This window comes from Lissotriton helveticus, chromosome 5_1, assembly GCF_964261635.1.
Source record: "Lissotriton helveticus chromosome 5_1, aLisHel1.1, whole genome shotgun sequence".
Classification (NCBI taxonomy): Eukaryota; Metazoa; Chordata; class Amphibia; order Caudata; family Salamandridae; genus Lissotriton; species Lissotriton helveticus.
Window position 1 is genome coordinate 1,176,973,946 of NC_136065.1, and position 1,153,433 is coordinate 1,178,127,378.

The 1,153,433-nt window shown below is 45.5% G+C and overlaps 1 protein-coding gene across 16 annotated transcripts; it reads right to left on the minus strand.

The window, feature by feature from the left end:
- Positions 1 to 139,122: 139,122 nt before the first annotated feature.
- On the minus strand, positions 139,123 to 809,170 carry ABLIM1 (actin binding LIM protein 1). 16 transcript variants are annotated; one of them, XM_078643885.1, is made up of 23 exons: positions 809,048 to 809,170; positions 590,481 to 590,615; positions 510,549 to 510,732; positions 472,754 to 472,866; positions 413,140 to 413,266; positions 404,150 to 404,243; positions 263,834 to 263,921; positions 253,572 to 253,630; positions 242,727 to 242,804; positions 238,171 to 238,326; positions 208,144 to 208,179; positions 206,280 to 206,409; positions 187,243 to 187,347; positions 179,102 to 179,149; positions 174,250 to 174,393; positions 169,051 to 169,142; positions 154,469 to 154,574; positions 153,246 to 153,310; positions 150,633 to 150,690; positions 148,289 to 148,296; positions 147,206 to 147,280; positions 142,148 to 142,228; positions 139,123 to 140,093 (listed from the first exon to the last, which is right to left on the minus strand). In XM_078643885.1, exons 1-23 carry the CDS (start codon positions 809,133 to 809,135, stop codon positions 139,980 to 139,982), a joined length of 2,184 nt encoding a protein of 727 aa, XP_078500011.1. In that variant the 5' UTR covers positions 809,136 to 809,170; the 3' UTR covers positions 139,123 to 139,979. The 16 variants fall into 16 exon arrangements, with proteins under 16 accessions (XP_078500011.1, XP_078500001.1, XP_078499998.1 ...); XM_078643869.1 differs by lacking the exons at positions 139,123 to 140,093; positions 142,148 to 142,228; positions 147,206 to 147,280; positions 148,289 to 148,296 and adding exons at positions 196,232 to 196,246; positions 200,996 to 201,118; positions 215,559 to 215,603; positions 224,879 to 224,923 and having other exon boundaries at positions 150,300 to 150,690; positions 169,051 to 169,145; XM_078643874.1 differs by lacking the exons at positions 139,123 to 140,093; positions 142,148 to 142,228; positions 147,206 to 147,280; positions 148,289 to 148,296; positions 809,048 to 809,170 and adding exons at positions 196,232 to 196,246; positions 200,996 to 201,118; positions 215,559 to 215,603; positions 224,879 to 224,923; positions 643,007 to 643,487 and having other exon boundaries at positions 150,300 to 150,690; positions 169,051 to 169,145.
- Between the last annotated feature and the right edge of the window lie 344,263 nt (positions 809,171 to 1,153,433).

Consider the following 1,153,433-nt stretch of genomic DNA (forward strand, 5'->3'; position numbering starts at 1 on the left):
TCGTGGGCTAGTAATAGTGTACCAACACCATCCGTGCAGTCACAGATTGCCATGTAGCAACGTCCCATGCTTTCCCGATTTGCTGCCGGTGGACTGCCTGATGCCAACAACTTGACCAAAAAACAAACTGCTTGCGCAGACACCAGATAGCAGGCAGCCAGCTTAGGAAACGTGAGCTCCTTATCGCGTCTCTGGTCGACACGAAATAACATCCAAAACACCCTCCAAAATTGTTGAAGGAAGGAGCCACAAACAGGGACTGGTTCGAGGTTCTTTATTTGTGAGCAGATACAGCGTGATGCATTTCGGCGTGAGCCTTCCTCAGACGCCTCTGCCCGACTGAAAATCTGAGCGTCCAGCTGATGTGAGTCTCTGCAGCACTCTTAATTCATGAGTGCACGCCCCCTCCAAAACCATGTGGTCGTTAGTTGCAGCTTGGAACTACTGGCACTGCAAATCCCAGCATGCTCCAGAACTGGGTTTGAGTAACGTGGAGAAACCGAGGAAAAATCCTTGTGTTTATGGCATAAGCAGAGCTGGGCGAACTGGTTTCAGTCAATTAAAACATGAGAGCCTCTCGAGTCCCCGCATAACGCTTCAACCTTCAGCGCACGGGTCCGCCAGGTCGTGGGCTAGTAACAGTCTACCAACACCATCCGTGCAGTCACAGATTGCCATGTAGCAACGTCCCATGCTTTCCCGATTTGCTGCCGGTGGACTGCCTGATGCCCACAACTTGACCAAAAAACAAACTGCTTGCGCAGACACCAGATAGCAGGCAGCCAGCTTAGGAAACGTGAGCTCCTTATCGCGTCTCTGGTCGACACGAAATAACATCCAAAACACCCTCCAAAATTGTTGAAGGAAGGAGCCACAAACAGGGACTGGTGGGAGGTTCTTTATTTGTGAGCAGATACAGCGTGATGCATTTCGGCGTGAGCCTTCCTCAGACGCCTCTGCCCGACTGAAAATCTGAGCGTCCAGCTGATGTGAGTCTCTGCAGCACTCTTAATTCATGAGTGCACGCCCCCTCCAAAACCATGTGGTCGTTAGTTGCAGCTTGGAACTACTGGCACTGCAAATCCCAGCATGCTCCAGAACTGGGTTTGAGTAACGTGGAGAAACCGAGGAAAAATCCTTGTGTTTATGGCATAAGCAGAGCTGGGCGAACTGGTTTCAGTCAATTAAAACATGAGAGCCTCTCGAGTCCCCGCATAACGCTTCAACCTTCAGCGCACGGGTCCGCCAGGTCGTGGGCTAGTAACAGTGTACCAACACCATCCGTGCAGTCACAGATTGCCATGTAGCAACGTCCCATGCTTTCCCGATTTGCTGCCGGTGGACTGCCTTATGCCAACAACTTGACCAAAAAACAAACTGCTTGCGCAGACACCAGATAGCAGGCAGCCAGCTTAGGAAACGTGAGCTCCTTATCGCGTCTCTGGTCGACACGAAATAACATCCAAAACACCCTCCAAAATTGTTGAAGGAAGGAGCCACAAACAGGGACTGGTTCGAGGTTCTTTATTTGTGAGCAGATACAGCGTGATGCATTTCGGCGTGAGCCTTCCTCAGACGCCTCTGCCCGACTGAAAATCTGAGCGTCCAGCTGATGTGAGTCTCTGCAGCACTCTTAATTCATGAGTGCACGCCCCCTCCAAAACCATGTGGTCGTTATTTGCAGCTTGGAACTACTGGCACTGCAAATCCCAGCATGCTCCAGAACTGGGTTTGAGTAACGTGGAGAAACCGAGGAAAAATCCTTGTGTTTATGGCATAAGCAGAGCTGGGCGAACTGGTTTCAGTCAATTAAAACATGAGAGCCTCTCGAGTCCCCGCATAACGCTTCAACCTTCAGCGCACGGGTCCGCCAGGTCGTGGGCTAGTAACAGTCTACCAACACCATCCGTGCAGTCACAGATTGCCATGTAGCAACGTCCCATGCTTTCCCGATTTGCTGCCGGTGGACTGCCTGATGCCAACAACTTGACCAAAAAACAAACTGCTTGCGCAGACACCAGATAGCAGGCAGCCAGCTTAGGAAACGTGAGCTCCTTATCGCGTCTCTGGTCGACACGAAATAACATCCAAAACACCCTCCAAAATTGTTGAAGGAAGGAGCCACAAACAGGGACTGGTTCGAGGTTCTTTATTTGTGAGCAGATACAGCGTGATGCATTTCGGCGTGACCCTTCCTCAGACGCCTCTGCCCGACTGAAAATCTGAGCGTCCAGCTGATGTGAGTCTCTGCAGCACTCTTAATTCATGAGTGCACGCCCCCTCCAAAACCATGTGGTCGTTAGTTGCAGCTTGGAACTACTGGCACTCCAAATCCCAGCATGCTCCAGAACTGGGTTTGAGTAACGTGGAGAAACCGAGGAAAAATCCTTGTGTTTATGGCATAAGCAGAGCTGGGCGAACTGGTTTCAGTCAATTAAAACATGAGAGCCTCTCGAGTCCCCGCATAACGCTTCAACCTTCAGCGCACGGGTCCGCCAGGTCGTGGGCTAGTAACAGTGTACCAACACCATCCGTGCAGTCACAGATTGCCATGTAGCAACGTCCCATGCTTTCCCGATTTGCTGCCGGTGGACTGCCTGATGCCAACAACTTGACCAAAAAACAAACTGCTTGCGCAGACACCAGATAGAAGGCAGCCAGCTTAGGAAACGTGAGCTCCTTATCGCGTCTCTGGTCGACACGAAATAACATCCAAAACACCCTCCAAAATTGTTGAAGGAAGGAGCCACAAACAGGGACTGGTTCGAGGTTCTTTATTTGTGAGCAGATACAGCGTGATGCATTTCGGCGTGAGCCTTCCTCAGACGCCTCTGCCCGACTGAAAATCTGAGCGTCCAGCTGATGTGAGTCTCTGCAGCACTCTTAATTCATGAGTGCACGCCCCCTCCAAAACCATGTGGTCGTTAGTTGCAGCTTGGAACTACTGGCACTGCAAATCCCAGCATGCTCCAGAACTGGGTTTGAGTAACGTGGAGAAACCGAGGAAAAATCCTTGTGTTTATGGCATAAGCAGAGCTGGGCGAACTGGTTTCAGTCAATTAAAACATGAGAGCCTCTCGAGTCCCCGCATAACGCTTCAACCTTCAGCGCACGGGTCCGCCAGGTCGTGGGCTAGTAATAGTGTACCAACACCATCCGTGCAGTCACAGATTGCCATGTAGCAACGTCCCATGCTTTCCCGATTTGCTGCCGGTGGACTGCCTGATGCCAACAACTTGACCAAAAAACAAACTGCTTGCGCAGACACCAGATAGCAGGCAGCCAGCTTAGGAAACGTGAGCTCCTTATCGCGTCTCTGGTCGACACGAAATAACATCCAAAACACCCTCCAAAATTGTTGAAGGAAGGAGCCACAAACAGGGACTGGTTCGAGGTTCTTTATTTGTGAACAGATACAGCGTGATGCATTTCGGCGTGAGCCTTCCTCAGACGCCTCTGCCCGACTGAAAATCTGAGCGTCCAGCTGATGTGAGTCTCTGCAGCACTCTTAATTCATGAGTGCACGCCCCCTCCAAAACCATGTGGTCGTTAGTTGCAGCTTGGGACTACTGGCACTGCAAATCCCAGCATGCTCCAGAACTGGGTTTGAGTAACGTGGAGAAACCGAGGAAAAATCCTTGTGTTTATGGCATAAGCAGAGCTGGGCGAACTGGTTTCAGTCAATTAAAACATGAGAGCCTCTCGAGTCCCCGCATAACGCTTCAACCTTCAGCGCACGGGTCCGCCAGGTCGTGGGCTAGTAACAGTCTACCAACACCATCCGTGCAGTCACAGATTGCCATGTAGCAACGTCCCATGCTTTCCCGATTTGCTGCCGGTGGACTGCCTGATGCCCACAACTTGACCAAAAAACAAACTGCTTGCGCAGACACCAGATAGCAGGCAGCCAGCTTAGGAAACGTGAGCTCCTTATCGCGTCTCTGGTCGACACGAAATAACATCCAAAACACCCTCCAAAATTGTTGAAGGAAGGAGCCACAAACAGGGACTGGTTTGAGGTTCTTTATTTGTGAGCAGATACAGCGTGATGCATTTCGGCGTGAGCCTTCCTCAGACGCCTCTGCCCGACTGAAAATCTGAGCGTCCAGCTGATGTGAGTCTCTGCAGCACTCTTAATTCATGAGTGCACGCCCCCTCCAAAACCATGTGGTCGTTAGTTGCAGCTTGGAACTACTGGCACTGCAAATCCCAGCATGCTCCAGAACTGGGTTTGAGTAACGTGGAGAAACCGAGGAAAAATCCTTGTGTTTATGGCATAAGCAGAGCTGGGCGAACTGGTTTCAGTCAATTAAAACATGAGAGCCTCTCGAGTCCCCGCATAACGCTTCAACCTTCAGCGCACGGGTCCGCCAGGTCGTGGGCTAGTAACAGTGTACCAACACCATCCGTGCAGTCACAGATTGCCATGTAGCAACGTCCCATGCTTTCCCGATTTGCTGCCGGTGGACTGCCTGATGCCAACAACTTGACCAAAAAACAAACTGCTTGCGCAGACACCAGATAGCAGGCAGCCAGCTTAGGAAACGTGAGCTCCTTATCGCGTCTCTGGTCGACACGAAATAACATCCAAAACACCCTCCAAAATTGTTGAAGGAAGGAGCCACAAACAGGGACTGGTTCGAGGTTCTTTATTTGTGAGCAGATACAGCGTGATGCATTTCGGCGTGAGCCTTCCTCAGACGCCTCTGCCCGACTGAAAATCTGAGCGTCCAGCTGATGTGAGTCTCTGCAGCACTCTTAATTCATGAGTGCATGCCCCCTCCAAAACCATGTGGTCGTTAGTTGCAGCTTGGAACTACTGGCACTGCAAATCCCAGCATGCTCCAGAACTGGGTTTGAGTAACGTGGAGAAACCGAGAAAAATCCTTGTGTTTATGGCATAAGCAGAGCTGGGCGAACTGGTTTCAGTCAATTAAAACATGAGAGCCTCTCGAGTCCCCGCATAACGCTTCAACCTTCAGCGCACGGGTCCGCCAGGTCGTGGGCTAGTAACAGTGTACCAACACCATCCGTGCAGTCACAGATTGCCATGTAGCAACGTCCCATGCTTTCCCGATTTGCTGCCGGTGGACTGCCTGATGCCAACAACTTGACCAAAAAACAAACTGCTTGCGCAGACACCAGATAGCAGGCAGCCAGCTTAGGAAACGTGAGCTCCTTATCGCGTCTCTGGTCGACACGAAATAACATCCAAAACACCCTCCAAAATTGTTGAAGGAAGGAGCCACAAACAGGGACTGGTTCGAGGTTCTTTATTTGTGAGCAGATACAGCGTGATGCATTTCGGCGTGACCCTTCCTCAGACGCCTCTGCCCGACTGAAAATCTGAGCGTCCAGCTGATGTGAGTCTCTGCAGCACTCTTAATTCATGAGTGCACGCCCCCTCCAAAACCATGTGGTCGTTAGTTGCAGCTTGGAACTACTGGCACTCCAAATCCCAGCATGCTCCAGAACTGGGTTTGAGTAACGTGGAGAAACCGAGGAAAAATCCTTGTGTTTATGGCATAAGCAGAGCTGGGCGAACTGGTTTCAGTCAATTAAAACATGAGAGCCTCTCGAGTCCCCGCATAACGCTTCAACCTTCAGCGCACGGGTCCGCCAGGTCGTGGGCTAGTAACAGTGTACCAACACCATCCGTGCAGTCACAGATTGCCATGTAGCAACGTCCCATGCTTTCCCGATTTGCTGCCGGTGGACTGCCTGATGCCAACAACTTGACCAAAAAACAAACTGCTTGCGCAGACACCAGATAGCAGGCAGCCAGCTTAGGAAACTTGAGCTCCTTATCGCGTCTCTGGTCGACACGAAATAACATCCAAAACACCCTCCAAAATTGTTGAAGGAAGGAGCCACAAACAGGGACTGGTTCGAGGTTCTTTATTTGTGAGCAGATACAGCGTGATGCATTTCGGCGTGAGCCTTCCTCAGACGCCTCTGCCCGACTGAAAATCTGAGCGTCCAGCTGATGTGAGTCTCTGCAGCACTCTTAATTCATGAGTGCACGCCCCCTCCAAAACCATGTGGTCGTTAGTTGCAGCTTGGAACTACTGGCACTGCAAATCCCAGCATGCTCCAGAACTGGGTTTGAGTAACGTGGAGAAACCGAGGAAAAATCCTTGTGTTTATGGCATAAGCAGAGCTGGGCGAACTGGTTTCAGTCAATTAAAACATGAGAGCCTCTCGAGTCCCCGCATAACGCTTCAACCTTCAGCGCACGGGTCCGCCAGGTCGTGGGCTAGTAACAGTCTACCAACACCATCCGTGCAGTCACAGATTGCCATGTAGCAACGTCCCATGCTTTCCCGATTTGCTGCCGGTGGACTGCCTGATGCCCACAACTTGACCAAAAAACAAACTGCTTGCGCAGACACCAGATAGCAGGCAGCCAGCTTAGGAAACGTGAGCTCCTTATCGCGTCTCTGGTCGACACGAAATAACATCCAAAACACCCTCCAAAATTGTTGAAGGAAGGAGCCACAAACAGGGACTGGTTCGAGGTTCTTTATTTGTGAGCAGATACAGCGTGATGCATTTCGGCGTGAGCCTTCCTCAGACGCCTCTGCCCGACTGAAAATCTGAGCGTCCAGCTGATGTGAGTCTCTGCAGCACTCTTAATTCATGAGTGCATGCCCCCTCCAAAACCATGTGGTCGTTAGTTGCAGCTTGGAACTACTGGCACTGCAAATCCCAGCATGCTCCAGAACTGGGTTTGAGTAACGTGGAGAAACCGAGAAAAATCCTTGTGTTTATGGCATAAGCAGAGCTGGGCGAACTGGTTTCAGTCAATTAAAACATGAGAGCCTCTCGAGTCCCCGCATAACGCTTCAACCTTCAGCGCACGGGTCCGCCAGGTCGTGGGCTAGTAACAGTGTACCAACACCATCCGTGCAGTCACAGATTGCCATGTAGCAACGTCCCATGCTTTCCCGATTTGCTGCCGGTGGACTGCCTGATGCCAACAACTTGACCAAAAAACAAACTGCTTGCGCAGACACCAGATAGCAGGCAGCCAGCTTAGGAAACGTGAGCTCCTTATCGCGTCTCTGGTCGACACGAAATAACATCCAAAACACCCTCCAAAATTGTTGAAGGAAGGAGCCACAAACAGGGACTGGTTCGAGGTTCTTTATTTGTGAGCAGATACAGCGTGATGCATTTCGGCGTGAGCCTTCCTCAGACGCCTCTGCCCGACTGAAAATCTGAGCGTCCAGCTGATGTGAGTCTCTGCAGCACTCTTAATTCATGAGTGCATGCCCCCTCCAAAACCATGTGGTCGTTAGTTGCAGCTTGGAACTACTGGCACTGCAAATCCCAGCATGCTCCAGAACTGGGTTTGAGTAACGTGGAGAAACCGAGAAAAATCCTTGTGTTTATGGCATAAGCAGAGCTGGGCGAACTGGTTTCAGTCAATTAAAACATGAGAGCCTCTCGAGTCCCCGCATAACGCTTCAACCTTCAGCGCACGGGTCCGCCAGGTCGTGGGCTAGTAACAGTGTACCAACACCATCCGTGCAGTCACAGATTGCCATGTAGCAACGTCCCATGCTTTCCCGATTTGCTGCCGGTGGACTGCCTGATGCCAACAACTTGACCAAAAAACAAACTGCTTGCGCAGACACCAGATAGCAGGCAGCCAGCTTAGGAAACGTGAGCTCCTTATCGCGTCTCTGGTCGACACGAAATAACATCCAAAACACCCTCCAAAATTGTTGAAGGAAGGAGCCACAAACAGGGACTGGTTCGAGGTTCTTTATTTGTGAGCAGATACAGCGTGATGCATTTCGGCGTGACCCTTCCTCAGACGCCTCTGCCCGACTGAAAATCTGAGCGTCCAGCTGATGTGAGTCTCTGCAGCACTCTTAATTCATGAGTGCACGCCCCCTCCAAAACCATGTGGTCGTTAGTTGCAGCTTGGAACTACTGGCACTCCAAATCCCAGCATGCTCCAGAACTGGGTTTGAGTAACGTGGAGAAACCGAGGAAAAATCCTTGTGTTTATGGCATAAGCAGAGCTGGGCGAACTGGTTTCAGTCAATTAAAACATGAGAGCCTCTCGAGTCCCCGCATAACGCTTCAACCTTCAGCGCACGGGTCCGCCAGGTCGTGGGCTAGTAACAGTGTACCAACACCATCCGTGCAGTCACAGATTGCCATGTAGCAACGTCCCATGCTTTCCCGATTTGCTGCCGGTGGACTGCCTGATGCCAACAACTTGACCAAAAAACAAACTGCTTGCGCAGACACCAGATAGCAGGCAGCCAGCTTAGGAAACTTGAGCTCCTTATCGCGTCTCTGGTCGACACGAAATAACATCCAAAACACCCTCCAAAATTGTTGAAGGAAGGAGCCACAAACAGGGACTGGTTCGAGGTTCTTTATTTGTGAGCAGATACAGCGTGATGCATTTCGGCGTGAGCCTTCCTCAGACGCCTCTGCCCGACTGAAAATCTGAGCGTCCAGCTGATGTGAGTCTCTGCAGCACTCTTAATTCATGAGTGCACGCCCCCTCCAAAACCATGTGGTCGTTAGTTGCAGCTTGGAACTACTGGCACTGCAAATCCCAGCATGCTCCAGAACTGGGTTTGAGTAACGTGGAGAAACCGAGGAAAAATCCTTGTGTTTATGGCATAAGCAGAGCTGGGCGAACTGGTTTCAGTCAATTAAAACATGAGAGCCTCTCGAGTCCCCGCATAACGCTTCAACCTTCAGCGCACGGGTCCGCCAGGTCGTGGGCTAGTAACAGTCTACCAACACCATCCGTGCAGTCACAGATTGCCATGTAGCAACGTCCCATGCTTTCCCGATTTGCTGCCGGTGGACTGCCTGATGCCCACAACTTGACCAAAAAACAAACTGCTTGCGCAGACACCAGATAGCAGGCAGCCAGCTTAGGAAACGTGAGCTCCTTATCGCGTCTCTGGTCGACACGAAATAACATCCAAAACACCCTCCAAAATTGTTGAAGGAAGGAGCCACAAACAGGGACTGGTTTGAGGTTCTTTATTTGTGAGCAGATACAGCGTGATGCATTTCGGCGTGAGCCTTCCTCAGACGCCTCTGCCCGACTGAAAATCTGAGCGTCCAGCTGATGTGAGTCTCTGCAGCACTCTTAATTCATGAGTGCACGCCCCCTCCAAAACCATGTGGTCGTTAGTTGCAGCTTGGAACTACTGGCACTGCAAATCCCAGCATGCTCCAGAACTGGGTTTGAGTAACGTGGAGAAACCGAGGAAAAATCCTTGTGTTTATGGCATAAGCAGAGCTGGGCGAACTGGTTTCAGTCAATTAAAACATGAGAGCCTCTCGAGTCCCCGCATAACGCTTCAACCTTCAGCGCACGGGTCCGCCAGGTCGTGGGCTAGTAACAGTGTACCAACACCATCCGTGCAGTCACAGATTGCCATGTAGCAACGTCCCATGCTTTCCCGATTTGCTGCCGGTGGACTGCCTGATGCCAACAACTTGACCAAAAAACAAACTGCTTGCGCAGACACCAGATAGCAGGCAGCCAGCTTAGGAAACGTGAGCTCCTTATCGCGTCTCTGGTCGACACGAAATAACATCCAAAACACCCTCCAAAATTGTTGAAGGAAGGAGCCACAAACAGGGACTGGTTCGAGGTTCTTTATTTGTGAGCAGATACAGCGTGATGCATTTCGGCGTGAGCCTTCCTCAGACGCCTCTGCCCGACTGAAAATCTGAGCGTCCAGCTGATGTGAGTCTCTGCAGCACTCTTAATTCATGAGTGCATGCCCCCTCCAAAACCATGTGGTCGTTAGTTGCAGCTTGGAACTACTGGCACTGCAAATCCCAGCATGCTCCAGAACTGGGTTTGAGTAACGTGGAGAAACCGAGAAAAATCCTTGTGTTTATGGCATAAGCAGAGCTGGGCGAACTGGTTTCAGTCAATTAAAACATGAGAGCCTCTCGAGTCCCCGCATAACGCTTCAACCTTCAGCGCACGGGTCCGCCAGGTCGTGGGCTAGTAACAGTGTACCAACACCATCCGTGCAGTCACAGATTGCCATGTAGCAACGTCCCATGCTTTCCCGATTTGCTGCCGGTGGACTGCCTGATGCCAACAACTTGACCAAAAAACAAACTGCTTGCGCAGACACCAGATAGCAGGCAGCCAGCTTAGGAAACGTGAGCTCCTTATCGCGTCTCTGGTCGACACGAAATAACATCCAAAACACCCTCCAAAATTGTTGAAGGAAGGAGCCACAAACAGGGACTGGTTCGAGGTTCTTTATTTGTGAGCAGATACAGCGTGATGCATTTCGGCGTGACCCTTCCTCAGACGCCTCTGCCCGACTGAAAATCTGAGCGTCCAGCTGATGTGAGTCTCTGCAGCACTCTTAATTCATGAGTGCACGCCCCCTCCAAAACCATGTGGTCGTTAGTTGCAGCTTGGAACTACTGGCACTCCAAATCCCAGCATGCTCCAGAACTGGGTTTGAGTAACGTGGAGAAACCGAGGAAAAATCCTTGTGTTTATGGCATAAGCAGAGCTGGGCGAACTGGTTTCAGTCAATTAAAACATGAGAGCCTCTCGAGTCCCCGCATAACGCTTCAACCTTCAGCGCACGGGTCCGCCAGGTCGTGGGCTAGTAACAGTGTACCAACACCATCCGTGCAGTCACAGATTGCCATGTAGCAACATCCCATGCTTTCCCGATTTGCTGCCGGTGGACTGCCTGATGCCAACAACTTGACCAAAAAACAAACTGCTTGCGCAGACACCAGATAGCAGGCAGCCAGCTTAGGAAACTTGAGCTCCTTATCGCGTCTCTGGTCGACACGAAATAACATCCAAAACACCCTCCAAAATTGTTGAAGGAAGGAGCCACAAACAGGGACTGGTTCGAGGTTCTTTATTTGTGAGCAGATACAGCGTGATGCATTTCGGCGTGAGCCTTCCTCAGACGCCTCTGCCCGACTGAAAATCTGAGCGTCCAGCTGATGTGAGTCTCTGCAGCACTCTTAATTCATGAGTGCACGCCCCCTCCAAAACCATGTGGTCGTTAGTTGCAGCTTGGAACTACTGGCACTGCAAATCCCAGCATGCTCCAGAACTGGGTTTGAGTAACGTGGAGAAACCGAGGAAAAATCCTTGTGTTTATGGCATAAGCAGAGCTGGGCGAACTGGTTTCAGTCAATTAAAACATGAGAGCCTCTCGAGTCCCCGCATAACGCTTCAACCTTCAGCGCACGGGTCCGCCAGGTCGTGGGCTAGTAATAGTGTACCAACACCATCCGTGCAGTCACAGATTGCCATGTAGCAACGTCCCATGCTTTCCCGATTTGCTGCCGGTGGACTGCCTGATGCCAACAACTTGACCAAAAAACAAACTGCTTGCGCAGACACCAGATAGCAGGCAGCCAGCTTAGGAAACGTGAGCTCCTTATCGCGTCTCTGGTCGACACGAAATAACATCCAAAACACCCTCCAAAATTGTTGAAGGAAGGAGCCACAAACAGGGACTGGTTCGAGGTTCTTTATTTGTGAGCAGATACAGCGTGATGCATTTCGGCGTGAGCCTTCCTCAGACGCCTCTGCCCGACTGAAAATCTGAGCGTCCAGCTGATGTGAGTCTCTGCAGCACTCTTAATTCATGAGTGCACGCCCCCTCCAAAACCATGTGGTCGTTAGTTGCAGCTTGGAACTACTGGCACTGCAAATCCCAGCATGCTCCAGAACTGGGTTTGAGTAACGTGGAGAAACCGAGGAAAAATCCTTGTGTTTATGGCATAAGCAGAGCTGGGCGAACTGGTTTCAGTCAATTAAAACATGAGAGCCTCTCGAGTCCCCGCATAACGCTTCAACCTTCAGCGCACGGGTCCGCCAGGTCGTGGGCTAGTAACAGTCTACCAACACCATCCGTGCAGTCACAGATTGCCATGTAGCAACGTCCCATGCTTTCCCGATTTGCTGCCGGTGGACTGCCTGATGCCAACAACTTGACCAAAAAACAAACTGCTTGCGCAGACACCAGATAGCAGGCAGCCAGCTTAGGAAACGTGAGCTCCTTATCGCGTCTCTGGTCGACACGAAATAACATCCAAAACACCCTCCAAAATTGTTGAAGGAAGGAGCCACAAACAGGGACTGGTTCGAGGTTCTTTATTTGTGAGCAGATACAGCGTGATGCATTTCGGCGTGAGCCTTCCTCAGACGCCTCTGCCCGACTGAAAATCTGAGCGTCCAGCTGATGTGAGTCTCTGCAGCACTCTTAATTCATGAGTGCACGCCCCCTCCAAAACCATGTGGTCGTTAGTTGCAGCTTGGAACTACTGGCACTGCAAATCCCAGCATGCTCCAGAACTGGGTTTGAGTAACGTGGAGAAACCGAGGAAAAATCCTTGTGTTTATGGCATAAGCAGAGCTGGGCGAACTGGTTTCAGTCAATTAAAACATGAGAGCCTCTCGAGTCCCCGCATAACGCTTCAACCTTCAGCGCACGGGTCCGCCAGGTCGTGGGCTAGTAACAGTGTACCAACACCATCCGTGCAGTCACAGATTGCCATGTAGCAACGTCCCATGCTTTCCCGATTTGCTGCCGGTGGACTGCCTGATGCCAACAACTTGACCAAAAAACAAACTGCTTGCGCAGACACCAGATAGCAGGCAGCCAGCTTAGGAAACGTGAGCTCCTTATCGCGTCTCTGGTCGACACGAAATAACATCCAAAACACCCTCCAAAATTGTTGAAGGAAGGAGCCACAAACAGGGACTGGTTCGAGGTTCTTTATTTGTGAGCAGATACAGCGTGATGCATTTCGGCGTGAGCCTTCCTCAGACGCCTCTGCCCGACTGAAAATCTGAGCGTCCAGCTGATGTGAGTCTCTGCAGCACTCTTAATTCATGAGTGCACGCCCCCTCCAAAACCATGTGGTCGTTAGTTGCAGCTTGGAACTACTGGCACTGCAAATCCCAGCATGCTCCAGAACTGGGTTTGAGTAACGTGGAGAAACCGAGGAAAAATCCTTGTGTTTATGGCATAAGCAGAGCTGGGCGAACTGGTTTCAGTCAATTAAAACATGAGAGCCTCTCGAGTCCCCGCATAACGCTTCAACCTTCAGCGCACGGGTCCGCCAGGTCGTGGGCTAGTAATAGTGTACCAACACCATCCGTGCAGTCACAGATTGCCATGTAGCAACGTCCCATGCTTTCCCGATTTGCTGCCGGTGGACTGCCTGATGCCAACAACTTGACAAAAAAACAAACTGCTTGCGCAGACACCAGATAGCAGGCAGCCAGCTTAGGAAACGTGAGCTCCTTATCGCGTCTCTGGTCGACACGAAATAACATCCAAAACACCCTCCAAAATTGTTGAAGGAAGGAGCCACAAACAGGGACTGGTTCGAGGTTCTTTATTTGTGAGCAGATACAGCGTGATGCATTTCGGCGTGAGCCTTCCTCAGACGCCTCTGCCCGACTGAAAATCTGAGCGTCCAGCTGATGTGAGTCTCTGCAGCACTCTTAATTCATGAGTGCACGCCCCCTCCAAAACCATGTGGTCGTTAGTTGCAGCTTGGAACTACTGGCACTGCAAATCCCAGCATGCTCCAGAACTGGGTTTGAGTAACGTGGAGAAACCGAGGAAAAATCCTTGTGTTTATGGCATAAGCAGAGCTGGGCGAACTGGTTTCAGTCAATTAAAACATGAGAGCCTCTCGAGTCCCCGCATAACGCTTCAACCTTCAGCGCACGGGTCCGCCAGGTCGTGGGCTAGTAATAGTGTACCAACACCATCCGTGCAGTCACAGATTGCTATGTAGCAACGTCCCATGCTTTCCCGATTTGCTGCCGGTGGACTGCCTGATGCCAACAACTTGACCAAAAAACAAACTGCTTGCGCAGACACCAGATAGCAGGCAGCCAGCTTAGGAAACGTGAGCTCCTTATCGCGTCTCTGGTCGACACGAAATAACATCCAAAACACCCTCCAAAATTGTTGAAGGAAGGAGCCACAAACAGGGACTGGTTCGAGGTTCTTTATTTGTGAGCAGATACAGCGTGATGCATTTCGGCGTGAGCCTTCCTCAGACGCCTCTGCCCGACTGAAAATCTGAGCGTCCAGCTGATGTGAGTCTCTGCAGCACTCTTAATTCATGAGTGCACGCCCCCTCCAAAACCATGTGGTCGTTAGTTGCAGCTTGGAACTACTGGCACTGCAAATCCCAGCATGCTCCAGAACTGGGTTTGAGTAACGTGGAGAAACCGAGGAAAAATCCTTGTGTTTATGGCATAAGCAGAGCTGGGCGAACTGGTTTCAGTCAATTAAAACATGAGAGCCTCTCGAGTCCCCGCATAACGCTTCAACCTTCAGCGCACGGGTCCGCCAGGTCGTGGGCTAGTAACAGTCTACCAACACCATCCGTGCAGTCACAGATTGCCATGTAGCAACGTCCCATGCTTTCCCGATTTGCTGCCGGTGGACTGCCTGATGCCAACAACTTGACCAAAAAACAAACTGCTTGCGCAGACACCAGATAGCAGGCAGCCAGCTTAGGAAACGTGAGCTCCTTATCGCGTCTCTGGTCGACACGAAATAACATCCAAAACACCCTCCAAAATTGTTGAAGGAAGGAGCCACAAACAGGGACTGGTTCGAGGTTCTTTATTTGTGAGCAGATACAGCGTGATGCATTTCGGCGTGAGCCTTCCTCAGACGCCTCTGCCCGACTGAAAATCTGAGCGTCCAGCTGATGTGAGTCTCTGCAGCACTCTTAATTCATGAGTGCACGCCCCCTCCAAAACCATGTGGTCGTTAGTTGCAGCTTGGAACTACTGGCACTGCAAATCCCAGCATGCTCCAGAACTGGGTTTGAGTAACGTGGAGAAACCGAGGAAAAATCCTTGTGTTTATGGCATAAGCAGAGCTGGGCGAACTGGTTTCAGTCAATTAAAACATGAGAGCCTCTCGAGTCCCCGCATAACGCTTCAACCTTCAGCGCACGGGTCCGCCAGGTCGTGGGCTAGTAACAGTCTACCAACACCATCCGTGCAGTCACAGATTGCCATGTAGCAACGTCCCATGCTTTCCCGATTTGCTGCCGGTGGACTGCCTGATGCCAACAACTTGACCAAAAAACAAACTGCTTGCGCAGACACCAGATAGCAGGCAGCCAGCTTAGGAAACGTGAGCTCCTTATCGCGTCTCTGGTCGACACGAAATAACATCCAAAACACCCTCCAAAATTGTTGAAGGAAGGAGCCACAAACAGGGACTGGTTCGAGGTTCTTTATTTGTGAGCAGATACAGCGTGATGCATTTCGGCGTGAGCCTTCCTCAGACGCCTCTGCCCGACTGAAAATCTGAGCGTCCAGCTGATGTGAGTCTCTGCAGCACTCTTAATTCATGAGTGCACGCCCCCTCCAAAACCATGTGGTCGTTAGTTGCAGCTTGGAACTACTGGCACTGCAAATCCCAGCATGCTCCAGAACTGGGTTTGAGTAACGTGGAGAAACCGAGGAAAAATCCTTGTGTTTATGGCATAAGCAGAGCTGGGCGAACTGGTTTCAGTCAATTAAAACATGAGAGCCTCTCGAGTCCCCGCATAACGCTTCAACCTTCAGCGCACGGGTCCGCCAGGTCGTGGGCTAGTAACAGTGTACCAACACCATCCGTGCAGTCACAGATTGCCATGTAGCAACGTCCCATGCTTTCCCGATTTGCTGCCGGTGGACTGCCTGATGCCAACAACTTGACCAAAAAACAAACTGCTTGCGCAGACACCAGATAGCAGGCGGCCAGCTTAGGAAACGTGAGCTCCTTATCGCGTCTCTGGTCGACACGAAATAACATCCAAAACACCCTCCAAAATTGTTGAAGGAAGGAGCCACAAACAGGGACTGGTTCGAGGTTCTTTATTTGTGAGCAGATACAGCGTGATGCATTTCGGCGTGAGCCTTCCTCAGACGCCTCTGCCCGACTGAAAATCTGAGCGTCCAGCTGATGTGAGTCTCTGCAGCACTCTTAATTCATGAGTGCACGCCCCCTCCAAAACCATGTGGTCGTTAGTTGCAGCTTGGAACTACTGGCACTGCAAATCCCAGCAGGCTCCAGAACTGGGTTTGAGTAACGTGGAGAAACCGAGGAAAAATCTTTGTGTTTATGGCATAAGCAGAGCTGGGCGAACTGGTTTCAGTCAATTAAAACATGAGAGCCTCTCGAGTCCCCGCATAACGCTTCAACCTTCAGCGCACGGGGCCGCCAGGTCGTGGGCTAGTAACAGTCTACCAACACCATCCGTGCAGTCACAGATTGCCATGTAGCAACGTCCCATGCTTTCCCGATTTGCTGCCGGTGGACTGCCTGATGCCAACAACTTGACCAAAAAACAAACTGCTTGCGCAGACACCAGATAGCAGGCAGCCAGCTTAGGAAACGTGAGCTCCTTATCGCGTCTCTGGTCGACACGAAATAACATCCAAAACACCCTCCAAAATTGTTGAAGGAAGGAGCCACAAACAGGGACTGGTTCGAGGTTCTTTATTTGTGAGCAGATACAGCGTGATGCATTTCGGCGTGAGCCTTCCTCAGACGCCTCTGCCCGACTGAAAATCTGAGCGTCCAGCTGATGTGAGTCTCTGCAGCACTCTTAATTCATGAGTGCACGCCCCCTCCAAAACCATGTGGTCGTTAGTTGCAGCTTGGAACTACTGGCACTGCAAATCCCAGCATGCTCCAGAACTGGGTTTGAGTAACGTGGAGAAACCGAGGAAAAATCCTTGTGTTTATGGCATAAGCAGAGCTGGGCGAACTGGTTTCAGTCAATTAAAACATGAGAGCCTCTCGAGTCCCCGCATAACGCTTCAACCTTCAGCGCACGGGTCCGCCAGGTCGTGGGCTAGTAACAGTGTACCAACACCATCCGTGCAGTCACAGATTGCCATGTAGCAACGTCCCATGCTTTCCCGATTTGCTGCCGGTGGACTGCCTGATGCCAACAACTTGACCAAAAAACAAACTGCTTGCGCAGACACCAGATAGCAGGCAGCCAGCTTAGGAAACGTGAGCTCCTTATCGCGTCTCTGGTCGACACGAAATAACATCCAAAACACCCTCCAAAATTGTTGAAGGAAGGAGCCACAAACAGGGACTGGTTCGAGGTTCTTTATTTGTGAGCAGATACAGCGTGATGCATTTCGGCGTGAGCCTTCCTCAGACGCCTCTGCCCGACTGAAAATCTGAGCGTCCAGCTGATGTGAGTCTCTGCAGCACTCTTAATTCATGAGTGCACGCCCCCTCCAAAACCATGTGGTCGTTAGTTGCAGCTTGGAACTACTGGCACTGCAAATCCCAGCATGCTCCAGAACTGGGTTTGAGTAACGTGGAGAAACCGAGGAAAAATCCTTGTGTTTATGGCATAAGCAGAGCTGGGCGAACTGGTTTCAGTCAATTAAAACATGAGAGCCTCTCGAGTCCCCGCATAACGCTTCAACCTTCAGCGCACGGGTCCGCCAGGTCGTGGGCTAGTAACAGTGTACCAACACCATCCGTGCAGTCACAGATTGCCATGTAGCAACGTCCCATGCTTTCCCGATTTGCTGCCGGTGGACTGCCTGATGCCAACAACTTGACCAAAAAACAAACTGCTTGCGCAGACACCAGATAGCAGGCAGCCAGCTTAGGAAACGTGAGCTCCTTATCGCGTCTCTGGTCGACACGAAATAACATCCAAAACACCCTCCAAAATTGTTGAAGGAAGGAGCCACAAACAGGGACTGGTTCGAGGTTCTTTATTTGTGAGCAGATACAGCGTGATGCATTTCGGCGTGAGCCTTCCTCAGACGCCTCTGCCCGACTGAAAATCTGAGCGTCCAGCTGATGTGAGTCTCTGCAGCACTCTTAATTCATGAGTGCACGCCCCCTCCAAAACCATGTGGTCGTTAGTTGCAGCTTGGAACTACTGGCACTGCAAATCCCAGCATGCTCCAGAACTGGGTTTGAGTAACGTGGAGAAACCGAGGAAAAATCCTTGTGTTTATGGCATAAGCAGAGCTGGGCGAACTGGTTTCAGTCAATTAAAACATGAGAGCCTCTCGAGTCCCCGCATAACGCTTCAACCTTCAGCGCACGGGTCCGCCAGGTCGTGGGCTAGTAACAGTGTACCAACACCATCCGTGCAGTCACAGATTGCCATGTAGCAACGTCCCATGCTTTCCCGATTTGCTGCCGGTGGACTGCCTGATGCCAACAACTTGACCAAAAAACAAACTGCTTGCGCAGACACCAGATAGCAGGCGGCCAGCTTAGGAAACGTGAGCTCCTTATCGCGTCTCTGGTCGACACGAAATAACATCCAAAACACCCTCCAAAATTGTTGAAGGAAGGAGCCACAAACAGGGACTGGTTCGAGGTTCTTTATTTGTGAGCAGATACAGCGTGATGCATTTCGGCGTGAGCCTTCCTCAGACGCCTCTGCCCGACTGAAAATCTGAGCGTCCAGCTGATGTGAGTCTCTGCAGCACTCTTAATTCATGAGTGCACGCCCCCTCCAAAACCATGTGGTCGTTAGTTGCAGCTTGGAACTACTGGCACTGCAAATCCCAGCAGGCTCCAGAACTGGGTTTGAGTAACGTGGAGAAACCGAGGAAAAATCTTTGTGTTTATGGCATAAGCAGAGCTGGGCGAACTGGTTTCAGTCAATTAAAACATGAGAGCCTCTCGAGTCCCCGCATAACGCTTCAACCTTCAGCGCACGGGGCCGCCAGGTCGTGGGCTAGTAACAGTCTACCAACACCATCCGTGCAGTCACAGATTGCCATGTAGCAACGTCCCATGCTTTCCCGATTTGCTGCCGGTGGACTGCCTGATGCCAACAACTTGACCAAAAAACAAACTGCTTGCGCAGACACCAGATAGCAGGCAGCCAGCTTAGGAAACGTGAGCTCCTTATCGCGTCTCTGGTCGACACGAAATAACATCCAAAACACCCTCCAAAATTGTTGAAGGAAGGAGCCACAAACAGGGACTGGTTCGAGGTTCTTTATTTGTGAGCAGATACAGCGTGATGCATTTCGGCGTGAGCCTTCCTCAGACGCCTCTGCCCGACTGAAAATCTGAGCGTCCAGCTGATGTGAGTCTCTGCAGCACTCTTAATTCATGAGTGCACGCCCCCTCCAAAACCATGTGGTCGTTAGTTGCAGCTTGGAACTACTGGCACTGCAAATCCCAGCATGCTCCAGAACTGGGTTTGAGTAACGTGGAGAAACCGAGGAAAAATCCTTGTGTTTATGGCATAAGCAGAGCTGGGCGAACTGGTTTCAGTCAATTAAAACATGAGAGCCTCTCGAGTCCCCGCATAACGCTTCAACCTTCAGCGCACGGGTCCGCCAGGTCGTGGGCTAGTAACAGTGTACCAACACCATCCGTGCAGTCACAGATTGCCATGTAGCAACGTCCCATGCTTTCCCGATTTGCTGCCGGTGGACTGCCTGATGCCAACAACTTGACCAAAAAACAAACTGCTTGCGCAGACACCAGATAGCAGGCAGCCAGCTTAGGAAACGTGAGCTCCTTATCGCGTCTCTGGTCGACACGAAATAACATCCAAAACACCCTCCAAAATTGTTGAAGGAAGGAGCCACAAACAGGGACTGGTTCGAGGTTCTTTATTTGTGAGCAGATACAGCGTGATGCATTTCGGCGTGAGCCTTCCTCAGACGCCTCTGCCCGACTGAAAATCTGAGCGTCCAGCTGATGTGAGTCTCTGCAGCACTCTTAATTCATGAGTGCACGCCCCTTCCAAAACCATGTGGTCGTTAGTTGCAGCTTGGAACTACTGGCACTGCAAATCCCAGCATGCTCCAGAACTGGGTTTGAGTAACGTGGAGAAACCGAGGAAAAATCCTTGTGTTTATGGCATAAGCAGAGCTGGGCGAACTGGTTTCAGTCAATTAAAACATGAGAGCCTCTCGAGTCCCCGCATAACGCTTCAACCTTCAGCGCACGGGTCCGCCAGGTCGTGGGCTAGTAACAGTCTACCAACACCATCCGTGCAGTCACAGATTGCCATGTAGCAACGTCCCATGCTTTCCCGATTTGCTGCCGGTGGACTGCCTGATGCCAACAACTTGACCAAAAAACAAACTGCTTGCGCAGACACCAGATAGCAGGCAGCCAGCTTAGGAAACGTGAGCTCCTTATCGCGTCTCTGGTCGACACGAAATAACATCCAAAACACCCTCCAAAATTGTTGAAGGAAGGAGCCACAAACAGGGACTGGTTCGAGGTTCTTTATTTGTGAGCAGATACAGCGTGATGCATTTCGGCGTGAGCCTTCCTCAGACGCCTCTGCCCGACTGAAAATCTGAGCGTCCAGCTGATGTGAGTCTCTGCAGCACTCTTAATTCATGAGTGCACGCCCCCTCCAAAACCATGTGGTCGTTAGTTGCAGCTTGGAACTACTGGCACTGCAAATCCCAGCATGCTCCAGAACTGGGTTTGAGTAACGTGGAGAAACCGAGGAAAAATCCTTGTGTTTATGGCATAAGCAGAGCTGGGCGAACTGGTTTCAGTCAATTAAAACATGAGAGCCTCTCGAGTCCCCGCATAACGCTTCAACCTTCAGCGCACGGGTCCGCCAGGTCGTGGGCTAGTAACAGTGTACCAACACCATCCGTGCAGTCACAGATTGCCATGTAGCAACGTCCCATGCTTTCCCGATTTGCTGCCGGTGGACTGCCTGATGCCAACAACTTGACCAAAAAACAAACTGCTTGCGCAGACACCAGATAGCAGGCAGCCAGCTTAGGAAACGTGAGCTCCTTATCGCGTCTCTGGTTGACACGAAATAACATCCAAAACACCCTCCAAAAATGTTGAAGGAAGGAGCCACAAACAGGGACTGGTTCGAGGTTCTTTATTTGTGAGCAGATACAGCGTGATGCATTTCGGCGTGAGCCTTCCTCAGACGCCTCTGCCCGACTGAAAATCTGAGCGTCCAGCTGATGTGAGTCTCTGCAGCACTCTTAATTCATGAGTGCACGCCCCCTCCAAAACCATGTGGTCGTTAGTTGCAGCTTGGAACTACTGGCACTGCAAATCCCAACATGCTCCAGAACTATATATATAGAACAGAACTGACGAAGCTTGTTCCAAGCGAAACGCGTCTGTTAAGGGTGAGGGGGTCGCAATAAATATCTACAAACCGGAGACCTGTGTGCTAGCCTGTTTTTCAGCCCTACTGGAGTGAAACTGTGTTCGAGTGTATAGCGGTTCACCCCCGCTGGCTGAAGCACCCGGGAGGAGGAGGAGCGACGGCGGTGGAACGATACGGTGCAGAAAAAAAATATATATATATATATATAATTTATTTTTGTCATCATGCCTGTTATATATATAAGTGGATGTAATAATCCACTAGATATGTGTAAACTCATGCACAGTACTGGAAAAAATAATTCTGCATACTTTGGAGGCAAGGAAGTAATTTAAATGACTAATACACATTAACGTCCGTACACTAAACACTTGGGGCCTCATTTATGAGAAATGACGCATCGCTGCGTGAAAGCAGCGATGCGTCACTTCTCAGTGCGCACTCCTTGCGACATTCCTGATGCGTCATATTTAATGTATGACGCATCATGTCGCAAGGAGTTACAGATACGTCAGTATTTCTGACGTATATGTAAGCGCAAAAGTGACGCATTGCTGGAGTGTGTCACAAAAGTGACGCAACTCCAGCAATGCGGCCTTTCACATTGGGAAAGCCCCATGTGAAAGGGCTTGCGTCAGTCTTACGCCTGCTGTGAGGCAGGCGCAAGATTTTGACGCAACAGCGTCCTAAAAGTGACGCAGTGAAATCTCATAGATTTCACTGCGTCACTATTACGAGGCTTTTTGCGGGGGAACGCCCCCTCTGCATACATTATACCTGACGCAGGTATAATGTAGCGCAAGGGTTTACAAAGTGACGCATCTGCTTAGATGCGTCACTTTGCAAATAGTGCGCAACAGGAGGCATGTATTACGCCGCCGATGCGTCACAAAAAGTGACGCATCGGAAGTGCAAAACTGACGCAAGGTCTCATAAATGAGGCCCTTAGAGAGGAGAGGCTCGAAAAAATGGAAATTGGAGTGAATCTAAATTATCATAAACTACGCTGCACTTTCCTTATGAATTAAAGGAAAACAGTTAGCACTTCTTTCTGTGGATCAGTACAAAAGAATATAATATAAGAACTAGCCTTTAGCTTCAATGAATGCATGGAATAGAAATTAATTTTTTCTTACTTGAATTTGCTCACAACCGAATTTGTATTAACTTAGGAAAAACACTTTGCACTTTTCTTTATAAATTAAAGCAAAGCACTCAGCACTTTATTTGTGGATTCGTGCAATAAAATTTAAAAGTAAGCTTTGAGCTTCTTTAAATAGGTGCAATAGGAATTAATCCAAAAGGTGCAATAAGAGTAACACCACTCTCTTCTTTTTTTTATGAGAGCATGGGGCACCTTTTGTGCATTTTTTTTAACAGGTGCAATAGGATTTAATCGTTCTGCTTTAAAATGTTTCCGTTTTTCAATTCTAAATTGTGTTTCTGCTTTTCCTTAATGTAGTGCTATAATAGTAAATCACTCTCTAACCCTTTTAGGATAGCAAGGGGCACTTCAATTAAGGATGAAGGTCATCAAGTGGAATAAGGGTATATCTTTGTGCATTGTGGAGGTGACGTTGGAAAATGGATACCAAAAATTGCACAGTGGGAATGTGTTAAACGTTTTAGTTGTCATGGGGCTTACACACATTACAGTGATTGGGATGGAAAACGGATGCTAAAAAGTTCCCTAGCAGAAATAACGTTCACATTCTAGTAGCTGAGGGGCTGTGGAAAGCAAGAATGGACAGAAACTCAACATTAGTATATATGTATACAAAATTAATATAAGATAGGCCCAGTGGAAGGCATTCTGCCGAAACATGTCAGCCGTAATTTTTACCTTTGTTTGCATCTTTTTACACATTATCACTTACATGGAATACATTTCCCTTTTTTCATCATGTACTGGGTGTTCTGTATCTCAGTCCATGCATTCGTAGCCGCTGGAAGAAGGGAGTTGCATCGTGGAGTGATATATATATATATATATATATATATATATATATATATATATATATATATATATATATATATATATATATATATATATATATATATATATACATATATATATATATATATATATATTCACTGAAAAAACCATAGGTTAGAGACCATATATAGTTAGCTGGACATTTTATTGACATAAAACCAATGAAATTCCATATATAGTTAGTTGCACTAACTATATATCGCGCACCCGCAATCCACTGCTGATGATGTCACATATTACATCATTCATGACATGGTCAGTGACATCACTGATGACATCTCAAATGACATCACTGATGACATCATCTAGTGTCTGTGTGTTTTTGTAAAGTTTAAATATGTTTTACATATTGAAGAATGAGTGGATGTATGGAAGACTGAGTGTGTGTGTGGCTGGCTGGGAGGTGTGTGACTCTGTGCATATCAATGTGTACTTGTATCAGTGATTGTATAAGAGAGTAAGTATGTGTTAGTATATGTGTGAAAAAGTATGGTGTTCTGTGTTTAACTGTATAGATGAGGAAATCGAAGTGTGATTGATTCTTCACAGGACTGACTAGGTGTATGAGTGCATATGATAGTGTTGTAATAATGAGTGACTGTATGTATGAGTGATTGTATGGGTGAATGAGTGAATGTGTGTGTAGACGTAGGAATCAGTGAGTGCGTATGTAGTAACTGGTATTGGTGTGTCATGATGTCATCAGTGATGTCATTTGAGATGTCATCAGTGATGTCATTTGAGATGTCATCAGTGATGTCATCAGTGATGTCACTGAAGTATGGTGTTCTGTGTTTAACTGTATAGATGAGGAAATGGAAGTGTGATTGATTCTTTACAGGACTGACTAGGTGTGTGAGTAACTCCATGGATGAGTGGCAGTGTGTGAGTGTCTGCATAGGTGTATGAGTGCATATGATAGTGTTGTAATAATGAGTGACTGTATGTATGAGTGATTGTATGGGTGAATGAGTGAATGTGTGTGTAGACGTAGGAATCAGTGAGTGCGTATGTAGTAACTGGTATTGGTGTGTCATGATGTCATCAGTGATGTCATTTGAGATGTCATCAGTGATGTCATCAGTGATGTCATTTGAGATGTCATCAGTGATGTCATCAGTGATGTCACTGACCATGTCATGAATGATGTAATATGTGACATCATCAGCAGTGGATTGCGGGTGCGCGATATATAGTTAGTGCAACTAACTATATATGGAATTTCATTGGTTTTATGTCAATAAAATGTCCAGCTAACTATATATGGTCTCTAACCTATGGTTTTTTCAGTGAATTTTCAAGGTTTTGTAAATGCAAATTCCTAACTATATATGGTCTATAACCTATGGGTTTTTCAGTGAATTTCATTGGTTTTTTAAAAGCTAATATCTATAGCTGTAAAATATATTCTTTATTTATTTATTTATTTATTTATTTAGCGATTTATAAAGCGCCTGGTGACCCGGAGGCATCCCCGCGCTAATGATACAAGTGGAGACCAGAGGGGGAATCACGTAGCCACGTGAGACGCCTCATGACGCGTCGCATAACCGTGACGTATCGGCTCTGCAGCGCAAACAAAACCCGTAACGTAAGCGTGCCGGAGCACGCTTACAGATATATATATTTTTTTTAACCTTAATTAGACAAAATCCACACGTGCACATATCTTGAGGCCTTGCAAAGGCACATCAAACAAACAGTCCCTACAATTTTGCCAAGTTTGCTGGAAATCTATTCCCTTAATTTTTTTTTTACTGTTTCTCTTGGTTTTCCCCTTGTTACGGTTACCGGGACGCTACCCGGTAGGCGAACCGGACGCTCCAAAAACACAAGATGGCGGACTCCCGTTACGCTGCCGGTTAGCTGCCCGGTTCGCGTACCGGGAAGCGCCTCTACCGCGAAAAATCGCGAGGGACTTTAATATCCCCCTCATCAATCCTAGGGGGTCAGGAGGGGTTTACCTTGCCCCCTTTCCTTCATTTCCCCCTTCTTTTTTCACCACATCTTGTCTCTCGAACCTACCGAGAGACAAGATGGCGGCCGCTCCGGACTGTTTACAATGTTGACAGCTACGCTGCCGGTTAGCTGCCCGGTGAGCTGCCCGGTTCGCGTACCGGGACGCGCCTCTACGGCATAAAATCGCAAAAAAAAAAGTTTTTTTAATTTTTTGCCCCGCGGGGCACTTTAATATCCCCCTCATCAATCCTAGGGGGTCAGGAGGGGTCTACCTTGCCCCCTTTCCTTCATTTCCCCCTTCGTTTTTCACCACATCTTGTCTCTCGATCCTACCGAGAGACAAGATGGCGGCCGCTCCGGACTGTTTAGAATGTTGACAGACACCGGAGAGCCAATCAGCTTCGCTTCGCGAAGTTCCGTTACGCGTCAGGTACGCGAACCGGGGCGCTAACCGGAGCGCTGTCACAGATATATATATTTTTTTAAACGTTAATTTCTCAAAATCCACTGGAGCACATATATTGAGACATAGCAAAGGCACGTCGGGCAAACCATATCTACAATTTTGCCAAGTTTCATGTAAATCTATTCAGCCGTTCGAGCTAAAAGTGAGTCCAACCGCCCTATGGAAAAATGAATGTGAAAAACGCGTTTGGGACCCCCCTTTTTTCTCGGCCCCCCCTTGACGAAACCCCCCCCAAAATTTTCAGGGGCTGCTCAGAAACAAAATGTGCCATTTTCCTGAAAATTTCAGCCAATTCCGCCCACAAACGCCAAAGTTATTAGACATAGAATTTTCAGAAATCCCATAGAGAAAAAATCCTAACTATATATACCCACTGGCTATTGCCAGTAGGTAATATACATATATGAACATATATAATCTGCATATCTATATAAATATAAATGCATGCATACATATACATATATGCATACATATGCATGTTATTTACATGAAAGTTTTAAAAACACTAATAAAAGCAAAGCTAAAAAGCCACCTCATTACAAACAGAATGGCTTTAACCCCTTCAGTGCTGCGCGAATTTCGCTGCAGTGCTGAAGGGTAATAAATCATATTGACTCATGACGGAAATGTTCCGTCATCAGCACCGGAGCACCGACGCTGATGACGGAACCGTTCCGTCATGAGCATGGAAGGGGTTAACTTAAACGAGGGCGAGATCTATTGCATTTTCAATGCTTGTTTACTTTGGTTCTGTCAAGAAGGCATTCAGATGTGTCACACATTTGCCATAAATTCTGAATGTTAGCACTCTAGTTGCTCATTAGATCACTGTAGTAAAGCTAGTGCTCACCAGGGAAGTCTGCTGCTAATCATGGTTTGCAGCCATTTTCCCGCATTTTTTATCCCGCAGACTTTCAGTCCGCATACCATTATCCCGCAAGGTCATTGACCTCGCATACCATTATCCCGCATTTTTTCAAAACGCATGTGCATTTATCGCGCATGCCTTTACAAAGAATTACGTTTTAAAGGCATGTATGGTAAATGCATTTGCGTTGTGAAAACCACGATGACGAGAGAGGTAAGTGGGTTTGTGTTAATTTTTTCGTGGGTTAGTGATTGTGTAGTGTAGTGTAGTGTTGTGTAGTGTAGTGTTGTGTTAGTGTAGTGTAGAGTTGTGGTGGTTGTTTAGTGTAGGGTCATGCTGGCGGTAGTGTTTTAGGGTTTAGGGTTGTGTTGTAGTGTTTGCGTAGTGTAGGGTCATGCTGGGGGTAGTGTTTTAGGGTTTAGGGTAGTGTTGTAGTGTTTGCGTAGTGTAGGGTCATGCTGGGGGTAGTGTTTTAGGGTTTAGGGTTGTGTTGTAGTGTTTGCCTAGTGTAGGGTCATGCTGGGGCTAGTGTTTTAGGGTTTAGGGTAGTGTTGTAGTGTTTGCGTAGTGTAGGGTCATGCTGGGCGTAGTGTTTTAGGGTTTAGGATAGTGTTGTAGTGTTTGCATAGTGTAGGGTCATGCTGGGGGTAGTGTTTTAGGGTTTTGGGTAGTGTTGTAGTGTTTGCGTAGTGTAGGGTCATGCTGGGGTGTAGTATTTTAGGGTTTAGGGTAGTGTTGTAGTGTTTGCGTAGTGTAGGGTCATGCTGGGGGTAGTGTTTTAGGGTTTTGGGTAGTGTTGTAGTGTTTGCGTAGTGTAGGGTCATGCTGGGGGTAGTGTTTTAGGGTTTTGGGTAGTGTTGTAGTGTTTGCGTAGTATAGGGTCATGCTGGGGTGTAGTGTTTTAGGGTTTTGGGTAGTGTTGTAGTGTTTGCGTAGTGTAGGGTCATGCTGGGGTGTAGTGTTTTAGGGTTTTGGGTAGTGTTGTAGTGTTTGCGTAGTGTAGGGTCATGCTGGGGGTAGTGTTTTAGGGTTTTGGGTAGTGTTGTAGTGTTTGCGTAGTGTAGGGTCATGCTGGGGCTAGTGTTTTAGGGTTTAGGGTAGTGTTGTAGTGTTTGCGTAGTGTAGGGTCATGCTGGGGGTAGTGTTTTAGGGTGTAGGGTAGTGTTGTAGTGTTTGCGTAGTGTAGGGTCATGCTGGGGGTAGTGTTTTAGGGTTTTGGGTAGTGTTGTAGTGTTTGCATAGTGTAGGGTCATGCTGGGGGTAGTGTTTTAGGGTTTAGGGTAGTGTTGTAGTGTTTGCGTAGTGTAGGGTCATGCTGGGGGGTAGTGTTTTAGGGTTTAGGGTAGTGTTGTAGTGTTTGCGTAGTGTAGGGTCATGCTGGGTGTAGTGTTTTAGGGTTTAGGGTAGTGTTGTAGTGTTTGCGTAGTGTAGGGTCATGCTGGGGGTAGTGTTTTAGGGTTTAGGGTAGTGTTGTAGTGTTTGCGTAGTGTAGGGTCATGCTGGGGTGTAGTGTTTTAGGGTTTAGGGTAGTGTTGTAGTGTTTGCGTAGTGTAGGGTCATGCTGGGGGTAGTGTTTTAGGGTTTAGGGTAGTGTTGTAGTGTTTGCGTAGTGTAGGGTCATGCTGGGGGTAGTGTTTTAGGGTTTAGGGTAGTGTTGTAGTGTTTGCGTAGTGTAGGGTCATGCTGGGGGTAGTGTTTTAGGGTTTAGGGTAGTGTTGTAGTGTTTGCGTAGTGTAGGGTCATGCTGGGGGTTGTGTTTTAGGGTTTAGGGTAGTGTTGTAGTGTTTGCGTAGTGTAGGGTCATGCTGGGGGTAGTGTTTTAGGGTTTAGGGTAGTGTTGTAGTGTTCGCGTAGTGTAGGATCACGCTGGGGGTAGTGTTTTAGGGTTTAGGGTAGTGTTGTAGTGTTTGCGTAGTGTAGGGTCATGCTGGGGTGTAGTGTTTTAGGGTTTAGGGTAGTGTTGTACTGTTTGTGTAGTGTAGGGTCATGCTGGGGGTAGTGTTTTAGGGTTTAGGGTAGTTTAGTTGTTTAGTGTATGCTAAAGGCATATTCGTTCTAAAAGTTTTCGTTATTTTAATTTGCGGCCTAATAGTACATGCAGGATTTTTTTTGCGGACTGATGTTATGCGGGATTTCGTTATATATTCGCTAATCATACTTTCTATGGCAAAATGAACCCCCTCATTTTGTTCCTTTTTAAATTAAATGTTTTAAGAGTTACCACTTTATTCCAATCAAGATGGCTTCAGGTGTGCCATACCTTTGTAATAAGTAGGACTGTTAGCACTCTAGTTGTTCTTTAGAACACTCTGGGACATTCTGTCATTGGGCTATAGTTGGGCTACATCTGGCTGATATTTGGGCTACATTTGTTTTTTTTGTCTCTGGTGGCCATCTTTGGGCTACATTGGGCTACATTGGGCTACATTGGGCTACATTGGGCTACATTTGGGCTCCAACATATATATAGCCCAATGTAGCCCAATATATATTTTTCAAAGTTAATTTTCGTAAAAACCACTGGAGCCTATATCTTGAGACATAGCAAAGGCACATCGGGCTACCAGTCCCTACAATTTTGCCAAGTTTGGTGTAAATCCATTCAGCCGTTCGGGCTAAAAGTGAGGCCAACCGCCCTATGGAAAATTGCATGGGAAAAACACGTTTTGGGACCCCCCTTTTTTCTCGGCCCCCCCTTGACGAAACCCCCCCAAATTTTCAGGGGCTGCTCAGAAACAAAATGTTCCATTTTCCTGAAAATTTCAGCCGATTCTGTCCTCAAACGCCAAAGTTATTCGACATAGAATTTTCAAAAATCCCATAGGAAAAAAATCCTAACTATATATACCTACTGGCTATCGCCAGTAGGTAATATATATATATATATATATATATATATATATATATATATATATATTTCACCAGGGTCCCAGATCATAGAGACGCTACTCCGTGGGGAATGATTTTCACAAATCGTTATTGCCTGGAACCACGAGTGTAGCCCCAACTGGTTCCTGTCCCAGACGCGTTTCGGTGCGCATGCACCTTAATCATAGGTTGGGGGAGTGGCAAAGTCCGGTAATAACTCCGATTTAATTTACCCTTCAAAGTATGCTGCTCACCAGTGAGTTGCATGCTGGGAATCGAAGTCCAATTCTGCCCTTCCAGTAGGGTCCGTCAATTAAGCCACAATGTTTTTCTGTCCCCAATTTAATAACAATGTTCACAGCCCTCCAGTGGGCTTCAGGGCTGTTCTCTTGATCCCATTTGGTTGATTCCTCTCGCTGGCAGGCTGTGACGTTACTCAGCCTCGCAGACCTGTGTTTTTGCAGGCGGTGCATCTCCCGCGGCTTGGAGCCTGCCGCGTGCATTCATTTCACCAGGTGCCCAAGATCATAGAGACGCTACTCCGTGAGGAATGATTTTCACAAATCTTTATTGCCTGGAACCACGAGTGCAGCCCCAACTGGTTCCTGTCCCTGACGCGTTTCGGTGCGCATGCACCTTAATCAAAGGGTGGGGGAGTGGCAAAGTCCGGTAATAACTCCGATTTCATTTACCCTTCAAAGTATGCTGCTCACCAGTGAGTTGCATGCTGGGAATCGAAGTCAAATTCTGCCCTTCCAGTAGGGTCCGTCAATTATGCCACAATGTTTTTCTGTACCCAATTTAATAAAAATGTTCACAGCCCTCCAGTGAGCTTCAGGGCTGTCCTCTTGGTCCCATTTGGTTGATTCCTCTCGCTGGAAGGCTTTGGCATTACTCAGCCTTTCAGACCTGTGTTTTTGCAGGTGGTGCATCTCCCGCGGCTTGGAGCCTTCTGCGTGCATCCATTTCACCAGGTTCCCCAGATCATAGAGACGCTACTCCGTGAGGAATGATTTTCACAAATCTTTATTGCCTGGAACCACAAGTGCCGCTCCAACTAGTTCCTGTCCCTGACGCGTTTCGGTGCGCATGCACCTTAATCATAGGGTGGGGGAGTGGCAAAGTCCGGTAATAACTCCGATTTCATTTACCCTTCAAAGTATGCTGCTCACCAGTGAGTTGCATGCTGGGAATCGAAGTCCAATTCTGCCCTTCCAGTAGGGTCCGTCAATTATGCCACAATGTTTTTCTGTCCCCAATTTAATAAAAATTTTCACAGCCCTCCAGTGGGCTTCAGGGCTGTTCTCTTGGTGCCATTTGGTTGATTCCTCTCGCTGGCAGGCTGTGACGTTACTCAGCCTCGCAGACCTGTGTTTTTGCAGGCGGTGCATCTCCCGCGGCTTGGAGCCTGCCGCGTGCATCCATTTCACCAGGTGCCCCAGATCATAGAGACGCTATTCCGTGAGGAATGATTTTCACAAATCTTTATTGCCTGTAACCACGAGTGCAGCCCCAACTGGTTCCTGTCCCTGACGCGTTTCGGTGCGCATGCACCTTAATCATAGGGTGGGGGAGTGGCAAAGTCCGGTAATAACTCCGATTTCATTTACCCTTCAAAGTATGCTGCTCACCAGTGAGTTGCATGCTGGGAATCGAAGTCCAATTCTGCCCTTCCAGTAGGGTCCGTCAATTATGCCACAATGTTTTTCCGTCCCCAATTTAATAAAAAGTTCACAGCCCTCCAGTGGGCTTCAGGGCTGTTCTCTTGGTCCCATTTGGTTGATTCCTCTCGCTGGCAGGCTGTGACGTTACTCAGCCTCGCAGACCTGTTTTTTTGCATATATATATATATATATATAGATATATATATATATATATGTATATATATTAGGGCATGATATATATTTATAGGGTTTACCACCTCAGCTACTAATTGGAATGCTTCGGAGTGATCTGCCAACTGGGGGCTGAGAAAAAGGAGGGATCCCCCTGGCAGTTACACCAGAACTACACCAAATTTGGTAGAAAGCTAAAGCTTGATCTAGAATATGTGTTTTTGTGATTTGGGGTAAATCTATCTGTTCAGTGTTTTTTGAAAAATTAAGGTTCAAAATGTAAAGCTATTTAGTCCGCAGATCTTCACAGTAGTACCACGAAGTACTGCAAAGTCCCACAATCTCAACTTAAGCAATCTGATTGGCTGGTGACAACAAGAAGATAAAGTTACTGCCGCAATTTTACAACTCTGGGACAAGGTTCCATATGGTAGAAAACAAAACAAAAAGGTGAAAAGGCTGAAGGGTAGGGCTACCCTGAGCCCCTTGCCCTTGTGGGGGTCACAAAGGGCCTCCCTCCATACCCCCAACTCCCTGGTCAAATTCAAAAGAATTAAAAACAATTTGATCTTTGTTTTGAGTGATATAGACGATACTAGGCTGTACCTTCCCTGCAAGCACTCCTTCCTTTCCCCCCAATATTGATGATATTTTAGGTTTGATCTTACACTTTTATGTTTGCTTATATATGTATTATTATCAGACACTGCAATGATGCAATGGGCAAACAGGCCTAATTCTCATGCATCTGTCATGCACTATTGCTTTTATTTGATGCTTAATTATGCTGTGAAAATAAGTGTTGAACATTTTTTGTACCGCTCAGAATTTTAAAGGAAAAAAAGTTGCAAAAAACTGTGTTAAAGCAATTAAGTCAGGTTTGCATTTTGAGTACTGACTAAAACATTTTTAAAAACTTTGAAACAAGCCTGCAGCATTGAATAACAAAACGAAAACGATTGTTTTCGATATACAGTGCATCTTTGAAAACACGAATTTAACAAGTCAGAGTCAATTTGGAACATAAGATAGTCACTCGTGCATGGCAATGCAAGCTCTCCATAGGAGGTAGAATTATACACCAAGCATCCAATAGCATCTGGTGTTATTTTCTGTTGTGTTAAAGGGACTTTCAAGGATATTTCTTGGCACTAGATCCCATGAGAGTGCCATTTAGAAGAATCCTTTGCAGGCAGCACTTCATTGATGCGGCTGGCTATCCTGATGTGCCTCTTGTCACAAGGCAACATAAATGATAGGCTGGGGAGAAAGCAAGCATCAGTGGTTGCCATGGGAATGATATGGGAATGGAATGGAGAAGCAGGGCATAACTACTGATGTTGGGCGTGGTGTAGTGCAATTTGGCAGCAAGTCTAATTGGGGTCTGAACCTGGAGGAATTGCAGGGCAATTGCAGTCGCAGCTGTTATAAGCAGAGAAAAGCAAAAGTGTCCAGGATTATTGCTATCCACCTGGGTTTAAGACTCATACCCTGACAGAGAAATACTTTCTATGTGTAATCTGATCAACAGTGTATATTACAGCTGTCCCGCGCCATTTTGCAGCTCTATCTGCCTACCCTGAACACCACAGGTCCAGCCAAGTTGGTCTGCGGTCAGATTTGAGAGGAGGCTAGAAGGTACACGGGTGGGCCCCGCCGCTCTGCTCAGCAGGACTGCAGTAATTGGCCTCCCGTGGGTCAGCCGGGGACATGGCAGAGCAGTGTGAAAGTTGTTAGCAGGAGCCCCGCATGGCACTTAACTTACACGAGCGTTCGAACCCGTGAAATAAATCAATTAAACGGAAGCCTCATTAGGTCGGCGTGCCTCCCCGTAGGTATCTTTCTCTCGCTCACATTAATTAACACGCTCAGCCTTTCATCATTAGTGGAAGCTGACGACCATAAGAGCTTTATTAGCCCTTGTATGTCACAGCTGTGGATAACCTAAATATTTAAATGATGTGGCACTGGAACATTGTAAATTCACAATTTATTCTTACTCTGGTTAAATGCATCAAGACCCCTTTGTGAAGTGGATCGCTGAGGATAATTGTACACGTGGGTGATGTTGAGCAGTCGTGGCTGGCACCCTAAATATCGGGTGAGGCAACCACTGACATGCAATGCATGGTCAACACCAAAGCTGTCAGTCATGGCTCGTTATAATAAACAGAGGGGGATATTATCAAGAACGTGTGATGTGATAATTATAGCAAAATTAGCTTAACGCAACTCTTCATATTGCAGTCTATCGCGGGAAAACAACGCCGTGTTAACTCAGTATTCACAACACGGAGGTACCGTAAGATAGGCCCATGACAACGGGTCAAATGTCCGCGATAAAGACAATGCGATGCTGCAAAAATGCGAAACACCAACGCAAAAAAAGTTTCGATGAGGCCAATCGCGATAAAAAATGCAGCGAAAACCGGCGACAGGACTGCAAATCCCTCGCGTCAGGTGGGAAAATGCACTATAAAAGCAACAAAAAGAACACACCAATTCAACTGCGTAGCACCATGGATGCACCCGGACCTAGTGCAGAGGCCAACGCGACTGCCGCAAGCCCCACAGACCACCAGTAAGGAACCTCGGGACGGGGAAGGCCAAGGAGAAGAGGGAGAGAAAGACGGGGTGCAGTCCGCAGCAAAACTAGATTGGCGTCACGAAGGTGACAGTACACTACCATCAACTGACCCGCAATTAGAAGAACGTGAATGCAGTTGGAGTGTCGAGGAGGTCAATGGAGGAGGCCAAGAGGCGCTGGCATGATGTGAAAAGCCAAACCAAGCACAAACCCGCTGCCAACAGTAAGGCAGCAACTGCGACAGGAGGTGGTATTCCTGCGCCACAGGAGGAGCTGGATGAAATGGAGGCCACAGTCATAAGTGTGGAGATGGTGCAAGGAGTTGGGAGTATGGACACAGCTCGATAGGACCTGACACAACATCAATAGGTTGAGTAACGACCAGGGACTGGGGAGACGGGGGGACAAGGGCACAATGACACACATGCACAACGATGTGTAGTACACTGCACACCCACAATGACACAGGATCATGTCCCTGATCCCTGTGGCACACTGCATCGCACACACACATAGCAATCACAGCACATCCCACAACAGTGTGGTACAAAGTGCAACACCGACACTGCAAAAAGGGGGACAAAACTGGGTCCGCTCAAGCGCAGAAGCAGGCCAATCACATCTAACAGAGCAGGAAACTGTGAGATTGAAATGTACGAGTACAACCACAAATCCGTCACATAGTCCAAATGTCCACTGTCCCGCATCAAATTGCCAGCACCTCCCAAACAGTCACAATGTACATTGTCATACAGTCTGCATGTCAACAAGAACAATGCACCAACATACATGTCAACACAACGTCAACATGCATTTCTCCTTCACATTGCAATGGGACAAACAACACCTCCAGCAGAGCACACCAGACAACTCATCAGTGATGCTGGAGACGACCACTACACCTTCAACACCGACGCACTACAACAGCTCATGGACATCTTAGGCAACCCACCCCCAGGAGTGGGGCAGCCAAGCTACATAGAGGAGACCCCAGCCCCTGCACAGACCACACAGCAGGAAGCACCTGCTACCACAGCTGGCTCCCAGCAATCCACAGAGGCACACATCTAATTCAGAAGCCAGGCGTCAGAATGCCAAAAGGAGGTGGCCAAACAGGTGCGGGTGGGGTCAGAGCTCATGAAAGCCGAACTACATCACATACGGGGTGTCTAAGTCCCATCAGGGACCACCTACACCCCACAAAGGAGACCCACACTGTGACATACTGCGACAGAGACACATGCATTTGCACATTTCCTGTACTGAACCATGCCCAGAGCCCCTGAATTACCATTCACACACCCATGCTGGACCACCGTACGACAGCCCAGTCCACTCCTCTTACCTATTGAGTGACGGACGACAAAGCTACACGTCCAAGGTCATACCCGCTGCACGGTTGCGCCCGCTGTACACAGCACGGTAACACTTATATCGCTGGTTGGTGGGACTGCCTATGGGCATGTGTGCCCGGCTGCTTTATTGGCAGGGTCACATGTACAGTGACGCCTATGCTGGATGTGTGTGGGGTGAGTGTAAGCCAGCCCTCACTGAGTTGTTGGTGCTGGCAACAACTACAACAGTGAACACTATTAAAACGGAAACAGGAAACACAAGCATTACAGTGACAACAGTGGAGCATCGTGGTGGTAGCCAGAGCAAGTACAGAGGTCACCCAATGAGCAAACAGTCAGTGAATTGCAGTGCACTGAGGTTGGGGCACTAGAGCTGAGTGCGTTCATGTGAAGAAAATGTCTAGGAATGTGTCCCTTTGGGATATTCCTAATGCACCTGCAGTGGGGGGTGTCACATCTGCATCATCTTCCTCATCATCTTCCTCATCATCGTCCCAGGTCTCCCACACTGCCTGAGGTGACATTGCTGCGTAACCTCTCCACAGCACATAACCAAAACAGAAATGGATGATGACTCGTGTTGCACTGAGTTAGTGGCACCTGGAGTGCTGAGCAGGGTATCAGGCAGATGATGGCATCCATGACAGGTTTGAGAAACTCCGTTAGGCTGCTAGTATGGCTGTATCGACTCTGGCAGTTGGCGTTTGAAGGTGGTTCTGGCGCTGGTGGCGTGTGCCTCCTGCAGTGATGTGACGTCCGAGCCGGTCAGGACTCGATTTAATGTGTGAGCCCTGGTGGACCGCAGTGTAGGCCAGAGGCAGCGGACAGTGCAGGGCCACAGACACATGGCGTTGATGACCCAAGGCCATCGTCTCAGAGGCCATCCAATATCTCAGAAGACAGGGTCCCTGACTTGAGCTGCACAGAGTTAGTGGCCCCGGATGCACTGCGGCCTGCACAGGCTCACCGCCTCGGCACGGTGACTTGTGGTACACTGAGATAGGGCCACGGAGACTGAGCGGGTCCTCGTCGATGTCCATGGGGAATGTGGTGGAGGGCTGCGGGGTACAGTGGAAGGTGTCCTCCAGGGCATGATGCAGAGGGCAGAAGCCATCCAGAAGCGGCAAATTGAGCAGTGGAATTCTACTGCCTTATTACTACCACCAAGTCTGTATCAGCTACGTGAGGATGAAGACAACCCCCAGTCCAGAGACTCAGAAGCCACCAAAGTTCAACCAGAGAGTGTCCATAAATGTCGGGAAACAGACTTAGTGGCAACGGGGCTGAGAGGGGATGCAGACTGCGATGAGGCCGGTACAATGATATGGACTCTGCCATTGCTAAATCAAGACTCAGTTCCAAATGTGCGGCCTACTCGAGCTTAGGGTGGCCTGAGGGCAGTAGTCTGCCTGGGCCCACAGACACGTGTGGTTGTAATGCTATGCACAGACTTGGTGGCACCACATCAAAGGGAGTATAGTGAAATGAGATCAGCCATAAATAGTGTAATCAAGACCCAGTTCCAAATACGTGCCCTACTAGTCCGCTGTATATGCCTGTAGAGTACATCAACGAGAAAGGAATACTGCAGGCCTTGCTTGAGGAGGTCGTGATGGTCATAGCAGGTTGCCAGGGTCGCGGGCCTCGGGCTTGGAGATTGTACCGGCACGTTATGGGCCCTCTTCAACACACGCCGTGTCGGCAGGTGAGCAGTGAGTCCTGGGTGCACAGAAGCAGACAAGACTGGTTCGGGGACCAGTGGCCTGGGGTGCAGCAGGCGCACAGGATCGCAGGCAACACCGCTCACGGCGACGGCGGTGAAGGGCGCCACCCTGGCAGAGACGCTGGCATTCCGGAAGAGAACCATGCCCAGAGCTACTTGCTTTTTATTCACGCCCCTAAGCTGGCCTGGCGTACGCCGGGCCAGCCCACTCGGCTCATGCTTACAGGGGGGGTTGAACAAGCTACATTTCCACGAGCTTCCCCACTGGCTGGGGTGACATGGTTGCACCCACTGTCCACTACACTCCAAACATCAGCGGTGTATGTCGACATGGATATGTCTGTGGTCTGCATACTGCAGTCTGGCCAGCACATCCACGCCACACTTGGCATTGTGTACATTCTCATTCATGGGTCACTTGCCTCCTTCGCACGTGCCTGGTCATTAAATAACATTATTGGGGCTAATCCTCAGAGTTTGTATACGAGTTTGAGTAGGAGGGCTTAATAGGGGTATACCTATGTCTCCTGTTTCTTGAGGTCATATAATTTACCCCCACCGCACCCATCCTCCTGGAGCTGGTCTGACTTGCTTGTTATGCTCAAGGACAATATGGGGCGTGTACAATGCGTAGGTATATGTAAATAAAGAATGACAGAACTCTTTTCGTTCCCGATGGATTCCATTGACCTGTGGTGTAGGCATTGGCGTGAATTGAGTAAATGCAGGTTTCGAACACTGGGTTCTTGCTTACACTCTGAAGAATAAAGACGTGTATAACTACTCTCCGTGTGTGGTATTATCATTGAAGAGTGCCCGAGCTGGGTAGTAGGCTACACTATGGACGTATTTTTAGGCTTCCTTTCCCTTCCAAGTCCACCACTGCTCACAGCCGTCTTTCACTTTCTGAATGACTGCAGGCCAGAGTACAATTGGCGGAAGGGTTTGCCTTTGTGTTTCTAAGGTTAAAAATAACCCTGAAAAAAGTCATTAGCAAACTCAGCATTATGTATGATCCCAGAACACTTATTTATCCTCTTATTTAGGGATGGACGGAAGTTACAGAAAACTCCATGTGATTCCACTGAGCTCCACCCACACCTAATTAACACTTCAAAGCCATGTAATGTACTGCCACAAAAACTGGCAGCAACATATACTGCGTCCGTACTATTAGGAATGAGTACCCACACTTGTAAAAACTTTGCACATTCATTATGCACTCACGGTGCATCTTTCACAAAATGAAGTACACATTCAACATACGAGATGACCTCGGTTTTAGGAGGCACATTCAATGCTGACTCATTCCTACCTTACTCCGTGGTAAGTGCCACCCACTATCCACAACTCACACCAAAATCCAAACAGGAAACAGGCCAACCTTCCAGACTAGGCCCATTTAAATGCTCCGAAGGAAAGTATCCACCCTCAACCTGGCAAATGGACCCCCCATTTTACTGTGGTTCATTAACTCCTCTCAGGACCTGTCAATAGTGAGGAGAGAAAGAAAGGAAAAACCCGCTCCAACATCTATTCATACTTCCAGTATAGGCATGACCTTGCTCGCCCTGCAACTGGAGGAAAAGCCTGCTTGGCTTATAATATAAGTTAATCTGTCCCTCTCCTCACTGTTTGATAACAAAGTCTGACCTGTCCCTGGAAATGGATCTGCAGTCCTCACCTCACACCGGTCAGTATCAGCTGCCATTTGCTGTCCCGTAACCCGATTGAGCACAGGTCCATGTCACGGCGTGTGCCTGTTCTAGCAACATTGCATCCGCGCCTCCTCCTGTCTTGTTCCCTGGAAGTGAGGATGCTGCAGTGTGGTGCAAGGACAGAGGCAGTGTAGGGAGGACAGTGGCACTTTCGCTGGTGCACAGACTGCTAGTCAACTCCTTGAAGTGAATACCACGCTCGGAGACTTGTCTGTTGCAACTTGGGCTCTTTCTTTCAAATCCGGCCATTTGGGCCCAGACCGGGGAAATGCCCCATAAAATAAATGTTCAGTCCAGCCTTGTTGACTGTCTTAGTTCAGAAGCTGCAGTGTCCAGACATGGTTGTGCTCTGTGTTCCCTCATTGGGTGCGGTGCAATCCTTCATGTGCAATGCCGTACTCGGGCGAGCAGAGCTCAGGAGAAGGAGTCTGTCCCAAACCAAAGGCCACTGGGAGTAACTTGCCCGTACTCACTGACTAAAGTGAAGAGGGACTTAAAAAAAGAGTAAAAGACTAGACAGCATGGTGATGTTAGCGGAGGTTCAGAAGTGGCCATATTAAGAGGAGCAGATAAACTGGGATGGGCAGCGGTAAACTCCACAACGCCGTCGATGGCGGAGTGTTAGCCGAACTCCACGCTCCAAGCAGAGTGGCAAAAGTCTGCAAACTCAGCTGGCGTAGCGAAGTTTGCTGCCTACCCCTACTCTTAATATCAGCAGTGGCCCCTCCATTAGGGCAGAGGAACGTCGCCCCCGTCTGCCAGCACCGCAAAAGATGAAAAATAGAATGGTAATAAAAATAAATTATTACCATTTTATTTTTCCATTCCCCAGCCCATGCCGTGTTTGGGGCGGGCCACTGCTCCTGACTGGCAGCAGGGGAGTGGCGATCTCTCCACCAGTCTACGCTGCGCATGTCACTTTGGCCGGCTGTCTTGTGACGGCCAGCCTGATATGGGCAGTGCAAACCTCTCCACTCAGACTGCTGGGTGGAGAGCAGGCAAAGACCCTGGGGCCTAAAGGAGCGTTGAGGCATCCAACCCCAGTCAATCCTGGTGCTGCTCTTATGAGGGTAACATTATGCATCAGAATGAGAGCAGCAATCGGATTAGCGTAGAGAACTGCTGCAATCTGTAGACCAGACCAGTGCCGAGGTACAGAAGCAGGAGGACCAGAGGCGAGCCAGTGCATGCAGTGGGTGAGTACATTTTTTAATATTTTATTGGTAACCCACTGATACACGGTAAGACTCACACTGCCTTCAGCTTCAATACCAGAGTTCTCAGTCGTAGTTCATTATAAACTCTGGGACATATTCTCAAGGAACTATCGTTGCGTTATCATCACGTTATCACAGCCAAAGTTGCAATAAAACTAACGCCCCATTCACAAGCTGGTGATAACAGCTCATATCACCAGTTTACCTGTGATAGCAGCTGCAAAAAACATCGCCAGAGATGACTCTGGTAACTATTGCTAATGATATGCAGAGTAGGTGTTCCCATGCCAAAAGCCGCAATAACACCACTCCGCAACACTCTCAATGACCAGGCAGATCGGCAAGAAGATCCCAAAACAGGCGATAAGGCGCGTTAGCAGCAGGAATTTAACACCTGCTCTTATCTGGTGTAAAGTCAGACAATAGCCTGCACCAGAAGAGGGAGGCCAGCCCAGAGCCAAACCTGAAGAACAACAGATACCATGGAGCCACTGATCATGCAGCCCAGGCACCCAAGAGGGCCACAATACCCACCGCCACCACCCCCAGAAACCCCTCCACCCCTACGGACCCCCACCGCCCTCCCCAGACCAACACTGAGGCAGCACAGACAAAGACAGCGAACTTCAGAAAACGCACCAACCACACTGACCCAATACCATAGAATTTCATTGCCCACTACAGGCTGAAACGGACAACCATCCTCCACATCCTGACCACCATTGCCCACAGACTGACTGTACCAACACAGTAGACAACCAACATCCCACCTCAGACCAAGCTGCTGGCCGTGCTGCACCTGTTGGCCTCTGGTACCATCCAACCAACAACCGCCAGAGTCGGAGGAGTCTCACAGCCAGCCCAATCCAAGTTCCTCAAAACGGTTGTGGATGACATCATCAGCTTCGTACCCCACTATCTATACTCCCCCACACTGCACAGGAACAGCTGGAGACCAAACAAGGTGTCTACGTCATAGCTGGCTTCCCACACGTGTTGGGGGCAATTGACTGCACACATGTCCTATTTGTGCCCCCTGGCAACACTGCACACAATAACCGCAACAGAAAGCACACATATTCCATCAATGTGAAGGCAACAGTGGACCACCGGGGAATCTCCACCAACGGCGACGACAGCCACCCAGGCAGTGTGCAGGAATCCTACAGGTATCGACAGTCCATCATCAACCAGCGCTACCAGGATGGCACCTAAGGTAATGCACTGCTCGTTGGCAAGTACCAAATGAACACACTCCACAATCATGTAACTTACAACACTGGGAGTGCACACGTCGCAAACTCACATACAACATGCCAAACAACATGCCCAACCACCAGACACCACAGCATAACTTACTGTGGGAACCTGGGCCAGCCATGAACATAAGCCATCAACGGCATTGAACCTCAGCCACAGCCACTCAATAGCAGATTGTGGGAAGAGATGGGGACCAGGCACGTGGCTGGGATACCATTTTCTACAAGACAATTGGTGCTTTCCCACAGGCCTGTTTAGTGGATCATCCCTGTCTCTTACTACACCCATAGCAGCCAAGCTTACACACTACTCATGTGTGACATTTCAATGGCTCCAGTGTGTTATGAATGACTAAATATGTGACACTTAGACAGTGGAATTGTCTCAAGACTAAAACCAAGCATGAAATCCATGGAAAAGCAGAAATATGAGAAGTGAAACCATTTTGAGCAATGAGAAGCTCTAAAAAGAGTGTCATGTCGTTATGCCTGACCCTGATCCACAGAAAGAGCAGGCAGGAAAAGGGAAAAGGAAGGGCTAGGGTGGAAGCGGAAAGGGAGGGGTTAGTTGAGATGTAGAGGAGGGGAATAAAGAAGTGCTATGAAAGAGCTCCAGTGTTTAGTGTTGTCTGTAGCCTGAGGACAGGAAACTGGCAACGAAGGATGGGATCAGCTGACCCACCGCACCTGTTTCCCGCGACCACTGAGGCTTAAAAGGAGCACACGACGAGAACGCACTGCAGAGAATTCTGGCAGTGAGAGAAGGGCACGAGCATCGGGCCGACTCGCTGAAGTGACCTGCGATCCAGAAAGCGCGACCCCACTAAAGACTAACACGTGAAGACCAGGGTAAGCCAGATTAAATACCTACCCTGGTGAAGTAAAAGTTTAACTACTCTAGTGAGGGTGAGGCATCACATCCTTCCGGCGGCCATCTTAAAGTCAGGCACCGTGCATTCGCTAACCCCAGACCTCACCACGGCGGCCATCTTGGAGTCCGTCGATACATAGAGAAAAGTTCCCAGCACTCACAGATTGTGGTCTTGAAGCCCCCACAGTCTGCCTGAGTAACGTTTTCACTCACCATGTCCTTGGAGGCCGATTCCACAAAGCCAGCAGCGACTGGGTCCACACAAAATGCCCCGCAACTAGGACCGGTGCTCATGGGGGTACCCTTCTTACGCTCTCCCGAGTCTCTAACGGTAACATCTGGGAACAGCATGGGGCCTACATGGAAAAGCTGGGCTGAAGACTTTGAAGACTTCATGACAGGGTCGCAAGTTCGTGACCCCAATCAAAAACTTATAGCCCTACGAAACCTAGTGGGGAAAGACATCGGACAAATAATTACGGAACTACGCGCCGCCCAATACCGCATCCTACAAAAATGTGAAAGCTCTAGATAGGAAGTTTCTCCACAAACGGAACCTAGACTATAAACGTTACTCGTTCAATCTTGCATCCCAAGAGAAGAATGAATCCATGAGTGACTTCACCGCCCACATCAGGCGCCTAGCCCGATTCTGTGAATTCGACAAGTTCAGCACTGAAGACGCGCTTCGTCTGCGCATCATCGAGGGATGCCAATCGGAGTCACTGCATCGTCGACTACTAAAAAAGCACTACAATCTTGAAGAAATAGAAGAACTCACCTGTGTCAATGACCATGCCGAAGAGCACGCAAAAAAAGATGGAGGCCAGAAAAGCCGAGAAAAGAGAACAAGCTCTTCGAGTACAGTCTCACACCGACTCGAGGCATCGCCCCGACGGCCACAAATCTGGACTCACAAGAACACCTCGTGTGAAATCTCCTCGCAGCGGGATCCGAAATAGCCAACCCCGGAGAAAATCACCGCAGTGCTATCGGTGCGGCCAAGATTACCCCCACGCTGGCCAGTGCCCGGCAATGGGTCAACAATGTCACCGATACAGAAAGAGATTCACTTTGAAGCTGTTTGCCAAACCCGCCGCTCGGAGATGAAACAGACCAAACAGAACATAGGATCCCGTCACCACGCGAGAGCTGTACAGGGACGGAGAGACCGCTCCACCAGCTCATCAAGGTCAAGCGCCCAATCAGTCAGCTCATACAGATCCCAGCGCTCGACATCCAGAGAGTCATCTTCCCTCACTCCCATTTCACAAGACAGTGATGAAATCGTGTGTATGGTGGCGGACCCTGATAGATTAAAGAAGTACCCGTGACTAAACATTCAATTAGGAAGCCACTCCACCAAATTTGTACTAGACACTGGCTCAACCACATTTGCGCCACAGAATATTATAGCATGAATCCCAAAACGAGACTGGAACCAGCGGCGGATCAAGTTTACACGTGATGTCCAAAGAACCACTGCCATGTCTAGGACAATATAGCACTACTCTAACATACAAGGAGCCGGCACATCCAAGCACACATTCATGTAATTGAAGACCCCGAAGCAGCAGATTGCCTCCTCAGCCTGCCAACGGCAGAACACCTGAAGCTAATTGAAATCCTATACAAGATGGATTACTCGCCAGACATTGTCAACAAATTCCCAAAACTATTCAGTGGGCTAGGGAAACTAACTCACTTCAAAGTCAAGTTACATATCAACGAACAAATAACACCAATAGCGCAACATCACAGGAAAGTGCCATTCCACTTGCAACAGGCAGTAGATGACGAATTACAAGACCTACTGAGAGCGGACGTCATAGAGCGATCAAGGGGACCCACTCCATGGGTGTCGCCTGTCGTGGTGGTGCCCAAGAGAGGTCAAGACCACAAGGTACGCCTGTGCGTGGACATGCGAGCTCCGAACACAGCTATCAAAAGAGAGTGGCACCCAGGACCCCACATCAGCAAAATGATCACGCGCCTAAACGGAGTGACAGTCTTCTCGAAACTGGATCTCAACAAGGGATACCACCAACTAGAATTGCATGAGAAATCGAGCTACATTACCACATTCACCACTCACCAAGGCCTCGTCAGATACAAACGTCTCAATTTCGGAATTTTATCGGCGGCTGAGATTTTTCAGGAGGCCGTCCGGCGTGTGATTCAAAACATCCCGAACACATTTAACTACAGCGATGACATCTTGGTGTCCGGGGAGACTTGGAAAGAGCATGAGAAAGCACTTGACCGGGTATGTCACGCTTTGCTCAACGCAAACCTCACACTCAACCAAGACAAATGTGAGTTCCACAAATCAACACTCAAATTCTACGGTCACATCTTCTCAAAGGACGGCATGAGACCTGTCCCTGAGAAAGTATCTACACTCTTTGACACTCCACAGCCACGTGATGTCAGTCACCTCCGTTCATTACTAGGGATGGCCAGCTACTGTGCCCGTTACATCAAAGACTATGTCACCATCAATTACCCGTTAAGAGAACTGACACGTCAAGGGCAGCATTTCCAATGGTCAGCCAAATGTGAACAAACCTTCAGCAAGATCAGAGAGGCGGTGTGCACTGCCATCAACTTAGCCTTCTTCAACACCAAACGGAAGACCGAAATCACTGTGGACCCCAGCCCAGTGGGGCTAGGCGCAATTCTGGCACAATATGATGACGAAACCGACCAACGCCACATCGTTGCATACGTCAGTCGCAGCCTTACCGACACGGAAAAGGCCTACTCACAACTGGAAAAAGAGAGTCTTGCGGTTGTGTGGGCGTGTGAGCACTTTGATCTCTTCATATACGGAAAACACTTCACGCTTATCACTGATCACCAGGTGCTAACAACCATCTTTGGTATCCCACGGGCCAAGATGCCGCCCACAGATTGAACGCTGGGGAATTCGCCTACAAGACTACACCTATACCATTATCCACAAAGTAGGAAAGGCGGAAAACCCAGCAGACTATATGTCGCGGCATCCACAAACCCGGACGCAAGTGCAACACTCTGTGGTGGAAGAATACCTCCACTTCGTCATTGACCAAGCATGCTCACCAGCGGTCCCGCTAGAAGCCATCCGTGAAGCGTCTGCCCAAGATGCCACGATCCAAAACATCATGCACCGAATCCGCACCAACTAATGGAGACACTTAGAAAACACAAACATGAGTGACGCAGGAATCACTCAAGAACTTGTGGCGTTCAAACACGTCCAAGATGAACTTTCCATCAGTGCCGACGGGCTGTTACTAAGAGACCGAAGAATTGTGATCCCTCAGAAATTAAGACAAGGAACCATCAACCTGGCACACGAAGGACACAGAGGAGTGGTGGCCACAAAGAAAGCACTGCGAGAACGCGTATGGTTCCCGTCCCGATGGTGGAAGCCACACTCCAGGACTGCCCATCCTGTCAATTAGTGGGACGAGATGAACCACCTGCCCCACTGCAGATGTCGGACCTCCCGGACAGTGTATGGCAACAAGTGGCTGTCGATTTATTCGGCCCGCTGAAGTCAGGGAAATACATCATTGTCATCATGGACGAGTACTCACGTTTTCCCATTGCTCATCAAATTTCCTCCACCAAAGCGACTGCTGTCATACCTGTCATCAACGAAGCGTTCACGGCATGGGGAATCCCTACGGTGGTAAAGACAGACAACGGACCGCCGTTCAACGGACCAGAGTTTGCAGAGTTTGCAAAACACCTGAACTTAAAACATCGGAAAATTACCCCCCCTGTGGCCCCAGGCTAACGGGATGGTGGACCGCTTTATGGTAACGATCAAAAAGACCATACAACAAGCTGAACTGGCTCATCGTGTCATTCAACCGGCTCTAAATGAAGCGCCGCAAGCCTATCGGACCACGCCACACAGCACTACAAGCAAATGTCCCACCACTCTAATGCTCGGGCGAACCCCACATACCCGGCTCCTGACTACGGATGCTGTCACACAATCCCAAGTCGTAACCACCATGACACTCTAGTAGAACTTGATCGCACCAAGAAATCAAAAATGAAAGAGTATGCGGATCACCGCAGACACGCAAAGATGTCTGATATCCGTGAGAGTGATTGGGTGTTGGTGAAACAGGACAGGAGAACCAAAGCGGACAGCCGCTACCTTGCTCCCCCACCTGCAAGTGACAGGAAGGAAAGGGACCATGGTTACAGCCGAACCTGGAGGCAAGGGGATGACCTAAAACATATCACACTTCAAAAGGTGCAATCCTTCTGCCTATACCCGAGTGGGAGAGCCTGACTGGAACACGGACTCGTCAAGTGAAGAAGGAAACAGTGACCAGGAGTACAGACGAGCACTGGAAATTGGCAACGCAAGAGAAAGAAGCTCGCCTGACCAGATACAAGCCAGCCGACCACGAAGAACAATTCGAAGACCTGTTCAACTCATTCAAGAACTCTGAAATACAGTGAACACTTAAAATACAAAGGGAGGAGGTGTCGTGTCATTATGCCTGACCCTGATCCACAGACAGGGCAGGCAGGAAAAGGGAAAAGGAAGGGCTAGGGAGAAAGCGGAAAGGGAGGGGTTAGTTGGGATGTAGAGGAGGGGAATAAACAAGTGCTATGAAAGAGCTCCCGTGTCTAGTGTTTGGAACTTCAGCAAAGAACTTGAAATGAAACATACTACCTGTTTGTAAGCTGATCTCTTCTTGGTGTCATCTGACACTCAGAGCCATCCTCTGTCATAAATTCCAGCTCATGAGTAACTTAACCATTAAGATCAATCGGGTCACCCTGTATCCCTCGGAACCTGGGTTAATAGTTATAAGGCTACAAGTGATTCCATTGGGTAAGTACCACGGGGTACTGGTTCAGAACCTGTTTATTTCTTTCACATTCAATAGGGATTTTGTACTAGACTTTATATGTACCACACATCAGTAAGTTTTTTATCAAAAATACATATTTATTAAATAATTTGCTCTGTTTTTCTATTTTTCTCGCAACTGTGTAAACAATTTTTACAAAAAGATAATACAAATGGGGGCTGTATGACAAAGAAAACACAATAACAAATACACAGACAATTCAATGTGTGACTGTGGTGACATATAGTGCAAATGGGCGACCTTTCCAATTCAAACAATAAACAATACAATAACATAATTTCTCAGTTTTTTAATATCTTTCACTTTATCTAGTCCTATTTGATTGGTACTTGGAAGGGCTGGACACCTAGAGGTAACACCATGGATCCCACAAAATCCACAGCATTCTAATCTGTGAAGAAATTTACTGGAACTGTAAAATCAACAACCAGTTTGAGTGTTTTCTGTCAAGGAGGATATAGGCCATCTCCATAGATTACACCTGTACTCTCAATGCACCCCATGCTACTTTTCTAAAGTATCACAGGGGAGAACTGTATTGCCTCCCTAAGTCAGCATTTACATTAGCCTACCTGTCCAGTGTTATCCACTTATTCTGTCACTGTGGCTACAGCTACGCGGATGATACCCATATGAAAACAAATATAACACCAACCTCAACCCAGAAGAAATGAACAACTGCATAATCAACATAGTCCTGCATATGACAACAAAGATTTGAAGCTCAATCCAGATAGAAGTGAAATTAAACCAATCAGCAACCCCTCGCTCTCCCCTTTTCTGTAGCTAAGCCCTACTGCTCGAGCTGCCTTCGTCACCTCTTCCCAAACAGTAAAGAAGCTTGTCATTACTATGGGCACCAATCTCAATCAAATACCTGAGAGTAAAAACTTGATCATATCACGTGAGCATAATTAAAAGCATAGTACCTTTTCACTCATACCCCCAGAGAACAACTACAATACTAGCCATGGAGATGTCCAAATGAGGCAACTTCTGCATTTTCTGGGGGAGATGGGGAGGTGAGCTGAGCTGGTCAACATGACAGTAGACCTATCTGACTTCTCATCATGAGTGAAGGGTAACAAATGTGCTGACAGGGTGGAGGGCTGAAAGTGTTGTGAGAGACCAGGAAGAAGGCACTTCAAGAAAGGCTGAAAGGGACACTATCAGAGAGGGAAAGTTGAGAGCTGATCAAAGTTGGCTGATAATATTTGAAGATGGTGGGGGGTAGTCCCCTTCCCAAACTGCTGCTTCCAGCAAGCGGGTGAAGCAAACAAGCCTCAATACCTCAAGGGTGATATGCGGGTTTCTCCTCATGAGAAAGAAGTTGAAAAAGGAGGTAAAATAATGCATGTTACAACACATTCTTATGTAAATGTGCTAAAACTCAATAGGCTCTAAAAGGGCAATCCTGAAATTTTCCAGTAACTGCACAATGTGCCATGTTGTTGGTATAGCTCCTTCTTGAGCACTGCTGCCCTCAGACTTCCCTACACCTGTCATCCTCACCCAGCCAAATGAGGATGGCAGCACCACTACCTCCAAGTTCTAGGCTTTCCTTTTTTCCTTTTGTGCAGTTGTATCACTATACTGATGAACAGCAGCCCCCGAGAGAACCTCAATGAAAAGGAAAGCATCGAGTGTAGCCACCAACTCCATGTCTTTATCCTCTGCAGGTTATTCCAAAACTTGAATACTCTGAGCCCTGTTCTGGTTCTCCAATTGGTCGATCGGTCCACCTGATCTTTAAGATGGACAGCTGAGGTCAGAGCACAAAGGAGAAACATGGAGATCACAGAGGAGTCTCATTAGAGCTGCCGCACAGTTTTAACCACGTTGTCTACCATATCTTGTTTTCTGACTCCAACAGTCCTGATTTATTTATTTATAAAGTTTTATATAGCGCGAACTTGACCTAAGGGGGTATCAGAGCTCTTTACATTTAGGATCGTTGTGTTACAAGTTACATCAGATACAAGAGCATAGTATGGTACAGTGCAGATAAACAATGATTCAATACTTCGCAGGAGGGAGGGGAGGAAGGAGTAATAGCGGGGAGACGAGGAGGAACTATGCCTAATGTCCGGCTGGGTAGGTGACGGTCAAGGTGGAAACCAGGGCTAATCTCCTCATTAGCTGTCAAGCAGCTCCACCGGTCATCAGCCATGTTGCTCAGGTCTCAGCGTTTAGGAAAACCCGTTTTTAGTTTATTTGATTTGCGATGGTTATATACCGCTATCTAGACCCGCAGGTATCAGAGCACTTAACCAAGGTAACGATGCATTAAAAGGTACGTCAAAATGATTATAAAGCGCTGGCTAGACCCGTAGGTATCAGAGCGCTATAACAGAGCACTATTGCGTTACAAATTGCATCAGTTGCAATAACGTAATAATGTACAGTAAACAAACAACGAGGTTGAGAAAATTTATAGGAAAGGGGGAGTAAGGAGCCACAGCAGGGAGAGGAGGAAGAACTGTGTCCAATGTCCGGCTGGGTAGGTGACGGTCGAGGGGGAAACCAGGGCCAATCTTCTCATTTGTAGTCTTGCAACTCCATCGGACATCAGCCATGTTGCTCAGGTCTCAACATTCGGGAAAAACATTTCAGGATAGATGTATAGGCTACAAGGATAGAAGTAAAAGAAGAAGGTGGGGGGAGGGCATAGAAACAAGCCAGAGAGGGAGTTGGAACACAGCGGGGAGACAAGGTGAACTAAGCCCAATGTCCGGCTTGGTAGGTGATGGTCAAGGGGGTGAACCGGGACCAATCTCCTCTACAGCTATCTAACAGCTCCACCGGGCATCAGCCAAGTTGATCAGGTCTCACTGGTTGGGAAAAAAAGAATAAACAATTTTGAGTAGGTATATTAGCTACAGTTGCATAGTCAAACATAGAATAGTCCCCAATAGAGGATAGAGGAGAGGCCACCCTGCTGGGACTCCACGCTCAGGGAAACATCACCACTGGATGACGTTGCTGCTGAAATCACATGTAGGGGGAGATGGCGATGCTTGGTGTAGTCCAGCTCGCTATCTGAGAAGGAACTGGGGTCTGTCAAAGTGGCTGCCGGAGAAACAAAGGCAGCGGAGGCCGCCATTTTAAAGTCAGGCATGTCAGGACTAGGCCTATGTCATTCCTTGTGTAGGCGTAGATGAGGTGGATAAGTCTCCACCACGATGAAGCCCTGCTCGTGAGAGACCACAGACGGCCCAGATGCCAAGCTGGTGTCGAGAAGCGTGGGGCAGAAGCAGTGAGACTCAATATTTCTCAGGAGGACAAGGACAAAATCACGTAGAGCTGCAGGAAGGTGAACAGCAACTTCCCTGTGCCCTCCACCAAGTAGCCCCAGCCAAGAGCATAGAAAACCAAGCTGCATTGTGCATGGGTGAGCCCCGGGGTGCACCGCTGAGCCTCCCGATGCCGCCTCACAACGGGTGCCATTTTGAGGTCAGGCGTCTCTCCCAGGGCTCACCGAGAGCATTGCGAAAGTACCACTGAATTATGACCAAAGAAAGGGGGGCACAGGACACCAGAGCCCCTCCACCGCCCATACTGGTCACCAGGGTCGACAGAAGAGCCCGCTCACCGCTTGTTATCCCTCGGTAAATTAAATCAACGGTGGTCACCTTGGGCAGCCAGCGCAGTGTCCCCACTTCCCGGAGCGCATCTGCAGCAGGCACAAGCCTATTCACCGCACTCGTTCCATGTAGCAATGCTCACCCACGGGGTGCATCAGGGGCCTATATGGCTCTCCGGCTTCTCAGGTCAGATTCTCCGCAGCTTCTGTCGGGACTCCCCAGGGAACATGCAGAAGTACAGCCGTGCCTCTTTCACCCCAGGCGATTCAGAAAAGGGGGTGGTGATGAACAGAGTGTCTGAATTAAGCAGACCACTCTTACCCAGTCCAAAGATCAGGGCTTGATCCATCACCGTTATTTAGCTCACTGCCCCATACCAGCTCAGAACCTGGCTATATGCAAATTAGTCTGTCCCTGGCCCAGTGCATCATGGGAACAGGGCAGACCAAACTACCAAGCCAATTCTTCACCAGAAAGGAGACATGCTTCCGGGGACCGGTTTCTGGCATTTCAGCCGTCGTCGGCCCGGCTTGCTTGAATCCTGATGGAGCAGTGAGCAAAGGACTCATGTCTGAGTATACCCTGCCACACCTATAGTAGCCAAAAACGATTCAGAAAAGGGGGTGGTGATGAACAGAGTGTCTGAATTAAGCAGACCACTCTTACCCAGTCCAAAGATCAGGGCTTGATCCATCACCGTTATTTAGCTCACTGCCCCATCCCAGCTCAGAACCTGGCTATATGCAAATTAGTCTGTCCCTGGCCCAGTGCATCATGGGAACAGGGCAGACCAAACTACCAAGCCAATTCTTCACCAGAAAGGAGACTTTCACCCCAGGCTGCACCGTTCCGCTTCCGGCAGCCCTCGTTTGACCACTGTGCGGGAGCTTCTGTCTGCTCACGGCTCTCTTCTTGCTTGGGGACAGCTGGGTCTGCCTGTTAGTTGCCGCTTTCCCTGGTGCCGTATTAACAGCAGTCTGCCCACCAGCAGTGTACGATTGCAGCTTCCTGGGTAGAAACAGATGGGCCGGGGGTCAGCGCCATCACAGTGCACATCATTAGGCGCCGGGCGCGTACTCACAGCTCCCCGGGCACCATCTTAGTATGTTGACTGGAGGGACGTCACGGCGATATCTCAGCGATGCTCGGCCAATGAATGGCAAAATTGGTCTCCAGGTGAATCCTCGGCATTCCGCTTTCATAATCAATGTTTTTTGGTGGGAGAACAGTGCGGCGGAACGCTGTTTTGGAAGCTAGAGAGAGAGTTCACCACGGAGCATCAGCTCCGAGCGGCCATGATGGGTGCTACCAGTTCACAGGGTTCTATGTTCAACTATGCCACAGGGCATCAAGTGTATTGTTGTTCTTCTAGATTTAAATCATTAGGCATCTGTCATCTTTGGAAAGGGTGGCAATGTCTTCCTGCCCTCTCACCACAGGGTTCAAGTACTGAAGAGCCTCAAGTGCTTAAAACTGCTCTACAGTTACTGGATCTCCTACCACACCTTCCAGTGGCAGCCGTGGCAACGAAATGGTGCTCTTCTAGCCTTTTGCTCATATTTACTATATGGTGTTTTCTCCAGCTCCAATTGTGAGTCACTAATTCCTTCTCCGAGCACCACCTCACATCATCTAATCAAGAACAGGAAAAATAACCACACAACAGTACCTCAGGGGTCACTCCTCAAATTGCAGGGGTCACTCAAGGCTCACACCACATCCACAGCTCCATGTCGTCAGTCTACTGGGGATGGGAGGGGGCAGGGTTTAAGAGTCAATAATAAGGAAGTTCCCGGCCACCCCCCCTTTTCTCCGCTAGCCTGGAGATATTCCTATATGTGCAGATCGCAGAAAACAACCTCTGTCTTTCCTCGCTGCCTGTTACCTGAGGTCTCCAGCAGGCGCATAACTGCCATTGATTCAGCAAGTGCAGTAGCACCAGGGCCCAGAGACCTGAGGGACCCACTGACACACTGATTATTGCTATATTTTATCATCCAAACAGCAGCCTGGAGGCCTATTTCTTTCATTGCACGATGACCCACGTCCCACTGGCCATGATACTGGTCTCCAGCTCTCGCAGCTGGAGACCTTGGTCATTGTGCCTGCCAGCGATGGTCACTGCCATCTACTGTGAGTAGAAGGCTGCAGCTTCTCAACAGACGCAGCTTTCCATGCTCACCAAGATACCACAGCGCTGTAACTCTGGTAGACGATAGCAGTTTCGGGAATGCTTTGTGGAAGCTCCGCATTGGTGTCACAGTGGATGGTGGTGTCCCGTGGGCACGTGTTTCAAAGGATGTCTGTTTCCTCAGACTGTGGATAACTTGGAAACCCCAGTGGGTGGGTTTTCTCTATGCATGAAATTTTGAAGGTGGTTATGTTGTATAATAGAATAGAGAAGTAGTGATTTTGGGTTTGTGGTGTGTTGTGATTGCTTTGGCATTTCGTGATTGAGAATCACAGATTCATTGGTATGTTTGTGTTGTCTGCCGGCGTGGGCAGACAGATGCTCCACAGGGCATGGGTTGGCTTGGCTTTGACTGTTCAGACACTATTTTTATGACGAGTCATGCACGTTAATGAGGTGGATCACGAGATGTTGCTGTGTGGTCTGCAGAACTTTGACCACCCACCAGAAGAGTCCGGATATGCCAGAAGGAATGACATATACGGCTATACAGTAACTCTCAATACCAACCTCAGTTAGTTCACACACATACTCACATGGGGGTAGTGCTAAAGCCGAATTACCCTAAGCATTTTGCAAGACCTCCAGCTAAACCCATCAGATCTAACTATCAACTACCCTCCATCAAATATCTTAACCCTGCCTTCTACTTACTATGACTCACAAACAATACTGGAGTTTGGTCTGAAATTGAGCCCTCCAAGCAACGGCAAGAAGGTACCAAATCTAATTAGCACTAAGAGGCCACATTGAAAGCACAACACAATGCCTGCCACATTATTACATATAACATACCAAACGTGAGCAGATATAAAGAAACCTCATAAAGGACCAATAACCAGACGTGAATCCGAGCACGAAAGGTCAATAGATCATGTGGGGTTTTTCCTTTCGGCCAGCGCCTCTAAAATTCTAGCATTATCAGTGTTGAGTCTGGACCATGCGAATGACAGCCCTGAAGTGCACCAGTCCTCTCACTACTGGCTTTAAAAAGCACCAGTCTATGACACATTCCGCGTATATGCCCCAATAATATTACCTGTGGCACCCTCAAGTGCCGCTTGAATGTTGTGCCTGTATTTTGTGACAGTAGAGTAAAAGCAGGACTATTAAAATAACAAACAAACAAACTAACAGAAATGGAAAACCAAACCGAATTGTTTCAGCACACTGATTTCATTTTTAGATTCTACGCGGTCGGTCAATAAAATCCTTGGCACAAAAGGCAGACGCTAACCAAAAAGTGGTTGTCCGAGTGTGTATTATATCACTTGAATTAGCATTTAGCTGTCTATTTTTGTTAAATTTAGGCTGCTATCTCCATAGATTCCCCGAGTTGGAATTATGCCATTCAGCAGGTTTTCCACATCACGTTTTTATTACAAAACGAAAACATGCACGACGTCACCGGCACGTCTTCGCCCACCCACGCACACGTTTGTTCTTCTCAGCTTGCATTAAAGGATGACCAAGGCCTGTCAGTATCTCGCCCAATTCATTGTTTCCTGATCAGTCAAGAGGTGAAAAAAACTTTGAGAAGACCCTGTATTAAAAAGGTCACGCATACGTCTGACTCGCGCTCCGTCTCGGGACAACACACATGGAGAAAAAAACGGATTTCTTTGGGTCTTTTCTCCCTTCAGAGTTCAAGGCGTTTTGGTCTGCTGCGCTTCATTTTACCAAAGTTACAGTGCTAGCGAAGTGACATCAAAGGCCTTCCAACCCGCCATGACATCAAAAGAAATAAAACCACAAAACCTTAGTGATATGGAAGTCTATATTCAAAGAGTCACTACACCATCTTCATAACAAGCATTTTCAATTCAATAGGTCTCGCATTATTAAAGTTTGAGATATTATTATTATTATTATTATTATTTATTTTTATAGAGCGCGTAGTCACCCTGAGGTATCCCAGCGCTAGCAAATCCTATCTCTTCAGTTCAATGGGACAGGGGAAAGAAGAAGAGGGAAGGGGGACAGAAGATCAAGGTTACTGACGAGCATGATTCATTGGGGAAAAAGGTGAGTCTTGAGCCGCTTCCTGAAGCGAAGGTATTGTGGTTCGAGTCGGAGGTCGCGGGGGAGTGAGTTCCAGAGACGTGCAGTATGGACTGAAAAACGTCTTCCTCCTGAGCGGGCTTTCTTGAATCTGGGGGTAGTGATGAAGTTTTCCGTGTCCGAGCGGAAGAGTCTTGTGGATTTATAGGGTATGATGAATTTCCTGAGAACAGGGGGGCCTTGATTTTGTAGCAGTTTGTGGGCTAGGCACAGGGCCTTGAATTTGACCCGCTCCCTTATGGGAAGCCAGTGGAGAAGTTTTAGGGCAGGTTTAGCCGAAGCTCTGGCAGGGGTATTTGTGAGAATCCGGGCAGCAGTGTTCTGGATTCTCTGAAGCTTGGTAAGCGTCGCTTCGGGGGCGCCCAGGTAGATCGCATTGCTATAATCAAGCCTCGAGAGTATTAGGCCTTGGATTAGCAGTTTTTGGGAGTTGGAGGGCAGGAGGGGCAGGACTTTCCTCAACGATTTCAGGAGCCCGAAGCAGGTCCCGGCTACTTTCTTTGCCTGCACAGTGAACGAGAGGTCAGTATCGAGCCACATACCAAGGCTTTTTACTTCTTTTTTTGGGTCAGGGGGGGGGCCCAAACAGGCTGGCCAGATGTTCGGGGAGAGTGTGAGTCCTTTCGGGCCGAGGAGCAGAACCTCAGTTTTCGTCCTGTTTAGTTTTAAGGCTGAGTTGTTCATCCAGCAGTGAACCTGCGTAAGGCAGTTAAATAAATCTGCTGATTGTTGTCTGGGGTGAGATAGTGACACCACTAGTTGTGTGTCGTCAGCATAGCTGACGACGCTCACTCCGAACGGGGTGATGACCTCCTCCAATGTGGACATATAGATATTAAATAATGTGGGGCTCAGGGAGGAGCCCTGAGGCACACCACATTGGAGGGGAGTTTCGGAGGAGCAGGCGTTCTTCTCCCAGATCTGATAGGTCCGTTGAGCCAGAAAGGATGAGAGCCAGGATAGGGCCGGGCCTTCCACACCGACTCTCTTGAGTCTTTTGATGAGAAGTTGGTGGTTGACGGTATCAAAGGCCGCACTTAGGTCGAGGAGGATCACTGCCACTGATCCTCCTCCGTCCAATAGTGCTCTGGCCTCCTCTACCGCTGCCAGGAGGGCGATGTCAGTGCCCTGCCCTGGGCGAAAGCCCGTCTGGGAACTTTTTAGCTTGTTGTTGACCTCCAGGAACTGGGAGAGTTTTTTATTAACCAGTTTTTCAGCAATCTTGCTGATTCCTGGGAGTAGGGAAATGGGCCTGTAATTGACCAGATTTTCAGGGTTGAGGGAAGGTTTCTTTAATAGAGCTTTCACGACCGCCGTCTTCCAGCTCGGGGGTACAACTCCCTGTTGGAATGAGGCGTTGATCAGATGAGTCAGGGGGGGAATAATCGTGGAAGCTACCTCCTTGAGGATCCGAAGTGGGGCGGGGTCCCTGGGAGATCCGCTTTTTATGGATTTTAACGTGTTTCCTACTTCTTCGGTCGTGACTTGACCCCAAGAGGAGAGACAACTAGGTGTTAGGGAGTGCGGGAGATCATTTTCCTCGCACGGGTTCACGGGGGGAATTGAATCAAGAATTTTTTGAATTTTTTCATAAAGGAAATTAGCCAATTGTTGGCATTTTTCCTGGTCGGCTTTGGGGTCTGTGGGGTGTCTCGGTCCAGGTTCTGGGGTTTTCAGAAGTTCTTTTAGGATGGCGTAGGATTCCTTACTAGAGCATACCGCTTTCTCTATTCTTTCCTGAAAGAAAGCGCTTTTAGTTTTCCGAATAGTAGTTTTATAAATTAAGAGAGAGGTAGAATAGACATCTTTGTTTGTTTCCGATTAGTTTTTTCTCCAAGAGCGTTCCGTTCTCTTGCACTCTTGGCGCAGGGCTTTAAGCTCTGGAGTGTACCATAAGGCAGAGGATACTCTTTTGGGATGTTTAAAGGTAGCAGTTTTGGGGAGGAGTGTATCTAGAGAAGAGGTAATCCACTCATTAAACTGCTTATCGCCCGTGGCAGGATCGGCGGAGAGCTCAGGGATGGAATCTGCAAGGGCGACGGCCCATTCCCAAGATATGAGTTTATGCCACCGTCTATCGGTGACCTGAATTTTAGTAGTCTGGGGGTTCATGGTGGATATTTCCCAGGAGATAGGGACAAGAAAATGATCCATCCATGGAAGGGTCAAGGGTGGCCTGGTGGTGATGGTTGCCACATTAGTGAGGATGGGATCCAGTAGGTGTCCCTTCTCATGGGTAGGCTCATTGTTGACCAGTCGGATATTGAGTGACAATAGGTCTTGAAGGAGGTCAGAGGCTATCCGGTCCGTAGGGTCCGTGAAGTGGAGGTTCAGGTCGCCTAAAATAAGAAAGTTGGAGGCAGAAGATGCTAATTGCGAAACTGATTCAGTGACGGCATTAAGGAAATTCCCAGGGGCACCTGGGGGGCGGTAGATCAATAGCCCTGACAGGGAGTGAGCTGGGGAGGTTTGGATGGAGAATTGACAGCTTTCGCAATCCTCGATATGGGCGTTGGAAGTTCTACAAGTAAGTTGTTCCCTGAAGATTATGGCTACCCCCCTCCCCTCCCTTTGGGTCTGTGTAAGGCTTGACAGAGGTACCCTGGGGGAAGGGCCGTGACGATGTCCGAGTCGGAGCTATATGATAGCCACGTTTCCGTTAAAAACAGCAGATCGAAATCATGATCTTGGATTAACAGGTTTGTTTCGAGCGCATGTTTGGGAAGGGAGCGGCAGTTAAGAAGTCCTATCTTCAGTCCGGGTTTTGCTGAGCTCAGGGGAGTCGGATTGCAGCGCATACAATTAAAGAAGGGTTTCCCTTCAGTATGCGTGTGGTAGCAGGCCAGGATTTTCTTTGGTTGGAGTGCGCGGAGCATATCTCCAGTATACACCACGCGGTCATGAGGGACATCCGACGGAGTCCCTGGGCCTGGGTCCGTCTGGGCCCGGATGGGCCCAGACGGGCTTGCCTTTGGCACGCCTTCGGCGCGCAGACGGCGCTCCTGCTGCGCTCGTCCGCTGCGCTTCCTATGCATACACATATCTAGAGGAGGTGGGCGTGGCCTCAGGGGGCGTGGTCGGCAAGCACGCCTACGATGATGGCGGCCGCTGGAGAAGATGAAGAGCGTCACAGCGTTCAAATCGGCTGTGCGCAAAGAGGAATACTTCGTAGCAAGGAGTTTTAAAACACAAGAGTAAGTGACACAACACAAGTTAAAATTGTTACCAAAATGCTATTTTGCTCGTACCTCCAGTGCCCGGCTTTCCGCCTCAGGCCTGGGATTAGGATTTCTGCAGGACGCTTGAAGTCAGCGTTTTTTTATAGGTTGGGCGGAGGGGGCGTGGCCTCAGGGGGCATGGTCGGCAAGCACGCCTACGATGATGACGGCCGCTGGAGAAGATGAAGAGCGTCACAGCGTTCAAATCGGCTGTGCGCAAAGAGGAATACTTCGTAGCAAGGAGTTTTAAAACACAAGAGTAAGTGACACAACACAAGTTAAAATTGTTACCAAAATGCTATTTTGCTCGTACCTCCAGTGCCCGGCTTTCCGCCTCAGGCCTGGGATTAGGATTTCTGCAGGACGCTTGAAGTCAGCGGTTTTTTATAGGTTGGGCGAAGGGGGCGTGGCCTCAGGGGGCGTGGTCGGCAAGCACGCCTACGATGATGGCGGCCGCTGGAGAAGATGAAGAGCGTCACAGCGTTCAAATCGGCTGTGCGCAAAGAGGAATACTTCGTAGCAAGGAGTTTTAAAACACAAGAGTAAGTGACACAACACAAGTTAAAATTGTTACCAAAATGCTATTTTGCTCGTACCTCCAGTGCCCGGCTTTCCGCCTCAGGCCTGGGATTAGTATTGGTGTTGCATTATTTAGCAATGCCAATAGCTCAAACGTTAATAATGCAAGACCTATTGCATTGCAAATGCTTGTTTATATTGTTTTTCTTTTCTAAAAACTATATTGTTGTGTGTCTTTGTTATGCTATGCTATGTTTTGTTTTGTTATGCTATGCTGTTTTGTTATGCTATGCTGTTTTGTTATGCTATGCTGTGTTTTGTTATGCTATGCTATGCTCACACACTGCTGTCTCACACACTGCTTCTCTCTTACACACACTGCTTCTCTCTTACACACACTGCTGTCTCTCTTACACACACTGCTCTCTCACACTGCTGTCTCTCTTACACACACTCCTGTCTCTCACACTCCTCTCTCACACTGCTGTCTCTCTCACACACAGTGCTATCTCACACTGCTGTCTCTCTCACACACAGTGCTATCTCACACTGCTGTCTCTCACACTCCTCTCTCACACTGCTGTCTCTCTCACACACAGTGATATCTCACACTGCTGTCTCTCACACTGGTGTCTTTCACACACATCATGCTCTCCCTCGGACATACACACTGCTGTCTCTCTCACACACACTGCCAGGGCCGGACTGGGGACCACAACCGGCCCCGGCAAAGTGCTCGGCCGCCCCCCCCTCCCCACTCGGAGGGGGGGGAGGTTGGAGGTGCCGCCGAGCTCTATGCCGGAGCCGATTTTGGTACAGGGCCTATTTTGCAAAAACGGCCCAGTAACAAAATCGGCCCCCAGGGGCCCAAAACTGGCCACAAACCGGCCCCCACCCGTGAGACGCACCGGGGGATTGCCCGGTGCCTGCTGTGGCCAGTCCGGCCTTACACACTGCTGTCTGTCTCACACACACTGCTGTCTCTCACACAGTGCTGTCTCTCACACTGCTGTCTGTCTCACACACACTGCTGTCTCTCACACACTGCTGTCTCTCACACAGTGCTGTCTCTCACACTGCTGTCTCATTCACACTGCTGTCTCTCTCACACTACTGTCTCTCACACACTGCTGTCTCTCAAACTGCTGTCTCTGTTACACACCATGCTCTCTCTAAGACACACACTGCTGTCTCTCTCACACGGCTGTCTCTCTCACACGCCTGTCTCTCTCACACTGCTGTCTCTCTCACACGGCTGTCTCTCTCACACTGCTGTCTCTCTCACATGGCTGTCTCTCTCACACTGCTGTCTCTCTCACACGGCTGTCTCTCTCACACGGCTGTCTCTCTCACACGGCTGTCTCTCTCACACTGCTGTCTCTCTCACACGGCTGTCTCTCTCACACTGCTGTCTCTCTCACACGGCTGTCTCTCTCACACGACTGTCTCTCTCACACTGCTGTCTCTCTCACACGGCTGTCTCTCTCACACTGCTGTCTCTCTCACATGGCTGTCTCTCTCACACGGCTGTCTCTCTCACACTGCTGTCTCTCTCACACGGCTGTCTCTCTCACACTGCTGTCTCTCTCACACGGCTGTCTCTCTCACACTGCTGTCTCTCTCACACGGCTGTCTCTCTCACACGGCTGTCTCTCTCACACGGCTGTCTCTCTCACACTGCTGTCTCTCTCACACTGCTGTCTCTCTCACACGGCTGTCTCTCTCACACTGCTTTCTCTCACACACACACTGCTGACTCTCTCACACTGCTGTCTTTCTTACACAAACTGTGTCTCTCACACTGCTGCCTCACACTGCTATCTCACACACTGTTGCCTCACACTGCTGTCTCTCACACTGCTGTCTTTCTTACACAAACTGTGTCTCTCACACTGCTGCCTCACACTGCTATCTCACACACTGTTGCCTCACACTGCTATCTCACACACTGCTGTCTCTCTCAAATGAAATGTTAAAACTGATCTGGTATTTAGACAGTAGCATGCCATCACCACATTTTTTATCAGAGAGTTTGCACACCAATTATAGATCAAAGATATCCATTGTTAAGTGCTCTAAATAAGCCTTTACAGTTCTCTTCATTCCAACTATCCCCATCTCTTGGCCTAACTTGAGTGCCTTCATCTTCAATGTACATGCACTTTTAGTGTAAACTATTTATCCCTTCTTAGCAGTGCTTAATGTGCAAAATACTAAGTACTGGGGCTCCAAGGCCCCCTCAAAAGCTCTCCACCAGCGCCACCGAATGCGGGGCTGACACCCAAGTCAGCCACCACCAAATGCTGCCTGACCCCCCCCCCCCACTCTATCCCTGCAGGCTCCACTCCACACCTGCACCTCCCCAAACCCCCCCCCCCCACCCCCCTCCCCCGATTCAGTCAAAAAAAGGGTCCCGTAGCGGCAGCAAACACATCCAAGAAACAAACGTTTAAATAGTGACGCAGTTTCCATAAATTTTATTTCACATAATTATGTAAAAATATTTGCAAGTGACACAACCCACCAAGTAAACACAAAATACGCACACACCATGCACGTACCAATCCACAATATAATCAGTATGGCACGTCAGTCCTCTGCGTTAGAAGTGATTTTTCCACAGCTACAGCCCAACTGATACCTAGATCTAATCTCTGACCTCAATCCGGGGCAGGGCGCATCCTCTCGTACGCTCCAACCCCCGCTACACCCACCCTAGGATTCTGTATTCCCTCCTCCCGTGGACCGCCCGCCTAGTACCCACATTACCCTGGCAGTTCTAGAGGCCACTTATTCACACCCGCTGGGCCGATTTTCTGTCGTCCCAACAGTATTTTTAATAGATGGAGATATTGCCTACTTTCAATTAACTGCGGCCAGGTTGCACCCTAGCGCCCGCAGCACTAGCGAACCCCACCGAATCGTTTACCCAGTCAAAACGGACCTAATTTACTTTAATGCAGTTGAATCTTATTAAAACAACTGTGCCAAAAGTCTAAATCGGACAACCTGCCTCACCAGTTTATATCCGTTAACTGTTAGTTATGGTTTCATGTAAAATATATTAAGTGCATACATAAATTCTATATTAGCCACTGAGTAAATAAGTGTACAACGAAATGGTATGCTATAGGAATTTATATTATGAGGCTTATCTTGCACGTCTAAGGTAGGTAGGTGTATGGCATGTTTGGATTAAGACGTGCATTCACTACCGAGAGTGCCCTGCAGTATCTTAGTCTCTTTGGAAAGACCCCATCAGAGCGTGGTCTCGGCCAGACTCCTCAATAATACAGACACGGGGTAATTCAGGCACAACATGGAGGGGCTGCGGAATTAACCCAGGAGTATACCGATTACTCTCAAAGCGCCGCGCATGCGCTGGGGCGGGTGACTGGGCACCCTATCCGCGGATGTGCGAGGGGACTGTACCCCTCAACCTACGTCACAGGTGATGCTCGCCCCCTCCCCTCACCACCCTCCTTCCGCAGGTCCCCCATTTACACCCCACAGCCGTGGCTCCTGCCCATGCCTCCGGTGACAGATCATGGTGAAAGGAAGCACATAGGACCCCACACACACAGCCCCCCACCACACCCCTTTGGATAAAGTGCACGAGCCCTGCCCGAGCGCGCCCCTGACAGGTTCACCAAAAGCCGAGCTCGAGTACAAACGTTGGGGGTGGCACAGGCCCCGGTGAAGGAGCATGAAAGGAAGGAGCGCCATGGAGAGGGGAGGGGGGTGCTGTCACTGGTGTGCTCCTCCGGGCACTGAAGCCCTCCGCCTGTAATTAATTGCGGCCAGGTTGCACCCCGGCGCCCGCAGCACTGGCTGTGCAGCTCCGCTGACACACCTCGGCATTCTCGAAGTTCACGCCGAGGGTCTCCGATCTGTGCTGAGGAAACATAACAAGACTGCAGACAGAAGTCCTTGTAATTGTAAGCCCCTTCCCTGCAGACCTGCCCGAAAGTTGCTGGGCAACACAGGCTCCCAACAAAGTGCCTTCTTTAATCACACAGTGTTCACGCCGTATTAGCATGCGTCAGTCAGCAATTGAAAACACTATAAAACCATTAATCAAGACGTGAGCAAATAACCACCTCTCTTGCCTTCCTTCATTTAGTTGCGTCACTGTAAAATGGATTTTAAAAAAAGCAGAAGACCGCGAGTGGTGCGTGCGCCACAGCGAGCCTTGGTTTCAATTATCGCGCCCGTGTCTGAACACGATAATTAAAACCACATGGCCTATTGGTGTCTATTACGAGCTCCAAGCGCGTAATGGAGACCAATAGGCCGTGGGCGGAGCAACGCGCCCGCCTTTGGCCTATTGTGTGCGGTATTACTGAAAAACACACACGCAAAGGCCAATAGCAGGACACAACAGGAAAAGCACACGCGGTGAACAACCTTTACAACGAAACTATTACAACGCACTACCATTACAACGCGGTCATTACAACGCAAACCATTACAACGCATTGCGCTGGGGGGCGCTCTAGGATAGGGAATAAGTTTAATTTTCTATCCAACACCTTCCCTAGTGTCCACGGGGACTGGAGTTGGAATAGAAAATTATACTTACCACTATCCAGCACCTCTAAGCGCTATGCGTTGTAAAGGTTTGCGATGTAAAAACCGCGTTGTAAAGGCAGGCGTTGTAATAGCCTGTGTTGTAACGTCATACATCCGCACACGCACGAGCATGTGCTTTTCCTAGGTCACTCTCCTAAACCCCGTTTTTGCCTTCTAAATGTCTCGCGCTGTACGGGCAGTGCTGCGCACTGCACCGCTAAGTGCGAGACCTAAAAAATAATTGAAAGAAGCATAAAAAACCAGTGACAATTGGCGAAGGTGACCTTTTAGAAACTAAGCTTAGAGATTTCTTCAACACAAAGGTTGTGAAGCTACTCATCAGGGTTTCCCTTCTAGTACACAACCGATGCTTGACAGAACACATACACACATCGTGTACTATGGTGCAAAGGTGTATGTTTTGGCATAAGGCAGCCTAAGGTGCACCAGGTTTGGAAACAGAAACACAGACACAAAACTATTGTGATGCAGAAATATAGTTGTCAAAAAAGGGGTTTCAGGTAGTTAATACCATTATTATGAATAACATTATTTAAAATGGTTTTCAATAATATAGTTGTAAGTAATATTGTTTTTATTTTAATATATATATATATATATATATATATATATATATATATATATATATATATATATATATATATATATATATATATATATATATATATATATATATATATATATATGTCACTGCTACAATCCAGTACGCTCTCAGTAAATATCCACAGACCAGCTCAAATTCCAAGGGTTTTTAATCCACAAAACAACATGTTGTTTTGTGGATTAAAAACCCTTGGAATTTGAGCTGGTCTCTGGATATTTACTGAGAGCGTACTGGATTGTAGCAGTGACAAGGATTAATTACCGCACTGCCATATTCCCCAAGAAGAAAGTGCAGACAGCACTGAAACGCGTCGGGATTACAAAGAAAAATGACGGAACCTGAGCCACCCTGAAGATGCAATAAATTACGGTTAACAAACCTGCCTGCCTCCGAGTGATCCTTTCGCTGCAGAGCCTTTGTTCAAAAACATTACACACGACAGCTTCGTCGTGGAAAGGAGCACCACCTGTGAGCCGTTGGAGTAAGGGGCCGACATGCAGGGACTGTCCCTGACAAGTAACGGCGGAAGCAGACTGCTACAATGATCAGGATGACTTCAGTAACCGGGTGCTCCTTTCCACGACGAAGCTGTCGTGTGTAATGTTTTTGAACAAAGGCTCTGCAGCGAAAGGATCACTCGGAGGCAGGCAGGTTTGTTAACCGTAATTTATTGCATCTTCAGGGTGGCTCAGGTTCCGTCATTTTTCTTTTGTTTGTAACAATATTAGTGTAAAGCGATACTTTGTTTTTATATTTTTGTACTTACTATTAAAAAGGTATGAAAATTATATATTTGTAAACTATATTTATGACAGAATATTCATGTCAAATGATATTGTTGATTCTGATAATGTGTCAGTGATCCCCTTGGACACATGCCCTCCTCAAGAGTAGGATGTTGTCTCCTCCAAACATCCACCAGATTTTGATCAGCTATCACGGATATCAGAACTGCAGTATCCGATGGGTGTGAGCAGACTTGCTGGGGAGCTCTGTCGAGGGTAAGGCCCACAGCTAAATTAAAGTCACCCCTATAGCTATGCCAGGCTTTTTGGAAGAATGTGGGGTCTTCTATATTTGGCCATTAAACATTGATTAGGGTGATATATTTACCATAGTGGACAATGGAGAAACGGGCGTTAGGGTAATTCACCTCTTGGGTTAGGTGGAAGTGGGGTCATTGAAATTATTTACCAAAGGCTAGCACTTGAATAAACATTCTAAGATGAAAATGCTGACGAAATTGTCCCAGTAATGACAATTAAAGTACTACCAGTCATAAAACGTTGAAGAAAATAGCTTCATGGTTAGAGCCCTACTCCATATTCAGCAGAATGATTTGCAATTAGTTTTATTGTCCTTTTAGTAGAAATATCTCTCAAACTATTATGGCCCAACTTTATCCTGTCAGAGTTGAGCCCTACGGGTAGCTTGCTAGCTGTCCTTTGAACTAAAGATTTTTAATATTGGAGTCTATGGAGATACCTAAGGGCATAGCAGCAGCAGTTCATTACCATTGGTAGATAGTGATGGCATGCGCCACAATATCCAAGAACTCACAGTTAGGGGTCAGTTTGAGACAAATATCCTGTAATCTACTGGCTGTGATGCAAGTATCTAGGTGCTTCTAGGATTCCGGGGTGCCGATTATCTTTTAGTTTAGGTGACCTAAACCTGTAACTAAAAAAGTCCTTAGCAATTCAAAAGATTTTATGACGGAATTAGTGTTTGGAGGACTGGTTACTCAGTCATAAATGTGGCCAATATTCAGCCCACCATATTACGAGTCCCTTATATCTTATGGCTCTTGAATATGGCAGATATCTACCACATTTGTGATGGAGGAACCCATCTGCCAAATATAAATCAGACCTTAAATCTTTCGAATTGTGGTTGCAGCTGGGAACCTTCAAAACTATATTCTGTTTTAAGGCCTTGCTATTCTTTGTTTAGGGTTTGGAGTCCACTGTAACTTTGGAGCTTTTCAAATTCATATCAATAAAATATAGCCCTATGGATCAACCATCATGGTTTGAATGGGGTCCCTTTTGTTGGTGTTGAGGGTTATAGGTCTTCCTAAGCATCAGGATACAATCCTAAATTATTCAAGCAGTAATCCTGATTTGATTAGGTCAAAGTCATGTTGTGGAACTATTATGAAGGGTTCCAAGGGACTGTGTGTTGCTGAATCTCTGCATAGCATAGTACGATCAGAAAGTAACTACTAACATGTGGCTCTGGGCACTTCCCACAACAGGGGTAGTAATCCAGCTCATCTCCACACTACCTATGTAAAGCAGTGAATCCTAGAGAGAAGCTCCCCAGTCATGAAAATTGGTTCTTTTGAGGGTGTATGGAAGTGCGCTTGCTTAGCAATGCCACTGCTCTCTGGCTAGCTCATGGGCGCGGGGTCCAGTAGGTATCCTACATGGCTTACTGTGTCAGTAACTGTGGAGCAACGCAATTTAGGCTCACTCCTTACATGTCACAGCAATGCAATTATACGTGTATAACCAACATTATATTAACTGAGTGCCTTAACCTCATTAACATGTATGAAGCATTTAAATGTATTCATAGAGTAAAATTATTGTAGGGATTAAAGATCTGTAGATGTGGGCACTAATGTTCAGTTTAAATAAGTAATCATGCATTCTTTATTCACGTTGTTATGCTTATACCTCAAGTTATATTTGCATATATAAACATGCACTCTTTTACTAACGTTTTACATTTATTCTTCAAGTTACACTTGTTCATGTATAACCATGTATTCAAAGTGCATATTAAATTCTTACTTAAACTTAGCCTGACTCCAAGCCAGAATGAAATGCATTTTTATTTGCCAGCATGTTCTTTTTTTCTTTGTAGGTGTATTACCATGATTCCTGTTAGCTAAAGAAAGGCTTATTGTTTGTATTAGACTGCTGACAGAGAGGCCTGGAGAGAAGAGCTTAGCAGTGAATCAGGCCTGGGCGTAGTTCGTGGAGTTTTGCTACACAAAACTCTGCGAAGTTCCACAAAAACTCTGCGAAGTTCCGCAAGTGGCGGAGTGCAGTGTAAACTGCAGTTTGTGCTGGTATTCCCGCCGCTCAGGTAGAAATTCTACCCAAGCGGCAGCTCGCAAACTTACCGTTCGCGATCACAAACTTACTGTTCGCGATCGCGAGCGGGGAAAAAACTCTGCTGCACATTGCGAAGCGGAGTTTTCTGCACTCCGCGAACTCTGCGAAGTGCAAAAAACTCTGCAAACTCCACGAACGTAGCGAAGTTCACTGCCCGCCCAGGCCTACAGTGAATGTGGAGAATTAATAGGCAAAGGGGCCTTCTTTAATAATGTACCAGGACAGAGAGATGTTCAAGGTTGCGAACTACTGTCCCAGTTCGATGCGATGGGAAACTGAAGAGATGTTGCAAATGTACTCTAGGAATGATCCGATTAGTTCCTGGTCGACTAAAGGGAGATAAGAATGGTTCTGGATCTCCTGTTACTTTTAAATTGTGTTCTAAAAGTTAAAAGCAGTACAAATTCCCTTTATACTTCGAGAGTTACAGGCCTCTATGCTTGCCTTATTCTTGCAAGTGTGCAGTGTTATGCTAAACACTTTATTCCATTTTGCCAAGACTTCTACTGAAGTCTGATTATGCTGACACCATCTATGCTCCTGATTTAGAGACCCATGACTCTATATATCTGACTTATGTTTAGAAGAGAGAAGGAAACTTTCTTTATGGAACACCGGTTTGCTTTTATTTGTTCCTGTATTATTGTGGCTATCATAATTCTGTATCTCATTCTAATGCGCCTTAACCAACTGAGATATTATAGCTTGCCTATCGTATTGCTGTACTCATTGGACTTCGTTTTGGTATGCATACATACTGTATTGATTGGTAATCCGAATAAAACCCTGTAATACAATTTGGTGATTCCTGGTTATTATTGTGGAGTCACACTGGCTTCACGAGTAGGAGACTCTTTAATGACTTGACAAAGAGATTAAGTTGAAAGGCCCTGCACTCTTTCATTACCGTGTACCACTGTTTGCTGTGATCACTTGTTGCATGCCATTGCATCAATTATCAGTAAAATGAATGTGATTCTAAATTATTTTACTTCAGGGCATACTGTCCCATGTTGAAGTGTTATATATTGTCTTTGTCCTTTCTTATTTTACAGGTCATGTGGTACCAAGGACTCAAAAGTGAGATCTGCTATATGTTTTGTTTTGTCACACCCCTTGTTTTGCTATTTGCACAACTTAGGGCCACCTTCTTTACATTGTTGGTATCGAAAAGTAAACATTAGATTAGGTTTTCCTTTTTGCAGGTTCTCAAGAAATGCCTCTGACCCTTGCTGGGCGACTGTGGCATGACACATGTTAACAGAAAAGTGACATTATATTTTAATCTTGGCACAGATGGACATATCACAGGTATCAAATGAATAAACAGTGATTGCCCATAGCCAATTTTAACCACGTCATCACCCAACCTACCACTCCCTTCATTAACCTCAACTAAAGGCATTTTCCTTTGTCATGGCAATTACCGGGCAGGAATTATGGAAAAAGATTTCCAAAAAGAGCATCTCTGTGGGGCCTGCTGAGTACTGCAGCGCCCACCTATTGAGGAGAACAGCCCGATGATGAAGAAACGAGAAACCACTTCTGTGGGTAAGGCTGTTGCTCCGTCAGAGTATACCTTCCATGATCATACAATTATATTGACTTCATTGTCTTAAAATTGAGACATGCTGGTGTTGCGGAACAGCACACTTTGTGTAGTTGTGTATAGTTTATTTACTAGGGTGGATGTGTGCTGGACCGCGTTAAATATTCCTCTCCTCCTCCGACTCCCGGTTTTGAAGTGTTCCAAGTAGTATTCATGGAGTATGACCGGAGTACCACTTGGAATGTTGGTGAATGCCAAAAAAAAATAAAAATATGTTCTGACGAAGTCCTAAGTTGCAAACCATATTTATTTGGTGGATTGGGTCCTTTGTGTTTACAATGTATTTGCAAAGTTGCCATAAGTTTTTTTTGTACAAAAGGTCCACATTTTTACACTTGACAACATTTTCCAATGTTCACCATTGACACTGTATCACAAAAATGAACCCTGTGGCAATAGCAGGTGCATCCTGGGTAGCCTGAATGGATGTGCTATGTGAGACAGAGGCCACAGCCGCGTTGTGAGCCATGACTAAGCTATCACACTTGCCACATTAAAACAAATTCCAGAGTCAAAAAGGTTTCAGTGAATGCAACCTTACGATTCTTGTACTGAGCAATAAAGCCGTCCCTAAAGAAATGTGTGAAGGTATGGTGTGAAACAATCAAATACAAATAACCAACAATTACAGTGCCAACATATACAAACGGAAAGCCCATTTGTATTCCTGGATTTTATCGAAGTGATAATTATCCCATCTAAAACTGGGCCATTCATAATGAGGGCCTACGATTCCTCATCCTTGTTCCCTTCCTGATTTCTTTCTTGCTCTCCTTGGCAGTTAAGAAATGCTTTTTCTTGGAGATGTACATGATGATTCGTAGGAACTCCTGTAAGCATGGTTACTGGCAGGGTGAGGGCCAGGCCAAATTAAACTATGCACAGTCCAGGAAGTAAGGAGTCTCACTGGTGGCATCAGGCCTCCCTTTGTTGGGAAAGGAAAGGGCTGAGGAGGCAAACGGTAGGTGTAATGAGGGTTACCTCAGGCAATCTAAAATCCCAAGATAAATCAACGGAGAAAAAGTTAATAAAAAGAATGAAATGAAAATGGGAGAGTCAAATGATCAAATGTTCTTATGGGCAACAAACATGGTATTCATAGGGAAAAGGGGAGATAAACAAATGCGTGGTCACACTGGCAACTATCCAAAAAAGAGTCTCATATGAAAAGAGTACTATGGAGGGCATCAAAATACCAAGATCATAGACCGGGAGCAGCTCCAAGGTAATAATAATAATTCCTATATGTAAAGTGCGAACATATCACTCCTTTAAGGATTTTTAAGCACTGGGTGTGGGCCGTTGTGGAGATTAAGTGAGTTATTGTCCAGAGGCACATGATGCTGAGCTGAGCTGCCGTCGATGCTGGGTATCGAACCGTGAGCCCCGCGCTCTGGCCCTAGCCGCTGCACCACGCCTCTCCCATTAATCTTTAACTAATTCGTTTTGAACACATCTTTTTCTCCACGTTACTAAGCAACATCAGTGCAGTCCACTGAAGCTTTGTCTAGGGTCCCCATTATGTCCCCATTATGAGTGACCTGCTCTGCGCCATTCTTTGTTTGTCGATGTCTCCTCGCTCAGAGTTCATGGACCTGTGATTTCTGGCCCTGAAAATTCAAAGACACTAAACCCAGAGAGATCTGCACAACTTCAGGGGGGCAACTGGCAACTGCTGAGCCCAGCCACCCTCCATCAGCTACCTTTGGCAGAGGAAGCTCCCTGCCAGGTGAAGGGAAGAATTATTGGCAAAAGCAATGGATCTCACCTATGCCAAGGCTATTGGCTTTGCCAATATGTTTTGGCCATGTTGTACACCAGTGTGGCTGCTGTTCAGCATGGCTAAAAGTTAGTAGCATAGAGGAGAGTGGCATGGAATGGAGGGGAAAGGCATAGAGTGGAGTAGAGTGTTGTAGAGTGTGGTGGTATAGAGTGCCGTTGAGTGGTGCAAAGCAGAGTGGAGTGGTGTACAGTGGAGTACTGCAGAGTGGAGTAGAGAAGGAGAAGTGTGGCTCAATGGTTAGAGCGGCAGACCCTGATGCAAAGGTCTGTCCCGGACCAGGGTTCAATTCCTGCCTCGGCAGGTCTCGGGCTCAATTTCCCCGGACCTGATAATTCTCGCCTCAGTGCCTATTCTAATCATGGGTCCCACTTTCCAACTCTGGAATTGGTTGCTTAATCTCCCAATGGCCCCAACAGCGCTAGGATGCCTGGCTTCACCTTGGGGGTGCCCAGGAGTGGGCACTTCACAGGGAAAGGCCAGGAAGGGTTCCACAGCGGTATATGCACAGCGCCTGAGAGACCCCTTCGGGGGTGATTTGGGCGCTATATAAAAGCACTACATTTACATTTACATTCATAGAGTGGAATGGAGTGTCATAGAGTGTGGTGGAGTAGAGTGTCATAGAGGGTCATATAATGGGGTGGTATAGAGTAGAGTGGATTGGCACAGAGTAGAAAGGAGTGGCGTAGAGTGGGGTGGCGTGAAGTAGAGTACATAGAGCAGATTGGCATAGAGTGGAGTAGTGTCATGGAGTATTGTAGAGTGGAGTGGCATAGACTGGCATGGAGTGGTGTGGAGTAGAGTGGCGGAGTGCAGAGGGGAGGAGAGTTTCATGAAGTAGAAGTTGTGGTAACGAAAAGTGATCATGTACAACACATTTTCAAATGGAATGATCATTACATTTGCACAGACATACACCTTTACTGAGCAAACTATACAACGCACAAACAATAATGTGTGAAATTGGCATCACCAAGAGTATTGATTTTTCTTGATCGTATTAAAATACTTGTTTCCACCACACTTCAAAATTACCCAAAAATTGCTTCTTGAGTGCTTTCCTGATTCTGATACATACTGAAATATATGCACAGTTAATTTACAGACATTTACATTTTGTCGCGTGCTAGGAAAAAATACCATTGTACAGCCTTCCTCAAGCACACTCCCAGTACCCAGCATGACTGCCACATAAATACTCTCACTTTTGAAGTCATAGAAAGAAAAGCAAACATCAAGCTCCCTCGGATGACAGACCTGACATTTGAATGCACAGCAAATGTGACAAGATAAGGACAACATGTAAAGGCCTGTTTACAGAAGGTGAGCACTTGTGGAAGAATACGGTAAACAGGCTATACTCCATTGGAGGGACAAAGACATACTGGGCAGCCTAAAACAAATAAAGCCAGCAAATAGAAAAGAAGCACTGTGAGTTACAAAACACAAATCCAATGGTAAGTAATGGGTAGAATGCATTCCCAGAGAAGCTTTTCCAAATGTCCCCAAGATGTCCTTGCAAACCAGACAGCTGCACTGTCTGGTATGCTTCTACCTAAAAAAGAACCTGCCTTCCTGCTGCTCTCTGTCCCTCTTCCACTTACTCACTGACAAGTCCCTCTCCCTATTGCAAAACGGCTATAGATTTGGGCCTGTTAGTTCCCCAGGAAGGGAGAAAAATATTCAGAAACTGGACCCAGGATTCCTAGGTCCACCTAGTTTTCCTCACTGCGAAGGAAATAATTTATCATCTAGGTAATTTCACTATGAGAAACTGACTGGTATTTTATATTCTGTTCCCGGTATCTTGCTGGGGCTCTAAGCATGGTAACAACGCCACTTGTGCCTCATTACATTGGAGAATCTGCCTATATATACTTAGTTCTAAAATCTAAAAATTCGACCTTTGCTGAATGGACTTAATGTTGATGATAGAATTTTGATATATGTTTTGAAGTGTTTGCACCATAAAAGATCTGAATGTTTTTTACATTACTTATTTGATACCTTTTTTATAGCAGAGGCAAAGTCCTACTCTGTGAGCTCTGTAATGTGTATCATATCATGGCATATTTCTTTCTTTCTCCCGTCTTCCCTGCACATAATCACTGCTATACAAATTTTCATTAATTGTCAAAAGATTTTTTTCCATGAGTGATGTTATCACTTGTCATACCTTGCACACCAACATAAACCGCAAGCCAGCCCCATATTTGTAATCTCCAAGCCTGACTATGCCAACAGCCTGTATCTTGGTGCACCTACATTCATCACATGCAAAATGCAATTTATCCAAATTGCCGCTGCAAGACTTCTTCTCTGCCTTCACCCAGGAGAACGGATGACTTCAGTCCTTCAATCTTAACACTGGCTACCTATAGCTAGAAGGGTAATGTTCAAGGCACTCTGCTTTGTCCACAGAGACTTCCAAGGAAAAGTACTGCTATACCTGCAAGTCAAATTCAAGTAATAGAAGCCAAACAGAAAACTGTGCTCCAGGCTTGCACCACTTCTCATCATACCACCTTACCATAAGAATTTGATAGGCAGCATTGGTTTCTCAGTACAGGCTGCTAAGCTATGGAACTCACTAATAGCCTACATTAGAATCAATTAGAAACATATACACTTCTGAAGACAGTCAGAAACATAGTTATTTCCTATATAACTGCACATCCCAGCAACAGAGCCCAGAAAAAAGTTGTACCCTCAAATGCAATCCTCAGCTTACAACACATAAATTGCAAACGACTCAGCCAACAAACTGCTTTTGATATGCAGGTACACTAAGAAGGGCTGACCTATGGTTAGCCATGGCATTACATACTTGCTTATATAATAGTTATGGCAAGCAATACTACTAAGAACAAAATATGCAACAGTCAGAAGCAAATTATAATATATCTCTAAAATTTGCATACGACATATCTGATATGAGTGTTGTTCTTCACCAGCACTGTACAGCCAAAAAAACAGACCAGCAAATATACAGATTTGGAATAACTGAAGAGATCTGTCCCACCGCTGCAGTTCCCAAATTGCTATACAATCTGAGACCTTCTTTACATCTCACAAAGATACTCAGATATGGGATGATAATAAAAATACAATTCCCTACAGATCTGCCCCTCTCCCTTCAACCATGCCAGTGCTGGACTACAAACTCCCATACAGGACAATCCAGAGCAGTAATCAACTAAGCAGACTGTATCTTATGAAATACCATAAAGGGACCCGCAGAGGTGTTCAGAGCTACCAGTATACTGAAAGCCATACAATTGTGCATCTATCGCTCACATTTCATCATCCACCACAATGCTGTGCTCTGGGTCCCATAACACGACAATAGCACCTTGCTACTGATCCTACACAACACGTAAACTTCCCACTTGGGATAAAAAACATAAAAAGACAGCATCCTTCCAATCACACACCTTACATGGTATTGCATGCTACCCATGTAGGCAAGCGCTTCAGAGCCCCATGTAAGGGTAGTAAACACTTTATAAATGCTGCAATACAATACAATAACTGCTATGAGTGTTTCTTGAGAAGTTGAGTGCACTTTCGTTTACAATAATATAATTAAACTACTCAAATTGTGGCTTAGTTTCTCAAAGTACCTTTCTATCATTATGGCTGCAAAACCTTTTCTATCTTCTCTGAATTTGCTATTGCCCCTATTTCCCTCCCTTCCTCTTTCGTGCTCTTGAAAGATAAACATTTACAGTGGTTACTGCCTGTGTTTGGCTTCATTGATGACACATAAACATGTTAGCTCTAAACAGTGCACTATTGATGCTGTACTATTGAAAGAGGAAATCATAATTTATCATGGTCCAAGTACCTAAAATGCCTATTTTATTTACCTCATTCATTATAGATATCATATAGAATATGCTTGGTGGTGCCTTTCTATACAATATAGTCTTCTTAAGACTCATCTTTTTAATGTAGCCTATTAAAGTTGTTATGTTCTGCTGTTCAGCTCTCGACTTCTCTGTGGTTATACTTCGCGCCGGGATACTCACGAGTAACTGTGCGCGCAATAAATATCCATATAACATAACATATAACATAACATAGAATCTGGGGTATTTTGTTTTAACAATGCCAATGGGCCTGATTGCAAGTTGCTAATAATATTTTGGCCCATGCATAAACTCCTGTTTACACATCGGTCAGAATTATGAGTTTGAAGGTACTTAGCACGTCCGATAACATTCAGATGTGTTAAATAACTCAACCTTCCTTACATTTTGGCAGGTTAAACCTGCTGAAATTTAACAAGGGAAAACATGCGGTACTTACTGTACACATGTGGATTTCGCTGCATTAAACACCAAAATCTGCATGTTATTACCTATGAACTCATAAAAGTTGTTATTTATCACACCCAATAAATAACCTACCCCATTGTATCATTGTTGGACCCGGCCTCATGGTGTGGTCCTACCCCTCCCGCATGGCGGGCCCAGACCGACATCGGCCCTCCCCCGAGCCTCGGGCAGCCCCGTCTGCCCGACCCTGCACGCCCCAACACTGCCGGTCCGGTTACCACCCCGGACCACCACTACCGGCCTGGCTCCATCTTGGGCCCTTCATGTCCTGAGCACGAGGCCTCGACCGACTCCATCTTGGGCCCACCACGTCACGAACACGTGGCCTCGGCCCCGGCCCAGGCCCCCAACGAAGCCCGACATCGAGGCACCAAGATCCACCCAGGTGGTCGAGTGGCCACTCGACAGATCCCGGAGGAAGGGGAGTTTCGATGGCCCTCCAGCCGTCCCCGGACGCCTGGTATCGATCGCCCTCCGGCCTTCCTGGGCGCTGGCTCCACCCCCCTGCTGGGTGTCTGGACAACATCATCCCGGCCCCTCTGGCCCCCAGGCGCGAGGGTCCGGACATCAAAGGACCCCAGTCCTATATCTGGGCCAGCCCCGGAGTAGGACGCCAGTTGTATCCTGGACTGGAAAGCCCTGCTGACGCTGTCATGGCGACACCAGAAGAACTCATTTCCCTGTAAACCTGAAGATACCCTGAGAGCCTGCTGGCGCTGCCGCGGCCCACCTTTGCTGAACCATCTTGAGAGCCTGCTGGCGCTGCCGCGGCCCACCTTTGCTGAACCATCTTGAGAGCCTGCTGGCGCTGCCGCGGCCCACCTTTGCTGAACAATCTTGAGAGCCTGCTGGCGCTGCCGCGGCCCGCCCTTGCTGAACCATCTTGAGAGCCTGCTGGCGCTGCCGCGGCCCACCTTTGCTGAACCATCTTGAGAGCCTGCTGGCGCTGCCGCGGCCCACCTTTGCTGAACCATCTTGAGAGCCTGCTGGCGCTGCCGCGGCCCACCTTTGCTGAACCATCTTGAGAGCCTGCTGGCGCTGTCGCGGCCCATCCTCACCGAAACCACCTCGAGGCCTGCTGGCACGGCCGCGGCCTCCTCTCCATTACCGACCACCTGTCGAGTCCTGCTGGCGCTGCCGCGGCTCGGCCTCTCGGAACCCCGGGCTCGAGGATTGAGAGCTGTGCACAGGGTATCCCTTCCTGCACCCATATTGAGACTGTCCCGCTACCCCGCTCCTTTTACGAGACTCTACAGATCCCTCGATCTGCATGTACACCCCGCTGAGAACCAGCAACCTTTATTCCTGATAAAGCTTAAGAACTTAATCTCTTGTGTGGTGTCCGTGTGTAGTGTTGTGGTTACTCTGCTATATGATCCTAGGAGAGGACCCTCACCCAGGAGGCCTCTCGAAATCGCTCGCTGCTTCTCGACGGAGAGGTGGACCTAGGGGTGGTCAGTCAGACATCTTCTGCCTCCCCCGGGATCGCCTTTCTAACAGTGGTGGCAAGCGACGGGATCCGAGCCGACACAGATCGTACAGAGAGTGATTCACCCACGACCGAGAAAAACACACCGCGACCATGACTACGCAAGAAACGAGACCGACTACGGAATTCCAAAAAGAGAAAATGGAAGACTACAGTCACAAGGAATTAAAACAATTCTGCAAAGACCTGGGCATCGCTACCACGGGTCTAAGCACCAAGGAAGACTTTAAATCGGCCCTACAGGCATGGGTGGACGCCGGTGACACGCCACCCCAGAATGAGGACAACCCGGGTCCGAACGGAAGCCCGGAGACCGACACGACCCCAGTGGGGGAGAGACCCGCAAATCCAGGCACGGGCCCCCACGAAGACGCCCGAGAACGAGAGAGGAACCGGCTCCACGAATTGGAGCTCGCCCGACTCCGGCTGGATGGAGAACTGCAGCTGGCGGAAAGGAAAATAGCACTCGAGCAACTACGGCTAGAAGGAGACCTGGAGGAGAACCAAAGACAAAGAGACCTCGAGGAAAAGAGACTCATGCTCGAGCATGAGCGCGGCTTAAAGGAACTAGAAATCAAGGCCAAGACAAACGAGACCAGCACCTCCGGGGGCAAGACCTCGCCCCCGCCGGTGGACACGAAGGTGCACATACCCAAGGATGTCGTCAAAGAATACTACAAGAACGACGACATCCAACAGTGGTTCAAAGCCTATGAAGTAGCCATGACCGCCAATCGAGTACCCCTCAAGGACTGGGGCGCCGGCCTGTGGGGGAAGTTCGTCAACGAAGGGAGGGACGCCCTGCTAGAGCTTCCCGATGCCGAGATGACCTCATATGAACACATGAAAACCGCTCTCCTCACTCGCTACGGACTCACCCCCGAAATGTACCGGCAGCGATTCCGAGACTGTAAAAAAATCCCCGGTACCACTTGGGTGGAGTACGTGAACTTTTACAGCAGAGCCTTCGAGGGGTGGATCAAAGGCAGCCAGGTCACCACCTACCAGCAGTTGGTCGACCTCATTATATGGGAACATCTTTCCAACAACTGCTTCATCGAACTCCGGCAGCACCTCCTCGACAGCAAACTGACTGAGCCACGAAAACTCGCTGTCGAGGCGGATAGATGGGTGAGCACCCGAGTCCCACGGAGCCCGATGGGAGACTACGGCCGGGGATCCCCGGGGAACCACCGACCACGAGGCGGCCAGAACAGGGGCCGAGACGCCCCCACGGGGTCCTCCCGCACCTCCACTTCGCCATCCCTGGGCCGAAGGGGGGTTTCCCCAGCAAGACCGGGGCCCCACCCAAATGTTACGTGCCACCGATGCCAGCGACAGGGTCATTATGCGAATGACCCCCTCTGCCCGATGAACCAGCGACCCGGCACCACCGGCCCCCCGAACCGCCAGATCGCGGCCGCCATCCTGGGTACCGAAGGAGGCGAGGAAGAAGACAACGATCCCGAACAGGCCGAGTGGGAGCCCGCCGCTATGATCTTGGCATGCCTGGGTGATCGAGACCTGATCCCCCGAGACCCGATCCCAGGCAACACACAGAAATACCGCCAATGGGTCACCATCAATGGACGCCGGGCCAAAGCCCTCCGTGACACTGGAGCCAGCGTGACGGCGGTCCGCTGCCACTTGGTGACCCCAGAACAGATTCTCCCCAATGTCCTGTGCCCGGTGCGGACGGCGGACAAATCCGAGAGTTTATGCCAGATGGCCCGTATCCCCTTCGAATGGGGAGGTGTGTCGGGTATGCTGAAGGTGACCGTCCGGGACAATGCCCCCGTGGACTGCCTCCTCGGGAACGACCTGGAAAGTTCCCCCCGGGCTGGCGTTGAGCGGAGAGAGCATCTGGGGATGCTAGGCCTCCCAGAGTGGGTCTGTGCGACCACCCGCTCCATGTCCGCCCGAGCCTCCGCCCCAACGGAGGAGGCCCCGACCGAGGAACCAGAGTAGCCCGCACCTCCACCGCCCGCTGTCCCCGAGGATGCCGACCCTGAACCCGGCCCCCAGGCGCCCAGCCATGAAGACCTCACCGAGCTCGGCCACCTTCCAGAACTAGCTCAATGGCGCCAAGAAGGTGGCCCTACCCGCGAACAATTCCGGCAGGAACAGAAAACCTGTCCCTCCCTCGAAGGAATCCGACAACAAGCCGCCACTCAAGCAGCCGGAGATCCCTCGGGGTCCCACTGGGTCTATTGGGACCACGACCTTCTCTACAGCGAGCAGAAGATTGCCGAACTAGGGGCCAGCCGGTGCTGGTCGTTCCCTTCCGATTCAGAGACTTCCTCTTGAACTTGGCACATGACGTGCCCCTCGCCGGGCACCTGGGGCAGGACAAAACTTACAGCCGCCTGGTGACCCATTTCTACTGGCCGAAAATGCGCAACGATGTGCATAATCACTGCCGATCCTGTCCGACTTGTCAAGCCAGCGGGAAGAGCGGGGGAAAAGTCAAAGCTCCACTCCAGCCTTTCCCCGTGGTCACCATCTCCTTCGAGCGAGTAGGGATCGACATCGTGGGACCCTTGGACCCCCGCACCTCTCAGGGGCACCGCTTCATCCTCGTCCTGCTGGACCATGCCACCCGCTATCCTGAAGCCATCCCCCTCCGAACCATCACGGCCCCAGTAGTAGGCCGAGCCCTAATGGGGGCTCACCCCTTTTCTCCAAAATCGATTTTATCCACACTATGTGTGGGAGGGTATACTCAGACATGAGTCCCTTGCTCATTGCACCATCAGGATTCAAGCAAACCGGGCCGACGAAGGCTGTGATGCCAGAAACCGATCCCCGGGAGCTTGTTTCCTTCCCAGTATAAGAATTGGCTTAGTAGTTTGGTTTGCCCTGTTCCCATCATGCACTGGGACAGGAACAGACTAATTTGCATATAGCCAGGTTCTGAGCTGGGATGGTGCAATGAGCTAAAAAACAGGTGATGGATTTAAAACATGATCTCTTGACTTGGTAAGAGTATTCTGCATCATTCAGAAACTCTGTCCATCACCACCCCTTTTTTCCAAAATCGATTTTATCCACACTATGTGTGGGAGGGTATACTCAGACGTGAGTCCCTTGCTCATTGCACCATCAGGATTCAAGCAAACCGGGCCGACGAAGGCTGTGATGCCAGAAACCGGTCCCCGGGAGCTTGTTTCCTTCCCAGTATAAGAATTGGCTTGGTAGTTTGGTTTGCCCTGTTCCCATCATGCACTGGGACAGGAACAGACTAATTTGCATATAGCCAGGTTCGGAGCTGGGATGGTGCAATGAGCTAAAAAACAGGTGATGGATTTAAACCATGATCTCTTGACTTGGTAAGAGTATTCTGCATCATTCAGAAACTCTGTCCATCACCACCCCTTTTTTCTAAAATCGATTTTATCCACACTATGTGTGGGAGGGTATACTCAGACATGAGTCCCTTGCTCATTGCACCATCAGGATTCAAGCAAACCGGGCCGACGAAGGCTGTGATGTCAGAAACCGGTCCCCGGGAGCTTGTTTCCTTCCCAGTATAAGAATTGGCTTGGTAGTTTGGTTTGCCCTGTTCCCTTCATGCACTGGAACAGGAACAGACTAATTTGCATATAGCCAGGTTCTGAGCTGGGATGGTGCAATGAGCTAAAAAACAGGTGATGGATTTAAACCATGATCTCGTGACTTGTTAAGAGTATTCTGCATCATTCAGAAACTCTGTCCATCACCACCCCTTTTTTCCAAAATCGATTGTATCCACACTATGTGTGGGAGGGTATACTCAGACGTGAGTCCCTTGCTCATTGCACCATCAGGATTCAAGCAAACTGGGCCGACGAAGGCTGTGATGCCAGAAACCGGTCCCCGGGAGCTTGTTTCCTTCCCAGTATAAGAATTGGCTTGGTAGTTTGGTTTGCCCTGTTGCCATCATGCACTGGGACAGGAACAGACTAATTTGCATATAGCCAGGTTCTGAGCTGGGATGGTGCAATGAGCTAAAAAATAGGTGATGGATTTAAACCATGATCTCTTGACTTGGTAAGAGTATTCTGCATCATTCAGAAACTCTGTCCATCACCACCCCTTTTTTCCAAAATCGATTTTATCCACACTATGTGTGGGAGGGTATACTCAGACGTGAGTCCCTTGCTCATTGCACCATCAGGATTCAAGCAAACCGGGCCGACGAAGGCTGTGATGCCAGAAACCGGTCCCCGGGAGCTTGTTTCCTTCCCAGTATAAGAATTGGCTTGGTAGTTTGGTTTGCCCTGTTCCCATCATGCACTGGGACGGGAACAGACTCATTTGCATATAGCCAGGTTCTGAGCTGGGATGGTGCAATGAGCTAAAAAAACAGGTGATGGATTTAAACCATGATCTCTTGACTTGGTAAGAGTATTCTGCATCATTCAGAAACTCTGTCCATCACCACCCCTTTTTTTCAAAATCGATTTTATCCACACTATGTGTGGGAGGGTATACTCAGACGTGAGTCCCTTGCTCATTGCACCATCAGGATTCAAGCAAACCGGGCCGACGAAGGCTGTGATGCCAGAAACCGGTCCCCGGGAGCTTTTTTCTTTTCCAGTATAAGATTTGGCTTGGTAGTTTGGTTTGCCCTGTTCCCATCATGCACTGGGACAGGAACAGACTAATTTGCATATAGCCAGGTTCTGAGCTGGGATGGTGCAATGAGCTAAAAAAAAAAAAAAAACAGGTGATGGATTTAAACCATGATCTCTTGACTTGGTAAGAGTATTCTGCATCATTCATAAACTCTGTCCATCACCACCCCTTTTTTCCAAAATCGATTTTATCCACACTATGTGTGGGAGGGTATACTCAGACGTGAGTCCCTTGCTCATTGCACCATCAGGATTCAAGCAAACCGGGCCGACGAAGGCTGTGATGCCAGAAACCGGTCCCCGGGAGCTTGTTTCCTTCCCAGTATAAGAATTGGCTTGGTAGTTTGGTTTGCCCTGTTCCCATCATGCACTGGGACAGGAACAGACTAATTTGCATATAGCCAGGTTCTGAGCTGGGATGGTGCAATGAGCTAAAAAACAGGTGATGGATTTAAACCATGATATCTTGACTTGGTAAGAGTATTCTGCATCATTCAGAAACTCTGTCCATCACCACCCCTTTTTTCCAAAATCGATTTTATCCACACTATGTGTGGGAGGGTATACTCAGACGTGAGTCCCTTGCTCATTGCACCATCAGGATTCAAGCAAACCGGGCCGACGAAGGCTGTTATGCCAGAAACCGGTCCCCGGGAGCTTGTTTCCTTCCCAGTATAAGAATTGGCTTGGTAGTTTGGTTTGCCCTGTTGCCATCATGCACTGGGACAGGAACAGACTAATTTGCATATAGCCAGGTTCTGAGCTGGGATGGTGCAATGAGCTAAAAAATAGGTGATGGATTTAAACCATGATCTCTTGACTTGGTAAGAGTATTCTGCATCATTCAGAAACTCTGTCCATCACCACCCCTTTTTTCCAAAATCGATTTTATCCACACTATGTGTGGGAGGGTATACTCAGACGTGAGTCCCTTGCTCATTGCACCATCAGGATTCAAGCAAACCGGGCCGACGAAGGCTGTGATGCCAGAAACCGGTCCCCGGGAGCTTGTTTCCTTCCCAGTATAAGAATTGGCTTTGTAGTTTGGTTTGCCCTGTTCCCATCATGCACTGGGACAGGAACAGACTAATTTGCATATATCCAGGTTCTGAGCTGGGATGGTGCAATGAGCTAAAAAACAGGTGATGGATTTAAACCATGATCTCTTGACTTGGTAAGAGTATTCTGCATCATTCAGAAACTCTGTCCATCACCACCCCTTTTTTCCAAAATCGATGTTATCCACACTATGTGTGGGAGGGTATACTCAGACGTAAGTCCCTTGCTCATTGCACCATCAGGATTCAAGCAAACCGGGCCGACGAAGGCTGTGATGCCAGAAACCGGTCCCCGGGAGCTTGTTTCCTTCCCAGTATAAGAATTGGCTTGGTAGTTTGGTTTGCCCTGTTCCCATCATGCACTGGGACAGGAACAGACTAATTTGCATATAGCCAGGTTCTGAGCTGGGATGGTGCAATGAGCTAAAAAAACAGGTGATGGATTTAAACCATGATCTCTTGACTTGGTAAGAGTATTCTGCATCATTCAGAAACTCTGTCCATCACCACCCCTTTTTTTCAAAATCGATTTTATCCACACTATGTTTGGGAGGGTATACTCAGACGTGAGTCCCTTGCTCATTGCACCATCAGGATTCAAGCAAACCGGGCCGACGAAGGCTGTGATGCCAGAAACCGGTCCCCGGGAGCTTGTTTCCTTCCCAGTATAAGAAATGGCTTGGTAGTTTGGTTTGCCCTGTTCCCATCATGCACTGGGACAGGAACAGACTAATTTGCATATAGCCAGGTTCTGAGCTGGGATGGTGCAATGAGCTAAAAAACAGGTGATGGATTTAAACCATGATCTCTTGACTTGGTAAGAGTATTCTGCATCATTCAGAAACTCTGTCCATCACCACCCCTTTTTTCCAAAATCGATTTTATCCACACTATGTGTGGGAGGGTATACTCAGACGTGAGTCCCTTGCTCATTGCACCATCAGGATTCAAGCAAACCGGGCCGACGAAGGCTGTGATGCCAGAAACCGGTCCCCGGGAGCTTGTTTCCTTCCCAGTATAAGAATTGGCTTGGTAGTTTGGTTTGCCCTGTTGCCATCATGCACTGGGACAGGAACAGACTAATTTGCATATAGCCAGGTTCTGAGCTGGGATGGTGCAATGAGCTAAAAAACAGGTGATGGATTTAAACCATGATCTCTTGACTTGGTAAGAGTATTCTGCATCATTCAGAAACTCTGTCCATCACCACCCCTTTTTTCCAAAATCGATTTTATCCACACTATGTGTGGGAGGGTACACTCAGACGTGAGTCCCTTGCTCATTGCACCATCAGGATTCAAGCAAACCGGGCCGACGAAGGCTGTGATGCCAGAAACCGGTCCCCGGGAGCTTGTTTCCTTCCCAGTATAAGAATTGGCTTGGTAGTTTGGTTTGCCCTGTTGCCATCATGCACTGGGACAGGAACAGACTAATTTGCATATAGCCAGGTTCTGAGCTGGGATGGTGCAATGAGCTAAAAAATAGGTGATGGATTTAAACCATGATCTCTTGACTTGGTAAGAGTATTCTGCATCATTCAGAAACTCTGTCCATCACCACCCCTTTTTTCCAAAATCGATTTTATCCACACTATGTGTGGGAGGGTATACTCAGACGTGAGTCCCTTGCTCATTGCACCATCAGGATTCAAGCAAACCGGGCCGACGAAGGCTGTGATGCCAGAAACCGGTCCCCGGGAGCTTGTTTCCTTCCCAGTATAAGAATTGGCTTGGTAGTTTGGTTTGCCCTGTTCCCATCATGCACTGGGACAGGAACAGACTAATTTGCATATATCCAGGTTCTGAGCTGGGATGGTGCAATGAGCTAAAAAACAGGTGATGGATTTAAACCATGATCTCTTGACTTGGTAAGAGTATCCTGCATCATTCAGAAACTCTGTCCATCCCCACCCCTTTTTTCCAAAATCGATGTTATCCACACTATGTGTGGGAGGGTATACTCAGACGTGAGTCCCTTGCTCATTGCACCATCAGGATTCAAGCAAACCGGGCCGACGAAGGCTGTGATGCCAGAAACCGGTCCCCGGGAGCTTGTTTCCTTCCCAGTATAAGAATTGGCTTGGTAGTTTGGTTTGCCCTGTTCCCATCATGCACTGGGACAGGAACAGACTAATTTGCATATAGCCAGGTTCTGAGCTGGGATGGTGCAATGAGCTAAAAAAACAGGTGATGGATTTAAACCATGATCTCTTGACTTGGTAAGAGTATTCTGCATCATTCAGAAACTCTGTCCATCACCACCCCTTTTTTTCAAAATCGATTTTATCCACACTATGTTTGGGAGGGTATACTCAGACGTGAGTCCCTTGCTCATTGCACCATCAGGATTCAAGCAAACCGGGCTGACGAAGGCTGTGATGCCAGAAACCGGTCCCCGGGAGCTTGTTTCCTTCCCAGTATAAGAAATGGCTTGGTAGTTTGGTTTGCCCTGTTCCCATCATGCACTGGGACAGGAACAGACTAATTTGCATATAGCCAGGTTCTGAGCTGGGATGGTGCAATGAGCTAAAAAACAGGTGATGGATTTAAACCATGATCTCTTGACTTGGTAAGAGTATTCTGCATCATTCAGAAACTCTGTCCATCACCACCCCTTTTTTCCAAAATCGATTTTATCCACACTATGTGTGGGAGGGTATACTCAGACGTGAGTCCCTTGCTCATTGCACCATCAGGATTCAAGCAAACCGGGCCGACGAAGGCTGTGATGCCAGAAATTGGTCCCCGGGAGCTTGTTTCCTTCCCAGTATAAGAATTGGCTTGGTAGTTTGGTTTGCCCTGTTGCCATCATGCACTGGGACAGGAACAGACTAATTTGCATATAGCCAGGTTCTGAGCTGGGATGGTGCAATGAGCTAAAAAACAGGTGATGGATTTAAACCATGATCTCTTGACTTGGTAAGAGTATTCTGCATCATTCAGAAACTCTGTCCATCACCACCCCTTTTTTCCAAAATCGATTTTATCCACACTATGTGTGGGAGGGTACACTCAGACGTGAGTCCCTTGCTCATTGCACCATCAGGATTCAAGCAAACCGGGCCGACGAAGGCTGTGATGCCAGAAACCGGTCCCCGGGAGCTTGTTTCCTTCCCAGTATAAGAATTGGCTTGGTAGTTTGGTTTGCCCTGTTGCCATCATGCACTGGGACAGGAACAGACTAATTTGCATATAGCCAGGTTCTGAGCTGGGATGGTGCAATGAGCTAAAAAATAGGTGATGGATTTAAACCATGATCTCTTGACTTGGTAAGAGTATTCTGCATCATTCAGAAACTCTGTCCATCACCACCCCTTTTTTCCAAAATCGATTTTATCCACACTATGTGTGGGAGGGTATACTCAGACGTGAGTCCCTTGCTCATTGCACCATCAGGATTCAAGCAAACCGGGCCGACGAAGGCTGTGATGCCAGAAACCGGTCCCCGGGAGCTTGTTTCCTTCCCAGTATAAGAATTGGCTTTGTAGTTTGGTTTGCCCTGTTCCCATCATGCACTGGGACAGGAACAGACTAATTTGCATATATCCAGGTTCTGAGCTGGGATGGTGCAATGAGCTAAAAAAACAGGTGATGGATTTAAACCATGATCTCTTGACTTGGTAAGAGTATTCTGCATCATTCAGAAACTCTGTCCATCACCACCCCTTTTTTCCAAAATCGATGTTATCCACACTATGTGTGGGAGGGTATACTCAGACGTAAGTCCCTTGCTCATTGCACCATCAGGATTCAAGCAAACCGGGCGGACGAAGGCTGTGATGCCAGAAACCGGTCCCCGGGAGCTTGTTTCCTTCCCAGTATAAGAATTGGCTTGGTAGTTTGGTTTGCCCTGTTCCCATCATGCACTGGGACAGGAACAGACTAATTTGCATATAGCCAGGTTCTGAGCTGGGATGGTGCAATGAGCTAAAAAAACAGGTGATGGATTTAAACCATGATCTCTTGACTTGGTAAGAGTATTCTGCATCATTCAGAAACTCTGTCCATCACCACCCCTTTTTTTCAAAATCGATTTTATCCACACTATGTTTGGGAGGGTATACTCAGACGTGAGTCCCTTGCTCATTGCACCATCAGGATTCAAGCAAACCGGGCCGACGAAGGCTGTGATGCCAGAAACCGGTCCCCGGGAGCTTGTTTCCTTCCCAGTATAAGAATTGGCTTGGTAGTTTGGTTTGCCCTGTTCCCATCATGCACTGGGACAGGAACAGACTAATTTGCATATAGCCAGGTTCTGAGCTGGGATGGTGCAATGAGCTAAAAACAGGTGATGGATTTAAACCATGATCTCTTGACTTGGTAAGAGTATTCTGCATCATTCAGAAACTCTGTCCATCACCACCCCTTTTTTCCAAAATCGATTTTATCCACACTATGTGTGGGAGGGTATACTCAGACGTGAGTCCCTTGCTCATTGCACCATCAGGATTCAAGCAAACCGGGCCGACGAAGGCTGTGATGCCAGAAACCGGTCCCCGGGAGCTTGTTTCCTTCCCAGTATAAGAATTGGCTTGGTAGTTTGGTTTGCCCTGTTGCCATCATGCACTGGGACAGGAACAGACTAATTTGCATATAGCCAGGTTCTGAGCTGGGATGGTGCAATGAGCTAAAAAACAGGTGATGGATTTAAACCATGATCTCTTGACTTGGTAAGAGTATTCTGCATCATTCAGAAACTCTGTCCATCACCACCCCTTTTTTCCAAAATCGATTTTATCCACACTATGTGTGGGAGGGTACACTCAGACGTGAGTCCCTTGCTCATTGCACCATCAGGATTCAAGCAAACCGGGCCGACGAAGGCTGTGATGCCAGAAACCGGTCCCCGGGAGCTTGTTTCCTTCCCAGTATAAGAATTGGCTTGGTAGTTTGGTTTGCCCTGTTGCCATCATGCACTGGGACAGGAACAGACTAATTTGCATATAGCCAGGTTCTGAGCTGGGATGGTGCAATGAGCTAAAAAATAGGTGATGGATTTAAACCATGATCTCTTGACTTGGTAAGAGTATTCTGCATCATTCAGAAACTCTGTCCATCACCACCCCTTTTTTCCAAAATCGATTTTATCCACACTATGTGTGGGAGGGTATACTCAGACGTGAGTCCCTTGCTCATTGCACCATCAGGATTCAAGCAAACCGGGCCGACGAAGGCTGTGATGCCAGAAACCGGTCCCCGGGAGCTTGTTTCCTTCCCAGTATAAGAATTGGCTTGGTAGTTTGGTTTGCCCTGTTCCCATCATGCACTGGGACAGGAACAGACTAATTTGCATATATCCAGGTTCTGAGCTGGGATGGTGCAATGAGCTAAAAAACAGGTGATGGATTTAAACCATGATCTCTTGACTTGGTAAGAGTATCCTGCATCATTCAGAAACTCTGTCCATCCCCACCCCTTTTTTCCAAAATCGATGTTATCCACACTATGTGTGGGAGGGTATACTCAGACGTGAGTCCCTTGCTCATTGCACCATCAGGATTCAAGCAAACCGGGCCGACGAAGGCTGTGATGCCAGAAACCGGTCCCCGGGAGCTTGTTTCCTTCCCAGTATAAGAATTGGCTTGGTAGTTTGGTTTGCCCTGTTCCCATCATGCACTGGGACAGGAACAGACTAATTTGCATATAGCCAGGTTCTGAGCTGGGATGGTGCAATGAGCTAAAAAAACAGGTGATGGATTTAAACCATGATCTCTTGACTTGGTAAGAGTATTCTGCATCATTCAGAAACTCTGTCCATCACCACCCCTTTTTTTCAAAATCGATTTTATCCACACCATGTGTGGGAGGGTATACTCAGACGTGAGTCCCTTGCTCATTGCACCATCAGGATTCAAGCAAACCGGGCCGACGAAGGCTGTGATGCCAGAAACCGGTCCCCGGGAGCTTGTTTCCTTCCCAGTATAAGAATTGGCTTGGTAGTTTGGTTTGCCCTGTTGCAATCATGCACTGGGACAGGAACAGACTAATTTGCATATAGCCAGGTTCTGAGCTGGGATGGTGCAATGAGCTAAAAAATAGGTGATGGATTTAAACCATGATCTCTTGACTTGGTAAGAGTATTCTGCATCATTCAGAAACTCTGTCCATCACCACCCCTTTTTTCCAAAATCGATTTTATCCACACTATGGGGGTCATTATGATGGCGGATTTTCCGCATACTCCGGGCCGGCGGAAGCCACCGCCGGCCAGGAGTATGCGGGAAATCAGCCGAGGAGGCCTGAAAGACCCACCGCCAAATCAGGATGGCTGGTGGGTCTCACAATCTGTCCGCCGCTTTTCCGCCGCGGTCGGAAGCCGACCACGGCGGAAAAGCACTAACATGGCTGGGGGTGTCTATCAGACACCGCCAGCCATATTAGGATGTAGGGAAAGTCATGCTTTTACGCGGCGGCTTTTCCGCCGCGGAAAAGCATACGGACATTCACTTTGGGGGCCCGTTGCGGGCCCCCTGGGTGAAGGTTGCGTGGGGGGTGCACAAGGGGGGTACCTATGGTACCCCCCTGCCTTTGCGTGCACGAAGCGACAGGCACTGCACGGTGCCTGCCGCTTTGTGCATGCAAATGCACAGCTTTCGTTTTTTACATTGCGGCGGGTGCTACTTCAAGCAGCACCCGCCGCAATGTAAAACCTACAGGATGTGACCGCCAGGGTGGCGGTCACATCCTAATTGCCATGGAGGGACCGCCGCTGCCCATGCGGACGGTCCCTCCTACTCAGGGGTGGCGGACGGACGCAAGTCAGTCCACCATCCTAATCGGCCCCTATGTGTGGGAGGGTATACTTAGACGTGAGTCCCTTGCTCATTGCACCATCAGGATTCAAGCAAACCGGGCCGACGAAGGCTGTGATGCCAGAAACCGGTCCCCGGGAGCTTGTTTCCTTCCCAGTATAAGAATTGGCTTGGTAGTTTGGTTTGCCCTGTTCCCATCATGCACTGGGACAGGAACAGACTAATTTGCATATAGCCAGGTTCTGAGCTGGGATGGTGCAATGAGCTAAAAAAACAGGTGATGGATTTAAACCATGATCTCTTGACTTGGTAAGAGTATTCTGCATCATTCAGAAACTCTGTCCATCACCACCCCTTTTTTTCAAAATCTATTTTATCCACACTATGTGTGGGAGGGTATACTCAGACGTGAGTCCCTTGCTCATTGCACCATCAGGATTCAAGCAAACCGGGCCGACGAAGGCTGTGATGCCAGAAACCGGTCTCCGGGAGCTTGTTTCTTTCCCAGTATAAGATTTGGCTTGGTAGTTTGGTTTGCCCTGTTCCCATCATGCACTGGGACATGAACAGACTAATTTGCATATAGCCAGGTTCTCAGCTGGGATGGTGCAATGAGCTAAAAAACAGGTGATGTATTTAAACCATGATCTCTTGACTTGGTAAGAGTATTCTGCATCATTCAGAAACTCTGTCCATCACCACCCCTTTTTTCCAAAATCGATTTTATCCACACTATGTGTGGGAGGGTATACTCAGACGTGAGTCCCTTGCTCATTGCACCATCAGGATTCAAGCAAACCGGGCCGACGAAGGCTGTGATGCCAGAAACCGGTCCCCGGGAGCTTGTTTCCTTCCCAGTATAAGAATTGGCTTGGTAGTTTGGTTTGCCCTGTTCCCATCATGCACTGGGACAGGAACAGACTAATTTGCATATAGCCAGGTTCTGAGCTGGGATGGTGCAATGAGCTAAAAAACAGGTGATGGATTTAAACCATGATCTCTTGACTTGGTAAGAGTATTCTGCATCATTCAGAAACTCTGTCCATCACCACCCCTTTTTTCCAAAATCGATTTTATCCACACTATGTGTGGGAGGGTATACTAAGACGTGAGTCCCTTGCTCATTGCACCATCAGGATTCAAGCAAACCGGGCCGACGAAGGCTGTGATGCCAGAAACCGGTCCCCGGGAGCTTGTTTCCTTCCCAGTATAAGAATTGGCTTGGTAGTTTGGTTTGCCCTGTTCCCATCATGCACTGGGACAGGAACAGACTAATTTGCATATAGCCAGGTTCTGAGCTGGGATGGTGCAATGAGCTAAAAAAACAGGTGATGGATTTAAACCATGATCTCTTGACTTGGTAAGAGTATTCTGCATCATTCAGAAACTCTGTCCATCACCACCCCTTTTTTTCAAAATCTATTTTATCCACACTATGTGTGGGAGGGTATACTCAGACGTGAGTCCCTTGCTCATTGCACCATCAGGATTCAAGCAAACCGGGCCGACGAAGGCTGTGATGCCAGAAACCGGTCTCCGGGAGCTTGTTTCTTTCCCAGTATAAGATTTGGCTTGGTAGTTTGGTTTGCCCTGTTCCCATCATGCACTGGGACATGAACAGACTAATTTGCATATAGCCAGGTTCTCAGCTGGGATGGTGCAATGAGCTAAAAAACAGGTGATGTATTTAAACCATGATCTCTTGACTTGGTAAGAGTATTCTGCATCATTCAGAAACTCTGTCCATCACCACCCCTTTTTTCCAAAATCGATTTTATCCACACTATGTGTGGGAGGGTATACTCAGACGTGAGTCCCTTGCTCATTGCACCATCAGGATTCAAGCAAACCGGGCCGACGAAGGCTGTGATGCCAGAAACCGGTCCCCGGGAGCTTGTTTCCTTCCCAGTATAAGAATTGGCTTGGTAGTTTGGTTTGCCCTGTTCCCATCATGCACTGGGACAGGAACAGACTAATTTGCATATAGCCAGGTTCTGAGCTGGGATGGTGCAATGAGCTAAAAAACAGGTGATGGATTTAAACCATGATCTCTTGACTTGGTAAGAGTATTCTGCATCATTCAGAAACTCTGTCCATCACCACCCCTTTTTTCCAAAATCGATTTTATCCACACTATGTGTGGGAGGGTATACTAAGACGTGAGTCCCTTGCTCATTGCACCATCAGGATTCAAGCAAACCGGGCCGACGAAGGCTGTGATGCCAGAAACCGGTCCCCGGGAGCTTGTTTCCTTCCCAGTATAAGAATTGGCTTGGTAGTTTGGTTTGCCCTGTTGCCATCATGCACTGGGACAGGAACAGACTAATTTGCATATAGCCAGGTTCTGAGCTGGGATGGTGCAATGTGCTAAAAAATAGGTGATGGATTTAAACCATGATCTCTTGACTTGGTAAGAGTATTCTGCATCATTCAGAAACTCTGTCCATCACCACCCCTTTTTTCCAAAATCGATTTTATCCACACTATGGGGGTCATTATGATGGCGGATTTTCCGCAAACTCCGGGCCGGCGGAAGCCACCGCCGGCCCGGAGTATGCGGGAAATCCGCCGAGGAGGCCTGAAAGACCCACCGCCAAATCAGGATGGCTGGTGGGTCTCACAATCTGTCCGCCGCTTTTCCGCCGCGGTCGGAAGCCGACCACGGCGGAAAAGCACTAACATGGCTGGCGGTGTCTATCAGACACCGCCAGCCATATTAGGATGTAGGGAAAGTAATGATTTTCCGCTGCGGCTTTTCCGCCGTGGAAAAGCATACGGACATTCACTTTGGGGGCCCGTTGCGGGCCCCCTGGGTGAAGGTTGCGTGGGGGGTGCACTTGGGGGGTACCTATGGTACCCCCCTGCCTTTGCGTGCACGAAGCGGCAGGCACCGCGCGGTGCCTGCCGCTTTGTGCATGCAAATGCACAGCTTTCGTTTTTTACATTGCGGCGGGTGCTACTTCAAGCAGCACCCGCCGCAATGTAAAACATACAGGATGTGACCGCCAGGGTGGCGGTCACATCCTAATTGCCATGGAGGGACCGCCGCTGCCCATGCGGACGGTCCCTCCTACTCAGGGGTGGCGGACGGACGCAAGTCCGTCCGCCATCCTAATCGGCCCCTATGTGTGGGAGGGTATACTCAGACGTGAGTCCCTTGCTCATTGCACCATCAGGATTCAAGCAAACCGGGCCGACGAAGGCTTGGTAGTTTGGTTTGCCCTGTTCCCATCATGCACTGGGACAGGAACAGACTAATTTGCATATAGCCAGGTTCTGAGCTGGGATGGTGCAATGAGCTAAAAAAAGAGGTGATGGATTTAAACCATGATCTCTTGACTTGGTAAGAGTATTCTGCATCATTCAGAAACTCTGTCCATCACCACCCCTTTTTTTCAAAATCGATTTTATCCACACTATGTGTGGGAGGGTATACTCAGACGTGAGTCCCTTGCTCATTGCACCATCAGGATTCAAGCAAACCGGGCCGACGAAGGCTGTGATGCCAGAAACCGGTCCCCGGGAGCTTGTTTCCTTCCCAGTATAAGAATTGGCTTGGTAGTTTGGTTTGCCCTGTTCCCATCATGCACTGGGACAGGAACAGACTAATTTGCATATAGCCAGGTTCTGAGCTGGGATGGTGCAATGAGCTAAAAAAACAGGTGATGGATTTAAACCATGATCTCTTGACTTGGTAAGAGTATTCTGCATCATTCAGAAACTCTGTCCATCACCACCCCTTTTTTTCAAAATCGATTTTATCCACACTATGTGTGGGAGGGTATACTCAGACGTGAATCCCTTGCTCATTGCACCATCAGGATTCAAGCAAACCGGGCCGACGAAGGCTGTGATGCCAGAAACCGGTCCCCGGGAGCTTGTTTCTTTCCCAGTATAAGATTTGGCTTGGTAGTTTGGTTTGCCCTGTTCCCATCATGCACTGGGACAGGAACAGACTAATTTGCATATAGCCAGGTTCTGAGCTGGGATGGTGCAATGAGCTAAAAAACAGGTGATGGATTTAAACCATGATCTCTTGACTTGGTAAGAGTATTCTGCATCATTCAGAAACTCTGTCCATCACCACCCCTTTTTTCCAAAATCGATTTTATCCACACTATGTGTGGGAGGGTATACTCAGACGTGAGTCCCTTGCTCATTGCACCATCAGGATTCAAGCAAACCGGGCCGACGAATGCTGTGATGCCAGAAACCGGTCCCCGGGAGCTTGTTTCCTTCCCAGTATAAGAATTGGCTTGGTAGTTTGGTTTGCCCTGTTCCCATCATGCACTGGGACAGGAACAGACTAATTTGCATATAGCCAGGTTCTGAGCTGGGATGGTGCAATGAGCTAAAAAACAGGTGATGTATTTAAACCATGATCTCTTGACTTGGTAAGAGTATTCTGCATCATTCAGAAACTCTGTCCATCACCACCCCTTTTTTCCAAAATCGATTTTATCCACACTATGTGTGGGAGGGTATACTCAGACGTGAGTCCCTTGCTCATTGCACCATCAGGATTCAAGCAAACCGGGCCGACGAAGGCTGTGATGCCAGAAACCGGTCCCCGGGAGCTTGTTTCCTTCCCAGTATAAGAATTGGCTTGGTAGTTTGGTTTGCCCTGTTCCCATCATGCACTGGGACAGGAACAGACTAATTTGCATATAGCCAGGTTCTGAGCTGGGATGGTGCAATGAGCTAAAAAACAGGTGATGGATTTAAACCATGATCTCTTGACTTGGTAAGAGTATTCTGCATCATTCAGAAACTCTGTCCATCACCACCCCTTTTTTCCAAAATCGATTTTATCCACACTATGTGTGGGAGGGTATACTAAGACGTGAGTCCCTTGCTCATTGCACCATCAGGATTCAAGCAAACCGGGCCGACGAAGGCTGTGATGCCAGAAACCGGTCCCCGGAAGCTTGTTTCCTTCCCAGTATAAGAATTGGCTTGGTAGTTTGGTTTGCCCTGTTGCCATCATGCACTGGGACAGGAACAGACTAATTTGCATATAGCCAGGTTCTGAGCTGGGATGGTGCAATGTGCTAAAAAATAGGTGATGGATTTAAACCATGATCTCTTGACTTGGTAAGAGTATTCTGCATCATTCAGAAACTCTGTCCATCACCACCCCTTTTTTCCAAAATCGATTTTATCCACACTATGGGGGTCATTATGATGGCGGATTTTCTGCAAACTCCGGGCCGGCGGAAGCCACCGCCGGCCCGGAGTATGCGAGAAATCCGCCGAGGAGGCCTGAAAGACCCACCGCCAAATCAGGATGGCTGGTGGGTCTCACAATCTGTCCGCCGCTTTTCCGCCGCAGTCGGAAGCCGACCACGGCGGAAAAGCACTAACATGGCTGGCGGTGTCTATCAGACACCGCCAGCCATATTAGGATGTAGGGAAAGTAATGCTTTTCCGCTGCGGCTTTTCCGCCGTGGAAAAGCATACGGACATTCACTTTGGGGGCCCGTTGCGGGCCCCCTGGGTGAAGGTTGCGTGGGGGGTACACATGGGGGGTACCTATGGTACCCCCCTGCCTTTGTGTGCACGAAGCGGCAGGCACCGCGCGGTGCCTGCCGCTTTGTGCATGCAAATGCACAGCTTTCGTTTTTTACATTGCGGCGGGTGCTACTTCAAGCAGCACCCGCCGCAATGTAAAACATACAGGATGTGACCGCCAGGGTGGCGGTCACATCCTAATTGCCATGGAGGGACCGCCGCTGCCCATGCGGACGGTCCCTCCTACTCAGGGGGGGCGGACGGACGCAAGTCCATCCGCCATCCTAATCGGCCCCTATGTGTGGGAGGGTATACTCAGACGTGAGTCCCTTGCTCATTGCACCATCAGGATTCAAGCAAACCGGGCCGACGAAGGCTGTGATGCCAGAAACCGGTCCCCGGGAGCTTGTTTCCTTCCCAGTATAAGAATTGACTTGGTAGTTTGGTTTGCCCTGTTCCCATCATGCACTGGGACAGGAACAGACTAATTTGCATATAGCCAGGTTCTGAGCTGGGATGGTGCAATGAGCTAAAAAAACAGGTGATGGATTTAAACCATGATCTCTTGACTTGGTAAGAGTATTCTGCATCATTCAGAAACTCTGTCCATCACCACCCCTTTTTTTCAAAATCGATTTTATCCACACTATGTGTGGGAGGGTATACTCAGACGTGAGTCCCTTGCTCATTGCACCATCAGGATTCAAGCAAACCGGGCCGACGAAGGCTGTGATGCCAGAAACCGGTCCCCGGGAGCTTGTTTCTTTCCCAGTATAAGATTTGGCTTGGTAGTTTGGTTTGCCCTGTTCCCATCATGCACTGGGACAGGAACAGACTAATTTGCATATAGCCAGGTTCTGAGCTGGGATGGTGCAATGAGCTAAAAAACAGGTGATGGATTTAAACCATGATCTCTTGACTTGGTAAGAGTATTCTGCATCATTCAGAAACTCTGTCCATCACCACCCCTTTTTTCCAAAATCGATTTTATCCACACTATGTGTGGGAGGGTATACTCAGACGTGAGTCCCTCGCTCATTGCACCATCAGGATTCAAGCAAACCGGGCTGACGAAGGCTGTGATGCCAGAAACCGGTCCCCGGGAGCTTGTTTCCTTCCCAGTATAAGAATTGGCTTGGTAGTTTGGTTTGCCCTGTTCCCATCATGCACTGGGACAGGAACAGACTAATTTGCATATAGCCAGGTTCTGAGCTGGGATGGTGCAATGAGCTAAAAAACAGGTGATGTATTTAAACCATGATCTCTTGACTTGGTAAGAGTATTCTGCATAATTCAGAAACTCTGTCCATCACCACCCCTTTTTTCCAAAATCGATTTTATCCACACTATGTGTGGGAGGGTATACTCAGACGTGAGTCCCTTGCTCATTGCACCATCAGGATTCAAGCAAACCGGGCCGACGAAGGCTGTGATGCCAGAAACCGGTCCCCGGGAGCTTGTTTCCTTCCCAGTATAAGAATTGGCTTGGTAGTTTGGTTTGCCCTGTTCCCATCATGCACTGGGACAGGAACAGACTAATTTGCATATAGCCAGGTTCTGAGCTGGGATGGTGCAATGAGCTAAAAAACAGGTGATGGATTTAAACCATGATCTCTTGACTTGGTAAGAGTATTCTGCATCATTCAGAAACTCTGTCCATCACCACCCCTTTTTTCCAAAATCGATTTTATCCACACTATGTGTGGGAGGGTATACTAAGACGTGAGTCCCTTGCTCATTGCACCATCAGGATTCAAGCAAACAGGGCCGACGAAGGCTGTGATGCCAGAAACCGGTCCCCGGGAGCTTGTTTCCTTCCCAGTATAAGAATTGGCTTGGTAGTTTGGTTTGCCCTGTTGCCATCATGCACTGGGACAGGAACAGACTAATTTGCATATAGCCAGGTTCTGAGCTGGGATGGTGCAATGTGCTAAAAAATAGGTGATGGATTTAAACCATGATCTCTTGACTTGGTAAGAGTATTCTGCATCATTCAGAAACTCTGTCCATCACCACCCCTTTTTTCCAAAATCGATTTTATCCACACTATGGGGGTCATTATGATGGCGGATTTTCCGCAAACTCCGGGCCGGCGGAAGCCACCGCCGGCCCGGAGTATGCGGGAAATCCGCCGAGGAGGCCTGAAAGACCCACCGCCAAATCAGGATGGCTGGTGGGTCTCACAATCTGTCCGCCGCTTTTCCGCCGCGGTCGGAAGCCGACCACGGCGGAAAAGCACTAACATGGCTGGCGGTGTCTATCAGACACCGCCAGCCATATTAGGATGTAGGGAAAGTAATGCTTTTCCGCTGCGGCTTTTCCACCGTGGAAAAGCATACGGACATTCACTTTGGGGGCCCGTTGCGGGCCCCCTGGGTGAAGGTTGCGTGGGGGGTGCACATGGGGGGTACCTATGGTACCCCCCTGCCTTTGCGTGCACGAAGCGGCAGGCACCGCGCGGTGCCTGCCGCTTTGTGCATGCAAATGCACAGCTTTAGTTTTTAGGTCTCGCCTGTCGATGCGCATGCGCATCGAGCAAGGCGAGAGTATTGCGAGTTATCCACTCTTTATCCACACTGCAAGGAATCGTGGCGATTCCTTGCAGTGCCCGTGACTTTTAAGGTCAATGCGCATGCGCATTAAGCTTATGCGCATGCGCATTGACCTTAAAAGTCACGGGCGCGTGCATGTCCGTCTTTGTTTACCCGCTCCGCCCCCTCCCGCCGTGTCGCCTTGCCTACTCTCTTCCACAGCCTCCCCCAGCTCCGCCCCCTCACTACTTGATTGCACGGCCGCTAGGCCGTGCCTCCCCTACTCTCCTCCCCCCTCCTCCCCTGCCTGCCTGCCGCTAGCTGAGTCCTAGCGTTGGCTGAACATCCCGTGATTTTGGACAAATCCCTTAATCTTGCTGTGACCTTGTTTCTACTTTCAGCGCGGAGGCTTATTTCTAAACATGTTCACACTCTAGACGTCTGAAACGGGTGAAACAGGACTATGAGATTGCAAGATTTCTGCGAAAATTGGTAGTCTTAAAGAGCTCTGCCGCCCACTTTAAAACACATTCAAGACCTCACTAAGTGAGAGGAGACCCCACTGTTCCTCTACCACGAGGCATCAGACCTTTAAGACCGCAGCGTTCTTTCTGTTCGAGTGAACGCAGACCCTGTACAATACCACTCGTACGAGTCACAACCCAGCCTACTATAATCGCGCATCTTTGTGTGACACGTTCCGTGAATTCCATTCCCCGAATCTGTTGCGAAATACTACAGCCCACACTTTACCCGTGTTGTGACTGACTAGTTTTAATTTATTGCGGTGCCCATTTCATTTACACTATTTTTGTTCTGAAGTGTCTGCCATTTATTGCAGTATTGTACCTCTACCTGCACTTTGTACGCTTCTGAAACCTGCACACATATCACTTTTCCTCCTATAATGTACCGATTGCTACTTCATGTATTTTTGCTGCTCACCATTGTCACTATTCATTCACGCAACTCAACGTTGCCTTCCTTCACCTATAATTTTCTCCTCACGCATCCTTAATGCTCCCATCGAGACGCGCCCCGCCAACCCACTGCAAAGTCCGCGCTACCAAAACCAACAAACAAACTATCACCCCCGCATCGCTCTCCGTACTCTGGCCTCAGCAACCCCCTTCTCCACCCCCACCAGTCCCCTCGGCTAACTTGGTAGAGATGCGGCCCCGCCCGGGCTCCCCCCTCCCAGGACTTCCTCCTCGCATCCCTGCCCCCTCGCGCTGCTTCAACCCCTCCCCTGGCCACGGCACTTTATTAGGGGCCTAACCCGACGCACATGCCCTTGTGCGCACCGTGGCAGCCTCGATCTATCTCGCCCAATGTCCTATTCTTGCCCCATTGGGCATCCTCCTCTTCTCGCTTGCCTGGCCCCTTCACCCCGCCCCCATTTGGACATCCAACGACGTTGTGTTGCTCCTTGCCTCCCCCCCACCCCCTTATCTCTCGCTCCCTGCTGTGCCTGGTGGAGCAGCCTCAGCTCCCCCCCCCCAATCGCCAGCCCGTATATCGGCCGTCCTCCTTGTTCTCCTCCTAAACATTCCTTCCTGCTGATGCCCCCCTTTTCCTTGTTAAATCGCAGTCGATGTCCTTGCTACACATGGTCTCATCCGTCGTAAAGGCAGCAGCTGAACAGAAAGTAAACCAGTTTGGACCTTGCTCATTCCGGAGACCCCAACAGCAAGTATGTGGCTTTTTGAGGGGCTAAAGACGAGACAAGGAGTCAGCCTTACGATGTTATTCAGGGTCACATAACATGTGATGTCACTTGCGCTAACCCTGGCATGTTGGTAAATTGCTGTCCATGGCTGGGCACAAAGGAAACCCTCCCCAGTTCCGATACTCATGAGCATCCGAAGATATTTGAGATGGAGGTGTATCTGCAGGGTTTTATCCATTTGAATTTGTCAATTGTGCAAAATTTTAAATGTGATGGAACAAAATGGAGTTCCATGTGCATGCCGCCTGACGCCAGTATAAGAATGCTACCCAGTCACAGGTAATAATAACAATTCCTATTTATAAAGCACAAACATATCGCCCTTTTAAGGGTTTCAAAGCGCTGGGGGCGGTCAGGGAGATTTAGTGAGCTATTCCCAGAGTCACAAGATGCTGAGCTGCTGCTGGTGAACAAACCGTGAGCCCTGTGCTCCGGAGTCAGCCGCTCTGGCCGCTGCACCACACCTCTCCCATATATTCAGTACACATTTTACCTTAGCCCTGAGGAAACCAAGCATTGAATGACAAGGGGTGGGACATCCAACTTTCGACATGAACAGAAAAAAGTAAGCAAAACTCCAAACTTGACCATTTGTAGTATTGAAACGTAATGTATTAGAATACACAATGCGTGTATCTAATTTGCTCCCACCATTAGTATCCAATTCATTTTTACACCTAAAACTATTAAAATCATTATTTTTGAAGTACACCTTTTTTTATTTAACAAGTTAAAAACACAGGTAAATGTATACACCCAGAGTTGCACAATATAGCACACATCTGAAGTAGTGGGCAGAATGGCTCAGTGAGTTGAAAGTTCATGGCTGAACCAGTTGCTGTTCTGTTAGCCACAAGTACAAATCCAGGTCTGGGCAACTCAAGCTTCCGGGCTTTTGAGGGTTGGTAAAGTGAGTGCCATAACACTGGATAATAATTACAATAACTGTTAATTACAGTGGTTACAAGCATCATTTGTGTGGTACGAGGCGCTATACCAAAAGAAACTATTTATTGCAAGTATATAAACAATAGCATTTGACTGTCATTGTAAGTCTCTTGCTGGAGCTACAGTCCCAACAAAAAATAAGCCTTTCGGCAGTCCGATGTCCCAGCTGCGTCTAGCTTGCTTTCTGTGACCAGACACACGTTTTTTGGCTTTTATTGAGTTATCCCCTCTGCTCTTGAACATTGTAAATCGCACCCTCTCTTCTATGGGTGCTAAGTGCTATATCCTGTATTTTTCTTCTTCATATATGACTTTGTTTCTATCACTGTGCTGCTCTCTGCAAATTTATAAAGCGCTCTGATACCCGTCAAGTTTGCGCTATAAAAAACGATCAAATAAATAAATACTTGCATGAAGTCCGTGTTTTAAATCTAGCGACTGAGATGTATTTTCTATTTTGTTTAGTTCATTTCGTGACAAAAACGTTACGAGTCATTGCCTGTGCGACTTCTTTTAATCTTGCAGAAGCAAGGCTGCACCACGCCACATCTTGTTCCTCTTTTACCCACTCTGACACTGTCCCGGGACCGTCAAAACCAGTTTGCCCAGTTTGGAAAGCTTCACTTCAGTGCTTCTCTCCTCTACCTGCATATCAACACGGTGGTGTGAGGGGGTGTGGTGTCGGGAGAGGTAGGCTGGGGGGAGGAGAGGTGTGTTTGTGACAACTCCCAGGGCTGTGCACAAACGCCTTTCATTTGCTCGGTTACCAACAATCTCATAGCCAGCTACTTAAGTGTCCAGGGAAGGCAACACGCAGGGCCGAAAGCTGCCGTTATTATCCGTAACGACCTCAGAGGGGACCTCTCAACATTACTCACAGAAAGGCAACACGCTTTTATTCCACTAATTGATGCTGCCTTTTAATGAATACAAACTAACAAAAGTAATAGAAAAGGAACAACTGTGTGATGAAAAAAGGATGAAAAAAACAAGAACGAGACATGCTGCATTGTTTTAAAGCGAAATCATGTATTTGCTGAAATAAAAAAACAGAGCAAGTCCTTTTAAATGTTAACCTGGGCGAAGTTTGAAGTGTGCCAAGACTGATTCAACATTTCATGCTTCCCAGGTAAATAAAAACACAATTTAGGAGAATTAATTTCCACTATTCATAATTACACGCCACATAATTACACTGCACTCAATGCAACATACACTCCAAATACCACTCAGTGCCACATAATTACACGCCACATAATTACACTGCACTCAATGCAACATACACTCCAAATACCACTCAGTGCCACATAATTACAAGCCACATAATTACAATGCACTCAATGCAACATACACTCCAAATACCAGTCAGTGCCACATAATTACACACCACATAATTACACTCTACTGAATGCAACACACACTACACACAATACCACATAATTATATGCTACATAATCACACTGCACTCAATGCAACATACACTCCAAACAATACCACTCAGTGCCACATAATTACGCGCCACACAATTACACTCTACGGAATACAACATAACCTCCCCATAATACCACTCAGTGCCACATAATTATATGCAACATAATTACACTGCACACAATGCAACATACACTCCAAATACCACTCAGTGCCACATAATTACACACCACATAATTACACTCTACTGAATGCAACAGACACTCCACACAATAGCACTCAGTGCTACTTAATTATATGCTGCAGCTGCATAATTACACTGCACTCAATGCAACATACACTCCAAACAATACCTCTCAGTGCCACATAATTACACGCCACACAATTACACTCTACTGAATACAACATACACTCCCCACACAATACCACTCAGTGCCACATAATTATATGCTTCATAATTACACTGTGCTCAACGTAATATACACTCCAAATACCACTCAGTGCCACATAATTACATGCCACATAATTACACTGCACTCAATGCAACATACACTCCAAATACCACTCAGTGCCACATAGTTACACGCCACATAATTACACAGCACTCAATGCAACATACACTCCAAATACCACTCAGTGCCACATAATTAAACACCACATAATTACACTCTACTGAATGCAACACTCACGCCACACAATACCACTCAGTGCCACATAATTATATGCTACATAATTACACTGCGCTCAACACAACATACACTCCAAATACCACTCGGTGCCACATAATTACATGCTGGAAACACAGACAGAACTGAAGTGTCCACCCCGATTCAGTAAGACATTCACTAAGACATCTGGTTCTCCCGGCACCCAACCTGCCTGTCACGTGGCTGCACTCTGGCCAGCCCCGTCCCTGCATTGCCTTGCCAGTTTAATATTGATGAACCACTCCCTAGTTCAATCTCTGCATACCTTGTAATCCTGGCACTGACCACAAAACGTAAGAACAGCTGGCCACCCCTGAACCACTCCTAGGAAAACCAATATGACATCGTAGTGAATTGTAAATGCGCTGCCCTAATCACACCGATCCCCGATCAACAAGACCCACATAGCTGCGTCTTCTCGGGGCCCCCCCGGTACAGTTAAAGGTGGATTCACAATACACGGTCAATGGGAAAAACGCCGCCATAATGACACGATCCACCGTTCGGTCTACCAGAACCTACATAGCTGCGTCCCCTCAAGAGTGCTAAGGCTTTCTTCGTGGTATTGGCGCAACGCAAACAACTCAGAAGGTGGAGTCATTATACTAAAAGGAAACCGCACAGGCTTTCTGTATACTGTGACTGTGGGAGAATTAGTTAATGTTCCTGCGTTTGAGTTAGAGCTTTTAGATTTGTTTATGGCTTTTTTTCTTTGTAATTCTTTAGCATTGCCTACAGGAAACAAAAATGCTAAAGATTTAAAAAAAAAACCCATAAACAATTCTAAAAGCACTAACTCTAATGCTGCGAGACCTATTGCATTTCCAATGCTTGTTTACATTGCGGCGGGTGCTACTTCAAGCAGCACCCGCCGCAATGTAAAACATACAGGATGTGACCGCCAGGGTGGCGGTCACATCCTAATTGCCATGGAAGGACCGCCGCTGCCCATGCGGACGGTCCCTCCTACTCAGGGGTGGCGGACGGACGCAAGTCCGTCCGCCATCCTAATCGGCCCCTATGTGTGGGAGGGTATACTCAGACGTGAGTCCCTTGCTCATTGCACCATCAGGATTCAAGCAAACCGGGCCGACGAAGGCTGTGATGCCAGAAACCGGTCCCCGGGAGCTTGTTTCCTTCCCAGTATAAGAATTGGCTTGGTAGTTTGGTTTGCCCTGTTCCCATCATGCACTGGGACAGGAACAGACTAATTTGCATATAGCCAGGTTCTGAGCTGGGATGGTGCAATGAGCTAAAAAAACAGGTGATGGATTTAAACCATGATCTCTTGACTTGGTAAGAGTATTCTGCATCATTCAGAAACTCTGTCCATCACCACCCCTTTTTTTCAAAATCGATTTTATCCACACTATGTGTGGGAGGGTATACTCAGACGTGAGTCCCTTGCTCATTGCACCATCAGGATTCAAGCAAACCGGGCCGACGAAGGCTGTGATGCCAGAAACCGGTCCCCGGGAGCTTGTTTCTTTCCCAGTATAAGATTTGGCTTGGTAGTTTGGTTTGCCCTGTTCCCATCATGCACTGGGACAGGAACAGACTAATTTGCATATAGCCAGGTTCTGAGCTGGGATGGTGCAATGAGCTAAAAAAACAGGTGATGGATTTAAACCATGATCTCTTGACTTGGTAAGAGTATTCTACATAATTCTGAAACTCTGTCCATCACCACCCCTTTTTTCCAAAATCGATTTTATCCACACTATGTGTGGGAGGGTATACTCAGACGTGAGTCCCTTGCTCATTGCACCATCAGGATTCAAGCAAACCGGGCCGACGAAGGCTGTGATGCCAGAAACCGGTCCCCGGGAGCTTGTTTCCTTCCCAGTATAAGAATTGGCTTGGTAGTTTGGTTTGCCCTGTTCCCATCATGCACTGGGACAGGAACAGACTAATTTGCATATAGCCAGGTTCTGAGCTGGGATGGTGCAATGAGCTAAAAAATAGGTGATGGATTTAAACCATGATCTCTTGACTTGGTAAGAGTATTCTGCATCATTCAGAAACTCTGTCCATCACCACCCCTTTTTTCCAAAATCGATTTTATCCACACTGTGTGTGGGAGGGTATACTAAGACGTGAGTCCCTTGCTCATTGCACCATCAGGATTCAAGCAAACCGGGCCGACGAAGGCTGTGATGCCAGAAACCGGTCCCCGGGAGCTTGTTTCCTTCCCAGTAGAAGAATTGGCTTGGTAGTTTGGTTTGCCCTGTTCCCATCATGCACTGGGACAGGAACAGACTAATTTGCATATAGCCAGGTTCTGAGCTGGGATGGTGCAATGAGCTAAAAAAAACAGGTGATGGGTTTAAACCATGATCTCTTGACTTGGTAAGAGTATTCTGCATCATTCAGAAACTCTGTCCATCACCACCCCTTTTTTTCAAAATCGATTTTATCCACACTATGTGTGGGAGGGTATACTCAGACGTGAGTCCCTTGCTCATTGCACCATCAGGATTCAAGCAAACCGGGCCGACGAAGGCTGTGATGCCAGAAACCGGTCCCCGGGAGCTTGTTTCTTTCCCAGTATAAGATTTGGCTTGGTAGTTTGGTTTGCCCTGTTCCCATCATGCACTGGGACAGGAACAGACTAATTTGCATATAGCCAGGTTCTGAGCTGGGATGGTGCAATGAGCTAAAAAACAGGTGATGGATTTAAACCATGATCTCTTGACTTGGTAAGAGTATTCTGCATCATTCAGAAACTCTGTCCATCACCACCCCTTTTTTCCAAAATCAATTTTATCCACACTATGTGTTGGAGGGTATACTCAGACGTGAGTCCCTTGCTCATTGCACCATCAGGATTCAAGCAAACCGGGCCGACGAAGGCTGTGATGCCAGAAACCGGTCCCCGGGAGCTTGTTTCCTTCCCAGTATAAGAATTGGCTTGGTAGTTTGGTTTGCCCTGTTCCCATCATGCACTGGGACAGGAACAGACTAATTTGCATATAGCCAGGTTCTGAGCTGGGATGGTGCAATGAGCTAAAAAACAGGTGATGGATTTAAACCATGATCTCTTGACTTGGTAAGAGTATTCTGCATCATTCAGAAACTCTGTCCATCACCACCCCTTTTTTCCAAAATCGATTTTATCCACACTATGTGTGGGAGGGTATACTCAGACATGAGTCCCTTGTCATTGCACCATCAGGATTCAAGCAAACCGGGCCGACGAAGGCTGTGATGCCAGAAACCGGTCCCCGGGAGCTTGTTTCCTTCCCAGTATAAGAATTGGCTTGCTAGTTTGGTTTGCCCTGTTCCCATCATGCACTGGGACAGGAACAGACTAATTTGCATATAGCCATGTTCTGAGCTGGGATGGTGCAATGAGCTAAAAAACAGGTGATGGATTTTAACCATGATCTCTTGACTTGGTAAGAGTATTCTGCATCATTCAGAAACTCTGTCCATCATCACCCCTTTTTTCCAAAATCGAGCCCTAATGGGGATCTTCTCAAGAGTCGGCTTCCCCCGAGAAGTCGTGAGTGATCGGGGCACCAACTTTATATCAAAATATATGCGGTCCCTGTGGCAACAGTGCGGGGTCAAATATAAGTTCACCACCCCGTATCACCCCCAAGGAAATGGACTTGTTGAGCGGTTTAACCAAACACTGAAGGGAATGATCAAGGGCCTAGAGGAGCCGCTACGACGCACATGGGACGTCCTGCTGCCCTGCCTCCTGTTTGCATATCGCGAGGTACCCCAGAAGTCCCTGGGGTTCAGCCCCCTTTGAACTGTTGTATGGGCCCCCTCAGCCTGGTCAAGGAGGGCTGGGAGACGGCTGTCCGAGGTGCTCCACCCGATGTCTACCAGTACCTCCTGACACTCCGCAACCAGACTCGGAAGTTCCGGGAACTTGCCGAGGCCAACCTGGAGGCTAGTCAGGAGGAGATGAAACGCTGGTATGACCAGAACGCCTCGTCCATCGAATTCGAGCGGGGCCAGCAAGTCTGGGTCATGTCCCCGGTTGAACCTTGTGCCCTCCAGGACAAATGGACGGGGCCCTTCAAAGTGGTGGAGCGCAAGAGCCCCGTCACCTACCTGGTGGACATGGAGTCCCCCAGAAACCCTCTCCGGGTTCTACACGCTAACCGGCTCAAACCACACTTTGCCTGCACTGAACTAAGTCTGCTGCTAGCGACCGATGACGGGGCGGAAGACGACTCCGAGCCGCTACCAGATCTCATGAGCACCACCGAGAAAGACGGCTCCATCGAAGGGGTCACGCTCTCCTCTACCCTGACCCCAGAACAGCACCAAGACTGCCGACAGCTGCTGGGGCAATTTGCAGATCTATTTTCCCTCACTCCTGGAGTCACCCGGTGGTGTGTCCACGATGTGGACACCGGAGACAGCCCGCCTGTAAGACACCGAGCTTTCCGATTGCCCGACCGAGTTCGGGCCTGTATTCAATCCGAAGTGGCCAAGATGCTAGCTCTGGGGGTAGTCGAACCCTCCGACAGTCCCTGGGCCAGTCCCGTCGTCCTGGTCCCTAAAGCCGCCGCCCCCGGCACACCCCCAGAGCTCCGGTTCTGTGTTGACTACCGAGGGCTGAATGCAGTCACCAGGACCGACGCACATCCCATCCCCCGGGCGGATGAACTGATCGATCGCCTGGGGGCCGCAATGTATCTCAGCACCTTTGACCTCACGGCCGGGTATTGGCAGATCGGCCTCACCCCTGGAGCACAAGAGCGATCGGCCTTCTCGACCCCTGATGGCCACTACCATTTCAAGGTGATGCCCTTCGGCATGAAAAACGCCCCGGCCACCTTCCAGAGACTCGTGAATCGGGTGCTGGCCGGACTGGAGGAGTTCAGCGCCGCCTATCTAGACGACATTGCGGTGTACAGCCTCCACTGGGATGAGCACCTGACCCACCTCTGGGAGGTCCTCTCGGCCCTCCGACGGGCCGGACTGACAATAAAAGCCAGCAAGTGCCAGATAGGCCAAGGGTCCGTGACCTATCTGGGACACCAAGTGGGGAGCGGTCAGGTGGCTCCCCTCCAGCCAAAGATTGATGCCATCCGGGCCTGGGAGCCCCCGGTCACCCAAACCGCCGTCTGAGCCTTCCTGGGGCTCACAGGATATTATCGGCGCTTCATAAAGAACTATGGATGCATTGTGGGGCCCCTCACAGAACTAACCTCCAAGAGACTACCCCAAAAGGTGCGCTGGACCCCCGAGTGCCAGGTCGCCTTTGACACACTAAAGACCGCTATGTGCACCGCCCCTGTGCTCCAAGCCCCCGACTACAGCCGAGAGTTTGTGGTCCAAACCGACGCCTCGGAGCACTGCATTGGGGCGGTCCTCTCCCAAGTAAATCCTGAGGGAGCCGACCTTCCCGTTGCCTTCATCAGCCGGCGGCTGCTGGCCAGAGAACAACGGTGGAGCACCATCGAGAGGGAAGCCTTCGCCGTCGTGTGGGCCCTAAAGAAACTCCGGCCCTACCTCTTCGGCACCCACTTCCGGGTCCAGACCGACCACCGGCCCCTGCAGTGGCTGATGCAGATGCGGGGAGAAAACCCGAAACTGTTGCGATGGTCCATCTCCTTGCAGGGGATGGACTTCACTGTGGAGCATCGCCCCGGCAACGACCACGCCAATGCTGACGGCCTGTCCCGATTCTTCTGCCTCGGCGGGGAGGACCCCCAAGAAGATGGGTGACTCTCCCCTGCCTTCAGCTGGGGGGGACGCGTGTTGGACCCGGCCTCATGGCGTGGTCCTACCCCTCCCGCATGGCGGGCCCAGACCGACATCGGCCCTCCCCCGAGCCTCGGGCAGCCCCGTCTGCCCGACCCTGCACGCCCCAACACTGCCGGTCCGGTTACCACCCCGGACCACCACTACCGGCCTGGCTCCATCTTGGGCCCTTCATGTCCTGAGCACGAGGCCTCGACCGACTCCATCTTGGGCCCACCACGTCACGAACACGTGGCCTCGGCCCCAGCCCAGGCCCCCAGTGAAGCCCGACATCGAGGCACCAAGATCCACCCAGGTGGTCGAGTGGCCACTCGACAGATCCCGGAGGAAGGGGAGTTTCGATGGCCCTCTAGCCGTCCCCGGACGCCTGGTATCGATCGCCCTCCGGCCTCCCTGGGCGCTGGCTCCACCCCCCTGCTGGGTGTCTGGACACCATCATCCCGGCCCCTCTGGCCCCCAGGCGCGAGGGTCCGGACATCAAAGGACCCCAGTCCTATATCTGGGCCAGCCCCGGAGTAGGACGCCAGTTGTATCCTGGACTGGAAAGCCCTGCTGACGCTGTCACGGCCGACACCAGAAGAACTCATTTCCCTGTAAACCTGAAGATACCCTGAGAGCCTGCTGGCGCTGCCGCGGCCCACCTTTGCTGAACCATCTTGAGAGCCTGCTGGCGCTGCCGCGGCCCGCCCTTGCTGAACCATCTTGAGAGCCTGCTGGCGCTGCCGCGGCCCACCTTTGCTGAACCATCTTGAGAGCCTGCTGGCGCTGCCGCGGCCCATCCTCACCGGAACCACCTCGAGGCCTGCTGGCACGGCCGCGGCCTCCTCTCCGTTACCGACCACCTGTCGAGTCCTGCTGGCGCTGCCGCGGCTCGGCCTCTCGGAACCCCCGGCTCGAGGATTGAGAGCTGTGCGCAGGGTATCCCTTCCTGCACCCATATTGAGACTGTCCCGCTACCCCGCTCCTTTTACGAGACTCTACAGATCCCTCGATCTGCCTGTACACCCCGCTGAGAACCAGCAACCTTTATTCCTGATAAAGCTTAAGAACTTAACCTCTTGTGTGGTGTCCGTGTGTAGTGTTGTGGTTACTCTGCTATACGATCCTAGGAGGCCTCTCGATATCGCTCGGCTGCTTCTCGACGGAGAGGTGGACCTAGCGGTGGTCAGTCAGACATCTTCTGCCTCCCCCGGGATCGCCTTTCTAACAATCATTATTTATCTGGGGGCCATAAATAATGCCTAAGCTCATAATCAAGCCCTAAGTGTCTTGTTGGCCTGTGAATGTGATCACCCTTTTAACTATTGTCTTAGCATATAATGAGTCTTCAGACTTATCTGTCAAAACAATATCATTAAGTTACATAAGATAACCTGAACATTTGTTGCATTACATTTGTACTTTTAGCCCCAAGCCACCTCTGTCTTGTTATGAAACACCTATTGCAGGTTTACCACTAGCGATTTTTTTTTTGATTAGGCACTCCACGAGAGTGGTTGTTTTTTCCATTTGTCTTCGTTGTGTGCTTCGCCCCTGCCAAATACCCACCCCCATGCTCAGTGTTGCTCTTTCTCTTAAATGCTGCTCTCTATTTCTTCCACGTGTGTGTCTCACACTGACAAAACCCCAGGGCTCCATGTTACTCTCTCCCTCTTGTGCTGTTTTTCTTTCCTATCGCTCACCTGCCTATATTTTTTTTATTTAGCGATCCAAGTTGCATCCTTCATCTTGCACAGCTATATATAAAACAACAGAGAACACTGCATCAACATTGCATACACACACACACATCATCAAACATTCACATACATACACCACCTCGCATGCATGCGTCAGTGCAATGACACAGTCACATTAAGGCACCTAGGGGCATATTATCAACAACTAGCGATATTTATCGCTAAAGAAGCTTAGCGACATTTTGTTTATCTCCAAGCATTGCCGGATTTTATCGCAGAGATAACGTGCTATTAGCAAAGTTTATCTCCAATGCGATAAAATAACCGGCTATAGCGGCGAAATGCGTGAATATCGCTGGAAAACCAGCGATATTCACGCATCATCGCCAATAGGGTCTTAGCCAGAATATCCACCTCCCATTGGATATAATGGCTAAGAACTGGTCTGAGTAGGCGTTAGTTTTTAGCGATATTCGCGCTTAGTGCGAATTTTTTTAGCACTACGCCTGCCTTGCTAATAGGCGATAGCGACGTTAGCGACTGCTTACAGTCGCTAACTGGTTGGGTACGCCCACTTTGCATGTCATTAGCGATAAATATCGCTGACATGCAAAGCGGGCACCAAACCGGTCGCTATCGCCTATAAGCTGTCGCTAACTGATGTTAGTGACAGCTTGCTAATAGGGCGATGAAATTATCTCCGCTTTGCGGCCGAAAATGGCCACAGAAGCGGCAATAATTTCATCTCGCCTGGCTTGATAATATGCCCCCTATTTTTTTACTGTTTGCTGCCTGGTAGAGCCTAAATGATCCATTCAGAGAGGAAGGGTGACAAAAGACTAGCCCACTCTCTTCAGCCATTGATTGTGTAATAATTTACGTTTTGATCAGCCCAAGTTCCTCAACCATTGCTCGACTGTAAATCTTACTCATAACTAATGGGGTTTTGCCTATATATCAGCAAACAACCATCTCCTTTGTGCCGTAGCACCAAGAGTCCACACGTGTATGGTTGTATTCTTCAGTTTTACCATGAATCACCCAAAATGTCAAACGTCGTGGTAGCTGGAGTCCCTTAAAAACGTTATGTGCTTGCCTCTCACCCTTGGTGGTCACAGGCCAAGTAATGGCACAAACCCTACACATCACTGAGTGGAGCCAGGACCTGCATCTGCCAGGTACTCAAACGGACACAACACGGTGATGGAAGGAATGCTTGAATTAATCTTCGCATTCAAGCACTCCATCCATCACCTTGTTGTTTTTGCATTTGATGCCCTAAGTGCGCTGGGTATGCCCAGACGTGGGTCCCAGGCTCACTGTGCCACTGGAACCAAGCTACACTCGGTTGAAGAGCCCATAACAAAGGTGAAACCGGTCCTGGGTTGTTTGTGTTCTGGTTCAGGAAGGACCTGGCCAACAGTTCGGGCTTGACTGTGTCCATGAAGAACAGGGTCAAGACTGATTTGCATATGGCTGGGTCCAAACTGAGGTAGCATGGTGGGCAAAACAGCGATGCATTGGGTTGCAGTCATGAGCAATTGCCAGTAGCTGAGATGAATCCAAGCATTTGGACCATCAACTTGTTATTTTTGCAGTTACTGAAAGCAGGGCACCTCTCAGTTGGGCCGGGCAGAATCATTTTAATGGAGGGGCACAGTGGGCCCTTGTCGAGGGCCCTGCTTTTGTTAGGAGCCTCAATGACACACGTTTATCACACAGCTCTCTCTACCTTCGCTGGCAAATCCTAATATGTTGAGTGTATTCTAAATCTGAAGGACAGGTTTTCTGTCAGATGCCTGATCCTATATGATTTCTTTAATATAATGTTGCTCTAATCGAATTTCCTTATAAAACAGAAGATGAGAGGCATATGGCAAAACAGGAACAGTTTAGTTCATTAAACAGTTCGGCAGGGAGAACAGTTACAGGCACTAGTCTGAGGAATGTCTCAATTTACATCGAGCTTGAGGTTTCTTTATATACAATATTACAACAAGCAATAACAGGTTTCCGGCATACCATGTATGGTGAGGAATGTTGGCTGCTGTCTTTAGGGTCATAAATTAATGGTCAATGTTTACCACAGGAGGGTCTTGACCTTATTGGACACAATGTGGCCAGTGGTGAATTTGTCCATATGTCTGGCATGAAGAGTGCATGATGACTACGTGTGCTAGACCCTGATTGGCTATGTGTTTCTAACTCATGTGGCATCTGACTTTATGGTATTTGTAGGAGGACGTACTCCCACTAGCCATGAGTGCTTTATTGGGGAAATCCCCCTTGACCATTGTATTGTTGCTGTGCCTAACTGTGGAACGGATTAAGAGTTTCCTGCCCAAGTGCTTGACGGCCAGCTATGCACCTTCCCACCTGTGACCCATCAATCAGTAATCCCGGGCCGGAGTCGCAGAGCCTGCCTGACTACATACTCGCGTGCTGATGTAGGTGTGGATGGGTGATTCTTATAATAAGTTTGATTGTTCCTTTTTTTCAACACACATTGATATCCATATTACCAATAATAACTACATATGCTATCCAAACCCTATAAACTTGTGTGCTGATTTTATATCTGAGACATTAGCACGTGATATCTTTTTACACCAATGGATAGCTGTGCTGTTACTATCGTGAACCTGGTGAGCTCTGTGATTCACGGGATAGCTCTGCTGTCCAGGGAATGGTTACAGTACCAGAATATAATTGTCAGTAATTGTCTGACATAAATATTTTGCCTTAAATATTGTCAATTGCTGTTAATAACAGAAAAATTCCCCTTATTGGGACAATATTTTTTTAAAAGATGTTTATGACACAATATTTATGCCAGACAATATTTGTGGCAATTATATTCTTTTTTACAGCCCAGAGTACAATATTTCAGGATCTTTGGATTTTGAGTGATGGTTTGGAACACGAAGCATGTGCTCTTAATATGTATGTAATCGTCTGAATAGCTTTTACGATTGGTGCCTGTACCGGTAAAATGTCTGTCATTTTCAGAGAGATAGCTCTGCTTTTCCTAACCCTGAGTTTGCAAAATCCATATAAACTAAGGAATATATTTGCTGACGGGTGCCTGAACTGTGTAATCATAAAAATAGCTTTTCTTTCAAGATGCTTAGCCTCTGGGATCTGCTGTTAAATATTTGAAAGTACAAGCAACGGGTTCTGTTGTTGCAGGCCTGAACCTAGAATATTTCTGTAAGCTGAAGTAAAACTATACCAACAAAGGTCTTATGCTGTGAAATGTGCTTGACATAGGAAACAACGTTCCTGTCCATTACCCGTGTATGTAAGATTTGTTGGTTCTTTCAGCGATATGACTTAACTTAAAGCCCCTTGACCTATTACCTATAGCCCTCTATCCCTCTTTCTTGTCCCCTCCTTTTCTACTAGTTTTAACTCATAAATGCCTGTGAGAGATACTGGTCTATGTTTGTAGGACATCTTTGAGAGATGCATTTGTGATACTGTTGTAAGTGGTAAAACTTTCGAGAGATGTGGGTCTGTGATTTTAAACATGTTGAGGAGAGACCAGTCTGCGGCTGTTAAGCATGCACCCAGGTTATATAGATGTCAAAGCAATACTACCCAATGGTTGAGCGTACTCTTCACACAACCATAATTGTCAGATATTACAGTCCTTCCAACACCCTCAAGTGTGGAAAACAGCTACAAACAAAGCCATGACCTTGCACAGCCAGGCTCCTCAACAATGCAACACACTATACATACACATCAAAACTCATAGATACAACAGCAGTACTAGACGGCCTACTCTCACACACACAACACAGCATCAGAGTCAAACATTAGGCAATAGGATGCCTACAACAAAACTCAATATAACTCGCTGGGCAAGGGACACCTTTTTGGAACAAGACTAAAGCAATGTCCTATATCCCACTTTCTCAGACACAAAATACACCCCTTAACCTCTCCCAGCAAAAGTAGGCACAAAAGAGCCGCAGAAAGATCTCCAGTCAAAGCGATGGGACTCATCACTAGACGCTGTAATAAACAGGCCCTTTATCACACACCACAAAAAAGATACCCAACAACCATGACTCTGCTCAGTCAGAAAGCGCAGAACCACAACGAAATTCATCCCCAATCTGCAATAGTGTTACTAGGCCGAACAAATGGCAGAATTGTGCTACACAAATGGGATTTTAAAAATAAGCACTGGCAAAGCCAATAGATCTAGCCTTTGGGACGGATTGACTATGCCAACGGTGTTTAGCGATGCTGTACAGCATCCCCAATGTTGTGCAGTAGGGCTTACGAGAAAAAAAGACATTAAGATGCAGCTACAGTGCAGCTGTATCATTTTGTAGGCATGTAGACGTGTCACCACATGTGCACCTACACAATGATGCAGGTGCCTTTATTTTGTTGTCATTTACTGATCTGAGATGGACTCGTCATTTAAAAAAAAAAGTAGGTCTTGTGTTTTCAAAGATTGGAACATGGAGAGCTCAAGTGGTGGAAGTTACAGAGGAGTGGAAGCAACACAAAAGGCGGGAGAGAATCACATGGGGGCGAGAGGCCAAAGTAACGGGGAGAGAAGCACATGAACAAAAGTGAGAGCAGCAAAAATATGGGTGAGGAGAGAGAAACACATCAGGTAGACAGGTGGACAACACATGCACTCTTGTGAAGTGCTTAAGCAAAAATAAAAAGCAGTTCCTTAAAAGTGAGCAGTTTAAGGACACAAGTAAACAGGCTATGCTGCAGTTGAGGACAGACACAAGATGGACTAGGAAAACCATCAAATAAGAAACAGGCAAATGACAGAGACAATAAAGCCAACCAATAGTAAGCAATCCGCAGGTTTTAAGCAAGCTGGCAATAGGTCTTTTGCAACCAGACAGCTATGCTGTCTGGTTGGCTTGACCTAAAAACGAAAAATGCAGAACAGTCCCCAAGCACATTGAGAAAACTCTCTGCATGATGGGGTGATTTATTTTTTATAGAAAAATACTCCTTTGTAAGTTGGTTTTCTCTGAACTAAAAAGTGTCAGGCAGGGTGTTTAAACATGACATCCTCTCTGTGAACCTTCAGTACCACGAGGGGGCCTGCTGGGATAATGGCTCCATTTACAGCATAGACATCTCCACCGATCAGGTAGGGATCTCTAAATCTGGTGTACGCTTCTCAGACTGGGCATTAGAAGGCATGAACTCTATGCCCAGCAGACCGCAGACAGTCCTCCAGGGTCTAAGTAACCTCATAATTCTTTATGTTTCAAATAATGTGTCAATATCTCTGTTATCTACAGTTGGAGACTCTGATTTCTGTGCTGACCCCAGTTAAATACAACACTTAGGGCTTGATTTAGAGTGTGGTGGACGGGTTACTATGTCAGACGCGTGAAGGATATCCCGTGCGTCACATTACAAGTGTATTATATCCAATGGCACTTGCAATACGGCAGATGGGTTATCAATTTCATTTATGATGGAGTAAACCGTCCGCCAAACTCCAGATCAGCCACTAAATTCCCGGTCGCCATTACCAGATCACATTAAAAATGCAAAGCTGTCTTTACGAGCATTAACGGCAATTTAAAATCTGGGTCTCCACTTGACCCCTGCCCAGCTAAGCTTTTGGGCAAGCTGGCGGAGGTGGTCAATCCACTGGCGAACCCTCTTCTCAATCTTTCGTTGAGTCAGGGAGTGGTTCCGCCAGTGTGGAAGCAGGCAATGGTGACCCCGCTGCTTAAAAAACCGGGGCTTGACCCAAAGGTCCCAGCCAATCATAGACCGATTTCGCTGTTGCCGGCCCTCGTTAAAATCTTGGAGAAGCACGTTCAGTCGGTGCTCTCCAATTTTCTGGAGTCTCATGAGATCTTACATGACTCCCAGTCTGGCTTCCGTACAAATCGTAGCACCGAGACCGCGCTCCTTGAGGTTTCTGAAACCATCAAAGGGGTGTTGGATACCGGGGGCAAAGTCATGCTGGTGTTGTTGGACTTGTCGGCGGCTTTTGACACCGTCCCCCATGATGGCCTCCTCGCAAGACTCTTTGAGATTGGCCTTCGGGGGACGGTGCTCAAATGGTTTTCATCTTTTCTTGCCGGCCGCAGGCAAACGATCTGGACTCCGCCTGACACCGCTGTGATGCCGCCATTGGGAGTCGGGGTCCCTCAGGGCTCTATATTGAGCCCGACCCTCTTTAACATCTTTATGACCCCTTTGGCGGCGGTCGCGGAGTCTTTTGGTGTCCGGATCGTGTCGTATGCCGACGACACCCAGCTCCTTTTCTCTTGCGAGAGAGGGGCTGACTTTGACGGGGAGAGTATCCGGAATTGCCTTGGGGCGGTGTTCTCATGGTTCCAACTGAACAGCCTCAAGTGCAATTCCGATAAGTCCGAGGTACTCTTCTTCGGGTGCGATACGGAGCCTAGCTGGCAGGCCTGGTGGCCCATCGATATGTTCCCTCCGTCCGGCTCTTCCCCTATGGCTAAAAACTTGGGGGTTAAGATGGACAGGGGGCTGACGATGAAAGCCCAGATCCTTGGGGTGACCGGCACCTGCTTCGGCCTACTAAAAATGCTGCGGAGGTTCCTGCCTCTTTTGTCGGAGGAGCACAGGAGGCTGACAGTGCAGTCCCTGATAGGCTCCAGGTTGGATTATGCCAACATTCTTTACCTGGGCCTACCAGAGTACCTGCTGCAGCGGCTTCAAGTTGCGCAGAATGCGGCATCCAGGGCCATTTTTGGTCTTAATAGACGCGCCAGCGCCTCCGGGCTAATGCTGACTTTGCACTGGTTACCGATCCGTAAACGGATCGCTTTTAAGGCTATGATATTGGCCTACAAGGCACTCCACGCTGTGGGAGCAAAGCATCTCCAAAAGAGATTGGTCTTTTACCAGCCGGGCCGCTCTCTGCGGTCTGAATCTTTGCTTCTGGCGGTTGTCCCTCGTGTCAAGAGAGCTCACCTGGGCGGCCGCTCTTTTAGTCTGCTGGCCCCACAGATGTGGAATTTGCTTCCGCTTCCACTTCGGGGGGCTACTACTCTTCTGGATTTTAGGAGAGGTCTTAAAACTTGGTTGTTTACCCAGTAGGCCTCCCTAGCAGTCCCTCTTCATCTTTGTATGTGTTGTGTTCTCTTTTTTAACTGTGTTATGTTATTCTGAATTAGTTCCCCTTACCTAAAGCGCCGGGACACTCTTTTTGAGTAACCGTTGCGCTATACAAAAGAATAAATAACATAACATAACATAACATAACATTAACGAATTGCACACCTAACCAATACAACTATGCGGAGCCTCAAAACATCGCTCTGGCCAATAGACTTCCAAAGTTGTAGTTCCAAGAAGCAAGTTTCTTCATGGACTTTTAACAAACATATTTAGTAGCCAGAAACATTCAGATTATCCCTTATGCTTATAAAATATAAACCAACATAAAAGATTACTCAAAGAACTAGACCATAAACCACATTTATGCATCAATGAACAAGCACCCACTCCCCCGAAAGTATGCCTTTGCAGCCATTGTGTAAATGTAAGCTGATATTCTAGTCTGTTGTCTATGTCTGTGTGTATGTAACACTCACTTTTAACACTTTAGAGATCAATTGCAAACTGTTCACCTTGGGGTGCGTGGATGAAAATATTTCTGTGGCCGGAAGCCCAAGAGCCATTAAGTTCGCACTGAAGGAAAAGATGACTGATGCCTTTAGGTTGGGAGAAAGGAAGGCTGATGGATTGGACAGACTAAGCCCCTGCGCCATTGGTAAGTACCCCGAAATGTAAAGTTGATGGGCCTCTCAGCTCGTCACATTCTATGCTCTTGTTATCACCCAGGGAGCATGAAGAGCGGCCATGCCTTCTATTTTCCCAGAAACATGGACTCATTTCCTTCAAATAATTTTCCAAATGTAAAAGACAAAAGGGCTCTGGAATAGGAAGCAAGAACGTGGTGAATTACTGACTCCTGTGGCAACACCACCCTGGGAAAGGTATTACATGAGCATTAAACGTAGGGATGAACATGTTTCAGGTAAAACATTGAAAATGAGACATTGATAGGAAACTAATAACGGACTGTCCTTCCAAAAGATTTCAGGGCAGATGAACTAAGCTTTTTTGCTTTTGCAAACTGGCCATGACGGCAGAAAAGTATTTTGGTATGTATGAAACCCAAACATGTTACCAAATCTCAATTTGGGTTTGAGGCCAAGGGGCACCTTTAGGGCATCTTTTCCAATTACCGAACTGGAATGGCATGTACTAGAGTTTTGCAACCGAATTCTGGTTGCAAACAATTCAACTTTATTGACAAAAAACAGGTAGTGGTAGCCCATTCGCAAAGCCCCTTTGTGAATGTTTAAAAAAAGTTTGTTTAAGAGGAGGCAGATGCCCATTGGTACACTTATACAAAAAAAAAAAAAAAAAAAAGAAAATGTTCTTCTTAAATGCAGTTCAATTTCTTTTAAGGGAAACGGGCCTCATAAAAAAAAAAAAATATATATATATATATATATATATATATATATATATATACTTTATTAAAAAGCACTCAAAGACACTGTGGCCTTCTGATCCAGCTGGCCACCTATCTTGTGATGCCTGCGATTCACAGTGAATCCCACTTTGCGACCTACCTCCTTAGTATTCATGGGGTAGGTAGGATTGTCACACACTAAAAATAGGTAAATTGAGAACCTACCGATTAGTATATAGGTCTGTTCGTAAATTACCATACTAGTTGAAAAAAATACTGTTCGCATATTGCGACCAGTATTTTGCACTAGTTGTTCGTACTTCTGGCCCTTTGTTCTTTTCTTGTTGCACTATGGCATTAGTATGGAACCATCCATGTGAAAAAAAAAAACTGTTTCTTTGGCAATTTGTTGAATTTGTTGTTCTTGAAAATGTACTGTACAGCAGTGTTTCCCAAACTGTGGTCCGCGGACCCCCAGGGGTCCTTGACACATTCCCAGGGGGTCCGCAGGCAGCAGTTTTAAAAGCACTTCAAAGTTCCTTGCAGAATTTGCAGTTTTCGAGCAACAATAAAAGTGTCAAGATAACACCAGTGATTAATGTACCTGCTGGAGAGAGAGAGGAGAGTTTTGTCCAGTGGCAGCTTTAACTTATCTACTATAGCACAGAGGGTTAATATGCCTACTGCAAAGAACATGTACCATGCATTTAATTTCTTTTAAATTTCATGTGCATAGGTCAGTCGGTTCTTACTGCTTTTGTCAGTAGCTTATTTTTCTTCCCAGATTGTCGTATCCTGGTGCATAATAAGGTCTTCATTTATTATTCTTTAAAAGCTAATAAAATTCAATATGTAATGATAACTGTGTTGTAAAATGCACCATTGTTTCCCAAAAACTTTTGGAGGAGAGCATTCCAAATGCCCCTCAGTAGTGGTCAGGCTCACTCATTGCACTTGGTATGCACCGTATGGGGACTGGTCTGAAAACATTTTCTAGAGCTGCTTTTGGTTTCCAGGCTGGCCCTGGCAGGAGCAGGAGCCTCGTACTGCAAAATTAAACCAGCCATGTAAAAGTTTGTCACTGGAATTCAGCACCAATCTTCCCATTAAATTATTTAATTTTTTGAAAATTCTTTCAATATAAAATTTTAAGAGGGATATTTACAACAGAAGTGGAGGAGCGTGTCGTTAGCCTCCTTGGCTTAATGACACGGTCCACCACTTCGGAAACGTAGGGCTGCACCATAATTACAAGAATGTGGTGCAGCCCTGCGTTTCCCCCTGCGCTGGCGCTACACTTAGCATGGTAGCGCCAATGCAGGCACCCTTGCACCATGGTGCAAGTGTGACTGCGTGCAGGGGAAGATTGTTTATGTACAGGAAGATCCTCCTTCCTGAACGTAAAAAACCCAAGGCGTTTTGCTTTTTCCATGTGTACTGCATAAGGCAGCACACATGGAAAAAAGCAAAATCAAGTAGAAATAAAGCATTTCTCCTCGTTTTGTCAAGTTAAGTCCAGGTGTTTCCTGGTTTTACTTTTGGCGCAGCCTCCTATTTATGCTGCCCTTGTAAATACGAGGCTGCGCCAAAATTATGATTAAAAAATTATTAAAAAATCAATGGGTGTTGCAGTGGAATGCCCATCGCAACACCCACTACCCACCTCTTTCACGTTAAGTATTGCATGAAAGGGGGTCTTATTTGCAAAGCAGCGTTAAGCCACAGTAAGTGGCTCAACGCTGCCTTGTACATAAGGAGAAGCCCATATCGCCACGGGAACATCGCAAAAAGTGACGTTCCCATGGGGATAAAGGCTTGTAAATATGCCCCAAAAATTGTTAGTAATTAGAGTTTTTCTTTTGTGTACACCTGTGTTTATTTTGTTCGAATTACTGTTTTAATGTTTGAAATTTAAATCCTACAAATTGCTTGGGGGTCCCCGGCTTCCGGCGGTGACTTAATGGGGGTCCACAGGAGTGAAAAGTTTGGGAACCACTGCACTGTACAGGATAAACATGGAAGAAAATCGAATACTTCCTACAAGTAGATATTGCGGCGTAGTGAATGCATATATCATTCATGAGCAAAGTCTACCATCTAGTGGCTAAAGTAGAGAATACAGGTGCAAGTCATTGCTGTAAATAAATATCTGATATTGTGGTTTTTATTCTTTATTCTTTTTAGGTTTTCAAGCGCAACTATTTCCGGACTGCGGACTGCATGTGGCCTTCTTTGTTGGCGCTACATCTGTATCCGGAAGGTGTGTTATTCGTGTCTTCTAGGAGGAGGAGCTGCCTGTTAAAAGTAAAATGTGTTTCTACAGGTGAATAGAAGAAAAAAAATACAATTAAAATAAGCTGCTCTTTCCGTACAGCCACACACAAATGGTGAGTGTGTTTTCATGCCCATTTTGTACTCCTCCATGGCCTTAATTTTGGACTCTAAAGTTAAGAGTGCAAATTGGGGGCAAACACCATTGAAAATGCATGTGAACGATCTCAAAGATGCAACCACTTTCCTAATGGGCTCTCTACGCCGGGTCCTAGTGAACAATGTTTATATGGTCCAATGGGCTCTCTACGCCGGGTCCTAGTGAACAATGTTTATATGGTCCAATGGGCTCTCTCCGCCGGGTCCTAGTGAACAATGTTTATATGGTCCAATGGGCTCTCTACGCCGGGTCCCAGTGAACAATGTTTATATGGTCCAATGGGCTCTCTCCGCCGGGTCCCAGTGAACAATGTTTATATGGTCCAATAGGCTCTCTACGCCGGGTCCTAGTGAACAATGTTTATATGGTCCAATGGGCTCTCTCCGCCGGGTCCTAGTGAACAATGTTTATATGGTCCAATGCATAAACAAAAGAGAATCCACAAAGTTGGTCAGGGTGAACCCTACAATGGAGGGGAGCACCCAGTGTGGTTTAAATACCCCTCACACACCAAAAGGCCCCTTGGTGTCATGCTTCATCATCGGGGTCTTCGCAAACCTCTACGGAATGCGGCGTGCTACGACTCACGGCTACGCAGGAGCACTTTAAGGTGAGCTATGTGTAAACGTGTGTGAGGGTGGAAAATAGTGAGTAAAAAGGTGAAGAGAAAAGTTAAAAAATACCTGGCTCGTGGGCTAACACAAAAATATTTTATTTAAACCCCGGCTGGTATTGTTAAAAAGTGCAAGGGTGGCGGCCTTTACTAGTTAGGGTAAGGCAACCTCACAAGTGCGTCGTCAACATGTTTCGGAGTGAAGAACTCCTTCTTCAGGACAAGGATATGCACTAAGTATCCCCACCTTACTCACATGGATGTAGATTTAAAAGTGTGCTCTACAAAAATAAGTCTAGGTGTAATGTACCTATCAATTTGATACAAGTTCGTTGCGCCCAATTGGCGAGAATTAGGAACCTGTGAAGGAACAAAAAGGCAGAATAAACCAATTGTCACAGTGGGTGTGGAATCACACTACAGGGTAAAAAAGAACCCAGTGTCGGTCCAGGAACCCTGGAAAAAATGTAATAGGACGTATAAAAAACACAGACACACAAATGGACAGTGACACACATTGATAGTCTCTGGAAAAACATCAGGTATCACGCTGTGGGATATAAGGCATGCTGAAAGAAAAAGTATAGCTTACTTATGATCACAAGTTTAATAACCTCATGAGCCCGATGCGTGGTATTGGGGGTCAGCTGTCCTGCCTACTGTGGCGACCTAAAGGATGTTTAAGCATTAGGTAGTTAGGTTTGCTGATCTTAGACCCAGATCTAGGTAGGAAGAGACACCTTCTATCAACATTTGAACTCACGGTTACAGCATAGCCTGCTCGACTTCCTCCCCTCAACGTGGCTCCGACGAAGTTTCGGTTCAGTGGGAGATTTTGCGTTTATATAGTATCCTAGTAATTGAATATTTGCCCCTTAATAGAAAACGGGAGATGACCACACAAGGATATATATCCATAGTTTTCCCGGTGTTGCGCGTGAAAGCAGGGCGCGACCAGGACTGAACCGAGCCTGCGTGAAGACATGGACACTACCCGTCGATGCATGCGCACGGCGGTAGTGTCTCAGGCAGAGCTCGGCCCTGCGAGGGCCGTTTTTCAGCGCATGCGTAAGGGATGGGAATGCAAGAAGACACACGCGTGCAGTAGCAGTGTCTCTGACAGAAACCAGCCTGGTAGTTTAGCGCATGCGCAAGTCGGGGTTGTATTGTTGTTGCCACTGGGATGGATGATATCTCGGAACAGCCTAGGCCCTATGTGCCTGTTGTAAAGGCAGATAACCAACAGTTTGAGGGATTAACGCGCCTTACTTCTATCATCCACTGGGAGGGACATGAGATAAAAGTATAAAAAATGTTTTTGGTGGCGCTGCTTAGATGGAATAAATATCAGAATTGTGTAGGTCATTATAGCCTGATGTAAAGGCTAAAAACCCGTGGTTTGCAGATTAATGCGCCTCAGTTCTACCGTACATAGTAGAATGTGCGTGGGAGAAGAGGGCCATGAGATGAAAGTTAAATGGGCTGAAGTCTATTGTAGTAGGACATAAAGGTACATTTGGCTGGAGTCCTTGAGACCAATAGATTTCATTCCATTAACGTAACTGGCTCCATGGAATGGAGTCATTAAGCCCACTCACATCTGAGCCCAGACGGAAAACCCATCTCTGCTCTTTCTCGAACAGGCCCTTGTCAGAAGGAAGTTGCTCAATCACTGTCCAGTGTATTTCGTTCACACAGTGTTGTGCCTCAAGGAAATGTGATGCCATCTTGGTGGTCTGTTTTTTGCACCTCACGTTGCTTTTATGTTCATTGATCCTGGTTTTGACAGGGCGTGTAGTCATCCCTACATATTCCTTTCCACAGGGACATGTGATCAGATATATTACGTTTCTGCTATTGCAATTTGTGAAAGTGCGTTGATCCCATCTGGTGCCATTCCCAAATACAAGGCTGAGACTTTTTCCAGTAAGGTGACAGTTATTGCAGTTGCCACACGGGTGATGCCCGTGGAGATCTCGTAGTCTCGTCTGTTCGGTCACTTGGGTGCAAGGTCTAGTATGTACCAAGATATCCTTGAGGTTCCTTCCTCTCTTGTGGGCAAACAGCGGTTTCTCTAATTCCAGATTGCCACTCGTCAGGATACGCCAATGTTTATTAACAAGTTTGGAGACTTGGTTAGAGACCGAACTGTATGTTGTTACACAGACTGTTCTATTCCGTGTCGCTTCTTTTGGGGGATTGTCTTCCAACAGTGCTTCCCGGTTATTGTTGCGGGCCCTTTTCATTGCCTGTTGTATTATCCTTCCTGGATATTTCCGTTGTTGTAATTTCTTGCTTAGGTCTAGGGCCTGGGACTTATATTTTCCCACATCGCTACAGTTCCGTCGGAGGCGTAGGAACTGTCCGTAAGGCAGATTCTCTCTTAGATGGCGTGGATGGAAGCTATCGTACCTTAGGAGACAGTTCCTGGCTGTGGGTTTAAAGTGTGTCTCAGTTTTCAGAAAACCCGCCTCATGGTAAATGTTTAGATCTAGAAACACCATAGAGGCTTTGGACATCTGGTGCGTGAAGTTAAGAAAGTTGTTCTGGGTGTTGATCCATTGCATGAAATCAGTGACAGTTTTGCCATCCCCTGACCAGATAACCAAAACGTCATCGATGTAACGTCTCCAGGACAAGATCCTGTTCCTGAACGGGTTGCTGGGGTGCAGAATTTTAGTGGCCTCCAGGTGGTGTACATAAAGACCCGCCAGGCTCGGGGCAAAGGTGCTGCCCATACTGGTACCATGGCATTGTAGGTATAGGGTTCCTTCGTATTCAAAAAAGTTTTTAGTCAGGGCCATAGAGATACATTCCATCACTACCCCGCGGGGGGTGTGATAGTCCCATTGTGTGCTGTGTAACACTTCCTCAATGATGAGGAGGGTCTCGTCATGGGGGAGGCTCGTATATAAGCTCTCCACGTCCAGGCTCAGTAATATCTGGGAATTAGGATCGAAAGGGTGGTCTTGTAATATTTGGAGCACAGCTTTGGTGTCCTTCAGGTAAGTATCTGTGGCTTGAACCAGAGGTCTCAAGAATGCATCCGCAAACTTGGAAAGTGGTTCAAGTATTGAGGATATGCCGGACACAATAGGGCGACCAGGTTGGTTTTGCAGGTTCTTATGTACCTTAGGGATCGTGTAGAAATATGGTATTCGTGGATCTTTTTGTGTTAGAAATTCTGCTTCTTTTTTCGAAAGCCAGTCGTGGGCCAGGGCCTCCTCGGTCATTGCCCCAATTTGAACTCTTATGGACTCCGTAGGGTCCTCAGTCAGAATCTGATAGTTTCTCCTATCCGCGAGGAGTCTTCTGCATTCCTGGTCCTATGCAGCGGTTGTTTGGATTACAACCGCCCCGCCCTTGTCCGCGGGTTTTATCACTATTTGTTTGTTCTGAGAGAGTTCTTTTATTGCTTCATTCTCTTTTTTGCTTACGTTCTGGAACACTTTTGGGTTTGTATCCATTCTGCTCAATTCCAGCATTACTGCTTTTTCGAAGGCTAGAACTTCTACAGGGAGTTGGTGATCCAATGGTGTAAAGGATGATTTGGGTTTCAGGCCTGTGTCAGATGTCTCAACCGTGGGTTCCTGGTTGTAAAAGAAAGCTTTTAATTTAATAGTTCTGACAAAGTTCTGGACCTCTTGATGTAGGCGGAATATATCTGGTTTGTTTGTAGGGACATATCCTAGACCTTTATTGAGTACTTGTACCTGTACATCAGTTAGGGGCCAGGGGGATGTATTTATAACTAGGTCCCTCTCTTGCTCGTTGTCGCCCTGCTGGCTGTCATGCTCCTGGTGTTCATTCGGGGATCTGGTTCGGGCGTTTGCTGCCAGGTCACGTTGTTCCCTCTCTTGTTGCGGCCCCTGTTGGATCCCGGGCCCCAGGATATAAAAGAGGCTGCTGGTTTTGAGGTGGTGCATTGGTCGGACCTTCTATCCATTGTGGGTACATGGGTCCCATTTGTGGGGGGCCGTATTGGTATTGTGGCATTTGGTATTGGCCTTGGAAAGGGTTGAACGGTGGTGGTCCTTGGTAGCCTCTCCACCCTCTTTGGCAGGGGAACTGGGTTCTTTGTTGGCGGTAACCTCCCCTCTGTTGTCTTTTATTCCTGAAACCCCCTGAGTTGGTACTGCTTGTACTACCATCAGAATTCACGCTATCAGCATCACTTGTGTTGCCATTAGAAACGTAGTCCGCTTTTGTGTATGGGTAAGCCCATTCAGCTGTGAAGCAGTCTTTATCTTTTTTGAATTTATTCAACTTGCTTTGTTTTAAAGTGGCCTCAAATTCTGCCATCTGTTGATTAAGTTCATCCAGCCCTTTCTTAAGATCTGCTGGTGTGATATATGCTCTCAACTGGACCTCCAGTCTTTGTATCTCTGTTTTTAACTCCTGAGATTTACGACTAGCAGTTTGTACTATCAAAACTAGCCAGTCTCTGGTACAGTGCCAGGAGATCAGTGACCATGCTTTCTTGAAGGTCAGATCATCCTGGAAGATGAAGGGTTCATTTTTAACTAACAGGCCCTGAAGGGCCAGTTTGTTTCTTAAGTATTCCCTCATCAGTAGGCCGTGGAGGGCAGCTCTTATCTGTACCTTTCGTACATTGGTTAATTCATCCCAATCTCCTACCGTGGGGGCAGGGTCATTAGTACTTAGTCCTTCAAAAGGGTTGTCTGCGGCCAAAATTCTGTCAATATCATCCTCACTGAACATCAGCCCATGTTCATCCTCCATGTTAGTGTAGAGGGTTTTTTGGTGTGAAGTGTGATGTGTGTCGCCTGAACAAAAAGTGTGCTGTTATGTTGGGAGGGGCTCCCACAGCTGTGCGCTGTCTAAACTCTACAAATAACAAGGGAGGGAGGGAGAGGAGAAGTGGATTCTGTCTCTCCTAACGTTATGCATAAACAAAAGAGAATCCACAAAGTTGGTCAGGGTGAACCCTACAATGGAGGGGAGCACCCAGTGTGGTTTAAATACCCCTCACACACCAAAAGGCCCCTTGGTGTCATGCTTCATCATCGGGGTCTTCGCAAACCTCTATGGAATGCGGCGTGCTACGACTCACGGCTACGCAGGAGCACTTTAAGGTGAGCTATGTGTAAACGTGTGTGAGGGTGGAAAATAGTGAGTAAAAAGGTGAAGAGAAAAGTTAAAAAATACCTGGCTCGTGGACTAACACAAAAATATTTTATTTAAACCCCGGCTGGTATTGTTAAAAAGTGCAAGGGTGGCGGCCTTTAATAGTTAGGGTAAGGCAACCTCACAAGTGCGTCGTCAACATGTTTCGGAGTGAAGAACTCCTTCTTCAGGACAAGGATATGCACTAAGTATCCCCACCTTACTCACATGGATGTAGATTTAAAAGTGTGCTCTACAAAAATAAGTCTAGGTGTAATGTACCTATCAATTTGATACAAGTTCGTTGCGCCCAATTGGCGAGAATTAGGAACCTGTGAAGGAACAAAAAGGCAGAATAAACCAATTGTCACAGTGGGTGTGGAATCACACTTCAGGGTAAAAAAGAACCCAGTGTCGGTCCAGGAACCCTGGAAAAAATGTAATAGGACGTATAAAAAACACAGACACACAAACACACAAATGGACAGTGACACACATTGATAGTCTCTGGAAAAACATCAGGTATCACGCTGTGGGATATAAGGCATGCTGAAAGAAAAAGTATAGCTTACTTATGATCACAAGTTTAATAACCTCATGAGTACTCAATAAAGGTCTAGGATATGTCCCTACAAACAAACCAGATATATTCCGCCTACATCAAGAGGTCCAGAACTTTGTCAGAACTATTAAATTAAAAGCTTTCTTTTACAACCAGGAACCCACGGTTGAGACATCTGACACAGGCCTGAAACCCAAATCATCCTTTACACCATTGGATCACCAACTCCCTGTAGAAGTTCTAGCCTTCGAAAAAGCAGTAATGCTGGAATTGAGCAGAATGGATACAAACCCAAAAGTGTTCCAGAACGTAAGCAAAAAAGAGAATGAAGCAATAAAAGAACTCTCTCAGAACAAACAAATAGTGATAAAACCCGCGGACAAGGGCGGGGCGGTTGTAATCCAAACAACCGCTGCATACGACCAGGAATGCAGAAGACTCCTCGCGGATAGGAGAAACTATCAGATTCTGACTGAGGACCCTACGGAGTCCATAAGAGTTCAAATTGGGGCAATGACCGATGAGGCCCTGGCCCACGACTGGCTTTCGAAAAAAGAAGCAGAATTTCTAACACAAAAAGATCCACGAATACCATATTTCTACACGATCCCTAAGGTACATAAGAACCTGCAAAACCCACCTGGTCGCCCTATTGTGTCCGGCATATCCTCAATACTTGAACCACTTTCCAAGTTTGCGGATGCATTCTTGAGACCTCTGGTTCAAGCCACAGATACTTACCTGAAGGACACCAAAGCTGTGCTCCAAATATTACAAGACCACCCTTTCGATCCTAATTCCCAGATATTACTGAGCCTGGACGTGGAGAGCTTATATACGAGCCTCCCCCATGACGAGACCCTCCTCATCATTGAGGAAGTGTTACACAGCACACAATGGGACTATCACACCCCCTGCGGGGTAGTGATGGAATGTATCTCTATGGCCCTGACTAAAAACTTTTTTGAATACGAAGGAACCCTATACCTACAATGCCATGGTACCAGTATGGGCAGCACCTTTGCCCCGAGCCTGGCGGGTCTTTATGTACACCACCTGGAGGCCACTAAAATTCTGCACCCCAGCAACCCGTTCAGGAACAGGATCTTGTCCTGGAGACGTTACATCGATGACGTTTTGGTTATCTGGTCAGGGGATGGCAAAACTGTCACTGATTTCATGCAATGGATCAACACCCAGAACAACTTTCTTAACTTCACGCACCAGATGTCCAAAGCCTCTATGGTGTTTCTAGATCTAAACATTTACCATGAGGCGGGTTTTCTGAAAACTGAGACACACTTTAAACCCACAGCCAGGAACTGTCTCCTAAGGTACGATAGCTTCCATCCACGCCATCTAAGAGAGAATCTGCCTTACGGACAGTTCCTACGCCTCCGACGGAACTGTAGCGATGTGGGAAAATATAAGTCCCAGGCCCTAGACCTAAGCAAGAAATTACAACAACGGAAATATCCAGGAAGGATAATACAACAGGCAATGAAAAGGGCCCGCAACAATAACCGGGAAGCACTGTTGGAAGACAATCCCCCAAAAGAAGCGACACGGAATAGAACAGTCTGTGTAACAACATACAGTTCGGTCTCTAACCAAGTCTCCAAACTTGTTAATAAACATTGGCGTATCCTGACGAGTGGCAATCTGGAATTAGAGAAACCGCTGTTTGCCCACAAGAGAGGAAGGAACCTCAAGGATATCTTGGTACATACTAGACCTTGCACCCAAGTGACCGAACAGACGAGACTACGAGATCTCCACGGGCATCACCCGTGTGGCAACTGCAATAACTGTCACCTTACTGGAAAAAGTCTCAGCCTTGTATTTGGGAATGGCACCAGATGGGATCAACGCACTTTCACAAATTGCAATAGCAGAAACGTAATATATCTGATCACATGTCCCTGTCGAAAGGAATATGTAGGGATGACTACACGCCCTGTCAAAACCAGGATCAATGAACATAAAAGCAACGTGAGGTGCAAAAAACAGACCACCAAGATGGCATCACATTTCCTTGAGGCACAACACTGTGTGAACGAAATACACTGGACAGTGATTGAGCAACTTCCTTCTGACAAGGGCCTGTTCGAGAAAGAGCAGAGATGGGTTTTCCGTCTGGGCTCAGATGTGAGTGGGCTTAATGACTCCATTCCATGGAGCCAGTTACGTTAATGGAATGAAATCCATTGGTCTCAAGGACTCCAGCCAAATGTACCTTTATGTCCTACTACAATAGACTTTATGTCCTACTACAATAGACTTCAGCCCATTTAACTTTCATCTCCCACGCACATTCTACTATGTACGGTAGAACTGAGGCGCATTAATCTGCAAACCACAGGTTTTTAGCCTTTACATCAGGCTATAATGACCTACACAATTCTGATATTTATTCCATCTAAGCAGCGCCACCAAAAATAAATTTTATAAAAAAAAATGTTTTATACTTTTATCTCATGTCCCTCCCAGTGGATGATAGAAGTAAGGCGCGTTAATCTCTCAAACTGTTGGTTATCTGCCTTTACAACAGGCACATAGGGCCTAGGCTGTTCCGAGATATCATCCATCCCAGTGGCAACAACAATACAACCCCGACTTGCGCATGCGCTAAACTACCAGGCTGGTTTCTGCCAGAGACACTGCTACTGCACGCGTGTGTCTTCTTGCATTCCCATCCCTTACGCATGCGCTGAAAAACGTCCCTCGCATGGCCGAGCTCTGCCTGAGACATTACCGCCGTGCGCATGCATCGACGGGTAGTGTCCATGTCTTCACGCAGGCTCGGTTCAGTCCTGGTCGCGCTCTGCTTTCACGCGCAACACCGGGAAAACGATGGATATATATCCTTGTTTGGTCATCTCCCGTTTTCTATTAAGGGGCAATTATTCAATTACTAGGATACTATATAAACGCAAAATCTCCCACTGAACCGACACTTCGTCGGAGCCACGTTGAGGGGAGGAAGTCGAGCAGGCTATGCTGTAACCGTGAGTTCAAATGTTGATAGAAGGTGTCTCTTCCTACCTAGATCTGGGTCTAAGATCAGCAAACCTAACTACCTAATGCTTAAACATCCTTTAGGTCGCCACAGTAGGCAGGACAGCTGACCCCCAATACCACGCATCGGGCTCATGAGGTTATTAAACTTGTGATCATAAGTAAGCTATACTTTTTCTTTCAGCATGCCTTATATCCCACAGCGTGATACCTGATGTTTTTCCAGAGACTATCAATGTGTGTCACTGTCCATTTGTGTGTCTGTGTTTTTTATACGTCCTATTACATTTTTTCCAGGGTTCCTGGACCGACACTGGGTTCTTTTTTACCCTGTAGTGTGATTCCACACCCACTGTGACAATTGGTTTATTCTGCCTTTTTGTTCCTTCACAGGTTCCTAATTCTCGCCAATTGGGCGCAACAAACTTGTATCAAATTGATAGGTACATTACACCTAGACTTATTTTTGTAGAGCACACTTTTAAATCTACATCCATGTGAGTAAGGTGGGGATACTTAGTGCATACCCTTGTCCTGAAGAAGGAGTTCTTCACTCCGAAACATGTTGACGACGCACTTGTGAGGTTGCCTTACCCTAACTAGTAAAGGCCGCCACCCTTGCACTTTTTAACAATACCAGCCGGGGTTTAAATAAAATATTTTTGTGTTAGCCCACGAGCCAGGTATTTTTTTACTTTTCTCTTCACCTTTTTACTCACTATTTTCCACCCTCACACACGTTTACACATAGCTCACCTTAAAGTGCTCCTGCGTAGCCGTGAGTCGTAGCACGCCGCATTCCGTAGAGGTTTGCGAAGACCCCGATGATGAAGCATGACACCAAGGGGCCTTTTGGTGTGTGAGGGGTATTTAAACCACACTGGGTGCTCCCCTCCATTGTAGGGTTCACCCTGACCAACTTTGTGGATTCTCTTTTGTTTATGCATAACGTTAGGAGAGACAGAATCCACTTCTCCTCTCCCTCCCTCCCTTGTTATTTGTATATGGTCCAATGGCCTTTCTACGCCGGGTCCTAGTGAACAATGTTTATATGGTCCAATGGGCTCTCTCCGCCGGGTCCTAGTGAACAATGTTTATATGGTCCAATGGGCTCTCTCCGCCGGGTCCTAGTGAACAATGTTTATATGGTCCAATGGCTATCTACGCCCGGTCCTAGTGAACAATGTTTATATGGTCCAAAAAGCTCTCTACGCTGGGTCCTAGTGAACAATGTTTATATGGTCCAATGGGCTCTATCCGCCGGTTCCTAGTGAACAATGTTTATATGGTCCAAAAAGCTCTCTACGCTGGGTCCTAGTGAACAATGTTTATATGGTCCAATGGGCTCTATTCGCCGGGTCCTAGTGAACAATGTTTATATGGTCCAATGGCTCTCTACGCTGGGTCCTAGTGAACAATGTTTATATGGTCCAATGGCTCTATACGCCGGGTCCTAGTGAACAATGTTTATATGGTCCAATGGCTCTCTACGCTTGTTCATAGTGAACAATGTTTATATGGTCCAATGGCTCTCTACGCTGGTTCATAGTGAACAATGTTTATATGGTCCACAAACATGTTTCTTTCTAGTTCCACACCTCAGCTTTCCTCTGTACTCCTTGGTGGCATGCTTCATCGAGTTCTTCCCGTTCCACTGTGGAAGGGGGCATGCTGTTACTTGTGACTTACACAGGAGCACTATATAGTCTGCACAAAATGATAGGGGATAGGAGTTGGAGGGGTTAAAGATGTCTGGTAGGAAAACTTTATTATATTCCGTCCTCCTGAAGGTATGATTAAAACAGGGAATAACAGTGGAACGCGTGTTTGGATTTAATGATCGTTCAGGAAGGACCTCAAGACCTGGCTCTTCGACTGATCCAGAGCCGCTCCCACCAGCGAATGTGATCCTCACGGGTGAGGAGCGCGCTATATAGACCCCTGATTGATTGAATGATTGAATGATCCTACTTTCTAAACAGTCTATATGTTTCAAGCCACCCTTTCCTCTGGCTTTCATCAGAACCAACGAATACACTCCCTGAGACCACTCCTATATTCAGGCACCGGTGATGTGATCTCAGGTTACTAGACCAGAACAGACCTTCATGCAAGTGTAACTACAGGCTCACCTTGCCACCAGAGAACCTTTGAAGCAATAGTATTGCTTTTTATATATAACATTGAACGAAACACCAAGTAGGTGTTAAGTTTATTTGTGCAATGCAATGTGTGAAGTCAAAACACTTTACATTTTCTAATAAGTTTGAAGTAGGAGTGGTCTCAGTGAGTGTATTCCTTGGTTCTGACGAAAACCACAGGGAAGGGTAGCTCGAACCCTGTAGACTGTTTAGAAAGTAGGATCATTACATCCAAACACAGTTTCTGCTATTCTTCCCCGTTTTAATTATACCTTCTGGAGGATGGACTAAAACAAAATTTTCCTAGCAGATAGGTATCTTTAACCTCTAAAGAACTCCTTCAACTCCTATACCCCATCATTTTGTGTAGACTATTCAGCGCTCCTGTGTAAGTGACAGGAAGCAGCACATCCCATTTCACAGCGGAACGGGAAGAACCCAATGATGAAGCATACCACCGAGGGGTAACCCTGCTGGGTGAGGGTTACACAGGAAAAGTCTTGTGCTTTTTTCAGAATAGGAGAATTGGCCCACATGTCTGAGTAGGGCTTCAGTTTTTTTAAAAACTTGCAAATAAGGAAGAAGAGCCCTCCTCTGTAAAAACCTCTTGTCTCCCCCTTCTTCATATATATTCTTCTGTACTACTTCTGAAGGATGGGATGGGTGTCAGGAAGAATGACTTGCTTACGGCTCAAAAGTCACAGAGGTATGGGTGTGCAGTACTTGAAGTTAAGTCTGCCTGAGCTGAGTTTATTTTAGAGAAGGGAACTCTGTCAGTGTTACAGAGTGTTTGTGACAGCACCTGATAATGTGCCAAATTTCTAGTAGTCACTGAACCCTCACATTGTTTGGAGATGGCTGTGGCCGTCATGTTTCATTGGGTGTACATGTCCTCGTATTTCACAGCCTCCTTGCCTGGCAATCATGCTACAATATTGCTGCAGCCAGGACCTTGCTACTTGTATTGATGGTTTCATTTTGTGAAGAACAGTTTTTTCCTGAGAGCTTGTTGGGGACAGTTTGTAAACATAGAGAAGTAATATGAAAATCAAGTTGTGTTGAGAAACAAACTTTGCACTAGTTTTGAATATTTAACTTTAAACCTTGTTAAATACTTTAGGAATCATGGGCATTTAAATATGGGGTTTATCTTGTGAAAGAACTGGAAGAATTCTCATACCAACACAATGGTTACACATGATTGATAAATAAGATTATGCATAAGGCACATGACATTCTTAGCAAGTGACATATATAGTGCTATTGACAGGGACCCCTAAATATCAATGTCTTTTAATTTCTTTTTCAAAGGCACAAGCCTCGAGTAGAAATTAGGCTTATCATTATCAGAGAGTGCACAGTTACAAAGTAGGAGATAATTCTCATAAAAATAGAGAAGTGTTGATGACAGTACTTGTGTCTTGGAATGCTTCAGTTCCAAGTGAAACATCTTCCTTCATATCAGAACACAGAGAGCTGGATACAGACATACAGTTAAGAAGTAGCGTTTCCACTGCTAGGGAAATATGAAGATATTTGATGGCATGTTATGAAGATATCACCTGTTTCTTGAGATACCCATTTTGACCTGCAAATGTCAGTGCCCAGGTATGACAAGTCAGAGTGATGGTGTCCGGCGTCTCTGTCTTCTCTCTTACTTCATTCTCTTTTCCTTTTTTCTACTACTAGCATGCGTATTGTCAGTGTATGGAGTCACTAGTGGAGACGGTGAGTACATCAATCCTGTTGGATATAGAATACAAAGCCTTCTGACAAATTGCCTACCCCACGTTTGCATTCAATCTGAGCAATGGCCCCTGACCCAACTCTGTCTCAGGTATTAGCTGTTGTATCTAAGTTAGAGCAGGTGGTCAATTGAGCAAAGTCTTTCAATAAAGCTCTACAATCAGAAGTGATAGCACTTAAACAAGCAAAAGGCAGTATACTTAAAACTGAAGAATTTGCCCCCTTTCTTAAGTGACACTAAGTTTTGTGGCAGTTACACTTGTGGCTTTTCCAAATGGTCAAGCGAAAGTAGCTCTTAAACGGCTTGCACAGTTGTTCTGAAGTCACCATCTGGGAAAAACAGCTTAACTTTCTTCAAGAGGGAGAGTTGGAACAAAGGTGTCTTTATCTGCCTGACAATATTTTGCTTAAAGAGGTCTGTATTGATTGTCAAGTGTAAAGATTTTGAATGGTCTATCAGCTGGGGGTGGGATGGAGTGGGGGGGGGTGCGACGGGTGATTCATGGTAGGTTTAAGCTTGAGAGCTAGGCTTGAGTCTAGGGTTGTTTGGTGCTATTGGCAAGCAGAAGGAATTTTGCCTATGCAAGGTTTATCTTCAAAAATTTAGTTGACAGCCAAGAATGGATGAATTTGAGACAGTATTTGAGTCTCTGTATGTCATTGTTTGAGATTATTTGTAGGTACAGTTGGGTATGATTTATGTGTAAATGGATCTTGATACTGCACTCCGCAAGAATGGAGCTGTTTCATGCAGAGATTAAAGATGATGGTAGAACGCAGAGAGCCCTTGGGCATAACCCAGGAGATGGGGAGTCTCTGCGATATAGTCGAACCTACTTGTAGGAGCTGGTGCCGGTTGGTGAGGTAGGATGTGAACCATTTCAAGATAGTGCATGAAAATCCAATGCATTTTTTCCGTCCGTGGATCAGAGCTGGACGGTTGACTCAATGAAGAGAGGACAAGCTGGACCCGGAGATTGGGGTCATTCTGATCGCTGAGGAGAAGGGCTACTACTAGTTATTTTAAGGCACAACTGCACGAACATATTTAAGACTAACCTTTTAATTGTCATACATGGTATGTACATATTTGCAGGTCAATTTTGGACCTAAATATTCATGACTTCCAAAATTCTACATTTATTGCATTTATCAAAGAAATGCTGTTCAAGGAGGGCTGATTCCTGCAGGGCTTTTATGTGCCCACACTGCCCAACCTCACATACTCCACACTCACCAGTACTGTCCCTTTCCACTAGCACCACAAAGTCACCAATACTGCAAGGCTTAGTAAATAGAAGTGTAACCTACCTTATGTATTTCAGGAGATATTGGTGCATATTACCATGGCGGCGATATGAAATTATCGCCGCTTTTGCGGCCGTTTTCACCCGAAAAGCGACGATAATTTCATCACCTTTTCAGCAAAGACAAGCATAAGTTATTTTGCTGATTTAGCGCCCCTTTCAACAACGCCCAGCTTTGCATCTCTAATGAGATGCAAAGTGGGCGATCCGTGCCAAAATAACTGGAGAAATGTCGCTAACTGAGATTTCTCCAATTATCAAGCTGCACGCTAACAAGCAGAGCGTTAAGAAAATTAGCGCTAACCACAGTTAACGCTACTTTCCTAACGCCTGCTTGTGACCTGACTTAGCCATGTAATCCAATGGGAGGTGGATTACATGGCTAAGATCACCCTGCCCTATCAGCAAGGTTTCGCTGGTAGCAGTTTGATTATCGCTGGATTTACCAGCTAACGCATGGATTCCTATCGCTTCGAAGATAAGTGTTGCTGATGGCACGCTATCTCCGCGATGGAATCCAGCGTTAGCCTGCGATAATTATCCTCGCGCTAAAAGCGCTGAGCGATAATTATCGCAGGAGATTGCTAATATGCCCCATTGTTTTTTAAATGTCAATGGTTCGAATGACTCTTCAGCACCCTTATCACCTCCTACTCTACCCCACCCAATCTCCAACCATCTCTTTAATATTAAATTATAATCATATCTAACTGACTTCTTTCCCAAGTCACTTTTACTGCATCTTATCAATGCCCCATTCACCCCCTGATATTTCATATGCACAAGTCTTGCATCCTTCTTTGTATCCAATGGGTAGAAATGCATCTGTAATGTTGTCATTGCTACCTTGTTCTTTGGAGTCCTGTTTTTCAAACAACTACTGACGTGCCTGATCTATCTGTCTGAGCTAATTTCTTGAATATTTCAAATATATTCCTCAATGACTGGGATTACTACGTTTTTTCTTGAGTTTTTCTAGAGTAGGCAACACTTCAAATCATTAGCTGCTGTCTCATCTTTGTAGAATGTGTCCCGTTTCTCTAACATGTACATGAGTTACAGGGGCATTTGGTCCCTTGTAAGCAGCTGGCCAGATCGGCGGAGACCCTGGCCTCTACCCCACGGCAGATTATCACCCACATTATTTAGAGGTCCCGTCGCTCTGTGCTACAATGCATCTGTTAGTCTAACTTTTGGATTAGCTAACATGTTTTATTGCACACTCAGCATTTCAATTAGCTTCAACAAAAAACGAAAAAAACAATTAGGGGGTGTGTCTGAAAAATAAAATAGAAATGTCTCTATTTTGTAGGTAAACTTCTCCCTGCGCATCGGGCCTTTGTTTGCTTTCCTTCGCATGGTACACTCCAGGCGGAAAAATTTGTAATACTCATTAGCCCTAAATAAGGAGGAAGACTGCAACTCTGAAGCAGCACATCTTGTGTTGGATGGACCGCCGGGTCTAAGGTTTTTGACGGCACAGCCTGCTAACCACTTCCCAGAGTCTGCCTCTCCTCAAATAAGGTAGGCAGAGTGCAAGTTGAATGGGTTGGGAGTTCTACAGATTTATAGCAGATTTCTATTTTCCTGAACTCTGAATGACCACTTAGCCTGTATTCATCAACATTCACATGCCCTTGCATTGCAATTATTCTACATTTGTCATGCACCATGAAGTGCTTTTTTGTTTCACTCTGAAAACCAGGAATACAGTTAGCCTTAGTCTTTGGTGATCTTTTCACTGTTGGTGAGCAGTTGGATCTCTGCCCCTTCATTATCCTGAGTCTCATTGTTTTAAGGATTTTGAGCATCCCATTAATTTTCTCTATACCTTCCTCCATTACAACTTGCAGTTGATTTTGCTTCCCATTTAAGGCATTCAGAACTACTTAGAGGGAGTCCTTTGTTGTCATACAGCTTGCAAACCAAAGACCTCCTAATACTTGTTCCTGCATATCCCTCAATTTCTGCTCCACTTACACAATTTTCAATCTATAACATTCATTTTTAGGTCTTGCCTGAGACAGAGCATGCGTAATCACTTGTGAGACATTTTGAGAGCCTGCAGATTTGGCTGGCTTCTTCATCCTCATTTCTTTGCTTCTGTTTGGTCAATGCATGCCGGCTTCACTTCCTCTTTATGTGTTTGTCCCTCCCCTGGAGCATGGCCCAAGAACTGCTTCCTTTCCTAGTGAGTATTCTCTAACCGCTAGTGATTTTAGGCCGGGCTACTTTATTCTTTTACTTGCAGCACTCCATAAGAGTGCATGTGCTTTCAGGCCGTCTCCCTCCCATTCTTCTACAAGTCCCGCTCTGTCTTACTGCTTGCACCTGCTGCCTTCCTGTCCCGATCCATGTTGTTGCTTAGTCCCTCACACCCTCTCCCATTATAGCGTGCCAATTCCTACCTTCCCTTTTGTTGCTTGCCCCCACTCACCCGCTTTTGTTATTGCTTGCCCCTTCCCACTCTCCAGTCACAGCAGAAAAAAACAAAGCATTGTCAAAGCCAATAGGTCTCACTGACGCAAGAGCTATTGGCTTTGTCAATGTTTTGTTTAGCCATGTTGTACAGTAGCACGGCTGCTGTGCAGCATACCTGAATGTAAAGAAAAGAAAGCTCTAGGATTCGGCCAGCGCTGACCGGGTCATAGTACATTTAATTTTACTTTCAGTCATGCTGCACAGCAGCCAAAATGCTGTATAACACAGCTTGAAAAATATTGACAAAGCCAATAGCTTGCTTTCTGCTGCAGTTGCCATTTCACTTTCACTGGCAATATCTTGAGTGCCTTGTGTGCCCGTAAAGCTGCATATTTTTTACTGGACCAAGTGGCTACTCTCACTTAGAGAGTGGTTTAGAGAGTGATGGGTGACCAGCCAGATCACCAAGTAAGGAATCACCAACCATATTTATAGATCCCCGTCTGCCTGGCGGGATCTCCAAGCTTTCAGAGCAATAGCTGCAACATCCATTGCTCTGAAGGCTAAAGAGTTTACAAAGTATACACCATGCCCAAGGCATTCACTTCCAAAACGTTCGTTTTTCAAGAATAAACTTGTACATTAGAGTTTTTTTCTTGAAAAACAAATTAATCAATGGACCTAGCACTAGCTGAGTTATTTTCTTTGTCTCTTTGTGTAGGTACAATATAGTGATTTCCTTTCCAAGGACCAACATGCCTTGCATGATGGCTCCAGGCAGAGAAATCTAGTTACAGTCGTGGGGTGGCGAGACTGTGGCCTCGAAACCATGTGATGAGAAGGCCAACAGGTCAAGGGTTTCTGCCAGTGGAAACTCTACTGTGAAATGCCTGCAGTTCCACAACCTCAATTGGTAGGGAATCACCAATTTATGGTACTTAACCCACGTTTCCATCCTCTAAATGACCCCCCCCCCCAAGTCCATGAAAATGATGAAAATGTGGGTGAGTTTGAGGTCGTTATGGATGCTATTTTTGATCTCCTCTTCTAAAAGTGTTTGTACTTACGATTCCAGCCGTTTATTAACGGTTACCTCCTAGCTTTTCACTGAGTTGTGTTGTGCATTCATTTTTGTCTTGACAGATTACACTCACTATTAGTCTAGCATTAGCTTGTGCCCGCTGTTTCCGATGATCTCCTTGTTTGATACTATTTCTCTTGGGAGTATTCCATGGTACTGTTTCTCAGCTTTTCCTTCCTTTAGGTCTTCTCAATGTAAAGCATGTTGTAGCTGGTCTGTTATCCCAGTTTATACCTTCTCTGATATTTTATTTCATTTGCTTGCACATTGCAATTGACCACATTGTGGTAGTTGTTTTTGCACTTCTCTCTCTTAATCTACATCTGGTGCTTATGGCAACTCCCTCCTATCCCTGTTTTAAGAATTGTAGATTTAATTTCTCATAATAGCACTCAGTCTTTTATTTGCCTAATTGCTCACTGCATTCATGCGCAAAGCCTGCTGAACTATGCCATCATTTTTCAAGACATTTGTGTAACGGACCATCCTCAAAGTTGTGGGAGCCTATTTATTTGTTTGTTTTGTGAGTAGTTCTATGTTTTTCTTTACATCTTCATATTAATCTTTAGGGCTCCTCTCTTCCTTTACACTACCCTCCTAGCCTTCTTTCTTCTTCCTGTATGTGTTTTGGGAAGATATTTTCTTCAGTGTTTCATTTTATTGCATCAAGGTGTAGGAAACAGTTTTATGCACAAAAGGGTGCTTCATTCAATGTGCTGGAAATCAGGAACATTCTCCATTTTTACCTAAAGGCCTCTGCATTGCCTGCTTCTGAAAGGTTTTCAAGTGATCATCCGATGTTCCAGGCTGACCAGATCATAGGTCTCAAGCTGCATAGGAATCTGCGGCTACTGGCCTAGACTGAGTGCAGCCTAGCATTCTAGACCAGCCCCTAGCACAAGGTGGGATGGAGGATTCCACAATGTGGTCTTTGTGAGACCTCCGAATTCCTCACGGTCAACAGACCAAGTAACCTAGCAGCCGAATGATATCAATGAAATCAGAGCTCGAACTTCCATGCATAGATGGTCAGAGAGAGATTTCAAATTACCACTGCCACAGTGTCAATTGTAGTACCACCCTCTCCAAGATAGAATGGTGAACTTTGTAGGGCATGTTACAGTGACATAGTCATGCAAATAAGTTTGGTTCTAAAATATGTCTTTTGTAACTGGGAAATAAGATGCACCCCTAATTTTTGGGACGGAGAGATCACAGAGCATCTATCATACACATACACACAAGTTCTAATTTTCCTTTAGTACTGTAACAACAGCAGCTGAACAACAGCAGCTGATGGACAATATCCTAAAGTTTTTTTTAAGACAAAATCTGTTCCTCAATGTATATTTATATTACAATCATTACAGTGAGTTAAAAAAATCCTCCACTCTAGACAAGAAATCCTTTTGAATATAGGGCACACGCAGATATACTTTTCAGGAGGAGCCAATTTTCCAAGTCGTATATAAACATAAAAAGTATCATGAAAGTACCAACTAACAATTTCTTGTGCGGACTGACACAAAACAATACATAGGATGTGGATTTCTCCTACTTTTCACATGTTGACTTCCCTCATAAATGTAAAAAAAATTGGCTATTTACATCAACAAAGAAAAAGGCAACCAAGGAAAAAAATTACAATACAACAATGATTCCCAAAAAATAACATGGCATTTAATCTTTGAAGAGTTCTGGTCATGTGCAGATGAAAACAGTCTGGACTTTTTTGACTTGAAAAAAATAATAACATGCGAATGGCCTTTCATTTTGAGAGCACACAGCTGCAAAGCCTGGCGCCTGCTCCGAGCTGGAAAGTTCTAAATATCACCGCGTCCACTGGTCTCACACGGATCATGTCATGTTTAACATCTTCAGATTGTGACTGTGATCATCCAGCTGACACCAGAGGTTGACGCACATTCATCAGATGCACCCGGAGGCTTCTGGGTGGTGAGCGTCATAAAAAAAAACACAAATGAAAAAAAAAAACCAACTACAACAATACAGTTGTGCAAAAGGGTCTCCAAAAATAAAAGGGGGCGATGCTATGCTCTATGTATTATTACACGTTTGTGGATTTCTTCAAAACATTTCTACACGCTATATATAGTTTTCGTCCTTTGAGTGCTAACTACTTCGTCCTGTCAGGCGTTTCTAAGGGCACTTCCGGGCTCTCCCAGAGCAGCAGTCCATAAAGTCCTAGGCATGATGAGGAAGGGAATCCCTGGACTGCATATGGTGAAAAAATAATAAATCTGTTAAAGCCACAGTTGGGTGTTTAGGGGGTCATTATCTTATGCACCCAGGACCACCCCCCTTCTCATGTGTTTCCACGACCTAGGTATTGGGGGCGCAACATGATTTTTCCCTTTTGTGGTCCTTCTTTTGTAAGTTCGCTCCTGAAATAAAATGGAGTTGTGATTGTATATATATATATATATATTTATATATATGTTTATGAGGCATTATCCTATAAATCTTTTAAAGTCAGCACAAGCAGGCCAGCGGGTCAGAAGAGCATAGCTCGCTTCTTCATGTCGTTGCGTCTCCATAGAGGTAACCTGTCAAATTCCTGTATCGGCATTCCAAATATCTCGTGGAAGACTTCAGGGGCGAGGTGACGCTGCAGTTGGGGAGATGAGAAAAGATGAAAAAAATCAACCAGATATCAACTGATCATTCACAAACGTTTTATTCTTTGTCGTACAAAACAACAGAACTCAGATCAATACTTTCACCATCACAATGGAGAATGAAGAACAGAGCATGCTACAGGGCTCCAGATTCTCTCTGGCACTTGCAGGCTGAAACTGATTTTGGGCTGCATTTTGTCTTGTTCACATGGGATGTTACCAGGCAGTTCAGAAAGGACTTCCACTTCTGGAGCATGGCCAAGGCTGGTATGATTAGTTAATCATGGTATGAAGTGGCACAGTGAGTAAAAAATGATGAACTGGCATATGGCCAGTAAATGAGATGAACTCAAGAATTCTGCCAATGACATTTATGTTTTTCTCAGTGAGATGCCCTACCTGCCGAAAGTTATGCCCAGACATGGTCTTGTGATTTCTGTAGCACGCATGACTCAAGCTACACCTCAAGGATAAGCCTCAAGAAAGCTCTAACCAGTTTAGGATTCATTTTATGCAGAGGGATATGGCCGGCAGTTCAGGCTCTACAGTTCCTACTGGAGCAGGACCAAGGCTGACATCCGTACAATTAGTATGTTTCTCGAGTGGCACACTGAGTAAAATATTGGACTGTAAACAGTCTTAAGTAGTTACCAGTGGCACAGTTAATTCAAGCATCCCATCCATCAAGTTTTTGTTTTGCTCAAGAAGATAAGAAAAATATAAAATATCATCAGGACCCTTTGAAGAGCCTTTGTTGTTTATCCAAATCCAGCAAACATCAAAAGAACCCTCTTACTCAGTGTAATCAGATCATAAACTCTAAAGAGCAAAGAAGTGGGTCTTCTCCACTGATGAGTTAAGTCGAAGATACTGTCTCCTATAATTGCAAGCATTAGAAAGATACATTAACTGACATTTAATGTGGGACGCTGAAGGTCTCCTGAGAAGTCCACGGCATTAAAGGGGAAATCAATAATTTCTCTCCTGATTTCTTTAGTTATTCTGATTTCCCCCTGACTACATCTACAACTGGCAGGTGGAGTGTCTGGCTGAAAGACACCAGATTTATTGAGTTACCGTAGATTTCATATTCATTCCAATAGGGCAGCAAATATCTATTACCAGTCTCATCAGACTTACAGGGGACCTCGTAATCAGGCCCTTTTCAGCACATTCAGGATTTGCATTTTCAAAATTATAAATGTAAGAAAAAGAACCCCTCGGCCCCCAAATTTGCAACTGATTAATCCTACAACTTGTTGAAATGCATTACTGCTCTATTTTATTATACAGACCCTGAAGAGCAAATTTTTGGGACACTGGCATAGTCGTGGTTAACCTAAGACTATTTGCGCAGGACTACAACCAGAAAAACAGCTTGTGTTATCATTTAACCCCCTGGCTGCGGCCGGAATTCTGCGCCTATGCAGCACATTCCGAACGCGGGCGTGGTCATGACGGCTTCCGGCCGTCATCAGCACACACCCACCGTAACTGATGACGACCGGGAGCCGTCATCAGCACCGAAGGGGTTAATACACCACTTCTGAAGAGTCATGATGAACACTGGATCCCGTCATGAATGGCACATGTCTACTACGATGACGATATACTCAAGACAACCCATAACAGGATACAAAAATGGTGAGTGGTTTAAAGCACAAAGCATGAGAGAAGAATTTGAAATATTTATTTATTTACACATTGTTAGAAGGAGAGAAGGAATGTGTATAGGACATTTCCATTCCAATCCCTAAAGAAAATCAACATTGTCCAGATGGTGATATTTTTCAGTGCAAGAGTAAAATAAAAACCTAGAAAGTGAAGGATGGAGAGGTCGAGAAGTAACAGAAGAACATAATTGTTCAGAGAAAGAGTGACAACACGTAATAGCCGCTCAATATTAGGGAACCATACACAGCTATACAGCAGGACGTAACCCAGAGTACTGAATATACAGAAAACCAAGTGCATATACACTTTTGGAGTATGAATCTGTTTCCGTCACAAAGTAGCACACTGTGACACTGCTAGGTTCTCTCACCTCAAGCCTGGTTCTGTCCACATCTCGAAGATGTTTGTTGCGCCCCCTGTTGGTCACCATGAGCATCTGGTATGGATAAATCTGTCATAAATATAATCGGTAACAGTGAGAAATAGATCACCAAACAAACTGCAAGCGACTACAGATACTGCATAAGGAAGCTCCCTATTATCCTAGCAAGTTTTTGGAAAGGTTCACAACAAACATACGCCAATTCAGCTGACACAGCAGGCAAATATGCTATCTTTTAGAGCAACATGAGCGACAATGACAGCCATTATTCATAGGGGCTCCAATTTACAATCCTTTTTCACATCTAGGTGCATAAATAAGTAAAATAACAAGGGCAAAATCCAGTTCTGGGTTCACAAGATCTAGGATGGTGGAATTTTGTGTGTACGCAAAATTTTAAGTGTGAGTAAACCAGCTTATGTGAGTAGGTGTTCCATGGTGGGCACACCAACACAAATTCGTAGGTTAATGGATATCCACATACCTTTTGAATGCACAATCTAACCCTGAATTACTCCTGTTAGTGGTAGGAGTAAATCAGGTTGCAGGGTGGGAAAGTGGAGGAAATTCCATCAGACTTGGTGGGGGTGTAGTGGAAGGGGCTCTTCCACAATTAAATATATTGTATATTGGATAAGAATAAGCGAATCAGTACAAAAGCGTTTGACTATGGCATTTTCATAAGTGGAAAATCAGGCGTGTTACATTTATGCATATGAGATTCTTAAAAATGTGAGTACGCTTGGAATTCAGTGAATGTCTCATTTGATTAAGGCTGCTCTATGAAATATTTTAGACTACCTTTGTAAATTGAGCCCAACATGTGTTTGGTAATTCTTTTAGCCAAAACAGACGACTGCCTGAAGTATCCTCCCTGCCTTAAGTTACGATGCTTGCATCCATGGCCTCTGAATCACATCATGCATCAGAGGTGTCCGAAAGAGACCTAACCTGATCATATCACACTGTTGTTAGGGTGAGTGGGCAGCATACCCACATTTGATCCACAGATTTCATATAAGTCCCTTTACCTCCTTCCTTCTGAATGAATATGGCGGCTTTTGTCTACTCACTGTAGCAAATGCTCAAGGTCCTAGTCACTGAATCCTTTGTGCTTACAAAATAACACAAAGCATCATCTGTGCCTGCTAAAGATATACCTTCAGAGGATCACAATGAAGATCAGCTTGCCTGATAAGCGAATATTATGTAGTTGTAAGAATGTTAAAGGAGTTTGAACATATGTTTTCCCAGGCAAAGGATGGGGAAAGTGTTACATTTGAAATAAGAAGGCAGCAAACAGGATCCAGTGGTTTACTCTTTAGATGCAGATTTATAGCGCAAGAAAATAAACTACACAGCAGATACCACAATTACACCTCCACCTACCACACAGCCCTTTACCAGCATGAACATTTAATTGTTTCAGACTAGATCTCCATTGCAGTTAAGTTTTTCAACTTCTCCCTTTCTTCTTGTTCGTGTAATCCTTCTTTTTCACTTTGCGTTCTTCATCAAGCCGTCTTATTTTGTAGAAATTAATGCTGGTTGTATTTTCAAATGTATTTTTAACCCATTATGGGATCAGTTTAGAAGATCCTGGTCTGTGTTCCCTCAATAACTCATATGGTGAAACTCCACTAACGTTGTTGGGAATTGTATATATAAGCAAAGTAGCTTCCAAAGCCTTTTTCTGCTTCAGGTCACCTTTGACTGACAATTGTACACCTTCTTTCACAAGTCTACTAAACTTTCTCCAATTGTCCACAGATTTTGGATGGAGTACAGATATTTGTCTATGCTTAATATCACACTTCACAAGGAAGTCATTCATTTATTTGTATATGAACTGTGGTCCATTGTCTCATACAATTTCCTTAGGGAATCCCCCTTCTACAGAAATCAACATTCAGAAATTCAATTATAAAATCTGTGGTGACTTTACCCAAAGGTCTCCTGATGTGAAACTGCTGACAAAGGATCAATTACATCTATGCCCGACTTCCTCCAAGGACCTTTCAGAGGTTTGACAGGTTGAGTCTTCACAGCACAAGCTCTGCTTCTTCAAACTACGTTCCCGCACCCATTTATTGATAGTGCCATCCATCGAAGGCTGCCAGATATGCATTGGAGAACAGCCAGCAAAACTAATGGCAGCTGTCTGCCAAACGTTTTGTATCTTGAAGTAACAACAATGACGGCAATTTCTGTCAAGGTACAGAGATGGCTCATGGACCCGCAGTCATCTCTAAATCTGACAAACAGAGTACTCTCTGGATGGCAGATGCAATGTACTCCCTTATCCTAAAAGATGATATGCCATCCATCAAACTAAAAATCAGGTGATTAGTCTTGAATTTTTGGACATAGAGATTTAGCAAATCATTATCCATAAGTTCAATATTCACCATTAGTGTCACTGGAGTCACAATCTTTATTAAACACGTAAACAGGGTGGTGAGCCTTCGCGTCTATCTTAATTCCCATCTCTTCTTCGTGAGGCCAACTAGGATTGCGTCCACTTTATCTGCCATATACGCATTACTTGTAGTATTATCTCTCCTTAAAGTACATATCTGCCCAAGCTATACAATGAGATTGATTCTATGCACTGTGTACCCCGTATTTATCAGCCTTACATAATTTTCTGCAAGTTCATAGCTCATTCACTATGTTCTTATAATAATGCACTATGTACTAATATAAAAATATATTTCCCATCCATTTTAACTATGAATTTTGGAAGTTCATGAATTCCTGTCACACTTAAAATCACGTTGAGGATCAAACACTGAGAATCATCTTCAACCTCATCAGGTACCATATTAACATTCCTAAAATTCCTGCAGGCTTTCACAAAACGGCTTTCTTTCTGCACTTAGCACAAGTTTTATCTATTGCAGGGCAGTTCTTGAAAATTCCCACATGCAGTTGGCTGCCAGAACAATGGAAACAAAATGTTATCCTGTCAAAGTCCAACTCTTCCTGTTCTTTTCACCCTCATACTTCTTAGCAATCATATTAGCTGTGGAAACCACCTCTGGCACAAACGTTGCAGATCACAACACCCCTTTGGTAATGTGTATGGTGACTTTAAGAGTCAAATATGTATTAACACAAAAGTGTTCTTGGACTTTCTCTAACAGTTGGTCCTTGTGAGAATCTGATCCCTAAGTACTAGCTCATAGTTTATGTGCTTTAATTCACATGTGTAACGAAGGAGAATACCTCTTTACTGGAATAACGTGGTATTTCCATAAATGTATTAAGCTTTTTATCATGGTGTTCCTTAATTAGTTCAGTGGCATGGGGCAATACATCAACTCTGCCAGGATTCGCCCACACATGTAGGTTCTTAAATTTCTTTAACCCCTAACAAGCAAGCCGAAGTTTGAGTGCAATTGTCACCCTATAGCACGTCAATATAAGCTAAAAACAAATTGTATAATATTTTTCATCCCATATGTAGTTCCCTAGAGGGTTGCAAGAAATGAGGAGAGGAAGTATGCTTGAGATGGAGGCACAAAATAAATACAAATTAATGGAAGGGGAATTAAATACGATTCAGTGATAAAAAAATTGTATTACAGTTAAAAGAGGAGTACAAAAAATATTCAAAGTAATTAAAGTGTCAGCGAATAAGATAACAAGTTCCAAATTAATCCACGTAAAAACATTCCACAAAAATAGAAGGTAAACAAGTGGACTCTGTGGTGATGTATGTTGCAAAGGAAAGAAATAACGACTGGAAAATAAAGGTACAAGGAGAAAAGCTACATATGGTTGCCCCACCTAAACTAAAAGATTCTCCACCCAGAAACATATTTAGCATGTGGAAAAAACAATCTAGGAAAATGAACATTCCCACAAGTCCCTATAAATCAAATGATTGTGCAAAAGTGGCGTAAGGGAAAGCGATGCAAGTCTGGAAATCTATGACTTAATAGTTTTCTAAGAGCATGGTTTTCAATTGCTGAAAGTCTAGAAAAATCTAAGAAAACAAACACAGGTGGAAATCTATGATTCATGCATTTACATATGTCATTGAATCAGACTATAATGTTCACAGCTTTGAGCTTTATTGCCTCTTTGCCTGAAGTGGGAATGTGCTATTCACACAAAAAGTCAAATGTCCTGCCTGCACTCCCCTCTGTTTTCCTACCTCATTTAGAGGGCCAGAAAGCAGTGTTCCTTATGGCAGAGCCACCGCCGGCTGCTAGTGCAGCCACGCTTTTGGCAGTACCAGAACTGGTGAAAATGGGATTGGAGGGGCTACCCACTCATTCCCAGCAGCATTCCCCTGACCGCCATGGTAACAATGGCGGTCCTGCACAAAAAAGCTCCTGAAATGCCCCTATGTGCTGGAGCAAAATACCCAGTATGCTACATTTGTGACACTTCTGATGAAGGACGTCTATCTTCACAAAAAACACAAATGAAGGGAGGGTAGCCATGCTGGAATAGTGTGGCAGACCTGCCGTAACACATCGGTTCCCAATTCTGATCCCACCAAGTGCAGCCTATTACATTAAACCCCAACTCTTCTTTATCTTTGTCTGGACACACAGTTTGCTGGCATATGCCTGAGAAGCAGGTCACAATCCTTCATAAAAGGATGCCGCTCTCCCTACTACAGTGCCCGAAAAATCTTAAATTTTTGGCATGGTGGACTATCACTCTTGCCCTTTATACTTCATCTGAGGCAGGCAGGCAGGCTTCTGTACACTCATTCATTGTAGCTGGATGTACGTTGTTACAACGCATGCTTTTTCCACTCATGCTTTTACAACTCAGGTTTAACAACGCAAGTCGTTACAATGACTTGCGTTGGGGGCGCTGGATAGTGAATAGTTTAATTTACTATTCCAACTCCAGTCCCCGTGGATAGTAGGGAAGGTGTTGGATAGTAAATTAAACTATTACCTATCCTACAGCGCCCCCCAGCGCAATACGTTGTAACGAATTGCATTGTAAAAGTTGCTTGGTAAAGGTAGTGTGTGGTAAAAGTTGCGTTGTAAACGCTGTAGCTAGCTACAGAACACTTGCCTTTGGCTCCAACATATTTGGCATAGATACACCTCTGTCCATCTTCTTCATCGGAACCTGGCCGTCAGGAAGTGACTGAATGCAAGAAACAAACACAAATTAGTGCAAGAAACAAAATCTGCAAGAAGCAGTCAACAAGGTCTTGAATAAAAGGGGGAAATCAGCTGAAATGCTGAGCATGTACACTTATTTTTGTTTTGTAGGTTAGTAATTCGTGGAAACACAAAAACATGACATTAGGAGGAATTCCATACAAAATGCATATGGATATAAAGGATAATGACCATATATTAGGGTAGGGGATGGAATAGGGAGTAGAACTGGGCGTAGCATCAAAACAATATTAATATGTGCTTAACAGGTGGTCAATCACAATTACTGTTACATATTTGAACATGGCAGCAAGGCCTGACTATTGCACAAGCATGTCCTAACAATTAGTGAAGTGAAAGTGTAAAAACACATTTTCATATGGACGAATAAAGGTAAAGTGAGTTTGTGTCATGAAATAGCAGTACACTCCCCTTGGATCTGAGGATGGGTGAGGGGTATGTTATATCCTACATATAATGTTTCATTTTGGAAAGGTTATTCAGTGTGTTGAGTCTTGGCAGGTGCAACAACACTGTGTCCCACTGAGTCAGAGAGATAAGACCATTTTTCTGTATCTATAGGAAGGCAATACCATTTCCCTCAGCTACCGATTTATCCCATTTATATAATTCTCTGTCCCAAGTTTCACATGAATGTGAGCAGGAGCATTTCAAATATTGTTCAACGAGGTGCTTCCTCAATATCAGAGCAGGGCCCATAATCCGGGGTTTGTATGGGCACTTGTTGAAACAAGACATCACACTAGTAGAATGTGTTTAGGGCAACAATTTACATTAATATTATTTACTGTTGGGGATGTCCACTTTGCTTTGAGTTTTTGGTGAAAGAATCACAACCACTCTATGAGGTTACAAATAATGCAGGGATTTAGGACTTGTCGGTTTGTTATAATGAAGTTCCAGAAGGTGACATTTCCCGACAGTGAAATACTGGAACGATCAATCAGGAAAAAATATAAACACAACTCACCTGAAAATCTGGAGAAAAATAAAAACAAAAAATCAATTAGATTGATAAGTAGTGAAAATTCACAGAAATAACAGTGTTCAAGAAACAGGCCAATATTTTGGTTACCATTTTAGTTAATTATTCGCAGATGGATTAACACTCTAAGACAGAAAAAAGGGTGAGGGGCTCCCCGGTTCAATAGTAAGCAAATGAAAGGCACAAAGTATATATCACCATAGGCACCAACAAATTGAGAGCACTGGAAATCCTAGATGCTCACTGGCATTACTACACTAGATATCTACGTTTGTGATAAGAGAAATAATCAAACGATTATTCTGTGACCAATCAATGTGAAGTAGGTTAACCTACCCAAGACTATGCAAGTCAAAGCACAAGTAGGTATTGTATTACATAGGTACAGATTCAATGATTCAAATAAAAAATGCAGTGAGTGTTACATACTCACTGCACTACCAAAACAAGCATTTGCAATGCAATAGATCTCGTATTTGCAAGAGTTTAAGCCATTGCCATTGTAAATGACACCTTTAATTTACACGTAAATAAAAGGCATTGTCATTTACAAAGCCAATAGCTCAAACTCTTGTAAATGCAAGTCCAATTTCATTTCAAAGAAGCAGCCACCATTTTCTCAGGCTGCTTGGAAAGTGAAAGTGCACATGGCGCACTGAATGTTGCATGAAATTATGTCGTGCCTGCAGTAGGAGAAACACATTAAAGAAAATAGTTCTAACAGACTAAAAAAAACATACCGTGTAACAACAGAAGAAAGAGGGCCTGTCCGCATGGAAGGTTACAAATGAAGACAGGGTGGCACTAAGGAGGGACTAACAAGTCTATTAACAAACCAGAAGCCAGCATTTAGGAAGGACAATGATACAAGCCAATGACAAATATGGGTGGTGATTGGGCGGGGCTTCAAGTCTATAAACTCGAATACAGCATGCCTTCCAAAGCAGCACAACATAAACAGCACATATTTAGTTCCAATGTGGAAATAAAACTGCCACAAGTGTAGGTACAGTGATGATTTAGGTATCTGTGTACACTTCTCCCTTTATTTATTACAGCAGTTTCAGATTCCTTCACTGCAACTAATATGCTGTTATCACTGAATCACTCCTTTTGTTCAGGCATTCACTTTTCATCACAGAGCCTGGTGTTTCAATGACTGAGAAGCATGTGCAGGATATTGAGGGAAACATAGGAAGTAAACCCGTGGATCAAACACAGGACAAATGAGAGATGAGGAGTCTCAGAGGAGTTAGAACGTCATTAATGGGATTCACAACCCACTGGCACTCTTAGAATGTTAAAGTACTGATTACAAATGTTAGTTGATTAACTACCCATTTAAACATGTCATATCATTTCAATGTTTAACCCATTAACACTGCCCCATGTACTGTGACCGCCCTTAATGGGAGAAATACATCTCATATATAAACTTCCTGCCTGAATCACAGAGGTTAAAGCTGCAAGCAGAGGGAGAAAATGCACATCTGATGTGTGAATTACTGTCACTTGGGACGGATATGATACATTAGAAGAAAGACTTCAGTGGCCTGAAAATGCTGACTATTTAAACATTTCATATTTAGCATTTCACATCCATAAGTAGGAGTGACCTACGGCCGCTGGTTAATACCCATCTAAACATACAAAAAAGATCTCAATTCATCCCCTTTTTAGGAGCTTTTCTATTACGGTTTTGAGGTAATGGAGAGTATCTATTACGCGGGCACATTCAAACACTTAAGTTCCACCCTGTGACAGCTGCCATTGGGCAAGGCAGGGACCTTAGCCTTTGCCACTGACTCACACCTTTTCAATCCCATTCGCTACCTGCAAGAGAGACGAAGGAGCACAGTAAAGTGACAGCGACATTCCCTTCTTGGGATTTTATTATACATTTTAGAAGGGAGCACCCTTTCAGCCATGTAATGTTTCCTCTTTACAAGGCTCGATGGCTCAACCCCTGCCAGACCGGTAAGGCAATGGGCTCCTTTCTCAGAGTTATGAAGTCAGACTGGCAAGGAATAGTTTGACCTGGTCAATACTCATTTACTTCATTTGCTCTTGAGAGCTGACTAAGCATGTTACTCTCACGTTCTTTCCAGTTCCAGTTTCCTACAAATTATGCTCATCTCCTCTGAGATCCTAGGAACAGCTTGTGCTTGCCTTTCCCTTTTTAACAGGAAGTCCTTGTTGGAAAAGATCAGATCCATGCCAGTGGCAAATTCTCATTTTAATTGGTTTGAAATAATTCAAGCCCAGTATCAGGAGCAGTCATCACCAAAATATGGACAAACATTATCTCCCCTCCCTGCAGTACACTTACCCCGGACACCGCTGACATCGCCGTAACTGTTATACTGAGCAAAGTCTGTAGACACACCCTGTATCAAAGGGGGGAAAGAGAGAAGAAACGGCAAGTTCAGGAAACAGTGAACATACTGTGAAGAACAACACTAACAAATTTGAAGGATAATAGAGGTGAGGCACCCTGTTGCAAAATCAGAGCATGCGCAGTAGGTCGGTGCCTCTGGAAGGCTGGTAGATATGGGCCAGAGTCAAACACATGCCATGTTGCCTGCTCAGTTGTGCGGCTCTTCGGAAAGATTGGACAAAGTCCTATGTATGAGATTTTAAGAGGAGTAAACCATTGAGGAGTTTTACGGAGGAACAAATGAAGTATCAAAAGAACATCGTTATGGCACATGTTATGTTATGTGTATTGGTAAAACTTACTTTTACCTGTGAGTGTATCCTGGTGCTGAGCAGGTGTGTGTGCCTAGCTCTGCCTATGGTAGGCAGGTTAATTGAAAAGGCCAGGTCTTCAGCTTATTGTGGCATTCAAGAAGAGTGGAGGAGGCTCTGATGTGGAGTGGGAGCTTGTTTCATGCTCTATGAGAGATGTGAGAGCATGCGCATCCTCCTGATCTGTTTCTGAGTCTACGTGGGATGTGTGCGAGGAGGAGCCCTGTGGAGCAGAGGTGTCTGGGTGAGTGGAGGAAGGAGATGCAACTGTTCAGGTAGGTGAGGCCTGAGTTGTGTGGTGCATTGAATGTGTGCACAAGGAATTTGAATTGAGACAGTTTGTGCACTGGGAGCCAATATAGTTTCCTAGGGTGTGGTGTGATGTGAGATCTGTGTGGAAGGTTCAGGATGATTCTGGCTGCCAAATTCTGGATGGTCTGTAGTTGTCTAGTGAGTGGCTTGGTGATCACAGTGTGGAGGGTGTTCCCGTAGTCTAACTTTCTGGTGACTAGGGCGTGACTGACAGTTTTTCTAGCGTTGCTTGGGAGCCATTTGAAGACCTTCCTCAGCATATTCACGGTGTGGAAGCAGGATGCAGTGATCGCGAATACTTGTGCAATCATGTCTAGTTTGCTGTCAATTATTATTTCAAGGTTCCCTGGTGTAGGTTCTGGGTGTGGGTGTTGGTCTGAGTTTGGCCGGCCGCGAGTTGGAGTCCCATGGTGAGGAGTACTTGCTGAAGATCATTATTTCTCTCTAATAGGTGTTGAGCTTGAGACAGTGGCTTTCATCCAGTTAGTGACTTCGGCCAAGCAGGCAGTGAACTTGTTTCTTGTGCTGGGGGTCTTGTCTGAGAGGGAGAGTATGAGTCACGTGTATGTTTAGGAGATGATGTTGATGTCCTGTGGCCAGAGGGATCAAGTATACTTTGAAGAGGGTGATGCTGAGTAATTATCCAGGAGGCACTACATAGGTGAGTTTGCAGGCTTTTGAGGAGTACGGTGTCAGGCTGACAGCTTGTGTTCTGTCCATTAGGAAGGAGCAGATCCACCAGAGAGCAGGCCTTTGGATGCCAATCCCATGCAGCTGACTGATGAGGATAGGGTGTGAGACTATGTCAAATGCTACAGAGAGGTCCTAGAGAATGAGGAGGCTTTATAGACGTCCTATCTCAGACTCATGGGATGCCTGGCCCAGGTTCATAAAGATATGGTCCCCAGCAATACCCTCCAGCCACGAGATGGTGGCACTGCTGATAGTAGCAGGAGGGGCTGTGAAATCTTTGATGATGTCAAAGAGCATTCAGAGTGGAGCAACATTGTTGATACTGACCAAAGTCCTGTTCCATTACGATGCACACAAAAGTCCAAACAAAAACTGGGAGGTAGAGAATGGGGCTCTGAGGGTGCTTGATTGACAATATCTCCATGACGCAAATCTGCTACAATAATTATGAATAACGATATCCAGGTGGAGAAATTCAAATTTCGTTGAAGTGCAAAAAGGTGTTGATAAAAGATGTGGCATGCTTCCAGGGGATTTACAGCATGTTGTGAAACTAGTAAAGCAAAACTAAAGATGTCTATTGAGATTATTTCCTTCTGCATATTGAGTGTACTATCATGGCCAAATCCCCTACTGCATGAGGACAAGGACGTCAGCCGATTGCTTCAGAGTGAGGTTCAGCCTTTTTACTGATTTGCTCTGCTCCCTGAGCATTCACATAACTCAACATATGTATACCTCACACTTTTCAGGAAGAAGTTAACATTTTCAGTGGTCATCTACTCTCATGTCGATCCCTGAATGTGGAGGTGCTCCTCATGGTGCGCAGATTACTTCAGGTTTGGCCATTTCCTATCACACATGAGGACGGATGGACCAATGTTTTACTGAATATATTTTTGTCAACCTGCTTTTAGTGTTTTACACCTGTCTTTTCCTTTTTTAATTGTCTGTGGCAGATTCCATGTCAATGTTGGTTTTATAAATCCACACAAGGCTCACTATAGTTTTGAGAAATCCACACAAGGCTCACTATTTGTAATCAAACTTTTCAGTTTTAAAGTATTCAATAAATGCAACTTCCAAAGTATACATCACTAGCAGGCTACTTAGCACCAGTTTATTCCAATTAGACTGTCTGTAGATCGCCTACTGTGGGCCTTGTTCTAACCTGAAGCCCATCTCTTACCCTGTGAAGTCCATTTCTTCCATAACCAGGGAGGGATGATGTTTTGGATGCAGAGGCCTGCGGGGCTGAAATAAGAAAACAACAGAGCAATGGATGTCAGTGGACAGGGTGATAAGTAGAAAGAATCCAGATTTCTACAGAAGTGTTCAGCCAGAGGAGGTTCTGTCCAGTAGGCCTATTGCTGAAGCTTAATCAAGTCTAAAACCAAATATGCATATGGTTATTAGTGACACTGGGCATAACTATCCTTTGCAACTTGGGAGACTCAATTTGTATAAGATTGTGGTAATACATTCTTAATGGTAATCATATATGTGTGAAAGAATTGGTCCACATAAATCCTGAAAGGTATTACAAGGGCATCACAACTCAGTGAAGTCTCAGTCCAGACTCATATACCATGAAAGTACAATAACAGCACTGGCCACTGATATTCATATTGGATGGTGGAACAAAATAAAGAAAATGTGAAGATGGTGCTTGCAGGTGATAAACAAGCTTAGGCCCGATCACATAACTATTTTAGCCATTTCCAATGTATGTCACTTATATCCTGACATCAGGAAAGCTTTTAAAATAGTAGAACCTCATGCGTACAACATGATGTGAGATGTCTGTGTTTATTATACTTAGACAAACTTTACAAAGCAAATAGTAATATTCTCTGTTAAAGAACACAAACTTGTGGTTCGGGGTCAATTCACTATAAGATCCATCTGTACATCATCCAGAAAGCTAGCACCATTTCCTCAGACTGTTCAGCAGAATAATAAGGTACAGCAAAGGGGTCCAGCCCCTCCACCAAACTACGACAAAAGGTGAAGAAGAGAACGAACACAGGCCACACACATGCTACTCTACTAGTAAGCGTTCACACCAACACTGATCACTTAAAATGTCCCCCTTGTTCGTCAAGCTCTTTACAGGACTAAAAATAAACTCACTTTCAATCTCCAAAAGCATTAATTTAACTCACATTACTGTTGACTCACAACCAGTTCACTCACTTCCCAGACCCCAATTTTACACAGTTGTCTGGATGTAAGGACGGTGCTCAACTTAAGGAAATGTAGTCCAAAGCATCAGAAGGGAAGGCAATTTAACAGAACATAATGTAACAGAACACACTGAAATATTAAACATTGTTCCCAAGCCACAGAATGCAAACTGTCTCTGAAAGAGCCCTAGGACACCAACAAATGGCTGAACAAACATTCACTTACACGAATGAAGAGGAGAGTCATATCGGCTGGCAGGAAGAGGTGGACGTTCTCTGGTCTCTTTCTCCATTTCTTCTTTCAATATTAACTGCCCCAAACCTGAATTCAGCTGAAGATACATAAAGAAGGAAAATAGGCTGTTTATTCGAGGTGTTTCAAATGAGAAACTGTCTCCATGTTTACACTTGCAGATCACCATTGGTATGCAGAGTGGTAGCAATGTCTTGGCCAATTTACTTCAGTCTCACTGTTAGTCTCCCCTCCTTCGGTAAATGCTAGAGGAAGTTCAGCCCCGCATACACTGTGAGCACAACTGTGAGTTTTGACATAAGTCTTACCTAAAATCTCCCAATCTTTCTTTAATGTTAGGGCATAGGACCAAGACCACATGTACATCAACTGACGGGTGAGTTCAGCTTAGTTCACCAAGTCATGCAGGAGCTGACTGGGCCTTTCTTATCAAGATCTCTACTTCACTTATCTGATGGATAAGGATATTGTGGATTTGAATAGTTTTCAACATTTAACAGTCATACCAGCTTCAGGGCTAGAAGACATCTTGGAGGTAGGAATTATTAAAGGGCCAGGGAAGAGAGCAAAGATGTGGTATGGAGATCTAATAGTTTTGAGATAACATGACAAAGCTGCTACCTGTGCAGAAACACGTATCACCTACAAGAATCAGGTTGCCTCAGGATCCTAGCATTGTTGACCTGATATGGTCAGGTAGGGTTTAGTAACCTTGCAGGTCAATGGCCCAGTTTCCTCGATCATAGGGTGAAGAACAATTTGACATCTCCAGACGAGAAAGCAGCACACAGGACAACCAGCTGCCAGCAAATGTTAGGAGGCCTGAAAGCCCAGGCCAGTAGAGTATCAGAAGAGCGCAGCGTTCCTAAAATGCCCCATCATGGTTCAACCGCCCTTGATGAGCTACTAGGGTGTTATGTCTACCTTTAATCCCTCAGGTTTGGGCTGTAATCATAGAGTTCACAGGTTGAGCATCTCTGTCATGGCAAGCATAATCCCTGCAGTAGCAATAGTAAAAAGATAAATTTGTCTCAGTTTGCTTGAGGATTCGTACCCCCTCCCAAGACCACCTTCTTTGCAACAATAAAAGAAGCAGATACAGCTTAAAGGGTACCTTTGTGAAGGGTTCTGATTGAGGGAAGATCAATTGTCTGTGTTCATTTCAACTCTCTACTTTTTCTCTGCTTTCACCATTTAGCAGGCCAAGCAGGCTATGTCGGAGGAGAGATCTTTCTTCTGGGGGAAGTGGTCTTCATATATTTTCTTTTGTTTTAAAAAACATTTTAGAGTTTTATTCAGTAATTCCAACCAAACTGCCTGGCACCGGCCATCACATTGCAGATCTTTGCATTCCAATATAACATGCTTAGATAATAAAGAGAGCAATGTATACATGTGAAACAGGAGACATATGTTATCTGTATGCTGGGCACATGCTGTCAGGAACAAAACAAATTAAACTATCTTTGAGGCAGAGAAGGGGGACAGAATGGTAGGACAGTCAGGGTGGGTGGGATTACCAGTGGCACCTACTAGCAGGTATAGGCACGTACGGTCCAAAAATGGGGGTAATGTGGGAGAGTCTGGCACTGCAGTCTGCGGGGGCAGTCCTGACGCAGGGGCCTCCTGTGCGGGAAAGTTGTGAGAGGGTATTCCAGGTTCACAGGCTCAAACGATGGGGAGGACTGATAGTGGGAACATAGCATCTCTGAAGGTCGCGGCCCCTCACGACAGGGGGTCATCGTTGGAGACCATATCTTTATGAACCTGGACCAGGGCTTCCCATAGGTCTGAGATGGGTAATCCCCAAAGTCCCCCTTCTCTTCCCTGTGAAGGGATTTGCAAGTAGCCTGCACCCAATGTTGGTGTTCAATATGCCGGGAGGATATGATGGGGGGCTTCGCCATCTTCCATCGGCGAGTGATGGTGCGGTGCACCAGGAGGCTGACAAGGTAAAGGTACCTGGTAGTGAGCTTAGCTCCTTCTAGCCTGGGTTTACCTCCCACGAGAATTGATCGCGGAGTATGTCTGTCCATGAGGCTTTCCAGGACCTCAAGGACCCCGAATCAAAACGGTTGTCATTTCGTACATTCCCACATCATATGGGTTAGGTGTGCTGGAGACTGTTGGCAGGGGAGCAGTTTGTGGAGCCATGGGGAAGAGTGCCTGCAATTTCTGGGAAGTCAAGAAAGCTCTGTGAAAAAAACAGATTTGTATAAACTTAAATCAAGCATTCTAGGGAATCTACAAGGGGTTCTGGAGCCTGACTTGTCATTCTTTATCGCTGAAAACTATGCCGAGTTCATTCTCCCGGTTTGCTTTAAGTGGGCTTAGAGCAACATTCGTGTGTGTCTAGAACCCTTTTACCGCCAGGTCTGACTCTATGTGTGAATTATTGACTTTTAAATTAGTGCGGAGTTTAAAAGTATGTCTTTCCTTTGGAAAATATGTTAATTTAAGGAATATTCACAAAAAATATATATAAAATAATCATCTATTAATACTTTTTTTTTTTTTTTTTAAACAAGCACATGCTAAATTTCTATCAGCCTTAAAAAGTCTACTGTCCTTGATTGTGCTTGAGCAGAGGGGAACACTTTAATCCGATAAGCCTTTCATCTCACTCTGCTTGATGGTGCTCACTGATGGGCATAGCTTGAACATGTTTATTTAAAAGAACATACTGGCGTCAATTAGTAATGGGCAATTTAAAGTATTTTCGTGGTGAAGGGATTCGTTGTAAAAAAAGTCGTTGTTAAGCATTATTCGTTGTTTAGCTTTCGTGGATTAGGGAGTCGTGGTTCAGGCAGTAGTTGTTTAGTCATAGAATCCTCCCAAGGGTGTCCCCCAATGTCCTCTGCCAATATGTAACCTACTTGCAAGCGGTTCCATAGAAAGAAAAAATAAAAGGGGGGGGGGCAGGAGACAATCCTTCTTGGTTAAATGGGCAAATGGGTATGCCTCTGCGATTGAACAGGCGCCCCCCGCGCCCATGGGGAGGGGCACCCTTAGTTGCGCCACGTGACTGAGCCCCCTAAGGGCTGACAAAGAAGGGAGTGTATTGAGTAAGGAGAGACGGTGATGTCATCAGGCTGTTAAGGAATGTTGGGGAGGTTATTTAAGGCTACGCCCTGGAGTAGTCAGCCTCTTTGTCCCCTCAGAACTCTAACAAGCGGTAGAGGCACGTCGTTGACCACCCACCCACCCGGCAGAAGAACGAGGCTTTGCGGCGCACTGACAGTTAAAAACAAAGGCAGATGCACAACAAGGGTAGTTCAGCGTCTGGATGGAACCCAGGAGGGGGAAGGATTCACATCTGCTGAGGGTAGGCGGAAAAGGAGGATGACCTTCCGGTGGTCCTGGACTTTACTGCCCTCACCTGCAACGTATGGACTGAGTAGAACCTTGGGGAGGTTGCCTGTTTTCAGGCACCCCTTGGTGGGCCAGTGCGTTATGTGGTGCCCTGGATTTCAAGTAATGCAACTGTTTGCTGTGCGCGTTGGGGCCTGCCAGCACAATGTGCACAGCTGAGTGGAGAGCTTGGCGTGATGAGTCGGACAAGTTCCATTGTAAGGCTAAGCTCAAGTGCAGGTGTAATGTTGTGCCTAATTTTCTTACTGCCTTTGACATGTCGCCGCTAAAGTGTATAGCCAAAACTGAAGTTAAAGTAACGTCGTGCCTGATATACTTAATGCCTTTGACAGGTTGATGCGGCTAAAGCATGATGCTATGAATATTTGTATATATCCCAACAGAATGGTTTTCTCCTATTGGTCTGTGAAGAATTATCTGGTTTGATGTGAAATAAAAGGATTAGCCCTAGACAATATGTTCTGACTGAGAGTTCTTGGGCATAGCGGGAGAAGAATTTCGGAAATGGAGAAGGGTGAATGTGACGTTGTGAGCATACTAATGACGTCCTGTCCTGGCCCTAAGTGACCTTCATTTATATGGAAATACTGCCCTACCATTCAAACTGTTTTCTTCTTCCATTAAAATCATAAAGTTGCAATCCATTTAAAATAAAAGCTATAAAAGCAGTTTGTGCAACACATTTTAACCTGCGACTGTCTCTAAGTCTAAAGACGTGAAGAAGAGAGTAACTTTCAGCGGCACTGCAAGTCCCTTCATTCTTAGCTCTTAGGGTCCCTGGAGGCGGCCCTGTGCTCCAACCCACCATTGCCAGCAGCTGAGATGCCGAACAGCGATATAAAGTGCATTTCGTTGTCCTGCGGCACAGGAGGAACTTTCAGTGGGACTGCAAGTCCCATCATTCTTAGGGCCAATGGAGGCAGCCCTGTCCTTCAGCCCACGATTGTCAGAAGCTGAGATGCTGCATAGCGCTGTAAAACGCATTTCATTGTCCAGCGGCACATAAGGAACTTTCAGCTGGACTGAAAGTTCCATCATTCTTAGGGTCCCTGGAGGTGGCCTTTGCTCCAGTCCACGATTGCCAGCAGCTGAGACTTCGAACAGGGCTATAAAGTGCATTTCGTTGTCATGCAGCATGCAAGGCAACCGGGCCAAGCCTGAGCCCATCCTGCGCCCGTCAGTGCTAGGAACAGGTGGGGTGGGGCCAACCCCCTAAGATCACGTTTGAAAACTGATTGCTCTATCCACGGTAAGCGGATTTTTCTTAAAAAGACGAAAGGGGAAAGTCAGCCCTGCATTGAATTGTCTCTCCTTTCATATTCTACGCTGACTGACAAAAGATAGCTGCTCTGACTTTAGTCCCTTGGCCAAATTTACTCCGACTTTCTGTTTTCACGCAAACAGATGAGGAGAGGGGTATGCCTTAGTTTTTAAATCCTCCATTAAAGAAATGTTCGAGAGTGGCATTTCAGATCACATCTCTTACTTTAGCACAGGGAGTTTGTGCCTGTAATGGATGCACAAACTCAAATAGAGGAGTCAATTTCACTTACAAGATGGCCAATTCAAGGAGTCAAATCGATTATATTACTTGATTTAAATCTATGGCCCACTGTCCGGAATTGTAATTCAATGCTCTGCAGACAGCCTGCCTCAAGAGTCCTTATTCCACGCCGGTTAAAACATGGGCGTAAAAACTTTCTTCGAAGAGACACTAATAGTGTACATATGTACATAATATTTGATAAATACTTGGAATTATGGCCATATCTTCTACAACATGAGCAAGAGTGACAGGATTGCCATCATATAATTGTTTATAAAGGTATAAGGAGAAACCTCATGATCAAATGTAGATGTAAGATAGGTCTGCCACTGACATTCCTTTGATGAGTTCATTTGGGGATATTGCCTGTGCAATATGTGTTGCCAGTTTGCTGTTTTGCAGTTAGTGAGAACAAACACTTGGTTCAAATCTCTGCAAAGGTCACTCTTTGTGATGCTCAGAATGCTTTCTCTTGTGTCCTCAGTACCCAGCCTTGGCAGCTTGACCATCCAGATTCAACAGGCACCAGAAGTCATCAAAGATCTGTACCGCACCCAAGTCTTGTTCTGCCGCAGTGCCAAAGTCTTCCTGGAACCAGTCACCTTCCACCCTGGTCAGGGCTGTGAGCAACATCTTACAACTTGGAAGAAGACTTATTTTCTGCACAACATCATAAGTATGTGCCAATAAAGCACTTGGTGTCCTATGCAGAGCATAGTTCCTCACAATGAGCTTTGATGTGAGAACCTTTTCCCTCTCCACACCAGGATCATGTGTGCTCTTAATGCCCATAAGCTAACCATTACTTGAATTCCCATTCATGATGATTAATATGTATGTAGTTTGCTTCCAAATTCTTCTGAAGACAGAATTTATTTCTAGGGGTGGGCGGAACTCGCGGACTTACCTAAAACCTCCATGAGGTTCTAGAGACTTCTGTTTACGGCAGAATTCAGTATGTCACGCTGCTCGCACTGATTATTAGCGCTGGGAGTTTGTTTTGCGCTGTAAAATCAGTGCAAGCTGCACCAAGCAGCTCGGCAGAAGGCACTGTTTTCCTAATGAAGTACAAGTAGATTTTCTACTCGAGGAGCCGTTGTCCCAACGCGAGCGGTAGCGAACTGCCTTGACTGCCTGAATTTTTAACACTGGCGAGCTGCGCACAAGAAAAAATTCCACCACGCGGCGGTGGCAGAGTTTTTTCAGAACTCCACATTCCAAGCAGAGTGGGCAAAACTCCGCTAACTCGGCCAGAGGAACAGCGTTTATTACTCACCCCTATTTATTTCATGGGTAAACATTAAAGTAATTCGCCTTTCATTGGTAATTGTATTAAAGAGGTCTAAGACTCCAGGTTCAGGCTAGTTTGTGTTTCCCTTAAGGTTTGTACGTCCTAGTTGTCAATCCAATTATACCGCTCTGCTGTCTTGCAGAACAGGTGAACGTGCCTCGCTCACTTATTGTCACACCAAGGTGAAGAACAGCTAGAGAAGGGGAGAGCGGCACACTATCTTCTGAAAACACATGCACAATGTCATAAGATTAAGCAAACTGAAACAGTAGCAGGAGGCAAACAGGTTTTTGTTCCTCAGTAAATTCGTTTTTAAATCCTCCTGAGTATAGACCAAAGTTGCTGGTCAAATGTACTAAAAAAGGTGCCATTTGCCAAAAACATTTTCGAGTTAATTGTAGTAGGAGACCCCAATGTACCCTGTCTTGTAGTTCTATAAGCCTGATACACACAAGCTTTTCAGTCAAGTGTAAGCAATCAAAACCTGGCATTTTTTCTAGTACACTACCGAATAGAAGGTCACAAAACCAGGACCTGTAGAACCAGGAACTGTAGAATTCTGACTGTCGGAAAGTCTTCATATGGATACTCAGTATTCATTAGCAATTTCAAGTCACACTTGGTGGTCTAACCGTGGTGAAAACACACATGCCAAGCCTCTTGTCGGAATTCACATAATAAACAGTGCCTTTCCTACTCTCCTAAACTCATACCTCAGCGAACAATGTTAAAGTAGCATTATAAGTGTTTTGAAAGTGCATCTAATTTTCAAAGGGCAATAACTGAATTCCCACAGAAAATATTCCCATGAAATGAAAAGGAGCTTAAATGCATGTTTTTTACATTTCTCAACTTGCCAGGAAGGAGACCTAGGATTAAAATAGAGGAATTTAAAAATGTTTTTACCATGGTAATTTTCCACGAAAAGTAATCTCAGCATCCTATGAATATGTTGAATGTTGATGCACTTTCCAACACTTACTAAATCACATGATCCTGAATCATTCGGATGTTCCACAGTGCACAAAACAACCCAATTTCCAGGAAAATTGGGATAAAAGAAGCTTTTACAACCCAAAAAGGAAAACAATTTAAATAGGACAAATGTAGCACTATGCAACATATGTAAATATGTAGGTCTACGCCGATCACTTCTGTATGCTTACAATTGCCTAAATCTCAGTACGTTTGTATAATTAGCTCCATATGTTTTATCAATGTTACTGATGTACTGTGATTAGAAATTCACGCTGTTGTGCTACATTTGCCAGAAGCTACTCTTGCTTATGCCGACTAAGAGATCAGCCTTCTTTTACCCCATGACCAACAAGAGCTTTTATTGAACTTGACCCTCAAACTGCCCCTCCCCAAAAACTACAGCTATCCATGCACTGCACTAGTAGGGATACTTCTTAACCAAACATCACCAAGGGGTTGTGGCCACCTAACACGCAAGCCTAATATTTGCTTGTTTGCAAACATATACATCATACATTAAAGTGTAAAAGTAAAGGTGTTGTCATCTAAGGATGGTGTGCATATTTTTATAAAAATAAAAGAGTAGAGGGGGTGTGGCCAGCCATCATGGCCACGAGGACGTGACTCCGAAATGGCTTTGCGATGAGCCCCGTGAGCCGGACCGTTTTGCCTCGCAGCACCCAGTGGAAACACCCAGGAATGCTGATGCTGAGCGAGCGAACATAAGTGGACACTTCTGGAAGACTTTTATTGGGCAGAGAGGTGTGGCGTCAGTCTCCAGACTGCAACGGCGGACCCGCGGAGTGAAGCCAAGATGGCGGTAGTGCCAAGCGGCCGCTAGGAGCACGACCAAGTGACTTCGATGCAACTTGATCCTGCGGAAGACCGCGCCCTGAGTGAGGGATCGCTAACCCGAGGGGCGCCCCTGATCCCACTGGGAGAGCGAGAAGTATGGGACGAGGTCGCGGTGAGGATCAGTAAAGCGCATGGGGAGACGTGGGAGGATGGTAAGAGGGGCTCTTTTCACAGCACCTAAGACACGGGGGTATCTCACCAAGAAGAGGCAGAGGCGACCGCCATATGTGGACTCGGTAATGCAACCACAGCTGCCCAAGAAGGAGAGTGAGCAGGCCCCTACATCAAACTGAAAAACCCAAGGGCGAGCGCCTGATCTTGAGATAAAGGAGGTACAACATAAGCAGTATATTAAGACGAGAAGTAGTCCCCAGTCACTGAATCAGGCACCCTGGCAGTGGAGAGGGGCCCCCTAGATGAAGTGCCACTAGATCTGCTCTGAAGGCACCCAGGATCCTCCATGCTCCTGCTCAGCCGAGGGGAGAGTGGGTGCCCTCGGCGTCTGCACTACCACGCCCGATCTTATAGCTCCCACGTTGGGTGGCACGGCATAGACCGTAAGACCAGCCCCTATGCCACAGAAAAAAGCCCAAACCGACAAGGTCTCCAGCTACTTTGGCTCATCCAAGCCAGGTGGAGGTGAAGGGGAAGGAAACCCATTGACTGAGAAGATGGCGCTTACCGGGGAGGGCTTATTGGCAACCTTGAAGGAGTTCAAGAATGAACTACGAGACAATATCAAAGCAGACACAGGTTCCTCTTTTGACTCCTTCAAAGCAGAGATGGCAATACAAATGGTGGCACTCCAGGCGGATGTAGACTCCATTGGAACGCGCACACTGGACTTGGAGGCAAAATGTCAGGAGTGTGAGGGTCGACTTCAACCCTTAGAAGAGAATACGGAGTCCCTCACCGTCCAGCTGAACTCTGCCCTATTAAAATGTGAAGACTTGTAAAATTGCTCACTAAGAGACAATATTAGAATGAGGGGCCTTGAGGAAGGGAAAGAGGGATCAGATTTGGATTCCTTTATGGTAGGCCTCTTCTCTAGCGTGCTGGGGGAGGACACAGGAGAAGTGCGACTGGAGCGAGTCGCCAGGGTAGGCCCGACAACACAAGGCGAGAGCAGATGCCCGAGGGATATCCTAGCTAAATTCAGCTCCTTTAGAGTTAAAGAACTGGTCCTTCGAAAAGCTAAAAATAGAAACTCGATGAAATTCCAAGGAGCTACATACGCACTTTTCCAAGACAGGGCCCAGGTCACAATTGCTCGCCGTTAGCAATTGCACCTGATCACTGCGGCCCTACGGGAGCGCCAGATAAAATATCATTGGACATATACCTTCGGAATAGCCTTTTATCCCCAACGATAAGCAACATCACTTCACAGGGTTGGAGAGGGCCGTGGTCCTCCTCGCCCTCGCGAAATCAACACTGCAACAGGAAGCATCAATAGGGAACAGGAGAAAGGAGCAATCTTCAGGCCGAGGGTCACCTGGACACTGGCAGGCAGCCAAGAAAGGGGGCAGGTCAGTGCAACGTTAATTGCGAGGTCGCTTCCCTATACAGATGCCAAACAGAGCGGGCATACAGTTTCTGCTACTTCGTTGAGCAGCTTGTTACCAAATGAGGAACTACTCGTTAAGTGATCTCGGTTAATGGGATCCAGAGAAGGGGAAGGCCCCCTGTCCTGCCTTTACTGGAGGATCAGTTTGCTTTTGGACGCACTCTGCCTGCTCCGACATGGACTCTGACTATGGTCATTCCAGATTCAGTACCCTAAAAGGAATACTCACGGGGCTCTAGGAGCGGGAATGTCTTGCCCCAGAAGTCACCAAGAAACAAAGCCCTACGGGGGCTTTGCGGACTTCCGGTACCGCCTTTGTTTTTGGTTTAGTTCACTGGTACTGTTTTTTCTAGGATGTCTAGCATGGAGAATGTATAGGAGGATTAATGGGGGGGAGGGTTCGGAGAACGGGAAGATTTCTGTGACCCAGGCGCCCAGGTGGGACGGGACGCTATGCCACCATAAATGGTAGTGAACTTTATGTCCTGGAACGCTAGGGGCCTCGACTCCCCTAACAAAAGACAACGCGTGTGGACATTTTTTGGGGATCAGCTGGGACAATTAGTAGCCTTGCAGGAGACTAACCTCATGAAAGGGGAAGACCACAGGTTTAAGCATAGAAACGACCACATGATTTTTCGTTCCTTTAATGTGAAAAAGCAGAATGGGGTGGTCATGATGTTTCACTCTTCTTTACGAATTCCTTGACCGCGACACTAAAATAGATAAGGAGGGGAGGTTCCTGATGGTTTGGGGGGAGTTGAGGGGTCGCCCTTGCTCTATAGCTACAGTCTATGCTCCCAATACCAGACAGGCGGAATTTCTTCTCACATTCATTGCAACACTGGACGGTTTCACATCAGAGGACATCATCCTAATGGGGGACTTTATTCTTATCTGGGATCCCAAGACTGACACCACTTACCCACAGAGGGCCACGGGGGGAGTCTTTAGTAGGGCGCTGAAATCGTCCCTGCAGCTAATAGGGCTGCTCGATGTTTGGAGGGCCCTTAACACCTCAACACAGGATAACTCCTTCCTTTCCTCTCCTCTCCCACTTACACAGATCATATTCCAGGATTGACCATGTCTTTGTTAGCCAGTCACTTCTACAGGCATTCACGGGGTCCCATATCCACCCTATAAGCCTCTTGAACCATACGCCTTTGACTTGTTTACTCAATTGGCCGGCGCCAAGATTCCAAGCTGGTCAGATCGTATTCCCACAATATTTTATACCTAGATAGGCTTCACCGGGGATGACTTACATAAAGCAATTAAAGATTATTTCCTTACCCTGCTGATACATCCTACGGAAAGAATTGGGACACCTTCAATATGTTTATACGAGGGCAATGCATCGCACTCACCTCCACCCTGAAAAAACTTCACACTAAAGAAAGATTGACACTAGAGAAGGAATTGCTGGAGGCTGATCGGGCCCACAAGGACTCTCCGTCCACCCCCTCTTTGCGGAAAGTTACGGCTCTCAAAGGGAAGCTCAATGCTATTTACACTAATAGGGCTGAAAAACACAATCTTGAGGCTTCAGGCTCGAGGCTATGAAGGTAAGGACAAGATTGGCTCACTGCTTGCATGACAGCTTAGGGTAAAAAAGGAAAGGCAATATGTCAAACAAATTGTAGATGGAGATGGGGCCCTACAGGTGAGCAAGACAGATAAAGCAGGGGTGTTCTGTGCTTTCTGTCGAACCCTCTATAGGGCTGATCCCCTCTGGAATGAGACCAGACCCAATACTTGGACTCAGCGGTGCTCCCCCAAGCCACCACAGCAGCCAATGAGGAGCTCGGTCGCCCCATAACGCAAGAAGAGGTTCAAAGTGTAATAGACAGCCTTAAGCTACACAAGGCCCCGGGACCTGATAGTCTTACTTTTCAGTTCTACCGAACATTTGCTACTGAGTTAACTACCCGACTCACTGATCTCTTCAATGATATAGCGGCAAACTAGTCTGTGTCCTCTTCTATGGGGTAGGCCCTAATCAAGGCTATCCCAAAGGGGAAGGATCCCCAGGCCTGCGCCTCGTACAGGCCTATAGCCCTGTTAAATTTAGACACCAAGCTATATTCTAAAGTCCTAGCCAATAGATTAGAAGAGGTCTAGCCCACTCTCATACATCTCGACCAATCGGGCTTCAAGGGGTGACCAGACCAATGACAATTTGCGTAGGGTATTCGACCTCATAGATAAAGTTCAGAAGAAACATATTCCCCTGGCCCTACTTTCTTTGGATGCAGAGAAGGCCTTAGATCGGGTCGATTGGTCCTTCTTAATACATACCTTACGCCACTTTGGGTTCTGTGAGGCCTTTCTGGGAATAGTTGGTAAATGGGGTCACGTCAGAGTTCTTTGAGCTAGAACGGGGTGCCAGTTAGGGCTGCCCCTTGTCCCCAATGCTCTTTGCCCTTTGTATCGAACCGTTAGCGGCGAAGATTAGATCCAACTCCGAGATTAGTGGCATCAGTTTTGTCTCAGACGAGCACAAGATCTCACTTTTTGCAGATGATGTCCTGCCGATCACCAATGCTGCTGACTCCCTGGCGGCGATACAGCCTGAATTAGTGCATTTTGAATGAGTATCCAGGTTCAAGGTAAACTTTTTGACAATGCTTCTAGAGATGCAGAGGGACATCGAGGAAACATCCCCATTTAGATGTGTATGAAAGGGAATAACTTACCTAGGCATCAATATTACTCCGAAACTGGCAGACCTATGTAAGGCCAACTCCCCCCCTGCTGCGAGAACTCAAAGCCGATCTCAAGAGATGGAGCTCAGAATATCTGATGTGGATAGGACGACTTAATGCCACAAAAATGAATGTCCTTCCTTGCCTTCTTTATCTCTTACAGGGCCTTCCCATCACTCTAGATAACTACATATTTAAAGAATTACAAACTGTGTCTACGAAATTCATCTGGCAAGGCCAGAGGGCACGGTTGTCCCAACGTCTGCTAGCAAGACCATGATCGGAGGAGGGGCTTGCTGTCCCAGACTATCTTCAGTATAATAGAGCCGCACAGCTCCGAATCCTGGGTAAGTGGTTCCTTAAAGCCTCAGAGAAACTGTGGCTTCACATGGATAGACAGGTGGCAGGTCGAACTATCTAGGATTTTCCCTGGAAACAGAAGATGGAAAGACCGACTAACACCTACTTGAGTATCCCTACAGCAACCACCTTAAAGGTATGGGACACTGTAACTAAAGCCCTTTCGCTGACCACTTTTCCGTCCCCTTACCCCGCTATTCATTTCAACTCGGCCTTCCCCCTGCACTCGAAGAAGGGCTCTTTGATAAACGAAAAGAGGGGTGATGTCTCATGATATCCGACCTCTTCCATGGGGGAGAGGTGTGGATATTCGCAGATTGTGTAAACAAGTTTAAGCTCCCACCCACAGAAGAGTACCACTATGTTCAGTTAAAACACTGGGTACAGCAGCCTCAGCTACGACAGGCAGTGACCAGAGATCTGCTCCCGGTGGAAAGATTTGTTCAAACCGGTATCACAGCCAAGGCTTGCGTCTCTTTCTTATACACCCTCCTGCTCTCTCTCAGCCCACTCCAGGTGCCTTGACACAGAAGATTTTGGGATAGCACTTTACAGGCTCCATCTACAGAGAAGAAATTCGAGTCCCTCTATAGAGATATTACAAAATATAACCGATGTATGTTTTAGAGGGAAGCCCACTATAAAGTTATGTATGATTGGTATCTCCATTCCCAGAAATGACATGCTATCCTTCCGAACACATCTGATAGATGCTTGCGAGGATGGGGACTGTTGGGAGACTTCCGTCACATTTGGTGGGACTGTCCCTCTATCCAACCCTTTTGGAAGGAGATCCTCTCCCAAATCAAACAAATCCTGGGTTACCCGATCTCGGAGTCCCTGGAACACAGACTCTTAGGTTTCCGAGACCCCGGCCTCAAACACCAAACCCAGGGAGACCGTTCCATTATGTGGCTGTGCTTGGGGGCAGCCAAGATGGCCATAGCTGCGGCATGGAAGAAACCGAAGGCCCCCTCCCTTACTCAGTGGCACGTCCGACTGTGGCATGCCTTGGCCCTTGAACAGATGTCAGATGTCATAAAAGACTCTCGTAAACGTTTTGATTACCATTGTTGGCTTGTGGGCCTAGGCTGCGAGCGCTTCACCTTTTCATGATATAATGGTAGGAGCCCCCCGTGAGGTGCAGAGATCCTGGTTCTCCCCGGGCCTTCTCACGCTCGTTGTGGGAGCCAAATTATCCGCTCCCCACCCCTCAAGGTTGTAACTATGCACGCACCCCTGACACTTTGGAAATGTTTGTTTTTCTTCTTTTTCTGTTTCTTTTTACCTTAATTGATTAGGGGTTCTAAGTTAGATTTATTTTGTTAGCTCCTACAACAGGAAACAGAAATAATATGTGACATGTAAAGTTTTGTAAAGAGATATTGCAGAGACCAAGCCTCCAATTTTGGACAGCATTCCCCAGGCAAGCAGGGAACGTTCTTTTGCTATCTAATGCTCTTGCAATGCACCAGTGGAAATATTTGAGCTGGGGTGAGCTATAAAGGTTGTATCTTTGTGTAAACTCAATAAAAAGATTCTGACAAAAAAAATTAACCTTCACAGATTTTTTTTTAATGAAAGCGGAAATAAAAGCAACAGTTGGCCCGCAAACCCTGCCACTGAAGTGGCCTATGTTCTAGGTGCCTGTGCACATGTGCCCAAGCAAAATGCTGTCACTTACAGTGAACAGAGCCAATGGCTGAGGCGGGCTGATCCACTTGGCCATGCTGTGGTGGGTGTAAGCATAATATGTGTATTCAACTTGAACAGATCAATGGATAACTGGAGCAGACTGAAAACCCCAATATGTATGTTTATATGTTTGTATGTATCTATGTCTCTAAGCCAGAACAAAACATTTCTGTTGTCACCTACCTTCATCAACTGCTCCTCCTGAAGCTGTCTGCGTTTCTGTAGCTCCTCATCTTCCTCCTCTCGGCTGCTGGACCTGCGCCTTTTGTCGGAACCTGCTTTTTGAAAAACAAGGCTAACTAAGTTGTACAAGCAAAAACCACCTCAAAGAGACATCTCAATTCCATTCAGTGACATCAACTAGCATTCAAAGAAGAATGCCACACTCAGCAGGCACTTTTTGCTCAGTGCCTATGATCAGTTTAAGACTTTAAATGCAAAATTGCTCTGATTATTTGGTGAAAATCTGTAGTTTTCTATGTTTGTAATTGCAGGACCTACTATTACCTTGAATTTAAATGTATATATGTATTTAGGAAGCATCATTTGATTGACAAGAAGCAATTATTTAAATAAAGTAAGATTTCCTTAGAGGCTGGTGCTCTTGAATGCCTAGTAGAGGTGACATCTCTGATATGTCAGGCGAGTGTAGCCTCGCCAACAAAATGGATGCTAGGTATCTCCTGCAGCTTACAAACAGAGCATACATATTCCAAGAGGAAATATTGTCAACAACAAAGTACTGCATTGAACCAAAGCTGCTTCAGTGAATAGCAAACACCATAACGCAAGCATATCGCCCAATAGTACCTACCATTCGAGCACCAGCATATTGAATGATTGTTGGAAAAAACATATTCTGACCATGCTGGATTAGCGGTTCTGAAATATTATCTCTAGAGTTTATTTTTGGTGAGCTGTCTAATAAATGTAAGAGATGGAATATGTCTATGTAAGGCCTGTTGGTTTACTATTGTGCACCAGGAACAGATTGTTTCTGTTTTGCCACCAACTTCTAGAAGCCTATATTTGTCTATCAGCTTTCCTATGGGATGTATGAAATGTGACCTCAACACAACTTGGAGCAGAGAACAGAGGATCAATAAAGCTCTGATAAATGTTACAATATTACAATGGGCACTGCTGACTCTCAGTGACATTTAAACTCCAGCATCTGTCCAGGTTAAGAGTTTGAGAGTTAAGGTTCACCTACAGACCTCATGTGCGCCCTTTTGCAGATATTTTGAAAAATACAGCTGGTACAATAAGCTGCAAATTATTTTAGGAATATTTAGTAGAAATACCTGAAAGTTGCAAACCAGTGGGTTCATGCATATTTTCGCATTAGGATTTCACCTGGCATTGGAAGCACAATTCCGAAAGATGGCAGAATTAAAGCCTCAAAAATGAGCGCAATCCACACATCCCGACTTAGAAGTTGTGGATGTGTTGAACCTTTAAGTGAATTAGAACTTTCGTCATCTACCAGGAACGCTAGAGCTTATCCTCCTTTTACTGGTGTTTAGTCTTCAGTCTCTCTTTTATGCGCTTTGGACCTTCTGTTACATTTTGGAATTTTGGACCTTCTTCAACTCTTGTGGTACTTTAAAGGGTCCCTGTCCCTTCACCACTGTAAACTCTGGCACCTCTCATGGATTTAAGCCATCTTTGTATCTTAGTGACTTTGGCATTTTCTTAACTTTTAATGCCTGTTGACCTCCATCATCTCTTTGACTTTGATGCTCTTTCCTTTCTTAGTAACTATGAACTAACTGCATTATTTACTCTCGAGAACTCATTCACCTATTACAGACTTTGAAATGTTTTACTCTTTTAAGATACCCTAGACGGTCTCTCTCTGTTAATGGCTTTGGGACTTTTTAGTCACATTGGGCCCTCTTTATCCCTTGTGGGGTTGCAGGCCCTTTTTCATCTCCATCTCTTAGTATTATTAGAGAAATTATTTTCACAAGTCTTTGTCACTTTATAAAACAATCATCTCATGGCAACATGAGATAATGTTATAGCCTTATAGCCCGCCGTAGCGGGCTATACCGGCCATTAAAGGCCCGCTGCAGCGTTAAAGGCTTGAGCCGAAGGCGAGGGACTTTAACAAAGCAGAGGAACTTTAAAAGCCAGTATAGCCCTGCTACGAAGGGCTATTAGGCTATTAGAACAAATAACCAAAACAAAGACTTCAGGGCGCGCGAGGGGATTGAAATCCCTTCAGGCTCCCTGAAGCCTTTGTTCACAGACAGAGCTGTGAACAAAGAAACATTGGAATGTTGGAGCTCCGGGCTTATACCAGCCATTATAAGCCCAGAGCACTCCATTGTTTTCAATGGCGCTACCAACATTCCAATGTTCTAATATAGCCTTATAGCCCGCCATAGCGGGCTATAAGGCTATTAAAGGCCCGCTGAATCGTTAAAGGCCCGAGCCGAAGGCGAGGGACTTTAACAAAACAGCGGGACTTTAATAGCCGTATAGCCCTGCTACGAAGGGCTATAAGGCTATTAGAACATTCTGCCACTAGAGGGCAGAATGTTCTAACAAATTAAACAAAGGGTTCTCGAAGCTCGAGGGGATATAAATCCCCTCGAACTTCGAAAGGCCTTTTTAGAACATTGGAATGTTGCTCTGCGGGCCTTTACCGGCCCGTAGAAGCAGAGAGCACTCCATTGTCTGCAATGGAGCTCCCAACATTCCAATGTTCTTAGTGTCTTTGGACCTTCCATCATCTTAGTGACATTAGAACAGCTTCACCTCTTTTTGAATTTAGACCTTATTTGCTTTGTACAAACATTGGTGCTTCTTTGTTCTTCTGAAGCTTAATTTCTATCTTTAAGTTCCATCTTTCTGTGTCATTATTGCTGTTAAATGTTCTACTGTGCTTTGGGACTTACTGCCCCCTTCGTCTCTTTGGGACACTGGACATGTATTTCTCATTATTTAGTGACATTGGAAATACTACACCTCTATGTGCATTTGGGCATTGCTCATTGGTAAGTGGCTTTGGACCTTCTTTAACATTAATTGACTGGAGGCCTTTTAATCTTGTGACTTGTGACCTTTGGCATATCTTCATGGATTTGAATCTTCTGAAAGTGTTTCACAATTGCATGATTCACTAGTTACTGAATAATTATGCACAGACCTCAGTTAGTTTGATGGATGATGTCCATGCCAGATGTAATGGGCAACTTGTGCGCCCTTTGTCTACGTTGTTCACTCCTTTCTCTCCTGTAGTTCTGTTCCTTTCTATGGGTAGGTCATGCAAAGGTTACCTCGACTAATGCCAAGTCGCTAAATAGATCCCGCAATGCTATGCTCTGTCTGAATAAGGATGGCTTTGTAAGATACGATATGTCGCTTCAGAACAATGCTGGATTCATATGCTCTTACACAAGGCTTCATTCAGAATGTCATATAATACTATTTTGAAAATGTATCATCTTCACTTATATAAAACTTTCTCTATGGGTTTACTGAGTGCCTGAATTTAGTGTTTAGTACCTATAAAGCATATACAACAATTCTGCAATCTTTTTCCTGGGCTGTGTTGCAGTACTCCCGTAGGGGTGATGCTAGATGTTAATGAAATGTACATAAAACACAAAAATAGACACATAGCAAGAACTGAAAGAAGTCACGCTTCTACAACATGTTAAAATGATAAACAACACCCAGACCTTATCCAAAGCATCATTTATGTATTTCTTTTGTAGATTCTCATCAACACTTTCTTTTTGCCAGAAGTTACCTGAATACTTGGATAAGTGAAGGCCACATTGAGGATCTGATTTTAAATGTAATGATGCACTATGCTTTCGGTAGTGCTAGCTAGTCAGTACGTGCACCGAGAAAATACCATACTCCAGCATGTTTATTAGCCCAATTCCACATTCCGTATAATTAGAAAATTAAAAAACGATGTACTCAGATGGTGAGGAGTGAGCACTAGAAAGGGACTTTGTAGACAACAAAACCAATATAAGTACCAACATTGCAAATGAACCAACACTTACAGGGTAGCTTCACTAACAGCAGTGCAGCACCACATCTACTATCAACAGGCACTGTTTCTCCATACCCCTGCACCGGCGCTCTTCGAGCCTGCCTTACCCCACGCACACACTTTTGAACCACTGTGCAAGTGTGTGATGTATAGGACAGACTCTGTACTGAAAAGGTATCCTTCCAGTACAAAATATTACGCTTAGACATAGTATAAAACTTTTTTCACATTGGATGTGTGCTACACAGTACTGCTCTGACGCAATGTTGGAAAAGTTAGGAGAAATAAAAACATTTCTACTTTTTAATGCCTGCCCCAAAGAGGCATTGACTGCCATATTCAGTAGATTGGGCACTGTGTTAAAACCCACCCATGGGATGCCCCTTTGACACAAAGAAATAGAAAGCTGCATAGCATTAGATTGTGTTACTTTAGTTTAGAGCTAGTGTCCAGAGTAAATGAAGTTTTGCACTGGAAGTAAATCCCAACTCAATAGTTTTTTTCAAGTTTTCATCCATTTTATGATGTAACCCCACAAAACATCAGTAACATCACAGTAGGGAGAAAGATTCTGGCGACTCAGTCTTCAATTACAATTGGACCAAAAAGTGTAAAAGAATAGCTAGCATTGGCCCCAAAGTCTGTGTATCAACCGTTCAGATTCAAACAGGAACAGTGTTTTGAGCAAGATCACTATTTAAAAACTCTAGAAATAACATTGGAAAGTATTCATTCTATGAAACTATAAAGAGGGCCAATGACTGGCATTCACAACAAGAGAATTATGTGTCTAACACAAAATAAGAAGACAACTGCTGGATATATGAATCTTCAAGTGCAGTCAAGCTCCAAATTATCTGAATTGTGGGTAACTGTATACGATAAAAGGTTTTAAAATTCTTCACTATAAAACAAACTTTATAAAGTAAAGGAAAGTTAGTTAATACACTGGCTAGTAAAGTTGTTCTAGAAGGAGCCAATTATTTCTGTGACTAATGTCAGATTGTTCCTAATGGACTTCGCTGTTAAAATAGCTTCCTGGTCAGAGGATATCTGCTAATACAGGGCATTGATGGCCTATAAGGCATTGGTGTGTGGTGCTTGTGGTATCTGTGTAGCCCAAGGGAGCAAACATGAGTTGTGTGATTTTCAAAACAATTTTCCTATAAAATCTTAATCCAGATTCTCAACATGGCATTCATTTTTCCAAACAATGCGGAATTCTGTAGACAAAAGTGCACAAGAGAATGTAAGTATTTTGAGAGAGTTTGTTCTACTTTCACTTGCATCTAAACACTTCCAGACCCCACTTTTAATTTCTTTTTATACTGCTTCTCATAATTTGTTTGGTGTGATTCGCATACCTACGGCAGCAAGTGAGGGGGGGCCAGGCCAGTAGTCGGTCTCAATCTTTGGGATCGCGTTGGGTTCTGGAGCATGGGCTGCTGGGAACGTGGAGGACTTGATGATATCGTCGGAGTTGTTCTGGGCTGCCAAGGCAGCTGCATCTAAATAGCAATCAGGGATTGAACTTAGCTCTATTTTACAATTTTAGGCCAGGTTGTGTTAGCCTTCAAAGTATATAACCCCCTTGAGATGTCTCGATGGGTTATGCCCCTCCCCTTTGCTTCACATCAGATGGTGAGGAGAAGACAGAAACCTGCAACAGGAATACATATGGCTCCATGTGTACTATTTGGAAGAAAGTGTAACATTTTCGCTTAGGATTCACAGCCTTTGCATTAATGAAACATGTCATTTAACTAAGTACAAGCCAGTGTCTCCTCAGGTAACAGCTGTATTCTGCAGTGTGGCTTGGGGCATGCACCTTTAAAGGCCTGGCATCTATTGCAGAACACCCCAGAGAGAAATTCATTATGCTACTCCTCACAAGCTGTGGCATGTCATTACTGCAGCGTTCTGTTTATTGGCTGAGTTCTTCTGCTGCCATTCATTTTTGTAGCTACTTTGGCATTAAAAAAGAACATGCATCAGTGACAGCCCTAAAACAGCCCACACTGTACAATGGATAAACCAAGCCAGAGAACACAAATTAGTGACTGTATCTTTCCCATTATTTTGCCATCTGATTATCTTGAAACCTAATGAAGGGAAAAATAATGTGTTGATGAGCTCTGCACAGGCTTGGTGACATGCAGACCTTATAAAAGTTATGTTCCAGGAAGGGATGGGCAAAACTGTCATAAAACACGCTCTGTAGAATTCCATGGAATACTGCTGGTCCAAAAGATTACTCAGCTGAATGGTTTTGTCATGCAACTCTGCATGGCCAAAGTTCTCAGCATGTATAAAACGAGATTTAGCTGCTTTTTTGCATATTGAGAAGGACAGAATTGAGTAATTTGGTGGCAAGTAGGCCAGTGAAGTTAATTCCCTGCTTGCACTAATAAAAGTTCAGCTTTCCTTCTGGTTCCCAAAGAGTTCCACCCACCCGCAACTCTGATCACGCTGACATACATCACAAATAATGTCACATAGTGGTATTTACATCAGAGGGGCAGTCAGAGGAGCAGGCCTGTGGAATGTGCTCTGGTACACATGGAGCCATATTTACTATACCGTTCCAGTTTACTGAACCTTTGACTTTTTCAGGAGAACAAAGCATGCATCTTGCATTTATTAGAAAGATTAGTAATGAAAGCAAGCGTAAAAAGACAAAGATCAATCTGGATCCTGTCAAAGGGCCAAGTTCACGACTTACACTTATACAGAAAACGCATTTCCTTCGCATTTTTAGATTACCAAATGAGATTGTTTGGAAGACACCAGAAAGGAGGCGTTAGTGTAGAGCAGTTTTACTTATTAGCAGACCGCACCCTGCACGTGCCCAAAATGAAAGCTGCATGGGTACTAAGAGCCTATATTTATCACAGTAACGGCTACCCCCTATTATAGTGCACCAGGACCCCCTTGCCATGACCATCGGAATTACCAGGCTGTAAAACCACCCAGGGGAAAATTAATCTCCCCTCTTTGGAATTTAACCCCGTGGGCGATTTAACCAAACCAAAAACACACTTTATTCCCATTTGCCAACTTCTTTTGGATGCAAGAATTCCTCCAGTAATACCTGGAGAAGTCTGTGCAGGGGGAAACACTGGAATCTGAATTGCTACACAACTTCAACTTTGAATATATTGGCCCACTATTTATGTAAATGCTATATATCTGTAGACTACGCTGTTGCTTCATAGGGACCTCCCAATTATGACTAAGATCTACTCAGCGATGCATAAAATGAGATTATAAGCACTAGATCCTTGCCTAATTGCCAAGGCAACCACTGACCTAAAAAATGATTCCCATCTAGATTCATTGTACGTCAACTTATCTTATGTGGATAAGCAGGAAATCTGGTATGCAACTAAGCCACTGAGAACTATGCTGGACATCCGAGCCACACATTATCACACTTTTAAGAGAGTGTATTGCCTTTTTTCCAACTGAGGGTGCCCATGGTTCAGACTCCTCTGATTGGCTATGGTGTATGACCAGATTTTCAGCTGGGTGGCTCTACACCAACATGAACTGGAAACAGAACATGTTGGAAGATAATTAGATGCTTCTACAGTCGTGGCAAACAACTTAGACACCAGATGACTGCTTAGAAGCTATGAAGATTAGCCAACTGCTAATGTGAGTGTGGCTTCTTGCAGCAATTAAAATACCCAATGATTGCCTTGTTCACTACACCCAACCTTCCTCAGGATTCATTTGTAGCAGTATCTCCCATCATAACAGTCCCACTGACCTCTGAATAGAAGGTGGTGCACATGAAACAAGACGGGCATGGCAAGAGCTTGAACAATCATTTATACACCCGGAAGCTGTCAGGATTTGGAGGGAAGCAGAACCGGATATGAACTAGCTCACCCATGTCGTCATCCAACAGGCCTAACAGTATGAATTTGAGCTCAGTTACACTTGAATGTCTCCACTGTTTTGCTTGGAATAACTCCCTTTTATTGATATTTTACCTTCTACATACATAGGGCATTCTTTGCTAGTTATATTCTTTTATATACCCTCCTTAGCAGTGGAAATCAGCCCTGCTCCTATCCACACTGGGCACGTGAAAAGCAGCCAGTCTTGTCCGGAATGGAACCAGCGACCATGTGTTTTGTCACTCTACCGACTGGATGACACCTATTTGGCTCTGCAGTACCGGTGCTATGTCTAGAAGCAGCTCAAACAGAAAAGTTAACGGGCAGAAAGAGCGCTGCTAAGAAGAGGGTGGGAACAGACAGGCTAATTAATGCCATTGACAAACAGACTACAGTAGATGAACAAACTTATGAAAAGTTTACTCCAACTAAATATATTGAGCTTTTTCCTCGGCAAGCACAAAATATTTGGTATTATTAACTTAAATTGTAAAGTGTCACATCGCTTTGATTTAGAGATTATGATTCCTCTACATCGCCCAGTTGCGGAGGGCCTGCCGGCTGCACTGAAGTAGTAGTGGCAGACAAATGTTAATAGAATGGAAATTCTGAATGGAACTTTCTCAGATGGGCAGTGAAAAAGGTAGGGAGGATTGAGAGATGCAGATTTCTGTAAGACCTCTGTGCTTGAGCATATATGAGCACTGTCCAACTGTGCGCCGCTACTAAACTGTCTCCACATCACTTCTACCAAGTATGGCCCAGTTTACAATATTATAATATTTCTGCATAATGAGTAGATGTTTAGCGTTTGTTATATGTTGATTCATTTCTTTTTCTCACTTGTTGCTTTCTTGGGGCAATTTGATTTTGACTTTCTCCCACGTGTTTGTCGGTGTCTATACAAGACTATTCGTGAAGTTGTTCTTTTCGACTTGCATGGACCATGGGGATTTAGCATCAGGTGGAATTTGAAGCTGCAGCAAAGCAATAGCAGCGGAAAGCGCTTTCACATCACTGTATAAAAGCATGACTTCGAACAGTACTTACGGGTTAGAATGGAGGTCAGTAGATAAACACGCACATATTAATTGGATATTTAGACACAGACATACACAAATTTCACACAAAAAAGAAAAAAAAACAACAACAACACTATGTTATGGGGTGAACAAAAATAAACATCATGGTTGCAAATTAAAAGGATGCATGGCAAATCACAGCTACTTTCAAATAAAGGGTAATCAATCCCTTAATAGCCTCCGTCTGGCAGTATATGCTTTATTTGTCTGTGCCTTCAGAATTAATTCTGAGGGTCAGTGAATTAGCCCATTGATGCACATATTTTCACCTAATTTCTTTAATCAAACCAGATAACTGTTTCTTCGACTCACAGGTTACAAGCCAAAAGTCAGATGAAAATAAGAGAAACTACAAAAAAGTACTAAACGCAAATATATTGAAAATAAATTGCACAGATATTGGCTACACATAAAAACCACCTGTTTCTTGGCTATGATAGCACAGCAGAACCACTCAGTCCCTACCTCGGTCTTGTTGGTTAGTCTCAGTGCCTGTCCCAGGGCTTTAAGTTCTGATACTGATTTTGCCCCATCGTTCCCATTCACAAGGTAGATCAATGGACTTACTGTACTTTCTTTGAATTAACGTTTTCTGTTGTTGCTCTTGCACCCTCTTCACATGGGACAAGACTTATGATCTTTACTCAACATTTCGAGCTGGGAGACAGTATTCTTTTGGATGTATGACCTTACAACTCATACATTTACATCGTGGTTTTTACAACGCAAGTCGTTACAACGACTTGCGTTGGAGGTCGCTGGACTAGTAGTATAGGAGTAGTATAATTTACTATTCCAACTCCAGGCTATGGACAGTACGGAAGGTGTTGGATAGTAAATTATACTATTCCTTGTCCTAGAGCACCATCCAACGCAAGTCGTTGTAAAAACCGCAATGGAATAGCATCGCAATGTAATTCCCGCGTTGTAAACGATGTTTCCCATTCTTTTTGGTGAAGCTCGCACCATACACAATTAAGAGAAAGTCTATTGTGCATATGACTACCGGTGGACTATCAGTATAAAGTGGCGTAGTGTAAATTACATCACGTTACTTAGCCCTGTGTACTCTTCATTTTGTATCTTAAAATAAACAATACATTTGATCAGTGTGGTGCATCTCCAGTATCCTTGATATTTCTAGGAGCCTCAAAAGACACATGCGCCAGGCAGGCATGCAGCCTTGCACGATTGAGCATCTCAACAAATGTACTAGAATGCTACTTTACCATGCTGCTTGTAGATGGGTGGCTTCCTGTATATGTTCATGCCTTGATCTGTGGAAAGGAGGACGCATAATAAGGTAAGTCACAAGGTCAGGCTCAGTGGCAAGATGTCTACATATCCCAACACACGTGGGGGACATAGAAGGAATGCTGGATGTCAAACAAGTGGAAGGTCCACACACAAAAGACAAAGATTTGGTGACAAGTTACATACACGTAGTGGAGATGGGTGCCCCTTCTTGTTTACCCAGAGGACTGTGAAAATATGAAGAAGGTGAGAGGTGTTCATATGGCAGCAGGTAGAGACAAAAAAGTTGGAGACTCCTAATACAAGCCATAAACAATGGTTTGAAGGTTTGACTCTAAAAGTCATTTTGCGAGGGCGTGATTGAGCACCACTGTGGCACCATATATTAAAAATGATCTTAAGACATTCATGACCTCAAGTTCCTTTTCAGTTAAAACAATGAGACAGTGGAGTGCAAATATAGAATTATGGAGCGGTCGCAGGTTAAATCAATTTTTACCCTTCTAGAGGAAAATCAGCCACACCTGGAAGAAGTGTCTTAGGAGTCTCGGATCACTGAAGAGAAGCTGTCGGATCAGGAACGCAATGTTGGGAAAAAAAGATTTGCATTGTCTACTCAGCACCAATCTCAGTATAGATTTCCTTTTGGATTGGAACTGTTGATGCTAAATGTTAAAAATATACAAAGGTAAAATATTCTTCATTCTCTGGACTAGATACAGATGTGCCTTACAGAGGCACAAGCATATTATGAATTCACCCATTTTCCTTGATAGCAAGCCAGCATCGAACACGCTGTGGGTGGCTGCCATTAATATGAATTATTCCAAGGGCCATGAAAATGGCTCAAACCCTTTCAATAATGATCAACTATACTGAAAATAAAGTACTGTTTGTTAGTCTCCAGTCCGTTCATAAGGCTTTACCTTCCTGGACCGGGTATCTTGATCGAGTGGGGCAGGTTTCTGGATGCATTTGCCAATGAAATCAAACCAGGAGCATGATGTGCAACCTTCCTACACAGGTATAATTCAACCAAATTACCTAGATTTTATGGCTCATTGGACAATCAGGTTGTTCACGTACTACACTCACTGAAGTGTCTCTAGCGATCTTACTGGTACTCATTTCTGCGATCTACAATGGGTTACAGGAAAGGACGGCTCTGCCACGATTAAAATTGGCTTTCGTAAGATTTCACAAAGATCCTTGGCCAGGTGGTGAAAGGCAGGGAAACTATTTTTCGTCATGTGGCAGTGCCCATGCAGGAAACCATCCAGATTAGTAGTGTACTTCCGCAGGTGAGCATTGAAGCATTCCAACAGCATGGTTGCTGTAGACAAGAACATCACACAAGCCAAAGTAAATGTTTTGTTCAGCACTCATTTGAGAGGAGGATAGCCTCTGACAAAACAATTCATAATAAAGCCATAAATAAATAATTAAATCAATAAAGGATTATTGTGATATTTGATATTGATCTTCAAAACAAAAAATGAAGTTCAGCACATTTTCCAAACAAAATATCAGAACCAAAGAAATGCAGGTTCTCTTCGCAAATCATTTCTTAGTATGAAATGTATTATCATGTAATCTCTTTGCAAAGAATTTATGATTGGATATTTGAAAAGGTTAGCAAAGATTTTCTAGAAATAGAAGAAAAGCAAATCAATCAGTTTTTAAAATAGTTTAGAGGTAAAATCATGTTTTCTATCCCCTTAAGAATACATCAAAAAGGGTGAGAAGGGAGTCTTGCTTTAAGTTGTATCCACTACTATATGAATGACACCATTCCAGAACCCTCTTTTATAAATGAGATTCAACCAGAGATTTCTGCCATATTTGAACATTTTTATAAATAGATAATTTTGCAGGAATAACATTCTCATTGCCTTAGACTTCCACCTCACTTACAAGTAAGGATCTAATAATACTATTTCAGAGCTACTTTTATAATGTGATCAGTTTGGGTCACACAAAAAAATCCAGGTGCATTTCTTAATCTTAATGTTAATAGTATAAAGGGTTTACAACCATTACAACGCAACTTTTACCACGCAAAGCTGTTACAACGCAGGTTTTACTACGCATACCATTACAACGCATTACACTGGGGGGCGCTCTAGGATAGGGAATAAGTTTAATTTACTATCCAACACCTTCCCTACTATCCACGGGGACTGGAGTTGGAATAGTAAATTAAACTATTTACTATCCAGCACCCCCAAGTGTAATGCGTTGTAAAGGTATGCGTAGTAAAACCTGCGTTGTAACAGCATGCGTGGTAAAAGCATGCGTTGTAACGTCATACATTCGTATAAAGTGCTCAAAGGTAAGTAGTAAAAGTGTGGGGCACTTTTCCATATGGGCCAACATTTTCATACAGTGGCCTGGGAATAGCATGCCTACTTGCTTTGCCTGTCAGATTGCAAGTCAGGGGATTTTATCCCTCTGCTTTCTTTTTCTTCATAGAGATATGTTTATTTATTTAGTTATACACATACATTTATTTAGTAAAACATATGAAAGGGCTTGCAGCTTTCAGCTTTTAATTTGGTTACAAAAGGGTCCAAATAGAAGGGCTACACATTGATGCTACTTCCTTTTGCTTGAGATCCTAACTCTTTGATGGATCACAGAAAATGTTCTTAGAACTGTCATCCCTGCTCTACATCTCCAGGGAGAATGAAGACAGACAACATTGCAGGGAAGATGTTGTTCCAAACTCTCTTTTCTAAGGCACAGATTCAAGCCTCCATTTGTTCCCTATCAGAGATGATCTCTTATTGTGTGAATGAAAGCATCCTGAGAAGACGGAGATGCCAATGTTACTTTCTCACCTTCATTATTCGGCTGAAAGAGAACTAGACTTACCTTCAGCAATTGAACCTATTTTGGCCAATTTGCCTGAGTAAACTTTGGACAAGGTCTCGGTCTCAGGTGCTGATTACTAAAGAGTTGAAGCAGCTCTGAAGGAAAGCTTTGCTGCATTGCATTTGCCAGGGCTGATGTTAATACCATATATGCATCCCTTATTAAGGCCATTCAAAATGGGAATTGGGCAGAATTTAGATTATTTGCTCTCATAATTTCACTTTGGCTAGTCCAGACGTCCTAAAGATTTGCAAATGGTTCACAGTTCCTCAAGTGAATAGATATCCTGCCTTCTTCCTGCAATGCCCTTCTTCCTTGTCAAGTGTCAGGTATCAGGAGATAGAACCCCATGAATGGATTCTGTTTCCTACCTCTGACTCACTCCTCTTCTATACGCATTCCCTCTGATTCCTAGACTTCTACTTCATCTTTACATGGAACACCCAAAACTCATTCTAGTTTAGTTCCTTGTAGATGTGAGCCAAGATGGATTTGATAGAGTCTTCAAAGCAGCTTTGATCTGGTTCTAGCAGTTTGTTAGGGTCCAACGTGCAGCTATTAAATCTGTAAGCGCACCTAATAGCGGACATTCACATATGGAGATCTGAGGTTGTAGACTGATACATGTTTTGTCTCTTTGTCAACCTTCTATGGTTCCAGCTTTGAATCTTCCTTCAGTCCTCTAAGTTTTACAACTCCCTACTTTCAAGCCTTTGGTTGCTGTGGAGCTGAAATATTTGACTTTGAACGTTGTTTTTGCTACTGGCAATTACTTCTACCACCAGAGTAGCTTAGCTCACTTTCCCTATACAGCAGATTTTTCACTACAGGATGGGTTCACTTTAAGAGCCAGGATTCCATCCTCTTTCCCAAACTCTACTCCTCCTCTTTGCATTTGCTGGAGGTAGTTTGCGCTGTGAAGTTTATTCTCTCCAGATCTGCTGATTTCAGGCACAAAGGTTGAAGGCTTCTATCTCATGTTCAAGCTGGTTGATCAGAAGTGTAATTCACCAGGCGTATCCATCTCAGAATTATTACTTTATGTTATACAGTCCATGCCTGAATCAACTCGCGGCGTGCTGTTTCTTGGACAGATTCTGCAGCGGCCACCATTTAAAATACGTACAAAGCTGAATATTGGTGCACCCTCTACTTTAGATGACCACTATCGGTTGGATGTTTGAGTCTAATCATTGTTTGGAATTTGGTCCACAGGATTGGCAGCCTCGTTTTAAAAATAATTTCCAATGACACGAGAAAGCTTGAAATTAAATATAGTTTTGAACATCATTCTAGAATTTTGTGTCTTATGTTTTGATAATCAAGTCATAAATCAAAGCTCTGGTATATACTTATAAGAATAGGACAAGGGCAGGAGTGAGATAATGTTCAGATTAATTACAGATAATCTTCAATACTCAGATTATTCTTCCTTGTTCTGGTACTTCCATCGCTCCCACTGCTCTATGATCCTCGTGGTTGGGGATTACAGGACATGAGATGAGCCCTTCCTTTTTTTACGTTTACTGGTGAGAGGAAGCACATGAGAGAGCGGGTGGAGAGAGGGTTGAGAATCTAGTAAAGCTACGTCGTGTGATGCCTGATTTGAATTTGAAAAAAAAAAACATTTGATGCCTGAGGGAGTGGATTTATACCCATATATTTTAAGTACTGGGATGAGAAAGGGCAATCAGAGTAATGAAAGGAGCATTACATATTAACTGCAATTAAGGCACTGTATTTAAGCTTGAGATTCTCCCTCTCTAAAAGGGAAAACAAAAGTAGGGAATTTCACTGGCCCTAGCTGGCTACAAAAGCCTTTCTCCTGTTTTAAATAGTTCGCAACAGCTGGAAAGGTAACACAGTAAAAAGATACAAAAATATAAATTGTAAAACTTTTCACTTAAAAACACTGATTGCCAAATATATGCCAAATATAAATTTATCTCTACAAAAAAAAATTACAATACATCTGAACTTTGTATCAAGACTTTGCCCCCGAATATACCAAGATTGGAGGTGAAAAAATGAATTAACCTAAACCTACCGTTGGTTGCAAGTGAGTTTAGCTATATTTAGGAATTTATAAAAAAGGAATATAGACCAATCTCTTGGTAGAGAAAATGTATATATGTTAAAATGTTGAATCTTTGTTTTGCAGTTTGCCTTTTGTAGTCTCTTTTTTCACACGAATCTGCAAGCGCAGGTCGCTAAGTGGGGCTACATCAAATGTATATCCTCAGGACTATGTAGCAGAATCAGAAACTTGGAGTGCCATGTCATTTTAATATAACATAAAAAAGAGAGGTAATTTATTGAGAAACCCTTTTCACAATAATGAAACAGGCACTGAAAATAGAACACAAAACTGTAATATCATACCTGGGAAAATAACTTCATGAAACACAGAATAGCAAACATTCACCTCTCCAAAATCTGATTTATGAGACTATGTCTTAGACAGTGGCAAACAAATTAATCAGCGTCCTCCAATCCTCCAAAAATTTAAGATAAATATAGCCCCCTTTCCACATCAAAGAGGATGCGACCAGAAGAAGCTGTAAAACTGTTGTTACCAGAAATGTATGAGGTTCCGGTAAAATTACATTAAATAGTATCAAGGAGCAGCCTCAGTCATATTATAGTCAGTGTGGTGCACGTTTGGAAAAATGTATTTTTTATATTACAATTACTGCTTATGCAATCCATGTCTGGTTTCAAAATATGATGTGTTGCCTGAACCTCTGAAAATCAATTGATATTGCACTACATCCTGGCTGGGGCAGCTACATACACTGAACAGCAGGCATTGATTCCAGCGCGTAAACATCTGTTCTGATTGACTCTGTGCTGTACTTGGTCAGAAGGCAGCAGAGTTTGGGCAATTGAGGTGCTCTTGTTGACTGGCTGGAATGACATCAAAACGAGGTATAAAAAACTTCAATACATCAGTCCCTGATTGGAGGAGAAATAAAGGACACACTTTCCAGTGACTGTACCCTCACTCTTTCCAGCCAATGAAACACTCTCTCAGTCACTGCCTTGCTCCAGTGTGCAAAGACACACACTACTTTAAGGGAAGTAGGTACTCTTCAGCAAATTGACAATTAGCTCACCAATCAAATTCACCAGCACTAACTTTGTCTCATATCTATTATCAAGTGCTTCAGATGGCAACAGCATCCTCTTATGCAACCATAAGGGTCAGAACACTCTATGGTGTCTCTAGACAAGGTATTATCCAACCATGAGCCAAGCAAGCATATGGTTAATTACTGGTTAATATCGGCAAAGCTTCTTTTCTTCAATCCTTTAAAATGGATGGGGGGTGGGGCTGGTCCATGTAGAGTCCTCCTACAGTATTATAATTTGTGAAATAAAGGATAGATCGTGTTCTAGCGTTGTTCACTTTTTAAGGTGTACTGTTCAAACACATCAAGTAAGTTCTGTGGTCATGGAAGCAGAAAGAACACCTTTGCTGTTTTTAATTTATTACATTAGCAAATGAAAAGCTGTGTACTTGGTCTTAAGTGTCTACAAGCTTAAGAGTTCCATAGAAAGTAGGGAACACTAAGGTATTCTATGTTCCATTCTATGTTCCACGATCCCCTAGTCTTGTTACTTCAACAGGCCAGTCTGAACTTCTACTACTCATTTTAGGAAACAGAAAGTTCAAAGAGGTTACTGTTGGTCACAGTTTCACATCTTTTAAATAATATTTCGTGGTCTGCTGTGTTCATTGCTACCTAGTTATTTATTTGTTTGCATATGTATATGTTTTATATGGCACAAGCATATCCAGAGAGCAGTAGACCACTTCACAACACCAGTAACGATAGCAATACAATTAAACACTAAATCAATCTGGAAAAAAACAGACTGAAAACTAAACATGTATGCAGCAAAGCAGATGTTCTCAGAAGGCAGCAGTTCACTAGGAGTTCACAATATATAATTTGCGGAGGAATACAAAGTTCCAGCGTATGCCTACACCTCTGGATACGAGGACAGAGAAGCAAATAAGAATTATTGTAGGAATGTGAAATTCTACTTTCTCTATGTTGTGTGTGTTAGTTATTTCTTTGTCTTGAATCTGCCTGAAGCTACTGACGTGAACAGGGTATGACTTGCTTTTTTATTTTACCTTTTATGGTTTTACTCAGTGGTGTTTGCATCACATCTTACCAGTGGAATGCCAATATTTGTAGGAAGGGTGATGAAGGAAATCAACTCCAGGTGTTTATGAAAAATTTTGGGACTGATGTTACAAATCGTTTTTTTTTCCATATTGTGTCAGTGGAAAATGTATTATTAACGGGCCACTGACTGTACCAACAACTGAGACACTTCCTCTGCGGGATATGAGCCAAAAGTATTGTTTCCCTTACCTGCAGTTTGGATAAGCAGGGTAAGAATGCTAGCAAGGAATATTTTAGAGGTTAAATGCCTCTGATAAAAAAGGCATGTGGAATACCTTTGAGGAAAACACAACATGGAAGAATTCTGTGGGGAAAAGAGAACTAAATATCTTTAAGGAAATGAAAAATGCAAAACTGCCAATGAAAAAAGTGTGCTATACCTCAAAGTAAAACATCTGTGTGGAATACCGATCAGGAAGAAACAGTGTATAATATCTCTAAGGACGTATGGGATATCACTAAGCAAATATAACTTGGATGAAAACCTGAGAGAAAAAAATGTAATACCTTCAAGTAAAACAAAAAGTAAGATCAATGTGTAAAGGAAATCTCACACAATCAAGCAGCACTCCAGGAAGCGTTAAGGAAAGCATGGTTAACCTACACAAAGAAGGTCAAAAATAGTGTGGAATTTGTGTGAGGAGAACAGCTTTGCAGAGAATATATTTGTCAGATTTTGGGGTATGTTTTGAAAGCAAAATAAGTGTACAGAAATTCATGACAAAAGAGAGCAAAATGCCTTTGCCGAAGAAAACAAATTTAGAATACCTATAAGAACAAAAAAAGCACATAGAGTAGATTAACAGAATGTCGGACGCTAAGACACCCACAACTTGTGTGTAGTGCCATGCACATCTTGAAAATCACTTATTTCCAATACAGTACAGAGAGTGAAACAACAGTGTTCAACATCTTTACAGAAGAACAGGGTTAAGAGTTGCACTCCCCAGTGGAACAGCATGACGTGATGTGAGACAAGACGAGACAAGACACTACTACATTCTACACTGGGACACGGGGTCCGACATGGGACCAGCTCCTACCTGGTAAATGGAAATGCTTAGGGGCCTGGGCGTAAGTCGGAGTTACAGGGCGACTGTCTGACCGACAGGGGAGAGGGGAGTTGCGGCCGCTAGATGTCTCATTGCCTCCAATGAGAAGAGCGGATAAGGAGGAAAGGGAAGGGACAACATGAGAAATAGGAAAGCAAATCACAAAGCGAGCAGGAAAAAATAAACAGTAGAGAAGGAAAGCAAAATACATCAAGAAAGGAAAACGAGATTTAAGCCGCAAATGTTAATACGTTTGCAAGCATAGGTCGGTTTCCACTTCACCACACGCAAAGATACATGTAAGGAATAGATTATGGACAGGAGGTACAGCTTGGTAGTCAACAGTATATTTCAGAAGGCACATGCATGCAGTGCTGCCAGCATGGCAGGTTACATTGGAGGTACAATATCTCACAAGGTAAGTGGTGGTGCATTAGTGCAAGGGCCATCAATGCAGGGACTATTTTAGCTCAATAGAGATTAGCTTTTTCACATGTGAAGTTAAGATTTTTTCAATTCCTATACATTTAATTCTGGTCCTGACCAGCTAGAAATCTCCTGGGCATGGATCTGCTGCAACAATGTAAATTGAATTTAAGTATCTATAGCAGAAAAGGGCACCCAATAGATCAGTGAGAGAGGTATAGGTAATGCGGTGAGAAAAGTATGAGCTGTGGAAATGTATTTGCAATGTGTGACTATAAAGAATGTGTGGCTTCAATAGGCCCTGCATCAATAGCACTCTGAAACATTTGGCATGCCATCTTATACTATGCATGTGATGGGCACATCCAAACAAAATCATGGAGGAATGGAGACATGTCAGTGGGAGCGCTATTACTGAACATGCACTCCTACTGGAGATTGCAATGGGCTGCTCCACACCACTGCAGTAAGACCAACTTTGACTCATTTAGTCAGACTTGGCAGAAGCTGTAAATCTCTGCTGCAAAAACAGAAACGGCTCTGGCTCTACAACTTTACACTACTAGAGCCACGCGGGTTATTGTTTACCTCCTCCCCACTGAGCACAGGACTGCAATTCGCAACTATAATACTGAACACAATTCTGAAATATCAATCGGGAGTAGGAAGAGTCCATCGGATGTGCAACATGACTGGCTGACTCTGCTCCATCATTACGTCACTAAATCGCCACTTTTTCCAGTAGACCAGTCAGCCCCTCCAGTCAACAGCTTCTGTAGGACCGGCAGACTCGAGGTGACTCAACACTGGGATTCCTTACAAGAGCTTTCACAAGATCTACCAAAATGTCACGAAGCGAGTAGACCAACATGCCCTTTAAACTCTTTATTATATACAACAAGTCTTAAAATAAAAAAATTCAGATAAAAACCAGTGTTGGGTACTAGTAGACAAAGTGAATTCCTAAGCCAGCAAAGTTGAGTGTACTGGGGAATTTTGTACTTCGCAAAGTAGTGCTATTTCCTCAACTTCTCCAGAAGTGTACTTTTCCTTCCCACACCCATCACTATTCCATGGCTGAACCTCCCACCACACCTGATTGGGGCCTGTGGCTGTGGGGAATTATGTTTCATTGAGCAGCAGTATGGAAACACAATAGTCGCTGCTCAGCAGCTTGTTATCTCCATTGCATATTTTCACATGTACAGTCCCACAACTCCTGGCAGTGTGTAAAAGAAAGGTATGCATTCCACTTGGGACTACCACGTTAGCAGCTACCCAGTGGTGTGCTTGTAGCCTGGCTACAGCTCATCACTAGTGTTTGCCCTTTTAAAAATTTTGAGCCAGATGTACTGATACTGGTAACCAAAAGCAGTCACAAATTGTGCACTGACTTTTTTGCAGCCAGTAATTTTTTGGGCAAACAGACCAATGCATTTATAAGTCAGTTTGCAAAATATGGAGTCGAAGAGGGCACAGAATGAATAGTCTTATTAAAATTATGCAAATGCAAACTATGCCTCTTTTTGATTGGCTTCCTTCACAAATGATGCCCTGTAGTGGACAGCAGATCACCATCCCTGTGTAAGTACTTCAGTTAGAACCGACAGTGGTACCTTGGACCACAGCCTACTCTCCCTAAAGCTGCCACCATGAGTCCCAAACAGAAGAGGTCGACAAGGGCCCCTTCTGCTTTGCGCACCAGTTACCACTCCAAATTGGGAGTTGGTAATTGATAAATGCTTTGCGACAAAGAAATTATGGTCACCAACAATTGATACATACTTACTGATTCACAAATTGATGCCCTAACCTCGCCCCTACCAGATCGTGAATTGATAACCATTTCTATAGCAATGTGATGATTTGGAAAAACATTTCTGAATCACTAAATAGGTTTAATAAATTAGAAAAGGCCTTTTAACTGTCGCAACCCCTACTATTTGGTAAATCATAGGGTTTGCGACTGGTAAACAGCTTTGTGCATATGGCCTTTTTGAGCTGTCAGATTCACAAAGCTAGTAGAGTTTGCAAAATGTTTATGTGAGGTGCAACATCCAGGCCTTTGCATTTCTGCAGAACTGTAGTCTTGTATCACCCACTGCTATCATGGGAACAGGCAGGGCAGAGCCATATCATTACAAGCGAATAAGTGGGAGAGGCAAAGAATATTATAAAGCCTTTTTAGTTAGATCGTGGCATTTGCTAGTTTTACTGTATTTTCGGAGGTTACCTAGGGAGAATAGCCACCCTCCTCACTTCAACAGCCTTTTGTGATAAGTGTTTGTTTGTGGTCTATAAATGTATTTTTTTCTCACGCTATGTAATATCAGATGCAGATGTGTGTCTCAGGAATAACTACTATACCAATATTTACATCAATCATTTCTGCAACCCTAAAAGCATTCATGAAAATTCAGCAGTTTCTTTGAAATATGCCTGAGACCTACTTTTGGTATCCCTTCTGCCATATAGCACCACCTTCATATAAACAAATTGACTTGAGCATATTGGTGTTTTTTTAATCAATTGTTCGCATTTTTAACCAGTATCCTTTCACTGGGTCAGTTTCAATGAATGACTTATTTCTCTTCCATCTTAATGAGCATTTGGTAATTAAATAAAGACGGTCCAATTAGCAAAGCTTTTTAAAGCGTATGAAGAATGCCCTGTTCACGAAGGTACAGAGCACATGTCAAAGAATATTTTACACGTGTGCAAAGTATATGCATACCTTTCAAATGAGTTTGCAAAAGTGGGCAATTTGAGAGGAATGGTCAAGGACACAAAATTGCTAATTTTGGGGACAACCACAAAATAATAACTTTTAGTTGTTACACCTAAGTGAATACACCAAAATGGACTCTTCAAATTGCACAGATGTTCAGTAAAGTTCACCAATTGGTGCGGTATTTACTAAATGTATAAGGAAACCATGTGTGGAAATATTAAATATTATGACTTTGAGCCAAAGAACGGTGTGTATAAATTAATAATGAATCCTACTTTATGGATTAGTGTTAAGGGAATAAACGCCCAAAAACTCTATAACACAAGCACTTCCATAAGCATAACTTTAATATTAAGTAATACAAATGGCTTAGGGTCTGATTTATAGTTTGGAAGACGGGTGACGCATATCCGGTCTGCTGTACCACAATTGCCATAGGATATAATGGATTAGTAATACGGCAGACGGGATATCCGTCACATTTGTGACGGAATAACAAGGTCCGCCAAACTCTAAATCAGGCCCTAAATCTATACATTCTAAAAAAGGTACCAAAGTACATGGTAGACATAAATGTACATATAAAGGGTGGCTACAGAAGTCATGAAATATCTTTTAATGTCCTACCTTTAGAATTAACTTTGAAAAGTATATGATCAAGCGTGCTTGATCAAAGCAGCTTGATGTAATCCATGCACCAACCAATGGGGGGGCAGTGCAAGCAGGGGCAATGCTGACTTCCCCCATGGACACAATGCTCAATAGCTACCCCTTAATCATGCTCTAGAAGACCCCGCTTAAAGGCAGCAAGAGTGCATTCATATTCCATACCCTTCCAACCTTTGTAATATCTAGTAAGAATGGAAAGCAAAGCCCCAATAGAGTGAGACATCTCAAGGCTGGTCTTTTTTTGTCGTGTTACGTACACCACGAATGATCCCCACTGTCTCACACAGACACCTGCATCCTATGCAGCATCTGTACCATTAGGGTTCTGATACCGAACAGACATCACAGCAGCAGGCCAAGTGCAAAGCACTTTGTCACTAGTGTGATGAAATGTCGACCTTTTGTGCTTTCATCACATTCCTTTCATCTAAATCAAATTCCATAATGCAACTTTCATAATATCAACTAAAAGCACTCTTACAATATTCTGGCCAATTGCTAGATCCCACCATTTACTTATTTAAGAACATCACCAGTCTAACTTACTTTTCCAAACATGCTCTCTGCCATTAATTTTAAAATGCATAACTGATAACAGCTCATTTAAATTGTGCAACTTTTTTCTCAATTTCTCTTCAGATTTAGCATATATATATATATATATTCTTAACTGAGTCCCATCTATGTTTTCAAGCAATTCTTTCCACTTTAAGCGGGCCAAGTCACACAAAACACATGTGCTCTAATAACAACAGGCCATCGTACGCAGAGGTACACCACTGAATATTTTTTAATGCAATATCCAGCAAAGATTTTCGATTTATGACTTTAAAGACTATGTTAATGATTTAGATAATTTTCTTTTTAGATTAATCTGTCGTAGTGAATTTGTATTTAGGAGACTAAAGTAATTCAAGTTAGTGGCAGGCCAGTAACTGAAGTTTTAAAATATTTGATATAACTAAAAAAGGACGATCTGAGATGTATTCCACAAGGACTTTCCAGGAGACAGATGTCAGTGACACCTACAGAGAGATGGAGTAAGCAGGAAAGGAGAAAAGGGCCTCTGAATTTTCCCATAGTCCTCATTTAAAAGACCACATTGTGTTGGGAACATTTTACAGCTGGGTATAGAGAACATCCAATGGGAAGACTGCAGTGCAGATTGGTCAGAGACAGCTTGACTTGTCCAGTAAGAGTCATAGGACCGCCAACGGTCACTCAGAAGGCTAAGACTGGAACAACCCATATGTCTAAGACTGGAACAACCCATATGTCAACACTCACTTAGAGTGATATAAGAAGTAGGCTGTGTGGGACCTTAGAGGTAGGCCTAGGACTGTTACTGCTCTCTTTGCCCACCAATAAGAATTGCCCTTGGCATGGAAGTGGGTAAGCGGATATAATTTAGCAAGCTGTGGTGAGCAGCAGAACTGTGATCCAACACTGAAGGAGGATCTCTGCAATAAACACCAAGCAAGAGAAGCAGAGTCCCCTACTGTTTATCACTGATGTGCAGAAACTAGCACTGATAAACAGAAAATGGGAGTACTCTGTATTGCACTATAAGTCAGTGTTCACTAGGATACACTAGGATAAATGATCAACACACTGCAGGGCAAGGGTAAACTGTGGAATGCAGGGTCTCTAAACAGCACTGACTGACAGTGGAAGGCAGAGTCATTCAACAGCAGAACTATGATAGATAGTGACAAATATTGCTCCTGCGCTGCAGAGCATTGATAGACAGTGTACAACATGGTCAATGCACAGCAGAGCACTGGCAGATAACGGAAGACACTGCCATGGTTCAGGAGAGCACTGGCAGACAATAAAAGACGTGCCCAATGTACTGGAGAGCACTGGAAGACAATGGAAGTCATGGCCATAGTACTGGAGTGCACTGGCAGACAATGGAAGACATTGACAATGTACTGGAGAGCACTGGCAGACAATAGAAGGCATGGCCAAGGTACTGGAGAGCACTGGCAGACAATGGAAGACACGGCCAAGGTACTGAAGAGTACTGGCAGACAATGGAAGACATTGACAATGTACTGGAGAGCACTGGCAGACAATAGAAGGCATGGCCAAGGTACTGGAGAGCACTGGCAGACAATGGAAGACACGGCCAAGGTACTGGAGTTCACTGGCAGACAATGGAAGACAGGGCCAAGGTACTGGTGAGCACTGGAAGACAATGGTAGTCATGGCCATAGTACTGGAGTGCACTGGCAGACAATGGAAGACATAGACAATGTACTGGAGAGCACTGGCAGACAATAGAAGGCATGGCCAAGGTACTGGAGAGCACTGGCAGACAATGGAAGACAAGGCCAAGGTACTGGAGTCCAATGGCAGACAATGGTAGACATGGCCATATTACTGGAGTGCACTGGAAGACAATGGAAGACATGGCCATGGTACTGGTGAGCACTGGCAGACAATGGAAGATGTGCCCAAGGTACTGGAGAGCACTGGAAGACAATGGAAGTCATTGCCATAGTACTGGAGTGCACTGGCAGACAATGGAAGACATAGACGCACCCAACCACTGAACCAGCGCCCCCCACCACCACCCTCTGCACCTGGACCCCTGTCAGCACCGAAGACACCACCCGCCTGATGAACACCATCCACTCCGGCTCCCCTACCGACCCCTGCCCACACCACATCTTCAACAAAGCCAACTCCATCATCGCACCCCAACTCCGGAACATCATCAACAGCTCCTTCGCATCCGCCACCTTCCCGGAGAGCTGGAAACATGCCGAGCTGAGCGCCCTCCTAAAGAAACCCACCGCGGACCCCACGGACCTCAAGCACTTCCGCCCCATCTCGCTCCTCCCCTTTCCTGCCAAAGTCATCGAGAAGACTGTCAACAGACAACTCTCCGCCTTCCTCGAGACAAACGGATCCCTCGAACCCTCACAGTCCAGTGTCCGAGCAAACCACAGCACCGAGACCGCCCTCATCGCAGCCAACGACAACATCAGGTCCCTGCTCGACAACGGGGAAACTGCTGCCCTGATCCTCCTGGACCTCTCAGCAGCCTTCGACACCATATGCCACCGCACCCTGATACAGCGCCTCAGCAAATCCGGAATCCAAGGAGCGGCACTGGAGTGGATGATCTTGTTCCTCGCCGGAAGAACCCAGAGAGTCCGCCTCCCCCCGTTCCGATCCGCGGCCACCGAAGTCATCTGCGGCGTTCCGCAAGGATCCTCACTCAGCCCCACCCTCTTCAACGTCTACATGAGCCCTCTCGCAGCCACCGCTCGCCAACACAACCTCAACATCATCCCCTACGCCGACGACACCCAGTTGATCCTCTCCCTCACCAACGACCCCGTCACCGCCAAAGCCAGCCTCCAGGAAGGTATGAAAGACGTCGCGGAATGGATGAAGATCAGTCATCTGAAACTGAACTCAGACAAGATGGAAGTCCTCATCCTCGGACCCTCTGCCTGGGACGACTCCTGGTGGCCCCCTGCCCTGGGCACCGCACCCAAGCCAACGGACCACGCATGCAACCTGGGCTTCATCCTGGACTCCTCCCTCACGATGACCAAACAAGTCAACGCCGTCTCGTCATCATGCTTCAACACCCTGCGCATGCGCCGAAAGATCTTCCGATGGATTCCCAGCGAAACCAGGAGGACGGTCACCCAGGCCCTCGTCACCAGCCGCCTGGACTACGGGAACACCCTCTAGGCTGGCACCACTGCCAAAATCCAGAAAAGACTCCAGTGCATACAGAACGCCTCAGCACGACTCATCCTGGACATCCCTCGCCACAGCCACATCTCTGCCCACCTGAAAGACCTGCACTGGCTCCCTGTCAGCAAGAGGATCACGTTCAGACTCCTCACCCACGCACACAAGGCTCTCCACGACACGGGCCCAAAGTACCTCAACAGCCGCCTCACATTCTACACACCCACCCGTCAGCTCCGATCCGCCAGCCTCGCCCTCGCCTCCGTCCCACGAAGTCGCAAATCCACCGTCGGAGGAAGATCCTTCTCCTACCTGGCGGCCAAGACATGGAACTCCCTCCCCACTCACCTACAGCTGACCCGGGACCATCTCTCCTTCAGGAAACAACTCAAGACCTGGCTGTTCGATCAGTAGCGACCCCCCGACCCCTCAGCGCCTTGAGACCATTGCGGGTGAGTAGCGCGCTTTACAAACTTTGCTGATTGAATGGAAAACATGGCCAAGGTACTGGAGTTCACTGGCAGACAATGGAAGACATGGCCAAGATACTGGAGTTAACTAGCAGAAAAGGGAAAACATGACCAAGATACTGGTGAGCACTGGCAGACAATGGAAGACATGGCCATGGTACTGGAGTTCACTGGCAGACAATGGAAGACACGGCCAAGTCACTGGAGAGCATTGGCAGACAATGGAAGACATGGCCAAGGTACTGGAGTTTACTAGCAGAAAAGGGAAAACATGGCCAAGATACTGGTGAGCACTGGCAGACAATGGAAGACATGGCCAAGATACTGGAGTTAACTAGCAGACAATGGAAGACACGGCCAAGTCACTGGAGAGCATTGGCAGACAATGGAAGACATGGCCAAGGTACTGGAGTTTACTAGCAGACAATGGAAGACGTGGCCAAGGTACTGGAGTTCAGTAGCAGACAATGGAAGACATGGCCAAGGTACTGGTGAGCACTGGCAGACAATGGAAGACATGGCCAAGGTACTGGAGTTCACTGGCAGACAATGGAAGACATGGCCAAGGTACTGGAGTTCACTGGCAGACAATGGAAGACATGGCAAAAGTACCGGAAAGCACTGGCAGACAATGGGGCACATGGCCATGGTACTGGAGAGCACTTGCAGACAATGGAAGACATGGCCAAGGTACTGGAGTTCACTAGCAGACAATGGAAGACATGGGGTTCGCCTTTGCAGAGTACAGGAAAACCTGGACAAGCACATCAATCATTACACCTGGTGCAAACGTACATAAAGCTTCGGCACACATTTACCCGTAACATTTTAAAATAATTCTGCTCTCTTGAACAGCACCGACTAATGAAAGCCTGTCACCAGCACATGCAACCAGTGCATAAAATAATTGGAAACCAAAGAGCATGCCAAAGCAATGGAAGTGTAGGATGGGAGGGAAGTCACATACCTATGAAAAAGGATCCTGCAAGGAACAGCAAAAGAAGAAACGTAAAGATACGGAGTAGATCAGGGATGGAAGAGAAACAGGAGATGAAATGGTGGATGTCGCATGCAGGTTTGGCTAGCGTTACTGGTGTTGTGATGGGTTGACATGCAGCAGCCACGCAGATGCCATGGAAATAACCAGAACACTCATATGAGAGAAGTATACCACATTCTGGTAGGTATAGATCTTCCACTTGTAAGGCATTACCAGTAAATACACGTATTCAAGCAACATAAATACAGCAAGCAGTCTCTCAAATGACACTCGCATACACCAATATCACGCTACCTCCTGGAGGACATCCTGCTCAGGCCGCAGCCAACAAACAAGTAACATGCAACAGGTTCAACCTGAAACAGATCCACGTACAGCGCTACTAGATTTTAAGCGCAGCATGATTCTTGGTATGTCACTTATACACCAATCTGTTTTTCAATCAGAATAAGGAGTCTAAACTCATTGACCCACTTTCCAAGTTGTGTGCAGTAGTAATTGCACATGGTTATTCTCATTACTGCCCCAAATTTACCAAATACTGTTCCGCTTACATATATTAACTGATGGAAGCAGGTGAAAAACATGATTGGAAAAAGTGCCCAGAATCCAGGAAAATTTGCAGCAATTGACCCAGTAATTTGAATTTCCGCATGCGTAATGGCTGGCAGGAGAGACCACATTTTTGGACTATGAAGAATACTGCCGAGTTCAGATGTCCCGAAGAAATGATTGTTTTCTATAGTTTGTTACAGGGCACACAAAAAGTACTAGTTTTCATGTTTTGTAAATATCACTGCAGATCTGTTCATATTCACTTGTATTCATTTTCTGAAATTATTCGCTTGCTAGATGAAATATGGAAAACTTTAGGGAAATATTATAGTCTAAAATATATAATTTAATTAAACCCAGACTAAGGGCCTGATTTACAGTTTAGTGGAAGGATGCTCCATCACAAACGTGACAGGTTTCACATCTGCCTTTTTACAACTGCTTTAGGATATAATCCGTCCTTTGTGATGGAGTACCTGTCTGTTAAACTCTAAATCTGGGCTCTATATTTCTTAATCTTAATCTATCTAGTTCAATCAGTCTGGTGATATCAATAGATGTTAATGATAACTACTTTTTTGAAGCATTCCAGTCTTTATATCATTGCTGTCTTTAAACGCCCCTCCCCCTGTTTAGTGTCGGCTTATCTTTTGCTTTAGGAGGCTGATGAAGTTGGTCCTACATTATACGCATCAGGCCATGTTGCGGATGCCCTGTATGTGCATTTTTGAGCAGCTGAGGTTTTGCAACACCGATAGTGCACCTAGAATTATATGCCTGTTGCTCTTACACAATTATACCAAGACCTGTAAACCCAGGAACTCTCTCCTTGTAACCAGGAAGAGGGGGAGAGACATGGAGGAATGTCTGTTACATGTGCTGAACGTGATGCACCATTCACAGTGCTTTACTTTCGGTTCTTTAGAAAGGACTGACACACTTTTCTGTTGGCCATGCCTGCAGAATGCATCATTTTACTGCAGGGAGAAGGAAGCAAAGTGGAAAGTATTGACAAAAGGAGGCACTGAAAACACCAGACCTGCACTCTGGCACAGGGCAGTCTTTTTGATCTTGGTCTTGCAAGTTAACAAACACTAAGTTATTGGCACTCGCATTCCTAGCATGCAACACACAAGGACGCAAGACACAACATGGCACCAGTGTGTGCGTGTACAGATTTTGCAGGCTGAAAACTAGCAAAATGTTTGCACACTTCAAAAGCCTCATTGTTGTGACAAAACATGGCTGTGTTCCTAAAGGGATGGGGGTTCAGACTTTCTTCACAGTAACTTTACTACTCTGACATGTTGCCTCCTGTATTCAAACATCCCCTCGCCTGCATTCCAAATAACTTCCCAGGAGGAGCAGGAATGGTACAAGGTCTATCTCAGTTACCCTCCAAACTCCTGGGTGCCAATGGAAATTCTCAGTCAAGCAAAGAAAACTACAATATTCTTGTATTTTTCTTTGATCAGTGTTCAAATTCATATCATAAGACATTTGAGGCACCAATATGGTGTGGGCTGGAGGTGGCCGTCTCTGTATATTACATATTACACTGGAGGAGCATGATTATTTGTACTTTGTGACAAAGGTTTCAGTAATTCAGCTGTCCGCTTTTCAGAGGTAAAACCCAGGCCAAAAATGACAATATGTAAGTAATGTATGCATATTTAAAGAGTATGCAAAAGGTAAAGATGCAGCAAGGTCCTAAAATTTTATCAAGCGAACCTCAAGGCAAGAGCATAAATCACAAGGCAGCTATATGAGTAGTTTGACATGTCACTTAAAGCCCCGTGTGCCATTATGCTACTACTATTAGTCACATATTTCCTGATATGTGTATATACCTTGCGTTACCGGTTCAGTTTAATTAAAGTGTTGCAGATAGCAACCCTTTAGTTATGGCTAAATTGATTCCACATTGAAAAAACTACTAATAACCTTGGCACTGTTTGATAAAGCACTACGGACGTTTCCTAATGTTTGAATTAATCGAATATTTCTTTAAATATATATGTTTGCACATACTTTAATGTTTCTCGGTTTGTCTTATGGCAACTTGGGTATCATCCTATGTTTATATCCGTCACGTTGACACTGACCCACAATTGTATGTACCTCTTGCAGCAATGGCAGATTATATTTTTTGTCAAAACCCATGTGGTCTAAAGTTTGAGCCTGTTGCCAGCAATCAAGAGCATAACGCTCTTTGGGACCCAATGCTGGGCATTCCCATTTCCTTACAATTTCTTGGGTGACAGAGTTGCGTTGACCCACTCTTTATCCCACAGTATTGCAATAATATACCAAAAATATTTTCACAGGTGCTTCAACAAGAGGAGAGAACAGCCACCCATGCTCTCCAGAATCAGGACGAATCTCAACAGTACAAATAACAAGTAACAAGTCTTGTAAGCACACCAAAGAACCACCAAGTCTTTCTGATAAAGTTCACAGTAGTCTTTATGGTTTGTTGTTCTCTGTGTTCCAATAACACTAGCCACCACGTATTTGGTCTGGTGCTGTTTTGCCGCAACTTTATCAGGGCTTTCATTTAATCGAAGTTTTTGTGTATGAGGAATCTTCCAGGTGAGTTATTCAGTATTATAAAAAAAATGCTTTCTGTGTCATAAGTTATTAACTGTGCAGACACTGTATTTCATAACTGTTCAGGACTTTAGCAGTAAATATCTAAAAGGCTCTAGCGTGAGCTCAAGTGTTTGCGAGATAATGCCGAATTTCGAGCGTCTGTGTGGAAATGTGTTGGCTAGTTGGGTTGGAACGCGGAGAACAATAAAAAGAAAAGACTACTGTGAACTATAACAAGAAGAACTTGATGTAACTTTGCTGGGCTAGCGGGACTAGTTTTCCCCATTTGCTTGTTAGTGGCTGGATGCATTAGAGCCAGCTTGTATGGAATGCTATTGGCTGGGGTTCACCTTGATCCATTAAGCCAGCCTTTGTCAGCTTGAAGGTTACATCAGTAATACTGGGTTGAACCTGAAAGGTCACACAAAGGACCAGACTCATCAGAGTGTGCTTGTGTGCAGGTCCCCTATATATGGTTTGGCTTACATCTAGCTGGCGGTGACCTGCAGTGGCGTAGAATAAATTATTACAACCATCTGTACGATGCCAGAGATGGATATTTTGAGTCCATCACTGTTGTGAAAATTTGGGGAGCAGAGTTGTCATTACTGCTCAGGCCCTGTGCTTGTGCTGCAAACTGTATTTATAGATCTTACAGCAAACCTGCCCTATTTATTAGTGGCAAGGCAGTAAACAAGGCTAAAAGCACTAGACGGTGCCCAATGCAGGATCTGCAATGTATTCTCTTTATTTGGTAATATGTCCTTTCCCTATGAAGGCGTCTGCTTCAACATGTTGACCTAGACCCCAACAACTTTTGACATTCCTGCAAATGAGATAGAGAGGGTTTAGTTTGGAAGGCTGGAACCACAATGCAGATGTCACCACAGTCATTGCTTGTGCACAGGCGTGATGGCATTGGACACATATTTGGCTGAAGAAGATGACTGTCTCCAAACGCAGAGCGATTGTGCCTTTCTTTGTTGTGTGTGTGGGCTGGTCAATGAAGCTGGCAAGAGTTGAATCTGGAATCTGGAAGCGCTGTCACATATTTTTTTGTGTTGAGCTACATCCAAGCCCAAGACTCTTGGCCTATAATTTCTCTACTTGTTGTTTTTGCATAAATGAACTTGTTCAATGCATGGCGCTTCTATTTCTGCAATTTTTCCGAAAGAACTGCTGTGCTGTAAATTTGGAAAAATATGATATGTTTAAATGAAGAGAAATTCAAAAGAACAAATGGCAATTCGAAATGAAGGATTCTTTTTTTTTTATATGTGTGTTGTTCAACACTTGAAAGAAAGCAGAGTTTTATTTATCTCAGCAAGAGCATAGTGTCTGGGCCCATTGATAATATGTAATATACTGCCGGGTTCTCCAGAGAGGGCATCAGGAAATGACATAGCTCTTCTGGACAAAGATGTTACATCATTTCAAAAATGCCCACCAGTGTAATGGAACAGTGTGAAGACATGCTGACAGCTACAGGGCTACTTCTGGGAGATCTACCCAATTAGCCTTTCTGTAAACGCTAACAAATCTCCCTGTATTATGTGTGCTAGTTACAGAGGCCCGTCTCCTTACCTTTAACATGGGGGATGTAGTGGTGGTGTCGAAAGGGGGAGTTAGGGCGAGAATCACTGTGGGTGGAGCTGAAACTGCTAGTGCGCAGGTGTGATACCCGCTGCACACCAGGAGAGAGCAGCTCTGCGGCAGCGAGGAAACATGGAGGGGTGGGATGAGAGGGAAAGGGTAAAAACAGAAAGAAAAAGAAAAGAAAAAGAAATCAATGAAAAGAGAGAAAAATGAACCCAAAACATATGGGAGGTGGAAAAGGGGAGTCAAAGTAAAAGAGCATTGACAATTAGCAGGCTGAAAAGCAGGAAGAAAGAAAGGTTAAAAAAGTCCAGGGATACATTAACTTCAAGCAAAGCTCATGGACATTTCAAACATGTAGCAATGTTCAATATTCAGTCTGACGTAATCACAGTTAAAGTAAATAAGCATTTGAGCTTCATGTTATAATCCATTGCTTTTCATGCAAAGCAGAAATTTCAGAGGACGAGGGACAGCGTTAAGTGACACCGCTCAGTAATATGAGGATTACACTTCCCCTTCCCTTAAGAGATGTATGTTTGGATATTAAATAGGGTTTCACACATAATTTGCATGTTTCTTACCCATTGAAAGGAGGAGGGGAGTACCACTTGGAGAAATTGCTGAAAAAATGTGCACCAACATAGAGACATGTGGGAAAGGAAGGATCTTTTATATGCCGGATAAATGTTGCATGTGTGGGGTTCTCAGAGGATTCTAACAAGGGTACAGGAGTATGTGTATGGGCGAGGGTCCTCAGGCTGTAAAACAGGCAGGATTTCAGTGCACCTCCACATCTGTCAAAAGTAAGTTTTTAAGAAGCAAGGGAAATATCCTGTGATTGGATAAGTTTTGGGTTTACAATATACAGAAGATGGAAGTTGTGTCTGCCTATGATTGAAGTATTCAACTGCATATTTTTGTTTGCTAACTTTCTAATTGCACAGTACATTCACATTGGTATTCCATTTTACAATATGTATTTGTCTCAGTCAGACAACCACCATAAAAGTCTGAAAAATGTACTTGTTACCTTCCTGTAAAGGGTCTCCCCAAAGCTTCATACATCCATTGCACGTGGTGCAGACTTATCAGCTGAAGATCTGGAAAGAATAGTTTTCATTGTAGCATTCGTTCAGCGAGTACTCTTCTTTCCATGGGGCACCATGATGTTCAATTGTGCAAATACTTTTGGTGCAACTTTAAAAAGAACTGAAGTGGTCTATATGTGTCTCTCTGCACACTCTTTCCCCTGAGCCTCAATCATTAGGACAAAATATGGCAATGAGTAAACCTAAGAGCATCATCTGCAATCATCAAGAGAGGAAGCATTCGCAAAGCCAGTAGACTTGGTTTGGGCTGCTGACCTTTTGGCTTTGCCAAAGCTTTTTTTTTTTTTGTATAAAAGCACACATTGTAAGAAAACAAACATTGTCTAATAGTCAAAATAGACAAGTATATTTTGTGTAAAAGCACACAAAGCACCAGTGCTCTTTAGCACTGAAGGAGACCACCTTTGTGCAGCTATGAACAATGTGCAAGAGCAGAATGCTGTCACTCAGAATCAGGTAAGCCAATGACTGAAGGGGCCTGAGCCTGTCACCAATTCTGTATGCTGCAGAGGGCAGTGGCAAAGTGTAAATGACACTACAGCAGACCAATGGATGAAGAGGACATACTGAAAGCCTCTAAGTACTTATAGTATGTTTATTTGTATTAACAAGAGGTCTTGGCTAACGCCGTACCCAATAATGAGTGGATCAAAAGGTGAAGGAGACTAGATTGGCATGTCTCAAATATCTAACATAACAAGTTACTGTGACAATGCTGACGAGCTCCTGGAGACACACCTGCGCGCCGGAGAGGCATCAGGGCCTGTGACGGATACTTGGCGGCCTTCTCATCCACCCCAAATACTTCTCTACTGATGAGGGAAACTATCCCGAAACCCAGGCCATATCTCGGGTCTAGAGATCTTGGGGACAACGAGTACCTACTCGCACCAACTTTGGTGAACCACTTACAAACTTTGTTTCTACTCTTCGAACTACACGCACTTCAAATACCAGAGTGCTTAGGGGCGATCCGGAGGAGAGGCTAGCGGTGTGCGATCCATTGTGGTATTCTACTTATAGCGCTCCCATGAGCCCCGAGCTGACGAGCTCCTGGAGACGCACCTGCGCGCCAGTGAGGCATCAGGGCCTGTGACGGATACTTGGCGGCCTTCTCATCCACCCCAAATACTTCTCTACTAATGAGGGAAACTATCCCGAAAACCCGGGCCATGTCTCGGGTCTAGAGATCTTGGGGACAACGAGTACCTACTCGCACCAACTTTGGTGAACCACTTACAAACTTTGTTTCTACTCTTCGAACTACACGCACTTCAAATACCAGAGTGCTTAGGGGCGATCCAGAGGAGAGGCTAGTGGTGTGCGATCCATTGTGGTATTCTACTGTGACAATGGTGTTTCCCTTGTTCTTCCATAAACATGCAAATCAGGAGTATTTAAATTATAGCAAGGATATGACCTCGCGGAGGCGGTGGGGTAGGAACCAAGAGTTGGTCCCACCAAGGACAGACCATCTACAGCGAGGAGTCACACGCCCGGGGAATTCGTTGAAGTGGACACTTCTTGTGACTCGGGTTCCAGCAATGCGGGACCCGGCACACACTAACTAAAGACTAGGGCATGAACACCCAGTAGTGTAGATTGCTTTCATTTGGTCCTGAAGAAATGCGTAGTATCACTTTGAACATATCAGCATGAAACATGTCGACCACTATTTTATAGAGTAGGTTTTTGCTTTCCCGGACCCTTTAGCCTGAAAAGCAACCACTCTCCTTGTTTTTAGTGAGGTGGGTTACCACTTTATTAAAAGTACGTTGTGGACTACCAAACCTCTTTTAAATCACCAGCACACATCTACACCATTCACTATCTTCCCTAGGGCCCTCACACACACAGCACCATTCGGCAGGAACAAAAGATCCCCGCCAAAGAGCCCCTTTATGGGTGCCCGTCGGGTATTGCACCGCCGACCCAACGAGGGGCGAGCCCAAATGATGAAGCATGACACCTAGCTTGCTGGGTGTGTGAGGACTCTAGTTCCAACAAGGAGGATCCCCCTCCTGTGTGCCTTTACTCACTTTGTTTCCAACTGTCATAATAAGTTTTTTCCAGGGGAACTGCGTACTCTTTTTGTTTAACTGTTGTCAGGGCACGTACACTGGACCCCGTTAACAAAGCACACCCTGTCCCTCCCTTTGTTAGAAAGGATATGAACTTGTCAGAGAATAAATGACTGCCAGCCCTGGAGGTATTATCCACCCTGGGATGTATAGAGGTAGTGGGCAGAGGTGTGCATAGTTGTAGGTACCTGGAACTCCATGCACATGAGCAGCTGTGGTCGCTTCGAATAGGATTTGGGTGACTTTCTCTGCCCCAAAAATATGGACTGTGGTAACATGGATTTTGTTTGTGGGTGGCTGTCCTCATAGCTGATAATTGGTGTGAGTATATAGATAACAGTGAATATTAAACATGATTCTGACGATCGAATTGATGCATTTGTGAATCGGTATACATCAGTTACACCGAACCAAGGGGCATTGTTAACTTGGGATAACTTTGGGCTTTGCCGCAGTGGAACAAGAAACTAAGAAGGACTTTTGAGAAATCACCAGAACGCAGAAAGAAATACCTCAGGGAAGAGGGTGCGCAGCTCTTTTTGCAACATTGTAAGCAGTTTGTTGTTTTTGTGGTCAACTGATAATACATAAATCCAGGGGGGAAATCATGGCCATAATCTTCATGATTCGTTAGTGTTAAAATTGTGCAAAATCTATTTTGTGTCAAACAAAGTGCATATTGGTGCAGGTACTTCAGTGACAGGTCCTAAACATCCCCCACAGAGAATCACATCCCACATTCTTTTGTAGGCCAAACATAAAGCAATATTTAGTTTTGTATGGTGCAGGGAACAATAAAAGTACACTTCGTTCCTTCGTAAACTGAAAAGAAGAAAATGAATTTTGTGTAGTTTTGTGGCCCATGTACATGAGTTGTGGTAGTTCCACTGGTCCACGCACAGGCATGTTTGTGGGGCAATGTCCCCAGTCCAGGCATAGTGATATTGTGTATGGATCCCAGAAACATAAACAGTAGTAATACAGTTGATTGTTCACATTAATTGAGGTAGCCATACTGTGGCCAGTGTAGAGGAAGGGTGGCAGTGCAGTTTATAGGAATTGCGGTAATACCACGTTGGCCGATGTACAGAAATGGCAGTAATGATATAGTAACCTATATTTGTTAACAGTGATTTTGCTACAGGAGTGAATGTGCAGGAATTTTAGGAGTGGTGTAATAGATGAGAAACCTGCACGGAGACAGTGCCCTATGCATTTCCATGTCCAGGGATGATTGCAGTGTCAAAGGCTGAGGCACTGTAATGATGGTCTTGTACAGAATCGAGTTGCGTATGGAGTTACACGACATTGAAAAACCCCAGAAAAATGTATTTTTTCCTGGATAAGGGTCGCCCAATTTGCTAAATGCAGAGATACAAACAAACAATGTTGATATTGCAGTATGGTGGCATAAAGCAAATTCCTTGAGGCAACATTTTGGATCATAGATGTAGTTCCTTATGTTATTCTGCTAAAATATACTCTGCAGGGACAATGCCGATTGTGACCTAACTAAATCAATAACGGCGTAAGAAAGGTGGTTATTACTTGTTCGTTGAAGTCCTTTATCTACACTGTAATTAACAGACAGGAAATGCATTGCAATCATTAACATATTTAAAATGAGAGACAAGTACATTTGCAAATCGTTATTAAAAAGTAACGCTGCCACATTTTTATGCAGCTGTGTTGACCATAGTGAATTTATAACAACTGGCAGCATTGGCACTCTAGGCTTCTGGACAATTAACGTAGAAGTCTCTTCCCATTAGATTAAATGGAACAGAGTCTTAGGAAATGTGTACATTTCTCTGCTGTTCCTTGGTACCCCTAAAAGTCTGTCAGGCCTGGGTCAGTCACACATCAGTCCAAAATGCATGAAGACTTCTAAATTCATCATAGACCAGTCCCCCGCCCCCGCATCTCTTAGTCTTGCCCAATTTGTAACTTCATATTAAAACACGGTGACCAATGGAGATCAAGTTCATCCCTGTAAACCCCATTGAAAGTCTCTGGCACAAGATGGCTGTGCCAGCGATAAGAGTGAGCACTGTGGAAAGGAGGAGTACATGCTCTTACCAGGTCTGTGGAAGTGCTGCGGAGAGCGTGACACCGTAGGTGTGTAGTTGTGACGACTGTACCCTGGAGAACCGATGGAGCCCTGGCTGGTGGATCTGTGCAGCACACGGTCACGTAAATCTGGGTAACCCTGGAAAGGCAGAGAGCGGTCACAGTAAAGACACTCCAATCCAGTCGAAGTTAACAGAACTGGGGCATTCCAAGGAAAAGAAAGTACAACCTCAGTATGCAAGCAATCCATCTACACAACCACAATCATACAAGCCTCAGAGTCTAAGACATGTGCCAATCAATGGTTGCCAGCAAACCTACAGTTTCAAAGGAACACTGGGGGTCCAAGAGCACGTCAACATAACTACAGTGTTCAGAAGACACGTCAATACAACTTCAGCCAACACAACACCAGTGTCCAGAAGACACAGCGAGACAACCATGATCAAAAAATCTGTGGCATCCAAATGACTCTTACTCACATCCATGGAAAACATAGCAACATTTACCAGGAAATAAATCAGCACATCTGCAGTTCCACCAATCACGGTATGCAAGAGCCCTTAACCTCAGCCATAATCTCAAAGAAAGGGGTGAACACAACCACAGTCATCATATCTGCAGCATATCTGCAGCATATCAGCATATCAGCAACACAATAGCAAAAACTCAACATATGGAAGCAAGTATGTATATGCTACATGCCATGTATACGTGCCAATGAACAATATCAATAAAAATACGTGTAAATGGTCGACTATTTCATGTGTGACTCTTATCTGAGCGAAATAATTAATTTGTGACAGGAGATTTGCAATACTGATTCACAAAATCAGGAATCATAGAATTTTAAGCTCAAAATGATATCTGCATATTGAGTCAGTATAGCAGAATTTCCATAATCGCACATTTAGGGTTGGGGTGGGATTTGTGTTTCTGAATAGACCAACAGACAAAACTGGTTGAACACCCACAAACTCGTAAATATGTTGATAGTGGAATACCCTAGCAGACAGTTCTTGTAGATGAAACACTTACAAATGTACTGCTGTCAAGGACACGAATAAGTGTGTTTTGGTGAAGATGGGGAGGAAACACTCTCATATTTAATGGAGTTTTAGGGAAAAGGGAACCTTCACGGGGAAAATATGTTCTTCTTGGGCAAATGATAAAAGTTGTATTTTACAGCACTCTTGGAAATTTTTGAGACTACTATAAAAATCGGATATGTAGGAGTATATGCTAGATACTTTCCCCACGTCCTTCGTGAATCAGGCTTAGAGCACGTAATACTGAAATGGAGATTAGTTCTAGACAGATACAACGTTGTTAGATCAGGGAACTAACTAAAGCACGCATTGACAAACGGAGATGATCAGTATAACAGATATTTGGTTGAATGTGTGTAGTTGGTTCGGAAATATGCCCAGTCAGCAAAGGTTGGCTGCTAAGGGGTTTTCCCCTCCTGTGCTGCATATTTATGAATCCCATTATACATGACGAGTTGACCTTGTCATGAGCACAGCTCCAGTATGCTCTCATGACGAGTTCACCTTGTCATTAGCATGCAAGTGGTTAAATAATGTATTATTGATAGTGAAAGTCGTCTGAGGCTCTCCACAGCGCAAACTTCTAATACGTCACACGCCCAGGCATGTGCAAAGAAATACAACTCCGTGTTTATTTAGTCTAAGCCTCTGCGGGACTGTGTGCATCACTTCGGATTGTTCAACATCATTGATTTGTTATTACATAAAAACAATTACACTGGGATACAACCCGTCATTTTAATAATGAGCAGAATGAAAAAGCCAATTAAGTTGCAAAATTCTTTAGCCACAATAAAATTAGCCAGGCGACACAAAACACTTACCTCTGCAGACGGTGTGGGTGAGAGAGTCCTAGGAGACTGCAAGACACGAAAAGAAAGAATATGACGTGAGTACGTGCGTGTGCGGCTCAATGCGTGCGTGCTGTGCACCCATGATGATGAGCGCGAGCACAAGACTCTTGCGCTAAATAAAAAGACCTCAACTCTAAGGTAGTATGGCCCGATGGCGCTTTCGGGACATAAACAGGAAAAAAAGGGAGAGGCATCTTTTCTCGAAAATAAAGTGGTGAGTGTTATGATAATATACATACATCCCACACCGCCGCTGTATTATTTATTGGTCTGTAAATAGTAAGGTTTATTTCCACCTCAATGTTAGTAATTGTATTGGTTCCATTTAGCCCTATCAGGTTCTGAAGTATGTGATGTGCACCCTGATCTCCACAGTGTGAGCAATTAATTCGCTGGCCTTGCCCAGTGCGGCACATCATACGGTGCAATTCAGACAGCAGGACAAGTTCAGAGACAGACATCAGCGCATTTTTAGAATACACTTTGCTATAAGTGGCTAGACCTCTTGGCCAACAGGAACCACGAGAGTCTGTTTAGATGCAAGGGTGCCTGAAGCAACGCAAAAACCACAGGTTAGTACTGCACATTGCTAGTTTAAATTTCATGTTGCGGATTCCAGTTCATCGTGAGGAACTCAGGAGGTTGGTTGGCTTGATACACGGAGATCATTTTAGTACATTCCTGTACTCTCTGGAAGTAACTGAGAGCAAATATGGACTCTATTTTATGCAGCAAAGGACAGCCCTAACCAAACACCTCACCACCCCGCTGACAGGCCTCTGGCTCTGAAAGGCTGGCAGAGGAGAGCATATCTGGAAATTAAGAAACAACAACACCCTGAATTACACCTCAAGTACGTTATCATTCCAAATGGACCTGAAAATCTTGTACAATGGCAAGTCACACATCTTCACTGATACATCAGCAGCATGGAAATGGGCTGAAGCTCTGACAAACTCTGGGAGCCCTACCTACTGGTCATCCCAGAACAGATTGAGATATACACCGCAACAAAGGAGAAACACACAAAAGGTTGAATCATTGGGCTTGACTTCCACCAGTGACTTAGGAGGCAGCACATTGGTGATTAGTGGCAACACAGATGACCCGGAAACTTCTCTGATTATGGCACTTGTTGCTGAAGCTCAGGACGCATGCAAAATAATCTTAGTTAACCTGGGCTGCAGTATATTGCCTGCTAGCACACCCCCATGGAAACGTCAGGTGGAAGCGCTATCTGTGAGAGGCAGCCTTTTGGGGGTCTGTGAGTGATGCCAATGTGGACTATTGTAGGGAAAATGATGGTACATCAGAGAGCGTGCTGACTGAAGTGTTAAAGCTAGTGATTCGGGCTTGTGTATCAGGATAGTAATTTGGGCTCGAGTGCTGCTAGGGAAGGAAGTATGCAAGACAGAGACTGCCATGCGTACTCTTCTGAGGGATTCTGGGGGTGACATTCATTAAGAGCAATAATAGATTACTAGATTGTAGGGAAAGGTAAAAGATGATCAAACATAGATTGAACTGATTTCTATATAAGGAATTCATAGCCAAACAACTCTGAGAGGGCGCTGGATCAGGCAGGTTGTTAGCAAGCTTCCTCACCACGGAGGTGCCACAGAGTTCAGTGGCGATGCTGTGAGGAGATAACCAGTTGTGTGCACTATGCACAGACAACAACAATGACATTTTGTTAAACACAATACATCTTTGGATGTGCTACCAAGTGAGATATAGGGTGCATTTACTGAAGTTCTCAGGACATCAGGCTCTCCCCATTTCACCAGAAGATCAAAAATTGATCTGGATGCAACACTGGCCCTGGCTGAAACTAGGCAAGCTATAGAAGTGATAACTAGGGGTCAACACCCAGAGTTGGATGGCCTGCCAAACACATTTTACTCAATGTACAAAAGACTGGTGACTCCTCAACTCTTGGAGGTCTATGCCCAGACTAAAACTTTACTTATGCTTCCACAAATGACAGAGGTTCTAATAGTGAATCTGACATTTGGCCATGATCGTTTTGATAGGACTTTGAAGAGACCACTCTCTATGATGAATATACACTGTAAAATCCTGGGGAAGCTGCTAGCAAATCGATTGTTGCCCTTGCTCTCTGTCGGCTTCATTTTGGGCAGACGATTTTCCCTGAACTTTAAGATTGGTCTACTTGATGACAGCCCTCCTAGATGCTGAACACTTACAAGCAGTGGCATCTCTGCCCTGTTCAAAATAATACAATTTAATTTTCTTCATCAAAAGTATTTCACCTCAAAGTAGCTCAGTAAGATATGGAGACTAAAGGTTACTCTCTCAGACGTGAAGGTCTAAAGGCAGATCTGATCATATGGCGTAAGAGTGCTCAAAACTATTAGATTACTGGAAACATATGACTGCAACTATAGAAAATACATAGTGGATGGAAAAATAGACTACTCTGAGGGTGAACATGATGGGATTGATGCCCAGAGACAAATGAAGGAAGAATGAGCAGGTGTGCAGATTTGACCATAGTGGTATCAGCATGTTGCCTAGCCGTGCCGTGAAGATCAACAATAGCACTTGACATAACAAACTGTTTGAGGGAGATAAAGAAATGGATGGAGGTAGAATGTACAGCAGTGAGAAACTCAGTTATACACATACATGGGCTAGATAGGGGAACCAATAATGTTGGAAACTGAAGCGTTTTCTGATTATCGGCCACCCTGAATGACAAGCCCTCCCAACTGCATAACACTCTGTACTGGTTAACAATTAAATAGAGACTGTATAAGAGGGAGAAGAGAATCAAGGGATGAACACACACATCTCACCGGAAGAGCAGAAATAACATTGAGTTTAATACACTTACCACCAGTGAGAGACCCAGTTTACTCTTGGTCCAAGTCAGTATACAATGGTATTGCATAGTTGTAATCACTCACCAAAAAGAGGTTAAAGCTGACCCCCAACACAGTATGTTTGTATTGTTTATTGAGGTATACATCTATTGTCTGCACTTATGAAAGGATAGGCTATGTCAGTCAGACGATCAAAAGGAATGTTTATTTAGACCAATTGGTCCTTAAACACATAAAAACATCCATAAATACAATCCCTTATAAAAACTATATAAAAAGTAAATCCTTACATAAAATTCCATAAAATGCAGGATTCATTAATAACTATGCGTTTTTGTTCACTATACATTTTATCTTAAAGATATAAAAAAAAATTAAATTCCTTAAACTTTAAAAAACTTTTTTAACTTTGAGTATGTACTTCCAATAGCACATGCTGTATCCAAAAAGTGCATTTCGATTAACAGATCTACAGCTTGTGCACGATTTTCAATACCATACTTTTAGAAAATTGGGTGTAAGAAAATTTTTAGTGCATCAAGAACCTGTAGACAATCCAATATTATGTGCAAAGTATAACATGCTGTACCTAGAATACAGGTGCACTACCCTTTGGAATCGATCATAGATCCTTTTAACCTGTCGTTTTTAGCGCCGAGACACCATTTTAGCGCAGAGACACCATTTTTGGTATTTGAGCGATTTATAAATGTCACTATCATTATCATTATCATAGCAGGAGTTGATTCCAATCCTTAACCTTAGTAGTTCATTTTTAAGCCAATGATTGGGTTCTACATCTATTTACAGGTACTGGTGTTCATTTTGCAACAAGTTAACCATGAAACACACAGATTTGTTACCCTCAAGATACTGTCGGTCGTGGTCTTGAGATATTTCTTTTCCCCAAAGGCCTGAGTTCCCTCTTAGCAACCTCAATTTGTGATTCTGTGGGCACCACTTGACTCTCATGTCCCTGCAAGCCTTTGTTACAGTTTCACTCACCCCCTTTGCCCAGTTCAATTTGCTCTGCAGTGTCTCATTTCATCACCATTGTCATATTTTATGCTCCTCCCCACAGCCCAGGCGCTGCCAGAATCTTATTGTGATGTGTGCCAGTATGTACTGTGATACCATTCCAGTTTCCAATCTTATTGCCTGAATCATCGCAAACCTGTGTAGGGCCAGTACTTTTTTAAAGCATTTTCCCTCTTCAATGCCCCACCCATTTTTACCACTTACATATAACAATTCCGCTCCATATTGAAACTGAGGTGGTATCATAGCGATATAAGCTTCCAAAACGGCTTTATCTGACATGTCTCCAAAATCTTTATTAGATGTTTTCAGAACACTAACAGAAGCAAGGGCCCTTATTTTCAATGCGTCTTGATGGGTATGCCATTTAGGGATTTCTCAAACCACATACCTAAATGCTTGTATTTATTTACTATTTCCAACTTCGTAGAGCCCAAAAACCAGCTACATTTTGTAATTGTTTTACCAAAGCTCAGAACCTGATAGACTATGTCACAGCAAGAGTAAATATTGAAATAACAATGCATGTGCTTTAGGGTGATAGTCATATGCAGTGTAATAACATGATTGGTTTTTAACTTTATAAAAAGGTTTATTAAAATATCAATCATTTGGAACACTGTAGCATTGAAGGTACTGCCCTGGTGTTGCTTACCTTACAATCTACTACCCCCTATTTTAGTCATGTCCGAAACCTTTCATTTGCAGAATCCTTTAGGGCTTCTCAGTGAGCCCTACATTGTTTACTCTGTATCTTATTATGCTAGTTTCATTTATACAACCCTTTGGGAGAGGATGTGGTGCAGTGGCCAGGACTGTCAACTTGGGAGCTGGGGATCCAGGTTTGAGTCTCAGCATCGGTGCAACTTTGTATGATTCTGGGCAAATCCCTTATTCTCCCTCTGCCCATGGACAGCTCTTGGATACCCTCACGGGTGATAAACCACACTCTATAAATCTACAAACTTTTCTGTGATGTCCTGCGCAGATCATATCCGAAGGATCATTTTCTTCAGCAATGATCTCGGGTCTGCCCAAGAAAAATTATAAACTTTCTTTCTAGTAGTTGCCTCCTCGATCAAGTCTAATGAAAACTCAATAGCGACAACACAGGGGGCCTCATCTTTAGGGAATCTCATAGGATATGGTCTTCACTTTGGTGGTGGATCTGAACCCATTCCTCATTTTGGATTGACTCAGCACAAAATCCTGGACAAATTTTCAACGACTTTTTCTCAGTCTTTCAACAGATCAGGCATATTTTCTACTTGCTTTAACAACATCCTCGTGTTATGAAAAATCATCCTTTTCCTCCCCTCTCGCAATCATAGGACTGCTGTAAATGTAATTATCTTCACACAACTAGATAATGAAAGTCTGTCTTGGGTTTCCTGTCTTCAGATCATTCAAACTCCTCTTGCATGCCTCATCAGAGGACTGCCCCCTTGCTTCACCCTCTCGTCTCATTGTTCTACTGTCTACATTTTGCGACTCGCAATTTGCAGTTCGCAAACTGGAATGTACATCAGTGTCTGAGACACTGTTTGCCATTCCTAATGGGGTCGCAAATGACATGCCTCATTAATATTAATGAGGCAGGTCGCAATTTGCGACCCATTGGGAATGGTCTACAAACACAGAGATGGTGGCCTGCTAGGGACAGCAGCCACCATGTGTTTGCTTTTTCAAAAAAGCAATTTTGTTTTTCAAATGCAGCCCGTCTTCCTTAAAGGAAAACGGGATGCGTTTGAATTTAAAAAATGATACATTTTCTATCCATTTTTTGAGTGCAGGCATGGGACCACTCACTACCTACTCTTAAAAATATCCCCCCCCCATTCACAAAGGCCATTTGCAAAGTGGCTTACCACCTACTTGAAGAAAGTGGTAAACTGCGAGGTGGTAAACTGCCTGCTCTTAAAATATATTTTCACCCCCATTCGCAAATGGGAAGGGGTCCCCTGACCCCTTCTCATTTGCGAGTGGCTTATCATCTACTTGAAGTTGGTGGTAAACTGCGAGGTGGTAAACTGTAAATGCAGTCGCAAAACAGTGGTACATACCTTTCTGACTCGCTATTATGAAAGGAAGCCCTTGGCACGCCCCTTCCTAATAGCGACTCGCAAATGCTATTTTGCAAGTCACAGACTTGCACAATAGTGTTTATACATACTACCACCCTTTTTTGCGGTCGCAAACAGGCCGATTTTCCATTTACGACTGCAAAAAACAGTTGTACATCTGGCCCTAAACACTTTATGTTGTTTGCAAATTGAAAGGAAATATCACCAATGGTTTATTTACTCTTGTGCATGCCCATTACTGATAAATGCCTTGTACTTGGACACCATATTTGTTTATGTCTAAGGTTTCCGAAATAGCTGCTTGACTGGAACAGATTCATGGTAACTTGATATTTTGTTCCACCATGGTAAATAATTCAGGGCTCCTGCTCAGTATATTATACGGACACTTTAACTCAAAGATGCAGGTTTGTTTTGGGCAAACAGGGCTTCAGCAGTTTTTTACATTGTAACCTCAAGCAGTCGATGTTGCTCCCGCGAATTGGTAGTGGGGCAGGGACCTGGGGAGGGGGAGAAAATACAAAAAAAACAACACTTACCTGCCGGCCAGCTGGCCGACCACTGCCTCTCTTCCGTCCTCTTCCTGGTTTCTGATGAGGCAGGATAGGCTCCCCTAAACCAATCACAATGCTTCATTGCACCGTTGAGATCGGTGAGCACATTGTGATTGGTCTGAGCCCCATGGTACAGCGCTCAGATTGTGAATGGAAGCCTGGGCATGTTCTCCACCCAAGCTGTAATTCAGCCTCGGCTGAGAACATGTGAAGTGCGCATGAATGTTTGGCTGGCCGAACATTCATGCGCACTTAGGAGGGCGCCAACACTCCGTCCCCCTGTGTTGCCTAGCTCCACCCCACAAAACTGCCCCAGTACAGAAAAATAAAATAATAACATTTCGTTAACATTTTATTTTTCGTCCCTGTCCTCAAGTGGCTGCCCTGGATGCACCCAATGCAGGTCTCCATGGCCCTTATCAATTGTCTCCCATAGAAGGTACCACAGCTTTAGTGGAGGAATGGGTGGAGGTAAGAGTAACAGGAAGTGGAGGAGGCGGTACGCTTAAGGACACTGAAGTAAGAGCCTCAGGGTCACGGTCAAGCAAAGGCCTGCCAGCTACCAATCAGAGATTAAGTGCCCCCACTTACGCCATGCAGAATTCTGCTAAAACCACAGGGCAGAATAGTCTACAGAATTTTTAATGTTCTGTGCACGTGGTACCTATGAAAGGCTAGTGTGTGTAGGCTACAGTCATTTACTTGCCTGGCACCTGGATCTTTTTACTTGAACTCAAATCCGAGCTAGAGCTAAAGGCAACCATTATACCTGCCAGAAAAGTGGCTGTCTGACCTCTGAATCTGTTATAATCCTTTTTAGCACAACGGAACCACGTCTTGACTACATGTTTGCACCAACTTACTGTTTCATCGTGCACGGGTGAGAAGTCAAATCTGAAGCGCTGAGCCTGAGAAGGAAAGTTTGATTTCACTGTGAATTAGATTGTTTTAAACATGTTTTGGTTGCTTAATCACACAAGAGAAATTATCGTGGCATTTCTCTAGAAAAGTAGAATTTCATTGCTGTAGAAGATGGGAGAGTGCATGCCAGAGATCAATAAGCAGTTTTAGAAGAAGAAACGTGAAACCCAGCCATGCCAAGAAATTGTCATGCTTATTTTGTGTGCGGTGAAATTGGATACACAGGACCAAACCACATGCAGTGAAGGACTACAGTACGCTAAGGAGAAACTATTACGATGTGGCTAACCAAAGTATGTAGGCTAAATCCCAGTATGATGAACCAAAGCATTGTATGCTCTGCGAGAACTAAAATGTAGCAGACTAAACCACAAAACACTTCACTGAACACCATACTCTTGCAATACCCTGTGCAAAGCAGTCATATTTCTAAGCACATCAGTGCACGGCTAGGTAAGCCTGGGATGTGTGTGCCTGAGACCAGCAGGATTTCAAGGGCACCAGTCTTTTCTTGGGTCTTCTGTTTACCCCATATTGAGTGGGCTGACTCTGCCGTACTAGTCCCAGCCAATGAAAATGCCATTTAATATACGATTTGTGCATTTCACGTTTACAATAGACAGCTGGCCTTGCTGGAAAAGAAACAGCATAGCTTCACCAGAGTAGATGCACTGCTTTCTATTCTCACTTGATTAGATAACATTTGTCAGCATTGCCATTTGTTTTATAAATAGAACTCCTTGGACTCCTCCAGGCTGAGCAGGACTTTGCACTTCACCAATGAGCTGAAGACACAATTGTGACTCAATAAATCATCTGTAGTCAACATCCATTGCTTCATCCTCTTGCCTGTTCTTCAAATAATCATGAATGGCAGCAGCCTAACTAAAACTATCCTCCAAAGAGCTGGTTTTTGCGGTAAGCTCCAACCAGTGATTGTGGAATAACTCCATGTAATTCAGATTCAAGGCTTCTCCACCAACCTCGTCTTCATCACTAATTTGTTGGGTTTCAACATCAAGATCAAGAATCTCTTTCGATTAAAAGAAACACAAAATCCCAGCATGCATGGCTCCAAATCATGGTTCCCATTCAGCGTGATTTGATTAAAAACACTTTGCGTCATATGCAAAGCCATTCACACCCACAAAGCAGAGCACAAATGCTCCACCATTCCCTAAATGAACTGCCTGATGTCGCGGAGCCCAAAGGCAAGACAGTATATAAGAAAAGGACATATCCCCTCACGTCTTCCTGATCCCACCCTAACCTCTATCAGCGTACGCGTTTTACTCTGCTACAGTTGCATTATTTTATTCTCTAATTGCCTAGCGTGCCTCTGAAGTCCGGGTGTTATGTTCCATCGTGTGCTGATGTACAGTTTACTTTCGTGCTTTTGTAACCCACGTGTTGTTGCAAGGGACATCCCATCCTATGGGAAGCGATCCGCTGCACTAAGGGACAGGGTTCATACTATCCAAACACCCCTAATAAAGTAAATAAACAGAAATATGTTTTGTCTTCATTCTACTTTATTGAGATCTGCCAAGTTCCATCTGCGGACACCAGGTGGCGCAGTAATGCTTGTTCTGCGATATGAATTTATGGAAAATGGGCATCAAATACTACGACTAAGTCTTTCAATGTGAGGTGAGCAGTAACAGAAACTCTTCCGGAAATAGACAGTTTCATGATGTCCCCACCTCTCGATTCTCCAGACTCTTTTAGAGGCTGCGCAGCGAACCCCTTATGGTTTCCGATCATAGAGCTCTGCCATCAGACACCACCAGGTCTGCCATCAGACACCACCAGCTCTGCCATCAAACACCACCAGCTCTGCCAGCAGACACCACCAGCTCTACCATCAAACACCACCACCTCTACCATCAAACACCACCAGCTCTGTCAACAGACACGACCTGCTCTGCCATCAAACACTGTCGTGTATTTCCTACAAAACTATATAGGATCTGCTCGTTTGCCATACACTATAAACTAAGGGATTGGTGCTCAGATTAATTCCCGACCCCCCCCCCCCAAAGGATATGTTAGTCTGTAGGCCAGCAAGCTCAAAGTGCCACTATAAGCTACTCAACCTTATCAAGGAGCAAATAGTTTCTGGCAACTATCAAACAGGACAACCCTGACCCCTCAGGGATCATGGAAACAGTGTACTACCTTTGCTCAGTCATTGGCGCTCACTCATTCTCAGAGAGATACACAGAATGAACGGAAGGGAGGTTGCAATCAACATTTATTGAACCAGCGTCATTCTAGTATAAAATTAAGTGTGCTGCAACAACCATTAGACAGAAACAGATGTATACGATTATAAGCTCCAACAGAGTAAATCAAAGGTAGAATTCTACCATGGTGCTAAAACAGTGAATATATACAGGCATATAGAAACATGGCAGAAATCATGAGTACTCCTACGATGCAAACCCTAACATAAATGTACCTAGCATGTATGTAGGGGTATAGCAAAGAATCCCCCTAGGAAAGAGCCAACCTCATTACCTGATGGGAGAGAATGAAGGACCTTGTCTTGGACTCGAGGTGGACACCAAGCACAGGATGTCAGACCACTGAGTACTGGAGTATCTGCGTGCAGGGACCTGAGCATCTTGTGTCAGCATGGTAGCTTCTCTGGTTTTCCCTGGAAAGATGTGGTACTTATACCAAAAGGTGCCCATGGGGGTCTACCTAGAATGGTACTGTGGGCCTGTCATTCAAGAATGACGATAGCGGTGACTCTTGTACAGAGTTATTAGGAGACGATGGTAATCTTGCTGTGATACGAAGAATCCTCATGCATAATAAATTAGGCTAGTTTTCGAACAAAAGCACACAACATTTATTCGGCACATAACTAGGTAAAAGGTCCGCGCCAGAACCTTTATGTAGAGCAAGGTACGACAAATGTAGGTAAAAGGGTGTGTATCTACCTAGGCCTATATTGGGGTACATTGGGGCTCATAACAACACCACCAGCTCTGCCATCAAACACCACCAGCTCTACCATCCGACACCACCAGCTCTGCCTTCAGACACTACCTGCTCTGCCATCATACACCACTTACTCTGCCATCAGACACCACCACCACCTTGCCATCAGACACCACCAGCTCTGCCATCAGACACCACCAGCTCTGCCATCAGACACCACCAGCTCTGCCTTCAGACACCACCAGCTCTGCCATCATACACCACTTACTCTGCCATCAGACACCACCACCTTTGCCATCAGACACCGACAGCTCTGCCATCAGACACCAGCAGCTCTGCCATCAGACACTACCAGCTCTGCAATTTGACACCACCAGCTCTGCCAACAAACACCACCAGCTCTGCCAACAAACATCAGAAGCTCTGCCTTTAGGCACCACCAGCTCTGCCATCAGACACCACCACCTTTGCCATCACACACCTCCCCCTTTGCACTCATGGTGAAGTTTTCTGTGACCTATCCAGTATTTACTAACGAATTAATAAATGCACGACCATCGAGCATCCTCTTTACTATCCGGCTTCTCTTCAGTACTTCCCAAATGCACAACTTTACACTTAGCAGGAATGAAGCTTGACTACCATCTCCCTGTAACTCTTCAGGTATTCCCACACCCATTCTTAGTGTTTCCAATCATGCTTGTGTACTATCTATCTTGCGACCCTGAATGCACTCTACAGATTCATAACTCTTGGCTCCACAGGTCACTAATGAAGTCTGCACACAAGCACTGATCCTGGCTGGAAATCACTGGTCAGTAAAGTCTTCTTAGAAGTGAATATTGTGTGGATTAGTTCTACGCCTGTTATAATCTCACCATTGGGTTCCGCTGGTGTTGCTTAGCTTGAACCGGGCGGAAAAGGTTTAATATAGTGGCGGTGTCTATCAGACACCGCCAGCCATATTTGGATGGGTTGAAACAGATGCCTTTCCATGCGGGCCCCCGAAGTGAAGGCGAGGTAGGGGGTGCACATGGGGGATTCCTGTGGTACCCCCCAGTATTTGCATACACAATGCGGCAGGCTCCGCGCGGTGCCTGCCGCTTTGTGTATGCAAATGCATAAATGCATTTTTTGCATTGTGGCGGGCGGTGCTGAGAGCACCGCCCGCCACAATGTTAAAAATGCAGGATGCGCACGCTGCCTGCCGCATTGTGTATGCAAATACTGGTGGGTACCACAGGTACCCCCCATGTGCACCCCCTACCTCGCCTTCACTTCGGGGGCCCGCAGGGGACCCCGGAAGTGAAGACCGCCTGCCTTTCCGTGGCGGCATCGCCGCCATGGAAAGGCATCTGTTTCAACCCATCCAAATATGGCTGGCGGTGTCTGATAGACACCGCCACTATATTAAACCTTTTCCGTCCGGTCGCAAGGCGACCGGGGCGGAAAAGCGGCGGACGGTCTTTCCGTCCGCCGTGGTCCCCCACGCCATGGTGATATGGCGGGGGGGAAATGGGTGGCGGGCGGACCAGGATGTCGGGCGGATCGCCACCGCCCGCATGGCGGTGGCGATCCGCCCGACATCCTAATGAGCCCCCAAGTGTCTATCTCGATGTAGTCTGAGTCTATACTTTGGCAACACCAGACAGACATGTCTTACATGTAAAGTATGTTTCACTAATTTAGCAGAACTGCGTGTACATCATAAAGTTCCGTTCCTTACAAAGCCAGGAACAGGGAGACTGAAAAGGATCGCATCTGCTTGATTCGCATATAGGATGTTTTACTTTCTCACATTTGTGTCAGTCACAACGCCTCAATTCAACACACGCCTACTCATGAAGCACATCAACATTCTACATTCACAGATGATTTTTAATTCTGTTTCCATGGAGGAAAGGAGGAGCAACCAAGCTAATTCACGACCCCTCCAACCAAATGTGCCAGTGCAAGTAGCTGCTGCCCTCTCCCCTGCATAAGGTACCACTCGCCACAGCATGTGCAGCCCTAAAACATACAGCTCATACAGTCTTGTGATTGGCTAAACACTGTATAGTGCAGAAAGTGCTGCTGCAAACATTTCTTTTTGCAAAGACAACAAAGATGCTTTGTCAGGACAGGGGACAGACAGGTTTCAGGTCAGGAGATGCTGGAAATGGCCCATGGACACAGCCCTCGTCAGAGCACTGTTCAGACGGTGCATGTGCTGTCTGTCACCTGCCTCTCCACAAGGGAGAGAATACTCTGGTCTTTCTTTTGTAAAACTGACACAGGCGGACATCAGCAGCAGTGCAGTGATGTGTCAGTAGCTGACACCAGATTCTATGCCTGCACGATTTTTCAGGACTGAGTTAGAAATGGGAAATATCCTTTATTTACCACACAAGTGCAACCACGCAGTGCCTTTACCATGCAGCCTTTACAACGCAAATCTTTACCACGCACATGCTTTTACCACGCATGCCTTTACCTCACATGGTAAGTATAGTTAAGGCCAGTATATATATATATATATATATATATATATATATATATATATATATATATGTATATGTAGGTTTAGGGGTGGGTATGGGTGTAGAGTGATAAGGGTTGTTTTAGGGTTTAGGAGTGGATAAGAGTATTGGCTTGTAAGGGTGTTATTAGGGTTAACGGGCTGGTAGTTGTAGTTGTATAAGGGTATTTTAGGGCAGATGGCAGTGATTCTTTTAGGATTTTAGGAGGAGTAAGTTATAGAGTACAGGGGTATTTTTAGGGTTTAGGGGTCGGTAGGAGCATGGGTTATTTTTAGGGTTTATGGGTGGGTAAGGGTATTGTGTTGTAAGGGTGTTCTTAGGGGTAAGTGTTTTTGATAAGGGTATTTTTAGGGGTTAGGTGTAGTTATGGGGTTTAGGGTGCTGAAAGTGTTTTTTAGGGGTAGGTAGGGGCATGGGTGGTAAGGGTAATTAATAAAGGGAGGTTTGGGGGTACCACCCGACGCAAATCATTAAAATAATTTGTTTATAAAACCAAGTGGGTTGGGAGTCTCCCCCCAAACAAATTACAAGTTATATGTGTGTATATATGTATATATATATATATATATATATATATATATATATATATATATATATATATATATATATATATATATATATATCCCAAGTCAGTGGCCCTTATATATACACTACTATTATAGAGAGAGAGCCCAAACCTTCGAGGCGGGTAAGCTCCGGAATAACAGCGCCAACCGGAACACCCAATACAGCGTTGGAAAGGAGAGTAACAGCAGATGGACATAGGCTATACACCAGCCCAACATATACATGTGAAGAGCCCACTGCTGTTGTTAGCGGGTCCAAGGCTGCACCACGGAGTGTGGCTGTGATTTGGAGCGGACTCGAGCCGGCACCTTGCAGAGTGGTGTTTGGCTCGCGCAGATGGTAACAATAAAGCAGGACAGCAACCTTTGAAGAAGCATGCCTTTATTCATGACATTTGCGCTTGGGAAATAGCACCCACTGAGGTAAGATGGCACGGACTACATCTCCCATAAATGCTGTGAGCCACGCCCACTGGGGCGGGGAGGTGATTTAGAGCAAGGTGTGCCAGAGAACGCTTTTCCCCATTGCCTCAAAAGAAGCCACTGAAGAAAGGACACCCGTCCTGAAACGCGTCTGGCTCGGACTTTGGCAGATTTGTGGTGCCTCTCCGAAGTTGTTGTTGTCAGCATGCTGCCATAAAATGAATTTTGCCTACTAGAAAGTCTCCGTGGGGTTCTTCATAAAATTGGAAATCTGCAATTTTTGGAATATATATATATATATATATATATATATATATATATATATATATATATATATATATATATATATATATATATATATATATATCCCAAGTCAGTGGCCCTTATATATACACTACTATTATAAAGAGAGAGCCCAAACCTTCGAGGCGGGTAAGCTCCGGAATAACAGCGCCAACCGGAACTCCCAATACAGCGTTGGAAAGGAGAGTAACAGCAGATGAACATAGGCTACACACCAGCCCAACATATACATTAGAAGGGAAAAAGAACGTTTGGGAAAAAGTAGTCCGTTGTGGGCGTGTGCGTTGTGCTAGGGGCGTGTGCATAGAGCGATGGGCGCGGCATTCGTCAAAACCCAACCCTGCTGAATTATGCCGCTTGCGATGGGCGCCATTCGTCAAAACCCAACCCTGCCAAAAGCCAACCCTGCTGAATTATTCCGTTTGCGATGGGCGCGGCATTCGTCAAAACCCAACCATGCTGAATGATACCACTTGCGAGAAGCGTTGTGCTGAGGGCGTGTGCATAGAGCGATGGGGGGGCGTGTGCATACAGCGATGGGCGCGGCATTCCTCAAAGCAAACATGGATTCCCCCGCTTGCGAGAATCGGAGATTGCATTCTCCATTAGACGCGAGAGTTGCATTTGGCATTGTTGGTCATGTGGTGCGTCTAAGTGGCGCTACAGCGTACAAACTCGTTTGCGGCTGCCGCGCGCCTGGAGCGGACACACACGTTCGCATAATGTGGCAAGGACAACAAACAGAAGAGCACACGCTCACCTTCAGCGGTACCGAACGAGGACTTCTGAGCGGACGCACAGGCAAGTTTTGAAATAAATTTGCCTTGCCTATTACAACCATTGCAGAAATTCTATTCCATCCCTGGACAACGTCGGGGCGGGCAGCTAGTATATATATATATATATATAATATGTCCCAGAGCAAGCAGCACTATATATATCACTTATCGTATTTATACTTATCTGCGTGGTAAAGGCTTGCATAGTCAAGGCGTATGCGTGGTTAAGGCGTGCACAGTAAATAAATGTGTGGTAAAAGCATGCATTGTAATGTCATACAACCATTAGCAAGGACGGGAAGGCCCAGACTCACTACAGACGGTTGAAAAACTCGAAGGAACGTATGATGCCTTCAATATTATTGACTTGCAATACTGATTACAGATGCAGTGGTGAAATCACAGAAGAATAAAACCAGGGGTTCAATTCATGGTTGAGATCTGGCAGAGACTGATGACAGCTAGATTTCAGGTCTAAGTACCTAAATACTGGACTGGAAGAAACATATTAGGTCACTCTGCTATTGGTGGGAATGGGCCATGAGATTGGCTCCCTGGATGAAGTGGTGAAATCTCTGAAAGTATTGAAAGCTCTTTGCAAGCGTTGTTGCATTTGGACAGACAAGCCTGACAGTAAGAATTCTCTTCTCCGAGGAATGTATTGTGCATCAGGCTATATGGTATGTGGGTGACTGTGATTTTCTCATGAGTTCAGGGTACAACATCTTCATTTCAATGCTTCAACGTTATCAAAGAACTACTTGGTGCCCTGAACTATGCTGGATTTGGCAATATGTCAAGGGTTAGCTAACCTTTTCTCAAAGCTGTTGTTTTATACTGTAACACCGTCATGGTTGGAAAGTCGAAAATCTGTAAAAAGTCATCAGATTCTATCATTTTATCATTTCTGAGCGGAGAGTAGATTATTGTAAAGGCACTGGACCTGAACCTGAACTTACAGTGCGTGTCATAGGAACAAGGTTCTTACCTAACTACCAGAACGCTTGCAAGTCGGAGAAGGTCTTGTGCATGTGCAACGCAAACAAAGTTGAAGCTGTATCCAGCTTTGCTTTAGGGTTGCTTAAAGTGTTGTGTGAATCTGACTTATTTCTATGGTGATCCAACAACGCGCAGAACAGACGTGCACAGTGTGATCCAATCCTAGAACAAACTATGACTGAATGAAGACAGATTCTCCTGCGCATTACGTTGAGATAAGCACCTGAATTTGGTGGAATACTCGAAATAAGACGTCTCAAGGCATCACCCTTGAGAAACATACATACATTCCCACAAGCAACGCATGACGTTTTATTGGCAAATATAGAGAGAGAAAATGCAAAACATGTGTGCCACAAATCATCATCTGGAAGCACTGGCATTATTTGGATAGTAAATAGGGGTGCCATCATGATCTAACACTGTACAGTCAAGTGAAATGTGCCCTAAATTCCTTTTATCCGAGATCAGTTGAGGAAGCGCACTAAGAGGATCTTGTAATTGGTTATCTGGAATTAGTAACTTTGCAACACCATTAGACGAGAGAGTTAGTTAGCCTTCATAGCGCTCAGAAAACCCTGCAGAAATCAGCTTACAAAGAAGATCTCAAGCAAAATCACCCCAAAGCCCATCTCAAGAAGGTTAGTTCCCCAAGCTGAGACATTGCCTTGAAAGTGTTAGTCCACACTACAAGCCGAGCATGGGGAGTGCATTTCCGACTTACTCTGTCATTGTGCGTTGATGACCTGTCACTGCGAGGGCTCTGAATCTGTCAATAGAAGGTATGTTGCCATTAACACAATCATTCAATGACGCAGAGTGAACAAACCAGATCAGCTCCTATTCTTTACCGTCTCGTTCATGAGCATCGATCACCAAAGGACAAGGCCAGTGCCATCTTGGAATTATGTTGCCTCTCTCCTGCTATCAAAGAGGCAAACTGGCCTATAAAGACTTATTCGACTGGTCTCTTTGAAAGGCCATCAGGAATGGCACAGTATTTGGCACAACCATGGTGTAAAGATATCCACCAAGCAGAGACGTTTTAAGGTATGGACAAAGTGGGCAATTGTCCAGGGCCCCCACCTTCCAAGGGGCCCTCTTAGAACATGATCTTTCTCATTATTTGACCCCTCTCTGTGTTATTTCTCTGTCTAAGCCTCTGCCCCTTCCTCTTACTGACTTTACCTTTGAATCGTTCTCCCCACTGTCATCTGAAAGTCCCATGCACACATATTTCAACGGCTTTTGAAAGTTTCTCATTGTTTAACATATAATTCAGTACTTTTTGGTACCATGAGTGCTTGAGTTATAAGAAAATGGGTAATACAATGTTTAATTGTTCTGAAATGGGCCCTCAAAATAGGTCTTGACCAGGGCCCCCAAAGTCATTGAGATGACACTGCCACCAAGAACTGTGGAAGTAATGTGACCACCAATCTCACTCCATCGTCCTCGGCTCCACAGCACATTTCCCTCTATGCAGGGGGGGTTCTTTATGAGGATGGGGGAACATCCCCCCTTAACCCTGCTACAAGCCACACAAAGTATTACAAATGAAATGGCAATTACATTATTTTTAACTAAGATACGCCGCAGCCGCCAGCCTGCCTCTGAGCCAGGCGGTCATGTCCTCAGCTGCCAATTGGCAGGAGGAGGACTGGGGTAGTCATGGCTACATTCTTCAAAGTGTGCATGTCACGTTGGCCGTTGGTCTTGCGCCGCTCAAAGTGACATGCACACCCACCTGACAAGCACAGACCTCTAGGGCCTGAAGGAAAGTGAGGCCAAACCACTCCATCCAATCTTGGCGCTCCTCTCATGCAGCATGAGAGCAGGGTCTGGATTGGTTAGAGGGGGTTCTTCGTTCCACAGTCTTCGGAAGGACAGAAAGGAGGGTGCAGAGCACACAGGTATGTACAATTTACATTTATTTAATTCATATAAAATGTGTAATGCATGTACTTTAGTTTGTGTTTGTTTTATGTTGGAGGGAGGAGTTGTTTTTATTTGGGCTTTTGAGGGAGTTTTTTATGTTGGGCTTTTGTAAGGAGAGAAAATATGTTTTTGTTTTTGTGGAGGTGGAAGGGGAATTTGATCGTCCCACCACTTAGAAAGGTCACCAGTTGCTCCTGCCTCTACGAAATATCATTATTTTGCCAGAGATAAAACTAGCATTTCCCTAAGAGAGCTGAGACGGTTTTCAGGAGTGGAACAAGTTTAGACTAGTGGATGGCTAGAGGTGAACAGGCGAGGCCTGGGTTTGTCAGCGATAACTCGTGTTACCATAGCTCCTGAGGGAAAGGTAAGGCTGTCAGATGACTCTGTGTCACAGGGAAAACCATGTTCCGCTCCAGTTTTTTCCTGCTACAAATTATTGTCATCTAAAACGTTTGTCCTGCTAGTTGAAATGCGGTAACCCAGAACTACTGATCCCATAATGCATTAAGTTATAAAATGAAAGTGCATTATTGAAACATGGGTTTCTTCACAAGACAGAGGCATCTGGTGGATTTAAACAGGGGCTGCCACCTGTGTCTAGCCTCACTCTCATTTGAAGTGGGTTATGTCAGCTCTGTGACACGGCTGGTTTTAGAAAATTGGTCTCAGGCCAGTAACTTAGCTGTGTTTACAATGGATTTTGAGCTGTGAAGAAGGTTCACACAATCTAGAAGATAAGAGTGAAAATAATGTGCACGTAAAAGTAGTGAGCAGCACTCAAAATGAAGGTAGATGTAGATGAGATTAATCAGCAAAATATTTCTTAACACTAGTCCTAATATGTATTTAGGAAAAAAATAGAGGTGCCGTATTATATAGGGCAATCGGTTTAGCCCGGAGCTTAAGATTCTCAAATTACAGCTTAGACGCTCAGAGCGCCTGTGGCGCCGTGGCTACTGCCCGGACGATAAGGCCAAATACAAACTACTTCATAGGGAGTATAAGAAGGCCATCTTGACCGCCAAGACAAAATACTTCTCCGAACAAGTGGCGCTCGCGGCTAACAAATCCAAAGAAATTTTTTCTTTGGTTAAGAACTTGGCCACCTCTGATCGTGCCTGCCCTCACTTCATTCCCTCTCAGGCCCTCTGCTCTTCTCTTAACGATTTCTTTATTGAGAAGATTGTTAATATTAAATCTAACATCCTGGTCACTCCTTTTACCACTCTTCACTCTGTCCCCTCTGCGCCTAAATCTTCTTTTTCTTTTTTTCCTCCCCTCTCTTTTGACACCTTCCTAGCTCTGCTCTCTAAAATCAAGTCTGGCTCCCCCACTGATTGTGCTCCTGCCCGCATCCTCAAAACCCTTTTTTCCTCTTGCCCTGACACCCCTCTCTCTCTTCTCAATGCTTCTCTTTCCACCGGATTGGTCCCTTCTTCCTTTAAATTTGCTATTGTTTCTCCAATTCTTAAAAAACCTGGCCTCGACTCCTCTCTTCTTTCTAACTTCAGACCTATCTCTCTTCTCCCCTATCTTGCTAAAATTCTTGAATCTTATGTTACTTCTTGTCTTTCTGCTTATGTTGAACGGAACCAGCTTCTGGCATCCCACCAAGCTGGTTTCCGCTCAGGTCACTCGACCGAAACCGTGGTGTTAGCCGTCCTTGACGAGCTTAAAGCCAAGGCCGATGTCAACTCTCCCCAGGCTTTGATCCTCCTCGATTTGTCCGCTGCGTTTGACACGGTCGACTATAATATTCTTTTGGACCGTGTCAGCGCAGCGGGCATACGAGGTACTGTCCTCTCTTGGATTACCTCCTTTTTGACGGGTCGCTCTCAAGCTGTCCACCTTCCCGGCTCTTCTGCTTCTCCCCTCCCGGTGCCCTGTGGAGTCCCCCAAGGGTCCTCCCTCTCTCCCCTTCTTTTCCATCTCTACATTCACCCTCTTATCTCCTCCCTTCTTGAGCTAGGGGTCTCTGTGTATAACTACGCTGACGACCTCCAGCTCGTTTTTGACCTTTCCTCCTCTTCTCACGCTCTATCCTTTTTTCACTCCACCATGGCTTTTATCTCTGGGTGGATGAGCGCCAACCACCTCAAGCTCAATCCAGATAAGACTGAGCTTGTTCTGATTGGCGGCTCATCCAGCCCCTGGTCCTCTGCTTTCTGGCCCCCCATTCTTGGCCCTTCCCCCACCCCCGTTCCCTCTGTTAAAACCCTGGGCATCAAGGTCAGACAGGACCTGTCCATGCATGGCCAGGTCAGTGCCGTGGTGTCCTCCTGTTTTCTCTCCCTCCGGATGATCCGGAAAATCTCTCGCTTTTTCTCTCCTGACTCCCTTAAAATTATTATTTCTGCCCTCATCACTTCCCGCCTTGATTATGGCAATAGCTTGTTCGCTGGCATTCCTGCCTATGAAACCCGCCGCCTACAAGCTATCCAGAATCAGGCTGCCCGTCTCATCTTTCACTTGCCCAAAACCCATCACATCACCCCCGTCCTCAAATCCCTTCACTGGTTGCCCATCTTGCAGAGATCCCTGTTCAAATTGGGGTGCCTTGTTTACCGGGCCCTTGACCACTCTGGACCGGCTTTCATCAATTCTCTGATCTCCCTTCACACCCCTGCCCGCACTCTTCGTTCATCATCTTCTGCCCTTCTCACTGTTCCCCGCTTCCGCAAAACTCGCACTGGTGGAACCCACTTTTCTGTTCTTGCTCCCCGGTTCTGGAACTCCCTCCCTCTTTCTATGCGTTCGATTCCTATTTTTTCTCATTTCCGTAAAGCGCTAAAAACTTTCCTCTTTGCCCAGGCCTACCCCCGCTAAACCTCCTGGCCCTGTCTGTCCGGTTCTTTAGAGCTCTCAGCGCCAGGAAGCCGTTTGGCCATCGCGCGCTTTACAAATATTTTCATTCATTCATTCATTCATTCATTCATTCAATCGCGCTTGAACATGTCCAGATTAAATAAACGGCACAGGTGCTGATGACATTTTTCTCTAATGTTTCCAGATCACATTGCTTGCCCTGGTGCACTTTTCTGTCAACCTTTGTATGACTTCACAGGTGCAAACATTACATTCGCCCCTATTAACCAGTGCAAAAACCAGTTAAATCAGATGTCAATGCAAAACTGCACGGTTATCAATCGCTAACTTTATAATAAATACATTTAGCATGCACTTGCATGATACGCAATCATTTTTGCTGCACACGTAAGCTTTTAAAATGATTAATTAATTCACGCTGTGTATTGTGTTGTGTAGAACAAGCCAGTGTCTTAGCAGCATTTTAGTAAATAAGGAGAATGCAATCCAGAAATGTTGGTGCACTGTTGCATCAGCACCGGAACAATCAATTGAATCCGGTCTCAGGTCTCCAGGAATCTATGAATCTTTAGATGCGATTAATGCATGCACGTGTGGGATTTTGTTTCAAATAAGACTGACTCTTTGAAATCTTTGAGGGGCACTGGTGCGCATGTATGTATGTATACATTGGTAGCATAGAGCGTAAAAGTAGCTTCAAGGCAGTGTAGCGCTGTAGAAGAAGGGGCACAAGGAAGGTATATTAGGTGCTGGAGAGAGGCGCAAGGGACAGGGTGGAGATAAGATTGGGAAGGCTATCTATAGGATCCCACAGTGCAAAGTTCATCCTTGCAGAGTAAAGTGGATATATTCCTGGACCATGTTCTGTTAACCATTCCCTCACTCGCCTAATACCCTTAGAAACACTTAAGTGTTCAGCCATACACTCAGAAAATGTCTTTATTGTCGAAGTTGCCCATATTCATGTGATCTTATGATTACGATGACTTTTGGACTGTAAGCGCTTCAACGTAAATCTGTATTATACTGGGACCATGAATTTATTGAGATGCCAGTTGAAGGTGTGTAGTTACCTGATGCTATGAAATCTTCTCGATTACTTACCAATGTGATCTCTGGTACCACTCGCACAAATGTTATTATGGTTCCCCTCGCTGATTGACTCTAACCAACGACTCCTATGGATTAAAGCACTCTAACAGCCTGTGTCCAGGGTTTTGACACACTATATTTACAACTAATGTCAAAACACATAAATAAAGGATGCCAAACCCGGCAATCCAAGAAATATAGACCCAGATTCCAACTTTGTCAAAATCAGGGTGCTATGTATTGCGCCTTATAAATGACAATTCTGTAAGTTTCACTGTGTATTGGAAGGGATAAATACAACCTAGCACAAGTTTCTGGGCAACAACATGCAGCTTTTATTGCTTGTCACATTAAAATCCGCTCGGTACTGTATAATTTTCCCCTATTGAATTCCGGCAGGATTGACCTGCTGAAAGCTAACCAAGGGTGAGTTATTTAACACAGCCAGTGATTATTGGAGTTCGAGCAGGCGTCGGAAACCACTGACGCACTCTTAATCAGGGCCATGGGCTATTTGTATCCAAACACGGAGCATGAAAAGTTCCATATAATGCGCATGAATCGAGCAAACTCTGGGAAATGGCGCCTCAGCCTATAAGCACCAAATCACCAATGGCAATCTTAAAATAGCCCGCACGCGGAGTCATTGCTAAGATTCTTCCTCTTTTCTTATCCAAAGAGATAGTTACATATTATCATGTCTGCTAACTAAAATAGGGCGGATTAAAAGGCGCCAAGCTTATGCAAATAGCAGGGTTTCAAGAGAGATTTCACTGTGGTAGGTGTTGCAAAACGGCACATTTGCAAAATGCTGACAGGTCCTGTACGCGCACCGCAGTGGAGTAGTTCTAGCCTATGTGGTTGGGGATGGTGTGATGGATAATCAGCATAATAGTGGGGCCCCCCTACAAAATATGATGAAAGGCCCCAGCAACTCCAATATCTCACAGATATCCATGGGCTTTAGATTGAATGGTGGCCTCCTGAAAAGTGGGGACTCCATATGCCCCCTTGTGCAACGACGCTGCAGGGGCCTGCTTTTGATCCCTGTATATTGTGCAGAATCTCTTCCACTGCAATTGGCAGTAAGGATTTACAAGCAGGATTTGGCTGAGTATGTGATTAGCAGGCCTTGACAGGAATGCACAGCTACTTTCAGCCTCAATTCTTTTGAGGGCAGCACTGTGCCTCCTGAAGTATGGCTGCAACTGCCGAACTGGCCTGCTGGGAAATTTCCTCAGGTCCCTTTATGCCAGTCTGCCTCTGATTTGACCAGGCTCCAGTCAGTTACTCAGGGAGCTTCCTTCACAAGGCTATTTGCACACCTAAGTTTAATTTAGGTCCCTTATTGAATGCCTTTGTCGGGGGCAAAATCCCAATCCTCAATCATAGAATCAGTAATGGCAGAAATGTACCCGAACTAATGGGACCTGCAATTACGGAAACTGTCATCAAGGTGGATTTTAGGTTTAGGTGTGGGTTTGTGGGTGTTTCAAAGCGATCCTAACTTCAGAACAGGTGGACACTTACAAACTCACAGGTAGTGTTCCACCATGTGAATAATCACAGATTTACACCTGTTAAGGACATAGGTTTGTGTTCTTCCAGGGAGGAAGCAGAGAGGGAGCATCCATTCATTTATTTAATGGGGTGTAAAGAAAAGTGTTTCTGTCTGGGGAAAACATATTTTCACTGCAGAGCACCAAAAAAGACAAATGTGCAATAGCCTGCTTTTGTCAGATTCCGTAATCCAGATTTCTACTTGGTTAAAATTCTGCATGCATAAATTTTATACTTTTAGTTCTGTTGGAAAAAATTGACACTTGTGGTTTTCCAGGACTACTCCTGGAATTATTGGATAATTTGTAACGTATAAGTGATCTGCAAGAGCAAATATGTGACTCTTAATGCTTATCTTTTGCAAATTGGGCTGACAGTTGCTACTTGCTAACCACACTAATTTAGGGGGGGAGGCTATTGCTTTTTCAGCCAAACTACAGCCTTTAGATGTATTGTAGTCACGTCGCTGCTTTTGGGGAAGCTGCTTAGAGGTGAAATCTAGCTCCCTGAGAAACCCCGTGAAAGCTGCTTAGTTATTTGAAATACAGACCTTACAAATAGGTAAGTTGCTGACTGACAACACTGCTCTGCGTTTGCTGGTGAAGATATGTTTTAGTAAGTTAAGGCTGGCCACATTGCGCAAAAGGGTCCTATTTATATGATGTCATTTATTTCTCATAAAGTCATCTTGGCCCCCTGATTTGGACTCAAGTGATGTGATTTCCTGAGATGTTACCAATGGTTCCAAAAGCAATGTAAGGTCAGTATTATGATATGTGGTGGTTTTCAAACTTTGGAAATCGTACCTCTTTTGGGTGACTTGCAAAGAATGTTGCAAAAAGAACAATTGATGGACGAAATGCAGAACAATGTCATACATTCACCCCAGTACACAGATCTGGCCTTAAATCCATCGTTATTTGCTCACCATGCCATTCCAGTTTGGACCCAGCCATATGCAAATCAGTCTTGACCATGCGCCCAATGGGAACAGTCCAGCCCGAACTGCCAGGCCAGGTCCTCCCTGGACTGGAAACAAGCATCCTAGGACCGGTTTCGGGCTTTTACCCTCATCAACCAGGATACCTTGACTCCAGTGGCATGAAGAGCACAGGAGCCACGTCTGGGCATACCCGTCCCACTCGGGGTGAAAAATGCAAAAAGAACAATCGATTGACAGAATGCAGAACATTGTCTTACATTCACCCCAGTACAGAGATCTGGGCCTAAATCCATCATTTTTTTGCTCACCATCCCATTCCAGTTTGGACCCAGCCATATGCAAATCAGTCGTGAACCTGCGCCCAATGGGAACATTCCAGCCCGAACGGCCAGACCAGGTCCTCCCTGGACTGGAAACAAGCATCCTAGGACCGGTTTCGGGCTTTCAGCCCTCATCAGCCAGGATAGCTTGACTCCAGTGGTATGGAGAGCACGGGACCCACGCCTGGGCATACCCGTCCCACTCGGGGTGACAAATGCAAAAAGAACAATTGATGGACAGAATGCAGAACAATATCATACATTCACCCTAGTACCTTCACTCCAGTACAGAGATCTGGGCCGGTGGGTCCGGGCTCACTATGCCACTGGCATCAAGCTACCCTGGCTGAAGAGAGGTGAAAACCCCGAAACCGGTCCTAGGATGCTTGTTTCCGGTCCAGGGAGGACCTACCTTGCCAGTTCGGGCTGGACTGTTCCCATGAGGCACTGGGTCAAGACCGATTTGCATATGGCAGGTCTAAACTGGGGGTGGCATGGTGAGCAAAAGAATGATAGATTTTAATCAGATCTCTTGACTGGAGGTGAATGTTTTGGTTTGTTCTGCATGCAGTCCATCAATTGTGTGTCTTTTGCTTTCTCACCCTAAGTGCGCCAGGTATGCCCAGACGAGGGTACTGGGTTCACTGTGCCACTGAACCAAGCTATCCTGGCTAAAGAGGGGTGAAACCCCAAAACCGGTCCTAGGATGCTTATTTCCGGTCCAGGGAGGACCTGGCTTGGCAGTTCGTGCTGGACTGTTCCCATGAGGCACAGGGTCAAGACTGATTTGCATTTGGCCAGGTCTAAACTGGGGTGGCATGGTGAGCAAAAGAATGATGGATTTAACCCAGATCACTTGACTGGGTGTGAATGTTTTGATTATTTGTTCTGGATTCCGTCCATCAATTGTGTGTCTTTTGCTTTCTTGCCCTACGTGCACCAGGTATGCCCAGACATGAGTCCTGGGCTCACTGTGGCACTGGAATCAAGCTATCCTGGCTGAAGAGGGGTGAAACCCCGAAACCGGTCCTAGGATGCTTGTTTCCGGTCCAGGGAGGACCTGGCTTGGCAGTGTGGGCTGGACTGTTCCCATGAGGCATAGTGTCAAGACTGATTTGCATATGGCCAGGTCTAAACTGGGGTGGCATGGTGAGCAAAAGAATGATATATTTAACCCAGATCTCTTGACTGGGGGTGATTGTTTTGATTTGTTAGGCATTCCGTCCATCAATTGTGTGTCACTTGCTTTCTCGCTTTAAGTGCGCCAGGTATGCCCAGACGTGGATCCTGGGCTCACTGTGCCACTGAATCAAGCTATCCTGGCTGAAGAGGGGTGAAACCCCGAAACGGGTCCTAGGATGCTTGTTTACGGTCCAGGGAGGACCTGGCTTGGCAGTTCGGGCTGGACTGTTCCCATGAGGCACAGGGTCAAGACTGATTTGCATATGGCCATGTCCAAACTGGGGTGGCATGGTGAGCAAAAGAATGATGGATTTAACCCAGATCTCTTGACTGGGAGTGAATGTTTTGATTTGTTCTGAATTCCGTCCATCAATTGTGTTTTTTGCTTTCTTGCCCTAAGTGCACCTGGTATGCCCAGACGTGGGTCCTGGGCTCACTGTGCCACTGGAATCAAGCTATCCTGGCTGAAAAGAGGTGAATCCCCGAAACCGGTCTTAGGATTCTTTTTTCCAGTCCAGGGAGGGCCTGGCTTGGCAGTTCGGGCTGGACTGTTCCCATGAGGCACAGGGTCAAGACTGATTTGCATTTGTTCAGGTCTAGACTGGGGTTTCATGGTGAGCAAATGAATTATGGATTTAACCCAGATCTCTTAACTGGGGGTGAATGTTTTGATTTTTTCTGCATTCCGTTCATCAATTGTGTGTCTTTTGCAAAGAATGTTGGCAAGTATGATGTCTTATTGAGTTTCTATGGGGGAGCTGAGCATTCATCCTCTGTTGCCTGCACTAGCTTCCTTTCAAATTTGGATAGGACACAATGATCTAGATTAAACTCCTTGATTTAAAGAGCGAAGTGCCCAAACATTCTATTTCGTGGCAAGTTCAAGACTTCTTTTTTTAGGAAGCAATCCTTCTCTTTTAATACTTTGTATCATAAGAATGTATTCTCCTTGCTCTGCCTTGTGTCCTTGTCAACTTTTCAGGTGGCATCTCTGTGGTTCTGTGTAGTGACCACCTTGGACTCAAAACTTCACAGTATCCAGTCACGCGTTACCTTCACTTCAGCAAATGACTTTTGGGAGGAAAGGAACTGGCAGGGCTTCTCGATATGTGCACGGAAGCGTGAACTGTGCTATGGGAGATGAGAAATCGACTGGAGTGCCACCTCTCACCCTATCGCAGAAGGCTTACTGGAGATGGCAACCGTCACTGCCAACTTAGGCTAAACTGTATCCTCCAAGTTGAGAGAGACTGGCAGCTTAATTAGAGCTGGAGCCTCGAATGTGGCCCTAGAGAGAGAAGAGGACCGCACTGGACCAGAGGCTGCAAGCGAAGCATGGCTAGTAGCTGGGTCTACTTCAAAGTGGAAATAAGTGGGGGCTCTCGACAGTGTTCATGCAAGATAGAGGAGATAGGCTTTCGACCTCTGACCAGAGTTACAAAGGATGACTCCACTGGTTCGAATATAAAGGAGCTGCTCTTTGGGGCAACAAATGAATGGCATTATTTATAGTGCAAAGTTCACTCATACAGTCGATTGCACTACTGAATACTGACAGACAATATCGTGGCTTATTAATATCGAGGAATGAAATATCGAAAGGCATTTGCATACAACAAAGCCCCGATTTACTATTCCTAACCCCACCTCGGTGTACCTTGAAGATATATGTACTGCGTAGGGCCATATATGTTTGAGGTAGGTACGGAAAATCCAGATTTAGTTACCTGTTTTATTTACAATATTCTGTCCCATTGATATTGTTGATTCGATATTCAGGAAACACACCCACACATCTCACTGGTAGGAGAACTAGAGGTGAGCAAACTGCATGAATGCCAAATGATGGAGAAGATAAGACTGATGGAGCGCCACAGTTTTATTGTTTGGGCATTTCTATAGCGAATATCTGGTTCCAAGCACAGTGGAGCTTTACAGTAATATGATACAGTCATGATAAACAAGGGCATGGGCTTAAGTAAAAAAAAAATTGAACAACATTATAGTGATTAAGTAAAAGCAGCAATGTTATATTGGAAAAACGTGAGGTGAGAATATAATGTTTACATTTTTCAAGAATTTCTTTTCTTTTGCCTCTTGGGTCAGCTGCGATGACCTGCAATGGGGAGTTTACCACAGGGCAAAGCGCATGATGGAGATGTACGGCTTTATAGATGATGGTACAGACTTTACATGAAATCATGCCTGTAGGTGAAGCTGTTATAAGAAGTGCGAATGAAAGTGACCTGGCTGCATTACTCAATTGATGACTTGATTAATTTCGCAATGTTCCCCACTAAAGTGTTTGCAGGCTATCATCTTTTAAAATGTTTAAAAAAAAAATTGAAACTTTTAGAATCTTTACTCGTGGTGTAATGTATTTGGAAAACAGATATATAGTGCTGTATTATCGTATGTTGTTGATCTCAGTTGAGGTCTAAACCAAAAAACATGTATTGGGCTGCATTTCCATGACATTTCCATGGCTTTCACATGCGCATGTGTGGCCATTCGAAGGTCACAGAGAAGGACATTCACGTAGGCAGTATATAAGGCTAGGGCTGGTCTAATGTTCTGATGTCCAAGGAAGGAAGGAGGGGGTCAAGAGTTTCATTTTGGTCAATCATGATTTAATTGACAGTTTTTCTTTACTCATACATTTTGGAAAGTTGTGGAGAAGTACATTGTACAATCCATGAAAAGAGTAATATAAAAAAAAAATTTATTCAAAAGAACAAAACGAATATAGAACAAAGAAAACAAAGCCATAAAGATACAATAAAAATTAAGCATCACTTAAAAATTGGGCAACTGCTATAGTAAATGGTTAATAAAAAGAAGTTTTTTTAAAGCTACCCTATCACTAAAAAGCACCTGGGTTATATGTAGAGCACACTATACATTGATGTGGCTGCGTAATGATGTAATAATGATGTTAATATAACACTCTCAGTGGTACTCAATTTATCGGCATCTGACCCCCTGGTGTTCCCTGCCTGTGGCTAGCACACTGCAAGCTCTTCTGCAAAGGCTGTAACCCACAGAGCTATCTCATTAGGTGGTCGGAGTAGCTACTAGTTCCCAGATTATTTAAAGATGCTCGCATTCAATCTGCACATTGCCATCTTTCGTTCTGTTTACTAATCTTCTATCACCCACTTGAACTCATTAGGGCTTTTAATTATTTTCTAAGGCCAAAGAAAGGTTTAATCAATATTTCAAATGCAGCAAAATTACACTAGGGTGCCACCATCTTGACAGAGTGGATATTCCTTCATGGCAGCTTCTGAAAGAAGAGAATTCAGATCGGCGCTTGACTCAACACCCTCATGTCCTATCTGCTCCTAGTTTCCAAGGCGACATGTGACTCCCTACAAACTCTCTAGTAAATAAATATAATCGATAAACGGTGTGTCCTGGACTTTCAGTGTCCAGATGCGGCAAAGGTCCCTGTCTCACAAGCAACAACGATGTAGCGACATCCAACATTCATTCAACTCATTCAATGGGGTAACGTAAAATGATGGTGCCCCCTGCTAATTGTAAAGAGTGGCCCCCTAAGTCTCCCATATCCGGCAGATATTCAATGACTTTGGGCTGAATGGGGACCCCTTGAAAGTTTGGGGTGGGGGGGTGTCCCTGAGGAGTCAGGGGCCTACCTGCGCTGCAAGGCCTATGTTACACCCCTGTCCTTCTCTACAAATGCAGAGCAGTCACCCCATTAGATCTTTCTGTCAGCCAGCAGGATACATCAATGCCTTAATGCGTTTGGTCACTGCTGGGCTAATTCAGCCTTCTTCATTCGTCCTAAGTTAATAACTACGAGTATCATTGAGTTGGGTGCTGATATCGGACATGTATATTGCTTGAATACCCTGAATGGGGGTTAGGTGCTATCAAATAATATTTTTTGATAATATTTTTTCCGGTTATTTTTTTATTAATATTCGGGCTACTTACCAGTTAGCCCTTATGCTAACCCGAATATTACTCCTTTCACCTGTATGCAATCGTAATCAGGGTTTTCATGACAGCTGTACAGTAATGGAACACCTCAACAATTAACTATGGTTATCAGCTCTGAAATGGTAGTGTAAGTGGCTTTCGGCCGGGAGAAGGACTTGCAAGACATGGTGGCTCCTATACACTTACCTCGCCCACGCTCTGCCTCTCTTGTCGCTCCTCCAAGGTGGTGGTGTAGAAGGGCTCATAGGTGATCAAGTCAGGCCGCTCAATATCGTAGATGGCCTTGACTTTGGGGATGGCAGCCAAGTCCTTGTAATCAAGGATCTCATTGTCAACCTTTGCCTGAACAAGAAAAAAGGAAGATGGAGTGTAATTATAATCACTTATTTTTTAATATCTAACCTCCTTTATGGAAACTATGAGCTACTTTGCATTCCTCCACTGTCATTTAATAAGACTGGAGCACACAACATATGATCAGGAATCATTTCAAACTTTGAAGCAATCCCTTCTGGGAGCTGAAATCCCCCTGCTGCTAGGGAACATAAGTATCATAGTTATTTGCTGCAGTAGCCAGCAACTCCCAGCTCCAAGGTGGTTAGTGTTGAATTGTCTCACGTGACCCTGAGGAACATTGTGTTCTCCCACTGGGCGAGAGGCTTTTATAATAAACAGAAATCTTAGGTTAAACTAATGTTCAAAAATCTAATCTCGCTCTTATCCACATATTTTTGACTAGTTATATCAACTACAAATGGTTTCTATTAGATACAATTAAAACATATGGATTTCATGGCATGTATTGAATCAATATTGAGAAAATATTTTGATTTGTATTGCCCATTGGAACTAGTTATTGATTTATGTTCGGTTTAGATAACATTTCTGTTTAATTCATACAGTTTCATTATTATTTCCACTGCAAGTCTGATATATTTTGAAGGTGACCTTGAGGACTCTTCTGGGGGAATCTTTATCCCTGAGAGAGTGTGTGTGGCTAGGTAGCCTCCCGTTAAGTCACCTTTCTCAGTCCCCAGTGTCATGAAACTGTGTAAGACCCTTCATATTGAAGTCTTTTCTAAGGGTCATGAAACTGTGTAAGACCCTTCATATTGAAGTATTTTCTATTCAGTTCAAAATAAATGCCATTCCGTCCAGATGGCAGGGCTTAGCTTCAGTGGGCATTAGACCACATGAAAGCATGGGCTAGCAGATACATATGTGAGAAATTACTGGATGAGGTCTTAGAACCATTTGCAACTTGTAACTGAGGTTCAGGGACATGTCCAGTGGGGGATGGGACAGGAAAGATGTTTTCACAGGAGAGGTGACATCAGTTGTCTAGAGGATCTTGCTGGTTCTTTGCCAGTTTTGGGATGTGGCCAGGAACAATGTCCAGTGCATTATTCTCATATGAATAGACAATCTATCAGACGTAGGATACACAAAGCATCTCAGGAGAGTGGGATCCCCAGGGCCACTACACATGGCTACAGACTTCTGCCATTACTACATGGATCACACAGTTTCTATTCTAGTTTAGTATTTCCTTGGACCAAATAGCCTTTCAGCTCCTCACAAATGAGTGCAGTGTCTGTGTTATGGACCTATTTAAATTTTGCCTCAGTGCAGAAAGACTAAAGTTTTTCTATGACCAGTACTTTCATATAAAGTATTACATCATGGGTGAAATATGCTTTTCCTTTTTAGTGTGATGGCCGGGCTCAGTAAACAGGAAGTTTCCAATGTGTTGATCTCTAAGATCTAGATAGTGGAAGTGTGAGTTCCAGTGCGGCTGGTCATTTACTGGTTTCATTCTCTCTGAAGTCCATTTCTTCACAGAGATTGTCATGCCGAGCCTCAGCCTCTAGTAGCCAATATTGCACTACAGCTGGTAGCATGTAAGAATTTGGACCAATATGACCCATCCTGTGTGAAAAGCATTTAACACACTTGTCTGTATTTAAGCAACTATAAACTGCTTCAGCCATGTCTTCTTGCACATTGCCCACATCATGCGCCCATCTCTGAGGTTGAAGCATCTTGCATTTTGGCTCTCAAGGTGTGAAATAAGTGAATAGCTTGCTCAGCCGAAAACTGTTTACATTTTTGTTCCTAACAAAGGTTGTTCTCCCATTCTCATGTTCTCAGCCAGACACCGGGTCGTACTCCTATTGTGAAATCTCAATATGGGGCCAATACCATAGTCTTGTGTGTAGTAAACTATACATTTGAGTCCTGCTTGTATTTGGTGGGCCCCAAAATCCAGAAAGCACTACAGATTATCCTAGAGGGCTTGATCTAATAGGTGATTGGAATGGGGCTTGGATTCTCCTTTAGTAGATCTATTGTAAATCTTCAATTTTCTTTCTCAAGTAGCAGACTCAGGAACAGTCTACATTTACTTAGATCAGCAATTTCAAAGTGACACTGTATGGTCAATCGGTCTATGCTTAATGAATACACTAGGACTTACTGTCTATGGATTATACTAGGGATCACACCAGAGTTTAGATTGATGCATCCCTCTGAAGTCAGATGTGTGATGTTTTTAAGGGGTATGATCTGTTTAAGGCTTGTATTTAAAATGAAAACTCTTCCCTGGAGCACTCATCCAGCAAATCATGGTGAGAAGTTGGCCTGGTATATGATGTTCACTATTCTAGTGAGCACCTTGCACCTTGCACCAGTCCAAACAACCCTTATGGTGATGGTTGTAAAGTCAACCTTATAGACCAGCTATTCTAGGGGTAGCATGGACAAAAGCAGTCTTAGGCTAAACTCAAGATGGCATGTGAAGCCAGCTGTTTTACCATATGCAATCCTTTTAATACCAAATGAAAGGACACCACACAGGTTATATATTCAAAATATATATGTATTTATTTCTAAATCAATCCTCACATAAAACCAAGCACTCTGCCTTCAGGATTGTTAAGGCCTGCCATATGAGTAACGTATAGGTGTATATGTGTCTAGATATAAGGTTAGACATAGGAATACTATATCTAAGCAGGGGGGGATTACACGACCTTGCCCCAGCTGAGTGATCAGCCAGTTGTGTCAGTTTGGATGGCCAGCCAGGGGTGGCAAAAGATATGCTGCAGCCCCTGGTAGGCCTTGGGTGCACCTATGCCCTGGGTACCTATAGTACACTATACAGGGGCTCATAAGGTGACTCAATATCCAATTAGTTATGTACCTAGGGTACATGGAGTCCATTTTACAGAGAGAGCAGATAGCCTAGGGCCCTGATTAGCAGGATCCAGGCCAACTAAGTCGAAAAACAGCTAAACACAAGGCAAAAAATCTGGGGTAACCATAGTCAGGTATCCACCTTCCTACAATCATTACGTGTAAAAGGGTATGAGATGTTAGGGCTCTGAATGCAGAAGCTATGTCTTTCCCCCAGAATTGGCATATTGCACATCTTTGAACAAAGGAATTATAAAATACTGTGGTTTTGTATATCTCACATTTCGTGAGTTTTGATTTTTTGAGAAAACACTAAAGCACAAACAGGGAACAAGAGTAATCCTCCAGGAGCTAGGAGTTGATTTCATTTAGGAAAACTCATGTTCCAGTATCTTACCCCACTCTAGCTATATTGATGAAATTGGTTATGCAGAAAAGAACGCTGTAGTATTTTGGCCTAAGTAACATATTGAGACTCTATTGCAACTATGACCTTCAAATTAGGGGTTGGGGGTTCACTAAGAAATAACGAAGGTGATAGAATGATCAGGGAAGCCTGTATTTAGAACCTTTTCACCAGAACTAGTGGTATTGATGCAAAGAACCCAGGTTTGATGTGAGTGGTTGTTGCCTGTTTGTTGAGACGGATCTCACTATATAGATTTTATATGCCAACATGTTTGCATTATGTATGTTGGTACATTAGTTTTGTGGTTGTTTGGGTTCTGCTGCTGTCAACAGTTATGGAGACCCGTATACCCTGTGTAGTACTGATTCTGGTGACTTGGTATCTTTAATAAAAAATGGTCAACATAGAAAAAAGGATCAATAAAGAACAGTAAGTTAAAAAAATAGATGAAAGAGAAGGCCAAAGAGAGAGAAAGGAAAAGAAGGAAGACAAAAGAGGAAGGAGGAGGAGAAGTAGAAGGACTAAAGAGAAGGAGAATGAGAGGGAGAGAAGGAGACGGAAGAAGAAGGAGGATGAGAAAGGGAGAAGGGGTGGAGGGGTGGAGGGGTGGAGGACGAAGGAGAAAGGAGGATGGGAAAGAAAGGAGGTAGGGCGAGGTGAAGTAGGAGGAGGAAGCAATAAGGAGCACAATGAATGAAGGTGCAAAGAAGAAGGAGGAGGAGGAGAAGGAAGTAAGTAGGAAGAGAATGAAGAAGAGGGAGGGAGGGAAGCAGGTGGAGAAGAAAGGAAGGAAGTGAGAAAAGGAAGAGGAGGAAAAGGAAGGAAGAAGGAGAAGGAAGGAAAAGTAGAAGGAAGAAGGAGGAGTAGAAGAAAGGAGAGAAGGCTGAGGATGGGAATAAAGGGAGGAGGACAAAGAAGGGAAGAAGTGAAGAGGAGGAGGAATGGGGAGGGAGGACATAGAAGGAAATGGGATAGATAGGAGAGGAGTGATAGATGAGGAAGGTGAAGCAAAGTAAGAAAGGAAGATGGAGGAGGAGAAGTCAAAACAAAACTTTTATAAAAATGCCCTGCTTTCAGAAGAAGCCGGTCCACTCTGTCCCTGCCTGTGACCTGCATTTCAACACTCAATGGTACTCACATAAATGGTGTGTCCAGGTGATCCAGGGATACTGGAGCCAGGCCTTGAATAAATACTGTCACATGATGTCCGCGTCGGCTGTTAGATAACAAGATTTAGTTAGAATAGGACCTATGCTCACTCTGTCCCCCAAACAAACATAGTCCTCTCTAACATAAGCATTGTCTGTCAACCCATCACCATAATGAAACAAGTAACAGAAAAGCAGTATAAGGGACTAACTTGATCTTGTTAATTCGTTGTGACCATCTTTGCCGTTTCTAAATAAACAGTGACCAAAATAGTGTATGTAATCTAAGCCCTGGAGCCATTGTTTGAAATGTGTTCTTCAATCTTAAACATATGTATGTATACATAACGTTTACATGGTAGTTACCAAATATTCCTAAAGCTTTGTATCCCAGACTGGCTTGTAAGCAATTTGAATAAGAACAGTAGTTAGTATCAAGGATAATTTAAAAGCTGGTTTATTGCAGTTTGGGAGAAATATGTCTGAATAGGCATTTCCATTGAGCAAACGTGTGACTATGGAGAGAAAGCAGAGTAACAAAGGGATTACTGGCCTGCTCTTAAGACAAGTGATATTCCCTTTCTCATAAGCATACAGCAACACAGTGAAAACACTACAAAAGGACACCACACCAGTTTAGTGAAATAGCCAATCTGTATCTAAGTAAAACAAGACCACAATGGCAAAAATCCAACATAGATTCACAAAGCTATCACTTATAAAAGAATAATCTTCAAAATACAGTTCCTGAAGTCGATAGCATCAACCGGCGGTATCACAGCATCGTGACAAACAAAATCCACAGTTCAGTCTGATCTCGATGGAGTCGAGTACCGGTTAGGGCATTGGGATGGACCCGCAAACAGTACCTTGGAAATTGAATAGACCTCAGAGATCTTGCGGTGAAGTGAGGCGGTGAGTCATCACGGGCATTAGTGCCGCAGGTTGGTGTAGAAGGCATGAAGACCTTGAAGTCACAAGCGTTGCAGATCAATCTTCATGATGTCGGAGTCCAGAACGCCGGCGTCGGCAGGCGTTGGGGCAGCGATGTCATTGTGGTCAATGCGTTGTGCTATTCACAAGCGGTGACCATGGCTTCGGTGCAGGCAGCGGTGCAGCATCGATGCGGAAGCGCTGCTGTCAATAGACCCAGGGCTGCGATGTGAAGCGGTCCCTCAACCATAGTGCAGGCAGCGGTGTCGTTGGATGAGGTCAAAATTGATGGCCCCGGCATCAGGAAACCAGGAGCTGCGAGGTGGGTTGGAGCGATGCGTCGAGTGGTGCCCACAGACCACTGTGCAGGCAGCGGCATCCATGTCGGTGTGAAAGGTCATCGTCAGTGAGACCAGGGCTGCAATGGTGTTGCGGTCAATATGTTGTGCTTCTCAAGAGTGGGGACCACGGCTTCGGTGCAGGCAGTGGCATTGATGATGGCATCAGGGATTTTTTTCTTGAAGTTACAGCCCAGCAAACACTTCCAGTGGCCCAGAACTGGGATAGGCACCACAGGTTCAGGACTCCCAGCAATGGAGTCCAGGCACTGTAGGTGAATTCTTTGATGACCCTGGCACACACAAGCCCTTGGCGAAACCCGGCAAGCAGGCTCAAAAACAACAAAGTCCAATCTTTTCACTGTCCAAGACAGAAGCAGCAACTGCAGGACAAGACGTCAGTCTGGCAGTCCCTCCTCACAGTTGTTCCAGCTCTTCGTCTTGGCAGAGTCCTCAGTCCAAAAGCGCTCCAAAGATGTGGGGTTACAGGTCCAATACTTATACCCCTTTTGACCTTTGAAGGAGGTATACTTCAAAAATGTCTTTGTTGTCAACAAGGTCCTGTCTTGCTCTGCCTTGGCTCCAGACACACTCCAGGGGGGTACAGACAGCACTGTAAGTGGAGAGGCACAGCCCTATTCAGGTCTCAGTGACAATACCTCCCACCACTCTAGCTCAGGAAGACCCATCAGCTTGGTAATTGGCCATCAGGATAGGCAGGGCACACCTCAGCTCTCTTTGTGCGACTGTCTAGAGTGAATGCACAAACCAGCCCCTGTCAGTCTAACCAGACATTGATTCTACAAACCGGTAGAGACACAGAATGGTTAAAGCAAGAAATGCCCACTTTCTGAAAGTGCCATTTTCAAACATGGAATTTAAAAACCAACTACACTAAAATAAGTACTTTTAAACCCTTAATTCAGGGAGCACAGTCTTCAAATCGCTATATCTTCCCAATCGAAAGTTACCCTTGTAAGATGTTACAAGGCAGCTCCAATGATAACTTATGGGAGAGATAGTCCTTGCACTAGTGAAACACAAAATTTGCAGTATTTCACTATCAGGACATGTAAAGCACACCAACACATGTCTTACCTTTTACATACACTGCACCCTTTCCATAGGGGTACCTTACATGTAGTAAGAGGGAAGGTTTGGGCCTTGCAAATGGTTGCACTTGCCAGGTGTACATAGCAGTTTAAAACTACACACAGAGCAGTGGCAGGCCTGAGACATGGTTACAAGGCTACTCATGTGGGAGGCCCAATCAGTGCTGCAGACCCACTAGTAGCAGGCCCTGGGCACACACAGCACACTTTACTAGGGACTTACCAGTAAATCAAATATGCCAATCATGGACAACCATATACAGAGATAATTTACACTGGGATTACCTGTACTTTAGCACTGATCAGCAGTGGTAAAGTGCCCAGAGTTCTAAAACTAGCTTAAACGAAATGCAGCACAAAGTAAAAAACAGAAGGTCAAAAGCAAAAAGACAGGGGAAAACACGCCAAAAATCCCAGGTCTAACATAAACCATGGCATTTCCTATAGCTTACTCAAAAAGGGATGTGAATGAAAGCAACCTTCATCTAAAATGAGCATAACTGATGAGTGAAGGCCAAGATTTTGGACACCAACTCAAACTTGTCCCACAGTAAGTACTGGATAAGCCTAAAAAAGATTAGGTATTTGGCGTAATAAGCATGTCTTTTTTGGTATGGATAAATAGGGTGGAAAAGAAACTGTCTTGTCACCCCCTTTCAAATCTATGTCTATGTCATTGAGCCATCAGAATTTTCTGAGGATTCAGGTAGACATCTGCAAGTTCCTTTTGAAGCAGATGAGGGTCAGATAGGGGCATCAAAGAACAGTGCAATTGGACATCTTGTTTCACAAATTACAAGACTCCTGATGCTTGTATTAGGGTTCAAAGAGGTGAAAGGTACGGTGTGCGCCCTAATACTAAGGACAGCAGGGACCACCGGTATTCACGTGAAATTAAGCAAATCTTATGTGCATCCAACTAGCAGGAGTGATAGAGGTAGGGATGAAATATGGAAAATATGTTCAGGTCAAAAACAGCAAATGAAGCACAAATAGTCTACAGAGCCCAAAGACAAAACACTGAGGCGAAGTCGCAAGAGTCCAATAAAATGATACAGATGATTTAGACAGGTGAACACTAAGTCAGAAGTTTGGCAGAAAAAGTCAACAAAGAGAACCAAACTAATTAGTAAATAAGCATGTTTAGGGCGTTGACATATGGTGATTTTCTCTGGTTCCTTTGCTTGTGGGCAATGGCCTGAAAATTGTACTAGCCCAAGGTGGAAGGTTTGTTTCTTGAGTGCTATTAGGTGTGGATCATGGTTAGAAATTACAGATTTGCTAGCAAAAGTGGCAGTTGAATTCAGTCATTCAATTGTAGTGAACAACCTGTCCACCATGATCATGATCTTGCAGTGAATTAAAACCTTGTGTTGTTATTGTGAGCAAGACATTTCCTCTAATCATTTAGAATGCTGTTCATGCATCAAGCACAAGGTCTGAGCCAGACCGTATCTTGACACAGACTAAATGCCTTTAGCATCTGAGCTCATCACATTTATGTAGGGTATGCAAAGGACCAGTATCCTGCAAGTCTGACTCTAAGAATCTCCAAACCTTGAGAAAGCCCTAGGCAGACATGCCACATAGGATGAAGCACATGTTGGCTGAACCTTCTAACATTCCAGCTCAAAGCTCTTATCAGAGGAAAACAAATAGTGTACCTCAATACGAGCATTGTGTGCTATGTTTAAAATATATATATATATATTTGATTTATACTAATATACTGATAAACTCTATGGTGCACATACACTACAATCATATTCTGCATGCCCTAGGTGAGCCTGGAGGACACATTGGCTCCATGCCAACTAGGTCACAGACATCCTTTGGCAGAATAACCCTTTGTATTATGATCAAGTACTCTCTCAATGGACTTTTTAATAAAGGCCTTCTGGAATTCTAGCATCTTATCTTGTACGTCCTTATTTATTTATTTATTTTTTTTAAATATATTTTTATTGCAGATTCACAAACAAGCATTGAAATAAGTCGACCTTCCCACCTTTGATCATTATAGGGCACAGTTCAGTAACAAAATTGCACACAGCCATTCAGCCCACATCCCGGAGGCCGGGCGGCGTTCGTGCCCAATCTGTCAGAGATAGCAAGGAAACCACCTCAGAAAGGTATTCGGCCAACAACACAATTTAGTATCTGCTTTTTTATAACGCACTAACCCCCCTTCCCAATACAATCGGCCGAATACAGTGTTCCAGAAATAACGAATAATGTCAGAGCCAATGCGGCTCGCTCCAGCTACTCATACATCTGAGCTCCCCTGTTCTAGATCTCTGAATTCTCAACAGTTAACTAATCCACACGTTTGTGGAAGATCTGTTCCACGAGGGCTCCTGCAGTCGCCCATACCTGAGTCTAGCTGCTGCTTATATCCTGCCACTATCTGTATCAGAACCCCAATAACCCTCCCCTTATCCCTCCCCCCTCAACTACTGCTGATGTGGGCCATAACCATGTATTCTCAGTCAAGTCTGTACTACCTGAGGGATCCATACATGCATATCTTCGCGTCTCATGGAACCTCCAACACTGATCATCCCCTAGTCTTCCTCCACAGTCAGATAGTCCGTTAGTGCCTGCTCTATTGTCTGCCAGGCCCTCGCCATTTCCAGGGCCTTTTCATTTGCTGTACGAGTGGCTTGTCGCAACCTGACCACACCTTCACTCCGAGCCCATTTCTGCAATTCGTTCATCCATCTCCTGGCTGACGGACCTTCCCTTGTACGTCCTTATCATACATAGATTTGGATGCTTCCACCCCACTCCCAATACAGTCAACACCATTAATGAATTATGAGGTATGTACAGATTGGAAGGACTCACCTAGAAGAGACATGAACTTGTTGCCAAGCTTCTGAACATCTATTTCTATTGGAAAACCAGGTCTAGCTCTTCACTCTGATTCTCTCTTTACAGGGTTGTGGGTACCTTTGCGACCTAAGCATCTTGGAATTACGCCAGTGATACGAATGTGTGTGACATTATGTGACTTCCTCCTTGTCAGCATTGAATATCTCATTGTCCTATGGTCTCTTATGTGGGAATGGCATTAAGGCTCACTTAAGGATATGTGCAATCAGAGTACTGTGGTCTCATGCTTAACATCTTTAACATCTGAAGCCCTGATATTTTCCCATAATCATAATATATTCACATTTTGAGAGACGGAAAGAAAGGCATGGAATGCCCTTAAGGATAGAAATGTCTTCAGTTCCCATGCCTATGTGGGAGACCGAATAATCAATGTTTGAGAGTCTGGCACTACTCAGAAATGGGGAAACCACAATGAATGAAACACAGAAAATTGCAAGAGCAACTACACAGAAAAGGAAAGTCTAGGCATTCCTATAAGAGTAGCTGAACAAAGTTCGAAACCATCAGAGTTGATTTGTGTTAAAATGGAGAGGCCCTGAGTTGAGAAGTGAATTTGAGACGTATGCATCTTCTCTAGGTTCAGACAATAGAATCCATTGGATTAGCAATACCACACCCAACATCAAGCATGTGCATAGCTAACCAGATGGGTTTTCTGAGTTTGTTGCTATTGCCTCCTAAAGTGTCCTTCTGCGATGGACCTGCTCCTCCATTTAGTTAAGGATTTCAGTGATGCCAGAGAAGTCAGGACCCCCAGCCGCCAACAAAGGTTTTCCTTACTCCTCCACTTCGGAATGGTCTGCAACAGGAGTAAGGTCAATTAACTTACTTCCTACTTGAGCTCTTTCTGTAGTCATGTTTGTGAGAGAGAAAAGAGAGCAGAGATGCTCCTAGGGATGGGTGTTGGATTACTCCTCTGGAATGAGGTAAGCACCTGGCAGTTCCAACACACATTTCCTCAGCACCTGAGGAGGGGAAGAATGCTCCTGTTAAGTCTTTTCTGAGCCAAATAAATACATTCAAGTGTTCCACTTCAAACAAGGGGCTATAGTAGGACTTGTTGGAAGCCCTGTTCCGGTACACCTCTTGAACTTAGATGTACCTCTCTACTTATGAGATAAACATTAACAATGGCACCCTGGAGAGGAAGAAGTGAAACTTCAAAGCTTAAGTCAAGACAGAGCAGGAAAGTCTGGATCTTATAAAATACCCATATGTCTAGGTTCTTCCTGCACAGTGTTCAGATGTTTCCTGGCAGGAGAGCAGATAGTCTGGCCTCTGTCTACACAATAAATATGGTGTATTTTTCTTTGGTATCAAGTTTGCCAACTGAAAGGGGGAGGGACTTCCCAAAGACCCTGGTGCCTGGATCACACTAAATAAGACAGAATCTATTTTTCAGGTTTGGATGCTTGCATTTGCTATAGGCCATTTAGAGTTATTAATAATGAGTACTGTAGTTTGTGCATAACTGTGCAGGTATATAGATCAGACCATTTTTAGCAAAAGCCTTAGAAAGGACAATGGGAGCTGCAGAAGTTACAGAAGAAAAGGCATCCTTAGACAGGTTGATTAGAAATTGAAGATCCAGATGAACAGTATACAGTACTCTTGGACTAAACAACAACACAACTGAGTGCTTTTTTGGAAATAGTTAAAACATGGCTTTCCCTAAATAGTTTATCATGGATGGTTCTATAAGTCAGCACAGGGTGGTTATAATTAGTAAAGCACTATGCAAAATGGAGTAATGTAACATATTAGATCATCAAGATATCATGGATACACGGAAAAAGGGGGAAATTCGACAGTAGGTAAGGTTATAGGGAGTATACCAAGGTGGTGGCGTTTCAGCCCTTGCGATGGGCAGGGTGGGAGCCGCTTCTGGAATGTGCAATGTGCAGTAACTGAGACCTCTATAATGGACATAGTGGCCTACAGCACACAAGCAATGATGAAGATAGATCGGTATAGAATTATTGGCATTTAATTAAAAGGTTCTACCAGTGGCGAAACAAAACCATAGGGAGGCCTCTACAAGGAATGGGGAGGGCGCCTCTACAATACCCATAACCCTCATGGTTACCAACTACATTGTAGAAAAATGTCACCTTTGCTGCCTGCATCAACATGAGATCAGCAGGCCTTTCCGTGATGCATTTAGTCTCAGAAAAAAGTTATCCTTGTGTTTTGCTTTTACTTCCTTATTTATCAATTTTTTTTAATCAGGGGAAGGAGAGCAAACAGTTGTGTTCTGAGTAAATATTATCACTGCAGCACACAGCTATTCTTACTAACTTCAACAGGAATAAGTAAATATTAACCCTGACCGGAGCAGGAGGAGTGCCTCTACGCGAAGTACCACGGAGTTAGAAAGCTATTCTGTGGAACTTCGCTATGCTCCGCGCCCTCCCAAAATAATTAAAATTAATTAAAAGACACTTACTTGCCCCATGTCTACCTCCTCCTTTATATCGTGGCTCTCCTGTCTCCTCCTCGCCGTCCTGCTTCACTAATAACCCCTACCTTGTACGTCTTGCGCGCGCGCATACGCACTCACAAGACGTACAACATGGGGGTCATCTGTGAAGCAGGACGGTGAGGAGGAGGCAGGAGAGCAGGGATGTAAAGGAGGAGGTAGCCACGGGGCAGGTAAGTGCCTTTTAATTAGTTTTAATTCATTTGGGAAGGTAGAGGGTCTGGATAACTACGATCCACAAAGGAGTTGCAGTTTTGCCTGAACACCGCGTTTGCAACGGATCGCGGAGTAGGCAAAACTCCATAAACTCCGCTGGAGGAGCATAGTTACCCGCCCGGGGTTAGTAAATATATGCTTAGATGATAGACTCCTGAAATTATGTTATGCAGGTTATGGTGGCGTGGTAGACCATGTGGGCATTTAAAAGTAATATTTTTAAATATAATTTGAATATCTCCAACGTCCTGGCCTTTATGGTGATTCATTCATTTATCCTGCCTACTTTCAATGAACTTTTGGGATTCTAAAGTAATTAATTATGCACTTTTCGATGATGAAGTTATGTTGTGATTTGGTGAAGAGGAATAATTTAAGAGACTATAGTTACCAGCTGTCTGTAGACCTAGGATAGTGCTGGAGAACATGTTAGCAGGTTTTGTGGTCGCTTTCGTAAAGGCTTGGAAGAATGAGTGCGAAGCATGCCATTTCCGTTGATGGAGAGGTCTGGCTTATCTCGAAGTTTGGAGGTATGTGTGTTGTTTGCATTTTATTGAGCACTATCTTGTAGTGTTTCCCAGTAGGTTTCCAGACACTGGCAGAATTGGTGCCTCGAAAATGGTGTTAGGGCTGCGGCAGAATGGTGAGCAAAAAAATGATGGATTTAGGCCCAGATATCTGTACTGGGGTGAATGTATGACATTGTTCTGCATTCTGTCCATCAATTGTTCTTTTTGCATTTGTCACCCCGAGTGGGACGGGTATGCCCAGACATAGGTCCTGTGCTCTCCATACCACTGGAGTCAAGCTATCCTGGCTAATGAGAGCTGAAAGCCCTAAACCGGTCCACAGCTGCTGAACGTATCAGGAGATGACACAGAAAAAGCAAACACTGTACCTTGCCACACACTTTAGTTTGTAATACTACCTTTCACTGCAAAGCAATGTCAGTTGGTCAAAATGGTTGACTCTGACTTTGTATGTGTGCATTGATATCTAAATATGCATGTATAGATACATCTCTGTCTGAAATGATTGTAAAGATCTGCTGCCTGATAGATATATTTTTCACAATACTGCCCAGGTCAAGAAATTGAACGGATGGCCGAAAAGTGGGAGCCATGCACAATAATGATATTAATAAATATTCAAGTTCACAAAATCAGGGTATCTGCATTATTTCATGGTGAGTTTCAGGTTGGGATCTTTTGTGCCATTAATAAATGTTCCCAGTTTTCTTATATTGTTGATGAACAGGTGAGTGACTGCAGATACAACATTCTGCTTAAAAATAAGTGTACCACATTTCTGCCACATCATAACAATAGCTGTTTCATGGTCTTGGATAGTTCCTATTGCCCTTATGTATAATACTTAAAGATTACTTTTTTCAGACGAGTGTGTACTTTTCGATTCATTTTGCCATAATCGAGAGCTTTGTTGATAATACAGTCTATGAAGTGTCATAGTTTTAGTTTTGTGCTCAACATCCTTTTGTTGGCAATTTCTCTAGCCAGTTTCACCGGTTTCAGGAGAACAGTGGTTGCCCCTTTTTTTTTCAATGAGTTTCATCTCAATAGTCCAGTTTTTAGCAAGATAATTCAGGACTATTCTTTCCATTCCATTAAGATTACTTTGGGTCTGATCCTGTACTTCTCTATCCCTGTTATCTCATTTATTTATTTATAATTTCTTAGCTATAATTTCTTAGAGTGCTTTCAAGGTGTGTATATCTGCCATGTTATTACAGGTGTTGAGAGTAGGTAGTAAGTGGTTGATATACGTAGTGGGGATGGAGTTCTGCAGTTTTATTATGTAAAGATGTGCTATGTTATATATAGCTTGAGAAGGTCATGCGCTCGACCTGACGCCAGCTTATTGTATTTGGCTGGAAGTCCATCATTGACAGAAGAGGCCTCCTGGAGGTGAACGTCTTTCATCTACATGTATGTCTCATAATGAGTGAAGTGACCCCATATTGTTTCTATCTTATGCTGTGGTGTTTGGCCACAGGGTTTTCCATCTGTGTAGACCCTTATGAAACAAATCGAGCTCTGCTTACGTTGGTTTGATTGTTCTCAGAAGAAGATGGTTTGACTTGATAATCTTCATATAATAATACATTGCTATATATATTATTATATGAGTGGATATACTTTCTCGAATTTTTGGCATCATTAAGTGGTATTGGAGAATCATAGTATCCATAAAATATGTAGGGATCGAATTTCCTACAGTCATTGGTGTCTGTATTTAATGTATTAGCATTTTCAAGCAAATTGTGCCCTATTTTAACAGCTCTATGGATTGAACACATAGTTGCTCCTCACTCAAAAATTTGCTTCACAAGCTGTCCTTGTACTTTATTGTTCGTCATGTTCCATCGCCAAAATATCTTGAATTTTATCCCATGAGGTATATAATTATCTCACACTCTATGATTTTATATTTTTTTCACATCTTAAGTCGCTTCATGGATATTCAAGTCAACAAGTTTGGCATGAATACATATTTCACAGTAAGCTTAAATCACACAATGTATCTGCATGTAGCTAGCAATATATGAAAGTGGCAACACGTCCATTGAATGGTCCATGCTCATTAAGCTGTTTATTTATGAATGTCGGAAAACAGACCCTGATTGGATGCCCCTATATGTAAAAGACTGCTTGTACGGTTAGATACTGTTAATAATTTTAATGTAACAACATGCTAAATTAGACCCTTGTGCCTAATCACACATGTATTTCATCCTGCAATGCTATGCACATTAAGCTGCAAAACGTAATCTGATGTACAGTGTGTGCGCGTGTGCTTTTGGAATTAAGGTAGCTTCCCCCTTACAGTCTTTTTTCTTACCCGTAACTTTTCTTCGGCCTTGGTGGTCAGCTTGCAGTCAGGATGCCAGACTGTGGAACCTGCAAAAACATCCTTTATTACTTAAGGGAAGTGAAATCATGTAATCTGATAAAGAGCTGATGTATGTTCACGTCATTCTCCCCTCCCTAAGCGTCAGCAGTTCTATCATGATGTATGCCACGGTGCGCCATCTTGGCTCATGAGTCCAGACATCAAGCCAGATCCATTGCATCATTCCGACACAAACCATGCGCTTACACTATCCAGAGATACAAATCACTCCTGTGCTTATCAAGAACGACAGTTTAATACCCCACGTGCACGCCCTTTCTACTACACATTCTCCAGATGGACCTTGGGTTATTCCTACTTTGAATGCATGCTCTATGTATACAACAGCCTTTAATGATGCACCCCTCGTGTCCCCAAATACCCCTAACATTCACGAGCCATTCCAAACACTTTCAGGCACATATATCATTGAATGCCTAACGTAATTTCTCTCTCACAGGCTACTCACCCATTGACTAATCTAATCCATTGAAGGCCCAATGTAGGTCATAAGAAGAAACCCTGGTGAGGTCTTTACAGGTAGGGTAATTGTGCTACTTTGTTCTTGAGTTTGTGTTTGAAAGCCGAAATAGGCTGTAAAGCATGAACGTTAGGTACTATTGTAATAGAAATCAAAAACAAACTGTTTTCCAAGTAACTCTAGTGTAATTTACTGGCTGCCGCTGGCCTAATTGATGCTTTGTCATGATAGAGCACAGATCTTGTTCTGAAATGTGTAGGGGAGCATTATAATCATGAGTTGTTTGCACCCACATATAATCCTTTATTGTGTTAACATTGGGTCATTAGATCACGTAATGTAATTAAAAAGTGAAGTGCTAGGTATATTTCAGTGTAAACACGAAGAAATCAACATGGACTTACATCTGGTTGGATGAAAACATTAACATGTAAGGCTCACATGTGCAGTTAAATAATAATATAAGTTAATATTTTTAGGTAATGTGTTAACTGAACGTGCTCAGTAAAAATGTAAACGTATTTGTTAGCTTTATGAAAAATATGTCATTTCTTATGTTGGCTGAATTCTGTAGGCCTACATTGTATTTCCCTGGTTGCTCTCGTGTTAGGGTTGCTGGTAAAATTATATGTATGCTTTTCTTTGTTTTAGGAGTTAGGCTTAGGGAGGAGAAGATACATTGAGTGGCAATGCTGATAATGTGGTACGTGTTCTTTCTCATGGAGAGAGCCTGGGAATCAAGGTTATCGAGCCAAGGCCTGGGAGCATCGCTGCCGCATGGAACGTTACCTCGTTCGGTGGCTAGCTTGGATGGGGTGATGTTGCAGAGCATTATGAGATGGTTTTGTTACAGGTTCATCTACTGCGACTAGGGACAGAGTCCGAGGACTTCTGCCTTGCTATGAGAAAGGGAGCTTCTTAGAACGAGCTCCGCAGCTTTATGCTACTTGACCCATTCAATGTGAATGGTCTTCTTAGAAAGCCTTCACTTGCAGACACCTTTACAGAACTTGCCTTAGGGAAACACTAAGTAGGGATGTCACGTTAGTGGTAGTGTAGGGACAGACTAATGGTTTTTACCTACGAACCTCCAATGAAGGGGACTCTTAATATTGGAGCAGTCATTTTCTGTGTCCTTATTTTGGAACTGGTTATTCTGTGCATGCTGCACTGTCTTAACTTCACGCGTAGGTTTGGATTTGTTTTAGTTCCAATGTATTTTTACACCCTTGTCTTGTGGTGTTTGTATGTCCAACTGTTCTTGGCTTTGTAAAAAAAAATATTAAACTTTGCAACGGAGTCTGTGATTCTTCGAAGTCTTGGTTCATTGGAACTGGATTACGTAATTGGCTAACAATTTTCCTCCCCTCCACACTCTCAAGCAGACAAAAAGAGACATCGGCCTGGGGTTCCAGAGTAAATCTAGCCACTAAAGCCAAATAATGTTTAACTCCCACTGGCTGTATAGATCACTCCCTTGGAGGTTAAACATTACGTGGGTTGGGATTGCAGCAGGGCATCAAAATGTTATTTACCTACCTACTTCTGTGCTTCTTTGTGGCTTGTAAATGTGGGCAGATACCTTATTCAGGAGTAACTGCCATGGATGACAGAGCGATTGTGAGACTTGGTAAAGTGTCACATTGGAGACAAGATTTAGGGGTACTTTATCTTCAGGAATGCGGGTGAGGCTGCTTGGACATTTGGTGAAGACTGTATTACGAGTAATGGTCTGTGTATCAGTTCTGCTACTGAGCCTCCAAATCTCCATCAAGGAAGGCGCCAAACTTAGTGAAGAATCAAAGATGTTGAATTCTCAATCCTCATCTTCATGCCACATAAATTGGTGTCTCAAATGTTGTTATTCAATATGTCAAAGATGCAGTGTTTGCAGTGTCAAGTATATGGAATTTGTTGTTTGCTAGTGGTGATGGGACTGAAGTTTTGTCTGACCTGCCTTCACTCACAGGAACAATTAATGCTCACAAATGAGCTGAGCAGAGAGCAGGGAATCAGACAGCACTTCAGTGTAATTGTGCCTTTGCTTCTTTTTAGTTCTCGCATAGGTAGCGCATGCACTGTCTCTTCGGGACCTTTTATTTTCTGTCAGTGTGCTTAGAGGCCACCCATTGCTTACCATTTCTTGGCTTCATTGTCACTCATATGTGTTTGCTTCTTATTGGTCAGCTATTGGAAGCTTCCCTCCTCCTAGTGTGTTTGTCCCTCCCTTGGAGCATGGACACATTACTTGTTTCTTTCCACTGCTCATTTTTTAGGTGCTACTTTTTCCTATGTGTTTAAGCACTCTACCAGAGTATGTCGTTTTTAGCTGGCTCCCTCATTTACTTATCTCTACGTGTTTCTCCCTATCTACCTCGTCTGTTTTGCTTTCCCCCACTTAAGCACTCTCTCTCTTCGTTGTTGTCTGTGTTATTGCTTGCCTCTACCCGCCCTACCTCCTTCCACTCTGCGTGTTGTTCCTTGCCCCCACTCCTTCCAATATGTCCCTTGATCCAACTCCTTCCACCCTACATTGTCCGTCCTCTTCCTATAAACGTCCTTTCCAACCCTGTTGTATGTGTTGCCCCCTGACTCGTATGTTTTGCCTACTTCCCCGCAAGTAAACAAACGAAATTGCTATGATGTAGCCAATTCTGGAAACGTCATATCGCTTTTTCCCCACACCCTCTGTTGTCTGTGTAGCTCTTCCATTCGTGCTGCCTCCTGTCCCCAGGGCCGGACTGGCAACCAGGCAGTTGTGTGTGCTGCCGAGCTAGGGGCTAATTTCTCTGTGGTGGGGGCTTATTTCGTTGATGGGGACCTGCGTGCGATTTGAAATAAAAAAAGCAAAACGAATTTCGTTTTTTACACGCAGGTCCCCATCAACGAAATTATCCCCCAGCACGGCAGCACACACAACTGCCCAGTAGCCAGTCCGGTCCTGCCTGTCCCGCACTATGGCGCAGGCAGCACTGGCCACATCATAGCAGGGGTTCACTTTTTTACTTTCAGCCATGCTGCACAGCAGCTGTGATTCTGTACAACATTGCTAAAAGACATTGCCAAAGCCAACAGCTGTCTTTTACGCAAGACCTATTGGCTTTGCCAATGCTTGCTTTTCTTTTACTGGAAGAGGTGACTCATACCTTTGCTAAAGGCAGTACTCATCTTCTTTGAACATGCTGGTAGGGGCAGTGACGTAACAAGGGTGCAATGGGCCCTTTGGCAAGCTAAATAAATAAGCCTTTGTCCTTGGTCTGGTAATACAAAAAAAAACAGATAACACTGGTGTCTAGTCGACATCTCCAACTCATGACCCAGTGCCACTCCTTCTGCTGCACTATTGGTAGCTGAACCCTTAGGTACGAAAGCTACGTTCCTGGTTTCCCTGTGTATGTTGTTAGGGTTTCATTTACACAGTACACTTATTGGGTGTAACAGGAGCCACGTAAAAAGCCAACTAGCCCTCAGTGTGGCTCAGGTGACAGCAGTACTTCTGAGAGCCAACAAGCTCATTTTTCGCCCTAAATCCCTGAGTATGACTTTTTAAACAACAAGCTATGCAAATTATGCTGCATCAAATGAAAAAGGAAGGTTCTTGCTAAATTCCAATGGCAGCTCAAAATATTTGTGAATAGCACACATGAACAGAACTTCCCGGCAATATCCCCTCCAGAAGCTCAAGCAATTACAGATAGATTTCGGTCTTGCTAAGCATCTTCAGTAAGGTATAGATTGGATACTGTTACAGAGTGCCGCAAGGGACTCAAGTCTGGACATAGACTTTGCCACTCCAAGCAAAACATCAAACACAAAACAGTCAATGTGAGGAATGCTTACAATTAGTATAAACCAATAGCAGTAGCTCTGAGTAGCAGTACAACCCATTTATTTTTCACCCACTGTGCCACTCTGGACAGAGGCCTGTTCTATGCAGTCAAGTACTGACCCTGTTCCCCATGGTAACTGTCCATTCAGAACTGCCGTTCAAGCTCCTCTAGAATAGAACACAAGAAACCTGAGGCCGGTATGTCTATACGCCGAGAAGACAATCTAGGTATGTCCAGACATGAGTCCCCTGCTCGTTGTCACCCAGGATCCATCTGTACCTCACTGACGAGGCCTAACGCCCGAAACCAGTCTGGAGGTGCTTATGTTGCCTTCTGGGGGGGACCTCACTGGGCAGTTCCACGCAAATTGGAATAAGGCCCTCTAGATAGTTTGAAAAGAGGAGAAATTTTGAAGTAATATCAATCCTGACAATTTCAGCAGATACTTTAGATCTTTTACTTACAGTGTTAGATTCTGGAATTTATTTCAATTATATATTATTTCCTAACTGAGCATAATAATAGTAATATTATAGAAGTTAGATAAATGGCATAAGAGAGCTGATGAATGGGTGAATATTTGTTGCTATATACATACATTGCAATTCAGCTCCAAATTGAATTGTGTCCAGTGATATTCACACCCTTCACATGAAGTAGAGCAGCCTCTGACCTCCAGTGTAATTTCTACCAATACATAAGTACTGAGGGTACATAGGTGTTAACTTTTATACCATTTTTAGGTCTCGCAGAAGACAGCACACTTTCTGTTGTTTGCACTGGGGGATTAGAGCTTGACCATTGGTTGACGTCATCGTCACTCTCATTTCCATGCTTCTCTTTAGACAGCTCATGCCTGCTTCATTTCCTATTCATGGGTCTGTCCCGCCGTTGGGCCATGTCCCAGATGCTGCTTCATTGCCCAGCATCCTTCCTCTGCTAGTGTATTATCAAGATACTTTTTTCTTTTAGTTGCAGCACTCCATAATAGTGCATGTGTTGCAGGCCATCTCCCTCTCACCCCCATCCTGCGCTGTTGTTGCTTGCCTGTCCAACCAGCCCCCTGTTTTGTTGTTGCTTGCCCAGTCCTTTCTGTCCCACTGCCTTTGTTGTTGTTTCTTGCCCTATCCCTCCCCCATGCTGCTTGACCCTTCTACGTCAGCCCTTTCCCACTTTGTTGCTTCTTGCCTCCTTCCTACAGCGTTGTTGCATGCTCTCTCCTGTGCTATGAGGCAGCTTGGCCGACCTCGTCATAATGTTTGTTTTCTAACTTTTAAACATACTGCACAGCAGCCACACTCCAATCCAACATGGCTAAAAGACATCGACAAAGCCAATAGCTCTCTCATAGGCCAATGCTCGTCTAAAGAGAAAATGCCCACAAATATGTATCACGACAGTCTGGACACGGGTGGCTCCTCCACTAGGGCGGAGGAGCGTCGCCCCACTGCTTTCTCCAGTGTGAGAAGCAGAAACATAAAATGGCAATAACTTTCTGTTATTACCATTTTATGTTTGGTTTTGGGCGGGGCTGCTCTACGACCAGCCAGGGCAGGGGAGGAGTGGTGTGCCCACTCCTGAGGGCACAATGACTGTTTGGTCGGCCCTCTGGGGCCGCCCAAACCAGTCATGCGCACTCTGCCCTTTCTCAATGAGGGCTGAAATGCAGCCTGCATGGAGAACATGGCCTCCCCATAAGCCCCTGGCTGTGCGGCATCCCCACCAATCACAATGCTGCCATTGCGGCGTTGTGATTTGCTATGGGGAGGGTGCCTGGCTGCTTGCAAGACTGAGTCGGCAGAAAGGTAATTATTATTATTTTTTTATTTATTAAATTGTTGGGAGGAGAAGCAACAATAAAGAGAGCATCATAGAGCTGGCAGGGAAGAAAGATATGAGAGAGAAAGCAATAGAGGAAGTACTGAAGGGTGAGTACAACGTGAAGGGTGTCGGGAAGAAACACACAGGCAACAGTGAGCATCACGGAGTGCAGGGGGAGAAAAGTATATAAGTGGGATAGTGGGAAAACACATGGATGCTTATCCCAAAAGAAAGTTGTGCTTGAAAAGCAAGTAGTGTAAGCACAGAAGACAGCCAATCAAAAGTTATTGTTAGGAAGTTATGCTTCATGGGAGGGATAAACTCCAGATTGACAAGCAGGGACACAAATAATCAGTAGGCAAATGAGAGTGACGGGAAAGCTAATCGATGCTATGGACTAGGAGGACTCAAAGCCCCTATTAGTTCTTGGTAAACCCAAAATATGCAGTTCACAATCAGACAGCTTTGCTGTCTGATAGGATCAACCTAAGACGGAAATTGCTAACTCCTTAGGAGCAGCCAGCAGTAGACCAAAGAAGCCTCCCACGTCTTGAAATGTGTATCAAATCTGATTTCCCTAAGAATCTTGAAGAAGATTATAGAACAGAACTGTTTGATCAGAAAAGTATCTGCAAAATGGGTTAATATCAATATCTATATTATCCAGCTGATACTGGGTTAATTATTTTGACTCCACCTACAAAATGTAATGAAACCATTACTATTGGTAATAGAAATATTTAATATCTGGGCATGTGCTAATTTAAGAATTCAAACTACATCCCTCACACCCGTACAGGAGTGCACCCTCAATACAGAAGGGTAACAAATGGTAGAAGTGTGCTGTACAAGGGCTGATACCATATTAGTGACACTAAGGGGATTTTGGAAATGGTCGCTGTAACTATACGTGGCACTAGAATACAGATAATAAGAGGGAAACAATACTTAATCCTCCTGCGGGTAGTTAGGGGAGCTACAGGGTGGTCAAATGACTGCAAGTGACTGAGACACCATAGTTTCTGTATCGACTATTTCCTAAATTAATGAATGGATTCTGGTAGTGTACCTCCCTTTCAAAAGACCCACTAGTTTAATTTTACAGTGGTTTGTAAAAGGAAATCCCTGGACTGGAAACGCAGTGTTCTAGTGACATATAAGCATTTGGTCTCCCTATGTGTGGTGATGGATTACAATTCCATAGGGATGTTATATTGCTGGGCTCTATCAGCTTTAACAACTCCATTACACATCTGGATACAGTGGCAGTTGTACTGGTGAAGACGAGGCAGAAGCTGGGACTCTGGAGCCTCCGGAAGCTGACGATCGAAGGGAAGACTTTGGTCCTGCGGAATGAGACCCTGCCAGTACTCCAGTACGTCACTCAAGTGTGGCCTGTGGCAGACCCGAACACCTAAGGCCATCACGATAATGATGTTCTACTTCATCTGGAGCTTGAAGATGGACAGAGTGAAGAGGGTGGTAAAATTCAAGACCCACGACAAGGGAGGCAAGGGAGTGCCAGACATCGCCACCATCCTGAGGGGGATCTTCGTTTGCCACTGCGTGAGGATTGGAACACCCAGAGGACCGAATATGAGAGCCATGTTGGCTTTCTGATGGCACACTTCTTCCTGTTGCCAACGTGGAGGCGCCTCGGATGGGCAGAATGAGTCAGCGCCGTCCCATACAACTGGGAGATCCCGTGATTCTACAAGGAAGTGGCAGTTGGACTGTGCAACTGCACCCATGACCTATTGTTACCAATTTTATTTACAAAATACATATGGTGGGCTTTGGTTCTGCCCATAGCAGTATTTCTCTCTCGCCTTGTGCCGTTGGTAGTTTGGTGTATCATCCCGGCACCAAGCATTGCTTCCATTGGAAACATGGAGGACTATATTACACCTGAAACGTACACTCAATCATCCCACTGTTTTGTCATATTTAATAATTGACCTCCTTTATGCCTTCTATATAGAAATAAATCTATTATCGCTACCTTTTTCCCAGCATTGGAAAAGCCAATGTCTGGGAATAACGTGCTAAGCAGCATTTGTGCATGCCTGTGTCTGAATGTGCTTGTAAATTCAATCCAGACCTATTAGTTTTGGCAAAGCTGCTCAACATGCTGGTACCCCTGAAGGGCTGGTCTGGCTTGAGCAGAGCAGTCCATGTTAAATTCATTAGACCAGTGGCTCTCAGAGGCCCATGAGGCCTGCATTCTCTCATTCACATTTTATTCTTCCTCTGCTTGTGTTTCTGAAAAGATCTTATTGCTGGCGACTTGATCATTGCATACCAGGTTTCACATGTTCCCTTAGTGATGAACCCCAGCCCAACCTTTCTGAAACAGGGGTGAGGAGGCTTGGGGTGGAGAAGGAAAGTGCTGGCGGGCGAGGGGATATAGGGTTTGCCTCCTTTTCATTTCTGTGTTTAAATAATTAATCGTGCCTGCACATACCGCAAAACTAGAACGTTTAAAAGAGGTTTGGATTAAAAGTTTAGCGAACTCCGGTTGGCAATTGTCAGGAGCGAGTAGCTCATCTAGACGGATGCTTTAGCTTTCCATCCTGGAAAGCTACTGGACTGGATGAGCATCTCTCACCTCACACAGGACCACTCACAGGACCAGGGGTATAGGCATCATGTCAGAACTTGGGCACAAACTTCGGAAATCACACTGGTGCATTTGTATCCTGGGGTAGTATAACCAGGGACGGGAGGAGCTTGGAACCCTGTGCAGTTGTAAGCCCACCAGAACACTAATATTGATCTAAACGTTTTATTGTTTAGAGACTGTTTTAATTTAGGAGGATTTAGGAGAAATCTTAATTCTCGTCACAGAAAAACTCAAAATGTATTCATTAGTCGAGTTGCAAATGGTCATATTGTTACATTTGCACAAGTGTGAACATAGGATTTTAAAGTAATTTGCTGTCAAAGATATAGTATGGTTTAGAGCCAAACTTTAAGAAGCTGTTGCTAATCATCAAACGAGTGGTAAAATGGGCGCATATATCTTTAAAGCCTCATGTCTCCCCCTACAAAACATTCCCACAGGTAGACAACCCACCAAGCTCTGAATTTCAACAAAAGATCTAGCCAAGGAGACACAGAATTTACAGGCCAGGCATCACACCGTAGAGCCATCTACCAAAGATCTTACAGACCTTCACTCAGGTTTCCCAAACATTCCAGGCTGAGGTGTGGCAGTGCATGACCAAAGTATTGTTCAAAGAACACAGAACTGCAGGCTTTGGCTTTAGACCATAGTGTATGCTTTCCTATAGATGAGAGAAATTAACCTACCATGTCCTAAATTTAGTAAAAACTTCCAGAAGTTGGTGAAGCTACGTGATTTACTCCTGTACATTTCTGGGGGAAATTAGTGGAAAATCAGACTTTTTTAAACTGCCCTTTATTAGGTTTTCCTATGCAAAAAGGATAGCACAATGTAAAGGAATCATCAATCATTCTCTGTTAGTTGAAACACATTGCCATATTTTACATATACATTCTACAAAGTCGTATATTTTTTCTATTTCTCCGTATACTTTGTTTAACTGTTATTGATTATGTAAGGAGGTTTCGTATGTGCCCAGTTAGCCTCATCTTTGCAGACTTCATTTTCAAGGCATTACTTTCAACAAAACCTCAAAATATGAACGTGAACATTAATAACTTATACAAGTGGGAGGTCTACTTTGAACACAATGTATTCTTCTTTAGCTGGTGAAAAAGCAGAAACAACTGTCTGTTTTTTTCAACAAAGTAGTTCTTTGTTAGTGCAAGTTGAAACTTTTTTCACATTGAAGTGGTCCTGAATTCTCAGTAATATGATTTAACTAACTAGTCCCACTCTTTGAACTGGAAATGTTGAGAAAAGGCACCTCCATAAAGTAACACAGCCTTTCAATTACACAGAACGTCATCAGCATAGAGCAATCCACTATTTCACCATTTTATCCCCCAAGTTCACATGAACACAGGTCACCATAGCAGTGAACCAGATGTCCTGGCCATCAAACCCTAGTGGAAGTACAACCATGTACCTGAAGCGCTAAGAAAGGGCTTACCTTGCAGGTACATCTCTTCTCCTTCCGTGAACATCTGGTTGCACCTGCTGCATCGTGCACAGCTGGGATGGTAATGTTTGTCGCCCGCCTAGGAAAAAGACAAAGAAAGTAGAAGACAGTTTAAGTCCACCCTTGTTTGGTTGCTATGCAACTCTTTCTTGCACAAGTTCCTCCTTTGCCAAGCTACTCAGTAAATTACATAGAACAGCCCGCAGACAAGGAGGAGCAGCAGAATGATACATTTTAGTGCCACTTTCGCCTCATTCTGATGGTACTCTACTTCTGCCGTCGTCCATGTCCAACCTGGTGGGCATGCATGTAACTATAGAAATGTCAATGTTGTGTTGTGTGCATGGTTTGTCAATAGTACCTGGTGCATGTGTGTCTTGACATGTCTGGGATTCGAGTGTTTACTGTGTGTCGATCTCTGGTGACTGAGACGTCTGATATGTCATCACTTTGGGTAATACGTTTGAGCTGAGAAGGTTTAGCTCGTCATCGCTTGTTTCATGTGCAGTTTAGGGGTGTGGTGGTCAGAGAAAGCAAACCGGTGACAGACTCATAGACGTTGGGTGCGTCCAATAATTACATGACACGCATATGCGAAGAACTGGGCTATTTAGTGAGATCATCATCAGAGGCGGACTGCTAGATAATGGGAAACCAACAGAGTTCGACAAGTGACCTGAGACACCATGTGGACAAAGCACAGATGGACTGAAGACTGCACATCACCATGGGGCCAGGGGATATAAACAGCCAACTCTAGGAAATCTGCAGACACTGGGCCCTTGAAAATGGAAGTGAGTGACTGATGATAATTGAAAGCCGGACCCTATATTAGATGAGCCTGTGTGCTCAATGTATCCAACCCAAATGCATAAGAGGGAAGTGCCCCATCAATGAGGTAAAGGATAGAGATTAGACATCAGCATTGTGTTGAATGAAGCAGCTGGGGAATGCACCAGTACTGCGTGAAAGGCAGAAGAGCATCTTCCAATGAGGAATAACCTGAATTAAGGGTTTTGAAAGTCTTTGGAGCTACAGCTATCAGATCTCAGAAGACATCATTGATTGCAACAACAGTAATTTTATTAATGTTTTCACAGAACCCCTGTGCCATGCATTAGCGTCACAGCTTTGATGCTGTTCCCATGGGAACAGTCGAGCCCGAACTGCCAGGCCAGGACCTCCCTGGACTGGAAACAAGCATCCTGGGACCGGTTTCGGGGCATCACCCCATATCAGCCAGGATAGCTTGATTCCAGTGGCATGGAGAGCACGGAACCCAAGTCTGGGCATATCTGTCCCACTCGGGGTGACAAATGCAAAAAGAACAATTGATGGACAGACTGCTGCACAATGTCAAACATCCACCCCAGTACAGAGATCTGGACCTAAATGCATCATTATTTTGCTCCCCATGCCTTTCCAGTTCAGACCTAGACATATGCAAATCAGTCTTATACCCGTATAAGCCACTCCTATAACTAGCAATAGCTAAGCATTTAGCTTAGTAGACTTTGACCATTGTCTGTTTGACCCCTCAGGTGGCTGGCCCGTTACGCCATCCAGAAGATACCTTGGTGGTAAGTGACACTTCTCAAAGGATTAGGCTGATTGCAAACTTATAGGTGGTGCTTTAAGAGCACACTAATTGTGCTATTTGCAGATATTTCTGCAGTTTTGTACGGCATGTAAAAACATATAAAAGCACACAAATATGTGCTAAGAGAGTGAGAAATAGTAAGATAAAATAGTGCTCGAAGAGATACCATTATGATGGGAAATGTGCTCTTAAGTGGGGGTTTTCTTTACATTGCCTTGAACAGGGATTCAACAAGTGTATTTTCTGCCCCTGCTTGCACTGAATTTACAGTCGGAAATATATCATTGGGCGATGGAGCCCGCACTGAGCAGGGGACAGATTCCAAATAAAGGCACTGGCTTAGGCCTGCGGCGCCTGCACTGGCAAAACCCCAAACATGCACAGTCCACCTACACACAACCTGGGTGCAGTAAGGAACTGGAAGGGCGAATTCTGATGGTGACGCCTAAGCCTGTCCTGGAGCTCCCTCCAAACTTGGGAACACAGGATGGGCCTGCTGACTTCTGCAAATCTCTAGCAGATAAAAAGCAAAACTGAAGGAAGAAAAATGAAAGGATTTAAAAATTAGTAGTCTGGAAGAGAGGGGAGAGAGTGAGAGGATCTGCGATGTAGACATGTATGAGCTTTGAGGATATTGGTGAAGTACAGGATGTGAGCTTAATCTAATGACTGTGTACTTCTTGAACAAACAGAAAGGACATAAGACATATCGGGGAAGTTCTCCATTAACACTGGAGTTCTTCAAGAAAAGACTAGGGCCCTCATTGTGACTTGTGGTATCTCACACGGGGTGATAGATCCATACTTCTTACTTCCATGTTTCTCCAGACCAGAATTATCAGGTCCGCAAACTCGATAATACTGGACCAGGAGACACTGGAGCCTTAGCAATGCTTTGGAGGGCTGGGACTGCAGGAAGCAGTTTTGCTCAGCCCCCGCCCAATACCTGCAGCAGCCCAAGGGGCGCAAGCGATGTTTCATCCACACAGGCACAAGCCTACCCTGAACCCCAGTGCCCTCCACCCCAGAAAACCTATCACCCGTCATTCTGTTGACATTTTTTGCCTGATCAGAGCAGGCAGATCAGACCAGCAGTTTCCCCCCAGAATAGGAAAAAAACCTATACTAAATGACCTAGTATATATTGGCCCTCTGTTTACTCTGCATTCCATGACAAAAAGCCATAATCGATGGAATTTGTGCAGGAGTACTGTCTGGAACCGGAGACTTAGTTCTCACCCCCCCCCCCCCCCACCCCCAGTTACTACTACTAAAATCTGTGATACTCATTATGAGGGTCTATGTGGTGAGTGCAAGATCAATCAACATTAAACAATGGGAATGACACAATGGAGTGACAGGACTGTGGGAGCAAATATTGGTTTTGGGTCTACATAGGGTCATAAGTGTTACAACAAGCAGGGAAATGGGCAAACAGCTTTTGTTTTACAGTACTCTTCTCTCATCAACATGTATTTAAGTCCATCCTTGATGAGCCTGTGTCTGTGTCATGTTGAGGGAGTACAGGGTTCATTCTCTCACCCATGGACAAATCAATCTCACTCCCTGCTTTCATACAGCCATGGTGAGCTTCAAGTGCTCTCTCTCAGTTTGGTGCTTTTCCTAAAAGCATCTGGAGAGCTTGTGACCTGAGTAAGTGGGCTGAAGGAAGATTTATTCCACTGAAGAGCCAGTGAGTGGGAGTGCTCGGCTACTTGGTTTAGGGCCCACTCTGTACTATAACCATGGGCTTGGAAACACGCAACGGAATGAAATACTACATAATTTGGTCCTTCTCTCATACTTTATCCATCATCTGCTATATATCCTAAAGATTTCAGCAAAAAACAAGTTTGGTTCCAAACTAAACTGGATCAAATAAAATTACAAATACAGCGCCACATTCATGGTTGTTGTTTTAAGAGAATGACTGGCCATTGATTTCGTCAAGTGTTAATTTCTGCTTCAATTTTGTGATAGAAAAGTAAATACAATCCCTAGTTTCAGTCATTCTCTTAAAACAACAACCATGAATATGGCACAGTACTTGTAATTTTTGGTAGCAACTCAGTGCCCTAGAATCCAGAAGGGCAATAAGGGGGATATTCACACTGGGCTACCATGAATGTCACCAACCCTGTGGATGGGCCTGGACACCAGATGACCTAGATGGTCTGCTACTTAATTCCCAGCCCTAGTGGTGCTTAGTTTAGATGTCTCAGCATCCCAAGCCGGTTATAGATACCATAACAGGATGGTTACCGCCTCTCTATTCCAACAAGCCCTGCTCTGTTCACACAGCTTAATGACCTTCATCCCCCGAGACCCTGGAGGTGCTCCAGTTCAGGGAAACAGTGGGAACAAGGTAGTCTGAGGATCCCAGGGCGAGGAACAACTTGGGGAACATTATGTAATCCTGGTTCCATTTCTGTGTAACCGATTTACATGAGGAGTCCGTAATACTAGTATGGAGAATTTTCCCTGCTTATGTATATATGTATGTATTTAGATATGTACATTTGTATATATTTTCTAATATCTGCGACCGCCTTTATTGACAGTTTGAATAAGAATGTTGTGAACCTAGAATTTAGTGGCTCTGTAAGCTCTGAGACCGTTTATTTTTTGGATCTTAATGTCAGTGTAAACGGCAACTGCTTGAATGTATCACTTTATCGTAAGCCTACTGCGGGCAATGCTATATTGCACGCGACCAGCAATCATCTTCCAGGTCTGGTAAGAAGTATCCCCTATGGGGAATTGCTACGAATTAAACAGAATAGCACTTTGGAAAGTGATTTTGAAACAGCAGCCCAAGATAGTATCAAGAGGTTCATTGCCAGGGGCTACAATGAACAGCTCCTGGATATGACTTTGAATAAGGTCAAGGCTATACCCAGGGAGGGTTTGTTGAACAAACCGAGAATAGATAACCAGAAGAGTGAAACAGGTCAAAATAAATTCAGGATGGTAACGACATTTTCAAGTGACGCCATACAGCTATGTAGGATTATGAAGCAAAATTGGCATATCTTGAAAACCGATAATGTTATTGGATCTGATATTCCCAGTGCCCCAATAGTTACATTCAGGATGGCAAGGTCTTTAAGGGACACTCTAGTTCGAAGTCATTTTACACCCTGAAGTTAAAAACACTGGATCCCCGAAGGGAACTTAAGGGGTTCTTCCCTTGTGGTAAATGCAAGGCGTGCATGGGGAGTAAGAGGAGCCTTTCTTTTCAAGTCGATGGTTTATCCAAGCCCAAAGTAATCAATAAGTTTCTCACGTGTACCACAAGTTATGTGGTATATTGTCTGCAGTGCCCATGTGGCTTACGCTACGTGGGTAGTACAATTCATCCTGTTAAAATCAGAATTTTAGAACATATGCGGGCAATAGCAAGGGGTGATGTTACCTACCCTGTTGCTAGACATTTCTCCGAGAAGCATAACAGTAGTAGGGATCTATTACGTTATTATGGCCTGGATTCTGTTCCTATCAGTGTAAGAGGGGGTGATAGGATTAGAAAGCTCCGTAGGCTTGAATCTAGATATATTATAGACCTTGGAACCAAGACCCCGAAGGGGATGACTGCAGGTGAAGAACTGTCAGTGCATTTGGGGGATTGTATAGTCGGGGGCTCCTGACACTCAAATTGAGTTGGAATTCTGTGATAGTGCTGATGTAAATGTGAATGGTCTTTTGGCAAAAACTTTTTTTCTTTGAATTTGCGGACTGGTTTATCTATCTTTTGTCCTTGACATTAACTGTACAATATCATTGCCAGTTACCCGATACACGGCGTTATTCTTTTATAAGTAATTATATGTTAGTTAGCCGATATACGGCGGAAGTGACTTATAAATCACATTATGCCTCTGTTTACGAATGCTTAAACGTTGCATGAATTGTTTTGAAACAACTAACAACAATGCATTAATAATGTTGATATCGACGTGTATAATGATGAAATAACTGGTGCAGTAATAAGCTTGCTGTATTTAACGCAATGATTATGATAAGAATTGAATCATTACACAGTTTGCAAGGAATATAGAGTTTTAATGCACTTGATTAAGTTATATTGAGACTTTCTAAGATGGCGCCTAACATCGGCCCAACGTAGTCCGTTTTTGATGAATTATTGACCATGTGATTTGCATAACCCTGGTTTTAAAATGGCTGCTTCACGGTGTGTGTAATGTAAACATATGACTAAGGCATCGCCGAAACGCGTCATGTTACGCTTGTCCCTGTGAATCATGGATTAAAGTAATTTATGACTATTGGAGTCCCTGTGGAGTGCTTTCCTGAGACCTAGAAGGAGTAAGGAGTGAGCGCGCATATTCACGCGAATGCACCATCGCGTTACAAGCACCCGTCCGGGAGTGCACTGCATCGTGGTGCAATTGGAGCTTTCATATTTTTTAATAGTGCTAAATCCTTGGTCTGTATATGTTGTATTGGCGGACACCCGGATCTAGAAACTATGGACGTACCTTATCCCTCCTAAAGTGGAGTCTCTCTGTTGTCCAATAAAGGAATGTGGTACACTGAGGGAATCGGTCTTAACTGAGAGGGATGTTATTGACGGCAGTACCTGGACTGCCGAAATCCTAGGTGAAGGCACCGAGAGCCATCTTTAGAGATTGGAGGAAATTGAAAATCCAAACTTTAAATCCTCCAGTTTTTGGACGAATTTCTAAATAAGGAGTACTTTCCTCCTCAATAATATTTCTGCTGTGCAGTTAATTCAGCTGGTGGATTTTACACCATGTTTATAGTTTCCTCCAGAAACTGGAGAAGGTTTAGTTCCCTCGAAACTCTAAATGTGGGCATTGGGGGCCCACCTGTAGTGTCGACAGGCCTAGTCCTGTACATAATCATAAGTTCTTGTACTCTCCCACTACTGCGTGAAACTCATTCCATACATCAGTAGACACAGCATATGTATTAAAGGGGGAAAAAGAAGGTGCACAGGCACTCTTTAAATTCAATGGAAATTATATTGGGGTCTATATTTACTTACCGAGGGACATTGAAGCAGTGTACAGAATAACTTAGGTGGCAGGAACTTCCATAGCTGCAAGAGCTGACGATGTAGCACTACAGCCCTGCTCTAAAGTACAGCTGTGGATTGTGGGAGGACGGCGGGGAGTGTAGAACTTCACATGTCCCGAAAATTACTATAAATTAGTATCACGGATGGCAGGGCTGACAATAGCAAAACAGCAGAGCCTGACTCTTAGACGCGCATTGCAAAATGACACTGCCTGGAGAAATTAAAAAGTACCACTTTCTACTTGGCACAGAGGAGTTGTGGTTTGATGGTTACGCTCTTGACTGTACAACCTGGAAACTGGACTTCTAATCTTGGCTATCCAAACCACACTGTGTCGTTTTGAGCAAACTGCCCTTCTTCCCTTGTAATTCAATTCTAATTCAGACATTGAGAGTGCTTTAAAACATACTTAAGCTCAGTGTGAAGAACTATATATGAAGCATGACATTTAGGGCCATATGTAGGTAATCTACATTTATCGATTCTAAAATACCGAATTTTACCGATTCGGTATTTTAGAATCGGCAAATGCTTTGTAGGAAAAAAATTGGTAAATTTTACCGAATCGGTAAAATTTGGTAATTACCGATTGGGTATTTACAGATTCGGTAATTCCCATTCATTCCTATGAGCCTGGAGGCCCATAGGAATGAATGAGAACTACTGATTCGGTAAATACCGAATCGGTAATAGGGGGAAGACTTACAAGGGTGGCAGGGTGTCACATTGACACCCTGTTGAACCCCTGAATAGTACATGGGTGCACATGTGGCACACATACATGCCCTAAGGGCATGTATGTCTGCCACATGGCACTTTGGAAAAGCACAAATTTGCTTTTTCAAAGGTTTTCGATATTTACCACCATGGTAAATACCGAATTCTTAACTCAGAAATGCACTCACTTGAGTGCTCCCTACATTAAGGATTCGGTAATTTACCAAACCGGTATTTTAAGGAATCGGTATTTTACCGATTCCTTAAATTACCGATTTGGTAAATTACCGAATCCTTAAATTAGGCCCCTACATCTCAAATGCCCAATACCGGTCGGTAACGGCGAAATTCGGTAATTTCGGCCGTTACCGACCGGTATTGGGCTACCTACATCTGGCCCCTAATCACGTCAATACGACCAATACACACATTTTATGTAGCTGAGGATGTGTGTCTTCTTAAGGAGAGTTTGTTATTTTGCTGCACGTTATAATTTTGATATCATTTTTTTAAACACGTTTTATTGAATTTTATAACATATACATAGCCAAACGGGCCGACAAATGAAGAAAGGTAATGTCAAAACAAACATTAGCAATAGCCTGTGCATTTAACCCTACCCCACCTACTTTGTGATAAGATGATATTATTGCAAGCTTGAATTCCGCACCCTCCCATCTCCCTCCCCTCCTATAAACATCTGAATCTCATCATCTACCATTTGTCCCAGGGATCGGACAGGCTCCAGCATGATACCTCTGTTCACAACGGCCAATTTTTAGGGTGTTTTTGCAGACATCCCCTTCCCTTATTATATACTGCTACCTCCAGGTCCATACAGTGATATCGCAAGTGGGGTGCAACCCGTGTCCCATTTTGCTAGGGTCAGTCCCAAAAAAAGTAGCAATAGCTTATATCTATTGGGCCCCAGACTATCCGTGACATGGAGAATAATGAGTTTTAGGTCCATTGGGATCGACCAGGACAAGACCCTGCCAAGGTAAGACGTCCCCCCCCCACCACCACCACCACTACCAAGACCAGTCCGGCATAGAGCAATCCCACACTGTATGTAGAAATGTTCTGTCTTCTATGTGACAGCGAACTAGGTCGAGGAGGCAATCACCCCCATATGCCATAGACAATGGCACGTGTTGTACACTCTGTGGAGGTATTTAAGTTGGCTCAACCTATGGTGGGTTGAAATAGCGGCCTCCCGAGCCATCCCCAGAGCCACTGTCCAATCTTCGTTCTCCAAGACCCCGATATCTGCCTCCCTTGTCCCGCAAAATGTGAGGAATGTGTCCGGACAATTAGATATAAGGGTTCTGATAAATGTTGGCGATTTTGTGGTCCCCTAAGTCACACATAATGAGTTTACCCTCCGATGGGTGAAATTCAGGGAGATCAGAAAGGGCAGAGATATATGAGGTCAACACATGACAGAGCTGGAGGTAGTGATGGAATTGACCAGAGTGGAGTTGGGACTCTGTCTGCGTGATTTAAACGTACTTGAGAACTGTACCATCAATGACGTCACCCAGGGTGGAGATCCTGATGAAATCCCATTTTTGAAAACCTTCCGGCCTAGCCACCTGCTTAAGCAGGCAAGCTTGCCAGAGCGGTGTCCGCTCCGTCAATCATCCCCATCAATCCATCTGACAAAGGGATTGTTTCCACAGATTTAGGACTACCCTAGTCGCCAGAGGGAGAACAGTTGTAGTGCCCGCTGTACAAATACGAGACTAGGGGGGCGTCTTCCTTTGCCCACCTCTCGGACGCAAAGGCGGGGTCGCCCTGGACGTTGTACCACCAGTCATTAATAATCAGAAAGTGGGATGCACAGTAATAAGAGTCAATATCTGCAATACCTCCACAGTAGGTCGACTAAAGTCATCTCCAGAGGGCGATACGCAGAGCACCACAACCCCAAAGTAAGCTGCTGAGAATGGAGTTTAGCTTCCAAAAGCAGTTTTGCAGGATGTCAAATGGAAAGTTATGTAGCTTATAGAGAAACCGAGGCAAGGATACCATTTAAAAAATTGCCATCCTACCGGTCAGGGGCAAAAGCAGGACCGACCAAACCTAAACATCCTCCCTCAGGCATGTCAGGACAAGGTCCAGGTTACGAGACCAAACCAGCACCCCATCAAGGGACACAAAGACACCTAAGTACCTCAAACGCCTCCCACCCCCAGAGGCAATCGTTAGCCCTGTCGCCCAGGGGAAGCCCTGCGTGTAGTCTCCCACAGAAAACACTGTACATTTTGATACGTTTGAGTATAGACCCAATATTTCGCCAAAGATGCACATAATTTCTAGAATACATGATATCTCAGGGGCAGTAAGAAAGAATAGAACGTTGTCGGCATATAAGGATGATTTTGTCAGAAAGTCCCTCTTCTCCACTTGAAGCCGAAAACCTGAGCATCCATCTTCACCCACACTGCCAGGGGCTCGATTGCAATAGCAAACAATAGGGGGGACAGAAGACAACCCTGCCTCATCCCCTGCTGTATTGAAAAGGGAGTGGATTGGGCACCACCCACTCGCACCATTGCTGTCAAGCCAGTGTACAGTAACTTACGATATGATGAAAATGTGTGGCTGAAATTCAACCGGAGGAGTAATAGGGACAGATATTACCAACTCATGGAGTCAAATGCCTTGCCGGTATTCGCTAGTAGAACTGCCACGTGTCCCCTCAATCTATCCGTGAGGTATAAGGCATTGTACTAATATTGGATGTCATGACAAGTGGCTCGGTGAGGCATGAAGCCAGCCTGATCGGGATGAACCAGGTCAGTGATGAAGCGCACTAGTCTATTCACCAGTTTTTTCGCTAAAATCTTCATTTCCAAATTCAAGTGGAAGATTGGGCTGTATGATGAGTGGTCATCTGAAGATCAACCAGGCTTAGGGAAGACTACAATTTTGACATGGTGCCTATCGGGCGGCAGGGCAGCACCTGCAGTTGCGGAATGGATTACTCCCAATAGATGTTCCTTGAGACTGGGCATGTATGCCTTGTAACATTCACAAGGAAACCTGTTGGGACCTTGGGCCTATATGGATCTCAGCCCCACCAGGGCTGACGAGGGCTGTGACGCATCCTCCAGGTGGTCATGGTCTGTGAATGAAAGGGTTTGCAGGGGAAGCGCATTCACAAAGTCAGCTATTTGTTCCTGGGATAGGACCTCTCTCCGAGCATAGACCGCTTCAAATTGAGCAGCAAGCTGCGAGCCACAGCCCCAGCCCCAGGATTGGTAAGCAGGACTCTCAATGGATCTCAAATGAGTGGGACAGAGAAAAGCACTGAGCCGCCTGCCAAGATTGTTTGGCCTCCCCCAGCAGGGTCTGCTGGTACTGTTGCTGTACGAGTTATAGCTGCGGACGTGCCAAGTGCCCATCTCCTCAGCGGTCCTGTACCTCCAAATCAACTATTTGTGATTCAAGGTCCACTAAGTCTTGCGCATGACGTCTTGACTTCTCGGTACAATAACTAATATCTACCCCATGAAGTGTGGGCTTTAAAGTCTCCCACAACATTGCTTTAGATGACACGGTGCCAACAGTATGTGTAAAATAATCCTCTGTAGAGCATGTTATACGTATCCTGTAGGCGGGGTCCTGTACCTGGCATACAGACAGTGTTGTAGTGCATTGTATCAAAGCTGCATTTATATGGCTCTCCATGCCCTTCTGTAGGATGCCATAGTGCACCATGAGGGAGTGCCTGGCTGGAAGGATGCTGTGCTTTCTGTGAGCCCATGTGGGCAGCATGTTTGTTGTGTGTATGACCAGAATGATGCTCTTATCGTTTCTTAGATCACAGCTCTTTGCAGTGTGATGAGAGAAGGGATAAATGAGGCACAGGACTGTGGTTATAAATAGCTGACAGCTACAATTTACTCTAGAAGTTCAATGTGTAGAATATGGTGATTACAACCAATTTTCATTCAACCTACTCGCTGAGCACACCAAGTAAGTCTTCCGCACTCTTAAGCATGTATGTCTAGTAAAGAGAAAGAAAAGACAACACAGAAGAAAAAGATCTGCATGGTTAGTTTGCATTATGTTCATTTCCTATGAGTCAGCGATGACGGCGGAGGGGGGTGCTTCTGGTTGAAAGGAATATCCTAAAGTTTTCAAAGATGGCAGCCACTTATTGGAGATCTCTTCATGCATTGGACGCATGTCCTCTTTGGTACTGAGTAGTTTGGTTCAGGTGAATTGGTGGTGGTTTCCAGACAGTGTCCAATTGCAGTTCTGATCTGTTATTGGTAATACTTAGTTGGACTACAAGTGATTTATCAGCATGTTGAATCCGTATCATTGTCATTCAGCCTACAGCCGTCAGTGCAATGGTTATGGCTCCTGTGACATTTTGGCACCACTAAGAGGGTATAATTAGCATCCAGCCTGCAATCATTACACCCAGCAGTGATAGAATCAAATTGTGTTGACTCCAGTGTTACGTGATCAGTATTCTCATGCGTCCTGCACGGTTTGCAGCCACCCCTCGTGCAATCTGATGATGGTGTTTCTGTGACTTTCGGAATGCTTGACTGAAGTGTTCTTTTCTGTTCTGGTAATTGGTTTTGAGGTCAGGGGACCCATTTATTGTGGTTTTCATCTTTCGAAGAAAGAGGTTTTAATTCCTTCCTGAATTGAAGGTGGACTTGTAGATTTCGTATCTTGGCTGGCAAGGAGGTCGAATATGTTTCCACCTGTACTGAGAATGTAGCTCCAACAGTTGTCTTTTTTTAATTAGTAGATGCGATGAGTTGAGTGCTAGTTTCAACAGTGGTGTCCTTTTCTGTATCATTGGAATGTCGCTTGTTGCTACTGTGTGCCTTCCCCTTGAATGACTCTATGGAACTTTAAAGTGCCTTAGAGGCAAAGCATCTGACTATTGACACTTTTAGGGATTTCCAGTTTTATAATCTACATGTCATCTACATAGATGTAACAAGTGAGGTTGATTGATCTGATCAGGTGAGGTAGAGGTTGAACAAGACTAATGAAATGAGTGATGCTTGTGGGATGCCGCAGTGCAGGATGTGAGCAGCTGAGGTAAATATTGTTTTTTTTAACCACTTCGGCGCTGATGACGAGCTCAGCTTGTCATCAGTTGCGCCGCTCGCACGCTGATGACGAGCTGAGCTCGTCATGTTACGCGCATTTTTAAAAACCGCCGCGTACCGCGGGAAAAGCCGCAGCGCGCATGCGGATATAAAGCTTTGTCTGTCACTGATGTAGGAGGTGGTCATTTATTTATAGGTCCAGCTTCTCAAGTCACAGTAGAAGTGTCTGATGATGGACAGTATCAAAGGCTATTGAAAAGTGAAAAGGTACCAGAGACGTTACTACATTTTTGATCACTTTTCTGGTAGTCCCAGATGCATATCAATGTTAAATCTGTGCCCCTGCCTGAGCGGAGCCTGGACTCCTGATCTGTGAGAAGATTGTTTTCCTCTGCAAGGTTGGAGAACCAGGAGAAATAGCACCATCAGTTTCCACAGAAATGGGCCATTGGAGCTAGGTTTGTAGTTGGCAGGACTAGAAAGGCCCAAATGCTTTTTCCTGAAACATGCTCTGATGAAAAACAGCTTCAGTTCAAACAGGACTGATCCTGCATCTGGAGGACTATGCCTTGGACCAGTACATGTATTTAGAAGGATGCTTTGGGAGGTTTCTGATGGGACTGGATCCTCTAGAGATCTAATTGGACTGCTTGCTTTAATTAGGTAACTAAATTGAGTGCTTTCTTTTATTCATTTATTGTTAATTGTTAAACTTACAAATACCCTAAGCTATCCAGGCGCTAACAGAAGATCCCACAACAAAGATAGCACTGAGGGAACTACTAGAGGAGCCAAGCTTTTAGATGTTTCCTAAATTAAATCAGTTTGGTTTAGTTTTATGAAAATAAGTTCTGCTTGGTGGCAGACAGAGCTTAAGAACTTGAAGGAGGCAAGCAGAGGATACGCTTACCAGGTGAACATATAGTTAATGAAAGCAGGGCCAATATTATGCATAGTTTTAAAGTATTGCATAGTTTTTTTTATGCAGTTTTTTTAAAGGAATATGTTTCTCCACTGACATCAATTACTCAATTTGGGGAGACAGCGACAGGCTACCAGTATTGCATCCAACAGGGTGCGGAGTGGGACACCTAAAATCAGTACCTCGGATTCACCCGAGTTCAACTTCATACAATTAGGGGGCATCTCTCACTGCTTCAATTTTATTCACAAAATCAGCTTCTTAAAATTACCTGTCCCGTATATACTCAATATTATTTGACTATTATCTTCGTTAGACATACAGGACAGTTGATGATTCTTAATGCAGTTAGTCAGCGGAACAACACACAGATGCCGCAGAATTTATTGTAAACCACCAATGTTAGAGAAGAGTGTAAGCTGCCTAAACCTCAGGAGAAGCCCATCAATAAGCACATGGCCACGTTTGTTGTTTCTTCACCAAAAGAGTATTTCAATGTCTTTATTTTAGAGATAAGTTCATTCGAGATTGGGTCACAGAAGGCTTGTGATTGTGGTGTCACGGAGCTGGTGCATTCTGGGTTGCAGTAATCCACCAGGGTCCTCTGTAATACTTTTCAGGGGGCATTCTGCATTGTCTGTCTGTCTGTCTGGAGTAGTGCAATCTCCGTGCAGTTTTGCTTCCTGATTTGTATGCCCTATCATAACATTTGACATTCTCCATTTACATTGCAATACCCCAAATTTTATTTTCAGTTTTGTAATTGTTTCATTGATACAGGGAAATTGGGTATCATGCGTGGATAATACAAAGGTTGTGTGGCATACAGACAATGTGGAGTGCTTATTTATTTATTTATTTATTTTTTGCAATTTTTAAAGCGCACAAATACCCGTGCGGGTGTCTCGGCGCTAGCGTTACAGAACTCACTTATGAGATGAGGGGGAGATTAAGAGGAAAATAACCATGTTTTGAGGCTCTTTCTGAAATTGAGAAGCGTGGGGGCTGTTTTAATGTGGAATGGTAGAGTATTCCACAATTTGGCAGTGGCGATAGTAAAGCATCTATCTCCCCAGCTGGCCTTTCTTGTCCGAGGGACATTCAACAAGTAGGCTGAGGATGATCGTAAGGTCCTGCGTTGTTCCACTGGACGGAGCGCTTCTTTTAGAAACTGTGGTCCCCCGTTGTTCAGTGTCGAGGAAAGATAGTGGGGTTTAGAGATAGTGGAAGGGGCTTGGAACCAATCGGCAGGCAAAGTGCGGAGCCAGATCCTCATCAGGACCTGGCATGAAGTAAAGGGGGCAACCTCGTTGGACACTGCAACGTAGCTAGTGGAGCAACGATGGACATTGTGAGGAAGATGGAGTATATGATGAAGACTACAGTAGTAAGGCATATACAGAGTACAAATATCTACAGTAGGATATTCCTTATTTATGACAAGGAACCCTAACCCACTAAAGGTGGTATGCTTTATCATGGGCAGGCAGGAGACATATTTCTTTCTACCATGAATAGGGTGATCATACGAATCCATGTACCAAGCCAAGTTATTTGGCTTTTCTTTGGAAACTACTGAAATGTGGTGCTTGTCCTACAATTGGTGTACCTGAAGCATTGGTAAGTGAAAGGAAAGGGCAACTTTAAAAGTGGGGTTCCGGAGATAGTGGCAGACTAGTCACCCTAGCTGATAAAGAATTTAGCCTTCCTATGAAGTCTCTTATTTTGTTCCAGAATGTTTTGACTCTGTCTCTATAAATCTCTTCTAATAAAATCTTTTGAAATAAAAAAAAAATGAAAGACCATTTACTAGCCTTCCGCACATTCAATCCAGCCCCTTTTAGGAACACACACACACGAACACCCCCCCCCCACAAACACCCACACACACACGAAAATAAGAGGAAGTGGAAGACGGAAAAACGGTCACAAACGGAGAAAGCACGGGCCTGCAAGAGCGAGATAAAGAGACCGCGGTGTCTGGTAGTGGATTAAAGAGGCATGAGGTGGATTCAAGACTACGTAGCCTTTGGTATTCGGCGCACTGATTGTTCTGCTGCACACAGCGGGGAAGCCATTAGATGTAAATAGTACTATATGAAAAAGTTGAAAGAAATCCTTAACATATCTGGCAACGTGAAGGCACAAGAATGTACGCGCCTGGCCTGAAGTGCATTTAACTTCTAAGCAAGCAGATGCAAACACAGCGAAGATTAAAAAAAACAGCATCTAGTTCCTGCTGGAAGCGCCAAGTGCGATCAATAAAAGAGACGGGTTAAATGAAAAAACCAAGAACATCTGTCACATTCACATGTGTGTTTAATCAAAAGGCTCTCAGGTTTACTTCATGTAACTGCTGGAGCCAAAGTGTGCTGCCTTATGTAACGGCATATCCTGCAGAGTTCCCAGCAGCACCTCTCCTTGGCCCCTGGCAGCCATCTTTGGTTTGTCCCACAGGAGAGCTCATATACCTCATGCTGTAATCTGACGGGGTCAGGCTGAATTCTTCCACTGCCTTTAACACGCCTCCCTTAGAAAACTCGTTGTTTGCTAACTAGAAATATTGCAAAATTCTAACTTTTACAAAAACTAAAAGTATTTTCCCTGGCCGCCTGAGAGCATTTTGCTTTGTTTACCTGTGCCTCACTTTTATCAGAGACCACTCACTAATGGGGCTGTGGTCTGACAAGCACAGCAGTTAAGCACTGGAGAGAGGGTGGAGGTTTCACAACTGGGAGAGCTAACATTGGTTTATTGTCATATTTTTGTTATTCCATTCTGGACATACTAGTGTGCCAGTTGTAAACTGTTTGTACAGGAACAGTTTCTGCTACATGTTTGGTTATCTGCTTAACTACTGTGGATAAAATACAATTTAAGTAGCATAGATCTTACCAGTGCACTGTTGCATCAGTTGGAGCAGTGGGGTCGTGCGATGACGAATAAAGAGGTAGTCTGATGCTAGATAATTCAGGCTCATTTACTCAGTAAACCATTGTCTACTAGATCTCCCCTCAGATGACGGCTGCGCTTCTGGATTCAGAGGCTAGGAAACTTGGGACCATTGTTTTCAGAAGCTGTCACCATCACTAACTCCTCATCTTCTATTAACTAGACACATGGGGTTCTGCTTGGACAAACATTTGTAACAGGAATCCCAGGACTTGGGGGGAAAATAACTTGCCACAGATTAATATGTTCATGCAAAGCAAGCTGCACCACAGAAGAGTTGGTCAAAGCCCTATGATCCGAGGCAATTGAGCCGTAACTATTAATCAGGTATCTGCAAAAGTTCAACATTTCCAGCTTGGTACTGCACCTACGGCTATGGATGCCGGTGAGCTTTGGAAAAGCTGTTTGCATTCAAGGGCTTAAACTACTTAAGTAGCAAGCCTCATATCTTTTCATTAAATGGTACCATATAGTATTTCATGATCACCTCTGCTAATACACATGTTCCCATTGGTGGTGGATACATGTCTGTTCAGCTCTTTGCCTTGAAATTGTTTGACTGCTTAAAATTACCCATACAAGTTTGTACACCTACGTTTACAACTTTCTAAACTCTCCAAAGCTTAATAAGAAAAGGAGTAAAAAAAAAATAGCAAGTTAGCTTGGGTAATTTAGTGGACAAGCAGTAAATTCCTACTTTTTGCAGGAGACCTCTGATGCCAGGTAAAAGGATTTGCTGGAAACTTCTGCTTAAAACTCTTTCTTCATGGGAACCTTCTCTAGGGATCAAGTTGTGCAAGGTTCACACATTTCACAACATTGAGGTCTAGTGATCTTTGAGGATAGATTTGTATGCCTGGACAGCGCTCATTTAGAGTAATCACAGAAAAAAATCCTCAGACATTGGCTGAAGACATGAATGTTTCACTGATCACCTAGGCTTTGCATGTCGCGCTTCATAACTACCTAACCACATATTTATGAGGTTGTAAAAACTGATGCTGTTCTTGGAAACGTCCCACCCAGTCCCCAGTGCGTGTATAAATCCAAATGATTCAAATCAATCCTAAATTATAGCACAGATTGGCAAACTAAACCTGGGGAACGAGAACAATGCTAGTTTTTTTTGCAGCGCAAGGCAAAGTGGCATTTTGCCAACCTCTTCCCTCCCACAGGCACAGACAAAATTTCCAACTTGAGGCAGCTCTCTGTTAGCGATGCCTCAAACGACTGCCTTGCTGATGAGGTCTCCTTCATTCCCTCTTGTCTGCAGGGTTTACACCATTCACTGTACATGGCACATCAACTTGTTTCTTAAGTAGCACCACAGCATCTGTTATTCCGACACCCACAGAGAGCTATGAACATGTTGGTTCTGGATTCTATATCCTACCTTAGCCTGGGCATCATAAGGTTTAACAGCCACTAAAGGATGTCAAAATAAATCACCTTCTTGTAGATAGAAAAACTTTCACTCCTCTGAGGTTGAAAGCAACAACACACCATCCCATCTAATCAAATGATCTGTGGCTGTTTAGAGCATGTGTTATGCTATTAACTTTAGCAAGCACTTAGACATCAATATCAAGTATAAGACAATAAGAATAAGAAACTTTAGGAACAGGTCTGATGCAATTAGGACCCAAGGGCCATATCAAAAGGACTAATGCACCCAATCACAATGGGAAATTGAGTGAGGAAGACACCATAGAGTTCTCAGGGAACATGCAAAATAGAAATAGTATCCCAACAATAAATGTAAACATTATACAAAAGGAAACTGGAAACCGAAGGACAACAAACGGTGGAATCTGAATGGTAAAAGGAAGAGAAGATGTCATTGAGGAACTAGGGAAAATGGCATTGGGAATTTAGAAGCTAAGAAATGAAACCTGGAACTGAATAATCAGGAAAATGGAACAGGGAACCTAAGATCCCTGGAAATAAACCTAACAATCAAAAGACATTTGTAATTGGACCCTAGAACCTATGCAGTATGACTGTAGTGTTTGGGAACCCAGTGGCACGTGCCAAGGGGATCCTAAAGCTAAGGGAAGGACTAATAGGGAGCAGTTTTCTGCTGCAGTGCTGAATGTCAATTGGCCATGTGTGCTAGTCATAAGCATGCACCTTGTGAGAGGCAGTGGGACTGGACGATGGTTAGCTCTAAAATGCACTAGACTGAGCTGCTTCTCTTTACCAGAAGATGCCTCCATTTTCAGCCTCTTGTTTTTGAACCATTGTTTCAACTCCCAGTTTGCAGCGTAGCTTTCAGTCTTTTTAACCTCTTTCGAAAGTTGAGCAACAAGTACGATTTATTGTCCAGCATTATGAGCGCAACACATGTCAGATAAATATTTAGATAATGCTTGAATCGTGATGAAAAAGCAGGAAAGGAAAAGGTTGCCATGGCTGAGGATTTCACCCCGGTTCTTCCTTCCAAGACAGCAAGCTAAAGCCAGAATCACTCAACGAGGAGCCCTCAAGGGCCTCAAATTTGGCCGAGAGCACAGTCAGAGGAAGCACTGATGACCAGAACACCATGCGAGACAGGAACCACAACTGCAGAGAACTCTCCTTTCCCTACTACACCAGGCCCCCTTGCAAGACTGCCAAATGAGCTGCAGATTCCAGCTACAAAGGGCTTCCTTCAAAAACTCACTTATTCAGCGCGCACACCTCAAAAAAGAATACTAATATGGATAGTGATATATTGCTTTATAGTAACATTTATATAGTGCATGTACTACAGAGCTGAGGTGCTTTGTGCATGGGTAGAATGCTACTCTATAGGAAGCCGTTAACACTTCGAAAATAACATTAGCTTTGACAAAGCCAATTATTTTGCCATATGTTCAGTGAAAATATTCTTATCAAAGCTCCCTCACTGTATCCAATCAATCAATCAGAGTACTTGTAAAGCGTGCTACTTGCCCGTGAGAGTCTCAAGGCGCTGAGGGGAGGGTGGGGGGTGCTGCTACTGCTCGAAGAGCCAGGTCTTGAGGAGTCTTCTGAAGGCGAGTAGGTCTTGGGTCTGTCGTATGTGGGTAGGGATGGTGTTCCAGGTCCTGGCGGCGAGGTAGGAGAAGGATCTGCCGCCGGAGGTCGTTCGTTGAATGCGGGGGACAGGGGCGAGGGCGCTGGGCGCGGTCCAGGCAGAGACGGGCTTTCCGTAGGCGGGGCGCGGTCGTGCAGCTGCTGCCATTTTAGGGGGAGCTGGGAGGGAGGAGCAGCTGGGAGGCGGGAGGCAGGGGTTAACGAATGGGCGCGGGGGGGCGGGCCGCAGGGGCAGCAGCGTCGGAAACGGCAAGCAGGGGAGCAGGGCGGCGAGGAAAGACAGCGCCCAGGAATGGGCAGCAGAGACCGAGGGTGCAAGGCTCTGGTGGAGCTGAGCTACAGCGGGGGCAGGGGGCGACCTACCTGGCAAGGCCAAGGTGGGGTGCAGCGACAGCAGCACTGCAAGCTTCCCTTACATACAAAGCCAGCTGTGATTCAGACGCAGCGGATGCTCACACACACATATAGAACAGGTAGAGTTGAGAAGCAGCACTGCAAGCTTCCCTAACACACAAAGCCAGCTGTGATTCAGTCGCAGCGGATGCTCACACACACATATAGAACAGGTAGAGTTGAGAAGCAGCACTGCAAGCTTCCCTAACACACAAAGCCAGCTGTGATTCAGACGCAGCGGATGCTCACACACACACATATATAGAACAGGTAAAGTTGAGAAGCAGCACTGCAAGCTTCCCTAACACACAAAGCCAGCTGTGATTCAGACGCAGCGGATGTTCACATACACTAATAGAACAGGTAGAGTTGAGAAGCAGCACTACAAGCTTCCCTAACACACAAAGCCAGCTGTGATTCAGACGCAGCGGATGTTCACATACACTAATAGAACAGGTAGAGTTGAGAAGCAGCACTACAAGCTTCCCTAACACACAAAGCCAGCTGTGATACAGACGCAGCGGATGCTCACACACACATATCATATAGAACAGGTAGAGTTGAGAAGGAGCAGTGCAAGCTTCCCTAACACGCAGAGCCAGATGCAGTGCAGACACAACAGCAGTGAATGCTATCACATGAACAGTCCAATCACACCATACAAAGGCAGCAGTAGTGAAAGCTCCCTGCTTTCTTAAGAACCTTTGAGCTCTCAGATTGGCAGACCTCAGTGTGAGGAAACAATATATAAAGTTTGACGGGAGAGCTAAAGGTATGCAAGGTTAAAGTATTAGAGAGAATAAAAGCAGCTTGAAAGGGAGGTAGTGTTACAAATGTATAGTATACATATCACTGGAAATGCTTTATCAGTTGTACAGTGTCCTATATTAAAGGGCTCCTGTAGAAAAATGTGCCCAATTCTCAATGGCTCATATGGAGGGTTGCAACCATTTTCAAGGCCACATGTGGCATGTTATATGCCAGGCTGGTACACAGCTTTGGGTGCCATTTTGAGTTTGGCGGATACACTGTTGAGGGAAGGAGGAGAACATTGAGATAGGGTTAAACAAGGTAAATAATATTGCTGTGAGTTGCAGTTGGGGTAAGGTGGGGTAAGAGGTTCAACTGGGTATGTGGGTGAGTAAAGCTTTGGTAAGGGTAAGGTGAGGTGGTGGATGTTAAAGTGAGCTTGGTGGTGGCGTAATGTTAAGAATGGCTACAGTGAGAAAGATTGAGGTTTAAGTGAGTTTGAAACAGAGGTGAAGTTTAAGTTACATTGAGGAGGGAATCGGGACAGCGAGAGGAGACTGAGGTTAGGAAGAGTGAGATTGAGATGTGATTGAGAGAAGAGAGAGTTGAAAAGATTCATGTTGAGGGTGGCGTGTATGAAAAAGACAGGAGGTTGGGACGATTTTTAGGGAAGTTGAGATTAAGGTTAGTTTGAACTTGAGATGAGGAGGGGGTGAGGTTGAGGAAAGGCAATATTGAGCCGAAATATGATTGATTTGTGGTTTAGGTGGAATAAAATCTAAGTTCAGGTGAAGTTGAAGCAATGATTAGATTAGGGTGGGGATTTGTTGAGGGGGTGATCAGGCTCGATTTTGACAAATAAAAGGAAGCAAATCCTGATGGCTGAAGCAAGGTAGCACTGAGCCCTGTGACGTGCTGCTGCCCCTGCACTCAGGCTAACTGACTCTTTATTCTCTCAAGATCTGAGTTGGCACATCTCTTCATGAAAACCTTGCTTCCTTGGTGGGAAAAATAAAGTAATGTCGAGTAGAAGTGAAACTTTACAATTAATATTTTCATGGCTAATCTACATCTTTTATCATTTATTTCCAACCCCTGAGATCTAGCATTGCAAATTATTTGGAGGAACACCCATCATTGTGTTTCCATAGCACGTGTGTCTCTTCTTAGGTCCGGTTGGGCAGTTGACTCGTGTTTAACTCTACTGCTGCTCAGTATATGGAGGAGGAGGTTGAAAGCCCAAAGACTGTGATCTTGTTATGTTCATCTGCACAGTCTAGTGGCGAAGATGCTGAACCATGACTCAGCTTCGGGACCAGACCAAACTAGACCAACATGTTATTCTGTACAAATCACTTACAGCCAGATTCATCAAAGGAAATTCGGCTCGCAAAGGGCCAGATTCTGAGAATCTGGCCCTTTGCGAGCGCAATTTTTGCATTTGGGATTCATCATCCCAAATGCAAAAATCGCAAATTGCGAAATCGCTAAATTGCGAGGAATTGCATTTAAGGAATCTCTATTTGAGATTCCTTAAATGCAATTCATGAACCATTTTAGAATTGCGAAATCTCCATTTTTGGCCGCTATTTACCGCGAAGTCTGACTTCGTGGTAAATAGCGAAAACTTAGAAAAATGCACTTTAGTGAATTTTTTTAAGTTGTATGTTACACACACACATGTCCTTTGGACATGTGTGTGCGCAACACCAGTGTCAATCACCATTTCAGGGGTGCTACAGGGTGTCCTTTGGACACCCCTGGCACCCTTGAAATCGCATCCTTATTTGCGATTAGCAAATTGCTAATCGCAAATAAGGAATGACTCCCCATTCATTCCTATGGGCCTTTAGGCCCATAGGAATGAATGGGGAGTCATTCCTTATTTGCGATTACCAATTTGCTAATCGCAAATAAGGAAGCTGTAGAAATCGTAATTATTTTTGCGATTTCTACATGAATTACGTTTTGCGAGTCTTTAATAGCGATTCCTTAATAATCACTATTAAGGAGTCGCAAAACGGGACATTGATGAATCTGGCCGTTAGTGTCTCCATATCTCAGCATGTAAATATGTGTTTTTCACAGTGCAATGAAAATATGTAAACCCCTACTTGGTGTACATCCTCTTGAATTGTCTCCCAACCACCAGTGATGTACGCACCTTCATTTCTTCGAACTACGGATGCGCTAAATAAATACCAATATGTGCATTTTTTTAAAGACACTTAGGGCCTGATTTAGATCTTGGCAGACGGGTTACTCTGTCACAATGGGGACGGATATTTAGTCCGCCAATATATAAATCCGATAAGCTATACTGGAATTTCTATTTCAATGGACGCGATACCCGTCACCGTTGTGACGTAGTAACCCATCTGCCAGGATCTAAATCAGGCCCATCGTTTTTATTGGTCTTCAAGATAACAAGAAGCATATCAATGATCCCGTAACTCATTCGCCTCTTATGTTACAGTCATCAGTGGAATATACAAGGCTACAAACGTCAACGGCGAAGGTCAGTATACCACTAACATTAGTATTGTTCCAGTAACAGGCTTGAAAATCAAAGAAAGTGCAGGGGGGGTCACAGTCAGTGGGACAAACAAGTACCTGCTGGTCTGAGCAGTGGTGACCAAAACCAAATAAGAGACTAACAAAGACACATGCGCTTAGGAATATAAACGTAACTAGAACTGGGTGCATTCTGCTGGAAAGGGGTCAAATGTGCTAATAGTGGCAGCTATGTATGTAGCAAGAGCTGAGGGAGGCTAGCATGAGGATGGGAACTAGTATCAAGGGATATAGTTACCTACGCCGTAATGGGTTAACTAGGGTGCTAAACTCAACCCTGGGGGGGAGAGGATTTCTACTCAGCCCTCGCTATCAGCCCCACTCTCAGAGTGAGAATCTTGACCAGGTGATCAATCTGGGGGCAACCCTGCAGTACAGTGTGCCAGGCTTGCACATGATCGGCAGCCCTAATGCCCTCTGAAGGCTGTCTCTTCCCAGTCTGCACACTTTAGTAAGTCAACGCAGAAGGTAAGAGCCTCAGAAGTCCTTACAGGCAATTGCTACTTGGTAATGAGCCAGTAGAAATGCTAGCTCAAGGAACCTGGATGTGATGACTTACCCGTTGGGCCTGGGGAAAAACCCCAGAAGGCCAAAGGGCGGTGTTTTAAATATGTGGCTATCTGAGGCCATGGTAATGTATCGGGCAACAGTTTCCCAATATCAGGAGAGGATCAGGCAAGCCCAAACCATGTGATAAAAATCAGCTCCCACCACATTGCATCTTGGGTACGCTGCCTGAGCTGTAGGAAACAAAAGATGTATATGTTTAGGTGTGAAGTATAGTCTGAGCAAGAAGTAATATTGGATGAGATTAAATTTGGCATTTTTCAAGGTGCGTGGAGTGTGTTCCAGTATAGAGACCCAGTCTTTGTTGGAAATTGGGAATTCCATGTCAGCTGCCCATCTGTCTCGTAGATGCCCCAGGTCCGTCTTATCTTGTCGTAGAAGTGCATTGTAAAGTCTTGTGAGGGCTTTGACCTTGCTGGTTGTAGTGCATATGACTTGTAGGGAATCATGGGTCGATGGTTCTTCCGCCCGTGTGTCAATATGCCTGAATCGGGGCCCTCACGTCCCAAATAGTAGGAAATGGTGTGGAGGGATCTCAAAGTTGTCAAGAAGATCCTGGAAAGTTCTCAGTGTGTCATTCTCAAAGATGTCTCTGAAGTTCTTAGTCCTGCAACCCCGTACCAATATCTGCATATATATGGGGAGAGGATGTGGCCTCACGGCTAGAACTGACGACTTTGGAGCTGGGGTTTGAGCCTTGACGGCGCCTCAGCATCCTGGGCAAATAACTTAATCTCCCTGTGCCCACCGAAAAATGTATGTGTCCTTGTGTAATTTAACTGGTGCTCGTGTAAAGCGGTCCAATACCTTTGGGTCAAGTTCGCAGCAAAAATAACAGGCAATACAGTATATACATATATTTCGGGATGAAATGGAATTCCATTGGAGGAGGCTTCGCCATCGGCCACAAGAACACCATCCGCGTCTCAACCAGCTCAGAAGACAATCTCGCTATCGCCGAACACCTTCACTTCCAGATCCACACCGACCCCAAGACCACACTCAGAGGCACTCTCCTCTACAGGCCACCAGGACCCCGTACAAAATTCAGCGAAGACATCCCTGACTTCATCACCCCACACGCCCTCCCCTCGGAAGAATACATTCTACTGGGAGACCTCAATTTCCATCTGGAAAAGAGCAATGACAGTAACACTACCACCCTTCTGGACAGTCTCGCCAACCTCGGACTCAAACAACTTGTTAACACCCCCACACACTATGCAGGACACACACTCGACCCTATCTTCACTTCCAGCAAGCATATCTCCTTCACTCACACCACACCCCTCCACTGGACGGACCACAGTTGCATCCCCTTCATTTACAATAAGACCTCAATCCACAACCACCCTCAACCAACTCTGCGAAGAAATTGGAACAAAATCACCATCGACCAGATCTCAACATCGCTTATTCAAAAAAACCCTGCCTATTCAACGAACCCTAACCAAGCAGCCATCAACCTCACACAATGGTTAACCCAAACCGCCGACAAACTAGCACCCTTGAAAAAACATCAAATCAAGCAAGGAAGCAAGAACGCCCCCTGGTTCAACGACGACCTTAAAAAATCCAAGAAGCTCTGTCGTTCCCTTGAGAAAAATTGGAAATCAAACCCAAACACTATCACCCAAGCCGCCCTCAAAAACGCCACCCGCAAACACCACCAACTAATCCGGACAGCCAAGAAATCAGTACTCAAAGACCGACTCGAGAACAACGCCCACAACAGCAAGGAACTTTTCAACATCATCAAAGAATTCACCAACCCCACCGCCAGCTCTAACGACATCACCCCCTCTCAAGTCCTCTGCGACTCCCTCGCCTCATTCTTCCATGACAAAATCGCCGACATTCATAACAGCTTTGACAACCAACCCGTAAACAAGTCCACCCCACTCACCTCCGAACCTGTACCTCCTCCGAATAACCTTTCCGACTGGAACCCAATCACCACAGAAGACACCATTCGCCTGATGAACTCCATCCACTCAGGATCCCCTACAGACCCATGCCCACATCACATCTTCAACAAAGCAGACTCCATTATCGCACCCCATCTCCGAGATGTCATCAACTGCTCCCTTAACTCCGCCACATTCCCAGAAAGCTGGAAACACGCCGAACTCAGCGCCCTTCTGAAGAAACCCACAGCTGACCCCACCGAACTCAAAAACTACCGCCCCATCTCGCTCCTCCCATTCCCTGCCAAAGTCATTGAGAAAGCCATCAACAATCAGCTAGCCGCTTTCCTCAAAACCAACAAATCACTCGACTCCTCACAGTCTGGCTTCCGAGCCAAACACAGCACCGAGACCGCCCTCATCGCAGCAACAGACGACATTCGAACACTACTGGACAACGGAGACACAGTCGCCCTCATCCTCCTTGACCTCTCCGCAGCCTTCGACACAGTCTGCCATAGCACCCTGATACAACGCCTCAGAAACATCGGAATTCAAGGAAAAGCATTGGACTGGATCACTTCGTTCCTCGCTGGAAGAACTCAGAGAGTCCGCCTTCCCCCTTGTAAGTCAGAGGCCACCGAAGTCATCTGCGGCGTCCCGCAAGGATCATCACTCAGCCCCACCCTCTTCAACGTCTACATGAGCCCCCTCGCAACCATCGCACGTCAACACAACCTCAACATCATCTCCTACGCTGATGACACTCAGCTGATCCTCTCACTCACCAAAGACCCAACCACCGCCAAAACCAACCTACATGAAGGGATGAAAGAAGTAGCCGAGTGGATGAAGCACAGCCGTCTGAAACTGAACTCGGACAAAACGGAAGTCCTCATCTTAGGTTCATCCCCTTCCGCCTGGGACGACTCTTGGTGGCCTACGGCCCTAGGAAAAGCCCCCATACCGACGAACCACGCACGGAACCTGGGCATCATCCTGGACTCCTCACTCTCGATGACCAGACAAGTCAACGCCGTCTCATCATCATGCTTCAACATCCTACGCATGCTCAAAAAAACATTTCGCTGGATCCCCACCGAAACAAGAAAAACGGTCACCCACGCACTGGTTACAAGCCGTCTGGACTACGGAAACACCCTTTACGCCGGTTCCACCGCAAAACTGCAGAAAAAACTCCAACGCATCCAAAATACCTCAGCCAGACTCGTACTAGACATACCCCGCACAGACCACATTTCCGTTCACCTGAAAGACCTCCACTGGCTCCCCGTCAACAAGAGAATAACGTTCCGTCTCCTCACCCACGCACACAAAGCCCTATACGAACTTGGACCTGACTGTCTCAACACGCGCCTTTCCTTTTACACCCCCACCCGCCAGCTGCGTTCGTCCAACCAAGCTCTCGCCGCTGTTCCGCGCATCCACAAAGCCACCATGGGGGGAAGATCCTTCTCCTACTTAGCGGCCAAAACCTGGAATTCCCTTCCCATCCACGTCCGCCTTACTCAAAACCACCTAGCCTTCAGAAAACAACTTAAAACCTGGATATTCGATAAGTAAACCTCCCCCCTTCCCCAAGCGCCTTGAGACCCTTTGGGTATGTAGTGCGCTATATAAATTCTAACTTGACTTGACTTGAACTATGAATTTACCTCACATGCCATATAATTCGCCTTATACTGCATAATTATCAGATTTTAACAAAAAATATTTTCTAGCTTACATGCATAACCAGTTATTAAAACTGTGCTCACGCGCTGGCACGCTGTGCCTGCCACTCTGCGCCTGCCACTCTGCGCAAGGTAACTGGTCTCCTTTGAGCTGTTGAATGCCTTATTTGGACATTAACGCTGAGGGCATTTTGCACAGATAGTGCAAACAACCTAATTCATCACAGAAACGTCTCAAAACTACAGGTAAATCAAAAGGCTACTCACCCTTTAGAAGAATCTCAAACATATTGCATCTCTTCTAAAGGTCTTGTGAGACACATACGCAATCAATAAGAACGCACTATACTTTAGGCCTGTTTCTTAATCTAAAGGGGTGCTCGAAGAGGCACGGAAGATACATGTCCGCTTTTCCAGATATTCACAATAGAAACATTACATCCAATAAATATGTATTGCATTCATCTGAGTAGCTGGCGATTAGTCTCTGAATATGTCATGGTATGCCCCAAGAGCCTTCTCTACATGCCTGCTTCACCAGTGATAAAAGTCAAACTGTGTAAATGCGTTGCGGTTGCACCTATATTTTTCTATAACCCTCTTCTGTTATTACTAAACCCCGTTTACTGTGTTTGTTATTATTTTAGATATGACCTTGCAGGCCAAGGTCAATGGACTCCAGGGCGCCACTTTAATCCTGCCTCATCGTTTGGACATAACTCAGGGACGAGGTGTGGTTTGACATTCCAGATGTGCTTATTCCTCTCTGCACAACACACAGGCGTCCCGGGCTCTGCTCCATCCAACCAGCAAAACACAAATATTCCCCCGCTCCCCGAGCAGCAGGTGCGAGCAATCGTGGCGTACACATGCACGTGCACGTGCACGCACGCAGTTGCGTAGGCGCGCGCGCTCACGCGAGATACTTGGAACTATTTTGCACCGAGGAGCAACAGGCACGTAAAGTGAAAGAGAGGCTGCATGATAACACTGATCCCAAGTCGCACAGAAGGCTTCTTGTACAGTGAGAGTTGCACACATTGAGTAGATATATTGTTACCCTGATGGCGCAGACAACATCTCACCATGTACAAAAAGACAATAAAACAGGAAAAGGAAGTTAAAATAGTGCGAGCATGAAAAAAGCAACAAGAATCACAACTGGGAAAGCCAATAGGCCATGCTTTGTCTAAAATATATTTTTTGGATGCGTATATGATTTGAACTTATCATGACCCAACTACAGTCATGCCAATCAGTCTTTAAACACTGCACTGTTTTCAGTGTGCTAAGGAGGGACAGACGCTTGGACCTTAAATACTGCCCTACCTTTAGTATGCAGACAGTCACTAATACAGACTTTAAACACTTTGCTGGCGGTAATATGCTTAGTGAAACCAGACACACAGACTACTTTAAACACTACGCGCATTATTCACAAAACTCCTGAATTGAAAGTCAGACATGTATTCAATAAACTTACGCTTGCATGTTGACTAAACTGCAAACTTTTGTGGAATTTGCAACAAATTACTGGAGTAGTTTGATAATGCTCCTACTGTTGCAGATTTCCTGGAGTGGTGAACTGTGTTTTCAAGTTACACACATACAAATGTACATTTCTGCATGAAACAATGAAATGAGGGTGCGCTTTCAATTCATACAATTTTTATTTCTCCACATGGAAAACATTCTCCACATGAAGAAATCAATCACACTGGTACTCCATCAGCTGTGAGAGGGGTTCCCTCCTCACTTGCACCTTGGAAACAGATCTACCCTTTTCAAGGGTATTAAAACTCATGGAAGAGAGTTTTAATGCATTTTAAAAATAAAATAGTTACGCTCATACGTGCGATGTTAACGTGCAATTGACACAATATTTAAATGTGTAAAAAGCAGTATGAAACTATACCTCATATTACTAGGCCTCAAAATGTTTAAACACATTTCACTTTATGAGCAGCTAAAACAAATGTGCTGAGACATGCACAAAATGCCTAAAAGTTGACTTTACTCTGACATGTCTTTAATAAAAATCTTCACATCATATTGCAGAATGTTCCTGATTAATAATAACGTTTTAAAATATTTGCGAGAAATGCTTTTTTGTTATATAAAATGAATACAATGCATGAATAGAAAATGTAGAACTTTTAACTTATTTTTTCCGCATTTTATAATGAAGTGATGTAATAATATTCTGTGCAGCTGATGTTTCTAGTTCACATAGCCTATTATTTAGCTAACATACAATTTATTTTATTAGAAGGTAAAGATTGAGATCATATCCTTGGGAAAGAGGGTCTACGAATCAAGAAGGCCTCATACTTTGACACAGTTTTAATGACCTTTCATACTTCATAACAATTTATTATAAATTCCTGGTGTGAAACCATGAGAAAGGAAAAGGAGAGCCTGTTCTCAGAAGTTGATTCGATGAGAGGAGAAGAAGATACAAGTGGAACCGCAACATTTCCTTTCTACTGGTTATATTAGGGCGTGAGGCTAGAGTAGGTTAATGCCTTTTTCCCAGATCCTTGCTCCATACCTTTCATGCTGGATGCTAATGGCAGATTGCTGAAGGCTGAATGCTGATTTGTTACACCTTCCAGACCCTATGCGCAGGAATCACAGCCAAACTTCAGAAACGACTCCAGCACATACAGAATGTGCACTCATCCTCGACATCCCCCGCCACAGCCACATATCCGCCCAGCTGAGAAACCTGCACTGGCTCCCCGTCAGCAAGAGGATCACGTTCAGGCTCCTCACCCACGCACACAAAGCACTCCACGACAGTGGCCCCGAATACCTCAACAACATCCTCTCGTTCTACAGCCCCACCCGCCAGTTACGCTCTGCCAGCCTCGCCCTCGCCACCGTCCCACGGATCCAAAGAACCACCTACCTGGCAGCCAAAACATGGAAACTCCCTCCCCACACACCTACGACAGACCGAGGACCATCTCACATTCAGGAAACACCTCAAGACCTGGCTCTTCGAGCAGTAGTGACTCCCTCCCCCCCTCCCTCCAGCGCCTTGAGACCCTCACGGGTGAGTAGCGCGCTCTATACATTTACTGATTGATTGATTGATTGATTGATTGCTGAATGCAGTTGCTACTGCATGCCTATTCTGCTTCATTGCTGCTAGGCCTTTTTGAGTTTAGTGAACCTCTCTTTCTAGGAAATTCAGCCATTATTGACTGATGGATTTTGAGCTTTATGCTCTATCTCACTCTTGCCTCTTGACCTTGAAATCTTTATGCTAACACCATTTCACCCCATTGTTTAGAGTAGGTTTTCTTTCTTTTATGGAACGCACCAAAATGCCTTATTTGTTGTGATTTGTTGTAACCATATTTTTTATGATCAGTTCTGTAATTTAACATTTAATTAATTGAATAAAAAGAACGAGAACTTACTAAACTTTAAATGAAAATAAAACCCGTAAATCTTACACCTAAGTTGCGTTATTGACTGAACTTAGAAATAGTATTATGATTTAAATGTATGTGATGCATAGCTCCTGATCTCATGAACAACGGCAAATGTTTGTTGCAGATACGTTAGAGACAAAAACACCCCAAGTGGGGATCAACCCGGTTGGTGTGTGATAGACATGTCAAACCGTTTATATTTAAATTGATTCCTGCTCCAGCACTCATTAACTTGCAAGTTATCCATCCTAGAAACCGTAAAAAGACAGCCCCAAGGATAGATCTGTTCTCATTGAAAAGCGGACAGACTTTCTGTGACCTAATCTCCCTAATGACGACAAACCTCCCTCCCTGTAAATGAGGATCAAGGATTTCTGCCATGGATACAGCTATTTGCACAGATTAGTTGTACTTAGCATCTCAAATACCTTTTTGTGATTCGGGTTTGGTATTGTGTTCAGTGCAATCAGACAGACCCCATGACTCGTAAACACTGCATCATTAGTGTCATCGTTTTTGACAGCTTACCATAGAGACAGGGAGGAAAATGCTATATCCAAGGACTTCCTGTTATGCAAAATTCTGCCTTCGTGTGCTTCCTTTCATGCCTGGTTTGACCCTGTTTGCGTTACTCCTGGACTGAATGAAGATGTAGTTGCGCTGCCAAGTGGCTCCATGCCAAGTGTGCAGCTTGATCCACTACTTGCTTTCGAGGCATCAGCACTATGAGCAATCAGTCTGGGAGATGCAGGTGTAATAAGAGGAAAGCAAGACAATAAGTCCTAGAATGACAAAGGCTGTTATCTAGGTACCAACCCCAGCTCCTGGTATTATGCACGGCATGGGACCACTTGGTATATGCGTGACATCTTGGAGAGGATTATGCAAGGACTAATCCTAGTGAGAGACCTCTTTAAAATCAAATACACGTGGTAATAACAGAAAAGTCACTCAATCAAGGACTACCTGTGATCTTTCTCTATGATCCACAAAGGGACATTTTAGCCTATCCATTGAGCTAGAGATGTAGGCAAATGGCTAAAGGGGTACAAGAGCACTTCAAGACCATTAAAGCTAGATTGCCGCAGCACTTTGAGCTTCTAGGGGTTCTGTCATCCAAAAAACCTAAGAGAGGCAGCACGCACATGTGCATGACAAAGCAATGCAACATATCATCTGGAGCGATAAAAAGGTGCCTGTCAATGTTGAAAAAAAATTGAATCGAGAGATCATCCAGTATTTCATTTTATCCAGTGGAGCTTCTGGCCTGAGAGTTGGTGAACTGTGCAAGAATAGAGAATGTCCTGCTTGCAAATGCACAAGATGGTGAAGATTTACACTTTTGTACTACCCTACTTTTGACTTTCTTCATCATGTCTCATCCGACTTCTTTTAAACCCTAACCATACTTAATGATAACCTGGAAGAAATGCCATCCTTTCCTCCCTTTCTTATAGAACATGGTTGTTCCTTTCTTCAAAAACACCAATCTCAGTCGTCCTCGGACCTGGAGACGTCAATCTGTGGGTCTAAGCTACCACTGCCTGCATTGTGAAGTGTCATTATATTGCCAAGTTCGATATTCTGCACACAAAACAACTACCTACTGTTCAGAGATCTTCTAATCCAAAGTCTTGTTGGGTCACAAAGGCTTTACATGCAGAGCTGCACATTTTTCAAAATGTTGCGATCTAGAAAGCAGTACAACTGCAAAAAAAGAAATGTTTTACAAGGATTCTAAACAGTGATACACCAGTTACCAGTGAGACAGGAAGTCCGTTTGAAGCCCCCTCTGCGTAATGTGTAGGATGTAACATATTATTGACCACTCTTACCTATGGGAGCATTGCTGTCTGCATAGCAGTACTAGAGGCCTACGCCAAAGCTCCCTCCGGCTTCTACCGATGATGTGCTATAGATGATCTTGTCATGGAGGGCATTGTGAGATTCTTAGATCCTAAACTCTGAAATAAGCTTCAAGTTCGACTTAGGACCACTCTTAAAAAAATGGATTTAATGAATACAATCAAGATGTTATTCTGTTGATTGTCCATTTCTTGCTTACTCCTCGCTGATCTGTCTTTAGCCAGCTTTTTATGTTAACTAACTGTTGCAGCAATGCGGAGATGGACCTGGTCAAGAACATTGCACTCTACATGAAGGAAATCAATTCAAAATTGTCCCTTTTTGGCATCTTCCTGCCTCCCACCAGCCTAGGCCGATGCTCCTCTTCAAATAATGAAAACAGCACACCACCAGATTCTGTCTTTTATATTACCTATTTGCGTGCACCAGCGGCAATACCTCTTTATTGCACTACCATTATTTGCCATTTAAGAACCTCCATAATCAGCTTGATGTCCAACCTCGTTACCTTCCTGCCACCAAATCATCCTAATGCAAGAGTATAATGCACTCTCAAAGCCAAAGAATAGTTTTTGGGAGTCCTGCTAAGCCATGGACAAAGAGACATGGCCTATACGAAATTCGAATGCAATTCAGGCAAATGTAGTCTCTTTCTGACATGTTACTGATTTTTAACTGTTAGCCTTTGAAAGTACCACCTTCTAAAGATTTCCTTATATCCAGTCTTTTGGAAGTATTAACTTATTTCTTTACAAGGTAGTCGACCTTAGGTCTAGGAATATCTGTGAAAGCTGAAGAAAGCGATACAGGTGTTAAAGGAACTGTAAATGAAGAATTGTAGCTCTTAGGATCATGAATGTCCCTTTGTATTAGTTGCAGTGGCTGGTGCGAAACAAAAAGCGAACATAATCTGACACCTTTGTACTGCATTGTCTGGTCTAAGTCATGACACTAAACCCTACAGCATATAAAGCACTCAGAGGGAAAGAAACGCGTTGCACAAATAAATGCAAACAAAAAAACTCACGTTCAGCACTGAGGACACAGCTGTAATAGCTGAAACATGTACCAAAATAAGAAAGGAGGATGACACAAAAAAATGATAAATCAAATCCATCAGATGCGAATTCGTTTGAGCACGTATCAATATTGCAATCTATTTTAAGTTTCAGAGTGACCAGGTTCTTACATGAATCATGGCACCAAAGGAGATGAGAGTATTCGGTACTTCTCGGAGGAACAACCCATTTCTGTTTTTAAAAGCACCAGTAAACAAATTAGATAATTCATAGGAATTCATGTAGCGTCTTCAGCTGGAGAGACATTTTTTCCAAAGACAAGAAAAGTGACAGAGAGGTGTTGCGCTAGAATGATTATAGGGAACATTTATACCAATCACATGGCAGAAGGTGGAGTGTGCTCACCTTTCATAGTGCCCACACCGCCATGTGCTCCCCCCGCTTGACAGTTACACACTTACACTCCCCAAAAGTAAACTCAGGAGACATATTTGTGGGAAAGAACTGCTGCAGGTTTATTTCATACAACACAGGTATGACGTTATGGTGGGTCATCTTACAGGCGATCCAAAGCAGGCAGCCCCTCGCTGTCCCGCATGCCTAAGGAGCCATCTTGCAATGGAAATTAGTTGCATATCAAATAAGCACCATACATGGCTTTGTTGTATATAACCAAAAAACAGATAATCCGGAGAAACACTGAAAAGATACTCCTTGTTTGACGTTCTATTCACAAACCCTAAACACTTAGCCCTTCAAATGCGTCACGCGGGCGGTGTAAATTGCCATGTGCCCGGTAATGTCGCCCGAATATGGCGCCAACCCAGTCCCTTCGGCAGCTAGGCTACTACAGCGTAGAAGGTGCATCCTTTAAAATGGACGTGTAATGGCGGCCGAATATGGCGCCAACCAACCCAAGAATTAACCGAGCTGCCCGGAGCTGCCCGGTAATGTCGCCCAAATATGGCGCCAACCCAGTCCCTTCGGTAGCTAGGCTACTACAGCGTAGAAGGTGCATCCTTTAAAGTGGCGTGTAATGGCGGCCGAATATGGCGCCAACCAGCCCAAGAATTAACCGATGAGCTGTGCCATAAGACAGACCGTGCCTGTGTTCGTATCAGCTTTATTATTACAGGTACCACATGCTACGCAGGATAGCGGAGCTACTAAAGCCGCCTCGCAGTCCTCGCTGTCGAGTGCTCCGTCTCAATTACAAAATAGGGACATTTGGAGAAGGTCACCGTAAACGCCTTCAGTTGTTCACACGAGCCACTATTTACGAATCGGCCGTGCGTCACTGGCCTTTTGTGTCCGCCATCACCGGGTTCAACGGAAGTTACTGATAATTTTCTTGCCGTGCAACCCATCATATTTCACTAATACGTGTAGGCAGGGGAGTTTATTCATGTTCCTTTCTCATGCATTTGTAGTTAACTGAACTCGTCAGTTACTAAACTATTTATTTATGTCACCTCCTGCCAAACAGATGCGCATATTTATACTAAATCTCCAACGTCTGGCCGACACTTCTGTTAGCTGCGTGTATAGTGGTAACCTACTCTTATACTAACCAGTGCCCCAGTGCACCGCTCTACTCTGGACACACAACGTAACAGCGATATATGCTGGAAGAGGCTCGAAAAGCACAGAAGCGGTCCGATGCCGGTCAATTACGCAAATAACACTTCGGCCACCTAAAACTGGATTCTCACGCCAACACAAAACGGCTTATTGCCCCCACCCCGACCGTCTACCTAGCCCGCGACCCTATAGCTGGAAGAGGCTCGAAAAGCACAGAAGCGGTCCGATGCCGGTCAATTACGTAAATAACACTCCGGCCACCTAAGACTGGATTCTCCCTCCTAACCCGATCCAAATTAACTCAAACGGCTGATTGCCCCCACCCCAACCGTCTACCTAGCCCGCGACCCGCCACCACCAACCCCCCCCCGTGGTCGATACCACAGGGCCCCATACAACCTGGTCATGCCCAAGGACGGGGCCGGGGGGAGGCAAGTTGGAAGCCACATACCTCGATAAAAACGATCCGCCGACGCGACGCGAGCCTAGAAACAGCGCAGAGCCGAGGGAGAATCCGGCAGGGAGAGAGAGGCCGAGCTATGGCGCTGCAGCGCTAAATACCGGAGGGGGCGCCCCTCCTCCCAGGTGAGCCCACCCCATTGGCTCATGATAGGGAGGTGGGCGCAGGGAGGGGCGCAATAGGATGCTCTGCTCGCCAGTCGTGTGTGACTAGGGCGCTGCCCCGCCCATGCTCCCCTGCGGGTCGCGCGGTCAGCGGCAGACTCTCCATAACAGTATTTTAGTTTGGTTTTAGTCACAACGGGGCATATTAACAAGGTCTTTATCTCGGCTTTTTTGGCTTTAAAAGCCAAAAAAAGCAGAGATAAAACGAGCTCCCTATCAGCAACAGGGTGCTAACACGCAAATTTGCATGTTAGCACCCTTTTACTCTACGCTTCCCCTTGCCTCTCTAATGAGATGCAAGGGGGCGTTCCAGAGTAAAATATTAGGAGAAATGTCGCTAAGCGACATTTCTCCTATTATCAAGGATATCGCAAACCCTGTTAGCGATAAAAAAAGCAGCGCTAACCACAGTTAACGCTGCTTTTTTACGTCTGGTATTTTTCTGACTTAGCCATGATATTCTATGTAAGGTGGAGATCATGGCTAAGTATGTCTATCCCTATCAGCAAGCTATCGCCAAACCTTGTGAGATTATCGCTGTATTTCCAGCGATAATCTCACAATTGGCAGCTTGTGCTCTGAATTTTATCGCTTTGGAGATAAGCGTTGCTGATAGTACGCTATCTCTGCGATAAAATTCAGAGTTGGCCGGCGATAATTATCCTAGCGCTAAGTGCGCTTAGTGATAATTATCGCCTGGCCTTTTTAATATGTCCCAACATGAGGTATCTTGATTTTGAAGCATATTATTTAAATTGCATTGACAAACCATACATAATGAGATAAGAGTGTCTGGGTCCCCTGCTCACATTGCTGGAGGTTATAGCAGGTGACAGATTTATCATTTTGGTGGTTTAGCATTACTGAGCCCCAGTAGGGAGATCTACTAACCCCAACCAATGTAAACTCCAGTAAAACCAAAAGCAGTAATCTTATAGCTGGCCCACTACTTATTTGTTGGTTTTATTGTCATTTTCATTGCTCGTCTTTTATTTGATGGCCTGCCTTCCTCTGCTTGTGCGTATCCCTCCCTTGGAGCCAATGGAGGATAGCCTCTTTATGATCCATTTGATTGACTGACTTGTGTTCTTCCACTGCTCACATTTAAGGAATTACTGTTTTCGTTTTTCATTCAGCACTCCATAAGAGTGCATGTGTTTTCTAGCTACTGTCCTCTTGTACTGCTATCTCCCTCAAATGCCCCACCGCCCCACCACACTGTCTTGCTATTGCTCTCAGATTGCCTATAAAAGCACAGCAACAGGGAATGGCTGAAGAGCAGACTTCAAGGATTGTTTTTGTTTTATTTCCTTCATTTTCTCATATTGTTTGAAAACACAAGCTTTGGCACACAAAGGCTTTGTTAGAAGTGGGGGAGGGCCATATGTTGCTCTCACTCAGCTGGTGTCTGAGATAGAAGCAGGACACTTCTTCTGGAGGCCCATAGCAGTTTCGTATTCTTTTTAGATGCTCTTCAGTTTCCAGAGTGAAAACTATTTGAAAAATAAATCATCCTATTCATATAGAATTAAAACAGTGAATTAATGGATCTGAGATACCAAAACACATGTGTTTGGAATCACTCCAGTGTTTTGAAACGTTTTTATATGATACATACAATAGTTTACAGAAGAGCACTTTCAAAACCAACAGCTGGGCACTCATATTAGAAAGGCGCAACGTATTGACTTTGACAATGCTTCTATTATTTGGCTCAGAGTAGTGGGGTGCTTTTGTGTGCATGGCCATGATGTGTACAGTCAGGGCTGGATGCCAGAAATCAGTAGATGCAGGTTTACTTTTGGATTTGACACCTTGGTTTGGTTCCCCCTAACGTTTTGCCTTCAATCCTCTTATTTGTGCTTTGTTCTTGCTGGTCTTATGACTCTGCGCACTTTACCACTGCTAACCAATGCTCAACTGTAATAACATTGACTTACACAAAATTGGCACATGTATTTTACTTGTAAGTCCCTAGTAGAGTGGTACTACACATGCACAGGGACTGTAAATGAAATGCTGCTAGTGGGTCTGCAGCACTTATTGTGCCATCCACTTAAGTAGCACTTTAAACATGCCTCAGGTCTGCCATGGCGGCTTGTGTGTGTAGTTTTAAGCGGCCCTTTCGACCTGGCAAAATAGACCTGTTGGCAGGCCTAAACCTTCTTTTTTAATACATATTAATCACCCCTAGGGTAGGCTCTAAACAGTCCATAGGGCAGGGTGCAGTGTATTAAAAAAGTTGGATATGCACTTTTAACTTTTTCATGCATTGTTAATATGTTTTTCACTCCTTCAAGGTCCCCCTCTCCAGTGGGCTAACATCATGTTACCTTATTACATTTAATAAGAGATAACTTTCCATTGGGAGTAGGTAAAGGTGTTGAGTTTGGTGTCTAACCAATTGTAATTTAAAACCTTCTTTAATGGTAAAGTCGGATTTTGAGTGACAATTCTGAAAATGCCACTTTTAGAAAGTGTTCTTTTTCTAGTCATTTGGAGCCTGCAGCCTGTATCCTAGGTCACATGACTAGGTGTAGCTGGCAGTTAGTCTTTGTGTATTGCATCCAGGCAGTGAGACATAGAGGAAATAGGTGATGGTTGCATGTGCCAGCTCTGCCTTGATGGGGGAGGTGGGGCTAAGCTGTCACCGACCACACTTGCACATTTCATATCAAAGCCGCAAAACCGGCAACGCATGATCTGCACTTCACACCACAGCATTATCAACCCTCGGTGGCCGCCAACACAAACCTTTAGGAATGACGCCCGACAAGAGCTTTGCACTACAGTGATGTCTGTTCATGACAGCTGGCCCGCTCTTCGTGGCACAACGTCAACAATCCGGGACACTGTCCGTGCTCCATGCACCCCCCCTGCACCGCAAAGGGAACTCTTTGCACTGGACTTTAGAAGGTAATTTTCATCTGGACTAACCTGGTCCCTGTATTGAACCCACACGCCATCATGGTTGGTCAGACGATATGACTTTCACCTGTTCTCGCACGACCAGATAACTGCGAGTGGCTCTTTGTGCTCTTAGGCACTATACTTACCTTAAATCTTTGAAATTGTATATCTCCAGTTTTGTTGATTCGATTTTTTTCATTTTGGTGTCAAATAATGTATTACATTTTACTCTCTTTTTGAAATTGGTGTAGATTTTTATTGTGTTGTGTTTTTTAAATTATTTATGTTTGAAGTGCTGTATAAATACTTTACACATTGCCTCTATGTTACACCTGGACTGCTTTTGTGCCAAGCTACTAGAGGGTTGAGCACAGGTGGGGTTTGCTTGTGTTTCATCATGACAAGAATTGTGGTTGCTGCTTCAGTAGGGTTCAGCCCCCTCAACTAGTAACTCAATTTCCTACAGTTACCAACAAAATAATGTAACCCACCTTCATCCTTTTTTAGTAATTTAGGAAAATACGCAAAAAAAAATTCTCAGGCAGCTTCTTCAAGAAAGTATGGAAATTAGCTTTTGATATATGTTAAGTAAGAGAACCTCAATCAGTCCTTTGCAATGTTGGGTGAGGGCAAGTCCGGCAACCACATTTCTGACTTGGGATGTCTAGGATGTAGTTCCTTAACCCACATCTGATGCTCAAAGTTTTAACCCGTTGTGTGCGCGCGTCGGCCCATGGCTGCTGCGCACATCCATTGGCCGACGCGGCCCCACCCACTCAATAAAACTTCCGCACCACGGCGGAATCCGCGCCACGGTTAAGGAGTTAAAAGAAAGCATGAGAATATATAACTGACTGGGCCCGCTCTAGACAGACCTTTCAACAATGCAAATGACTTGACTGAATCCCATAAACTATCAATAAGAACTGGGGATCCCCTCTAGCAATGTCATGAGCTGCACTAAAATTAACCTGTTTGAACTGCTGATGTTCCCTGGACAAGGATCTGTTTTGTGTGCTTCCATTAGGCTGAGACAAAGCCTAATGTTGCTCATGTGGTCTTTCCACTGTATGCTGCCTGGAAATGCAGACAGAGAAGAGATGCACCTACCCAGCTAGCCCGAGAAGACCAGAATAACTGACCAGTGTCTTTTTTTGCAGGCCTACAGAGACCACTCACCAGAGAGCTGCTACATCAAGGGGGAAGACCAGCTGTAATTTTCGAAGGGAATGCTGATTCTAAGTGGCAAGCAGAATTCTGTGCAGCATTGAAAATCTACTCTTCAGTACTAGCCGTCTGTCATTTTCATCCCAGGTACATCCTAGCCTCTTTTTGGTGTGGTATGAACATGAGCCTCCCACAAGCATTGTCCAGTGGAACCAGAAATGGCTCACAAGCCACACTAGAGACATTATCTTACAATGCAGAAGTCTAGCAATTGCTGGCCCCTGTGACCTAGATCCAGAACTCGTGCTTCATTTGGTGAACTCCATAAGGTATTAAATGACAACCTGCAATGAGAAAACCAGCTGTCCCCAGAGGAGGCGTGTTAGACCTGACACCTTTGACGTGGTTCTTCCCCCATCTTTTTGCCTCTGACTCATGTGTTTTGATGCTGTGCTGGATTTCGTTTTTGCTGATTTAGATGCTTTGGACACTCTGCCACTGCTGATCAGTGTCAGAGTGTAAGTGCTCCCTCTGTAAATTGCCCTATTAATTGAATTTACCTGATTGGCATATTTGTATCACCATGGAGTCCCTAGTAAAGTGCACTGTGTGTGCCAGGGCTGGTGATGACAGATGATACTAGTGGGCCTGCAGCGCAGATTGCGCCACCCACATGAGTAGCCCTAAAAAGGACTGAGGCCTGCCAGTGCAGGGCCTGTGTGCAGTCAGTGGACTGCCCTGTCCCCCTGGCCAGTGTCTCCACTGGCTTGGTCTAACCCTTCCCTGTCTGTGCACCTCAGTCACCCCTATGGAAGGCTCAAGGTACCCCCCTGGGCAGGGTGCAGTGTATGGATAAGGTAGAGCATGTACTAGTGCAGGTCACATGCTCTGGTAGTGGGCAGCAGCCATTTTATGTGCTCACTGCTGTAAGGCTCTCTTGCTCCATAGAGTAACATGGAGGTGGCTGGCCCCATGTGATGCCAGCCTATCTCCCCATAGGAACAAGATGGGACATAAGTGAAAGATATCCCTGAACTCAGAATTTAATGACACATCTTTTAGTGAAGGGTGTTTTTGAATCCTGTGTTGGAGAATAGCACTTTTAGAAAGTGGCTGTTCTCTTGTCTAAAACCTTTCTGTGTGCCTGGGTTTGTGGAATGCCTGTCTGGTCTGGGTGTGACAGGGGGGGCTGCAGAGCCCCCGGAGGAGAGGGTCGGAGCCAGCCCGGGGATGAAAGGGCACATCTGCTGCCAGGGAGGTGGGAGAAAGAAAAGCCTGATAGTGCTGAGCTGTGCCTGCCTGCCCCCCCCATGCTAGCTCCCTCCTGCCGGCCAACTGACACCTCTGACCCTGGAGCTGACAGGAAGAAGAAAACGAGAAACACCTCAGTGCTTCAGCAACCCCCAGAACTGGTTTAGACTGGAGTCAGGGCCGCTTGCACAAAGACTTCAAAGGACTTCAAAGACATTGAGGGGTATAAGGAAAGGACCCCTGACTACAGAAGTTTAGATTCTAAGATCCTACAAGCAAGAAGGAACCTCTGCTGGAAGGAGGACGGCTGGAGAACTAAAGGAAGATTGCCTTGCTGTGTGCTCTAAGGGTTGACCTCTTCTGCTGTCTAACTGGAAGCTGAGGAGAAGAAAGGGACTTTGCTGTGTGCTGTGACCCTACCTACTTGAAACTGCCAAGACTCTGCTGTGTGCTGTGTCTACAACGGAATCTCCAAGGGCCTGAGAAGAGCTGGCCTCCTGTTGGGAACCCAGGGCTAAAGGTTCCTAAAGCTTTGCCAGAAGACTTACTGCAAGATCGTGTTGTTTTGGACCTGGAGCGTGTGGCGCTCAACTGCTGTGTATGAGAAGGGATCGTTGTGCTCATCGGCACATTCCCGGCGAGGGTCGGAGGTCTGTGGTGCCTCCCCTCGCGGAATTCACTCAAGAGCGGTTGTGAGGCTCAGAGGGCGGTCTGTCCGTGACCCGCGCCCTCTAAAATCATCTGCCGCCTGATTACCGCCGCTGCCCGGGGCCAGAAAAACCCCTTCCCGAAGTGCCGTCCTGATCGGAGCTGCGGGGCCGAAGAACGAAGCCGCCGCGCTCCTATTGGTGGAGGGAGCCGAGCCCCCTCACTAACGCCGCGACGGGATAGGCCCGTGCGGCGCAGCATCATCAGTGGTGTTGGGCCGTGATTGGCCGAAGGAGCGGAGCGTCATTGCTTGGCTGTCCCGGGAGCCGCTCTGCCATTGGCTGACTCCCGGGTGCACCAGAGGATCGCCCCAGACGCCGCGACCGGATTGGTCCCCGTCCCCGGGACCCCTGGGAGTGCTGCGCGATCACCGCCGGACCCGGGAAGAAGTGACCTGCCCTCGCCGAGGGATCCTCCCGAGTGTCCTCTGCCCCGGCCTGCCGTCCCAGCATCTGAGCGCCTGGTCCGCTCCCCGCCGCTCGTTGGATTGTCGAGAGCAGGCGGGGGAGCAGGAGGGACCGGCCGGGACCAGAAACCAAGGCGTTCTGTTGGGCGCAGGGCGCCTGGGACACACGAAGGAGTGAGGTGGAGCCGGGGGGAGGAAGGAGCCCCTGGGCCTCGCGATGAAGCGCACTTGCAGCGCTTAAAGCCTGAAAGTAAGACTACACGTGGCATTGTTTTCCTTGCTCATTTTTAAGAGCACATTTTTCCTGGAATAAATCAGTAGTGCTTATTTCTTTAAGACTGATTTTAAGAGATCTGAGACTGATCCTTTTTCGTACCTGAGAACTTCCTGAAATTAAATACAACCCTTAAGATTAAATGCAACAGCGTCCTACAGAAGTGTTTATCATGCAACTGCTTAATTACTTGCTGAAACTAGATAAAGTTATATATTTTTATAAAATATACTTACCTGTGTGGTCTCAGTTTGTGGTGGATTGGGGATTATTGTTGTGTTAAGTGCAAATGGTATCCACATTGCCTCTGTTTAGCCTAGACTGCTCGCGCCATGCTACCTAGAGGGTGAGCAGGGGTTATCTCAGAGGGTCATTCCTTCACCCTGACTAGAAGCAAGGGTCCCTACTTGGTCTAAGGTTCTTGCCTCTGCCAACTAGAGACCCCCGGTTCTAACAAGGCGGGAGAAGTAAAATATTTGACTACCTCCAGTAGAACCAGGGATAAATTGTCTTTATCCAACCTTAGCTCAGTGCTTATGTGGCTTAGCATCATTGTAAAACATAGCCCAACAAATATTTATAGTTTTGGGAGAAGCTCTATTGTGTGTCTTCAGGAGCACCTTTCGATATTGATACATGTGCCTTCTATCTCCTGGATCACCTCTATAGAGTTGGAACGCAAGTGGTGCTCATGTAAAGCGCTCCAATACCTTCGGGCAAATTCGCGCTATAGAAAATCTCCACAAAAAAAAGGATAAAGACTGTCAGCATTCTGGAGAGTCTCCAAAGCTAGGCATGGAGATTTCGCAGCCCAGCTTTCTTCTTCAGACCGAGTTCTCAGAGTCCCAGCCTATAGAGAACACAGTTACATTTGAATCTGATAGGTAACCTCAGGCATCCTCGGAAACTGAGAAAAAACTGCCAAGTGCCATCTTTTGACTCAAATGAAATGACGTTAATGCAGAAAATAAAAAGAGCTGCCACAGTGCAATAGGCTCTCCATCCACACTACCAAAATTTAGTACTGATACTGAATATGTTTCACCAACTCCTTCCACAGGCTTCCCCATTCTGAGCACTACTTTCATCATGAACCATCTCATCCAGCCCTCCACCATCAGGTCTGACTTTCCAATACGTTAAAGTGATATGAGTAGATGGGAAAAACTGTTCGTCTAAATAAATGCCATCGCTTGTCCATATGAATATTGGCTCACGTGTATTACATGGTTGCTCCAGATATATATTTTTTACGCAGCCATTTTTATGGCAAAATGCACCAATGGTATTAGTCTGCTTTGCATGGAGCCAGAGCAAATACATCACAATACAACATATAGCATAAGAAAAGCGTTGAAGATAGTGTTTGTTTAGGTCTGGGTGCTACAGAGTGAGCTGATGCTCTAGTCGGAAAGTTTGAGACTTGTGATGGTCTAAAGCGGCATTGTTTGCTCAAATAAGTGACATTATAGCATTCTTTCAAAGAGGGACATTGTTAGTTAAGTTGTTGGTCAAAGAGGTAACTTGGTTGTCAGTCTAAGCGAAGGACATTCCAATCAAGGATGCTATAAACTGGCCAATGAAAATCACAGGCCATCATACATTTTTTAGAGCAAATGTTAGGCTTCACTGCGGACCACAGGAAATCATTTGCACTGCCCGTATGAGAGTACCACTAGTCTAGATATGAGTAAGGCAGGCAGGGCTTGTAGGGTGTAATCTGAAGAAGAGTCAGTGACACTACACTGTCCCGTGTGAGATGCTCGTCTTTCCAGTTTTGGTCTCCCATAAAACAGAGGCTTCGATGACAGAGCCCTTTGCAGTCGAGTAATCCTTTAGATTTTGCTTCATTGTGCTTGTGAGCAGCACCCCATAAGCCCTTTGAAGAGATGGTATCAGGTTACACCGCAAACACAGCAAGAATTCAATTCCTTCCTCTCAAAAGGCAAAAGTTAGCCCAGTAGATTTCAAGAAGATCAGTCTGACCTCTCTTGGAACCAGAATGTCCCTCCTCAGACTGTCCAAGTAAAGCGGTTATTACCAAAGGGCCTCTGTGGTAGATACAGCTGCTGACGTCAGGGTTCCTTACATCAGGTGAAGGTGACGTTTTCTGACCTCGGTACCCCGCAGCAGACACCCGAGCCAGTGCTCTGAAAGCATCGTCAGGCCTCAGACAGGACCAACTCTGTCAAGTATTACCGGCCGTACGGAAGCCGTCAACGATCAAAAGACCTGTGTTGCCCAGTAGGCCCGTCAGCCGCTCTAGTGTCTGCTGCTGTCTTCACATTCCCTGTGACGGGCTCAGTTTCCTGTTTCTGAGCATGTCCGTTCCTGCCCCTGCTGAGACTTGTTTATCATCTGATGCTCGTCACTCGCCGAGGCCGGGATGCACGCCTTCAGCTGCTCCATTCCTGTTCACACGGGATTTGGATAAACCCGAGAGCCAGAGGACCGAAACCGCGCGCACAGCCGCCCGGCTAAAGAAGACGGCCTCCTCCATCGTCTGCCCCCGTTAACGACAAGGATAGTTTAAATGTCATCGGTGCTGAGAGGTTGCCTTGTTTTTAAATGCTCTCTATTTTAGCAGAAAAAGGCAGAGTCGTGAAGCAATGTGACAGGGATCATAAAATTGGAGATCATGGCCTCGCTCTTAGTGACCAGAATTTTAAAGCAAAAAACCGGGACATTTCCCAAAAATAGAAGGACTACAATTTTACTTCAACACAGTGCACAGAATGACAGTGCTTCTTAGCAGAAAATTCCAGAAAAGGCCGTATGAAAATACATAACATGCCATTAGTAAAGCCAGTTGAATGCCTGTTAATTAAATTGCTTTCCTATAACAGCTTCTAACTATCCCTGCTTTGCGAAACATAAAAAAATACCTCCCACACTTTTCAGCCGACCCTCTCAAAAAAACAGGATATGAGCTTAATTTCTTGAAATCTGCCGGGACAGCTGTCGAAAAACTGGGACTAGGCAAATCCGGGACGCCTGGTCACCCTATCTTATAGTCAATAACTTCACCTCCTCCCCATACCTCCCACCCCGCTCTGCACAGGTGTTATCTATCTCCAGAGGTGCCTGAACCTTACATAAACCTGGTGTCTGATTTTCACATACTAATATCTCAAAGAGGCTGGAGGGGATGGTGATGACTCATACATGTCAGCGGTACCACACACATGACCTGCTCAGTCTTAGATGGGTGGCTCTGGAAAACCGCAGCAACTAGAAGTGGAAGAAGAGCTCTGCCCGAGGAAATACAGGAAAGCTTCCTACTCGGAACTCATCTAACTCCACCTATCAATTTATCCTAAGCGTCCAGAAAAATGTACTTCGTTATATGTCGCACTTCCACTTGTTGTCAATAGTTATACACTGTTTATTTAAGTATTTACAAGTGTTCTGATCCTAAATAATCCTAATTTACAGGAGAGCAACATACAAGTCCTAAACAAAGAAGTGGGAGAGACTAACAAAGTTAGGTAGTATGCAAGTGACATCATGGCACGTGACATCACAGCATGTCACATCGCACGTGGCGTTACAGGAGGAGGCATCACAACCCATGACCGCACAGTAAATGACATCAGATCTTAAAACCTCACATATATTTAGCAGGTCTATCATGAGTACATTTGAGCAAAATCTGGGCCTCAATTTATACATTTATTTTTTAAAACCCTGCCACGAAGAAATTGGCACAACGAGAAATGTTGCAGTAAATCTGTTCAGCCTAATTGGGTGCATTTTAAAACATCTTATGTGGTTAATGCATCTGCTGCAAAGATCTTTGTGTGCCAGGTAAATCTCAGGGAATAATAATAATAATGGTAAAATAACTCTGGAGGATAACATATTTGCTGTAGAGATCCCAGTTTTGAGTAGCAGTAAGGGTTAATATGTCTCCTGCCAAGCACATTATGTAGCACGCAGATGACAGATTTTTATTTTATGTAAATAGGTATGTGGGTTACTACTTGTAACACAGATACTTTTGTTACTTGCAATTCATAGATTTTAATCCTTCTAATATAGCACAGTGAGCTATAAAGGACATGTGACTCCTGCACCTTGTAACCCTCACTGTTGTATGTAAAATATCCTGTACACTGATTTACACACACATGATTTGTTGTTCTTGTATTATGTGTATGTGTGATGTAACAGCTCTGACTCTCTGCATTGTGACAAATAGTGCTAAAGTGCTACAAAAGAAATAAAACAAAATAGTGGTATTTACATTGTTATTTGTGTAAATACTGGGGCGACCAACACAGCTGACATTCTTACAGTGCATGCATATCTCTTATATGCAGGGACTGAACAAAGTCAAAAGCATCCCTCTCTGAAGTACCTGTGAAGTGATAAGAAGCTGCAAGTCTTTGTTTCCCCTCCATTTCCATCTAGGTGTGTGGCTCCCAATAGCTCCAAGCCTGAATACTCCAACAAAAGGAGGCCTGATGGCCCTTTAACTCTGTCTTTTGTTCTGTGCACAGCTGAAATCTGATAGGTCCTTTTTTGGAGGCTCTCTCGGGAGAGCCAACAATATGGCGGGCGCTGGGGGCCAATCACAGGATTGGAGGGTTTTGCTTCAAGCACTGATGTGTGACGGAGTTTTGGATTGGGCCAGGTCTGGCGCTGTGCCGGAAGCACTGTAGTGCTTCTGAGGTAGCTCGGCCCACACTTCGCCCATATTTAAGGGATCACGCAACAACAAGCAGGTCTCTTTGCTCCTGCTCGCCGCCAAGGAAACAGCACACTTCACATGGCTAGATGACCCTGTCTCCCACTTCAAGATGGCGGTGCAGTCCCTGGTAGCCACCCAACCTCGATGCTCTACCGGGAGCCGCAACAGGCTTGAGAATTCTTCTCCACCCACCATCCCCAGAGAAAGGGGCCCAAAGGGGAGGGGGCATATAGCAGTGGGGTGTATGCGATATAGGGCATTTGAGTAACCCTTTTTCTATTGCAGGAGGGATTTTATGTAATTATTGGTAGCTAGCACAGGTCCTTGGGGAGTGGGGGGCGAAGATCTTGGGTGTAGGGGGTGCCCGCAGAAGGTATCCTAAGGGCAGCAGGGCCTCCTGCACAAGAGCTTCCGAGGTGGGAGAACACCCGGTATGGGAGAGGGAATGTGGGGTCCTCCCATAAGGAGGGACCCATCCCATTGACGGGTAGGTGTAATAGAAGGGGTCACAGAACCCGTCATGATCTCACTCCGAACAGTTATGTTTTTTATTGACTACACAGGAATGGACTAGCTATGGTTAGATGATTCCTATGTGCTAGGGCCTCTGTTAAGGCTAGGCCTCACTTGTAAACAAGATGCACATAATGTGGTTAATGCACAAAATTATGATGGCAAAAGTTTAATGTGTGTGTAAAATAAATACGTCCGGAGCCTAATGACTCCTAACCCGAAAAAATAATGGTCTCGGGGCATTGACATTGAAGTTTTGGGGAATGATAAGTACCCCATGGGAAATCGGTGACTCCCTCGCCATAACCCTGCCTGCACGTTGCTGCTCAGAACAACATCAGAAAACATGCAAGCGCTGCTGAAATGTTTCTGGTGTTACACTTGGACAGATTTAGCATATTTCTGTGGGGCCAAACCTCTTCTCAGGGCAGAAGGCGTCCAACTGTGAAAATAGCGGTTAGACGCCGTCTACCCGCATGTACACTCAACTTGTGCCTGATAATCAAAGGGGTTTAAAGAGAAAAAGGGGCCCATCCTTAGTGATGGCTGATGTCTAGAAGGACACATGGTATTTAGCTACCAACAGGTCTATAGTGAGAAAGACTCCCATTCTGCTGCCACTGTAACCAAGAGAATATATTGTGGTGCAAGGAATATAGACAAGCCTCTCTGCAACTGTCACTTTACTGTGGGTTACAGTCCCTTTATATTCAGAGGCATAAGGGAGTGCAATCTTCAATTCGTGTCTCAGAAGCAATATCTGTTGAGCAGGAAATCATAAGGGAATCACTCAGCACTACTGTGACCAAGACAGAAATGTGGTGGGGGCATACTGATGGCCTCTACAAGTATGTGCAGCCAGAGGTATTCAAATGAGATGGGCGCCCATCAGCAAGCCTGTCTGCACACATATGCATTTTTAGAACACATTATTTCACCCAGTGAAAAAAATGGATATTAATCATCACTTTATTTCAATGTACTGAGAAACACTGCAGCTCCCAAAGGGCGGGAGGGTGGACATTGTCATTATGAGGCCTACCAACAAAAAAGTAAAACCCTGGGCGGTGAACTCTGCTCCATTTGCAGAGTTTGCAGAGTTTTCCGGACTCCGCACACCTTGGAGCACGCGGAGTTCCCCGGGTGTAGCACGGTTACAACGATTTTTTTACAACGCACTACCATTACATCGCAACTTTTACCACGCAAACCATTACAACGCAATGCGCTGGGGGGCGCTCTAGGATAGGGAATGTATTTAATATACTATCCAACACCTTCCCTGCTATCCACGGGGACTGGAGTTGGAATAGTAAATTAAATAATTCACTATCCAGCGCCTAAAAGCATTATGCGTTGTAATGGACTGCGTGGTAAAAACCGCGTTGTAAAGGCATGCGTGGTAAAAGCATGCGTTGTAGTGACACCAATCCCCCCCCCGGAGCGGAGTTTTTTCCTCACTCACACTTGTCAAAGTCAAGTTGGTGAATGCGAGTGTTGAAAATCCACCTCCCAGGGAGATTTAAAGGGAACCAGGTTTTCATTTCAAGGCAGTCAAGTAGCAGAGAAGCGTTGCAAAATGATTTAGATGAGTTGCTTAGAGACAAACACACAATGGCTGAGTCATACAGCTAGCATTGCTACCCAACACCTTCAAGCTTTACGATGGAAATCCTCAAGATTTAAGATTTATGGTCAGAGACTCGGAAACAGACTTTCAAACAATGTTTTCTTGTTTATACCTGTGTAACTCGAAGGTGAGTTGTCTCACTCGCTTGCTAGGTTTAGATCCTGGTGGTGCACTTTGTGCTTAGTACACTTCAGAAGGAGTTTAGAGTTTGAGGTGAGGAAATCAAGGGTTAATTTCTACAGCAATGATCATCAATCTTCTCCCTCAACTCCTTCTTTCATGCTGAAGATTAGCAGAGTGTACTACATGTTCTGGTTTCTGAGATCCACACATAAAAAAGGTGTAAGGATAGCCAATGCTGCTCCTTTGTCTGGGGTCTCATTTAATCATACATCCTAAATCTTATGGTTATGCAAAGACAGAAATGTCAGGCTTCATTTGGTCTGTAGGGTCTTTCACGGGGTAAGTTCCCACTCAGTGTTTTACAATGAAGAGTTTCCTCCCAAGCCTGGTGGATGTGTGTCCTTCAGGGGATTGGCCTCTTGATGTTTCTTGTTAGGACCAGCAAAGCACTTCTGATTTTATCATCTGTCATTGCTCTTTTATCCTTACGAACAGTGAAAAGGCCATATCGGGATAGCGGTGGTGCAGTATCAATAAGATAGACCAGTAATAATGACAACAGTGATATTTAGACAATGCAGTGTGTGGGAAAGTCACCCAGCTATCATGCAGTGATGGCTGCGTAAGGACCCAAGCACTATGTCGAGAAAGTATGGTGTATAATTAGTGAGAAGTTTCAGATATCATGTACTGTAGTACAAGAACACAACTTGAAATGCTGTTGGATTAGAGAGATATTATGCTCCAGAGATACTGACGATCACAGCATACCTCAAGACTTATTGCTGTGGAGTATGATGTTCCTGTGTTATTCCACACCACTCCAAGATGGTCATCAGATGTACAGAAGATCCCTTTCTCTATGCCTAAATATTCAGAAGGATAGAGCAGCAGAGCTCTGACAAAAGGAGGGCCTTATGAGAGACTATGCAAAAGGTTGCTTATGCCTCTGGAGGAAGGGTACAAAGTCGTGCTTCCCTTCAAGGCGTGAGAGCATCCCCTGGTGCACAGCTCATTTATATTTCTGGTTCTCCCAGAATTCATCCAATGTTCACTCAACAAATGAATTTAAACTTATTTTTGAATTTATTTCATTCATAGGTTTTCGAAAAGTTCATTAGTTATCTCTGCTCATTTTCTTCACAAATATCATCATTTTGTGTCCAATGCATTTCGGTCATTCTAGACCTTCATCAGGGACCATCAGCTGAAACAAGGTATAGTGATATGTATATCAATTTTGACAAAAGTGGAACTAAAAAGATAAACTTTTAAAGGAACGGCAGTGCGCCCACACCTCATACTTTCACACGTATCTGGAGGAAGGGTGCCATAAACTGTGATCAAAATGAGACATTCCATCTATACACTTTGCTGGTTTTAGTTCACAGCTCGCCACACCAGGCACGGACCAGACTTTAGCCGTCAGTGTGTAGCATCGCTGTACTACAGTGGCATTCCAGAGGGTCTGGTGAAGAGCAACCCTCAGCGCTTTCAGCGAGGAGTGGTGGTGCAGCACAGGTGTGTGGTCTGGAAGCACTGAGCTGGGCTCCGGATCTTTTGAGGGAAGTCTAAGTACCATGAATGGCTTGAGATATTAGTCGGACCCCCAACAGAATGTGAGCTAGCTTCCAAGGACTCAATGAGCTGACCAGGGAAGTGGATATAGAGTAATAAAAAAAACATCTATTGGAGGGCAAGTTATAAGAATATGTTTTTACCCGGGGAAGGGAGACTAACACCAGGGCAAGAGTTCTTAGGCAGTGCCGTTACCTTGCATTTGGCCCCAAAACAGCCTCACCTTGAATGCAATTTATTACGAAAAAACTATTGCAAATAAGTAACCAGGGTGCACCAGACCATTTGATATTTACCAGCTCATCTCTCACTGTTCCCTTCGACTGACTCAGAACATTCCTTCTATGCCACTTGTTACACTAGGTGAACAACCTTTACAACAAAACTTTTACAACGAACTACCATTACAACGAAACTTTTATAACGCAAACTATTACAACGCATAGCACTTGGGGGCGCTCTAGGATAGGGAATAGGTTTAATGTACTATCCAACACCTTCCCTACTATCCACGGGGACTGGAGTTGGAATAGTAAATTAAACTGTTCACTATCCAGCGCCCAAAAGCATTATGCGTTGTAATGGTATGCGTTGTAAAACTTGCGATGTAAAGGTAGGCGTTGTAAAAGTATGCGTTGTAACGTCATACATCCGTTACACTACACCTGGCTTCGTAGTTCGGGCTGGACTGTTCCCATGAGGCACAGGGTCAAGCAGGGCCGGACTGGGATCAGCAACTAGCCCTGGCAGGTTGCTTCTCCACCGGCCCTGGGAACGGGAGGGGAGGGAGTTGTTAGCCCCTAAACACTGCTCCTGCTTTTCTTACAGAGTGCCGATTTTGCAGCAATGCTGCAAAATCGGCATCCTGTAAGAAAAACGCCCCCCTGTGGCCACAAAACCGGCCCCCACCCCTCCGGCCCACCGGGGAAATGCCCGGTGCCCGCTTCGGCCAGTCCGGCCCTGGGGTCAAGACTGATTTGCATATGGCTGGGTCTGAACTGGGGTTGCGAAGTGAGCTAAAAATGATGATGGATTCAACCTAGATCTGTGACTGGGGGTGAGTGTCTGAAAAGTTTCAGCACTCCGTCCATCATCTCCTTGTGTTTGCTTTGTTCGCCCTAAGTTGGCAGGATATGCCCAGATGTGAGTCCCTTGCTCACTTTTCCACTGGATTCAAGTTAGCCTGCTGATGAGGGGTGTTAGCCCGAAACCGGTCCCAGGATGCTTGTTTCCGGTCCAGGGAAGACCTGGCTTAGCAGTTCGGGCTGGACTGTTCCCATGGGGCACAGGGTCAAGACTGATTTGCATATGGCCTTGTCTGAACTGGGGTGGCAAAGTAAGCTAAAGAATGATGATGGATTCAACCCAGATCTGTGACTGGGGGTGTGTCTGAAATGTTTCAGCGCTCCATCCACCATCTCCTTGTATTTACACTACACTTCTGGACAGAGACCCACAGGTAAGACACTAACCTCAGGTTGCCACACTAGGCACATGGTATGATATACCCCCAGGCTTCATTTATTAATACCTGAACCATGCTGACAATCCTGCTGACTCTTCTGTCTCATCTCTGCAATGGCTGTGTAGTGGGCAGTCCAAAGAAAGAATGTGATCTGGCAGGACCGCTTAGACCTGTCACTTTCAGGAATGACCTTCACCCTGCAGTAAACTGGACAATGACCAGTCCATGATGACTCTCTCACAGCTGGAATGGTAGTGCTGACTTTTATCCATCCCTCTACTGCTTTCTAGCCCCACCTTTTGGTATGGAACGTGAGAGCATTGGTCAGCACTTCCTCTGGTACACCAGCATGCATGGCCTCTAACACAGGAGCCTGAAGTTCTGCGATCAGATAGGCTGCACACTACATACTGGTTCCCGAATAACTCACTGGCTCATAGCAGCTCACAATGGACACTGTGAGTGAAATCGTATCAAAACAGTGTGGAGTCAAAACACCACATTTTCATTAAAAAAGCACATGCCCAGCCACATGCACTCACACACCACAGACCCACCATTCATCAGCTATCAATTAACAAATCTTCATTCCTCATTTCACACCATTCATTTACAACAAAATCTCCCCCACCCACTCACTATCCATATATACATCTATGCTTCTGGTCTCTTGCTCACACATCCACTAGCAAATGTACAAAGTAGACTAGATGGTGTCTTAGAAGTGACACACACAGAGTTGACGCTTATGCTGCTGCTCCAGAGGCTGTATGTGAGAGAAGCTAGTGTGGCTTCTTACTCAGGCGGAGTGACAGTTTGATTATGCCGGCAACATTTGTGAAATTTCCGAATTAGGTGTTCCATGAAATGTATCTAAAATTCATGTTAGGCACTTTTGTGAAATTCTTGACAGTGGGGGTCTCGCTCACAAAGAAAATATTTTGCCAAGAGACATTTTCTAATAAACCAATCTATTGAGGATATCTTACATGATAGAAAAATAGTTGAAACTATTTCAAATCCGCAAAATAATTTCTATAATGTCAATGCATTAAGATACGTTGCTTAGAAATTATATGTATTTGAAAGAACGTTTGACTGGCATGGTAGTTGGCTGGATACATAAGGCTATAGGTAATTGAAAGAAGTTCTGGCACTCAGTTCTCGCTTCCATTGGCAAGGTTGTGTGCTGTGTTATATGTAAGAGAAACCACATTTAGGGGCAGATGCACTAACATTAGGAAAACTAATTGCTATTATCTCCATCCAAAATCACAATTAGGAAACCGCTATTCCTAATGAATGAAATGTTTTATTCCCAAATAATGATTCCAAGAAGATTACAAATCCACATACCTCATGAATATTAATGAGGTAGACAGCAATTTGTGACCTATTAGGAATCACAGACATCAAAGGGATGGTGGCCCGCTGGATTTCGTAGAACACCATATTGGTGATTGCTTTTAAATAAAGCAATCTTTTTTTTAGGCATTCCATTTTTTTAAAAGAATAAAAGGGGTGTGTTTAATGCATTTAAAAAAAGGAAATTACATTTTTAAATGTCATTTTTAAGAGCAGGCAGTGGTCCTTTGAACCACTGTCTGCTCCTAAAAAATATATTTTTTATCATTCCCAAAGGGGAAGGGGTCTTAAGGGGACACCTACCAGTTGGAGAATGGGTCACTACCTCCTTTGAGAAGGTGATAAAGTATTACTATTTTGCAACCGGACTTGGGTCTCAAAACAGTAATACATACCATATTGATTTGGTATTTGGAACAGACTCATATTCCAAATACCAAATCGGTGGGCCATATGCACAAAATATTGGGATTGGGATTTCCTAATTGCTATTCTTTTCAAATTATAATTAAGAAATCACAATTCCTAACGAGAGCGTACAAGTCTGAAATAGCATTTCCTAGTGTGTCGCAAATCGACCTATCTCATGAATATTAATGAGGTAGGTAGCAGTTTGCGACCCTTTAGGTACTGAGGCCATCACAGGAATGGTGGTCTGCTGGGGTCAGCAAACCACCATATCTGTGATTGCTATTTAATAAAGCAATTTTTATTTTGAAAGGTAGCCCATTTTCCTTAAAGGAAAACGGGATGCTTTAAAAAAAAATGTTTTAACTGTTTTGTTTCATTTTTTAAGAGCAGGCAATGGTCCCAGGGACCACTGCCTGCTCTAAAAAATATTTGTTTCAACATTCACCAACGGGAAGTGTTCCCAAAGGGACCCCTTCCCGTTAGCGAATGGTTACAATCAGAGGTCGAAGGGGGCGGGATTGAAGGGGCACAAAACGCCCATAAATTTTTTGATTTTTGGAAATCTGTTCCCCTACTTTTTGTAAAAAGACAACCATCCTTGCTGGTTAATTCCGATAGTTTAAATGCTTCAGATGAAGTGTCATTCAGTGAGCCTCTTGTGCTGTTAAACCAAAGCCGGCTAACCAGCTAAACTAGTCTTCCTGCCAGGGTAGGGTGCCTGTTTGCCTGAAAGAAATGGTAATATGTGCAACGAGCTAATCTGCAAATGTACAGGGTAAACTGCAAATGTAATGAATGCTTGGGAGCAGGTACTGACTTTAATTGATTGAATCACTGAAAGCTTTGTGATGGCAAAGATTTAGTGCAAAGAGTTAACAACTGAGCTGTGAAGATTGTATGTGTTTTATTGTAATTATATTTATATAGCTCTCACTACCCCTGACAAGGTGTTGAAGGGACAGTTATGCAAAACAAAATGCATTACGTACAGTCTGGGGATTACTAAAATTAATATTTTGGAAGCACCATTTTATCTTAAACATTTTTGCACATTGTGTATCAGTCTATATTATACTGTGTGTAATGAAAGTTTAAAATGCTGACTTACATATTAACAGTGCTTTCTGTCACAGACTGGGACATTTAAAGCACAAAAAATACTAAGTCACTATTCTCCATTGCACCAACCAAGATTCTATTCCCTAGCTCTCTGGTTACAAACAGACCTCTGCAATGCATTTATTAATAGAAGTTTCATAATGTACTATACTGCATTTCCCACTGAGTAAAACTTTTTTTTATGTATTTTTCATTTAAGCTGCACGTTATTTTACATGTAGCCACCTGATGGTAAAAGAACAAAAAAAAAAGACAGAATATTTTGGTTTTTTTTAGGCCACACCTTTGACCTTGCCCCCACACTCACTGACCCTGCGCCTACTGCATTCAGCATCACAGTTTCCATACTTTTTTTATACACTTCGACCACCTTCGAGGTATCAGTAAAAAATGAATGTTTTGCGACCGTATTCAGTTGCTGAACATTCATACATAGGTATTTGGTAGGAACGCCCTAAGCACACCCCTTCCAAATACCGAATCGCGAAACACAAATTGTGATTCAGTAATGTGTTATCGAATCACAATTTGTGCTTTGAACATATGAAAAGGCATTATTGCTGTCGGAAAAGGCCCCCCTCTGTGATTCAGGCAATTTCCGACCGCAAATATGCTTTTGTATATATGGCCCATGGCCTGGTATATGTTCTCAAACACAAATTGCGCTTTGGTAGCAAGGTACTGAATCACAATTGGATGTCTTTGCATTTCAGAAAGCATTTTTGCAGTCACAAATGGCTCGATTCTGAGAATCGGGCCGTTTGCGACAGAATAAATGCTTTTTACATCTGGCCCTTAATATTTTTGTATAACCCAGATATAATTAAAACAACTAAATTAAATGGTGTTATGGGGGGTCGAACTTCATAAAAAATCTGTTGCCAAAATATTAGAATACATAGAAAAACAGAGACATTTTGGATTAGGAACTTCAGCAAAGATATTTCTGAAAAAGATATTAACACAGGAACCGAAAGTAAACCACAGGGTGGTCACAGGGAGCCTGGTCAGTTCTCGATCCAATGTCAATAACCTGCCCACAATCACGAGGCTCACACCCAAAGTGGAGTGGTGTGGCTCACTGGTTAGAGGCGGCAGACCCGGAAGCAGAAGTCGGCCCGGGACCAGGGTTCGATTCCCGACACACCAGGGTCATGGACCAGGGTCAGCGGACTCAATAATTCTCGCCTCGGTGCCCACTCTAACCAGGGGTCCCACTCGGCAACTCTGGGCATTAGCTTGCCTAATCTCCACAACGGCCCCCCCCAATGCTGGGGATGCTTGGCACCACCTTGGGGATTCCCAGCAGGGACCATCCCACAGGGAAAGCCAGGACGGGTTCCCCAGCGGCATACAGCGCCGAGATGCCCCCCGGTGATTCGTGCGCTTTACAAAAATACATACATACAATGGCCAGTCCTTGCTTGGGGCATTACCCCGGCTGGTGCCTGGGCCGCCTTAGGAGCGTCTCCATTCAGGAACAGTTGTGAATGCGTGGGACGTAAACCCCTCTCCACCCTGGCCTCTCCCTGGAGAGGAGCAGCCGCCATATTTGAGTTTTTAATAGTTTCCACAATGGTCCTGCGCATGTCACCGAGTGATTTAAATTAGTAATTGCTAGTCCTATCTTATGGTATAAATGTACAGCGCACTTGTGTTTATTAGGTCCATGCTTTGTAAATATGTTCTATAATGAAATAAGGATTCAACGTGAAATATGCTATCTGAAAAAGAGTTGGGAAGCCAAGAAGCAATGCCCAGGACTGACTCTATATGGTACCTTCTGCTTGTTCTGCATTCTGTATTTCCAATAACCCTGAAGCAGCAGGAAGGCAGCACGTTGGTGCTATACACAAATCAACAACTATATGAAAAGTCCTGGACACCAAGAAGAGGCACAACGGACCGAAGTAGCAGGACTCCCATCTGCCCTTGAGTAGCTTTGAAACAGCCAGTCCTTGCCTGCCAAGCCCAGGGGCACCCGGATGTAGTTAATCAGTGAGCCTGGTCAGGTCACTGGTTAATAACGCCCAGGTGACGAAACACCAAATAATGGCAGCGTGCAGCCAGGCAGTCTGCACGGAGGAATGTAACATTAGAAGTAAAACGAGAGGAGCCCTTCCTGGTAGAGGGTATTGAAAATAAATCCTTAACATGCACACCTGTGCGCCCCCACCCCCAATGTTTTGCAGCAGTAACACTCATAATTAAAGCAACTCCAAAAGGGGAGGCGCTATGGCCTAGTGGCTAGAATCGCTGACTTTGTAACACAGAGAAACAGGTACGAATCCCGCTTCAAACCAACATTTTGTAATTCTGGGGAAATCACTTAGTCTCCCTGTGCCTACAGAGCATCATACTCTCGCAGCACACCATGCCTGCAGATGCATAAATCGTAGCTCAGATGTTCATGTTTGGGGATCCCTCAGGCCTACCCGTTGTAATGGGCCATGATTTCCAAAGATGGATTGCAATAACTGGCTATACACAACATAGCGTGTATTTGTAAAGCACACGTTTACCCAAGGGTATCGTGGCCCTAAATAACAGATGTTTATAGTTACCCAGCTCAATGGTACTCATTGTATCGACCTCAGAAGGATGAAAGGCTGAGAAGACCTGCCGGAATCTGAACTTGTGACCATGTGGTCGAACACAGGCCCCTACAGTGTGTGCATTAGTTCACTGAGCCACCAGACCTGGCGACCGTATGAACGCTGCCAAGAACGCTGTGGGGTTGGGGTGCTAAATGTGTGGGTGTATTCTCCTGTGCATCTTAAGGGACTAATATGGTCCACTTCTTTTAATCAAAATGTTCCTTGGATATCATGAATTTTTGCGCAATAAACTGAATTTAACTACTTGTCATAGCTGGGGGAGAAACCTTGAACCAGTAATCGCTGAGTGAGAACCTGACAACATCAGTGTTAAATGTTGCCATGTTGACGAAACACGTGTTGGCTACATCTGTGAATATTTCCATGTGTGAAGGTTACATATAAGAACATATCTATATGTGAAAACTTGTTTGGAACCGAATAAAAGAAAGAAATGATAACAGTGTATTGTGGATAAATAACATGACTGTACTGACGGGGCCTGTGTTACGCCCCTGCATTATTTAATTTTGGGTGAGCAGGAAAATTGTATAATTGTTCTCAGAAATTTTGTGGTTAAAAAAGGGAGCAGTGGCTACCTTATTTTCTTTGAGGAGTGTGGCTGAATGGTTAGAGCGGCAGACCCTGATGCAGAGTTCTGGCCCGGGACCAGGGTTTGATTCCCGCCTCGGCAGGGTCTCGGGCTCAATTTCCTCGGACCTGTTAATTCTCGCCTCGGTGCCGATTCTAATCACGGGCCCCACGCTGCAACTCTGGGCAATAGCTTGCTTAGCCTCCACACCGGCCCCAACAGCGCTAAGGATGCCTGGCTTCACCCTGGGGGTGCCCAGGAGCGGACACTTCACAGGGAAAGCCAGGAGGGGTTCCACAGCGGTATGAGTATCAGCGCCAGGAAGCTGAATAGGCGACACCGCAAGGTGACCGTCTGGTGACAGTGCGCTCTATAAGTACCATGACATTTACATTTACAGCCCCGGGTGTTGAACCTCAAAGTGGGCACGCACATGATCTGCATATATATACAATGAAGCCACAGTTCTGTACCAGGGGGTCCTGCAGCGGCTGGGATGTACTAGCTACCTACAAGCATTACAAATAGGCAAAGACTTTCTACATTACTGCTAATGCCCCTGCCTGATGCACTTAGGTGAAGACTACTGGTAATCTTACATATGGTGGCCAGTAATGTACTCTTTTCCCATGTGGTCACTATTACAACACCAATAATATTAGTAGCCGGTAATGATTTTCACTGAACATAAGTAGCTCTTATTACACAAAAGGTTGGAGCCCCCTGCTTTAGAATTCAGCTTAAAAAATCACCTGGGCCCGCACCAGCACACGTGATTTGTGGTTGGTGTAACATTCAGTTATATGCCCACCCCACACCTAGAACCGATAGCAATGTGGGAGTCTAGAACACACTATGAATAGAACTACCCCTTGGTACTTATTAAGCAATTGGACTTTGAAGAAGTAAAGGCTGAGTAAGCCCTCCCTGCGTTTGATTGTATTTGCGCCCTATCAATTTCACAAAAGTCTCAGTACCATGGACTTACATCCCCCTCCGGGCTATTTAGTCAACAGCACCTGGCATTATGGGAGCCGCATTTTCACTGTTCCAGGTAAATGCGTTGAGCTCCCTAATAACCTCCCCCAACCGCCCTCAGCATTCCAGGTGCCCCTAAGAAAAGAAGTCATAGCTGTATAAAATGCTCCTGCTGGCATGGGCCAGCTGAAGGCCTCGGTGCTACCACACTGATCTGCTCCTGTGCGTGCTGCCCTGAATAGGACGTCCTTGTGCACGCAGGACTGTATTCACAAGACCTACACAGCATTGTGACTGTAACTCTAGAAGTGTTTTGATGAGTAGAGCCGTTCGCAGGACAATGTTGCAATTGTTGCAGTAAGCGGTGTATTGAACCCAGTGACACATGATGACATGAGCCGCTTCCGAGAATGAATGGGTGTGGAGGGCCGCATCCTCGGGCATCCTCCGCGCCTCTACCTGCACTCATGGAGCCCGGGCGTGGAGAGCCTCCTCCTCGGGGCCTCTACCTGCACTCATGGGAGTGGAGGGCCTCATCCTCGGGGCCTCTACCTGCACTCAAGGGGACCGGGAGCAGAGGGCCGCGTCCTCAGGGCCTCTACCTGCACTCATGGGTGTGGAGGGCCCGTCCTCAGGGCATCTACCTGCACTCATGTGCATGGAGGGCCGCGTCCTCAGGGCATCTACCTGCACTCATGTGCATGGAGGGCCGCGTCCTCAGGGCATCTACCTGCATTCATGGGAGTGGAGGGCCTCATTCTCGGGGCCTCTACCTGCACTCAAGGGGACCGGGAGCAGAGGGCCGCATCCTCAGGGCCTCTACCTGCACTCATGGGTGTGGAGGACCCGTCCTCAGGGCCTCTACCTGCACTCATGGGAGTGGAGGGCTTGTCCTCAGGGCCTTTACCTGCACTCATGGGAGTGGAGGGCTTGTCCTCAGGGCCTCTACCTGCACTCATGGGGCCTGGGAGCAGAGGGCCGCAGCCTCAGGGCCTCTACCTGCACTCATGGGTGTGGAGGACCCGTGCTCAGGGCCTCTACCTGCACTCATGGGAGCAGAGGGCCGCGGCCTCAGGGCCTCTACCTGCACTCATGGGAGCAGAGGGCCGCGGCCTCAGGGCCTCTACCTGCACTCATGGGTGTGGAGGACCCGTTCTCAGGGCCTCTACCTGCACTCATGTGCATGGAGGGCCGCGTCCTCAGGGCATCTACCTGCATTCATGGGAGTGGAGGGCCTCATTCTCGGGGCCTCTACCTGCACTCATGGGTGTGGAGGACCTGTCCTCATGGCCTCTACCTGCACTCAAGGGAGTGGAGGGCCGCGTCCTCCGCGCCTCTACCTGCACTCATGGGTGTGGAGGACCTGTCCTCAGGGCCTCTACCTGCACTCATGGGTGTGGAGGACCCGTCCTCAGGGCCTCTACCTGCACTCATGGGTGTGGAGGACCCGTGCTCAGGGCCTCTACCTGCACTCATGGGAGTGGAGGGCCTGTCTCAGGGCCTCTACCTGCGCTCATGGGTGTGGAGGACCTGTCCTCAGGGCCTCTACCTGCACTCATGGGAGTGGAGGACCCATGCTCAGGGCTTCTACCTGCACTCATGGGTGTGGAGGACCCGTCCTCAGGGCCTCTACCTGCACTCATGGTTGTAGAGGACCCGTGCTCAGGGCTTCTACCTGCACTCTTGGGGCTGGAGGGCCCGTCCTCAGGGCCTCTACCTGCACTCATGGGTGTGGAAGACCCGTTCTCAGGGCCTCTACCTGCACTCATGGGTGTGGAGGACCCGTCCTCAGGACCTCTACCTGCACTCATGGGTGTGGAGGACCCGTGCTCAGGGCCTCTACCTGCACCCATGGGAGTGGAGGGCCTGTCTCAGGGCCTCTACCTGCACTCATGGGTGTGGAGGACCTGTCCTCAGGGCCTCTACCTGCACTCATGGGAGTGGAGGACCCGTGCTCAGGGCTTCTACCTGCACTCATGAGTGTGGAGGACCCTTCCTCAGGGCCTCTACCTGCACTCATGGTTGTAGAGGACCCGTGCTCAGGGCTTCTACCTGCACTCATGGGAGTGGAGGGCCGCATCCTCCGCGCCTCTACCTGCACTCATGGGGGTGGAGGGCCCGTCCTCAGGGCCTCTACCTGCACTCATGGGAGTGGAGGGCCCGTCCTCAGGGCCTCTACCTGCACTCATGGGTGTGGAGGACCTGTGCTCAGGGCCTCTACCTGCACTCATGGGAGTGGAGGGCCGCGGCCTCAGGGCCTCTACCTGCACTCATGGGTGTAGAGGACCTGTCCTCAGGGCCTTTACCTGCACTCATGGGTGTGGAGGACCCGTCCTCAGGGCCTCTACCTGCACTCATGGGTATGGAGGACCCGTCCTCAAGGCCTCCACCTGCACTCATGGGGGTGGAGGGCCCCGTCCTCAGCGCCTCTACCTGCACTCATGGGTGTAGAGGACCTGTCCTCAGGGCCTTTACCTGCACTCATGGGTGTGGAGGACCCGTCCTCAGGGCCTCTACCTGCACTCATGGGAGTGGAGGGCCCGTCCTCAGGGCCTCTACCTGCACTCCTGGGCGTGGAGGGCCCGTCTTCAGGGCCTCTACCTGCACTCATGGGAGTAGAGGGCCCGTCCTCAGGGCCTCTACCTGCACTCCTGGGCGTGGAGGGCCCATCCTCAGGGCCTCTACTTGCACTCATGGGTGTGGAGGACCCGTCCTCAGGGCCTCTACCTGCACTCATGGGTGTGGAGGACCCGTCCTCAAGGCCTCCACCTGCACTCATGGGGGTGGAGGGCCCCGTCCTCAGCGCCTCTACCTGCACTCATGGGGGTGGAGGGCCCGTCCTCAGGGCCTCTACCTGCACTCATGGGTGTGGAGGACCTGTCCTCCGCGCCTCTACCTGCACTCATGAGTGTAGAGGACCTGTCCTCAGGGCCTTTACCTGCACTCATGGGTGTGGAGGACCCGTCCTCAGGGCCTCTACCTGCACCCCTGGGCGTGAAGGGCCCGTCCTCAGGGCCTCTACCTGCACTCATGGGGGTGGAGGGCCCCGTCCTCAGCGCCTCTACCTGCACTCATGGGTGTGGAGGACCCGTCCTCAGGGCCTTTACCTGCACTCATGGGTGTAGAGGACCCGTCCTCAGGGCCTCTACCTGCACTCCTGGGCGTGGAGGGCCCGTCCTCAGGGCCTCTACCTGCACTCATGGGTGTGGAGGACCTGTCCTCAGGGCCTTTACCTGCACTCATGGGTGTGGAGGACCCGTCCTCAGGGCCTCTACCTGCACTCCTGGGCGTGGAGGGCCCGTCCTCAGGGCCTCTACCTGCACTCATGGGTGTGGAGGACCTGTCCTCCGCGCCTCTACCTGCACTCATGAGTGTAGAGGACCTGTCCTCAGGGCCTCTACCTGCACTCATGGGAGGGGAGGGCCCGTCCTCCGCGCCTCTACCTGCACTCATGGGTGTGGAGGACCTGTCCTCCGCGCCTCTACCTGCACTCATGGGTGTAGAGGACCTGTCCTCCGCGCCTCTACCTGCACTCATGGGTGTGGAGGACCCGTCCTCAAGGCCTCCACCTGCACTCATGGGGGTGGAGGGCCCCGTCCTCAGCGCCTCTACCTGCACTCATGGGTGTAGAGGACCTGTCCTCAGGGCCTCTACCTGCACTCATGGGTGTAGAGGACCTGTCCTCAGGGCCTTTACCTGCACTCATGGGTGTGGAGGACCCGTCCTCAGGGCCTCTACCTGCACTCATGGGAGTGGAGGGCCGCGTCCTCCGCGCCTCTACCTGCACTCATGGGTGTAGAGGACCTGTCCTCAGGGCCTTTACCTGCACTCATGGGTGTGGAGGACCCGTCCTCAGGGCCTCTACCTGCACTCATGGGAGTGGAGGGCCCGTCCTCCGCGCCTCTACCTGCACTCATGGGTGTAGAGGACCTGTCCTCAGGGCCTCTACCTGCACTCATGGGAGTGGAGGGCCCGTCCTCCGCGCCTCTACCTGCACTCATGGGTGTAGAGGACCTGTCCTCAGGGCCTCTACCTGCACTCCTGGGCGTGGAGGGCCCGTCCTCCGTGCCTCTACCTGCACTCATGGGTGTAGAGGACCTGTCCTCAGGGCCTCTACCTGCACTCCTGGGCGTGGAGGGCCCGTCCTCCGCGCCTCTACCTGCACTCATGGGTGTAGAGGACCTGTCCTCCGCACCTCTACCTGCACTCATGGGAGTGGAGGGCCCGTCCTCAGGGCCTCTACCTGCACTCATGGGTGTAGAGGACCCGTCCTCAGGGCCTCTACCTGCACTCCTGGGCGTGGAGGGCCCGTCCTCAGGGCCTCTACCTGCACTCATGGGTGTGGAGGACCTGTCCTCCGCGCCTCTACCTGCACTCATGGGTGTAGAGGACCTGTCCTCCGCGCCTCTACCTGCACTCATGGGTGTGGAGGACCCGTCCTCAAGGCCTCCACCTGCACTCATGGGGGTGGAGGGCCCCGTCCTCAGCGCCTCTACCTGCACTCATGGGTGTAGAGGACCTGTCCTCAGGGCCTCTACCTGCACTCATGGGAGGGGAGGGCCCGTCCTCCGCGCCTCTACCTGCACTCATGGGTGTAGAGGACCTGTCCTCAGGGCCTTTACCTGCACTCATGGGTGTAGAGGACCTGTCCTCAGGGCCTTTACCTGCACTCATGGGTGTGGAGGACCCGTCCTCAGGGCCTCTACCTGCACTCATGGGAGTGGAGGGCCGCGTCCTCCGCGCCTCTACCTGCACTCATGGGTGTAGAGGACCTGTCCTCAGGGCCTCTACCTGCACTCATGGGAGTGGAGGGCCCGTCCTCCGCGCCTCTACCTGCACTCATGGGTGTAGAGGACCTGTCCTCAGGGCCTCTACCTGCACTCCTGGGCGTGGAGGGCCCGTCCTCCGCGCCTCTACCTGCACTCATGGGTGTAGAGGACCTGTCCTCCGCACCTCTACCTGCACTCATGGGAGTGGAGGGCCCGTCCTCAGGGCCTCTACCTGCACTCATGGGTGTAGAGGACCTGTCCTCCGCGCCTCTACCTGCACTCATGGGTGTGGAGGACCTGTCCTCCGCGCCTCTACCTGCACTCATGGGTGTGGAGGACCTGTCCTCAGGGCCTTTACCTGCACTCATGGGTGTGGAGGACCCGTCCTCAGGACCTCTACCTGCACTCATGGGAGTGGAGGGCCCGTCCTCAGGGCCTCTGCCTGCACTCATGGGGTTTGAATGGAAGGACACGTTAAGATCTTGGAACAGAAAGAGGGCCCTAGGGCGGCCGAGTGACGGCCCCTTCAACAGACGGTGGAGCCGTGGGAGCGTCCGTCTCTACTCCAGGCGCGCCACCTGTCAGGCAAGTCAGGATATTTACGCTCAGTGTTCAGCAGGCCTGGCTGTAACGTGTTCTGTCAGCTCCCGGGTCTCTTGAGAGACTGTAGGGAAGGGGAAGAGTCAGTCTCCTTTCAGGGGCGAGTGTGACTATTCGCTGTTCTGCGAGCTCGAGAGAAACTTGAGCGGCTGGTGGGGCTGGGGCAGAGACACTCTTCTTCCAGGCCTCATTCTTTTCCCACCCGCCGGTCTGTCCGAGGGACAGGCAGCAGTCAAATCCAAGAGAAAGCGTGAAGTAGGCATGGCAGCTAACCGTGTTCCCTGGGCCGCGAGTCTCCACCCGACATCCAAAAGAAAGCCAGAAACGCAACAATTACTCCGCAGTAACCTCCTCCCCGACCTGCCGCAACCTGCCCGACGCCGGATCCGGCCCCCGCCCTCCATCCTCTGCTGTGCACGGGCGGAGGCCGCTGCTCGCTCGGCGCGCCTCCAGAGGTTGCAGAGCAGTCCTGTTTCCATCCTGCTGATGTGGTGTCCATGGCAACCGTACTCCCGCTTCCCTGGAGCACTGCCACGCTTTGAGACTTGCATATTTATTTTCCTGAAACCCTTATCTCTTCCCAGCTGGATACCCCTCTTGCCAGAAACGTCATTCAGAAAAACAATGTTTGCAATCTGTTTACATTAGTGATCGAGCCCAGCCCACTTTCACTTCATCCCTGTCCAAGAACAGATGGGACTCACATGACACCGGGCATTTAAACAGCACAGGATGCATTGTCTCTGGTTGAATTTACACGTGGACTGCATTGTTACACAAGCCAATAGTGTTCCTGGAGTCGTGATTCATTGGAGTGTCTGCTACTCACTGCCAATCCGATCCCACAACTAGCTATTACACAATTAATTCGATTTATAATTGTTGTGCCTCTTGTTAAATACTTCTACTTTTTTTTAAAACTATTTACAACCCCCCCTGTGGTTAGGTCTGTGCCATATAAATATAACATAAATCAGATACAGAAACATGGTCTGGCACACAGTGACCTAATAAAAGTTGTTATTTGGAACATGTGTACCAAGAAACATTAGAAGCACTTTTATTACTACAGTGAAAGTGAGAAATTCCTTGATATCCACCTAAGTAATGCGAGAACCTGCCTCAAAGATCGCATTGTTGCTCTTGGCTTTACAGGGAAACTAACCCATATAATACACACAGGGTTATTCAATGTGGTTGTATCTTGGTGCACAAATGTAACCCCATGTATCTCTGTTAAGTGCCTTTTTTACACTACTAAATATAAGAAACTGCACGACATAAACAATATAAGCAAATAGAGTGAACTGTGCTATTTATTACCATTGTTGAGGAAGGGAAGAGGAAGCTACTCTTCCCTACTCTCAACAAAGTAAATAAACAGCATATTACACTTGGTGTATCTGTGTACCAATTTGCATGGATGAGCTCAAAGTGGATGACCTAGTCCTTACTTGGCTCCTTCCACTCCAAGAAGATAATACAAACAGGCTTGGTGACTTGGTAAGTTCAGGAGGATTGCGGGATGGCCATTCCCTCAATGGGTCTCAGAAGGCACTCGTCAACTTTGCAGCTTCTGCAACCTTCTTCTAGAAATCCTTGTCTTAAACATTAACGGTACTCTGAACAAGTCTTTCTCGGGATATGCCCCAAAATCTGGAACTCTCTCCCGCCTTCTGTCCACTCAACCGCCTTTTTATTTGCTTTCCAACTAGAGTTAAAATATGTCTTCTTGATCACCGCTTCCCTCCATCCTCTGCTTAGCACCTGACATTTGTTCAGAAGTCTACAGAGTATCCGATGGAACGTTGTGTTGTATTGGCCTAGACGTTCAGTCAAGGATTGTGCTTTGCATAGAGGTCCTCTGCTTGGACCAATCAATTTTCGGATTGATCACTTACATTTTGTACATACTTGTAAAGCACTTTTCCTTTCCCTCGTATGTGTTTTCAGACTTTGGTCTTTTTACAGCTGGTCATGTCTATGGTATCTTGCTCTGTACAGTTTACATTTTGAAAAGCACTGTTAGGCCTGACAGGTTCCCATTAAATAAAATAAATCCATTTCGAGGTTTGGCTCCCATCAATTTCTTCTTTTTAATTATTATTATTATTTCCATTATCACGCAGCCATAGACAACAACATGTCAACACTTCATGAGCACGCAAATACAGAGAAAGAGGAGTGTTTCCGGTTAATGCATACAGTGTACATTATACTGAGCTGTTCCAATACACAGTGAGGAGGATGAATATAAATAATGGATACCCAAAGAGAGTGCAAGAAGCAAAATGTTGTACATAACTCTTGTGGGCAGATTCAAAACCATATGGATCAGCGCGCTGGGTCTCTGGTATGGGCACATCTGAGTACCAGGGGGGTCAGTGTCTTGGTCGAAGTTTTCTTGTGATTGTGCCGAACGGGCCTCAGCCTTTGTGTGGAGAAGATATGTGTGATACGGTACCTATATATACCATGGATGAGACGTGGGCGGCTGCAGCAGTTCATACCTTTCAAGTCTGTCATTGCAGACCACAGGGGGCCCCATTAAATAAAATAAATAAGAAAACAAGATCTATGGGTACTAAAAGAGTAAGTGAAAGGCTGTGCAATAGGGGAAGGGAGATGAGAACAGCAAGAGTAAAAAGTGTGAAGTACCAGAGTAAGACCACTGAGTACTAAGAGGGTAAGAGGGGAGTGCTACCAGAGTATGAGATGGGCACACTGACACTGTCAGTGAAGAGAAGCTAACACATTTATAGTTTGTGGCATTACCAGGTTGCGGCACCAGCTACCAGTTCTTTCATAAAATGTTGAGAATTCTCAAAAGAGGGTGGGAGTTGTACAAAGGTATTTGAACACCATGCAACATCATTTTAATAAGGGTGCATAAATCCTTTTTCAAGAGAATGGGCAGTAAAAAGCATAGAAATAAGTGTATATCATTTATAGCAAATAAATGCATTGTGCATGTACAATAATATACACAAGTGTTCATCACTCTGAAAAGTGAACAATACTCCTTGAAATAAATCACTGAGTTCTTTGAAAAACAGTGGAGATCCCTGCAAAAGTGCAGAACTATGAAAAAAGTGCTTAACTATTACAAATAGTGTACCTAAAAATAAATGTAAAAAAACGAACTTATATAGTAGGCAGAAATATATAAAGATGCACGAGCCACGAGAAAAGTATGCAAAATGATTTGAAACGTCTGCTGCTGAACTCTAAAAAGGTGCAGCAAAGAGGACAAATAACTCCTTGGTAGAGTGCATGAGGTATTTCAGCAGTTTCCAGAATGCTTTCAAGATGTCCTAAACTTTTTTTAAATAGTGTTCAGAGCTGCAATACTTGTCCATGACTTTATCAAAAGTCATGCAATTGCTGTGCAAACGTGCACTAAACTATTTGCAACTCTTAAAAATATTCTGTAGAATTTCTAGATAAAAAAAATCATAACTTTGAAAAGATACAGTAAACTGTTTTAAACATGATGCTAAACTATTTCAAATATTCATAGAATTATTTGTAAGTGTGCAGAACAGGTTGAAAAAAGTTCAAGAAAACATTTTGAAAAAGTTCAGCAAATGTTGATAGAAACATCTTGTGGTCTCAGTCTCATTAACTCCGGGGGAGGGGGGGGAAAATTAATAGTAAACTTTAAAAAATGAAGTGCACCCTCTGCAAAAATGATGCAGACCTTTTCCCAAAAGTGTAAATATGACGAAAAGTTGGGTAAAACATTTTGAAAAGGTGGGTAGAAATATCAAAGGTGCACATAACTCTTACAGAAAAATGCATTGAAATGTATAAAAAATAGTTCACAACTCTGTTTAAGTATGCTGAATTATTGTAAAATGACCTAACATTTTGAAAAAGTGTGCAGATCTCTTTTGAAATGTGTACAGAAGTCTTTTAAAAGTGAAAACGAGTCTCAGAAATGAGCAAATAATTGTTAGAAAAACCGACCTAAACAGTTTATGCCAACAGAACTCTTTGAATAAGAGCAAAAACATCACTTCAATAATGGTGCAGATATTTTGAAAACGTTTACTGAACTCTTTCTGAAGTTTGAAGAACTCACTGATAAGTGAGCCCTCCTTGTCAAAAGTGAGCAATCCTCAAGAAAGGTGCACACACTGCTTTATAGAAGGGACAGAACTGTGACACGAGTGCAGAGCGTTTTAAAAGTGTACAGGCTTTTCGAAGAAACGTGAACAGAATGGTTGACAGAGGCGTCTCACAGCCCGAGGTGTCCAGTAAACACCTGCCCTGTCATCTTCAGACAGCCACCGCACCTCCCAGACGCGGAATACCTCCTGTAAGCCTCACAAGCCCAGACAGCTGTTTCAGGGAGAGTTACGTAAGCAGGAAGGGCGCCAGGGCGCACTTGTCTGTGGCGAGCCATCACTGTGCATCTGACACTTGCTGGTGACAAGGCAGCGCCTGGGATTTGTGGGTTAGTGGTCACTCTGCTCGCTCGGTTCTAATCCAGGCTGCCCCAAGAACAGATTGTGTGACTCTGAACAACCCCCCTCTCCAAATCCCTCGGTGTTATAATCTGGCAGAAGTTTAGAAACAAGCTAACATACGACTAATAGACACGCATAAGCGCTATGTGTGCAGAACATGTATCAGTTTACCAGGCAGTGTGCGCAGTGCAGGCATCTCGGCGCTATGTTGGTGCCCTATCGTTGGTAGCGTTTAGAATGCACTAGTGCAGCAGCATATTGTACAGATTAAATGATGCGAAAGCAGACGGACTTGTTTCTAAGCACTACCTGTTTCAACATAAAAAGTCATTTTAAGGTAAAAAGGGTGCGAAAGGGATTTGCTGAAGATCACACAATTGGATCAACAGATGAAGATAGGATTCCAGACCTAGCCATATTATCACATGTTCTACCAGGATAAAGAGCAATGCGCATAAAAAGAATAACAAAACTCCCTAGTAACGCGCGATTATAGCCCTTACCTGGGACTGCGCTTCTTCCGGCACCTCTCGGAGCCCCCCCAGCGCTCCTCCGTTCAGCAGCCACCCCTCTTTAGAGTTTTCCATTCAAAGCACTGCCCGCACCATCCCTTCCAGCAAGCCCCAGCCACGCCTCTGCCCCAGCCCCCGGGGTACAGGAGGCACTGCACACAGCAACAACAGCACGCTTCTATCCGGCGCTTAGAAGGGAAATCATGAAAAAACACTTTTGTGTTCCTGTCGGTTCAGATCACACATTCTGGCAAGCCCCGGACCTGCCCATCGCTCCGCGAGGGAGGGGGAGGGCGTCGGGGAGGAAAGTACCAATTGCCTGCGCTGGAGCGTGGTAAGAGTCCAGCCCGTCCCCCGGGCGGGGGCGGGGCTTCCATCCAAACCCGGCTACTCTGGGCAGATAAGGAGCTGAAGATCACACAGCGTGATCGAGTGGAACAGCAGAGTTAATCAAAAACGGTCACGTTTTCTGGTTCCACAGTTAATGGATTCGCTTCAAGTTGCGAGTGGAGAGATGTCTTTCTGCTCTGGCAGGATTCCAAGGGCCCACCCTGCATCCACAGTACCAGGAGCAGGGGGAACAGTGTAAAGAACACATGGACGAGTTTGGATTCTTGAATTCACCGAGGTGGTGGAGAAGGGTATTTACTCACCGATGTTCGCAGAAAGGCAGGTGAACGTCTGATCTATTGGTGCAAAGATTTCCTAATCGAGGCGTGGGCAGCAGAGCGCACACACAATCCAGTCCTTACCTTCTTGAACCATGGGATCACAGGAATTTCGACTATGCCTAAGTAACCATAGTCAACTCAGGGCTACATAACATTCCCCCGCCCCACATACCCAAACCCGCAAAGGAAACACAGACAAATAGAGTTTGGGTACAAAATTGCTGCAGGATTTATTTACATACAACATATGTAAAGATGGTGGGTTAGCTTACGGGCGATCCAGGACAGGCCGCATTCTCGCCACCTGTCCGCCTGTTTGAGCCAAACAGCACAGTGGCGAACCACCCAACTGCTGTAGAATATAATTAAATACTGACACACCCATTTGCTGGGCGTGACTAGGCAAACCCCCGGCTGCACAGGCCCACAACCGCCCGAAGGACTACTGGGGTGCCGACACGGATTCCTGCACCTCCCATGAGGTTACAGGTTAGGCTCTGGCACCCTTATGTGCCCACTGAAGTACATCATTTGCACCTCTCTTCTTCCGGATCGCCCCGTAACTCCGCCTGCAACGAAAAACAAGACACATTAAAACACCCCCCCAGCCCCTACTCATGACACTCTGGGTAAGAGGACGGGAGGGAAAAGAGTGTCCCGCAAGATCGTACGGCGTCCGGGCGGCAAAGAGGCTTAGGATAGGGGCACCACAGCATAAGTACCCCTGAAGCCCCTCCCCGCCGCCCGGACGAGATTCTCGGCAAGCCGCCTCCTCCAACCGGTGAGGCGGATGTGCCGGACAGGCAAGTGGGGGCGGGACCGCCCTCCTTGACTAGGTACCCGCCCTCTTGATGGCCACTGCGTGGCCTCGGGCAGGCGCATAGTCAACTCAGGGCTACATAACATTCCCCCGCCCCACATACCCAAACCCGCAAAGGAAACACAGACAAATAGAGTTTGGGTACAAAATTGCTGCAGGATTTATTTACATACAACATATGTAAAGATGGTGGGTTAGCTTACGGGCGATCCAGGACAGGCCGCATTCTCGCCACCTGTCCGCCTGTTTGAGCCAAACAGCACAGTGGCGAACCACCCAACTGCTGTAGAATATAATTAAATACTGACACACCCATTTGCTGGGCGTGACTAGGCAAACCCCCGGCTGCACAGGCCCACAACCACCCGAAGGACTACTGGGGTGCCGACACGGATTCCTGCACCTCCCATGAGGTTACAGGTTAGGCTCTGGCACCCTTATGTGCCCACTGAAGTACATCATTTGCACCTCTCTTCTTCCGGATCGCCCCGTAACTCCGCCACAGCCTGTGCGGTGGTCACCGCTGCCGCACAGGCCCCCCACCATTGTTACTTATTCTACCTGCAACCTCTGCTCATGAGTTCTTATTTCAAGTCCAGAAGAAAGAGGTATAAGCCAACAGGCGAGAGGAGAACACCGTCTTCCTCAAAGTACCCCATGACCTTTTCCCGAATCACGTCATGGTAAGAGCAACAGCCCACTGTGCTGCGAAACTTTGTCATGGCCGCATATATGCGCCTTCCTGCTCTCACGATAGCCTCGCTGGACTTAGCGCCCCGCCAGTGTCTTCTAGGCACTGTTTCAGACCACCAGACTTCGCATTCGCGCAACATGCTGCCAACGATACCCAGGTCTGACAACAAGCAGCCGGTATCCCCTGCCCCCCTTGGGTTTTAGGCTGGGAGCGGCTACCGACAAGATATTGTTTAAGTTAGTTTGGCAGGGAGCCCCCAAGGCTGACCTGTGCAGGGGCTTGTATGGGAAGTAACAGCCACCACGACACCAATGTGCCTAACCACCCGGGAACAGTCCCACTGCCCCATGAGGGAAGACTATCCCAGGCCAGAGACCAGGTGATGGGAAGGGCCCCCCCTGCAGAGACTCTCCCCCGGAAAACAAGCGCAGTCACAGGAACTAATCAACTGCAAGATTACGCATAAGCGACTAATCCTCCCCAGGATACAGAGTCTATTGCAGTGCGCAAAGCATATTTTGGAATGCTAGCGAATAGGTCTTACAAGAGGCAAACTGGAAGCCACGGGGACAGCCGCGAACACTTGCCCCCCCGGATCATACCTGAAATCCTAAAAGACTTCTCGGGCCCACCCCAAACCATTATTGGCAGTCCGTACTCTGGCTGTGGAAGCCACAGCTATTCTCTGTATAACTGAATAGAGTGTTACACTGACGGCAGCAGACTGCGGATGAGCTGCCAGCGGGCCCCCGAGCCTCGGAAAAGAAGGCAGGAGATCCAAGAAGGGGGGGGAGACTAAACGAATGACCCTCCCAAGCATGGCAGACCACACATGTGCCTTAATCGAGGGTACCAAGTACTATTTCTCAGGTACGAGTTGTTTGCCACATGCAGTGCTCCCTATAAACCTGTGATTGGTACTCATTGTTGCATGCCGGGCCACATCTAAACACCCTTCTTTAGACCCTAGTTTAAGATTAAACACTCTGAAAACTCCATCCGTGTACAGGTCAGAAGTAGCCTGAGATATCCACCCCACTAAAATCGACTGGCCTAAAAGAACATGTGTAACAGACGCTTAGGTGGAAAGAGGAGTATTTCGCAGGAGAAGCCAAGGAGGGAGGAGTCTAATGTAGCTCCACTCAGCTATACGGGTGACACTAAATCTCAGCCTGGGCTATCAACAATTAAACCCCAGGACATTCAAATAATGACAATCCTCCCGCTTAACTTACTGTAGTAAACAAGAGGACCCATACATGGCATACGACGTCTGCGAATATGAAAGTGGCATAACCGGTCTATAGGTTTGAGACATGGCATAAGAATATTAGACTCCAGCACAACGCCCATGTTAGCAATGGACTAACCGAGACCGGCCGTTGTGCCTACCCATTAGGCTGAGGACCTCTTCGTGGTGAATGGGGGCAAGGAACGTGAGTGCTTTGAAAGTCATATACATAGAAGGATACTGGATTTTCTCTGAAGAATATCTGCGTGTTAGATACATGTCAAACCATCAAAATAAAGTAGACGTGCCATGCCTAGATGTCCGGATACTAAGTGACGGGTCCCGAAAAGCAGCACTATCACACGCTGCGTTTTCCCTTGGTTACTTTGGGCTGAACTCGCAAGGATTGGGTGCGAGTTATCTGAGAATAGGGCCAAGGGAGTGTCATAGGCAGCGCTAAGAGGAAGAATATGGGCCCCCAGGAAGGAGGTGGGATGATAAAATGCAGCCATGGTCACTACAGCAGAGGAGGAATCAAGTGTCCTAGGAACCCCTGCACCTGCTGCAACTACGCTCTCGATTACGCCCGTCTCAGGGAGGGAGCGTCTCCGACAATGAACAGGTGAGGGTCTCATTCCAAATACCTGTCCAGCATCCTGCTGTAATATTCTTGGACCAGTTCTATCACATGCTATGCCGATGACGAACTGCCACCCACAACGTAGAGATCACTACCTGCAATGCTGATCTATAGCTAGATCAGGGAGTGCCAATGCTAGAAGAGACCAGTGTCAGCACCACTTCCCGCATTTACAAGGGCCAAAAGCAGTCATAGGAACTCTATTGCTGGTACGGATGAGCAGGACAAACTAGGGTCTCATCTGCAACTCATGCTAAAACCCAAAGGAGAGTTCCAAACAAAATTGGACCGAAATTGGGACCAGTGACACCACCACCTCCCGAATTTACAAGGGGCAAAAGCAGTCGGTCAACCTCTATTGCTAGTAGGGATGAGCAGGACAAACTAGGGTCTCATCCGCAACTCACCTTATAACACGATACCCTTGGACAGGATGTTGCACATTCAAAGCCGACTTCCCACTGAGCCGTGCTCCAAGACATATGAACACACCGGTTAACAATTATCTGCCTAGTGAGGCTCCCGATAACACTAAAGTGTCTTTTGATATTCACGTATGAATATGTCCCAACCAGTGGATCTGCAATAATGCCAGAGAAGTGGCGTCTATAATATTGGCACCTGTGTTAATCAGCTAAATTAATAGCCACTGAATGCGGTTTACTTGGGGAATCATTGCATGAAGTGACCCGAAATCCGGCCACAGATTTACCGAATAAATACCCTACATAAATTTAAGGTAATTTAAACATCTACAGGCAAACATTCAGGGGTGAGAACCGCGTATTACAAACAGTAGAGGTACCTGCTGTGTAGTCATAATCATTTAAGAATCAACAGGTGTACGACAGTCCGGGAAATAGAACATGCCCGTTTGCAAAACAGCACTCGCGGGCAAGAACGATGATATCCTGCAGTGCTGAGAAATGACATTCTATGAGAAAACGTGGAAAGGACACACAAAATTCCAGCGTGTGCGGAGGAACTGAAACCGAGAGACTGTTCCCCCTGGTGGCCAACACGCCCCACTGCCCAAGCAAAAGGCCGAGCGAAACAATTGCTAACGCATCCAAGACCAAATTATGCCCAGCAATTGCCAAAGTGCGGTGTTGCTGTAAACGGCACGAGAACCAAAACCCCCGCAGGCAAAGGGGTGGCCAGGACATCCAGCGAAAACGTCTCTCCGCTCCCGTCGTTGCCCGGCCTAAAGGCATGTACAAGCACCCTTGTTCTGTGTACCATGGCCTGGAGGGCGGCTGTGTGGACCATGTGTACACTGCCCGACAGGGGGGGGATTAGGGGTGGTGGGTGGAAGGCCACTCCACCAGTCTGCCACTATAAAAACGTGCATGCCAAAACACAATCAAATGCCAACATGCCTGTGCCCCACAAATAATTAGCCCTGAAGCCAGATGGCGCATCCTTACGCGGACATCTCGCACATAATTGCCTTTAAAATGGCCGGACATGTACGCCATTACCCGCGTGCCCCGGACATGGTGAAGCGTACTTCCCATGCCAGTGGTGGCAAGTTGACGCCATTACCCACGTGCGCCGGACAAAGTAAGAGATACCGCCCAAGGAAATGGCCGGCTGCCCAGGAGCATGGAGTCTATCTTTCCAACAGACTGTAAAGATGTCTTTATCCTCTGATCGATATGTCACTGAGGCCTGCATGGAAAATAGTATAGTCGAGATCCGCCTACAACCTGTTTAGGACCAGCGCAAGGACCACACGAAATCATCGCATTTCAGAATGCCATCCTCTACCATACCGGAAAAGAACAAAGCCGGAAATGAATAAGGCTGCCGAGGACAATAGCGCATCACTCCCCGCATGCTTACACAACCCTTGACCCTCGGACACCTGGAGCGAAACTCCCCCTCTAGCTCCAGCCACATTTTCTCTACCGCGCCAAAGGCACCACTGAGAAAACATGGTAGTTCGCCCTTTAGCACGTTTCTAATTCATCATCACAAACAATATGCAGGTATATTTCTGAACCATGGAGACAGTGATCAGCACACACCGTTGGTTCGTATCCTTTTTAAACTACTTTCCTGCAAAATGGTAAAGCATTTCAAGTGTTGTCAAAACGCATTGCGATTGCGACCCCACGATTTCTAGATGCTCTAGATACCACCACAGATGTCACTAATACCTCAAGTAGTGTGACATATGCCACAGAAACATGTCCACTAAACCTTCTCCTCAGGTATCGTTACTGCTAATGTGACGCTCGGACCCTGCGGGAATGTCTGCGCTAGAACGTAGTGAGCGTCGTCACTGCAGAAGGACCGCACTGCCGAACGCAAACTCCAGCGCTGGCCCGGCGCCGCATACACCTGTGTAGTCGCCCAGGGTCACATGAACGCACCATGGGAGGACAATGCGAAGCCTCCGACCCGCCTCCCGACATGGGGACCCTGGCTGACGCCTCGGAGGCAGGGGGGTGGGGGAGAAATGAAGGACATGGTTCGAGTGAACGAAGGGGCTGGCCCCACCACCCCCCGACACACACCGCAGAAAACGCGAGGACGGGCATACACCAGCGCGCCGACAAAGCAGATTTTCATAACCGGGCGGTGTTCTAATACACCACGAAAATATACAGCCAAGCCTCCCGGACGGACATAGGGGTGGGAGCTAGGTGCATGGTTGCTGGCAACGAACCCCGAGACAGGTGGTGCCGCCGACTGGACCCACTCCACCAAACCCAAATTGAGCCGCCCGATGCTAGCGTTGCTGACAGGCTGGGCCTGGGGCAGGGCAGTGAACAGCAAGGCGCGTAGCCATACTAAACCGTGGCGACGGAATGTTGAAAGATGCAAAGCGTAGCCTTTTGCTATCAATACTAATTGACCTAATTTTGGTGTCAATTGGGGTACATCTGCCCGCCCCCGCCCGGAAGCCAAAGCCGAAAACCAAAACTGCACTGCGACCGGACAATGAGCCCGTCGGGCCCCTATGCTGTTACTGTGCACAATACCTCCGTCAGACATAACTGACCCCCTAACGAAGAACTTATGTAACCCTTGCTTGGCCAAAATGTCTCGGACAGATGAGGGAAAAACCCCCCCCACGAGCGCCGCCTCACCGTCGAAAGCCTAATACATTTGCAAGGCAGTCTCAAAACATCACACTGGTAAGTAACAAGAAAGGGACGGCAGCGACTCGAAAATGAACCTTGACGGTATTAAACATTAACTCCTAACAGTGAATTCACACTAATACCCGGACGTAAGGATATCCCGCTAGACAGCAACACTTAGTGGTTTCCGACAGAAGGCATAGAGTAGCGGTGGACACTAGGACAGCAATTGCATTAGTAATCGCGCCCCCAATCAACCCAGGAAAGAAAGGATATCTGTGCCCTGAGGCACCGAATGCGGCACCGTGAAACCAAAACATATCATAAAACCAACAATCACGCATGATTATGGCAAGCCGCACAAACATCTCGGCCCTAAAACCGAGAAAGCGCAAGAAAACCTAGCGTTCATGCAAGCAAAACGCCTCTCAGCCCCGATTCCATGAGATGGGGGCCACGACCACTGGTCAGCTCAGCAGCACTGGTAACTATGGGGACAACACACTCATATCTCCGCAGGCCCCAGTCACAAGTGCCGCCCCACTCCGGGGCCCAAATTAAGCCTTCTTGATCCCGTAGTCAGAAGCGATCAAAAGGAAACACTTTGCATGAACGATGGTATTCCTTGATAATGCAAAATACACGGTACGTGCATAATGATGAAGCGGGTAGAAAATGGCTCATCCTTCACATCTCCCCCCCATCAACATGAGTACAACCATAACGAGTCTTGGCCTTCGCCTGAAAGCCCGCGCACCACCAAGCATGCACTATCCCTTTGCCATAATCCTCACAAAAGAAACCAAGCAGCACGAGGATACGAACCTCCGACTCCGAAGAGACTGGTGCCTAAAACCGGGTCCTTTGACCGCTCGGGCCACGCGCCCACCTGTAAATAACTGTACACATTAGAATACCACACACCGCGCCATACTTGAGGGCACTGCGCACAAGCACGATGTCGCGAGAAAGCATCCAGCTCAGGCCCCAGGTAGGAGCAAAGAAGCGCCAGATGCACAGAGCATGGCTAAGCGTACACACGGAAAAACACGCTTACCCTACCCTTCGGCCACAGCCCCGATGATCGTAGAGGGTCGGCATCGGACTCCCGGGAGAACCATTACCCCACGGACAGTCCCACCACGCGGGGCTCCCCGGACCAGCCCGCACCCCCACAGCGAATGCGAGGAAAATCAGACGACGAGGAAGGGGGACGGACGAGGCGAAGGAGGTAGGGAGAAATACACAACATTACACACCCACGCACAACCTGGGAAAGGTTCGACCCGCCAAAATGCAATATTTGTAAATCCTACAATTGCCGCCACAATACCACACAAACATGGCCACTCCAGCGCCGGAGAGATCACACAAAAGACGCCCAAACCTTTAGGGAAAACGGGACTCGGTATAGCAAATACAGCGGGGCCCGACAAGAACAGGCCGGGCCCGCGCTGACCGGAGGACAAAGACCGGAAGGAAAACCGGAAGTCCCCCCCCACAGCAGCCCGCTCTAGCGGGCCGCCTCGCCAGGCTCCCACCTCCACGGAGGGAGCAGGCGGCTACAGTAAGGGGGGGGGGGGGAGAGGGTAGGCCCAAGGCCTCGCTCACCTCAACACGACGAGGTAGTCACAAAAGAGTGTCCCGCAAGATCGTACGGCGTCCGGGCGGCAAAGAGGCTTAGGATAGGGGCACCACAGCATAAGTACCCCTGAAGCCCCTCCCCGCCGCCCGGACGAGATTCTCGGCAAGCCGCCTCCTCCAACCGGTGAGGCGGATGTGCCGGACAGGCAAGTGGGGGCGGGACCGCCCTCCTTGACTAGGTACCCGCCCTCTTGATGGCCACTGCGTGGCCTCGGGCAGGCGCAGAGTAATTTCGTTTTTTCAGCATTACTCTTTGATGCAGCATTACCGATAATTATGCAGGTACTCCTGCTCGCGTAATAAAGAGTAAGTTGGGTAAAAAAAATACTAGGGCAAGAAGAAAATTAACGAGCGAGAGCGGCTGCTCAGGCTCGCTATTCGAGTTCTGCTTCATTTAGCGCTGCTTTTAGCGCAAAAATGCATAATTGCTTCCATTTTGGACGTGAGGGCGCATCGCTAAATGCGGTAGTAACTTGGGGGAAAATCCTATCTCAAGAGCTCATTTAGACTACATGAGCAGCCACCTGGGCTCGCTATTCATATTCTGTTGCATTTAAATGTCATAGCGCAAAATGCATCCTCGTATCCATTTTGGACGTGACGTTAAGAAATAGCACTCAATGCAGAGCTACTCTTCTTGTGTAATTCAAGGGAAATCTTGCAGAATTCTTAAGTAAATCTGCGTGGTTCCGTGACATGCAACTGCAGGAGTTATGCCCACCCCATGTCAAGATTCTACATCATACGTGGGATCCTTGAACTTACACTTAGAACTATAGCGCACAAGATCATTACCAAACAAACTTCTTATTTAAACTTTCAACGTCTCGTTTTTTCGCCAGTCAAGCTCACTTGACAGAATCGATGGAACACCAATTTATGAAAGTTTTAAGAGGATAATCAGAATTTGGGGGGGAAAGGACTCAAACCGAACATCAAACATTTCTTTAACCCCTTGTATGCGGGGCAAATTCCCCCGCTGTGCTGTGGGGCGGGGGCGCGCACAGCGCCCCGGTGCTCATGATGAGCTCTCAGAGAGAGGAGGCTGGAAGCTGCATGCTGTCACTGTCAGTGGAGCAGACCTCAAAGTCTCCGAGTCTGACGAGCAATACGGTTAGATATACACATCATGACATATGTTATGGCAGGGCGTGCTCCTGTGCCGCCCTCCCTGTCATAGGCACCACGTGTAACAGGTCAATACCTGCCATGTCTCTACTACCTGGGGCTGTAACCATTCCTGCCCGAGGTCAGAAGAACATCTGCTGGTCCTGCCCTGTCCCCTTTACTCTTGAGCTGTGATCTCACCCATCCCATCTTATGAGGGGGGGAAACGGGATCAACACCCGCAGACCCCACCCAACCCGGGAAGAAATGGGACAGGGTGGGTCCAGAGCGGAGGAGTTTCCCCTTCTGCCCATGCCCTGTGCCCAGAAATATCCCTACTTTGAGATCCCTGCCAGCATCCACCGGTATTGCTGAATAACTGAATTTCAAACATGTTTTAAAAAATGTAGGGATTTTTTTAACTGCCTCTGATATAATCAAGGATGCTATGCAGGGATGGCGCGCACGGGAACCCCATGCATACTCAAGGATGCTATGCAGGGATGGCGCACACGGCAGCATCCCCAGGCCACTCAAGGATGCTATGCAGGGATGGCGAGCACAGGATCCCTAAGGCCCACTCAAGGATGCCATGCATGGATGGTGCACACGGCATCCCCAGGCCCACTCAAGGATGCTATGCAGGGATGGCGCGCACGGGAACCCCAGGCCCACTCAAGAATGCTATGCAGGGATGGCGCACACAGGATCCCAGGCCCACTCAAGGAACTATGCAGGGATGGCGCACACGGCATACCCAGGCCCACTCAAGGATGCTATGCAGGGATGGCGCGCACGGGAACCCCAGGCCCACTCAAGAATGCTATGCAGGGATGGCGCACACAGGATCCCAGGCCCACTCAAGGAACTATGCAGGGATGGCGCACACGGCATACCCAGGCCCACTCAAGGATGCTATGCAGGGATGGCGCGCACGGGAACCCCATGCATACTCAAGGATGCTATGCAGGGATGGCGCACACGGCTGCATCCCCAGGCCACTCAAGGATGCTATGCAGGGATGGCGAGCACAGGATCCCCAGGCCCACTCAAGGATGCTATGCAGGGATGGCGCACACGGCATCCCCAGGCCCACTCAAGGATGCTATGCAGGGATGGCGCGCACGGGAACCCCAGGCCCACTCAAGAATGCTATGCAGGGATGGCGCACACGGGATCCCCAGGCCCACTCAAGGATGCTATGCAGGGATGGCGCACACGGCATACCCAGGCCCACTCAAGGATGCTATGCAGGGATGGCGCGCACGGGAACCCCAGGCCCACTCAAGGATGCTATGCAGGGATGGCGCGCACTAGAACCCCAGGCCCACTCAAGGATGCTATGCAGGGATGGCGCGCACAGGAACCCCAGGCCCACTCAAGGATGCTATGCAGGGATGGCGCGCACGGGAACCCCAGGCCCACTCAAGAATTCTATGCAGGGATGGCGCACACGGGATCCCCAGGCCCACTCAAGGATGCTATGCCGGGATGGCGCACACGGCATACCCAGGCCCACTCAAGGATACTATGCAGGGATGGCGCGCACGGGAACCCCAGGCCCACTCAAGGGTGCTATGCAGGGATGGCACGCACTAGAACCCCAGGCCCACTCAAGGATGCTATGCAGGGATGACGCGCACAGGAACCCCAGGCCCACTCAAGGATGCTATGCAGGGATGGCGCACACAGCATCCCCAGGCCACTCAAGGATGCTAAGCAGGGATGACACGCACAGGATCTCCAGGCCCACTCAAGGATGCTATGCAGGGATGGCGCACAGGGGAACCCCAGGCCAACTCAAGGATGATATGCATGGATGGCGCGCACTAGAACCTCAGGCCCACTCAAGGATGCTATGCAGGGATGGCGCGCACGGGATCCCAGGCCCGCTGAAGGGTGCTATGCAGGGATGGCGCACACGGCATCCCCAGGCCCACTCAAAGATGCTATGCAGGGATGGCGCGCATGGGAACCCCAGGCCCACTCAAGGATGCTATGCAGGGATGGCACACACGGCATCCCCAGGCCACTCAAGGATGCTATGCAAGGATGACACTCATGGGATCCTCAGGCCCACTCAAGGATGCTATGCAGGGATGGCGTGCATGGGATTCCCAGGCCCACTCAAGGATGCTATGCAGGGATAGCGCACACGGCATACCCAGGCCCACTCAAGGATGCTATGCAGGGATTGCGCGCATGGGAACCCCAGGCCCACTCAAGGATGCTATGCAGGGATGGCGCACACGGCATCCCCAGGCCCACTCAAGGATGCTATGCAGGCATTGCGCGCACGGGAACCCCAGGCCCACTGAAGGATGCTATGCAGGGATGGCGCACACAGCATCCCCAGGCCACTCAAGGATGCTATGCAAGGATGGCACTCACGGAATCCCCAGGCCCACTGAAGGATGCTATGCAGGGATGGCGCACACGGCATACCCAGGCCCACTCAAGGATGCTATGCAGGGATGGCGCGCATAGGAACCCCAGGCCCACTCAAGGATGCTATGCAGGGATGGCGCACACAGCATCCCCAGGCCACTCAAGGATGCTATGCAAGGATGGCACTCACGGGATCCCCAGGCCCACTCAAGGATGCTATGCAGGGATGGCGCGTATGGGATTCCCAGGCCCACTCAAGGATGCTATGCAGGGATGGCGCACACGGCATACCCAGACCCACTCAAGGATGCTATGCAGGGATGGCGCACACAGCATCCCCAGGCCACTCAAGGATGCTATGCAGGGATGGCGCGCATAGGAACCCCAGGCCCACTCAAGGATGCTATGCAGGGATGGTGCACACAGGATCCCCAGGCCCACTCAAGGATACTATGCAGGAATGACACCCACAGGAACCCCAGGCCCACTCAAGGATGCTATGCAGGGATGGCGCACACGGCATCCCCAGGCCCACTCAAGGATGCTATGCAGGGATGACACGCACAGGATCTCCAGGCCCACTCAAGGATGCTATGCAGGGATGGCGCGCATGGGAACCCCAGGCTCACTCAAGGATGCTATGCAGGGATGGCGTGCACAGGATCCCCAGGCCCACTCAAGGATGCTATGCAGGGATGGCGCACACGGGATCCCAGGCCCACTCAAGGATGCTACGCAGGGATGGCATGCACGGGAACCCCGGGCCCACTCAAGGATGCTATGCAGGGATGGCGCACACGGCATACCCAGGACCACTCAAGGATGCTATGCAGGGATGGCGCACACGGCATACCCAGGCCCACTCAAGGATGATATGCAGGGATGGCGTGCACGGGAACCCCAGGCCCACTCAAGGATGCTATGCAGGGATGTGCACACGGCATCCCCAGGCCCACTGAAGGATTCTATGCAGGGATGGCACGCAAGGGATCCCAGGCCCACTGAAGGATGCTATGCAGGGATGGCGCACACGGCATCCCCAGGCCCACTCAAGGATGCTATGCAGGGATGGCATGCATAGGAACCCCAGGCCCACTCAAGGATGCTATGCAGGGATGGTGTGCACAGGATCCCCAGGCCCACTCAAGGATACTATGCAGGAATGACACCCACAGGAACCCCAGGTCCACTCAAGGATGCTATGCAGGAATGACACCCACAGGAACCCCAGGCCCACTCAAGGATGCTATGCAGGGATGGTGCGCACAGGATCCCCAGGCCCACTCAAGGATACTATGCATGGATGGCACGCATAGGAACCCCAGGCCCACTCAAGGATGCTATGCAGGGATGGTGCGCACGGGATACCCAGGCCCACTTAAGGATGCTATGCAGGGATGGCACACATGGGAACCCCAGGCCCACTCAAGGATGCTATGCAGGGATGGCGCCGCGCACAGGATCCCCAGGCCCACTCAAGGATACTATGCATGGATGGCACGCATAGGAACCCTAGGCCCACTTAAGGATGCTATGCAGGGATGACACACACAGGAACCCCAGGCCCACTCAAGGATGCTATGCAGGGATGGTGCGCACAGGTACCCCAGGCCCACTCAAGGATGCTATGCAGGGATGACACGCACGGGATCCCCAGGCCCACTCAAGGATGCTATGCAGGGATGGCACGCACTAGAACCCCAGGCCCACTCAAGGATGCTATGCAGGGATGGCACACATGGGATCCCAGGCCCACTGAAGGATGCTATGCAGGGATGGCACGCACAGGAACCCCAGGCCCACTCAAGGATGCTATGCAGGGACGGCACGCACGGGATCCCCAGGACCACTCAAGGATGCTATGCAGGGATGGCGCGCACGGGAACCCCATGCCCACTCAAGGATGCTATGCAGGGATGGCGCGCACAGGAACCCCAGGCCCACTCAAGGATGCTATGGAGGGATGGCGCACACAGCATCCCCAGGCCACTCAAGGATGCTAAGTAGGGATGACACGCACAGGATCTCCAGGCCCACTCAAGGATGCTATGCAGGGATGGCGCGCAGGGGAACCCCAGGCCCACTCAAGGATGCTATGCATGGATGGCGCGCACTAGAACCCCAGGCCCACTCAAGGATGCTATGCAGGGATGGCGCGCAGGGGAACCCCATGCCCACTCAAGGATGCTATGCATGGATGGCGCGCACTAGAACCCCAGGCCCACTCAAGGATGCTATGCAGGGATGGCGCGCACGGGATCCCAGGCCCGCTGAAGGATGCTATGCAGGGATGGCGCACACGGCCACCCCAGGCCCACTCAAGGATGCTATGCAGGGATGGCGCGCATGGGAACCCCAGGCCCACTCAAGGATGCTATGCAGGGATGGCGCACACGGCATCCCCAGGCCACTCAAGGATGCTATGGAAGGATGACACTCATGGGATCCCTAGGCCCACTCAAGGATGCTATGCAGGGATGGCGCGCATGGGATTCCCAGGCCCACTCAAGGATGCTATGCAGGGATGGCGCACACGGCATACCCAGGCCCACTCAAGGATGCTATGCAGGGATGGCGCGCACGGGAACCCCAGGCCCACTGAAGGATGCTATGCAGGGATGGCGCACACGGCATCCCCAGGCCACTCAAGGATGCTATGCAAGGATGGCACTCACGGGATCCCCAGGCCCACTGAAGGATGCTATGCAGGGATGGCGCACACGGCATACCCAGGCCCACTCAAGGATGCTATGCAGGGATGGCGTGCATAGGAACCCCAGGCCCACTCAAGGATGCTATGCAGGGATGGTGCACACGGCATCCCCTGGCCACTCAAGGATGCTATGCAAGGATGGCACTCACAGGATCCCCAGGCTCACTCAAGGATGCTATGCAGGGATGGCGCGCATGGGATTCCCAGGCCCACTCAAGGATGCTATGCAGGGATGGCGCACACGGCATACCCAGGCCCACTCAAATATGCTATGCAGGGATGGCGCGCATGGGAACCCCAGGCCCACTCAAGGATGCTATGCAGGGATGGCGCACACAGCATCCCCAGACCACTCAAGGATGCTATGCAGGGATGGCGCGCATAGGAACCCCAGGCCCACTCAAGGATGCTATGCAGGGATGGTGCGCACAGGATCCCCAGGCCCACTCAAGGATACTATGCAGGAATGACACCCACAGGAACCCCAGGCCCACTCAAGGATGCTATGCAGGGATGGTGTGCACAGGATCCCCAGGCCCACTCAAGGATACTATGCAGGAATGACACCCACAGGAACCCCAGGTCCACTCAAGGATGCTATGCAGGAATGACACCCACAGGAACCCCAGGCCCACTCAAGGATGCTATGCAGGGATGGTGCGCACAGGATCCCCAGGCCCACTCAAGGATACTATGCATGGATGGCACGCATGGGAACCCCAGGCCCACTCAAGGATGCTATGCAGGGATGGCGCACACGGCATCCCCAGGCCACTCAAGGATGCTATGGAAGGATGACACTCATGGGATCCCTAGGCCCACTCAAGGATGCTATGCAGGGATGGCGCGCATGGGATTCCCAGGCCCACTCAAGGATGCTATGCAGGGATGGCGCACACGGCATACCCAGGCCCACTCAAGGATGCTATGCAGGGATGGCGCGCATGGGAACCCCAGGCCCACTCAAGGATGCTATGCAGGGATGGCGCACACGGCATCCACAGGCCCACTCAAGGATGCTATGCAGGGATGGCGCGAACGGGAACCCCAGGCCCACTGAAGGATGCTATGCAGGGATGGCGCACACGGCATCCCCAGGCCACTCAAGGATGCTATGCAAGGATGGCACTCACGGGATCCCCAGGCCCACTGAAGGATGCTATGCAGGGATGGCGCACACGGCATACCCAGGCCCACTCAAGGATGCTATGCAGGGATGGCGCGCATAGGAACCCCAGGCCCACTCAAGGATGCTATGCAGGGATGGTGCACACAGCATCCCCTGGCCACTCAAGGATGCTATGCAAGGATGGCACTCACAGGATCCCCAGGCCCACTCAAGGATGCTATGCAGGGATGGCGCGCATGGGATTCCCAGGCCCACTCAAGGATGCTATGCAGGGATGGCGCACACGGCATACCCAGGCCCACTCAAATATGCTATGCAGGGATGGCGCGCATGGGAACCCCAGGCTCACTCAAGGATGCTATGCAGGGATGGCGCACACAGCATCCCCAGACCACTCAAGGATGCTATGCAGGGATGGCGCGCATAGGAACCCCAGGGCCACTCGAGGATGCTATGCAGGGATGGTGCGCACAGGATCCCCAGGCCCACTCAAGGATACTATGCAGGAATGACACCCACAGGAACCCCAGGCCCACTCAAGGATGCTATGCAGGGATGGAGCGCATGGGATTCCCAGGCCCACTCAAGGATGCTAAGCAGGGATGACACGCACAGGATCTCCAGGCCCACTCAAGGATGCTATGCAGGGATGGCGCGCATGGGAACCCCAGGCTCACTCAAGGATGCTATGCAGGGATGGCGTGCACAGGATCCCCAGGCCCACTCAAGGATGCTATGCAGGGATGGCGCGCATGGGAACCCCAGGCCCACTCAAGGATGCAATGCAGGGACAGCACGCACGGGATCCCCAGGCCCACTCAAGGATGCTATGCAGGGACGGCACGCACGGGAACCCCAGGCCCACTCAAGGATGCTATGCAGGGATGGCGCACACGCCATACCCAGGCCCACTCAAGGATGCTATGCAGGGATGGCGCACACGGCATACCCAGGCCCACTCAAGGATGATATGCAGGGATGGCGCGCACGGGAACCCCAGGCCAACTCAAGGATGCTATGCAGGGATGGTGCACACGGCATCACCAGGCCCACTGAAGGATGCTATGCAGGGATGGCACGCACAGGATCCCAGGCCCACTGAAGGATGTTATGCAGGGATGGCGCACACGGCATGCCCAGGCCCACTCAAGGATGCTATTCAGGGATGGCACGCATAGGAACCCTAGGCCCACTCAAGGATGCTATGCAGGGATGGCACGCACTAGAACCCCAGGCCCACTCAAGGATGCTATGCAGGGATGGCACACACGGGATCCCAGGCCCACTGAAGGATGCTATGCAGGGATGGCACGCACAGGAACCCCAGGCCCACTCAAGGATGCTATGCAGGGACGGCACGCACGGGATCCCCAGGCCCACTCAAGGATGCTATGCAGGGATGGCGCGCACGGGAACCCCATGCCCACTCAAGGATGCTATGCAGGGATGGCGCGCACAGGAACCCCAGGCCCACTCAAGGATGCTATGGAGGGATGGCGCACACAGCATCCCCAGGCCACTCAAGGATGCTAAGCAGGGATGACACGCACAGGATCTCCAGGCCCTCTCAAGGATGCTATGCATGGATGGCGCGCACTAGAACCCCAGGCCCACTCAAGGATGCTATGCAGGGATGGCGCGCACGGGATCCCAGGCCCGCTGAAGGATGCTATGCAGGGATGGCGCACACGGCATCCCCAGGCCCACTCAAGGATGCTATGCAGGGATGGCGCACATGGGAACCCCAGGCCCACTCAAGGATGCTATGCAGGGATGGCGCACACGGCATCCCCAGGCCACTCAAGGATGCTATGCAGGGACGGCGCACACGGCATCCCCAGGCCACTCAAGGATGCTATGCAAGGATGACACTCATGGGATCCCCAGGCCCACTCAAGGATGCTATGCAGGGATGGCGCCAGGGCACGAGTCGGGGTACCACGCGGGTGGACGGCATCCCCCCACTTATTTTCGAGGGTTTTTCAGGGTGGACGCCGTCCACCCTGCTCAATCAAAACCGCGTCCACCATTACTGATGAATTATGTTTGCCTCTAGGCTGCGCATGTGTGCCCGAATGCAGACTTGCTTCCTACAGCGCCCAGACGCTCTGTGGGAGTGCGCTCTCCCCTCGAGAAGCAGAATACATAACAAAAGGGTATCGTCAAAACGTCCCTTTTCAAAGCGGGAGGCGCACTAGGAAGCCCAGTACAGCAATTAAATTACAAAGGGGCTGCTTACAGTTTTCCAAGAGGCCCTTAGCAGGCAGTGTGAAACTAATCCTATGTGAATGTGTTTCACACTGCAATGAGAGGGTGTGGACGTGTCATTACGCCCAGTGTTGCTGAAATTGGAACTGGGGGAGGATTGCGAGGCCGGCACTAGGGTAAGTATATTAAAGTTTAAAAAGCACCTTCTGCCTCGTTCCTAGCCACAATAAAAATGTTACATAGCTTCGGTGATTAATGTTCTACTTGGAGTGAGATCGGAGTTTTGTCTAGTGAAAGTTTTGACTCATTGTTAATATGGGTTAATATGCCTGATGCAAAGGACGTGTACCATACATCACAGACCTGTATTTATGAAGGTAGCTCAGTGGGTTACTGCTTTTGTTAGAGGTATTCTTTAGTTACTTGCAGTTTCTAAGTTAAAATCCTAAAATGGAACAGCGAGCTATCAACTGTAATCAAAGCGCTGCATGCAAACTGCAAGTTATATATTAGAGTGTTATACTTTTTTCCCCAGTCTTCCATTTTTTTATTGTTGCAAAAAAGATTTGTTTGGGTAGAAAACAATTGTTATTATTACAGAGAACTCTCAAGTATGGTGTTACATTTTGAATCCTGTTAAAGGGTGGTTGTAAGGGAATCTGTGCCGGTAGTGGTCATTGGGGGGCGCTAACTGGGCACCACCAGTGCTAAAGCTTCCCTGGAAACAAGTTCCAGTTTTGATACTCAAATGAAGAGCTCCAATACTTTCCAGTCGATGTTGATCAAAAAACTGTAAAAACTACATTAAACATTCATCTTAAAGTATAGGCAAAAAGTTTTAAACCAATCCTCCTTTTTATTTATCATCACAAAGAATACACCTTCAAATACATGACTTCAGGCTTTGCACTGTACAAAACCCCTGACTTGCCTTTTAGTTCACTAATAGCACTGTTTTTTGGGGGGAGGTGGTGGGGGAGCTGGAACGATTCTCAGGTCTTGTTTGATAAATACTTTGCACATCTGAAGTACTAACATGAGGTGCTTTCGATAGTTTACTATAGTCTAATATAATCTGTGCTGCATGATTGACACACCACATTTTTTCAAGGCTTGGCTTGTGTATGGGTTCTTAAGAGCCAGAGCAGACCCTTGGCTCCGCTGTCCCTGGTAATTTGGTGTCTCGCCCACCTTTGCCTTTTGCCATAGTCCGGGTCACTGGAATTATGCGTCAGGAGAAGACCAAATTATGCAGCAGGGTGGAATTATGAGGCAAGCAAAGGCAAGTTATGTAGTATAATGCTGCATATTTTATGATAGAGTTGCTTTATTATTTTGAAATTTTGCACATGCTGACACTAACTGTATTGTATTGTATTGTTACTTATATAGCGCATGGCTACCCGGAGGCATCCCAGCGCTGCGCTGGGCTAAGGGGAGGGGGTCTGAGCTTTTATATGAACAGCCAGGTCTTCAACTGTTTTCGGAAGTTCAAATGGTTTGGTTCGCTCCGTAGATGCAGTGGGAGGGCATTCCATAGTCTGGAGGCATTGAGTGAGAAGAGGCTACCGCCACTTCTGGCCTTCTTGATCCTGGGAATCACCGCAACTGGGCAAATGTTTCATCTCATTAGTACCATTTACCACCTAAATACATCCATGTTTAAGCTACTTTAAGTGCATAGTTTATTCAGTCTGATAATATGGCAATGTGGGCTGTATTTGGATAATTAGCAAAATGGCATCTTGGCAATATCTGTAACTGAGGGATAAACATGCTGCCCAAAAATTCAGGTCATATAATAGAACGTAGAATATTCTGTAACCTTTACTACCGCTCCCTATGGAGGACAACCCACCCAACGTATAACTCTTTACTGTGTCGATGGGGAACTCTTTAACACAAGTGTATCCATTGGTGAAGTAGATGTGCTTTTGGCAAGACTGAATGCTGAGTGGGCTGTCATATTGTTACAGCCCACTTCGCAAACTTCTTTGTTTTTCAGAAACAAGCCCACAATTCAAGGGTTTGTTTCTGAAAAATAAAAATGTCTCCTACCCACAGGGAGATTTTCCCCTACAAGTGGTGGGCAGTGTTTATTTTTCCTGCCAGGCATGGCAGACACTGAGAGTGGTCTGCCTCAGCAAATCCGCCCCAAGTAGGCAGACCTTCAGAGGTTCTGACTGGAGCGTCATTTCAGTGGAATGACCTCTGCCTATAACTGTACCCCAGTGGACAATGGTCACACTTGCAGAACCCAGAGGCTCTTCCTTCCAGTTACCCGTACCACCCTTTCTTCGGGACGTGGAATAACCAGACTTAACACGTGCTTTTATAGGACACTCAGGATGTCGTGATGTCACTTCATGTCGTGATGTCACTTCATGTCGTGATGTCACTTCCTGTCGTGATGTCACTTCCTGTGACCACGCCTACCTTGGAGAGTCCCCCCACTTCTTTTTTTAGGACTTGTGCCCTGGATGGCGCGCATGGGATTCCCAGGCCCACTCAAGGATGCTATGCAGGGATGGCGCACACGGCATACCCAGGCCCACTCAAGGATGCTATGCAGGGATGGCGCGCATGGGAACCCCAGGCCCACTCAAGGATGCTATGCAGGGATGGCGCACACGGCATCCCCAGGACCACTCAAGGATGCTATGCAGGGATGCCGCGCACGGGAACCCCAGGACCACTGAAGGATGCTATGCAGGGATGGTGCACACGGCATCCCCAGGCCACTCAAGGATGCTATGCAAGGATGGCACTCACGGGATCCCAGGCCCACTGAAGGATGCTATGCAGGGATGGCGCACACGGCATACCCAGGCCCACTCAAGGATGCTATGCAGGGATGGCGCGCATAGGAACCCCAGGCCCACTCAAGGATGCTATGCAGGGATGGCGCACACGGCATCCCCTGGCCACTCAAGGATGCTATACAAGGATGGCACTCACGGGATCCCCAGGCCCACTCAAGGATGCTATGCAGGGATGGCGCGCATGGGATTCCCAGGCCCACTCAAGGATGCTATGCAGGGATGGCGCACACGGCATACCCAGGCCCACTCAAGGATGCTATGCAGGGATGGCGCGCATGGGAACCCCAGGCCCACTCAAGGATGCTATGCAGGGATGGCGCACACAGCATCCCCAGACCACTTAAGGATGCTATGCAGGGATGGCGCGCATAGGAACCCCAGGCCCACTCAAGGATGCTATGCAGGGATGGTGCGCACAGGATCCCCAGGCCCACTCAAGGATACTATGCAGGAATGACACCCACAGGAACCCCAGGCCCACTCAAGGATGCTATGCAGGGATGGTGCGCATGGGATTCCCAGGCCCACTCAAGGATGCTAAGCAGGGATGACACGCACAGGATCTCCAGGCCCACTCAAGGATGCTATGCAGGGATGGCGCGCATGGGAACCCCAGGCTCACTGAAGGATGCTATGCAGGGATGGCGTGCACAGGATCCCCAGGCCCACTCAAGGATGCTATGCAGGGATGGCGTGCATGGGAACCCCAGGCCCACTCAAGGATGCTATGCAGGGACGGCACGCACGGGATCCCCAGGCCCACTCAAGGATGCTATGCAGGGACGGCACGCACGGGAACCCCAGGCCCACTCAAGGATGCTATGCAGGGATGGCGCACACGGCATACCCAGGCCCACTCAAGGATGATATGCAGGGATGGCGCGCACGGGAACCCCAGGCCCACTCAAGGATGCTATGCAGGGATGGTGCACACGGCATCCCCAGGCCCACTGAAGGATGCTATGCAGGGATGGTGCACACGGCATGCCCAGGCCCACTCAAGGATGCTATGCAGGGATGGCACGCATAGGAACCCTAGGCCCACTCAAGGATGCTATGCAGGGATGGTGTGCACAGGATCCCCAGGCCCACTCAAGGATACTATGCAGGAATGACACCCACAGGAACCCCAGGCCCACTCAAGGATGCTATGCAGGAATGACACCCACAGGAACCCCAGGCCCACTCAAGGATGCTATGCAGGGATGGTGCGCACAGGATCCCCAGGCCCACTCAAGGATACTATGCATCGATGGCGCGCATAGGAACCCCAGGCCCACTCAAGGATGCTATGCAGGGATGGTGCGCACAGGATACCCAGGCCCACTTAAGGATGCTATGCAGGGATGGCACACATGGGAACCCCAGCCCCACTCAAGGATGCTATGCAGGGATGGCGCCGCGCACAGGATCCCCAGGCCCACTCAAGGATACTATGCATGGATGGCGCGCATAGGAACCCTAGGCCCACTTCAGGATGCTATGCAGGGATGACACGCACAGGAACCCCAGGCCCACTCAAGGATGCTATGCAGGGATGGTGCGCACAGGAACCCCAGACCCACTCAAGGATGCTATGCAGGGATGACAGGCACGGGATCCCCAGGCCCACTCAAGGATGCTATGCAGGGATGGCGCGCACTAGAACCCCAGGCCCACTCAAGGATGCTATGCAGGGATGGCACACACGGGATCCCAGGCCCACTGAAGAATGCTATGCAGGGATGGCACGCACAGGAACCCCAGGCCCACTCAAGGATGCTATGCAGGGACGGCACGCACAGGATCCCCAGGCCCACTCAAGGATGCTATGCAGGGATGGCACGCACAGGATCCCCAGGCCCACTCAAGGATGCTATGCAGGGATGGCGTGCATGGGAACCCCAGGCCCACTCAAGGATGCTATGCAAGGACGGCACGCACGGGATCCCCAGGCCCACTCAAGGATGCTATGCAGGGACGGCACGCACGGGAACCCCAGGCCCACTCAAGGATGCTATGCAGGGATGGCGCACACGGCATACCCAGGCCCACTCAAGGATGATATGCAGGGATGGCGCGCACGGGAACCACAGGCCCACTCAAGGATGCTATGCAGGGATGGTGCACACGGCATCCCCAGGCCCACTGAAGGATGCTATGCAGGGATGGTGCACACGGCATGCCCAGGCCCACTCAAGGATGCTATGCAGGGATGGCACGCATAGGAACCCTAGGCCCACTCAAGGATGCTATGCAGGGATGGTGTGCACAGGATCCCCAGGCCCACTCAAGGATACTATGCAGGAATGACACCCACAGGAACCCCAGGCCCACTCAAGGATGCTATGCAGGAATGACACCCACAGGAACCCCAGGCCCACTCAAGGATGCTATGCAGGGATGGTGCGCACAGGATCCCCAGGCCCACTCAAGGATACTATGCATCGATGGCGCGCATAGGAACCCCAGGCCCACTCAAGGATGCTATGCAGGGATGGTGCGCACGGGATACCCAGGCCCACTTAAGGATGCTATGCAGGGATGGCACACATGGGAACCCCAGCCCCACTCAAGGATGCTATGCAGGGATGGCGCCGCGCACAGGATCCCCAGGCCCACTCAAGGATACTATGCATGGATGGCGCGCATAGGAACCCTAGGCCCACTTCAGGATGCTATGCAGGGATGACACGCACAGGAACCCCAGGCCCACTCAAGGATGCTATGCAGGGATGGTGCGCACAGGAACCCCAGACCCACTCAAGGATGCTATGCAGGGATGACAGGCACGGGATCCCCAGGCCCACTCAAGGATGCTATGCAGGGATGGCGCGCACTAGAACCCCAGGCCCACTCAAGGATGCTATGCAGGGATGGCACACACGGGATCCCAGGCCCACGGAAGAATGCTATGCAGGGATGGCACGCACAGGAACCCCAGGCCCACTCAAGGATGCTATGCAGGGACGGCACGCACAGGATCCCCAGGCCCACTCAAGGATGCTATGCAGGGATGGCACGCACGGGATCCCCAGGCCCACTCAAGGATGCTATGCAGGGATGGCGCGCACGGGATCCCCAGGCCCACTCAAGGATGCTATGCAGGGATGGCGCGCACAGGATCTCCAGGCCCACTCAAGGATGCTATGCAGGGATGGCGCGCATAGGAACCCTAGGCCCGCTCAATGATGCTATGCAGGGATGACACGCACAGGAACCCCAGGCCCACTCAAGGATGCTAAGCAGGGATGGCGCGCATAGGAACCCTAGGCCCACTCAAGGATGCTATGCAGGGATGGCGCGCACAGGATCCCCAGGCCCACTCAAGGATACTATGCAGGGATGACACGCACAGGAACCCCAGGCCCACTCAAGGATGCTATGCAGGGATGGCACCCACGGGAACCCCAGGCCCACTCAAGAATACTATGCAGGGATGGCGCGCATAGGAACCCCAGGCCCACTCAAGGATGCTATGCAGGGATGGCGTGCACGGGATCCCCAGGTCAACTCAAGGATGCTATGCAGGGATGGCGTGCACGGGATCCCCAGGCCAACTCAAGGATGCTATGCAGGGATGGCGCACACGGGATCCCCAGGCCCACAACCTGCCATCTCTATGACCACGCCTGGGAACGAAGAAGTGATTGAGAAGGACCATGGATGAGTGAAGACGGAAATGTAGGCAGGAACAATCAAAAGAAAAGGAGAGGCCCGTCAACATGCCTCAACAAGTCAGTTACAAAAAAAAACATATACTCAATTCACAATTAAATCGTGAAAAACATAAGACTTCAAAGTAGAAGTAATAGAAGCACTTAACAGCCATTTTCAATAAAAGTTCCTTGAGTTTTTAGGGAAGACGGTGCTTTCACGCTAGAAGTGGACGCTGGAGAAGGTTTCAGAGGACGGAAGCAGGGTTCGCCACGGCAGGCAGCCAACTGTTGTGACCTGCAGGGCACCCGTTTAAAGCCCACAAAGACGAACTTAGTATTTTGTTGTTTCCAGGTCAGTAAATGGAGTACAATTAAACAGGGTCAATAGTCGCCCTAGTTATTTATAGGCCTCTGCGTAATTAACAGGAGGCACATTGATTACTTGAGAAGAAAGAGGCACACATTTGATGCCTTTCCGAAAAGATGGCTTTATTAAAAAAACATTTAAGGCTGAACCCAACTTTGTCAAGCAAAGTTATAACATGAGGAGCCCGACACTGGTATGTGGAAACTGAATTATGCGAGGCTGAGCTAGATTCTTTTTCTCTTCATAGTCTTAGGGACTGTGATTACATAGATCAGAATGTACCTGATGCAGAGTGACGCGTATAAAGGGTGTGACTCATGCTTGGTTGACATTCAGCCTTTTTGTAACTTCTGAAGTTGCTAAAATACGTATCAAATACGTTTAGTTAAAAAAAGTAATTTCTATCATTTAACTGTCACCAAGAATAATATACATTTTGAACAATGGACTAAAAAAATGGTAAACTTAAATGACGTTACGATTTAAAAATCCACTGTTTGAAACATCTCATTTGTCAAGTCTAGCTTGATAACGCAGCTGTTGCCAGACCTAACCAGACCATCAGAAAAAGAGCTTTAAGGTTCAGTACTGAGAGTGGAGGCTAGGCTTCTCCCACATCTTCTCTGCCAGCTAATAATAGGACGGATGGTTTCCACTCATTCCTTTAAATGGAAACATTGAAGTGCAGGTACTAAATATCCAGAGTACCTGTTTGCTCCTGAAAAGTGCCTGTATTCTTCCATTAAATATAATGCAGCAGTGTTGAGAAGTGCAGGTACTCGTACTTTGAAATTCAAGAAGTGCAGGCACTCAGTACCGGACTGTACCTGCCCATTTAAAGCCCTGCTTCCACTGAAAAGGAGCACTTGGTTGCTTTTTGGGACAGCTTATGCTCAATACAGTAGGTCTGAGTTGGTTGTGAAGACAGGCCATTGATCAAGTCTAAATGCATACACCCATTGTCTCCTCGTGTGGGAAGGTTCTCTGGAAATTTTGGAACAAAGGTGCCCTGATCTGAATCAACGAATGTGCCAGAGGCTGCCCTGGGAGCTAGCAGAAGAAGAGAAGCGAAGAGAAATTGCAAATGTACTTACTAAATGGTTAGAGATGACAATTGCTTCCCTCTCCAAATACTGAAATAGTCCATGAGTTTCCCTTCCGATTCTATCGATTAATTTCCTTTGTACCACTTTGCAAATTTGTCAACTGCCACTGCAATGTAAAGTGCCTCTAATTGCAAGGACAACAGTGTCAAGTTAAGGGGTTGGTCATTATGGATCTCGGTGGGCTGGACCCTAAACATGAATATAAACAAAGATATCACATAACCCACAGAACAAAATATCAATCAGAATGTTCCAATGAGCTAAAAATCACAAATAATGTAATCAAATTCATTTAGAAAGAAAAAAGATCTCCATAACTGTATTGCACGAAATTGATAAGAATGTTTTTTCTGAAAAACACATATCGCACTTCAATTAAAAAAGCGTGGAATAAGGAAAGAACCATTACTCCTGAGTAAGTCGTGAATCTCAATTGGATGAGAGCGACATAAACGCGTTGTTAAACAGTAACTTAATAACAAAAGGGAGAGTGAGGGAAAAATATACAGGCACTATGTGAGGTGGGAACTCCTGGTCCCCCAACTAATTTACAAAAAACAATGGAGGAGTAACCCCTCGTAGATAGAGAGATATTTCTCTAGCAATGAGCTTACGTGCTCCGGTCAGCACAATGTGCCCCAACCTGCTGTTGGATAATACATATCCTTATAGAAGACCCCTCACTCACCAACCTAGTTGGTGACATGCTTCATCATCGGGGTCCCACCCCATAGGCCGAATGCCTATAGGGTGTGCTGCGACACCTGATTACAGTGGAGCTGGTTATATTTCTTTTATGTGTTCAAAAGCTATCAAAAAATTGTGTTTAAAAAGGGCCAACACTACTCACTGCAAGTATTTTATTCTTGAGTGCTTGAACCCTTGTTAAAAATTAAAGTGTGGCACCTTTGCCTAATTAGGTAGGCTTTGGTGTCATAAGTAGTATTAAAATATATTAAAAATAGCAAAAGTGTGCTATGTGAATGTGAATTTTTACAAACTATCGGTTAAGAAGGTCTACATGTTTCAACCCATACATAAATTCAAGGGTTTTCGTCAGGACCGTGGTGTTTTGAACTGGGTGGTCCGCCCTCGCTAAGGGGCGTCCTGCCCTAGTTCAAATAGGAAACCGCAAATTGCGATTTCGTGAAAAAAGTGTCCACGGGGCATGCAGAGCAGGAACCAAGTAGGTTTTCTGTCTGACGATCAGAAGCTACAAGAGACGGAATCTTGTCATCTTGGTAACGCTGATGCCCATGAAGCGATAGTTCCGCTTCCAAGCGTTTTTTTCCAAAAATAAGGAAAAACGCACTTTTTTCACGAAATCGCAATTTGCGGTTTCCTAACCTGACTGACTAACCTGATCCGTGTATCTGACCTCTGCTCCAGCTCAGCTGGCCTGAACTTGTGACTTTCTCACAGTCTAACATGACCAGATGACCGTGAGTGGCACTTTGTGGGTTTTTTCTTATTTCTTTTTATTAAACATATGCTCAAGATCACAGAAATGGTCATACATTGAGACTGAACGACACTAAGTACAAGAGATCCCATCTCTATATGCTCACAGAGTACAGTAAATTCGGATGTACGCGCAATATAATAATTTCCAGCATCAATAACTTTACTTAGAAAAGCGATTTCCCCCAGTTCCTGGCACACCCTCACAATCATCTATCCCGAGGAATCCTCAGTAGTTCCTGTATTCCACCCACCGGACCCAAACCTTTTCCCAATTCCACGGGAAGCCCCAAGAAGGTCGGTCCGCTCCGCAGGCCCTAGCTATAATCTTTTTCACTACCATGGCTGCAACCATTTGCAGTGTTTTGTGTTTTTAGGCACTATTTTTACCTAAAACTGTAAAATTCAATATCTGTGGTTCTACTGTTTGGATTTTTGTGATTCTGGTATTATTATTTAATAAACGTTACCCAAATGTTATAATTGGTTTTGGATTACTCTTGTGTAGTGTTTTCACTTTATAACTGTTTGTGTGCTTCAAAAATACTTTAGGCATTGCCTCTAAGTTAATCCTGAATATTTTTGTGCCAAACCAACCAGAGGGATATGCACAGGCTAATTTTGTGACTTTTGAGGTTTACCCTGAGAAGGGTTGTGGTTGTTGCCTAAGTGGGGCTTCCACCTCCCTCAACCAATACCCCCAATTTCTTACAGCATTGCCCCTGTTTACGTACCTGTCCCTGGAAGATATTGCCACTCCTTTATGATTACACCCCACTAGAATTGTTAAAGCATGTTTAAAGAGCTAGCATATATTGAGGCACATATTGAGGCAACCCACATCACATCTGAGTCTACATTTTTACAAGTCTGATCCTCATCCAGTGGGACATGTTTTTTAGGGGTCCATAGCCTTTTGCAGGTCTGACATATGCTCATATTCTTGGCCTCCTCCAGAAGCATCCATTTTCAGGGAATTCACTACCAATCGAAGGGAGAGAAGGGGAGGGGGAGGCTAGATTGGGAATGATTTTCCCCCTTCTTTTTAATGGAATTGTTATCCTGCCTGACAACATGACATTCTGGCTGGGTAATGTGTGTGGTCCAGGACTATGGGACAATTTTATTAACTACATGAGTTCATGTTTTGACATTAGCAAAAGTTCATTGATTTTACAACTTTCTAGGGTGTCTGAGCTGAAAGCCTAATGGGCTTTCAAACCTTTCTTGACAACGCAGCACTTTAACCCTCAATTAATGAATGTTTTTGGGGGTCTGACTTGACGGGCGTCCCACAGCCTAGGAATCCTGGGGTTACTACCAGGCTCCCCAGAGGTAACTAGCGGCCTTTGGACCAGGCAGAAGAGACCACGCAGCTTTATCTTGTTCCAAGATATAAAAGTTGAAAAGATTTTCATAAAATGTTTGTTAATTGGATGGAGAATCAATTTGTGAATGCGATTGAAGATTATGGACCTTTATTTAGATCAGGTGCCTTCCAAGCAATTTTTCTCGCTTGAAATAATTTTGTCATTTTGTGAAACTATTTCAACATCCCGTCCTATCATTTTCAAACTGTTCATGAACTGTAATCAATGTGTAAAGCTTGTGTTATGCTTTTGCTAAATGACTCACGTGAAAGGGCCCTTTCCACGCCTTTGGAGTGCTATCTCATCCTTTCTTGGGTAGGTGAGTGCTCACAGAATTTTTATTTTGGTAAAACAGTATTTCATGAACTTTAAGATCTGGGTGATGAGGCAAAAATATCTTTCCAATGTTAACATTTTAAGTCTCAAGGGAAGTGTTAATCAAGGTTACTGAAAATGAAACAGCTGGATAAATCAACACCATAGGCTTCAGGCCTGATAATCTCCAGGAAGCGCTTCTGAGACATATGTCTGTCAGTCGCTTTGCAGTTAAATCCAGGGATGTGCATTAGTGGTGTGTGCCTTGTGTCTTCAGTCTGGTGTTTCCATCAGGGAAAAGCAAATGTTTCCTGCTTGCTGAGATAGGGAGGCACGTGATTGGGTGCTGGGTAGTGGGCAGTGCTTAATTTGTAAACGACTTAGTGCAGGGCCTCTCGACAGGAGGGCACTAGAGCTTGCACCATCCGTTGCCCGTTGCAGCACTGCCAATGACAGCACCAACACACTACTAATCATTACTCTCTTAAAGGTGTGACTTTTCATAATGTTACAGCCCGCCAAAGCTATAAGAATGGCTTTGGAGGCAAAAACTACTAATTCGAAATGTAAATTTAAATAATAAACAGAAGTTGTTGTGCTTGTACCAAAATTGGCAGACACAACTACCATGTGTCAGACAGTTATCAGCCCTGGTGCTGGCAATTACGTGCCGGTGCTAAGCACCAGAAAGCACCGGCACAAATTAAGCCCTGGGGGCGACAATGCCCTGATCATTTACAGATTGTCTTCGTTGGTCCATGTCCTAGTCTCCATTTGGCGAGCTATATTCGTGACACCACAGACTTCTTATGCAAATTACAAAACCTTGACATTGACCCCAATGAAACACTGTGGTTGTGCACTGCTGACGTCAGTGCATTATACACATCAATCCCACATTTAGGAGGCATTGAGGCTATGGAACAAGCCATTTTGAAATTAGACTTGGATGAATCAACTAAAGTTTTTCTCATGGAATTAGTGACATTTACATTATACCAGAGCTATTTTAAACATCAAGATGACTGGTATTTGCAACTAGTAGGCACCAGCATGGGCAATTGCGCAGCTCCAGTCTACGCAAACATTTACATGGCGAGTTTGAACACACTAATATATGGTCCAATCCTAATTGGAGTAGAAATCTTGAAATGTATGTACGCTACATCGCTACGATTTATTTATTCTTTGGAAGGACACCAGAGAAAGCTTGGAAAGAGCTCTTACCACTTTGAATACCATCAATGATCGCGTTAGATTCACAAGGAACATAGATGCAGAACCCATCACCTTTTTGGACGTTAAGATCACACTCAAGGCCAACCAAATCAACACAGACATATTTCGCAAATCCACGGATCGGAGCAACACTTTACATTATACAAGTTTTCATCAAGCATCCCTCAAAAAGCACCTACCCAGGTCTCAGTTACTAAGAGTCAAGCGCATCGCATCGGATCCCACTGTTGCTGAAATTCGAATCGATGAAATGACTGATAGATTTCGTCTAAGAGGATACCCCAACCAGATATTGGAAACCGCTAAAAACCAGATCAAACCACTCAACCGTCAAGAAATTCTGCTTAAACCTAGATTAAAACCCAAAAGTGACTGTATGGTCGTTGTTTCAAAATTCTCTAATGTAAGCACGACATTCAGGAACATAGTACTCAAACACTGGCCGTTATTACAATTGGAAATGGACTTTAAAGACATGTTTAAATCCCAACCATTGTTTGCTTACACAAGAGGGAAAAACTTGGGAGAAATCCTCAAACAAACTAAAACCATCAACACACAGTCACGTGGTACGACACCTTGCAATAATTGCAACAATTGTCACAATACAATCATGGGCAACAAGGTAACACATCCGATGAAAGGTCACGAAATTTCCTTACACGTCACAGCTACTTGTGACACCAGTAATGTTGTTTATCTTTTGAAATGTCTGTGGGGCAAGACTTATGTTGGTAAAACTGAGCGAAAGATCAAACTACGTCAGAGCATAAGTCCAACATTCGTACTAAGAGCCAAAAATCGACAGTAGCAATCCACTATAATGAAATGAACCATTCCGTTTCACAACTTAAATACATGATTTTGGAAGTTATCAATAAAGTTGAGGGACGAGATAACAACAAATACTTACTTCAAAGAGAAAACTACTGGATCTATAGACTTCAGTCCATGAAACCATATGGTTTAAATGAACGGATTGAATTTTCCTGCTACCTATAAAAACTTTGGTGAACCCCCAGTGTGGGGTTATTAGTTCTGGACAGTCTCCTTACTGTAGTATTAAGCACCCTTAATTATTTTTCATTTATCACTATGTTTATTTTATGTAATGTTTGTTTCTCGCTTTCAATTGTGTATTATCATGCATGTTTATATTTATCGTAATCATGATTGTTGTTGTACACTGCAAAATGAACTCCACAGAAACACAGACCTCTTTTTAGCTTTATGCTCCCGGTCACGTGATTGGCATACCGGGTTTGATCTACACTTCTGCATTAGCTTAACGCCCCACCGCTGAGCGTTTTGAACCAGCGTGAATTCGTTCGCTACCCGAAAGCTTATTTCGATCACTTTCTCCAAACGTAAGTTATGATTAATGCCTTTTGGGATTACGAACTGCAGCCGGGCATGTTTGCATTGATCCCGTTACGTTTAACATCGGCAGTTTTCAGCGCCTGTTTATAACGAGTCACATTCGATATCAGTATGGATAGCACATTCGGCACTGTAGCATAGAAATCTCAGCTTTATTCCTCTAAAAACTGCTTTGTCTAATAGCGTAATACCACACTTTGTCTTTCACCTGTCGTAGAGCCGTTTTTTTTCACGTACACGAACGGTAACTATTTAACAGCATGTTTCAGCTTTTTACCGTGCACTGACCTGTTTATTGACACTACTTGAGGACAATTGAAGACTACATTGTGTGATACATGTTTTCTTATAGCATTTAAGTTGTTAGGTTTATTTAAGATTCAGGAGGAATATACATGGGTGTTTTTATATGTCGTTTCTTTAGATGCTCCCAGACGAAGGGCAGCTGCCCGAAATGCATTGGAGCTGGAGGAAATAATCATTGATATTACATGTATTAACTTTATGAATCACATTAAGTATGTGGGGAAACATACTTTAATGGTTATATTGGATTAAAACATTATCTTCGAAATCTAAACAAATTGGTTAAGACTGTTTCTTCAAGATCGTGGAGGCACATGACCCCCTGACATAAGTGTGCCCTAAGGGATGCAATCAATTTTCAATTGACAGCACGTTGATTCCTGTAGTTTTACTCGTCCCCCGGGGAGAGGACGACACCTTAGGAGCACCTACCTTAAAGACTGGAGTTTTTTGTTATAATCATTTACTAAACCAGCTGTGCGCTTGTCTACTAACCCACATAGTATTTTCACTAGTCTCCATTGACACATAAAATGGAAGTAAATATGGCCCTTCTACGGTCACTCTAGGGAGTACAATAACAGCGAATAAGATCCCTTAGCAGGGAGTGTGGCTGTCTTCAGGTTTGAGAGAGCTAGAGGGCGATGGAGATAGAAAGAAGGAGAAAGAGGCAGATGCCATCATGATTCCCAGCTCCTTTCCAGATTATCCTCTGATTGCTTTTCCCAGGCCGCTCCCATGGCCTTACTTTTTATTGCAGCTCTTGATAAACCTGCCTTTCTGCCTGCAGTCCTGCACACTGAGGAATCAGCAGTGCAGCTGCACTGAGTTACCACCGCAGGGAAGCCATTTGCATTAAGAATATTTCAAAAGTGTTTACACATTTTAATTAAAAAGGACAACCCCCACGCTGCACGTGCCACGTAAAGAAACATTAGTGAGACATAGAACCAATTGTAGAAAAGAAAATGTGCACCCAGCCTGTAAACTCTTTAGGGGCCCAGATTACAAAGAAGCTAGTCTGAAACTAGAACTCTGCTTCCCTGGGGTGACTTCTAAGATATGGGCACGTTTTCAACTTGCTTTAGATTCCCGATGAATCCCAGAAGTAATCCTGTAATCCTTGATAGGTGTGTCGATCAAAGATTTATGAAACTCTCATGGAGGTTTGTAACTAGTTATAAATATGATTTATAGAAATATATTGCCCTCCTACAATAGAGCATTTGTTTTTCTTTTTTGGTTTCCCATAGGGAAAATATGCTTCCTTCCACCTTCACCTGCACCCTCATTAAACACCGTGGTGTGCCCTCTCCAATCCTGCCCTGGAAACGCTGGGTTTACTCTCAGGATTACAAGCACGCATGTTTTCAGCGCGGCAAACCACCTACAATTGTTTGTAAAGTATCCACAAAGCTAGAGTTTTGTGGACGTTGGGCAACTAACTTCTCCATGGTGGTATTTTCAAGTACAGCAATTCCACCAGAGTGGCAGAATTTCTCTATGAGTAACTCGCATTTCAGCGCCTAGAAGCCTGCCTTTCCTGATTTGGTAAATGCATTCTTCCTTGAGCAAGTTTCTATTTTTCCTCAAATACGTTTAGGAATGGGCCCTGGGACTTTCACATTGACCTCCTTATGGGTATTGTGTTTCTAGAGAGCATCACAGACCGCGGCATACTCACAAAGGTTCTAGAAATGTGGGGCACTTTAAGCGAGCAAACACAAGTAACAGTGAGCCCTTGACGGGCACTTGTTTGTGCACAGTGGAGGCAGGGGTCTGGCACATTAGATCCACGTCACATAATAAGGCTCTACAAACCAGACTCCTAGAAGGGTTTGTGCAGATCCGCTGGCCATTCCTGCGGACTGTTCGAGCCGACATTCCCGCATCAATTAGAAGGCCTTTCTTTGTGCTCGGCCCTGATGCCACCGCTGTGGAATGCTTGACCCACTGGACCGTTCAGGGCCACACTAGGCAAATGTGTATGGCTGCTTTTCAGCTCGCCCCCATGCACGAGTTAGCCAGGGTGCCGGGAGACAGCACTTTATAGCCAGTTCTCTCAGTTCTTAATTAGTAAAAAAAGTATTGGGTCCCACAGATTTTTTTGGGAGCCCGCTGCAAGCGCTGCTGAATGCAGGGTTTGATGAATAGCGAGGCTGTATGGTCTTGCTGCACCTCATGTCTCTTTCTTCCACCAGCGTAGACTTTTATCTATCTTTATTTCACTATAGCAGCTTATTTTTCTTTACTTTCTTTCCTTGGCCACTATTACGTCTTTTTATCTTCCTCCTTCTTTCTGTAATTCCCACTCCTGTTCTGGTTCAAAGCCTACTTATAAAAACAAACATTTGCAATGCAATAGGTCTCGCATTAGGAAATTTTGAGCTATTGGTATTGTAAATGACAAATATTTTATTTATGTGTTGGTTTTGAAAATAGCGAAATTGATAGCTTTGTCATTTACAATGCCAATAGTTTTAACTTTTGAAAACGTGACACCCATGGCATTTGTAATGCAATATGTGTTGTATTTACATGACTTAGATGTATTAATATTACAAATAACAATGGCTTTTATTTTTTTTTATACTTAATACTTAAATAAAAGTTATTATAATGTATTATGGCAATAGCTTAAACTTTTGTAAACAACTTTTGGGAAGATTATGTTCAGTGTATTATATTGTGATGAAAATCCTAGAGCAGCAGTGAAATATTAACATCTTTTTGTGACATTTGTAATAAAGCTTGAAACATTGAGAGAACATATTAGAACCAGTTGTTGTTGAATGATTGCACAGAGTGATGCTGTGGCGTTCAGTGGTGCTGAGTGATGCTGTGGCCTTCAGTGGTGCTGAGTGATGCTGTGGCCTTCAGTGGTGCTGAGTGATGCTGTGGCCTTCAGTGGTGCTGAGTGATGCTGTGGTTTTCATTGCTGCTGAGTGATGCTGTGGCATTCAGTGGTGCTGAGTGATGCTGTGGCATTCAGTGGTGCTGTGGCGTTGAGTGGTGCTGAGTGATGCTGTGGTGTTGAGTAATGCTGTGGCATTGAGTGATGCTGTGCTGTTGAGTGATGCTGTGGCGTTGAGAGATGCTGTGGCGTTGAGAGATGCTGTGGCGTTGAGTGGTTCTGTGGTGTTGAGTGGTGCTGTGGTGTTGAGTGGTGCTGTGGTGTTGAGTGGTGCTGTGGCTTTGAGTGGTGCTGAGTGATGCTGTGGCATTGAGTGATGCTGTGGCATTGAGTAATGCTGTGACGTTGAGTGATGCTGTGGCATTGAGGGATGCTGTGCGCTGAGTGGTGCTGTGGCGTTGAGTGGTGTTATGGCATTGAGTGGCGCTCTGGCGTTGAGGGGTGCTGTGGCATTCAGTGATGTGATGGTGTCCCCGAGTGATGTGGTGGTGTCCCTGAATGATGTGGTGGTGTCCCTGAGTGATGTGGTGGTGTCCCCGGGTGATGTGGTGGTGTCCCCGAGTGATGTGGTGGTGTCCCTGAGTGATGTGGTGGTGCCCCAGAGTGGTGCCCCTGATTGATGTGTTGGTGCCCCTGAGTAATGTGTTGGTGCCCCTTAGTAATGCGGTGGTGTCCATGAGTGATATGGTGGTGTTCCTGAGTGATGTGGTGGTGTCCCCGAGTGATGTGGTGTTGTCCCCGAGTGAAGTGGTGGTGTTCCCGAGTGATGTGGTGGTGTTCCTGAGTGATGTGATGGTGTTACTGAGTGATGTGGTGGCATCCCTGAGTGATGTGGTGGTGTTCCTGAGTGATGTGGTGGTGTCCCTGAGTGATGTGGTGGTGTCCCTGAGTGATGTGGTGGTGTTCCTGAGTGATGTGATGGTGTCCCTGAGTGATGTGGTGGTGTCCCAGAGTGATGTGGTGGTGTCCCAGAGTGATGTGGTAGTGTCCCTGAGTGATGTGGTGATGTCCCAGAGTGATGTGGTAGTGTCCCTGGGTGATGTGGTGGTGTCCCTTAGTGATGTGGTGGTGTCCCCGAGTGATGTGGTGGTGTCCCCGAGTGATGTGGTGGTGTCCCTGATTGATGTGATGGTGTCCCTGAGTGATGTGGTGGTGTTCCTGAGTGATGTGATGGTGTCCCCGAGTGATGTGGTGGTGTCCTCGAGTGATGTGGTGGTGTCCCCGAGTGATGTGGAGGTGTCCCTGAGTGGTGTGGTGGTGTCCCTGAGTGATGTGGTGGTGTCCCTGAGTGATGTGGTGGTGTCCCCGAGTGATGTGGTGGTGTCCCTGAGTGATATGGTGGTGTCCCTGAGTGATGTGGTGGTGTCCCGGGTAATGTGGTGGTGTCCCTGAGTGATGTGGTGGTGCCCCTGAGTGGTGCCCCTGATTGATGTGGTGGTGCCCCTGAGTGATGTGGTGGTGTCCATGAGTGATGTGGTGGTGTTCCTGAGCGATGTGGTGGTGTTCCTGAGTAATGTGATGGTGTTCCTGAGTGAGGTGGTGGTGTCCCTGAGTGATGTGGTGATGCCCCAGAGTGATGTGGTGGTGCTCCTGAGTGATGTGGTGGTGCCCCTGAGTGACGTGGTGGTGTCTCCGAGTGATGTGGTGGTGTTCCTGAGTGATGTGGTGGTGTTCCTGAGTGATGTGATGGTGTTCCCGAGTGATGTGGTGGTGCCCCTGAGTGATGTGGTGATGCCCCAGAGTGATCTGGTGGTGCTCCTGAGTGATGTGGTGGTGTTCCTGAGTGATGTGGTGGTGCCCCTGAGTGATGTGGTGGTGTTCCTGAGTGATGTGGTGGTGCACCTGAGTGATGTGGTGGTGCTCCAGAGTGATGTGGTGGTGCTCCTGAGTGATGTGGTGGTGTTCCTGAGTGATGTGGTGGTGTTCCTGAGTGATGTGGGGGTGTTCCTGAGCGATGTGGTGGTGTGCCTGAGTGATGTGTTGGTGTCCCAGAGTGATGTGATAGTGTCCCTGAGTGATGTGGTGGTGTCTCTGAGTGCTCTCGAAGGTGTAGTTTTAACGTAGCCTGTCTGATGGTTCAGTGAATTATTGCTCCCAGCAGTTATTAATATTTATATTATTCTTATTGTTGATGCTGTTATTAGTCTAATCAACATTCTTAAAGAAAATATGCTAGATTCTCAGTTTTAGAACTCTCATTTTAAAAAAAATATTATTTGTATTTTCTTGCTGCGCACGTACTGAGTATTCAAAGTACCCGAGGCACACGGGTGGAAAAGGGTAGGGGGGTGGCAGGAGGCAGGGGCGATTGGCGGAAGACAATGGTGTGGTGTCAAGGAGGCGAGAGGCGCGGGGGTTGGATAGAAGGAAGGGTCAAGTAAGGACTTTTGGAAATAATAAGAAAATAAGAGAAAGTCGTAATGAAGAGTGGAAACGGCAAAGAGCTCTGATCCAATCTGTTTGTGTACTCTGTGTGAAGGAAACGTGCAGGGTGAGCCGGTATCCAGGACAGTCCCATATTTACCCCAACCATCCCAGCAAATGTCAAAATAATAACAAAATAAGAGAAAGTCATAATGAAGGGTGGAACTGGAAAAATGCTCTGGTCCAATCTGTTTGTGTACTCTGTGTGAATGAAATGTGCAGGGTGAGCCGGTATCCAGGACAGTCCCATGTTTACCCCAACCATCCCAGAAAATGTCAGTAAACTAGAACTGAGCGGGAGCCGACTGGACTCAGATGGAGGCACATTTTCAACTGTTCTAGTACAGGGTACATGACTAGTTTGAAGTCCCTTAGTAGAAGGCAATTTAGTTAAAATACAATTAAAAGATGGTGATTAAGTTATTCATTGTGCAGCTTATTGTCGACGTCTTCACCTAAAATCGACTTCCTAGTGTGAATGCAACTAACGAAAACGGGAGTAGGGAGAAGGCAGCAGAGCATGAAAGGGCTGGGAGAGAAGGGAGGGGGGATTGCGAGGAGCCAAGGACCCAGAAGGGGGAGGAGGGAAATGCGAGCAGACTTCAAAGGGATGGGCTAAAAGGGAGGGGGGAATACACGGAGCACTGGAGGCCTAACGAACAGAAGAAATGCCATAGAGGCTTACTTGCAAGTCGGATGGGGGTGGGGGGGCTGGGGAGCGAGCGAGTGGGAGGGAACGAGCATATGGGGATGGGGTGTGAGGCCAAGCGCGCGCCTGGGTTAAATTTTGAAATGGTGCTGTTTATGACCTGCGGAGCGCCGCGTTTCAAGAGCCTGGTGGGGGGGCGGGGGAGCGAGCGAGTGGGAGGGAACGAGCATATGGGGATGGGGTGTGAGGCCATGCGCGCGCCTGGTTAAGCGTCACGCTTCAGTACACAACGTGCATTGGGAGCAATCCGCTTGTTCAAGAGTGTTGTTTCCCCTGCAATAGTTCAGAGCTATAAATAGCTCGACCTAATAAGGCCCGGTCTAAAAAAAAGAGTGCCTATGCCCATCACCTGCAACACCCTGCACAAATTAAGCAGTGATCTCACTCCATATACTCAGTTCTTCCATCTCCTCCCCGTCATACTCTGTATGTGTGAGTAAACCACCTATTATAGCGCCTACCGAGTGTGTTATCCTTTTTCGGAATGGAGGTGCTTCACCAACAAAACGCTCATGAATGGTTTCCTGGGGATGAGAGTGGGCCAGGCAGTGGCTGCCAGGTACATGATGCTGAAGCTGACGAGATGCCATCCACCATAACTAGTCCCGCCAGAACTGACAGCACGTGTACTCTAGGTTCAGAAGGTCAAGGGTAGCCCATCGGGCCAAAGTGCCTGCTGCAAGTTCCCTTCAATCTGACGATTGAACCCACATGTGTCAGTAGGCTCACTCTGCACCTCACACGGGGCGACACTGTCACCGGAAACGGAAGGAAATATTTGATGCTTGGCAAAGCACTATGCTAATGTTGTGCTTTGATCTGCCAAGAAGCAAACACCGAACCAGGTCGCTTTCAATGGTTTCTCGCGCATCGCTGCCATTAGGGATGCATGGTGCTGTTATATTTTGGAACGTGCAGTGTTCAGGCATAGTTTCCTAAGAGAATTTGGATGAGGTGATGAATGGAGTCTTCCATTTCATAAGGGAGGTGAAGGTGTGCAGAATGTGCAAAAGTAAAACATATAGCAAAGCGATTTATGAGTGCAGCATTTGGAAATGGTCCCAAAGCATCGTTTAAAAACATATCAGTGTGGTCTGGCCTAAACCTAACAGTGTAAAAATGCTAGAGGTTCTAAACACTAAACTTGAAAATCAGAAGCCGAAGAAAGTCTTGGTTAATTTAGGAAATAGGGGGTCTATGCAGTGGAGTGAAGCAGGGACATCCATCACCAAAGCATAGTTGGGAAACATGGAATAGTTAACTGAGGCATGGAGGGCCCATGTACTGTTGCCGGGGGCATAGTTAAAGACAGCACAAAGCCTCTGCTTATCAGACACTAGGGCCATGTAGAATAGCAAACAGGACAGGTTTACTCAGGGAACTGAGCGATCTGTTTGACACACAGAACTAATTTACTTGCAAAAGAGACTATATAATGAATTGACCTACAGAAAGGACATTACACCGAGTCAGGGCAGTCACTGATGCAATCTCTAAACGTTTCTGAACTAAGTGGCAGGACTATATGCACTGGTGGAAGACTGTGGCGGTCAGCAAGATGGCCGCTTAAACACTCCACTGGATCCACGAGGCATGCAGCACTCCCTTCAAGATGCCACTCAGTGCAGGTGGTCTTGTGTGGGACTTGCCCGTCCCACTTGTGCAACGTGTTCCACTGGTTGACTCTTCAGTCACCACACGCGCGCTCCCAACATCATGCCAGCAGTGACCTCTCCCGCGTGGCTCCTGACTTTGGGAATCATTTCCAGAACAATTGTGTAGGCCACAATGACACTTTCCATTCTGTAACGCCCTAAAACGTCACAAAGTTTACACAATAATTACCTCAGGGAATCAACAAGCTCAGCCTATATTTCTATGCATACTGACAAATAAGCCTATGCGGTTCACAATCTGATGGTCTTTGGCGGTCAGTGGACTTTACAAGGCCGCGAAATACGTAGCTGAAGACTGTGTATCCACAGACCGTCGTCCATTCATTCGCGTGCAGTAAGCACCCCTTGGAGTCCTACCCTGTACAATTATGCTCCCAAAATGGCTGCTCTTTAGCAAGAAGCTGAAGCTCACCCATATATCTTGTCTTCACGCTCATTCAAACGGATTTTACTGCGTGGTCCTAGTTGACGAAAAATTTTCGCACACCGGAGCCAAAAATCTCGCAATTTGAACTAAACTTCGGTCTCACACTGAAAAGAAATATGCCTCGGTGAATTCTTTTGTACATCACTGTTTCTAAAATGCCTAGTTTGGCCTGCAACCCTCCCACACCACCATGATCAGCACCCCTAAAGTGTTACAGATACTTTTTCTTGAAATGTCCAGCCCATCACTCCAGTAGGCTAGTCTTGAGCAAATGCATGCTTACATTCCCTCTGCACTCTATACATGTGCGCCTGGAGGTTGGAGCAGGTAACAAGAGAACCTGGACTTTCGGAGGAGGTGGGGGTGGCTAAATTGTCATAATAAACTTTCTTCTGTAGGCGAGTTCCAGTTTTTTTAGGGGGTTGGGGGCTAGGGGGGAGGGGTGGGTGGTGGGGTGTGGTCGGGGTGGGGTCACAGAAGTTCTCCAATCGCTGGCATTTTCCCGGAAATCCATGATAGCTTTCCAGGAGTACTACTGGCCAGTGTTTACTTCTGTAGGTTTTCTACTAGGTGAAAAAGAAACATCTGCATGCGCTAGTCAGGTGGAAACAAGCAGTTTCACTTAAAACGTTTTCACGTTCTTTTCTCTAGTGCCGGGTAAATATTTTTCCCTATGGTGAAACCACCCCTCGCCCAAGAAGTTCAAAAATATGGGTTGTTTTCACTGGAATTACACATATAATCTAATCTTATTGGGAGCAATTTTGGGTATGTAAATAACAGATTTAGCTGCAGTGCTTAATCAATAAAAAAAAATAAGTGCCAGGGCTCTTGTCAGGTGGCCACTGCAGCTTTACACCACACATTGCCCCTGCCGTACTGCTAATGATAGTAATAACACAACTACTGACCATCACACCCCTTAAAGTGTGACAATGCGGACTATTCCATATCCCCAAAGCTATAAGAATGGCTTGGGCGGCAGGAAATAATCATTTTTAATGTATTTTGAATTAATAATTAACTGTTGCTATGGTTATCTCTAAATTAGCCAGACATTGCCCCCTTGTGGCAGACTGTCACAAGCGCTGGTGTTGACACTTAAGTTCTGGGGCCTAACACTGGAAACTACTGGCTCAAATTAAGCACTGCTTAGCTGGTGAGTATTACATGTTGTGAGGCCAGACACCCTTCTGCCTCTACTTGGGAATGCCATTACCTCACAATAACAATGAATTTACGTTGGGGGAAAATTCATCATACTTATGGGGTAGTACACAATCATACTTTACGATTCTAAAATTCCACTTGTTTCTGCGAACCAGGTTGGTTAATTTAGATTTACAAATGGCTCTTTTTGTTTACCAAAATACTAGCCAAATGGACCCTTAATTCAGAACAGAATGTACATGCTCGTAAGAACCTTGTGGAAGACTCCTGCTGACCAACCACGCTGGTAGCTCCCCCGACACCCACCAACCACGCACGCAACCTGGGGTTCATTCTGGACTCAACGCTCTCTATGACCCAACAAGTCAACGCTGTTTTCTCCTTCTGCTTCAACACCCTCCGCATGCTCCGCAAGATCTACAGATGGATCCCCACCGAAACCAGAAGAACGGTCACTCAAGCACTCGTCAGCAGCAGGCTGGACTACGGCAACGCCCTCTACACAGGAACCACAGCTACACTCCAGAAAAGACTCCAACGCATACAAAACACCTCCGCACGCCTCATCCTCGGACTCCCTCCCCACGGCCACATCACCACCCCCCTGAGAGATCTGCATTGGCTCCCAGTCAACAAGAGGATCACCTTCAAGCTCCTCACCCACGCTCACAAGGTACTCCACAACGCCGGACCAGCATACCTCAACAAACGACTATACTTCTACACCCCGAACCAACAGTTTCGCTCCGCTGACCTTGCCCTCTTCACCCTCCCAGGCATTCGCCGAACGACCACCGGCGGCAGATCTTTCTACCACCTCTCCGCCAAGACATGGAACACCCTCCCCATCCACCTGCGTCAGACCCAGGATCTGCTGACCTTCAGGAGACTGCTCAAGACCTGGCTGTTCGACCAGTAGCTGCTTCCCCCCACCCCCTCAGCGCCTTGAGACCCTCAAGGGTGAGTAGCACGCTCTACAAATGTTTTGATTGATTGATTAATTGATTGTGCCACTATCAGGAATACAGGTTCACTGAGAGGATGTTGTCCGTAGACTAGACTGCCGACTTTGGTACTGGAAACCAGGGTTTGAGCCTCGGGGTCGCGTCCACATCCTGTGATTCTGGGTAAATCACTTAATCTCCCTGTGCCTGAATGTGTAATGTAAATATGGTGCTCATGTAAAGCGCTCCAATACCTTCGGGTGGCGTATGCGCTATATAAATATGCAAAAAAAAATGTGTGCAGGAGTGCAGTGGTCCTGAAGTGTACACTCCGTGGTTCTGGGCATACAGTCACCTACAACAAGACCCATGCCAAAGTTCATAGAATGAGTTGTTTGGTAATCAAAACACGCACCACAAAAAAATGATGTCTGTGGTACTTGAATTTGTCTGCTAAACAAATTCTCGTTGGTATATGAATTTGTTGTGCAAAATGTTATTTATTAAGCTACATCAGGCAAGCATGACAAATATATTATTTTGAACAAAATGGCGCTAGGATCAAGCTCTGTGCAATTCGGTGATGAAAATCAAACTGCCAACCACAACTTTTGACAAATTCAGATACAGGGTATTCGCATCTCTTTATGTGATGTTGGCAATACTGCTGATAAAATAAACAACTACAGAAACTTGAAGCCATCATCAACATAGAAAGAGATAACTCCATATTCTGTGCAGTACAAACTGTCAGCATCGCCTTTATTTTGTAAATCATTGTGTGCGTCACTTCTTGGCATTGCAGCCTCGCCTCTGACTGGAGAGAGGAGCGTCTCCTCCCTGCGGATGAAGCTGGTTGGGCCTGCCAGCATACAGAACATTTAGTGAGTGTTTTTGCAATCAGAGCCGCGTTCTATTAAAATAAAATCGAATGAGAACCTGGAGTGAGGCACCCCCGTTGTACACAAGACCCCAACACCCTCCTCGCAAGCAGAGACGCGTTGCACGCGCGTGTGCTCCGCCCAGACCTTGTTGTTGGCACGGAAGCGAGTAAAAAGAGGTCATTCGAGTAACTCTTAACATTTAATCAGGCGTAGCCACATAAATTGCATATTTTGGCACCTCTCCAACTTGGCAACATCTCCCGAACACAGCAGCCGCACCAAACAAAATAATCAAGTCCTTCACCAAGGGCTCAGGATAATATATTGAAGGGCGAGAGCAACTTATTTTTTTTAATAATAACCCGGGCACTTAAAGAGCAGCAGATGCTCAGCTCACTGACACATTGATAAGAAATATGTTTCACAGCATTGGAATTTTTGAGTTGCGCGCTTTCATTGACGATAGTAACTAAGGTTAATTTAACAATGGCTAGTTCCGCAGTGAAAGTGGAAACATAGCACCCCCTTGTGGTACATTGCTGCAGATGCAGCTGAAAGTGAACATATTAAAATCAAGATGTATCTAATAAAAAATGTCTGGCGTTTTTCTTTAACCTTGTTGCTCAGAATTCCTAAAATTATGTCATGAAGCCTGGTCGTGCAATTAAAAATCTTTCTCCCAAATATCCCTATAACAGGAACCCAGGAACATTGCAAATAACCAGAACCAGTCGCTGTGTTTTTCCCACTATTTTTTAGACCAAAATGCATTGTCGTGTTAAAAATGGACACGTGGGTGCATTTTACACAAAAAGAAATACTAAATGTCGGATTTCCATTTTGCATAATTTTGCATATTTGTTTCTGAAATTTCATATCATTACAGAAACGGAAACTACTCATATTTCACATAACCCCTACTACGAAAAAAATCTCTGGCAACGGTTCAATGTGCTAAAATGTAAACGCACATGCAATTTGCTTTGTGTTTCGTGCATAGATACTGTTTGCCATCTTAAAGCCAGACATTTTGGCTTTGCTGAAGCTTCTAAGAAAAGTGGAAAAAAATTAATTGCTGCTTGTATTGAATGCATAGAAGAAATAAAAATCAGAACGTGGCAGACTGTGGTAATTGAAAATATTTCTTCATACATTCCAGGGGAACAGCTTTTTATAAGGCAGAACGATACAAAAAACAGCCAAAAGCATTAGATGGGAGAGAAATAGTCCACTGGGTGGGTCATAACGTACTCTATGTATATTTCAAAGAATTAGTAACAATAGGTCAGCACGCAAATGTGCTGTCAAACCAGAGTAAAAAGATAATTGATATATTGGTCCAGTTCTGTGTCCTTGAGCCCTAGTACAAGGGCAGTGGAATACAATCTTTCTGATGCCTAATCACAAGCTCAGGGCTTTAAGTAGGTTGGGTCCTTCCGGGTCTCAGAGCCGGTAGTAATTACAAACGGACACTGAAACGGATCCCTTTCGGGCCCTGCATTCCTGCCCGCCGCTTTAAAGGCTAAAACTCTGATTGACTTCTGAAAAATGAGTATAAACAATGGTGAAATAATCCATGCCGTTCCTGTTCATATTCCACATACTATGCTTAATCTTGCACGCCCTAACAGCAAACACTCTTAGCCTAAGAGTGTTTGCTGTAGCCAGAGTGTTGTGTTAAGGCAGCATATTGCTCGCATCAATGTGTTTCTAATGGGGTATGATTGAGTTAAGGCTGCAGGCAATGTGGGTTTCTCTCAGTGCCTGTCAAGGGGTGAGAAAGGTGTTCAGAATACATGATCTTCCAATTCTTGGCCTCTCTGCAAAGCACACAGACCAATGGTCACGTATGGCAGTTGTGATTCTATGCAAATGTATGGGTAAGGTGGCACTCTATGGAAATTTTAGCTTGCATGTTTAAGCCATGTCCTTAATTATATAGGCTACAACTTTTTCAGGGACCCCACTGTTTTTTCATCCCACTTAAGCCCCTGCACAACCTGGACCGCTGACAGGAACCTCGTTGGGTGTTCTTGACACCACTGAAAATCAAAGCTCAGTCATACAATTAGAGCATGTGGGACTGCCACAGTTTTTGACAGCGCCAGTTCCATGCAGGACGGTCATAATGTAATCCATAGTTGTATTGCATGGATCGATACTAAAAGTGCCCCATACGTGCTGGGAGAAACGTAAAGGATACTTCTAATGTGGGCGATGAATAGGTGCCTCCCTTTTGGAGAGACACACCTGCTGCTCTAACAGAAACCCTAAAATGGGGTGCACTTTCCTCCACCACTCCAGCAGCTTGGTGGTCCAGCGGCTACAAGTTAGTTAACACCAGAGCAAAGCAGTTTCGTGGCTACAAGGGACAGAGTCCCCCTTCTAAATAACCTACTGATTCTGATCAAGCGTGATTATTTAAGAACGTCGTGCTCGATCAAATCCTGCTCATTGAGTGTGATACTAAAACCTACTTAAAAACATGACTAACAGTGTGTCTTGTGAATACGTGAAAGTTTAAAACTGCATTGCAAAAGCAAGCAGAAGTGTCACAAACTGGTTTGAGATTAAGTCATTCACGACAGAGACAGAAATCTACTAATGTGCTGTAATAATAATGTGAAAAGCAATAATCCAAATGTAATTTAGCAAAATATGATTATGAAAACTTTTAAGTAAAATAATTACTGTTTATAGTTTCTTTGACACGTAAATCTAAGAAAAAGTGCTTACTTATATTTTAATGAATCCTAATCAGACTATGTTTATAAATCTAATCAAATGATGCTTCTTATATTATTTCTAATGCATCTTTATTTCTCTAAATGTTTTTATTATTAGCATGTTTATTCATTAGAAAATGGTGATTTAGTAGCTTTCCATGTAGGCCTCGAAATTCGAAATGTATTTAGTTTTTATTATTCCCTTCGGATAGACTAGAAATGCTGACTTGATTGCATTGCAGCTACGAGTATTATCACAGAAGTTTCTTTCCTAAAGTTTGAATAATGGACATTTAAAACTGTATCAACCTTGTTGCAAGCTCAGAGGAGAGCGTGTGGAGCGGACATGATAAGTTGCAAATGTATTTCCTATTTCTGAAGGGAAGTGATATTGCACATTCTTAGAAAATGACTGGGGTGGCGTAGTGAGGAAAAGAACGATGGATTAACCCCATATCTCTTGGCTGGGGATGAGTGGTTGAAAAGTTTCAACACTCTATCATCTTCTTGTGTCAGCAAAAGATATGGTACACATCGATTGGGACACTCCTTTGGTCAATCTTGCCCCCAAATGGATCTCTCAATGTCACCTTCCATACAGGTGTTGATATGAAGGGGCGGCTCTAGGACAGGTTCTCCATTCTTACCCTACTGCTTGACAACATTAGCTGATATTGGTTTTCCCTCTGGGAACCAGAGGTTTGTTAATTCTACTCACCAATGTGCTGTTGCGGTGAATTGCGGCTGTCTTTATACACTTTCTGTGCCTAGTTTCGGAGACTCAGACACTTTGTTAGCTGGTGTATGTTGATTATCGCTTATGCCTACTGTGATATTATTATGGACCTTTGATATTTATAGAAAAAAACAGCCCTCTCTGCTTTCAGATTGAGAATGGAGAGCACTGACAGTGGCTCTGTGAGAGATGCTAGTCAGTGCAACCAGAATTCCCCTGTTGGTTCAAGCATGGAGATGCCCGCCACTGAGAGAGAGATGGTGGTTGATGGTGCTGGAGCACATCCGCGTTCAAATGCCACTCTTGGGTCTCACAGACAACTAGAACATGGACTTTGGAAGCTGGTGTTTCATTGCTATGCTGTCAGAGCTGTGTTTAACCAGGGATTTAATCTCATGTTCTCACTAATAACTTCACAAGAGGCCACACACAATAAAAATATCAAGATTAGCTTGTATAGGTTATTTAGGGTAAATTAGAACATTGGAATGTTGGGAGCTCCATTGAAAACAATGGAGTGCTTCCTGCTTCTACGGGCCGTTAAAGGCCCGCAGAGCAACATTCCAATGTTTCAACAAAGGCCTCTCAAAGCTCGAGGGGATTTAAATCCACTCGAGCTTCAAGAAGCCTTTGGTTTATTTGTTAGAACATTCTGCCCTCTAGTGGCAGAATGTTCTAATAGCCTTATAGCCCTTCGTAGCAGGGCTATACAGGCTATAAAAGTCCCGTCCCTTGTTAAAGTCCCTCACCTTTCGCTCGGGTCTTTAACGCCGGAGCGGGCCTTTAATATAGCCTTATAGCCCTCTGTAGAGGGCTATACTGGCTATTAAAGGCCCTCCACAGCTATTTCCTAGATTGGAGCACGGTTGGAAGGTCTTGGTGAATACAGGGATGCTGTTCCAGACCAAGGGGGCACAACTAGAGCAGCCTTGTTGGCTTGTTTTTTTCTTTTGCACTTATCTCCAACCTGATATGTCATGGCTGCGGCATGTAACAAACCATGAGAAGTGGTGAATTTGTCAGTATGACAGGTGGTGGTGCTGGCTGGGAAGGCTTTGTCGATGAAGCAGCTTATTTTGATGATGTTGTGAACTAGCAAAGTGAACCAGTGGACTTTTATGCGGGTGAGGATGCCATGATCATATTACTTCAAGCCCTACACAAAGTCTATTGGATGCTGTAAAGGGGTATCATTGTGGAGTCTGGGAGGCAGTGGAAGTGATGAATTTGCCAGTACGACAGGTGGTGGTGCCTGTTGGGAAGGCTTTGTCGATGATGCAGCTTATTTTGATGATGTTGTAAACTGGCAAAGTGAACTAGTGGACTTTTATGTGGGTGAGGATGCCATGATCATATTACTTCAAGCCCTACACAAAGTCTATTGGATGCTGTGAAGGGGTATCATTGTGGAGTCTGGGAGGCAGTGGAAGTGATGAATTTGCCAGTACGACAGGTGGTGGTGCCTGTTGGGAAGGCTTTGTCGATGATGCAGCTTATTTTGATGATGTTGTAAACTGGCAAAGTGAACTAGTGGACTTTTATGTGGGTGAGGATGCCATGATCATATTACTTCAAGCCCTACACAAAGTCTATTGGATGCTGTAAAGGGGTATCATTGTGGAGTCTGGGAGACAGTGGAAGTGATGAATTTGCCAGTACGACAGGTGGTGGTCCCTGTTGGGAAGGCTTTGTCGATGATGCAGCTTATTTTGATGATGTTGTAAACTGGCAAAGTGAACTAGTGGACTTTTATGTGGGTGAGGGTGCCATGGTCATATTACTTCAAGCCCTAGACAAGGCATGTTGGATGCTGTAAAAGGGGATCATTGGGGAGTCTGGGAGGCAGTGGAGTAGGTCTGGCCAGCATCTAGATGCGAGGCTACGAGGGCTTGAACAGCAGCTCTGAAGTCACTTTCTGGGAGTAATATTTTCACTTTTTTCAGTAGAGGAAAGGGGGTGCCAGGCTATCTTAGTTATCTTAGTGATGACAGGGTGAAGTCGGTGTCCACAATGAATCCACGAGACTTGATTTAATCAACTTCATAAGGGCTCAGTATACCTGAAAGGACTGAGCCTGTAACTTTGGGGGTGAAACTGATCCCTGCAGTCCACTGCACCTGCTCCTGTAATGATACCTACAGTTCTGCTCCCAGGCCCACTGGAAACACAAAGGACCTTTTAGAATGCTCTTTTGATGAATCTGTGCTACTATAATAAGAGTGATGATTCCCGGTTGCCTTTAATCCAGCAGTCTACAGCCATTATTCAGTGAGAAATACCAGTGCCAGTAAATCCACTTGCTCCTGAGGTTACCAATATGTCAAGTGGTAATCCAGCAGCATTAAAATGATGCATTACTCTTGGTGACATGGAATTATTGCTGGGTCATGTACGACCAGGAGTACTTACTTACATGCAGCAAAAAAAGAAACCCAGAAGAAATACATGCATTTATGTATTTAGCATCTACATGCATATCGCAAGGGGTAAAGATGTCCCATGCTGCACAAAAGTCAATCGCCCAAAAATGTTTCTTTCATCATTATATGGGCATATAGAGGACACAGACAACAAACTATTGTTATGAGTTTTACCATTGTTCAGAACAGTTAAGTGCATTCTGCTTTTGGGAGTTATCCTATCATATTCGAGTAGTATTTTTTGTAAAGCAGATAGTCGCCAACAAAGTATTTACTACAGTCAGTAATGCACTCACCGACAGTAGTCGTTTTGCCAACAGGTACAACTTCGTAGATTTTACTGCTAGGAGGCAATGTCTACTTATGTAAACAGACAGCGTTTACACCAGGGGAGGCTCCTTTGAGCGGAGGAGCATCGCCCAACTGGTTAAAATGCCTCCCATGCCCCAGAATTGATAATAAAGTTGATTTCTTACCATTTTACTTTTCAATAACCTGCGTCACGAGCCATGCGTCAGGATGAGGCAGGGCCGCTGCTGAGTGGCAGCAGCAGGGAAGAGTGGTGGGCTGGCTGGGTCAGTATAAAGTGCGCATGTCTATTTGGCAGGCCGTCTTGCGTTGGTCAGCCAAACATGCGCATTTTAAACCTCTCAAGTTGAGAGTGAGAGAGCGCAAACTGACCTAAATGTATGAGTGCATCACACTTACCTGTAGTAAGCACAAATCATGAGGAGAAATGCCATGAGTGCTAGTAGTATCTGCAATTATATTCTGAATGTATAGCTAATGTAGAGATTTAAGTAGAAGTGGAACTAATACAGAAATGTGTGACACTATATGATTTTATTAAATGTGATTATTCCTGAATCCATGTCGTGTAGCTGCTAAAATGTAAGATGGCATGTGGTTAAACGCAGAATGTGGTAGGCCTCAGGGCCAGAGCTAGAAGGTGTTTCTTTTCACGACATAGATTGTACTAATGTTTTGGTCATTGCATTAATGGGCCATGTTTTATAGATGTGTTTACTGAATAATAGAATAAGAGTATTAACATGCTTTAATTAATGAAGAAGTTGAATACTATAATCATTATGAGAAATGTTGTAGGCCTGAAATGTTTTAACATTGATTTACACGTACATGTCTGGGCCGAGAAATGTTGCGAACCTTTTTGGAAGTCTATGAGAGTTGGGATCTTGGCTGCAGATGTCTGTCTGCAAGAGAAAAGGGGGAATCCAATTATAAATAATATGAATAGAGGTCTGTTCAGTAGACGTCCCAGACATGGAGGAGGGTTCCGGAATGTTTTAAGGGGTATCAGCGGGCCGGAGAAGAGTCTGAGAAGCAAGGTCAACTCCAACGTATGAGGCCCAATACAAAGCAGCATGGAAAAAGCCAGAAGCTACACCACGTGAGGGGCGTCTCACGAGGGGCGTCTCAAATGTTGTTGACTGTTTTGTATTAGGGACAGCACCCCTGGGTGGAGTTAGAGCAGATGCCTGAGGACCCTTTAGAGAGCGGATGGGTAGGCAGAGAGGGGTCATGACTGGAGAACTATAGGTTTTCACCAAGAGACTAAGAGTGAGTGACTTCCCTTGGGGGTCATTCACTGCTGACACCTTTGTTAGGTTGGGATTTGGTTAAGTAGGGATACCATCTAGAGCAGGGTAGGGACAGCCTAACCTGTGCGTTTTTCCTCCAACTTAAATGAAGGAGAGATCTCAATATGCGTCAATGCTGATAGCTTTATTATTCTTAGAACTTGTGTTGGTAATTTCCGTTGCTCGTCTGAGGGCTTTCAGAGAGCACATGTATGTAGTTGGACCTGTGTATCTCGTGAATCTCATTCTGAGATGCCTGTATTTGCAGCTTATCCTAAGCTTACAATAAACTTTTGAAAGCTAGAAGTTGTTTGTGATCTTTTGGAACGGGGTCCTTTATTGGGTGAACTAGCTTGGTAACAGAGGCACTTTCTTCCTTCAATGACAGGCAACAAAGGTTCAGTCGACCAGATCGGGGTTTAGATCAATAGTGATAAGGTATCGATCAAAATCTCGCCCTTCCAGTTGGTAGCTATAGAGGATGGTTGCCTTCTTGAGGACGGTGACCTAGGCCAGGTTAGATTACCCCAAGGCCCCTAGAGATCGATGATCGGAAGAACCGCCCGCCGAAGAACATCCGGATGACGTGAGACAGAAAAAGCAGCAGTATCGGTCGAGAGTGAGTATAAAGGGTCATGCGTGTTAGATTGCGGTGTTTTTGTATTGTATCTATGTTGTAATGTCTGGCGGAGTTGAATGTCTGTAGAGTGACTGTGGAACAGGTTGTGAGCGCGCGCAACCGGTGGAAATCTTAAGTTCAAGGAGAGCTTAAGTGGTTCGGGTGTATCGGACACCCAGAGTAATTGTCAACTAGAGTGAAGGGGGTCATGAGGTACCATTGATCACCCGAAAGACCGAGATAGGGGGAACGTAAGAGTGAGTGCGTGAGTAACGGACGCTGGTCGGAGGTTACTGTGTGTGTAAGCAACCTATCAGAGAGACGATAGACATTTCGTCAGTTGTGTTGACAATTACATATAGACTGTGGACGTACAGTCGAGGGAAGTGACCGCTTGGTCGGAAGTAGTCATTTTTCGGTGTATGAATGGGACGCATGCATGACCGGGAGACGAGTTGAGAAAGGAGGGGTGCTGCTGCGAAGCGGAGAAAAGTGACGTCAGGAAGTGTCGCGACGTGATTGGCCGACAGGAGAAAGACCGCGCTGTGATAGGCCAGCTAGCAAAGACGTCAGAAAGTGTCGCGACGTGATTGGCCGACCGGAGAAAGACCGCGCTGCGATAGGCCAAGTTAGCAAAGCCGCGTTAGGATTGGTGGATTGTCATCAGGAAGTAAACAGAGTAGCGAGGCTGGATATTGTGCGTATAATTATGAAGTGTTTTAAATGGCTGAGAGCGGCGTTTAAAAAAGAGAAGCGGAGATCGGATGAAGGGGAAGAAGCCCCGCCGGAGGGTACGCCGGCTCGTTACATGGCAGTGAATGTTGGGTTGCATACGATCCTTTGGATATCAGAGTGGAGTAAGATTACGGAAGGAAATGAGGAACTGACGTTCCCGAAGTACGGGACGTTCAGATTAGAGGTGTTACATCGATTAAAATCAGTCATGACCTCAATGAGACCCTTGCCTAGACCGACCCAGTTTGAAGCTCTTGATGCATGGATTAGGGCAGCGCATGAAAAGAATATGAACAGACGACAAGAAAGGGTGAAACGATCGGTAAGGGCAGTGCAGGATGCCAGGTGGGATGCGGATGCTAAAAGATGGAGAGTGCATAACATGGAAGTAAATAAACTGTACCCGGTGTTAGAGGTGCCCGGAAATAAAAGCCCCCTAGAAGAAGATGATGAGAGCGAAACAGAGGACAGCCTGATAAACAGATTATTGACAGACAGGCCACCCCCGTATAATAGAGCAGGGGGGGAGGTCGAGCATAGTGAAAGAGAAAAGGGGGGCAATGCAGGGGAGCATGGACCGCTTCCCAGTTCAGAGTGGGATCCTGAGGCAAAGAAAGAGCTGTCCCAGCCTAGTCAGGTGCAACAGGTAGTCGGGAGGTTTGTGGTACAAAGAGCGCCGGAAACGGAGAGCGACACATCCTACGCATTACCAGATGCACTACAGGTACCTGTTACCATAGGTCCTATAATATCGATATATGACCAAGAAAGAGCAAGAGGGGAAGAACGGGTACGGAAGGACAGAGAAAGAGCAGGGACGGCAAGGAGGAACGATACGATTAATTCCCCAAGTCAGATGCCGATACCAAGAGAGTGGAGCACCCCGATGCACACAGCAGGGGATCCAGGAGGGGACCCTGGGGGCCCTAGATGGCCAGTGGATCTGAGGGGATCTGGACGAAAATCCTTTCAAGAGCTAAATGAGTACATGAAGAAGTGGGATGAGGCAGTGGAGGCTCACAAGAGCATCATAGCTGCAGAAGCTGAAAGGGAAAGTCAGGACAGCAGAGCTCGGACTCACTGCGGGGCTGGGGAGAGCAACCCGGAGTGGGACGGGAGAGAGAGAGATAGTAGGGGAGTCACCCATTGGGCCCGGAGTGGGGATAGAACAGACCTGGAAAACGGGGGCCCCGGGAGTGGAGGGGTGGCGCGCCCAATACTCAGTGAAGGGGAGAGGAGAGCGCAAGAGTACAGAAACAGCTTTAAGTGTCCACACTGTGTGCCCGGCACCAGAGAACTGAATGGGAGTTGTGAGAGGTCGCATCATAGTCCCTGTGATGACGGAAATGAGCGTAGCCCAGGGAATATGGGGAACCAGGAAGGATCGTATCGGATACTGAGCGATACTAGGCAAAGGGAGAGTAGCGACCAGAGGGAAAATAACAGAGAGGCGTACGGTGAAAGGAGAGAAGAAGAAGAGAGTGGGCAGAGCAAGAGTGGGGGTAACAGGCCCGTGTTCCATCACCTTCCAAGATCGGATGGCCGAGCATGGGACCTGGAGAGATGGGAGCAAGGGAGAGCACTCATTAACTCTCCCGAGCCCAAACGTAGAGCTCGGAGTTGGGATGGTAGGGAGACCAGTGAGCCCCCTTCGAAAGACATATTGCGAGCTGAGATAAAAGCTAAGAGACTCGATGTCGCCAGCTTAAGGTCAGACCTGGATGACATGATAGATGGTACCCTGCCTTTAGAAAGAATAGAAATGTATGAGCAGGATGAAATACTGTATATGGCAAAGGACATCACTCGAAAAGCGAGAGCAATCCATGAGAAGTTAGTCGAACTAGCAGGCAAATATATGGTGGACCTGTCAAGAACCAAAGCATTACAGGGTAACCACAGGCTACATTACACAGATCGAGACCTAGATGAGAGGAGAACGATTGGGCTGAAAACGCACATAAGGGAACTGATCACTGGAATAAGGACATGGAGGGCACTAGATAAGTGGGAAGAGAGGTGGTCCAAGAAAGGGACCGTCAGGAGAAGCACGCTTGGTATGACACCAGGAAGGCTGCAGGGAATAGAAGCATACCCTTTGCGTGAAGTCGCCAATGGGAACTATGTGCATGTCCCTTGGAGTAGGGGAGATTTAGCTGCTTTTACCACCTCCTTCCCCAAATTGCGGGAAAACCCAGTGGAGTGGTACAAGCAAGTCGAGAGATTTGTAAAAATCTCAAAGGTCCTATGGATAGATCTGAACACGCTGTTCGACATTGTAGTACCAGGAGATCTGTGGACAGCATGCAAGGTTAGCGCTGAGTGGCCCACAACGGAGCCGGAGAGAGATGCTAAGACTAATGGGCCGTCCGAGATTGTGATGGCAAAATTCGAGAGAGTGATGACTTGGCTGAAAGAGAAAGTGCCAATGCAAGACATAGATTGGGTCAGAATAGACCGAACCAGACAGGAACCCAAAGAGACCGTCCACGAATATTACGAGAGATTGCTGAAGGCGTTTAAACAGTATAGCGGCCTGGATGTAATGGATCCAAAAGACATAGGGCAATTCGTGTCCAAGTTCGTCCTGGGACTGAGACCGGATATTAGTTTAATGATTCAGCAACACTCGATTTGTTGGCAAAGTAAACCCCTAGACGAAATACTGAGGTATGCCAGGTACTGCTGTGATGAGATAGACTCCAAGGCTAAGAAACTAAAAGAAAAGTTGATGGTGGTACAGATGCAGGCAGCAGGAAAGGGGGGACAGCAGCAACAGCAGCAAGGAATAGGTACAGGAGGAAAGAAGCAGTACAGTCAGAACAAGGGCAATGAGGAGAGTTCCACCTTTAGACCCAGATTAGACATAGCTGCCTTGAAGAAAACGACTAGGTGCCACCAGTGTAACGAGGTGGGGCATTGGAAACGCGAGTGTCCATACAATGTAGAGATAGGAGAACAAGAGATAGAGGAGGAAGAGGTCCAGAGCGCGCCTACAAGAGGGGTGACGCCATACCAGGGAAAGGTGCTCAAAGGGGGGGGGGGCTCCTCCCCGAGCCCAGTTCCCGCAACCTCCTCGAGTAGGGACTATGGGTAAGACCTATAGACAGATGCCCCTGTTTGTAGAAGGAGAAGAGTGCTATTATGTGGACCCATTAACCGGACAGAGAGTGGAAAGAGAAGACTGCACCCTCGGGGCAGCCTTGGAGGTGGACCAGAGGGGACCCTATGTCGAAGCAGAAGTAGCAGGGTGCCCCACGACCTTTCTGGTGGACACAGGAGCCACTAGGTCCACGATCAGATCAGCTGCAGTTCCAGACCTGCCCATGTCTGGAGAGACCATACAAGTGGTGGGGGTCGCAAACAGGAGAATAACCAGCCAATTGACAGAACCGGTACAGGTGAAAATAGGGAAGTACAGCGATGAGCACCAGTTTGTGGTTTGCGATTCAAGTCCTGTGTGTCTGCTAGGCAGAGACCTGTTGTGTAAATTGAATTGTACAATATACTGTACACCTCAGGGAGTGGAGGTATTGACCAATGATGATGACGCAGACTTCAAAGTTGCAAACTCAAGAATATGCGTGGAGCTGTACCCTACTTTGACAGTAGATGAGCTCCCCTGGGACTTGAGAGAGACAGTGGCACCAGAAGTATGGGACTTCACTGGGGAAGAGATTGGATTGGTCAAAGGGGTGGACCCAGTGAAAATTGTAGTGAAACCGCATGCTGAGTTCCCAAGAACACCCCAATATAAATTGACTCCAGAAACGATTGCAGGCATAAAGCCCGTGATCGAGTCCATGATTAAACAGGGAATACTGAAAGAAATCGTGGGTAGTCCATGCAACTCCCCGATTATGGGTCTGCAGAAACCAAATGGGAAATTCCGGATAGTACAGGACCTTCGAAAGATTAATAACATAGTCGTTTCGTGTTGTCCAGTGGTACCGAATCCATCAGTGATACTGTTTCAGATTCCATTCCAAGCTGAGTGGTTCACTGTGATTGATCTTTGTCAGGCTTTCTTTTCGATCCCTCTGGACGAAGAAAGCCATTTTCTTTTCGCATTTAAGCTGGAAGGTCGCGTCCTAACATGGTGTCGTATTCCTCAGGGGTATACAGAGAGCCCATCGATCTTTAACCAGCTTTTGAAGAAAAATCTTGAAAGTCTAGTGCTGCCCCAGAAGTCAGTTCTGGTCCAGTACATAGACGACCTCCTCGTGGCGTCAGAAACAGAAGAAGCTTGCAGGGAGGACTCCATTGCTTTGTTAAATCACCTAGCTGCCAATGGGCACAAGGTGTCCCCGGGAAAATTGCAGTACTGCCTGACAGAAGTGCAGTACTTGGGACACAGAATAGAGAAAGGCAAGCGAAAGGTGTCACCAGACAGGATAGAGGCGATCATGAAAATGAATGCGCCTAAGACACAGAGAGAGGTCAGGATGTTCCTAGGGATGGTGGGTTATTGCCGACAGTGGATCGCGAACTTTTCACTGAAAGCAAAGCCCTTGCAAAAACTGACGCATAAGGAGGTGAGCGATCCGGTACCATGGGACAAAGACTGTTTGATGGCATTCCTACAGCTGCGAGAGGACCTGTGTCGTGCTCCGGCATTGGGAATGCCTGATTACAATAAACCATTTTTGCTTTACTGTTGTGAGAGAGAAGGTTGCGCGTTGTCTGTGTTAGTCCAAATCCATGGGAATGCCCGTAGACCAGTTGCTTATTTCTCGGCTACTTTAGACCCAGTAGCCGCAGCGTTGCCCGGATGTCTCAAATCCGTTGCTGCAACGGGTGTCAGCATTGAGAGATGTGAAAATATCGTCATGGGGCACCCGTTAGAGGTGTGCGTGCCCCATTCTGTTGAACTGTTGATGACCAGGACCAAAACACAGCATCTGACCAACAGCAGGCTCACGCGCTATGAGCAAGTTATTCTTGCTGCAGAGAATGTGACCCTCCGGAGATGCTCTGTTTTGAACCCTGCCACCTTGATGCCACTCCCAAATGATATCGAGGATGATGATGAATGTACAGACCATGACTGCCTCGATGTGACTGAACTATGCACCAAACCCAGACCCGACATCGTAGATGAGCCACTGACCGACCCAGACGAAATTTTCTTTGTCGATGGCTCATGTGTAAGAGACGAAGTTGGGCAGTTGAGAGCAGCTTATGCTGTTTGTACAATTACTGGAGTTGTGGAAGCTGGGTGCCTGGAAGGAGTACACTCCGCTCAGGTAGCCGAGATTATTGCCTTGACACGTGCTTGCTTGGCAAGCAATCAAATTCGAGTCACCATATACACCGACAGCCAATATGGTTATGGGGTGGTTCATGATTACGGGCAGTTATGGTCTCAAAGAGGGTTCATGACCTCTTCAGGCTCTCCCATTCGCAATGGAGAGTTTGTGCGCCTGTTGTTAGAGGCGTTGCAATGCCCAGCAGGTATCGCAGTTGTAAAATGCACCGCACATACCAGAAATGAGGACTTCGTCTCGAAAGGCAATAGATATGCCGACGAAGTCGCGCGGTATTGCGCAGAACAAGGGTACTCTTTCACAGAGGTGGAAGTGGGTGGAATAAATGTAAGGACTGAATTAGCCATGATATTGGAAACTGTTGATACTTGGGATGAACTGGCAAACATGCAAGAAAATGCTCCTGATTTTGAAAAAGAAACATGGGAAAAGGCAGGATGTGTAGTGGGTGAGTCCCATTTTTGGGTCTCAGCAGACGGCAGAGCAGTGTTGCCCAATGAGATGGTGAGTCCAATGGCCAGACTCATACATGGTCCCGTACACTTAGGGAGAGATGCTATGCTGAGAGTGTTTAGACAGACCTGGTACAATCCTAAGTTTAGAATAGCAGCAGAAGCAGTGTGCCAGCGTTGTGTGACCTGTCAGCAGCTGAACGTAGGAAAAAGAACACCAGTTGCACTGAGTCACATAGGAAGGTCTGGAGGTCCATTCAATCGAATGCAGATAGATTTCATTGAAATGCCGAGGTGCAACCGCCTCCGCTATGTCCTGGTGGTTGTTTGTGTATTCTCCAGATGGGTTGAGGCATACCCTACACGTAGGTGCGACACCCTCACAGTGGCCAAGTTACTGCTTAGGGAACTCATTCCGCGCTTCGGGGTGCCGGCCTTTTTGGAATCAGATAGGGGAACGCATTTCAACAGCGAGCTTGTGAAGATGATTTGTGCGGCTCTGAACATAGATCAGAAATTGCATTGCAGTTACCGACCAGAAGCCTCAGGAATTGTGGAGCAGATCAATGGCACGATCAAGGCCAGAATTGCAAAAGTGTGTTCCTCAACGACCCTGAGTTGGCCTGACGCCCTGCCATTGGTCCTCATGAGCCTTCGTAGTACCCCAGACAGAAGAACGGGGTTGTCACCACATGAGGTGTTAATGGGGAGAGCAATGAGGCTGCCATCTGTCCCAACTACTGCACTGTTAAATATCACAGATGATATGATCCTGGACTATTGTAAGGGGCTGTCTGACGCCATTCGTTCTGTGTCCCTTCAGGTGCAGGCTGCCGAGGTTCCATCGTGCCAGGGCCCGTGCCATGACCTGTACCCTGGGGACTGGGTCCTGGTGAAAAAACATGTGAGAAGAAGCTGCCTGGATGTTCGTTGGCGTGGGCCCTTCCAGATCATCCTGATCACGAACACGGCTGTGAAGGTGGGAGGCCTGCCCAATTGGATCCACGCGTCACATACGCGAAGGGTTCCAGCACCTCGGGAAGAAACAGCTCCTCTCTCGGATAGACGTCCAGCAGAGGACCGAGAAGCCATAGAGGGGGCTAGCCAAGCTGTAGAGGTGCCAGCGGAAGCAGGGAACGAGTCTGACCAAGCTGAGGACGGTCAGTACAACAGCGAAACAGACGACGCTACAGAAGGAGAAAGTAGCTGGGAGTACGAGTCAGACACTGACAGGTCTGACAGAGAGCGAGAACAGACAAGAAGGAGAAGGAGTAGAAGGGCACGTGGAGAAGCTAATTGGCCGCAAAGAAGGAGCTCTAGCCTGAGGTCAACTCCAGAGATAACCCTCCCTCCGATATCAGAAGACTCAGACCCGGAAGAAGGTGCTCAGGGCGCTGAAGCACCGGACCGAAGAAGGTCAAGAAGAGTGCGTGTGCCTAGCAGAAGATACTCCACCCCTGAGTGGACATATCTGGCGACAAATGTCTTTGAAACAGGAGACAGGGAGGATTCGAGCGGTGGTGGTGTCCAGTTCTGAGCCCATCGTCACCGTGGAAATACGACTGTTGGTACCCGGAGTCGAACAAGAAGGGTCACTAACATTCATGCTCCCCAGACCTCCCCGCCTCAGCAAGTTAAAACACATGTTTCTTTCAGAATTGCAATTCCCCGACTTTGGTACAACGATAACAGCCCATGAAGAGCACAATCTTCGTTTGGAAATACTGAACTTTGCTATCGAAGCTGCAGGCACAAACCTGATAGTAGATGCTTAAAGGACTTTGTAAATAAAGCGAGCAGAAAAAGAAGATTACCTAGCGCCCAGGAAGCAGAGAATATTAGGGAACTTCCCTTGAGTTGATGGAGAAGGGCTAGGGTTGTCTTTATTGAACTGTTAAAGGACTTTTGCGAAGAAGGTTGTCAGCTTCCAGTTGTGTGGATTCTAAAGACAAAAGGATTAAAAAGAGACTGTAAAGGAACGAGAAGAAAAGAACTTTTTGCTAAGATAAGAGAGAGCCATATTGTCTGACGAAATGGAAGCCGGCACCCAGAACCGCAGAGCTAAATGTATAATAGGTACACTAATAGTAGGAGTGATAATATTGATAGCTTTAGTGGTAACAATTTCTTATGTAAAGGGACATGAGGAAGAGGCGAAGGTAACTGATGTGAAATCTGTAGAAACGCTTACACCCACTGTTGCTGGTGAGAAAAGGGAAAACACTCAAGAGAAGGCGTTATTAGCTGCAGAAGCCCGCAGGTTACACGTAGATGAGTCCCAAGGAGACTTTAGGTCAAATGCTTATGCCAAACTCTTATATGAATACGTGGATGCCATGGAGGTTAAGGACTGTTACGTCTGCATGCAGTTGCCGGCGTCTGTAGATGAAGGCATTAGATATCATCACCTCCCGCTGACATATGGCATTACATGTAGCTTATTGCTTAGTATATTTTATGAGAGAGATAGTTTTGAATACTATTTCTCCAACTATGATTCAGTGTTGCCAGAAGTCCCAAATTATAAGCAGATGAACAAATGGGACTACTGGAAGAGTGAAGACAGATTGGCCAAGTTCTTCATTCCTTGGATTACCTTAGATACTTCACATGCCCGTAGAAATAACCTGACATGCAAGGTGTCAGAAGTCGAGAAGAAGTTCATAGGGCAGGTGGATGATCGTTACAGGAGACAAAAGATTTTGAAAAAATCAGGACAATGGAAAACAGATTGGACCGAGGAAGAGAAGGCACACAAGAGAAAGGGTAGTAGTGGTCCAATAGCTTTAGATAAGACGCAGAGAGGAAAGCTATGTCTTCACCGAGCCAAAACGTATTATGAAAATGTATACGTGGGAGAAGTCGACTGTGAACATGCTTTCAATATAGAGTACTATACTAAAGATTTCCTGAAGGGAATGCAAGTGATTCCAAATGTGTATTTTGTATGTGGAAGAAATGCCTACGTGAGACTACCTGACAACTGGTATGGATCATGTTACCTAGCAATTGTCTTCCCCAAAATATATCATGCACAAGACTTAGAGATCATCGAGGGCAAGACATCATCGAGGGGAAGGAGAGATATAGGTGATGCAGAAATGGTTGGAGATGTCTTTGGAGCTATGTTCCCTCTTTTGGGACTAATCCTTAATGATGTTAAAATTAGACGACTGGCAACAGTCGTCGACAGGTTGTCTGCCAGCACTGCTCAGTCCTTAATGCTGGTAGAAGGAGAGATGCAATCGATAAGGGCTATGGTTCTTCAGAACCGTCTTGCGTTAGACGTCCTACTAGCAAAAGAGGGCGGAGTCTGTAAGGCTTTGAAGGTCCAGGAATGTTGTACTTACATTCCAGACAATTCGAAGCCCCTTGAGAAAGTTATTAGGAACATAACTGATATTCACAAGGAGATCGAAGACTTGAGTAGAGAAAATGTCTGGGAAAAGGTGGGCCACGGAATGAGTGAAGTTGGAGGGTGGATCTCCACCTTAGGCAAAAGCTTTGTGTGGTATATACTAAAACCTATCATCATAATATTGATCTGTGGGATCATATTGTGGGGATTGGTGAGGGTATTCAAATGGTACAGAGCAAGAAGGTCAGAAAGGGCCCAAAGAGAGCAGCTGCAGAGATTGGCTGCCATACAAGATAATCAGTACAGGAGTCTGAGGGCTCTGGAAGCGCAGAGACAAGTTATGCTAGCAATAACTGCAGTTTAAATGTTAGTGATGACCCCGAGAGGTCATCAAAGGGGGGAACTGAGAGAGCGCAAACTGACCTAAATGTATGAGTGCATCACACTTACCTGTAGTAAGCACAAATCATGAGGAGAAATGCCATGAGTGCTAGTAGTATCTGCAATTATATTCTGAATGTATAGCTAATGTAGAGATTTAAGTAGAAGTGGAACTAATACAGAAATGTGTGACACTATATGATTTTATTAAATGTGATTATTCCTGAATCCATGTCGTGTAGCTGCTAAAATGTAAGATGGCATGTGGTTAAACGCAGAATGTGGTAGGCCTCAGGGCCAGAGCTAGAAGGTGTTTCTTTTCACGACATAGATTGTACTAATGTTTTGGTCATTGCATTAATGGGCCATGTTTTATAGATGTGTTTACTGAATAATAGAATAAGAGTATTAACATGCTTTAATTAATGAAGAAGTTGAATACTATAATCATTATGAGAAATGTTGTAGGCCTGAAATGTTTTAACATTGATTTACACGTACATGTCTGGGCCGAGAAATGTTGCGAACCTTTTTGGAAGTCTATGAGAGTTGGGATCTTGGCTGCAGATGTCTGTCTGCAAGAGAAAAGGGGGAATCCAATTATAAATAATATGAATAGAGGTCTGTTCAGTAGACGGCCCAGACATGGAGGAGGGTTCCGGAATGTTTTAAGGGGTATCAGCGGGCCGGAGAAGAGTCTGAGAAGCAAGGTCAACTCCAACGTATGAGGCCCAATACAAAGCAGCATGGAAAAAGCCAGAAGCTACACCACGTGAGGGGCGTCTCACGAGGGGCGTCTCAAATGTTGTTGACTGTTTTGTATTAGGGACAGCACCCCTGGGTGGAGTTAGAGCAGATGCCTGAGGACCCTTTAGAGAGCGGATGGGTAGGCAGAGAGGGGTCATGACTGGAGAACTATAGGTTTTCACCAAGAGACTAAGAGTGAGTGACTTCCCTTGGGGGTCATTCACTGCTGACACCTTTGTTAGGTTGGGATTTGGTTAAGTAGGGATACCATCTAGAGCAGGGTAGGGACAGCCTAACCTGTGCGTTTTTCCTCCAACTTAAATGAAGGAGAGATCTCAATATGCGTCAATGCTGATAGCTTTATTATTCTTAGAACTTGTGTTGGTAATTTCCGTTGCTCGTCTGAGGGCTTTCAGAGAGCACATGTATGTAGTTGGACCTGTGTATCTCGTGAATCTCATTCTGAGATGCCTGTATTTGCAGCTTATCCTAAGCTTACAATAAACTTTTGAAAGCTAGAAGTTGTTTGTGATCTTTTGGAACGGGGTCCTTTATTGGGTGAACTAGCTTGGTAACAGAGGCACTTTCTTCCTTCAATGACAGGCAACAAAGGTTCAGTCGACCAGATCGGGGTTTAGATCAATAGTGATAAGGTATCGATCAAAATCTCGCCCTTCCAAGAGCAAGCAAAGGCCTCCAGTGCTCTTAGGAGTGGTGAGAGATCCCCTCTAATCCTGGTGCTTTTCTCATGCTGGTCTATAGCATGAGACTAGCACCAGGATTGGATAGGAAAATTGGCTGGGGCTCGCTTTTAGGAGAAAACACAGGAGCGAGGACCTACTGGAGCAAGGACCTGCAGCAAGGTAAGGACATTTTCTTTTTTAAATGTGATTTTATTTGTAATGTGCATTAAATCGCATTACATTACCGTTTTAAATTTAAAGTTTAGAAGGATAATGTAATTCGTATCGGTAGTTGAATGTCATTTTGCGCCGCGTGTATGTCCCCAGGCCCCACCACCACCGCCCATTTGCCCGCCCCACCGTTCTCGGTCGGTACACCGGCAGAAATGAATGTCAATGGCAGCAGAGCTTAGAGGAAAATCTCGCTCTAAAACTACGAAGAAAAGTATCTTTTGGCTTGGTTTCAAAGAGAAGGGACAGGATGTTTTCTCTCTTTCCTGAGCCCTCCCTCCCACAGAGCTATAATTCGCATTCACAGTAGTCCTCTGGACATGCAGGCCAGCGGCCAGCAGTGCAGGCGAGGGGTGACTTACTGATTCTCTTAGAGCAAGCACAAAGAGACCCTGAAAGAACACAGTGTGAGAATGACACATTTAAAAAATATGTTAATTTTTGTGCTCATCATTTACTTCCTTTATAAAAGAGACAATGTTAGTTTACAAACTTGCAAAGGCGTTAATAAGAAGCACATAACTAGAATTCAGAACAAGTATAGATGAAGTAAACTTAAGAAATGAGCAAGTCCATAAATAATCTGCCAGAATTCCTTCCATCTGTAGCTCAATAAGGCTGGTGTGTTAGTTGATGTTAACCAAGCAGGAAAGCTTATAACGGGGCGATTTCGCATGAAGCGTACTGGAAATGGAAGTGGCATCACACATCCTTTGCTCTTGAGGCCATCTTACAAAGTGACATCATACATACCATTTGAATTTGAGGATATCACTGGAAGTGACTTCACACAATGTCACATACCTTTTTTTTACGACAATACTTTATACAAAGCGGGTACACCAGACACATAGAGAAGAGCCCGTGTACAATAGAGAAGGCGTCACTAATTGAACCCATGGTATCACATTTCACCACACTTACAATGCATAAAAAAACAAACACGGAAAACGCCACCCCCACGAGTCCACCCAGCATTCGACCTCTCAGACCCCAATGTCTTCTCCCCCCTCCCTGATGACCCATCTGCAGGCCCTGACACCATAACACCATATTTCCTCGTCTAGAGAATGACAAGGGTTTTCAATTCTATGAAGTACAATGCCCCGGTGTTGACTCCAAGCAGCCCATATTTTGTAATGTTTGAGTGGGCAACCTATGGCTTTATAAAGAGGAATCTCCATGCTCCTACAATGATCTAGCCCACATTTCCACCACTCCAAGGACCCTGGCGATATCCCTCTTTGCTACCACCAGACCTAGCCATAACAAGGGTGATGATGTATCCATCAGTATCTAGCTCTTCCATAATGTGAAGGAGAACCAGCATAGGATCCAGGATAGACAGAGAAGACCGGTCAGTGTGGCCACTACCCCCATCCTCCATAGTCTCTCCCGGGTATAGGAGACCCAGTGTAGGTATTTCCACTGTATTAGGTGAAACTGCTAGGCAATGACAATCTCAAGGGGGATACGCAGATTTCTCTTTAATAATGGTCAGTCAGTTGTCCCTAATCTGCCACCCAGGCTTCTCTCAGCTAAAGGAGTCAGTTGTCTTAACTACAAGAGATCGATACATCTTCGAGATCTTGTGTTGGAAAGACGGCCCACGAGGATTTTGACCTTGTAATATCCGAGAGTCCCTTAAAGATAGTGGGTGAGGCCGTGCCACATAGCGAAAGAAATGTGAGCAATGCAGGTGGTATTCCACCTGCATTTCCAAGAAGGATTTCAATGTGGATAACATTACAATCCCCAACTTAGATATACCAATAATATCCCAAGATTTAAAGCTCTCCAGGTTTGTAACCTGTGGCAGGTGGGCCCTGTACAACAATGGAGTGTCCTTCATCAGGTGTCCTGCCCACCCCAGGGCTCTATGAGTTACCCTCCAAAGCTGGAAAGTCACTTTTGGGGCTGCAGGAATGTGTTCTGCAGGCCCCCCACCACCCCATGTAACAAATGCAATAGGGGGTTTCCAGCATTGCTCACCGCTTAGTGCCAAAGGCGGGGTCTGCCAAGTTGTTGAACCACTGTTCATTAACCCCTGTCATGAGGCACGGTGCTCATGTGCTCATGACGAGCTGAGCTCGTCATGACCACACCCATTTACATTAAGGTCCAGCTCAGCAGAAGAATCTGCCAAGCAACCAAGGTGTTAATAACAATGAGATGAGATGCCCTATAGTAGGGTAATGTATCTGGAGTTACAATTCCTCCATCATAAGGGGATTTATAACACTGAGACAGGGCGACCGTCAGGACATGGTGCCTCCACAGTAAGTTCCGCAGCAGAATGTCCATTCTTTTCAAGACTGAGGTCGAGAAGGGATAGTTCTACCGCTGGTACAGTAGTCTGTACAGAACTCCCATGTTATAACTAGACTGCCCCAGGATGGATAGCGGCTGTGTCAACCAGAAACTAAGATCTCTGAACATCCGGTGAGGTAACATACACTCCCAAGTATTGTAAGCCCTCTCGACGAATCTGTATGCCGGCTGCCCAATCGAGCGCTGATGGGGGGCACACCATGGGGTGCACAGAGGATTTGAATTTGTTAATGGTAGGCCCAGAAAAAGTCTTGAAAATCCCCGGGATTTGAAATACTTGGAGTCCTGGTACGGAGTCAGGGGGATTGTCTAGAAAATTAGAACATTGTTGGCGCATAGCGCATACCTGTCCGAGACCTTTGGTGTCCACTCCAGGTTCCTTACCTGGGCGTCTATCCATAACCCCCCGTGAGACTCGACTGCAATCGCAAACAGTAAGGGGGACAAGGGGCATCCCAGCCTTGTCCCCCTGTACATTGGGAATTGGGCAGACAGCAAGCCTCCCACCCTCACTCTTGCCTATGGATCATTATATAATGGCCAGGTCTAGGTGATAGTCCCTCCGGACAGAATCCAATGCCATTAAGAGGAGTGTATGGGTTCTTGGTAGCCTAAAAGCTTGCGCTACTGAGTTGTGCAGATGCCGGATGTTATGCCGTATGGCCCTCTTAGGCTTGAAGCCGATTGATCATTGTGAATCAAGGGAGTAATCACAGAAAGACTGATAGCCAGGACCTTAGCCCATATCTTAACCTCTATGTTGAGGAGGGAGGTCTGGCGATAGGCAGAGCACTCAAACTCATCTTTGGGTATGACTACTATTTCAGCCAGGTGGAGATTGGGAAAGAGCATGCTCTCATCCTGGGCCCGCTTAAACATGCTCCAAACAGGGTCCGTAACTAGCCCCTTATAAGATGTAAAGAACTCCACCGAGAGGCCCATAGCTCCTGGAGTTTTGACGGAGTGGAGTTGAGACAGGGTCTCCCCAGCTCTTCACAAGTGATGTCTTTATCCAGTCAGGCTCGTTCTAGGTCCGTCAAAGATTGTGTGGGCAAATCCCTCACAAAATCTTGGAGGGCATCAGGGTCTTCCCCGGGTGGCTGGGCATATAGTAATGTGTAGTATGCAGCGAAGCACTGGGCAGTGACCGAGTCCCCGTGTATTTAACCAGCTCACCCCTCATGTATGCAATGGGTGTGCAGTGTTCCATGTTGGTACAGAGCCAGTGCAGAGTTTCACTGGCTTTATCCCCCACTGATAGATGCGACTCTGCATATCAAGTGAGGCCATCCGGGCCTCGTCTAAGAGCAATTGACGGAGTACTTCTAATATCACACAAATTTAGTGACTTGCCTATGTACCTTGTTTTAAACCACATTTCTGAAAAAAACATGAGCTGTGAATGCTATAAAAACAATGATTTATAACAGGCACTGACAACTAGTTGAAAAACAATTATCATATTTTTATCTTATTTGCCAATTTAGCCTTATGGGTGTGAGAAGTTTCTAAATTGTGTAACTCACAACTTTATACATTTTTGTAAACCTTGAATGCTTCATGATGTACAGAGATTGCAAACTTTAGAAAAGGCAGCTTCAATGGTCCATCACTGCAATGGAAAACTGTTCCTGATACAGCAAAGCCTGTGCAGGGCAGCGGGTAGACTGAATTGGTCTGTGGTTATCTTCCATGTTCACAACACCCCACCCCATGGCACATTCCAGAGTCCTGCCCCATGTTCCTGCCAGTGCTCATGCTTGCCTTCCTCTCCTGGCCCTCTACCCAAGCTGTCTATGCTGCCATGACCCCCAAGTCCCTTCGTCAATCAAACTGTTGCTAGTTGTTCAGTCACCTCTCCGCGCCCTGCACCTAATTTTACCCTTGCTTTCCCCAAGTATCACCACTCTCCTCTCGCACTACCTTTGCTCCCTGAAGCCCTGTGGCAACCCAGCCCCCTACAGTTGGCATGCTCTTTCCTCTCCATGTCTTGCACCTTCTTAGGAAATGGTTGCTGTTGGTTGCCATGTGTTTTTAAGGGGAGAAGGGTTGCTTTGCCCCACGGGCCATCCTATGCCAGGGAACCCAGCCTAAAGTGAGAATGGACATACTGAGAATCTCATCTGCGTTGACCGAGGCAAAGTTCTCAATTCCCCTAGTAGAGAGTTGTTAGTATAGAATAGTAGGAACTCGAAGCTGTTTGGGTGTAGTTTCAAAGAAAATGCAGACATCCACTTAGTTCGTTGATCTTGAAAGATGGTTAGAGATGTGATGTTCGAGGAACTGAGTCATTGAGGTACAGCTGAGTGTCATCAGTGTATTGGTGTAGGGATATTTTATTATCAGTTTTGCAAAGCAACTCCCTGAAGGATGCAAAGTATGCAACTCACAACTTAGTCAATTTGTAATTTGCCCAATCATGTGGGAGAAGGGAAAAGCTTTCCCACTTTTACTTGACATTACATGCAACCAGCACCTTGAGAATTAATTACATAAAAATAAAGTAGATCAGAGAGCACAAAACATGTCCTACTTTTCCAAACATTGTAAACACACAAGATTGTGGTATTTTTTTCTGCTTCAAGATAGTCATGAGGCATTACAGGATTAATAGTTGAAGATGGCCTACAGGGAAGGACCAAACGAGTTTGCAAAATATTAACACCATGGAATAGAAAGGTGAAACAGGAAGGTACAAGCATGGTGACACATGCCTACAGGATGACATTTGTGCAACCTCCATTTTTTCAAGCCTTACTCGTCAACCCGTTTTTCATTTTCATTACTTCTTTACAGTTCATAGGAGCCCAAATTATTGGTAGGTATTTAGAGATGAGCCTATATGAGCAGCTCTGTTGTGATCCAATGCAATGTGCAGTGTGTGGAATAACCTTACCCATGTGCCCAGTACCTGCGAAAAAAACAAAAGAATGGCGTCCCCCAGTCAGCTGAACCATGATAAATCACTCATTTATAAATATTGAATCCTGCCCACCAATTAGCACTGAATAACAGAGCCTTCCTAACTTGAACCATGATTACAGATAGCAAGTCACAAAGAAAATAGTTTTCGATTTAATTTACAGAGGCAATATTCTATGATGTCACTTTGGGAAACAGCCTTTACAACACAACTGTTACAAGGCATGCTATTACATTCGCACGCCGTTGCAACGAAAAAGTTGTGCAGCAGTTTGTAGAAAGTGTTGGATTTAACTGCAACACCATCCCTACTGTTGCACACACTGGAGTTTGAATAGACAATTAATCTATTCCAACTTCCAGCGCTCCCCCGACAGAAAGTCGGGGTAAAGTTTGGCTTTGCAACGGCATGCGATGTAATGGCATGCGTTGTAACATCACATATTCGTCACTTTGCCACAGGGAGTTATGTGAAAACTATTATAATACAATTTGCTTGAATGGACTTGGGGCAACTTTGCATTCAATGTCTTTATACAAACTTTTATTTGTATAACTATATTTTGCCAACACAATGTACATGTTCTTGTCTGAATATTTGTTAACTTTTGGAAAATCATTTATTTTAAGCATCCAATCATACATGTTATGCTTTAAACACAAAGTAAAGAATGCAGAAATTGCTACAAAGAGGTTTTCACTTTCATGCTATTTTATCATTGGCTTAATATCAGTGATGTTGTGTCACGTCAAATGAACTCATTTGGGACATTAAAGAAAGTGTGCCATCAGACAAGAGTGGCACATTCCATACATGGTTCTCTGAAGTTTGTGATTATGTAATGTCTCATAGATATATTCAGACAGAAAGTGTATGATGCAAAATTAATTAATTTAATATTATCTTGATCCTATACAAATGTTCAAAGCATTCAAATCAAATCCTTTCAGCCAATGTCTCCACAGGTGCATTGCGCACCAGCCTAAATACACTAATAGACACTGATTATGTCAGCTCATGAGGGCCACTTTGAGTATTGTTGACCCACTTTACATTAAAATACACCATTGACTGGACCTTGTAAATGAGCAACAATTTTGTAGGTGTTTACAACGAAATGTACTTGATGCAGAATGTTTGAATGTACAAGGGTATCATGTCACCTGTGTGAATGAACTATAAAAAATATGCAACAGAACGTCTCTATGTTCAAGAATTGTTTAACAATATACTCAAAGAAGTCCTGCATCGAATCAGAAAGAAATACATTGGCTGAATGGATTTGGTTTAAATGCTTTGCAAATTTGTCCTTGATCAATGCAATATTATATTTTGCTTCAAATACTATATAGTTTCTGAGCTTGTGTATAGTGTACGGCTCAATCTAATCCAATTAGTGTCATTTCTTTGTTCTTCAAGGTTAAAGTGAGCAATGTGATCTGTGCGGATATATTGTCAAAAGGTTGATAGCACCTATCATGGGGTTTTGGGACAAAAGTTGTGTGAGTGGAATTTATGTCATAACTGCAGTGTAGTTGTTCATTGTAACCACAAACAGAAGAAAAAAGGCAGGGAGGAAAGAGGAAGAATGGGGGAAAAAGTGGAGAATAAAAGCCAAAGAAAGAATCACATTCTTAAACTGTACAACTACTGCACTTACCTCTAAGACTTTCCCAGTGATGAACTGGTGACAGGCTTCACACTTTACGCCAAAAAGCACCTGGTAGTCCTTTTCACAGTAAGGGGCTCCATCCCTATAGGAATCCAGAGGAGTGTACTGTGAGTGTCTAATATACCACACTGTACCATAATATGCCGTCCTGAACCATACTCTACCGGACCCAACCCTTAACGTAGCACTGTACTTCACTCTATTCTTGTCTTTCAGGAGCTGTAGATTTCAGAAATGGATATCATAATCAAGGTGAAACCTCTTTAATTACCTGCATGGTGGTTACACTTTGTTCTTTACTTGCAGGTTCTGCCTTTATCTCTGTTCCTTTATCTCTAACTCTATACTCTGCCCCGGCTTGCAGTTTAAAAACGTAAATGAAAGTTCCTAAATTCAGCCTTTCATCCATCTTCTGTTTTACTATCTACATTTCCTAAATTATTCTTACTTAAGACCTTTTCTGACCACTCTAAATTATTCTTAAATCTTCAATTGACTTTTCTAATTCAATCAATCAATCAATCAATCAAAGCATTTATATAGCGCACCATGGGCGTCCGCAGAGATTTTTACAGGGGGGGCAAAATGTTAACGTCATCACCATCCACCGACATGATGTGTGCCAGGTGGGGCACAAGAAACGCTGGGGCGCAGAACTGGGATAGACTCAATTAAATGCCAGTAATCCAGGACATGTGACTGACCCTGCCACAGGCCAACAAACACCACCTGTAGGCAAAACGCTAAACTTTCTGACAAGGTGCTTTATCCCTGTCTGCTAGGTGTGCAGACTTCCGGGTCCTCGATCCAACACCAATCAAGGCTGTCTTCAGCACGATTCGATTTTTATCAGAATACTTTAAAACAGTCTATGATTAAAGCACCAGATTAAATATACTGTATGCAGAGTGTATGTTAGGGATTATTTGTAGCACACATATTTACCAATATTGGCTTCTTGGTGCTAGAATTCATGATAACTTTTATCCAAAGTTAAAGCACAACGTCAAAGTTAGTAATAAATAATGCAGCAATCACACACGCTAGTGATTCGCCAATGGGTGCTCCCTTTACTAGAATTCCCCGGGCATTGCTACATTTTACACACATTCAATTAATTTAGACAAAATAAAATGTATAGGTTCAAATGTTAGCTATATTTTTTAAAAGAAACTTAGAGTCCCTCTACGTGCCCACGTTTAGGGATACAATAATGGCCAGCTCCCTTATGGGGAAGCCCGGCACCGTAAATGTGTGGCACATGCGGCGTAAGCAGCGGTGGCACATCACAGGTCCATGGATTCTGAGTCTTACACAGTGGTCGAAGTTGGGAAAAAAAAGTAGGGGAACAGTGGGCGGAGAATCAGAGGGCGGGAATAACCCAAGGATTGTATCTGTGGGTGGAGCCAGAGGTGTGGCCAAAATGCGCAGACATCCCAATTTTTAGTATTTGTTTGGCATTTCACTGTCCAGTTTAATCAAGCAATGGATACACATGATTATTTAAGGTTATAATGAGTTATTGACATTAAAATACATTCACAAAGTGGGATATGCTTCTAATCACAGAATGTACCAAATACGATAAAATGTGGAAACACAAGCCATTTGTCTCCGAGCCATGGAGTTTCTGTCATCAGCACTACTCCCTTTTTCCACAACAGCAGTTCGAAATATCCTAGTTTGCAAATGTTTTCTCTAAAATTATGGCTCTGCCATATTTGCCTCATAATGCAAGATCTGCTTCATGATCTAACCATTTAAACTAATAAATTGTTTGTAGCTCAAACATATCAAAAGTTAATATAAAATGTGACTTGTGTTGCTGCGGAGTGGATGGCCTATTGTAAAGGTTGACTGGTCACCTTTCTCACTACTGCGTTTGTATGTTACACTGGTATATTAAGGCAAAATCTTTCCAGAGACTGTTAGCATGTGTACACAGGTCAAAATAATAAAATATCTGAAAATATACTGCAGCCTTTTTTTAATGCATAATTTAGTCAACACTACGGCATAATGTTGTCGTCCTTTGCTGCATAGTTAATTCCAGTGGCCCCACACCAGGCAGCACATGTTAAAAGTGCTTGTGAATGAAGCAGGGAGACTGTAAGTTTGCGAACTTAGTTTGGTGTGCGTGCAAATCCTACATTGCCAATCCCTGGTGAGTTGCAGCTACTACTGCTGAAACAAGGCCTATGGGTGAGGCAGACTGGCCTCAAGGGCAGGGCCAGCCATAGCACTGGTGGTGTCCTGTGCATTAATGTTTGTTAGTGCCCCCCAAGGACCACCTCTGCCATGGATTCCCTCACTACCACCCTTTAACTGTGCCCCCAAGTTTCCGTAGCCACTCTCTCTCAGATGCATTTAATTTGATTTTCAGCGCCACTCATACCATTGTAGGGTGTCAGAGCACTTTATATCACACACATTACACAGAGACAATCAATATGTGTGTAAATCACTGTTTAGAAAATGTTACTTAAGACTAAGGGCTACAAGGTGTAGGAGTCACATGACAACCATACTAGTAGCCCGTATAGTTTTACAGTGATTGGTCTGGAGAAACACAATACCCGGAATTTAAAACGTAATACCATGGTTGGGGATTCTCCTTAATAATCAGAATTGATTTCTGTCCAAAAGAACACTTTTTGGGACATTAGGATAATCAAAGAGGGGGGGGGGGACATAATGCTCTAATTTATACCTTGCAGTTTGCATGCAGCTCTTAGATGACAGTTAATAGCTCACTGTTCTAAGTTAGGATTTTTAACTTATAAACTGCAAGTAACAAAAGGATCTCTCTGACAAAAGCAGTAGCCCACTGACCTATTTACATTATGTGCACTTTGTGATCTGCATGGCGCATGTTCTTTGCAGCCGGTTCACTAACCCTCTGAGCTAACTTTCCATGAGTTAAAACTTCCACTAGACAACATTTTGATCTCTCTCTAGGAAGAATATTAATCACCAGAGTCATCATGACATTTTAATTGTTGCCGAAAATTGCTGGAGGCCAGGAAGGAGGCAGCAAGCATTTTTAAAACCATAATATACTTGTAAACATGATGCCTCCACCTAAAGTCAGCACCCGGTGCGGCCACACTGGTTCCAACGCCATAGAGCTGGCCCTTCTCAAGGGTCCTGTGACCTCAGTGACTGTTGTTCTAGGGTGTGCTGCTTCATAGGCCTGCCCACAAGACTGGAGGTGAACTTCAGCATGGATAGTGGTGGACAAGCCTTGAAGGTTAACCTACACTTGTCATGCTAGGGTCCACCTGCTGGTGCGAAGACACCAGGACTTCTAAGGTGTTGCAAAGCCTTCTAAGGTCTAGCATGTGATTGTGCTCTCACGGCAGTATATTTAATTTACTTGTTAGTCCCTTGTAGAGTGGTATAACATATACCCAGGGCCTGTAAATTAAATGCTACTAGTGGGCCTAAAGCACTGATTGTGCCACCCACACAAGTAGCCCTTCAAACATGTCTCAGGCCTGCCACTGTATGGGCTGTGTGTGGAGAGTTGTCTGGTGGACTAGTTATTAAGACTGAACCTGGTTCCCAGTTCCAAATTCAGCAGCTCTGACCATAGTGCCACATCCTCTCCCCCACTGAACACCGTACTGCCCCACTGAGAAAAACTCCCACTGTCTTCAACTACAACCCAATTGTTGCCCACTAGAAACACCTGGATGCGGCTCAATTTAAATTACGCACTAGACAAGAGCAATATGCGGCCTACAAAAAAAAAGTAACCACACCCTGGAAAAAGCAAACACTTATAGGGAATGCAAAATTTAGCAAACCATGGGAAATGTAAGCAGGAACAACATGGTTACCTTAATGCTTTTACACTCACTATTCAGAAATCAATGAGTGCCTTTGCCTGAAAAGTTGAGGACACGACTACAGGGCCCTGAATGGACCCATTTCAATGACCATTGCTTATATCCTTACAAAACGTAAGCAGTCTGGTAAAAAGACCACATCCCTGGAGGCAGAGTCGCAGCACACATTTTGTTTTCCAATCCACACATTGCAGTACCTCCAGGATTGGTGCACTAGTTCCAAGTCCAGGGAAAACAAAGACACGAAAACAAAAATAGCGCTTCACTGGCAAACTCTGTAGAAGTGGCGCTAATGTGTTTCAGTGTGAATAAAATCAGTTTGGCCAGTTTGCTACCACTCTGTCTTACTTTATTTAGTTATATATCTATTTTTCATATTTTTATCCTTTTATTCTCAATGCTGCACTTTGGAATTAAAATGTCAGAAAAATATGGCATTTCCAGCAAAAGCGTCTTTCCTTTTTTGGATCCATTTCACAGGGAAGCAAATAAAAGAAAGGAGAGGAAAGAGAGTGAGAACCCCTCTTGAAGTCACGGTTCTCATGGGTGTCTGCAGGGGGGGCAAGGAGGGTCGCTCCAGGGGGGGGCAAGCGCCCCTCCTTGCCCCCCCCTGCGGACGCCCATGTAGCGCACTACTCACCCGGAGGGTCTCAAGGCGCTAGGGAAAGGGGGGTCCGCTACTGCTCGAACAGCCAGGTCTTGAGCTGCTTCCTGAAGGCAAGATGGTCCTGGGTCAGGCGGAGGTGAGTCGGGAGGGAGTTCCAAGTCTTGGCGGCCAGGTAGGAGAAGGACCTTCCTCCTGTGGTGGTTCTTCGGATGCGGGGGACGGCGGCGAGGGCGTGGCTGGTCGATCGAAGCTGGCGAGTGGGAGCGTAGAAGTTGAGGCGGCTGTTGAGGTATCCTGGGCCTTGGTTGTGTAGGGCTTTGTGTGCGTGGGTGAGGAGACGGAAGGTGATTCTCTTGTTGACCGGGAGCCAGTGCAGATCTCTCAGGTGTCCGGAGATGTGGTTGCGGCGGGGGATGTCTAGGATGAGTCGTGCTGAGGCGTTCTGAATCCGCTGGAGTCTCTTCTGGAGTTTGCCGGTGGTTCCGGCGTAGAGGGAATTGCCGTAGTCCAGACGGCTGGTGACGAGGGCCTGGGTGACCGTCTTCCTGGTCTCGGTGGGGATCCACCGGAAGATCTTACGTAGCATGCGTAGGATGTTGAAGCACGACAAGGAGACGGCGTTGACTTGTCTGGTCATGGAGAGGGAGGAGTCCAGGATGAAGCCCAGGTTGCGTGCGTGGTCCGTTGGTTTGGGTGCGCTGCCCAGGGCGGGGGGCCACCAGGAGTCGTCCCAGGCGGAGGGTGAAGATCCCAGAATGAGGACTTCCGGCTTGTCCGAGTTCAGTTTCAGGCGGCTGTTCATCATCCACTTGGCTACGTCTGTCATCCCTTCGTGTAGGTTGGCTCTGGCGGTGGCGGGGTCGTTGGTGAGGGAGAGGATCAGCTGGGTGTCGTCGGCATAGGAGATGATGTTGAGGTTGTGTTGGCGTGCGATGGCTGCGAGGGGGCTCATGTAGACGTTGAAGAGGGTTGGGCTGAGCGAGGAGCCTTGAGGAACGCCGCAGATGACTTCGGTGGCTTCTGATCTGAACGGGGGGAGGCGGACTCTCTGTGTCCTTCCGGCGAGGAACGAGATGATCCATTCCAGAGCCTTCGCCTGGATTCTGACGTTGCTGAGGCGCTGCACTAGGGTACGGTGGCAGACAGTGTCGAAGGCCGCGGAGAGGTCTAGGAGGATGAGGGCCGCTGTTTCTCCGTTGTCGAGCAGGGCTCGGATGTCATCGGTGGCTGCGATCAGGGAGGTCTCGGTGCTGTGGTTGGCCCGGAAGCCAGACTGCGAGAGGTCAAGGGATCCGTTTGTCTCGAGGAAGGCGGCCAGCTGCTTGTTGACGGTCTTCTGGATGACTTTTGCAGGAAACGGGAGCAGCGAGATGGGGCGGTAGTTCTTGAGGTCGGTGGGGTCGGCTGATGGCTTCTTTAGTAGAGCGCTGAGTTCGGCGTGCTTCCAGCTCTCCGGGAAGGTAGTGGTGTTGAAGGAGGTGTTGATAATGTCCCGCAGGTGGGGTGCGATGACAGCGTCGGCCTTGTTGAAGACGTGGTGAGGGCAGGGGTCGGTCGGAGATCCGGAGTGGATGGAGTTCATCGTGCGGACGGTGTCTTCGGTGCTGATCGGGGTCCAGGCGCGGAGGGTGGTGGTGGGGGGCGGTGGTTCAGTCGTGGCGTGCGTCGGTTGAGTGCTGAAGCTGTTGTGTATGTCCGCGATCTTGTTGTGGAAGTAGGAGGCGAGGGAGTTGCAGAGGTCTTGTGAAGGGGTGATGTCATTGTTTCCGGCGTTGGGGTTGGAGAGCTCTTTAACGATGTTGAAGAGTTCCTTGCTGTTGTGTGCGTTGTTGTCAAGTCGTTCCTTGAATGCAGTTTTCTTGGTGGCGTGGATCAGTTGGTGGTGTTTTCGGGTGGCGAGCTTGAGGGCAGTCATGTTGTTCGGTGTTGGGTCTCTGCGCCAGGCTTTCTCGAGGGCTCGGCAGTTCTTCTTGGAGCTCTTGAGTTCGTCGGTGAACCATGGCGCTTTCTTGCTGCCGGGTCTGCTAGGCGGGGTCTATGCTTTGAAGAGAGGTGTGACTTATTCTCCAAGCATACTGCTGAGCAAGGTATTTAAGAGGAGAAACCCCAGCACGGATTTTCACAAAGCCAATGGCGCCGCGGCCAGGGCGACTGACGCTGGAATCTGGGGATCACGGTTCGATCCCCGGCTCCGGCGGCAGGTCAGCCCAGCACCATGTGACTCTGGGCAATAGCTCGCTTAATCTTCCCGACGGCCCCCCAGCGCCTAGAGACCCTTACGGGTGATTGTGCGCTTTACAAATGTGGACTTTACACTAGCCAACCCCAGCTTCATTTTGTTTTCCTGAAATCTGTGGTCAAAGTCACAGGTCCACCCATTACGTACCACATCGAGGCTGTTAATGATTTGCCCACCTGATAGCGTTAAAGGTGGACAAGTTGTATTTCAATGTTCTGACCTAAACCCATGTTAGAATAGTTGAATCATTCAAGCAGGGTTGCCCAATGTGCCTCTCCCCTTTGAAGCAGTACTGCACACTCCTTACGCAGTAGCACCTCCTGGTGGGAGTGCTAAGGGGCGGTGATTTATTTATATTTATTTATTTATTTATATTTCTTGTAAAGTGCAGGAATTCAATCTCCAAGGAGATATCTCCGCGCTGTGTTGTTCCGAAGATAGGTAATGACAGCAAGTTTATATGACATATCTTAGGATTACTAGACAGGAAACAAGTACGTCTTCAAATATTTTCTGAAGGTAACAAGATTGGAATTTTGTCTTAGGAAGGGGGGTAAAGAATTCCATAAGGTAGGACCTCTAAATGCAAGGGCCCGGCCTCCTTGTCTTTCTCTTTTGATCCTAGGGATCTGTAGAAGAGCTTGATTTTCAGATCTTAAAGTTGTTCCAGGTTGATAGAGTTGGAAGATTTCAGTCAGATACCTAGGGCCAGTACCGTATAAGCACTTGTGAATGGTACAACATATCTTAAATTGTACTCTCTGACGTATGGGGAGCCAGTGTAGCTTGTTCAGTAGGGGGTGTGAAGGGGATCTAGCAGGGACATTAAGGATCAATCTGGCAGCAGTATTCTGAACAACCTGTAATCTCTTCAGCTGTTCTGTATTAGCGGATATAAGCAATCCGTTACAGTAGTCAAGCCTACTCATAACTAAAGTTTGTACTAGTGTTCTCCGATGATGGTCAGCTAAATAAGGGAAAACCCTTCTGAGTAGGCCAATGACTCTCATACAGGTTCCCGTAACCTGTGTGGCATGATCTTTTAACACCAGGGATTGATCTAATTTGACACCCAGATTTTTCACACTTTCCTTGGGACAAGGAGCTGTACCTAATTCCGGCGGCCACCACTCAGGCGACCAAAGGAGAGGGGCATTTCCAAAGAGCATGACCTCCGTCTTGCCCACATTACACTGTAGGCAATTGGAGGTCATCCATCCAGCTATGGCTCTCATTCCAGCAGCAAAGGAATTCCTTACTGCAGAAGTCATGTTTTGGAATGGAAACAACAGCTGGGTGTCGTCTGCATAGGATATTGGTATAAACCCAAATTTCCTAGCGACCTTCGCCAGGTGATGTGGGGCGGGGGAGGGGCAGGGTAGGGTGTAGTAAACACCGGAATAGGGATGAATGCAGGTAAGTTGACAATTAAATCAATAAATCGAATTTCGATGCACGCGCTGCATTGCATTTGGCGATGCAGCGCGCGCAACGGAATTTGTTTGTTAAACTCCTTCTATCACAATGATCCAGCACATTTTTCCCAGTGGTGTAGCTAGAGCTTTTGCTGCCTGGGGTGGTCCCTGAGTTTGCCACTTAGTGACAGCCACAGGTAAGGGTGGGAGCTAGTCTACAGACGACGAGGGAAAATAAAATTAAAAAAAAAGAAAAACACTTACCTTACACTCTCCGAAAATGCTCACCTGTGCCGCCCCCAAAAAAGTGTCACCTGGGGTGCCCCCCCGATCCCTCCCCCCAGCTATGCCACAGATTTTTCAAGAATAAACATTTGACCGGCCAAAACGTGTCTCTTTATTGATGCCCAAGTTCCCCTTTCTCCATGGAAAGTCAATTTCGTGTTCTAGTTCAGGTTTCCACGCAGGCGTCCTGAAGCCCAGTGACCATGCTCTTATCCACAGACAGCAGAGGCTTGTTTAGTGTTTCTACCTCCGTCATCACTGGCTGCCCTGTTGACATGATCAACTGGTGTCCAATGCAATGATCATACCAGAGGATGAACAGCCACCCTAGAGGGACGGCACTCAACTCACAAACCAACAACAAAGAAGTCCCTGTGTTGAATGAGGGGCCCTGGAAGCATATGAAGACAAAATACTCTCCAGCTCCATAGCAACTTTCAGATAACTAAATGTGCCCAGAATACTTCAGAGGGGTTGGTAGATAGTGCCTGTCCTTAAGGTGCTGGCAGCATCCCTGCAGTGTCCACCCTAGCAGCTAAAGAACTCATGTTAGATGAATAACAGACTCACTGGTGACTTACTTGCTGATATACTCCCCAGACAGCACTTTGCCGCAGGCTTTGCACTTGAAGCATCCCAGGTGCCACTGCTTCTCCAGGGCGAGTAAGGCTTGTCCATTTTTGATATCCCTTCCGCAACCAGCACAACCTATAATGTAGGGGAAAGAAAAAAATGTGAATACTTAGCACATTTACATGATGTGGAAAAAAACAATTCGTTCGGATGCCAACAATTAGACAGAGAGAATATGACACTCAGGCAGAACAGATCTGAGCCCACCACAACTACAGGTAGAATCTCCTTGGCTTTGGTACAGTTTATTTCCCAGCGTTAGCTACAGCACCTCGCCTTTCTGTAGGGTGAACAGAGCTTCAATGCAATCCTCTGAGTTAATAAAGGAACAACACACCAGCCTATTCAAGTGGTGTCATCTGCCAGTCCATCGCTGGTTTTAAGAGGGGGAGAGATGCAGTGAGTGACCCCATAGCAGGTCTGTCCTCCCTCTTCGTCCATGGACCACTCTGTGTCCCATCGCAGTGCAGCACCCCATCTCGAATCAACCCCAGGTCCATGGCAGCTCCCCTCTTGACCTTCGCTTTGTTTCCCAGAATCCTGCATGCCCAGATCCGATCACCCTGCCCCATACCTCTGCCTGACAGGCCCCGTCTCTTTGCCATGTTTCTACTATCCAGACAATTTTTGCTTAGCCATAGGGTCTGCCCTACTACTTTGTTTATCCAGACATTTTCCTGGGGCAATGGGAGATATGAGATTACTCTTTAATGTAAAACGAATATATGTTGCTTACAATACGCGAAATGACATTGGATTGATTATTTGTGTGTGTGCTCTGGAAGTGGAAGATGCCATGGGATTTACGTGGGCATTTTTACTGTGGGAAGCAAACCCTCTTAGACCAGCCATCATTAACAAAGGGGATAGGGCTGAAGAGGGGAAAGCAGATTCCCATCGCTGCCATGAATCACCTCTTACCGTCCCTGTAAAGTGGAAATAAACGCCCAGCCCCTCAGTGGGGGAATTCATATTGCTCCTCTTAAAGGGCCAGATGTAGGTAGGCTTTTACCGGTCGGTAACGGCCGAATTCGGCCGTTACCGACCGGTAAATGGAATTTGAGATGTAGGGGGCATATTTTTACAGAATCGGTAAATTTACCGATCGGTAAATTTACCGATAGGTAATTTTACAGAATCTGTAAATATACCGGTCGGTAAATTTACTGACCGGTATATTTACAGAATCTGTAAAATCGATATGTAGGTGGGACTCTTATGAGTCCCACAAGGCCTTAGAAATCGGTATTTTACCATCAAATTCAATTTGATGGTGAAATACCGATTCAGGTGTGCATGCAAATGTGCGCATGCACACCTGTGCCATATGACAGGCAGACCTGCCCTTAGGGCAGGTATGCCTGCCATATGGCCCCCGAACCTTTTTTGGGGGTGCTAGAGGGTGTCAAAGTGACACCCCCTGCACCCTTGCCAAAAATCTGTATTTACCGATCGGTAAATACCGACCTGTAATGCCCCATTCATTCCTATGGGCTTCAAAGCCCATAGGAATGAATGGAGCATTACAGGTCGGTATTTACCGATTCGGTAAATACCGACTTTTACCGATTCGGTAAATAAACATCTGGATTTCCCTACATCTCCCCCCTTCATATTTACCGACTTTTAAATACCGAATCGGTAAAATTCGGTATTTAAGGGTCGGTAAATATGCTTTACCTACATCTAGCCCCAAATCGGTATTTTTACCGATTCGGTAAATTTGATATGTAGGTGGGACTCTTCTGAGTCCCACAAGCCTTACCGAATCGGTATTTTACCATCAAATTCAATTTGATGGTAAAATACCGATTCCAGTGTGCATGCACATGTGTGCATGCACACCTGTGCCATATGACAGGCAGACCTGCCCTTAGGGCATGTATGCCTGCCACATGGCACCCGAACCTGTTTTGGGGGTGCTAGAGGGTGTCAAAGTCACACCCCCTGCACCCTTGTGAAATTCGGTATTTACCGATTCGGTAAATACCGAATCGGTAATGCCCATTCATTCCTATGGGCTTCAAAGCCCATAGGAATGAATGGGCATTACCGGTCGGTATTTACCGAATCGGTAAATACCGAATATTACCGATTCGGTAAATGCACATCTGGATTTACCTACATCTCAGTACTTCTATTTTACCACTTCTTAAATACCGAATCGGTATGATTCGGTATTTAAGAGGTGGTAAAATAAAATTACCTACATCTGGCCCATAGAGTGAAAACACATGCCCACCTCTGCTGCAGGTGAAAGCTGTGATGCTTCCTCGACTGGGGAAGGCACGTGGCTGCCTCTTCCAATAGTGAACTGAAAACTCAACTTCCTGCTCAGCAGATAAAGCACATGATCCCCTCTTCAGCAGAGAAAAACGAGACTGAACCCTTGGGAGGCCTATAAAAACTGCTCCCCTCCACCCTCAAAAGTGAAAACTAGAGATGGGCGAAATTCTGTTTAAAAAACAGAAATCAGCAGTATGTAATTGTAAAAATGTGGGCAATTCTGCCAGTTTGCACTGGTTTCACATTGGTCTACCCCAAATTCTAACAAACATTTACAATGCAATGGTCTCGGCATTATTAAAGGTAGAGCTATTGGCATTGCTCATGACATTTCTTTTTTTTTTTTAATCATAAATAAATGGCATTATCATTTATATTGCCAATAGCTTGCATATGCGAGACCTATTGCATTAGTACCCACACACAGAGTAAGTAGTAGAGTGAGTAGTTGATAGTGAGTAGGAGAGAGTTATTAGGAAAGCGAGTATTAGAGAGCGAGTAGTACAAAGTGAAAGAGTGAGTATTAAATAGTGAGAAGTAAATAGTCCTAGAGCCACACATATTTACATGCACAGCCACACCCTTACATATACAAAGTGTATTTTTAGTTTCAGTAGTAAAGAGTGAGTAGTATAGAGTGACTAATTATGAGTGAGTAATGTTGAGTAGTAGAGTGTGTGTGTGTGTGTGTGTGTGTGAGAGAGAAAGTATGTGTGTGAGAGAGAGAGTGTGTGAGAGAGTGTGAGAGAGTGTGAGAGAGTGTGTGTGAGAGAGAGTGTGTGTTTGTGAGAGAGAGTGTGTGTTTGTGAGAGAGAGTGTGTGTTTGTGAGAGAGAGTGTGTGTTTGTGAGAGAGAGTGTGTGTTTGTGAGAGAGAGTGTGTGTTTGTGAGAGAGAGTGTGTGTTTGTGTTTGTGAGAGAGAGTGTGTGTTTGTGAGAGAGAGTGTGTGTTTGTGAGAGAGAGTGTGTGTTTGTGAGAAAGAGTGTGTGTTTGTGAGAAAGAGTGTGTGTTTGTGAGAGAGTGTGTTTGTGAGAGAGAGTGTTTGTGAGAGAGAGTGTGTGTTTGTGTGTCTGAGAGAGTGTGTGTGTGTGAGAGTGTGTGTGTGTGTGTGAGAGTGTGTGTGTGTGTGTGTGTGTGAGAGAGAGAGTGTGTGAGAGAGAGTGTGAGAGAGAGAGTGTGTGTGAGAGAGAGTGTGAGAGAGAGAGTGAGAGAGAGTGTGTGAGACAGAGTGGGAGAGAGACAGGAAGGTGCACTGGCCTACAAAGGCCTGGCAAACTTGTAATGTTTTGAAAGTGTGATCCTTTAGGGTTTGGGCATGAGCCATTAAGGTTGGCCGTGGCTTTTGAGAGTTGACTTTGTCAAAGCAGCTCAGGAACTACAGTTAACAACCCCAACAGAACCACCAAAAGTGCCCGATGCTGCCTCCCATCAAAGCTGAAAACACCGCACTGAGTTACAACAGTGCAGAGCTACCACCCATGACCTGGAAAGCTACATGTAAGGTGTTCCAAATCACATGGCTGTTCATCGTGCAAAAATGTCTCATCACCCGATGTGACCGTGTGAAGAGTGCCAATACCATGTAGCACACAACAGCACCGTCTGAGCAGGATGCTGTGTACACATCAGCTGAAAAACGGAATCTTCAAATACATAATTTTTTGGCCATTATCATTATTAATAAAAATATTGAATAGAATTGCATTGCAGAATACATTAATCTTAATATAACGCTTCATACCACACTCCTTCCGTTTTTAAATACTGTAAACAATAGATGTGACTATCGCCCACTTTAATGATACCTAATTTACCGACCTCAGAAGGGTGAAAGTCAGAGCCAGCCTTGCCAAGATTCGAATTCAATGACTTGGAGATCACTGCATGTTTCATCAGTAAATATTAAACTCAGCTATCCTGACGGCCTTTACATAGGGGCATTAAGCCAGGAACAGTTTTGAAACAGTGTTGCAACAGCCCAGTATACTTCCTGTTACTTCTACTGGCTTTAGACTACGGGTAGACGAGCAATGTCAGGGGTACCAAAGCCCAAACATCGGATCGACTGATTTTTTTATAGCGCAAATTTAGCCCAGGGTCCTTACAGCGCTTTGCATGAGCCCCAGATTAGATTACTCTCTGTTTTAAAGCGCAGGGAGATTAAGTAATTTGCCCAGAATCACGGGTTGTTGAGCTAAAGCCAGGAATGGAACCTTGTTGTCCAAGTCCAAAGTCAGCAGCTCTGGCCATAAGGCCAAATTCTACTTCAGAACTAGCTTTGTGATTTACAATGTGTGGGTGTATGCAGATAGATTCCTTCCTGCCCTCTCTACCGAACTCCTGCAATGCGCAAGAGTTCCTGAAGGGATGGAGGGGGGAGAATGCACCCTGCAAAGACTGAGACACCCCAACATGTCCCCTATGGACTCACCTCCTCCAGACGCCTTAACGATGAGAGGAAGGGCGAGGAGGGTTAGACACACTCCCTGGACCTTCATCCTTGCAGAGCCGATGGAAGACTGACACCTCCGTCTTCTGTTCACCAGTGTTCCACCAGGATGGTGCAGCTCCTAGGTTCCCGTGCACTAGTGCTCCCACAGAGCGGAGCAACCCCCTGGCCCCTCTCACCGGTGCTCGTCCCGAAGTGGTACAGGACACTGCCTCACTTGCACTAGTGTCCACAGCAGTTCGGCGCCCTGAACCCCGTGCAATAATGCCCACCGCACAGCAGTCAGCCCCCTGGTCCCCGTGCACACGTATCTACCCCCGACCAGTCCGGCACCCTGGTCCGGAGCACTGAAGTTAGGTAATGCAGTGCACTAATTCCTACCACACACGAACCATCACTCTAGCTCCTGTGCACAAGTATCCACCCTAGAACAGTCGGGCACCCCGGTGCACAAATGTCAACTCCAGAGCAGTGCAGCCCCCTCACTCGTGGCTTTAGCATCCACCCAAAAGTAGTAGTGCACGTGGCTCCGCCCACTAATGCCCACCACGGAGCATTTTAGTACCCTGGCACCGGTGCACGAGTGTCCACTGTAGATCGGCGCAGCACCCCGACTCTCGTACACTAGTTTCACCATAAGGGCAGTTCACCAGTGAATCCATGCTGTGCTGCCTACTCCAGAGCTGTGCAGCACCGCGGCTCTGGTGCACGAGTGTCCACCTGCGACAGGCACCACTGCCCGGCTCCCTTGTTCAAGCAATCACGTCGGAATAATGCAGCCCCTTGGTCGCGTGTGCAGTGGTGACCACCTGAGAATAGTGCACTCGTCCCAGCCCTGCAGTGATGCGATGCTCTGGGCTCCGTCCACGCGCTCTCAGCCCTGGGCAGGTGTGACGCCCTGGGGCCCCGTGCAGTGGGGGCCACGGCAGGCCGGTGGAGCTGCACGACCCCTCCGCTGCTGAGACGTCCAGCGCCGCGGGGGGGGCACAGAACAGAGATGCCGGACACATATTAGGGATGGTGGGCACAGACCAGAGCGACGAGGGGAACAAGCCTTAAAAGGGCGAACTTTTCTTACAACTCGCAGGGGGGACAAGACTTGCGCAGGAGGACGCGGGGGGACGGGACTCGCGGGGGGACGGGACTGGCGCGGGGGGGGGGGTTAAAAAATACATTTAAAAAAAAAAGAAAACTTACCTGACTGCCCGTGTCCGCGTCAGAGCAGAGGAAGCGGCTCTAGTGTGGGTGGAAAGCGGCAGCATCATCTTACTCGGCGCCGGCTGGGCAACAATGGCGGCCACAAAGCTTACGGCATTTTTCGGATTCGGGGCGTGGTTTTGCTGATTTGAGTGACAGACGACTTCACTGTCTAAAGAACAGCAAAATTTACGCCCCCGAATCCGAAAAAGACGGGGCTTGTTTGGAGTGATGCATCTCTCCTCCAATGGCTGGCCTCCTTTTAGGAAGCCAGCCAATGAAGGAGAGACAGGGCAGGGAGGCGGGACCTTCTGCGCTACTAAGAGTCATTAAATCTCCGGCCTAAGACTGCGCAAGCGCAGCCTTTTAGGCCTTCGACCTAAAAAGGTGAAATGGTGGCAGAATGCCCTGCAGCACAAGAATTCCTCATTCAGCGCGTTAAGGAATGCGTGCAACAAGTACATTCTGTGCCTTTCATTACTCTGTGAAGTCGGCCAAGGTAATTACCTTAATGGTAATTGCATTTAGTTAATAATACTGTCGGGTCCATGACAGTGGCTCAAGGTAAGTTCCCCAGTAGGAACTTTGAGCGTGACACCTGCCTCGTTTTTCGCTAGGATGACCCTGTTGGCAGGCACTGCACACAGGGTCCCCTGCTGGGGAAGTTGCTTTTAAGTGCTCTTTAAGGGTCCAGGCAATTTATATACCTTACTGAAATTATTATTAAGGTAAATATATCACTATCCCGCTAATAGAACCAAATGTGTTGGGCTTTCTTTTTTAGGTGGGGGAGGGGTGGGGGATGAGAGAGAGAGAGAGAGAGAGAGAGGGAGAGAGAGAGGGAGAGAGGGAGAGAGAGAGAGAGAGAGAGAGAGAGAGAGAATGTGTGTGTGTGTGTTTTTTAGGGGATGTCAGCTAGCACTCTTCTTCTATTGGTCTGTTGTTGTGTCATTCACATTTTCTTCCGCCACTATGGCATAGTGCATGGGGCAGTGGTCAGCCCACTTCAGCCACTGGCTAACTTCACTGTGAATAAACGCATTGTGCTCTCTCACAAAGAGTGCTTTCCACACACAAGCACACAATGTAGCAGTGCTAAGGACTGGAATTGCAATGTGGGCTTTTTGAGCACAAACACATATTTTTGCTTTTACAAACGTTTTTGCAAGAATTGCGGAGGCCCCGCAGCCCCCCCAGCAGTAAAGCTTTACAAATTCCATGCAAAACACAGGCATTGACAAAGCCAAAATGCTGCCAGCCAGTTCAAGAACCATTGGCTTTGCTTATGCTTGTTTTCAACTTTGGAGCTGTGGAATGACCATGATTCCACTCCACACACTAAAAAACAAAAAATGTTGAATTTCACATTTTGAGATTTGCATGAACATTTTGCCCATCTATAGTGAAAATCTAATAGTGCTCTCTTAGTAGATGAGAGCACCTAACTGCCTCCAAATTAGGACAAGTAATAGTATTTATTGCATGGATTATAAAAAGCATAACAATATGAAATCAGCACAGACATTTGTTATGCAATCTTAAAACGACTAAAACATGTGTGCACTGACTACCCTATATTCACTAAATGCTAATTAAATCTATACAACTCACATACAAAACACAAATATATTACTATCGGTCTGGGCTGTAATAGCCCCCACACCTAAATATATGCCTCAACCAATTTGTATTTATTAGAAGGTTTTATATAGCGCCAACAAGACCCTCATGAGTATCAGAGCGCTTTACACATGTTAAAGAACAGAGACATATACAATCAAGATATAATAGTTGAGAAACAGTATATGATATGCAAGATCGCCGATGAGGGCAGAATCCCCACAATGATAGGACAGATAAATCAGGCACCAAAACAACAAGCGAGCTGTAATCCAGAGTGAAGTTGATGAGTCCTGATAAGCTCAGTGAGAAGATATTCCAAGGATTTAGGGAAAAATGTGTTCATGAGTAGTAGTTTAACTTCTTTCTTGAAAGATGCTGTTGGGAGATTCAGTCTGGTGTCAGAGGTGTGGCACAGCGGCCAGGGTGCCTGACTCCGGACCACGGGGTTCAAGGTTCGATCGCCGGCGGCAGGTTAGTAATCCTGCTCCCTTAATCTTCTCAAGGGCCCCCAGCGCTGGGACACCTCTCCGGAGGTAGCTGTGCGCTTTACAAATGTTGGTATTTCATTTCATTTCATTTCAGAGGAGAGAGAGTTATACATTCTCAGGGCGATGCCAGGGAAGACTCTCATGTAGGTTTTCTTTTTGGAGAATCTCTGGAGTCTTAGGTCTTCTCCAACGTCTATCTCTACAGCCGCAGAGAGGGGCATGATGTGCAGCACAGATATTTCCACAATTCAAAAGTTTCATCCTGCTCTATCTATAGATTTGACCACACACTCTAGAAGCTGCAATTGTGACCTTCGTAAAAGAGGGCAACTGCTTGTTTAAATCGGTCAGCCACCATTTCTCAAAACCCGTTCTTTAGCCAGCTACTGTGATCTATCTAAACAGCCATACACAAGCAGTAGAGATGTGAAACTTTTTCATCCTTTGCACTGGAGATGCGCCCGTTAATTGATGCAAGCCCCTTTGAATTCCAATTTAGGGTTTTCTTACAAAGCCAAAAATAACTGAACATACAAGCACCTCATGATGAGGTTGAAAAAGTACATAGGCACTAATACACAGCCCATCCTACGAATCAGTCTAATCCGGTACAGCATAAAAAGAATGAGCAACTCCAAAAATACTAAACAGGCAATACCTGCCCCAACATCTATATTAGTCTTCATTAGTGGCTGTAGAAGAAATCAATTAATCTATCCCTACACTATCCCTGAAGTTGAATCTCTACTTAGCATTTTCCAGGCAAGATCAAAAAGGTGTCAGCTCGTGAAGACTTCCTAAGAAGTACACTCACATTAAAAAGGTCAGTAGGCAAAACTACAGAGTTCGTTCTAAAACTTCCTTCTAAGAATCGATCCCTTCCTTCTGCCCTTCTAACTGCTCTGCCCTCATCCCTTGGGGGACTGTCCTTAATACAAGATGCACAATTGATAGAACACGCCCATTAAACGTCTCCTCTGGCCTAGCACCTTTCGTAGGTAATTTTCCACCAAAAGTTGTACTCGGTCCAGCAACGGTTGGTGTGTCCTTGGGTCTCAGGTTTCCTCAGCGAGAAAGAATATCGGCTCCCAATTATCGGCATTCGTAAATACTTTGTAACAGGTCTCCTCCATGCCTAACTCCTAAAACAAAAGGCGTTAGTCTAACTAACAAGGACGGCTTCCTTGCACCTGCAACAGAAACATGAGAACAGAACAACCTTGCACGCACATGAATTTCGCTGACTGCCTCCAAATGAGAGATTTACCAGGGGAAAATGCATTTCAGGCATACACAACCCAGCTAACATAAGAAATATCAATAGGCCTTTCATAGCATGAAAGAGTAAATACTCCATCTAGGCCTTTGACATCAAATTAAACACGCATTTATAAATGTTGCATCTGCAAGCACTATATTTCATCGCATTTTAAGGCACAATCAAATTATTTCTACGTAAGCCGACTTTAATATAGTGCACATTTAAATCTAGTGCATTAGATTACATATGAGCTACTATATTAAGCGTTTGTAATGAATATCGAGAATTACATGATTCCATCTAAATGCCATTTTACTTGTCTTGAATGGCACGACTCATTCTAACACTTCATTTACCTTCGATTATTACAACACAATTTACTAGCTAAAATTAACTCACTTAAGGATATATGCGGGTACAGACTATTCATGAATATAATGTACCCCTACAATTTCCATAATATCACTTCGCTCTATCAGAACCCTCCGGTGGTTCTGTCCGAGATGACGAGGTGATCCGTGTATTGAAGCAGGGAGACCTGCTGACCAATAGTGTTAAGATTCTAAGAGCTTCCTCAATAGGTGAAAAGACACGACTGCCTCGTCAGCGCGTGAGAATACAGCTGTCTCCTCAGCAGGTGACACGTGACTGCACAGGCGGTGAAAAGTAACAACACTCCTGATTGGCACAGATGAAACCATTAACCACCTCTTTAGTAGGGGACAAACTGACAGCACGCACAGCATATGATGACGCAACCACCTTCTCTGTAGGTGAATTTACTTGAAGTGTGAGAATTAAATACTTCCGCTCTCAGCAAGTAAATACACGAGACTGACTGCACAGGATGTTAAATGAATCAATAAGTCCTCTGCAGTGAAAACATATCAGTGCTAGTCAGTAGGGAAAACATTATTACCACGCCAACATTTTAAAACAGATTGAAGACTGCCCACTCGACATGTGAAAATACATTAGCGCTTCTATGCAGTCGAACACTCATAGCTGTCCTTCAGAAGATAAAACGCAAGACTCCTGCTCAGCATGTGAAAACATTCTTGTCATTAGAAGGGGGAAACATATAACACTGGCTCAGCAGCTAAAGCCACAAAACGCCACTCTCAGCAGCTGAAAACAGAAGGCTGTCCTAACGGGTGAAAACATAACTGCCTCCCCAGAAGGAGAAAATGAGACTGCTTCCACAGCAGGCAAAAACGCACGGGTAGACTGCCTTCTTGACTGGTGAAACACAGACGTGCACCCAAAGCACTGGTGAAAACGAATTCTACCTAGGCTGGTGAAAAGACGGGTCTGCCCTTCTCAGCTGGTGAAAGCACCAGACTGACCGCCAGCATGTCACAACTCAAGACACCTTCCCGAGCAGGAGGTCACAGTGAGCAGTGCTTTAAATGGAAATGGAAAAGTGCAGGTACTCAGTTTTTAGAGTGCCTGTTTGCTCCTGAGAAGTGCTGGTGTTCTCCCATTAAATATATTGCAACAGTACCGAGAAGTACAGGTACTTTCCCTTTCAAATTAAGGAAGTGCAGGTACTCACTACCGGACAGTACCTGCCCATTTAATGCATTACAGATGACTAGTTCATCAAAAGTGAAAAAACTAGTGCCTCACGACTATCTCTTCTACAGCGGAAACCATAACTGTCTAGTCCAGTGGCGGCTCGCCGAGGGAGTGCTGCGGGCGGTGGGGCGAGGGAGGGTGGGGGTGCGAGCACAAGGTAAATAGTTTTATTTATTTAATTACTTACCTTACTCCTTTCAGTCCTATGTCGGACTCCACTACCCCCCAATCCTGTCTCTCCCCTGTCCTGCCTCACCGCCCCGCAGCACTCCTTCCGCGAGCCGCCACTGGAGTCTACTCATCACGTGGAAGACGCGGACTCCCTCCACAGCAGGTGAAAACACTGCCCCTCAACGGTGGAAAACACTTGACTTCCCCTTTGGCAGTCAGAAAGGCACCAGTACCCTTACATAAAATGAAAACACACTGTTGCTTTGCCAGCAGAAAAAATAATGCCCTTGTTAGTTGACAACCTGTGACTGTCTCTAAGCGTGTGAAAACTACGCCTGGCACAAATTCACCTAATTTACTTTATGAAATAATGTGAAATGCTTAAAAAAATTACACAAAATTACAAGTTGTTATATGTAATGCTCGCTTTTGCATTTTACACTTTTTTTAGCATGACATGCATCTTCATGTCTTTTTTCAACCGAGGATGCATTTAATACAAAAACAAGCATTGGCAAAGGCAATAGATTTCGCCTAAGGGTGATCTGGCTTTGTCAATATTTTTTTAGACATGTTTTATACATGGCTTGAAGTAAAGAAAACAAACATTTCCAATGCTATCGGTCTCACCTCTGGGACCTTATATGTGTTTAGCTACGCAGCACATTAGCCTGGGTGCTGAAACATCTACTGTTCTTTAACATGCATCTCCAATCACCTCCTACTCTTAGCGGCCATTCTTCCAAGTAGGGTGCAACAGTCCGCCTTATTAATGCAAACAGTCCTTCTGAAAGAAAGGCTCTGTTTTCTAACAAAAACACATCCAAACACTAATTATATGACTATTGTGTGTTATGGTGCAGCAGTGGATCACCGCATCATATTTGAACCTCATGTACCTAACCCAAAATCTCTAATATAGACCACATTGCATTCGACATTGATAAGAAAAGAAACAAAAAAAATATGGAGCTTATGACAGTGACTCTAACAATAGTCCACTACTACCCTCACGCCCCAGGTTCACAAAATCTGACAACATCTTGGGTGCTAGAAAATCGCCACTAACAGGCTGATCCAATAAACAAAATATTTGTTCTTCAACCCTGTGTCAATCCAGTGCACTAGTACATTAATGGCTACACACTCGTTTTCTTTATTTCTCACGTTGTGATGTGACCCTAAAACAGATCCAAACACAGACAGCATATGTTTCGTTCTTAAAAAAAACCTTCTTAAAGACTCAATGACCCTTTGTAAAAAGTGGTGCATTTCAAAATGCAATCAGGGTAGCGAAACATTACAACTGATAGCACCAAGAGTCTTCTTTGATATCAGATATAGTTAATTAGACTCAATCCAAAAAATGGAAGTGCATTAACAAATGTGGTTAAAGACGAGTACTCAATATAAAATATTCTTGTGCTGGAGGTATAGACACTTGTGACCAATGAAATAGGGCAAATGTATGTAATCATGCATAGTATAGCACTTTTCTTGGTGTGGGAGTCTACATGCATCTTAAACGTGTAACACATGTTGTACCAGCAGAGGTGGTGTAATGTGCCCAAAGTCAACATCCTATCAACCATGCCCACTGACATGGCACCGACAACCTCGCCCAAATCAGGATGCATCATTGCCTATGAGAAGCTTGAACAGCTATACTAATAGTACAATAGTGTGGTTATGTTAAGGATGGTGTAGATGGATTAAAGGAACTAGGATCTGTGGGAAGTTGGGGTGTGTACGTATCGTTGGGACAGTACAACAAAACACAAGCATACTTAACACACTAGGGCCTCAAAGCACTTTCTTTGAGGGTAATCACATTCCAGTCAAGTTCATAATTTGACAAACAAATGCGAAATATGACTTTAGTCAAACTGGATCAGGTAAACCAGGATGCAACTCTCAGAAGGAATGTTGTTGTTAGATACAAGCCCTGGACTGAAACAGGGAGAGCTCTCACTTTCAACAGCTCCATTATGTAGTAGGTCAGCCAGTTCAGGTTTAGTCTTTACATTCTGAGACTTGTCATCTAGGTTTTATAGTGGCATAAAGACTACAAGTCCCAGAATGCAATACGAAAATCTGAAATGGCTGAGATACATGACCTGGAAAACCCGAGAGATCTCAGACATGGTGCTTATAACGATCTGGTGCTCTTAATAACACCAACTAAAAATCATAAAGGCACTGCCCTTCCACTGAGGCGTTTATTTTATTTATTTATTTATTTGAGTTGCATATAGCGCTGGCTAGACCCGGAAGTATCAGAGCGCTTTACATAAGAATTCATAAAATTACATCAGTTACAAGTTACATCAGTTCCAAGAAAACATTTCAAGAGTGTCGGAAGACGAAGTAAATGGAGCTTAGAAGGCTAAGGGGGTGGGGTAAAGGTATAGGAGGGAGAAAGGATGGAGATAGAATGGATGGAGAGACGAAGGAGAGTCTGCCCAAAGTCCGGCTGGGTAGGTGACGGCCGAGGGGGAAGTCCACAGCCATCTCCTCTATAGCTAACAGGTAGCTATACCGGGCCTTGGTCAAGCACAGTAGGGTATAGTAAACAAAAGCAGAGTTGTGAGAATTCGGAAGAGGGAGGGGAGGAAAGAGCCAGAGCAGTGAGACAAAGACGGAATTGTGCCCAATGTCCGGCAGGGTAGGTGACGGTCGAGGGGGAAACCAGGGCCAATCTCCCCAATAGCTGACTAGCAGCTCCACTGGGACTCAGTCATGTTGCTCAGGTCTCAGCGTTCAGGAAAAACAGTTTAGAGTAGCAACAGGGGCTACAGATGCATAGTCAGGTAGCGGAGGAACATGTCCCCGCTAGGAGCAGAGGTAAGAAGGAGCAGGGTGGGGGGAGTAATCCAGAGAGGGAGCTGGGGCTGCCAAGGCTGCTGAGGGGGCGAAGGGAGAGGCGGCCCCCATATTAAAGTCAGGCACAAAGTGTCCATGTCTCTGTAGAACCCAAAGTAGGCCAAGGAGTGCCCAAGACATTCAGGGAGCACCCTACGTAGGGGGGGTAACGTGAGAGATGGTGACTGAGGTGCTTTGAGTATCAGTCATTCCGGGAGCACTTTCCTAAAGGGGGGCAACATGAGAGCTGGCAAGTTAGGTGCCTCATGCACCAGGCATTCATGGAACACATTCCTTAAGGGGGCAACGTGGGAGATGGCGGGAGGTTAAACAGGGCTCGAGGAGATAGTCTCCCCCCGGCATACAAACACCCTCTTGGTGTTGGAGGCGGCTGGAGTTGAGACGACCAGGTGTCACCATTTTGTGGTGGCCATACCAGCAAGGCAGCCGACATGAATGGGAGCCGCGCATTACTCCGGGCTCGGAACTGCAGGGATGCAGCAAGGTAACTGGGAGCTCGGACCTGTAGAGGAGCAGCACGGTTCCTCGGGGCTCATACCTGCAGGGGAGCAGCGCAGTTCAGAGGCACCCACTGTCCCCGGCGCTTCACTGTTTAGCAGACTGGAGGCTCCTGGAGAAACATCTTCGCAGGCATAACCCAGCACCTTGATGATAGAGGTGGGGGGGATGTTGAGCGTCCTGCAGGCTTTAGACGAGCAGCCCGCAAGCTGAGGCAGTCAGGCGAGAAGATAGGCAAACTGCAGGCAGGCAACCCCAATGTCCTCAGAAAGGCACTGGATGTCAGATCAGCTTGCTGCTCTTCCCAGAGGCCACAAGCGCTAACCCCAGGCACCTCCCAGCGGCCCCCGAGGCACTGCCCATCAGGACATGCACTCCGCTGCTCACCTTGCTCCTTTTCTTCTCCTGCTTCTCCTCGGGCCCCCCGAACCTCAATGATCGGCTTCTCCAGGCTCTGCATGCTTCAGTCTGGACAATAAAGTCAGAACAATGTGAACCAGAAGAATTTCTGCAGGGACAGTAAAGTTATAACAAGAGGATCCAGAAGCGTGTTGGCCATCTTGGATTGGGAACCCTAGCGCAGTGGCCGTCGCTGCCGGGAAGGCTCGAGGGCCACTGGCAAGGAGGGGATAACAAGCCGATTACTGACTCAGAAGCCAGCATTTACGAAGGCCAATGAAAAATATGGGCGGGGAGTGGGTGGGGCTTCCATTCCATACTCCAGTACAGCAAGTCTTGCAGTGCATGTGCGCTGACTTTAACCTCAAGCTAAAAGCGCTATGTAGTGGCACACATTGACCACATCATAGCGTTTATTTTAGGTTTCACCAGCAGAGCGCTTGCGCTGTGCTTGCAAAATCGTTTGTAAATAAAAAAAATCTTAAAAGGGGCTTAAGTATGCCCATTACTTACCATTTGCTTTCTTGTCACTCTTATTTCCTTGCTTTCCATTGGTTACTCTATGCAATTTCCTATCGGTTTCCTGTGTTTGTATTTTATCTGGAGCATGGAACAAGTTCCTCTTCCTGTTGGAGTGTTTTTCTGCTGCTTTCGCTAGGGAGCTACTTTTTTTTTCTTCGCAAACAAGCTGCCCTTTGTCGCCCCTTCCTTTTACATGCCACCCTCACAACCCCCAGCTGTACGAGGCAGATAACCACTAAACGATCTAACTGATTTTCAGCGCAGTTCGTCTTTTTATTATCTTTGAGTTTTGGTTTGCAGTGTTTTTGCTTTCTGACATGTTGCTTTGAGATCAGTGCTAAATTTGAGCCGGTGGTTTCCGGTGCTTAGCACCGGTACTTGATTGTCACCCCCTGCATTTATGGCAGTCTGCCACATGGTGGCAGTGTTTGTACAATCTAGAGATCAGCACAATGGCTGTCCAAGCCATTCTTATTGCTTTGGGGGCTAGGAATAGTCTAAAATGTCACAGTTGTAGGAGTATGATGGTTAGCAGTTGTGGTGGTACTGCCATTGGCAGCACTGGCAGGGGCAATGGGTGGTGTAAGCGGCAGTGGTCTCCTGATGAGGGCCCTGGACCTTATTTATTTACAGATTAAGCACTGCTTGAGGTTGAATGCCTTCTACCACTCCAGCTCCACATACACTGCCCGAGGGCCCTTAGTGTGTTGATAAAGTAACTTTAAAAGTTGGTTCGGATATGTGATTTTGGGGTGGTGGTGGGAAGTGTCTCGTTACAGTTATGGTAGAGTATAAAATATGATTTGCTTTAAAAGTTGGCAGCCATTTTTGTGATGCTTGGGGTGACTATTGGCTTTCTCGTGCCTGTTTTGGACAGGTCTGAGACACCGTAGCACTGTGTATGCTATGTCTTCTTAGCTGCACCCGCAGCTTCTTGTGTGAGTTGTGGTAAGTGGTGATTTTGGTCAGCAGCTTATTCCCACGCTTGAGGAAAAAGACTGTACTTTTTCTAAAACTGCGGGGGAAAAAACGTCATGATGTGGAGGGTTTGGGCAGCGAGGTGGCAACACAAAATAATGTGATCAGATCTTGTGTATTTTCCAAGTTAGGTTACCATGCTTTGGAATGCAATTGGTCTTTAGTATTCTTCTGTGAGGATGGGTGTGCAATTCATAGAGACTGATTTGTGCCCGAATTCTGAACCATTGCTGATCTAGCTTCTCAACTTTTGTTGTACATTTTAAGTACACTTGATTAATGTGCCACAATTAGAAAACAAATACATGTCAAAATACCATCAACATGGTAATTAGCTGTATACTATAAAAATCCCTGTCATGTTTTCCGAGAGATCTGTCTAACCCCTTCCGTACTACTAAAGCCAATTGGTTATATAGTATAGATCTCTGGGTTTAGTGTTGGACCCGGTACCTTAGCATACATAGGTGAATGTTCTAGATCCCACCTGATGCTGCAATCTTGTCTCAGAACCTTTGCTCTATGTGTGTTTTTTCAGAACCCCTGTCCTCAGTTATATGACAAGATATGTGTATTCGAAAACAGGTGCTGAATTCCTTTATTATGTCTGGGTGCTATTGTCTGACCAAAGAAAATAACAAGTGGCAATGTTGTTTGACCCTGTCTAGACTGTTCAGACTAAATCTCAGGAAAAGAATAAAATACAAAAACATGTGCGGGTTCCATGCGGCACAAAGGAAAACTTGTTATTTAATAACATGTGCAAAACCAAAGCGGCCTACAACATGCATGATTAGGCTACATAGGGAAAACGATAATGGGCCATATGTGAAACACACAACAATAAAAATAGGGATATGTAAAGCAGTGTACAACTAGCTCAACTGAACCACCCAAATAAACACAAAGTATAAAAATAAAAATGTGCACATGAAGCATTTTCCGAACTGTTCTCAAGATGATTGTAGGGCAATAAAAGTGAGAAGTGCTGCCGGTCCCTCTTTGCTGAGGCCATCTGTTTGTTTTTTAAGTTTTAATGTTCAGGGGAAGTGTATCAGTTTCTAATGTGTGGGAAGGGAAGGGAAGGGGGGCGCAGCCTAGTGGGGGTTGAGGAGTAGGTGTCCGATCAAGGTACAAACTAGAAAAGACATCTCTCATGACCCTGTGAACCACACAAAAACTGACTGTCTTTAACCCCATCCCACTTTTTTTGTTGTTGTAGTTTTTATATTTTCGCATTGAGGGGCTTTATGTGAGCACAAGATTACATTACACAAGGTCAGATAAATTTTTTAGACGATAGAAGATGAAATGATTTGCCCTTGATCACAGGATGTTGACCCAGTGCCAGGACTCGAACCTTGTTTCTCAGTCCCAGATCAGCTGCTCTGGCTGCTAGGCCTCCCGACATTTTACCATTTCTCTCAATTTACCAGAGGTTTAAGGATCAAGGAAAAACTACACGCAAGCAACTTTGCATTCAATTAAGCCAGTATCCTCTTAAAAAATCTTAAAATCATGTAAATAATTTTATAGGCCAGTGCCACCTAAAATGTGTTTGTCAACAAAATTCAACATCTCTCAAAAGACGTTAATTAATGACTGAAACCTTTCGCCCTATTCAATTTTTTGTCATGGGGAAGTGATTGTTACGTGATGAGAGTAGCTCGAGGGGAAGGAAGTAAACAGTAAATACCTCCCTGCCATGGTGAGTAAAAACAAGCACTGGCAATGCCAATAGGTTTCACCTATGTGTGATCTATTGGCCTTGTCAATTTTTTTTACACGCTGCTATGCAACATGGCTTAAAGTAAAAAAAAAAAAAAGCTCTTTGATGCAATCAATGCTGCCCATGTCATAGCACTTTAAGAAAAATACTTTAAATCATGTAGCACAGCATCTTTTTTTTTTAAATTTCTTTATTGCATTTACCTTGAGAGCTTCAGTTAAAACAACAATCCCAAACAAAGTCCCGCCCCCCCCCATACTGACATTACTGACTTCCCCAGCACACTGTGTTGCATTGCATTTTCCTCTGGAGTGAATACACAGCCATTTAGCCAACAACCCGTAATCAGGCAGGCGGCGCTTCATCACCACCGCAAAGCATTTTCCTACAATAAAGCCATCAATACAGCCCTTAAATTAGGTACCAAGGTAGCGCTTTGAAGTCTGTCCCAGCTGGTCACATCTACGGTCACCTCATAAATTATCTCTGTGTTGCCATATCCGTGCCTCCCTTGTTTGCCAAGTAAATTTGGTACAAACCCCAGAAGATCCTAGGTCTGTTCGTTAGGGGCTGTAGTTCAGCATAATTTTCAGATTGGGTGCAGCAATAAAGCATGTCGTGTGCCCAGCGTTTTGGTGTTGGCAACGGGCCTCTCATCCAGCAGCAGGCCAGTACCCGGCGGGCCACCAGCAACCCCAGGTCTACCAAACGCCTAATCGCTCTTGGCAGTCATTTAGTGTACCCTAGTAGGGCCATCAGGGGATCTGGCGCAATTGCCACCTCCATCAGCTCACTAATGTCAGCAAATATCTTATTCCAAAAGTCCCAGACTCCTGGGCACTGCCATGCGAGATGTAAGAAGTCTGCTTCCGGGGCACTACACCTATCACACTGGGCGTCTTCTCTCAGGCCATACCTGTGGAGTCGAGCCGGAGTGTAGTACACCCGATTTATGAATTTGAAATGGACCAGTCGGTGCCGACCATTGAGTGATACCTTCCTAGTGCATGTGCAGCAGTATCGCCATGTGTTATCGTCCAGTATGGTGTCTAAGTCAGTCTGCCATGCTAGTCGCGCCTTGGACTATGAGTGCAGTGTGCTCGTTTGCGTTAGTTTGTATAAATTGGACAGCAGTTTCCGGGGAGTAGCAGTTCTAATAATGTATGTAAGGCCAGGGACCTCAGGGGGCTCCGCCAGTCCAAGCCAATTTGGTCATCTGCTGCTGTAGTCTTGCAAAGAACGATTTGGGAAGGACCATTGGTATAGTCATAAACAGAAACAAGAATCTGGGGAGCACTACCATTTTCATTAGAGAGATGCGTCCCATTAATGACAGAGGGAGTTTGCTCCAGATGTAGCACAGCATCTTAAGCTGCTGCGCAACATGTTAAAACAAAAGTATTGACAAAGTCAATAGATCTTGCATAGGTGAAACCTATTGGTTTTGCCAATTCTTATTTTGTTCAAACCATGTTTCACAGCAGCCCACAGTGCTGTGCAATATGTAAAAAAAAAAGCAGGAGGCAAGCAACACGAGTGAGGTGTGATGGAGAAGGGAGTGAGCAACAACAACAGAGAACAAGAGGACTGCGGGGCAAAGCAACACAAGGGAGGTGTGGGAAGGAGGGAGGTGTGGGGAGAAGGAAGGGTGCAGCAACAATGGATGGTAGTAGGAGGGTGGGGGAAGCAACACGAGGGAGGTGGGAGGAGGGAGGGAACAACAACAACAGGCAGCAAGAGGACTGCTGGGGGAAGCAACACAAGGGAAGTGCGAGGAGGAGGAAGGGTGCAGCAGCAATGGATGGTGGTAGGAATGTGGGGAAAGCAACATAAGGGAGGTGCAGGGAGGAGGGAGGAAACAACAACAACAGGCAGCAAGAGGACTGCTGGGGGAAGCAACACAAGGGAAGTGCGAGGAGGAGGAAGGGTGCAGCAGCAATGGATGGTGGTAGGAGGGTGGGGAAAGCAACATGAGGGAGGTGCAGGGAGGAGGGAGGAAACAACAACAACAGGCAGCAAGAGGACTGCCGGGGGAAGCAACACAAGGGAAGTGCGAGGAGGAGGAAGGGTGCAGCAGCAATGGATGGTGGTAGGAGGGTGGGGAAAGCAACATGAGGGAGGTGCAGGGAGGAAGGAGGAAACAACAACAACAGGCAGCAAGAGGACTGCTGGGGGAAGCAACACAAGGGAAGTGCGAGGAGGAGGAAGGGTGCAGCAGCAATGGATGGTGGTAGGAGGGTGGGGAAAGCAACATGAGGGAGGTGCAGGGAGGAGGGAGGAAACAACAACAACAGGCAGCAAGAGGACTGCCGGGGGAAGCAACACAAGGGAAGTGCGAGGAGGAGGAAGGGTGCAGCAGCAATGGATGGTGGTAGGAGGGTGGGGAAAGCAACATGAGGGAGGTGCAGGGAGGAGGGAGGAAACAACAACAACAGGCAGCAAGAGGACTGCTGGGGGAAGCAACACAAGGGAAGTGCGAGGAGGAGGAAGGGTGCAGCAGCAATGGATGGTGGTAGGAGGGTGGGGAAAGCAACATGAGGGAGGTGCAGGGAGGAGGGAGGAAACAACAACAACAGGCAGCAAGAGGACTGCCGGGGGAAGCAACACAAGGGAAGTGCGAGGAGGAGGAAGGGTGCAGCAGCAATGGATGGTGGTAGGAGGGTGGGGAAAGCAACATGAGGGAGGTGCAGGGAGGAGGGAGGAAACAACAACAACAGGCAGCAAGAGGACTGCTGGGGGAAGCAACACAAGGGAAGTGCGAGGAGGAGGAAGGGTGCAGCAGCAATGGATGGTAGTAGGAGGGTGGGGAAAGCAACATGAGGGAGGTGCAGGGAGGAGGGAGGAAACAACAACAACAGGCAGCAAGAGGACTGCCGGGGGAAGCAACACAAGGGAGGTGCGAGGAGGAGGATGGGTGCAGCAGCAATGGATGGTGGTAGGAATGTGGGGAAAGCAACATAAGGGAGGTGCAGGGAGGAGGGAGAGAACAACAACAGACAGCAAGAGGACTGTGGGGTCAAGCAACACAATGGAGGTGCGAGGAGGAGGGAGGTGCACAGAGGGTGCAGCAACAATGGACAGTGGGAGGAGGGTGGGGGAGGCAACACAAAGGAGATGTGGGAGGAGAGAGGGAGCAACAACATAATGGACAGCGGGAAGAGGGGGAGGGAGGTTAGGGCAAGAGCATGGAGGGTGGGAGGAGGAAGTGACTGCAGACACATGCACTCTTATATAGTGCGTGACAAAAGGTTTTTAAAAAATAAGGTACCTGCAGGAGTGTGTGGCCAGTGGAAGGAGGCTGGCTGCAGACAAGAAACTGTACTTGGTCCATTCTTCATGGCAGGAAAAAACACTGAAGCACCTGGAGAAAGCAGAAGGTGCTGACCAAAATATGCAAGAAAACAAGAGTCTAGTCGAAGCAAACCAGTGGTAGTATTGGTAAGTAATAGGTGGGCCCTATGCCATTTTGAAGCTTTTTTTATTTTGTTTACAAAAGAATTTGCCGACGACACATGCACTGTCTCAATAGAAACCTAAATAAGTGCAAAAACTTGTGTGACACAAACAGCCACTCATATTCATTTTGTTTGTGTTCTTCCTGTGTTCCAGTGAAAGGATTTTTACTCAAAACGAAGTCTAAATTTTATGCCATGGTGGGCAATAGTATTCTCGGGTATTTCATGTAGCAGATATAATACAAAATGACAGAAATTACCGAGGTTTGAAATTTCCTCCAGGCCTAATGAAAACATGACTAACTCTTCAGTAGCCGAAAACAGACAACTGCTCCCTCAGCATCTGAACAGACACGACTGCCTTCTCAGCAGGTAATACACATGATTGAACCCACCGCAGGTGAAAACATAATTGCCTTTTCAGGAAGTGTAAAGCATGACTGACTCTGCAGCAAGTGAAAAATATGTAACCTTTGTCATCAGGTAAAAATACATGAGTGATTCCACAACACAACGCAGTCCCCGCAGCAGTGAAAGCACACCAATGCCGCCTACACAGGTACTGGCTAGAGGCTTGCTTCCTCAGCAGGTGAAAAGTCACTGCCCAGGAACCGGGTGAAAACCCAGCAGGAGAAAAACAATAACTGCTCCCTCAACAGGTGAAAACAGACGACTGCCTCCACAGTATTGCCAAATACAACATTACCTCCTTAACAGGAAAAGCACACAAATGCCAATCAGTGGGAAAATTACAACTCTTCCTCCCACATTAGGTGAAAACTCACAACTGCCACCTACACAGGTGATCATTACAGGCCCGCTTTTCAAAAGTAATTGCCCTGGAATCCCATTTTCCTCAGCACGACAAACCCCAGAGTGCTTCCTCTGCAAGAGTCAAGTCATAGCTGCCATGAAGCAGGTTGAACATGACTGCCACCTTAGAAAGAAAAACACAGGATGACTCAAACGTTGGAGGATAACAATATAACCGAAGCCTTCGAAGGGGAACACACGACTTCCTCATCAGTAAGTGGAAATACCAAATTGCCTCCTCAGTGGGCTAAAACACTTTCAATTTTCTTTTCAGGTAAAAACACGACGCCTTCTGAAAGGGTGAAATGCGTCACACTCTGTAATAACTCCCTGGTGAGATCACAAACTGTAATAACTCCCTGACGAGATAACAATCTGTAATAACTCCTTTTGCAAAACACCATTAGTCACCCTCTCTTCAAAAAGGATACTTTAGAACCTAATATCTCTTCGAACTATCCTATTTCCATTCTTCATTTTTGCACTAACATTTAGAGATTTGGATGAATACACAGCTAATTTCTTATACTGAGGAAAATAGCATCCTCAATGACTATGAGTCCAGTTTCAGACCCTTATTTAGCCCAGAAACTGTGCTAAGGGCTGCTCTCTGTGACATCCGTGTGATCTTGGAAGCAGGGAGGTCTGCGTCTCTTAGCATCCTTGATCTGTCGTCAGCCTTTGACACGGTTTCACTTGCTGTCCTACTAGGAAGATTTTAAGTTATTGGTTTGCTGTACAACACTCCACGATGGTTTGAATCCTTTTATGGAAAATATAACACAGGCTGTTCAGACGGCTTTATTCTGTTCAGATTTTAAAGATATACCCTGCGGGGTCCCTCAGGGATCTGTTCTCAGTCCAACTCTCTTTAATATATATGTTGCTTTATAAGAGTATCTGATCACCTAATTTGGGTTCTAAATTTATGGCTATGCTGATGGCACTCAGATAATTTTCTCAGACAAAACAGAGGTGCTGATTTTCGGTAATCTCTAAGATTGGTTCGCCCTGCGATGGCCCCAGGCGTTAGTGGCGTGCTCTAAATTGGCAACTGCTATCCGCAATCTGGCCGTTTTATTCGATAGTAAACTTCAGTGTGTACACTATATTAATAAGCTAATGGCCCCTTGTTTTTTTTAATAGTGAAAAAATTATAAAAGATTCAACCATTTATTCCTCAGTGGCTTTCAAGCCTGTCTGACAGAGATTATGAGCTGGATGAGTCAAAACGTCTTCAAGATAGACACCGATAAGACGGAGGTACTTGAGTTCGGCAAGGGCCAATCACTATGGAATCAAACTTGGTGGCCGACAGAGGCAGGTGAATTCCCCTGCCCCACTACTAAGGTCAAGAACCTAGGAGTGATCTTTGAGGATCAGCTCAATTTTGCAGCCCAGGTCAATAGTCTGACTTCCTCTTGCTTCTTCTTATTGAAGAACTTACGGAAGATTTTTCCTTTCATCCTGCAGGAGCTTTGGAAAACTGTGGTAGTAGCTCTTTTTCTTTCTACATTAGACTACTGCAAGGCTCTTTTTATTGGCATTGACAAGTCACCGAGGATGAAACTACAATCACTGCAAAACGCGACAGCACGATTGTTACTAAATATTCCCAAAGGCCATTGCATCTCGGCGGGCATTAGGTCACTTCATTGGCTCCCGATTGAGCAACGAGTGGAATTTAAGGCCCCCTGTCTGGTGCATAAGGCACTTTATGGAGGTGGTTCGTGGAGATCCAGAAAGTGTTCTCATGGCACACCCCTACCAGAATTCTTAGATCTACAAGCACGGGCCTTATCCACATTCCTAAAAATCAGAGAGCAAGATGGGGGGGCGGGGGGGGGGGGGGGGGGTCAGAGTTTATCACACTATGCAGCCAAGTTATGGAACCAATTGCCTTCCACCATGAGACTTCAACCTAACTAGCAGCATTTTAGGAAAATGCTGAAATCTTGGCTGTTCCTCTCAAATTAAATAATCAGTTTTACTGCCCAGTCTCCCCATGTACATTCCTAGCGCTAAGACGCCACAGCATTCAAGCGCTTTCAAAATGACTATCCTATCCTAGTAATCCAGGCAGCTGTTAATACAAGCCTTGATTCTCAGCAGGTTGGACTATTGCAATGCATTGTATGTTGGTCTCCCTGCCTACCTTCTGCTGAGACTGCAGCTGATGCAGAACGCAGCTATGTTTTCAGCCGCGAACCGAGCATTTGTGTGTTTTCACCCATGGGTAGAGGTGTGTATTTTCATCTCCTGGGGAGGCAGTTTTGAATTTTACCTGCTGTAGACAAGCTGCATGTATCTATTGCCTGCTGAGGAGCCATTAATGCCATTTCACTTCTTGAGCTGTGAGTTCTTTTTTTCCTTTACTGAAAGCTTGGTCATGTTTTAACTTCCTAAGACAGAAGTGATCTGTTTACTCTGCTTATGGCTACTCACATGCTGGAGCTGGTGGGCATGTTGGTGGGTCTGTCGTGCTGTCGAAGCAGATCTCTGTTCGCTCCTGCTGAGGAGGTAATCGTATTCGTTTACTTATTACTGGGACTGTCAGGTGTTTTGTGCTGCTGAGTAGGCATTTGTGCTTTAACCTGATGAGAGCGCATTTATGTACTCTCACCTGCTGAGCAGGCAGTCTTGATTTCACCTGCTCAGGAGATATTTATGTTTTATTTTCACAAGAGGTAGAATTCTTTTCGATTGCTGAGGGAGTTGTGTGTTTTCTTCTCTCTTGTGGGCAATTGTGTTTTCATCTTCTGAGCGGGCAGTGTGGATTGTGTATTTCAAGTACTGAAGCTGTGGTTATTAATTTTATAAAGCGCACGATTACCCAAGAGTGTCCTGGCACTAGGATAAGATACCTCACTTTACAACCAAATACAAGAAAGCAACAAAAAGAAAGGATTCATAGAACTCTTAATATGGTGTTCAGTGAAAAATAGGTTTTTAGAGACCGACCACATGTTTTATTATTTTAGTTCCAAGCGTAACTCAATCAGTAGTTTATTCCATGCCCGTGCTGTTACCACCGAAAAAGCATGCCCTCTCTGTGTTGCCCTCCGATGTTTAGGTACAGTATTCAAAAAGGCGGAGGCCAAGAGCAGCCTTTTAAGCATGGCAGAGATGTCATTGGCTCCAGATGCCGGATAAATGGCCTTGTGGCAGATGCACAGAAGCTTAAACCAACATCTTTTCTGAACGGGGAGCCAACGTAGCCTACCAAGTTGCACGAGGCACTATCAAATCTCCGCATGCCAAATATCAGCCTGGCAGCTGTAATGCGTGGAAACATACAGCCGCCTACAAAGCATGTGCAAATGTGTCCATACTAATTGAGCAGATGAAACATGCAAATGCCAGTCAGCGGTAAACCATGTGACTACATCCCTAGCAGGTGTAAACCGACTGCGCATCAGAAGGTTCCAAAGGATTGCCTCGTCAGGAACAAAAAACATAAAATTGTACAGCATCATTTTTAGGACATCCTCATCAATAATCCGTTATTCCTCATTTAATATTTCCTGACTCACCTGATCACCTTCATCGGCAATCTCTCCTCGATCATCCCTCAACCATCACCTGTCAGTCATCATGATTCCTCCTAATGTCCTCTCAGCTGAAGGGGAATTGAATGCACGACAGTTCTCCCGGTAAGTAAAAACACACATGACTACCTAACCAAGGGGCAAACACATACGACTGTCCCTTCGGCATCTAGAAACATATCTACTCCTCTCCTGCTGCCCACTCTACGCCCCCCTCAGTATTTGAAACTCACGACTGCATCCTTTATAGCCATAATGTAAACACTCGACTCTCAGCGTGAAGTAATCCACCTAAGTGCATCTTCATTTTCCCCTATATTTTTTATTTTTTAGTAGCCGTGGTTGGCGAATTAAGCTGGAGCAAGCTGAAAACAAACTTCCAAGAAGTCGAAATGAAATCCAATCTTTGGAAGGAAGAACTTCCGTGAACCAAAAAATCTGAAATCCAAATTCTTAGTCGCCGCTAGATGGCAGAAATGTACAATTATTGACCCTGGGACTGATAGCTAACGACTCTCGGAAGAAAACCTAAGCTGGCAGGCATAACCATGTATTCATCTACGTATATATCGTTTCCACCTGTCGGTCTATCAAGCAGCTTGTGCACCTCATGTTGGGACACATGTTTGGTGGACTGCGTAAGTTTGTTTTTATTTTGCGCAACTCGGAGAAATAATACTGATACATTTCGAGACCACTCCCCTCCTTCTGCTCAATTTTCCCGTGGGATCACAAGCGAGCACATTGACTTTGCACACATGTGTGCCACTAGTGCGCTGCAGACACATATTACATACAAAATTAGACCGAACCTGTTCTCATTACTGCTTCTGAGAAGGACTGCTTCTGAGAAGGAAAAAAACCTGATGCAAACCAACCAGTTCCTTCCATTCCTGAGCACTAGGTGATACGTCATTTACTTTTATAATTCTTTTTTTTAAAAACCTTTATTTCGTAAAAAAGAAAACAGTTACAGACCTACAACCACAGAGGCCGGTCAGGTATACTCAACAATAATAGCAAATCAATACACAGCTCATCAGCCGACAGCCCGAGGGTCCGGCAGCGTAAAAGCACAATGTTATCTGGAGCTCATGGTCAGGGAGGATAAATAAAAGGTTTCATATTTTACAATGTATAAACAACAGAGAAGAAAAACACAAAAAAATCGAGGCAAAAACCAAGCAATATAATGACCGCTACATGCAGCAGGGGGGATAGGTAGAAAGCAAGCGTCAAGAAATCATGGGAGAGGGGAGTGGGGATCAAGAGTGAGCCGCACATCACCTATAACCATAAATCCAATTACCGAAACGTACAGTCAAGGAGATCGTGGAACATCAGAGGGCTCAGTAGAGGGGGGAGCACAGATCTCTCCTCGATATGAATTCCATTGGCCCCATATCCTTCCCCACTTCTTTGGCCTACCACGGGAGATGTACACAATCTTTTCTCGAAACATGCACCAGTCCATGTTCTCCTCCCAGGTCGAGACCAACGGTGCCCTATGGGATCCCCACAATTGAGCTATATCCCTTTTCGCAATCATGTTGCCCAGCGTAACCCATTAAGTCTGAGCCACAGTACAGTCAGTCGGTTCCCAAATATTCAACAAACAGCGTCGCGCTTCGGGGAGCAGCTCGACACCCGTCACTTCACCCATCACCGTATGCACTCGCTTCCAGAAAACAACTACCTCCGGGCATTCCCATATAATGTGGAGGAAAGTAGCAAGCATACCACAGCCACGCCGACATGACCCATCCACAGAATAACCCATATGTATCAACCGTGGACCCGTGACATAGACACGATGCAGAATCTTCAATTGCACCAATCGGAGACGCGCCGGAATCGCAACTTCTTTAGGGGAAGATATTGCAGCCTGCCAGTCCTCATCGTCCATCTCCAGACCATCACCAATCCATGCATCTCTTAGCTGTATAAGGAGGTCCGAACGGGCATTAATAAGTTTTTTATATATGAGAGAGATAGTGCTGTCAGGGACATGCCCATCCAACACTCTATCCTCCAGGGGCGAAGACTCAGGGATCATAGTACCAGCAGGGAAGACTAAATCAATTGCGTGACGGACCTGAAGATATCGGAAATATTCCCTATCATTCAACATATACTCCCGTTTCAGCTCGTCGAAAGTTTTAACTCTGCTGGTGGCCCAAAGATCGCCCACCCTGCTGATACCAATAAGGTCCCATCTATCGAATCCCTTCGAAGTCCACAGACCACCCAATCTCTCAGCAGCATACAGGGGAGTCGCTCTAGTCAGTTTATCCGCCCAGCCCGTAGCCGAAGTTGCACTTCCCCACACTCGTACCGCCACCGAAGTGGGCCCCGTTAAATTCCTCCTGGCGGTTCTGGAATAGAGCGCCCTATTATAATCGCCCCCGGCAGTTGCCACCTATCCATCTCATATGCGGGATGTGGGACAGGACCATACATGGCATGATTAATAGCGCTCAACTGAGACGCCCAATAATAGCGTTTAACATCAGGCAAAGCTATACCACCATCATACCAGGGCAAAGTCAATTTTGCCAATGCTATGCGGGGACGCCCACCCCAAACCAACTTCCTCTGGAGGCCCTCAATTTCACGGAAATAGCTAGCCGGAACCAGATCAAGCGTGTTTTGAATAGCGTAGAGGAACCGGGGAAGAGACATCATTTTGAACAAGGCTGCCCTTCCCAAAGGGGATAGAGGCAGACCACACCACGCCGCAACATCCGATCTAAGCCGGGCAAGCGGAGGTAGTAAATTCCGCTCATATCGCACCCTGGGGTCCAACGAAATGTAGATCCCCAAGTACTTGAAGCCGGCTCTGGAAACAGGTATAGGGCAAACACGGGGCAAAGAAGGTTGTCCACCTGTAAGTGGGTAAATGCAGGACTTAGCCCAATTAATAACCAAACCAGAGTTCTTCCCGAAGGAACTCAGGACGTCGAACAGAACACCCAACGACTTACGGGGAGAAGTAAGATACAACAATATGTCGTCGGCATAAAGCGACACACGATCCTCAAAGGTAGGGGACCATCGTATGCCCTTGAGCGAGGGCTCCCAACGGAGCCACGCAGCAAGGGGTTCAAGAGCAAGCGCAAAAAGGAGAGGTGACAAAGGGCAGCCCTGCCTCGTGCCGCGTCCAAGAACAAAGGGTTTCGAGGCCCTTCCGTTGACCACCACCTGAGCAAGCGGCTGCTCATATAAAAGCCTAACCCAGCCAACGAACTTAGGGCCAAAGCCAAACTTGGCAAGGGCAGCCCACAAATATGGCCACTCCACCGTATCGAAGGCCATCGATGCGTCAAGTGAGACCAAGATGGCCGACTCCTCAAGAGTCCCCGCCCTAGCCAAGACACCATGAAGACGTCGAAGATTGAGCGCGGTGTTGCGGTGGGGGATAAAACCAGACTGATCCGGGTGTACCAAATCACCGATCACCGTAACCAGCCGGCTCGCCAAAAGTTTCGCAAGGATCTTGGGCTCCACATTCAAAAGTGAGATCGGCCGATACGACGAACAGTGGTCACGAGGCTTGTCATCCTTCTGAATGACTACAATGGACGCCAGTCTTTGGTCACGGGGAAGGAGCCCGAGATCTCGCGATGCCAAAAACATCCGTCGTAGATACGGCACCATTTTGTCAGGGCTCAGCTTATACAGCTCGACCGGAATACCGTTCGGGCCCGAAGCCTTGCCCGAACGAAGCGAGAGGATAGCAAGCGCCACTTCATCGGTGGAAAAATCCGCCTCCATAAGTTCCTTGTCCGAGTCCGACAAACTAGGCAGCGCAATGTCGCAGAGCAACAAGTGCGAGTCCTCCTCTGGTCTATCCGAAACCGTCGCATAAACCCTCTGAAAGTGCTGGGCGAAGACCTCCACTATCTCGACCGGGTCCACCACTCGCACACCATCCACTCTCTCAATAACAGGCACCACCCGATTCAATCTATCTCTTTTATTCAGCCAAGCAATCAATTTTCCCGCTTTATCGCCCACATCATACAAACGCCCCTGCTGCTCACGATTCAGCGCCCTGGCCGCATCAGTCACCAGAGCTCTATATTCGGACTGTTTAAGCGCCAAGGAATACAAGCCATTAGGCGTATTCTCAGACTCCAACCGTTCCTCCAACTCGGTGATTTCATCTTCCAGGCCAACCACTTCCATAGTCCTGCGCTTCCTCTCACTAGCAATCAAGGATAGAGTCTGTCCCCGGATCACAGTTTTATATGCCTCCCATAAAGAGATAGGGGAGGAAACCGACCCCTCATTCTCAGCAAAATAGAAATCCATACACTTAATCACTTCCATACCAATGTTGGGGTTACGAAGATGCCACTGATTAATCGGAGCAATCCGACCCCCGGACTCTAGCTGTACATCAATAGTGAGCCAGAGTGGGGAATGGTCCGAGATCCCCCTAGCCAGATGTTTGATTTCCCTCACGGATACCATCTTCGCCGCTGGTACAAGGATATAGTCGAGTCTCGAGAGACTACCATGAGCTCCTGAATAGAAGGTATACTGGAGCTGTCCAGGGTGCAACTGCCTCCAACAATCCACTAAACCCAATGTGTCCAAGAAATTCCCCAGCCATAGCTGCGACGTGGGGAGGGTTCTGCGAGGATTCCGATCCTCCTCTCCACTTACAACTGAGTTAAAATCGCCACCCACTACCAACAGACCATCAGGGAGTCCCAGGACCACTCCACCCAAATCAGAAAATGTAGTGGACTGTAGACCAGGAGGAACATACACGGACAAAATAGAAATCGTCTTGCCCTCCCACCGGCCCATAACAGCGGCATAGCGACCTCTATCATCCAACACCGTATCGTCTATTTCAAGGGGGAGGGATTTCCTAACCAGGATGCCCATCCCCCTCGACCCAGTGGTAAATCCAGCGTGGGCCACCAAAGGGTAGCCCCGTTTATTCAATGCATGGCACATATTCCCTACGAGATGCGTCTCCTGCCGTAAAACGATATCCGGGGAGTGTCGCTTCAAATACTGCAAAACTATCCCCCGCTTTATCCTATCCCCGAGACCATTAACGTTCCAGCTTAGCACCCTCAGCCCCCTACCCCCATCCCCAATATGAACAAACAGTCCCCCCCGCCATGCAACAGGCACAAAGGATGAAGTATCGACCAAATCGTAGCTTTGAAACCAACAAACAAGAAAAGACCCCTCCACCGCCCCCCAAGGAACCCCCAACACACACCCCCCCACCCTGCACCCCTGCGGTAGACCAAAAAGCCACCCCAACTTGCAGTGTGCTTGTCGCCCCATTCAACTAACCTACAAGAAGAGAGAAAAAAGTCCCCTGAGGAGAAAAGAGCCCCGAATCCCCCCACCCAAGGGTATCAACATCGTACAAACATAGCTATCTTAGAGCCACTGCAAAGCGTCCATATATCGGCTCGTCGGCTCGCCGGTGCGGACTCACTACTCCTATTCTTCCAAGCCTCCGTCGGCGCCCCTCGACCTCTCCGGGCTGGTATGGCGTGTCGTCAAAGTGTCTAACCAGTCACTAGCCACCTCGGGGCGGTCAAAAAAGAATGTACGCTCATTATGTTCAATCCTCAGGCGGGCCGGAAAAAGCATGGCGTACTTCAGTCCCATGTCCCTGAGACGTCTTTTCACCCCCGTAAAGCCCATACGTTGTTTCTGCACCGCCTGTGTAAAGTCCGGGTAAAAACTGATCGACACATTCTCAAACTTAGTGGGACCATTGGCGCGCGAGGCCTGCAGGATAGCATCTCTGTCTCGGAAATTGAAAATCCTGGCTATTATAGGCCTCGGAGCGGCTCCAAGCTTGGGCTTCCCACCTGGAATTCTGTGAGCACGCTCCACCGCAAAAAGATTACTAAGACCCTTTGGTGCCAAATGGTTCCGGATAAGGTCTTCTACCAGTAGATCCGTAGGCACGTCAGTGGAGTTCTCCGGAACACCCACGATGCGAACGTTGTTGCGCCTGGCTCGGCCCTCGAAATCATCCAGCCGACTGGCAAACGAGTCTCTGGCCGCTCGAAGATTGCGGACCTCAGACTGGAGATCAGAGACGTCCGTAGTCAAACTTGCGGTCTTGATGTCAAGGGACTTGACCCGCTCGTTGGTTTTCCCCAAGTCCGTCCTGATGAGGTTGACTTCGATCGCCACCGTGTCCAACTTAGCAGCTAGAGTCTCATATTGCTGCCCCATATCCGCCCGCCCATAACATCCTTCAAAGTCGGATCCTCAGCCACAGGAGGACCATCACCGGACTCCTCGAGGGCCCTGCTCGATCCACCCGGGGATCCCTTCGGGCGAGTAAAGCGATCAATGGTCTGGGATTGGGCAGCACCTCCACGATTAGGGCCTCTGGTGTTGCGCCTTTCGGCGTCCGTCCTGCCCGCCATAATGGGCGACGAGCTCCGACGGGACCTTTGGGATTTAGTTAGAATGATTCCCTCCGAGGCGAGCCCGTAGAGTCGAGAGATCGAGGAACAGCGGCCAGCGTGGAAGTGACGACTAGACCAGGGCAGCAGTATCCATCTGCAGCGAATCGGCGTCAACTGTGACCAAGAGCGAAACCGAAAGTATGACAGGGGCATCGAAAGTAACACTCCAGCCGTTGTTGTTCGACTGCCACCCGGGCACTCCGGACACTCGAGCCCCCGGACGTCCCTCGACGTAGGCCGCAAATTACTAGGCGCAGCAAGTCCCGTTCCCAGCGGCCAAATCGAGTTGTAGAAAAAGCTATCACTATCAGCAGGGCATCAGCAAAAATTACCCGTCATCCAAATCAGGATTTGTTTCAGGATAGATGCGGGTGGCATAAGGGGTCTCGGGAGCTCTGTGCTCACGCGTCCATCTTGGATCCGCGCGTAGCTCCTCCAATCACTTTTATAATTCTTGTTTATTAACAGCACGCCTTCTAAATTCAAAACAACCCCCAGATGATGAATTCACCAAGTAGGATTATTATTTGAGGTTCTAAAATCTGCACTTTCTAAATAAAGCTGTGATTATTCTTTACGAACAGAGACAAGCCAGTTCAAAATATGCAAGCATTGGAACTATCCAATAGGTTTTGCCTATGAGAAATCTATTGGCTTTGGCAATGTTTATTTTTTTACATGTTGCACAGCAGTTGAGCTGCTGTGCAACATAGCGTAAGGTAAATTAAAATAACGCTATGATTTGACCGTGTCATTGCGTTTTATTAAAAAAAAAAGTAAGCCATGTTGCCACAGCAGGTCAACTGCTGTCCAACATGTAAAAAAAAATAAGACATTGACAAGGCTAATAGATTTTGCGAAGGCGAAACCTATTGGGTTTGTCATTGCTTTTTTTAACGTATGTGGGTGTGTGTGAATCTTGTTTGATGGTGTGGTGTACGTGCATGTGTGTAATGTGTTGGTGATGAGTGAAAACCTGTTAGATATGCATATTCTGGGTTATTCATGTGTGATACGTATGTTGTGATATAGGGCCAGATGTATCAAAGGGTTTTACCCATTCTGTGTCTATGGGAAAATCTGTTCATAGATATGGCCCATAAATCTCTGAAGTTGTGTGGTATCTGTGAGTGTGTTCGGTATGTATGCCACTGTGTGTAGCTCTTTCTGCTCATGAAGCAAGTGGCGTCTGTTTTGTCACTGCTCTCTTTAGGACCCCTCCCAGTGCTACCTGCCATCGTTCTTGGTATCCCACATGGGTGGCACTGCGGTTTGCGCCGCTTTCCCAAAGCTCGGTTCCCCTGGCACCCTCAGCAAGAACAGCCCTGGAAGTCACCAGGACGAGCAGACGTGGGGTTGGGCTTAGGTGACCTTTTTTCCATCTTTCAGTTCATTAAAAATTTTAAAGCAGTAAGATAACTACAGCTAATAGTAGATTCGAGGCATATGGATGGGAATTCGGGGACTAATCCCATCAGGTCATGGAGCAGTGAAGGCACACGCTACACGCAATGTCAACACCTCGTATGTACAATGAGAGCCCCAGTGCAGCAATCACCAGAGGCATGGGCCTTTTTGTACTTTTGATTCGGCTACAATATAACTCTGAAGTTTAAATATGATGAACAATGCTAAATAAAAAAAATGCTACATAATAAACACAGGCAAACACACCTTTACACACTGCAGGAGGGGGGAGGAAGTTGGTAGGTGGGCGGGGATAGCAAGGATGTTGGGGTGGAAGACATATTGTAGACACATGCACTCATGCAGTGCAGCAAAGAAAATAAAACCAAGTTTGTGAAACTGCGGGAGGCCCGCGGTCCCTGCAGGGGACCCCATAGGAGGGCAAACCCCGTAGTAGGGCGCAGGTAACCGCAGGCCCGCCAGGGGGAGGGGCGGGGGGGCGGGGTTGGACAAGGGTAGGCCACCCCCCCCCCCCCCCTTTCCAGGGCTGTTAAGGGGAGCACTTCCGCCCGGGCGCCCTCTTTGCTCTGCCCCTTTTCACCTACGGTCGTCCCAGGCTGTCCTCGCCAGCCCAGACACAGGTCCCTAGCCCCTTCTTCAGGGAGGCGTTAGAAATAGCTGGATGCAGATAGAGGAGAATAAAGGGCTAGGTAGTGGGGGCTCTGGGCGCAGCGGGTGCCACGCCCAGGGCTGTGGAAGAGTTACAAGGCGACCCCCATGCAGGACAGGCGCAGGAACAGGACCTGAAGCCACAGTGCGAGAGGCACAATACTGAGTCATACATAAGCCGAGGGGCCCTTCTTGGGGACTTGGTTCAACGGCACCCCGTTAGTCCTTAGGGCGGTTGTAAGCCTGAGCAACCGGGGGTTTGCTAATAACGCCCCTCCTGGCTGGGCAAGGTGTGAGTTAACTCTCCCTGGTCCAGAGGGGGGGGGGGCAGGTGGACGATAGGTCCATCGGGGGGAGGCTTGCCTCCCAGGTTCGACACATGGCCAGGGCCACTAGTGTCTGCTTCATTGGCTCTACTTCAGGCGCCCTGCAACAAGGGGTTGCGGGGTGGGGGGGTCGCCTGTCAGTTAACCCGCTCTGTTATTTGTATCACAAATAAACCTGCAACTTCTTATCCCCAACATGCTTGTCTGTGTATCATTTGGGCGGTGAGGGTTGTGGGACAAGAGTACCTATGCCACTACTATGCGGGAGGCCCGCGGTCCCTGCAGGGGACCCCATAGGAGGGCAAACCCCGTAGTAGGGCGCAGGTAACCGCAGGCCCGCCAGGGGGAGGGGCGGGGGGGCGGGGTTGGACAAGGGTAGGCCACCCCCCCCCCCTTTCCAGGGCTGTTAAGGGGAGCACTTCCGCCCGGGCGCCCTCTTTGCTCTACCCCTTTTCACCTACGGTCGTCCCAGGCTGTCCTCGCCAGCCCAGACACAGGTCCCTAGCCCCTTCTTCCCCCTCACTTCCCCCCCCCACGACGCGGACGCGAGGCCCGCGATTTCACTCCCCTCCCTACCGCTCACCCGCTGAAAGGGGGGAAGTGAGGAGGGGGGATTATTAATGATGTTGTTGTTTTCCAGGTTGCAGGAGGAGTTACAAGGCGACCCCCATGCAGGACAGGCGCAGGAACAGGACCTGAAGCCACAGTGCGAGAGGCACAATACTGAGTCATACATAAGCCGAGGGGCCCTTCTTGGGGACTTGGTTCAACGGCACCCCGTTAGTCCTTAGGGCGGTTGTAAGCCTGAGCAACCGGGGGTTTGCTAATAACGCCCCTCCTGGCTGGGCAAGGTGTGAGTTAACTCTCCCTGGTCCAGAGGGGGGGGGGGGCAGGTGGACGATAGGTCCATCGGGGGGAGGCTTGCCTCCCAGGTTTGACACATGGCCAGGGCCACTAGTGTCTGCTTCATTGGCTCTACTTCAGGCACCCTGCAACAAGGGGTTGCGGGGTGGGGGGGTCGCCTGTCAGTTAACCCGCTCTGTTATTTGTATCACAAATAAACCTGCAACTTCTTATCCCCAACATACTTGTCTGTGTATCATTTGGGCGGTGAGGGTTGTGGGACAAGGGTACCTATGCCACTACTATGTCTTGACAACATAGAGCCCAATTCGGTGCAGGGGCATGGGGAGGCAGAAGTATGTGCAACTGTCGGGCAACATGGGGCCCATGTGTAGCGGGAGCACAGCGTGGCACAAGTTTGAATCAACCAGCCAGGTGACATCGGCGAGAGGCTGTTTAGAGGGGAGAAGAGTAAAAAAAAAGTAATAAAAAGTGTTCCTGCATTGCAGAAGCCCAAAGTGGAAGGACACTGACTACTGGAAGCAGTACTTGGTCCAGGCTCCACGGCAGGTAGGTAAAAGCAAGTAAAAGTGATGTGGGAGCCAGACAATAAGTAAAGGTAAGTAATGAACGGGTTATAACCCTTTTAAGATTTTTTTCTTTAATACAAGTGCTGTGCAGGCGAAACCTAAAAAACGGCATTTGGTGGTTTCAGGCCGGTCGCTGTGCGATGCTCAGAGGTGCCAGACTGGACTCAGGCAGACAGCCTCTCTGAGAAGGAAGTAGAGTAGAAGTGCAAGTCTGGGGCTCCTGTCATTTAACAACAGCTACTATCCTTCGGGATATGGGTAAATATAGAAAATCAAAATGTCATACTCTGCACAAGCTCAGGAATTTATTGAGACGGCCACACTCTGTCATTCTGATTGACTGAGCAGGCTGTCATTCTGATTAGCTGAGTAGCTTTCTAAATGTTCACCAAAAACTGACATTTTCAAAAGTTACAATTATTTTCAGCCTCAGTTGCACAGGATCATGCCCATAGGGAAGAACAACCCACATGTGATCCCTTCGGTCGATTGGACTGGATCTGGTTTAAGGTATAGGTAATCACTAGACTTAAAGTGTCCAAAGTCACTAAACTGGACACCATGCATGCAAGTGAGGTCGGTGGTTAGGCAGAAATGGTAGGTTACTGCTCCAGTCTTGGCTAGCGACAGATATTAACCATGTTACGTAACGAAACACAGAAACAATATAGCATTTTTCACACCCTATTGCTGCATAGCACACTGTCCTTACCCTGATTGGCTGGCTAGGATACCACACACAGCATGATTACTTTAGAAATGTTGAACATTTCCACAAAAGGTGTCATTCTACTTCATCCTTGTCCTACAGCAGCGGCAAGACCATTCTGAAAGTGAACACATATACATGCTGCCTAACCCCTCACCCGCATGCATAGATGACTTACATTGGTGCCTTTAGATGTACTGTTTTCAACTGGAGATACCCGCAGCCCCTATAAAATTATTTTAGACACTTTGTAGACCCTAAACACATTTAAGGCTTTTCGCATTGCTTTCAAGGCCCTTCATAATATGGGCCAGGACTATCCTAAACGTAACTTTAAATTGAACATTCCTACTATTCCGAGGGCTAGGTCTGGACACACATGTGATCACCAAAAATAAGTGGCAATCGAAGACAGTCGGAAGGATGACAGAAATAGTAAAGTGGCAGGAGAAACCTACATCAACGCAGTCAATGGTTCTGCTAATAATGATAATAATACAATGATAATGAGACTTTAATTTTGTACAATATGTCAAAACACATTTCTGGCATCTCTAGGCACTGTATAACTGCTGTTAATTTCACCCAATTTAATATAACTCCATTTTCTAAAGTCAGAAGGATGAAAGCTTAAGTTGACCTTGTCAGAATTCAACTCATCAGCTGAAAGGGTGCTAAGGTAACTGCATTACTCCTAGCAGGTTACTGCTGGATGACTCCTTTTAGGCGCTCATTGAGCCCCTGGCGGTACTTTGTACCGTAAAACCGCAGAGGTAAAAACCAATCACACCAGGTTAATGTTTCCCTAATTCAGCATTACCTTCGATCCAAGTTCCACAGGGAATAATGCAGAAATACTGTACGCTTTCCTCTTCTCTGCGCTGTGAGAATATTGCACTTTATCAGTGAGTTTGTGTTATGCCTTCAAGGCACGACCTGGAGCTCCACAGCATTCTGGGTTCTGAAGTTTATCCCTGGAGTGCAGGTTCCATCTCTTGTCAGTTGCATCCCTGGCTGGCCAGAGGGGAATCCGCACAGGGAGGCTATGTGGATTAAAGATTCAGTGACAAGTTCTATGCTGTCAGCTTCATTCACCACATGTTGGTGACAACTTGCCAGCCAATCAGCAGATAAGGTGATTTGCGGACCCACTACGGACTCTTATTCTCCATCGAACATTTGCAGCGTATTGGAACCTTTGGCTTAGTTAAGTGTTTTTTGTTTGCACTTTTGGTGCCTTACAGAGGAGGAATTCCTCATGTGAACTTCTACTTTGCTTTCACTTTGTGCATTACTCAAATCTGTGTACTCACCAGCTTAATTGGGGCGAGTAGGGAAAGCGTAGGCCTAGTACATCAGCACATCAGCGAACAGAGCGTGCCAACTGGTTGCTCAGTGTGAGTGTCCTCCTGACCCCATTGGCAACATCGCATGCCTACTGCCTCAGAGGGACAGAGAAGCACGTTTCGACTTTGCCAGGAAGACCAAGTCTCACATTACACACCAGACATGCTGTCCAGGCCCAAAGTTACTACAACAAGGCCAAACGCGCCATTACATCTTTGCTTCTCAGCCTCACAACATGTACCTCGTGACATTAGAGGAAAGTGCCTTTGTCTGTTTTGGAACTATATTCACAGACATAAAAACAGGACTGAACTCACATTTCCAGTTTTCATATCATGGATTCGACATCTATTGCGGCTCATCCAATTATCTCTTGGGTCAAGATGGTCATAACTTTGGAGCTGAGAGGACGACAGCATCATTTTTAAACACTTTAGAGAGAGAAGGTCAACATATTTTTAGGTTTCTCCCTGAGGCATGCCATCATAATAGTCAAATCATATTTGATGAGGCTAAGCCACATTTGGAACATGTGTTTGCTAAGGCAGTAAGTAATGTAATGTCAAGATACAAATTCTATGCTCATCCTCAAAAGTCTGGGGAATCCATTGATGTCTTTGTGGCAAGACCGCAAACTTTCTGTCAAATGTCAATTTGGTTAAATGACAGAGGACCTCATTATTCCAAGTTTACATCTGTGAAAGAAAGTCCCAAGGTTGAATTGGTTCCCAAGGCTATTAGTCCAAAGGGGCAATAGGGTGAAAATATTGATATATTAGGCTACTTTCGCGCTCACATTATGTTGCTGTCAAGTAAAATTAAAGGTAAGGTATATGTTACAACAGATGAATCGCCGATTCTTGGCTGGATGCATCTATATAATTTGCACATTGTCATTAATCCACATTGCTAACAATCAAGTCATGGTGGTAGATGAGATCAGTATTCAGAATATACTTATGACTCCAAGGATGTGTTCAGAGAGTCGTTAGGTCAACTGTGAGGATATGTACATAAAATAATTGTTAAGCCCAGAGCTATCCTTGCTTAACTCAAAATGAGGAGGGTTCCTGTGATAGGCAAGGATGAAGACAAAAGAATGCTGGAAGAAATGACGAGGGAGGGCATCATTGAGCCAGTAGAGGTCTCTAGTTGAGTTTCACCCGTTGTCATTACGGAAAAAGCTGACGGCTGCTTGAGGTTCTGTGAGGAATTGAGGAGCATAAACCAGAATATAGTCACATATAATTTCCTATTGCCCAACATCAATAAACTGATTCTTCTATTGAAAGGGGGGGAAGTTATTTTCTAAAGTTGATATGAAGAATGAGTATCTTCAGGTCTGCCATAAAGGAACATGTCAACTTATTAGGATGCTGTTCTGCCTGTCATCGGCTGCAAGTGTTTTCTGAAGGATGATGTGCGAGGTATCCAAGGGGCTAGTAAATGGACTCTACTTTCAGGACAACATACTTGTTTTTTGGTGAGAAAGTAGAGGAGCAGATTCGGGCCTTGAAACAGGCCTGATGGACAATGGCCATAATTACTTCATCATAGAGCGTGAGGTGTTGGCTGCGGCTTGGAGTGTTGCATTTTCAGAACATATTTGGGAGGTTTGAATTTCAATCCACGTAATGACTACAAACCTGTTTAAGGTTTAACATCCAGTGGAGAGGGTAAAGGGTTAGCTAGACTGGCAAGGTTTGCTTCTCGTTTGCAAGAATATTGGCATTGTGTTGAATATATTGAATATATGGTGCAATGCTCATGCAGATTGCCTTTCTCATCTGTCCTTGGACTTGGGTGAAGTTGACAAAGAAGCTGTGTTAGCTGAAGAGCAAACAGGTACTGTAGCTTAGATGGCTGATATTGAGGAGTGTGGTAACAGAGCTTTAGCTTCAAAAGAATGGAGGATAGGGATGGAGGAAGATCCAGTGCTGAGCGAGTGATTTAAATGGTAGTCAAAGGTGGGTGGAGGGAAAGTGCTGTTTGTCCTGCAGTAAGGCAAGACTCTGAACAAGAGGGGAGAATAAAAGAAAACTTTTGATGGCTAGGAGTGGATGATCAGACTACAAGATGTGTTGAAAGTTGAGGTGATGGTAAAGAGAGTGAGAAGAGACTTAAGGCTAGTGTTCTGTTGTCTTTACCTGAAGTGCAGGTTCCATCTTTTGTCAGTTGGATTCCTGGTTGGCAAGAGGGTGTCACGCTAAGGCAGACTGTTTATGCTAAAGCTTCAGTCACCATTTCTACATTGTCAGCCTTATTCGCCACAGTTTAGTTACTAAAAATTTATGTGAGGAATACCACCTGGTTTCTATGGTATTTTCATGCCAGAATTTAATCTCAATTCGGTGCAAATGTGCACCACCATTGCGATCAGAATGAGAGCCTCAGAGGCAGAGAGCCATTCCCAGGCCGGTCAGAAGATTTTGCAGGGCCAGATAATTAACCAGTATATGACCCAACCCAGTAGTGACTGATGTCACTGCCTCAACATAAATATATCACAAAGGTAGGCTTTTGTGATATGTAATAAGGACCACTGGAATTATGCGATTTTGCGGCAGCAGTCTTTTTGTAAAATTATATATTTGCCACATATGCCACATAATCCATCAACTGCTGCATAATCTGCAAATTTTAACCCAAAAAAAAAGATTTCTAGCTCAAATGTATAAAAAATTACTTAAAACATGGTAACGTGTTTACATGCAGTGGAAGGCGCTTCACAAAGGTTAACTGGTCATCTTACAGTTGCTTATTTCTGTATTTGGTTGTTAAATTGGTACTAATGTGATGAACTCTTTGCCCAGACAGTATTACCATGTGATAAAACTACAGAAATAAAGAAGTAATACTATCAAAGAATGTGCCACATTATGCTGCATAATTTGCCTTTTCTTATCACATAATTTAGTAAACCCAGCTGCATAACTTGGTAGTCCCCTGCTGCAATCTTCCCGTGGCCCTGTACATAATACATATACACCAATGACAGTGAGTGCTGGATCCTGAAAGAGCAGGGCCTGGGCAGTAGCGGCTGGAGCTTTGAAAAAGTGGTAAAGCAGAAAGGTAAAATGAAGTTAATCAAATTATCTCAAAAAATAAAACAGCTACTCACCACTGATCGCCGGCACCTCGAAGCACACTCTGGAAAGTGGAGAGGACACATACCACTCTCTTCACCACTGCACTTCCTCCTGAGCACTTCGTCATTGTCACGTCACCTCAGCCTGTTCTCACTGCTTTAAAAATAACCAATCTGTGCCTTTCTCTCATGCTGTTTTTAACGGTCAACAGAATGAGAGCAAAGCAAGGATTGGTGTGAGCAGGGGAACCCAGCGCTCCAAAAGAGACTGTGTCAGCTGTGTTGTGTTTTTCTCTGGCTCCTTAGCAGCACAGATCAGAAGCCTAAAATACGCATGTCTGTTTGGCGATAGTAAAAGACCTGTCCAACCAGACATGCGCGCCAGGCTTTAGATTCTGACTGCCAGTCAGCAGGATTGCAGGACGGGCACCAGACTGCCGTACCCGCCACTGAGCAACCAGTCTCCCAAAACGGGCTATCATGCTCTTGGGCAGACTTTGACCACAGAGGAGCCATTCTCTAACTAGGCTGCCCACCGATACCACCACGGTTGTCTTTCTATCCCACAATTCAACTTGTGATGTCATTAAGCCCGCAGAAAGGCTCAGTGAAAGTATTTAAAAGACAACAATGATTATTTCCATGTCCTGATGATGATGCCCACAATATAATAGGCATCGAAACGTCGTCGACTTTATGAAAAAAACCTTATGCAATATGATACAGAAATATTGTAAAAAAGCAAAGTTGTGGTTTTTGAAAATTCATGTCTGTAATTACTGAATACAAGTTCACAGACCTATTGTAGCTTTGTCCTTTGGCCATTGCTTTCGTTGTTCTGTCTTATATGTTGTGGGTCACGGCTGTGCCCACTTTTTATTTTGTTGCTCTTACATTTTTTTCTATTTTGAATTAATACGCTTAATTAAAGCTTTTTGTCCGGCTGGACAATAAACACTACACTTCTTAGGTGTTTTGATTATCTGCTTGAAACTTATTTTGTTCATAAGTAGGGACCACTGTTCTGTAAAATATAGTCAGCAGGATTGGCCACACACTGCCCTTTCCAGACACGGGCAGACAGACATTTAAAACACTCATCGGCCGTAGTAAATAGAAACATGGCACTGTTATTTGCCCCTTTTCAATTGACAATGCGTGTGAGGGCAGCTGGGGTGGCAGGCGCTCAACTCCCCCACAATCAAACAAAGAAATTGCCACTGGGCCTGGGACAAACAGTCTGCCAACAAAGCCTTTAAGTGGGGCATGGCTTAAAACACTTGAGCTAAATATCTGTGCTTAGCATGTTGTGCCGCCCGACTGGTAGTTTGCTGGAGAGAGAGAGAGAGAGAGGGAGAGAGGGGGAAGAGAGAGAAAGAGAAAGAGAGAGAGAGAAAGAGGGAGAGAGAAAGTGAGAGAGAGGGAAAGAGAGAGAGAGGGGGAGAGAGAGAGGGAGAGGGTGAGAGAGAGAGAGATGTGTAACATTTCACCTACAACAAACCCGGACTATTGACTTTGCCAATGGTTGTTAGCTACAAAAGATAAATAAACAACAACTATGAAGAAGAGTGCAAAAATCTGGAGCCCAATCGCGACCCGCGTCTCAACACCTGCTTTTTAGAACTGCAGGTGCTGAGCACCGGCAGGACCTGGGTCATTTAAAGCCCTGCGGACAACCGCCACCCTCCCACACCCCCCTCTTCAGTATGAGGGCTTGCCCGTTCCCTTCGCTCATATGAGCGCCTGGTTCCATCTGAAGTCATCTCTCTCCATCAGTAAGCAGGATCTCTCTTTGACAATGAAAGGTGCAGTGACTGAAACATGGAGGCGCGGGAGGAATCTTGGCAGCGAGCGCGCGCTGCGGAACATAATCCCTCACAACGAGGCGGGGCCAATGCGCGCCCATCGCTTACGAGAGGTTTGGTACCCGAGGCATGCAGGCTGATGACAGAAATAAATTGCGCTCGGGGCTCCTGCCAGCTCGTGAAGAGGCCCGTTTTCCTCCTGGATACACTTCTTCAGTTGTTTGTGTTTTTGGCAAACTGCGGCATTTTTGCAGGTCTGCTGCATCCCTCCTGGGCACAGAGGCTCACAGTCACTGAAACAAAAGGACTGGTATTGGCTCAGCCAGCCACCATCCCCCTTTAGATCTGCGAGTCTGATGTGAAGTGTAGTTGAGGCAATACTGGAAGTTGTGGACTTCCTTTGTCCCTATTCTAGAGAATTAATCAAACCGAAATTCCATGCCAAACATTTCAACAAAGCAGGCTCAGGGCTAGCAAATCACCCCAAAACAATACGACAATAGTATGCTACACTCACAAACTTTCTGTAACTAAAGGACGTCTCAACAAGTAGTTCAGTTGAAATGAGACATCTTTAAAACAATCGGAATGTTTCATGTTTCAGTTATATTTTCGCCGATCGCCAAAGCCCACTAGATTCATGTGTTAGGTATTTCCCCCCAAAGTTTATGCATTGGTACTTCCTATAGAGTAGAAGGGTGTGCAGTGGCGGCTCCTCCACTAAGGCGGAGGAACGTTGGGGCATATTATCAAGGGGGTTTATCTCCGCTTTTTTGGCTTTAAATGCCAAGAAAGCGGAAATAAAATTTTCTCCCTATTACCTAGCTGTCGCTAACACCAGTTAGCGACAGCTAGTAGGAGATAGCGACCATCTTGGGCCCCACTTTGCATGTCAGTGATATTTATCACTAATGACATGCAAAGTGGGCGTGCCAAGATGTTAGCGACTGGAAACAGTCGCTAACATCGCTATCTCCTATTACCAACTTTTGGAGATATTCGTGCTAAGAGCGAATATCTCCAAAAGCTAACACCTGCCCTGAGCAGCTCTTAGCCATGTTTTCCAATGGTAGGTGGATAACATGGCTAAGAGCATTAGCTCGGTAATGCATGAATATCGCTGACTTTTCAGCGATATTCATGCATTGCGGCCGTTTTTTTATCGCATTTGCGATAAACCTTGGTAATACCAAGGTTTATCTGCGATAAAAATTGCCGCAGCTCAAATTTTGTATCTAACCAAGCAATAGCGATAATTATCGCTATTGCTTGGTAATATGCCCCGTTGTCCCACTGCATTGAAGCAGTAAAAGAAAGCAGAAAAGAAAATAATAATAACGTAATGTTATTATAATATTTTGTCCTCCTGCTGCGGCAGCTTTCCGTGATGGGACAGGGCTGCAGAGCAGGGGAGGAGTGATAGCACCCTCCTAAGTACGCAATGACTGTTTGGCTGGCCCTATCGACAGGCTAGACAGTCATGTGCACTTTCCCTGTTCTCCATGCAGGCTGCAATACAGCCTGCCCTTACAGCCTGCATGAAGCACATGCCCAGGCCCCCAGTCCCTGGCTGAGCGCGGAGACCAATCACAACGCTGCATTGTAGCGTTATGATTGGTCAGAGGAGCCTGGCTGCCTGCTTCCTGTTTCATTCCTGACGCGAGGTGAGACGACAGAGAGATGCAGCAGTTTTCTTTTTTTTAAATTTCCACGAACACCCGCCCTCTCCCCCCGCCCGCCACCCCGATCCACGCCCGCTGCTAATGTGCTGTACGTCCTGTGTGCTGCCCCTGTACGTTGTGTAAAATGATCCCAAGGCTTCAGTGTGGATTTCCCTTTTATTGTCACCTCCAGATTTAATTTATATTCTCACTCACGGACTCTCAGTGTCACCTTCAACCCTCGGGCACTCTGTGCTAGAAATCATGATAATGTTAGGTCAATCTTTGGAAAGTGAATAGCTGAATGCACTTGTGTCCTGGTCACCAGCATATATATAGGGATTACGAGCCCTGCCGGGTAAAAAGAAGCACCCGTTGCCCCATTAGGGGGCAGTGCTAACAGAAGCATCCTTTGCCCTATTCGGGAGCAGTGCTAACAGAAGCTACATTTGCCCCTCTAGGGCCTGGGATATCCCTTAGTTTCCCCGAAAAACAGGATCATAAAGGAACATGGCAGAATCAAGGTTTACATTATATATCATTTATTGTGTTGCAATTAGTATCCCTCACGAGGCGCGGAAGCGCTTTACAAGGAGTCTGTGATTCTGTGGGTGGATGCCTGGGGACTACTTGGTGTTGGAACGCTGTGGCATGGGAGTGAGCCTAAAGACACTTGGACAGAGAGGCTGAATCAAACTCAAGCAGGCCACCAGAAGGATGTAGGGCTGACAGCAACGTTCAGAAGAGAAAGTCATGTGATGGCAAACATGACAAAAACAAATGTTTGGACTCCCTAAACCAAGCAGGTTGATCACTAAACTGGAATTTGTGTGTATTGTCTTGAGGTTCAAATCACAGAATTTGCTTAGGCCAAGGCTACCCGGCTTCCAGTAATAACTCAGTGGAGGTCCTCGGATTCCAGTAATGATTCAGTGGGGGTCCACAGAAGTTGAAAGTTTAAGAACCACTAAAATAACTATCACAAGACACATGAAAAAACGCGATAGGAAATTAGTCCTTGTTCTTCCAACAGGATGCCCACATTGCCCCTTGTGGTCAGGCTAGGGCACCCTCCTTATTCAGCAGCTGATTTACAGAGGGTGGCTCAGAGGGTATGACGTGCCTAGTGAAAACAATTTCCCTAGGCAATGCAGTTGCTTTCCATTTGGTAGATGGACTGCGTGCATGTAAAAAAGCAGCACATACCAGAATAATGGGGTACAAGAGGTGCAATTAGTACTGGCTGGTCCTTGAGAGGTGGTCTCTGCTGCAGCAACACAATTTGGGAACAAACCATGAGTAAAAAGTTAAACTGCGTATCACCAGAGGTCGAAGCGGGCAGGATCTGAGAGGTATGACATGCCCATACTTCATTAAGTTTGCTAAAAACAGTTCCCCTACCTTGTGTTAAAAGGCAACCGTCCAGGGACGGTTCATTCCGACATTTGAAATGCCTAAAATGGTGGGGGACAGCCGCGGTCGGTAGTGGGAGTACCTGCCGGGCGGTGATGTGGGGAGGGGGAGGGGAAGGGCGGGGGGTAGTAAACTATGGATTACGGAGGTTTACAGGTAAGTAAACATATAAATAAATAAAACAAATTTCGTTGCGCGCACTTCATCGCATTTGGGGATGCAGTGCACGCAACACAATTTGTCTTATTTATTTATATGTTTAGTTACCTATAAACCTCCGTAATCCATAGTTTACTACCCCCCCATCCTGCCCTTCCCCCTCCCCACGTCACCGCCCGGCAGGGACTCCCACTACCGACTGCGGCTGGGAGGGGAGAGAGTCTGCCGTGCTGTGAAGCCAAGGTAGAGGCAGGCAGCTGAACAAGAAAACAAGCCTTATTGCCAGGCTGTATGCTGCCCGAAAGAAATGAACATTTGCCCATTTGGTTAGGCCAGTACTAGCTTTAATTGATGGAGTCACTTGAAAACCATCCTTTTGGGGGGGTATAGTAAAGTGACCTGATGAGCTGTGGAGTGCGTGCTTTTAATGGACAGTGATAAAAAAAAAAATTTCACTAGGTACAGTCTGCACATTACTCAGATCTATATTTTGGAAGCACTTTTTATCTCTAACATAAATAGTTTTGTGCACTTTGTGGCAGCCTATCTTATAGTGTGTGTAATGCAAGTTTAAAACATACATATTCAAGATTCTTTTTGTCATAGGCTGGGACCTCGTACCACTAAAAACACACAAGTCACTATTCCACCTGCACCAAACAGAATACAACTCTGTAGCTATATGGTTGCACACACAGATATCTGCAGTGATTGCATTAACCACTAACGGCTTCACAACGGTAAATAGTGCATCTCTTACTGATTAGTTTAACCTACAAATATTTTTTTATTTAAGGTGTGTGTTATTTTATATGCAGTTACTTGAAGGTGAAGGACCAACAAAATAGTTACATAATATTTTCTTCTTTTTAGCCACGCCTTTGATCCCGCCCCTCATGCTCGCTGGTCCCACCACCCAATAGACTCAGAATCACAGTTCCTCTACTTTTTTTTTAATGGATTTTGACTCCTGCGTATAACACAAGAAATACAAAAAAGTATCAGTGAGCCAACATTTGTAGAGGGGCTTTGTGATCCTTTTATATTCTTTAAATGTGAAGGGGCTGTATATTCCCAATAAAAGTAAGACTACCATGACCTAGTTTTAAAGGTTTTGGTGGGCAGCCCACCATCCTGTCAGATGGCGGAGATCTTATCCTTCACCATCTCGGTGGATGACCGCCTGCTTTATTTAGAAATCTTCACTTGCCTGGCGGAGATCTCCTTACTTTCTGAGGAGCTGCCTCACCAGCAACTCCCTCTGAAGGCACGGTAAGGGAGTTTGTTTCTAAAATACATAGAAACTAGTGGCTTTACACCCTGGGAGTTTTCTCCAAGCATGTGGGGATCGTTTATATTTCTTTCATTTTTTTGGGCCGTCAAGCTCTTCCAGGCACTCCCAGACAGGGGAAAAAGTATGCCTGAACATTCACCCTACATCAGTCTAAGGTTTCTGCTGGCTGAGGCAGAGAAGGCTCCACCTGTGGAATATGACAGTTCACTCTAAATAGTGCTGGTGGACCAAGAGTTTGCAAACAGGCTATTCCGCCACATTTGTGGCAGTTTACCTTGTCCGGCATGCTCCGAATAAGGCTCATAGTCCTTAGAAATGTGGTTGACTTGATTTGGACATCAAAAATGCACAGAAGAATTCTGACATTGAAGTATTTTGAAGGTGTTCTGAATTGGGCACATACCGTCTCATGCTTTTTAACCATCTATGAGAGACAGCAGTATAATTTGATCTGGTCCCTTCCCATATATTTTTATTTTGGATTTTTGATAAATAGATGTTAATAAAGATAGCATACCCCAGACATAGGGAATCGACATCTGCTCTACAAAGGTGTTTCTCAGTGCTAAATGGCGGGACCCTAAGAGGAAGCATGCATTATTATGTGGATGAAAGCCCTACCACCTGTATGGCGGGTTCCTTTTTGTGATGGTACCTGGTGACTTTCACTGTAGAATAGGAACAGAACTTTTTGACACTTTTTAGTTTTCAGTGTTTGGAATATCGTAGTAGTGAAGTTGTGCGGTGGTCGAGTTTTCCCTTGGTTCATGTTGTATTATCAAACTCAACGGCTACAACAGACATGAGAGGGGGCAATGTTCAATTGAACTTGTTGCGAAGCGATGGAATGGAGGGGGGTGACAGCGAGATGGAGTAAAAAAGCTATTAAAGAGACAAAAGAATGGATTTGTAGCAAAACAAAATGATTTGACAGTCTTGAAAAATAAAATTCAATATGTGAGGCACAATCAGACACCAGTAAAATAACTTCACCCACAATGTAAACCCTGGATATGTGAATTTTTTTTTGCAAATCAAAATAAATATTCGTACAAAATGTGCCCTAGTCCACCTAAAAAAGAAAAATATGTTTTACTTCTCCCACACAATTTTCTCCCTCAGTTAATCAACCACTGTAAAAATAAAAATCAACTAACGGACGGGCCTGTGGTAGAACACAGGTGTAGCTCCTCCATTGAAGCGGAGTAGTGTTGCCCCACTTAAAAACCCCAGATATGAAAAATAAAATCGTAGTTCATTACCATTTTGTTTTTCATCCCCCTTCCCGAGCTCAGCGTCAGCACGGGGGTGGAGCCACCGCTACCTGACAGCAGCAGGGAGGAGAGTGGGCTGTCTAATGCACTGTTTAAAGTGTGCGTGTTTTTTTGCCCTGCCTTCTTGTGACAGCCAGACACACATGCACACTTTAAAGTGCACTTTTAAGCGTAAGTGGAGGTGTAATTGAAGTGCAGGCATCCAGTGTGCTGTGGAGCACCGAGTGAGGCCGTTGCCTCCAATCAGGGCGCATCTGACATACTGCAAGGGAGAAGCGTCAGGATTGGGCAAGGGAGTTCAAGAATCCAGTTCCAGTTCCTGCAAAGAAGAGGACGGGAGAAAGGACGTCGCTTTAGGTCCGTTTGTTTAACAATATTTTGAGAGCGTGTCCCCGCCTCCCCATAGATGCCAGCCACCACTGGTAAACAATGCTCTAGGTTCTTGCTTGGATTTGAATTTGTGACCTTCATGTCACTTGAATACGACTATATTGCGTGTTTTTCTCATTGGCCCTTCATGAAAGTTAGCATATGTATTTAGAGTAATGATTCACAACCCTACTCTATGCGCTGTGCACATGATCCAACTGAAGCTTCAGCATTTTCCACACTGATCTTGGACCTCACCCGATGAAAGCCGTTGGCTTTACTAGACTTGTTCCTGGGCAATATGTGGCTGAAGCAGATTAAGTCACAGCACTGATCACAGGATTACACTGCAGATTGCAGAAATCACCCACTCGCAGTAGGTACTTTCAAAGTAGAGCCATTTACTTTAGTATTTATCTTTGTCTCAGCGAGGCATGCGTGTTTGCTTCTCTGATTGAACGCATCACACTTTCCAAGTAGGACAATTCCTTCCAGACTGTCCATCGCAGTGCATGCACTGACTGCGCGGGTGGAAGGGGCATCAATCGACAAGTGGACGGCGAATGTCCTGAAGGAGACAGATCAAAAGTGAGCTGGCAACAGAGGAGTTTGTGAGATCTGAATGTGAAGCCTAGAGTATTCTAATGTGTGTCATCTGAATGCTAAGCTGAAAATTGTTTCTTTAATCTGCCCAATAATTGATATTCCTCATGTGCCTTTTGTTAGGCCTTCGGAAAATTGACCATATACTAAGAGCAATGAGGTTGGACGCTGACAAGAAGATCTATATTTCTGTTTCTAAATTCTTGGCTTTGGCAAGGCTGATCCGCAAAAGGGCTATGGCAAGGCAACTTCTTCTGAGGGTTTAATGGCTTGGTTGCTACTTCACCTATGACAAAACCAACTTTTTGTGCTAGAGAATTTAAATGGATTATTTTGTTTTATGACAATCAAGTGGGGCGGTGGAGATGCTTCAGTCTGCAACATGTAGTCATGTTAGTCATTTTTGATTGGTACATAATTGTTAAGGTACGGGTCACTTTATCCTGACTTGCTGTTGACACCCCCTGAGGGTTTATGATACTGATATGAAACTGAACACTTTATTGATTGGTTGTGGCTATTAATTGAAGGATTACTATAAAGCTGTGTACTGTTCCCAGCCATTTCTTTGAATACATTTTAATGTAATATCTCAACTATTATTTCATAGCATGCACCATTATCAACATTTTAGTGTGTGTGCAAAGAATTAATTAATATTATTTATTACATTTTTATTTTAAATTTGTAATTGTTTTTTAATACATTTTGCTTTTGTATCTTTTGTGGTTTTTAAGGATCTTTGGAACCAAAATAAACTTTTCGATGATGACGATATTCCTCATATTTATTCTAGAGCGGCTCATTGTAAGAGATTGCCAATGAGGGTCTTGTGGAGCAGAGAGTGAGAACATTAGTTGGATTCACTGCCAGAGTACTGTACATGGAGACGAGCCTCTGATCAAGGACAACTTACTCCAGCATCTGCCTTTGCCATCTTTAAGCTTGAAGTTCATGGAGAGTTCCAGCTCCTCTAACCTTCTTCACTTATTACGCATATTTCCTGGCAGAGAGACAAACTCTGTCTCCAAACCCCACAATGGTATAACCTTATTCTTCTATTGTCAGGAATAATTAAAAAGAATGCTATATTAGGACCGTTGTGCGCAGGGCTGGACTTACTGTAGTGGGCACCAGGCATTTTCCTGGTGGGCTGGAAGGGTGGGGTCCAGTTTTGTTACTGGGGGACAGTTTTGGAGCAGTGCTGCAATATCGGACACCTGTAACAAAAGCGGGAGCGGTGCTTCTCACTAGCACCTCGCACCTCCACCTACACCCCCCCCCCCCCCCCCAACCCGGCCGAGAAGATTGCCAGGGCTGGGCCATGGTTGTGCTGTGTTGGCGGGGTGGCATATGGTTGGATCTAGCTAATGTGCAAAATCAGTGATGTACACGCATTCACTTTGATGGAACATGATCAGATCAGCGCTGCAAATGCTAAATTCTAAACTAGAATGAAGCAGGCAATAAATCGCATCCACTTGAATGAGGTAGTGGGCTGTAAGTCATCACTTCACTACCATTATTCCAAATATCATCACAATGTAATCGTCACTTCAACCTACCATTCGCTTCACTCTCAATCCCTAACATTGTAACAACAGATAGTTCAACTCCTCTTGACGCGGTGATCTGTTCTGTAGCACGCACACTGTCCAGACTCAAATCACCAACTGATCTACCAATCCAGATGGGAGACACTCCTCTTCATGGTGATCTATGTCCAGCTTGCTGCTTCATCAATGTCGGGAGCTTCCCAGAGGAGATGAGCATGTAGGGGAATTTCTTCTTGCATGGCACTTCTTGCTTGGCTAGGGAGCGCATTGCAGGACTCCACTTTCAGGTCATGGATGAGTCTCTGGTGGCATAAACCGCACATGCATTTCTGTGGTAACCTGGAGGGGTGTTCTGCAACTGGCGAAGAGTAGTGGGCAGGAAAGGTGGGGCAAGGACTGCAGAGTTTGGCACTGTACGAAAGATGTTAAATATGGTCTACTGATGAACCTCATCAACGACCTCATCAACCTCCTAGCTGTGCCCAAGCCTCTCTCCAGGTCATACCACTTCCATTGCCTATACATACTTCAACCTCTACACTAGAAGACAGGGCCATCTGATTTCAGAGACATTTCCATAATACAAGCTTTGAAGAGTGATCCTATGCCCTAATTTCTCAATCTTGACCCTCTAGCAACCCCCAAGGCAATGGTCCGAAACGTTCCTACTACTAACACTCTCACAAATCCACCAGAAAAACATTGAAGTGATCCGTTGTAGCCTTCTTATCTAGCGCCCAGAAGCATGCACATATGCATGCTTCTCTTCTATGTGCTGCTGTTAATAAGACTTGCCTCATCCACTATCCTCCAAAACATCTCGTTGACTGTTCCTGTTATCGCCCAATCTGTGTCAGTAGAATAGGTATCGTTACAAGGTTGCTCTGTACATAATTACTGTTCAAAGTATCTTCAATGAGTTGCAAATAAACTGCTGCAGTAAGTAATGACTCCACAGAGTGTTTACAGGTAGCCAAGGGCATGTGAATTCATTAGAGGAACATCAATGTAAATACACGTAATTGGATCAAATACTCTTAAATATTCTGATGTGAGGAGCCGGAGACAAGGCTCAGCCAGCCATTGGTGAACCGTGGGATGGAAAAGAGCCAGACACGCGTCCCATCTCCTCGTGGCCACTCCACGACAAGGACCGACACTCAGGGCCCAGATCTTATTGACACATCCAGCCTCAAGAACATGAGCATTGTCAACAATTCCTGGTTGAGAAAATCAAACACCAAGGCAGAGGTGTACAGCTGCCTCACTGCAGCCGCGCTGGACATCTCCCAGGCATGGGCAGAAAACGCCTGTGCAGGAGAAGACTGCAAAGCTAAATATAGCAACACAGCAGCTATTGATCACTGGAAATCTACACACCAACACCCTCCAAGACAGGCCGGGCTGCAACGAGAACCTGAGGCGAGCTGAACCAAAGGCAAACGCAGGGGTGTCTGCTCTCCCATCCGCATGCAATGGCATGAGAACATCAAATAGGTGCAGTTACTGCAGTGACAGAGGAACCCTACTCATGCTATTAACTGCACTAGCTGCAGATATCACCCTCCTGAAGGAGAAGCATTTCACACACTCACAGAACAGTTTATCCTCTTAAAGGGGACGCGCTTACTGCTCTGAATGCAGGCAGTGACTAATTCCATCAAAAGCATGTATTGCATTGTTGGCAATCTGTATCTCTATGGAGCTTGCACATTTCTTGCGTTTACTATAGATGTTTTCATAATAAAGCAGAGATGTTTACTGCACTGATCATCACTAAAAGCAAGTCATTTTATTATACTAACTCGGGACAGCATCCCTTTTCAATTTCTTTACTGTACTAATTCCAGCCAATGAGAAGATAACATTTACAGCATTCACTTTGGGCAGCCTCCCTTCTGGATTCATTCTCTGTACTAAGTGCAGGCATTCGACTGAGTAGATTCATTTACTTTACTGGACTGACTGTGGAGAGCATCACCTCTGGATCCATTCACTAGACAGACTGCCTATATGATGCTACCGAGCAGCTGTTTTACTGCACTCATTGTGGGCATTATCCCACTCATGCGGTTGCATTTCCTGCAGTGATGGCCGATACTGCCCTCTTCAAGTCAATGCGTGTACTGCATGATGGCGGCCATTACACTGCTGAAGAGATGCACTGACTGCTGATAGCTCAGGCTGCCTTGTTGAAGTGAGTGAATGTACTGCTGAGATTGCTCAGTGCAGTTATTTCAAGGACTGTAGATATTACTCATTTAACCCCTCCCATGCTTATGACGGAGCCGCTCCGTCATGAGCATCAGTTGAGCTGTGCTCATGACGGAGCGGTTCCGTTATGGCCCTGCCGCCTGCGCTGGACGTTCTATTGAGCGGGCGGGGCCATGACGGAACCGCTCCGTCATGAGCACAGCTCAACCGCGGCTCGTGACGGAGCGGCTCCGTCACGAGCATGCGAGCGCCGCTCGGCCCCCCGCCCCCCTAGCGCTGCGGCGGAATTGCCGCCGCAGTGAAGGGGTTAAAGGGGTGGAATGCAATGCATATCTGAGGCCAATGAAGCGGATACATTACAATAGCTAGTGTGAGAGTCAGTGATTGCGGCAGAGAGTGAACACTGTGGGTGGGTGCGAAACACAGCGCATAGAACCAATCTGTATGAAAGGGAGTGTGGCAAATATAGGGTCGCGGAGAACTGGCTGGAATGTAATTCTGTGATAGGGAGCTTAAGGGTGACTATGAGCAGAACAGTGAGAGAGAACTTAACACAGCGGCTGGGAATGAAATACTAGAGTGCCAATGCAAGTTTTCAGGATGGAGCAAAAAAGGGTCTAAAACTGTCTTGAACCATGGTCCGTAATAGCATATCTAATGGCACATGCACATTCTTGTCTCTAACCACACAGTGAAGTATAAAATGATGTACTGTTGCTTAGGAGGTGATAGAACGGTATTCTGTAGCAGATGCTCAACTGTCACTATCTTGCCTACCAGTTGCGAGGCCATTTAGTGCCATGTTTTAGGTCTACATTGGAGTGTTTAGGTTAGATTCACTTTTGAGGTGGAGAGTGATTTTGGACTCTATTTTTAAAAATACTGCTGACATTACTTAATAAAGCGATACAAAAGGGGATGATGGACGGAGCGTTTGAACAAATCAAACACTCACCCCCAGTCAACTGATCTGGGTTTAATCCATCACCATTCTTTAGTTCACTCAGCCACCCCAGTTCAGACATGGCTATATGCAAATCAGTCTGACCCTGTGCCTTGTGGGAACAGTCCAGCCGGAACTGCCAAGCCATGTCTTCTTAGTGAGAAGGGCACCTTATAGTTATACTTTGAGATTGAATATCATGAAGGATAAGAAGGAGTCTTAGAATTCCACACTAGAGGCTGTGAGGTGTTGTTTCCTTGAGTATTGCACCTTGGCCTTTTGGTTGTTTCAGAGAATGTAGGCAAACTACTGCAGGACTTTCTCTACTATGCAACCATGGGAGAGGGTGTACGCAGCAGGGCTCTGGGGTGGCTCCATATTTTGCCTTACAGATATCAAGAATGATTAGTATGCAGAAGTCTCTCTTGGATGCAGAGTGTTGACTACTTGGTGGGTGCATGTTTAGGGCTGAAACTTGGCAAACACAACAAGATGATGGATGCTGTGCTGAAAATGTTCAACCACTCACACCCAGTCACAGAGCTGGGTTTCATCCCTCATTCTTTTGCTCAATATGCCACCTCAGTTTGGACCCAGTCATATGCGAATCAGTCGCAAGCAATTTCCATGGGAACAGTCCAGCCCACACTGCCAGGTCAGGTCCTCCCTGGACTGGAAATAAACATCCTGGGACCGGCTTCCGTGTTGCACCCCTCATAAACCAGATTAGTTTGAATCCATTGGCGCCAGTTATGCCCCGAAACTGGTCCCAGGATGCTTGTTTTCCGATCCAGGGAAAACCTGGCCTGGCAGTTTGGTCTGGACTGTTCCCGTGGGGAAAAGGGTCAAGGCTGATTTGCATATGGCTCGGTCCAAACTGGAATGGCGTAGCGAGCAAAATAATGATGGATTAAACCTAGATCTGTGACTGGGTGTGAATGTTTGACAATGTTTAACATTCTGTTCATCATCTTTTTGTGTTGCATTTTCACCCTAAGGGGGAAGGGTATGCCCAGACGTGGGCCCCAACCTCCCTACTCCATCGGTTTCAAGCTAACCTGGCTGATGAGGGGTGATGCCCCGAAGCCGGTCCTAGGATGCTTGTTTTTAGATCCAGGAAGGACCTGGCCTGGCAGTTCGGGCTGGACTGTTCCCATTGGGAACACGGTTAAGGCTGATTTGCATATGACTGGGTCCAAACTGCAATGGCATAGCGAGCACTATAACAATGGATTAAACACAGATCTGTGACTAGGGGTGAATGTTTGACAATGTTTAACATACCGTCCATCATCTTTTTGTGTTGCATTTTCACTCTAATTGGGAGAGGTATGCCCAGATGTGGGCCCCATGCTCGCTACTCCACCGGTTTCAAGCTAGCCTGGATGATGAGGGGTGATACCCCTAAACTGGTCCCAGGATGCTTGTTTTCCGGTCCAGGAAGGTCCTGGCCTGGAAATTTAAGCTGGACTGTTCTCATGGAGTACAGTGTCAAGGCTGATTTGCATATGGCTGGGTCCAAACTTGGAAGAGCGTGGTGAGCAAAATAATGATGGATTAAACCCAGATCTGTGACTGGGGGTGAATGTTTGACAATTTTCCACATTCCATCCATCATCTTTTTGTGTTGCATAGGGTTGAAACTTGACTGGTAGCAATAAAGCTGGTGAGGTTGATTTATATGTGTAATGTTGGTCTTTACCTTTAACAAAATATTCATTACTTGAAATGGATGAACACATATATTCCTAACCAAAGCAGCTGTAGAAAGTTACTGGAAGCTGCAGAAGTCACTCCCGTGTAGAGAAAGTGTAGGACATGAAAGTACATGTAGGGACAGCATCACTCTGGTGTAGGGCGATAGAAGGAGTAGCCCTGTAAGGAGGTATGCTTTGAAAGTCAGAAAGCGAATAGGGAAAAAAAGGAAATGCAGTCACAGAAAGGCAAATTCTTCACTTTGGCATCAGTCTCCGGATTCATAGGAATGTAGATAGGAAGTTCAGGAAATAAACACAAACATGCAATGTACAGGATAGTCTTAAGGTCCAGGGGAAAGCCTAGCCAGGGGATGTGATTTTGTCAGAGAGAAATCATTAAACAAGGGAGGTCCATGTATTTACTTAGAATTGAGATGTTCTGGCCAGTTTTGGGTGGGAAACGTCTTTAGTGAGGGACTTGTTGAGAACGTCAAAGATTGTGCCGTGGGAAGAAAGGCTATATTAAAACGGAAGCGAGGATGCCCCCCATAAGTGGTTGCATTGACGAAGGAGACGATTGTCAGTTAGTAAAATGAAACAAGTTAGAGGAAGCGCCAGTGGACTATAGATCAAATTTGGATTCATCAGATTCGTTTTGGTGTCTGATTATGTAGATTACTTAGGGTATTGTGGGATGAGTTGGCATAAGGGGGCTTCACTATAAGGATTCTTTGAAAAGAGATTGGCTCTTGTCTTGGAAATAATGATTTTCTGACGGTGGTTTAAATTCTATTATCTACAAGATTAGTGAGGCTCTTGGAGGAATTTTGCATCAGCCTGCATATTTATTGTTCCTCCTGAGAACTGTTTGGTCGTACGTGGGGGGGGGGGGTGATTTTGTTTGGACTGGCTTTAGACTGGTCACGCCAAAATGATCAATGAAACTGGTGATTGGTTGATTGTAGGTGTCTAATGTGAAGGTGTTGCTCCATTGTTCATTAGGAGCAATCAGAAATTCTTTAAAGGATCTCTGGAGGCATCTGGTGGGTTCAGATTTAATGTCCGATGTATGTAGGCAATATAAAATAGTACTGCCAGGTAGTCAGACAAGTCAAATGCAAGAGGGTGGCTTCAAGTGAGTGATGGAAAAAGAGATGACGTTTCTGGGCGTGCTACCTTTGTTGTAGGTTGGAATGTGTGTATCAATGTTGACTGAGCACTAGTATCTCCTGAAGCGTCAAGAATGATTCTTTGAATGGTTTAGTTATGAGGTCTCCTCACACCTTCACCATGACGATGTTGTTAGACAAGGGAACTATTCCAAATGTTGCAAATGGGTCTCTTAAGTACTTCAGAGACACCTTCTCGTGGACACTTTCCACATGAATATTTTGTACACGGAATGTGCACATTACACAGACCAATGAGCATCCTGTCATTGTGCTCTGTGCATATTTTGCAGCTTGAAGGTTTGTGAATGAACAACAATGTACAACCTGGAGAACTGGTGCAAGTATCAGTTGGAACCCATCGCTTGTTGATCCAATTAAATATAGTCTGGGTAATGGCAGTGCTCTTTTTGTGTACAATTTCCCTCCCAGCTAAAGCTAAGCATTATGCTGAATTCATCAAATGGGATCACAGCAAGGTTACCCTTCACAAGCTCCTGCAGTGGTCCTGCCTCGTTAATAATCATGAGCTAGAATACATTCTCCAATGCACGAGAGAGGTTGCTAATTCAAAGAAGTAGCAGCAGCAGACCTTTATCCTTGACTCACATTTACAAAGCTGATGGATTATAAAACACTACAAAAACGGCTCATTGTGATGCTTGTGTAAATATTACCACTGTGTTGTCTATATTATTATCCTTGTGTATGAATGTTTTTGCCACATTTGTTTGCCCCTTCTCGTTAAGCACAGCAGTTCTGGCCGGGCCCTTTTTGCGTATCTCTCCTAGCTGTCCATGGACTAGAATTAGCCGAAGACTTTTTTTAGCATGTCTACATCTTTGGCTGAAAAATACGTCTTCAGATAATGATGCATCAGAGACTGTAACAGTGCAAGACGGCCCATAGAAGTATGAACCATGATTGGGTTAACTATTAGAGAATACAAACTTTTTTGCTTGAAGTGGGTTAATAAGATCTACTTCGAGACATAAGACCAAACTCACTGACAATCTACAATGAAAAACAGGGACACTGCTATCAGGATAGACTCTGGACACATTTATCATGATTCATATAACATGATCTACCCATCACAGGAAACAAGCGTCAGTACATGCTACATGTTAGTTAGACTCCAGCATCAAGATGGGTGATAAAAACACCCAAGAAAGAGCGCACTGACGTGAAAGCATTTGATGACTCCAGCAATCTGTGACTGGGACACATGCAACCATCTACAAAACAAAGGCCAGTGCCAGCCAGTGGTGCTGGAACCATTTTCAAACTGGGGGTGCTGCCACCAGCACTGTTACATCACTAAAGTCACAGAGATTGTGAAAAACCCAAGTGACACTCAAAGAACAAGTATAACAAACGAGTCATGTCCATACAGCATGGACATGGTAAGGGTGTAGTATATAGCCAGTGGTGCATTTTGGAACACCCGGCTGCACATATATTACTAAAATAAGGTGTGGTAGCACATCATCATTTGTAGACAGCACATTTTCCATTGAAATATTTGCACAAACATGCAGTTGGACTGATAAATTATGCAGTGCACAAAAAAAAGAAAGTGTGGGAATTTAGTTTCAGCGACTAATTATCATTTGCACTACACCAAATAAAGTTCCTTGGTTTGTTTTGATCCTATTAAATCTTTGTTTTCGTAACAGGCGCCATATTTTCAAATATTTGTGCACATCATATACATATATTTAAATGTTGTTATGTGTTAAAAAAACGAACAGCCTATACTTTCACACATCCTGTGCCCCAGTAAGATTGTCACATAGTCCAGGTTACACGCTCAATTTCCAGCCAGTAAACGTCAATCTCCATTTTAAAAGAATAAGTAGCTATTTGTCAGAATACATAGTCTGATATTTGACCTTTATCTTTGAACACACAGGAAATGATGCAAGATAACATCTGTAATTCACATACTGAACCTCAGCATAGTTATTTTGGAGGAAAGGAGCACCCCAACACACACACACCTGCCTCCGGTGCCTAAAAAGCCTGCACATCCCCACTGATGACACAAAACAGTGATAGCATAATAACAGAGCAGGCACTCACAGCCGGAGGCGGTGAGCTCCTTCGGACCCGGAGACATGGGCTGCACGGCACAGTTCTGGCAGAGACAGTCCCTTCCATTAAAGGTGACCCGATCTCCTGGCGGGAACGGGTGTCTGCAGAGAGAAGAGGAAAAATAGCATTTGTACAAGGTTAGTCCAGGCTTCGTGGTCTCATTCTTCCACTTACAGCACAACGATCAATACCCGAGAGAAACACAAGCCAAACATGTCTGAAGGCGGCTTCGGCGGGCTGCGGGCACCGCTCAGAGCAGCACGGGTAATGCACTTCACCGAGGTTAATGTACACATTTAGGACTATTTCACCTTGAGTATTCTCTAAAACATGTCTGGACAAAGAACCTCAGATGAACCCAATTATAGCTTTTTTCATCCATATAAGACCGTTTTGTATTCAAATCGATAAAACAAATTTTGAGTAAGTGTGACATGTGGTCATAAAAGAATACTACAATCCCCTCAGCTTTCTAACGCTCAGTTGTGCGACAATTCAGAATGGAACAGGATCAAAAACTTCAGAGTTGTCTTATTTCCTCCTAACCGGGCCCCAGCCATAGTGAAAGGTGACTACGTGCAAGGGTGCATGAAGTGAGGCCTGGCCTAAGCTTTTGCAGAGCCTGGAGCAAAATGTACTTGCTATCAGTATATATAAAAATAATTCACTAGCCTTTAACATACCCAAAGAAAAACTAAAACTAAAAGGAAGTTAAGGATGACAAATTCTTGACAATGACTATGTCACAAAAACAAATAAGACAGAGAAATGCAAAGTTTAAGATATGCCTTCACTATGATCTTTTCCGGGCCTGGTAGGCAGGAGGGCTGGTGAATAAGGCATCTGTTTGTTTCATCTGTCTCTGGCCCGTATGAAAGCCCGGCGAGAGATCTGCAATACTGAACCTATGTAATGCAGCATTACCACCCCATGTGAGCTGATTAAGTGTTTCCTCCCATTTAGAGAGCTGCAAGCTTGTAGTCTATTGAACATAATGAAAGTGGCACGAGCTCACTTTTCTATTTCCAGGTGTCTGTAGACTGCAAATATTTTACGAACTATAAATCACTTGCACAGGTGCAAGAGGCAGCTACATTTTTGCTTGTCTCTAAGGAACATCTTTATGAAAATGAGCAAAGCCAAGATGTGGCATCGAATGATGGAAATATTGCCATGCCATTGAAACGTGGTAAATATTTGGTGAACATTTGGTGAACACAATGGTTTCATTACATATTTTTCTAGGGGAAGAATAGTCTAGTTAAATTACAAAATGAAGGTTTTTGTGACCTCTCCCTAAAACCTTTCAACTATTTAACCAATTTGCATCACATTTTAGGCACTTGTGGCTTTATTTTCGAACACTGTTTCCTGTCTGGTTGTAAATGGGTCAAAGGCGTACAAACATACTAAACGTGCAGAAATACATTTTCCTATGGAGTGAGGAGTCAACCTTAACTACAGAAGCGTGACTGTCTGTGCCTCTGTAATATACATCCTCGCCTTGCACTGCTCGTGACCTCAGCCAGGCCACAAATAACATCACAAATTAAATAATCAATGTCAACACTGAAGCTGCGACCAGAGGCTGTTGAGCATAGCCAAAAGACAAACCCAGTGGATTCTGGAGGGAGGAGTGTGTAATACCTAGCATGCAGCTAGAATCTGGGTTGATAGAGATTCTAGATAAGCATGTCATGATGGGTTTGTTTTGTTTGTATTTAAGTTCTTACAGCTGAACTGAAGTTGGCAGCGAGGAACTCCTGTGTGTCCATCCTCCGCTACTGTGTAGTTGTATTGTGGCAATAAACTTACCTGCACACTCCTGATGATCCCTGCATAATTACTTCAGAGTGCTGCACTCTGGGACTTGCCAACTGTCAGACCTAGCACCCAGATCACCTTGGGCCAAGACTTTGGCCCTGTCTAAGGTGTCACACTCAATGGCCTCTAAGAATGAGGAACTGCACACGGGACCTGCATTTAAAGCCCACAGTATTCCGTCAATGTGAGCTCTTGGCATACAGGTCTTTAGTGCACACCTGGTATTTGCCATCCATGACAGAAGGCAATGTTAAGAAGGGCCTGGGAATAAGGGTATTGAGTCCAGGGCCCAGTGCTCAGAGGGCAAAGCTAATGGGCGCTTGGGGTAGGGGCCTTAGGAGAAAGATCCAGACCTTGGCCACACTTTAAGTCCAGAGCGTGCTGAAATTCAGTAAATTAGGCACAGGCTTTAGTATCCCTTCACTCTTACGTTAGTTCCAGGGTCAAATTCAGAGCCTGTATCCAGAGCCTTCTAAGAACAGCCTTAGACATTTTGAACCCTAGGCTACCCTGTCTACATCAGTCCCCTGACTTGCTGATGATCAGACATATGTCCAGACATACTAGGTACAGAGAAAGGGGAGACTGGGCACAGCTCATTACTTTCTTAGCAACCTGTGTTTCTGCAGATGTCCTCTGCAGTGGCGTAGCAAGGGTGGGGGGGCAAGGGTGTAGTCCGCCCCGGGTGTCACTAGTTTTGGAGGCGGGGTGACAAACGGTGGAATCGCTAGCATGCCCCGCACCTCCACTCCTCAATGTGGCCGCTGAGGGTGGCATATGCAGGGACCGCCATGGGGGCTGAAGGTCGTCCCACGCCCTTGTCCTTTGACTCCAGAATCAGCAGCAAAAATAGTGCTAAAAACACATATCAAGATAATGCACATCCACCCCTCTCCTCACTCTGCTTTTATCTTGCTTACAAGAGGCTTATTCACCCCTTTTATTCACCTAAACACACTTTCCACTCATCTGATGCAAATTGACTCTGTATTACCAGCACATGGGTATGCTCAGACGTGAGTCCCAGAGTCTCCACACCACTGGAGTCAAGCTATCCAGGTTGATGAAGGCTGATAGCCAGAAACCGGTCCTTGGATGCTTAATTCCAGTCTGGGAAAGACATGGCTTGGTAGTTCGGACTGGACTGTTCCCAAGAGACACAGGGTCAGAGCTGATGTGCATATAGCCAGTGTCTAACCTAGGGTGGTGTGGAGTGCAAAAAAACGATGGATTTAGGCCCAGATCCTTGTACTGGGGTGAATGTATGACATTGTTCTACATTCTGTCCATCAACTGTGTTTTTTACCAGCACATACCACCAATCACTCACTCGGTGTAATTTGTTGGCTGAGGACCTCATTTAGATTATGGTGGGTAGTTTGTCTGTGAAGGAATGTTCCCCTCTCACCAGGTAGAAGATCATCTGCCATACTTAGAGATCAAAGGCAGATGATGCTCCCCTGAAAGAACTGAAACTTTGCTGTGTGTGCGCCATGATTATTACACCCGTTCAGAAAAGTTTTTTGTATTTCAAAAACAAGCTCAAAGTCAATTAATCAATCAATCGGGAGTTCTGTTTCAGGGGGGTCCATTTGAAGATCTTTCTGAGGATACAGAGGATGTTGAAACAGCTGGAGGCATTTGCGTTGACCTGTCGGGTCATGGAGAGGGAGGAGTCAAGTACCATGCTGAGGTTTCGGGCATGGTCCGTGGGTGTGAGAGGGCTACCAAGGGGGGTGCGCCACCAGGTGTCGTTCCAATCGGAGAAGGAGGGTCCGAGCATGACGACTTCTGTCTTATCTGAGTTGAGCTTCAGGCAGCTGTTGCTCATCCCGGATGCAACATCCTCCATTGCTTCCTGAAAGTTGAGTCTGGTGGTGAGGGGGTCCTTGGTGAGGGAGAGGCTTAGCTGGAAGTCGTCGGCTTAGGATATGATGCTGAGTTCGTGGTGTCTGACAATGGTGGCGAGGGGGGACATGTAGATGTTCTAGAGTGTGAGGCTGTGTGGCGATCCTTGGGGTACTCTGCAGTTGATTTCCTTGGGTTTGGAGAGGAAAGGTGGCAGTCTGATTCTGTGGGTACTACCGGTGAGGAAGGAGCTGATCCATTTGAGCGCCGTTCCCTGTATGCAGGGGTCGTGAAGTCGGTTGGTGAGTGTGCGGTGGGAGACGGTGTTGAGTGCTGAGGAGAGCTTGAGTAGGATCAGGGCCGTGGTGTGTCCTTGGTCGAGGAGGATGCGGATGTCGTCTGTGGCAGCAAGTAGCGCGGTCTCGGTGCTGTGGTTGCTTCGGAATCTGGATTGGGAAGGGTCAAGGATGGAGTTTCTTTGATGAATGTTGTTAGCTGGGCATTGACGATCTTCTCTGCAACTTTGGCCGTGAAACGGAGGAGGGAGATGGGTTGGTAGTTCTTGAGGTCCATGGGTTCCGCTGATTGTTTCTTGTGCAGGGGTTTGACTTATGCACGTGTCCAGTCGTCGAGGAAAGTGCCGGTCTTGAAGGTGGTGTTGATGGAGTGTCGGAGTTCGGGAGCGATGGCGGTGGTGGCTCTGTGGCATATGTGTGGTGGGCAGGGGTCCGTGGGGACTCCTGAGTGAATGTCCTTCAATTGTTGAGGTGGTGTCCTCGGTGGTGGCTTGTGTCCAGCAGGAGATGGTCAGCCCAATGGTGTTGCTAGAGATGGTGGTTTTTCTGGGCTCAGGCGTTAGGTGGTTGAAATGGTCGTAGAGGCCCTTGATTTTTAGATGGAAGTAGGATACAAGCTTGTTGCAAAGGTCCCGGGAGGGCGTGATGTCCGTGGTTTCGCTGGGTGGCTTGGTGAATTCCTGGATGATGCTGAAGAGTTCCTTCGAGTCATTGAAGTTGGCGGCGATCTTGTTTGGGAATGAAGGTCCTTTTGGTGACTCTTTGGTGTTATTCTGTCATGGTAGTTTTGTAGGTGGTGTGATCTCCTGGGGTTTTGCTGCGTCTCCAGTTCTTCTTGAGACATCTGCTGGTGCGTCTGGCTTCTTGGAGGTGGGAGGTGAACCAGGTGGCCTTTCTGAGGCGATGCCTGTTGGAGTTGAATGATGCTGAAAAAACTAAAACTAATTGACCCTAACATGCTTGGAGTATTCTCCCAGTATGTGTGGGGCATTTCTTTGGTTCCCTGTCCCTATTTGGGAATGGCAGGCTTTCCGCAGTGGTCTCTAATAGGTAAATTACGTTGAGACATCCGCCCTGAATAAGGAAGAATGGTGTGTTGTGCAATGACCAATGTCAAACGGGACCTCCATCAAAGGATTCCACTAGCAGAACCATGGCACCCTCTCCAACTCTAAAAAGAGCATGGGTCTCGCGGGTTTGGCAGACAGAACATCCAATGCTTTTTGGTAGATGCCCCATATTGGTCAAACTCTACTCAAGGCCGCAAGTCTTACTAATCATTCTGATCATTTTTAATACATCAGAGAGACATTGACCTTATCCATACTAACCTGTTTTTTGTACCATTCTCCTTAAAAACAAATTACTGCATACCACCCTCAACCAAACACCCAAAAGGTGATGGGGGGAATTCTTGCAATAATTCTAACAACTGGTAATTGCTCTGGGTACCATTCCAACCCATCGTTCTTTTGCCCACCATAGCACCTCAGTTTGGACCTAGCCATATGCAAAGCAGTCTTCACCCTGCTCCAATAGAAACAGTCCACCCCCCAATCGCTAGGCCAGGTCCTTCCTGAACTGGAGCACCATTAACCCAAGACCAGTTTCACCCTGACTGGCTTGCCATTCATGAGTAGCTTGGTTCCAGTGGCAAGCAAGCACAGGACCCAATTCTGGGCATACCTTTGCCATATAGGTCATTACATTGAACACACAAAATGTGATGGGGGAAATGCTTGCAATAAGTGTAACCACTTGGGAAGACTCTCTGGTGATTTAGTGCTTTTCACTATATGTATTGCCATTTCTCCATATGAGCATCTCTAAAGGTAAACATGTTCCTAAAGCTTCACTGCACAGCCATCTCCCTGCACTGCCCTGTGCAGGCTTATTCTCCCTCCGAATCCCCATGAAAATTAAATCTGCCTCGCCCCAGGCCCCGCTGCAGAACTAACATTTACAATGTGCAAGGATGCATGAAGAATAGCCTGCCAGGCCTCCAGGGAATCCCAGCTTTCCCTGCATCGAGGCAAAAATCCTGGGTTCCATGGAGAGCTTGATAGAAAAACCAACTGAAACAAAGCGACCTACTAGAAGGTAGATTACACTGCACAATTAAAGACTGCTCACAGAGAGCCAGTATGCAGTTTGCGACCAGTCTTTTAGTACATCTGGCTCATTATTCTGTGACTTTTGTAGTATGCGGTAACACACCGCACAAATGCCTCAAATATGACGTTTTCACATTTGATATTTCTCTTTGTCACTTAAATTGTCAACTGTGCCAAAAAATAATAACGATATGTGTAGAAGCAAGACATTTAGGACCGGGGGCGTGGCTTGGCGCCGTGGGTGATGGCAGCGCCTGAGTGACGCTCCGCCGAGGTGCCGGGTGTCTCACCTTCCTAGCCGCGATGTTCCTGCTTTGAAGCTCGTCCCGGACGTCGGAACATCTCCGCCATGCAGTGGCGCTCCTGACGACATCTTCCCGACGAAGGAGGCGAAGTTATTCGACGTTCCACACTCACGGACGCTCCGGTGTCCGCAGCGGCCATTTTGTGGTTCCTGTCACGGAGCGGCTCTTCCGCAGCGGCAATTGCGGTTTCTCCGTTCAGCCTACCAATGTAAGTCGCTATATCCACGGCCCGCCTAAGCACCTCCTCCGGGTCCAGACTTGTTGTCTTCCTCATTCTGCGCCACATTCATGAGGTTAAAGTCTTCCTCACGCAGCATGGCCGCCATTTTACTCGCTCTGGAATATATTTGCCTGCATGTTGGAATATTTATTTCGTTCTCCTTCTGCTTCACAGCTTGACTCTCCCCAAGTATTATATCGTCTGGTTGTCTTCTGAAACGGCTTTCTTGTTTCCACTACCGTTTTAATGCACGCAGGGATGGTAGATTGTGTATTATCCCCACCAGTTGATATTTTATTATGAGAACTGCCTCAATGACGCAGAAGCCTTCTCCATACCTACTTTTCAGCTCACTGACGACTTGGTGACTTGTCCTTCCTACAGGTTTTGATAGTTGGGGATGCCCATCACTCCTGCTGATCTCCACTTACAATTAAAAATGTCACGATTTTCAGCGCAGGTTGGTGGATTTCTTCTGTGATGTACTTATCTGCACGTCTCTGCTCTCCTGCCTTTTGGTCTCTTTGACTGCCTCCTCATCACTGGGGTTGTTTCCAGCGCATTTCCTCGATCTCACCAATTGTCATTGATTCCTTGTTCTTTGCTCATTTACATGGGAAAACAGCAACACATGTCTCGCTTCTCTTCCAAGGCATCTACAAGGGTGGCTTTCATTAAGAACTCTAAAGTCTTCTCAGCTCTCTCCCAACTTGAGGACTCTCTTTCGCCCTCGGGCTCGGAGGAACTCATGGAAACACCCTCTCCCACAGCATCGGGGAAAGCAACTGTCAAGCGGCTAAAAAAACATCCTCTCTCTCCACCCAAGCCATCCTCTCCTGTCTCCATGGAGCTGTTACTGGAGGAAATCCGCTCATTTCGTCCTTTTCTCGAGGAAATTGGAACACTACGTCCTTTTATGGAGGAGACTAATGCCAAACTTCTCGTTCTCACAGACAATTGGTCTCAAATTGAAACGAGAGTCTCTTCGGTGGAACATTCTGTTGCATCTTTTCAAGAATCACAAGCCAAGGTCACACATTTGTCCTCACAGGTAGGAGCTCTCCAGAAGCAGGTGGAAGAGTTGGAAAATAGAGGCAGGCGTAACAACCTTCGCATTTACGGTCTTGCAGAAAATCTTGAAGGTTCCGACCCGATTGCCTTTTTTAAATCCTTCCTTCCTAAACTGCTCCATCTACCGCAGGATACATCTCTCAACATCCAACGTGCGCATCGTCTGGGCCGTTTACCTACGTCCCTCTCCATGTCACAAAGGCCAAGGGGTGTTATCCTCTACTTCCTGGAGTACACCGACCTCTTGAAAGTCTTAGCAGCCGCCAAGGCTCATCCCAAACTGACTTGGCTTGACTCTCCATTATTCTTCGCTCAGGATTATGCCAAAGCTACTGCCAACCGTAGGAAAGCTTTCCTCAGCATGAGAGAGGCCCTTCGCGCTATGGGTGCTCGATATGGCTTGTACCCTCCGTGTCTGTTTAAGGTCACCTATAATAACAAGACATCCACCTATGAAGATCCAGTGCGATTGCAGAGTTTCATCAATGCCCATCGTACCTCTAATATGGATATTTCTGGTCCTTCATCTTCCTCTCCTGGCTGACTGTTCAAACTGCATACTTGTTGGTGATTTCCGCTCTTTTCATGCTGAGCTGTTGTTCGCCTCCTGTCTTAACCTGATTTTTTGGTCCTGTTAGCTAGTTGATGTATTACTCAGGCGTTCTGTTGTTCTGGTTTTCCCCTTTTTAATGTTTCATGCTTGCTTGTTTGTTTTCCTCCTTTTTCATATTCCATTAGGTTTCGTACCCTCATCTTCATTTTTTTTTTTACTTGTTACTGCTCCTTGTTGTGTATTGTTTTCTCAGCTTTACTCCGTCTTTGTTTTCACAGGAACCCTCTGATCCATGATGACGTCTCCCCGGTTCCTTGCTCGGTTGTCCTCAGTTGTGTTGCCTTCCCTACCTGGCTCCCTCCCCCCTCATCTTCTTCTCGTCATCCCCCTCAGTAGGTATGTTTTCCTCATGTTTTTTGTACCTTTTTTGTTTTTTGTCCCTCTTCCCTTCCCCTTCCTTCCTCAAAGACCCTCCTGTTTTGCTTTACGATGATGTTCTTTTTTCTTCAGGTTATATTTCCTTTTTCCTTATCTTCATTCAATTCTCTTCCTTGCCTCTTTTTTCACCCATCTGCACTCCCTTTTTATCTCTCCCTCTTCACTCGTTACTCCTGGACCTCTGTCCTATTTCTGATTTCACTCTTCTTGTACATCTCTTCTTTCTTCTTCATTTTATTCCTATTTTTCTCCATATCTTTATTATCACTCGCTCTTCTATCTCTACTTGCTTCTTCTCCTATTCCTTATTATTTCTTGGATGCATTTCTCAATCGATTTCTGAATTTTATTGTAACCTATGTCTTTAACTATGGTTTCATGGAATGTTAAGGGCATTAACTCACCTGTTAAAAGACAGCGCATTCTCTCTCACTTAGCCAAATTAAATACTGATATTGCATTTCTTCAAGAAACTCACCTCTCGGATACAGAATCTGGTAAACTCAAGAGAGGCTGGGTGGGCGAAGTCTTTTTCTCACAGGGTGATGGGAAACGTAATGGTGTTGCCATTCTATGCCGCAAGTCGCTTCCTCTAACGGTCATTTCTCAGGACTCTGATACCAATGGCAGATGGAACCATGTCAGACTATCACTTAGAGGTGTTCCAATCTCTCTCCTCAACATCTATGGTCCTACGGCGGGTGAACCCCTTTTTTGGGCTGACCTTTCTCCCCGTATTACTCAATTTATGGATGATAATTTCATCCTTGCGGGGGATTGCAATCACCCTTTTGATCCTTTTTTGGATAGAAAATCTGATGCTACTTATATTCCCACAAAACCACATAAATTGTTTACCCAAGCTATTTCCCAACATAAGCTTGTTGACTCCTGGCGTTTATGCAATCCGACTCTACAAGAATTTACTTTTTATTCCCCTCATCACCGTTCCCAATCACGGCTTGATTATATTTTTGTCTCTCATGCCCTTTCTCAAACTCTCCAGGTGGCAGAAATTGGTCCAATTTTACTTTCAGATCATGCTCCGGTTTTGGTTAGTCTGGAAGTTTTGCCCAAAACTGAGGGTCCTAAGAGATGGCGTTTTAACAATGCTCTCCTCCTAGACCCCAATTTTTCTACTTCTTTTTCTGCCTTCTTTGATGAATTTTTCCTTTTTAACGATGTCCCGCCTATTTCGAAACATGTTCTATGGGATGCATTTAAGGCAGCTGCCCGTGATTTCATTATTACCTTTGTTGCTAAAAAACGTAGAGCTGCTCGTAACTTTACCACAACCCTCCTTCAAGATATTAAGAGATTGGAACACGCCTATTTTACCTCACATTCCTCGGATAGTCTGACATCTCTGGTTGCTGCTAAACTCAAATTTAACGAAAAGTCTACTGAAGATGCTTCTTTATATTTACTTAAATCTAGTGCCAAATTTTATGGTGGTCGGAACAAGGCCGGGAAGATTCTTGCTAATTACTTAAAGGTCAAACAAAATAAAATAAATATTGAATCGATATATGATGATGCTGCCCATTTACATCACAAAGATGCTGACATTCTCGCTACTTTTTCACATTTCTATGAGTCCTTATACACTTCTGACACACCTTCTTCCCCTCAGACTCTTGCTCACTTTTTCTCTACCATTCAAACTCCTCCTTCTTTTCCCCTCGACCTCTCCTCCTTGGAATCTGACGCCTCACAGACTGAACTGCTTCACGCCCTAAACCGTTTAAAACTGAACAAAGCTCCTGGCCCTGACGGGTTCACCGTCGAGTTTTATCTTCATTTCTCGAAACTTCTTATTCCAAAACTTCACTCCCTTATACACTCTTTTGCTGCATTAGGCACTTCTTCTGGCACCTTTTCTGATGCTCATATTTGTTTAATTCCCAAACCAGGGAAGGATATGCAATATTGTAAAAATTATAGGCCCATTTCCCTAGTTAACATAGACTACAAAATTTTTGCCAAATTATTAGCTATTAGATTGGACCACCTGCTCCCTGATCTCCTCGGTGATGAACAATCAGGCTTTGTCAAAGGCCGTTACATTACAGATAATACAAGACTCTTATTCAACATCTTGACCAAATCCTCACATCTTCAAACTCCTCTCGCAGCCATTGCTTTAGATGCTGAAAAGGCGTTTGACAGGGTAGAGTGGCCCTACCTCTTTCACACCCTTAACTGGTTTGGATTTGGCCCTAAATTTATTTCCCTAGTTTCGTTGTTATACTCTCATCCACGTGCTGCAGTTTTCGCAAATGGTCAAATCTCTCCTTACTTTGATCTTGGTAGAGGCGTCCGTCAAGGATGTCCTCTTTCGCCCTTCCTTTTCAACCTGGCCCTAGAACCTTTTTTGTCTAAACTCCGTCAAAACCCTGATATTCATGGCTTTTCCACTAATGACCTTTCCATAAAACTGGCTGCTTATGCAGATGACATTTTACTATTCATCTCTAACCCTACTGTCTCTATTCCCGCTTTTTTAGCGGAAGTTCAACATTATTCCTCAATCTCTGGATATAAACTTAATAACGATAAGTGCGAAATCTTACCTCTGACAAAGTTCACTTTTATGTTTAAAGTATTTTATTCAGCATCTCACACAAAGACCAGCAAACATCAACACAGGGCGTTCTATTAGGGTGGGGAGAATCCCAATCCTGGCTGAACCGGTTACATGCAACGAATGTTATCAGCCCCTTGCAACTACATCTGAAGCGCTAGTCCACAGTATGAGATAATGTTCATTTTCAAACTCCCCCCCCGGACCCCAACAACCCAACTCCCGGATCCCAACCTCCCCCCCCCCCCCACCCACATCGTCCAGTGCACCAACCTCAATTCAGTCCAATCACAAGACCCCCACTCGCCGGGGAAGTACTCCTCCCACTAAGTTACAGAGCCTGTGCCTCAGGACTCGTGAGCCGCAGGAGGCGGAGGTATTTGGGGCAGGTAATTTCCGTGAATTCCATCAACAGCAGGGAGTGAAATGGCTGCCAAAGCTCAGAGAATTGCGATATATCCCCTGCCACCATCAGCGACAGTTTCTCCATGCCTAACACATGCCACAACCTATGGAACCAGCCCGAAACCGAAGGTACCGTGGCCGTGCGCCAATGGATCAAGATATTTTGTACCGCTGAGCCTAGTGCAATGGCAATCTGCCTACCCCTGCGGGATCTAAGTGGGTACATTAAGCTGTTCGGGAGCCCTAGTAGTGTGTAGGCAGGGAAGCGCGGCAGTTCAATGCCAAAATGCGTATCAATGTTGTCCAGTACCTCCTTCCAATATGCAGCCAGGAGAGGGCAGTCCCATAGAATGTGTGTAAGTGTACCTCGGTGTCCACACCCTCTCCAACACACTGCCTCCTTGCTGCGGTCGAATTCGTGTACTCGCTCCGGCGTGTAGTACCAGTAGGTGGAGACTTTAGTTAGAGTGTCAGTAAGGCCCATATGGTACGCTGAATGCCGTGCTCTGTAAGAGATGTTCTCCCATTCTTTAGGGCTCAGTGTCCTCCCCAATTCCCTTTCCCACCTCTCCCTACCCGGGTTATAGAAGTGTGTGGACGGTGGTTGCAACAATTTATACAGATCTGTAATCAGTTTAGAGTCTGAAGTGCGTGTAAGCAGCCATTGTTCATAAGGTAGAAAGCGCCTGTCAGCAGTCTCCCGCACCTGAGGCTGGAGGGCCCAGTGGCGTGCCTGCATATAGCGGTGTCTCTCAGTCTCAGGGAGGGAAAACTCCTGTCGGAACTCTGTGAAGGGGATCACCCCGCCCTGATCGTACATATGGCACAGGGCCCTACAACCTGCCCCTCGCCAGTGTGCAAACGCGCCCTGCTCCATGCCCGGGGTAAAATCAGGGTTATCCACCAACGGCGTAAGCGGCGACGGGAAGGAGGTGAGACCGCACGTAGTGGCGGTAGCATCCCAAACCCGCAAAGGCACTCGTGTAACAAAGGAGGCGTACAGATTTTTAGGACGATGAATCCGGCGCAAGAACGGGATCTCCTGCAAGGGTCGCCCCGCCACCGCCTGGTCCTGAAAGAGCCAGTTCTTGTCGGACTCCCACCTACTCCATTCTACCAGACAACGTAACTGCACCGCTCGGAAATATCTACGAAAGTCCGGGATCCCCAACCCTCCCATCTCAGGGGCCAAGAAGGAGAGGGGTCTACGCATTCTGGGCTTTTTCCCCTGCCAGACAAAACGTGAAACGTCCGCTTGCAACTGCTGAATCCACCCGACCGGAGGCTGGAGTGGCAGAGCCCGAAACAAATACAGCACCTGCGGGAGAATAGTCATTTTAACCGCAGCAATCCTGCCCAACCAGGAAAGGATACCACGGCTCCAGCGGTGCAGCTCCTCCTTAATTTTAACACCCAGGGCCGAATAATTGGCCGTAACCATGGCCGGCAAGGTGGGCGCTATCTGGATCCCAAGATAGGGTACCGCCGCCGATGACCAGATCATTGGGAATCGGCTCTGCAAATCCGCCCTGGTGGATGGCTCTAAAGAAACGTCCAAGGCCACCGATTTCCCCAGATTCAGCTTAAACCCCGCAACCGCGCCAAAGGAGGCCAGCTCCTCGACGCAGGCCGGGAGGGCAGTCCGCGGCTCATCAAGCGATAGGATGACATCATCAGCGTAGAGGCTAATGGCGTGTGTAAAGCCACCCATCCTGATACCGGTCACGGCCTGGTTATCACGTACACGCTGGGCGAACGGCTCCATATAAAGAGCAAAGAGCAGGGGCGAGAGTGGACACCCCTGCCTGGTGCCCCTCTCGATGTTAAAGGCCCGGGAGGCGAACCCATTCACCCGAACCACTGCAGTCGGGTGCCTGTAGCAGTTGAAGACCATAGTGCGGAACCTGTCCCCTATGCCTGCCTTCACCAACACCTGTTCCAGGTAGGGCCAGTGCACTCGGTCGAACGCTTTCTCAGCGTCTACCGTCAACATCATCCGTTCCCCCGGGATCCGGGAGGCCTTTTCGAGCAGATGAACAATCCGCTTCGTGTTGTCAACCGTCTGTCTCCCCGGGACGAAACCTGCTTGGTCAGGGTCAATAAGACCTGACAAGTGCGGGGCCAAACGAGCCGCCAGTATCCCAGTATACAATTTCAGGTCGACGTTGAGAAGGGATATCGGCCTATACGAGCCACAGTGCACCGGATCCTTCCCGGGCTTGGGGATCACCGAGATGGATGCTCGCAAAAGATCAGGTGGAATAGCTCCCTCCTCGGCAAAGGAGTTGAAAAGTCGGGTCAGGATAGGGGCCAGCGACGAGCAAAACGTCTTGTAGAAAAGCGCGGTATACCCGTCCGGGCCCGGCGCCTTGCCATGCTTAAGCCGAGCGATGGCCGAGATCACTTCCTCAATTCTAATGGCCCTGTCCAGGTGTTCAGCCTGCAGGGGATCCAGGGAGGGCAATGCGACCGTATCTAAGTAAGCGGCCACAGCCGGTGCATCCGGAGGGTCTCCAGCGTAGAGGTCCTCGTAGAACCCACGGAAAACGGCCGCGATGTGGGCGTCCTCCGTCTCCGTGGTCCCCGTATTGCTAGTGATCGCCTTTACCAGCTGACTCTGACGCGCCGCGCGGAGTCTGTTGGCCAGGAGCTTACCACAGCGGTCACCTCCCGTGTAAAAGGTATGGCGCAGCCGGAGTGCGGCGTATTCCGCTCGGTCCAAATCCAGAGCCGCCAGGGCCTTCCTAACCCCCTTAAGCTGTCGCCATATTCTAGGGGCCCCTGTCCTGCGATGGATCTGTTCAAGCTCGCGAGCCTTAACAGTGAGTTCCTCCCTCTTAGCCTGTCTCTCCTTGTTATCGGCGGAGGAGATCGCTAAGAATTCCCCCCGGAGGACCGCTTTCAAGGCTGCCCACTGCGTAGCCCGGGCGGTGTCTTGATTGTCATTGTGCACCAGGAATTCCCGGAGAGCTCCCTCTATGCGTTCCACTACCGCCTTCCTGTGCAGTAAAGTATCTCGCAGGCGCCACGTGCGAGGGGGGAGGGCCACGGGCGGCAAACGCATCGTGGCATCGACCGGAGCGTGATCCGAAAGGGACAGCACTCCTATGTCCGAGCCCGAGACCAGTGCCTGAACCTGGGCAGTGACCAGCAAGTGGTCCAGCCTTGCATACGTCTTATGCGCATGGGAGTAATACGAGTAATCCCGATCCGCTGGGTGCATGTCGCGCCAGATGTCTAAGAGCCCCACCTCCGCCAACCACTCCTTGCCGTCGGCCGAGAGTTCCCCGACCTGCGGGTAGCGCTGTGCCGACCTGTCCATAGCCGAATCAAAGACCAAATTAAGGTCCCCTCCCAGAATAACATGCCTATCCTGTGAGGCCGTGATATCCTCGACCGCCGTTCGCAGGAAGCGCTCCTGTCGTTCATTGGGGCTATACAGGGATCCAATCGTAAACGCAAGACCCCCTATTCTGAATCTATAGGCCAACAGTCTACCCTTTATTTCTGTAAGCTTGTGGAGGACCTCCCCCTTAAAACGACTGGACACCAAAATAGCCACCCCCGCAGACTTAGAGGAACTAGATGAGAAGAACTGTGACGGGAACTTACGGGAGCGTAGTCTATGTGTGTCGTGCTGCAGCAGGTGTGTCTCCTGCAGGAGGCAAATGTCAGCGTGTGTATTCTCTAGGAGGGAGAGTACCGCCCGCCGTTTGACAGGGTTGTTCAGCCCCCTGACGTTCAGGGTAACCACTTTAAAAGATGAAGGAGGCATAGAAGAGGAGAGGCAGCAAGCAATAGGGACCCCTCCCGCGGGGATGGAGCGCAAGAGCCCACAATATGAACACAAGCAACAAAGCAGAAAGAAAATCACAAATGCAGAAGCAGCCTCGCGACGCAGGCAAACCAAAGTGTAGGGCCACCCGCAAAACTCCCAACAGGCGCACTGTGCACTGGACGACCCCCTTTCCCCATCCCAACTCCCGGGTCCCCCCCCCTACCCCCGGAACAACCCCCGAACTGTCCCCCCACATCCCTTCCCTCCCCAGTTCCCCCCCCCTACCCTGCAACCCACACCCCAACTTCCCCAGAACTTCTCCAAATAGTCCCAGACAGGCCCAAGCGGACCAATCCGTGGAATGTTACCTTAGTGGACGTCCAGCCACACGCGCCCAATCCGGCGCCCCCTCCCCCCACCCCAAGCCAGCAATTGGAACGGTGCTATGGCGAACTCCCCCCGGAGCACATTCAAGCGGTCAATGCCACCTCCTCCACGCTTCCAAGCTCCTCAGAGGCTGTCCGGACAGCATCTTCCTGTGCAGCCCTAATAGTCGGAGATCCCGGTCTTCTCGACACTCCCGTCGTCCTCCTACGTGCCACTCGGTGCCATCCCCCTTCCGTCGTGCGCCGCCTCCTCGGCGTGTGGGATTCCTCCTCCGCCGCAGTAATGCCCAGGATGTCGCAAGTGTCCTGTAGGGATCTCAATTGGTGTGTCTCACCTTGCCACTTGAAAATTATACGGAAGGGGTGACCCCAGGAGTAGGGCGTGTCATGCTGCCTGAGGAAGTCTGTCACAATCTTAAACGCCTTGCGCCTCTGAAGCGTGAGAGTGGACAAGTCCTGATACAGCGCTACAGGGCGATCGCGAAAGGTGAGTGAACGTGCTTTCCTTGCCTCCCCCATTATCCTCTCTTTCAATGGGAAGTCCGGGAGGAACGCTAGAATGTCCGGAGGGGGGCCATTAGCCCTTCTGACGGGCCCCACCCTGTGAGCCCTGTCAATTCTGATAGGGAAATCATCCCCTTCGCCTAGGACTGATCGAAAGAGTTCCTGTAGGTACTGAACGATGTCCGGGGTCTCCTCCGAGGATGGTACACCTCGGACCCGTATGTTGTTTCTGCGAGATCTATTCTCCAAATCCTCATTATGCAACTGGAGGTCCAAGTGCTGCTCCCGGAGAGTCAGCACTTCTTGCTGCAGAAAGGTGATCTCTTCATCTTGTCTGTGCGTAGATTCCTCCGTCGTGGCCACCCTCTCGCCCAGTCCGTCCACCTCCCTGCGGAGCTCTCTCACCTCTCCCGCTACTTCCTGCTTCAGGGCCTGGAAGTCTTCCCGCAACGTGCCAAAGAGGGATTCCAGAAAGGATCTGGTGACCGGGGGTTCCGCCACTGCGCCAGACTGGGAGCTCCCAGCTGTTCCAGGTGAGGAGGAGGCCCTATCTCCTCTGTTCTGAGGTCTGCCGAGCATCTCCGGCAGCGTGCGGTCGTTCTTTTTACCACCCTTTGGATTGGCCATGATGCAGGTCCTTTCGCCGACCCGTGCGCCTGTCGCCGCGATGCACACCACCGGTCCACGCCCCACCAGAAGTCCGCTTTCAGTCCGGGGCGGACGTTGGCTTATGCCACTCCTAAAGTCCGTGGCCTACCAGGGTCGGGTGATGAACCACAGAGCAAGACGGGGCGCCCCTCGCTCCAAATCCGCCCCCGACGCCGCACCCCGGGGGGCGGGTCGCGGCGCGGAGGTCTCAATGCAGCGTCGAAGCCTGCGGAACCCGGGGCCAAGGCCTTCACCCCACCATCATGGCTCTCAGCAGTGCCGCACTACAACTCCCCCACTCCTTCCTAGGCTGCACCCCAGTCGTGGCTCCCCCGGTCGGGGCCCGCCGCATGTACCTTTAAGAAGTCCGCTGTCGGCCCCCCTGGTGGTGTCACACAGGAGCAAGCTGGCGCCGGGGGGCTGTGGGGGTCGCCGATCCGCTACGTGCCTGCGGTCTCCCGGTCACAGTCAATGCCCGTCAGGGGCGCGCCTCCGCATTCGGCCGATCCCGGCCCTCCGCACTACTCGGAGAGGGCCGCCAAGCCGGGCACTCCCGTAGGTCCCTTCCCCGCAGAGGCAGCACCCCGGGCGCAGAGAGCACCAGCCGGCAGCTAATGTGTCCGCTGCTTCAGGCGTTCCGTCCGGGTCGCCGCGAAGAGCACCAACCTGTTGACGGGAGTCGGCAGTATCAATCCCGGTCCCCACGCAGGACTGGGCGGAGAACCCCGGTCTCACTTTGCCGCCATCTTGGGTCGCTGGGGGAAGGGCGGAAGCTTCTCAGGCACCGCGCAGTGCCGTGCAGGCACGATCGGGCCCCCGGTCCAGGGCCCGCCAGCTCCGATCGGCTCCGTCCACTCTGGCTGGGCAGGCCTCCGCTTCTCCGCCGCCCCGCTGTCCTCCACACCGCCGGGACGGAAGCGCCCCGTCAGCTCAGGTCGGCACCGGCCAACCACTCGGCCCTCTGAACTCGGTGAGTTCGCGTCCTGCGGGGTTCAGCCGGCGGCAGTCAGGCAGCCCCCGGCCCCCTCGCTCCCTCTGCGACACAGTGCAGCTCCGGGGGGGAGAATTCAGCTACAGGTAGGGCTCGGGGCCTTGGACGGGGTCAGGAGCTCCGGCAGACACGTCCTTCTACTCCGCCATCTTGGCCACGCCCCCAAAGTTCACTTTTAAGAACGATTTTAGTGCCTCAAATTTTACCTGAAGTCCTTCCAATATTAAATATTTAGGCTTGCATATTACCCCCTCGATCCCTGATACTATCTCCCTTTGCTTAACCAAGTGCATTCAGAAACTCTCTGATCTCACTGCTAGATGGCATCCTCTCTACCTGTCCTGGTGGGGTCGCCTAGACACTATCAAAATGATGCTTTCCCCTGTTATTCTTTATACCCTATCCAATATTCCCTTTGCTATTCCAGCTAAATTCATAAAAAAAATTAATTTAATTTTATCTTCCTTCCTATGGCATAAGAGTAAACCTAGAATGTCTCTGGCAAGGCTCACTCGTCCTACTTCTGAAGGTGGTGTTAACTTTCCAGATTTTTCTGCTTACCACAAAGCTTTTCTGTTACGTCAATCCTCTTTTTGGTTACAGGATCCAGATTCTCCCTGCCCTTTGTGGACCAAGGTAGAGCGCCTTTTTCTCTCACCTTTTTCCTTTGCCGAATGTCTCTCCTTTTCCCGCAAGCCTGCCTCAATTCTTACTCCTATACATAAGTCCACCCTTAAACTCCTCCTTTCTTCCAATCCTCCACCCCCCACTTGCATTGCTGATTTCCTTTCCTCTACTATATGGCATAATAAGTACCTTCTGATCCGAGGTAGGCCCATTCTATGGAAGTCCTGGCGAACCAAAGGGCTGCTTTGGATCTCACAATTGTTTTCACAATCCGTTTTCCTACCTTTTCACACTCTTCGCCTCACTTTTAATTTACCCCTCTCCTCTCTTCCCCAATATCTCATACTCAAAGCGTCAGTTATGGATACATATAATACACTTCCTCCCTCTCGTCCTCCCACTTCCGCTCCTGATCCTATTACTCACCTCCATTCTACTTTACTTACCTTTCCAAAAGCTGCACTTCTCTATAAACATCTTCGCACACGCACTCTTTCTAGACTCAAAAGCAAAGTAGAGGAGCAATGGGAAACTGACCTTTCCTTATCTTGGCCTACTTCCACTTGGGATAAGATCTGGTTAAAGATTCGTAAATCCTCCAGAGCTGCCTCCCTCACGCAATCCCTTTTTTTTATTTATAACCGTTTACTTCACACTCCTTCCACACTTCATAAACGTTTTCCTACCACACCAGATAACTGTTGGTCTTGTGCATCCCCGAATGCTACTTTGTTTCATATGTTGTTCCTTTGTAAGAACGTTCATGCCTTCTGGTTAAAAGTCTGGGCTCAAATCAACGTCATTTTTTCAACTAATATTCCATTTTCACATGCTCATATTTTCCTAGGTAGCCTTTCTCCTTGTTGGGACGCTAATGAGCTCAATGTTCGAATTGTTGACTTACTATTGGCGGTTGCCTTTCAACAAATAACGGTCAACTGGAAGTCTACGTCAAGTATTACGTTTAAAGCTTGGTGGTATAATGTGTGTCACAATCATAGACTGGATACTGCCTTTGTTTTTCCTCCACAGATGGCGACTAAACGTGCCGAGTTATGGCTTCCTATCACATTATATTTAGATAATTGTACAACCCTTTCCTTCTGTCCTCACCCTGCGCAGCAGGAAGTCCCTAAGCCCCCTTAGTGCCCTTCACATTTCTTCATGTTCAATTATTACATTCTATTGCATAGATATATTTGCATTTTACTCTACTGTATAGTCACTGTATTTCATTTACTTGATTTTTCAGGATTTGCTTATATATTTTGAATTGTATATTTCACACTGAAATGTTACTCTTTCTTTATATGAATCCATCATCGTCTATTTCTCCTTCCCTTTTGCCCCCTTATTATTTCCCCCACAGTACTTGTTCATACTTTGTACTTTTACCATGTACTTCTTTTAATAAACTTAATTTTTGAACTTAAAAAGACATTTAGGACCACAGATATTCTTTGTGTTGTAACGTAGATAGTTTAAACTATAATCTTGACCTCATATATGATTTTCTTTAAAGCTTTGGCAGCGCATTAATATCTAATAACTACGTAGCTTTCTTCATGGACATATGCCTCCTTGTGATACCATTGTGGGAATCCCTTGAGTTTTTGACAATTAAAATTGTTAGTTCCAGAAAGTCACATTTAGAGAATAAAAGGTGTGATCAGTCAACTCTTGCATCACACACTCTAAATCACACCCATAGGAGGTAATAATAATAATCCGCATTTGTAAAGCGCACAATCACCCGTAAGGGTCTCTAGGCGCTGGGGGCCGTCGGGAAGATTAAGCAAGCTATTGCCCAGAGTCACATGGTGCTGGGCTAACCTGCCGCCGGAGCCGGGGATCGAACCCTGATCCCAAGATTCCAGCGTCAGTCGCCCTGGCCGTGGCGCAACACCTCTCCCACCGAGATCAGTCACCTTCTACAGCCCTCAAAGGTGAGATCAGTCGCCTTCTACACCCCTCAGAGGTGAGATCAGTCACCTTCTACACCCCTCAGAGGTGAGATCAGTCACCTTCTACACCCCTCAACCCCTCAGAGGTGAGATCAGTCACCTTCTACAGCCCTCAGAGGTGAGATCAGTCGCCTTCTACAGCCCTCAAAGGTGAGATCAGTCACCTTCTACGCCCCTCAGAGGTGAGATCAGTCACCTTCTACGCCCCTCAGAGGTGAGATCAGTCACCTTCTACAGCCCTCAGAGGTGAGATCAGTCGCCTTCTACAGCCCTCAAAGGTGAGATCAGTCACCTTCTACACCCCTCAGAGGTGAGATCAGTCACCTACTACACCCCTCAGAGGTGAGATCAGTCACCTACTACAGCCCTTAAAGGTGAGATCAGTCGCCTTCTACAGCCCTCAAAGGTGAGATCAGTCACCTTCTACACCCCTCAGAGGTGAGATCAGTCACCAACTACAGCCCTTAAAGGTGAGATCAGTCACCTTCTACACCACTCAAAGGTGAGATCAGTCACCTACTACAGCCCTTAAAGGTGAGATCAGTCACCTTCTACACCCCTCAGAGGTGAGATCAGTCACCTACTACAGCCCTTAAAGGTGAGATCAGTCACCTTCTACACCCCTCAGAGGTGAGATCAGTCGCATTCTACAGCCCTCAAAGGTGAGATCAGTCGTCTTCTACACCCCTCAGAGGTGAGATCTGTCACCTTCTACGCCCCTCAGAGGTGAGATCAGTCGCCTTCTGTAGCCCTCAGAGGTGAGATAAGTCACCTTCTACAGCCCTCAGAGGTGAGATCAGTCGCCTTCTACAGCCCTCAGAGGTGAGATCAGTCGCCTTCTACACCCCTCAGAGGTGAGATCAGTCGCCTTCTACACCCTTTAGCGGTGAGATCAGTCACCTTCTACACCCCTCAGAGGTGAGAACAGTCACCTTCTACGCTCCTCAGAGGTGAGATCAGTCGCCTTCTACACCCCTCCGAGGCGAGATCAGTCACCTTCTACACCCCTCAGAGGTGAGATCAGTCACCTTCTACGCCCCTCAGAGGTGAGATCAGTCACTTTCTACAGCCCTCAGAGGCGAGATCAGTCACCTTCTACACCCCTCAGAGGTGAGATCAGTCACCTTCTACGCCCCTCAGAGGTAAGATCAGTCGCCTTCGACACCCCTCAAAGGTGAGATCAATCACCTTCTACAGCCCTCAGAGGTGAGATCAGTCACCTTCTACAGCCCTCAGAGGTGAGATCAGTCACCTTCTACACCCCTCAGAGGTGAGATCAGTCACCTCTACAGCCCTCCAAGGTGAAATGAATCACCTTCTACACCCCTCAGAGGTGAGATCAGTCACCTTCTACACCCCTCAGAGGTGAGATCAGTCATCATCTACACCCGTCTGAGGTGAGATCAGTCACCTTCTACACCCCTCAGAAGTGAGATCAGTCACTTTCTACAGCCCTCAGAGGTGAGATCAGTCACATTCTACACCCATCAGAGGTGTGATCAGTCACCTTCTACACACGTCAGAGGTGAGGTTCTGTGAATTCTGAACCCGTGGGTTCCATTTTGTGTATGGCAGCCATTTTGTGGTTGCCCTCACATAGGCCGATGATTGTGGCTGAACTAGTCTTTTAAGGACATGTACTACTTAGCTCGAGTTCATGCTGACTCCTGTTTGACCTGAGTGAACTGACCCTGTTGCCTGAAGCTGACCTTGTTAAACCAGTTCCTGCCCTTTAGCTGATCAAGATTAAGGATCAGAGCACAGGACATCATAAAGTTTTACTGCACACAAACATGTCTTATCCTACTTCTATCTGTTTCTGTTTCTTCTTTTATGGTCTATTTACGATATGGGTTGTGGTCCTTTTTATTATGGGTTTGTCCGGCTTGTCTAAAGAAGAATGTTGGGTTTGTTCAACTTGCATGTCCATGTTAGGCATTTTTGCATGCTTGCAAAAGCAAGGACTGCCCCTTACTTTTATGCTGAGTTTTGTAACCCTGAGCATATATAAAGCCTCTGTTCTCTGTACTCCTCAGACTACCTCATTCAGTTGCTACGGCTTCTGTGTGTCGTGGCCTCACTTATTAAATTTAATAAAGATGTCTTTTCATATTTTCAGCTTCTGTGCCAAGTTCTTTTTTCTATTAGTAAGTATTCCCTGAGAATGAAGACTACAGTTCTTCAAATGGCGTGGCCAACGTGGGCTTCATCAGAGAAGTGACTATCTGTGGGAGTGATCTTGTCAGAGGACTGAAATCTACTGAGGAGGACAGAACAGGATTCTACTAAGGAGGTACTCTGTGCACAGGGATTCTGGAGATTCTTTGTTTCTGCAGCCCAGTATATTTCTGATCTTCCTGATTTTGATCCTCCACAGGATGTCACTCCTGACTGAGAACCTTTTTGGCGTGAGTATTCTAAAAAAAGACCGTTAGGTCATGTAGAACTTGACAGTTAGAATTTGGATAACCTTTTGATTAGTAAGAATAAGAAGTACAAGTGGGTCGCTCCCACGACTTTGTTTGGTTTCATGGTTTTGATTTGGTTATTGCAATTACCAAAGCCGAGGGGTTGGTTTCTTGGTTTTGATTTGGTTATTGCAATTACCAAAGCCGAGGGGCTTGTATATTTGCGAGTATATCGTTTTTGATAACCCCTTGAAGTTTGAAGCTAGATCAGTGAGCTATAAGATGCCTGGTTTTAGCAAATTTAGGACTGTAACTTTGGAACTTTGGAATTTGTGTTGGCCAACTTTGGATTTGTATAGGTTTGTATATGCGAATTGCAATTTGTGTAGAACAGGTAATGAGGAGAATTTTCTCTATTTGGTTTAGTTGAACGGTGCACGTACGAAAAGTACATTAAGCACTACATTGATTATAATATTGTATATTTTGCAATATTTTTGGCATGCCTGTTTAAAAGCTCACATAAGAAGAATGTGTGGCTTTATTTGGAAGGTACCATAGTGTGATGTGAAATTAATTAGCCGGCTCTCCTAGAAGGAATACTTAAATAGGTTTAAGTATACAAACATATTTCTTCCTTGGTGATTCTGTAATCCCCAGGGAATTAAAATATGACATAATACAAAACAAGGATCCTTTGTTCTGCGCAATTTTATAAATGAAGATATGCAGAGCGATTTTTTGGTGTTCTGCCAGCCAAAGCTAGTGAATTAAGTGTGTTTTGGCTTCTTGGATATGCAGCAGTCTGTTTTTGCAGTCTTTTGGAACACTATTGAGAAGCGTTTCTTGTAAATATGACTTACAACTAGTATTTGCAAATAGTTTGGTTTAAGTACAGTCTGTGGGCTGTCCTTTATTTTTGTTCTGAGTATTGATTTGTGGGTTAAATGTGTGTTTAAATGTCTATGCGGTTTTCCCATTAGTGCAACTTCTGTAAGTACATAGCGATGGCGCTATTTATGAAATACATGGCTAAAGCGCGCCGTATTGTGTGTCCTGAGTGTTTCACCCCTTTCTGTTTATGTCTGAAATGAGCTCAAATGTGTGTTTGTGGTTTTTAGGTTTCGCCTGGCGAAAGCTGCGCATCGCGCAGCTTTTCAGCGCAGGCGAAATCTAATGTTTACAATATGTGGCTTGGGAATCCGCCCTCTGTTCCATTGGCTAGCTCCATAAATGGAGGCTAGCCATTGGAACAGAGATCTGTCCGTCAATTGTGGAGCAGATTCGGGGGCGTTCCGGCCATTTTTACTCATCCTGCCCCTTTGACAACGTCATTGCGGTGGTGGGCGGTTCCTATTTTTTTGGGGGGGGAAGGTTTGTGTTGGTCATTGCAGGCCGACCGTCGCCGGAAGGAGTCCAGGTGAGGCTTTTTCTTGCCGTTCCCGCCCCCCCTCCCGCTGTCCGTGCCTTTCCCGCCCCCCTCCCGCTGTCTGTGCCTTTCCCGCCCCCCTCCCGCTGTCCGTGTGCCCGTCCCCCCTCCCTTCACTTGGACGTTCGCTCACATTGTTCAGGTGCTATCTGAAAACTTGACTGTTTAAACAAGCTTTAAATTCTTTATATTAACTCTACCTGAACTGGTGGGTTGTTCTCCTTCTCTTTATACAGAGAGAAAGGAGCGAGTTAGCACTCTAGTTCTTTATTAGATCTTTTTGGAAACGTCGTCAGGTCCCTCGGCAGTCCTTCTTTGCTGTTTAGTACTGGTCTGCCTGTCTCGGTTTCCAGCTGGTGTCACCGCTGTTTCCGCTTCCTGCATCAGTTGTTGCTCAGCAGAAATGGCGTCTGAAGCGGAGGTGGATGTACCCGATGTGGACACTGCCCTGCAACAGTGTTCTGCGCGTGAGGTTGCCACGGTATGTGAGGGGGGAGGGGTAGTACAGAGAGCACTGACTGATATGTATTGTGATGCTTTCAGTGAGCGCTGTATTGTGCAGAGAGCACATGGGTGCTGTGTATTGTGAAGGCGTGCACTGAGCGATGTGTAGTGCAGATACAAGGGTGTTATGTCCCGTGCTGCGTATGGCAGGGACCACGGGTGTTATGTCCCGTTGGGAGGCTGCAGCGCACGCTGTACAGTGCAGAGTGCACAGGGTGCTGTACAGTTGGGATGCGTGAGGTGGGCGCTGTATAGCGCAGAGTCCTTGTGTAATGTCCCGTGGGGAGGCTGCAGGGTAGAGATTAGTGGGTGATGTGTAGTGAGCGCGGCACAGTGCAGAGAGCACCGGGTGTTGCACGGGCATTGTGTCCCGCGTAGAGGGTGCAACGAGCACAGGAGTGTTTGGTCTTTGGGGAGGTGTGCAGTGAGCGCTGCGTAGGGTAGGGACCCCCCCTCCCGGGTGTTATGCCAGTGGGGGGGGGGCTGATGTGTGCAATGAGCGCTGTACAGTGCAGAGAGCACTGAGTGACATGTATTCTAATGCGTGCAGTGAGCGCTGTATTGTGCAGAGAGCACAGGGGTGTTGTACCTTGGGGAGGTGTGCAGTGAGCGCTGCCTAGGGTAGGGACCGTGGGTGTTATATCCGGGGGGTGGGGGGGAGGGGAGGGCCTGATGCGTGCAATGAGCGCTGTACAGTGCAGAGAGCACCGAGTGATATGTATTCTGTGCAGAGGGCACACGGGTGCTGTGTATTGGGAAGGCGTGCACTGAGCGATGTGTAGTGCAGATACAAGGGTGTTATGTCCCGTGCTGCGTAGGGCAGGGACCACGGGTGTTATGTCCCGTGGGGAGGCTGCAGCGCACGCTGTACAGTGTAGAGAGCACGGGGTGTTGTACAGTTGGGATGCGTGCAGTGGGCGCTGTACAGTGCAGAGAGCATGGGGTGTTGTACAGTTGGGATGCGTGCAGTGGGCGCTGTACAGTACAGAGAGCACGGGGTGTTGTACAGTTGGGATTCGTGCAGTGGGCGCTGTGTGTAATAAGAATGAGGTCACAGGTGAGTGAGAGGTCCATTGCCCCCCCACAATGGAGTCTTTTAAATACTCCACGGAGTCCTACTGGGTTACGTTACCTTGCTTAGGGCTCTTGCACTATTATTATGCCTCTGGATGGCTGTATGTGTGTGAATATGCATGGTTATGTATGCGTGTGTATCCAGCAAGGAGACTAATCATTTTGGGAGCTCAGGCAGTATATAGGGTATTTCTCTGAATGCATGTGTGTGTGTCATGCAGGATGAATGTGTGGCTGTTGTGGGTATGCTATTGACATTGTAAATGACAGTGCCATTTATTTATCTGTTTTCAAAACCAACACATAAATAAAAATGTTGTCATTTACAATGCCAATAGCTCTAACTTTTGTAAAGGCGAAACCGTTGCATTGTAAATGCTTGTTTATGTTTTCAGTCTATTAAGCAAAATGTCTAAATGCTTAAAAAACATAAAATTAAAAAAGCGCATTCACTAGGAATAAATTGTCCTTTTTAGAAAGAAAAATGTGGCGCCAAATTTTGTCATGTTTTAAGTTAGGCTTCTGTGCTTAGACTTATAAATGAATGCGTCTAAAAATGATAGGCAAGGGATGCAGCTTGCTTTTATATGTGGTATTATCAAAAATGATTGGGTTTATTAAAAATAATTATTAAATTATGAAAAATAATTATAAAAAATAAGTGCTACAAAATTAGTTTTTTAATATTCATGAAGCTTAATGCTCATACTGTGACCTCCTAGCATTATAATTTAATTTGAGTTGTGTTGCACTGCATAATGAGGACATTAGCATATGACATCTCACTTAGCGCAGGCGTAAAAAACTAATTTTTCTAAGGATTTGCATGAGATATGTCTAATGTCTAATATCTGTAATGTGTAAAGAACATTCTGAGGATGATTAATATGTAATATACTTATAGGATATTTATTTTTAAGTGCCCCAAATATCAAAGTCGAATTTGGGTATTTTTGTCATTTATAATAGCTTTATAGTGCTTTTAGGCTTCAGTGAATGCATACATTTAGGTATAATACAAATTTGCAGGCTGTCCTCATTTGGGGTTTGCTTTTAAATGGCCCAGTGAGATTCATTTAAGGTTGATGAAATAAGTACCATTGCAACAAGCACTTGTTCTAAAACTGGCATGTGTGTTATTAGGTTCTGTGAATTATTCACAGTAAATGTTGTTTAATAATCTGGAAACAGAGATAATTTTTAGCGCCTAAAGGAGACATTATTTTTCAAAATAGAGTGAATTATTGCAGGTTAGGAGGAATTAGGAAGGCCTTTTGCCTTTGTCAGACTCAGAATGAGCAGAGGGTGGGGGCTAGTGGAGCTGCAGAGGCTTACTCAAGTCGCGCTGAGGTGTTATCTTTAGTTTCCCTGTAAACAATGGAAGGAGGCTGTCATGTTGACATTTGTGACCTTTTAAATTAGGGTCTTGTCTCTGTGAAATGCAGAATGACCTTGCTAAACAGGCCTCTAAATATGGAGGGTTTCTGGTTTCTCCATAAGAACATCAATAAAATTAAAGAACTTAATTCCAAAGGGAAAATATGAAAAAAGGGTTTCTTTGAAAGTCCCAACATCATGCTAAATGCTCTGTAGAACTGATACATTTGTGTCTCTGCTCTAAAAAAAATAATGTCTGCTAGTTGCTTTCATTTGACAGACAACGAAGTATTGCATTAAGTCTTAGACAGAAAAATAAGATGAAGTCCTTTACTAAAATTTTGAAGGCTACATGCCTAAGTGAGAACGATTTGCCAATTAAGATTTATTTTTCAAAGTGGAAATTGTGGCACAAAGCTAACATGGAGTGTCAGCGAAAGAATTTTAGTTTTAGTTTAATGTTGCAAGCTGACCGACAAGATGGTAACAGTTAAGTAATGGAAATTTATTTGTGTGTCTGTTAATGTGTGTCATGCTTTGTCTTCTGATTACAAGTTATAAAGGATATTTGTTTGTGATGAGAAATGTCTCTCTTTTGTTTGTTGTATTTTTTTTTTTTTTGGCTTCTGCCCGCAGATCATTCATGGATTGTTCTGGGTGATTTTAAGGCTGACAAGACACGTGAGTTTGGTTGGTTGAAATGAGATGTGTTTTTTCGTAACTCCTTTGGAAAGAAATGTCCATGCGTTTTTCATGTTTGTGTATTTGGTTCTATCATGAATTGTTCTTGCTGGTTCTGTGTGTCTGAAAGTTGTATTTGACAGCAGATATTCACTAACTGGCGATCTACTGTCAAAAAGGAGGGTAAGGATTTTAAACCTGACACGGTGTTATGCGTCACCGCTCATTTATATATGCTATTGTTTTGTCTATGCTTTTTGTGCTTGATATACAGCAAGTATATCTGATGGTTTGACATGTGCATTTTGTGCGTTTTTTTTTGCATGTTTTTTGTTTTATGTTGCGGCTTTAGATACTATTACAAGTTCACCTGTGTTGTGAAGGGTTCTACATGACGATGTATATCGCTGTACAACAGTTGGGTGAATTTGCGCTAAATTTCACAGTAATGATATTTTTTCATCCTGTGAGCAAGACAGACAACACTTCACCAGTGCATGTCAAATTTGGCTATAATGGTATTTGAACAAAAATAAAAGAGATATACAGGAAACAAGGTTTCACCTACAGTCACGTTACTGCCCCCTTTCCTGTAAGGAACAGGCAGCCCTAAATTTATGTATCCTGATTGGACGTAAGGATAAATTATAGATCTGTGACTTTGCGCATGGTGACCTAATTTCTATATTACATTAGTCAGTTTTGTTCTGCTTCCTAAGTAGTGTATGGCTTTGTACCATAAAGGAAACAAGGTTTAATTTTTCTCCCTGAAGAAGGAACTGGAACATTAGCTGAGGTTACCGTATATGGAGTAGCGGCCAGCGGTAGAGTTAAATTTGTGAACTATTTTGACTTTTTGTGTATCATCCATACTCTTGGAATTGTGTCACATGCTTGACTATCACCCAAGAAATGTCTTGTTCTTCCTATAGATTTTTCTTTCGTCACTTCTCCCCTGATTGATGTTGCATCGTGCCTAGTAATTGGGGATTTTAGCTGTGACCTAGTCCCATTTCTCTTTTCCATATTCCTTTGACCAGTTAGCCTTCTTTTATTATTATTATTGTATTAGGTTCACACTTCCAGATTGCAGTAATGTACTAGAGACCCCCATATTATGTATAAATCCCTTTTGTATAACCAGACTGGTTTTTAAGAATTTTCTTTAGGCCTACCTCGATGTTTTCCAGTCTGACCGTCATGGTAGTGATGGACTGGTTAACTGACTCAATGCTATTATAAGACAAGTTTCCACATGTTGATCATTAGCCTGTGTATTGCATAGTGCACTTGATTCACAGTTATTAAAAGGGAGGTATATACATGTCCCTGATTATCTTTATCATGTTGTTTCTCTTTTGAGATGTTCTAGATAAGGAATTTAGGAACACCTAGACTTAATCATTGAGAAAAAGAAAATGTGATATCTCCAACGTATCGTACTTGCTCCATCAGACGGCATTGGATATCACAGAACAAGTTTCAGTGCAAAAGAGCAAAAGAGAAGGATTTCTGTTTTGAGGCTTCAGTTTTCTCACCTGTCATGTGCTGGTAACCTCTGACAGTAGGCAGTCCCTTGAGCCCCTTGGCCTGAGTTTTGGCCACAAACCCCATTTCCTTTGCTCCAACGGAAGTGCAGTGCACCGGAGGATCCAAGAGTGGCAAAGGGCACTACATTATGGTGCCCATGAAAGAGCAGCCTGAGCGTTCTCTGACACTGAGTAATGAGTGTTGGAGCCTGAGGATGTGGACCCGGATCTGCATAAGATGATCTGTGCCCTTGATCAATGAAGAGCACACTATCTGTAGTGCCTGGTGCAGAGGAGAGATATTGGTGCACTGCCTTGAGACATTGAGACTTTCAAATAAGCTGCGAGTGTTTGCCAGGAGGGCACCTTCTACACCTCTCAGAGGTGAGCTCAGTCACCTTCTACACCCATCAGAGGTGAGATCAGTCACCTTCTACACCTGTCAGAGGTGAAATCAGTCACCTTCTACACCTCTCAAAGGTGAGTTCAGTCACCTTCTACAGCCCTCATAGGTGAAATCAGTCACCTTCTACACTCGTCAGAGGTGAGATCAGTCACCTTCTACACCTCTCAGAGGTGAGATCAGTCACCTTCTACACCCATCAGAGGTGAGATCAGTCACCTTCTACACCTGTCAGAAGTGAGACCAGTCACCTTCTACAGCCCTCAGAGGTGAGATCAGTCACCTTCTACAGCCTTCAGAGGTGAGATCAGTCACCTTCTACACCCCTCAGAGGTGAGATCAGTCACCTTCTACACCCCTCAGAGGTGAGATCAGTCATCATCTACACCCGTCAGAGGTGAGATCAGTCACCTTCTACACCCCTCAGAGGTGAGATCAGTCACTTTCTACAGCCCTCAGAGGTGAGATCAGTCACCTTCTACACCCCTCAGAGGTGAGATCAGTCATCATCTACACCCGTCAGAGGTGAGATCAGTCACCTTCCACACCCGTCAGAGGTGAGATCAGTCACCTTCTACAGCCCTCAGAGGTGAGATCAGTCACCTTCTACAGCCCTCAGAGGTGAGATCAGTCATCTTCTACACCCATCAGAGGTGAGATCAGACACCTTCTAAAGCCCTCGGATGTGAGATCAGTCACCTTCTACACCCATCAGAGGTGAGATCAGTGACCTTCTACACCTGTCAGAGGTTAAATCAGTCACCTTCTACACCTCTCAGAGGTGAGCTCAGTCACCTTCTACAGCCCTCAGAGGTGAAATCAGTCACCTTCTACACTCGTCAGAGGTGAAATCAGTCACCTTCTACACCTCTCAGAGGTGAGCTCAGTCACCTTCTACAGCCCTCAAAGGTGAGATCAGTTACCTTCTACACCTGGCAGCGGTGAAATCAGTCACCTTCTACACCTCTCAGAGGTGAGCTCAGTCACCTTCTACACCCATTAGAGGTGAGATCAGTCACCTTCTACACCTGTCAGAGGTGAAATCAGTCACCTTCTACACCTCTCAGAGGTGAGCTCAGTCACCTTCTACAGCCCTCAGAGGTGAAATCAGTCACCTTCTACACTCGTCAGAGGTGAGATCAGTCACCTTCTACACCTCTCAGAGGTGAGCTCAGTCACCTTCTACAGCCCTCAGAGTTGAGATCAGTCACCTTCTACACCCGTCAAAGGTGAGATCCGTCACCTTCTACACCCGTCAAAGGTGAGATCCGTCACCTTCTACACCCCTCAGAAGTGAGATCAGTCACCTTCTACAGCATTTTGTAAAAAACAACAAATGGTGGCCGCGGGCACTCCTTTTAACGATGTTGTTGATTATCTATTTGTGAGTTTTAGACAAATTTTCCTACTGTGTCGTGCTGTTCGGTATCAAAGGGCTGCCTGTCCCTAGGCGAATAATAGTTATGAAATTAACTGGTTAGTGATGAGATATCACAACCCTACCAAACGCACCGCTTGCTGTTGTTTTACTTCCTGTTCATGTTTAAAACAAATTTTTTTTTGTTTAAAACAAATTTTTGTATAAATTATTCCTCTACCAGTAATCTATCTTTTTTTGCGTGAATTTACCACATTTATTCACGTAATTTCATCTTATTTTTTGATTGTGCTTCAAATTCAAATCATAAATCTTTGCATTTTATGCTTATTATAGCAAAATTACATTTGATCACACATTTGTATTAAGCTTCATACAAGTATCATAAACATAATTCCGACGATTGTTGGAATAGTTGGCCCGATGCATTTCGGAACCGATGTCCCTTCTTCTGGGGCCTCTGTGAAATTTTTTTTTTTAAACATGTATGAATAATACATAACTTCAAGAAATGAACATTAACTTAAATCTGTCTTAGCCACTTTAAAGTTCTGAGTGTGCCACCTCGGTTGTGCCATAATTAGAATTTACATTTCTTCATGCATTTATATATAGTGAAAAAATCATTGACTAGCGGTCATTGTGTGTGTTTAGTAAATACATCTCATATTCTTCTAATCATGCGTCTTTAAAGTGGCTAAGACAGATTTAAGTTAATGTTCATTTCTTGAAGTAATGTATTATTCATACATGTTTAAAAATTCACAGAGGCCCCCGAAGAAGGGACATCGGTCCCGAAATGCATCGGGCCAACTATTCCAACAATCGTCGGAATTATGTTTATGATACTTGTATGAAGCTTAATACAAATGTGTCATCAAATGTAATTTTGCTATAATAATCATAGAATGCACAGATTTATGATTTGAATTTGAAGCACAATCAAAAAATAAGATTAAATTACGTGAATAAATGTGGTAAATTCACGCAAAAAAAGATTGATTACTGGCAGAGGAATAATTTATTCAAAAATGTGTTTTAAACAAAAAAAAATTGTTTTAAACACGAACAGGAAGTAAAACAACAGCAAGCTGTGCGTTTGGTAGGGTTGTGATATCTCATCACTAACCAGTTAATTTCATAACCTTCTACAGCATTACCAAGAACTTGTGGTGTCAAGATTCTTCCACAGTGAGGGAGGAATGGGGGATCTGGCAAGACAGTGTTATTCCACACAAAAAGAAAACTTCTGTCCTCCATCAAATATTCGTTTAAGGGTGGGTGGGGGCAGTGTTCACGTTATCACCAGTGGCGTAATGCAAAATGAAATGATGCGGTCCCCACAGACTGTGGAGAGGGGCTCCTGGCACTCCATGCTTCACAGTTATTGGCTTAATGGTGCACCTCTTAAAGAAAGAGGGTCCTCCTGCCCCGCAGGGGCACCGGGGCCTGCAGTTGCCTGCGTTATACCCCTGGTTGTCAGAGCTTCGTTAACAATCAATGCTCTGAATTCACCAATAGGAAAACTCCTACATCAACATTCAAAATACAGTTTCAGTGCATCAAGAAGGAATGGAAGGTGGTTGCCGGTGGAGGCCACTGGCACTCATTTTTGAAGGACCAGTGCTTATTTTTTTCACATGGGACATTTTTCTAGAGCCAAAAAGAAAACAACACCCAAACGGGAAAAAACAGAGGAAGAGAAAGATGAAAAAAACATCCCCAAGTGAGAAATCAGGAACTGGCAAGAGTGAGATAAAGGGGCAGGGTGTGTTTGGTAGTGGATTAAAGAGGCTTAGAGGGTTTTTAAGGCTGCCCAGCCTTGGTATTCAGCGCACCGACATTTAACAGCACTGGCCGTGGGCTTCTGAACAGCACTTTGGCACCGGCTCTCATTCTTTTACAAATTAAGCACTGCATAGCAGCCCATGAGGCAATATGACGAAAGGTGAAGCAGCATTTACAGATATGTTTCGGCCCGTTTCGTGGCTATTTCCACCAAGTCCTTAGAAGTAAAGTACTTTAAGAAATCACAGTTTTCGTGTTCCACACAGGAAGCAATACTTGGATGCTCGGGTACTTGGTAAGTGAGATACATTTTCAGTAGGCACTTATACAATCTACACCCAGCAGCAGCTCGAAGAAAAACACACATTTCACCTTTAAGACAACACAATCACGGCAACCTCTTGGACAAAGAAGATGCACAAAATACAACACAGAGGACAATTTAGGGATCCAACGCATCCCTTCCAATAAATACCACCAATGACCAAGCAAAAAAGATACACACCAACTCTCATGCACATCGACTTGGAGCATCTAAATTCCAGAACCAGATACTCCTATATTAGTCGAATGACCCCTGCACCAAGGACGCCGGCCAATCAAATGAATTAATTGTTTAACACCCTGACACCCTCTCTTCAACCTTCACTACACTGTCTTTGTAAAATTGGGTGCACCACATTTCAACATTAAAAAGTCTCAAATGTTGGTTTGAAAATATAGATTCTTAAGTCATCGAAAAAAGTCACAAATACACCTACAAATAACTATAGTTTGATAACAATATGTACTGTTTGTTACAGTAAACCCATCTTTATTTCCTTGAGTACCTTAATGCATCCCAAATTCTTTTTCCGAAAATGAACTTTAATATTCCAAAAAATTAAAATACATTTGTGACTCAAAATACAAAATATAGAAATGGTAAAAACTCTACTGCATTTCAAAGGGAATAACCTAATGTTATCTTCCTACTTGCAATTCCTTTCGATTTAGGAATACTTTGATTATTCTGTTCTCGTATTTAGAGGAAAAGTAATTTAAATGTATTTTACTTAGGGCATGGGAATATCTAAAGCATTAATTATGTATTTTGCTTTAGAAATAAAGAAATGTTAATGAAGAATTTTCTGTAGCTTTTTTACTATTCTTTGAGTTTAGTTTCTCTTTATTTTGACGTAAAGATTTGGAAACTGATTATTTTAACTCATTGTTATGGCCTAACACCCAAAGTACCATCCTTTAATGAGAACCTGGGGAAGAGTGTTCCGACTACCTTGGTAGTCGGAAACAAGTTGAAGTGACCACAAACTTTGGGAAAGAGTAGCGATGGTAGATTGGCCACACTCCAGGATCATTTCTAATTCTGTGTTGGCAATAATATACAAGAGCCGCCCTCTGCATATCACTAAACCAAACACATACAGAAGTCAACCAAGAGTTTACATAAAATCCACAGAAACCAAGGCCTTGTATTCCTACTGCAAAGTTGATAACTGGGAAACAAAATACAGGAAACTTTAAGAAATACACATAGAAGACAAAAACATTTATATTTTTCACATGGCATACAGCCACATGACTCATGGCAAAATCGAGGATTAGTAAACATACCCAGCAAAAAAATATATGGATAAAAATTTCAACAGGCGACAACCTTTAAACATATAATTGGGAAGCGGACAGGGAATGGATGAATGCTTAGTCTCAAACTGAAAATAATAATACATCACAATGTTGGTTTATGTAGGGGCTTGTGTTAACTTTGCTGTAGTTATACATTGCAATTCCAGCAGTTTCAGTGACGCATTTGGAAAAAAAACATTGAAGATTAACTGTAAATCTATTTTACATGTTTAAAGCTGATCTAAGCATGTTTCGCTTGAGGGCACTAGAGAGCTATTTTTTTGCCTATTCTCTCGTAAATATAGTTTGAAGATTGTAAACACTTCTACAAAGGCCTCAGACATTTGGAGCGTCTTGAAATTGTTTTTTAAGATTACGAGCAAATTAAGTTTACAAAATACACGTGTCCCTCCAGCGCTTTGCTCTTCAAAAGCCTATTGCACATATAAGAAGAAAGAAATACAGACACTAAGGGATGACGCACAAGGACTGGCTGCATGTACCAAGGACTCAGAAGGGTAGTCTTGCAGAAACAATCTGTGCATAGTGGGGGTGTACGAGCGGGCTGAAATCCCTGCTGCGTTCAAACATTTTCGTGGAATTGCTCATGCTGGATGCGCTGAAGCCAAGGGCTTAAGCAGTGTGCAGAGGGGAGAACTTACTGAACACACTTAGTTCTACATCTGGAAGAAGGAAGTGCCTGTTACCGAAGTCACAGGTAGTATTGTCACGGGAAACTTTAAACTCTGAGATAAACACACCCATAACTCCCCCTCCTCCCCATAAAACAAACATTGGCAAAGCCATTAGGCCTCGTTAAAAAAAAAAGCATTGTTAAAGCCGATAGATGTGGCTTCTAACTGAAAATTCAAGGAAGAGGTGTCAGTTTTGGCAATGCTTGCTTATACTACAAGCTCAATCCCGATAATTACTTGCCAAATACACAATATTTAAATAAACATGAAATACAAAAAAAACCTCAGGCAAATGTGGCACACATGTGGGGCAACCAGGACAGTCTCAATCGATCAAAATCAACTTTTGGAGTAATCTGCTTCTTCTTGTCAACTAGGGATGATGGCATCAAACACAATATCAGAAAGTTCAAAAGAGGGGAGAGTTAGGATTACTAAATGTTCCTTCTAAAATTACACAAATCAACATGTAAAAAGAAGCTATGTTTGTAGGATGTAGCAGTGACGTGCCCTGTGCCACAAGGTCATTCAGAAATGACTTAAGCCTATGTTGAAGGGATGTTTGGAGAGCTTTATTATATGGTGTCCCCCTCCCAGCTGAATGTTTAGTGCGAATTACAGAGTGATAGACGTAAAAATATCACATTAACCCTTATTTGGAGAATAGGGCAATGCCTCTTGTGAGCATGTTACAAACATATTTATATATTGTAGATTTTAATACTATATAATTAATATTGCTTTAACATTGTTGATACCAACAAGCTTGCTCTGCAAGGTTTAGTATGGCATGTGTGTACGTCAACACTCTACCGTGGCATTTTTAGAATTGTGCATCTTTCATACTTGCATAAAAGGGTATATACCTGGGAAATATCTGCAATGGAGTAAAGCATGAGGTTAACAAAGAGCTAGAAAGTAAAACAACCAGGGAGAATGGGAAAGATCGATGATTTAGAACTGAATAAAGTTAGACCAATTACCTCTTCTCCTCAACAAATCAACATGCTGAGAACACATACACAGAACAGGAACAACACCCACACTCTAGCCAACCACATACTTTATGAGAAGGAAAATGTGCAGTGCACTGTCACTGCAGGCCACATGCTGCCCTTCTACAATAAAAATTACTTGGTTTATGCTAAAACACAAAAATGTAAATACTTCAAGGAGTGCTGTTTCACTCCCCATCTGCTTGTCCCTCTGTAGAAAAGTACCACAAGCACACAGGATTGCCTATTTTCAGAAGCTATTTGGATGAATAATTAGGGAAGATGCTGAAATGCTGACGGAGGTTTAGCCATGGGACTCTACAATGTGCAAGTGAGCGGCTGTTAGGGCTCCCCTGTGGCTCCGTGTCACCAAGTATTCTGGGTAGTCCCTGGTGTGCCTTCAAAAACCAACCAATATCTTGTCCCTTTAGCTCAACTGAAGGGGCTCTAGGGATCTTGGAGCTACGTCCAGGCAACACAACAGCGCCAACGCGTTCATGTAGGGAAAGCGGGCAAAATTATTAGAAGCTGCCGAACTGCTGACAATAGGCACACAGGCGCCATTGTTAAAGTGAAAGTGCAGCATTTTGCCACTGTTGAAAAAAAAAAGGGATTTTATAAGTTGATTTAGGCAAGCTGCGCAGCATAAAAGAAAGGCGCGCAGCCGGCATGTTAGATCTGCAGCGCAGTGTGGCGCATTGAAAAAAAGAACTAATATTTAAAGTCAAAGCGTGATGTCGCGGTACTAAAAAAAAAAGTATTTGTTTGTTAAACTCAATATGGCAAATGAGCCATAATGAAAGGTGCGCTGCTGTAAGGGTGCCCTGCTGGTTACAAAAAATAAAGCGGTTGCAGGATAGCCTGTCCGGCCTGCAACCGCAGGCATGAGCAGTCATTTAAGAAAATTGTGCTCACAGACTGTAAATAAAACATACTGAGTAATAACACATGTATGATGGCCAGTCCTCATGAGAGGTTACAAAAGGAGAAAAGGTGGTCCTAAGGAGGGACTACTAAGCCTATTCATAAATCAAAAGTAACCATTTAGAAAGGAGAGTAACACGAGGCAATAGAAAAGATGGGAGGAAAATGGGGGGAGCTTCAAGTCCATACCTGAATAAAGCATGTCTCGAAGAGAGAGTGCAAGTGCTGCCTAGGCGAGACCTAAAAAAATACATCAGCGCAAATGGCTTGAAGAGGGCTGACCCAAAGCTAAATCTCTCTCCTTACTAATTGTATGCATTTCCTAGTGTACCATAAGGACTCTTAACCAATAAAGTGGTCTGTAGACAACACCTAAAAACCATGTCAGATTCACTTACGTGTACTGAAGAACTTACTTGCAAACAGTGCAGGCGAAGCAGTTTGGATGGTAGGTTTTCCCTAATGCAGTGACAACTTCCCCTTCCACGAACTCCCCACAGCCGTTGCAGCGGGTTCCGTACATGCGCTGGTAGTCCAGTGTGCACAGGTAGTCCCCGTTCTTGATGAAGAATCCGCCTTGCGCCAGGTCACAGCCACACACTAGAAAGGAAGTGCAGAAAACATGGAATCATCAGAGTGCAGAATCAAACTCAACATGCAACCCACCATACACCCATACAGCTTCGCCTAAGATTCTTGGACCCAGATAAGGGACAGAGCAGATGTTTTACTATACAACCTCTTATTAATACACCTGAAAACATGGATAAGCAAACTGGGAGGCATCTGTCCTCTTCTAAAACCTGCACTGTTTTCCTAATATTTTGATATCCGTGGGATCAGAAGCACAATGCACTATTATTGCTGCCTGATAAGAATAGGGAAACAAATAATGTTTTCATTTACTAGCTACAAGTGAAGTATCAATTGAATCTAATATCCCCGTTTCAAAATGAAAATATTTATTACTACTAAAACATCTGTCTTAGTCCTAACATCTAATAGTAAGGGTTAAAATATTCCCACTTGAAAACCTTAATAAGAGCCTTTCTTTTGCAGAGACTCATTATTGGGAATGACAGTGGAATAAGAATTCCCCCTGCTCCAAGCAAAATAAATACCTTGTCGTGGAAGTCTGTGTTTGTTTGGGTTTGCGGACTGTGGGCTGACTTTGTGGACACCAGGCAATATTTTATTTTTTCCTTTAGGAGCATTACGTCTTGGGTTCAGGTTGTGCCCACCATGCTGCCTAAAATATGGCCTTTAGATTTATATTTTGTATTGCTGTCAGCCAATCAGAGAGTAAGGGCCCATGAATCCAAGTCTAAGTTTATAGAGCTGAAAAGGACAACAGAAGAAAAATCTCCCTCGTCCAATAGGTGTCATTATATTTTTAAATATGGGTTTGTGAACTGTTCACAAACCTAAGTTGGAGGACAGTTTGTGAACTTATGGTCCAAATATCTTTATAATTTTACCCTTTTAATTCCACCAGCATGTGTTTTAACCACCAAGTTCTAGAAAACTACTCAACAGATTTAGACCAAACAAAGCAAAGGCAATCCTCTGAGTATAGCTCTAGCTGCATGATAGGTTTGGTATAATTATTTTCCGTAGATGCAAGCAAAGAGTCCTAGGAACATTAAAATGGGAAATACTGCTTTTTTGCCCCTATTCTTTGATTTCCTCAGTGGATGGAGCTGTATGAAACTTGCCTTGCTGAACCTAAACCAAGTTTACTTTAGAACAGTGTGTGCACATTCTGCAAATTATGTCAAAATTATAATAAAAACAAAGAACATCATTTCAGTAAAAACTATGACCTCCTCATAATTGCATAACCTTTATTAGTGACACACACACATATATAGCTAGACATATATATTATATTATATATATATATATATATATATAGACATATAGATATCTATCTATATATATAGAGAGATAGATATATAGAGATAGATATATAGAGATAGATATATAGAGATAGATATATAGAGATAGATAGATAGATAGATAGATAGATAGATAGATAGATAGATAGATAGATAGACAGACAGATAGACAGACAGATAGATAGATAGATAGATAGATAGATAGATAGATAGATAGATAGATAGATAGATAGATAGATAGATAGATAGATAGATAGATAGATAGATAGATAGATAGATAGATAGATAGATAGATAGATTTTTACTGGAAAAAACAAAAGTTAAAGTGACGTTATAGTTAGGTAATGAAATAAGACAAAAACTAACATTGAAAAACCCAAAGCAGACATACATTAACCAGTAAGTATTTTACTGAGTACTTTACTGACCTAAATATAACTTATGCTGCCGCCATGCACTGATTATGAACTCACATATTACATCAATCATGTCATGTTCAATGACATCACTGATGACTGACAGCCTTTGGCCATGTGCATTGGGTGGATGGTCTTTGACCAGATCCTGCACCCAACACCCTACAAATGCTAACCCCCAGTGGATTGCTATACCCCCATAGACTTCCAACCCACATTCAGGTTTTTATTCCTCTATTTATTTATTTTGTTGACAATACTTTTAGATCACCCCACAAGTACCTGGAGGTCAGGGTGTATCTACACTGCCCCCTTGTACACTAATTTTGAAACGTATTTTATTCTAAGTAGCAGGCAGCCAATAAGATCCCTCACTCCCATAGTACCAAAAAAACTTGATGAAATTTTATTTAGCAATTTTTTTTGTATCGTAGAACAATTGTTTCTATGTTACTTTCCATTTACATTTTCTGGCATTGGTGATGTATAGTGCTAGTAAGTCATTTTCAAGGTTCAGTGATGGGTGGATGTATGACTATGATATACAGTGATGTTTACTATGATACACTGACTACATGAATGTGTCTTGAATGTGACATAATTCTGTTAATTTGTTTTTTGTCTTAATTTCCATGTTTCTCCTGTGGTTGTCGTGTCTACAATATGATACGGTAATAGTATGTGGTGGAGTATGAAACCTGAACATTGCAGGTGATATTGATTTTAATTCTCACTTGATAAGCAGTAGTTACCAACAGGTCCTGAAGAAAGCATTGGAACGATTCCATTCTAATGCTGAAACATGTCGACCAATATTGCTTACAGATATTTTGTTAAATCTGCATTTTCACTGTGTTTTTAAAATTTGGACAATTGAGAGATACCATTAAAATCAACAATCTACTCAGTTGATCCAATTTTATCTTTACTCACACTTATTGTTTTTCACTCATTGTTCGCACTGCTTATTCAGTAACCACAAATATACTTACATTCTTTAGAAACACCACCCTTCTTGATAACACATTCTTTTAAGAACTACACATAGCCTTGATAACATCAGTAGGCTGTGTTGTGTTGTCTTGTCTCCTGGGCAAGGAGAACCCAAATGATGTTAAAAAGGGCGGTACAGAACGGTTACTGATGGGAATATTTGCCCATGTCCTTGAGTCTTAATTCAGTAATTACATGTCACCCTTGTTTGCATTTTTAGGGTATCCACTGCTTCATTTGTATTTTGTTGAGGTCTGTGTCCACAGTTGAGTCATATGGTTATTTTACCCCTAGATACTGTTTGTGTTAGGAAAAGTGGATGTATGACGGTACAACCCGTACCGTTACAACGCGTACCTTTACGACGCAGGTTTAACAACGCAAGTCGTTACAACGACTTGCATTGGGGGGTGCTGGATAGTGAATAGTTTAATTTACTATTCCAACTCCAGTCCCCGTGGATAGTAGGGAAGGTGTTGGATAGTAAATTAAACTATCCCCTATCCTAGAGCGCCCTTGTAAATCCTGCATTGTAACGGTACCGCGTTGTAACGGTTCTGTTGTAAAGGATGTTTCCCGTGATGGGTAGTATGCAGGGGTGGTAAAGGGTACTCCAATGTAATACCCAAAATGTAATTACTCCTAATGCAAACACCAGTGAAGTAACAATTAACATATCTGCTCGGATATTTCGGGGTAGGTCAGTGAGGAAGAAGTATAGCTGTAAAGGTACCTTGCCTTTTATTCCCAGGTGGTGTTGGGGGAATTGCTGCAAAATTGCAGGACTGACCATGTCAAACAAGTTAAATATTGTCAAAGAGAATTAACACAGAATTAATTTTAGTTTTTTAACCATTAGAAGATCTCCTCTGAAATTAAGCAATGTCTTTTCTATGCTATGAAGTGTGTAAAATTGAATTAGTGTATGTCATGAATGCTGTTTGACTGCATATGTTCTTAAAATTGTTGTTTCAGTATGTATTTCGGTTAAAGATAGCCCTGAACTTGGCAAGATCACCAAGGTCGGCTTTCTACTTTTTGTCTAAGGTAATGAATTAAATGTTTTACAGCTGCTTAAATATCTAGGGTCCTGAGTGGGAGTCTGTGTCTTTTCATTACATCAATAATAAACTATCCGGAATAAACCATCCCCAGCACAGGTTAAAAAAACCCACTAAAAAGGTCTTGCAAATGACCAAGATAAGTGTAGCTCTCACAGCCTTCAACGATGTTTTTTGTTTATAACACTTAATTTTCCTCATCAGAGTTGGACTCAGAGCAAGTCTTATAAACGGTGACAAAGATAGAAAGCAGGGATGAAAAGTAACCTGCAAAAGTGAAATAAATAGGTGATGAATGTCTGGTAGTAGATGAAAGAGACATTAGGTGGAATCAAGACTACAGAGCTACAGAGCTCTGGTATTCCACCCAACTCCCCCCTCCTCCACCCCCCACCCGCCACCACCAGATATTCGACTGCGAACGGCGTTCCTCTGAACAAAACTTTGAGCCATGGCACTTATTCTTTTATAAATTAAGCACTGCTTGGAACTGTAATTGTTATCTGTAACTCAACTAGGTTTCCTTCAGCTTCCAGGTCTACAGACACATCCAGGCAGCCACAGGGGCCTCTTCTAATCAGCAGTGCAGCATGATCTGAGACCCTGGGGCGTTAAACCTTTACTTTATTCTGTTGTATAATTAGTTTCTGTTTATGATTCCTGCTCAACTCAATCCATCTTCAGGAATTACAGTTTGCATTAAAGGAATGTGCAGCCAAGCACACCCTGAAAGCATTTTACAGATCACTGAGCCAAGCCTGTAATTGGGGTTGTAAGGCTTCAGAACACACTAGCAAAGCAGGCGAAGAGGCAATGAATTTTGTTTTACTCCTCTGTCTGTAGTTTAATACTGTTTAGGTCTGGCTTAATAGTGCCCTTGTCTGCATGGTCTATTGTCACTAATTCTTCAACATATACCTAAAGTGGGTTTTGTTTTGCCGGAGCAAAATATCTGCTGCACTTGATGCTAATCGCTTTTTGGAGTAACATTCCACCTCCTATCAAGCACTTGCTTTGTAGTGAGAAAGGGACTATTTACATCTCAAATGTACACACAATCATCACACATTAAGGGCCATATGCACTAAACTTTTCTATGGTCACACACAGAATCGCGGATTGTAACCATCAAAATGTTTTACTGCGTACTAAATACATTAAGGAGTTGGTAAATTGTAATTAATTCCTAAAATGTCTTTGCGACTCCCCACTTAATTGATGTTTTGAAGGCGCGAGATGAGGGTCCTTTGAAAGATGATTCGGTGTGAGATGTATCATTGTTTTACGACACAAATCTGGTCGCAAACACATTGAAAAACGTCTGACTCTCAAGCTGTGATGGTAAGGCGTTTGTAAAAGGGAGGAGTACTCATATCTTGGCCCGAAGCTGTGGAACAACCTTCCAGAATCTTTGCAAAGCTGCTCCTCCCTTATGGAGTTTTGCAAGGGATTGAAGACCTTGTTGTTTTAATTAGGGGGGGGATTTAACTTTACCTGAGTTTAGCGCCAGGAAACCCCCTGAGGAAGCTGAGCGCTGTTACAAGGTGCAATAATAACAAATACAGCTAGTTACTTCAACACTAATATGTGTTTATAATTTTTAATGCACGGCATCTGCTCCATTTACAATGACTCCTGTGCCCTCCCAAGATCTCACCTACATGTAAAGACCTACTGATTGTCACAGAGATTAAGACTATCAGTTCCTTTTCCAATCACAGGGTGCAGGAAAATGGCAGGATGTATAATACATTCATGTATATGAATTGGACTCCATTGAACGTTAGAAACACAGAAAAACAACTCAAGCAACAAATGTGACAATTTGAAATTCATGAATTGGGTGGTATGGAGCATCAAAGAGTGTGAGTGGAATGAGTAAGCCTGCATGTAAACCGATACTCAGTATCTTTTAATTTTTCAGAATTTCAGATTAAAGTTTTTACTAGGGGTGGGCTGAGCTCGTAGAGTTTCAATCTGCACAATTCTGCGGAGTTACCAAAAACTCTGAGAAATTCTGTAGAGTTTCGGGCGCAGGCCAAATTCGGCATGTCGCGCTGCTTGTGCTGATTTTTAGCACAGGGAGCTTGCTCCACTCAGTAAAATCAGCGCCAACTGCTCCATGAAGCACACCAGAGGGAACTGCTTCTTTCTGCCGCTCGAGTAGATTTTCTACTTGAGCAGAAGCTTTCTTAACGTGAACGATCGTGGCCTGCCTTGACCACCCCATTAAGAAATCTCACCAGGAGGAGTTCTGGTAACAGAAAATCACAATTGGGGACACTGATTCTCGCAAATGCTTGCCAGCTTAACATTGGCAAGCCGCATTCAAGAAAAAACTCTGCCACGCTGCTTTTGGCAGAGTGTTCCTGACTCTGCGCTCTAAATGGAAGGAGGAGTGGGCAAAACTCCACAAACTCTGCGGCGGAGCAGAATTTCTCATCCACCCCTAATTTTAACAGTTTGGTTCAAGCCACATGGCAGCTTTCATCCTGCACTTTCCCAAAGACTCCAGTGGCAAACCTGAAATGTTATCAAACAAGATATACATTATTCACCTAAATAAATCAAACAACATTAGGTTTGAGGGTTATTAGTGGATATGGTCAACTGTAAAATACTATTATGAGATGCTGCTAGCTTGAAAAATGTAAATGCTTATAAACATATTATCATTATGCAGTGTTTTCTTGTTCAGAATTTCAGATGAAGGTTTTAACTAGGGGAGGGCGGAACTCGCTGAGTTTCACTCAGCGGAATTCTGCTGAGTTATATAAAAACTCAGAAAAATTCTGCAGAGTTCTGCGAGCGGAGAATTCAGCATGCACAGAATTTTATTGCAGGGAGCTTAATCCATGCTGTAAGATCAGCACTAACGACACCATGTAGTATGCCAGAGGGAGCTGCTTCTTTCTGCTGCTCGAGTAGATTTTCTACTCCAGTGACAGCTTTCTTAACGCAAACAATTGTGACCTGCTGCGACCGCCCGCTTTAAGAAAAGTGGCAGAAATCATGCTAGGGGATGCAAATTTTTGCTATCGCGCGCTAACTTAACACTGGCGAGCCGCGTGCACGAAAAATCTCCGCCATGTGGCAGTTGGCAGAGTTTTGTCAGAACTCTGTGCTCCAAGTGGACAGCGGAGTGGGCAAAACTCCACAAACTCTGCTGGCAGACCAGAATGTTTCACCACTTAAGAATAAGTTTGGTTTGAGCCACATGACACCTTTCATCTGGCACTTTCAAACTGATGTGAGTGGCAAACCTGAAATCTTATCCAACAAGATATACATTAATCACTGAAATAAATCAAACAAAATTAGGTTAGAGGATTATTCGTGGATATGGTGAACTGTAAAATACTATTTTAGGGTAGCACTAGTTTGAAAAATTTAAATTCTTTTAAAAATATTATCATTATTCAGTGTTTAGGGCAGTTATATGCTTACATTGTAAGTCTGTATGAAAAGAATCTTGTTGAAGAGAGGAAGGGTGTCTTAAAACAGTCTTGGTACGAAAAAGCAATGATAATTTTGCAAAGTGAGCACCTTACTGTTGGACCTGGCCCTATCTTCAGTGTCACCCCCAAACCTTATGCCTTTACCCTCCACTTTTTTCTGAATTGATTTTTGCTGGCCTCAGGATTATGCACACTTAACCACTGCTAACCAGTGCTAATGTACTTGTGCCCTGTCTTTAAACCAAGGTAACATTGGCTTAGAACCAATTGGCAAATTTAATTTACTTGTAAGACTGTGGTAAAGTGGCACTAGATGTTCCCAGGACCTGTAAACTAAATGTCCCTAGTAGGCCTGATGCACTGATTGTGCCACTCACTTAAGTAGCCTTTTAAACATGTCTCAGGCCTGTCATTGCAGACTGTGTGTTTCAGTTTTAAACTGCCACTTCGACCTTGCAAAATAAACCCTTTGACAGGCTCAAGCCTTCCTCTTTAATACAAATAAGTTACCCCAAAGGTAGGTCCTGGACAGCATAGAGGGCAGTGTGCAAAATATTTAAAAAGTTGGACATGCTTTTAAGTTTTACATGTCCTCGTAGTGAAAAACTCTTAAACTCAATTTTCACAACTGAAAAAACTATCCCTCCAATAGCATAACATTGGAGATGCCATATTACATTTTAGTGTAATTTCCAAATGGGAAGAGATAATCAGATCATGGTTGGTGTCTCTGGTGTCTCTGAAATCACAATTTAAAATCCTACCTTATGGTGAAGTTGGGTTTAGAAGGTCTCGACCTGCATCTCTTGAACCCAGAACCCAGAGTGACTCCTAGGGCTAGTTGGCTGGCTTTCTGATTTGATGACCAAGAGACATAACAGGCTTCCCACAAGCTTGCACTTCCACCTGGACTCTACCATCTGTGAGTCTATCCAAACTCTGCATTGGAGCCTCACAGCTTTTCTGAACCAATGCATTGCCCCTACTTCGCGCCGTAACCTCGATGCTGGAATTTGCATCACAACCCCTCTTTGACGTAGCTCTCAACGACAGAGCAGGACCTCGCATCGCAGCTGCGCCACATCTCGGAACTGACGCATTGCTTCAGCTGCGCTAAGCATCTCTGACGCAGATTCTCACAATGCTTCAGAACCCGGACATTAAGGTACTTTGTTCCGTGGGCCTAACTGGGTCCCTGTAGATGGCGCTCATTTCGCCATAGTCTGGCTGAACTTGTGACTTTGTCTTGGTTTGGTACGACCAGATATCCACAGGTGGTGCTTTGTGCTTTTGGTGCTATTTTCACAAAAAACGTTATAAAGCCATAACTCAGGTTCTACTGAATGTATTTTTGGTCTTGTTTTATTCATTAAAAATCACTCTATTTTTCTAAGACTAAGGTCAGAACTGCAGACACCTATGTTCAATGCAACAGTTCTTCACCTATTCATACTGCATTTTTTTTATGAGTTTTAAATCTTCCGTGAGGTATGCTTTTGTACTGAATGTTTGTCTTTGTGTTGCTGTACTGGGTGATACTTTATCTGTTTCTTTACTGATTTCTTCATGCTCTTGGGAGAGCCTGTCTTAGTGACAAGTCAGCTCCTATACATTGGCCCTACTGCTGTTAAAATATACAGCCGCGGCCGGTAATGGGAGTACCTGCCGGGCGGTGACGTGGGGAGTGGGAGGGGCAGGGTGGGGGTGTAGTAATGTATGGATTATGGAGTTTAACAGGTAAGTAAACATATAAATAAATAAAATGAATTTCGTTGTGCGCACTGCATTCCCAAATGCCCTTATCAATGTATCACTTGCACATTTTGAATTAATTTTTACTTGTTTCAACAAAATAAAAAATATATAAGGACGCTAAAGTGTAGATGCATTTTCTGTACTGAGCTCCACTGTCAGCAATTTAGTATTTGAAGTTTGGATCCAGAACTGTTCATCACTCATCAACCAGGGGCTTCCCAATGAGCATTCAGGACGGAAGTATGGAAATTATATCTACAAAGCAACAGAGAAGCACCTGCCTCCTTCATAAAATGCACCAAAATGCTGGCCCAGGTTCATCATGATGAAATCTTTTAACATCAGCCACAAATTTCAAACGGAAATGGTCAAGCATGAGATAAGGCATGAAGCACTTGGTGCACTGTAGTCAAGTCCCCGAAGAAATGCTATAGTCAAGACTTAACAGACTACAGCGGATTCATACAACAGCACTCCAAGGGTCACTCAGAAAACTCAGATAGTTTTCCATGGCAAAGGTAGAGATTTATTGCATAATGACTAACCAACCAAAAATATGTATCACACACCTGGAAAAAATTCAAAACATTATCATCAATGCTGTTGATATAACACAAAAAGATAAACTACATCATTACGATGTTGAGACAATGTCCCTGGTTACTTAGTTTAAGTGGGCTTTTTAGAACTTGGCAGGACGGGAGAATCACCATAAATTGTGTATTCACTCGTCCCACCAAATGCCTGGTTTCCTGTCCTATTTAGAGGGTGACATTTCTGATTGACTGGTAGCAGAGAGTCATCCATTGGGTGCTACCATTCTGCCAGAAGGTGCTGCTTTTCATGCACCTTAAGCCTATTAAGGGCAGTCACCCTGAAACAAAGTGATAGCTGTGACACACAGGGAAAAAAATTCCCACACCTTGCTGTCATTGATTTTTTTAGGGGTTTTTTTCACAAAGAAACTCAGCACGTTTGTTGTGATGAACAACATAGAATTCTAATTGGGTGAAGAAACATTGGGCTAGAAGTACGAAGCCTGTTTGCGGTTGCAAATGGCCCAATTCACAGAATCTGTCCGTTTGCATCAACAAAAATACTTTTTGGGTTTTGTGCTTTGGTATTTAGAAGGCGCGTGTTGAGGGTGCCACTTCCTAATAACAAATTGAAATATCATGTACTAATGTTTTACGCCCGAAATGCGGTCACAAAATATTAGCAATTTACTGCCATAAAAATAGTGCTGGGAAAGTGTCCCCAAGGGACGAATTTCCCTTTGAGAATGGTTGGCTAAATATTATTAAGAGCATCCTATTCTTAAAAAATGTTACTTCAAATATTCATTTAAAAAAAAAAAAATTCTGCTTGTTTTCCTGCAGCAGTCCATGCCTTGCAGGTACTGCCTTTGACGTTCCCATTGCTGTGTCTATTTCATAGGCGCCGCCCTGGGAACTCCAAAGAACCACCTGCCAGAACAGGAGAGTCTGGCGGGCAGTTCCTACATTGGTTTGGCAGTGTGGAAGCGGGTCTGCCCCCCTCCCGCACTGCCAAACTTATAATAAAGCCTTAAAAGTCATCAGGGCCGGACTGGGAACCACAACTGGCTCTGGCAAAGTGCTCTTGGAGAGGGGGGGGGGGTTGGAGGTGCCGCCGAGCTTTTTGGCGGGGTCGGTTTTCGCCTATGCTGCAAAAACGGCCCTGTAACAAAATGGCCCTCAGGGGTCCATAACCGGCCGCCACCCGTGCGGCGAACCGGGGGATTGCCCGGTGCCCGCTATGGCCAGTCCGGCCCTGGACAACATGCAAGTGCCCGACTGATTTCAACCAGCTGCCACTACCACCACGTTATAGGTTGCCTCATATCATATTGCACAACTAGCTTCCCTTTCAAGCAAGAACAGTGACTTATCAACAAAGCCCTTCACAACAAAGTGCCAAGGAACTCTCCAAAGCACTTCATTTTCTTGTAAAGGACTTGCTCCCAGTGAAGGAAACTTTGGGCCCATAATTTTTCTTTTTTTTAAATATGTTTTTTCGAATCGGGGACAACCCCCAACCCCAAGTAGTAAACATATGTTTCACCCAAAAATATTAGAGGTTTTGTACACAGCCCTTTATATCCATTGGTCTCTAGTGTTATTTACATTTTTCTTCCACCCAGTGGAGCATGTGGCACTGGGTCGGGCGACTTCTGCTTATGGTTTATTTCGCCGTGAGTGAGAGCAATGTGAATTTCACAAGGAGCACACTGGCGCACAAGGTCGGAGCCTTCAGTTGCAGGGGCTACTAAGTGAATGTGTGCTTCTTGAGGTCAAAGCAAGACTTTTGCTTTGAGAACATTCTTTTTTATAGTGGCAATGTCCCAGCTTCTTCCCCAACAATAACGTTCTGCATAACCCATGACAAAACAAGCATTGACAAATAGGTCTGACAATCACTGCCAGGCTTTTTGCTTCACAAATGGTTGTTTAGCTACCTGATCTATCTCTCTATGTAGCCTTTTTGTATGATATTCAGAGGAAAACCCAAACCCACCTATAAAGCCATGAATGCACTTATTTGTGGGGTGTTGCACCTCAAACACCCACCCCCCTGAAGATACACCCCTGGGTATACCTATACAATCACATGGCAACCCTTAGCCAGGTTAAGCCAGGTTGGCAAAACAGCAAATATTCCACTGCTCAGCGCGTGCACAGGCCCTAACAGAGAGATAGAGTTTAGCCTCCGAGCTGACTCAGCTCTCTATGCTAATTTGTTGGCTCACCCACCTTTACAAATGAAAATGACTGTGTATAGAAACCCCCCAGTCCTAATGAATGCCTGAGGCACAATTGGACTGGCAGAATTGCTGAAATATGTCGACACTCAGGTATTGAGCCCCTAGAGTTAGGGTCTAGTTTTGTTAACTTTGTAAAAGAGGTGTCTCAATAAAGTTTCAATTCATCCCACCTCACACAATTTTATTTTTTGGAGCTCTTGTATCAGGAGACAGGATGAGACCAGCAGATTCTATATGTAGAACAGGGAGATAATACGAAGTAGGCAAAGATAAGGCGGATTCGACCTTCTGATGCACCTAGGACTACGGTTTGCTACACTACGACTTCAAGGGGACGTGGCTTGGGAAGCCAACCTGATGATGAATGATGCCACTAACTAGTGAGTGAGGATCCTAGGTACTTTAAAAACCTTTGTTCACATCCTTTCTGTTTTGCCAAGTACATGTTACCTGTAGAATGGCCAGGAGTGGGACCCAGCCTGACAGGTAGAAGATGCTGCATCAACTGTTGATTATATCATATATAAAAATCCACTCTGTCCCCTTAATGCATTTTTGCCTCAGGCAACTTATAAAAGTTCAGCCTAAGTAAACCTTAAACACTCTTTTAATCTGAAATCCTGTTCTCTGCTCATTTTGTCGCCTTCCAGCATTAACAAAAACCCTGGACTGGATGCAATATTATTACTATGACTCATTATGATTTCTTGTTAGATATATTTTACTTTCTCATGAGAAGCAAGTGCTTGGCACAGTAGTAAACGTCCTGGTAGAAGTACAGTGATCTGTCCATCACATATTATTCACAAACTATCTCCAAGAAGAGACTTTATTCTGGTTGATTTTTAAATCTGAAACATTGCCTCCCACAATCTCTCATTTATGTTCCAAGGCGAGGCTTCAAGATGTATGTTCTGTGTTTGTGTCTTTAGATACACTATAGACAATGCTTAAAACTTCGCGCCTGATTTTGTGTTTGGCGGACAGGTACTATGTCCCACCGGCATTAGTGTATAATACTCTAGTAATAAGGCTGATAGGATATCCATCATGTTTGTGAGGAAGTTCACATCCGCCAAACTCTAAGTCAGACCCTTTGTTTCCATGTACCTTTCAATAAAATATAGAGGATCCTGTTTCTAAATGCTGCTATCGGACCATTTACAATATTGCGGCTCACTTACCTAGCCTATCCTCAGGGAGCAGGTGCTGTCACGTAGCATAGGAGCTGGACTAGAATAAGAGTTAAGTAAACTTGCCTACACAAAAAGCAGATAACCAGAGAACTGAGATCTGTGGTCTTGACACACATGAATCAGTTTTGCAGGGGCTCAGCCCGATTACATTGCCCCAGTACCCTACCCCCAACCTTACACCATGATCAAACTGTACATGCACACCTTACTTTTCTGAGTGTCAGAGTTCAAGTGCACCGATGGTCAAATAGCTGACAAAGAGGTGAAGACCCCTTCCAAACTTATCGAAAAGAATACAACTATCAACAGGGCCCCCAAAACATGTGTGTCCTGTCTGAGGGGAAATACCCCTTACCTCACAGCCTTCACTACACAGGATCTTTACCACGCAGCCTTTACCACATAAGTAAGATTTTTGGGGAATAACATACTTTTTATGTTGTTTTAAAAAAGTGATTTTCGGGTTTATGTATGGGTAGAGGTAAAGGGAGGTGAAGGTGACTTGAGGGTTCAAGAGTAGGTAGAGATAATGGGAGATGAGAGTGACTTGAGTGCTCAGGGGTGGGTAGAGATAAGGAACGTGAGGCTGACTTGACCCACCATGCACAAGCATGCCCACCGCCTCCCCCATAGAAACTGGAAGAAAGTCACTGAACACCTGCTCATCTCCGCCCTTGTCAGCACCCCACCACCGACTACATCAGACGCAAACACCGTAGCACGCAACCTCCACTGCATAATCCTGAACTGCACAGACACACATGGCCCCCTCAAGAAAGCCACAAAACACATCAAGAAAACAAGCTGGTTCACCCCTGCACTCCAAGATTCCAGATGCTCCTGCAGACAACTTGAAAAGACATGGAGGAACAACAAAACCCCAGAAACACAAGTCGTCTACAAAGCAGTCACCGCCCCACACCACCAACTCATCAAATCAACAAGGAAGAATCCCTCTAAGACAGAATCCTCACCAGCGCACACAACACGAAAGATCTCTTCTCCATCTACAATGAATTCGCCAACCTCTGCAGCGGAACAACAGACGTCCCGCCCTCCCATGATCTCTGCAACAGACTCAGCACCTTCTTCCATCACAAGATTAAGATGATCTACGACAACTTCGCAATCCAAGACCACCTCCCCACCCCAGCTCCCTCCTCATGCAATGCCACCCAACAGACCCTGCCCAAATAGATCCCGCTCATGATAGAAAACACCTTGAAGACCATGAAAAGCATACACTATGGAGCACCATTAAGCCCCTGCCATCGCACCCGAACTACGTTGGATGATCAACTGCTTCTTCGAGACCGCTACCTTCCCCGATGACTGGGAACATGCCGAAGTCAACCAACTCCTGAAGAAACCCTCTGCGGACCCGACAGACCTCAAGAACTTCAGGTCCATCTCCCTGCTTCCCTTCGCAGCCAAGGTCAGCGAAAAGGCCGTCAACACCTAGTTAGCGAACTTCATTGAAGCCAACAATGTCCTTGACATTTCCCAATCCAGATTCCGGCGCAACCACAGCACTGAGACTGACCTGCTCACCGCCACCGACGATATCTGCTCCCTCCTCGACCAGGACAAAATGGCAGCCCTCATCCTCCGGGACCTCTCGGCTGCATTCAACACCATCTCCCACCACACACTAGCTACCAAACTCTATGACGTCGGCATCCGCAGCCAGGCCCTCGACTGGATACACTCCTTCCTCACTGGCAGAACCCAGCTCGCAGCCTGCCCCCACCTCTTGGAAGCAACAGAGACCAACTGTGGAGTGCCCTAGGGTCCCTCCCTCAGGATCACTCTCTTCAACATCTACATTGCCCCCCTAACAACCATCATCAGGAACCACAGGCTCAACATCATCTCTTACGCCAACGACACCCAGCTGATCCTCTCCCTCACCAACGAATCCAACATCATCAAACACAACTTCTGAGAAGAGATGAAAGCTGTTGCCACCTGGATGAAGAACAGCTGTCTGAAACTCAGCTCAGACAAGACAGAAGTCCTCATCCTTGGCTCCAACCCCTCGGCATGGAACGACTCCTGGTGGCCCTCCGCCCTCAGAAATTCCCCCACCCCAACGGACCACTCAAGAAACCTCGCCATCATACTAGACTCATCGCTCACAAGGAACCGCCAGATCAATACCGTATCCTTGACCTGCTTCAACACCCTCCACATGCTCCAAAAGACTTTCAGATGGATCCCAATCGAATCCAGAAAAACTGTCACGCACACACTCATCAGCATCAGACTGGACTACGGCAACACTCTCTTCGCCGGAATCAATAAAAAACTCCTTTGCAAACTCCAGTCTGTCCATAACGCTGCAGGCAGACTGATCCTCGACATCCCCAATGGCAGTCACATCACCCAACACCTCCGTGATCTGCACTGGCTTCCAGTCAAAAAAGAATAATCTTTAAACTCCTCAGCAATGCATACAAGGCTCTTCTGAACACTGGACCCACATACCTTAACAGCTGCCTTACCTTAACAGCTGCCTCTCCTTCCACGCACCCAAAAGACACCTCCGATCAGCCCAACTCTCTCTGGCCACTGTCCCTCGAATCAACAAGACCAGAACGGGAGGAAAGTCCTTCTCCTACCTCGCAGCCAAAGCCTGGAACACCCTCCCCATCCACGTCCGGCAATCTCCCACATTGCCCAAGTTCAGGAAGGACCTCAAGAACTGGCTCTTCAAATGGCCCCAGCACTCAATGGAGCTGCCCCACCTCGCCCCCAGCACCTTGAGACCCTTATGGTTGGGTAGTTGATCTTTACCAACCCTGACTGATTGATGGGTGGGTGCACATAAAGGGAAGTGAGGGTGACTTATTCGGCACCCTCTACACTAGGGCTCTACACCAGGGATCTTGAAACTATAGTGAACCGGGGGTGGGGGGCATGCCCTGGCCAAAAGAAGCATTATGCTGATAGCAGTGCTTTGTTTTCAGTGAGGAGAAAAATGAGCACCAGTAAACTGCTCTGTAATGGGCCGTTTCCCTTGCAGGTTAACTCCTGGTACCGCGGAATCACACTATTGTAACGCAGACAAACTGATTTACGCCCGATTCTGGTAAGAGTCCTACCGCGCCCACCCAAACACATCATCAGTGTTATGGCCCATCCGTTTTTTAATGATGTCCTCCCCCCTTCATTTACAGGGCTGCTCCCCCAGGCTACCAACCCTTCCGCCTCTGAACGCACCCACCGGGATATAACCACCCAGGTGAGCTATCCTTAGCTTTCCTCACTGCGCCGTATTTTCGCCAAATGTAGCATGCTTGCTTAGTTTATTCTAAAACTGTCAATTTTGATTCGGTCTCCCCGACTGCGCCTTGAATCTTCACACCCGCCCCGCGTATAAATCTCTCCGGTATACCGAACAAACAGCCTTACTGCACGATATACCCTTTAGCCACTTCGGATCCCAATTCCATGCGCCGCCTACACTTCCGGTTCTTCAATAGCACAAGAACCTAGACACAGATGGGTACTGCCCTGTTACCCCTCGCTGGACTCACGGCTATCCTAGTCCCACTCACCTCAGGGTATCGTACACACCCTATCTATCGGTCATCGTCACGACTCTCTGTACTGTGGTAGAATTGAGGAGCTAACCCTCCTACTACAGGAAACTCATTCACCACCGTATACTTGATCTTTTAGATACACTCCCCACGAGTAACCACCCCACGTACACCCCGGTGTTCGTTTTTACCTTAGTTAGGTTCACCATTCACTCAGTCACCCTGAAAATTGCAAATATTATTATGTATATGTCCATAACTTAAATATATGTATGGTCTCTCTTCCTCCCTTCTCTAGACATTAGAGGCTTTTATTGTTAAAGGCAATTACTAAATGTCCTGATGATGGTCCCCATGATTAAGTAGTGGGACCAAAATGCCGTCGACCTGTTTTGCACCTTATACTAAACTTGATTTATATGTTATGTATATGTAATGGTGCGTATTTGATATTTCTGTACACTTGAATATTTACAGAAATCGTTGCTTTTGCCTTGGAAAGCCCTGCTTGTCTTCTGTCTACCTTCTGTACTGATCTGATTGTGTCTGGGTACAGGCTTGTGCCCCACACTGGGGATTTGATGAAGGTATTCCTGCTGTATAAAACTTTCAATTGAGTAAAAAATTGAAGACCTCTGTCCGGCTGGACATGTCGCTCCTAATATAGAATTGATTTTGTCTATATTCATTGTTTCCCGTATAATTCCTATGCATGGGCCCGCTGTTGTTTTACAAAGTATGCTCCCCGAGGTCCTATGCTGACTCACATGGGGCCCTTTGTTGACCTTAAATATATGATAGTTCATCAACAGCAGGACACCAATAACAGTGAAAATAAACCTAAACATCTTAGCTTGACTATATGCTGTGGAGATTGCAAGGAGGGGAGGTGGGCAAGGGGCAAAACATGAAGAACAGGGAAGACTTCCATCTGGACAAGATTCTGTCTACCTTTAAAGTGAGGTCTGGTTAACGCATATTAGAAAAACACACTTTTACGTGTGATAAAGAATTTGTTTCAAAAGCGCCCGAATGATTTCACTGTTTTCATGTGAATTAGAGTCGGGAAATGCCTTCTGCGCACTGTTCATAATGCACGAAAATATAAACCCATAAACATCTTCTACAGCTACTATCTATAATTTGAATGTTCTTATGTTACTTTATTGCATAGATTTAAGGTTGACTTGGATTCATGAGAAACTTTGCAAGTCGCAAAATGCTTGTAAACTCCCAGATCAAAGGCAGTTTCAATTTATCTGAGTGCCGGACAGGTCTAGAAAACCAGTTTCCTGATGTGTGGAAATGATTTCCAAAGGAGCTCAGTGGGGTGCGCGGCTCTTGTGTATCCAGAGCTCATTACTGTTCCACCTCCCATCGCCTCTTGCTCTGAAGCCTCTCTTGTGTTGTGGTTTCCACTCGGCCTAATAGTGGGGGAACACTTTAGTGAATTGAAAATGACTGGTTGTAATATTGGGTTTTTCTCATGCCGTTGCCGTACCGGAACCTCAGCGTCAGGACTCTAACTAGCTGGTCTTGACCTGGGAATGGTTTAACAGACCTGCATCTCAGAATTGGTTCGTCACAGGATGGATGTTTGCTGTCCTCAGATCCCCACTATTATGGTTAAAGGCAGCTACCCAGAAAAGTACACATGACTGTATCACATGACCTTCCAATTGTGGTTGAAACATTATTTCACCCATAGTTGGGTACTTATTTTGCAGTGTTGAGGCTTCTGGGGAAGATTCTAGGACTTATATCTATCGGACGTAGCTAAAAAGTCGATAATACAAGCTCTTCTGTGTGCATGGTGGCAGAGCTGCAACTGCTCCAGACTTTTGTCCTTCTTAGGGAAAACTGTTTCAGTACACCTTGTCCACCACTTGCTAACCCTTCCACACTTACTAGCCTAAAGTTTGCTATTGCACCTGTTAGGGGTGACTACACAAAATCTTTTCGGAAGGTTCCTTTCGAAGAGTTTGTGTACCATGATAAAAGCCTTGAACAGTACTTTTTGTTTGACAGAATGTGACTGATGAGTCCTTTCAGCGTGAAGAATCTTAAATTGACTTACACTTCCGAAACCAGCTGATTCTATGCTGAGCACGGACTGATGGCTCTTTGAGTGATGCGAGCTTCTGAAGCCATCTGATGCTATGCTGAGCACTGTGTGAGGGATCTTGGAGTGACTTAGCTTCTGAAGCCATCTGATGCTATGCTGAGCGCAGTGTGAGGGATCTTGGAGCGACTTAGCTTCTGAAGCCATCTGATGCTATGCTGAGCACAGTGTGAGGGATCTTGGAGTGACTTAGCGTCTGAAGCCATCTGATTCTATGCTGAGCACAGACTGAAGGCTCTTTGAGTGATGTGAGCTTCTGAAACCAGCAGATGCTATGCTGAACACCGTGTGAGGGATCTTGGAGTGACTTAGCTTCTGATGCCAGCTGATGCAATGCTGAACACCGTGTGAGGGATCTTGGAGCGACTAAGCTTCTGAAGCCATCTGATGCTATGTTGAGCATAGTGTGAGGGATCTTGGAGCAACTTAGCTTCTGAAACCAGCTGATGCTATGTTGAGTGCAGTGTGAGGGATCTTGGAGCAACTTAGCTTCTGAAGCCATCTGATGCTATGCTGAGCGCAGTGTGAGGGATTTTTGACTGACTTAACTTCTGAAGCCAGCTGATTCAATGCTGAGCACAGACTGAAGGCTCTTTGAGTGATGTGAGCTTCTGAAACCAGCAAATGCTATGCTGAGCACTGAGTGAGGGATCTTGGAGTGACTTCGCTTCTGACGCCAGCTGATGCAATGCTGAGCACAGTGTGAGTGATCTAGGAGCAACTTAGCTTCTGAAGCCAGCTGATGCAATGCTGAGCACTGTGTGAGGGATCTTGGAGCGACTTAGCTTCTGAAGCCATCTGATGCTATGCTGAGCACAGTGTGAGGGATCTTGGAGTGTCTTAGCTTCTGAAATCAGCTGATGCTATGCTGAGCGCAGTGTGAGGGATCTTGGAGCGACTTAGCTTCTGAAGCCATCTGATGCCATGCTGAGCGCAGTGTGAGGGATCTTGGAGTGACTTAGCTTCTGAAGCCAGCTGATGCAATGCTGAGCACAGTGTGAGGGATCTTTGACTGACTTAACTTCTGAAGCCAGCTGATTCTATGCTGAGCACAGACTGAAGGCTCTTTGAGTCATGTGAGCTTCTGAAACCAGCAGATGCTATGCTGAACACCGTGTGAGGGATCTTGGAGTGACTTAGCTTCTGATGCCAGCTGATGCAATGCTGAACACCGTGTGAGGGATCTTGGAGCGACTAAGCTTCTGAAGCCATCTGATGCTATGTTGAGCATAGTGTGAGGGATCTTGGAGCAACTTAGCTTCTGAAACCAGCTGATGCTATGTTGAGCGCAGTGTGAGGGATCTTGGAGCAACTTAGCTTCTGAAGCCATCTGATGCTATGCTGAGCGCAGTGTGAGGGATTTTTGACTGACTTAACTTCTGAAGCCAGCTGATTCAATGCTGAGCACAGACTGAAGGCTCATTGAGTGAGGTGAGCTTCTGAAACCAGCAAATGCTATGCTGAGCCCTGTGTGAGGGATCTTGGAGTGACTTAGCTTCCGACGCCAGCTGATGCAATGCTGAGCACAGTGTGAGTGATCTAGGAGCGACTTAGCTTCTGACGCCAGCTGATGCAATGCTGAGCACTGTGTGAGGGATCTTGGAGTGACTTAGCTTCTGAAGCCATCTGATTCTATGCTGAGCACAGTGTGAGGGATCTTGGAGTGACTTAGCTTCTGAAATCAGCTGATGCTATGCTGAGCGCAGTGTGAGGGATCTTGGAGCGACTTAGCTTCTGAAGCCATCTGATGCTATGCTGAGCACAGTGTGAGGGATCTTGGAGCGACAGCTTCTGAAGCCAGCTGATGCTATGCTGAGCACAGTGTGAGGGATCTTTGACTGACTTAACTTCTGAAGCCAGCTGATTCCATGCTGAGCACAGACTGAAGGCTCTTTGAGTCATGTGAGCTTCTGAAACCAGCAAATGCTATGCTGAGCACAGTGTGAGGGATCTTGGAGCGACTTAGCTTCTGAAACCTCGGACTCAAACAACTCGTCACCGCACCCACCCATGCCGCCGGCCACACGCTGGACCCCGCCTTCTCCACAGGCACCCACGTCGCCTTCAACCACACCACTGAACTCCACTGGACCGACCACCGCTGCATTCATTTTACCTTCAAGAAATCCACCACGCACCACCGCACCCAACAGCTGCCTTGCCGCTGCTGGAGCAAAGTCACCGAAGACCAGCTGATAACCACCCTCAACTAGAACACACCCACCGACCCCACCAACCCAGACGCCGCAGCCCGCAACCTCAGACAGTGGATCGACGACTACGCCAACACCCTCGCCCCGCTCAAGAAACCCTCCAACAGCCACGCCAGCAAGAGAGCCACCTGGTTCACCAACGAGCTCCAGACCTCAAAACGCGCATGCCGGAAACTGGAGAAAATATGGCTCCACAAACGCACACCGGACAACCTCGCAGCCCACATGGACTCCGGTGGCAGATCCTTCTCCTACCTCACCGCCAAGACCTGGAAAACCCTCCCCACCCACATACGGCAGACCCAAGACCTATTCACCTTCAGAAGACTCCTCAAGACCTGGCTCTTCGAGCAGTAGCAGCACTCCCTCCCCTCAGCGCCTTGAGACCCTCACGGGTAAGTAGCGTGCTCTACAAGTACTCTGATTGATTGATTGATTGATTGATTGATTGATTGAAACCAGCTGATGCTATGCTGAGCACCGTGTGAGGGATCTTGGAGTGACTTAGCTTCTGAATCCATCTCATGCTATACAGAGCACAGTGTGAGGGATCTTGGAGTGACTTAACTTCTGAAACAAGCTGATGCAATGCTGAGCACAGTGTGAGGGATCTTGGAGTGACTTCGCTTCTGAAGCCATCTGATGATGCTATGCTGTGCACAGTGTGAGGGATGTTGACGTGACTTAACTTCTGAAACAAGCTGATGCAATGCTGAGCACAGTGTGAGGGATCTTGTAGTGACCTAGCTTCTAAAGCCATGTGATGATGCTATGCTGTGCACAGTGTGAGGGATGTTGGAGTGACTTAACTTCTGAAGCCAGCGGATGCTATACTGAGCACAGAGTGAGGGCTCTTTAAGTGGCATAACTTCTAAAGCTAGCTGATGCTATGCTCAGCAGGGTGTGAGGAATGTTTGAGTGACTTGAATTCCTGAATCCAGCTGATGCTATGCTGAGCAGAGTGAGTATTCTTTGAGTGAGGTGAACTTTGAAGCCAGATGATGTTATGCTGAGCAAAGTATCTATGTGAAGTCAAACTTCAGCATCGACTGTGAGGACAAGAGTGCAAGCTCCTACGTCTGCCATCACCGAGCTAAATAAGCTGTTGCTCTAGTTACAATACAGAAGGGAATAACAATTTACTAAAGACAAAAACTGCGCTGACTCCAAACCAAGTTGTATCAAAACACATTCAGATGATCAGAAAGCGACATAAGCAACTACTATAAGATCAGCCAGCGGACTCCTGAAATTCCCTGAAGGGCACCTCAAGCACGTAAAGAAAACCAAAGACCGGATTCTTGCACCCTTTGCAAACAGTGGCAAAGCCTAGATGTCTGAAAATGTTTCTTATGAGCTGACTGTGCACCATGCGATGAATGTAGGTAGACATGCAGGTTGATGGGAGCACTGAACTCTTTGTCTCAGCTGACAATAGGGAACATCTGAACGATGCACTTACTGCATGTACACATACTGGAAACACTTCACCATGGTGTATCATACTTATTATTGCAGCTAGACAGACACATAGCATATATTGTGCACAATGTTGGCAGATACGTGGATAGACTCTAAACTCTCCACTATTTGTATCATATTTATTGTTACAGAAAGACAAACTCTAAACACTGCACTAGTAATACAATGTGCTGGGTGCAGTTAGATTTAAAATGTACACTCTCTGCATTCTGCATAACAAGTTTAAGAATAGCTTTTCCAAACACAAAGAGAAACACTGCACCATTTGTATGAAGTGCAGGCAACACACGGGTCATGTAACCCTCAGCTATTGTTAGCATATGCTTAGTGCACGCAGCTGCACAAAGCCACAAAGTAAACATTGCACTGTTTGGACCACCTGCTCATCAAAGGTATGACAAGTACATACCTGGGAATTTTCAGAGTTTGGCTCTGAGACTCAGAGATCTAAGAGCTCAGAACTCCATACAATGTATAGATCACATCCAATGTGCTACTCTACATAAAGTTTTGGGGTAGGTTGTCACCACCATTGGAAGGTGAAGTGTTGCCTAGAATGTGCCCTTTGACACAAGTATTGAGTCAGGGTGAAGCAAATCAAAAGAGGCTTGATATGGACATACACCAGTAAAACGATGGACTTTTTGAGGAGGGGACCAGAAGCAAAAGGGATTCCACAGAGTCCTGCAGTTAGTTGGATTGCTTTCAAGTTGTAAAAAATGATTACCTAGAAATCTATGGAGTAGCAGCTGGTGGGTTGTACTTCCTAGGTAATTGTGAAGAATCACAGTGGTAAATGCCAGTAGAGAGACATTCCTGAATAAGACAGAAGTGTATGGATTTGATGGTCTTAAGTCAATGGATGGCACCTTGTCTGAGAAAGTGGTTGAGGTCTAAGTGAATGATGGACTGTGCCAGTCGTACCCTGGGCTGTACCATTTAGAGATGTTCAGACCTACATTAAGATCATGTGCATTGTCCTGTGGTATCTGGGATGCAATCAGTTTGATGGCATTATGAGAAGATGGCAGTGAAACTTGGGCGGACGACCATGATTTGCAGTGCAAAGTTGAGGATTTTGTCCACAGGCTGTAAAGAAAGAGCAGAGGCACTGACCAGAGAAAGCGCTGCTGGGATAGTCAATTTGCTTTGAAGCAAAGTTAATAATGGTCTTAGATAGAGAAGGTGAGATAGGACCGCTCTTTATGATAATTTATAGTTTGTATCAGCAAGACTGAGCTGTTGTGCTGGAAAGGGCCTTGAGCTTCACATAGCCAATAATGTTGAGGATGAGATTACAGGTGCAGGGAGAAGAAAGTATTAAACAAGGACAAAAGAAGGAAGATTTGATGGATCTGGTATAAACAATCTGGGCGATTGCAGAGTTCACCGTGTGCAAGTGGGTGGCCATTTTGTAGTGAAATGTAGAGGGCAATAGGCTATTTGATTATGATGGGATTCAATCAGAAAGGGGAAGAACAGAAAGATCTGTGTGATCAGCAGTGAGGATGCTTGAACCTGAACAACGGGATGATATCCCACAGTTGTTTTGAGCTTCCACAAGCAACAGTGTGAGTCTGATTTAAAACAATTGAAAGGCTCCTTAGATTGATGGGTGACAAGGTAGGATGAGAGGGAGCCCGGTGAATCCTGAGCTGCTACGCCTGACATGGACTCTGTGCCAAGAACTAAGAAGATGAGGATAGTGGAGAGGTAAATGGTGATACAACGTTCATATGCCTGCACATTGAAGATGTGGAGAGGTTCTTGCAGATCCCTTCGTGCTGTTGCGATTAGACTTCGAGCGATCCCTCCTTCGATGTTCCATCCTTATTCATTAACTTCTTGGATGCTATGGGAATTCCCCTGCTGTGCTGGGATTTCGTGATCCTCATTGGTTCATGACGAGCTGGGCTCGTCATGAGCGTGCGAGGAGGCTACTGCATGACGAGCCCAGCTCGTCATGAGCGTGGAAGGGGTTAAGCATTAGGGGGCCACATGTACGTATGTTTCATTTTGAAATTTCCTAATAGTGAATTTTTGCGATACGCTATTAGGAAATCACAAACACCTATGTACCAGTGTACCAATGTGGCTTTGATACATTTAGCTATCCCTAATGGGGTTGCAATAGACTTACCTCATTAATATTCATGGCTAGGTCACAATTTGAGACTCATTAGGAATCACTAAAAACAGAGGGATGGTGGCTGGCTGGGAGTAGCAGATCAACATGTCTGTGTTCGCTTTTAATTAAAACAACTTTTTTTTATGTAGCTTGTTTTCCTTAACCCCTTGCATGCGCATGATGGCCGGGAGCCATCATGAGTCACTGTGGGCGTGTGCGCAGAACGGCCACTGGCTGTCCGAATTCCACCCACTTAGTAAAATCCCTGCGCTGCACGAAAATTCGTGCCGCATGCAAGAGGTTAAAGGAAAACGGGGTGTGTTTCAAAAAGAACATTTCAGTTTCATGTTTTTTAAGAGCAGGCAATGGTCACCACTGCCTGCTCTTAAAAAACGTTTTTGCATGCCTTCACAAAGGGGAAGGTCTTGTTTGCGATTGGGTTACCCCCTACTTGAAGTAGTCAATAAATTGCAAATGTTTTGGAATCGCATTACGGTCACAAAACATTTGTACATAGCACTGCGAGTTGTTATTAGGAAGGGATGCCCTCAACATGCCCCTTGCTAATACCGAATCGCTAACCCATTTTGCGATTCGGTAATAGGAGACCGAATCGGAAAATGGGTTTGGTACATAGGAAAATGCATTTTTCTAGTCGCAAACGGCCCAATTTTGCGAGTCGGGTCGTTTGCGACCGGAAAAAATCCTACTGTGACCCCCATATTGTCTAACGATATTAACGACCCACTTAGCCAGACCTAAGGAAGGATTCATGCATTTGTAACACTCCTGCAGTGCATCACGAACAGAGATGACCCTGAACTACTGAGCACATGGCCACAGAGGTCAAAGATCACTCCAGAAACATGGAGGGCACGTGGGAATTCAGAGGTCAGCGACCCTGCTTATAGTGCTGACAGATGCAAAGAACCGACGTCACTCCCGGTCCCCGAAAAAGTTTCCAGTAGAACACAGCAAAGGGTCTTATTTCAGCTCTGCACACTGTCACAGGCCCTGATATTGACACTTTAGGCGCATGCATTCAAATATAATGCGTATTAGCCGGGACCAATTCACTTGAAATAACAGCTCCCAGTTATCGTGGGTTTGACACTGTCACAAGGCCCTGCTCACGGTAACTTGTGTGATAAAAAAATATATAGGCTTGCTTCTATTAAACTATTAAAATGTACACATGAATAATAAGGTGTCGTACATATATATTCACAAAGCGGACGAACTCTTCTGGCCAGAGCTGGCTGGTCTATAGGACTTTTGAGAGACAGCACAAGAGATTTGCTTCCTCTAAAGGCCGGCGAGGCTGGGGTGGAGTCAGTCACATGTGCAGCGATGCAACAACCGGGACTGCCCTTCAAATCAAATCAAATCAAATCAAAGTCACTTATAGAGCGCACTACTTACCCGTAGGGTCTCAAGGCGCTGGGGGGGTGGGAGGGGGTGCCGTTACTGCTCGAACAGCCAGGTCTTCAGCTTCTTCCTGAAGGAGAGGTGGTCTTGGGTCAGGCGCAGGTCGGTCGGGAGGGAGTTCCAGGTCTTGGCGGCTAGGTAGGAGAAGGACCTTCCTCCTTTTGTCGCTCTTCGGATGCGGGGGACGGCGGCGAGGGCGTGGTTGGCTGATCGGAGTTGGCGTTTGGGAGCGTAGAAGTTGATTCGGTTGTTGAGGTAGCTCGGGCCTTGGTCGTGCAGGGCTTTGTGTGCGTGGGTGAGGAGGCGGAAGGTGATTCTTTTGTTGACGGGGAGCCAATGCAGGTTTCTCAGATGTCCGGAGATGTGGCTGGTTCGTGGGATGTCGAGGATGAGTCTGGCTGAGGCGTTCTGGATCCGCTGGAGCCTCTTCTGGAGCTTGGCGGTGGTACCGGCGTAGAGGGCGTTGCCGTAGTCCAGTCGACTGGTGACGAGGGCCTGGGTGACGGTCTTCCTGGTCTCGGTGGGGATCCACCAGAAGATCTTCCGTAGCATGCGAAGGATGTTGAAGCACGCCGAGGAGACGGTGTTGACTTGCCTGGTCATGGAGAGGGAGGAGTCCAGGATGAAGCCCAGGTTGCGTGCGTGGTCTGTCGGTTTGGGTGCGGTGCCCAGGGCGGGGGGCCACCAGGAGTCGTCCCAGGCGGAGGGCGAAGAGCCTAGGATGAGGACCTCCGTCTTGTCTGAGTTCAGTTTCAGGCGGCTGGTCGTCATCCACTCGGCTACCTCTTTCATCCCTTCGTGCAGATTGGCTCTGGCGGCGGCGGGGTCGTTGGTCAGGGAGAGGATCAGCTGGGTGTCGTCGGCGTAGGAGATTATGTTGAGGTTGTGTTGGCGTGCGATGGCCGCGAGGGGGCTCATGTAGACGTTGAAGAGGGTGGGGCTCAGTGAGGATCCTTGAGGGACGCCGCAGATGACTTCGGTGGCCTCTGACTTGTACGGTGGTAAGCGGACTCTCTGTGTTCTTCCGTCGAGGAATGAGATGATCCACTCCAGAGCCTTCTCCTGGATTCCGACGTTGCTGAGGCACTGTGCTAGGGTGCGGTGGCAGACAGTGTCGAATGCCGCGGAGAGGTCTAGGAGGATGAGGGCCGCTGTTTCTCCGTTGTCCATTAGGGCTCGGATGTCATCGGTGGCGGCGATGAGGGCGGTCTCGGTGCTGTGGTTGGCTCGGAAGCCAGACTGTGAGGGGTCGAGGGATCCATTCGTCTCGAGGAAGGCGGCCAGCTGCTTGTTGACGGTCTTCTCTATGACTTTGGCTGGAAACGGTAGGAGCGAGATGGGGCGGTAATTCTTGAGTTCGGTGGGGTCCGCTGTGGGTTTCTTGAGTAGAGCGCTGAGTTCGGCGTGCTTCCAGCTCTCAGGGAAGGTGGCGGTGTCGAAGGATGTGTTGATGATGTCTCGCAGGTGGGGTGCGATGACAGCGTCTGTCTTGTTGAAGACGTGGTGGGGGCAGGGGTCGGTCGGTGATCCAGAGTGGATGGAGTTCATCGTGCGGACGGTGTCTTCGGTGCTGATCGGAGTCCAGGCGCAGAGGGTGGTGGTGGGGGTGGTGGTTCGGTCGTGGTGTGCGCTGGTTGGTTGTTGAAGCTGTTGTGTATGTCCGCGATCTTGTTGTGGAAGTATGAGGCGAGGGAGTTGCAGAGGTCTTGCGATGGGGTGATGTCGTTACATCCTTCACACATCCTTTTGTGGTTGAGGACCATAAACGAGGGGAGCATCAGTGCTCCAAACGTGCCCCTTTAAAGGCCTTCAAAAGGGACCACTTTATGAATCTGCCCAACATGAGGGAAACCACACTTCACCATGTAGCAGTCTGAGCTGTGATTTAATGCTCTATAGATAGCCGCAGGGAGTTTGCTTCTACTGAAGCTGAGCGGGAAAATGTCAACGTTTAGAAAATAATTGCAAACCTTTATTGAAATATAAGTAATGCTTTTTCCAACTGGAATGAATTGATGTTCAGTACCAGTGTTGCTATGGTGATTAAGAAAGCTCAGGTCAAAGTATAAATGCAAAATATGAGGCAACGACATTTCCTTTCACGAACACCAGCTTCTCTGGAACCCTGAAGGAAGGTCACTCGACTCCAGGCCTCACTTCCTGTGCACATGAGGATGGCCTTGGCATAGGAAGTGAAAGGATTAGGAAGTAAACCCTGGAGGGAGGTTGTCTAGGCAACATACCCGAGGGTCAGCATGGTGAGAGGAGAGGTCCCCCTTGAAAAAATAGTAATCGGCAAAACTAAATTAATGTCATGTTAGATCAGCGTACGTACCTGGCGTGCTGTGCAACACGCTGGTGTACTGTGTTTGCCAAAAATGACACCGTTAGGAGCTAGTGAAGTGAGGCCAAGCTGAAATATCTGCCTGTCTCCTGGCCCATGCCTGAGACTGCTGACCTCTCACCTCAGGCACCTGACCCCTGGCCCATCCCTGAGACTGCTGACCTCTCACATCAGGCACCTGAATCCTGGCCCATCCCTCAGACTGCTGACCTCTCACCTGAGGCACCTGACCCCTGGCCCATCCCTGAGACTGCTGACCTCTCAGCTCAGGCACCTGACCCCTCGCCCATTCCTGAGACTGCTGACCTCTCACCTGAGGCACCTGACCCCTGGCCCATCCCTGAGACTGCTGACCTCTCACCTCAGGCACCTGAGCCTTGGCCCATCCCTGAGACTGCTGACCTCTCACCTGAGGGACCTGACCCCTGGCCCATCCCTGAGACTGCTGACCTCTCACCTCAGGCACCTGACCCTTGGCCCATCCCTGAGACTGCTGACCTCTTACCTCAGGCACCTGAATCCTGGCCGATCCCTGAGACTGTTGACCTCTCACCTCAGGCACCTGGCCCATCCCTCAGACTGCTGACCTCTCACCTCAGGCACCTGACTCCTGGCCCATCCCTGAGACTGCTGACCTCTCACCTCAGGCACCCGAATCCTGGCCCATCCCTCAGACTGCTGACCTCTCACCTCAGGCACCTGACTCCTGGCCGATCCCGGAGACTGTTGACCTCTCACCTCAGGCACCTGAATCCTGGCCCATCCCTGGGACTACTGACATCTCACCTGAGGAGGCCCATTCCTGGTTTATCCCTGAGACTAGTAAGACCTTCACTAACTACCCAACTGAGCCTAGCTCCTGCAACATAAGAAACGAACTAAAGGTTCCACCAGGTGCCCTCATTACTACTATACAGTCAACTCTCCATAGATAAGCATTGGCAAAGCCAAGAGTTCTTGCCTTTACAAGAGCTATTGTCTTTGGCAATGTCTTTTAGCCATGATGTATTCCAATGTGGCTGCTGTTTAGCATGACTAAAAGTTATTGGTGTGGGGTGAGAGTGGGGTAGACGGGAGTGGAATACTTTGCGGCAGAGTGGAGTAGCATAGATAGGGGGAGACTGGAAGACTGGAGTGGGGCAGAGTGGGTAGATTGGGGCAGATTGTAGTGGAGTAGAGTGATGTAAATTGGAGTGGGATCGATTGGAGTGGAGTAGACTGGGGTAGATTGGAGTTGCGTGAGGTAGAGTGGGGTGGGGTGGATTGGAATGGGGTAGAGTGGAGTTGGGTAGATTTGAGGAGGAGTGTGTTAGATTGGAGTGGGGTAAATTGGATTGGGGTAGATTGGGGTGGAGTGGGGTAGATTGGAGTGGAGTGGGGTAGATTGGGGTAGATTGGATTGGAGTGCGGTAGATTGGAGTGGTTTGAGGTAGACTGGAGTGGGGTAGATTGGAGTGGGGTAGAGTGGAGTGGGGTAGATTGGGGCAGAGTGGGATGGAGTAGAGTGGAGTGGGGGGGTTTGGGGTACAGTGGAGTGGGGTGGGGTAGTTTGGAGTGGAGTATAGTCGATTGGAGTGGAGTGAGGTAGATTGGAGTGGAGTGAGGTAGATTGGGGTGGAGTGAGGTAGATTGGGGTGGAGTGGGGTAGACTGAGAGGATTGGAGTGTGGTAGATTGGAATGGAGTGGGGTAGATTGGGGTAGAGAAGGGTCGATTGGGGAAGAGGAGTCATGTAGATTGGAGTGGAGTGGAGGCGGTTGATTAGAATAGAGTGGGGTATATTGGAGTAGGATAGATAGGGGGAGACTGGAAGACTGGAGTGGGGCAGAGTGGGTAGATTGAGGCAGATTGTAGTGGAGTAGAGTGGTGTAAATTGGAGTGGGGCAGAGTGGGATAGATTGGAGTGGAGTAGACTGGGGTAGATTGGAGTTGCTTGAGGTAGAGTGGGGTGGGGTGGATTGGAATGGGGTAGAGTGGAGTTGGGTAGATTTGAGGGGGAGTGTGTTAGATTGGAGTGGGGTAAATTGGATTCGGGGTAGATTGGGGTGGAGTGGGGTAGATTGGAGTGGAGTGGGGTAGATTGGGGTAGATTGGATTGGAGTGTGGTAGATTGGAGTGGTTTGAGGTAGAGTGGAGTGGGTAGATTGGGGCAGAGTGGGATGGGGTAGAGTGGAGTGGGGGTTTTGGGGTACAGTGGAGTGGGGTGGGGTAGTTTGGAGTGGAGTATAGTCGATTGGAGTGGAGTGAGGTAGATTGGAGTGGAGTGAGGTAGATTGGGGTGGAGTGGGGTAGACTGAGAGGATTGGAGTGTAGTAGATTGGAATGGAGTGGGGTAGATTGGGGTAGAGAAGGGTCGATTGGGGAAGAGGAGTCATGTAGATTGGAGTGGAGTGGAGGCGGTTGATTAGAATAGAGTGGGGTATATTGGTGTAGATTGGAGGGGATTGGGGTAGATTGGAGTTGGGCTGATTAGAGTGGGGTTGATTGGGGTAGATTGTGGTAAGGTGAAGTGGGGTGGATTGGAGTAGAGTGAAGTGGAGTGGGGTAGACTGGAGTGGACTATTGTAGAGTGGGGTGGAGTCAGGTAGACTGAAGTGGAGTGCGCTAGACTGGGTGGGAGAGTGTGATGGAGAATGGAGTGGGGTAGATTGGGGTAGATTTGAGTTGAGTGGGGTAGATTGGAGTGGGACATATTGGGTAGAGTGGAATGGAGTGGATTGGGGTAACATTGAGTGAAGTGGAGTCAGGTTGAGTGGAGTGTGTTAGATTGGGGTAGATTGAAGTGAGGTAAACTGGAGTGGACTGGGGTAGATTGGAGTGGGGTAGATTGGATTGGAATGGATTGGCGTGGGGTAGATTGTGGGAAAGAAGAGTGGGGTAGACTGGGGTATATTGGAGTGGATTGGGATATATTGTGGTAGACTGGAGTGAAGTATATTGTGTTAGATTGGAGTGTAGTGGAGTAGATTGGAGTGGAGTGGTAGATTAGAGTGTAGTGAGGTCGGTTAGAGTGTAGTGGGGTAGATTGGAATGGGGTAGATTGGAGTGGGATAGATTCGAGTGAAGTACACTGGAGTGGAGTCACGTAGATTGGGGTAGACTGGAGTGGAGTGCGTTACAGTGGAGCGGGGTAGATTGGAGTGGGGAAGGTTAGAGTGAAATGGGCTAGACTGGGGTGGAGTGTGGTGGATTGGGGTAGACCTGGAGTGGGCTGGTTTAGGGTAGATTGGATTGAAGTTGGGTAGATTGGAGTGGGTAGATTGTGGTAGATTGAGTGGGATGGAGTGGGGTAGACTGGGGTAGATTGGAGTTGTGTACATTGGAGTGGAGTGGTGTGGATTGGGGTAGAGTGAAGTGGGGTAGATTGAGTGGAGTGGCATAGATTGGGGTAGAGTGGCGTGGGGTAGATTGGAGTGGAGTTGGGTATATTGGAGTGGCGTGGAGTGGGGTAGAATGGGATGGAGTGGAGTGTAGTGGAAGTGCATATAGTGGAGGAGCATATAGTGGAGGGGCGCAGAATAGAGTGGAATAGGGTAGAGTTGAGTGGCATAGAGTGTCTTAGAGTGGAGTGTCATACAGTGGAGTAGAGTGTTGTATAGTGGAATGGTGTGGAGTGGATTGATGTGGAGTATGCATGGTGTGGTAGCACACTGCCATTGCAGTCAACACATTTTCAATTGAAATGAACATTTGATTTGCACGGACATCCAGTTTTACTGAGCACAAATGATAATGTGTAGAAATGTCATCACCTAGTGTATTGATGTGCTTTGATTATATTCAAATATTTTTTTCTATCACACTTCAGAATTACAAAAAACAGAACATTCATTTTGTACTTTCCTAATGCTGATATATTCTAAAATATGAGCATGGTTAATTTTTGTTGTGTGCTAGATAAATGCCTTTCCTTTCCCAGCAAGATTGTCACATAAATCCTCTCACTCTGAAGTAATAGAAAGAAACGAAAACCCCAAGCTCTCTTGGAAGACAGAGCCTGACATTTGACCTCTTTGAATGCACGGCAAATGTGACAAGATACAAGATTTAAAGGTCTGTTTATAGAAAAGGAGCACTCTGAAGGATACAGAAAGAAATGCTCCACTGACAGAGGAACTCAAGTTGGACAGACTAAAACAAATAAAGGCAGCAAATAGAAAGCAAGCAAACGTAAATTACAAACCACAAAACCAATGGTCAGCAATGAACAGAATACATTCCCAGGGAAGCTTTCAGAATGCCCACAAAGTTAGCAAACCAAGCTTCCACCTAAAAATGGTAGGGTTTGTGGCTGTATATCACCACATCACCCTCCCCTTACCCTGAGCATTAGTGTGCATCTTCAACTTGCCCACACCTGAAGGACTGCCTTTTCTTTTCCTTCACTGAACCTCTAAATCTACCTCTAAAATTCAAAGTCTCTCTGCAGCAAGACTCCTTTTACAGGACACCTTTCACTCCCATTTTGTGAGCCTCCAGTTTTATGACAGCGCAAAATCTAGGGGTTAGTCCCTCAGCACAGCATTGATAGTGATTTTTCACACCCACACAATGTGCAATCTTTACCCTTTCTCCCAGTGCCAAGGTCGGAGGTGAAGTCCTAGAAATAAGGGTTCAAAGGTACCCAAACTCGTTCACAGCGCTGTGAGGCTATATTCATGGGAGAGGCGCCCTAGGCAAATCTCCCTCGCTTAACTAATCCTCCCAATGCTGTTGATATTTCTTATCGGACACCCATGGGAGCACTGGGAAGGACGTGGAATCCCTTGACAGAAGCTCGCTCCCAGATCCTCGCGGCACTGATGATGCCCCATCACCGCCCATCATAGGGTCAGTTATTTAATCCAGCAGATAATCTGTCAGTAAAACCAAATATCCTAACCATCCACTTCCTGGCTGGGGATGGACAAGAATGCAGACATCAGGAGGAGGTCGGACCAAGCAATCAACAGCTCAGTATTAAAATGTCCAAGGTCACCCTGAGACTGAGGTGCAAGTGAAACCCAAGGCTGCTCTTTCGTCATGGTTGGACAGGCGCAGGTAATGCTGGTGTGCAACGACTGCGTCTCACAAATACATGCTATGTACAGCCATAAGGCGCAAGGACGGAAGGCCTTGTGAAGTGTTATTGCTTTTTTTATATTTATATTTTTCATTGGTCTGCAAGTTTTCACAGATTTGCAATCAAGCAGAATGGGATCCCACCAGCGGTCTGGTCCTAGGGACATGGGAAGGGTCGTGGCCGGCGGAGAGTCCACCATCCTTGTGCTGCTGAAAGTTCAGTGAGACTAGAACAGATGAGCACACCTAACATTAGGCTCACTCTGCCCAATTCTACTGTCCACTGAGTGCACCGCTGGGACAGTGGACACCCCTTCCTGGTCCAAGGACTAGACAGAAAGTAAAGAGAGAGGCACTATAGTGTTGTATAAATTAGAGAAAGTACAGTGGGGGAAACCTCTACAGACAGGGCACAAGTCCTATAAAAAGAAGTGGGGGGACGCTGTCACCTTTCGTGACGTCACGACAGGAAGCGACGTCACGAAAGGTGGCTTGCACCAGTGGGTTCATTGCCTCCCCTCGCTCACCCCTTAGATGCGATTGTTCCACGCTCGGTGGCTCATGCTGCCTCTCAGCCCCAGGGTCACAGGGTCAGATTCCACTCCCTCTTCTCTGTTGCATTAGCTTACTCTGAAATCACTTTTAAAGCGCTTGGCCTCTCTGGGACGAGATCCGATCTCGTCCCAGAGAGGCCAAATAGTGAAGTCCAGCTATTTGGCAGGGGGGACGGCGTCCACCTGGTAAAATAAGTGGGGGGACGCCGTCCACCCGTGTGGTACCCCGACTCGAGCCCTGTCTATAGAGGTACAGAACTATCACCGTTTTGAGTCTCCAATGAGGGTGAAATGATGGGGTTTTGCTGGGTGAGCCCCTTGAATTCAACGGACAGTTAAAATATAAGAGGTGAGGAAGTGTTCCAGAGCGGGTGATCCCATTCCAGCCAATGGAATGCATTTTAATTGTTTGTAGGGGAGATGTGTTCAAGAAGGGTGACTCCCTCCACATGAGGGTGAGTTGAGAGGGATGAAAGTAAAGGAATGATGTATCAAAGAAGGTACCAACAATGAAGACTAGAGGAGCCCCTGTGACACTCTCTGTCATCTCTGTTGTGCACTCTAACCACCAATCTTCTTTTACAACATTAAGGAGTGAAGCAAAACAAAAATGCCTGTTCCTTGAACCTTGCCATTTCTGGGATAACAGCTGCCAAGAATAATAAAACAAGCAATGGCAAAGTTAATAGGTTTGGCCTTGGCAAGCGTTCAAAGATTTTTTTTCCTAAACATATATGATATGCAAAACCTTTTGGCAAAATTAAAAAAGAGATTGGCCCAAGCACTCCAGTCCTAGCAAGAAAGCGAGCTCCAGTTGAGGCCACTGTCCACAGGTGAAAAGGCAAAATACAGAGTGCAAACCAACCAATAGGTGAAGAGGGCTGACCATTGCATTCTGTGTTGGACAAAATGTGAATAACACTTGAATAGCTCAATAAATGAACGGATTTGGCCGGAAGCCCCAGTCTCTATTTATAAGTGTATGATTTTTTTTCTTTATAGGAGAACACGAGGCTGCCGGGAAATAACGGGTCTCCTTTCCAGACTTTAAAAACCTCTATTTTTGCACTTCCCTAGTTGGCACTGAATCTGGGAAAACATGTTTCTTATCTAGTCTGTGAAAACCGAGAACTGCAAACTAAGAAAAAGGCGTGTCTCATTTGTTCACCCCTCTGTGCCCTCACTTGCTCCCTCCATAGAGAAGCTACTTATTGCATCAGGACACACGTGATATTTTACAACAGGCGTCGGACATCCTCTGGCGCAACGCAGCACGTGCTGACTCAGAACTCGCTGTCAGACTCTCCGGCTCCACGTGGCCACCAGCCAGGCTGTCCCCACTGGGCGAGTCAATGCCATGTCTGATTTGCAGGTAATCTGCTTTTTTTGCACTTCAATGCCAGGCGCATGGTTAATGTGGGTAAAGAGATGAGCAAGTGGTTTAAATCTAGGTTAACATGATCGAAAGAAAACATGGTGGTCAAAGGAACACCGCCAAAATGCAGACGAGAAAGAAGTCACCCACCACAGCCAAATATATATCTATTGGCAACTACGAAATCTGAAATTTGTCATCCTGATACATGTAAATGTAATGTCCGTGTAAAGTACCTGTATGCACTTCGTTGCAAACTTGCCATCCCATGTTTTACACTTTTGATCTATGCGAACCACACACCTGGTCAAACCTGTCTGCACGAGGCGGCTATTAATCACAGCCATGTCTCTAGAGACAAACTGAACCCTAGCAACGTAACCACGGTTTCTAACTGGAAGATGTTAAATGTGTTGTGGGTAGTGCCTTCATTGAACACTATGGCGTGTTCAGACATTGGGGAAAAGGGCTCAGTGTGCCAAACACCACTTCCAAATGTGCATAGTTTGTTATGTTATGTTATGTTATGTTATGTTATTTATATTTCTATCGCGCACAGCTGCCCCAGCAAAGGGGCATCCTGGCGGAGCGGTGGCAGCTAGGTGACCAGTGGTTTCATCCAGTCCACCCCCGAAGGCATTAGTTAGAAATAGCCTCTGCCATGGCTGTTCAAACACACCCAGTGCCCCCTGCAAGTCACAGACTGTTTGAGATTCTGTTTCTTAGCTGTTTGATGCTGCATTCAGCGCACACAACATTTTGGAAGTGTGCCTTCTTCTCTTGTCCAAAGAGAACACAGCTCTTGGGGTGGCCAGAGTTTCAATCTTCACCCTCAGTGTTCAGTGAAGCTGACACACTGCACTTCACCTAGTTTGACAAGTTGTATAACTTTACCTAGATTTACTTGCTGGCGATGCTTTTTGCTTTTCGTCGCAAAAAAAGGTGAAAGATAAAAGAGGAAAACACCTTTGCAACTTATCACAACCCTCGTAAGCATCTGAAATGTTTTCGAAGTGCAGTTCTTCCACTGAACTGTGAGAAGCTGACATGAAGAAGGTGCTGTGTATGCAGCATTCCGAAGCCATCATTTGATAGCGAACCCTTCTAGTTTCTAGGAAGTCCTACAACGGATCTCTCTAGTGCTTCTGACACTCTTTAACACAGCATGCAAAGGGATTGTAAAACCAAGAAATGCAGGGGTCGGCTGGTGATGTCAGAAGCGGCCTCGCCACATGCCTGCTCTGTGGCCACTGATCCTGCGCCCTTTCAACTGGAGACGACTTCAGTTCAGCACATTCTGCAAAGTCCTGCACACAAATGTCCGGTCAGCCTGTCAGTGCCGCTCCTCATTGGTCAAGCTGAGCCCCACGGACGAGTAGCTGTCAAGGAAAGAACCATTCCATAGAGCACACATGACACTGCCGTGTTGTGTTGAAGTAAGAACCCAACAACATATCAGATGAATGCGTAAAAACACGAGAAGGGCATGCGTGGTATGTGGGACTGGCTCCACGCAAGAGGAGGTGGCGCGCCCCATGTGATGCACCTGTTCCCTTGTTTCTCCCAAGGAGTGATTGATGTCTGGCACATGACTGCCACATGGCACTCTGAGACACGTATGAGCAGATGGTGCCCAACCCACAGGCAGCCTGAGAGGAGTGGACTTTCACTGGTCTCCGCTGCAGGATATTTGAATTTTGTTTTAGTTAAACAAGACTGACGTCTAATGTCCCCCCTTGTGCAGATGCTGGTGTCTTCATCTTTGTCCTTTTAAAAGTTCAGAATAGTCTCAAAACGCATTTTGGGTAGCAGAAATGAGATTAAGCATGTTTCTGAGTTATGTGGCCAATCCTCGCTCTGAAAATCAGATCCATCAATGAAGAGAGGCAGTGTGAGGGATGGAGCATCTTTTACTAGGGCACCACAGAAGCTCAGGCCACTGGTTACGTCATTAAGTCTTTGCCACAGACCCGGGGCCTGGCTGTTCCTAGGCCTGGCTGAGGGAAACCCTCAGGGTCTGCATGTTTGCTTGGCTTTGCATGAGTAGGGCATGCTAGAATGATGTTCTGCTCCGTTAATGCAAATTAAGAAAATCCACTCTGTTTCATCCTTCGTAAGTCTTGCCTATAGTCTCCAGGCAGGTTTCTGTCCCGGACTCCCGCCTTTTGTGTGAACAGCAAGTTTTATGATTGCGGAACACGGCAGGTATTTGTACGGTCAACACTATTTTAACCACTCCGACCAGACCCTGCAATGCGGGGAGCACTTTCATATTCTCAGTGTGGGTATCTACTGCTGTATACTTTGGGCGGAGATCGGTAGCAGTAGTTTTAGGAGCCTCCTCGCATGTAGGCTCTGAGCTTAGGTCCGGCAGAGGCACCTTTCCTGTCCATCCAAGCCCGCCTGTGATGGTGGGAGCATGGGTTGTATGACAGAACAATGCAGGGAAATAGTCTGCATGCCTTTACCACGCATTTTGCACGCCACATTTTTTTAGAATGCATATGTGTTTAGAATTTATGCCTTTAGCACGCATTGTTCATAGATATATTTTTATATATAAACAATTTATTTTTGGGGGGAGACCCCCCACACCCCTAAACTTACCTTAACCTCATAGCTGCTTCGAACGTTCAGCGCCAGTGCGGAACGTTCGAAGAAACGGGCGGGGCGCCGTTGGCCGTTCGCAGCACCAGCCAGGTAGTGCTCGCGACGGCCGACGGGAGCACGGAAGGGGTTAAATGCATGGTAAAGGCATACGTTGTAAAAGCATGTGCATTCTAAAACTATGCGTGGTAAAAAATGCATGTTAAAGGTACAACGTAGTAAAAACCTTGTTATAACAACTGTTTCCCGGTAGTGTGGGCATGTCTTCCTCCAACCTGTCCCGCAAATCCTTACAAACCAGATTTATTATGAATATTTATTGATTTAGACCATTATACTTGGGATAGGCAATACTGCAGGACCGGTCACGCCCCCCCTCCCCCCACGCAGGTGCTAGATTTCCCCCACAAGCAATACATTTAGCTTGTTTGCCAGGAGTGCGGTCTGTTGTGCTTGATTCAAAACTGGGCAGCATTTGCCAGGGGAGCAATTGTCTTTTGTACCACTCATTGGTTAAGTCAGTTTCCTGACCAGCAAGGTGGCACTGTCCTTCCAGCCGCTGATGCAACTCCAGAGCAGTGAACAATATTCCTGAAATAGAACAGATCACTCTGTCCTACCAACAACACTAAATCATCTCATAATTACAAATAAAGCAGAAACTAACAAAGCACAGAGACCAGCCCATTGTCCCCAGCGTCCTGCTGCCCACGTCTTTTGCTCAACAGGCTCAACCTGGGTTGCAATGATGATCTGCAATTGTCAGTAATCCAGGCTCCTCACACTGGGGCTGCTGCACCAGTGAGGTAAAGTAACACAGTGGATTCAACAACTATCATAGAGAATCTGGAGCCAGCATTAGAAGGAACTCCGATTGTTAATATTATTAATATGGTTTGATTATCAGGAAGATCATTCTCTGGTGTACATTTCAAATATAAAACAAGCATTGACAAAGCCCTAACTAGCTATAATGTTCTGATTTGTTACCTTCGCCTCAAATTGTAAAGCGCTCTGATATCCTTCGTGATCAAGTTTGCGCTATATAAAACTTTATAAATAAATTAAAAATATATATATATGTCTCGCTTTTGGGACGTGTTTGCTTTGTCAATTTCTTTTAGCAATGATATACAGCATCCCCAATGCAGTGCTGCATTGATAAAGGGTAGGAAAAAAAACATAGTCTATGATATGGCCAGCCAAGCCAAACTGTAGACACACGCAGCACGCATGTGCACTCCTACAAAACGACATAGGTGCTTTGTTTCTTTTTATTTGCAGATCCAAGTTTGAATGGTAAATTTTAAAAAAGTAGTCCAAAAGAATTTTCTTAAAGTAGGTGGGTGAAGCAACAGGGAGGGCGTGGATGGGGAAGCAACACGGAGGGCAAGGTGTGGGGGGGGTTCAAAATGGAGCTTGGGGAGTAGAGACTCAAGAAATCAAAATAGCAGAAGAGAAGCACATGAGGATGAGCGCAAGACGGAGGCGATGAGGCAAAGCACATCACCTATTTAGAGCAACACCGAGCGTGGAGGAGGGAAAGAGAAGTACACAAGGGAGACAGATGGAAATCACATGCACTCTCTGAAGTGCTTAACCAAAAAGAAATAGTGCCTGAAAAGCCACGTATGGTAAGCATGGGGGGCACTGTAAGCTGACAATAAGTATGTTTGCAAATAACTTGCGCAGTCTGGTAGGCAAGACCTACAAATTTGGTTATTCATTTTGGTTTCATTTTTTGTGGTTGCAATGAAGGGAGGATGCTGACTTTGACTTGCCTCTTATTTTGCATATAATGCTGTCTTACATCCACAATAGGTTCTAGCTGGTCACTATCCATTATAATGCATCGCTAATCGATACAGTACACTAGTCTATTCTAAACTCGCTGGCATCTATCTAATATGACTTATTTTATAAGACAACCAAATGCAGTGTAAATAGACCACTCTGACAACGAGTAGCACATAACCACAAAAGGAATCCAGATTATGGTGCGCTACAGAACCATAAAAAAGGTAGCAAGAGCTTAGTCAAATGTATGTGATATAGCATACCATTTGAATATAATACGCAATTCGACTGCTGGCCAGGTTTATAAGATAAATCCTTGATGCCTCTATCAACCATCTAAGAACTGCAGTTTGATCCCCGAAGGTCAACTGAGCCAGGAGTATCCTGGTATTTAACAAGAGCATACTATAGTGCTCCTTACTGGCACAGTCGTACATCCAGCCCTGCTTAGCAGTCCCTGCCAGTTGGCTGTAAGTAGCTAACAAGTCCACTTAGCCATGAAGATGGCCTGCAGGTCATGAGTGCAAATCTTGGCAAAGTTGATTCAGCCTACCATCATTCAGAGGTCAATAAACTGAGCACTTTTAAATTGGGTAGATGTAGCAACTATTATTTACAGCGCTCAGAAACGGCAGAAGTGCTATATTAAGTTCTTTTTTCTAATTACCATCCCTGGTTCACCTTTAGTGAAATGTCCGTACTCCAGGGAAATGCTCTGAGAAGACAGATGATAAATGTGGCAACATTTTCAAAATAAGGAATCGGTCAAAGATCAAGACAGTTGTGAAACTGTACTCTTTAACACTAGTGTTAATTAAGGCTGCACCTCTATAGGCCGTTCGTGGTCAATGGATCACAAGTGGGGAAGAAATAAGATGAACCACAGATGAAGTAACAGTTCAAGGGTGCTCTATACATGATAATCCTTACATGGATGCAAGCATCCCTTTCTGCCAAACAACATTTTGGAGTGCAAACACAGACCAACATGGAGCCATGTAAGTGAACGTGAATATTGGAAACATCTCTGAAAAAGTCTAAAGAAACAAGAGGACCTCAGAGTCCAGCCAGGAGCAGGACTCTGCTTTCAGGGTTGCTGTCTGTGGATTCCGACACAAAGGAAGGACATGGTGCAAGGCATTATTTCGACAATGACAAAAACAGTGAAGTGCGGCACCACTTCAAGAGTTGTATAGCCCATGGTAGTCAGACCACCACAGGAGTGGGGTTATAGTCAGGGCGAGCACTCCTATAGAAGTACCTAGAATGTGTTGTCCATCAAAGTGCTATCTTGGTATTGACTTTCTGTGGTACTTCTGAATGTGAGGCAAAGGATAGACTGTAGTGTAGAGACAGGAAGGAACGTTTGAGTGACCCAACAGACAAACAGAGTGGGGAAGGCTTCTTATACACATATAGTGGTGTTTGTATAGCACAAATAAGGCTGGGAATCAACAGAGCGCTGAACCGGGAATAAAGATGCAAGAGCACCATCCCGTTCCTTCGCAAGAGGAAGGGAGTCTCTTCTGTGGGTCTGTAATGCTCTCCGAAGAGATGTGTCTTCAGCTTCTTTCTGGCTTGCAGGAGTGTTGGGAGCATTTCTGGTGTTGGTGTGGATGGTACTTCACTATCCAGAGGTCATTGGCGATGCTTAATATGGCAGCAGGTGTCGTGGAGAGCAAGATCCTCACTGCATCCTGAGGAGGAGGGTCAAGACTTGCAGAGAGGTCCACAGACACCCAGTGTCCTCTACTTCTCAGAGGCTGTGGCACTTCTCCAACATGCCACTAGGAAGACAAGCTTTTATACCCGGATCTGCTTTCAGGGGCATCATGGATAAAGCAATGTCATGCTGGCAGATGAGATGGCAAAGCTTTTTGAGCAGAATGTTCCCATCGCTCTGGTCGATAACCCAGCAGCATCCATTCCCCCACTGAAGGTCTTTGAAAGACCCTGATAATGGTGGGAAACCAAAACGATGCACAGAATGATTTGCTCCCTCATGGAGATTTGTGATTCTCACCCTGTAGTAAAAATATTTTAGCCTCACTTATCTGCCGAAATGTCTAACATTCTCAGGGCTAAAACACAGACCAACTTGTTTCATGTGGAGGAAAGCATACTGAATTCCTAAACGACTTAAGAGACCACCATTAGGCCATCTGAAATAGAAACAAACATGTCATGTGTTCTATTCTAGGGGGTGTCTAATGCACTAAGAGAGTGTGCCATCAGCCTCATTTGGGAATATCCTGAACATTGTGGAACAGATCCACCTCGACACATAGCGATCCAAAAAACAGAAAGAAATAAGGTTTCTGACAGGTATGCTGCAGGAAGGCAAAGGTCATTTGACCCGTGTGCCACATATGGCATGGCTGTCCCAATATGGCGTCTTGGAGTGAGGAAACTCATTCTGGGAGAAAGGACGTCCAGCTACCTGCTGCCTCTTTCCTCTTATATGCCATTCTTAGGTTCAGTGGCGGGTCAGCTGGCAGAGATGTAAAGGATTCTGGGAGCGGATACCTTCTATAGACAGTGTTGTCTTGCTGAAGGAAGATGACTATATGACTTTGCACATATTCCAGGATTCACCCGAAAGCAGATTGTGCTAATCCAGAACTATATAAAATAACAGGTGCTGCACAATAAGCATAACGTGAAACATGTAGTTGATATTTGACAATAATTTTTTATTCAAGGAAAGGATTTGAAATACAGTCACAGTATGGAGCACTAATATCAACATTTTTGCAGGTCAAAAATATCGATAAGCATCTATAAACATAAAAGGATTATATTTATGAACATTTATAAACCGCTAGATGTTCATATGATCAAACTCCATTTAGTTTTGGTCTGCACACTATATTTCAAATAATGCATTATCCATAGAACTGCATCATCACATGAAGTGGGATGTTGACTTCATCTGAGAAATCTATTCTGGTGGATTAAATTGTTATTGATTACGCACCATCTACTAGCACAAACGTCAGAAAATACGTTTCATATAACAATCAGTGGCAATGCCAAGAGGTCTAGTGTTGGCCACCAGCCTTTTGTGGGTTTTTCAGTGCTTCTTTTGTAATGGTTTTTCCAAAACGTTATTATTGTGGAAGTTACCGGACCCTAATCAATGCAAAAAAAGGCTAAAAGTAAAATATGTTTTGGTCTCATAAGCACGCATTGCCATAATAGTCCCAGGCCCTTAAGGGAACTACGTTGTGGATGGATGTGCCACTTGTGGAAGGCAAAATGGTGTCTCTCACATAGAAGTTAGCTAATTGCTGAAGTGGGCTGACCAATTACCCTATGTAGTGATGGAAGAAAAATGTGAAGGACAAAACAGCAGATCAATGGATGTAGAGTCCCTGTAAATAGATTCTACGTATAATTTTAGTATAATCAATAGGTCTTGGCTAATGCCAGACCAAAAACTAAAAAATCTAAATATGAATAATGAATGAAAGAAATAGGAATACTTTTGAGTTCATCATCTTCTGCAACCTATGGTGACTCACAAGTCTGACCCAAATTCCAACGCTATGCGTGAAAGGGTTTTATGCATTATTCAATTTACAGTGTCTCTCCAAGCTAAGTGCTGTTTGCTTCTTCCTCAAGGTAATGCGTTCGCACAAGCGCAAACGTCTGCTTTCTGAAATGTGGCATAGCAGGAGCAAAGTAGATATGATGCGTCATTCCACCTTGAATTGGTCACTCTAATGCTCAATGAATTTAGGACTACAGCAAGAATATTATTTACATGAAATCTGCGTAAGATTGTAAAATGTAACACAATATTCAGTTTCATAATATTGCTGTTACATTGACAAATTAGAGGCAAAAGCCTTCAGGAACTGGTTGCAACTTCATTCATCTTTATTTGGTCACAATCTGGCCAGGCAAGTAGGTCTATTACATTCTGCGACTGTACATAAATACAGGTTTATCCCTAAACAACGAGGGCAGACGAGAATCAAAACCTAAAGGTCTTTACATTACATTAGTCACATCTGTCCTCATAGTGTCTCATTTTCAGACTTTCACATATTCAGATTGAGCCACCAACTCTCGTTTGTGCGTCAGTCTAGATTATTACACTGGACAAGGAGAAGAGCTGTCTCTAGTGCAGCAGGTGCAGTGGCACCACGTCACTGGTCTTAATGAGGCCCTCTGTACCCCAACTCTGGGTCAAGATGATTATTATTTATTTATTTAGAGCACTACCCCAATAGGGTTTCCCAGCGCTGGCAGAGAAAGCAAAAACTGAGACCCAAAAGTTAAAAAAAACAGGTTTTAAGCATCTTTCTGAGTGTCCCATACGAATTTCAGAGGCAAACTGCAGGGCAGAGAATTCCATAGCTTAGATCCTAGAAACCTAAAGGACCGACCATCCTGCCTAGTCAATTGTGACGGGGCGGGCGGACCGGACATAACTCTCCCTACGGACTGGTGGTCCGCCACCCCCCTTTCACCATGCTCCTTGTCCCCACAGTTACCGCAGTGTACATGGAGCGAAGAACCCGAGTCCGGCTGGACGGAAGTCAACAACTCGTGGGGTCCCTTTAAGGATACGAACCCGGAGGACGAAGCTCCACCCCCTCGACGACGTCACGACGTCAAAAGCAGGAAGTAACGATGGCTCGTCGGACGGCGTTTCCCCGGAGGCTGTGAGTAACGGAGAGGACGGACGGAGAGATTCGGAGGAGAAGAGAGACATCGAGAGCGACAAGCCAGGAGGCCAACGTTTCAACGTTTCGCCCTGCCACGTTCCCATGGGAGGAGCGTGGCTCCAAGAGGTACGGGCCGGGTAGCGGGTTGGGTCGGGCAGAGGAGGCAGCCCCGAGTGTAAGGTGCACCGCCCTAAAACTCCCCTACTTCATCACGAGCACTTCCCCTCACACCCTGATACGAGAGAAGTGAGCACCCAAGCACTGTTGTTGTTTCCTCACTCCCGGTCCTGATTGTTCCCGGAGCCTCACATGTACCTGACCCCCATTTTCTTTTATTTTCGGTAACGGAGTGGAACCAAGAGGAAGAAAAGTCTCCGGTCGGACCCAGACCACGCCTGCCCAGACCTCGGGACTACACAAGCTGGAAAAAGCATTGTTTACTTTGGACCCTGTTGTGTAAACAGGAGATCGGACAGTACCTCTGATGAAAAAGACGTATATACCCATTAAACCCTCTTTAACACCTTTATTGAAGGCGCCTGTGTTCCTCTTTTACACTACACCGCCCGTCAGTCCAGTGGTCGAACTCCCCCACGTCCCGACCCCCTCGGGACATCAATCTAACTTTGGGACTAGTGGCAAGATCCAGTTCACTTGACCGAAGCACTTGCTTCGATACATAAGGGCAGATCTGAGAGCGAATGCATGGTGGCCCAGATTGGTGCAGGACTTTGTAAACATAGCAAAGAGATTTAAATTTAATGTGCATAGTTATAGGGAGCCAGGGCAAACTGCGAAAAGATTGTGAAACTGATGCGTGGCAAGGAGTGTGGCAGAATTACATGAGAAGAGTAAATCAGCATTCAGTGCAATTTCTTAGTGCAAAAATGCCACCTTGCATCCATTTTGGATGTGAGAGGGCATTTTTGCACTAACAAATAGTGCGAAATGCAGCAGAACACGAATAGCGAGCGTGAGCAGCCTTTTGTCCTTGCTTAATGTGCTCTTGCTGTAAGATTTTTCCCTCCAAATTATGTGAAGAGGAGTAATCACACTATTATCGGTAATTTTGCGCCAAAGAGTAACATGGAGTACTTTTAAAGAGAGCCAGGAGTACACATCACAAAAGTATAGCATGAAAACTGAGAGGTCGTTGTCTGGCACTAGCTTGAATTTGGGTTGATACTCATCAGGAAAAGAAGAACAGGTTCTGGGGAATCAACAGCTGGGTTTTCTTTCTCACACTCGTGGCAGGTGTTGTCATAATAAACATAGATTTGGACAGTAATCTGTGGCATTCCCTGAAAATCATGCACATTGAATTCCTTCTTTGCTTTCATAGCAGGTGAAATTGGAGAGTGCATTTCATCACCAGTGGCTGAATGTGGCACTTTAGGGTTATATATGATTCGAATAGAAAACCTGGAGACATTCTGGGAAAGAAGCTAATGTTGCTCGGATTGTCTTCTTGCTCCTACCAAAAGACACCAAACATTATCACCCTTCACTACTTTAAAAATGTGAGAAACTAGAAAAAAAACATAAAACCTGTCTGAAAATATAGAAAGTATGGTAGTATGGTATTAGATTCAGTTCATATACGTTCCCGTCAAGATTTTGATTGTATTTCATAAATGGCTCTCATTCAGTAAGAACAGAGGATTCCATGGCTGATAGACACAACTTGTAAGTTGGAGTACCCAGGCAGGGAAAATTAGAGGTCGTTTAACAGTGATCTAGCACACCTTATCCACATCTTCCTCTCAAGCGCTGAACACTGAATCTCCCTCGCCTCACTCCAATCTCCGCATTGCTCTGGCAACCCAGCCTTCCATGACATCACCCTCAATTCTGCATGCTTCAGAAAAGGGGGTGGTGATGAACAGAGTGTCTGAATTAAGTAGACCACTCTTACCCAGTCCAAAAATCAGGGCTTGATCCATCACCGTTATTTAGCTCACTGCCCCAACCCAGCTCAGAACCTGGCTATATGCAAATTAGTCTGTCCCTGGCCCAGTGCATCATGGGAACAGGGCAGACCAAACTACCAAGCCAATTCTTCACCAGAAAGGAGACAAGCTTCCGGGGACCGGTTTCTGCCATTCCAGGTGTCGTCGGCCCGGCTTGCTTGAATCCTGATGGAGCAGTGAGCAAGGGACTCATGTCTGAGTATACCCTTCCACGCTTATGGTGGACAAAATGATTCAGAAAAGGGGGTGGTGATGAACAGAGTGTCTGAATTAAGCAGACCACTCTTACCCAGTCCAAAGATCAGGGCTTGATCCATCACCGTTATTTAGCTCACTGCCCCATCCCAGCTCAGAACCTGGCTATATGCAAATTAGTCTGTCCCTGGCCCAGTGCATCATGGGAACAGGGCAGACCAAACTACCAAGCCAATTCTTCACCAGAAAGGAGACAAGCTTCCGGGGACCGGTTTCTGCCATTCCAGGCGTCGTCGGCCCGGCTTGCTTGAATCCTGATGGAGCAGTGTGCAAGGGACTCATGTCTGAGTATACCCTTCCACGCTTATGGTGGACAAAATGATTCAGAAAAGGGGGTGGTGATGAACAGAGTGTCTGAATTAAGCAGACCACTCTTACCCAGTCCAAAGATCAGGGCTTGATCCATCACCGTTATTTAGCTCACTGCCCCATCCCAGCTCAGAACCTGGCTATATGCAAATTAGTCTGTCCCTGGCCCAGTGCATCATGGGAACAGGGCAGACCAAACTACCAAGCCAATTCTTCACCAGAAAGGAGACAAGCTTCCGGGGACCGGTTTCTGCCATTCCAGGCGTCGTCGGCCCGGCTTGCTTGAATCCTGATGGAGCAGTGAGCAAGGGACTCATGTCTGAGTATACCCTTCCACGCTTATGGTGGACAAAATGATTCAGAAAAGGGGGTGGTGATGAACAGAGTGTCTGAATTAAGCAGACCACTCTTACCCAGTCCAAAGATCAGGGCTTGATCCATCACCGTTATTTAGCTCACTGCCCCATCCCAGCTCAGAACCTGGCTATATGCAAATTAGTCTGTCCCTGGCCCAGTGCATCATGGGAACAGGGCAGACCAAACTACCAAGCCAATTCTTCACCAGAAAGGAGACAAGCTTCCGGGGACGGGTTTCTGCCATTCCAGGCGTCGTCGGCCCGGCTTGCTTGAATCCTGATGGAGCAGTGAGCAAGGGAATCATGTCTGAGTATACCCTTCCACGCTTATGGTGGACAAAATGATTCAGAAAAGGGGGTGGTGATGAACAGAGTGTCTGAATTAAGCAGACCACTCTTACCCAGTCCAAAGATCAGGGCTTGACCCATCACCGTTATTTAGCTCACTGCCCCATCCCAGCTCAGAACCTGGCTATATGCAAATTAGTCTGTCCCTGGCCCAGTGCATCATGGGAACAGGGCAGACCAAACTACCAAGCCAATTCTTCACCAGAAAGGAGACAAGCTTCCGGGGACCGGTTTCTGCCATTCCAGGCGTCGTCGGCCCGGCTTGCTTGAATCCTGATGGAGCAGTGAGCAAGGGACTCATGTCTGAGTATACCCTTCCACGCTTATGGTGGACAAAATGATTCAGAAAAGGGGGTGGTGATGAACAGAGTGACTGAATTAAGCAGACCACTCTTACCCAGTCCAAAGATCAGGGCTTGATCCATCACCGTTATTTAGCTCACTGCCCCATCCCAGCTCAGAACCTGGCTATATGCAAATTAGTCTGTCCCTGGCCCAGTGCATCATGGGAACAGGGCAGACCAAACTACAAAGCCAATTCTTCACCAGAAAGGAGACAAGCTTCCGGGGACCGGTTTCTGCCATTCCAGGCGTCGTCGGCCCGGCTTGCTTGAATCCTGATGGAGCAGTGAGCAAGGGACTCATGTCTGAGTATACCCTTCCACGCTTATGGTGGACAAAATGATTCAGAAAAGGGGGTGGTGATGAACAGAGTGTCTGAATTAAGCAGACCACTCTTACCCAGTCCAAAGATCAGGGCTTGATCCATCACCGTTATTTAGCTCACTGCCCCATCCCAGCTCAGAACCTGGCTATATGCAAATTAGTCTGTCCCTGGCCCAGTGCATCATGGGAACAGGGCAGACCAAACTACCAAGCCAATTCTTCACCAGAAAGGAGACAAGCTTCCGGGGACCGGTTTCTGCCATTCCAGGCGTCGTCGGCCCGGCTTGCTTGAATCCTGATGGAGCAGTGAGCAAGGGACTCATGTCTGAGTATACCCTTCCACGCTTATGGTGGACAAAATGATTCAGAAAAGGGGGTGGTGATGAACAGAGTGTCTGAATTAAGCAGACCACTCTTACCCAGTCCAAAGATCAGGGCTTGATCCATCACCGTTATTAAGCTCACTGCCCCATCCCAGCTCAAAACCTGGCTATATGCAAATTAGTCTGTCACTGGCCCAGTGCATCATGGGAACAGGGCAGACCAAACTACCAAGCCAATTCTTCACCAGAAAGGAGACAAGCTTCCGGGGACCGGTTTCTGCCATTCCAGGCGTCGGCGGCCCGGCTTGCTTGAGTCCTGATGGAGCAGTGAGCAAGGGACTCATGTCTGAGTGTACCCTTCCACGCTTATGGTGGACAAAATGATTCAGAAAAGGGGGTGGTGATGAACAGAGTGTCTGAATTAAGCAGACCACTCTTACCCAGTCCAAAGATCAGGGCTTGATCCATCACCGTTATTTAGCTCACTGCCCCATCCCAGGTCAGAACCTGGCTATATGCAAATTAGTCTGTCCCTGGCCCAGTGCATCATGGGAACAGGGCAGACCAAACTACCAAGCCAATTCTTCACCAGAAAGGAGACAAGCTTCCGGGGACCGGTTTCTGCCATTCCAGGCGTCGTCGGCCCGGCTTGCTTGAATCCTGATGGAGCAGTGAGCAAGGAACTCATGTCTGAGTATACCCTTCCACGCTTATGGTGGACAAAATGATTCAGAAAAGGGGGTGGTGATGAACAGAGTGTCTGAATTAAGCAGACCACTCTTACCCAGTCCAAAGATCAGGGCTTGATCCATCACCGTTATTTAGCTCACTGCCCCATCCCAGCTCAGAACCTGGCTATATGCAAATTAGTCTGTCCCTGGCCCAGTGCATCATGGGAACAGGGCAGACCAAACTACCAAGCCAATTCTTCACCAGAAAGGAGACAAGCTTCCGGGGACCGGTTTCTGCCATTCCAGGCGTCGTCGGCCCGGCTTGCTTGAATCCTGATGGAGCAGTGAGCAAGGGACTCATGTCTGAGTATACCCTTCCACGCTTATGGTGGACAAAATGATTCAGAAAAGGGGGTGGTGATGAACAGAGTGTCTGAATTAAGCAGACCACTCTTACCCAGTCCAAAGATCAGGGGTTCTGAACTGGGATGGTGCAGTGAGCTAAAAAACGGTGATGGATCAAGCCCTGATCTGTTGACTGGGTAGGAGTGTTCTGCTTAATTCAGATACTCTGTCCATCACCACCCCCTTTTTGAATCAATTCTGCATGCAGCAGACTTTTAAAGTACTCTTTACCCTACCAAAGCTGAAAGTATCTCTCCTGCAAATCCCAACCATCACTGCTTTGTAACGAGGAGCACAGCTGGCCAAGTTACTGCCTCAAAGAACCAGAACAGAAACAGATGCCTGCAGAAAATGTGTTTTCAAAATTGAAAACAACCAACAGTCTTCACATTGAGAGATAAATTACTTCAAGTACTACTCAGTGCCCTGTGTGTGAGAATGGCCATCAGTGACACCATGATGCTATTGTTCACCCACTACCTGCCCAACATTCCCATCTCATGTAGACATACACCACCCACTACTTGCCCAACAGATCCCATCTCATTCAGATGTACATCTCTGCGTCAGATTGGAACCCTGTGATCTCCACAAGACAAAATCCATTTTTCACTTACATCTTCAACCTCTACCTGGAGCCACTCTGTGTGCTCCTGGCGATCGTGGGCATCAATATTCCTCACTATGCTATAATGCCGCAGAGCTCTGCTCAAAGGTCTCAGCTCATGGCTGGCTTGACCACCAGAAAGAGAGCTTCTCTGCCGTTCAAGTTTGAGTCTTAAAGGCCTAGTCGAAGATGAATGCCACAAAAATTGAAGTTTCTCTAATTGCCATTGACAACAGGGAAATGAAGGTACAATTCTGGCTCTTTTGGCCACTGCTGCCAATATTTTTTTTTAAATCCTGGTACACTTTGCGCACCCATGTGTCATAAAGAGGAACTGTTTCTGCAACATTACCTGGGACAGTCTCCAACTCGGCGGTACTTTGCCTGCAAAAACCAGACAGATGGCTCCCATGTTTTGCACGCATGCCCAGTTTAGACCAGGACCACAGCACTGGGCCTAAAATGATCAATTCTGACAGAACGTGTTTACAATCATCTGAGGAGAGATCCTGTTAGGACAAAACAAACTCAGGGTCAACAATATAATGTCCGGACCCGTTTGTGATGTCCTCCCTTCGTGAACTCAATTCTTAGGGCCTCCTCATCAAACTGTGCTCTTCGAACAGACAGTACTGAGGGGCCCACAATGTGCAGCTGCAACAGAACCTCACGCCCTGTGACTTGCAGGCGTTGAGGTCGCTGGAGAGGCAGCGGGCACGGGGTGTAGTGCACGCGCACTGGCAGCGCCCTCGCCGGGCAGGCCCGGGTCCCGTGGCCTCCGTCACATCACCCCCTTGTTAGCCTCGCTCTGCAAACAGCTGCAGCCTGCCTGGAATTCCTTACATATCAGCTCGGAGGCCTATCTTGCTCTCTGGGGGGCTGAGTAAGATTATTTCTGGTTCCGCGGCCCTTTATCAGCGCTCTTCGGGAGCTATATTTAGAAGGCTGCTCTCGGGGTGGCATGTGCCTGGTGGCGCTGCACATCTATGGGGCTAGAACAATAAGGCGGCTCACTCTCCAGAGAGAAGGGGGTGGGAAGGCAACTTCGGAGAGAATCCAAACCAGACTGTGTCCAAAAGAGGGGAGCCACTTCCTTGCTTTGCTTCTCTTTACTGAACTCGACTGCCTCTAGACATGGGTGACAAGTCACCAGAATACCAGAGTTAGCGGAAGTGACATGATGTCTTCCTGGCGATATCAAGTCCAGGGCCAGGAGTACCAAAGAGGAAGTCAAGGGTAGAAGCTGCTGTCCCTTACTGTCCCTAGATAATATCCATGTCTACCCAGAAAAGATTGATCTCAGAAAACACTTGCAATTGCACCTTAACTTCTCCTACCTTAACATAATGGCTTGGGAGAACAGTTTAGAATAATTAAATTGTTCTTCCATTTCTTATTGCCTTTTTCCCTCCTTTGTCCCTTACACATTTCTCTTGTAATCCCCTTTCCATTATCCAACACTTTGCCCTACTCAGTCAATTCTTTGACTGGATTAACTTCAATGTGATCAATGTCCAGTGCTTAATTTGAGCCAGTGGCTGCAGGTGGGGCCTACCGGTGCTCATTTTCGGGGATCAGCCCTTGTTTTTCTTCATCAGACTGTGACCCAGAGCAAGAGAGAAAGACACAAGAGGGGGAAAAGAGGAGGAAAAGAAAGAAGGAAAAACAGATAACGGGTGAAAGCAGGATCCTGCAAGAATGAGACAAAGGAGCAGGGAGTGTCTGGTGGTTCACTGGAGAGGAATGAGATGGAATCAAGACTTCGCAACATGCTATTTGGCACACCGGCATGCATTAATGCTGTCTGTAGGCTTCTGAGCAAAACTTTAGGCCTCTGCACTTATTCTTTTACAAATTAAGCGCTGTCAATGCTTCTCTGCTTTATCCTACTTTTTCATCCTCTACATAGCCATCTTCTTCAGTTTTCGAAAAGATAAATCTCATGAGTGTTTGCTGTCAGTGTACCCCTTATTAATGTTATTTGTTATTTTTCTCTTTTCCTTTTTAACAACACCCATTCATACTGTCAGTCTCTTTCCTTCTTCCCTTCTTCCCAACCCTCATTCTCCCCTACAATCCACTTCTTGCTTGTTCTCACGCCCTCACCAGCATTGCCCCCTTTCTATTTTTGCTCTCTCCCATCCAGTCCTCTACTTCATATGTGAAGAAGGCCATTCTCTTCCTACAGCTTCTCCCCTCATGTATTTCTTCCCTCTGTCATCTACCCACTAACTTTTCAGTTCATTCTACCTTTTGACGATTCTGCACCATGGTCCTTGACTACAATGCCATTCGACTAATCAGTCTCCCACTCCTATAGTCTTTCTTTACCTTTTTTACTCCCCCAGGTTGACGTCGTTACAGGCTTATTCTTGTCTGCTGTATTGGGCCATGCCATCAGTAAGGTTGAGAGTGCGTAATAGAAGCATTGTGGTCCGAATGCCTACGTTTCTGTCTTTTACAACCTCAACATTGCAAGGCAGTTGCATTATAACGAATTTGTTTACTAAAATGTTGGATTTATAACTTAAACCATAATGTTTATGCAAAAACATTTTCAAATCCATAATTTTGAATTTAATCTGCTGGGTGCATACTTCTCGAAGCTGGCTTGCGGATTTAGTTTTAAATTCTTCAAATGTCCCACACTGTTTATCATTGGTTCTCATGGTGTCACAGTCTCCAGGGGGTACCACTCTCCCAGTGAATACACCAGCCTGGTGCAAACATTCAAGTCAACAATAGCACATCCCCGCGGAAGCACATTCCCAGACTTTGCACCCCTATGGTGGCTCCATTCCAGTAAATACATCCCTGTGGTGGCACAGTGCCAGTGAATACATCCCCGTGGTGGCACAGTGCCAGTAAACACATCCCTGTGGCAGTGGTGGCACAGTGCCAGTAAATACATCCCTGTGGCAGTGGTGGCACAGTGCCAGTGAATACATCCCTGTGGCAGTGGTGGCACAGTGCCAGTGAATACATCCCTGTGGCAGTGGTGGCACAGTGCCCGTGAATACATCCCTGTGGCAGTGGTGGCACAGTGCCAGTGAATACATCCCGTGGTGGTACATTGCCAGTAAATTCATCCCTATGGTGGCTCCATACCAGTAAATACATCACTGTGGTGGCTCGGTGCCAGTAAATACATCCCTATGGTGGCTCCATGCCAGTGAATAAATCCCTATGGTGGCACAGTGCCAGTAAATACATCCCTGTGGTGGCACAGTGCCAGTAAATACATCCCTGTAGTGGCACAGTGCCAGTAAATACATCCCTATAGTGGCTCCATGCCAGTAAACACGACCCTGTGGTGGCACAGTGCCAGTGAATACATCCCTGTGGTGGCACAGTGCCAGTAAATACATCCCTGTGGTGGCACAGTGCCAGTAAATACATCCCTGTGGTGGCACAGCGCCAGTAAATACATCCCTGTGGTGGCACAGTGCCCGTAAATACATCCCTATGGTGGCTCCATGCCAGTGAATAAATCCCTATGGTGGCACAGTGCCAGTGCCTGCATCCCTGTGGTGGCACAGCGCCAGTAAATACATCCCTGTGGTGGCACAGTGCCAGTAAATACATCCATGTGGTGGCACAGTGCCAGTGAATATATTCATGTGCTGGCATAGTGCCAGTGAATACATCCCTGTGGTGGCACAGTGCCAGTAAATACATCCTTGTGGTGACACAGGGCCAGTGAATAAATCCCTGTGGTGGCACAGTGCCAGTGAATACATCCCTGCGGTGTGTTGTGGTGGCACAGTGCCCGTAAATACATCCCTATGGTGGCTCCATGCCAGTGAATAAATCTCTATGGTGGCACAGTGCCAGTGCCTGCATCCCTGTGGTGGCACAGGGCCAGTAAATACATCCATGTGGTGGCACAGGGCCAGTAAATACATCCATGTGGTGGCACAGTGCCAGTAAATACATCCCTGTGGTGGCACAGTGCCAGTGAATACATCCCTATGGTGGCTCCATGCCAGTAAATACATCCCTGTGGTGGCACAGTGCCAGTAAATACATCCCTATGGTGGCTCCATGGCAGTGAATAAATCCCTATGGTGGCACAGTGCCAGTGCATGCATCCCTGTGGTGGCACAGCGCCAGTAAATACATCCATGTGGTGGCACAGTGCCAGTAAATACATCCCTGTGGTGGCTCCATGCCAGTGAATAAATCCCTATGGTGGCACAGTGCCAGTGCATGCATCCCTGTGGTGGCACAGCGCCAGTAAATACATCCATGTGGTGGCACAGTGCCAGTAAATACATCCCTGTGGTGGCACAGTGCCAGTGCATGCATCCCTGTGGTGGCAGAGCGCCAGTAAATACATCCTTGTGGTGGCTCCATGCCATGGAATAAATCCCTATGGTGGCACAGTGCCAGTGAATACATCCCTGTGGTGGCATAGTGCCAGTGAATACATCCATGTGGTGGCATAGTACCAGTGAATACATCCCTGTGGTGGCACAGTGCCAGTAAATACATCCATGTGGTGGCACAGTGCCAGTGAATATATTCATGTGTTGGCATAGTGCCAGTGAATACATCCCTGTGGTGGCACAGTGCCAGTAAATATATCCTTGTGGTGACACAGGGCCAGTGAATAAATCCCTGTGGTGGCACAGTGCCAGTGAATACATCCCTGCGGTGTGTTGTGGTGGCACAGTGCCCGTAAATACATCCCTATGGTGGCTCCATGCCAGTGAATAAATCCCTATGGTGGCACAGTGCCAGTGCCTGCATCCCTGTGGTGGCACAGCGCCAGTAAATACATCCATGTGGTGGCACAGTGCCAGTAAATACATCCCTATGGTGGCTCCATGCCAGTAAACACGTCCCTGTGGTGGCACAGTGCCAGTAAATACATCCCTGTGGTGGCACAGTACCAGTAAATACATCCCTGTGGTGGCACAGCACCAGTAAATACATCCCTGTAGTGGCACAGTGCCAGTAAATACATCCCTATGGTGGCTCCATGGCAGTGAATAAATCCCTATGGTGGCACAGTGCCAGTGCATGCATCCCTGTGGTGGCACAGCGCCAGTAAATACATCCATGTGGTGGCACAGTGCCAGTAAATACATCCCTGTGGTGGCACAGTGCCAGTGCATGCATCCCTGTGGTGGCAGAGCGCCAGTAAATACATCCTTGTGGTGGCTCCATGCCATGGAATAAATCCCTAGGGTCGCTCCATGACAGTGAATAAATCCCTATGGTGGCACAGTGCCAGTGAATACATCCCTGTGGTGGCATAGTGCCAGTGAATACATCCATGTGGTGGCATAGTACCAGTGAATACATCCCTGTGGTGGCACAGTGCCAGTAAATACATCCATGTGGTGGCACAGTGCCAGTGAATATATTCATGTGTTGGCATAGTGCCAGTGAATACATCCCTGTGGTGGCACAGTCCCAGTAAATATATCCCTGTGGTGGCACAGTGCCAGTGAATACATCCCTGTGGTGGCACAGTGCCAGTGAATACATCCCTGTGGTGGCACAGTGCCAGTAAATACATCCATGTGGTGGCACAGTGCCAGTGAATATATTCATGTGTTGGCATAGTGCCAGTGAATACATCCCTGTGGTGGCACAGTGCCAGTAAATATATCCTTGTGGTGACACAGGGCCAGTGAATAAATCCCTGTGGTGGCACAGTGCCAGTGAATACATCCCTGCGGTGTGTTGTGGTGGCACAGTGCCAGTAAATACATCCATGTGGTGGCACAGTTCCAGTAAATACATCCCTATGGTGGCTTCATGCCAGTGAATAAATCCCTATGGTGGCACAGTGCCAGTGAATACATCCCAGTGGTGTGTTGTAGTGGCACAGCGCCAGTAAATACATCCCTTTGGTGGCACAGTGCCAGTAAATACATCCCTGTGGTCGCACAGTGCCAGTAAATACATCCCGGTGGTGGCACAGTGCCAGTAAATACATCCCTGTGGTGGCACGGTACCAGTAAATACCTCCCTGTGATGGCACAATGCCAGTAAATACATCCCTATGGCGTCTCCATGCCAGTAAATAAATCCCTATGGTGGCTCCATGACAGTGAATACATCCCTGTGGTGGCACAGTGCCAGAAAATACATCCTTGTAGTGGCACAGTGCCAGTAAATACATCCCAGTGGTGGTTCCATGCCAGTAAATATATCCCTCTGGTAGCATCAAGCCAGTGGACACATTCCCTCGTCTGCACATCCCCATGGTGCCATTGCTCCATCATGCACCATCCATGGTAATACAATTCTTGTCAATGCATGCCCCTGGCGACAATGTCACCAACCATAACCTCATCTTGAAACAGTCCTAGTGCATATATCCTCTTGACACTATGAAAATGAACATACCTAAATTAACACATCTCCGTGATGGCTCAATCCTAGTCAGCTCGCCCACTTGAGGGGCACAATTTCAGCAAACATGTTGTTAAAGGGTGGCAAAGATTCAGTCAGCATATGACAATGTTTACACATTCCCAAACAGCAAATCCACTGCAGAAGCAATCCCATGGACTGTACGTCTGGGGTGGCCCAATCCAGGTTAGTGTATCACTTTGGTGGCACTATCCAGGTCAATGCACTTTCGCACTCCAAAGTCAGCATTTTGTATGATTCAGCAATAGTAATTAACACATTGCCTTGGTGGCACTACCCTAGTCTGCACACACTTCTAGTAGAAAAATATCATGAATGTCTCCACAAAGGGCCTGAATCCCAACTAGTCACATTATTTCGCCCAGCTGCAAAGTGGCACAAAAAAATAGTGAGAAGCACCACTGCTGCTTTTGTTAATGTGGTCCATATTACAGCCCTGCTGCAAAACTGGCCCCCTGTAACACAAGCATTGGCATAGCCAATAGGTCTCACCTTTGGGACCTTATTAGTGTTTAATTATGCAGTACAATATCCGTGGTGCAACATCAACTGTTGCATGGCAAATCACTTATAATGTCCCAAAGGCGAGACCTATTGGCTATGCCAATGCTTGTTTAATGTATATTGAATTAATAAACAACTGTTGTATTGCTCCTTTCAAAATTTGACAGACAGCGCCACCATATGGCAGACTGTGATAAGTGCCAGTGTTGACCAGTGCCATGCCGAATACCGGAAACCACCAGCACAAATTAAACAGTGGCATGGGGAGGGATTCTGGGTGATTCACAGCCATAAAAAAACGAAAAAGTATGCTTTTAAGAGTACAACTCCTGCTTCTCTTGTAAAATGCTGTGGGGCCAAGTTCGTGCTATATGAAGCTGCAAAAACATACAAAGTACGTGTTGCATGTGGAAGCAGAACTTGGCCGAAGATCACTAAACGATATAAAAAAATGCTGACTTAAACGTCTGCCTCACAGCAACGCTAGCACAACAAATGCTATCTGTTATATTATAAATCATCGAGAACACTAGCACAGCAAATTCTATCCGTTATATTATAAATCGCGGACAACGGTCTGTCCGTGTAAACTAACCGATAGATGGTCACCCTAGCCAAGCTACTTAAATCAAAACATGCCGCGATTTCCAGATATAGAACATAGTACAAATGCGTCTGCTGCCATTCCTTCATCAGAACAAGAAACAGACGGGGCATAGGGTTAAAACAAAAAGCAGCGCCTAGGTATAAGAGAAATGGACTGAAAGACAATGTCTTTAAGCTGTCACGAAGAATCTCAAACAAGCTGGCGCAGCAATGCATGAAAAAGTTTTCTCTTCAAGACAGGGTGGTGAAAGAGGGAGGGGTTCGGTGAGTCTCAGACAAACGCCACAGTTCAGGAAAGAAGACGGATTGGCGGGCGGAGAGACGGGAGGACGAGAGAACAGCGGAGGCAAGAGTAATGGAGGGTATCCAAAGAGAGATAGAGAAGGGGGCAGAGAGAGTAGAGGCGCAAGGAAAAATAAACAGAGGGGCGAAATTTGAAGAGAAAGTAGGGCAGAATGAGGAAAAGAGAAAAACGCTCGGACGCAAAAAGTGAGGCGAGAAAGAGAGGAAAATTACAACATGAAAAAGAAAGTAAGAAGATAGCAGGGGAAGAAAGACTGAACAGAGAGAGGGAAAGACAAGAAGCGCAAGCAAAAAGAAGAAGGAGAAGGGGGAGCGAGTGAGTGGCCAGGACGTGTGGGCGGGAGAGAGGCACGCGCACACTTGAGAGAGCAGTCTTCTCATTTTCAAGCACTGCACTCGAGCTTGTGGCACGCCCCTGCTCGCTCTCGCAAGGTGGATGCCACCACAAGAGTGTGTGTTTGTAAATGAGCAGAGCGACGACTAAGGGCCTTCCTATGCAACGAATGCGCGCTGCAAAGGCGAGACCTAAAAAACGGCGGTCGCCACTCAAAAAATAGCCCTCATCCTTCTGGCCCAACGGGAAAACGCCTGGTGCCTGTTACAGACAGTCCGGCCATGGGAACACGTTTACGCCGGGAACACGTAAATTGGAGGTCACGATGTGGCAGCAGAAGGATGGACTCACAAGGGGCGGAATCATGAAAAGCATATTTTTTAAAACCCCTGCCACAAATAAATTGGCAACAAAGACAAATGTGACAGTAAATCTGTTCTAGCTTTCTTAATGTATCACAAAGTGGCTTAATTTTGAAACATTTTACAGGGTTAAGGCACCTGCTGCAAAGGTCTGTTAATGCCCGACAATATTCGGGGGATAATAATAATAATAGTAAAGCAACTCTAGTGGTTAATACACTTGCTGGAGAGGTGTATGGTTTGTCTAATCACATTTTTGACACAAAGTGGTATTGAGGGTTAATGTGCCTGCTGTAAAGCACATTATGTAACATGCAGCTCACAGATTTGTGTTTTATGTAGGTAGGTAAGTGGGTTACAGCTTTGACACAGAGATCCTTTTGTTACTTGCAGTTCATAAGTTGCATTCCTAATATGGCACAGTGAGCTATGAACTGGTATCAAGGACCTGCATGCAAACCATAGGGCATGGTTTAGAATCTTATTGTTTTTTTCATACTTTGCCATTATTCTAGGGATGCTAAAAAGGATTCCCTTAGATAATATTAAAGTCTTATTAGTACAGGCAACTCCAGCCACTGTGCTACATTTTAAAACATGATTTTATGTTTCTCTTGACCAAACACTCATAAAATGCCTACCAGTAAGGGTGGTGGGTGACTCATTGTAATCTTCATTGTTTTATGTAACATTTCTTACATATTGATTAGCACGCTTGTATGATTTATTGTCTCTGTATAATGTGTGTGTGTGTGATGTAATGCACACTGAACACCCTACAGTGGGACGAGTGGTGGTATAGAATAATTAAATAATGACACCAAGACAAATTTAGCATATTTCAATAAGGCCAGTCCAGATCCTGGTTCAGGTTCAATAATTGCTCCAAGATATGAGATGCGGCTGGATCTTCCTCATTTCTTGTACTTTCTCCAAGACATTTCAAGTCTGGAAACCTAACAAATGAATGAATCAGACTTGTAACTAAGAACTTATTACATAATCTCCATGCTTGATAATACCGTGGGGCCAAATCCACATCAAGGTTCATAAAAGCCAAAGAGACACTCAGGAAAATAACCGTAAGAGTCAACACAGAGATAGAAACTACATTGACTCGATGATGCAGCATTGGATTAACCATTTCGGTGCGCCTGTCTGTGCATACACATGTGACATCAATATCTATGTATCTGTACAGTGGTGCTTGAACAATTTTCAGAGTAGGGGTGCTGCCATTAGTTACATCGCTGAAGTCACAGGGAATCCGAGGATGTTAAAAATCTAAGTGTTTCACAAAGAACAAGTATGGAAAATGAGCCACACCCGTTCGGCAGGAGAGTGGTAAAGGTGTGGTATGTAGCCAGTGGTACACTTTGAAGTAAACTGTTGCAAATATATGCTAAAAAATGTGTGATAGCGCACTGTCATTTACAGTCAGACACACGTTTTTCATTGAAATGGCCACAAAAATTGACATGCAGTTTTACTGATACACCTATATAACACACAAACGATAATGTGTAGGAATTGGTTACTGCAAATATTCCACATCACAAAGTAATGTATTGATTTGTTTTAATCAATTTTAAAATCTTTGTTTCCCTCACACTTCAGAATTTCAAAAAATTTGCTTCATATGTGCTATCTTAACTACTGAAATTTTGAAATATTCATAAAGTTAATTAACAAGCATTTAAATGTTGTGTGTTAGAAAAAAACTGACATCCTCCATCATTTCCTTGCTGTACCAGTAAGATAGTCAGATAGCTTACTTTACAAAATCATCTAACTCTGCAGCCAGAGAAACAGAGGTAAAGACTAATCTTCATGTTAAAAGAATGAGCAGCAATTGTTTCAGAAGAGATAGCCTGACATTTGACCTCTGCCTTTAAAAGCAGAGAAAATGGGACAAAGATAAAAAGAAAATTTGAAGGAATCTTTATTGCTCATACACCGTTTGAACTCCAGCATGATTATTGTGGAGGTGCTGCAGCACACCCAGCACACCTACTTCCAGCACCTATACATCTATATGTTAAGACAAGGTTCACCCCGAAAGCAGTATCATTTGCAAAGCACGTGGTTGACAAACAAAATCTCACCTCACATCCCTTTGCACGTCCAAGCTCTCTGGGTTTGTACAGCGATCTCTCTTGTAGTGCAAACAAGGGGCAGTGGCTCCGCTCCCTCCTAAGCTCAGACCAGGACTGTGACAAAATGGCCTCAGAGCAGTGACATGGCCAACGAGCTAACCACAAGTGTTTCCACAGCGCTTGCATCAGCGCCCCGGAGCAGGGTTCTGTTATCAGCCTGTTTTCTGTATGTTGTGCACATCCTGGCCGGGGAATTACTTAAATCTTGTCATCAGCTCAAGCCACCCTGAAGCAAGACAGTGGGGACTCTCTTCACTGAATAGACTTGTAGCTGATCATCATGAGTGAGGTGGCTTTAATGTGTACCAGCCAAAAGATTATTTACCACTGGATATTCATTGATCATCTCCTGTCTGCATCAACAATTCTTTGGATGTTTTTGATCATAGATATGGCAGTAACCTTTATGAGGTGGTTTGACCACAGCGCATAAAAACCCCAGCTGTTCTCTGCACCCCTTACAAGTTTCTCTGCTTACAAAAAGCTCTACTTCACATAAAGGATATTGAGAGACCTATAGGCACTAAAAGCATATCTCTTTTAGCATTATTGAACCTTTCGGGGTCTCTGGACATGGTGGATTATATTATTTTACAGTCTAGCTGAGTGGAAGTTGCAAGTGTGGTTCCCAAGGCACTTATCTGGTTCAACATCTGGAACCCATTCAGTTGTGGTTGGAACGTAAGTTACCTCCTGCCCCTTCTATTCTGTCAGAAGGGGTCCTCCACCCTGTTGTTTTAACTTATGACTTTCACACGTCCATCGGAGGACTGGGTTAACATCCATATGACATTCACTCTATGCGACAGTAGCTGGGCGGCCATCACGATGCCAGGCAATAGTACGGGCACCATGTACTATTCTGTTACGAACCTTAGCTGGGGTGGGGGGAATGCACAATATATCACAAAATGAAACCAGCACCTAGAATCTTGTCCTACAATGACCCAGTTAAAGGATAATGTGAAATCCATGCAGTCCCGCTGTAAATACTATGTGGCCTCTCCACAAAGGTATCTTTACATGTGAAGATATGAGTCTGTCCTGAAAGGAATTCACCATTTGTGAGTGAAGATCTCATTTTAGATTTAGACTTATGTGTCTCCACTCCCTCATACGTGGGTGTGAGACTCCTACAAACTAATTAACAACCGTAAAGTTACTTTTAATAACTTTATAGCTGTTTGTGGAGATCCTCGCCACTCAGGCAGAGATCTCCCCATGGAAAGTAATATGGAATATTAAGAAGATTCATTTTATATTAAAAAATAATCTTTCTTATGAAAAAATATTAAAGCGCATTAACCTAACTCCTCCACAGCAAGTGCATGTGAGATGGAAAACAATGCAAGAATTTGCATAATTGGTGGAAGCAGTTCCTAACTGCAGCAGTTATCTCTTTATCCAACATGTCAGAGCCATAGGTTATACTTGGTGTTTTCCTAGGTTGTCATCTATGGCAGTGTGTTGTCTAGAGGGTTCCAGACAGGTGATTAACTTAAAGTCATCCTCACGTTTTAACCAAGAACAAAGTTCTGTTTCAGAAGGTTTCAGTGGAAGCTGCTGTTACCCACCCAGGCTTGCCTCTCACTGAAGGTTTTCTGAAAAGCTGTCCCTGTGGATGAACCTTGAGAGAATCCCCACAATGTACCCTCCTGCTATCTTAATGGGGTAGCCCTTTACGTCTCGCCTGTTTGGTGGTAGTTTGTAGAGGCACAGTCTTCTTACTGTTCTTCTGGAATCCCCATTTTGTAAATTCTTCGCAGTGACACATAGCAGAGATCTCCTTTCGACCTCATGACTTCATGAATGCCTAATCCCTGCATGAAGGACGAGCGCTCTTCATGTTGCCGCCATTCTCCCCAGAGAGACAATCAGGTGCTTGGCCCTCCTTTGGCCAGCGACCATTCTGGATCATCGTTTAAGGAGGTGTTTGGAGAAAATGACTTTGTAGCGGAGAAGACATTGATTTCTTCCAAAGCCAGTATCCATCTGTTTACTAGAGGGAGCCCTCAAAAACTCCCACTCTCCTGAGCGGATGGCTTGACAAAATTCAAACAAAACTCCTGTACTGAACGAGGGTTGGGCATCTAGCTATCTCCCCAGAGCTGTGTAAATGCTGGATCCCTTCCGCAAATAGGTCTACAAGTGAAAACCTGGGGGCTCATTCGGACAAACAATGGTACCTTGATGTTGAAGCTACATCCGATCTTTTCCCTACCAGCTGTGGCCAAGCTGGAAAGGACCTCTGCTGGGCCTGACCCGAGATGCCTCCTGCATGCTGAAGCATTTGCAGACTGGAAGCAATCGCTCGGCACAAGGAGGTTACTAGTCACTAGCCGGAGTATCAGCCGGCTTTTCCCAACCAGAAACCAGGGTGCACTTCTGATAGACGCCATTTTCAGTGCACACCCATAGCCCACCCTCAATAGGCTGCCAGTAATCTTTAGGGTACTTGAAGTAACTTCCTGGCCTGCTGTGAATTACCTGCCACTGCACTCACTTCAGCCTCAAGACCGCCTTTCTCACATCCAGGTGTGTTAGCAGTGAATTCTGCCATGCATTCTCTGCCTGCTCAATGTTGCTCTTAGCAGAAAGAATGTAAGAATAGTCCCTTCCCCCATCTCTGCAAGGGAGAGTCGTTAGAGCAGGGTTCTTCAAACTGGGGCCAGGCCCCTCATAGGGGCCTTAACTGATCCCAGTGAGGGTACCAAGCTCTGGTTAAAAGAAGCATGCTTGCTGGTAGCAGTGCTTTGATTTAAGCTGAAAACACATGATCAGCAGTAAGTCACTCTGTAATGGGCCATAAACGAACATCTTTTGTCATTTATATCTGGCTGGATGTATTTGTCAAAAGGGAAGGGACTCCAAATATTCTTCAAACCTCTCCGCCCCATTTCGGATAATCACACAGTGGATACTTTTACACATTAGTAAAGCCTAGCTAACCAGAATAGTATGTTTGGGAATAATGTGCTTTTAAACGCTTTAACATAATTGTAATCTTTAAATAATTTTTCACATATTCAAACATTGGAAATTTAATAGAATAATTGTGAAAAATCCTGAGGGGGCCCTAATGAATTTTTTTTGTATGGTGGCGGCATTACAAAGTATGAAGACCACTGTGTTGGAGAATAAGCATGCATAAGATTCACTGGCAGACCACTCGTCTCAGTAATATTGCCTTGAGACATGATGGGGGTTCCTGAGCCTGTTAGCCATCACTTTTATTCACGCCTCCTAGATGCTGTGATCAGTAGTCCTGGGCGGGCTCTCCATAAACTAACTCATGGATGTGTGTGTGCTCACCTAGATCAAACAGGAATAACCCACAAAGATGTATTCCATTACAGAATCTCTCCACCAACCTGCAACCCCTGCGCGTCTGCTGCACCAGAAACCTTGCTTTGGAAGGCAGGTGTATACAGGCATTGATTGTAATTACAGCTCATTAAGGGCTACAGGTCCCCCAAGGGCAGAATAGTCTTGTTATTTTATTAATTATAGACATGTATAGCAGGGCGTTTCCTTTGTTTTTACCTTTTCTTCCGTTGTATACTGAGTAGAAAGTATCTATTATGTGTGTAGCAAGAGTTGGGAGGAGCAGACAGCATACTACTTCTGTCCTATTGTGGAAAAGTAAATTTTGTCATGTTCTGTGTCCCTACGTGTCATCCATCATATGTTATGTGTGCATGACCAATATGCATATGTTATTCCCCATGTCCGATTCAAGACGCAATTATAGTTGTGTCCTCCTCTAGTATGCTAGTTTCCAGTGCTCGTGAATACTACGAATACCAGGCTTATGTAAAGTAATGTTGCCACGTTTCTCAGTGTGCACGTTATTTCATTATAAAGTCCCCGTTTCCAGGCCTCAACAGGGCCCGGACATCAGATTCAGCTCCTGTCTCCTGAGCCTCGCTGAGGAGCGATCCAGCCCCCACCTGTATCCTCGACCTTTCACTTACTTCCTGCCTCGCAGTGCCCGGTGCAGCTTGGCTCAGTCTCTGAGTCTGCCAAGAATACGTTATGATTCCAGTTATCAGTTCAGTCCTCCTTCTCTGCATTCCTAAGCTACTGAACTGCATCAATAGTTTCCGTCATTGTCTAGCCTTCGCGTCTCCACGTTAGAGAAATACTGTATTTAATGGTCATTTCATATTCTTCATCACGCACTACATGAAGAATAATGCATGGTCCAGTCTTAGAATCAAGTTAGCCTTTCCTCTCTTGACTTCTAGTTTATATCAACATGTTCCCTAAACATCAGATACTAGATACTGTTTAGGTACATGTCGCTCCGACCCTCCAGACTTCAGTCTCTGCTCCTAGCACAGAGTTCATAGCCCCCAGCTTCTCCTAGTAATACGTCATTGCCAGTTTGCGCGCACCATTAGGTTAGAGGTCCCGGCTCCTCAGGTGGCCCCCTCCATGGTTTCCGCCCCATTCATGACATATTCTGTTACGTCTGCACCACATGTCTATGTATACGCCCAGTTACACCTCTTTTTACCCTTATCTTTCGCGACTGCTACGCGTCACGCCTTCTGCTCCACCCACTGCTACGCCTACTGCAATGTAATGCTATGTGTTTGCGCTATGTATATATGCTCATGTATTGTTATTAAAAGTCAGCGCGCTCATCCCAGACCCAGCCCCAGCAGCTGCTGGGCCCTGTCATCCTATTCCTATGCAGGTTGTCCTGTTCCTGTCCTTATGCTGTATTAAACCTGCAAAACTCCCACTACCTCGAATCTTGACTCTTATTTATTGAGCTATCTGTTATGATATATGTCTAGTCAAAAATAGGGTATTATTTATTTATTTACCACATAATGGCGCCCGAATAGGGACTTGCCCTTTCCCCACGCGTCGGTGAAGCCACGCCGACCCCCTGACCCTCTGCAGTCGTGACGGAACTCTTCTGCGCAGTGGCAGATATTTCTGCTCAAGTATCCCTCAGGCCCACGGAGGAGACGGAGGAGGCGGTCCAGCATCCAGACGAGACGGTGGAGGAACGCGGCGAGTCCCGACCAGAGCCCAAGCCAAGAGTCCAAGGTCCGAGGTATCCGGAGGTCCACCCGTAACTGAAGTCCGAAGTTCGTCGTCGAAGTCCAGTTCAGTCCGAGGCCTTCCGTTCTTGCTGCCCGGTGAGTACCGTTACTGGGGTGGTATCTAGACAGGGTCAATTTAATTGACTCTGGTCTGTGGGTTGGTGGTACACAGTCCCACAAACGAAGTGTCCACTTCGGTGGATACGGGTCCTGACGTGTCTCTTTATGAGACCGGTAAGTTTCGTACTGTTTCAGCAGTGCATCTAGTTTCTGTTCTAGTCAGTTCTGTTCTCGAGAAATTTCAAGTATTTCCAGGTAGTATTCTGTCCGAACTGTTATTTTAAATGTTTTTCATGTATTCTAATGTCGTGGTATGAATGGGAAATAAGTATCGTGTTTATTGTGTATTGTATTGTGTCTAGATTACAGTTCAGTCATGCCCATATTTTCCAAGTTACGTCAGTTAAAAACTAGAAAGAGTCTGCTGGAAGCAGCAGTTCCCGTCCCGCCCAGGGACAGTCCAGGTCACTTTATGTATCAGAAACATGGCATAAGCGCCATATTGTATCTAGATTTATGGGTAGAATATACCAAACAGTTAGAAGAAAAGTATAGATGGCCCGTATCGGGTACATGGGATGCCGAATGCATCATGCGAGTAGAAGAGGCATTATGGAAAAAGAAAGCCAGACAATCACAGAAAGATGCCATCGAGTTATGGCGCAAAGAAGCTCATAAAAGAACCGAAAAAGAAATCAGAAAGTCAGAACTAAGTAGAGAATCCCAAGAACGAGCCCAAGAAAGAGAATTAATCGAGATAGGTGAACGAGTTAGAACTGAGCAATCAGACAGACAGAGGAATGCCCTCATTAAGGGTATGTATCCTCTTCTTGCTGAGGGCTTGCCAAAAGCGACCCCAGAGGCATCCAGTAATTTCCCGCCACCGTTAGTTCCGACCAAGCTACGTCACAAACCGACCGCAGCTGATATTTTTATTTCGTCCTATCTGGACGACACAGTCCCCGAATATGCAAATCCTGTTCGCGCTCCGCCAGTCCCTGTAAATCAGGTAATTCCTGCTCCTCCAGACACCGGGGTGCCCTTAACAGCCCCCCCGGGTCAGCCCGCCATTCAAGTCCAGCCCACGTTACAATTACCGACCCTGCCAGGACGAAAAGCATCAGTCGATGATTCTAGTTTAGGGGCCGCAGGAGGAGGTCTTCCTCAAACTCCGCCGCCATACAAGCGTTTATCAGCACTCGAATTACATGCTCAAGCATCACAGCGTACTCCTAAGAGTAATAAGTCTGTCGCAGAAATCAGGCAAACCCTTGGCGAATGTGTCTATGACCCAGTTCCAGGCGAGTTTAATATGGTTTTATATTCAGTACGCGTAAGGAGAGTGACCGAGTATCTAGTCACCCTGCCGAATATGAAAGAAGATCTAGACAGGATATATCGTTTCATCCGTACAGGGGATGACCCACAAAGTATTAGTGATGCCATGTCTCAAAGGAAAGCCGAGATTCAGCGCATGATATTGAAGTTCTTAATTAACTGTCTAATAAGAGAACAAGATTACCCGTCTAAAGACCCGGAAGAAATGAAAACTCTAACAAAGTGGAGTGATAATATAGCCGAAGGAAAGCACAATACCATTGGTGCCATGGAAAGTATGTACAAGAAAATCCGTAGAGAGATAATAAAGATACACGAACAGCGTAAAGCCGCACAAGTAAGCGAGAAAGAAAGTACCTCTGATCCTGAAGAGGAAGACGACGAGAATACTGCCAGAATAGCGTATGTAGGAAAACCTAGATTTCCAGATCGCCATTTACGTCTAGAACCCAAGCCAACTTTCCATCATTCAGCACCAGAACAAGGTTCCCTAGAACAAGTATTTCAAGCTACCGATCACATTCTGAAATCACGAATAGGTTACAGTGAGTTAAGTACCATGCATGAACAGGAAATAGTTTGGTCAGCAGTCCGATGGATTACTGATCCTACCACTTTTCCGGACGAAATAGTGGCACAAATGTTCCTGAAAATGCCCCCAGCCGAGCAGCGACTGGTGGGTATGTATATGATTCAGCACCTCATTACTCTGTATGAGGGTCAACATTCTGATCCAGGCCCGTTACATGATATCTTGAACGAGTTACTCCAGTACAAATGGAGAGGTCTAGGTACCGATTTAATTAGTGTCATTTTAGAACAGCGTCATAAATATAGAACATTCTTGAACCCGCATTTTGTCCATGTCTCACCCCCAGAAAGTAAATCATTCTACATAGACAGACAGAATCCGTTACGAGAAGTCCACCCAGTCAGAGGAACGGGTGGCGAAATGCAGCGAGTGTTTGTATACACTCCGATCACAAAGATGGAACTCCTCGAAATGAAGAAATTAATTCCCTGTCATGATAAAGATCCAGCAGGGTTCCATAGAGAATTAAAAGACATGCTCCGTATGGGAGAATACACTTACCCAGATATCATTAAAATGTTAAAGGTTCTGCTACCCGCAGGGGTGTATGAAAAGCTAAAGGAAAAAGAATGGGAGGTGGGAGAGAAAAAGATAGATTGGGCAGTCCTAGAAGCAGAAGATAAGATACGTGTACCAGGTACTGGTCTAGGAGAGAAATGTAAAGAATTACCAGAATTATTAATTCAAGTTTTACCCAGATTATTAACAACTAGAAAAGAAGACTGGGATGCAATCTCAGCCTGTAAACAGAAACAAGATGAAGATATTAGTGATTTTTATTCTAGGTTTGAAAAGTGCTTTAGTATCAACAGTGGCCTCAAGACAAGTAGTGAGTCATACCCTCACCTTTTCGTTACTAAATTAGTCGAGAATTCAAGCCCACAAGTTAAAAATCGAGTTCTGAAAGTCGAAAGTACCTGGCAAGCTAATACCCCGTCCCAAATGTTGCAGATGCTCCAGTACCACCAGAATAGAATCAGGGAAGAGCAAGAACACGAGAGAAAACGTATGAAAGACACGAAAATGAAAGTACTAGTTGCACAATCTGTTCCTCAAGACAGTCAGAAGAGGGGTCCGAATCAAGCCAGTCATCCTGCAGCTCCCGTTAAAGGGAACTGCAATTATTGTAAACAGCCAGGTCATTTTATAAATGAGTGTGCAGTTCTGAAACATAACATAGCTACTGGTAAGACTAAAGAAAGACCACGTCCGCCTAGACAAGAACAAGTTTCACAGATTCCTCAGCCACAGAATGCACAACAGACAGTTACAGCACCGCAGCCTATAGCTGCAACACAGCATGTTACACAGCAGATGTACCAGTATGCACAGTCCGAGTATCCAGAGTACCAGCCGTATTCATGAAACAGCCTAGAGAGGGAGGTAGGCTTGCCTCTCATCGAGATACCTGTAGATCAAGAAGGTCCCTATGTTCACAGTCAAGTATTAGGGAAAGACAGAAAGTTTTTGATTGATACAGGGGCAAGTAGGACCACAATTAGTCATGCCGAAGTTCCAGGGGCTCCGCTCTCAGGCTCAAGAAATGTTTCCCTTGGATTTTCAGGAAAGCCTATCGTTAATGAGATTTCAAAGCCAGTTACTCTAGAAGTAGGTCCATTGTCCCGCACTACTGATCTGTTACTTACTAAGTCATGTCCAGAAAATCTATTAGGCATTAAAACACTGAAAGAGTTAGGTGCAGTTATATGTTGTTCCCCAGAGGGAATACGTTTGTTCCTACGTGACTTTAAGGGTCACTATGTATTACGAGATTTTGATTCAAGACTGTCTAATGTTCCGCAGCATTTATGGGCGCAAGGTCCAACTGATGTAGGTTACATGCAAATCACACCCCATCGTGTGACTCTCAAACCAGGTGTAGTGTTACCACGAATCAGGCAGTATAGATTGCCACCTGAGGCTGTAGCAGCCTTATCCAAAATTATTGACGAGCTCATGGCTCAAGGAGTAGTTGTAGAAACTGACTCCAATGTATGTAACTCTCCGATCATTCCAGTCATGAAACGTACTGATCCAAATGCACCCTCAGTATATCGATTAGTGATTGATTTACGGGAACTTAATAAATGTATTATTCCTCAGTACCCAGTTGTCCCAGATATCTCTTCCCTATTGACAGCCATTGATTCCGAAGTCACGTTCTTCACTGTCATAGACCTCAAGAACGCATTTTTTAGTGTTCCAATTCATCCAGACAGCCAGTTTCTTTTCGGATTTTGTTTAAATGGAAGGAGCTATATGTTCACACGCGCTCCTCAAGGTTTCACAGAAAGTCCTAGTATTTACAGTCAAGCACTCAAGAGACAACTAGACAATATTCACATGCCAACTGACACTGCCCTGCTCCAGTATGTCGATGATCTACTGATCACAGCCCGTTCTGAACGTGACTGCGAGCGAGCATCCCTGACGGTTCTGTATTTTCTAGCCGAGATGGGGCACAAGGTGTCCCCTTCGAAGCTTCAATTCTGTGTCCAGCAAGTGGTCTACTTAGGACACTTACTGTCCAAGAGGGGTAGGCAGTTGACACCAGACCGTATCCAGTTAATAGCGAGTCTTCCTCAGCCCAGGACCCAGAAGGAGGTACGTGCCTTTATCGGCCTTACTTCTTATTGCAGACAATGGATTCCTCAGTATGCATTTCTAGCCAAGCCACTGATACAGTTAACGACACAGGAGGCAGCCGTATCGACTGTCCTCCCTTGGACATCTGAACATACACTTAGTTTCAACGAGTTAAAGAAAGCTTTATGTCAAGCTCCAGTTCTAGCTACACCGAACTACAGTAAGCCTTTTACACTTTTCGTCACAGAACGTGAAGGTACAGCATTATCTGTTCTCACACAAGATCAAGCAGGACAATACAAGCCTTGTGCTTATTTTTCTAGCACACTAGATCCAGTCGCCCAGGCGTTGCCTGCGTGCCTCAAGTCAGTTGCAGCCACAGCACTAGCTATCAGACAAAGTGATTCCATAGTTTTAGGACATACCTTGACAGTACAAGTCCCACACTCCGTGGAAGTTCTTTTAAACCGAACACAAACACAGCACTTGACAATTGCACGTTTAACAGGTTATGAATTGACACTGTTCCAGCCACACATAGATATTAGACGCTGCAACATCCTGAATCCTGCTACACTGATACCATCAGTTAATTCAAATCCAGCCACACATGATTGCGTGGAAGTAGTCAACATTACGACAAAGCCAAGACAAGACCTGACAGATATTCCATTACCAGATCCTGACCTGACACTTTATGTGGATGGTTCATGTATGAGAACTAGTACAGGAGAACTAGTCGCCGCGTATGCAGTGACTACTGACACCGAAGTTATTAAGACACACCGCATTGATACCCTGTCCGCTCAAGCAGCAGAGCTAGTTGCTCTGACACAAGCCTGCATACACGCCAAGAACCTGAAAGTTAATGTTTACACAGATTCACGTTACGCATTTGGAGTTGTACACGACTTTGGAGTGCTCTGGCAGGAGAGAGGTTTCATGACTTCTCATGGAACCAAGATTCAGCATGGTCTCCTTATTCAAGCTCTGTTAGATGCCATACACTTACCGACATCCATTGCTATCATGAAATGCAAAGCACATACGAAAGTTACTGACATTATTTCTCAAGGTAACGATCTAGCAGATCGCACAGCCAAGCTTACAGCACAGACTCCAGACATTCAAGTTAACATGACACATACTCCAGATCCGACTACATGTATGACAGTTAAGGACCCTACTCAAGATGTCATAGATATCCAGTTACATGCTACTCCCGATGAAATCAAGAAATGGTCTGAACAAGGAGGGGTCCAGACAGATCAAGGATGGTTAACAAAGGGTAGAACCACATGGTTTCTCCCCGACTCTATGGTTCAAGTCATCATTAATACCGCACATAGTCCAGCACATTTAGGAGAAAAAGCTATGTTAGACAGTATCCAGAACATTTGGTTTAACAAGCATTTACGAGCTGCAGCCAAGCAGAAAGTCCGTACCTGTATGATATGTTGCCAGTTTAATCCAGGTAAAAGTGTCCCGGTGGAACAAGGTGGTTTCCAGCCCCCTGACCACCCTTTTGAGGTCCTCCAGATGGATTATATTCAGATGGAGCGATGTTGAGGTTTCAAGTATGTCCTTGTAGTTGTATGCGCTTTGTCCAGATGGACAGAAGCATATCCAGTCCCAGATTACACAGCCGCGACCACTGCCAAGCAGTTGGTTCGTGAGTTTTTCCCTCGATATGGACTCCCTAGAGTCGTATATTCTGATAACGGTCAGCCATTCTCATCTGAGTTGATGAAGCACGTTTCCCTGTTGTTGGGGTACCAGTGGAAGTTTCATTGTGTACGCCATCCTGAAGCAGCCGGTCTAGTCGAGAGACATAATCAGACTCTGAAAATTCGAATTGCCAAAATATGTAAAGATAAGGGTGTGGACTGGCTAGTAGCTCTGCCAGTCGCTTTGTTTTATATGCGCATGGTCGCACATTCCAGATCAGGTCTGTCCCCGTATGAGGTCGTTTTCGGCCGCCCCCCTAACATGTGGGGTACTCCTAGACCCCGAAGTATTACTGATGTTTCATGTAATATGCTGACAGATTACCTAGCTTCCTTGATGTCTGCCCTCAACTCATGTCGTTCACAGGTTGCCGCCACATTTCCAGACAATACCGAGGTGGCACCGCATGAGATCGTTCCAGGTTCGATGGTGCTCGTCCGGAACTTTGACAGATCAAGTCCGCTGGAGCCACGTTGGAAGGAGCCCCGTCAGGTCCTCCTCACCACCCGTACAGCCGTGAAATTGGAAGGACGCCGCGGCTGGGTGCACCTTTCGCACGTTAAGAAATTCTACGGATTAAAGCCGGTCTTTAAGAACATTTCCCAGGATATCAAGACTTGTCAAAACATTGTTCCTAAGGACTGTCCCGCAAATGACATTGACACAACCCCTCCCCTGTTAGAGAAAACTCCGCAGCAGGAGTATAAGCAAAAACTCCGGTCTAGTAAAATAAGTCAGTCAGTTTGATTGTATAAGTCCTCCCCTAGGTGAAACGGTTAGACTGTTTCTGACATGTATAAAATAGACCCCCATAGTGAGAGAGTTAGTCAAAACTCAAACCGATGTATCGTTTTTCTAAGTTTCATATTATTTCTCAGCATAATGATTTCCTGCACTAGTTACGCATTTTTCCTGTGTTTTCCAGTTCCTCATGTAAATAAGCCTTCTAATGTTACAGCAGAGCACACGTTTAGTGATCTGCCCCCTCATGAACTGTCCTACCGCCTCGCTATGCGCAATAACTCATTTATCCGCATGTTACATTATTCACACCAGACCAGCAATGCCACTAATTGTTGGGTGTGTGGTCGACTCCCCCCTTTCCAGACACCAAAGGGAGTTCTGCCACTTTTTCCTTATCCTTTTTCCCATAATGGTTCGTGTGGAGCATGGTCCACGTTAACGTCATCCTCAACAGATATGTCTTTCCTTAACAGTACATGTTTCCCAGACAAGCAAGGTTTCCCCCACAGAACAGGTTTAGATCTAGAAAATGAAGTGTACAATTTAGGTAACTATTCTTCGAATTTCATGGTCCTGAATGTCCAGTCTGATACTACTCCAGACTCACCTGCTATTTCAGTATTACCAGTCAAAGGCGAATTATGTGTCCGTAATTATGGTTCTGTACACGTAGGACATAGTGATTGTACTACTGTTATCCAGTATAATGACAGTGGGAAATCTATTTTTAAAGCTTCACGTCATTCTTATTTTGTTTGTGGTCAAACTGCATATGTTCGTCTGCCCCTCGATTGGGAGGGAACCTGTTACATTGCCTTCCTACTGCCACCTGTTTTCCTAGCCCCACCTGACTACCATAGGAATTCCTACCTAGTACACACTAGACACAAGAGAAACCTCCCGATTGTCGATTATACTGAAACTGCTGCAGAGCAATTCATTGATATTGATAAAGGTGTGTTCCCTTATTTAGGTACAGTTGTAAACAGTAAGCTAATCCGTAGGTTAACAAGAACCCTTGAAGCAGTAGTAGATGAGACTGCCTCCGCTCTAGGTAACTTAACCGAAGAGCAATCCTTTATGAGAATTGTTGTGCTCCAGAATCGTCTCGTCCTTGACGTCATACTGGCCGATAGGGGCGGGGCCTGTAGAGTCATCGGATCTAGTTGCTGCATTTTCATTCCAAATAACGCGCCGTCTGTTTATTCAGCTATAACCAGACTTCATAAAATTGCCCATCTATTACACCAAGATCCAGGCACCTGGACATGGTCCGGTTGGTTCTGGAATATAATTTCCGCATGGGGATGGAAAATATTGTCCTTTCTAGGTATCGCAGTAGCGATCATATTCAGCTGCTGCCTCTGTATACAATGTGGCCCTGCGATTTGCGGCATGTGTGCTACCTCTTATATTCCTAGTCCCAAGCCCCGTTCTAAATCTCGTTCCAAGACAATTCGAGATGAACAAATGGTACTGTATGAAATGATAGATGGTATCATGAATATTAATGTTTCCTGATGGAAACGTAGTGACAAGGAGGGAATGTGGAAAAGTAAATTTTGTCATGTTCTGTGTCCCTACGTGTCATCCATCATATGTTATGTGTGCATGACCAATATGCATATGTTATTCCCCATGTCCGATTCAAGACGCAATTATAGTTATGTCCTCCTCTAGTATGCTAGTTTCCAGTCCTCGTGAATACTACGAATACCAGGCTTATGTAAAGTAATGTTGCCACGTTTCTCAGTGTGCACGTTATTTCATTATAAAGTCCCCGTTTCCAGGCCTCAACAGGGCCCGGACATCAGATTCAGCTCCTGTCTCCTGAGCCTCGCTGAGGAGCGATCCAGCCCCCACCTGTATCCTCGACCTTTCACTTACTTCCTGCCTCGCAGTGCCCGGTGCAGCTTGGCTCAGTCTCTGAGTCTGCCAAGAATACGTTAGGATTCCAGTTATCAGTTCAGTCCTCCTTCTCTGCATTCCTAAGCTACTGAACTGCATCAATAGTTTCCGTCATTGTCTAGCCTTCGCGTCTCCACGTTAGAGAAATACTGTATTTAATGGTCATTTCATATTCTTCATCACGCACTACATGAAGAATAATGCATGGTCCAGTCTTAGAATCAAGTTAGCCTTTCCTCTCTTGACTTCTAGTTTATATCAACATGTTCCCTAAACATCAGATACTAGATACTGTTTAGGTACATGTCGCTCCGACCCTCCAGACTTCAGTCTCTGCTCCTAGCACAGAGTTCATAGCCCCCAGCTTCTCCTAGTAATACGTCATTGCCAGTTTGCGCGCACCATTAGGTTAGAGGTCCCGGCTCCTCAGGTGGCCCCCTCCATGGTTTCCGCCCCATTCATGACATATTCTGTTACGTCTGCACCACGTGTCTATGTATACGCCCAGTTACACCTCTTTTTACCCTTATCTTTCGCGACTGCTACGCGTCACGCCTTCTGCTCCACCCACTGCTACGCCTACTGCAATGTAATGCTATGTGTTTGCGCTATGTATATATGCTCATGTATTGTTATTAAAAGTCAGCGCGCTCATCCCAGACCCAGCCCCAGCAGCTGCTGGGCCCTGTCATCCTATTCCTATGCAGGTTGTCCTGTTCCTGTCCTTATGCTGTATTAAACCTGCAAAACTCCCACTACCTCGAATCTTGACTCTTATTTATTGAGCTATCTGTTATGATATATGTCTAGTCAAAAATAGGGTATTATTTATTTATTTACCACACTATATTAAATGTTAGAAGCTTGCAGGTTCTGCTTTTAAAATATCAAGAAATGTGAAAGCAGACCACAGAAAGCAGCCCTGCTCCTCCACGTCCCACTATAGCTACGCTAGACATGCTCTACAGTCTGGAGGGTGAGTCGAGAAGACGGGCAACTTCTAGCACAGGAGGAAACAGAGTCAGCAGAAGTGCAATAGATGAATGGATGAAATAATATATTAAGGCATTTATAAACCACCCTGGAGAGGATCAGTTGTCTCTATGCACCTTGTTGTCTGCTTCCAAAAGTGCTTGTACACCAGAAGCAAGCGTCTCTTAACCTAATTTTTAATTCAACAAATTCAAAAAGCCGTCCAGAGCGAGTTGTTCCATTGCCCCAACCGCCAGACATACTGGAAAAGAAGAAATGAAAGAAACAACGTAGGACACCCCTTCTTGTCTGTTTCTGCTATTTTTAGAACATCAAAAGCACATCCTGACTGCTCAGTTCTAAAGGAGGTTAATGCTGGTGCCAATCATGAGCTGAAGGTCAAATTCATGGTCACCACAGAGTTAAAAATAAGCACTCTGTAGATTTAATATGCATGGCAAACTGTTTCCTGCGCAATTTTGGTGAATTGTACCATTTGTAGTAAGTATAAACATACAGATATAGAATCCGCTGCTACAGTTAAAACAATTTATTACACACATTAAAAGATGGGTACAAACAGCACAAAACAGATTGCAGCAAATATTTGCAGTATTTGCTTTGAAAGTTATATTTTTTGAAATAGCAATTACACTGTATCTAGTTCTAACCTTTTTATGGGTTTCCATAAGGCCTGGGCGGTAAATTCCGTTCCGCTCGCGGAATTTGCGGAATTTCGTGTTCCGCGGAGAACGTGAAATTGCCCAAAATTCTGCTTTCTGCGGCTTCGCAGAATTTTTGCTTGTTCGCGTTCTCAAAATGCGTGTTTGCGAGATGTTTCTCCCCGAGCACGCAAACAGCCATTGCGAACAGGAAAAAAGCATCGCGAACAAGCAATTCCGCGTGTTCGCGGAATCTCTGCATGTTCGCGGTGATTTTTTACCGTTTCGCAGAATTTTGCGTAGCGCAACTACGCAAATTCCACCCACCCCTAGTTTCCAGTAGGATGGACTCCTGAACTGATGACACCCTTACAGTCAGCGAAGTCCATGCAGGTAATCGTGGTGAGGCGGGGCAGGCTGGGCCGGGAGGGGAGAGGAGGGGGAATCGACAGATGACAGAATAGCGAAAATTAAATGAATAAATAATTCTGTCGTCTGTCGACATCCCCCCTGCCCCGCCCCACCACTCTTACCTGCACGGACCGCTGCTGCTTTCAGTACCTCTCAAAAGAATAATTCTTCTCCAATGAACCTTCATATAACACCGTCCATTATAGCCTACACTGGCTCCCAAGCAGCCCTTAAATATGCTGATTAATCAATTGCACACAATTGCATGTATTTAGCTAGCAGGCACTCTGAAGGGAAGGCTTGTTTCTTCTTTAGCTGTCTCACAGGTGACAAGCAGCACTCTACAAGTCCACCTTACAGCAGGTTACAGTACATTACAGCAAGGATTTCGTATATGCCATATTATGCAGCAAAAGTCATCTTCCCTCTAGACTTACATATTTGCACCGAGAGGCCTCCGGATTACTCAAGCCCAATAAACGGTGTTTAGGGTCTCGCCCAAGATGGTGAATCTTCTTTTTCAAGTACATCAAAACCTCCCCATGGTAGACCCTTGGACATCATGCTGCATTTACACTCAATTCTAGAATAAATGTGAAGCTGAACAGCAGACTTTGTACAAAATCACACCGAAGAAAGGACCAGACACCTTAACAAACTGGTCGAGCGCTATCGCTTTGTGAACCAGCTCTTTGCACCCAGTAGTTTATTTTGCCAACTGACCTTTGTCCAATAGGTAGGTTCATAAAACAAGGAATTAAAGGAATCTCAGAACAACCTGCCTATTTAATATTTATTAGCCAGGTCGCAATTTGCAACCCCCTGCAAGGGACGGCTGTCCACCATTCCTGTGACTGAATTTCAAAGTAGAAACATATTTTATTTTAAGCAGGTCAAACTCCTTCATGGAAACGGGGCTGCTTAAAAAAAAAAACATTTTGAAAAACTTCAATGAGAGCTGGCAGTGGTACTCAGACCCCCCCTCCCCCCCCCCCCCCCCCCCCCCGTTACCTCCCTGTTTTCCAAAGGGGGTGGTGTAGAAAGAGGGCCATTACAGCTTTGCGAATGAATCCCAACTGGGGACTCGCTAACTGATTAATAGAGAGCTTAGTTATGGTTGCAAATCTTTGATATATATGTTATCGATTCGCAATTTGGAAGGAATGCCCAAAACACACCATTTCCAAATTGTGATTCAGTATTTATTTTAGACCCACTTTATGATTTAAAAAAAATAATTCGCGAAATAGATTTGGAAAATGAGAAAAGATGAGTTAGCAGTTGCAAACTGTCATTTAGCGATTTACAGGGCTTGTGAACTCTAACAGCTAGATTCATCAAGCCGAAAACGGCTCACAAAGGGCCAGATTCGTAGAATCTGGCCCTTTGCAAGCGCAATTTTTGCATTTGGAATTCATCATCTCAAATGCAAAAATCGTAATTCTAGAAATCGCTAAATTGCGAATATTTGCATTTAAGGAATCTCAATTTGAGATACCTTAATTGCAATTCATGAACAATTTTAAAATTGCGAATTCGCAATCTAGGGCCACTATTTACCGCGAAGTCTAACTACGTGGTAAATAGCGAAAACTTAGAAAAATGCACTTTAGTGCATTTTTCTAAGTTGTATGTTACACACACACGTGTGTGCGCAACACCAGTGTACATTACCATTTCAGGGGTGCTACAGGGTGTCCTTTGGACACCCTGGCACCCTTGAAATCGCTTCCTTATTTGCGATTTGCTATTTGCTAATCGCAAATAAGGAATGACTCCCGATTCATTCCTATCGGCCTTTAGGCCTTTAGGCCCATAGGAATGAATGGGACAGCCATTCCTTATTTGCGATTAGCAATTAGCGAATCGCAAAAAAGGAAGCAGTAGAAATTGCAAAAAATATTGTGATTTCTACATGCATCCCGTTTTGCGAGTCTTTAATAGCGATTCCTTAAAAATCGCTATTAGGGACTCGCAAAACAGGACTTTGATGAATCTGGGGGTAAATTCGTTAAACCCACTTGTTCTATAAGGAGAGCAATTCATGGGCACTGTAAGACAAATATGAGCACTTTGTGGATGGCTCTCTGCCTGCGTAGGGAACCAGACTGAGCAGACAACTTTACCCGAGGGCAGGGCTTTAAGTGGGCCGGGTCTCATCGGGTCTGATCACCGTCAGTTTTTTAAAGGAGGCCTAGAAAAGGGGCTCTAGCGGGCTCTGTTTTGTGCCCTGGCGGTCTGTTTTTCACTGGACTGCAGTGACAGCAGGCACATCGATCTGCTCTGCACACACTACTCACTAGTGGAGAAGTTATGGCATGACGTCAAGCGAGGTGAGCCTTGTAGGGGAAGGGAAATCCTTCAAAGAGAGTCATTTTCTCTCTGGATTTCCCTTCTCTTTTTGAAACTCAGGAGCAGCAACATTGTCGTGGTGTCACCAGGGCTTTAAGTGGAAAGGTTTTCAATATTATATTCAAGCCATAGTGGCTGCATATTTATCTTATTCAACTAGCAATCATTGGCTAAGCCAATAGTCCTGACTTGTTGTAGGTATAATATTACTTGTTGTATCATATATCTGGATGCAATGACAGAAACAGCAAAATACAAGTCGGGCGGCACACCATGCTAAGCACAGATTTTCAGCTTGCGTGTTTTAAGCCACGCCCTTAATTACATTGACCACGCCCCTTTGAGAGACCCCCAGTTTTTTCATCCCACTTAAAGCCCTGCCCGAGGGTCACAATTGCGCCGTGTGAGCTTTGCCCAGAACAAATGGGTGAATACAATATTAAAATTTGAAATAAGAAACAACAGCCACAGAAACTTTACCTTTACAGGTGAAGCACTTGATGTGGAAGTGCTTGGCCTGAACTCGCAGCACTTCGCCTTTGCAGGGGTCTCCACATTTATGGCACTGGATAACAGGCTTGTCAGCGGCATGGCTGGGATCCTGGGGGTGGGCCACTGCAAAGAAGGGGTGCAAACATTAGAATCCATGGAATACTGCAGGCTGAATTATAGAACTGGGAACTACAGTGTTGCATCACTTGACATCCTGGTAATGTCCTTTGTGGGCAGAATGTGAATACACCCTGGGGAAACAAAGTTTGCAAAACCAGCAAATCAAACCTCGACCTTACACGAATACCTCCTTAAAGAACGTTTGACCTGCACCTAAACACACCATCAAGGACTTGCCTCAACATATGCTAGGACAGAAGTTGGAATAAATATTCAACCAAGTATTATAATATATGTAAAGTAAGTTTAACTGCATTTAGAAAGTAAATAAAGGTCGAATTTTGACAATCTATATTCTGGAGGTTACGTTTGTGTAAAGGATGCAGTGCAAAGTCAGGTAACACCCACTAGGCAAGAGTGCCAAGGATCAGAGAACACAGGGCGAGACCTGTGCCATGCCACGGAAATTGGATGTAAATGATGCAACCTCCTGGCCTAGTTGCGGATACACTTTATCCTGTATAATCCCAGATAAGCGTTTCACCCACACACACACACACACACATGCTCTCAGATCTGATTGCAGTTATGATAATACTGTGTGTTGAACAAAAAGCAGATAAGCAGATCCTCATTGTATGGATTATTTAGAGATTTTCTGATCATCGCCCACTCAGGGTTTTACCTCTCATGACTCAAGACTACCCCCGCATTTGGAATAACCACCACACCCCCACTATTTGAAGCCTTCGCTTATGGCACAACAAGGTGCAAATTGGGTACTGGATAAAACTCTGATGTTCTCAATACGAACGTGGCTTTTAGCTCCTCTTGCAGCACTGGCAGGCCATTGATATTCATTTGATATTGGAGGTCTCTTTATGATTGTCCTACTTCATATCATGAGGATTTGATTAATAGAATTTGAGGCGGTGCAATGGTACTCTCACAAAGTTTATTTGCTCAAGAAGAAATTTAGGACGAATGGTGGTGTTATGGCAAATGCAAGATGAAAGGTGGGGCGGGCGCATGGATGTTTCAAGGTCGGCTGATTTTTTTTGTTAAAGGGAATACTCACACTTTCTTATTTTTGTGAGTATTCGTTTGCCTTTTGCTTGTAGTTCATACCTTGAAACGCATGCACATTTTCTATTGCCAAAAGCACATTTGCATTTTTGGGGCGGGAATGAGGAAGAAGCACTCGCCCATTTAATACCAGAGTAAGGGGAATGAGAAACATCGGAGGGAGACTGTGGAGAAATAAAGTAGGAAATTATCGGATGCAGATTTTCATCAAGTTTAGGAACTAAAAATCCCCCTCTGTAAAAATTCCACATCCATAAATGTTATGCGAGTGAATACTACCTTGAAATCTGTGAATGGCATAGATTTTCTGCTACACCCCTAGGCAGGCGAGCAACGCCCATTAGGCTCAAAAAGGCTTCATACACAAGAAATCCTTTCTAGTTTTTAATCGACTTCACATGAAAATATGTAACTTATTGGTGAAAGAAAAGGTAATATTGGCTTGCAATTACTGTTATCTGAAGACATAATTTAAAACCGCGCATAATTTGTAAAAAAAAAAAAAAGTGCCAGGGCCCTCGTCAGGAGACCACTGCAGCTTGCACCACCCATTCCCCCTACCAACTACCTCACTCCTACAAGTGTAACAAATTGGACTATCCCTGCCCCCAAAGTTATAAAAATGACTTTGGCAGCATGTATTAGTCATTTATAATGTACACTGAATTAATAGACAAATGTTGTGCTCATTTCTAAATTAGACAAACACAGCCAGTATGTGGCAGGCTGTCATAAGTTCCGCTGCTTACAATTAAGTGCTGGTGCCGAGCACCGGAAATCACCAGCTCAAATTAAGCACTGGTTTAAACACATAAGGACAGGAGGGATGTTGTCTAACGGGAGTGAGGAAAATGAAAACTATATCAGTATGGTACTTTGAGAGCAAACTAGTGGATTGACTTTTATCGATGAACTTGCTAACGTCTATACCATTGATATATGCCGATGATCAATTCTCTTTGGTGGATTAGATTGGAGTGGGCTGGATTGATATGGGGTGAGATGGAGTGGGGTGAGTAGGGTGGGGTGTTATGGAGTAGGGTGGAATGAAGTGGAATAGAGTGGGATGAATTGGTATGGGGTGGGTGGATTGGAGTGGAGTGGAGTGGATCAGACTGGATTGCAGTGGGGTGGACTAGATTGGAGTGAGGTGGATTGGATTGAGGTGGATTCGATCAGGGTGAACTTGATTGGGGTGGGGTAGGGTGGGGTGGATTGGTTTGGGGTGGATTGGAATGGGGTAGATTGGATCGGGGTAGATTGGATTGGGGTGGAATGGATTGGGGTCGGTGGATTGTATTGGAGTGAGGCAGATTGGATTGGGGTGAAGTGAATTGCATTGGGGTGAGGTGCATTGGGTTGGAGTGGGGCGGACTGTTTTGGATTGGAGTGGAGCTGATTGGAGTGGGGTAGATTGTTTTGGATTGGAGTGGGGAAGATTGTTTCGGATTGTAGTGGGGCTAATTGGAGCGGGGCAGGCTGGAGTGGGGCAGATTGTTTTGGATTTTAGTGGGGCTAATTGGAGAGTGATACACTGTTTTGGTTGGGGCAGATTTGTTTGGAGTGGAGTAGGGTAGATCGGAGAGGGGTGGTTGTTTTGGTTTCCAAACACCCCCTTTTGTACCGCTTTTGGCCGCCATAAGTGTGGCAGGGTATGCTCAGACGTGAGTCCCTTGCTCACTTTGCCACTGGATTCAAGCAAGCCGGGCTGAAGACGGCTGTAATGCCAAAACCGGTCCTCGGAAGCTTGTTTCCGGTCCAGGGAAGACATGGCTTGGCAGTTCGGGCTGGACTGTTCCCATGAGGCACAGGGTCAGACTGATTTGCATATAGCCATGTCTGAACTGGGGTGGCAGAGTGGGCTAAAGAACGGTGACGGATTAAACCCAGATCTTTTGACTGGGTGTGAGTGTTTGATTGGTTCAGATGCTCCGTCCATCACCACCCCCTTTTGTACCGCTTGATTGGAGTGGGGCAGATTGTTTTGGATTGAGTGGAGCAGATTGTTTTGGATTGAGTGGGGCAGATTTGTTTTGGTTTGGAGTGGAGCAGATTGGTGTGGGTAATATTGGATTGGGGCAGATTGTTTGGTTTGGATTGCGGAGGATTGGAGAGGGAGTAGTGTGGAATGGATTGGGCTGAGGTATATTGGATTGGAGTGGGATAGATTGGATTGAGCTGGATTAGATTGGTGTGGGTGGATCAGATTGAAGTTGGGTCGAGTGGATTGAAGCGGGGCAGATTGGAGAGTGGCAGATTGTTTTGGATTGGAGTGGGATGGATTGAAGTGGGCAGATTGTTTTAAATTGGAGTGGGTTGGGAGGACTGAAAGTGGTGGATTGGGGTGAGTGGTTTGGATTGGAGTGGGGAGAATTCGATTGGTCTGGGGGGGGATCGAATTGAGTGGGGTGGATTGGTGCGGGGTGGAGTGGATTGGAGTGGCCCAGATTGGAGTGGGGTGAACTGGGGTGTATTGCATGATTATGTATTAAAGCATTATTTCAGATATAACACATAAGAAAGAAACCATGTCGCTTTGCAATCAGATAATCCTCATCTTTTGGGAACAGTGCCCATGAGCAAAAACAAAAGAAAACATGAGCGCAAAGTGAAAAAAGAAGACTTGGCAAGTAAAAAAGAAAATTAACTATAGAAATTAAATCTTTGCAATTTTGTTTGTTCTGATGAGCACGTTTTTGCCGGAAACACACCTTCTGTTTGCAGGGAACTGAAAGTTAAAAAGAACAAAATTGTACCTCAATCATGTCGGGAGCAGCGAACGGGCACTGATTAAGTTGAGTCAATCAGTGCTTGATCCTTGTTCTATTGACAAGAACGGAAATTATGTTAGGCCTACCATGACAAATTACCAGGCTGTAAAGAAGAATGCCATTCAAGCCAACAAATGGTAAGCAACAGGCGGGCTCCAAGTCCTTTTTGGGTACATGAGTGTCTTGCAAGCGAGACACGTGTTAGCGCATGCTCTCGCAAGCTCGACCCTAAAAAGGAACATAACAGACCCTTGTGGCATCCCACGTGTGACCTTTGAGGTTGCCAAACAGAAAGTATTAAAGGATAGACAATTTATGTGGTCTGTTAAGAAAAACGTATTCTAATATTGATAGCGCCTCTTGAGCCTTTATTTTAGCTTGGACTGTAGAATTGTGCGGGTGACCGGGTCAAAAGCAAGAATGGCTCCACCAAATGCTGGTTCGACACAGTCTTTGTCCTTGGGTCTTCTAATACTTAGGTGAGGACAGCTCCAACCCCCCTGCCTGAAACCTGCCCAGAGCTCTTGGCACAGTACAGACAGCTGAAGTTGGTTCATCTATGTTTGATAGCCAGGGGCACTAGCTGGGCTCCAGAGGATTGCAGCAGGGTAACACAGTATATAGGCTACAACAGGGCTGGACTGGGAGCCCAAAGCAGCCCTGGCAATTTTCTCGGACTGGCCCCAGGGAGGGTAGGGGAACAGGGGGAGGAGCGTGAAAGTTTGAAGCACTGCTACTTAACAAAACAGGCCCCCAAAACTGCTGCTTTTGTAACTGGGGGGGGGGCAATATTCCAGCTTCGCTCAAAAAAATGTCCCCCAGTAACAAAACTGGCCCCCACCACTCCAAAACCGCCCCCCCCTCCTCCAGCCTCCCAGGTAAATGCCTGATGCCCTCAGTGGCAGCAGATACATATGGACAGTGGTGAGGCAGTTGGAGGGAGCACGCGGGAGAGGGAGCATGCGGGGGAGAATCAATCAAGGCGCTGGGGGGGTCAATCAATCAATCAATCAGGGGTTTGTTAAAGCGCGACTACTCACCCTTAAGGGTCTCAAGGCGCTAGGGGTGGGGGGGGGGTGCAGGTTCCATTCCATCAAGGAGGGGGTCTGTCGAAGAGCCAGGTTTTGAGGTTTCTTGCGAAGATGGGGAGCGATGTTGTCTGTCTGAGGTGGGGCGGAAGGGCGTTCCATGCTTTGGCCGCGAGGAAGGAGAAGGAGCGCCCTCCCGATCTGGTCTTTCTGGTGCGGGGGACCACGGCGTAGGAGAGCTGGGCTGATCGTAGGGTCCTTTGGGGTGCGTGGAATTTGAGTCGGCTGTTTAGGTATGCAGGTCTGGTGCCGTGGAGGGCCTTGTGTGCGTGGGTGAGCATCTTAAAGGTGATTCTCGCCTCCACAGGGAGCCAGTGGAGTGTGCGCAGGTGCTGGGAGATGTGGCAGTGTTTTGGCAGGTTGAGGACCAGTCTTGCGGCGGCGTTCTGGATGTTCTGTAGCTTGCGGATGAGGTTTTTGTTTATTCCGGCGTAGAGTGCGTTGCCGTAGTCGAGTCTGCTGGTGACCAGGGCGTTAGTGACTGTCTTTCGGTGTTCGAGGGGGATCCATTTGAAGGTCTTACGAAGGAGGCGGGGGTAGGGGTGCAGCTCCGGTTCAGTATAAGAGCCAGGTCTTGAGGTTCTTCCGGAAGGTGTGCAGGTTCGGGGAGCTTCACATGTTAACTGGGAGTTTGTTCCAAGTCTTAGCTGCGATGTAGGAGAAAGCTCTTCCACCTGCTCTGTTTCTGAGGATGCGGGGGTCTCTGCCAGGGCAAGGTCGGCGGAGCAGAGGTTCCTTTTGGGTGCGTGGAAGGAGACTCTCTCGTTGAGGTATTTGGGTCCGAAGTTGTGGAGGGATTTGTAGGCGTGGGTGAGAAGTTTGAATGTTACTCTCTTCTCGATGGGGAGCCAGTGGAGGACTCGTAGGTGTTGGGTCATGTGTTCGTGCCTTGGGGTCCCATGGACGAGTATGGCTGCTGCGTTCTGGATGGTTTGGAGCTTGTGTGGAAGAGTTCTATTGATTCCGGTGTAGAGGGCATTGCTGTAGTCCAGAATAACTCATGCTGCTTCTGAAGCCTCGCACCGTAGAGCTTCTCTGCTTCTTGGACCCCGTACAGCCAGGTTGGAGAAACCTATCTAGCATGTCTGTTTGGCCCGCCTAAGACGGCCGGCCAAACAGACATGCACAGTTAGTAGCACACATCCCTCCGCCCCACTACCATTGCCCGGCGCAGCCCCGCCCATCCCCACATACCGAAAAATAAAACTATATTGTTTTATTTTTCGGCTGCTGGCTGAGGTAGAGCGTGAAGCTCCTCCGCCATTGCGGAGGTGGGGTCCCTCGATGCCCGCTACAGCCAGCCCTGGGTTACAATGTCATCACTCCTGTCCTGTGAGATGCAGTAAAATAGTCCTCATTGCAGTAGGAGGGATGAGAAACGACAAATACTTCCTCCCTCTGTGTTGGTCGCACAGGTGATGGACAGTGTTACCTCTTGTGTACATGCCGCAGATTCAGAAGGCTGAATTTGGTTAACAGCAGCAGAAACCTGTGTTTTTTTGCACATCCCAGCATTCCTCATACTCTCCCTTTTGCTTAGTCACACTGCAGAGACAATTTTCAGTAATTTAATACGCCTCAATAGTTGCAGGCAGGATGTCCTCAACCCTCTAACGATCATTGCTATACATCACATTATCATGTCTATTTCTATAATGCTTAACCCGCTGTTGTGTTAACGTGTACAGCCTTATCTATTGCACATCAACCTACCTGTGTTTTTTTACATGTTTCTACGCTTTTGGTTTAGGAAATTAGTTGAGCTCCTGATTCATAAAAAATTAAATACCTTTTACTTGATTTTTCCCTTCAAAAACTCATCAACCTAGAAAAAAGTATTGTCCTAGTCTGGATAGATCCCGGTGTGTTATATTTTCATTTAACTTACCTGGAAATGTGCATAATGGGACAAACTATGCGAAGAAAATATGGAGAAGACTCCACAATAACATCGTGATAGTCCTCATCTCTCAGAAGAACTGAAATCTATAGCAGCCTCCATGGATATGCCCGTTGAATGTCGGCTCAGGCTGGCTACCATTGTTCATTCAATACCGTCAACAAACTGGCCAAGTACTGAACTGCTTTGCATCTTTTCTGTCATAGACATCATCGGTCATAACAAAGGGACCTTGGCTCGGCTCTGGTTCGGCTCTCCCTGTTAATGTATTGACTCGCCCACCTCTAGGAGCACAGCTTGGGGACACAGGCCCCACTGCCCTCCATCAGTTCCTAAGAGCTCAACCAAACTTTCTTATCTACAGAAAGATCAAAAATGAACTTTAGAAGGAAATAGGGGGCAGAACAGTTTCCAGGTGATGTGATAGTTGTTTTGCTTGGACCCTGACCACAGAAAATGAGCCCTGACTTTTCGGCATGCCTTGCACAGTCCTCCCCACTATTAATACACTGTATCCTGCGTAACTGTACCTTTCTTAGCTGAAAGTGCTGAAGAAATCTACCTCTGCTGCCATCACTAACTTATACAGCCCCCTGCTTATCACCCACCAGCCATTTTAGTCGAGCTTAGGTAACAATGTAAAAAGAGTTTCAAAGCGTTCGCAAATTCACAAGGTGGCACTATTGAAATCTCCAGAAACAAATAAAGAAATTTGTTATGTATATGAAACCATTAGCATTCTATATAAATGAATATAGACTCTGATTTTTGTAAACTATCTGGGGCCGTATATCTGGGGCCGTATTATACATATGGCATATTTTCCTTGATTGCGCCGGGAACACTTTTTAAAAGGTGCGCCTGGCGTAATCAAGGAAAACGCATTGTATTAGCATGAATGCGCTTCCCCCAGGCCAGCTGTGAACTTATGTGAAAAACATAGAAGCTGCTTTGAAGCCACTTTGTGTTTCACAATGCAGGCGGCAACCTGCCTACTCTTTTAAGGTGGATTAGAGCTCCCCTTGCAGGCGGGTGCACTGAGTGACTGCATCCACTTGCAATAGGATGTCTGGGGGGGGGTCCATGGGATCACTTATCCACCCTCCAGAGGGCTGCGACCAGGGCTGCACTGTCAGTGCGCCTCCTGACAGCTTCTTTGCCTCTGCACTCTCGTCTGTGATATGGCGCGGGCGCAGTGACAAAGGAATTCCCTCGTTTGCATGGGGCCATGATGATACCGCTGGTGCTTTATGTGCACCAGCGCTTTCGGTATTACAGATGGGGACGCACTAGAATCTGTGGCTCCTTCTGTACTACCAAAGTGCCCAGGAGTGCCCAAAGCGGGTGCAAACGCCCGTTGTGCCCCCGGGACACTTCCGTAATATGGCCCCTGCTATTCGCAATGTACTTCACTGCTGTACAAAGGCTGCGTTTTTGTTAGACTGGGTCGCTGCAACTTGAATTTTTATAGAGACTTACTATCCCATTTTTCAGGAACTATCATTCTAAATTTATGACACAAATATTAATTTGACCTCAGTAGAAAAAGAAAACAAGTGTACTAAATATCTGTTTATGCCTACAATTGCCATGTTTGTATATATCCATGTCCAGTCTGCGCTAGTTTGTTTCAGTCTAAAACTACATTCCGTATGGAATAAATGATTTACATTTACAGCTATTTTAGTCTGTACTAACTTACGCTTCGGCTCAGCCTGCACGGGCGTGTTTCAGTTTAAACCTGCATTCAGTTTGAACTGACTTCTTTGAGTTTACACGTACATTGAGTCTGAACTCACATCTTTGGCTTTACACCAGTTGGAACGGTCACATTCGAGTCCGCACCCACAGTCACTTTGAACCGACTTGTTCCCCCTTCCCTGGGGCCACAGATAACCAACCTCCCGTGACACTGACCGGAGGCCTGGAATGCCCGGCCCGCAGCCAGACTCTTTCCCAGAATGATTACCTTCCAGGCTCGTGCTTGACCAGCCCTGGTCAGCCGCCAAGCCCGCTCATGCTTCGGTGACCTTCTTACCACAAAGGTTTGCTCCAAGCACTGGCTTGTTGTTGGAGACCTCACCGCCACATCCTGGGAAGGGTAGAAGCGTTGACGCTGGGATGAGGCCAGTGAAGGGAAGGGGTAGAGAGATGGCGAGGTCAGTGTCTGGTCATTTCCCGTTGGATTCTGCAGCATTGGTTGTGTGGCACACCGGCGGGACACAAAGCCCCGCCCCCCCTGCAAAGTACATGGAGGGGGTCCCCACGCTCCGGATCCAGTCAGGGGCTCTTATGCCAGGGCCTGCCGCACGTGCACAGTGTTGGGGAGGATCCCCTGGAACCCCCCTCCTCCACTCCCCCCTCCGCACTGCGAGGGATGGTGGGTCTATTGTCATGCCACTCAGCAGACCAAGGGCCTGCCACACCCTCCCACTGTCAGCAGCCCATCAGGACACAGATGCACTCTGGCATCACTTCACGAGTCAGTCAAGAGACATGAAGGCGTCTCACTCTCTCAAGCTCTGCGTGTATGCATGGTATACATCTTTGAGGCTGTTATTAGACTAATCACGACCATTTATGTAGCACACAATTCAAATCGAATCATGTTTTAAACTTAACTGGTGTTCTTTAATACACAATTCATGTTAGCGATTAAATTAATCTTAAAAAGACAAAGGTTGAGTTCAAACTTGCAGGCAGCAGGTTTCAGTAGGAAGCAGCGCAATATTTGACCAGTGTGTGAGTGTCTGCTGCGGGCTGCACGAGAATCTCTGCCACAGGAGCATTCACCGACTGAGCTATATCATTGGCGAATTAATCGAACTTGTAGGTCACCTACTGTGCTCTGCGAAAGGCTCATTTAACAGCTATGCTATTTTATGACGGTTCACAGCTGTGTCTGGCTGGTTGCACATGGGTCTGTCTGGCATGTGATTTGACAACCTGAGCTCTCCCCTCACCAGCATTTTATCCCGAGACTTCCCTGGTGCAATGGATTTCTGCGGCAGAAGTCTGACGCCTTGAAGCTGGGATAAAAAATGCGGTGTGTTTGCAACCAGTAAGTAAGGTTTGTAAATAATAAAAGGCGTGTTTGCGGGAAGAGCAAGGTCTGACTCATAATGATTTCATGCTTCTCCGTGATTCTGTCGATCTTAACTCCGCCCACTTTCTGCGGCTGCGGCGCTACCGCCCCGATGTTAGGGTTCGTGGAGTAACATTTTCCCGTTTCCTGCACCTAAAAGGCAAATACACCAAAGTGGTGGCATGCGAACTTCAGCCTGCAACATGACGTACTTCTCTCAAAGTGCTGATCTGAAAACATCACAAGATATATTGCAGCTTTATGTGTTGCCTAGGGTGTGCAAAGTTCCGGGACCGACTGACTGGCAGCTGTGCAAAAAAAACAAATAAACATTGCGTGCAGTGCACAATGCACATCTCGCAAAGTCGTGAGAAAGCTTCAGGGGCTCATAGGGACAGGAGGGAACCAGGGCAGCTGGTGGACTGGCACCACCTCTGAGCCATCTGCAGTCACAGCCCTCACTCCCTCCCTCTGGCGTGTCCCTGTTCCAACTCTCACCCCTTGCCGCCCTGGCCTCTCCCTCCACGCCATCACCCTTGTGGTTGAGTCACCACCTGAATGCACAGCCCCCCAATGACGTCACGGCATCGCATCCTGATGGGGGCAGGTCGATTCCTACCGTGTGGACGGTCCACAAATAAATTTAAAGTTCACACTTCCATCCATTCAGCCTTAAACTCGGCATTTGACAAAATAACCCCTCTGAAAACTCGCTCTAATTTCAACCATGGCGCTCAACACCCTCGTATACACCAGCACCTAAACTGCAAACCTAAAAAGCATTGTCCAAAAAACTTGAGAGCCGACGGTGCCACTTGAAAAACTGTGCTGATAAAGGGGCATATAAATTAGCCTTAAGTGACTCCCTAGCGAATCATTTTGAAGGAAAAATAAACACAATCCATCAGAATTTTACCAAAATAGTTAACGTAGACAGTGGGCAGTCTAATGCCAGTGATCAGCCCTCAAATCCTGATCTTGCCTCCAGCAATTTCAAGCCACCTTCACCTGATTCCATTTAGAAAGCATTGACAACTGCCAAATCAGGGTCTCCTTTAGTCAGTGGCGGCCACCACGGACCAGGGGTGGCGAGACAGGGAGGAGGAATGGGAATGTAAAAAAAAAAAACACCTTATCGCAGCGTTGTGATTGGTAAGCACACAGATTCCCCTGACCAATCATAATGCTGTAATGCAGGGTTGTGATTGGTCAGAGTGGCGTGGCAAACTTAGACCGGGGGTCTGGGTATGTTCTCCACATAGGCTGTAATGCAGCCGACATGGAGAACTTGCAAAGTGTGCATGACTGTTTAGCCGGGCCCCAGAGGGCAGACCAAGGATTCATGCGCACTTGGAGTGGGCAAACCACTCCTCCCCTGCCCTGCTCTGAGAGCAGAGCAGCCCCACCCTGCCCAACACAAAGCAGCAGGAAACAATAAAATGATAACAACAAGGTAACATTTTATTTTTCCTTTCATCACACTGCTTAAAAGCAGTGGGGTGATGCTCCTCCGCCTTAGCGGAGGAGCCGCCACTCCCTTTAGATTCTTGTCTTTCCTGTATTTCCACAGTTTTGTCCTCTCTGCTTGCCCCCGCATTATGTTCATTACCCGCATGCGTGCGGTGCAGATTTCCGCGCTGCGCTGCAGTTCGCAAAAACCCGCGGTTCATGACGAGTGTACGAGAGGTGTACCTCATGACGAGCTGAGCTCGTCATGAGCGTCGAAGGGGTTATTCAACCTGTCCATCATTTCCGGGAAATTCCCCTCTGCTTGGAAAGCAGCACAGGTTACCCCAATCTAACAAAGTCCAATACGTCACCTATAAATCTTGCCAATTATTGACTCATCTCTCGACTTCCCCTACTAGGTAAATTGACAGAAGGTCAAATAAACACTCAACTGATGGATTACCTTGAAAAGAATACATTGCTGGACTCGTCTCAATCGTATTTTATACCCATGCATAGTACTAAGACTACTCTACTTGCGGTCTCCGACAATATACGATGCTCTCTGGACAAAAATATTCCTTTATTGGTCGTACTGTTGGATCTATCTGCAGCATTCAACACTGTATCTCATCTCAGGATGCTGCAGAGGCTGCAAGAGATAGGCATACATGGCACAGCACTAGTATGTCTCAAGGATTTCCTAACTAACCGAACGCAGACTATCAATCTGGGTGCCTACAAATCACGAACCCTGAAACATGACAACAGGTGCCTCATTACTCGTGTCTCAGCCCTACACTTCTTAACATCTACGTGGCCACCCTTGCCAAAATTGTTACAATGTTTGGCTTCGAACCATTGTCATATGCTGATGATCAGCCCTCTCAGTAAAGATCTGAATAACACAAAAGATCGCTTCTCAGCAGGTACGACAGCTATTGTGACTTGGATGACAGATAACTGTCTCCAGCTGAATGCCAATAAAACTGAAATATTGCTGTTTGGCAATGCTCAACAGTTTGGACACCTGACTGGTGGATCTCTGAATTGGGACCAGCCCCAACGCCTTAAATTAGTTGTAGAAAAAGTGGGTGTTTGTCTTGACAAATCTCTTACTGTAAAAGAACAGGTTGGGTCCACAATTGGCACGTTTTCATATGCTGCGTCTCTTAAGGAGAGTTTTTCCTCTCCTCTCATATTCTGTGACGAAGATCTTGGTCCAAGCATTGATTATTAGGTGCTTGGATTATTGCAATGCTTTATTGGCCTTTACCACTGAGGCAGTCTTGAATAAACTGCAAGTTGTGCAAAATACGGCACCATCCCCCAGATGCATCAACAACCCATTTTGCGATTCCTTAATAGCGAAAAATACCGATTCGATATTAAGGAATAGCAAAATAGAATGCATCAAGAAATCACTAAAAAAAATAGCGATTTCTTAGAATTCCTTAATTGCGACTCGCAAATTGCGAGTCGTAATTAAGGAATACCTCCCCATTCATTCCTATGGGCCTTGAGGCCCATAGGAATGAATAGGAAGACAATCTCAATTTGCGAATCGCAATTAGCGATTCGCAAATTGAGATTGCGATTTCAAGGGTGCAGGGGTGTCCAAAGGACACCCTGTTGCACCCCTGAAATAGATTTGTGCACATATGTTGCGCACACACATGCCCTTATGGCATGTGTGTGCGCAACATGAGACTTTGAAAAATGCACTTTAGTGCATTTTTGAAAGTTTTTGCGAACTACCATGAAGTTGTACTTCATGGTAATTTGCGTGCCCTATTAGCGAATTCGCTATTTTTAAAACTTTCATGCATTGCATTTAAGGAATCTCAATTTGAGATTCCTTAAATGCAAATAATCGCAATTTAGCGATTTCTCAATTTGCGATTTTTGCATTTGGGATGATGCTGAGAATCTGCCCTTTGCGGACGGATTTTTGTTTGATGCATCTAGCTGCATGTCTCATCAACAATCTTCCAGCTAGGACGGCCTCTTCTCCCTTTCTGCGCTCTCTCTATTGGTTGCCAATCCATCAGAGAATTGTTTTCAAAGTATGCTGTGTGACACACAAGTCCCTGAACGGAAAGGTCCGAGCTATTTTCCCACATACCTCGTCCATTACTGGCCAGGCAGATCCTTAAGGTCAGGTGACAAAGCCCTGCTCACAGGCCCACGAATTAGAAAGGCTAGATCAGGAGGCAGATGCTTCTCATGTTTAGCCCCTCTGTTTTGGAATAAACTCACACTCCATATATACATCAATGTATGGTCAACTACAAATTTAGGAAACTTCTCAAAACAGCGTTGTTTGTGGTCTATTAGTTTGATTACCTGGCTGTGATCTGCGTGGTGCCGAGATGTGCTCCTCCCTTGATTCGCGCATGTTACAAATTAAACTAACATAACATAACAAATGCCTTGCAAGGCTGTCCGCAAATGACATCTGATCGGTGGCGAATAGTTTTCTATCTGTAACGCCACCCTATTGCCGTTCGGCAAATGTTCTTTTCTTGAGTATGATTGTCCAGTGCGATTTCATATCTATTACCCTTTTCAGGGCTTTTATATGTATAGGCTTATCAGTTTTCACTTATTTTACTCTCAAGGCTGTGCCTTGTGCACTCGAAAGATAACTTAGCAGCACCCTTCCCCTAGTCCAATGCCACCCCACCCCTTCTTGTCCTGTGCCACTCGTCTCCCTGTCCGGCAACCCATCTGTACCTGTAAAAAATATTGAATGTTCCAAATGCTCTACTCTTCGGTGTATCTTTTATTAAAATTGACAGGTCTTCTGTTATTAGATTATTCATTTTCCGTTTCAACTCTTGGCTCGATGTTTTGAATGTATTCATTTATTTGAGTTTTTATTAGGGCCAAGTGTCACTTTGACGCACTAATAAACAAAATAGAGACTGACCTTGAAATAGTGCTATACAATCTAATTTAGTTTGTGAATGTAGTTTTGAATGTTTTCTTGAAAATCGTTGTTTAATTTTATTGGCTAAAACTCACAGTTTGACAGACAACCAATTAAAAGGAGAACTCAGGATAACACAAGGAAATTGGGAGAGAAAAAAGCATTCAAAGAAATTCTGCAATTTAGTTCTTAAATGCAGTTCTATGTGGAAACAAACTCACACGAGGGTGGACTTATTTATTCACCATTTAAGATATATATATATATATATATATATATATATATATATATATATATATATATATACACAATGCTGTTCAGCCCTCACCCACAATCTCTAGTCACACCCCTAAATTAAGTTATACTTGCATATCTTAGTTTAATACAAGTCAGTAAAGCTACAAATTCTACATCTTGGTATAAAAATTTGATTCCAAGACACGTTTAGTTAAAGATTGTTTTCTTCTGGACAGTTTTACCTTTGGCAGTATTTAAGGAAAAAAACTCCTTGAAGGAAAATAGATGTATGCCATTCCGACGGATCTGCCTGTAGTGCAGCAGGGTCATCAACACTAGAACCCATGTATAGGAGGTGCACCCCATTTATCGCTCTCTTTCACTACCCATCCAGGGGACCCATTTTCTCAGATTGCCCATGGTACCCTTACTAAACAACTGGCCTTGCACCTGGTATTCTATCGCCGTCACCCTGTTTACTAACGATGTCATCTCATGGAATCTGCCAAAGCATCACATTTTTCTCTGATCTTCTTCTGGACTTCCAGGTCAAGACCTGAAATGTGAAGTGGACATTTTGGTGTACCTCAATATATACATTGCTCCATCACAGAACCAAAAAACAATCAGGTTCACCACATCAAGGCTTAAAATGTGCCTTTAATTTATGATCCGGAAGACAAGATCTGTCCTTAAAGCCTTTAGAGATGGCAATTAGAACATTGAACCAAGCTGGGCTGTTCTCTAATTGCTCCAACCACAAAAAATTGTAATTCCCAATATGTTATTGGTGTGGCCTCCTTGTAGTTGTTCGTTTCTATCCTTTCCAGACTGAAGTGAGAAGAGTAGGGCCCGGGAGGCTGAATACTACGCTCCCAGGGCTCCATGGGAGTGTCAAACCTGACATTTCTCTAAGCCTGGCTCTCAGTGCCTCTGACCTCATCGGATAAACAGATGAGAAAAAGAAGTAGACAATAGTCTCTGTTTTTAGTGCTGATCCCAAAAAGGAAGTGAAAGCTCAGATACCAGTCCAACAAAGAAGCGTACGCGACTGACCCGTGTGAATGACGTGGAAGGGACAGTTGAACGAGCTAAGCTCTTCTTTCAATTGAAACCGCGCCACTCAACATCCTTTCCAGCTGATGTGCCAGTGGGATGATCAGAGGACACAAAAGAACCAGTCAGTCATGCAGATGATACGCTGTGGCCATGGTGATGTCAGGCCACTGGGTTCAGAAGCAGACTAAGCCAAGCAAAGTGGGTACAGCGGGGTCTGCACCGGCACGCCTACAAGAGTCAAGGTGCAAGAAGACAATGGAAGACTCCCTCCGCTGCAGCGTTTTCATAGGTGAATGTCATATCTCGAATTATCTCTCTATTAGGAACTCTTGGGTTGACGTTGACTTTATTTATTTGTTTTGCAGTTTAATATAGCGCAAACTTGGTCCAAGGCCATTCAAGCATTTTACTTGAGCACAAGCTTACATTACACAAGGTCAGATTCCCTTTTGTGTCTGTTTTTTTAGGCACGGGGAGATTAAGGGATTTGGCCAGAATCCTGGGATGTTGAGCCGATGCCAGGATTCGAAACTTGTTCCCCACATCCAAAGTCGGTAGCTTCAGGCATTAGGCATTAGGGCCCCTCTCATCCCATTTATTAAACTTTGTTTAAACTTTGTTATGGTTCAGTCTTTATATCTACCATTTAAATTTTTTGCAGAGTTCATAGAGCTGCACATTTGAACATATGAACGACTGAGGCAGAGCCAGATTGGAAGTTTACTAATTCAATCATTATCATCAATGTGTACCTCTTTCCTCATTATATTTTCCACCTCAAGTCAACCCAACCTGCACAGATTTTGAAAGGATACCTGAATCATGCTTTCTCCACAATCTATGCCAGTGCTAAAAGGTGTAAATTAGTTTCCACAAATGATCAACCTCTAGAAGGTAATTTATCCTTGCATAATCATATCTGTGTATTTTGTGTCTGACCAATCAAAATATAGAATGCTCATTATCATTCAGGGATAAGTCAATCTATTTCTACAATCCACTGCAAAGATCGCTATAAATCTGTAATATAATTTAAAAACAATTACCTACTGAAGTTAAAATACAGATCCCCCTTATCAAATCACCTTTAACAAACAGGAAGTATCAATAACAGACTACGTTACGAGTTTTGTGAGTGCCAGACTGACTGAGCGGCATGTCCTATGATACTTTGCTATAATTAGGCAAACAAATGTGCCTCTTTTAAATAATCTAAAGGCCCTTGGCTTGCTCAACCAATACAGAAATGCTCAGTGCAGCAAGAAAACATACAAGACAATTTCAGAAGTATCTATATTAATGCTTTGAGTGCCACGCAAGTCCTAACCTCAACGGTGTTTGGCAGTCAATATGTGAAAAAGTACAATGATACCCACAACTTCTTGTGGCGTGCATGCATCTGTGTTGGTGTATTTTTTGTGTTGCCGACTGCTTGCCATGAATTCTCTTAAGTAAGACTTGGGCTAGGTGCAACCAGATAGCCTGCAGCTGGCAGAGGGATAGAGTAAACATTATTATATTTAGCCAACCCCCCAGGATATAGCAGCATGGATTAGCAAATTTAGAGGCACAAAAAAGGAAATTTAGCGGCACAAATATGGAAATTTAGCGGCAATTTTGCGGCATTTTTTTGGGCCATTTTTCCTACAACAAACACAGATATCTTTGTTTTTGAGTTATTTAGCAACATGAAGCTATGAGACTCTATTGCTGCTGCTTTCTGTCCCGAAGGGAGACAAGAGAAGGCACGAGCGTACAGGAGATGTGCATGCGTACGGACAGGAGATGTGCTTACCATACGCATGTACATCTCCTGTCCCCGGAGGCTGGCAGCGCCTTCAAACTCTTTTATGCAACAAGACTTCATGGGGTCATGTATTAGCCCATTTTATATCCTTACTAGGGAACCCTCGGATTTCAGATATTCCAAGTAGCTTACGTTCTAGTCATTAAAACATACAGATGTACTAAAAAAAGTAAGCACATTGTGAACATCCACACAGAAAACACAAGGAGAGCAAAAAAATCATTGCTCCTGGATTTGAAGGTGGCCATCAGTGCAAAACCTAACTCAACAGCACCACAACAGCTTATATCTTAAAACCATTCCATGTTAGCACAACATCTCGCTGAAGCCATTTTCATGGCTCGCATTGACAGACAGTAAAAGTCAGGGATGTCCCTCCCTCTCTGTGTCCCTCCCTCTCTATGTCCCTCCCTCTCTATGTCCCTCTCCCTACCTCTCTCTCTCCCTCCCTCTCCCTCTCCCTCCCTCCTTCTCTCTGATAGGTGTGCAGCTATCCAGCCGGCCTCATGGCCGCCATTCGTCATCCTAATCTCAGTTAAACCCTCTTTCCTTTTCCACACCTTGGCGATAGCGCTCTCTGTCTGTCTCAGTTCTCCTCAAGCACTTAAATGCGGAACTCTACAAAAAGTTCATGTAAAATCTTCGGGGCGTCCCAGAAGGAGCATTGCAACGCTTGTCTATTTGTTTTAGGGGTCAAACGCGGCACGGAGTTCAAGGCCTGCAGCGCGCAGCGTGCCCGCCCGTGCCGAGAAATCAGCACAGCGTCCCGAAGAAGAAGTGGCCGCAATATTACTGAACACACGAGCAGCGGGATGGTGAAATGGCCAAGTTAGGGAATTTTCCGCAGCGGTTACTTCCGGGATAACAAAGCTGCATTTGTAAAATGTAAACAGCAACTTGAGATGTATCAGACTTTTTTTTGTGGGCGCTCCACCCAGGTATGCGCAGTGTGGACGGAAAATGTGAGGCACGGACGGGCACATTACAGCCTTTCCGAAGCGCCATCTCAAAGAGTTCGGGGACCTTAAATAAGACTATCATATATTTAGATCTCATCTCTGAAGTACTAATGGCTGGCAAAACGGCGGATTTTGCGGGCGTTTGGGCAAATATCGCGGGATTTGCGGCGTTCGGCCGATTTCGAGATTTTTTGGCAAATCGCGAAATCGCGATATCCTGGAGGGTCTGTTTAGCTAATTTTTATAGTGCTTCATGTACCATCAGGCTGCTTCTGGGCCATGGGTAACCATTAAGTAAACTAAATAGCTGGGGTGCATGAGAAAAATAAGTATGAACATGTGTAACCTCTGGAAGGCGATATGATTCTCCATTTAAATAGTTGTCTAAGCAGTCTATCTCAGAGGATTTAACCTGTACTTTTTAGGTCGAAGTCTACCAGACAGAGCAATTGTCTGGTTTGCTAAAGACATCTTGGGGACATTCCGAAAACTGCCCAAGAAATGCATTGCGTCCATTGCTTATTATTGTCTTTATGGTTTGTAACTCACATTTGTTTGCTTTCTATTTGCTGACTGTATTTGTTTTAGGCTGTCGAGCTTGAGTTTGTCCCTTCCGTATCCCATATCCTATTTATGGTACCCTTCTACCAGTGCTTGGTTTGTGTAAAAAGGACTTTAAATTATGTTCTTATCTTGTCACGTTTGTTGTGCATTCAAAGACAGCAGTCAAATGTCAGGCTCTGTCTTCCTAGGGAGCTTGGTGTTTACTTTTCTTTCTCTGACTTCAAATGAGAGGATTTATGTGATTATCGTGCTGAGAAAGGCGTTCTTCAAGTGTACAACAAAGTTTTAATGTCTGTAATAAACTGTGCAGATGATATTTCAGAATATATCTGGTTTAAGAACATGCACATATAGCACATATTTTGTAATTCTGTGAGGTGGAAACATATATTTTAATATGATAAAAACAAATCAATACATTAAGTGATGAGAAGTCCACACATTATAGTTTGTATGCTACATACTTTTATCAGTAAAACTGTGTGCCTGTGCAAATGTAATGGTCATTTCAATTGAAAATGTGTTGTCTGTAATGGCAGTGCACTACCACACCATGCATACTTCACGTTATGCCACTCCACTCTACTCAGCACCACTCCTCCATGCCACTGCACTCTACTCTGCACCACTCCACTTCACCCCACTCTGCGTCACTGCACTCTAGTCTACACCACTTCACCCTAGGTCACTGCACTCTACGTCACTTCACTCTTTATGCCTCTCTACTCTACACTAATGTCCACTACTCTACTTTATGCATTGCACTCTATACCACTTTTCACCACTATACTCTTTGCAACGGCATTCTACACCAATCCAGTCTCGGTCACTCCACTCTACTCTGCACCACTCCACACCACACTACTTTGCAACACTGCACTCTATGCCACTGCCCTCTACGCCAATACACTCTACGAGTCTACGCCAATGTACTGTACTCTATACCAATCCATTCTATGTCACTGCACTCTACGCCAGTCCACTCTACACCACTCTATCTACTCTGCACCACTATACTTCATGCAATTTTACACTATGCCTCTGCACTTACCCTGCACCACTTCCTTCTACTGTGCACCACTGTACTCTATGCCACTTCACTCTACTCTGAAACAATCCACTCTACTTCTCTGCACTCTACGTCACTCCACTCTATGCTGCGTTACTCCACTCTATGCACTGCACTCTATGCCTCTCTACTATACACCACTCTGCTAAGTGCCATTGCCATCTAAGCTACTGTGCTCCAAACCACTGCACTCTATATAATGCACACTCTACACCATTCTATTCAAAAGCAATCCACGCTATGCCACTGCACTCTATGCCAATCTACTCTCCACCACTGCACTCTATGCCACTGTACTCTACTTTGCAACACCCTACACCATTGCACTTTTTGCCACACTGCTCTACACTATTGCACTCTACGTCACTGCACTCTATGTCACTCTATTCTACTCTGCACCACTGTACTCTGTACCGCTCTACTCTTCACCACTCTACACTATGCCCCTGCACTCGACACACCTCTACTCTATACTACTGAACTCTACGCAACTGCATTCTACACTGCACCACTCAACTCTATGCCAATTTACTTTGCAAGCTCTACGTCACTGCACTCTGCAGCACTCTACACCACTTTACGCCACTCTTCTTTACGTCACTGAACTCTACAACACTATACTCCATGCTACTCTACTCTGCACCACTGCACTCTATGCCACTCTACTCTACTCTGCAACACTCTGCTCTACGCCACTGCACTTTACACCAGTATATTCTACACCATTACACACCGTGTCACTGCACTTTACACCATTCTGTTTTACTCTGTACCACTGTAATCTATGCCACTCTACTCTGCACTTCTCCACGCTATGCCACTGCACTCTGCTCCATACCACTGTACTCTACAACACTCTATTCGGCGCCACTGCACTCTATGTCACTGCACTCTACTTTCCGCCACTCTACGCCACTCTTTGTCACTTCACTCTGCGTCACTACACTCTACACCACTCTATTCTTCATCACTCTATGCCACTGCAGTCTGAAGCACTCCATTGTACACAACTGCACTCTACTCTGCATCACTCTACTCTATGCCACTCTGCTCTTTGCCACTGCACTCTACTGTGCACGACTCTATGTCTCTGCACTGTACTGTCACCACTGCACCCCACGTCACTGCACTCTATGCCACTGCACTTTTCTCTACTCTAATCTATCAGCACCGCTCTAATCTATGCCACTGCATTTTACGACGCTGCGACACCCCACTCTACAACACTCCACTCTACAACACTCTTTGCTATCTTATGCCACTCTATGCAACTCCACACTACTCCCTGCCACCCTCCATTGTGCCACAAACTTTTAGCCATGCTGATGAGCAGCCACGCGTGTGTCCAACATGGCTGAAACACATCAGCAAAACCAATAGCTGTTGCATAGGTGAGACCTATTGGTTTTGCCAATGCTTGCTTGCAGTGGGATGGAATGGGCGCAGCCTCCTTAGACACACTCTACTTCAGTGGACAGGATGATTAAGAGGCAAAAGAAGAGACAGTGCGATGCTGTCAGGCTCTCTGAAAAAGCAACAGGCTTCAGAGGCAAAGTAGCAGGAATAGTAAAGAATGGTGTAAAATCTGCCGCTTCGGTCCTCCGGTTAGACAATGAAAATTATATTTATTGGAATGCACATTATATGTAACATATTTATGTAGGTCTAAATGTACAGTTAAACAATTCACCATTTACAACTGAATTATTTTGAGACATTTTACAACAACCAGGGTGAGAGCTTGCACCTTGAAGGTTGCACCTGAATCTCTGCCTCAAACAGATGAATGCACTGACCTCTCGCACTGGGCTTCAGCCTGTGGCTTGGACATTACCCCAGGAATGAATCTGATGAGTATCCAACCCCGTGGCCTGCAGAATGCACACAAGAATGCACAGCTAGTGCTGCGTTAAAGTGCTCAACCAACACAGCTGAAAATGTGTGCTTCCAGGACACTGACACAGCAGGGTGCAGGGAAAGAAAGGACAAGCACTTAACACCACCCTAATATGTGACTTAACATGGGTATTTGTCAAGCGCACATTCGCCCGGAAGGGCATCGTGGCGCTGAATAACAGATGTTTATAGTTACCCAATGGTACTCATTTTTTCGACCTCAGAAGGATGAAAGGCTGAGTGCACACGCTGGGATTTGAACCTGTGATCATGAGGTCAAACACAGACCAAGACAGTGAACGCATTAACCTACTACGCCACCAGACATGGCATTCATACACTCCTAGAATCCCCATGCTTGGCACATTACAGCGGCAACTAATGTCAGTGAGGAGTGTATGTCACGCAATGCATGAGAAACTACACACATTACTTGAAGCTCTTATCTAGCACGTCACAAATCGTTAATTTCCTTTGTTTTTAGATGTGTATGTTTATTTGTTAGCATTACGACTCAAAAATTAGCAATAATTAGCAAAATAGGCAGTCTATATCCTGACATGTCGGAAAGAGGGGAGGCAAGTCTCTTGCTTATAAATATCTTAACCTCTTCCATGCTCATGACGGTTCCCGGTGGACGTGTGCTGATGACAGCCAGGAGCCGTCATGACCACGCCCGCGATCGGAATGTTCAGCACTGCGGCGGAATTTGCGCCGCAGTGATGAGGTTAAACCCCCAAAAGCAATTTGGTTGTCACCCCAAACTGCATGACCTTCCTCATCCACTGCCGGTACGCTCTGTTATCCGTCACTTGCATCCCACTGGGACACTTTCTGGCTTCACTGTGCTGCTCTTTTTCATGCAGCGCTCTTTGTTTGCCACTAATTCACAGATTAGCCTCATCCAAGCATGACTTTACAGGCAGACTCCCAGGCTCAGTAGCAGGCCTCCTTGTGGACCAAACATTCTTCACCGTGCTCTCGGTCAGCAGGTCTAGCAACCTTCTAAAGACTGCCTCTTAGAGAGCTGGACAGAGGGCTGGTCACTCAGCGGGATAAACACTGGAAGCAATAATCACCACAGACAAGCTCCTAACATTCACTCCACCTTCTCTCCACCCATACCACAGCGGCAGTGTAACCAGCCTTTAAACAATCTCAGAATCCTGACTGAGCCCCAACTGAGCTGGACGCCACACCTCGAAACTGACAGTCAACTGACACTCTAAAGAACAAGTCCTTAGCTGACCAGTCAACCAAGATCCATTACACCCACGCTCTGCACCAAAATCACTCACCTACAGCTATGGGCAGCGTCTACAGCACTGAACCACGCAAGAAACCCCGCTGATCATACAGGGTGAGACACTCCAACTGACTCATGACCGCACTCGCGAAGCTTAAGGGGTGTAAACTAATTATTTCAGCAGAAATAAGGCTCATGATACACAATACAAACCAGATGTATATTCCACTGGATGACAGCACCTTGCAAAGCAGAGAATGACCACAACCACATCCCACAGACAAATCGTTTGCTTCAAAATAGTCTAGAATTCCACAACACAGAGTTGCTGCTGTTGACATTTCTTCTTCACACAACCTATGGGGCAAGCCCCAACCTTTTCATGATTAAAATCTAAAACATCCACCAACACCACCAACATCAACCCCACAACCCTGGCAGCGCAACAGAGCTGGGAGATGTACATCCTTCCCAGCAGAGCATTGCTGATAACATGCCAGATGCTGCAGCAACCCATCCATCCATGGTCAACCACCCAACTGAGCAAGGAAACACATTCCAGACATGAGCTAGGACTGTATATTCACACTCCACACTTGCCCCTGATAAGGAAAGGCACCCAAAAATATACTTTCTACAAAATATTTGAAAACTGAATTTACAACTGCAAATAATCCTATTGCGGAATAGTTAGGCATATTTGTATGCTTTCATCCAGTTTGCATTGAAAGCGTAGAAATATGACTATTTGTTTGAGGCAAAGACATGCGCAGGAGCTTCCACTGATATAACGCCGGAACAGCAATAAGGCGCGAGTCGAGCTCGTGAGTCGAACCCTTGTGTCAAGCAACAAGAGGACCACGGCTTCCATGGATATGAGTGATTGGAGCACATGCCAGGGAATGTACCCTCATAGGGTTAAAATTCTGGTTTTCCTTTGTTTACCTCAATGGAGGAGTTTTAAATGATAAATCTATGTCTCTGCTCATGCAGCCTGTAGGGGACTGGCAATGCCGTCAAGGGCTTGCCTCTGTTTGCCTTGTGCATTCTGCTTCGCACAGACAACATTTACCCAGCACAGGAGTCAAAGCCAAGATGTGCACAGCGCATCTCTTTGCCAATTGGGGGTGTACTTAAAAATGTCCTCCAGACATTCTCCAAACAGTCGCCACTCAGAACAAGGCAAGAGCCTTTTACAGATTGCACCTTTCCACACACAGCGTAAGTTACTCATCATATACAGGCGTCCTTTGAAAATGAATCCAGTGCATGCTTGTTTGCAAGGCAAGCACACGCCAATAAAAGAGGCTGGGTGAATTCTGGCACTGAATGTTTGGAAATCATAACCCGAGCAAGCACAACAGCAAGCTTTCCAAATAGCCCTAGGGTAGGGAAGACGGTGTCAGCTTTTATTTGTTTTGTTACTGTAAGAAAGCCTGGGTACAGCTGTTCCCTGGTGAGGAGAACCCTCGGAACACGTGCATTTACAAGACACAGCAAGAAGGACACAGATAAAAAGAAATGGATTAGAGGGAGTCGGAGTAAAATGCTTTTTCAAAGCAGAACATGTAAAAACGTAATAAAACAAAATAAAAATACAATCTAATATTTATTCTTTTTCTGTACATTGAAACACATAAGAGAAAGATAACTAAAACAGAAATAACAGACAAAAATTATCGAATAAATTGGGAAGAATAGAAAAACAAGAAAATCAAAATAATTCAAAACAAGTGCTGTCATTAAAGGGCATCCCCTACCATATAAACCTGACAATGGGGATCACGTAAAAGCGGTAAACGTCCTTTACAACAAATGCGTTACAACGCATGCCATTACCCGGCATTTTTTACTCCACAATGTCTTTTACAATTCAGGGCTTTACACCGCAAACCATTACAGTGTCATATTCCATAAAAACCTCCTGCTCAGCAGGAAGATCTGCAGTTGTGGTCTGTCTTGGTGCCTCTATGGTCCTGGGAGGCAAGTGGAGCATTGCAACGTGGTTACAGGAGGAACATCCTGGTAAGAAGTTGCAAAGCCTCATTGCCATAGCTAATTTGTACATAGCTATCATTAGTTGGAAAATGAAATGAGGGGATACTCAGAGCAACGGCTGAATTTTCACTACTTGGTATTTTTCCACCCCTTTCACTGCTTGTGCACACACCTGACCGACCCATCCTTTTTGAGGGCATGGCTACCATTCATGGTGATGCTGGTATTGTTTTGTGTCATCTGGCTGATACCCACCATCATTCCACCCAGGAAAAGTGAGATGCTAATGTCATCAAAATACAAGACATAATAGCTGACTGACCATCATCGAAGGCCGGAATCCAGTCAATTACTGAGGATTTCCCCTGGTTAACATTTATGAAATAAAACAGCTTACAATAAACCTGAGTGAGGAATCATTCACTCATGCTTGAAACCTGACTAGGTGCCAGAGCATCTGCGGGTGCCCATGCCACGAGAGGAGACTGAGCCAGCCTGTGCCCTATAAAAGAAAAGGTACCCCTAGGCAGTATTCTGCACTTGAGAGTCAAACCTAGACTAAAAACGTTAAGGAAGTAAAAGGACCAAGCAGTAGAGCCTTTCTTCTCACATCCACGCCTTCACTAGGATTGTTTACTAGTGCTCTGTATACTCTGGGAAAGAGACCAAAATACCAGCCAATAACAAGCCCTCCCCTTCTCCATGTCATTCCATCCAGTGGCTGTGGGGGCAGAGATGAAGAATTTGAGCCTCCTGCTGTTGATCTCTTTGACGCTTGCATCTTTAGCCTGCAGGGTACTTGCGGAAGAGCACACGGGTCCACACGGGTCCATCCCTCCATCCCCTCCCCCCTCCAGCAGTCACCTGACCAGAGATCAGACTGCAGATCCCCGCCCCGACTCCAGCCTCATGACACGCACACGCGCGCTGCTTAACTCAACAATGTTTGATGCACTTCGCATGACCTTCATCTCAACAATGTTTGATGCACTTCGCATGACCTTCTCTACAGAACAGGAAGTGCAAGGGACCCACGCAAACCCCTGTCTGCTTCCCTGGTCCTCCACTGTTCATTTACATTCAATTTTTGAGTTGCGTTTGTTGTCCAAAAGAAACCAATATATAAAAGTAGGGTAAGTGTCTCGTGCCAGTGTTACACAAGTTATTATTATTCACCTTGTCCATGAAATGTTCATTTACCCTGTCTGAATTAAAACCCTTGTATAATTAAACAGGAGTGATAACCCGTCAACCTTGTTGGGATTGGGGTAGAGAACTATGTGAACAAAACAGTATCCCAACTGGTATGATTTGAAGACAGTTAGTGGGGACATGAATACAACATTATCCATGAAGGAACAAGGAGACTCAATATGATTGTCACGTGTGCTCAAGGCATCATTTTACTCAACATATTTCAAAGGAATGGGCAAGTACACTTACAGTTAATATCAGCACTGCAATTTTCAGTTTAAGAATAAACAACCCAAAGTTGTACAAGGTGCACGAGTGAAAAGGTGAATAACACTGCGGCGACACAAATGACAGAGTGATCAGCATGGGCGACGCAAGGTGTTGGTGCATAGATATATACAGTGAATAAAAAACAGAGTGGTTTCTAAATGATTTTGAAGGATTATTTTGCATTTGTCATTCTTTGCGAGAACCACTGTGTGAGGGGGGCCTAGGATCTTGCTGATAAGTCGACGGCATTTCGATCCGTGAAAATTAGGATTATCTTCAGGACTGGGAGGGTTGGTCGCAGTGCGTGTATCACGACTGGAGGGCCGTTTTCGGGGAGTCGATCTAGTGGTGCTGCTTCACTAGGTTAGGAGAGTAGCGGGTGCCTGGTGGGTCAACCCGTGTTGTAATCGCTAAGGAGCCGATCGAATCTATGTAGGTGCTCCGTGGGCCATGGATCCAACAGAGCGTGGTATCGGAGTGGGCAATTAGAGGGGGACTCCCAGCACCGCGTTGTACGGGGGAGATGTGATCCGATCCAAGCGTGATCGGTGAGGCAAGGAGAATCAATCTGTCCTCGAAGGCAAGGAAACACGAATAGATCGCCCGGACAGCGATCTATTCGTGTTTCCTTGCCCTCGAGGACAGATTGATTCTACTCGTTGACGCTTGCATCTTCAGCCTGCACTCCAGCCCACTCCGATCATATTGAGTCTCCTTGTTCCTTCTTGGATAATGTTGTATTCATGTTCCCACTAACTGTCTTCAAATCATACCAGTTGGGATACTGTTTTGTTTAAATAAATTAAAACCCATCACCTGCCAGTCACAAATAAATGTGAACACTAATGCCGGGCTCATTGAGCTGAAACCAACCTGTGACAAAGGTGGCAGACAGACACTTGAAGATCTGCTGTGCGTGGAAAAGAGCTTTAGTTGATCCACCAAAAGTGTGTGTTTTTGATAGTTACATTTAAAGTCGGCCTCTGAGTTCTTTATTCCCCAAGTAATTGTAAGTATAGCAGGTAACATTAATAAATCCAACATGTAAAAAGGTATAATTCTTGTGAAATGAACGCTTTCTAACTGTCTTAAGACAAGAGGTAAAACTCCCTCATACCCAGGGTGACTCATGACTAAGAGTATCCCTCTTCTAACTGCCTTTCAGGGATATCAACCCTACATGTGATGCATGTAATTCAGCATTACCAACCTTCGAAAGGGACCCACCAAGGGACCCACCTGGCATGCAAATGACTGCCGCAGTCATGCTATCCTTTCAGAGCTAAAAGAGACACGGTACTGCCTCTGCCCAAAGCCTGCAGGCCCCGCAGAGGTGGACAGGCCATGCCTTGGACCAGGGCACTCGATGGTGAACGAATTCTATTCGCTTTCTAGAGTAGAGTCAAACCTTCACTCAGCTTTCATCAAAGATGCCACATGGTAGTGCAGTCTCTCTGAAGGGAGTGCATTGCAGATTGTGTGTTGAAAAGCCAACTAATGCTATAGACATTATAGATTTCCAGCAGGGAATACAAGTAGGACTACTCCTTGCTTTGAACTTCCAGGTAGTATAAGGTGAAGGCAATAACTGGCTAGAAATCACGGTGACAGAGACATTCTGGAATAAGACACCAGGCAGTGGAAAGGAGTGGTTTGTTAGTATTCAGTAGTTTCCTTAGGAGCCTGAAGAATCAATCTGTTTTGTTCAGACCACTTGCAAAAACAGGAATTTGATAACCCAATCAGAGTATTATTTTGTTGTTTTCCATGGGAAAGCTGTAGCTGTACGATGGTGTCTATGTGGGTCGTCATAAGTGGGAGTGGTATGCCCAGGCATGGGCACGAGGTGCCATAGGACTCAAGCTGCCCCCCACTGATGAAGCCCAACAAGGCTGAAATCTGTCTGGGGTTGCTTATGCTTCTGTTCTGATGGGACGTGGCCTGGCAGTTCGGGCTTCACTGCCTCTTTTAGATTTGCATACGGCTGGTCCTGGTTTGCAATCACACAGATGAGTTAAAACACGATGGATTAGAATGCATCCCAGAGCGATCACCAGCTCCTAAGGTGTAGCATTTAATTCTTCACTGTCTGTATTGTCCATGTGAGTCTCCTTAAGTGAAGGGATATGCACTGGCCAGAGGACTCAAGTTGCACCTCTCTGATGAGGTGCAACGAGGCTGAACCAGTTTGGAGTTCCTTGTGCTTCTCTTCAGAGGGGACTGACCTGGCAGCTGAGGCTGAATCATTCCCTTCTGAATGACATACAGCTAGTCCCACTCGGGAATGGCACACGAGCGAAAAACAATGGACTGGAATGTGGCCCAGAATGATGGTCAGTGGCTGAGATTATTTCAAGCACTCCACCCATCCCTTTATATGCTGTCTTGGTGAACACGACACACTCAACATGAACTCAATACGCAAACACTCACGCCAACTACGAGCAAGTCTTTAACCTTTATAAAGTATGTATTTACTACTCAAAGTCCATGCTAGATTGGGTTCTGACATATGTTGTGCAGAGGACCAAAGTAAGTGTTTCTGGATTCAAATATTCGGAAATACACACTTTAAAGTACTTCAGACAAGAAAAGGAGTTTTAAGTACCAGTCGCACTAGTGCCCAGAGTCCTTACACAGACGGTGTTTATCTGGCTCGGTGGTTCAGAGGGCCCTTACCAAGACTATTTGGTACTTATGTTGTTTACTTTGCAAAGATAGAGAGTTAAGAAAATAGATCCATATTTTACATGAATTCTGCAAACTATGCCTTGTCCAGCAGCACTATCATGCTCTTATTGCACATAGTAATGATGAAATAAAATTTGCAGACAGGGCATATTGGTAAAAAGTATTTCTCGTCTATTCTGCTGACAAACTTTTTTTTTTTAGCGCATGCGCGTGCTGCCACAGGCTTTGATCTTCACAGGTGGACAAAAAGCACAAATTGACTTATGCATCCGCTAATGCACTTCTCAGTGTTGTTGCGCGGACCCCGGGGGAGCGGCGATGGGTCCCCGGGGGTCCCGAAGCAATAAACCTTCCCTTAAGTGAAATCGATCAATACGTGTCCGAGGTCGGAGGTAATCACTGATGAGATCGGCGCTCAGGACAAGGGCGGCCTGTTAGGACGGTGACCGGTCTGCATGTTCCGTAACCGGATGATGGACAGCGGGCGATGCTCATGTCCGGGCACTGGAGCTGAGCTAAGGGTTAACTGCTGCATACCTCGGCACAATGGCCTACGCACGCAAGCTGCTGCAGCACAGCTGTGCCGAGGCTAAAAACACAACCGACCAGGCCAAGGGACACGGGACAGCCAATCACCACTGAGGAGTGAGAGAAACGGCAAAGTCTAACAGCCCACTTACTGTAACACAAAACAAACTGCGAAGTCTACAGGCAAACTCCGAAACAATTGACCGCGCGTCACTTTCCACCGAACAGATCCACCATACACACTGGTACCACGAAAATACGCCTGACTGGGGATTCCGTTCTGTGTGAAAGGAATGGCAGAAGTGGGAGGCACAAAAATGGTGGTAAACATGAGCTAATGTGATGTTTAGTGATGCAAGAAATCATAATACTGTCAATGTGATTGATGGCCTTGTGCGCCATAATTACTATTACAGTTTCTGAGGACTCATCTTTCTTTGTTCCATTCTTTGAAATCTAAGCCCCCATTGTACACCCTTCAGCGCTCCCTCCTCACCCACACACTGTTTTTAGTTCTCGCACACCGGACAGCACAAGCTGTCTACTAGCGAGAGTCATACTGTGGGTACCATACACTTTCAGTGGGCTTACAGGCATCCTAGTGCTTACTAACACTTGGGTTTATGGCGACTCTCATTTGCTTGCTTCGTATTCAGTGACTTTCCATCCCCTGCCTTCTTCAGTTGATCCCTCATCCATCCTTTTGATTGGTTGGCTTGTATCCTTCCATTGCTCAAATTTACGGAACTTTTTTTTTCAGCACTCCATGAAAGTGCGTGTGCCTTCTATCAATCTTCCTCAGTTGCCGCTGCTCCCTCCCCCAAACACTTCTGAACCCCTCCACATGCTCCAAGGTGCTCTCTCTTTCCTGTGCTGCTCTCTTCCTCATGTGCAGCTCAATTTCATCTGCTTCTTCTCTACCCTGTTATACTTTGTGTTACCTTCTCCTTACTGTGCTGCTTTACCCCCCCCTTCTCCCACTAAGTTTTATTTTTTGCAAAAATTTTATTTTGTATTTTGTGGAGAAAAACAGAGAAAATAAGACAAGCGACAGTCCCGCAATGCTTCCCACACAGGGGGTATTTGAAGAGGCATAAAGCATAGGCGAGGCATCATAGAGAGTTACCACAGTTCATTTCAAAGTATCAGTCCCTGAGGGCATTAAGACAGGTATGCAAAGTCAATCACCCTCCAGAATCCCGGAGTGGCAGAAGCTCTGCGAAGAAGGGGTAATGGAACCAAGGCGAGTGATTCAGTGCAGAAGATTCTCTAAGCTTTATTTTTATTTTATTCCCCCCCCCTGTTGTTTCCCCTCACCCACTCCTCTGTTACTCCCCACCCATCTCAGGCATTTCGATTTTTCAATGTTTTGTCCAGTTTTTTGAGGGAGAGCCCAGAAGTTGCCAGTTGCTGCTGGGTGCTTCACAACATCAAAATTACATTTGCACACACAGCATTTTTTTTCTAGATCTAAGTGGCTGCTACCATCTTAGATAAGTAAAAAAATGGAAATAGCACACACACCATACTATCAGTGCGCACATGCATGGTGAAACATGCATGCACCTATGGAATAACACGCCCTGCAACATTGCCTTTATAATTGAGCCTTTTTTTACTTCTTTTTTTGTTGATGCTGATACAGAATCAGCAAGAGGCATCTTTCTCTTTGTCAGTGCTATACAGTAGTGGCAAATAGCACTGCAAAAGCCGATAGTTTGAAAGGTGAGACCTATTGGTTTTGCCTTTGCTTGCCTATTCATCGTTATTCCCCAAGACATGCTGTCATCATGGGCCCAGGTAAAGGAAGAGCCTTCAAAGGTGGCAGTAGCTGGCGGTCAGGAGAAGTTTCCTTAACCGCAGTCTGGCTGTTTGGTTACCCCTGGCTACCTCTAGTCTCAGTGGTCATAAACACAGTGGAAGTAAGAAAAAGTAAACTGTACATTAAAAGCCCTATTTTTTCTGTGGTTTTTAATCTTTGCCCTTGTATGGGGCTACAACAGGGCAAAAAGGCGAAGAAGGGTGTGTGTGGTATTATTTTCAACACTCTGCCATTTTCGGTCAATCAACCTACATAACTGCAGAAGTTCATCACTGACCGCTTCTTAGGAAATGTGGACTCCTTGGATTGCTAGCTCACATTCTGAAGCATGCAAGACCCTAAGGGATAGAGTTTAAGGCTAGGGAGTCGCATACCGGTCGGCCCCTGGTTTAGATGCTCCCGCCTAACAGACCCAATGATCGAATGCACTTGACGCTCTAGTCCCTTGTCAACTAACCCATGGTCGTCATTTAGGGGTCGCAGCTGCGACCCCTGGCTTGCCCTTTGCTCGCCCTAGCACTACCTTTGCGACCCCTGGCCTCAGAGGTGGCACATTCAGTGCCAGAAACAAAGGCAGCTGGGGCTCCACTCTCTTTATTTTCTGTCATTTCTTATTATACTGATAGTGAGTAAATACAATATATTATTCACTAATAGCTTAATAAAATGGAGTACAATAAGCTGGAATATGCACTTCCATGGCAGCTGAGGTTAGTAAAAAATAACTTTAAATATATGTTGTGTGCATGTTTGCGGGTTAGACTGTATTTATATGTGAGACAGTGTATATGTGTGAATTTGTGTGTAGGTGTAAGTATGTGTGTGTGAGAAAGTGGAGGTCAAAGGGCGTGTGATGTCACTTCTGCTACCCCTGGCCTTTCTTTGAATTGACTTCCATGAACCGACCCCTTCACTGAGTCCACAATTCCCAAGCCAAGTGCCTTTGTACTAAAGTGCTTCTAGTGCATGATGCTAAATCTGGCACAAGTCCCAGTCAGACTCATCTTCAGATTGCACACCTAGAGTTGCACCCAGGATTCACATTTTTTTGTCAATCCAGTCAAATGTCTTTTTCTAGCCGTTAATTTCTGCAAATCCCTACCCTTCTCAACATGTTTTAAGGATTTTTTATATTTCATCATAAACCTGCGCATCTCACCAGCCAATGATAACTGGAAAACCAATACGCACACAGGTGCGAGAGAATAGAATTCTCCAACATGTTATGCAAGAGTTCGTTTTGAAAAGATGATCTTAAGATATGGTATCCCCCAGACCACTGGGGCCCAACATTGGTTTTACTTCTGCAGGGGTTAAAAAGATTGTCCACTAGAACAACAAAAGTGGGAAACTCACAAACGTCATGTGTCTATCCTGACATCTTGGAAACTGCGGTTTTGTATCGCCGCATTTGTGGCATTGAAGAGTAAGCAGGTTTGTGAACACGGGTACCCCCCTCACTGCCCCCACTGAGGGTGAATGACCAACAATAGTGGGGAATGACATGAGTGTGGCGTGTAATAATGAGTGCATCCAGCAGAGTTTGTTCATGATTCTTCCCCAGGTGTTGGGGGGAGTGGATGTGCGTGTGGTGTGTGTATGTGTGTGCGCCCTCCACCCCTCAGTAATCAGAACATGTGTGTGGCGATATGGAGCATGGGCTGGGACACACATGCAGGAGAGAACTGGGAGCAAAGCTGGCTCCACACAACGTCACAAGTAAACGTTTCTCTGTAGGTAACATAAACCGGGCACTATTCATGAATACAGGCTTGCTCTTAAGAAGACACAGTGAGTGCACATGGACAAACAAGAATTAATAATACAGTCACCATAGTGCCTACTATAGACACCCACCATGGAATGCACCACCACAAAATAATCCTGCGGGTGCATTGAGGGGTAATAATAGACATCCATATTCAGCGCCGAGATACCAAATGGAGTAAAGGGTTCTTCATAAATGCAAATGTTATGACATAAAGTGCGCAGCGGGGACCCTTCAGTGACGTGAATTGTGACCAGGGACCTGAGCTGAGGATGTGGGGAGAGAGGCCTCTCCAGTGGGACAAGTGAGGTAGTAAAAAGCTGCATAGTGATTGCTGGCAGTGTGGTGCAAGACGGCTCCTAGTCCCCCAACAAGTGGCGGCCAGTGGCCGGGGACAAAGGAATAAGCCATATCAGCTACTACCCTTTGGGAATCAAGAATGCAGCCAGGATTTCAGCTGCAAGAGCCCGGGAGATGCAGTATCACAGTCTGCAAAGTGTGTGCACTTAATGCTTAATGCAAAGGCAACAGCATGGCCGAATGTGAGGTGTAACAGTCACCCTAATACTGTCTAGAATAGATTATTGCAATGCTCTTTATCTGAGAATAGATAAACATTTGCTGTCTAATCTTCCATCTCTGCAGAATGCTGCTGCCTGATTGCTGCTGAAAATTCCCAAATTCAGCTCCATTTCAAACAGCATCAAAGTCCTCCATTGGCTTCCAGTTCAACAGAGGATAAAATTCAAGGCACTACGTGTGGTCCACAAGGCATTGCATGGATTTGGGCCACGCAGCCTTCAGAAACATTTTGTCTGGCACGTCACCCAACGCGACTTGAGGTCCACCAATGACCGATTGGTCGCCATACTGAGAAATAGAAAGGCCAAATGGGGAGGCAGATGCATCGCTTACCTGGCTGCCAAACTTTGGAATATCTTGCCTTTCTCTCTTAGATTCCAACACAATAGACTTTCTTTCAGGAAGACGTTTAAAGCCTGGTTCTTTTTTCTCTAAACCTATGTAACTTCCTCCCTGGTTAGCTCCGTAAGCATTGCTTTTAGCACCAAGACGCCTACGCATTCGTTGCGCTGTACAAATATGTTACTTACTTACTTACTAGGGTGCTAGCCTTACCCCTGTGGGTGACAGCCCTCTTGTTCATTAGAAGGAAAATGGAAAACGTCATCGTCTTTTACTACCTCCATGAATGCAGGACGAGTTTTCAGTGCACCATGAAAAGAGTGGCGTGTGGAAATTGTCCCACTCCTGTGGTCCAGGGGTCTTCTGACTTAAGGAGGTGTAGTGGCGGTCATTGGACCACATTCCTACGAGGTTTGTGTGCTCTTCAGGCATTGTTCATGCTCCCCATCTACAGCTTCCAAGACGACTGGGAGTAGTGCAACAGTACACCTTCGCTTTCCTCTTCATGGCAGGGGACAAGCATAAACTCCATTTGTACTCCTCTCCCCCAGTAGCTACCAGCAGAGACAGCCAGTGTACAAGAAGGTAGACAACCTTGTCCAGCAAGGGTTCAGCCCACAATAGGGGGACCCTCCCCCCCACACAGAATTCTGGAAATTGTATTTTTAAATGTCAGAATTGACTTTACTGAGAAGAATTTTAATTTGGATACAGATATAAACCCAAACTAGAGAACTGAAGTGCAATCTGGTGCGTGTACATCAAATCATATGAACTATTATTATAAATCATGTAACATGTAGTCTGTAAATTAGCCTATATCTTATAAATTGTAAACCAAATCCTTAATACATGTCTTGAGTCAGGAGACGCATTAAGTAGTCATAGGTTATATTAGTTCTTTAGGAGAGTGGTGGTGGGTTTGCGATGATTGAAAGCCGTATTCTGATAGCGCAGGTACACGCAAACATAAAGAGATACTATAGTCCAGAATGAGAGAAGATATAGTAAGAGAGAGCGAGAGAGAGGATAGACAAGATGAAAGAGGGGAAGCAACAGAATCTTTGGATATCAGAAGCGAATCAGTTTGATATGAGTGGTCTCTTGTCTCTGGCCATCTTTCTTCCAGGTGAGGCCTATCCTGGATTTGGGCTTTTCCTAGGCCATGGCTCCCAGGCAATCTTCCTGCTTGCTCAGTGAGCTACCCTGATAGGCAAATGAGTTCTCTTCTCTGTGGATGCCATTCAGAGGTGCACAGGTGCCAGACTATCCTTGTCAACGGGTCTCGGGCTGACCTTAAGGCTTCTCTCTGCTTGTGCCAGAGAGGAACCAGAAACTGGTAGGGCCTTTCCTATGGATCTCCATGAAATGCCTATGTGGGAAGGTGACAGTAAAAAAGGGGGAATTGGATGCTGCAGAATCGATAAAAAAAATTAAATTTCTAAAGCTGAAGGAAACCTTAATTGATCCCTCAGACGAGAAATATTCTCCATCAACCATATGTCTAAGGTATCAAAGCACATACACCAGTCTGTGATCCAGATGTTTACCTCTATATGTATATTTGTCAAAGAAACACAGATTATCTACATATACAAACAATAAAGTAATACAGAAAATATGTCATACATATAAACATTTAACATACATGAATAATCGTATGATCTTTGTCCTATACAAAATAAAAAAGGAAAAAGCAGAAAGAATCCTTGTTGCCTTCATTTCTTAAGGGGCTGCGGAAAAACACGTTTTTACCGATTATGGTTCATAACCCATATCATAAAGATGGCCCTTTTGACAGCACCTATCAGGCGAAAAATCAATCTAACGCCATTTTCTCTATTAGTGAGTTCTGAAAATTTCTTTTGTTAAAAAGTCATATTTCTGAGGGCTACTCTTTACTCTCAGGTCGATGCGTTTCAACCCGTTTTATCTGGGCCTCATCAGGACTTGGGGCACAAAGGAAAACTCCAAGTTTCACCAGTAGTCTGATTTAAATATGGACACTCTAAACGGCTCCCGGGACACTGCTTAGACAGGGGCTATTTATTTGATGGGTAGGTCTAGAGTGAGTACTCCAATCCAATCCAAAAATTCTTTATTTCGATCGTCTAGACCATAAAAGATACATTACAATACATTTAAACATTTATAAGAAAAATACAATTATAAAAACACATAATAAAAGTTAATTACCAGGATGTGAAAACATGATAGGGATAGAGACCAATTCATAATTAGGGAACACAATTCATAGCGTGATCCGGAAGCACAGTCCGTGGTATGGAAACAATTTTCAATATTTACGACAGTTGTGCGTTTAACAGTTTATTCCTAATCTGCCACATAGCAAAAATAAATTTCGCCACTGCGAAAACTATGTGGGGCAAAGTGCTAGTTTTTAGTACTCTGTATGCATGCATGTGGCTCCTAAATCCCAGATTCCTGCATAAGGGGACCAACCAGTGTTTCCTTGGTCTCTGGTATGCAGGACAGAAAAAGAGAAAATGTTTTTCCTCTTCAACATGGAGGTTACACCCTGGGCAAATTTTATCATCGACATGAAGCCATTTACAAGTGAAGGTTTTCACTGGCAAAGTGCCAAGCCTCCACTGTATAAACAGCTTCCTGGCTAAAATGGGGTAAATAATATCCATAAAACCTTCAAATTCATATGAATTTTTGGATTGTAGGAAACGTTCGGTTAGGGTGCCGTGTTTGTTTGAGGTCAAAAGGAGATCCAAGCTTTTCTCCTTGTGAATCTGGACCAGACGTTTGCGGGAGAGCCTTTGACATCCCGAATCAGGAGCCTCCCATAGTTCAAGTAATTTTAACCGATACAGTTCTTTTTTTATGAAGGTCAACCAGGGAATTTTGTCACGTTGGTTCAGGTCCATTACATGGATAAGATCACTCCTATAATGGGCAAGCTCACTGGTAGACCAAAGCCTGTGCCAGAATCTTATTGGCTTGGACTCCAGCTCAGCAGTGATAGATGGTAAGCCCATGTCCAGTCTCAAGGGAAACAAAGGTGTACTCCGGGGGAGGGCCAAAAGGCGTCTAAGAAAGTTGTTTTCGACGCTGGCAAGAGCCGAACCTGCTCTATGCCCCCATAGCTCACTGCCATACGAAGCGGCCGCTTTGGCCTGCAATTTATACAATTCCAGTGCCGGACTTATTGGTTTGAATGTTGAAGAATTTACAACCTTCAAAATTGCACCGGAGAGTTGGGACAGCTTAAGCCGAGATCTAACAATTTGGGGTTCCCAGGATAGCTTCTCGTGTAGTGTTACCCCCAGGTATTGGAAGGTTGTAAGCCTTTCTAGACTGACTGAACCTAGAGTGGGATTGGGTCTGGTTTTTATGGATGGATTGAAGATCATGAACTTGGTCTTCTCTGTATTGATGTCTAGACCATGTTGTCTACAGAAAAGATCAAATCCATCTAGAATCCTTTGGATCCCCATGGGGGTTTTGGAGAGCAGGAGGGTGTCGTCAGCAAAAATAACAGCTGGCACCCTCCTGCCGGCCAAAAAAGGGGCGTCGTTGTCTTTTACGCCATCAAGGTGAGAAATGACACTGTTAACAAAGAGGCAAAACAGGGTTGGCGCCAAGACGCAACCCTGCCTCACCCCTCTGCGAACAGGAAACCTTGATGACAGCGCTCCGTCCCTCCCACACCTAACCTGCGCATAATTGCCGTCATGGAGCCTAGTTATGGTGTGCAGCAGATGGGGTGGGACACCCAACTCCCTGAGGACCTGCCAGAGTTTTTTCCGGGGAACCAGGTCAAAGGCTGACCTCAGATCCACAAACACCATGTATAGTCTCCCCCCCTCAATCCTCACCGTCTTCCAATATAGGAGGATGAGGCGGAAGACCTGATCCATGGTGGACGTGTTTTTTCTGAAGCCAGCCTGGAGGGGGCTCAGGATTTCATTTGCCTCCATCCAGTCATTGAGGTGGTCCAAAAGGAGGCGAGAGAAGAGTTTTTGGGGGACATCTATGAGGCTGATCGGCCTGTAGTTGGCTGGGAGAAGAGGCGAACCCTTTTTGAAAATAGGCACTATCTCCGCTCCCAGCCAAGTACAGGGGATCTCCATACCTCCCAAGATGGCATTAAAAAGAATAAGGAGGTATGGACCCCAAATCTCAGAATGTTGTCTGAATAGGTCACCAGGCAATCGATCTAATCCCGGGGCCTTCCCCATTGCCAATCTCTCTATTGCACTAACCACCTCGCCAAGGGTAAATTCTAGGCCGTCTGCGGGAATAGATGTGTCACTAGAGTCCACTTCATAGGTGGGCATTTCGGTATCTTGGTACAGTATGCCGAAGTGGCCTTCCCAGGCGGATGGTGCGATGTTGGATTCCACTGCTGCTTTGACCTCTCCCGTGCCATTATTCACCAGGGTCCAGAATTTTTTCGAATCCCTGGTTTCTAATGCAGAGGCGAGATCATGCCAGTGGTTCCAATCCCACTCCTGGCGACTGTGGTCCTATCTGCGCCTGCTTTAATAGCGGCAATTAACTCTGATTTAACCTTTTTACAGGTTGAGTTGTACCATGATGATACTCGGGTCAGCTTACGCCGAGGAGTTGCCACTGGAAAAAAGACCTCCGCTAAAGATTCCACTAAATTTTCATGGATGTTTGCCAGTTTATTATTAAAATCCATGGATCTAGGCTCTCCAATTAGGAGATCTATTTCCATAAACTTTGGGAGAGCTATGTCATAGATTTTTTTTATATTTTCCTGTGAGCTACTGATTTTGCCCCATTTTACCCTTTGCCTATTAGAACTAAGAGCCAGGTTACCTGGGTCGTTATAAGATTTGGCAGGTTGTGGCTCAAGAACAGGAGCGGGGTGTTTCAGATCCAATAGGAGAGCATTATGGTCACTATCGGTTCTGGGGGATACTCTGAAATCAAGGACCTTGGACCACAGACCGAGGTCGACAAAGATGTAATCCAACCTCGATTCATGATCCTTCCTGTTGAAGGTACACAATGAGGGGCTGTCTGATGGAGTACGACCATTACAAGCCCTCAGTGCATAGTTCAGAGTGAGGGTCATGATTTGTACTGCCAGTGGGGACCAGGATTTGGGATGGGGAGATGAACAGGGTGGATGGAACACCCCAGAAGTCATCTTCGGAGGTAAGGGTGCCCTCCTTTAAACCTTCCAGAGGTTCGAAGTGGCAATTAAAATCTCCGCCCAACACAATCTTGTAGTCACTTGGAATTGACCCCAAAAAGGACGAGAGATCTTCCAGGGTGGGAGATTCCTTAGCTACACTAACAGGACGGGAATAAACATTTACTATAGCCAGTTTTGTAGCATTAGGCCAGCTAAGAAGTATACACTGGATGTCGTGCAAAAGCGTGGGGATACTTTCTGCAATACATCCAATGTGACTAGCCACCCAAATCGCTAGACCCCCCGAAGGTCGCCCCCTTCCACTCCACCTAGCCTGAACTTCAAAGACTGCAAAGCCCACACTAGTCAATGGGTCCATAGCCCACGTCTCCTGGAAGAGGCAGATATCAGTAGCGTCTAACAAGAGCTCCCAATCTGGTGTGTGTAATTTGTTTGCAATGCCTGCCACATTCCATGAGAGGACCTTCGATGACTCAGAAGTAGATTTGAAAGGGGTCCCGTCAAGAATATCAGGTATAGTGCCCGCATTTGGAAGTGCAGGCCGCCTTACTTCTATTTCCTGGGTAGGTTGGAATATTGTTGCTGTGTTGGCAACACAGATGGCTTGAGTGATTTGAGCATTGCCAGTTTGGTTTATGGAATGGGTCGCTGAGGGGTCCCTGGAGCCAGGGGATTTCAGACCACAATCTTCCAGTTCTCTATTCGGAGTGTCAAACACTACAACACCCGTCCCCTGTCCTGAAGGTTCAACTACGCTGACTGGGCAAGATTGCGAGGATGTACCCCTTCGGAGTCAATCTACCTCATCAAGGCAGTTGAATCTATTTGGATGGGCGAAATTCGTCCCAAGTAGAAGGAGTAACAGCAATTGCCCCGGGTTTATTTATAGAAGCAGGGGAATCCAGGAAATCAATTCTGTAATGCGGAACCTCTCTAGCCATAATGTTGTGGCGCCAAGGTGGGAAGGTGAGCGCTGGTATCCCCGAACCCTTGCGGAAGCAAAGAGAGCTGAGGGAGATATGCAGGTTGATATAGGAGGCAGGGGTCTGTGAGCTCACTTCTATGAGGGAACGTACATACTTTCTGCCCCTGGTGCTACTCTTGGGGGAATTGAACACCCCCCGCCACATCAATACAACTCAGCCAATGTCTACACCACCACAGTATGTCATGTCAACCAAATATCTTCAAATTGTGACCTTCTTTACCACACTACTTAATTGTGCATCTCAACCTTACCCACCAACAAGAGGCCTGAAAACTTTACAAACAAATTTTAGCTTCCTTCATTACCCTCCCAGGGCAGACAGACATTGATGAAAAGAGCTTGGTAAATGAGAACCGGTCCGGTATATCAAATTAGCTCATATTATTAAAGCGCATTGAAACAATCCCATTTGTAGATGACACTATGCAAATAATGAAAAACATTAAGCAACTTCTTGTACTTCAGGGGCCTCATTTATGAGGCCGTGCGTCACTTTTACGCCGCCGGTGCGTCACTTTTTGTGACGCACCAGCAGCGTAAAAAATGTGCCTTGTTGCACCATATTTGCAAAGTGACGCATCTAGGTAGATGCGTCACTTTGTAACCCCCTGCGCTACATTATACCTGCGCCGGGTATAATGTATGCAGGGGGGGGGCGTTCTGGCGCAAGAAAGGGTTATAGAAGTGACGCAGTGAAATCTATAAGATTTCACTGCGCCACTTCTAGGACACAAATGTGTCAATTTCTTACGCCTGCCTCACAGCAGGCGTAAGACTGACGCAGGCCCTTTCGTCACTTTTGTGATACACTCCAGCAATGCGTCACTTTTGCGCCATTCAGATACGTCAGAAATACTGACGTATCTGTAACTCCTTGCGCCATGATGCGTCATGCTGTAAATATGACGCATCATTGGTGTCGCAAGGAGAGCGCAGTGAAAAGTGACGTATCGCTGTTTTCACGCAGCGATGCGTCACTTTTCATAAATGAGGCCCTAAGTTTTGAGTGAGAAGTATTTTATTGTCGGTGTGCACTTATGGTTTCTGCTCCAGGTGGTCCTGCTACCCCACATGGATATAATGTCTCTGTCTTCCCATTTGTTGAAAAGGACTTTGAATGGTCTCTTTCTAGCCTGTGGGACATGGGGCCAGTTTCATCACCTGTTGAATAACTTCCATACAGAGCTCACTGGAAACAGCAGGCTCTAAATATGTGACGCGGAGACGACGAGGTGACGTTTTTCCATGCCCCCTTCCCAGGAGTGATCTTGTGGTGCCAGCATGGAATACTCTACAAGGGCATTCTGCTGTCAGAGAGCAGGGGAACCTAGATGCCTGACCTCAGCAGTTCAGTGCAAACAAAACAAAGCCAGGCCTGCTCATAAGAAGAGGCGCTTTCTGCCACCGACCCTGGATATTACACTGTTCACTCATACAGAAGTGAGGGAGGGTAGCAAAAAGAGACCCCACTCATTAGAGGAAGGCTGGTGCTGTGTGGAGGATGGAGGATGGCATTGAAAGACAGACATCTTGTCGCCCCATGTGCAAGTTAGAGCTCATGTTGTGCCATAGAAGGAGGGACTACCTCATCCAGCCCTACTTTTCCTTAGCCTGATGGTATAGGTACATTTTCTTTCATCATTGTAAACGCAGCACTACAAGTACCAGAATGCAGTAGGTGTGGAATAAGTGAAGAGAGCTGCCACATACCACTGGCCAATGGAGGACTCTAATTTCATCCACCACTCCAGGTCTGGACTAGCTACATACTAAAACCACTTCCTTGCATCTCACGATGATAATCAAATTTGGGGTGATATTAATAAAGCCCATCCCAGCAGATCTCTCCACCATTTCTCCCTTTTAACCTATGCCTACTCAGGGCCATAAACGTTCAACAAACTATCTCAGATTGGACAACCCTGTGCAGTAGCCAGCTAAGTGAACTTTGAACATAAGAAAGACCAAACGGGGCCTGCAGAGCGGCTCAAAGCTGCAAGCTTCCGAAAAACCATAAACTGCGCGCCTGTCTCTCACACATCTTCATCCATCACACTGCTAAGAGCTGCATCCCGTCACAGGATAACGGTGGTCCTCACACACGCAACGTGGAAACACTTCCCACATAAGATCAAAACAGACAAAATCCTTCCAACCACGCATCCTACACAGTGCAGCGTGCTACTCGTGTAGGCAAACACTTCAGCGCCTCCCATAGAGTAAGTAAGCGCTATATATATGTTGCAATACAATAAAAAAAAATCTCAATTCTTTGAATTTGGCTAGTTATTGTTGGAACAGGTCACCTCCCCAGCCAACCTGACTAGTACAGATTAGGTGCCACAATAGAGTGACGTCAGCCTGGTCAAGAGTTGAGTAAGTGGTGCGCTATGGACGTAAAGTGTAAATTGTTTTTATGATCATTGAAAGGAACTCCAAATTCCAATTGAGCTGTAGAGATAGTTCATGAGGTTAAGGCGCCTGCTGTTAGGATACGTGTACAACATTCACCTCGCATGCTTGACTCCGCATTTTTCAGAGCTGTCAAATGAGCGCCTCTCGTCGGTTCATTAAAATACTGTTCTCAGCTCATTAAGTCTTCAGTTACTTAACGCTGCATAACATTTAAACTGTTGTTATCACACAGTCAGGCGTTCACACAGAAATTCAACGCATCAAATGAACATTACCTGAAACAATACCTGGTATTCATGATTACAGCAGAGGGCGAACGCTTGAAAAATGCTTTTTGCACATGATTGCTTCTACTGAAAGTATTTGCTAAAAAACGCACCTTTAGGGGTGTGCTCTTCAAAAGCACAGTTACAGTTTGCAGAAAGTTACAACACCACCTGTGTTTCTTAAAGGTTAGACTGGAAAATGATGACCCGCTTTAACACATTTTCGCTTGATTTTAGTCAGTGTAGCGTTATTTACAGCACAGTTTTTACCTTCTTTTGATGGTCCAGGTTTTACTGCTGAATCTTCACAAAAAAAGATTCCTCTCTTCCCTTTTCCGCTCTCACAAAGTCACCTAAGTGTCTGATTAACAGGTCAGGGAGAGAAGTGACTGCAATCATGCTGTCATCCTCAAAATGGCCCCCCGCATTACAGGCACAGAAAGGATTGAAATAGATGAGGAAACTTTTGACGAGGGGCTTAAAATGAATTACTGCTCTGTTGGGCTTATTTTTTCCTAGTAGAATGCACATATGCCAAAGATGACAGGCCAGCAACTGGACCAGTTTAGTGCAGTCAATTTAAGTACAACCTTGCACCTGACTTCTCTGAATCCATTCACAAAACCTCCATTCAAACCCTCACTGGACACCCATCCCAAACACCCTGCTTACACACATCTCATGGGAATACTTTCTTTCTCTCTTTCACAGGAGTATCACACATCTTCTGTAAACTGACAGAAAATTCCAGGCACCTCCTTATACACTTACACACTCATCAATATTAACACTTGAAGCATAAACATACCTGCCATATTACAAAATAACTTCACTGTGTGAGGAGGGGGTGGGGCCTTGGAGAGGGTGGGGCCTGGGGCCATGACCTACCTAAGAGGGACTCTGCCCCCACACCAAGCCCCCGCCTCCCAAAAACAAAAACAGAGGGTCATCCAGGCTGTGATCGATGTCCAGGAGTATTTTCACACCTTTTGATGAAAACGACCTGAAAACCCACTTTTTACAGTGGTTTTCAGCTTGTTTCCCACCCTGCCACCGTGTGATTCCAGTTTCTCACCAGATGACCGGAAATCATTTCTAATAAAAACAAATGGAAACTTATGCTCCGCTGCAATCTTTCTCTTTATAATTGTCTTAAGGATGCAGTACCTTATATGGCTAATGGAGGTCCTTTTACAACTCCACAGGGACACCGACTAACAGCCTTTGATACTACTCCCTTTCCTTTTTTCAAAGATTTTCTTTTATTACTTATGCTACTCCTGTGACAATTTTCGACAACAAATAAAAATCAAAGAGACGTTATAATTTGCAACACCAATAGCTCAAACTTTCAGTAATGCAAGACCTATTGCATTGCAAATGCTTGTAAATACATTGCTTACTGCCCTCTGGGCTGTCCAGTGCCTACCCTAGGGGTGACTTTTATGTATTAAAAAGGAAGGTTTGGGCCTGGCCAAAGTTTATTTTCCAGGTGAAATGGCAGTTTAAAACTGCACACACACACTCAGGTTTTGCCACAACAGGTCTGAAACATATTTAAAGTGCTATTAAAGTGGGTGGCACAATCAGTGCTGTAGGCCCACTAGTAGCAATTAAGTTGCAGGCCCTGAGCACATATAGTGTCACTTTACTAGGGACTTACTAGTAAACTAAATCTGCCAATTGGGTATAAGCCAATGTTACCACGTTTTAGGGAAAGAGCACCAGCAGTTTAGCACTGGTTAGCAGTGGTAAAGTGCACTGAGTCCTAAGGCCAGCAAAAACGAAGTCAGAAAAAACAGGAGTTCTGAAGGCAAAAAGTTAGAGGAAACCATGCCAAGAATGCCAGGTCTAACACCCATCAAGAGCTAACTCCACCACTATAGTCCTAAGCAACACAAAAAGGGCCCCTTTATCACCTCATAACCATATAATGTACTAGACACCTAACACTCATAAAACAAATGATTCCAAATCAACACTCAAACTTTGACTGGTGTCAGGCATTTAGGATGCAGTTAGTTGGAAAAATAAAGAAGGGTTTTATTGCTCTGCAGATAAATGTAGATAAGAAGCAAAAAGACCGCAATACTCACACTGTACAAGACTAGCAACATATTGAGCTGCAGGACAGAAGAACTACAAAATGTTTTTTTTTTTGTCTTTGTGTGTAGTCTTTTTGAAATGCTACACCACCAACATTTAGTGACCTTTGACCTTGAGTGTCTCTGAATAACATCTTGCAACAATTATTTGGTTTGTAAATATAATGATATGAATTCATCAGAAACCCAAGATGGCAATGCAACACCGTAAAAATGATTACATATGTTAATACTGTATATTTATTTTTGAGCAGTTAACTTGGAAAATGTGTTTTTTCAGTGTAGGGAAATGTTTATTGATAACAGTAAACCAAGTAGGGGACTATACTGTTTGTCAATCTAAAGTAAAAGACAAGAACATTCTTCATTCCGTGATTAAGACCGTAATACTTTAACAAAATACACAGTTATCTTGTTAAAAACACAGGGTGTACAAGGGAGAGAATGTAGACGTCATTATTTCGCTGCTCTCTCCACAATGCAGCTAACAAAGGGCACGGACTGGAATTAAAATGTTTAGGTTTCGTTTAGCTTTCATGAATATAAAGTTATTAAACAATTGACAAGGTTTTGGGCTGTCATGATGATGAAACCCATACTTTGCCTTCCCTTAATGCGGTCATGTGAAATATAGGGTTTTACACCACTGTATGTTGTTCAAAATAAGAACCCAATTTAAAATATTTCTTTTTCAATCCATTATTCAACCACATTAGAGCTCACAGCCGTTCAGCTGATGACACAATCAGTTGGCTAGATTGAGCTGTTTGCTGGATAAAAATAGATGCATCTAGCCTGCCAGCTATGTCTGTTGAGGTTTTTGGACTCGGCTAATGAATGCAGTGCTTTTGCCTTCTAAATTTGTTTTCGGTGGAACTGCAGACGCTTTTGAAGTTGATAATTAGCTCCCAATACAATATCGAAGATTGGTGGCCTATAGGACAGGTCACGCCTCATTCTATACTGTGTAGCGCTGCTTCTGTTCTGGGAGCAGGACTTGCAGATGGCTTCGTTGAATCCTGCTCTTCTGTCCTTTATACTTTTCCCCACTTTGTTTTCTGTTCTTCAAACCAACCATGACGTTTCCCGAACTACCTCGACGAAGATAGGAAAACTATATTTGGATGGCTGTGATATCATCCCCCCAAAATAGAAGACAGGCAGCTGAAGATGCTTGGGGGCGTGGTGACTGCCCAGGGGTCAGGGGGAACAGGTGGTCAGAAGCAGGAAGCAGCATCCATTTCTGGCACCTGCTGGACTGGTGATGGGACGGGCTCATGCATGGCTAAACCCTCTCTTTTCTGATCTTCCAGGAAGCCTTGGACTAGACTGGTGAACTGAAGTGTAGATTTTTCTCACTCTAGGTCAAGTTACATTCTCCCACAGTGCCTCCAATACATGAAACTTTAGGGGGTGGGGTGAACCCCTTCACCTTTCAAAGCAGATCTTTTTGGCCTCTTTCCAACTTATATCTCTGTTCTGGGAGAAGACTGGTGTGCGAATGTGGCTCTAAGCACATCAAGTTGGGAGAAACCATTGGTGATGCTTGCGATGCCATCGCACAGTGATCAGGTGCTGTGACATAAACTTTCAGGCCTGGGCACAGAGGCAAGGAACACAGGGGGGCCTCCTCACTTTAAGATATCATGGACACGGTTTCCCATCCTAACTTTTTGTGTCATCCTAATATCTTCCTGAATTTTGTAACCCTAGTTTGTTGCCATTGCACTAAATATGCAAACACACAAGATAGCAATAATGTGTAGGTGAAAAGCCAAGTTCTGGAAATGGCATCAGTGATAACACGAGGTCGGATAGACATCCGGATTCAGGCAAACACTGAGAGCTTCCACTTCAAGGTTTTCTGGCCTTCACATACAGTGTTTGGAACAAAATTTCTTTGCATCTGGGCCTTGAACAGCAAGGCTACAAAGTGACCCCGAATCCGGTTTTAGGATGCTTGTTTCCAGTCAACGAAGGACCTGACCTGGTAGTTCGGGCCGGACAATTCCCACGGGGAGCAGGGTCAAGACTGATTTGCATATGTCTGGGTCTAGACTGGTCTGGCGTGGGAAGCAAAAGAATGATGGCTATAGGCCCTGATCTCTTACTGGGGGTGAATGTTTGACATTGTGCAGCATTCCATCCATCAATTGTTCTTTATCCATTTGTCACCCCAAGTGGGACAGAGATGCCCAGACATGCATCCCATGATTGCCATGCCACTGGATTCAGGCTATCCTGGCTGATGAGGGATGATACCATGAAACTGATCCTAGGATGCTTGTTTCCAGTCCAGGGAGGACCTGGCCTGCCAATTTGGGCCGGACTGTTTCCATGGGGAGCAGGGTCAAGACTAATTTGCATATAGCTGGGTCCAAACTGGTTGGTGTGGTGAGCACAAATACATTTGATTTAGGCCTAGATCTGTTATTGGGGGTGAGTGTTTGACATTGTTCAGCATTCCATCCATCAATTGTTCTTTTTGCATTTGTCACCTCAAGTGGGATGGGGATGCCCAGACGTGGGTCCTGTGTTCTCCATGCCACTTGATTCAGGCTATCCTAGCTGATGGGGTGATATCCTGAAACTAGTTCTAGGATGTTTGTTTCCAGTCCTAGACTGGCAGTTCGGGCTGGACTGTTCCCATGGGGAGCAGGGTCAGGAATGATTTACATATGGTTGGGTCCAAACTAGTTTGGCGTGGTGAACAAAAATGTAATGGATTTAGTGCCAGACCTCTGACTGGGGTGGGTGTTTGACATTGTTCAGCATTTCGTCCATCAATTGTTCTTTTTGCATTTGTGTGTGTGTGTATATATATATATAAAACACACACAAATACATATATATTCATGAAATATTTGTATACAAAAGTAACAATTAAATATTTTGTAATTTTCAAAAGTTATAGTTAACTTATTTTTTTAATTAAATTACAATTTTCAACTTAAAAAAAATTAACAACATATTTTACTCTAATTAAACAAAGTTTTTAATTAAATGTACTAATTATTAATTCAAACTGAACATGCTAGTAAGGGTGCTTTTTTTATTTTGTGTCAAAATTAAAACAATATAAATATTAATTTAGAATATTTTATTAGTTACTAAACATTTATTTTGAAGAGTTAATGTGCTCTAACATTTTATTATATTAGCTATAGGATAAAAAGAATTATATTAATTTATTTTACATTGATATTTTGCATTTCTCTTTTCAAATTAATAAACTTTTTTTAAATTTTCCCTATACTTTCCTACAGCGACATCTCCTCCACAGTGGCAGAATTCTCCACCTCCCTGTGAAAAGTTACTAGTAGTAATATTAAAAACATAAATTCAGTTTTAAATGTCTCCCGCTCCTGGAGCGAGGGGATAGAATCATTTAAGTCTTCTCTTAGGTATAACGCTACACTTGCAAATGTTGAAAAGTGAAAAAGTGTAGACTCACACCTTGGTGCAGGCAAATATTTACACATGAGTAAATCTATTCATGTAAATTTTGCTTCATGACTAGGACCCATTTGTTTATGCGTTTGCATTTTTTCACTCAATTTTTATCATTTTTCTTTCACATACCACCCCTTCCTTCACTTTTCTTGCTAATCCAACATGATATGCTACAGACCACCGCACTTTCTGCACAGCCTACCACATATCCATGTGGGTGCAATTTAAGTGATCAGAAAAGTTTAGCAATTACGCTCCTCAATATTTGTGAATGCCTAAAAAATTGCCATTCGTCTCAAACTGAGATGGCCGGAAACACCTGAATCGGGACAAACACGTGGTTTTTATTAACACTGGGTGAAGTACTACACTACGCTTGTGTAGTTTGCGAAGATTGCGCTACTTCGCACTACGCAAGTTGCACGTAGCACAGTGCAAACACACGTAGCGTAGCGTAGTGCAGAGGTCATTTTTTGCTTGCTCGCGGTCCTCAACGTCAAGTTGGCGACCGCGACCGAGCAAAATGACATCCCGGTAAGACTTTTTCCTCGTTCGGGATCAGCAACATTAAGTTGCTGATCGTGAGCGTGGAAAATAAACCTCCCGGCGAGATTCTCAACGCGGGAGGTCAGGTTTCTCATTGCGAGTGGTCGTGTATGCTCGCGACCGCTCGCAATGAGAAACTACCTGTCGCGTTGAGAATGCTGCCGCTCGAGTAAAAATCTACTCGAGCAGCAGAAAACGACCGCTTGCACTGTGCAAGATGCAGTTTGCACTGATTGCACAGTGCGGATAAGCATCCGGCACTGTGCAATCAGTGCGAACAGCATTTTGCACAGTGCAATACGCAGTTCGCGTAGCTACACGTAGCTCGAGTAGTGCGAAGTGCACTTCACGTAGCTACGCGTAGCGCTACTATGCGAACTACGCCCAGGGTTAGTTTTTATCATGCGTAGATTTTGGCAGTACTAGTGAACTTTGAACAGGAAAAAGTTGGTGGAAGAGGGACAATCTGTGGTAATCAGGTGTACCTGCTCCAGTGCCTCACGTTATCTGTCATTCTGTCCTCTGAAACGTACAATCTGGTGTTAATGTTGCCTCAGTGTAATACCACAATGTGCGCTACTGCATCCATTCTGGGTAAATACTACTGACTGATAAACCAAGCTAACTCATGATAAGGGCCTAGGAGGAGCAAACCACATGTGCAGTACTTGCACACACCCAGGCCACTCATCGCTATATCCACTTTAGCGCATACATTCAGAAATTCCTTGCACAGGCTACATCCACAGTGAGAACACCAAACCTGCTGAGCATACAAACGTGAAGTGAACAAACACAGCAGGAGATAGGACGTTCAATGCAGTTTCTAATTTGACGTGACCTAAGAACACTTGAAATGGCTCGCGAATCTACTGCATCATGTGCTACCTTACTTGATCCAGCCCACTTCATTCCATTGAAGGAACTTAAGACATCTCAGTGCAGTGAGCAATGCAGGCGCCTAAATATCACCTGCAGGCCACAGGCTTGAAACAGGCCGCTCAGGCTTAACCATTGAGATCCACAGGACTCACTTCCAATTTAGGGGCAGATACTGACTTGGGCGGAGAGGCATGCCGGGGGATACAGCATCGCCTGCTTACTTGTGCATGGATGCATCCACTCCAAATCCTCCAATGTAAACTCCTTGATTTTTCATGCTCAAAACAGGAGGAATTCCTAAGCAGAAATTGGCCCCGGATCTGGACTAGACGCAGTGACTGGCTGGAATTCCGGTCTGTGCATGTTATTCCTCATTCTAGGCCAGGAACTGGGAAGGAAGCAGTGCCGGGTGGAGTTACCAGTCGGAATGTGTGATTTCGGCCCTGGCAGGGCGTAGATTCCTTTGGTGAAGAAAGTGCAGTGACTTGGGGTTCAAAGGCCCGGAGCCATTGAACTCTTGTCATTGCTGTTTAACCCCTTCCGCGCTGATGACAAAGCCAGCTCGTCATGGGCGTTACCTGCGCTACGCGGATGACGAGCTGGCTTTGTCACAAACCGCGCGTTTTTCAAAAATCAGCGCACAGCGGGAAAACGCGGTAGCGCGGTAGCGGATAATACCATATATACCGCTGCCAAAGGGCTCATTTCCTTCATGCACCAGGGCCCATCTGGCTTTGCTACTGGACAATGGTAATGACAGAACCTTCATAATCCACCCCTTAGAAACAAGCGAAACTACATTGTAATTGCAGCTTTGCCTGTTGACTGCACTGTGTGATCCTGGGAGGAACATATATTCTTCCTGTACCTCAATTATATTTTTGTACAAAAGTGGGAATACTAAAATATGACCACAGAACCATATGTACAAAGTGTCCTGTTACAGCCTACCACAAGATTAATTTAGACTGGTTGAGGTAAATAGAAGCCATGTGATAAAGCGCAACGAGGCAACACAGATTGTTCTGTACATTATATCAATGTTCAATGCAATACAATACAAAATATTTTCCCTGGATTGTTGGGGCAATTTAGCAAAGCCACAGTTACCCAGAACCAGGCTGAATCTTAAATAATGTAATTTGCCAAAAGCACTACAAGGCCTGCCCAGTGGGAGCAAATGCGCTCTACAAAGGCCAATCACATAGTTTGAGAAACTTTATATGGCTCTTACAAAGACAGAGAGCTCAGAGATTAACATAACACTGAAAACAAGAAATAAAACATAATGTGTAATTATATCCTGGTGGAAATTCCAGTTCACCTGGTTGTTTTTATGCATTTTATCATGATCTGAGCTTTGGAAAAGGACTTGAATAATTGACGGAATTTCCACTGTAAATTCATAATTATCAGGCGATACCGGTGATTTAAATGGGCAGGTACGGTCCGTTACTGAGTAACTGCACTTCTTTAATTTGAAAGAGAGAATACCTGCACTTCTCAGCCAGCTGCAATACATTTAATGGGAGAACACTTCTCAGGAGCAAACAGGTACTATAAATATTGGGTACCTGCACTTCTATATTTCTAGTTAAAGCAGTGGGAGATACTAACACACCAAATATAATCATTTGCTTTAAAGAATAGTTCTACGATAGGCCTGGAAACATTTTTGGAATTTCACCACAGTCTCAATTAGTTCTACATGTAAAGCCCAATTTCAGGGAAAAACAAGCATTGTAATGTTCACCGCTTAAGGGAGCCTTTACATTACGTAATATGTTGCTAAACATCAAAGCCATGCACCCCACTGCCATCTTGGCACCCCCTTTTGATCTCCCATGGACACCAGAATTCCACTCCCGGCTTCCTCCTTGCCCTACATTGCGTGATCCTGGGCACATACAGTTATCTCTATAGCGTCGCCTTCATTCTCTTATCCAGCCCAAATTGGGAACGCTAAGAAACAACGCAACACTAAGGGCTATTCGGGAAAAATAAGAACGTTTGCATATCCCAAATGAGCCGGTCAGACACGTCCGTGATACAGGGCGATTAAATGAACGAGATCGGATGCCGCAGCACGCCCCATCTTTTTCTGGTTATCAGAGAGAAGCAGAAAGCGCGGGGAGCATGAGAGCATCTCTCTCGCGATGGTGACAGCCACACGCTAAAAACTGCGCCAGCATCATCGATCGGCAATGATGGCGAAGGCTCATATTGTCCATTTACCTTGTTCCTTCACCATGACGGCGCTCCCGGCTCAGCCGTGCGGTGGACTCGGCGGTGGCTGCAGGCGCGCCTGTGGGCGGGGCGGGGACCCTCTCGGTGCTGCTCCTGTTTATCCAGCAAGGTGAGGGGAAATCGATGGCAGGACGGAGATCCGAAAATGCTGCTTCACGTCACAAAAAATAAAAGCTGCGGTAATCCTTGCGGGTGCGGGCACTCCCTGCCGGGGCTGGCTGCGGCTGCGGGATGCGGCTGACAGAAATGGCAGCTCCGGGCTGGACTCTGCCCCGGCAGTGCGCCGTCGCCGCCGCTGCTGGGGCTGGCAGCTGCTGCTGGGCTGAGACAAATGCAGCATTCCTCGCCCCAGCCCTGCTCTGACACCACCTTACATTCCTTCAGCAGGGCGGCATGGCACATTCCCTCGCAGTGACGCCCCTCTCCCTGCCCTGCTCTGCCCGGCAAAGCTCTCTCCTGTCCAAGGGAGGCAGCGCTCTCCAGCCTGACGGAGGAAGCCCTCTCCCCCTCGAATTAAAGGCTCTGCTACCAGCAAATGCGCCAGCACCTCTGCTCCCCTCCCCCCCTACATTGGCACCTCTCTGCTGCCCCCACACAGCAATAACCTAAGTACCTGGGGATTCGCCTGCAGCTCAAGTAATCCTATGCCCCCTCCTGAAAAGTAACCTCTGCTCCCCCAGCAAAAGTGCTCCTGCCTCTCCCAGAAAAGACATCAATTTGCCCCTCCCTCCAACATAATTCACTCTACCTGTTCCAGAAATGCCCCCTGCCACTATGTTATGTCCCAGGAAAAGGTAGCCTTTTTGTCCCTAGCCCGGAAGATACACTTATCTGTCCCAAACAAAATACACTTATTTATAAATTGTTTTGTATAGCGCCACTCTTCACTAACGCCACTTCATAGCACATCCTCGCAGACTGTATCCCCAGTCCTCCAAAGAGGATGCTCGGTCCAGCCAAGCCAAACCTTCTGGTCTATAACCCCTTCCCACTCTTCTCTGCCGTCGAAACCCTGCAAGGGCCCCTTGTCTCCTTGCAGCCCTACATGGTACCCGTTTCTGTACCCACTAACCCTGCAAACAAAGGCTCCTCTGCTCAAACCTTGCAAACGTATCTTACTCTGCCCCCAGCCGAGGGGCATGTTGTCCATGTCCTGCTCCTCAGCCACATCGGATGGCAGTTGTGCGCCTGAGGCCACTGTAGGGAAGAGGGGCTGCTCGCGCCGGTGTTTATGGCCCCAGTGTGTAAGGAGGGGGCGAGTAAGGCCAAAGAGGGTCTTAGGAGGGGTCACCTAGCAACACAGACCTCTTTGGTGATCTTGGCAGATGCCACCAGCAGGCCATCTCAAGCTTTATCATGACGGATGTCAGCTGTTTGATGAACTCACAGCCGACACCTGGACCACCCGTAAGCTGACCCAACTTGTGTAATCAATAAACTCAAAAAAAGAAACAATTGATGGACGGAATGCTGGACAATGCAAACATTCACCCCCAGTCACAAGGATCTGGGTTAAATCCATCATTCTTTTGCTCACTACACCACCCCAGTTTGGACCTGGCCATATGCAAATCAGTCTTGACCCTGTTCTAGTGGGAACAGTCCAGCCCGAACTGCCAAGCCAGGTCCTCCCTGGACTGGAAACAAGCATCCTGGGACCGGTTTCAGGGCATCACCCTTCATCAGCCAGGTTAGCTTGAATCCAGTGGTGTAGTGAGCACGGGACCCACGTCTGGGCATACCCTTCCCACTTAGGGCGACATATGCAAGAAACTTGCAACATATTTTATCCACAAAGATTTGTCATTGACATTTATTTTGTTGCTTCCATGAGTTATCAGGTGTCCTCACATCCAGCAAGGGCTAGGGATAGCAATGCTGGGTGCACACATTCCACCCCAGGTAAACCTGTCCTTCTGGTGGTGCCCAGCACATGCTAAAAACATTTTGAGCAATAACACAGGATGAGACCACTTGAACAACCTACAGGAGGAGCCGATTGGCTGAGAAACCTATCTAGCTGTATATGCCTTACAATGCATGGTAAGTATATTCACAGTAAGGTAAACCCATATACATATGCATACATGTATATATGTATATGTATAACCTACCGGCAGTCACCAGTAGGTAGTTATAGTTAGGACCTAGTCTCCATTGGAAGAGTGTATTTTGTTTTGCCAATAACTTTGGTGCCATTTGATGAATCCTTGAACATTTTTCAAAACTAGTATGACACTCAATTCCGATGCTGTCTTGAAAGTATTGAGGTGATTCGTCACGTGGGGGCCACTTTTTCCCCATGCAATTTTCCATAGGAAGTTTAGACACAACTACAGCTCTAACTGCTTCCAGAATTACAGTAGATTTGGCAAAAAGGTAGTTGTTGGCCCAGAAAGCGATCTTTTTGTAAATTGGTGTGAATGTATTCAGTAGTTTTTGAGACAGTAAGAGAAAAAACAATTTGTACATATAGGGACATGAAGGCACCACAAATTCACCCGATCTTGTGCTGAGATCTGATTGGCTGCCAACTTTTCAACCAGGAAGTGTTAGCAGCCATCTTGGGACTCGGCTTCTGTTGAGTCCCACAAAACATGAAAAAAAAGAGAAGGGAGCAGGGTAGGAATACCCTGACCCTCTAGGCCTCTGGCGGTGGGCGGGGCAAAAAATGTTTAAACATTTTCTTTTTTGCTGTAATTGCGCAGCAGGGTCACAAATCCGCAGTGACATAAAAAAAGAAACAATCAATGTCTTCCACTCTTGTTTTTATTATAGCACCCGGATGTGGTAGGTCCAGGGCCATACTTTAAAAATCGGAGGGAGTCGCATGTGCCCCCTCCTAGGGCTTTAGAAAGCCCAGGGACCACCACATTCCAGGGCAAATCTGTATAAATGAATGCAAGGGAGCCCGCGAGCCCCCAGCACCCCTGGGGACTGCCATCTCCCTGGGACTCTTGAAAATATGTATGCGGGTTGGCCCGCTTGTGCCCTGGGGATCACCACCTCCCTGGGGCAAATCTGTTCAAATAAATGCGGGGAGGCCATCTCCCCACAGCCCACATACGAAGCGGGCAGCGGACTGCGACCGCAGGGGCCTTGGGCTGCCCCCACAGTTCCATTGCAAACTGGGTGCACTGGGGGAACCCAGGAGACATAGCCAGGGTGGGTTCCCCTGGGGCAAAATCGGCCCGGAAGGGAGGCCGCGCAGGCCCATTCCCTTATTCAAACTATGCATTTTTAAAGACCGGGCACCTGGGGAAGGGGTCTCAGGGTTTGAAATCGGCCTGGGGAGGAGGGCCGCGAGGCCCCCCTCACCCAATTTAAAATATATACATTTAAAGGCCAGGCGAGGCGGATAGGGCCTGGTGATGGGGGGGGGGGGCGCATGGCTCGCTTCCCCATTGACTTATGGCCAAGCCACAGGGAATGGGGTCCCCAAGGCCGTATGTGGCCAGGGAGGGGGACGCAAGGTCCCCTCCCACTTTAATAAATGCCTTTGGCCCCGGGGAAGTAGTGGTCCCTGGGGCTCAGGGGGTCCGCGCAGCCACCTCACAATTGTTTTAATAAAGGACATGGGGAGGTGGTGGTCACTGGGGCAGGGGGGGCGCATGCCCCCCGCATTCATATAAACACAAGCCCCAGGTATGGGTGGGCCCGAGGCATAGAAATGTCCATGGAGGGGAGACCTGTGTGCACTACTGGTTGGGAGATCAACTTCCCCTCGCTGATGATGGTCAGTGGGGACAAAGAACCCCTATTGTTGCGACAAGTAAGTCCTCCACAGCTGGATTGCTGAGATGTCGTCGGAGTCCCGCTGCTTTCTCAACCACTCTGCAAAGGGGCCCCCTGGCGCACTACTGGTTGGGGGATGAAGTCCCATTGGCTGCTGAGGGTCGTTGGGGGCCAAGAATCCCTATTGTTACGACGAGTTAGTCCCCCGCAACTGGATTGCTGAGATGTCATCAGATATATTTTAAGGCAACAAGGGAACCCAAAAAAGTCGACCAGGGACCTTGGGAGTTGATTGTACTTGGGAAATAAGCAATTAAGAACACACAAGGTTTGAGTGTATAAGGTGTTTCAAAGTGTCGCCGTCGACACTTTGAAACACCTTATACACTCAAACCTTGTGTGTACTTAATTGTAAAGGTGTTTAATGAAATTTGTTGCCTTTTGACATTGCTTATTTCCCAAGTACAACAAACCGTAAAGCTTTGCCTAAAGCCCCTTGTTTGTAGTTTTTCCCTGCTTGTATTTGTTTTCCATGTGTTAAGTAGGGCACAGGCTTGTGTCCTACTTCTTGTATTGTTTTGTAAACATTTTTTTCTATTGCCTAAAAGTAAATATTAGACCTCTGTCCGGCTGGACATGTCGATTCAATATAGTAACGACTGAGTCTATATTCATTGTTCTAATAGTCTCCCTTCTCCAGGGGACACTGTTGTTTAAAAGAGATGTCATCGGAGGCACCTCCCTCTTTCTCAACCACTCTGCAAAGGGGCCTCCTGGCGCACTACTGATTGGGGGATGAAGTCCCCTTGGCTGCTAAAGGTCGTTGGGAGCCAAGAACCCCTATTGTTGTGACAAGTAAGTCCCCCACAGCTGGATTGCTGAGACATTGTCCGAGGCCCAACACTCTTTCTCAACCACTCTGCAAAGGGGCCTCCTGGTGCATTACGGTTTGGGGATGACGTCCCCTTGGTTGCTGAAAGTCATTGGGGGCCAAGAGCCCCTATTATTGCTGCAAATAATTCTCCTAAAGAGGGATTGCCGAGATGTTGTCGGAGGCCCGACCCTTTCTCAACCATTCTGTATAGGGGCCTCCTGGCGCACTATAGGTTGCAGCCTCAGTCGTTCGATCACACTCACCTAAGGCACAAAAAAATTCCACTCCATTGTAGAGTGCAGAATGTATCAGTAACTCTGCATTCTCCTTGGAACGCAGAGTTGCAAAATTCCGCAAACTCCGCAAGCGGAGCAGAATTTTACACTCAGGCCTATTAAAAAAAAAAACTTTCAGCGACTTTATAGTTAGGACATAGAATTTAAAAAACCTTACAAATTCACTGAAAAAAACAAAGGAGGGACTTTATAGTTTGGAAAAATAATTAAAAAAACATTAGAAACTCACCGAAAAAACCAAAGGCTACAGGGACATTTTAGTTAGGCTCAGATTTCACTCATACATAACCATACAAATTCAGCAGGTATAGTTACCTGAGCTAACTATAATTTACACCTCCCCAATGCACTGCTTATGACCTCACTTATTAAATCACTCATGACATGGTCAGTGACAACACTGGTGACATCACTAATGACATCATTCACCGAACGACTCAGACACCCATTCACACCCCATATAAACTCTCATTCACCCTCTCCCACTGCCATACAACCCCTCACATACCCAGTCACAGACCCATATCAGTACTCACACAACCAATCACTTATCCAAAGAGCCACTCTTACATCCACTAACTCATACAGCCACTCACACACCAACAAGATCGCCCATATAGACACTCATGCACCCACTCACTCACCAATACAGTCACTCACCCATCCAGTCATACAGACATATAGGCACTTACACACTCACTTATACACCCTTAGAGCCACTCACTCAACAATATAGCTACTTACACACCCACTCACTTACCCATACAGCCACTGATATAGCCACTCACTCACCCATACATTCACTCACTCACCCACACAACTAATCACACACCATTCACTCACCCTTACAGCCACTCACACAATCATTCACTCTCAATATAGCCACTCACCTTCATTCACTTACCTATACACACACACTCAAACAGCTACTCACACACCCATACAGCTACTCATACATCCTCTCCCTCACCCATACAGCCACTCACATTGCCACTCAATCACCCATACAGCCACTCACACACCTATGCAGTCACTCACATTCCCACGAACGCATCCATACAACCACCCGCACACCCATACAGACAATCAGACATTGATTCACACACTGTTAGATTCACACAGACACTCATATGAGATATATTAGAAATAGTATGACTAGTTACTAGTACAGAAAGAATAGTAATTTAATTTATGCTGTAGCTTAGAATATATCTTTAAGTCTCAGAAACGTTTACAAAACACCTTCACAGGATGATGTCATCAGTGATTTCATCAGTGATGTAATTTGAGCTGTCATGAGTGATGTCACTGACCATGTCATGAGTGATGTAATATGTGAGGTCATAAGCAGTGAATTGTGGGGGCATAAGTTATAGTAAGCTCATGGAACTATAACTGCTGAGTTTCTATGGTTTTTTACAAGTGAAATCTGAGCCTAACTATAATGTCCATTTAACCTTAGTTTGTTTCAGTACATTTCTAATCATTTTAAATACTATTTCCTAACTACACCGTCCCTCTAACCTTTGTTTTTTTCAGCGAATATACATGCTTTACTTATTATTTTAGTGATGGCCCCAGTAACAATTTGTTATTTATCCTTGCTAATTCCATGTTTTGCAATTTAGCTACAAGACGTTATTGTATGTTCATCAATTTCCACTAGCCCTATTTTCATTTTTAGTGTATTTCACTCTCTTGACTCGGTCAAGATGTCTGCCACACTATGTTCATAGTCCTCTGTTCATGTTTATCACATTTCACTTGATTTAAATGTCTTGCACATCCACACTCATTTGCGTGATCAAGGCTTGTGAGAAGCCGAAACATGTAGCATCTGAATAAACACCCTTGGATTATCTCCTGTTTGGCGTTTCTGTGACGGCTGCTGAGAGCGTGTTTACACTATTGCTGTTTGGAGTGAATTGGATTTCCGGGTTGCTCGTCCGGAGCACACGCCACCTCCCTTGGGGCCCCTCGCATACCTTGGAGCTTGTTTTGGGATATTTTCAATAAGGTTGCACTGGGCCCGGCTACCTTAACACTGGACCATTCAGTACCGTTTGGAAAGGAGAAAAAGCAAACGCGGTGAGCGTCTGATTGCGGGTTGTGGGCTCTGCGTCCGTCCTTAGGGAGCGGGGTGTTGGTTGGTTCGCTTTCCGCCGCCGCGTTTCTGCGGGTTAACGGCGCGGCACCCTTTCCCCTTACTAGCACTCCCGCGAACAGCACGAGCACCTTGGATTCTAGACCTGTAATTTGCCTTGTTACGAGGAGATTATACCATTTCCGCTTATTTTATTTCTCCACCTTCCGAGGGTCCAGTATTTGCATTAGCAGGAGGAACTTTGTATTTACATAAGGGCGGCTGCCACTTATCGCCACAGAAAGTCATCTCTTCCAAGGGAGCTCACATATGGAGGAAGAAGACGAGAGGAGAGCAGCAGCACATTTGCTGTTTGCTAGAACCAAGAAGGGGGCCCCTACTTGCGATGCTGTTAAGAAAGACCACCATCCCCCACAAACCGTCAAAGATAAAATCAACAAACTTGAGAAACTTAAGAAAAATGAAATCTCCAAGTGGTGGGAGGCAACCTCCCTGCAGAATTATATTGACCAGGAGATGGTGCCCAGAGGACTGCGCATATATACCACTCCTACCTATGAGGCACCGAACCCCGATATGTTGACTGAGTGGTCCATAAATTCTGCCAACAGTTCTAGAAAAATGTTAGAAATTCTTGTCAAATACGCATGGTTAGACCGTGAGAGTCTATTAAAAGAAATAAATACACTGATGGAAGAAATAAGCACCCATGCTGACGATGATAGTGTTAAGAAACTAGTGGCAGAAATGAAAGAACGCTTAAAACGCCACGAGGAGGACATTAAAGCACGTAAAGAGAGAAAACTTCTGAGGGATTACAAAGATTATGATACTGGAAGAATCCTGACCTTCATTCGTAAATATGATCACCTTTATGCCAACACACCTGAGATTACACAAGATGGTAGCACAATGCAGGGTCAAGATGACTCCCTAGGATTAAGTGAGACTGAATCAGAAGTCTCTAATGTATCCACTGATGACACTGCCCAAGTAACAACCCCAGCCAGAAAACCGAATTTTTTAGACGAGTATCGTCATCTGCGCCGGAGCAGACGGACGAATCAAACCACTCCGGCACCACCACTGCCACCGCAAACCCCACAAAGAGGTCGGGGACGAGCCAGAGGACGAGCCAGAGGACGTGGAAACGCAGGAATAAGGGCAAGAGGCTTCGCCAGCGCTGGGAGAGGAGGCAACACAGGGGGCTACATGGGAAGAGCCAATACACGCTCCAGAAAAGGACTATGATGGATGACAATACGGTAAAGAAAACTGTTATTAATTTATCTAAAAGAACAATTACTGAAACTGAATTGACTGTCCTTAGCCTGGGGCTGTCCTTTTGTCCCTCAATGTACTTTAATTACACTGAATCCAGGATTGATGTTTTTAAGTATATTCGCAAACTTAAACTTAAGAAATGGCATAAACTGAAAGGCAGTATGGGACACCAACTGATACAACAACAGAAACCATCGTCCCAAACTGAGGATCTGTTCAGGATTGGTGATGTGGAGTCCTTGATTGACATTATACATCTTGAGAATGAAAATGAAATTGACCCTTTGACATTTAATGGTTATGCCCATGGTGACCCTAATGATACCACAAGTAACACCCAGCTTCTGATGGAAGCTAATTTTCTTATTGACAAAAGTGCTGTATCTGGTTTCAAACCCAAATCTACGTTTGTTCCCCAGATGGCCCACGACGCCATCGACACATTCCATGAATGTGTCAACAGAGAACTCAATAGTCTGAGACACAACAAAAAAAGATTTTTTAGATCTGGTCTTGACAACCTATCCCCCAATCAGAGGAAAGCTTTAAAATCTTTGGCTGAAGATAACACTATTGTCATCTGTCCTGCAGACAAAGGTGGCAATATTGTTATTATGGATAGGGACCTCTATGTGGCAGAGGCCCATAGACAACTCTCTGAAGGTAATTACTATACCACTACCACTTTTGAGAAGCACAATAAGAGTATAGTTGAACTGTGGGACAAACTTACTGATTGGAAGGACAAAGGGATTCTTGAATGGGAAGAGTACAGATTTCTTAAAAATGATAATCCCACCCTTCCTGTGCTCTATCTGCTCCCCAAGATCCACAAGAGCATGGATCACCCGCCTGGTAGACCCATTGTTTCCTCCCGTGGTAGTGCAGAAGAACATGTCTCAAAATATGTGGATCACTATTTGAGGGACTGGGTTCAGAGTCTCAAAAGCTATGTCAAGGATACCAAGGATTTCCTTGCTAAACTGAATGAACTTACATGGCATGCAGGTTATCTATTGATTACCATGGATGTCCAAGCCTTATACACTATCATTGATCACAAACAAGGCTTGGCAGCATGCCAACACTTTCTGGATGGACGTGCCTTACATTTCCGGGAGCATAGCAAAATGCTCCTTGAAATGATTGATTTCTGTTTGAAAAACAACTTTTTTCTTTTTGATGGTGCCATCTTCAAGCAAGAGATTGGTACAGCGATGGGTTCGTGTTTTGCGCCCAGCTTCGCGAATCTTTTTCTGGGGCTGTGGGAAAATACCATCTTCACGGACCCATCGCTTACCGAACATACCAGTCAGGTGGTTACGTGGTGGAGGTATATTGATGACCTCTTCATGGTTTGGAAGGGCACAAAAGAAGAGGCATCTGATTTTATTGAGATTCTCAACAATAATAGTCAGAATTTCAGACTCACGAGTAACAGACAGCATGACAGCAGAGTATCTTGATGTCAAAATTGACATCATAGACAATAAAATTACCACCTCCCTCTTCAGAAAAACAACAGCTGGCAATAGTATTCTACATGCCCTCAGCAGTCACCCGGAACCCCTGAAATGGAGTATTCCCTTTGGTGAACTGCTGAGGGCAAAAAGAAACTGCAGTACCGAAAGCAATTACCAACTGGTTGCATCTGATATGATGGAACGATTTAAACTCAGGGACTATCCGGCTTGGGTTCTTAAGAAGGCCAAGAACAGAGCTGATTCCATTACACGCAGCGAAACCTTGCGTGAGAATCCTGTTGAGGATATCAACAGTGAGGAGGATAAAACCAGACTCATCCTCACATATAGCAGAGAATCTAAAGATATACATAAGATTGTTTCGAGAAATTGGAACATTCTTACGAGTGACGCAACCATTGGTCATCTCATTGATAACAAACCCAACATCACCTACAGAAAAGGAAGGAATATCAGAGACATTGTTGTTCGCAGTGATATCACGAGGCATCTCAGCAACCAAGAGTTGGGTTTGAAGGGGTTCTTTCCGTGTAGCCACTGCAAGGCCTGTAAATCTAGCACCTCAGTTAAGAATGTCACCTACAATGGGGTTAGCAAGGCCATTAACCAGTTCCTTACTTGTACTACCATATTTGTGGTATATGTCATTGTATGTCCTTGCAACCTATGGTATATTGGCAGTACCACTGCATATGCCAAGAAACTGATTCTTGAGCATTACCGGGCCATCATACACAAAGATCCTAAATATCCGGTAGCCAGACATTTCAGTGAGCACCACTTCTCGAATCCTGCATTGATGAAATTTTTCATCCTTGAACAGATAACCAGGAATCCGAGGGGTGGTAATCGACTATTGAAGCTGAGACAAATAGAGTCAAAATACATTATTTCCTTTAACAGCAAGGCCCCGGGGGGGTTGAACCAAGATGAAGAACTTGCGGTTCACCTCAAAGATGATTACACCTAGTCAGGTTTTTCCTGGTTCCTTAGTCTGTGACTCTTTCTCCTTACTGTAGAGCTAGTTTACTTGTATGTGCACATGATATTATCATGTTGATTTTAATTCTGTTTTTCTCTTTCCAGTTTTACAGGATCTGTTCCTACATTGTTGGATTATTTGTCACCTTGTTCCTGTTCTGTTTATGAGCACGCCCACTTGGGCATCACTGAACACCTTGTGAACATGATTTGGACTATTTTGCAGACTTTGGGCAGTTGTGGAGCCCAGTTTGGGCTGTGACATGGACTTTGTTACTAGCAACCCCTTTGTTGACACGCAGGTTGCTCCTGAGTGACGGGACGTATATTCCCCCTCACTCGCTATTTAGAGTACACTGTCTCTTTAACATAGCGACAGCATTCGCACTTGCGTTGTGTCCGGGACTTTCCGGGTATTTCCTTTTGGCTGCGCGGCAGACCCGCCGACTGCAGGATTATTTTATCCATTTAATTTTCTGCTATTCGGCATTTGGATTAGTTTTGTTCCCATAACTACAGTGGATTGTGTTGGAATGGGCTTTGCTTTACTTATTATTTTAGTGATGGCCCCAGTAACAATTTGTTATTTATCCTTGCTAATTCCATGTTTTGCAATTTAGCTACAAGACGTTATTGTATGTTCATCAATTTCCACTAGCCCTATTTTCATTTTTAGTGTATTTCACTCTCTTGACTCGGTCAAGATGTCTGCCACACTATGTTCATAGTCCTTTGTTCATGTTTATCACATTTCACTTGATTTAAATGTCTTGCACATCCACACTCATTTGCGTGATCAAGGCTTGTGAGAAGCCGAAACATGTAGCATCTGAATAAACACCCTTGGATTATCTCCTGTTTGGCGTTTCTGTGACGGCTGCTGAGAGCGTGTTTACACTATTGCTGTTTGGAGTGAATATATATATATATATATATATATATATATATATATATATATATATATATATATATATATATATATATATATCGAAGCTCCAAGGTTCCCACCTGTTGGAGACGCACTCTGACATCCACTGCAGCAACCCTCATGAGGTAAAAGCCGGATCGGCGTGCGGATCCAGTTCACAGCATGCCTGTCGATTCACGCTGGACGCGTTTCATGCTCATTGCACTCTTCAGCGGCGCGACAGTCATTTTGGCATAGAGGCCACACCTCTATATATATACCTAGTAGTTATAGTTAGGACCTAGTTTTCATAGGAAAAGCATTTTGTGACTTGCTTATATCTTTGGTGCTGTTCACTGAATCTTCACGAAATTACAACATTTTCCAAAAATATGTGCCGTGATTCTAGTTGTGCTTGGAAAGTTTTGGGGTGATCTGTCAAGCGGGGGATGAGTGAGAAAAAGGAAGAGGGGGTAGAAAAAGTTTTTTTTCCCATGTAAACTCCCATAGGAATATTAGATATAACTACAGCCCGAACTGCTCAGACAAATTTCACCAAATTTGGAAGAAAGGTAGCTGTTGGTCCAAAAAGCAACCTTTTTGTAAATTGGTGGAAATCCATTCAGTAGTTTGGGAGATATTAAAGAAAAAACAAATCTAGATATCCAAGGACGCGAACACTCTGCATATCCTCCTGATCTCATGCTGAGATCTGACTGGTTGCCAACACTTCAACCAGGAAGTGTTGGCAACCATCAAAAGCTTAAAAAACAGAAAAGGGGGTAAGGTAAGAATACCCTGACACCATAGCTCTGGTGTCCCAGAGGGACCCCGCCAGGGCAAAAAAAAGCATGTTTTATTGCCAAAAATCGGATCTGCGACTCCGGAAAAATTGTGAAAAATAAAAACAAGTGCGGGCTCCCGCACTTGTTTGGGAAAAAGATCTGGTTGGGCCAGGTTCCAGTGGGATTGTGTAAAAGAAGGAGAGGGGTGCACAAGGACCCCCCTCCTGAGGCTCATGGAGCCCTAGGGACTATAACCTACCCAGTGCTAAATAACAGTTAATGGGGGAGCTATAGGGGCTCTATTAGCCTGGGGGCCCACCACATCCCCAGAGCTGAACAAATAGAAGTGGGGGGGCTTGCGGAACCCCCTGACCCGCGGTGAGCACCACCTCCCCGGGGTTAAATAACATTTAATGGGGGGCTTGCGGACCACCTGACACTGGGGACCACCACTTCCCCGGGGCCAAAAACTTCCAAAACAATGGGAGAGGCGCAGAGCTGCCCCCCTCCCGGGTCGTTCTTGGTCCCTAGGACCACCACCTCCCTGGGACAGGCCTTTGAAATTCAAAGGAGGGGGGCCACACAACCCCCCTTCCAGGAGCCAAAAATGGCCCTTGGGGCAGCCACCCCAGGGACGGCTCCTGCTGTGTCCTGGGGTGAACATCCCCTGGGACATAGCTGTTTGTTTTGGCTTTGCGGGAAATGTAACAGTTCCCGCTAAGCCAAAGCAAACACTCTTGTTCCAGGTGGCGGGAGCAATCACAGCGCTCCTGCCCACTGGAAGTGGAGGTTTCAACTCTTTCCCTGCTTGCAAACATGCAGGCAGGGAAAGTGATCAAACTTTTGCTTCTGCTTGATGTGTATATATGTATATATATGGTCACAGATCCCCACCTTGTATCATGAAAGAAATTAGATAACATGCACACAAAAGCGATAGATGTAAAACTGTCTATAAATGTTAATATGGATCTATAATAGATCTATATTATTAGGATGCAAAATCAATAGAACAGTGGAACTGGGCATGATAATGTAAACATTTGTAACAGATGTGTACAAGAAATTATTTTACATCTTATGAGCTTTGACCCCTGAAGAGGCAGAGACCGCTCTATAGAAAGCTACAAATAAATAAATGCACACTCTCTACTACTCAGTAAATAAAGTTCTTCTGCTCCTGCCCAGAAAAAGCACCACTCACCCCAACCAGGCTGTAATCTGCCTAGGGTAGCTTATGTTCCAGTTCAGGGAGGCCCTGCCCTAGCACTTCAATCTATTATGTTCCTACTGGAGAAGGGCCAGCTCTGATTTGCATATGATAGGCCCTGTCTAAAGTGGAATAGTGGCAAAGAAGAAGGGAAACTAGAAGTGTTTTATTTGTGCCAGTGTCCAAAGTGCTGATCAGACACGTGCGGCTGGCACTATAAAATGTCAGTGCTCCGAATAAGGGTGTGTAGACCTGAATTCACCGCAGGCCTCTTTAATTCGCTGCCACACACTACCTGGCCCGATATCCCAGGTTTCTGCTTCCTACCTGGGTGACAGATTTTCTGTCTTTCTCTTCTTCTATTTCCGTTTTGTGTGATTTTCCCTCTCTTGTTTGTGGGAAAGGTCTGATAAAGAGAAAAAAGTGCTGGTCCGCAAAAATAAGTGCTGGTGACCCCACTGACAACCCCCGGCTCGACTTAAGCACTGGAGACTGGAATGCAGCTCGAGTAATTGCCTATGGGTAATATTTTTGCAAGTATTCTAGCCACCACCTAAGTGTGATGGGTAAACTCAGACGTGGATCCTATGTTTTTTGTGCCACAGGAATCAAGCTGTGCCTACCTGATGAGGCTCCACTAGGCTGAAACAGGTCTTGTGTTACTTGCGTTCCTAATCAGAGATGACCTGGCCTGACCGATCAGGCTGGCCTATTCCTATTGGAGAAGGACCTGCTCTGATATGAATAAGATGACAATTTATCTTGTAGCGTTAACTGAACACACCGGCCCTGCGCTGCTCACACACTAAGCCAGTAACCTTTATAGCTCACAATTTACTAAAATACAAGTTGGCATGGGGAGCTCTATCAACACATACCATAATTCGTTTTTCTCATATTTGTTATATCAATGTACCTTATTCAATTAGAATTCCTATTTGATGTCACAGATTAATTACACTTTTAAATATGGGGTGTGAGCAGCAGGTGTACCCTAACTAGGCAGTTGATCTAGAAAAGAACTCTCATAAAATGCATTATCACCCACGATGGTATCCTCACACTGAGTAGGTGTGTGTGCCTACCCCTGCTTGGAGTAGCTTTCTTAATTTTAAAGTCAGGTCTTCAGCATCTTGAGGAATTTAAGAAGAGAAGAGGAGGCTCTTAGGAGGCTCTGAGGTTGAGCGGAAATTTGTTCCTTGCTTTAGGAGCGTTGTACGAAAAAGTCTGTCCTCCGGATGTAGTTCTGATATGGGAGAGATGTGTGTGAGTAGGAGTCCTGCAGAGCAGAGGTGGTTGGTGGAAAGAGATAGACTGTTCAGGTAGGTGGAGCCTAAGCTGTGTAGGGCCTTGAATGTGTGTGTGAAGCGTTTGAAATGAGCATGTTTGTGTATTGGGAGCTGATAGAGATCCTTGTGGTGTGGTGTGCTGTGAGTTCTATATGGGAGGTTGAGGATGAGTCTGACTGTTGAGTTCTGGATGGTTTGTAGTCTTCTAGTGACTGGTTGCTGGGGATACCCGTGTAGAGGATGTTCCCATAGTCCAACTCGCTGGTGAGTAGGGCATGAGTGACAGTTTTTCTGATGTGACTTGGGAGCTATTTGAAGATCTTCTTCAGTATCTTCAGGGTGTGTAAGGAGGATGCAGTGACAGCGTTGACTTGTGTGGTAATCTCCAGTTTGCTGTCGATGATGATTCTGAGGCTCCTGGAATGAGTGCTAGGTGTGGGTGGAATAACAAACCGAGTATATAAAAGACAGTTACATTTTGTGTTTTGTGATATTAACGTGAAATCAAAGAATAACAGGATGGTTTTAGGCTTGTGTGATGTGAGAGATGTTTTAGAGTTCATATATGAATTTTATATCAAATAATTGAATAAAGTAAATTAATAGAACACATCTGAGATACATTTTTGTAATGGGTTGATAAGAGCTCCCTAAGCCAACTTGTTGTGTTAAATGACTAAAGTGTCTCTGTCTGATGGGACATCATGAATGAAAAACAATGGATTGGTATCTAATAATAGTGGAGATACCGCTGTTCCCTGTTAGCCACAAATGTATGATGAATCTATAGGGGAGTTAGTTTGGTCAAACGTTTGTGGTAGACTTTGAAGTGAACTAGAGGCACCATTTGGTGTCATTGTGCCAGGAGCCTTACTATCATATCTGATGTTCTTCAGATTCTTGTGACGAATATATATTCTCAGCAACCAAAAAATACAACAATGAAACGGGTGAGGACAAAGTTCAGGCAAAAGCCAGTGACATTACCAAACTTCTGTCTTTTGGAGATAAAGTCAAATTTCTTGCTGAAATCAGAAAACTCAGATGTTTTAGAACAAGAACACGGCTTGCTGCTTGGCTGAAAGGTTTCTTCAGTGAAAATTCTCACAGCTAACCTCCCTGAAATGCATTTCCTTACTTCAATTCTCCATATTTGATGGAATGATATGCATTCCAGTGAGGTTAATTAGGATGAAGAAATGCATTCTGGGTAAATGAACACGTGGGTTAAATGCTCGATAAGGCACATTTTCTATGTTTTTTTATCAAATATTTTTCCGAGCTTTGGCAGATGAATTGCGAGTTTAATTTAATCTCATTATGAGTAGGCTTCCTTATTTTGCAGCCTGTTGCTAGATTCATGCTTGGTGAAATGAAGTGAGAATTTCCTTAGGGCAGATACGAAATATGTGTAATGTAATGCTAAAAACATTTCTAAAAGTCCTGTGAAGAGCTTCCAAGGCGAGGTGAGAGTGGAAAATTTGATTTCATGCCCGCAGGGTCTGGGCTCTTCCCATGTGATACCATGGTTGCTATATGCTATTAACCTAGCAATGAAGATAATTTCTGTAAGTCTTCACAGTGATAACTTATACATTGTTTAATCCTTTTGACTATTTACAGATGGACATATGGGTTTTGGGCATTGGACATCATATGACGATTTAAAAACGCAAACGAAATTCCACCAGAGAAGGAAAAATCCTAGCAGAAAGAAATTGGCCCCATCATAACGGATTTACCTCAACAACAATTAAATAAATGTTCAAGATTCCGTAAAATACTAATGGAGCCAGTGGAACCTGTTGGAAACGAGCTGGCTTGTGTTTTCACCAGGGTCAGCCTTGGTGTCATGGCGTGTGGCCTGTGTGTAATGCAAGCAGTGCCCGTGTTGGCAGATGGCGGAGTTCAGGCACACACAAAGTCGAAGTGACATGCCAAGGGTGAGTTAACGTGCCCAGGGATGAAGCCGCAGTTACGTGGGCACCTGGCGCCACACAGTAGGCAAATTAGGTGGGCTAACAGGTCGCCAAGTTAGGTGGGATGAAAACGTCGAGGAAAAAAAAAGAATCTGAAAAAAAATAACAAGGCTGTGATGGCAGCTAGACTAGGGACGTTCGTGGTTCCACAGCTTCTAACTAACATTTCCGTGTTGCATGACGCATGCACGCTTCACTGCGTACTGTGCAGAAGTGCCCCACAATAGACCAGCGGCGTCAGCCCAGCCGGGCCCTGCTGACCGCTGCAGTCCTATTCATGAGCGTGGATTGGAGGCTTCCTGAGCTCGGATTGGCTGAGAGAAACGTCTGCCTCAGTGACGAGATCTGCTGAAGATGAACTGTGCACGATTAGCAGTGGGTGGCTTTCAGCACTCCACACTTTGATGGAGACTTCACCTCTTGATAGGGCTCTCTGTGGCTGGTGTTGTGAGTGCTTTTGCTTCTCTATTATGAGCTCCCAAGAAGGGCCATGGGCCGTATTACAAAAAGTGCCCCGGGGGCGCAACGGGCATGTGCATCCACTTTGTGTGTATTGTGGTATTATAGACGGGGGTGCAGACGCTTGTGTGTCCCCTTCTATAATACCGATAGTGCACTTAAAGTGCCAGCGCTATCAACAAAGGGTGTTCCTTCACTTGCATAGGGGTGTGCCCTATGCAAATGAGGGAATTCCTTTGACTCTGCATCCACGCCACATTACAGAAGCGGGCGCAGAGTCAAAGGAGCCCTCAGTAGACGCACTGACAGTGCGCTATTTAAAAGGTGGTGCACTGTCAGTGCACCCCCTGAAATCAGCCCTCAACATGGGGTAAAGGGGGTCCCCGATGGACCCCTCCGACATCCCCTTGCAGGCAGGTGCAGTCACTGACTGCACCCACCGGCAAAGGGATCTTTATTACCCTTTGAAAGGCAGGCGGGTGATGCCTGCACAGTGATCATGGAGCAGCTGCTCCGTGTTTTCACATGAATGCGCTGCTCAGGGCAGTACATTCACTGGGGCGCATTGGCATTGCTTGTGCCCGGCGCACCTTTTCGAAGATGCGCTGGGCACAAACAATGCCAATACGTAATACGGCCCCAGGTAGGCAAAATAACAACCCCCATTTGCATCTTTATGCTGAGCATTTGTTTCAGTCAAACTCCTTAAAATCAATTTCAACGCTTCCTTGAAATGCTTAGGGTCTTGTACCAATAATGCACACATTGTAACCATGGCCATCAATTTACTTCAGCTATCAGAAAGGGTCATATTCCACCTAAATGTATTCAATTAAAAAAAAAATTAAACTATTAGTGAATAATATATTTTTCACCATTAGCGTAAATAAAAAAAAACTGACTGAAAACACGGAATGTGCAGCCTCAACTGATGTCCATAAGTTCCTTCCATGTGTTCCTGGCACTAAGTTTGCCACCTTTAATGTCAGGAGTCACAAAGGCAGTGCCAGGGGTCACAAAGAGTAAGCCCAGTGGTCATAGCTGCGACCCCTAAATGACATTCATGGTTGTAACCCTGAAAATAATCCATGCAGTCTTTCTTTGATAGAGAGTTCCATGCCAGATTTTAAGGATAACCCCTATGTAAACTTCTCATATTTAAATATCTTGTACCAAAACGTATCTCTTTATCTCATTTGGATGTTTTGAACATTTTGGAAAATCTAGCAAACTTTGTCCCATCTCCCCTTTCTTTCACTGAGGAATTCTGGACAAGCAGCCTCCTGGAAAATACTTAGAGGTGTCAGTCCAGATCGATGTGCACCTCTTGTCCTCTCCATTAACAAAGCATTTCAAAATGATAAGTAAACATGAATATGCTATGGTTTAGGAATTTTGATCATGTGTGAGAGTGTAGAATAGAACCCAAACCTTCTTTCAGAGGTCTGAGATAATTCACTCAGGGTACAAAGCTCTCGAACAGCAGTTCTTAACATGTAGTCCTGGGACTCCTGGGTGGCCCCAATGCCTACTCAGGGGATCTGCGATAGCTTAGAAAATAAAATATTGTTAACAAACTAATAAGGTGCATATAAATAAAGAAGCAAAAGGTAAAAATGAAAATGTAAACATTTTCTGTAATTGTGAAAAAATGTGTAAACGGATGCTAAAAATTATTCGCACATTGATTCAGGGGAGCAGTGCAAGTGCATCAAACAGTGTGTAGGAACAGATTATTGTATGGCTTGATTCCTAGTATGGGTGCCTTCAACTAAATTTAGAAAAGCTCTAACCTTCCTATTAAAATGAAAATAAGGATTTTTTTAAATATTTGTTTGTGGATTAAATAAAATATTTCATCAATTGTGTATTTGTTTGATGAAGTGGAGAAGTGTGGCTCACTGGTTAGAGGAGGCAGACCCTGAAGCAGAGGTCAGACCCGGGACTAGGGTTCAATTCCCGACGCGGCAGGGTCTTGAGCCCAAATATCCACCGACTCGATAATTCTCGTTTCGGTGCCTACTCGAATCACGGGTTCACACTCTGCAGCTCTGGGCATTAGCCTGCTTAATCTCCACTACACCCCCCCCTGCGGCGGGATGCCAGGCTTTCACCTTGGGGATGCCCATTACGGGTATCTCACAGGGAATAGCCAGGACGGGTTCCCAAGGCAAGCGCCAAGATGCCTGCGGGTAATCGAGCGCTATATAAGAACGCATAATAATAATAATAATAATGCTTCTTTCCATATTTTTGTGTATTGAGTTGCAGTTCAAATCATCAAAATAGTTTAGACTGGGGATCTAGATTCCAGTAATCACTCAGTAGGGCTCCCCGGATTCCAATAATGATTAGGTGGGGGCTACAGATTTCAGTATTGATTAAGACGGAGTCTCCAGTAGTAAAAAGTTACGAAACCACCGCCGCAGTGCTGAATGCCCGCGATGTAAGGCACAGGTGGCGGACTTCATTCAGATGGTTTGGACATGCCCCATGTTGGACCCCTATTGGGATGAGGTACTAACACATCTTCGGAGAGCCATGGAATGGGATATACCAAAAGAACTCCGACAAGTAATTTTGGGGCACCTACCTAGCCCTAAAGGTCGAAAATTAAGTAGGATCTTTCTCTCTATACGGCTCCTATTAGCAAGAAGACACATTATCATCGCATGGCTCAGACCCAAGCCCCCCAAGGTGGGAGACTGGATGTATGGGCAACAGCGGGAAGGGTGCGGATGCAGAGGGTACATTAGGACGAAAAAGAGGAGGAGGACCTTTGAGCATGGTCTCAAATGATGGTAGACCTTAGGGATGACCAAGATTCAGGAGCACAGGTCTCTGTAGTCACAAGAGAGCGAGCATCACAGGAGAGGAATTAGGAGGTAGACATGTCGTGGGTTAATATGCAAGGTTGAGAGTGGGATATAGTAATCATGTCTATAGTAACATTGGAACCATTACTTAAAGTTTGGGAGTGGAAGGGGGGGGAGTAAGGTGGGAGTTAAAAGTTGGCAAAACTCATTTGGACATTATTTGAGTACTGTATATGCACATAAGTCAGGTGGGTATGATGGGCGAATAAGAACCTATTCTCCCCCTGTTAGAGTCCTTTGCCGTGTAAGGTTAGACAAATGTGAGAACGGGAAAAAGATATGTTCAACAGCTGTAAATGTTTGGGAGGGGAAAGTCGGGGGTCTACACAGATACTTCGATATCCAGCTGTAAAGCAATGTCTATATGATATTAATGCCAATCAAATTTATGGGAAAAAAGGACAGTTAAGAACCACCGCTCTAGAACACCGACCCAGCAAAATTACAGATGCATTCATCCTGAAAGAATTGTAAAAAGCAGCTATAGCATTCATGTTTCCCTAAAGATTTATAGCAAATCAGGTTCTTAAGATGGGTTCCGCCGAAAGATTTGCACAAGCATCTGCACGCTATATAAGTGTTTCTCTCTCATACCGACATCTCGTATGGTGAGTGAGTCAAATAATCACGACATTTCTAGGCTTCCTCTTAAAGGGTCTGGGGCAGAGACAGTCACATGTCAGAGATTTCTGACAGCAAAACTGCTTTGAATTGCTGTCAGAGGTGTTGGCAACCCCCAGACCCAGCCCTTTCTCTATAGCACCAAAAACTGCATTGTGGGGTAGAAAAATACTTATAAAGCACACATTCACAGCTTTGTAAGGCTGATGAGGCTGTAAGATTTGATGGGAACAGGATCTCCGCAATACATTTGTGAGCAACCTAGAACGGCAGTGGCTCCACTAACCTTGGCACTGTGCAAGGAGGCTTTCAGCTCTAGTGTCACAGGTTGCAAAAGTCCAGTGCTGGCCTGTACATATGTGAACTGGCATTTGTATTCTCATTCATACTTTTTGTGGGAACATTTTCTACCTGGGTAAAAAGTAGAAACATGCCCAAAATGACTCCACTGACTCACAGTTGATGCAGCGCAGTGCGTGCTGCACCTATTCAAGGCAGAGCGCATCACAGAGGTGTTGCAGGTGCTCCACCGAAATCACACAAACCTCTAAGAAGAGGTTGGGCTCGGCCCGGGAAGAGGGGTGCTAGCACGTTGTTTTCCTTTCTCAGTGTCTCTTCAGATTGGTGTGGCTGCTACTGCTTGCATCCTGCTTGCATAGTTCTGGCGAATAATTTCTTTTCACCATGCAGTTTATTTTTCTAAGGAGTGTTGTTGTTAGACCCTTAGCAAGGAGATGCTTGCTCTGTATTCGGAACCTGATCCCTGCCCATTCACGCACTGGGCTGTTTAACCTTTAATTGCCTACACGAAAAGAGGACAGTCAGGAACAACATTTTATTTTGCATTTCAGAAGTCTGCCAAGTGCTTCTTAACACATGATAACACCAGTTATTCCTGGCTTTTCAGTCAACAGCATGTCACATCGTGGGACTTGCAATTTGCTTTTAATACTGTCATTCTGGTCCCCAAACCTAAGCATGCAAAGTGCTGTTGGCCAGTGTTGGACTGGACTATAGGGCAATCAGGCAGTGCCTAATGGGCTGGTCTGACAGACTACACGGCCCAGGGAAAGACAAACTATGTTGAGCGACAGCTGACCATGCAGACAAGTGTGATCACAGGGAGCTGTTCTCACTCCCCCCGCCAGTTCAAGTTTAGAATTTTAATAAACTCGGTTCCTCTCCAAGAGCAAGGGGCTCTACTACTTTTCAACCGAGCACTGACTCGGCAAGGTGACTTCCCCATCACTCCTGGATTTAAAGGAGGTAGGGTAAGCACCTAGGGATCACAGTGTTGTGAGTCCTGAAGAGAGCCGGGATAGTAATTTTGCTGGTTGAAACATGTCGACGCTTTTGCAGAGTGGAGGGGTTAGCGTCTCATTATAAGCTCCCTAACCCAGCATCCACATTCTTTTTGTTTAAAATCTGGACAGGGTGCCTAACATTAAAATTATAACAAGGACTCCGTGATACCAGTTTTATACCACTTTCTCTGCAAATGTTTCTCACTTGTGATCCTACACTGTATGTTGTATTGTCTTCCCCCTCCCTATTGCTCCACCTCCAGCATTGGTTTGCACGGAGGTGTGCTAGCAGCCCTATGATGAAGCATGACACAGTTTGCTGTGTGTGAGGGCAGTTTTATTAACTTGGTGTATTTCCCCTACACTCATTCACCACCACGTAGAGTTATCATCCCTCTTCTATTTGTGTGTTTGAGACTAGTGTGTGGGCCAGTTTTCTTAGCAGTTTCTGGTCAAGTGGGCCAGTTTTACTGATGATTTCCCTGATATTACCACAAACATCGCCTGCAGCAAAAACAAGTGCATGCAGTCTCCCAAATCTTGCAAAATACCCATACAGTGTGTCTTTACAAGATCAAAACTTGCCTGATTTACAAATGTGAGCTACTTTTTTAGGTATCTGGTTTGCTAATGGGGGCCACTTTCATTTTGGTGCTGGGCCGATTTTTTGTGCCTGTCCGACCTTGTTGTTGACTTAAATGTCTAAATTGGGCAAAGGTGTTTTGCATGATATCTAGTTCCTTGCAAGTTATGTTTTAACATTTTACATAGTTGTCTAGTCCAATTAATAAACAGCTTGTTTCATGTGTAAGACCAAAATTAAACTCTGCTTATATAGTTTGTGAGGGTTTACTCATTATGTTGCATCATGCATTAAAATGAGCATTAATCAGTGCTTAATTTGTAAATTATTAAGTACAGGCTTTCAAATATTTGTAGGAGGCCACACCCACTTCCCCTGGCTCCACCACTTCCTCCACTGTCTCTTCCCACTTACTATATTGGCTCCACCCACATCCTTAACTGGCACTGAAAGCCAGATGTAATATCCGATCTGAATTTCAGCAAAACACGTTGTTAATAAAATCAAGGTAAACCCACAAAAGAGACTGGATGTCATAACTTTTGGAACCGAAGATGATGAACTTTTTCTGACCACGAAAGGCCTGACTATAACGTAATGCTTGAATTACTATCTACTTCTGATGTGTTTTGTGTCTCAACTGGCTTGATTTAAAATAACACCCTAAACTGCCCCAGACCAGTCTATTGGTAAAAGAGAGTACCACACCTGACACATTTGTCAATTCTTTTGCTCTGAGAATTTGGGGAAGTCGCATTCCACTGATATATGTACACCAAGTTGTTACCAAAGAATATATGATATTATAGAGCTGAGAGGTACAAGCCCACTATGAAGGCATTTATCACATGAAGAACATACTGGACTCTGCTAGATGCACAGTATGCACCTCTCTGGCATATGCACTGCCTGTAACTCATTTATGCACATCATTCAGTGCTGTAATATGCACAATATGGACATCTAAAACCTCTGATTATATGCATATATCATGTCTCCAAAATGTGTATATATCATAGGCTCATGTAAAATGTAATGTCACAGGTATGCCTATAGTATACAATGCAGACCCTTTATACATGCACAGTATGTAATGCTGTAGTATGGTATCTGAAAATTACTCTTTTCACATGTTCAGATAACTTCAGCATTACAGCGCATATAATGGAGGACTGCAAATCTCACATACCTAAGTCAGAAATGCCTATATGTGCAGGCTGCTGTTTAGTTGGCCTGTTATATATGGCAGATTGTGAAGGCCTCTGCATATGTGCATCATATGGGCAGCTGATATTTTCCCTACAAGCCTCTGGCCAGCTGATATTTGCCCAGTGCTTCAAACCTTTGGCAAATGCATATTCTGTGGACAATGAGTGCCCAGTAGTGTAGGCTTCAGGCATGTGCACGTTATGTGATCAAGGAACACTTGTCCACATTTTAAATGTGTTTACATCTAATATTCAGGATAATGACTTGTGTTTTCAATATTTAACACAACATCAGCACACTAATATTGTTGCAAATAATCTCTGAAGCGCACTCCCATTTCTCATTTGAGAGGTGCTGTTTTTGTCTAAAATAACTTTTTTATGGAAATTACATGAAACATAAACACAGCATGTCTCTGCAAAATGTCCATAATAGACTCCCACATTAAAAAGGAAAATGGTATTTAAAACAATATGTTTAAGAATTATTCAAGGTAATCAGGGCAAGACTCTCAGCAGAACAGAGCTAGCTTTAAAAGGAGCCCCCCTGAAAAGCCTTGGGCCCTGTGCTAGAGCCCACTTTGACCATGCCTTAAAATGTCTCCACTGCTGGGTAGGCCAAGGGTTTCTCACTCTGTAGTGTAGTGCTGCTGAAAGATCTTCAACAGCATGTGCACCAAAAAAGTTGCCTGAAAGTACAACTAATGTAAGAGGATACACAGATGTGTGCTGCAAAACAAAAAGCAAAACAGGCAGCCAAATGCAAGGAGGGAAACTGAATTAAAGGGAGTCAGAAAGGGATGGAATGAAAAACAGCAGACAGAATGAGTGGAGGCGAATGAGCTGCAAGCATAGAATGTGAATAGAGATAGAGAACAAGAGAGAGAGAAGAAGACAGAGCCTGAAAGAGAGACACACATGAAGAAGAGAAAGACTTGAGGTAATGAGATGGATGAAGACAAAGCAAGTGCTATGAAGCGTGCAAGCAAAAGAGAGAGATGGAGAAATCTGGGAGAAAAAGGAAGAGGATTTAAAAAGAGGGAAATGGAGTACATCTGTTGGAAAAAATGGAAGGTGGGGAAAGTTGAGCTGGCAAAGAAAGATATATAGACAAGAGTGGATGGATAGGCAAAGTATAGAAGGAGTGGAAAGTTATTTTTTGTTTTGCCATTAACAACAGTTTTGTAAAGAATAGTGATGTCCTCTTTGATCCAACGGAATGCTGGTCAAAAATAAACAATGATGCTCATGACGTGGTGTTGTATGGAGCAAAAGTTGATGGCCAGATCAAATGATGGTTTGCTTTAATCGCAGGTGAAAATCAACCCCACGTCACCCATGGAAACCTAAATACTTTACTGGTTTAGCTAAAAGTCCATCTAAAGGGACGTTGTTGTGTATTTAATTGATGGCTCCACGTCATTAGGTAAAGGCTAATCTAGTCATGTACTTTTGTTTTAGTAAACTGTGTAATCTCGTTTTAGTTCAATGGGTATAATTAAAGCAAACCAAGATTACAGATCCCAGAATGCAATGGGATGTTAAAGAAAATCCAAGGTGTCTAGCAAGTTACAAGAAGTCATCCCAATCCCCTATACATGGACCACGTATTGAACTGTATGAGCGCCTTACCAATGCCTCTGAGCCCGGTCAGTGGTGGGGATCATGAAGAAAAGCAGGCTCATTCGATCAGATGTTTGTGCTGCCCACATTTCAAAAATTCAGAACTGGTGAATAAGCCATGGCAATAGTTTGGGGAACACTTTTAACGTGGTTAGCATTGCTGGGGAAACCACTTCCTTGGTAACTATACTACACCTGTCACTGTAAAGCTGGAGTTTTTTCATTCTAAAGCCTATGTCCTGATCACAAAGTGGACGTTATTGTGTGTAGAATTTATTAAATTTGCATTGTAATGAACTGCAATTTCATTAAACAGATTCCAAGACACATTTTTGACATACTTGATTGCACTCTCGACTACCAAATGTTTGTATTGTACTATTGTTTAATACAATGTAATGTAATTCTTTTAAGGATATAGTTCAAACCTTAACTGCAATTATGACGGGTTTATCATTTGGTAATTTAAATCCATGTGTTACAAATACTGCAATCTCCAGCATCCATGTTTCAAGCATATTCGTCCTCCTCATTCCCTATTACCATTGTTTTCACTTTCTCTTTATATTTACAAAGCCCTAGCTCTCTGCTCGGCGTGCTTTTTTCAGATCTCTGTAAAATACAGTAAGAAAGAACACAACACGGTGTGGATCAAGAAATGAAAGAGGGTACGCAGCTGGAAACCTGGTTGCTGTAGAAACACCACGTAGACACATTATTCATTATCGTTCGGGTAGCCCGGCAATCAGGATTGTAGGGCAGGTCATCTGCAGTGGAATTTGCAAATGAACTTACTCTACTTTTACATAAAAACAAGTGCAAGAAAAGAGAGGTTACACTTTTCCGGGCACGCACCTTGTGAGAAGTTAGCCTGGCATATGATGTCCACTATTCTAGTGGGCACCTTGCACCAGTCTAAATGACCCTTATTGATGGTGGTTGTAAAGTCAACCTTATAGACAAGCTATCCTAGTGGTAGCATGGACCAGCAGTCTTAGGCTAAAACTTCAGAGAGCATGTGAAGCAAGCTGTTTTACCAATTATAATCCCTTGAATACCAAATGAAAGGACACCACACAAGGTATATATAAAATATATATGCATTTATTTCTAACACAACCCCTCTGGCCTCTGAGGTCAGAGATCGGAATACATCACAAGTTACTCATTAAGCATACTGTAAGTTGCACAAATACAATTCTGCCCTAGGGGCCTCACAAACCATATACTAAGTAAGTGGTATAAGGACCACTTCAGGAATAGGCCTAGAGCCTAGGGAATCGCTGGGGCTACACTGGACAACCAAGGGATTGGAAGTAGGAGGCCCACGGGAGACGCGTGCAGTGTCTAAACACAGTTGCGAGTTACCATAGAGTTATAATGGGAACGTAAACGTTACAAAGTAGTTGATTAAGGGCACTTCCGGATGGACTACGGTAAAACCCTTTTAAACTAGGACACTTCGAGAGTCAACACCCACTGGAGCACCGGAGTACTTGAGTTACCTCACCCAGGGAATCCGGGTGCATAGGTGTCTTTTCGTGTCGGGTTTTGTCACTGTTTCTTATGGAGAGCTGCAGAGAAGTGCTGCAGGCGACCAGGAGAAAAGTGTCCGGGTGGATCCAAGGGTGGATCGAAGATGTGAAGAACCTTAAATCAGAGGGGATTACCAGGAGCTGGATTCAAGCTGTCCCACAAAGGATCTAGTTGACTGCGGTGTCGGTATCCGGATTGGACCCAACAAGCCTTGGCAAACGCAATCCACGCAGGAAGGGAAGATGAGCTTCAGTTCAGACCCGCAAGGTCTGGGGAGCTTCTCATTTGCAGGGAAGCTGGAGCAAGCCTGGAGCAACGAGGAAAGTGGTGTAGTTTCAAAAGGAAGTCTTCGGAGGGCTAACTAGCCAACGGGCTAGCAACCAGGAAGACGCGTCGAGCTGAAATGCAAGAGCAGGCCCCACGCAACACTCGTGGAGTGTGGAGGACTGAGCTTCTGTGCAAATGGCACTCAGGTCTGGGGTTTCTCAAACCCCAATGCACAACTGCGAGGGTGACTCGGTAGTTGCACTGTTAGCAAAGTGCAGGTAGTGCAGGGTGTCCGGTCCCACGTCTCTTGTGTCGGCCACGGGTTTCAGCTTTGCTGTGGATGTGGATCGGAGTCGGAGAAGTCTGGAAGTCCAGTCCCTGAGTCTCTGAGTCTTCGGGTTCCGGCAGGAGCATCGACAAAGCAAACCGGCAAGTTACTGGTGGTGCCTGTTTGCACAGGGTGGTCACTCCTTGACCACAAGGGAGATGTCTTCAGTCTTCTAGTCGGTATAGAACGTCGAAGGTCCAAGAGTTTCATTTCAGAATTTCAGTCCAGGATAGTCTCTAGACACAGCTCCTATCTTTATACTGATTTCAGGGGCTGGATTACCTGCTACGTCCCTCCTATGGGTGGACCTGAGAAGGGGGTGGTTACACCCCTTTCTCTTTGTCCAGTTTCGCGCCAGAGTGGGGCTGGAGTGCCCCAGCAACTGGTTTGAACTGGGCTATGCATGGAGCACCTTGTGTGCCCCAGGCAGTGTCTGGAAAAGAATCTTTCCATTCAAACCACCCTGCCCCAGTACACTACAGGCTGTCTGGGGAGGTGCTAGCACCTCCCTCGACAGGATACCTATTGTCCAAGCTTTCCTTGCTGGAGTTTCGTCCAGCTGCAGGAGGTCAGACTCGTGTCTGTGGCAGCAGCATCCATTTTGTGATGCTGAGGCTCTCTTTAACTTTAACCGGGTAAAGCAGTAACTACATGTCTTCTCCCTCTAGAAGGGTGGAATGCTACCCCCGCCGCCAGAACTGGCAGGGGGTAGTATTCCAAAGTGTTTGACACCTTACACAGCATGTTTCGATAAAGCTAAACCAAAGTTAGCATTAACCGCGAGGATTGTAATGCACTTAAGAGTATATGGTATGGCTATATCATAGAACAGCTATAAGGAGATAGTTCCGAAAGCTGCAGAAGGGCTCAGCTCATGCTAGAGCACCCTCTCACGTAAAACCAAGCACTCTGCCTCCACGATTGTCGAGGCCTACCATAGGAGTGACTTATAGGTGCTTATGTGTCTATATATAAGGTAGATATAGATATGCTATATCTAAGTAAGGGGTGATTACACCACCTTATCCAAGCTGAGGGATCAGCCTGTGATGCCAGTTTGGATGGCCAGCCAGGGGTGGCATAATATATGCTGCAGCCCCTGGTAGGCCTTGGATGCACCTATGCCCTGGGTACCTAAGGTACACTATACAGGGGCTCACAGAGGTGACCTAAAGTACATGGTATCAATTTAGAGAGAGAACAGCTGGGCTGTGGGTCTGTTTAGCAGGCCCACAGCCACTCTAAAGTCGAAAAACCAGTAAATTACAGCAAAAAGTGGGGGTGACCATAGGAAGCAGACCCTACTCTCCTACACACCTCAATCATTAAACAAGACATACTTGAGCATGTTACAAAAATGGAATCATTACTTACTGCCTTTCAGTTTTAAAACTTTTAATTATAGGCCTGCTGCTGCGTGACACACTGCTTGCTTCTTGAGTTGACTGACTAGTGCTGCAGGTGCGCAGTGCGCTGGTGCGGCAAAAAGTTGCGACACTAATCCGCATTAGTCCGACTCTGGAGGAAACACTTGACGATTCTGCAGAAAGGGACGGGCCTGGGCTAATAATCCATTTTCAAGCAGTCATTGGTTGCGCACTAGAGCTATGATTGCTGTTAGTTAGGCTGAGGCAGGGACCTCACTCAGGCAATTTCTGGGGGTGTGCGTGCCGTCGGTGTGCCTCATAATGCGGGCGGCCACGGCATCCAAATTTAAATATTTTACGCAGAAATACAGCCCAATCAAGCATCACTGAAACCCAGGCATGGATTTACCATGCGATATCATCTTTTCACCGGGGAGACCGGACCCGGGCCTAAAAATAAGTGCCAGTGGTGAGCACCGGAAACCACAGGCACAAATTAAGCACTGGCATTATCAATGTGAATCACTTTTTGGTGTAGGGAAAAAGTTTTATCCTGAGCTTTAAAACACAATAAAAGTTCAACATGTACAACAGCAGTGCAACCTTTTCTAGCACAAGGAGCAAGGACAGACAGCAATAGCAGGTGGAACATCATGTGATTCTATTACACATGCAGAACAAAAACAGAACAGGGAGCTAACACAACAAAGATAGAGTAAGAGGAGCTAAGGAACACACATTCATAAACATACAAGGCGTACAACACTTCTTGAAGGAACAGCCAAACCTCTTCTGGAATTCAATAAACGCATGTATTCACACATGATGATGAACCTTCATCTACCTAGACTGGTAGGTTTCATCAATGGATTCCACATCTAGCATGGGGAAGCATCTGAGAGAACTTCTGTTCGCTGGTTATATAGTCTTCTAGTTATGGCTTTCCTGGTTTAGGGGAGGTCATGTCCCTTATGTCGACATTTATGTTTTCTCTCCTTGTTAAACTATCAGACCAATATTAAGATTGTGAGTGGATGAGCTAAAAAGGATTTTCACTGATGTCCCCCTACGACAAAACAAAAAAGCGGAGAGCCAAGTAATGGCCCTACTTCTCTTTTTTGTTGAGTAATGGCCCTCCTCTTTTTTGTTGACAAGTTTCAGGATTTGTTGAAAACTTTCAGCATTCAAATTTAGCCTCTACCCGGTCAGACTCCTTTCTCAGGACTATAAGCTTTGGATCCTCACTTTCAATATTTTGAAACAATCCTGGTTCATATGGCCTGTTATGCAAGTGCATTCAAAATATCATTATCAGTTGTTCATAAGAAAGGGTAACAGCAGTGGAAACACCTCTTGTAACCTCTGGTCAGAACTAGCGCAAGCTTCCCCCTTTTAGAGAACAGATGCAGCTCAGGCAGCAGCACAAGCTTTCCACATCACAGGACATGTACAAATCAGACAAAAGACGTGCAAGCTTTCCTTCCTCACTAAATAGGTTAACAGAATTGGCAACAGCCAAACAAGCTTCCCTCCCTCACATAAGATACCAAGTGCAGTCTTCTGTTTCCTGCAGAATACATGTGTAACTTTATACAGGCAATACCGAAGGGGATGATGGACGGAGTGTTGAACAATGCAAGTACTCACCCCCAGTCAACTGATCTGGGGTTAATCCATCACCATTCTTTAGCTCACTCCGACACCCCAGTTCAACACTCCGTCCATCATCCCCTTTGGTTCTGCTTTTAACTTTATACAGGGCCAACCCCATAACCGGGTATGGTATACAGTAAGAAATTAATGGTTCTGTGGGACTCTTTTCATATACATGAGAGACTCTAAACCCAATCTCCACAAAATCAAATGATATTGCTGAGTTTATTCCTAAACAATCATATATCTATCATCAAAGATCAAGTTAAGTGCGGATAGTGCAGTGCTCAAAAAGTGCAGAGTAGTGCATTATATATAGTGATCCATATGCACAAAGCAATAGCTTAGAATTTCAGTGGTGCAGAACAGTCTAAGATGTAATCTATGATTCCTGTGTATATTGTATTTTGAACTATCAGACAATTTCAATCAACCAGTCGACGTTTTGACCCTCTATTTCTTTTGTAAGGGTCTCTTCAGGGCAACCAAAGTAGGAACCTGAAAGGGTGAAATACAGGCTGGTAGTGTAGGGGTTCCCAAACTGTGGTCTGCGGACCTTCAGGGGTCCATGACATAGTCCCAGGGAGTCCGCAGGCAGACATTTTAAAAGCACTGCAAAGTTCCTGGTATAACCAGCTATTTTCGGGCAACAATAAGTGTCAGGATATCTCCAGTGATTATTGTATCTGCTGGAGAGAGATGGGAGTTTTGTCTAGTGGCAGCTTTGACTCATCTATGGTAGTGCAGATGGTTAATATGCCTGCTACACAGATTGTGTACCATGCATTTTAAAGAACAGTATTTTATTTACATAGCTTGGCGACTTACTGCTTTTATCACAGAGATTATTTTGTTACTGTGCAGTTTATAAATTATAATCGTAATCTTGTACAGTGAGCTATGAACTGCCGTCAAAGAGCTGCACGCAAACTGCATGGTACAGGTTAGTAAGTTAGGTTTTTTCCCAGTCTTTCAATATCCTGATGCTGCTAAAAAAGGTTTGTTTGGGTAGAAATACATTTTTATTATTAAAGTCAATACTAACCACTGTGCTATGTTGTGAATCCTGAGTTTGTGCTTCTCCAGACCAAGCACTCTTAAAAAACGCGTACCAGTATGGATGATGTGAATCCTACACCTTTGCCTTAAGTAACATTTTTTATACACTGATTTGCACACATATGATTCATCGTGTATGTGGGTGATGTAAAGTGCTCAGACACCCTTACACTTGTATAAGAGGCGCTATAAAACAAATTAAGTACCTGTGAAAGGGGCTATGGAGAGAAGAGAGGCACTGTTGGAGGGTGATAGTGATGGAATCGTTAAAGAGCCCCAACAAAGATAGTTGTATCCTGGTGCACAGTAAGCTCATCATTTACTATGCTTGAAACGCTAATACAATTAAATATATAATGACGAATGGGTTGTAGAATACACCAGTTTTTCCCAAACTTTCTTGGGGGGGAGAGCCCCCCAAAGTCCCCCTTTGCAAAATTCAATATAAAATAATAACATATTTAGCAATTCGAGTATTTGTTTGGTGTGTACTTGTTTGTGTATTTTTTGCGAATTACTATTTAAATGTTTGAAATTTAAATCGTAAAAATTTCTTAGCGGCCCCGGCTTCCAGTAGTGACTCAGTAGGGGTCTTCAAAGGTCATAAGGTTTGGAACCACTGTGGTAGTGGATTGAAGAGGCATGAGGTCGACTATGCAGCCTTTGTATTGGTTGCGCTGAAATTTAATAGGACTACTAACAGAGCCCAGGCACTTTTTAGGTCGAGCCTGTCAATGCGCTTGCGCATTGAGCTTGCGAGAGATTTTGGTGCTTAACCAGAGCTTAACCATCGGGTGATTTGATGTTGTGCCCGTGAAAAGCAAGGCTCAATGCGCAAGCGCATTTACCTAAAAAGCGAGTGCACATCAAAGCCACCAGCCTCCCTCCCACAGGCATCCCCCAGCGTGCGCTGTGCACATCAAAGCCACCAGCCTCCCTCCCACAGGCATCCCCCAGCGTGCGCTGTGCCTCAGGCATTTCTCCTCCCCTAATTTATTCACTGCCCACGGCTTTCACTTTGACGGCCGCCAGGCCGTCTCTCGCCTCACGCTTATCACACCCCCCCTTCTCTCTAGCACGCTAACACTCACGTTATTGGCAAGCCTAGCTTGTTGCAAGACTTTATTTAGCCATTGAAGCTCGCCTTCTGCTTCTGCCTCACTAACGCTGCCAAAGCTCCACCACGCCTTCTCCTTAGACCATCTGGAGTATTTACAGTTCTGTGTGTTCTCACTGTGAAATGCTGCTCGTTCACACTCAATCACTGCGTGCTCCTTTGCTGCGAAAAAACATGGCTTGCTTGGACACCGTGCCTGTGAGGCTTTGAACAAGTTAGGCGCAAAGCTCCTAATATTTAACATACACGTGGGCTTATGACTGGGTTTCAGTGAGTAAGTCAGCTGATAGCAATGCATACTAAAATAACAAAACACTTTTGTGCTGAAACGGAATGGTGCGCCAAAAGTTTCTCAAGTGGCCCGGTGCAGTTTGTTTTAATTCACACGTCACAGCTGCTGCTTTTTTATTTCATTTTTTTGTTTGTTTTCTATTGTTTCTGTAACTTGTTGCCTTCCGTCTGCTGTTCTATCCCTAGCTGTTCTGCAAATAACATCCTTTGTTTCTAACACCCACAGCTTAATAAAAACCGAAGCACCGCCCAGGGAAAAGCAGACCAGCATCCCACCGGAGTTACAAACAATCTTTTGCTCAGCTCCCAAGCACGTAGTTTAACGAAGCTGCAATAGTTTGCTGAACGTCTCCATCTCTGTTTGTGCCACATTAATTTAACTGAAACACAAGACATGTAAGCACTTAAACTATGTACTTTCAGAGATCTACATTTTTTAGGCGCTATTTACTCAGCTGAATGTTTCACAGCCTCTCTAAGCAGCCACAAAAAGTCAATAAAACCTTCTGATATCGTCATGTTTGAGGAGGAATGTTTGCATTATATTACCAGACGATCGTTTGCAGCTCTCTGGAAGTTATTTCAACTTGCCATACAAAGTGGGTGATGGGGGCTTATGTGGAAAACAAATAATAGAAAACAGAAAAAAATATCATAGAACAGGGATTAAGCACAAATGCTTTCAAACAGTGCGAAGTATTCAGAGCTGTAATGAAATCTTATGTGTTGCAAAGTTGTGGAATACTAATGGTCTCTGTTAAAAGCCAGCACCATCCCATAAACTATAATTTTTTGGTAAATGGCTAATAATTGCCCTCTTCTCTACTACATAATTACCTTACTGGTTGGTTTATAACAGTTTATGCGCTACTAAGGGTCATGTTTTTTAACTTGTGGCCTTCGTCCCCTGTCGTATTTAGTTTTCATTGTGCCACCCTTACAGTCCCTTTAACCAGAAATTCTGTTGCTTCGACCCAACTTTCACGTTATTGGCAAGCCTAGCTTGTTGCAAGATTTTATTTAGCCATTGAAGCTCGCCTTCTGCTTCTGCCTCACTAACGCTGCCAAATAAGCTCCACCACGCCTTCTCCTTAGACCATCTGGAGTATTTACAGTCCTGTGTGTTCTCACTGTGAAATTCTGCTTGTTCACACTCAATCACTGCGTGCTCCTTTGCTGCGAAATAACATGGCTTGCTTGGACACAGTGCCTGTGAGGCTTAGAACAAGTTAGGCGCATAGCTCCTTTTACAACTGTCATCTTGCTTACCACTGGTTTTCTCCTGTGCTGATCTGCAGTTCCTTTCCACAACCTCCTTCGCTAACTCCCTGTTCTCTTCTCACATGCGGATCTGCTGCTCTCTTCCATCAGCATCATTCACTAACTCCCTGTTCTCTTCTCCTGTGATAATCTTTAAGCTATCTTTCATTCGCCTACTTCTCTAACTCCCTGTTCCTTTCTCCGGTAATGATCTGCTGTTCTCTTTCACCCGCCTCCTTCTCTGAGTCCCTTTTCTCTTCTCCTGTGCTAAACTGCTGTTCTCCTTCACCCCGCCCCCTTCTCTAACTCACTGTTCTCTTCTCCTGTGCTAATATGTTGTTCTCTTCCACCCGCTTCCTTACTTAACTCCCTGTTCTCTTGTCATGTGCTAGTCTGCTGTTCTCTTTCACCCGCCTCCTTCCCTAACTCCCTTTTCTCTTCTCTCGTGCTGATCTGCTGTTCTCTTCCACCCCACCTCCTTCTTTAACTCCATGTTCTCTTCTCCTGTGCTGATCTGCTGCTCTCTTCCACCCGCTTCCTTATTTAACTCCATGTTCTCTTCACCTGAGTTGATCTGCTGCTCTCAAACACCCCGCCTCCTTCTTTAACTCTGTTATTTTCTCCGGTCCTAATCTGCTGTTCTCTTCCAACCGCCTCCTTCTTGAACTCCCTGTTCTCTTCCCTTCTCCTGTGCTGATCTGCTGCTCTCTTCCACCCGCCTCCTTCTTTAACTCCCTGTTCTGTACTCCCATCCTGATCTGCTGCTCTCTTCCACCCCGCCCCCTTCTCCAAAACCCTGTTCTCTTCTCCCGTGCTGATCTGCTGTTCCCTTCCACCGCCTACTTCTCTAACTCCCTGTTCTCTTCTCCTGTGCTGATCTGCTGATCTCTTCAACACGCATCCTTCTTTAACTCCCTGTTCTCTTATAATATGCTGATCTGCTGCTCTCTTCCACATACATCCTTCTGTAACCGCACACACACATACATACAACCACGCACACACACACATACAACAACACACATACAACCACACACATCTATCTCCCTCACTCTATCTATCTATCACCCTTACTCTATCTATATAGCTATCGCCCTCATTCTATCTATCGCCCTCACTCTATCTATCGCACTCACTCTATCTGTCGCCCTCACTCTATCTGTCGCCCTCACTCTATCTATCGCCCTCACTCTATCACCCTCACTCTATCTATCGCCCTCACTCTATCTATCGCCCTCACTCTATCTATCGCCCTCACTCTATCTATCGCCCTCACTCTATCGCCCTCACTCTATCGCCCTCACTCTATCGCCCTCACTCTATCGCCTTCACTCTATCTATCGCTCTCACTCTATCTATCGCCCTCACTCTATCTATCTATCGCCCTCACTCTATCTATCTATCGCCCTCACTCTATAGATCTATCGCCCTCACTCTATCTATCTATCGTCCTCACTCTATCTGTCTTTCCCCCTTCCTCTAGCTATCTATCGCCCTCACTCTATCTATCTATCGCACAACAACAGCATCACTCAGGGGCACCACAGCATCACTCAGGGGCACCACAACATCACTATGCGCTACCACAGCATCACTGAATGCCATAGCATCACTTGTCGCCACCACAACATCACTCAGCGCCACCACAGTATCAATCTGTACAAACATTCAACAACGACTGGTTCAAATATGTCCTCTCAATGTTTCAAGCTTTATTACAAATGTCACAAAAAAATGTTGATATTTCCCTTCTGTTCTTATATTTTAGTCACAATAAAATACACTGAACATAATCTTCACAAAAGTTAATTACAAAAGTTTAAGCTATTACCATTATAAATTACAATAACTTTTATTTAAGTATTAATTATTTTTTTTAAACCCATTGTTATTTGTAAAATGAATACTTCTAAGTCACGTAAATACAAAACATGTTGCATTAAAAATGCTATAGGTGTCACATTGTCAAAAAATAAAAGTATTAGCATTGTAAATGACAAAGCTATTAATTTCACAATTTTCAAAAATAACACATAAATAACAAATTTGTCATGTACAAGACAAATAACTCAAACTTTCCTAATGGGAGACCTATTGCATTGCAATTTTTTTTTGCAGAGTTTTATATAGCACGAACTAGACCCGAACTGAATCAGGTATCAGAGCGCTTTACATAGCACCAGTTACGTTACATGAGAACACGCATTCATTTTAGGCATGGGGAGATTAAGTGATTTGCCCAGAATTACAGGAGGTTTTTGGCGTCGTTACCGAGACTCGAACCCAGATCCCCAGGTCCGAGGTTGAGCGCCCTAGCCGTTTGGCCAACCCCTCTCCCCAAATGCTTGTTTTCATAAGTTAAGCACTGCCCCAGTAGGTGACTTGTGCTGCACCTCACTCCAAGATAATCAAATGTTTTTACATGTTCCACTTCTTCTAATGAAAAGGCATAACCAGTAATCTAATATCTGTTTTAGTGATATGAAAGCTAAAGAAGTCTCTAATAGATACTTGGTAGCTTCAAATGAAGCACTGATATGGGCAGACGAAAAAAGCGCATGCATGGGTAGCAAAACAGGCAAAGTAATATACTAGAGCAGTGGTTCCCAAACTTTTGACTCCTGAGGACCCCCACTGAGTCACTACTGGAAGCCGGGGACCCCCAAGCAATTTGTACAATTTAGATTTCAAAAAATTAAAACTGTAATCATCGCACTAAAATGCATAAACACACATTAGCACCCCTTCCACATGACCAGCATGCTGACTGCTGTGGCCGGCCGGGAGGCTCGATGGAGGATACTGAGTGAAAGCTGGGGAACATAGCAGCGCAGTGACTCTGTGTGCTTAATCTAATGGCCTGGTGCCTAATGAAAAGCAGCTTGTAAATATGGCAGCTACTGGCTGTATTCTAACCCGAGGCCGTGCTAATCAGAGGACGTCACATGCACCCACCTCAGGAATCACACTCAATGCCACTCTTGTTGAAAAGTAACCAAGAGGGGAAGGAAGGAACAAGAGTTTCACGCTTGCTTGTAGCAAATCCACAGCAAGCGCAGCAACGTGTTTGAATCCTTTCAATTTAGCAGAAAGGACAAGCAGGTTTGCACGCAGACATGAAAAGAAGTAAAGGCCTCTGTTTTTACAGTGCATTTCTTTCAAAGTGTCCTTCCTGCTCAATCGAAATGTAAAGAAAGGAAGTGTCACATTTACTTTGAAGTCTTGAAGTGGTTCTGGCAGACTCTAAAGACAAAGACAAAACATGCCTCTTTCTCTGGTGCTTGTACGCCCCCTTCTATGCTTTTCTTATTTATACCAACCCTGCTGTCTGATTTTGGGACACTTATGTCAGTGTCAAAGTTCTCTGTGTTGTGCTGCTGGGGGAGAAGGGGTGAGCTGCAGCCTGGTGCTCAAAAGACACACAGGGGCACATTGTAAAGGCACAGGCTCTCAGAAGGCATTTGGGCTCTCACCGGCAGAGTCCACTTGAGTGTGTGCACTACTGCCGAAGGTATGGCCCGAGGCTCATTACATTCACTGACTGAGGTAAAGAGTCAGTGCCAGGGATGCCCAATGGCTACTTCCATTCCCAGCCGCTGTATTTTTGAGAAAAAAATCGTCTGGGCACAAATCGGCGGCATGTTATGAAATTTGCACTGCAGTGAGGAGCAATCATGGCACCAGGGCAGTTATGATCCGCGAATGGACCCGATCTTACTACCAGCGGCAGACTCTTAAAAGTACCTCCTGCTGGCAACATGTTGGAAGAGCCGCTCGCACAGCGGTGGTAATCCCGCTGTGACCGGATTGACCCGACCCCAATGGACACCGGCGGCCTGGCTGAGAGAGAACCATGGACCTCAGCGGCCGCTGGATTGGTTGTCCTCAGCCCAGAGCACTGTCACCAGTCCAATATGTGTACCTGCCAGAATTATGAGGCCTGGCGTTGGTTGCCGTGGGAGTGAGAGTCCATGACTGCAGGCTGGCCTTTTTCCGCGGCACTGGCCCGCCTCGCTAAGAACTACTGTACTATGCCTGATTCTCCTAGTTGTACTTAATTTATTATGCCTTTAAAGGCGCACAGCGGTCATCCAGTGTTACCGAGAACTGTGCAGTCTTTTTTTTGTGCATTATGATTAGCGCATTAACACATTTGGCCGGGGTGACTTAGCGCCACAAATGTGGACCACTGAACTTGCAAGTAGCGGTCAGCATGGCGGACCCTGGGTGGTAGGCCACTCAGCTATTAAAGAATTCATACAGTCTCTATGTTTCCAATTGCTTCATTTTACTCGGGGAAAAAGTATCACTGACAGTCATTGAAATGTCACTCATAATTACTTTAAATTATGAAAATGTCACACACAGCAATCTGAAACTTGGAAGCTATGGTAGCTATGTTACACGAGGCGCTGATGAAAGGTAACCCGTTTTTTTTTTAGCATGCCAGTGCTTTTACTGTAAATGCGTGCACTCTAATTAAACACTCACATGCAGTGTCAGATGGAGAAGAGCCCTTATGCCCGTTTGAGGTGCTGCAATGCTCTGCAATCTCGACAGACGAGGCACAGCTATACCCTGCTTTCAGGGCAAATGGGGACATTTGGTAGCAAAATGCCCTGGGCTTGTCCACAAACAGAAAAGGAAATGCACGCACAGCCGTGCGAGCACAACGTCGGGTGACGGGCAGAAGCGAATAATAAAATAAGGCCAATCACCCTTCAGCTTGAACCTAAAGCTCAATGGTTATTGGCCAGATTGTATTGTAGTCTTGCCGCCCTGCGCCAACAACATACACACTTCTTATCTGCTGTGAGAGCGGGCGTTTCGTTTTTTACAACAACGGTAGGCACTCAAGTCCTGCGGACCCCCTGGGAATGTGCAGGGGTCCGCGGACCACAGTTTGGGAAACGCTGTACTAGAGTCTAGAATATTGCTTCATCTTTTAGAAATAAAATCGGATCTGAAAAAAACTCTAATGTTTCCCTTAAAATTAGCATCCAGATGTTTGTGCATAATTTAAATTAAATAGAATATTTCATAATTTGTGTATTTTTCCGTTTTCTTTTGAGTCTCAAATCGTACAAATTGGTTAGGTCGGGGTCCCTGGCTTCCAATAGTAATTCAGTGGTGGTCCACATAAGTCAAAAGATTAAGGACAGCTGAGCTACAGGATACATGATCTATGCTTATAGTAAAATCCGGCCAAGCAGCATCATTTTTGCCTTGCTCTCATTCATCCTTTTGTAAACTTTATCCAGTGCATCTACAAACTGTGAGAGGGTGTTCTTTAAGGCGCAGGTTAATGATACATCGGGCCATGTTGCCTGCTGGCGGCTTCAAGACCCTTGTTAAAGACAGGCCATTTTGCACATTGTTAGCTCGTCCACCATGGGAATCAGTCTGTGCATGTCTGTTTTGCATTGCATTGGCTTTTATACAGTGCCTACTACCTAAGTGCAGACACAAGCAGAAGGTGTTCTTTATACATCTGTGGTCCTGTACAGAGCATGGGCATTGGAAGTAGATTGTTTTGGTTAACTTGTGATTCAGACTTAGTCTTCTGCAGGAACCTAAATATGGGCTTTTAGGAAGTCCCCATCTTTCCATCCTGTAACATGCTCTATGCAGAATCCCTCAGTCTATTAATATCTAAGGCGTTTAGAGAGAATTCCACCAATCACAGGCCACGCAAGCTGTCAGTCTGACCTTCATTCATAAATACCAGTGCTTGCTTGCACAGTAATCCTGCACCCACCTGAGAGGAGGCTGTCATAGCAGTGCTTAATATGTTAAAAAAGAAAAAACAATAAGTTCCAAAGGCTCTCGTCAGTAGGCCACTGCAGCTTGCACCTTGCACCACACATTGCCCCTGCCATGCAGCCAATGATAGTAATAACACGACTACTAGCCATCACACTCCTACAAGTATGATAATTCAGACTATTCCAGGACCCTAAAGCTATAAATATATAAGGTAAAAAACATGTTTGATCTCTATTGAATTAATATTAACTGCTGTTGTGGTCATCTCTACATTAGCCAGACAGTGCCACATTGCATCAGACTGTCAGAAGCGTCAGTGCTGACAATTAAGTGTCGGGCACCGGAAACCACCGCCTCAAATTAAGCACTGTCAAAACCATGTGGAACATATAAATACACTGGTCCTATTACTACATCCACCTCATTCTGAATCTTCCCACTATGTAATAATCCCTAAGCAATTGATTCATGGTGCAACTAGAACACCACACTAGCATTTTCAGTACAGGTCGTGTGATCTCTGTTGTGTTGTACATGAATGTGCTGATCATTAATGTTGATGTTTTCCAACAGTACTGAGCATACAAGAAGTATGCTTCACATATATATACTTTCATGGTAGTTTTGGGCTAGGACACAGAAGTATTTGATGCGGGCGTCACACACACACACTTACTTCCTGAAGAGTAAGAGTAGACAACTTTTTCGTTATGAATTTTGGTGTGGTACTCTGGGGTTGTAGGTTTGCACCATAACTCAAGTGATTAGGCCACTGAGAGATAAATCTGTCTCAAAGTCATACCTAATGGCCTGAAGCAAACAGCAGTGAAATGTGTGTTAGTGTGAGTCATACCCTTTACACTGTGGTGTATGGCACTTAGGGATCTGCCCTGATTCTTGTTTGTTTTTCCTTTATTTCACATATTGGTAAAGTGCTGACCTAGCCTTAGAAGTGGCAGAGTATTGTAAAGGTTAGAAAGAAGCAACTGGGTGTCTCACGTGGGATATGGTTGAGGAACACAAGAATAATAACCCATGGCAATTACTAAAAGTGAATTTTTCTCAAGATTCCAAAGAACAAAAGTACATCTTCAAGAGAACGAGGAAGGGCAGGGGAGAGAGTAAAGCGAATGCCCCATATACGACTTCCATGCATGAGGGTGATGGGTGGCACAGCGTTTCTGAGTTTACAGTTTGTAAACTTGTGGACATCTGGATTTGCGGGTTGGACCAGCTAATGCTGCCTCATTGTGAGGTCAAGAACATAGATTTGGCTAAAATTTGATCTCAGTGCTTGTTGTTCGTTGACTGTGATTGAGTAAGGTCAATCAGACACTTAAAAATTGATGGTAGTAATTCTAGGCTTTCAGGCCATTTTAGGTTCGTGGGACATAGTGCCAGAATAAGGGGGGTTTACATTTTTGGTGAACTGAATGAGAAAAGGAGGCCATCCAGTGAGATATTAATCAGTAATCTGGTATCATAGATGGAGAAATTTTGAGAAAGTTATTTCTTTCCTGCAGTGTAGTATTTCCAGTCTCACCATCATCCGGCACAGTAGTGCTTGGCATCCTTCAGAGACAGAGTTTGTCTGAGGGGTAGTCACGTTTGCTGTGTTGACAATATTGTACGTAAGACACAATCTTTTAGAATGAATCCTAGCAGGGACAGAATTCGGGAAAGAAGTTGGATTTTAAACCATGAGCAATCATTTGACAAGAGAGATTGAGAGAGGAGAAACCAGTGAGGGCTTTGGCAGAAAGCCAAATTTGTGCCTCTGAGTTGGCGGTCTTGAGGTTCCCAGCTGATATTATCCATGTTATATCACAATAACACATGTCTTCCACAATGATACCATGAGATATTGTTGATTATCATAGGAGTATTTTCAAAGCGAGATCTATTTTTGTGCTCAGTGGTACCCTGAGAGGTTACATGCATAGATTCAAAATCATCGGAGACAGAGAGAGAGCCCGGCGGAAGGCTGAAAGTGACTGATATGTGGAAGATATGGAAATGTCCATGGTTGATACCCATGCAAGTTCATGATGCATTAGTAATGGAAGGCTGTGTTGATGGAAGACAGGAGGAGGTGTGAGTAATGTGTAATTGTAGGTAGACTGGTGAGGTGGGCAATCGGCCAATTGCTAGGCAAACTGCCTGGGCCCAAATGACATTTGCTCTGAAGAGGATGAATGTGACTTTATACTGTGAATAGAATGGTGTGTGCTCCTCGGAAGGTGTTAATGTCTAGGAAGAGATTCGGTGCTCTTTGGAGAGGTGTCTTATGATGTTGAATATGGTATATCATATCTTCTAATGGGACAGATGATAATGTAGAGGTCATCAGTAGTTATACTTTAAAAGATCATCTTTAGCACATTTGCTTCTAAGAAGGGGGGTTCTTTATTGTGTCAAATGGTGAACCATTCAATACCACATCACACCACAACACCATAAACAACAGAGCACATGATCCAACAGCACATGGCGCTCTTCCATATAATATGCACATGTTTTATACTTGAAATGCCTGCAGAGCTCTCAAACCTTTGTAGGTTTATTGACACACTGCAGCATATACTGAAAATAGTTGGAAACAACAACAACATTAAAGCTAAGGCACATTTCTGCTGTGATCGGATTCCCACTTCATTGTGTTTGCTTTCTAAATCCATTAATATATTGATCCAAGTTTGAGTACTTAAGCTCTCTACCACAGCTGACCTACCATAGACTGGATTTTCAAAACCTTTGAAATATGCCTTTTTTCATTGCCCACTTCTCCGTTTTTATTAGCCATGTACCATTTTGACATTCATTTTTGGCTAAATAAGCTGTTCGTGGCCCCAGATTGTTTTTACAGTGTGTGGGCTAGAAGGAGATATTAGTGAGTTGATACTATAGTATTTCTTTGTATAGTACTTTGATTTCGTGTTTAATAGATTAACGTAGCAGTTGTGATTCATTTTTGCATTGTTTGCTGAATGTTTTGAAGATAATGAACTCTGAGTCACCTTCAATTTCACACCATTTCAGTTTGTGTTTTCAAATGCGCCCTTTACTGCCTCATAGTCAGACCTTTAAATCCATAAGATCCATGAGTTTGTACATCCCATACCTCTGACTGGGTGGATTGGTTATTAATATACCCGGTGCCCAAAGGAACAGTTCTTTAGCACATTTTGCTAACACATATTGCTCATAGATCCAGATAGAATGAAACACTGGCTCCACACCCAAAATGTGCAAAAAGTTGCCGCATGTAAATAAGCTTCTGTCGTTCATAGCAACTAGCGTAAGAGGGATAAGAACGCTGTTAGTGTTCTTAGGGTACCACATGTGTGTGTGCTTTAGAAGGCCAGAGTGCAGTAGATATCATGGGCAGGTCTTACATTTCAAACAGAGGACGGAAGAAGACCAATATGGCAGCCTTACTCTCGAAGAATAACCCTGGACTTCAGTATTGTCGCAGAGCGGCATCATGTCATCTAATGTTAGCCGGTCTGACCTCCAACACAGAAGGCAGAAAGTTGAAACCCTGATTAGATGATGAGACAGGGACAGTGGATAAATATTGTGGGCAGTGGGTGGGGGTTACGTTATGTTACGTTCAATGTATTTGTAAAGGACACTATCACCCACGAGGGTATCCTGGAGTTGGCGAGAGCACTCTAGAAATGATAAGGAAGGTATCATCAATGCAAGAGGATCCTGGGAAATAATGAAGAAAACTGGATCTTGGTCACACCTCAAGAGAACCAAAGAAGTAGATTAAGCAATGAAACTGTGAAGAAGTTGAGAATGCAGGGAGCAAGATCCCTCTAACATGGAATATAATTTTTTGTAAAATGGAGATAGATTCAGGCGAGATATACTGGAGACAGAAGATCTTGACACCAGGGATTGAATTTTAAAAAATGAGGAAAGATTGTTCACCCTAAAAATTGAATGAAGACTGAACATGATCAAAACTGTTGAGAAGTGCATAGGTCAAAGAAACCAGGAAACTGGGACTACGACAGGAACACATGTCCCTTGAAGCAAGACCCTACAAAAGACAATTAAATCCAAAGTATCAGACCACGAAGTTATTTGTTTTTTATGGCGAACAAGCCTCACGAGCCAGGGTAAAGAAGATTCATCCTGACTGGTGTAATAATCCAAGTAGAGAGGCGGATACCAATGTAGAAATGGTTATATAATATTTCTTCAATGCCACAGAGAAGAACTGGTGTTCCCATCAGAAAGCCAGGGAGCTAACTGACAAGCCAGAATCAAGACAGTCCAAAGCACAATATGACATCAGCAATTATGGAATGTACATCTTAAAGAGATAGGATAAAATACAAGTAAAGGAAATACAACATATCCTCTTCCCTTCCCAAGAAACAAACAAAAAAAACAAACAAACTATGCCCATGCTCACTACTACACGGAACAACACTTACTCACAAACGAAATCTTGCAAGAACCTCGGTGGTCTCCTTTCCCTCTGCTCTCTACCGACTCCAATTCCACTTCTATCACCCTCATTCGATTCCACCCTGCGGTTAGACTGAGGAAAAACAACGCTCTCTTCTGCTTTCTTATACAGAGCTACTCGCCTCAAATTCCAATGCTCCCTATTAAACAAGGTCACAAACCTCTTATGCACAGCCTTGACTTTAAACGGGCCCCTGAATTTGGTCAACCCAACACCAACACGACCTGGTTTCACCTTCACCCAATCATTCACTGCAAAACTACACCTACTCACCACCTCACCTTCATCCTTTTTCTTCTCCAAAATATCAGAACGCAAACTCTCCTTCATCCATGCTGCAACAAGTTTGGTACCAGCAGAACGCCCCCTCATTACACAAAAAGGGATCATCCCAGTCACACCATTCTCAGTGGTTCTATAAGCCTAAACTAAATCATTAACTAACTCTCTCACATTCTCTCTAGATGACAGGGCCATCTGGATAGCGCCCTTGACCATGCGGTTCGCCCTCTCAACCATGCCATTGCCCTGTGGGTTGTACAACGACGTCCTCGAATGTACAATCCCACATTTCTCCAAGAAACTGACCATCTCCACTGAAGTTAATTGCGTCCCATTATCAGTGATGATTTTCATAGGAAATCCTTCCTCCCTGAAAATGTCTTTCAGCATCTCAATCGTGCATCTGGTAGTGATCTCCTTCATAAATTTGACTACCAACCATTTTGATGAAACGTCCACAACCACCAAACCAAACCTCATATCATGGTTCAGTTGATAAAAAGGACCAATGAAATCATGGCATATAGTGTGCCACGGCACTCCTGGGTCTTCAATTGTTCCACATCCTCCCTGAACACCAACCTTAAGCCTCTTCTCACTCTCCAGACAATCTGTACATCTCTCCACCCACTCAGAGATCTCCCGATCCATACTTGGCCACCAGAAATGCTCTCGCACTCTCCTCTTAGTAAGGGACTGCCCCAGGTGACCCTCATGAGCTATTTTGAATAGAGTGAACCTCACTTCTTGTGGAGGAATAAACTTGTCTTCTTTTAAGATGATAAAGCCTTCCTTGTCCAATATCGACAAGTGTTCCAAAACCTTCAGAAATGGACGAAGAGCAGGGGATACACAACTCTCTCTCCTCGAACCCTTCACAATCATTTCCTTCACCTCTCTCAGTACCACATCGTTCCCATACAACTATTCCACCAACTCCTACTCACTGCCCCTGCACACATATCCACCACTTCACCCACAGCCGCTACAGACCCCTCAGAATTGAGTGATTCCACCCCGGACTTGTCTACCATCTCCCAAGGTAGCGGTAGTCTAGAAAGACCATCAGCTTGGCTGTTCCTCCATCCAGGGATGTACTCCACACAATACAAATATTCCTGAATCCTCGCAGCCAGTCTAGCTAACCTCGCTGACCCCTTTCCGGCCCCGCCAGGTGACAGAATTTTTACCAATGGCTTGTGGTCCGTCAACAGCTTAAAATTGAACCCCAACAAATACATCCTATAGTACTCACATCCCCATGCTGCAGCTAAAGCCTCCCGCTCAATTATGGAATAATTCCTCTCTGCAGCTGTGAGAGTTCTCGATGCAAAGGCAACTGTCTTCAGTCCAGAATCATGTATCTGAGCTAACACTGCACCAATCCCCACAGAGCTCGCATCCACTGTCAAAACAGACTTTCGTTTGGTATCAAAAGGTGTCAATATTAACCCTGGGCGGGCGGCTACGTTCCGTGCACGGAGTGTGCGTAGTGCCGGCTTCTACGCATTTTGCGTAGCAGGCGTAGAATCCGGCACTATGCACGCTCCGCAGACGGAGCGTAGCTGGCCGCCACCCGCCTCCCTCCCGCCCTCCCTAAATACTTTAAATTAATAGTGTAAAAGAATTAAAAGGCACTTACCTTGCCCGCCGCTGCCTGCCGCGTCCCCGGGGCTCGCTATCTTCATTGCTTCCGTCTTGCGTATCTAATGCGCATGCGCGAGCGGCCGCACATGCGCATTTCTCACGAGAAATGCGCATGCGCGGTCGCCCGCGCATGCGCATTAGATACACAAGACGGCAGCCATGAAGATAGCGAGCCCCGGGGACGCGGCGGGCAGCGGCGGGCAGCGGCGGGCAAGGTAAGTGCGTTTTAATTCTTTTCCACTTTTAATTTAAAGTATTTAGGGAGGGCGGGAGGGAGGCCTGCGGTGCGTAGTGGGGCTACGCGGAGTGCGGAGGTGGGCGTAGTGTCTCGCCCACTTCACGTAGCTCCGCGAAGCCCCACTACGCCCACTACGCCCAGGGTTAGTCAATATACCAGCCTCACATATTTCTTCTTTGATCTTCTGAAAGCAATCTTCCTGTTCTGCATCCCACACAAACTTGCATCCCTTCCTCAATAGCACCTTGATTTTCTCCGTCTTCCCTGCGAAATTCCTTACGAACTTTGCATAGTACTCTATGAGACCGAGGAAAGACCGCAACTGGTCCTTATCACATGGGGCTGGTGCGTTTCTAATGGACTCCAGTAAATCCCTCTTTGGTCTCACCCCATTTACAGACAAAGTGTAACCAAGGTACTCCACCTCCTCCACCGCAAACCTACACTTCTCTTTTTTCAACGTCAACCCTGCTTGTTCCATCCTCTCCAAAACAATCTTCAAAATTACATTGTGTTCTTCCACAGTCCCCAAAAATCAAAACATCGTCTTGGAAATATACCACATTGCTCACCCCCTTCAATACTACACCCATCATTCGTTGAAAGACCCCCGCCGCAGATGCAAGCCCAAAGGGCATGCGTGTGAACTGATAGATCCCCTCAGTTGTTATAAAAGCAGTCAATGCCTTGGAGTCTTGGTGCAATTTAATTTGGTGATATGCACTACGGAGATCGAGCTTCGAAAAATACCTCCCACCCTTCAGCGACAACACCAACTCATTGATATTCGGAAGTGGGAAGTTGTCTACCACAATGTTTTGATTTAAGGTGCGAAGGTCCACACAAAACCTAAATTTGCCGTCAGATTTGGTCGTGATGACGACTGGCGAAATCCATGATGATGTCTCGATCTGCTCTATCACCCCTTGATCTAACATCTCTTTCAGCATCTTCTTGACCTCCTCTCGTGCAATAAACGGAACCTTCCTGACCTTGTGTTGCACGGGTACAGCATCCTCACGTAACACGATCTTATGGACATATCCTCTCAGCTCTCCAATGTGTTCCTCAAACAGACTTGTCATTCCTTCAACTATTGACTCAACAGTTATATTGTCTACCACCATCACCTGTTGTTCAGCTCTCGGGTTGATGATGATATGGAGGTCATACTGTTGTTCCCATCCCAAGATGGCAGGCCCTGACTTTGCTACATAAACCTTCCCTATTGTAGAGCGACCCTTAAACAAAATTTCACAGGACATGTAGCCAATCAATTCTATGCTGCCTCCCTGATAACCGCATGGACTAATGTCACTGGGTAACAAGCGCACCTCTTTCCAATTCTCTAAGTACATCTCATTTGGAATTATTGTCCAAAATGACCCGGGATCAACCATTAACTCCACTTCCCTCTTGTCAATAACAAACTTCGCTTTAGGTCTTTCCCTCCTACCAAGTTCACTTTGACGAGTACCATCACTACCCACACTCAATACTTTACTAGAACCCTCAACACTAGCCTCACTTCTGCATATTTCTTTTCGTCCTACAACTGCCACCTTCTCACTATTCACCCCTTTGCACATTCTGAAGAAATGACCTTTCCTCCCACATTTTCTACATACTTTGTCCAAAGCAAAGCACTTTTTATACTCTGAGGTATGAAACGTACTCCCACACCTAGTACACATCCTTCCCTGATTTCTACTTCTCTCCCCACCAGCATATCCGGGATTAAACCTTTTCACATCCTTCTCCCCAGAATCTACAGCTTTCTTATTCACAGCAGCGACGTCTTCTTGTTATATACAAGAGACTCCATTCCTATGACCACCGTCCTTTGCACCATCCTTTTTCTCCATCTCTCTCATTCAGGCATTTGACTCTTCTACCACCTTCGCTATGTCTATAGCTGCTTGCAAGGTGGGATTTTTCGCTGCCCATAGTTTCTCCTGCATTTTTTTGTCTCTGCACTGTACTATTAACTGGTCTCTTATCATTTCCTCTCTTATTTCTCTAAAACTGCATTTTATGGACAATTCACGTAATCTTGTTACAAACTGGTCAACAGATTCCTCTGTTCTTTGTGGTTGGGTATAAAATTTGTGTCTCGCCATAACAATGTTTACTTCTTTCGAATATTGTTTCTTCATTCGTGCCTTTGCTTCTGTGTAAACATTTGTTATCATTCTCCCATCCTGACTCAACCCCACAGGTAAATACTTGAAAGAGTGCTGACCCTCTTTCCCAAGTGCACTCAGTAGTAGAGCTTTCTTCCTATTGGCACTAAAATCTTTCCCATCCAGTGCCTCAATGTAGTTCTCAAAAATGTCTATCCACTCATCCCACTCGATGGGTGGATCTCCGCTCGCTTGTAAAAACATAGGCGGCATGATAACATTTTGATTCTCCATCGCTGTTTCCTCTTCTGTTGACTTGTCTGCTCTTCCTGTCCTTTAAGAAATCTCAGTGCACTTCACTCAGTTTTTCATATACTACCGTCCATTTGGTTGAACACAACAGTAAAAATTCTGTGTCAATAAATAGTTTTGACTTTCTGTTGTCTCTCCCTTTTCTTTTTTTTTTTTAATTAGATGCCGCCACACAAAGTACAAGTCACCCTTCCTCTTCACTGCCACTCCGTTTTATTTTTTTTAAAGTCTCATCCCTTTTCTTTTTAAATTCATAAAACGGCACTTACTCTTTTACGAGACTTTTTTTCCACTTGTATGCCTCGTTTCCACCGTTCTCCGCTCTCATTTCCCTCGCTCGGCAAAGTTGAATTCCAATTCTTCTCTCGTTTCTATCTCGGGAGAGGTTGCCAAGCAACCCGATGTTACTTTCAAAATGGCCGTCACTGACGTGGTTACGTCACTACCGCTTCCTGCAGTGACACTCACAGAAGATGGCTCCGCTTCCCTCAGCGTCGTTCTCCGGATTCGAAGAATGCACACTGCGCTGAGATTCTCAGGTGAGTCCGTAGCTTGCTCGCGCCTGGCTGCTCGAGCCCTGCTTCTTTCAACTTTCGAATAATGCTTCCGTTCACCGTGTATGCCTGCGGCCCAATTCGTCTTCCAATTACGACGAATACTCTTCTCACGCGTTGCTTTTCACGCGGTCCACACACTGGATAACGCTTGGCTGTCTAGCTTTACGCGCAGTGCACATACTTGATAACGTTTTGCCGTCTTCCATGCAAAATATAGAGTAACTGTCCTACACGCAGAGTTTTACAAACTCACCAGCTGTCCCTCTTGACACGTCTCGTTTGTTAGCTGCAGAATCTTAATACAATGTAGTTTCTGTTCCTGCTCCTTTTTTAAGTAGATCTCTTCCTCCTCTTGCGTGGTTCTTCTCACACCAGTGGAGTTCTCCTCCCTCTGTAGCTGTTTAGCTCCACTAGCTCATCGTCGCCATGTGTAATAATCCAAGTAGAGAGGCGGATACCAATGTAGAAATGGTTATATAATATTTATTCAATGCCACAGAGAAGAACTGGTGTTCCCATCAGAAAGCCAGGGAGCTAACTGACAAGCCAGAATCAAGACAGTCCAAAGCACAATATGACATCAGCAATTATGGAATGTACATCTTAAAGAGATAGGATAAAATACAAGTAAAGGAAATACAACAACTGACCACTCCACGAAAGATGTGAGAGGACTGGAACCAGCACAAAGAGCCACAAAAAATGGGGTAAAAAATAGTCCAGGAGATGAAATCACCGAACATGCTCATCTATTTAAGGGGCACCATCCCATGACACCTTCCAACATACGAGAATACTTTTACTAGCTCTAGACCAATCTAGTCAGTGAGAGATACTCAAAGCGAATGCTAGAGTCCCTACATCACACCTGACGATCTCCACACAAATTACCCTACCTGGACTCGAGGACCCCCGGTGCCTAGCTTAAAAGATGCAGAAAGAATCCAAGGTGTTTCACAGCTAATATCATGCAAAACACTCCTTCCTCACAGAAGCCTCAGTCATTGCGGTGTATAGACACCTCCCGTTTCTCCTCTCTGTTGCGATACCTCCTCAAGAGGTCAGGTAGATACGGGAAAGGGCTGGGAAGCAAGGGCACTCAGTGAATTTAAATATTACCAGGAAATAACTTCCTGCCACCCTCACTGGGTAGGACTGTCATTCCTGGTAGATTTTCAGATAGATTTGGTCAGAGCTGAATGTTTGTCTTCTTCTACCCCACCCATGTTCAGTGCTCAACCCCCACTGTGAGCCTGAAGTATCACTCGCCTCTGACCTCCTCAGCCTCACTTAATAGTGATGATACAGTAGTCCCGGCTGAGTGTCGCTGTGCCTCGAGGGGACCACAGGTAAGGATGCTGCTTCCTATGGGTAACATTCATAGGAGAGATGGCATAGGCAGCTATGACCATGTCCCACAAACAGGCAAGGTTTCTAATGCCGGATAGGGGGAACATTTTCCCTAGAATCCACCAGGTGTGGTAGGGAACGGTATTTAGGGCAAGACTGGGGAATGGGAATAAGGTAAAGCAAGGCCCAAGCAATTATCCAACAACTGAAGACCCAAAGATACAGTAAGGTTGCCTAAATTATGCAGCAACAAAAGGCAAATGATGCGGGGCATTGTGGTATATTCTGTGGTGGTATTATTTCACGATTTTATCAATATAACACGCATTCATACTGTTTGGACAAATGTTTCATATCATTAATATCAGTTTAAACCCCAATAGAGGAAACACACACCAAATAAAAGGTGATCAGTCAACATTTGCAAATGGTCTGCCACTGAGCTGTGACTTTTCTTAGTAACTTTTGACAATTGTGAGCAAGAAACATTTTGTTAAAATTTACAATTTATGCAGCAGATGGTGGGTTGTGTGGTATGTTTACGAAACACATAATTATGTGGAAAATGCTTTTGTCACAGAATCGCATAATTCTGTTCCTGTAAGTGAAGCACTGTCACACCACTACCCAGGTGAACTCACAGCAGCGGACAGTGACTGAGCCATAGTTAGGGTAAATGCATGCACCACAACTCTTACTCAGATAGTAATTGCTCTGTACCGCCCTCTAGTGGTTATTCTGGTCCCCCACGTGCCTGATTCCAAAGAGATAATGTGACTTGACAGAAAAGATATGTGAGTCCTCATCTCCCACAGTCAACCACCCTGTGTCTTCTCATGAGAAGACATGAAAAACAGGTTAAAGCCTAACTTAAAATAAATATGACAGCGTGGGTGTTGCTGATGGTACGTATGTTTGTGTTATCTGTGCAACTGAAGTGTCTGCCCCTATTACCGAGGGAAAGGGGTGGGGATTGGAGGGAAATGTTTGCAAGTAGATGCCATGTTGACCTGCAAAACCACACTATCTTGGAGACCCTCTTCAGGAGATAGAGAAATAGTACTGGGCTGGGCAAGGGCATTCGAATGCCAGGGGTGGCACCCTGAGTAGAAATCTATGGCATCTTTAAGGAATGAGGGGGCATCACAACAAGCGTAATTTCTTCATTAAGCGTTAGAGATTTAGACTGATTTATGAACAAAATTTGAGAGTGACATCCCTGAATTGCCTTCCAATTTTGCTCTTTTTTGCGTTTTTTGCTCTACAATGTATTCTCCCGGCCAGGATCGGGTTTGGGTCTATTGAGGTGGTTCAACCACATGAGGTGCGGATGTCATGTAAGCCATTGTGGCGATGTGAAGTCACTCCCATTTCATCTGGGCAGCAATTGCACCAGCCCTGGTCAGGGAGCTATGTGAAAAAATCATTGACTAAAAATTCCAAACGATGAGAGAGAGGTATGTTTGTTTCCTCGTACTTCTTTTCAGTTCAGGCTGTCTGACCCAAGTAAATTGGCTTCATAAAATGACCTTCATTTCCTCTTCCATCTAGTCTAATTTAGAATTAACATTCCTCCAAGTTTAAAATGGCAAGGATGCAGGTTGAACCAATTATCAAAGTAGACTACAAAGACATATTAACGCTTTTTGGGGGGTGGGGGGGGGGGGGGTTGGCACATATTGCCTTCCTAATTCAATGCTAGCAAAAATCTGGTGCTATAGCATCTAGGACTTAGGGTAGCTGTATGGCTTTTATTTAGTAAGCGAGGACACCATTGTCTAGTCTCAGGGTTTCATGGAACTAACTAGTGCATTCTGGACGTTGTAGTCCATTTTCACTTCCACTATATTAATGGGATTAAAGTACCAGGCACCCCATGTGTAACCCAAAAGAATTTCGAGGACTTAGAAACGTTCTCGTAGTAAACAATGTGCAGAATTAGGGAAAAAATTATTAGCAAGCCTGAAGAAATTCCATGCCTTGTGAAATCCTCAGGCATCTGCAGATAATGATAACTGCTCGAGGACACTAGAAGAACTAAATGCCACAAGATTAGTCACAATTATTAAAGAATCTAATCTACTGGTCGCATCAAGCACCAGCTACCTGCATGGAGGAGTTACAGCCCTCACAAGCACCCAATGTCACCAGAATAACTAATGCATCCCATACTAAGGAAAAGTGTCAACATCACCTCCAACTACTACAGACTCATCTTGAAAATCTCAGACACTTGTATTACACTGGAAGATGCAATTACTAGACAACACTAGTAGCATGTGGTAAATGGTAATCTGCTACTAGATCAAAAGTCAGGTTTCAGTCAATGAAAGAAGACCTGTGCAATTTTGTGTCCAAGGACAAATATGAAGCTTTGATACTCCTTGATCTCTCAAATTAAAATACGGATCAAAAGGATATAGGATGACTGGGGATTTTTGGAGTAGCGTTCGAACGGATACCATATTTCCTTCAAGATAACAGCCAATGTATTTAATCAGCTTAGACAAGTCCACAAAATTCTACAAGGTGTACTGGATTTGACCTAACACTACTGCTGTTCAATGCATACAATGAGTTTGTGCTGGTAATTGAGATTCTCAACATCAGTTTCCAAAAGTATGCTAGTGATAAGCAGAAAAGCATTCCCCAAGAGAAGGGATAAACAGACTAAGATCATATTCCAGTCAGATATGGGATAGAAATTAACCGCAGTATGGAGGACACCCTGGGACAGAAGCTGGCCCTAGAGGCCAAACGCTGCCTACTAAATATTTGGGGACCAACGGATCTAGGTAACAAAGAGAAAATATGGGTGACACTGGGCCAGATGGTTGCCAAAAGAAATATTGCCAGACTATGGGGCTCGCAGGAAGCATCAACACTGAGTGCATGGAAATTAGACATGGACTGGTGCATGTTCAGGGAAAAAACACTGTATGTGTCAAGGGGATGCCCGAAAGAATGGGAAAAAATTATTAGCAAGCCTGAAGAAATTCCATGCCTTGTGAAATCCTCAGGCATCTGCAGATAATGATAACTGCTCGAGGACACTAGAAGAACTAAATGCCACAAGATTAGTCACAATTATTAAAGAATCTAATCTACTGGTCGCATCAAGCACCAGCTACCTGCATGGAGGAGTTACAGCCCTCACAAGCACCCAATGTCACCAGAATAACTAATGCATCCCATACTAAGGAAAAGTGTCGAGACAGTTTTCCACAAAACCTTGCCCGTGTCCCCCTTAAGGCCTCTGCACACGAGAGAAGAGGCTCACTTTGCCACTAGCGATAGCGACTATTTTAAACCCCGTTTAGAACCGTGGGCAGTTTTATCAGACCGATAAGAGCCTTCAGAGGCCTGGTCAACATTCCTGACTTTGACTCTGGCATTTCACACCTTGCGGGCCCTTATCTGACTGATAACAGCTCAATGCAGTATCCTCAACGTGAGGATGGCAACCCCGGGCTGAACCTAGAGGCGGTGCACGCATGCGCACCGCGGCCACGATGTTTGCTCTGCGTGGGTCACACTGAAATGGGGCCATTGACGGGCTGTCATTTATCAGAGGCTTCAATTATAAACCTTGTTGGTTGCCCTAGCAACCCATATGTACCTAAGACTGAATTTTCAGATGAGCCATCTACTGAGTCACCGGCATACAAGTGAGCAGAAAAAAGAGTGCTTTTGTGCACTGAGCCCACTCAGGCAGGAGCTGATGGCAGCGTTCTATGGCACAAAAACTGATGCCAGAGGGGGCCATGTAGTGGGCGTCAGGAGTTGCAACATTAGAAAGCAGAGCCCGTGCAACTATAATGACTGCTCATATTTACTTCTGTGAGTCGAAGAATTTATATATATTATAAGTGGCGGCTCGTGCAGGTAAATGTGGTGAGCGGTGGAAGTGACAAATGACGGAATAGGCAAAATAAAATAAATTAATGGATAAAAGCACTAACCTCGATACAGCGAGCGCAAGGTAAGTGGGTTTGTTTATTTATTTATTTTATTTTCACTATTCCGTCGTTTGTCACTTCCGCTCCCCTTGCCCTGGCCCAATCCTGCCCCACCGTCCCCCTCACGCAGGCCGCGACTGATATTAGTTATATAGTTATTGTTATACTGTTTTACTCACTGTAATTTAATCAGGGTGAAAATAGGGCTGGGCGTAACTCGCGTAAATCCATGTAGCATAATCATACTAAACTACAAAGGAAATCAAGTGAGAAGAGTCATTCTGCGTTTAGTGCTATTTCTTAATGCTAAAATGACCCCTCGCATCCAAAATGGATGTGAGGTTACATTTTGAGCTAAGAAATAGTACTGAATACAACAGAACACAAGTTGCGTGCGCAATACGCCGCTCACACTCCCTATATGTGCTCTTAGAGTGGAATTTTCCCCCAATTTACTCCCGACATCTAGTGCTATTTTCTTAGTGTCAAGTGCCCTCTTGCATTCAAAATGGACAGAAGGATGCATTTTGCGCTAAGAAACCGCTAAATGCAGCAGAACACAAATAACGAGTGCCTAAATGTGTTCTTGCGATAAGATTTCCCCTCCCAAATTACGCGAGGAGGGGTCATTGCATAATTATCGGCAATTCTGCATCAAAGAGTAATGCAAAAATACTCTGATTACTCCGCTATAATTGAAATTCAACACAGGCCATGCTATGTAATGTCCCATTTAGTAATGTCTCCTTGGCAATAGTCCATGTGATGCGACTTCCTGTGATATCTTCAGGGAGCTAATGGTAGTGTAGTGCATTGCTTTTCATCCACTACCTCATTGATTTAGAGAAAATATTCCAGTTTTTGAGACATGATGTTCACCCCGGAAGGCTCCAGAGGGTGCTACAAAACCTCTAAACAAGGCCTTTTAATGTGTGGATTGGCAGTACAACCATCTCCAGACCTTATGTCATCAACATTATAAGGGCTTTTAGAGTATTCAGAAAGAGTGCTTTAGGCTCCACCCACAAATTGTTTTTCCTGAGTACTGAATGTTACTGTGGCGGAATTATGTGCTTTCACTGAAAATAGTGCTTATATTTCACTTTTTGTCATGTGTCAACGTTTATAGTCAATACAGCATGACTGGGATGTATGACGTTACAACGCATACTTTTACCACGCATACCTTTACAACGCGGTTTGTACCACGCATACCTTTACAACGCACAGCGCTTAGAGGTGCTGGATACTGGTAAGTATAATTTTCTATTCCAACTCCAGTCCCCGTGGACACTAGGGAAGGTGTTGGATAGAAAATTAAACTTATTCCCTATCCTAGAGCGCCCCCCAGCGCAATGCGTTGTAATGGTTTTCGTTGTAATGCCTGCGTTGTAATGGTATTGCGTGGTAAGAAATGCGCGGTAAAGGTTGTATACCGCATGACTGAGTTAGTTATGTGACAAACCAGCGATCATGGCTATTGGCCTGATCTGTTTATTAGGAAATATTGCTATAAAGGCAGTAGACCTGACAAAAGCATATGTTAACACCAATCCATTTAAGGGTGGATTATTACCACTCTGTATGACAGCCTGCAGAGAAGGATTTTGTTGCATAGAATCTCACTAATTACCATAGTAACAGTTCTGGTATTTGTTACCCCATGTGACAAACTGGATATAGAAGAATTGATCTGTGGGAATTTTTGTCGGGCCCTCCGAGGAGAGACAGTGTTTGGCCTAGCCAACTGTAATTTTGTCTACCTTCATAATTTTATCAGTGTTTAATTTGCGCTGGTGTTTGTTGGAGCTTGGCACAAGCACTTACTTCATAACACCAGCACATATTTATTACTCCGCCACACGGTGGCGCTATATGTCTATTTTTTAGGAAGCACTTGACTAAAGTGTTTAAAAATTGAAATTACAATTGAAAAAGAGAATAATAACAGGGTACACAGGCAGTTCTTACATCTTTAGGTCACCTAGTATAGTCCAAATTGTCCCATTTGTAGGAATGTAATGGTAAGTACGTGTTGCTGGTACTGGTATTTGGCAAACCTAGCAGGGACCACTGATGGTGAAAGCTGGAATAGCCTACTGAGAAATATCTTGGGCCCTGGCACCTATTATTTTACAAAATAAGCACTGACTTTTATAACTGTGTGCCTGATGGTTGCCTTGTGGGAAAGGATACGCTCAAAACAGTAGGCCTGATTTGGTTATGGTGACAAGCTATAAGCTGATTGGTGCACAGGGAAAGTTGTGTCAAGAGGGATGAGTCAGATGTGCGTATTTTGAAGAAATATGACAAAGGAAGTAGGCCTCACTTATTTATTGTGAAAAACATGTTAATCTCAATAAGACTTTAAGGATGGATAATTACGCTTTGGTCAAAGCTGTAGACAGGTATTTTGTTACATGTAATATCACAGATCACCACAGTAAGCAAGGATTTTGGTGCTGGCCACCCACACTGACAAACTGTGAGGGTTTTCACTGTGATGATTCTTGTTAGGTCCTATTGAGAGAATTTGTGCATTGTTTTTCTATATATTTGTAATTGTATTACTGCATGCACTCTGGTTTCCAGTTTTTATGCACTTGAATTGGCCTGTGCTAGTTATGATGTCAAGCCAATGGTAAAAGCTATAAGCCTTATCAGTTCACTGGGACAAATTATGCCAGATTCCAGAGGTTTGATTAGTTTAATATGAAAAGTTATGACAAAGCCAGTGGGCTTGGCTTACTTATTATTAGGCCTATACAAATTTAGAATTATGCTGGAGTCACTGGAGTAATTTCAGTAATGTTGTGTTACTATTATGATGTGGAATTACCAAATATTTGTGATTACACCCATTTTCGTAATTTTTTGCAATTTCCAACAAACAAAATGCCTACACAAGAGCACAGGAATAGAGCACAAGGGGGTGCTGGCTGCTGCTGTTCCTGTTCTGTTGCATTTAGCGCTATTTTCGAAGTACAAAATGCATCCTCAGGTCCATTTTATATTCAAGGGTGTATTTTGTGCTAAGAAAATAGCCCCACATGTAGGGTTCCTCTCCTTGCATAAATCTGCACAATCTCATGTAAATTGTAAGTAATTTTGCTTAATTACTCTACAGCAAATTATGTAAGGAACACCCTCCCTACTTATTATGAAAAGCCTATGTTATAGGGAAAAGGTATTTAAGGGTGGATTGTTATTACAGGGACAGTTTGCTTCATGAAATCTCACAGCTTACCATAGAAGGCAGGGGTTTGGGACCTACCAAAATAAAACATGGGGATAGAAGATGTTCACTGGGATAATCATTATTAGGCTATTTTAGGAGTCATAGTATGTTGCTTTGTCAACTATGATTTTGTTTACATTGGTAAATGCATGACTGTATGCCTGATGGTTGCCTTGCAGGATCATTTATGCTCAATAATGTCAGCTGGAGTTGGTTATGTAACGAGCCAAAAATAACAGCTATGCACCTGATTGGGGCTCTAGGAAAAGTTATACCAGATACGAGAGCTCTGGTCTGGGAATTATGAGTGATTATGACAAAAGCAGAAGGCCTGCCTTATTAATTATGGAAAGCATTCGTTAAAGCTAACAGTCCTCTTACAGTGGCTTGTTGGCACACTGTTACAAGCTGTAGACAGGTATTTTGTTAAATGGAATCTCTCAAATTACTATTGTACACAAGTGTTTGGTATTGGCAGCCACTATGATAAACCTTGGGAGTAGAAGATTTATTGGGAGAATTCTCGCTATGCCCTATTGAAAGGGGCAGTATATTGTTTTAGCAACTATAATTTTGAACATATTTTAATGTTATAATCTTTTGCATGATGGTTGCTGGTTGATGTTTACTTCAATAGGCCTAAGTTGGCTCTAGTGTCAAGCCAGTGATAAAGGCTATTGGCATCATCTGTTCACTGGGAAAAGTTAAGTCAGTTTCCTTAGGTGTGATCTGTTTATAATGGAATAATATGACAAAGCAAGTAGGTCTTACTTATTTATTGTGAAAAACAAGTGATACAGGCAACTGGACTTTATTGGGGTTGATTTGTTATTACTCTGACTTAAAGCCTACAGATTGGTATTTTGTTACCATGAATATCACATATTACCCTAGTAGGCGAGGGGTTTGGTTGCCCCCTCTGACAAATCATGGGTATAGAAGATTTGCTTGGTGAGAATTCTTGTTAGGCCCGCTTAGATGAGATAGTATTTTCCTTTGCCAACTATAATTTTGTATTCTTCTGTAACTGTGTACTCTTCTGTAATTTTATGACTGTTTGTCTGGTGGTTGACTTGTGGGAAAGCCTACGCTCAGTACACTATGTCTATGTGGTTTATGGTGACAAGCCAACAATAACAGCTATTGGCCTGATTGGTGCCCTTTGAAAAGTTATGCTAGATGCCATCTCTTGAAAAAGACAATATGCCTGACTTATTTAATATGTAACACATGTTAAAGCCAATAGGCAGGTATAGGTCTTTTGCACTGAGTTAAAGTCTGCAGTTGGGTATTTTGTTACATGAAATGTCACAGATATCCTTTGTCGAGGAGGATTTTTTGTTGCATATCCTCTTTGACAAACCCTAAGTGTAGAAGACTTGAACTGTAATAATTCTTGATAGAATCTCATCAGGAGGCCTGGCAGGCTTAGATGTCTACCAGGTTCTTGTATTAAAGAAAAATCATTAGATAATGATCCATACTTATACATTTATATCCATCTATATACAAAGAGGGCCTATGGGTCAGGATTCTTCTGCCATTGGTCTTCCTGAGTGCCTTTTACACTCTGCTTCCATCCATGGCAATGTACTGCATGGGGTAATGGTTCAGCGCACATCACTCATTGGCCTTCTTTTTCTGTGAATGATGGCATTTTCTGATCACACAACCTCCTGATTTGGCCAGTCCTTTAGTTTTCAGTTTTTTCTTTTTTATAGTTTCCAGGTCATTTCTTTGCTTATACTCTTTTTATGTTTTTTTCTTAAGGGGATACAATAGCTCCCCAGGCAGTGTTAAAACAGTTGCTTGCTGCTCATTTCATCTGCACTGCTCAGTATCCTGTGTCGCCACTCCCTCTAATCTAGGTGACAATTATGGAAGACTGTTGTTCATAATGTATCATAGTTTTACCAACACATTGGTTCTAAACATGGAAGCCACAACGAAAATTTAAAACAACAGTAGACTATACAATATCACTGGAAGATGAAAACTGGCTACTTTGTTTAGTTTTGTTTTTGTAGGCATATACCCACAGTGTTTGGAAGGCATCATATTTTCATTTTTCCAATTGCATTCTTTTAATTGGTTTTGCATATGTTGTTGAGTTTGTGTGTATTTTATTATGGCTGTCTCACAAGGTGAATGAAAGAACGAGTCAGCGGGTGCATGAATGGACGCATGAGTGGAAATATGAGTGACAGAGTGCATGTTTGGTGTATTAATGCATGCCTAAAGCCATCAATTTCATAAACAGCACTTTCATTCATAAGCCATTGCTATTGAGATTACAATGCTTGTTTTGTATGTATTGGTACTATATTATTTTTTTATTGTTACACAACGCTATATCTACTAGTGAAATGACGGGACACTAATGAGAGGGTGTTTCATTTTCCTTTTCTAGGCTTCAGCATGTCTTAGCACCCCGTTTTTTAGGGGAAGACAAATGGGGTTGGGACAGGAACAAACCTTTTCCTTTCATAAACGTCTTCTCTTTCACAGAGAGGGCACACAATCTGGGGAGGCGCTGCACTGGTCGGTTTAAGTCGCATCTTCCAAGTACCACGAGGTGCCACAATGTTTCCTTTGCCTCACTTGGCTTCATTTCTGCAACGGTTTGAGCCTTGCGTGCTATGTCTGTGCAAAATAATCTGCCCTGGCTGTAGCACTAAACTACCGGATTTTATGTTCCAGCAGTCCGATGATGCACATAACAGGCATCGAGCCCAGGAAAGACACACGGGTAAAAAAGTTTGTAAGTGTGTCCTTCTCAATACAAGATCCTCAGTTAAACATAGTATAGACTGTGCCTCCCTTATTGAGGAAGAGGAAACCAGCATTGCCTTTATCACTGAGTCATGGACGGATGATGCATCAGGTCCATACTTGGTCAAAGCCACACCACCGGGCTACCTCTGCCATACCTTAAATCGGCCTCTTAAGAAAGGAGGTGGCTTAGCAGTGATATACCGAAACTCACTAAAGGCATCTTTCAACTGCGCATCTAACACTGAATGCGAAGCATTGGATTTTTGCTTTTATCTTTCACACCACCACACCTTTAAAGGCACCCTCATTTACTGGCCACTTGGCCCCAGAAACCGGTTTATAACTCAAGCCGGTAGTATGTTGGAGAATGAGGTGAGTGCTTGCGCATACACAATATTAGGGGACTTTAACTTCCACGTGGAAGCTCACACGAATCCAGATACTTCTAGCTTGCTTGATCTGATGAATAGTGCGGATCTAAAACAAAGGGTCCCTGACGCCACACACAAGGCAGGTCATACATTAGATGGTATTTTCCCTAACAACACACAGCTGGCATTTACTGACCTTCTCCCAGTGGTTTGGTCAGACCACAAGGCGGTATTGTTTGAAGTGCTTTTGATTGACCGATGCATCAAGAAATCAACAAATAAACAATTGATCAGCAGAGCCTGGAATAAGGTAAACGCTGACGAATTACAGGAACTGCTAACCTCTACTTCGTTTGCCCTTCCCTGTGACCTAGATGATGCCACTTCTGCCTATACTAACTGGCTAGAAGCAGCAGGCAACAAGCTAGCTCCCAAAAAACTCCTCCGCCTCAATAGGGCACGACCCTTTGCGCTGTGGTACTCTCAAGAGCTTAGAGATAACAAGCATTTACAATGCAATGGTCTCGGCATTATTAAAGGTAGAGCTATTGGCATTACTCATGACATTTTTTTATTTTTATTTTAAATCATAAATAAATAGCATTGTCATTTGCATTGCCAATAGCTTAATCGCTCGCATATGCATGACCTATTGCATTTACACCCACACAGAGCCACACACACACATACAGAGCCACCCACAGAGTCATTCACATAGAGCCACCCACACACACAGAGCCACCTACACAGAGCCACCCTCACACAGACAGAGCCACCTACAAAAAAAGCTATCCACACAGAGCCACACACACACAGAGACACACACACACACACACAGAGTCACACACACATACACAGAGCCACACACACACACCCACAGAACCACACACACACACACACAGAGCCACACACACACACACACACACACAGAGCCACACACAAACAGAGCCACACACACACAGACACACACAGAGACACACACACAGAGACACACACACACACACACAGAGCCACACACACACACACACACACACACAGAGCCACACTCACACAGACAGAGCCACACACACACAGACAGAGCCACACAGAGTCCAACACACAGAGCCCCACACACACACACAGAGCCCCCCCCACACACACAGAGCCCCCCACACACACAAAGAGAACCACACACAGAGAGCCACACACACACACACACGCAGAGCCACACACAGAGCCAGGAGAGCAAGCACAACCAACGAGGGGGCAGGAGAGCAAGCACAACCAATGAGGGGGCAGGAGAGCAAGCACAAACAACGAGGCATTGTAGGGTGATGTTACATCCTACCTTTGGAAACTGATGTGCTTGTGCCACCTAAGGTAGGCCTCCCTTGATGGCGTGTTGGTCCACCCACCTAGACCCAAATGTCTTGACCTGAGACCTATGCATCTTCAAAACACCATGCTTTGGAACTCTCCTGCTGCCTCTTTGCCCGGTGGTCTTTACACCTATTGGTTTTGCCAATGCTTGTTTATTTTTATTGTGTGTCCTCAAGTATTCATTAAAGTGGTCTGTAACATTCAATCTGGTTCCTTGCCTTGTTTTCGCCTAGCACAGCGTTGTTACTGTTTATTTCCAGCGCGTTACATCTTTAACCCAAGTGATACCGTTGCATTTTTGTGGGTTTTTATCGTTATGTATACACAGGTTTTAATTTACAGGCCCCCTGTCACTCGGAACATGCCATGGGTTTACTAGAGTGCAGTACTAGAGGCCGTTCGTTATAAGAGCCAGGCTTCGGCGCTGGGTGAACTGGGGTGCAGTATCGCAGTCCGTAGCTAGAGGTCCCTGTAGAGTAAGGCTCCAGCACTGGCTGAACCGGGGTGCAGTGTCGCAGTCCGTCGCTAGAGGTCCCTGTAGAGTCGTGCTCTAGCGCTGGCTGAACCGGGGTGCAGTGTCGCAGTCCGTCACTAGAGGTCCCTGTAGAGCCAGGCTCCTGCGCAATGTGAAAAGGGTGCAGTCTGTTACTAGAGGTCCCTGTGTAGAAACATAATACAGTGCTGGCTGAGCTGGGGTGCAGTGTCCCAGTCTGTGACTAGAGGTCCGTAGAGCTAGGTTCCTGCAGAATCGCAGTCTGTTACTAGAAGTCCCTCTAGAGCCGTTCTCTAGCGCTGGCTGAACCGGGTGCAGTGTTGCAGTCCGTGACTAGAGGTCCCTGTAGAGCCGTGCTCTAGCGCTGGCTGAACCGGGGTGCAGTGTCGCAGTCCGTCACTAGAGGTCCCTGTAGAGCCAGGCTCCTGCGCAATGTGAAAAGGGTGCAGTCTGTTACTAGAGGTCCCTGTGTAGAAACATAATACAGTGCTGGCTGAGCTGGGGTGCAGTGTCCCAGTCTGTGACTAGAGGTCCGTAGAGCTAGGTTCCTGCAGAATCGCAGTCTGTTACTAGAAGTCCCTCTAGAGCCGTTCTCTAGCGCTGGCTGAACCGGGTGCAGTGTTGCAGTCCGTGACTAGAGGTCCCTGTAGAGCCGTGCTCAAGCGCTGCATTAACAAATGTGCAGTGTAGCAGTCAGTTCCATTAGGCAAAATATCGCAGACTATTGCAGTGCTTTGTAGTAGTAGTATCCTGCATAATCATTTCTAAATACGTAACATTGGGCGTAGGTTAAGTGCATTTTAGTTTGCTACTTTTAAAGCATGCAATGTTATGTTGTCGTTACCTGATGCACCCGTAGCCTAGTTGTATGCATAGTGCTTGCACATTTGTAACGCTTTAACACGACTCTGGCATACAGCACGTTATATTGTGGCTTAATTGCTGGCTTTAAATCGTGTGAAAGAGAAGCCCTGTGTTTTCGAAGAAGCACTCGTAACAACGCTTAATCAAACCTAAGCCTCGATAGATAATAAGAGACACAATAGCCACTTGTGTGCTCAGCTGCTGATCATTCCCAGCGTTCGCGTATACATTAGTGTCTGGTAATGGTGATGGAACATTTTTTCTTACTGGGGATACTGGCCAGGAACATTGGCTCATTAAAATATTAGGTAGGAGCTCTAAACATCCCGGGATTACCAAACGAAGGAGTGCAGCAATATATATTGCCAACACAAAGTTCGTGTCCTCGAGAGGCAGCAAGCCCCGTCCTTTTCAGACTGGGGGGCGTGTTTTTTAGGTTTGAGTGACTGAAGACGTCACAGATAGAAAGAACCTAAAAAACACGCCTCAGAATCCGAAAAAGACGGGGCTTAAACGGAGTGACGTCCCTCTCCTCCAATGGCTGGCCAGCATTTACGAGGCCAGCCAATGGAGAAGAGGGGCGGGTTCAAGCCCCTACCTAAAAATCATTAAATCTTCGGACCGAACTGCGCAAGCGCAGCCTATGGTCCTCGACCTAAAAAACTACCCTGCAAGTACACCGAAAGAATTTGGAGGAGTACAATGAGACAGACAAAAATAAATACATACTATGCCTAACTCAGTATAAGCAGTTGCTTCAAAAAATAAAACAAGAGTTTTTCACAAATAAAATCAATTCGGCAAAAAAAATCCACTATGTAACTTTTTCAAACGGTCACAGCCTTAGCGCACCTAACCCCCCCTCCTACCAAGAACTATATGACAAGATAGCAAAAGTTTTCTTCGATAAAGTTGAGGTGATCTTCTCCACTCTTCCTGGCTCAACAACTAAGACATCCCTGACTGACAGAGTTGACCCTAAGCCTCTACAAAGCTCCCTGTCATAGCTTGAAAAATTTGCTCTAGTTATGGTCACAGATATTCTTAAGCTCCGTCTGACAATAAAATCAGGCTCACCATCTGATCCATGCCCTCTCTCTATACTTAAACCAGCATCCGAGCCAATCACACCTACTCTGACTTCCATCATCAATGCTATGTTTTCTGAAGGGTATTTCCCCAAAACATGGAAAAGTGCATTCACACTACCCTTGTTGAAAAAACCGAATCTGGATCCTAAAGACTCCAGCAATTTTAGACCTATTTCCAGACTCCCACTCCCTGCAAAAATCACAGAAAAAATTATGAATACACAACTCAGTCTATTCTTGGAAGAAGCCCAGGTGCTAGCTCCCACCCAGTATGGCTTTCAAGGGGGGCATAGCACAGAGTCTGTGCTTCTTTAATCTACGGAAGAAATCAGGACTATACTGGATCAGGGAGGAAAAGCTGCAATGATTATGCTGGACCTCTCTGCGGCATTTGATATGGTCCATCATGTCTTATTGATGGACTGGCTGCAAGAGATTAGAGTCAAGGGTACTGCCTGAAAGTTATTCAAATCCTTCCTATCTAATAGAGTGCAGACTGTTTCCCTCGGAGATTTCACTGCAAAACCTTTTTCACTGCCCTGTGAAGTCCCGCAGGGGTCGTCTATGAGTCCGACACTTTTTAACATTTATGTATCACAGCTGGCTCCCCTAACTGAATCCTTTGGTTTTGATGTAACCTCATATGCAGATGATACCCAAATTGTAATGTCACTGCTACCGGATGGGGTACAGGAACTAGTGTCCCATTTACATGATTGCATGACAGCCATGGGGAACTGGATGGCCCAAAACTGCCTTAAACTAAACTCTAATAAAACTGAGGTGGTTTTGTTCGGCAATGATCCAAATTTTTGGACCCCGGCATGGTGGCCGGACTCACTGGGTCCTTTTCCGACTACTGTTAGGAAGGTGAAAAATCTAGGAGTATACATAGACAACAAACTCAGTTTCAAGGATCAAGTGAACGCAGTGGTCTCAGCAACATCGTCCACTCTTAGATCCTGCAAGAAAATTATGCCTTTCCTACCCAAAGAAAGCCAACAAACTGTCATCACAGCTTTAGCTATGTCCAGACTGGACTATTGTAATAGTCTTTATTTCAATATCCAGGAAGGTCTTATGAAAAAACTGCAACTACTGCAGAACGCAGCGGCAAGACTAGTCACCGGTATATAAAAATATGCCTCAATCTCAGCTGAGATTAAAAAGCTCCACTGGTTGCCCTTAAAAAAAAACTCTTTGTGTGGTCCACAAATCCCTTCAAGGAAATGGACCACTTCACCTAAAACGGCAGTTCCAGTGGTATGTACCCAGAAGAACTCTGTGCTCTTCAGAAGCAAAACTGGTACCAGTGCCCTTTGTAAAAAAGCCCAACTGGGGAGGCAGAAGTTTTGTGGTTAGTGCAGCTAAGGCATGGAATGAACTCCTGTTGCATCTCAGGTGCAAGACAAACTATCTGGACTTCAGGAAGGCCTTGAAGACATGGCTGTTTACTGTCTAACTGCTTCCCTTCTCCAACCCCGTGTTTTAGGCCTCCGTAGGACGTCAGGTTCAGCGTCAGGGCACCCTCGGGTAACAGGTTGCACTTTAGAAATATTAATAACATAACATATCATTACAAAAGCGCGTATAGATTGGACTGTCCCATTGGGAGGGTGAACTCACTCCTCGAAATCTCAATTTCTCACAAAGCTGAAAGTATGCATGAAGCGAACTATGGCAAGTGAACTATAATCAGGCATGCTTGCAGAATTACAGTCACATGAAAGCCACAGGAGCAACCCAACCACTCATTTAGACAAGCTTAAACATAATTAACAGGAACAGTGTCCAAACTGGTTTTATTTACAACACATATAAACAACAAGCATTTACAATGCAACGGTTTCGCCAAAGTTAGAGCTATTGGCATTGTAAATGACAACATTTTTATTTATGTGTTGGTTTTGAAAACAGATAAATAAATGGCATTGTCATTTACATTGCCAACAGCTTAATCTCTTGCAAATGTAAGACCTATTGTACCCTACTGGATTTCACTGAAGAAATTCAGAGTCTGGTCTGCAGGTGTCACGTGACAGACGGCCAATTGACAGCTGAGGGGGTTAAACCGTGCTGGGGTGGCACATTAAGGCGACGCTTGCTGTCCGTGCTTGTGAGGAGGTAGTGCACCTGTTGAGGGAGAGAGAGTGTGTTTGCATATGTGCGTGCATGCATGTGTGTGTGTGAATAAGCACTTCCAAGATTTAGTGGGACTAGAGTTTTTATCTACAAATCATTGTTTTCAGCTGTGTTCTAATGGAATCAAAACAACACTACACCCCCCATAATGCATAGTGTGATCACATAAAAGTACAGAACTGGAAAGAGTGTCCATAATGACCAGCTAGACGGTTGTCACCCTAAGAAGGATGTGCTTCAGTCTCCAGTGCCACGGGCGAGTGCAAACACACACTGTGCTGGTGGAGAAGTAGAAGAAGTACAAGTGTCCATGGAAGAGAAGTAGAGGGGATGCACTCTCCACTCTCTATCCACTCTGCACTCCCTATGCACTCTCCACTCTGCACTCCCTATGCACTCTCCACTCCCTATGCACTCTCCACTCCCTATGCACTCTCCACTCCCTATGCACTGTCCACTCCCTATGCACTCTCCACTCCCCACTCTGCACTCCCTATGCACTCTGCAGTCCCTATGCACTCTGCAGTCCCTATGCACTCTCCACTCTCCACTCCCTATGCACTCTCCACTCCCTATGCACTCTCCACTCCCTATGCACTCTCCACTCCCTATGCACTCTCCACTCTGCACTCTCTATGCACTCTCCACTCCCTATGCACTCTCCACTCCCTATGCACTCTCCATTCCCTATGCACTCTCCACTCCCTATGCACTCTCCACTCCCTATGCACTCTCCACTCCCTATGCACTCTCCACTCCCTATGCACTCTCCACTCCCTATGCACTCTCCACTCTCCACTCCCTATGCACTCTCCACTCCCTATGCACTCTCCACTCCCTATGCACTCTCCACTCCCTATACACTCTCCACTCCCTATGCACTCTCCACTCCCTATGCACTCTCCACTCTCCACTCCCTATGCACTCTCCACTCCCTATGCACTCTCCACTCCCTATGCACTCTCCACTCTGCACTCCCTATGCACTCTGCACTCCCTATGCACTCTGCACTCCCTATGCACTCTTCACTCCCTATGCACTCCCTATGCACTCTTCACTCCCTATGCACTCTCCACTCTGCACTCCCTATGCCCTCTCCACTCTGCACTCCCTATGCACTCTGCACTCCCTATGCACTCTGCACTCCCTATGCACTCTGCACTCCCTATGCACTCTGCACTCCCTATGCACTCCCTATGCACTCTTCACTCCCTATGCACTCTCCACTCTGCACTCCCTATGCACTCTCCACTCTGCACTCCCTATGCACTCTCCACTCCCCACGCACTCTGCAGTCACTATGCACTATGCACTCTCCACTCCCTATGCACTCTCCACTCCCTATGCACTCTCCACTCCCTATGCACTCTCCACTCCCTATGCACTCTCTATGCACTCTCCACTCCCTATGCACTCTCCACTCCCTATGCACTCTCCACTCCCTATGCACTCTCCATTCCCTGTGCACTCTCCATTCCCTATGCACTCTCCATTCCCTATGCACTCTCCACTCCCTATGCACTCTCCACTCCCTATGCACTCTCCACTCTCCACTCCCTATGCACTCTCCACTCCCTATGCACTCTCCACTCCCTATACACTCTCCACTCCCTATGCACTCTCCACTCCCTATGCACTCTCCACTCTCCACTCCCTATGCACTCTCCACTCAGCACTCCCTATGCACTCTCCACTCCCTATGCACTCTCCACTCCCTATGCACTCTCCACTCTGCACTCCCTATGCACTCTGCACTCCCTATGCACCCTGCACTCCCTATGCACTCTGCACTCCCTATGCACTCTTCACTCCCTATGCACTCCCTATGCACTCTTCACTCCCTATGCACTCTCCACTCTGCACTCCCTATGCCCTCTCCACTCTGCACTCCCTATGCACTCTGCACTCCCTATGCACTCTGCACTCCCTATGCACTCCCTATGCACTCTTCACTCCCTATGCACTCTCCACTCTGCACTCCCTATGCACTCTCCACTCTGCACTCCCTATGCACTCTCCACTCCCCACGCACTCTGCAGTCACTATGCACTATGCACTCTCCACTCCCTATGCACTCTCCACTCCCTATGCACTCTCCACTCCCTATGCACTCTCTATGCACTCTCCACTCCCTATGCACTCTCCACTCCCTATGCACTCTCAACTCCCTATGCACTCTCCATTCCCTATGCACTCTCCATTCCCTATGCACTCTCCATTCCCTATGCACTCTCCACTCCCTATGCACTCTCCACTCCCTATCCACTCTCCACTCCCTATGCACTCTCCACTCCCATGCACTCTCCACTCTCTATCCACTCTCCACTCCCTATGCACTCTCCACTCTGCACTCCCTATGAACTCTCCACTCTGCACTCCCTATGCACTCTCCACTCTGCACTCCCTATGCACTCTCCACTCCCTATGCACTCTGAACTCCCTACGCACTCTGCACTCCCTATGCACTCTGCACTCCCTATGCACTCCCTATGCACTCTGCACTCTTCACTCCCTATGCACTCTCCACTCTGCACTCCCTATGCACTCTCCACTCTGCACTCCCTATGCACTCTCCACTCACTATGCACTCTCCACTCTGCTCTCCCTATGCACTCTCCACTCACTATGCACTCTCCACTCTCCACTCCCTATGCACTCTCCACTCCCTATGCACTCTCCACTCCCTATGCACTCTCCACTCCCTATGCACTCTCCATGCACTCTGCACTCTCCATGCACTCTGCACTCCCTATGCACTCTCCACTCTGCACTCTCTATGATGCTCTTCAGCGCTTTGCAGTGCGGTTAGGATATGAAGCGATATATAAATTCAACTGTAATGCATTACGAAAAATGCCAAACCATGAAAAAACTCCCTGTTGCAAATCTTATGAGCAGTTTTACAAGTGTCTCACGAGGGGCACGAGATGCTTAGCCCATACGAGTCTATTTAGGCCGTTTGGGTACTGAACACCCGCAGTTTTAAGGACATTATTAAAACGGACTGTAAAGTCGAACTGAAAGAATGAAAAGTTATGCATGCTGCAACAAAGGGGATCAGCCGAGCAATTTCACATCAGACAAACCACTGCGTAGTCCTCACTACAAATAAAGGGGCAAAAATTAGTTTTAGCGCCCATGCACTTGATGAACAGCCAGATCGTGGCCTGTGTCTTCATCATGTATTTTTAACTAACGTACACTGAATTCACGTGCTCCACCACTAAAAAACAAGCACTCACCTGGGCTTCCTCGCATGGAATGACCAAAACAAACACAGAAGGAAAAAAAACGAAGCTCCGCCCACCGCCGCGATGACGACATCGCAGAGGCGGAGAGGGAAAAAATCGCGGGAACGCCCCCGAATCTGGTCCGGCCTTGACGGACAGATCCGGCTCCCAATGGCTAGCCTCCATTTATGGAGCTAGCCAATGGGAGGTGGGGGACGTTCCAATAGCCAATATGGTAAACAAAATATTTCACCTGCGGAACTGCTTGCGCAGATCGCCAGGTCGAAACCTAAAAACGGTTCAGATATCAAAACTCTATCTGAGAAACCTATTTGGACAGTGTTTCTGTTTTCCCTAGAATTTTAGTGGCAAACCATGCGCCAGCTACTCATTAACTGCAGTGGGTGGGTGTGCTGCTGCTGTATGTGGTGCCCCAACAATCCCATTGCAACATGGCCTACCAACATAGATGCCAACATACATTTGCATCATCACCCCAAGCATCGTGCTCTCCAGAATATAAATCCAGTGAGAGTCTTCTCCCACACAACCAGTTGTTTATGTCACTGGTAAACAAGCATTTGCAATGCAATAGGTCTCGCATTAGGATAAGTTTGAGCTTTTAGTATTGTAAATGGCATTGGCTATTTTTTTTTGCAGTAATTACGTTTTGTTTTTATAACGCTGGATGTGGTTTCCTGCTGTTAATGTCTATTGTGATAGCAACTGGGTAAAATAATTAGCAATATTTGCCTGCTATTAACAGGGGAGGCATCTTTCTAGAAAACAAAATAGAGATCAGGGATGTCCTAGCCACAGTGGCGATGTGGGACTTCACCTGTGGGCTGCTACAGTGCGATCTTCAGAGTTGCTGCGGGTCCGCCGTTTTACTGTAAACTGCACCTGAGTGTGAGCATCACTCGCGTTACTATAACCCCAGCTACCCAGCGCACTTTTAAAACAGGTACACAGCGTGCACTATAAATAAAACAGTGATCATTTTTTGAAGAAAAGCTCTTTTTTTCTGAGGACAAACATGAAATACACTTCAGATCCAACAACAGCTATTGAAATGCAGCAGATAGCATGAACTTTTCTTGCAGCTTTGAACAAAAGCCTCCTAAGGTTTGCGGCCAATGTGGAAATTCAGTGCAGTGCTCTGTCTCGTCAAACTTTAAAATGCGTCAGCGCGTCTTTGAGGTATTGTACGGCTGCAAAATGTGATCCGGCAGGACCGTCTGTGAACTGCTCCCTGTACCTTTGAAGAGCAGCAGCCGCATTATTATACAGACATGCATTAGTGTTTGAAAGAGAGGCTTCAAACAGATGCTGTAGTAGCTCATAGTGATGTTGTGGTGCCCCTGAGTGATGTTGTGGTGCCCCTGAGTGATGTTGTGGTGGTGCTGAGTGATGCTGTGGTGATGCGATAGATAGAGTTAGTGTAATAGATAGATAGAGTGAGTGCAATAGATAGATAGAGTTAGTGCAATAGATGGATAGAGGGAGGGCGATAGATAGAGGGAGGGCGATAGATAGAGGGAGGGCGATAGATGGAGGGAGGGCGATAGATAGAGGGAGGGCGATAGATAGAGGGAGGGCGATAGATAGAGGGAGGGCGATAGATCGATAGAAAGAGTGAGGGCGATAGATTGATAGAAAGAGTGAGGGCGATAGATAGATAGTGTAATTATATGGCTTGTAATTATGTGGCACTGAGTGGTATTTGGAGTGTATGTTGCGTTGAGTGCAGTGTAAATATGTAGCATATAATTATGTGGCACTGAGTGGTATTTGGAGTGTATGTTGCATTGAGTGCAGTGTAATTATGTGGCGTGTAATTGTGTGCACTGAGTGGTATTTGGAGTGTATGTTGCATTGAGTGGCGTGTAATTATGTGGCACTGAGTGGTATTTGGAGTGTATGTTGCATTGAGTGCAGTGTAATTATGTGGCGTGTAATTATGTGGCACTGAGTGGTATTTGGAGTGTATGTTGCATTGAGTGCAGTGTAATTATGTGGAGTGTAATTATGCGGCACTGAGTGGTATTTGGAGCGTATGTTGCGCTGATCGCAGTGTAATTATGTAGCATATAATTATGTGGCACTGAGTGGTATTGTCTGGAGTGTATGTTGTATTCAGTAGAGTGTAATTATGTGGTGTGTAATTATGTGGCACTGAGTGGTATTTGGAGCGTATGTTGCGTTGAGCGCTATGTAATTAGGTAGCATATAATTATGTGGCACTTAGTGGTATTATGAGGAGTGTATGTTGTATTCAGTAGAGTGTAATTGTGTGGAGTGTAATTATGTGGCACTGAGTGGTATTGTTTGAAGTGTATGTTGCATTGTAATTATGTCGCATATAATTATGTGGCACTGAGTTGTATTGTGTGGAGTGTGTGTTGCATTTAGTAGAGTGTAATTATGTGGTGTGTAATTATGTGGCACTGAGTGGTGTTTGGAGTGTATGTTGCGTTGAGCGCAGTGGGAATTATGTAGCATATAATTATGTGGCACTGAGTGGTATCGTTTGGAGTGTATGTTGCATTGAGTGCAGTGTAATTATGTAGCATATAATTATGTGGCAATGAGTTTGTGAGGGTGCAGTGTGTGTGAGGGTGCAGAGTGTGTGAGGGTGCAGTGTGTGTGAGGGTGCAGTGTGTGTGAGGGTGCAGAGTGAGTGAGGGTGCAGAGTGTGTGAGGGTGCAGAGTGTGTGAGGGTGCAGAGTGTGTGAGGGTGCAGAGTGTGTGAGGGTGCAGAGTGTGTGGAGTAAAGTAGTGTGAGGGCGCAGTGTATGTGGCTTAAAGTAGTATGTGGGCTCAGTGTGTCTGGCCTAAAGAAGTGTGAGTGCGCAGTGTGTAAGTGCGCATTGTGTGAGTGTGCAGTGTGTGTGGCCTAAAGTAGTGTGAGGGTACAGTGTGTATGTCCTAAAGTAGTGTGAGGGCACAGTGTGCGAGTGCGCAGTGTGCGAGTGCGCAGTGTGTGAGTGCGCAGTGTGTGAGTGTGAAGTGTGTGTGGCCTAAAGTAGGGTGAGGGCACAGTGTGTGAGTGTGCAGCGTGTGTGGCCTAAAGTAGTGTGAGGGCACAGTGTGTGAGTGCGCAGTTTGTGAGTGCGCAGTGTGTGAGTGCGCAGTGTGTGTGGCCTAAAGTAGTGTGAGGGCACAGTGTGTGAGTGTGCAGTGTATGTGACCTAAAGTAGTGTGAGGGCACAGTGTGTGAGTGCGCAGTGGGTGTGAGGGTGAGGGGGGAGAGGGTGAGGGGGAGAGGGTGAGGGGGAGAGGGCGAGGGGGGGAGAGGGTGAGGGTGTAAGGGTGTGTGGGGTTGTAAGGGGGTGTGGGAGGGTGAGGGTTGTGAGGGTAAAAGGGGGTGGTGAGGGTGAGAGGGGTGTGAGGGTGAGAGGGGGTGTGAGGGTGAGAGGGGGTGTGAGGGTGAGAGGGTGAGAGGGGGTGTGAGGGTGAGAGGGGTGAGAGGGGGTGTGAGGGTGTGAGGGTGTGCTGTGTGTGAGTGAAAAGTGTGTATGGCCTAAAGTAGGGTGAGGGCACAGTGTGTGAGTGTGCAGCGTGTGTGGCCTAAAGTAGTGTGAGGGCACAGTGTGTGAGTGCGCAGTTTGTGAGTGCGCAGTGTGTGAGTGCGCAGTGTGTGTGGCCTAAAGTAGTGTGAGGAGGGCACAGTGTGTGAGTGTGCAGTGTATGTGACCTAAAGTAGTGTGAAGGGCACAGTGTGTGAGGTGCGCAGTGGTGTGAGGGTGAGGGGGGAGAGGGTGAGGGGGGGAGAGGGTGAGGGGGAGAGGGCGAGGGGGGGAGAGGGTGAGGGTGTAAGGGTGTGTGGGGTTGTAAGGGGGTGTGGGAGGGTGAGGGTTGTGAGGGTAAAAGGGGTGGGGAGGGTGAGAGGGTGTGAGGGTGAGAGGGGGTGTGAGGGTGAGAGGGGTGTGAGGGTGAGAGGGGTGTGAGGCTGTCAGGGTGTGTGGGGGTGAGAGGATGTGTTGGGGTGAGAGGGTGTGTGGGGATGAGAGGGTGTGTGGGGGTGAGAGGGTGTGTGGGGGTGAGAGGGTGTGGGGGTGAGAGGGTGTGTGGGGGTGTGAGGGTGAGAGGGTGCTTTGTTTAGTTTTAACTAATTATTTACGGATCATTAAGCAGTTTTAGACCACATTTTATGGTGCGGTGTTCTGGGCGGCTCTCGGAAGGGGGGGGCACACACTGCTTTTCAGAGCGCGTGGCCGTTATGTGCCCGTCGCATAATGACGCGCTTTCCAAAAATTTGTCATCCATGGCAAAGCTGGACGCTAGGGTGGCCCACAGCCGCTACGAAAGTAGTGAGGCCACCACGGGACACACAGCCCATCGTCGATACAAAGGTGGCACAGAAACCCCCTCCAGAGGGAAGGGTGGTTCACAGCCCCCTCATGTGACGCATAGTAAGGAACCCAGACCAGCTGGTATCAAGAGGGGTGTGAGGACCACAGACCAGCTGGAAGCAAGAGACTCACAGACCAGCTGGCTCAAAAGGGGGGAGGGGGCACCGAACAGCTATGCTCAAAGGGGGGGGGGGAGATACCAGCTGGGCGGAAAGGGGGGCTATAGGCCAGCTGTGAGCAAGGAAGCTTACAGATCAGTTGGAGTCAAATAGGGGGCCCACATACCAAGCTGGAGTCAAAGGGGGACCCACACGCCCACCATTATTACCTTATGTACTCTACAAGAGTTGCATTTAAAATGCTGCGTATTTACGTTATTATGAAATCTCGAAACGCAAAACCGGCCACCAGCAATGGACAATTCTGGCAAAGTGCCCTGCTGCCATCCCTTGACCCATCACCTGGCGCTGCCCACACAGGCTGCCGGTCACTGACCCAGTGTCCCAAGGGAGGCTACAAGTGTAGAAATATTGAAACCCCTCCAAGTAAAGTACACAATATCGCGGCACTGAGCGGACGCGACTATGGCTCTCCGCAATGAGAACTATTTCAACTCTAATTAGCCAATACCTCCATTTCACTCCTTGAACGAGCCCGCTTGAGGAATTCACCCCTAGAACATTCTACATAAGCATTTCTCTTCGCGTCTTAAAAAAATATCCAATGTAAACATGCAGATATGTGTATATAGAGTCATTGCTTCTCTGTTCTCAGCTCATTCTCGGCGGTAAGTGGTATATATGATGACCTTTCAGACCGTACGCCACATTCTGCTTCTGCGATATAAAGCGCTCCGGCGTCCACTCGATGTAGTCGGCGCTATGCAACATTCCCTACAAATGGATTGAACGGTGGCAGAGCAGGGGGCACGAGTATTTATTAACATTATAATAACCGCATTTCAAAAAAATATCAGCTGCAATAAATAACAAGGTTTACAATCCCGGGCGGAAGTCAGGCAGGCCGGGGGCGGGACGTGAAGACACACCGGAAGCCCGGGCGGGCTCCCGTGAGGTGAGAGAGCCTCGCACGCACAGAAGGATGAGACCGCCGCCGCCTGCAACGAGCCCTCGCCTGGAGACGAGTACCGGTGAGTGGGGGCCTTTGCTGATCTGCGAGGGCGGGGGGCATGTGTGTGTGCGTGGGGCGGTGGGCGGCGGGGGGCTCTGTATGTGTGTGAGCGTGCGTGTGTGTATGTGTCTTGGAGTCTGTGTGTATGCGTGCGTGTGTGTATGCGTGTGTGATGACTGCGGGGGGGAGGGAGAGAGTGTGTGCGAGCGAGTGTCTGTGTGTGTGTATGCGCATGCATGCATGTGTGTATGTGTGGGGATGTGCACGGCGCGGGAATTGCTGTGAATGTGGACGGAGCCGACGTGCGCGTGCAAGCAGCTGAATCCAGCCGGGGAGAAGCGCGTGCACCTTCTCGTCCGTCCTTCCCTCCAGCCAGCTGACTATACGTCTCCGTCCCTGGAATGCATCCTTTGGATGCTTATTCCAGGGCGAGACCTAAAAATGACTTGCATGTCTGCTTCCAAATTAGCTACATGTCAAGCTGTACACATGCACCAGCTGTGTCTGTCATTTCTCGTGTGGGCATCACACACAGCACATGGGTGCTGATCACCCATTAGCAGATTCTAATCTTTCCTCGGCCATTTGCCTTTTGTTACATTGATGGAAGGGGGTCTGTAGTTGACGCCTGGGCTGGAACCATCATGTTGGTCTGAAAAAGTACAATGGTGATTTTGAGTTGCTTGTAGTTTTAGAGCTTATTCTGTGCTTTAAATGGGCAGGATGTGTCCGGTACTGAGTTCCGGGACTTCTTTATTTTAAAGGGAGAGTACCTACACTTCTACATTTAATAGGAGAGTACCGACATTTCTCAGGAGCTACCAGGTACTCTAAATAATGAGTACCTTGCTCTGCTATATTTCCATTTACAGCAATGTGCTTACATTGTTGACAAGTGTAATTCTCATGACGGCACTGTTCACAGGAAAATGTATCAATGAGAACCAGCAGTCTCACATATTGAGAAAAGAGGTATCGTGATTTGAAATGTTACAGCTAACACGTTTCTCCCCAATTAGAAACACATAAGGCATTTCCTAAGGCATTATAAACAGATTAGCGTCATTTTAGCGTTGTTTTATATCTGATTAAATCACAAAATAATCACAGTACAAATGACTAGCGGTTTAGATCAGGATGTCATAATATATGTGGCATAAAACAGATTAAACATAATTTTGTATTATATGCCTCCAGAAAGGTTTCAGTCGTTTTGTTCCGGGGTGCAATATGTCTCCTGTATTTTTTTGAATCACAATACCTCTTTTCTCAGTATGTGAGTCTGCGGTTCATATGGATGAATGCATTTTCTTCTGATCAGTACAACACAGGCTTCATGCAAATTAATCTTTAAGGATAGTTCTAAAAGCTCATGATAAAGAGTAGATCTATGCAAAGTGTATAGATGGCTAAGGTGCCTAGCTTCTCATCTGCTGTTCGAATTTACCAATTGGCACAGCTGAGGCCTGGATTCCCCTAAAATTGTTTGATTTCGACTCACATCAAACCCAGGTGCCACAGGCCAATCAGTGACATCTCACCACTCTTGTTCATTAATCTATCCAGGAATATAGGCAGCCAGCTTAACAACATGTTGCAAATTCATGTAACAGTGTAGGGACAAGATGATATAAAAGCGGTCTCCAATAAAATGTACATCTTTGTGTTAGAGTGGCCTTCCTCCACTATCCTCCTCTGGGAATTCTTAATTTTGTGCACTGCGAAAAGATGACGTTTAGTGGCGGGAGCTGCTCTCTACCTAATTTTGAAGGCGGGACTTCCTGCAGCATCAGAGAATGAGTCTGAGATAAGTTGTGCATCATTCTGCCTAGAATACCACGACCAGTGCTGGAAATGTAAAATATTTAAACCACAAAATAGTCGGGGTAGCAGCAGAAAGGCGCTCGAGTCAGGTAGGATGGAGTTTAAGGGTCATGAAGGTGCGGAGTCAGTGAACGTGTACCTGTGGTGCAGCAGTACATGCATTACTTTTAACAAGCATTTGCAACGCAATAGGTCTCGGATTTGCGAGAGTTTAAGGCATTGTCATGTAAAATGCTAAACGCTCAAACTCTCGCAAATGAGAGATCTCACTCCAAACACACTAAAAGGGAGGGGGTGGTGGAGGGAAATGCTGCGGTGGGGACGGCCCGTGTGTTAAAGGGCGGTGCTCACTGTGTAAGCAGCATCAAGAAAGTGAATATGATGCTGTGTCTAAAGAAAGGGGGACAACCGCCATTAAAGTGAAAGCGCAGCATAGGGTGCTTTCACAAAAAAAAGCATTTGTTTGTGAACTTCACCAACAAATGTTTTTTTTGCTGGTAAAAGTGCCCCTTGCCATGCTTTCACTTTAATGGCAGGCGCACCCCTTTCTTTAAAAGCGGATGCTTAATTGAGCTTGACAATAAGCTCAATTTGGCGAGCAGAATCTACAGAAAGGGGCGCGGCCACCATTAAAGCGAAAGGGTGCGCTGTAAAACAAAAAATATTAAATAGGTGAGCCTGCAGCATTAAGAAAGGCCCAAGGAAACAAAAGGCGCACAGCTGCTATTGCAAAGACATGCCACGATGCCCTCCGCCCCCCCAAAAAATTGCACCATTGATAATATAAATGTAAAAGCGGGATCCATGCTGAAACCTTAAGCGCGGCGCCCGGAGGCAAAGCCGGAACCCTTGCAGGAAAGCATGCCATGCCTCCAATAGGAAACAAGCATTTGCAATGCAATAGGTCTCGCATTAGGAAAGTTTGAGCTATTGGTCTTGTAAATGCCAAATGTTTTATTTATGTGTTGGTTTTGAAAATAGCGAAATTAATAGCTTTGTCATTTACAATGCTAATAGTTTTAACTTTCGCAAATGTGATACCTATAGCATTTGTAATGCAATGTGTTGTATTTACGTGACTTAGATGTATTGATATTAAAAATAACAATGGCTTTTAATTTTTTTTATTAATACTTAAATAAAAGTTATTGTAATTTATAATGGCAATAGATTAAACTTTTGTAAATAACTTTTGTGAAGATTATGTTCAGTGTATTTGAACAGCCTATTAAATGGGAAGAGAAGTAAGGCATGCCTTCAGGATACTAAATCATATATATTTGTCAATAATGCGGCAAATAATGGTATAAATAAAACTCAAATATAAAAGACATCTTAGATATACACACTTTAGGAAACTGGAAAAGAGATACCCTAGACAGCCTGGCATAGCTGCTCCGGAAGGGCAAGAGTAGAAGCAGATCGCTCCTGATCACCAGCCAATATTATGTTTATTAGGATACCCCTGTAATCTCAATATTGTGAAGATAACACTCCTTTTGGGGGAGTTTCACTTTAAGAGACTGTAACATTCATATGGTGTATGACTAACTAAAACTAGCACTCAGTAATTGCTGCAGCACTCTCACTAGAGCACTCGCAGTGCCGCAGCACTCCCTCTCACTAGAGCACTCGCAGTGCCGCAGCACTCCCTCTCACTGGAGCAATCATTCACTGCTGTAGCACTCTCTCTCACTGTAGCACTCATTCACTGCTGTAGCACTCTCTCTCACTATAGCACTCACAGTGCTGCATCACTCTCTCTCACTGGAGCACTCAGTCACTGCTGCAGCACTCTCACAAGAGCACTCGCAGTGCCGCAGCACTCCCTCTCACTGGAGCACTCATTCACTGCTGTAGCACTCTCTCTCACGTTAGCACTCATTCACTGCTGTAGCACTCTCTCTCACTGTAGCACTCATTCACTGCTGTAGCACTCCCTCTCACTGTAGCACGCAGTTACTGCTGCAGCACTCACTAGAGCACTCACAGTGCTGCATCCCTCTCTCTCACTGGAGCACACAATCACTGCTGCAGCACTCTCACAAGAGCACTCGCAGTGCCGCAGCACTCTCTCTCACTGGAGCAATCATTCACTGCTGCATCCCTCTCTCTCACTGTAGCACGCAGTCGCTGCTGCAGCACTCTCTCTCACTGTAGCACGCAGTCACTGCTGCAGCACTCACTAGAGCACTCACAGTGCTGCCTGCATCCCTCTCTCTCACTGGTGCACTCAGTCACTGCTGCAGCACTCTCACTAGAGGACTCGCAGTGCCGCAGCACTGTCTCTCACTAGAGAACCCACAGTCACTGTGCGTGAGGACGGCTAACCCCACTACTAAGGCTGTGTCCGAGAGGCCGGGTAACCCCACCACAGAGGCCGTGTTTGACTCTGTCTGAGAGGCTAGACTCTGGGCGTAGAGTAACTCCATCACCACCAGCCAGTGTGTGTCTGAGAGGCCGGTCCCCGGAGCCTTCTCTGGGGAAGACTTTCCACCTAGCCCACGAGATAAAGCTGAGCCTCTATCTCTGAGAAAAAGTGAGGTAAGAGCACCGCAGCCACCATTGTTCCCTCTTCCTCCCCCTGAAACACAGGAAGCCGCATGCCAGGAGGATTCAAAGGTCATTAAAAAAACACTGGATGAATCTGAGGGAAGTACACAACTCAAGCTCGGCTATTTTTTGGCCTGGCCCAGGCCCACCACCACAGTCAGTGCAGCACCCACGGTGCCCGCAGCAGTGCAAGCGCTGTGTCAGTGTGTGACCCTGGGAGCCTGCTCCAGTGAAGGGCGCCCACACGTCACTGAGGCTGGAGGACCCCAACACAAGCTGCAGGAAACCCCCGAGTTGTGTGACCATGTTTTCAAAGTAAACCGGAGAGTAGCACTCACTGATAGTACCATCTCTTACCTTCTCTTATTTCATGGGCTTAGATATGGCAGCAGCGCTTTATGAAGCGCTATGTGACGCAGGAGTTATTATTACCTGAGGAAGGAGGCAAAAAGGCGCGGTGAATGGAGCTGGGAGTAGCAGGCATTGGGGCTGAGGTACAAAAGGGAGTAGGTCAGGACAGCACAGGGTAGAGGTGAAGGGGGGAAAGGAGGAGGAGGGAAGAAAGGGCAGAACCGGCTGGGAAAATGTATGGCGATGTGTGGGCAGGAAGAGCAATGGGCTGCGAAGGTTGATGGAGCGGAGCAGCCGGGGAGAGGTACAGGCATGGAGGGGTGCAGACCGAGACATGTGGGCAGAAACAGGGAAAGGGAACTGTGCGGCCAGGAAACGGTATGGGCTCGGAGAGCTGTGCGCTGGGAGAAGGGCTGACAGATAACTACGGGTTGGGAACAGGCTGGGAGACCTGCTGGCAGGAAGATGTGTTGCAGGCTTCGCCGTGAAATGGATCAAAAAAAAAATATTTTTGTTACCCATGTTCTGAAGTACTTCCTTCGTTTTCATATGACTGTGATTGTGTTTGCTATCCGGTTGCTTTAATACTTGCACATGTGGAGTGAGACATTCAGATTCAGGCCCCCGATTGTGGAACTTTTGTCTTCACAGCCTGCATTTCATCACAAATACAACTACCTTTAAAAACGAGTCCTCACCGCCTTCCCTCGGACGGTCCTGGTGGGCAAAATCCAAGTCACAGGGGCAGTCCGAGCCTGGAGAAGCGAGCTCCGTGTGCCGGCGCCGCTGAAAGCTGATCTTGCGGCGACCCGGAAGCTCTTGCCCGGCCGGCCAATCCGCTCGCGGCCGACCGGAAGTCCCGCCTCCCGAGGTCCGCGAGCTGCGAGCTACCGGCGCATGGAGCGCCCTGACGTCCGGGGTAGCCCGGGTCCCCAGGAGGGGGCCGGGGAAAAGGAGGAGTGTGGCGCCTGTTACGGGGCTCCTCTGACCTGAGGGAGCCCCGATTTAGAGGATGAGACGCGCCGCGCCGTGAGGAGCCCCGCCGGAAGAGCGCAGTCGGTGAGTGGGGCCCAGGGCTGATGTGAAGTGCGTGCGTGCCTGTGTGTATGCCTGGGGGGGTGGGGAGGTGGGAGTGTGTGCGCGCGTGTGTGCGTGTGTGCGCGAAGGAAAGTGTGTGCGCATGCGTGACTGTGTGTGATTGAGAGAGAATGCGAGGTAGGGGATAGTGTGCCTGTATGTGTGCCTGTATGTGTGCCGTATGCCTGCATGTGCATGCGCGCGCCTGTGTGTGTGTGTGTGTGTGCGTGCGTGCATGCAGAGGGGTGGGGGCTGTCTGTGTCTGTGTGAGAGCCAGGGCTTGCACCACGCATGCGCAGCTATCAGATGCTCGCTCCCGAGGTGAAATCCGACCTCGTCAAAGCGCGCGTCTGGTAGCTGTCCACTCTCCTAAATACGGGCAGCATAAGTTGTCGAGCTGATGCATTCATGCTTCGCATGAATGCAACATCAGCTCGACCTAAAAATCATTAACGAAAATAGTGCTCACAGACTGTAAATAACACATACCTTGCAACAACAAAGGTAAAACGTCCAGTCCTCATGGGAAGTTACGAATGTAGAAAAGGTGGAACTAAGGAGGGACTACTAAGACTATTCATGAATCAAAAGCAACCATTTAGAAAGGAAAGTAACAGGAACCTATTGAAAAGATTGGCGGAGAGAGGGCGAAGCTTTAAGTCCATACCTGAATACAGCAGGCATCGTAAGCAGTGCATGCGCTGCCCATGCTCGACCTAAAAATGTGGAATGCTGTTGTCCATACCTTTCCTTTGAGTATAAAACATGTTTTTAGCTCTTGATCTTCGTACTTTAGCCATTCAAACTTGTAAAGACACTATCCGCTTTTGATTTATTTGCTCTGATGGCCACTTACTAAGCAACTTCACCATGTTGATGAAAGCCATAATGAGCAACCTGGAACATCTGCCCGTCTCAAGCTAAGCGGCGTACAAGTGATGCATTAATTAACGATCAACTACTCAAGTAAAAAATACTCTGTGTTAATCTGGCATAGTATATATTTAAAAAAGATAGATTGATAGATATATGTATATTATATAAATATATATATTCATTAATGTATATCTCTATATATCCTTCTTCTGTTAACCCCAACTTATGAAAATACGGGAGACTTTGCACAAATTGCTTATTTTGCACATACATTTGCACATATCAACGATATATTAGCAATTTACTCAGCAATATGTAAGAATAACTTATTGGTGCTGAATTTGGTCTCAGAAATTGCGAATAAGGCACACCTGCACTTTTTCTCAGATCCATTTTTTTTTAATATATCCAATTGTAAATTTGCACACTTAGGAAAATAGCCCGGTGGTGTTACTCCTAGCACATTATGCACTTTTAAAAAATATGTTTCCATTAAGGTTACATATGGGTTCCTTTATATCACTTAAATAGTATTTTTAGAACAAGGACGACGAGAGGGCTTGTGAGAAGTAACTAAACACCAATATAATAAAGTATCAAAATCGTTATCATTTCAGATGATTTGTACATATATTGTGTGATAAACAATCATGTTATAAATTATGTGATTAGGACTGTACCAATCTATTTCTATTGGAATTGTCTTTTACTTAGAATTGGATTCCTATGACCCGTAGACAAAAAATGAGCATTTAAGCCATTATTAAATATTTTGTCTAGAATGTATTAAACAGTGATTTCTATGTTGGTGAAATATTGACAGATCCCTGAGCCCGAATTTCAATATGTCTTCTATGTCCATTGATGCACTGTCACTTTAAAAATGTAGTTGGTACACGCAAATGTTGTCATGTGATCAAGGCAGGGATCTGCCGAAACGCATTGTGATGGCCGCTGGTGGTGTTTCAAAATAAATTAAACTGGCACTGAATCTGGGTCTACACTTGTTTTCTTCACCGATTCAAGGAATTGTCTAAGGAGAGGGCTTTAAGGCATATATATATATATTTATATATTTGTATACATATATATATATTTATATATTTATATATATATATATATATATATATATATATATATATTGCTGTTTTATTATATTGATTTGTTTTTACTATCAATAGCGTTTATTCATTCATGTGGCCATTACTTTTTACAAGCTATGTCCTGAATACATGCATTGACAAAGAGTAGAATTGCGGTTGTAATGTTGTTTTGCCTTACTATATTGATTACAATAATGACTTTACTTTATCATATCACATTTTTACATAGCTTAGTGGACTTAAGGTCCTTGAATTAAGAGGTAGCCTATGTAGTCCTTGGCACTGGTAATGTGGAGTGACACATGTGTGCCCACAGATGGGCATAGACAGGTGTGGTAGTGGTCACCGTAAACCCCTCAAAGGCCCACCTCCTTAGAGTAGTTTTAGATCTTAAAGAAAAAGCAAACATGATTTTTTTAACTGTTGTCTTTTGCCCTCTAGTCTATAAATACTCAAACAAGGTAGACAGTTTGAGTGTTTTCCGTATCTTCTACTTCACGTTTTATTCCACAACATGTCGCATGTCTATAAAGAGTGTAGGGATTGTGTGTCCATGCTGCAGAGAGCCATTTATACCCTGGAGGTTGTCGGGCATAATAGTTCTAGAAGAATGCATGCCTTTAAAGGCTCTTCTTTCAAAGATCCATCTGTAATCCTAGGCTCACTTATTTGAATCGCCATGAAGTAGATCACTGGGTCTATGTGCCTACATTACGGAATTTATTGCAAGAAGTCTGTGTCTAATGTACAGGTCACCGCTTCAGTTAGGATAAAGTAGCTCAGTGGGTTATCCAGCATGCACACATATGCAACTTACCTGCAAGGCATACGTGTGAATCCTTGTGCATTCTAACCCAATCTTTGGTTCCTCTAAAGTTGATCAAATATTGAAGTAGGTTGTAACAAACACCTATTTTGAAGTGACCTAACTACGTCTGAGTGTTTCTTGTGCTACAAATGGTCATTAGAAGTATAATTACACACATGTATGCCTTCATACCTATCAGGGGCTTTGCTATTCATCATTTATACATCTTGTGCTGTAGCACCTAGGCTGGGCGACCTGAGGGAGCCACTTCACACACGTTATTGGTTGCCTTTTGCTACCCAATAGAGAGACAGTGGCCCCATTTTTAGGTCTGACCTGAAGACAGCTTGAGCTGCCTCGCCAGCCTTCATTCAAACAAAAATGAAAATCACAAATCCATACGTATATACATGCATGAAGGGCTCTGAGTCAGCCTAATTATCCACTGGTCTATGTAACTGTCATTCACACTTTGCTGCTGTCCATTACAGCTTAGAGCATGGGTAATGAGTCAGTCATTGCTTTTCTTGTACACTGAGTGGTGACATTTTGCCTCACCCCACTTAAAACGGAGTGCAATTCAGTGCCAACTGGTGGGCCAATACCTTGCAAAATCAACACTTTTTGCTCTTTCCATTCTTTATCATTTTTCTTTTCATTAATTAATTTTAATTTTTTTGTAATCATTCTTATGTTTTTAAATGATGCCTATATTTTCCAGGAATTAAAAGCCAGTAGTATATTTTCTTTGCTACAACAGTAATTATATTTTCCTGTGAAGTACATTCAAATTACAAAGGATTTCCATTCCATACCTGGCCAATCTACACTTGCCTGCTAGGAGGCACCACTACTATTCTATTAAATTAGATGCAATGTTACTTTCATTTTTTTCTTTTTATTGCAAGCATATTGCTGCCATGTTTAAACTGTGACGTTTTACATTTTTTTGTGGCATATCATTTTAATATCAAGCACTGGCATGCCTATAGGTTGTATTGCAAGCACTAAGCTAGTGGGTTTGTTAATTCCTGTTTATAAATCATTCTTTTAAAAAAGTAAAAGAAAAACAAATTTAAATATTGGAGGAAAAGCAAACACTTATCTTGAGGTATTTCAAACCTATTCTTGAGAATAGGACTCGCACAGCCAAGTAGAACACAAATTAATCTGATTGAATAGGTTGTTGCGTGCCACGCAGGTATCGCTGTCTGTTCCATCCAGCGTGGAGTATGAATACGAATGATGAGCAACCTCTGATATAGAGGAAGCTGCCTCCGTGCACAGCTCTGGGGGAACCTTTGAAGGTTTTGTGCTTTAAACAATCTCAATAAAGTTATTTGAAAAAAGGTTTTCAAGAAAAGTTCATGTTCAATGCTGTTTATTCACAATCATTGGTTATTTTATCCTTGAGATTTAATATCTCTTGTTTTGTTCATAGCGCCATAGATTTACTTTTCCCAATGCATTTCGGGCTTTGCTGTTGCCCTTCGTCAGGGGATTCCACTATGGCGGTTCGCTGTAGCGTGCTCCGCTTGTGTAGTAGACGTGTACGCTAGTAATTTCATGCGTTCGTGTTGCAGGTTCGGAAGTGTGTGTTCATCTAACTTGGCCGTTCGGGCTGGACCGTTCCCATGAGGCACAGGGTCAAGACTGATTTGCATATAGCTGTGTCTGAACTGGGGTGGCAAAGTGAGCTAAAGAATGATGATGGATTCAACCCAGATCTGTGACTGGGGGTAAGTGTTTGAAAAGCTTCAGCACTCCGTCCATTTTCTTTTGTTTGGATTTCATGGCAATCTGCAACTCCCCAGATGCCGGCTCCATATGCGGCCGTCGAGACACATTTTGCTTTATATATATCGATCAAAATGCGCACTGGCCTGTCCCCCAACTTATTTGCGAATTGCTTTAGAGCACCTAATGCCCGTGAGAAGGTTAAATTTCTTGTCATAATTGCTGATCTCCAGTTGCCCTTCTTATTAAAAACAATTCCTAAATAGGAAAAAGTGTCAGATAAGCCTATTTTAGATTTACCTAGATAAATATTACAAGTAGTATTTGCCCTTTTAGCAGAACACATGGTAAAAGTCTTTCCTATGTTAATCCTAAGGCCCCTATCGCCCATGTATGTCGCGAAGCTAGTTAAGGCCTTTTGAAGGCCAATTTGTGTTCGGGCCATAATGACCGCGTCGTCGGCATACAGGAAGATAGGGACAATTTCGCCTTCAATTTGTGGGTAGTCCGCCTTTAATTGTAATAAATGGTCTGCCACCCCATTTATGTATAAATTAAAGAGAACAGGGGCCAGGATACATCCCTGGCGCACCCCTTTCTCAATTGGGAATTTGGATGTACATTCTCCCAGTTTTCCAAAACGGACCTTCGCCCCTACTCCTCTATAAAGCCCTTTTAAGAAATTAAGAATATTTAGGTCGATACCAAGATCTGCCAGGGTAGCCCACAGGATATCGTGGTTCAAACAATCGAAGGCCGATCTGAGATCTACAAAGGTCATAAATAGATTGCCCCTCTTTGCTGCCGAATATTTGCCTATTACTAAGGCCAGATTTAGGCCTTGTTCGACAGTGCCAAGGCCTGACCTAAAGCCGTACTGGAATTTAGAAAGGACGGCATTCTCCTCGGCCCATAATTGAAGACGATTTAAAAGAACTCTGCCCGCTACCTTCATTAGTGAATCAAGAAGAGAGATAGGCCTATAGCATTTGGGATCGTTTCTATCCCCCTTCTTGAATATGCGGACAACAATAGCTTCCTGCCAAGTGATTGGGAAACCTTTGGTATTGCAGCTGTTTAAAACATTGGTCAGGAGTGGTGCCCACAGGGCGATGTTATCCTTGTAGATGTCAATTGGGAAGCCGTCTGGTCCCGGGGCTTTACTGTTGGAGCTCTCTGCCAATGCTGTTTCTACTTCGTCTAAAGAGAAAACTACATTAAGGGGGAATAAATCTGATACATCAGATTCTATGGGGATCATGCTTTCCCTCACTGAGGTTGTTAATCCAATACAAGTCTCTTGTTTATATAAATCGGTAAAATAATTCACCCAGAGGGTTTCTTCGATAACAATCTCTATCTGGTCAGCATTTCTCTCCACGAAAAAAGGAGCGTTAACTGCTTTCCAAAATGCAGTAGTATCTTTTAATACACTCGCTTTGATTAGAGCTTCCCATGCAGACTGCTTCAATTCCTTCCTCCGTTTTTTAGAGCATCCTTATAGGAAGCTCTGGCTACTCTAATATCCAGCTGGTTTCTCTGGGCTTTTTTTAGGGTCTGAATCAAATGACAGTGGGCTTTGGAACACTCATGATTGAACCATCCCTCTGCTCTGCTCTGGCCCCCCTTTCGGACTGAACCAGTTAGTTTATTACTGATGTGGACTTGGATCTTTTGAAATGCTGGACCGATTTCATATTTTTCTAAAAATACTCCCAACATGGTTGAGAGTTTTCTCTCTCCCTGAGCATGGAGGCCAAATATGCTTTCCATGCCTGGGGCGGTCATGCTGCCAAGGGGAATTCAGTAAAAGTAGCCCCACCCTGAATAGGGCGGACCAACCATCACTGTGGCCAAGCAGCCAATTGCAGATGGTTGCCAGGCCAAGGGTTTCCACTGACGAACCCAGCTGTAGTCCCCCCCCCCCCCTTCACCCTTTTAATGGGGCAGTGGAGCCGTGGCGGTGAGGCATCCGCTCACCTTTCAACTAAGATCTATGTGCCACTTTCAGTCCTCTCATAACGTAGGGACATGGTCACACCCAATGGGCCATAGGATCTTTTATGGGCATGGCTTTGCATGGCTACAAGTAGAAACCTTTTGCCCACCCCAGGAGGGAGGGGTTGTCTAGTTTCTAACTTTGTGTAAAAGTAACCTACTTTGAGACAGGCTTTCAGGACTGGGGCAGAGCCCGTCACATATCAGGTAAAGCGAGGACTTGTCCATGCGAGGCAGAAGTGAAGAGAGGCGTTCTCAGAGTTGGCATTTAATCTGCTTGCTCTGTCAGCAAAGGGATTAAAAAATACCAGTCTGCATTTTTTTGGCAAGACAGAAGCTGACAGGGATACTTGGCTAAGTCACAAAAAAATCAGAAGGAGGAAGCGTAGAGGTTGAGACAGAATCACCCTCCTAAACGATTCAAATAAACATAGGGATTCTATCAATATGTGGAGGTGTCAAAATATTTTATGGTTTTTTGTTTTTATTGTGAAATGATAGGCTCTCTCTTAGCGGTGGAAAGATGAGAGCACGTGTGCTTTGTTAAAATACCCCTCACACACTAAAAAAATCCGTTAGTGTCATGCTTCATCATAGGGGTCTTCCCGTCCCTATAACGGGGCGGGGCGTGCTACGACCAGACGGACTACGCGGGAGCACTGTAAATGTGACAGATCTATGTGTAGGTGTAGTGGTGTCAGTGAAGTGTAGGGATCTTACTAGTGAATGCACCAAAAAATAGAAAAATTGAAAAAATTGAAAAAATTAAAAATTCCCTGGCTAGTAGAACAAATACATTTTATTGGTATCTCTAGCTGGAAATGTTAAAAAGGGGGATAAAAGGTAGAGTAATTACTAACTACCAAGTCGACATGTTTCATAGGCAGTCCCCAGCTGCCTACTCATCAGGACCTTTCGGTGATCCCTACTAGGAAAAAGCTCAGTTCTACAGTAATATGCCTACTGTCCTATAAATATATCAGCAAAAATAAGCTGAATATTTATGCTTCGGGGCATGAGCTGGCCCTAGTGAAGCAAAGCACCAAGGATTAGTGCCAAAAGAAAGTGACCAGTGGTCTCTGTAAATGAAAAGGAAAAAAAGGAAAGAAAGCACAAGCATATTTGTATTTTCACTTCTGTTCATTCAATGTACATCAATGGTGTGAGGTCACATTCGTTACTGATTTAGCAGGATCTAGCTTAATTTCTGCCAATTCTATTGCCACGTTTGTTGTGCATTGGTCAATGTGCACCTCCTATTTATGGGCGCTATGCCCGACGTATTTGTCCAGAAAACCGTCCAAATGGAGACGGTTATTGATTCATTCATCATCCATACAGTCGTGACTCAACGCATTCATACACCCAATCACACTGGTAGGAAAAAAGACCCATAGGTCATGTGTTTTTAAAAAAAGTCAATAATCTAAATAGCGGTATGATAGAAGACAGTAATCAATACATTCATAGTATACATACTTTATCGTTCGTTTGACAGTGCCCCATGAGCTTGCAGGCGGGGGAAGATTTTGCTTGGTCTACTGGAGAAATAAATAAATATTGCCGCCTTCAATAATGGATGCGGTACACTCGAGTTCTGGCATATACAACAGTGAGCCTGTGACCCGTTTTTTAGAGACTCGGGGTCCGAGTCTGTTACTTACGTTACCGGCCTGGCAAATCGCCTCTCACCCCTACCGTGCAGCTCCGAGGACGCGTGGTCTCTCGTCTGCATTGTAGATATACTGTCGGCAATTGCCGTCCGTGTGGCTGGTTGCTTCCGGGAGACGCCCATCGCTGGAAAACTAGACTGCTCGGTTCAAAGATGGCCGCCGATCTTTGGCACTAGGTGGGGAAAATACGCGGAAGTATTTCTTCACTGGCTCTAGCTCATATGAGTGAAAAAAATGGGGGAAAAAAGTATATAGCGAGTGGATTGTAAATAGATTTTATCTGGGAGTATCTCCTGATAACTGCCCAATACCAACAAGGATGACGTGATGTATACCTGGCACAGGGAACCCCCGGTGTTATGTCACCTGTCCAAGCATGAATCATCCCATTCATAGCAACACCTTGACACTGTGCTGTAATTCAACATTCTGGTTATGATACTGCACTGATGAAATCCCTGGCCAATACCCGACTGACCCATGAGCACTCTTCCAACATATTCCTGGCAAAACTACCGTATCCTGTCTTAATCGACCCCATGAGGTGAGGTGATTCCTTGGTTGCTGGGATCAACTTATGAGCAGATCTCTAATAACACCAAATAACACAGGAATAACACCAAACCAGACTTCAATTTTTACAAAAAATCGATATTTTTATTCATTTTTCTGACATTCATTTTTTATGATCTGAGAACAATGGGGAATCTACCAGTTTGACTATATAGACACTTTTATAGATAAAATCTATTTACAATCCACTCGCTATATACTTTTTTCCCCCATTTTTTCACTCATATGAGCTAGAGCCAGTGAAGAAAGACTTCCGCGTATTTTCCCCACCTAGTGCCAAAGATCGGCGGCCATCTTTGAACCGAGCAGTCTAGTTTTCCAGCGATGGGCGTCTCCCGGAAGCAACCAGCCACACGGACGGCAATTGCCGACAGTATATCTACAATGCAGACGAGAGACCACGCGTCCTCGGAGCTGCACAGTAGGGGTGAGAGGCGATTTGCCAGGCCGGTAACGTAAGTAACAGACTCGGACCCCGAGTCTCTAAAAAACGGGTCACAGGCTCACTGTTGTATATGCCAGAACTCGAGTGTACCGCATCCATTATTGAAGGCGGCAATATTTATTTATTTCTCCAGTAGACCGAGCAAAATCTTCCCCCGCCTGCAAGCTCATGGGGCACTGTCAAACGAACGATAAAGTATGTATACTATGAATGTATTGATTACTGTCTTCTATCATACCGCTATTTAGATTATTGACTTTTTTTAAAAACACATGACCTATGGGTCTTTTTTCCTACCAGTGTGATTGGGTGTATGAATGCGTTGAGTCACGACTGTATGGATGATGAATGAATCAATAACCGTCTCCATTTGGACGGTTTTCTGGACAAATACGTCTGGCATAGCGCCCATAAATAGGAGGTGCACATTGACCAATGCACAACAAACGTGACAATAGAATTGGCAGAAATTAAGCTAGATCCTGCTAAATCAGTAACGAATGTGACCTCACACTATTGATGTACATTGAATGAACAGAAGTGAAAATACAAATATGCTTGTGCTTTCTTTCCTTTTTTTCCTTTTCATTTACAGAGACCACTGGTCACTTTCTTTTGGCACTAATCCTTGGTGCTTTGCTTCACTAGGGCCAGCTCATGCCCGAAGCATAAATATTCAGCTTATTTTTGCTGATATATTTATAGGACAGTAGGCATATTACTGTAGAACTGAGCTTTTTCCTAGTAGGGATCACCGAAAGGTCCTGATGAGTAGGCAGCTGGGGACTGCCTATGAAACATGTCGACTTGGTAGTTAGTAATTACTCTACCTTTTATCCCCCTTTTTAACATTTCCAGCTAGAGATACCAATAAAATGTATTTGTTCTACTAGCCAGGGAATTTTTTATTTTTTCAATTTTTTCTATTTTTCTATTTTTTGGTGCATTCACTAGTAAGATCCCTACACTTCACTGACACCACTACACCTACACATAGATCTGTCACATTTACAGTGCTCCCGCGTAGTCCGTCTGGTCGTAGCACGCCCCGCCCCGTTATAGGGACGGGAAGACCCCTATGATGAAGCATGACACTAACGGATTTTTTTAGTGTGTGAGGGGTATTTTAACAAAGCACACATGCTCTCATCTTTCCACCGCTAAGAGAGAGCCTATCATTTCACAATAAAAACAAAAAACCATAAAATATTTTGACACCTCCACATATTGATAGAATCCCTATGTTTATTTGATACTTGGCTAAGTAACTAGATGGGCATCTTAAATAGTGTTTGAAAGTACCTCTTACATTAATTAGACGCACCTAAAGAATCTCTGAACCACGTGCCAAATTCAAGGGTAGGGATGTGGGAACATTACTCAGTTATTTTATGGTTTTTGTTATGTAAAGCTGGAGGGATGAAAAACAATGTTGATACAGGTACACACATTGGCACTGAGAGTAATCAATGGGCGGGCAACTGTTTTAACTGTGTTGTTGGATACTATTGTCAATTTTAAAACTGTTATTTGAAAACCAACATTTCTATTTTGTGAACATCTTTGAATGGGGTTTTCAGATGTTCCACTTCCTGCTTAGAAGCAATAAAATGTAAAATAAAGCAACTCTTTTTTTTCTACCTTCTAAAGAAGTAGGTAGGCCAGCCAGTAGGAAGATGTACAAACCTGAGTGCCTCCAAAAATATCTCATATGTAAATAATGGTTCAAATCTATAAGAATACGGAAAAACCAACAAAAAATATTTTTTTTCCCCTTTTTACCTTCTATGGTCATTTGGCCCTAACACCGTTTAAAAAAATTAAAAAAAGCCATTTATCAAACATTAATTTATGGAATCAACTTTGCTGATGTTACTCCTATTTCATAATGATGATATGGTTATACTCTCAATTACCATGTGATTATTCTATCTTCATTTGTTGTAATCAATACTGTTTAGTTTAGTGGACAGCTGTCTGGCTATCGTGAAGTTCAATGACGTTTTTTTAAGTAAACAAAAGAACAAGTTATAGGTTGAACTAAGCTAAAGCACCCATATTGCTCAGTATACCAAAAACAAGCAATGGCCAAGCCAAGAGGTCTGACCTCAGCAAACCTATGATGCTGTTGTGTTTTATTTATTTATAGAAAGCATGTGCAATAGGCATTACAACTTTATAAATAATAAAAAGCAAAAGTAAACAAGCTACCTAAAAATAAGTTTAAAAATTGCCCATCGCAAAAATTCATTAAAAAAATTGACATAAAATCAGAAGTTGACCGACCACCCGTACGCTGAAGCAGACTATTTTTTAAAGCGATGTGTGCAAGTGCACAGGTAAAAGGCCATCACTGAGAATAAAGAGATCCAAAGGCTGTCACATTCAGTATGCTGCTGTGGGCGGAAGAAAAATGTGAATGGCACGTTAACAGATAAACGGATCAAAAGGGGTGAATGAAAACCCTTCTACATATACATGTATTTGCATATGTATTTATTTATTCATTTTTAGAAAGCCATGAGGCTGGTGAGGCAACTAAAGCTGTCTTTAGGCTAGACCTAAAAAGAAAAAACGAGGCAGACTTGCTGTTATCACAGCTAAAATGTATTTAAATGTTTATTAGGTATTTTCCAGTAGTGGTGACACCTTCTTTTATTTTCAATATGTCCGGGCCACTAAAATTATGCAGCAGGGTTGAGTAAATTATACAGCAAGAAAAAGTAAATTATGTGGTGTGATGTGGTACGTTTTATGATAGTATTACTTCATTATTTTTACATTTTTACACTTGTTAACTTTGTCTGAGCATTGGTTGCACCATATTAGCACAAGATTAACACCCATATATAGCAAAAAGCAACAAAAATATGACTAGTCAAGTTTTGCAAAGAGCCTTGTACTGTGTGCAGCAACATGTATCGCTGCATTTTAAGTAACTTTTGAAACGTTTGAGCTACTAAAAAATTTTTTGTTGCAAAAATCTGCCGATTATGCAGTTGATGATGGTTTATGTGGCAATGCGGAAAACGCTGCTGCTGCACAATTGCATAATTCCAGTGGTTAAAGTGGATAAAGGAAGTCCATTAACAAGAAAAGAGAAAATGTCATCCCTTTGGAACATCCTTGAAATAAAAAAGATTTAGGGGATTATTACAATGTCGGGCAGAATCACACAATGCAACCAAACACAGTTTGGTCGCATGGTCCATTTCCTCAATAGGAGCTCATGTTACGGCTGTAAACCGGCCATAACACAAGCTCCCAGTGAAGAAAGGGAGGTGCAGTTCATCCCTGCACTCCGTGACAGGCACACCAAGGTGCCTGCCACTAGGTGCAGGGATCAACAGAGGGGCACCGTAGGTGCCACCTCGGCCTCCAACCGGAAGCCCTGCACCCCCCTGCTGGGGGTCCTCAAACACTATTTTTGACATGATTTCCATGTCGGACAGGCCGGCATGGAAACCATGTTGGAAAGCGTGATCGTAATCTCAAGGGTGGAAAGGCCTACGTTGAGATTACTTTCCACCTTCCGACTGGCAGACCAGCTCCTGAGCCCGTCGGAAGCCAGACAGATTGACCGACACTTTCAGACAGCCTCCATCATATGTGGAAAAGTAAATTTTGCCATGTTCTGTGTCCCTACGTGTTCCCCATCTTATGTTATGTGTGCATGATTAATATGCATATGTATTCCCCATGATCGATTAAAGACGCAATTACAGTTGTGTCCAACTCTAGTATGCCAGTTCCAGTTCTCGTGAAAGCTACGAGTATTAGGCCTATGTAAAGTTATGTTGCCACGTTTCACAGTGTGCACGTTATTTCATTGTAAAGTCCCCGTTTCTAGGCCTCAAAAGGGCCCGGACTCAGATTTAGCTCCTGTCTCCTGAACCCTCTCCGAGGAACGATACAGCCCCCACCTGTATCCCTGACCCTTCACTTACTTCCTGCCTCACAGTGCCCGGCTCGGCCTGGCTCTGCCTGCTGGTCTGCCAAGAGTATGTTATGATTCTAGTTATCAGTCCAGCTCTCCTTCCCTGCATTCCTAAGCTACTGAATCGCATCAATAGTTTCCGTCATGGTCTAGCCTTTACGTCTCCATGTAAGAGAAATACTGTATTAATGGTCATTTAATATTCCTCAACACGCACTACATGTAGAATAATGCATGCACCAGTCTTAGAATCTGTTAGCCTTTACCCTGATAACTTTTGGATTCTATCAACATGTTCTCTAAACACCAGATACTAGATAGTGTTTAGGTACATGTCGCTCTGACTTTCTAGACTTCAGTCTCTCCTTCTAGCGCAGAAGTCATAGCCCCCAGCTTCTCCCTAGTAACACGTCATTGCCAGCTTGCGCGCACCACTAGGTTAGAGGTCCCGGCTCCTTAGGTAGCCCCCTCCATGTTTCCGCCCCGTTTATGACATATTCTGTTACGTTTACATCACATGTCTATGTATACGCCCTGTTCACGCCTCCTGTTACACCTACTTTATGCCTTATCTTTCGCGACTGCTACAGGCCCTGCCCACTGCTACGCCTATTGTATTGAACATCATGTATTTTGTTTAACTATATATACTTGTGCACTGTTATTAAAAGTTAGCTGTTGTCCCGATCCTGCCCGTGTGCAGCGCTGCCATCCTATTCCCGTGCAGGTTGTCCTGTTCCTGTCCTTTATGCTGTATTAAAACCTGCAAACTCCAGCTACCTCGAATCTTGACTCTTATTTATTGAGCTATCTGTTATTGTATATCTAGTCAAAAATAGAGGTATTATTTATTTATTTACCACATAATGGCGCCCGAACAGGGACTTGCCCTTTCCCCACGCGCCGGTGAAGCCACGCAAGCCCCCTGATCCTCTGCAGCCGTGACGGAACCATACCGTGCACGTGCAGATATTTCTGCTTCAAGTATCCCTCAGGCCCACGGAGGAGACGGAGGTTGCGGTCCAGCATCCAGACGAGGCGGTGGAGGAACGCGGCGAGTCCCGACCAGAGCCCAAGCCGAGAGTCCAAGGTCCGAGGTATCCGGAGGCCCACCCGTAACAGAAGTCCGAAGTTCGTCCGTCCGGCGTCGAAGCAGTCCAGTCCAGTCCGAGGCCTTCCGTTCTTGCTGCCCGGTGAGTACTGTTGCTGGGGTAGTATCTAGACAGGGTCAATTGCATTGTCTCTGGTCCGTGGGTTTGGGTACGCAGATCCAACACGAAGTGTCCACTTAGGTGGATGCGGGTCCTGACGTGTCTCTTTATGAGACCGGTAAGTCTCGTACTGTTTTAGCAGTGCATCTAGTTTCTGTTCTAGTCCGTTCTGTTCTCGAGAAATTCATGTATTCTGTTTTCAGTATTCCAGGTAGTATTTTGTCAGAACTGTTATTTTAAATATCATTCATGTATTTCAATGTCGTGGTATGAAAGTGGTGTATCTTCAGTAAGTATCGTGTTCATTGTGCATTGTATTGTGTCTAGACTACAGTTCAGTCATGCCTCTGTTCTCAAAATTACGTCAGTTAAAAACTAGAAAAGGTCTGTTAGAAGAAGCAGTTCCTGTCCCGCCTAGGGACAGTCCAGGTCATTTTATGTATCAAAAGCATGGCATAAGTGCCATATTATATCTAGATTTATGGGTGGAGTACACCAAACAGTTAGAAGAAAAGTATAGATGGCCCGTATCGGGTACATGGGATGCCGAGTGCATCATGCGAGTAGAAGAAGTATTATGGAAAAAGAAAGCCAGACAGTCACAGAAAGATGCCATCGAGTTATGGCGCAAAGAATCTCATAAAAGAACCGAAAAAGAAATCAGAAAGTCAGAATTAAGTAGAGAATCCTTAGAAAAAGCCCAAGAAAGGGAATTAATCGAAATAGGTGAACGAGTTAAAACCGAACAGTCAGACAGACAGAGAAATGCCCTCATTAAGGGTATGTATCCTCTTCTTGCCGAGGGCTTGCCAAAAGCAACCCCGGAGGCATCCAGTAATTTCCCGCCACCTTTAGTTCCGACCAAGCTACGTCACAAACCGACCGCAGCTGATATTTTTCTCTCGTCCTATTTGGACGACACAGTCCCAGAATATGCAAATCCTGTTCCACCAGCTCCTGTAAATAATGTAATTCATGGTCCTCCAGTCACCGGGGCACCTGTTGCAGTACCTGTTACGGTACCCCCGGTCCAGCCCGTAGTACAAATCCCCGCTACATCAGTCACTCTGCCAGCACGAAGAGTATCAATCGACAATTCCAGTTTAGGGGCCGCGGGAGGAGGTCCTCCTGGTACACCGCCGCCAAATAGACGTCTAGGGCCAGTCAAGTTACATGAACGTGCGTTACAGCGTACGCCCAAATATCAGTCCATTGCAGAAATCAGGCGAGTTCTTACTGAATGCTGTTATGATCCAGTCCCAGGCGAGGATAGTATGGTTCTATATTCCGTACGTATAAGACAGGTGTCCGAGTATTTGGTCACCCTACCGAATATGAAAGAAGATCTAGACAGAATGTATCGTTTCATTCGTACAGGACAAGATCCAGAAAGTATTGGTAAAGTCATGTCTCACAGAAAATCTGAGATCCAGTTCATGTTATTAAAGTTTCTGATCAATTGTTTAATACGGGAACAAGATTCCCCGACTAAAGATCCGACCGAAATGAAAATTCTGACAAAGTGGAGTGATAATATAGCCGAGGGTAAGCACAAGACACTCAATAGTATAGAGAGTATGTACAAGAAAATACGTAAAGAAATAATAAGGTTACACGAACAACGCAAAGCAGCACAAGTAAGCGAGAAAGAAAATGACTCTCCTACTGAAGAGGTAGACGACGAGAATACCGCCAGAATAGCGTATGTAGGTAAATTTAGATTTCCAGACCGACAGTCACGCCTAGAACACAAGAAAGTCTTTCATCTTCCAGCACCAGAACAAGGCTCTCTAGAACAAGTATTTCAAGCTACCGATCACATTCTGAAATCACAAATCGGTTATAGTGAGTTAAGTACCATGCATGAACAAGAACTAGCCCGATCAGCAGTCCGATGGATTACTGATTCTACCACTTTTCCAGACGAAATAGTGGCACACATGTTCCTGAAACTGCCCCCAGCCGAGCAGCGACTGGTGGGTATGTATATGATCCAACACCTCATTACACTGTATGAGGATCAACATTCTGATCCAGGCCCGTTACATGATGTCCTGAACGAGTTACTCCAGTATAGATGGAAAGGTTTAGGTACCGATTTAATTAGTGTCATTCTAGAACAGCGCCATAAATATAGAACGTTTTTGAACCCACATTTTGTTCATGTCTCACCTCCAGAAAGTAAACCGTTTTATATAGATAGACAGCATCCGTTACGAGAAGTACACCCAGTTAGGACAGAGGGTGGTGAAATGCAACGAGTATTTGTTTACACCCCAGTTACCAAAATGGAACTCTTAGAAATGAAGAAATTAATTCCCTGTCACGACAAAGATCCAGCAGGGTTCCACCGAGAATTAAAAGACATGCTCCGTATGGGAGAATACACGTATCCAGATATCATTAAAATGTTAAAAGTCCTGTTGCCCGCAGGGGTATACGAAAAACTCAAGGAAAAGGATTGGGAGGTGGGAGAGAAAAAGATCGATTGGACAGCTCTAGAAGCTGAAGATAAGATACGAGTACCAGGTACCGGTCTTGGAGACAAATGTAAAGAATTACCAGAATTATTAATACAAGTTTTACCTACATTATTAGCCACTAAAAAGGAAGACTGGGATGCGATCTCAGCCTGTAAACAGAAACAAGACGAAGACACTAGTGATTTTTATTCCAGATTTGAGAAATGTTTTATAATAAACAGTGGTTTAAAGACGAGTAGCGAGTCATACCCTCATCTTTTTGTTACTAAACTAGTCGAGAATTCAAGTCCACAAGTTAAGAATCGAGTTTTGAAAGTCGAAAGTACATGGCAAGCTAGTACCCCGTCACAGATGTTACAGATGCTCCAGTATCACCAGAATAGAATCAGAGAAGAGCAAGAACACGAGAGAAGACGTATGAAAGACACGAAAATGAAAGTACTAGTTGCACAATCTGTTCCACAAGACAGTCAGAAGAGGGGTCCGAATCAAGCCAGTCATCCTGCAGCTCCCGTTAAAGGGACATGCAATTATTGTAAACAGCCAGGTCATTTTATAAACGAGTGTGCAGTTCTGAAACACAATATAGCCACTGGTAAAACTAAAGAAAGACCACGTCCGCCTAGACAAGAACAAGTTTCACAGACTTCTCAGTCACCACAGAATGCACAACAGACAGTTACGGCACCGCAGCCTATCGCTGCGACACAGCATGTTACACAGCAGATGTACCAGTATGCACAGACAGAGTATCCAGAGTATCAAGCGTATTCATGAAACAGCCTAGAGAGGGAGGTAGGCTTGCCTCTCATCGAGATTCCTGTAGATCAAGAAGGTCCCTATGTTCATAGTCAAGTATTAGGGAAGGACAGAAAGTTTTTGATTGATACAGGGGCAAGTAGGACGACTATTAGTCATGACGAGGTTCCAGGGGCTCCGCTCTCAGGCTCTAGAAATGCTTCCCTTGGATTTTCAGGAAAGCCAATTGTAAACGAGATATCAAAGCCAGTTACTCTAGAAGTTGGTCCATTGTCCCGAACTACCGATCTGTTACTTACGAAATCATCTCCAGAAAATTTGTTAGGCATTAAGACACTGAAAGAATTAGGTGCAGTTATTTGTTGTTCCCCAGAGGGAATACGTTTGTTTTTGCGTGACTTCAAGGGTCACTATGTTTTACGAGATTTCGATCCGAGATTGTCTAATGTTCCGCAGCATCTATGGGCGCAAGGTCCAACTGATGTTGGTTTTATGCAAATCACACCCCATCGTGTGACTCTCAAGCAAGGTGTAGTGTTACCACGAATCAGACAGTACAGATTGCCACCTGAGGCTGTAGCAGCCTTATCCAAAATTATTGACGAGCTCATGGATCAAGGAGTAGTTGTAGAAACTGACTCCAATGTATGTAATTCTCCTATCATTCCAGTCATGAAACGTACTGATCCAAATGCACCCCCAGTATATCGATTAGTGATTGACCTTCGAGAACTCAATAAATGTATCATTCCCCAGTACCCAGTTGTTCCAGATATCTCATCTCTGTTGACAGCTATTGATCCTGAGGCAATATTCTTTACCGTAATCGACCTCAAGAATGCATTTTTCAGTGTCCCGATTCATCCAGACAGCCAGTACCTTTTCGGTTTTTGTTTAAATGGAAGGAGCTATAAATTTACACGAGCTCCTCAAGGTTTCACAGAAAGTCCTAGTATTTACAGTCAAGCACTTAAGAGACAATTAGACAACATTCACATGCCAACTGACACTGCCCTGCTCCAATATGTCGATGATCTACTGATCACAGCCCGTTCTGAACGTGACTGCGAGCGAGCGTCACTTATGGTTCTGTACTTCCTAGCCGAGATGGGGCACAAGGTGTCCCCTTCAAAGCTTCAATTCTGTGTCCAGCAAGTGATCTACTTAGGCCACTTACTGTCCAAGTGGGGTAGGCAGTTGACACCCGACCGTATCCAGTTAATAGCGAGTCTTCCTCAGCCCAAGACCCAGAAGGAGGTACGTGCTTTTATCGGCCTTACTTCTTATTGCAGACAATGGATTCCTCAGTATGCATTTCTAGCCAAGCCACTGATACAGTTAACGACACAGGAGGCAGCCGTATCGACTGTTCTCCCTTGGACATCTGAACATACACTTAGTTTTAATGAGTTGAAGAAAGCTTTATGCCAAGCACCTGTTCTAGCTACACCGAACTACAGTAAGCCTTTTACACTTTTTGTCACAGAACGTGATGGTACTGCATTATCTGTTCTCACACAAGATCAAGCAGGACAATACAAGCCCTGTGCTTATTTTTCGAGCACACTAGATCCAGTAGCCCAGGCTCTGCCTGCATGCCTCAAGTCAGTTGCAGCCACAGCACTAGCTATCAGACAAAGTGATTCCATAGTGTTAGGACACTCCTTGACAGTACAAGTTCCACACTCCGTGGAAGTTCTTTTAAACCGAACACAGACTCAACACTTGACAATTGCACGGTTGACAGGTTATGAACTGACACTATTCCAGCCACACATAGAAATCAGACGCTGCAACGTTCTAAATCCTGCTACACTGTTACCGTCAGTTACTTCAAATCCTGCCACACATGACTGTGTGGAAGTTGTTAACACTATGACAAAGCCAAGGCAAGATCTGACAGATATTCCATTACCAGATCCCGACCTGACACTTTATGTGGATGGTTCATGTATGAGAACAAGTACAGGAGAACTAGTAGCCGTGTATGCAGTGACTACTGACACTGAAGTTATTGAAACACACCTTATTGACACCCTGTCTGCTCAAGCAGCAGAGCTAGTCGCTCTGACACAAGCCTGCATACATGCCAAGAACCTGAAAGTTAATATTTACACAGATTCACGCTACGCATTCGGAGTCGTACACGACTTTGGAGTGCTCTGGCAAGAGAGAGGTTTCATGACTTCTCATGGAACCAAGATTCAGCATGGGTTCCTTATTCAAGCTCTGCTAGATGCAATACATTTACCGACATCTATCGCTATCATGAAATGCAAAGCACATACGAAAGTTACAGACATTATTTCTCAAGGAAATGATCTAGCGGATCGAACAGCCAAGCTTACAGCACAGACACCAGACATACCAGTTAACAAGACACCGACATCCACTCTAGAACAGACTACTTGTATGACAGTTAAGGACCCTACTCAAGATATCATAGATATCCAGTTACATGCTACTCCTGAAGAAATTAAGAAATGGTCCGAACAAGGAGGGGTCCAGACAAATCAGGGATGGGTGACGAAGGGAAAAGCCACATGGTTTCTCCCCGACTCTATGGTTCAAGTCATTATCAATACCGCACATAGTCCTGCACACTTAGGAGAAAAAGCCATGATAGACAGTATCCAGAACATTTGGTTTAACAAGCATTTACGAGCTGCAGCCAAGCAGAAAGTCCGTACCTGTATGATATGTTGCCAGTTCAATCCAGGTAAAAGTGTCCCGGTGGAACAAGGTGGATTCCAGCCTCCTGACCACCCTTTTGAAGTCCTCCAGATGGATTATATTCAGATGGAGCGATGTCGAGGTTTCAAGTATGTCCTTGTAGTTGTATGCGCTTTGTCCAGGTGGACAGAAGCATATCCAGTCCCAGATTATACAGCCGCGACCACTGCCAAGCAGTTGGTTCGTGAATTCTTCCCCCGCTATGGACTCCCTAGGGTCGTGTATTCTGATAACGGCCAGCCATTCTCATCTGAACTCATGAAGCACGTTTCCCTTTTGTTAGGGTACCAGTGGAAGTTCCATTGTGTACGCCATCCAGAAGCAGCCGTTCTCGTAGAGAGACATAATCAAACCTTGAAAATCCGTATTGCCAAAGTCTGTCAAGAAAAAGGTGTAGACTGGTTAGTTGCCCTGCCAGTTGCATTGTTTTATATGCGCATGGTCGCACACTCCAGATCAGGTCTGTCCCCTTATGAGGTCGTATTCGGCCACCCCCCGAATATGTGGGGTACACCCAGACCCCGAAGTATTACAGATGTTTCCAGTAATATGCTGACAGATTACCTAGCTTCCTTGATGTCTGCCCTACACTCTTGTCGTTCACAGGTTGCTGCTGCATTTCCCGACAATACTGAAGTCAAGCCACACGAGGTCCTTCCTGGCTCCCTGGTTTTAATCCGGAATTTCGATCGTTCAAGTCCGCTGGAGCCTCGCTGGAAGGAGCCGAAGTTAGTCCTTTTGACCACCCGCACAGCCGTGAAGTTGGAAGGCAGAAAGGGCTGGGTGCATCTGTCTCATGTCAAGAAATTTCACGGACTAAGACCTAAAACTTTAAATAACACTTCTACAGACACTTTCATCAAGGACTGTCCCGCTAATGACTTTGATTCAAAGCCTCCCCTGTTAGAGAAAACTCCGCAGCAGGAGTATAAACAGAAGCTTCGGTCTAGTAAAATAAGTCAGCCAGTTTAATTGTCTAAGTCCCCCTGGGTGAAACGGTTAGACAGGTATCTGACATGTATGAGATAGACCCCCATAGTGAGAGAGTTAGTCAAAACTCAATCCGATGTATCGTTTTTCTAAGTTTTATATTGTTTTTGAGTCTGATGGTTACCTGCACGAGTTATGCATTTCATTTATGTTTTCCAATTTCTCATGTAAATAAGTTTTCTAATGCTACAGTAGAGCACACGTTTAGTGATCTGCCTCCTCACAAACTATCTTATCGTCTTGCTATGCGCAACAATACATTTATCCGTATGTTACATTATTCACACCAGACCAGCAATGCCACAAATTGTTGGGTGTGTGGTCGACTCCCCCCTTTCCAGACACCGAAGGGAGTTCTGCCACTGTTTCCTTATCCGTTTTCACATAATGGTTCATGTGGAGCCTGGTCCATGTTAACGTCATCTTCAAATGATATGTCCCTTCTAAATAGTACATGTTTTCCAGACAAGCAAGGTCTTCCCCACAGAACAGGGTTAGATCTAGAAAATGAGGTTTATAATTTAGGTAATTATTCTACGAATTTCATGGTCCTGAATGTTCAGTCTGATCCTACTCCAGACTTACCTGCTATTTCAGTACTACCAGTCAAAGGCGAATTATGTGTCAGAAATAATGGTTCCGTACATGTAGGACATAGTGATTGCACTACTATTGTTAAGTATAGTGACAGTGGGAAATCTATTTTCAAAGCTTCACGTCATTCTTATTTTGTTTGTGGTCAGACCGCATATGTTCGTCTGCCCCTCGATTGGGATGGAACCTGTTACATTGCCTTCCTACTGCCACCAGTTTTTCTAGCCCCATCTGATTATCACAGAAACACACATCTAGTACACATTAGACATAGAAGGGAGATCGAGTCCCCAATTGTCGATCAAACTGAAACTGCTCTAGAACAGTATACAGATTTCAATAAAGGTTTCTTCTTCTTTATAGGACCTGTCCAGAATAGTAAGTTAATACGTAGATTAACCAGAACCCTTGAAGCAGTAGTGAATGAGACTGCCTCTGCCCCAGGTAACTTAACGGAAGAACAATCTGCTATGAGATTTGTCGTGCTCCAAAATCGTCTCGTTCTTGACGTCATACTGGCCGATAGAGGAGGAGCATGTAGAGTCATCGGATCTAGTTGCTGCATTTTCATTCCTAATAACGCGCCGTCTGTTTATTCAGCTATAACCAGACTTCATAAAATTGCCCATCAGTTACACCAGAATCCAGGCACCTGGACATGGTCCGGTTGGTTCTGGAGTATAATTTCTGCCTGGGGATGGAAAGTATTGTCATTTCTAGGTATTGCAGTAGCGATCATATTCAGTTGCTGCCTCTGTATACAATGTGGCCCTGCGATTTGCGGCATTTGTGCTACCTCTTGTATTCCTAGTCCCAAGTCCCGTCCTAGATCCCGTTCCAAGAAAATTCGAGACGAGCAAATGATACTATATGAAATGATAGATGGTATCATGAATATTGATGTTTCCTGATGGAAACATAGTGACAAGGAGGGAATGTGGAAAAGTAAATTTTGCCATGTTCTGTGTCCCTACGTGTTCCCCATCTTATGTTATGTGTGCATGATTAATATGCATATGTATTCCCCATGATCGATTAAAGACGCAATTACAGTTGTGTCCAACTCTAGTATGCCAGTTCCAGTTCTCGTGAAAGCTACGAGTATTAGGCCTATGTAAAGTTATGTTGCCACGTTTCACAGTGTGCACGTTATTTCATTGTAAAGTCCCCGTTTCTAGGCCTCAAAAGGGCCCGGACTCAGATTTAGCTCCTGTCTCCTGAACCCTCTCCGAGGAACGATACAGCCCCCACCTGTATCCCTGACCCTTCACTTACTTCCTGCCTCACAGTGCCCGGCTCGGCCTGGCTCTGCCTGCTGGTCTGCCAAGAGTATGTTATGATTCTAGTTATCAGTCCAGCTCTCCTTCCCTGCATTCCTAAGCTACTGAATCGCATCAATAGTTTCCGTCATGGTCTAGCCTTTACGTCTCCATGTAAGAGAAATACTGTATTAATGGTCATTTAATATTCCTCAACACGCACTACATGTAGAATAATGCATGCACCAGTCTTAGAATCTGTTAGCCTTTACCCTGATAACTTTTGGATTCTATCAACATGTTCTCTAAACACCAGATACTAGATAGTGTTTAGGTACATGTCGCTCTGACTTTCTAGACTTCAGTCTCTCCTTCTAGCGCAGAAGTCATAGCCCCCAGCTTCTCCCTAGTAACACGTCATTGCCAGCTTGCGCGCACCACTAGGTTAGAGGTCCCGGCTCCTTAGGTAGCCCCCTCCATGTTTCCGCCCCGTTTATGACATATTCTGTTACGTTTACATCACATGTCTATGTATACGCCCTGTTCACGCCTCCTGTTACACCTACTTTATGCCTTATCTTTCGCGACTGCTACAGGCCCTGCCCACTGCTACGCCTATTGTATTGAACATCATGTATTTTGTTTAACTATATATACTTGTGCACTGTTATTAAAAGTTAGCTGTTGTCCCGATCCTGCCCGTGTGCAGCGCTGCCATCCTATTCCCGTGCAGGTTGTCCTGTTCCTGTCCTTTATGCTGTATTAAAACCTGCAAACTCCAGCTACCTCGAATCTTGACTCTTATTTATTGAGCTATCTGTTATTGTATATCTAGTCAAAAATAGAGGTATTATTTATTTATTTACCACACATAATGAGGCTGTTGGAAAGTAAACCGACCGGCCCAGGGGCCGTATCGTAATCGGCCCCTTAGATGTTTTAAGGGCTATGGTTTCCCTCTAAAGATAGCCATTCATACTCTCTACAGTGCAAAAACACAGACAGGGTAAGGATAGAATGCTGCCAGAAGCCTAGTTCCAAAAATCAAAGCACACCGTTCTGCACAAGTGCCACGATGAATGCCACCTTACCCAGAAGGTCTGTCACAGAAAGTCTTGTTGCTAAATGGGCCTGTGTCAAATTATATAGGACGCCATTGCTTTGCTTCTTCAATCGTAGTTCTAGTTAAATTGGTTATTCCAGATAAAGCATTTCCCTTCACGAGTTTATGACATCCCGCACAATGACACCTCATAGCACTATTGTACGTGTACACCACCAGCCATTCGCAGAGGCTGCCCTAAGCAGCTGTGACCGAGAGTAAACAATACCCAATACTCAAGAGTGCTCAAGTGCTTGTTACACACTACAGGGCAGTGCTGCAGCCCAGTAGCTACCATACCAGTACCAGTAGCTTCAATCTCAGCAATTCTGCTGTCTTCAATCATGCTTATGATGCATTAGTGCAGTGCTCAATCATACCCGGGATAAGCTACTGAAATCTGCAATTCTCAGCGCTGCTAGTGCTACTTCCCATGTGGCGTCCAAGAAGGGTCTCAAACTGCTTCTTTATCTAATCCACTTCAAAATGGATCTTTCAAACTAAACTGCCTTTTAGTCACCACTTCTCTTTAGACTTTGCCTGAGACAGCACAATTTTGAGATATTTTGTTCCCTGAAAGGAGGTTGGAGACTTCCCATGGCTTACCATTCGTTTGCTTAACTGTTTTCTTATTTGCTGCTTCCTGATTGGTCGGTGAGTGCCAGATTCACTTTCTTTGTGTTTGTTGCTACCTTCTGTGGACCATCGGCCATGTTCCAGATTGATTCTTTTTGATTAATGTCCTTCCTCTGTTCACACTAGGATTGTTTCTTTCTTTTCTCCGGTTGTACTTGTTGCTTGATCCCCGTTTTTGTGGGTTTTTTTTCACCCTATCACCACAATGACCAACATCCTAGACCACCATACCTTCACAAGCACACCAACACCAGCCTTACCACCACCCCCTCACAACTACTATGCTAATCACCCCCACCATCCGACCTCCACTACCCTACGTTCATCCCCCAAGCGCCCACCACTACCCTAAACACCATCCTAACCACCATCACCCTAATCACCAACACTCTCACCACCACCTTAACCACCCTACCATCACCCTATCACCCTCCCCCTACCACCACCCTGCCACCACCTTCACCTCCTACCCACCTCCAACATCCTAATCACAACGATCAACACCCTAACCACCACCACTGTACCCTAAACAACACCTCCCTAACCACCACCCTAAACCTAACTACCACCCTACCCTAAGTAACCCCCACCACCAACCTACCACCACTTTAACCACACTTAACACTTACCATCACCTTACCACCCAAACTGCCAAAACCACCCTTACTAACACTACTGTCACCACAAGCCTCAGCACAACACCACCCTTACTACCACCCTTACCATGACATTCTAACCACCAGCACCCGACCGTGGCCTTTGCTAAGACAGACGGTGGCTTGGTGTGGAGAGAAAGGGACATTATGATAACATGCACTGATGCAGCCGTAATCAGTCAGCAGGACACCTGATATGGCTAATACCTGGTTCACCCTTTCCCCTAGGACATCGCCTGTGATTGGCTTGTCGGCGGTGGATAATGCTCCAGTGGTAGTGACCCTCCTCTCTGCATCTTTCTTCCAATAGTGCAAGAACGCGAGGTTTCGGAGGCCCTGGTTCAAGTGAATAAGGCCCCAAGTCCCTTACACCACCAACGTCCACCACATTAAGTGGCACGGAGAGCAGCAGAGGTCCTGACAGAGAACCAAGGTACATACATCCATATAGGATGCTTCAAATGTGCAGGATACGAAAGATATGCTGGGACATTGGCCTTGAACCTCTCCAGATAATTGGTCCGCTGTACAAAACCTAGAACTGTGGGCATGGTAACACACTCGACTGCAGGACTCGACTGCAGGACGTTTACACACTGTAATGGACACTCTATATTGGTGCATGTGGGTTTGCTGCCATTTACTTTGGGGAGTCACGAGTTCTCACGCCTGAGGTGCATTCATAAACTAGGAGAACCTACATCCGCAAGTTAATGCAGAAGGACTCACAAACCCTTACTCACAATAATAGAGGAAATGAAATCAAATTTTTGATTTCATTTCCTCTATTATTGTGAGTTATTATACGTGTGGTTATGGCATTTAAAGGTTTGTGAGTCCTTCAGCATTAACTTGCGGATGTAGGTTCTCCCAATTTTATGGTAAAACGGACTTTTTTCAGATTTATATTTCATTTCTCCTTGCCCCTTATTGGATTTGTAAGGAGACCTCCCTATTCTTTTGACATTCATTCATAAACTAGGCCAGCTGCCAGCCACCATCCTCTCAGCACGCTGCAGGCTACCCTCACAAATGATTGGGGAAACTTTGTGGGCTCCTCCTTAGTTCAATGGCAGGAAAAGTCCCTTTCGGGGTGGACGATAGTCAAAGTGTTGGGGGTTTCAGGGATTGAGGACCTCCCGGAGCCTGTGACCTAACGAAAAATTAAGGGAACCCCCACCCCCACACCCCCTCCCTCCCAGCACCCCTGCAGAATGCAGTGCGGGCCCCTTGAAACTCCCATGTCTCAAATACATTCATAGGTTTCAGACCGACTGTTGCCCCCCAGGGCTTTAGGTGCCTGTGTAACACTCCATCTTAGAGAAGAAAATGCAAAAGCATAAATAAATATCAGAGGTGGATAAAGCTAAAAAATGAGAGCACGAAAAGGTGCTAGAAACAGTTGTAGGCTTTCCTCTCTAAAGTATTTCCCTTCAGTGTTCTACTAAGTTATTTTTTATTCATCCTTCAGATCTCATTTATTTTTTTTAAAAAAGACTATCATGTTGAAAATTGAAGCAAACCTACACCAGAAATGATTTTGTCTTGGCATTTAATAAACTGATGCTATTGTGACTCAGCGACAGCGTCGTCACTGTCGTTAGAATGAAGCAGTGAGCCGGCATTGCTGGTATTTAAACCTGTCACCTGCAGCTGAAAGGCAGATCTGTGCAGCAGACACTCTAATCAATGTGCATAGAAAAGTGTTTCATTCCATTTGGGATCACAAGACCTTTAATTAATGCTCAACTGGGGTGGATATAATAAAGGTTAGACACTCTCTGCTGACCACAAGGAATTGTATTATTTTGTGTTAGGTTCCTATTAAACATTTATTTCATTTTTGCTGTCACGTGACTGTGCTGAAATGCTCAGACTTTATTATAGACAGCACGTCACACAATAAATTGAATCAAAGCTTACCAGTTGTTACATATGAGACCCTCGACCCTCGACCCCAAGACCTTGCTCAGGTACCAACAAGTATTATGACTGGTCTTAGAACCTGAAATCTTCTTTAGATTTAGCCCCCCGCTGTGACCCAATCGGATTGAGGCCTAATCACCAAAGCAGCTTTCAGTCACTTGAGCTGACAAGCCATACTATCTTTTGGAATATGGCACGGCAGTCTCTCAGCTGGGTGACTGCTGGCAAGCTGATGGGCTACAAGAAAGGCTGCTATTCCAGGCAATGGCTCCCCTCATCTGTGTTGGAACAAAAGACGCAAGGTACTCCAATTTCAGCCCCTGACTCGTCATTATAGCGCGTACCGATGCTTGTGCACAGGAAACACACAGTACAAAAAGTAGCCACACTGCTGATCAGCCACAGAGAGGTCCCCCACTTCCCATTTCAAAAAGTGCGAAGACTTTGTACATTGCTTCATTTCACTAGGGAATGGGTTGAAGAGGCTGTGCTCTCAGCAATGGACAGTATCTCAATGCAAGAACACTTCTTGATAACGTACATTCGAGGATTCCAACAGTGGGACATAGGATACATAGGGACTGATATAGACTGTGAAGTTGGATTGTACTCCGTCAGAGTGATGGAGTAAAATACTTTGTTGTCCTGACGGAGCACCAGTCCTCCAAAGTTAGAGTTGTCCACCGGCCCAGTAAGCAATGGACAGGAACTGCCGTGATGGTAGCTCCTGTCCATTAATTAAAATTTTGATGGATGACTCAGTCAAACCTAACAGCCTCCCGTCAAACTTGTAACAAGTTTTTGTTTCTTCCCAAAAAATGATCCCAGGGTTTGGCCAAGATGGCAGACGGTTGATACATGTTTCATCATCTCTCCATTCTCGCCACCAACTCAGCATCTTAAAGCGCCTTTCCTGCCGTGTGAAGTGCTCCCTCGGCGCCGGTTAGGCTGCGGAGGTTATGAAGCACTGAGAGAGGGGCTGGTGATACGCCTGACGAGGATAGACGGTCCACTCTGAGACGGCTGCGGGAGGCGGAGCCCACGATCAGAGGCAAGATGGCGGCAACCAGCCAGGGCTAACGGGATGAGACCTGCCTGGCTGTGCTTCCGCACCCGGCTGCTCCACGGTGCAGTAGCTTTGCAGACACCTTGCCCTGCCTGGGGGTGTGCCCTGCATGACGATCCAGCTGTCATCAATAAAGTGAGGCCTGCCGCAGGAGACCCGCTTCACTCAGCATCTGGCATTGGAGTACGGCCGGGCTCCCGACCCTGAGCGGTAGACATGTGAGGCTTGGGCGGACCCGGGCCCTCAGCGAAAACATCAGCTTCTGGCAAACAGACCAGGAGGAGCGGATGAGTGTCCCCCCTCCTGCAAATCACCAGAGATGCACAGGTGCTAGCGGCCCCCACTGGGGTCTTAGGCGATCAATTGGGACCGCCTAGTAGGGCTCGAAACACTCAAGCACAGCCTTAGTGGGCCTGGACGACGAAGGTCCCCTGGGTGGCCAGCCCACTTCACGGTGAGCTCCTCCACTTGAATCCTCCACCCGCCCACACAGCTGCCGGCCTTTTTCTAATCCTAGCCCAAGGAATGAGAACAACTACAGCCGGGGTCCATCTGAGACATCTGCAGGCTGAAATCGGTGCATTTTACATAGCCCGCACCCAGCGGCTAAGTGGTGGGGTAGCCCCGCAGCCACCTACAACCTGCATGCTACTGTGCCCCGCATGATGATCGAGTGGCCATCAGCAGGATAGGCCTGCCGCAGGAGTCCTGCCCGACCCTCACCTGGCATTTGAGGGGGCACCGCTCATGGGAGGCTGAAAAGTGAGGCCTGGGTGGCCGCACGCCCTCTGCATTGCTATGGACTCCTGACAGGTGGGGCTGAAGGAGTAGAGGTGTGTGGGCCCCTCCGGCAGAACACCAGAGAGGAACGGGTGTTGGATGGCCCCACCCAGGACCCTTGAACAACGATTGGGCCGCCTTGGGTGCCCAAAGCACTGCTGCATGGCCTTGCTAGGTATGGCGGACAATGTTCTCCTGGGCGGTCACCCCACTTCATGGCAAGCACTCCTCCACCCACCCATGCCGCTGCGGCCATTTTGACCGCTCTGTCCCCAGTCTGAGGACTGAGAACAGCTAAAGCTGGTCCCCATCTGGGGATATCTGCAGGCTGAGATTGGCAAATCCTATATAGACTCAAGGCCTGACGTTGTCTGCGCCCTACCCCGTGACTCGGTTCTGGGGTGTCCGGCCTCGGCCCGGGTCCCCTGCTTGGGATGGCACAGGGGGCCTCAGCTCCCCCTGCTGCTGTGATACTTGACCTCCACCCTTTTGCCTGGTTGGGGCCTGGTCTGTGCCTTAGGAGCTCCTGAAACCACCCTTCTGGCAGTGGGCAGCCACCTCAATCTCCAGAAAGCCCCCCCACTGGCAAAGACCCCAGACATTATGGGGGGTTGTAACTGGAGCTGTCCGTGGACCAGCTTCTTCCAGAAGCATCTGGGTCATCGCCTGTGGGCACCCAACTCAGGTGGGACTCCGGGGGCAGAAGAGAGACGACTGACCCTCTGTTCCCATTGACCACCATACCTGCCATTCTACTGGAGGTTCCTGGTGCACGTCCCCCCTCGACCAGGTCATTGCTGCCGGGCGACCATCTCTGGAACTTCCTTTACAAAGGGGAACTACTATGCCATTGGCCAGGATGAAAAAGGACCACTCTTTGCGGGACATGCTTACTAAGCATGCTGGGGGGCCGTCGGGAGATCAGATGTCTACGGCTGGCAATTATCATCTCCCACAGACTGACAACGCAGACGGGCTGGTGACTCGGTCCTTCCTAGGGACCTTGTTCGCTTTGCTATCAGATGACTTGCAAGCAGTCTCTTGTTTGATCTGCGTGACATTCTCTCAGACCTGGAGAAAGGGGGGGCCGGGTCTCTGCTCTGGAGGAACAGGAGTCCGGGTGAGTTGAAGAAGTTGAGTGGCTGCAACAAGAAGTGCTCCAATTCCTGGAACAACAGCTTGACCAATAGGCCATGGCAAGGACATGGAAAATCGATAAAGGCATAACAATGTACGCTTTAGTGGGGTCCCAACAAATGCAGAAGGGCCAACCTGACAGAATACTTTTGGGCACTCTTTCAACACATTCTGGGGACTCTGGTAGACAAAGACGTAAAGCTGGGCTGAGTACATCCTATTGGAACATCGAAAATGGAGAAAGCCCCTCCCACAGACTTTCTGGTGTGCGCCCACAATTTTCAATGGAAGGAGAGTATACTGTGCAAAGCATGGAAGACCTGCCTGATTCAGTGTACAGGGCACACACCTTTGTTGTACCAAGACCTAGCGTCCATTACTCTGCAAAAGTGTCAAGACTTCCGCCCAATTACTACTCACCTAAAGGAAGCGGGTATATCATATTACTGGGGCCATCCTTTTTAGATCATCTTCTGCTATGAGAGTAAGCTCCACCAAATCAGATCTGTCTCAGAAGCTTGTCGAGTACTCAGAATTGCAGAACCTTCCGCAGATGGGCGACAAGCCAGCCCTCAGGGTAGATCAACATGCAGACGCCCATGTTGGCAATGGTCTAAAAGCACACTTGTTAGTATGTGGCCTTATCCAGAAACTATGTAGTTGGAGAGACATTCGGTGCTCAAGACGCTGATGGGCGATGCTGACAAGGTCAAAGCACCTTGAGGCCAAGGAGACTCTTGCCGCACTGATTCTTCCTGAAGCAGGCGGGATTGAAGGAGGTGGGGATGGGGGCTGGGAGGCTTTGAGACATGCTCTGTATCCGTAGTTCCTTCTTCCAAAGGACTTTTCACTACTTTGAGACCTCGCCTACTTATCTCCTTGACACTCTATGACCTGCTCCCTTCACTGATGGACTTCTATGGTTATTGGTTTCATGTTTTTTTATTGGTTTGTAGGGGCTCTTTTCTGTGGGCTTTTATTCCTTCTCTGTGTCTGGTCAATTTTTCGCTCTTCTATATATGTCCCTTTGGGCTCTACCTTAGGTAGGGATATCTCACTGATCCGTGCCCTGAAAGTCTGGTGGGGGAGTCTTCACAGCATTTTGCCTTCTCACCCTGTCTTTCAGGCCCTTAACGCCACTAGCCTTAATGTCATTTGCCTGAATAACCCCACTAAATGGTCCACAGTTCTTTCACTATTAGAACAATCAAGTAGTGACACATGCCTCTTGCAGGAAACTCATCTAATCTCTAAGGATGTCCCCAGAATGCAGCCCTGCTGGTTCCCATGCCAACTTTGGTCTTCATGCCCCACTAAAAAGGGAGGTGTGGCCATTCTCTTTCGTGAGGGTTCAAAGGGGAAATACTATCCATAGTGATGGAAGTTAACGGACACCTCCCAGAAGTCTGGCTAAGATTGGGCACCTTCCATTTCACTCTGGTGAATATCTATGCACCTAACAAGCACCAGGAATCTTTGATTACTAGTCCTTTGGCTCATGCGCTTAGGACTCCTGATGCCGCTATCTTGATAAGGGGGGCAGAACTTGGTTATAGACACTGATATGGACTGCTCAGGGCAGTGCTCCGAACAAATGGGATCCTTCTCTACTGCCGGGTTACAATGGCTTGCAGACTGTCAACTGCAGGACGTCTGGCGACAACTGCACCCCTATACTAGAGATAACATGTTTTACTCGGCGGCGCACAAAACATATACACATATTGACCGTTTCCTTGTTACTTCGACCCTATTCGCTCTCACATCAGAAGCTGATATTGACCCCTGGTCGCTCACTAACCCCCCCCCCACTCCTTATCTCTAAGGCTGAATTTCACTCAAACTAGGACATCACGCTGGCGCCTTAGAGACTCCCTGCTTCCGCCCCCAGTTACGGTTGAATCTCTCAAGAAAGTGATTGCAGACTGTCTCAAATCTAACGATACCAGGAACACATCCCTGGCATCTATTGGGGAAGCTTTGAAACTGGTAGTGCGGGTGGAACTTATTGCTATCTCCGTGGCGGAGAACTACAGTTGCCACGACAAACGGCAGAGCTTAGAGAGATCAGTCTCAGAGCTCGAGGCTATCCACAAGCGAACGGGGGCCCCTATAATATGGAGTGAACTTGAAAAAGCGTGGCTCCTTCTTAAACGTGTAGATATTTTAATAGGGCAGAGTAGGCCATGGTGCACCTCAAACAAAAATGTTACCTTTGGAGCAACCAATGTGGGCTCATGCTGACACATCGCCTGCGGAGTAAAATCCTCTCTGGATCTGTGAAGGCGATTCACACTGGACCATTGACAGAGGACTGCTCAGACATGGAGATAGCTTCAGCCTTACAGGCCTTTCACGGTTCCCTGTACTCTACCTCTGATAGCCCTAGCAGGGATCCCTTTAGTTATCTCCACAATGTCACCCTTACTTCTCTTCCAGACACAGAGGCTGAGGAGTGGGAACAACCCATGTGGATAGAAGAGGTGATTTCTGCCATCGCTCGTTTAAAACCATTGAAGTCGCTAGGCCCGATGGCTTTAGCACACAATTTTACAAAGTTTTTTGCCACTAGCTAGCCCCCCTGTTTACCCGTCTCTACAACTCCTTTATTGACTTGGGCTCTCTCACGGACGCCATTTCGGTAATTCCGAAACTAGGCAAAGACCTAGTCCTCTGGGGGTCATACAGACCTATCTAACTGTTGAACATAGATGCAAAGTTGTTCACCATTATCTAAGCACACCGCCTGAACCCACTAATGCCAGACCTGATTGAGCCTGACCAGGCTGGATTTATACCCACATGCCAGTGTAGTGATAACACAAAACGCCTTCTATACTTCTTAGACAAAATTGATAGGTCATGAAAATATGCACTACTTCTTTCCATCGACGCTGAGAATGCATTTGACCATGTTCACTGGCCCTACCTTTTTGAGATGCTGCGGACATTTGGCCTTGGTGAGAAGTATTGCAGATAGATCGAAGTGTCCATTGCACGCCCGAGCTTCAGTGAGGGTCAATGGTTTATCGTCCCCTCCCTTCCCTATACAATGGGGCACGCATCCAGGGTGTCCCATATCCCTTCTTCTTTCTGCTTTACAGATGGAGCCTTTGGCACAAAGGCTGTAGGACAATCCGGCCATTGCGGGAATTACCTTTGGAGGTGATCACCATCTCGTCAGCTTCTACTTGGATTATGTCATTCTTTCAATCACTGATCCTATGTCCTCTCTCTCTACTCTAGTTGCAGAGCTCAAGTCCTGCAGGGAGGTCTCAGGATTGCAAGTAAACGTGCAGAAATCCCAGATTTTGAACCTCTCCATCAATCCCCCACACAAGACTATCCTGGGCTCTATATTTCCCTTTGAGTGGACAATAGATTCCATACCCTACTTGGGTATTAAACTGGCCCGTACTCTCCCTAAGACCTTGGCTTTCAACTATACCACCCTTACCTCTAAAATACTGAGGGGCCTTTTTGCCCGGAACCGGCCCGCCTCTCTTGGATAGCTAGGATAGTGGCCCTTAAAATGACCATGTTGCTGGCATACTTTACCCTTTCCAGAACCTACCACTGACCCCTGCACACAATGCCATTCGCTCCGTGCAATTGGACATCAACAAATTCCTGTGTGACAGCAAAAAAACCTGCCTTCCTAAACATTTACTGTACCGTCGAAGCGAAACTGGCAGTTCCTCTGCTTCTTTGCTACTACCAAACTACCCAACTAGGATTTCTGGTGGAACAGAACCGTCCGCTCTCTGGAAAACATTGGTCCTTTATAGCTCAAGCAATTGCTGGTTCCAACATATGGAAAGACGTCTGGCTCCCACGTGAACATAAAGCTTTGGGCCTCTACTCCTCACCTCTGCTCCTTACTGTAATGAGCTCTACCCTCAAAGTATGGAAATCAGCCGCGGAACTCCTCCACTAAGGTGGAGGAGCATTGCCCACAAGAAAAAGAAAATGATACTAATGCCAGGTTATTATCATTTTATTTTTCTCTAGTGGAGCTCCAGGGGAAGGGCGGGGCTCGCCTGGGATGCCCAAAGAGCAGGGGAGCAGTGGTAGGCACTCACCAAGTGTGCATGAAGGTGTGGCTGGCCATCTCGGGCTGGCCAAAGAATCATGCACACTGTGCATGATCAGAACCAGGCTGTAATGCAAAGCCTGGGGGGAACATGCCCAGGTTCCCATTTCCAGTCTGAGCGCCACGACTTGGCACTTAGACCAATCACTACGCTTCATTGCAGCGTGGTGATAAGCTAGAGGAGTCTGGAAGACTGGGTGCTTCTTGTTCCTGCATTGTGGAAGAAGGATGGAGTAGAGGCGGCTGACGGTAAAGTAAGTTTGTTTTCTTCTTAATTTTTCCTTTTTTCTTTTTTTTTTTTATAACACCCACTCCCAGCCCTGCCCCACCCCACGACTGATACCCAGCAGTAGCCGTTACAGTAGCGCTCAGGGCAGGTCTGATGACTTTTTCCTCCCCATGACCCCAATTGTTGCCAACCCAGATCTTACCCCAAGGGTGGAACCAGAAACGTTCCAGCACTGGCACAAATGAGGTTGTAAACTAATGGGATGTCTCTTTGATACACAAGGGCTTATTCCCTTTTAACAGCTCACAAAGCTGATTATTCCTTAGCAGACTCCGACCGGATACAATATTTACAATTGCGACATTGGGTGCTGTGTCCAGAGAACAGGCAGGGCTGGACAACCTATGACCCCTTTCGAGAAATGGATGCTCCTTAAAATTAACTACAAGCTCTTCATAACTGAACTGTATGCCATGCTAGGCAAAGAGCCTTCCCCAGCTAAATCCAAAGGGCAGTCAAGATGGGAGGCAGCGTTCGGGAGAACCCTTACTACGAAGGGATAGCAGGATATCTTTTCAGAGAATATCACACAGCACATAAAATGGCAATCACTAAGACTGCCTAAAAAATTGTTCCTTACTGGTACCTGGCCCCAGTGAGGCTTCATAAATGGAATGCAGGGCGCTCAAAAGAATGCTGGCGGGGGCTTGTGGGAAACTGGGATTCTACTACACCTTTTATGGCACTATAGAAACTCGGATCAAATACTAAGTGATATTGACTTGGCCTTTATCACTTCAATCCCAAGGTTCCCAGCCTACACTATCCTTGGACTCCCAAACCCCTTGACCTATCCACTCTGCTCTAACAGGGGGAGGCAAAGGACCCTAGCCTTGGGGGCGGCTCATCAGGTGATTCTATCACTCTGCGGCATTGATAAGACTCCTGACCACACTTACTGGCTACGCAACCTCTGGTTCATCCTGGGGATGGAAAAACTTGTCTTGCCAGTGGATCTGGGCAAAACCTCTTATTCTGACATGTGGGCACCCGTCATTCAAATTCTTTCCTCTGAGATCCGAGAACTGACATGCCCGGCCTACCTACGGCTGCTACGCTTGATCCCTACAAGACCCGCACAGATAGCTTGGCACCACTTGGACTCTTACCTTCTTCCCTTCCTCTCAGTGGCGGCTCCTCCGCTAAGGCAGAGGAGTGTCGCCCTACTGCTCAAAAGGAAAAATAAAATTATAATAACGTATCGCTATAATCCTTTTATTTTTCCTATTTAGGCAGTGGTTCTCGGGGTGGGGATGGCCAGATCAGGGAGAGGAGTGGTATGACTGCTGGGCCAGCTCACCAGGCTTGCTTTACACTACCTGGTGAGTAACATGCAAAGCCTCCCATTCCTCATCTGAGCGCCGAACCACGGTGCTCAGACCAATCACAACACTGCATTGCAGCGTTGTGATTGGCTATGGGGATCCTGGGAGCCCAGGTGCTTCCTGTTGCTTGTGAGACAGGAAGAAGAGGACGAAGGAAGGAGACAGCGGCCAGCTGGCCCAGGTTACTGTTTTTTAAAACTATTTTATTCATTCCTTCCGCACCCCTACCCACCATTCCTGTCCGGTAGCTACTGCTTCCTCTACCACGCCATATTGTGAAGTCAACATTACCGATCACATCACTGCTGTATTTACAAAGAAGTGGGGAGTTGGGGGTTTGTTTGACTGGCTATTCTTTGTTTACTTAAAATCCAGATGTACGCTGCTGGCCCAAGGGTTGTAGGTGGAAAGCTGTGATAAGAGCGCTTTATGTTTTATCAACTACTGCCGGCCTTTGGTTGTAGGCGAACAGCTGGGTGTTGGTATGTATGGGCTTTAATAAACAGAATTGTTCCACAAAAACATAATCACATGGTGGGATTTTGTTTTGGAGGAAAAAAAAGACTAATGACCCCCAGCATCATGGGAGTTTTCTACTTTTTGAGGGGTCAGTTCAACATTTGTATTGTCCTTTACTGCCACGTTTTTCATGGCAGTAAGGGAGAGTAAAAACCATCCATTTGACTGCCCACTCTAAATAAAGCAGGCAGTTGAATGGCCAAACCTTTGATGGCCCTTACTCCTTCAAGCTGTTGGAGGAGTATGTCAGTAATGGAGAAGGAATAGTCACTGACGTAATTAAGGTTCGACTGACAGTAAATCAGGTGGGTGGACCTATAGTTTAGCAGAGAGTGCTCCATTGCGATGGAGTACCCTCTCCTCCAAACTCTAAAACAGCCAAATAGATGAGACCCGAGTACAATACCTTTTGGCTATGTGAGGCCCCGCCTTTATTTTTAGTTATTAAGGGTGCCAAGGTCAATGCTGAGTCAAAAGGCCCGCCCTATTACAGCAAAAAAAGGCACTGCCTCTACTACTGAGCCACAAGAGGTCACATGCTTCCCTCATTAACAACAATGGAGGTCAGTATCCTACTAGTAAATGACAAGAATCCAACCCTTCCCCTGACCCCTCCCGACCCCAAGAGCCTATCCATCATCTGTAGTGATTAATGGCTGCCGATAAGCCACACTGCTGTCCCGTGTTTTGAGAGTACTCCCTCTGGCTCGTGGAATTTCTAAGTCTTGTCTCAGAGTCAGTCTGGCTTCCTTTATTCTAACACTATATCAGATGCTTAGATATTTCAGAGGTTTGATAAGAAGAGCCCCCTTCCACTCCCAATGTGGTATTTCGTGTTCCCCTTCTCCTTTATTCTCGTGCATGGAATGTGCATGTGATATCAATCCACACCCTCCCTTTGGTAGGGTGTGGAATGGCCTATGCCAGCACTCCTCTACAAGCAACCACAATCTACCCCACTCTGTATCTACCACAATCTACACCTCCCTACCCCACTCCAATCTACCCCTCTCTACTCAATTCAAATGTACCCCAATCTACCTCCTCCAATCTACCCCACTCCAATCTACCTCAAACTACCCCACTCCAATCTACCTCAAACTACCCCACTCCAATCTGACCCAATCTACCCCACTCCAATCTAGCACAATCATTCCCACTCCAATGTACTGCACTTCAATCTACCCCACCATCCTATCCCAATCTACCTCACTCCATTCTACCCCATCCCAATCTACCCTAACCCAATCTGGCCTAATCTACCCACCCCAATCTACCTCAATATGCCCACCACGTTCTACCCCACCCCAATCCACCCTCCCCAGTCTGTCTCATCCCAATCTACCCCACCTCCATCTACCCCAATCTACTACACCCCAATCTACCTCACCCCAATCTACCACACTCCAAAATACTCCACAACAATCTACCCTAACCCACCACACCACAATCTACGCCAAACTACCCCACTCCAATCTACCAATCAACTCCACCCCAATCTACCTCTACCCAATCTACCCCAATCTACCATGCGTCAATTTACCCCACCCCAATCTACCACACCCAATCTACCCCACTCCAATCTATCCCAAACTACCCCACTCCAATCTAACCCATTCCTTTGTACCCCACTCCAATTTAACCCAATCTACCACACTCCAATCGACTCCAAATTAACTCAGTATATTGTACCCTAACCTACCAACTCTACCCCGTTCCAATCTATTTTACAACAATCTACCCCACTCCAATCTACCCCACTTCAATTTCCCAATCTATTTTACAACAATGTACCCCACTCCAATCTACTCCTATCTGTCCCAATCGACCCCACTCCAACTACTCCAATCTACCCAATCTGTCCTACACCAATCTAACTCAACCTACCCGACTCAATTCTACCCCAATCTACTGCACTCGAATGTCCCCCAATCTACCTCTACCAACCTACTCCAATCTACCCCACTCCAAACTACCCACCCCAATCAAGCCCACTCCAATCTACCCCAACCTGCCCCAATGAATTCCACCACAAACTGCCCCAACCTACCCCCTCCCAATCTACCGCAATCAGCCCCAATCTCCCCGACCCAATTTGCCCCACCTCAAACTGCCCTAATCTACCCCACCCCATTCTACTCCACTCCAATCTACCCCAGCATACCCCACCACAATCTTTCCCCAATCTACCCACTCCAATCTATCACACTCCAATCTACCCCACCCCACTCCACTCACTTTTAGCTATGCTAAACAGCAGACATGCTGCTGTACAACATGGCTAAAACACTTTGGCAAAGTCAATAACTCTTTCATAGGCGAGACCTATTGATGTTGCCAATGCTTGTTAATTTAGGTAATATTGAATACATTGACACACTGAAAAAGCATACATATTTTTGCTGTTACTTAAGTGCATTTGAATGGTTAATAGGGCTGGGGTATGAATAAGAACTAGGAGTGAGGAAAAGGCAGGGGTAGGGGTCGTGTAAGAGTCAGCGTCAAGGCTAGGGTTAGAGTTAACATTAGGGGTGTTTCATTTTGGTATTGATCCAACTTGTGTTCTTTTTTCCTTAGTATGTTAAACATGGGATGCTAGTCGTGCTTGGCTGAAACGTATGATGCCTTAAGCACGAAAACAGAAATAACCATACCATGTGAATTAAGACAGATGTATGTATCTAATTGTTGAACTGCTGTCTGTGAGAAGAAATCTGATAATCAATGATTAATTTGTATATTAGAATTCAAATAATCTCCTGTGATACGAACGGGGGTGATACACCCATATTTGAACTGATATGTCACCCGCATGGGATAAGTAAACTCCAAAATATGTTTATTTTGTTTATAACTCTATGGACCAAGGAATACGGGCTGACACATTTCTTGGTGATGGTCACAGGCTTGTTTGGTGAGAGGAGAGCCTTAAATAGTGCAATTCGTGTGCTTAAAATAACACCATGGCACCGCAGTTTAGATTGGAAAATGATTACACGTTATAATTATAAGAAATAGAGCAGTAGAAGGGATATAGACATGTTTTTGGTTGATTTTTATATTTTATGACTGTGTTCTTTGTGGTGGCATTAGGTATCGTTAGGCCCGCTACAGCGTGTATTTGTATAAATGTGTACTTTTCATGGAAATAAGAAATACATTAATTTTGACTTGAAAACTATTTATTTCTGTAAATTATGCCCCTATTGTTTTTTGTGGATTAACATTGAATACTAACTACTCTTATAAAGAAATAAAATATTATTGAAAGGAAAATAGGGACTTCTATTTTCAAAATCCCTTAAGTGATTTTATATTGAGCTATACTTTTTCCTATGTTGGGACATATTGTGTGACATAATTTACACATACAAAAACTATTGCCCTCTAAGCAAAATATCATCAAGGGAGGATTAGCACAGGTGTATTATACTTAACTATGCATTGATATACCTTCATGGTTCTTTTCTGATTTAATGTCTCTGTTAAAGTGCACACTGTTTTTACCCATGCCATAAACTATTATTGTGCTCAGCATTATGGTAACTGCAATGCAGTGGAGAAGGAAGGACATTAGATATATGTACTTATTTTGTAGCCTACATATTACTGAAAGAACCCGCCGTGGCCAATTGAGGAAAAATAATTGTTACATTGATCTGATATTATATTTTTTCAGAGACAGAAACTAGTAAACGAGTCAGTGTGACTTCAAAAAACGTTGATGATTGTTCATTATGTTTTCATACATTTATTAATAAATCAAAATTTCGCATACTATTGATTTTCAAACATAGGATGTTAAATAACATATTTTGAAAGTAAGAAAAATTCATTATCTACACCAATCGAACACGAAGAAAAATATAATAAAAAATAACCTGAAATAACAACCAAAACCACAATTTCACTGTTTGTTTATATGTAGTGCTTACCAAAACTGGCTATACCTTTATACAGTGTTATAAAAAAAACAAGTCTCACTATTACCCAAGTCCATGAGCTCATTTTAGTGGCACTGGAATAAGGATACACTGAGTCAGCGTGGCTGGGCATTATTCCAGTGACTTGCACATGGCGTAAAGATCTCATTATCATACAGTAGTAGTGCAGACCACTTATGTTAGAACACAGAACCTGAGTTATAGCACATTACTTGGCTAGACCACAGATTCTCATTTCAGCACAGGACTAAGGTACCATCCGGGCACGCGAGGCGCATAACGCGGTAGAACGTTGCCTCTGCCAGGTTAGGCTCTATCCAGCCACTAATGATGCCCCCGTTATCAAGAAAGGCGACAGGCCTGCTGAATTATTGGATTAAACGATCAACAACGAGTTTATAAGATGATTGAGAGCTGCACATGGGTGAATTGAGAAGACAGAAGCCCTGGTCAATAATGCAGATTACACTAAACCAATCAACTATCCCCAAACTAATTAGGAACAATGTAAGCCAGTTTTAGACACTAAAAACAGACGGCATGAAAAGCACACCCAGCAGCAGTGTCCTGCTCGAGATTATCACACCTGGCAACGTCATAGGCAAGGGGGACGTCAAACTTTAAACTCACTTTCTTCTCATCAAAGATGACCCGTCGCCACACTAACAGCCTACGGAGTTAGCACTCATGGGCGTCAACCGGAAGACCAGGAAAAGCACATGTGACTTAACACACAGATTAATCACCCTGCGCCCCTCAACACTCTTCTTCAATGAGAAAGAACAAGAAATGGGAACTCCAGCAACTAAACATCATAGCGTTTATTATGGAAAACACAGAAAGTAAGGAGAGACCTCAAAGCCCTGATTATGAAAACCACAGAAACTGAAAAAGGACCTCAGAACCTTGAATATGGAAACTAGAGGGAGTAAACACAACTCTGAGCCCTATTTATCTTGTGTTCCTGATGCTACATTCATGGCCCGTGAGAAAAGGGTCAGGAAAAGTAGAACCAGGGGCACCAAATGGCATGTCACAGTAGCACTAGGCATGCCTAGGAACCCTAATTGATATATATTTCTGGTTGTCAACAATGTTATGTTATGTTATGTTAAAATGCGTTTATATAGCGCACGGCTACTCTAAAAGAGTGTCCCGGCGCTTTCCACAACAGCTACAGTGTAAAACATAACACAGAGAACAGATCCCAAAAGCAGGAAAAAGAAAATCCACCTAAACAGAAAGATTAAAAACAACATCTGCTGTCTAGATCAACCCTTTACTAAAGATCACTTGGAATCATAAATTGAGCAAGAGTTCCCTCACAAACCTAAAGCACTCAATGAAGTCACCTTAAAAAAATTAACCAGTGGCAGCTGGTATCTACTGGGGGTGGGGAGGGTAAATAAGCGGGTGCACGCTTTATCTCTGGGTGGATGAGCGCCAACCACCTCAAGCTCAATCCAGATAAGACTGAGCTGGTCCTGATTGGCGGCTCATCCAGCCCCTGGTCCTCTGCTTTCTGGCCTCCCATTCTTGGCCCTTCCCCCACCCCCGTTCCTTCCGTTAAAACTCTGGGCATCAAGGTCAGACAGGACCTGTCCATGCATGGACAGGTCAGTGCCGTGGTGTCCTCCTGTTTTCTTTCCCTCCGGATGATCCGGAAAATCTCTCGTTTCTTTTCTCTTGACTCCCTTAAAATTATTATTTCTGCTCTCATCACTTCCCGCCTTGATTACGGCAATAGCTTGTTCGCTGGCATTCCTGCCTATGAAACCCGCCGCCTACAAGCTATCCAGAATCAGGCTGCCCGTCTTATCTTTCACTTGCCCAAATCCCATCACATCACTCCCGTCCTCAAATCCCTTCACTGGTTGCCCATCTTGCAGAGATCCCTGTTCAAATTGGGGTGCCTTGTTTATCGGGCCCTTGATCACTCTGGACCGGCTTTCATCAATTCTCTGATTTCCCTTCACACCCCTGCCCGCACTCTCCGTTCATCATCTTCTGCCCTCCTCACTGTTCCCCGCTTCCGCAAATCTCGCACTGGTGGAACCCGCTTTTCTGTTCTTGCTCCCCGGTTCTGGAACTCCCTTCCTCTTTCTATGCGTTCGATTCCTATCTTTTCTCATTTTCGTAAAGCGCTAAAAACTTTCCTTTTTGTCCAGGCCTACTCCCGCTAATCCTCCTGGCCCTGTCTGTCCGGTTCTTTAGAGCTCCCAGCGCCAGGAAGCCGTTTGGCCATCGCGCGCTTTACAAATATTTTCATTCATTCATTCATTCATTCATTCACGCACGCCCAAAAAATAAAATAATGAATTACTGAATCCGAATGACACAACGTCCTCCTCGCTCCGGACCTCTTCTGCTGAGACTGCATAAGGGCCCCAGCAAAATCCCTTGACCTATCCTGGGGCTGCTCACATGCTGTTAACCAGCATAAGCGCAGCGCTCTGATTGGCAGAAGCGGCCTCTCTCGGTACTCCCCAGCGCACTGGAGCCTGCACTTGCTCTCAACCCAGCTGTCTTAAGACAGCTGGGTTGAGAGGTTTAAAGTGCGCAAGTCTAGCTGGTCATCGCAAAACGGCCGGCCAAAGATACATGCATACTTCAAACAGTGCCCAGCAGCCCTCTGCCCACCACTCCTCCCTGCTGTCACTCAGCAGGCCCCGCCCCATCCTGACATTCAGTTCAGGCCGGGATGATGAAAAATAAAATGGTAATAAATTACCATTTTATTTTTCATCTCTGGGTGTTTTGGGGGCATTTGAGTGGGGTGACGCTCCTCTGCTCCAATGGAGGAGCTGCTCCTGAAATGAACTCCCTAACACAGACACCGCTTCCTTTACTACAAACACAACAATTAGAGGTACACAAATGCCTCTTAGCATTTGATGTTATTTGTCTGTTTTTAACAGAAGGAATGAGAATTTTAGGCAATGGACTATTTATTATGTTAGTACTGTCAGCATGAGCAAGCTGTTACATTTGATTGATTTGAAAGGACGGAATGTGCATTTTAATTATTACATATTTACTTTTCTTTCTAAACTTTGTTATTATGAGCTAGCTGCTATATTTTACAGAATGTTTCATGGATTTGTAATCTGAAATAAGCAATAAAAATACTGCTAAAATGCATGACAATTAAAAATAACTGTATAACAAAAGCACTACAACAACAAAATAAGCTAAATGCAAGCAAAACTTTAATAGGAACCAATACAAACTGAAACTCTTACTAAAATCAAACATTACAAAGAGAGCGTATTGATATGATTAAGTCCCTTAGAGTGGTGCTTTTGTGGTGACCTCAGCCAGGATAGTGAGGCACAGGAACAAAAGTGGTCTTCTGCTCAGGAGGGATTGAATGTTAGCACTTTTCCTGGATGTGGTTGGTAGATGGTGGATGTGATGTGAGTCTAGGCACACCTAGGGCCTAGTGGGACTACTCAAAAAACCTGGTCTTCAGCTTCTTGCAGAATTCAAGCAGTGACACTGGAGGCCCAGCAACGCACTGAAGACATTGGTTATTTGTTGTGTAGGACACCTTCAAGATTGGCTTGGAAATGTCCCTCCACAGTTGAAGGTGCACTTTTCGGTGAAAGGGTGTGTGCACTGAGATGACAACACCAAACTAAATAAGACTAGAGGAAAAGACAGGAGGCTAACTCACAAAGCTATTTGAACTTAAGTCAGGTTCAAAACTGGAAGAAAATGTAAAAAATGTATTCATGGAAAGAGTAACAATTGTACATTACAGCATGCCATCAGCAGTGGTATAAAGTGCTTTTATAAACAACCGAGGTAACAATTCTACTGAGAAAGCAAAAGTAAAGCACAAGGTCAACCATGGCTTTTCTATCAAGAACAGGCACGAAATGGGCAAACTAGTTGGGACTCGCAGTACTTGACTAGTTTTCCAATCTTATTTCTATGACCAATCCTTAATTCATGCAGGTACACTGTAGAGTCCCTCTCTCCTGCAGAAATGATATTAGAATATAAAACAGAGCGGCACATGACCAGATTGTAAGGAAGGATGTGATCCAACACACTTTCTTGTACCTCTATATTCTAGTATAGTCATCAAATAAATTACATCATTGGTCATATGGACCTTTGATTGTCGAAAGAAAATGGATGAAAGGAGCTAGCATCAGCACAATATTTCAATTTCAGCAAAAGGAGTTTGGTTTCACAACGACAGAGAGAATGGTGTCCAAACCATAAAGGTTTCTTAACAATTTAGTCAAAGTTGCAAGTTAATCAATCAGTAAATAAATGTATTAAGTAAGTATGTGTAGCAATATGATCATGCAATCTAGATTTATTATGAAAAAGAAGATACAAAATATAGCAAGATACAAAGCACGAAAAAGAAAACAGATTTGTTCCATAAACGAACTTCTCTGATCAAAATAAAGCAGTGAAAGTGGCAAGAGAAAATTAAGAGGAAGGGGTCAGCATCTATTGAACCAGGTTACGGTTCAGGAGAAATAGGTGTAGGAGTTGGAGCATGAAGCTTATCAGTATAAGTAGAGGAAATCAGCAGAGATCAAGAAAATTGAAGTCAGGTCAGGATCTGCCAAACTATTCTAAGAGACACACAATTAATACACAGTAGAAGGTTCTGGAAGCTTTGTCCCACCAACTCTCTCTGGTTAAACCAATCGGGATACAGCTTCTCCTAGGAGCAGGTCAAGTTTCCACTTTCCGATCACTGAGCAAAGAAGCACAAAGCAGCACGGCCTTGGAAGTATCAATGGTTTGGTCTGTCTGGTACAGGAGGCTCTCGCCTATCCCCACGCACTGCATGCCCAAAGCCAGGTTTCAATTACTATGCCCTGATCCATCAGTTCTCATCATAAACAAAAGCATATTCCAACTAACAGAGTGGATAGGACACCTCAAATGGAAAGAAAATATAGGAACAATTCAAGAAGAACATTTTATTCTGAACACGAAAAAAGGACCTTAGAGAAAATCTGGTCAGACTTTAGGCCTAGTCACAGTCATGCTGACGTTAGGCGAGAAAATGAATACAGTTAGCATAAACAGTTCTCTTAAGTATAATTTGTTTACATAATAGTGTCTTCCACTAAGAGCAACTAAAGCCACTTGCTAACATTCTGATTAATACATGTGCATCCTGATTAATATTTTAGTGCAGAAATGAATATTTTGATGCAGAAATGTATGGAGCACTCCATTACTCTGCTCCAGCTGTTAAATGATGCCAGTGAGGTTCAGGCTTCCTGTACACTTTATTTTTAGCCCCTCTGTTGAGGAAATCACTTTTAAGATGTAGAACTATTCAATCATTGGCCTATTCCAGGAAAGATTTTGTGCTCCCTTTATAGACATTTTTGCTTCATTCAACTTCCTTTCCTTATTTCTATGGAACAAATGTGTACTGACATGTCAAAACCAAGTGTATGGATCCTTATAGTCCTTTCCCTGTGATCAGCTATCAAATGTTATTATTAAACTATGTATGTTTACACTGAACCATAGAAAGGTTAACAGCATTAAATAATTCTAACGAGACCCGAGGAAAAGAAGAGAGTTTTAATTGGGTGACTCTTGCCCGTAGCTTGCTAGTGATCAATTAAGTACATTGAATTGGAAGACAAACATGGCTTATATCAGCACTAGAAAAATGAAAATAGAAGATCTGAAATGAAGGACGAGACGCAGAATCTAAACTACATTCGTTAAGGATTAAGTAGGTAATTCAAGCAAAGCCAACAATTGTACATACCACCCTGCATTTTCATAATCTTTTTCTGTCTCCAAAATGGTTTGAGTTATGACTGTAACACAAAAGAGTATTAACTGCTTTTCTCTATTTGTGCACTGTGTTGTAGCACAATTATGAGCAAACCCATTATGCATCTGCATAGAAGTATGTATGTGTGGGTGTATGGATGGCTATATATAGATATATACACACGCATACATTCATATATATATTCACTGAGAAAACAAAGGCTAAAGTGATATTAGTGTTAGGTATGGTAAGAATATCTAACTTTGCATTGGAAAAAACCTTGGAAATTCACTGAAAAAAGCAAAGGTCAATGGAATGTTGCAGTTAGATGATAATGTCAGTTAAAACATACCATATTAAACAAACAAAACCACTGTAATTCACCGGTTAGAGTTTTCTCAAGCAACCATAACTCATGCCCTAAAGTAAATAAATCTTGCACCCAAGCCGTGCACAGTGTTGTTATCAATTATGTCATTTCAGATGTCACAGTCGTGTTATTAATGATGTCATAGAATATGTCATGGGTGATGTAATGTTGAAGGTTATTAGCAGTGCATGGTGAGCGTATAAGTTATAGTTACTTTAAAAAAGCCCTTGGAGCATTAAGGGGCACTGTTTATATGGAGCAATGAATAATAAATGAGCATTTCTCGCTGCTCATTTATTATTCTTTTTTTCTACAGATTTTTTTTATGGGTGCCCCAGTACCCATCCGTGGCACCCACAACATGCCCAAAGTTGGGAGCTATGCAGCTCCTGCCGGCTCTCAGCTAGCACTCTGGCAGAAGCCACACTTTTTTTGTTTTCCATGAGTGCCTTGGTGCCTTCCAGGGGCACTCATCTTTTTTTTCCAATAGGGGGCTCCGGTGGGATCCCCAAGGCCCTGAGCACACCACCTTCCCAAAATGTAAAACTGGGCCCTGTAGGATGGGCTCCTCTGGGCCTCTATCATGCCAGGGGAGGGGCGCATGCCCTCTTCCTAAACAAAACCAACCAGCACTGGGGAAATTAATCTTAGGCATAAAAAAGCTTAGGGAGGGGTGATGCACACCTCCCCCCACCCATTTAAAGAAAATCTGCCCCAGGAGATGGGGGGACCAGAGACCAAATACAGTTGGGGAGGGTGGGCTGCATGGCTGCCTTCCCTATAAAAAAATAAGCACATATCCACCTGACTCTGGCCCACCCTGGGTGGGGAGGGCTCATGTTTTAAAAGGGCAGGATGCCATTTTTTCCCTATTTTTTCAGCACAGAAGCTCAGCAGTTCTGTCAAAAAAATAAATATGTTTTAGCTCCAGGTTGGGTCCCTCAAGGCCTAAGGGAAGCAGAGTAGGGATACTCTGACCCCCTTTTTTAACTTTTTGCAGCACAGGGGATGAGTCCCCAAGTCTGAAATGTCTACTGCCACATCTTTGTCGATGTGGTGTCAGCGAAACCGATCTTATCTTTAGATCTGTTTGATCCACGGATCCTCTGTGAGGTGATATATCCATACATTTTGAGCCTTAACTTCTCAAAAACTACTGAAAGGGTTTACAGTAAATCACAAAAAGTATGCTTTTTGGACCAATTACTAGTTTTTTGCCAAATTTGGTGTAATTACCTTCAACTGCTTCGGCTGTAGATATGTCTTATTTTGCCATGGAAAATTAGATGGGAAAAACGTGTTTTGGGGCACACCCCCTCCTTTTAATCAGTCCCCGCTTGACTGATCACCGCAAAACTTTCAAGGCAGGAGCCAAGATGGTTGAAATGGTTAGGAGAAAATTTGGTGAAGATTCGTCAAACGGTGCCAAAGTTAATAAAAAAAATGCAGACAATGCTTTTCCTATGGAAATGTGGTCCTAACTATAACTACCCAGTGGTGACTGCCACTGGGTAAAATATGATAGATAGACAGACAGACAGACAGATAGATAGATAGATAGATAGATAGATAGATAGATAGATAGATAGATAGATAGATAGATAGATAGATAGATAGATAGATAGATAGATAGATAGATAGATAGATAGATAGATAGATAGATAGATAGATAGATAGATAGATATGTTAATTTTACTTAAAAAGATTACAGTGAAGTTATGGTTAGTTATGTCTCCTCAATATATGAATAAAAAAAACTCAAAAGGAAATTAATCTTAAGAAAACAATGTTAAACTCTAGTTATGGTTACAAATTAAAACCGAAAAACTACTGAAGTTCACAAGTTATGATTAGGAGCACAATCCATAGCTCACACATTAAATGCAATGCTCAAAACATCACCCTTAATGAAACAGATGCATATACAAATTCTGTAAATCATCTTACTTTTAACCACTTTGATAGAAATGACTATGAAAGTAGTATTGTTTATAGGTTAGATTGTTTTTATTGTTTAATTACATTGAGGTTTTAGGTTTTGTTATCAATTAGTATAAATATTGTGAGGCCATAAGCATTGCATTTGGTGTACAGTTATGGTTTGCAAAGCTGTTTTGCAAGTTAGGGATTCTGCTCCTAATTATAACTGGCAAATGTCAGTCGTTTTTCCTATTTAATTCATAACCATCGCCGCAGTGTAACTGTGTTTTTTAGGTGAGTTTCTGAAGATTTTTAAACATTTGTTGAGGTGTCATATCCATAGCAAACCAGAACTTTACATTAATCTTTGGATTTTTCAGGATATTTTTTTAAACATTTACCATATCTAAGACTTCCCAGCACCTAACCATCTGCGAGTGGTGAAAACTCTCCAAGGCTGCGAGCAGTGCCCTTGGGCACAGGGCCTGACCTCTGACTAAGCCTTGCATTCTAACCTTTGTCAATGGCTGGGATTTGGCCACAGGGCTTTGGGCCTCCCCTTCACAAGCAGTGAAATCTACCGGTGCAGAGCCAAAGGTCATGTACAGTGGGGTTGGCCTCACCCTCTAAATGTGACCAACCCTAACTGTGCACAGCCTTTGACTATGCTAAGAAGGGTTAGCTACAGGAGACCAGACCCTGCACTCAGTTCTCTGTGGACAGCCAACACCTGCCAGGCATGGCCTCCAGTCATAGGGTTGAGGATGAGGAGTTGGCTGCAAGCTCCAACCGATCAAACACCACTTTGCATGGGCTTTGGACATGCATAGCACGGTGGATCTCAGTGCTGGCCGGCAGCCAGACCTGGAGCACAACCTCAATAAAAAGCCATCTCCTTATGCACATGAAGTTTGGCCATGCTCAGAAGAGTAGGCTGTAGGTGGCTAGACCCTGAACTCAATTCTGTGTGGACAGCCTATACCTGCAGTGTATGGCCTAAGGTCATATGATTCAGGAGTTGGCTGCAAGGTCTAACAAGTCAAACACCCCTCAAAATGGCCTTTGGACATGCATAGCAGAGGTGGATCTCATAGCTTGGAGTTCGGCCAGACCTGGGTGTACAACCCTCAATAAGAGGCCAACTCCTTATGCACATGGAGTTTGGCCATGCTCAGCAGGGCGTGGCTGCAGACAGCGAGGCACTACATCCAACCTGCAGCCTACAGCTAAATCTCGCTGTGTCAGGCCTTTGACTGTGCACAGCAGTGGTTTGCTGCTGTGGTTTATTGAGGGCTAGGCCCTGTTCCCACTCCAGCATGTACAGCCAACCCCCTTGTGTGGCCATTGGCCAAGTGCAGCAGTAATGCATTGAATATTTTCATTCATTTTTTACAGAATTCCCAAACCAACAACCGACTTGAGATTATGGGACCCTTGCTACATCCACGGGGGAGGGGTTGGGGGGTGAGGGAGGGAGTACAGGACTTGCAAATTCAACACAGGATCACCCTGTCCCCCTATGCCTTTTTCTATTTATTTTCCCAATATGGTACTCAGTACACCATGTTGACTAATGGAGGCTGCTACAGACATTATTCTGTGATGGCCAATCAATCGAGGCATAGCGGATTTATGATTTCACAATACGCCATGAGAGGAAGAGATTCCTCGTCGAGTGGTTTGCCTTTATAAAGTCTCACCTGAGACAGTGCATATGCCATTGCTAGCGAGACATTTTGCTTCCTTACAGGTGGCTTGAAGCCCATCCATTGCTTACCAGTGGTTGGCTTAATTGTCACTCATTTCCTTGCTTCTCTTTGGTAAGGGGTGCCTCTTCATGTGTTTGTCCCTCTTGCCTCCCTTTGGTCAGGGGTGCCTCTTCATGTGTTTGTCCCTACCCAGCAGCAGTGCCCAAGTACTGATTCACTGCCCAGTGTGTCCTTCCACTGCTCGAGCTTTCTGAGATACTTTTTTCTTTAACTTGCACCCACCTCCTCTCGTTGTTGCTTGCCATGTCCCTCCCTACCACGCTGTTGGGTACCCATTTTCGTAGCTTGTCCTGTCATTTCCACCCCTTCCTTGTTGTTGCTTGCTCCACCCTTGCCACCCTTCTCCCCATTGTTGCCTGCCCCCAACATTGCTACTTTCCCGAACGCTCCTACCCCAAAGTGTATGTCTTTTTTTGGGGGGGCGGGAGATTCATGTAGCTTTGTTGATTAAATCCAAAGTGATTATGAAAAAAAAAGCCCTTTCAATGGAAATAAATATAAAACAATGAAAGTAGCCACTGCGTAGTTATGCTTTATACATTTTTCAGCTAAGTTTCACGTGCCACATTCTGTCAAGATCTGACATGGGGTGGAAAAAAGCGTACGTGGAAAAAAAAAATTCACATTTTAGCTTCAATTTGAAATTTTGCTGAAATATAAAGCAAACCCCACTGAACAGACTTACACCATACTTGCCAAGAAAGTAAATCTTGGTTCAGGAAGCGTGATTTTTTGGTTTGGTCGAAATCCATCCAATAGATTTTGAAATATTTTAAATAATCTGTGATTGGCAGGATTTAGAGCTGAATTGTTGTTTTCCACAACCTTGAAGATCACGATGTCCAGACCCATTGGGGTGGCAACCACAAGGGGACGCCAGTGGCACCTAGAGGTATGGAAAATGCAAAGCATTTCTGACTGAGAAAAAAAGCTCCAAAAATAGCATGTGACGAGCAAGTCGGAGTGGACATGACAGCTTGCCAGCAGCCACTTTACATAATGGGTTTGATTGCTAGTCAAACACCAAATGAGTGTCGGACTGTGCTTGGAAGACAGGAGGCAGGGCACAGGACAGCCGCGTGCCAGTTCTTGCGTCCAAACCCCGCTGAGCAGTGCTGACTGCGGGTTAGGCGGAAGGCCAGGCCAGAGGCCTTGTGTAGTGGGGGTTGGGAGTCCATAGCAGGTTGGTTGCGGGGCATAACCACAGGCAAGACCCAGCGACCAACCCCAAGAAGGTCATGGCTAAAGGACATCGCACCAGAGGCTGAGTGCCCAACGCCATCTGCACACTGTCGGGGGACATGTGCAGCCTGAGTTGAAAGTTACCTTCATCATAAAAGAGCTTTGAAACTGACTGGGCATTGACAGCTAAACACTGAGCTGTGGTTCTACCACAAGCATGGAAAGCCACTGAAATGAACCGGTTATGCTTATGAGCACACACAATACATAACTCACATTCATTATGGTCTCTTGTTAGCTGTTTTAATGTATCTGTGCCATCAGCAAATAGGTGTTTGTGCACGGTGGATGCCGTTTGTTCAGGTGTGTGACAACCAGTGGTCGAAGTGGGCGGGATCGGTGTGCCCCTACTTCTTTAATTTCAAACATTCTGTTCCCCTACTTTTTTTTTAATGCGTTCCAGGAAGGCCTATAGATAAGGCTCGGCGTTGGTGTTCGTTCGGGGACGGGCGGTGGGCACAGAAGGAAAAGGACTTAGTCTTTACCTTCTTGCCAAGACAAGGACAGTGTCCACTGCTGCTCTGCCGCTGCCCCCTCCTCTCTTCCTTCCTCTTATTCCCTCTGTTTCTGTCTAGCTCCTCCTCTCTGAAAAACGTGACTTCTAGAAAAGGTTCTCGTCCTTTCGTTTATTTGTTCCACTTTCAAATGGATCCAAAATGTCTTTTTCTAACATTTTACTATTTCAAAGTTTAGCATCGGGATTAAAAGGTTTAAAATATGAAAAATAAATAAATAACTAAATAAAGCAAGACCGAATGGTCGTAAAGTGGCCAGATTGATTTCAAGCACACCCAAACATCAGCATCACTTGACAGAGTTTGCCATGAAGTCCTACTTTTATTTTCTTGTCTTCTGTGAAAAGCATTATTTTCACCGCATGGGGAAGTGCACCATTCCTGGAGGTACTGCAATGCCTGATTGATGGGTGGATTAGAAAACAAAATATGTACAGCAGCTCTTTGTTTAGGGATGAGGTCTTTTTAAACCGTACTGCTTACGTTTTTTTAAGGATATAAGTGAAGGACATTGAAATGGGTCCCTTACCGGTCCTGTAGTCATGTCTTTAACTTTTCAGGCAAAATCACTCACTGGTTTCTGAATGAATGTAAAAGATTTAAGGTAGCCATGTTGTTGCTGTTTGCATTTCACATGCTTTACTTAATCTTGCATTCCCAATGAGTGTTAGCTTTTTCCAAGATTTTTTTTTTTTTTAGGCAGCATATTACTCTTGTCTAGTGCGTCATTTAAATTGAGTCACATCCAGGTGTTTATAGCGGGGCACAATTGAGTTGTAGCTGAAGGCAGTGCGAGTTTCTCTCAGTGGGGCAATATGGTGCTCAGTGGGGGAGAGGATGTGGCACTATAGTCAGAGCTGCCGAATTTGGAACTGGGGAACCAAGTTCAGCCTTCATGACCAGTCCACCAGACTATTCTCCTGAGGGAGCACATTCCCATTCTAGACCATAGAAGGCTCTGCAAGACCTTAGAAGCCCTGGTGTCTTAGCAACAGCAGGTGGACCTTAGCGGGGGCAAGTGTGGGTTAACCTTGAAGGCCTGCCCACCACAATCCACACTTAAGTTCACCTCCAGTCTTGTGGGCCAGCCTATGAAGCAGCACACCCTAGAGCAAGTGCAACTTTGTCACTGAGGTCACAGGCTCCTTGAGAAGGGTCGTCTCTAGGGCAGTGCAACCGGTGGGATCGCCCCAGGCTCTTACTTTGGGTGGGGGGCATCGTGTTTGCAAGTATATAATGATTTTAAAAGTGCTTGCTGCCTTCTTCCTGAACTCCAGCAATTTTCAGCACTAAGAATGTCATGATTACTCGGGTACCTAACATTCTTCCTAGAAAGAGATCGGAGTTTTGTCTATTGGAAGTTTAGACTCCTGGAAAGGTAGCACAGAGGATTAATGTGCCGGCTGCAAAGAACATGTACCATGCGGATCACAAAGTGCACATAATGTAAATAGGTCAGTGGGTTACTGCTTTTGTCAGAGAGATCCTTTTGTTACTTGCAGTTTATAAGTTAAAATCTTAATATATAACAGTGAGCTGTTAACTATCATCTAAGAGCTGTATGCAAACTGCAAGGTATAAATTAGAGCGTTATGGTCTTTTCCCTAGTCTTTGATTATCCTGATGTTGCAAAATGTGCTCATTTAGATAGAAATCAATTCTGATTATTAAAAAGAACCCCAACCACGTGACTACTACAGCTTGTAGTCCTTTGCCTTATGGAACATTACCTATACAGAGATTTACACATGTGTAATTGATTGTCTCTGTGTAATGCTTGTGATGTAAAGGTCTCTGACACCCTAAACTGGTATGAATGGCACTGTAAATCAAATTAAATGCATCTGAGGGAGAGTATTTTATTTATTTATTTATTTGGTAATGGAGACTTGAGGGGCACTGTTAAAGGGTGGTAGTGAGGGAATCCATGTAGGAGGTGGTCATTGTGTGGCACTAACAAACATTGCACCGAGCACCACCACTGCTAAAGCCAGCCCTGCGCTTGAGACCAGTCTGCTTCATCCATTGGTATCTCCACTGGCCTTGTTTGAGCAGTAGTAGCTGCAACTAATCAGGGATCGGTAATGCAGGAGTTGCACTTCCACCAAACTAAGTTTGCAAACTTCACAGTCTCTCTGCTTCATTCACAAGCACTTTTAACATGTGCTTCCTGCTTGGAGCCACTGGAATTAAGCAGCAAAGGAGGACAAAATGATGCCGCAGTGTTGACTAAATTTTGCAGCAAAAAAAGGCTGCAGTGTAATGTGTTATATTTTCTGATACTTTATTATTTCGACATTTGTACATATACTAACAGCCTCTGCAAAGATTTTGCCTTATTAGTACCAGTGTACCATACAAATGCAGCCGTGAGAAAGCTGGTCTGTCAACCTTTGCAAAGGGCCGTCAATTTCGCAGTAACACAAGTCACATTTTTTAGTAACTTTTGATCCATTTGAGCTACAAACAATGTATTAGTTAAAATTGTCAGATTATGGAGCAAATGTTGTATTATGTGGTCAATATGGCATAGCCTTAATTATGTAGAAAACATTTGCAAACGAGGATATTTTGCCAATCATGTTTGAACTGCTCTTGTGGAAAAAGGTGGGAGAAGTGCTGGTGACAGAAACTACATGGCTTGGAGACCAATGGCTTGTGATTCCACTTTTAAGCATCTTTGGGATATTCTGTGATTGAAAACATGTTCCACTTTGTGAATGTTTTTTAGTGTCAATATCTTGTATTAAACCTTAAATAAACATGTGTATCCATTGGTTGAATTAAATTACATGATACGGTGCAACTGGTCAGTGAAATGTCAAACAAATACTAAAAATTGGGATGTTTTGCACATTCTGGCCATACCTCTGACACCACCCACTGATCCAATCCTTGGGTTATTCCCACCCTCTGATCCCTCCACCCACAGTTCCCCTACTTTGTTTTCCCCACTTCGACCACTGGGGATAACCACCATTGCTGGAGACTAGATCCAATTTACAACTACGTCCGAGTAATCTCAGACCTAGTAACTCTCAAAGATCCCCTACTCCACAATAAGGTTATTCACCAAGGCTATCCCCCATACTTCACTGGTTACTAGTGGGGCTCTCTGTTTCAGTCTGCAGTTCAAATCCAATGGTGGGGCCATCCAATACACATCTTCCTACATTAATATGCAGAATATGCACTATTATTGTTCAAAATGTCCACGGTTGTTGGCCTTTAGTACCTGAGATTATACCCATGAAAACCTAAAGGTTTGCCATTTAACTTTAGCTAAAATAGCAGTGTGAGAGACTTAGTGGTGTGAGGAATAACTTCAAAATAGAGACGGCGGGAGGAAGAGCAGGTAAGAGTGTTCGTAGAGTGATGGGTGTGAGTCAGGTGTTGCCAGATGTCTGCTATCCTCACGATGGAGAGAACCAAGTTGTTATTGAGGGCAGAGAAAGGCCAACAATGGATTAAGCAGAAAATGATTACTATTATGCACCTGGAAAGGAACTTGACGCAGTGTTAAAGTTAAGGGGAGGAGAGAAAAAAGGGTGCACACTTATGTTGAACATTAGTGTTATTTCCTTCCATTCTCTGTCACACTATGAGAACAAAAAAAAACATAACTACAGCAATTTATTTCAAGATTAACTTGGTTGTTTGAAAAGATTTGGCGTAACCAAAACCATCAAAACAGAAAAGCAAACTCCTTGCAGTTCTCTTTTTCTGTATATGGAATGCACTGTTTCAGGGGAACTAGAACCCATCCGGCTGTTGTCAACATGCTTGTTGTGTTGGTAACAACAGGTCAGTGTTGTTCTGCCAGCCTTCTGTGCAGTGGCGGCTCCTCCAATAGGACGGAGGAGCATCGCCCCACTGCTTTGTCACAGTGCGACAAATCCAAAACATAAAATGGTAATAACTTTTATTTATTACCATTTTATGTTTGCTTTGCACATTGTGGGCAGGGCTGCTCTGCTCTTTGAGTAGGGCAGTGGAGGAGTGGTTTGGCCACTCCTGAGTGCGCACAGACTGTTTGGTAGGCCCTCACGGGCCACCCAAATGAGTCATGAGCACTCTGCCCTTCACCATGCAGGCTCAATGTAACCTGCATGGAGAACATGCCCACCCCATTAGCCCCTGTCTGGGAGCAGCATTGTGATTGGCTTAGGGGAGGGAGCCTGGCTTCCTGTTCCTGCCATAGGCAGGAAAGCAGGAGAACAGGAGCAGTGAAGACGCGAGACCCGGCGGAAAGGTAGTTTTTTTTTTATTGTGATCCCCCCTCCCTGCATGACCCTTCATCCCCACACGACCCCCATCCCCACGTGACCCCCATCCCCATGCGACCCCTTCACAGCAAGACCCCCGTCCCGCACAACACCCCCTCGCCTGCCCCCCACCTATGAGCCATGCTGGCCGCTACTGCTTGTGTGGCTGCAAAAGGTTCAACCTGCAATGAGTGACAATGCTATCAGTACTTACGTTTAACAAATAAGTGCCATGGCTCTCGCCAGGAGGCCACTTCAGCTTGCACTTACCCACTGCTCCTCCCAGCGCTGCCAATGATAGTAACAATACAAATACTAACCCTCACACTCTTACAAGTGTGACAATTCGGACTACTTCAGGCCCCAAAACTATAAGAATGGCTTGGGCCATAATGTATATTGAACTAATAATTAGCTGTTGTTGCGGCCATCTCCAAATTAGACAGGACCATGACACCTTGTGGCAGACTGTCACAAGTGCCGTTATTGACAATTAAGTGCCGGTGTCGTGGACCGGAAACCACCAGCTCAAATTAAGCATTGAAAGCTACATTTCAGAACACCATGTGTCCACCTTTAATATTTACAACTTCGAACGTGATGCTTCTAAATGAAGCAAAATTAACTGAGCCGAAGATGAAAGGAGAATTTATGGAAAGTCTGCCGAGCTCACCCTACAGCCACCCCTATGGCACTCTAGCTGCAAACCTGCTCTGAGGGAAGGAGATTGATATACCAGCACTATATACCAAAACAACAAAAAAACAAGGAACAATACAATAATATTTACCTTCAAAACATCCAATCCTAGCAGTGATCTGCCAACTGATTTCTGTAAATCAGAGACTGTCCTATTATTTTGAAAACCAATCAAAACTTACGTGTTTAAATAACTGTTTTATAAACTGGCAGGGTTTGAGGTGCAAATTGCTTGGACATCGAAGTCTTCACTTTTTCACCGTATCAATGCCTCAGACAAAATATTAGACAGAAATGTGACATGAAGTCCCAATTGGGGGGGGGGCATGGCTCACGTAATTGAGTGTAGCGTAAGCACGCAGAGTTCCCAAAATGTTTTGCAGGATTATGCATCATTTTGAGAGAAGAGTAATTCTGCGTTTAGCTCTATTTCTTAACGTTAAATTGCCCTGTGCATCGAAAATGGGCATGAGAATGCATTTTGCACTATGAAATAGTCCTAAATGCAATAGAACACGAAAAGCAACCGTGCGCAGCTGTTCGTGCTCGACAAATGTACTTTGGGGGAAGAATTTTCACCCAACACACCCCGAGCATTAAGCATCCCTTTGTTATTTCAAAATGTCCCCCTTGCATCCAAAATGGGTGCAAGAAGGCATTTTACACTAAGAAATAACACTAAGGGTCAGATGTAAGACCATCAAAATTGCGCCTTGCCAATGGCAACTCATTTGCAGGTCGCAATTTGCGAGTTGCAATTTGCCATACACAACAGTGTGTTTAACACTGTTTGAGATCCCAAATGGGGTCGCATATTGCGAGGCTCATTAATATTAATGGACCTCTAGCAAAGTGCGAGCCCATTCGGAATGACAGGGCCTCCCAGATAACGTTGTCTGGGACTGCTTTTAAATAAAGCATTTTTTTTAAATGCAGCCCGTTTTCCTTAAAGGAAAACAGGATGAATTAAAAAAAAAAATGGAACATTTTCGTTTCACTTTTTAAGGGCAGGTAGTGGTCCCTGGGACCACTGCCAGCCCTTAATAATATTTTTAGAGACGGTCACAAAGTGGAAGGGGTCCCCTGGGGACCCCTCCCAAAATGCAGCTGCATTCCCACCCTCTTGAAGAGGGTGGTAATTTACGAGTGTTTTGCAACCGCAATTGTGGTCACAAAACATTCATACATTGATTTGTGGACACAATTAGGAAGGGAACGCCCCTTCCTAATTGTGACATGCAATTCCTAAATAGCGAGTTGCAAATAAATTTCGACTCACTATTTAGGAATTGTATTGCGACTCGCTATTTAGGAATTGTACATGGCCCTGGGTCATTTGCCATGCGCAAACGGGTCGCAAACCCATTTGTGCATGGAATTTAGGGTCATACATCTGGTCCTTAATTTTCTGCTTGGGTAGAATCCCCCCTCCAACTTACTCCCAGCATCTAGCGCTATTTTCTTAGCGCAATATGTACACACACATTCAAAATGGATGCAAGGATGTGTTTTGCATTAAGAAATAGCACTAAATGCAGCAGAACACAATTAGCGAGTGAGGGCAATGTGCTCTTGTGGTAGGATTGCTTCCACCCCAAATAACTCTTAATTACACGAGCAGGCGTAATCACATTATTATCGGCAATTCTATGTCAAAGAGTAACGTGACATTACCAAAATTACTCAGATTACATCAGCTTAATTAAAATTATGCACAGGCCTCTTCACAATTTGTGACTGTGCAAAGCCGAAAAGCCTAAATACCATGATTAATTACACCTCTATTTTGGTGTAGCTTGGTATTAGAACCACCCAAGAAGTAGTTAGCTGGTGATACCTTTGATTAGCACCTTTATTTCTTGTGCCTTGAGGCCAGTGGATCATCTAATTTGTTATGTTATTATTTTTGCTTTCATTCTAAGTGATAAGTAATTGCAAGCACTTTAATTAATAGAAAAATTACTGGGTTTTTTCTAACCTTTGAAATCACAAATCTATGTGTTATCCAAGGGAGTGAGAAATGCACATGGCTGCCATGCTGTTAACAAAATCACAAAGAGAGCCCACCAAGTCTGAAACCTCTGACAGAGACATGCACGGCATACACTATGCTAATCGAGGAGTGACCTTTAAATCCACACTACAACAGAGATAATTATTTCTGATTCTGAAAGAGGCACATGACAGCTTGACACGAGCTTACAAGAAACCAATGATTTACGCTCCCTTTAAAACCGTGTAAGACCACGCATGTGAAATATTTACTGCGGATTTCAGCGACTTGGACAGAGCAATTTCCCATCCTGGATGGTAAGGGCAAACTGCAGACAAAGTGGTGAAAAGCAGCCGCTGCTTCCAGCAGGAGAAGACTAAATCTTGAGGATGATTGGAAAGTGGACAGCACAATGTTGGACAAGCCAATGACTGCTGGGATAGGTTGATGGATGTGACCTTTTCGCACCACATCAGCAGAAGTGCTCTGTCTCAGATCAGCATGGCTTCTGGTTCTGGTCAGGAGAATTTTCTGCTTGGAGGCTGTGGGTGTAGTGTCAGCTTCAGAATTTGTGGGGCCCCGGGCCAGACATATTTTGGGCCCCTGTTCAGAGCAACTATGAATTTATTGCTTATTTTCTGCTAATTCAAGCCTGTATAAATCCACTGTTCCCTTGATTTTGCATCCTAATAGTATAGATCCATGTTAACATTTATAGACAGTTTTACATCAACGTTATCCAATTTCTTTCACTATATATATATGTATATATATATATATTTTTTTTTTCTCAATGAAAAACACCAAGCGTTCAAAATTAGTTATAGTTACAGCTAGGAAAGCTTAATTTTCATTTCTATACAAAACAATTTTCAACTACACAATAATGAGAAATTCAAAAGTTATAGTTATATGTTAGAGTTATAATGTGTGCACCGCCCAAAACGTACTATAACTCCATTCACAGTGTTGTGAACTCGGTAGCCAGACTAAATTAACTAGGATTCGCCCTGCTACCATGCACAGTGATCTCATAAATAATGTAATTTTAGATGTCATGAGGTTGCTCGGAATGCCACGATTTAACATGGTATAAGTGATGTAATATAAAAGGATATGAACTGTGCAGGATTGAACCTACAACCACACGATTACAGGTAGATCCCAGCAAACATCTTATGTTATTAGAACACAGCTAGGGGCACTGCCCGCTCCCATATTATATACATACTTGATGTTTTCCGTTTCAGTGCACACCTCGGAAGAGTAATTCCTCACTAAGAAGAAAAGGGCAAGTTTTAACTTAAAAAGGAAAGTATAAATTACAATTAAGTATGCTGCTCACAGCAAAGAAAAGTATCTGAAAGAAAGTTCGCACACTAATGTAAAGAGTTGTCCGACAATTACAGAGTGGTGTAGTGGGAGGGTTAAGCAGTACTTTTGTTACATAACTATGAACTGTGAACTATGAATTGTTACATAATTTCATAGTTGGTCCATCAGGTTTCCTAAATTCGTTCAATTTTTTTGATTAATTATGCATTATAAAGCGGAAGAAACCAGCTAGTGGGTGTCTGGAGGGAATGAAACCAGAGCATGCCTATTTACACCTATTCAAGGCTAATTACAAGCTGTGTGAAGCTAGAGAGCCAGTTCAAATAATCCTAAATGAACTTCGGACAGGGAAAACGTGACTTTCTAAAAGTTACATTTCCTTAAATCTCATAAAACTTCTGACTACTCCATTGAACTGAATGTTTATTAATTACTGAAAATAGTTCTTTAATTATTTTTCTAGATGGTTCCATTCCGAAGATACATCATTAGTATATTGATCTGTGCTCAGATTTTCTACATAGCACAGCTAGGCATGCAACAGTGAAAATAGCTTTTGGGTGCTACTCACTGTAATGACATGTCAACGTTAGATTTCTACATGTCTGACTTTTGAATAGCATGCAAATGCGTGTGGGCTACAAGACCTAAACAGGGGTGGATTATTAAAATTTAAACAGGATGTCCTTACCTGTCGAAAGGGTTTCATTTTGACAGGACGAATTGCAGTTTTTACACTACTAGAGTCAGGCTATAATGGTGTGCCTGAAGCCATATTTACACTCCCACTGTAGTGGATGGTACAATAGGTGCTACTGTCCTCTAGAGGCATTTACCTTTCAGTCTTTGGGTACATTTTCTACCATATACTAAGGTCGTTTAGGTAAGTTAAATATACCAATTAAGAGCATGCCCCTTTGACCATGTTTAAAGAGGAACACATGCACTTGAGCAGTGGTTCCAGAGGTAAGGTGCACAGAGATCTAAAGCTAGCAAAAGGCAAAAAATCTGGGGGACTATGCGGAAAAGGAGAATTTCTTACATATGGTATACTGGGAAATGCAACGCCATTCTCCCCAATAAAGCATCTTACAAATCAACAAATCAGAGGCACAGACCCACACATCCTCCCATATAAACACCCATACCATACCACGCTAAAATATGATGTGTAGAAGGAAAAGCACACAACTGCTCCATCTATTACTGCTACAATAATGTGGTGCGCCCTTTCATCCTGTGTTGGAAAGCACAGAAGACACATTCCCACTCCAAAATGAACTACATCCGGTCCCTCTTTCCAAGGGCAATAGTTCACTTAAGGCACCCTCCCCATGTCTTGGATTTTGAGGGCATGGTACCTACGCATGGCACATACATGTATTGCATGGCTCAAAACACCGAGCACCCCATATGCTGTAAGTTTAGCTCTCTCAGTGTTCCGTGCCTGCCACCTAATTGAAGGGATTGTCGAGGTTCTAATGTGTGAAGCAAATATTCAAAGGAGGCTGGTCATGGGAATGAACGCGTCTGTCTTATTTTTAGGACACATGCAGCTGCGACTTGCTCCTCCCAGCAGAGTGTATAGAGTAACTACCAAACAGCACCAGTGTTTATGAATGAAGGGCAGAGCAGAGGCTGCAAGATCCGCGTGCTCTGAGGCAGTGGTGTAGCGAGAGAGAGAGAGAGAGAGAGAGAGAGAGAGAGAGAGAGAGAGAAAAGAGGAGATTCCGCATTTAGCACTTCACGGAATGGTGGTACTTGCTTATTACTTCAGTGCCTAAGCTCTGCATAGAATCCGAGGACGAAGGAACATTCTCCTGCAGATGGCTGTGCTCATGCTTCGTGCAGGAGGTGGGTTCCCAAATACCCCCTCCTGCTGGTGTTTGTGGTCTCTGAGCTATGCAGAATAATGGGCGAATAAAGGCATCACTCACTGTAGTTTGGAAGGTCTTATTTAATATTTTTTCGATATTCTTGAGACAATTTTTTTGAAAATATATATATTTTTCTAATAAGACTTCCGACAGTGCACAGCTCTTGTGCTCCCTGTGCTGCTTAGGGCTGAAGATCCTGTGCAGGGCTCGCCCAGAGCACCATGTGGTGGAGTTCAGAGCAGAGTCGGACCGGCCTACAGGGCAATCTGGCAGAGCCAGAAGGGCTGACACGTCAGTGTGGGGGGCAGTTATTTTTGGGCTGTTCGTGGACCAGTTTTATGGCTAAGAAAGCCGCTTTTGTTGTTGTTGATTTCCCTGATTCTGCCACAAACGTTGCCTGCAGCAAGCACAAATGCATGCAGTATCCCATACCTTGCAAAACACCTACACAGCGAGTCAGTTGACAACTGCCCCGGTTTGCAAAAGAAGGGCAATTTTTTACTCTGACTCGCTTTTTATTTTGGTGCCTGGTCTATTTTCTGCCCCAGTCTGACCCTGGTTCAGGTCATCTTGCTTTTATAGGGTGAAAATACTTAGAGCCCGCCTATCCTTCACCATTATGGCTCCAGGTGCTGTGACATTTCTGAGTTACTTTCATACCATCCCCGGTAATTCAACGCACAGCTTGCCACACCCTAAACATGGTAATAGCAGCTACAGTGCTGCAACCCGAGGCAGCATCATTCTCATCCCATCTGGTATGTCAACATTGTCAACAAAGGGTACTGAATGAGGCTCGTGCTTAGAGCAAGATATGTTGTACTTTGATGTGTAAGCGCTATATCTGCACTTTAAACATCGTGACACTTAGGAATACTTTGTCATTTTATCACCCCGAACACCTCTAGCCAAAAGGTATAGCAAGGAACCACAATGCAAGGGTACATCCATTGAGACAGACAAGGGTGCAGCATTTCTATTCAACTACAGGAGAAAACTTCCAATAAGTTGACTTACTTCTAGCTGACTCCAGGAAGGGCATTTCTTGTTTGAAAGTGTGGTTGGCCTATTTTACTGAACCAAAACACAGAAGTTGATGCCTCTTAACCAATGGTGGTGCGCAATAATAACAATCAGCATACTAACTGAGTGGGGCTACAGGTTCAGAACCCCCAAATGCACAAGTACTCAGGTGTTTTAAATGCGTGTCTCCATCACCCAGGTCCAAAGGGGCGGAGGCAATAGGCTCTCATCACCTGTTACATTTTGCACCAATTGTGAAGAAGCAAACTCTAGGAAAGAGCTCCCTTTATTTCAAGGGACCATCTCTCGCTAGTAGGCAAATAAGAAAACTACTAAGAGGTCAACGGTTCTCTATGCATCTACATAGAATAAGTCAGTCACTCAGCTACTTACTTTTTAAATTACAAATGCCTCAAACCAAGCCGTCCCAATGTGTTATGTCAGGAAGATTTACTTTTCGCGGTCTGCAAAGTGCTGAACGCAGACAATGCAACTTTGTTGACATCAGTGACTCCTTGAGAAAGTGCTCCACAGAGCACACCTCTCCAGTCACCGGCTCCATGGACCTGCTCTGGCCTTCATTCATATATACAGGCGCTGCTCTGTATAGCAACTCTGCGCACACTGCTGGGAGGAGATAGTCGCAGCCGGGTGCGATTGTGCTACATTATTTGATCGACAGACCCCAGCACTCCAAAACCTGTATGAAGTGGTAACATTCATTCGGATGAGCCCACAGCTTGAGTCAGTGTTCTCACTTGATTGGCTTGCATGCTTCTTATGTCCCCTGACCTTGGGCTTCTTCCAGCTTTGGAACTCTAGGACTCTGCTTAAATGAGCAACAGAACGCCAAGCCCTTCACGCACCAGGCCCCAGACCTGGCACACATGAAGGCACGGATATGAAGAGGCAGATATCTGTAGAGGACCCACTAGGTGGACAAAGTATCGTCTGACATAAATATTGTGTCCTAAATATCATTAAAACATTTTTTATCCCTTTGGGTTTAGAGTTTCTACTATTAATTTCAGCGGGGAGATGCATAATATGTTGGTCCCATAAACATGTGGTTAAACCACAATGAAGTGGTCTATAGAGCTTGGGTGTTGAGGGAGAGGCGACGGTGGGAAGCGTCCTTCCGGAGTGTGTCATTACCTCCCTCGCGAGCTTAACATGACACATCATGTGAGTCAGCACGCACTGCCTCGGAAGGGTCCATCGAGGGACATGAATATGATTACAGCACAGTTTCTAATTAAAGCACCAGAACGAGACAGTCGTTTACTGTTAACAAGTTTGCACTCTCAGCCAGGTGTGCATTGGCTCTGTCAAGTTCCCTGGCTGCGAGCTCCCAAAATGAAGTTTTAATGGACAGATTTTTGTAATCCACCCATACATACACTTAGTTGGATTCATTCTGATTGTTGCCTCTTTCCTTTTAGTACTAAGGCGTTTCCATACGGGCCATAGTTATTACAAATATGTCTGGCAAAATGTTAATTATGCTGCAGCAATTGGAGTAATTTCAGAAATAATGCATTACTCTTGTGATGTGAAATTACAGAAATTACGCAATTGAGTAATGCTGGATTATGATTCTCACACAATTACTCACAATTGTGAGTAATTTTGCACTAGTTACAGCTAGAATGAATTACGCCAGTTACACCACTCCTAATTGGAATGTCTTGAAATTATTTTACCAGTCTAGTACATCAGTTACACTCTATATATCATGGGAACCCTTTTCTTTTGGGGTAACCTCTGATCCACCTTCTTGTTTTTAGCTTCAGCTCTTTGTAATACAATTTGCTCAAATTGAATTACTCATGAAAGACATATTAAATCCCAACAAGTTAACTAAAAGAGTTGGCGACTGAAATGTATTTACTTTCCTGAAATATGACAGACATCTTCAGCCCTGCTAGCCTGTAGGAGGCATCCATTTCTCCTTAGTCCAATCTGCCTCTCACTGTTAGGATGTACAATATGCATTTGTGTATGTTTAGTACACACAACTAATCACTTAGGTTAACTAGATGTCTCAGTGTCAGTGCAATACTACATTTCCAATTGTGGTCTTTTATTTCACAATGCAATGCATTATGGACATTGCAGTCTTTTATTTCTTTACATAAAACAAGCTAATTGGACTAAGTTACCAGATAACAAAGTAACAAAGAATTATAAAAGGAAAGCCCAACCTGGAAACCTGGTGACTGATGACCTTGTGCAAACACCCCACAGCAATCCAAACCCATAGTGCACTTACCAGACTCTTGCAGGGAGCCTTCGCAGAGGTAATAGTCCGCAGGGTTGAGGTAGGGCATCTGCCGCAGCACTGAGTTCTTGGGTATAAGGTAAAGGACCTCTGCGATGTCGCCATCCTCGATAATGGACATGCGCTTGACGGATCCAGGCAGAGACTTGTTTTTGCTAGATTGCACCACCTTGGCGCGCCCCGAGCCACATAGCCTCCCTAGGCTGTTCAGGCTGGGAAAGGACAGCATGGTTGGGCTCCGGCGCTATGGGTATTTTTCTTCGAGAAAGCGCTGTAGCAGGCGCTGTAATGGTAACTCTAGATGGAGAGTGGCCAAATCTTTGTATGAAGACTTTCTGATTTTTCAGCAAAAATGTGTATGTCTTCTAAACAATTTTCCATTCAAAAATTATCCAGGCTTCAAAACCAGTCAACAAAAGGTTAAATCATATTTTTTCTTTCCTCTCAAACCACTTGCAGATTTCAGCTTTTCAGTTGTTCAATGTAATTTGCCATATCTTTCCCCAAAACTCCAACAAGGAACTCCATGGCTTCCTTTTGCGAGAAAGAGGACAGGGTGCCCAACTTGGAATGGAAGATACAAGGGTGATCTCCCCCGAAGGCTGAGCATCACTTAGCAACAGCTGCCAACCCGGTCCTCTAGGTCTAACCAATCAGGCAAGTCCTCCGCACAACCAACACCCATTGGTTCTCCTCAGCAGCAACTCCTCTTAATTCTTTCCAAGCCCCTGCTTGTCACATAACCAGAACCCAGGTCACATCCAAGGTACTGGCCAATGACGGGCCGGGGATGAAGGTCCCACAGAGTATGTCCCTGCCTGCCAGTCACAACAAACGCAAGGCTCCTCCCTCAGGCCAGGCGCTGACCTGAGGAACTGCTGAGCGGGTTACATTGGCCATACCCGTCGCAGAAGCAGAAACATCCAGGTCACTCAAAGTACTGGCCAGCAGTCGCCCCAAGTACAGCTCCTTTTAGGGGGTTTCAAGCCGATGTATGTCACAAACGTGGCGCACTAGCTCGTCCTCCTCGATTGACAGTGCGCAACGGCCCCCTCTCTGCAGTCGTCCCATGGCCATAAAGTTTTCCAAGTCCGACTGCCCGGGGCCCCGGCCTTTCCGCCCGACACTGGGGCCGATAGTTCCCCCGTCGCCCTCGGAGGCTGCAGCCGGCGCAGCTCCTCTGGTTTCACACTCCCTGCCCGGCCTAAAGAAGATTAAACAAGATATATTTGTGGCGATTATCTTCCTGGAGATTACCGACAGGCCCGGGTCACGTGACGCGAGACCGCCGCCATTCTAATCAGCTCCTAATTACACAGACCCTCTCCCGGCCGCCCTGGGCACCCCTCACGGTGTGCCCGTGTACTCCGCGGATTGCAATTAAGAAAACGGCAGATTAATAACCACTGCGACGAAAGGAGTGTGTATCTGACGTACCTGAAGACACAATGAGATTAGCCTAGCTGGCCAATGCCCACCAGTCGACAGTGTGTGATACCGGGCATCTGCAGAGGTATAATCCTCCCCTGAAATTACCCCGCACGGGCGCCCTGAGCGCTGCAGGAAAAACATGCTCTCGTGATTGGGATGACTCTCAGGTGGGGTGAATGCGGGAGAGGAGCTGTGTCGAGCTGTGTGGTATGCAATTGCTGGGGTAGCAAATGCCAGAATTATCAGCCAGCTATCAGGCACTCCTGATCCTTGTTATGAAAGATCACTGGCAGTCCTTGGCTCTGCATGAACTTGTCAACTGCAGGTTAATCACTGATGTCTGCAGCAGGCTAGGTGAGCTATTGTAGGGTGGTGTGTGTGTGGTGTGTGACGTGGTGTGTGTGTGGTGCCACTGAGTTGGCGAGAACTAACACCTATCATTGAAGAGAGATAAGAGAGATTCTTTCAGATACAATATGCGCATGCAAGGTCACTAGCTCTCACTCACTTTCACAAAATGTCCCACACATTCAGGGTCACACATTCACATGCTCCTACACACACTCACATAGCATTTGAGAGGGTTTCTTTCACTGATAGTCATCTCTTTGCACTGGTCTGCTTCAGGTACTCAGTGGCAGGGTGCTCCGTGGACATTTGGGGCCGCCATCAATTTCCTCCCACATCCAGTACTGAAGCGGACAATGAAAAGCCGGCCCCTGCACAGACACACTGCTCCCGCTCTCAGTGTCCTACCCGGCTGCCTCTGGCTTTTCACCTCTCCCTACTCAACCCAAGATGGGGTGGGATCCGTGAGGATCCTAACCACACCCCAACCTTTGACAAGATGGGAGCGGCTGAGGTGACAGCCAGATTGACAGGTAGCCCTGAGCACCAGAGAGTTGAAGTCTATAGTGTCTGAGGCTACCCCTACAGGTGACACCGCAGTTCGACACAAATGGTCCAACCCCGGAGATCAGGGCTGAGTCTTTCCCAGACATCTAAAATCTGTCTGACTGGTCGTCATCAGACAGATTCAGTGCACACTGCAGACTGCTGCTTGACCTTCAGGTAGAAGGCAAGGCCGGCAGTGCCCGGACGCCCATATGAGCAAGCAGCCACCAGTGACAGGACCTATAAGTGTGTACAGCGGGTACAGATCTGGGGGTCATATCAATCATCAGTGGAGGGGGAGAGACGAGGAAGGGACAGGCATATCGTGCATTGTAGTCCAGACCCCCATGTCAGTACAGTGGAAGGTGTCACAGAAAGAATTGTGTGGACCATTAAGGTGAGGAACAGATAGGGTTGGTCACAACAGAGACAAGAGCACAGGGTAGAGCAGCAATGTTAGGGTTACACCCAAGAGCTCTAGGACACAGAGGTGACAAGAGAACCGAGGTGCTTCCAGATATGTTTTGAAAGTTACGTGCAAAGTAGTTAGGTGAATCTCCAGGAGGAGGAAGTTCTACATTCTGAGACCACAATCCTGAGAAGAATTCGGTCAGCTCTGTCTCTGAAAATGGGGAGTATTTAAAAAGCAGCACACAGGGATTGCAGACTTCTTGAGACAGTCAGTCTCTCCGCTTCGTATGGAGGGGATACGGTTTGTAGAGTGGCATGGGCCAGGCTGGTGGCTGGTTTGATTTCACGTGAAATGCTGAAAAGAGTATTCCATAGCGCATTGAGGACTGGAGCAGAGCTTGAACTGTCGTTTTGAAATCAGCCATGGTAAAACCTTTTGCTCAGCCTAAGCTGACACTAACCATTCTTGGCGATGGTCTTCACATAGAGCTGAAGGTTTGATCTTTTACCCAATTTAGAACAGAGGATATCATGTTGTCGATGAAAGCAGTAGGTATGTCAAGTCATGTGACGGAATTCAAAGACACTCAGAGAAGGAGGCCACGGAGGGGAAAAACTGAGTTTAGCGTGTGTCAGCCTATGGTGGAGCTGACCCCTCACCATTTTTGCAGGCTTGTCTGAGCCACAATATATCAGATTTTGATGAAACTTTTATATACGGCTAGCCTTTAGACAGCATGTCTGTAGAAGGCTATACCAACACCATACCAACACCACCCTGTAGCTCACAAAGGTACTCCAGATATAGTTTGAGTAGTGAGGAGATAGGATGAAACCAAGGGAGATACTAAGGGCAAACAGACCGGGTCAGGGAGGCGCCCTTGCCCTTCACATGTGTAGAGTGATTAAGAGGAGAACCAACTCACATCTTGGGGCATTCTCTAGGTATCCGGAAGGATGCCGTAATCTACTACTGGGGTCTTCAAAGACAAGCTTGGGAGCTAATGGTAGCTCATCAGCACAATAGAAATAGCTATCAGAGGTGAAGTCAAACCCAGTACCTCATTCAGAGGATGTGTGCTTATTAAAGAAGCCTGCACTGCTAATCTCAAGACCATTAACGCGACACCCAGCTAAGCAGGGCCTCATGATAACATTCAAACTCCCACTGAGTCCGTCTTCGGGGTCTTCTACATGCTCATCTGTCTCCAGATTAATCTAGCAAAGTCAAGAGGAGACTGGCATGTTGTGGGCCCCACTTTATTAATTGCATTATGTGTGTGAACAATAGGCAAGGAAAGAAGGGTTCTGGCAGTAGGTAGAGCAATACCCAGTGCGGACTCGCCAAATTTAGGGACTACTGGATCCAGAGTGAAAATGTTTGGGTGGGGTGGAAGATCAGCCCAGGAGCTGAGGAGAGCAGGATCGGGATCCAGAGCTGAGACAATTTAGAGCCTCAAGTGCACGTGTCTGTGTGTATGCATGTGTGCAAAGTTATATGTGTCTGTGTGTATGTGTCTGTCTGCTATTTTGACCCTGCTAAACAAACAGTATCAATCAGTAGAAGCTATGATTGGTGTTAAGGCCCACCAAAAGTATGTGTTTAGTTAATTCTATACGATAGAGGTTTTGGCATTTAAAATATGCATCTTAAAGAATTGTCTAGTATCTCATAAATTGTATTAGTTGGAAGCACAGAGGCTATGGCACCATTTCCGTTCCTCTCATCCACTCTAACCCTTTTCCCTTCCTCATTAACTTGTATTAAAATCCACTTGGCTGATTTCTTGGGTCTCTTTTCTTTCTCCTAAGTGTTCAAGATCATCGATGACGCTGGACATGACTTCATTATTCCTTGACTATCTATGTAGCTGTGGCCATGTAACTATGGCTGATGCATTAATCATCTCTCACCTAGGGTCAACTGGTGATTCTTATATAAAGGCACGTTAAGGAGTCGCCAAAGTGAGCTATTATCTATTCCATATGGTGTGAAAGTATGCATCACCCGCTGCAGTCCATGGTTACACACCTCCTGGTTCCTGGTTCAGATGATATTTCCATACTACTGTTCAATCAAGTTTGTATCAATCTTGCAGAGTTTGTGAGAATTAGGAAAATCAACATTGAAATAAAGATGTCCGGGTGTTATATATCGAAAGTTGATGCAGGTGAAACAATGCAGCCTATGGACACAAATGGCCCTATAGTTACCAATTGCCAGTAATGAGCAGCAGCACAAAGGACCAGTCACCAAGGCGCCAAGTGCCAAATACTAGTGACAAATGCCCAGTATCATCCACCATATCCATCAAAAGAATGTTAGCCACGGGAAGAGCTTACCGCTTGCTTCCTGTTTCTCTTGACTTGAAGTGGCCTGTGCATGTCTCACTCGGCCTATGGAGGAATTGCAGCATTAGCGACAGTAGCTTGGATTATGGTCACAACTCTTCTGGTGGTGTGATCAGAGATGGGCTGCCAGGACATTCTAGTTTGCAGAGAGAGGTGCAGAGTAACCACTGAAAATACAACAATTTTTCTTAATTGGTGGCCAGCAATGATGGTGCAGATGGAGGTCAACATTTAAAAAGTATTGAAAACAGATTGAGGGCGATACATCATCACTTCCTCTAATGTCATTGGTGGTAGGGGGTCGAAGGATGTGTGAATAATTCTGCTACTCCTATGAAATACATCAGTTGTTATCAGATTTCAAAATTCAAAGTGTTGTTCTGGCAGCTCCTCAGAAATATATGTTTACTCCGGATGGGACAGCACGGGACAAACCTCTTCCTGGGAGAGTCGTGATCAAGAAGGAAGTACTGTGAGTGTGTGTGAGCACAAGCAATAGAGAATGATCCCAAACCTAAACCTTCCACTGGTTTTGGGACAACAAGACAGCTGCAACTATGTCAATGCCCATTTTAAGAGAGTTGGAGGATCTTGCATTCAGGGACTTGTATCAAATACCTAATATGCAATGGTGTCTCTTCACTCTCTTCAATAATGGATCTGAGAGACTGCAAGGATACGGAAAGGGGTGTTGTATAATCCACCTCGTGGCAATACAACCATATCAAGCTACACTACAAACTACCAATGCAAATTGAGAATCATATATCATTTCTTTTCTTTTTTTTCTTTTGCTCTGTTCCCGTCTCCCACTTCACATTTCCTGCCACCCAGTGCCCTGCCCCCTCCTGGGACCTACTTAATGGAGGCCAGAGCACAGCCACACCAAGGGCACACCAAAGGCAAGTCTGTCTGCACCCGCCCACAGCTAGACATTGCCCAGCACTAGGAACCCTGCCCATCCAGCCACCCACAGGTACACCACCTCAAAACTCTAAGACCTGGACCCCAGATGCCGCAACAGCAACTGCTGCAGTGCATCTCCTCAGTCAACATTAGGACCATTCACCTGCTGCCGCTGTTGCTTCACCTGTAACTCAGGACCGACCGCACAGAGACCCGCACCGCTCCTATGTCGCCCACCTCGACAGCCCCGGAACCACTCCTGCTCAATGCCCGACCCCTCTACAAACACATCACTGAAATCTTGGACACCATCACTTCCCTCACCCCTGATGTGACCTTCATCACAGAGACTTAGCTCAACCCCTTCTCCACCCCTGAAATCGCCACCACAATGCCCAACAGCTACAGGGTGGCACCCAGAGACCACACCAATAAACTTATCATCCACAAAGAAACAATCCACTGCTCCACCTCCAAAGACAACACCACACAGTTCATGGAACACCTCAATTTCAAGCTCCACACAGAAGGCAGAGCGACCATCAGAGGCACCCTCACCTACAGAACCCCAGGTCCACGCCCCAGCTTCTGTGATGCAATCACCAACTTCATCGCCCTACTGGCTATCAACTCCAAGCACTACATCTTCCTCGGTGACCTTAACTTCCACCTCAATGACCCTACTTCACCATCACAGGCCCCCAGCTCCTCCCTCCACAGCTGGAACAAGGTGACCCAGGCCCAATTAATGGACACCTTCAACAACTCCCAGGTCAAACCAACAACCAACCTGGAACAGGCCATCGAGAACTTCACTACCTGGATCATGAGCTGCACTAACAAAGTCATCCCCAACAAATCAACCAAGTCCCACGGATCCTCCAAACAAGCCAGCTAGTACACACCAGAACTCAGGAAAATGAAACGCAGCAGTAAATGACTGGCGAGAAGATGGTGCACCAGAAGAGAGCCCACAGACTGAGCCACCTTCAAGTCAGCCCTCAACAAATACCACCAGAGCCTCAAATACACAAAGAGAAACACCCAGGCAAATCGCATTGAAGCAAGCACCGACCACACCACGGAGCTCTTCAGCATTGTCGGAGAGTTCTCCTCCCTAGCAGCCACTGACAACATGCTCACCTCCATCACAGGAAGTCTGCGACACACTAACAAACTATTTCCATGAATAGGTCTTCACCAGCTACAAGAGCTTCGACTGCCAACCCACCAACCTCGACAGCATCCTCCTACAGGTGCCACCCCATCCACCAGCTCGCCACATGGGAGCTGCCCACCACATAGAACACCACAGCCATCATGAACTCCATACACTCAGGAGCAACCATGGAGCCCTGCCCTCATCGCCTCCTCAACCTCGGAAGTAAGGAAATCAGCCACCACTCAACACAATTCTCAAAACATCCATCTCCACAGCCACCTTCCAAGTATGGAAACATGCAACAGTCAGACCCCTCCTCAAGAAACCCTCCACCAACCTTATCAAACTCAAGAACGACCACCCCATCACACTACTCCCGTTCCCCACCAAAGTTCTTGAGAAAGCCATCAACCGTCAGCTCACTGAACACCCGGAGAGAAACAACCTGCTTGACGTCACTCAATCTAGTTTCTGCACCAACAACAGTACAGAGACCACCCTGATCACTGCCACCAATGATATCCGCACCCTCCTCTATAAGGGAGAACCAGCGGCACTGATCTTCCTTGACCGCTCCGCAGCATTCAACACCATATCCCACCACACACTCATTGAGAGACTTCACCACATCAGGATCCAGGGATGCGCTCTCAGATGGATCACATCCTTCCTCACAGGACGAACCCAGAGAATACCCTTCCCGCCCTTTGCCTCAGGACCAAAGAACACCATCTGTGGTGTCTCTCAGGCTCATCCTTCAGCCCCACCCTCTTCAACAGTACATGACGTCCTTGGCCGACATCGTCAGAACCCATGACCACAACATTATATCGGGAAACATCCTTTACAACGAAACTTTTACAACGCACTACCATTACGACGCAACTTTTACAACGCAAACCATTACAACGCATAGCGCTGGGGGGCGCTCTAGGATAGGGAATGTATTTAATATACCATCCAACACCTTCCCTACTATCCACGGGGACTGGAGTTGGAATAGTAAATTAAATAAATCACTATCCAGCGCCTAAAAGCACTATGCGTTGTAATGGTATGCGATGTAAAAACCGCGTTGTAAAGGCATGCGATGTAAAAGTATGCGTTGTAACGTCATACATCCCATTATATCCTATGCAGACGACACCCAGCTCATCCTCTCTCTCTCAGCAGACCCCTCCACCACAAAGACCAATTTCCAAAACTGCACGACGAATGTCGCCGACTGGATGAGGATCAGCTGTATGAAGCTCAACACCGTCAAAACCGGAGTGCTTATCTTCAGGAACTACACCTCCCTGTGGATCGACACCTGGTGGCCTGCTGAACTTGGACCAACTCCAACACCTACAGACCACACCTAGAACCTTGGCATCATTCTGAACAGCAAACTCACCATGAAACGACAGATCAATGTAGTCTCCTGAGCCTGCTTCCACACTCTCCGCATGCTCTGAAGGATTTTCAAATGGCTCCCCATTGGCACAATGAAAACAGTCACTCAAGCCCTAGTCACCAGCCGGCTAAACTACGAAAATGTGCTGTATGCAGGAACCACCACCCAACTCATCAAGAGACTTCAAATGATACAGAACACAGAGGCCAGACTCATCCTGAACCTTCTCAAATGGACCCACATCACCTCCCACATCAGGAACCTCCACTGCTCCCTATCGAGATAAGATGTCAATTCAAGATGCTGACACGTGCCTACAAAACCCTCCACTACCAAGGACCAGCATACATCAACCACCATCGGAACTTCCACTCACCAGCAAGAGACCTTCACTCTGCCTCCCTCACCCTCGCACAGTCACCTTGTATCTGCTGGAGCTACAGTGGAGGCCATTCCTTCTCCTACCTCACTGCCACATCCTGAGAACGGCCTCCCCCCACCTTCATACATTACCTTCCCTGGAAGAATTCAGAAAGAGACTCAAGAACTGGCTTTTCAGCGGAGCCCTACGACTCAACGGATACGCTTAAAGGTGAAGAAGCGCGCTATACAGATAGATTTGCTATTTAAAGTTCACAGACTCAAAAAAAGCGATTTTTTTAAATAAAAGCAAGCTATTGCTTTTAAATATGCATGTGCAATAAAAGTTAAGTAGAGAGTTTAAACAAGCAATGCTAAATTTAAAACTCTTTTTTAATAATAACTTAATAAAAGCATTTGCAATGCAAATCAATGATTTGAGGAGATGTTTACAGGTAAGGTGACAAAGTGCTGAGAAGAGTAATTCCATAGATAAAGATAAAGATTTACAGAGAGATAAATATATGTTCATTTGCACACACCAAGAAAACACCAACCATCTGCCACTATTAGCATCTGCAACTGGTCACAGTGGTACTGTTTGTTAGATACTAAAATTGAGAAGCAATAGCAACAATACCCACAATCTTTCAATCATGAAGTTTGCCCAATAAAATCTGCCTGGTCAATCAAGTCTTCTCCTGGACTCTCGTGCACCAGTGTTATCAATAATCTTCTGAGCTAATGGGGTTAATTTTTTTTAATATTCTGCCAATCTGCTACCAAACCTCAAGTTTAAGAAACATTTTCCCAATTTATGGAGTTTTATAAGAGACTGAAACAAAATATGTTTAAGTAGCTTTTCTTCTATTATGATTTCTGCACATCAGCATAGCTTCAGGAACTGCTCCGGTTTCGAAGAAGTCACCGAACTGTACATCAAAATGGACTCCTGCGATAAAAAATTCATCTTCCGCCCTGCCGTGCTTGGCAATAAAAAGATCCATCAGCCAATAGCTTTTCTCCTGTAATAAATCATGAATCTCCTATTGGCGCCAATTCAACATCAAGAATGTAAAGAGCCATGCATAACAGGACAATTCAGCCACCATAAAATCCATGTTCAGCTCTTAAATTGTCAAAAGAACATAACCATGAAACGCTATGTTGCGTGTGGACGAATATGGGACACAATCGTTTATTTATGATGAAAACTTCATTTCCTCGATGGGCTGGCTTTCTGCACATAACATTTTGTGTAATCCTGGGCAGATCACTTTATCTCCCTGTGCCACTTTCCCTTTGTTCTGCTAATAAAAGAAGTTACAATCAAGTGATCCACAACATTAAGAGCTATGTAAGGACCTTAAGATGTTCATGTTTATTGCAAAGGCTCTGTCAACGTATTTTAAAGCGGGCATCTAAGTAGACGTGGAAAATATATCTTACCCTACCCAGCTTAGCACCGCCAACAATAATGGTCCCGAAAGTCAATTTGATGTTGGATTTGAGACGTCCTGTGACATCATTCACTGGAGGGTCCATTTAAAAGAATTGTGTATTACTGGAAAAATTTCCATAAAAGAGGACCTGGTAATATTGTGCATGCACTGAACCTTCTAGGATCACTAATGACCACATATTTGGCCTCATGAACACAAGCCACCAAACGGCGGAGAAATGTGATGAAATGCGTGTCTGTCAGCAGCTGAAAAGATGACTGCATATACATGAAGGGGTGGCACAGGGTGTTGCTCTCAGAAACTGCTGGTAGAAATGCTTCATATGGATTTTCAGAGCTGAAATATGGATTTGGCAGCCTTTGACACGTGAGCATTTAGGACCAGGACAGCGCTGCATGGCCGCGGTTTGGCAGCCTACGAGGGGGTAGCATTATCTGTTGGTTTTAATGGTTTGGAAATGCAATGGGCACCGGGGGGTGCTCTATCTGACCCAGCGGATAACCCCTGTCCTTGTAATGCAGATCTGATGGGCAAGCCAGAAGAGGATAGATCCCTAAAACTAAACTTGAGATCAATACCCCTTCGCAGTACAGAAATGGCACTGACCCGAGGCAGCCCCGCCCAACTTAGAAGAACCAATGGTGCTATATCTGCCAGCGAAGAATGGAAGGTGAAGGGAGGGGGGCAGCCGGAGTGCAGGAGAGCTGTCTGGTGGCTGTCACAGTAGAGGGCACATTCTGGGTCAACAGTCTTCTGGGTCTAGACCCCACGCCAGGCCAGCACTGCACACGGTGCTTTGCACTGTGGGCCTTTGCAATGAGATTGTGGTCTGAGAACTAGTGCTCCTGCTAGGTTGGGGGCAGATCTGTCTGACACTGACAGGTGTATTAGTAATCTAAACGTTCATACCCTGTGAAATGTATATGGTGAAGAAAGAGGCAGCGGGAATGTGTGTGTGAATTTGTTAGGTTGCAGACTTTAAGCATGCAGACAGCTCCATGCACTGGTGCACACAGATACCTTTCATGCTGTGCGGTACAGAGGGGAGATAAGAGTGTTACTTCTGAATCTTGGTGAGAATGATCATGGTGGAAGCGCGTGACTGACGCACACTCGTCCTGAGCACGAGCGTGGGGAGAAGGGTAGTGTAGGCCACTGAGGACGCTGTAGACAGGAGCAGCTTTCAGGCACCAGCTCCTTCTCCGTCAGCCTGCCCCTGCTCCTTGGAGCTCCCACCTGGTAGCGTGCCTCAGGAGGCCATGCTGCTCCTGCATTATGCCTCCCACATCCCTGTCCCGTGTCCACCCTTTTCGCAGGTGGGATACTAGTGGCCTAGATGGCCGGTACGGTCCCGGCAGTCTGCAGTGGTTTGCTTGGCTACTTCGCTGAACAAGAAGGGCAGGTTAGTGCCTGCTGCAGAAAGTTGGGAGATAGGGGGTGGGGCTCTATCCTTCTCTACAATGTCACCTGGTCAGTCCCTGGTTTCTCTTAGAAATGCGAGTTTTCTTTTGACCCTGGCTATCCTTCGGAGCCCAGCAATAAATAAATAAATAAATAGAGGAAGCATAGAAATATAGGGATTCCTGCAAGAACAATAACAATCCACAATAGGGTGTGGTCCGGGGGAAGAAACAGGAAACGACAGGAGTATATTTCTGCGAAAAGCCAACAAAAGGGCAATCCTGGGTCTGCGGTACAAGGGGGGGTCACTTCGCCTCCACCACCGCTGTGGCCACACGCACTCTCACTGAACTTGCAATTCAAACAAGCGGAAGGTCTCGGGACATATCTTTTATCAACATTGTTTCCATCAACGAGGCTCAGATTATTTGATAAGCAAGACCCCGGTGAAAAGAATCGTGAAATGGATCATGATTCCAATATTCCCAGAAGTGATTCCCAGAGTTGCCCCCCCCACCCCCCGCCCCCTTCCCTTCCCTTCCCCCAGAGCCCTCTATTCCAAGCCATTCCTTCATGAAAGAAAGATTTGCACTGTCTTCCACTTTGAACCGCCCTCCAATTTTCTACAAAAAAATGGTGCGGACAAGAAGCCAAGAGCATGGGAGGAAGGGGGGGTCAATCAGATAATGGAGAGAGCAAAATCACAATCTTCAAGGAGAGCAATGGCGCCTCTTGGGAGGAAAGGCTCCCCTGCCAGTGCCCTCCTTACCGTCTCCGTAGTTTCGTGTGCCTGCCCCTGCGGTCAGCCCTTTCTTGCCCTTTTCCACCCCACTGGAGGCCATCCGTGACCTTATGAAAAATAAATGGAACAATGTGATTACGGCAACAGCTGGTTTGGGCCTAAAAGGGATCAGAGGGGCTTCTTCAAAGTGCTAGGTAGAGCATTCAGCCTGCATCCCATCGGCAGTCCAGCAGAGACTGGCAACTGGAGCTACAGACACTGCAAACATGCTTAGGGTTCCTTCATTGTCACACCAGTTACATACATGTGTCAAAGAGAACCTGTCTGTAGAAAGCAGATACTGAGGATGAGAGGGGAATAAACTATCTTCAAATTCCCCACCAGGATCCTGCAGCTCAGGGGAGATGCTGGCCTTGGACTTTCAACAGAACACCATGAGTAAGAGTGGCGAGAAAGAGCAGGGGGGATAAGGGAAAACAGGCACAGGGAATCTGGAAGAAAACCAACGCTGCCCGTGTGACATAGTATTAGCAAAAGTTTCAATCCACTGGAGAGCGATACAGATTGCGAAGGAGGCGGTAAGAGTAGCAAGGGCGCAGCCAGGGGTGCCAGATGTTAACAGCTGCCGGTGTAATGAGAGAACGGGGAAAAGCACAACGATAGATAAGAAATGTAATCATTCCCAGCTACCAAGCTCTGAGAGTCTTTTCAGAGAACAGGGATTGACGCCCCCTGGCATTCGCAGAAGAGTCGTCCATTGGGCAGAAATGTAACCTAATAAATGCTGACCAACGCCTAGGCCCTGCGGAACAAACTGCTGTCATGTCTGAGTGCCACATTTATACTGGAGACTGCTGACCAGAGTGGCAGTTCCTGACCGGACGACAAAGACCACATGATTGTAGGGCGTGGCCACGGAAACCTTCGCAGTGCTTGTGCATTATTAGAAAACTGAGCGTAGCCTTGCACCACACCAACCTATCGTGCGCATTTAAAACGTGTCCTGGTGGAAGCCAGGTACGATTTTAACCTGTCGGAGGGGTCTTGGCTGGCACTGGTTAAGGCCCTAACACTGCACCAGCTTTCCCTCATGTGTCTGTCCTTTCCTGCCACCTATTACATATATAATTGGAATATTCCCCCCCACCCCTAAACTAAGGACATATTTCCAATCTTAGGACTGTTTGGTGCTACGAACCCTTTCCATCAAATTCCTGCCCTCCTCTGTTAGTTCTTTAAAAGGTCCATTTTGTGACTATGTAGTGTTGGCAGCACGTGTTTTAATTGATTATGGTTCAACTGCATGTCATCGTTCTCTTACACACACACGCGCGCGCACGCACTCTCTCTCTCTGTCTGTCTCTGTCTCTCTAGGAATTCAGAGGCAGTCACTTTTTCAGCACCGGACAGCTCCCAGCAATGGCGGACACATGCACACAGTTGTTCCTGTAGGCATGCATATATACGGTAGTTCTTTATACGTAGGGGTTAGTATGAACGCTGCGGTTGTTGCCGCCTCAGCACACGGACAGCTCCCTGCAGCAGCAGATGCTCACATACAGAGGAGCCGCCCCAGTCAATGCCAGACGTCTGTGGTCAGAGAGCCTTGTGCTGAAGTGGATACACTTGAGGCGCTGGAGAATGCAGCAGTAGCTGCACAGATCTGAGGAAGGAATGAGCCTGCTGGCTGGCACACTGGCAGGCTCCTTCCCGCATGCACAGGTCCTGGCAGCTGCTGACCTCCAGTACACCCTGGAGCTGGAGGGCTTTCAGCACCGGGCAGCTCCCTGGAGAAGCAGCCAGAGATATTGACCCAAATGCAGAAGGCTCGTTATCACCAATATTACTTGTGCTTTCAATTTCAGGAGCACAGGAGCATTTTCTCAGTAAGTGTAATCATTTGAAATCTGGACATAGGGGCTTTGCACTTAATTTATCATCCATTCATCCATTAGCACTGGAGCTGGGCCTGGTTTGTTCAGTGCAGTACAGGCTTTTTGATTCCCAATATTGCTTTGCTTTGTATTTAAAATCTGTTCTATATAGAAAGGGTTGTTCAGCCTCTTCCTCCGAGTGGTTGCAGCGTGCCTTCCAAGATCTGTACTGCACAGTGGTTTGATCTGGATCACTTATTCGCACTCTCCTCACATCCTAATATGCTTGTTCTTGGCCACTGTAGACCCTACCTAATGACCCTGCGTGCATCCTTAATCCCAACGGAAGTCCAGCTCCTGTGGAGGTGACGTGGCCTACAGGAGAAGCCGCTGCTGGTTGAGCTAGAATCTCCTCCTTTCAATCTCGGCTTCACTACTCAACTCAACTCAAATGTGCGATCCTGGGCAAATAGCTTTATTCCCCTGTGCTTCTGTTATCTTGTGTTAAAAGATTGATACGGTCGGAGATGGAATTAAAAAAACTAGCCTTTTTTTCCTATCACAGAATGCTCAAATCTGACTCCTGAAACAACATGTTGCAGGTGGAGAAAGTGTTAATTTGCTGGTATTTACTGAGAACCAATTACATTTTCCAAACAAACCCCGTTCATAGTTAAAAAAAACCACAAAAAACAGTAGATAGCGACAGTATGTGACCTCAAAATGAAATTAGGTTGAATATATTGAGGATGATGAGTAACACGCGACTGTCCATATATATCACTTACATGTGAGACGCACATACATTACATATAATGGATTAAGGAGCTCGGAGTATGGAGTGTTGTGATATCCCATTTTTATGGTAGGAGCGGGCAGCTCGAGGTGAAAGCATCCATGCCACTCTGGAGAATGCGGATATATTTACAGATTTCACTCACATGCAGGGCCAGCTTTAGGGCGGTGTGACTGGTGCAGCTGCACCTGGCGCTGAGCTCAGGGAGGCTCTGCGTTTGAAATAATTTATATAAGTACCTGCTGCAGAGTTTTGTGTGTGTCCAGCAGTTTCCAACCCGCAATAACAGTGTCAAGCTAACCCTTTTGATTAAAGTTCTCCAGATGGAGAGAGATTGGAGTTTCGTCTAGTTACAGTTTTGACCCATCATAAAGCAGTACAGGTGGTAATATGCCTGCTGGAAATAATGCGTAAAATGCAGATTACAAAACTGTATGTTATATTGATAGCACAGTAGGTTACTGCTTTCGTCACAGAGATCTTTTTGTTACTTGAAGTTCATCAGTTGCAATCCTAATATAGCACAGTGATCTATGAACTGCCATCAAAGAGCTGCAAGCAAACTGCAAGGTATAGGTTAGAACGTTATGTTTTTCCCCGTACCCCCCCTCCCCGCCCCCCCCAGTCTTTCATTATCTCAATGTTGCTAAAAATGGTATATTTACATCCCGAGTTTGTGCCTCTCCAGACTAAGGGCCAGATGTAGGTAGCCATTTACCGGTCGGAATCAGCCGAAAATACAGATTTTCGGCCGTTTCCGACCGGTAAAGGGCTATGGAGATGTAGGGGCACAAAAAACGGACATATTCGGTAATTTTACCGAATCGGTAATTTTACCAAATCGTTAAAATTACAGAATTGGTAAATTTACCGATTCTGTAAAGTTTACCGATTTGATAAAATTACCATTCAGTAAAATTACCGAATATGTATTTTGAGATGTAGGTAGCACTTCTAACAGTGCTACAGGGCCTTAAGAATTTGGTATTTACCATGCAATACAATTGCATGGTAAATTACGAATTCTTGTGTACATGCACATCTGTGCATGAACACCTGTGCCATGTGGCACACAGACATGCCCTAGGGCATGTCTGTGTGCCACATGGCGCTAAAGCCAGTTATAGGGGTGCAACAGGGTGTCAAAGTGACACCCTGTCCCCCTTAGCAATTCGGTATTTTTACCGATTCGGTAAATACCGAATCAGTATTTGCTATTGAATCCTATGGGCTTCAAGGCCCATAGGATTCTATAGCAAATACCGATTCGGTAAATACCGAATCCTACCGATTCGGTAAAAATTATCGAATTTTTACCTACATCTTATTTACCGATTCATAAATACCGAATCGGTAAAATTCGGTATTTATGAATTGGTAAATAAGATTTACCTACATCTAGCCCTAAATGTTAATACGTGGTGTATGAATCGTGAATTGTTCTTTAAATATGTTGCTCAATATAAATTGTTATGAGTAAGGTACACCAGCACGGTCATCATTCTACTTTGTACTTTATGTTAATCGTAACAAAAAGTAAGTCATCACTAACAAGAAGAAAGGCAAATTTTAACTTAAAAAAGAAGTATAATTTACAATTTAGTTAATTGCTTACAGAAAATAAAAGTATCTGACAGAAAGCCCATGAACTAATGGAAAGAGTTGACAGACATTTACAGACACGTAGTGGGAGGGTTAAACACTAACGTTCATAACTACATAGTTGGTCCATCAGGTTCCCTGACTTTGTTCAATTTGTCATTACTTAGCCTTATAAAGGGGATGACGCCAGCTACGACCAAAATTCTGACAGAAGAAAGACATGTATGACTTCCTGTCCCGATATATCGCTATAAGAGGAATAACTATTTCTAATAAAACAACCAGTGCCACTGAAGCGCACCCTGCCCTGAGTCGGTGGTTGATGTCATCACAAGGTATCTTCTCTTAATCTCCAGTCTCGTTTGATGGCCATGAATACTCTTGTTCCGTGGATGACCAGCTCCATCATTTCACACATTTAGACTCTTCAATGGGTAAGGAAAGAAATCTCCGGTCAACCTACTTTTCTCTGAGGAGAGCATTTGTGCCTGTGTGAGATCACTGCTCATAATTCTGTCTCCAATCTCTCTAATTAGATCCATGACCCATTTCTGAACTTCTTCCAATTCCCTAAAATCCTTTACAGAGATCTTGGCTGTGTGGAAATAGAAACACAAAGTGAAGACCCCCTCCCTAAAGAGTACTACATCATGATGCAGTAAATGTCCACTCTTGCTCTTAAAAACCAAACTCACGTTGACTGTGTCTCTGCCTTTGACACTCCATAGCGTTCTGCACCCTTTGGCTTGGTTCGCACTAAATAGCACATACATTCTTACAAAGTAGGAATAAAAGGTCATCGATACTCTAAAATGATCACTGTAGTCCTATCAATGTTTGCCACTTTAGTCAGACAGAGTGATCAGTGATATGTGCAAAATCCATACTGGGTCCAAGAGCAGTGCTCAGTCTAATAAAAAGGGTTCTGTGGAGCCGCTAGCCATAAAGCTGGTGCAGAAAATTAAATCAATGTCGTCTGCTAAGTGGCCATTCCTGGCAGCAGTCTGGAGACGAGCATCCTTCAGACACCAGCCCTTCTCTGTTCCATACAGATCGCGACGCTTACGAGAAGGCGCCAAACCCTGCCGCAGACCATCGCAACAAATGCAGACAAGCCATGAGCGGCCACACCCTGCGCGCTCCACCCTCCAGTGGTGCAGGGGACAGCTGCACCACAGACAGGGCAGAGGCGTAGGCCAGGGCAGGAAAGATGCTGGCACTCCTTGCTTTTAAAATTAAATCCCACTGCCCCCATCAATGGAAAATCCAACCCCCTCCCTACCCCCAACCCTAAGCAGGGGCTCCTAAAATGTGGGCCAAGAGGTCTATGTGCAAACTGCTAGTCAGGGCTTCAAATCACAGGTAATCCACTCACCCTTATAGGGTTTTAGGTCAAATAAACCTGTGCATTTGAATTGAGTAAATAGAAAAAGTAGCATTTAGGAGTGCCTGAAAATGTTAAATCTCTTACCGTTGACTCCAAAGCAGGCTGTTATCCTCTGCGCATACTGGCAGAGGCCCTCGACGGGTTCCTCCTCGGACGGGCTGCGCTCCCCCATCCTGTCAGCACCAGTGCCCGGCGGCCAAGCAGCCTCAGTGGCCGCAACTTGCTGGAAGAACCGACTAAAGTCACCGAGCCGCCCTGCTCCGCCGCCCCCCGCCCGTTTATCGTTATTAATAATTCAGGCCCGACATGCAGACTGCTGAGCTCACAGAACCGCGCAAGGCCGGCGCAGGGACCAATTCATAATTAGTTTTCAATAGAATAAGAGGGAGCTCGCGTTACATCTCCGAGGCTGCAGCCCCGCCCCCGCGGCGTCCGGGATGCAACAAGCTGCCCGCGCCTCTGCCTGGGCAGGGGGCACATCTGTATGCGAGGCAGCGCCTTGGCTGGAGCCCTGCCATCTTGCTATTGCATTAACCGTTTTCATTGGTTGTCACCTTTAAGTGTATGTGTGGAACAATGTGATGGATTAGACATCTCTCGGGGATCCGTGTCTCTCTTTAGTTTCTAAAGCCTGCCGGGCAGTCATTGGTATAACCCTCTGCTGAGGCTGACAGGGGCTGATACCTGCTTGTCCAGCAATTAGGGGCCAGAAAAAAATGCGAGGCTGCAGAATCAGTGGATTGGACACTAAGACGGATACTATAAAAGGGCCCTCTGACACTGGCGCTTATCCTAGCGTGAATGTGATTTCCTCCTGAGGCGGAAGCCGGGAGGTTGTGTTTTTGTTTATTTTACTCAGTTGCTAGCCTTATTTGCATTTTAACATTTTGGCACTACTCTCACCTGATACTCGGTATCATTTTAATTGTAACGCTGACTGTTTCTGAGCTCAAGCTGACTCTGATAGCAGCGCCACCACCGCTCCATCTGGTCCACAGTTGATTGAATAGCGTGGCACACTTTGAATCATCTCTGTAACCCTCGGTGACTAGCATCAGCCGACTCAGGGCTGAGACAGCGGTGTCCCGGGCGGGTCTAAATCTTTAGCGGCCATCTTTGTGTGGGGAAGCGTCATCACGCACCCTGACGGATACTATAAAAGGGAGGGGCATGTCTCCGCACAGCGGACGCGCTTGGCGGGCGCGCCGGATCTGTGCCGGAGTCGTGCCAGAGTCCTGCCCGTCTGTGCCCGTCTGTGCCCGTCCGCGACCAGGATGCGGCCGTGGCTATACTGCAGGCCGAACCTGCTATATATTCCTCACTCAGGTATGACAGTAGTACTCTACTCAATTTAAGGCCACAGAACTGTGACTCCTTACATAATATTTCTCCTGACCTTATTACTAGCACTTTTCCGTGTATCCCCTGTAAATCTGACCATTGCCCCCTATCTTGTAGTAAAAATGTTACCATCAAGGCAGGTCTTATTAGCTGCCGGTCTCTTGTCAAATATTCATTGGATATAGCTCAATCCCTTTCGGATAATAATTGGGATATTCTCTTTTTAACAGAGACTTGGTTAGGGGACGAAACAAATCCCGCTTTAGCTCTTGCTATCCCACCAGAATATCGTATTTTATGTGCTAATAGACAAACTCCAACCCATGGTGGAGGTGTTGGCATCATATATAGATCCTCATGGACCATTTCTTCCTTCCCTTATACACAAATTGAAGCCATAGAAGCTCTCCCTTTTTGCATTCAACTCGCTGCTAATTCTACTTTCACAGGTCTACTAGTCTACCGCCCCCCCAAATCTAAAACCGCCTCTTTACTGGACTTCTTGGATTATGTCCTCCAGGGTAGCTCTTGTTATGCTAATTTCACCTTACTTGGTGACTTTAATCTTCATGCGGAGGACGTATCTGATCCTATAAGCACTAATTTTCCCAACACACTCTCGGCTGGCGGACTAAATCTTCTGATCTCTCGCCCCACCCATAAAGCAGGTCACACTCTTGACCTCATTTGTTCCAATCATGCCAGTCTTACCACCGAGGACCCTTACCCTGTGATCTGGTCTGACCATTTCCTTATTCCTTTCTCAATTTCTTCACCCCAGCAAGTAAGACCTCGAGTTTTAGCTAAAACTCTTGGACGTAATTGGAGTAAGATCTCTCCAGAAAGTCTTAGAGTACAATTAGCATCGACTACCCCTAAGGAGGCCATTGAATTAGATTCTAGGCTGATCAATTTTAACGGATGGATCACCTCGGCGATAGACCATATCGCCCCAATTAGGCCGATTAAAACATATCGCTCTGCCTCCTCTTCACCGTGGTACTCAGATGAACTTCGAAAATGTAAGTCTTCTTGTAAATATCTGGAGAGACGTTGGAGACTATCATACTCCATAGATAGTAAACTGGAATACAAATCTGCATTGAAAAAGTACAGGAAAAAGATCTTAGCTCACAAAAGAGTCGACCTAGAAGAGAAAATCAATAACGCCCGAGGCTCTGCTAGAGAAATTTTTAACACTTTTAGATCCTTTACCAATCCTTCAGCTCTTACTCAACAGTCTCAGGGATCACAAGCACTCTGTAACAGGCTATCAGATTTCTTTGAGAAAAAAAATGCCATTATTTACGATTCTTTCCCCTATAAAACCAATATTGACACCATTGACAAATTCACAGCCCTTTCACCACCCCGCCCTGTCCCTTTTCAGATTTTTTCAGAGTTCGCTAAGATCCCTTTGGATCGCTCATTGGTAGAACTCTCTAGTTGTAGATCTGGCTCGCCAACTGACCCCTGGCCGGCCAAACAATATAGAGCCCTTGCCCCAATACTTAACCCAGCCCTGAACAGTATATGGAATGACTCATTGAGCACTGGCATTTTTCCGGACTCGTGGAAACACGCGTGCATCATCCCTATCTTGAAAAAGGCTGATGCTGACCCTAATGAGCCAGCTAATTATAGGCCCATTTCTTTGTTGCCAGCACCAGCCAAGGTACTAGAAAAACTGGTACCCCAGCAGCTGGCGAACTTTTTGGAAGATCAAGGGGCACTCCATAAATCACAACATGGTTTTAGACAGGGCCACAGTACAGAATCTGCTCTGATCGAGATGGCCGATGCGGTTCGCTGGAAATTAGATACAGGGGTGAGGGCGGTGTTGGTGCTGCTGGATTTATCAGCAGCATTCGACACCGTCTCTCATTCTGTTCTCCTCAACCGCCTCCACTCGATTGGTATACAAGGCCAGGCCTTGAAATGGGTGTCATCCTTTTTGTCCAATCGCACCCAGGCGGTGTTTACCCCCCCTTTTTCTTCAGACAATCATCCACTCAAGTGGGGTGTCCCTCAGGGCTCCTCCTTGAGTCCTCTTCTTTTTAATGTCTACTTTTCCCCCTTAGCTGAGCTGATTTCCCAGCTGGGAGTCAAAGCCACCTCATACGCGGATGACATCCAACTTCTATTCTCCTATGAAGGCATTTCCGACTCTACATTTGATCCATTAAAAGAATGTTTACGTAAAGTCGCAAGTTGGATGGACAACAACTGTCTACGTCTCAATGCGGGAAAGACAGAGGTCCTTTTTTTCCACCAACCATCCCCACTGGATTTCAACCTGTGGTGGCCACATGATCTCAGCTCACCCCCTATCCCCAAAGAATCCGTAAAGAATCTTGGAGTTAGATGGGACTCATCTCTTTCCTTTCATACTCAAGTCCAAACAGTCTCCGCCGCCTGTTTTTTTAAAATAAGGATGGTTAAGAAACTCATCAACTTTCTACCGAGCAACACGAGGAAAACAATAGTCCAAGCATTAATTACATCGCACTTCGATTATGCTAATGGCCTGTATGTTGGACTCGCCGCAGGCCTCTGTCATCGGCTGCAAATGGTACAGAATGCCGCGGTCCGACTAGTGTGCGGGATTTCTCTTTGAGAACACATTTCCCCTCACCGCCGCTCTCTCCACTGGTTGCCAATTCAGAAAAGGGTTGAATTCAAGGCTCTCTTATTGGCTCACAGGGCAACTAAGAGGAAGGGCTCTGTATATCTCACCACTTGTCTCCGCCCCTACAAAAATATCAGAGCCTTGCGATCAGACTCTAAAAACCTCCTCATTATCCCGAGATTTAAAAAGATGCGATCTGGAGGAAAAACCTTTCAAATTTGCGCTGCATCCCACTGGAATAAACTCCTGCAGTCCATTCGCTCAATTCAGGAAGAACTTCCCTTTCGTAGGGCTCTGAAAACCCACCTTTTCTGTTAAATTCCTCCTGGAGTTGTAGTTATCACATCCGTTGGAGCGCCGGGACACCCAGCTGGGGTAGCTGCGCGCTTTAAAAGTGACACAAAATAAAAAAATAAATAAGAATGTTAGTGTCCTATAGACGTGTGCAATTGTGAACCTATTAACATCTATTTATCATAATCAGGCACAACCACGTGTCTGCTTTATGCCCCTAATCTGCCCTTTCAGTCAGGGCAGGAACTCTTGGAAAACAGGCAACCAGGTGTCGGCCCTCTATGCATGTCACTGTTTGTGTTCCAGTTCAGATAGGACATGAACCAGCAGTAGGAACAGGAGTGCTAATTTGGACGAGCCCAAGACTTATTTTCATATGGTTGGTTCCCTTAACTAATGACACAGAAGAGAAACAAATCGAAAGAATGGAATGCTACCCAGAGAAATTCTCAATGGTTGAAATTGATTCAAGCATCAATTCCAGTTGCTGCTGTGGTCAACCTACGAGAGGGAATGGGAATGGCATGTTCAAATTTGGGCCCCAAGCTTTCCGTACCACAGACACATAGTGCACATCATTCATGGGGCCCAAAAGGGTCAATGGGGGCTGAGGTTGCTTGTATACCTGTTTAGAGAGTTTAGAGGCAGTATAGTACTAGGCTGGGCGGATCTTTTTGGGGCTGGACCAGGACAGATATGATTTCACCGTTCTTTTATGCATAGGAGAGATAAAAAAGGATGTACAAAACGGGTTCCAGAGTAATTCCTAAAATTCACAGTCGTTAAATATTCTGGAAAAAATTGCCCCATTACGATTTTACCCTTTGCAAAGCAGGTAACCTCAACATGTGTTAAGAAGGACAGGGCTGACTGATGCTTACAGTAGCATAACCATTTCCCAAACAGCATGAGGGGTACACTTGTCCATGAACCCTAAACGGCATGAGTGGCATGCTTGTCCATGAACCCTAAACAGCATGAGTGGCATGCTTGTCCATGAACCCTAAACAGCATGAGTGGCATGCTTGTCCATGAACCCTAAACAGCATGAGGGGCACACTTGTCCATGAACCCTAAACGGCATGAGTGGCATGCTTGTCCATGAACCCTAAACAGCATGAGTGGCATGCTTGTCCATGAACCCTAAACAGCATGAGGGGCACACTTGTCCATGAACCCTAAACGGCATGAGTGGCATGCTTGTCCATGAACCCTAAACAGCATGAGTGGCATGCTTGTCCATGAACCCTAAACAGCATGAGGGGCACACTTGTCCTTCAACCCTAAACGGCACGAGAGGCACACTTGTACATGAACCCTAAGCACCACGAGGGGCGCATTATGCATGAACCCTAAATAGCACGATGGGCACACTAGTCTGGGAACCTTAAACAACATGAGGGGCACACTTGTACGTGAACCCTAAACAGCATGAGTATTGAACCCTAAACACCATGGGGGGCACACTTGTACATGAACCCTAAACAACATGAGGGGCACAATTGTATTACACTGGTCAATGAACCCTAAACAGCAGGAGGGGCACACTCTTCCATGAACCCTAAATGACATGAGGGGCACACTTGTCCATGAAATGATGGGCACACTTGTCCGTGAACCCTAAACACCATGAGGGGCACTCTTATAAGTGAACGCAAAACAGCATGAATCCTAAACAGCATGATGGCCACACTTGTCCGTGAACCCTAAACAGCACGAGAGGAACACTTGTCCATGAACCCTAAACGACATGAGGGGCACACTTCTCCATGAACCCTAAGCAGCACGAGAGGAATACTTGTCCATGAGTCCTAAACAACATGAGGGGTACACTTGACCATGAACCTTAAACAGCACGAGAGGCACACTTGTCCATGAACCCTAAACACCATGAGGGAAACTCTTGTAAGTGAACCCTAAACAGCATGAGGGGCCCACTTGTACATGAATCCTAAACAGCATGATGGCCACTCTTGTCCATGAACCATGAACAGCACGAGAGGCAAACTTATCCATGAACCCTAAATGATACGAGGGGCTCACTTTTCAATGAACCCTGGACAGCACGAGAGGCACACTTGACCATGAACCCTAAACGACATGAGGGGCACACTTGTACATGAACCCTAAAACAGCATAAGTGACACATTCGTCCATGAACCCTAAACGGCATGAGTGGCACCCTCCTCCATGAACCCTAAACGACATGATGGGCACACTTGTCCATAATAATAATAATAATAATAATAAAGACATTTTATAAAGCGCCTGGTTAGGCCATCTCAGCAAGTCCCGACTCCCCACACTGAGTGAGAGGGAGAGCAGATGAGCAATTTACCGGCAGACCGAAACTAGGCAGTGAACAGATATGTTTTAAGCAATTTTCAAAATTTTGCTTCCGAACTTTCTAGCCTAAGTGATAGAGGAAGTTTATTCCAGTTCTGAGCCGCCAGGGCACGGAACGAACGACCACCCATTTTCGCATTCTTTACCTTAGGGATTACCAGCTGACCAGTCCCGCTGGATCTAAGGGACCTTCTTGGCACATACCTGGTGACCAAGTCTCTCAGATATGACAGGCCCGTATTCTGAGAAATACAATGACATGTAAGTAACGTCTTAAACATAACTCTTTTCTTTACTGGGAGCCAGTGTAGAGAATCAAGGGCTTGTTTGGAAGCCGCTCTCCTGGGCAGCATAAGAGCCAGCCGTGCGGCCGCATTCTGAAGAACCTGTAGCCTCCCCAGGCCCTTAGCTGTGGCTCCCAGGTAGAGTAAGTTCCCGTAGTCAAGACGAGATGTGATAAGAGCATGTATCATCGTCTTCCTAGCGCCTAATGGGAGGAGTTCCAGTGTTTTCCGTAATGTTTTTAAGACTCCAAAACATTTCCCCACTATGCGACGGATGTGTCCGTCATATGAGAGGGTGGAGTCCACCCAGATCCTCAAATTATTTGCCTCGGTACAGGTTGTAGGGGTAGGACCCAGACTCGGAGGCCACCATTCTGAGGTCCAACTTGACTTGTCACCACCCACCACCAGCACCTCGGTCTTGCTACCATTCAGCATTAGGCAGTTCTTATCCATCCATGAGGCAAGTTCCTGCAGGCATGCTCTAGAATTGGATGCCGCAACCTTTGGTGCCTGGGATAGGGAGATCAGCAGCTGGGTGTCGTCAGCATAAGAAACTACTTCTACTCCAAAGGCCTGTACTATCTCTGCCAACGGAGACATGTATAGATTGAACAGGGTGGGGCTAAGGGCCGAGCCCTGAGAACCCCTTGCCAGTTTGATGTCATCGGAGTAGTGAGCACCTTGTCTGACCTGGAAACTGCGCTCTACTAAAAAAGATTTTAGCCACCTCAGGGCTGGACCTGAGACACCGCCTCTGTTCAGACACTGCAGCAAGGTGTGATGAACCACAGTGTCGAATGCTGCACTGAGATCTAACATTATGAGTGCCATGGTGTGTCCTGCATCGGCTCCCTGTCTGATGGTTTCCGTGGCCCTTAGTAGGGCAGTTTCTGTAGAATAGCCTGCCCGAAATCCCGATTGTGAGGGGTGTAGGAGACTAGCGTCTTCCAAATGAGTCATCAGTTGTTGATTGGCCACCTTCTCTGCTACCTTAGCCAGAAATAGTAGAAGCGAGATGGGTCGCAGATTTTCTAGGATATCCTGACTGACATTCGGTTACTTCATAATTGGCAGAACAACAGCTCGTTTCCAATTAACTGGCAGCGTGTGTGAGGTGAATGAGACCTCTAAGACATGTCTGATATAAGGCTCAAGAATCTCCAAGCTTTCCCCCATCACCTTATTTGGAGCAGGGTCTCTGGGAGAGCCGGATTTTACACTGAGACAGATACTCCTTAGGTTCTCAGAAGGGGGGACTGTGAAGTTGTTCAGTCTTAACCCCATCTTACTATCTCCCACCTATTCTTCAAAATCAGCCCCACTCATTAAGTTTCCATGAACTCTAAACAGCACAGGGACACACTTGTGCATAAACCCTAGACAGTATGAGGGGCACACTTGTTCATGAACCCTAAACGATATGAGGGGCCCACTTGTCCATGAACCCTAAGCAACATGAGGGGTACACTTGTCCGTGAACCCTAAACACCATGAGGGGCACACTTGTAAGTGAACCCTAAACAGCATGAGGGGCACACTTGTATATGAATCCTAAACAGCATGATGGCCACACTTGTCCGTGAACCCTAAACACCATGAGGGGCACACTTGTCCATGAATCCTAAACAGCACGAAAAGCATACTTGTCCATGAACCTTAAACAACACGGCTGGCACACTTGTCCGTGAACCCTAAACAACATGAGGGGCACACTTGTACATAAACCCTAAATGACATGAGGGGCACACTTGTCCATGAACCCTAAAAAACACAACTGGCACACTGGTCCATGAACCCTAAAACAGCATGATTGGCACACTCGTCCATGAAAACATGAGTGGCACACTTGTCCATAAACCCTAAACGGCATGAGTGGCACACTTGTCCATAAACCCTAAATGACATGAGGGGCATACTTGTCTATAAACCCTAAACAACATGAGGGACACACTCGTCCATGAACCCTAAACGGCACAAGGGTCACATTTGTCATGAGTCCGCAGAGTGCCGCAGCATGTCAAGCTCAGAACATTCCCTAAACGAAATGATGGGCACACTTGAACATGAACCCTAAAACAGCATGATTGGCACACTCGCCATGAAAACATGAGTGGCACACTTGTCCATAAACCCTAAATGACATGAGGGGCATACTTGTCTATGAACCCTAAACGACATGAGGGGCACACTCGTCCATGAACCCTAAACGGCATAAGGGGCACATTTGTACATGAATCCTCAGAGTGCCGCGGCATGTCAAGCTCAGAACATTCCCGTCATTGCACATTGAAGTGCTTGTTTGGTCATCTTTTACTGACGTTTTCCTGTGGAAGGCAGACAATGAGAATTTATTATGGGAAATCAGATGCCTGGACCTGGACCATCATGTCATATACTATTTAAGCCCTAAAATATTTCGATGGAGAGCACATAACAGGGAAATGGCATTCACAGAACAGAAAGTAAGTTTACTTGAATTGACCAACTGATGTGGGGATTAGATAAAATGATTATGCCTATCATGCAGATTCGGTATGGAATTTGAACAGACCGTGGTCGATATTCAATTAACATGAACTCAGATCCCATTGATACAATTTAGTAGTGTGGCTCGCGCCCTGCAACCCAAGTATGCAAGTGATCACTTCAGATTGATGTTGAGTCCAAGTGCACGTAAACATCTAAAATGCAGATCATGAAAATGAGGTGCAACAATGTTAATAAAAGATTCACATTTTGAGGTACGGACTTGAGGTGGATGCAATCTCTTACAGGATGACAATTATATCATAATTCAGCCAAACAAAAATACATTTATTCCAAACTAGACGTATGAGTGTCACCGACGTTACAATGAAGATAAATCAGATTTGGGGCATAGGTTTTAGGCCCACCCCTCCCTTTCCCTGATGCAGTATTAGAACAATACTTCCACTTTTTTGTATCATTTTCCTAGACAACTAACACTTGAGCCATCACCTGTTGAGGCTGCCCACATTAACATCAAAATTAGAAATGAGCTGAATTACTCAGCCAAAAATGTCTCCAAAATATGGAAAGGGTTTTTAGACACGTCAGTGGAAACAATTCCAATAAATAGTTCATTGGAATATGGTTGCCACAAAACGGTTCAAGTTTATTGAAAAGATAATTTAAACTTTGAGCAATTTTGTATACTTTTACATTATTTGTAGGTGTTTCTCATTACGTTCTTACCTAATAAAAAAAAATAAAGTTTACCAATATCAATGTCGCAATCCTTTTTGTGTTTGCAAAAGGCCACAACACCGGTAACACATGCAGGGCTCTTAGGTTTGCTTGTTTTAAATGTCGAAGTAAATTTAAGGCCAGAGTGAGAAGTGGCTAACCTAATATTACAGAAGATTCAATTAAATTAGAATATAAAAAAACAGACGTGAATCACAACTAAGCAAACAATAGAAAATCAATGATTTACTAGAGCTATAGCTTCAGAATCAACCAGTGCTTAATTTGAGCAGGTGGTTTCCGGTGCTGGGCACCAGCACTTAATTGTCATCACCACACTTATGACAGTCTGCCACGTGGTGGCGCTGCCCATGTGATATGTGCATGTACCCTGACGTTGAGGTGATCTTGCTGTATTTACCAATCAATTCCCAAAGTTGAGGGAGAATCCCGACTTGCTGAACGCTCATGCTGATCGGTTTGTTAAGATTTCATACGTTTTTTGGGAAGATTTGAGTACATTCTTCGACAGTGTGGTTCCCAGTGACTTGTTGGCTGAATGTAAGGTGTTGTTAAAGTGGCCAAATGCTGAGCCCCCAAGAGTGGCTCAGACGAAAGTACCCTCTTCTGAGGGGAGGCAAAAGTATGAACAGGTGATTACTTTCTTGATGGGAAAAGTTCCACAGAAGGAGATCGATCAGTGCATGCATGCTATGAGCGGTTGTTACAGGTGTTCTTAGCGGCGTCGACAACCCTGAAAAGTGAGAAAGGACCAATTTTGTGTCACAGTTTGTTCTTGTTTAGATACAATGGGGAAACCCTGTGTCCCTCAGAACCCGGGTAAGTTAAGTAAAGCTACGATCGTTCTGTCGGGGAGACAGCAATTACATTATCAACAAAACCATATCCTGTTTAACCCTTGGTGGGCAACTTCGCTACGCCCACGAAGTGGGCGTAGTGTTGCCTACTTCACCCTTTGCAAAGTAGGCGAAGCAGGCAACACTACGCCCACTCCTTGGGCGTTGCGAAGTTGCCCGCCACCCGCCTCCCTCCCGCCCTCCCGAAAATACCTAATTTAATTAATTGGGCAAAAAAAAAAAAAAAAGCACTTACCTTGTCCGCGGCGTCCCGGGGCTACCTCTGCTCGTTCACGGCACCGTCTGCTAACCAATGCGCATGCGCGGGCGGTCGCGCATGCGCTTTTCTCGTGAGAAATGCGCATGCGCGGCCGCCCGCGCATGCGCATTGGTTAGCAGACGGCGGCGTGAACGAGCAGAGGGAGCCCCGGGACGCCGCGGACAAGGTAAGTGCATTTTTTTTTTTTATGTGCCCATTTAATTAAATTAGGTATGTAGGGGAGGGGGGCATGCGGCGCGTAGTGGGGCTACGCGAAGTGCGCAGGTGGGCGTAGTTTCTCACCCACTTTGCGTAGCTTCGCGTAGCCTCACTACTCACACTACGCCCAGGGTTAATCCTGTTACGAAAATTTTTATTCGAATTAAGTAGTTCCACTGCGGTGTTACAATAACTGAAATGAAATATCTTCACAATGGTAACTCCTAACAGTAACCTCTCTCAGCCTGCATTACCAAGAGAGGAGAGGCTGGCTGACCTCAAGGGCGGGTCCCCTACCGCTGGTTTGCTTGGCTGCTGAATTCAGAGTGCTGCATTTACTGTAAGCCATTCCAATGACCCCTGCCTGCGGCGAAAGGCACCACAAACCTGCAACAGGAAAGGGAATGGGATGACGAAAGGGACCCAACAATACTTCATCGCCCTCAATATGCATCTAGATGTATATCCAGGCATCTGTGAGCAACCCAATAAAGGAATCCTTTTAAAAATCAAACCCTTTTATATTTTGCAGTCAACAGCTTCCATGTTGGTTACTCTCACTTGTCCTGTCACGTGGCCAGCCCTTGGTCGCGAGCAGTGAAATAAGGAAGTGACGACAGATTGAAGCACCTAATCCCCGGACTAAGAGGATGGAAAGGAGAAAACAATGAAAGGCTGAGCTGAGCAAACCAAGGGTTCCACGCCAGTCACAGCTCCTTCTTTTCATCCTCTGCCGAGATTAGACAGCAGGAATGTTATGCACGCTTGTCTTAAAGCTCTTTATTTACCGGCAGCTTCATGAGGGATTTGAGGAGCAAAGCCCGTGGACGGGAGCCTCACACCTTCACGTGCACTGTGCCCGTCTGTCTTTGAAACCTGGCGGTCTCCCAAGGACACCCAAGGACACCACTGACATCAGTGCACTGGGAGATTCACACAATGTGGATAAGAGGCCCTGATACGACAGCTGGACCTCATATTATGAGGACCAGTTGGGAATGATTGGCCAGTACTAGCCCAGGAATAGCAGGAGGTATCCACCTTCCAGATCAATCTGTCTCTAGATGGCACTGGGGGCGCTGAAGAAACAAGCTCATTTTAAGATGAGGCGAATATATCTCTTTACAACGAATGCACTACAATGCCTTCCATTACAACGCGGTCATTACAATGACCGCGTTGTCACAACACAAACCATTACATCGCAAGTCATTACGACTTGCTGTAGGGAGCGCGCTGGACTTAGGAATAGTATCATTTACTATTCCTACTCCAGTTTGTACAATAGCAGGGAAGGTGTTGGATTGTAAATCCAATACCAGCGCGCCCCCTACAGCAAGTCGTTGAAACAACTTGCAATGTAATGGTTCGCGTTGTAAGAACGCGGTTGTTGTAATGACCGCGTTGTAATGGAATGCATTATAGCATATTCGATGTAAACGATGTCTCCTGTCTGCAAAATCTATCGATAGCATTGCAGTTCCCGACTAGCAGTAACACGATAGCCTGTGTGCATGTTAATCAAAAGATTGTTGGTAGTTTTTGAGGAAAGGCAAAAGTATGGGACTGACTTTCAGCCTGGAAGAAAGTATCTGATGCCCAACCTCATGTTTACAATACATTTCAACACCTCTGATTTAACTGCAGTTTTCGGTCTGGAGTTAGCCAAGAACTTTTGAGTTTACTAAAATTATATGCATAATATATTTACTTAACATGCTTTCAGCCAGCCCTCTTCGTCTATTGGTCTGTTGTGGAATTCACATTTTGCTTCCGTCCACTACAGCATACAGCATGGGGCAATGTATCACCCTACTTCAGCCACTGGTTAACTTCACTTTGAGTGGCTGCATTTTGCTCTTTCCCAAAGACGAGAATATGTTTGGGGAAACCCAATAAACCCTTGTAGGCTTGGGCGAAATACGTGATTAAAGTAAAGGTTGTCTACAAGGGATTTTGTTTTTGTACACTTAGTATATGTGGTTCAAAACAAATATTTGCAAGGTTCGTGAATCAATTGAACCTATCTGTATCCCTAGGATAACTAAAGTATTTCAATGTTATTCAAAGTCATACATTCAATGAGGTAGCAAGAGAGGAGAATGTAAATATAGATTCAAAATTTAAAAAAGCACACAACAAATAAATTATATTCCCAAAAAATTATATTTAGAACAAATCATGGGGATGTATTGAAAAGTCATGAAAAGGCTGTACACATGTTTTCACAGGTCAATTCATAACAAAACATCAACTCCGTAAATTAATGAGGGAAAAACCAATTCATAAATGCAAAAAGGTTTCTTCCAATGCTCAAAGGCTGTGGAGATGATGATAGTGGTCGACGTTTCGGTCTTCCTCGAGGTCTTATCGTCATCACGGAGGTCCTTATTGCTGATCGTGAGACTTATACCACGGCGTTAGCTGTTTCAACTGCGGCTACTTTTGGAGTACATACCTTAGTAATACTAAGTGACCAGTATTACCGTATCAGATCTCCTACATCAAAGAGAAATTATTCGTTCCATCCCACTTGGAGACCAGAGACAACCTGTACTCTTTTATTTCAAGGGGCATTCTTCTAAAAAAAATGTAGTCCTGATGATGGTCTCATAGATGCCAACAAGGAAGACCGAAACGTCAACCACTATCATCATCTCCACAGCCTTTGAGCATTGGAAGAAACCTTTTTTGCATTTATGAATTGGTTTTTCCCTCATTAATTTACGGAGTTGATGTTTTGTTATGAATTGAGCTGTGAAAACATGTGTACAGCCTTTTCATTACTTTTTTACCCTGATTAATTTCTATACATCTCCATGATTTGTTCTAAATATAATTTTTTGGGAATATCATTTATTTGTTGTGTGCTTTTTTAAATTTTGTATCTATATTTGCATTCTCCTCTCTTGCTACCTCATTGAATGTATGACTTTGAATAACATTGAAATACTTTAGTTATCCTAGGGATACAGATAGATTCAATTGATTCACGAACCTTGCAAATATTTGTTTTGAACCATATATACTAAGTGTACAAAATCAAAATCCCTTGTAGACACCCTTTACTTTCCCAAAGACGACATCCACACACAAAGTAGTTCCCTTCAGTGCCAGTGTCTTTGTGTGTATAGCCTGAGGTGAAAGCAGGACTTTTCTACCAAGTGTGAGTACAGGTCACATTCAATGCTTTATCAGTTAATATCTACTGCCAATGCTGTTGTAAATTTCATTTGAAGTGTCCTTTGTTTATCTGACTGCTGGTATTTCACTTCAACAACAAGGTGATGGATGGAATGTCTAATTAGTCTCAGCAACTGGATATCGCTTGGGCCGCATCCGAATCCATCATTTTTCGCCCACCATGCCATCTCAGTTTGGATACAGCTATATGCAAATCAGTCTTGACCCTACTCCAGTGGGAGAAGTCTTCAAGCCATGTCCTCCCTGAACTGGAATACAGACAACCCAGGACCGGTTTCGCCCTGATAAGGACTCATCAGCCAGGTATGACTTGACTCCAGTGGCACAGTGGGCACAGTGATGCGGTATTTCACAGCATAACAGATTGCATCCATTTGAAACTGTTCTGTTTTCATTTATTCTTGTTTTACCTATGCATGCAGTGCACAAACCAAAAGCTTCATTATTATACATATGGATTCATATGCAGTCAATTCCTCAGAACACGTTTTTTCTGGACTCAGTTTCACCAATGGCTCTTTAATAAACTTTGCCCAGGAAGAAAATCAGCCTTTATAAGTTTTATTTTGCAGCACTTGTAACAATTTAAAAAAAATGTATTTCCTTCCTCGTTCTATATTTCTGTTTCCTTCTTTATTTCGTTTCCTTTTTATCTTTCTTTCTTTCTATCTTTCTTTCCTTCTTTCCTTTCCTTCTTTCTTTCCATCTTTCATTCCTTTCTTTTTGTTTTTTGCCTTTTTACCATCTTTCTTTCCTTTCCTTCTTGTCTTCTTTCTTTCTTTCTTTCTTTCTTTCTTTCTTTCTTTCCTTCTTTCTTTCTTTCTTTCCTTCTCAAAGGTAAGAGGTTGGCAGTGAAAGAATGAGTGTTTTTAGGTCTGTGTTAGCCAAGACCTTTTGATTTCAATAAAATTATGTGTGTGACAAAGTTACTTACATGGGTTTTCAGCCACACGTCATCCATTTGTCTGTGGCTGTGTCAGTCACATTTTTCTCCAAATGACTCAAGCATGAATCAAGGGGCAATGCATCAGAGCTTTTTAGCCATTGGCTTACAACACTGTGAATTACAGCATAGTGCCCTTTCACATTCAGCGCACCTACACACAAAGTAGTTCCTTTCAGTGCCAAGGAAAACAATGGTAATCTGTGCTTTTTTTTAGGCAAAAACATGTTTGCCTCGAGTCAAAACATTTGTTTAGATTGATGAACACTCAGCAGCTTCTAGAAATATAAACTTTTGAAAAAAACATGTCAAACCAAAGCAAGAATTGCCAAAAGGCTGGCGAACAGCGGCAGACCTATTGCCTTTCACTGTGCTTGTTTATGAGTTATTTCAGCCTGGGGCGGTCGCGGTTGCATTAAGTTAGTTGCCGCGGCTGTGAAGACGCCTTGTTCATACTCAAGTACATAATGTGAAACAACGTGGTGTTTTTTTCCACTTGATCCATTCGATCCAATTAAAAACAGAGTCAAACTAATGAAAAAAATAACAAGATGGTGTAACGATCCATAATGCAAAGGAGAAACAATTAATTTACAAGTTGTCGAGTCAATGCAAGTCCGAGAACCTGGAGAAACCCAGATTGCAACTGGAGTTGTGAATTCTGATCTGTTTGCAAAAGCAGTGTGCACAGGGATGGGTAACACAAGTCAATTCCTCCAAAATGTATTGTGGGTAAAAAGTGTGGAAACTCTGATCCACGTAGTAATGGGTCCGTAAGTACTCTTTCCACCTGCAATTCTTGTTTGCAACTGTCAAACCCAGAAGCAGGGATATTTATTTACCGCTGCTTGTAGAGGCTGAGGACAGGTCTCCAGTCCTAATCCCGAGGTCAGACGAGGCTAAGGACAGGCTCCCTCTGAGTCTGGGCGTTACTGCAGCCCCTGTAACGAAAGACACGTCTGTCCTTCAGCTCCATGCAGGAGGTGAACACTCTCGACCCCTTACGACTATCTGTCTGTCTCTAAAAGAGCATCATAGGATGGAGTCCGAATGCCAAACCCGACTGGTACCAGAAACGCGCTGTAAGGTGTATTTCTGCAGAAATTTGTGAATTCAACATGCCAAATTAACAGCTGGCCTGGCCACTGAGGCCTGAGCCATGCTGATTCTGAAGTGTTATCATTCTTCTCTTGCTGGCCTTTCCTACTGTGCTCAGTACGTCAGTCTAAGCCCTCATGTAAATGTGGGCTTCGCGTGTTGGAAGGACCTCAACCCATGACATGGTCTTGGGTCATCCCTAAAAAGTGCTGCCTTGCACCAGGCCTGGAGCACAAGAAGTGGATGGAGCACAGAGGCACAGAGTCAACGCAGGAAACAGAGGACTGCACAAGCACCCACGCTGCCAATAATACAATGCAACTCCTGGATCACTGTGAAACACTTATGAAACTATAGAAAATAAGAGGATGTGAGCTATAGAAATCAGATGTCAGAGTTTTATTTAGGTCCACTATTTCTACACTGGTACCTTGGGCAAAGCCTTTATTTCCACCAAGCACTAGAGTTCTCAAAGACTCAATTATCCTGCATAGAGACATTAATTCATTCTGAAAAAGTGCAAATAGTCCCAGTACACAAATGTCAAGTTGTGTCACGTTAGGTGCAGTTTGATGGCCCATTGCTGTATTTCACGTTTGGCGTAAGAATGCTGCGTGCATCGTTGACATAACAAAGCATAACTAAAGAGGTATAGGCTGTTTCACGCCAACTGCAGCTCTGTGAAAGAGGAATGCAGATGCCATGCCCCAGGAATGGAGTTAGCCCTCACGCTGTATTCTTCTGATGCCACCTGCTGTTTTCATTGGCCGGTTACTGGTAGTAACCACAATCTGCCTTGATGACGTATCTACTATGTAATTGTCAGACCATAGTTACAAGTAATTAATTTCAAAGCTGTGCCCACATCACATATCTTATGACGATTTGTTGCACTTAATCCACTATCTGCTACAAATGTAAACCTGCATTGGCTAATGAAACCATTTAACTACCTAGCAGAGAAAAGAACGTAAATGTTTAATCTCATTTATTGAAAAAGGAAGAAACACTTCCAGATCTCTGAAAGCAACAAAACAAATAACATGAAAAAAAATTGACCAGATGGAAAGCATAACAAGTAAAGTTACTGTAGAATATAAAACTCGATACAATAAAAACATGAGCTTTTTTGTATCATTCGAATTTCAATATCTCTTATTGTGTGCTAGAAAACATGTTTCTAATCTCCGGTTTTCTGTGGGTTAATTCTTGAAGTTTTAATGTTGGGTTGCGCCATTTTATTTAATTGGACGAAATGTTTGATAACAAGTATTTGAAATATAAAAACCCAGAACTAGGTACATGTTACATTGCATTATGCATGGTTTAGTCTGACAATGATAGCAGTGCTAGAGAGAAGCGGGTTCTAAAACTAAGTGTTAAATATAAATGATTATAGAAAATAAGTCAAGAGTTGAATTGGCAAGTAGAGTGTGCCATACTGTTAACCTATAGCTGCTCCTCTAAACAGGGCAATGATCGGATGTGCCTTGTCTCCAAGGATATATATTATATATATCTTTGAACATTATATGATTCTGTCTACATTTTCCAGTATGAAGTTAAGTGTAGTTAATCTACACTTACCTTTCTACACTAACTTTCACAATATATTTACGACTGATATTCTTGCAGATATGGTTGTAGCATAATATTTAGGACATGATATTCTGGTATTCTGATGGTGAACCAAAGGCACACCAGCACAAGTTCCAGAATGGCTCTTGACAATGAGCCTCAATGGATTCAACCATCGACTGTTAAACTGCGCCAAGACTCTTAGTTTTGATGTTGACACCAGCATCCACTTCAAAACACCCATCACAAATATGAAACAGACAGCGCAGCGCCAAGTGCCCTTCTTCACAGAGTCAAGGCTTCCCTCTCGGGACCTAGCTCCAGTGCCATAGTCTGAGCACTAATCCTTTCACATCTTGGCATCCATGACCCAAAATCGCATCCATGAAGTATACATCTGCTCAGCATGACCCGTAAGGGGCGTAAGACAATATGACTGGTTAACCCAATCTCAAGGAACTTTGCCCACTCCCTCTACTCATCTACATCATCTTCAAGGCTTGCTGCATCACTTGCAAAGCTGTGAAATCCAATATGCAAGCAAGATTAGGATTTTTAGTTCCTATGTCGCACCTGAAGCCCTCTCATAATAACAAAGTGCAGCCCTGAACAACAAGCTTTCCCCTGCTGTGTGCTAAGATCTGTTGTTCCATCCCAATGCAGAACTGACAAGCTTCTTCCTCCTCCAATTTTGTAACAAAATTAAGATTCATACCTTCAACGAGCGCCTCGTCTGCAATTAATATGGCATACAAGCATCAGCTATTCAAGGAGCACCTCATTATTTACTAAAAAGACCTATGGCGTCCCAACCTTGGTGCTTATGAAGAGTCCGCACCTTCAGTTACAAAGATATATTTACACCTCTCCTATTGCATCCTCTCCTCTACACTGTACAGAGTGCTATTGCTTTATAGTCATGGTTGCACCACACAGATATGCACATATAGCAGATTGTTCTATGTATGTCCAACACTATTGCCCCAGTCACAACAATAGTTGTAAATCTGCACTCTTAGAAGTACTCCGATGCAAATATGCACATTGAAGACTTTTACTAAACTCTTTATAAGTATGTTCAAAAGGCTGTTCTAGTTGCAGCTCTCCGGGTGAAGTCCTGGTAAAAGTCACGTGCCTTTTTACACTGGTATATCACTATTTTCTCCAGAGTCAAAATGTGTTTCCTTATGGTGAAACCTTTTCCTCAAATATCCTCGCAAAGTTTGGGATCTCCTGTTTCCCTTCCCACCTTGAAAGGGATTTATTCCAGTCCTAGGAAGGAGCACATCTCAAGATATTAATCCACAGAGCGCAATGGTCAGAGTAAGTTGTGAATTACCACAAACTGACAAGCTTGTGGAAGTTCACAAACTTTCATAACATTTCAGGGCATACCAAGCCTTGAACCACCCACTCACCACCCCTTGCTTGGGATTTACTCTTACGTAAAACTATCCAGAGTAAATTGATTTATGAGTGTGATGTCACCTTTTGTGAATGCCTAACAGTGCTAAACTGCCAATTACCCTTGTAAAGCTACTTTACAATTGCAAACAACTTAGTAAATCTGGACATGTGTTTCCAGTCGTGACCTTTTATATTCAAAATGTTGTTATTCTTAATTTGAAACCATGAATAGCGGATGTATTGGTTGATCTGAACCAAAAACAAAACTACAATTACCCGAGTGCCCTACTGTATTACATGAAAGTACTGGATTAAAAACCTGGTGCGCTGTGTGCCAGAAGTTATCCAGCTAATAAACAACAAAATTGCTGACCCTTACAGTAATTTATCTCTCTAATTTGTGAGAATACAAACAAAGAAAAAATCTTCGGTTTGTTGGGGTTCTTTTATTTCAACCCATTTGAATTTTTTAAATCATTTTTATAAATTTTTCATGAACGAGAAAAACACTTTACACAAAAACATTTACAATATTTACAACTAACACACAACTTGACATATATACAAATAAATCCACATTTATATACAACCTCCTTTTCAGTGAAAGCAATAGAAATTACATCTCCACAAATAATTATTCTTTGTGAAAAATGACAACACTGTAGTGCCCAACAAGGTCAAAGTAAACAAGCAAGTGCAGCAAACAATTGAATTTAAACTCTTTCTAAGTAGTTTAAAGAAATGAATAATCAACTCAAGCAACTAATGAGTTATGCTGCCTATTTGCCGTCTGCCGACGCGTTACGAATCTGGAGACAATTCACAGATTCTCCTCAGGGCTCTGTCATTGTGGTTATCTTCACTTGTGTGTGGTGCGGTACCGCCGTTCGTGAATTTCAGATAAGGACGGGGGCCATGGGCTTTTTAAATTTGGTGGAGAAATCTTCGCACGTTAACGTGATGGAGCTGCTGGTGTTTACAACTTTGAATGATTCTACTCGCGGAGCGCTGCCGCTGGAATCTGTGGGGGTTAGAAACGAAGTTATTTGCCGGTCACATTTTCATTATTCTGAATCTCGCCGTGTATTTCAATGGAAGCGGGATGCACGTTATCGGCTTCTCAGCAGCGTGTGGAGGTGCGTGCTTTAGTCGCGCTCACTCTCGGGCTAACAAACCAGGAAATGCGAACTCATTGCAATGTGACCGGCAAATAACTTCGTTTCTAACCCCCACAGATTCCAGCGGCAGCGCTCCGCGAGTAGAATCATTCAAAGTTGTAAACACCAGCAGCTCCATCACGTTAACGTGCGAAGATTTCTCCACCAAATTTAAAAAGCCCATGGCCCCCGTCCTTATCTGAAATTCACGAACGGCGGTACCGCACCACACACGAGTGAAGATAACCACAATGACAGAGCCCTGAGGAGAATCTGTGAATTGTCTCCAGATTCGAAACGCGTCGGCAGACGGCAAATAGGCAGCATAACTCATTAGTTGCTTGAGTTGATTATTCATTTCTTTAAACTACTTAGAAAGAGTTTAAATTCAATTGTTTGCTGCACTTGCTTGTTTACTTTGACCTTGTTGGGCACTACAGTGTTGTCATTTTTCACAAAGAATAATTATTTGTGGAGATGTAATTTCTATTGCTTTCACTGAAAAGGAGGTTGTATATAAATGTGGATTTATTTGTATATATGTCAAGTTGTGTGTTAGTTGTAAATATTGTAAATGTTTTTGTGTAAAGTGTTTTTCTCGTTCATGAAAAATTTATAAAAATGATTTAAAAAATTCAAATGGGTTGAAATAAAAGAACCCCAACAAACCGAAGATTTTTTCTTTGTTTGTATTCTCACAAATTAGAGAGATAAATTACTGTAAGGGTCAGCAATTTTGTTGTTTATTAGTTATATTAGGTCCAGCTGCCCCTTAGACCCAGGACCAGACTCCGTTGCTTCTCAAAAGAAGTTATCCAGCAGCACTGCTTAATTTGATCCAGTGGTTGTGGGTGGGGGACACCGGCGCTAATCTTTAGGGACTGGCACTTAATTGCCCCACATTAGACATTCACAGAGAGCAAGGAAGGGAAAACACACAAAGAAGAGGAAAACAAAGAAAGGCGGAAAAAAGATCACAGACAGACAGCAGGAGCCTGCAAAAGTAAGACGAAGGGGCAGGGAGAGTCTGGTGATGGATTAAAGAGGCATGAGGTGGATTCAAGACTGCGGAGCCCCGGTATTTGGCGCGCTGTCGTTTACTAGCGCCAGCCGTGGTCTTCTGAGCAGAGCGTTGGGAACCGGCACATTCTTTTACAAATTAAGCACTGCCCAAACACCATGCTTGCATCGTAGCCTGCAATCAATGCGTTTGCCATGTGATATTTTTTACCTACACAAAACTATATTTGTGTTAATGGTGTAGATTATTCCACTTAACTTTGCTCCTTTCAAAGGCATTAAAAGTGTGTCGGTCCTTTCACAACAACGTACATCAAAAAGAGGAAACTTGATGCATATATTCTTTCGAATTCTCCCACCCAGCAGTTTGATAATGATTGGTTAATTCCATCTGGTAGTGATATTACTGCACACATGCTAATGATTAGTTGATTCCATTTGGTAGTGACATTACTGCACAGACAATTACAGAACGTGCCTGGTTTCAAAATGGTTTCTGAAAAGGCATGACCTTATTTCTTAACACTGCCACCAACAGAAGCTACTTATCACAATGTGCTCCTTTATTTGCATACCCCGCTCAGTCAATTGTAGAGCCTGCAACTTCACACACCACTCAATCACCCCTTAGTCTTCCACTAGATCAGTGACGAGTGAAGGCTGCAGCAGCACCCACTAAGACAAACTGAACAAGCATTTGCAATGCAATAGGTCTCGCATTTATGCAAGTTTAAGCTATTGGCATTGTAAATGACAATGCCTTTTATTTGTGTTTTAAAAACCAAAACATTAATAGAAGGCATTGCCATTTACAATGCCAACAGAGCAAACTCGCGTAAATGCGAGACCTATTGCAAACGGTAGGTATCACAGACAAATGGAGGGAGGGCGGGGGTGAAGAAGGCACAGACAACAGTATGAAGCGCTTCATAAACGCACGATACAAACTAACCTCTTTGCGTGTATAAGGGGAAACGCTCACAAAATGCTTATCTTTGGTGAACTATCTCTCAAGAGGTAGCAGGGTCCCATTCAGCCATCAAAAACACGTGAGGAGTGAGTTGACAAGCTCCCTCCTGGATCACTTTGTCCCACAGTGCACTCTGAATGAGTGAAGTAGTTGCGCTTCGGGGGCCCGATTAGCCAGCTCAGAAACGTGTGCCTTGAAGGCGTGTAGTGCCTGCTATCTATTCTAGTCGCTTCTGGTTGCAGTAGTAATACGTTTATTAAAAAAATCTCCATAAAACGTAATTAGCAACATCTTTAAAAACATATAACAATCACATAAACCAGCATCCTAACTTACCTTCATTAAAAAATAACCCTTGATGTTTAATAAACTGTCTGGCCCGACTCTGTTTCTCTTGTTGGGCTTCCAGGGCTGGTTCCTGAGCTCCCTACAGCGCCCCGAGGCCTCGGGCCCTAACTGAAGCTTTACAGAACCTACAACTCCTTCACTACTGCGAGGCCTCGGCAGGTTAAGATTTGCAATCACGACCCCAGCCCCGGACTGGTTCTATCAATCGCCTAGAAGCCAATGGGTTATGCAGTATCCCCTACACAAACAGAAGGATACAAATAAATGAGTCCGTGTTTAGACAAGTGAAATGCGAGCCTAGCTTTGCCCGCCCATGCTAGCGCCCTTAGCAAGAAGCAAAATAAAAATGGTTTCTTTGTTTTAGCACAGAATATAAATACTTCTCTACACATAATAATACATGGCTTTATAGTGCTTGGTTACATGTCGACCGATTCGAACCGCTATAGAGAAGATGTGTTATGAGGCACCTGCTCGATGGTGCTCAGTTTAAGCTCATCGTGAGCGAGAAGAGGCTTAGCTGGCTCTAGGAATTCAAGTTGCGTCTGATGGATCGACAGGCGCCATCAGCTAGCACTGAACTCACTGAGCTATCTCACCGAGTTCGGTCTGAAGTTCTAGTCGTGCTGTTACATCACAATCCTTGCTGTGAGATTTTCTTCCCAATGGTGAAAAGTGCGCTTTACGTTTTACAAGCAGTATTTCCTTCGCCACAAAACTTGAAACTTGTCTGTGGCATCTTTGATCTATTCCAATAGTGCTACTAGTGGGGTCTTGGTTAAATGATACTGAACCAGATTGTAAAATCTATTTTTCAGAATGCATATAGAATGCTGGTTATTTCTGATTCAGTTGCCCTACTTATTTAATTATGCCAATTAAACGTAGGACTTGGAGTAAATATTAACAAACTGCAATATTTGGCTACTGTTTTGAGATATGTGTTGCTGGATCAGTTTTCAGGAAACATTTGATTTTACTTTTTGGTGAAATACGTTCTAGTAATTGTTTCCCTTGTTTCCGACCTGTAATCGCTTTAAGCTTGCAGCGTCCTGGTTTACGACTCTCAGACCTAGTGCAGTAATATTGTGTGTCGTAATCAGAGTTATTCATCGCTCATCAGCCAACCTGTTCTGGGTGGTTTCACCGTAAAGAAGTAACAGTCATCCCTCTTAACCTGTAAGGTCTTCCATCTTCATTGATGTTCACTGCAGTATATCAGTGCATGATGTACAGCACATCAGTCATATAAAGATCCATAAACATATCTTTGGCCTATAAAACAGGAACAATATGATGAGAGAATACTGTTTCAGCCTCGACATGGTGCCTGTAACAGCTTCCCCATGGCCTGATAAATTCCTCACTAGAATGCTCGCAACGGAGCTAAAGCTCATATTTCAGGGCCGTCAAAAAGCACACAGATTCCTTGCAGTTGACAACACTGTGGGCCTGACACAGAAGTCCTGATCACGCGGGCCAATTAATCAAACCGCAGTTGCCCCTGCGTGATTGAGACCCGCTTCGAGGATGTTTGCCAGGTCTGTCCATGTAGAAGTGAACGAGCCCCAACCCTTCCTTCCCACCCTGAAGAGGCGAGAGTGGATCTCCACATAGAATGCTAAAAGCATAAAACATTTTACTTGCCATAGAATGCTAAAAGCATAAAACATTTTACTAGCCATTATGATGCGATGTTGTTGCCGTTTGAACAGCTTTATCTGCTCAGGTTATATCCCTGAGCAAATGGAGCAACTACGGGAACTACGCTGTAATGGCCAGACTCATAAACAACATAAAGGCACGCCCGCACGCACGAGCGCGCCCGTGCGTAACTTTAAAAAACAAGGAGCGAGGGGCGTGAACCAGGCTCCATGGAAAACAAGTGGCATACCAACGGGCATTGTATAATTAAATGTATCACTGAGTGCTAGTATGGGGTGTATCAGCGCATTGTCAGAAATGCCGGTCAGAGGCTCAGGATATCATTTGAGAGTAGATCAGCAGCAGGTAGCACCGCGGACAGTGCGCGCAGCGCCCCCCGCGGGCGCAGTTCTCACCGGTCAGGCAGGCGGCCGTGTCGATCCACATGAGGAGTTGTCCAGCGCTCAGCTCGGCCCGGTGGTTGGCGTGGACCTCTCCAGAGCCCCTGCTCTCCGGCTGTGGTGACTCCGGCACGGGCCCGCCAGCCACCTCTGCATGCGGTGGGTGATCCATGGGCTGCGGGGCAGGGCAGGACCAGGGGCGGAGGCAGGAGCTGCGGAGCTCCGGAGAGCAGCCTGCGTGTGCCGGTCTCTCGCAGCACAGGCTGTTAAAAGAGCATCGCGCAGGGAGGGAAAGCGGCGGGAGCGAGGGAGGGTTTGTGGGACGTCCAGCAGGAGTGAGAACCAGAGAGACAGGAGATTGGGAACGCGCGCGCGCGGCCGGCTCCGATCGCTTTCCAGAGCGTGCGCGCGCCAGTCTCTGTCTCCTGGGAAGCAGACTCCACAGCTATAGTATCGCGCCTGCGCGATGCATATGGCTTCGCCATATGCGTCGCAGGCGCGAGACCTAAAAAACTGGTACAGTCAGTGGCGCTGCTAGTGTTGGTGATGATGCAGCCAGTGGAGTTCAAGAGAAATAACACCAGAAGCGTCTAGACTATTTATAAAACCTGAACAGTGCTTTAAATGGGCAGGTGCTGTCCGGTACTGAGTACCTGCACTTCTTTCATTTGAAAGGGAGAGTACCTGCACTTCTCTGCACTGCCACAACACATTTAAATGGGCGAGTACCAGCACTTCTCAGGGGCAAACGGGTACTCTAAAAAGCGAGTACCTGAACTTCTATGTTTCTATTTAAAGCAGAGATTCCTGAAGCATTTACCATGTGCTCGAGTACAAACTGTCTCATGAAAGGCACCTTTGTTTGACATGCAGAGCTGTGTTTACTAGGTCTTTGTCTGAATGCATATTTGGGATATTTTGACATTTAAACGAGTGACACTCTTATGGGTTACAGGGAAAAGCCAACAAATTCCATAGGTTTTGTAACATATACATAAAGACAGCTAGTTACTTTGAAAAGTAAAGTAAAATTGTCTCAAAATAAATATCAGCAAACCAGTACAATCAGGGCACTTAATTTAGAAGATGTCGGTGGCGACCGCCCCATCTCTAACAATCCTTCCACTTCCAGCGCTACTGGATCGCGTCACACCTGCGAAGGGACCACTTGATCTGTCCACGTGTCCTCCTAATTCAGAAGAGACAGACTTCTGCCGCACTCTCGCCATAAGGAGTCTTTACAGGGACCACATGGGCCTCTTTCGATTGTTTATCATCAACAAAAAAGCGCCTACCGCAGGCAGATGTAATCGGAAGTGATTAATGAGGCGCAGCTGCCAGAGGCCGGGAGGTGAGATTCTGAGATGCCCAGGGCCAGGTGCTCGCGCGAGCTGCACCTGCTGCGAACAGAGGGCTTCAGCTGGGACTGGGAGCATATGTCCTGGGCAGTCTCTGATGCCCACACCGGGCACTGCTGATCTGGACGGTACAAGTCAGCTATGGACATAGCGCTGTTCAATATCAGGCCACGCGTCAAATGAAGGAGGAGTTGAGAGCAGCCGCTTGAAAAACACGTGACGTCAGCTTTCTGACTTGAGATGGGGAAAGCAGGGTCTGAGTTTGAGTCTCTGAGGCACAGAATTTCCAAGTCCTTGCATTACCATTGCATCACACAAGGCGACGCAAGGGCTTATGTGATATTCCCTAAATTATGCAAAGCCACCGTACGTGGCTTAGTAAATCCAGAGAAACCCAAGGCAGCGCAGATCACTGCCTTGCGCTACTCTGCATTGAGAAGGCGTTCCATGAGTGGAGTGTGGGCATTCCCACTCATCTGTCCATATGTTGTGGTACATTTCCACATTTACTAAGGGTAGAACACGTGGGAATTGGTCCAGACTCTACACTATCCCAACAGAGGTGAAACCAGGAGAAACGTATTTCTCCCAGTTATTTACTCTTTCTATGTGTGCTGCATGTAGAAAGAGAAACATTTCTTGCAAAACAAAATCCTGCCTGTAACACGGGCACCCTTGCACCATGCTGCAAAAGTTCCTGCGTTGCCGCTGAGCTGCACACATTGCGCCGGCACGAAGTGAAATCAGAAATGCACCATTTCTTAGTAAATATGGAGCTTCTTGCTCGCTCCATTTGATGCCGTGCAGCAAGTACAGCTGGCCCTGAGTTTTTCACAGTCGATTCTCGGCTCAGCACAAGTCAGCTAAACTAGAGACGCTGCATTACTCCCTTGCCTTGTTTGATAAACTGTGATTACTTACAACTCAGGACAGCATCACTGCTGTTGTGGCTTTCTTTTATTAACCCTACAAGAAGGAAAAGCTGAGGCTGACTTCATGCGGAGGTTTTACACATATCCCTGCTCCACCCGTTTACCCTATTAAGCTATCTCGCTGCTTGATGGCTTTTCGACAATCATGCTTGCTGGTGAATTGTACACCGGCTTGTGATGAAGACAGACTGACTCCTCAGGTGATAAGAGCAGTTTAAAGGGAGAAGAGTATTTTAGTTATGGCGTGATTCTGAGATTGGAGGCTTGCAGAGTCAGTGAGTGAAGGGTTTGGTTTACATATAGCACTCAGCAGATTTTAGGTGCCCCAAGAAAATGAAGGGACATAAAGTGGTTCACCCAAGATCTTACACTTTGATCAAGTGAGGAACCGGGATTGTGAATCCAGATTCACTGATCAGTAATGTATAAGTGCAGCGCTCATGATAATTACACTGAAGAAGTACTCCGTCTTTGACAGGAAGGCAGCAGGTTTTTACACTCACTCCAAAAGCTACAGCAATGGGGCAGGAGGGTGAGATGTTTCTTACTGGTTTGCTGAACTCCTTCCTTCAGTGGCGTAATGTAAAATGATGGGGCCCGTGCAGAATTCGAAGAGGGGCACCTCGGTCTCCCATATCTCACGAATTTCCATTGCCTTTTGGCATAATGTGTCCCTTCTGACAGGTTTGGGGAACCCTGAAGGGTTGGGCCCCAATGCACTGCAGGATCCTGAATTACCCCTCCGCCTTCCTTCTGGATCACAGTCCAGCAGTGTGTCAGTGACTAGTGAATGGCCTTGACCAGTATCTAAGAAATCCCTGCTTTCTTCCATAACACTAACTCAAAGGTTGATTTAGGTCTGTTCCAATCCATTAACTTTAATGTCAACAAAGCATTTTAATAAACGTATAACTAGATGACCTAAGCTGCAAAATCTCTTTCCACACAATTTGAGAATATTCATAGTGTGCCAAACGTGTAAACTTTAAAAAAAAGTCTGCATTAGCCTACCTTCAGCAGTTGGAAACCATTGCTTTTGCTGCAAAGAACCAAGATGGAATGGCACAACTCGTCAGCCACTCTTTATCCCCTGCTCTGAGCCCCACCAGCCTGTGCAAAGGCTCAACTACTATCACTTTCCTCGTTGACCACTGCAGACACTGGTCCCTCTGGACTGGAGCCTCAATGACCAGTGGACGTGCACTGGATCCTAGTGCTTGGAACACCATTGCCTTTTGTAGGTGGGCCAGTGCTTTTTTATTTTATGATTATTTTTTCTATCCAAGGGGAGCCTTTATCAGCATGATAGAATCATCACTGATGACACACGCCACTTTAATTTCTCAGCCAAGAAATACCCTCATTCTCATTAACTCACCCAGCACAGGATGGTTTTCCTAGCAGGGTTGTTGGTATGGTTGCCTCGCTTAGTTTCTTGGTCAGACGGACCATACTGTTGCAGAAGGCATCAGAGTTGAGTTCACTTGCTTTTTCGTGTGTCCCACAGTCAAGTAAAAAAAAAAGTCAAAAACCTTTATTAAACAAATTTGCACTGCAAGGTTACAAGATTGCACCGCATTCAGAAATTATTATACAAGCAATACAGTATATTGGTGCAGAGGTTACCTCATACACGTAGCACATGAAATAGAAACAGGGGAGTGATGCCGTGGTAGCACTGGAGGAGTAGAATGAGCCATGGAAAGAGGCACATCGAGTGGGGGAGAAAGGCTAGTGGAGCAGAAGGGAGAATGAGCGGGGAACAAGCAACTCATTGACCATCACGGACGGCCGCCGCAAGCGGAGCACCGGCGGGAGCGCGGGGGAGGTCGCAGGGCACTGAGAGTTGCGAGTTAAGAGGTAGGACACAAGTGGACCCCATGTGTCAATTGGGCGGGATTTGGCTGGCATTAGGTCCCAGATTTCGAACAGGAGTGTCTGACAGCGCGAAGCATCCTCAAGCCAAGTGTCAACCTTAGGTACAAGCCTGCGACCCCAGCACATGGAGACCCTATGCCGTGCAACGACAAGGAGCATCGCAGTCAAGCGGCGCGTGGCATCTGAGCAAAATTTAACGAAGCCTAAGAGGCAAAGCAGAGGGTCAGGCTGGACCAGCGACGAAGTGATCTCAAAAATAGCAGCACAGACCCCGCGCCAGTATGCAGAGATCTGAGGGCACAGCCAAGCAAGGTGGGAGAAGTCTGCCGCAGGAGCGGAACGTCGCAGGCATCTATCATTGGGGATTAGTCCCGTCTTGTGTAGCTGGGCAGGTGTCCGGTAAAGCCTATGTAAATACTTAAAATGAATGAGGCACAAACGGTAATTTGGGGATAGGCGTTTAATCAGTTTGCAACCATAAAGCAAGTCGACTTGAGAGATTTCGGCACCCAGGTTCTCAGCCCACGCGCCCGGTCAGTGGAAATAGAAAATGCTGCCAGTGTAATTGCGTAAATCTTAGTAACTAGTTTTCGGGAGAGGGGAACGTGTAAAGGGGGTCAAGAGTGCCCATCGAGGAAGGAGGCTGGGGGAATTAGGGGTGAAGCTCCCTGCAGATAGCCCTTAGTTGATAGTAAAGCATAGTGTCCAAGGGGCTGGAGTCGGCAGCAAATGAGAAGAATGTGTCCCCAGGGTAGAGGTCCGACACTGTGGTAAGCCCTAAGCGGGTTGCATGTTTAACCATCCCGGATGACTGAAGGGGGGAATAGCGGATGATAATAAGCAGTAGGCATGGCCTTCGCAGAGGGCATGCCAGAGCCGGAGAGTTTGCGGAGCCCATCCCAGGCCCAGCGCAGGGTCTCCACTTTGTCAGTCCCACAGTCAAGTTAGTTGCAGCTCAGAGCACTTTCACAACGGCAAATCAGATTTCATCCACAATTGGCATCTAACGGGATTGTGAAACAAAAGCCTTTGCTATTAAAAGTTGTGGTCCTGCCCAATACCCAGCACGTTTCTTCTAAAAGATCAAACTTTGGCCTCTGCTTGATGCGCAGGAGATGTATTGGGTGTGCCTCAGCATGTGATCCTTTGATGGTCCGTCTCCTTCCCACCACTGATGAAGCTTGGACCAATCCCCTGTGAGAGCCCCTTATGTTTTGCTGCTCTCCCTGAACTGTGATTTAGTTATCATTCATAAATCAGTCTAATTTTTCTGGGTCAACTGTATCATTACAAGCCTAGTGATATCATTCTGTGCCAATGACTAAAGCACTCATGGCAGCATTTTGAGTACAGTTCCAAAATTATTGGTCTAATATTATCATTGCATGCCTAACCTATATTTCCGACTCTAGTGACATTATTATGGGACCAATGACTTCCTCGTGACAAGCATTATGACATCAAGCTTGATCTGACATCTTTAACATGCTAATGGCACTATATTGGGCTTGAGTAACAAACTTCATTTTATTATACATAAAGTAATGAATACTCCAGCTGACAACTCTCTACAGAATGCATTTCGCAAACTTAAGGGTGGAGATTTCCACCTCTGTCTCTCTTATCTGTTCTGAGAGGAGATCTCCGGCACAGCGGCAGAGATCTCCTCACATGTCAATATTGTGAAGTAAATGTGGGAGAATCCAGGGGGTGGTGGTAAAAGCAGGAATGATTACTCAATAATGGGTGCTGGTAAGGGACAGTGTAGTAGGAGTTTGAGAGGGGCATGCTGATACAAACTACACATCAATAAAAAAGTAAGGCCATTGCAATTCATAACATACACGTTTAAAGATACTGCTGCCCTAACAGTGCCAACAATTAAAACAGGCTTCAATGTACTGCATCCAAGCCTTGAGGTAAGTCAAGTACCAAACTTGGCCAACCACTGGTGCAACAAGACACTTGCATAGAAATCACTGAGGACTAGGATTTAAACTAACACCCAATCGGATTTAATGTTAAAATAAGTAGACAAGTATACATTGAAATATTAATATATGATATATATAAATATATATAGATATAGATATATTACCTACTGGCGGTCGCCAGTAGGTAGTTATAGTTAGGACCTAGTTTCCAGAGGAAATGCGTTTTTTTGTTTTCCCAATAACTTTGGCACCGGATGACGAATCTTCGCGAAATTTTCAAAACTCGTGGGGCGCTCCGATCAGCTCCTATCCTGAAAGTTTCGGGGTGATTTGGTTAGCGGGGGCCGAGTAAAAAGGGGGGTCTCCAAACATTTTTTCTCCATGTTAATTCTCATAGGAAACTTTAGACACTGCTACAGCCCGAACTGCTGAACGGAATTACAACAAATTTGGCAAAAAGGTAGCCCTTGGTTCAGAAAGAGACCTTTTTGTTAAATGGTGTAAATCCGTTTAGTAGTTCCTGAGAAATTAAAAAATAGAGGTCAGAAAATCCATTTCCCATAGGAAACTTTAGACACAGTTACAGCTTGAAATGCTGAATGGAATTACACCAAATTTTGCAAAAAGGCTAATGTACAGACCATGAATATTGATCAAGATGATCGTTGCATGTTGTGTGTAGTGTAAGATATGTGTATACAAGAAAACACTTTTCAAAAAAGCTTTCTAAGAATAAGAGGTGTCTCTCATCAAAGGCTGTAGAGAGAATGAGTAAAATGGGTGGGGTGGTCCAACTGTTACAATGGGAAATGTTATGAACCAATCAAATGCTTTTTTTTTAGGTCACATGGCAATCGCGCACCGAGTGCGCAAGAAGGTGGCACCCAACGCGATTTTGACAAAATATATTTATCATAATATAAGTTTATTACAGTTAGAAATATATAAATGTTTAAAATATTTTACATTATCGCTTGCTCTCATATACAGTTTAAAGTCAGCGTGTACTCTTTGCATACACAACGCGCAGCGGGCGCAACCCCATACGTACATGACGTAACACGTGGCATGGTACTGCGTACCCGTCCGATACCAAAGTAGCAGCTGGGGTGACTTCATGCGTATATGATATTACGCGGTTCTACGAACTCGTCGGATACGAAATGCGCATCATTTACGAGTTTAGCAATATGGTGGATAGGATTTGCGTGGTGATGGAGCTTGGTACGCTACTGATATGGGAGTGCAGTTTTCTAAAAACAAAATATATATACATATTTTTTGTGGAAGATATAAAACATTACATCATTTTTAAAGTAAAAAAAAGTATAATAGAGTTCCAAAATATAAAAAAAATATTAGAAAAAATATAGGTTTTAAAAACATTAAAATATGAAATTAATATTTAAAAAAACCTTTGAAATTCACTGAAAAAACATAGGTTTGACAGATGTTATAGTGAGGAATTAGCATTTAAAAAACCATAGAAAGTCACTAAAAAAACATAGGTGTCAGGGACTTTATAGTTAGTTGGACATTTCACTCATATAAAACCAGAGACATTCGCCTGTTATGGTTAGTTGAGCTAACTATAACTCGCGCCCCCGCAAGGCACTGCTGATGATGTCACATATTTCATCACTCATGACATGGTCAGTGACATCATGCAGGGGAAAAGTCAAGAAACCACTGCCAACGGAGGGATCACCAAGACACGAGGCTTTTGCTGCCAGAAGGAAACTGACCCCTCAAGCTCAGCCCTCTCCAGGTGGCTCAGTGATAGATTTGCTAAGGCGCAAACAGGGTGCTCTCAATAGGAACCAGTCTGCCACCCCGACTCTCACCGAGCTTCCGAGCAATAGTGAGCTTTCTATCTACCACCCCATCTGACTCTACAAACTGTGAGTACTTTGAGCACTGCGAGTACTGGGTCTTTGACAGTAACTAGTGATGTTAATGCTAGAAATGACTTTGGGGATCCGCCTAGCCCTACTCAAAATCCAGAGGTGAATGAACAGAATGAATTGGGAGTAGAAGGGCTCTGCATGTCTTTCTCAGGAGAAAGTGCAAATATATTGGGGGTTGAACATCAAGATGATTCAGAGGTTCAAACTGAGGGTCAAGGCTTGATCGAGGTTCAAACTGAGGGTCAAGGCTTGATCGATTTGGGTGGTACAAATACCTCTGTGTTGGAGCAAACACCAAATAATGCCAAGATGAATTTTGAACCATCTACTGCCAACCTGGAAAATACAGCCTTAGAACCCTCCGTATCCTCCTTACCCCCTGCTAACTATGCATCTGACCTACCACTAACTATAATACAGGAAGTATGCAACACTGTAGACGGGGACAAAGAACCCTCTGAATTCTACTCATTCTCCGATGAAGCGGGGATAGAGCTAGAAACGGATGAACCTGAGACCGAATCAGACCCAGAGCTTTCATCCGATTTAGAGGAGCGACAGGACTCAGAGTATATATGCAGTTCCTCCGAAAGCTTTAACGAAGATCATGCAAAAATCAATACCATTCGTACCAAACCCGGCGCAAGCTCCAGACCGGAGCACAGTGGTATTGAGGGGGACTATCTCCCCTCGAAACTGTCTCTTTCCTCTACACATGAGCCCGACCTTCCTAACTCTAGCGAGTTTTCTTCAGCAGCTGTAGAAACCATTTTGCAAGCTATTGCAGCCCACAGGGAAGAGACTACGTTAGAAAGTAAAAAATCTAGAGCTGCACTACGAAAAGTTCAAACGGTAGTCAGAAAGCTCACCAAGTCCTGCACTTCATTTGGTGAGAGAGGGACCGAGATCGAATCAAGAGTGCTTCACAATGAGAATGAGGTGATGGCCAATACTGAGAAAATTAAATTGCAAGATGCTGAATTGACAGATATGCAATGGAAGCTCGAGGACTTTGAGAATAGGAAACGCCGCAGCAACTTGCGTTTTTTGGGAATTCCAGAAAAAATTGAGGGTGAGAACATCCGTTCATTTGTAGTACAAATACTTAGAGACTCATTGCCTGAACTAAAGGACTGGAATTTAGATTTGGAAATACAACGAGCACATCGAGTCCCTTTTAAACCACCTACTAAGCCTGGTGCATACCCACGCGCCATCTTAGTATATTTTGGGAATTTTTTGCCTCGGCAGATAGTTGCAGAGAAAGCCAGACCTGATCATAAATTGAAGTTCAAAGACTGTTCTTTTTTCACAAGACCTGACTTCTGTCACGCAACTGTTGAACGGCGATGGCGCCTACGCTCATTGATCAACCCATTTCAGGATAAAGGAGCTCAAGCCTACTTGAATAATCCTGCTAAACTAAAAGTTGTACGAGCTGGCCAGACTTCCTTTTTTACTTCAGAGATTAAAGCTAAAGCTTATCTAGATGAGATACAATAATCTGACTATTGAGTCTTAAACCTCAGTGCTGGATCATTTTTGTTTGTTGTTGTTATTTTTTCATGTCGCACTAGGCTTGATCTGTTCGGCGACCCTGTGTTGATTATATATATTAGATACACTCTACATGTTTATTTATTTTATTTTATTTATTTTAGTTTCTTCTATAGCACAGGAATCAATCCCGTAAGGGTATCTCCGCGCTTTGCCAGCTACAGAGTTGTCAGGTAGTGCATCCCTGGAAGTTACATGGAGAGAAATGCTTCTTGATAAAGAAGGGTTTTTAATGTCTTTCTGAAGGATAGGTGATTGGTGGTTGTTCTTACATCAAAGGGAAGTTTGTTCCACAGGGCAGGTCCAACTGAGGAGAAGGCCCGGTCTCCTTGTCTAGACTTCTTTGTGGCCGGGGGTTTTAAAAGGGCTAGGTTGCTAGAGCGAAGAGACCTACTGGGCTGATACAGCTCCAAGGATTGAGATAGATATTTAGGACTTGCTCCATAAAGGCATTTATGAACCGTGCAGCAGATTTTGAAGTTAATGCGCTGTCGTATGGGAAGCCAATGCAGTTCTTTCAGCAAGGGCTTAGAGGGGGTCCTGGCTGGTGCACCCATGACCAGTCTAGCTGCGGTATTCTGGACTACCTGCAAACGACCTACTACATCAGCATTTGCTAGTGTCAGCAGGCCATTACAGTAGTCCAGGCGGCTGGTCACCAAGGCCTGTACAAGTGTCTTTCTATAGGTGGCAGGAAGATATGGGAAAACCCGTCTCAGTAGGCCAATGGTGTGGAAACACAACCCTGCGATGTAGTTGGTGTGTTCCTTCAGGGTCAGCTTTTGGTCCAACTTCACCCCAAGGTTCTTTACATGAGGTTTGGATGTGGGTACTGGGCCGAGATCTATTGGCCACCAGTCAGGAAACCAAAGGATGCTTGCCTTGCCAAAGAGCATGACCTCTGTTTTTGTCACATTGCATTGGAGGCAATTCACCATCATCCAATGTGACACCGCCCTCATACCCTCAGCGAAGTTCTCCTTGACTTTGGGGCCAAGGGAGCTGAAAGGGTAGAGGAGCTGGGTGTCATCGGCGTAGGAAACCAGTATGAACCCATATTCGGTATACCCGTTTAAGTCGGTAGCTCATGTACTGCTCTGCTCTTCATCACCCAGACTCTGGTAGAGTCTGAATGCCTTGTGTTGCGGGGGGGGGGGGAGAGTCCAGCAAGGGTGGTAGGGAAGGGGGGGGGCTGGAATGGGGGTGTGCATCAAAAATAAAAAATAAACCGGACCAGATAAACAGACACACAGCTTGTATGGATTACTATAAAATAAATCTAAAGCAAAAGGAGACCTCATTGTACATTGTTTATATGCAAATATGCTCAAGAGTTATATATTGGCAAACATATAGCTTTGATTATGGGTAAGCTAACGATTCAAACAATGAATGTAGGGGGGTTATTGACTACTAACAAATGACAACTTCTGGCCAAATTAATCTGCTTAAATCCTGTTGATATCCTATGTCTCCAGGAAACACATATACCCTGGGAGAAAAGATCTTTACTTAGATTAAGGGGCTATAATGTATTATCTAGCTCAACACAAACTTCAAATTTAAGGGGTGTAGCGATTATGGCAAAAACACATCTCGGGACAGCAGTTCGACAATTGTCAGACCCGCACGGCAGATGGGCGGTGGTTAAACTAGCCCTGGGAATTATAATCTGTACCATTTATGGTTCTAACCAAGATGAACCAGCTATTTTTGAATTTTTAGAAACAGAGCTCCCTACTTGGCAGGGCCCACTTATTATTTGTGGCGACTTTAACATTTCTCTTAAAGTCCAATCTACTGTAATCCCTCTTCAACAGAAATATGTAGGTCGTAAACCCAAGGTTTTCAAAGCACTTCTTAGATTGTCCAATAGTTTAGGATTAGCTGATTTTTGGAATTATTCAAATAAAGCTGACCCTGGATATACCTATTTTTCAAACCCCCATCAGAAACATGTTAGGATTGATTATTTTTTTGTTTCACACGAATTCCTAGCACATTCTTCAATTAGTAAACAGCCAAAGATTATCTCGGACCATAACCCTCTTATCTTCTTAACAAAAATACCTGACCTTAACAGTCATCCTAGGTCCTGGACAGTTGATCGTAAATTGCTGGTAAATACCCAATACATCTCTCATATAAAACACTGGACAACACAAATCTTTGAGGCCAATCGCTTCAGTGCTTCACGGAACACAGTTTGGGACTGCTTCAAAGCTTCTCTTAGAGGTGAAACTATTAGTTTTCAAAATCACGCCAGGAAACAGCAATTTAATGACTTCAATTTAAAGATGCAAGCTCTAGTGGCAGCAGAGCAAAAACATATTTTACAAATATCTAGAGGTTGTGATGCAAACCACAAGATGTATCAGGTCATAGCTCTAAAAACAGACCTCAATTATAATCTTAGTCAGAATGCGGCCCAAACTTACAGAGTACATAGAAAGGAAGTTTATGAGAGTGGAGAAAAAGTTGGTAGACAATTAGCATTACGCACACGTCAGAAGACCTCCAATAACAATATCACCGCTATTCATGATACTGGTCAGGTCTATACCCAAACTGAAGATATTGCTAAGCAATTTCAACAATACTACCAGAAATTATATTCTGAGGATACTGTGTATACCGAACAGGACTCTGCTATTTTCCTACATAATTTACTTAATTTTCCAGAAAATGAAACACGTCTTGATGACGCTTCCCGAAGAGATCTAGAAAAAGAAATCACGATAGAAGAAGTGCTTACCGCTTTATCAATCATGTCCCCCGGAAAGGCTGCAGGCCCTGATAAAATTCCAATTGACTTATACAAAATATTGATCCACTAGCTAGGGCCGCTTCTCCACAATTTATTCTTAGGTATTCAATACAACGGGATACCTCCTGAATCCTGGAATGAAGCTTATATCGTTGTCTTCCCAAAGAAAGGCAAACCCCCGGAACTGGTTACCTCCTATCGTCCAATATCATTAATCAATTCGGACTCTAAATTATACGCCAAAGTATTGGCTGTTAGGTTGAGTAGGGTCGTTGATCATCTGGTCTCCCCGTGGCACCATAGTTTCATCCCAGGGAAAGGGACCACCAACCATATTAATAGAGCTATCACTTTGTTTGACTCCATGTCTGCTACGGGTGGCCGGATGTCGATGATCCTGCTCGACGCGGAAAAAGCCTTTGACCGTGTCTCTTGGTCTTTCTTATGGGCGGCTATGTCGCGCCTTAATTTCGGCCCCAAATTTATAAAATCTATCAAGACTATGTATCATTCACCCAAAGCTAAGATTCAGGTACCAGGGTCCGTCTCTGGCTATATCAGCATATCCAGGGGCACTAGACAGGGGTGTCCTTGTTCCCCCCTATTATTTGCACTATACATAAACCCTTTAATTTTAAAACTCCTCGAGACTCATTTAATTAAACCTGTGGTCTGCGGTCAATACCAAACAAAAGTGTTAGCCTACGCAGACGACATAGCCGTTGTCACTCCTGATCCTTCAGAGGCTATTACTACTATCGAAAATTTGACTACTGAATACGGTAAATTCTCAGGGTATTCTCTTAATAAGGGGAAAACTTTAATTGTGTGTACCAACAACATAGTATGTTTGGACCCTAGGGTCGTGAATAAAGCTACATATTTGGGAATTGTGATTAGTCCAGATATTAAAAACATAATCAATTTAAACTTTGACCCTCTCCTAGATAGAATTAAAAATGACCTTGATCGAGTGAACTGCCTATATCTTACAATTATAGGCAGAGCCAATTTTTAAAAAATGAACGTCCTACCTAGGTTTCTTTATTTGTTCCGTGCCATTCCATTAGCTATTGATGATAAGATCTTAAAACTGTTAAACTCACTTATGTCTAAATTCATTTGGCAAAACGGCAAAATTAGGAGGTCACACAAATTGTTGTCTTTACCTTTAGACAGAGGAGGTCTAGCTATACCTAACACTACTCTTTATCATTGGGCTGCTTTCATACAGATCTTTGCTCCCCTGATCAATCCTAAATGTTTAATTGATAACAACGTTATTACTACAATCCCATCTATTTATGAGCTTATTATGGGGAGTAATGCTGAAGGGTTGTTCCTGCGGTACACTGACTCCGCTTACTATAGAAATTACCGCTGCTATACAACTATAACCGATGCTCTTAAAGTCTGGAAAAAGATTCACAAACATATGCATATTAGTAATATCACCAGATATACACCTTTGTGGCATTCGTCTCTCACCTCCAATATCGGTTTCGATTCCACAGCAAGAAAATGGAAACTCCTGGGTATCTTAACAGTTCATGACTTTCTGTTTAAAGGATTTTAAACTACCTTTCTGGACCTAAAATTAAAATATAATCTGCTTAACGGAGATTTCCTTAAGTACGCTCAACTGTTTGCTAAGCTTAAAGCTAATATTTCAACTGTGGACCTGTCAAATAATGAACTATTGGACCTAGTCAGTAGACCTAATATAAGAATTGGCACCCTGTATGATACCTTTATGGTTAAAATCCCGGACGATCTTGAGAAAATTGAAGCTAATTGGGCAGCGAAGTTCGAGAATCCCGATGTCGATCTGTATAAATGTATTGAATTATCTAATTGTCTTTTTATGTCTAGCAACCTTAAAGCCCAGTCATACAAAACCTTGTTTAGTTTGTATTACACCCCGGCTAAACTGTACACTTGGGGGAAAAGAGAAAATGACCTCTGTCCTAGATGTGCAGGTGGATCCGCAGATAGTATCCATATGTTTTGTAGCTGCTGTAAGCTCGATTTAGTAAAAAGTATGATTTCTGATTATTGGTTGACAATATTTGGCCACAGACTGCCTGAATCTGATTGTTTATATTTAATGGGCTTTGATGGGTCCCTTAACCTCTCTAGGAGTGAAAAAAGACTTGTCTTTATTGGTACGGCTATACTAAGAATAATTATTTCCGCTTGTTGGAAAGACACTGTTCCTCCTAGCTTTCAAATGTGGCTCGCTCGCCTCCTAGCGGTATGTAATTATGAGACATCGATCTATGCTACCAGGGGATTGAAAGCTAGGAAATTGGGCGAGGCCATTTGGAGCCCTGTATTACGTTGGAGGGATGGTATCAATTCAACTTTAAGTGGTAGCCAGTAATGTCTCTTCTCCTTTTGGACTTTTTTTTTTTTTTTCTTATGTCATGTCATACCGTTATTGGTTTGCCTCTGTTTATTCCTATTTTTTTTGTTCGTCAGCTGGGAAAAACATTTACTGTTTTTTTATTGTATATTTCATGAAACGCTGTGTGTCCAATGTCTTGTTCTGGTTTAAATAAAAAAAAAAAAAAAAAAAAAGAGATGTCATCAGTGATGTCACTGACCATGTCATGAGTGATGTAATATGTGACATCATTAGCAGTGCTTTGCGGGCGCGCGAGTTATAGTTAGCTCAACTAACTATAACAGGCGAATTTCTCTGGTTTTATATGAGTCAAATGTCCAACTAACTAGTGAATTTCTAAGGTTTTTTAAATGGTAATTTCTAACTATAACGTCTGCAAAACCTATGGTTTATTCAGTGAATATATATATACATATATGATTATTTCAATAATATGCTTAATTAAAAAATAAAACAGTTTAACTTATTTAAAAAAAATAGACATTGTATTTACATTTATTCGATTTAGAACTTTTTACCAACTGTATTACATGTTTAACACAAATTAAAATGCTAGTTATGATAGGATCTTTAAAAAATCTAATATTTATATTAATTTACCATATTAAAATCACTGAGTTTATGTGCTGTAATTTTTTACTTTTCTAGTTCAAAATTAATATTATTTCTTTTAATTATTTTACCTTTATGCTTTACATTAAAATATTTTCAAATGTAAACAAAAGTAAAAATTTTGAAACGTCTCTATACTTTCCTAAACAGACATCTCTACCAGCAGGTAAAAAAAAATACAAATAGCAACTTTATACCATGGCCAGACTGGCCAGATGGGCAAGCGGGCAATCCCCGGGAGTGGTGGTGCATGTTATGGGATTCGGGGGCAACTTAAGATGCTCTGGTTCTAGCGGGCATTAGCAGGGCTGAATTTCTGATTTTTGCCAGGGCGGTTTTATGTTTCCAGTCCGGCCCTGCTTTACACTTGTAAATTTAGTCTTCTGAGGCTCCAGCTCCTCATTGGAAAGGATAGAGATGTAAGTCTGCAACTAGGTCTAAAAATTGCAGAGTTACATCTAGATGTACGAGTAAATCTACAAGTAGTACATCACTCATGTAAATTTACCTTTGTTAATTGGACCAAATTTGTCTACACCAATGTAATTAAAAAGGACCCCGTGCAGAAACTTCAAATTCCTAGGGCAGGGCAAATATCAAGAGACCGTATTAACTAACAACATGATATAATATACTCAGTGTAGACATGACTAGAGTTAAACATTCATTTCTTTATTTCAATATAGTTAAAAATGTGTCAAGGCATAATTCACAAAGATAATTGAGTGAAATATAGTCTCATAATGATACAAGACAGACATTCGTTACTATGATACAGTTAAGCAAAACACAGTATACACTTATATTTACAACAAACATATAGACTACACACAACAGATATTTTCTGATATACACAAGTATCAAAGGACAATCATGACAGTGATAAACAGTGGATGTGAGATGGATCTATTGCCTGTATTCTATATGTTTGTATTATGCCTTGACACATTTTGTAACTATACTGAATTAAAGAAATGAATTTTTAACTCTATTCATGTCTACACTGAGTGTATTACATCATGTTATTAGTTAATATGGTCTGTTGATCGTAATAGACCTTCATTTGACAAATTTGTCTACAGACATTATTTTGGGTCAAATAATATTTTGAGCATTATGTATTATATCTGGACTGGTTACAATATTAAGGTGCTTATTACAGCACTCAGAGTCAAATGTTATAACCGTTAGGAGCTGAATTTCACGAATGTTGTTCTGATTACATTATCAGCATTAGACTAATAGTATTATTCTGGATTTACATGATGTGGCCAGTGATGTTCTTCTACATCTAACAACATATGACTAACTGCATAACTATTGAGTTTGTGACATATTTTATGTTCTAATTTGATCATCCTTATGGGATCAAGACATCAATTTGGCTCTCATGAGATCTTTCTGGGTCTACTGAGATGATGGTCTAATGACATAGTATGGGGGATAATCACAAAATTATGGGGCATTTACATCATTCATGATCTATCAACATGATCCGTTCTGGATGACATCATTCAGTATCTGATGACTTGATCCTTATAGGACTTACGATATTAATCAGTTCCTATACTTATATATATCTTGGGACATCATTTTGGATCTAACTGCATTTCATTATTAAGCTAATTAGATCATTTAGGCTACAAGGACACCACCAGTCTGGGCCTAATGGGATAATGACAGTAATGACATAAGTATGAGTCTAATGACGTGATTCTGGCTAAATACTACATCACTCGTGATGCTGAGTCTAATCATATCTTTGCACAGGTGAAAGCATGGGTCTCTTATGTCTAGGCAATATTAAATATAGAGCTCCCTTCTTGTAAGAGGTACTGCGGTTGCAGCTGACATGAGGATGTATAGCTCGCTTTAAAGCACATAATACCCATGTGCCTATCTCCAGCCTTGTTCTAAACATACCCTCTAAAAGCCCACCCACACTCAATACCTGATGCTGCAGGGTGATTTTTGTGGTCGAGCCTAGGCAGCGCCCATGCGCTGTCTGCAAGACCTGTTGTTATCTCCTCTGTCGGCTTTTGGCATGCTCATCAATTGTCCTTTGTTCTTGGTTGTGCCATTTAGAAATACAGGGATTTTATTGGTGCATTGGGTCTGATGCTTGGGTCACGCCCAGGCGATTTCACTCATTGTTTGCTTGGGTTGGCCATCCCAATATGTCCGCGGTTCATCCTGGTCATCCTGATCTGCCTTTTTTATTTTGTAGGCTATTAACATCTTTTTAGGCTTGCAGGCCATTTCACGGAGCAATGCTCAGTTTGGCACCTGCAAAGTGGCAATTTCTGTCCGGTAGCTGTTGAGCTATGCCAATACCTCTAACTCAAAAAAATGCGAGACCTATTGCATTTCTAATGCTTGTTCTTCATCGTCTCTGGAAAGGATCGTCTCTAAAGAGTATGTTTTCTCTCACTTATTTCACCCGCAATGACATTAAGTGGTTTAATATCACTTACCATTGCAGTTCCTCATTCTTAAATCAAGTCCACAGCATAAAGGCTGAGAAACACAAATGTGAGTACTAATCCTCTATGAGATAAGTATTCGTCGAGAAACTGTTTCTTAATTCATGCCACTGCAGTGACATTTCTCTTCCTATTAAGGGTTCTGTCTGAGAGAGAGGCTGAGAGTGGATTGGAGGAGAGGAAAGTAAACATGCAAACACTACAAAGCAGTAGTTTGACCATAAATGTAACCCCTTCGGTGGTCATGACGAGCTCAGCTCGTCATGGCATATACCTCTCAGGTGCTAATGACGAGCTGAGCTCGTCATGACCACACCCATTTTTATTACAGCCCAGCACTGCAGGGGAATCGCTCCAGCAGCCATGACGTTAAAAGACTCGGATATTATAGGCCGTAAAAGATAAAAACAAGTTTTTGAACAAATCTTTCACCTTCTGTCTCTTTCACCTCTTCTTGCAAATGCTCTTATATTGCTCTGGAAAAAGAAGTACATGCTCTTACAGTGGTGCCAGACTCAAGGTAAATATATTTTGCCAGTCAGTACCGAGTCTCTTAGAAGCTGCTTCAAGACAGGTACACAGAATGACCGGGGTACAGAGTAACCCCCAGAAGCATTAGGACAGGATAAGGAAGGTCCTTCAGGGGTAGCATGCCAGGATAAATAATGTCCATCAATGTCACAGGTGCACAGTGGCCTGCAGGAGTAGTGTGCCAGGAAAAATAATGCCCAGGAGAAGTGATGTGACAAGATAAATATTGGCCAATTGAATAAGTGACCGGATAAATAGTGGCCTTCAGCAGCAGTGTGCCAGGATGCAAAAGGTCCTTCAAGAGTACCCAGTCAGGATATATACTGTAGATCAGAAGCAAAGAGACCATGAATATTGACCAACAGAATATGTCATATGCCATAAACAATGGCCTTCAGCAGTGGTGGGCCCAGTGAGAGACTGTCATCAGCAGCAGTGTGCCAGGATGAATTATGTCCATGAGAAGTAATGTGACATGGTACACACTGACAATCAGCAGCAGTGATGGGATAAAGGATGGCCTTCAGAAGTAGCCACTAGTACGAATAACCAATATTTATATTTGGTGCCAGGTTAAATAACAGCCATGGGAATACTATGCCAGCACAACTAATAACAACTAACAAACTGTCATGGATGCCCATTTGGAATTGTGTACCAGGAATAATACCAACCATCTACAATAGTGTGCCAGGATCTATAGTGCATTTTGGGTCATTATTGATCATTAATAGTAAACAGAAGTAGAGTGGTGAGACAAACAATGGCTATCAGTAATTTCCTGTCAGAATAAATATTGGCCACTGGGAAAACGTGAAAGGATAAATAATAACTTTCAGAGGTTTGGTAGAAGAAACGTTGCCGCCAAGGACTTGTATCCTAGGATGAACAAGTACATTTGAGGTAACAGTGGTTGCTAATAATGCTATCATGAACTAGGTAGTTGGATAAAAAATGCTAACTAGGAACAAAGTACCAGGTTAAACAGCAACACAAAAACTGCACCTGGATAAACAATAACCATTGAAAATATTGTAACAGTGCGCACATTAGCCATCGTAATTGGCATGCAAGGACATGAAAAAGCCATTACAGATACAATACCAGAATAAAAAATAGATCACTGAGAAAACTCTACCAAGATGAAAAATGGCCATCAACAAGTGTGCCCCAATAAATTACAGCAATCATTCATCACGACCATTGTCTATAGAAGACGGTGTTCCACATTAATATTGACTCAAGTAAATCGTATTTTTCTTATATTTTCAATTAATGTGTTACAATGATTATTTTTTATTTTTGGTTTATATACAGTTTTTTTTTAGTTTACATTTTTACATTTTTAATGATCTTTTACAATAATTGTTTATTTTAATGAATACATTTTTTTATTATATATCGGTTCAAATGTTATCTATTTTGAATGAATTTTTGGGAGTGTAGGATAAAATGGTGTTTTAAAAAATAAATGATACATGTTCATATGACAGTCATGTTTTAATTTCCAGTTTAAGAACATTGCAGCACACACAGCATTATGGCACCAGTGTTCCAAAACACCACCTTTGAGACCATGAATTGGGAGTCTCCATTTCTTTGTCAATCTTCATTCTCTCTAGAACGCTAGTGGTGTTTTGAAGGAATTGCAGATATACGTTGATTGAGCTGCATTGTTTATATGCACATTATGGGGTCGATTCCGATTAGGGAAACAAATCCGTATGACGAATCGTATTCGTAACCGTTTCCGTACGAATCGTAGAAATCCGGCCAAATTGCGTAGTACGATCCACAGGAAAAGAATACATATGAATGTGTGCGAACCGTACGAAAAGCAAGGGAAAACCGTACAATACCGGACCCTCACGGTGAACCGTACGAATCATAAACATGCTGTACGACCTGACAAGTACGATCCGGACCGGGGAACGAGAACGGGATTTGTACGGAAAATGTCATATGAGCAATTCATACGGAGAACCACACATTCACATACGCACCGTACCCCTGTAGTCATGGGGTTACGCACTGTACCCCGATGCTCTGTAACTCTACGCACCCTACCCCTATGCACCGTACACCAACGCACCATACACCCATGCACCATACACCCATGCACCGTACCCCGATGCACTGTACCCCTACACACCGTACCCCTACGCATCGTACCCCTACGCACAGTACCCCGGCAATCATGGGTTGCACTCGCGTACCCAGGGGGGTCCGTGTCGCACGCGGTTCGAGTCGAAATATGCTTTTACGGACGTTTTAAACTCCCGTAGGAAAAGAGTCGTACGGAGTGTTGTCGTAACGAATCGTACTTTCTGGTTCGTGAAAAGCTGCTTCGATCCGTATGGATGTCGCGTACTGCGTGTCCGAATGCGATTCGTATGGTTTTCTCAGTCGTATGGTCTTTCGTACGATTCGTATGGAGATCTGCTATGGGTTCGGATCGTATTTCATTGTACGTACGGGGACGTTGAAGGTGTAAGATTCGTACTGGAAAAATGCTCCGTACGGGGATTCGTAGGGGATTTTACCGAATCTGAATCGACCCCTATATGTAGATAATATAGCTTTACCTCAAACCATTATTTATTAATGGTTGCATGACACAATAATAACCATACAATTATTGTGGTTCAAAATTATTGGACACAAAACACTGATAGCCATAATATTGACTTTCTTAAACCCCTAAGCAACTAACAAAAAAAGATTGACAAGAAAATATCTTCATTCAAAACACTGGTAAACCACCAAAATTGATAATAAAAATAGTAAGTATAAAAAAGAGAACACATTAAAACAAATGTAACCCAACAAAACATTGATACCTAATATGTCACCCACAATAATATTGTAACACAGTTTTAAACCCTTAATCCTTTAGCAAGTAACTATAATATCGTAACAAATCATTAAACCAGTCACTGCTGAGTCTTACCCGCCCCTGTGATGATCTTCTTTTTTGATGTTTGGCGAACTTTGTGCTCTAGCATTCATATTTTTTTTTCTTTTTGCCCAAAGAGTATCCAGGCCAAATTTGCATCTGTTTTTTTCCCACATGAAAGTATCCAGGGGTTGGGATTTCCTTGGAGGAAATTAAAAAAATAGCCAAAATATAGCCACAGAGGGTGCGTGTGTCTTTTTGGAAAAAGGGAAAAAGGTGCTGTGCAAGAATGTGTATGAATGTTTTCTAAAAATGGCATCAACAAAAGGTTATCTCTGCTAAGATTACAAACTTCCTAGCTTTTAGTAACAAACTAAAGGTCTCATTACGATGTCAGTTGGATAGCAAACCACCCAACTCCTTGTCTGATTCGGTTCCGACAGACTTGCGATCGGCGGTTCCGCACGATCAATTACGATGCTTCTGAACATCGTTCGGAAGGTCTCCCATTGAGTTCAATGCAGTGGCATAGCTAGGTACTTTGCCCCCGTGGCGGTCCGTGCCTTTGTCGCTCGCTGTGCCATGCTGAAGAGCTGGGTAGGGGGAGCAGGTGATGATTTTTCCGTTTGCCGTAGTGGGGGAAGGTCGCCGCCCCCAAAACTCATGCTGCCCGTGGCAGACTGCCCCCCCCCGCTATGCCACTGCTTCAATGGGAGCCTGTGTTCCGACCGACAACACAGGCTTCCATTGCAAAAAGGGGTGGTTGTAGAAAATCTTGCACCCTATCACAGGCACCCCATGGTACCTGCCACACTGCATGGTTTCAAAAAGGGGTCCGTTGGGTACCCCCACTGGCCTCAACCAGGGGCCTCAGGATGAAGGGGGGACTGCTAGACCCCCAAAGTCAGTTTCCAACAGCCTTGATGTGTTGGACAAACCAAGTCGGAAAGGCTGTCAGAATCCAACAACATAATCGCTCAGTCGGAAACGGTGTCCATAGAACTGTACGAATTGACTTCGTCCGACTCGGATTCTCTGATCACCGGTCAGAACTGATTCAGAATGACGGAACGGTTTCCCTTCCGACCACGAACATCGTAATCAGTAGGTCGGAATTGTTTCCGACTGAGTCGGGCAGATGGGTTCCGATATTGTCTAGGGTATTTCGATTGTCGTTCAGAGGCTTTCCGAACGACATCGTATTCAGCCCCTAAGTTGTAAAAGAACATTTTATTTTATCATTGTTTTTGCATTTTTTCTGATTGGTAATCCATTTAGTGGAAACAGGTATGAAACCAATGGGTGAACCCAGGAAGCTATATATTTCTGAAAACTAACCAAAATTTTGAATACAGGAAGGAGTCATTTGTGTAGATTGCTTATGGTTCTCCCATTGAAGCTAATTGTTGAAATAAAAAATAATGTAAAAAAAATCTACAAGAATTGACAACGTTCAAATCTCAATTTTTGTTCCTATTGCTGATTTGCATACCCAATATACCACTGCGCCCATCAGGTCCTGCTGGACAAAGGGATATATATAGTATTTGCTGGTTGTCTAAAAACACGCTATATCCAATGCTAACAACTGAATTGTAGCTCATAGTGTTTTTTCATTGTGTACAGACTATGCAGCAATTCATAGGTAAAATCTAAAGACTGAAAAATGGGTATGAAAGAAACCCATCCATTATTGAACTAGGGATTAGTGTAGGAATAGTAATTACTTTGCACAACTCTGAATTTAGTGTTAACCATGCTATCACATATTTCAGAGGGCATTTTGCAAACTATGTTCTTTCTTGCACACTAGCTTCCATTTTGAAGCAAAAATAGAGAGAAATTCAATTGATAATAACATATGCTCTACCACTCTGTATTCCCACACTTCTCCTAATAAAAAATGTACCACACTTGTGTGGCTGGGTCCATCTCATGAGACAGGAAAGGCCTTGAAACACAACATGGAGACAACAAAATATTTGTCTCTCAAATCAACTTGTTTTGGCTATGTGAGTAGCTGCGGTATTTGAACACATCAAGGGAAACCTACCAAACCCAGACATTTTTTAAAATCTAGACTCCTAAAGGAGTTCAGGATGGTATGGCTTGCATGCACTCCACTATGTTTTGCTACCCAAAATCACCTGCAAACCTTAAACTTTGGCTAAAATTAGGCATTTACATTGACATTCCTATCAGGGAAAGTTATGGCATCAGTGGAGGTCTCCAAAATTTCTACCCTTTGCACTCACACTTCTCCTGTCTACTTGTATGGGCAGGCTGATTACCTCCATCAGAAAAGACCCCAAAACACAACATGAAGACTTCAAGTTTTTGCCTTGACTGTTGACCCTTCTGGTGATGTGGTAGCTGGGGTTTTGGGCCACCACCAAGGAAAGCCTACCAATCCTAGATATTTCTGAAAACTAGACACTTAGAGGTGTCCAGTCTGGTGTGCCTAGAGTGGGGTTCACTAAATTTTTACACAACATGCCCTGCAAACCTTAAACTTGGCTAAATTCGCACATTTCCCTCACATTTCTGTGAAGGAATGTTCCAGAATCTACATAATTTGAAATTACCTACAACCCAGCATTTCCACACTCTCCTGATAAAAACGGTACATACAGATGAAAACTCTGACCATATGAAATCAATGTGGTCTTTACATGGTCTCTGGTTTGGTCCATTCTTATCTCAGGTATTCAGCCCAACGACACAAGTAGGGTAAACTTTTGAAAGGTACCACTAATCTTGGTACTATTGCCCAATAAGCACAGCACCACATATGAGGAATTAATAATTACTATCCCAAATAAAAGTTTCACAATGTTTCACACAATCCTTAAAATATATCCTTGCACAGCACTATAAGGTTGTTATCTATACATTAAGCAATTTTTTTGAAGACAGCTCCGAAAAATCCACAGTAAACTATTCTACATGTACTCAAGTTGCGTTCAAAACCCAAATATTAATCTCTGTAGCATATGCGCACTCTTCACTAATGCACTCCTCCCCAGGGGAGGTCAAAGATACTGCACACTCATTGTGATAGAGCACACTGACCGGGTCAGTGCTAAGTGCACCCAGTGAAAGGTGCACAGAGGAGCAGCAAGAGCACAGTGCCCTCTCTGTAGTATGGACCCAGCAAATGATGGCCAAAATAGGTACTAACCAACAAGGAGACAGGATTTTTTTTAAGTCATTCGTGTGACCTCCAAATGATACTGTATTAAATAAAAGATATGAGCAGCCTGGCAAGAACTTCAAAATAATGATTAAATTATTGACATTCGGTGTGGCTTTATCACCTCAGCACAAAATAGATGTGCTTGGGTTGACCCCAGTATAGTTTTTTTCAGGAGATGCTTTTCATTGTTTTGATGTAGGTGGGTTGCATGTGACATCACGACCGTGATGGTAGTGGCCGGGGCATCACTACAGTGACTAACTGGAACGGAGTATCTTTCAGCCATCAATGATGGTGAGCTGAGTATAAAAATAACCATCTCATCAGGGCAAAAAAGGGTCATCAGAGTACTGCAACACAACAAGTAACAACCCTTGCAAAACAAGATCTACCTTTATGATTGGGCATCTGAAAATGTGGGCAGGATACGTAATGGTGAACACAAATACTTTACCACAATAAATAACAATTATTGACTAACTATTGTAAATGTTAGATTCCTGAGTTACCACCATGTTACTTGATTGTATGTCAGTAATCAAGTCGAGTTTGTTAAAATAATTACTGCTATTTGAAACACTGTGACAGGTTAACGAGGGTGCAACATTAACAGTGTATTAGGATAAATACCAGCCATTGAGATCAGTGTGCCATAATAAATCACTGACATAAAAAATACGGCGCTTGGATAAATAGTTGTCTTTCGGACACTGCGCCTGGATAAATAATAAGCAGTAGGAAAACTGTGCATGGAAAATGATGGCATTCAAAATACTGTACCAACAACATGATTATCCTTTGAGAATAGTGTCACAGGCACACTTTGAGAATGCTGTAAAAAGTTTTAAAAACAGCTATAAGACTAGTGCGATAAGACAACTAATGGCCATTAGAAGTGTTGTACCATAATAAACCTCAGTTAATTTGACTGGTGAGTCACAATTAATAATTATATGTTATATTCCTTCAGCAGGATAATACCCTGCCCTGGTGGCACATGGTTTTATTTGTAGATGTTCAGTCCCTAGCCAGTGAGAGTATTTGTCCACCCAGCCTTTAAGCCATGACCTGCATTCTATGCATGGGAAAAGAGAATAAATGTTCTTAGCAATGACATTCGTAGCCTAATTTTTAATTGGCTCTCTGTGGTTTTCCATGCAGCCGGAATGTGACCTTTTAGAGCAATATGATTACAATTATCTATTTTTAACACAGAGACTGTTGGAGAATGTTGTTCCTCACATGATCTTGATACTTCACTCCCAGGGGTTTATTTCATTTCCTGCTTGGACAGAGTTGGAAAAGCTGCAGCTTCACATGGGACCAAATTCAGCTGCAAAGCACTCAGGACATCTCTCCGTTTCAATGTGTTTCTGGTCACTTCCCTTCTAAGGTCTAAGGTCTATTTTATTTATCATTCCGGAAGGAAACAAAGTGACATATAAAGATCAAGTTTCAAGTTTATTTTTATTATGCACAGTTACTAAAAACCATTCCACTGTTGTGAACTTATCAGGACAAAAGAAATCGTTATGGTACGACATTCAAATCTTTAATACTTATGATACAAATACTGTGCGGTGCTTACATACAAACATACAACAAGCATTGGCATAGCCAATAGGTCTCGCCTTTGGGACCTTATTTAGGTAGAGCTATTGGCTTTGCTAATGTTTTTAGCCCAGTTGTAGACCACAGAGAATCCTATTTTTCAATGTTCCATTGGTTGACAATTTGTTCTCATGCAGTTCTGAGGAACAAGAAAGCAGAAAGAGGAGCAGTAAAGTAAAGTCTGTTCAGAGAGCATTATTTGCTTCGTAATAAATCAGTAACAGAAAATAATAAAATGAAACATGGACGCGGGCTCCCCTGCTCCTCCTCCCCTAGTGCAGAGTACTTGCGGAGTCGTTAATTGTCTCAGTCAGTAAACAAGGAGCATTGACGATCATAAGAACATGACTATTGAAACAAGGTTGTTGTTTATTGAAATAAAAGACAGCAGGCACATACTACATGGTGTATTATGGGATGGCCATTTTACGCAGGACCTGAGGCATCGGCTGTGATTGGAGCATGATGGAGCGGCTTAAACGCATGTTAAGAAGGTTATTAATTTTACACTTTCACAACATATCGATTGTAAATTATTCAACAGCGCTTTGTAAAAAGTGAAGCTTTTGGAATAAGTTGTGCCAGTAAACCATTGCAGTGCGGCATTTCCTTTTTTTTCAGAATAGGCTAAAATCGCGGGTCAGCTGACCGTAGCCCTCTTGCATACAAGTGGCCCTCGGGTGACATAGGCAAGATTGATTTGAGAAATGCAGCGCCCAGGAGTGATTCCAGCTACAGATGTATAAATATCTCACATGACTTATCAAGGACTTCCAGATTCCTTACTGAAAAGAACACGCAAAGTCACTCAGTGAAAATCTTTTCTGACGAAACACATGACAAAACCTTCAGTAACCAATCCAAGGTTGCGACGCATGCACAGCTTTATATGTTGTGTTCCTGTGGCATAATCTGTAAAGTATACCCTAACAAACATGAAGCGCAGTGTCCAGCAGCCACCGTCCACCTCCTCGCTCCAAAAGCGGGCACGGACTGGTGGTGGAAGGAGGGAGATGAACGGGTGGGAGTGTAGACTTTATTTAATGCGATTTTATATAGCGCAAACATTACCCAAAAGTTTCAGAGCGCTTTACAAAAGAAGCTGCTAATTAAATACAAGAGCGGCCGGGAAGCGGCTTATCAAGGACTTCCAGATTCCTTACTGAAAAGAACACGCAAAGTCACTCAGTGAAAATCTTTTCTGACGAAACACATGACAAAACCTTCAGTAACCAATCCAAGGTTGCGACGCATGCACAGCTTTATATGTTTTGTTCCTGTGGCATAATCTGTAAAGTATACCCTAACAAACATGAAGCGCAGTGTCCAGCAGCCACCGTCCACCTCCTCGCTCCAAAAGCATATAGCGCAAACATTACCCAAAAGTTTCAGAGCGCTTTACAAAAGAAGCTGCTAATTAAATACAAGAGCGGCCGGGAAGCGGCTTATCAAGGACTTCCAGATTCCTTACTGAAAAGAACACGCAAAGTCACTCAGTGAAAATCTTTTCTGACGAAACACATGACAAAACCTTCAGTAACCAATCCAAGGTTGCAACGCATGCACAGCTTTATATGTTGTGTTCCTGTGGCATAATCTGTAAAGTATACCCTAACAAACATGAAGCGCAGTGTCCAGCAGCCACCGTCCACCTCCTCGCTCCAAAAGCGGGCACGGACTGGTGGGGGAAGGAGGGAGATGAACGGGTGGGAGTGTAGACTTTATTTAATGCGATTTTATATAGCGCAAACATTACCCAAAAGTTTCAGAGCGCTTTACAAAAGAAGCTGCTAATTAAATACAAGAGCGGCCGGGAAGCGGCTTATCAAGGACTTCCAGATTCCTTACTGAAAAGAACACGCAAAGTCACTCAGTGAAAATATTTTCTGACGAAACACATGACAAAACCTTCAGTAACTAATCCAAGGTTGCGACGCATGCACAGCTTTATATGTTGTGTTCCTGTGGCATAATCTGTAAAGTATACCCTAACAAACATGAAGCGCAGTGTCCAGCAGCCACCGTCCACCTCCTCGCTCCAAAAGCATATAGCGCAAACATTACCCAAAAGTTTCAGAGCGCTTTACAAAAGAAGCTGCTAATTAAATACAAGAGCGGCCGGGAAGCGGCTTATCAAGGACTTCCAGATTCCTTACTGAAAAGAACACGCAAAGTCACTCAGTGAAAATCTTTTCTGACGAAACACATGACAAAACCTTCAGTAACCAATCCAAGGTTGCGACGCATGCACAGCTTTATATGTTGTGTTCCTGTGGCATAATCTGTAAAGTATACCCTAACAAACATGAAGCGCAGTGTCCAGCAGCCACCGTCCACCTCCTCGCTCCAAAAGCGGGCACGGACTGGTGGGGGAAGGAGGGAGATGAACGGGTGGGAGTGTAGACTTTATTTAATGCGATTTTATATAGCGCAAACATTACCCAAAAGTTTCAGAGCGCTTTACAAAAGAAGCTGCTAATTAAATACAAGAGCGGCCGGGAAGCGGCTTATCAAGGACTTCCAGATTCCTTACTGAAAAGAACACGCAAAGTCACTCAGTGAAAATCTTTTCTGACGAAACACATGACAAAACCTTCAGTAACCAATCCAAGGTTGCGACGCATGCACAGCTTTATATGTTGTGTTCCTGTGGCATAATCTGTAAAGTATACCCTAACAAACATGAAGCGCAGTGTCCAGCAGCCACCGTCCACCTCCTCGCTCCAAAAGCATATAGCGCAAACATTACCCAAAAGTTTCAGAGCGCTTTACAAAAGAAGCTGCCAATTAAATACAAGAGCGGCCGGGAAGCAGCTTATCAAGGACTTCCAGATTCCTTACTGAAAAGAACACGCAAAGTCACTCAGTGAAAATCTTTTCTGACGAAACACATGACAAAACCTTCAGTAACCAATCCAAGGTTGCGACGCATGCACAGCTTTATATGTTGTGTTCCTGTGGTATAATCTGTAAAGTATACCCTAACAAACATGAAGCGCAGTGTCCAGCAGCCACCGTCCACCTCCTCGCTCCAAAAGCGGGCACGGACTGGTGGGGGAAGGAGGGAGATGAACGGGTGGGAGTGTAGACTTTATTTAATGCGATTTTATATAGCGCAAACATTACCCAAAAGTTTCAGAGCGCTTTACAAAAGAAGCTGCTAATTAAATACAAGAGCGGCCGGGAAGCGGCCAGGAAACACAAGTACGGCCGGCCACATAATTAGGGGAGGAGAAGCCGCACAGCACACGCTGGGAGAAGCCCTTTGATGTGCTGTGCGGCCGCGATGCGCGCTCTGTGCTGGGGGAGGGCCATTAGGAACAGGAACAGATGGCCATGAAAGTGTATGGGCCAAATGCGCGTGCCTGTACGTGCACTCGAAGAAAACGCCACGGAAAAAAGTGGTGGTTTGACTATCCGATGGAGCACATGAATTCTCCCCCATTTCCCATTGCTTCGCAATGGAAAAGGACGAGACCTAAAAACTGATAAAACCATTCAATGGTTGACATTAAAATGTGAAAGTAAGGCCAAGAGCCCTAAAGAATATGCAGTGCAGGGCTACATGGCTGTACTAATATTGGTTAATGTGGCCACTGGCCTGCTATGTGCATCATTTGTGTAGGACAATAAGGCCAGACAGCCACATGGCAGTGTGCAAAAAGTGCGTACATATCAGGAAGAGCCGCCTAGTGGATGAGCGGTAGCTAGGAGTTTTCCCATTTTGGGAGCTGTTTTTAAAATTGTTGAAATTGCGTTTAAGGAGGCAGCTTCCGGTTGGCATGTCGGGTTCTTCATTGTCCGCTTTGGGCTAGAGTGGTTTGTGCGCTCCTGTGATGTTGTTCATTTTTTGCTCCGTCAGTGTGAGGAATTTGATCACTCTGCAGTTCAGTTGTGTGGCCCCTGAGTTGAAACATGCCAGCACCGCATGCCTCCTGCTGCGGGTTCCTAGCTGCTTGAGAGGAGTCTTTAGCAGCTGTGTCCTCTCTTGCTGCAATGCCATGCATGTGAAGATAAGGTGCAAAATATCTCCTGGGCCTGTGCTTGGTAAGCATGCCCTCTGCCATGGTGGAAGGTTCTTGGCACATAGAAGAATACCCAGGCTGTACTTTAAAAACTTTATTTTGAGAGTTTAAGGGTAACACTGATTAAAGTATTTTTGCAGTGCAGATGATTTGTAAGAATTCGGTGTCAACCAGTGGTTACAGGTGGGCCAGCCGGCACTTTTTGGGGGTACCAGAATTTTATCTTTAATCATCAGGCTTTGACCCAGAACAAGAGAGAGAAAGGCAGAAAAGGGGGGAAGAAGGAGAAAGAGAAGTTAAGGAACCTAGTAACGCCAGTGACACCTGTAAGAGGGCGACAAAGGGGCATGGGGTGTCTGGTGGTGGAGCAAAGAGGCCTGAGGTAGAATCAAGAATAGACTTCCTTGATATTCTGTAACCTTGATAATTTGGGCTTCTGCACTTATTCTTTTACAATTTATGCACTGCTTGCTGGAGAGAAGGGTGCTAATTCGGTGCACTATGCTACAAAAGGGAGGGAAGGAAACAAAAGTGGAATCTCTGATGGGGGGCGGAGGGGGCTGCCAAGCAGATCTAGTCCACGAGCTGTCTTGCTGCTGTGGAGAGCAGCCTTTGTTTTTTTAACTTTCAAAACGGCCAAAGTTTAGATTAAAATGTATGTGAGGGTTCAAGCTGAGTGACTTTCTAACCCATGATCGTCACTGAGGGGACACCAGGGGTCGCATCTGGCTTGCCCCATGCTACCCCTGTCATTGCCATTGAGACCCTGGCCACAGAGTTGGCAAAATCAGTGTCATGAACATTGTGACAGCTCATCCTTATGGACGTCAATTGTGGCTGCACTCTTTTTGTAGTCTATCAATTATTTTATTACACTAATAATAGATAACCTATATAAATTGTATTTTTTACAATTAGTGTAATAAAAATGGAGTTCAATTAGCTGAAATATGAGCCTCCCTGGCAGCTGAGGTAAGTAAAAAATGCTTTTAAATGTATGTTGTGTGCATGCTCGCGGGTGAGAATGTACTTATGTGGGAGTGTATGTGTACATGTGAATGTGTGTGTGAGTGAGAGTGAAAGTCATAGGGTGTGTGTCACTTCCGCTCCCACTGGCATTTTGGAGAATTGACGTATATGTTCCACCCTGAGCAGCCTTCCTCGCAGCAGAGCTGCTCATTTCCGCAGTTTGGGGAAACACGCCCTGGCATCTCACTTTTTGGAGTGGCTCTGCTCCAGGGTCTCAGTGCAGAGCCATGCGGATGGATGCTGCACCGCACCTCACCACATATGCCCACTGCCTGCAACAGAGGGGGAGGTCCAGGACCCAAACATTATCTTCTGACAAGGCTCAATCGCGATCAAGCAAAGAGGAAGCTCCAAAGGGATAAAGGAGGACAGTGAGGTACTCACCACTCTTAGTCAGTACTCAACATCAAGAGCCCTACTCTCCTATCACCCAAGACAGTATATAAACTGTACACAACGGGTCCCTTAACAGCTTTGAAACTAAAGACCCATCCCTCTATTGTAAATGCTGGTTTTAAGTATAGAGAGGAAGCAACACAAAAATGTAGGAGTAGTGTCAATTAGTAGCATATATTCATATAAAAAATTATAGGAAGCACCTCACATATTCACCAGAAGCCTGTAGAGAGGCACTGCTGACTGCCTAACATCTCATCATCGGCTCTTTCCTACACATCCAAGTCAAAGGCCATTACTCCCAACGCTGCTATGGAGAGGAATCTATGACAAAATATCGACTACAAAAATATCGAAGTACAAAAATATCGCAACAAAAATATCGAGGACAATAATACCGGGATCCTATCTCTAACAAGGTAAGTACAAAAATATCGAAAAAAATATATCGATGTCAAAAATATTGTTTTTTTTTAAATATCGTTTTTTTAAATTTAAATAAAATGTAATATTTATTTATTTATTTATTTTTGACATTTATTGAGCGCACAGCTACCCCCAACGGGGTTGTCCCGGCGCTGAGGAATGCAGGACAGAGGGGCAGTTGCTTTTTATATAATTGACTTAGTGGCCTGAAAATAAAAAGGTTTTCAGTTTAATACTAACAAAATGATACTTATAAATATAATAAACATAGTTAAAAATATATTATAATATTTAAAATTAATAAATAATGTAATAAAAACTAATAATAATAAAAATATAATACAAGGTATATACTTAATTAATATTAACTGTAAAATAATTATTTTAATAACTTATAAATAAAAGAAAATATAATAAATTACAAATAAATTTATATACATAAAATAATAATATCAATTACAATTAATAACAATGTAAAACTAATTAAAAAAATTAATTACATTTTGGATAGAGTACGGGTAAAAATTACTATTCCCACTCCAGAGAGCGCAACAGTAGGGAAAGTGTTGGATAGCGTAGGGGTAATAATTACTATTCCAACTCCAGAGAGCCCAACATTAGGGAAAGGGTTGGATAACGTAGGGGTAAAAATTACTATTCCCACTCCAGAGAGCACAACAGTAGGGAAAGTGTTGGATAGCGTAGGGGTAACAATTACTATTCCCACTCCAGAGAGCGCAACAGTAGGGAAAGTGTTGGATAGCGTAGGGGTAAAAATTACTATTCCAACTCCAAAGAGCGCAACTGTAGGGTAAGTGTTGGATAGCGTAGGGGTAAAAATTAATATTCCCACTCCAGAGAGTGCAACAGTAGGGAAAGTGTTGGATAGCGTAGGGGTAAAAATTACTATTCCGACTCCAGAGAGTGCAACAGTAGGGAAAATGTTGTATAGCGGTAGAAGTAAAAATTACTATTCCCACTCCAGAGAGCGCAACAGAAAGTGTTGGATAGAGTAGGGGTAAAAATTACTATTCCAACTCCAGAGAGCGCAACAGTAGAGAAAGTGTTGGACAGCGTTGGGGTAAAAATTACTAGTCCCACTCCCGAGAGTGCAACAGTAGGGAAAATGTTGGATAGCGTAGGGGTAAAAATAACATACTTATAAATAAATGTTTTATTTTAAATAATAAAAATATTAACTATTAAATAGATTTAAACCATGTACAAATACCAATACATAATTATTAAAAACATGTGAACAAAATATATGTAAATTAAAAAATTAATGAAAATACCATTTAATAATTTTTAATTAACAAATAATAATTAATTAGCAATTAAATAATTAACCAAACAATTAATTAAAGAACATTATTACTTAATTACATTTAAATTACTTCCCACCCTATTCCCCTATAAACCCACAACCCGCTACAGAACATATTTATCAATTAATCAATTAATTAAAATTAATTACCAATTAATTAAAAATAATTACCAATTAAGAAATATTAATTTACAATTCCTACTAATTAATATTTAATTTAACATATTTAAATTACTTCCCACCCTATTCCCCTATAAACCCACAACCCGCTACAGTGCTAAAATACAAAATTTAATTAAATTACATAAAAATAAATTAAAAACATAATAAATACATAATAATATACACAAAAATAATTTAAAAATCGATATTAGTAACATCGAAATTATTAACATCGATATTACTGACATCGATATTTAAAACTTCGATATTACTAATATCGATATTAAATTTATCGATATTACTTACCTTCTATATTTTGTCCCATCGATATTTAAACTTCGATATAATTGTATATCGATATTTAAATATCGATATTTTGTCTGCATACCATGGAGAGTGTCCAACACAGCTGCGTTTGCCAAATGTTCTATAATGCTCCCCGCACCAAAGAAAAAATGGCCTCTAAAAATCTCAAAGTTCTCTATTCAGGCTTTGAATCAAAAATGACCAAAACACGCTTACAAATGTGTTAAAAGTACCAAAAAACAGAGTTAATAGAGTGCCCCCCCCCCCACGCATTATTAAACACCATTTAACATGCTCAGACCACAAAGTAAAGGACAGCTGACATGTTTCAGTGTCAAAAGAAGTTTATGGCAATTTCGTCAGGGCAAGAGGACCAGGCTGTCACCCAACACTACACTGCACCACATCGCCAACAGGTGAAGGCCCATCAGCAGTCAAAAGAGGATCAGGCGATAAGTGTTTTGCAGGTCGCTAAACCCCCTGCAGTCCGGAATAGAAGGCTCAATCTCTGACTGTACCATGCTCGATCACCGACAAAAGAACGTTCAGGATGCAATAATTGTTCAAAACTATCCACCTACAAGAATGTTCACAACCACCTCTTCATCATTGCATTGATCAATACCCACACCCAATGACCATCAGTTCTAAGCTGGTCCTAATTCTGTAGATGTCATGTGTGTTTTCTTTTTCTACTTGCCAGAATATTTTTACAGCCGGCAACAGTAAGACATGCCCATTTGTACAGACTTTATTAATATTTCATCAATTTATACCCATGTTTAAAAGGTTACAAAAATCCGAGATTATTAACTGTTCGTACGAAAAAAGAGAGAGAAACAACAATGGAAAAAAGAGAGAAAGGAATGAAAGAAAAAGAAGGGAAGAAAGGAAGTGAAAGGAGGAAGGCATAAAATAATGAAAAAAGCAAGATATAAAGGATGAAAGAAAGATGAGAAAAAAGTTTAAAAAACTAAAAAGTCAGATGAGATGAGAGAAAGAAAATAAGAAAATAAAAGAAGGAAGAAAAGCAAGAAGGAAGGTAGGAAAGACGGGAAGAAAAGAATATAAAGAAGGAAAGATGTATAAGGTCAAGTTAAAGGGGAGGTAGGCATAAGAGAGGGAGGAACGGAGGAATGAAAAGGGGAAAGAAGTAGAAGAAAGAATGAAGCCAATAAAAAAGACTAAAGAATTAGCTCTCCTTAATGACCGTTTTCATTTTCTGCTTTCCTATAGGTTGAGGTCATTCTGATACAAGACATTATAATGTTGGCTTCTCGTTCCTGGGGCAAACTAAAATTGACAAACTGGTCGATGATGTAACATATCAATCATCTGTACTTAAATATCAAGTACACACAGAAATCTGCTTATGGCTGACATAGCATCGATGAGTGAACCCTCTTCCTGTGTGCTACATTGATTGCATGCAGGGAAGCCCACTGCCATGGAAAGCAACATTTCCTAATGGCGGGCCCGGCTGCACAAAAGCTGCCTGATTGGCAGAAAATGTGCATCCATCATTAGCAAAGTAAAGATTTCTGCAAATAAAACACTCCCGTCATCACGGTGACGTAAATGTAAATGGGCACTCGCTGCAAGAAAAACAGACACTCCTTCCCTATCTCATGAATGTGGAAATCTAGTCCAGTCCTATCCCTTCTCCTCTTCTTCAAACAGCATCCCTTCACAGGGTACACCCAAGATACCAGAGCATCCCTTAAGACTTCCTACCTCACCCTTTCCTGCACTCACCGCAGTGCCGGGCAGCTCTGCCATGCTTCTCACTGTCCTCCACCCGCCCTTGAAGTCTCCGCCCAGAAGCTCTCCTCTGAAACTACCTCCTTGGATGTCCCATCACTGCAATCTCAGCCTTCTTTCTCTCCTTCTATAGAACCGGCTGTAACCCCCTCCCCCTCCCCCTCCCCCCAACTTGTGCACAGGGCCCTCTACATTCTAGCTGGGTCTTACATCCTTACATAAGCATCCATACCGACTTGACCTGGTGCCAGCTATAAACCCTACAGATTCAACGGAATCTCCACAGGACCAAGCAAATAACGTATATGTGAAAATGTGCAAGTTCGCTCTCTGCAGGAAGCGTAGACACCAGTACCATCTAAATGGGTCGATCAACACTCTCCATCGAAAATGGGGCTCTACATAAGATTACTGAAAGGCATTTAACCCGTGAAGGCCAGTAAAGCACTGATAATACTCAGAGACGTATTGATGCATGGGCTAAGCGGCCCTGCCCCAGGGCCCAGGGGCCCCAGCATTTCAGGGGCCCCCTGACAGAGCTAGCTCTGTTCTTGACCTGAAGACCTTGAATAATTCTTAACAGATTGTTTTAAATACCGTTTTCCTTTAATGTATTTTGAATGTGGGTGATGCATTGGAGCCTATTGCAGACATTTGGCAGAGAAATGTTTGTTTTTCAACACCATGCAATATCCATAAAAGCAGTTTCTTTTAGATCAAAACAGAACCTCTGATATGATAAATGGCAGGGGAGTCACAATGACTATTAGCAATAATATTAGTGAACTGCTGCTGAATTATGATATTGAAAATACACGTCACTATCCCTAATTGTGTTTACTGTAAATACATTTAGAATTTGAACCTGTGTGACTCTGCACTGACAGTGACCTGGCCAAGGTGGACATGAAATTGCTGAAATTGGATAATAAATTCAAAACTTTTACCAACGGGGGCCCACGAAATACATTTAGCCCAGGCCCCCCAAATCCTTAAGATGTCCCTGATAAAACTGTAGGAGAGGTGTCATTTATCATTATAGTCAATAGATTTATCGAGTCCAGATAATACTCATTAGGCCAACCCAATAACAATCGAGTAGACATCTAACCAAAGAAATTGAGTCACCACTGCACTAGTCCTTTTAGGAACCAGGATAGACGCAAACACCATTGTTTACTTCAGTCTCCCAATCAGAGAGCTGGATTGAATGCCCTTAACCCGTTTACCGTGGCTGTTATTTCGGCGCAGTGCGGGCATTCTGAGGAGTGGGCGGGGCCGCGTCGGCCGTTGGCCGTTTGCAGCACGAGCCAGGCAGTACTTGCGACGGCCGGCGGGAGCACGGAAGGGGTTAAAGACCCTTCTTCTCTGGGGACACCAGCCGCTGTGAACACAATCAAATTGTATTCAAGCACAATGCAAATTTCCTACCGAGTCAAATATCCAGGGGCCTTTGAGGGTTCAAATTGCCCAGTCCTGACCCAAAAGATTTTGCAGGATTCTGCCACTTTTCCTTTTTCTCAACTGGTGGCCCAAATGTAGACCGTCCTCTAGGGATCATATGTACACTGGCCTGTAGTACGTGATATACTTAAATCAGCGTAATGCCTCCGATCATGTGTCACTGTACTGCGAAATTGTGATAAGAGGCAGGTTTAATTTTTCCATCATTGATTACTTTTCAAGCTGGCTTTATGCTCTCAACACAATGTTTAATATTCGTATTTACAATAGATATAAGACAGTATACATTCGGCTTCTCGTTCCTGAGACAAACTAAAATCAACAATCTGGTTCTGATGCACCATGTCAAACATCAAGCACACGCTGAAATCTGTGCCATAGCGCTAGGGTGTGCGCATTAGTCTAGCATAGGTTTTGTACAGGAGTGGTACCCTTCCTGTACAAAATACAATGCCCAGACACAATGCAAAGTTTTTCCCACTTTTTATGCGTGCTGCACAGTGCAGCACGCATATGAAGTAACAAAAGGAAGGAGAAATGAAAGCATTTCTCCTTCCATGCGCCTGCATGAAAAAGGCGCAGTTTTCTCGCGTTAAACCTAATCTAATTAATTTCGTAAATTGGGTTTAGCATGAGAAACCTTGGGTGGGTGGGTGCATGGGAATGCCCATGCTCCACCCTTGGCAGGCCCCCATGGTGCAAAGTAATTGTTACTTTTCCATTATTTTGTGCGCTAAACTTTTAGCGCTGGAAAGTAAATAGGGAAAAACAGATGTTGCGCTGATTTGAGTCACTTTTGTCACGCAAACACAACACAAACTCTTTGTGAATCTCCCCCTAAAAGTCTGCATCTGCTCTCGCATGCTCACAGATTATCACCAGTAATTTTGAAGTGCCCAAGATCACGCACCCTGCCAGAAGCAGTAGGAGTGGGCCTACGTCTGTCTTGCAGAGATATGCGCTAAGGCCATGCGGATGGACACAGATGTAGTACAACTGTATTCGATTCTCCTCTTGCCTCCGGAACAAGGTGTAGAGTCCTAGGTGACTCAATGACCACGCGGACAACTGGTATATTGGGGAGCTTCTTTATTCATGTCTTACAGGCATGGTGGTCAGCAGTGAACTGCCCTTTCGTCCCCCAGCTCCTCCCTTTCCTCCCGCCCTCGGCCTTCCCTCGGGCTGGTCCTAGTGCCTGACCAGTGTGGTCACTGGGCACTGTCCATTGACTACATTACATCTCCCGCCCGGTGGATGACGACACAGGTGGATGATGACACAGTGACATGTCCCTGGTCAAGTCACGAGTTTGTTTCTTTAAGGTTCTTCAATCAGACGCGACGGTTTCTTGATCACACGTCTGGGGCGTGCTTGATGGTCGGAGTTGTCACTCTCATTCTCGTCAGCGATCCCCATGGGTAATGAGCTGTTGGTTGTCAGTGTCTCGAGGTCTTCTGGCTCCAGTTTGGGGTCGGCCAGTCGCTCGGTGACAGTGGGTCCGCACTTTTTGAAGTATGTCACATTTCTGGTGAGTCTCTTCCCTTCGGTCTCCGCTGTGATCATTGTTCCTTTTTGTTGGATCACTTTGAGAGGAACCTCGTTGTATCGACAGTCCGTCTTCCGGTGCTGCTCTTGTCTTGCCAGCACCCAGTCTCCTTCTTTTATTTGCGGGGGGGCTGCATGACGTCGCTCATCAGCATAGTCTTTCATCTTTTCCTTCTTTTCTTTGTCTCTTGCCGCGATCTCTTCGTGATCAGAGTCAGTATCCAGTTCTGTCGCGGTCAGGTTCATCATTGGTATTCTGGTGCGCACTGGGCGTCCTAGCATGACGTTAGCGGGACATTTGCCCGTGGTGGAGTGAGGCGTGTTTCGATAGGCCCGCAGCACCTCGTCAAGTGCTGTCTGCAGGCGCTTTCCAGTGAGTTCTGCTTGCTGGAGGGTCCTCTTGATCGTGGCCATGAAGCGTTCAATCATTCCGTTGGCCTGTGGCCATAATGGTGTGATCTTGCGGTGTGTGAAGTTGAGGTGTTGGGCGAACTCAGCAAAGTCGTGGCTATTGAAAGGTGGTCCATTGTCCGACTTCACCACTAGGGGAATTCCCCATGCTGCAAAAACCTCTTCTAGGATGGGTATGGCACTTGATGCTTTCGTGGAGGCGCACAGCTGGGCGATGGGGAATCTGGAGTATTCGTCCATGATGACCAGGACATATTGGCCCGATTTGATTGGTCCGAAGAAATCGATGGCAATGTGTTGCCAGACGCCCTCTGGTAGTGGGGACATTTGTAGCGGTGCAGGGGGGTCTGGACGACTTACAAGTTGGCATTGCAGACATTCCTTCAATGTTGCCTCCACCATCTGATCTAGGGTTGGGAACCAGACCCTTTCGCGGAGTGCTCTTTTTGTAGCTACCACACCCCGATGTCCCTCATGCGCTAAGTCGATGACCCCTTGTCTGAGTTGTCGTGGTATTACTATTCTCGTGTTTCGTAAAATGAGTCAATTGGCGGCTATCGACAGTTCTTCATGGACATGTTTGAATGCCGCCATGTCAGTGTCATTTTGTCCATTGTTTGACTTGTGTCTCCAGCCGTTGGTTTGGATCATATTTTTCACTTCTTGCAGGGTGACATCCGTTTGTGTTGCTTCACAGATGACATCCAGTGGTACAGCCGGAGGCCTCGCTTGATTCACTACAAAGCGAATGTATTCATCCGCTATTGATGGTTCTGATGTGTTGTCTTTGATGGGGTGTCGTGACATGTAGTCTGCCGGGTTTGCGTCCTTGCCTGGCTTGTGGATGATGGTGTATGTGTATTCTTGCAGCCTTAGGCCCCACCGCTCTATTCTTGGTGGCATTTTTGCTTTCGGGTTTCCAAAGATTGTGATTAGGGCCTGGTGGTCAGTTATGAGTGTGAAGTGTTTTCCAAAGATGAAGATGTGGAAGTGTTCACTCGCCCAGACAACCGCCAGGCTTTCTTTTTCTGGTTGCGAGTAGGCCCTCTCTGTGTCCGTCAGGCTTCTGCTAGCATACGCTACTATGTGCCTTTGGTCTCCTTCCCTGTCATACTGTGCTAGGATGGCTCCTAATCCTACAGGACTGGCGTCCACTGTTATCTCCATCTTCATTGTTGGGTTGAAGTATGCTAGGTTCTTTGCTGATTCAACAGTACTCTTAATTTCCTTAAATGCTCCTTCACACTGGGTGGACCACTGGAAAGATTGCCCTTGTTTAGTGAGCTTCCTTAACGGGTAGCTTAATGTAGCATAGTCGGGAATATATCTGGAGCAGTAGCTGGCCATGCCTAGGAACGAACGTACATCACCCACGTCCTTCGGGCTTGGTGTGTCATTTAACGCTGCTACCTATTCTGGGTCTGGTTTCATTCCATTTCCAGAGAATAGGTGTCCGAAAAACTTTAATGTTGGTTTGTGTAGTTCACATTTAGCTTCGTTAAGTGTGAGGTTCGCGTCCATCAATGCTTGACTGACCTGATTCAGTGCTTTGTTGTGTTCAGCTGCTGTTGCTCCGTATACGAGGATGTCATCACTGTAGTTCAGAACCTGTGGGATGTGGTGTATTGTTCTCCTGATGGCCTCTTGGAAGATCTCTGCCACTGATGACACTCCGAAACTTAGTCTCTTATATCTGAATAGTCCAAGATGTGTTGAGAATGTTGTGATGTATCTTGACCTTTCATGCAACTCTAGCTGATGGTATCCTTTGTTGAGGTCCAGTTTTGAAAATATCTTTGCTCCGTTGAGGGACGTGATCATGTCACTGATGTGTGGGCCAGGATGTCTCTCCCTTTCGATGGCCGTATTGGGTGCTCTCATGTCTACACACAGACGAACTCGGCCCGTTTCTCCTTTCTTTGGGACCACCACGACCGGGGAGACCCACGGGGTCGGCCCTTCCGTTCTCTCGATGATGTCTGCTTCTAGCAGGTCTCCTAGTTCCTTCTCCACGGCTTCTTGTAGGTGAAATTGAATTTTTCGGTGGTGTTGTGCCGCCGGCGTGACTTGTTCATCTATATGCAGTTTTATTTGGCAGTTCTTCAGTTTTCCTAGACCTTGGAATAGCTTTGGGAATTTTCGGATGAGTGCTGGTTTGTCAGTGACTCTGAATAGGATGTTTACCAGTTTCAGCTGTTCGGCAGTTGCCAGGCTCAGGAGGCAGTCGGCTTCTGGCCCTTCAATAACATGGATGTACGCTGGTATTGTCTGATCTTCATATGAAAGGTCAGTTTCGAACTTTCCAAGGCACGTCAGTGGCTCTTCAGCCATCCACGTGTACACTTGCACATGGGCCTCCATTAGTTCGGGCGGTGGATTCATCCGGTGATATTCAGCAGCTGGTAAATAGTTTAATGTTGCCCCACTATCGAGCACAAACTGTGTGGGGTGAGAGCCAATGTTGATGTCCAGGCGCGGGTATTCCTTTAGTTGGTCAAGGTCTGCCACCCGATAGAGGTATTTTTTTCGGGGAACGGGTGATGGAGATGGAGATCCTCTTGAGGAGGATCGCCGAGACTGACGTGTCCTGTAGGAGCGGCCGCTTGATTGTGACGACCCAGAGGATGAATCGCGTTTGTCTTCGACAGCCCTGATATGATGGCGACTGTCTGGGTATCGTCGGTGGCTTCCCTTGTGATCGCTTTTCGACACTGCTCCGCACATACTTTCAAAATGGTTGTCTCTCATTTCCAGTGCTGGGCATGCATCTGCATGTGGAAAGTCGTAGCCACATCGGGAACATTTGGTGTGCTTGTCCGAGCGTCCTTTCGTGTATCTCGTGTCTTTGTGCCCTCTGTGGGACTGGTGGTGATGTTTCTTAGATCTGGACGAGCGATCACGTGGCGGAGACCGCCGATGTTCGTGCCGAGACTGCATCCTGAAGGCTTGATCCGGTCTCTCGCTTTTCCCGCTTTCCATGCTCTTTGCGTAGTCGTCAGCTTGCTCCTCTACTCTTGTCATGTCCACGATTTCCGCTAGTGTATAGCTTTTCTTCAGTAGCTTGCGTCTCAATGGTTCGGAGAGGCATCCTTCTATGACTCTTAGTCGCAGAGCGTCTTCCTTTGAAAACTTGTCAAACTCGCAGTGCTTTGCTAGGCGGTTCAGACGAGTCACGAACGCCTCCATTCGTTCACCTCTCTCTTGCACGGCCCTGTTGAGGGTGTACCGCTCATAGTCAACGTTCTTTTTGTGCAGGAATTTACCGTCCAGGGCTTCCCGTGCTTTTGTGTAGGACACCACGGAGTCTTCTGGCAGTTCTTTCAGGACTCGGCCCCCGTCCCTGCCAATCAGGTTCCTGAGGAAGAGTAGTTGTTCTTCCTCGTCAGTTATCTTGGATGCTTTTATGAAGTCGTCAAAGTCTTCTATCCATTCTTGCCACCGCAGGCTCATGCCCCTGCCAGCTTCGATAATGAGGGGTTCGGGGCGCCGCAGGGGAGACGCTCTCGACGTACTCTCAGGGGCAGCGTCGCCCATCGTTTGCTCGTAGTGCCTGACGTCTATTTCAGTCAGTGTTCACTCTCTTGGCCGGTCTCGTTGCACTCACCAGTGCTTGTTTGTTGTTTGTGTTGCACTCGCCAGTGCTTGTTCGAACAATTTGTTGCACTCGCCAGTGCTTGTTTCTTATCTTCGTTGCACTCGCCAGTGCTTGATTCTTATCTTCGTTGCACTCGCCAGTGCTTGTTTGTAGTCTTCGTTTCACTCGCCAGTGCTTGTTTTTTTCCTTTAGGAGCTTCGCCTGACTTTAAAATGGCCGCCGGCAATCCCTCGCAGGGGATTGGTCGAGACTGCCTGACTTCAAGATGGCCGCCGGGAATCTTGTTTTTGGCGGGATTTCGGCCGATTTCATTCAATTGTCTACCGGGAGTCGGCGTCTTCACTCACCGAAGCCGGGGATCCGCCGCTGGAGACACCACAGGTAGAGAGGCAGTCTTCTTCCTTTTCCACCGCCGAGGTGGGCACTCGGTGGGTGGTGGTCTTGCCACGCCTCCGCCGCCGAGGTGGGCACTCGGTAGGCGCTCTTCTGGTCCACGGTCGCCGCCGAGGTGGGCACTCGGTGGGTGCTCTTCTGGTCCGCTGTCACCGCCGAGGTGGGCACTCGGTGGGCGCTCGTCTGGTCCGCTGTCGCCGCCGAGGTGGGCACTCGGTGGGCGCTCTTCTGGTCCGCTTCCGCCGCCGAGGTGGGCACTCGGTGGGCGCTCTCCGTCGACGGTCGTCGGATCCGCTTTTGCCGCCGAGGTGGGCACTCGGTGGGCGTTGTCCTATCTGGACACGCAGCGCGCTCGAGCCTCCGGACGTGGGGCGAGCTCCAGGCCAGTCGGTCGCCGGTTGCTGCAGTGGCTATGCACACGCGCAGGGTGTCTTTAGCCTCGTCGCCAGTTGTAGAGTCCTAGGTGACTCAATGACCACGCGGACAACTGGTATATTGGGGAGCTTCTTTATTCATGTCTTACAGGCATGGTGGTCAGCAGTGAACTGCCCTTTCGTCCCCCAGCTCCTCCCTTTCCTCCCGATCTCGGCCTTCCCTCGGGCTGGTCCTAGTGCCTGACCAGTGTGGTCACTGGGCACTGTCCATTGACTACATTACATCGGGCTCCCTCTATCCAAGTTCCTACATCCTCAAAGCTCCCACAACTGGAGACTCCATTCTCCACCAATTGCGCCATTCCATTTACAAGCAGACACACTAGGTATTAGAACCCTTTCATACCTTATTGGTTATTGCAAACTACTGTCATTTTTGTAGGTTTTCTCGTGTTTACAACACGTTTATTTTTGAGTTTGAAAGAAGGTATGGCTCTGGACAAACCCTCTTGGAGTCAAGAGCAGCTGAGATACTAAGGTCAGCGCGTGATTTGAGCGCAGGGTGATAAGAGACCCGGCCCTGGATACCGAGTATACAAAGAAAGCTTAGCACTCTGGTGAGGAAACGGGACCTCTTCAGAAGCCAATCAACTGAGCCGCCTGACCCGGGGAATGTGAGGCAGAAATAATCTGAGCTATGTGCCATCCTCGTGCGCAGAAAAACATCCACCCTAAGTGGAAAATGTGAGGCGCTGATCTGTAGAAAAGCAAACCTCGCCCTTTGTAGTGGGAAGAGAGATAGAGGGGAGGAGGGGCCAAGCCCGTTGTGAGGCGACTTCATGTGCAGACAAATCACAAGAAAAGAGGCGCAGGAAATGACACTGTGGGTCCACATAACGCACCAATGGGCCGGAGTGAAGAACCCCCAGGGTTTGATTTGCTATTTTATGCTGGTTTGTTATGCATCTTCGTATGCAAGAATGCACTGCAGGTATATTCATGGCATCTTCAATTAAACCTAAAAAACCCCACCAACCCCTGCACCCCCAAAAAAAGGTCAGGTCAGGTCCAGCCCAATAAGCAGATCTTTGATTACAGCAGTTTACTCATAACCATCTCCAACACACCACTGCAACAATATTTAGAATACTCTTCGATTGCACCTCACTCACAAACTCTTAAACAATAAGCAGGCATAGGTTAACTTACAAAACCCCATCAAGTCCATCACCTGCAGGAGTCATAAGCATCTTTGAGGTGCAGTTAAAGTAGTTGCAATTCGGCTAACTGAGGCTTGCTTGCGTTTGGCAGGTAAGTAATTGGCCCTCTTCATCCTTCCCATTGGCTAGGTGGAGTAAGACTGCGCATGGGGACCTGCGAGATGGTGAACAATGGGCCTGGACAGGCAACACCAGATGAATGACTTACTAACCAGCTTTCAAATGTGTTGGTAATATCTAAGTGCCAATCAAAAAAGGGTACCCCATATTTTTCCTGATAAACTCTTCTCTGCCGTTCCCCCAACTTCCTGACATCCGTCACAAGTGTGGTGCCTCAGGGTGCGTACTTGCTGCCACTGGTTGCAGTAAGCATATATCTGACAGACAATTCTATTCATATTGCCTGATATTCATATTGACTGCTGGAACACCTCAGGAATTACCTGCCAGTTCCCCCATGAGCCTTGCGCAGTTTACAAGTTAAAGATGAGCATAGAGATTGGAAGACCGTCTAAACCAAAGCGGCACCTCACGCTGCATCGGGAACAACCCAGGTATACCTTGCTAAACACCACAACCTTAAAAGATATGTCATGGGCTGGTCGTCAAACAAAAGAGTCTTTTGAAATGAAATTCACTAAACTGAAACATTGGCCTTGAATGAGAGAGCTTACGGAATGGTTGTTGAGTTTCTTTAACATCTAGATAGTTGATAGACTCTTGTCTAGAGGAATCTCTGGACTACAAATTTGTATTCCTGCATGGAGAACCCAAACTAATGCAGGTTGTGAGCCCTGCATCTATGAGTTTGTTAATTATTGTTTAGAGGACTGCCTCAGGGGGCTCTCTGGTCGTTGACTGCTGCTTCTTTGTCATTCCACATTGTGCGATTGTTGTGTCTCCTTCTATAAGGAAGCCGTTGGTAGGCCTGCTGGGTAGCCAGGGTTCAGTTTTGGCAAAAAATGCACTCAAAGACCCTAACGACGAAGGCAAACAGAGCCATGAAAGTAAAACGCTTTTCCTGTGAGGTATCTTTGGCTCATCTTTGGGACATCTCTGGTAGCACAGCGAGTGCATCATCCCTATATTTCGGACAAAAGTGCCTATGGTCAGTGTCAGAATTCAAAACAGTACTCTTAAATGAAATAAAAAGTCCAAGCCCCAAACTGATTTAAGATAAAGGGATAAACGTATTATTTGTAAAAAGAAGAAGAAAAACTGATGGTAGGTGACTAAAGGGTGGCCTTAGCCTAGTCTTCCTTAGGAAGGGGAAAGTGTTACTTGATTTAAAAAAACACTAGTGATGCAGTCTTGAGCTCCTGCTCAGCAATAGTTTCAATGTGTTGTTAAGTTAGATCTTCAGAGCAGTCTCCACCGAGCCCTCGTCATGAGGTAATGTTTTGAGGGGGCCTCAACCAGTTGGCTGACTCACTCTTATTATCAGAAAATTAGCCCCACATGACTCTCTCCATGGATGGCTGACCTTCTGACCTTACTTGTACTGGTCAGTCTACTCCCGGATTTCTTTCAAATGATACACACCTCTTAACAAGTTGTATTGCTTCCAGCAAGATGCAGACTCGTATGACACAGGTGCCAGGAGCCACAAAGAAAGCACATTTTTGTGGCTGGAAATCACCCATAGGGTTTTTGCACAAAACAGGTCCATCATGGCAGGGAAAGGCTCCCAGGGTAGAACTCTCTCTCTAGGACCCAACCTACGCCACTATTTGTCTATCACAGCCCCAGAAAGTTCAGATTTACCTTTCAGCAACTGCCAGGTCCCATGTTGTTAAGATAGAGTCCTGGAGTCTGGGTTGTGCCTTTAAATATGATTAGTGGAATCAATACTAGCAGCACAGGTGTGATTTTCTGGATCACTCACTCCTCCCTGATAGTTACTCATAGATTAACAGAAATGTTTATGAAGAGTCACACACAAGACAATCCAGACACCAAAAATCAAATTCTTAACCTTCACATTGAGAGTCAAAGACTTTAACCACTTGGCCGCTAGTAACTCCTTACTATGTGGGATAAAAACATAACTCTGACATTCGACTCAAAAATACAAGTAGCCCTAATGCATCTTAATGAGGAAGGCCAAAAGACTAATAGGGGCAATTCGCATTATTTGCTTCTCCCCCACACAGAAAATAAAGTTTTATCTCGCACTTCTTGAAAAGAAAGAGACTTTAACATCAGTTTGGCTATTTGTGAAGAACAACATGAGTGTACAAGAGCTGTTACTCACTTGCTTCTATCATCATGGAAAATAGTAATTCTACAAAGTAATCATATTTTACTTTCTAAGAAAGATCGCTACAGTTTGTTCTGCTAGCGTGACCACACAAATGTAGTAGTGTACAACTTATACCACTCCTTCCTTTGTCTTAACTGGAGCATTTGTAACCGAGCCCCCTACACTTCTGGAAGTATTTTAGAATTTATTACTTTTGAGCATTTTGTCATTTGTATTACTGCCAGATACCTGGCCTGTCAAAACTCTTAACCACACAGCAAAAGTTAAATAATCTTGTAACCAGGAACCAAAATAACTGTCCAGAAAAGGCAAATCATGGGTATCACACACTATTTTCCAATTCCCCAGCAGATGCAGTGTTTTCTTGATCCTCTACCACCACAGAGAGTTGGTTCCACCTGGGCTATAGCAAGAGGCGCATAGGTTTCGACAGGTGGTGGTGGCATGACTCAATTACTATACAGTGTGTCTTGCAATCTTCAGACTCGTAGATCTCATATCCCGGGCACAAAGCCAACAGACTCATTAAACTCTACCAGCTCCCACCAAAAGTGTGCACAATCCAGATATCATCACAACCCTCTTCAAAACATCTGCAGTAACTAGATTCGTATGGAAACTAGTTCCACCAAATTGAGACTCCTAGAGAAAACCACAGTGTCCCCACTAAAGTCCAGCTCACCATGAACTACCTCATCAATACACAATCAACTATGAGGCTTCTTGGTCTTTGGAAAAGAAAACATCCTCTCCCAAATCTGGGGCAAGATTCTCAAAGCACATAACAGAGATTCATGACACAATGCTCTTAGTACAGCTTGTCAGAGTAGATCACAAGACATCTATGCCGTTCATAAGAATACCTCTTTTCAAGCAGACGAATCATATAAACTGAAAGTGTAACAAGTGTCTCTCACTCCTACACAGTCGCATGCAGAGGCTCTGAAGAATTATCTGTGTCACTTGCACTCTTCATAATTTATCGTATCACCTCTTCGAGATTGGTGACAACAGGGCAGGGTCTAGGGTGTTGTGACCAGTGCAGCCGCACCAGGTGCTGACCTCTTGGGGAGGGGTGGGGGGTGCTTTGTTTAGAAATTAAACTGGTTTGAAAAGCAGATGCTGCAGAGTTCCTTGTGTGTCCAGACGTTTTCAGGAACCAATACAAATGTCAAGAGATTTCTGGTGATTAATGTTCCTGCTGGAGTAAGATCTTGTGTCTAGTGCAGTTTCCACTCATGATACAGTAGCACAGAGGGTTGACATGCCTGCAGCAAACAATGATTAACATGCAAATCACCTAACTGTATTTTATATGGATCACTCACTAGGTTCTGCTTTTGCAACAGAGATCCTTTTTTTTCTGGCAGCTCGTAAGTTACAACCCCATATATACTACAGAGACCCATGAACTGTCATCAAAGATCTGCAAGCACACTGCATGATATAGGTTAGAATGTTATGTTTTTCACAGTCTTTCATTATCTTAATGTTGCTAAAAAGGGTTAATTTGTGTAGAAATACGTTCTTATTAGCAAAGTCGACCACTATTGTAAGTTTTAAATCTTGAGTTTGTGCTTCTCCAGACCAAATACTCTTAAAATATACTGCCTATTAGTACCATTGACATTTGACGCCTGCCCTTTGTAATCCTCATTGTTTTATGTAACATTTCCTATAGATTTATTTACACATGTATGATTCATTGGCTCTGTATAATGTGTTTGAGAGGTAAAGCGCACTGACACCCCCACAATGGTATAAGCAGCGCTAAAAAACAAATGAAATGCATATGAGAAAAGGGCTATGGAGACAGTGGGGGAATTTATGGAAAGTGAGTTTTTTTGAGGGGTAGGGGCACCAACAAAGATTGTTGCACTTGGCACCACTAGCGCTAAAGTCGACCCAGGTTGGGAAGCATTTTTTTCTCCATCCCTCCTGTCGATGACACACATCTCGAGAGGTGCATTACCACAGGTTAGGCCAGTGCCTTGTACTGGAAAATAGTCTATTACCTATCAAAGCATGGATGGCAACAAACTTCTATAAACCAAAGAATTCTAACCGAGCTGCTGCTCCTCAACACCTAATGTAATGACTGCTCCCACACCTATATCACATCACCTACCATGCTTGGACAAACAATAAACACAAGCCTCAAAGTTTGGAAATCATTCTCGCCTCAAAGGCAACATTCAGTGTCCATGGAGATCCCTCTTCAAGTTTCACCACCGTAACGACAACATCAACCAACATCAACTGCTTGGTACGCTGAAACACGATGGCCAAAACAAACTTCAACCCCATATGACGGATCTGCTTCTGAATTCGAGGATTCCATCTCTTTAACAGGTTTCTGACTAACATTGGCAACAAGAGAAACCCCCTTGCATTCAGAAAGAAATGGGAATAACACCTTTTCTGTCCCAAAAAGTGTCCCTCCATTCTCGAAGAAAAGTTTCACAGGTCTTATTTCACTTGCTGTGCAATACAAGAACCTTATTCACGTGCCCACTTATTTATCCACAACGTTAAACTGGCAATGCTGTGCTACCTTTGAACATATCCCAGTGCTGCCCAGATTTCAAACGTAAAAACTGATTGGCCCTTCTCCACAGAGGAGAGGGGACCACTGAGAAAGAAAAAAGGAGGGGGGCATTTCTCAAGGCACAAACTCTACGCAGAGGCTGAGCGGGCTGTAGGCACAAGACTGGAGAAGGCCTGCATCACAGTACAGCTGCTATTCTGCCAAGATGCATTTATTTCAAAATGGCTACTCAGCAGCAGGCTCATAAAATCAGGCTGCCTCATCTGTGGCTTTAAATAGCAACTACTTCAGATATGAAATGCTATACATTATGCATTACTAGACGAGGTGCCCTCGTTTGAGATGAGTGCCTTTTTTCCTCATGCGTTAACACTCTTGTGTATGCCTTGACTTTCAAGCCCTCAATACTGCTTCTGTGAAATGCTGAAGGACTAATCGCATTAGTAACATACAGTCCTCCTCTGGTCTTGTGTTTGTTGGGTGCAGTCCTGTTTTTTTGCCATCGGCTAGTGATAGTAGGGGTAGGGGTCTGCTGATGCTATTGGTTTGGGAGAGGGGAGAATCTCATGTGAGAATAATGGTAGGATAACCACAAATTATGCCCAATGCATAAGTAAAGCCATGGACGTCAATTCACCGAAATGAAGAGGGTAGGGAAAGTGACATCACACGCCCTTTGACCTCCACTTTTGCTCACACACATACTTACACATACACAAAAAATTAACACATATACACTCTCTCTCTCACATAAACACACTCTCACCAGCAAGCATGCACGCAACATACATTTAAAAGCAGTTTTTACTTACCTCAGCTGCCATGGAAGGGCGTATTCCAGCGAATTGTACTCCATTTTTATTACACTATTAGAGAATAATATATTTTATTTATTCACTATAAGAGTAATAAAAAATTGACTGTAACTAAAGTGAGTGGAGTCCTAGCTGCCCCTGCGTTCCTGGCGCTGAATTTGCCACCTCTGAGACCAGAGGTCGCGATGGCAGTGCTAGGGGTAGCAAAGTACATGCTAGGTGTCACAGCTGTGACCTCTGGTGACCCCTAAATGATATCCGTGAGTAAAGCCCTAGAGTTCTATTATTATATATCATTCTTCAATTACATATTTAATGAGCCAATGACCACAGTGTTTGAAGGACCTAAAGAACAAAGTGAAGGTGTCAGGACACAATGCCAGAGGCTTTGGACGCAGTGCACTGACCACACGCTCACTCTATTTTAGTTCTGCAGCATCTAATATTACACAATCTGTTCACAACAAATGTGTGTGACACAAACATGCATTCCCAATTTGTCTTTTGAGCCAGACGATTGCCCTCAGCCTAATCTACAGTGAATTAAAAAATCTATCCAACCTTTGCGATGAATGTTTGGTTCAGAGGACACCTGAAGTATCCAGTACTTTTTCCACCCTCATTTTCAGTAGACAATTTTAAGGCTGCACATTTGAACTAAAACTGCAATGATTCATAATGCAGTCTGACTGTGACTCGGAAAAAAGGGTCAGAATATCCGAAGTTAAGGTCTCACAAAAATGTATGGACAGACACTGTTAGATTGTTTTCTTGGGTTTCTATTTTGTGCACTGATAACGATAATTAATATTTTCTTAAATACATTAGTATATATATATATATATATATATATATATATATATATATATATATATATATATATATATATATGCTGAGTTGACATAATTGCAATTGAAACAAATTTCATATAATGTGTAGAAATGTGAAGGCAGTTGTCTAAAAGATCTCCGCCAAAGTGACCCTTCGGGGACCCATAGGGCATTGCACCGCCGGCCCGACGAGGAGCAACCTCCCAATGATGAAGCATGACATCCTTTGGGGTGTGTGAGGGCAACATGAGTCAAGATTTGTCTTTCCCAGCACTTCCCCTCACTCCAACCACTGAGTCCCTGACCTAACACTTTTTCTTCTCTCTTTCCACACTTCACCTAGTCGGAACAGTGCCCTCCCGTTGTTGTTGAAATGTGATTAATAACATGTTTTAGTTATGCCACATTTACATATAAGACAACATTTTAGACAAGATAGATGCCATCACCGTCACTCACTCCAGTTTCCCCACCCGCCCCATCTTCTAACAGACACCATACAGCACAGTCAAATTGACGTATAGTAGTTAATTTCCACTGGTATGATTGTTTTCGAAGAACTGTTCCTTATTTTTAGGACTTGAAAGATTATAACGGTCTCTTCCACTGCCTTCCTTTTGCAGTCACTTTTCTTGTGTTCTGATTTGCTAAAGAAATTATACTTTCGCCCAAACCAAAATGAGGTCACAGTTTTTCAAATTTGTTATGCAAGAAATGTGTGAAAGAATCCTTTGATTTAGGTGGTGCGCCAGAATATTTTTGAGATTTTGAGAAGACTTGCTAAGCTGTGAGGGATGCTGCCCGATTCATTTCAAATTTTGCAGGTCATTTAGGATTTAAAATAGAAAAGAAAGAAAGGTAATCAAGATGGCTATGGTGGAAAATGAAAGAGAAGTAAGGGTGGTAATAAACGCCATTTTGCAAACATAGGAAAACTCACAATATCCAAGAATCTAGGAAACAAAACATTTTATATGAATGCCAGTGATCGTAGGAAGTGCAGGGGTCGATTTGTAAAGGTAAAGGAAGAAATAACAAAATGTATGTAAAGTGCAGAGGAAATAATAAAACTATTAAAACAACTAATGTACTCATCATTTACTACGGAAACTCGTAGTGTGGGGAACAAACCTGCACCAACAGGGTTCAGTGGGACTAGGGCAAGTGCATCTGAGTGCACCAAAGAAGCTGACAGAAGAAAAGGCTCAGCCAGGTACTGAATATGCACACCTCTTCCCAGGTACTCTGAATGGAAATTGGGTTTAAGCTGTTTCACCCTAGTATTGGTTCCTACTCTCCACAGAGGACTCGACACATAGGCATAGGGTGATGAGGAGACAGGACATGACACAGCAATCTTGGGTTGAGTTAGAGAACACGGAGTTGAGGTCCTTCTCACTCTGACTGATGCAGCGGGGCAAAGAAACATCGGAGATGGACCTCTGAAACTCAACTGGACCTGAGAAACAGTCTGCAGTTTACAGTCTAATAGGGTAATCATGGGTACACTGCATTTTATGAGCGCTGTGACTCAAGTTCACTGTGAGCATGATTCACTTCCACTGACCTATTTCTTTATGCTGATTCATTGTGTTAAGATGACCTACCGTCCATGCATTTGTGATGTTTTTAAAGGACTTGATTGTTCAAGTTTGGCTCCGGTAATCAGCAGAATAAACTCAAATCAAAATTGTTTGTAGCTCAAACGGTGCAAAAGTCACTAAAGATGCAGTGACACACCTTGCAGAGCAGTGGAAGGTCCTGTGCACAGGATCGGACTGCGAACTGAAACCAGTCCTGGCAAAGAGCTCAGCCGGCCCCAGACGGGGGTGCTAGATGAATGCTTTGTGCCACTTTTGTTGCTGGGGGCCGATATAACAGCTACTCTTCAGAACCGTTCCGAGGGGAAAATGAATGATGCCTGCTACAGCCAGTCCGGCCCTGCCTGTGCAAAGGATGACTAGTTACATTTGTGTTGCTCATTGCTATATATGGGTTTTAAACTGGTACCAATGATGTGCAATCAATGCCCAGACATGTTTGGAAATAAAATAAGCAGTACTATCACAAAACGGGCCACATTATGCCGCATAATTTGGCTTTTCTTGATGAATACTATACTCAACCCTGCAGCATAACTTGGCCATCCCCTGCCACATAACTCCAGTGGCCCTGACCATAACCCAGTAAAAGTGTGGAAACATGTTTTTTTTTTTGATTTAGTAAAAATGTTTATTGATAAAGCAAACGAGAGAAACACCTAATCGAACTTCAGGGATGAAAATACAGGTGGCTCTTCAAAACCTCCAGTATTAAGATGCCTCCTTGAGAATTGTGCTCCTCACCAACTCGAATGCGGCATAACCGTTACCGCGGGTTAACAGCAGCAGGCCGCTCAGCCGCCTCAAACGAGAGGTGACACAGGCGGTGTCCCCAGAACAATGTGAACACCACGATATGCGAGCCGCGCGGACAGATCACCGCACACAGAACACAATGCCTGGCAGACGCTGGGCACCTCAGCATGCGGCCCTGAGCCTGCTGGGGACAAGTCGAGCAGCAACCTTCCCTGCTGCGGAGTCCTCGTGCGACTGCGGGGAGTACAACCGAAGAGCCGAGCGCGGCGAACAATTGTCTCAGCCAAAACAACTGCGTCACACGGTGCGCCATGAACATGTGACTGGAGCAGGAGCTTAAACACTGCGATGTCTCTATCAAAGCGACGGCCCCGCGCATGGTGCGCACGTGTTCTCTTCATGATTATGGAGCAGATGTTCACACTTGTCGCTCTCAGGAACCACACAAAACGGATGCCAGCACGCATCAGCGCCTGTGCTCTGAGGCTCCGTGGCTGCTGTTCATTTACAACGCAACAGAACAAGTAAACACATTTCCAGGGCTGTTCACTCCATAGGCGGGGATGCTCTCTGCAGATACGCTTGTCCCTTACTTGATACGTGGAGTGGACTCACATATTACAGTCACTGGGTTGTGCCTGTTGCTGGACACTCTGTACAAGTGTCCCTCGAGCACATGTATTTGTGTCCCCTTCTGGACTCCAGTAAGGACATGAGGACTGGTGTCTCTCCTGGACATGTCTTCTCACTTGGACTCTGCTAGGTCAGCTCACACTGTCTTCCTTTGTGGACAGACAGCCGTGTGTCTGCTCCTGCACACACCGATTCACAGCAATTTAAACTGTATCCTCCTCTACACTGGCCTCAGTCTCAGGACACAACCTGTATGTCAGCACATATGTGTTTGCTCCCCTTTAAGACAGACTGACACGTAAACTTCTGTACACGGTGATTTTTGTTCCGCCTGGACACACTGAAGTCAGCACGCTTGATACACAACATAGTACCCCACCACAGTATATGCTTCTTTGCCTCTACTGAGAGCTCTGCTCGCCTCATCTGGACATGCTTGTCTCATTAGGACATTAACAGCTGCAGCATTTGCAACAACACTCGTTGAATTCTGTTCCTCATGTCCTGGACACATTGTTATAGTCTATAGCACACGCCATTAACCTCACTGTGGTTACACAATCACACGTGCCCATCCTTTAGGACACTATGTCGTCATCCATCTGTAAGTTCCGTTAGTACACTCTAAATACAAAACTTTTCTTGAACACCACAAAGTGAAGGTTTGACACATATAATCTTCTCTCATCCGGACATCATCATGCACGTCTGGACTCGGATCTTCCGCGTCTGTAATGCATTGAACAAAATATACATCTGAAATTCTTTTCTAGCTTACAAATCTGCTCTCTGGCTTTTGCTATTGCACCAATGCATACATAAGGCACTTTCTATGGCCAAGCCCTTCTCTGCACATCCTTGCTAGGCAGCTTCCTGTTGCCTGACCCCCACAGGCTGGATATCAGAGGTTTCCTGTGACCTCCAGACTGAAGATACCTCCACCTTCTAGCTGCACTCTTTCCTTTACCAGGCACAGAGTCACATGCCCAGCAGCTTCTTCTCTCTGATGGTTGCAGATGTTACATCTCTGATTGGACGGCGGGGTGGCGGCACTGATGGGCAGTGCTATCTTCTTTTTTAATCTGGCTCTGTTCTCTTTCTACTTTTTGTCTGTGTTCCTCTTCCAAGATATCCTCATCACCAATGCTAAGAGGACAAATTGTGCATTTGTTGCTGATGTAATTAGGTTGCTTTATTCTTCAGTTTCAGTTATAGGAATACGAATAATTAACTCAACAAGCCCCTAACTCTGCCATAATACCCCAAGAGGCACTTCACCGAGACACTCCAGCTGCCCCACATCCGTCTGGGCCACAGACCAACAACCTAACTTCGCACCACAGCACTGAAGAAATGTAGTCACTCAGCTCATAGTGCAATCACACAATACAATACCCAATCACACACAATACACAAGAAAGAAGGCAAACACAGCAATGACACCGTACCGAATACCCAAACCACAATACCTCTCCTTTCTTCAGTAAATACAAACACAGCAATCACACTACACTCAAGACATTGCACTTATTCCATCTTCAACAAACAAGACAAGCCCTACAATTACACAGCACCCAAGACACAACACTTCTCCCTTCTATAACAAAGAAGACAAACACAACAATCACACCGTACCCAATACACAAACCACAACACCTCTCTTTTCTTCAGCAAACACAGCAATCACACTACACTCAAGGCATTGCACTTATTCCATCTTCAACAAACAAGACAGGCCCTACAATTACACAGCACCCAAGACACAACACTTCTCCGTTCTTTAACAAAGAAGACAAACACAACAATCACACCGTACCCAATACACAAACCACAACACCTCTCTTTTCTTCAGCAAACACAGCAATCACACTACACTCAAGGCATTGCACTTATTCCATCTTCAACAAACAAGACAGGCCCTACAATTACACAGCACCCAAGACACAACACTTCTCCCTTCTATAACAAAGAAGACAAACACAACAATCACACTGTACCCAATAAACAAACCACAACACCTCTCTTTTCTTCAGCAAACACAGCAATCACACTACACTCAAGGCATTGCACTTATTCCATCTTCAACAAACAAGACAAGCCCTACAATTACACAGCACCCAAGACACAACACTTCTCCCTTCTTTAACAAAGAAGACAAACACAACAATCACACCGTACCCAATACACAAACCACAACACCTCTCTTTTCTTCAGCAAACACAGCAATCACACTACACTCAAGGCATTGCACTTATTCCATCTTCAACAAACAAGACAGACCCTACAATTACACAGCACCCAAGACACAACACTTCTCCCTTCTATAACAAAGAAGACAAACACAACAATCACACTGTACCCAATACACAAACCACAACACCTCTATTTTCTTCAGCAAACACAGCAATCACACTACACTCAAGGCATTGCACTTATTCCATCTTCAACAAACAAGACATGCCCTACAATTACACAGCACCCAAGACACAACACTTCTCCCTTCTATAACAAAGAAGACAAACACAACAATCACACCGTATCCAATACACAAATCACAACACCTCTCTTTTATTCAGCAAACACAGTAATCACACTACACTCAAGGCTTTGCACTTATTCCATCTTCAACAAACAAGACACGCACGACAATCACACAACACCCAAGACACAACAAGCTACTAGTGTGTTAATCTGCTCATCCTGAATTCTGGAAGATTTTTCTAGTGTTAGGTTATTGTTTTCATGTTCTTGTCTGAAGATTGAAGTCATGGGAACCTATAATGTCATATAGGATACTTTTATTTATGAGCATGAAAAAATTGTTGACACTTGACCTAGGCCCAGCTGAGCAAGCAGTTGTCCTGTTATGTTTTGGAATAAAGCTTTACAACAACTTGGAGAGCTTGAACTTAAATTGGTGTTAAGTAGATTTAATTATATCTCCACAATGGGGTCAGTGGCAGACTGCGTCTCTACAGGGGCGGTGGCTCCATTTTATAAAATGAAGAAAAGATGATCTAATCAGTGACCCATGATGAAGAGGGACGAGGTGAAATCTGTGTAGAGGGGACAAAACCCCCCAGGATATCCAGCTGTATTGCGTACGCCACCTTGCCCCAGCCAGCACACCCAAAGATTTTTTAGTCTAAATTATTTTTTTGTTTAAAGGCTCTCCTGCGTGAGGGTTTAGGGGGTGAACTGATAGGTCTCTTGCAGGATCGGATTGGTAACGTGGGCACTCGGGAAATGACCGAAGGGCCGGTAGCTGAGTTCTAGCTGAGGACTGCTTTTTTGGGCAGCCTGGGGGATGTCTGTGCTGTTAGGATGCTGCCAGCGGCCCAGTGGGTGCCTGAGTGGCCTTTCTAGAGGCAGATGGGCAGAGGTATCACTCCCTTTCTCTCGCTGGGCCAGCCCATTAATGGATGCTGACTGAGCGGGGTAGGGGGCCTAAGCGGAAGTGGCCTCACTTGCATTCATGTGAGGCTCAGCAGTGTGAACTAATCTGTGCACTTTTTAATTCTAAGTGAAGTTAATAAAACATGCCCCCCACCCCCTTTCTTTTCATAAAACTTCGCTGAAGCAGTGTTTTGCGGAAAGGGAATACGCAAATGTAGGGCCACTTTTGTTTTGGTGTGCCCGGGCTGATTTTTGATCACAATCCAACCCTGGTCCCTAGCCCTATGACAGAGTGGGTGCTTTCATTATCATACATTAACTGACTTAGCAGAAGTGAAATCAATTAAATGTCGATAACTTATAATTTTTTTCTTCGTGGTGTGGGCTAAAACTTAGGATTTCCCTGCATGCATTTACTCGGCCTCACGGTCTGCAGGAATGGGTGGGCGTAGCTGTGGGGCAAAGTTTTCATCTGCCGAGCACTTTACGTGAATGAGTGAAAGTCCAGTATGTTATCCTTGGAAGTACGGCTAGGCTACTGTGCAGTCCCAAAATGTCCCAACGCATGGCTTTTATCACTCTAAAATTTAAAGTAAACCGTTTTCTCGTCTCTGTCCGTAGTCGCTGTGAAATAATATGTGGCCATACTTTGTTGCAAGATCCACAACCTTAATTGCAATTGTTCAGCGGGGGAGGGACCCTCACTGTCCACGCTGCCTCCATGGGGCATGTAAAACAACTCAATTTAATACCAAAAATAATAAAGATATAAAATCCATTAAGGAGGACACATGCTTGGCAGTCGCCTAGAAACCTATTGTGAAGATAAGGGGGATAGAACTAATGAAGCAGCTTAAAATAAAGGAAAATCACTCAGCAGAGAACATAAACTATCTCACAACAAGAAACTAACCACAGATCAAAGGCCCTGGCTCACTACTGCATTACGAACTATAAACAAATTATAAAAATGCTGAATTCATTACTAAGCCAGAAGTACAGGAAACACTGAGACCTATAAACAATAAGGTGCGCCAGTATCCTGAGAACAGGGGGGGTCACCTGAGTGATGATCCTCTCCCATTTCCTTAAGTGCAATACAAAAATAAGGCAATGGCTTAAAGAGTCAGAGGGATTTACATGGGATTGTGGGTTAAGACGACCCAGGCATGGCGTAAGAAGCATTTGTAACTATGGCCCACTATGCAAGGCGTGGCCTACATAACTCAGAGAGTAGTCCAACACACACTGACGAGTATTATGTGCCTTTAAGAAGTTCCTAATTAATTTAATATTACCTTACACAAAAGAAAAGCAAAAAGTTATTTGTTGCTTATATGGAGGAGCTCATGTGGGTGTTCTGCCAGTCCACCACCCTGGCAATGAACCACTCACCACCTTTGAGACCCTGCATCCCTGGTGGGTAGCTCTTTGGTTAAAGTGCTTCCACCACTACAGTGAATGTATTTTCATTATTGGTAAATGTGGGTGGCGCACGATCATAAAGCAGCTCGCTCGATCGACTTTCTCTTCTGTTTTACAGCAAGACGTTCTCGGTCTGAAAACCACTAAATGACTCCATACAGGGCTGGACTGGCCGTAGCGGGCACCGGCCAATCCCCCGGTGTGCCGCACGAGCGAGGGGCCGATTTTGGGCCCCTGAGGGCCGTTTTTGTTACAGGGTCGTTTTTGCAGCAAAATCGGCCGTGTAACAAAAACGTCCGAAAACCGGCCCTGGCACAGAGTCGGCGGCACCCACAACCCCTAAGGAGGGAGGGGGGGGGGGAGGCGGCCAAAGACTTTGCCAGGGCCAATTTTGGTTCCCAGTCCCGCCCTGACTCCATACCTGCCAACTCACACGGTGCCACCACCGTGTGACACATGATATCTGCGGCTCCCATCACATGGTCTCCCCTTGAGGAGCCAATATCACACGGTGGCAGGGAAAACGAGCTGAAAACCACTATAAATAGTGGTGTTCAAGCTCGCTTTCCAAGGCTTTGAACTGTTGACAGTCATTGAAGGGTGTGAATACACCCCAGGACATCGGCACCAGCCTCAGCAAGCTTCTTTTTTTTTTGGTAGGAGGGAGCTTGGAGAGGGATGGGGTTCAAAAGTGTCTGGTAGCTACTTCTCAGCATGAGGCCCGGCCCCTTTCAAGGCCCACCCCCTCCTCACACAGTGAGATTGTTCTTCAAGTTGGCAAGTATGTGACTCCCATAGTCCTTAATCCGGGTCTTTACAAATAAGCATCACATCAGACAATACCTGCCTGCACCAGGGCGCCATATGAAGCCTGTATCACAAACGCATACCCCAAATTGCATCCAGTGTCACTGTTTGCTTCACAGCTATCAACATTTTGTTGAAAACTTGGCTGTTTCGTCTCTGAATTTCTCTGTATTTGGTTATTGAAGTGCTGTTTGGGTCAGGATGGTTTTCTAGCGCTTGGCTAGCCCTTCGGGGGGATTGCGCACTCTATAATTGTCATAAATGAATAAAGTTATTCCTTCCCAATAAACTGTAATCATCTAATTAAAAATAAGAGTAAAATGTCAGTCAGATCTTCCAACCAATTGAGGTTTCAACAATTATAAAACCCTTATAAAAGAGATTCAATCAGCGTTTAAACTTTTTTTTAAAAGTGCACATCTCTTTTGCCTCCACAAAAAAGAAGTCATTGTTCATTTCCTTCCAGGCAGGTGGGGACCAAGAGCAGGAAGGATGACAAGGTGACCAAGTAGGTAGGAGTGCCCTCATCCACTCTTCCCCAGTTCTTAATTTGAGCCAGTGGTTGCCGGTGCTCAGCACCGGCCCTTAATTGTCAACACCGGGGCTTGTAATAGTTTGCCACTAAGTGGCACAGTTAAAGATGACTATTGCCTGCCGCCCAAGCCTTTCTTATAGCTTTGGGGGCCTGAATTGTCACACTTTTAAGAGTGTGATGATTAGTAATTGTGTTGAGTTGTAAGCCCCACTCATGTTCTAATAACACGTCCCGCCCTATCACTCAATTCAAAGACATTTAATGCACTGAATTATTGCAACTAAGATAGCTTAGTGAGTTAAGGAATCCACCACAGAGCATTGGGAGTAATTTGCAAGTCAAAGGGTTTGAAACGATCACATGCATATGTTGCAGAGAACCAGCTCTAACCTGCTGGTCACAAGTTCAGGCTTGGTCATACATTGCAATGAATTATATTCCCTATGAAGGATAATTACTCTATGCTATGTGTAAGGTGTGAGTCTGGTACCTTTAGAGGCAACTCAAACCTTTATTATACTGAAGGCAATAAAATGAGTACCACTTAATATGTTTTTAGTGGGTGTTTCAGGTTTCTGGGTGCTCATAGGCAAAAATGGGTGCCCTCAATGCCATTGTGCCCAATTTGCGATAGACATTCTGAGCTGCAGAGAAAGAAACACGAAGAATAAAGCATCCAGAGAAGTCTGTGAACGGTTCTCCATCCATGAGAGTGTTCCTCACTAATAATAATAATAATAAGACCATTTATTAAGCGCCTGGTTACACCTATGACGGTGTGTCCCCGCGCTGAAAAACTACTGCTCCCTGATGAAGCTAAAACCAAGATGAACTAACTCCCAGAAGTGTCAGGGTACATTACTTGGGAAAGAGGTGAGTTTTTAGGTTTTGTCTGAATCTTGTTTCGGATGGCTCCATCCGAAGGTTCAGAGGGAGGGCATTCCAGTGCTTGCTAGCCAAGAAGCGGAAGGAGCTACCTCCCATTCTGGACCTGTAAACGCGGGGGAGTTTGAATAACATCACTCCAGCGGATCTAAGATTTCGAGTAGGGCGATGGGTGATAAGGAGTCTTTGCAGGTAGTAAGGGCCTTTTCCCTGGGCAATACGATGAGCCATGCATAGTGCCTTAAAACTACCAAAGAAGATGTTCCTACAGAAAGATGGGCTAGCTGCAGTTACATGAATCAGCAGACACTTGAGGGGCAAGACTACACTTGTCTTGATTCATACAAGTGGATCAAATCCATGAATCAAGGCATACACGAAAATCCAACCAGGGAAGGCATTTGTACAGAAAACTTGCCAGATGTGTTGTTGCCAACCATGGAGAGGCAAAGGTTGGTGTAAGGGTACAGTAAAATAATCATGAGGCCACCATGAGCACCTTTTACCTGGTTCCATCTTCTGGAGTGAACTCTAGTCCAGGAATTTGGGAATATTAGTGATCACAGATGGGTTGAATATATACAAAAGTAAAGTGTCCTTGGGATATGGTGGGGTTCTCCATTGTTTGTCCTTAGAAAACTACAAGGGATGAGAGGAAACAAGATTCAACCAGAGTGAGGCCTAGGGCCATATAAAAGGCGAGCCAAGCTCCTATGAAGGAATGGAGATTAGTTCATGGTGCAGGTCCCGGCAGCTGAAGAGAGGCCCGGAAAGTGGCAGATGAGGTAGAAACTGGGGGACTCTTCCAATAAGGGTCTGAGAAAGAATGGGGTCAAACAATCTGAGCGAGAGACCAAAGAGAAGTGACCCTCCATGAATGGTCACTAGTTGGAGTGGATTCAGGAATTGGGAAGAACACTGAAGATCTCTAAGGGAGTGGTATCTCCTCTATGGGAAACCTTATGCAGGGAATGCTTGTAGCACACCCTTTGTCTCAGAGAGCTCTCAATGGCAGCCCGGGGTAACAGGTGCACTCGTCCAGCAGGTTACAGCAGTCGGCCTTTGCTGAGATGGTGTAGGGTGCGGTTGGAACACAGTGCGTTGGGGACCCAGTGGACAACAGGTTCCCATCACTGAAGGGGCATAGAGAGTGTAGGAATGCAACACTCCAAAGCCCACCATGTTGAGGGGACACTAATCAGCTCATGGCAGGGCCTAACCAGGCCTTGTAGATGCAGCAACTTCTGCAGCTCTTCAATGGACCAACATTTTATAGGATCGGGAAACAAAGGGGCCCTTCATAAACAGTGCCACTGCACACCAGCTATCCTTCAGCGGTTGAATTATTGAGTTATCCAAGGAGATTGTAGAGGTACTTAACAACAAGCGTTTGATACATTTATATTCCAAACCTTTATTTTATCATTTACATCCTCCATCTAATCCACTAAGAAACTTCCAATAAAATGTCACCGCCCAACACGTGGTTCCGGAATCTAGCCTTTCATCAGAGCTCCAAATAGCGAGGCATTATCACAGAACTGGCAGCATCTCTACATTATCATGCAAGCAGTCTCCTTAATTTATCATGTGGTACAGCATTTTCTAAAGCTATTGCGTCTTTTCAAAGTATTGGAGATCTTTTTCTACTCTTGCAAGCACACCTCAAGCAAAATGAAAAGAAAGCTGTTAAGTGCCCCATGGCTATTCGTCTGGTCTCCTTCTGACCCAGTTATGGACAACCGAGATGATAAACCAAGAATTTAACCACTTATCACCCAGCGAGTTGCACCCCTACCCACACCTCCTATTTCAGCGATATTTAATGTTGCATGAAAATTCAAAGAGCAAAAAAACATTTGTCGGGATAGAAAGATGCCCATAGCTGAGGACCCCACCGGGCCCTGCCATTTGAGACTTTTTAGATATTTTGCGCCTGGCAGATCCCGCGCAGGGGAATTTCGCCCAACTCGAGGACCTGATATCTCTAAACATCAACACCCTCAAAGTTGAACAATCTGTACTGTTGAAGGGACTGGCGATCTTATCCCAGACAGAAACTGGGCAAAACCAAGCTGTGGCTGGAAATAAGGAGGCTTGGGTCCTCCACGCTGCCCCCACAAGCAGAATGATGGAGAGAGGGCTGCTATTTCAAGAAAACACGTCTCTTCCTAAGGCTGCAATTTTAGGAGTCCAAGCCTGTATGGGTGCCATTCGAAGGGGTGGCGCTCAGATCAACCTATCTGGCAGATTGTGCACTGTTACACGCCACAGGGGTGTCCTTCAGCAGGAGTCATCCTATGTGTATTCCTGAAAACTGCACTCATCATGGACACATTCTAAAGCACAAATATTGTCCATGCTGCTCCTGGCTGTCAGGAGGGAAGGGCAGAGGAGCGCATTATCCCGGGCCTGCAGCGCCGGGATCTATTTTAAGCAAGGCAGTGTCTGCGGTTTGCTGCTGAGGGAAGAGTGAAGGCTGCAGGTAGCTTAAGAAGCTGCAATTAGTTCATAGACACAGCTCCCCTCTATTCTTATGAATTGAGAGGGCAAAGGGCAGGGTGCAGGCAGGAGATTAACTCTCCTGTGGAAAAAAAACATAAGAAATCCAGCCTCGGAAACACTGTACCGACTGGGCTTACGTGCAACTGACAGGTGTAGAGAGTAGGGGACATATTTGTAATTTTCCCATTTTCTATCTTTAACCGAACGTTATTGATTAAGGGAGCAGTATGTTAGCAGCACCCTTAAAGGGTCAAGCGCAGCCAGATGCCCCCCTACCCTAAAGCATGTTTTGCCTAATGTATACATTCATTTCTTGTTGTGGATGCAGGCTAGACTATAGAACAAATATGAGACATCTGCGTAAGCTGCAGCTGCTGTCTCTAATAGGCTGATAGGGCCTGGGCACAGAGAGTCATATCTTAGGTATGCCTCAATGGCATGACTGCCTGGTATGTGGCTGCATCTGCTCCAACCCTACCACCCTTACATAGACACTGAGCTAGAGGAACATCTGCCCGTTTCACCCAGGAGTAGGTTAAAATCAACCTTTTCTATAATCTTGTCTCAGTCCCTCTCAGCTTTTGACAAGGGCCACTGTTGTGTTTTATTTCAAATGATGCTTAGGTAGGGGCCCAGACTCGCCTGCAGAATTGGCCCTAAATATCATCAAAATCGAATAATTTTCCTTTTAAAATGCATCATTCTATTTGTTCCCCCAGAACTGTTGGCCAATGATACTTGCAAAAATATTTGCGAAGAGCACATTTCACATTCATGTTTCTAAAATCCACCTAAGGAGAACGCACCTGCTAAAGGGCTTTTAATTATATTCAAGTTTCATCAGTGGCACATTCCCAATGGGGTATTGTATTGTATTGCAATATTTACATAGTACTTACTAATCCTATGTGGGGCGCTGAAGCGCTTGCCTACATCGGCAGCACGCTTCACTTCGTGTAGTGTGGCCGGAAGTGTATTGTCTTTGCTCTGCTCCTCTGTGAGAAGCGTTTCCATCTCGTGAGAGAGGACCACCGAGAGCGGGTTATCGTGTTATGGGGCGCAGGGTTTAGCGGTGGGATGGATAAGAATTGTGTGAGAAAGGTGCGCAGCGTATGCAGGGCCGGGCTGGGGACAGAAACTGACCTGGCAAACTGCTCAGCTGACCCCCCTGGGGTGAGAGGGAGTGCAGCTGAGCAGTTTGCGAGGGCCGGTTTCGGCCGATTTTGTTACAGGGGGGCATACTGCCGACCCCAGGTAACAAAAACGGCCCCCCACGAGCCCAAACCCGGCCCCCACCCTAGCAGCCTACCAGGAAATGCCCGGTGCCCGCTATGGCCAGTCCGGCCCTGAGCATATGGTTTATAGAAACCCGGAAGCTTTGAGCAGGTCTGCAGGATTTTCCTGGTATTTCTTATGATCACGGTCCTCTTACCTGGTTACTGCACTGTGTTGTCCATCCTGAGATATTTTGTTTAAAGTTTATGGTGCTGAACAAGCATATAGAGAGACAAATGGTGAAATTATCTTTTAGGATGGACTCTGTAAAAACACACTTCCAGTCACACACCCCACAAGATGTAGTGTGCTACCCATGCAGGCAAGCGCTTCAGCGCCCTACATAGGGGCAGTAAGTGCCATATAAATATTGCAATACAATAAAAAATTGTCACTGTGCCACTGATCAAAATCTGATTAGGATTAAAGACACTTTAGCAGGGGGTTCCCTTTCGGTGGATTGCTAAAATAGTGGCAGAAATTCCAGAACATTCCTCGGAGAGAACCATAATCTTTGACCCCGCACAGCACATAGTTTTAGACCCAGGCCTCAAAAGGATTTCTGGTAGCTTCTCAGGCTTCTGAGTGAAATTTACTCCTGATGGCCATGAGTGGTGCAAGAAGACAACAATGTTATAAAAGAAGTCACACCGGATCCCTTCCATAAGTACACAGAACATACATGTGCACTGACTCCCATATCAATGGGACATGTCAATATGCCTTAAACTCCTAATTTGGAGGGGGTGGGAAGAGAAGACACATGTTTCATATCCCTTACAATGAACACCACACCTTACAACACTACAGGTTATAAAACGGAGATGAGGTTGTTCAGGAGGGGAAATAATTTAACTTTCCATTTCAGAACACAGAAGAAAATAACTATTAAAGCGAAAAAAAAGAAAATATATGCACAATGTCTACAGTCAGCATATAAGGATGGACTCTTAACACAGAAAATAATGTGACTTTCAGAGAGAATTATAGGTGCCAGCACATTCATCAATCACACCCATTTGTCCACAACACCGCAAAGCGCAGCGTCACAAGACAAGAAAAGAGCATCTCTCTGCTCACTCACACACGACACAAAAATGCTTCCCACTCAGACTCACGACAAAGACAACACACCCACCCCCTTTGCATGGAGCAGCATACTATCCTTGTGGGCTTTTGCTAAGATAGCGCCCTGGGCGTGAGCGTAGAGAAATGTGGCACCCTAGCTGATGGTAGTGAATTAAATGAGGCAGCAAGGGTCCCTTTTGTGCTCACTGGTCAGTACCTGGATGAGTAGGGACCGCGTCCTCAACACAAACATCCACAGGTCTTCCCCAAATCAGCCATAGCTTAGCTGCCTAAAGCAGATGATGGCGTTGCTGATGTGCGCCAGCAGGGGTCAGAGGGTGAAGGGAGGGCAAGGAAGACGACTAAATGTATTAAAACATTGCCTACCCTGTGATAATGAAGGACTAAAATCACTTTAAACTGGCAAATCAGACAGAAACATACAGGCAGAGTAGAACGCGTAGAAAATCTTTATTTGGATAAAAGAAAAATATCCTTAAATGCATTTCACAGTAAATCCTCAGGTCGGTACATTATTATTTTTTTTTTCTTTTAAAACAAAAATTTCGAAACATATTTTTGCCACAGTTGATCCGGGAAATCGACCGACGCCTGTTACTCAATTTATGTTGCACCTTAACATTTAGAACAATTGTGTAATAGACAACAATAACACTTAATAAAGGAGCAGGGGTACAAGGCTGGTGAAAGATGAGAAGGGAGCAGCAGTTGGCATGACCTTAATGCCCACAGCGCCATGCCCCCCTCAGAAAATTGGCACCCTGGGCCTGGCCCCAGCTCGCCCATGTTAAAGGCCAGCCTTGCTTGTCGGTAGGCGCTTTAAAATCCCACAGAGGGTAAAGCTATATAAATCTAACATACAATACATGCCTGTACCTTCTCGCCTCAGCATCCGGCCCCACTCTCCATTGACATAATGACATGTTCATGCACCAGCTGCAGTCAGAAAGTATCTTTGAAGCCAGTTATTGACTAAAAACATCAGAAAATGAGTAGTCACATTCACTCTTTTTCTCACACACTGGCTATGGTGATGCTTGACATGCCATGGCCTTAAGATTAAGGCCGCAGTGTATGCTACAGTCATATAGAAAGATACTCGCTGAGTCGCTAGCGCTGCTCGCTCACTCACTAAATTGCTTCAACCAGCGAGTAAAAAGGAGGCTGATAATCACGCACTGCATGGCAGAGGTCTGCAAAACCATGAGAGAGAATTACTGCCACCTAGCGGTGGAGAGAGGAAACTGCAGCTCGTTCTGCTTAACACGACAGTCTTTCACAAGAGCAGGAATACACGTGTAGGCGCAAACTGCAACAAGAGTTTGCTGTTCACAATCTTGCACGAGTCGCGCCAGAAAAATATTTGGCGTGTAAATCGTGCCACAAACATTAAGTAAAATATGCCTACATCTCTTTAAAAAAAATGTATTTCTCTAGAACGCTGACACGTTTCACCTCGGTGCACCACTAAACTGGGAAACATAGCATTGATAGTTTTTAAACAAGAATTTAAAACCAGTTATTAAACCCCCAACCGGGTGACAATGCCATTGGTGAGGTAAAAGTCAAGTTACTTGTCATGTGGCCCAGAGATTATTATTATGCATAGAGAAACATTATAGTCTGATGAATCAAACAAAAGAGATGATTTTTGCTCACTAAGCTTACGTATTTCAAGATGCTCCTTTATGAACTGAAAAAGAAAGAGAAACGGGTAAAAATAAAATATATACTATCACCTCACAATGTGGTCAAGCTGGGACCCAGGATTAGGCCTAGTTGTTCTGGTTTTATATTGTGCAATTGAGGCACCAGAGGGGCATCTCTTGCCCTCTCGTCTTTTATATCAAAGGCTAATGCTTTGGCTTTAATTCTTGGCGCACATGGTGGGCGGCAAGAAGAGCCACATTAAAGTTGGGCTGAAGGGGCCAGGAGGACCTCGAGGTGAGCCAGAGCCAGGCATTTAGCTCGAGCCTCTATTGCTCGCCCACATCTAGTAAATTGCAAAATGCAATAAAAAAAGTACATGGATTGCATTATGAACCTAAAAAAAATACATTTGGCCACAGTCGCAAGTCCCATACAAGGATCTTGCTCAAGGCTAAGTGCCAGCAAAAATCATCAGCTTTATCCAGCCCAGTTTGAAACGAGGTTGTCAATTAAGAAGGAAAATGATGCTATAGTTAAAAACAGGTACATCGGAATAACACACATTTTGAAGGCGGACAGCGTGGGCTGAGTTCCTAAATGTGATCTGCTGACATAGTTTCCAAGAGCAAGGTAGAAGTGGGCAAGCCAACAAATTAACCAGGAGTCTGGCTCGGTCTTCGAGCCGAGCCCTGAACATATTTGCTAAGTAGGTCATAGACTAAACATCACGCGAAATATGATAATGTCACTTCAATGTTCAATTTTTTAAATTTCTTTAGCATGTGGAAGCTTTGACCTTAATATATCACCTTAATGCACTGCTCTGAGAAGTTATTTATTAAAAGTGAAATAAAATATTCGCCTTCGATCACACAATTTAAGTGAAGAAGCCACGATTTATCTAGGTGTTCGGGTTTCACTTTGTAATAATCTGCAGACAAATGAGTAACTGTTTGTCTTTCCTTATGTTATGGCATTGTTTTTACCTCTGTGTCTACTTTTCTTCTTCTTATATAGCCTGAGGTTGACCCAAAGGTAATGGAGTGCTTTACGCAGTGCTTAATTTGAACCAGCGGGCTGCCCCAGCACTTAATTGTCAACACCGGCACTTATGACAGTCTGCCACGTAATGGCGCTGTTTGGCTAAATTATAAATGAACACTACAACAGTTTTTATTAATTCAACATACATTAAAAATGACGTATACCTGCTGCTTAAGTCATTCTTATAGATATGCAGGCCTGCAAAGTCTGAATTCTCACACTTGTAGGGTGTAATGATTAGTAGTTGTGTTGGATCTGTCCTTTGTGGTGCTGGCAATCGCAGTGTGTGGTGCAAGCTGCAGTAGCCTGCTGATGAGGGGCCCGACACATGTTTTTTTGTGCAAATTAAGCACAGAAATGAGCACCGTTACAATTACAAAAGCTAACCATTTATTGTTCATAAGGATGGGGAGATGAAGTGATTAACCCAGAATAACTGGATGTTGAGTAGACACTGAGGGTCAAACCTGGTTCCCCAAGTCCACAGCTCTGTCCCCAACACCACATCCACGGCACAGGAAGGGATTGAGGCAGACAGAAGCCACATGAAAGCTCGGCTCTTTATGGGCTCGCTGTTCCAATAGGACCTCGAGTTCAGCCAGAGCCAGGATTCAGGCTTGGGCCTGGCTCGAGCTTTGAGTGGCTCCCTAACCTCTTGCGCAAGGTAAATTGTTCTCACTCTGTCACTTGGCGGAAGATCATTTAGACTCGGGCTTGGAGATGTTATTATTTTACATAAATCATTAGTTACAGCGTTATTTGCTCACCCTCCCCTACCAATGCCAGTTTCCTTCATCCCAACTTAGCTTTGCTGATCGGTATTTTCCTCCCTCTTCTTGCTCTTTTCTTTGTAATCTTTACAGATATACACCATACATTCTTGTGTCATGATATAAAGCCCTTTAGTATAAAATTGTATAGAAGTTACATAAATAAAGGTTAATAGGCTGAAAAATCAAGATTTATTTATAACGATCGCAGTATGTCCTAAAAATAGATACAGTATGACACCAGCAGCAACTCCTCCCCAACTGCTGAGATGCAGCAGAGGCAAACGAGAAAACGAAAACAATTTTATCTTCATTTTATTTTTCGTAGGGAGCCAGAGCCTGCTGAGTTTTAGGGCGGGGTGGGGCCATCCTGGGAGCTTCGCTGCATCAGCAAGAGAGAGGCGGCGTGGCGGGGGCACTGTAAGTGTGCCTATCAGATCGGCCGGCCGTCTTAAGATGGCTAAACTGACATGCGCACTTACATTTCGCCATCCCAGCTGTCTTGCCCAGCTGGGTGGAGAAATGGCACAGACTCCCTGTGCCTGAGCGAGGTTCAAATCAGCCCACTCAGGCCAATATCAACGCTGCTCTCATGTTGGTAAATAGCCTTACCAGCATAACAGCAGCGTATGGATTGGAGTCTGAGAGCCTGTATGCGGGAATTGCGAGTCAGCACACCGAGGTGGTCACTACAGCGACAGGTACGTGCTCTTTTGTTTTATTTTTTGTTAATTTATTTCCTGCACCCCCTCGTGTTGCCCCACCACTTTTAATTACTAGCAGCTGCCACTGTATGGCACAGGAGCCATACTCCATGAACACACTGTCCAGTCATAGCTATTACTCGTTGAAAGAATAGATTTTTATTTGAAAATGTAGGGGAGTTAGAATCTTCTGGAGCTGAAATGGGACCCCGAACAGTTCAGTAGTGCTTCTGAGGTAAGGCATAACAATTCAAATAACATGGGCATCTTTGGGTTATGTTATCCTGAGAGAGCAAACATGTGTGGTGGGGGACAGCTCCAGAAACCTTGCAGCCTGGGTCCTCCAACTGTGGCTTTGTTTATCTGAAATGAAGGTGTCTGACAGGATGCTGCATTGTATAAGGGATGCTGAAACAGCCCCAAGATAAAAAGGGGCTTCAGGGTGTTGAACTCAGGTTGCTAATGTCTGCCAAATAATTTCACAAAATGTAATAAAATTGTTTCAAGCACCTGAAAAAGTACTGCAATATGATCTGGGATTCCTACCGGAAGAACATTATGGCTTATAGGTTTGAAACAGCAGGTTCAAAGTCCACTTTACAAGGCTACTTGGTAACACGCAACACAGTTCAATGAGAGACCACTTACTGTACAAACAGGTTTCCAAATTAAGGATGTCAGAGATAGGTACTACTGCTGTTGGAAGACAGGTGGCACCAAACCACATCATCTGAGTACCCAAGTTTTAAGAACCTTCATCTCATCAGCAGCTGTTCACTGCTGATGTTGTAATGTGGCGGGGGTACTCGGGGGCCTTTAGATACCACCTGGACCCACCAGTTCTTGAATCAAGTGGACCAGCCTCAGTCAGGGAAATACTACCAATGCATATGGTGAAACTGAGAAACCCATGAGGTTTCTGCTGCCAATTGACAAAAACAAGTACCATAGGTCACTACGTCCTTTCCACCTTGCTTAATATCACATAATGCTTCCTCAGTAAAATGCTGTAAATCAGGACATTCAAGCATCTTCTTGAATGCAAGTCAGAAGGTAGTACACCTATCCAAACAAGGATCTAGGGTTCGTACTATAGAAGTAGCCCAAGCTCACGCTACACCATCCAGAAATCCAAAATGTCTTTTAACTTCTTTGAATCCCCTCAAAAATGCTAAAGCCTGTTTTAAAATTGAATTTTCAAGGCAAAGTTGCTGTAACTCTAGGGTCAAGTCCCGAGGAGGATCCATGGTCAGAGTTTGCAACCTGTCAAGGACTGGATGCAGTGAAGGTCTCTTAAGTTTCCTGCTTGGTTGTCCAAAGGAAAGGTGACAGCTCGGAGTAACCGTGGTGCCACATGCTAGCGTACACAAAAGGTGCCAAGTCTCTACTTAAGAGGGTCACCTTCCGCAGGAAAAAGTTATGAAGGATAGAAAAACTTCTTTGGAAATCAGGATGATATTTAATTGAAGATGATGAAGATCACAGAAGCTGTTTAGCAAGGCACCAACACCAGCACAGGTGAGCAGGGACATCTTAAGGATTTTGGGGGGCTAGGCCAAACGTATTTCAGGGGTCCCTGTTGTGAACAGCTTTGAATTTATCATCCAATTACCGCTCTTTTATGCCCTCCTAGGCTAGGTCACTGACAGTGCACCGGCACACTCCTCCAAGTTCTAAATGTGTCTAGATTTAAAATTCTGGGACAGTGAGGTGGTTTCAAACATTGTAACACAACAGCAGCTCACTAATATTACTGAAAATAGTCTTGTGATACCCTCCCATTTCTTATAGTGAGGTCCTGTTTTGATCTAAAAAGAAACTTTTTTTATGGATGTTGCATGAAGCATAATCACATTTCTCTGCACAATTTCTGTAATAGACTCTCACACATCACTAACAATAAAAATAAATTAAGGAAAAACAATAATTTAAAAAATCTGTTTAAGAATTATTCAAGCTCATCGGGGCAAAACTCTTCAGAACAGAGCTGGCTCTTTAAGGGGGCTCCCCAAAAGCCCGGGGGCCTGGGCCAGTGCCTACTTTACCCATGCATAAAACGCCTCTGCATTTGAGGGTGGAGGAAGCATCTTGTGGAGCAAGAACTCTAAACTGAAAAGTGCTATCAGCAACAAAAGACCAACTGGTGTGCAATGAATGCAATGAAAAACAGCTAACAATTGTGTAGGGACACATCTATTTCAGTTCTAAGCCTCTTTATACATAGTCAAAACAGAAGATGAAACAACAGGGAAAAGGTCCCCGCTATCTTTGCTGGTTTGGGAACTTCGGTAAAAACTGGGAAGGTGACCATCTTGGGTATGAGTGTACATAAGACAAGTCACACCACTTCTACAGAGGGATGGTGTCTTTCAAGCACACAAAGAACCACCTGTGTGACATTCTTATTCTCGTCCATCCTTCCATGCCCTGTCTGCTGCCTGCTCAGCCAACACTCCATGCCAGCTGTGGAACACCCTATGGGAGAACATGAAAATGATGACTCAACATGAGTGAAGTAGGGGAAGATGTCCCACCATGTGCTGAGCGTAAAGACCAGATACATGCTGCCTTCTGTTCCAGGGATGCAGAATTCCGCTCAGATGCTGCTGCATCCAATAATTCTTCATTGCAAATCAAAATATGACATAAACTTACAGCCTGCGGCTGCTGCACACGCAGGGGCATATCTACAAGCCCCTTGCGCTGCCGGTACGTCACTTTTTCCCATATTAAAAGTGACGCACCGGCGGCGCAAGGGGCTTGTAAATAAGTCCCGCAGTATGATTGTGCGACTCGCCACGAGATCCCGCGGTATCTCAGGCTGTGTGTAACCTTCACAGTAAAGAAGGAAAGAGTGAAATAGTCACCACTCCCTAAAAGCAAATAGCCCGGCTCTCTTTGGCAGCTCAGACCACACAGAGGGATATTTCCAAGCGCGAAAGGAAAGCAGAATAGCTACAAGTGTGCTGTCTATTTTCCAACTGCAATTAAACTCACTGTCCAATGTGCACGTCTCTTTATGTTTGCAAGTGTGGAATTTTCGCTATTTTTATTTTTTATTTTTTATTTATTTTTGTTCAGTTCATAGCAAACAAAAGAAGGCAAATAAAGCATGAATTCAATAGCATTTGAAACAATTTTCGCTATGCTTGAAAGCATTTGCCGTGTTGAATTTATTTGCACAATGTGTGTAGAAAGATATCCCTTCGCGCATGTGAAGTAAGTTTGAGGGGCCGAGTGCCCTCTGCTTAGCTTTCTATCCCCCCCATTAGCTGTTCTATCTTAAAGAGATAAGTCTTGAGGACTTTTTCTGAGCGTGAGGATAGAGAGTAGCGACCAGGAGGCAGCGATGCGAACTCTGAGTGCTCTCCACTGAAGTGTGTTTAGAAGGGTCATTTCTGATTGGCAGCTTTATTTAGGACAGAATGGGACAAGTCACAGGTTTTTCATCATGTACTGTGGAACTTGCATGTACAGAAAACTAATCAGCAAGGGCAAATAGTTTACTCACACTAAGACACGAGTTTTGCTGTTTGTCTTTTGTAGTAAATTTCTCACCAAAGACATTGACAGGTTACATTTCTACATGCTTGAAGTTGGTGAACATCTACAAACTCTAATGTCTCAAGGTACTCACAAAAGGTTGTGCGGGTTATTTTGTACCCTCGAAGGTTACTTATATAAATAGCAGGAATGTGGGGCATATGTATGAAAGGAATTTTTAGTTGCAAACGCTGCGGATCGCAAAAAAGCAGCGTTTGCAAGTAAAAATTTGCAAAACGTGATGTATGAGAAAAATCGCATCGCAATATTAAGGAATGGCAAAATTTGCAATTCCTTAACCTCTCCCACGCTCATGACGAGCTCAGCTCATCATGAGCCACGGCTCTCGTGTGCTCATGACGAGCTGAGCTCGTCATGACCGTTAGAACGCTCAGACGCGGGTCTAATTCCCCTGCTGTGATGGGCGTTCTGAGAAACGGGCGTGGTCATGACGAGCTCAGCTCGTCATGAGCACTCAAGAAACGTGGCTCATGACGAGCTGAGCTCGTCATGAGCACCGGGGTGCTGTGCTCGCCCCCTCTCCCCCCAGCACAGCGGGGGAATCGGCCCCGCAGCCAAGGGGTTAATTTTGCGTAAGCATTTAAGGAATCGCAAATTGCGATTTCTTAAATGCTATGCAACAAGCACCCAAGTTGTGCCATTTCTCCTTAAGAAATCACAAATTACCACCAACTTCAAGTTGGTGGTAATTTGCGTTTTCTTTCACAAATGCACTTTTTGGCATTTGTCAAGGTGCCATGTGGCGCACATATATGCCCTTATGGAATATATGTGCGCCATATGCGCACACATGTTAATTTCAGGGGTGCATCAGGGTGTCCTTATGACACCCTTGCACCCTTGAAATTATTCTTAATTTGTGATTCTCAAATTGAGAATCGCAAATTGAGAATGACTTCCCATTCATTCCTATGGGCCTCCTGGCCCATAGAAATGAATGGGAAGGTATTCCTTAATTGCGATTTTGCAATTTGATAATCGCAATTAAGGAATACTAAGAAATCGCAAAACAATTGCCAATTTTCTAGTACATCCCGTTTTGCAATTCTCAAATAGCGATTCTCAAAAAATTGCTATTTGAGAATCGCAAACACGGATTTTCATACATATGCCCCTGTGTCTCTTTCTAGAATGGGGAAAGTTTGTGCACATCTATGATTGATTGGAGTGTAGGTGAACGGGTTTCTACATAGGGACAAAAGTTCTCCATGTGACAAAAAAGTTGAAAAGAAATCGGTTTTGCACTTTTCTGCCACGTATTCTCCCGAGGTTTGTCCATCGCAGCAGGCCAAGAGCATGCTTGGAGTCCTAACATGTTGTGCAACACTCAACAACATATGTAAACGCACGCAGGTGTAGCTCTATGATGCAGTGCTTTACGAAGGTATTGTGGTATAAATGAAGCTATAAGTAGGGATTCTAAGTGATGACCTGATTTCAAGTTGAAGACACCAGTAATATAAGGTAGTTTCTTATGGCCAATAGTATAACCACCATTCGGATGGGACACTGGGAATTTGCAACAATTGATGTTCATAGTAAGTGGCATTGAAAGGCTACGGGGCAGCATGCGATGAGAGCCAAGGCAATTTATGGGTCTCCCTCAGAGGGAAAATGTTTAACCATTGGCACAGTTAAATATCCTTAAATTGTAATACTTTCAAAATAACTGTGAAATTCAACAACCAAAGCTAACGACATTCAGCTATCGATTCTATGTCACTATATAGAAGTCGATAATATCTACCTATAAAAACAATGCATCACTTCAAGGCCTACCACTAAAACGTCAACGTACGTATATATTTACTAGTCTTAACTCAACATCTGCTTACCTTGTGATGCATTGATTACGTCAATGTGGAGAGTGCAATATTTTAATGATGTGATACATCTCATGCCATTTACTGAACGTGTACGTCAGCTAATACCACACAAAATATTATTCATAAAAAATAGTTATTCCTTATGCCCTGTTCGAAATGTAGCTACATTTACTTCCTAAAGGTATTTCACTTTATGGAGAGAACAAGGCATGGTTTTGAGGTCCACCTATGATTTTTCGGATATTGCCACCTTGATATGGCAAAAAGAAACTGCCAGCCATCTCTGATGGGCGCGGCCCACGAAGCAGGAGGAACGCACACACTGCTTTAGAGTAGAATTCACCCAGTGACATATCAAAAGTGGACAGAATACTCTTGTTGAGTGCCTAAAAAGCAGTCTGTGGAAGAAAAACTTCTGCGGATTGTGATTTGTCTGGAAAAAGTGGTAAGTGCTAATAATGCTGGTGATGTGCAAGTGGCCAAACCAATTATGACCGGTGGACTTTCTTGAAGGCTACAAAAAGAAATAGAAAATTAGGCAGGAAAATCAGACACCTGTCACCTGCCGACGAAGACAGGACAACACTGCAACTGAAGAACAACCATCGCCCCTGAATGTAGCCGGTTTCTTGTTGTAGTGTAAGGTCGGCAGAGTGGGGGTAGGAAAAGGTTGATGTGCGTGAATTTGGTACAAGCTGGATTTCCATGGTTGGAGGTCCCTCACGAAGACCTGTGACTCTCAACACTAGCTTTGCAGAGATGCCTGCGAGCAGCCAGTGTTTGTTTACACAATACCTGAGAGGGTACAGGTATCTGAGACAGGTATCCTTCAAACTGCAGCCTTGGAAGCATGGTTTTATCTCTAGTGATGCTAAGAAGCAGGATGTGGACGTCTGCAGACAGCGGCTCCTAAGCCCCACATGCAGTCACCAGACGGAGTTAATGGCCAGCCCTACCCTGGAGAGGTTTAGAGCGCCACGGACAGGTGGGGCCCTTGCCTCGCCCTGCTGTGGTCAGAGACACAGGAGGACCTCGTGGGAGGAATGTTATCCTCTGGCAACACCACCAAGTACATCATTGTTTTTACAGACATTGCTTGAAGTTACAACAATAGGGCGCGGCCCTGGTTAGAAAAACGACCACAGGCACACTGTGTGATCTTCAGCCAGGACAAAGCAGGTCTTCAGCTTTATTATTTTAATTTCAAAATCCAACTCTTCTGCAAAAACTTTCATGGCTTCCAACCCACTACTGTTCTCTGTTACAGTGCTATACAATGAACCACAACATCTACTTACCTGCACCCCCCACATTCTGCGTCAATCAAAGCTGCCAGCCCCACACTTTGCCGAGTTTAAGGGCAAGGATCATCTCTATGCTATGAGATAGGAGCACACCTGCTCTCCAGGCCGGGCCGAGGTGCCACGGGGCACACAGCGGCCACTGAGCCTCAACCATAGAGGTTGTGGTCATTTATCTCTGTTGTCCTGGGGTCCATCCTTCGAGGGCTCTGCAAACTGAGCCCAGAACAACTCCAGCACCTGGCTCAAAGTGGTAACAATGGCGAACAGTCCTAGGCTTCTCAGGGTGGCAGTGTGCAGTGCTTTACTATAAAAAAAATGAAAAATACTTTAAGGGTAAAGTACATGCATGATATATGCAAGGTACAATTCAGTGGCCTGAGCATCAAGGTCGAGCTGCGCCTGCATCTGCTATCGCTCCACTGTTCTTTGGTCTATCCCCAAGGATTAAGGCAATGGCGAGATTATGGCTCAGATTCCGTTTGCCCTCTCTATCGTAAATTGGGCTCCACCACTCACAGTTCAATTGCTCAGTTGTTACTTAGTTCTGTTGTGAGTTTGTTCAGACAGCAACTCAAGTCCCTCTCTCTGCACCCGCCCTCTCTCACTTCTGGGAAGGAAAGCTCGTGAACCGGCACCTCCATGGGGGTCTCCTCATTGACTGAAGGCACCCACATGGCAGACGTGCTGATGCGCATCTTCTATCACTGCACATGGCAGTCTAACAGGCACTTGGATGCTGGGCCTCACAGAAGACTAGACCACCGACCAGGTGGGTAGGTTCTCTGGGATCAGAGCAGTGTCACATGCGCTCCTCTTGGCAGCGTGGCCATGCACAGTCTGGTCTCCGACTGGCAGTGTGGTGACACAAGGCCAATTTCCAACTGATGGTGTCACTTTAGTGTCTGGGTCTCTTCTCTAAAACGTCACAAATGTCAGAAATACAACCTCTCCTCCATTTTGTGCAAAAGACCAGGCCAAGGCTATCCAAAATAGATCCCACAGGCTCAATTACCTTGGATCATTTAAACACACCTTACATATACCATGCAGGCTACACATGTAAACATACACAATATGCACTTGGGGCATCGGTGCTAGAGGTCATGTAAGTGCACAGAAGCAGCACTTTGCACAAGTGGGTCCTGTTTACATCCACTTCAGTGACACAAATAAAAAGGTGCAGGCACAACTATGGATCCACAAAACATGGTCCTTTGTTACCACCTTTTTATGTGCTGAACCAATGAGAGTGACAGTAGACCACTGTCTGTCAATGAAGGTGTGCTTACTCTCTGCCTCTAAGTCACAGTGTAGTTCCAGAATCTCTGAATGTCAAGTGACGAGCCTACAACTTTGCGCACATGCAAGATAAGTGTGTCGCCTGAGCTAAAGTCAATAACCAGGATACCATATTCATGCAGTTTGTCACTCAGAGCAGTGGAACAAGACTGTACACCATGCAGGGGACATTCCCTCCCCCACAACTGTGCTTTCATCCTATGTGCTTTAATTATATTTACGCTGTAGACCCATACTTAAAGCAGTCATTGTGATCTCCATTACATTCCATTCCATACACTGTACAATGACAAATACAGTGCTAATTACATGTACTTTGACGATCTTGAAACCACTCACTATCACATACCAGATCATCCTTGGCCAACTCTCATTATATCAAGGATAGAAAATGCCCCCTCCTGTCCGGGCTAGCACCTCATTTCAAGGTCAGGGAAGATGGTTTTTCTATTGACAAAGCCACTACCAGCTCTGCTGTTGGAAAACGCTTGCAATTAACTTGACCTTATGGCAACTGGCATCTGATTTGACCAAGTCCATCATGTCATCCATGGTGGTCCTGGACAGATGAGGTCCAGAAATGATCCAATTTCCCTGGAAGAAACTTCCAAGCACATGGCATGTATCAGTCCTGCTTTTTCTACTTCGGGAGTCTTTGTTCAGAAATAACAGGAGGGCTAACATGCTGCCACAATCTGGCACTCCCTGTCACATTTCGTAAACCTGATGGGTCTCCCATCATTGATGGAGGACCTGCTTTATTAGAAACATCAGCAACTGAGTGGACAACTTTAAATTTGGGGGTATGTGCACAGCTGGGGACTCAGAGGCAAACTCAGCTGTATGATGGCCAACACACCAAACCTAAGCTGACCTATGTATCTACTCCAAACCATCGGAAGAGGCCGATCTTTCTAGCACCCAACCACAGGGACCTGGAGAAGGCTTTGCAAAAGGGTGTAGGTAAAAATCCAGGGCCTCATTTATGAGGCCTTGTGTCAGTTTTGCGCTTCCGATGCGTCACTTTTTGTGACGCATCGGCGGCGTAAAACATGCCTCCTGTTGCGCACTATTTACAAAGTGACGCATCTAAGCAGATGGGTCACTTTGTAAACCCCTACGCTACATTATACCTGCATCAGGTATAATGTATGCAGGCGGGGCATTCCCCCGCAAAAAGCCTCGTAGAAGTGACGCAGTAAAATCTATGAGATTTCACTGCGTCACTTCTAGGACGCCGTTGCGTCAAAATCTTACGCCTGCATCACAGCAGGTGTAAGACTGACGCAGGCCCTTTCACATGAAAGGAATGAAATGAAAAGGCAACTTATAGAGCGCAAAACATTCACCCGAAGGTGTCAAGGCGCTTACTCATTGAGGCTGAGGTTCGACAGATCTCAACAGCTAAACAGCCAGGTCTTTAGCCCCTTCCTGAATGCTAACAGATTGTTCTCATGTTTCAAATTTGATGGGATGAGAGAATTCCACAACCTAGTGGCACCCAACAAAAAACTTCTCCCTCCCCAGGAAAAAAATGTCATCCTGGGAACAACAAGATCGTTAGACGCGGATGAGCGAAGGTTACGAACTGGAATGTAGAACAACAGATTCCGTTTCAGAAAACCTGGTCCTATGCCCTGAGTGGTCTTAAAAACAATACATAGAGCTTTGAACTCTATACGTTTTTTTATTGGCAACCAATGAAGATCCTTCAATGCCGAAGACACTGATTTATGTCTTGGGATGTTCAAGAAAAGCCTAGCCGCAGTATTCTAGACAACCTGAAGTTTGGCTACGCATTTTTTGCGAAGATTTATAAATAGCCCATTGCAATAGTCAGCTCTCGACAGGACCAGTGCTGAGACCACCAGCTTGCGAAGCTCAGGTGGGATAAATGGAAGGATTTTTCGAAGAATTCTCAATGTATAAAAAGAGAGGGAGGTGACCTGATTAACATGCTGTTCAAATGACAGTTTAGAGTCAAAAGTGACTCCCAAATTCTTGAGCTTTTTCACTGGTGTGGGTAGCAGTCCCAATTCCAGGGGCCAAAGATCTGGCGACCAAAAATTAGTATGAGCCCCAAAGAGTAGCACCTCCGTCTTACTGGAGTTCAATTTCAGAAAGTTGGGGCTTGCCCCATGTGAAAAGACCCATTACTGGAGTTGCGTCACTTTTGTGACACACTCCAGCAATGCGTCACTTTTGCGCCATACAGACACCTCGGAAATACTGACGTATCTGTAACTCCTTGCGACGTGATGCGTCATACAGCAAATATGACGCATCAGGTAGGACGCAAGGAGTGCGCACTGAGAAGTGACGCATCGCTACGTAATTTCTCATAAATGAGGCCCCCAATCTTTTGACCTTAACAAAAGAACAATATCCCCCACACCCCCACATAACAACATCTAACCGTCATCCAGTGGCTATGACTTTAAAAGATAACTGGTTACCCTAATGGTGATTTACCACTATAGAAATATACATAGCATAATATGAAAGTGTTTATACATTAATGATATAAATACTAAAGAGTAAGGTTTTCCAATCACACGTAAAGGTACAAGGCATTAGAGAATAGATCTGTGATCCCAGTGCACGATGCAAATATCTGTTTCATAGACAGCTATATTTCTGTTCATCACTAGTCATACTTGAGTACCTTTTAATACTTCTAAAACCCTTGTCCCAACCCCAGTCTCAAAGCTACTTTGTCCATCAAAATTTCTGACTTAAAATTTAACATAATGATACATTTATTTTAAAAACGTAGCACTGAAATTATATCATTCTTTTGTAGTGCCTTAACGGGGCTTTGCTTTTGGGCCATTATACAATGAAAGCACTGCAGTTGCTTATGCTGTGCCATAAGAAAATACGTTTCTGCACCTTCTAGATTTAGGCAAAATGGCAAAATGTTTCTGTGCTGCAATATATTAAACACATTGAGCAATAGAAGAACTATTTAATGAATTTAGATCAAACATGGACATTTTACAAGCTGATGGGCATTCATCTGCTTTTTCAGCTGAAGGGTTTTCATTTGGCAGCCATTTAAGACAATCTATACCTGTGCCTACAGCAAATAGTCCCTGAATATGCAAATGTGTGTGTTCTCTTTGTAACCACAAATACCTGGACAGCCACAGATACTATTCTGGCTTAAGATACCAGGTCAATTGCTACAGTGGTAATCGTCTTTCTGTCAGAGGTATTGTTGTGTCAAAAAGGACTTCATGGTGGTTTCAAATAGCAATAGCTATGCCCCCCCCACTGTAAGAAACACTAGCCACAAAAGGGTGGATAATAGGTCCATGAACAGCATTCCGAGACTACTTAGTGTTACTAGCAGAATGTAATCGAGTGTGCTGGGCAGAGACCAGTGTAATACATGCGTTTACCTACCACACTGCTGTGTGGTAGGTAAACAACCTTCCAAGGCGCCAAGACGTGTAAGCTTCTTTTATCGTCCTTACGTATCTTTACATTTATTGATGTTTACTCTCTTGAAATAGCTGTCTTCTAAGCCTAGCTTTATTTCATGAAGTAATGTGAGTATACGTAAATTACTAAAGAATTTCTCTTACTCCTCTCCTGTCTCTTCTTCACTGATGTAGACGTGACTGATGTATATCTAGATTACTTCATGGTGATTCCAGGTTACTCTGAGTACACCTTTCCTTGCCTCTTTCTTTACCCTCAAGCATTTTCCCGTAATCTAATACTCTTTCTTTCTGCAACTACCCATGCCATAGGCTCTCTCTACTACTATTTAACTGCAGGCCCAATGTTCAGTGCATCTCTGAAGCCCAATGTCTATGTGAACAACAGTGAGGCGAGGAAGCGAACACCCAGAGCAGTCAGGATTACAGGTGAGCGATCATTACCTCCCCATAGCTCTGCTTGCCACAATCCAGGCTTTAAGGTGTCCTTATACCAACATTACGCAATCACAAGTCATACACATGTATTGCGATGCAGACGCACCTGAAACGTTGTTCTCTGTATTGAGTATGAATCTTATTGAGAGCCGGAGCACAAGTCCTAAAAAAAGAAGAGGGGGGGACTAACCAAGGTAAGCAGTATCCATTGAAATCATGATGCATGCCATCACAGCGCATGATGTCACGACGCGTGACATTGCAAGTGACATAACAGGTAGTGACCTCACTGGATGTGACATCACAAAGAAGTGACATCAGATATTAAGACCTCATACATGTTTATCGGGTATATCATGAGTACATTTAAGCACATTATGAGATTCATCAAATGAGATTTGGTGTCCCGATTGAGCCAAACAAGTGACACGATCCCGATGCAAAATCTGGGCCTCAACAGTTATACATATCTTTTTTAAACCCTTTCACAAAGAAATTGGCAATAAGGAGAAGCCTAGCAGTAGATCTGTTCTGCTTAATTGGTTGCTAAGTCTGCATTTTAAAATATTCAATGGGTTAAGGCATGTGCTGCAGAGGTGCCCAGTAAATCTCCGGAAATAAAAATAATGATGAGATAACTCTGGAGGTTAACACGTTTGTTGGAAAGATATGTGCTTTGTTAAGTCCCATATTTGATTGAAAGTAGCATAGAGGGTTAATGTGTCTCCTGCAAAGCACAGTACGTATCATGTAGATGACATATTTTTATTTTATGTGGGTAGTAAAGTGGGTCAATGCTTTTAGCACAGAGATCATTTTGTTACCTGCAGTTTATTAAATTGAAATCCTTGTAATATAGCACAGTGAGCTATGGAGGACATGCAACTTTGACACCTTGTAACCCTGTCTCGTGTAACTCATTTTGTACATTGATTTACACATGTACATGATTTATTGTCAATGCATAATGTGGATGTTATGTAAAGAGGTCTGACACCCTGCATTGGGTTGGGTAGTGCTATAAAATCAATAAAATCATGGTATTTAAATTGTTATTTGTGTAAATACTGGGACAGACCAACACACCTGACAGTCTTACAGTTCATGCATATCTTATATACAAGGACTGGACAAAGGCAAACGCTCGCCTCTCTTAAGTACCTGTGAAGAGATACCAAGCTGTGTGCCTTTGTTTCCCCTCTGTGGCATTTACATGTAAGTGTGAGGTTCCATGCTGCCTCCAGTCAGGATATTCAAACTAAAAGTGGCCTGCTGGCCCCTTAACTTCGGCCCAGCTGGAGGTGAAAAAAGCCATCTTGCTGCCTGCACGTTCATGCAGACAACGTACAGGCGCTGTTGAACGTGTCCCGGTGTCTGAAAATTACACCGGTACAAGTTTGGCATATTTCTGTGGGGCCATGTTTTTGGCAGGGGGCACGGTGTCCACCCTGAGGAAATTAGGGGGTGGACACCGTGGATCTGCGTGTACCCCTGACTTGTGCTCTGATCAGAAATGATGACTGTCCGCCACACACGGTTTGCAGCCCGGACTCCCATCAGTATCAGATAGAATGTTCTACACAGGTTACCAGAGAGGTATTGCAGCTGGGACAGTGTCCGCATTTTATAATTTTCCTCAAACGCTCATGGGGATGTTGCATCCTGCAAATAACCAGGAGTGGAACAACAGTGACCGCCAACCCCCCTGCCCTATACTATGGACATGCAAGGAGACGACCTCCTGGTCTAGGTGAAACCCAGGCAGCACTTTTTGGAAAAAAACACAGGACTGCCTGTGACATAAATTCAGCTGTGTATAAGCCTGGGCAGGCAGGAGGTCTCTGATGGATGGGTCTGTCCCACCCACTGCCATTGGATCTGGTCCATGTGTTCTGGAGCTGGGCTCCTAGACATCACAGGGCAACCGTTTGAGAATTGCATCCATAAACGTCAATTCACCAAGATGCCAGGGCTAGTGAAAGTGACATTGCATGCCATTTGACCTTTACTTTGACTCACACATACATGCTTACACATTCTAACACATTCACACTAAGCATGGGCGTAAAATCCGCTCCGCTCGCGGATTTTTCGGATTTTCGGCAAATCCGCAATCCGCGAACGCTCGCGAATTTGTCGAAAATCCGTGAATCCGCTCGCGGCGGATTTTTTGCTTGGTTGCGGCGCGCGGCGTGGTGCACGGCGTTCACTTTCCGTCATTTTAGCGTTTGCCGAGTTGTTTTTCTTTGCGAGTGACGCGCCATTTTAGATCTTGCTGCGTGTTCCCGCGGGAGTTTGTCGCCCGCGAATACGTACTCGTGGCTTGCCACCTTGCACAGCACACCTCGCGAGAGTTCGCAATTGCGAACATGTAGTTGCGGCGGAAAGGAACAATCTCGCACTTGCGAAATAGAGATTTTGCAATTTCGCACAAGAAAATCACCAGCAAACAGGATAAACCTTCAGAAAATTATGATTTTTATCAGAATCACTCCTCAGGTTGACATTTGCATGGCCTTTTTTTTTGCAAGGAGTCCATTTTGGGGGGGGGGGGGGAGGAAGGAAGTGCCCCACAGTCTCCAACTTCCTGTTCCTGTCCAGCAGGCTCCTCCCAGTGCTTTGTCCATCTCCTGGTCACTTTCATTTGGATCTGGAGCTGGAAGGATTACTTTTTGTGGGTGCTGCTGGATATTTGGATTTGAGGCCTTTTTGACTGTCTTTGGATCACTTTTGGATTAGAAATCAACTTTCACAAGTAAGTTTGTTTGGGGCATTACAGTTGCTGCAAGTGCAATTTTGGAACTTTTTCAGAAAATTAAATAAATTATATTGTGGGTAGCCACAGTATCCAGTAGGACCAGGGTTGGTTATGGGTGCATGATACAACTGTTTTGTTGAATTTAAACACCATTGAGGCCATGGATGGGCTGGGATTGTGCAGATTTTATTGGTTTTTGTCGTTTTTTTGGGCCTGCTGGTGTGGCCCTTTGCCCAGGGGTGGTGAGTGTTGCATGGGCCTAGTCTTTCTGTGGGGTGTCTTCTTGAATTTAAACATAATTGAGGCCATGGATGGGCTGGGATTGTGCTTATTTTATTGTTTTTTGTCGTTTTTGGGGGGCTGCTGGTGTGGCCTTTTGCTTGCCCAGGGGTGGTGGTGGTGCATGGACTGAGTGTGCCTGTGGTGTTGTCTCACTCTCTTTGATGTAAACATCATGGATGGCATTGGATTGTGGTGATTTCTGGCTGTTTTTCTGTTTTTTGGGGGTGTACTGTTGATGTGGTCTGGCCATGTGGGTGGTGGTGGTGGCCATCTTGAGTGCTGGCTGGTACAGGCAACATGTGCTTGGGGTGTAAGGGGGCCATTTTGAGGAGAGGCAGTGTCTGAGGCCTGCACTTATTTTGCCTACTTTTCATCCCTTATGCCCAGGGGTAGTGAGTGTTGCATGGGCCTAGTGTTTCTGAGGGGTGTCTTCTTGAATTTAAACACCATTGAGGCCATGGATGGGCTGGGATTGTGCAGATTTTATTGTTTTTTGTCGTTTTTTTGGGCCTGCTGGTGTGGCCCTTTGCCCAGGGGTGGTGAGTGTTGCATGGGCCTAGTCTTTCTGTGGGGTGTCTTCTTGAATTTAAACATAATTGAGGCCATGGATGGGCTGGGATTGTGCTTATTTTATTGTTTTTTGTCGTTTTTGGGGGGCTGCTGGTGTGGCCTTTTGCTTGCCCAGGGGTGGTGGTGGTGCATGGACTGAGTGTGCCTGTGGTGTTGTCTCACTCTCTTTGATGTAAACATCATGGATGGCATTGGATTGTGGTGATTTCTGGCTGTTTTTCTGTTTTTTGGGGGTGTACTGTTGATGTGGTCTGGCCATGTGGGTGGTGGTGGTGGCCATCTTGAGTGCTGGCCGGTACAGGCAACATGTGCTTGGGGTGTAAGGGGGCCATTTTGAGGAGAGGCAGTGTCTGAGGCCTGCACTTATTTTGCCTACTTTTCATCCCTTATGCCCAGGGGTAGTGAGTGTTGCATGGGCCTAGTGTTTCTGAGGGGTGTCTTCTTGAATTTAAACACCATTGAGGCCATGGATGGGCTGGGATTGTGCAGATTTTATTGTTTTTTGTCGTTTTTTTGGGCCTGCTGGTGTGGCCCTTTGCCCAGGGGTGGTGAGTGTTGCATGGGCCTAGTCTTTCTGTGGGGTGTCTTCTTGAATTTAAACACCATTGAGGCCATGGATGGGCTGGGATTGTGCAGATTTTATTGGTTTTTGTCGTTTTTTTGGGCCTGCTGGTGTGGCCCTTTGCCCAGGGGTGGTGAGTGTTGCATGGGCCTAGTCTTTCTGTGGGGTGTCTTCTTGAATTTAAACACCATTGAGGCCATGGATGGGCTGGGATTGTGCAGATTTTATTGTTTTTTGTCGTTTTTGGGGGGCTGCTGGTGTGGCCTTTTGCTTGCCCAGGGGTGGTGGTGGTGCATGGACTGAGTGTGCCTGTGGTGTTGTCTCACTCTTTTTGATGTAAACATCATGGATGGCATTGGATTGTGGTGATTTCTGGCAGTTTTTCTGTTTTTTGGGGGTGTACTGTTGATGTGGACTGGCCATGTGGGTGGTGGTGGTGGCCATCTTGAGTGCTGGCTGGTACAGGCAACATGTGCTTGGGGTGTAAGGGGGCCATTTTGAGGAGAGGCAGTGTCTGAGGCCTGCACTTATTTTGCCTACTTTTCATCCCTTATGCCCAGGGGTAGTGAGTGTTGCATGGGCCTAGTGTTTCTGAGGGGTGTCTTCTTGAATTTAAACACCATTGAGGCCATGGATGGGCTGGGATTGTGCAGATTTTATTGTTTTTTGTCGTTTTTTTGGGCCTGCTGGTGTGGCCCTTTGCCCAGGGGTGGTGAGTGTTGCATGGGCCTAGTCTTTCTGTGGGGTGTCTTCTTGAATTTAAACACCATTGAGGCCATGGATGGGCTGGGATTGTGCAGATTTTATTGGTTTTTGTCGTTTTTTTGGGCCTGCTGGTGTGGCCCTTTGCCCAGGGGTGGTGAGTGTTGCATGGGCCTAGTCTTTCTGTGGGGTGTCTTCTTGAATTTAAACACCATTGAGGCCATGGATGGGCTGGGATTGTGCAGATTTTATTGTTTTTTGTCGTTTTTGGGGGGCTGCTGGTGTGGCCTTTTGCTTGCCCAGGGGTGGTGGTGGTGCATGGACTGAGTGTGCCTGTGGTGTTGTCTCACTCTTTTTGATGTAAACATCATGGATGGCATTGGATTGTGGTGATTTCTGGCAGTTTTTCTGTTTTTTGGGGGTGTACTGTTGATGTGGACTGGCCATGTGGGTGGTGGTGGTGGCCATCTTGAGTGCTGGCTGGTACAGGCAACATGTGCTTGGGGTGTAAGGGGGCCATTTTGAGGAGAGGCAGTGTCTGAGGCCTGCACTTATTTTGCCTACTTTTCATCCCTTATGCCCAGGGGTAGTGAGTGTTGCATGGGCCTAGTGTTTCTGAGGGGTGTCTTCTTGAATTTAAACACCATTGAGGTCATGGATGGACTGGGAATGTGCAGATTTTATTGGTTTTTGTCGTTTTTTTGGGCCTGCTGGTGTGGCCCTTTGCCCAGGGGTGGTGAGTGTTGCATGGGCCTAGTCTTTCTGTGGGGTGTCTTCTTGAATTTAAACACCATTGAGGCCATGGATGGGCTGGGATTGTGCAGATTTTATTGTTTTTTGTCGTTTTTGGGGGGCTGCTGGTGTGGCCTTTTGCTTGCCCAGGGGTGGTGGTGGTGCATGGACTGAGTGTGCCTGTGGTGTTGTCTCACTCTTTTTGATGTAAACATCATGGATGGCATTGGATTGTGGTGATTTCTGGCAGTTTTTCTGTTTTTTGGGGGTGTACTGTTGATGTGGACTGGCCATGTGGGTGGTGGTGGTGGCCATCTTGAGTGCTGGCTGGTACAGGCAACATGTGCTTGGGGTGTAAGGGGGCCATTTTGAGGAGAGGCAGTGTCTGAGGCCTGCACTTATTTTGCCTACTTTTCATCCCTTATGCCCAGGGGTAGTGAGTGTTGCATGGGCCTAGTGTTTCTGAGGGGTGTCTTCTTGAATTTAAACACCATTGAGGTCATGGATGGACTGGGAATGTGCAGATTTTATTGGTTTTTGTCGTTTTTTTGGGCCTGCTGGTGTGGCCCTTTGCCCAGGGGTGGTGAGTGTTGCATGGGCCTAGTCTTTCTGTGGGGTGTCTTCTTGAATTTAAACACCATTGAGGCCATGGATGGGCTGGGATTGTGCAGATTTTATTGTTTTTTGTCGTTTTTGGGGGGCTGCTGGTGTGGCCTTTTGCTTGCCCAGGGGTGGTGGTGGTGCATGGACTGAGTGTGCCTGTGGTGTTGTCTCACTCTTTTTGATGTAAACATCATGGATGGCATTGGATTGTGGTGATTTCTGGCAGTTTTTCTGTTTTTTGGGGGTGTACTGTTGATGTGGACTGGCCATGTGGGTGGTGGTGGTGGCCATCTTGAGTGCTGGCTGGTACAGGCAACATGTGCTTGGGGTGTAAGGGGGCCATTTTGAGGAGAGGCAGTGTCTGAGGCCTGCACTTATTTTGCCTACTTTTCATCCCTTATGCCCAGGGGTAGTGAGTGTTGCATGGGCCTAGTGTTTCTGAGGGGTGTCTTCTTGAATTTAAACACCATTGAGGTCATGGATGGACTGGGAATGTGCAGATTTTATTGGTGTTTGTCGTTTTTTTGGGCCTGCTGGTGTGGCCCTTTGCCCAGGGGTGGTGAGTGTTGCATGGGCCTAGTCTTTCTGTGGGGTGTCTTCTTGAATTTAAACACCATTGAGGCCATGGATGGGCTGGGATTGTGCAGATTTTATTGTTTTTTGTCGTTTTTTTGGGCCTGCTGGTGTGGCCCTTTGCCCAGGGGTGGTGAGTGTTGCATGGGCCTAGTCTTTCTGTGGGGTGTCTTCTTGAATTTAAACATAATTGAGGCCATGGATGGGCTGGGATTGTGCTTATTTTATTGTTTTTTGTCGTTTTTGGGGGGCTGCTGGTGTGGCCTTTTGCTTGCCCAGGGGTGGTGGTGGTGCATGGACTGAGTGTGCCTGTGGTGTTGTCTCACTCTCTTTGATGTAAACATCATGGATGGCATTGGATTGTGGTGATTTCTGGCAGTTTTTCAGTTTTTTGGGGGTGTACTGTTGATGTGGACTGGCCATGTGGGTGGTGGTGGTGGCCATCTTGAGTGCTGGCTGGTACAGGCAACATGTGCTTGGGGTGTAAGGGGGCCATTTTGAGGAGAGGCAGTGTCTGAGGCCTGCACTTATTTTGCCTACTTTTCATCCCTTATGCCCAGGGGTAGTGAGTGTTGCATACTTGCATGTCCCTAGTCTTTCTGTGGGGTGTCTTCAATGTAAACATCATGGATGGCATGGGATTGTGCTCATTTTTCTGTGTTTTGTCGATTTTTTGGGGTGTATAACTGAACTGATGTTCCTCTGTCTTCCATTGCTTTTAGGTGCACAAGAAGACTCAATAGAACCACCAGTGCCAGGAAGAAGTCCTGCAGCGGTGTGTGCAGCATAACGTCACGCGACGTCACGTCTGGACACAGAACCCTCTGCAACTCGTGCAACTGCTGCCTGCTGACCTGCTCTGAAGAAGATGGCCCCAAAAAAAGTAACCCGTAGCTCCTCTAGCAAGAAAGGTGCCAGTAAGGAGCAGAAGAAGCAAGTTACCAAGGACACTGGTGTGCCGCCCGCCCCTTTTTTTGTGAGTAAAAAAAAAGTATGCCTGCAGCAGCTGCAGCGGGATCTGCTGGGGACCAAGCTGGCAGCAGCACCCCCGCTCCATTGGGCTCAGTGCCACCACCACCACCACGCCAACTTAAGTCCAAGCCCTTGAGTGCTGCAGAGGCAGCCAGTATACTTCTTCAATCACCATCGACCAGTGATGTTGGCTCATCGCAAGAAAGCAGCAGCAATGTCCCTCAATCAACACAGGTTGTTGTAGCTCATCTGACGAGTGTTGAACAACCACAGCCGCAACAACAATCACATGTGCAAGTACAAGCCCAAGTACATGTGGAAGGAGAGGCAGCGCAAGGAGATGCGCATGCAGAGGTGCATGGAGGGTCACAACAAGTGCCCACAATAGTTGTTCCTCCCGAAGTAGGGGCACATCAGGAAATCGACAATCAAGGCGAGGTATCATTTGAGGAAGCCACTCCTCCTGATGATCCTTCATTGTCTTCCACAACCCTAGCAAGGAAGAGATCAAGGGTGGTGTCTACATCCTCTTCAAGCACACCTCCTTCTGATGATACGGATCAAACTTGGGAACCAGCACCACAGCCGTCTGAGAGTGAGGCACACCATGATCCAACAAAGGTACTTAAGCGTAAAAGGAAGCTCGTCCAAAGTCTCAGACTTATGGAGTGTGATGAGGCTCAACAAGAAGTGGCGGATACTGCTGCTGATGAAGACTCTGCCAACGACGACCCAGTCATCATAAAGGTCACTGCAGCCCCAGCGGGCATGCAGCAAACAGACATTTTGACCCTAGCCCGAAGAGCTGCTGCGCGTGATGATGATGATGATGATGTTGTCGATGAGGAGGCAGTGGAAACACCACAATCATTGGAGTTAAGTAGTACACCAACTCGTCCCGCTTCCATATTTCTTTCTGGCAAGAAGAGACCTGCGTCAACCTCGACCTTAATTAGTGGCGGTGAAAGTGGAAAACGTACAAAAGTTGGCCAATCCAGATCCTCCACTTCATCTGGCATTAGCTTCATGACCACCACCACCACCAGTATCGCCGCCTCCTCCAGGTCCCACAGACACTTCAAGTCCCCAGTTTGGGACTTCTTTACTGTTTGTCCCAAAAATCCAAGGTTTGCCATTTGTACCCTTTGTAAGCTTGCAGTTAGTCGTGGTAAGCCAGGTAGCAACTATGGTACCGGCGGCCAGAGTGGTCATCTTGACAGAAAGCACGGTGTCCAATGGTTTGCGCACCTAGCTGCGATCAAGAAAGGCCAAAATCAAGGAAACGTTGATGTTTCATCTGATGTTGACGAGCAGGAAGAAGACGTGTCAAACACTTCCCTTACACCCAGTACCCCTCTCAGCAGCACACCCAATGTGAGGCACACTAAGAGTGTTGGAGCGAGTGAGACACCAACGCACAAAAGTTCACCAGCGAGCAAAATTGGGTCAACGAAGTCATTATCAGCCCGTAAATGCTTGGTCCAGGCCAACATTAGAACAATGCTTACTTCAGACGTGCCATATGAACGCAACCACCCACTGACGCGTCTGTATAACACTAAGCTGGCTAAAATGCTAGCTGTGGACCTTCTACCTTTTTCTTTTGTAGAAGCGGTAGGTTTTCTTGAATTAGTTGCAACGCTCTGCCCTAAATGGAAGGTTCCGAGCCGGTTCTATTTTGCCAGAGTTGCGGTTCCAGCACTACATGAAGATGTGCTGCAGGCGATTGGGGCAGCTTTGCAGAAGAGTGCTGTTCACACAATACATCTGACAACAGACATGTGGACCAGTGGCCCAGGCGATGATTACATGTGCATCACTGCACACTGGGTCTCTTTTTCAGGTGTTATAGCAAAGCTAAACGCAGGTGTTGACCCGGACCAAGTTTTCAAAGCTGCTCGGAAACATGCAACACTAGCCATGTTTGCCTTGGAGAAAAGTCACACAGCAGAAAACCTTTTGGAAGAGTTTGACAAAAAGGTGTTGTCAATGCTATCCCCCCTAAAACGCAAGATTGGTTATGTTTCCACGGATAATGGCGCCAATGTAGTTAAGGCCATGTCACAGGGTCACCATGTTAGAGTGCCGTGTTTGGCGCACTGTATCAACCTGGTAGTTCAAAAATTCTTGAGTGATAAAGAGAGTCCAGCGTTCGAGGTAATGGCCACCTGCCGCAAAATGTGCAACCATTTCAGCCATTCTTTTAAGGCCCGGAAGCATCTGCGGAGACTGCTACTTCAACGTGGAATGCCAGTGAAAGCACTCATCCAGGAGGTGGCAACACGTTGGAACTCAACCTTCTACATGCTTGAGCGTCTGCATGAGCAGTATACGGTACTCGATCACTATTTCTTGACAGAGGCTACATCTCAGAAGGAGGACCTGCGGATGAGTAAGGCGCAATGGGCCATAGTTAAAAGCCTGACAGACATGCTTCGTCCTTTTGAGTTCTTCACGCGTGCAGTCAGCCAGGAGGACTGTAATTTGGGAAAAGCTATCCCATTGTTGTGCATACTGGAGCACCAACTGATGGCGGTTTCTTCTGAGTTTGAAAAAGATGAAAAAAAAAAAACCATTTCATTTTGTCTGAGAAATTATTACATCGCCTACGTGGTGATGAACGTCTTAAAAACATCAACTCAGATCAGCATTACATTTGTGCTACTATTCTGGATCCACGCTACAAAAAGGCGCTGGCAGACAACGCATTCTTTCCTTTCGCTGATGCAGATGTTCAAAAGTACAAACATTGGTTAGCCTGGTCAGCCAAGAGGTTTGAAAAAGAACGGCAGGTTATTGAAGGAGAAGCCAGTACATCAGCATCAGCATCAGCAGGCCATCCGCAGTCACAAGAATCCACTTCTGCACCTGTGGCTGGGGCACAAGTGACCTCTCAGCCGTTAAAGACACCGGCAACTGGATCATCTGCACCACACACAATGACAACACTAACAGTGGCTGGGGAGGAGGATTGGCTAAGTTTGATGGGGTATGGTTCTCTAAAAAATGTCACAGGCACAGCAAAAAGTAAGCAAAGTGGAGGAACAGTTGATGACCTTGAGTCGATGGTGCAGGACTATCTGAATGACTCAACAGTGGTCTTTCTTAATGAGGAGCCATTGCAGTATTGGCATGGCAAAAAACAATTGTGGCCACAGCTCTACAACCTGGCTATAAACTATTTGTCTTGCCCACTCGCAAGTGTGTCTTCTGAACGTGTTTTCAGTGCTGCTGGTGGCATTGTAACTGCCAAACGGAGCCGCCTATCGCCCAAAAATGTGGAGCGGCTGACAATGATCAAGATGAATCAGCACCTCATACCACCAGATTACAAAGTGCGAGAAAGCACGCCACATGAAGACGATGAGGACAGCAACGTAGATGAGGGGATTTTTTCTCTGTTCGGTGCCACTGACCTCATCCAGCCTGAATTCGCAGAGTATGATGACGAAATCTTGTTCTTATTCCCTGACACCGAGCCCTGAAAATGAGACAATCAATCAAGAACTTTCTTTTTCGTCCTTATTCACTTTTATTCCTGTGTGCTTTGTGTCTCTCTTTCTTTGTTTTGCACAGTTAATTTAATTCAAACTTTAATCACCTAATCCCAAAAACAAGACCATCATCAGAACTGTCTTCACTTGTTTGCTTATTGATTTGAAGGTGCCGCAGTCTACATTCCTCAGGTTCACAAGTTCTGAAGAACATGCTCCTCTATCCTCCTCCTCCAGACTGCGATTTCCCTCCAAGCAGAGTGCTGGATTACGCACAATGAAGAAAGACTCAGCACTTGTGGGGGTGTTGTACTTCTTTGCGGGTGAGTTGACGGTTTTGGGCCCATTGCTGTGAAGCTCTAATAATGGACAAAAGTGTTTTGGACCAAATATGAGGTGGAAATTTCTTGCCGTTTTTGCTGACTTGCTTGCCTTTGAGGTGCTCTTTGGCGGGGTTCCGGGGGTTTGTGTGTAATTTTTGGTGTCTGTCGAAGCACTGCTGCGACAGTCTAATCTTGATTGCATTTGCTTTTCAGGAAATCCGTGGTGGAAAACAGGAGTTATGATGATTGATGATGACCTAGCTGCACAGCGCGTTACTTTGGACCGAAGGCCGAGAGATATTGTAAGTATGAGATTTAGCTTTTTCGCTGTTTGGGGGTGTTGTCGGGTGTTTTTTTGCGGGTGGGTTGGCGCCGGCGGGTCTTGCCTGGGGCATTCCTGGGAAGGTCTAATACCGGATACAAGTGTTTTGGACAAAATCCTGAAGGAACAGCCTTTTTTTTGCCATTTCTTCAGACATCTTGCTCAATGTAGCCTTTTGGGGGGCTTCCTGCTGTTCGTGGGTGGGTTGCGGCCGGGGTCTCTGTCGAAGCACTGCTGCGACAGTCTAATCTTGATTGCATTTGCTTTTCAGGAAATCCGTGGTGGAAAACAGGAGTTATGATGATTGATGATGACCTAGCTGCACAGCGCGTTACTTTGGACCGAAGGCCGAGAGATATTGTAAGTATGAGATTTAGCTTTTTCGCTGTTTGGGGGTGTTGTCGGGTGTTTTTTTGCGGGTGGGTTGGCGCCGGCGGGTCTTGCCTGGGGCATTCCTGGGAAGGTCTAATACCGGATACAAGTGTTTTGGACAAAATCCATAAGGAACAGCCTTTTTTTTGCCATTTCTTCAGACATCTTGCTCAATGTAGCGTTTTGGGGGGCTTCCTGCTGTTCGTGGGTGGGTTGCGGCCGGGGTCTCTGTCGAAGCACTGCTGCGACAGTCTAATCTTGATTGCATTTGCTTTTCAGGAAATCCGTGGTGGAAAACAGGAGTTATGATGATTGATGATGACCTAGCTGCACAGCGCGTTACTTTGGACCGAAGGCCGAGAGATATTGTAAGTATGAGATTTAGCTTTTTCGCTGTTTGGGGGTGTTGTCGGGTGTTTTTTTGCGGGTGGGTTGGCGCCGGCGGGTCTTGCCTGGGGCATTCCTGGGAAGGTCTAATACCGGATACAAGTGTTTTGGACAAAATCCATAAGGAACAGCCTTTTTTTTGCCATTTCTTCAGACATCTTGCTCAATGTAGCGTTTTGGGGGGCTTCCTGCTGTTCGTGGGTGGGTTGCGGCCGGGGTCTCTGTCGAAGCACTGCTGCGACAGTCTAATCTTGATTGCATTTGCTTTTCAGGAAATCCGTGGTGGAAAACAGGAGTTATGATGATTGATGATGATGACGACCTAGCTGCACAGCGCCGCGTTTGGACCGAAGGCCGAGAGACATTGTAAGTATGAGATTTAGCTTTTTCGCTGTTTGGTGGTGTTGTGTCGCGTGTTTTTTTGCGGGTGGGTTGGCGGGTCTTGCCTGGGGCATTCCTGGGAAGGTCTAATACCGGCTAGAAGTTTGTTGGACAAAATCCATAAGGAAACACCAGTTTTTGCACTTTTTGTAAGTTAGGGTTCGTTAGGGTTAGCCCTAGCAGCAGGATTGCATGTGTTTAGGGGGGTTCTATTGCAACGCGGTTCTGTTGTTGTAGAGCACTGTTGGAGCGATGCTGGCTATGGATACTTTTGCTTGCAGGCAAGTGGTTTGAATACAATCCACGGTCTGTATTTGGGTCTACTGTTACTTTCAAAGTACGTTTTGTAACCATTTTTCTGCTAGGCATCGTTTTTGGAGATATGATTGGGTTCTTCTACATTTTTGCGACTGGCTTTAGTAAGGGTCTTGGTGGGAGCATTGCTGGGAAGGTCAAATTTTGTTCTAAAACACAGTAGTACACCCACCTTGAGGGGAAAGATCCGCTATAATATTTTGGCCATACTTATTGATCCTTAAAAAGGTGACTCAGACAGAGCACGCAATTTCAAAAATATTGTACTGTCTATTAGGGAAATCAAAGTGTCACTTTTTGAACCACACAGCGTACATACCTTTTATTTATTTATCAGTGGTATTGTAATAGCACTTCCTGTTTTCCGTTCAATAATTACAGGCCGGGTTTCAGTCAACATCCGCCAGGCAGGCAGTGGACAGGGTGTCTCTTCTGTCAGTGGTCACCACCACATTGATGGACGAAGCGTCAGCTGGAATGGAGGAGTGCCGCCAATAAGAGGAATTGTTTGCTGCATGCAACTTACTTACCAATTTCAACAGGACAACTCCAACAACATACGCAATACAGATACAGTATCCATTGTTGTCTTTTATTCTATGAGTGTGACTGCATGTGCTTACCTTTACTTTGTAACCAAAGATTGTCTGTAAACTCTGTATCTTCAATTATTGTTTGTCCATGCTCTGCTTTTTTTTTCTTCTCTCAACAAAACCTACCCAAAAAGAAACCCCCATTCCCATCCATTTTACAAACCCTAACCCTCTTCCCCCGGGCTGTGTTGTTTTGCTTGATGTCTGACTAAAATGACATCAATAATTCCACACACTTGCTGGGGAGGATAAGGTGATAGCAGCAACAGGCTGGTGAAGGAATACGAGGATATCTTCTAGACTTACTCAGCTTCAGTACTATATCTTCTAGTAGTAGTAGCCAATGTCAAATAAATTCAACGCAAGTACTAGTTATACTTGCAATACTTTACCATTTGTTAGGCTACATTATGGCACTGTTCTAGTGTACTGTCACCTGCTATTTTCTCGATCGTACCGTAACCGTTGTAATGCTACAGTAAGGAGTACAAACAAGGTTTCGTTTTCTTTTTTTCCATAGGCATGCAACTGCCACTGTGTCACACCACTAGTAACACCGCAATGAGGAAATGTCACCCGCCCAGGAATGACAACGTTAATCCCCATTTCACCTGGAGCCAGCCCTGGGCCTAGCCCTAATTTCTAACACAAATTACAGGTAAGATAAGCGTTTGGTGGGAGGTAGTATAATGGAGTATTATTTCGGAGTAGACAAGAGATTGACGGTTGTACTACTAAAGTCCTACGACTGTTCAGGAAAACAAAGTTACTGTTACACCCCCGCCCCCCACCCACCAGACTGAAAAGCAGTAAAAAACAGGTATGGTCAGATAAAGTAGTTGAAAAATATATTTATTTATCCCTAACAAAATAATCTCCCTCACCCACCCTAACCCCAACGATTGTCTCTGAAACGTCCCAAAACGATCCCAACTCCCAAATCCCACCCCCCAAAAGTCTATAAAAAAAGGGCAAGGGACACTCCACTACTGGAGGGTGCTGGTGCTGGTGCATGATGCGGCATGGGCATCATACTCCTTGCGGAGGGTGGCAAGCTCGGAGCGGAGGCCCTTAACCAAGGTCTTATACCTCAGGACCTCCTGCTCCAGGTTGGACATGCGGACTCGTAGGCGGTGTTGGCGTTCCTTGCAGCTCCTGTGGGGGGCAGCTGGTATTTCGGGTGCTTGGCGGTGGCGGTCGGCTTTCTTAGCCCGGCTCGGTCCCGCTGGTTTAGTCACGGAGGAGGATGCAGTGGTCACAGTCGAAGATGTTGCCCCGCTCGACTGCGTGTCCTCCTCCTCCTCCAGGGCCACCAGCCGCCGATACTCGGCGACTGTGGCCTCCAGCCTCCGTTGCCGGGCCAATCTAGCCTGCTCCCTCCTTGTTGTTGATTTGGAAGGAGCAACTATATGAAGAAAGAAAGACATAGTCTGTAACCAATGCTCCTTATTAATAACACAAAGTGATTGAGCCGAAAGTTGGGTCACAGAGTACAAGTAGCAAATTGAAAGCACAGTACATAACTATTGAGGACAGTATCTATGTAACCCTCCCACTTCTGCATCCTTGCTCTAACAGTAGTGGTAGTTTAATGAACTAATTCTACGACCACTATGGACTTCCATTACAGTCGACTATGACAGTACACCAGTCTTATTCTTCTTCTTCTCTCTTGTTTAGGGAAATGGGTACGTTATCTTATGCAAGCCGGCAGAATGACATGGACACAGCACAGTGAAGTTGCACCCGAGAAAAAAAGTTGCACACCATGATGATGGAGACAGACTTGCGTTACTGTACCGGTCCAGTACATGCAGGTGGTGAAGCTATTACTTTTCTATTACGGGTGGCACTGAGAATACTCTGTTACAAGGGCTACTGCTTAATTAATTTACCTTTCACCCTACAGTGCAAATGAGTACTAGAAAAGGAAACTGAAGAAGCTAACTAATTTGATTATCTATCACTTCACATGGGACGTATTTAATGACAGATGAGATGACTTTAGGTGCTTTGCTTAATATTGAGTGAACACAGTGATACACCCACACATGAATGACGTACTACAAGTAAACTAAAGTTATTAAGAGAGGTACGGAGTGTCCACCGTAATAACCAGATATATGCTGTGAATGCAAACGCAATACAAAGTACTGCTACTATTCATGGTAGTATTGGACACATTTACAATTTCTTTTCCTTGCCTTCCCTGCACTGGGACGGACGTGCGGGTGCGGTGGTACATGCTCTTCAAGGTAACACTTACTTCACCTGGCGACCATCTACTCTCTCTAGATACACATTTGCTATGTAAGAGTCAGAGAATACCATGCTCCAGGCATCCATTCATTCAAAGTATACGCACACATACAGTTTCTGTTTCACCCACCCAGGCTGCTGTCCTTCCACCCATCCTTGCTTCATCATTGACCCAGCCATGCACCATACCATATTCTTTCCTTCCCAGCCACCTCTGGGTCCAAGCAAACACATATCGTTCTTCTTTGCCAGCCATCATACAAGTTCGCGTCCCACTTACTTACACCCTTCTTTCGCTTTTCGTTCATCCCATCCATCACGTTCGTCTAAGAACTTATTGGGATTCTTCTCACCAAAAACTTCACAGCTAAGTCGAAGTACATTTCGAGGAGGCTACTACCTGGTTGATTTGTAATTGTAATACACCCGTGCAGAAAGCACACTATGCAGTCTTCAATCTCAATAAGTAAGGAATATATAGCTTACCTGTTTCCGCCACCACCGTTTGATCCCCCACAGGAACGGCCACCAGCTCTTCTACCGCCGCATCCTCCCCAGAGGCCTCCGAGTCCAAGTCCAACACATCAGCCACCTCCGCGCTGGCCCCGTCACCAGATGTTACACCTACAAAGTACATTTAAGAAAGTTAGAATACACCACTCACTACTATATAATATTTGGTCTAGGAGAAATGTTAAAAAAACAGAATACAATGTAATAATTTGTGACTGTCTACTCCATAGTAAAAATGTCCCATTTTCCAGGGAAGGCTGTTGTCTTGCTGCACTTTTATGCACAACTGATGAATGCTTGCTTTTGATTTTTAACACGCACCACTTTTTCTCCTAACAGACAGAAGCTTGACTCCTGAGTCCTAAGAACACGACCAGGATCAAGTTCAAAGTAGGTGAGAGTTCGGCTCGACCACAAGAAATGTGTCCAATTAATCGTCAGCACTAACCACTTTTCCGTTTACAGTTAAATAGTTTTATGACAAAGTAGATTTCAATAAATGTGTTTACTTTTAATAAAGCTTTTACACTTAAATAGACTCTGTGGTTTTTGTTCCTCTAGACTAGAGTGGATGAGCTAAAGGTTTTGGAATTTTTGCAAGCATGAGTGCCTCTGACACTTCTTGACTGTGCTGTGACTCCGTACTACTCTCTTGTCCTGCGTACGATAATCTAGAGATCATTGGGGATCTATAATCGGTGACTTCGGGAGCTGAATGACTCTGCCACACTATCTAGTCAGTAAGGAGACAGTGCATAGAGGTATTGCTGAATATAATGGGAGTCCAATGGAATTGCCAAATGTCCAATCTTAGTTAGCTACACAGACAGACTAATAAGAATAGTCTAGTAATACCACAGGGAGTCATATTCGAGGCAGGATAAGAATTTATATCCAGTCTACAAGAAGATCAAAGACGATTTAGAAAAAATCGAATGAGGAACGCTAGGAAAAAATAGGTACTGTTTAGTAAAATGTAAACTTACTGGGGCCAGCAAAGGAGCCCTCGCCTGCCCGATCCTGGCCTGCATCCTCAGCACCCTCCTCCTGTGTCCTCTTGCCCTTGGGGGGAGCTGATGTACAACATGAAAGAAAGAAAAACCATAAAACATGGATGAGATTTTTCAACCAAATCAAACATTTCAAAAGAACAATAACAACATATTTTGGAAAAATAGCAAATAGATAGACAACTATTCCACGGGATCTATCTCATGTGGTATACTACGTTATTCGTATTGCCTGATTTGCGGAACGTTGACTTAGAAAGTTCCTATGTAACTCAATAAACAGACTACTAAAGAGGTTTGCCTAGGCCTGGCACTGCAGGCAGTAGTGCGCAACACGTGACAGACAAAGTCCATCCTGCTTGCAGATCAGTGAATACTCAAACTATCAATCCACCCGCCACCACCGCCACTATTTCTTCTGATAGCCATGTGACTGTCTAAAGGAAGGACACTTTTTCAGTCTGTTGGGGCTGATTTATAAGTCCCTTGCGGAAGTTGCGGCTGATTTTCCTCCATTGTTGCGTGCCTTTTCTGACGCAGCGGCAGAACAAAAGACTCGCCATGGTGTTGGTGCGGCGTATATATTAAAAAAAAAAACACATATGGGCATATGGGCGATGCATCACGTTGTAAAGCCCTGCGCCATCAGGGGGCGTTCCGGCGCAAGGGAGGGCGTACCTGCGCAGGAACGAATCCTAAAAGTGGCTGAGGGAAATCTACAAGATGTCAATCAGTCATTTTTATGACAATGATGCATGACTCAAACCCTGCGCGCTTGAAGCCGACGTACGGCTTGATGCAGCATTGGGGAGATAGGGTACCCCAGAGCATTGCTGGAGCTGCGCCATCGTTGGCACGCAACTCCAGCAATGCGCTGCCTTTACGGCACAGATGCGTAAGGCTTCTGTGACGTTTTGGGCCAATGGGTGGTGGTGGCATGGCACACAATTACTGCCGCATCCCTGCTACTTTGCAGGGATGCGCCGGTAATTGAAAATATGACCCTTACTGTCTAGCATTACGCAGTTCTTTTCTTTACAGTACACTGATACATAATTTCTCAGGCCAATGAAATGCTTCTGAACACAACATACAAAACAAAGAAGCATAGTAGCAAGCAAGGCTACTGAGAAGGAGAGCAGTGCACCTGAAAATGAAATGCATAGAAGATTTTGAAATATAATTTACCTCAATGTAATCGGCAGCATTATTGCTCTTGGTAAAGAACAAAGATTTGCAAATAACAGAGCAGGATAAAACAGAGTAGTAAATGTACTACTACTACTACTCACCAAGCCCGGGGACCTCTACGCCGAGCGCGTCCAGCAAGTCCCGCTCCCGGTCCATGACATCGGTCCAGCGGTGGGTGGCCTGGTTATATGTGCGCCGGACCCCAGAGATCTTGTACATGGCCCGGCACACCTTCTCCCACCGCTGGCGGCGCTCCCGGATGCCATAGCCGGTCGCGATCTTGCCGCCTCCCAGGATCGTCTTGGGGAGGCGGCGCTGGACATGGAAGATCAGTGCCGCCACTTCCTCCGCGCTGAAGATCTCCCTCGGGACCACTTGCTCCCCCCTTAAACGCCCGCACGGGAGCCGGGCACGGGGTGCGGGACCCTTCCCCTTCTCAGGGTGCTTCCCGGCTCCCTTTACCATGGTCTGGGCAGAAATAAACTTAAATGATAAAGAAGAAATAGAATAGTGAAGAAGAAAAGAAAAGAGTTTAAAAAAGTAGTTTAAAAGTAACTAAAAGCTGCAGAAAACACAAAAATATAGAGCTAGAAAAATAGAGGGTTAGATAATAAGTAAAATTAGATCAAAAAAACTTCAAACAAGCAAAGGATGGCAGAGATTGAGAGAGGATAGAGAAAGCATGCCCAGAACCATAGCAATGAATGAGAAACAAGATGGCCGCGCCCGTTCACGACCGCGTGGGTAAGTTCGCGCGAGATTTTCCTTGCGAGTACGCGCGAAATTGTACTCGCGAGCAGCACACTTTGCGAGATTACACATAGCGGGCGGAAACGGAATTACGTCACGCCAACAAGATGGCCGCGCCCGTGTACGACCGATAGGGTAACTTGGCAAACGAATAGCTAGAAGCGCCTCGCGAACACGCGCAAGATCACGCGAACATACACGTCGCAACAAAAACAATTTTGTATTTGCACGTATTCGCGGCTTCCGAAATCGATCTCGCACGGATTCGCACCCCAAATAACGCGCGAAATTGCAAAAAAAACGATTTTAGCTAAAATGAAAGCAATGAGCAGGTGCAAAAGTTCAAACTTAACATTAGTAACATTCAAGGTAGTGCTTCCTGATGGGCCCCTCCAGAGTTTGCAACAATTCTATGACCCTGCTATGACCCAAACAGCAGGCTCATAGAATAGCACCATAAAGGTCCTGTAAAAAAAAAATTTCACTGCAACAAAAAGCAAATTACAGATAAGGAAGGAAGCAGGTGCCAGCCAGACTGGAACTTTCAAAATTACTGACACATTAATGAAACACAAATTAATTGATGGCAGTTGAAGAAGGGCAGGTGTGCTAGCTTTTTTCAACCACCATAATCTACAGTAATAAATAAACCTAATAGGTGCCTGTGAGGATGTACTAGAGGGTGGCATGGGTGTCCCAGAGGGTGGCAGTGGTGAAACAGAGGGTGCTGTGAACCTGTGATGATAAACCAGACGTAGAAACAACATAGTCGCGGCCGTTGCAAGCCGAAAAGTAAGTTCGCAATTGCGAACTTGTCCCAAAATCGGCGCGAACACGCGCCAACACAAAAAACGGAAAAATCCGCAAGTCCGCTAGAGTTCGCGGATCTTCGCGGATTGCGAATCCGTAAATACGCAAGTTCGCGGATTGCCAATCCGCAAAATCCGCCCATGCTTAATTCACACACCTTTGCACACTTAAACACACTCACCCACAAGCATGCATACAACATACATTTAACAGCCTTTTTTTACTTACCATAGCTTCCAGATAGGGTCATATTCCAGCTAATGTACTTTATTACACTAATAGTGGATAATTTTATTCACAATTTGTGTAATAAGAAATTGACAGGAACCCGGCAAGTGGAGCTCTAACCAGCGTCCATTAGGAAGAGCTGCCCCTGTGTTCCAGGCACTGATTTTGCCACCTCTAAGGCCAGGGATCGCAAAAGCAGTACCAGCGGTAGCAAGGGGCAAGCCAGGGGTCACAGCTGCGACCCCTGGTGACCCCTAAATTACGTCTATGGAGCTGGACTCTGAGGAGTTATTATACACACATTTTAAACTTTCCATTGCCTGACTTACAAAGTCATGGGGCAATCATGGTGAAACTGATACCCATGGCAGCGGAGTCAGTAAAATAAATGTACACCCCTGTGATGATACCATGGGCGCTCTGATCACAATACAAATACCCACCAGGCTGCCCCCGGCATATCCGTTAATGAGCCGATGTGTGGGAAGCCCTTTAGCTGGAACTGCCAGGAAAGTACAATGAATACAAGGCCTTCTGAGCGGAAGCTGTGCATCAGCACAGTAATAGCTCAGTTCCTGCGGAGGAAGGGGACAGTGCTGTGATAGCAATAGTGCCTACCATTAGAGTACAGAGTCACTACACCTTCAAAGGACTACCTGAAGAGGAGCCTCTGATCTCAGGACATGAAACAAAAACAGAAGCAACTGATGCTTCTAATCCTGGACTTTAATCACCTAAGATAGTGACACCAAGGAATAGCCAAGCTACAAGCTCAGTTACAGCAACTCTGATAGGAGGCAGGCTGCATGGCTGTTCAATACACCTGGGCTACTGAGCCAGAGGCCTGAACTCCTAACACAACCCTCAGTGCCACAAGATGCCACACGTGGTTACTGCTGAGGTCATTACTGCCAATAATAACACACGAACATCATGTGATTTTAAAAACCCTTCCTGCAGCAGGGTTGGACTGGGACACAAAACAGGCACAGTCACTAAACAAAGTGGGCCAGGTTTGGGGAGCCACTATCGTGGCTTCTCCAGTATGCCTCCCATGTGTGTGAGTCCCCACACTAAAGGCATGAACACCCTACCCAGCCAATTAGCCATTGCTAGCGTTTCAAGGGAATTGGGCAATGGGCAATGGGCATTCATTGTGGAAAAAACATAATTATGTATTTCTATCGCTTAACGTTAATGTCTTACTCAGTAGCGGCCAGCCCCAGCCAAATTGGGGGAGGCAGGCCGGAGTAGGGAGATGGGGAGTCGGGAGGTGGGGAGGGTTTGGGTACCCCAAAAAAGAAAAACATATATATATATATATATATATATATATATATATATATTTCCAAAAAATCCCTTGCAGGCAATGAACACGCACTCGAAAGGATCTTTGCTTTCCAATTCTTTATTGCACCATAGTTCTTGCAGTAAGTTACCAACGCGTTTCACCGCCTACAGACGGCTTGATCACGGTCATTAATCACTCACTCCCAACTACCTATAAGGCGTGGTTGTGCAAAGTCACATGGCTTTCACAAGACTTCCTGTCACAACTAAAGGATTATGGGTGATGTAGTTTCATAGATTGCACACACCGCCGGGGTAGCTGAAGACGTTATTAATTACCTACACCCTGGTGCTTTATACATTATCTTATCCGTATCAGTGTAACAGACCTAGATTAATCAATCTCGCCCTCTAGTGGGCGTTTGCTTGACATTTCCGATGCATTCACGCCCTCCAGTGGGCCCGAGGTGTCCATATTCAATATACACCCATCAATTTATATTAAATAACAGTGTGGAGTTAATAACTACCTCTTCCAGCGTATTACTCTATTACCCATATGCTCTTAATTTGTTCAGTTGACCTTTATGGAAGAAAAATTATTTTTTTATATATATATAGTGTCATAGTCCCAATTTGAATCTTCTGCAGTTCAGTTTCTTACTTATTTACAAAGACAATTATATTCACAGATGGACATAAAGTTCTTCACTCTAGTTCAGACCATCCGGATGTAAAGTTCTGAAATTCAATATTTGCCGGGATTCCCTGCATCTTAATTTTCGCTCTCTGTCCCCTCCTCTTTCATGTGGAACAACGGTTTCCAGTGCATAAAATTTTAGAAGTTTCCAGTCCCCATTGTGTGATATCTCCATGTGCTTGGCTACGGCGTTGCCCCTGTCTCTATTCGCCGTTGCTCTTATGTGCTCTAGAATTCTTAACTTCAATTCCTTCTTTGTTCTGCCAATATACTTCAATGCGCATGGGCACTCAATCACATAAACAACGTATTCAGTTTTACAGTTTATCAGTTGTTTGATGATCCAAGTTTTTTTATTGGGCAATGTCACTTCTTTTTTGTTCACCGCAATCTGACATGCTTTGCACTGTTGACATTTTTTAAAACCGCTCGACGAGGGTACAAAAAACGAACCATCATCAAAGGCTGGACAAGAGCGAATGAGACAAAAAGAGAGGACATCTTACAAACGAAACCCAAAAAAAAGGATATATCGTCTTCAGAAAATCAGAAAGTAAGACTAATCATGGACCACTCAAGAGAATCGAAACAAATTGTCAACATCATAAGGAAAAACTGGAAAATTCTACACCTGGATGAAACTGTTGGGAAAATCATGGGGAAACATCCGGAGGTGACATTCAGAAGAGCTACGAGTCTGAGGGACAAACTGGTGCACAGTCACCATCAAAACCCAGAGATAAAGAAAAAAGGCATCCAATGGCTGAAAACTAAAGGTTTTAAAAAATGTCAACAGTGCAAAGCATGTCAGATTGCGGTGAACAAAAAAGAAGTGACATTGCCCAATAAAAAAACTTGGATCATCAAACAACTGATAAACTGTAAAACTGAATACGTTGTTTATGTGATTGAGTGCCCATGCGCATTGAAGTATATTGGCAGCACAAAGAAGGAATTGAAGTTAAGAATTCTAGAGCACATAAGAGCAACGGCGAATAGAGACAGGGGCAACGCCGTAGCCAAGCACATGGAGATATCACACAATGGGGACTGGAAACTTCTAAAATTTTATGCACTGGAAACCGTTGTTCCACATGAAAGAGGAGGGGACAGAGAGCGAAAATTAAGACGCAGGGAATCCCGGCAAATATTGAATTTCAGAACTTTACATCCGGATGGTCTGAACCAGAGTGAAGAACTTTATGTCCATCTGTGAATATAATTGTCTTTGTAAATAAGTAAGAAACTGAACTGCAGAAAGATTCAAATTGGGACTATGACACTATATATATATAAAAAAAAAAAGATTTCTTCCGTAAAGGTCAACGGAACAAATTAAGAGCATATGAGTAATAGAGTAATACGCTGGAAGAGGTAGTTATTAACTCCACACTGTTATTTAATATAAATTGATGGGTGTATATTGAATATGGACACCTCGGGCCCACTGGAGGGCGTGAATGCATCGGAAATGTCAAGCAAACGCCCACTAGAGGGCGAGATTGATTAATCTAGGTCTGTTACACTGATACGGATAAGATAATGTATAAAGCACCAGGGTGTAGGTAATTAATAACGTCTTCAGCTACCCCGGCGGTGTGTGCAATCTATGAAACTACATCACCCATAATCCTTTAGTTGTGACAGGAAGTCTTGTGAAAGCCATGTGACTTTGCACAACCACGCCTTATAGGTAGTTGGGAGTGAGTTATTAATGACCGTGATCAAGCCGTCTGTAGGCGGTGAAACGCGTTGGTAACTTACTGCAAGAACTATGGTGCAATAAAGAATTGAAAAGCAAAGATCCTTTCGAGTGCGTGTTCATTGCCTGCAAGGGATTTTTTGGAAATTGAATTCGGCGGGGCTCTGCCGAGGAACACGCACCGGTAATAGAGCGCCAGGGGTCAACCAAACTGAGCCAAGTTGTGGAATATATATATATATATATATATATATATATATATACATATATATATATATATATATATATATATTTATATATATATATATATATATATATATATATATATATATATATATATATATGCAAAAAAGAAGGAGAGAACTCTGGGTAGGTCTCAGTTTAGGTGGAAAGCAGCTCCTGTTAGAACACTCTCAACACCAGCGACACTCTAGATCTGCTCACCTCAAATGTCTGTTTTTCTATCAAAGTTTTTAAGCATAGGATTAGACAGTGCTATCCATGCCGAGATAGAAAATGACAAAGTCTTTCGCCATTTAAACAGCAAAGTCTTTAAGCATAGGACTAGTACAGTGCAGTCCTTGCCGAGCTGTCAAATAACAAAAGCCATTTATCACTCCAGGCACAATATTAAAGCTTTGAATTGGTAAAATACCAACTCAAGCCAACCTGAAATGAATAAAAGCAACCCCTGACACAGCGTTTCGCTCTAATTAGAGCTCTTCAGAGAGGTATAGCTTTGTCCAGACACAAGGGAGCACCCAGTATTAAGTCAAAACAAAACCCTTTCAGGCATAGAGTGACGCATAAATTATGCAAAAAAGAAGGAGAGAACTCTGGGTAGGTCTCAGTTTAGGTGGGAAGCAGCTCCTGTTAGAGCACTCTCAAACCCAGCAACACTCTAGATCTGCTCACCTCAAATGTCTGTTTTTCTATCAAAGTTTTTAAGCATAGGATTAGACAGTGCTATCCATGCCGAGATAGAAAATGACAAAGTCTTTCGCCATTTAAACAGCAAAGTCTTTAAGCATAGGACTAGTACAGTGCAGTCCTTGCCGAGCTGTCAAATAACAAAAGCCATTTATCACTCCAGGCACAATATTACAGCTTTGAATTGGTAAAATACCAACTCAAGCCAACCTGAAATGAATAAAAGCAACCCCTGACACAGTGTTTCGCTCTAATTAGAGCTCTTCAGAGAGGTATAGCTTTGTCCAGCCACAAGGGAGCACCCAGTATTAAGTCAAAACAAAACCCTTTCAGGCATAGAGTGACGCATAAATTATGCAAAAAAGAAGGAGAGAACTCTGGGTAGGTCTCAGTTTAGGTGGAAAGCAGCTCCTGTTAGAGCACTCTCAATACCAGCGACACTCTAGATCTGCTCACCTCAAATGTCTGTTTTTCTATCAAAGTTTTTAAGCATAGGATTAGACAGGGCTATCCATGCCGAGATAGAAAATGACAAAGTCTTTCGCCATTTAAACAGCAAAGTCTTTAAGCATAGGACTAGTACAGTGCAGTCCTTGCCGAGCTGTCAAATAACAAAAGCCATTTATCACTCCAGGCACAATATTACAGCTTTGAATTGGTAAAATACCAACTCAAGCCAACCTGAAATGAATAAAAGCAACCCCTGACACAGTGTTTCGCTCTAATTAGAGCTCTTCAGAGAGGTATAGCTTTGTCCAGACACAAGGGAGCACCCAGTATTAAGTCAAAACAAAACCCTTTCAGGCATAGAGTGACGCATAAATTATGCAAAAAAGAAGGAGAGAACTCTGGGTAGGTCTCAGTTTAGGTGGAAAGCAGCTCCTGTTAGAGCACTCTCAACACCAGCGACACTCTAGATCTGCTCACCTCAAATGTCTGTTTTTCTATCAAAGTTTTTAAGCATAGGATTAGACTGTGCTATCCATGCCGAGATAGAAAATGACAAAGTCTTTCGCCATTTAAACAGCAAAGTCTTTAAGCATAGGACTAGTACAGTGCAGTCCTTGCCGAGCTGTCAAATAACAAAAGCCATTTATCACTCCAGGCACAATATTACAGCTTTGAATTGGTAAAATACCAACTCAAGCCAACCTGAAATGAATAAAAGCAACCCCTGACACAGTGTTTCGCTCTAATTAGAGCTCTTCAGAGAGGTATAGCTTTGTCCAGATACAAGGGAGCACCCAGTATTAAGTCAAAACAAAACCCTTTCAGGCATAGAGTGACGCATAAATTATGCAAAAAAGAAGGAGAGAACTCTGGATAGGTCTCAGTTTAGGTGGAAAGCAGCTCCTGTTAGAGCACTCTCAACACCAGCTACACTCTAGATCTGCTCACCTCAAATGTCTGTTTTTCTATCAAAGTTTTTAAGCATAGGATTAGACAGTGCTATCCATGCCGAGATAGAAAATGACAAAGTCTTTCGCCATTTAAACAGCAAAGTCTTTAAGCATAGGACTAGTACAGTGCAGTCCTTGCCGAGCTGTCAAATAACAAAAGCCATTTATCACTCCAGGCACAATATTAAAGCTTTGAATTGGTAAAATACCAACTGAAGCCAACCTGAAATGAATAAAAGCAACCCCTGACACAGCGTTTCGCTCTAATTAGAGCTCTTCAGAGAGGTATAGCTTTGTCCAGACACAAGGGAGCACCCAGTATTAAGTCAAAACAAAACCCTTTCAGGCATAGAGTGACGCATAAATTATGCAAAAAAGAAGGAGAGAACTCTGGGTAGGTCTCAGTTTAGGTGGGAAGCAGCTCCTGTTAGAGCACTCTCAAACCCAGCAACACTCTAGATCTGCTCACCTCAAATGTCTGTTTTTCTATCAAAGTTTTTAAGCATAGGATAAGACAGTGCTATCCATGCCGAGATAGAAAATGACAAAGTCTTTCGCCATTTAAACAGCAAAGTCTTTAAGCATAGGACTAGTACAGTGCAGTCCTTGCCGAGCTGTCAAATAACAAAAGCCATTTATCACTCCAGGCACAATATTACAGCTTTGAATTGGTAAAATACCAACTCAAGCCAACCTGAAATGAATAAAAGCAACCCCTGACACAGTGTTTCGCTCTAATTAGAGCTCTTCAGAGAGGTATAGCTTTGTCCAGCCACAAGGGAGCACCCAGTATTAAGTCAAAACAAAACCCTTTCAGGCATAGAGTGACGCATAAATTATGCAAAAAAGAAGGAGAGAACTCTGGGTAGGTCTCAGTTTAGGTGGAAAGCAGCTCCTGTTAGAGCACTCTCAAAACCAGCGACACTCTAGATCTGCTCACCTCAAATGTCTGTTTTTCTATCAAAGTTTTTAAGCATAGGATTAGACAGGGCTATCCATGCCGAGATAGAAAATGACAAAGTCTTTCGCCATTTAAACAGCAAAGTCTTTAAGCATAGGACTAGTACAGTGCAGTCCTTGCCGAGCTGTCAAATAACAAAAGCCATTTATCACTCCAGGCACAATATTACAGCTTTGAATTGGTAAAATACCAACTCAAGCCAACCTGAAATGAATAAAAGCAACCCCTGACACAGTGTTTCGCTCTAATTAGAGCTCTTCAGAGAGGTATAGCTTTGTCCAGACACAAGGGAGCACCCAGTATTAAGTCAAAACAAAACCCTTTCAGGCATAGAGTGACGCATAAATTATGCAAAAAAGAAGGAGAGAACTCTGGGTAGGTCTCAGTTTAGGTGGAAAGCAGCTCCTGTTAGAGCACTCTCAACACCAGCGACACTCTAGATCTGCTCACCTCAAATGTCTGTTTTTCTATCAAAGTTTTTAAGCATAGGATTAGACTGTGCTATCCATGCCGAGATAGAAAATGACAAAGTCTTTCGCCATTTAAACAGCAAAGTCTTTAAGCATAGGACTAGTACAGTGCAGTCCTTGCCGAGCTGTCAAATAACAAAAGCCATTTATCACTCCAGGCACAATATTACAGCTTTGAATTGGTAAAATACCAACTCAAGCCAACCTGAAATGAATAAAAGCAACCCCTGACACAGTGTTTCGCTCTAATTAGAGCTCTTCAGAGAGGTATAGCTTTGTCCAGATACAAGGGAGCACCCAGTATTAAGTCAAAACAAAACCCTTTCAGGCATAGAGTGACGCATAAATTATGCAAAAAAGAAGGAGAGAACTCTGGATAGGTCTCAGTTTAGGTGGAAAGCAGCTCCTGTTAGAGCACTCTCAACACCAGCGACACTCTAGATCTGCTCACCTCAAATGTCTGTTTTTCTATCAAAGTTTTTAAGCATAGGATTAGACAGTGCTATCCATGCCGAGATAGAAAATGACAAAGTCTTTCGCCATTTAAACAGCAAAGTCTTTAAGCATAGGACTAGTACAGTGCAGTCCTTGCCGAGCTGTCAAATAACAAAAGCCATTTATCACTCCAGGCACAATATTACAGCTTTGAATTGGTAAAATACCAACTCAAGCCAACCTGAAATGAATAAAAGCAACCCCTGACACAGTGTTTCGCTCTAATTAGAGCTCTTCAGAGAGGTATAGCTTTGTCCAGACACAAGGGAGCACCCAGTATTAAGTCAAAACAAAACCCTTTCAAGCATTGAGTGACGCATAAATTATGCAAAAAAGAAGGAGAGCACTCTGGGTAGGTCTCAGTTTAGGTGGAAAGCAGCTCCTGTTAGAGCACTCTCAACACCAGCGACACTCTAGATCTGCTCACCTCAAATGTCTGTTTTTCTATCAAAGTTTTTAAGCATAGGATTAGACAGTGCTATCCATGCTGAGATAGAAAATGACAAAGTCTTTCGCCATTTAAACAGCAAAGTCTTTAAGCATAGGACTAGTACAGTGCAGTCCTTGCCGAGCACTGCCGTGACCAAGAACGTTTGTTCGAAACGCGTAGGAGTTTTGCTAGAGACCTGTGTGAATAAATCGTGATTTATCTGCCAAGAAGTGTGCCGCGTGAACCTTTTTTGTTATTGGAATTAACTAAGACACGCTCCCGGTCTTGTACGCGGGCACCAACAGAAGCGTTCCCTCTGTGACGGGGACAATTGAGAGGAATATATATATATATATATATATATATATATATATATATATATATATATATATATATATATATATTCACTGAAAAAACCATCGGTTTCACACCAGTTATAGTTAGCTGGAAATTTTACTGGTATAAAACCAATGAAATTCCCACGTTATAGTTAGTTGGACTCACTATAACTTGCGCGTGCAATGCACTGCTGATGACGTCACATATTACATCACTCATGACATGGTCAGTGACATCACTCATGACATCACTGATGACACCATCCAGTGAATGTGTGTCTTTCTGAAAAATAAATATTAGTGAGTAATGTTTAAATATTTAAATATATGTATTAGTGTTTCACTTTGTGTATAAGTGGCTGCATGGGTTGGTGAGTAGGTAGATGTGTATGTATATGGGTTATTAGATGTTTTTCTTAGTATCAGTATGAGTGTTTGTATGGTTTGCTGGAATTATTACTTAGCACATAGATACATGACTGACTGACTCTCTCTTTGTATGTGTTTTGAAGACAGCATATGTGCAAGACTGTATGGGTGGATGACTGTGTATATGTGTGTGTTACTGAGTGAATGAGTGTCTCACTAGTTTCTTTATCAGTAACTACATATGTTTTAATGTAGTATATGTGAATATTGATGTATATAAGTGAGTATATGTAAGAGAAAGAGATTGTAAGAGTTCCTATTTAAATTAGTGTGTGTTTCTATAAGTGATTGTTTAAAAGAGTAAGTATGTGTAAGTTTCCATAGAAGTAAAGTGGTAGTGTGTGTATAGCTGTATATGCAAATAAATGGATGTTCAATAGTTTATTTGCATGTGTGAGTATGTGTGTGAGTAACTTTTGGATGACTGTCGGTGTGTAACAGGATGTATAGGTGTATCGCTACATATGATGAGTGAGTATATGTATGAGTGACTATATAGAACTGTTGGTGAATGAGTGGACGTGTATATAGATGGTAGAGTTATTGAATTGGTTGTTGTAACTGGTATGGGTATCTCCATTTGTTTGAAAATTTTAGTTTCTATTTTTGAATATGTGTTTCAAGGGTTACATTACAGTGAAAGGAGGTCTGTCACTCTGTCACAAGGATGGTGTCATCAGTGATGTCATGAGTGATGTCACTGACCATGTCATGAGTGATGTAATATGTGACGTCATCAGCAGTGCATTGCATGCGCAAGTTATAGTGAGTCCAACTAACTATAACGTGGGAATTTCATTGGTTTTATGCCAGTAAAATTTCCAGCTAACTATAACTGGTGTGAAACCTATGTTTTTTTCAGTGAATTTAATAGGTTTTTTAAATGCTAATTCCTAACTATAACTGGTGTGAAACCTATGGTTTTTTCAGTGAATTTCAATGTTTTTTTAATAGCAAATCTCTATAGGTATGAAAAGTAATATTTTTATAACGAATTTTATATTGTATAATTATGTATTTTTTTTATTATTTTTTTTGCCCCGGGGCGCGTACCGGTGAACGCACCGGTAAGCGCAATGTTACGGCGCGCCCCGGGGCGCGTACCGGGGAGCGTCCCGTTAGCGCTATTCTCGCAAACGAAAACAACATCGTGACGTTTCGCGTAAACGCGTGATGCGTCATATGACGCACTGCGTAAGCGCACCCGGAAGCACGTGAGCGCATACGATCGCGCAACGTCCTGACATGCTTACGCTACGAGCCCCCGGGCGCGCCCCGGGGCGCGACTACGGGCGCCCCGGAGCGCGCCCCGGGGCGCGTAGCGTAAGCGCGTCGAGTCATGTGACCTGAAAATAAAACTTTTTATTGGTTCATTTCACTTTCGGTTTCCTAATGATGTAAGGCCAGGTCATGTGACCTAAAAATAACACTTTTCATTGGTTCAGAACAGTTTTCTTTTCTAAATGATGAAAGACCCCACCTTTTTTCCTCATTCTACTTTTGTGCTTTGAGAGAGGTAGACCTGCAGTTATTTCAGTAGAAAATGGCTACATTAGCTGCAGCTGCTGGAGCTTCTGGACCACCACCACCACCACAAGGACCACCACAACTTCACAGTGGTGGAGATGAAGAAGAGGAGGAAGATGAGGAGGAGGAGGAGAGGAGATTCGTCCGAGAGGACAATATTATATACAAACCTGAAGAGCACATCATCTGGCAGTTTTTTTCAATCCCCAAGGACAAGAAAAAAGTAAATGCGCCTAAGGCAACCTGCTTAATATGTCATCAGGAGCTGTCAAGGGGGAATCCCAACAAAAAATACTCCTTTGGCAACCACACGATGATCAGGCATATGCGACGCAGGCATCCAAATAACTATGCAAGGGCAGAGCTCAGGGAACTGGCCAGAAACCCTGTCCAATCTTCTGCCAGCACCTCCCAAACTAATGTTCCGACCCCATCGGGACCGGAAGTTAGGGAGATATGCTCCACCATACAACCAAAATTTTCCAATTTTAAAATGGTTTGTATTTTTTGTGGACAAACGATATGCTATGGAGAGCAAAGCATCACACTTATTAACCGTGCTTGGGATAACCACAAGTGCCCAAGAAAACATTAATTTTTTCCGCCTTTTTTTTTGCTCCTGTTGAGCCCTTTAGAATTCCCTGTTTTTTGGTTCTCCCCTTAAAAAATACAAACAAAATATAAAACTGTTCAGAAAAGTCAAAAAAAGTAAAACATGTTCAAAAAAACAATAAAAAAAATATAAAACAACAAAAAGAATAAAAAAACAGTTCTTTTTAGAACTACCTCCAATTTATAAAAAAATGCTCAATTTTTTAGAAACTCTGTCACTCTTTTTTCTCCATGGTACGCTCCCCGGTACGCTCCCCAGTGCGCGTACCGGGCGCTCCCCCCGCGAAAATCGGATTTTTTTTTTTTTTTGCCCCGCGCGGCCCTTTTATGGCCCCCACATCAAACCTAGGGGGTCAGGGGGGGTGTAGCCTGCCCCCTTTTGGTCATTTCACCCTTTGTTTTTTGCCACCTCTTGTGTCTCGATCCTACCGAGACACAAGATGGTGGCCACTGCGGACTGTTTCGAATGTTTACAGACACCCGAGAACCAATCAGCTTTCCGTGCGCAAGTCGCGTAGCGCGCCCGGTGCGCTCCCCGGTGCGCGTACCGGGGCGCGCTTATAGATATATATATTTTTTTAACCTAAATTACTCAAAATCCACTTGAGCACATATCTTGGGGCATAGCAAAGGCACATCGGGCTAGCAGTCCCTACAATTTTGCCAAGTTTGGTGGAAATCCATTTAGCCGTTCGAGCTAAAAGTGAGTTCGACCACCCTATGGAAATTAACATGGGGAAAACATGTTTTGGGACCCCCCTTTTATCTCGGCCCCCAATTGACGAATCCCCCCCAAACTTTCAGGAGGAGCGGAGAGCCGCGAGGCAAAGTTGAGGAAAAATTCAGGCAGATTCCTCCACCGGCGCCAAAGTTATTCCCAATAGAATGTTACGATTTCCCTATGGAAATCAATCCTAACTATAACTACCTACTGGCGACCGCCAGTAGGTAATATATATATATATATATATATATATATATATATATATATATATATATATATATATATATATATATATATATATATATATACATATATATATATATATATATATATATATATATATATATATATATATATATATTAAAATTAACTTACCTTACCTTAACGCTGCCGCTACCGCTACCACCGCCACCATCTCCCGCCCAACGGATCTTACTGCTTCTGGCACTGGGACTGGGCACAAGCTCCCAGCCTGCCCTGCAGCCAATCCTGAACCTGCTCTCACATGAGAGCAGCTTCAGGATAGGCCTGACGATGGCAACCTACACTCCCATGCAGACCGGGAGCCTCTTCCTGCTCTCTCCAGCCCCAGCAACACCTCTGAGGCTGGAGAGAGCTTCACTGCGCACAAGGGATTTGGCCAGCCTAAGATGGCCAGCCAAACTCCTCATGCTCAGTGAAGGGAGTGCCCACCACTCCCCCACCAGCAGTGTCATCCCCTGGACCTGCCCCAAGACGTGCCAGACTCCTGGGGGCGGGTCCAGGGGAGTAAAATAAAATTATAATAAAACAGTTTTAAAATCCGTTTTATTATCGTTTTATGTACTGGTGGTGGCGGGGGTGGAGCTCCTCCTCTCTAATGGAGCAGCCGGGCTGGTCTCACTGCACCTAAATATCACGATGTGCACTGATATCTTTAATAGTCAAATGTGGATGCTATTTTCTTATTAATCTGTGGTGCTCTTTTACCCTCAATATGCATGCTAAGTCCCAAGACTCTAGTAGGCCTAGAAGCCATTCTTTTCAAGGTAGTATATTTGCACATTTTCTGCATTTTGTCATAAAGCAGAGTCACATTTTCTCCATGAGCCGATCTGTCACCCACTCCTTAGAGGTTTTGCTGAAATTACTAGTTTCTGTCACGTGTTCATGCTTCATATACTTGTATTGAGAGAAAAGTGTTTAAACACTGTCCAGAATTGCATGCATTTTAGCTTTACATGCTTTCACTTGTATTTTTGGGCAAGAGCTCTGGTCGGTTGAAATGACAGTTGACTCCAGATTATTCTCTGTGCTGCTTGCAAATTTTACATTAAACACGTTAGACTTTTGGGCTTCCCATCATGGTGTTTTTTATTTTAACGATTGGTATCGCATTTAGCTCTTACGTGACTAGAGGTAGGATAGAGTTGGAGAGTGAGTAAGGTGAGGGAGGTTTGTGTGCAGCAGCCATCTTGGTTAAGATAGCTATCGATTGATTTTACAATTCAAATTGCGCCCCCTACTGCAGCACAGCAGCCAGGACATGATGAAGCTCCTTTCATACTGTGCAAGACACCCACCCATGCTGCATTGTGTGCAAGTGCAACCAACGTTGTCTGCACCGTGCAGTCTTGCACTGCGGCCTATCCATCATATAAACATGGTCACAACAGCAGTCCAAATTTGGCCCATACACAGCCACAAAACTGGCCCGCACACTGAGCAGTCAGACTGACCCATGACACTCCGAGATTGCTCATAGGAGAGTCCACCCCTGTCCTACAGCAGCAAAGCAGTGACACTGTGTATACACTAATGGGGACATCTCTGCTGTTCAACATGCAGTTTAAAGATCACCACTGCAATGCACATGCTGTGTCTAGTAGAAACACGGTACCATACACAGACTTTGGGTTTGAGCCTTGCAGTGGCTTCATTACTGCTAGTATGGGAGTTTGTCCTCTCAGGTAAGGATGAACTCACCAGACTCTGCTTTCACTGAGTAAATCTTCTTTGTCCTAGCTTAACTTATTTATGGTTAGGTTTTGACCTTAGTTTTTCTTTTCCTGTGTGGGGTCAGGGATCAACAAATTGGTTGAGACTCATTTGACTCAATAATTCTATACAATGCCTTCTAATGTGTGTGGAGATGAAGACATTGATTTGCTTTGTGATGAAGTTTCATATGCTCTACATGCTCGCTACATCAAAGATACTGTCATGTACTGTGTGCCGACATGGAAGGGGTACTCCCAGCAGTTCTCTTCAGACATTCAGTTATTTTTAATCAGAGAGGGTCATTCAATGCTTAATTTGACCCAGTGATTTCCGGTGCTCAGCTCACTTAATCATCAACTGAGGTGCTTGAGCACCAGTTAAGGGGACAATCATTTTTTTAGGCACAGGGAGGTTAAGTGATTCATCCAGAATCATAGGAAGTTGAACCGACGCCAAGACTTGAACCTGGTGCCCCAGCTCCGAACTCGGCAGCTCTGGCCATTACACCACATCCTTTTCCCCACTTGTAGGGATTCATTGTTAGCAGTTGGTTCTATGTGAGGCAGTGCAAACAGGAGAAATTGGCTGGTTGGAGCAGCCTCCTGATGAGAGACCCAGCACTCATATTTTTACAAATTAACAACTGGAGCACATGCACAGACTGCTGCCTGGATTGGAGGCCATCCCGGGGCCCGCTGCCTTCTGCTGCCCTCGATGCTCCTCAGCGGCCTGTGGGGCAAAGAAGAGCTACGTCCATAAGCTTACAGAGCAGCTGAAATTCTGACTGCAGGTTTCTGATCCTCAGTTCCTATCACCCATTGACAGTTTCCTTGGGCCCGCTGCCTATCTACACCTCAGTGATCCCTAAGCAGCCTCCAGGCTACGACAAAGAGCTACATCTGTGCACTGCCCTCCCCCTAGCACAAGTCCTACCTGCTTGGCTCTGCTTATATATATATATATATATATATATATATCAATACCGCCACCGCTGTAAGACGGATTGTGGGCAGTAGGGACACGAACACTAGCTTCGGACCCCTGGCTAGAACACAGTGCCTAGAGGCTGACGTCCTAATTCGATAGGTCCAACTGCGGCCTAACTGGGCCTACCATTCATCACTATACTCAGGAATCATTGCACTGCCTTCAAGCTTTGAATGCCGGATAGGTCCTACACAGCCACCATTAGAGACCTAGAAGACCAAGGCCAAAGAAGACGTCCAAAAAAACACCCAACACGGTCTCAAACTTTTTTGCACCGGCGGCCAAGCACCCCTTGCTGAACCCTCTGGAGGTAGCTGACAACATTGCCCTGACTAAAGACATTTTTCTGAGCATGTTTAGGGATTTTAAGACAAAACTTCGGAAGGTCCTCAGCCAAGACAACCAATCATGTAACTTTTACTGAACTACCTACCCACTACCCCTCCCCGCTCTACTCCTCTCCACTTTCCTACTACTGATTTCTCCCCTTACCTGTCGTGGCCCTAGTCCTCACCCTGTTTACCTGTGAATTTTCCAGCGTCATTTGAGAGCTAGCTATTCTGTTTGATGCCCGATGGAGCTTCCTGGTTTAGTCCTTGGACGTCATCTACCCAGTCGGTCTTTAGCCAGACTTCCTTTCGTCTCTCCTGTCGTCTCTTCCCGCTACCTCCCTCTATTTATTATCTCCACTTCTCTCCTTTCTCAATGTCTTGAGACTGAACTTTTCTGTCTGATGCCCGATGGAGTTACCTGGTTTAGCTATCGGGGAGATGGGCCGTGGACTCCCTCCTTGATCGTGACCTACCCAGTCGGCCTTCAGACAGTTTTCATTTCGTCTCTCCTAGTTGTCTCTTCCCCTATCCTCCCTTTCTCACCTTCCCTGTCCCCTCCCTTCTACGCTCTATTTATTTTGCCATCCATGTTCCTTAAATTGTTTCTTATTGAGACCTAGTTATTTGGCCAAAGCCCGATGGAGCTACCTGATAGCTATAGCGGAGATGGGTTTTGGGACTCCCCCTCGACCGTCACCTACCCAACCGATCTTTGGGCAGACTTTCCTTCGTCTTTCTGCCGTATCTCCCTCCCATCCTGTTTTTCTGCAAACCCCTTCCCTCGACACCTGACACCGAACTACTTTGTCTTATGCCCGATGGAGCTACCTGGTTTAGCTTTAGGGGAGACGGACCATGGATTCTCTCCTTGGTCGTCACCTACCCAGTCGGTCTTTAGACAGACTTCCTCTCGTCTCTACGGTTGTCTCTTCCCTTATCCTCACTTTCTCACCTCACCTACCCCCCACTTCTTTTCTCTGTCCTTTCTCTCCTCTCCTAACGTATTGCTGACTGTTCGTTGTAAGGTATAATTATTGATCTTTTTCTGTTATACTGTTAAACCACATTGTTGCACTTCCTTTCGTCCCTCCTGCTGTCTCCTCCCGCATCCTCCCTCTTTTTATGTATCTCCTTCCCTCAATGTATTGAGACTGAACCTTTTCTTGTCTGATGCTTGATGGAGCTACCTGGTTTAGCTATAGGTGAGATGGGCCGTGGATTCTCTCCTTGGTCTTCACCGTACCCTGTCTGTCCTTAGACAGATTTCTTTTCGTCTCTCCATATTGTCTCTTCCCCTATCCTCCCTTTCTCACCTCCCCTGCCCCCTCCACTACCTCTCTCTCTCCTTTCTCCCCTCTCCTAATTGTATTGCCTATTCTTTTTTTGGGATTTATTGTGTAATTGTTGAACTTTTTCTGTTACATTGTTGATTCTCATGTAAAGCGCTCTGATACCTCCGGGTCTAGCCAGCGCTATATAAAACTCTTTAAATAAAATTAAATAAATCCCTCAGTAACAAACTGGTTCTCCGGGAGAATGACATGCATTTAACGGGCGACCTGTTGCCAGATAGGGGGTGTTGAAAAAAAAAATATTGTCTATAACTAGGGTAGGAATATCCATACATTGATCCAGCTGCCCAAGCTTAGCTTCATTAAAAGACCATATCTGAAAGCACATTTGTACTCTGAGTCCTATTTGACTACATCATATTGCAGATTTTCGTTTGTATGGCTGCTATATCTACACCCTACGTTGTCATCATAAAAGAAGGTGCTGTGTTATGTCTATGACCCATGTTATATTTCACTGTATAGGCTACGTCAGCGATGGTGTGTGCGTGGAATGTTGTGAGTGGTGACTGTAGATTGTGGGCAGTGAGAGTCAGTTGGGTCTGAAAGTTGTGCAGTGAGTACTAGCTCTTGGAGGTGTTCACACTAAAGGAAGTTACACCTGGGGCTGGATGTAGCCTTCACTAATGCTATGTCCCGGACGCTGTATCTAATGACCTGATTGGTAAATATAGAAGATACCCTCTTAGGCCTAACAGGTTCCTATACCATCCTTACTTTATTTTTAAAGCCTTTTAGAAGGTTCTTCAAGGATGAAACAGGAGCCAGTCAGCTACAGAATAGTATCTTCACTATTTACATGTTATGCCCTCATGTACAGCATTGGTACACAGCTCTAACCAGGACTTCATCAGCCTACCAACTGTAACTATCTACAAGCTTCCACTCTGTACACACAAACGTCAACATTTAATTACATCACCATTCATTCTCAGCATTCCAAACAAGGAATGGAGACACCCAGGCTACGAAAAAGGCCAAATGCTTAATCACACTCATCACAGGTTGTTTACAATTTTCTTATAGCCTTCAAATTCATTTGTGAGCCATACCTTTTCCCCTACAGACTGCCTATGGTGGGAAGCCTCTTGTACTTCTTTGTGTACTGCAGTAAACGTTTGCCAAGTGGATTTCTACATATTGCTAGATCTTGTTTATTCACAACTCACAGTGAACTCACTTCCGTGTCCTGGCACTTCAATTATAGCTTACTATATTTTCTGTCCAAGTCCCTAGAAAATGCATAAACAGTACTCTTTTGCCCTGAGGTGTAGTTGGAGGAAGCATGCTCTGTTTGTTTTGGAAAACCTCCAGCACAGCTAAGCGTTGTCGTTGCCTTCTCTGAAACACCAGTCTTTCTGGTATACAGGCGGCACTATTACCAAAGTGATCATGCAATAACATTTCCAGTATCCTTTAGTTAAGTACCTTTTCACCACTGTTAGCACTTTCTGCTGAGGGCAATAACTTTTATTAGAAATGTGCCTCGCCTTTAGGACCTATTGGCTTTGCAATATGTAACTGTATATACAATGCATATATTTTATGTACCAAAAGACTTTCAATTTGTTACCATTTTTAAACTCTGTTTGTTCTAATGTTATAATGCAACGTGGAGCTGCAGGATTTGTTCCCCCAGGAAGTTAGTCCGAAAGACCTGCCGGTCATTTGCTCCCTGGTGAACCAGCTCCAGATATCATCCGCTTCTCTGTGAGTCTAGAGCATAGGGAGAAACCATCATGGAAGATGAGGGGGAGGAGAAGCAATAGAGGGTGGAGTAAGTAACAAGGAGGCCATTGCAGAATCAAGAGAGTGCGGGTGGGGGGAGGCACTACAGAAGACGCGGAGAGGGTAGTAAACTAACAAGGAGAGAGAGCAAGGTGGAGCTGGGGAGGAAAAGCAAACGGGCAAGAGACCAATGGGAGAAGGCGGAGAGAAGCACACGGGCAAGACAAAGAGCGCAACATGGAGCGCAAAGGTGGAAGCGAAGCACACTAGGGAGGCGGCTGGAAATAAATGCACCGTAGGGGAGTGCCTAAATAAAAAGAAATAAATAGTGCCTGGAAGATGAGTTCTTTTTAGTTTTTGTTTTTGTAATTGTCGTCCACCCCACTCCCCCGCCACTTTTCCCCCACTGATATATTCCATAATTAAGAAATAGGACAATACAGTAATTACAAATATAAAATTCATCCCATTGTGGCACGAAAAGTACTTGTCATTTTTCACACTCCTCCTAATATAACTTCGACTGGACACAACTTTACAGGGTGCATGGACTATAGCTACTCGCTGGGCGATTTTGGTTGCAGTAAAGAGGAGCAATTCTGGTCCTTAACAATGTATGAGACATTAATAGAAGAACTTTGAGTGAAATTTGAATGATAACAGTATAGTGCCTGCCAATTGTGCTCAAACTGATTATTTGGTCTTATTAGTTCAACGTGTCAGACACACAACATAATAATGTGTTCTGCCACTAAGAACGCACTTCCCGGCTACAATAAAATACAGCGGCCGACACCAAATCCTTCCAAACTGCCACTAGGCATTCATTTTGCAGTAGCTGTCATCTATAACACTTTTACCTATTTTTGCCTTTTTCAGCAAACAACACTTTCATAACTGGAATGTATATGTTCTTGCATGTAGTATTTAAGTAGAGCTTTAAACCCCGACGTGCAATGTACTTTTCGCTATAATTGTATCATTTTTGCCAAATTCTTTGAAAACTGCACTACTAAATGTATTATTTGGCTTAATTTTGTAAGAGAAATTGCTGGAATGAAAACCCTGTGATTCCGCCGGGTGCAAAGGTTCTCTCACTGCCTTTCTGAAAGCTATTCCGTGTGTGGTGCATGCAGGAGTGTTCTTTTCTGGCTCCTCCCCTCTGCTCAAACTTGAGTGATTGTAGTTGTTTAAGTACCCTTCCACAAACAACCACCAGAAACACCTGAAAACACCAATCAACCATAAATTTGCAATTGTAGAAATTGCACCATACCGGCAAAATTGGCACACCCACAACTGCCATTTGTAAGGGTAACACTTGATTTATTTTTTGTAATCCCAAATTGAACTAAGATGCCCAAAACCTCTGCAAATTAGGCCTTCAGTGATGTTCTCACGTCACTGCCATAGCGAACACAGGTAAAATTGCCCTGAGAATCGCCAGAGCATAGTACTTCTTAGGGCAATTTGTCCAAAAGGCCATTCATTTATGTATTTATTTAAGTATATATATATATATATAGCACACTGCTACCCAAGGGCGTCTAGGCGCTTGCAGAATAGGCAAACGCTGAGGAAGGGATTGACCCAAATGTATTCGCCGTCACCGGAGCAGAGGTTCGAGAAATAAATCTCTCCAACCTTTCCCCTTGGGTTCCTGCTCTTTTCTTTCGAATGGAGAGTTCCTACAGACATTACTGCGTTGGCCAGCAGCGCATTTTCAGGAACCCTGCCACGTTTCTGGGTCCGGACTTCACTGGCAAGCCTTCTGGCACTTTGTTTCGATTCGGTTACGAATCCAGCCTGGACCCGCCTTGGTGGAAGGAAAAACGGAGCAGTTTGAGGTACTTACCTCTCCTGGGCGAAATTGCGATCCGCGTTTTGCCCCTGCCAATGGGATTCCCTACACCGACGGCTGTGGCATACAGGGGACTCGAGGAGAGACCTGTTTTTTGGACATTGGGCAAAGTGCAGCACCGTCCCTGTCAAATTTCAGTGGCACCGCATCAGTGAACTTTCAGCAAACCGCCGCAATTTTCACCAACCTGCAGGTCTACTACATAGCATTGTGGGTATTGTAGTCCAAGAATCATGACGGACTGCAACAGGTGAACATTATCTTCATCAGCGGAGGCGGTGCGAAAACCACGTGATCTATACTTTCAAGGCAGTTGGAACAGACGTTGTTGCGTGGGTCCGGTGTTTGGGCGCTGAGGAAGGGATTGACCGAAATGCATTCGCCGTCACCGGAGCAGAGGTCCGAGAAATAAATCTCTCCAACCTTTCCCCTTGGGTTCCTGCTCTTTTCTTTCGAATGGAGAGTTCCTACATATATATATATATATATCAGTTTAGGTGGAAAGCAGCTCCTGTTAGAGCACTCTCAACACCAGCGACACTCTAGATCTGCTCACCTCAAATGTCTGTTTTTCTATCAAAGTTTTTAAGCATAGGATTAGACAGTGCTATCCATGCCGAGATAGAAAATGACAAAGTCTTTCGTCATTTAAACAGCAAAGTCTTTAAGCATAGGACTAGTACAGTGCAGTCCTTGCCGAGCTGTCAAATAACAAAAGCCATTTATCACTCCAGGCACAATATTACAGCTTTGAATTGGTAAAATACCAACTCAAGCCAACCTGAAATGAGTAAAAGCAACCCCTGACACAATGTTTCGCTCTAATTAGAGCTCTTCAGAGAGGTATAACTTTGTCCAGACACAAGGGAGCACCCAGTATTAAGTCAAAACAAAACCCTTTCAGGCATAGAGTGACGCATAAAGTATGCAAAAAAGAAGGAGAGAACTCTGAGTAGGTCTCAGTTTAGGTGGAAAGCAGCTCATGTTAGAGCACTCTCAACACCAGCTACACTCTAGGTCTGCTCACCTCAAATGTCTGTTTTTCTATCAAAGTTTTTAAGCATAGGATTAGACAGTGCTATCCATGCCGAGATAGAAAATGACAAAGTCTTTCGTCATTTAAACAGCAAAGTCTTTAAGCATAGGACTAGTACAGTGCAGTCTTTGCCGAGCTGTCAAATAACAAAAGCCATTTATCACTCCAGGCACAATATTACAGCTTTGAATTGGTAAAATACCAACTCAAGCCAACCTGAAATGAGTAAAAGCAACCCCTGACACAGTGTTTCGCTCTAATTAGAGCTCTTCAGAGAGGTATAGCTTTGTCCAGACACAAGGGAGCACCCAGTATTAAGTCAAAACAAAACCCTTTCAGGCATAGAGTGACGCATAAATTAGGCAAAAAAGAAGGAGAGAACTCTGGGTAGGTCTCAGTTTAGGTGGAAAGCAGCTCCTGTTAGAGCACTCTCAACACCAGCGACACTCTAGATCTGCTCACCTCAAATGTCTGTTTTTCTATCAAAGTTTTTAAGCATAGGATTAGACAGTGCTATCCATGCCGAGATTGAAAATGACAAAGTCTTTCGTCATTTAAACAGCAAAGTCTTTAAGCATAGGACTAGTACAGTGCAGTCCTTGCCGAGCTGTCAAATAACAAAAGCCATTTATCACTCCAGGCACAATATTACAGCTTTGAATTGGTAAAATACCAACTCAAGCCAACCTGAAATGAGTAAAAGCAACCCCTGACACAGTGTTTCGCTCTAATTAGAGCTCTTCAGAGAGGTATAGCTTTGTCCAGACACAAGGGAGCACCCAGTATTAAGTCAAAACAAAACCCTTTCAGGCATAGAGTGACGCATAAATTATGCAAAAAAGAAGGAGAGAACTCTCGGTAGGTCTCAGTTTAGGTGGAAAGCAGCTCCTGTTAGAGCACTCTCAACACCAGCGACACTCTAGATGTGCTCACCTCAAATGTCTGTTTTTCTATCAAAGTTTTTAAGCATAGGATTAGACAGTGCTATCCATGCCGAGATAGAAAATGACAAAGTCTTTCGTCATTTAAACAGCAAAGTCTTTAAGCATAGGACTAGTACAGTGCAGTCCTTGCCGAGCTGTCAAATAACAAAAGCCATTTATCACTCCAGGCACAATATTACAGCTTTGAATTGGTAAAATACCAACTCAAGCCAACCTGAAATGAGTAAAAGCAACCCCTGACACAGTGTTTTGCTCTAATTAGAGCTCTTCAGAGATGCTTAAAAACTTTGATAGAAAAACAGACATTTGAGGTGAGCAGATCTAGAGTGTCGCTGGTGTTGAGAGTGCTCTAACAGGAGCTGCTTTCCACCTAAACTGAGACCTACCCAGAGTTCTCTCCTTCTTTTTTGCATAATGTATGCGTCACTCTATGCCTGAAATGGTTTTGTTTTGACTTAATACTGGGTGCTCCCTTGTGTCTGGACAAAGCTATACGTCTCTGAAGAGCTCTAATTAGAGCGAAACACTGTGTCAGGGGTTGCTTTTACTCATTTCAGGTTGGCTTGAGTTGGTATTTTACCAATTCAAAGCTGTAATATTGTGCCTGGAGTGATAAATGGCTTTTGTTATTTGACAGCTCGGCAAGGACTGCACTGTACTAGTCCTATGCTTAAAGACTTTGCTGTTTAAATGACGAAAGACTTTGTCATTTTCTATCTCGGCATGGATAGCACTGTCTAATCCTATGCTTAAAAACTTTGATAGAAAAACAGACATTTGAGGTGAGCAGATCTAGAGTGTCGCTTGTGTTGAGAGTGCTCTAACAGGAGCTGCTTTCCACCTAAACTGAGACCTACCCAGAGTTCTCTCCTTCTTTTTTGCATAATTTATGCGTCACTCTATGCCTGAAAGGGTTTTGTTTTGATATATATATATATATATATATATATATATATATATATATATATATATATATATATATATATCACACTGCTACCCAAGGGCGTCTAGGCGCTTGCAGAATAGGCACACAGAATACACTAGATGTTATATTTCCACTCCTTGGGCAGAGTAACAGAGTAAAGAGCCATGTCTTAAGTCCCTTCCTAAAGGACAGTAGCTCAGAAGCATTCTTTAAAGAGAATGGTAGCTTATTCTACCATCTTGTAGTAATACTGAAGAAACTATTACCACCCCATCTCTGAAGACGGAAAGTAGGCTCTATTACTAGCTTCTGTGAGGTCGACCGAAGTGTACTTGCAGGAATATGCCATTTGAAGCGCTTTATCAGGTAGCTAGGGCTTGAATTTTGTAATGCTTTAACACCTTGGCTGCGCTGCCGATTTTGCGGAAGTGCGGCACTTCCGCAAAACGGGAGGGGCCGCGTCGGCCATTGGCCGACGGCAGCACCAGCGAGGTAGCGTTGCTGTCGGCCAATGGCCGACGGCAGCATGGAACGGGTTAAAGGCAATACAGAAGGCTTTAAACCGTATGTGCTTCTCCATAGGTGGCCAGTGCAGAGTGTCGAGAGCATGTTTAGCTGACGAGTATTTGGCTAATCCAAAGAGCAATCTCGCGGCAGAGTTCTGAAGTCCCTGTAGCTTTGCTACAACCGATTTATTTATTCCGACCAGTAGCCCATTGCAGTAATTGAGTTTTGATAACACTAAGGCTGATACCACAGTTTTTTGTAAGTTTGTCGGTATAAAAGGGAGCACTTTCCTCAGAATTTTCAAAGTGTAATAAGTAGATGCAGTGAGCGTTTTTACATGCTGGGAGAAGAATATGGTGGAAACCATAATGACTCCAAGGTTTTTAGCCTTGGTGACTGGGACGGGAACAGTTCCCAATTCAGATGGCCATTAGTCTGAGGACCAGAATGTTGTGTCCTTGCCAAAAAGTAGATCCTCTGTTTTATTTGAGTTCAACTTAAGGCAATTTTCAGCCAGCCATTCGCTGACACTTCTCATGCACTCCTTAAAATTTAAAGCGGTATCATGTCTTTTGCTCAAGATCGATATGATAATCTGCGTGTCGTCTGCTTATGATACCAGTTCAAAACCATGAGTTTTGATCATACGAGCCAGGGGAGCGACATAAACGTTGACAAATTTTGTTTTAAAACCTCTTACTTCAACAAATTGTCCCCTACCACTCAGAAATGACTTAAGGAGTGTGAGGGCTGAGCCACCTACTCCTGCCTCTTGAAGCCGAGCTATTAGGGTGCCATGGTCACTGTGTCAAAGGCAGCTGACAGATCTAGCAGTATTAAAGCTGCCGATCCTCCCTTGTCAACTGCCAGTCTGATTTCCTCATTACGGGTAATCAAGGCCAGTTCTTTACGATGTTGGGCTCTAAAACCATACTGGGTGGGATCGGGACCTAATTTTTCTCAATAAAGGCGCCTAATTCCTGATTCATGTGTTTTTCAAGAATCTTAGCTGGTAGAGGTAGACGGGCGATGGGACGATAATTTCCTACATCTGTTTTATCCAAGTGGTTTTTTTTTTAGTAAAGGTAAAATAGATGTATTTTTCCACAGCAGGGGGAAAGTTGCAGTGTCAATGGCGGTGTTTAGGGCCTCCATGAGAGGGCAGGCGATTGTCTCCACTAACATATGACTTACTCTCGAAGGACATGGATCCAACGGGGATCCTGACTTAGTTGCTACAAGAATTTTTGCGGTTTGTTCATGAGAAATTAATGTAAATTTAGAAGACAGAGTGGAGTGCGTTCATGGGCTGCGATGGACAAGCCTAAGAGTGCATTTTCAATATCAGTTGGTGGAGCCTGAACAGTCAGTGTGTTTACCGATTGTGCCGTAAAGGTGTTATAGATGGACGAGACTTTATCACAAAAATACGAGGCCAAATTGTTACAAAAAGCTTTATCTGTTGTGCTTTGACTAGTCTCCTGCAAATGGCTAAGCTTAAAAACTGTGAAACAGCTACTTGGAGTTGCTCCTTGTATTTTGTTCTGAATAATAGCTGATTTTGGTGTTTTTAATCAATTATTTATATTGTGCCAATCTTGCCTTGTATCTTTCATTTTCCCTGGGGTCATAGTGTTTGTGCCAGCATCTTTCTTGACTACGGCAGAGTCTTCTTAATGTTCTTAGTTCTTCAGAGAACCAAGGTTCATTTGGTTCATAACTCCACATTCAACCACTCAACTTTGCTAAATACACCATGCTAATTATTTTAGATTAGAAAGAGCATTGAGAAGAAGACCAAAGAAGGAGCATGAAGGAACAGATATTTAAAGAGCTGGTATTGCCACACAGTTGCAGAAACAAGCACTGGTAAAGCCAAGAGGTCTCGCCTATGCAGGCAATTGGCTTTGTACATGTTTTCAGCTATGTTGCACAACTGTTGTGCAGCATGGCTGAAAGTAAAAAATAAAGCGATATGATGCCTCAGCTAAGCTTTTTTTTTAAATTGCTAGTAGGAGGGCAGGGCCATGTCATAGCGTTTTTTTTTTTAATTTCAGCCATGCTGCACAGCAAGCAACAATAGAGCGGGGAGGAGATGGGGCAAGCAACAATATAGAGAGGGAAAGCAACAACAGGGAGCGGGATTGGCGGGTAAGAGGGAGCAAGGAACAACATAGAGAGGTGTGGGAGAGGGCAAGCAATAGCGCATAGTGGGACTGGGTTAGAAGAGCATGAGGGAGATAGCCTGCAAACACATGCACTTTTATGGAGTGCTCCAACAACAAAAAAAAAGTAGCTCCGAAAGTGCGAGCAGTGGAAGGATGCTGCGACTTGAGTCATGCTCCAAGGCAGAGACAAACACTGAAAGAGGAAGTGCAGCTAGCACGCACTGACTAAACAAAAGTAAGGAAATCAGAGTGACAATAAAGCCAGCCAATGGTAAGCAATGGACGGGCTCTAAGCCCACTGTAAACTATCATAATTTTGCGTAAGTGACTGGGCATGCACTTTCTCAGGTGCAAGCTAAAAAGGCTGCTAGGACCACACCGATCCCCACTTTCAAAAGGAGGGTCTGGTCGCCATGCATGTGCCCTTGACGATCCCATGCATGAGCAAACAAGTGCAGGAAGGATTTTATCACCGGCCTGCTATTCCTCCAGTCCGCAAATGCCGTACAATACAAAATATACAAATGTTACTTTTAAAAATAGAGCGGATCAGTGGGGGCAGCAAGCTAACCAGCACTCACTGCTCTGCACTGCTGCTTTTCACCTCTGCCACCCTGAGAGAAGTCAACTTCCAGACCTGCCCACAATTTAAAAAAAAACTCCTCAGTACCACCACCTAAGTGTGGTGAACCACAGATACGTTTGTGAAGTCATGGTGAGAGAACAAACGAAAGAACAAAATGAAATAAGTGGTGAACTAAAGCAAACAAGAAACCAGGAGCAGTGTGTGGTCTTACGCGCACAAACAGGTTTAAGAAGAAAGAGCACTTTAGTGATTACCTCAAGGTAAAGTCATGAGCAGTCATTCAGTCTGCATAAATAGTTCATCCCAGCAATGTTATGGTGTGTGCGTTCCATGAATTTGTTTTGTACATTTGCATAAAGGTACAAATAAATAAATAGCAGACCGAACCTTGCCTTCTATTACAGATGTAGGAGAGAAACTCAGTTCATTTGGGTCCATCGCATGCTTTGATTTTAGAAATGTCCAAATCCATACTTTTGGATAGTTTGATCTCTAATCCAAACGAAATATTAGATTTTGGACACATTATTCAGTCACATGTAGTTCACTAAGGAACATCCACTTTTTTAAACGAGACACTTAGGGGGTCATTAGGATGGCAGGCGGACTTTGCCCGCCGCCATCCTGACGGGGATTGGGACCGCCTGCCATAAGGGCGGGGGTCCCGTGGGTGGTATTAGGATGCGCCCGCCACAGTGGCGGCCGCATCCTGCATTTATTGGCGGGCGGTGCTCTCTGCACCGCCCGCCACAATGCCATAAATGCATGTATGCATTTGCATACACAATGCGGCAGGCACCACGCGGTGCCTACCGCATTGTATATGCAAATGCAGGGGGGGTACCACAGGTACCCCGTGTGCACCCCCACCCCTCCTTCACTTTGGGGGCCCGCAGGGTACCTCAAAGTGAAGTCTGCATGCCTTTCCGTGGCAGCATTGCCGCCACAGAAAGGCATTGTAAAATACCCATCATAATATGGCTGGCGGTGTCTGATAGACACCGCCACCATATTATTCCTTTTCCGCCCCGGCAGCAAGGCGACCAGGCGGAAAAGCGGCGGATGGTCTTTCCGTCTGCCGAGGTCCCCCCCGCCATACTAATATGGCAGGGGGGGAAACGAGTGAGGATGACGGGCGGATTGCCCCCGCCAGGCTGGTGGTGGCTACTGCCAGCCTGGCGGGGTCAATCCACCAGAGATCTTAATGGGCCCCTTAGTGCCGGCTATACAGTTGGTACTCGTTCCTACATGTGTAAGTTATTCTTTGGGTGATATAGGAAACAGGGGGGTGCCAAGAGGAATTGCTGGCTTTGAAATTATTTTAAGTGCAAATGTTATGTTTCAGGAATGGGATTATGCTAAACACTTGCTTTTTTGATTTGGTGCTGGAATAAAACAACTCATGTCCCAACTGAAACTGTTTTGAAAGCAAGAATGTGTCGGAATATGCTGTTGCATGCATATTAATGCGATTGGCTGATGACACAGAGAGTCTGCATCTCAGAGTCCTCTCAACACAAAGCAGGCACAAGCTCTGTAAAATGAAAATGTTGATGGCTTCGCAGAGTTAAATAGTTTAAAAGTTCCTCTACTTCGTATGAAAATGGCAAAATGTGTTTCTTTAATTGCAACATATCTAGTTTGTATTGCATATACTTTTATGGTTGTTTGTGCATCCGAATAAAGTATGATATGACTTTGAATATATCTAGTTTAAATAAGTGAAATTGGCACTTAATTAATCCTAAATTAAGATTTTGTGCAGAAAATTTAATTTAACACAGTTGTGCAACTAAGATTGCTTCATGTATTCTTACACGCTTCTGATTCTAGGTTTTCATTTATCAACTCATTGCATCACTGGAAGTTACAACCTTTGTTTTCTATGTCCCACTTTGCCTAACACACTTGATGAAAATGATCTAATAAATTAAATTCCAGGGCTGGATACGTGTTGTTAGGTCTACATGGACCATACCGGCACCCCTAACCGTGACCTATGTTAGTCCTAGATAGTTGCATGGAGTGAACAGCAGAGATGCAATTGTCTGATTGTAGCAAAGAGGCAACGGACATGCAAGTTTCTCCAAAAAGAAGCCACTGATTTAATGTGTGTGGAAACTCTTACTTTCTCCACCTTAAATGTGACTTCCTCGCTAGAGGGATTAAATATTAAGCGGACATGAAGACTTAATCTCTCATTGTCAATTATACACTCATCTATACATCTAACCCTGTTCTTTCTAGTCACACTTGTATTTGTACAAGAACTCTGCCACAGTCCTGCAGGAGCGAGAGAACAAAGACAGCAAACAAACACTGCTAGCCCCACCCAGTTTCAATCTCCTCCCAGCTCACAGCACACGTAGTAAGAACTGGTTTGACCATTTCCTGCCTAAGAAAGACTCACAGGCCATGCATGGTCGCACTCTTTACATTTGCTTTCTCTGCACTATTGCTCCATGAGTCTTTCCAGAGGCTCTTAAGGCATTAATCAAAAAGTCTGCCATGTCTTGTCCAGTCATGAGACAGTCCATGCACGAGCTCAATCTTTATACCTGCTTTTTTTCAGTGTAATTCCTCAATACTTCTTTATTAGAAAGGCCTTTTTCGAAATAATTTCGTTTACTGTTTCTATCACTCCCACAGAGGGGCTGTCCTATAAATGCATACCCCTTCCAGCGTTTCGAGCGAGCCTCAAATAAATTAAACAAATGGTGTAATTTCAAGCAAAACATTTCCAGCTAAAAATTAAACTGGCGCGCTGTGCCATTTGCTATCTGTACAGGTAGAAATGCATGACGTGTCACTCAGCAATGCTGAGTGGCTGCTGGGATCTGCCACCTATCACAGAGTCATACCCGAAGCACGTTCTGTTTTGTCACCCATTAGTTCATTATAATCCAGCTAAGGTTTGCCACGCCATATTTACTTAACCCCAGGGCTAGCCTAGAAGTGCCTTTCATCACCTAGTAATCTTACCAAAAAGAGGCCAAGGACTGAATTGACAACTGACAGACTGCTCTTTCTCCACACCGTTTTTTGTTACCTCCAAACAGGGGCTAAATCCTGGGGGCCTCATTTATGAGAAATGACACATCGCTGCGTGAAAGCAGCGACACGTCAAGTCTCAGTGCGCACTCCTTGCGACATACCTGATGCGTCATATTTAATGTATGACGCATCATGTCGCAAGGAGTTACAGATACGTAATTATTTCTGACGTATCTGTAAGCACAAAAGTGACGCATTGCTGGAGTGTGTCACAAAAGTGACGCAACTCCAGCAATGCGTCCTTTCACAAGGGGCAAGCCCCATGTGAAAGGGCCTGCATCAGTCTTACGCCTGCTGTGAGGCAGGTGCAAGATTTTGACGCAACGGCGTACTAGAAGTGACGCAGTGAAATCTCATAGATTTCACTGCGTCACTTCTACGAGGCTTTTTGCGGAGGAACGCCCCCCCTGCATACATTATACCTGACGCAGGTATAATGTAGCGCAGGAGTTTACAAAGTGACGCATCTGCTTAGATGCGTCACTTTGTAAATAGTGCGCAACAGGAGGCATGTTTTACGCCGCCAATGCGTCACAAAAAGTGTTGCATCGGAAGCGCAAAACTGACGCAAGGCCTCATAAATGAGGCCCTAAGAGTATATGAAGTCAGCATACATCTGTCTGCTCATCCTTGTATCAGCCTCCTAGTAAACCTGCTGGCCATCCATGTAAACCAACCCTGCTATGCGCTACCTGGCTGAGTGCACGCTAGTCTGTATGTGTGGTGGTTAATTCCTGTATGGATGTTTATCAGCATACTTTCATATGTATGCGTTATCTCTGTCAAGTGTACCTGGATGTTGTGTAGCTTAAAGCATTCACTATACAAAAGCTACTGTCTTTGTCAATGTTTGTTTACTGTGAGGCATTGTGATAACCCGTGTATAGGAGAAACTATACTACAATGGAAAGTGAACATGAGCACCATGTTAACACATCAGCGCCAGGAGTAGCAGCTGCACTTCATAAATACCCCTACATAAACATCATTTTCCTCAGGTTTAACGCGCTTTAGATTTAAAAACCCAGCTGACGCAGGTCACATGGGAATCCAAAATCATTGGAGTAAGCAGATCGATGAGAAAGGGCTAGCTTGGTGATTGATCTGTGCAATATGGCCAGTCGGCTGGATTCACAAAGGTCATTCTTTTAGTGCAAGGTGTATAAGGGCGCCTGTGCACAAAATGTGATTTGTCTCATCTATGGGAACCCTTGGATGGACATGCTTGAGTCACCACGAGACGTAATGTTCCTGCTTTTCTGTTCTACCAAACCGATTCCCCAAGCTTGGGTTGTCAATGATCTCTTTATCCTTGGCCCTGGGGCCTTTGGTATGCCTTCCTTCTGTCTCCCCCTCCTCCCGAAGGTGCTTCAGAAAATTCAGGAGCAGAGCACAGAGTTGCAGTTTGGTCCATTTTGTCAATGTCACCTGTGGTTTTCCCTTCTGATGGCAATGTCCTAGGGTTTGTTCATGCATCTCTCCCTTCAATCTCCTTCCTAGCAACCTCACTTACCCATCCTACAGCTTCAGCAACTACAATTGACGGCCCGGTTGTTGAACTGGTAGGTCTTGAGGAGATGGGTTGCTCAAAATTGGTGGCTATAGAAATGCAATCCTCTATGAAACCATCAGTGTTACTTTCATATACAAACACTGAGCATCCTTCCATATCCGGTGCGTGAAAAAAAGGTTTTTCCAAAGTATCGGTTGATCCTTTCCAAGTTTTTAATTTTAGAATTTTTAAGGGAAGCTTCCAGAAGGGTTTGTCTTCATACTGGCAACACAATGGGCTGCAATAAAAGCCTTAAAGAATGATTTGGACTCTACTAAAATACCGCCTTTAGTAGTTAAGAGGTTTCAGACTAAAACCTGTGGTTACATGGAACTGATCCATTGTCCTCCAAGGTTTGCCCCTCAAACCTTTTGACCCACTGGAGCATGCTGAGTTTTCATGGCTAACTCATAAAAATGTTGCCTCAAAGCTATTACACCAGCAAGGAGGGTGAGTGAAATAGGGGCTTTATTGTCATCCTTCCCTAGTACAAGGATTTTTCCAGATCTGGTTGTGTTAAAATTAGACCCCAAATGTGTTCCAAAAGTTAATTCCCAGTTCCACCTAATTGAGGAGTTAGTATTTCAATTTGTTTTAGAGTCTGACCCAACTGTTCCATTAACATTGGATGTAAGAAGGACCTTGGCTATATACCTGACTCGCTTAAAGGAGTTTTGCTCTTTTAATTCTCTTTTTATTTAATTTGACGCAGCTAGTAATAGTAAAAAGCCATGACTCAAACCGTTAGTTGGTGGGTGCATTTGGCAATTCTCAAGGGTTACAAGTCAGCCAGTGTCACAGTTCTTTCACACATAGTGGCTGATTACGATTGCGTTAGGAAGGGCTCCGAATCAGACTCAGGCTTGCAGGTAGGTAGGAGACCTGGGAACAAAGACAACGGGAGGAGAAACCACAATAATACCAGGAAAGTTGATGTTAGAGTGATGCAGAGCGAAAAACCGAGAGGCTGCCAGTTGTATGAGCAGACACCAGTTCAAGGAAGAACAAGCTTTGGCAAAGCCAACAGGTCTCACCTACAAAAACGAAAGGCTTTTTCAATGTTTTGCAACTGCTGTGCAGCATGGCTAAAACATTTTTTTTTTTTAAATCACTATGACTCGTCCGGTGCTTATGTGTTTTGGTGCTGGTCGTGTCTTTTTTTTTAGTTGTGTGCTCTCTCAAGGCAACACGGAGGAAGGGAGTGAGGGAAGGGCACAGGAAGGAACAGGTGAGAAGAGATAAGTGAGAACAGGGAGTCGGTGGGAGGGGTGGTGTGGGTTAACCACAAGGAAAAATAGAGGTGGATTGGAGGGATGGGTGGACCTCACAGAAAGTGGGTGGGAGGGATGGGGTAACTACACGGACAATAGAGAGTGGGTGGGGTGATTGTTGGCAACCACACTGACAACGAAGTAGGTGAGATGGGTGGAGCAACCACACAGACAATGGAGTGAGGGTGAGAGGGGTGGGGTAACCACAAAGACAATGGATCGAGGGTGAGAGGGGCAGGGCAACCACACAGACAATGGAGATTGGGTGGGAGGGGTGGGGGCAATGACACTGCCAATGGAGAGTTGGTCGAAGGGATTGAGGTAATGACACAGTCAACAGAGAGTGGGAGGGACGGGTGGGAACAACAACAGGGCCAACTGAGTGTGGGTGGGAGGGGCAGAGATAACAACACGACCAAGAGAAAGTGGGTGGGAGGGGCAGGGACAACATCACGGCCAACAGAAAGTGGGAAGGAGGGGCGGGGACAACAACATGGTCAACAGAAAGTTGGTGGGTGGGGCAGGGATAACCACACAAACAATAGAGTGGGTGGAGGACAAGGGGCAAACATATGGACTACAGAACCTCACCAGGAGGGGCTGGGAGCAACCCCATGGACAATGGCGGGTCAACAGGGAGGCTGGGTACAACCAGATGGAAAACAGTGGGTGGGCAGGACGGATGTGGTAAACACATAAATAATGGAATGCTGGTGAGAGGGGATGGGGAAAGCCCTCCGACAATCAGCAGTGGCAGGACAACCACACAGACAAAGGAGGGTGGGCGGGAGGAGCTGGGACAAGCACGCAGACAACAGAGGAATGGACTGCGTACCGGGAAAGTCCAAGGGAAATAGATTGGACTTGAGGAGGAACACTGAGGGGGGAGGGAGTAGAGATGATAGGTAACATTTGGTAAGGCTTTCTAGAAGGGGCCTGCTGGAATGGTTGCATTTGTTGGTGTAAGCTTCTAGTAGACAAGCCAGTTATCATTTCTGGATCAATGACGCTTTCAGACCTGTGGCAGCATTTACAACGCGAGGGACCTACATTTGTAAACCATTGAAATTCAGGGATGGCCACAAGAGTATTTTCTAAATGTTGGTGTGGAAGCAGTTCTGGTACATGCCCGTCAAGGGGTCAATATTTCGTTTACACTTGTTCTTTTTATCCCTCAGCTTGTTGCATGCTGGGACTCTGGGTGCTACATTTTTCAGAGTTTCCGTCGCACTACGAGTCCCAGAGTGCAACACCTGTATGCTAAAAAGCCAGAACTGACAGGAATGGAAAAGAATGCCTTTAGCAGCCCCACTGAGGTGCAGTGAGCAGCACAAGCATGATGTCACCTCTGCAGTCCTGCGCACTGTCAATACGGGGTGTGCACTAGTGCCTGTGAATGGACTGGGGTGTCCTGCACAACGCCGCTTTAGAAACAGGTTTATCTTTAGTGATGCTAATGAAGAGGAATGGGAAAACTTGCCTGAAATGGCCCTAAACCACAACAAAAGTGCACCTCTATATCTCCAGTGCAGCTGGGTGGCAGGGCATTAGCAAGCTTGAGTGAGTGGCCAGTCCACCCCTGGGATTGACTGCATATTTACTATATGGCCACATAAGTGAGTGGCCAGTTCACCCCTTGGACTGGCTGAGAATTTAGCAAATGACCTCAGCTTCCACAAGCTGAGGTAAGTCTTGCCCCTTAGAGTAAGTTTCAGTGATGTCACCAAATCACTGAAACAATCATTGGCACAGCCAATAGGTCTCGCTTTTCGGACCGATTGGCTTTCCCTATGGTTTTAAGCCATACTGCACAACTCAAGAAAGCCAGCAGTATCCCCATCCTGACACCCCAGAACTCGAGGCAGCACCTCCTTCTGGACTAAATGGGAAGTAGAGAGAGCTTTATCCAACAAAGGCAGCAGACATTACAGAACAATTTCTCAGGAAGTACCTGAAGAAATGAGGTAAGGTGAACCAGAGAGCCCAAATCCCTCAAATGGTTCTTGTATGTGACTGGCACTAAAAACACCAGTTTGTCAGATGAGAGACCAAAGGATGTAGCCTGTAAAGTTTCAATTGAAGCATTCCAAGAGCAACTAACACCTGCCTGGGGAGAGGAAGATGAACAGCAAATATCCTTTCAGAAGTCTAAGTGCCAAAGGCTCATTCTCCACCAAAAGACCAGAAGAACTTTCAAAGGACCACTGAAACTTCGAGGTAGCAAAAGTCAGCCCCACATGGAATCCCTCCAGTAAAAATCCCAACACTGCCGTTGAAGGACAGAAAGGGACTGCATAGAGGCACCAACCCTTGAGAGGGCCCCAGCAAAGAGCGTAAACAGACCTCGCAAACAGCTGGACACAAGAAAGACCTTGCTTTCACCTGAGATGGAGCGATGCCATCGATTGTGGAAGCAACACCTAAATCTTGAGCGACCTGTCTGACCCCATCGACTCCCAGAAGATTTTTAGTAGCATTTCAACATCCTAAAGTACAGCAAAGCGAGACATAAGAATAATACAACACAACCAAGGCATCACCACCGTCTCTCCTAGTAGCCGATGGCCATCCTCACAGCCCTCCTCCGCAACCAGAACAGGACCTTGCAGCCATCTACATGATGCTCTGTCTTACACCGCTGTGCTCAAACGCCTTTCTTCAGAGTAGGGGAAGCATCATACGTACATGGAAAGGAAAAATGCCTTAAAGACACAGCCCCACCAAGCAACATCCTCATGTTTAGGAAGAGCTTCGAGGGAAGGGACCCAAGTGCCAACCACAGGCCGGCAGCCCTCTCCCACAGCTAATCCACAAAGCTTCACAAATAAACTTGGCATAAGCGCAGGATCGGCTGGACACTATTGCTTTAAATGGAATCAGAAGTCAGGCCTTCACGAGTGTAGAGACTAGAGAGAGGCACCTCTCGTTGTCTCACGAATGGCACGACAAGGAAGAGATCATGACATTTTACAACTCCAAACCAATAGAATCTACAATTTCAGTTATGGTTTTGAAGTATTTATGGATGCTTCAAATATAAATGTCCCTTTTCGCTTATTTCACAGATTAGAAAAACGGAAAACATAAAGAAATAAAAAAATAACGTTAGAATCCAAAAAACGGCAATCATGAAGAAAACATTGTGGACTGTTCGGCTACATATGAGGAAAGGAAACATTGAAACACCTCCTCCAATGAGCGTGCACGGAACTGTCATGAGATGGCAATGCATCATGGGATGTGGAGACCTAGCCTTAAAGCAAGCCAAGATGGCAAAATCAAGTGACGTACAAAAATGACGGCAAATCTCGGGTTGTTTTGAAATAGTCGCGTGAAGTTCTTGAAAACACTCGGCGAGTTTATGCGCAGCTTGGAGAATTACAAAGGTTTTAACAAAAAAGACTCATGTGAGAACAACTCCCTTTCACAAAACCTGAACATCAACTTTTCCATGTTCTAATCCAACATACTTCCCCTTTCTCTGCGCTCTATTCAAATCTGTGCGTTTGAAATAGACTTTACATCACTGCCAGGGCTTCCTTTCATTGTTGATGCTCAATTCTTGGCCTTTTTTCATTGCTGTAGCAACAATTTGATTCCTACGCCCTGATACCAGAGCCGGGTTAGTTCAGCATTAATAAATGAGTCAGAAGTCTTAGAATTATTGTTTTCGATCAGATGTTAAGTCAGGAATTATGTTTAACCCAGGAGGCTCTAACAAAACAAACAGCATAAACATAATTCTAAAACACGAGCCCACATTACAACTGTGGCTGATAGGCAAGGATATGCCTAGGGCCAGACTGGGAACCCCAAGCAGCCCTGGCACCGGATTTCCGAATAAGAATGTGTTTCTACCCAAACAAACACATTTTAGCAACATTAGTATAATGAAAGACTGAGTCAAAACCATAACTTTCGAACCTGTGCCATGCAGTTTGCAAGCAGCTCTTTGATGGTAGTTCATAGCTAACTGTGCTAGATTTATTACAATTGTAAGTTATGAACTGAAAATAATTAAAGGATCTTTACGACAAAATCAGTAACCCACTGAGCTATGCACATTAAATACAGTTCTGTAAACTGTATGGTACACGTTCTTTGCAGCAGGCATATTAACCCTCTGCCCTACATTAGATTAGTCAAAACCACCAATAAACAAAACTCCAATTTCTTGGCAGCAGGAGGATTAACCACAAGAGATATAAATCTTGGCACTTTTATTGTTGCCTGAAAAGCTCTCGGTATACAAGGAACTCTGCAGTGAGAGTGAGCAGTGAGTCATCATGCTGGACAGGCCTGCTGATTTTCTTACTGGGGGTTGATATTGTAGCACTGCTGCGAAACCGGACTCACCCCTTATAGCTTCCTAGGAAACACCTGTTGCCAGATGTAGCCAGTCCAGCCCTGGATATGTCAGAAGATCAGTTAATACAGAGATTTTTACGTGTCGCCTAGAAGCTGTCGCGCCACCCTTATGTAACCGCCATAAAATCATAAAAAAGACATATATACATTCATAGAAGGGTTTAAGATTAGCCCTTTCACACAGTGGTCTCTTCAACTGTCATTCATATTTTGCTTCCACCCACTCCAGCATATAACATGCAGCACTTGGTTAGCCCACTTCAGCCACTGGCTCTCTTATACTTTGATTGACAGCGTTTACTAATCACATGTGCACCTCCTCTTAACCGGTTCCATGCTGATGACGGAACCGCTCCGTCATCAGCCGCGGTGGCGCTGTGCTGATGACGGAGCGGTTCCGTCATGGCCCGCCCGACGCGCCTGCGCGGCGCTGATTTCGCGCCTGCGTGGCGCGTTCTATTAAGCGGGTGGGGCCATGACGGAACCGCTCCGTCATGAGCACAGCTCAACCGCGACTGGTGACGGAGCGGTTCCGTCACCAGCATGCGGCCGCCGCACGGCCCCCGCCCCCTTAGCGCTGCGGCAGAATAGCCGCCGCAGCGATGTGGTTAATATGAAATGCACTTCAGTGCTATCTGGGGATGGTCTCATACTTTATGCTGTCAATGATTTTTTCTTTAGATTCTTTTGGGTAGATGCATCATTGTTGCCTTTTGCGATTCCTAAATTGCGAAAATTAAGGAATTGCAATTTAGAAATCGCAAACGGCAATGCATGAACAATTCGCAATTATTTTAGCGAATCGGTATTTTTCCTTAATTGCGATTCTCAATTTGCGAATCGCAATTAAGGAAAACCCTTCCCATTGATTCCTATGGGCCAAAAGGCCCATAGGAATGAATGGGAAGGCAATCACTTTTTGCGAATTTCAAATTGCGATTCGCAAAATGTGAATGCAATTTCAAGGGTGCAGGGGGGGGTCCAAAGAACCCCTCCCTGCACCCCTGAAATGTAACTTTAAATCCAATTTACACACACACATGCCCCAAGGGCATGTGTGTGTGTAAATTTAAACTTCCAAAAATGCAATTTGTGCATATTTGATAGTTTTAGGTAAATTAGCATGAAGTTCAATTTCATGCTATTTTACCCCTTCCAAACTGCGAATTCGCAATTTAAAAATAATCATGCATTGCATTTAAGAAATCTCTAATTGCGATTTCTTAAATGCAATCGCAATTTTAGAAATCGCAACATGGTTGCGATTCCTAAAATTGCGAAATGCATGATGCATTCCAAATTAGTCAATTGCATTCACAAACGGCCGAAAAAAGCGATTCGCACCGTTTGCGAATGCAATTCCGTTTGATGCATCTAGGCATTTATACTTTTTACATTTATTTTTTTTCATTGTGTGTTTAAACTATATCTTCAACGGAGTATCCATAGTACAAATGAACTAACAAGAAAGTTCATCAGTTTAGCCAGTGCTAGGACAACATCTTAATTTGCCTTTAATATCATATTTTTATTTAGTTTAATTTAATATTTAATAAAGCATGATCCTAGCCCCAAAAAGTAACGGGGTGCTGCACATGAAAGAATTTTATTAAGAAGTATATAAATACATCATCGAATATTCAAAGTTAGTGCCCAAAATGGAAGAATAGAAGTGCAGGTACCCGGTACCAGAGTACCTCCTTGTTTCTGAGAAGAAGTGCCGGTACTCTCCAATTAAAGTATTACGTCCCTCTTGAGAAGTGCAGGTACTCTCCCTCTCAAAATAGAAAAGTGCCAATACTCAGTACCGGACAGTATCAGTCTATTTAAAGCACTGGTCAAAGTTAAAATACGCAATTAGTCAAAACCACTCATGAACACCAAATACTAATAGAGGAAACTAAACCCAGCAAGGATCAGTGACACTTCATCAATATAAAGGTCAAAGAGAACATAATAGATTATATCGAAAGCAGGGCCGGACTGGCTGTAGCGGGCACTGGGCGTTTCCCAGGTGGGTCGCCAGGGATGGGAGTCGCTTTTAGACCACTAAGATGCCGTTTTTGTTACCCGGGGCCTGCAATATTGGCCCCCGGTAACAAAAGCAGCACAAAGCTTTCCGCTAGCAAACCACCTGATTGAAAGTGAAGAAAGACAAGACTAAAGAAGTGTGCTTTACCAAATTTGATAAGCAATGACGGCATCATTCTAGCTTCGGTCAATGCTGATGTATAAATGAATTATACAATTCTCGCTATTGGTGACTTTCTTGATATGCAACAGATGCTCCTCTCTCGCTCACTACTGTTGTTCATAGCTATGCTTCTATAAAAAAAAGGATCCCAGCAACTAAAGTTCACACATCTCCTGAATACAAGACCTTGGCAAGTGTCTTTGACTGTAAAGAAGCACTTACACAATCAGTGCATTGACAGTATGGGTACCAATGAGAACGTCAGACGGCAGCCATGGTTCCTTATGGATTAAATGTATGCTTACTCTGACAAAGCAGAAATGTCTTTCTAAAGATATGGATGATAACTTAGCACCAGAGCACGCAATCTTTAGGAATGCTGTTACCACAATACGGCAATGAAAACCTCAGTTTACATCATAGCGTTCAAATGCAAGGGTATAAAGCAAACTGGGTTGACCATTCGCCATAGAGAGCTGTGTGCCGCATGGTTACTTTGTAAAAGGCTGACTTATCTTTTTGCTATAAACAGGATTTATCGGACTGGCCTATTGGGCAGTCAGGCAGTGCCCAATGGGCGAGTTGAGAGATCAGTGTATGGGCATCTTATTGGCTGCTTGTGTGCCTGTTTTATGTTCTGGTGGGACGGTTTTTACTGTTGATTCCCCTGAAATTAAAAGAAAAATTGCTAGCAACAGGCTCAAATCCGTGTAATAGTTTATACTTTGCATAAACACATACAGCGTGTCTTTACATGTTCAAAGCTGACCCATTTTGCAAACATGGGGCACTTTTTTAGCTATCTAATTCACTAATAGGGGCCAGTTTTATTTAGGTGTCCAGGACAATTTCCTGTCTTAGTCCGACCCTGGCTACAAATAAAATGAACACTATAAAGCGAGTTTGGGACGCAAGGAATGATATATGAACTTATCTCAAGACATAAGAGATGAAAGAATTCTAAAAGTCAGTTAAACACTGTCAACTATCGCCACTCTTTCCTTGCTGAGGTCTGAGCAGTGCACAAATGGCAAAATTACCGCACGAATAGCAAAGCAAAGGCATGAGGAAAACTAGAACAGGTACAATCTAGGTAGTACATTTTGTAGCAGGAACCCTGCTCACCCAATCTGTGATGTGAAGTTCCTGAGCAGTGGCAGAGATGATTTCCCAATGGAATATTAATTAACAGAGCATCCTTCCCATTGTTTTGATTGACTATGAATTTTCATAGTAGTGTTGGCGAGGTTTAACCATGTTACAAATAGGCTTTGACATTTTGTAGTAGCCTTGGAGGATCCATCTTTCAGTGCAGTCAGATGATCAATCCATCTCTAGTTGGATGTCTGATGTTTTAGATCAGTGTTAGGGAGGGACGAACATCATCTTCAGACTCAGCCTCCCTGTGGTGGGCTACGATGTAAGAGAACAGAACTCTGGAGACTGTGGCTACCCTACTTTGACGCAAATTAATTCTCAGATACCTTAAATGAAAATTTCTGGAATGAAAACGGAAGAAACAACGTTTTGTGAATTGAGCTCTATGATCTGATGACACAGGTAAAATGTAAACTAAGGAGTATGTTTCTGCCAGAATTGGCTAGATGATAGTGTGGCTATTGTTCTAGAGAGGCCAGCATGTGGCAGCAGCATTAACATTTCCAACCAGTCGTTCAGGCTCCTAGTAACCGAGTGTACTATAAAAAATGTCTACAAAACAGTTTATTTGCAATAACAATATTTGGTTTTCAGTGCTATCAACATATCATTGGACATTTTTTAGCTGATCTCGCCGCATGTCAATTAACGTAATGCGTCCCTAGTAGCACACACTCTGCAGGGCATCTTTTCGAGCCCATCATCACCAACATACCTGCTTTAAAAGTCTGTCAGCCTCTTCCTATGAACTGGTCTGACCACTTCTTTATTTCCATGACGCTACTAGGTGAAGGCCCTTCTTCGGTTGTCCTCTTGAAGCCCATCCTAAAACGCCCTGGCATAAGTTAGATGTCAACTATTTTCGTGACCTCCTCCTCAATCAGATGCCTCAACTTACTGGGAATATTGAAACTGCAAACAGCCTTTTGTCTGAGTGGCTTATGCATTCCTTCGATAAATGCATCCCAGCCAAATTCACATATAGCCGAAGAATTCAGTCCAGTCCGTGGTACAATGAGAAGCTGACCCATCAAGGGGTATCACAAATCCATCCATAAATCGAGAGCTGATTACTTTGCAGAACATTTTTTACCTTGCTAAAAGACCTTAAAACCCTGGCACTGTTCAATGAATCCATCATTACCTCGAACTATCAATGTGAGGCGCTTGCCTCCTTTGTTAAGAAGGTCGAGGACATCTATAAAACCTCCCCCCCATGAACTACAATGCAGGCCCTAAAGTCCCCAGCAGCTCCGCTGGCCCCTTACTACATGCTAGCCCCAGGCTCTCCCAGAATGATATAACAACCCTCTGCAATAAAATTAAGTCGGGATCCCCAGCGGACCCTCTCAAACCAGATCAGTTCCAGAAATTTCTACCCCAGATTCTGCCCACTTTATGTGACCTAATTAACCTGTCCTTGTGCACTTCAGAAGTCCCCATTACACGGAAGCATGCCAAGGTCATCCCTTGCTTAAAACCCCCACTCTAGATTACTCCTAGCCAGAGAATTTCCGTTCCATCTCACTCCTTCCTTTTGTAGCTAAAATTACTGAATCACACATCAATTCTATTCCTACCACATTCTTAGAAGCCAATGAATTTCTGAACCCCTTGGTGAGAGGAGTTGGACTAACAGCTAGGGCGGTTGACCTCGAATCTGAGGAACTGGGTCCGAGTCTGGACAATGACGCTGAACATCCTGTGATTCTGGGCAAATCACTTAATCTCCCCGTGCCTAACAAAAATGAATGTGTCTTCATGTAATGCAACTAGCGCTAAGTAAAGCGGTCTGATATACCCGATTCGGGTCAAGTTTGCGCAATGTAAAACTCTGTAAAATAAAAAAAGATTTAAAAAAAGAATGGCTTCAGAACACGCCATACCACTAAATCTGCCATACTGAAAGTTACCAAACTTTTATGGAGCTCCCTGGACAAAGGAAATACCCTGGCTCTGATCCTCCTTGACCTGAGCACCGTATTTGACACTGTGTTGCACCAGATTCTCCTGTGGCACCTACAAGAGATAGATATCAGAGGGGCTGCCTTAAGGTGGCGTTCATCATTTTTAACTGAGAGATCCTTTCAAGTGATCTCCCCTCCCTTCAGCTTTCAGATACACTTAGGGCATCAGGAAGTGCCACAGGGTTCAGCTCTGAGCCCCACCTTATTCAATATTTATATTCAACCTCTAGCGGCTGTCGCTAAGAGTAGGGGCCTCTCTGTGGTCTCCTATGCTGAAGACACTCAGCGTGTGATCTCCCTGTCTAATGACTCTGACCAAAATGTGGCCAAGTTCCAAGATGATATGGCGACCATTGCAGATTGGATGTCGACCAACTGCCTACAGCCGAACGCTAATAAATCGGAGATTTTTCTATTGGGTAGAAACACCAACCTATGGAGCGAGCACTAGTGGCTGGCCACGCTAGAGCCCCCCCCCCCTGCCCAAGCAGACTGTACAAAATCTGGGTGTCTAGGTTGACTTTGCTCTGAAGTATCAGGCACAGACAAAGTCTATAGCTGGTGCATGTTTTGGGCTGCTACGTGGACTCATGCCACTGCTTGAGTTCTTCAATGCCCATCCCCACCAAGTCATCATCCAGTCTACTATACTTTTGAGACTGGATTATTGCAACTCTCTGTATTTGGGCACCAACAAATCTGCCACCTACAGAGGGCGCAATATGCTGCAGCTCGGTTGCTATTCACCCTTCCCAAATTTTGCACAGCTTCCAACCTCCTACGAAAGCTCCATTGACTTCAGGTGGAAAAAATAATCCACTTCAAGGCATTGTGCATCTCCCACAGAATTCTGCACACCGAAGCTCCCACCATTTTGGCCAATCTTCTTACTCCTTACATTTCAAACCGCTTGCTGCGCTCCTCAGACCAACACCTTGCATGTGTCCCCTGTGTCAAAAGAGCATGGGCTGGAGTCTGATCATTCTGTGCCCTCGCCCATACGCTCTGGAATGCCCTCCCTGGTAACATTAGAAGCGTCCAAAACCATGGTTCTTTCCAGAAGGAAATAAAGACCTGTCTCTTTCCTAGATAAGCCCTCCTTCCTAGCCCTGACACCATTTCCTTTCTCTGTTAGCCATTTGGGATCAGCGCTGGGATGCCCCGTTGCTGGGGCAGCCATGCCCTTTACAAATCATTTAACAGAACATACCATAACAATTCAAATTAGGTTCCAATGCTCCGATATTTTGTGCGATCGTCTGTTTGTATGTGTATATATGTATGTGGTATTGTTTAGTGCCAACCTAGTCGAACCATAGTTGTCCTTTCTCGGTCAAGCCTACCGGTAAACATTGTTTGCAACGAATGTGATACAACGCATTCCATTACAACGCGGTTGTTATAACGACCGCATTGTTACATCGCAAACCATTACAACGCAAGTCGTTACAACGACTTGCTGTAGGGGTCGTTACAACGACTTGCTGTAGGGGGCAGAAGGTGTTGGGTTTAAAATCCAACACCTTCTCTACTGTTGCACAGACTGGAGTTGGAATAGTAAATTATACTATTCCAACATCCAGTGCCTACTACAGCAAGTCGTTGTAACGACTTGCATTGCAATGGTATGCAATGTAACAACACAGTCATTGTAATGATCGCGTTGTAATGGCATGCGATGTATCACATGCATTGTAATGTCGCATATTCAAGCCTACCAGACAGAAAAGCTGTTTTACTGCAAAAGGCATATTGTGGGCTTACCTAGAAAATAGAGGGGCTTGCAGCCCACCCATTGGTTAGCATTAGTTACCTTTACTGTCACTCTCATTTGCCTGCTTCTTATTTGATGGCTTTCCTTGTCCATCTTGCCTCTGTCCCTCTCCTGGAGCATTTCCAGTTTACTTGTGTCCTTCCACGGCTCACTTTTTATACAGCTACTTTTTTTATTTTGTCTTAAGCACTTCTTGGGGGTTCATGTGTTTTCCAGCGGTATCACTTATAGGCCTCTCTTGCACCGTCTGCACTCCTTGTTGCTCTCTCTCACCCATGTGCTTCTCCCCACCCATGATGCACTTACCCATATGTGCTGCCTCTCATTTTGCTTTTTCACCCTTTTGCTTCTCCCCCCAGCTCCAAGCTGCTCGCTCTCTCGCCCATTTACTTTTCTCCACCGTTTCTCATGTTGCACTCTTGTTGCTGTTCTCTACCCTGCACCCTAGAGCTCTGAGCTACTTACCCCCTCCTGCACCCTCAGTATTGCTTCCTTACCCACATACACCCCTGTGTGTTGCTTCCAAAGCCCAAAGGCGAGACCTATTGGTTTTATCAATGCTTGTTACTGAAAAACTATACTTTTAATGACCTTGTCCTGAAAAATAAATTAATTTATCAATACCTTTCAATGGGACTCTTGACTTTTGCTTCTTGACTGTCACCAAAAAAAGCATCTAATTAGCTCCGGGAAGATGGACGCCATAGGTTCTAATCTGATCCCAAGCTTGTGTGTATGCTAATAATTACACTTACATCAGTTCTGTTTCTGTTTAAACACACTTTCTTTGACGTTAATGGTGTGGGAATTATCTTTTAGCCTGTCTAGTTTTCAGCAAACGATGCATGTGCTCCATATTTAGGAGTATTAGGTTGGGTTGCATTAAAAGGCCCCTTAGTTTGAAAACAGAGTGTGTTGTGTTACAGCTACTTGATTCATATCTACAGGCACTTCAGATCAGGAAATTTGCTTCTAAACCCGACCACATTATAGAGTATTGTGTCGCAATATAGTCATTAGTGTTTTGTTTATTTACAGAACTTATGACATAAAAAAGGAGGCGTGGGATCTTCGGGACGCCTCTCTGAAGAGCATCAGAGTGGGAGGAATACTATGTGGAAGAGAATGTTCTCCTGAGTTTGGGTCTGGGCTGATGCAGCAAAGTGACCTCCAAAATAAGGTAAAAAGTAGTTTCTTTATTCTCATTAGAGACAATACAAGGTGCAGTAACCAGAAACTGGAAGTCTGCAACTCCCACCGTACTTTTTAAAAGGTACACAGAACACCCATGAACACTAAAAAGATCATAGTATATTCACTCATACAAAACACGCCGTGATGCTGCAGACATCTCCCCCAGCACAACATATCTCACGCCCACAACACAGGGCAGTCTCAGCCTTTTAACAAAAACAGAGTACCTTTAAATTCAGGAATATCTCTCAGCCAGAAGAATAACAAAGTATCTGCAAACTATCAGAAGGATATGGTATTCTGTTCAGTGCATCCCTGGTGAAGCCCCTGCATAGGAAACATTTCCCTTAGGGAAGAACAAGACCCGTGTAGGATGCCGATAGTTGGACAGGCAGCACTAAACCCAGAGTTAGCTGCTGCTAAGGTGATCCCTGCAGTTGGATAGAAATGACCTGAACCAGGAATGCAATGCAATACAAAAGCCCCAAGGAAAACAACAGTAGATGGCCCTCCTTTTAAAACAATAATAGGTGGCCCTCCTTTTCATATAAGGGAACTACATGTTCTCTGGGGTGATATTTTCTAGACCACTGTTCATTGTTGCATTCCTGAAAAAGCTGCTACAGAAAGTTTTCTATGTATTTAATATCCTGGCAGAGTGGAAAGCTCAGGGACTAGGGAAAATGGATCACAGACACAGTATCGAAGTAAACAATATTATTTGACATGAATATTGTATCCCCATACTTAATATGGTAAGTACAAAAATATCCCCAAAAGATGTCGTTAACACTAATATTATCAAAAAATAGACAAAAATATAGAATTTATAAATATAGAGTTTAAAGAAGTGTAAATATTTTAATACACTATACAAAAGTGTAATATATATTACATTAAATATATCCCACTGTTGTTTAATACAATGTATATAAATATTATATAAACACACAAACACATATATATGTGTGTTTGTATTTATATAAATATATATATATTGCAACATAATTAATATACATACATGTTACTTTGTATTTATTGTTTTCATATTTTAAATGTATTAATATACACATATATGTATATATTCATTATATTCTTAGTAATACAATATTTATAAAATGTATATATATTGTAAAATAAATATGTATTATGTTGCACTACATATATATTTATATATAAAAATATACAGGTGATAAAAACATTAAAATAAATAATTGAAGAAAACATATAATTTATGTAGACAATAAATAAAACATAAAAAAATTGAAAAATCCAAAAAGACATTTACAAAAAATACTATAAACATTAAAATAAATGTAAAAATAAAAACAAATAATATTAAAAAATTAAACAGTTATTTTTTTTTTGGTGTCCTCGTTAGCCGCTTAGTCGATCCATGGGTGCTCCAACCGCAAGACCCAGTCGCCTCTGTATCATCAAGAGACCACAAAATGATCTCATAATATCCAGGAAGGCAGACATGATGCCTCAGCAACGAAGAGCCCCGCACGAACTATCTCCATACAAGCCTTTTATTGGCTGATAGTCCAATAATAATATGGCGTGGGGTGCCTCCCATTGGACATGGAAACATTGGCTTAATCATCGGACCCGGGGAAAAAAGAAAACCCCGGGTACGTTAACTGTCCCGTCTCCACTCAATCAAGAAATTCCAGAATCTCACAGTACGAGGGCTACACATTCTGGCTAGATCTACTTTCGATGTTGCATATAATGAAGACAACCACTCTACATGAGTCGGGGAGTTAATATTGACCCAATTTTTGCAGATTTGTCTTCTTGCTAGAAGAATAGCATAGTATAGAAATTCTCTTTCTAATCCCTTGATGTTCTCATTTAACCCAAACATAATTAAAGACCATGAAAGTGGGATAGAGATTCTGAGAATTGATTCAAGTGATATCTTGATTTCTTGCCAATAATTGGCGATGTTGGGACATTCCCAGAACATGTACAGGTCTGAGGCTGCTGGGAAGAAGCATTTACTGCAGCATTTCCGGGACTGGAATTTCGAGAGTTTTTTGGGGGAATAATACGCCCGATGTAGTGTGAAGAGTTGATTGCGCCTCAACCACGCTGGTTTTATGATTTTATAGAGAAGGGTGAAGGATTCTGCCCATTTGTCTTCTGCCTGGGGTTCTCCCTCTCCTCGCCACAATTTTATCGGAAAGTCAAACTCGCCCTCCCCATCTTCCATAATATTCCAGTAGTACAGCGCAACTTCCTTGCCTCTGGCGGGTTTCACAACTAGGTTGTTTTCTAGAGAACTGTATCCTCCCAATTTGATTTTTTTCTTAGTTTGAGTTCGTATCCAGCTGGACAGTTGTATATACACAAGCCATGAGAGTGGTGATGTTACCCTGTCCTTGAATGTTTCCCATTCCATAAGGGATCCTCCTGCCACTAACTCTCCCCATCGTGATATCCCTGATTCCAGAAGGACCGTTATAACCGTCTCAGTATATTGTGGGGAGAACAAAAATTAAACAGTTATTGCTATAAAATCTATTCAACAAATATTATGAAAACTATTGGAGTCTAAGAATATTAATATTAAATATGCTATTCACATTCTAATTTATGCAACAGTAGGGAAAGTGTTGGACTTCATAGGGGTTAGATTTACTATTCCTACTCCAGTTATCACAATAATAGGGAAAGTGTTGTACTTCAGAGGAGTTACATTTACTACCCCAATTATAGTCAGGGAACAGTAGGGAATGCACTACACCTCGGAAGGGTGAAATATACTATTCCCACTCCGGTCTACACAACTGTAGACAAAGTGTTTTACTTTGGAGGGGTTACATTACTATTCACACTCCAAACAATGCAACAGTAGGAAAGTGATGGATTTCAGAAGGGAAAATGTTTATATTCCTACTCCAAAAAGTGCAATAGTAGGGAGAGTGTTGGACTTTGGAGGGGTTACATCTACTACTCACACTCTAAACAATGCAACAGTAGAGAAAGTGATTGATTTCTGAGAGGTGAAATTTACTATTCCCACTCCAAACAGTGCAATAGTAATAAAATTGTTGGACTTTGGAGGGGTAAAATGTATTATTCCCACTCCAGTCTCTGCAACAGTAGAGACAGTGTTGGATTTCTGAGGGGTGAAATTTACTATTTGAACCCCAAAACAGTAGGGATAGTGCTGAACTGCAAAAACTTTAGTTTTACCATTCCTACTGCAGTCAAAGCAAGAGCAGGGAAAAGGGGAAACATCACTTACAACGCAACTTTTACCACGCAATGCTTTTACATCGCAGCTTTTACAACGCAAACCATTACAACGCATTGCGCTGGGGGGCGCTCTAGGATAGGGACTATATTTAATTTACTATCCAACACCTTCCCTACTATCCACGGGGACTGGAGTTGGAATAGTAAAATAAATAATTCACTATCCAGCGCCCCAAAGCACTATGCGTTGTAATGGTATGCATTGTAAAACTCGTGTTGTAAAAGCATGCGATGTAAAAGCATGCGTTGTAATGTCGTACATCCAGGGAAAAGACTTCACTTCAAATGCATTACATATATGAGTAACCCCATGAATGTAGAAACAAATATAAACTCTTAATAAAAAAAGAAAATTAGCTCCCACCCTATACCCCTACAAACCTAGTAACCTGCACCTAAAATTGAACTAAAATGACTCAGTATTACATAATTTTCATAATTAATCCCAATCACATAATTCATTAAAAACTATTAAATAATTAATAATTAACTTTTGCCTGATTAACTTCCCACCCTACCCCTCCCCATACAAAACCAACAACCAGCTATAGCACACTAAATTATTATTCACAATTAAACTAAACAATTTAAATCACAATAAGAAAATTAATAACAATTACAGAACCAATTGTAACACATAAAATTAATATACCACCTAAACACATTTAAATAATTTTAAAACAGTATTTTTTACAATTAAATTATTGAAAATGATAATGAAAACAATAATGTTCCTAAAAATGATGTTACTTCTCTCAAAAAATACTCCTGAAAGCTACATTATTGCATCACAATATTTTTGTGTCACAATATACTTGTTTCCGATATTTGTGCCTCCCAATATTTAGAACTCAATAGTTTGTCCAAATAAGAAGAAAGATTTGTGCAGAAGTTAGTGCCTCCACAACAAGAAACACATCCATGCAGAAGACTAGCTATGGTTGTGTGTTTCAGAGCTGGTGCATCTTTTATAAGATTCTTTATATTGTCACGTCGTCTCCTCATGAAGGATCTTGTTTCTGAAATGCATAAGGGCTTGGACTGAACATGGTCTAGATCGACCTTCGCATCAACTATTATGCTACGTATGAGTAATGAATCCTAAGAATGGACCAGGGTGCATAGAAGTCCCTGCAGCCTCTGCGGCCTATGAAGACCCACAACCATTCAAGCTGCCTCAAACCTTCAAGTGCCCCCATTCAGCCCATGACCATTGTATATCTGTAAGACACTGGATACTCAGGGGCCCCTCATCACATTCTGCACGTGTGGCCCCATCATTTTGATTTTCGCCACTGGAACGGCCATCTTCCAATGTTTATACAATTAGAATGCAACAATTAATAAACTTTAATCAACACAAACAACAACTTTCTGATGACTGAACTTTATAGTAATGGTTGAAATTTTTAATGAATGTAGTCATAGGCCTCTTTCCAGCCGGTCATAAAGGGACTACTGCGCTTGAAAGGCGTAGCATGTAATGAGCCTGTGAATGTATTCCGAGACAGAGGATATTTACCAGACCATATTACCTCCAGTCTGGTGTCCAACCAAAGAAGGACAGGACTTCAGCCTGCAGGGTTTGATTTACCACACTGTTACTCAGGACTACCCTTAGTCCACAGTGGCAGTGGGGGAAACTCAACAACTGCAGCTCGACAGCCAGTACTTCCTATATCACACTGGTGGAAGTCTGACCCTTAAAAGTTTGGAAGCGTGGATTGGGAATTTTATAGCATTATAGACGTAGTTATGTTTAACCCCTTGCGTGCGCGTGACGGCCGGGAGCCGACACGCTTCACGGTGGGCGTGTGCGGAGGACGGCCCACGGCCATCCATCCCCGCCCACTCATTAAAACCCCAGCACCGCGGCGGAATTTTTGCCGCGGTCAAGGGGTTAAGGATGTTGGGAAAACATTGTATAAAAATATGCTTGAGTCTTTGCCGGCCTTCACCTTTCTACTACTAATTAACTCTATGAATTATGATATTTAATTGCAGTAATTCACTTCCCAGTACAAGCTCATGTGAAACTGGCTATAGCCATGTTTCACTTCCAAGTTGCAGTGTTTCTGAGTTGGTGAGTTAACGCTGGGAAGCCTTGACAAGGTAGCCATGCGCTTTAAAAAAAACCAAGTAGAATAGATTAGCTATCCCAGTGCACCACATCTGAAGGCAGAAAACTAAAAGATACAATGTTGTGACTAAGGCATTGGACTTGTGTTTTTGTGAATAGAAACTATAAGAATTCCAAGACGGTTTAAGGTCTTCTATGGGGATCGAGAAATACCTGCTGCTACCACCACCAGCTACTTGCAGCTCACTGAAGTCATGGGTAAAGAGGTGAGGTGAGTCGTAGTGGCTGCCGCTTCTGTAGTTGTTCATCTATGTATGAGGTAGGACTGCGGCAGTAGTATTGGGGATACAGATCTGGCGCTGCTCCGAGAGGACTGCGTATAGTGTGCAGCCTTTTCTGTGCAGGTTATGCACAGAAAAGAATGCGGTCTGCTGATTGTTCACAGCCAAATCCCGAGATGATTTTGCATAGCCCAGTACTGGTCTATAGATAGCATAATGCCTGGCATTGCACCAGCACGCAGTTCAGAATAAGGGCGCATAGAAAGTCTGATGTGGAGAGCGATTATAGAGGAAGAGCCTTGCCTTTTAGAAAATCCACACTCAGTGGACGGTGGATTTCTATGTGGATTAGTGGTAATGGTCCTGAACCACCTATTCCATCAGCAACAGAGTGAAGAAGGTTGGGGTGGAAAACGTTTGCAGCAAGTAAAGCACAAAGATGTTGTTATCTGTACTACATAGCAAGATTTAGTGTCTAATTTCTTAGTATGCCCCCTTGTCCCAAAAATAGTTTGACAATAGGTCCTCATTGCATTGTTGTGGCCATATTCTGGTAGTTTTCATTCATTTGCCTTTTATCAGCTTTGACATTTGGGTACGTGTCCTTCATTTGGCCTTTATTACCTGGTATTCCTCTACATTAAAACATGTTCAGGGCTTGCCAGATCATTTCATGATGGTAGGACACCTCTTTTCCAGCCCTGGACTTTTCATATACCGGAGTGCATTCTAGTAGTGGTTGTCTTGGCATGTTTTAATGAGCACGCTCAATGATTTGGAAAAGAAAAGCCAAGTCTGGGAAAGTGCTGATGTCCTATCAATTACTACTAAATTCCCCAGAATTTGTTCATGGTGGGATTGCTCTGGGCATTAGAGGCTGTAACATTACACAGATAAGCTGCAATGAGTTTTGAATGCTAAACTTTAACATGAGAAGGCTGTGCTCTATGATTCAGGCTGTATCTGCACATGGAAAGGATGCACTCAGCAGTCGAGCGCACACTTATTCGTGGCAAGAATGTACGGGACATTTGAGGCTGTACCTAACCAAAGTGAGCCTGTGAAGGGAGGGATTACGTGTTTGAATTGTAGCTATTAATGTGCTTATGAAACTGCAAGAGGGGCGTCTGCCTTGCAGATCATTATGGACGTTGTTTCCTGTCCTTGACTTTCATGTGGTCACCTAATGCATTCTGGTTGTTTTAGTTTTACTTTGCTTTCATTTAACTAATTAGACTGGCACATGTGATAGCAATGATTTGTAGTTGAAATGTTCAGGACTGGAGGCAGTGTTCATAATCGCCAGGATGCCCGAAGGGTGAAAGTCCTTGCGCTATATAAATATACCTATACATACATACATACATAATGACATGGAGTGAGGTGTTCATACTATAGGCGTCACATGGCATATACCTCTAAAATAGACATGATATACTCGGTATGGAGAAGCTGACACTCACCATGGCGGGGGAGGGATACAGATATGATGAGCTGTGGCAACCCTTTCTGTCACTCTTAGCTACTGAATTCAGGGAGGTCACATGTAGCCTCGCAGTCTCACAGCGGACGGTCTGACGAGGGAGGTCACTTATGGTTTTAGCATGGCTCGGGTAGTGGACATGGAACATAGGAGAGGGTGGAGGAGTTGGGGGAGGGGGACGTTTAAGGGGGGGTTTATCTTTTTTTTTTCTTTTGTTAAATGTTACCTCAAGTATGTGACAATAGCCGGATATGAGCCCACTGTCGAATATGCACCTTTTGGTTAGCTTTGTCGTGTCATATGTGCCACAGCACTCTTTGTGGATAGCTAAACATATGTGGTTTTATTTGTATGTTGCAAACTGAATAAAGACATTTAAACCATAAAATAGACATAATGAGGCTATAACACAGCATGTGTTGGGTGTGTGTGGGCATATGATGCTTATGCTTGGCTATTTAAGGGTCATATTGGCATTTGGGGCATCCTTGTACATTTTAGTCTCTAATTGCCTATCACTTGTTAGCATTTGATGTTTGTACCTGAGTAAATGATAGCTGCACCCTGGCATATCAAGTCTGCGCTCCTAGCATGTCATTGCATCACACTAGTTAATATGTAGTGTGTAACAAAAAAAGACACTAATCTTCTTTTGTTGTGCTTTTTCATTTTTATTTAATCCTGTATGTGATAATCTTACTTCTTTAATGCCACTTACTGTCACACATTTTTTACCATGTGGTTATCAGAGTCAAAGGTCATTTGATGTCACTTCCTGTCATGTGATGTGCAAATGACGTCACTTCCACTACCCCTACCGTTTTGGTGAATCGACGTCCATGCCGACTGGGTGTATCTGCTATCCTGTTTTTTTATTTTGGCCCTTGCCTCATTCTAACCTAGCATGTGCACGAGGGCCTAGGCCAGTCTCTTGATATGAATAAGATCCTGGACCTGTCCAGGGGCTCGATAAGTTGCACTAAGCATGCCTTTATTGAAAGGCAGTACATTTCTGCCCCTATCGTGTATTTAGCAATTAAAGCAAAGGTGGCAGAGTACCATGTTTTGTGACACCATATGTTGTAACCAGACCTTTTTATCTGTGTCACAGGAGCAGAGACCTAATGGATCCACTCATGTTAAGTTCCTCTTTTATGCACTAGAAATAACATCATATGTTTGTGTTCTTGCAATGCTTTATGTAGGCTGTGTGGTACATGCATGGTGTGTGCATGTGAGCTGAAGTAATTGAGGTCTGTGGGATCCATTTTGGACACCCCAGCCTCGGCCTTTTGCACCAGATGAAGGTGAGGTTGTTTTCTCAGACAGTGGCAGTGTGATGTGGAGATTCCTTAACAGAAATGAGGTGAGAGAAACACTGAAGTGATGGAAGAGGAGACAAGACTCCTTTTGAAATTCAATTAGACCTTTTGCTGAGCCAAGAGCTGCCGACTACTCTTTCTAAACTGCCACTTAATGGATCATAGTGAGGAAGGGTAGGATTGCAAGGGGACTTTGTTGAGCAAGGTGGAGGAGACCATTCAGGGGAGGCCTAGCCTTTTGTCTTTCACTGATTTTATTATCAGTGGGTGGATGACAGCCAGGCACAGACACCTCACATTGTTAGTGCCTCTGTAGTGGGTGCTCCAGGCTGGAGAAAACCCAGCTGTGAGAACCATCACTATACACAAAGGCAGTGGCTGGAGAGCAGCCTGGAAAGAACACTTTAAAGTGGAACCACTCTAAACCTATTCTGAAAGTGGGGACTGTAAATACACATCTGCTGTATGCTTTTGCTGTGAAATAAAATGGGCCCCACAACCCCATTTGTTGTCCCAGTTCCAAGTCCTCTATGGCCAAGGAAGAGATTGCTCTGCAGAGTACTCACAAGGATGCATTGCAACCACGGCATGTGTCTCACAGGCTTTGCAGTGGGGAGGGGACATCACATGAGTCTGACCCCTTTTTGGAAGAGCCTGTCATGAAGCACACAGAAACCAACCTCCCAGGTGACAGAGGGAAGGAGCCTGGCAGCACTGCAAGGAGAGTGAATGTCCAGGAGGAGTGAGAGGCAGCATGTCCACAGTGCTGGCAGAACTTTCAGTAGAGGAGGTGTGTGTACAGCAATCTGTATACCGTGGTGCCCTTGGGTCTACAGTCTATCCAGAAGCGTTTCCTGGTGAGAACCCCGATGACTCACCCTGAGATAGGCTGTGATCTTAGTCTTAATCTGCCTTTGCCTGGTGTATTGCTCCAAAGAAGACCAGCCTGAGCATTGTCATATTTTCAAGAAGGAAAATGGCCTGTGCATGTCCGTGTCTTACAGAAGGATATCGGCCTGTGCGTGGCGACACTGCCAGAAGGAGACCTGCTGGTGTGTCTCTGCACCCAATAAGAAGGCCGGCCTGTTTGTGGCTACATCAGAAGAAGGAGATTGGTCTGTGTGTGGCCACATATATCCCAGAGAACCAGTCTTGCAGGGCCCATCTGCACTCTGCCAGGGTGAAGCCTTCCATTGGAATAGTTTTCCTTGCCTTCTCAGCTTCCACCAGCGATCAACAGATAAGTACAGAAGCAGGACCACTGAAGCGATGTCTGCTGGCCACAGCCAGTGATGAGAAGAGTTATGGGGCTGCGGGGGAGCACGTAAGTCTCCCCCCTCCACCTCAGAGAGTGGAAAGGAGCAGACGAGAGAAAGTTGGGCAACTGTCCAAAAAGACTTTTCCACTGTGGGTTGGATGTTCTGAGCAACTTTTCTGTCTGGGAACTAAAACTACTGAACTATGAAAGACTGAACTCAAACACCTTCTGGGGGAGATTTACACCTGTGCTATAATCACACTATTCCCCGAATCCCAGGGAGAAAGCCACACAAACCACAAGGGGGAAATGGGAGAGATAGTGGTGAGATGCAACAACCTTACTCAACAGCACCTAGGACACAAAATTGTGCTGTGCTTGTCTTTTTGTGTAGTGTTTCGTTCTAGTGTGCATTAAAGTATTTTTCTTTCTTGAAAGGTAAGCACTGGGTTGGAAATTCCATTATTGCACTGTTATGTGATTGTTGAATCCTGAGCGCAATCTCCTTCACCTCCCTAAAATGCCTGTGACTGCTCACCATCGCTGGCACTGAGAGTCACGTGCGGAAGAGGTTGTAATTGTCCCAGTTTGTAGAAACACAGTAGGGAGGACCCCAAAGCATCACAAGTAAAGAACATCGACCCCTATGGTTGAGGGTCAGTAGCCCATTCTTGAACCATGGCCCCCAAAAGTGATCTGACATATACAGCTCTAGAATCTGGATCCAAGGAAATAGATACGCTCCTCCTAGAGACAGCAGTGGCGGCTCCTCCGCTAAGGTGGAGGAGCGTCACCCCACTTCCTTTTAAAGGAAAAATAAAATGATAAAAACTGAATGTTATTGTAATTTTATTTGTTACTGCCTCTTTGCGGCCTGGGCGGGCTGCTCTGCTGTCAGAGCATGGCAGGGGAGGAATGGTTTGCCCACTCAGAGTGCGCATGAATGCTTGGCTTGCCCTCTTGGGCCGGCCAAACATTCATGCGCACTTTGCATGTTCTCCACACAGGCTGCATGGAGACGTGCCCAGGCCCCCATTCCTTGTCTGAGCGCTGCACCATGGCACTTTGACCAATCCAAACGCTGCATTGCGACTGGTTAGGGAAGCCTGGTACTTCCTGGTTTCTGATCCCGCAGAGTCCTGATGCGGAGGAGAGACCGGAGAGATGCAGAGGCGATAAGGTCAGTTTTATTATTTATTTATTTATTTATTTCACATTCACACACGCACTGCCACCCCTGATACGTGCCGACCGCCACTGAAAGATAGGATCTCAACCCAGTGAAGCAACAGGAATGGTCACACTGCTATGCTAGGCCTCTATTTGCTCGCCGTTTGTTTTTTTTACTTTTCCAGCTAAGCAATTTTCACAGCAGATTATTTTTATTTTAAAAAAACACACACACACACAAGCAGGTCGTGTTGGAAGATCACACACACCTCTAACAAATACAATACAGAGCAAAGGCCAATGGCATTGCCCAAACCATGGTGGTAATAATGATAACAATAATAGCAGAGTCTGTGTTTAGAGCTGTATTACATATATCTCAGGCCCCTGCAGTAGTAGGTGTTACCATTATCCAATTGTAATATATTCATTTTTCAACCTTGTATAGAGTGGATCCAGGGCCTTCCAGATCACAGAGACCTCTGCAGTGAGTGCTGTAGTCCACTGAGCTGTTTTATCGAATCGAACATAGTACATTCTAGCATAGCTAAAAAAAGTTACACTGCTAGCCTAGGTTTAAATGCGCGGTACTACCGGTGGAATAATGTGTCGGGATGATTGACAAGTCAATGCACCTATCGAATCGTTCAACACCTCAAAGATTCGCGGAGGTCCGCCATCTCCTGCTTTCCCTAATGATAGCCTGCAGCGAAACCAGAGAAACAAAGCACAACACACATGCACGAAAGTTAATACTTGTCGAGAGAATAAAGACATAGCTTTCATTATTTCACGAACATACCTGTCCAGCATTCCTCGCACGGGAAAAACGAGAAGAAACCGCCGACCAGGAATGAGACAAAAATACCAACAAAATGCTGCAAGGTAATCGGGTTTTCTCTTGGTTTCTATTTTAAGCTTTAGGTCGATTCCTTTTCCTTTAAATTTCCAGGCACGAAAAGCTGTCTGCCGTGCAGAGAGAAGAGGCAGGTTGGAGGCTAGAGGAAAAGCTTGTGACTGCATAACAAACTAAAAATGCAAATGCACTGGTGTAAAACCGCATTAATTGCCAATATTAAGAGAGTATTGATCAGTTGAGACCCCTAAGTCTTTAGAGTCATGACACTACGTCACTCTGAGCAGGAGCATAAAACATCTTACTATTCTCTTTGCACCTGCATCTATATTATATATAAAGACAAGGGATGCTTACTGCGTTCTAATGCTGTGCAACAGTCTCCAGACTCCAAAGAGGTAATTATGCAACCATTGTACACATCTCCCCAGTCTCTGTATCTTGTAATAAAAGGTGTATATACTTCTGGGCTTTTCATTGCTGGAAAATACTTACTTCATGGTAGTGGTGCCCCCAAATTAAAGCAAACAATTATACAGGTATGATGCCATGCCTGTCAATTGCACATTTTGAAAAAAGCATGTCACAAGAGGAATACTCTAACAGTAGTTACCCATTATGTATGTTCGTTTTATTACATAGGCCATGTTAAAGAGGCAGCGTTTGTACCTTAGTACTTAAGATTGCACAACATTCCGTATGAAAACACATTTTGCATCATTTAAAATGTTCCGCCCCTAGCAAATGTGCACCAAACTTTTTTTTTTTTTAAACAAATTTTTATTGGTTTTGTGCAAACATCATACAGTTACGCTCCATATGTATCTCCATCAGCATGATGCACATTAATGCAGCGTCTCCAACATCCCCAACTAAAGAAACCCTACAAACTATTTCCCGCTGCCCCCACTACCCCCACCCCCCCCTTGTCAGTGTGCCCTCTACTGTCCCATTTGCGGCCTGTCATAACCTCAAGGAAGCAATGGGTGACTTCTCCTAAGCTGGTTCGATCTTGGTCCCCCAGCTCAAAGGGAGTCCAGGCGCTGTCCATAACAGTGTTCGAGACCCAGTCCATCCCCTATCGCATTCGGCACCTGCAAGCCATCCTTGCTTGTTGCTGGTCATGCGGCCTAGCGCACCACATCCCCGACCAGTGCCCCCGTGCCCTCCACCCCAGTCGCCCCTTCCTGGCTCGCTAGCGCGTCGGTCTCACTACCCCCCGCTGCCTCTGAAAGAGACTGTAGGTCCGCCACTAGCGCGCTCCACGCCCTGGCCGCATCTAGCGCTTTATCGTTAGCAGAGCGTCTAGCTAATTGCAATCTGAGAGACCCTTCACTAGTTGCCCATTGCAGGAAACAACCCCGCCATCTCAGGAAGCTGGACCCCCCCTAGACTTCCATTGCAGTGTGAGCTCCCTCTTGGCCAGGATCAACCCCAGGTCGAAATATTTACTGGTAATCTTCGTAGTTGGAGTATGTGGAAACCAGAGTAAGAGGCAAGTCCCCATGTCTGTGTCGATCTGGCGCTCCGTAACCGCATTCAAGCAAGACACAACGTCAACCCAGTATGCGCCAAGCCCCGCGCACGACCAGAACATGTGCCCGAAGTCGGCACCCTCCGTACCGCAGCAAGGACATACCGAATGTGCGCCTCCAAAGACCCGTTGGATTGTGGCCGGCGTCCAATACGCCCTACGTAGGGTGTAGTATTGAACCAGTTGGAACCGAACATTGCTCGTGCCTTTCCAGGCCCTACGTACAAGCTGAGGCCAGGTCGTCTCTGGTATCTGCCGCCCAAGGTCACCCTCCCAGCGCTCCCGCAGCTTATCTAGGGGGGGAGGGCCATCTAGCGCTAGTCTCCGGTTTAGGCAGGTGACAGCCTTATAAGTGCCAGCAGCCATCACAACGTACTGGCAGCCCAACGACGTTGGAGGCTCCACCAGCCCCATCTTCCAGCGTTTCCGAATCCCAGTCACTAGAGCCGCATGGAGCAAGAAGTCACCCCTCGGGAGATCGAAGGCCTCTTGCAGGTCATGAAACGACAACAGGGCGCCGTCCCTATACAAATCCCCTATCATGTGGACCCCGCGATCCTCCCAGGTGGCCAGTGCTGACCAGTCCCCACCATGCGGGAGGGCAGTACACATGCCCAAGGGGCTCTCCGGCGCATATGGAATGCGACATCCCTCCCGCTTTTGGCTACGTAGCCAGCACTGGCGAAGAGTGCGCTCCTCCAGAGTCAACTGGTCCAACCGAAGCCCCTGCTGGAGCACGATGAAGGACAGGACATGGCGCCGTATAATCCGACCCTGCGGGCCGTCCGGGCCTCTAAACTCCCGCGCCACAGCTTGCATAAGCCACTGTAGCTGCACCGCCAAATAATACCATTCAAAATCCGGCACCGCCAGGCCGCCTTCCTCCCGCGACCCAAGCAAGGTATTCAAAGCTACACGTCTCCTGCCCGAGCCCCAGATGAACCCTATCACCATGGACCGCATCGTCCTGAAAAAGGAGAGCGGGATCCACACCGGCAGCGTGCGAAAAAAATAAAGCAGACGCGGAAGGGCCACCAATGTGCACCAAACTTTGTTAATACACAGTTCAAATTTAGACTTCCAATTTACCAAATGTGGTGAAAAGGTGTCAAAGAAAGCGGTAACTAAAAACAGGTTGAATTAAAGTACAACAAACGTGGCAAGCATTTAGTGCCTGGCTCCATTTAATACTAATACTTTACTCTGGTTTAGAATATTTTCGTTCAGCTATTTAAAAAAAAAAAAAGCCGCCATTGAGGATGCTTATGTTATGTATATTTCAGATAATGTTCCGACATCTTGCCACCTTTTAAATAAAAATTGTTTACAAAACTTTCTCGATGCCCATTTTCTAAAAAAAAAAAGTGGCAATGTTCATGAAAGTCCCATAGTGAGTTTGGCTGTTCTGATTCAGGACCACCATCAGGTACACCTGCAAGAGGGAAGAGGCAGTTGAACTTCTCTTGATATACATGCCAATCAAAGATGGCCACCAATACAGACTGCATTCAAATATGGCAAGATGGCAAATATACATGTGCAGTATTTCCATTTCAGAGCTCAAATCCTTCCAGTTAGGTGATTCCTTTTCTGGGTCCAGCTCTTTCCTGTCATTCTATTCATTTTCAGCCTTTAGCAGTCTGGTATATCCTATTCTCCAAGCATAGAAATAGTCCATGGAGTAGCAGTGCATCGCACGTTTTCTGGCCTTTCCTACTGTTGGATACCTTCCCCTAGCCCTGCCAGCTCCATTCTGTTCAGTCCTACCAGATCCTGTTAAGCTACCGTCTTGTCAGCTCCAGTTCTGTTCCCGTCCTGATTACACTCGGATCCAAAACTTCAGTCTTTCAAGAACTGGCCTCTGATTAGGACTCAGCATCTTGGAGTGTTTTTCGTGTGTTTTTTTTATTTGCTTCTTCCCTAACTTGCCTTCAGGTGCTATTTTACAGAGTGCATCCTTGCTGTGATCCATGATACACTAAGGAGAGACAGTATACATGCCAACAGACCTGATTCAAGCAGAAGAATCCCATGTTTGAGAGCAAAAAAAGGCTTTATTTACCTGCCTTTGCCTAAAATTCCCTCTGTTTCAATCTATGTCAATGGGGAAAACCCATTCCCCGAAATGTGTTTTCAAAATCTCCCACATTCTGGTTGTAAAATGTTGACATGTATGAGAAAGACTTGCTTCTGAATGGGGCCACCCTTTCCTCGTCGTCTATATGAAAGAAGCAAAGAACTGCCCTCAATTCTTAATCCATGACATTGACTGGAATCCTTCAGATGGATTGCATGCAATCCAATTGTGGGATTGGCTGGAATGCAGAATAGGGAGACTTGAAGTTCCATTCAGTAAAAGGGGGTGGCCCTTGGGCCAACCACTTAAGCAGATCTCTCCATGGCCTGGTTGATGGGCCAGGACAGACCAAATACAGAAAAGGCCTTCACATCACATCGTTATGGATTGGCCAGAACCAGTAGGGTTAAAACTCACACTCTCTCTAACCAAACGACTGGGTGTGAAGAAAAATCCTTTCTCACCCTTGGGTGGAACTGAGAAAGATTTTCTGGGCCCCAGCCCCTGCATTTATCCCTCTCCCACCTTGCCCAAGGGTGGGGGGTTGTTTTTGTTCTCTTGTTTGATGGCCAGTGAGGTTTCTGCATGTTGCACCCCCTTCCTTACCCCAGGGAGGTATTTACTGTTCTCTGTTACAACTGATAGCCACGGAGTGTTAACCACTCCTCTGGCCATATGTAAGGACCGAAGGTGTTACTAATGACCCTCCGTTTCTATTGGGTAGGACATTTTGTGCCCACCACCCAAACCTTACCCAACAACAGGGGATTTGGGATGCCTACGGCCACACCACTATATTGCATAATAGGTGATTTGTCCTTCAGTCTTGACCACAAGTAGGGCTGGTCAATCTATTGTTCCTTTACCCACGTTGTCTGAGGATGGGAGGTTTGTACCTCCTTTCTTCACCTGCTTGACCAAATCTAGGGGGTATGATGATCATGGAAGCTACCAGCTTCCACGCTGTCATGTTGCTATTTACCAAAAAGGGCACCAAGTCTGCTGTTAGGTGTGATGTGCCTCTTTACCCTCATTGTGTCCAGTGTGAGGGAGGCCACAGCAGGTAACAGCTGCCACCGGCCCTCGCCACATCTGTAAACAGGACTCCAGTGCAGCCACCAGCAGACCCAGTACACCTTGGCCTGCACCGTTTTACACGTCTTTGAGATTCAGGACATGTGACAGCTGGCCCGATTACAAACATGGTGCCCCAACTTGTTTTGTTGGTTAAATGACCCCACCCTTTGTCCAGGCAAAAGAGACTTGCAAAGACTACTGCCTTTTGGCACGGTAAAGGAATGAAAACAATACTCTCTGCCCTTGGAAGGGGTCTTCCAAGTACCACCATGTTGTTTGGCAATGTGGGGGGGTGGGGACAACATATACCCCCCACCCTTGGGCAAGGCGACAGGCTAGCAAATATCTTCTACCCTATGGCAAAGCTGGGGGTGAGCATGAAATGCCCATCTGCCTTGGGCAGTGGGTGGCTTGCAAATACCCTCTTAGGACAAGACACTGTGCTAGCACAAAATACACTACCCTTAGTCAAGCTAATAAAAGATGTGCCCATATGGCTAAGCAGGGGTGCTACCAAACACCCACGCTTCTATGAAGCCGAAGCAAGGGGTAAAAAATGCCCACTCATCCATGGGCAAGACTCTGCTCCCCTTAAGGAACAAGAAATCACCCATGCCTTTGGAGAATGAAGGAGAGCGAGCAAATACCCTACCCCCACGTAGACCTTTAATAATCAGAATAAGGTACCTTTAACGGCCATTAATATCTGGACCCTCAATGTTACTTAATGCATGGGGCAATTAAGGCTCATCCTGACTGGGGAAAATTGATCTTCGTTAAAGCCAGTGTCTACAGATATGAATTAATCTGGTTTTAAACCACAAAAAAACACGAAAAGGAAAAAGGAAACTTCAATTAAGGTTGCTGGGAAGAGAATATCACCTACGGTGCAAAACTTTAAAAGATAGCAAAGTCAACAGTTAAAGTGACACTGAAATCGGCCAGGGCCGTTTCTGCCATTAGGCAGGACTAGGTGGCCGCCTAGGGCGGCAAAATGATGAAGGCGGCATTTTGTTGTGTGTGGCACTAGTCTGGAAACAGGAAATCATGCAGTGGAGAGTGCACTGTGCAAGCGCACGGTGCGCACCTGCAGTTTGCAATTGCTTCTTGCGTTTAGAGCCGAGCGGCACACCCTAGATTAATGGCGGGTGTGTGTAGAGCAGGGTGCGGGACACACTAGTGTAAGTGTGGGTCCCCAGGGCCGTCAATCTTGTAGCGCTGGGATAGCGCTACCAATGACGGCCCTGGGGAACATTCTTGGCCAAACCATGAGCAGTGTTTCGGCCAGGGAGGGCAGGCCAATGACGGTGACGCGCATGGCGCACCAGTGCCACCATCTCTCTCGGCGCGCGCGGGGGACGGTCAGACTGTGTGTGTCGGCTGGCGCGCTGCTCACCCTTTGCCCATAATTTAATTAGCATACTGCAGCTGCCACCTGCCAGTGCCACACAGTCTTGTTGTCCGGTCCCGACTCCGTCTCCCGCCGGCCCTCTCCCCAGCACCACGAGCCTGCAAAACAGCATAGCCGTGGTCAGGCCTGGCCGTGGTGGTCGTGTCGTGGGGACGCACGTACGCAGCAGCAGGTCGTGACTTGAGCAGTCAGTGCACGCACCGGGGAGTCAGTCAGAAGGCCGCTGGCTGCGAAAATAAATATAAAAATATATATTTTGGTTCGGATCGGATCGGATGCATTTGCATGCTGCAAATTCAATTGCAAATGAATCGTGTTATGTGTAATAATGTCGTTACATTCATCACTCAGGCCTAATGTTGTAAATGAGGCGGAGGCGGGCGGGTGAATCATTATCTGTTATCTCCGACTCCGGACCAAGCCCGTCCTCACGGTCGGCTGGAGAGTGGCGCAAAACACTGTCACTGAGTGAGCAGGCTGCAGGAGCTGGGTAGCAGGCAGCACTGTTAGGGGTGAGGTGACGCCCTGTGTTCGAGTGAGGACGGTCAGGGCCGGCTCTAGGCTCATGGTGGCCCTGGGCAGGGAGAGTAGGTAGGGGCCCCGGAAGAGGTGGTCCGGGTGGGCTGCCTTCCCCCCCCCCCCCCCCCCCCCCCAGAGCTCAGGAAGGTGTTTGGAAGTGGAACAGAGCCGGAGGCCGCCAAATCCCTGCCAGGGGCCACCACGCAAATATTTATCCATCCTCAGAGGATTAATATATTAAGGATATATATTGGCGTGGTGGCCCCTGGGGTTTGGTGGCCCTGTGCAGGTGCACAGCTTGCACATGCCTAAAGCCGGCCCTGGGACGGTTTGGATGATGGCGCGGGCGGGGCGTGTCTGTTTGCTGCAGCAGGCCAGGCACGCTAAAAAGATCTGAGACAAGATAAGATGGCGTTGGTGGCGGCCCCATGTCTCCGGCCTGTGACTGAGGTGAGGTGATGATGGAATGAATCTATGATCTCCGAGTCCCTGCATGTGAGCGAGGCTGGAGGAGCCTGGAGGAGTAGTAGGACACGGGTCAAGGAAGCACGAAGAGAGTGTGCACAGTGCAGAACTTAAGAGCAGAGGACCCCTTACCTTATTTAAGCATTTTTATATAGCGCAGACTTTACCCGAAGGTGTCAGAGCGCTTCACAATAGGAACAGAACTGATACATGAGAACATTACAAGTGAACAAATTACAAAAGCAAACGTTACATTAAATGAGGCAAAAGTGACAATCGTGAGCCAACAAAATACAAGAGGTAGCAAAGTTAATACAAGTTCTTTTATATCTAATGCATTTTTTCTTCTAGCCTGGATGACGGGGGAGAGAGTGATTGTAGAAAAAGGGAGGGGGCGGCATTTTTCAATTCTCCCCTAGGGCGGCACAACACCTAGAAACGGCTGAAATCTAGTCCCACACCAGCCACCCCATCTTCAGTACCTCACAAATTATTTCACACATACAATACCCATGACATTTTCTACTATGCCAGTAAAATGATATCAATAATGGTTACAAATCAATAGAATCACACATACAGAGAGACACATCGTGAAACGCCAGCATACGATACAGAACATACAATATGAGAAATATTTTCTAATGTAGAATGACGCATTATCACCAAAGCAAAAGGACTTTAATCGTTTTGTCAATATCAGAAACTTTTGTTAAATAGGAAAACAAACTCAGAACAAAAATACAATTGCGCTGTTATCAATTAGTGTTTTTCTCAATCCACTTACTAAATTACAGAAGCATTGTAAGAAGTGCAGAAAGCATGGCAAGTGAACCAATTTTTCAAGTTTTACAGGATTTGTGTAAGATTTGATGAAACGTGTTTAAGATGAATTTAATGGAAGAAAAGTACAATTTAAAAATAACTCCATACTTTTCTCAGCCCATGTCTACCTTGGAGTAGTGTGGCTCACTGGTTGGAGGCAGCAGGCCTGAAAGCAGAAGTCAGCCCGGGACCAGGGTTCAATTCCCGACGCGGCAGGGTCGTGGACTTTGGTCAGCGGACTCGATAATTCTCGCTTCGGTGCTTACTCTAATCAGGGGTTCCACTCGGCAACTCTGGGCATTAGCTTGCCTAATCTCCACAACGGCCCCACCAATTCCGGGGATGCCTGGCTCCACCTTGGGGACTCCCAGCAAGGGACCATCCCACAGGGAAAGCCAGGACGGGTTCCCCAGAGTTATACAGCGCCGGGACGCCCCGTTGCTGGGGCAGCTGTGCGCTTTACAAGTATACTACATTTACATTTACATTTACATTTATTTACCTTAATGTATCAATGTGTATAATTCAGGAAACAGTAAATGGATTTCACATTATGACATGCGTGTTTTGGGGAGATGTGCAAGGAAATATATTGTCATACTCAAAAAGTAGTGTGGAGAGCAATTGTGTAGCTTGCTCATTGCATAACTGACAGGTCAAATATTACAACTTTTTCAATCCCAGGTGATCCTCAACAAGTCTTCAAAATACATTAAAAGGCTTGAAAAATAACAGAGATCTGACACAAAATCGGTGAAAATAGCCAATTTGATACTTGGCAGATCAATGATCCATTCTGCACAATATACATGTAATTCAAAATACCATATAGTGGAATGGGTGCGAAATATTAGACCATTTAACTAATAATCAATACATTTTGATCTTTGAAATAAATGTTTCAGAGATTAATAACATTAAATTATGACATTGTAATCCCTAATGTATACACTTTTTGTAATATTGAAAAAGTTGATGTCAGTATGAATAACGATACATTCGGGAATAAAAACGAAATTGCATCTTTATTGGCGAATTCGCCCGTTGTGAACTCCACATCAACCCCGACTCAGAAATACGTATTTAGGAAGGCTCTGAGACCCAGGCCGGAAGTCACTGAATGACAGGTCACAAGTGGGGTGGCACATAGCCGGTAGACAAACGCGCTAACAGGAAACCCCAGATCAATCCCACGGATAGGTGCAGCGGCACCACAATGGTCAAGGGAGATTAGCCCCAATAAAGCACACATGGCCAGAGGGGTACGGACGTTCCCAAAACACCATAAAGTCAAATGCCACATGAATTTAGGAACACATAGCCAATCAGGACACAGTACACACAGTGATCAGGTGTTCCTCATGCCGGACTTCTGGACACGTCACCCACTGGCTGCAGTGTGCCAACGCAAGGTTAAGGCCCACCTGGATTCCTCATCAAATACATTAATTCATGACTCCGAGGACAGGGGTTCACATTCTCTACCAATAAAGGATGACCGGTACTATTTTATTGCATTCAATGAGCTGTATAAAAACCCATGTTAGACCGATTGTAAATTCAGATAATCCTCAGGCACTATGCCTATGGCTGATCTCCCGGCCACACTGTTTAATTAAACAAACTGTTCCTATTTTGACAAATGCCTCTTGTCTCTGGTTTTTTTCAAGGTATTTCATGTTCATGCAACCCTATGTGGGCCTTAACAGAACCAGACAATATGCAACAATGGTCTGCAAATCGATTCGGTTGTTGGGCAGAACCAAAAGTGATTGGAGTTTTGAAATGTCGGGTCATTGTAAAGACACTTAAAAAGGCTGTAACCCCTGCCAGTGGATTACCCTTCTTACTGAAATCTCTTGGCTTTATCAAATGAAATTAAAAAGCTTTGTTATTCAACATCTAGACATAGGAGTGTTTTATTAAATGTCTATGTATGAATTGTACAAGAGTTCCCCTACTGCTTAAAACCCCTCTATTATATCAGACACCAACAACTCCCTCAGTTACTATTGTTTGCATCAAAATGCATCCCATCTCATTTTAGTGTGCTGAACAACTCAAAAAGTGCAAGACTTACATTTACTGAACCATGTTTTGTTAAAAATGAATCCCAGAAATAACAACTCTTCCTATTTCACACAAATTACATCTACAACATTTAAGGATAGGTGTACCAATTCCAATTGCTAAACATTTAATCAGTGACATGGGTAATATTCATATTTTTAAAGGCATACCTTTGTAAACAAGATTTACAACGCTCAAAAATCCAAAGAAATCCAGAAACTCTGATTGTCAAATGCAGGTATTGTAAACACTATTGCAAAATACGTTGTAAAATGTGTATTGTGACATGTGGTGTGTGGGTTTATATACAGGAGAAAAATGCACAGTCTATGAGTGACCGGGATACTGCAAGTCACTGAGAAGATCTGTGATGATTCGGTGGCACATGACCACAGGGGTGACTAGCTCTACAGGCCACAAAACTACTCTGTGACTTGCAGTACTCTGATGACACATACTTGGCAGCATTTTAGCCCAAATACGATACTTGAGAAGCAACGGCATACTTAAAATTTCCATATAAGTCTGTTGCATCAGGACTAGTTCACATTAAGGATATTAACTGATCAATGTGTAGGTGTTTTATGGGAAAAGGTATAAGCAGGTAATTTCACCAAGCCCCCTAAATCAGACAGGCTGCATCCCATTCCATCTTCTTCTTCGCCTCCTACATGAGGGGTCTCACAGGCACTGAGGTGGAGGGCGTGCCCCATAATTCACATGCAGTGCGGACTTTACTCTTAACAGACATGTGTGGTGGGAATGCTCTAGGTGGTACAGATGCAGTGAACGCTGAGGCTCCCCACTCACAAGCACGGCTGGAGGGCGGGAGAGAGTGCAATTCTTGGTACATAGTCTTAGCAGACACCCCTCTCACAGGCATAGATCAGACATAAAGGCCACTCTGTGGCACATATGCGGTACAGACTTCAGACCCGCAACCCACGGCATAGCAGGAGCCACGAGCCACCCATTCTGTGCAGACCCTCGCAGGCGGCTCGGGGCGGTCTGTATCGCGCATGTGCCCGGCAGCCTCACCTCACATGGATGTAGCAGGCTGGTCTTTATTATACTAGTGCAGTGCATGCATAACTCTCACAGTCACTGGTGAAGGCTGGCGCTCAAGCTCATTTTTCCGTGCACGCGTGTATGCAGAAGTGACCAGGCTCTTGCAGCGATGGCTTTGGGGTAAGGGTCAGTGTTCCCGGCGGTCACACACAAAACATTTCAGGCAGGCTTTAGTGTGCATTGATTTATCGCAAGCTCCACTCTGGGTTTGGAGATAGGGTGAACTAGTGTCGGTCTGTCGGTAGTGTTCACCGAGCCCCGCATACCTGGTTTTGGAGGGGGAGGGGTATCTACCAGGTACACGGGGCACGCACATATCTCCATATGTGCAGAGAGAGGCCCCCGCCTGGCTGGTGCCAGGCGCTGGGGTAGGCACCTCCGGCTGGTGCCAGGCGCTGCTGTTGGGTGCCAGGCGCTGGCAGGACTCACCTCTGGCGGACATGGCTGGCAGCCCGCTGGTGCTGCACTGCTCCCCCGCAGCCGGTGAGCGCTGGCCTGGGTCCCCTCTCCCGGGCCCGGCTACTGCGGCGGTGCTGGGGTGGGGGCTGTAGAGGTGTGTGGAGTCTAAAGTATGAGTGGTGAGACCCCGGAGTGAGGCTGCCGGAGCAGCAGCAGGCAGCCCCGCTCCATGGCAGTCCGTGAGCAGCAGAGCCTGGCTGGGAGGGGCCGTCCCTCCCCCTCTCCGGTGCCAAGACGGACTGCGGGCACAGAGAGCCCGGCGCTCACCAGGAGCCTGTGTGTGTGGTATGTACGTGTGCGCGCAGGTGTCTGCCTTGACTACACGCGCCTACAGGAGTTCGTGTGTGTGTGCAAGCACATGCGATAGCGTGAACGTTTACCTGTGTGCATGTATGTGAACGCATGTTAACAGGTGTCCATGTCTGTGCTTGCGATATTGGTGCTTATCTTATGAGTGCTTACATACGAGTACATATAACGACATGCATCTTTCCATGTGCTTGTATTTGTTTGTGCACTTTTGCACGTATTAGTGGAGCCCTGCTTGAAACGTGCTGGTGTTCGTGTCCCTATAAATATGCTACTTTTATGTCTTTATACGCTACAAAGTGTCTGCGTGTTCGTTTGCGGCTGTTTAGAAGACGTATTTCTTGTTAGTCTGTTTCTGCTCATTCACTATGCGTACACGTGCCTGCTTTCCGTTGTCTTTGCATGTTCCTCTGTGTGTGGGTGTGAGTGCGCATGTCTGAGTAACTGCAAAGCCGAGAGAGAGTGTGAGGGAGTTTGCCTCTGTGTGTCCTATCTATACTACTATTATAAAGGAAGAACTTTGAACCTTTGAGGCGGGTGAACTCGGGAACCACAGCGCCAATCCACATACCCGATTCATCGTTGTAATTGTCAGGGTGTGCAGATGGACATAGGCTATATAAATTTAAAAAATATAAGATATTTAAAAAATTTACGAGAAAAAAAAAGTAGTCCCATGGAAATAGCGCCGGCCGCGACGTGCGTGCTGACATGAGTGCGGGGAGGAGCGGCGGACAGACGGGGAGGAGCAGTGAGGAGCTGCGGACAGCCTGGGAGGAGCGGAGAGGAGCGGCGGACAGGCGGGGAGGAGCGGCGGACAGGCGGGGAGGAGCAGAGAGGAGCGGCGGACCGGTGAACTCAGGAGCGCGGGGAGGTGCGGCAGATGAGGTAAGGCTCCGGGGGACCCACGGACAATGTCGGGGCGGGCGGGGGCCCTGAAGCCAAGGTCGGGACGGGCTGCTACTCCGGGGGACCCAGGGACAATGTCGGGGCAGGCGGGGGCCCTGAACCCTGATTGCTCCCGGACAAGGTCGGGGCGGGCTGCTAGTTGGTCATACATGCAGTTTGTCTATCTGTGTATTTCCATGGCACTGTGTGCCTACATGTGCTTGCAGCCCCCAATCAGAAGCCTTAGCACTCGGGCCTTGGAGGTCACAGGCTCTGGACAGGCCTAGGTCCCCAGTGAAGCTCAGGTTTATGGCCTAACCTGTGTGTTTCAGAAGCTCTTCCAAGGAGACCTGTGATCCAGTAACAGGAAGTAAGAGGGGAGCTCATAGGCACACATCACTCCACTCCCATGCAATTTTAACCCTTTGCCATTGTTTCAAAGGAATATTCCTGCAATAACTGATTTTCCTTTATGTGGAAGTGTATGTGAAGTTGTCACCTGACTACTCTCTCGACAAGAAACTGTAAGGACGGTATGGATTTGTGAATATGTACTGATTCTGAGCCATTTCCTTACCAGATTTATTCAATTCTATATGTGGCTTGGAGAGAAAGCAGGCACATGCACTAACTATGTCATCCAAGGTCCCAGAATGTAGCTTCTAACCGACCAATTTTGTATACATCTATTGTATGGTAGTTTCCAGTATCTGCATACTGTAAGTTGTGAGGACACTTTGATATGCACTTTATTAGTCAGTTAATTGTGTCTTGGATGTTCAATAATTACGGTGGTCGTTTAATTGGATGTGATTTTGGCTGACTGTAAGCAATTAATTTATTTCCTTTTCTTTTCCGGTATCAGAATTTAGAGCTGCCTATGGTTATGTACTCGCACTATCCTGGCAGCATATTCCTTACAGCGTTTTTAGCTGTAATGTTGCTTGCTTCTGTCTCGTTTAGGAATGTTGGGGATATTTTGAGATGCTCTTCATTAGCGACTACATTTGTCTTAGATTAATTATTTATTACTGTGGTCGTTTAATTAGACATCATTGTTGCCGAATGCCAGCAATGCATGCTTTAGGCACAAGCACTTTAAAGCCGGCTGGTGGCCATGCGCATCCGCTTACCTGGCAGCTCACTACCTTGGGTGTTTTTAGCAGTAATGTTGACTATTTTGTCTTTTTAGGAATGCTGATATTTTGTAACTTTTATGTAATCAAATATTAGATTATGTATATATTGTATTGTATATTGTATGGCCTGTCTTTGACAGGTTGACACAATAAATACATAAATTAAATGAATGAATAATGCACCAGACTACTCTAGGATGCGCTGTCAATTAAACACCCCTTGGGATATTATGCAACTTTCTCCACCAGGCTGGAGCAGCCAAGCAGAAGCTATGACCTGAAAGCAGTCCTGATGACAGCGTTTAGTTACAAGAAAATAACAGAGCTCAGACATGGAGTGTGTGCTGAAGAAGGGCTTGCAAAGACTCACTAAAGATGACAAAAAATCTCCAGTTTCTTTGTCAGTTTCGGCTTTCTGATAAACCAGAGGTTGACCAGCTTACAGGAGAGACAGGGAGATTTGCTAACAGGCTGGTGCTTTGTTAAGTCTAGTTAGGCTGGGGAGGTATCCTGACTGTAGTCATAATCAGTTATGCAGTGAGTAAAACCATGACCTACATTAGCTCTCAGCATCTCCAGGGTCTAGTGAACTTGCTCCTCCTTGGTCCCCTGCACAGCTGATGTCATGCGTCATGCCCACAAGCAGCACTGACTGTAAAGCCAATGGCACTTTGTATTTTGGATTTTTGTGGCTATCCTAAAAATGTTAAACACAAATGATCAAGTCCTAAAGAGTAACCTGCTGTTGCATAAAAGGCAGAGGCTGCAAGAACATATCACCCACAAGAATAACACAGCACCCCCCTTTTAACAAAGGAAAACAATAAGAAATAGAACAAGCATTGGCATAGCCAATCGGTCTCGCCTTTGGGACCTTATAAGTATTTAGTTATGCAGCTCAATATCCTTACTGCAACAACATTAACTGTTGCATGGCTAAACACTTATAAGGTCCCAAAGGCGAGACCTATTGGCTATGCCAATGCTTGTTTAAATTGTGACTTGCTCGGCGAAGCACTGTTGTGGTAGTCTTCCTTGCCCTACGCCTCTGTTCTGTAGTATCCCTGAACCTTTGTTTCTCTCTTGTTAATCAGGGTGCCTATTGTGGAGCATGTGGGTTCCCTAAGCTTCTCAGCTGAAAGTAGTTTTGTTTGATCTACTGCCATTGGGTGGTTGTGGGCGTTCCAGTTTACAGCTGGCTTAGGAGTTTTCAAATGCTGTCCTTGTGGCTGCAGTTATTTCCTCTCAAGTGAGGGCTGAGTTGTAGGTTTTCAGTTAATTGGTAGGGAAATGAATAAATATGTCTACGATTACTGTTGAGGTTGTGTGTTCATTGGTTTGAAGGGGTGTAGGAAAGTAGGTGGTATTCTGGGGCAACAATTTGTACGTTTGGAGCTGTAGAGAAGGTGATGGAGTGACAAGGATATGGTGGGCTTAGGGCATTAGAGAAGTAGATGGTGGGAGTTGATGTGGGAAGGTGGAGTTAGAGTGTAGAGTTGGGAACAGATGGTGGCGAGTAACGTGGTGGCTGAGTTGGAGCAGAGCAGTGTGTGTTGTGAGAGGAGTGAGAAATTGAGAAGTGGTGCGGGAGGTGAAGGGAGTTTTAGGGGTGAGCAAATAGGAAAGACTTCGATAAGAATGCAAAGACAATTGAAGGATTTAGACAGAGAGAAAGAGAAAGTGAGAGGAGAGAGAGAGAGAGAGCGAGAGAGAGAGTGAGCCCGGAAGTGCTGCTTGCGCGCGCAGTCTGCTCATTTTCAAGCACTGCACTCGTGCTTGTGGTGCGCCACTGCTCGCTTCCACAAGGTGGATGCCGCGACAAGCACAAGTGAGTCCTTGAAAATGACCAGAGTGACGGCTAAAGGTCCTCTTAAGCAGTGCATGCGAGCTGCATAGGCTATACCTAAAAAATGAACATAGGAAGGACAACATGGTATATATAAGAACAGAACAGTATTATAATACTGCAACCAAAAAGAAGATACATATGGACTGATCCTATATCATACTATCCTATGTTATAAGGAAGGAAGTATAGATTTAAGTATCAACAGTATCCACAAAATGAAATCATCCAGCCCTTTAGTAGGTCTTGTAACTCTTTTTTCTTTCTCTTTTCCCGTTCCATCCTTATCTGCAAGTACTTTAGCTCCACTCACACCATCATCCTTACACAATTCTCCACCCTCTCCAAAAGACAGCCTCCGCATCAAGTTCACATTGACACAACTTTCCTGCATCACAACTTCGAACCTCAGTGGACACCGCAGAGGGTCCTCCACTGTCATCAGAAACATCTGCAGGAGCACCCAAATCATCATCCTCACTGCAAAGAGCACTGGAAAAATCAGAAACATGAGCACACCCATACTCCTCCCCTTTATTCAAAATGTAGTAATTCATCAGTGTAATCCTGTTCAAATTCCAAACCTTACAGTCAATTTATTGCACTGCATTGCACAAAACGTCTGCAATCTTATTGGGTTGATAAAAATGTGGCACTCCCCTTGAAAACACTGAAATTTCAACTCTCGCCCTTTGCTGTATCTAAACACACGCTGATCTTGCACCTTCCTTCTCATCGTACTACTTCTTGTATGCATTATGCGTTCTTTTGGTTTTGTCTCTATTCTCTTCAATTGGAATATTAATGACCTCCACATTAGACTCCATCCAGATCCAGGATTGCCTTTCGTTCTTGCTTGTATCTCTCTCATTATCTCAAAAGAGGACAGTCTGGTATCCTATTTGGTAGTAGTTCTATACATCCATACAGTTTACAATGTTTGAACGTGCCAACCCAAATTTCCTCTATTGCTTATATGAATCACACTCTCAATAAATGGTTGATTCTCTCAAATATTTAATTCCCACTTGGATTGTTTAAAGAACCAGTTCTGTTTTTCACTCTGCCCTTTCCAGATAAGTTTTGATCATGTGAGAATAGAACTGAACTCCATTGTCACTTATCAATACCATTGACAAACCTTTGATCATGAATGCTTCATCTAGGAACCCAAGAATGGTACTTTCTACAATTCTACCAATAGGCCAACACGAAAATGTATTAATGATGGTCACCATAAACTTTTGATGCAAGTTAATGGGTCCCATGATATCAAACACAATTACTTCCTATGGATTGTCTGGCTCTATATGTACACATAGAGGGGGATTCAAAGCTTTAAGAGACCTATCAGCTGACAAACACCACGCACACTATTCTTTCAATACCAATATCCATTTATGGCCACAAATACAATTTCTTAATTGCTTGTTAGGTTTTTTCCTATCCCCTCATGCCCCTCATGTACTTGCTTCATGATAACCTTAATAACTTCCCTCAGTACCAAAGGGGGACTTATCATCTCTCCTCACATAATCATACTATTCAGTGCATCCAATTCATTCTTGGTTTCCCAAAGTTGGTTTTACGCTGCACAAAGTAAATCCTTCTTAGGCCCCCCATTCTTTACCGTCTCCCTCACTTAAGTAAGTATATCATCATTATCTTATTCCTGAGGCCACTCATCCATTTTAAGTGCGCTAAACCCACCATTATGCGCAAGGGTTGATTTATATTCATGCTACACATCATCCATACATTCATCCAAATCTAAGGGCATTCTTGACAAGCTATCCACTATTACATTTTCCTTTCCCGGTACACACTTGATTTTATAGTGAAATACTGCAGTATGGTGAATAACCTAGCTGTCCGTGTTAATAATGTAACTAATATTCTATGATCACTTCAAACTGTTAAAGGTGTTCTCCACACAAAAGATCTAAAGTGTTCCACAGCTGATATGCAAGCAAGTGTTTCTCTCTCTATGATGGAGTATTTTTTCTCAGTGGACATTAAAGAAGGTGATGCACATGGAATATTTGTATCTGCCTCCTTTATCCACTTGTGACAATACTGTGATTATACTGCTCCAAGACCTTTACAACTGGTGTCAGTTGTGATGATGCTATCTGCCAACAGATCAAACTTTTCAGAGCAGAAGCCTGGATTATTGTCAATTTCATGGTCTCAAAAGCCTTCTGACATTTAGCTTCCTACACACATTTACTTTGCCCTTCATAAATGCTGAGTAGTATGAAAAGTAGTTTCTCAGGAAAATGTTATACATACTTTGAATACTATGGCAGTCCTAAAAAGAACCACAGCTCATCCCTGGGGAAAGATTAAAGTGCTTTTCAAATGGCTTCCACTAAAACGGGCGTGGATTTAACTGCTTCTTAAATAACCTGGCCCCTGTAGGACAAAGGCTTCCACGAGATTATATTTAAACTCGTCCTCTGTAATGCCCATACTCTTCCACATCCTCAACACTCTCTCCAAATGCATATCATTCTCTTTTTTACCGTGTCCAAGTACAAGGATTTCATCTTAAAAACAATTTAGCCCTTTAATTTTTCCAAAATGTTGAAAGAGAAACCTCTGAAACACAACAGCCGTAGATGCCAACTGCAAGAAACTAGATTATTATTATTAGAGTGGGTGACTACCCACCTCAAGGAACAATCACAACCCATGTCAGGGCGAACCCGCAAAGTCACTAAATTAACCTGAAATTAACCCCCTGTTAGCTATGGCACAGAGCAGGCAGACTTAACACAGGCCAATGTTGTAAAATATTTATGCAGTACAAAAACAGTAATAACATCAAAATGTAAAATAACAGTCCCAAATCGGATTAAAAATTGAGTAAAATACACTAGTCAAAATGATATCAAAATGACAAAAATTCAATAAGGGAAACCAGAACTATGAATCGTTTAAAGTAGAAATAGTGCCAAAAATGACATAGCACCAGTGATAGTCAATGGTCTAAGTAGACTGGAATTTAGGCGCAATTTGAGGCTGACCTCGATGGAGCACAGGTCAGGTACCCCAACCAGGTTCATCCTGGTTAAGGGCTTTACCTTCTGACTTCGTACATTGATTCCCAATCCATCATAGTAGTACACTTCTAAAGCTCCAGTACCTCAGTAGAGGTGCTTATATACTCAAAGGGTGTCAGGCAGAAGCTAACAGCAGTGTCCAGTGCAAGTCCAGTTACCACTGGGCAGCTAGGTACTTCAGGAAACGGCCTCTTGTAACTTCTTATGTCTATGTAGCTTGAAAAGGAGGGTAGCCATATGGCCACTTCTTTGTCCTGGGTACAAGAGGGAGCAGGTCTTCAGGGATTCTCTCAGGTCACAGACAGCAGGTTCAGTGGCTGTCCAGTCCTCTTCTGATCTTCCGCAGTTCCAAGAAGTGTACTGAAGTTGGTGCCTGGAGGTGCAACATTATGTCTGGTACTAGCTAATGGGTGGGAGTGCCTCCTGGTCACATCCTGAACAATCAGGTAAAAGCTCCAGGGTCCAATCCCACGCACTTTGGACATTTTCAAGATGGTGAATGTTTTCAGCCACACTTATCTCGGGTTCTGAGGGCTGGGAGTATGTGTGTAGGGAGTGTACTGTAGTAATCCTAGTGTCAAACCAAATCTAACACTACAATCCAGTTTGAGGCAGCCACAGTACTCACAATAAACCCAGAGACAGAAGTCTAGTTGTATAAAAGCAGAGTCCATCAGCCCCCAAAGAGTGGATCCACACGGATTGACTTGGCATTCTGTACTCTTCCTTTCAAGTGTGCCCCACGTGTTATATGTGAGCCCAGAAGACCTGCCAAAAAGGAATTGTCACTTAGGCAGAATTTACAATGTGGTGTCAAAAAGTTTGACTACAGCCTCACCCAGCATATGTTGAAGAGTTCAGAACAGTCATCTCTATCCATTGAAGTCAGTCTATTGGTTGATCCTCTGAGACATTTCACAACAATTCACACCTTTCATGGATAATTACTGGCTGGGAGAAGCTGGAGAGACAAATGCAAATTAGTTTCAAGGAACTCCAAGCAGGGAAAAAAGAACTTTCTAAAAGTTACTTTTTGTTATTAGCAGTTAAAAATCTGAGTTCACCATTGAATTGGATTTTTAATTACTTAAAAATAGTTGTTTAAATTATTTTTCCAGCTCGTCCCAATCCTGGGATACAATATTAGTATTTTTATCTGCACTCTGGTTTTATACATTGGTCAGCTCGGTCTGCAACAGTGATACCAGCTTTTGGGTGCTAGTCACTGCAAGGGCATGTTAACATTACATTTCCACGTGTCCTATTTTAAAATACTATGCACACTGCCTTCTGGGCAACAAGGTCTCTTTGGGGTGACATCAATATTTAAAAGGGAGGTTTCCATCTGTAAAAATGGTTTATTTTTACATTTGCAATTGCAGCTTTTACACTGCTACAGTACAATGGTAAAATCAAACACAGGGCAACTTGAATTCTAATGGAACTGGAGTAATTAAGGCCATGTAAACAAAACAATATTCCAGTCGCAATTACTTAAAATACTATACAATACTTGTACAGGGGCTAACCTATTTAATGCCCTGCTGTCACAATCAATCAACTACACAATCATAAAAGTTGTATTTTAATCAATTTTGATTAGATGTGTACATGTATTTATATATTGTATGCTCCAGCTTTCCCAAGCTATGGGCTGCACTCCAATGCCCACCTGAGACATCAAGCCTTCATTCCGTACGGACAGCAACAAACCCCTGACAGCAATTTCATCAGCTCCTGGCGTGTTTCGAAGAGAAATCTTCTTTTTCAAAGGTTATTGCTGGTGAAGAATTATGACGTGCTTCCGGTCTTCCTCCTAAAATACTGCCGCTTGCCACACCCCCAGATGGGCTAATTATATATCGTGTGGGGCATTATGGTTATGGAAGTCCCGGATCTTTAAGCCCGTTGCCCGTTGCAGACGGAAAGAGACTTTGGGGGCTCCTAACGAGGCCTCCATAATCCCTGGGCCTCCGCCATGCCGTTGCCGTTAATAACAGTAAAAACACCCTGAATGGGCCCCAAGGGCCATGAGGCCTGGGAAGCACATGTTGTGCCCCCCACTCATCAATGTGCAGTCTGCCTGGCACAAGGGGCATGGATGTATAAAATATGCCTTTTCCAATTGTTGCTTGTGCTGTGGCCCTTTTTCAGGCCGCAGCACAAGCTGCAATTGGAAAAGGCATATTTCCGACCGCCATGCTGGAGTCGCATCCAAAAACTACTAGTCGGGAAGTTTCACTTCCACTACGATATTGGTCGGACGCTTGTCCGACTGACATTGGTATGAGTCCCTTAGTGAAGAAGTGCAATAGAAGTCTGTTAGAACCCTAGCCACCTCTACACATTCATCTTTTCACCTTGGTTTAAAATTGGTAATACATCTTCCCAATCCCTACCAACCAACCTTCCAGAAGCACTACCTAACTGACAAACTGCAAATATACCATGCATGTCAGCTGGAGTGTGCAACTTCACAGAGGCCTGTCTGTGGAAGATCAGTCAATATCAAGAACAAATCATTGATTATAGTTATGTAGAAATATCAAAAAATAAACAACCTTTAGTTACGTGTTTTAGTAGCAAAGGCTGCAAGATCAATGAATGGCACAAAGTTGGTAAATGCACATTGTTTGGTGTGTTACAAAAGTAGAGGTGTATGTGAAGTTGTTAGGCGGCCCCAGCCAAGCAGAGGTTACTAGGTTTGAAATGTGACAATTTGGCCTTGCCATCTACTGGACTTAATACTCGCACCAGGTGCACACCTTTAACACCTTTCTCCCATGGTAGTGAAGCAGAGCAGTCCAAAGCTTACTCAGAGAGGTGCTGTGTGGTTAGACTCAGAGCACAGTACAGTATAAATAGAATGGAACAAATCAATGCCCAACCAGTACATGACTTATAAACACAGCAGAAACTGTACTATATTCAATACAAAACAAAATACTCCATATTTAATAACACAGATAAAGGTATCTACATAACCTATTCAGGACAAGCAGATGCAGATAACTGAGCTTACACCTGCCTGTATAAAAATAATCTATCTCACAGTCTATTGTTCCTGCTTATGTTTGAGTTGAGTACAGTTCACTCTGGGACTTTTAGTCTGGGGAGTATAGATTTCGGTGGTCAGGAACCACTTCCGATGATAGCCCACATCTGTAGCTCTTAGTGCCTGTCAAGGTCTATGCTGTTTTTTGTTCTGTCTTACCCTTCATGTTGGTGTTCATGCTCTGGATGGTGCAGCCGTTCCTTTCAACCAGTCCTGCCACTCACAGACTGTAATCTCTACTGCATGGTGGCTCGCACAGGAAGCATGGACGTGATTTAGGGGTCACCAGGGGTTGCAGTTGCTATCCCTATCTTGTCCCTTTCTACCCCTGGCACTGCCTTTGGGACCCCTGGCCTCAGCAGTGGAAAAATCAGTGCCTAGAACACATGGGTGTCTCGCATTATCGAACTCAAGCCCTTACCCAGTTTTCTGCTCATTTATATTACATTAATAGTGAATAATAGTTATACTCTGTACCCTCAAAACAGGCACGTTCCCCGATGACGGGAAACGTGCCGAAGTCAAGCCCCTTCTCAAAAAGCCGTCCGCAGACCCAACAGACTTCAAGCACTACAGATCCATCTCTCTCCTCCCCATCGCAGCTAAAGTCACTGAGAAGATCATCAACAACCAGCTCACAAACTTCATAGAATCCAACTCGATCCTCGACACTTCCCAATCTGGATTCCGCAGCATCCACAGCACTGAGACCGCCCTCCTAGCCGCCACAGACAAAATCCGCACTCTCCTCGACCAAGGCCACACGGCTGCCCTCATTCTACTAGACCTCTCAGCAGCCTTTGACACATCTCCCACCGCACACTAACCGCCAGACGCCACAACTCTGGCATACAGGTAACTGCCCTAGACTGGATCAGCTCCTTCCTCACCGGCTGAACTCAAAGAGTCCGATTCCTGCCCTTCCTCTCCAAACCCACAGAGATCAGATGCGGAGTACCCCAAGGGTCCTCACTCAGCCCCACGCTCTTCAACACCAACATGGCCCCCCTCGCAACCATCGTCAGAAAACACGAACTCAGCATAGTATCTCACGCCGACGACACCCAGTTCATCTTCTCCCGCACCAAAGAATCCAACATCACCAGACACAGATTCCAGGAAGGAATGAAAGACGTCGCATCTTGGATGAGCAGCAGCTGCCTGAAGCTCAACTTGGAGAAAACTGAAGTCCTCGGATCCACCGCCCCCGCCTGGGACAACACCTGGTGGCCCACCACCCTCAGCAACCCTCCCACACCTACTGACCACACCTGCAACCTCGGCATCAAACTCGACTACTCCCTCACCATGAACCGACAGGTCAACGCCGTATCTTCCACATGTTTCAAAACCCTCCGCATTCTCTGCAAGACCTTCAAATGGATCCCCCGCCCGAATCCAGGAAGACTGTCACCCATGCACTCAACCAGCAGACTGGACTACGGGAATTCCATCTATGCCGGAATCAAAAATCTCTACTCCTCAGACTCCAGACCATCCAGAACGCTGCAGCCAGGCTCATCCTCGGCATCCCACAACAAGATCACATAACTCAGCACCTACGACACCTCCACTGGCCCCCCGTCGAAAAGAAAGTGATCTTTGAGCTGCTCACTCATGCCTACAAATCCCTTCACAACACCGGTCCCCATTACCTTAACGAAAGAATCTCCTTCTACACACCTAAGAGAAACCTCACCTCCACCGACCTTGCCCTGGCCGAAATCCAACACATCTGCAGAGACAGAATGGGAGGTAGAGCCTTCTCCTACATCGCACCCAAGACCTGGAATGAACTCCACCTCAGAATCAGATGAACCACATCACTGCAAGCATTCAGGAAGAGCCTCAAGACCTGGCTGTTCAGATGAGATGGAGCTGCCTGAATCTCCCCTGCTCCCAGCACCATGAGACCCTCGTGGGTGAGTAGTGTGCTTCACAAAACCCTGATTTATTGATTAATTAATATTATTCACTATTAGTGTGGTAAAAAGTGGAGCAGCCAGATCTGGACCTTCACTGGCATCTGAGGTAAATAAAATAAAATGGCTTTAAATGTATGTTGTGTGCATATATGTGGGTCACAGTGAGTTTGTATGAGAGAGCATGTATGTGTGTGAGCATATATGTTTGCATGTGAGATCATGGGGTGGGGTGTCAAAATGAGTGAATAAGTATAAGTCAGTCGGAGAGAATGTGATTCAGGGTGACAGTGAGTGCAAGACAGTAGGTGAAAATGAATGAGTGCAACTGAGTGCTAATGAGGAATGAGTGTGAGTAAGTGAATGTAAGTGAACCTGTGTTGTTATACTTACACATCCTCTGTTGGACCTGGCATGCTTTAGCGTATAGATGCAAAAAGAACAATAGATGGACAGAATGCCGAACAATGTCATACGTTCACTCCAGTACAGAGATCTGGATCTAAATCCATAATTTTGTTCCTCCCCATGCCGTTCCAGTTTGAACCCAGCCATATGCAAATCAGTCTTGACACTGCACCCAATGGGAACAGTCCAACCTGAACTGCCAGGCCAGGTCCTCTCTGGACTAGAAACAAGCATCCTATGACTGGTTTTGGGGTTTCACCCTCACATTGGCCAGGATAGCTTGACTCCAGGGGCATGGACAGCACAGGACCCACGTCTGGGCATACCAGTTCCACTCATGGTGACGAATGCAAAAAGAACAATTGATGGACAGAATGCAGAACAATGCCTTACGTTCACCCCAGTACAGAGATCTGGACCTAAATGCATTGTTTTTTTGCTCCCCATGCCATTCCAGTTTGAACCCACCCTTATGCAAATCAGTCTTGACCCTGCACCCAATGGGAACAGTCCAGACCGAACTGCCAGGCCAGGTCCTCCCTGGACTGGGAACAAGTATTCTACGACCGGTTTCGGGGTTTCACCCCTCATCAGCCAGAACAGCTTGGCTTCAGAGGCATGGAGAGCACGGGACCCACGTCTGGGCATACCTATCCCACTCAGAGTGACAAATGCAAAAAGAACAATTGATGGACAGAATGCAGACCAATGTCATACATTCACCCCAGTACTGAGATCTGGACCTCAATACATTGTGTTTTTGCTCCCCATGCCATTCCAGTTTGAACCCAAACCACTTTTTCGCCCTCTCACGTATGACCTCCTTCTTTTTGTGCTGGACTACAACGCGCTGCGTAGTGCACGCCCGCTAACCAGGGCCACGGTGCGAGTGCTGCCCTTCCAAGTATAACCACGGACTGTGTATCTGACCCGGAGAAAATGGTAGGAACTCCAGATTAGTGTCCCTAACGTCAGGGGTATTGGAGATATTCTTGTCGAGGAATGCAGGTTAGAACCGGAGCATAGAAATTACCCTTGCAGAGAAATGTCCAGATTCCTAACCTCGTAGTGGGCCCCAGATGTGTAGTCAAGTGTCTGGGCTATCTCCCACAGCCTGGGGGTAGCTGGCTTCCGCCAGATAAGAGAGGCGGGATAGTCCTGACAAGTGTCCTGCTTACAACAATGCCGGCCCCACTCCCAGCGGAGCGTCTGACACCCCGGCCTCCCTCCTGCAAAGTACGAGGGTGCCATCTGGCCGAAAAGACCGACAACAGAGACCTGGGTGGAGGGGAACACCCTACGTGATCAAAGACTTCAAAGAATTTCTGGGATATAACTAGGGAACCCTTGAACTGGAGATCAGATCGCTTTCAGGACACGAGAGAGCCCTGCTGACCCCGTCGCGGCTCACGGATCGTACCTCATGTACGCGAAGCATCTCACCATCCCGAGCCCTGCTGACTGTGTCGCGGCTCCGACCTTGAGAACTGTACCCCCGGTTACTTGAAGCTTTTCACCATCCCGAGCCCTGCTGACTGGGTCGCGGCTCGGACCTTGATAATCGTACCTCTGGTACTTGAAGCCTTTCACCATCCCGAGCCCTGCTGACTGGGTCGCGGCTCGGACCTTGATAATCGTACCTCTGGTACTTGAAGCCTTTCACCATCCCGAGCCCTGCTGACTGTGTCGCGACTCAGAGCTTGAGAATCGTACCGCTGGTACTTGAAGCCTTTCACCATCCCGGGCCCTGCTGACTGTGTCTCGGCTCGGATCTTGAGAATCGTACCTCTGGGACCAGAAGCATTTCACCATCCCGAGCCCGGCTGACTTTGTCGCGGCTCGGATCTTGAGAATCGTACCTCCGGTACCTGAAGCATTTCACCATCCCGAGCCCTACTGACTCTGTCGCGGCTCGGATCTTGCGAATCGTACCTCTGGTACCTGAAGCATTTCACCATCCTGAGCCCTGCTGACTTTGTCGGGGCTCGGACCTTGAGAATCGTACCTCCTGTACGCGAATCCTTTCATCATCCCGAGCCCTGCTGACCTCGTCGCGACTTGGACCTTGAGAATCGCACCCTTACCCTTAGACTGTGAGTAACCGAGTCACCCTAGATACTCGAACCCCACCCGAACTGACCTATTGTGGAAGTGTACTGTTACTGGGCCTTGTGTTAAGTCAATATATAAAGAGACTATACTTTCATAGAAATCCGATGTAGTGTGGCAAGATATTACTGTTTATGATCATAAATGCTTTACACTGGCCCTCGAGGTTCAGTCTGACTGCTTGGTGATACTACTAAGGGGATAGCCCCTATCCTAACTAGAGGAGGCCGGCCCCAGCTGGGACAGAGGTACTCACCTCTGCCCCCCAGGGACCGCCCAATCTAACATTGGTGGCAGCGCTTAGGATCTGAACTTGCATTTATGATTTAGGTACAGTGATTTGTTGACCCACTGCCTAGTAAGTGCAGACCATAACAAAACCACTTAATCTTTGGTCGAACAACTGAACTCCCCACGGCAACATGAGTCTTACAGGACCAGCCACGAGTCCGAGCTTAGAGGAAGAGCAAATAGAGAATTACACCCATAAGGAATTAAGGAATTTTTGTAAAGAATTTAAGATCTCCACCACAGGCCTCAACACAAAGGAGGATCATCAGCAGGCGCTAAGGGCCTGGTTAGCATCCCGAGACCTCCCACCCCACGTAGAAGGAACTGGTATGGGAGATGTGCAGCGGGAATGGCCCGGGGAGCAGGAGAGAGAGAGAGAGAGAGCAGCTTCCCCCACACGTAGTAGTGTGTCAGACAGGGGCCTGTCACCAGAGGAGCTAGCCGATAGGGAGAAAAGCAGAGCCCACGAGTTAGAACTCACCAAGTTAAAAATGGAAGGAGAACTGAAACTAGCCGAAAGGAAGTTAGCCCTGGAGGAGATGAGGTTTCAAGGGGAGCGGGGTTGTGGCGAAGATTTCTTAGTGAGGGGAGGGATACCTTGCTAGACCTACCGTCCTCCATACTGAATTCCTACAGCCATACGAAGGACGCCTTAATGTCGAGGTATGGTCTGACCCCCGAGATGTATAGACAAAGATTCAGGGAGTGCAAGAAAATCCCTGGCATGACCTGGGTAGAATACGTGAACTACTACAGCAGAGCCTTAGAAGGCTGGGTCAAGGGTAGCAAGGTCACCACCTTTGAGGAGCTATTTGACTTAATCTCCTGGGAGCACTTCTATGTAAATTGTTTTTCAGAGTTGCGCCAGCACCTAGTAGACCGCCGTCTTACTAACCCTAGGAAGCTTGTGGTGGAGGCAGATCACTGGGTGAGCACAACGGCGCAGAAAGGTCCCGTGGAAGACTATGCCACGGGTGGGCAGGGTCCCCGGCAGCGAGGAGGGGGAATCAGGGTAAACAGCGGGAGAGCCCCCAGGGCCCCAACATAACACCCCCGGGAACCAACCGCGAGGGTCCCAGCCTCCCCCTAAGACCACCACCGAGGCCCCTACCGGTAGGTCAGTACCCAGGGCCCCCATCCTTTGTTATAAATGCCAACAGGGGCACTACGCCAGTGACCCCCAGTGCCCCCTTGTACAAGCAACCAGCACTCTCGGGTGCCCCCACCCACCAGGTAGCCAATTTAGCACTGGGGGAGGAGTTAGACACCCCAGAGGAATGGGGACCTGTAGCTATGTCCCTGGTCTCCTTAGGAGACGGAGAAATGGTCCCCCGAACCCAACTGCCTGCCAACACTAAAAAATACAGGCAGTGCACTGGTGCAAGTGTCACTGCGGTCAGCTGTCACCTGGTCTCTGAGGACCAAATTGTACCTCACGCTTTTTGCCCCGTGGTGGGCGCAGATAACTCTGAGAGTCTTTGTAGCATGGTCCAAATTCCCTTTGAGTGGGGGGGGGTCTCCGGCACCCTGCAAGTACCTGTCCGATCTGCCATGCCTGTGGATTGTTTACTAGGCAATGATTTAGAGAGCTCCCCCTGGGCACGGTTGGAGCAAAAGGCTCACCTAGAGATGCTGGGATTACCCGAATGGGTGTGCATCACCACCCAGTCCATGACCGCGAGAATAGATGATCAACAGGGGCTGGAGCCTGGAAGAATGGCCCAGGGCCCTACCTCAGAGGGAGAGGAAGAAGGGTTTGGGAGCCCGGACCCCTCGGTTCCCTCGGACCAAGAAGTAATAGACCCTAAGGAGGAGGCCCTGGGACCCACCGGGTAACAGGTAGCCGTACTGGGGATACACCTGCGTTGAACCAGTGGCAGCAGGATGGTGGGCCCTCCAGGGAGGAATTCTGCCAGGAACAGAACTCCTGCCCCTCTCTCGTGGACAAATGGCAGAAGGCTGTCACCCAGGCCACTGGTGATCAGTCCGGTTCACACTGGGTCTATTGGGAGAATAGACTACTATATAGTGAGCCTAAGTCCATTGAGTTGGGGTCCGCCAGGGTGCTGGTGGTACCCCTTCTCTACCGGGACTTCCTACTGGGCCTGGCTCATGATGTACCTTTAGCCGGGCATCTGGGGCAAGACAAGACCTATCACCGGCTTGTCACGCATTTCTATTGGCCACGGATGCACCAGAATGTTGAGACCCACTGCAGATCCTGCCAGATGTGCCAGGCAAGTGGAAAAAGTGGGGGAAAGCGCAAGGCTCCCCTGTAACCCTTCCCTGTGGTCGGTACCCCTTTTGAGCGCGTGGGGTTCGACATCGTGGGGCCACTGGACCCCAAGACCGCTATGGGTAACAGATTTATCCTGGTCTTGGTGGACCATGCCACCCGGTACCCTGAAGCCGTACCACTCCGAACAGTGATGGCCCCCGAGGTGGGCCGGGCCCTGATGGGGATCTTCTCCCGTGTAGGGTTCCCTAGTGTGGTAGTGAGTGACAGGGGGACCAACTTCATCTCGAAGTATATGAAGTCCCTGTGGCAGGAGTGCGGCGTTACGTACAAATTCACCACTCCTTACCACCCCCATGAAAATGGGCTGGTGGACCGTTTCAACCGGACCCTTAAAGGCATGATTATGGGCCTGGAGGAGCCCCTGAGGCCTAAGTGGGACGTCCTCTTGCCGTGCCTCCTGTTCGCCTATCGGGAGGTACCACAGAAGTCCCTAGGGTTCAGCCCCTTTGGACTCCTCTATGGCCATCCCGTCCGAGGACCCCTGAGTCTGATTAAAGAAGGCTGGGAGATGGCCCCCAGGGACCCACCCCAAGACGTGTTTAGATACATGTTGGCCTTAAGGAATCAGACCCGAAAATTCAGGGAACTCGCCGAGGCGAACCTGGAAGCCAGCCAGGAGGAAATGAAACGCTGGTATGACCAGAATGCCACGTTGGTCGAGTTTCAGCCTGGCCAGCAAGTGTGAGTGATGGCCCCCGTGGAGCCCTGTGCTCTCCAGGACAAGTGGACCGGTCCCTTCAAGATAGTGGAGCGCAAAAACCAGGTCACCTATCTAGTTGACTTGTGGACTTGCAGTCCCCCCAGAACCGGATGTATGTCGTTACAATGCATGCTTTTTCCACGCATGCCTTTACAACGCAGGTTTTACAATGCAAGTCGTTACAACGACTTGCGTTGGGGGGCGCTGTATAGTGGAATAGTTTAATTTAGTATTCCAACTCCAGTCCCCATGGATAGTAGGGAAGGTTTTGGATAGTAAATTAAACTATTCCCTATCCTACAGCCCCCTCCAGCGCAAGTCATTGTAACGACTTGCGTTGTAATACCTGCGTTGTAAAGGTACTGCGTGGAAAAAGTTTTGTTGTAAAGGATGTTTCCCCCCGTAACCCCCTACGGGTCCTTCATGTAAACCGCCTCAAGCCCCACTTCGGGAGGTCCGAAGTGGGCATGCTCCTAGCCACCGATGATGGAGTGGAAGAGGAGACAGAACCCTTACCCGACCTCCTGTGTGCTCAGGAACAAGATAGGTCAGTAGACGGTGTTTGCCTTTCCACCTCCCTGACCCCAGAGCAACACCGAGACTGTTGCCAGTTATTGAGCCAATTCTCAGACCTTTTCTCCCTGGTCCCCATTGTCACCAGTTGGTGTGTCCACGATGTAGACACCGGGGACAGCATGCCTGTGAGGCATAAGGCTTACAGGGTCACAGACAGGGTCAGGTCCTACATTAAGGAGGAAGTCTCCAAAATGTTCGCCCTCGGCGTAATTGAGTCTTCTGACAGTCCGTGGGCCAGCCCAGTGGTCCTGGTCCCCAAGGCTCCTGCGCCCTGTGCCACCCCTGAACTGAGGTTCTGTGTGGCCTACCGTGGACTCAATGCCGTTACCCGGACAGACACTCACCCTATACCCCGAGCCGACGAGCTCATTGACCGCCTGGGTGCTGCCCAGTACCTCAGTACCTTTGACCTCACCTCCGGGTACTGGCAGATTGCCCTCACAGAAGGAGCGAAAGAGCGGTCAGCCTTCTCCACCCCTGATGGGCACTACCAATTTCGGGTAATGCCCTTTGGAACGAAAAATGCCCCTGCCACCTTTCAGAGACTGGTCAACTGGGTATTGGCAGGGTTGGAGCAATTCAGCGCCGCCTACCTAGATGACATTGCAGTGTTCAGTACCACCTGGGACGAACACCTGCAACACCTCTGGGAAGTATTGTTAGCCCTGCGCTGAGCGGGCCTCACCATCAAGGCTAGTAAATGTCAGATTGGCCAAAGGTCAGTAGTGTACTTGGGACACCAGGTCGAGAGTGGCCAAGTGGCGCCCTTCCAGCCCAAGATTGCGGCCATCTTGGCCTGGGAACCTCCCACGACCCAAACCAAGGTGAGGGCCTTCCTAGGACTCATAGGCTACTAAAGAAGGTTCGTCAAAGGATATGGCAGCATTGTAGGGGCCTTGAAGGAACTCACCTCCAAGAGACAACCCAAAAAAGTCCTTTGGACTCCCACCTGTCAGAAAGCGTTTGACGCCTTGAAGGAGGCCTTGTGCACAGCACCAGTACTTCGAGCCCCTGACTTCTCGAAAGAATTTGTTGTCCAGACGGACGCCTCAGAGCATTGCATTGGAGCGGTCTTCTCACAGCTGAATGAGGAAGGCCTAGATCAACCGGTAACCTTCATTAGTAGAAGGTTACTGCCCCGGGAACGGAGATGGAGTACCATTGAGTGGGAGGCTTTTGCAGTGGTCTGGGCACTCAAGAAACTAAGGCCATACCTATTTGGGACTCACTTCCGGGTACAAACGGACCACCGCCCCTTAGGTGGTTAATGCAGATGAGGGGAGAAAATCCAAAACTGCTGAGATGGTCCATTTCCGTACAGGGGATGGACTTCACCGTGGAGCACTGGCCTGGCGCAGACCACGCCAATGCTGACGGTCTGTCAAGATTTTTCCGCCTTTGCCAGGAGAACTCCCAAGGGGATGGGTAGTTCTTCCCGCCTTTCAGCTGGGGGACACGTGTTAGACCTCACATCCTTGGTATGGATCCCCCAACCACTTTTTCACCCTCTCACGTATGACCTCCTTCTTTTTGTGCTGCACTCCAACGCGCTGCGTACTGCACCCCTGCTAACCAGGGCCACGGTGCGAGTGCTGCCCTTCAAAGTATAACCACGGACAGTGTATCTGACCCAGAGAAAATGGTAGGAGCTCCAGATTAGTGTCCCTAATGTCAGGGGTATGGGAGATATGCTTGTCGAGGAATGCAGGTTAGAACCGGAGCATAGAAATGACCCTTGCAGAGAAATGTCCAGATTCCTAACCTCGTAGTGGGCCCCAGATGTGTAGTCAAGTGTCTGGGCTATCTCCCACAGCCTGTGGGTAGCTGGCTTCCGCCAGATAAGAGAGACGGGGTAGTCCTGGCAAGTGTCCTGCTTACAACAATGCCGGCCCCACTCCCGCGGAGCGTCTGACAACCCGGCCTCCCTCCTGCAAAGTACGAGGGTGCCATTTGGCCGAAAAGACCGACAACAGAGACCTGGGTGGAGGGGAACACCCTACCTAATCAAAGACTTCAAAGACTTTCTGGGATACAACTAGGGAACCCTTGAACTGGAGATCATATCGCTTTTAGGACACGAGAGAGCCCTGCTGACCCAGTCGCGGCTCACGGATTGTACCGCATGTACGCGAAGCATCTCACCATCCCGAGCCCTGCTGACTGTGTCGCGGCTCGGACCGTGAGAATCGTACCCCCGGATACTTGAAGCCTTTCACCATCCCAAGCCCTGCTGACTGTGTCGCGGCTCGGACCTTGAGAATCGTACCCCTGGGACTTGAAGCCTTTCACCATTCCGAGCCCTGCTGCCTGTGTCGCGGCTCGGACCTTGAGAATCGTACCATTGGTACTTGAAGCCTTTCACCATCCCAAGCACTGCTGACTGTGTCGCGGCGCGGACTTTGAAAATCGTACCCCTGGTACTTGAAGCCTTCCTTTCACCACCCCAAGCCCTGCTGACTGTGAGAAGTTGGCCTGGTATATGATGCTCACTAGTTCTAGTGATCACCTTGTACCATGCCAAGCAACCCTTATGGTGCAGGTTGTAAAGTCAACCTTATAGACAAGCTATCCTAGGGGTAGCATGGACTAAGCAGTCTTAGGCTAAACTCTGTAAAGGCATGTGAAGCAAGCTGTTTTACCATACACAATCCCTTGAATACCAAATGAAAGGACACCATACAGATATATATTGAAAATATATATAGATTTATTTCTACAAATAACCCTGATACTCTTTATGAGCACAGAAGCAAATGCGTTAAAACAAAACACAGTTTAAATATACAAAAGTTGCACAATTATGGATGAGCCCTAGGGGCCACCTAAACCATATACTAAAATAGTGGTATAAGAACCACTATGGGGAAAGTGAAGAGGCCTAGGGCCTGGGGAATCGCTGGAGCTGTTCGGGACTAGCAGTGAAGAAGTCGGGAAGGCCCGCGGGACTCGGGTGCAGTGCGGAAAGTGCACGCTTTACCAATGCAATGTCAATGGTGCGTAAAAGTTACAAGGTTAGTTATTAGGGAACCTTACGAGTGACCTAGAAGGATGAAACTTTAGACACAGACTCTAGAGGTGTATACCAGTGTGGGAACACCGGCGGTGCTGAGTTACCTCACCCACAGGAAGCGGGTGCACAGGGTCGAAGTAGTGTCGGGTTTCGTCACGCAGGTCGATGGTGCTTGGAGCTGAAGATGCTGCAGGCGGCTCGATGTGAAGAGTTCCGGTGGATCCAAGGGTGGATCTGAAGAGGTGAAGACCTGAAAGCAGAGGGGACAATGTTCAAAGTCACTAGCCAGTGACTACCGTGGAACCAGGAAGGAACCAGGCGATGTCGGGCGCAAACAGGTGATGTCATGAAGATTGTCTCTAGAGCCACGTGGACACGAAGAGGTCAAGGACGTCCAGGAGTCGGACACGAGCTGTCCCACGTAGGCTCTCGCTGATGGCGGTGTCGGCAACTTGATTGGAGCAAACAGGCCTTGGCTAAAGCAAGCCACGCAGGAAGTGATTCAAGCTTCTCACTCGGACCAGCAAGGTCAGAGCGGGTGCTCCTTTTCAGGGGAGCAAGGGCCAATCCGGAGCAACCAGACCAGCAGTGTAGTTTGTCGGTTTTGTCGCCAAGATGGCCGCTAGCCACGTGGCAAGTGGCCAGGATGGCGCATCAAGTGGCACAGTGCAAAAGGGCCCCACGCAGATCGTGGAGATGCTGGGGGGCTGATCTTCGGTGCAAGTGCTGCTCGAGGTTGGGGCTTCTCAAACCCCAAAGCACAGTGTCAAAGGTGCCTCGGATACTGCGCAGTCAGCGTTTTCTTTTTTTTTCAAGAGGTCCGGTCCCACGTCTCTCGGTGCCTCCACGGGTCCCTTCTTTGCAGGGACTGTGGATCGGGCTGTGAGAAGTCTGGGAGTCTGAGTCTTGTCAGGCTCGGGCTCCGGTGGGAGGCGGCGGCAAAGCAGACGTCAAGTTGCTGGATGGTGCCTGTGTTCACAGGGTGGCCACTCCTAGGCCACAAGGGAGATGCTCTTCAGTCTTCTGTGCAGCAGAATGTCGAAGTCCAGTCGTCTTCTTAGTTTCAAGTTGATTTAGGATGATCTGAAGTCTCAGGACACAGCTCCCACTCTTATTCGAATCTGAGGGGTCGGATCACCTACTAGGTCCCTCCTCTGGGTGGAACCAGGAAGGGGGGTGGTTACACCCCCTTTCCTTTGTCCAGTTTCGCGCCAGGACTGGGGCTGGAAGGCCCCAGCACCGGTTTGAACTGGCCTATGCACAGGGACACCTTGTGTGCCCCAGGCATGTCTGATTCTATTCAGCCCTGTCCTACCCAATACACAAAATCCTGTCTGGGGTGGTGCTAGCACCTCCCAAGGCAGGAAACCCTTTGTCCAAGCAGCCCTCGCTGGAAGGACTCCCAGCAGCAGGAGGTCAGACTTGTGTCTGTGGTGGCAGCATCCATTTTGTGATGCTGAGGCTCTGTTTAACTTTAACCGGGGTTCAGGCTAGGTACATGTTGTGTCCCTCTAGAAGGGTGGAATGCTACCCCCGTCACCAGAACTGGCGAGGGGGTAGTATTCCAATTCGTATGACACCTTACTCGAGATGTTTTGATAAAGCCAAATCAAAGATAGCATTTAACCGCGAGGTTCATAATGCACTTAAGAGTATATGGTATGGCAGTATCATGAAACAGCTAAAGGACATGGTTCCGAAAGCTGCAGACAGGCTCAGCTCATGCCAGAGCACTATCTCACATAATCCCAAGCACTCTGCCTCCAGGATTGATGAGGCCTTCCATAGGAGTGGCTGGTAGGGACATATGTGTCCATTTTAGGTTAGGTATAGGCATACTACACCTAAGTAAGGGGTGGTTACACCGACTTACCCCAGCTGAGTGATCATTCAGTTGTGTCAAATATGGAGGCCAGGCCAGGGGTGGCACAATACATGCTTCAGCCCCTGGTAGGCCTTGGAAGCACCTATGCCCTGGGTACCTGGGTACACTGTTACAGGGGCCAATAAGGTGAGCCAATTCCAATTGTGTATGTACCTAAGGTACATGGAGTCCATTTTAAGGAGAGAGCAATTAGCCTGGGGCCCTGAATAGCAGGATCCCAGGCCAACTAAAGTAAAAAACCAGCTAAACACCAGGCAAAAAGTTTGGGGGTAACCATAGTCAGATATCCACCTTCCTACACTGACTGTGTCGCAGCTCGGACCTTGAGAATCATACCTCCGGGACCTGAAGCATTTCACCATCCCGAGCCCTGCTGACATTGTCGCGCCTCGGACTTTGAGAATCGTACCTCCTGTACGCAAAGCCTTTCACCATCCCGAGCCCTGCTGACCTCGTCGGGGATCGGGACTTGAGAATCGCACCCCTACCCTTAGACTGTGAGTAACCGAGTCACCCTAGCTACTCGAACCATACCCAAACTGACCTATTGTGGAAGTGTACTGTCATTGGGCCTTGAGTTAAATCAATATATAAAGAGATTATACTTTCATAGAAACCCGGTGTGGTGTCCGTTTGTAGTGTGGCAAGATATTACTGTAAATGATCATAAATGCTTTACACTGGCCCTCGAGTTTCAGTCTGACTGCTTGGTGATACTACTAAGGGGATAGCCCCTATCCTAACTAGAGGAGGCCGGCCCCGGCTGGGACAGAGGTACTCACCTCTGCCCCCCAGAGACCGCCCAATCGAACACCACCATATGCAGTCTTGACCCTGCGCCCAATGGGAACACTCCAGCCCAAACTGCCAGGCCATTGTGCCACTGGATTCAAGCTATCCTAGTTGATGAGGGGTGAAACCCTGAAACCAATCCTAGGATGGTCGTTTCTGGTCCATTGAGGACCAGGCTTGGCAGTTCGGGCTAGACTGTTCCCATGAGGCCCAGGGTCAAGACTGATTTGCATATGGCCAGGTCCAAACTGGGGTGGTATGGTGAGCAAAAGAATGATGGATTTAACCCAGATCTCTTGACTGGGGGTGAATGTTTTGATTTGTTCTGCATTCCATCCATCAATTGTGTGTCTTTTGCTTCCTCACCCTAAGTGTACAGGGTAAAGCCAGATGTGGGTCCCGGGCTCACAGTGCCACTGGATGGATTCAAACTATCCTGGCTGATGAGGAATGAAACCCCGAAACAGGTCCTAGGATGCTCGTTTCTGGTCGATTGAGGACCTGGCTTGGCAGTTCGGGCTAGACTGTTCCCATGAGGCACGGCGTCAAGACTGATTTGCATATGGGCAGATTTAAACTGGGGTGGCATGGTGAGCAAAAGAATGATGGGTTTAACCCAGATCTCTTGACTGGGGGTGAGTGTTTTGATCTATTCTGCATTCCGTTCATCAATTGTGTGTCTTTTGCTTTCTCACCCTAAGTATGCTGGGTATGCCCAGAGGTGGGTCCTGGGCTCACTGTGCCACTGGATTCAACGTATCCTAGCTGATATGGGGTGAAACCCTGAAACCGGTCCTAGGATACTTGCTTCCGGTCCAGTGAGGACCTGGCTTGGCAGTTCGAGCAACACTGTTCCTATGAGGCACAGGTACAAGACTGATTTGCATATGGCCAGGTCTAAAGTGGGGTGGCATGGTGAGCAGATCTCTTGACTGGGGGTGAATGTTTTGATTTGTTCTGCATTCCGTCCATCAATTGTGTGTCTCTTGGTGTATAGAAGCGCAAAATGTTGGCACTGGCATACTGGAGACAATACTTGCATATGGGATACCCTCAGCAAAATGCTAATGCTGGCACACTAAAGCTACATTTTGGCACAGGCACCCATGAAAAAAAACTTCAGCGCTGGCCTGCTGGAGAAAATCCTTGGCATAGGTAGCAACTGTGGCATATTGCTGTTGGTGGCACATTGGAGTAAATTCTTAACATATGGGAAGACAGTGGAGGCAATGTCATGGGACCATCCATGACAAAATGTGGTTCATGACATAGACATAACCATTGACACTTAAGAACATCCATAGTACAAGATAAGTAGTAGTAGGAAACTTCTGGCACTGGCATATTGGATGTAATGTTTGGGCAAAAGGGTCCACCATAGCAACATGCTGGTCCTAGCAATGGAGGTAATTTTTGACATAAGGGGGCACCCATAGAACATTTTAAAAACATAACTGGGTAAACTCATGGGGACAGTCAAGTTTCATTAGCTATGCACGCCATGAAAGGACTTGAATATTTAGTGAGTGTTTTTTTAGAGCCTATGGCGGTTCTCCCCTAGAAGAATATAGATTATTAATTGTGCAATTATTATGTAACTTCAGCAATGTTTAATTATTGTGATGTCATCAGGATTAGGATCGTGTGACATCACTTCTTGGGACGATTCAGGATCAAAAGTCACTCCCTGTGACTTCATTAAGGTCTACAGGTATATGATGTCACTTCTGCTACCCTTGGGATTTTGATGAATCAACACACTTTCATTATGGGGAAAGATGCTGATGACAATCCTTTAACTCCTTGAGGGACATCTGCTGCAAACGTCATCGTCCACCGTTGCAAGTCCTCCTCCCACACACATAAAACAGGAACGAAGAATCCATCCAAGTCAACGCTCCATGTTGGGACGCTGGACGGAGCTCTGCATGAGTTTGATGGAAGGGAGGGGGCTACAGCTGATGATGGTGAACGTGCACCAAGATCCCCCATCAGTAGTAATGTAATAAAGCAGGTATGATGAGGGTGACTGAATAGATTGTGACTCATCTAGCTGGCCTTTCTTAGCAGTGATGCAGCAGTTTGGATATAGAGCCTGTGATCACAAGTTCATGCTCAACCCGTCCACAAGAGCGCATCGCGTCTTTGCCTGGCCTCCTTTGAAGAAGGGCCTCTCCTATGGTCAGGTAAAGGTAGGCCTTTTAGCCCTCAGAGATAAAACGGATGGATTGCAAATCAGCAAGGGGCAGCAGCTTCTCATCTCAGCCCCGGGTTCTATCCCAATATTTTGCTCAGTGCTTCACACTAGTGTCTTTCCTATACAGCTCCATATTTCTGCAGGCAGCTGGGCTGTGGGATCCTCATCTAGGCAGCTCCACATGGACTCCATCTCCTTTTCTCTTCACTGATAGCTTCTTCCGGCAAGCCTCCTCCTGAGCAGCACTTGCATCAGGATTGTAGCAAGATTTCAGGTTTGTTCCTGGTCTGATAAGAAGCACCAGAACTCAGAAATCTTCCCAAGCTCACAGATGCTTGGCACCTGGACACCTGTTAGTAAGAGATCCCTGAAATACGTACGCGAGGAACCTAGACCATATTTATACCTGCCTAAAAGACTAAATGCTATATTCTCTTGACCTGGTTAATTTTGGGTCAAACCTGGTGTCAGGAGAGTTGTTTTCTGTTGGCACTAGCTGCGCATCCACGTATTTCTTCTGCTGATTTGGCAGGAAGGGAAGTGGAGCAGGGCGTCCATATCAGGGCTTGAAAGACCATGGTACAAAAGAGCAGGGTTGTGCCCCCGGCTATTACTCCATAACTGTCTACAGTACACCTTTGGGGAAGAATGCAGCAGAAACGAGGCAGAGACTGTTTCTCCATTTCCAAAGATGCATCTGTCTCCCTCCTTGAATTCACAGGATCCTTGTTTCTCAATTTCAAAAGACTGCAGGGATGTTCTGGAACTGTCCTACAATTCACACTCGGTCTGCTAGGCTGTCTCCGTGCTCCATCTTGTGAGCCATGCATTCACAGGAGACCCAAAAAGGATTCCTGCCTCTCTGCAGCCAAACTGGAGTAAGGGACGTGGAGGAAAGAAACTGACATATCTTTTAAATTGGAGATGACGACAGACAACTCCCCCACCAAAGGTGACAGGTAAATAGGCCTGTCCCATGAACAACAATCATTTACAGCAATCATTGCCTGTTCTCCTGAGCCCAAATAAATTACAGTTATCATTCCCAGAAAAAGGAGGAGTGCCATTTATGTGCTCCTCCAGACTATAGGACCTCGATATGGGTGTCAATTAGTTTCCTATAGGCTCTCAGTGTACCCACTATTGTTGCCTGCGCTGAGGTGATAAATCGAAAGTGTAGATACCTGCTCTCCCCCACCACTCAGCACAGAGGTGTAAACTCCAACAAGTCATGCAGGGGACACTCCCAACTCAAAAAGTGTTTTAGTCTTGGGTTAGATGTCAATGGAAGCTGTGTTCCAAAGAGAAGGACTGGTCACCGAGAAGCCCAGCGCCCATGGTGGGCCCTCTAATGGACAAGCTGTCTAAACAAGAGCTAAATATTTAATTTGTGCCGTGGTGGTGGGCTTACGCACTCATTTTTAGGGACCAGGGCTTATTTTTCACCATCAGCCTTTGACCCAAAGCAAGATAAGAAAAGCAGAAAGGATAGAAAGAAAAAGGAGGAAGAGAAAGATAGGAAACAAGCAGAGAAACAGATTAGCAAAGTGTGCAAGTGTGGGATAAAGAAATAAGAATTGAAGGTTGTTGACAGAGTCATGAGGTAGAATCAAAGCAGGGCATCGTTGGCTTTCAGCAACCCTGGCATTGGTACCAGCCATACAAATGAAGCCCTGCAGGAGCTATTAGACGAGTACAATTATCCGACAGTTGCAGGGGTAGAGCAGACTTTCCAACCATTGCTTGACAAAGGCAGCCAGCGACCTTGTCTGGGTGGTGATGACAGTGGAGGCTGTGTGATCTCTTCCGCCAGAGGAGTTGGTGAGTTCTGGTTCACATGGTAGCTTTTCCAGGAGAAGGCATAAGCCCTGAATGTTGCATGATCCTTTTATGTAAAAGTTGCTTCTCTGACTAATGCTACACTGCAGACCTGTCAGCCCAGTGTTTGGTTATTTTGAAGAATGAATGAAAAAAACATTATAAACTTTACCTATAGTTCCACAAGGCCCACGTCATACCTTATTTCTCAAAGTTCTGCTTTCATTTAATGCTTAAATGTATTTAGGGATTTATAGTCTTTTCTCTAGCCAAGCCATTTTGAAAGCTGAGCTCATGTCTGCCAGCATAATAGCCCATGATACTGATCAAAGGAGGACTATTTTCACCTAGGCCAGGGAGTATGAGGATCTGCCTAGCACAGCATGGAGCAAAAGGGAGGCAGGAACTGAAGCTCTAAGAGAAGATGGAGGTATTGTATTGTAGCAAGGTAGGAAGATGCCCAAAGGAGGCTGTAATAACAGAACTGACACTTTTATTGTGTTTCGCCTGAGAATTAGAAATGTCCGTAGCTGTTTTTTAGATATCGGATAACTAAGACACTCAAAGTAATGTAAAGTTATTACATGATACGCGTTGCGGTGGTACTTATTATTATGTTTCAATTGTAGTGACCCCTGATGAAGGGAACTTTCTTTCCCGAAATGCATTGGGTTTTGATGAATATGGAAGACATGTGTAACACACAATTATGCTGGAACCATCAAATAAAGATCGTTTTGGAAGATTTTGGATCAAGACTGATTATATTGGATTACTTATGATAAAAATGGACAAATTGTGAGAAAATATATGAGAAAAGTTGAATATGTTTACTTACTAAATTAAATGGCCCATGACGCACCGTCGGCAGTCCCCCTGCTGTATTGGTGTACTGTTTATGCACTGATGTTCTTTGGAAGGTAGGAAGTGCACCAGTGGGAGAATGAGGAAACGGAGTGAGGGAGATAGTGACAGGTTTGAAGGTTCATGGAGGGAAAACATCTGTTACATCGCGGTGTTTACACCTCAATACCTTTACAATGCGGGTATTACAATGAAAACCATTACAATGACTTGCAGTACATGGCGCTCTAACCTAAGGAATAGTATGATTTACTATTCCAATACCTTCCCTACTGTACATAAACTGGGGTTGGAATAGTAAATCATGCTATTCCTAAGCCCAGCGCCCTCCAACGCAAGTCGTTGTAATGACTTGCGTTGTAATGCCTGCGTTAAAAAGGTATCGCGGTGTAAACACAGCGATGTAACATATATATTCTTCATGGAGTGGATCAGGGAAGACATCCATAAAGGACTGAGGAAAGACAGCCATATGGTGGACTATTTACAGATGGGCAAGGGTGTTAGGAAAGCAATGGACAGAGTTGGTGATGATGCATGAATAGGAGACAGTGGGATAGAATGGAGGGGAGGGAAGGTTATGAGGTTACACAAGGAGCTGAAGTGATGTGACATATTTTGGATGAGTTATGTGGCATTTCCACACCGGTTCTGCCTACTTTTTCTTTAATTACACTTCATATCTCCTAGTTACGCATCCATTTAATTATTTCAAGACCACAGCTACACCTGCTGATGTCTATCGTAACCCCAGGACTCAAACTAGGGAGCAGGGACTTGCGAGCTTAACCTAAAAACTTTTTGAAATGCTTTGGGCCACATGCATCAAAAATCCATTTTGCATTCCGTAGATAGCGAAATTTAGGTAATCGCTATTTAAGGGATGCAAAATGGTATGTACAAATATAGCGATTGCCTTATAGTGATTCCTACAGAGCTGCAATAGCAATTAGGTAATCATTATTAGGTAATAGTACTCTATATGGGCCTTCGTTCCTAGGGGCCTAAAGACCCAAAGGTGGAATTGTTTTGCATTATCTAATTTGTGATTACCTAATTGGTATTCGCAAATTAGGTAATAAACACCAAGGGTGCCTAAGATCCATCAGAAGCACCCCAAAAAAAGTGTGCAGAGCGAAAACACACAAGTGTGCGCTACATTACACTTTGAAAAATGCATTTTTTGTGCACTTTCAAAAATTGCATGTTACCGTTGACTTGAAGTCGATGGTAATAGCATTTTCTAAATGCACAGTTTGCATTTAGAAAGTGCTTGGTACACGTGCTAGGAGAATCTCAAATTGTGATTCCTTATTAGTAGACTCAATTTTAGGTAATCGCAAAAAATTGCAATTAAAGAAAATGGACTGCCATAGCCTTTCTTACATATTGAATGGCTATTTTGCATTTCCAAACGGTCAAATTTTGTGATCTGCTCCATTTGCGAATGCAAAATAGGTTGATACAAATGGCCCTATGTCCCTCAATTAGCAGAGACAGGCTTCCCATTGCTGCCCCTTGTTGACAACTTGTCCTCTAGGTTCCCTAGATACACTAAATACTTAGTATAAAATATAACTTTGAATTTGTAAAGGGCACAGCTACCTCCGAAGTGGTTTCCCGGCGCTGGGGGCCCTCAGGAAGATTAAGCGAGCTATTGCCCATAGGCACATGGTGCTGGGCTAACCTGCCGCCTGCGCCGGGGATTGAACTGTGAACCCAGTGGTCCGGAGTCAGGCGCCCAGGCCACTGCGCCACACCTGTACCAAAATGATCTCTGTCCCTCGTATAGTCCAGTGACAGCCTCTACTTTCAAGTTCTAAATAAAGTAGTGGCAGGCATTACATTGCCTGCACAGTCCATCACAACCTCAGCTCATCACACCATTGTCTCTTTCTTATCACCCAAAAATATCATTCCCTACTAATAATGTGTGGTGATGTCACTGGAGGTGCATGGAACACAGTGACTTCTGTAGAATGTATGATGTAGGTGTGTTCCTTGTCTCTCCTTGACAGTTATGTTCAGTGCCCCTTGCATACCAGACATGTCTGCCTATCATTAATAAATACCAATTTCATCATCAATAAGTGTGGATTAGCGTCATTTTAAGGTTGGCGATGAGGAGAACTAAGGAAAGTATCGTGAGTACAGCTAACAGGGATGGGAAGTATTGTGAGTACGGCTCATTGACTGGGATTGAGACTGTGAATTTTTTTTTTTAAACCTTTTGTTTTTCGGAGGCACAGAAACATGCAATTTTTACATGGAAATGGTAAACGTCAAGTCTTGCACCATCGATTGCATAAATGACGGTCATATGACGGACGCTTTTAAAAAATATGTGTCATTCAAGCAATCGATGGTACAAGACTTGACATTTAGTATTTTCATGTAAAAATAGCACGTTTCTGCGCCCCTTTTGTACCAGTCGCGTTGCATGCCGATCATTAATAAATACCAATTCCAGCATCAAGAAGTGTGGATTACCATCATTTCATAATGAAAGTGGAAGATGCCGGGTAGGAAATGTTAGAAGGCTAACCATATATCTCCTCATCTAATAGTAGAAAAAGCAAGGTTCTCTGGGGTTAAAGTACAAGTATACACCTTTACATGGATGGGTAAGGACAGAAAGGTATCTGGGGCCGGCCGAACCGTTCTTGTGCTGTCATGGCAGCAGCTTACCACGCTCTACGTCTCTCACCCTCACATTTGCAGGATGCCAGTCTGGCTAGGGGCTGAACACTTACCTGACTAGGACTCACCCTACTGGTGCTCCTACACCTTCCGGAGCACGAGAGGGCTTGGGGCACAAGCATCCGCTCAAAATTTTGGCCTAGCAGGAGTAGAAAAAATCTGGGGCTTCAAAGATGTAGTTTCGGCTCTGGTTGCCAAGATAGGGTCATCCCCCACATTTTTCCTCGTTCAAGAGGTGCATCTTTCCAGGAGGAGGCACTATTCCTGCCTTTAACCACATCGATGCTCGATGAGTTCCACCCCTGTGCTGGAATATGCAAAAACCCATTATACATGACAAGCTGGGCTCGTCATGAGCGTGTGAGCAGGCTACTGCATGACGAGCCCAGCTCGTCATGAGTGTGGAAGGGGTTAACAAGGTGCATGGCTACTGCTCGCCACCACTTCCATTCTTGCTCATGTGGCATTATTTTACTTATTTTGCTGCTTCTCTGCCTTGCCCATGTTGTTGTGTGGAACTCTGGGCCTTCTCTGTTTACTCCCATTGTTTGGGGTGCACACAGCACATTTGAAGTCTTGGTGGCCGTATCACGATGGGCTCTGCCCGCTCTGCACGGAGCCGAGCCCCGTTTTTGTGCAACTGAGCAGGCCCGGCTCCAGGAATTTTTATTTGGGTGGGCCAAGGGTGCGGGCCACTGCGGACTCGATTTGTCGCATATATGTCTAGGCAGGCCTGCTTCAGGGCCCTCCTTTATCTCTTCTTAGTCTTACAAAACCCAGTAAAATACACTCTTTTCCAAATCTCTTTCTAAATATTATCACTCTCAAAAAGTGTTTTTCCATGTAATGTTCCTTTGATGGGAAGCGGAGGTTTCTGAGGTGGGAATATCAGGCAAGTGCCACTTTTCTGGCTCTCTCTGTGCGAGCCTTGAGGGAGAATTCCTCTTCATTACTACCTCCACCTGACCACGGACTCTGCAACGCACTCCCTTACAGGCTTGATTATCCACTACTCCTCTCACAGCTGACCTTGGGCCCCCGCCCCATATTAGGCCCCATCGGGCTCCACTTTCATTTTTCCCGGTAAAAACATTAGTAAAATCACCTTCAAACTTAAAACATTGAAAATAACAGTAAATATAATTAAAGTATGTTCCACAGTAGCCCCATATGACCAGACTGCTAATTAAATAAACAAAAACAGAAAGGCCAGGACAGGGCCGGTTTCAGCGCTAATGCAAATGTCTTCTTTGGTGCCGCACCAATAACCTTTTTCTCCGTAAATACCTTTACTACCACCTTCCAACAGTGTCCCTCATCCCCCCATGCCCCCCCTATTAACCTCCTCCTCGGGTTCCCTCACTGCCACACGCCAAATGTGCCCCTCATGCCACCATAGCCCCTCCCCGTTATGACCTCCTCCTCAGATTCCCTCACTGCCACCCTCCACCAGTGCCCCTCATCTCTCCCTAGCTCCCCCCTCCACCCCATGACCTCTTCCTCTGATTCTTTCACTGCCACCCTCCAACAGTGCCCCTCATCTCTCCATAGCCCCTTCCACTACCTCCTCCTCAGATTCCCTCACTGCCACCCTCCACCAGCGCCCCTCATCTTTACGTAGCCCCTCTCTCATATGCATTTCATTTGTTGTATAGTGCTACTCATATCAGTGTAGTGTGTGTCAGTACTTTACACCACTCACACATTATACAGAGACAATGAATCATACAAGTATGTAAATCAGTCTACAGGGAATGTCACATAAGCCAATGAGGATTACAAGGTGCATGAATCACATGTCATCCATACTGGTGGGCAGTATTTTTTAAGAGGGTTTGGTCTGGGGAAACACAACCTTAGGATTTAAAGAGTATTCCATGGGGGTCAGCTTTATTGATAAAAATGTATATCTTCCCAAACACCAAACATACTCATTTTAGCAACATTAGAATAATGAAAGACTGGAGAAGTTCTAACTATATTACAAAACAAAAAAAGCGAAGTTCTAACTATACCATTCATGTTTGTATGCAGCTCTTTGGTGACAGTTCATTGGTCACTGTCCTATGTTAGGATTATAACTTCTGAACTGAAAGTAACACAAGGATCTCTGTGACAAAGGCAGTAACCCACTGAGCTATCCACATAAAATGCAGTTCATCTGCATTTAAAAACTACTAACAGACAAATGATTTCTCTCCAGCAGGATCATTAATCACCACCGGTATCTGGGCATTTTGTATTGTTTTATTGTTGTCCTGCATCGTCCATGATAATGATAAAAACTGTTTAAATGAAGCACACAGGAAGTATGTGTCCTGCTGGACCTGTGCAGATTTTAAAAAGAAAAACATTTAGTAACACATTCTCTTACCTACTCCATTAGTCAAACTTTGTGTCACAGCCTGATGTGATAAGCAGCTGCAGGGGTCAGGAAAGGTGAATAGGAATAAACAAACTTATTTTCTCCTGCACTGCATAGAAAAAGAAATATCCACGCAACAGAACAGTAGGCAAAAGTTACCATTGTCAAAGAAAGGATGTGTCGCCTTTTGCCATGTGGAGATGAAGGGGTGAAAAAATAGACAAAGACTCCTTAACGTGTAAATGGTCTTTAAAAGACCTGTGAAGTACTCGGGTGCGGCTGCGGTAATCATAATTTCTCCAAGTTAATGCATCAACTTTAGCCAGAACAAGTCAGAAACACAGAAGGGCAACTTTCGCTCATTGCCCTTCTGTCTTAAGGTTAAGGTCATGTCTTAACACAGGTGCGCAGCTCGTTAGCATGTGCCCCCGAACATGAATCGTCCCTGGATGATGGGGAGCATGCCGGGGTCACTACCCCGTTTGCTATGAGAACCAGTTCGGGATGCAGCGAGGAGATGATTTCTCTCAGCAGCCTTCAGCCCAGCCCCTACTTTTACGTTTTGGGTGAGCAGGACTGCGTGCCGAGGTCGTACTTTTCTCAGTTTTACACAGCGCGAACTCGACCTAAAGGTGGAGTGCTTTACAAGAGCACCCGTTACATTACACAAGGACACGTTATTTATTTTGTATGCACGGGGAGATTAACCCAGAACCACAGGACGCTGAGCCCAAGCCGAGACTCGAACCCGGTTCCCCAACTCCAATATCGGCCACTCTGGGCCATACCCGGTACCCCGCTTACAGATTTTGCTCTTACATCTGTGAAAGCCGACGCGGTGATCTCTCAGGGGAAGAGGGCGAGGGCATGTAAAGCAGGCCCGGCTCCAGGAATTTTTAATTGGGTGGGCCAAGGGCGCATTTGGGTGGGCCACTGCGGGCTCGATTTGTCGCATATATGTCTAGGCAGGCCTGCTTCAGGGCCCTCCTTTACCTCTTCTTAGTCTTACAAGGCCCAGTAAAACTCACTCTTTTCCAAATCTCTTTTTAATGTTATCACTCACAAAAAGTGTTTTTTCTATGTAATGTTCCTTTGATGGGAAGAGCAGGTTTCTGAGGTGGGAGTATCAGGCAAGTGACACTTCTCGGGCTCCCTCTGTGCAAGACTTCAGTGAGAATCCCTCTTCATTACTACCGCCACCTGACCACGGACTCTTCAACGCACTCCCTTACAAGCTTGATTAGCCACTATTCCTCTCCAGTGCACCTTATCTCACAGATGACCGTGGGCCCCAGCCCCATACCAGCCACCATCTCCCGGTAAAAACATTAGTAAAATCACCTTCATACTTAAAACATTGAATAGAGCAATAAATATAATTAGCACGCACTTTAAAGTATGTTCCACAGTGGCCCTTATGGCCCGACTGCTAATTAAATAAACAAAAACAGAAAGGCCATGACAGGGCCGGCTTCAGCGCTGATGCAAAAGTCTTTTTTGGGCGCTGCACCAAAAACCTCTTTCTCCATAAATACCTTTACTACCACCTTCCAACAGTGTACCTCATCCATCCATGCCCCCCCCTATTGACCTCTTCCTCGGATTCCCTCACTGCCACACGCCACAAGTGCCCCTCATCTCCCCATAGCCCCTCCCCTTTATGACCTCCTCCTCGGATTCCCTCACTGCCACCCTCCCCCCGTGCCCCTCGTCTCTCTGTAGCCCCTCCCCCTCATGACCTCCTCATCAGACTCCCTCAATACCACCATCCACCGGTGCCCCTCATCTCTCCCTAGCTCCCCCTCCACCCCATGACCTCCTCTTCGGATTCCCTCACTGCCACCCTCCACCAGCGCCCCTCATCTCTCTGTAGCCCATCCCCCTCATGACCTCCTCCTTAGACTCCCTCACTACCACCCTCTACCAGTGCCCTCATCTCTCCCTAGCTTCCCCCTCCACCCCATGACCTCTTCCTCGGATTCCCTCACTGTCATCCTCCAACAGTGCCCCTCATCGCTCCATAGCCCCTCCCACTACCTCCTCCTCGGATTCCCTCACTGGCACCCTCCACCAGCGCCCCTCATGTTTACGTATCCCCTCTCTCATATGCATTTAATTTGTTGTATAACGCTGCTCATATCAATGTAGTGTGTGTCAGTACTTTACACCACGCACACACTTACAGAGACAATGAATCATGCAAGTATGTAAATCAGTCTACAGGGAATGTCACATAAGCCAATGAGGATTACAAGGTGTAGGAATCATAGGTCATCCATTCTGGTGGGCAGTATATTTTAAGAGGGTTTGGTCTGGGGAAACACAACCTTAGGATTTAAAGAGTATTCCATGGGGGTCAGCTTTACTGTTAAAAATGTATATCTGCCCAAACATACTCATTTTAGCAACATTAGAATAATGAAAAGACTAGGGAAGCTCTAACTATATCACAAATATCACAAAACAAAAAACCGAAGTTCTAATTATACCATTCATGTTTGTTTGCAGCTCTTTGGTGGCAGTTCATTGTTCACTGCCTTTTTTTAGGATTGTAACTTCTGAAGTAACACAAGGATCTCTGTGACAAAGGCAGTAACCCACTGAGCTATCCACATAAAATACAGTGGGTCTGCATTTAAAAAATACTAACAGACAAACGATTGCTCTAAAGCAAGATCATTAATCACCAACTTTATCTGGGCATTGCCATTTTGTATTGTTTTATTGTTGACCAGCATCGGCTATGACGAAATGATAAAAACTGTTTAAATGAAGCACATACGAAGTATTTGTCCTGCTGGGCCTGTGCAGATTTTAAAAATAATTTTTTTTGTAACACATTCTCTTACCTACTCCATTAGTCATACTTTGTGTGTCAGCCTTATGTGATAAGCAGCTGCAGGGGTCAGGGGGTGACTAGGAATAAACAGACCACTTTTCCCCTGCGCTGCAAAGAAAAAGAAATATCAACGCAGCAGGACAGTAGGCAAAGGTTACCAAAGGTTACCGTTGTCAAAGAAAGGATTTGTCCCCTTTCACCATGCAGAGATGAAGGGGTGAAAAAAGTAAACAAAGCCTAGTTAACATGTTAATGGTCTTTTAAAGACCTGTTAAGTACTTTGGTGCGGCTGCGATCATTTTAAACTGTCTGTGTGTGTGTGTGCGCCCGGGAAGCTGTCTCCCCGGGCTGACACACACGGCCTGGGCGGTGCGCGCCTGCCTTCAATCCCTCACTGCGAGGGCCAAGGTCTCCTGTTTGGGTGGGCCAGGCTGATCTTTGGGTGGGCCGGGCCCACCCGGCCCACCCTCTAGAACCGGGCCTGATGTAAAGGGAAGCCGATAATGTGTGGTAAATATGGCGTGCTACTAAGCTCAGCTGGAAACATGCCAACTTCCATGCAGCCCACGTCTCAGGTTTGCTTTGTTTCTGAAGGGACGTCTAACACGTCTCCCGCCTCCAGAAGCGAGCTGCACGACTTCCCCGGTTGTTGATATTTATTTGCAGAGAAGCGTGAGCAAGCTGTTGTGTTTGGTGTTATGCTCTGTGTCAGTACCAAATGAGTTGATAATCTACGCCTCTCTGCTTCCGCCTACTATCGCGGCCGTTGCAGAGAGGGTTCTCAGGGGGCTGGGTTGGAGTGCCAATGCGCCATCTATACTATTGCTTGAGCTGTTGGAGCAGCTCAGTGGTTCGAGCACCGACTGCAGACATCTGTCCTTCACCTGCAGGCTAAAAGTACGAACAAACAGGCTGAAATTCTTCCTGTGCATTTTATTTTGTTGCAGATCTATATAGCACGAACTCGACCAGAAGGTATTTGAGCGCTTTACATGAGCACCTGTTATGTTACACAGGACACATTGATTAAGATTTGTTTTATTTATTTACTTTTTGGTAGGTGATTTGCCCAGAATCACAGGATGTGGGGTCGACCCTGAGGCTCGAACGGCTGGTTTCCCAGCTCCAAAGGCGGCAGTGTAGAGTAGTGTGGAGTCGCTTAGAGTGGAGTAGAGTGGCATACAGTGCAGTGGAGAAGAGTGGTGCAGAGTAGAGTAGAGTGACGTAGACTGCAGTGGCAGAGCAGATTAGTGCAGATTAGAGTGGCACAGAGTACAATGGTATAAAATGCAGTGAAGCAGAGTAGAGTCGTGCAGAGCGGAGTAGAGTGGCATAGAGCGTTGTAACGTACAGTAGAGTACAGTGGCATTGAGTGCGGGGTGTAGAATGCAGTGGCATAGAATGTAGTGGTGCAGAGTAGACTACAGTGCCATCAAGTGCAGTGGAGAAGAGTACAGTGGCGCAGAGTGCAGTGGTGTAGAGTCGTGCAGAGTAGAGTACAGTGGCATAGAGTGCTATGGCATAGTGGTGCAGAGGAGAGTGGTGCAGAGTGCAGTGGCTTAGAACAGTAGAGTTGTGCAGAGTAAAGTGCACTGGGATGGAGTGCAGTGATGTAGACTGGTGCAAAGTAGAGTGCAGTGGTGTAGAGTGCAGTAGCTTGGTAGTTAAACAATATCACACCAACATTTTGTGGGACAAAATATAAAATCAAGAATATCGAGGACAAAAATATTGTGAAGGTAAGTTTCTATAGGCAAGCACAATTTTGCTTTATATCACTCCACATATATGGACCTTGACTATATGTACATGTCTTCAAGGCACATAGATGTGGAGTTAAGAATAGTAAATCTATCCTGACCTATTTGCACTCCCTTCTTAATATTTTAGTCCTCAATATTTTTGATGCAATATTCTGTCCACACGACCCCAGGAGGGGGAGCCTTGTGCCCCCCTCCTTTATTTCAATGCCCCCGGGTTCTGGCTCACCAGGGGAGCCCGCACGGCCCCTGTGGGACACCCCACCAAGAGGCTTAGGGGGTGTGGGTATTTCTACCCGGCCCCCTTTTCTTTTTTACATTTTTTATGGAACTCGGCTTCAAGCTGAGTCCCAAGATGGCTGTCAACACTTCCTTCCTGGTTGAAGTGTTGGCAGGCAATCAAATTTCAGTAGGATTTTGGGCTCCCAGATATCTTTATTTTTTAACTGAAATATCTCTGAAACTACTGAACGGAACCTGAGTAGAAAGTTGAGGCTGCCATTTTAGATGTCGGGGAACAGTCCCCGGCAGCCAAAATAAAGATGAAATATAGTAGAAGGGGGCAAGGTAGAGGTACCCTGACCCCCTGGAAGCATTATAGGGGTCTGTGAAGGACCCCTGATGGAGAGGAAAATTGCCATGAACACATTTTTGTCTACATGCGAGGATATGTGAACCTGTTGTGACTCTCTGCATAGACCCCCATGTAACTTTGGTGCAGATTCGCGAATTCGACTGAAAAATGTAAAACATAATGTATACTCAGATACTCACTCAAACACTCATGCACCCACTCACAGCCCCTTATGTACCCATACAGACCCACTCAGACACTCAAGCACCCACTCACAGACCCACTCAGACACCCACTCAGAGATTCACTCAGACACTTATGTGCCCACTCACAGACCCACTCAGACACTGACACACCCACTCACAGACCCACTAAGGCACTGATACACCCACTCACAGATCCACACAGACACACCCACTTGGACCCACTCACATACTCTTGTACCCACTCACAGACCCACACAGACACTCATCCACTGACTCACCCAGACACTCACACACCCACTCATAGTCCCACTCAGGCACTCATGCACCCCCTCAGGTACCCACTCAGACATTTTTGTTTCCGATATTCTGTCCATGATCCCTGTGGCGTATAGTGCAGTGGTGTAGAGTAGAGTTGTGCAGGTAGAGTAATGTAGAGTGCAGTGGCATAGCATAGAGTGGTGCAGAGTACATTAGAGTGTTGTACAGTGCAGTGGCATAGAGTGCAGTTGTGCAGAGTCAAGTAGAGTGACGTATAGTACAACAGCATAGAGTGGAGTAGAGTACAGTGGCATAGAGTGTAATGGCATAGAGTAGAGTGGTGTACAGTGCAGCGGCATAGCGTACAATGGCATTGAGTGCAATGGCGTAGACTGCAGTGATTTTGAGTAAAGTGGTGCAGAATAGAGTGGCACAGAGTGCAGTAGCGAGGAGAGTGCAGTGGAGTACAGTGCAGTGGAGTAGAGCTCAGTGGAGTAGAGTGGCATACAGTTCAGTGGCACAGACTAAAGTACAGTGGTGCAGAGTGCCTTGGCATAGAGTGGGGCAGAATAGAGTGCAGTGGTGTACCATGCATTGACTTAGAGTGCAGTGGCATCGAGTAGTGGTGCAGAGTAGAGTATATCGGCGTAGCCTGCAATGGTTAAGAGAACAATGGTGCAGAGTTCAGTAGAGTGGGGTAGGGTGAAGTGGTGCACAGTAGAGTGGTGTAGAGAAGAGCAGAGTGTCGTAGAGTGCAGTGGCATAAAGTGCACTGGAATGGAGTAGAGTGGTGCAAAGTACAGAACAGTGCAATGGCGCAGAGTGCAGCGGTGTAGATTGAGGCAGTGTAGAGTGCAGAGGCATAGACTGCAGTGGCAAAGAGTGCAGTGGTGTGGAGTAGGGTGGCGCAGAGTTAAGTGGTGTACAGTAGAGTGGTGCAGAGAAGAGCAGAGTGATGCAGAGTGGAGTAGAGTGTGTAGAGTGAATGAGATAGAGTACAGTGGTGTAGAGTAGGGTGGCATACAATAGAGTGGCATTGTGTGGAGTTGAGTGGGATAGAGTGGCATTGTGTGGAGTGAAGAGGAGTGGCTTGACATAGAGTGTAGTGGAGGGGCATAGAGTAGAGTGGCATAGAGTGGTATGGATTGGCATATAGTAGAGTGAAGGAGTGTAGAGTGCAGTGGCATAGAGTGCAGTGGCATAGAGTAGAATGGTACAGAGTAGAATGCATTGGCATCAAGTGCAGTGGCATAGAGTAGAGTGATACAGAGAAGAGTAAAGTGGCGTAGACTGCAGTGGTGTACAGTGCAGTGGCATAGAGCGTTGCACAGTAGAGTAGAGTAGCATATAGTGCACTGGGGTAGAGTGCAGTGGTATGCAGTGCAGTGGCATAGAATATAATGACACAGAGTGCAGTGGCATAGAGTGTAGTACCATACAGTAGTGTGGTGAAAAGTAGAGTAGAGTGACACAGAGTGCAGTGAAATAGAGTGCCATGCTAAAGAGTGCAGTGGTATGGAGTACAGTAGCATAGAGTGCAGTGGTGCAGAGAGGAGTTCAGTGGTGTAGAGTGTAGTGACATAGAGGAGAGTGATACAGAGTACAGTACAGTGACATAGAGTAGAGTGGGGCAGAGTAGAGCAGAGTGACATTGAGTGCAATGACGTAGAATGGTGCAGAATAGATTGCAGAGGAGCAGAGTTCACTGGCATAGAGTGCTGTAGCATACAGCCCAGTGGCATACAGTAGAGTAGTGCAGAGTAGATTGGGGCATAGTGCAGTGGTTCAGAGTAGAGTGGCACTAAGTAGAGTGCAGTAACAGAGTAGAGTGGTGTAGTGTGTTATATAACTCACCCCTCTTAATTTTTTTCCAACATTTCAAAAGTACCACAGTACTTTCTTGATACTTTCGAGAAAGTACCGTTTTACTGCATAAACTTTGTACAAAAATTATGAATCACTAAAAATGATTTTCTCTACCTCTACAAATTTTGCTAAACTGCCTCATGTCTTCCTATACATTTCAAGATCACTAATAATCTAGAGTTTACATTAAAACCCAGAACCATGACAAAGCATGGTCTAAACAATATGGCTACTATTTTATTTTATAAGGGCTTTCATTATCCAGTGGTATTGTGTTTCGTCATTGGCATGTACTGCAGTATTATACGAAGATACCGCGTTACACTGCATCACAATATATCACTAAGATTTTGTCCCTTATAACTTAAAAACTGCTAAATCAATTCGGATCAAATAGCAAAAAAGGATCCTTCCCACACCATAATCTACATTCCTGCCAATATTCATGTAAATCCATTCAGCCATTTTGTCGCTACATCTTAGTAAAAAGTCTATGGAAAATGCATTGGTGGAAAAATGCGTTTTGGGGCCCTCCCTTTTTTTGTACCACCCTTAAGTAATCACCATGAAACGTTATATCATCAGCCAATGGAGAAAAAATAATAGGTCTGCAAAGTTTCATGGAGATTTATCAAACAGTGACAACGTTATTACCAAGCAAACATCTGAGGAATTCCTATCTCTGGGAATCCTAACTATAGAGTAGCTACCACCACTATGTAATTTATATATATGTATAGTTTAAGGTAAAAAAAATACATACATATATATATATATATATATATATATACGTGTGTGTGCATATATATATATTTTTTTTCTGCAAGTTTGTCTTCGCTACGCGAATCAAGAAGTGGGCACTCCAGACAAAGCAAGTGATTTCAATTACTTTATTTTTATTGCAGAATGACGGTATATATATATATATATATATATATATATATATATATATATATAATGGGAACAGCAGCAGGTGCGCTGACATCTTCGTTGGGGGTGGAGCTTATCAGGATTTCCTCATAAGTGGCAGGATTCACATCTGCGCTAAGGACAGCACCGTGACTGCTTGGGCGCTGAAGAAGGCACAAACATGCCGAAATGCATTCGCCACATCTGGTCATTAAACTACTTCTTTGGTGTTCCCCTCACGTGGCCTCTGCCTGCTTCTTTTTCGGGAAGAAGGGTGTTCCACATAAAGTACCACGTCAGCCAGAGACGTGTTCCAGAGGCCCCTGCTCCTTCAAGTGGCCTGGACTTCACTGGCTTTCTGCCGACGGCAGCTTCTTTTGTTTACCAAGGGATCGGATGGCCTGGGCCCGCCCGGGTGTTTGGGAGTAGAAGTAGTTGGTTTTGAGATATTTACCTCATGCTGGGCGGCGAGCATTGTCTGGCTGCCCCGAATGTAAGGATTCCCGAACATTCTTGGCTGGAGCAGATGGGGACCCGAGGAGGTTGTTTTTAATTGACTTTTAAGCAGTAACATTCGTCTGAACTCTGCGCAGTGTCCTGCACCCAGCGCTATCATTTGGCATTATTTCCCCCACCCACATCCTACCTGGGAGCATTACAGTGCATCCTGAGCTCTGCAGTCCATGGAAAATCACGGGACCAGCAGCAGGAGTGCTGACATCTTCATTGGGGGTGGAGCTTATCAGGATTTCCTCATAAGTGGCAGGACTCACATCTGCGCTAAGGACAGCACCGTGACTGCTTGGGCACTGAAGAAGGCACAAACATGCCGAAATGCATTCACCACATCTGGTCATTAAACTACTTCTTTGGTGTTCCCCATCACGTGGCCTCTGCCTGCTTCTTTTTCGGGAAGAAGGGTGTTCCATATATATATATATATATATATATATAGCTCCTCAAACCTCCCAGATCAGCAGGAAGTAATACAGCACTCGCGGGGTGATTCAAAACGGCATTTATTCAGCAAAGAGACAAACGCGTTTCGGAGATAACTCCTTCGTCAGTGTCAATATAATGAGCGTTACGCGGCGCCATTTAAACCAATCACTTTGAATTTCATGAAACAAAGAGGGGACTAGCGCGATATTGACATAGCGGGCGCCATCTTTAAAGGATTTCAAATTTTATATAAACACATTTCTCCTTGTATATACCCTTTGTTAAGCCTGTTCTTACAATTTATCTTGCTGATACTGCTTTACTGATAATATTGTTGGCATTAACTTTAAACCTATCATTTTGCCGTGGATCGGCAATTGCAATAATGGGTTGCTTTAACCCTCCTTGTTCCGTTTATACATTCACATGCTTTATCTATTATTTTATCAACATTTCCCTTCTTCAAAACAACAATTCATTCTTTAATCCTAAGTGAGGTGTGATGTAACGAATCTCCGAATGGCATCAGCCATCTTGGAAATGTAAACTAATCGAGTAATCGATTACTTTCCAAATTCATTATCATATGCAATAAACTGTAATAACAATTATGACGTGACGATGTTACAAGAAATAATTTCATGTTATCCTTATATATATATCCAACAGGCAACTTCACCAATCAAACGAAGTACGAGCCACACCAATCCAGGTTACGGGAGAAATATTTAATTAGGGCAAAAAACAAAGACGCGTTTCGAGCTATCCAGCTCTTGGTCACATGACCACAGTCCCGGCTCACATGGTTAAATGCTTTTTTCCTTTACAATGAAAATAAAGAACAGACTCTGGGTTACAGCATCATCCAGAAACCACGTAAGTAACAGAAAACCATTCGCATTTAGTAACAATACATGTGTGTATTAAAATTAAGGGCATGGACTTACTCAACCTCAAATAATGTGTTCTAAATTTGAAGCAGTGAAAAAAGAGCAAAAAAAGATTATTCTGGGTGTAATACCCGGGATTCATAGAATACTAGTATTCATAGATACAGTGCCTTTGGACAAAAAATATATATATCAGAATTATGACAATCAATGAGTCTCTCTAAGTGCTAGGTTATATACAGTTCATCAACAGAGTATAAGTAGGTTATACATGAACGTAATCAGGGTATAGTATCCTTGCAGTTCTAACGAGTCGCTCAGAACAAAGTAAATACTCAAAATTAGTAAGTAAATCATTCTAGCCTACCTAGGAAGATTGCAACAAACAAAGATTCTAATAACTTCAAACACATATCTAGTAAAGGAGAGCGTGATTGTGGAAACAAACACAAAACTCTGTGCAACGGTCCTTATTATTATAAATCCCTTCCCGGGGTTGGCTTGTGACGCTCTTCTATTCCTTTGAGGTTTACCGTATCTGGAGACCGTGAGAAGGAATAGATACACTTAATATATTACGTGGCAAATTGATAACGTTATACAGCACTAAACGTCCGAATGTAGATGGATGAATAACACGTCACAACTACACATTATACTGCAGATTTATATTAATAAGGATTGTTGCACTGCAATAGCAGGGGTGTGAGCCACGATCATTGATGCCCGTAGTTTGAAGAAACAGAGACCCACATCAGTGGAGCACGGATCTTGAATAATCAGGCCGAAATAGACTTTAATTTATACAGCAATTGAAGATATCTGCTAGTGAAATTCAAGAAGCTAATGATGTATCATACCGGATGACAGATAAATTAATCGATGATTGGAAAAAATCTTTTTTAATGTGCAAAAAGAACACAGACATTCAGCTATTGTGGTCTGGATAAAGGTGGTGCGTAGCAAGCAATTCACCGAAACGCGTCAACGCTTCTGTTACATTAAATTCAAGGGACTATATGTTTGGGACAGTGATGATATTAACCCACCAGTGATTATAGATCCTAATGAATTCATAATTTAGGATGTTTTCGCATTGAATCACCTATTATTGTCTCTTTTGAGTTTTTAAACTGTTTTTATGAAATTTTGGTGGATTGTTGAGATGATTTATTTATTTATTTATTTATTTATTTAGAGTTTTGTATAGCGCGAACAAGACCCGTGGGTATCAGAGCGCTTAACATCGAGGCAGGTTATACATTTCCAATTTGGTATCGATATACAACAGATAAATAAGAGATAACAGAGACTATGGCTATATAGAGTGTCTAACTATATATCTTCCAAACACATGTGCAAATGGTAAAAAGAAGTGATAGAGACAATGATCAGTCGATAAGTTGAGGTAGAGGTTATATAGATTATATAGTTTGGCGGATACCGCCGAGGCTTGTGTGTGGCGTCAGTCTCATGTCAGCGATAGTGTTCATGTGAAGGCCACCCTTCCGTTAATGAAATAGTTCATACCAGCGATCTATCGGCTTCCCTATGCAAGGTATTTACTCATCATTAGGCTTTTCATTTCACGTTTAAATTGTACAATATTTTTAATCTTCCTAATGCTAGGGGGGAGTGAGTTCCAGACTCTGGGGGCAGCTCCAGAGAATGCTCGGTCATAAGTCTTTTTCTTTCGGAAGAAGGCTGGTCTCAGCAGCAGCTCCTTGGCGCTTCTCCCTGGTCTGTTTCCTCCCGATAGCTTAATTTTCTTGGCTAGGTATCCTGGGGTGTTATGGTGCACCGCTTTGTGAGTAATACAAGCTATCTTCATTTGAACTCTAGCCTCAAAAGGTAGCCAGTTTAGTGCTTTCAGGTGAGGCGATATATGATCAAATTTCCTAGATCCAGTGATGAGTCTTGCCGCAGCGTTGAGATAGGCTTTTAGAGGTGCTGTGGAAGTTTTGGGTAGGCCAGTTAAGGTAGAGCATCCATATTCTATCCTGGATATTACTAGGGATTGTACAGCTAGTTTTAGATCTGCTTCTGAGATGAAAGGTTTTAGTTTTCTTAGGTAGTTCAAATGGAAGCGGGCACTTTTTGCCATTGAATTAATGTGGGCTTTCATGTCGAGTTTCTCATCTAATGTGATTCCTAGTGATTTGGCAGAGTTGACTATGGTAGGTGTGCAGTTTAGCGCAGTCACCAATTTGGTCCATTCCTTTATTTCTGGGTGGCTACTTGGAGGTGAGATTAGCAAGAATTCGGTTTTCTGGGCATTTAATTTCAGATGATTGGAAGTTAACCATTGTACCGTCATCCTTAGTGTTTCATTGAGTAGATCTATGTCTTCAAGGGAGGCGATCTTTAGGTATATTTGCGTGTCATCTGCATACATGTGGTAGGATATCTTTGAATTCCGAAGAATGTCTGTGAGGGGTTCGACATACAGGTTGAATAGATCTGGGGAAAGTGTTGAGCCTTGCGGGACCCCAATTGCGTTGGGACATGGGGCGGAGATTGCTTGGTTAACCATGAATCGTTGAGATCTGTTACTTAGGAAAGAGTTGAACCAGCTCAGGACGTTTCCAGATAATCCCATCCTGTCCTGTAGCCTGATCAGAAGTGCCTCATGATTTACCGTGTCGAACGCAGAAGACAGGTCAAGGAGAATCAATAGGCAAGCTTGATTTTTGTCTAGGGCTTGTAGTGCGTCATCAGCAATGTGCAGGATCGCTGTTTCTGTGCTGTGTCCTGTTCTGAATCCTGATTGGCATTCGTCTAGTAGGGAGAACTTAGTGATGTGTTGCTTCAATTGGTTCTGCACGCATTTCTCAATTAGTTTGGCCAGTAGAGGGATGTTAGTTACTGGTCTATAGTTATTGGGATCTGATGCATTCGCTGTCGGTTTTTTGATTATTGGAACTACTTGTCCTGTTTTTAGGCAATCAGGGAGGATCCCTTGTGTAAGTGAAGCGTTTATTATTTTGGTCCAGATTGGAACCACAATTTGACTTATTTCTCTTACACATTTTGCAGGCAAAGGGTCATGATAGTGGTTATTCGGTCTGATTTCGGACAGCGTTTTGGCGATCTTGTCATGTTCATATAGTTCAAATGTGTCTCAGTTTGCTCTATTTTTTGACTCACTTTTTGCCTTACTCTCTGTTATCATGCCGGTCTCGCTCGTCAGTCGAGGTTGGGTCGGGAGGATACTTGCGGCCATTGCGAGCTCTACCTCTAGCGCTTTGGACTTCTCTAAGAAAAATGTAGAGAATTCCTCGCAGCTTAGTGGAGATTTTGCGTTCTCTTGAGTCGATTTGGCTTGTTTATCGGATTGCTGCTTTAGGATCTCGAAATGTTTTCTTGGCCTGTTTTTGGCATTGTCAAGTTCTGCTCTTATAAATTCTTTTTTGGAATTGATTACCTTTTTGTTATAATCCTTTCTGATTTTTCTGAGGGCTTTCAGCTCTGGTGATGAAGGGTGTTGTCTCCATTTTCTTTCGGCAGTTCTCAACTTGCGCCTGTCTTCATTCAGAGACCCACTGAACCACGGATTCTTTGGCTTATCTGTAGTCCTTTTCAATTTCAGTGGCATAGTTTCATTGACTATATTTCCAATTGAGGTTAAGTAGTGATCAGTCAGTTCGTTTACATTCTGCAAGTCACTGGGTGGCTTGAGGCCTCTCTCGCATCTTTCAGCCAATAGCTCAATGTTCGCTTCTCTTGTATCTCGGATCAATTTTTTGGTCCTGTGGGGTTGCACAGACCTACCCTTTTTCACTGAGGGAATCACGAAAGTTATGGCGTGGTGGTCCGACCAATCACAAGGGTCTATAGCACGGATTGATGACTCTTTGTTTCTTGAAATAATCCAATCTAAGGTCGCTCCTTGCACGTGGGTAGGTTGGGTGCATGCTTGTGTGAGGTTTAGTTCGGAGAGGAACTCTTTAACCAAATTGACCAGTTTGTCCTTGCCGTCATCCCAGTGTAAATTAAAATCTCCTAGGAATATGTTGTTGACTTCTGGATTGGAATTGGCCGTTATGATCTCTATTAGTTCCTCTGTGAACTTGGCGTTCTCTCCTGGTGGGTGGTAAAATGCATGCAAGTTGCATTTTTGATTGTTTGAAGATTTTATATTCAGACCTAGATATTCACATGATTCTAAGGGGTCGGCTTGTATCAAGTTGACGTCTATCTCTGATCGGTGAATGCATGCTATACCTCCTCCTATTTTTCTTAGCCTATCTAATCTCACAATGTTATAATGAGGTGGTACTAGGAGATCAATAGCAGGAGCGGATGATTCCTTTAGCCATGTTTCCGTAAGTATTGCCAGGTCGATTTCCTTACTGATGATGAGGGCTGCTATATCTGATGCATGTTTAGTTGCTGAACGACAGTTGAGTAGAAGGCATTTCAGTGGTTTATCCGAGTTAAGGAGGTTCCCAGCTTCGGGTTCAGTTGCTGTTAACTGGATATGTTGTAGATTGAGGTGGATTGCTTTCCTGTCATTCTTTCTGGAAGTTCTATTGGAATCAATTGGTACGGTTTTAATTCTCTCCTCCCTTTCCCTGGCTGGTCGATCATAGGTTCGGAGTAAGGCCAATGTTTCTTCATTTGATGAGGGGTTTATCCTGTCTGGTCTGTTGAGCCTATTTTTATGTGACAAAGCCATCTCGTCATTCTTTTTTTGTGCGGAGAGTACTAGATCCTGGATATGCGAAACCTTAGAGTGCGTGCTTACCGTCAGCTCCCACATCATTTCGATTGCATGTGAGATTTTCCTCGAGCCTTGTGCCAAGTTGCATACTATTTTCTGAAGCTCCTTAATTTCTTTCTGATTTCGGGATGATTTCTTGGTGTGGATAGATCTGCCAGTTCGGGTAGTGCATTTTGTTCTTCTCCGAGACTGATCAGTTCTCATTCTCACAGTTCCATCATTAGTATCTTCGGTATGGTTGTTGTTCTCGCTTCTATTTGAGGTGTCCTGCGAGTTATCTATGTTGAGTGGTCTAAGTAATAACTTTGTGGGTGGGGATAAATTCGGCTCTGATATCGGATTTGAGCGGGGTAACGAGTCCTGTAGTGACTCGCTCGGAGCTGAGGTGTCTTCATCAGGCAGATTTACACCACCTGGTGGCGTCATCATCTCTTCTCTTTGGACCTGGCCCTGCTCTTCGTTTGTCCGCTTGGAAGGCCTCTGTGTTCTTTCTGTATTATTCTCGTGGGTTGCATTTACACTTTCAGTTATATCTCTAAAGCTGGAAGTTTGAGTCTTGTGGTCCCCGGGTCGGTTGACGTCTCTAGTTGAATTATCACTATTGTCACATGTGACTTCACGTGGGGTCAAGGGTAGTTGGTATCTTGGTTTCTCCAGCGTTACTTTTATTGTTAGGAAAATCTTTTCGAATTCCTCAATGTCCCTATTGGCAGCTTGTATCAGCACTATTCCCGTTTTGTATAAAGTGATGCATAGATCAGCATTGCAGCTTCTTGATTGAGTGGTCATTATTTTTGTGCCATGTGGGATGTTTTTCATACTTCTAATGATCAGCATTTCTGTAATGGCATTACGCCATTTCGCTGTTTTATTTGTGTGGAAAATCAAGTCATTCGTTATGGTGCCTTTGACTATATCGAAGTATGGGTCGGCGAACAGTGTGTCCGGGTTTTTTCTCAATGTGTTGTGTTTAAACTTTTTGGCAGCATTTTTGGATAGGGTAGAAGGATATTTTATGCTCTGCGCTTTAGGGCCAGTCGTCCCTTGGTCCCTTTCATCCATTTTCACTTCCTGTTGTCGGTCTTATGATGATTTGATCTGAGTTGGTCCCTTGTCGGTGTACAGTGCTGGACACTGTCTTGGCTTCAGTAATTGGAGAATATATCCGAGAATATATCAGGTACCAGTATTTCGTGGTAAGTGTTATTTCATCTGATAAACACCAATTAAATCTTTATATATCAGTTACCGTGCCATAGGTATTAAGTTAAGTTAACTCTCCAATTAATGAACTAGGAGAAGTCTGGGGTGAAGCTAGCCATTCCAAGATGTCCGCCGTTTCTGTTTCTGTAGTTAGTTCCCATTTGCTTTCTTATATAAAAGGTCCTCTTTCAGTGTCTATGCCCTGTGTTAATGCTATTGGTGGTTTTGAGTCTGCAGTCCCTTTACAATGTCTATGGCCCAGTTCTTTGCTGGTGATGTGGTGCTTAGATCATTTCCTTGGCCTTCACTTTCTCCGCTCTTATAAGTGGACTGCTCATCATATCCTCCGTATGCTCTCACTCCCTTCGCTGTTCTCTCTTGTTGGTTGCAATTGTGGGCATTGCCGAGGAGATCGTGATGTTGTTAGGTAGTGTCTTCAGCGGCCGCCATTTTAAAGTCAGGCGTGCCGCTTTCTCCGTTCGCCCTCTGCTCCCCCGAGTAGATACACGCAGAATGCATTCAGGGGGCGCCGCGCCGCGCGATGGGGCAGGGGCGCTCACACCTTGTCCGTCGTTTTCAGAGGTTGTTCCGCTCCTCTCGATTGTCGTGACGGATCTTGTCCTCCGTCGTCGGAGGCGCAGGCTCAGACTCCCTGCATTACCCAGCGCGGAAGCCTCCTATCTCGACCACCGAACAGCCCAGCAGATGTCGGGTGGCTTTCAGTGCACTCGCCGCGGATCCGCCCTCCTTCCGAGTGTCCAGCCGCAGTGCTAGTCTTCCGATGTCCGCCGTCCTTGGAGTCCGGTAAGCAGGGTCTGCCTTGTTGTTTACTGACCCCGTTTGCACACGTGATTTTCTTCCCTGAGCCTTTTGATTTGGATCCACACTGTTCCTGCAGTGATGCCCTCGGTCGCTCTGGGTCGCTTTCAGGGTTAATCGGGGATTTATTCCATTTAGGAGATCCCTGACCCCAGAGCTCTTCCCTAGAGCTCTTGACCAGCGGCCATCTTGCGGACTGCTCCGCAATTTATGTTTTTGATTATGCTTTTATATCTGTTTGATAAGAATTTACATAAATAAATCAAAAAATTTCTTATATTTGGGACATTTAGTTTTTGTGTTTATATCCACAGCTTACAGATGGATGATATTTTGATATTGTGCTGTATGTATGGTACGAATGGTATTATGAGTGAAATTTAATCCAAGGGAAAGTTTTGATATTACACTGTTTGTGCTGGTACCCTCTCCCTGGGATAGTTGGGCCACTCCCTTTTTCAATTTCATTTTAGTGGATTACTGTACATTTTTTAAGGAACTCACAGCCTGACTGTAACACCACGATTTCCAGATTATATGTGATTGCTTCCTGTAGGGACTTGCGCTGGGATATATATATCTACAACTATATCTATATGTATATCTATATCTATATAGGCATATTAATGTATATAACACATTTTATGTAATTACCAAATACTTTAAAAAAATGTATATGTCAATAATTAAATTAATTTAAAAAATGTATGTTCCATTTAAACAATTAATACGTTTTTTAAATTATTTTAAATAATTAAACATCTTTTTTAACCACATTTACTATATACTAAATAAAAAATAAACATGCTAGTGAAAGTGGGAATTTCTTTTTAATTATAGTTTTAAAATGATTATTTACAAATTAAATTAGTATACCTAAATGTATTAGTTATTCAATGCACAGTTAATAGTAGTCACATTCTTGATGTGGCACAATCATAGTTCTGTGCTACTAATGCTGAGCTGGGCTCAGCTCCAACAGCCATTGTGGAGAAGTTGGGCAATCAGCCAACCATTACACAGAGGAGAGCAAACAGTTCAAGAGACAAACTGACACATAGCTGTTTCATAAATTAAAAAAGGGAGAATAGTTATCTCAGAAAGGCTTTTGGAAATGCACCCAATGTAAAGCATGTAAAATAGGTAAAAACAAGAAAGATTTCACCATAGGGCCTGGACAAAAATGCATCATAATGCATCACCATAACCTGCAACAGAAACGTTGTAATCTATGGCCTGGTTTGCCCACACAATCTAAAAATTATTAACAGTACAACAATTGTAAAAGTAAGTTCTGGAGCACATTGGAGCTGTCAATAACAATGACAGAATCAAAGCAGTGGTGAAAGACATGGAGAAAAACCGTAAAAGTAACTGGACTGTAAAACCCCTTCAATACTATGCTCTTGAACATATACCAGAATCGTACAGAGGAGGAGACAGGGAAAGAACACGATACCCAATGGAATCCAGATATATCATCCCACTTAAAAGTATGACTCCTAATGGTCTTAATCAAGACGAAGAACTATATGAAGACTTGGTATAAATCACCAAATTGCATCGCCTGTAACAACAACACTTCAATCCAACCTAGGATGCATTTAGTAAGTTGGACACCTTGCTACAAAACATAGAAACTAACTAGTTATGAAGCACCCCTTGGTGGCCATGATTACGTCTGCATCACAAAAACTAACTAAAAAACAGCACATGTGCAACTAGCACTTAGAACAATCTATGAGATCACAAACATATAAAAAATAAATATCTAAACGTTATGGTTGCCAAGGACAATAGAAATCTATTATGTTCATGACAAATGCTAAATAACTGTTTATCAACACTGGAGAACCCTAAGTGACAACTGACAGACCTTTCCACAGAGGTTGAGAACAATTCACATGATGGATGATACAAAATTATTCATCCAGATAAAGGCACACTTCATTGAGACAGGATTTGTGGATGTTGGAAAAAAAAGTGCTTCAGTTTCTCACGTCATTGGCTCACAGTACCATAATATTCAAGCCAATGGGTTAACCAGAAATGCCACATGCCCACCAATGGGGATAACGACTCCAAGATTGAAATTGCATGGCTAACTTATAATTAGAAGCCACACACAGAAGCTGTGTGTTCAACCAGAGGGGCGATCCACAAATCCCACAATGTCCACCAGCAGTGAAAATAATACCACTGATGGAACTGAATTGGTGAACGGACAAGAATATCGCAATACGATGGAAACCTTGCCTCCGACATCGTTTTAACATGGACTGCCATTAGAATGTATGAATTGCTTCCATATGTTTTTGTAAATATCTTTAATTTGCAAACTAGCACAAAGCATTTTCTTTCTGCGAATCATGAAGAACTCCCATGGGTTGAGACAAAAATCTGAAATTATGCCACCACAGTGTTGTGTTCATGAACAACTCAAAGAGACTATTACACCATCCTGTGATCAAGGCTGCATCAAGACGAAATGTGTTGGGTGTTTTCCTTACAGTGTGTGTTTAGCCGAAATACATCAGATGTTTTCCCACTGCTTATAGTTAAATAAATCACTTTGTCTTCCAATGAGTGTGGATAAAGTGTTGCGTAGCAACATTTTTGATGAGACTTTCAACGGTCTGGTTGCTCTTTTTACCCAAACCCCCCACAAATGTGTTCCTTGACGACATGGAACTTCAACTGGAAGGATCTAAATTGCTTCCATATGTTTTTGTAAATATAATTATTTTGCTCGCTAGAACAAAGCATTTTTAAGGTGAATCATAAACTACAACTCCCATGGGTTGAGACAAAAATCTGAAATGTTGCCACCACTGTGTTGTGTTCATGAAAAGCTCAAAGAAACTATTACACCATCTTGTAATCAAGGCTGTGTCTAGTCGAAATGTATCGTTTTTTTTCCCCACTGTGTGCGTATAGTCGAAAGACATTGGGTGTTTTCCTCACTATGTACACTTGAATAAATCACTTTGCCTTACAATAAGTATGGGTAAAGTGTTGCGTAAGAACATTTTTCAGTGAGGAGATATGCAACGGGCTGGTTCCTAAGTTTACTCAAACCCCCACAAATGTTTCCCTTGACAACATAGACCTTCAACTGGAAGGATCGATCCATCTATCTTTCTATCTATCTATCTGTCTATCAATTCAAATTTGAAACTATTAATTACAAATTAATAATAATCTGAATAAATTAAATATACATTTGTAACCAAATTGAATACATATTAAATAAATAAAAATGTTAGGGAGAATGGGAATTTCTTTTTAACTGTTTAGAAAGTATTATTTATAATTTAAATAATATTAGCATCCGTTAATTGTTTAATACATATTTAATTTGCTAAACTAATATGCTGTAGCATTTTTTTGAGCTTGAGGTTGAAAATACATAAGTTAAAATTAATTTATATTTATATTTCCTATTACAATATGTTTAAAATATTTTTAAAGGATAATAAACTTGAATATTTTGCCCTATACTTTCCCATAAGAAGATCCTCCCCGCGGTGGCAGAAATTTCTACCTACACATGCAGAGTTACTAGTTGTAACTTTACTCTTATAAATCCTGTTTTAGGAGCCCCCCCCCCCCACCTCTGATATGAGGGTTGGCGGTGTAACTCTACATAGGGAGCTCTGCATATGGTTCAATACCCAGCCCACAGAGGACATACGATGAGTAGATATTGATAACAAGTGGTATGCTTGTCTAAGGTATCCATAGTGGGTTGCAGGTATACTGCGGCAACCCGCTGATGTTGCAGAAGAGTCCTACTCATTATTGTCATTATTAAAGAGAATCAATGGGTCTGTAGCATGGTACAAACCTGTTATCAAATGACCAGGAAAGGCCAGTTGTCGCTCTTTTCTCAATAATATCAGTTCAGGGCCACACAGAACCCAATGCTATGAGCTGTTGTTGGGTGGTGGGGTTGGCATAGACTGGGTGGTGGAAAAACATGTAATCATCCGGAACAGTCTTTTTGAGTGATCAAAACATTTTCATCCTGTGATAAGACTAGAAACCCTGAAATTTAAAAGGTTTTGATTTATAGTATAATACATCCTTAAGGGTGGCAAAATGTGTAAGCATGGGTTCAAGGGAAAACTGTACCGTAAGAGGTCTGGGTCCTTAGTAAGATCTCGTTGTCCACAGTCCAACTTGAGGAAAATGGATCATTTGGGTTTCTTGAAGTGGTTGAAGTTCTCCTCACCCCAGATTCTTCCTGTACAACACTGGGCCCCCCAGCATGGGTTATGAGTCCTATGAAATGAAAGATATGATTTCATTTTTAATGGGCAGCAGCAGGCTGCTGCCTCGGACTGCACCTAGGAGCTCTTTAGAACTATTGCCCTTGCCTCATCTCTCAGCTTCCTTCTCATCTCACTGTTCAGAGGCACCTATATGTAACCAAATGAATAAATACATTAACTTTACTGAAGAGGATCAAACCTCGTATTTCCCCATCCCACTTTGAAGCAGTTGTCCTCCGATGGTGTTTTGCACCGACTGTGGGGTGCATAAGCGATGCATAGTTCTGCCCTTACATCCTTCCTTTAGGGCTGCTTTTGGTAGACATGTGGATGGGAAGAGACTGAACACAAGTCCCCCTGATCAGTGGAAAGTGGAATTGCATACAATTTAAAGGTTATGGTAATCTCCTGCTCTGCCTCAATGGGAACTGGGGCTCTGGGGACAGTGACAGCATCCACAGGCCAAAAGGTCCCCAGTTCAGTCGCCATCAAACCCTAGTTAAAAACCCATCTTTTTCCAATCTGTCAGCCTGACCAGTACCCCCGCTATTCGCCATGTCCAGATGGGGTTCTGTTGAGGCCAAGAGTCTCCTCCGAGCGAATGCTACTCTTTAGATACAAAACATAACGTAAAATAACATCAATCAATCAATACATTTGTAGAGCGCACTACTCACCCGTGAGGGTCTCAAAGCGCTGTAGGGAGGGGGGGGGGCACTATTGCTCGAATAACCAGGTCTTGAGGTGTTTCTTGAAGGTGAGATGGTCCTGGGTCAGTCGTAGGTGTGCGGGGAGGGAGTTCCATGTCTTGGCTGCCAGGTAGGAGAACGATCTTCCTCCGGTGGTGGTTCTGCGAATCCGCGGGACGGTGGCGAGGGCGAGGCTGGTGGAGCGGAGCTGGGGGGTGGGGGTGTAGAATGAGAGGCGGTTGTTGAGGTATTCGGGGCCAGTGTTGTGGAGCGCTTTGTGTGCGTGGGTGAGCAGCCTGAACCAGATCCTCTTGTTGACGGGGAGCCAGTGCAGGTTTCTCAGGTGGGCAGATATGTGACTGTGGCGAGGGATGTCGAGGATGAGTCGCGCAGAGGCGTTCTGTATGCGCTGGAGACGTTTCTGAAGTTTGGCTGTGGTTCCTGCGTATAGGGCGTTCCCGTAGTCCAGTCGGCTGGTGACGAGGGCCTGGGTCTTTCTGGTTTTGGTGGGGATCCACCGGAAGATCTTTCGGAGCATGCGCAGGGTGTGAAACATGAGGACAAGACTGCGTTGACTTGCTTGGTCATCATGAGAGAGGAGTCCAGGATGAATCCCAGGTTGCGTGCGTGTTCCGTGGGTGTCGGTGCTGTGCCCAGCGTCGTTGGCCACCAGGAGTCGTCCCAGGCGGATGGGGATTGTCCGAGGATGAGGACCTTCTATTAGGGTGCGGTGGCAGACGGTATCAAAGGCTGCCGAGAGGTACAGGAGGATGAGAGCGGCTGTCTCTCCGTTGTCCGTCAGGGTCCTGATGTAATCGGTGGCTGCGATGAGGGCGGTCTCGGTGCTGTGGTTGACTCGAAATCCGGACTGGGATGGGTCGAGTGAGTTGTTTGCTTCGAGGAATGCCGTCAGCTGTTTATTGACGGTCTTCTCGATGACTTTAGCCGGGAAGGGGAGAAGGGAGATGGGGCGGAAGTTCTTGAGGTCTTTGGGGTCCACTGTGGGTTTCTTCAGAAGGGCGTTTATTTCTGCGTGTTTCCAGCTTTCAGGGAAAGTGGCTGACGTGAAGGAGCTGTTTATGATGTTCCGGAGGTGGAGCACGATGATGGTGTCGGCTTTGTTGAAGATATAATGAGGGCATGGGTCGGAGGGGGAGCCAGAGTGGATGGTGTTCATGACGTGGGTGGTGTCTTCAGTGCTGATGGGGGTCCATGCGCTGAGGGTGGTGGTGGGGGTCATTGGTTTGGGGGCTGGATGCGGCATCTGGGGTCCGAAACTGTTGTGTATATCTGCGATCTTGCGGTGGAAGAATGTGGCGAGGGAGTTGCAGAGGTCTTGTGACGGTGTGATGTCGTTGTTGCTGGCGCTGGGGTTGGAGAGCTCTTTGACGATGCTGAAGAGTTCCTTGCTGTTGTGGGTGTTGTTGTCCAGCCGCTCTTTGAACGATGTCCTTTTGGTGGTGCGGATCAATTGGTGGTATTGCGGGTGGCGCTCTTGAGGGCTGTCATGTTATCTGATGTCCGTTTGTGGCGCCAAGCTTTTTCGAGGGTTCGGCATGATTTATTTCCTATTTTGAGGGCGTCTGTGAACCATGAGGTTTTTCTGTTGCCAGTCTTGCCTGCTGGTTTCTTTAGTGGAGCGATGTCATTGGCGCAGTTGGTGATCCACTGTGCGAGATTGTGTGCTGCGTCGTTGGTGTCAGGGGTGTCGACAGGTGGGTTCTGGCTCAGCGATGTGGTCAGCTGGTCTGTGGTGACTTTTCTCCAGCATCTGCGGGGGATCTGTAGCGTGTGGTGGTGGGATATAGTCTTCTTGAAGGTGAAGTGGATGCAGCTGTGGTCGGTCCAGTGTAGTCCGGTGGAGTGGCTGTAGGAGACGTGGTTGCTGTCAGAGAAGATGGGGTTGAGCGTGTGGCAAGCGTGGTGGGTGGGCGTGTCCACCAGTTGTTTGAGTCCGAGGTTGGCGAGGTTGGCGAGCAGGGTGGTGGTGGTGTTGTCATTGTTTTTCTCCAGGTGGAAGTTCAGGTCCCCTAGGAGGATGTACTCTGGTGAGGCTAGGGCGTGCGGGCTGATGAAGTCGGTTCACCGACGAACTCAAGAGCTCCAAGAAGAACTGTCGAGCCCTCGAGAAAGTCTGGAGAAGGGAGCCAACCACGGACAACATGACCACCCTCAAGCTCGCCACCCGGAAACACCACCAACTGATCCGCGCCACCAAGAAAAATGCATACAAGGACCGGCTGGACAACAACGCACACAACTGCAAGGAACTCTTCAACATCGTGAAAGAGCTCTCCAACCCCAGCGCCGGAAACAACGACATCACCCCATCGCAAGACCTCTGCAACTCCCTCGCGTCCTACTTCCACAACAAGATCACGGACATACACAACAGCTTCAACAACCAACCAACGCAAGCCACAACCGCAACGACGCCACCCACCACCACCCTCCGCACCTGGACCCCGATCAGCACCGAAGACACCATCCGCACCATGAACTCCATCCATTCCGGATCTCCGACTGACCCCTGCCCTCACCACATCTTCAACAAGGCCGACGCTGTCCTCGCACCCCACCTGCGGGACATCATCAACACCTCCTTCGACTCCGCCACCTTCCCTGAGAGCTGGAAGCACGCCGAACTCAGCGCTCTCCTCAAGAAACCTACAGCAAACCCCACCGACCTCAAGAACTACCGTCCCATCTCGCTCCTCCCGTTCCCGGCCAAAGTCATCGAGAAGACCGTCAACAAACAGCTGGCCGCCTTCCTCGAGACGAATGGATCCCTCGACCCCTCACAGTCCGGCTTCCGAGCGAACCACAGCACCGAGACCGCCCTCATCGCCGCCACCGACGACCTTCGAACCCTGATGGACAACGGAGAAACAGCGGCCCTCATCCTCCTGGACCTCTCCGCGGCTTTCGACACGGTCTGCCACCGCACCCTAGTACAGCGCCTCAGCAACATCGGAATCCAGGAGAAGGCACTGGAATGGATCACCTCCTTCCTCGACGGAAGAACACAAAGAGTCCGCCTACCACCGTACAAGTCAGAGGCCACCAAAGTCATCTGCGGCGTCCCTCAAGGATCCTCACTGAGCCCCACCCTCTTCAACGTCTACATGAGCCCCCTCGCGGCCATCGTACGCAAACACAACCTGAACATCATCTCCTACGCCGACGACACCCAGCTGATCCTCTCCCTGACCAACGACCCCGACACCGCCAGAGCCAACCTGCACGAAGGGATGAGAGACGTAGCCGAATGGATGACGACCAGCCGCCTGAAACTGAACTCAGACAAGACGGAGGTCCTCATCCTGGGCTCCACGCCCTCCGCCTGGGACGACTCCTGGTGGCCCCCCGCCCTGGGCACCGCACCCAAACCGACGGACCACGCACGCAACCTGGGCTTCATACTGGACTCCTCCCTCTCCATGACCAGACAAGTCAACGCCGTCTCCTCGTCATGCTTCAACATCCTGCGCATGCTACGTAAGATCTTCCGGTGGATCCCCACCGAGACGAGGAAGACGGTCACCCAGGCCCTCGTCACCAGCCGACTGGACTACGGCAACGCCCTCTACGCCGGAACCACCGCCAAACTCCAGAAGAGACTCCAGCGGATCCAGAACGCCTCGGCGAGACTCATCCTCGACATCCCCCGTCGCAGCCACATCTCCGGACACCTGAGAGATCTGCACTGGCTCCCGGTCAACAAGAGAATCACCTTCCGGCTCCTCACCCACGCGCACAAAGCCCTACACGACCAAGGCCCGAGCTACCTCAACAACCGGATCAACTTCTACACTCCCAAGCGCCTCCTCAGATCGACCAACCACGCCCTCGCCGCCGTCCCCCGCATCCGAAGAGCGACAACAGGAGGAAGATCCTTCTCCTACCTGGCCGCCAAGACCTGGAACTCACTTCCGACCAATCTGCGCCTGACCCAAGACCACCTCTCCTTCAGGAAGAAGCTCAAGACTTGGCTGTTCGAGCAGTAGCGGCACCCCCCCCCCCCCTCCCAGCGCCTTGAGACCCTACGGGTGAGTAGTGCGCTCTACAAATGACCTGATTGATTGATTGATTGGTCGGCGATGGTTTCGCTGAATTGTGTCCGTGGGCCCGGGGGTCTGTAGGTGAGTGTTCCTCTGAGGGTGGTCAGGGGGTCGTTGTGGATCTGGAAGTGTAGATGTTCGGCGGCGGTGAGTGTGTCTTCGGCGTTGGTCCTGACGCTGATGGTGTTTCTGTAGATGATGCCGATTCCTCCTCCAGTTTTGTTGACGCGGTCCTTCCGGGTGATTTTGTAGCCGTCCGGGATGGCTATGGCAATGTCGGGGGCCGAGGAGGCGTTCATCCAGGTTTCCGTGAGGAAGGTGACGTCTGGTGCTGTTGTATCAAGGAGTTCCCAGAGTTTGACGGCGTGTTTGTTAATGGAGCGGGTCACATCACATAAAACAAAACACTATGGGGTCCATTACGATGGCAGGAGGACAAAGTCCGCCCGCCACCGCAACGGTAAACGGGACCGACCGCCAGAGGTGCAGCGGTCCCACTGTGCCCATTACGGTCGCATTCCACATATTCAACATTGCGGCGGGCGGTGCTGTAAGCAGCACCTGCCACAATGTTGAAAATGCATGTTGTGTATTGGCATGCACAGCGTGACAGGCACCGCGCGGTACCTGCCAACTTGTGAATGCCAATGTAGGGGGGTACCATGGGTAGCTCCCAAATGCAGCCCCCAACCCTCTCCAATCCCCCGGGGACCCGCAACGGGCTCCCAAAGTAAACTCCGCATGCCTTTCCATGGCGGAGTCTCCGCCATGGAAAGGCATTCCACCGCACACATCATAATATAGATGGCGGTGCCTGCAAGGCACCGCCACCATATTATGAGCCTTTTCCGCCTGCAGGCAATCGTGACGATTGCCTGCAGGCGGAAAAGCGGCAGACGGGTTTTCTGTCCGCCGCGGTACCCCCGCCATGCTAATGTGGCGGGGGTAAATGGCAGTCCGGTGGGGTGTTTAGGAAGCCGGATCGCCACCGCCGGTAGGGCAATGGCAATCAGTCTGCCATGCTAATAGGCCCCATAGTATATGAAACATAAAACGTAACATATAACACATCAAATCATATGGCATAACATAAAATGGAACCTTAGAATTCAGGTCCTCCCTTGGTCGATCTGGTTGCTTCCACGCCTCCAGCATCCTTCCCCCCATCCTTCTTTGCTCCACGTTTTCACGTGTTTATTCTACACATTTTGTGCTGAATGATGAGTGATTCGTGTACTAGCACTCCTGCTGTGGGCTTTCTTCTCTCGAAGTATTTCCAGTGTTGCTTCACGTACTACTAATTCCGTGCGCTATTGTGCCTGACAGTCGAGCGTGCTATAGAAAACAGATAAAGCAAATGAACATGCGGGTTGTGCCGCCGTGCAAGCCCACACGGAATTATAAATAACATGACAAGGCCCCAGGAACACACAAGGCTGAACCCCTCCTCCTTAATGTCAGAATCCTTGGGGCCTCTGGGCCGGTTGGCTCCTCGAAGCGCGCCAGGCTTCAGGGCTGGCGTTGCCTGTAGTGAGTTTATTTACGTCTCTCACCCGTCCATTCCAGGTGACTGAATGCTGCTGCTCGGGGCCCAGAACATTGGGACAGGCTGTCCGCTGTAAACGCTAGATTAGATTTTTTTGCAGTAAATTACAGTTCGTATTCACTGGAACTGTGCAGGTTTTCTGCAGTGTCTTCACGCAGGTTCAATCACTGCTGCTCAAGAAGGAAGGCCATAAATAAGGTTATTTCTTAAGGTACCATAATTCTGTAATAAGCTTTTAACCTTTGCAGTGCAGAAGCCGCTGCACGATGCGTGGCACTATTTTTAGTAAATTCTGATCCGCTTCAGCAAGAAGGATTATTTTCTGAAATCTTTAAATTATGCTGCAGATGGAAGATTTTGTAGCACGTGCCATTCCTCAATAACTATTCGGAAAATGCTGCAGACACAAAATCGCATAATTTCCCTGGCCCTGATTATAACACACTGAAAGGTGCAGCTTATATTTTAATGGGGATCACAGACAAGGCCCTACCTAGGTCGTTGCACACTTAGGAGTGGGCAAACCACTCCTCCCCTGCCCTGCTATGAGAGCAGAGCAGCCCCGCCCCGCAAAGCAGGAGGGAGCATAAAATTATAATAATTATTTCATTTTATGTTTCTACTATGCACTGCTTAAAAGCAGTGAGGCGATGCTCCTCTGCCATAGCGGAGGAGCCGCCACTAAATATTATTGGTAAGTAATCAGATTATTACCTCATCGATCCTTCCTCGTCCAAGTCTTTACTTCTAGGAGGATATACCAAATCAGAAGCCCATGACCCTATCGCCCAAAAAGTGCTAAAAATACTAAAAGCAGTGTAAGATGCCCACATAAAGTCACCCCACAACAGAAGAAGAAACCGAGTTGGCCATACCAGCCACGTGGGAACTGAACCACAAAATCATGAAACCATAGCACACAGGGAAAAAACACAGAGTCAGCAACAAGCAGGGTCAGCGACCCAAAAAACAGGTCAGGCAAAATTGTAACCTGCTCCTGCCCCAAAATCAAGTGGACGACTGCAGAGCCAAGACCAACGCAAAGGAGACAGGCACACTTGCTCAGACAGGGCCAGCCAATGGCAGCCCGCAAGCAGCTGGCTAGAAGACAACAACAATAAGAAGCCAAAAAAGCATACACTCCAGGGCCATCCCCAAAGTAGAGACAAAGGGAGGCATAAACTGAGACCAGAACAAAGGCAAGTAATGGACTGAAGGAGGCTGGAGATGGGGCCCACCAAGTATCAGCCAGCCAAGGCAGAAGGCCATCCAAGGGAAGGCCAACAGGCAACCCTAAGCTGGGACCACAACCGTTACCCATACAGTCCAGTTAACCAACTTTCAACCAGCTGACCCTTTTCCTCCTTTAGAAGGCAAACTACTCTAGCGCACCCTCTGAACTTTCAGCCCTCAAATCAATCAAAGATCTTGCACAGTAATCACATATTCTCTAATGCCTGGTCTAGTCTAGGATGTCTTCCTTCAAAACTTTTATTCTGCAGTGATTATTCCTCTCCTAACCCACCGCTGAACCATCTATCCGTGCTATCATTCGGGGTCAGGACTCAGTGCTTACGCTTTGGCAAGGCCCTGCACCTATTCCTCTAAAAGCATCAAACACCTCCACTGCGCCTGCGCACAATCTTAACCCATACATAGAACAAAGTTGACACAGGGCATAGGCTTTGGCAAGGGTCTGCTCCAACCTCTCAAGAAGCAGTCAACAATCACTATGCACAGGTTTTGGACCAGGGGCGGTTGGTTACTTTGGGCTTAGGGGCGCTGCATGGGCTACCTGGCTTGATCAGTCATAAGCTCTCATGACACTGTGGCGTCGGTCACATGTAGTAAACAGACACATTACACATGCGTTTGCTGTGCAAGCACAGTCAGTGAATCTGTTTAAACCGACACCTGCTTTCACACTCTCCTTTTTCGGTCTCGGCCTAGCGATCGCTGCGCTTGCGCAGTCTCGCTGGCGAGATTTTACGATTTTATGTATGGGGGCTTGAACCCGCCCCTCTTCTCCATTGGCTGGCTTCCTAAACGGAGGCCAGCCATTGGAGGAGAGGGGCATCACTCAGTTCAAGACGGGATTTGGGGGGGTGTTTTTGGTGTTCTTTCTCTCCCTGACGTCATCGGCAGAGAGCAGCCCCTCATCACGCTGCCTGCATGCCCAAGTCAGCGCTCTGATTGGTGTTCCTTATTAACCAATCAGAGGGCCGACTGGCGCATACAGGCAGCATGAGCAGACTCTGCCTCCTCTCCACACAGCGCAGCCCGGCCCAGGTACAAAGGGGGAACTTGTGTTTGCGCTGTCATCTTCATCAACCCGCCCGCAGGAGGCACTCGGGGTGTAGCAAAGCACAGCGCATGCCATGGTGTCACTCACTACTGCCTCGGTTGATCCTCTGCAAACCGACACCCGTCGAGTTCGTGCTGTCATCTTTATCAACCGCCCACAGGTGGCACTCGGGGTGTAGCAAAGCACAGCGCATGCCATGGTGTCACTCACTACTGCCCGGGTTGATCCTCTGCAAACCGACGCCCGTCGAAACAAAAACGTCATACATCAAATACAAGCTCCTGGGTAGCTTCTAGTCCGTAAAATCCCCAAGACGCTTCCGTGGAAAATACAGGCAGCTTTATTAGCCAGCAGAGCTCAGCTTTTGAAATATGCCGGGGCTTAGGAGTAAGACGTGAAATCTCGTCAGCGAGGTATGCGCTCCGGTGAGGTATGCACTCCGATGAGGTATGCACTGCAGTGAGGTATGCACTCCAGTGAGGTATGCACTCCAGTGAGTTAAGCACTCCGGTGAGGTATGGCCAATCTGAGCCGGGGAACGTGTCACATTCGCCACTCGGGGCCTCAGTCCATGGACCGATGACCTGCGGGCCGTAGTGACGTCATAAAGGTAGCTAAACACTCAGGGCCTCGGTACCGGGTCAAAGGGGTCACTTGTGCGACCGGTGCTGTGGCACCGGGGCAATGTGAACCCTGATTATTGCTATGTTTTAGAACTCAAACAGCAGCGCGGTGGGGGGGTGCGGGGGGCTAAGACCAATGGCACACTGGCTTCGCTGCTGCACCAAGTCCCTTTTAAATTCCAACAATTACTGGGCAACGAGTTGTCAAACCCTGTGGGTGCAACTCAAGGGCTAAATGAAATGGCCACGGAACTACAGATCCCCCAGTATTACTTCATTTCTAGGAGACTCTCCGTAGTCCATACCCCACTTGAGCTTTCTCCCCACCCTGAGAGTTCCCTGTTTTCTGCCCCCGTTGTGCTTTCTCTCCTGCCCCCTCGTCCGTTGTGCTTGCTTTCCTGCCCCCTCGTTCGTTGTGCTTGCTTGCCTGCCCCTCGTTCGTTGTGCTTGCTCTCCTGCCCCCTCGTTCATTGTGCTTGCTCTCCTGCCCCCTCGTTCGTTGTGCTTGCTTTCCTGCCCCCTCGTTCGTTGTGCTTGCTCTCCTGCCCCCTGGCTGTGCTTGCTCTCCTGCCCCCTGGCTGTGGTTGCTCTCCTGCCCCCTGGCTGTGCTTGCTCTCCTGCCCCTGGCTGTGCTTGCTCTCCTGCCCCCTGGCTGTGCTTAGTGCAGCACGCGTCCCTCTGGAGCCGGTGCTGAGTCTCTCCTGGTCGCGGCCCGCAGCTTGGATAACACAGGTAAGGGGTTTGTGCTTGCTCGTTGTGCTTGCTTTTCTGTCCCCTGCCCCCCCTCGTTGTGCTTGCTCTCCTGCCTCCACGTTCGTTGTGCTTGCTCTCCTGCCCCCTCGTTCATTGTGCTTGCTCTCCTGCCTCCTTGTTCATTGGGCTTGCTTTCCTGCCCCCTCGTTCGTTGTGCTTGCTTTCCTGCCCCCTCGTTCGTTGTGCTTGCTCTCCTGCCCCCTGGCTGTTCTTGCTCTCCTGCCCCCTGGTTGTGCATGCTCTACTGCCCCCTGGCTGTGCCTGCTCTCCTGCCCCCTGGCTGTGCTTGCTCTCCTGCCCCCTTGTTGTGAGCGTTTTTTCTGGCCTCTGTTCCCTCGTTGTGAGCGTTTTTTCTGGCCTCTGTTCCCTGTGTGTGGCTCTGTGTGTGTGTGTGTGGCTCTGTGTGTGTGTGTGGCTCTGTGTGTCTGTTGGGCTCTGTGTGTGTGTGTGGGGCTCTGTGTGTGTGTGGGGCTCTGTGTGTGTGTGTGTGTGGGGTTCTGTAAAGTAAAGTAAAGTCCACATTTGTAAAGCGCACAATCACCCGTAAGGGTCTCTAGGCGCTGGGGGCCGTCGGGAAGATTAAGCGAGCTACTGCCCAGAGTCACATGGTGCTGGGCTAACCTGCCGCCGGAGCCGGGGATCGAACCGTGGTCCCCAGATTCCAGCGTCAGTCGCCCTGGCCGCGGCGCCACACCTCTCCCTCTTCTGTCTGTGTGTGGGGACTCTGTGTCTGAGTGGGGCTCTGTGTGTGTGTGTGGGGGGGGGGGCTGTGTGTGTGTGTGTGTGGCTCTGTGTGTTTGTGTGGCTCTGTGTGTATGTGTGGGCTCTCTGTGTGTGTGGGGCTCTGTGTGTGGCTCTGTGTGTGTGGCTCTGTGTGGGTGCAAATGCAATAGGTCTAGCATTTGCAAGCGATTAAGAAATTGGCATTGTAAATGACAATGCCATTTATTTATGTTTTAAAATTAAAAACATAAATAAAAATAATGTCATGAGCAATGCCAATAGCTCTAACTTTAACATTGCCGAGACCATTGCATTATAAATGCTTGTTGGTAACGTGCCTTTCAGCTGGTTGGGCTTGCAGAGAAGACACGACCAAGGCTGACAACTGAGCGCTACATCAGAGAACTTTTCCTGCAGAAGACGGTTGTCTGTGCGTCACCGGCCGTATGTGGCTCCTGCTGCCAGTCCGCCAGGGCCCCAGTTTATCCTGCCCCAGTATGCAATATTCTCACTGCTTTTGGCACGGTTCATAAAGGTGTATAGACCATGTGCTCATTCAATCCCTGGCCTCTCTGCTGAGCATACAGAGCGATGGTCACATGAGTGAGATTATAAGAGTGAGTGGGAACAAGACTGAGATGAATGACAAGAATAAGTGTAAGGCGATACCAAAGGGGATGATGGACGGAGCGCGTGAGCAAATCAAACACTCACCAAAAGTCAACTGATCTGGGTTTAATCCATCATCATTCTTTAGCTCACTCCACCACCCCAGTTCAGACATGGCCATATGCAAATCAGTCTGACCCTGTGCCTCATGGGAACAGTCCAGCCCGAACTGCCAAGCCATGTTTTCCCTGGACCAGAAACAAGCATCTCTTGACGGGGGGTGAATGTTTTGATTGTTTCTGCATTCCGTCCATCAATTGTGTGTCTTTTAAGAATACGTTTAAGGCAGTGTGAATGAGTCAGAGTAATAGAGTGTGAGTGAGTGAATGTAAGTGTGCATGAGTGAGTGAGAATGTACGTCAGTGGGTTATGCTTGTGAGTCTGCTGCATAATAACCCCTGCACTGAATCTTTGTAGAAACAAATGGGCTCACTCACTGATATTTAGGGCAAATATTAATCCCTATCAATGTCAAAGATCACCAACCCTCACTGCTTTGATCATACACAATCGAGGTTCTCTTCATGGCCTGGTGTCACGTTAGACCCTGCATCCAACATACAATGGGGGTTGGGTGTTCAGCTCCTTCGGTCACCAGACCCGATGGCCACACTTCTGCATATGGCCTACTCTTCCTGCACATGGCCATCGGACATGGTTTATGTTTTTTTTAAACTCATTCTCACGTTAATGTCTTTTTAAAAGGGCTTTCTTGAAAACATTTTGTCACAATCACTATTATTTAGCTTTGCAATGTGTGAATTAATTAATTGTAAATGTTATTACGGTTATTAGTGAATTTTTGACTAAGCCAATAGATCTGCTTCATGTATGTTAATGTGCTTACCCCTTGATAAAGACATTAGGCCTTGCAACTATAATTTGTTTTTTTTAGCCTTTGACAAAGCCAGCAGGTCTACCTTACTTAAAATTACACCTTTTATATTGTTACATGATATAGTCCACCATGTGACGAAGCGCCAGGCCCTCCGCTCAACCACAGACCACAAAGGGCCAAAGGTCGTGCGGGGTTGAGCACCTGTAGGGGGTTGGGTGCAGGGCCTGGCTGAAGGCCAGGCCCTGCGCCTAACCTCTCACATCGCATTGTGATGAACCTCTTTTTTTATTTTTAAACATGGAAATTCACTGAAAATACCAAAGGTCAAAGGGAAGTTATAGTTAGGTAAAAATGTCAGTTAAAACACATTAAGCAGTTTTGGTTATTTTAAGTAAATGTAACGCATGCCCTAAAGTAACAATAACAAGAGTCCTTGCCGTTCATGTACTGCTAATTACCTCACATATTACATATTTTGTTCAAAATTGTATGTTTTAAATGACTTTTTCACCTAATGCTGATGTCCCATAAGCCTTTGGTGTCCTCAGTGAATTTCTAAGGTTGTTCTTAATGTAAAGTAACATGTTAGAATCCAGAACTATAAAGTCACTTTTACCTTTCTTTTTTTCAGTGAATTTCTATGTTTTTATTTACATAAAGTAAGATGTCTGTTGCCATGTGGCCTGGGTTTGGATGCAGGGCCTAGCCAGGGCCACACTGTGTGCCCAACTCTCCCATAGATCCAAACCCCCTCCAGCGCTCAGTCAAATTTAGGGTTGGGTGCCCAACCCCCCCCCGCCGCCACACATGGCTGATTATGTCATGTAGCGATATAAATAGTGTCATTTTAAGTAAGGCAGACATACAGTTTTTTTGGCCCAAAATATAAAAGTGGCTGGGTCTATTGGCTTTATAAAGGGGTCAGCACATCAACATATATAAAGCAGACCTACTGGTTTTGTCAAAAGTCACCAATAACGATAATCAAATGTATATTTCACAAATTCAAACATTGCAATATTTATTGAAAGTGATTGTCTTGAAGTATTTTTTTAATAAAGTAATTAAAAAATACAAAAAATTTCTTTGAGACTCTTTTAAAAAAATGTTTTGGCCGCAAAGTTCAACCACAGAACCAATCACATGGGGTCCCTGCACTCCAGCTGAACGACATACAGCTCCAGGTCAAAGGGCTGTAAAAAATATGGTAAGTATTAAATGACCGAGGTGACTTACTGTGTTTTTTTTATGTTGCTGGGGAGTTGCTGTACTCCCTACAATTAAAAAAATGGCTGATGGTGCCCCTGCCCCTTCTAGGGGCACCACCAGGGAGAAAAATATAATGTAAAAAAGACCTTGTGGGGGGCGTGGCCAAGGTTGCCATCATGGCGGACGCAGTCTAAGAGAGCTCCGTCCCGCCGTTCGTGAATCCGTTCATTTATCCTTAATCCCCCCATCTGGCAGTACCCCGACGGAGGGTCCCTGTGGCGGATATTGGGGGCGATATTGCTGAGCAGTCTTGGCTGGCCAGGTGCACCGGGAACTGAGCAGTGAACTCCGGAGGCGAAGGGCCTATTCTGGGAGGCGGAGCCGGGGTCCTCGAGTTTCGTGGACCCAGGTGCGTAAGGCGACGTCGGGACGGGCTGCGAGAGGCGCTGATCCGGCACTGGGGTATAAGGCGTCAGGCCGGAGTGGTCTGCCCCCGCTGATCTACAATGGACGTGAGGCGGCGGTCAGCGACTGAAGAGCGGCGCCCGGATGGGAGTGGCGGCAGCGAGGCCTGGTGTGCTAAGCGAAGCCGGGGCCTAAATTTTGGTGACTGAGGGAGGCCAAGCGGAGGGAGGGTCCTGAGCATGGACGGACCCCCCCCCCCCCCGGCGGCCGGATCGGGCCGCGGAGGCAGTGAAAGCGGGCAGGAAGCCCCCACCTTGCAGGGAACCATGCAGGGGGGACAGGCGACTTAAGAGCATCGGGCCCTGGTGTAAGCGGCAACAGGGTGGCCTGGAGAAGGCTGCGGAGCCGGGGACTGCATTCAAGAAGCTGGTGCTCCGGTGGAGGAGGCAATATACCCTAGCGGTGGCGGGCCCGCAGGGGCGCAAGTAAGGTGGTGTGCTCCCGGGCAGGGACTGTGCGTGCTCGAGGGAAGGGGGGGTTCTGAGGATTGACGGCCCCCCGCCGGCAGCCGTTTCGGGCCGCGGAGATAGTGGACAGCAAACAGGGAGCCCTCCTTCATGCAGAGGCAGCCTGGTCCCCCTTTGGTCTGCTGGAGCAGTGTGGAGGCGATTGGGGTCTGAGAGGCGCCGGGCCTAGGTGTGAGAGGCAGCGGCGAGGCCTAGTGGACACTGCGGAGCCGGGGACTCAATCTGGGCGACTGGCGAATTCTCCTGGCGGAGGTGGGCCCGCGAGACACGAGTGTGGAAGGCTATTCCTTGGCAGAGACTGTGAGAGGTCAAGTGGAGGGGGGTCCTGAGTGGTGACGGTGCCCCTCCCGGCGACCGTATCGGGCTGCGGAGGTAATGGAGAGCAAGCATGGTGCCCTCCATCATGCAGGGGCAGTCTGGTCCCCACTGGCCGGCTGGGACAGTGCTGAGGCGGTTGACGGCTGAGGAACGCCGAGCCCAGAGGTGAGCGGCGGACATAGGGAATACAAGCTCCTCACTAGACATCAGTGGAGACGGGCCTGGCTGGCACTGGATCATTGGGACATGACATTTTGGGACCGCGACGCCGTTTTGTGACTGCTGCAGAGAAGCTGTGTGGCACTGAAGGTGTGGCTGGCGGGCATTGGCAAGGGGCTTTAGAGGCTGTTAGCCTTGGGTGCGACTCGGACGACGGGCTTCAGCCGCCCTTGGAGCCCACGAACAGTGTGATAATCCTGGGACGTGGGCCCCCCTCCAACGGCACAGCAGAGGCCAAGTGACACGCTTGGGGAGACCGTGACCGAAAAACAAGAAATTTAAGAAGGGTCAAAGGAGATATATTTAAAGACCTATCATCCCATCTCCAACATCAATCACTTATATACCAAGGAGGATGAGAGGTCTAGAATGGGTGGTGACACAAGAAAAATATGAGACAAGTGGATAGTAGAGTAGCAGTTGGCCGAGATATTCCCATCAAACCACCCTAACTTGGCGGAGTTTCATCATATGGGATATTTGTAGGAACACCCGACTCTACCGCCCAAACCATCAACTGATGGTGCGGGAGTGGATGAAGATCTTACACTCATGCCAAACTGTCACTCTTAGAATGGTGATGAAAATGTGCGCGCAGTGCTGTGGTGAACAAATGTTAAAATTAGCGACTCAGACAGGAACAGGTTTATTAAAGAAAGTCTGAGTGTTAATGTTAAAAACACGCCAGGTAGTTGGAACTAATAACTACACTGTGGCGCTGTGCAGGTGGTCAACATGTTTCAGCCTAGAGGACGTGTCGTCAGGCTTTCGTCAGGACCAAGAGGTAGAGCTACTGCCACTGGAAGTGATTTACGACAAAGTGAAGTGAAAACATAAATAGAAATGCAATTAGCTACCATGAACTTGGAGCCCCAATGTCCATATGTAGAGAGTAATTTTCTTTCACAATCCTGAAATATAAACAAGATTATGTACATTACAAATATATACCACAAGCTCATAGGAAAAAAGTGTGCACCACACCCTAAACGAGATCAAGAGGTGTCCCGTTCAACATTAAAGTCTACTTACTCATTCACAGAACATATTTCTCATGTCTGTAAATACTCACCACGCTTTGCGAGGAAGTGGACCTCACCTCACCCGGCAACCGCTCGGGAATATGAGGCCCCGCTCTAAAGTACATAAGAAAGCAAAGTGTCCATAAGAATTATAAGCTTTCTACCACTAGTAACAACAACTGTTATCCAACACCCATTGACTGTGGACTTGATTTACAGAGACCATAACACAACTTTAAAAGAGCTGGACATAAACAATGATGAGCTCTAGTCAAAAGACTTTTGCCAGGAGAACTAAGACAAATAGAGACTAACAGAGGTCAGTAAAGTGCTGCCATATGTCAGCAGAGAACTACGAAGTAAACATCCAATGTAATCTGATACTGCACACATTTAACATGGAGGCTCGCCTTACCTGTCCGTCGGTACCTCTCTCAGGCGTCCGAGAGGAATGAAGACGCGGTTCCTTTGCAATGATGAGCGCTAATGAGCGACTCAATTACCAATTGACGCTAGTATTTAAGGGAGGCTTCCTGTTCCGGTCGGTACCTCCACTTCCTCTCGGACGCCTGAGAGAGGTACCGACGGACAGGTAAGGGGGGGGGGCAACGATCTGTTGGGCGGACACTTTCCTCGAGTTTAGAAAAGTTTATTGCCCCTAGGGGGCTGAGTGTGTGGTTCATGGGGATCCATTAGAGTGGGTGGCTTCCGGCCTCCCGTTGGGGGTCGGAGCGCACCTTCAGGTACTTCAACGTTACTGAGGTATGGGGGGGGAGGCGGGAAGTTGAGGAGTTGTTGGACGGGGGTTGATGGGGGGTAGGGGGGAGGGGGGATGCAAGAGCTCACGGGGGGGGTAGGCCTCTACAGCACGATGGTTCACCAGGTTCTACTGCGGGCAGGTGTGCAGTTTCAATCCCCGATACCCGGGCAATTGAAGTTTCAACCGATAGATGGGGGTTAGAGGTCTCGAGCCAGAGGCCCCCAGGGCGTCACTGCGAATAGTAAGCTGGAATGTAAGGGGCATGCTGGATAAAATAAAGAGGGGTGCTGTGTTGCGACAGGGGAAAAAAGAGAAGGCAGATATCCTACTGTTGCAGGAGACACACCTCCTGGGCACTAAAACCCTTCGTTTGCAGCGCTATGGCTATCAACAGGTGTACCATGCCGGTTTCGTTAGGGGCTCCAGGGGAGTAGCAGTTTTGATTCACCGCAGGGTGTCTTACGTCTACTCGACACAATAGATAGATGCTCAGGGCAGATACGTATTTGTCAAAGGAATGATTGGAGGTGAATCAGTGGTTTTCGGCAGTGTGTATGCTCCTCCCCCACTGCAGTGGTCGCTGGTTGAAAAACTGTTCACCATCTGGGTCGAGATCCCAGACGCGATGGCTGTCATCGGGGGTGACTGGAATGATGTTATGAATAGTCAGGTGGATCGCTACAGACCCGGTGGGGGGCAGACGGTGGGTGCCCCTACCAGGTTGAGTGACATTGTGAGAGGAATGGGCTGGATAGATGCATGGCGATATCAACATGCACATAGCCGGGAATACACATATGTTTCTGGGGTACAGAAATCCTTCTCAAGATTAGATTACCTGTTTGTCCCCTGCGCTCGGATTGGGAAGGTGGACTCGACGGCTATACTGCCACGTGGTCTTTCTGACCACTCCCCTATTGCTATTAACCTCCTTCTGGACAAGAGGCGGCAGCCGTTTCGATGGCTCCTCTCCACTTGGCACCTGCAACAAGACGACTACCAGTCTCACATGAGGGAGGCCATAATCCACTATTGGGAGGATAATAATGGATCGGAGACAGATGACGTGACCCTCTGGGAGGCTCTGCAGCCCCCACTCCGAGGAGTGGATATAGCCTGGTGTGCGGCGGCCCGCAGGACGCGTAGGGAGGGACTAGAGAGGGCGGCGGATCGGATCCGCGACTTAGAAGAGCAGTGCACGGTGACGGGATGACGAAGACGTGCGACGGCTGCTACAGGCGCAGCAGGACTCTGCGTCTCTACACCTTGAGGAGTCACGTCAGGTGTGACTTGCTACGCAGGGCAGAATCTATCAATGGGGGGATAAGTCCAGCACAATGCTGTATAGGCTCTGCCGGGGCACTTTCCAGGCGCAGACACTGCCGGTCTTCGAAACGAGGCCGGAGATCCTTTGTTAGCTCCCAAGGAGATTGCAAACAGCTTTGCGCGCTACTATGAGGCACAGTATGCCCTAGGGAATCTCTCCCGGCAGACGCTATCGATAAATTTCTCGCAGACCTCCCGCCACGGGCATTATCGGAGGAGGAGCGAGATCGTCTCGAGCTTCCATTGTCAGCAGAAGAATTAGGAAAGGCCCTTGGGGAATTGAATGCAGGGAAGGCCCCCGGACCCAACGGGTTCCCGTGCGAGTTCTTTAGGAAATACCACCTCCAGTTAGGGGCGCATTATAAGAGAGCACTGGACGCGGCCAGGGAGTGTGGCCGCTTACCGGCGGATTGGAGACATGCCAAAATAGTGGTCTTTTGTAAACCAGGGAGGCCCCCCGAACGACACGAATCATATAGACCCATATCGCTTCTAAACGTTGAGGCGAAGATACTGGCTAAGGCCCTTGCCAATCGCCTCCTTCCGTACATCACTAAATTGGTCCATCCAGACCAGGCAGGATTTATGCCGCATAGAGCGACGAGACACAACATAAGGCGTGCTCAGGTGGCAATGGAGATGATGCGGGCCACAGGAACCCAGGCGGCACTTCTACTGGCTGACATTGATAGAGCCTTTGACTCGTTGAGTTGGGTTTAATTACATGCACTCCTGCCTCGCCTGAATCTTGGACCCCAGTTTTTATCGTACATACAGCTGCTGTACACCGACTTAACGGCATCGGTAAGAGTGGCTGGGGCCGTGTCCGGCGCCTTTCCTATCGGACGGGGCACCGAACAGGGGTGTCCCCTTTCACCGTACCTGTTCGCTCTTGCCATGGAGCCCTTGGCGGCGTGGGTGCGCATAGATGCGCAGATGAGGGGCTTTGAATGGGAGGCCGGGCCATCGGACAGGATCGCGCTCTACACTGATGACGTGCTTTTCTTCCTCACGGACCTCAATAGGTGTTTGGGGAGGTATCGGGGCTCAATTTGAATGTGCAGAAGTCCACACTGTGGACACTGGGGGGCAATACGGAGCTGGGTGCCTGGGCGTCGGCTTTGCAGGGGGCGACTGGGGGTCTTAAATATCTTGGGGTGTACCTGACGGACATACCTGGAGTCTCGTGGGAGCGCAATGTAATTCCTGTCTGGGACAGGGTCCGGTCGGACATGAAAACGTGGTCCCGTATGCCAATGAATCTCTATTTTCAAGATGGTGGCCCTCTCACGCTTACTCTATCAATTACAGAACCACCCCTACCCTATATCGCCGCAGTGGTTTCGCCAGGTCAATTCGGCACTAGGCCAGTTCCTCTGGTGAGAGTGGCACTCCGTACCTGTTTCCTCTCCACATATTGCGGCGGCTTGCCATCTTCAGATGTCCTGTTGTATTATCAGGTGTCCCACTTGTTGGTCTTGAATGAGTGGTGGTATGGGGATCGGGGAGATCCAGCCTACGCCCTGGAGAGGTATCTGATGGAGCCGGACACCCTACATATCTTATTGTACTCGGTGGGAAAAGAAAGAAGCTCTCGGTGGTCACACAGGTGGTCTTCCAGATCTGGCGACGGGCGCTTCAAGGCATGGGATGGTGGAACAGACTGACGGAGGAGACTCCATTATGGCAGAACGGTCGTTTACCGGCTCTGGCGTCCTTACAGGGGTTCCGCGGCTGAGACGCAATAGGGATCTCGGCGTTGGGCCATGTAATGAAAGGCACGACCCTAAAATCATTCCAAGAGCTAAGGGACGAATATAGTATGCCCCAGACCCAGTTCTTTAAATTTTTGCAGTTTCGACATGCCATCTCCCCTGCACTGGAGGGACTAGACTCCTTACCTGAATTCAGCCCTCTGGAAGCTAAGGTATTCATGGGTGAATTGGAGGATAAGAAAATATCCCGCATCTACCAATCATTGGTTACACATTGTGCCTCCTCTCTTGATAAGCTGCGGACCACATGGGAGGGAGATGTGGGAGAGCTCGAAGAAGAGGATTGGAGGGAGGCCCTTGCTGCTCCTAGAGGTGCGGCCGTTGCCGTACGATTACGATTCATCTAATTTAAATATCTACATAGAGCTTACTATACTAGAGAGAGGCTGTGGCGAGCGGGTTTGATTGCGTCCCCTGAATGTCTGAGATGTGGTCGGGAGATGGGCACCTTCCTACATACGGTATGGTCCTGTGGAGCACTGGAGAGATTCTGGAAAGGTGTTTGGGACTGTTTTGCTGAAGTATTGGGTTGGGAGCTCCCCCGTACACCGCAGCTGGGCCTTCTCCATATAATGGAACAAGTGGGTGGCAACATTTATAAACAACACTTACTGCTCCTTGGCCTTATCGTAGCCAAGAGGGATGTTGCCCGCGCCTGGAAGGACCCTAGAGCCCCCCCTGTGGGAGTGTGGAAAAAGGTATTAGATTACTATATGGGGCTGGAGCGTCCAGTGTTTGAGGCCCGAGGTTGCCCCAGGAAGCACTACAAAATATGGAAGAGATGGGCGGAGTACAGGGGATTGTGGCTGGACCCGCCAGCACAGCGTGATGTGGATGCAGGACAGATGCTTTGAGAACCTGGGTGAGGGAGAGTATGCATTACCTGTTACATAACTATTTTCTTTCTTGGACCTATGAGGACATTGTGCAAGGGGCTAGGGTGGGATCCGGGAGGGGGTAGTTAATAAGAGGCAGGGGGGTAGGAGAGTTGTAGTAATTATGCTTTTTTGAACGACTGTATTGATTGCGACTCTGTGCATTTTGATTACATGCTCACAGCCCCTCCGGTGTTCGGAGCACTGTGGTTTACTTGCAACCTCTCTCAAGAAAACAATACAATTGTGTTCTGAAAAAAAAAAGACCTTGTGGGGCATTATGGGGCGTTCCTTGCCGGAGCACTAATTAATAAATGAGCAGCTCCTGCTGCTCATTTATCATTCTTCCTTTTTATGGTTGCCCACCCGGATCACGCACAGCATGGAATATGTTAGGAACTGCGGAGGAGCTCCAATCCCCTTGTGACCCATGATGGCCAAACATATATATTATGTTTTGCTAACAAATTTGGCACAATTTGACGAATCTAGACAGAACTTCCTAAAAATAAAGTTCATTCACTTTGGCTCCTTCTTGTAGAGTTTTGTGCGAGTCTGTAACAGAGGCCAAGACAATGGTAGAGGGGGTGGGGGAGTCCGACCGTGATATTTCCCAATACAGAAAAAAATAGGCAAATGGAATTACACCAAATTTGGCAAACAGTTAGAACTTTACTCTGAAAGCAAGCTTTCTGTAATTTGGTGTAAATCTGTTGAATTATTTTTGAGAAATTAGCTTTTAAAGAGGGTCTTGGGGTGGGCATGAAGCAGGTAACCCTCAGACAGAGTTAGGGAGTCCTGCAGGCTACATGAGGATCTTAAAAAAAAGGCCATTCTAATTGACCAAGGAAGATTTTTCTCCTGGTGGTCATTTCTGTAACGCGTTATTGCTGCTGGTACAATGGTACCTAGTGATCTGATAGTCTGACCGCAATACTGAATAAAATGTTGCGATTACCACTACAGGACTTAGGGTCTCAGTCTCCAAGTGATGAAAAACAATTGAAAAGCTTACATACGAGTGCAGGGTGGGCACATGTTGTTACCCATGGGCATGTGGGGGGTCCCTCCCTGACATAAAATAATTTATTTTAAAACTATTTTGGGTCAGTGGTACTGTGGTTCTGCACCTGGTAACGTGGTACCCAGCAAGAACTCGCCTTTGGTAACACAATAGTAGTACTGCAGTACCCAAAAACATTTAAAAAAAATTATAACGGTCTGTTCATAGACCAGCCTCAGTGGCCAACTGCCATTGTGCAAGCCATAGGCCGTGTGTAGTGGGGGTTGCCAGCCAGGAGCACCACCCACTGCTGGCTGCCAACACCCACTATGCACGGCACAGGACAACCCCACTGCTGAAAACTGCTAAAGGCTGTGTGCAGTGGAAGGTTCGGGTGCCCACTGCTGGTGGAGTGCCGCAGGAAGCCAGGGTGTTGACTGCAAGTTCCCCAAGGGGGATGGGAGTATGCTGAACTTCGAATATGATAAAACAAATGCAAGAAATTCGATGGCTACTGTGATATTATAGTTAGGTATGGTAATAAGATCTTAGCTTACATTAAAACCATCATCAGTGATGTCATCAATATTGCTGTTAGGCACCACCCAATCTCTTGTTTTCTGTATACTTTGGATTGTTCTTTAAATTTGATTGTTTTCAAGAAACAGCTTTGGATATGTGATATACTGTCAATGTGATTAATTCCTTTGGTTTTACAGCCATGGCATAGCCTATGCTCTGAATTGAACAAATCTATGATATGCAGTCCCAATACGGATGTCGCTTTTCTCCGTTGTGGAGCACTAACATTATTGAACGGTATTATGAGCATCTGTCACGCTGTTTAATTGTGTTATTTTTTTTTTTCCTTGTTGCCATGCCTTCGCATGAGAGTGGATGCCCGCAATGACCTGTGCACAATACCTCACACTACAGCGTCATTTATTATTTCTGTATGCATATGTGTAATGCTGTACTATGACAAAATGCAAATAAACATATTCAAACAAAAAAATATGTGATGTCATCAATAATGCCATTTAACATGTCACAAGTGATTTAATATAAGAGGGCCATAAGCAATGCATCACAGGGGCACAAGTTATAATTAGCTCAGTAAAATATAACTGACGAATTTCAAGGGGGGGTTCTATTCAAAAATAAGTTCTCCTCTTATTTCAACTCCTAACTAAAACAATACTTTAACCTTTGTTTTTCTAAAAAAGTACAGCGTTAACCGTAAGGATAACCAGAAAGCGGGACACTTTATTATTATGTTCTTATGGTTGGCTCCCCTTGTCTTAGCAAAATAGACATTTTAAGGTGTGGCTCACCTCCTCAATGACAGCAAGTAAACAGATTAGCAGATCAAAGCAACTCTGGAAATCCCACAGAGGATAATTGTGGTTACAGATCTTCGTGAGACACATGCAAACTACAACTGGCTACCAACAACAAATGTATGTGTGTTGCTTTTTATTCCCTCAGAAAAGCAGATTTTTTCGGTGTGTTCAGCTGTTCTGCGTTTACTTGTTTTTACATTTCAAAGGCTGCAACAGTAACTCAATGCTTGTGGTGCTTGTGTGGGTTCACTTGTGGGGCTAGTCCACGGATGTCGATTCACCAAAATGCCTGGGGTAGCGGAAATGTATGGCTCACTTCAGAATGAGATTCACAGAAGGAGGACTTTCTCTACCAGTCCCAAACCTCCTACTGTCACCCTTGGCATCTTTGCTCAACACGGCTGTGCAACAAGTTTTAATATACATGTGCCTGCAGGCAGCTGGGCAAAGCCGTGGCGAAGGTGAGAGGGTTGAGCTGATTAGTGTAGCACAAGTGAGGCACTGAGTTAGCCAATGGTGGCTAAGTGTGCAACAACAGAAGTGTTCAATAAGTGTGAAGGAAGAGCCCATGCCTGTGACTGCTGCAACAAACCAGCCCCCAGTGTGACACACTCCTGGCTGAAGAGAAATGAACCAGCACCACTGTGAGTATGTGGCAAAGAAATAACACCAATCAGCTTATTTGCTAAGGATGTTGTGTGACAAATTCCAATCTGGGTTGTGATGCAGGGATTGTACTGAAATCCTTAAAGGCTAACCTCTGATGTGCGACACTTGGCAGAGTTGCTGTAATACCCAATACATACACATCTAACTTCTGCAGCCCCCACTCAAGGTTTGCTGGTCTGTGAAAACTGAATTTCTCTCTCACCCAAATCTGAATGAAAAGCAACAGAAAATGCATTAAACAGGATACTTTAAAAATGTAGTGCTGCAATAAACTAAACATGTACTGGTGTGAATATTAAATAGGAGACCAAAGCACTCATTGTGTAAAAACATATGGTATCACAGCAGGTTGCATATCAGAATGTGCAAAGGTGGCCTGAATTTACATACAATTCCTCCGGGGCAGTCCAATCTGGAATAACAGAGCAGTACTGAAAGCCCCCAGACCTGCTTCGGGCAGCCTGAGAGGCCTTAACGGTGTGTTGTTCGACTACATTTCAGTTGATCTGGGCAAATTGCAACAGCTGCAGACAGTGCTTAATTTGAGACGGTGGTTACCGGTAAGGGCCACTTATTTTTGGGGACCGCTGGCACTTATTTTTCCCCGCATCAGATATTTACCCAGCCCAGAAAGATGGCAAACCCGTCACAATGGGAGGAAGGAGGAAACTGCAAGAGTGAGATAAAAGGGCAGGGAGTGTCTAATAGTGGATTAAAAGATCATGAGGAGGATTTAAGACTACCAGCCTTGGTATTCGGTATGCCAGTGTTTATTGCACTGGCTGCGGGCTTCTGAGCAGAGCTTTGGGCACCAGCACTTTTTCTTTTATAAATTAAGCACTGAAAAGCTGCAAGCCGCAATGAGTACAATTTTGTCGAATACTGCACAGCTGCGTGAGCATTTTGTAGAGCAAAAAGTTCCTGTTGTGTGTTCCTGGTGCTGCCTTTGTCCCCTTTTAGTACAAGAACACGCTCCCGCATGACCTAAATTTCTTTGTTTTTTGGCTTTCATAAGCTCAAATATGGGGCATTAATAATATTCTTCTCCACACAAAATGTCTTTGTTACTATTATTTCATATTTTATTTTGTTTTTTTCTTTATATCTTTTATGTCACACATTGCATATAATCATTTCATTTCTTTTTACAGCACTATACATAAGCCTTACTATGTGTTTCATTATTGTTTAGAAAACTAGTGTAATCTCTGTATTGCATCTGATCTCCACATTTATATAAATGGCCAGAGTGTAATACCCCTGTAATACCCCAGTTACCTGCTCAGCAACTTAGGGTTGATGTCATCACCCCGTTTTTTCCATCTGTGCATGCAGTGTTGTCCTGGAGTGTGCAGTGAGAGTGTGTAGTGTGTTAGGGATATGGTTGTAGATGCGAGAGGTGTGAGTGTGTGGGGGACTGCTCATTTGTTTCATTACACATTTTCGTTGTTGTTATATAAATGTGGAGATCAGATGCAATACAAAGATTACACTAGTAATCTTGGTCCCGCTGCTTGCGTCATTCCCAGCACAGCAGTGGAGGAGAAGGTAGGCCTCTCCTGCGTGGTGTTGACCGAGGGGCCTCCAGGGTTTCCCAGCGGCCGTTGAGAGCTGGAAGAGCTGGGAGGCCTGCGGCGGTGATACCCTGCTGGCAGTGCTTAATTTGAGCAGGGGCTTTCAGGTGCTCAGCACCTGCACCTAATCCTCAGCACCGGTTCTTATAGCACCAATTAAGTACCCACTCATTTGGAAGGCAGGCAATTTCCCCCATAATCACAGAATTTTGAGCCACGCCAAGACTCGAACCCGGTTTCCCAGCTCCGAAATCAGCAGCTCTAGCTATTAGGCCCAGTCCTCTCCAGAATGATAAGTGCCAGGGCTCTCGTCAGGAGGCAGTTTGCAGAAGCTTATTTCTCCTGTTAGCGCTGCCTCCTGAGGAGAGCCCTGGCACTTTTTATTTTACAAATTAACCACTGCCTGCTGGGGAACGGCCCAAGTGGAGAGGCGCTGTGGGAAGGGAACAGAGACAGCTGAGAGCCCTGAAGCGGCGGGAGCGGCAAACCAGCAAGGCCGCAAAGACAGCAGAGCCTGGGGGGACGGCGCAAAGGGGTGGGGAGGGGGGGGACGACTGACCAGATATAGCGCCTATCATGGAGAACCACAGGAGAGCAGCAACAGCAGGGCTGAGGGAGCTCCGGGCCTCCAGGGAGTTGTGGCAGGGAGTGGCCTGCAAGGCAAGCACCACGTTGGGTGAGCCCAGGAAACCTGATCACTCATGCAGAAATGAGAGGAGACTCCTGGGGGACCAGTGAGTGAATGGTGAGCCGAGGGAACACCCCTGGTGGGACGGAGGCACCAGGTAAAGGGGGGGTTTGGAAGATAGCACCAGAGCCACCCAGAACTGTCCCTTCACACTACCAGTATAGGGTGAACTTGACAGAGACATTGAAAGGGGCGGAAGGCGTGAGAGCCCACTTCAAGCCTATAAGATAGCCCTGGAGCACAGAACTTGTGGAGTCCCTGTGGTTACCATACCAACCTGAATTCAGACGGCGACTGGGGAGACGGAACTAGGCGGAATTAGCCGCAGAGGTCCAGCGGAAGGCACAAAATGCCTCCCATTGCAGAGACTGTTGAGGTCTGGGGATACTCTGTCCCATTGAGGGAGAGAGAGGCCAGGCGCAGCAGAAACCTGTGATACTGCCCTGAGCTGCTGCGTGGTCTGTGAGACCCCCTTTCTCACTGGTGGGTCCTGGGACACTTAGGTCAGCGGTTGAAAGAGGGTGGGAAATGCACAGTGAAAGCTGACAATCATGGCCGTCCAGATGGAGAGCTGGTGGTGATTAAGCGGCCTATAGGAAATATGTCATAAACTACGCTACCCAACTTCACAGCTTACTTCAAAAATCACTACTCAAACACAAGGACCCATTAATTAAACATGACATATTTTGACCAACTGAATCATGTGGCCTAATTAATTTACATACAATTTATATACATTTATATACATCCGCAGTAAATAGATGACATCATTTCAACAAACCTAACTATTTATTAAGCCACCATGGCGATGGAATCTAGCTAAGGATAACCTTAACTCCTAAATAAACAAGACCAACTTGTTTCAAAAGTAAGATTTTTATTAGCTATTTATTTGAATTTTGAAAATATAATTTTATTAATGTATTTTTATTAGAATCATTGCAAGTATAATCGATAGCATCATGAAGTTTAAATCATAGCAAAGAATTATTAGTTTGGCATTTTTCAAAAATCTAAGTCCCTAACTAAGCTAAATAAATGGAAATAAAGTAAAGTCTTTGAGGGCTCTTACGTGTGCTCCAAATGCAGTCCGTCAGCACGACACCCTCATCCAAAGGTCAGTAAGCAGCAACGTGACCCATCCACGGGGAATGGATTTTTATACCTTTCTGCGCTAAGCTAATCTAAGTAAAAGTAAATCTTTTCTGCAAAAGTCGGTGTCCCATTGGTCCACGAGTGACAAGTGACATGTCACCACATTTTTCAAAACATCAGTTCCGTCATATTCTTAGAGTCCATTGTCTCTATTATTCGAGCTCCGAGGCTTCCTCTAATTGCAACATTTTTTGTAAGAAATTGTCATCGTCTCGTTTTGCTTCCTCGGATGCAAAGTTATCAAATGTTCCTCCTGCCGGTTCCTGGCCTTGGCCTTGTCCGACTAGAAAATTGTTAAAGCCTCATAGTATTCATAAAACGTTGATACATTGACGGAAAACTTTCAGAATGGACATTTTCATGCTCCGTGCAGAAAATAAAATTCTTCTCTTTTAGCAAACTCGAGTAAACTAGGCCCAAAGCAGTCAATTTAATGTCACTAGTGTATAAACAAACACAAGAAAATGATTAATGTAAGAAATATTATTTATTCTGTTGCCACCCTCCATCGCTAGTGTTTAACCCATTAGTCTAATGTTACCTAGCTAAAGCGAACAAATAAAGCAGCAATTTATATCTACCAGTCTTCATAAAATCCACTAAATTCTTTATTCACCTATAGAGAATAGAGTGACACCACATAGACAAGGAAAGCAAAATAAGCACATGCTACTTTTATATTCAGCCGCAATTAGTCATGACATGACAAAACGACAAAAATTAATTTATCATTTTTGCACGAACAAAAAGATGCAACAATAATGCACATTTATGAGCACACATGTTAATGTCCCGCGTGTAATAATTTTAATCTAAGTTGAATTAATACAAACAATCACAAATCATTAATAGGATTATTTTATATTATGGAAGTATGACTTTGCGAGTTGAAATAAAATGTAATTCTCTATCTCGCTCCATCAACTCCCTCATCTGGTGATTAGCAAATCACCACACCACACCCAAAATTTAGATAATTTAAACTAATTGGAAATGATTCAAATTCATTTGAGTTAGTATTTCTAAAAGTTTGTTTCTGCAAAATCCGTGCAACTGTCATATTGGGCTCTGTGTAATTCTTGTAACTCAATCTCCTTTTCTTGTTCCCTTTTGATTTTATAAATTATTTTCTTTTCCTTCATGTGTTTCTTTCTTTTGTGTAATAAGCAGCCAATTTTTGTCAGAACTATCACAAATATTATCACAATCAAAGGTGCCAGAATTTTGCCAAGAACTGAACCACCTATTTCTTGAAATAGCTTGGAATCTTTTTGAAAGTCGTTCTGAGAAATATTCTTCTTCTAATGGAACTATCTCTGAGTGCATCTTTGTAATGTTCTTAATATAGATCTCAATATTCTTACTTTCGTCAGGTATGTAGGTGCAACAATGTTGCACATGTAAAATGCCACAGACTCCTCCCTCTTTTGCTAGGAGTATATCTAAAGCAAGGCGATCTTGCATCACCATAGATCTAATTGCAATGACCTCAACGTTCACTAATTGGAAACCATCTGCTGTATCAGTTGACAATCTGTCAACAATTGTGGATAATTTTCTGATTCTTCCTGCATTCAGGGTTATACCTACTAAAGGTATTACTGCTTCAAAAATATCACCCAACATTTCTGTGAAACTTTCTCTTTTATACCTATTTACATGATTATTGATTTTGAACAGTCCTTCTGTATTTCTGTCAACATGAAATATCTCTCGTAAAACAATTCCAACAAAACAAGTCCCGTACCAATGGTCCGGAAGGTTGTAATAGGCTTTGTCACCACAGATGAAATAAATCCCAGGGAAAATTGGATCCTTGCCACCTTTGAATCCCCAACCTCCCATGATCTGATAAGTATCTTCACAATTGCTAGCACCCACAAAATAATTATCAAAAAGTGTATTGTCTCTTCTAATGCAAAGCTTACTACTAATTGGTTTGTCTATGTGAATTGCAACATTATCAAAAGTTTTGCCATTTAGCTTCTCATCCTCTTTTTGCCAGAATTTAGATTTAGTTTGTTTGACTATTTCATTTCTTTTATAAATTGCTCTTCTCTCTTCAACTAAGTTCAGAAAATTCTTTCCTTCTGTGCTTAATTTGCAAGTAAAATTATTCTTATAAGCGTACTCATAGGTGAGTTCGTTAGTGACTAAGAAAAATTCCCTCATCTGTTTAGCATTTTTATGTTTATTCAAAACACTCTCAATTTTTAGATTCGCAAAAATTTCGTCAAAATTTGAATAATAGTATTCTAAACGACCAGTGTGATAAAAACAAACTAGCTAGCACACCGCATGTTATACCATATGTAAGAGGAAGCATATTGTATGTCACTCCCTCAGAAACAGAAGCAGGTAACTTTACACATACATAGCAATCTTTGGCATCCATTACTTTAACATATTCTCCTAAAAGCCTTGTGAATGTATTGCTTGAAAAATCACTAATAGATTTGTCCTGATGAATTTCAGGTTTGTGATCAATAACTTTGCCTGTTGCACTATGTTTGTTTTGACTAACTGAAGCTTTGCTTTTCATGTTAGCTTTGTGCAAGTCTTTGTTGATTTCAAAAGGGATAATAACAGCTAAAACTAACCAGAGCAGAATTAACATGAGCACACACACCAGAGTCATCTTGTGCGCTTTACAAATGTGGATTATTATTATTATTATTATTATCTTACAGCATCTCTTGAAAATGGAACATTTTGAAGTACTTCGTTCCATAACATAAGGCATCTTTTGTTAGCTTTGTCTCAAAGAAGTAATAAAAAAAGAAACAAATTTTAAAATTTCTAAAAATATCTAAATATACCCCCCTCTTAAAATTGTTTTTTTTTTTTTAGATCCTCTAACAGTGTTTCTTCGACCTTATGTCACAAGTTAATTTCCAACTAAACAAATTTTCTTCGACCTTGTGTCACCTAACACAATTTCTTCAGCCTTTTGCCAAAAATAAAAACCAAAATTTTTAAATAAATCAGTACTTCAATCATTGTCACTAATTTCTTCAATTTCTTCTTCCTGACTACTGCTATTTATTTCAATAACAGGGGGAATTATCAGGTACGTCCACTCAGGAGATTTATATTTTTGATTTGGCCTTACAATTCTTTTAGTTTTTCTAGTCACTACTTCTATTTTTCTCCCTCTTTCAGCTTTCTTTTCAGGCTCTTTTTGACTAGTAATTTCATCCACCTGCTCCTTTGATTTTTTAATTAACCTGACTCTCAATCTTCCATTTTCACTTGGCCACAAATCACCTTTTCTCAAGATCTTCCTTTTCGGTTCTGAAACATTTGTTTCTGACTTCCAAGATCTTTTCTTCACACTTCCGTCTTGACCATCCACGTCACTTTCTCCAGAGTCACTGTCAGAAATTTCAATACTTGACACAGAAACTTTTCTAATCGGCAGTCTCACTCCGTTAGGAACTATACTTTGTCTTCCATCACTGGTACTTGGCAATTCGTCTTCTTCCTCCTCTTCAATCACCTTCAACTTCCCAGTTTCTGGTTTTCTGTTCCTTCTTTCAGAGCTTGTTTTCTGCTTTTCGATACTCTCCTGGTCAGAAATTTCTATCGTTTCAGCTTCTCTGTCTTCAAAATTTTCAGTAGGCTTTACTCCATTTATTTTCTTGACTGACTCTTCTGCTAATTTCTTTTCTAGCAGATCTTCTTCATTCTCAGAGTCTATTTCAACAATTCGTCTTCTTCCTCCTCTTCAATCACCTTCAACTTCCCAGTTTCTGGTTTTCTGTTCCTTCTTTCAGAGCTTGTTTTCTGCTTTTCGATACTCTCCTGGTCAGAAATTTCTATCGTTTCAGCTTCTCTGTCTTCAAAATTCTCAGTAGGCTTTACTCCATTTATTTTCTTGACTGACTCTTCTGCTAATTTCTTTTCTAGCAGATCTTCTTCATTCTCAGAGTCTATTTCAATAATTTCCAAATCTTTTTTACTCAATTCTCCATTCACAGGTACAGTTTCCAGATGTCGACCTCTTTGTCGATCTTCAGAATCTGGAACTCCTTCACTTTCTACTTCAGAATCTGAATCTTCTGTTGAATCATTCTCATCATCAGAATTTTCAGGAGTAGGTATTGGAATAGTATGACTGGGATGAATCCACCTTTTCAATCCTCTACATTTCATTGCATTAGTTGTGACTAGAATTACCTGTCTAGGTTTCTGCCACCTTGGAACTAGACAATTTCTTCTTCGATGTACTTTTGTCCTGACCCAATCTCCAGGTCTCAGATCATGTGTCTGTACTTTTTCATCTGATTGTGCTTCAGTTCCCACCTGATTAGACACAGAAGTCACTACGTCAGACAGTCTCTTGCAATATTCCAAAATAGCACTGTCATTAATGCTTAACAATTTGCCTACTGGTACAAAAGCTTGTCTCATGACTCTGCCCATAAGAATTTCATGTGGACTTAGACCTGTCTTTTTATCAGGTGTACTTCTCAGAGACATTAAAACAAGTGGAAGAGCATCTGTCCACTTTACACCTGTATGCACTTCTTTTAAATCCCCCTGGTATTCCCAAGAACTCAGGATTCTACGAAAAAATTGCAAAGTCCAAGAACGCAAATGGAGAAAAAACTGGGACCCACTTATCAAAGAAGAATATAAAAAATCAATGAATATCTATAAATTAGCCCGAAAGGCAGCACAGGCCTCCTTCTATAAGGAAAAAATTAAATCTGCCTCCAACTCGTCCCGCGAGACCTACAAAATTTTTAAAAGCCTATTAAAAATTCCTAACCCTTCCCCCACCCAGGTACCCTCCGTTGCAAGATGCAATCAAATAGCAACTTTTTTCCAAAGCAAAATAACAACCATCCTTCAAACCCTCCCCCCCAAATCTGACAAAATCCCCGCAGAAACCTCGGCACTTCCAACGATCGGCCCTATCCTTGACAGTTTTGATCAGCTGACCAACGAAGAATTTCTTAAAACTCTCTCAGTAATGAAAAGTGGCTCTCCTAATGATCCAGCCCCCATTCATATTCTCAAACGAGTGGGACCCACTATCTCACACCTAGCCACTAATCTCATTAACGTCTCCCTTAGCCAAGGAGTGGTTCCCCATAGCTGGAAGCACGCAGTTGTGAAAGCCCTACAGAAAAAAACAGGTCTTGACCCACTTGACCTCTCTAACCTCCGCCCAATCTCCCTATTGCCAGGGTTAAGTAAAATCACAGAGAAGGTGGTTAATCAGCAATTATCGGCTTTCTTAGAAACCAACAACCTTCTTCGCCCTTCTCAAACTGGGTTCCGTCCTGGTCAGGGGACCGAGTCCGCCCTTCTTCAAGTGGTGGAAGAAGCCAGATGCATCTTGGATTCAGGGGGATCGGTGTTACTGATCCTCCTGGATCTAAGCGCTGCATTTGACACGGTTGACCACGAGATCCTGATACAGCGACTGTCTAACTTAGGAATAAGAAACATGGCACTTCGCTGGCTCACATCCTTTCTTAAAGACAGAACCTTTCAGGTCTGTGAAGGCAATGAGCGATCTGACTTCTTCCCCCTCCAGTGTGGGGTCCCTCAGGGCTCTTCATTGAGCCCCACACTATTTAATACCTATATGCCCCCCCTGGAGGAAGTGGTTACCCCATTCGGGATAAAAACCATCACATATGCTGATGACACCCAACTGGTGGTTTCATTTTCGCTAGAAAGTGCCCAAATCAAAAACCTTCATGACTGCCTCGAAGGGATCTATCAGTGGATGTGTGATTCCAGGCTGAAACTGAACGGCTCTAAAACCGAGCTTATGCTACTGGGACCCCAAACATCACCCCTCCCCAGCGCAATGTGGCCATCCTGCCTAGGTACCCTTCCTCAACCCAAGATGGAGCTCAAAAGCCTTGGTTTCTGGCTAGAACAGGACCTTTCACTTAAAACCCAGGCCAAAAAAACAGCAGGTACCTGCGTAGGTTTACTCCGTTCAGCCAGGAAAATTCTCCCTCTGCTCCCTGCACCTTCTCAAAAACTTCTAATACAAGGGCTGATTTCATCTAGGCTAGATTATGGCAATGCCCTCTTCCTGGCAGCCCCTGAAACAACTTTGAACATCCTGCAGAGAACTCAAAATGCCGCTGCTAGGTTCCTGACAGGCACTCCCCGCAGAACATCAGCCAAACCTGCATTGAAGGCACTTCACTGGCTGCCAATCCGTGAAAGGGTCAAATTTAAGGCCCTATGCATTACGCACAAAGCTCTACAAGATCAGGGCCCCCCGCTGCATAAACTCAGGCTTTTCCCATACAAACCCAATAGGTCTCTGCGCTCCTCCCATGGCAATTTGGCCACAGTACACAAAATTAAGAAAGCTCGTACTGGAGGACGCCGTTTCTCAGTTGCAGCTGCAATATTGTGGAACGCTTTACCAACCCATCTACGCGCGGAAACGCATCACAACAAATTTCGCAAGCTACTCAAAACCCACCTTTTCCCACAATAATCTGCGCTTTCCCTTCCCGTTTCTGTTTCCCCCCCTCAGTTGCTAGTACAATCCCAGCGCTGGGACGCCCCCGGGCAGCCATGCGCTTTAGAAATCCCGCTTTCATTTCATTTCATTTCATCTAGACACATTTTTCCAATCCTGTTCTTAATGGTTCCATTAATTTGCTCAACCACTCCAGATGCCTCTGGCCTGTATGCACAGTGTATTTTCTGCTCAATGTTTAATGCCTCACAAATTAATTTCAAAAGTTTGTTATCAAAATGGCTTCCTCCATCACTCTCAATAGTGACTGGAAAACCGTACCTTGGGATGATTTCTCTAAGCAGCAATTTTGCCACTGTAACTGAATCACAATGACGTGTAAGAAATGCTTCTACCCATCTTGAAAACAAACAAACAATCACAAGAACATATTTCAGACAATTGTGTAGGGGCATTTCAATGAAATCCATTTGTAATCTAGTGAAAGGACCACCCTCTCGACCTATTATTCCTGTACCTACAATTGATTTCCTGTTTGGGTTCATTTGCTGGCAAGTTAAACACCTCTGACAAAGAGACTCTGCAATTGTTCTGAATTTGGTATTAAACCAAGTCTCTTTAAAAAGTCTGTTTACAACAAGGGGTGGTGATGGACAGAGTCTCTGAATTAAGCAGAGTACTCTCACCCAGTCAAGAGATCAGGGCTAGATCCAACACCGTTTTTTAGCTCATTGCACCATCCCAGTTTCAGAACCTGGCTGTATGCAAATTAGTCTGTCCCTGGCCCAGTGCATCATGGGAACAGGGCAGACCAGACTACAAAAGCCAATTCTTACACTGGGACTCTGTCCATCACCACCCCTTGTTGTAAATAATTTTGTCCACCCTAAGCGTGGAAGGGTATACTCAGATGTGAGTCCCTTGCTCATTGCACCATCTTTAAAAAGTCTGATCATGGAATCTCTTCCAATATGGCCAGGACCATGATACAATCTGGCCATGTCAGCAATTAAACAATTTGGTAAAACTACTCTGCCATCTTTGTAAGTCCAAACTCCATCCTCATCTCGTGGTCTACATTCTGCCCTTAACCACGTATCTTTTTCCTCATCATCGGCTTCATTTAGCAAATCCCTGATTTCTTGCCATGTTTCCACCACTGTTGTTAGCATCAATGAATTTGAATCACATTCCCTACTTTTTTCCCGATTATATGCACGACAATTCTTTGCACAATACTTAGCTGTCTCATCTGCATAAGCATTGCCTTTGGTGATATAATCCTCACCTTTTCTATGTGCTGCGCACTTAACCACAGCAATTTCTTTTGGTAACTGTATAGCATCAATTAATCTTTTTATGAATATTGCATTTTTAATTGGTGACCCTGCTGAAGTTAGATAGCCTCTCTGAGACCAGAGCTGTCCATAATCATGCACAACTCCATACCCATACTGGCTGTCAGTTATTATGGTAACTCTCAAATCTTTTGATATTTCGCAAGCACGAATTAAAGCAATTAATTCAGCCACCTGTGCTGAATGAATTCCTTCAAGACATGATGCTTCTTCAACATCTGCAACTGTACAAACTGAATATGCTGCGTTTAGAACACCTCCCTCTGATCTCAGACAAGAGCCATCCACAAAGTAGACAAAATCTGATTCAGGCAAAGGTACATCTTTAATGTCCTGCCTAGGCTTGGTGCAGTACTCCATAACATCCAAGCATTCATGTTCCACGTCATTTTCATCAACAATTTCAGAATCAGGTAACAATGTGGAAGGATTTAAGTTCACACATCTTGCAATAGAGACATTATCTGCTCCCAAAATTATTTTCTCGTATTTAGTTAACCTGTTGCTAGTTAATGTTGGGTTTTACCTCTTGTTAGCAGTATTTCAACTGAATGAGGCACAAAAACTTTTACAGGAAATCCCATTATGATTCCTTCACTCTGCTCAAGACTGACACTTGTTGCTGCCACTGCTTTTAAGCAACCTGGTAAGGCTTTTGCAACGGGATCAAGAACTGCAGAGAAGTATGCAATGGGTTTCTTCAGATTCGCATGTCTTTGAATTAACACAGATAATGCACATCCTTCTCTTTCACTGCAATACAGTTCAAAATCTTTCTCGTAATTTGGCATGCCTAGAGCTGGAGCTTCACATAAGCTTCTTTTTAGATTTTCAAAAGATTCCAACTCAGTTTCGTTTAGAATAATTGGGTCTCTTACATCTGACTTTGTCAATCTTTGTAGTGGTTTCGCAATTATCGAAAATCCACTTATCCATTGTCGACAGTAACCAACCATTCCCAGAAACATTCTGACCTGTCTTTGTGTTCTTGGAGGTTGCATTGCTTGAATCATTTTAATTCTCTCAATTGTCACCTGTCTCTTTCCTTTTGCAATTCTATGACCAAGATATTTCACTTCTTGTTTACAAAACTGCAATTTTGCTGGAGACACCTTATGTCCCTCATCTGCTAGATGATTCAGAAGTATAATCGTGTCTATTACACAATTTTCTCTTGTTTTTGCTGCGATTAACAGATCGTCAATATACTGCACTAACGTTGACCTGCCAGGTAAGTCTAGATCTTCCAAAGATCTTTTCAACAGCTCATTAAAGATAGAAGGACTCTCTGTATACCCTTGAGGAATTCTACACCATGCGAGGGTCCTACTCTGGAATCTGAAAGCGAAGATTTCCTGGCTCTCTGGATGCAATGGTACAGTAAAGAACGCATTGCAAAGATCAATGACAGTATACCATTCTGCATCATGTGGAATCTGATACAAAATAACTGCTGGGTTTGGAACCACAGGACAACATGGTACAACAATCTGATTAATTTTTCTCAAATCCTGAACAATCCTATATGTTCCATTTGATTTTTTGATTCCCATAATCGGTGAATTACAAGGACTGCTCTCAATTTCTTTTAAAACACCTTGTTTAATGAATTTTTCAATCACAGGAATAACTCCCTCAATTGTCTCTGCTTTCATTTTATACTGAGGGATGTTTGGAAATTCTATTCCCTGCTTCAATGTAATTTTGACTGGATCGACATGTTTCATTAGACCCATCTCATTTCCAGTCAAATCCCAAATTTCTAATTTTACTGTTTCTTTGAGCTCTTCTGGTAAATTTTCTTTTTTAAATGCAGGAAACAATTTTGTTTCCTCTGTTTCCACCAACATCATTGCCATCCTGTACAAACCATCTTCCTCCATTGTTTGTAGTTCAACTCCTTCAGGAGAACAATATATTCTGCAATTCATTTTGCACAATATTTCTCTCCCCAACAAATTCACTGGACTGCTGTTACAAACCACAAATCTGTGCTTGTCTTTAAAATTTCCAATCTCAACTGGCACTGGATCAGTTAGATCCGTTTTGATCTGTTGATTACTTACTCCGACTACTTGGATGGTTTCCCCAGAGAGAGGTAGGTTTTCAATTTCCACTGATCTAACAGTAGAACGGGTAGCACCAGTGTCCACTAGAAAAGTGATGTCTACATCATTAACTTTCCCATTTACAAATGGACCAGACTGGTCAACCTCAAGAGTGGCTCCAATCACACACTCTTCCCCCTCTCTCGGGCACCGTCAGAAGCAGTCATCAGAGTCACTTCCTTGTTGCTCTGTCAACAAAAACTGTCCTGAAGCATTTTGCACAATTTGTCTTTGAGTTCTTATTACCTGATCGTCGCCTTGAAATCCCACACTTGGATTATATTTTTGACTTCCCCCACAATTGGGAAAAGGAGGTTGTGGTATTTGGTTCTGTTGGTGATTCAACTGATGCTGCAGCTGTCCCTGAAGACTCAGGTCATTTAGATTACGATGTACTTACGATGTTCTGTAGCTGTCGCTGCAGATCAACATCATTCTGCATCTGTGAATTTAACAATGGACTTTTTAAATTTCTGGGTGTTTTTTTACACTCATCCCTCCAAGGTCCGATCTCTCCGCAATTGAAACAAGGTAATTTCTGTTTTAATTCTTCAACTTTAGGATTATATTTTCTGTTAATATTAAATTAAAATTTTCCTTGACCCTGATTCTGGTTCTGATTTTGAACAAAATTTGTATTTTTGTTTTCAAGACTAGCAATTTGTTGCTCAGCCACCTTTACTTGAGCCCACATTGCTTTTTCCTTCAGTTTCTTTTGCTTCACTTCTAACTCATCACTGCAGTATTTTGCTTTTCTCAGAATATCATCAACAGAAAGTGATTGCCATCCGACAATATTATTCCTGATCATTTCTCCAATTTCTGGCCTGAGACCATAAACAAATCTATAGATGAAATGGCTCATATCCTTTTCATCTAGTTTCTCATAGCCACTGTATTGTTTAAAAACTAACAGTAACCTTTCATAAAACGAATGAACTGATTCTTTCGGTTCCTGATTTGTTCTGTCTATTTTAACCCAGTCAACCTCTTTTAGGGGAATTTTTTCTTTTAACCAGTAAATCACTTTTTCGTAAAAGTCCATTACTATTGGGGCTGGAGCACCTGTTTCTTTGATTCGCTCTGGTTCCTCTTTCGGCCAACTTATAGCTATTTTGCATTCTGTCCAAAGATCTGATGGGACAACAATGTAAAAAAATCCATCCAGATCAATCCACAGAACTTTTGAGACTTTGATAAATCTGTCTACCTGTCGGTACCATTCAACAGGCTTTTCTCTCAATCTTGGAAAATCATTGGTAAACAGTAAAATATCCTGTCTTGACCAAGGGACATGAACATACCCTCCACCTGCAATCTCTCTAATTGGAAACTGTTTTGACAATTTCTCCAATTTCTCATCTTCCTTCCTTCTTGTCCATTTCACTCTCCATTTGCTCAACTCCCCTAACTTTTTGATGTAAACAATCAAATCTTTTATGTGCATTATTCTTCCCATTGAGTTAAAGTTCTCAATGTCCTTTTCTGTAAAATCTAATCTGTAATGTTTTGCAAAATTCTTTTGCCTGCTCAAATCAATTTCAAGTTCTGCTGCCAGTTCTTCTAACTGATCATATTTATTTTTTGTTTTCCACTGAATACTCTTGCAAATGAACAGGAGTTCATCATCACTGTAAAATTTTAAACTGTCAGGACCAATCGTACCAATTATTAACTCCTCCAAATTTGCTTTTAATTTTGCAACATCAAGCTTGGAATTTGACCTTCTAGTATCAGAAGTTTCAGCATCAGATTCTGCACCCATTGGTGATTTGGAAAAAGAACCTTCATTAAAAGTCAAATCAGGCATTCTTGTTTTCGCAGAATTAATTTCAGATATATCTGAGAAAAAATTTTCAGCAACTTTTAGAATTTCTGCATTTAAGGGAATTGTTAAACCTGGCTTATTAGTTTCTCTTTGTTCAAAAACAGACTGAACAGGACCAATCGTTACTGGAACTGTTACAGCTTCCATGCCTTTTGTCATTTGCCGAATTAATTCTCCTTTTGATCCTAAATATTCAGAAGAATTTCCAATTTCTTCCTCTCTAATTTCTCTCATTAAGTTTTATGGGGCTTCCCTTTCTTTTGGAATTAACGAAAAATGTCTACCTCCAATGTAAACATCAGCATTAGTTCCAGTTTCTAATTTTTCTGGAGTTTCAAAAGATTCAGAATTATTTGGGTATAATTTAGGAGATTCATTAATCGGGGGTGCACTCGGTGTGGTCTCAGTAGAAACCATCGGAGTAGACCATGATCGAGGAGGTCTCAAAGGTTCATTTCTTTTATTAGAAGTAAAAATTTCTTCTAAAACTGCATCTTCAGGCTCACTTTCTACAAGAATATTATTTTTCTTTTCAGATCTTTTTACACCTGGAGACCCTAAAACCATTTCTCTAATTAAATAGAGTCCATCACTCATGCTTCCCTGTCTCCACATTCGCATTCTGTCTTCATGCGTTTCCCTTCTATAGCTTGGTATTTTAGGAGGTCTTTTAATACCACTTGCTTCTCTTTGTAGTTGAAACATCTCATCCTCCCATTCAACTAAAGTTTCAAATTGAGTAGGTCTCGGCTTTGGTACAAGAGCATTCATCTTTTCTCTCAAATTTCTTAAAATTTTTACATTAAATGAACCATCGTCCGGCCAAGCCAAAACACCATCGTCCTTAGTATAGTGTTTCCAAATATCAAACCACAAAACAGTATGATAACCATATTCACCTTCCATATACGCTGCAGGTGACTTGTATTTATGAAGTAATATACCACCTCGCGTTTTTATTTTCTTGTCAGGTGAAATAAAAAAATTTTATTTCTGAAGCATTGTAGGCTTTTTCTCAACATGTCTAAAGTGATAACTCATTTTTAAAAGTCAAATCCAATTAATAAAATTGTTCGTAAAATATTTCCGGGATGTTCCGCAAAGCCAGCCAATCCGTGCGCGAAACACACCAACAAGCCAATCAGAGTTGAGCTACGTCACCACCTTGCTCAACCAATAGAAATGGAGTTTTCTTGAAGAGCCAATCAGCTTACAGCTCGTCAGAGATTCAAAGACCAATCAGAACACAGCTCGTGACGTATGTCACCCAATCACAGCGCGCCCCTGCGTGACGTATACATCAGCTGCGGTTTCTCGCGTCTCACTCCCAGCGCTCACCCCTCCTTCACAAAATCTTTTCACAGCGCCATTTTGAGAACGCTTTTTCGGTGAAAATTAATTTAACAACGACAAGAAAGACTCATCTGTCTGTTTCTCTAATAAGTGACAGAATTCCAATCACACAAGAAATTCTTTGCGTGGAATAGACGACGCTATTCTCACAGAATATACATTCGCCGATAAAGTAATCCCTTTACTCTACCCTTCAAGCAAGTAATAATGAACTCGTTTCCCTCAGAATGCACATCCAAGTGACAATTCAAAGTTTAACTTAAACACAATTACAAAACAATTACGCACTTTCAAACGGAAAATATCCCTAATCAAACACACATGAAATCCGTACAGGACTCTCACCTGTTTATAGATATCATGCACCGTTAATAAAATAAGCGACGTTATCCGTACAGGACTCTCACCTGTTTATAGATATAAAACATGTTATCCCTACAGGACTCTCACCTGTTTATAGATAATCATGTACCGACGTTATCCTATCCTTCACTCAAGCTCGAATATATACTATTACTTTTATCACAGTGAGTTTTATAACAGGCTCATTGTCCCTATACTCATGCTGTTCAAATTTCTTAGACAATCCTCACTATACAACATTCACACCTAACCCTGGCATGTGTTGCACGACCACAACACTTGTGATACACGACGATATCACTACTCTGAAACAGATCAAATGTACTGTGTGACTACCTTCTCATCACACTATTTGTACCGGTACAACTCACATATAACACGAGAACGAACTCAAAATGTGTTAGACATCGATCCTATATCAATACCATATCATATTGGTTACCATAGCAACAATCAAAATCTGCTTCTTAGAGTCCATTGTCTCTATTATTCGAGCTCCGAGGCTTCCTCTAATTGCAACATTTTTTGTAAGAAATTGTCATCGTCTCGTTTTGCTTCCTCGGATCCAAAGTTATCAAATGTTCCTCCTGCCGGTTCCTGGCCTTGGCCTTGTCCGACTAGAAAATTGTTAAAGCCTCATAGTATTCACCAAACGTTGATACATTGACGGAAAACTTTCAGAATGGACATTTTCATGCTCCGTGCAGAAATTAAAATTCTTCTCTTTTAGCAAACTCGAGTAAACTAGGACCAAAGCAGTCAATTTAATTTCACTAGTGTATAAACAGACACAAGAAAATGATTAATGTAAGAAATATTATTTATTCTGTTGCCACCCTCCATTGCTAGTGTTTAACCCATTAGTCTAATGTTACCTAGCTAAAGCGAACAAATAAAGCAGCAATTTATATCTACCAGTCTTCATAAAATCCACGAAATTCTTTATGCACCTATAGAGAATAGAGTGACACCACATAGACAAGGAAAGCAAAATACGCACATGCTACTTTTATATTCAGCCGCAATTAGTCATGACATGACAAAACGACAAAAATTAATTTATTATTTTTGCACGAACAAAAAGATGCAACAATAATGCACATTTATGAGCACACATGTTAATGTCCCGCGTGTAATAATTTTAATCTAAGTTGAATTAATACAAACACATCACAAATCATTAATAGGATTATTTTATATTATGGAAGTATGACTTTGCAAGTTGAAATAAAATGTAATTCTCTATCTCGCTCCATCAGTGGTGTATCGTACATCAGCAGAGAAGGAGCACTTAAAGGGGCGGCGAGGTATTGTCGACCCCCCCCCAGTTGACGCTCAGCCTGAAGAGAGGAGTGGCTGCCTTGGCAAATGGGAAAAGTACCAAAATGTAGGGGGCACGGTACCCTCATTATGGAGCGAGCACATAGGGTCCCATCCAGGCTCCCCAAACTGGGAGCTCCTCCACGACCCATAGTGGCACGGCTTTGTCACTTCAAAGATCAGGACCACATCCTCAAGCCGGTCCGCCGGAAAATAATCTATAAGTGGGAAATAGTAAGGTGATGGTGTTCCCCAACTTCACTAGGGAAGTGGAAAGACAGAGAGCCTAATTCCTGATGGTTAAAAGGAAGCTGCAGCAGATACCAGTCCCATATGAAATGCTGTTCCCAGCACGGCTGAAGGTGGTCAGGCAGGCAGGGGTGCATTTCTTTCAAACCTCGCAGAAAGCCTGGGACTGGCTGGACTCTGGCCCAGGATGCGGAATGCGGGAAAGCTCCCCAGGGTCAGTGACAAAGAAGTCAGCGGGTGATTGCGCAAAACCAGGGCATTCTCCTCAACAGAAGCTAGGGAGTAGTGGCACAAAGCACTCAGTGGTGGTGGAACTCAGTAAGGCAGGCTCCAGCCCCAGATCAACTCGAAGTGAGCACAAGACGGAATGCTCAGATTGCTCACAGGCAACAAGTGCAGCTGAAGAATCAGAGCCTGAGCTCCTGAAGATAATGCCCAAATCTGTGGATGAAATCATTTATGTGAGGAAGGGAGAGGCAGAGAGAACACTGATCTTAACAGAATATATCTTTTAGGTAGCAGAGCAGGGAATGGGATTGGGGACTCCCCCGGAGTTGGTGTACTGAGTGCAAAGCTGGGGCTGAAGATCCGGATATAGAGATGGGAGGATCCGGCTAGCGGGGTTCCTGAGATTAGTCGGTAGTCTCCACAACCTCAAAGTTACTAGACCTTTTACCTTTTTCTTCCAGTTTGGATGGGATCTGGACTACCTTTACCTGACTTGGAGAGGGGGAGTTGGGGTGTTTGTTTGTTTTGTGAGTTACTTTCAGGGGCCAGGCGTGTCAGGGGTAGGAAAGTAGTTAGGGTGTTGTTAGTAACAGCCCAATGGATTCCGCCGTAGACCTTAAGTGCATCTCGTGGAATGTGAGAGGGATGCACCACATGGCAAGGTGCCGTAAGATACATGCATACTAATATGTCTCTTTACTACGAATGCACTACAACGCATTCCATTACAACGAGGTTGTTACTATGACCACGTTGTTTCAATGCGAACCATTACATCACAAGTCGTTACAACGACTTGCTGTAGGGGGCGCACTGGACTTAGGAATAGTTTTATTTACTATTCCTACTCCAGTTTGTGCAACAGTAGGGTAGGCATTGGATTGTAAATCCAACACAGCGCACCCCCTACAGCATGTCGTTGAAATGACTTGCGATGTAATGGTTGGTGTTGAAACAACGTGGTCGCTGTACCGCCCGTGTTGTAATTGAATGCTTTGTAGCGCATTCGTAGTAAACGATGTCTCCCCATGCATACTTACTACGTAGAGGGGCTCAAATTGCAATGCTGCAGGAGACACATATAAATGCGAAAGACAGGCCGCGCTGCAATGCAGATGGTATGGACAAGTGCACTATACAAATTATTCTGCGTTTGCTAGGGGAGTCCAGATCTGGGTGAGAGCGGGTGTCCCATTCCAGTGCACTAAGCAAATACTCGACCCTGAAGGGAGATATGTGGTCCTACTAGGCAAACTTGATGGGAAGGATGTGACGATCGGCAGCGTCTACGGGCCAAACACTGATCTAATCTCGTTCATGGCACTCCTCTCTAGAATACTGGCACCGGTACTGACTGATCGGTTATACTGGGGGGACTTTAATTCTATTGAGAATGTGTAGCTTGCCCAGTCCCACCTGCCCCTACCAAACTGGCCTAGTCGTAGAATGACGGAAGCACGCAGGAACTGGCAACAGCAATGGGGGCTGATAGACAGATGGAGGGCACAGCACCCGGGGGACAAAGATTACTCCTTTTTATCGCACTTACACAAGCTACATGTAAGGTTAGACTCCATGCTGTATTCTCCGGACGTACATGAATAAGTGAATATCTGGCAAGGACGTTCTCGGATCCCAACCCTCTTCTGGTAGGGTTGGCCTGGGTGAGGGTTAGACCAGGCATTCCGACACGGTGCCTTAGACCAGAGGCACTAGAGGAGCAGGTGTATAAAGCAACAATATGCACATTGATTGGGCAATACGTCAATGAGAATGCTGAGTCAGCGGCGAACCCTTTGGTGGAATGGGAGGGCTTTAAGACTGTGATACGGGGCAGGTGCATCTCTGAGATGGTAGGGGCTGTGGTATGGGGAGAAGCTTCAGAAGGAGAGACCGGAAAGTAGTGACAAGCAAGAGGAATTGTTAGCAGCTAAAGAAATAGTAGCAGAACATGTAGAGCGGTTGCGCTATTTCAACTATAAAAATTATATGGCATGTGCTGAAACAGAAAGGGATAAACCTGGGGCACTGCTGGCTAGCCTGGCTAGGGGAGGTTCAGTTATCCTGGAAATGAGGGACGAGCAGGGAGAAGTTTGATATCGCCAGCAGGACATCAACAACATGTTCCTTGGGTACTATACCGGTTTATATGAAAGTAGGGTTTCCCCCACAGCTGCTGAGATAGACAATTTCATGGGAGATATTGAATTGCCAGCAATCCTAGTGGAAGAGGCGGAGCCACTAGGGAGGGAAATAGAGCTGGGGGAGGTGAGAAGTGCCATCAAGGCGATGGGCAGAAACAAAACGCCTGGGACAGACAGGCTCCCAGTTGAGTTTTAATCCACATATGTCAAACTCTTGGGCCCCCGTTTAGTGGAGATGTAGAACCAAGCAAAGCAGATTGGAAAACACAAGGGAGGCAATGGTTATCCCGCTGTTGAAACCAGGGAAACCAGCATCTTATAAAACAGCATACAGACCACTTCTTATGCTCAATTTGGATTATAAAATCCTGAACAAGATACTAGCCACTCGTCTCCTGCCGCATATGGTGGGCCTCGTACACCAAGACCAAGCAGGGTTTATGCCGTCACGGAGTTCAGCGATGAATGTCCGGAGACTATTGCGCCTACTGAAGAACCGGGTCAATCAGAACCGGCGGCGTCAGGGACACACCCGATGTCTTCGAGTCCACCTGTCCTGGCAAACAGAGACACGGAATCCTTCTAGGTGGCGTCAGAGATCAAATTTATTAGCTGTAGCTAGTAACAGTGAACCATGCAATACAACACGGTGTACAACTCAGGAAACTGCTCAACTTTCGTAGAGCAAGACACTACCTTTTATGCGCAGTTTCAATTCATTACGAATGCACACCCATTGCGGCAAATTCTGACCAATAGAAACACATTTTTATACATTATCACATTCCAAAAAGCTCACTTTACATTGTACCAACCCACAAGTTAATTATTAAGATTGTCGCAAATTCGATTACCAAAAGCCGGACAAACCCATAATTGAAAGCACTACCCATGTAATGAAAAGACATAAGGAAAAGAGCAATTCAGATATAGTATAAGATAAGATATGTGCAAGAAACTAGAAGTTAACGATTTCCTGAACAATGATTGTATTTCCAGACAACGATCAGCAAAAGAAACTGGCTTCGTGAAAGGGTCGGTTTCAGGTGAAGGGGTCAGCATCTTGCAGTTCACTCGTAAGTCGAAAAAGGCCCACGTTAAACTTTACATGGACAACGAGGCCCATGCAAACTTCGTTCGTTCGTTTATCCCTATGGCCTACGTGAGGGCAACACAAAATGACGTCGCAAACAACGTAAAACAAAATGGAGTCCAGTTCCAAAAATCATGGAACCTCAGCCCTCCTTTTGCCATTACGTAGGCAATGACCTAAACTCACGTCAATCTGAATCCAGGTCTATATCTATTATCATCAGATCATCAAGGTGTTGCTGTAACATCATCTTATTCTCTTTGGCTTCTCTCGAAACGGGTCGTCTCACACAGATCGTAGCACAAAGGCCACAAATGGCAGGACCACACTAGATGCTTAAGCAACACGAGAAAAGAATCGCTAAAGCCATACCAAGAAACATCAGAATCTTCCATCCCCATTTGGACAGCAATTCCTAAAACCATCCCATTAACGACCAGTTACCTTCGTCTACAGGTATAGATTCAGCAGACTTATGCAACTTCTGGATAGCTTGGTACACCGTCGGGGCATTATCTGGTATGAAAACACAGCAACTAGATCCGATCAATTTACATACCACACCTCTATCTGCTAGTATAATATCCAAAACAAAGCGGTTCTGTAATGTCATAAGGCGATCCGCTTGAAGCTCAGCCGTAATATTGCTAAGGGCACCTGCAGTCTCATTTATAGTGGCCTCAACCACTCTCGTTAGCTGACGAATATTCCTACTATTAGCCATAGGACCCCAAAAGGGCAAGAAACCCTTAAAGAAGTCTCCAACTTCTTGTGCGACAGTATCCTTCGCATCGATAATACCTCTACCCAATCTTGTCTTATGGTAGTTGAAAGCAGCTGTATACGTAGGGGGAAGCAAATACGCTACATAACATGTGCCCGAAAAATCAGACGGCAACCATGTATATGCTCTATCATAACAAACAAAATACGTGCCTTTGGCTGGCACAAACGGAGGAGATTTCTGGGACGTATAAACGTATGTGTAAACACACACACTCTTACCAAGCTGAGCACTCGGATTCTGACCATTACCTTGCAGACAAAGATGACCTTGGTGGGGTACAATCCAAATAGGAGGAGACCTTCGCTGTCTCTCTTTCTCTGTCAGACTAACACTATATGTCGTCTTATTCCAACCGACATATGCTGGCACCTCATCTTTGGGGATAGCGTTATACGCATCGATATCTCTAATCATATCAACTATTCCCCATATCAAGGCATTATTACTCGCATTGTCTTTGACAGAACGTACTGGAGAGGCTTCATTCGCATATATGAACATTGATTGGAGTGCCCAAACGGACCTATTAGGTGAAAAAGGCAAAACCAAATATGGCATTCCCTTATCTGTCGTATGTGGCATAAGACCACACACCCAACAATTCGTGGTATTTATGACTAACTGATGCTGATGCAACATCTGTATAAACGAATTGTTCACAAATTCTGATCTTCGTGTCTGTTCATGTTCAGGCAAAGTATGAAACTCATGTGGAGAAACAGTAGAAAAAGAAAGAGTAGTTTGGGAGGTAGATGTAAGCGACAATTGTGTGGCATACAAAACCCAACCCGCACAAGCTAATGTGATATTCAAAAGCATTAGAAAACACATTATTAAAAAACATTTGCTACGAACCAAGATACACACTCTTATTTGTGAATCAGCTTTCCTAACATTCTTATCAGGATCAGAAAACTCCATCCTCTAACGTGCTGCTCACGGCAATTTTCCCTCTTCACTTAAGTGTGCGCCAAGATCGCACTAACGACCCTGAACCACAGACCTTGTCACTACGTGGCTCACCCCTTAAGAACTTCCTACCGTGACCCTGCAGCGGAGTCCGGATGGTGACTCCAAAAAGGAAAAAGCAAAAAAGTTTCCTGATCTGACAAAGTGTAAATTCACTATATAAAAAATGACTCTTTATTAGTCCATATGTACTGTCTTTCTTGATCTCAAATTATAGCGTTCTTTATCAGGCACAGTCTGGTCCTTGAACAGAAGATCCGGTTTGGTGGTGTCAATCTTCAGATGAGGAGGCACAGCAGCTTGCAGAACATCATCATCCTCGCGTTCTGACCGTGTCCATGTCAAATGAGCATCACTAAAGGGTATGAATCTAGGGACTTTTTCACAGTCAAAATCGGCTATACCATCCCTAACCCACTGATCATATGGTAAAGGCAAAGGAACCTTTTTACAGTGGGTGGCATGCACCCAGTTCTTTTTGCCTGCTACTCTAACAGCGCTTCTAGTAACCAACAAAATAAAATAAGGACAAGTCCATCTCGGTTCCAGATTCTTAGTACGCTGGAAGTTCTTGATGAGAATATACTGTCCAGGTTCAAGTACGTGTCCTGGATCTGTAGTAGCTGTCGGCAAACTGTCATAGACCTGTTGGTGGAGAACACATAATTTAGCAGTCAAGTCATGTAAGTAATCCACCAGCATAGGGTATTCAATACTGCTGTATTCTCTCGGACGAGGCACACCCCAAACATTTGCTGGATGACCAAACACGATTTCATACAGACTAAGTCCCACTCGAGAATGCACTGTTGTCCTAGTTGACAAAAGAGCCAACGGCAAGGCATCTGGCCATGTAAGACCAGTGCTCGCTTGTACCTTAGCTAACTTCAGCTTAAGGGGACCATTGTAACATTCAACAAGTCCAGCAGACTGGGGGTGATTCGCTGCGTGGAACTTCTGATTTATTGCCAAACCTGCACACACTTTCTTCATGATTTGACCCACAAATTCACTCCCATTGTCCGACCATACAATTCTCGGCAAGCCATACCTAGGGAAATACTCTTTCAGCAAAACCTTGGCTGTAGACAAGGCAGTATTATCCTTTAGGGGGTAGCCCTCTATCCATCTAGAAAAGGCACAAACAACCACAAGAATATACTTCAGATTATTGCACCTCTCCATGTGAATGTAATCTAGCTGTATCACCTCAAACAGATACGTCGGAGGAGCAAAATGACCAGCTGGAGTTGGAGTTCCCTTATCAGGATTATACTGCAGACAAATCATGCAATGTTTCACCACGTTCTCTGCACATTTCGGAATTCCAGCATTCTGCCAAACTGGAGCCAACAACTTGCGTATTCCTTTTGAACTTATATGAGCCAATCCATGAGCCATTGTAACTACTGGGAGCACATACGCATCCGGCAACAACCATCGCTGATGCTGTGACAACTCAACCCAACAAACTGTAGAATCCAACATACCCGTACTCTCTCTCCAAACATTCACTTCCTTCTCTGTAGCTTCAGCCTGAATCATCTTCACACTTTCTATTGTGTCTTCACACATTCCACCAGCCATAACCCATCTTGCTGGGCCTGCAACATACATACGGCTCATCATGTCTTTCGCTGTTTCCTTCGCAACTTCATCCGCAAACGCATTCCCTCGACCAACATCGTCCACAACTTTCTTATGGGCACTTCACTTCACGATTGCAATCTGCTTTGGAAGAGTGAGAGATTCCAAACGTTCATTCACCAACTGCCCATGCTGGATTTTCGTACCATGCGAAGTGAGAAACCCACGCTCTCTCCACAAACGCCCAAAACTATGGGCAAAACCAAACGCATACTGGCTATCGGTGTAAACATTCACTTGTTTTCCTTCCGACAACACACACGCTCTAGTCAACGCAATCAACTCTGCTGCTTGCGCAGAATTCTGTGGTTTTCGTGCTGTCTCAACAACTGTATGTAAAGTTGTGATAGCATACGCTGCAGTCGTTTCACCATTCGGAAGCTTAAAACACGAACCATCAACCCACAACGTACCATCCACATCCGTAAGGGGAGTATCCCTCAGATCCACTCTAGCTTTCGTTTCTTCCTCTGTACGATGAAAACAACCATGCTGTTCTTGAGCATCCGTCTCTGTAGAGATCGGCAACAACGTAGCTGGATTCAACACATTACATCTTTTAATGTGAACATGGCTAGCCAACAGTGTCAACTCGTAACCTGAAAGACGTGCACTAGAAAGGTGCTGAGTCTTGGTCCTGTTTAATAAGGTATCCACTGCATGTGGGACCATCACAATCAACGTATTATCCAACACCAAACCAGCAGACTGTCGAATAGAAACATCAGCTGCCGCTGTAGCTCTCAGACAACTCGGCAACGCTTTCGCAACTGGATCTAACATTGCTGAAAAATACGCACATGGATGCTGCTTGTCCGCAAAATGTTGTGTCAACACTGACAACGCACATCCTTCCCTCTCGTGCACGTACAACGTGAAAGGCTTGCTATAGTCTGGAGTACCCAACACCGGAGCCGAACACAATGCATCGCGTAATTCAGAAAAACTCTGCTGACATTCATCAGACCAAGGAAGAGGATGCGGAGTATCTTTCAGAGTCAATGCTAACAAAGGTTTCGCCAACAAGGAAAAATTAGGGATCCATTGTCTACAATACGATGTAATACCTAAAAAAGCACGTACTTCTCTCTGTGTCGATGGCACACTCATTTGCGCAATCGCTTGAATTCTTTCTGGGGTCAATCTCCGTCCCTCCTTCGACAAGAGATGACCTAAGTAAGTTACCTCTTGGCGGCAATATTGTAACTTCGAAGGTGACACTTTATGATGAAGGTCAGACAAATACCGAAACAACGAAAGAGTAGCCTCTTTACAAATCTTTTCGTCATCAGCAGTAATCAACAAATCATAGACATACTGAATAAGAGTAGAACCAACATGTAACACAAAACCATCAAGTTGAGTTTTCAACACTTGGCTATAGATGGAGGGACTTTCCCAATAACCTTGGGGAGCTCTCTTAAACCGGAAGCTTCGGCCTCCTAATGAGAAGCCAAAAATATCCCTACTCTCCTCAGCAATAAGAATACTGAAGAAAGCATTCTTCAAGTCGATAACAGAAAACCAAGCTGCCGAAGCAGGAATCAAAGTCAACAAAGCAGTGATATCAGGGACCACAGGAAACTGTGGCACGACAATCTTGTTGACCTCCCGAAGGTCGATCACAAACCGATACACAGGTGGCTGAGAAGCATCTGTACGTTTAAGAACAGGCAAAACCGGGCTATTACACACGTTACCTCTCGTTTCCTCAACCAGATCATAGACAATCGCTAAAAGAGCTCTTTCACCATCACTCGAGATCTTGTATTGTGGTATATGAGGCAATTTAGCATTCGATTTGAGCGTAACAACATACGGTGGAATCTGCAAAAGACCAACATCATTTGGACCCGTAGCCCAAAGCGTTTCAGGAAGCGAACGCAATTCCAGTAGCAAACAATCTTTAGACAAATACATTGGAGAAATCACTTTCTTACCAAGAGTAAGTTGTACACCCGAAGGAGAACAATGCAATGTCGCATACAGTCTTTTCAGCAAGTCCAAACCCAACAGATTCTCACCACAACCAGTCGTTAGAATAAGTGGAGCTTCCAATTCACAAGGGACAATGGAAAGGGACAAAGGACTAGAAACCGGATTATGAACTGGGGCGCCTGAAAATCCTACGGAAACATTGGTCAAGCCAGACAAAGGTGCGCCAGGGAGTTTAGAATGCATAATAGAACTCTTTGTCGCAGCAGTATCCAAAAGAAAAGGTTCTACCACACCTGATGTAATCACTTCAACATAAGGTCCACTCTAGTCTACTGGAACTGACACTACTCCCTTACTTTGTCCTTGGCTGTCCTAGTTATCATTATAACCGGAGCTCTCACCTTCGACATAGTAATCCTCAACATAGTACTGGGCAGACTGACCACTCGGAACATTCTGTCTGTCAAAATAATTCACAGAATTCTGTAGGGAAGAGGAACGCTCATTCTGGGGGATCACACCATGTCCTCTACCCCTAGGAGCTTGCTGAAAACCACCACGACCTCTTTGACCAGATGCACCATTCGCATGCTTTAACAAAGTCGGACAACTATTCTTGAAATGACCTTCTTCTCTACAATAAGCACACTGATTAGGGCCAGGAAAAAATCGCTGAACATGTGTAACAATCTCTGAAATTGCGGAAGTTGCTGAAACTGAGGCTGGTTCTGACGAGGCGGATAAGCTTGCTGCAAAAGAACTTTCGTCTTTAAATCTTTTGTTTTCTTCTCTGCTTTATCCTTCTCATCTTTATCCCTATTCTCGTAATATTGGGCAGTAGCCAATTTCTGGGCTGGCGAAGAAGCGGCCCATGAACTCTCAGAGTCCTTCAACTCATTAGAAAGTTCGGGAAGCAAATTAAAAAGACAAATTTATCCACGAACAACCTTTGACTACCTTCCGTACTCATGTCCTGACCACTGTGATCGATAAACGTCTCTTCAAACCTAGTGAAGAAATCAGACACCCTCTTGTCTTTCTTCTGCTTGCATGCTGCTAACTTATCCCAATTCACTCGTAAAGCAGGCATCATCGTTTTCATCAATTTAATAATTCTACCTGGTAAATCCGCAACTAAAGGATCAGGTTTAGCACCCCCCTCTTGTCTACCATCCGCAGCAACAATATTCGCCCAAGTATCTCCTAATTCTTGCGCATGATTCTCATGACAAATTTTCGCCCACATAGGTTGCGGAACTACATTACCCATCAACATATCGATGTCAGCCAAATTCATAATACACGCTTCAACTGTCTGAGACAACTCCTTGTAATAACCAGCAGGATTCTTACTAGGGTCAGGTAAGGTCTGCTTAAGAGCCAAGACCTCTGCTCTCTTCCAGGGAACATGTACCCATACTCGCTGAAAATGAACCGGTGCAGCAACAATACCCTGATTTACATTAGCCTGAACTGCTTCCTTCCATACAGGAGGAACTTCTCTTATAGGAAACTGTTTAACTTTCCTTCTAACGAAGGAATCAGGTTCGTACAATGTCTGAGGTGAAAGTCTAGACCTAAAAATAAGTATCGTCTCTACTGCATCTATAATATCAGATTCCACTATTGTCCCTTTAGCAAATTCGGAGTGAACATCAAGTAGTTCCTGCGGAATCAGACCCAAGTCATTATTTTCCCATTCTTGACGCAGGAACATACACATTACATCGAAAACATACCTTTGCTTAGGCGGTTCCCATTGAAAGAAAACATCCATAATCGATTGCAAATTATACCTAGAAGCATTCGAAATCCATCTACAAGCCAATAAATCCAACACAGCCCGTTCCTCGGGACTGGGTAGCTGACTACGACTCTGCTTACGTACCGAAACAGGGGTCATATTCAATGACCCAAGCAATGGAGTCAACAAACTAGAGACAGTTTCTGTCATTCGTTTTCAAACAGAAGGAGAAGAAGAAGACATAAGAACAGGAGAATAAGTATTCTGAGGCAAAGAAGGCGTAGGCATGAAAACAGTCGGAATCGAAGATGCAGAAGTAGAAGGCAAAGGAGTTTGAGGCAAAGCTGGTAGCAAAGCTGGCGACCCTAGAGCGGGTTGCGCAGGAGGAGGCAAAACCATCTGTGGAGCACCGGGTGGCTGAACAACAGCAGGAGGTTGAACAACAAAGGGCGAAACAACCGGTGGTAATGGAGGCGCAGAGCACCCTGCACATAAGGAGGTGGCAATCTCAGTAAACGAGAGATCAAAGGATCTTTTTCAAGATCTTCAATCGCTTTCGGAGGAGAAGACGGCAAGGCCGGATAACATTTATCTATGGCCATGCAACGCTGCCTATCTAAAATTTAATTTGCTCGCTCCTCTCCATCATCCCTATACTGCCTAGCGGCTTGTAGTACTGACATATTCTTATCTTTCCTATCTCTTTTAGCTTGTTTAATTTCTCGCTGTTTGGCTTCCTTTCGCCAAAGGCGGAAAGCATCAAACATTGCCGGCCGGGCTTTCTTTTTGAACAGTGCTACTTCCAGATTATCTAAAATATTTAATTTGAAACTACCATATTGGGGCCATCGTAGAACACCATCTTTCCTAGTGTAGCGGATCCATACTTCGTTATAAGTTATAGGACCCACTCCATGTTTAGAATAGAGCTCATAAGTCGGAGTTCCAACCGGAGGTATCGGACACGAGTCCTCCAATCGGGAATCCCTGTTGCAACCACAACTAAACCATTTCCTAATTTTGCTAAGACCAGGCATCTTATAGCTCACTAATCTAGCTTCAAACTTCAAGGGGTTATCGACTATCGATACACTCGCAAATATACGAGCCCCTCGGCTTCGATTGCTGCAGCAGCCGAATTAAACCAAGCCAAGAACCAAACCAAGAACCAAACAAATTCGTGGGAGCGATGTCTTCGAGTCCACCTGTCCTGGCAAACAGAGACACGGAATACTTCTAGGTGGCGTCAGAGATCAAATTTATTAGCTGCAGCTAGTAACAGTAAACCAAGCAATACAACACGGTGTACAACTCAGGAAACTGCTCAACTTTCGTAGAGCAAGACACTACCTTTTATGCACAGTTTCAATTCATTACGAATGCACACCCATTGCGGCAAATTCTGACCAATAGAAACACATTTCTATACATTATCACATTCCAAAAAGCTCACTTTACATTTTACCAACCCACAAGTTAATTATTAGGATTGTCCCAAATTCGATTACCAAAAGCCGGACAAACCCATAATTGAAAGCACTACCCATGTAATGAAAAGACATAAGGAAAAGAGCAATTCAGATATAGTATAAGATAAGATATGTGCAAGAAACTAGAAGTTAACGATTTCCTGAACAATGATTGGATTTCCAGACAACGATCAGCTAAAGAAACTGGCTTCGTGAAAGGGTCAGTTTCAGGTGAAGGGGTCAGCATCTTGCAGTTCACTCGTAAGTCGAAAAAGGCCCACGTTAAACTTTACATGGACAACGAGGCCCATGCAACTTCGTTCGTTCATTTATCCCTATGGCCTATGTGAGGGCAACACAAAATGGCGTCGCAAACAACGTAAAACAAAATGGAGTCCAGTTCCAAAAATCACGGAACCTCACTACTTGAAGCTGCCTCCTACTGTAGGGAGGAAGCTGTCATCTTTGCAGTTAATATAGAGAAGGCTTTGATTCCCTCGAATGGTCATACGTGTTCCGGGAGATGCAAAGGTTTGGGGTCTGAATTTGTGGCATGAACCCCCTTACTCTACACGGAGTATACAGCCAGAGTCAAGACGGGTAAGCTCATATTGAACTGCCACAGGGTACATGGCAGGGGAGCCCACTGTTGCCCTTGCTGTTTGCCTTGGCCATGGAACCCCTGGCAGATAGAGCTAGGAATGAATGCTTCTGCCGTGGGCTGGAGGCGTCAGGCCGAACGCACCACATAGCACTGTACATTGATGTTTTATTATTATTCCTTAGAAACGCAGGGGAGGACCTTCAGTGAGCAAGGGAATTGCTAGTGGCACTGGAGAGAGTGCCAGGTCTTAAGGCGAATTGGACGAAGTCGTGCCTCTTCCCCGCCACGGAGGGTAGAGAATGACCACTGGCTGTGGAGGGAATCCTATGGGAAAAGGGATGCATTCCATACCTGGGTGTCCAGATTTATTATGACCAAGCAAGTTTTGATTTCTGGGGGACCCTTCCCCTATCAGAAGCAGACAAGGTAGCCCTACTGACGATGGTGACCTTGCAGAGACTACTATATTTTTTCAGGGTGCTCCCGGTTTGGATTTCGGCGGGGATGTTTCGGCATTTCTAAGTATTGATGACGGCATTCTTATGGGGAACGGGGAGATGCAGAGTAGCGCTCACAACACTAATGAGACCAAAAACAGCGGTAGGGCTGCCAGTGCCAGACTTTAAATATAATTATACAGCTGCCCAGCACAATGGCTCGCGAAATGGATAGCAAGCTGAGTGAGAGGAATGGCCCAACAAGCTGATGCTGCACCAAGTCTGGTTCCCCTCTCGTGATAGGTGTTGCGAGAGGGGATCAGGAGAGAGAGAGATCACCACTGAATTAAAAGTAATTTGCAAATGCTGGAACAGAATCCTGCAGAGATCCAAAACTAAGCGACCATATGCCCCAGATATTCAGCTGTCTGTTTGTGCGGCACTCCAATATGGGGGGATTGGCGAGGCCTAGAGGACTGGATAGAAGCAGGAGTGACCACTGTTGGAATGTTGTACGAAGAAGGAGCCTTGCTAGCCTTTAATGACTTCAGGGAGAGATATGATGTACCCAGGGGGGAGTTCTTACTACACACTGCCTTCATGGCACTGATACGCAAGCAATGGGGAAGGAGACTTTCAGAACCGCCTAAATCAGAGAGGTGTCAATATGTGGTATCCACTTCAGGGACATATAAAGCAGTCACTTGTTTATACAGGCGGCTCAGCCATACGACACTCCCAGACCTTAGTAAGCTACAACAGAGATGGGAGGAGGAGTTAGGGGAACCAGTAGCTGAAAAAACATTGGGGAACTGGTTGAACGTGTAAACAAGGGCACCAGAAACATCAGATTTCAACTTCTTCACTTCTATATCCTCCATAGAGCATACCTCACGCCAGGTCGCATCAATAGATATTTCAATATAATAACAGCAGTGTGCCTGCGCTGTAGTGAGGAGGGGGCGGAATTTCTTCATATGTTCTGGAGTTGCCCAAATATTGGTGACCTCTGGGGCTCGGTGACTGCAGTGCTGGCCGAAGTGCCGGAAAGGAAAATAGACACAACACCAGGATAATGTCTTTTGCATTGGTTCCCCCACATTGCTAAAAAGAAGGTGACAAGTAAGTTTCAGGACTTGGGTCTTATATTGGCAAAGAGAGATATCACAAGCCACTGGAAAGCACAAGGGCCCCAGTGTAAATAGGTAGAAGAGGGAGTTTATAAAGTGGGCGGACTGTGAGGGAGCAGTAAGGTTAGGGATAGCCAAGAAAACTGGCAGTGATAGGAGCATAGGTAGCTTTCGTGTCACTGCTAAAGAATCCAGAGGCTGAGGCAGAGGGAATGCCACGCCTGACAGAGGGCAGATGGGAGAGGGGGAGTTACCTTCCTCTTGCAGGAGGCAGGCAAGATGATGCAGTAAACTAGAGCTTGTGTCCCAAAGTGGACCATTAACACTAATAGGTGTATTGTTGGGCGGTGGGGAGCAGTGACAGAGGCAGGGTGCTATACAAGCTGTGGTGCCAGTACAAGAGAACTGTTTGAAGAAGGGACTATGGAATGAGAGCTAACCTCAACAATGCTTGAGTATAACAGTATTTGCATTGCTGATTGTAGGACGCCAAGAGTAATTGTTCAATAAAATCTGTTAAAAAAAATCAATGCCCCTAGGAAGGATTAGTGACTTCAAGTCCTTGGTGCCTCCTGGTCGGCTTAATTATTTACCTATTTGAGGAGTGAAGGCGGGCTTCACATGGTGTATCTGTGCTTGCCCCCCTGTATTTTCGCTTCACACCATGCCCTGAGGAACAGTTGACTTTTAATTAACTATAGTTGCTGCCTATGCCAACATTAACCCTTCACTAATCATATGTATGCTACTGGGCAATCGACTTACACGTCAACATACTAGACCTTGCAGCAGAGTTTTACCTTGGTGCTCAAGCCTGCTGAAAGCAAATCTCAAGTAATTCTACATATATTTAAGTGATGGCCTTTTCAATCCTCACATGATTATACTTTAAGGCTGAACTTACACCTTTTTTGGGGGGGAGTAGTGAACATAGCTAATCCTTATAACCGTGGCAGGAGTCATGAATACAGGAATGTTCCCAAATACTTTCCTATTAATAACAAGAGAACAAGAGAAGAGAATAACAAGAGCAGGATATAGATCCCAAAGAAAACAAGCACTGTTGTTCAACTATCTGGAAGCTGAAGGCAGGTGCGTATTTGATCAATCACAACAGCTGTGAAGCCTGAAGAAGAAGTGATATGGGACCAGTACATTGAAGAAATAAGAAGAATGGAAGAACACTTCAACACCCCACTCAGAATATTTATGGGGAGTCATAACTTATATACCAGGTATCGAGCACCTGGAGAAGCAATAGAGGCCTGTGCTGTAACCTTAAGCATGTTGTCATCAACTTGTTTATTCAGAGATACTGATGAGATGATACACGAACAGGTAGCAATGCATACTACTTGTACAACAGCACAAGAGAGTCTGCTGTGCCACAAAACCGAGACTTAGACAAGGTCATTGGCATGATCAAAGGTGTTGAATGCTCAGCGAAAGGGATTAAAATGTTAAAGAAACCTGAGATGCACTCTAATTAGGTTACTGTATTGCAAATCAGAAATGGCACAGCAATGACAAAAAAACATCTGTCCACGTAAAGATTTAAACCTGATGAATCCAACAAGAGTGAGCATTACCGTTGTGAATTATGCAACCATTTAGCGCCATATGGAAATTGCCTTACTTTGGGAAGAGACTATTGCAAATGTTTCGTAAAGAATCATTTGCTGAGGTGTGCAAGGTAAATACCTGTCCTAAGAAGGTTGACACAGTTAATGAAGAGGACGATGGTTCTCTGGACACTAAACATTACATGGAGGACCTTGTTTTAGTGGTGGCTACCCTTGACAAATACAATGAGAAAAGCCAACCCAAAGTTGATGTGCAAGTCAATCAATCTAAGGTGGAGGTCCTTGCAGATAAAGGGTCAAGCATTACTGTAGGAAAGTAAGATCTGCTTTCATGGTCGCCCCCACTTTTTGCTGGTTTCATTATGTTTTACTGACTAGTCTGACTGGAATCCTGCTAATCAGGACACCAGTTTCTGTGCTTCTTCCCTAAATTGAACATGGTGAATACTTTGATACCCCCCATATTGACTACTGATGTACCCTTGTAAGCCCCTAGTATATGATACTAAGGTACCCATAGGTACACCAGGGGTCTCCCATGGGCAGAAGCCTGTGTTGTACCACCCATGGGAGACCACTCAAACTGAGATTACAGGCCTGCCACTGCAGCCTGTGTAAACTGCTGCTAGCACCACGTATGACAGATATAAGTCCCTTATATGTGAGGTAACTGCACTTAAAACCTATAAGTCACCCCTAAGGCAGGCCTTTCAATCCTGAAGGCAGGATGCTCGGTTATGAGTGTGAGGGTGCCCCTGCATGAGCAGGACACCCCCACAATCCACAGAGTCCATTCTCCCAGGTTGTAAGTGCATCAGCCATTACAATACATAAAGTGGCCATGCGTCTTTACACAATGGCTCTCTAAACTGGCTGAAATGAACCCTGTCATGTTTGCTATCAAACATGTTGGAATCATACCTCCAACACTGTTGCACTGTAAAGCTCCCCTGGGTGGCCCTCAGTGCTCCCAGTATCAGTCTTCTAGACCCGGACAGCAAACTATGGATGCTGCCGACCAGAGACAGCGCTTTGATACCTGATTCGGTTCGGGTCTAGTTCGCGCTATATAAAACTCTACAAAAAAAAAGAGACAATTCTGCCCTCCTGCTGCTGAGCCAAGCCCGAGCAGGGGAAGGTAGGACAATAGGTTTCCTGTCACATTAAGGTGTGACCACCTCCCAGACAGGATTTACTGTATTGGGATAGGGTGGGGGTACTGGCCAGCGCCACTAGATTGCTCTGAAGGGCTCATTTGGTGCACTCCTTGCATACTTCAGTGAAACCAGCTCTGGCACAAAACTGGTCAAAGGACATTGTAGTATCCATCCCATTATCCAGTCCCTCCTTTGGGAGGGACCCCTGAATCGTCCAATCCTTTCCTTAGTGTACTTAAGGGCTTATCTGTGGGTGGGTCCCTAGATTCATCGTGGGACAAGATTCAGATTCGAAACCACTTCATCTTCATCTGTCTAGGCACTTTGGATTTCGCTGGGAACCGAGACTGCAACTGGGAAAACTCCTGCTGCTCCTGGTCTCGTCGTCCTGGCAGTCTTCTGCGTCATCTGCGCCTGTGCTCCGTACAGATTCTTCTACTGGCCTGTGGACATCCAAGACACTCGAAGGAATCTCCCTTGAAGTAAAAGAGTCACTTCCCTGCATCTGCAGGCATCACAACAAAGCTGACCAGTCCTGAGCTCCTACGGACTCCAAAAGGTTCATCAACACAGGAGGTCAAGCATCTCCTGCAACCAAGATCTTTGCCTGCACCGTGGGCCTTCAGCTTCTGGTGAGCTGCTTGAGGTCCTATTGCAACTCCTGTGCCTTTAGCCCGTGGGTCCCCTTGAGGGGTTTCTTTAGCTTCAGTGGGCTCTCCTGCTTGCTCTGGCCTGATTTGACTTAACTGCTTGTGGTGAGTCACTTGGGCTTTGCTGGTCCTGACACTGCACCTTTTTCGAGGACTTCGTTGGTTGCCATTGCCAAGGCTTTATAGTGCCCCTGCCAGACACTGACCCCCCTGGCTCTTGACATCTGATGTAAGACAGCTCCTAAATGGCTCCTGGTCTTCCACAGCATTGCCTGGTCTGCACAGCTGCAACTTCAAGGGCACCGTCAATCCTCCTTCATCCCCGACATTGATGGGCATTTGTATTCCGTGTCTCCTGGTTACTCCTGAGTGACATAGACTCTGTCAGCTCTGCTTGCAAGTACCTCTCATCTTGAACCCACCTTTGGGTTCCACCGGACTCTCTAGCCTTCTTCACCAGCTGCATCTTCACTGAAGTGCCCCATTGTGGTCTACGGTGGTTTCCAACGTCACTTCGCACCTATGCACCCGGCTTCCCTGGTGTAGGTATCCTAGTTCCTGGTGTATCCATTGGTGGGGTGGATCTCCAATCTCCAACCTTTTTCTTTAAAACTGTAACCACTACTTACCTATTGACTTGTATTGAGCACGTGGTTGTGTTTCCACTCTGCACACGGCCTCCGTGGGGTTCCTGGGTACTTACCTTGGGTGGTTCCTTGGGTCCCCGATTCTTCTACATCCTCTGGGTCCAGTCCTGACTTAAGTCTTGGTTTTCATTCTACTATTTTAGTATAGGGTTTGGTCTCCCCCTGGAGACCACTGTGTATTTGTGCGACTTATATGTTCTATTATCAAAGTATTGTGTGTATTGTAGTTATAGCTCCAGGTAGGAGATATTGCAATGTGTTAGTGAGTGTTTATAATAAATACATATTTTTGCAGCTACACTGTGTGGTTCTTTTTCACTTAACCTCCACCATTAGTTTAAGTACTAGTAAAACAAACTGATTAACACTCTTTCTGGACTACGTCTGGAGGCTGCTCTCCACAGCTACCACTTAGAGAGCTTTCTAAGACCACTAAAATCACTATAAAGGCAGTCTGGATTAGTGCAGGGTGCTACACTTACATACGTGTACGCCATATACTAAACCAGCCTCCTACAATTACCATTACTGCTAACAGCATACCAAATAACATAAATATACACCAAAATCTCATTATGCCAAACACCTACAGAGGATACAAAATTAGTCTTGAAGCTGTCTTAGGGGCAAATTTATATTTTGAAGGGTGAACAATTTCTGCAGATGGATATGTTATCAACCGAGGTGTCAACATTTTGGGATGATAGAGCTGAAGAACCTTCCTATGGTAATTAAGCCATGAATGGCACCATATGTATTCAGAGTTGCTGAAAAAGTTCTGATGGCATCATACAGTAGTATTGCGGAAATTTTTATGGACACGATTAAGGTCGACTGAAAGGATTTCAGCATTGCATTAGTTGTTTTGGGAAGCTCTAGCAAGAATATAACAAGGTGGGATAACTCTCAAAAAAGAAAAATGCTAAGTTTTTCAGTCTAATGTGGATTATTTAGAACAAGTCATCAGTGTGGAAGAAGATGTCCATAAATAGGTCAACTCAACCCAGCAACAAAGAAAAGCTTACATCCTACTTAGGTCTCTGTGAATTCTATTCAAGATTTATTAAAGACTACACAGAAACAATAGAAACAATGTGATGATTGATCAAGAAGGACTCTGAAGTCTTATGGAACGAGGCTTGCAACAGGAGCATGCAGGAACTTAAAAAAGAATTACACAATGCTTACTCTTTAAAATGATTTGATCAGTCCTTAGATTAAATTGTGACATTCGTCACACGCCAAGTGGGGCTCGGTGCTGTCGTGAGACAGGTTAGACTGCATGTGACAAACTTGTAACCTTTGCATTACACAATTTGAAAGGTTCTGAAGTAAAGTACTCTGTGATAGTGTACAAACTTTTAGCATGTCCAAATTTAGATGCTTCTTCTGGGGTAGGCCGTTCCTTATTAGAAAGTATCATACACCTTTGGTAAGCGCATTGGGTAAAGATGGTTCAGAGAAAGTATCTCCATGCTTGATAAGTTATACAGTAAGTTACACAAGTACATATTTACATTGGAATACTTTCCCAGTAAAACTGATATTACATCTGACTTCTCGCAATGGATGCCCTGCAATCCAGACATTTGTTATAATGAATGGAGTGATGAGGCCAAAGATGCAGCAATTGCACACTAATCTGTAAAATACTGAAATGAGAGAGTAGTCAATTGAAGGGAATGAATGAGTGCATTCAAGGTGACCCTGAGTATGCCATGGTCAATAACTTTATCATTGAATGTTGGCCAAAAGAGAAAGGTTTAGATTACCGGCCTCAGGCCAAACTGGAAAATTAGGGAGGATTAACCATTGATGACAATGTCATCATAAGAAATAACACCTTGAAGGCACCCACTTTATTGAGACCACATCTATTTGCCCTAGCTCATGGAGGGCACATGGGATTTACAGGTACAAAGAAAAATCTATTGCTGGTGGCCTTCAATGGACTGGGATGTTAATGTCAGATAAGTAAGGAGTCTGATAAAAATGTAAAGGAATGAAAGCCCCCTTATACCTGTGAGTTTGCCGAAGTCCCATGAAGACGTTGGGTGTAGATTTGATAGGCCTCTATAATATATTGCATTGTATAGCATTTTCAAAATAGATTATTACAGCAAGTGGATAGATCTAGAATTCTTGGAATGTATTATATCTAGGGACATCCTTGAATTTTTAAAATAAGTGTTCTCAAGCAAAGGGTTCCCTTAGCACGTTGTAAGTGAGGATGGTGGTCACATTCTGCCAAAATGGCAGAATTCTTCAAAACGTGTGTATCACCCATTACAGAACATTGCTATACCATCCCCAGAGTAATGAGCAAGTAGAGCGTCTCTAAGAAACCATATAATTAGCTTTGAAACGGAACATACCTGTGAAAAATGCCTTGAGAACCCGCCCATGGGCATATTTTAATAATCCCCATAGTGACAGGCAAAACCCCATTTGAGTTACTGAGGGGTAGATTGTCCATAACCAAATTACGTCCCTGTTGGTTTGAGGGTGGGTGTGGGAAAAGCCACAATTGTTAAACACAGCACAAGTGAGGCTTTGTGCAAAAAGGTACCAGTGAAGCAAACGAAAAGGAAGCAGCATTATGACAGAAAGAGGGCTGTGTAAGGTATCTCAGGAACAGTTGTCAAAATCAGACGCCCATCCTTTAAACAGAGTGGATTAGAGGTAAGTGGCCACGTGAGTACGATTAGAACTTCTTGGTCAGCACTAATGTTGGAAAATAGGCTTTGGTGGAATGTCTCACGTGGTGTGTAAGGATCCTTGGTTTCTCCACTCCCTTCTGGGATACCAACATGTGCCTCTGACAAGAGCCGGTCTTTTCTTTGCCTACCTTCCTAGTTTCTCTGTGCACATGCATTCTCAATCGCGGTGCTAGAAGGGCAGGGCATTATGTGAGGAAATGCCTTAGTTCTGTAATAAACTCGTCCTGCTCCAAAAAAGCAGATCCTGTCACAAGTACAATTGTTAATGTAATAATTTGCTATTGGAGTACAAATACTGGGTTTTACACCGTTTTTTTAATACTAATATTTGTGAGCAATAGTTTATATTTGAAAGATGGAACGTGCAGCGGCATAAAAGTAGGAAAAAATCGAAGTCAAGTTTAAGTAGCCACCACACTTTATAGAGTGGAAGAACAGATGTGGGGTCACAGTGCCCCCTGCCGACTACATCTTACACTCGTTTTTGTTGTTTTCGGAGCCTTACCATAGATATAAAATCACTTCGGAAAAAATAATCTTGCTTCTCCACGAAAATATCCAGAGATTGGCAAGGTTACAGCGCAGTGCTGAGTATATATAGCGCCTGGCATGTGGCCTGGCAGTATGTTTGTGCTGTGCAGAATTCATGAATGTGGCACATCTTCAATAGTTGCCACAAGGATTTGCACAAATCATTCCTCTTTAATATTACAAATACAGGGATGGGGGCGTTCAAGGGGCAGCACTTCCATACCTGCATTTGTATTTGTGAAACACGATTATTTCACGACAGAGGTTACAATATAAACAAAATGCCACTAAGAGAAAACGGACATCCTGTGTAAAGAGCACCCGGCATCCGATTCTCAAGGAATTTTAATGTTGACACTGTGATTAGTAATGCAATTTGAATGACTTTGCTCGGGTTTTCTTCTTTTCAAAGCCTGCCAACATGCACATCGCAGGCAATGTGAGTATAAAAGAGATTTAAAATAGCAGGCTGCTAGTTTCTGATAATTATGATATTAATATTGCAGATTAACTCACAATTTGAATTGGTGATCATAGTATTACCATGCTTTGGTGTATTTTGTACACATGTGTTAATTCAGTTAATTAATAAAAGTTTATCTGAAAATAAATGTCCATAAAAATACAGTATAATAAGTGACTACCTTGTTTTTCAGTCACTGAATCAGTACATGCCTGGTTGGTATATTATATGTGTTTTGTTACAATGTGTATGTATAAGCTAGCATTTAGTAAAATTGTAGTATCTCTTTCCCTCACCTCCTTTTGTGTCTCACAGAAGGGCTTGCCAACTGGCTGCGGCAGCACAACAACTGCCTCCACCCCAGCGATACCCCCCCCCTGCCTCCCCCCCGTTCTATTCTCACTGAAAGTGCTTCTGCGTCCTCAGTTTCCCCCGATACAAGCAATTTCGGTGAAACAGTTAGCTGCTGGCTGTCTGGCCAGCCCGATCACCAAGGCTCCACCTCGAGGTGTCCTGGCGAACCGATCACCAAGTGTTTGTTTTAAAAATAAAAAAAAATAAACCTCACAGTGGACATGATTGAGGTTTGGGGTGCGGGGAGGGGGAATCAATCCCTTGGCGTCTCCTCATAACATTTTGGATGTTGTTTTCTTTTGTGTGTTTTCTGCCTTTCCTCGCACTATTTACTGCCTCAGTCACACACAAATATATTTTTGGTGCCATCCCCGTGCAGCTGCTGGGAATGTTCAGGTAGGCGTGCTTCGATGGGTACTGGTTGGCGCTGTACTTCTGTTGGCAAATGGCCTAAGGGGCATTCTCTTGTGAGACGTTCGTTGTGTTCACACCTTACTATTTTCCTTGTGTGTTGGCTACTCCTTTCATTTTAATATTCTTCTGAGAGCATTTGTGAATTCCACAATTTTCTGACTTTCTCTGTGAATTGGGTCAAGTGTGTATAGTAAAAGTGCTTTGCTAAACCATAGGAGTAGGGAAAGGAAAGCCTCCTTGCTAACAATGAAAAATCTATCAACGTGGGATTCTATCTAGCACCTGACATAGAAGAGAATGCACTATTTTCTGAGACACATACAATAAGCCTCCGTTTTTGACGTTGAAGACATTTAGAAGTAATATGAGAAAGGACATCTCTGTGAGAGTGAGTAGCAAACCCATAGTGGTTTACTACTGACCTTGGTCAACCTGTCACTATAGAACTGGTTAATTTTGTTGAAGAGCTGGGGACTCAGTTTGATTACTATGGGCCTGATTATGATAGCAGTCGGACTTTCGTCCAACCGCCATCCTGACAGGAATTGGACCGCCCGACTAGCTGTCGGTAGTGCCGCTTCCAGTAATACAATGCAACCGCCTTAAAGGCAGCTGCAATACAAAAAAAACACATTTGAATATCCCTGCAACATGTGGCAGGCACCATAGGGACGAAGGGGACCCGTTACAATCCCCCAAGTCACTATCTGCTTGCCTTTTCATGGCAGGTTAACCACCATGAAATGGCCGTCTGAAAGGGACATTGTAATTCCTATGGCGGTGGGATTGTAGTTCCTCCAACAGTCCGGATCAGTGGCAGTCAGTCTCTCGCCCACCTTCCATTTGCCTGCCATCATAATTTCTTATGATCAGGGGATAGATTCAGTTCAGGACCCTAGAGGTTGGAATCAATAACCATATAAAAGAAAAAAGTGATACCTCTGGGACCATTGATTCTTGAATTACTAAGTATCATGGGTCTGACTCTTTCCCGCCGACAATTTCAATGAATGAAAGATACAACTTACAATTTTTTAACAATTAAGGTAGGCATACAACACCACATTTACTTTTGCTTAAACAGCAATAAACAGCACAACAAGACCATTTTTCTTCGAGAATTCTATTTTTCTTTTTACTTTTTCAAAAATAGATTATCCTTCAATTTCACAACACCACAGTTTGATTCTTTTTATACTCTGTTTATACATACAATCCTCATGCATACATTTTCTGTGGCTGTTTGCTTAAAATCATAAACAATATTTAAAACCAACGCATATAAATATATACAACATTTTCACATATATCTTATTCAGTCATAATCCTACTTTTTATCTCTACCAGGATACATCAGACTAGTATTCCTTGGTAATTTTTCACTAAGTGGTCCTTAAAAAGACTAGGCTCAGAGTGTCATTCTGATAGTATTCAAAGTTTAGGCCATCCAATTTTTTGCTAAACTTATTGGGTCCTTATACAATTACACCACTGCAAACCTGTTAGAGGTTAACCTAAAGAAAACTCAAGTGGTTATTTTTGGGAAAAAAAAGAAAAGCCGGGGGAGGATGGTCTTATAACAACACGACCATTGCAGTAGGAAGTGTATACAAATACCTAGGGGTCAATCTCGACTCAAGGGGTAATTTTGCAAAACAGCGTAAGGCAATATCTGCTAAAGCTGTGACCCTACAGGGGACCCTGTCTAAGCTCTCAAAAAAATTGTCTGGCCCAAGTTTAACTCCTCTACTGGAGGTCATGAGAGCAAAAATAGGCCCAACACTGTCTTATGGTAATGGGATTTTCAGGGGTAAACTGGACATGAATTTAAACCAACACGTGACTAAAATTTATAAAAAAGTCCTTCGGTTGCCCAAAAATGCCTCTGCTGCCCAGATTAGGTTAGAATTTGGTTTATTAAACTATGAAGCCTCCAGCATTAGCACATTTCTAAATCTCTGCCACAAATTCAGACAAGCAGACATAGGCTCATTGGAGTCACTAGTTTGGCAAGATATCTTTGTGAAAAACCCAGGGGGCAGGTATGGGTGCCTCTTTAAGGAGTACATTCAAGAACTCTCTGCGGGTGACCTATGGGATCTCAACCCCAGTATGACAGTATTTAAATCCACTATTAAGAAAAGCGTCCGAATAAGTTCCCTCATCATGGATAAAAATCACCTTGCCAAACGTAGACACGCCTGGGCCATCATGAACTCGTACGGGCGGTTGGCTCCTGCAACCTATCTATCTTGCACCTACTCCCTGCACCTAAAACTCAGTTTTATGGCTATCAGACTTGGTGACTGGTAATTTTTAAAAGATCTGCCAGGCTGGCGTCGTACATCAGATGAAATATGGTGCAGAGGGTGCGGCAGGTCGGCCGAAACTCAGGAGCACGTGGTTTGTCTTTGCCCAGCACTCATGGCACAGCGCAGACGTAAATTGAAAGTGGAGTGGAATAGGTTGGGAATCCGGTCCTGCAGACAGGCAATCATTGCGGCCTTATGCCCAGAAAACACGGCTTTAAATATCGGCCTTATACTGTTTATACGCTTTGCATATCGCAATTTTTTGCATGCTCCCCTCATGTTGGGAGCGGCCTAAACCAAGTTGTATCATCTGTAATTGACTTTATTTATTGTTGCACTATCATGATTCGTTGCTACTGACCTGCTGTTGCTATTTTATCTGATCTCTTTTTTAACATTTGTAATTATTTATAATGGCGGGTGGGCATACAAGTTCAACACGGTAAATTACTGTATAACAAACGCCGTATCTTTTATCCTCTTTAAAAAAAAATAAAAAAAAGTCGCTTTTAAACGTCGCTTGGATTGTTCAATAGGGAACTGCACAATGCAATGTGGGAACTTTTATTTATTTAAAGTTGATCATTGATGTTATTTTTGCTCTTACAATGTGTATTGCTGTTGGCACTTCTTTTAAGGATGTTATTTTATATCCAAATAAAGATTATCATTATTGGGTCCTTATTATTATTCCAATTTGATGCTGATACTCTGAGTCCTGTGAAAAATGGAAGGTGAATTGTGTGGGTGCCGATGCATTTCGACCTTCGTGCTGGGGACCAAGAGGATTTCTAAGAAGGTCTTCCTCAGGGCTGGGACTGTGAGTGTAGGATTATTGTAATCTAATGTACTCGGGATGTATGGGTTCGTATTCCTCCATCCATTCACTGCAGATACTGGAGTGTAACATCTTCTTATACATTGAGTCTTTTTTCTCACCAACTGGTTCGCGTGACATCATTATCCATTAGAGGGTGGTCAAGCAGGGTCCGATGGCGGGGGGACCACCACCGACGACCTGATGTTGGCAGTCCCACCGCCATCATAGTCAGGCCCTTAGTTTTGAAGAGATTGTACAAATGTTATCCACTTCAGTGCTGTAGTTGTGGATAAGCCCACAGTCGCAAAATGAAGCTGAGTCAATCCTGTTCTGTATTGCTATGAGCGAGGAAGGGTCAAGAACAGAGTACAAAAAGAACCAACACAGGGCATGGAGTATGGCCAGCAGATGGCACTGGAGCCCTTGTCTGTGTTGCAAACCATATCTGCCTATGTTGTCGTTCTGATGGATGATATTTAACTGTAGAGGGTCTGCTCTTCATTGGATGATGCAAATTACTTAAGGCATATTCCCGGTCATAAAAATCACTGTTTAGAGACTCTGGTTATAGCTCTTCATGTACGTTGCTGGTTCACTATCATCCTCTTTCGAAACAGGTTCCTTTAAGTTGTTGAAGGGGTCCACACTATGAGAATTCTGATTGCAGAGATTCCACTCCAAGTGCGGAGACTCCCTCACGACTGCGGGGCCTCTGCCACAAGTGCGGAGGCCCTTTGTCAATCATGCCCTCAGTGTGGCCCTAAATGTCCTTGGTGTGCTGTGATGGTTGCAGGTTTTTATTAGCAATTACGTTTCAGGCATTAAGGACAGGAGCGGCCGGTGCAGGTAAGCGCAGTGGGGCCAGGTGGGGGTAGAGTCGACAGACGAATACAAGGGAAAATAAAATGTAAAAAAAGAAAACCACTTACCTTGCATTCGCCTTATCGCCAACTCGATAATGAGGCGATTGCAAGGTTTTTTTAATGTTATTGTCCCTCATTGTTTTCTGTCGACTCACACTCACCCCGCCCCACCACGCTTACCTGCACCTGCTGTTCCTGATTAATGAAACTCTTGTTCTTGCAACAGATGTACTGCAATAATATTTTCTAAGACTATTCAGACGTTGAATGAACAAAGCCAATGTTGGCTATTTTCATTCAGCATCTTTCTCTGCAAATAGTCAAATTATTCCAACACATTTTTATTTACTTTGGAGTGAAGAATCTCACAAAAACATTTTTATATGGTTAGGCAGATAGACAGCAGATGCAAGCTGGTCAATTGTGTTGTCTGATGAAATAAAGCCAACGAAAATATCAGTGACAAAAATATCAACAAACAATACTGAACTCATACATTTTCACTTCATATACTTTGTATGTAAAGTCAAAAATGGATGCAACAAAAAGATAAAAGACTATAATATCATCAAAAATTGGGTAAGTGCATTGAATTTTAACAATTATACACCTTATGAAGTATAAAACATATATTAGCTTTATAAATGTATTTAAAAATATATATTTTATAACAATATATTAAAACATTTATAAATGTATTTAAAAATATATAATTATAACAATGTATTAAAACATTTAAACTTACAAATTTAAAATAAGCATATATACTTTAAAATAAGTTCAGGAAATAAACATTTAGAAAACGTTACTCACATTTAAATAATACTAACATTTGAAAAAAAATTAAATATAATATAATAAAACACTAGACACTCAAAAAGAAAAATATACAGTATAACGACATTAAAAAAAATAAATGATACATCCACAATATTATGTTAAACTAACTTTTAAAATTAAAACAAAAAATATATAATAAAACTTTTTAGATAAAAAAAATTATATTTGAGTAAAATTCACTACTCACAATCCAACCTCAGCAACAGTAGGGAAAGTAATGAACTTGGGGGGGTGGGGGGGTGTTAGTTAGATTTGCTATTCCCACCCCAACGGAACTTAGGGGCCCATTAGGATGTCGGGCCAGACATCCATGCCTGCATTCCCCCCCGCCAGATTAGGATGGCGGTGGGGACAGTGGCGGACGGAAAGACCGTCCGCCGCTTTACCGCCGCGGTCGCCTTGCGACCGCGGCGGTAATAGAATACTATGGTGGCGGTGTCCTATGGACACCCCCAGCCATATTACGTTGTCCACATCAAGGGGCCTTTCCGCAGCGGCAATGCCGCCACGGAAAGGCAGGTGGTGTTTGCTGCGGGGGCCCCCTGCGGGGCCCCCAGGTGACGCCAGCTCAGGGGGGGTACCTATGGTACCCCCCACAATTGCATATGCAAAGCGACAGGCACCGCGCGGTGCCTTCCGCTTTGCATATGCAGATGCGTTCTCTTATGTTTTGCATTGTGGCGGGCGGTGCAGAGAGCACCGCCCGCCACAATGCAAAACATGTAGGATGTGCCCGCCACTGTGGCGGGCACATCCTAATTCCCCCTACGGGACCACCGCCCTTATGGCGGGCGGGCCGGTTCTCCGTTAGGGTGGCGGGCGGACAAAGTCCGCCCGCCATCCTAATGTGCCAAAGTGTTGTAACTTAGATGTAATATTTCCACATCAATGTAAGCAACAGTGGGGAAAGTGTTGTACTCTAGATTTACTATTTCCACTCCAACCTGAGCAACAGTAGGGATAGTGTTGGACTTTGGAAGGATCAAATGTACTATTTCCACTTAAATATAAACAACAGTAGGGAAATTGTTGGATTTTGGAGGGGTCAGATTTACTATTCTCACTCCAACCCGAGCTGCTGTAGGAAAAGTGATAGACTTTGGAGTGGTCAAATTTACTAATCCCACTCCAACCTGGGCTACAGCAGTGAAAGTGTTGGATTTTAGCGTGGTATGATTTTCTATTCCCACTCAGACAAGAGTAACTTTAGGTAAATTGTTGGACTTTGTTTTTTATCCTAAATTAATACAACATAAATTATCTTTATAGCAAATGAAAAGTCATGAAATGTATTTCCATAAACAAATGAACATATAATTTATACACATTATTAGAAACTAAAAACTTGAAAAGATTATGTAAAAGTATACTTAAAATAATATTTAGAAATTAAATCAATTAAAAAAAATGTAAGAAATAGATTTAAAATACATCCCACCCTATTGTACTAAAATTTCTCAAACCACAAAAACAAATGAAATTATTGATGGAAAATACTAACATAATATAATGCAACTTTAAACTTAATTATTAAACAGAAACACTTAAACTTAATATAATGAAATAATACCCAAATTGTTAAACAGCTAACAAATTACACAATCATCGAGTTAACTAATTAACAATTTAAACATATTACAATATTGTTAAAACTGTTGTGATTAATTATCTAATTAACAAATTAAAACTGCTTAAAAAAGTATAATCAATTAAAACAATATTTAAAATAGTAGCCGCGATACACCCAAGTAAACACAGCAACCTTCTAAAACATCAAATTGCCATGAAATAAAAAAAAGCCATCAAAATGTATTACTAAATAAAAAAAACAGTAAAAAAGAAAGTATACATACTTAACATTAAAATAATTAACTTACAACACCTACCCCAATATTATATACAACTAGATTTAAAAAGGATATATGAAAAAACCTAAAATGTATTCTTACCTTCTATATTCTGTCCCACAATATGTTCGATATCACAATATTGTTGACATGTTATTTGTATCTCCCGATATTTTGTCAGAATACTAGTCAACTGAATGTGAAAAAGTAATTGCTACAGTTGGAAAACCAAGCTTAGGTAGCAAGTAACTTGCACCTGAGAAATAGTACCTTGAATGCATTCTGTCTCTAATTAAGAACCTACAAGAGGTCTAAAAAGCAGACAATATAAGGTTGAAATTTCTCAAGCTGAAAATAATCTGTAATTTTGTGCTTTTGATAGCCCAGTGCATTCAGTACCTCGAAGGTCTACTCGAGATAATGCTAAAGAGAGCCCTAATCCAATCATAGGCATAAACAAGAGTCCTTTTGAAATCCGAAACGTCTAAAGTTCTATCACAGAGTGAGATGTGAAAAGTGCTGGGAGCCACGATGTTCATTTACCTGAAGATATGTACTGCATGCCGGACCGTCCCAGTCACCCATGAGTCCTAGAAAGAAAGAAGGGACAAGAATTATATGAAATGGAAAGGAAGGTCATGGGAAAAAAAAGAAAAGACTAACGAAAGACTACAATCAACAGGAGGAGAAGGAAGGGGGCCGAGAACAGGAGATAAAAGGCAATGAAGAGACATGAAACTGGAAAGAGTGAAGTGACAGGGAGTAGAGAAGGGAAACAGCAAAGCAGAGGAGAGGCACGGAGAGGGAGAGGAGAAGTGAGACAGTGGAGAGACACGGAGTGGAGGAGGAAATGCAAGACAAAGGGGAGACGTGGAGCAGGGAAGGATGACAACACCTGGTCAAAGGAATGGTGGTTGCCATCAACCAGAGCTGAAGATCCAGGCTCCCCGGGTGAGTAACCAAGGGTCAAATAAGGAGAAACTTACTAACCTGTGTTCACATATTTCTTATAAGTTTGCACTGTGCCCTGCTTAGACGTTAACCTTGGCATATTTGGTGAACTGCTGTGTGATTGAACTTTACCTCAGGTGATCTAGTAAATTTTGTGCATGGGGAAATACCCTAACATCTGTACTTAGAGAGATAATCTAATAAAACGGACACAAAGGAAAAAGGTCTAGGGGACAGATACAAATAATTCACAGTAACTGAGTACACCACAACCCCCTTTTGTGATGGGAATACCGGTCAGGACCCATAAGGAAGACCAAAACCTCAGAAACTCATCTAACAGACAGTGAACAAGACGTCTCCAACCCTTAAGAAGACAGAAAGACAGATGAACGGTGATGATTTGTTATTTGTTGAATATGTTCCTTATATTTACCGGGGCATTCCTTTGTTTTGAGGGTTGTCGGTGACACCACCCTACATAACCTAGAGAGTGAAGAAAAGAGAACGCTGAAGAGTTCACTGTTTGATAGGATCCAATCCCACCATTAATCTGGAAGATTTCTTCACAATTTGTTTTCGCTCATTCCTCACCATATACACTTTAACTTTGTTCTCCTATTTGTGATGAATCCCACCTTTATATTTAAGTTTAATATAGTCAATAAACTGCCACCATTCGCCAACAAGTACCGCCTCCTTCCATCCGTCCCTCCACAAAGATTATATTTCTCCCAATGAATGATAAATCTCTAAACTTAGAACAACACTATTACTGCAAGTGTAAGTGTTCAAATGGAAGCAGTGTTTGAAACATCAGCAGAAGAAACATAAATATATTGTCCTCTGAAAGACCAGAGCTCTTGTCGAAAGTTTTCTAATTTTTGTAAGTGCCAAATATCAACAAGCAGAAGAGACCCCTACTCCTTTTGAACGATCTAACTCTAACTGGATATCTAGCTTAACAAGTATGGTTACTGTATCATATTGCATTTGAGCTCCAATGCGTGCTATCACCTACCAGAGTAAACCGTGACTGCTTACTATTGCTACACTTCAGCAGACAAGTGTACAAAATAAATTATATCTTTATCAATTGGAAAGAAACATTATCTCAGGAAATTAAAGTTCAATGGTAAACCATTGTATATACCACAAAAGCTGCCCAGTAACCATCTACAGCCCCAGGACCAAAATAAGAGGCCACACAATCTACTCCTGCCATTAAAAAAAACTTTTGAATTGACACAACAAAGTGGGCAGTTCACTGCGGGTGGGTAGACCTCATCACTAGATGTGGTCCCGTGGGTATGTTTCAGCCATGAAAGTAGAAGACTTGACATCTAATCCAATATTTATCACTTTAGCTAAATATGCTGGTAATAAACACAGTATTCAAAATCTAGGCAGAACCTTCAAACAAGTGGTATTTTAATTTATTTCATTTGGGGCAGAGTTTAGGAAAAGAGGCCAGAAAAAGTGAAGACATAATATTTTACTCAATATGTAGTTTAAAATGCCTATTTTAAATTTCTTATGGAACTGAAATAGAAATTCTGTAGGTCAAGTCAATCAGCAGGGAGTGCGGCGGCTGGTAGGGAACAGGGGTGGGGAATATAAAAACAAAAAAAAACACTTACCTTTTCCGACGGCCACGTAGCTCCTTCGTTTCTCAGCTCCAGAAGAAGCGGAGGAGCTGTCACTAACGCAAATGCAAATCATGCGAATGATTGTCTAGCAGCTTCCTTGCCACTAGTACCACTGTATCCCAGTTGTGATCCAGTGGGAAAATTGAAAACTGTGAACCAGATGACATCTTTTTTAATACCAACCTCCACATTTGGCAAAATTGTGTGTTCCCAATTTTAGAAAATGTTGGAAGTGCTTTGAATCACAAGACTCACACTTAAAGCTGCTAGTAATTGTGTGATTTAAAACCCCGGACTGTTGCCTAAATTACAGCGGATATTAACCCAGAGCTGGTCAATTTCTCTGTTTCGTCAATAAAATGTCCTTTGGACTGTTACTGCCCTTGGAGTGAGCAGTACTGCGTTTCGGCCTTGGTTCTCCTACTTTACCAAACTGTTTGTCCTTGGGCAAATCATACTTTCCTTTTACTTCTGTCCACTAATCTGGCAATATCTGGGAACTTGAAAACAGAATTAATAGGGAAAAGGAGCCCCTAGGCTATATTCCCATGACAGGCCACCGGATTGATTTCTGTGGATTGCATTCAGTTATGATTATATCACATCTTCAAGGCAAAATAGATTAAAAATGGCAAATAATGACCACATGGTTCTCTACTGTTGCTGATTGATGAAGCATAATAGTGCTACACAGTCACAAACTCTGCATTTGATATTACATTGTGGTAACATAAGATGTATGAAAATATTAAACTACAAACACATCCCAGTGATGGAAAATGGATTCCAAATATCGCTCATGCAACAATTATTACTTAAAGTCCGTGCTTAACAAGGGTGTCTAATGTCTCCATGGCAACTAGCTAGAAAGCCCACTTAGTTAATACAGAGTTTGGGTTGCATTAAAAGCTTTGAAGCCCGTCCTCTCCAGGTTCAGCACCACTAGGGGCCAGATGTAGGTAAATTCAATTTAGCGAGTCCTTAATAGAGATTTATACCGAATCGCTATTAAAGACTTGTTAAATTGAATGTAGGTAGGAATCGCTAAAATAGTAGCGATTCCTTAATATTCCTTAATAACGAATCGGTAATTAAGATTCGTTAATAAGGAATACCTAGCCATTCATTCCTATGGGCTAGGAGGCCCATAGGAAAGAATGGGAAGATATTCACTATTTGGGATTCGGTATTACAGAATCGCAAATAATGGGAGCTATTTCAAGGGTGCCAGGGTGTCAAAAGGACACCCTGTTGCACCCCTGAAATGTGCATGTGCATGTGTGCACATGTGGCACACATACATGCCCTAAGGCCATGGATGTGTGCCACATGTCACTTTTAAAAAAGCAAAAAAGTGTTTTTTTAAGGAAATCGCTAATTATCACCAACTTGAAGTTGGTGGTAAGGAATCGCTATTTCCGATTCCTTAAATGCAAGAGCAAAAAAAGGAATCGCAATTTTGCGATTCCTTATTTTGCATGTAGGTATATTGCTCTCAGCCAAATACCGGTCAGTAACTGCGAATTTCTGTGTTACCGCTCGGTATTTGGCCACCTACATCTGGCCCATAGTGCTCAGATTCCTTCTTAAAATTTTCTCTGAAAGTGAGTGTTCAAAATGATGCATTGTGCAGAACCCATGGGATGCTGCATCTCATTCTTCCAAGCCAAACTGTAAAAAAATATCAGCAATAGGTATTGCTTCACAGCTTACGTTCCCAGCGTGTATGATGACGCAATAGGGACCTCCTGTCAAGCCTATCACAGGGGGTCCAGCCTAAAGACAAAAGTAGGTAATTTGCGAACTTGCACTATTTTCACTTCACCGGCCACTATACACGTAAACAGAATTGCTTTCACGCTGATAGTGCTAAATATTTTAAAACACTTTATACAACACTTTTACCAAATTAGACACAAAAACTTGAATATGCACATGCACGAGATGAATGAAGGGATACAGAAATAGAGACAAATGAAGTAACAGCACCGGAAATGCATGCTAGAAAGAGTTAGATAAGGAGAAAAAACATTGCTAAATAGTTATATGATGCTTATTAATAGTTTTTCGTTACAAGATTACTAATGAGATTATGTTTATTATTAATTTATGGATGAAAACTAATGAATTTAATGATGAGATCTAAAATTTCTATTGCTTTTTAATGAAATGTATCATGAATAGATTGTGGTGCACTAAATTAGTTAGACATTGAAACTTTCAGATGTGATCATAGAGACCCTAATGCTTATAGAAATGAGGAAACAATTTTAATAATACGACATTTAAGGCTGATTTACATGTATGGATGTTGAAAATTGTGGCACTAGGCCATAGCTAATGTTAATCAATCTTGTGTAATAATACTTTGGTGAAGCGATTATTTTCCCCTTATTATGAAATTATGATTCAATGCATTATAATTAATTCCAATTAAGTTTAATTAATTTAAAGCTTATGTGTGCATTTTAGGCTTTTAAATGTGTGTTCTTTCTTACGCTGCAATTTTCACTTAGCAAGCATAATCATTCTTTGGCATTTGATTTATGCAAATGTGGCATTATTTGTTCTGTGCATGTTTTTATCTTACATATGAAGGATATTCTTAAGAAGTTCACTGTGTGCCCTAACCCTATGCCTTAGTCTGTTACATTGTATATTTCGTACCACTGATAAACCTGTGAGGCCCTGGAAAACTAATTCTTTCTTATCAACAGCTTGGAAAAGAATGCAGGCGTAACTAAATATATTCGGTGACTACATATGTACACTAATCATGTGATGGACTGACTAGTAGAGTGATACTATGTCACTAAAGTGTCATAAGGGCTATAAAAGAAGAATCCTCAAAGGAGGGGCATTGCCATATTTTTACCCTTTGATTCAACACAGACACTTTTGATTTTTCTTCCTTTTGATAAAAAAGGGACCTCAATTTTATAATTATCCTTTACATTTCTACATTGGCCTGCCTTTTACTGATGCTGCTACCTTTATGCAGTAGACCTGGAATCCTTTTTTTCCGAAGTACGTGATTTTGTTTGATTCCCCCTTTTGCCCATGTACATGGATTCACCCTTAGAGGACTTTACATGTATTTCCTTTCACCCCTTTGCCTTAAAATCTTTAGATGCCTTTAAGAGAACCGAGTTATCTTTCTGCCTTTAATGGTGGTAAGAATTTATAACCTGCCATTGATGTCTATTTTATAACCATCCTCTTTGATATTGGACTTTGCCTAAATTCGTAGTCTTATACTACATGCTTTAATATTCTTGACTGAGATGCTTAAGAAGTTTTTGGATCATTAATACAATAACCAAATTATCTAAACTCCCTGAGTCGATTATTGTGTCCTGATGTTCTTTATTGAAACTGTGCTAAATTTGCCTTTTGATTTAAATGCTTTGAAGGAGAATCAGCAGCATGCTGCGTCTTTCATTCTGTGTTGAAGTAGCAGAACTTCTAGGGTGTATTGTTCTAGTTAGACTTAATTTCTTTAGGAGATTGGGTCTCCCATTGCGATACCTTATTTTTACAGCATGATCCTGAGGCGTGTATTTTAACCTTATTTCATACTTGTGAGCTAGTCACCAATTAATGGTCCTCATTGGGTGGCTAATGTTGTGTTTTGGACATCCTGACTCCCACCCCTCCCATCCGCATAGAAAGATCCATCAGAGGACCTTTCACCTCTGTGGTAACGGCTATGTTGTGATCCATCTAACTGTAGAGGGCCTGGAACGGTTAGAGGGATAAATCAGTAAGTAGTGAACTGAGTGTTAAACTTAACAATATTTATACCGCTTATGCTGGATCAATGCTCAGGTTGGCTTTGGCCCCTTCATGAAACCTTTATTTTCGGGGCTATGGTTAGCTGAGTGCATCTTTTGGTTTTTATTCCATAATACGCTCCTCTTAATAATGGCACTATTCCCATTAAAAAATATAGATACAACCAGATGTTGAATGTAAATAATGTGATTGCTCTAACATGCATTATCTGAGTTGCAATCCCTCCACTGCCCAGTGGAGGTTACGCTGACTGCTAGTTCTTGCTATCCTGGGGGAGGACAGGTGCACTAGGGAAGTAACTTGGTCATCAACTTGGAATTAGATAGTTTCTTAGGCTGTAGGATATCAATGATAAACAACACGAATACTGATCAGTAGCCACCTGCTGAACCAGGACCTAGAAAAAAATTCTTAAATATCTCCGTCTGCTTTACTCTCTTGTATGCATATATTAGGAGTGCTGGAAACAGATTCAATCCCAGCACTGATTCCTACAAAAAAATTAGACAAGGCCCCGGTAAGATGGGCAATTTATTGGGATAGACAGACAGCACTCCCACACCACTAGACGTGGTCCAATGGTTAGGTTTTAGCTATGGAACTATTAGACTGTCATTTAGTCCCAGTTATGCCACTTTGCCAATAGAAGCCTGTAATAAACATTGGCCTTTTTTTCCTTGGAAGGTAATCCCTGGATTTTTTCATCAGAAATATCAACACCCCAGTTGTGGTATATTAGGCAAGCTGAAAACTGTGTAACCAGGAAACAAATGGCCTGATTACAAGTGTCCTGGAGGATTTATCACACCTGATAAGATCCAACACCCTGGGGATGTGGCTTGACGCCATAGCAGGATGGATGTCATGATGCGCCAGTGCAGTCGCTGGAAGAGGAGAGGCTAATGCGCGCACACAGCCGTTTTTCTTAAAAAAAACAGACTGATTCACATATCGGAACACCGGCTGAGCATGGAGGTGTATTTTGATGCTTTTTTCTTGAAGACTTGAAGCACTTTTAGTTATAAAACAGGCAGGTGCGCTGATGAGAAGAATGTGCCCATAATTTTTTTTATCTTATCCCCTCAGTTTTTCAGCCATTGGTTATCTTCTTTATCACCAAATGTCGCCTACATTTGCAGAAGCTCTTGGATGACTTGATTTCTGCTATGTTTTTTCAGCAAATTTTCTATTGACTGTATAGGGTGCTTTTGGATGGAATTTTCATGCTGCCCCATTTCTTCATCCCCTATCCCCTGGTTTACTGCCTTTTTCTCATTTCTTTATCGTCATGTTTATCCACAAGAGACAAATGATAAAGGCAGTTGTAATATCATTCTCAAGAGTGCTTTTGGTATACGTTTATTAAGAATTTGTGACAATATGCTAAAGATATTACATTCTAGCTCAGACATAATTTGCTAAGTGCTAAAGTGCATGTAATTCAATTGCCTCAAAGATTTGGATGTAGTACTTCTTCCTCGGAATATGTTGCTACCTCCACATATGGGGAAAACAAGAAACCTCAAATACACAAACCTGCCTCAGAGTCTGTCAAATCCGCTGCCAAAGTTGATACCTTTAATCCCTTTACTGTATTGGCGAAAATGTGGGCAACAGTCATGAACCCTTGACCTCTACTTCAACGTGTCAGGTTTACTCACTTCTAACACTAAGCTCACTTCAACAACTACTGTCTCCGCTTCCATAGGGGTCGACAATATCAATGGAGCTGCTGGGGCATGGCTTGGACGCCGGAGGGAATGGCGGCGTGAGCTCGGAGCTCCGCGCCCGATCCCCCGAAACATCCTGAAAAACGGCGAGGGGACACCCGCGACTACCCTCAGCGGTACGCTGGAGTTAAGGGGAACTGTAGAGGCCCCCTCGAGAGCGCACACGAAGCCAGCCAAGGGGGAATTAGCCGTGAACGGAGAATAAGAGCCGGCGCATGCAGGAGCCCAAGATGGCGGACGCCGCTGGTGCCGGGGGGAGTTGACGAGCGGCCTCGGCAGAGAGAAGCGCCCTGAGGGGAGCGCGCCCTGGAGAGCGCGGCGGACCAACTGAGGCGCACAGACGCTGGAGTGGCGAGCCCTGAAGCCACAACTCGCTGCAGTGATTAGAACACGCGACGGACCGAGCCAGAGGAAACCCCCACAAGATGGCGGCTTGAGCGGCTATGGAAGATTGGGATACCTCTGCCGCAGCCGATGCTGTGAGGGGACCCTAACCTAACCAGCGGAGAGCACTATTTAACACAGCGGAGGGCAGGCAGGGCTGTCGCAGCAATCGAGAGGCCGGCAGGAGCTGGGAAATCGACCCGACATAACAGCGGAGAGGGGCGAGCCCCTTACCTCTGCGGAGGGGGCTGCTGCTGCCGAGCGGGGGGCCTGGTGAGTGGAGAGACGGGCCGCTGGCGGGGGGGCCGACTTGGGGACGACCGAAGAAGCCCTGAGCATTTGAAGCGGCTGGCGGCCTCCCGGATGACGAGGGCGAAGAAGCGCAGTATGGGAAGGACGGAGCAGCGGCAAGATTGAATGGAACGACGGCAAGGGGAGAAACAACGAATTAAAGGAGTTGGGGCACATGTGACTGCACTGAGCGGCTGCGGCTGAATTGGCAGTGAGCGAACAGAAACAGAGAGCTGGTGGGATACGAGGAGCCCGCCCGCGGCAGGAACCCCAAGGCCGCCCGCAGGGCGATAATCGAACCGCGAGTTCGAGGGGGGGAGCAGCTCGGCGAGCCCCCTACGGTGCCGGACAGGCACACGACGCAGAAGCGGCCTCCCTTCCAGCGGCTGTGAGACACCGGAGGTGAGCCGCGACACGGTGAAGGGAGGTAGAACGTGAGGCGATCTGGGTGAAGGTGGCTGGCCGACGACTGGAGGGGCACAACATCAGAGCGGCGACTGGGCCCTCGAGAGACGCCCCGATTCGGGAGCTCACAAGGACCATGCCGGGAACTGCGGTAGCACGCTGAGGCAGTGGTGGATGAAGCTGGCGAGCGGAAGCACAGACGGGACTGCCCGGAGGACGGTGCACAACAAGAGGAGGAATCCTGGGTCTGCGAAGGACCTGAGAAGAGTGAGAGATCAGCGACCCCGCATCATCATGGGCGAGCACTGCGGGAGGATCCCGAGTTCATGAACAGCGGACCTGTGCCCAGAGGAAGCTGCCCGAGAGCTGGGGAAGCCTGAGGAGTTGCCCCGTGGCTGCAGTGGAGCGAAGGTGCATGGGGGTGGCAGACAGGCTGATGGCGGATGGCACAGATATCCACTTGGTGGAGAGATCGGACACGAGCGAAGTTGAGCCCTGCACGTAGCTCAGCTTGGTGCTCCGAATAAGGAGTGCGATTAGGACGAGGTGCACCTGAGGCGGACTTTTCGACCCGACACAGCACGGCCTTGCCCCTAGGGATCCACAAGAAGTGCGACAACTGAAGGCGCTGGGGATCCGCTAACAGTACAACACCACGTAGACCCGGGGATACCGGGCAGCAGTCCCCAGGAGAAGGAAGGACAAAACGACACAAATTGGGAGTAGAGGGCCGAGCGTGACTGGGGCGGTTCCATGCACTTGGAAATCAACCGATATAGCTATCGTCCATTGAGCGCACAGCTGGGAATCCGCGGAACTAACGGGGGCAGCCGCAGCGGGCCCACGCACGGAGGAGGACCACGGGGGCACCCTTGGGGCTGCAAAGTGCGCTGAGAGCACCAGTGCACAGGACAACTTGCAACCATGGTGAGGAATAAGGGGAAGACGGAGGGGGCGGCTGCCACCGAAACGCCAGAGGGGGGCCCGGCGGGACCCACGGACTTGCAACAACTACAAGACCGTATACTGGAGGCTATCGCAGAAACGAGAGACACTCTGCAACAGGACATTGCGCAAGTAGCAACAGGCTTGGGCCTCCTCCGTGCTGATCACGACAAACTTAAAGACAGAGTGAAGTACACGGAGGACACCTTGCATGAGCTGGCTCCTGCCCACAAATCTATGGAGGGGAAACTAGCAGACGCCCTAGACCGCATACAAACACTGGAGAGGAGGGCTGAGGATGCCGAAAACAGGAGTAGACGCAGTAACGTCCGAATTGTGGGCGTCCCAGAACAAACAGAAGGGGGCGATATGGTAAAATACCTGGACAACTGGCTTAAGACAACGGTGGCACCGGAAGGCCTCTCCCCTTTCTTCACCCTTGAACATGCCCATCGCGTCCTGACCAGACCACCTAGACCAGGACAACCACCAAGACCGATTATAGCCAAACCGCTGCACTATAAGGACAGGGACTTGCTGCTCCAGAGAGCCCGAGATGCGGGGCCATTCCAGATAGCGAATAGCAAGGTGACACTATTCCCTGACTACACCTTTGAGACGCAGCGGATGCGAGCCTCCTTCTTGACCATCAAACGAGAATTAAGAACTGAAGGCATTCCGTACTCTCTGCTTTTCCCGGCGAAACTCCGGGAGGTGATAGACGACAAGGCACTTTTCTTCCTCACATCAGCAGATGCATGGGCATGGTGGGACACGTACAAGGCGGGCACGGACAGTGCCAAATTCCGAAAGGAAAAAGAACGTACGACGACGCAGGTACGGAAATCAGAGAGACTACGCAGAAGGAGACAAGGCTCTCGGAAACCCACTGCGTCACAAACGGATGAGGAAAGGAAGGCCGCGTTGAAGGCGGTAGAAACACTGTCGAGATCTGACGCTTCCCCTTCCAAGCACGGTACGGAATCGGAAGACCACGTCTCGGGCTCGGAGACGGACCAATCGGGAATACACAGCGACAAAGGCCCGCTGGTAACGCCGCAGACATATGAAGAGATTTTGAACATGTGACACGGAGGAGACAGGCGACGGACACTATTTGCGCTTGGGATGTTTAAGAATTGAAAGGTAATGCAGGTGGGGGTGGCACACCGGGTTGTCATACCGATGCTAACCATGGGGGATCAGAGAGGGCGCGGGGGGGCTTGCGTAGCTGCCCTTTGGTCTGAGCCACATTCCACTAGCCCTTAAGGCACTCACGGTTGCGACTGTGACATAGTTGCGGGGTGAAGGGCAACCGAGTTTGGATGGGAACTGATAGCTTGATATTGGGGCCTGTTCTGGGGAGGGAGGGTGGGGGTTCTGTTGGGGTTTTTCTTCATTGGCAAATGTTTGTTTCTGAGCAAAGAGGGAACGAGATACGTGAGGATTTGGAGAACTGTTGGGGGAGCGACACCACTCCCGTAGGGACAGGTCTATATGTGATACAGCGGTTACTTTGGGACAATGGCTAATACGGGTACGATAAGATGTTTAACGTGGAATGTACGGGGGTTGCATACAATGACAAGAAGACAAAAGATACACGCCTATCTGGTTCGCAGGGGGGTACATATTGCACTGCTGCAAGAGACGCATCTCACAAAACAGGAGGGTATCGCTCTACAGAGGAGATGGAGGGGACAGGTATTTAACACTACCTACTCGGCATTCGCTAGGGGCGCGTTAATTTGGATAAGGGCGGGTACCCCTTTTCAAGCGATTAGACACATTATAGACCCAGAGGGCAGGTTTGTAGCAGTAGAGGGTAGGCTCAGGGCAGGGACATAGTGCTGTGTAGCATATATGCGCCGAACACTGACCAGCTGCCCTTCATGACGGGACTTTCTGGGACACTTGCACATTATTTGGCGGGCCCTATTTTAATTGGAGGAGACTTTAACTTGGTAACAGACGCTATTTTAGACAGATCAAACCTACCCCTTAGGGACTCCCCTGTACACCGACTCACGAAGGGTAGGTTGGACTGGCAAAGGGGATGGGACCTGGTGGACGCCTGGCGCACACAACACCCGATTGAGCGGGACTACTCATACTTTTCTAGCTTGCACGACCTACACGTTCGGATTGATGCAATATTGTGCTCTCCGCTCGTGATGTCAGCTGTAGCAAGGACTGAGTACCTTACCAGGACAATCTCGGATCATAACCCTATGTTGGCCGCTCTAGATTGGGTGACTGAGATCTCGCGCGTCCCTACCTGGAAGCTACGCCCTGAGACCTGGACGACCCGGTGTTTCAGGCGACACTGGAGGAGGGGATAACTCAATACTTTGATGAAAATGAGGGATCTACTGCTTCTAGGGCGATGGAATGGAACGCCTTCAAGGTGGTGATCAGGGGCCAGTGCATAGGGAAACACACAGGTATGCGCAGGGTGTTACAGGATGATCTGGACAAGGAGGATGCCAAATTGAGAGAGGCAGGAATCGCGCGACCGGGTCACCCTGAGCTCCAGGAAGAGGTTAACCTAGCTAGAGAGGCAGTGGCGGTGGAGGTGGAGCGCCTCCGTAGCTTTGATCATAGAGCCTACATGTTGAGAGCTCACGTGGAAGGAGATAAAGCTGGGACGCTGCTGGCGTGGTTGGCTAACCCCACTAAACGAAGCTCCCCGATACTGGCCATGGAGGGAGAAGGGGGACGTATAAGTTATACCCAGTCGGAGATACTGAACATCTTCCAGAGCTACTATGAGGTCCTCTATAAGAGCGCATTGGTAGGACGGGGAAATGACATTGACACGTTTCTTGAGGACCTGCAACCACTACGACTAGATCAGGAACAGGCAGATAACTTGGGTAGAGACATAGACTTGGGAGAGATCAGAGGGGCTATAAAGCGGATGGCTCGCAACAAAACGCCGGGGTTAGACGGGTTGCCTGTAGAATTCTATGGCAAATACTTGGAGCTGCTGGCACCGCGTCTCCAAACGGTGTATAACGAGGCCAAACCTGCTGGCTGCCTGCCCCAGTCCATGCGGGAGGCGCTTGTGATCCCTTTGTTGAAGCCGGGGAGGGACAGCAGCAGCCCGACTTCCTATAGGCCGCTCTCCATGCTGACCACGGACTACAAAATCTTGAGCGCCATACTGGCGACCAGACTTCGCAGGCACATGCCGGACTTAGTCCATACAGACCAGTCCGGATTTATTCCTGCGTGCAATATGACCATCAACATTAGGAGACTCACGCAACTGCTGGAGGATAAATATTCAGGAGCCCAGACGCCCCTAGTCCTATCGATAGATATTGAGAAAGCGTTCAACAGTTTGGAATGGGAATACCTGTACAGGGTCATGGAACGATTTGGTCTGGGGGAAGGTTATATCAGATGGACGAGAGTTTTGTACACAGCGGCAGTGGCTAGGGTGCGAGTGGGTTCCCTTGTCTCCCACCAATACCCGGTGGAGCGAGTAACCCGACAGGGTTGCTCCCTATCCCCCTTGTTATTCGCCCTGGCGATCGAACCCCTTGCGGCCGAGGCAAGGACGGGGAAACATTTTAAGGGTATAGACAGTAGAGGGGGCCAACAGTTCATCTCCTTGTACGCGGATGACTTATTGTTATTCCTAGAAAACACGACAGAAGCGCTGGAGGGTGCGGAGAGGCTGCTCACCCAATTTGGAGAGTTATCGGGCTTGCAGGTCAATTGCTCTAAGACTTGCCTGTTTCCTCTGCGACGGGATATGGCACGGCCTGCTCACCGACCCCTACTCAAATGGGAGCCCACCTGCCTGAAATACCTCGGAGTATACGTGTGCCACACGGCAGCAGATATGCTGGAGGGCAATGTGGGCAGATGTCTCCGGGCATTGAAGGGAAACATGACCTTTTGGGCCACACTCCCGCTTTCGGTGACTGGTCGCATTTCTCTGCTGAAAATGATCGCCCTCCCACGACTTCTTTATTACTTTCGCACCTTACCTGTGTGGGTACCTGGCTCCATATTCCGTGGATTGAGATCGCAGCTGACCTCGTTTCTTTGGGGCTCGGGAAGATGCAGAGTGGCACTAACAACGCTCACCCGCCCGAAGGACGAGGGAGGCCTAGCGGTCCCTGACGTCGAGCTTTACTATCTCGCAGCTCAATTGCAACTCTTCACACAGGAAGTGGCGAGGGTTTTCCTGAGGTCCGGAACACGATAGAGACGGAGGCACACCGGGGCATGTCCTGGCTTATATAACCTTGCAACAAAGGATTGCCCTTAGAGACCTAACACTCGAAGAGCAAACATTCAGGCTCTGTTGGAACCGATCCCAACGTCGCGCGGGCACGCGACACCCATATGCTCCGGAGATCCCGCTTGGGATGGTGACTGCACTCCCCCACGGGGGGGCTTGGTCGCAATTGCAGATCCGGGAGGACGCGGGGATACAGGTGCTCGGCGACCTTTACGAGGATGGAGCGCTCATCCCGTATCAAGATCTGCGGGAGCGATTTGATCTTCCGCGAGGAGGTTACCTTCTGCATGCTGCGGTGACGGGGGCCATGTAAGCGCATTGGAGAGGGGGTCTAACGGAACCAACGACGACCATGGCCTGTCAATACACTATGATGGCGGCCGGGACTTATAAGGCAGTAACATGCTTATACTCCAGAATGCTACGGGAGAATCTGACGCCACTCACGGCGCTAAAAGCCAAATGGGAGGCAGAACTAAACAGAGAGATTCCGGACACGACTTGGGCTCGAATAGTGCGGCGAGCACGGAAAAGCACGAGAAATGCGCGTTTCCAGCAAATCCACTTTTATGTCCTTCATAGGGCTTACATGACTCCTGGTAAAATCAAGAAATATTTTGGGGCGACTGAGGCGGCATGCCCGAGATGCACCTCAGAGGGAGCGGAGTTGGCCCATATGCTATGGTCCTGCCCTGACCTACAGGAGTACTGGCGAGCGATAGGTGAGACGCTTAACGGGGTAACAGACAGAACACTACGATTTGATATGGCGGTCTGTATACTGGTTCCTGCACATGCCCAAAAACAAGACGACAAGTAAATTTATAGACATGGGGCTGCTTCTAGCCAAAAGAGAAATTACGAGACTTTGGAAAGCGAGAGTGGGCCCCACGCACAGGTGATGGCTCAATGAGCTCCCGAAGTGGGCTGCTCGTGAAAGCACACTCCGATACCAAACGGCTCGCAGGAAACCAGACGATAGGGCACTGGATACGGCAGCGGCATGGGAAGCGTTGGTGCAGGCCCTGAGAGATAGCACACTGCAGGATGACGAGGAGACCCCGAACCCAGACGGAGATCACTCCCAAGACACACCGGGCACATCACACACCTAGATTGATATTGACTCCTGAAAATACCCATAGACTCAGGCTTAAAGAGTCCTCCTGCGTGGGTGGTGGGAATTGGGGGGGGGAGGGGTTGGGCGTTTGGGATGGTTCAAGGGAATTAATGAGGAAGAAGCAGAAGAAACTTAAAAGCAGACATACACATTCCAAAGTGAAAGGGTCGTAATTGCTAATATATTCAAGCTTGTAACATTCTCCTGATTGATGCCGCCCGACCTCCGGGTTGTGGGCCAAAGGCTGTGTACGGAACTGAACAGAGGCTAGAGCAATGTGGAGCCGGGGATATAATGTATGTATGGACAATATGCGATGATCTGTAAATCTGCAATAAAAATTACTTAAAAAAAAAAAAATCTATGGAGCTGCTTCTTGGGGAGATTAGGGCACTTAATACCTCTATGGGGGATACCAATAAACAACTTAAACTCTTAGGGGCTGATTAACAGAACTAATCTGAGATAAAATCCTAAACTTACTACTTTTGGTATTCACAGAAGGCATTTAGTAGTAGTAAAGTTAGTACTCCTAACTTTACTACTACTAAACTGAGACAAAATCCTAACTTTATGACTTTCGGTATTCACAAAAGGCAATTTGTAATAGTAAAGTAAGGACTCCTAACTTTTCTACTACTAAACTGAGACAAAATCCTAAATGTATGACTTTCGGTATTCACAAAAGGCATTTAGTAGTAGTAAAGTTAGGCGTCCTAACTTTACTCCTACTAAATGCTTTCTGTGAATACCGAAAGTAGTAAGTTTAGGATTTTATATCAGATTAGTTCTATGAATCGACCTCATAGATGAACAAGCATTTACAATGCAATGGTTTCGCCTTTGGAAAAGTTAGAGCTATTGGCCCAGCACTTCCTCTGATCTGACTATCCCCATTGCTGTAGGCAAATAGGACAATACCTCCCCTCCTTTCTCCAATTCGGTAAAGGAGTTTAAGGATTTAGAAAGAAAATTGGGATTTGTTTAGAATTCGAAAAATAACTTATGGCCTCAGGCCAATCGCATAGCGGACCAATTCATGGGCAACCTAAGAAACAGCAAGTAACAAAAATAACTCCCCAGTTTCTGTCTGATGCTGTGAGGTACGCTGCAAGTGTGTGTGTGTGTGTGTGTGTGGTGGGGGGGGGGGCGGGAGAAGAGTTCCGGGGAGGTGTAGAGTCATGACGCGAGTCTGAGCGGTACGCCCAGTCATAACAGTGCCCTTTGTCTTGTTTTACGCAGTTTAGGCATATAATGGTTAGATGCAAAAAAAATATTATATATAAAACTCTACGAATCCTGAGAAAGATACTGCTGGTCACCTGCGTGAAACTGTTCACTTTAAAGCGAGGAGGAAACATAAGAGGGAACGGGAGTTAGTTGGATTTTGACTGGCACTACGGCTGCCTTGTAACGTCACGTTTACCCACAATGCAGGCTTAGCCAATCGTTCCTGTACTACTGCAAGATATCAGCTGGTGGCGTATGAGCGGACAATAAAGAATTCATGTGGCTGCTTTGGAATCTTACGCCTCCAGTGCAAGGTGTGTATGCCCTTGAAGTAAACACTTTACAAACGCCTAGGAGGATGCTTGTGGTGTGAGCACAATTAAGGGTTTTAACCTCGTCACTAAATATATATTATGTCCTGTTGGTATCAGAATAATGGACGACAGCGAGTTCGCCACCCAGTGAGAACCATCCGCTAAGAGCATGGTCGCTTTCCTCCCAGTCGCACACAAGCAACGTGTATGCAAATCTGCACCTACAACTTGAAACCATGGGCGCGCGGCTCGAGTCAACAATCCACACCGACGCTAGGTACAGCACAGCAGAAAAGAAAGTTATGATAATCAACTAAAGTAATCAAACACAAAATGAACATTAAATGGCTGCGATAGATTAACGTTGAACGATTCTGGTTAGTCACACCCCCTTCCAATTAAAAAAAAAAACTTTCTCCATTAAAGAGATTCGAGGGGGCGCACTGTCACGTAATGAGTTTTTCTTTGTTGTGAGGGGTGGGGAATTCCCCCCCCCCGCCCACTGTGCTTTGGCCAGAACAGGGGTGGTCAAACCCCTGGTGTGTCGAGTTGCGTCCGGGACAGACTGCTACTAACGACTAGCGTCCATAGGAGTAGGCGCAGCCCACACAGACAGCGGCATGCACCGGGTGCGTGCCATCAAAGGAGCAGCGCACGCAGCATTTCGGTTAAAAGGAGGTTTAAGCCCGCCTGATACACCCAACTGGGGCGTTCCTTGTGCCATCTCCACGGCTCAGTCAGTCCTGCACAGTAAGCTTACGCCTAATACGCCCACACAACCGTTCTAGGCCAGAGGAGCACTCCGACGGAGGCCTCACCTTCCTCTTCGGCATGATGGTGACAGCTACGAGGGGGGGCGGGAAAGGAACGGACAGCGGGGGGGGCGGGAAAGGAACGGACAGCGGGAGGGGGGAGTGAACGGCAAGAAAGGCACTCACCTGGACTTCCTCCGGCAGCGGTCGGCCGGGGAATAACCAAATGAAACCTCGACGCAAAAAAAATAAACCCCGCCCACCGCCGCACTGACACACGAAAATGGGCGGGATGAGTAAAAATCGTGGGAACGCCCACGAATCTGCTCGGGGAATGAGTGACGCATCTCTGTTCCAATGGCTAGCCTCCATTTATGGAGCTAGCCAATGGGACAGAGAGGCGGAACGAAGCCCCATACTTGTTTACAAAAGTTTTCGCCTGCGCGATACTGCTTGCGCAGTAAACGCCAGGCGAAACCTAAAAATGGTCTCATGTGGAAACAGAGTCACTCAAATGGAACAAAATGTTGAAACTCTTGAGCGTTCATTGCAGACTGTTAAACTATTACAAGCTGCCTTGCTGTGGTGCCGTGGCTAGGACGACTGACTCCGGAATCTGGGGATCACGGTTTGATCCCTAGCACCGGCGGCAGATTAGCCCAGCACCATGTGACTCTGGGCAATAGCTTGCTTAATCTTCCCGACGGCCCCCAGCGCCGACAGACCCTTACGGGTGATTGTGCACTTTACAAATGTGGATTATTATTATTATTATTATTCATATATTAATTACTGATTGGTGTCTTTAAAAAAGCATGCTAAAGACATGGAAAATTGTAACATATGAAACAAATTACGAATTCATGGTCTAGTTGAAGGAGTGAAGGTTTGAATCCTATCTCTTTCTTCAAGTCATTCTTGTCTCAGGTTTTGGATCTTCACGCTCGATTTCGTTAAACATCCAGTGTGCACACAGACTGGGCAATCCTTCTCGAATTACGTCAACCTTACACAAGTCTGGTGGAGTTATATATTTTTGAGAATATCCTGGCCTTCTTACAGTCATTTAAGCAGCCAAAGCTAAGGGTCGCATTTCTAGGCCTGGTTATAATTTATTCTTGATCAAGACTTGCAAAAGTCACAGCAGACAGAAGGAAAACATTCCTTGATATGCGCCCAGCTCTTTGTTCACTAAACACTAGATTTAGTCTTTTCTATCCAGGTTTATTCAATGTAACTTATAATAAGAAGATTACCACATATGAGGGCCTTCTCTTCTCCAGAACTTTTTGATACTTGCATTGGAGCGGCCATGGATACTTTGAACGTATAATGTTATCCCCTGCCTTTGACTACAATTGATTTTCTTAAAATATATGACTGATATTTTGAGCTGTTAATTTTTTCATTTCCTGTTCAATTTGTAATCTGATGATTGTTGTTTTATGTTTAGGATTTTGTTCTCTAATTTATTATTAATATTTTTCTTTTCACCCCTTTTCCTAGATGTTTCTAATGTGTCTGGAAGAATTCATTGAAACCCTTTATGTGACCCCATCCTTTTTTCATGTATTAACTGTTTCGGGTCTTGGTTGTGTCATCCCCCTCATGTGGTTCCACCACCCTTGATTATTTGTTTGTCATTTAGGTATGCTATTATTGTTGTTCTCCCTATCATATCTTTTATTTTAGGTCTACCCTTTTCTTCCTTTTTTGTCCTCTTCTCTTTCCATTCCTTCTTTCTCTCATTGTTTTCCTCTGAGTTCTCATCTTATCTATTATACATCCTTCATTCATTCTTTTCTTTTAAAATCTATTTTTCTCAAGATTCCAATTGATTTCTTTCTCAATTACTTCTTCTATCATATTTCTTACGATAATTAGAAGTTTATTATCTGTCATTAATTTTTATAAAGTTCATTATGTTCTAAAATGCTTCCTATATTATAAATAGGGCTCCCGGTTTTATGGTATTTATTTTTTTGCCATTTCCGTCTGTATTTATCCATATTTATTTTTGGGGCATTTTGTCTGTATTTATCCACATTTATTTTTGCGACAAGCAGAAGGCAATGCTGCAGCTAGTATTTTTCCATATTTATTTAAATTGACAATGCACACATGCATTCGGTTGTTATTGGTCAACACAATACATTCATAGGAAAACTTGGCCATTCGCAGAATGTCCCAAATAAGCTTAAAAGTGCTATCACAAGCCATTTGTCTCAGAGCCTTGCAGTTCCTGTCATTGGCACAGAGTGCTACATCCTCTTCCCCACTGAACACCATCCTGCCCCACTGAGAGAAACTCTCACTCCCTTCAGCTACAAACCAATTGTGCCCCGCTATAAACACCTAGAAGCAACTCAATTCAAACTATCCACTAGACAAGAGTAATTTGCTACCTGAAAAAAGTAACAACATTCTGGCAAAATTAAACACTCATAGGGAATACAGCTTAAAGCCACATTTAGTGCAAGGGATGCAAATACTATCATAGACTTTATATTTATATCAACAGGTTTGCTACAGAATGTAATTTTTTATAATGCTGTGCAAACAACTTTTAGTGACCATAACCTAGTGGTTATGGAATTATGTAATAAAAACCTAGCAATACTATCTGCAAATACAAGGACTGCTCCACGCATGGAGTTAGTTGCCAAAGATCAGGGGAGACGGGTCAAGAGGAGTAAAATTATCCCAGAAGAATTTTTCTCTAAACTCACAGAGGAGGTGGGAGATGAAATTAACATCTGTATGGACCCGCTTAGGTTCGGGGGTGATATCATTACTTCCTTCGAAACTATCTGCCAGCAAGTAGCGTCGAATTTAACGTCCAAGACGAAACCCAAGGAGCAAAAGCTGTATGGGTGGTTCGATAAAAAATGCTCTAAGGCTCAAAAAGATTTGCTGGCAGAATTAAAAAGGTCTCCCCGGGATAAACAAGCAGTGGCCAGACTACGGAAAAACTATAAACTTACAGTAGAATCCCGTAAGAAGGAGATCAAGGAAAATGCTTGGGTCTCGCTCTATGATAGGGCCACATTGAGGGACAGCACCAAATTTTGGGAAATTGTAAATACACCATTGTTTAGTGATAAGGATAACTCCCCGTTGGAATTGAACATATCTGAAAAGGAATGGCTGAACCATTTTGAAAAGATATATGGTAGCAACCTCCAGATAGAACCATTTGTACCAGTAGTAAGTGAACAATTAGTGTTACCTTTGAGATTCACCATTAAAGAAGTCCAAAAGGCTATAGAGGACACAACTGCTCATAAGGCCCCGGGCCCTGACGGGGTACCAGCAGACATGTACAAATCCAACTCCATTACATGGTCAATTGTCCTCGCAAATATCTTTAATATAGCAAGTATTGACAAAAGTAGATTGCCTAAAACCTGGTCACGGTCTATAATAGTCCCAATTTTTAAGAAGGGCCAGAGAGGGGACGCAAGATGTTATAGGCCGATATCATTGTTGGACTCGTCCTTTAAAATACTAGGGAAGGTGATCCTAGCCAAGATCTCTACTTGGGCAACCAACAATGACATCTTGTGCGATGCACAGTATGGTTTTAGACCTGGCAGAGGCACTGAAGATCAGTGCCTCAATTTACATCTAATAGTCAGTAAATA

Excerpts from the sequence above, each read along its gene's own strand:
- ABLIM1 (XM_078643869.1), bottom strand. The coding sequence starts at position 809,135 with ATGGGGGAGCGCAGCCCGTCCGAGGAGGAACCCGTCGAGGGCCTCTGC. Across the intron at positions 215,604-224,878 it reads CATCAACGCACAATGACAGA|GCTCAGCGCTTCAGATTTGA; the intron begins GTAAGTCGGAAA and ends TTTCCTTCTCAG. Across the intron at positions 208,180-215,558 it reads CACCCGTGCACGATGAAACA|TCTCCTAGGACTCTCTCACC; the intron begins GTAAGTTGGTGC and ends CGTGTCTTGCAG.